This window comes from Petromyzon marinus, unplaced genomic scaffold, assembly GCF_048934315.1.
Source record: "Petromyzon marinus isolate PM22_M1 ecotype Great Lakes invasive population unplaced genomic scaffold, UKy_Petmar_22M1.pri1.0 PM_G_Scaffold_2, whole genome shotgun sequence".
Classification (NCBI taxonomy): domain Eukaryota; kingdom Metazoa; phylum Chordata; class Hyperoartia; order Petromyzontiformes; family Petromyzontidae; genus Petromyzon; species Petromyzon marinus.
The window spans coordinates 7,676,727-8,830,159 of record NW_027422761.1 but is presented as its reverse complement, the minus strand read 5'-3'; positions in this window follow the sequence as shown (position 1 = coordinate 8,830,159).

Genomic DNA, 1,153,433 nt, shown 5'->3' with positions numbered 1-1,153,433 from the left:
GAAATAAGCCTATTTAATAAGCCTAAGTTGTTGAAATAAGGCTATTTAATGAGTCCAAGTTGCTGAAATAAGCCGATTTAATAAGCCTAAGTTGCTGAAATAAGTATATTTAATAAGCATAAGTTGCTGAAATAAGCCTATTTAATAAGTATAAGTTGCTGAAATAAGGCTATTTAATAAGTCTAAGTTGCTGAAATAAGCCTATTTAATAAGCCTAAGTTGCTGAAATAAGCCTATTTAATAAGCCTGTTTAATAAGCCTAAGTTGCTGAAATAATCCTATTTAATAAGCCTATTTAATAAGCCTATTTAATAGGCCTATTTAATAAGTCTAAGTTGCTGAATAAGCCTATTTAATAAGCCTAAGTTGCTGAATAAACCTATTTAATAAGCCTAAGTTGCTGAAATAAGGCTATTTAATAAGCCTAAGTTGCTGAATAAGCCTATTTAATAAGTCTAAGTTGCTGAAATAAGGGTATTTAATAAGCCTAAGTTGCTAAAATAAGGCTATTTAATAAGTTTAAGTTGCTGAAATAAGCCTATTTAATAAGCCTAAGTTGCTGAAATAAGCCTATTTAATAAGGCTATTTAATGAGCCTAAGTTGCTGAAATAAGCCTATTTAATAAGCCTAAGTTTCTGAACTAAGCCTATTTAAAAAGGTATATTTAATAAGTCTAAGTTGCTGAAATAAACCTATTTAAAAATGCTATTTAATAAGCCTAAGTTGCTGAAATAAACCTGTTTAATAAGGCTATTTAATAAGCATAAGTTGCTGAAATAAGCCTATTTAATAAGCCTAAGTTGCTGAATAAGCGTATTTCATAAGCCTAAGTTGCTGAAATAAGCCTTTTTAATATGTCTCAGTTGCTGAAATAAGCCTATTTAATAAGCCTAAGTTGCTGAAATAAGCCTATTTAAATAGGCTATTTAATAAGCCTAAGTTGCTGAATAAGCCTATTTAATAAGTCTAAGTTGCTGAAATAAGGCTATTTAATAAGCCTAAGTTGCTGAAATAAGCCTATTTAATAAGCCTACGTTGGTGAACTAAGCCTATATAAAAAGGTATATTTAATAAGTCTAAGTTGCTGAAAAAAACCTATTTAAAAATGCTATTTAATAAGCCTAAATTGCTAGAAATAAACCTGTTTAATAAGGCTATTTAATAAGCATAATTTGCTGTAATAAGCCTATTTAATAAGCCTAAGTTGCTGAAATAAGCCTATTTAATAAGGCTATTTAATAAGTCTAAGTTGCAGAAATGAACCTATTTAATAATGCTATTTAATACGCCTAATTTGCCTAAATAAGCATATTTAATAAGCCTAAGTTGCTAAAATAAGCCTATTTAATAGGCCTATCTAATAAGTCTAAGTTGCAGAAATAAGCATATTTCATAAGCATATTTAATGAGCCTAAGTTGCTGAAATGTCTATTTAATAAGTCGGTTTAATAAGTCTAAGTTGCTAAAATAAGCCTATTTAATAAGGCTATTTAATACGCCTAAGTTGCTGAAATAAGCCTATTTAATAAGGTTATTTAATGAGCCTAAGTTGCTGAAAAAAGCCTATTTAATAAGGTTATTTAATGAGCCTAAGTTGCTGAAATAAGCCTATTTAATAAGCCTAAGTTTCTGAACTAAGCCTATTTAAAATACTATTTAATAAGCCTAAGTTGCTGAAATAAGCCTATTAAATAAGCATAAGTTACTGAAATAAGGCTATTTAATAAGCCTACGTTGCTGAATAAGCCTATTTAATAAGCCTAAGTTGCTGAAATAAGCCTATTTAATAAGTCTAAGTTGCTGAAATAAGGCTATTTAATAAGCCTAAGTTGCTGAAATAAGCCTATTTAATAAGTCCAAGTTGCTGAAATAAGCAGATTTAATAAGCCTAAGTTGCTGAAATAAGTATATTTAATAAGCATAAGTTGCTGAAATAAGCCTATTTAATAAGTCTAAGTTGCTGAAATAAGCCTTTTTAATCAGCGTAAGTTGCTGAAATAAGCCTATTTAATAAGCCCAAGTTGCTGAAATAAGCCTACTTAATTAGGCTATTTAATAAGCCTAAGTTGCTGAAATAAGCTTATTTAATAAGCGTAAGTTACTGAAATAAGGCTATTTAATAAGCCTATTTAATAAGCCTACGTTACTGAATAAGCCTAAGTTGCTGAAAAAAGCCTATTTAATAAGGTTATTTAATGAGCCTAAGTTGCTGAAATAAGCCTATTTAATAAGCCTAAGTTTCTGAACTAAGCCTATTTAAAAATACTATTTAATAAGCCTAAGTTGCTGAAATAAGCCTATTAAATAAGCATAAGTTACTGAAATAAGGCTATTTAATAAGCCTACGTTGCTGAATAAGCCTATTTAATAAGCCTAAGTTGCTGAAATAAGCCTATTTAATAAGTCTAAGTTGCTGAAATAAGGCTATTTAATAAGCCTAAGTTGCTGAAATAAGCCTATTTAATAAGTCCAAGTTGCTGAAATAAGCAGATTTAATAAGCCTAAGTTGCTGAAATAAGTATATTTAATAAGCATAAGTTGCTGAAATAAGCCTATTTAATAAGTCTAAGTTGCTGAAATAAGCCTTTTTAATCAGCGTAAGTTGCTGAAATAAGCCTATTTAATAAGCCCAAGTTGCTGAAATAAGCCTACTTAATTAGGCTATTTAATAAGCCTAAGTTGCTGAAATAAGCCTATTTAATAAGCGTAAGTTACTGAAATAAGGCTATTTAATAAGCCTATTTAATAAGCCTACGTTACTGAATAAGCCTATTTAATAAGCCTAAGTTGCTGAAATAAGCCTATTTAATAAGTCTAAGTTGCTGAATAAGCCTATTTAATAAGCCTAAGTTGCTGAATAAACCTATTTAATAAGCATAAGTTGCTGAAATAAGGCTATTTAATGAGTCTAAGTTGCTGAAATAAGCCTATTTAATAAGCCTAAGTTGCTGAAATAAGCCTATTTAATAAGCCTGTTTAATAAGCCTAAGTTGCTGAATAAACCTATTTAATAAGTCTAAGTTGCTGAAATAAGCCTATTTAATAAGGTTATTTAATGAGCCTAAGTTGCTGAAATAAGCCTATTTAATAAGCCTAAGTTTCTGAACTAAGCCTATTTAAAAATACTATTTAATAAGCCTAAGTTGCTGAAATAAGCCTATTAAATAAGCATAAGTTACTGAAATAAGGCTATTTAATAAGCCTACGTTGCTGAATAAGCCTATTTAATAAGCCTAAGTTGCTGAAATAAGCCTATTTAATAAGTCTAAGTTGCTGAAATAAGGCTATTTAATAAGCCTAAGTTGCTGAAATAAGCCTATTTAATAAGTCCAAGTTGCTGAAATAAGCAGATTTAATAAGCCTAAGTTGCTGAAATAAGTATATTTAATAAGCATAAGTTGCTGAAATAAGCCTATTTAATAAGTCTAAGTTGCTGAAATAAGCCTTTCTAATCAGCGTAAGTTGCTGAAATAAGCCTATTTAATAAGCCCAAGTTGCTGAAATAAGCCTACTTAATTAGGCTATTTAATAAGCCTAAGTTGCTGAAATAAGCCTATTTAATAAGCGTAAGTTACTGAAATAAGGCTATTTAATAAGCCTATTTAATAAGCCTACGTTACTGAATAAGCCTAAGTTGCTGAAAAAAGCCTATTTAATAAGGTTATTTAATGAGCCTAAGTTGCTGAAATAAGCCTATTTAATAAGCCTAAGTTTCTGAACTAAGCCTATTTAAAAATACTATTTAATAAGCCTAAGTTGCTGAAATAAGCCTATTAAATAAGCATAAGTTACTGAAATAAGGCTATTTAATAAGCCTACGTTGCTGAATAAGCCTATTTAATAAGCCTAAGTTGCTGAAATAAGCCTATTTAATAAGTCTAAGTTGCTGAAATAAGGCTATTTAATAAGCCTAAGTTACTGAAATAAGGCTATTTAATAAGCCTATTTAATAAGCCTACGTTACTGAATAAGCCTAAGTTGCTGAAAAAAGCCTATTTAATAAGGTTATTTAATGAGCCTAAGTTGCTGAAATAAGCCTATTTAATAAGCCTAAGTTTCTGAACTAAGCCTATTTAAAAATACTATTTAATAAGCCTAAGTTGCTGAAATAAGCCTATTAAATAAGCATAAGTTACTGAAATAAGGCTATTTAATAAGCCTACGTTGCTGAATAAGCCTATTTAATAAGCCTAAGTTGCTGAAATAAGCCTATTTAATAAGTCCAAGTTGCTGAAATAAGCAGATTTAATAAGCCTAAGTTGCTGAAATAAGTATATTTAATAAGCATAAGTTGCTGAAATAAGCCTATTTAATAAGTCTAAGTTGCTGAAATAAGCCTTTTTAATCAGCGTAAGTTGCTGAAATAAGCCTATTTAATAAGCCCAAGTTGCTGAAATAAGCCTACTTAATTAGGCTATTTAATAAGCCTAAGTTGCTGAAATAAGCCTATTTAATAAGCGTAAGTTACTGAAATAAGGCTATTTAATAAGCCTATGTAATAAGCCTACGTTACTGAATAAGCCTATTTAATAAGCCTAAGTTGCTGAAATAAGCCTATTTAATAAGTCTAAGTTGCTGAATAAGCCTATTTAATAAGCCTAAGTTGCTGAATAAACCTATTTAATAAGCATAAGTTGCTGAAATAAGGCTATTTAATAAGCCTAAGTTGCTGAATAAGCCTATTTAATAAGTCTAAGTTGCTGAAATAAGGGTATTTAATAAGCCTAAGTTGCTAAAATAAGGCTATTTAATAAGTTTAAGTTGCTGAAATAAGCCTATTTAATAAGCCTAAGTTGCTGAAATAAGCCTATTTAATAAGGCTATTTAATGAGCCTAAGTTGCTGAAATAAGCCTATTTAATAAGCCTAAGTTTCTGAACTAAGCCTATTTAAAAAGGTATATTTAATAAGTCTAAGTTGCTGAAATAAACCTATTTAAAAATGCTATTTAATAAGCCTAAGTTGCTGAAATAAACCTGTTTAATAAGGCTATTTAATAAGCATAAGTTGCTGAAATAAGCCTATTTAATAAGCCTAAGTTGCTGAATAAGCGTATTTCATAAGCCTAAGTTGCTGAAATAAGCCTTTTTAATATGTCTCAGTTGCTGAAATAAGCCTATTTAATAAGCCTAAGTTGCTGAAATAAGCCTATTTAAATAGGCTATTTAATAAGCTTAAGTTGCTGAATAAGCCTATTTAATAAGTCTAAGTTGCTGAAATAAGGCTATTTAATAAGCCTAAGTTGCTGAAATAAGCCTATTTAATAAGCCTACGTTGGTGAACTAAGCCTATATAAAAAGGTATATTTAATAAGTCTAAGTTGCTGAAAAAAACCTATTTAAAAATGCTATTTAATAAGCCTAAATTGCTAGAAATAAACCTGTTTAATAAAGCTATTTAATAAGCATAATTTGCTGTAATAAGCCTATTTAATAAGCCTAAGTTGCTGAAATAAGCCTATTTAATAAGGCTATTTAATAAGTCTAAGTTGCAGAAATGAACCTATTTAATAATGCTATTTAATACGCCTAATTTGCCTAAATAAGCATATTTAATAAGCCTAAGTTGCTAAAATAAGCCTATTTAATAGGCCTATCTAATAAGTCTAAGTTGCAGAAATAAGCATATTTCATAAGCATATTTAATGAGCCTAAGTTGCTGAAATGTCTATTTAATAAGTCGGTTTAATAAGTCTAAGTTGCTAAAATAAGCCTATTTAATAAGGCTATTTAATACGCCTAAGTTGCTGAAATAAGCCTATTTAATAAGGTTATTTAATGAGCCTAAGTTGCTGAAAAAAGCCTATTTAATAAGGTTATTTAATGAGCCTAAGTTGCTGAAATAAGCCTATTTAATAAGCCTAAGTTTCTGAACTAAGCCTATTTAAAAATACTATTTAATAAGCCTAAGTTGCTGAAATAAGCCTATTAAATAAGCATAAGTTACTGAAATAAGGCTATTTAATAAGCCTACGTTGCTGAATAAGCCTATTTAATAAGCCTAAGTTGCTGAAATAAGCCTATTTAATAAGTCTAAGTTGCTGAAATAAGGCTATTTAATAAGCCTAAGTTGCTGAAATAAGCCTATTTAATAAGCCCAAGTTGCTGAAATAAGGCTATTTAATAAGTCCAAGTTGCTGAAATAAGCAGATTTAATAAGCCTAAGTTGCTGAAATAAGTATATTTAATAAGCATAAGTTGCTGAAATAAGCCTATTTAATAAGTCTAAGTTGCTGAAATAAGCCTTTTTAATCAGCGTAAGTTGCTGAAATAAGCCTATTTAATAAGCCCAAGTTGCTGAAATAAGCCTACTTAATTAGGCTATTTAATAAGCCTAAGTTGCTGAAATAAGCCTATTTAATAAGCGTAAGTTACTGAAATAAGGCTATTTAATAAGCCTAAGTTGCTGAAATAAGCCTATTTAATAAGTCTAAGTTGCTGAAATAAGCCTTTTTAATCAGCGTAAGTTGCTGAAATAAGCCTATTTAATAAGCCCAAGTTGCTGAAATAAGCCTACTTAATTAGGCTATTTAATAAGCCTAAGTTGCTGAAATAAGCCTATTTAATAAGCCTAAGTTGCTGAAATAAGCCTATTTAATAAGCCTAAGTTGCTGAAATAAGCCTATTTAATAAGGCTATTTAATAAGTCTAAGTTGCAGAAATGAACCTATTTAATAATGCTATTTAATACGCCTAATTTGCCTAAATAAGCATATTTAATAAGCCTAAGTTGCTAAAATAAGCCTATTTAATAGGCCTATCTAATAAGTCTAAGTTGCAGAAATAAGCATATTTCATAAGCATATTTAATGAGCCTAAGTTGCTGAAATGTCTATTTAATAAGTCGGTTTAATAAGTCTAAGTTGCTAAAATAAGCCTATTTAATAAGGCTATTTAATACGCCTAAGTTGCTGAAATAAGCCTATTTAATAAGGTTATTTAATGAGCCTAAGTTGCTGAAAAAAGCCTATTTAATAAGGTTATTTAATGAGCCTAAGTTGCTGAAATAAGCCTATTTAATAAGCCTAAGTTTCTGAACTAAGCCTATTTAAAAATACTATTTAATAAGCCTAAGTTGCTGAAATAAGCCTATTAAATAAGCATAAGTTACTGAAATAAGGCTATTTAATAAGCCTACGTTGCTGAATAAGCCTATTTAATAAGCCTAAGTTGCTGAAATAAGCCTATTTAATAAGTCTAAGTTGCTGAAATAAGGCTATTTAATAAGCCTAAGTTGCTGAAATAAGCCTATTTAATAAGCCCAAGTTGCTGAAATAAGGCTATTTAATAAGTCCAAGTTGCTGAAATAAGCAGATTTAATAAGCCTAAGTTGCTGAAATAAGTATATTTAATAAGCATAAGTTGCTGAAATAAGCCTATTTAATAAGTCTAAGTTGCTGAAATAAGCCTTTTTAATCAGCGTAAGTTGCTGAAATAAGCCTATTTAATAAGCCCAAGTTGCTGAAATAAGCCTACTTAATTAGGCTATTTAATAAGCCTAAGTTGCTGAAATAAGCCTATTTAATAAGCGTAAGTTACTGAAATAAGGCTATTTAATAAGCCTATTTAATAAGCCTACGTTACTGAATAAGCCTAAGTTGCTGAAAAAAGCCTATTTAATAAGGTTATTTAATGAGCCTAAGTTGCTGAAATAAGCCTATTTAATAAGCCTAAGTTTCTGAACTAAGCCTATTTAAAAATACTATTTAATAAGCCTAAGTTGCTGAAATAAGCCTATTAAATAAGCATAAGTTACTGAAATAAGTCTATTTAATAAGCCTACGTTGCTGAATAAGCCTATTTAATAAGCCTAAGTTGCTGAAATAAGCCTATTTAATAAGTCTAAGTTGCTGAAATAAGGCTATTTAATAAGCCTAAGTTGCTGAAATAAGCCTATTTAATAAGTCCAAGTTGCTGAAATAAGCAGATTTAATAAGCCTAAGTTGCTGAAATAAGTATATTTAATAAGCATAAGTTGCTGAAATAAGCCTATTTAATAAGTCTAAGTTGCTGAAATAAGCCTTTTTAATCAGCGTAAGTTGCTGAAATAAGCCTATTTAATAAGCCCAAGTTGCTGAAATAAGCCTACTTAATTAGGCTATTTAATAAGCCTAAGTTGCTGAAATAAGCCTATTTAATAAGCGTAAGTTACTGAAATAAGGCTATTTAATAAGCCTATTTAATAAGCCTACGTTACTGAATAAGCCTATTTAATAAGCCTAAGTTGCTGAAATAAGCCTATTTAATAAGTCTAAGTTGCTGAATAAGCCTATTTAATAAGCCTAAGTTGCTGAATAAACCTATTTAATAAGCATAAGTTGCTGAAATAAGGCTATTTAATAAGCCTAAGTTGCTGAATAAGCCTATTTAATAAGTCTAAGTTGCTGAAATAAGGGTATTTAATAAGCCTAAGTTGCTAAAATAAGGCTATTTAATAAGCATAAGTTGCTGAAATAAGCCTATTTAATAAGCCTAAGTTGCTGAATAAGCGTATTTCATAAGCCTAAGTTGCTGAAATAAGCCTTTTTAATATGTCTCAGTTGCTGAAATAAGCCTATTTAATAAGCCTAAGTTGCTGAAATAAGCCTATTTAAATAGGCTATTTAATAAGCTTAAGTTGCTGAATAAGCCTATTTAATAAGTCTAAGTTGCTGAAATAAGGCTATTTAATAAGCCTAAGTTGCTGAAATAAGCCTATTTAATAAGCCTACGTTGGTGAACTAAGCCTATATAAAAAGGTATATTTAATAAGTCTAAGTTGCTGAAAAAAACCTATTTAAAAATGCTATTTAATAAGCCTAAATTGCTAGAAATAAACCTGTTTAATAAAGCTATTTAATAAGCATAATTTGCTGTAATAAGCCTATTTAATAAGCCTAAGTTGCTGAAATAAGCCTATTTAATAAGGCTATTTAATAAGTCTAAGTTGCAGAAATGAACCTATTTAATAATGCTATTTAATACGCCTAATTTGCCTAAATAAGCATATTTAATAAGCCTAAGTTGCTAAAATAAGCCTATTTAATAGGCCTATCTAATAAGTCTAAGTTGCAGAAATAAGCATATTTCATAAGCATATTTAATGAGCCTAAGTTGCTGAAATGTCTATTTAATAAGTCGGTTTAATAAGTCTAAGTTGCTAAAATAAGCCTATTTAATAAGGCTATTTAATACGCCTAAGTTGCTGAAATAAGCCTATTTAATAAGGTTATTTAATGAGCCTAAGTTGCTGAAAAAAGCCTATTTAATAAGGTTATTTAATGAGCCTAAGTTGCTGAAATAAGCCTATTTAATAAGCCTAAGTTTCTGAACTAAGCCTATTTAAAAATACTATTTAATAAGCCTAAGTTGCTGAAATAAGCCTATTAAATAAGCATAAGTTACTGAAATAAGGCTATTTAATAAGCCTACGTTGCTGAATAAGCCTATTTAATAAGCCTAAGTTGCTGAAATAAGCCTATTTAATAAGTCTAAGTTGCTGAAATAAGGCTATTTAATAAGCCTAAGTTGCTGAAATAAGCCTATTTAATAAGCCCAAGTTGCTGAAATAAGGCTATTTAATAAGTCCAAGTTGCTGAAATAAGCAGATTTAATAAGCCTAAGTTGCTGAAATAAGTATATTTAATAAGCATAAGTTGCTGAAATAAGCCTATTTAATAAGTCTAAGTTGCTGAAATAAGCCTTTTTAATCAGCGTAAGTTGCTGAAATAAGCCTATTTAATAAGCCCAAGTTGCTGAAATAAGCCTACTTAATTAGGCTATTTAATAAGCCTAAGTTGCTGAAATAAGCCTATTTAATAAGCGTAAGTTACTGAAATAAGGCTATTTAATAAGCCTAAGTTGCTGAAATAAGCCTATTTAATAAGTCTAAGTTGCTGAAATAAGCCTTTTTAATCAGCGTAAGTTGCTGAAATAAGCCTATTTAATAAGCCCAAGTTGCTGAAATAAGCCTACTTAATTAGGCTATTTAATAAGCCTAAGTTGCTGAAATAAGCCTATTTAATAAGCCTAAGTTGCTGAAATAAGCCTATTTAATAAGCCTAAGTTGCTGAAATAAGCCTATTTAATAAGGCTATTTAATAAGTCTAAGTTGCAGAAATGAACCTATTTAATAATGCTATTTAATACGCCTAATTTGCCTAAATAAGCATATTTAATAAGCCTAAGTTGCTAAAATAAGCCTATTTAATAGGCCTATCTAATAAGTCTAAGTTGCAGAAATAAGCATATTTCATAAGCATATTTAATGAGCCTAAGTTGCTGAAATGTCTATTTAATAAGTCGGTTTAATAAGTCTAAGTTGCTAAAATAAGCCTATTTAATAAGGCTATTTAATACGCCTAAGTTGCTGAAATAAGCCTATTTAATAAGGTTATTTAATGAGCCTAAGTTGCTGAAAAAAGCCTATTTAATAAGGTTATTTAATGAGCCTAAGTTGCTGAAATAAGCCTATTTAATAAGCCTAAGTTTCTGAACTAAGCCTATTTAAAAATACTATTTAATAAGCCTAAGTTGCTGAAATAAGCCTATTAAATAAGCATAAGTTACTGAAATAAGGCTATTTAATAAGCCTACGTTGCTGAATAAGCCTATTTAATAAGCCTAAGTTGCTGAAATAAGCCTATTTAATAAGTCTAAGTTGCTGAAATAAGGCTATTTAATAAGCCTAAGTTGCTGAAATAAGCCTATTTAATAAGCCCAAGTTGCTGAAATAAGGCTATTTAATAAGTCCAAGTTGCTGAAATAAGCAGATTTAATAAGCCTAAGTTGCTGAAATAAGTATATTTAATAAGCATAAGTTGCTGAAATAAGCCTATTTAATAAGTCTAAGTTGCTGAAATAAGCCTTTTTAATCAGCGTAAGTTGCTGAAATAAGCCTATTTAATAAGCCCAAGTTGCTGAAATAAGCCTACTTAATTAGGCTATTTAATAAGCCTAAGTTGCTGAAATAAGCCTATTTAATAAGCGTAAGTTACTGAAATAAGGCTATTTAATAAGCCTATTTAATAAGCCTACGTTACTGAATAAGCCTAAGTTGCTGAAAAAAGCCTATTTAATAAGGTTATTTAATGAGCCTAAGTTGCTGAAATAAGCCTATTTAATAAGCCTAAGTTTCTGAACTAAGCCTATTTAAAAATACTATTTAATAAGCCTAAGTTGCTGAAATAAGCCTATTAAATAAGCATAAGTTACTGAAATAAGTCTATTTAATAAGCCTACGTTGCTGAATAAGCCTATTTAATAAGCCTAAGTTGCTGAAATAAGCCTATTTAATAAGTCTAAGTTGCTGAAATAAGGCTATTTAATAAGCCTAAGTTGCTGAAATAAGCCTATTTAATAAGTCCAAGTTGCTGAAATAAGCAGATTTAATAAGCCTAAGTTGCTGAAATAAGTATATTTAATAAGCATAAGTTGCTGAAATAAGCCTATTTAATAAGTCTAAGTTGCTGAAATAAGCCTTTTTAATCAGCGTAAGTTGCTGAAATAAGCCTATTTAATAAGCCCAAGTTGCTGAAATAAGCCTACTTAATTAGGCTATTTAATAAGCCTAAGTTGCTGAAATAAGCCTATTTAATAAGCGTAAGTTACTGAAATAAGGCTATTTAATAAGCCTATTTAATAAGCCTACGTTACTGAATAAGCCTATTTAATAAGCCTAAGTTGCTGAAATAAGCCTATTTAATAAGTCTAAGTTGCTGAATAAGCCTATTTAATAAGCCTAAGTTGCTGAATAAACCTATTTAATAAGCATAAGTTGCTGAAATAAGGCTATTTAATAAGCCTAAGTTGCTGAATAAGCCTATTTAATAAGTCTAAGTTGCTGAAATAAGGGTATTTAATAAGCCTAAGTTGCTAAAATAAGGCTATTTAATAAGTTTAAGTTGCTGAAATAAGCCTATTTAATAAGCCTAAGTTGCTGAAATAAGCCTATTTAATAAGGCTATTTAATGAGCCTAAGTTGCTGAAATAAGCCTATTTAATAAGCCTAAGTTTCTGAACTAAGCCTATTTAAAAAGGTTATTTTTAATAAGTCTAAGTTGCTGAAATAAACCTATTTAAAAATGCTATTTAATAAGCCTAAGTTGCTGAAATAAACCTGTTTAATAAGGCTATTTAATAAGCATAAGTTGCTGAAATAAGCCTATTTAATAAGCCTAAGTTGCTGAATAAGCGTATTTCATAAGCCTAAGTTGCTGAAATAAGCCTTTTTAATATGTCTCAGTTGCTGAAATAAGCCTATTTAATAAGCCTAAGTTGCTGAAATAAGCCTATTTAAATAGGCTATTTAATAAGCTTAAGTTGCTGAATAAGCCTATTTAATAAGTCTAAGTTGCTGAAATAAGGCTATTTAATAAGCCTAAGTTGCTGAAATAAGCCTATTTAATAAGCCTACGTTGGTGAACTAAGCCTATATAAAAAGGTATATTTAATAAGTCTAAGTTGCTGAAAAAAACCTATTTAAAAATGCTATTTAATAAGCCTAAATTGCTAGAAATAAACCTGTTTAATAAAGCTATTTAATAAGCATAATTTGCTGTAATAAGCCTATTTAATAAGCCTAAGTTGCTGAAATAAGCCTATTTAATAAGGCTATTTAATAAGTCTAAGTTGCAGAAATGAACCTATTTAATAATGCTATTTAATACGCCTAATTTGCCTAAATAAGCATATTTAATAAGCCTAAGTTGCTAAAATAAGCCTATTTAATAGGCCTATCTAATAAGTCTAAGTTGCAGAAATAAGCATATTTCATAAGCATATTTAATGAGCCTAAGTTGCTGAAATGTCTATTTAATAAGTCGGTTTAATAAGTCTAAGTTGCTAAAATAAGCCTATTTAATAAGGCTATTTAATACGCCTAAGTTGCTGAAATAAGCCTATTTAATAAGGTTATTTAATGAGCCTAAGTTGCTGAAAAAAGCCTATTTAATAAGGTTATTTAATGAGCCTAAGTTGCTGAAATAAGCCTATTTAATAAGCCTAAGTTTCTGAACTAAGCCTATTTAAAAATACTATTTAATAAGCCTAAGTTGCTGAAATAAGCCTATTAAATAAGCATAAGTTACTGAAATAAGGCTATTTAATAAGCCTACGTTGCTGAATAAGCCTATTTAATAAGCCTAAGTTGCTGAAATAAGCCTATTTAATAAGTCTAAGTTGCTGAAATAAGGCTATTTAATAAGCCTAAGTTGCTGAAATAAGCCTATTTAATAAGCCCAAGTTGCTGAAATAAGGCTATTTAATAAGTCCAAGTTGCTGAAATAAGCAGATTTAATAAGCCTAAGTTGCTGAAATAAGTATATTTAATAAGCATAAGTTGCTGAAATAAGCCTATTTAATAAGTCTAAGTTGCTGAAATAAGCCTTTTTAATCAGCGTAAGTTGCTGAAATAAGCCTATTTAATAAGCCCAAGTTGCTGAAATAAGCCTACTTAATTAGGCTATTTAATAAGCCTAAGTTGCTGAAATAAGCCTATTTAATAAGCGTAAGTTACTGAAATAAGGCTATTTAATAAGCCTATTTAATAAGCCTACGTTGCTGAATAAGCCTATTTAATAAGCCTAAGTTGCTGAAATAAGCCTATTTAATAAGTCTAAGTTGCTGAAATAAGGCTATTTAATAAGCCTAAGTTGCTGAAATAAGCCTATTTAATAAGCCTAAGTTGCTGAAATAAACCTATTTAATAAGCCTAAGTTGCTGAAATAAGGCTATTTAATAAGTCCAAGTTGCTGAAATAAGCCTATTTAATAAGCCTAAGTTGCTGAAATAAGTATATTTAATAAGCATAAGTTGCTGAAATAAGCCTATTTAATAAGTCTAAGTTGCTGAAATAAGGCTATTTAATAAGTCTAAGTTGCTGAAATAAGCCTTTTTAATCAGCGTAAGTTGCTGAAATAAGCCTATTTAATAAGCCCAAGCTGCTGAAATAAGCGTACTTATTTAGGCTATTTAATAAGCCTAAGTTGCTGAAATAAGCCTATTTAATAAGCGTAAGTTGCTGAAATAAGGCTATTTAATGAGTCTAAGTTGCTGAAATAAGCCTATTTAATAAGCCTAAGTTGCTGAAATAAGCCTATTTAATAAGCCTGTTTAATAAGCCTAAGTTGCTGAATAAACCTATTTAATAAGTCTAAGTTGCTGAAATAAGCCTATTTAATAAGGCTATTTAATAAGCCTAAGTTGCTGAATAAGCCTATTTAATAAGTCTAAGTTGCTGAAATAAGGCTATTTAATAAGCCTAAGTTGCTGAAATAAGGCTATTTAATAAGTTTAAGTTGCTGAAATAAGCCTATTTAATAAGCCTAAGTTGCTGAAATAAGCCTATTTAATAAGGCTATTTAATGAGCCTAAGTTGCTGAAATAAGCCTATTTAATAAGCCTAAGTTTCTGAACTAAGCCTATTTAAAAAGGTATATTTAATAAGTCTAAGTTGCTGAAATAAACGTATTTAAAAATGCTATTTAATAAGCCTAAGTTGCTGAAATAAACCTGTTTAATAAGGCTATTTAATAAGCCTAAGTTGCTGAAATAAGCCTATTTAATAAGTCTAAGTTGCTGAAATAAGGCTATTTAATAAGCCTAAGTTGCTGAAATAAGCCTATTTAATAAGCCCAAGTTTCTGAAATAAGGCTATTTAATAAGTCCAAGTTGCTGAAATAAGCAGATTTAATAAGCCTAAGTTGCTGAAATAAGTATATTTAATAAGCATAAGTTGCTGAAATAAGCCTATTTAATAAGTCTAAGTTGCTGAAATAAGCCTTTTTAATCAGCGTAAGTTGCTGAAATAAGCCTATTTAATAAGCCCAAGTTGCTGAAATAAGCCTACTTAATTAGGCTATTTAATAAGCCTAAGTTGCTGAAATAAGCCTATTTAATAAGCGTAAGTTACTGAAATAAGGCTATTTAATAAGCCTATTTAATAAGCCTACGTTGCTGAATAAGCCTATTTAATAAGCCTAAGTTGCTGAAATAAGCCTATTTAATAAGTCTAAGTTGCTGAAATAAGGCTATTTAATAAGCCTAAGTTGCTGAAATAAGCCTATTTAATAAGCCTAAGTTGCTGAAATAAACCTATTTAATAAGCCTAAGTTGCTGAAATAAGGCTATTTAATAAGTCCAAGTTGCTGAAATAAGCCTATTTAATAAGCCTAAGTTGCTGAAATAAGTATATTTAATAAGCATAAGTTGCTGAAATAAGCCTATTTAATAAGTCTAAGTTGCTGAAATAAGGCTATTTAATAAGTCTAAGTTGCTGAAATAAGCCTTTTTAATCAGCGTAAGTTGCTGAAATAAGCCTATTTAATAAGCCCAAGCTGCTGAAATAAGCGTACTTATTTAGGCTATTTAATAAGCCTAAGTTGCTGAAATAAGCCTATTTAATAAGCGTAAGTTGCTGAAATAAGCTATTTAATGAGTCTAAGTTGCTGAAATAAGCCTATTTAATAAGCCTAAGTTGCTGAAATAAGCCTATTTAATAAGCCTGTTTAATAAGCCTAAGTTGCTGAATAAACCTATTTAATAAGTCTAAGTTGCTGAAATAAGCCTATTTAATAAGGCTATTTAATAAGCCTAAGTTGCTGAATAAGCCTATTTAATAAGTCTAAGTTGCTGAAATAAGGCTATTTAATAAGCCTAAGTTGCTGAAATAAGGCTATTTAATAAGTTTAAGTTGCTGAAATAAGCCTATTTAATAAGCCTAAGTTTCTGAATGAGCCTATTTAATAAGCCTAAGTTGCTGAAATAAGCCTATTTAATAAGCCTAAGTTTCTGAACTAAGCCTATTTAAAAAGGTATATTTAATAAGTCTAAGTTGCTGAAATAAACGTATTTAAAAATGCTATTTAATAAGCCTAAGTTGCTGAAATAAACCTGTTTAATAAGGCTATTTAATAAGCATAAGTTGCTGAAATAAGCCTATTTAATAAGCCTAAGTTGCTGAATAAGCCTATTTCATAAGCCTAAGTTGCTGAAATAAGCCTTTTTAATATGTCTCAGTTGCTGAAATAAGCTTATTTAATAAGCCTAAGTTTCTGAAATAAGCCTATTTAAATAGGCTATTTAATAAGCCTAAGTTGCTGAATAAGCCTATTTAATAAGTCTAAGTTGCTGAAATAAGGCTATTTAATAAGCCTAAGTTGCTGAAATAAGCCTATTTAATAAGCCTACGTTGGTGAACTAAGCCTATATAAAAAGGTCTATTTAATAAGTCTAAGTTGCTGAAAAAAACCTATTTAAAAATGCTATTTAATAAGCCTAAATTGCTAGAAATAAAACTGTTTAATAAGGCTATTTAATAAGCATAAGTTGCTGAAATAAGCCTATTTAATAAGCCTAAGTTGCTGAAATAAGCCTATTTAATAAGGCTATTTAATAAGTCTAAGTTGCAGAAATGAACCTATTTAATAATGCTATTTAATACGCCTAATTTGCTTAAATAAGCATATTTAATAAGCCTAAGTTGCTAAAATAAGCCTATTTAATAGGCCTATCTAATAAGTCTAAGTTGCAGAAATAAGCATATTTCATAAGCATATTTAATGAGCCTAAGTTGCTGAAATGTCTATTTAATAAGTCGGTTTAATAAGTCTAAGTTGCTAAAATAAGCCTATTTAATAAGGCTATTTAATAAGCCTAAGTTGCTGAAATAAGCCTATTTAATAAGGCTATTTAATGAGCCTAAGTTGCTGAAAAAAGCCTATTTAATAAGGCTATTTAATGAGCCTAAGTTGCTGAAATAAGCCTATTTAATAAGCCTAAGTTTCTGAACTAAGCCTATTTAAAAATACTATTTAATAAGCCTAAGTTGCTGAAATAAACCTGTTTAATAAGGCTATTTAATAAGCATAAGTTGCTGAAATAAGCCTATTTAATAAGCCTGAGTTGCTGAAATAAACCTATTTAATAAGGCTATTTTATAAGTCTAAGTTGTTGAAATAAACCTATTTAATAAGCCTAAGTTGCTAAAATAAGCCTATTTAATGAGGCTATTTAATAAGTCTATTTAATAAGCCTATTTAATAAGCCTATTTAATATGCCTATTAATAAGCCTATTTAATACGCCTATTTAATACACCTATTTAATAAGTATTTAATGAGCCTATGTATTAAGTCTATTTAATAAGCCTTTTTAATAAGCCTATTTAATAAGTCTATTTAAAAAGCCTATTTAATAAGCCTATTTAATATGCCTATTAATAAGCTTATTTAATACGCCTATTTAATACACCTATTTAATAAGTATTTAATGAGCCTATGTATTAAGTCTATTTAATAAGCCTATTTAATAAGCCTCTTTATTGAGCCTATTTAATAAGTCTATTTAATAAGCCTATTTATTGACCCTATTTAATAAGCCTATTTATTGAGCCTATTTAATAAGACTATTTAATAAGCCTATTTAATAAGCCTATTTATTGAGCCTATTTAATAAGTCTATTTAATACGCCTATTTAATGAGCCTATTTAATAAGCCTATTTAATAAGCCTATTTATTGAGCCTATTTAATAAGGCTACTTAATAAGCCTATTTAATAAGCCTCTTTATTGAGCCTATTTAATAAGTCTATTTAATAAGCCTTTTTAATAAGTATTTAATGAGCCTATTTAATCAGTCTATTTAATAGGCCTATTTAATAAGTGTAAGTTGCTGAAATAAGCCTATTTAATAAGCCTAAGTTTCTGAATGAGCCTATTTAATAAGCCTAAGTTGCTGAAATAAGCCTATTTAATAAGCCTAAGTTGCTGAATAAGCCTATTTAATAAGCCTAAGTTGCTGAATAAACCTATTTAATAAGTCTAAGTTGCTGAAATAAGCCTATTTAATAAGGCTATTTAATAAGCCTAAGTTGCTGAATAAGCCTATTTAATAAGTCTAAGTTTCTGAAATAAGGCTATTTAATAAGCCTAAGTTGCTGAAATAAGGCTATTTAATAAGTCTAAGTTGCTGAAATAAGCCTATTTAATAAGCCTAAGTTGCTGAAATAAGCCTATTTAATAAGGCTATTTAATGAACCTAAGTTGCTGAAATAAGACTATTTAATAAGCCTGAGTTTCTGAACTAAGCCTATTTAAAAAGGTATATTTAATAAGTCTAAGTTGCTGAAATAAACCTATTTAAAATGCTATTTAATAAGCCTAAGTTGCTGAAATAAACCTGTTTAATAAGGCTATTTAATAAGCATAAGTTGCTGAAATAAGCTTATTTAATAAGCCTAAGTTGCGGAAATAAGCCTATTTAATAAGGCTCTTTAATAAGTCTATTTAATAAGCCTATTTAATAAGTCTATTTAATAAGCCTATTTAATACGCCTATTTAATAAACATATTTAATAAGTATTTAATGAGCCTATTTAATAAGTCTATTTAATAAGCCTTTTTAATAAGCCTATTTAATAAGTCTATTTAATAAGCCTATTTAATAAGTATTTAATGAGCCTATTTAATAAGTCTATTTAATAAGCCTTTTTAATAAGCCTATTTAATAAGCCGATTTAATAAGTCTATTTAATAAGCCTATTTAATAAGCCTATTTAATAAGCCTATTTATTGAGCCTATTTAATAAGTCTATTTAATAAGCCTATTTAATAAGCCTATTTAATGAGCCTATTTAATAAGTCTATTTAATAAGCCTATTTAATAGGCCTTTTTAATAAGTCTAAGTTGCTGAAATAAGCCTATTTAATAAGCCTATTTAATTGGCCTATTGAATAAGTCTAAGTTGCTGAAATAAGCCTATTTAATAAGCTTAAGTTTCTGAATGAGCCTATTTAATAAGCCTAAGTTGCTGAAATAAGCCTATTAAATAAGCCTAAGTTGCTGAATAAGCCTATTTAATAAGCCTAAGTTGCTGAATAAACCTATTAAATAAGTCTAAGTTGCTGAACTAAGCCTATTTAAAAAGGTATATTTAATAAGTCTAAGCAGCTGAAATAAACCTATTTAAATATGCTATTTAATAAGCCTAAGTTGCTGAAATAAACCTGTTTAATAAGCCTATTTAATAAGCATAAGTTGCTGAAATAAGCTTATTTAATAAGCCTAAGTTGCTGAAATAAGCCTATTTAATAAGGCTATTTAATAAGTCTAAGTTGCTGAAATAAACCTATTTAATAAGTCTAAGTTGCTAAAATAAGCCTATTTAATGAGGCTATTTAATAAGTCTATTTAATAAGCCTATTTAATAAGCCTATTTAATAAGCCTATTTAATACGCCTATTTAATAAACATATTTAATAAGTATTTAATGAGCCTATTTAATAAGTCTATTTAATAAGCCTTTTTAATAAGCCTATTTAATAAGTCTATTTAATAGGCCTATTTAATAAGTCTATTTAATAAGTCTATTTAATAAGCCTATTTAATAAGTATTTAATAAGCCGATTTAATAAGTCTATTTAATAAGCCTATTTAATAAGCCTATTTAATAAGCCTATTTATTGAGCCTATTTAATAAGTCTATTTAATAAGCCTATTTAATAAGCCTATTTAATGAGCCTATTTAATAAGTCTATTTAATAAGCCTATTTAATAGGCCTTTTTAATAAGTCTAAGTTGCTGAAATAAGCATATTTAATAAGCCTATTTAATAGGCCTATTGAATAAGTCTAAGTTGCTGAAATAAGCCTATTTAATAATCCTAAGTTTCTGAATGAGCCTATTTAATAAGCCTAAGTTGCTGAAATAAGCCTATTAAATAAGCCTAAGTTGCTGAATATGCCTATTTAATAAGCCTAAGTTGCTGAATAAACCTATTTAATAAGTCTAAGTTGCTGAAATAAGCATATTTAATAAGGCTATTTAATAAGCCTAAGTTGCTGAATATGCCTATTTAATAAGGCTATTTAATGAGTCTAAGTTGCTGAAATAAGACTATTTAATAAGCCTAAGTTTGTGAACTAAGCCTATTTCATGAGCCTAAGTTGGTGAACTAAGCCTATATAAAAAGGTCTATTTAATAAGTCTAAGTTGCTGAAAAAAACCTATTGCTAGAAATAAACCTGTTTAATAAGGCTATTTAATAAGAATAAGTTGCGGAAATAAGCTTATTTAATAAGCCTAAGTTGCTGAATAAGCCTATTTCATGAGCCTAAGTTGCTGAAATAAGCCTTTTTAATATGTCTCAGTTGCTGAAATAAGCCTATTTAATAAGCCTAAGTTGCTGAAATAAGCCTATTTAAATAGGCTATTTAATAAGCCTAAGTTGCTGAATAAGCCTATTTAATAAGTCTAAGTTGCTGAAATAAGGCTATTTAATAAGCCTAAGTTGCTGAAATAAGCCTATTTAATAAGCCTACGTTGGTGAACTAAGCCTATATAAAAAGGTCTATTTAATAAGTCTAAGTTGCTGAAAAAAACCTATTGCTAGAAATAAACCTGTTTAATAAGGCTATTTAATAAGCATAAGTTGCTGAAATAAGCCTATTTAATAAGCCTAAGTTGCTGAAATAAGCCTATTTAATAAGGCTATTTAATAAGTCTAAGATGCAGAAATGAACCTATTTAATAATGCTATTTAATACGCCTAATTTGCTTAAATAAGCATATTTAATAAGCCTAAGTTGCTAAAATAAGCCTATTTAATAGGCCTATCTAATAAGTCTAAGTTGCAGAAATAAGCATATTTCAAAAGCATATTTAATGAGCCTAAGTTGCTGAAATGTCTATTTAATAAGTCGGTTTAATAAATCTAAGTTGCTAAAATAAGCCTATTTAATAAGGCTATTTAATAAGCCTAAGTTGCTGAAATAAGCCTATTTAATAAGGCTATTTAATAAGCCTAAGTTGCTGAATAAGCCTATTTAATAAGTCTAAGTTGCTTAAATAAGGCTATTTAATAAGCCTAAGTTGCTGAAATAAGCCTATTTAATAAGCCTACGTTGGTGAACTAAGCCTATATAAAAAGGTCTATTTAATAAGTCTAAGTTGCTGAAAAAAACCTATTTAAAAATGCTATTTAATAAGCCTAAATTGCTAGAAATAAACCTGTTTAATAAGGCTATTTAATAAGCATAAGTTGCTGAAATAAGCCTATTTAATAAGCCTAAGTTGCTGAAATAAGCCTATTTAATAAGGCTATTTAATAAGTCTAAGTTGCAGAAATGAACCTATTTAATAATGCTATTTAATACGCCTAATTTGCTTAAATAAGCATATTTAATAAGCCTAAGTTGCTAAAATAAGCCTATTTAATAGGCCTATCTAATAAGTCTAAGTTGCAGAAATAAGCATATTTCATAAGCATATTTAATGAGCCTAAGTTGCTGAAATGTCTATTTAATAAGTCGGTTTAATAAGTCTAAGTTGCTAAAATAAGCCTATTTAATAAGGCTATTTAATAAGCCTAAGTTGCTGAAATAAGCCTATTTAATAAGGCTATTTAATGAGCCTAAGTTGCTGAATAAAGCCTATTTAATAAGGCTATTTAATGAGCCTAAGTTGCTGAAATAAGCCTATTTAATAAGCCTAAGTTTCTGAACTAAGCCTATTTAAAAATACTATTTAATAAGCCTAAGTTGCTGAAATAAACCTGTTTAATAAGGCTATTTAATAAGCATAAGTTGCTGAAATAAGCCTATTTAATAAGCCTGAGTTGCTGGAATAAGCCTATTTAATGAGGCTATTTAATAAGTCTATTTAATAAGCCTATTTAATAAGCCTATTTAATACGCCTATTAATAAGCCTATTTAATACGCCTATTTAATACACCTATTTAATAAGTATTTAATGAGCCTATGTATTAAGTCTATTTAATAAGCCTTTTTAATAAGCCTATTTAATAAGTCTATTTAATAAGCCTATTTAATAAGCCTATTTAATATGCCTATTAATAAGCTTATTTAATACGCCTATTTAATACACCTATTTAATAAGTATTTAATGAGCCTATGTATTAAGTCTATTTAATAAGCCTTTTTAATAAGCCTATTTAATAAGTCTATTTAATAAGCCTATTTAATAAGCCTATTTAATATGCCTATTAATAAGCTTATTTAATACGCCTATTTAATACACCTATTTAATAAGTATTTAATGAGCCTATGTATTAAGTCTATTTAATAAGCCATTTTAATAAGCCTATTTAATAAGTATTTAATGAACCTATTTAATAAGCCTATTTATTGAGCCTATTTAATAAGCCTATTTATTGAGCCTATTTAATAAGACTATTTAATAAGCCTATTTAATAAGCCTATTTATTGAGCCTATTTAATAAGTCTATTTAATACGCCTATTTAATAAGCCTATTTAATAAGCCTATTTAATAAGCCTATTTATTGAGCCTATTTAATAAGTCTATTTAATAAGACTATTTAATAAGCCTCTTTATTGAGCCTATTTAATAAGTCTATTTAATAAGCCTATTTAATAAGTATTTAATGAGCCTATTTAATCAGTCTATTTAATAGGCCTATTTAATGAGTCTAAGTTGCTGAAATAAGCCTATTTAATAAGCCTAAGTTGCTGAATAAACCTATTTAATAAGTCTAATTTGCTGAAATAAGCCTATTTAATAAGGCTATTTAATAAGCCTAAGTTGCTGAATAAGCCTATTTAATAAGTCTAAGTTTCTGAAATAAGGCTATTTAATAAGCCTAAGTTGCTGAAATAAGACTATTTAATAAGTCTAAGTTGCTGAAATAAGCCTATTTAATAAGCCTAAGTTGCTGAAATAAGCCTATTTAATAAGGCTATTTAATGAGACTAAGTTGCTGAAATAAGACTATTTAATAAGCCTGAGTTTCTGAACTAAGCCTATTTAAAAAGGTATATTTAATAAGTCTAAGTTGCTGAAATAAACCTATTTAAAAATGCTATTTAATAAGCCTAAGTTGCTGAAATAAACCTGTTTAATAAGGCTATTTAATAAGCATAAGTTGCTGAAATAAGCTTATTTAATAAGCCCAAGTTGCTGAAATAAGCCTATTTAATAAGGCTCTTTAATAAGTCTATTTAATAAGCCTATTTAATAAGCCTATTTAATAAGCCTATTTAATACGCCTATTTAATAAACACATTTAATAAGTATTTAATGAGCCTATTTAATAAGTCTATTTAATAAGTCTATTCAATAGGCCTATTTAATAAGTCTAAGTTGCTGAAATAAGCCTATTTAATAAGGCTATTTAATAAGCCCAAGTTGCTGAATCAGCATATTTAATAAGCCTAAGTTGCTGAAATAAGCCTATTTAATAAGCCTAAGTTGCTGAATAAGCCTATTTAATAAGCCTAAGTTGCTGAATAAACCTATTTAATAAGTCTAAGTTGCTGAAATAAGCCTATTTAATAAGGCTATTTAATAAGCCTAAGTTGCTGAATAAGCCTATTTAATAAGTCTAAGTTGCTGAAATAAGGGTATTTAATAAGCCTAAGTTGCTGAAAAAAGGCTATTTAATAAGTTTAAGTTGCTGAAATAAGCCTATTTAATAAGCCTAAGTTGCTGAAATAAGCCTATTTAATAAGGCTATTTAATGAGCCTAAGTTGCTGAAATAAGCCTACTTAATAAGCCTAAGTTTCTGAACTAAGCCTATTTAAAAAGGTATATTTAATAAGTCTAAGTTGCTGAAATAAACCTATTTAAAAATGCTATTTAATAAGCCTAAGTTGCTGAAATAAACCTGTTTAATAAGGCTATTTAATAAGCATAAGTTGCTGAAATAAGGGTATTTAATAAGCCTAAGTTGCTGAAAAAAGGCTATTTAATAAGTTTAAGTTGCTGAAATAAGCCTATTTAATAAGCCTAAGTTGCTGAAATAAGCCTATTTAATAAGGCTATTCAATGAGCCTAAGTTGCTGAAATAAGCCTACTTAATAAGCCTAAGTTTCTGAACTAAGCCTATTTAAAAAGGTATATTTAATAAGTCTAAGTTGCTGAAATAAACCTATTTAAAAATGCTATTTAATAAGCCTAAGTTGCTGAAATAAACCTGTTTAATAAGGCTATTTAATAAGCATAAGTTGCTGAAATAAGCTTATTTAATAAGCCCAAGTTGCTGAAATAAGCCTATTTAATAAGGCTCTTTAATAAGTCTATTTAATAAGCCTATTTAATAAGCCTATTTAATAAGCCTATTTAATACGCCTATTTAATAAACACATTTAATAAGTATTTAATGAGCATTTTTAATCAGCCTATTTAAAAAGTCTATTTAATAAGTCTATTTAATATGTCTAGTTAATATGCCTACTTAATAAGTATTTAATGAGCCTATTTAATAAGTCTATTTAATATGTCTATTTAATAGGCCTATTTAATAAGTCTAAGTTGCTGAAATAAGCCTATTTAATAAGGCTATTCAATAAGCCCAAGTTGCTGAATCAGCATATTTAATAAGCCTAAGTTGCTGAAATAAGCCTATTTAATAAGCCTAAGTTGCTGAATAAGCCTATTTAATAAGCCTAAGTTGCTGAATAAACCTATTTAATAAGTCTAAGTTGCTGAAATAAGCCTATTTAATAAGGCTATTTAATAAGCCTAAGTTGCTGAATAAGCCTATTTAATAAGTCTAAGTTGCTGAAATAAGGGTATTTAATAAGCCTAAGTTGCTGAAATAAGGCTATTTAATAAGTTTAAGTTGCTGAAATAAGCCTATTTAATAAGCCTAAGTTGCTGAAATAAGCCTATTTAATAAGGCTATTTAATGAGCCTAAGTTGCTGAAATAAGCCTACTTAATAAGCCTAAGTTTCTGAACTAAGCCTATTTAAAAAGGTTTATTTAATAAGTCTAAGTTGCTGAAATAAACCTATTTAAAAATGCTATTTAATAAGCCTAAGTTGCTGAAATAAACCTGTTTAATAAGGCTATTTAATAAGCATAAGTTGCTGAAATAAGCCTATTTAATAAGCCTAAGTTGCTGAATAAGCCTATTTCATAAGCCTAAGTTGCTGAAATAAGCCTTTTTAATATGTCTCAGTTGCTGAAATAAGCCTATTTAATAAGCCTAAGTTGCTGAAATAAGCCTATTTAAATAGGCTATTTAATAAGCCTATGTTGCTGAATAAGCCTATTTAATAAGTCTAAATTGCTGAAATAAGGCTATTTAATAAGCATAAGTTGCTGAAATAAGCCTATTTAATAAGCCTAAGTTGCTGAAATAAGCCTATTTAATAAGGCTATTTAATAAGTCTAAGTTGCAGAAATAAACATATTTAATAATGCTATTTAATACGCCTAATTTGCTTAAATAAGCATATTTAATAAGCCTAAGTTGCTAAAATAAGCCTATTTAATAGGCCTATCTAATTAGTCTAAGTTGCAGAAATAAGCATATTTCATAAGCATATTTAATGAGCCTAAGTTGCTGAAATGTCTATTTAATAAGTCGATTTAATAAGTCTAAGTTGCTAAAATAAGCCTATTTAATAAGGCTATTTAATAAGCCTAAGTTGCTGAAATAAGCCTATTTAATAAGGCTATTTAATGAGCCTAAGTTGCTGAAAAAAGCCTATTTAATAAGCTATTTAATGAGTCTAAGTTGCTAAAATAAGCCTATTTAATGAGGCTATTTAATAAGTCTATTTAATAAGCCTATTTAATAAGCCTATTTAATACACCTATTTAATACACCTATTTAATAAGTATTTAATTAGCCTATGCATTAAGTCTATTTAATAAGCCTTTTTAATAAGCCTATTTAATAAGTCTATTTAATAAGCCTATTTAATAAGTCTATTTAATACGTCTATTTAATAAGCCTATTTAATAAGTATTTAATGAGCCTATTTAATAAGCCTATTTATTGAGCCTATTTAATAAGCCTATTTATTGAGCCTATTTAATAAGCCTATTTAATAAGCCTATTTATTGAGCCTATTTAATAAGTCTATTTAATAGGCCTATTTAATAAGCCTATTTAATAAGCCTATTTAATAAGCCTATTTATTGAGCCTATTTAATAAGCCTATTTAATAAGCCTATTTAATAAGCCTCTTTATTGAGCCTATTTAATAATTCTATTTAATAAGCCTATTTCATAAGTATTTAATTAGCCTATTTAATCAGTCTATTTAATAGGCCTATTTAATAAGTCTAAGTTGCTGAAATAAGCCTATTTAATAAGCCTAAGTTGCTGAATAAGCCTATTTAATAAGCCTAAGTTGCTGAATAAACCTATTTAATAAGTCTAAGTTGCTGAAATAAGCCTATTGAATAAGGCTATTTAATAAGCCTAAGTTGCTGAAATAAGGCTATTTAATAAGCCTAAGTTGCTGAAATAAGCCTATTTAATAAGGCTATTTAATGAGCCTAAGTTGCTTAAATAAGCCTATTTAATAAGCCTATTTAATACGCCTATTAATAAGCCTATTTAATACGCCTATTTAATACACCTATTTAATAAGTATTTAATGAGCCTATGTATTAAGTCTATTTAATAAGCCTTTTTAATAAGCCTATTTAATAAGTCTATTTAATAAGCCTATTTAATAAGCCTATTTAATATGCCTATTAATAAGCTTATTTAATACGCCTATTTAATACACCTATTTAATAAGTATTTAATGAGCCTATGTATTAAGTCTATTTAATAAGCCTTTTTAATAAGCCTATTTAATAAGTCTATTTAATAAGCCTATTTAATAAACCTATTTAATATGCCTATTAATAAGCTTATTTAATACGCCTATTTAATACACCTATTTAATAAGTATTTAATGAGCCTATGTATTAAGTCTATTTAATAAGCCATTTTAATAAGCCTATTTAATAAGTATTTAATGAACCTATTTAATAAGCCTATTTATTGAGCCTATTTAATAAGCCTATTTATTGAGCCTATTTAATAAGACTATTTAATAAGCCTATTTAATAAGCCTATTTATTGAGCCTATTTAATAAGTCTATTTAATACGCCTATTTAATAAGCCTATTTAATAAGCCTATTTAATAAGCCTATTTATTGAGCCTATTTAATAAGTCTATTTAATAAGACTATTTAATAAGCCTCTTTATTGAGCCTATTTAATAAGTCTATTTAATAAGCCTATTTAATAAGTATTTAATGAGCCTATTTAATCAGTCTATTTAATAGGCCTATTTAATAAGTCTAAGTTGCTGAAATAAGCCTATTTAATAAGCCTAAGTTGCTGAATAAACCTATTTAATAAGTCTAATTTGCTGAAATAAGCCTATTTAATAAGGCTATTTAATAAGCCTAAGTTGCTGAATAAGCCTATTTAATAAGTCTAAGTTTCTGAAATAAGGCTATTTAATAAGCCTAAGTTGCTGAAATAAGACTATTTAATAAGTCTAAGTTGCTGAAATAAGCCTATTTAATAAGCCTAAGTTGCTGAAATAAGCCTATTTAATAAGGCTATTTAATGAGACTAAGTTGCTGAAATAAGACTATTTAATAAGCCTGAGTTTCTGAACTAAGCCTATTTAAAAAGGTATATTTAATAAGTCTAAGTTGCTGAAATAAACCTATTTAAAAATGCTATTTAATAAGCCTAAGTTGCTGAAATAAACCTGTTTAATAAGGCTATTTAATAAGCATAAGTTGCTGAAATAAGCTTATTTAATAAGCCCAAGTTGCTGAAATAAGCCTATTTAATAAGGCTCTTTAATAAGTCGATTTAATAAGCCTATTTAATAAGCCTATTTAATAAGCCTATTTAATACGCCTATTTAATAAACACATTTAATAAGTATTTAATGAGCATTTTTAATCAGCCTATTTAAAAAGTCTATTTAATAAGTCTATTTAATATGTCTAGTTAATATGCCTACTTAATAAGTATTTAATGAGCCTATTTAATAAGTCTATTTAATAAGTCTATTCAATAGGCCTATTTAATAAGTCTAAGTTGCTGAAATAAGCCTATTTAATAAGGCTATTTAATAAGCCCAAGTTGCTGAATCAGCATATTTAATAAGCCTAAGTTGCTGAAATAAGCCTATTTAATAAGCCTAAGTTGCTGAATAAGCCTATTTAATAAGCCTAAGTTGCTGAATAAACCTATTTAATAAGTCTAAGTTGCTGAAATAAGCCTATTTAATAAGGCTATTTAATAAGCCTAAGTTGCTGAATAAGCCTATTTAATAAGTCTAAGTTGCTGAAATAAGGGTATTTAATAAGCCTAAGTTGCTGAAATAAGGCTATTTAATAAGTTTAAGTTGCTGAAATAAGCCTATTTAATAAGGCTATTTAATAAGCCTAAGTTGCTGAAATAAGCCTACTTAATAAGCCTAAGTTTCTGAACTAAGCCTATTTAAAAAGGTATTTTTAATAAGTCTAAGTTGCTGAAATAAACCTATTTAAAAATGCTATTTAATAAGCCTAAGTTGCTGAAATAAACCTGTTTAATAAGGCTATTTAATAAGCATAAGTTGCTGAAATAAGCTTATTTAATAAGCCCAAGTTGCTGAAATAAGCCTATTTAATAAGGCTCTTTAATAAGTCTATTTAATAAGCCTATTTAATAAGCCTATTTAATAAGCCTATTTAATACGCCTATTTAATAAACACATTTAATAAGTATTTAATGAGCATTTTTAATCAGCCTATTTAAAAAGTCTATTTAATAAGTCTATTTAATATGTCTAGTTAATATGCCTACTTAATAAGTATTTAATGAGCCTATTTAATAAGTCTATTTAATAAGTCTATTTAATAGGCCTATTTAATAAGTCTAAGTTGCTGAAATAAGCCTATTTAATAAGGCTATTTAATAAGCCCAAGTTGCTGAATCAGCATATTTAATAAGCCTAAGTTGCTGAAATAAGCCTATTTAAAAAGCCTAAGTTGCTGAATAAGCCTATTTAATAAGCCTAAGTTGCTGAATAAACCTATTTAATAAGTCTAAGTTGCTGAAATAAGCCTATTTAATAAGGCTATTTAATAAGCCTAAGTTGCTGAATAAGCCTATTTAATAAGTCTAAGTTGCTGAAATAAGGGTATTTAATAAGCCTAAGTTGCTGAAATAAGGCTATTTAATAAGTTTAAGTTGCTGAAATAAGCCTATTTAATAAGCCTAAGTTGCTGAAATAAGCCTATTTAATAAGGCTATTTAATGAGCCTAAGTTGCTGAAATAAGCCTACTTAATAAGCCTAAGTTTCTGAACTAAGCCTATTTAAAAAGGTTTATTTAATAAGTCTAAGTTGCTGAAATAAACCTATTTAAAAATGCTATTTAATAAGCCTAAGTTGCTGAAATAAACCTGTTTAATAAGGCTATTTAATAAGCATAAGTTGCTGAAATAAGCCTATTTAATAAGCCTAAGTTGCTGAATAAGCCTATTTCATAAGCCTAAGTTGCTGAAATAAGCCTTTTTAATATGTCTCAGTTGCTGAAATAAGCCTATTTAATAAGCCTAAGTTGCTGAAATAAGCCTATTTAAATAGGCTATTTAATAAGCCTATGTTGCTGAATAAGCCTATTTAATAAGTCTAAATTGCTGAAATAAGGCTATTTATAAGCATAAGTTGCTGAAATAATGCTATTTAATAAGCCTAAGTTGCTGAAATAAGCCTATTTAATAAGGCTATTTAATAAGTCTAAGTTGCAGAAATAAACCTATTTAATAATGCTATTTAATACGCCTAATTTGCTTAAATAAGCATATTTAATAAGCCTAAGTTGCTAAAATAAGCCTATTTAATAGGCCTATCTAATTAGTCTAAGTTGCAGAAATAAGCATATTTCATAAGCATATTTAATGAGCCTAAGTTGCTGAAATGTCTATTTAATAAGTCGATTTAATAAGTCTAAGTTGCTAAAATAAGCCTATTTAATAAGGCTATTTAATAAGCCTAAGTTGCTGAAATAAGCCTATTTAATAAGGCTATTTAATGAGCCTAAGTTGCTGAAAAAAGCCTATTTAATAAGCTATTTAATGAGTCTAAGTTGCTAAAATAAGCCTATTTAATGAGGCTATTTAATAAGTCTATTTAATAAGCCTATTTAATAAGCCTATTTAATACACCTATTTAATACACCTATTTAATAAGTATTTAATTAGCCTATGCATTAAGTCTATTTAATAAGCCTTTTTAATAAGCCTATTTAATAAGTCTATTTAATAAGCCTATTTAATAAGTCTATTTAATACGTCTATTTAATAAGCCTATTTAATAAGTATTTAATGAGCCTATTTAATAAGCCTATTTATTGAGCCTATTAAATAAGCCTATTTATTGAGCCTATTTAATAAGCCTATTTAATAAGCCTATTTATTGAGCCTATTTAATAAGTCTATTTAATAGGCCTATTTAATAAGCCTATTTAATAAGCCTATTTAATAAGCCTATTTATTGAGCCTATTTAATAAGCCTATTTAATAAGCCTATTTAATAAGCCTCTTTATTGAGCCTATTTAATAATTCTATTTAATAAGCCTATTTCATAAGTATTTAATTAGCCTATTTAATCAGTCTATTTAATAGGCCTATTTAATAAGTCTAAGTTGCTGAAATAAGCCTATTTAATAAGCCTAAGTTGCTGAATAAGCCTATTTAATAAGCCTAAGTTGCTGAATAAACCTATTTAATAAGTCTAAGTTGCTGAAATAAGCCTATTGAATAAGGCTATTTAATAAGCCTAAGTTGCTGAAATAAGGCTATTTAATAAGCCTAAGTTGCTGAAATAAGCCTATTTAATAAGGCTATTTAATGAGCCTAAGTTGCTTAAATAAGCCTATTTAATAAGCCTAAGTTTCTGAACTAAGCCTATTTAAAATACTATTTAATAAGCCTAAGTTGCTGAAATAAACCTGTTTAATGAGGCTATTTAATAAGCATAAGTTGCTGAAATAAGCCTATTTAATAAGCCTGAGTTGCTGAAATAAGCCTATTTAATAAGGCTATTTAATAAGTCTAAGTTGCTGAATTAAACCTATTTAATAAGCCTAAGTTGCTAAAATAAGCCTATTTAATGAGGCTATTTAATAAGCCTAAGTTGCTGAATAAGCCTATTTAATAAGTTTAAGTTGCTGAAATAAGGGTATTTAATAAGCCTAAGTTGCTGAAATAAGGCTATTTAATAAGTTTAAGTTGCTGAAATAAGCCTATTTAATAAGCCTAAGTTGCTGAAATAAGCCTATTTAATAAGGCTATTTAATGAGCCTAAGTTGCTGAAATAAGCCTACTTAATAAGCCTAAGTTTCTGAACTAAGCCTATTTAAAAAGGTTTATTTAATAAGTCTAAGTTTGTGAAATAAACCTATTTAAAAATGCTATTTAATAAGCCTAAGTTGCTGAAATAAACCTGTTTAATAAGGCTATTTAATAAGCATAAGTTGCTGAAATAAGCCTATTTAATAAGCCTAAGTTGCTGAATAAGCCTATTTCATAAGCCTAAGTTGCTGAAATAAGCCTTTTTAATATGTCTAAGTTGCTGAAATAAGCCTATTTAATAAGCCTAAGTTGCTGAAATAAGCCTATTTAAATAGGCTATTTAATAAGCCTATGTTGCTGAAATAAGCCTATTTAATAAGCCTAAGTTGCTGAAATAAGCCTATTTAATAAGGCTATTTAATAAGTCTAAGTTGCAGAAATAAACCTATTTAATAATGCTATTTAATACGCCTAATTTGCTTAAATAAGCATATTTAATAAGCCTAAGTTGCTAAAATAAGCCTATTTAATAGGCCTATCTAATTAGTCTAAGTTGCAGAAATAAGCATATTTCATAAGCATATTTAATGAGCCTAAGTTGCTGAAATGTCTATTTAATAAGTCGATTTAATAAGTCTAAGTTGCTAAAATAAGCCTATTTAATAAGGCTATTTAATAAGCCTAAGTTGCTGAAATAAGCCTATTTAATAAGGCTATTTAATGAGCCTAAGTTGCTGAAAAAAGCCTATTTAATAAGCTATTTAATGAGTCTAAGTTGCTAAAATAAGCCTATTTAATGAGGCTATTTAATAAGTCTATTTAATAAGCCTATTTAATAAGCCTATTTAATACACCTATTTAATACACCTATTTAATAAGTATTTAATTAGCCTATGCATTAAGTCTATTTAATAAGCCTTTTTAATAAGCCTATTTAATAAGTCTATTTAATAAGCCTATTTAATAAGTCTATTTAATACGTCTATTTAATAAGCCTATTTAATAAGTATTTAATGAGCCTATTTAATAAGCCTATTTATTGAGCCTATTTAATAAGCCTATTTATTGAGCCTATTTAATAAGCCTATTTAATAAGCCTATTTAATAAGCCTATTTATTGAGCCTATTTAATAAGTCTATTTAATAGGCCTATTTAATAAGCCTATTTAATAAGCCTATTTAATAAGCCTATTTATTGAGCCTATTTAATAAGCCTATTTAATAAGCCTATTTAATAAGCCTCTTTATTGAGCCTATTTAATAATTCTATTTAATAAGCCTATTTCATAAGTATTTAATTAGCCTATTTAATCAGTCTATTTAATAGGCCTATTTAATAAGTCTAAGTTGCTGAAATAAGCCTATTTAATAAGCCTAAGTTGCTGAATAAGCCTATTTAATAAGCCTAAGTTGCTGAATAAACCTATTTAATAAGTCTAAGTTGCTGAAATAAGCCTATTGAATAAGGCTATTTAATAAGCCTAAGTTGCTGAAATAAGGCTATTTAATAAGCCTAAGTTGCTGAAATAAGCCTATTTAATAAGGCTATTTAATGAGCCTAAGTTGCTTAAATAAGCCTATTTAATAAGCCTAAGTTTCTGAACTAAGCCTATTTAAAATACTATTTAATAAGCCTAAGTTGCTGAAATAAACCTGTTTAATGAGGCTATTTAATAAGCATAAGTTGCTGAAATAAGCCTATTTAATAAGCCTGAGTTGCTGAAATAAGCCTATTTAATAAGGCTATTTAATAAGTCTAAGTTGCTGAATTAAACCTATTTAATAAGCCTAAGTTGCTAAAATAAGCCTATTTAATGAGGCTATTTAATAAGTCTATTTAATAAGCCTATTTGATAAGCCTATTTAATAAGCCTATTTAATAAGCCTATTTAATAAGCCTATTTATTGAGCCTATTTAATAAGCCAATTTAATATTCCTGTTTAATAAGCCTCTTTATTGAGCCTATTTAATAAGTCTATTTAATAAGCCTATTTCATAAGTATTTAATGAGCCTATTTAATCAGTCTATTTAATAGGCCTATTTAATAAGTCTAAGTTGCTGAAATAAGCCTATTTAATAAGCCCAAGTTCCTGAATGAGCCTATTTAATAAGCCTAAGTTGCTGAAATAAGCCTATTTAATAAACCTAAGTTGCTGAATAAGCCTATTTAATAAGCCTAAGTTTCTGAACTAAGCCTATTTAAAAATACTATTTAATAAGCCTAAGTTGCTGAAATAAACCTGTTTAATGAGGCTATTTAATAAGCATAAGTTGCTGAAATAAGCCTATTTAATAAGCCTGAGTTGCTGAAATAAGCCTATTTAATAAGGCTATTTAATAAGTCTAAGTTGCTGAAATAAACCTATTTAATAAGCCTAAGTTGCTAAAATAAGCCTATTTAATGAGGCTATTTAATAAGTCTATTTAATAAGCCTATTTAATAAGCCTATTTAATATGCCTATTTAATAAGCCTATTTAATAAGCCTATTTAATACGCCTATTTAATCAGCCTATTTAATAAGTATTTAATGAGCCTATTTAATAAGCCTATTTATTGAGCCTATTTAATAAGCCTATTTATTGAGCCTATTTAATAAGCCTATTTAATAAGCCTATTTAATAAGCCTATTTAATAAGCCTATTTATTGAGCCTATTTAATAAGTCTATTTAATAGGCCTATTTAATAGGCCTATTTAATAAGCCTATTTAATAAGCGTATTTATTGAGCCTATTTAATAAATCTATTTAATAAGCCTCTTTATTGAGCCTATTTAATAAGTCTATTTAATAAGCCTATTTCATAAGTATTTAATGAGCCTATTTAATCAGTCTATTTAATAGGCCTATTTAATAAGTCTAAGTTGCTGAAATAAGCCTGTTTAATAAGTCTAAGTTTCTGAATGAGCCTATTTAATAAGCCTAAGTTGCTGAATAAACCTATTTAATAAGTCTAAGTTGTTTGAAATAAGCCTTTTTAATGAGCCTAAGTTGCTGAATAAGCCTATTTCATAAGCCTAAGTTGCTGAATAAACCTATTTAATAAGTCTAAGTTGCTGAAATAAGCCTATTTAATAAGGCTATTTAATAAGCCTAAGTTGCTGAAATAAGGCTATTTAATAAGTCTAAGTTGCTGAAATAAGCCTATTTAATAAGCCTAAGTTGCTGAAATAAGCCTATTTAATAAGGCTATTTAATGAGCCTAAGTTGCTGAAATAAGACTATTTAATAAGCCTGTGTTTCTGAACTAAGCCTATTTAAAAAGGTATATTTAATAAGTCTAAGTTGCTGAAATAAACCTATTTAAAAATGCTATTTAATAAGCCTAAGTTGCTGAAATAAACCTGTTTAATAAGGCTATTTAATAAGCATAAGTTGCTGAAATAAGCTTATTTAATAAGCCTAAGTTGCTGAAATAAGCCTATTTTATAAGGCTCTTTAATAAGTCTAAGTTGCTGAAATAAACCTATTTAATAAGCCCAAGTTGCTAAAATAAGCCTATTTAATGAGGATATTTAATAAGTCTATTTAATAAGCCTATTTAATAAGCCTATTTAATAAGCCTATTTAATACGCCTATTTAATAAACACATTTAATAAGTATTTAATGAGCATTTTTAATAAGCCTATTTAATAAGTCTATTTAATAAGCCTATTTAATAAGCCTATTTAATAAGCCTATTTATTGAGCCTATTTAATAAGTCTATTTAATAGGCCTATTTAATAGGCCTATTTAATAAGCCTATTTAATAAGCCTATTTATTGAGCCTATTTAATAAATCTATTTAATAAGCCTATTTAATAAGCCTCTTTATTGAGCCTATTTAATAAGTCTATTTAATAAGCCTATTTCATAAGTATTTAATGAGCCTATTTAATCAGTCTATTTAATAGGCCTATTTAATAAGTCTAAGTTGCTGAAATAAGCCTGTTTAATAAGCCTAAGTTTCTGAATGAGCCTATTTAATAAGCCTAAGTTGCTGAATAAACCTATTTAATAAGTCTAATTTGCTAAAATAAGCCTATTTAATGAGCCTAAGTTGCTGAATAAGCCTATTTAATAAGCCTAAGTTGCTGAATAAACCTATTTAATAAGTCTAAGTTGCTGAAATAAGCCTATTTAATAAGGCTATTTAATAAGCCTAAGTTGCTGAAATAAGGCTATTTAATAAGTCTAAGTTGCTGAAATAAGCCTATTTAATAAGCCTAAGTTGCTGAAATAAGCCTATTTAATAAGGCTATTTAATGAGCCTAAGTTGCTGAAATAAGACTATTTAATAAGCCTGTGTTTCTGAACTAAGCCTATTTAAAAAGGTATATTTAATAAGTCTAAGTTGCTGAAATAAACCTATTTAAAAATGCTATTTAATAAGCCTAAGTTGCTGAAATAAACCTGTTTAATAAGGCTATTTAATAAGCATAAGTTGCTGAAATAAGCTTATTTAATAAGCCTAAGTTGCTGAAATAAGCCTATTTTATAAGGCTCTTTAATAAGTCTAAGTTGCTGAAATAAACCTATTTAATAAGCCCAAGTTGCTAAAATAAGCCTATTTAATGAGGATATTTAATAAGCTATTTAATAAGCCTATTTAATAAGCCTATTTAATAAGCCTATTTAATACGCCTATTTAATAAACACATTTAATAAGTATTTAATGAGCATTTTTAATAAGCCTATTTAATAAGTCTATTTAATAAGCCTATTTAATAAGTATATTTAATAAGTCTAGTTAATAAGCCTACTTAATAAGTATTTAATGAGCCTATTTAATAAGTCTATTTAATAAGCCTATTTAATAGGCCTATTTAATAAGTCTAAGTTGCTGAAATAAGCCTATTTAATAAGCCTAAGTTGCTGAAATAAGCCTATTTAATAAGGCTATTTAATAAGCCTAAGTTGCTGAAATAAGCCTATTTAATAAGCCTAAGTTGCTAAAATAAGCCTATTTAATGAGGCTATTTAATAAGTCTATTTAATAAGCCTATTTAATAAGCCTATTTAATAAGCCTACTTAATACGCCTATTTAATAAACCTATTTAATAAGTATTTAATGAGCCTATTTAATAAGCCTATTTAATAAGCCTTTTTAAAAAGCCTATTTAATAAGCCTATTTAATAAGCCTATTTAATAAGTCTATTTAATGAGTCTATTTAATAAGCCTATTTAATAAGTATTTAATGAGCCTATTTAATAAACCTATTTATTGAGCCTATTTAATAAGCCTATTTATTGAGCCTATTTAATGAGCCTATTTATTGAGCCTATTTAATAAGCCTATTTAATAAGTCTATTTAATAAACCTATTTAATAAGCCTAATTAATAAGCCTATTTAATAAGCCTATTTATTGAGCCTATTTAATGAGTCTATTTAATAAGCCTGTTTAATAAGCCTATTTAATAAGTATTGAATGAGCCTATTTAATAAGCCTAAGTTGCTGAATAAGCCTATTTAATAAGCCTAAGTTGCTGAAATAAGCCTATTTAATAAGCCTATTTGATAAGCCTAAGTTGCTGAATAAGCCTATTTAATAAGCCTAAGTTGCTGAAATAAGCCTATTTAATAAGTCTAAGTTGCTGAAATAACTATATTTAATAAGCCTAAGTTGCTGAAATAAGCCTATTTAATAAGCCTAAGTTGCTGAAATAAGGCTATTTAATAAGTCCAAGTTGCTGAAATAAGCCTATTTAAAAAGCCTAAGTTGCTGAAATAAGTATATTTAATAAGAATAAGTTGCTGAAATAAGCCTATTTAATAAGTCTAAGTTGCTGAAATAAGGCTATTTAATAAGTCTAAGTTGCTGAAATAAGCCTGTTTAATAAGTCTAAGTTTCTGAATGAGCCTATTTAATAAGCCTAAGTTGCTGAATAAACCTATTTAATAAGTCTAAGTTGTTTGAAATAAGCCTATTTAATGAGCCTAAGTTGCTGAATAAGCCTATTTAATAAGCCTAAGTTGCTGAAATAAGCCTATTTAAAAATACTATTTAATAAGCCTAAGTTGCTGAAATAAACCTGTTTAATGAGGCTATTTAATAAGCATAAGTTGCTGAAATAAGCCTATTTAATAAGCCTGAGTTGCTGAAATAAGCCTATTTAATAAGGCTATTTAATAAGTCTAAGTTGCTGAAATAAACCTATTTAATAAGCCTAAGTTGCTAAAATAAGCCTATTTAATGAGGCTATTTAATAAGTCTATTTAATAAGCCTATTTAATAAGCCTATTTAATATGCCTATTTAATAAGCCTATTTAATAAGCCTATTTAATAAGCCTATTTAATCAGCCTATTTAATAAGTATTTAATGAGCCTATTTAATAAGCCTATTTATTGAGCCTATTTAATAAGCCTATTTATTGAGCCTATTTAATAAGCCTATTTAATAAGCCTATTTAATAAGCCTATTTATTGAGCCTATTTAATAAGTCTATTTAATAGGCCTATTTAATAGGCCTATTTAATAAGCCTATTTAATAAGCCTATTTATTGAGCCTATTTAATAAATCTATTTAATAAGCCTATTGAATAAGCCTCTTTATTGAGCCTATTTAATAAGTCTATTTAATAAGCCTATTTCATAAGTATTTAATGAGCCTATTTAATCAGTCTATTTAATAGGCCTATTTAATAAGTGTAAGTTGCTGAAATCAGCCTGTTTAATAAGTCTAAGTTTCTGAATGAGCCTATTTAATAAGCCTAAGTTGCTGAATAAACCTATTTAATAAGTCTAAGTTGTTTGAAATAAGCCTATTTAATGAGCCTAAGTTGCTGAATAAGCCTATTTAATAAGCCTAAGTTGCTGAATAAACCTATTTAATAAGTCTAAGTTGCTGAAATAAGCCTATTTAATAAGGCTATTTAATAAGCCTAAGTTGCTGAAATAAGGCTATTTAATAAGTCTAAGTTGCTGAAATAAGCCTATTTAATAAGCCTAAGTTGCTGAAATAAGCCTATTTAATAAGGCTATTTAATGAGCCTAAGTTGCTGAAATAAGATTATTTAATAAGCCTGTGTTTCTGAACTAAGCCTATTTAAAAAGGTATATTTAATAAGTCTAAGTTGCTGAAATAAACCTATTTAAAAATGCTATTTAATAAGCCTAAGTTGCTGAAATAAACCTGTTTAATAAGGCTATTTAATAAGCATAAGTTGCTGAAATAAGCTTATTTAATAAGCCTAAGTTGCTGAAATAAGCCTATTTTATAAGGCTCTTTAATAAGTCTAAGTTGCTGAAATAAACCTATTTAATAAGCCCAAGTTGCTAAAATAAGCCTATTTAATGAGGATATTTAATAAGTCTATTTAATAAGCCTATTTAATAAGCCTATTTAATAAGCCTATTTAATACGCCTATTTAATAAACACATTTAATAAGTATTTAATGAGCATTTTTAATAAGCCTATTTAATAAGTCTATTTAATAAGCCTATTTAATAAGCCTATTTAATAAGCCTATTTATTGAGCCTATTTAATAAGTCTATTTAATAGGCCTATTTAATAGGCCTATTTAATAAGCCTATTTAATAAGCCTATTTATTGAGCCTATTTAATAAATCTATTTAATAAGCCTATTTAATAAGCCTCTTTATTGAGCCTATTTAATAAGTCTATTTAATAAGCCTATTTCATAAGTATTTAATGAGCCTATTTAATCAGTCTATTTTATAGGCCTATTTAATAAGTCTAAGTTGCTGAAATAAGCCTGTTTAATAAGCCTAAGTTTCTGAATGAGCCTATTTAATAAGCCTAAGTTGCTGAATAAACCTATTTAATAAGTCTAATTTGCTAAAATAAGCCTATTTAATGAGCCTAAGTTGCTGAATAAGCCTATTTAATAAGCCAAAGTTGCTGAATAAACCTATTTAATAAGTCTAAGTTGCTGAAATAAGCCTATTTAATAAGGCTATTTAATAAGCCTAAGTTGCTGAAATAAGGCTATTTAATAAGTCTAAGTTGCTGAAATAAGCCTATTTAATAAGCCTAAGTTGCTGAAATAAGCCTATTTAATAAGGCTATTTAATGAGCCTAAGTTGCTGAAATAAGACTATTTAATAAGCCTGTGTTTCTGAACTAAGCCTATTTAAAAAGTTATATTTAATAAGTCTAAATTGCTGAAATAAACCTATTTAAAAATGCTATTTAATAAGTCTATTTAATAAGCCTATTTAATAAGTATTTAATGAGCCTATTTAATAAACCTATTTATTGAGCCTATTTAATAAGCCTATTTATTGAGCCTATTTAATGAGCCTATTTATTGAGCCTATTTAATAAGCCTATTTAATAAGTCTATTTAATAAACCTATTTAATATGCCTAATTAATAAGCCTATTTAATAAGCCTATATATTGAGCCTATTTAATGAGTCTATTTAATAAGCCTGTTTAATAAGCCTATTTAATAAGTATTGAATGAGCCTATTTAATAAGCCTAAGTTGCTGAATATGCCTATTTAATAAGCCTAATTTGCTGAAATAAGCCTATTTAATAAGCCTATTTGATAAGCCTAAGTTGCTGAATAAGCCTATTTAATAAGCCTAAGTTGCTGAAATAAGCCTATTTAATAAGTCTAAGTTGCTGAAATAACGCTATTTAATAAGCCTAAGTTGCTTAAATAAGCCTATTTAATAAGCCTAAGTTGTTGAAATAAGACTATTTAATAAGTCCAAGTTGCTGAAATAAGCCTATTTAATAAGCCTAAGTTGCTGAAATAAGTATATTTAATAAGAATAAGTTGCTGAAATAAGCCTATTTAATAAGTCTAAGTTGCTGAAATAAGGCTATTTAATAAGTCTAAGTTGCTGAAATAAGCCTTTTTAATCAGCGTAAGTTGCTGAAATAAGCCTATTTAATAAGCCCAAGTTGCTGAAATAAGCCTACTTAATTAGGCTATTTAATAAGCCTAAGTTGCTGAAATAAGCCTATTTAATAAGTGTAAGTTGCTGAAATAAGGCTATTTAATAAGTCTAAGTTGCTGAAATAAGCCTATTTAATAAGCCTAAGTTGCTGAAATAAGCCTATTTAATAAGCCTGTTTAATAAGCCTAAGTTGCTGAAATAAGCCTATTTAATAAGCCTATTTAATAAGCCTATTTAATAGGCCTATTTAATAAGTCTAAGTTGCTGAAATAAGCCTAATTAATAAGCCTATATAATAGGCCTATTTAATAAGTCTAAGTTGCTGAAATAAGCCTATTTAATAAGCCTAAGTTGCTGAATGAGCCTATTTAATAAGCCTAAGTTGCTGAAATAAGCCTATTTAATAAGCCTAAGTTGCTGAATAAACCTATTTAATAAGTCTAAGTTGCTGAATAAGCCTATTTAATAAGCCTAAGTTGCTGAATAAACCTATTTAATAAGTCTAAGTTGCTGAAATAAGCCTATTTAATAAGGCTATTTAATAAGCCTAAGTTGCTGAATAAGCCTATTTAATAAGTCTAAGTTGCTGAAATAAGCCTATTTAATAAGGCTATATAATGAGCCTAAGTTGCTGATTTAAAAATGCTATTTAATAAGCCTAAGTTGCTGAAATAAACCTGTTTAATAATGCTATTTAATAAGCATAAGTTGCTGAAAGAAGCTTATTTAATAAGCCTAAGTTGCTGAAATAAGCCTATTTAATAAGGCTATATAATGAGCCTAAGTTGCTGATTTAAAAATGCTATTTAATAAGCCTAAGTTGCTGAAATAAACCTGTTTAATAAGGCTATTTAATAAGCATAAGTTGCTGAAATAAGCTTATTTAATAAGCCTAAGTTGCTGAAATAAGCCTATTTAAAAAGGCTATTTAATAAGTCTAAGTTGCTGAAATAAACCTATTTAATAAGCCTAAGTTGCTAAAATAAGCCTTTTTAATAAGTCTATTTAATACGCCTTTTTAATAAGCCTATTTAATAAGTCTATTTAATAAGCCTATTTAATAAGGATATTTAATAAGTCTATTTGATAAGCCTATTTAATAAATATTTAATGAGCCTATTTAATAAGCCTATTTATTGAGCCTATTTAATAAGCCTATTTATTGAGCCTATTTAATAAGCCTATTTATTGAGCCTATTTAATAAGCCTATTTATTGAGCCTATTTAATAAGCCTATTTAATATGCCTATTTAATAAACACATTTAATAAGTATTTAATGAGCATTTTTAATAAGCCTATTTAATAAGTCTATTTAATAAGCCTATTTAATAAGTCTATTTAATAAGTCTAGTTAATAAGCCTACTTAATAAGTATTTAATGACCCTATTTAATAAGTCTATTTAATAAGCCTATTTAATAGGCCTATTTAATAAGTCTAAGTTGCTGAAATAAGCCTATTTAATAAGCCTAAGTTGCTGAATAAGCCTATTTAATAAGCCTAAGTTGCTGAAATAAGCCTTTTTAATAAGTCTAAGTTGCTGAAATAAGCCTATTTAATAAGCCTAAGTTGCTGAAATAAGCCTTTTTAATAAGTCTAAGTTGCTGAAATAAGCCTATTTAATAAGTCTAAGTTGCTGAAATAACGCTATTTAATACGCCTAAGTTGCTGAAATAAGCCTATTTAATAAGCCTAAGTTGCTAAAATAAGCCTATTTAATGAGGCAATTTAATAAGTCTATTTAATAAGCCTATTTAATAAGCCTATTTAATAAGCCTATTTAATACACCTATTTAATAAACCTATTTAATAAGTATTTAATGAGCCTATTTAATAAGCCTATTTAATAAGCCTTTTTAATAAGCCTATTTAATAAGCCTATTTAATAAGCCTATTTAATAAGTCTATTTAATAAGTCTATTTAATAAGCCTATTTAATAAGTATTTAATGAGCCTATTTAATAAGCCTATTTATTGAGCCTATTTAATAAGCCTATTTATTGAGCCTATTTAATGAGCCTATTTATTGAGCCTATTTAATGAGCTTATTTATTGAGCCTATTTAATAAGCCTATTTAATAAATCTATTTAATAAACCTATTTAATAAGCCTAATTAATAAGCCTATTTAATAAGCCTATATATTGAGCCTATTTAATGAGTCTATTTAATAAGCCTGTTTAATAAGCCTATTTAATAAGTATTGAATGAGCCTATTTAATAAGCCTAAGTTGCTGAATAAGCCTATTTAATAAGCCTAAGTTGCTGAAATAAGCCTATTTAATAAGCCTATTTGATAAGCCTAAGTTGCTGAATAAGCCTATTTAATAAGCCTAAGTTGCTGAAATAAGCCTATTTAATAAGTCTAAGTTGCTGAAATAAGGCTATTTAATAAGCCTTTTTAATAAGCCTATTTAATAAGTCTATTTAATAAGCCTTTTTAATAAGTCTATTTAATAAGTCTATTTAATAAGCCTATTTAATAAGTATTTAATGAGCCTATTTAATAAGCCTATTTATTGAGCCTATTTAATAAGCCTATTTATTGAGCCTATTTAATAAGCCTATTTATTGAGCCTATTTAATAAGCCTATTTATTGAGCCTATTTAATAAGCCTATTTAATAAGTCTATTTAATAAGCCTATTTAATAAGCCTATTTATTGACCCTTTTTAATAAGCCTATTTAATAAGCCTATTTATTGAGCCTATTTAATAAGTCTATTTAATACGCCTATTTAATAAGCCTATTTAATAAGTATTTAATGAGCCTATTTAATAAGTCTATTTAATAAGCCTATTTAATAGACCTATTTAATAAGTCTAAGTTGCTGAAATAAGCCTATTTAATAAACCTATTTAATAGGCCTATTTAATAAGTCTAATTTGCTGAAATAAGCCTATTTAATAAGCCTAAGTTTCTGAATGAGCCTATTTAATAAGCCTAAGTTGCTGAAATAAGCCTATTTAATAAGCCTAAGTTGCTGAACAAGCCTATTTAATAAGCCAAAGTTGCTGAAATAAGCCTTTTTAATCAGCGTAAGTTGCTGAAATAAGCCTATTTAATAAGCCCAAGTTGCTCAAATAAGCCTACGTAATTAGGCTATTTAATAAGCCTAAGTTGCTGAAATAAGCCTATTTAATAAGCGTAATTTGCTGAAATAAGGCTATTTAATAAGTCTAAGTTGCTGAAATAAGCCTATTTAATAAGCCTAAGTTGCTGAAATAAGCCTACTTAATTAGGCTATTTAATAAGCCTAAGTTGCTGAAATAAGCCTATTTAATAAGCGTAATTTGCTGAAATAAGCCTATTTAATAAGCCTAAGTTGCTGAAATAAGCCTATTTAATAAGCCTATTTAATAAGCCTATTTAATAGGCCTATTTAATAAGTCTAAGTTGCTGAAATAAGCCTATTTAATAAGGCTATTTAATAAGCCTAAGTTGCTGAATAAGCCTATTTAATAAGTCTAAGTTGCTGAAATAAGGATATTTAATAAGGCTCTTTAATAAGTCTAAGTTGCTGAAATAAACCTATTTAATAAGCCCAAGTTGCTAAAATAAGCCTATTTAATGAGGATATTTAATAAGTCTATTTAATAAGCCTATTTAATAAGCCTATTTAATAAGCCTATTTAATATGCCTATTTAATAAACACATTTAATAAGTATTTAATGAGCATTTTTAAAAAGCCTATTTAATAAGTCTATTTAATAAGCCTATTTAATAAGTCTATTTAATAAGTCTAGTTTATAAGCCTACTTAATAAGTATTTAATGAGCCTATTTAATAAGTCTATTTAATAAGCCTATTTAATAGGCCTATTTAATAAGTCTAAGTTGCTGAAATAAGCCTATTTAATAAGCCTAAGTTGCTGAAATAAGCCTATTTAATAAGGCTATTTAATAAGCCTAAGTTGCTGAATAAGCCTATTTAATAAGTCTAAATTGCTGAAATAACGCTATTTAATAAGCCTAAGTTGCTGAAATAAGCCTATTTAATAAGCCTAAGTTGCTAAAATAAGCCTATTTAATGAGGCTATTTAATAAGTCTATTTAATAAGCCTATTTAATAAGCCTATTTAATAAGCCTATTTAATACGCCTATTTAATAAACCTATTTAATAAGTATTTAATGAGCCTATTTAATAAGCCTATTTAATAAGCCTTTTTAATAAGCCTATTTAATAAGCCTATTTAATAAGGCTATTTAATAAGTCTATTTAATAAGTCTATTTAATAAGCCTATTTAATAAGTATTTAATGAGCCTATTTAATAAACCTATTTATTGAGCCTATTTAATAAGCCTATTTATTGAGCCTATTTAATGAGCCTATTTATTGAGCCTATTTAATAAGCCTATTTAATAAGTCTATTTAATAAACCTATTTAATAAGCCTAATTAATAAGCCTTTTTAATAAGCCTATATATTGAGCCTATTTAATGAGTCTATTTAATAAGCCTGTTTAATAAGCCTATTTAATAAGTATTGAATGAGCCTATTTAATAAGCCTAAGTTGCTGAATATGCCTACTTAATTAGGCTATTTAATAAGCCTAAGTTGCTGAAATAAGCCTATTTAATAAGTGTAAGTTGCTGAAATAAGGCTATTTAATAAGTCTAAGTTGCTGAAATAAGCCTATTTAATAAGCCTAAGTTGCTGAAATAAGCCTATTTAATAAGCCTGTTTAATAAGCCTAAGTTGCTGAAATAAGCCTATTTAATAAGCCTATTTAATAAGCCTATTTAATAGGCCTATTTAATAAGTCTAAGTTGCTGAAATAAGCCTAATTAATAAGCCTATATAATAGGCCTATTTAATAAGTCTAAGTTGCTGAAATAAGCCTATTTAATAAGCCTAAGTTGCTGAATGAGCCTATTTAATAAGCCTAAGTTGCTGAAATAAGCCTATTTAATAAGCCTAAGTTGCTGAATAAACCTATTTAATAAGTCTAAGTTGCTGAATAAGCCTATTTAATAAGCCTAAGTTGCTGAATAAACCTATTTAATAAGTCTAAGTTGCTGAAATAAGCCTATTTAATAAGGCTAAGTTGCTGAATAAACCTATTTAATAAGTCTAAGTTGCTGAATAAGCCTATTTAATAAGTCAAAGTTGCTGAAATAAGCCTATTTAATAAGGCTATATAATGAGCCTAAGTTGCTGATTTAAAAATGCTATTTAATAAGCCTAAGTTGCTGAAATAAACCTGTTTAATAATGCTATTTAATAAGCATAAGTTGCTGAAATAAGCTTATTTAATAAGCCTAAGTTGCTGAAATAAGCCTATTTAATAAGGCTATATAATGAGCCTAAGTTGCTGATTTAAAAATGCTATTTAATAAGCCTAAGTTGCTGAAATAAACCTGTTTAATAAGGCTATTTAATAAGCATAAGTTGCTGAAATAAGCTTATTTAATAAGCCTAAGTTGCTGAAATAAGCCTATTTAATAAGGCTATTTAATAAGTCTAAGTTGCTGAAATAAACCTATTTAATAAGCCTAAGTTGCTAAAATAAGCCTTTTTAATAAGTCTATTTAATAAGCCTTTTTAATAAGCCTATTTAATAAGTCTATTTAATAAGCCTATTTAATAAGGCTATTTAATAAGTCTATTTGATAAGCCTATTTAATAAGTATTTAATGAGCCTATTTAATAAGCCTATTTATTGAGCCTATTTAATAAGCCTATTTATTGAGCCTATTTAATAAGCCTATTTATTGAGCCTATTTAGTAAGCCTATTTATTGAGCCTATTTAATAAGCCTATTTAATACGCCTATTTAATAAGCCTATTTAATATGCCTATTTAATAAACACATTTAATAAGTATTTAATGAGCATTTTTAATAAGCCTATTTAATAAGTCTATTTAATAAGCCTATATAATAAGTCTATTTAATGAGTCTAGTGAATAAGCCTACTTAATAAGTATTTAATGAGCCTATTTAATAAGTCTATTTAATAAGCCTATTTAATAGGCCTATTTAATAAGTCTAAGTTGCTGAAATAAGCCTATTTAATAAGCCTAAGTTGCTGAATAAGCCTATTTAATAAGCCTAAGTTGCTGAAATAAGCCTTTTTAATAAGTCTAAGTTGCTGAAATAAGCCTATTTAATAAGCCTAAGTTGCTGAAATAAGCCTATTTAATAAGGCTATTTAATAAGCCTAAGTTGCTGAATAAACCTATTTAATAAGTCTAAGTTGCTGAAATAACGCTATTTAATACGCCTAAGTTGCTGAAATAAGCCTATTTAATAAGCCTAAGTTGCTAAAATAAGCCTATTTAATGATGCAATTTAATAAGTCTATTTAATAAGCCTATTTAATAAGCCTATTTAATAAGCCTATTTAATACACCTATTTAATAAACCTATTTAATAAGTATTTAATGAGCCTATTTAATAAGCCTATTTAATAAGCCTTTTTAATAAGCCTATTTAATAAGCCTATTTAATAAGCTTATTTAATAAGTCTATTTAATAAGTCTATTTAATAAGCCTATTTAATAAGTATTTAATGAGCCTATTTAATAAGCCTATTTATTGAGCCTATTTAATAAGCCTATTTATTGAGCCTATTTAATGAGCCTATTTATTGAGCCTATTTAATGAGCCTATTTATTGAGCCTATTTAATAAGCCTATTTAATAAGTCTATTTAATAAACCTATTTAATAAGCCTAATTAATAAGCCTATTTAATAAGCCTATATATTGAGCCTATTTAATGAGTCTATTTAATAAGCCTGTTTAATAAGCCTATTTAATAAGTATTGAATGAGCCTATTTAATAAGCCTAAGTTGCTGAAAAAGCCTATTTAATAAGCCTAAGTTGCTGAAATAAGCCTATTTAATAAGCCTATTTGATAAGCCTAAGTTGCTGAATAAGCCTATTTAATAAGCCTAAGTTGCTGAAATAAGCCTATTTAATAAGTCTAAGTTGCTGAAATAAGGCTATTTAATAAGTCTTTTTAATAAGCCTATTTAATAAGTCTATTTAATAAGCCTTTTTAATAAGTCTATTTAATAAGTCTATTTAATAAGCCTATTTAATAAGTATTTAATGAGCCTATTTAATAAGCCTATTTATTGAGGCTATTTAATAAGCCTATTTATTGTGCCTATTTAATAAGCCTATTTATTGAGCCTATTTAATAAGCCTATTTATTGAGCCTATTTAATAAGCCTATTTAATAAGTCTATTTAATAAGCCTATTTAATAAGCCTATTTATTGACCCTATTTAATAAGCCTATTTAATAAGCCTATTTATTGAGCCTATTTATTAAGTCTATTTAATACGCCTATTTAATAAGCCTATTTAATAAGTATTTAATGAGCCTATTTAATAAGTCTATTTAATAAGCCTATTTAATAGACCTATTTAATAAGTCTAAGTTGCTGAAATAAGCCTATTTAATAAACCTATTTAATAGGCCTATTTAATAAGTCTAATTTGCTGAAATAAGCCTATTTAATAAGCCTAAGTTTCTGAATGAGCCTATTTAATAAGCCTAAGTTGCTGAAATAAGCCTATTTAATAAGCCTAAGTTGCTGAACAAGCCTATTTAATAAGCCTAAGTTGCTGAAATAAGCCTTTTTAATCAGCGTAAGTTGCTTAAATAAGCCTATTTAATAAGCCCAAGTTGCTCAAATAAGCCTACTTAATTAAGCTATTTAATAAGCCTAAGTTGCTGAAATAAGCCTATTTAATAAGCGTAATTTGCTGAAATAAGGCTATTTAATAAGTCTAAGTTGCTGAAATAAGCCTATTTAATAAGCCTAAGTTGCTGAAATAAGCCTATTTAATTAGCCTGTTTAATAAGCCTAAGTTGCTGAAATAAGCCTATTTAATAAGCCTATTTAATAAGCCTATTTAATAGGCCTATTTAATAAGTCTAAGTTGCTGAAATAAGCCTATTTAATAAGCCTATATAATAGTCCTATTTAATAAGTCTAAGTTGCTGAAATAAGCCTATTTAATAAGCCTAAGTTGCTGAATGAGCCTATTTAATAAGCCTAAGTTGCTGAAATAAGCCTATTTAATAAGCCTAAGTTGCTTAATAAGCCTATTTAATAAGCCTAAGTTGCTGAATAAACCTATTTAATAAGTCTAAGTTGCTGAAATAAGCCTATTTAATAAGGCTATTTAATAAGCCTAAGTTGCTGAATAAGCCTATTTAATAAGTCTAAGTTGCTGAAATAAGGCTATTTAATAAGCCTAAGTTGCTGAAATAAGGCTATTTAATAAGTTTAAGTTGCTGAAATAAGCCTATTTAATAAGCCTAAGTTGCTGAAATAAGCCTATTTAATAAGGCTATTTAATGAGCCTAAGTTGCTGATTTAAAAATGCTATTTAATAAGCCTAAGTTGCTGAAATAAATCTGTTTAATAAGGCTATTTAATAAGCATAAGTTGCTGAAATAAGCTTATTTAATAAGCCTAAGTTGCTGAAATAAGCCTATTTAATAAGGCTATATAATGAGCCTAAGTTGCTGATTTAAAAATGCTATTTAATAAGCCTAAGTTGCTGAAATAAACCTGTTTAATAAGGCTATTTAATAAGCATAAGTTGCTGAAATAAGCTTATTTAATAAGCCTAAGTTGCTGAAATAAGCCTATTTAATAAGGCTATTTAATAAGTCTAAGTTGCTGAAATAAACCTATTTAATAAGCCTAAGTTGCTAAAATAAGCCTTTTTAATAAGTCTATTTAATAAGCCTTTTTAATAAGCCTATTTAATAAGTCTATTTAATAAGCCTATTTAATAAGGCTATTTAATAAGTCTATTTGATAAGCCTATTTAATAAGTATTTAATGAGCCTATTTAATAAGCCTATTTATTGAGCCTATTTAATAAGCCTATTTATTGAGCCTATTTAATAAGGCTATTTATTGAGCCTATTTAATAAGCCTATTTATTGAGCCTATTTAATAAGCCTATTTAATAAGCCTATTTAATAAGCCTATTTAATAAGCCTATTTAATATGCCTATTTAATAAACACATTTAATAAGTATTTAATGAGCATTTTTAATAAGCCTATTTAATAAGTCTATTTAATAAGCCTATATAATAAGTCTATTTAATAAGTCTAGTGAATAAGCCTACTTAATAAGTATTTAATGAGCCTATTTAATAAGTCTATTTAATAAGCCTATTTAATAGGCCTATTTAATAAGTCTAAGTTGCTGAAATAAGCCTATTTAATAAGCCTAAGTTGCTGAATAAGCCTATTTAATAAGCCTAAGTTGCTGAAATAAGCCTTTTTAATAAGTCTAAGTTGCTGAAATAAGCCTATTTAATAAGCCTAAGTTGCTGAAATAAGCCTATTTAATAAGGCTATTTAATAAGCCTAAGTTGCTGAATAAACCTATTTAATAAGTCTAAGTTGCTGAAATAACGCTATTTAATACGCCTAAGTTGCTGAAATAAGCCTATTTAATAAGCCTAAGTTGCTAAAATAAGCCTATTTAATGATGCAATTTAATAAGTCTATTTAATAAGCCTATTTAATAAGCCTATTTAATAAGCCTATTTAATACGCCTATTTAATAAACCTATTTAATAAGTATTTAATGAGCCTATTTAATAAGCCTATTTAATAAGCCTTTTTAATAAGCCTATTTAATAAGCCTATTTAATAAGCTTATTTAATAAGTCTATTTAATAAGTCTATTTAATAAGCCTATTTAATAAGTATTTAATGAGCCTATTTAATAAGCCTATTTATTGAGCCTATTTATTAAGCCTATTTATTGAGCCTATTTAATGAGCCTATTTATTGAGCCTATTTAATGAGCCTATTTATTGAGCCTATTTAATAAGCCTATTTAATAAGTCTATTTAATAAACCTATTTAATAAGCCTAATTAATAAGCCTATTTAATAAGCCTATATATTGAGCCTATTTAATGAGTCTATTTAATAAGCCTGTTTAATAAGCCTATTTAATAAGTATTGAATTAGCCTATTTAATAAGCCTAAGTTGCTGAATAAGCCTATTTAATAAGCCTAAGTTGCTGAAATAAGCCTATTTAATAAGCCTATTTGATAAGCCTAAGTTGCTGAATAAGCCTATTTAATAAGCCTAAGTTGCTGAAATAAGCCTATTTAATAAGTCTAAGTTGCTGAAATAAGGCTATTTAATAAGTCTTTTTAATAAGCCTATTTAATAAGTCTATTTAATAAGCCTTTTTAATAAGTCTATTTAATAAGTCTATTTAATAAGCCTATTTAATAAGTATTTAATGAGCCTATTTAATAAGCCTATTTATTGAGCCTATTTAATAAGCCTATTTATTGTGCCTATTTAATAAGCCTATTTGTTGAGCCTATTTAATAAGCCTATTTATTGAGCCTATTTAATAAGCCTATTTAATAAGTCTATTTAATAAGCCTATTTAATAAGCCTATTTATTGACCCTATTTAATAAGCCTATTTAATAAGCCTATTTATTGAGCCTATTTATTAAGTCTATTTAATACGCCTATTTAATAAGCCTATTTAATAAGTATTTAATGAGCCTATTTAATAAGTCTATTTAATAAGCCTATTTAATAGACCTATTTAATAAGTCTAAGTTGCTGAAATAAGCCTATTTAATAAACCTATTTAATAGGCCTATTTAATAAGTCTAATTTGCTGAAATAAGCCTATTTAATAAGCCTAAGTTTCTGAATGAGCCTATTTAATAAGCCTAAGTTGCTGAAATAAGCCTATTTAATAAGCCTAAGTTGCTGAACAAGCCTATTTAATAAGCCTAAGTTGCTGAAATAAGCCTTTTTAATCAGCGTAAGTTGCTGAAATAAGCCTATTTAATAAGCCCAAGTTGCTCAAATAAGCCTACTTAATTAAGCTATTTAATAAGCCTAAGTTGCTGAAATAAGCCTATTTAATAAGCGTAATTTGCTGAAATAAGGCTATTTAATAAGTCTAAGTTGCTGAAATAAGCCTATTTAATAAGCCTAAGTTGCTGAAATAAGCCTATTTAATTAGCCTGTTTAATAAGCCTAAGTTGCTGAAATAAGCCTATTTAATAAGCCTATTTAATAAGCCTATTTAATAGGCCTATTTAATAAGTCTAAGTTGCTGAAATAAGCCTATTTAATAAGCCTATATAATAGTCCTATTTAATAATCTAAGTTGCTGAAATAAGCCTATTTAATAAGCCTAAGTTGCTGAATGAGCCTATTTAATAAGCCTAAGTTGCTGAAATAAGCCTATTTAATAAGCCTAAGTTGCTTAATAAGCCTATTTAATAAGCCTAAGTTGCTGAATAAACCTATTTAATAAGTCTAAGTTGCTGAAATAAGCCTATTTAATAAGGCTATTTAATAAGCCTAAGTTGCTGAATAAGCCTATTTAATAAGTCTAAGTTGCTGAAATAAGGCTATTTAATAAGCCTAAGTTGCTGAAATAAGGCTATTTAATAAGTTTAAGTTGCTGAAATAAGCCTATTTAATAAGCCTAAGTTGCTGAAATAAGCCTATTTAATAAGGCTATTTAATGAGCCTAAGTTGCTGATTTAAAAATGCTATTTAATAAGCCTAAGTTGCTGAAATAAATCTGTTTAATAAGGCTATTTAATAAGCATAAGTTGCTGAAATAAGCTTATTTAATAAGCCTAAGTTGCTGAAATAAGCCTATTTAATAAGGCTATTTAATAAGTCTAAGTTGCTGAAATAAACCTATTTAATAAGTCTAAGTTGCTAAAATAAGCCTATTTAATGAGGCTATTTAATAAGTCTATTTAATAAGCCTATTTAATAAGCCTATTTAATAAGCCTATTTAATAAGCCTATTTAATACGCCTATTTAATAAACATATTTAATAAGTATTTAATGAGCCTTTTTAATAAGTCTATTTAATAAGCCTTTTTATTAAGCCTATTTAATAAGTCTATTTAATAAGCCTATTTAATAAGGCTATTTAATAAGTCTATTTGATAAGCCTATTTAATAAGTATTTAATGAGCCTATTTAATAAGCCTATTTATTGAGCCTATTTAATAAGCCTATTTATTGAGCCTATTTAATAAGCCTATTTATTGAGCGTATTTAATAAGCCTATTTATTGAGCCTATTTAATAAGCCTATTTAATAAGCCTATTTAATAAGCCTATTTAATAAGCCTATTTAATACACCTATTTAATAAACACATTTAATAAGTATTTAATGAGCATTTTTAATAAGCCTATTTAATAAGTCTATTTAATAAGCCTATTTAATAAGTCTATTTAATAAGTCTAGTTAATAAGCCTACTTAATAAGTATTTAATGAGCCTATTTAATAAGTCTATTTAATAAGCCTATTTAATAGGCCTATTTAATAAGTCTAAGTTGCTGAAAAAAGCCTATTTAATAAGCCTAAGTTGCTGAATAAGCCTATTTAATAAGCCTAAGTTGCTGAAATAAGCCTTTTTAATAAGTCTAAGTTGCTGAAATAAGCCTATTTAATAAGCCTAAGTTGCTGAAATAAGGCTATTTAATAAGCCTTTTTAATAAGCCTATTTAATAAGTCTATTTAATAAGCCTTTTTAATAAGTCTATTTAATAAGTCTATTTAATAAGCCTATTTAATAAGTATTTAATGAGCCTATTTAATAAGCCTATTTATTGAGCCTATTTAATAAGCCTATTTATTGAGCCTATTTAATAAGCCTATTTATTGAGCCTATTTAATAAGCCTATTTATTGAGCCTATTTAATAAGCCTATTTAACAAGTCTATTTAATAAGCCTATTTAATAAGCCTATTTATTGACCCTATTTAATAAGCCTATTTAATAAGCCTATTTATTGAGCCTATTTAATAAGTCTATTTAATACGCCTATTTAATAAGCCTATTTAATTAGTATTTAATGAGCCTATTTAATAAGTCTATTTAATAAGCCTATTTAATAGACCTATTTAATAAGTCTAAGTTGCTGAAATAAGCCTATTTAATAAACCTATTTAATAGGCCTATTTAATAAGTCTAATTTGCTGAAATAAGCCTATTTAATAAGCCTAAGTTTCTGAATGAGCCTATTTAATAAGACTAAGTTGCTGAAATAAGCCTATTTAATAAGCCTAAGTTGCTGAACAAGCCTATTTAATAAACCTAAGTTGCTGAAATAAGCCTTTTTAATCAGCATAAGTTGCTGAAATAAGCCTATTTAATAAGCCCAAGTTGCTGAAATAAGCCTACTTAATTAGGCTATTTAATAAGCCTAAGTTGCTGAAATAAGCCTATTTAATAAGCGTAATTTGCTGAAATAAGGCTATTTAATAAGTCTAAGTTGCTGAAATAAGCCTATTTAATAAGCCTAAGTTGCTGAAATAAGCCTATTTAATTAGCCTGTTTAATAAGCCTAAGTTGCTGAAATAAGCCTATTTAATAAGCCTATTTAATAAGCCTATTTATAGGCCTATTTAATAAGTCTAAGTTGCTGAAATAAGCCTATTTAATAAGCCTATATAATAGTCCTATTTAATAAGTCTAAGTTGCTGAAATAAGCCTATTTAATAAGCCTAAGTTGCTGAATGAGCCTATTTAATAAGCCTAAGTTGCTGAAATAAGCCTATTTAATAAGCCTAAGTTGCTTAATAAGCCTATTTAATACGCCTAAGTTGCTGAATAAACCTATTTAATAAGTCTAAGTTGCTGAAATAAGCCTATTTAATAAGGCTATTTAATAAGCCTAAGTTGCTGAATAAGCCTATTTAATAAGTCTAAGTTGCTGAAATAAGGCTATTTAATAAGCCTAAGTTGCTGAAATAAGGCTATTTAATAAGTTTAAGTTGCTGAAATAAGCCTATTTAATAAGCCTAAGTTGCTGAAATAAGCCTATTTAATAAGGCTATTTAATGAGCCTAAGTTGCTGAAATAAGCTTATTTAATAAGCCTAAGTTGCTGAAATAAGCCTATTTAATAAGGCTATTTAATAAGTCTAAGTTGCTGAAATAAACCTATTTAATAAGTCTAAGTTGCTAAAATAAGCCTATTTAATGAGGCTATTTAATAAGTCTATTTAATAAGCCTATTTAATAAGCCTATTTAATAAGCCTATTTAATAAGCCTATTTAATAAACATATTTAATAAGTATTTAATGAGCCTTTTTAATAAGTCTATTTAATAAGCCTTTTTATTAAGCCTATTTAATAAGTCTATTTAATAAGCCTATTTAATAAGGCTATTTAATAAGTCTATTTGATAAGCCTATTTAATAAGTATTTAATGAGCCTATTTAATAAGCCTATTTATTGAGCCTATTTAATAAGCCTATTTATTGAGCCTATTTAATAAGCCTATTTATTGAACCTATTTAATAAGCCTATTTATTGAGCCTATTTAATAAGCCTATTTAATAAGCCTATTTAATAAGCCTATTTAATAAGCCTATTTAATACGCCTATTTAATAAACACATTTAATAAGTATTTAATGAGCATTTTTAATAAGCCTATTTAATAAGTCTATTTAATAAGCCTATTTAATAAGTCTATTTAATAAGTCTAGTTAATAAGCCTACTTAATAAGTATTTAATGAGCCTATTTAATAAGTCTATTTAATAAGCCTATTTAATAGGCCTATTTAATAAGTCTAAGTTGCTGAAAAAAGCCTATTTAATAAGCCTAAGTTGCTGAATAAGCCTATTTAATAAGCCTAAGTTGCTGAAATAAGCCTTTTTAATAAGTCTAAGTTGCTGAAATAAGCCTATTTAATAAGCCTAAGTTGCTGAAATAAGGCTATTTAATAAGCCTTTTTAATAAGCCTATTTAATAAGTCTATTTAATAAGCCTTTTTAATAAGTCTATTTAATAAGTCTATTTAATAAGCCTATTTAATAAGTATTTAATGAGCCTATTTAATAAGCCTATTTATTGAGCCTATTTAATAAGCCTATTTATTGAGCCTATTTAATAAGCCTATTTATTGAGCCTATTTAATAAGCCTATTTATTGAGCCTATTTAATAAGCCTATTTAACAAGTCTATTTAATAAGCCTATTTAATAAGCCTATTTATTGACCCTATTTAATAAGCCTATTTAATAAGCCTATTTATTGAGCCTATTTAATAAGTCTATTTAATACGCCTATTTAATAAGCCTATTTAATTAGTATTTAATGAGCCTATTTAATAAGTCTATTTAATAAGCCTATTTAATAGACCTATTTAATAAGTCTAAGTTGCTGAAATAAGCCTATTTAATAAACCTATTTAATAGGCCTATTTAATAAGTCTAATTTGCTGAAATAAGCCTATTTAATAAGCCTAAGTTTCTGAATGAGCCTATTTAATAAGACTAAGTTGCTGAAATAAGCCTATTTAATAAGCCTAAGTTGCTGAACAAGCCTATTTAATAAACCTAAGTTGCTGAAATAAGCCTTTTTAATCAGCATAAGTTGCTGAAATAAGCCTATTTAATAAGCCCAAGTTGCTGAAATAAGCCTACTTAATTAGGCTATTTAATAAGCCTAAGTTGCTGAAATAAGCCTATTTAATAAGCGTAATTTGCTGAAATAAGGCTATTTAATAAGTCTAAGTTGCTGAAATAAGCCTATTTAATAAGCCTAAGTTGCTGAAATAAGCCTATTTAATTAGCCTGTTTAATAAGCCTAAGTTGCTGAAATAAGCCTATTTAATAAGCCTATTTAATAAGCCTATTTATAGGCCTATTTAATAAGTCTAAGTTGCTGAAATAAGCCTATTTAATAAGCCTATATAATAGTCCTATTTAATAAGTCTAAGTTGCTGAAATAAGCCTATTTAATAAGCCTAAGTTGCTGAATGAGCCTATTTAATAAGCCTAAGTTGCTGAAATAAGCCTATTTAATAAGCCTAAGTTGCTTAATAAGCCTATTTAATACGCCTAAGTTGCTGAATAAACCTATTTAATAAGTCTAAGTTGCTGAAATAAGCCTATTTAATAAGGCTATTTAATAAGCCTAAGTTGCTGAATAAGCCTATTTAATAAGTCTAAGTTGCTGAAATAAGGCTATTTAATAAGCCTAAGTTGCTGAAATAAGGCTATTTAATAAGTTTAAGTTGCTGAAATAAGCCTATTTAATAAGCCTAAGTTGCTGAAATAAGCCTATTTAATAAGGCTATTTAATGAGCCTAAGTTGCTGAAATAAGCTTATTTAATAAGCCTAAGTTGCTGAAATAAGCCTATTTAATAAGGCTATTTAATAAGTCTAAGTTGCTGAAATAAACCTATTTAATAAGTCTAAGTTGCTAAAATAAGCCTATTTAATGAGGCTATTTAATAAGTCTATTTAATAAGCCTATTTAATAAGCCTATTTAATAAGCCTATTTAATAAGCCTATTTAATAAACATATTTAATAAGTATTTAATGAGCCTTTTTAATAAGTCTATTTAATAAGCCTTTTTATTAAGCCTATTTAATAAGTCTATTTAATAAGCCTATTTAATAAGGCTATTTAATAAGTCTATTTGATAAGCCTATTTAATAAGTATTTAATGAGCCTATTTAATAAGCCTATTTATTGAGCCTATTTAATAAGCCTATTTATTGAGCCTATTTAATAAGCCTATTTATTGAACCTATTTAATAAGCCTATTTATTGAGCCTATTTAATAAGCCTATTTAATAAGCCTATTTAATAAGCCTATTTAATAAGCCTATTTAATACGCCTATTTAATAAACACATTTAATAAATATTTAATGAGCATTTTTAATAAGCCTATTTAATAAGTCTATTTAATAAGCCTATTTAATAAGTCTATTTAATAAGTCTAGTTAATAAGCCTACTTAATAAGTATTTAATGAGCCTATTTAATAAGTCTATTTAATAAGCCTATTTAATAGGCCTATTTAATAAGTCTAAGTTGCTGAAAAAAGCCTATTTAATAAGCCTAAGTTGCTGAATAAGCCTATTTAATAAGCCTAAGTTGCTGAAATAAGCCTTTTTAATAAGTCTAAGTTGCGGAAATAAGCCTATTTAATAAGCCTAAGTTGCTGAAATAAGCCTATTTAATAAGGCTATTTAATAAGCCTAAGTTGCTGAATAAGCCTATTTAATAAGTCTAAGTTGCTGAAATAACGCTATTTTAATGAGGCAATTTAATAAGTCTATTTAATAAGCCTATTTAATAAGCCTATTTAATAAGCCTATTTAATACGCCTATTTAATAAACCTATTTAATAAGTATTTAATGAGCCTATTTAATAAGCCTATTTAATAAGCCTTTTTAATAAGCCTATTTAATAAGCCTATTTAATAAGCCTATTTAATAAGTCTATTTAATAAGTCTATTTAATAAGCCTATTTAATAAGTATTTAATGAGCCTATTTAATAAGCCGATTTATTGAGCCTATTTAATAAGCCTATTTATTGAGCCTATTTAATGAGCCTATTTATTGAGCCTATTTAATAAGCCTATTTAATAAGTCTATTTAATAAACCTATTTAATAAGCCTAAATAATAAGCCTATTTAATAAGCCTATTTATTGAGCCTATTTAATGAATCTATTTAATAAGCCTGTTTAATAAGCCTATTTAATAAGTATTGAATGAGCCTATTTAATAAGCCTAAGTTGCTGAATAAGCCTATTTAATAAGCCTAAGTTGCTGAAATAAGCCTATTTAATAAGCCTATTTGATAAGCCTAAGTTGCTGAACAAGCCTATTTAATAAGCCTAAGTTGCTGAAATAAGCCTATTTAATAAGTCTAAGTTGCTGAAATAAGGCTATTTAATAAGCCTTTTTAATAAGCCTATTTAATAAGTCTATTTAATAAGCCTTTTTAATAAGTCTATTTAATAAGTCTATTTAATAAGCCTATTTAATAAGTATTTAATGAGCCTATTTAATAAGCCTATTTATTGAGCCTATTTAATAAGCCTATTTATTGAGCCTATTTAATAAGCCTATTTATTGAGCCTATTTAATAAGCCTATTTATTGAGCCTATTTAATAAGCCTATTTAATAAGTCTATTTAATAAGCCTATTTAATAAGCCTATTTATTGACCCTATTTAATAAGCCTATTTAATAAGCCTATTTATTGAGCCTATTTAATAAGTCTATTTAATACGCCTATTTAATAAGCCTATTTAATAAGTATTTAATGAGCCCATTTAATAAGTCTATTTAATAAGCCTATTTAATAGACCTATTTAATAAGTCTAAGTTGCTGAAATAAGCCTATTTAATAAACCTATTTAATAGGCCTATTTAATAAGTCTAATTTGCTGAAATAAGCCTATTTAATAAGCCTAAGTTTCTGAATGAGCCTATTTAATAAGCCTAAGTTGCTGAAATAAGCCTATTTAATAAGCCTAAGTTGCTGAACAAGCCTATTTAATAAGCCTAAGTTGCTGAAATAAGCCTTTTTAATCAGCGTAAGTTGCTGAAATAAGCCTATTTAATAAGCCCAACTTGCTGAAATAAGCCTACTTAATTAGGCTTTTTAATAAGCCTAAGTTGCTGAAATAAGCCTATTTAATAAGCGTAATTTGCTGAAATAAGGCTATTTAATAAGTCTAAGTTGCTGAAATAAGCCTATTTAATAAGCCTAAGTTGCTGAAATAAGCCTATTTAATTAGACTGTTTAATAAGCCTAAGTTGCTGAAATAAGCCTATTTAATAAGCCTATTTAATAAGCCTATTTAATAGGCCTATTTAATAAGTCTAAGTTGCTGAAATAAGCCTATTTAATAAGCCTATATAATAGTCCTATTTAATAAGTCTAAGTTGCTGAAATAAGCCTATTTAATAAGCCTAAGTTGCTTAATAAGCCTATTTAATAAGTCTAAGTTGCTGAAATAAGCCTATTTAATAAGGCTATTTAATAAGCCTAAGTTGCTGAATAAGCCTATTTAATAAGGCTATTTAATGAGCCTAAGTTGCTGATTTAAAAATGCTATTTAATAAGCCTAAGTTGCTGAAATAAATCTGTTTAATAAGGCTATTTAATAAGCATAAGTTGCTGAAATAAGCTTATTTAATAAGCCTAAGTTGCTGAAATAAGCATATTTAATAAGGCTATTTAATAAGTCTAAGTTGCTGAAATAAACCTATTTAATAAGTCTAAGTTGCTAAAATAAGCCTAACTAATGAGGCTATTTAATAAGTCTATTTAATAAGCCTATTTAATAAGCCTATTTAATAAGCCTATTTAATAAGCCTATTTAATACGCCTATTTAATAAACATATTTAATAAGTATTTAATGAGCCTTTTTAATAAGTCTATTTAATAAGCCTTTTTATTAAGCCTATTTAATAAGTCTATTTAATAAGCCTATTTAATAAGGCTATTTAATAAGTCTATTTGATAAGCCTATTTAATAAGTATTTAATGAGCCTATTTAATAAGCCTATTTATTGAGCCTATTTAATAAGCCTATTTATTGAGCCTATTTAATAAGCCTATTTATTGAGCCTATTTAATAAGCCTATTTATTGAGCCTATTTAATAAGCCTATTTAATAAGCCTATTTAATAAGCCTATTTAATACGCCTATTTAATAAACACATTTAATAAGTATTTAATGAGCATTTTTAATAAGCCTATTTAATAAGTCTATTTAATAAGCCTATTTAATAAGTCTATTTAATAAATCTAGTTAATAAGCCTACTTAATACGTATTTAATGAGCCTATTTAATAAGTCTATTTAATAAGCCTATTTAATAGGCCTATTTAATAAGTCTAAGTTGCTGAAAAAAGCCTATTTAATAAGCCTAAGTTGCTGAATAAGCCTATTTAATAAGCCTAAGTTGCTGAAATAAGCCTTTTTAATAAGTCTAAGTTGCTGAAATAAGCCTATTTAATAAGCCTAAGTTGCTGAAATAAGCCTATTTAATAAGGCTATTTAATAAGCCTAAGTTGCTGAAATAAGGCTATTTAATAAGCCTTTTTAATAAGCCTATTTAATAAGTCTATTTAATAAGCCTTTTTAATAAGTCTATTTAATAAGTCTATTTAATAAGCCTATTTAATAAGTATTTAATGAGCCTATTTAATAAGCCTATTTATTGAGCCTATTTAATAAGTCTATTTAATAAGCCTATTTAATAGACCTATTTACTAAGTCTAAGTTGCTGAAATAAGCCTATTTAATAAACCTATTTAATAGGCCTATTTAATAAGTCTAATTTGCTGAAATAAGCCTATTTAATAAGCCTAAGTTTCTGAATGAGCCTATTTAATAAGCCTAAGTTGCTGAAATAAGCCTATTTAATAAGCCTAAGTTGCTGAAATAAGCCTATTTAATTAGCCTGTTTAATAAGCCTAAGTTGCTGAAATAAGCCTATTTAATAAGCCTATTTAATAAGCCTATTTAATAGGCCTATTTAATAAGTCTAAGTTGCTGAAATAAGCCTATTTAATAAGCCTATATAATAGTCCTATTTAATAAGTCTAAGTTGCTGAAATAAGCCTATTTAATAAGCCTAAGTTGCTTAATAAGCCTATTTAATAAGTCTAAGTTGCTGAAATAAGCCTATTTAATAAGGCTATTTAATAAGCCTAAGTTGCTGAATAAGCCTATTTAATAAGGCTATTTAATGAGCCTAAGTTGCTGATTTAAAAATGCTATTTAATAAGCCTAAGTTGCTGAAATAAATCTGTTTAATAAGGCTATTTAATAAGCATAAGTTGCTGAAATAAGCTTATTTAATAAGCCTAAGTTGCTGAAATAAGCATATTTAATAAGGCTATTTAATAAGTTTAAGTTGCTGAAATAAACCTATTTAATAAGTCTAAGTTGCTAAAATAAGCCTATTTAATGAGGCTATTTAATAAGTCTATTTAATAAGCCTATTTAATAAGCCTATTTAATAAGCCTATTTAATAAGCCTATTTAATACGCCTATTTAATAAACATATTTAATAAGTATTTAATGAGCCTTTTTAATAAGTCTATTTAATAAGCCTTTTTATTAAGCCTATTTAATAAGTCTATTTAATAAGCCTATTTAATAAGGCTATTTAATAAGTCTATTTGATAAGCCTATTTAATAAGTATTTAATGAGCCTATTTAATAAGCCTATTTATTGAGCCTATTTAATAAGCCTATTTATTGAGCCTATTTAATAAGCCTATTTATTGAGCCTATTTAATAAGCCTATTTATTGAGCCTATTTAATAAGCCTATTTAATAAGCCTATTTAATAAGCCTATTTAATACGCCTATTTAATAAACACATTTAATAAGTATTTAATGAGCATTTTTAATAAGCCTATTTAATAAGTCTATTTAATAAGCCTATTTAATAAGTCTATTTAATAAATCTAGTTAATAAGCCTACTTAATACGTATTTAATGAGCCTATTTAATAAGTCTATTTAATAAGCCTATTTAATAGGCCTATTTAATAAGTCTAAGTTGCTGAAAAAAGCCTATTTAATAAGCCTAAGTTGCTGAATAAGCCTATTTAATAAGCCTAAGTTGCTGAAATAAGCCTTTTTAATAAGTCTAAGTTGCTGAAATAAGCCTATTTAATAAGCCTAAGTTGCTGAAATAAGCCTATTTAATAAGGCTATTTAATAAGCCTAAGTTGCTGAAATAAGGCTATTTAATAAGCCTTTTTAATAAGCCTATTTAATAAGTCTATTTAATAAGCCTTTTTAATAAGTCTATTTAATAAGTCTATTTAATAAGCCTATTTAATAAGTATTTAATGAGCCTATTTAATAAGCCTATTTATTGAGCCTATTTAATAAGTCTATTTAATAAGCCTATTTAATAGACCTATTTACTAAGTCTAAGTTGCTGAAATAAGCCTATTTAATAAACCTATTTAATAGGCCTATTTAATAAGTCTAATTTGCTGAAATAAGCCTATTTAATAAGCCTAAGTTTCTGAATGAGCCTATTTAATAAGCCTAAGTTGCTGAAATAAGCCTATTTAATAAGCCTAAGTTGCTGAAATAAGCCTATTTAATTAGCCTGTTTAATAAGCCTAAGTTGCTGAAATAAGCCTATTTAATAAGCCTATTTAATAAGCCTATTTAATAGGCCTATTTAATAAGTCTAAGTTGCTGAAATAAGCCTATTTAATAAGCCTATATAATAGTCCTATTTAATAAGTCTAAGTTGCTGAAATAAGCCTATTTAATAAGCCTAAGTTGCTTAATAAGCCTATTTAATAAGTCTAAGTTGCTGAAATAAGCCTATTTAATAAGGCTATTTAATAAGCCTAAGTTGCTGAATAAGCCTATTTAATAAGGCTATTTAATGAGCCTAAGTTGCTGATTTAAAAATGCTATTTAATAAGCCTAAGTTGCTGAAATAAATCTGTTTAATAAGGCTATTTAATAAGCATAAGTTGCTGAAATAAGCTTATTTAATAAGCCTAAGTTGCTGAAATAAGCATATTTAATAAGGCTATTTAATAAGTTTAAGTTGCTGAAATAAACCTATTTAATAAGTCTAAGTTGCTAAAATAAGCCTATTTAATGAGGCTATTTAATAAGTCTATTTAATAAGCCTATTTAATAAGCCTATTTAATAAGCCTATTTAATAAGCCTATTTAATACGCCTATTTAATAAACATATTTAATAAGTATTTAATGAGCCTTTTTAATAAGTCTATTTAATAAGCCTTTTTATTAAGCCTATTTAATAAGTCTATTTAATAAGCCTATTTAATAAGGCTATTTAATAAGTCTATTTGATAAGCCTATTTAATAAGTATTTAATGAGCCTATTTAATAAGCCTATTTATTGAGCCTATTTAATAAGCCTATTTATTGAGCCTATTTAATAAGCCTATTTATTGAGCCTATTTAATAAGCCTATTTATTGAGCCTATTTAATAAGCCTATTTAATAAGCCTATTTAATAAGCCTATTTAATACGCCTATTTAATAAACACATTTAATAAGTATTTAATGAGCATTTTTAATAAGCCTATTTAATAAGTCTATTTAATAAGCCTATTTAATAAGTCTATTTAATAAATCTAGTTAATAAGCCTACTTAATACGTATTTAATGAGCCTATTTAATAAGTCTATTTAATAAGCCTATTTAATAGGCCTATTTAATAAGTCTAAGTTGCTGAAAAAAGCCTATTTAATAAGCCTAAGTTGCTGAATAAGCCTATTTAATAAGCCTAAGTTGCTGAAATAAGCCTTTTTAATAAGTCTAAGTTGCTGAAATAAGCCTATTTAATAAGCCTAAGTTGCTGAAATAAGCCTATTTAATAAGGCTATTTAATAAGCCTAAGTTGCTGAAATAAGGCTATTTAATAAGCCTTTTTAATAAGCCTATTTAATAAGTCTATTTAATAAGCCTTTTTAATAAGTCTATTTAATAAGTCTATTTAATAAGCCTATTTAATAAGTATTTAATGAGCCTATTTAATAAGCCTATTTATTGAGCCTATTTAATAAGTCTATTTAATAAGCCTATTTAATAGACCTATTTACTAAGTCTAAGTTGCTGAAATAAGCCTATTTAATAAACCTATTTAATAGGCCTATTTAATAAGTCTAATTTGCTGAAATAAGCCTATTTAATAAGCCTAAGTTGCTGAATAAGCCTATTTAATAAGGCTATTTAATGAGCCTAAGTTGCTGATTTAAAAATGCTATTTAATAAGCCTAAGTTGCTGAAATAAATCTGTTTAATAAGGCTATTTAATAAGCATAAGTTGCTGAAATAAGCTTATTTAATAAGCCTAAGTTGCTGAAATAAGCATATTTAATAAGGCTATTTAATAAGTTTAAGTTGCTGAAATAAACCTATTTAATAAGTCTAAGTTGCTAAAATAAGCCTATTTAATGAGGCTATTTAATAAGTCTATTTAATAAGCCTATTTAATAAGCCTATTTAATAAGCCTATTTAATAAGCCTATTTAATACGCCTATTTAATAAACATATTTAATAAGTATTTAATGAGCCTTTTTAATAAGTCTATTTAATAAGCCTTTTTATTAAGCCTATTTAATAAGTCTATTTAATAAGCCTATTTAATAAGGCTATTTAATAAGTCTATTTGATAAGCCTATTTAATAAGTATTTAATGAGCCTATTTAATAAGCCTATTTATTGAGCCTATTTAATAAGCCTATTTATTGAGCCTATTTAATAAGCCTATTTATTGAGCCTATTTAATAAGCCTATTTATTGAGCCTATTTAATAAGCCTATTTAATAAGCCTATTTAATAAGCCTATTTAATACGCCTATTTAATAAACACATTTAATAAGTATTTAATGAGCATTTTTAATAAGCCTATTTAATAAGTCTATTTAATAAGCCTATTTAATAAGTCTATTTAATAAATCTAGTTAATAAGCCTACTTAATACGTATTTAATGAGCCTATTTAATAAGTCTATTTAATAAGCCTATTTAATAGGCCTATTTAATAAGTCTAAGTTGCTGAAAAAAGCCTATTTAATAAGCCTAAGTTGCTGAATAAGCCTATTTAATAAGCCTAAGTTGCTGAAATAAGCCTTTTTAATAAGTCTAAGTTGCTGAAATAAGCCTATTTAATAAGCCTAAGTTGCTGAAATAAGCCTATTTAATAAGGCTATTTAATAAGCCTAAGTTGCTGAAATAAGGCTATTTAATAAGCCTTTTTAATAAGCCTATTTAATAAGTCTATTTAATAAGCCTTTTTAATAAGTCTATTTAATAAGTCTATTTAATAAGCCTATTTAATAAGTATTTAATGAGCCTATTTAATAAGCCTATTTATTGAGCCTATTTAATAAGTCTATTTAATAAGCCTATTTAATAGACCTATTTACTAAGTCTAAGTTGCTGAAATAAGCCTATTTAATAAACCTATTTAATAGGCCTATTTAATAAGTCTAATTTGCTGAAATAAGCCTATTTAATAAGCCTAAGTTTCTGAATGAGCCTATTTAATAAGCCTAAGTTGCTGAAATAAGCCTATTTAATAAGCCTAAGTTGCTGAACAAGCCTATTTAATAAACCTAAGTTGCTGAAATAAGCCTTTTTAATCAGCGTAAGTTGCTGAAATAAGCCTATTTAATAAGCCCAAGTTGCTGAAATAAGCCTACTTAATTAGGCTATTTATTAAGCCTAAGTTGCTGAAATAAGCCTATTTAATAAGCGTAATTTTCTGAAATAAGGCTATTTAATAAGTCTAAGTTGCTGAAATAAGCCTATTTAATAAGCCTAAGTTGCTGAAATAAGCCTATTTAATTAGCCTGTTTAATAAGCCTAAGTTGCTGAAATAAGCCTATTTAATAAGCCTATTTAATAAGCCTATTTAATAGGCCTATTTAATAAGTCTAAGTTGCTGAAATAAGCCTAATTTAATAAGCCTATATAATAGTCCTATTTAATAAGTCTAAGTTGCTGAAATAAGCCTATTTAATAAGCCTAAGTTGCTGAATGAGCCTATTTAATAAGCCTAAGTTGCTGAAATAAGCCTATTTAATAAGCCTAAGTTGCTTAATAAGCCTATTTAATAAGCCTAAGTTGCTGAATAAACCTATTTAATAAGTCTAAGTTGCTGAAATAAGCCTATTTAATAAGGCTATTTAATAAGCCTAAGTTGCTGAATAAGCCTATTTAATAAGTCTAAGTTGCTGAAATAAGGCTATTTAATAAGCCTAAGTTGCTGAAATAAGGCTATTTAATAAGTTTAAGTTGCTGAAATAAGCCTATTTAATAAGCCTAAGTTGCTGAAATAAGCCTATTTAATAAGGCTATTTAATGAGCCTAAGTTGCTGATTTAAAAATGCTATTTAATAAGCCTAAGTTGCTGAAATAAATCTGTTTAATAAGGCTATTTAATAAGCCTAAGTTGCTGAAATAAGCCTATTTAATAAGGCTATTTAATAAGTCTAAGTTGCTGAAATAAACCTATTTAATAAGTCTAAGTTGCTAAAATAAGCCTATTTAATGAGGCTATTTAATAAGTCTATTTAATAAGCCTATTTAATAAGCCTATTTAATAAGCCTATTTAATAAGCCTATTTAATACGCCTATTTAATAAACATATTTAATACGTATTTAATGAGCCTTTTTAATAAGTCTATTTAATAAGCCTTTTTATTAAGCCTATTTAATAAGTCTATTTAATGAGCCTATTTAATAAGCCTATTTATTGAGCCTATTTAATAAGCCTATTTATTGAGCCTATTTAATAAGCCTATTTATTGAGCTAATTTAATAAGCCTATTTATTGAGCCTATTTAATAAGCCTATTTAATAAGCCTATTTAATAAGCCTATTTAATAAGCCTATTTAATACGCCTATTTAATAAACACATTTAATAAGTATTTAATGAGCATTTTTAATAAGCCTATTTAATAAGTCTATTTAATAAGCCTATTTAATAAGTCTATTTAATAAGTCTAGTTAATAAGCCTACTTAATATGTATTTAATGAGCCTATTTAATAAGTCTATTTAATAAGCCTATTTAATAGGCCTATTTAATAAGTCTAAGTTGCTGAAAAAAGCCTATTTAGTAAGCCTAAGTTGCTGAATAAGGCTATTTAATAAGCCTAAGTTGCTGAAATAAGGCTATTTAATAAGCCTTTTTAATAAGCCTATTTAATAAGTCTATTTAATAAGCCTTTTTAATAAGTCTATTTAATAAGTCTATTTAATAAGCCTATTTAATAAGTATTTAATGAGCCTATTTAATAAGCCTATTTATTGAGCCTATTTAATAAGCCTATTTATTGAGCCTATTTAATAAGCCTATTTATTGAGCCTATTTAATAAGCCTATTTATTGAGCCTATTTAATAAGCCTATTTAATAAGTCTATTTAATAAGCCTATTTAATAAGCCTATTTATTGACCCTATTTAATAAGCCTATTTAATAAGCCTATTTATTGAGCCTATTTAATAAGTCTATTTAATACGCCTATTTAATAAGCCTATTTAATAAGTATTTAATGAGCCTATTTAAGAAGTCTATTTAATAAGCCTATTTAATAGACCTATTTAATAAGTCTAAGTTGCTGAAATAAGCCTATTTAATAAACCTATTTAATAGGCCTATTTAATAAGTCTAATTTGCTGAAATAAGCCTATTTAATAAACCTAAGTTTCCGAATGAGCCTATTTAATAAGCCTAAGTTGCTGAAATAAGCCTATTTAATAAGCCTAAGTTGCTGAACAAGCCTATTTAATAAACCTAAGTTGCTGAAATAAGCCTTTTTAATCAGCGTAAGTTGCTGAAATAAGCCTATTTAATAAGCCCAAGTTGCTGAAATAAGCCTACTTAATTAGGCTATTTAATAAGCCTAAGTTGCTGAAATAAGCCTATTTAATAAGCGTAATTTGCTGAAATAAGGCTATTTAATAAGTCTAAGTTGCTGAAATAAGCCTATTTAATAAGCCTAAGTTGCTGAAATAAGCCTATTTAATTAGCCTGTTTAATAAGCCTAAGTTGCTGAACAAGCCTATTTAATAAGCCTATTTAATAAGCCTATTTAATAGGCCTATTTAATAAGTCTAAGTTGCTGAAATAAGCCTATTTAATAAGCCTATATAATAGTCCTATTTAATAAGTCTAAGTTGCTGAAATAAGCCTATTTAATAAGCCTAAGTTGCTGAATGAGCCTATTTAACAAGCCTAAGTTGCTGAAATAAGCCTATTTAATAAGCCTAAGTTGCTTAATAAGCCTATTTAATAAGCCTAAGTTGCTGAATAAACCTATTTAATAAGTCTAAGTTGCTGAAATAAGCCTATTTAATAAGGCTATTTAATAAGCCTAAGTTGCTGAATAAGCCTATTTAATAAGTCTAAGTTGCTGAAATAAGGCTATTTAATAAGCCTAAGTTGCTGAAATAAGGCTATTTAATAAGTTTAAGTTGCTGAAATAAGCCTATTTAATAAGCCTAAGTTGCTGAAATAAGCCTATTTAATAAGGCTATTTAATGAGCCTAAGTTGCTGATTTAAAAATGCTATTTAATAAGCCTAAGTTGCTGAAATAAATCTGTTTAATAAGGCTATTTAATAAGCATAAGTTGCTGAAATAAGCTTATTTAATAAGCCTAAGTTGCTGAAATAAGCCTATTTAATAAGGCTATTTAATAAGTCTAAGTTGCTGAAATAAACCTATTTAATAAGTCTAAGCTGCTAAAATAAGCCTATTTAATGAGGCTATTTAATAAGTCTATTTAATAAGCCTTTTTATTAAGCCTATTTAATAAGTCTATTTAATAAGCCTATTTAATAAGGCTATTTAATAAGTCTAGTTAATAAGCCTACTTAATAAGTATTTAATGAGCCTATTTAATAAGTCTATTTAATAAGCCTATTTAATAGGCCTATTTAATAAGTCTAAGTTGCTGAAAAAAGCCTATTTAATAAGCCTAAGTTGCTGAATAAGCCTATTTAATAAGCCTAAGTTGCTGAAATAAGCCTTTTTAATAAGTCTAAGTTGCTGAAATAAGCCTATTTAGTAAGCCTAAGTTGCTGAAATAAGCCTATTTAATAAGGCTATTTAATAAGCCTAAGTTGCTGAATAAGCCTATTTAATAAGTCTATGTTGCTGAAATAACGCTAATTTAATGAGGCAATTTAATAAGTCTATTTAATAAGCCTATTTAATAAGCCTATTTAATAAGCCTATTTAATACGCCTATTTAATAAACCTATTTAATAAGTATTTAATGAGCCTATTTAATAAGCCTATTTAATAAGCCTTTTTAATAAGCCTATTTAATAAGCCTATTTAATAAGCCTATTAAATAAGTCTATTTAATAAGTCTATTTAATAAGCCTATTTAATAAGTATTTAATGAGCCTATTTAATAAGCCTATTTATTGAGCCTGTTTAATAAGCCTATTTAATAAGTATTGAATGAGCCTATTTAATAAGCCTAAGTTGCTGAATAAGCCTATTTAATAAGCCTAAGTTGCTGAAATAAGCCTATTTAATAAGCCTATTTGATAAGCCTAAGTTGCTGAATAAGCCTATTTAATAAGCCTAAGTTGCTGAAATAAGCCTATTTAATAAGTCTAAGTTGCTGAAATAAGGCTATTTAATAAGCCTTTTTAATAAGTCTATTTAATAAGTCTATTTAATAAGCCTATTTAATAAGTATTTAATGAGCCTATTTAATAAGCCTATTTATTGAGCCTATTTAATAAGCCTATTTATTGAGCCTATTTAATAAGCCTATTTATTGAGCCTATTTAATAAGCCTCTTTATTGAGCCTATTTAATAAGCCTATTTAATAAGTCTATTTAATAAGCCTATTTAATACGCCTATTTAATGAGCCTATTTAATAAGTCTATTTAATAAGCCTATTTAATAGACCTATTTAATAAGTCTAAGTTGCTGAAATAAGCCTATTTAATAAGCCTATTTAATAGGCCTATTTAATAAGTCTAAGTTGCTGAAATAAGCCTATTTAATAAGCTTAATTTTCTGAATGAGCATATTTAATAAGCCTAAGTTGCTGAAATAAGCCTATTTAATAAGCCTAAGTTGCTGAACAAGCCTATTTAATAAGCCTAAGTTGCTGAAATAAGCCTTTTTAATCAGCGTAAGTTGCTGAAATAAGCCTATTTAATAAGCCCAAGTTGCTCAAATAAGCCTACTTAATTAGGCTATTTAATAAGCCTAAGTTGCTGAAATAAGCCTATTTAATAAGCGTAATTTGCTAAAATAAGCCTATTTAATGAGGCTATTTAATAAGTCTATTTAATAAGCCTATTTAATAAGCCTATTTAATAAGCCTATTTAATACGCCTATTTAATAAACCTATTTAATAAGTATTTAATGAGCCTATTTAATAAGCCTATTTAATAAGCCTTTTTAATAAGCTTATTTAATAAGCCTATTTAATAAGCCTATTTAATAAGTCTATTTAATAAGTCTATTTAATAAGCCTATTTAATAAGTATTTAATGTGCCTATTTAATAAGCCTATTTATTGAGCCTATTTAATAAGCCTATTTATTGAGCCTATTTAATGAGCCTATTTATTGAGCCTATTTAATAAGCCTATTTAATAAGTCTATTTAATAAACCTATTTAATAAGCCTAATTAATAAGCCTATTTAATAAGCCTATTTAATGAGCCTATTTAATGAGTCTATTTAATAAGCCTGTTTAATAAGCCTATTTAATAAGTATTGAATGAGCCTATTTAATAAGCCTAAGTTACTGAATAAGCCTATTTAATAAGCCTAAGTTGCTGAAATAAGCCTATTTAATAAGCCTATTTGATAAGCCTAAGTTGCTGAATAAGCCTATTTAATAAACATAAGTTGCTGAAATAAGCCTATTTAATAAGTCTAAGTTGCTGAAATAAGGCTATTTAATAAGCCTTTTTAATAAGTCTATTTAATAAGTCTATTTAATAAGCCTATTTAATAAGTATTTAATGAGCCTATTTAATAAGCCTATTTATTGAGCCTATTTAATAAGCCTATTTATTGAGCCTATTTAATAAGCCTATTTATTGAGCCTATTTAATAAGCCTCTTTATTGAGCCTATTTAATAAGCCTATTTAATAAGTCTATTTAATAAGCCTATTTAATACGCCTATTTAATGAGCCTATTTAATAAGTCTATTTAATAAGCCTATTTAATAGACCTATTTAATAAGTCTAAGTTGCTGAAATAAGCCTATTTAATAAGCCTATTTAATAGGCCTATTTAATAAGTCTAAGTTGCTGAAATAAGCCTATTTAATAAGCTTAATTTTCTGAATGAGCATATTTAATAAGCCTAAGTTGCTGAAATAAGCCTATTTAATAAGCCTAAGTTGCTGAACAAGCCTATTTAATAAGCCTAAGTTGCTGAAATAAGCCTTTTTAATCAGCGTAAGTTGCTGAAATAAGCCTATTTAATAAGCCCAAGTTGCTCAAATAAGCCTACTTAATTAGGCTATTTAATAAGCCTAAGTTGCTGAAATAAGCCTATTTAATAAGCATAATTTGCTAAAATAAGCCTATTTAATGAGGCTATTTAATAAGTCTATTTAATAAGCCTATTTAATAAGCCTATTTAATAAGCCTATTTAATACGCCTATTTAATAAACCTATTTAATAAGTATTTAATGAGCCTATTTAATAAGCCTATTTAATAAGCCTTTTTAATAAGCTTATTTAATAAGCCTATTTAATAAGCCTATTTAATAAGTCTATTTAATAAGTCTATTTAATAAGCCTATTTAATAAGTATTTAATGTGCCTATTTAATAAGCCTATTTATTGAGCCTATTTAATAAGCCTATTTATTGAGCCTATTTAATGAGCCTATTTATTGAGCCTATTTAATAAGCCTATTTAATAAGTCTATTTAATAAACCTATTTAATAAGCCTAATTAATAAGCCTATTTAATAAGCCTATTTATTGAGCCTATTTAATGAGTCTATTTAATAAGCCTGTTTAATAAGCCTATTTAATAAGTATTGAATGAGCCTATTTAATAAGCCTAAGTTACTGAATAAGCCTATTTAATAAGCCTAAGTTGCTGAAATAAGCCTATTTAATAAGCCTATTTGATAAGCCTAAGTTGCTGAATAAGCCTATTTAATAAACATAAGTTGCTGAAATAAGCCTATTTAATAAGTCTAAGTTGCTGAAATAAGGCTATTTAATAAGCCTTTTTAATAAGTCTATTTAATAAGTCTATTTAATAAGCCTATTTAATAAGTATTTAATGAGCCTATTTAATAAGCCTATTTATTGAGCCTATTTAATAAGCCTATTTATTGAGCCTATTTAATAAGCCTATTTATTGAGCCTATTTAATAAGCCTCTTTATTGAGCCTATTTAATAAGCCTATTTAATAAGTCTATTTAATAAGCCTATTTAATACGCCTATTTAATGAGCCTATTTAATAAGTCTATTTAATAAGCCTATTTAATAGACCTATTTAATAAGTCTAAGTTGCTGAAATAAGCCTATTTAATAAGTATTGAATGAGCCTATTTAATAAGCCTAAGTTACTGAATAAGCCTATTTAATAAGCCTAAGTTGCTGAAATAAGCCTATTTAATAAGCCTATTTGATAAGCCTAAGTTGCTGAATAAGCCTATTTAATAAACATAAGTTGCTGAAATAAGCCTATTTAATAAGTCTAAGTTGCTGAAATAAGGCTATTTAATAAGATTAAGTTGCTGAAATAAGCCTATTTAAAATAAGCCTAAGTTGCTGAACTAAGGCTATTTAATAAGTACAAGTTGCTGGAATAAGCCTATTTAATAAGCCTAAGTTGCTGAAATAAGTATATTTAATAAGAATAAGTTGCTGAAATAAGCCTATTTAATAAGTCTAAGTTGCTGAAATAAGGCTATTTAATAAGTCTAAGTTGCTGAAATAAGCCTTTTTAATCAGCGTAAGTTGCTGAAATAAGCCTATTTAATAAGCCCAAGTTGCTGAAATAAGCCTACTTAATTAGGCTATTTAATAAGCCTAAGTTGCTGAAATAAGCCTATTTAATAAGTGTAAGTTGCTGAAATAAGGCTATTTAATAAGTCTAAGTTGCTGAAATAAGCCTATTTAATAAGCCTAAGTTGCTGAAATAAGCCTATTTAATGAGCCTGTTTAATAAGCCTAAGTTGCTGAAATAATCCTATTTAATAAGCCTATTTAATAAGCCTATTTAATAGGCCTATTTAATAAGTCTAAGTTGCTGAAATAAGCCTATTTAATAAGCCTAAGTTTCTGAATGAGCCTATTTAATAAGCCTAAGTTGCTGAAATAAGCCTATTTAATAAGACTAAGTTGCTGAACAAGCCTATTTAATAAGCCTAAGTTGCTGAAATAAGCCTTTTTAATCAACGTAAGTTGCTGAAATAAGCCTATTTAATAAGCCCAAGTTGCTGAAATTAGCCTACTTAATTAGGCTATTTAATAAGCCTAAGTTGCTGAAATAAGCCTATTTAATAAGCGTAATTTGCTGAAATAAGGCTATTTAATAAGTCTAAGTTGCTGAAATAAGCCTATTTAATAAGCCTAAGTTGCTGAAATAAGCCTATTTAATAAGCCTGTTTAATAAGCCTAAGTTGCTGAAATAAGCCTATTTAATAAGCCTATTTAATAAGCCTATTTAATAGGCCTAGTTAATAAATCTAAATTGCTGAAATAAGCCTATTTAATAAGCCTATATAATAGGCCTATTTAATAAGTCTAAGTTGCTGAAATAAGCCTATTTAATAAGCCTAAGTTGCTGAATGAGCCTATTTAATAAGCCTAAGTTGCTGAAATAAGCCTATTTAATAAGCCTAAGTTGCTGAATAAGCCTATTTAATAAGCCTAAGTTGCTGAAATAAGCCTATTTAATAAGGCTATTTAATAAGCCTAAGTTGCTGAATAAGCCTATTTAATAAGTCTAAGTTGCTGAAACAAGGCTATTTAATAAGCCTAAGTTGCTGAAATAAGGCTATTTAATAAGTTTAAGTTGCTGAAATAAGCCTATTTAATAAGCCTAAGTTGTTGAAATAAGCCTATTTAATAAGGCTATTTAATGAGCCTAAGTTGCTGATTTAAAAATGCTATTTAATAACCCTAAGTTGCTGAAATAAACCTATTTAATAAGCCTAAGTTGCTAAAATAAGCCTATTTAATGAGGCTATTTAATAAGCCTATTTAATAAGCCTATTTAATAAGCCTATTTAATAAGCCTATTTAATACGCCTATTTAATAAACATATTTAATAAGTATTTAATGAGCCTTTTTAATAAGTCTATTTAATAAGCCTTTTTAATAAGCCTATTTAATAAGTCTATTTAATAAGCCTATTTAATAAGTCTATTTAATAAGTCTATTTAATAAGCCTATTTAATAAGTATTTAATGAGCCTATTTAATAAGCCTATTTATTGAGCCTATTTAATAAGCCTATTTATTGAGCCTATTTAATAAGCCTATTTATTGACCCTATTTAATAAGCCTATTTATTGAGCCTATTTAATAAGCCTATTTAATAAGTCTATTTAATAAGCCTATTTAATAGACCTATTTAATAAGTCTAAGTTGCTGAAATAAGCCTATTTAATAAGCCTATTTAATAGGCCTATTTAATAAGTCTAAGTTGCTGAAATAAGCCTATTTAATAAGCCTAAGTTTCTGAATGAGCCTATTTAATAAGCCTAAGTTGCTGAAATAAGCCTATTTAATAAGCCTAAGTTGCTGAACAAGCCTATTTAATAAGCCTAATTTGCTGAAATAACCCTTTTTAATCAGCGTAAGTTGCTGAAATACGCCTATTTAATAAGCCCAAGTTGCTGAAATAAGCCTACTTAATTAGGCTATTTAATAAGCCTAAGTTGCTGAAATAAGCCTATTTAATAAGCGTAATTTGCTAAAATAAGGCTATATAATAAGTATAAGTTGCTGAAATAAGCCTATTTAATAAGCCTAAGTTGCTGAAATAAGCCTATTTAATAAGCCTGTTTAATAAGCCTAAGTTGCTGAAATAAGCCTATTTAATAAGCCTATTTAATAAGCCTATTTAATAGGCCTATTTAATAAGTCTAAGTTGCTGAAATAAGCCTATTTAATAAGCCTATTTAATAGGCCTATTTAATAAGTCTAAGTTGCTGAAATAAGCCTATTTAATAAGCCTAAGTTGCTGAATGAGCCTATTTAATAAGCCTAAGTTGCTGAAATAAGCCTATTTAATAAGCCTAAGTTGCTGATTAAGCCTATTTAATAAGCCTAAGTTGCTGAATAAACCTATTTAATAAGTCTAAGTTGCTGAAATAAGCTTATTTAATAAGGCTATTTAATAAGCCTAAGTTGCTGAATAAACCTATTTAATAAGTCTAAGTTGCTGAAATAAGCTTATTTAATAAGGCTATTTAATAAGCCTAAGTTGCTGAATAAACCTATTTAATAAGTCTAAGTTGCTGAAATAAACCTATTTAAAAATGCTATTTAACAAGCCTAAGTTGCTGAAATAAACCTGTTTAATAAGGCTATTTAATAAGCATAAGTTGCTGAAATAAGCTTATTTAATAAGCCTAAGTTGCTGAAATAAGCCTATTTAATAATGCTATTTAATAAGTCTAAGTTGCTGAAATAAACCTATTTAATAAGCCTAAGTTGCTAAAATAAGCCTATTTAATGAGGCTATTTAATACGTCTATTTAATAAGCCTATTTAATAAGCCTATTTAATAAGCCTATTTAATAAGCCTATTTAATACGCCTATTTAATAAACATATTTAATAAGTATTTAATGAGCCTATTTAATAAGTCTATTTAATAAGCCTTTTTAATAAGCCTATTTAATATGTCTATTTAATAAGCCTATTTAATAAGTCTATTTAATAAGTCTATTTAATAAGCATATTTAATAAGTATTTAATGAGCCTATTTAATAAGCCTATTTATTGGGCCTATTTAATAAGCCTATTTATTGAGCCTATTTAATAAGCCTATTTATTGAGCCTATTTAATAAGCCTATTTATTGAGCCTATTTAATAAGCCTATTTAATAAGTCTATTTAATAAGCCTATTTAATAAGCCTATTTAATAAGCCTATTTATTGAGCCTATTTAATAAACCTATTTATTGAGCCTATTTAATAAGTCTATTTAATAAGCCTATTTAATAGACCTATTTAATAAGTCTAAGTTGCTGAAATAAGCCTATTTAATAAGCCTATTTAATAGGCCTATTTAATAAGTCTAAGTTGCTGAAATAAGCCTATTTAATAAGCTTAATTTTCTGAATGAGCATATTTAATAAGCCTAAGTTGCTGAAATAAGCCTATTTAATAAGCCTATTTAATAAGCCTATTTAATAAGCCTATTTAATACGCCTATTTAATAAACATATTTAATAAGTATTTAATGAGCCTATTTAATAAGTCTATTTAATAAGCCTTTTTAATAAGCCTATTTAATACGTCTATTTAATAAGCCTATTTAATAAGTCTATTTAATAAGTCTATTTAATAAGCATATTTAATAAGTATTTAATGAGCCTATTTAATAAGCCTATTTATTGGGCCTATTTAATAAGCCTATTTATTGAGCCTATTTAATAAGCCTATTTATTGAGCCTATTTAATAAGCCTATTTATTGAGCCTATTTAATAAGCCTATTTAATAAGTCTATTTAATAAGCCTATTTAATAAGCCTATTTAATAAGCCTATTTATTGAGCCTATTTAATAAACCTATTTATTGAGCCTATTTAATAAGTCTATTTAATAAGCCTATTTAATAGACCTATTTAATAAGTCTAAGTTGCTGAAATAAGCCTATTTAATAAGCCTATTTAATAGGCCTATTTAATAAGTCTAAGTTGCTGAAATAAGCCTATTTAATAAGCTTAATTTTCTGAATGAGCATATTTAATAAGCCTAAGTTGCTGAAATAAGCCTATTTAATAAGGCTATTTAATGAGCCTAAGTTGCTGATTTAAAAATGCTATTTAATAAGCCTAAGTTGCTGAAATAAACCTGTTTAATAAGGCTATTTAATAAGCATAAGTTGCTGAAATAAGCTTATTTAATAAGCCTAAGTTGCTGAAATAAGCCTATTTAATAAGGCTATTTAATAAGTCTAAGTTGCTGAAATAAACCTATTTAATAAGCCTAAGTTGCTAAAATAAGCCTATTTAATGAGGCTATTTAATAAGTCTATTTAATAAGCCTATTTAATAAGCCTATTTAATAAGCCTATTTAATAAGCCTATTTAATACGCCTATTTAATAAACATATTTAATAAGTATTTAATGAGCCTTTTTAATAAGTCTATTTAATAAGCCTTTTTAATAAGCCTATTTAATAAGTCTATTTAATAAGCCTATTTAATAAGTCTATTTAATAAGTCTATTTAATAAGCCTGTTTAATAAGTATTTAATGAGCCTATTTAATAAGCCTATTTATTGAGCCTATTTAATAAGCCTATTTATTGAGCCTATTTAATAAGCCTATTTATTGAGCCTATTTAATAAGCCTATTTATTGAGCCTATTTAATAAGCCTATTTAATAAGTCTATTTAATAAGCCTATTTAATAAGTATTTAATGAGCCTATTTAATAAGTCTATTTAATAAGCCTATTTAATAGACCTATTTAATAAGTCTAAGTTGCTGAAATAAGCCTATTTAATAAGCCTATTTAATAGGCATATTTAATAAGTCTAAGTTGCTGAAATAAGCCTATTTAATACGCTTAATTTTCTGAATGAGCATATTTAATAAGCCTAAGTTGCTGAAATAAGCCTATTTAATAAGCCTAAGTTGCTGAACAAGCCTATTTAATAAGCCTAAGTTGCTGAAATAAGCCTTTTTAATCAGCGTAAGTTGCTGAAATAAGCCTATTTAATAAGCCCAAGTTGCTCAAATAAGCCTACTTAATTAGGCTATTTAATAAGCCTAAGTTGCTGAAATAAGCCTATTTAATAAGCGTAATTTGCTAAAATAAGCCTATTTAATGAGGCTATTTAATAAGTCTATTTAATAAGCCTATTTAATAAGCCTATTTAATAAGCCTATTTAATACGCCTATTTAATAAACCTATTTAATAAGTATTTAATGAGCCTATTTAATAAGCCTATTTAATAAGCCTTTTTAATAAGCTTATTTAATAAGCCTATTTAATAAGCCTATTTAATAAGTCTATTTAATAAGTCTATTTAATAAGCCTATTTAATGAGCCTATTTATTGAGCCTATTTAATAAGCCTATTTAATAAGTCTATTTAATAAACCTATTTAATAAGCCTAATTAATAAGCCTATTTAATAAGCCTATTTATTGAGCCTATTTAATGAGTCTATTTAATAAGCCTGTTTAATAAGCCTATTCAATAAGTATTGAATGAGCCTATTTAATAAGCCTAAGTTGCTGAATAAGCCTATTTAATAAGCCTAAGTTGCTGAAATAAGCCTATTTAATAAGCCTATTTGATAAGCCTAAGTTGCTGAATAAGCCTATTTAATAAACCTAAGTTGCTGAAATAAGCCTATTTAATAAGTCTAAGTTGCTGAAATAAGGCTATTTAATAAGCCTAAGTTGCTGAAATAAGCCTATTTAAAATAAGCCTAAGTTGCTGAAATAAGGCTATTTAATAAGTCCAAGTTGCTGGAATAAGCCTATTTAATAAGCCTAAGTTGCTGAAATAAGTATATTTAATAAGAATAAGTTGCTGAAATAAGCCTATTTAATAAGTCTAAGTTGCTGAAATAAGGCTATTTAATAAGTCTAAGTTGCTGAAATAAGCCTTTTTAATCAGCGTAAGTTGCTGAAATAAGCCTATTTAATAAGCCAAAGTTGCTGAAATAAGCCTACTTAATTAGGCTATTTAATAAGCCTAAGTTGCTGAAATAAGCCTATTTAATAAGTGTAAGTTGCTGAAATAAGGCTATTTAATAAGTCTAAGTTGCTGAAATAAGCCTATTTAATAAGCCTAAGTTGCTGAAATAAGCCTATTTAATGAGCCTGTTTAATAAGCCTAAGTTGCTGAAATAAGCCTATTTAATAAGCCTATTTAATAAGCCTATTTAATAGGCCTATTTAATAAGTCTAAGTTGCTGAAATAAGCCTATTTAATAAGCCTAAGTTTCTGAATGAGCCTATTTAATAAGCCTAAGTTGCTGAAATAAGCCTATTTAATAAGACTAAGTTGCTGAACAAGCCTATTTAATAAGCCTAAGTTGCTGAAATAAGCCTTTTTAATCAACGTAAGTTGCTGAAATAAGCCTATTTAATAAGCCCAAGTTGCTGAAATTAGCCTACTTAATTAGGCTATTTAATAAGCCTAAGTTGCTGAAATAAGCCTATTTAATAAGCGTAATTTGCTGAAATAAGGCTATTTAATAAGTCTAAGTTGCTGAAATAAGCCTATTTAATAAGCCTAAGTTGCTGAAATAAGCCTATTTAATAAGCCTGTTTAATAAGCCTAAGTTGCTGAAATAAGCCTATTTAATAAGCCTATTTAATAAGCCTATTTAATAGGCCTATTTAATAAGTCTAAATTGCTGAAATAAGCCTATTTAATACGCCTATATAATAGGCCTATTTAATAAGTCTAAGTTGCTGAAATAAGCCTATTTAATAAGCCTAAGTTGCTGAATGAGCCTATTTAATAAGCCTAAGTTGCTGAAATAAGCCTATTTAATAAGCCTAAGTTGCTGAATAAGCCTATTTAATAAGCCTAAGTTGCTGAAATAAGCCTATTTAATAAGGCTATTTAATAAGCCTAAGTTGCTGAATAAGCCTATTTAATAAGTCTAAGTTGCTGAAACAAGGCTATTTAATAAGTTTAAGTTGCTGAAATAAGCCTATTTAATAAGCCTAAGTTGTTGAAATAAGCCTATTTAATAAGGCTATTTAATGAGCCTAAGTTGCTGATTTAAAAATGCTATTTAATAACCCTAAGTTGCTGAAATAAACCTATTTAATAAGCCTAAGTTGCTAAAATAAGCCTATTTAATGAGGCTATTTAATAAGCCTATTTAATAAGCCTATTTAATAAGCCTATTTAATACGCCTATTTAATAAACATATTTAATAAGTATTTAATGAGCCTTTTTAATAAGTCTATTTAATAAGCCTTTTTAATAAGCCTATTTAATAAGTCTATTTAATAAGCCTATTTAATAAGTCTATTTAATAAGTCTATTTAATAAGCCTATTTAATAAGTATTTAATGAGCCTATTTAATAAGCCTATTTATTGAGCCTATTTAATAAGCCTATTTATTGAGCCTATTTAATAAGCCTATTTATTGACCCTATTTAATAAGCCTATTTATTGAGCCTATTTAATAAGCCTATTTAATAAGTCTATTTAATAAGCCTATTTAATAAGTATTTAATGAGCCTATTTAATAAGTCTATTTAATAAGCCTATTTAATAGACCTATTTAATAAGTCTAAGTTGCTGAAATAAGCCTATTTAATAAGCCTATTTAATAGGCCTATTTAATAAGTCTAAGTTGCTGAAATAAGCCTATTTAATAAGCCTAAGTTTCTGAATGAGCCTATTTAATAAGCCTAAGTTGCTGAAATAAGCCTATTTAATAAGCCTAAGTTGCTGAACAAGCCTATTTAATAAGCCTAATTTGCTGAAATAAGCCTTTTTAATCAGCGTAAGTTGCTGAAATAAGCCTATTTAATAAGCCCAAGTTGCTGAAATAAGCCTACTTAATTAGGCTATTTAATAAGCCTAAGTTGCTGAAATAAGCCTATTTAATAAGCGTAATTTGCTAAAATAAGGCTATTTAATAAGTATAAGTTGCTGAAATAAGCCTATTTAATAAGCCTAAATTGCTGAAATAAGCCTATTTAATAAGCCTGTTTAATAAGCCTAAGTTGCTGAAATAAGCCTATTTAATAAGCCTATTTAATAAGCCTATTTAATAGGCCTATTTAATAAGTCTAAGTTGCTGAAATAAGCCTATTTAATAAGCCTAAGTTGCTGCAATAAGCCTATTTAATAAGCCTATTTAATAGGCCTATTTAATAAGTCTAATTTGCTGAAATAAGCCTATTTAATAAGCCTATTTAATAGGCCTATTTAATAAGTCTACGTTGCTGAAATAAGCCTATTTAATAAGCCTAAGTTGCTGAATGAGCCTATTTAATAAGCCTAAGTTGCTGAAATAAGCCTATTTAATAAGCCTAAGTTGCTGAATAAGCCTATTTAATAAGCCTAAGTTGCTGAATAAACCTATTTAATAAGTCTAATTTGCTGAAATAAGCCTATTTAATAAGGCTATTTAATAAGCCTAAGTTGCTGAATAAGCCTATTTAATAAGTCTAAGTTGCTGAAATAAGCCTATTTAATAAGCCTAAGTTGCTGAAATAAGCCTATTTAATAAGCCTGTTTAATAAGCCTAAGTTGCTGAAATAAGCCTATTTAATAAGCCTATTTAATAAGCCTATTTAATAGGCCTATTTAATAAGTCTAAATTGCTGAAATAAGCCTATTTAATAAGCCTATATAATAGGCCTATTTAATAAGTCTAAGTTGCTGAAATAAGCCTATTTAATAAGCCTAAGTTGCTGAATGAGCCTATTTAATAAGCCTAAGTTGCTGAAATAAGCCTATTTAATAAGCCTAAGTTGCTGAATAAGCCTATTTAATAAGCCTAAGTTGCTGAAATAAGCCTATTTAATAAGGCTATTTAATAAGCCTAAGTTGCTGAATAAGCCTATTTAATAAGTCTAAGTTGCTGAAACAAGGCTATTTAATAAGCCTAAGTTGCTGAAATAAGGCTATTTAATAAGTTTAAGTTGCTGAAATAAGCCTATTTAATAAGCCTAAGTTGTTGAAATAAGCCTATTTAATAAGGCTATTTAATGAGCCTAAGTTGCTGATTTAAAAATGCTATTTAATAACCCTAAGTTGCTGAAATAAACCTATTTAATAAGCCTAAGTTGCTAAAATAAACCTATTTAATGAGGCTATTTAATAAGCCTATTTAATAAGCCTATTTAATAAGCCTATTTAATAAGCCTATTTAATGAGGCTATTTAATAAGCCTATTTAATAAGTCTATTTAATAAGCCTATTTAATAAGCCTATTTAATAAGCCTATTTATTGAGCCTATTTAATAAACCTATTTATTGAGCCTATTTAATAAGTCTATTTAATAAGTCTATTTAATAAGCCTATTTAATAAGTATTTAATGAGCCTATTTAATAAGCCTATTTATTGAGCCTATTTAATAAGCCTATTTATTGAGCCTATTTAATAAGCCTATTTATTGACCCTATTTAATAAGCCTATTTATTGAGCCTATTTAATAAGCCTATTTAATAAGTCTATTTAATAAGCCTATTTAATAAGTATTTAATGAGCCTATTTAATAAGTCTATTTAATAAGCCTATTTAATAGACCTATTTAATAAGTCTAAGTTGCTGAAATAAGCCTATTTAATAAGCCTATTTAATAGGCCTATTTAATAAGTCTAAGTTGCTGAAATAAGCCTATTTAATAAGCCTAAGTTTCTGAATGAGCCTATTTAATAAGCCTAAGTTGCTGAAATAAGCCTATTTAATAAGCCTAAGTTGCTGAACAAGCCTATTTAATAAGCCTAATTTGCTGAAATAAGCCTTTTTAATCAGTGTAAGTTGCTGAAATAAGCCTATTTAATAAGCCCAAGTTGCTGAAATAAGCCTACTTAATTAGGCTATTTAATAAGCCTAAGTTGCTGAAATAAGCCTATTTAATAAGCGTAATTTGCTAAAATAAGGCTATTTAATAAGTATAAGTTTGCTGAAATAAGCCTATTTAATAAGCCTAAGTTGCTGAAATAAGCCTATTTAATAAGCCTGTTTAATAAGCCTAAGTTGCTGAAATAAGCCTATTTAATAAGCCTATTTAATAAGCCTATTTAATAGGCCTATTTAATAAGTCTAAGTTGCTGAAATAAGCCTATTTAATAAGCCTATTTAATAGGCCTATTTAATAAGTCTAAGTTGCTGAAATAAGCCTATTTAATAAGCCTAAGTTGCTGAATGAGCCTATTTAATAAGCCTAAGTTGCTGAAATAAGCCTATTTAATAAGCCTAAGTTGCTGATTAAGCCTATTTAATAAGCCTAAGTTGCTGAATAAACCTATTTAATAAGTCTAAGTTGCTGAAATAAACCTATTTAAAAATGCTATTTAATAAGCTTAAGTTGCTGAAATAAACCTGTTTAATAAGGCTATTTAATAAGCATAAGTTGCTGAAATAAGCTTATTTAATAAGCCTAAGTTGCTGAAATAAGCCTATTTAATAATGCTATTTAATAAGTCTAAGTTGCTGAAATAAACCTATTTAATAAGCCTAAGTTGCTAAAATAAGCCTATTTAATGAGGCTATTTAATAAGTCTATTTAATAAGCCTATTTAATAAGCCTATTTAATAAGCCTATTTAATAAGCCTATTTAATACTCCTATTTAATAAACATATTTAATAAGTATTTAATGAGCCTATTTAATAAGTCTATTTAATAAGCCTTTTTAATAAGCCTATTTAATATGTCTATTTAATAAGCCTATTTAATAAGTCTATTTAATAAGTCTATTTAATAAGCATATTTAATAAGTATTTAATGAGCCTATTTAATAAGCCTATTTATTGGGCCTATTTAATAAGCCTATTTATTGAGCCTATTTAATAAGCCTATTTATTGAGCCTATTTAATAAGCCTATTTATTGAGCCTATTTAATAAGCCTATTTAATAAGTCTATTTAATAAGCCTATTTAATAAGCCTATTTAATAAGCCTATTTATTGAGCCTATTTAATAAACCTATTTATTGAGCCTATTTAATAAGTCTATTTAATAAGCCTATTTAATAAGCCTATTTAATAAGTATTTAATGAGTCTATTTAATAAGTCTATTCAATAAGCCTATTTAATAGGCCTATTTAATAAGTCTAAGTTGCTGAAATAAGCCTATTTAATAAGCCTATTTAATAGGCCTATTTAATAAGTCTAAGTTGCTGAAATAAGTCTATTTAATAAGCCTAAGTTTCTGAATGAGCCTATTTAATAAGCCTACGTTGCTGAAATAAGCCTATTTAATAAGCCTAAGTTGCTGAATAAGCCTATTTAATAAGCCTAAGTTGCTGAATAAACCTATTTAATAAGTCTAAGTTGCTGAAATAAGCCTATTTAATAAGGCTATTTAATAAGCCTAAGTTGCTGAAATAAGCCTATTTAATAAGGCTATTTAATAAGCCTAAGTTGCTGAAATAAGACTATTTAATAAGCCTAAGTTTCTGAACTAAGCCTATTTAAAAAGGCATATTTAATAAGTCTTAGTTGCTGAAATAAACCTATTTAAAATGCTATTTAATAAGCCTAAGTTGCTGAAATAACCTTATTTAATAAGCCTAAGTTGCTGAAATAAGCCTATTTAATAAGGCTATTTAATAAGTCTAAGTTGCTGAAATAAACCTATTTAATAAGCCTAAGTTGCTAAAATAAGCCTATTTAATGAGGCTATTTAATAAGTCTATTTAATAAGCCTATTTAATAAGCCTATTTAATAAGCCTATTTAATAAGCCTATTTAATACGCCTATTTAATAAACATATTTAATAAGTATTTAATGAGCCTATTTAATAAGTCTAATTAATAAGCCTTTTTAATAAGCCTATTTAATATGTCTATTTAATAAGCCTATTTAATAAGTCTATTTAATAAGTCTATTTAATAAGCATATTTAATAAGTATTTAATGAGCCTATTTAATAAGCCTATTTATTGGGCCTATTTAATAAGCCTATTTATTGAGCCTATTTAATAAGCCTATTTATTGAGCCTATTTAATAAGCCTATTTATTGAGCCTATTTAATAAGCCTATTTAATAAGTCTATTTAATAAGCCTATTTAATAAGCCTATTTAATAAGCCTATTTATTGAGCCTATTTAATAAGCCTATTTATTGAGCCTATTTAATAAGTCTATTTAATAAGCCTATTTAATAAGCCTATTTAATAAGTATTTAATAAGCCTATTTAATAAGTCTATTCAATAAGCCTATTTAATAGGCCTATTTAATAAGTCTAAGTTGCTGAAATAAGCCTATTTAATAAGCCTATTTAATAGGCCTATTTAATAAGTCTAAGTTGCTGAAATAAGCCTATTTAATAAGCCTAAGTTTCTGAATGAGCCTATTTAATAAGCCTAAGTTGCTGAAATAAGCCTATTTAATAAGCCTAAGTTGCTGAACAAGCCTATTTAATAAGCCTAATTTGCTGAAATAAGCCTTTTTAATCAGTGTAAGTTGCTGAAATAAGCCTATTTAATAAGCCCAAGTTGCTGAAATAAGCCTACTTAATTAGGCTATTTAATAAGCCTAAGTTGCTGAAATAAGCCTATTTAATAAGCGTAATTTGCTAAAATAAGGCTATTTAATAAGTATAAGTTTGCTGAAATAAGCCTATTTAATAAGCCTAAGTTGCTGAAATAAGCCTATTTAATAAGCCTGTTTAATAAGCCTAAGTTGCTGAAATAAGCCTATTTAATAAGCCTATTTAATAAGCCTATTTAATAGGCCTATTTAATAAGTCTAAGTTGCTGAAATAAGCCTATTTAATAAGCCTATTTAATAGGCCTATTTAATAAGTCTAAGTTGCTGAAATAAGCCTATTTAATAAGCCTAAGTTGCTGAATGAGCCTATTTAATAAGCCTAAGTTGCTGAAATAAGCCTATTTAATAAGCCTAAGTTGCTGATTAAGCCTATTTAATAAGCCTAAGTTGCTGAATAAACCTATTTAATAAGTCTAAGTTGCTGAAATAAACCTATTTAAAAATGCTATTTAATAAGCTTAAGTTGCTGAAATAAACCTGTTTAATAAGGCTATTTAATAAGCATAAGTTGCTGAAATAAGCTTATTTAATAAGCCTAAGTTGCTGAAATAAGCCTATTTAATAATGCTATTTAATAAGTCTAAGTTGCTGAAATAAACCTATTTAATAAGCCTAAGTTGCTAAAATAAGCCTATTTAATGAGGCTATTTAATAAGTCTATTTAATAAGCCTATTTAATAAGCCTATTTAATAAGCCTATTTAATAAGCCTATTTAATACTCCTATTTAATAAACATATTTAATAAGTATTTAATGAGCCTATTTAATAAGTCTATTTAATAAGCCTTTTTAATAAGCCTATTTAATATGTCTATTTAATAAGCCTATTTAATAAGTCTATTTAATAAGTCTATTTAATAAGCATATTTAATAAGTATTTAATGAGCCTATTTAATAAGCCTATTTATTGGGCCTATTTAATAAGCCTATTTATTGAGCCTATTTAATAAGCCTATTTATTGAGCCTATTTAATAAGCCTATTTATTGAGCCTATTTAATAAGCCTATTTAATAAGTCTATTTAATAAGCCTATTTAATAAGCCTATTTAATAAGCCTATTTATTGAGCCTATTTAATAAACCTATTTATTGAGCCTATTTAATAAGTCTATTTAATAAGCCTATTTAATAAGCCTATTTAATAAGTATTTAATGAGTCTATTTAATAAGTCTATTCAATAAGCCTATTTAATAGGCCTATTTAATAAGTCTAAGTTGCTGAAATAAGCCTATTTAATAAGCCTATTTAATAGGCCTATTTAATAAGTCTAAGTTGCTGAAATAAGTCTATTTAATAAGCCTAAGTTTCTGAATGAGCCTATTTAATAAGCCTACGTTGCTGAAATAAGCCTATTTAATAAGCCTAAGTTGCTGAATAAGCCTATTTAATAAGCCTAAGTTGCTGAATAAACCTATTTAATAAGTCTAAGTTGCTGAAATAAGCCTATTTAATAAGGCTATTTAATAAGCCTAAGTTGCTGAAATAAGCCTATTTAATAAGGCTATTTAATAAGCCTAAGTTGCTGAAATAAGACTATTTAATAAGCCTAAGTTTCTGAACTAAGCCTATTTAAAAAGGCATATTTAATAAGTCTTAGTTGCTGAAATAAACCTATTTAAAATGCTATTTAATAAGCCTAAGTTGCTGAAATAACCTTATTTAATAAGCCTAAGTTGCTGAAATAAGCCTATTTAATAAGGCTATTTAATAAGTCTAAGTTGCTGAAATAAACCTATTTAATAAGCCTAAGTTGCTAAAATAAGCCTATTTAATGAGGCTATTTAATAAGTCTATTTAATAAGCCTATTTAATAAGCCTATTTAATAAGCCTATTTAATAAGCCTATTTAATACGCCTATTTAATAAACATATTTAATAAGTATTTAATGAGCCTATTTAATAAGTCTAATTAATAAGCCTTTTTAATAAGCCTATTTAATATGTCTATTTAATAAGCCTATTTAATAAGTCTATTTAATAAGTCTATTTAATAAGCATATTTAATAAGTATTTAATGAGCCTATTTAATAAGCCTATTTATTGGGCCTATTTAATAAGCCTATTTATTGAGCCTATTTAATAAGCCTATTTATTGAGCCTATTTAATAAGCCTATTTATTGAGCCTATTTAATAAGCCTATTTAATAAGTCTATTTAATAAGCCTATTTAATAAGCCTATTTAATAAGCCTATTTATTGAGCCTATTTAATAAGCCTATTTATTGAGCCTATTTAATAAGTCTATTTAATAAGCCTATTTAATAAGCCTATTTAATAAGTATTTAATAAGCCTATTTAATAAGTCTATTCAATAAGCCTATTTAATAGGCCTATTTAATAAGTCTAAGTTGCTGAAATAAGCCTATTTAATAAGCCTATTTAATAGGCCTATTTAATAAGTCTAAGTTGCTGAAATAAGTCTATTTAATAAGCCTAAGTTTCTGAATGAGCCTATTTAATAAGCCTATGTTGCTGAAATAAGCCTATTTAATAAGCCTAAGTTGCTGAATAAGCCTAATTAATAAGCCTAAGTTGCGGAATAAACCTATTTAATAAGTCTAAGTTGCTGAAATAAGCCTATTTAATAAGGCTATTTAATAAGCCTAAGTTGCTGAAATAAGCGTATTTAATAAGGCTATTTAATAAGCCTAAGTTGCTGAAATAAGACTATTTAATAAGCCTAAGTTTCTGAACTAAGCCTATTTAAAAAGGCATATTTAATAAGTCTAAGTTGCTGAAATAAACCTATTTAAAAATGCTATTTAATAAGCCTAAGTTGCTGAAATAACCTTATTTAATAAGCCTAAGTTGCTGAAATAAGCCTATTTAATAAGGCTATTTAATAAGTCTAAGTTGCTGAAATAAACCTATTTAATAAGCCTAAGTTGCTAAAATAAGCCTATTTAATGAGGCTATTTAATAAGCCTATTTAATAAGTCTATTTAATAAGCCTATTTAATAAGCCTATTTAATAAGCCTATTTATTGAGCCTATTTAATAAACCTATTTATTGAGCCTATTTAATAAGTCTATTTAATAAGCCTATTTAATAAGCCTATTTAATAAGTATTTAATGAGTCTATTTAATAAGTCTATTCAATAAGCCTATTTAATAGGCCTATTTAATAAGTCTAAGTTGCTGAAATAAGCCTATTTAATAAGCCTATTTAATAGGCCTATTTAATAAGTCTAAGTTGCTGAAATAAGTCTATTTAATAAGCCTAAGTTTCTGAATGAGCCTATTTAATAAGCCTACGTTGCTGAAATAAGCCTATTTAATAAGCCTAAGTTGCTGAATAAGCCTATTTAATAAGCCTAAGTTGCTGAATAAACCTATTTAATAAGTCTAAGTTGCTGAAATAAGCCTATTTAATAAGGCTATTTAATAAGCCTAAGTTGCTGAAATAAGCCTATTTAATAAGGCTATTTAATAAGCCTAAGTTGCTGAAATAAGACTATTTAATAAGCCTAAGTTTCTGAACTAAGCCTATTTAAAAAGGCATATTTAATAAGTCTTAGTTGCTGAAATAAACCTATTTAAAATGCTATTTAATAAGCCTAAGTTGCTGAAATAACCTTATTTAATAAGCCTAAGTTGCTGAAATAAGCCTATTTAATAAGGCTATTTAATAAGTCTAAGTTGCTGAAATAAACCTATTTAATAAGCCTAAGTTGCTAAAATAAGCCTATTTAATGAGGCTATTTAATAAGTCTATTTAATAAGCCTATTTAATAAGCCTATTTAATAAGCCTATTTAATAAGCCTATTTAATACGCCTATTTAATAAACATATTTAATAAGTATTTAATGAGCCTATTTAATAAGTCTATTTAATAAGCCTTTTTAATAAGCCTATTTAATATGTCTATTTAATAAGCCTATTTAATGAGTCTATTTAATAAGTCTATTTAATAAGCATATTTAATAAGTATTTAATGAGCCTATTTAATAAGCCTATTTATTGGGCCTATTTAATAAGCCTATTTATTGAGCCTATTTAATAAGCCTATTTATTGAGCCTATTTAATAAGCCTATTTATTGAGCCTATTTAATAAGCCTATTTAATAAGTCTATTTAATAAGCCTATTTAATAAGCCTATTTAATAAGCCTATTTATTGAGCCTATTTAATAAGCCTATTTATTGAGCCTATTTAATAAGTCTATTTAATAAGCCTATTTAATAAGCCTATTTAATAAGTATTTAATAAGCCTATTTAATAAGTCTATTCATTAAGCCTATTTAATAGGCCTATTTAATAAGTCTAAGTTGCTGAAATAAGCCTATTTAATAAGCCTATTTAATAGGCCTATTTAATAAGTCTAAGTTGCTGAAATAAGTCTATTTAATAAGCCTAAGTTTCTGAATGAGCCTATTTAATAAGCCTATGTTGCTGAAATAAGCCTATTTAATAAGCCTAAGTTGCTGAATAAGCCTATTTAATAAGCCTAAGTTGCTGAATAAACCTATTTAATAAGTCTAAGTTGCTGAAATAAGCCTATTTAATAAGGCTATTTAATAAGCCTAAGTTGCTGAAATAAGCGTATTTAATAAGGCTATTTAATAAGCCTAAGTTGCTGAAATAAGACTATTTAATAAGCCTAAGTTTCTGAACTAAGCCTATTTAAAAAGGCATATTTAATAAGTCTAAGTTGCTGAAATAAACCTATTTAAAAATGCTATTTAATAAGCCTAAGTTGCTGAAATAACCTTATTTAATAAGCCTAAGTTGCTGAAATAAGCCTATTTAATAAGGCTATTTAATAAGTCTAAGTTGCTGAAATAAACCTATTTAATAAGCCTAAGTTGCTAAAATAAGCCTATTTAATGAGGCTATTTAATAAGTCTATTTAATAAGCCTATTTAATAAGCCTATTTAATAAGCCTATTTAATAAGCCTATTTAATACGCCTATTTAATAAACATATTTAATAAGTATTTAATGAGCCTATTTAATAAGTCTATTTAATAAGCCTTTTTAATAAGCCTATTTAATATGTCTATTTAATAAGCCTATTTAATAAGTCTATTTAATAAATCTATTTAATAAGTATTTAATGAGCCTATTTAATAAGCCTATTTATTGGGCCTATTTAATAAGCCTATTTATTGAGTCTATTTAATAAGCCTATTTAATAAGCCTATTTAATAAGCCTATTTATTGAGCCTATTTAATAAGCCTATTTATTGAGCCTATTTAATAAGTCTATTTAATAAGCCTATTTAATAAGCCTATTTAATAAGTATTTAATGAGCCTATTTAATAAGTCTATTCAATAAGCCTATTTAATAGGCCTATTTAATAAGTCTAAGTTGCTGAAATAAGCCTATTTAATAAGCCTATTTAATAGGCCTATTTAATAAGCCTATTTATTGAGCCTATTTAATAAGCCTATTTATTGACCCTATTTAATAAGCCTATTTATTGAGCCTATTTAATAAGCCTATTTAATAAGTCTATTTAATAAGCCTATTTAATAAGTATTTAATGAGCCTATTTAATAAGTCTATTTAATAAGCCTATTTAATAGACCTATTTAATAAGTCTAAGTTGCTGAAATAAGCCTATTTAATAAGCCTATTTAATAGGCCTATTTAATAAGTCTAAGTTGCTGAAATAAGCCTATTTAATAAGCCTAAGTTTCTGAATGAGCCTATTTAATAAGCCTAAGTTGCTGAAATAAGCCTATTTAATAAGCCTAAGTTGCTGAACAAGCCTATTTAATAAGAATAAATTGCTGAAATAAGCCTTTTTAATCAGCGTAAGTTGCTGAAATAAGCCTATTTAATAAGCCCAAGTTGCTGAAATAAGCCTACTTAATTAGGCTATTTAATAAGCCTAAGTTGCTGAAATAAGCCTATTTAATAAGCGTAATTTGCTAAAATAAGGCTATTTAATAAGTATAAGTTGCTGAAATAAGCCTATTTAATAAGCCTAAGTTGCTGAAATAAGCCTATTTAATAAGCATGTTTAATAAGCCTAAGTTGCTGAAATAAGCCTATTTAATAAGCCTATTTAATAAGCCTATTTAATAGGCCTATTTAATAAGTCTAAGTTGCTGAAATAAGCCTATTTAATAAGCCTATTTAATAGGCCTATTTAATAAGTCTAAGTTGCTGAAATAAGCCTATTTAATAAGCCTAAGTTGCTGAATGAGCCTATTTAATAAGCCTAAGTTGCTGAAATAAGCCTATTTAATAAGCCTAAGTTGCTGATTAAGCCTATTTAATAAGCCTAAGTTGCTGAATAAACCTATTTAATAAGTCTAAGTTGCTGAAATAAGCTTATTTAATAAGGCTATTTAATAAGCCTAAGTTGCTGAATAAACCTATTTAATAAGTCTAAGTTGCTGAAATAAACCTGTTTAATAAGGCTATTTAATAAGCATAAGTTGCTGAAATAAGCTTATTTAATAAGCCTAAGTTGCTGAAATAAGCCTATTTAATAATGCTATTTAATAAGCATAAGTTGCTGAAATAAGCTTATTTAATAAGCCTAAGTTGCTGAAATAAGCCTATTTAATAATGCTATTTAATAAGCATAAGTTGCTGAAATAAGCTTATTTAATAAGCCTAAGTTGCTGAAATAAGCCTATTTAATAATGCTATTTAATAAGTCTAAGTTGCTGAAATAAACCTATTTAATAAGCCTAAGTTGCTAAAATAAGCCTATTTAATGAGGCTATTTAATAAGTCTATTTAATAAGCCTATTTAATAAGCCTATTTAATAAGCCTATTTAATAAGCCTATTTAATATGCCTATTTAATAAACATATTTAATAAGTATTTAATGAGCCTATTTAATAAGTCTATTTAATAAGCCTTTTTAATAAGCCTATTTAATATGTCTATTTAATAAGCCTATTTAATAAGTCTATTTAATAAGTCTATTTAATAAGCATATTTAATAAGTATTTAATGAGCCTATTTAATAAGCCTATTTATTGGGCCTATTTAATAAGCCTATTTATTGCGCCTATTTAATAAGCCTATTTATTGAGCCTATTTAATAAGCCTATTTATTGAGCCTATTTAATAAGCCTATTTAATAAGTCTATTTAATAAGCCTATTTAATAAGCCTATTTAATAAGCCTATTTATTGAGCCTATTTAATAAGTCTATTTAATAAGCCTATTTAATAAACCTATTTAATAAGTATTTAATGAGTCTATTTAATAAGTCTATTCAATAAGCCTATTTAATAGGCCTATTTAATAAGTCTATTTAATAAGCCTATTTAATACGCCTATTTAATAAACATATTTAATAAGTATTTAATGAGCCTTTTTAATAAGTCTATTTAATAAGCCTTTTTAATAAGCCTATTTAATAAGTCTATTTAATAAGCCTATTTAATAAGTCTATTTAATAAGTCTATTTAATAAGCCTATTTAATAAGTATTTAATGAGCCTATTTAATAAGCCTATTTATTGAGCCTATTTAATAAGCCTATTTATTGAGCCTATTTAATAAGCCTATTTATTGACCCTATTTAATAAGCCTATTTATTGAGCCTATTTAATAAGCCTATTTAATAAGTCTATTTAATAAGCCTATTTAATAAGTATTTAATGAGCCTATTTAATAAGTCTATTTAATAAGCCTATTTAATAGACCTATTTAATAAGTCTAAGTTGCTGAAATAAGCCTATTTAATAAGCCTATTTAATAGGCCTATTTAATAAGTCTAAGTTGCTGAAATAAGCCTATTTAATAAGCCTAAGTTTCTGAATGAGCCTATTTAATAAGCCTAAGTTGCTGAAATAAGCCTATTTAATAAGCCTAAGTTGCTGAACAAGCCTATTTAATAAGCCTAATTTGCTGAAATAAGCCTTTTTAATCAGTGTAAGTTGCTGAAATAAGCCTATTTAATAAGCCCAAGTTGCTGAAATAAGCCTACTTAATTAGGCTATTTAATAAGCCTAAGTTGCTGAAATAAGCCTATTTAATAAGCGTAATTTGCTAAAATAAGGCTATTTAATAAGTATAAGTTTGCTGAAATAAGCCTATTTAATAAGCCTAAGTTGCTGAAATAAGCCTATTTAATAAGCCTGTTTAATAAGCCTAAGTTGCTGAAATAAGCCTATTTAATAAGCCTATTTAATAAGCCTATTTAATAGGCCTATTTAATAAGTCTAAGTTGCTGAAATAAGCCTATTTAATAAGCCTATTTAATAGGCCTATTTAATAAGTCTAAGTTGCTGAAATAAGCCTATTTAATAAGCCTAAGTTGCTGAATGAGCCTATTTAATAAGCCTAAGTTGCTGAAATAAGCCTATTTAATAAGCCTAAGTTGCTGATTAAGCCTATTTAATAAGCCTAAGTTGCTGAATAAACCTATTTAATAAGTCTAAGTTGCTGAAATAAACCTATTTAAAAATGCTATTTAATAAGCTTAAGTTGCTGAAATAAACCTGTTTAATAAGGCTATTTAATAAGCATAAGTTGCTGAAATAAGCTTATTTAATAAGCCTAAGTTGCTGAAATAAGCCTATTTAATAATGCTATTTAATAAGTCTAAGTTGCTGAAATAAACCTATTTAATAAGCCTAAGTTGCTAAAATAAGCCTATTTAATGAGGCTATTTAATAAGTCTATTTAATAAGCCTATTTAATAAGCCTATTTAATAAGCCTATTTAATAAGCCTATTTAATACTCCTATTTAATAAACATATTTAATAAGTATTTAATGAGCCTATTTAATAAGTCTATTTAATAAGCCTTTTTAATAAGCCTATTTAATATGTCTATTTAATAAGCCTATTTAATAAGTCTATTTAATAAGTCTATTTAATAAGCATATTTAATAAGTATTTAATGAGCCTATTTAATAAGCCTATTTATTGGGCCTATTTAATAAGCCTATTTATTGAGCCTATTTAATAAGCCTATTTATTGAGCCTATTTAATAAGCCTATTTATTGAGCCTATTTAATAAGCCTATTTAATAAGTCTATTTAATAAGCCTATTTAATAAGCCTATTTAAAAAGCCTATTTATTGAGCCTATTTAATAAACCTATTTATTGAGCCTATTTAATAAGTCTATTTAATAAGCCTATTTAATAAGCCTATTTAATAAGTATTTAATGAGTCTATTTAATAAGTCTATTCAATAAGCCTATTTAATAGGCCTATTTAATAAGTCTAAGTTGCTGAAATAAGCCTATTTAATAAGCCTATTTAATAGGCCTATTTAATAAGTCTAAGTTGCTGAAATAAGTCTATTTAATAAGCCTAAGTTTCTGAATGAGCCTATTTAATAAGCCTACGTTGCTGAAATAAGCCTATTTAATAAGCCTAAGTTGCTGAATAAGCCTATTTAATAAGCCTAAGTTGCTGAATAAACCTATTTAATAAGTCTAAGTTGCTGAAATAAGCCTATTTAATAAGGCTATTTAATAAGCCTAAGTTGCTGAAATAAGCCTATTTAATAAGGCTATTTAATAAGCCTAAGTTGCTGAAATAAGACTATTTAATAAGCCTAAGTTTCTGAACTAAGCCTATTTAAAAAGGCATATTTAATAAGTCTTAGTTGCTGAAATAAACCTATTTAAAATGCTATTTAATAAGCCTAAGTTGCTGAAATAACCTTATTTAATAAGCCTAAGTTGCTGAAATAAGCCTATTTAATAAGGCTATTTAATAAGTCTAAGTTGCTGAAATAAACCTATTTAATAAGCCTAAGTTGCTAAAATAAGCCTATTTAATGAGGCTATTTAATAAGTCTATTTAATAAGCCTATTTAATAAGCCTATTTAATAAGCCTATTTAATAAGCCTATTTAATACGCCTATTTAATAAACATATTTAATAAGTATTTAATGAGCCTATTTAATAAGTCTAATTAATAAGCCTTTTTAATAAGCCTATTTAATATGTCTATTTAATAAGCCTATTTAATAAGTCTATTTAATAAGTCTATTTAATAAGCATATTTAATAAGTATTTAATGAGCCTATTTAATAAGCCTATTTATTGGGCCTATTTAATAAGCCTATTTAATAAGTATTTAATGAGCCTATTTAATAAGTCTATTCAATAAGCCTATTTAATAGGCCTATTTAATAAGTCTAAGTTGCTGAAATAAGCCTATTTAATAAGCCTATTTAATAGGCCTATTTAATAAGCCTATTTATTGAGCCTATTTAATAAGCCTATTTATTGACCCTATTTAATAAGCCTATTTATTGAGCCTATTTAATAGGCCTATTTAATAAGTCTAAGTTGCTGAAATAAGCCTATTTAATAAGCCTATTTAATAGGCCTATTTAATAAGTCTAAGTTGCTGAAATAAGTCTATTTAATAAGCCTAAGTTTCTGAATGAGCCTATTTAATAAGCCTACGTTGCTGAAATAAGCCTATTTAATAAGCCTAAGTTGCTGAATAAGCCTATTTAATAAGCCTAAGTTGCTGAATAAACCTATTTAATAAGTCTAAGTTGCTGAAATAAGCCTATTTAATAAGGCTATTTAATAAGCCTAAGTTGCTGAAATAAGCCTATTTAATAAGGCTATTTAATAAGCCTAAGTTGCTGAAATAAGACTATTTAATAAGCCTAAGTTTCTGAACTAAGCCTATTTAAAAAGGCATATTTAATAAGTCTTAGTTGCTGAAATAAACCTATTTAAAATGCTATTTAATAAGCCTAAGTTGCTGAAATAACCTTATTTAATAAGCCTAAGTTGCTGAAATAAGCCTATTTAATAAGGCTATTTAATAAGTCTAAGTTGCTGAAATAAACCTATTTAATAAGCCTAAGTTGCTAAAATAAGCCTATTTAATGAGGCTATTTAATAAGTCTATTTAATAAGCCTATTTAATAAGCCTATTTAATAAGCCTATTTAATAAGCCTATTTAATACGCCTTTTTAATAAGCCTATTTAATATGTCTATTTAATAAGCCTATTTAATAAGTCTATTTAATAAGTCTATTTAATAAGCATATTTAATAAGTATTTAATGAGCCTATTTAATAAGCCTATTTATTGGGCCTATTTAATAAGCCTATTTATTGAGCCTATTTAATAAGCCTATTTATTGAGCCTATTTAATAAGCCTATTTATTGAGCCTATTTAATAAGCCTATTTAATAAGTCTATTTAATAAGCCTATTTAATAAGCCTATTTAATAAGCCTATTTATTGAGCCTATTTAATAAGCCTATTTATTGAGCCTATTTAATAAGTCTATTTAATAAGCCTATTTAATAAGCCTATTTAATAAGTATTTAATGAGCCTATTTAATAAGTCTAATTAATAAGCCTTTTTAATAAGCCTATTTAATATGTCTATTTAATAAGCCTATTTAATAAGTCTATTTAATAAGTCTATTTAATAAGCATATTTAATAAGTATTTAATGAGCCTATTTAATAAGCCTATTTATTGGGCCTATTTAATAAGCCTATTTATTGAGCCTATTTAATAAGCCTATTTATTGAGCCTATTTAATAAGCCTATTTATTGAGCCTATTTAATAAGCCTATTTAATAAGTCTATTTAATAAGCCTATTTAATAAGCCTATTTAATAAGCCTATTTATTGAGCCTATTTAATAAGCCTATTTATTGAGCCTATTTAATAAGTCTATTTAATAAGCCTATTTAATAAGCCTATTTAATAAGTATTTAATGAGCCTATTTAATAAGTCTATTCAATAAGCCTATTTAATAGGCCTATTTAATAAGTCTAAGTTGCTGAAATAAGCCTATTTAATAAGCCTATTTAATAGGCCTATTTAATAAGTCTAAGTTGCTGAAATAAGTCTATTTAATAAGCCTAAGTTTCTGAATGAGCCTATTTAATAAGCCTATGTTGCTGAAATAAGCCTATTTAATAAGCCTAAGTTGCTGAATAAGCCTAATTAATAAGCCTAAGTTGCGGAATAAACCTATTTAATAAGTCTAAGTTGCTGAAATAAGCCTATTTAATAAGGCTATTTAATAAGCCTAAGTTGCTGAAATAAGCGTATTTAATAAGGCTATTTAATAAGCCTAAGTTGCTGAAATAAGACTATTTAATAAGCCTAAGTTTCTGAACTAAGCCTATTTAAAAAGGCATATTTAATAAGTCTAAGTTGCTGAAATAAACCTATTTAAAAATGCTATTTAATAAGCCTAAGTTGCTGAAATAACCTTATTTAATAAGCCTAAGTTGCTGAAATAAGCCTATTTAATAAGGCTATTTAATAAGTCTAAGTTGCTGAAATAAACCTATTTAATAAGCCTAAGTTGCTAAAATAAGCCTATTTAATGAGGCTATTTAATAAGCCTATTTAATAAGTCTATTTAATAAGCCTATTTAATAAGCCTATTTAATAAGCCTATTTATTGAGCCTATTTAATAAACCTATTTATTGAGCCTATTTAATAAGTCTATTTAATAAGCCTATTTAATAAGCCTATTTTATAAGTATTTAATGAGTCTATTTAATAAGTCTATTCAATAAGCCTATTTAATAGGCCTATTTAATAAGTCTAAGTTGCTGAAATAAGCCTATTTAATAAGCCTATTTAATAGGCCTATTTAATAAGTCTAAGTTGCTGAAATAAGTCTATTTAATAAGCCTAAGTTTCTGAATGAGCCTATTTAATAAGCCTACGTTGCTGAAATAAGCCTATTTAATAAGCCTAAGTTGCTGAATAAGCCTATTTAATAAGCCTAAGTTGCTGAATAAACCTATTTAATAAGTCTAAGTTGCTGAAATAAGCCTATTTAATAAGGCTATTTAATAAGCCTAAGTTGCTGAAATAAGCCTATTTAATAAGGCTATTTAATAAGCCTAAGTTGCTGAAATAAGACTATTTAATAAGCCTAAGTTTCTGAACTAAGCCTATTTAAAAAGGCATATTTAATAAGTCTTAGTTGCTGAAATAAACCTATTTAAAATGCTATTTAATAAGCCTAAGTTGCTGAAATAACCTTATTTAATAAGCCTAAGTTGCTGAAATAAGCCTATTTAATAAGGCTATTTAATAAGTCTAAGTTGCTGAAATAAACCTATTTAATAAGCCTAAGTTGCTAAAATAAGCCTATTTAATGAGGCTATTTAATAAGTCTATTTAATAAGCCTATTTAATAAGCCTATTTAATAAGCCTATTTAATAAGCCTATTTAATACGCCTATTTAATAAACATATTTAATAAGTATTTAATGAGACTATTTAATAAGTCTATTTAATAAGCCTTTTTAATAAGCCTATTTAATATGTCTATTTAATAAGCCTATTTAATAAGTCTATTTAATAAGTCTATTTAATAAGCATATTTAATAAGTATTTAATGAGCCTATTTAATAAGCCTATTTATTGGGCCTATTTAATAAGCCTATTTATTGAGCCTATTTAATAAGCCTATTTATTGAGCCTATTTAATAAGCCTATTTATTGAGCCTATTTAATAAGCCTATTTAATAAGTCTATTTAATAAGCCTATTTAATAAGCCTATTTAATAAGCCTATTTATTGAGCCTATTTAATAAACCTATTTATTGAGCCTATTTAATAAGTCTATTTAATAAGCCTATTTAATAAGCCTATTTAATAAGTATTTAATGAGTCTATTTAATAAGTCTATTCAATAAGCCTATTTAATAGGCCTATTTAATAAGTCTAAGTTGCTGAAATAAGCCTATTTAATGAGCCTATTTAATAGGCCTATTTAATAAGTCTAAGTTGCTGAAATAAGTCTATTTAATAAGCCTAAGTTTCTGAATGAGCCTATTTAATAAGCCTACGTTGCTGAAATAAGCCTATTTAATAAGCCTAAGTTGCTGAATAAGCCTATTTAATAAGCCTAAGTTGCTGAATAAACCTATTTAATAAGTCTAAGTTGCTGAAATAAGCCTATTTAATAAGGCTATTTAATAAGCCTAAGTTGCTGAAATAAGCCTATTTAATAAGGCTATTTAATAAGCCTAAGTTGCTGAAATAAGACTATTTAATAAGCCTAAGTTTCTGAACTAAGCCTATTTAAAAAGGCATATTTAATAAGTCTTAGTTGCTGAAATAAACCTATTTAAAAATGCTATTTAATAAGCCTACGTTGCTGAAATAACCTTATTTAATAAGCCTAAGTTGCTGAAATAAGCCTATTTAATAAGGCTATTTAATAAGTCTAAGTTGCTGAAATAAACCTATTTAATAAGCCTAAGTTGCTAAAATAAGCCTATTTAATGAGGCTATTTAATAAGTCTATTTAATAAGCCTATTTAATAAGCCTATTTAATAAGCCTATTTAATAAGCCTATTTAATACGCCTATTTAATAAACATATTTAATAAGTATTTAATGAGCCTATTTAATAAGTCTATTTAATAAGCCTTTTTAATAAGCCTATTTAATATGTCTATTTAATAAGCCTATTTAATAAGTCTATTTAATAAGTCTATTTAATAAGCATATTTAATAAGTATTTAATGAGCCTATTTAATAAGCCTATTTATTGGGCCTATTTAATAAGCCTATTTATTGAGCCTATTTAATAAGCCTATTTATTGAGCCTATTTAATAAGCCTATTTATTGAGCCTATTTAATAAGCCTATTTAATAAGTCTATTTAATAAGCCTATTTAATAAGCCTATTTAATAATCCTATTTATTGAGCCTATTTAATAAGCCTATTTATTGAGCCTATTTAATAAGTCTATTTAATAAGCCTATTTAATAAGCCTATTTAATAAGTATTTAATAAGCCTATTTAATAAGTCTATTCAATAAGCCTATTTAATAGGCCTATTTAATAAGTCTAAGTTGCTGAAATAAGCCTATTTAATAAGCCTATTTAATAGGCCTATTTAATAAGTCTAAGTTGCTGAAATAAGTCTATTTAATAAGCCTAAGTTTCTGAATGAGCCTATTTAATAAGCCTATGTTGCTGAAATAAGCCTATTTAATAAGGCTATTTAATAAGCCTAAGTTGCTGAAATAAGCGTATTTAATAAGGCTATTTAATAAGCCAAAGTTGCTGAAATAAGACTATTTAATAAGCCTAAGTTTCTGAACTAAGCCTATTTAAAAAGGCATATTTAATAAGTCTAAGTTGCTGAAATAAACCTATTTAAAAATGCTATTTAATAAGCCTAAGTTGCTGAAATAACCTTATTTAATAAGCCTAAGTTGCTGAAATAAGCCTATTTAATAAGGCTATTTAATAAGTCTAAGTTGCTGAAATAAACCTATTTAATAAGCCTAAGTTGCTAAAATAAGCCTATTTAATGAGGCTATTTAATAAGTCTATTTAATAAGCCTATTTAATAAGCCTATTTAATAAGCCTATTTAATAAGCCTATTTAATACGCCTATTTAATAAACATATTTAATAAGTATTTAATGAGCCTATTTAATAAGTCTATTTAATAAGCCTTTTTAATAAGCCTATTTAATATGTCTATTTAATAAGCCTATTTAATAAGTCTATTTAATAAGTCTATTTAATAAGCATATTTAATAAGTATTTAATGAGCCTATTTAATAAGCCTATTTATTGGGCCTATTTAATAAGCCTATTTATTGAGTCTATTTAATAAGCCTATTTAATAAGCCTATTTAATAAGCCTATTTATTGAGCCTATTTAATAAGCCTATTTATTGAGCCTATTTAATAAGTCTATTTAATAAGCCTATTTAATAAGCCTATTTAATAAGTATTTAATGAGCCTATTTAATAAGTCTATTCAATAAGCCTATTTAATAGGCCTATTTAATAAGTCTAAGTTGCTGAAATAAGCCTATTTAATAAGCCTATTTAATAGGCCTATTTAATAAGTCTAAGTTGCTGAAATAAATCTATTTAATAAGGCTAAGTTTCTGAATGAGCCTATTTAATAAGCCTAAGTTGCTGAAATAAGCCTATTTAATAAGCCTAAGTTGCTGAATAAGCCTATTTAATAAGCCTAAGTTGCTGAATAAACCTATTTAATAAGTCTAAGTTGCTGAAATAAGCCTATTTAATAAGGCTATTTAATAAGCCTAAGTTGCTGAAATAAGCCTATTTAATAAGGCTATTTAATGAGCCTAAGTTGCTGAAATAAGACTATTTAATAAGCCTAAGTTTCTGAACTAAGCCTATTTAAAAAGGCATATTTAATAAGTCTAAGTTGCTGAAATAAACCTATTTAAAAATGCTATTTAATAAGCCTAAGTTGCTGCAATAAACCTGTTTAATAAGGCTATTTAATAAGCATAAGTTGCTGAAATAAACCTATTTAATAAGCCTAAGTTGCTAAAATAAGCCTATTTAATGAGGCTATTTAGTAAGTCTATTTAATAAGCCTATTTAATAAGCCTAATTAATAAGCCTATTTAATAAGCCTATTTAATGCACCTATTTAATAAACATATTTAATAAGTCTATTTAATAAGTCTATTTAATAAGCCTATTTAATAAGTATTTAATGAGCCTATTTAATAAGCCTATTTATTGAGCCTATTTAATAAGCCTATTTATTGAGCCTATTTAATAAGCCTATTTATTGAGCCTATTTAATAAGCCTATTTATTGAGCCTATTTAATAAGCCGATTTAATAAGTCTATTTATTAAGCCTATTTAATAAGCCTATTTAATAAGCCTATTTATTGAGCCTATTTAATAAGCCTCTTTAATAAGCCTATTTATTGAGCCTATTTAATAAGTCTATTTAATAAGCCTATTTAATAAGCCTATTTAATAAGTATTTAATGAGCCTATTTAATAAGTCTATTTAATAAGCCTATTTAATAGGCCTATTTAATAAGTCTAAGTTGCTGAAATAAGCCTATTTAATGAGGCTATTTAATAAGTCTATTTAATAAGCCTATTTAATAAGCCTATTTAATAAGCCTATTTAATAAGCCTATTTAATACGCCTATTTAATAAACATATTTAATAAGTATTTAATGAGCCTATTTAATAAGTCTATTTAATAAGCCTTTTTAATAAGCCTATTTAATATGTCTATTTAATAAGCCTATTTAATAAGTCTATTTAATAAGTCTATTTAATAAGCATATTTAATAAGTATTTAATGAGCCTATTTAATAAGCCTATTTATTGGGCCTATTTAATAAGCCTATTTATTGAGTCTATTTAATAAGCCTATTTAATAAGCCTATTTAATAAGCCTATTTATTGAGCCTATTTAATAAGCCTATTTATTGAGCCTATTTAATAAGTCTATTTAATAAGCCTATTTAATAAGCCTATTTAATAAGTATTTAATGAGCCTATTTAATAAGTCTATTCAATAAGCCTATTTAATAGGCCTATTTAATAAGTCTAAGTTGCTGAAATAAGCCTATTTAATAAGCCTATTTAATAGGCCTATTTAATAAGTCTAAGTTGCTGAAATAAATCTATTTAATAAGGCTAAGTTTCTGAATGAGCCTATTTAACAAGCCTAAGTTGCTGAAATAAGCCTATTTAATAAGCCTAAGTTGCTGAATAAGCCTATTTAATAAGCCTAAGTTGCTGAATAAACCTATTTAATAAGTCTAAGTTGCTGAAATAAGCCTATTTAATAAGGCTATTTAATAAGCCTAAGTTGCTGAAATAAGCCTATTTAATAAGGCTATTTAATGAGCCTAAGTTGCTGAAATAAGACTATTTAATAAGCCTAAGTTTCTGAACTAAGCCTATTTAAAAAGGCATATTTAATAAGTCTAAGTTGCTGAAATAAACCTATTTAAAAATGCTATTTAATAAGCCTAAGTTGCTGCAATAAACCTGTTTAATAAGGCTATTTAATAAGCATAAGTTGCTGAAATAAACCTATTTAATAAGCCTAAGTTGCTAAAATAAGCCTATTTAATGAGGCTATTTAGTAAGTCTATTTAATAAGCCTATTTAATAAGCCTAATTAATAAGCCTATTTAATAAGCCTATTAATTGAGCCTATTTAATAAGCCTATTTATTGAGCCTATTTAATAAGCCTATTTATTGAGCCTATTTAATAAGCCGATTTAATAAGTCTATTTATTAAGCCTATTTAATAAGCCTATTTAATAAGCCTATTTATTGAGCCTATTTAATAAGCCTCTTTAATAAGCCTATTTATTGAGCCTATTTAATAAGTCTATTTAATAAGCCTATTTAATAAGCCTATTTAATAAGTATTTAATGAGCCTATTTAATAAGTCTATTTAATAAGCCTATTTAATAGGCCTATTTAATAAGTCTAAGTTGCTGAAATAAGCCTATTTAATAAGCCTAAGTTGCTGAATAAGCCTATTTAATAAGCCTAAGTTGCTGAAATAAGCCTATTTAATATGTCTAAGTTGCTGAAATAAGCCTATTTAATAAGGCTATTTAATAAGCCTAAGTTGCTGAATAAGCCTATTTATTAAGTCTAAGTTGCTGAAATAACGCTATTTAATAAGCCTAAGTTGCTGAAATAAGCCTATTTAATAAGCCTAAGTTGCTAAAATAAGCCTATTTAATGAGGCTATTTAATAAGTCTATTTAATAAGCCTATTTAATACGCCTATTTAATAAACCTATTTAATAAGTATTTAATGAGCCTATTTAATAAGTCTATTTAATAAGCCTTTTTAATAAGCCTATTTAATAAACCTATTTAATAAGCTTATTTAATAAGTCTATTTAATAAGTCTATTTGTTAAGCCTATTTAATAAGTATTTAATGAGCCTATTTAATAAGCCTATTTATTGAGCCTATTTAATAAGCCTTTTATTGAGCCTATTTAATAAGCCTATTTGTTGAGCCTATTTAATAAGCCTATTTAATAAGTCTATTTAATAAGCCTAATTAATAAGCCTATTTAATAAGCCTATTTAATGAGCCTATTTAATGAGTCTATTTAATAAGCCTGTTTAATAAGCCTATTTAATAAGTATTGAATGAGCCTATTTAATAAGCCTAAGTTGCTGAAATAAGCCTATTTAATAAGTCTAAGTTGCTGAAATAAGGCTATTTAATAAGCCTAAGTTGCTGAAATAAGCCTATTTAATAAGCCTAAGTTGCTGAAATAAGGCTATTTAATAAGTCTAAGTTGCTGAAATAAGCCTATTTAATAAGCCTAAGTTGCTGAAATAAGTATATTTAATAAGCATAAGTTGCTGAAATAAGCCTATTTAATAAGTCTAAGTTGCTGAAATAAGGCTATTTAATAAGTCTAAGTTGCTGAAATAAGCCTTTTTAATCAGCGTAAGTTGCTGAAATAAGCCTATTTAATAAGCCCAAGTTGCTGAAATAAACCTACTTAATAAGGCTATTTAATAAGCCTAAGTTGCTGAAATAAGCCTATTTAATAAGCGTAAGTTGCTGAAATAAGGCTATTTAATAAGTCTAAGTTGCTGAAATAAGCCTATTTAATAAGCCCAAGTTGCTGAAATAAGCCTATTTAATAAGCCTAAGTTGCTGAAATAAGCCTATTTAATAGGCCTATCTAATAAGTCTAAGTTGCAGAAATAAGCATATTTCATAAGCATATTTATTGAGCCTAAGTTGCTGAAATGTCTATTTAATAAGTCGTTTTAATAAGTCTAAGTTGCTAAAATAAGCCTATTTAATAAGGCTATTTAATAAGCCTAAGTTGCTGAAATAAGCCTATTTAATAAGGCTATTTAATGAGCCTAAGTTGCTGAAATAAGCCTATTTAATAAGCCTAAGTTTCTGAACTAAGCCTATTTAAAAAGGTATATTTAATAAGTCTAAGTTGCTGAAATAAACATATTTTAAAATGCTATTTAATAAGCCTAAGTTGCTGAAATAAACCTGTTTAATAAGGCTATTTAATAAGCATAAGTTGCTGAAATAAGCCTATTTAATAAGCCTAAGTTGCTGAAATAAGCCTATTTAATAAGGCTATTTAATAAGTCTAAGTTGCTGAAATAAAACCTATTTAATAAGCCTAAGTTGCTAAAATAAGCCTATTTAATGAGGCTATTTAATAAGTCTATTTAATAAGCCTATTTAATACGCCTATTTAATAAGTCTATTTAATAAGCATATTTAATAAGCCTATTTAATAAGCCTATTTATTGAGCCTATTTAATAAGCCTATTTAATAAGCCTATTTAATACGCCGATTTAATAAGCCTATTTATTGAGCCTATTTAATAAGCCTATTTAATAAGTCTTTTTAATAAGCCTATTCAATAAGCCTAATTAATAAGCCTATTTAATAAGCCTATTTATTGAGCCTATTTAATGAGTCTATTTAATAAGCCTGTTTAATAAGCCTATTTAATAAGTATTGAATGAGCCTATTTAATAAGCTTAAGTTGCTGAATAAGCCTATTTAATAAGCCTAAGTTGCTGAAATAAGCCTATTTAATAAGCCTATTTAATAAGCCTAAGTTGCTGAATAAGCCTATTTAATAAGCCTAAGTTGCTGAAATAAGCCTATTTAATAAGTCTAAGTTGCTGAAATAAGGCTATTTAATAATCATAAGTTGCTGAAATAAGCCTATTTAATAAGTCTAAGTTGCTGAAATAAGGCTATTTAATAAGTCTAAGTTGCTGAAATAAGCCTTTTTAATCAGCGTAAGTTGCTGAAATAAGCCTATTTAATAAGCCCAAGTTGCTGAAATAAGCCTACTTAATTAGGCTATTTAATAAGCCTAAGTTGCTGAAATAAGCCTATTTAATATGCGTAAGTTGCTGAAATAAGGCTATTTAATAAGTATAATTTGCTGAAATAAGCCTATTTAATAAGCCTAAGTTGCTGAAATAAGCCTATTTAATAAGCCTATTTAATAAGCCTAAGTTGCTGAAATAAGCCTATTTAATAAGCCTATTTAATATGCCTAAGTTGCTGAAATAAGCCTATTTAATAAGCCTATTTAATAAGCCTATTTAATAGGCCTATTTAATAAGTCTAAGTTGCTGAAATAAGCCTATTTAATAAGCCTAAGTTGCTGAATGAGCCTATTTAATAAGCCTAATTTGCTGAAATAAGCCTATTTAATGAGCATAAGTTGCTGAATAAGCCTATTTAATAAGCCTAAGTTGCTGAATAAACCTATTTAATAAGTCTAAGTTGTTGAAATAAGCCTATTTAATAAGGCTATTTAATAAGCCTAAGTTTCTGAATAAGCCTATTTAATAAGTCTAAGTAGCTGAAATAAGGCTATTTAATAAGCCTAAGTTGCTGAAATAAGGCTATTTAATAAGTTTAAGTTGCTGAAATAAACCTATTTAATAAGCCTAAGTTGCTGAAATAAGCCTATTTAATAAGGCTATTTAATGAGCCTAAGTTGCTGAAATAAGCCTATTTAATAAGCCTAAGTTTCTGAACTAAGCCTATTTTAAAAGGTATATTTAATAAGTCTAAGTTGCTGAAATAAACATATTTTAAAATGATATTTAATAAGCCTAAGTTGCTGAAATAAACCTGTTTAATAAGGCTATTTAATAAGCATAAGTTGCTGAAATAAGCCTATTTAATAAGCCTAAGTTGCTGAAATAAGCCTATTTAATAAGCCCAAGTTGCTGAAATAAGCCTACTTAATTAGGCTATTTAATAAGCCTAAGTTTCTGAAATAAGCCTATTTAATATGCGTAAGTTGCTGAAATAAGGCTATTTAATAAGTATAATTTGCTGAAATAAGCCTATTTAATAAGCCTAAGTTGCTGAAATAAGCTATTTAATAAGCCTATTTAATAAGCCTAAGTTGCTGAAATAAGCCTATTTAATAAGCCTATTTAATAAGCCTAAGTTGCTGAAATAAGCCTCCCAAGAAGGCGCCGATGAAGGCAGCCTCGGCCGGTTGGTGCGCCCTGTTTTGTCCAGTTTTGTCTTGTTTTGTCTTGAGAGGGGCTTGCTGTTCAACACACTCGTGCTGGTGAGAGAGGCCTGCTGTTCATCACACCCGTGCTGGTGAGAGAGGCCTGCTGTTTTGGGGCCTGCTGTTCATCACACCCGTGCTGGTGAGAGAGGCCTGCTGTTCAGTACACCCGTGTTGAGGGGCCTGCTGTTCAGCACACCCTTGCTGGTGAGAGAGGCCTGCTGTTCAACACACCCGTGCTGGTGAGAGGGGCCTGCTTTTCAGCACACCCGTGCTGGTGAGAGGGGCCTGCTGTTCAGCACACCCGTGCTGGTGAGAGAGGCCTGCTGTTCAGCTCACACGTGTTGAGGGGCCTGCTGTTCAGCACACCCGTGCTGGTGAGAGGGGCCTGCTGTTCATCACATCCGTGTTGGTGAGAGGGGCCTGCTGTTCAGCACACCGGTGCTGGTGAGAGAGGCCTGCTGTTCAGCACACCCGTGTTGAGGGGCCTGCTGTTCAGCACACCCGTGCTGGTGAGAGGGGCCTGCTGTTGAGGGGCCTACTGTTCAGCACACCCGTGTTGGTGAGAGAGGCCTGCTGTTCAGCACACCCGTGTTGAGGGGCCTACTGTTCAGCACACCCGTGCTGGTGAGAGGGGCCTGCTGTTCAACAGACCCGTGCTGGTGAGAGGGGCCTACTGTTCAGCACACCCGTGCTGGTGAGAGGGGCCTGCTGTTCAACACACCCGTGCTGGTGAGAGGGGCCTGCTGTTCAACACACCCGTGCTGGTGAGAGGGGCCTGCTGTTCAACACACCCGTGCTGGTGAGAGGGGCCTGCTGTTCATCACACCCGTGCTGGTGAGAGAGGCCTACTATTCATCACACCCGTGCTGGTGTGAGGGGCGTGCTGTTCATCACCACCGTGTTGGTGAGAGGGGCCTGCTGTTCACTCCCATGCTGGTGAGAGAGGCCTACTGTTCATCACACCCGTGTTGGTGAGAGGGGCCTGCTGTTCACCACTCCCATGCTGGTGAGAGGGGCCTACTGTTCAACACACCAGTGCTGGTGAGAGAGTCCTGCTGTTCAGCACACCCGTGCTGGTGCGAAGATGGCGCTGATGATGGTAGCCTCAGCCGGTCGGTGCGCCCTGTTTTGTCTTGTTTTGTCTGTCAATTCAGTGTTTTGCCAAGATTTTCGGAGTTCTCTAACAAGAGACGAACTTTTAAATATCAGGGAAACAACTCCTGTGGATTTAATTCCTACTTTTCTGCTTCCAGTGGCAGAATTAGTAGGCATTCTAGTCAATGCCGCACTAGGCTTTGCTCAAGCAACGAAACGCCGCCCAAGGGGTAAACGGTCGCGGGCTCTAGTACGGCTATGCAGACGCGGGATCCGAACAGTGCTTCCGAGCTTTTTCCTCTCCAACGTACGTTCACTGTACAACAAAATGGATGAACTTCAGCTACTGATGGTAAAAAACAAAGACTATCTTTCAGCTTCTGCATTGTGCTTCACGGAAACATGGCTGTGTGATTTGATTCCGGACACTTCGCTACAACTAGCAGGATTCCATCTTGTAAGATCGGATCGTGACATAGTACTCTCCGGCAAGACGAAAGGCGGTGGTATTTGTTTTTACATTAACAGTGGCTGGTGTGTAGATGTCACAGTGATTCTGCAACATTGTTCTCCACTCCTTGAATCAATTTTTATAACCTGTAAACCGTTTTACTCGCCTCGCGAGTTCGCGTCGCTCATTTTGGTCGGAGTTTATTTGCCGCCTTGTCCTCAGGTTAAAGAGGCCCAACGCATGCTCGCCGATCAGATTCTGAGTGTGGAGCGAGCAAATCCAGATTCGTTGGTTATCGTACTTGGCGACTTTAACAAAGGTAATCTCAGCCACGAACTCCCCAAATACATACAATTCATTAAATGCCCAACCAGAGAAGGGAACACTCTGGATCACTGCTACACTACAGTCAGTAGAGCCTACCACGCCGTCCCCCGAGCAGCACTAGGACACTCTGACCATGCCATGGTCCACCTGATTCCTGCATACAGGCAGAAACTAAAACTCTGTAAACCTGCTGTGAGGACATCTAAACAGTGGACCAGTGAGGCTGTGGAAGATTTGCGGGCGTGCTTAGACTGTACTGACTGGGATATGTTCACGACTGCTACCAATAGTCTGGATGAACTCACAGAGGCTGTGACGTCCTACATCAGCTTCTGTGAGGACTGCTGTATCCCAACACGTACCAGGGTGAACTTTAACAACAATAAGCCCTGGTTCTCAGCAAAGCTCAGAAGGTTGAGGTTGGAGAAGGAGGAAGCGTTTAGGAGTGGAGATAGAGACAGATTCAAGGAGTCGAAGAACAGGTTTAGCAAAGCGGTGAGAGAGGCTAAACGACTGTACTCAGAGAGACTAAAACACCAGTTCTCTACAAACGACGCTGCTTCTGTCTGGAGAGGGCTCAGGCAGATCACCAACTACAAACCCAGAGCCCCCCACACCACTAACGACTCCCGCCTAGCCAACGACCTGAACGAGTTCTACTGTAGATTTGAAAGACAATTGGACTGTCCTGAACCACCCCTTCCAACCCAAGAGGCCCCATCCCCCACCAATACTACAGAGACGACTATCTCCTTTCAGGAGGGAGAAGTTAATAGACTTTTCAAGAGGCAGAATCCACGCAAAGCAGCCGGGCCGGACTCTGTCTCTCCAGCCACCCTCAGGCACTGCGCTGACCAGCTGTCTCCGGTGTTCACCAACATCTTTAACACCTCCCTGGAGACATGCCATGTACCAGCCTGTCTCAAGTCCTTCACCATCATCCCTGTGCCCAAAAAGCTAAGGCCAACAGGACTAAATGATTACAGACCGGTCGCCCTTACATCTGTGGTAATGAAGTCTTTTGAGCGCCTGGTCCTGGCACACCTCAAAGCCATCACAGACCCTCTCCTGGACCCCCTTCAGTTTGCCTACAGAGCCAACAGGTCTGTGGACGATGCAGTTAACATGGCCCTCCACTTCACCCTACAGCATCTGGACGCCCCAGCATCCTACGCCAGGATCCTGTTTGTGGACTTCAGCTCTGCCTTCAACACCATCATCCCTGCCCTGCTTCAGGACAAGCTCTTCCAGCTGAACGTGCCATACACCACCTGTAAATGGATCACAGACTTCCTGTCTGACAGGAAGCAGTGCGTTAAGCTGGGAACACAAGTCTCTGGCTCCAGGTCCATCAGCACCGGAACTCCTCAGGGCTGCGTCCTTTCCCCTCTGCTCTTCTCCCTGTATACCAACAGCTGCAACTCCAATCATCTGTCTGTCAAACTATTGAAGTTTGCGGATGACACCACCCTCATTGGGCTGATCTCTGGTGGGGATGAGTCTGACTATAGGTGGGAAGCTGACAATCTGGTGACCTGGTGTAGCCAGAACAACTTAGAGCTAAATGCTCTAAAGACAGTTGAGATGGTTGTGGACTTCAGGAAGAATACAGCACCACTCACCCCCATCACCCTGTTAGACTCCCCAGTCAAAATTGTAGAGTCCTTCCGCTTCCTGGGCACTATTCTCTCCCGGGACCTCAAGTGGGAATTGAACATCAGCTCCCTCACCAAGAAAGCTCAACAGAGGATGTACTTTCTACGGCAGCTGAAGAAATTCAACCTGCCAAAGACAATGATGGTGCAATTCTATACAGCGATCATTGAATCCATCCTCACCTCCTCCATAACCGTCTGGTACGCTGCTGCCACTGCCAAGGACAAGAGCAGACTGCAGCGTATCATCCACACTGCTGAGAAGGTAATTGCCTGCAATCTACCGACCCTCGAGGACCTGCACACGACAAGGTCTATGAGGCGAGCGAGGAAGATTATGGCCGATTTCTCCCACCCTGGACACTCTCTGTTTCAGCTACTCCCCTCCGGCAGAAGGCTTCGGTCCATCAGGACCAAAACCTCACGCCATAAAAACAGTTTCTTCCCATCTGCTGCTGGCCTGTTAAACAAGGCCAAGGGCTAACACTGTTTTTAACATTTGATCTACATAACGACACGTTGCTGATATTAACTATGTTTCCCTAATTGTATTTTAAAATTATATCTTAAAGCTATTTTATATTCGATATTTATTTAATTTTATATACTTCAGCCCCTTAGTGTTAGACTTTTAACCCTTATTATAGTAAGACTTGTTTAAAACTTATTTAAGATTTTAGATTCCTATATGTTGAATGTATGCACCATCCTGCCAAAGTAAATTCCGTGTCGGTGTGAACTTACATGGCGAATAAAACCCTTTCTGATTCTGATTCTGATTCTGATTTAATAAGCCTATTTAATAAGCCTATTTAATAAGCCTATTTAATAGGCCTATTTAATAAGTCTAAGTTGCTGAAATAAGCCTATTTAATAAGCCTAAGTTGCTGAATGAGCCTATTTAATAAGCCTAAGTTGCTGAAATAAGCCTATTTAATGAGCATAAGTTGCTGAATAAGCCTATTTAATAAGCCTAAGTTGCTGAATAAACCTATTTAATAAGTCTAAGTAGCTGAAATAAGGCTATTTAATAAGCCTAAGTTGCTGAAATAAGGCTATTTAATAAGTTTAAGTTGCTGAAATAAACCTATTTAATAAGCCTAAGTTGCTGAAATAAGCCTATTTAATAAGGCTATTTAATGAGCCTAAGTTGCTGAAATAAGCCTATTTAATAAGCCTAAGTTTCTGAACTAAGCCTATTTAAAAAGGTATATTTAATAAGTCTAAGTTGCTGAAATAAACCTATTTAAAAAGCTATTTAATAAGCCTAAGTTGCTGAAATAAACCTGTTTAATAAGGCTATTTAATAAGCATAAGTTGCTGAAATAAGCTTATTTATTAAGCCTAAGTTGCTGAAATAAGCCTATTTAATAAGGCTATTTAATAAGTCTAAGTTGCTGAAATAAACCTATTTAATAAGCCTAAGTTGCTAAAATAAGCCTATTTAATGAGGCTATTTAATAAGTCTATTTAATAAGCCTATTTAATAAGCCTATTTAATGAGCCTATTTAATGAGTCGATTTAATAAGCCTGTTTAATAAGCCTATTTAATAAGTATTGAATGAGCCTATTTAATAAGCCTAAGTTGCTGAAATAAGCCTATTTAATAAGTCTAAGTTGCTGAAATAAGGCTATTTAATAAGCCCAAGTTGCTGAAATAAGCCTATTTAATAAGCCTAAGTTGCTGAAATAAGGCTATTTAATAAGTCTAAGTTGCTGAAATAAGCCTATTTAATAAGCCTAAGTTGCTGAAATAAGTATATTTAATAAGCATAAGTTGCTGAAATAAGCCTATTTAATAAGTCTAAGTTGCTGAAATAAGGCTATTTAATAAGTCTAAGTTGCTGAAATAAGCCTTTTTAATCAGCGTAAGTTGCTGAAATAAGCCTATTTAATAAGTCCAAGTTGCTGAAATAAGCCTACTTAATAAGGCTATTTAATAAGCCTAAGTTGCTGAAATAAGCCTATTTAATAAGCGTAAGTTGCTGAAATAAGGCTATTTAATAAGCCTAAGTTGCTGAAATAAGCCTATTTAATAGGCCTATCTAATAAGTCTAAGTTGCAGAAATAAGCATATTTCATAAGCATATTTAATGAGCCTAAGTTGCTGAAATGTCTATTTAATAAGTCGTTTTAATAAGTCTAAGTTGCTAAAATAAGCCTATTTAATAAGGCTATTTAATAAGCCTAAGTTGCTGAAATAAGCCTATTTAATAAGGCTATTTAATGAGCCTAAGTTGCTGAAATAAGCCTATTTAATAAGCCTAAGTTTCTCAACTAAGCCTATTTAAAAAGGTATATTTAATAAGTCTAAGTTGCTGAAATAAACATATTTTAAAATGCTATTTAATAAGCCTAAGTTGCTGAAATAAACCTGTTTAATAAGGCTATTTAATAAGCATAAGTTGCTGAAATAAGCCTATTTAATAAGCCTAAGTTGCTAAAATAAGCTAATTTAATGAGGCTATTTAATAAGTCTATTTAATAAGCCTATTTAATACGCCTATTTAATAAGTCTATTTAATAAGCATATTTAATAAGCCTATTTAATAAGCCTATTTATTGAGCCTATTTAATAAGCCTATTTAATAAGCCTATTTAATAAGCCTATTTAATAAGCCTATTTAATAAGCCTTTTTTATTGAGCCTATTTAATAAGCCTATTTAATAAGTCTATTTAATAAGTCTATTTAATAAGCCTAATTAATAAGCCTATTTAATAAGCCTATTAATTGAGCCTATTTAATGAGTCTATTTAATAAGCCTGTTTAATACGCCTATTTAATAAGTATTGAATGAGCCTATTTAATAAGCCTAAGTTGCTGAATAAGCCTATTTAATAAGCCTAAGTTGCTGAAATAAGCCTATTTAATAAGCCTATTTAATAAGCCTAAGTTGCTGAATAAGCCTATTTAATAAGCCTAAGTTGCTGAAATAAGCCTATTTAATAAGTGTAAGTTGCTGAAATAAGGCTATTTAATAAGTCTAAGTTGCTGAAATAAGCCTATTTAATAAGCCTAAGTTGCTGAAATAAGTATATTTAATAAGCATAAGTTGCTGAAATAAGCCTATTTAATAAGTCTAAGTTGCTGAAATAAGGCTATTTAATAAGTCTAAGTTGCTGAAATAAGCCTTTTTAATCAGCGTAAGTTGCTGAAATAAGCCTATTTAATAAGTCCAAGTTGCTGAAATAAGCCTACTTAATAAGGCTATTTAATAAGCCTAAGTTGCTGAAATAAGCCTATTTAATAAGCGTAAGTTGCTGAAATAAGGCTATTTAATAAGCCTAAGTTGCTGAAATAAGCCTATTTAATAGGCCTATCTAATAAGTCTAAGTTGCAGAAATAAGCATATTTCATAAGCATATTTAATGAGCCTAAGTTGCTGAAATGTCTATTTAATAAGTCGTTTTAATAAGTCTAAGTTGCTAAAATAAGCCTATTTAATAAGGCTATTTAATGAGCTAAGTTGCTGAAATAAGCCTATTTAATAAGCCTAAGTTTCTCAACTAAGCCTATTTAAAAAGGTATATTTAATAAGTCTAAGTTGCTGAAATAAACATATTTTAAAATGCTATTTAATAAGCCTAAGTTGCTGAAATAAACCTGTTTAATAAGGCTATTTAATAAGCATAAGTTGCTGAAATAAGCCTATTTAATAAGCCTAAGTTGCTAAAATAAGCTAATTTAATGAGGCTATTTAATAAGTCTATTTAATAAGCCTATTTAATGCGCCTATTTAATAAGTCTATTTAATAAGCATATTTAATAAGCCTATTTAATAAGCCTATTTATTGAGCCTATTTAATAAGCCTATTTAATAAGCATATTTAATAAGCCTATTTAATAAGCCTATTTAATAAGCCTTTTTATTGAGCCTATTTAATAAGCCTATTTAATAAGTCTATTTAATAAGTCTATTTAATAAGCCTAATTAATAAGCCTATTTAATAAGCCAATTTATTGAGCCTATTTAATGAGTCTATTTAATAAGCCTGTTTAATACGCCTATTTAATAAGTATTGAATGAGCCTATTTAATAAGCCTAAGTTGCTGAATAAGCCTATTTAATAAGCCTAAGTTGCTGAAATAAGCCTATTTAATAAGCCTATTTAATAAGCCTAAGTTGCTGAATAAGCCTATTTAATAAGCCTAAGTTGCTGAAATAAGCCTATTTAATAAGTGTAAGTTGCTGAAATAAGGCTATTTAATAAGTCTAAGTTGCTGAAATAAGCCTATTTAATAAGCCTAAGTTGCTGAAATAAACCTGTTTAATAAGGCTATTTAATAAGCATAAGTTGCTGAAATAAGCTTATTTATTAAGCCTAAATTGCTGAAATAAGCCTATTTAATAAGGCTATTTAATAAGTCTAAGTTGCTGAAATAAACCTATTTAATAAGCCTAAGTTGCTAAAATAAGCCTATTTAATGAGGCTATTTAATAAGTCTATTTAATAAGCCTATTTAATAAGCCTATTTAATGAGCCTATTTAATGAGTCTATTTAATAAGCCTGTTTAATAAGCCTATTTAATAAGTATTGAATGAGCCTATTTAATAAGCCTAAGTTGCTGAAATAAGCCTATTTAATAAGTCTAAGTTGCTGAAATAAGGCTATTTAATAAGCCCAAGTTGCTGAAATAAGCCTATTTAATAAGCCTAAGTTGCTGAAATAAGGCTATTTAATAAGTCTAAGTTGCTGAAATAAGCCTATTTAATAAGCCTAAGTTGCTGAAATAAGTATATTTAATAAGCATAAGTTGCTGAAATAAGCCTATTTAATAAGTATAAGTTGCTGAAATAAGGCTATTTAATAAGTCTAAGTTGCTGAAATAAGCCTTTTTAATCAGCGTAAGTTGCTGAAATAAGCCTATTTAATAATAAAATAATAAATTGATAAAATAAAATAACACAATAATATTCTCACGACGTTTCGGCCACAACACAAGCGGCCTTCATCAGGTGAAGGGAGCGAGACTGTCTGGTAGGACAGCGCTGGAGTGAGAGAGCCACGTTCAGATCACGGCTTTTAAGCTGTGTGAGAGGAACAAAGAGCCTTGACGAAGGAATTAGCATAAAATTTAGCATTGAAAAGGCTGAATGATTAGCTTGTGACTGGTCACAGAAATAGCTATGTTAAAAGTTAAAGCATACACATCGCAGAGGCACCCATTGTTAAAAGGAATTAGCATAGAATTTAGCATTGAAATAGCTAAATTAAGGCATTCGCTTGTAACTGCTACAGAAATAGTTACGTTGAAGTCAGAGCATACACATTCACCGAGGCACTTAGTACAAATCAAAACAGGAGAATTTAGCATTGAAATAACTGGGTGATTTGCTAGTGACTGGTCACAGAAATGACTACAAATCTGAGCTATTCACAGTACTATATAGTGAACCAATAAAAACTAAAATATAAATTACCTTCATGTTATCAATAAACTCTATATTCTCCAACCATAAGTCGTTATATATCACAATGCTATATGGCGAAAAAATGGGTGGATTCTTACCCTCAAATTTCCGTACCACGGATAGCTACGGGCCCCGTTCAGATGGACGAGTTCGTCCATGGTCGGAACAGAGGAGGGGGAGAGAGACAGCTGCGAAGCCCTAGTATACTCCATGTTGTAAACCATACCATTAACCGTGGTGTGAGAGGTATTAAGAGGAAATGCTGGCGAAAGAGCTGCGGTCTGAAGGTCATCGTAAAATTACAATTAATTAAGAACAGAAATGATTTAACACATCTTTCCAGTGGTTACTGAGCCTGAATCCATCTTCTCGGTTGAAATTGTCTCTGTGCTTGTATATGTGAATGGCCTCATGAACGAATCTCTCATGGTAGCCAGTTGGTTTGCAAAGAACCTCCGTCTTGGAGAAGTCAATGTCATGTGAGCCCACTGAATTGTAACAGTGATCTGCCACGGCAGAGGAGTTCGTCTTACCGTGTTTCAAGTCTGCTTTATGTTCGCGGATGCGATCCGAGATATGTCTTTTGGTTTCTCCAATGTAGCTACTACCACAGAGGCACTTTAGTTTGTAAACGCCCGGGTACTGTATGTCTGGAAGAGCATCTTTTACAGATGGAACTAAATCACGGATTTTGTGTACTGTGTTGAATCGGACCTGGATCTTGTGTTTATTCAGGATTTTGGAGATCTTTTTAGTGACCCCTGCAATGTAGGGTAAGGTGATGGTTTTGAGTGGCTCCACAAGAGGATCCTTCTTCATGACTGGAGTGATGGCTTTGCGGATTGTGTAGTCGGAGTAGCCATTAGCCCTGAGAGCCTGGTGTACGTGTTTGAGTTCACTGGTAATGTGTTCCTGGTCGGAAATGCATTGGGCTCTATGGTATAGAGTCTTGATGAGGCAGTTCTTCTGGGATGGATGGTGGTGGGAATCCGGTTTCAAGTAAGCATCTGTATGGGTAGCTTTCCTGTAGACAGAGTGGCTCATTGAACCATCATGTCTCCTTTTAATTAAGACATCCAGAAAGGGTAGTTTGCCATCTTTTTCGACCTCCATGGTAAATCTGATGGCTGGGTGTATGGAATTGATGTGGTCGCGGAATTGGTCTAGAGCAGGCTGGCCATGTGGCCAGATGACAAAGGTGTCATCAACGTACCTCTTCCATAAGGTCGGGCGTAGAGTGGCAGTCTGGATGGCATCAGTTTCAAATTTTTCCATGAATACGTTGGCTACAACCGGAGATAGGGGGGAGCCCATTGGGGTGCCCTCAGTTTGTTTGTAGAAAGTTCCATTCCAGGTGAAGTATGTGTTGGTTAAGCAATGTCTCACCAGGGGGGGTACATCAGTATGCAGTCCTTGATGAACCAGGTCTTCAATGATAGCGATGGTGTCAGGTACCGGGACTTTGGTGAACAAGGACACCACATCAAAAGATGTGTTAAATCATTTCTGTTCTTAATTAATTGTAATTTTACGATGACCTTCAGACCGCAGCTCTTTCGCCAGCATTTCCTCTTAATACCTCTCACACCACGGTTAATGGTATGGTTTACAACATGGAGTATACTAGGGCTTCGCAGCTGTCTCTCTCCCCCTCCTCTGTTCCGACCATGGACGAACTCGTCCGTCTGAACGGGGCCCGTAGCTATCCGTGGTACGGAAATTTGAGGGTAAGAATCCACCCATTTTTTCGCCATATAGCATTGTGATATATAACGACTTATGGTTGGAGAATATAGAGTTTATTGATAACATGAAGGTAATTTATATTTTAGTTTTTATTGGTTCACTATATAGTACTGTGAATAGCTCAGATTTGTAGTCATTTCTGTGACCAGTCACTAGCAAATCACCCAGTTATTTCAATGCTAAATTCTCCTGTTTTGATTTGTACTAAGTGCCTCGGTGAATGTGTATGCTCTGACTTCAACGTAACTATTTCTGTAGCAGTTACAAGCGAATGCCTTAATTTAGCTATTTCAATGCTAAATTCTATGCTAATTCCTTTTAACAATGGGTGCCTCTGCGATGTGTATGCTTTAACTTTTAACATAGCTATTTCTGTGACCAGTCACAAGCTAATCATTCAGCCTTTTCAATGCTAAATTTTATGCTAATTCTTTCGTCAAGGCTCTTTGTTCCTCTCACACAGCTTAAAAGCCGTGATCTGAACGTGGCTCTCTCACTCCAGCGCTGTCCTACCAGACAGTCTCGCTCCCTTCACCTGATGAAGGCCGCTTGTGTTGTGGCCGAAACGTCGTGAGAATATTATTGTGTTATTTTATTTTATCAATTTATTATTTTATTCTCATTCTACGTGACTTTACCGAAAGAACCAAAGAAGATGAATCATTGCAGTCACGAAAGCTTTAAATCGAAATTTAACCGCCTCTATGGGGAGGGATTCCACACATCCTTAAGATCATTCAACAGACTTCGGGATAAGAAGGCTCAACTAATCGAGTCTCTCACCTTTCTGAAGAGATGCCGCGACTCTAAGGTAATACCAACCGCATTTACACTAACCTCTGCTGTTGCAACTTCTCTCAATGCAAAACGAATTCTAGCTAGAACTAGCTTCGCTCTTATCTCGGAAAAAATCAGACTTACACGCACCGAACTCGATCAGTTAGACAGGACACTCTACAAATCACACTTAAAATTGACAGCAACAATGTCTACATCGGATTGGGAACATGTAGACAATATGACTACCTCTTCGGCTGCCACTATGTCAAACAAATGTAGGGACAATTTGATTTCCAAATTCAATCACCTCTCCAGCAAAAAATCGGATCCACACACCGAAAAGATAGACGTCAACAAAGTCGTAATTAATCGCAGTAACAGTTCCATTTCTGATGGTCTGAAATCCGTTTTAGCTAAAGGTCTAAACTTTGCTGTCACACCGAGACACTTACCGGTTAATGATATCATTGCCCATGTCGACGTTGCACTCAAGGGCTTGAGTCACATCTCTGCAGACGTAGCAAGATCTGAAATCGCTGCAACCCTCAAAAACGCTAAGTTGCCACCTAGCAACATCAGCAAAGACGAACGTTTTGAATTATCTCAATTAAAAAAGAGGGATGATATTGTCGTTCTCTCAGCCGACAAAGGCAATGCCACTGTCATCATGGACAAAACAGAATATAACAACAAAATTCAAGAACTACTCAACGATGGCAGCTATACAAAAATAAAAAGAGATCCCACCAACAGCCTGGTCACCAAAACAAACAAAATTATCTCTGATTCAACAGCATTAATTGATGAGAACAAACAGTTCTTGTTGAAACCCTCTGCTGCCAGACCACCAAGATTATATGGCCTTCCAAAGATACACAAAGAAGATACACCCCTTCGTCCCATCGTCTCTACTATCAGCTCCCCCACCTACAAACTGGCACGTTTTCTGGCTGATATACTGCGACCTTTCACTGGAAAAACCACCTCTGCGGTACTAAATTCTACTCACCTGGTATCGACAATCAAAGACATTTCCCTGTCCCCAAACGACCTGCTTGTCAGTTTTGATGTGGTGTCCTTGTTCACCAAAGTCCCGGTACCTGACACCATCGCTATCATTGAAGACCTGGTTCATCAAGGACTGCATACTGATGTACCCCCCCTGGTGAGACATTGCTTAACCAACACATACTTCACCTGGAATGGAACTTTCTACAAACAAACTGAGGGCACCCCAATGGGCTCCCCCCTATCTCCGGTTGTAGCCAACGTATTCATGGAAAAATTTGAAACTGACGCCATCCAGACTGCCACTCTACGCCCGACCTTATAGAAGAGGTACGTTGATGACACCTTTGTCATCTGGCCACATGGCCAGCCTGCTCTAGACCAATTCCGCGACCACATCAATTCCATACACCCAGCCATCAGATTTACCATGGAGGTCGAAAAAGATGGCAAACTACCCTTTCTAGATGTCTTAATTAAAAGGAGACATGATGGTTCAATGAGCCACTCTGTCTACAGGAAAGCTACCCATACAGATGCTTACTTGAAACCGGATTCCCACCACCATCCATCCCAGAAGAACTGCCTCATCAAGACTCTATACCATAGAGCCCAATGCATTTCCGACCAGGAACACATTACCAGTGAACTCAAACACGTACACCAGGCTCTCAGGGCTAATGGCTACTCCGACTACACAATCCGCAAAGCCATCACTCCAGTCATGAAGAAGGATCCTCTTGTGGAGCCACTCAAAACCATCACCTTACCCTACATTGCAGGGGTCACTAAAAAGATCTCCAAAATCCTGAATAAACACAAGATCCAGGTCCGATTCAACACAGTACACAAAATCCGTGATTTAGTTCCATCTGTAAAAGATGCTCTTCCAGACATACAGTACCCGGGCGTTTACAAACTAAAGTGCCTCTGTGGTAGTAGCTACATTGGAGAAACCAAAAGACATATCTCGGATCGCATCCGCGAACATAAAGCAGACTTGAAACACGGTAAGACGAACTCCTCTGCCGTGGCAGATCACTGTTACAATTCAGTGGGCTCACATGACATTGACTTCTCCAAGACGGAGGTTCTTTGCAAACCAACTGGCTACCATGAGAGATTCGTTCATGAGGCCATTCAAATATACAAGCACAGAGACAATTTCAACCGAGAAGATGGATTCAGGCTCAGTAACCACTGGAAAGATGTGTTAAATCATTTCTGTTCTTAATTAATTGTAATTTTACGATGACCTTCAGACCGCAGCTCTTTCGCCAGCATTGCCTCTTAATACCTCTCACACCACGGTTAATGGTATGGTTTACAACATGGAGTATACTAGGGCTTCGCAGCTGTCTCTCTCCCCCTCCTCTGTTCCGACCATGGACGAACTCGTCCGTCTGAACGGGGCCCGTAGCTATCCGTGGTACGGAAATTTGAGGGTAAGAATCCACCCATTTTTTCGCCATATAGCATTGTGATATATAACGACTTATGGTTGGAGAATATAGAGTTTATTGATAACATGAAGGTAATTTATATTTTAGTTTTTATTGGTTCACTATATAGTACTGTGAATAGCTCAGATTTGTAGTCATTTCTGTGACCAGTCACTAGCAAATCACCCAGTTATTTCAATGCTAAATTCTCCTGTTTTGATTTGTACTAAGTGCCTCGGTGAATGTGTATGCTCTGACTTCAACGTAACTATTTCTGTAGCAGTTACAAGCGAATGCCTTAATTTAGCTATTTCAATGCTAAATTCTATGCTAATTCCTTTTAACAATGGGTGCCTCTGCGATGTGTATGCTTTAACTTTTAACATAGCTATTTCTGTGACCAGTCACAAGCTAATCATTCAGCCTTTTCAATGCTAAATTTTATGCTAATTCCTTCGTCAAGGCTCTTTGTTCCTCTCACACAGCTTAAAAGCCGTGATCTGAACGTGGCTCTCTCACTCCAGCGCTGTCCTACCAGACAGTCTCGCTCCCTTCACCTGATGAAGGCCGCTTGTGTTGTGGCCGAAACGTCGTGAGAATATTATTGTGTTATTTTATTTTATCAATTTATTATTTTATTCTCATTCTACGTGACTTTACCGAAAGAACCAAAGAAGATGAATCATTGCAGTCACGAAAGCTTTAAATCGAAACCTATTTAATAAGTCCAAGTTGCTGAAATAAGCCTACTTAATAAGGCTATTTAATAAGCCTAAGTTGCTGAAATAAGCCTATGTAATAAGCGTAAGTTGCTGAAATAAGGCTATTTAATAAGTCTAAGTTGCTGAAATAAGCCTATTTCATAAGCCCAAGTTGCTGAAATAAGCCTATTTAATAAGCCTAAGTTGCTGAAATAAGCCTATTTAATAGGCCTATCTAATAAGTCTAAGTTGCAGAAATAAGCATATTTCATAAGCATATTTAATGAGCCTAAGTTGCTGAAATGTCTATTTAATAAGTCGTTTTAATAAGTCTAAGTTGCTAAAATAAGCCTATTTAATAAGGCTATTTAATAAGCCTAAGTTGCTGAAATAAGCCTATTTAATAAGGCTATTTAATGAGCCTAAGTTGCTGAAATAAGCCTATTTAATAAGCCTAAGTTTCTCAACTAAGCCTATTTAAAAAGGTATATTTAATAAGTCTAAGTTGCTGAAATAAACATATTTAAAAATGCCATTTAATAAGCCTAAGTTGCTGAAATAAACCTGTTTAATAAGGCTATTTAATAAGCATAAGTTGCTGAAATAAGCCTATTTAATAAGCCTAAGTTGCTAAAATAAGCCTATTTAATGAGGCTATTTAATAAGTCTATTTAATAAGCCTATTTAATACGCCTATTTAATAAGTCTATTTAATAAGCATATTTAATAAGCCTATTTAATAAGCCTATTTATAGAGCCTATTTAATAAGCCTATTTAATAAGCCTATTTAATAAGCCTATTTAATAAGCCTATTTAATAAGCCTTTTTATTGAGCCTATTTAATAAGCCTATTTAATAAGTCTATTTAATAAGCCTATTTAATAAGCCTAATTAATAAGCCTATTTAATAAGCCTATTTATTGAGCCTATTTAATGAGTCTATTTAATAAGCCTGTTTAATAAGCCTATTTAATAAGTATTGAATGAGCCTATTTAATAAGCCTAAGTTGCTGAATAAGCCTATTTAATAAGCCTAAGTTGCTGAAATAAGCCTATTTAATAAGCCTATTTAATAAGCCTAAGTTGCTGAATAAGCCTATTTAATAAGCCTAAGTTGCTGAAATAACCTATTTAATAAGTGTAAGTTGCTGAAATAAGGCTATTTAATAAGTCTAAGTTGCTGAAATAAGCCTATTTAATAAGCCTAAGTTGCTGAAGTAAGTATATTTAATAAGCATAAGTTACTAAAATAAGCCTATTTAATAAGTCTAAGTTGCTGAAATAAGGCTATTTAATAAGTCTAAGTTGCTGAAATAAGCCTTTTTAATCAGCATAAGTTGCTGAAATAAGCCTATTTAATAAGCCCAAGTTGCTGAAATAAGCCTACTTAATTAGGCTATTTAATAAGCCTAAGTTGCTGAAATAAGCCTATTTAATAAGCGTAAGTTGCTGAAATAAGGCTATTTAATAAGTCTAAGTTGCTGAAATAAGCCTATTTAATAAGCCTAAGTTGCTGAAATAAGCCTATTTAATAAGCCTATTTAATAAGCCTAAGTTGCTGAAATAAGCCTATTTAATAAGCCTATTTAATAAGCCTATTTAATAGGCCTATTTAATAAGTCTAAGTTGCTGAAATAAGCCTATTTAATAAGCCTAAGTTGATGAATGAGCCTATTTAATAAGCCTAAGTTGCTGAAATAAGCCTATTTAATGAGCCTAAGTTGCTGAATAAGCCTATTTAATAAGCCTAAGTTGCTGAATAAACCTATTTAATAAGTCTAAGTTGCTGAAATAAGCCTATTTAATAAGGCTATTTAATAAGCCTAAGTTGCTGAATAAGCCTATTTAATAAGTCTAAGTAGCTGAAATAAGGCTATTTAATAAGCCTAAGTTGCTGAAATAAGGCTATTTAATAAGTTTAAGTTGCTGAAATAAGCCTATTTAATGAGCCTAAGTTGCTGAATAAGCCTATTTAATATGCCTAAGTTGCTGAATAAACCTATTTAATAAGTCTAAGTTGCTGAAATAAGCCTATTTAATAAGGCTATTTAATAAGCCTAAGTTGCTGAATAAGCCTATTTAATAAGTCTAAGTAGCTGAAATAAGGCTATTTAATAAGCCTAAGTTGCTGAAATAAGGCTATTTAATAAGTTTAAGTTGCTGAAATAAGCCTATTTAATAAGCCTAAGGTGCTGAAATAAACCTGTTTAATAAGGCTATTTAATAAGCATAAGTTGCTTAATAAGCCTATTTAATAAGTCTAAGTAGCTGAAATAAGGCTATTTAATAAGCCTAAGTTGCTGAAATAATGCTATTTAATAAGTTTAAGTTGCTGAAATAAGCCTATTTAATAAGCCTAAGTTGCTGAAATAAACCTGTTTAATAAGGCTATTTAATAAGCATAAGTTGCTGAAATAAGCTTATTTAATGAGCCTAAGTTGCTGAAATAAGCTTATTTAATAAGGCTATTTAATAAGTCTAAGTTGCTGAAATAAACCTATTTAATGAGGCTATTTAATAAGTCTATTTAATAAGCCTATTTAATAAGCCTATTTAATAAGCCTATTTAATAAGCCTATTTAATACACCTATTTAATAAACATATTTAATAAATATTTAATGAGCCTATTTAATAAGTCTATTTAATAAGCCTTTTTAATAAGCCTATTTAATAAGTCTATTTAATAAGCCTATTTAATAAGTCTATTTATTAAGTCTATTTAATAAGCCTATTTAATAAGTATTTAATGAGCCTATTTAATAAGCCTATTTATTGAGCCTATTTAATAAACCTATTTATTGAGCCTATTTAATAATCCTATTTATTGAGCCTATTTAATAAGCCTATTTAATAAGCCTATTTAATAAGCCTATTTAATAAGCCTATTTAATACGCCTATTTAATAAACATATTTAATAAGTATTTAATGAGCCTGTTTAATAAGTCTATTTAATAAGCCTTTTTAATAAGACTATTTAATAAGTCTATTTAATAAGCCTATTTAATAAGTCTATTTAATAAGTCTATTTAATAAGCCTATTTAATCAGTATTTAATGAGCCTATTTAATAAGCCTATTTATTGAGCCTATTTAATAAGCCTATTTATTGAGCCTATTTAATAAGCATATTTATTGAGCCTATTTAATAAGCCTATTTATTGAGCCTATTTAATAAGCCGATTTAATAAGTCTATTTAATAAGCCTATTTAATAAGCCTATTTAATAAGCCTATTTATTGAGCCTATTTAATAAGCCTATTTAATAAGCCTATTTATTGAGCCTATTTAATAAGTCTATTTAATAAGCCTATTTAATAAGCCTATTTAATAAGTATTTAATGTGCCTATTTAATAAGTCTATTTAATAAGCCTATTTAATAGGCCTTTTTAATGAATCTAAGTTGCTGAAATAAGCCTATTTAATAAGCCTATTTAATAAGCCTATTTAATAGGCCTATTTAATAAGTCTAAGTTGCTGAAATAAGCCTATTTAATAAGCCTAAGTTTCTGAATGAGCCTATTTAATAAGCCTAAGTTGCTGAAATAAGCCTATTTAATGAGCCTAAGTTGCTGAATAAGCCTATTTAATAAGCCTAAGTTGCTGAATAAACCTATTTAATAAGTCTAAGTTGCTGAAATAAGCCTATTTAATAAGGCTATTTAATAAGCCTAAGTTGCTGAATAAGCCTATTTAATAAGTCTAAGTAGCTGAAATAAGGCTATTTAATAAGCCTAAGTTGCTGAAATAAGGCTATTTAATAAGTTTAAGTTGCTGAAATAAGCCTATTTAATGAGCCTAAGTTGATGAATAAGCCTATTTAATATGCCTAAGTTGCTGAATAAACCTATTTAATAAGTCTAAGTTGCTGAAATAAGCCTATTTAATAAGGCTATTTAATAAGCCTAAGTTGCTGAATAAGCCTATTTAATAAGTCTAAGTAGCTGAAATAAGGCTATTTAATAAGCCTAAGTTGCTGAAATAAGGCTATTTAATAAGTTTAAGTTGCTGAAATAAGCCTATTTAATAAGCCTAAGGTGCTGAAATAAACCTGTTTAATAAGGCTATTTAATAAGCATAAGTTGCTTAATAAGCCTATTTAATAAGTCTAAGTAGCTGAAATAAGGCTATTTAATAAGCCTAAGTTGCTGAAATAATGCTATTTAATAAGTTTAAGTTGCTGAAATAAGCCTATTTAATAAGCCTAAGTTGCTGAAATAAACCTGTTTAATAAGGCTATTTAATAAGCATAAGTTGCTGAAATAAGCTTATTTAATAAGCCTAAGTTGCTGAAATAAGCTTATTTAATAAGGCTATTTAATAAGTCTAAGTTGCTGAAATAAACCTATTTAATGAGGCTATTTAATAAGTCTATTTAATAAGCCTATTTAATAAGCCTATTTAATAAGCCTATTTAATAAGCCTATTTAATACACCTATTTAATAAACATATTTAATAAATATTTAATGAGCCTATTTAATAAGTCTATTTAATAAGCCTTTTTAATAAGCCTATTTAATAAGTCTATTTAATAAGCCTATTTAATAAGTCTATTTATTAAGTCTATTTAATAAGCCTATTTAATAAGTATTTAATGAGCCTATTTAATACGCCTATTTATTGAGCCTATTTAATAAACCTATTTATTGAGCCTATTTAATAAGCCTATTTATTGAGCCTATTTAATAAGCCTATTTAATAAGCCTATTTAATAAGCCTATTTAATAAGCCTATTTAATACGCCTATTTAATAAACATATTTAATAAGTATTTAATGAGCCTGTTTAATAAGTCTATTTAATAAGCCTTTTTAATAAGACTATTTAATAAGTCTATTTAATAAGCCTATTTAATAAGTCTATTTAATAAGTCTATTTAATAAGCCTATTTAATCAGTATTTAATGAGCCTATTTAATAAGCCTATTTATTGAGCCTATTTAATAAGCCTATTTATTGAGCCTATTTAATAAGCATATTTATTGAGCCTATTTAATAAGCCTATTTATTGAGCCTATTTAATAAGCCGATTTAATAAGTCTATTTAATAAGCCTATTTAATAAGCCTATTTAATAAGCCTATTTATTGAGCCTATTTAATAAGCCTATTTAATAAGCCTATTTATTGAGCCTATTTAATAAGTCTATTTAATAAGCCTATTTAATAAGCCTATTTAATAAGTATTTAATGTGCCTATTTAATAAGTCTATTTAATAAGCCTATTTAATAGGCCTTTTTAATGAATCTAAGTTGCTGAAATAAGCCTATTTAATAAGCCTATTTAATAGGCCTATTTAATAAGTCGTAGTTGCTGAAATAAGCCTATTTAATAAGCCTAAGTTTCTGAATGAGCCTATTTAATAAGCCTAAGTTGCTGAAATAAGCCTATTAAATAAGCCTAAGATGCTGAATTAACCTATTTAATAAGCCTAAGTTGCTGAATAAACCTATTTAATACGACTAAGTTGCTGAAATAAGCATATTTAATAAGGCTATTTAATAAGTCTAAGTTTTTATAATAAGCCTATTTAATAAGCCTAAGTTGCTGAAATAAACCTGTTTAATAGGGCTATTTAATAAGCATAAGTTGCTGAAATAAGCTTATTTAATAAGCCTAAGTTGCTGAAATAAGCCTATTTAATAAGGCTCTTTAATAAGTCTAAGTTGCTGAAATAAAACTATTTAATAAGCCTAAGTTGCTAAAATAAGCCTATTTCATGAGGCTATTTAATAAGTCTATTTAATAAGCCTATTTAATAAGCCTATTTAATAAGCCTATTTAATAAGCCTATTTAATAAGCCTATTTAATACGCCTATTTAATAAACATATTTAATAAGTATTTAATGAGCCTGTTTAATAAGTCTATTTAATAAGCCTTTTTAATAAGACTATTTAATAAGTCTATTTAATAAGCCTATTTAATAAGTCTATTTAATAAGTCTATTTAATAAGCCTATTTAATCAGTATTTAATGAGCCTATTTAATAAGCCTATTTATTGAGCCTATTTAATAAGCCTATTTATTGAGCCTATTTAATGAGCATATTTATTGAGCCTATTTAATAAGCCTATTTATTGAGCCTATTTAATAAGCCGATTTAATAAGTCTATTTAATAAGCCTATTTAATAAGCCTATTTAATAAGCCTATTTATTGAGCCTATTTAATAAGCCTATTTAATAAGCCTATTTATTGAGCCTATTTAATAAGTCTATTTAATAAGCCTATTTAATAAGCCTATTTATTGAGCCTATTTAATAAGTCTATTTAATAAGCCTATTTAATAAGCCTATTTAATAAGTATTTAATGCGCCTATTTAATAAGTCTATTTAATAAGCCTATTTAATAGGCCTTTTTAATAAATCTAAGTTGCTGAAATAAGCCTATTTAATAAGCCTATTTAATAGGCCTATTTAATAAGTCTAAGTTGCTGAAATAAGCCTATTTAATAAGCCTACGTTTCTGAATGAGCCTATTTAATAAGCCTAAGTTGCTGAAATAAGCCTATTAAATAAGCCTAAGTTGCTGAATAAGCCTATTTAATAAGCCTAAGTTGCTGAATAAACCTATTTAATAAGACTAAGTTGCTGAAATAAGCATATTTAATAAGGCTATTTAATAAGCCTAAGTTGCTGAATAAGCCTATTTAATAAGGCTATTTAATGAGCCTAAGTTGCTGAACTAAGCCTATTTAAAAAGGTATATTTAATAAGTCTAAGTTGCTGAAATAAACCTATTTAAAAATGCTATTTAATAAGCCTAAGTTGCTGAAATAAACCTGTTTAATAAGGCTATTTAATAAGAATAAGTTGCTGAAATAAGCTTATTTAATAAGCCTAAATTGCTGAAATAAGCCTATTTAATAAGGCTCTTTAATAAGTCTAAGTTGCTGAAATAAACCTATTTAATAAGCCTAAGTTGCTAAAATAAGCCTATTTAATGAGGCTATTTAATAAGTCTATTTAATAAGCCTATTTAATAAGCCTATTTAATAAGCCTATTTAATAAGCCTATTTAATAAGTCTATTTAATAAGTCTATTTAATAAATATTTAATGAGCCTATTTAATACGCCTATTTATTGAGCCTATTTAATAAGCCTATTTATCGAGCCTATTTAATAAGCCTATTTAATAAGTCTATTTAATAAGTCTATTTAATAAATATTTAATAAGCCTATTTAATAAGTCTATTTAATAAGCCTATTTAATAAGCCTATTTAATAAGCCTATTTTTTGCCAATTTAATAAGCCTATTTAATAAGCTTATTTATTGAGCCTATTTAATAAGTCTATTTAATAAGCATATTTAATATGCCTATTTAATAATTATTTAATGAGCCTGTTTAATAAGTCTATTTAATAAGCCTATTTAATAGGCCTATTTAATAAGTCTAAGTTGCTGAAATAAGCCTATTTAATAAGTCTATTTAATAGGCCTATTTAATAAGTCTAAGTTGCTGAAATAAGCCTATTTAATAAGCCTAAGTTTCTGAATGAGCCTATTTAATAAGCCTAAGTTGCTGAAATAAGCCTATTTAATAAGCCTAAGTTGCTGAATAAGCCTATTTAATAAGCCTAAGTTGCTGAAATAAGCCTATTTAATAAGTCTAAGTTGCTGAAATAAGGCTATTTAATAAGCCTAAGTTGCTGAGATAAGCCTATTTAATAAGCCTAAGTTGCTGAAATAAGCCTATTTAATAAGCCTAAGTTGCTGAAATAAGTATATTTAATAAGCATAAGTTGCTGAAATAAGCCTATTTAATGAGTCTAAGTTGCTGAAATAAGGCTATTTAATAAGTCTAAGTTGCTGAAATAAGCCTTTTTAATCAGCGTAAGTTGCTGAAATATGCCTATTTAATAAGCCCAAGTTGCTGAAATAAGCCTACTTAATTAGGCTATTTAATAAGCCTAAGTTGCTGAAATAAGCCTATTTAATAAGTGTAAGTTGCTGAAATAAGACTATTTAATAAGTCTAAGTTGCTGAAATAAGCCTATTTAATAAGCCTAACTTGCTGAAATAAGCCGATTTAATAAGCCTGTTTAATAAGCCTAAGTTGCTGAAATAAGCCTATTTAATAAGCCTATTAAATAAGCCTATTTAATAGGCCTATTTAATAAGTCTAAGTTGCTGAAATAAGCCTATTTAATAAGGCTATTTAATAGGCCTATTTAATAAGTCTAAGTTGCTGAAATAAGCCTATTTAATAAGCCTAAGTTGCTGAAATAAGCCTATTTAATAAGCCTAAGTTGCTGAATAAACCTACTTAATAAGCCTAAGTTGGTAAAATAAGCCTATTTAATGAGGCTATTTAATAAGTCTATTTAATAAGCCTATTTTATACGCCTATTTAATAAGTCTATTTAATAAGCATATTTAATAAGCCTATTTAATAAGCCTATTTATTGACCCTATTTAATAAGCATATTTAATAAGCCTATTTAATAAGCCTATTTATTGAGCCAATTTAATAACCCTATTTTATAAGTCTATTTAATAAGCCTATTTAATAAGCCTAATTAATAAGCCTATTTAATAAGGCTATTTATTGAGCCTATTTAATGAGTCTATTTAATAAGCCTGTTTAATAAGCCTATTTAATAAGGCTATTTAATAAGTCTAAGTTGCTGAAATAAACCTATTTAATAAGCCTAAGTTGCTAAAATAAGCCTATTTAATGAGGCTATTTACTAAGTCTATTTAATAAGCCTATTTAATACGCCTATTTAATAAGTCTATTTAATAAGCATATTTAATAAGCCTATTTAATAAGCCTATTTATTGAGCCTATTTAATAAGCCTATTTAATAAGCCTATTTAATAAGCCTATTTATTGAGCCTATTTAATAAGCCTATTTAATAAGTCTATTTAATAAGCCTATTTAATAAGCCTAATTAATAAGCCTATTTAATAAGCCTATTTATTGAGCCTATTTAATGAGTCTATTTATTGAGCCAATTTAATAAGCCTATTTAATAAGTATTGAATGAGCCTATTTAATAAGGCTAAGTTGGTGAATAAGCCTATTTAATAAGCCTAAGTTTCTGAAATAAGCCTATTTAATAAGCCCATTTAATAAGCCTAAGTTGCTGAATAAGCCTATTTAATAAGCCTAAGTTGCTGAAATAAGCCTATTTAATAAGTCTAAGTTGCTGAAATAAGGCTATTTAATAAGCCTAAGTTGCTGAAATAAGCCTATTTAATACGCCTAAGTTGCTGAAATAAGGCTATTTAATAAGTCTAAGTTGCTGAAATAAGCCTATTTAATAAGCCTAAGTTGCTGAAATAAGGCTATTTAATAAGTCTAAGTTGCTGAAATAAGCCTATTTAATAAGCCTAAGTTGATGAAATAAGTATATTTAATAAGCATAAGTTGCTGAAATAAGCCTATTTAATAAGTCTAAGTTGCTGAAATAAGGCTATTTAATAAGTCTAAGTTGAATTTTGATTTAAAGCTTTCGTGACTGCAGTAATTCATATTCTTAGTTTTTTCGGTAAAGTCACGTTGAAGAGAAACAACAAATAACCGTTTGAGTTATGGTCGAAACGTCGTGAGAATTTTTTATTGTTTTATATATATTTTGTTATTTTGTTGTTTCTCTTCAACGTGACTTTACCGAAAAAACTAAGAATAAGTCTAAGTTGCTGAAATAAGCCTTTTTAATCAGCGTAAGTTGCTGAAATAAGCCTATTTAATAAGCCCAAGTTGCTGAAATAAGCCTACTTAATTAGGCTATTTAATAAGCCTAAGTTGCTGAAATAAGCCTATTTAATAAGCGTAAGTTGCTGAAATAAGGCTATTTAATAAGTCTAAGTTGCTGAAATAAGCCTATTTAATAAGCCTAAGTTGCTGAAATAAGCCTATTTAATAAGCCTATTTAATAAGTCTAAGTTGCTGAAATAAGCCTATTTAATAAGCCTATTTAATAAGCCTAAGTTGCTGAAATAAGCCTATTTAATAAGCCTATTTAATAAGCCTATTTAATAGGCCTATTTAATAAGTTTAAGTTGCTGAAATAAGCCTATTTAATAAGCCTAAGTTGCTGAATGAGCCTATTTAATAAGCCTAAGTTGCTGAAATAAGCCTTTTTAATGAGCCTAAGTTGCTGAATAAGCCTATTTAATAAGCCTAAGTTGCTGAATAAACCTATTTAATAAGTCTAAGTTGCTGAAATTAGCCTATTTAATAAGGCTATTTAATAAGCCTAAGTTGCTGAATAAGCCTATTTAATAAGTCTAAGTTGCTGAAATAAGGCTATTTAATAAGCCTAAGTTGCTGAAATAAGGCTATTTAATAAGTTTAAGTTGCTGAAATAAGCCTATTTAATAAGCCTAAGTTGGTGAAATAAGCCTATTTAATAAGGCTATTTAATGAGCCTAAGTTGCTGAAATAAGCCTATTTAATAAGGCTATTTAATGAGCCTAAGTTGCTGAAATAAGCCTATTTAATAAGCCTATTTAATACGCCTATTTGATAAGTATTTAATGTGCCTATTTAATAAGTCTATTTAATAAGCCTATTTAATAGGCCTATTTAATAAGTCTATTTAATAAGTCTATTTAATAAGCCTATTTAATAAGTATTTAATGAGCCTATTTAATAAGCCTATTTATTGAGCCTATTTATTAAGCCTACTTATTGAGCCTATTTAATAAGCATATTTATTGAGCCTATTTAATAAGCCTATTTATTGAGCCTATTTAATAAGCCGATTTAATAAGTCTATTTAATAAGCCTATTTATTGAGCCTATTTAATAAGCCTATTTAATAAGCCTATTTATTGAGCCTATTTAATAAGTCTATTTAATAAGCCTATTTAATAAGCCTATTTATTGATCCTATTTAATAAGTCTATTTAATAAGCCTATTTAATAAGCCTATTTAATAATTATTTAATGAGCCTATTTAATAAGTCTATTTAATAAGCCTATTTAATAGGCCTTTTTAATAAGTCTAAGTTGCTGAAATAAGCCTATTTAATAAGCCTATTTAATAGGCCTATTTAATAAGTCTAAGTTGCTGAAATAAGCCTATTTAATGAGCCTATTTATTGAGCCTATTTATTAAGCTAACTTATTGAGCCTATTTAATAAGCATATTTATTGAGCCTATTTAATAAGCCTATTTATTGAGCCTATTTAATAAGCCGATTTAATAAGTCTATTTAATAAGCCTATTTATTGAGCCTATTTAATAAGCCTATTTAATAAGCCTATTTATTGAGCCTATTTAATAAGTCTATTTAATAAGCCTATTTAATAAGCCTATTTATTGATCCTATTTAATAAGTCTATTTAATAAGCCTATTTAATAAGCCTATTTAATAATTATTTAATGAGCCTATTTAATAAGTCTATTTAATAAGCCTATTTAATAGGCCTTTTTAATAAGTGTAAGTTGCTGAAATAAGCCTATTTAATAAGCCTATTTAATAGGCCTATTTAATAAGTTTAAGTTGCTGAAATAAGCCTATTTAATAAGCCTAAGTTTCTGAATGAGCCTATTTAATAAGCCTAAGTTGCTGAAATAAGCCTATTACATAAGCCTAAGTTGCTGAATAAGCCTATTTAATAAGGCTGAGTTGCTGAATAAACCTATTTAATAAGTCTAAGTTGCTGAAATAAGCATATTAATAAGGCTATTTAATAAGCCTAAGTTGCGAAATAAGCCTATTTAATAAGGCTATTTAATGAGGTTAAGTTGCTGAAATAAGACTATTTAATAAGCCTAAGTTTCTGAACTAAGCCTATTTAAAAAGGTATATTTAATAAGTCTAAGTTGCTGAAATAAGCCTATTTAATAAGCCTAAGTTGCTGAAATAAGTATATTTAATAAGCATAAGTTGCTGAAATAAGCCTATTTAATAAGTCTAAGTTGCTGAAATAAGGCTATTTAATAAGTCTAAGTTGCTGAAATAAGCCTTTTTAGTCAGCGTAAGTTGCTGAAATAAGCCTATTTAATAAGCCCAAGTTGCTGAAATAAGCCTACTTAATAAGGCTATTTAATAAGCCTAAGTTGCTGAAATAAGCCTATTTAATAAGCGTAAGTTGCTGTAATAAGGCTATTTAATAAGTCTAAGTTGCTGAAATAAGCTTATTTAATAAGCCCAAGTTGCTGAAATAAGCCTATTTAATAAGCCTAAGTTGCTGAAATAAGCCTATTTAATGGCCTATCTAATAAGTCTAAGTTGCAGAAATAAGCATATTTCATAAGCATATTTGATGAGCCTAAGTTGCTGAAATGTCTATTTAATAAGTCGTTTTAATAAGTCTAAGTTGCTAAAATAAGCCTATTTAATAAGGCTATTTAATAAGCCTAAGTTGCTGAAATAAGCCTATTTAATAAGGCTATTTAATGAGCCTAAGTTGCTGAAATAAGCCTATTTAATAAGCCTAAGTTTCTGAACTAAGCCTATTTAAAAAGGTATATTTAATAAGTCTAAGTTGCTGAAATAAACCTATTTAAAAATGCTACTTAATAAGCCTAAGTTGCTGAAATAAACCTGTTTAATAAGGCTATTTAATAAGAATAAGTTGCTGAAATAAGCTTATTTAATAAGCCTAAGTTGCTGAAATAAGCCTATTTAATAAGGCTTTTTAATAAGTCTAAGTTGCTGAAATAAACTTATTTAATAAGCCTAAGTTGCTAAAATAAGCCTATTTAATGAGGCTATTTAATAAGTCTATTTAATAAGCCTATTTAATAAGCCTATTTAATAAGCCTATTTAATAAGCCTATTTAATAAGTATATTTAATAAGTATTTAATTAGCCTATTTAATATGCCTATTTATTGAGCCTATTTAATAAGCCTATTTATTGAGCCTATTTAATAAGCCTATTTATTGAGCCTATTTAATAAGCCTATTTAATATGTCTATTTAATGAGCCTATTTAATAAGCCTATTTATTGAGCCTATTTAATATGCCTATTTAATAAGCCTATTTATTGAGCCTATTTAATAAGTCTATTTAATAAGCCTATTTAATAAGCCTATTTAATACGCCTATTTAATAAGTATTTAATGTGCCTATTTAATAAGTCTATTTAATAAGCCTATTTAATAGGCCTATTTAATAAGTCTAAGTTGCTGAAATAAACCTATTTAATAAGCCTATTTAACAGGCCTATTTAATAAGTCTAAGTTGCTGAAATAAGCCTATTTAATAAGCCTAAGTTTCTGAATGAGCCTATTTAATAAGCCTAAGTTGCTGAAATAAGCCTATTTAATAAGCCTAAGTTGCTGAATAAGCCTATTTAATAAGCCTAAGTTGCTGAAATAAGCCTATTTAATAAGTCTAAGTTGCTGAAATAAGGCTATTTAATAAGCCTAAGTTGCTGAAATAAGCCTATTTAATAAGCTTAAGTTGCTGAAATAAGGCTATTTAATAAGTCTAAGTTGCTGAAATAAGCCTATTTAATAAGCCTAAGTTGCTGAAATAAGTATTTTTAATAAGCATAAGTTGCTGAAATAAGCCTATTTAATGAGTCTAAGTTGCTGAAATAAGGCTATTTAATAAGTCTAAGTTGCTGAAATAAGCCTTTTTAATCAGCATAAGTTGCTGAAATAAGCCTATTTAATAAGCTCAAGTTGCTGAAATAAGCCTACTTAATTAGGCTATTTAATAAGCCTAAGTTGCTGAAATAAGCCTATTTAATAAGCGTAAGTTGCTGAAATAAGGCTATTTAATAAGTCTACGTTGCTGAAATAAGCCTATTTAATAAGCCTAAGTTGCTGAAATAAGCCCATTTAATAAGCCTATTTAAAAAGCCTAAGTTGCTGAAATAAGCCTATTTAATAAGCCTATTTAATAAGCCTATTTAATAGGCCTATTTAATAAGTCTAAGTTGCTGAAAATAGCCTATTTAATAAGCCTAAGTTGCTGAAAGAGCCTATTTAATAAGCCTAAGTTGCTGAAATAAGCCTATTTAATAAGCCTAAATTGCTGAATAAGCCTATTTAATAAGCCTAAGTTGCTGAATAAACCTATTTAATAAGTCTAAGTTGCTGAAATAAGCCTATTTAATAAGGCTATTTAATAAGCCTAAGTTGCTGAATAAGCCTATTTAATAAGTCTAAGTTGCTGAAAAAAGGCTATTTAATGAGCCTAAGTTGCTGAAATAAGGCTATTTAATAAGTTTAAGTTGCAAAAATAAGCCTATTTAATAAGCCTAGTTGCTGAAATAAGCCTATTTAATAAGGCTATTTAATGAGCCTAAGTTGCTGAAATAAGCCTATTTAATAAGCCTAAGTTTCTGAACTAAGCCTATTTAAAAAGGTATATTTAATAAGTCTAAGTTGCTGAAATAAACCTATTTAAAAATGCTATTTAATAAGCCTAAGTTGCTGAAATAAACCTGTTTAATAAGGCTATTTAAAAGCATAAGTTGCTGAAATAAGCTTATTTAATAAGCGTAAGTTGCTGAAATAAGCCTATTTAATAAGCCTATTAAATAAGCCTAAGTTGCTGAAATAAGCCTTTTTAATCAGCGTAAGTTGCTGAAATAAGCCTATTTAATAAGCCCAAGTTGCTGAAATAAGCCTACTTAATTAGGCTATTTAATAAGCCTAAGTTGCTGAAATAAGCCTATTTAATAAGCGTAAGTTGCTGAAATAAGGCTATTTAATAAGTCTAAGTTGCTGAAATAAGCCTATTTGATAAGCCTAAGTTGCTGAAATAAGCCTATTTAATAAGCCTATTTAATAAGTCTAAGTTGCTGAAATAAGCCTATTTAATAAGCCTATTTAATAAGCCTAAGTTGCTGAAATAAGCCTATTTAATAAGCCTATTTAATAAGCCTATTTAATAGGCCTATTTAATAAGTTTAAGTTGCTGAAATAAGCCTATTTAATAAGCCTAAGTTGCTGAATGAGCCTATTTAATAAGCCTAAGTTGCTGAAATAAGCCTTTTTAATGAGCCTAAGTTGCTGAATAAGCCTATTTAATAAGCCTAAGTTGCTGAATAAACCTATTTAATAAGTCTAAGTTGCTGAAATTAGCCTATTTAATAAGGCTATTTAATAAGCCTAAGTTGCTGAATAAGCCTATTTAATAAGTCTAAGTTGCTGAAATAAGGCTATTTAATAAGCCTAAGTTGCTGAAATAAGCCTATTTAATAAGTTTAAGTTGCTGAAATAAGCCTATTTAATAAGCCTAAGTTGGTGAAATAAGCCTATTTAATAAGGCTATTTAATGAGCCTAAGTTGCTGAAATAAGCCTATTTAATAAGGCTATTTAATGAGCCTAAGTTGCTGAAATAAGCCTATTTAATAAGCCTATTTAATACGCCTATTTAATAAGTATTTAATGTGCCTATTTAATAAGTCTATTTAATAAGCCTATTTAATAGGCCTATTTAATAAGTCTATTTAATAAGTCTATTTAATAAGCCTATTTAATAAGTATTTAATGAGCCTATTTAATAAGCCTATTTATTGAGCATATTTATTAAGCCTACTTATTGAGCCTATTTAATAAGCATATTTATTGAGCCTATTTAATAAGCCTATTTATTGAGCCTATTTAATAAGCCGATTTAATAAGTCTATTTAATAAGCCTATTTATTGAGCCTATTTAATAAGCCTATTTAATAAGCCTATTTATTGAGCCTATTTAATAAGTCTATTTAATAAGCCTATTTAATAAGCCTATTTATTGATCCTATTTAATAAGTCTATTTAATAAGCCTATTTAATAAGCCTATTTAATAATTATTTAATGAGCCTATTTAATAAGTCTATTTAATAAGCCTATTTAATAGGCCTTTTTAATAAGTCTAAGTTGCTGAAATAAGCCTATTTAATAAGCCTATTTAATAGGCCTATTTAATAAGTCTAAGTTGCTGAAATAAGCCTATTTAATGAGCCTATTTATTGAGCCTATTTATTAAGCCTACTTATTGAGCCTATTTAATAAGCATATTTATTGAGCCTATTTAATAAGCCTATTTATTGAGCCTATTTAATAAGCCGATTTAATAAGTCTATTTAATAAGCCTATTTATTGAGCCTATTTAATAAGCCTATTTAATAAGCCTATTTATTGAGCCTATTTAATAAGTCTATTTAATAAGCCTATTTAATAAGCCTATTTATTGATCCTATTTAATAAGTCTATTTAATAAGCCTATTTAATAAGCCTATTTAATAATTATTTAATGAGCCTATTTAATAAGTCTATTTAATAAGCCTATTTAATAGGCCTTTTTAATAAGTGTAAGTTGCTGAAATAAGCCTATTTAATAAGCCTATTTAATAGGCCTATTTAATAAGTTTAAGTTGCTGAAATAAGCCTATTTAATAAGCCTAAGTTTCTGAATGAGCCTATTTAATAAGCCTAAGTTGCTGAAATAAGCCTATTACATAAGCCTAAGTTGCTGAATAAGCCTATTTAATAAGGCTGAGTTGCTGAATAAACCTATTTAATAAGTCTAAGTTGCTGAAATAAGCATATTAATAAGGCTATTTAATAAGCCTAAGTTGCGAAATAAGCCTATTTAATAAGGCTATTTAATGAGCTTAAGTTGCTGAAATAAGACTATTTAATAAGCCTAAGTTTCTGAACTAAGCCTATTTAAAAAGGTATATTTAATAAGTCTAAGTTGCTGAAATAAACCTATTTAAAAATGCTACTTAATAAGCCTAAGTTGCTGAAATAAACCTGTTTAATAAGGCTATTTAATAAGAATAAGTTGCTGAAATAAGCTTATTTAATAAGCCTAAGTTGCTGAAATAAGCCTATTTAATAAGGCTTTTTAATAAGTCTAAGTTGCTGAAATAAACTTATTTAATAAGCCTAAGTTGCTAAAATAAGCCTATTTAATGAGGCTATTTAATAAGTCTATTTAATAAGCCTATTTAATAAGCCTATTTAATAAGCCTATTTAATAAGCCTATTTAATAAGTCTATTTAATAAGTATATTTAATAAGTATTTAATGAGCCTATTTAATATGCCTATTTATTGAGCCTATTTAATAAGCCTATTTATTGAGCCTATTTAATAAGCCTATTTATTGAGCCTATTTAATAAGCCTATTTAATACGTCTATTTAATGAGCCTATTTAATAAGCCTATTTATTGAGCCTATTTAATATGCCTATTTAATAAGCCTATTTATTGAGCCTATTTAATAAGTCTATTTAATAAGCCTATTTAATAAGCCTATTTAATACGCCTATTTAATAAGTATTTAATGTGCCTATTTAATAAGTCTATTTAATAAGCCTATTTAATAGGCCTATTTAATAAGTCTAAGTTGCTGAAATAAACCTATTTAATAAGCCTATTTAACAGGCCTATTTAATAAGTCTAAGTTGCTGAAATAAGCCTATTTAATAAGCCTAAGTTTCTGAATGAGCCTATTTAATAAGCCTAAGTTGCTGAAATAAGCCTATTTAATAAGCCTAAGTTGCTGAATAAGCCTATTTAATAAGCCTAAGTTGCTGAAATAAGCCTATTTAATAAGTCTAAGTTGCTGAAATAAGGCTATTTAATAAGCCTAAGTTGCTGAAATAAGCCTATTTAATAAGCTTAAGTTGCTGAAATAAGGCTATTTAATAAGTCTAAGTTGCTGAAATAAGCCTATTTAATAAGCCTAAGTTGCTGAAATAAGTATTTTTAATAAGCATAAGTTGCTGAAATAAGGCTATTTAATAAGTCTAAGTTGCTGAAATAAGCCTTTATAATCAGCATAAGTTGCTGAAATAAGCCTATTTAATAAGCTCAAGTTGCTGAAATAAGCCTACTTAATTAGGCTATTTAATAAGCCTAAGTTGCTGAAATAAGCCTATTTAATAAGCGTAAGTTGCTGAAATAAGGCTATTTAATAAGTCTAAGTTGCTGAAATAAGCCTATTTAATAAGCCTAAGTTGCTGAAATAAGCCCATTTAATAAGCCTATTTAAAAAGCCTAAGTTGCTGAAATAAGCCTATTTAATAAGCCTATTTAATAAGCCTATTTAATAGGCCTATTTAATAAGTCTAAGTTGCTGAAAATAGCCTATTTAATAAGCCTAAGTTGCTGAAAGAGCCTATTTAATAAGCCTAAGTTGCTGAAATAAGCCTATTTAATATGGCCTAAATTGCTGAATAAGCCTATTTAATAAGCCTAAGTTGCTGAATAAACCTATTTAATAAGTCTAAGTTGCTGAAATAAGCCTATTTAATAAGGCTATTTAATAAGCCTAAGTTGCTGAATAAGCCTATTTAATAAGTCTAAGTTGCTGAAAAAAGGCTTTTTAATGAGCCTAAGTTGCTGAAATAAGGCTATTTAATAAGTTTAAGTTGCTGAAATAAGCCTATTTAATAAGCCTAGTTGCTGAAATAAGCCTATTTAATAAGGCTATTTAATGAGCCTAAGTTGCTGAAATAAGCCTATTTAATAAGCCTAAGTTGCTGAAATAAGCCCATTTAATAAGCCTATTTAAAAAGCCTAAGTTGCTGAAATAAGCCTATTTAATAAGCCTATTTAATAAGCCTATTTAATAGGCCTATTTAATAAGTCTAAGTTGCTGAAAATAGCCTATTTAATAAGCCTAAGTTGCTGAAAGAGCCTATTTAATAAGCCTAAGTTGCTGAAATAAGCCTATTTAATAAGCCTAAATTGCTGAATAAGCCTATTTAATAAGCCTAAGTTGCTGAATAAACCTATTTAATAAGTCTAAGTTGCTGAAATAAGCCTATTTAATAAGGCTATTTAATAAGCCTAAGTTGCTGAATAAGCCTATTTAATAAGTCTAAGTTGCTGAAAAAAGGCTATTTAATGAGCCTAAGTTGCTGAAATAAGGCTATTTAATAAGTTTAAGTTGCAAAAATAAGCCTATTTAATAAGCCTAGTTGCTGAAATAAGCCTATTTAATAAGGCTATTTAATGAGCCTAAGTTGCTGAAATAAGCCTATTTAATAAGCCTAAGTTTCTGAACTAAGCCTATTTAAAAAGGTATATTTAATAAGTCTAAGTTGCTGAAATAAACCTATTTAAAAATGCTATTTAATAAGCCTAAGTTGCTGAAATAAACCTGTTTAATAAGGCTATTTAAAAGCATAAGTTGCTGAAATAAGCTTATTTAATAAGCGTAAGTTGCTGAAATAAGCCTATTTAATAAGCCTATTAAATAAGCCTAAGTTGCTGAAATAAGCCTTTTTAATCAGCGTAAGTTGCTGAAATAAGCCTATTTAATAAGCCCAAGTTGCTGAAATAAGCCTACTTAATTAGGCTATTTAATAAGCCTAAGTTGCTGAAATAAGCCTATTTAATAAGCGTAAGTTGCTGAAATAAGGCTATTTAATAAGTCTAAGTTGCTGAAATAAGCCTATTTGATAAGCCTAAGTTGCTGAAATAAGCCTATTTAATAAGCCTATTTAATAAGTCTAAGTTGCTGAAATAAGCCTATTTAATAAGCCTATTTAATAAGCCTAAGTTGCTGAAATAAGCCTATTTAATAAGCCTATTTAATAAGCCTATTTAATAGGCCTATTTAATAAGTTTAAGTTGCTGAAATAAGCCTATTTAATAAGCCTAAGTTGCTGAATGAGCCTATTTAATAAGCCTAAGTTGCTGAAATAAGCCTTTTTAATGAGCCTAAGTTGCTGAATAAGCCTATTTAATAAGCCTAAGTTGCTGAATAAACCTATTTAATAAGTCTAAGTTGCTGAAATTAGCCTATTTAATAAGGCTATTTAATAAGCCTAAGTTGCTGAATAAGCCTATTTAATAAGTCTAAGTTGCTGAAATAAGGCTATTTAATAAGCCTAAGTTGCTGAAATAAGCCTATTTAATAAGTTTAAGTTGCTGAAATAAGCCTATTTAATAAGCCTAAGTTGGTGAAATAAGCCTATTTAATAAGGCTATTTAATGAGCCTAAGTTGCTGAAATAAGCCTATTTAATAAGGCTATTTAATGAGCCTAAGTTGCTGAAATAAGCCTATTTAATAAGCCTATTTAATACGCCTATTTAATAAGTATTTAATGTGCCTATTTAATAAGTCTATTTAATAAGCCTATTTAATAGGCCTATTTAATAAGTCTATTTAATAAGTCTATTTAATAAGCCTATTTAATAAGTATTTAATGAGCCTATTTAATAAGCCTATTTATTGAGCATATTTATTAAGCCTACTTATTGAGCCTATTTAATAAGCATATTTATTGAGCCTATTTAATAAGCCTATTTATTGAGCCTATTTAATAAGCCGATTTAATAAGTCTATTTAATAAGCCTATTTATTGAGCCTATTTAATAAGCCTATTTAATAAGCCTATTTATTGAGCCTATTTAATAAGTCTATTTAATAAGCCTATTTAATAAGCCTATTTATTGATCCTATTTAATAAGTCTATTTAATAAGCCTATTTAATAAGCCTATTTAATAATTATTTAATGAGCCTATTTAATAAGTCTATTTAATAAGCCTATTTAATAGGCCTTTTTAATAAGTCTAAGTTGCTGAAATAAGCCTATTTAATAAGCCTATTTAATAGGCCTATTTAATAAGTCTAAGTTGCTGAAATAAGCCTATTTAATGAGCCTATTTATTGAGCCTATTTATTAAGCCTACTTATTGAGCCTATTTAATAAGCATATTTATTGAGCCTATTTAATAAGCCTATTTATTGAGCCTATTTAATAAGCCGATTTAATAAGTCTATTTAATAAGCCTATTTATTGAGCCTATTTAATAAGCCTATTTAATAAGCCTATTTATTGAGCCTATTTAATAAGTCTATTTAATAAGCCTATTTAATAAGCCTATTTATTGATCCTATTTAATAAGTCTATTTAATAAGCCTATTTAATAAGCCTATTTAATAATTATTTAATGAGCCTATTTAATAAGTCTATTTAATAAGCCTATTTAATAGGCCTTTTTAATAAGTGTAAGTTGCTGAAATAAGCCTATTTAATAAGCCTATTTAATAGGCCTATTTAATAAGTTTAAGTTGCTGAAATAAGCCTATTTAATAAGCCTAAGTTTCTGAATGAGCCTATTTAATAAGCCTAAGTTGCTGAAATAAGCCTATTACATAAGCCTAAGTTGCTGAATAAGCCTATTTAATAAGGCTGAGTTGCTGAATAAACCTATTTAATAAGTCTAAGTTGCTGAAATAAGCATATTAATAAGGCTATTTAATAAGCCTAAGTTGCGAAATAAGCCTATTTAATAAGGCTATTTAATGAGCTTAAGTTGCTGAAATAAGACTATTTAATAAGCCTAAGTTTCTGAACTAAGCCTATTTAAAAAGGTATATTTAATAAGTCTAAGTTGCTGAAATAAACCTATTTAAAAATGCTACTTAATAAGCCTAAGTTGCTGAAATAAACCTGTTTAATAAGGCTATTTAATAAGAATAAGTTGCTGAAATAAGCTTATTTAATAAGCCTAAGTTGCTGAAATAAGCCTATTTAATAAGGCTTTTTAATAAGTCTAAGTTGCTGAAATAAACTTATTTAATAAGCCTAAGTTGCTAAAATAAGCCTATTTAATGAGGCTATTTAATAAGTCTATTTAATAAGCCTATTTAATAAGCCTATTTAATAAGCCTATTTAATAAGCCTATTTAATAAGTCTATTTAATAAGTATATTTAATAAGTATTTAATGAGCCTATTTAATATGCCTATTTATTGAGCCTATTTAATAAGCCTATTTATTGAGCCTATTTAATAAGCCTATTTATTGAGCCTATTTAATAAGCCTATTTAATACGTCTATTTAATGAGCCTATTTAATAAGCCTATTTATTGAGCCTATTTAATATGCCTATTTAATAAGCCTATTTATTGAGCCTATTTAATAAGTCTATTTAATAAGCCTATTTAATAAGCCTATTTAATACGCCTATTTAATAAGTATTTAATGTGCCTATTTAATAAGTCTATTTAATAAGCCTATTTAATAGGCCTATTTAATAAGTCTAAGTTGCTGAAATAAACCTATTTAATAAGCCTATTTAACAGGCCTATTTAATAAGTCTAAGTTGCTGAAATAAGCCTATTTAATAAGCCTAAGTTTCTGAATGAGCCTATTTAATAAGCCTAAGTTGCTGAAATAAGCCTATTTAATAAGCCTAAGTTGCTGAATAAGCCTATTTAATAAGCCTAAGTTGCTGAAATAAGCCTATTTAATAAGTCTAAGTTGCTGAAATAAGGCTATTTAATAAGCCTAAGTTGCTGAAATAAGCCTATTTAATAAGCTTAAGTTGCTGAAATAAGGCTATTTAATAAGTCTAAGTTGCTGAAATAAGCCTATTTAATAAGCCTAAGTTGCTGAAATAAGTATTTTTAATAAGCATAAGTTGCTGAAATAAGGCTATTTAATAAGTCTAAGTTGCTGAAATAAGCCTTTATAATCAGCATAAGTTGCTGAAATAAGCCTATTTAATAAGCTCAAGTTGCTGAAATAAGCCTACTTAATTAGGCTATTTAATAAGCCTAAGTTGCTGAAATAAGCCTATTTAATAAGCGTAAGTTGCTGAAATAAGGCTATTTAATAAGTCTAAGTTGCTGAAATAAGCCTATTTAATAAGCCTAAGTTGCTGAAATAAGCCCATTTAATAAGCCTATTTAAAAAGCCTAAGTTGCTGAAATAAGCCTATTTAATAAGCCTATTTAATAAGCCTATTTAATAGGCCTATTTAATAAGTCTAAGTTGCTGAAAATAGCCTATTTAATAAGCCTAAGTTGCTGAAAGAGCCTATTTAATAAGCCTAAGTTGCTGAAATAAGCCTATTTAATATGGCCTAAATTGCTGAATAAGCCTATTTAATAAGCCTAAGTTGCTGAATAAACCTATTTAATAAGTCTAAGTTGCTGAAATAAGCCTATTTAATAAGGCTATTTAATAAGCCTAAGTTGCTGAATAAGCCTATTTAATAAGTCTAAGTTGCTGAAAAAAGGCTTTTTAATGAGCCTAAGTTGCTGAAATAAGGCTATTTAATAAGTTTAAGTTGCTGAAATAAGCCTATTTAATAAGCCTAGTTGCTGAAATAAGCCTATTTAATAAGGCTATTTAATGAGCCTAAGTTGCTGAAATAAGCCTATTTAATAAGCCTAAGTTTCTGAACTAAGCCTATTTAAAAAGGTATATTTAATAAGTCTAAGTTGCTGAAATAAACCTATTTAAAAATGCTATTTAATAAGCCTAAGTTGCTGAAATAAACCTGTTTAATAAGGCTATTTAAAAGCATAAGTTGCTGAAATAAGCTTATTTAATAAGCCTAAGTTGCTGAAATAAGCCTATTTAATAAGCCTATTAAATAAGCCTAAGTTGCTGAAATAAGCCTATTAAATAAGCCTAAGTTGCTGAATAAGCCTATTTAATAAGCCTAAGTTGCTGAATAAACCTATTTAATAAGTCTAAGTTGCTGAAATAAACCTATTTAAAAATGCTACTTAATAAGCCTAAGTTGCTGAAATAAACCTGTTTAATAAGGCTATTTAATAAGAATAAGTTGCTGAAATAAGCTTATTTAATAAGCCTAAGTTGCTGAAATAAGCCTATTTAATAAGGCTTTTTAATAAGTCTAAGTTGCTGAAAATAAACTTATTTAATAAGCCTAAGTTGCTAAAATAAGCCTATTTAATGAGGCTATTTAATAAGTCTATTTAATAAGCCTATTTAATAAGCCTATTTAATAAGCCTATTTAATAAGCCTATTTAATAAGTCTATTTAATAAGTCGATTTAATAAGTATTTAATGAGCCTATTTAATATGCCTATTTATTGAGCCTATTTAATAAGCCTATTTAATAAGTATTTAATGAGCCTATTTAATAAGTCTATTTAATAAGCCTATTTAATAGGCCTATTTAATAAGTCTAAGTTGCTGAAATAAGCCTATTTAATAAGCCTATTTAATAGGCCTATTTAATAAGTCTAAGTTGCTGAAATAAGCCTATTTAATAAGCCTAAGTTTCTGAATGAGCCTATTTAATAAGCCTAAGTTGCTGAAATAAGCCTATTTAATAAGCCTAAGTTGCGGAATAAGCCTATTTAATAAGCCTAAGTTGCTGAATAAACCTATTTAATAAGTCTAAGTTGCTGAAATAAGTCTATTTAATAAGCCTATTTAATAAGCCTTTTTAATAAGACTATTTAATAAGTCTATTTAATAAGCCTATTTAATAAGTCTATTTAATAAGTCTATTTAATAAGCCTATTTAATAAGTATTTAATGAGCCTATTTAATAAGCCTATTTATTGAACCTATTTGTTAAGCCTACTTATTGAGCCTATTTAATAAGCATATTTATTGAGCCTATTTAATAAGCCTATTTATTGAGCCTATTTAATAAGCCGATTTAATAAGTCTATTTAATAAGTCTATTTAATAAGCCTATTTAATAAGCCTATTTATTGAGCCTATTTAATAAGCCTATTTAATAAACCTATTTATTGAGCCTATTTAATAAGTCTATTTAATAAGCCTATTTAATAAGCCTATTTATTGATCCTATTTAATAAGTCTATTTAATAAGCCTATTTAATAAGCCTATTTAATAATTATTTAATGAGCCTATTTAATAAGTCTATTTAATAAGCCTATTTAATAGGCCTTTTTAATAAGTCTAAGTTGCTGAAATAAGCCTATTTAATAAGCCTAAGTTTCTGAATGAGCCTATTTAATAAGTCTAAGTTGCTGAAATAAACTTATTTAGTAAGCTTAAGTTCCTAAAATAAGCCTATTTAATGAGGCTATTTAATAAGTCTATTTAATAAGCCTATTTAATAAGCCTATTTAATAAGCCTATTTAATAAGCCTATTTAATAAGTCTATTTAATAAGTCTATTTAATAAGTATTTAATGAGCCTATTTAATATGCCTATTTATTGAGCCTATTTAATAAGCCTATTTATTGAGCCTATTTAATAAGCCTATTTATTGAGCCTATTTAATAAGCCTATTTAATAAGTCTATTTAATGAGCCTATTTAATAAGCCTATTTATTGAGCCTATTTAATATGCCTATTTAATAAGCCTATTTATTGAGCCTATTTAATAAGTCTATTTAATAAGCCTATTTAATAAGCCTATTTAATACGCCTATTTAATAAGTATTTAATGTGCCTATTTAATAAGTCTATTTAATAAGCCTATTTAATAGGCCTATTTAATAAGTCTATTTAATAAGTCTATTTAATAAGCCTATTTAATAAGTATTTAATGAGCCTATTTAATAAGCCTATTTATTGAGCCTATTTATTAAGCCTACTTATTGAGCCTATTTAATAAGCATATTTATTGAGCCTATTTAATAAGCCTATTTATTGAGCCTATTTAATAAGCCGATTTAATAAGTCTATTTAATAAGCCTATTTATTGAGCCTATTTAATAAGCCTATTTAATAAGCCTATTTATTGAGCCTATTTAATAAGTCTATTTAATAAGCCTATTTAATAAGCCTATTTATTGATCCTATTTAATAAGTCTATTTAATAAGCCTATTTAATAAGCCTATTTAATAATTATTTAATGAGCCTATTTAATAAGTCTATTTAATAAGCCTATTTAATAGGCCTTTTTAATAAGTCTAAGTTGCTGAAATAAGCCTATTTAATAAGCCTATTTAATAGGCCTATTTAATAAGTCTAAGTTGCTGAAATAAGCCTATTTAATGAGCCTATTTATTGAGCCTATTTATTAAGCCTACTTATTGAGCCTATTTAATAAGCATATTTATTGAGCCTATTTAATAAGCCTATTTATTGAGCCTATTTAATAAGCCGATTTAATAAGTCTATTTAATAAGCCTATTTATTGAGCCTATTTAATAAGCCTATTTAATAAGCCTATTTATTGAGCCTATTTAATAAGTCTATTTAATACGCCTATTTAATAAGCCTATTTATTGATCCTATTTAATAAGTGTATTTAATAAGCCTATTTAATAAGCCTATTTAATAATTATTTAATGAGCCTATTTAATAAGTCTATTTAATAAGCCTATTTAATAGGCCTTTTTAATAAGTGTAAGTTGCTGAAATAAGCCTATTTAATAAGCCTATTTAATAGGCCTATTTAATAAGTTTAAGTTGCTGAAATAAGCCTATTTAATAAGCCTAAGTTTCTGAATGAGCCTATTTAATAAGCCTAAGTTGCTGAAATAAGCCTATTACATAAGCCTAAGTTGCTGAATAAGCCTATTTAATAATGCTGAGTTGCTGAATAAACCTATTTAATAAGTCTAAGTTGCTGAAATAAGCATATTAATAAGGCTGTTTAATAAGCCTAAGTTGCGAAATAAGCCTATTTAATAAGGCTATTTAATGAGCTTAAGTTGCTGAAATAAGACTATTTAATAAGCCTAAGTTTCTGAACTAAGCCTATTTAAAAAGGTATATTTAATAAGTCTAAGTTGCTGAAATAAACCTATTTAAAAATGCTACTTAATAAGCCTAAGTTGCTGAAATAAACCTGTTTAATAAGGCTATTTAATAAGAATAAGTTGCTGAAATAAGCTTATTTAATAAGCCTAAGTTGCTGAAATAAGCCTATTTAATAAGGCTTTTTAATAAGTCTAAGTTGCTGAAATAAACTTATTTAATAAGCCTAAGTTGCTAAAATAAGCCTATTTAATGAGGCTATTTAATAAGTCTATTTAATAAGCCTATTTAATAAGCCTATTTAATAAGCCTATTTAATAAGCCTATTTAATAAGTATATTTAATAAGTATATTTAATAAGTATTTAATGAGCCTATTTAATATGCCTATTTATTGAGCCTATTTAATAAGCCTATTTATTGAGCCTATTTAATAAGCCTATTTATTGAGCCTATTTAATAAGCCTATTTAATACGTCTATTTAATGAGCCTATTTAATAAGCCTATTTATTGAGCCTATTTAATATGCCTATTTAATAAGCCTATTTATTGAGCATATTTAATAAGTCTATTTAATAAGCCTATTTAATAAGCCTATTTAATACGCCTATTTAATAAGTATTTAATGTGCCTATTTAATAAGTCTATTTAATAAGCCTATTTAATAGGCCTATTTAATAAGTCTAAGTTGCTGAAATAAACCTATTTAATAAGCCTATTTAACAGGCCTATTTAATAAGTCAAAGTTGCTGAAATAAGCCTATTTAATAAGCCTAAGTTTCTGAATGAGCCTATTTAATAAGCCTAAGTTGCTGAAATAAGCCTATTTAATAATGCCTAAGTTGCTGAATAAGCCTATTTAATAAGCCTAAGTTGCTGAAATAAGCCTATTTAATAAGTCTAAGTTGCTGAAATAAGGCTATTTAATAAGCCTAAGTTGCTGAAATAAGCCTATTTAATAAGCTTAAGTTGCAGAAATAAGGCTATTTAATAAGTCTAAGTTGCTGAAATAAGCCTATTTAATAAGCCTAAGTTGCTGAAATAAGTATTTTTAATAAGCATAAGTTGCTGAAATAAGCCTATTTAATGAGTCTAAGTTGCTGAAATAAGGCTATTTAATAAGTCTAAGTTGCTGAAATTAGGCTATTTAATAAGCCTAAGTTGCTGAAATAAGCCTATTTAATAAGCGTAAGTTGCTGAAATAAGGCTATTTAATAAGTCTAAGTTGCTGAAATAAGCCTATTTAATAAGCCTAAGTTGCTGAAATAAGCCCATTTAATAAGCCTATTTAATAAGCCTAAGTTGCTGAAATAAGCCTATTTAATAAGCCTATTTAATAAGCCTATTTAATAGGCCTATTTAATAAGTCTAAGTTGCTGAAAATAGCCTATTTAATAAGCCTAAGTTGCTGAAAGAGCCTATTTAATAAGCCTAAGTTGCTGAAATAAGCCTATTTAATAAGCCTAAATTGCTGAATAAGCCTATTTAATAAGCCTAAGTTGCTGAATAAACCTATTTAATAAGTCTAAGTTGCTGAAATAAGCCTATTTAATAAGGCTATTTAATAAGCCTAAGTTGCTGAATAAGCCTATTTAATAAGTCTAAGTTGCTGAAATAAGGCTATTTAATGAGCCTAAGTTGCTGAAATAAGGCTATTTAATAAGTTTAAGTTGCTGAAATAAGCCTATTTAATAAGCCTAGTTGCTGAAATAAGCCTATTTAATAAGGCTATTTAATGAGCCTAAGTTGCTGAAATAAGCCTATTTAATAAGCCTAAGTTTCTGAACTAAGCCTATTTAAAAAGGTATATTTAATAAGTCTAAGTTGCTGAAATAAACCTATTTAAAAATGCTATTTAATAAGCCTAAGTTGCTGAAATAAACCTGTTTAATAAGGCTATTTAAAAGCATAAGTTGCTGAAATAAGCTTATTTAATAAGCCTAAGTTGCTGAAATAAGCCTATTTAATAAGCCTATTAAATAAGCCTAAGTTGCTGAAATAAGCCTATTAAATAAGCCTAAGTTGCTGAATAAGCCTATTTAATAAGCCTAAGTTGCTGAATAAACCTATTTAATAAGTCTAAGTTGCTGAAATAAACCTATTTAAAAATGCTACTTAATAAGCCTAAGTTGCTGAAATAAACCTGTTTAATAAGGCTATTTAATAAGAATAAGTTGCTGAAATAAGCTTATTTAATAAGCCTAAGTTGCTGAAATAAGCCTATTTAATAAGGCTTTTTAATAAGTCTAAGTTGCTGAAAATAAACTTATTTAATACGCCTAAGTTGCTAAAATAAGCCTATTTAATGAGGCTATTTAATAAGTCTATTTAATAAGCCTATTTAATAAGCCTATTTAATAAGCCTATTTAATAAGTATTTAATGAGCCTATTTAATATGCCTATTTATTGAGCCTATTTAATAAGCCTATTTATTGAGCCTATTTAATAAGCCTATTTATTGAGCCTATTTAATAAGCCTATTTAATAAGTCTATTTAATAAGTCTATTTAATAAGTATTTAATGAGCCTATTTAATATGCCTATTTATTGAGCCTATTTAATAAGCCTATTTATTGAGCCTATTTAATAAGCCTATTTATTGAGCCTATTTAATAAGCCTATTTAATAAGTCTATTTAATAAGCCTATTTAATAAGCCTATTTAATAAGTATTTAATGAGCCTATTTAATAAGTCTATTTAATAAGCCTATTTAATAAGGCTATTTAATGAGCCTAAGTTGCTGAAATAAGCCTATTTAATAAGCCTATTTAATAGGCCTATTTAATTAGTCTAAGTTGCTGAAATAAGCCTATTTAGTAAGCCTAAGTTTCTGAATGAGCCTATTTAATAAGCCTAAGTTGCTGAAATAAGCTTATTTAATAAGCCTAAGTTGCTGAATAAGCCTATTTAATAAGCCTAAGTTGCTGAATAAACCTATTTAAAAATGCTATTTAATAAGCCTAAGTTGCTGAAATAAACCTGTTTAATAAGGCTATTTAATAAGCATAAGTTGCTGAAATAAGCTTATTTAATGAGCCTAAGTTGCTGAAATAAGCCTATTTAATAAGGCTATTTAATAAGTCTAAGTTGCTGAAATAAACCTATTTAATAAGCCTAAGTTGCTAAAATAAGCCTATTCAATGAGGCTATTTAATAAGTCTAAGTTGCTGAAATAAACCTATTTAATAAGCCTAAGTTGCTAAAATTAGCCTATTTAATGAGTCTATTTAATAAGCCTATTTAATAAGCCTATTTAATAAGCCTATTTAATAAGCCTATTTAATACGCCTATTTAATAAACATATTTAATACGTATTTAATGAGCCTATTTAATGAGTCTATTTAATAAGCCTTTTAATAAGCCTATTTAATAAGTCTATTTAATAAGCGTATTTAATAAGTCTATTTAATAAGTCTATTTAATAAGCCTATTTAATAAGTATTTAATGAGCCTATTTAATATGCCTATTTATTGAGCCTATTTAATAAGCCTATTTATTGAGCCTATTTTATAAGCCTATTTATTGAGCCTATTTAATAAGCCTATTTATTGAGCCTATTTAATAAGCCTATTTAATAAGTCTATTTAATAAGCCTATTTAATAAGCCTATTTAATAACCCTATTTATTGAGCCTATTTAATAAGCCTATTTAATAAGCCTATTTATTGAGCCTATTTAATAAGTCTATTTAATAAGCCTATTTAATAAGCCTATTTAATAAGTATTTAATGAGCCTATTTAATAAGTCTATTTAATAAGCCTATTTAATATGGCTATTTAATGAGCCAAAGTTGCTGAAATAAGCCTATTTAATAAGCCTATTTAATAGGCCTATTTAATAAGTCTAAGTTGCTGAAATAAGCCTATTTAATAAGCCTAAGTTTCTGAATGAGCCTATTTAATAAGCCTAAGTTGCTGAAATAAGCTTATTTAATAAGCCTAAGTTGCTGAATAAGCCTATTTAATAAGCCTAAGTTGCTGAATAAACCTATTTAATAAGTCTAAGTTGCTGAAATAAGCCTATTCAATAAGGCTATTTAATAGGCATAAGTTGCTGAATAAGCCTATTTAATAAGTCTAAGTTGCTGAAATAAGGCTATTTAATGAGCCTAAGTTGCTGAAATAAGGCTATTTAATAAGTTTAAGTTGCTGAAATAAGACTATTTAATAAGCCTTAGTTGCTGAAATAAGCCTATTTAATAAGGCTATTTAATGAGCTTAAGTTGCTGAAATAAGCCTATTTAATAAGCCTAAGTTTCTGAACTAAGCCTATTTAAAAAGGTATATTTAATAAGTCTAAGTTGCTGAAATAAACCTATTTAAAAATGCTATTTAATAAGCCTAAGTTGCTGAAATAAACCTGTTTAATAAGGCTATTTAATAAGCATAAGTTGCTGAAATAAGCTTATTTAATAAGCCTAAGTTGCTGAAATAAGCCTATTTAATAAGGCTATTTAATAAGTCTAAGTTGCTGAAATAAACCTATTTAATAAGCCTAAGTTGCTAAAATAAGCCTATTCAATGAGGCTATTTAATAAGTCTAAGTTGCTGAAATGAACCTATTTAATAAGCCTAAGTTGCTAAAATTAGCCTATTTAATGAGTCTATTTAATAAGCCTATTTAATAAGCCTATTTAATAAGCCTATTTAATAAGCCTATTTAATACGCCTATTTAATAAACATATTTAATATGTATTTAATGAGCCTATTTAATAAGTCTATTTAATAAGCCTTTTAATAAGCCTATTTAATAAGTCTATTTAATAAGCCTATTTAATATGCCTATTTAATAAACATATTTAATATGTATTTAATGAGCCTATTTAATAAGTCTATTTAATAAGCCTTTTAATAAGTCTATTTAATAAATCTATTTAATAAGCCTATTTAATAAGTATTTAATGAGCCTATTTAATAAGCCTATTTATTGAGCCTATTTAATAAGCCTATTTATTGAGCCTATTTTATAAGCCTATTTATTGAGCCTATTTAATAAGCCTATTTATTGAGCCTATTTAATAAGCCTATTTAATAAGTCTATTTAATAAGCCTATTTAATAAGCCTATTTAATAACCCTATTTATTGAGCCTATTTAATAAGCCTATTTAATAAGCCTATTTATTGAGCCTATTTAATAAGTCTATTTAATAAGCCTATTTAATAAGCCTATTTAATAAGTATTTAATGAGCCTATTTAATAAGTCTATTTAATAAGCCTATTTAATATGGCTATTTAATGAGCCAAAGTTGCTGAAATAAGCCTATTTAATAAGCCTATTTAATAGGCCTATTTAATAAGTCTAAGTTGCTGAAATAAGCCTATTTAATAAGCCTAAGTTTCTGAATGAGCCTATTTAATAAGCCTAAGTTGCTGAAATAAGCTTATTTAATAAGCCTAAGTTGCTGAATAAGCCTATTTAATAAGCCTAAGTTGCTGAATAAACCTATTTAATAAGTCTAAGTTGCTGAAATAAGCCTATTCAATAAGGCTATTTAATAGGCATAAGTTGCTGAATAAGCCTATTTAATAAGTCTAAGTTGCTGAAATAAGGCTATTTAATGAGCCTAAGTTGCTGAAATAAGGCTATTTAATAAGTTTAAGTTGCTGAAATAAGACTATTTAATAAGCCTTAGTTGCTGAAATAAGCCTATTTAATAAGGCTATTTAATGAGCTTAAGTTGCTGAAATAAGCCTATTTAATAAGCCTAAGTTTCTGAACTAAGCCTATTTAAAAAGGTATATTTAATAAGTCTAAGTTGCTGAAATAAACCTATTTAAAAATGCTATTTAATAAGCCTAAGTTGCTGAAATAAACCTGTTTAATAAGGCTATTTAATAAGCATAAGTTGCTGAAATAAGCTTATTTAATAAGCCTAAGTTGCTGAAATAAGCCTATTTAATAAGGCTATTTAATAAGTCTAAGTTGCTGAAATAAACCTATTTAATAAGCCTAAGTTGCTAAAATAAGCCTATTCAATGAGGCTATTTAATAAGTCTAAGTTGCTGAAATGAACCTATTTAATAAGCCTAAGTTGCTAAAATTAGCCTATTTAATGAGTCTATTTAATAAGCCTATTTAATAAGCCTATTTAATAAGCCTATTTAATAAGCCTATTTAATACGCCTATTTAATAAACATATTTAATATGTATTTAATGAGCCTATTTAATAAGTCTATTTAATAAGCCTTTTAATAAGCCTATTTAATAAGTCTATTTAATAAGCCTATTTAATATGCCTATTTAATAAACATATTTAATATGTATTTAATGAGCCTATTTAATAAGTCTATTTAATAAGCCTTTTAATAAGTCTATTTAATAAATCTATTTAATAAGCCTATTTAATAAGTATTTAATGAGCCTATTTAATAAGCCTATTTATTGAGCCTATTTAATAAGCCTATTTATTGAGCCTATTTTATAAGCCTATTTATTGAGCCCTTTTAATAAGCCTATTTATTGAACCTATTTAATAAGCCTATTTAATAAGTCTATTTAATAAGCCTATTTAATAACCCTATTTAATAAGCCTATTTATTGAGCCTATTTAATAAGCCTATTTAATAAGCCTATTTATTGAGCCTATTTAATAAGTCTATTTAATAAGCCTATTTAATAAGCCTATTTAATAAGTATTTAATGAGCCTATTTAATAAGTCTATTTAATAAGCCTATTTAATAAGGCTATTTAATGAGCCTAAGTTGCTGAAATAAGCCTATTTAATAAGCCTATTTAATAGGCCTATTTAATTAGTCTAAGTTGCTGAAATAAGCCTATTTAGTAAGCCTAAGTTTCTGATTGAGCCTATTTAATAAGCCTAAGTTGCTGAAATAAGCTTATTTAATAAGCCTAAGTTGCTGAATAAGCCTAATTAATAAGCCTAAGTTGCTGAATAAACCTATTTAAAAATGCTATTTAATAAGCCTAAGTTGCTGAAATAAACCTGTTTAATAAGGCTATTTAATAAGCATAAGTTGCTGAAATAAGCTTATTTAATGAGCCTAAGTTGCTGAAATAAGCCTATTTAATAAGGCTATTTAATAAGTCTAAGTTGCTGAAATAAACCTATTTAATAAGCCTAAGTTGCTAAAATAAGCCTATTCAATGAGGCTATTTAATAAGTCTAAGTTGCTGAAATAAAGCTATTTAATAAGCCTAAGTTGCTAAAATTAGCCTATTTAATGAGTCTATTTAATAAGCCTATTTAATAAGCCTTTTTAATAAGCCTATTTAATAAGCCTATTTAATACGCCTATTTAATAAACATATTTAATACGTATTTAATGAGCCTATTTAATGAGTCTATTTAATAAGCCTTTTAATAAGCCTATTTAATAAGTCTATTTAATAAGCGTATTTAATAAGTCTATTTAATAAGTCTATTTAATAAGCCTATTTAATAAGTATTTAATGAGCCTATTTAATATGCCTATTTATTGAGCCTATTTAATAAGCCTATTTATTGAGCCTATTTTATAAGCCTATTTATTGAGCCTATTTAATAAGCCTATTTATTGAGCCTATTTAATAAGCCTATTTAATAAGTCTATTTAATAAGCCTATTTAATAAGCCTATTTAATAAGCCTATTTATTGAGCCTATTTAATAAGCCTATTTAATAAGCCTATTTATTGAGCCTATTTAATAAGTCTATTTAATAAGCCTATTTAATAAGCCTATTTAATAAGTATTTAATGAGCCTATTTAATAAGTCTATTTAATAAGCCTATTTAATAAGGCTATTTAATGAGCCAAAGTTGCTGAAATAAGCCTATTTAATAAGCCTATTTAATAGGCCTATTTAATAAGTCTAAGTTGCTGAAATAAGCCTATTTAATAAGCCTAAGTTTCTGAATGAGCCTATTTAATAAGCCTAAGTTTCTGAAATAAGCTTATTTAATAAGCCTAAGTTGCTGAATAAGCCTATTTAATAAGCCTAAGTTGCTGAATAAACCTATTTAATAAGTCTAAGTTGCTGAAATAAGCCTATTCAATAAGGCTATTTAATAAGCCTATTTAATAAGCCTATTTAATAAGTATTTAATGAGGCTATTTAATAAGCCTATTTATTAAGCTAATTTAATAAGCCTATTTAATACGCCTATTTAATAAACATATTTAATAAGTATTTAATGAGCCTATTTTAATAAGTCTAATTAATAAGCCTTTTTAATAGGCCTATTTATTGAGCCTATTTAATAAGCCTATTTATTGAGCCTATTTAATAAGCCTATTTATTGAGCTTATTTAATAAGCCTATTTATTGAGCCTATTTAATAAGCCTATTTAATACGTCTATTTAATAAGCCTATTTAATAAGCCTATTTAATAAGCCTATTTATTGAGCCTATTTTATAAGCCTATTTAATAAGCCTATTTATTGAGCCAATTTAATAAGTCTATTTAATAGGCCTATTAAATAGGCCTATTTAATAAGTCTAAGTTGCTGAAATAAGCCTATTTAATAAGCCTATTTAATAGGCCTATTTAATAAGTCTAAGTTGCTGAAATAAGCCTATTTAATAAGTCTATTTAATAGGCCTATTTAATAAGCCTAAGTTTCTGAATGAGCCTATTTAATAAGCCTAAGTTGCTGAAATAAGCCTATTTAATAAGCCTAAGTTGCTGAATAAGCCTATTTAATAAGACTAAGTTGCTGAAATAAGGCTATTTAATCAGTCTAAGTTGCTGAAATAAGCCTATTTAATAAGCCTAAGTTGCTGAAATAAACCTATTTAATGAGTCTAAGTTGCTGAAATAAGGCTATTTAATAAGTCTAAGTTGCTGAAATAAGCCTTTTTAATCAGCGTAAGTTGCTGAAATAAGCCTATTTAATAAGCCCAAGTTGCTGAAATAAGCCTACTTAATTAGGCTATTTAATAAGCCTAAGTTGCTGAAATAAGCCTATTTAATATGCGTAAGTTGCTGAAATAAGGCTATTTAATAAGTCTAAGTTGCTGAAATAAGCCTATTTAATAAGCCTAAGTTGCTGAAATAAGCCCATTTAATAAGCCTATTTAATAAGCCTAAGTTGCTGAAATAAGCCTATTTAATAAGCCTTTTTAATAAGCCTATTTAATAGGCCTATTTAATAAGTCTAAGTTGCTGAAATAAGCCTATTTAATAAGCCTAAGTTGCTGAATGAGCCTATTTAATAAGCCTAAGTTGCTGAAATAAGCCTATTTAATAAGCCTAAGTTGCTGAATACGCCTATTTAATAAGCCTAAGTTGCTGAATAAACCTATTTAATAAGTCTAAGTTGCTGAAATAAGCCTATTTAATAAGGCTATTTAATAAGCCTAAGTTGCTGAAATAAGGCTATTTAATAAGCCTAAGTTGCTGAAATAAGGCTATTTAATAAGTTTAAGTTGCTGAAATAAGCCTATTTAATAAGCCTAAGTTGCGGAAGTAAGCCTATTTAATAAGGCTATTTAATGAGCCTAAGTTGCTGAAATAAGCCTATTTAATAAGCCTACGTTTCTGAACTAAGCCTATTTAAAAAGGTATATTTAATAAGTCTAAGTTTCTGAAATAAACCTATTTAAAAATGCTATTTAATAAGCCTAAGTTGCTGAAATAAACCATTTTAATAAGGCTATTTAATAAGCATAAGTTGCTGAAATAAGCTTATTTAATAAGCCTAAGTTGCTGAAATAAACCTATTTAATAAGTCTAAGTTGCTGAAATAAACCTATTTAATAAGCCTAAGTTGCTAAAATAAGCCTATTCAATGAGGCTATTTAATAAGTCTATTTAATAAGCCTATTTAATAAGCCTATTTAATAAGCCTATTTAATAAGCCTATTTAATACGCCTATTTAATAAACATATTTAATAAGTATTTAATGAGCCTATTTAATAAGTCTATTTAATAAGCCTTTTTAATAAGCCTATTTAATAAGTCTATTTAATAAGCCTATTTAATAAGTTCATTTAATAAGTCTATTTAATAAGCCTATTTAATAAGTATATAATGAGCCTATTTAATAAGCCTATTTATTGAGCCTATTTAATGAGCCTATTTATTGAGCCTATTTAATAAGCCTATTTATTGAGCCTATTTAATAAGCCTATTTAATAAGCCTATTTATTGAGCCTATTTAATAAGACTATTTAATAAGCCTATTTATTGAGCCTATTTAATAAGTCTATTTAATAAGCCTATTTAATAAGACTAATTAATAAGTATTTAATGAGCCTATTTAATAAGTCTATTTAATAAGCCTATTTAATAGGCCTATTTAATAAGTCTAAGTTGCTGAAATAAGCCTATTTAATAAGCCTATTTAATAGGCCTATTCAATAAGTCTAAGTTGCTGAAATAAGCCTATTTAATAAGCCTAAGTTTCTGAATGAGCCTATTTAATAAGCCTAAGTTGCTGAAATAAGCCTATTTAATAAGCCTAAGTTGCTGAAATAAGGCTATTTAATAAGTCTAAGTTGCTGAAATAAGCCTATTTAATAAGCCTAAGTTGCTGAAATAAGTATATTTAATAAGCGTAAGTTGCTGAAATAAGGCTATTTAATAAGTCTAAGTTGCTGAAATAAGCCTATTTAATAAGCCTAAGTTGCTGAAATAAGCCCATTTAATAAGCCTATTTAATAAGCCTAAGTTGCTGAAATAAGCCTATTTAATAAGCCTTTTTAATAAGCCTATTTAATAGGCCTATTTAATAAGTCTAAGTTGCTGAAATAAGCCTATTTAATAAGCCTAAGTTGCTGAATGAGCCTATTTAATAAGCCTAAGTTGCTGAAATAAGCCTATTTAATAAGCCTAAGTTGCTGAATACGCCTATTTAATAAGCCTAAGTTGCTGAATAAACCTATTTAATAAGTCTAAGTTGCTGAAATAAGCCTATTTAATAAGGCTATTTAATAAGCCTAAGTTGCTGAAATAAGGCTATTTAATAAGCCTAAGTTGCTGAAATAAGGCTATTTAATAAGTTTAAGTTGCTGAAATAAGCCTATTTAATAAGCCTAAGTTGCGGAAATAAGCCTATTTAATAAGGCTATTTAATGAGCCTAAGTTGCTGAAATAAGCCTATTTAATAAGCCTACGTTTCTGAACTAAGCCGATTTAAAAAGGTATATTTAATAAGTCTAAGTTTCTGAAATAAACCTATTTAAAAATGCTATTTAATAAGCCTAAGTTGCTGAAATAAACCATTTTAATAAGGCTATTTAATAAGCATAAGTTGCTGAAATAAGCTTATTTAATAAGCCTAAGTTGCTGAAATAAACCTATTTAATAAGTCTAAGTTGCTGAAATAAACCTATTTAATAAGCCTAAGTTGCTAAAATAAGCCTATTCAATGAGGCTATTTAATAAGTCTATTTAATAAGCCTATTTAATAAGCCTATTTAATAAGCCTATTTAATAAGCCTATTTAATACGCCTATTTAATAAACATATTTAATAAGTATTTAATGAGCCTATTTAATAAGTCTATTTAATAAGCCTTTTTAATAAGCCTATTTAATAAGTCTATTTAATAAGCCTATTTAATAAGTTCATTTAATAAGTCTATTTAATAAGCCTATTTAATAAGTATATAATGAGCCTATTTAATAAGCCTATTTATTGAGCCTATTTAATGAGCCTATTTATTGAGCCTATTTAATAAGCCTATTTATTGAGCCTATTTAATAAGCCTATTTAATAAGCCTATTTATTGAGCCTATTTAATAAGACTATTTAATAAGCCTATTTATTGAGCCTATTTAATAAGTCTATTTAATAAGCCTATTTAATAAGACTAATTAATAAGTATTTAATGAGCCTATTTAATAAGTCTATTTAATAAGCCTATTTAATAGGCCTATTTAATAAGTCTAAGTTGCTGAAATAAGCCTATTTAATAAGCCTATTTAATAGGCCTATTCAATAAGTCTAAGTTGCTGAAATAAGCCTATTTAATAAGCCTAAGTTTCTGAATGAGCCTATTTAATAAGCCTAAGTTGCTGAAATAAGCCTATTTAATAAGCCTAAGTTGCTGAAATAAGGCTATTTAATAAGTCTAAGTTGCTGAAATAAGCCTATTTAATAAGCCTAAGTTGCTGAAATAAGTATATTTAATAAGCATAAGTTGCTGAAATAAACCTATTTAATGAGTCTAAGTTGCTGAAATAAGGCTATTTAATAAGGCTATTTAATAAGCCTAAGTTGCTGAAATAAGGCTATTTAATAAGCCTAAGTTGCTGAAATAAGGCTATTTAATAAGTTTAAGTTGCTGAAATAAGCCTATTTAATAAGCCTAAGTTGCGGAAATAAGACTATTTAATAAGGCTATTTAATGAGCCTAAGTTGCTGATATAAGCCTATTTAATAAGCCTACGTTTCTGAACTAAGCCTATTTAAAAAGGTATATTTAATAAGTCTAAGTTTCTGAAATAAACCTATTTAAAAATGCTATTTAATAAGCCTAAGTTGCTGAAATAAACCATTTTAATAAGGCTATTTAATAAGCATAAGTTGCTGAAATAAGCTTATTTAATAAGCCTAAGTTGCTGAAATAAACCTATTTAATAAGTCTAAGTTGCTGAAATAAACCTATTTAATAAGCCTAAGTTGCTAAAATAAGCCTATTCAATGAGGCTATTTAATAAGTCTATTTAATAAGCCTATTTAATAAGCCTATTTAATAAGCCTATTTAATAAGCCTATTTAATACGCCTATTTAATAAACATATTTAATAAGTATTTAATGAGCCTATTTAATAAGTCTATTTAATAAGCCTTTTTAATAAGCCTATTTAATAAGTCTATTTAATAAGCCTATTTAATAAGTCTATTTAATAAGTCTATTTAATAAGCCTATTTAATAAGTATATAATGAGCCTATTTAATAAGCCTATTTATTGAGCCTATTTAATGAGCCTATTTATTGAGCCTATTTATTAAGCCTATTTATTGAGCCTATTTAATAAGCCTATTTAATAAGCCTATTTATTGAGCCTATTTAATAAGACTATTTAATAAGCCTATTTATTGAGCCTATTTAATAAGTCTATTTAATAAGCCTATTTAATAAGACTAATTAATAAGTATTTAATGAGCCTATTTAATAAGTCTATTTAATAAGCCTATTTAATAGGCCTATTTAATAAGTCTAAGTTGCTGAAATAAGCCTATTTAATAAGCCTATTTAATAGGCCTATTCAATAAGTCTAAGTTGCTGAAATAAGCCTATTTAATAAGCCTAAGTTTCTGAATGAGCCTATTTAATAAGCCTAAGTTGCTGAAATAAGCCTATTTAATAAGCCTAAGTTGCTGAAATAAGGCTATTTAATAAGTCTAAGTTGCTGAAATAAGCCTATTTAATAAGCCTAAGTTGCTGAAATAAGTATATTTAATAAGCATAAGTTGCTGAAATAAACCTATTTAATGAGTCTAAGTTGCTGAAATAAGGCTATTTAATAAGGCTATTTAATAAGCCTAAGTTGCTGAAATAAGGCTATTTAATAAGCCTAAGTTGCTGAAATAAGGCTATTTAATAAGTTTAAGTTGCTGAAATAAGCCTATTTAATAAGCCTAAGTTGCGGAAATAAGACTATTTAATAAGGCTATTTAATGAGCCTAAGTTGCTGATATAAGCCTATTTAATAAGCCTACGTTTCTGAACTAAGCCTATTTAAAAAGGTATATTTAATAAGTCTAAGTTTCTGAAATAAACCTATTTAAAAATGCTATTTAATAAGCCTAAGTTGCTGAAATAAACCATTTTAATAAGGCTATTTAATAAGCATAAGTTGCTGAAATAAGCTTATTTAATAAGCCTAAGTTGCTGAAATAAACCTATTTAATAAGTCTAAGTTGCTGAAATAAACCTATTTAATAAGCCTAAGTTGCTAAAATAAGCCTATTCAATGAGGCTATTTAATAAGTCTATTTAATAAGCCTATTTAATAAGCCTATTTAATAAGCCTATTTAATAAGCCTATTTAATACGCCTATTTAATAAACATATTTAATAAATATTTAATGAGCCTATTTAATAAGTCTATTTAATAAGCCTTTTTAATAAGCCTATTTAATAAGTCTATTTAATAAGCCTATTTAATAAGTCTATTTAATAAGTCTATTTAATAAGCCTATTTAATAAGTATATAATGAGCCTATTTAATAAGCCTATTTATTGAGCCTATTTAATGAGCCTATTTATTGAGCCTATTTAATAAGCCTATTTATTGAGCCTATTTAATAAGCCTATTTAATAAGCCTATTTATTGAGCCTATTTAATAAGACTATTTAATAAGCCTATTTATTGAGCCTATTTAATAAGTCTATTTAATAAGCCTATTTAATAAGACTAATTAATAAGTATTTAATAAGCCTATTTAATAGGCCTATTTAATAAGGCTAAGTTGCTGAAATAAGCCTATTTAATAAGCCTATTTAATAGGCCTATTCAATAAGTCTAAGTTGCTGAAATAAGCCTATTTAATAAGCCTAAGTTTCTGAATGAGCCTATTTAATAAGCCTAAGTTGCTGAAATAAGCCTATTTAATAAGCCTAAGTTGCTGAAATAAGGCTATTTAATAAGTCTAAGTTGCTGAAATAAGCCTATTTAATAAGCCTAAGTTGCTGAAATAAGTATATTTAATAAGCATAAGTTGCTGAAATAAACCTATTTAATGAGTCTAAGTTGCTGAAATAAGGCTATTTAATAAGTCTAAGTTGCTGAAATAAGCCTTTTTAATCAGCGTAAGTTGCTGAAATAAGCCTATTTAATAAGCCCAAGTTGCTGAAATAAGCCTACTTAATTAGGCTATTTAATAAGCCTAAGTTGCTGAAATAAGCCTATTTAATAAGCGTAAGTTGCTGAAATAAGGCTATTTAATAAGTCTAAGTTGCTGAAATAAGCCTATTTAATAAGCCTAAGTTGCTGAAATAAGCCCATTTAATAAGCCTATTTAATAAGCCTAAGTTGCTGAAATAAGCCTATTTAATAAGCATTTTTAATAATCCTATTTAATAGGCCTATTTAATAAGTCTAAGTTGCTGAAATAAGCTTATTTAATAAGCCTATTTAATAGGCCTATTTAATAAGTCTAAGTTGCTGAAATAAGCCTATTTAATAAGCCTAAGTTGCTGAATGAGCCTATTTAATAAGCCTAAGTTGCTGAAATAAGCCTATTTAATAAGCCTAAGTTGCTGAATAAGCCTATTTAATAAGCCTAAATTGCTGAATAAACCTATTTAATAAGCCTAAGTTGCTGAAATAAGCCTATTTAATAAGCCTAAGTTGCTGATTAAGCCTATTTAATAAGCCTAAGTTGCTGAAATAAGCCTATTTAATAAGTTTAAGTTGCTGAAATAAGGCTATTTAATAAGCCTAAGTTGCTGAAATAAGCCTATTTAATAAGCCTAAGTTGCTGAAATAAGGCTATTTAATAAGTCTAAGTTGCTGAAATAAGCCTATTTAATAAGCCTAAGTTGCTGAAATAAGTATATTTAATAAGCATAAGTTGCTGAAATAAACCTATTTAATGAGTCTAAGTTGCTGAAATAAGGCTATTTAATAAGTTTAAGTTGCTGAAATAAGCCTTTTTAATCAGCGTAAGTTGCTGAAATAAGCCTATTTAATAAGCCCAAGTTGCTGAAATAAGCCTACTTAATTAGGCTATTTAATAAGCCTAAGTTGCTGAAATAAGCCTATTTAATAAGCGTAAGTTGCTGAAATAAGGCTATTTAATAAGTCTAAGTTGCTGAAATAAGCCTGTTTAATAAGCCTAAGTTGCTGAAATAAGCCCATTTAATAAGCCTATTTAATAAGCCTAAGTTGCTGAAATAAGCCTATTTAATAAGCCTTTTTAATAATCCTATTTAATAGGCCTATTTAATAAGTCTAAGTTGCTGAAATAAGCCTATTTAATAAGCCTATTTAATAGGCCTATTTAATAAGTCTAAGTTGCTGAAATAAGCCTATTTAATAAGCCTAAGTTGCTGAATGAGCCTATTTAATAAGCCTAAGTTGCTGAAATAAGCCTATTTAATAAGCCTAAGTTGCTGAAATAAGCCTATTTAATAAGGCTATTTAATGAGCCTAAGTTGCTGAAATAAGCCTATTTAATAAGCCTAAGTTTCTGAACTAAGCCTATTTAAAAAGGTATATTTAATAAGTCTAAGTTGCTGAAATAAACCTATTTTAAAATGCTATTTAATAAGCCTAAGTTGCTGAAATAAACCTGTTTAATAAGGCTATTTAAAAGCATAAGTTGCTGAAATAAGCTTATTTAATAAGCCTAAGTTGCTGAAATAAGCCTATTTAATAAGCCTATTAAATAAGCCTAAGTTGCTGAAATAAGCCTATTAAATAAGCCTAAGTTGCTGAATAAGCCTATTTAATAAGCCTAAGTTGCTGAATGAGCCTATTTAATAAGCCTAAGTTGCTGAAATAAGCCTATTTAATAAGCCTAAGTTGCTGAATAAGCCTATTTAATAAGCCTAAATTGCTGAATAAACCTATTTAATAAGCCTAAGTTGCTGAAATAAGGCTATTTAATAAGTCTAAGTTGCTGAAATAAGCCTATTTAATAAGCCTAAGTTGCTGAAATAAGCCCATTTAATAAGCCTATTTAATAAGCCTAAGTTGCTGAAATAAGCCTATTTAATAAGCCTTTTTAATAATCCTATTTAATAGGCCTATTTAATAAGTCTAAGTTGCTGAAATAAGCCTATTTAATAAGCCTATTTAATAGGCCTATTTAATAAGTCTAAGTTGCTGAAATAAGCCTATTTAATAAGCCTAAGTTGCTGAATGAGCCTATTTAATAAGCCTAAGTTGCTGAAATAAGCCTATTTAATAAGCCTAAGTTGCTGAAATAAGCCTATTTAATAAGGCTATTTAATGAGCCTAAGTTGCTGAAATAAGCCTATTTAATAAGCCTAAGTTTCTGAACTAAGCCTATTTAAAAAGGTATATTTAATAAGTCTAAGTTGCTGAAATAAACCTATTTTAAAATGCTATTTAATAAGCCTAAGTTGCTGAAATAAACCTGTTTAATAAGGCTATTTAAAAGCATAAGTTGCTGAAATAAGCTTATTTAATAAGCCTAAGTTGCTGAAATAAGCCTATTTAATAAGCCTATTAAATAAGCCTAAGTTGCTGAAATAAGCCTATTAAATAAGCCTAAGTTGCTGAATAAGCCTATTTAATAAGCCTAAGTTGCTGAATGAGCCTATTTAATAAGCCTAAGTTGCTGAAATAAGCCTATTTAATAAGCCTAAGTTGCTGAATAAGCCTATTTAATAAGCCTAAATTGCTGAATAAACCTATTTAATAAGCCTAAGTTGCTGAAATAAGGCTATTTAATAAGTCTAAGTTGCTGAAATAAGCCTATTTAATAAGCCTAAGTTGCTGAAATAAGCCCATTTAATAAGCCTATTTAATAAGCCTAAGTTGCTGAAATAAGCCTATTTAATAAGCCTTTTTAATAATCCTATTTAATAGGCCTATTTAATAAGTCTAAGTTGCTGAAATAAGCCTATTTAATAAGCCTATTTAATAGGCCTATTTAATAAGTCTAAGTTGCTGAAATAAGCCTATTTAATAAGCCTAAGTTGCTGAATGAGCCTATTTAATAAGCCTAAGTTGCTGAAATAAGCCTATTTAATAAGCCTAAGTTGCTGAAATAAGCCTATTTAATAAGGCTATTTAATGAGCCTAAGTTGCTGAAATAAGCCTATTTAATAAGCCTAAGTTTCTGAACTAAGCCTATTTAAAAAGGTATATTTAATAAGTCTAAGTTGCTGAAATAAACCTATTTAAAAATGCTATTTAATAAGCCTAAGTTGCTGAAATAAACCTGTTTAATAAGGCTATTTAAAAGCATAAGTTGCTGAAATAAGCTTATTTAATAAGCCTAAGTTGCTGAAATAAGCCTATTTAATAAGCCTATTAAATAAGCCTAAGTTGCTGAAATAAGCATATTAAATAAGCCTAAGTTGCTGAATAAGCCTATTTAATAAGCCTAAGTTGCTGAATAAACCTATTAAATAAGTCTAAGTTGCTGAAATAAACCTATTTAAAAATGCTACTTAATAAGCCTAAGTTGCTGAAATAAACCTGTTTAATAAGGCTATTTAATAAGAATAAGTTGCTGAAATAAGCTTATTTAATAAGCCTAAGTTGCTGAAATAAGCCTATTTAATAAGGCTTTTTAATAAGTCCAAGTTGCTGAAATAAACTTATTTAATAAGCCTAAGTTGCTAAAATAAGCCTATTTAATGAGGCTATTTAATAAGTCTATTTAATAAGCCTATTTAATAAGCCTATTTAATAAGCCTATTTAATAAGCCTATTTAATAAGTCTATTTAATAAGTATTTAATGAGCCTATTTAATATGCCTATTTATTGAGCCTATTTAAAAAGCCTATTTAAAAAGCCTATTTATTGAGCCTATTTAATAAGCCTATTTATTAAGCCTATTTAATAAGCCTATTTAATAAGTCTATTTAATAAGCCTATTTAATAAGCCTATTTAATAAGCCTATTTATTGAGCCTATTTAATAAGTCTATTTAATAAGCCTATTTAATAAGCCTATTTAATAAGCCTATTTAATAAGTATTTAATGTGCCTATTTAATAAGTCTATTTAATAAGCCTATTTAATAGGCCTATTTAATAAGTCTAAGTTGCTGAAATAAACCTATTTAATAAGCCTATTTAACAGGCCTATTTAATAAGTCTAAGTTGCTGAAATAAGCCTATGTAATAAGCCTAAGTTGCTGAATAAGCCTATTTAATAAGCCTAAGTTGCTGAAATAAGCCTATTTAATAAGTCTAAGTTGCTGAAATAAGGCTATTTAATAAGCCTAAGTTGCTGAAATAAGCCTATTTAATAAGCCTAAGTTGCTGAAATAAGGCTATTTAATAAGTCTAAGTTGCTGAAATAAGCCTATTTAATAAGCCTAAGTTTCTGAAATAAGTATTTTTAATAAGCATAAGTTGCTGAAATAAGCCTATTTAATGAGTCTAAGTTGCTGAAGTAAGGCTATTTAATTAGACTAAGTTGCTGAAATAAGCCTTTTTAATCAGCATAAGTTGCTGAAATAAGCCTATTTAATAAGCTCATGTTGCTGAAATAAGCCTACTTAATTAGGATATTTAATAAGCCTAAGTTGCTGAAATAAGCCTATTTAATAAGCGTAAGTTGCTGAAATAAGGCTATTTAATAAGTCTAAGTTGCTGAAATAAGCCTATTTAATAAGCCTAAGTTGCTGAAATAAGCCCATTTAATAAGCCTATTTAATAAGCCTAAGTTGCTGAAATAAGCCTATTTAATAAGCCTATTTATTAAGCCTATTTAATAAGTATTTAATGAGCCTATTTAATAAGCCTATTTATTGAGCCTATTTAATAAGCCTATTTATTGAGCCTATTTAATAAGCCTATTTAATACGTCTATTTAATAAGCCTATTTAATAAGCCTATTTAATAAGCCTATTTATTGAGCCTATTTTATAAGCCTATTTAATAAGCCTATTTATTGAGCCTATTTAATAAGTCTATTTAATAAGCCTATTTAATAGGCCTATTTAATAAGTCTATTTAATAAGCCTATTTAATAAGCCTATTTAATAAGTTCATTTAATAAGTCTATTTAATAAGCCTATTTAATAAGTATATAATGAGCCTATTTAATAAGCCTATTTATTGAGCCTATTTAATGAGCCTATTTATTGAGCCTATTTAATAAGCCTATTTATTGAGCCTATTTAATAAGCCTATTTAATAAGCCTATTTATTGAGCCTATTTAATAAGACTATTTAATAAGCCTATTTATTGAGCCTATTAAATAAGTCTATTTAATAAGCCTATTTAATAAGACTAATTAATAAGTATTTAATGAGCCTATTTAATACGTCTATTTAATAAGCCTATTTAATAGGCCTATTTAATAAGTCTAAGTTGCTGAAATAAGCCTATTTAATAAGCCTATTTAATAGGCCTATTCAATAAGTCTAAGTTGCTGAAATAAGCCTATTTAATAAGCCTAAGTTTCTGAATGAGCCTATTTAATAAGCCTAAGTTGCTGAAATAAGCCTATTTAATAAGCGTAAGTTGCTGAAATAAGGCTATTTAATAAGTCTAAGTTGCTGAAATAAGCCTATTTAATAAGCCTAAGTTGCTGAAATAAGTATATTTAATAAGCATAAGTTGCTGAAATAAACCTATTTAATGAGTCTAAGTTGCTGAAATAAGGCTATTTAATAAGGCTATTTAATAAGCCTAAGTTGCTGAAATAAGGCTATTTAATAAGCCTAAGTTGCTGAAATAAGGCCATTTAATAAGTTTAAGTTGCTGAAATAAGCCTATTTAATAAGCCTAAGTTGCGGAAATAAGCCTATTTAATAAGGCTATTTAATGAGCCTAAGTTGCTGATATAAGCCTATTTAATAAGCCTACGTTTCTGAACTAAGCCTATTTAAAAAGGTATATTTAATAAGTCTAAGTTTCTGAAATAAACCTATTTAAAAATGCTATTTAATAAGCCTAAGTTGCTGAAATAAACCATTTTAATAAGGCTATTTAATAAGCATAAGTTGCTGAAATAAGCTTATTTAATAAGCCTAAGTTGCTGAAATAAACCTATTTAATAAGTCTAAGTTGCTGAAATAAACCTATTTAATAAGCCTAAGTTGCTAAAATAAGCCTATTCAATGAGGCTATTTAATAAGTCTATTTAATAAGCCTATTTAATAAGCCTATTTAATAAGCCTATTTAATAAGCCTATTTAATACGCCTATTTAATAAACATATTTAATAAGTATTTAATGAGCCTATTTAATAAGTCTATTTAATAAGCCTTTTTAATAAGCCTATTTAATAAGTCTATTTAATAAGCCTATTTAATAAGTCTATTTAATAAGTCTATTTAATAAGCCTATTTAATAAGTATATAATGAGCCTATTTAATAAGCCTATTTATTGAGCCTATTTAATGAGCCTAATTATTGAGCCTATTTAATAAGCCTATTTATTGAGCCTATTTAATAAGCCTATTTAATAAGCCTATTTATTGAGCCTATTTAATAAGACTATTTAATAAGCCTATTTATTGAGCCTATTTAATAAGTCTATTTAATAAGCCTATTTAATAGGCCTATTTAATAAGTCTAAGTTGCTGAAATAAGCCTATTTAATAAGCCTATTTAATAGGCCTATTCAATAAGTCTAAGTTGCTGAAATAAGCCTATTTAATAAGCCTAAGTTTCTGAATGAGCCTATTTAATAAGCCTAAGTTGCTGAAATAAGCCTATTTAATAAGCCTAAGTTGCTGAAATAAGGCTATTTAATAAGTCTAAGTTGCTGAAATAAGCCTATTTAATAAGCCTAAGTTGCTGAAATAAGTATATTTAATAAGCATAAGTTGCTGAAATAAACCTATTTAATGAGTCTAAGTTGCTGAAATAAGGCTATTTAATAAGTCTAAGTTGCTGAAATAAGCCTTTTTAATCAGCGTAAGTTGCTGAAATAAGCCTATTTAATAAGCCCAAGTTGCTGAAATAAGCCTACTTAATTAGGCTATTTAATAAGCCTAAGTTGCTGAAATAAGCCTATTTAATAAGCGTAAGTTGCTGAAATAAGGCTATTTAATAAGTCTAAGTTGCTGAAATAAGCCTATTTAATAAGCCTAAGTTGCTGAAATAAGCCCATTTAATAAGCCTATTTAATAAGCCTAAGTTGCTGAAATAAGCCTATTTAATAAGCATTTTTAATAATCCTATTTAATAGGCCTATTTAATAAGTCTAAGTTGCTGAAATAAGCTTATTTAATAAGCCTATTTAATAGGCCTATTTAATAAGTCTAAGTTGCTGAAATAAGCCTATTTAATAAGCCTAAGTTGCTGAATGAGCCTATTTAATAAGCCTAAGTTGCTGAAATAAGCCTATTTAATAAGCCTAAATTGCTGAATAAACCTATTTAATAAGCCTAAGTTGCTGAAATAAGCCTATTTAATAAGCCTAAGTTGCTGAATAAGCCTATTTAATAAGCCTAAGTTGCTGAAATAAGCCTATTTAATAAGTTTAAGTTGCTGAAATAAGGCTATTTAATAAGCCTAAGTTGCTGAAATAAGCCTATTTAATAAGCCTAAGTTGCTGAAATAAGCCTATTTAATAAGTTTAAGTTGCTGAAATAAGACTATTTAATAAGCCTAAGTTGCTGAAATAAGCCTATTTAATAAGCCTAAGTTGCTGAAATAAGGCTATTTAATAAGTCTAAGTTGCTGAAATAAGCCTATTTAATAAGCCTAAGTTGCTGAAATAAGTATATTTAATAAGCATAAGTTGCTGAAATAAACCTATTTAATGAGTCTAAGTTGCTGAAATAAGGCTATTTAATAAGTTTAAGTTGCTGAAATAAGCCTTTTTAATCAGCGTAAGTTGCTGAAATAAGCCTATTTAATAAGCCCAAGTTGCTGAAATAAGCCTACTTAATTAGGCTATTTAATAAGCCTAAGTTGCTGAAATAAGCCTATTTAATAAGCGTAAGTTGCTGAAATAAGGCTATTTAATAAGTCTAAGTTGCTGAAATAAGCCTATTTAATAAGCCTAAGTTGCTGAAATAAGCCCATTTAATAAGCCTATTTAATAAGCCTAAGTTGCTGAAATAAGCCTATTTAATAAGCCTTTTTAATAATCCTATTTAATAGGCCTATTTAATAAGTCTAAGTTGCTGAAATAAGCCTATTTAATAAGCCTATTTAATAGGCCTATTTAATAAGTCTAAGTTGCTGAAATAAGCCTATTTAATAAGCCTAAGTTGCTGAATGAGCCTATTTAATAAGCCTAAGTTGCTGAAATAAGCCTATTTAATAAGCCTAAGTTGCTGAAATAAGCCTATTTAATAAGGCTATTTAATGAGCCTAAGTTGCTGAAATAAGCCTATTTAATAAGCCTAAGTTTCTGAACTAAGCCTATTTAAAAAGGTATATTTAATAAGTCTAAGTTGCTGAAATAAACCTATTTTAAAATGTTATTTAATAAGCCTAAGTTGCTGAAATAAACCTGTTTAATAAGGCTATTTAAAAGCATAAGTTGCTGAAATAAGCTTATTTAATAAGCCTAAGTTGCTGAAATAAGCCTATTTAATAAGCCTATTAAATAAGCCTAAGTTGCTGAAATAAGCCTATTAAATAAGCCTAAGTTGCTGAATAAGCCTATTTAATAAGCCTACGTTGCTGAATGAGCCTATTTAATAAGCCTAAGTTGCTGAAATAAGCCTATTTAATAAGCCTAAGTTGCTGAATAAGCCTATTTAATAAGCCTAAATTGCTGAATAAACCTATTTAATAAGCCAAAGTTGCTGAAATAAGCCTATTTAATAAGCATAAGTTGCTGAAATAAACCTATTTAATGAGTCTAAGTTGCTGAAATAAGGCTATTTAATAAGTCTAAGTTGCTGAAATAAGCCTTTTTAATCAGCGTAAGTTGCTGAAATAAGCCTATTTAATAAGCCCAAGTTGCTGAAATAAGCCTACTTAATTAGGCTATTTAATAAGCCTAAGTTGCTGAAATAAGCCTATTTAATAAGCGTAAGTTGCTGAAATAAGGCTATTTAATAAGTCTAAGTTGCTGAAATAAGCCTATTTAATAAGCCTAAGTTGCTGAAATAAGCCCATTTAATAAGCCTATTTAATAAGCCTAAGTTGCTGAAATAAGCCTATTTAATAAGCATTTTTAATAATCCTATTTAATAGGCCTATTTAATAAGTCTAAGTTGCTGAAATAAGCTTATTTAATAAGCCTATTTAATAGGCCTATTTAATAAGTCTAAGTTGCTGAAATAAGCCTATTTAATAAGCCTAAGTTGCTGAATGAGCCTATTTAATAAGCCTAAGTTGCTGAAATAAGCCTATTTAATAAGCCTAAATTGCTGAATAAACCTATTTAATAAGCCTAAGTTGCTGAAATAAGCCTATTTAATAAGCCTAAGTTGCTGAAATAAGCCTATTTAATAAGTTTAAGTTGCTGAAATAAGGCTATTTAATAAGCCTAAGTTGCTGAAATAAGCCTATTTAATAAGCCTAAGTTGCTGAAATAAGCCTATTTAATAAGTTTAAGTTGCTGAAATAAGACTATTTAATAAGCCTAAGTTGCTGAAATAAGCCTATTTAATAAGCCTAAGTTGCTGAAATAAGGCTATTTAATAAGTCTAAGTTGCTGAAATAAGCCTATTTAATAAGCCTAAGTTGCTGAAATAAGTATATTTAATAAGCATAAGTTGCTGAAATAAACCTATTTAATGAGTCTAAGTTGCTGAAATAAGGCTATTTAATAAGTTTAAGTTGCTGAAATAAGCCTTTTTAATCAGCGTAAGTTGCTGAAATAAGCCTATTTAATAAGCCCAAGTTGCTGAAATAAGCCTACTTAATTAGGCTATTTAATAAGCCTAAGTTGCTGAAATAAGCCTATTTAATAAGCGTAAGTTGCTGAAATAAGGCTATTTAATAAGTCTAAGTTGCTGAAATAAGCCTATTTAATAAGCCTAAGTTGCTGAAATAAGCCCATTTAATAAGCCTATTTAATAAGCCTAAGTTGCTGAAATAAGCCTATTTAATAAGCCTTTTTAATAATACTATTTAATAGGCCTATTTAATAAGTCTAAGTTGCTGAAATAAGCCTATTTAATAAGCCTATTTAATAGGCCTATTTAATAAGTCTAAGTTGCTGAAATAAGCCTATTTAATAAGCCTAAGTTGCTGAATGAGCCTATTTAATAAGCCTAAGTTGCTGATATAAGCCTATTTAATAAGCCTAAGTTGCTGAAATAAGCCTATTTAATAAGGCTATTTAATGAGCCTAAGTTGCTGAAATAAGCCTATTTAATAAGCCTAAGTTTCTGAACTAAGCCTATTTAAAAAGGTATATTTAATAAGTCTAAGTTGCTGAAATAAACCTATTTTAAAATGTTATTTAATAAGCCTAAGTTGCTGAAATAAACCTGTTTAATAAGGCTATTTAAAAGCATAAGTTGCTGAAATAAGCTTATTTAATAAGCCTAAGTTGCTGAAATAAGCCTATTTAATAAGCCTATTAAATAAGCCTAAGTTGCTGAAATAAGCCTATTAAATAAGCCTAAGTTGCTGAATAAGCCTATTTAATAAGCCTAAGTTGCTGAATGAGCCTATTTAATAAGCCTAAGTTGCTGAAATAAGCCTATTTAATAAGCCTAAGTTGCTGAATAAGCCTATTTAATAAGCCTAAATTGCTGAATAAACCTATTTAATAAGCCTAAGTTGCTGAAATAAGCCTATTTAATAAGCCTAAGTTGCTGAATAAGCCTATTTAATAAGCCTAAGTTGCTGAAATTAGCCTATTTAATAAGTTTAAGTTGCTGAAATAAGGCTATTTAATAAGCCTAAGTTGCTGAAATAAGCCTATTTAATAAGCCTAAGTTGCTGAAATAAGCCTATTTAATAAGCATTTTTAATAATCCTATTTAATAGGCCTATTTAATAAGTCTAAGTTGCTGAAATAAGCTTATTTAATAAGCCTATTTAATAGGCCTATTTAATAAGTCTAAGTTGCTGAAATAAGCCTATTTAATAAGCCTAAGTTGCTGAATGAGCCTATTTAATAAGCCTAAGTTGCTGAAATAAGCCTATTTAATAAGCCTAAATTGCTGAATAAACCTATTTAATAAGCCTAAGTTGCTGAAATAAGCCTATTTAATAAGCCTAAGTTGCTGAAATAAGCCTATTTAATAAGTTTAAGTTGCTGAAATAAGGCTATTTAATAAGCCTAAGTTGCTGAAATAAGCCTATTTAATAAGCCTAAGTTGCTGAAATAAGCCTATTTAATAAGTTTAAGTTGCTGAAATAAGACTATTTAATAAGCCTAAGTTGCTGAAATAAGCCTATTTAATAAGCCTAAGTTGCTGAAATAAGGCTATTTAATAAGTCTAAGTTGCTGAAATAAGCCTATTTAATAAGCCTAAGTTGCTGAAATAAGTATATTTAATAAGCATAAGTTGCTGAAATAAACCTATTTAATGAGTCTAAGTTGCTGAAATAAGGCTATTTAATAAGTTTAAGTTGCTGAAATAAGCCTTTTTAATCAGCGTAAGTTGCTGAAATAAGCCTATTTAATAAGCCCAAGTTGCTGAAATAAGCCTACTTAATTAGGCTATTTAATAAGCCTAAGTTGCTGAAATAAGCCTATTTAATAAGCGTAAGTTGCTGAAATAAGGCTATTTAATAAGTCTAAGTTGCTGAAATAAGCCTATTTAATAAGCCTAAGTTGCTGAAATAAGCCCATTTAATAAGCCTATTTAATAAGCCTAAGTTGCTGAAATAAGCCTATTTAATAAGCCTTTTTAATAATACTATTTAATAGGCCTATTTAATAAGTCTAAGTTGCTGAAATAAGCCTATTTAATAAGCCTATTTAATAGGCCTATTTAATAAGTCTAAGTTGCTGAAATAAGCCTATTTAATAAGCCTAAGTTGCTGAATGAGCCTATTTAATAAGCCTAAGTTGCTGATATAAGCCTATTTAATAAGCCTAAGTTGCTGAAATAAGCCTATTTAATAAGGCTATTTAATGAGCCTAAGTTGCTGAAATAAGCCTATTTAATAAGCCTAAGTTTCTGAACTAAGCCTATTTAAAAAGGTATATTTAATAAGTCTAAGTTGCTGAAATAAACCTATTTTAAAATGTTATTTAATAAGCCTAAGTTGCTGAAATAAACCTGTTTAATAAGGCTATTTAAAAGCATAAGTTGCTGAAATAAGCTTATTTAATAAGCCTAAGTTGCTGAAATAAGCCTATTTAATAAGCCTATTAAATAAGCCTAAGTTGCTGAAATAAGCCTATTAAATAAGCCTAAGTTGCTGAATAAGCCTATTTAATAAGCCTAAGTTGCTGAATGAGCCTATTTAATAAGCCTAAGTTGCTGAAATAAGCCTATTTAATAAGCCTAAGTTGCTGAATAAGCCTATTTAATAAGCCTAAATTGCTGAATAAACCTATTTAATAAGCCTAAGTTGCTGAAATAAGCCTATTTAATAAGCCTAAGTTGCTGAATAAGCCTATTTAATAAGCCTAAGTTGCTGAAATTAGCCTATTTAATAAGTTTAAGTTGCTGAAATAAGGCTATTTAATAAGCCTAAGTTGCTGAAATAAGCCTATTTAATAAGCCTAAGTTGCTGAAATAAGGCTATTTAATAAGTCTAAGTTGCTGAAATAAGCCTATTTAATAAGCCTAAGTTGCTGAAATAAGTATATTTAATAAGCATAAGTTGCTGAAATAAACCTATTTAATGAGTCTAAGTTGCTGAAATAAGGCTATTTAATAAGTTTAAGTTGCTGAAATAAGCCTTTTTAATCAGCGTAAGTTGCTGAAATAAGCCTATTTAATAAGCCCAAGTTGCTGAAATAAGCCTACTTAATTAGGCTATTTAATAAGCCTAAGTTTCTGAAATAAGCCTATTTAATAAGCGTAAGTTGCTGAAATAAGGCTATTTAATAAGTCTAAGTTGCTGAAATAAGCCTATTTAATAAGCCTAAGTTGCTGAAATAAGCCCATTTAATAAGCCTATTTAATAAGCCTAAGTTGCTCAAATAAGCCTATTTAATAAGCCTTTTTAATACTCCTATTTAATAGGCCTATTTAATAAGTCTAAGTTGCTGAAATAAGCCTATTTAATAAGCCTATTTAATAGGCCTATTTAATAAGTCTAAGTTGCTGAAATAAGCCTATTTAATAAGCCTAAGTTGCTGAATGAGCCTATTTAATAAGCCTAAGTTGCTGAAATAAGCCTATTTAATAAGCCTAAGTTGCTGAAATAAGCCTATTTAATAAGGCTATTTAATGAGCCTAAGTTGCTGAAATAAGCCTATTTAATAAGCCTAAGTTTCTGAACTAAGCCTATTTAAAAAGGTATATTTAATAAGTCTAAGTTGCTGAAATAAACCTATTTAAAAATGCTATTTAATAAGCCTAAGTTGCTGAAATAAACCTGTTTAATAAGGCTATTTAAAAGCATAAGTTGCTGAAATAAGCTTATTTAATAAGCCTAAGTTGCTGAAATAAGCCTATTTAATAAGCCTATTAAATAAGCCTAAGTTGCTGAAATAAGCCTATTAAATAAGCCTAAGTTGCTGAATAAGCCTATTTAATAAGCCTAAGTTGCTGAATAAACCTATTAAATAAGTCTAAGTTGCTGAAATAAACCTATTTAAAAATGCTACTTAATAAGCCTAAGTTGCTGAAATAAACCTGTTTAATAAGGCTATTTAATAAGAATAAGTTGCTGAAATAAGCTTATTTAATAAGCCTAAGTTGCTGAAATAAGCCTATTTAATAAGGCTTTTTAATAAGTCTAAGTTGCTGAAATAAACTTATTTAATAAGCCTAAGTTGCTAAAATAAGCCTATTTAATGAGGCTATTTAATAAGTCTATTTAATAAGCCTATTTAATAAGCCTATTTAATAAGCCTATTTAATAAGCCTATTTAATAAGTCTATTTAATAAGTATTTAATGAGCCTATTTAATATGCCTATTTATTGAGCCTATTTAAAAAGCCTATTTAAAATGCCTATTTAATAAGCCTATTTAATAAGCCTATTTAATAAGTATTTAATGTGCCTATTTAATAAGTCTATTTAATAAGCCTATTTAATAGGCCTATTTAATAAGTCTAAGTTGCTGAAATAAACCTATTTAATAAGCCTATTTAACAGGCCTATTTAATAAGTCTAAGTTGCTGAAATAAGCCTATGTAATAAGCCTAAGTTGCTGAATAAGCCTATTTAATAAGCCTAAGTTGCTGAAATAAGCCTATTTAATAAGTCTAAGTTGCTGAAATAAGGCTATTTAATAAGCCTAAGTTGCTGAAATAAGCCTATTTAATAAGCCTAAGTTGCTGAAATAAGGCTATTTAATAAGTCTAAGTTGCTGAAATAAGCCTATTTAATAAGCCTAAGTTTCTGAAATAAGTATTTTTAATAAGCATAAGTTGCTGAAATAAGCCTATTTAATGAGTCTAAGTTGCTGAAGTAAGGCTATTTAATTAGACTAAGTTGCTGAAATAAGCCTTTTTAATCAGCATAAGTTGCTGAAATAAGCCTATTTAATAAGCTCAAGTTGCTGAAATAAGCCTACTTAATTAGGCTATTTAATAAGCCTAAGTTGCTGAAATAAGCCTATTTAATAAGCGTAAGTTGCTGAAATAAGGCTATTTAATAAGTCTAAGTTGCTGAAATAAGCCTATTTAATAAGCCTAAGTTGCTGAAATAAGCCCATTTAATAAGCCTATTTAATAAGCCTAAGTTGCTGAAATAAGCCTATTTAATAAGCCTATTTATTAAGCCTATTTAATAATATTTAATGAGCCTATTTAATAAGCCTATTTATTGAGCCTATTTAATAAGCCTATTTATTGAGCCTATTTAATAAGCCTATTTAATACGTCTATTTAATAAGCCTATTTAATAAGCCTATTTAATAAGCCTATTTATTGAGCCTATTTTATAAGCCTATTTAATAAGCCTATTTATTGAGCCTATTTAATAAGTCTATTTAATAAGCCTATTTAATAGGCCTATTTAATAAGTCTAAGTTGCTGAAATAAGCCTATTTAATAAGCCTATTTAATAGGCCTATTTAATAAGTCTAAGTTGCTGAAATAAGCCTATTTAATAAGTCTATTTAATAGGCTTATTTAATAAGTCTAAGTTGCTGAAATACGCCTATTTAATAAGCCTAAGTTTCTGAATGAGCCTATTTAATAAGCCTAAGTTGCTGAAATAAGCCTATTTAATAAGCCTAAGTTGCTGAATAAGCCTATTTAATAAGCCTAAGTAGCTGAAATAAGCCTATTTAATAAGTTTAAGTTGCTGAAATAAGGCGATTTAATAAGCCTAAGTTGCTGAAATAAGCCTATTTAATAAGACTAAGTTGCTGAAATAAGGCTATTTAATCAGTCTAAGTTGCTGAAATAAGCCTATTTAATAAGCCTAAGTTGCTGAAATAAGTATATTTAATAAGCAAAAGTTGCTGAAATAAACCTATTTAATGAGTCTAAGTTGCTGAAATAAGGCTATTTAATAAGTCTAAGTTGCTGAAATAAGCCTTTTTAATCAGCGTAAGTTGCTGAAATAAGCCTATTTAATAAGCCCAAGTTGCTGAAATAAGCCTACTTAATTAGGCTATTTAATAAGCCTAAGTTGCTGAAATAAGCCTATTTAATAAGCGTAAGTTGCTGAAATAAGGCTATTTAATAAGTCTAAGTTGCTGAAATAAGCCTATTTAATAAGCCTAAGTTGCTGAAATAAGCCCATTTAATAAGCCTATTTAATAAGCCTAAGTTGCTGAAATAAGCCTATTTAATAAGCCTTTTTAATAAGCCTATTTAATAGGCCTATTTAATAAGTCTAAGTTGCTGAAATAAGCCTATTTAATGAGCCTAAGTTGCTGAATGAGGCTATTTAATAAGCATAAGTTGCTGAAATAAGCCTATTTAATAAGCCTAAGTTGCTGAATCAGCCTATTTAATAAGCCTAAGTTGCTGAATAAACCTATTTAATAAGTCTAAGTTGCTGAAATAAGCCTATTTAATAAGGCTATTTAATAAGCCTAAGTTGCTGAAATAAGGCTATTTAATAAGCCTAAGTTGCTGAAATAAAGCTATTTAATAAGTTTAAGTTGCTGAAATAAGCCTATTTAATAAGCCTAAGTTGCTGAAATAAGCCTATTTAATAAGGCTATTTAATGAGTCTAAGTTGCTGAAATAAGCCTATTTAATAAGCCTAAGTTGCTGAAATAAGCCCATTTAATAAGCCTATTTAATAAGCCTAAGTTGCTGAAATAAGCCTATTTAATAAGCATTTTTAATAATCCTATTTAATAGGCCTATTTAATAAGTCTAAGTTGCTGAAATAAGCTTATTTAATAACCCTATTTAATAGGCCTATTTAATAAGTCTAAGTTGCTGAAATAAGCCTTTTTAATAAGCCTAAGTTGCTGAATGAGCCTATTTAATAAGCCTAAGTTGCTGAAATAAGCCTATTTAATAAGCCTAAGTTGCTGAATAAGCCTATTTAATAAGCCTAAATTGCTGAATAAACCTATTTAATAAGCCTAAGTTGCTGAAATAAGCCTATTTAATAAGCCTAAGTTGCTGAATAAGCCTATTTAATAAGCCTAAGTTGCTGAAATAAGCCTATTTAATAAGTTTAAGTTGCTGAAATAAGGCTATTTAATAAGCCTAAGTTGCTGAAATAAGCCTATTTAATAAGCCTAAGTTGCTAAAATAAGGCTATTTAATAAGTCTAAGTTGCTGAAATAAGCCTTTTTAATAAGCCTAAGTTGCTGAAATAAGTATATTTAATAAGCATAAGTTGCTGAAATAAACCTATTTAATGAGTCTAAGTTGCTGAAATAAGGCTATTTAATAAGTTTAAGTTGCTGAAATAAGCCTTTTGAATCAGCGTAAGTTGCTGAAATAAGCCTATTTAATAAGCCCAAGTTGCTGAAATAAGCCTATTTAATAAGTCTAAGTTGCTGAAATAAGGCTATTTAATAAGTCTAAGTTGCTGAAATAAACCTGTTTAATAAGGCTATTTAAAAGCATAAGTTGCTGAAATAAGCTTATTTAATAAGCCTAAGTTGCTGAAATAAGCCTATTTAATAAGCCTATTAAATAAGCCTAAGTTGCTGAAATAAGCCTATTAAATAAGCCTAAGTTGCTGAATAAGCCTATTTAATAAGCCTAAGTTGCTGAATAAACCTATTTAATAAGTCTAAGTTGCTGAAATAAACCTATTTAAAAATGCTACTTAATAAGCCTAAGTTGCTGAAATAAACCTGTTTAATAAGGCTATTTAATAAGAATAAGTTGCTGAAATAAGCTTATTTAATAAGCCTAAGTTGCTGAAATAAGCCTATTTAATAAGGCTTTTTAATAAGTCTAAGTTGCTGAAATAAACTTATTTAATAAGCCTAAGTTACTAAAATAAGCCTATTTAATGAGGCTATTTAATAAGTCTATTTAATAAGCCTATTTAATAAGCCTATTTAATAAGCCTATTTAATAAGTCTATTTAATAAGTCTATTTAATAAGTATTTAATGAGCCTATTTAATATGCCTATTTATTGAGCCTATTTAAAAAGCCTATTTATTGAGCCTATTTAATAAGCCTATTTATTGAGCCTATTTAATAAGCCTATTTAATAAGTCTATTTAATAAGCCTATTTAATAAGCCTATTTAATAAGCCTATTTATTGAGCCTATTTAATAAGTCTATTTAATGAGCCTATTTAATAAGCCTATTTAATATGCCTATTTAATAAGTATTTAATGTGCCTATTTAATAAGTCTATTTAATAAGCCTATTTAATAGGCCTATTTAATAAGTCTAAGTTGCTGAAATAAACCTATTTAATAAGCCTATTTAACAGGCCTATTTAATAAGTCTAAGTTGCTGAAATAAGCCTATGTAATAAGCCTAAGTTGCTGAATAAGCCTATTTAATAAGCCTAAGTTGCTGAAATAAGCCTATTTAATAAGTCTAAGTTGCTGAAATAAGGCTATTTAATAAGCCTAAGTTGCTGAAATAAGCCTATTTAATAAGCCTAAGTTGCTGAAATAAGGCTATTTAATAAGTCTAAGTTGCTGAAATAAGCCTATTTAATAAGGCTATTTAATAAGCCTAAGTTGCTGAAATAAGGCTATTTAATAAGCCTAAGTTGCTGAAATAAAGCTATTTAATAAGTTTAAGTTGCTGAAATAAGCCTATTTAATAAGCCTAAGTTGCTGAAATAAGCCTATTTAATAAGGCTATTTAATGAGTCTAAGTTGCTGAAATAAGCCTATTTAATAAGCCTAAGTTGCTGAAATAAGCCCATTTAATAAGCCTATTTAATAAGCCTAAGTTGCTGAAATAAGCCTATTTAATAAGCATTTTTAATAATCCTATTTAATAGGCCTATTTAATAAGTCTAAGTTGCTGAAATAAGCTTATTTAATAACCCTATTTAATAGGCCTATTTAATAAGTCTAAGTTGCTGAAATAAGCCTTTTTAATAAGCCTAAGTTGCTGAATGAGCCTATTTAATAAGCCTAAGTTGCTGAAATAAGCCTATTTAATAAGCCTAAGTTGCTGAATAAGCCTATTTAATAAGCCTAAATTGCTGAATAAACCTATTTAATAAGCCTAAGTTGCTGAAATAAGCCTATTTAATAAGCCTAAGTTGCTGAATAAGCCTATTTAATAAGCCTAAGTTGCTGAAATAAGCCTATTTAATAAGTTTAAGTTGCTGAAATAAGGCTATTTAATAAGCCTAAGTTGCTGAAATAAGCCTATTTAATAAGCCTAAGTTGCTGAAATAAGGCTATTTAATAAGTCTAAGTTGCTGAAATAAGCCTTTTTAATAAGCCTAAGTTGCTGAAATAAGTATATTTAATAAGCATAAGTTGCTGAAATAAACCTATTTAATGAGTCTAAGTTGCTGAAATAAGGCTATTTAATAAGTTTAAGTTGCTGAAATAAGCCTTTTGAATCAGCGTAAGTTGCTGAAATAAGCCTATTTAATAAGCCCAAGTTGCTGAAATAAGCCTACTTAATTAGGCTATTTAATAAGCCTAAGTTGCTGAAATAAGCCTATTTAATAAGCGTAAGTTGCTGAAATAAGGCTATTTAATAAGTCTAAGTTGCTGAAATAAGCCTATTTAATAAGCCTAAGTTGCTGAAATAAGCCCATTTAATAAGCCTATTTAATAAGCCTAAGTTGCTGAAATAAGCCTATTTAATAAGCCTTTTTAATAATCCTATTTAATAGGCCTATTTAATAAGTCTAAGTTGCTGAAATAAGCCTATTTAATAAGCCTATTTAATAGGCCTATTTAATAAGTCTAAGTTGCTGAAATAAGCCTATTTAATAAGCCTAAGTTGCTGAATGAGCCTATTTAATAATGAATGAGCCTATTTAATAAGCCTAAGTTGCTGAAATAAGCCTATTTAATAAGGCTATTTAATGAGCCTAAGTTGCTGAAATAAGCCTATTTAATAAGCCTAAGTTTCTGAACTAAGCCTATTTAAAAAGGTATATTTAATAAGTCTAAGTTGCTGAAATAAACCTATTTAAAAATGCTATTTAATAAGCCTAAGTTGCTGAAATAAACCTGTTTAATAAGGCTATTTAAAAGCATAAGTTGCTGAAATAAGCTTATTTAATAAGCCTAAGTTGCTGAAATAAGCCTATTTAATAAGCCTATTAAATAAGCCTAAGTTGCTGAAATAAGCCTATTAAATAAGCCTAAGTTGCTGAATAAGCCTATTTAATAAGCCTAAGTTGCTGAATAAACCTATTTAATAAGTCTAAGTTGCTGAAATAAACCTATTTAAAAATGCTACTTAATAAGCCTAAGTTGCTGAAATAAACCTGTTTAATAAGGCTATTTAATAAGAATAAGTTGCTGAAATAAGCTTATTTAATAAGCCTAAGTTGCTGAAATAAGCCTATTTAATAAGGCTTTTTAATAAGTCTAAGTTGCTGAAATAAACTTATTTAATAAGCCTAAGTTACTAAAATAAGCCTATTTAATGAGGCTATTTAATAAGTCTATTTAATAAGCCTATTTAATAAGCCTATTTAATAAGCCTATTTAATAAGTCTATTTAATAAGTCTATTTATAAGTATTTAATGAGCCTATTTAATATGCCTATTTATTGAGCCTATTTAAAAAGCCTATTTATTGAGCCTATTTAATAAGCCTATTTATTGAGCCTATTTAATAAGCCTATTTAATAAGTCTATTTAATAAGCCTATTTAATAAGCCTATTTAATAAGCCTATTTATTGAGCCTATTTAATAAGTCTATTTAATGAGCCTATTTAATAAGCCTATTTAATATGCCTATTTAATAAGTATTTAATGTGCCTATTTAATAAGTCTATTTAATAAGCCTATTTAATAGGCCTATTTAATAAGTCTAAGTTGCTGAAATAAACCTATTTAATAAGCCTATTTAACAGGCCTATTTAATAAGTCTAAGTTGCTGAAATAAGCCTATGTAATAAGCCTAAGTTGCTGAATAAGCCTATTTAATAAGCCTAAGTTGCTGAAATAAGCCTATTTAATAAGTCTAAGTTGCTGAAATAAGGCTATTTAATAAGCCTAAGTTGCTGAAATAAGCCTATTTAATAAGCCTAAGTTGCTGAAATAAGGCTATTTAATAAGTCTAAGTTGCTGAAATAAGCATATTTAATAAGCCTAAGTTGCTGAAATAAGTATTTTTAATAAGCATAAGTTGCTGAAATAAGCCTATTTAATGAGTCTAAGTTGCTGAAATAAGGCTATTTAATAAGTCTAAGTTGCTGAAATAAGCCTTTTTAATCAGCATAAGTTGCTGAAATAAGCCTATTTAATAAGCTCAAGTTGCTGAAATAAGCCTACTTAATTAGGCTATTTAATAAGCCTAAGTTGCTGAAATAAGCCTATTTAATAAGCGTAAGTTGCTGAAATAAGGCTATTTAATAAGTCTAAGTTGCTGAAATAAGCCTATTTAATAAGCCTAAGTTGCTGAAATAAGCCCATTTAATAAGCCTATTTAATAAGCCTAGGTTGCTGAAATAAGCCTATTTAATAAGCCTATTTATTAAGCCTATTTAATAAGTATTTAATGAGCCTATTTAATAAGCCTATTTATTGAGCCTATTTAATAAGCCTATTTATTTAGCCTATTTAATAAGCCTATTTAATACGTCTATTTAATAAGCCTATTTAATAAGCCTATTTATTGAGCCTATTTTATAAGCCTATTTAATAAGCCTATTTAATAAGCCTATTTATTGAGCCTATTTAATAAGTCTATTTAATAAGCCTATTTAATAGGCCTATTTAATAAGTCTAAGTTGCTGAAATAAGCCTATTTAATAAGCCTATTTAATAGGCCTATTTAATAAGTCTAAGTTGATGAAATAAGCCTATTTAATAAGTCTATTTAATAGGCTTATTTAATAAGTCTAAGTTGCTGAAATAAGCCTATTTAATAAGCCTAAGTTGCTGAATAAGCCTATTTAATAAGCCTAAGTAGCTGAAATAAGCCTATTTAATAAGTTTACGTTGCTGAAATAAGGCTATTTAATAAACCTAAGTTGCTGAAATAAGCCTATTTAATAAGACTAAGTTGCTGAAATAAGGCTATTTAATCAGTCTAAGTTGCTGAAATAAGCCTATTTAATAAGCCTAAGTTGCTGAAATAAGTATATTTAATAAGCATAAGTTGCTGAAATAAACCTATTTAATGAGTCTAAGTTGCTGAAATAAGGCTATTTAATAGGTCTAAGTTGCTGAAATAAGCCTTTTTAATCAGCGTAAGTTGCTGAAATAAGCCTATTTAATAAGGCCAAGTTGCTGAAATAAGCCTACTTAATTAGCCTATTTAATAAGCCTAAGTTGCTGAAATAAGGCTATTTAATAAGCGTAAGTTGCTGAAATAAGGCTATTTAATAAGTTTAAGTTGCTGAAATAAGCCTATTTAATAAGCCTAAGTTGCTGAAATAAGCCCATTTAATAAGCCTATTTAATAAGCCTAAGTTGCTGAAATAAGCCTATTTAATAAGCCTTTTTAATAAGCCTATTTAATAGGCCTATTTAATAAGTCTAAGTTGCTGAAATAAGCCTATTTAATAAGCCTAAGTTGCTGAATAAGCCTATTTAATAAGCCTAAGTAGCTGAAATAAGCCTATTTAATAAGTTTACGTTGCTGAAATAAGGCTATTTAATAAACCTAAGTTGCTGAAATAAGCCTATTTAATAAGACTAAGTTGCTGAAATAAGGCTATTTAATCAGTCTAAGTTGCTGAAATAAGCCTATTTAATAAGCCTAAGTTGCTGAAATAAGTATATTTAATAAGCATAAGTTGCTGAAATAAACCTATTTAATGAGTCTAAGTTGCTGAAATAAGGCTATTTAATAGGTCTAAGTTGCTGAAATAAGCCTTTTTAATCAGCGTAAGTTGCTGAAATAAGCCTATTTAATAAGGCCAAGTTGCTGAAATAAGCCTACTTAATTAGCCTATTTAATAAGCCTAAGTTGCTGAAATAAGGCTATTTAATAAGCGTAAGTTGCTGAAATAAGGCTATTTAATAAGTTTAAGTTGCTGAAATAAGCCTATTTAATAAGCCTAAGTTGCTGAAATAAGCCCATTTAATAAGCCTATTTAATAAGCCTAAGTTGCTGAAATAAGCCTATTTAATAAGCCTTTTTAATAAGCCTATTTAATAGGCCTATTTAATAAGTCTAAGTTGCTGAAATAAGCCTATTTAATAAGCCTAAGTTGCTGAATGAGCCTATTTAATAAGCCTAAGTTGCTGAAATAAGCCTATTTAATAAGCCTAAGTTGCTGAATAAGCCTATTTAATAAGCCTAAGTTGCTGAATAAACCTATTTAATAAGTCTAAGTTGCTGAAATAAGCCTATTTAATAAGGCTATTTAATAAGCCTAAGTTGCTGAAATAAGGCTATTTAATAAGCCTAAGTTGCTGAACTAAGGCTATTTAATAAGTTTAAGTTGCTGAAATAAGCCTATTTAATAAGCCTAAGTTGCTGAAATAAGCCTATTTAATAAGGCTATTTAATGAGCCTAAGTTGCTGAAATAAGCCTATTTAATAAGCCTACATTTCTGAACTAAGGCTATTTAAAAAGGTATATTTAATAAGTCTAAGTTTCTGAAATAAACCTATTTAAAAATGCTATTTAATAAGCCTAAGTTGCTGAAATAAACCATTTTAATAAGGCTATTTAATAAGCATAAGTTGCTGAAATAAGCTTATTTAATAAGCCTAAGTTGCTGAAATAAGCCTATTTAATAAGTCTAAGTTGCTGAAATAAACCTATTTAATAAGCCTAAGTTGCTAAAATAAGCCTATTCAATGAGGCTATTTAATAAGTCTATTTAATAAGCCTATTTAATGAGCCTATTTAATAAGCCTATTTAATACGCCTATTTAATAAACATATTTAATAAGTATTTAATGAGCCTATTTAATAAGTCTATTTAATAAGCCTTTTTAATAAGCCTATTTAATAAGTCTATTTAATAAGCCTATTTAATAAGTCTATTTAATAAGTCTATTTAATAAGCCTATTTAATAAGTATATAATGAGCCTATTTAATAAGCCTATTTATTGAGCCTATTTAATGAGCCTATTTATTGAGCCTATTTAATAAGCCTATTTATTGAGCCTATTTAATAAGCCTATTTAATAAGCCTATTTATTGAGCCTATTTAATAAGACTATTTAATAAGCCTATTTATTGAGCCTATTTAATAAGTCTATTTAATAAGCCTATTTAATAAGACTAATTAATAAGTATTTAATGAGCCTATTTAATAAGTCTATTTAATAAGCCTATTTTATAGGCCTATTTAATAAGTCTAAGTTGCTGAAATAAGCCTATTTAATAAGCCTATTTAAAAGGCCTATTCAATAAGTCTAAGTTGCTGAAATAAGCCTATTTAATAAGCCTAAGTTTCTGAATGAGCCTATTTAATAAGCCTAAGTTGCTGAAATAAGCCTATTTAATAAGCCTAAGTTGCTGAATAAGCCTATTTAATAAGCCTAAGTTGCTGAAATAAGCCTATTTAATAAGTTTAAGTTGCTGAAATAAGGCTATTTAATAAGCCTAAGTTGCTGAAATAAGCCTATTTAAGCCTAAGTTGCTGAAATAAGGCTATTTAATAAGTCTAAGTTGCTGAAATAAACCTATTTAATAAGCCTAAGTTGCTGAAATAAGTATATTTAATAAGCATAAGTTGCTGAAATAAACCTATTTAATGAGTCTAAGTTGCTGAAATAAGGCTATTTAATAAGTCTAAGTTGCTGAAATAAGCCTTTTTAATCAGCATAAGTTGCTGAAATAAGCCTATTTAATAAGCCCAAGTTGCTGAAATAAGCCTACTTAATTAGGATATTTAATAAGCCTAAGTTGCTGAAATAAGCCTATTTAATAAGCGTAAGTTGCTGAAATAAGGCTATTTAATAAGTCTAAGTTGCTGAAATAAGCCTATTTAATAAGCCTAAGTTGCTGAAATAAGCCCATTTAATAAGCCTATTTAATAAGCCTAAGGTGCTGAAATAAGCCTATTTAATAAGCATTTTTAATAATCCTAATTAATAGGCCTATTTAATAAGTCTAAGTTGCTGAAATAAGCTTATTTAATAAGCCTATTTAATAGGCCTATTTAATAAGTCTAAGTTGCTGAAATAAGCCTATTTAATAAGCCTAAGTTGCTGAATGAGCCTATTTAATAAGCCTAAGTTGCTGAAATAAGCCTATTTAATAAGCCTAAGTTGCTGAATAAGCCTATTTAATAAGCCTAAGTTGCTGAAATAAGCCTATTTAATAAGCTTAAGTTGCTGAAATAAGGCTATTTAATAAGCCTAAGTTGCTGAAATAAGCCTATTTAATAAGCCTAAGTTGCTGAAATAAGTATATTTAATAAGCATAAGTTGCTGAAATAAACCAATTTAATGAGTCTAAGTTGCTGAAATAAGGCTATTTAATAAGTCTAAGTTGCTGAAATAAGCCTTTTTAATCAGCGTAAGTTGCTGAAATAAGCCTATTTAATAAGCCCAAGTTGCTGAAATAAGCCTACTTAATTAGGCTATTTAATAAGCCTAAGTTGCTGAAATAAGCCTATTTAATAAGCGTAAGTTGCTGAAATAAGGCAATTTAATAAGTCTAAGTTGCTGAAATAAGCCTATTTAATAAGCCTAAGTTGCTGAAATAAGCCCATTTAATAAGCCTATTTAATAAGCCTAAGTTGCTGAAATAAGCCTATTTAATAAGCCTTTTTAATAAGCCTATTTAATAGGCCTATTTAATAAGTCTAAGTTGCTGAAATAAGCCTATTTAATAAGTCTATTTAATAGGCCTCTTTAATAAGTCTAAGTTGCTGAAATAAGCCTATTTAATAAGCCTAAGTTGCTGAATGAGCCTATTTAATAAGCATAAGTTGCTGAAATAAGCCTATTTAATAAGCCTAAGTTGCTGAAATAAGCCTATTTAATAAGGCTATTTAATGAGCCTAAGTTGCTGAAATAGGCCTATTTAATAAGCCTAAGTTTCTGAACTAAGCCTATTTAAAAAGGTATATTTAATAAGTCTAAGTTGCTGAAATAAACCTATTTAAAAATGCTATTTAATAAGCCTAAGTTGCTGAAATAAACCTGTTTAATAAGGCTATTTAAAAGCATAAGTTGCTGAAATAAGCTTATTTAATAAGCCTAAGTTGCTGAAATAAGCCTATTTAATAAGCCTATTAAATAAGCCTAAGTTGCTGAAATAAGCCTATTAAATAAGCCTAAGTTGCTGAATAAGCCTATTTAATAAGCCTAAGTTGCTGAATAAACCTATTTAATAAGTCTAAGTTGCTGAAATAAACCTATTTAAAAATGCTACTTAATAAGCCTAAGGTGCTGAAATAAACCTGTTTAATAAGGCTATTTAATAAGAATAAGTTGCTGAAATAAGCTTATTTAATAAGCCTAAGTTGCTGAAATAAGCCTATTTAATAAGGCTTTTTAATAAGTCTAAGTTGCTGAAATAAACTTATTTAATAAGCCTAAGTTGCTAAAATAAGCCTATTTAATGAGGCTATTTAATAAGTCTATTTAATAAGCCTATTTAATAAGCCTATTTAATAAGCCTATTTAATAAGCCTATTTAATAAGTCTATTTAATAAGTCTATTTGATAAGTATTTAATGAGCCTATTTAATATGCCTATTTATTGAGCCTATTTAAAAGCCTATTTATTGAGCCTATTTAATAAGCCTATTTATTGAGCCTATTTAATAAGCCTATTTAATAAGTCTATTTAATAAGCCTATTTAATAAGCCTATTTAATAAGCCTATTTAATAAGCCTATTTAATAAGTATTTAATGTGCCTATTTAATAAGTCTATTTAATAAGCCTATTTAATAGGCCTATTTAATAAGTCTAAGTTGCTGAAATAAACCTATTTAATAAGCCTATTTAACAGGCCTATTTAATAAGTCTAAGATGCTGAAATAAGCCTATGTAATAAGCCTAAGTTGCTGAATAAGCCTATTTAATAAGCCTAAGTTGCTGAAATAAGCCTATTTAATAAGTCTAAGTTGCTGAAATAAGGCTATTTAATAAGCCTAAGTTGCTGAAATAAGCCTATTTAATAAGCCTAAGTTGCTGAAATAAGGCTATTTAATAAGTCTAAGTTGCTGAAATAAGCCTATTTGATAAGCCTAAGTTGCTGAAATAAGTATTTTTAATAAGCATAAGTTGCTGAAATAAACCTATTTAATGAGTCTAAGTTGCTGAAATAAGGCTATTTAATAAGTCTAAGTTGCTGAAATAAGCCTTTTTAATCAGCATAAGTTGCTGAAATAAGTCTATTTAATAATCCCAAGTTGCTGAAATAAGCCTACTTAATTAGGCTATTTAATAAGCCTAAGTTGCTGAAATAAGCCTATTTAATAACCGTAAGTTGCTGAAATAAGGCTATTTAATAAGTCTAAGTTGCTGAAATAAGCCTATTTAATAAGCCTAAGTTGCTGAAATAAGCCCATTTAATAAGCCTATTTAATAAGCCTAAGTTGCTGAAATAAGCCTATTTAATAAGCCTATTTATTAAGCCTATTTAATAAGTATTTAATGTGCCTATTTAATAAGTCTATTTAATAAGCCTATTTAATAGGCCTATTTAATAAGTCTAAGTTGCTGAAATAAACCTATTTAATAAGCCTATTTAACAGGCCTATTTAATAAGTCTAAGTTGCAGAAATAAGCCTATTTAATAAGCCTAAGTTGCTGAATAAGCCTATTTAATAAGCCTAAGTTGCTGAAATAAGCATATTTAATAAGTCTAAGTTGCTGAAATAAGGCTATTTAATAAGCCTAAGTTGCTGAAATAAGCCTATTTAATAAGCCTAAGTTGTTGAAATAAGCCTATTTAATAAGCCTATTTAATAGGCCTATTTAATAAGTCTAAGTTGCTGAAATAAGCATATTTAATAAGCCTAAGTTGCTGAATGAGCCTATTTAATAAGCCTAAGTTGCTGAAATAAGCCTATTTAATAAGCCTAAGTTGCTGAATAAGCCTATTTAATAAGCCTAAGTTGCTGAATAAACCTATTTAATAAGTCTAAGTTGCTGAAATAAGCCTATTTAATAAGGCTATTTAATAAGCCTAAGTTGCTGAAATAAGGCTATTTAATAAGCGTAAGTTGCTGAAATAAGGCTATTTAATAAGTCTAAGTTGCTGAAATAAGCCTATTTAATAAGCCTAAGTTGCTGAAATAAGCCCCTTTAATAAGCCTATTTAATAAGCCTAAGTTGCTGAAATAAGCCTATTTAATAAGCCTATTTAATAAGCCTATTTAATAGGCCTATTTAATAAGTCTAAGTTGCTGAAATAAGCCTATTTAATAAGCCTATTTAATAGGCCTATTTAATAAGTCTAAGTTGCTGAAATAAACCTATTTATAAGCCTAAGTTGCTGAATGAGCTTATTTAATAAGCCTAAGTTGCTGAAATAAGCCTATTTAATAAGCCTAAGTTTCTGAATGAGCCTATTTAATAAGCCTAAGTTGCTGAATAAGCCTATTTAATAAGCCTAAGTTGCTGAATAAACCTATTTAATAAGTCTAAGTTGCTGAAATAAGCCTATTTAATAAAGCTATTTAATAAGCCTAAGTTGCTGAATAAGCCTATTTAATAAGTCTAAATTGCTGAAATAAGGCTATTTAATAAGCCTAAGTTGCTGAAATAAGGCTATTTAATAAGTTTAAGTTGCTGAAATAAGCCTATTTAATAAGCCTAAGTTGCTGAAATAAGCATATTTAATAAGCCTAAGCTTCTGAACTAAGCCTATTTAAAAAGGTATATTTAATAAGTCTAAGTTGCTGAAATAAACCTATTTAAAAATGCTATTTAATAAGCCTAAGTTGCTGAAATAAGGCTATTTAATAAGTTTAAGTTGCTGAAATAAGCCTATTTAATAAGGCTATTTAATGAGCCTAAGTTGCTGAAATAAGCCTATTTAATAAGCCTAAGTTTCTGAACTAAGCCTATTTAAAAAGGTATATTTAATAAGTCTAAGTTGCTGAAATAAACCTATTTAAAAATGCTATTTAATAAGCCTAAGTTGCTGAAATAAACCTGTTTAATAAGGCTATTTAATAAGCATAAGTTGCTGAAATAAGCTTATTTAATAAGCCTAAGTTGCTGAAATAAGCCTATTTAATAAGTCTAAGCTGCTGAAATAAACCTATTTAATAAGCCTAAGTTGCTAAAATAAGCCTATTCAATGAGGCTATTTAATAAGTCTATTTAATAAGCCTATTTAATAAGCCTATTTTATAAGCCTATTTAATAAGCCTATTTAATACGCCTATTTAATAAACATATTTAATAAGTATTTAATGAGCCTATTTAATAAGTCTATTTAATAAGCCTTTTTAATAAGCCTATTTAATAAGTCTATTTAATAAGCCTATTTAATAAGTCTATTTAATAAGCCTTTTTAATAAGCCTATTTAATAAGTCTATTTAATAAGCCTATTTAATAAGTATATAATGAGCCTATTTAATAAGCCTATTTATTGAGCCTATTTAATAAGCCTATTTATTGAGCCTATTTAATAAGCCTATTTATTGAGCCTATTTAATAAGCCTATTTATTGAGCCTATTTAATAAGACTATTTAATAAGTCTATTTAATAAGCCTATTTAATAAGCCTATTTAATAAGCCTATTTATTGAGCCTATTTAATAAGACTATTTAATAAGCCTATTTATTGAGCCTATTTAATAAGTCTATTTAATAAGCATATTTAATAAGACTAATTAATAAGTATTTAATGAGCCTATTTAATAAGTCTATTTAATAAGTCTATTTAATAGGCCTATTTAATAAGTCTAAGTTGCTGAAATAAGCCTATTTAATAAGCCTATTTAATAGGCCTATTTAATAAGTCTAAGTTGCTGAAATAAGCCTATTTAATAAGCCTAAGTTTCTGAATGAGCCTATTTAATAAGCCTAAGTTGCTGAAATAAGCCTATTTAATAAGCCTAAGTTGCTGAATAAGCCTATTTAATAAGCCTAAGTTGCTGAAATAAGCCTATTTAATAAGTTTAAGTTGCTGAAATAAGGCTATTTATTAAGCCTAAGTTGCTGAAATAAGCCTATTTAATAAGCCTAAGTTGCTGAAATAAAGCTATTTAATAAGTCTAAGTTGCTGAAATAAGCCTATTTAATAAGCCTAAGTTGCTGAAATAAGTATATTTAATAAGCATAAGTTGCTGAAATAAACCTATTTAATGAGTCTAAGTTGCTGAAATAAGGCTATTTAATACGTCTAAGTTGCTGAAATAAGCCTTTTTAATCAGCGTAAGTTGCTGAAATAAGTCTATTTAATAATCCCAAGTTGCTGAAATAAGCCTACTTAATTAGGCTATTTAATAAGCCTAAGTTGCTGAAATAAGCCTATTTAATAAGCGTAAGTTGCTGAAATAAGGCTATTTAATAAGTCTAAGTTGCTGAAATAAGCCTATTTAATAAGACTAAGTTGCTGAAATAAGCCCATTTAATAAGCCTATTTAATAAGCCTAAGTTGCTGAAATAAGCCTATTTAATAAGCCTATTTAATAAGCCTATTTAATAGGCCTATTTAATAAGTCTAAGTTGCTGAAATAAGCCTATTTAATAAGCCTATTTAATAGGCCTATTTAATAAGTCTAAGTTGCTGAAATAAGCCTATTTATAAGCCTAAGTTGCTGAATGAGCCTATTTAATAAGCATAAGTTGCTGAAATAAGCCTATTTAATAAGCCTAAGTTGCTGAATAAGCCTATTTAATAAGCCTAAGTTGCTGAATAAACCTATTTAATAAGTCTAAGTTGCTGAAATAAGCCTATTTAATAAAGCTATTTAATAAGCCTAAGTTGCTGAATAAGCCTATTTAATAAGTCTAAATTGCTGAAATAAGGCTATTTAATAAGCCTAAGTTGCTGAAATAAGGCTATTTAATAAGTTTAAGTTGCTGAAATAAGCCTATTTAATAAGCCTAAGTTGCTGAAATAAGCATATTTAATAAGGCTATTTAATGAGCCTAAGTTGCTGAAATAAGCCTATTTAATAAGCCTAAGTTTCTGAACTAAGCCTATTTAAAAAGGTATATTTAATAAGTCTAAGTTGCTGAAATAAACCTATTTAAAAATGCTATTTAATAAGCCTAAGTTGCTGAAATAAACCTGTTTAATAAGGCTATTTAATAAGCATAAGTTGCTGAAATAAGTATATTTAATAAGCATAAGTTGCTGAAATAAACCTATTTAATGAGTCTAAGTTGCTGAAATAAGGCTATTTAATAAGTCTAAGTTGCTGAAATAAGCCTTTTTAATCAGCGTAAGTTGCTGAAATAAGCCTATTTAATAAGCCCAAGTTGCTGAAATAAGCCTACTTAATTAGGCTATTTAATAAGCCTAAGTTGCTGAAATAAGCCTATTTAATAAGCGTAAGTTGCTGAAATAAGGCTATTTAATAAGTCTAAGTTGCTGAAATAAGCCTATTTAATAAGCCTAAGTTGCTGAAATAAGCCCATTTAATAAGCCTATTTAATAAGCCTAAGTTGCTGAAATAAGCCTATTTAATAAGCCTTTTTAATAATCCTATTTAATAGGCCTATTTAATAAGTCTAAGTTGCTGAAATAAGCCTATTTAATAAGCCTATTTAAAAGGCCTCTTTAATAAGTCTAAGTTGCTGAAATAAGCCTATTTAATAAGCCTAAGTTGCTGAATGAGCCTATTTAATAAGCCTAAGTTGCTGAAATAAGCCTATTTAATAAGCCTAAGTTGCTGAAATAAGCCTATTTAATAAGGCTATTTAATGAGCCTAAGTTGCTGAAATAAGCCTATTTAATAAGCCTAAGTTGCTGAAATAAGCCTATTTAATAAGGTATATTTAATAAGTCTAAGATGCTGAAATAAACCTATTTAAAAATGCTATTTAATAAGCCTAAGTTGCTGAAATAAACCTGTTTAATAAGGCTATTTAAAAGCCTAAGTTGCTGAATAAGCCTATTTAATAAGCCTAAGTTGCTGAATAAACCTATTTAATAAGTCTAGGTTGCTGAAATAAACCTATTAAAAAATGCTACTTAATAAGCCTAAGTTTCTGAAATAAACCTGTTTAATAAGGCTATTTAATAAGAATAAGTTGCTGAAATAAGCTTATTTAATAAGCCTAAGTTGCTGAAATAAGCCTATTTAATAAGGCTTTTTAATAAGTCTAAGTTGCTGAAATAAACTTATTTAATAAGCCTAAGTTGCTAAAATAAGCCTATTTAATGAGGCTATTTAATAAGTCTATTTAATAAGCCTATTTAATAAGCCTATTTAATAAGCCTATTTAATAAGCCTATTTAATAAGTCTATTTAATAATTCTATTTAATAAGTATTTAATGAGCCTATTTAATATGCCTATTTATTGAGCCTATTTAAAAAGCCTATTTATTGAGCCTATTTAATAAGCCTATTTATTGAGCCTATTTAATAAGCCTATTTAATAAGTCTATTTAATAAGCCTATTTAGTAAGCCTATTTAATAAGCCTATTTATTGAGCCTATTTAATAAGTCTATTTAATAAGCCTATTTAATAAGCTTATTTAATAAGCCTATTTAATAAGTATTTAATGTGCCTATTTAATAAGTCTATTTAATAAGCCTATTTAATAGGCCTATTTAATAAGTCTAAGTTGCTGAAATAAACCTATTTAATAAGCCTATTTAACAGGCCTATTTAATAAGTCTAAGTTGCTGAATAAGCCTATTTAATAAGCCTAAGTTGCTGAAATAAGCCTATTTAATAAGTCTAAGTTGCTGAAATAAGGCTATTTAATAAGCCTAAGTTGCTGAAATAAGCCTATTTAATAAGCCTAAGTTGCTGAAATAAGGCTATTTAATAAGTCTAAGTTGCTGAAATAAGCCTATTTAATAAGCCTAAGTTGCTGAAATAAGTATTTTTAATAAGCATAAGTTGCTGAAATAAGCCTATTTAATGAGTCTAAGTTGCTGAAATAAGGCTATTTAATAAGTCTAAGTTGCTGAAATAAGCCTTTTTAATCAGCATAAGTTGCTGAAATAAGCCTATTTAATAAGCTCAAGTTGCTGAAATAAGCCTACTTAATTAGGCTATTTAATAAGCCTAAGTTGCTGAAATAAGCCTATTTAATAAGCGTAAGTTGCTGAAATAAGGCTATTTAGTAAGTCTAAGTTGCTGAAATAAGCCTATTTAATAAGCCTAAGTTGCTGAAATAAGCCATTTAATAAGCCTATTTAATAAGCCTAAGTTGCTGAAATAAGCCTATTTAATAAGCCTATTTATTAAGCCTATTTAATAAGTATTTAATGTGCCTATTTAATAAGTCTATTTAATAAGCCTATTTAATAGGCCTATTTAATAAGTCTAAGTTGCTGAAATGAACCTATTTAATAAGCCTATTTAACAGGCCTATTTAATAAGTCTAAGTTGCTGAAATAAGCCTATTTAATAAGCCTAAGTTTCTGAATGAGCCTATTTAATAATCCTAAGTTGCTGAAATAAGCCTATTTAATAAGCCTAAGTTGCTGAATAAGCCTATTTAATAAGCCTAAGTTGCTGAAATAAGCATATTTAATAAGTCTAAGTTGCTGAAATAAGGCTATTTAATAAGCCTAAGTTGCTGAAATAAGCCTATTTAATAAGCCTAAGTTGTTGAAATAAGCCTATTTAATAAGCCTATTTAATAGGCCTATTTAATCAGTCTAAGTTGCTGAAATAAGCCTATTTAATAAGCCTAAGTTGCTGAATGAGCCTATTTAATAAGCCTAAGTTGCTGAAATAAACCTGTTTAATAAGGCTATTTAATAAGCATAAGTTGCTGAAATAAGTATATTTAATAAGCATAAGTTGCTGAAATAAACCTATTTAATGAGTCTAAGTTGCTGAAATAAGGCTATTTAATAAGCCCAAGTTGCTGAAATAAGCCTACTTAATTAGGCTATTTAATAAGCCTAAGTTGCTGAAATAAGCCTATTTAATAAGCGTAAGTTGCTGAAATAAGGCTATTTAATAAGTCTAAGTTGCTGAAATAAGCCTATTTAATAAGCCTAAGTTGCTGAAATAAGCCCATTTAATAAGCCTATTTAATAAGCCTAAGTTGCTGAAATAAGCCTATTTAATAAGCCTTTTTAATAATCCTATTTAATAGGCCTATTTAAAAATTCTAAGTTGCTGAAATAAGCCTATTTAATAAGCCTATTTAATAGGCCTCTTTAATAAGTCTAAGTTGCTGAAATAAGCCTATTTAATAAGCCTAAGTTGCTGAATGAGCCTATTTAATAAGCCTAAGTTGCTGAAATAAGCCTATTTAATAAGCCTAAGTTGCTGAAATAAGCCTATTTAATAAGGCTATTTAATGAGCCTAAGTTGCTGAAATAAGCCTATTTAATAAGCCTAAGTTTCTGAACTAAGCCTATTTAAAAAGGTATATTTAATAAGTCTAAGATGCTGAAATAAACCTATTTAAAAATGCTATTTAATAAGCCTAAGTTGCTGAAATAAACCTGTTTAATAAGGCTATTTAAAAGCATAAGTTGCTGAAATAAGCTTATTTAATAAGCCTAAGTTGCTGAAATAAGCCTATTAAAATAAGCCTAAGTTGCTGAATAAGCCTATTTAATAAGCCTAAGTTGCTGAATAAACCTATTTAATAAGTCTAGGTTGCTGAAATAAACCTATTTAAAAATGCTACTTAATAAGCCTAAGTTGCTGAAATAAACCTGTTTAATAAGGCTATTTAATAAGAATAAGTTGCTGAAATAAGCTTATTTAATAAGCCTAAGTTGCTGAAATAAGCCTATTTAATAAGGCTTTTTAATAAGTCTAAGTTGCTGAAATAAACTTATTTAATAAGCCTAAGTTGCTAAAATAAGCCTATTTAATGAGGCTATTTAATAAGTCTATTTAATAAGCCTATTTAATAAGCCTATTTAATAAGCCTATTTAATAAGCCTATTTAATAAGTCTATTTAATAAGTCTATTTAATAAGTATTTAATGAGCCTATTTAATATGCCTATTTATTGTGCCTATTTAAAAAGCCTATTTATTGAGCCTATTTAATAAGCCTATTTATTGAGCCTATTTAATAAGCCTATTTATTGAGCCTATTTAATAAGTCTATTTAATAAGTCTATTTAATAAGTCTATTTAATAAGCCTATTTAATAAGCCAATTTATTGAGCCTATTTAATGAGTCTATTTAATAAGCCTGTTTAATACGCCTATTTAATAAGTATTGAATGAGCCTTTTTAATCAGCATAAGTTGCTGAAATAAGCCTATTTAATAAGCTCAAGTTGCTGAAATAAGCCTACTTAATTAGGCTATTTAATAAGCCTAAGTTGCTGAAATAAGCCTATTTAATAAGCGTAAGTTGCTGAAATAAGGCTATTTAGTAAGTCTAAGTTGCTGAAATAAGCCTATTTAATAAGCCTAAGTTGCTGAAATAAGCCCATTTAATAAGCCTATTTAATAAGCCTAAGTTGCTGAAATAAGCCTATTTAATAAGCCTATTTATTAAGCCTATTTAATAAGTATTTAATGTGCCTATTTAATAAGTCTATTTAATAAGCCTATTTAATAGGCCTATTTAATAAGTCTAAGTTGCAGAAATGAACCTATTTAATAAGCCTATTTAACAGGCCTATTTAATAAGTCTAAGTTGCTGAAATAAGCCTATTTAATAAGCCTAAGTTTCTGAATGAGCCTATTTAATAATCCTAAGTTGCTGAAATAAGCCTATTTAATAAGCCTAAGTTGCTGAATAAGCCTATTTAATAAGCCTAAGTTGCTGAAATAAGCATATTTAATAAGTCTAAGTTGCTGAAATAAGGCTATTTAATAAGCCTAAGTTGCTGAAATAAGCCTATTTAATAAGCCTAAGTTGTTGAAATAAGCCTATTTAATAAGCCTATTTAATAGGCCTATTTAATCAGTCTAAGTTGCTGAAATAAGCCTATTTAATAAGCCTAAGTTGCTGAATGAGCCTATTTAATAAGCCTAAGTTGCTGAAATAAACCTGTTTAATAAGGCTATTTAATAAGCATAAGTTGCTGAAATAAGTATATTTAATAAGCATAAGTTGCTGAATTAAACCTATTTAATGAGTCTAAGTTGCTGAAATAAGGCTATTTAATAAGCCCAAGTTGCTGAAATAAGCCTACTTAATTAGGCTATTTAATAAGCCTAAGTTGCTGAAATAAGCCTATTTAATAAGCGTAAGTTGCTGAAATAAGGCTATTTAATAAGTCTAAGTTGCTGAAATAAGCCTATTTAATAAGCCTAAGTTACTGAAATAAGCCCATTTAATAAGCCTATTTAATAAGCCTAAGTTGCTGAAATAAGCCTATTTAATAAGCCTTTTTAATAATCCTATTTAATAGGCCTATTTAATAAGTCTAAGTTGCTGAAATAAGCCTATTTAATAAGCCTATTTAATAGGCCTCTTTAATAAGTCTAAGTTGCTGAAATAAGCCTATTTAATAAGCCTAAGTTGCTGAATGAGCCTATTTAATAAGCCTAAGTTGCTGAAATAAGCCTATTTAATAAGCCTAAGTTGCTGAAATAAGCCTATTTAATAAGGCTATTTAATGAGCCTAAGTTGCTGAAATAAGCCTATTTAATAAGCCTAAGTTTCTGAACTAAGCCTATTTAAAAAGGTATATTTAATAAGTCTAAGATGCTGAAATAAACCTATTTAAAAATGCTATTTAATAAGCCTAAGTTGCTGAAATAAACCTGTTTAATAAGGCTATTTAAAAGCATAAGTTGCTGAAATAAGCTTATTTAATAAGCCTAAGTTGCTGAAATAAGCCTATTAAAATAAGCCTAAGTTGCTGAATAAGCCTATTTAATAAGCCTAAGTTGCTGAATAAACCTATTTAATAAGTCTAGGTTGCTGAAATAAACCTATTTAAAAATGCTACTTAATAAGCCTAAGTTGCTGAAATAAACCTGTTTAATAAGGCTATTTAATAAGAATAAGTTGCTGAAATAAGCTTATTTAATAAGCCTAAGTTGCTGAAATAAGCCTATTTAATAAGGCTTTTTAATAAGTCTAAGTTGCTGAAATAAACTTATTTAATAAGCCTAAGTTGCTAAAATAAGCCTATTTAATGAGGCTATTTAATAAGTCTATTTAATAAGCCTATTTAATAAGCCTATTTAATAAGCCTATTTAATAAGCCTATTTAATAAGTCTATTTAATAAGTCTATTTAATAAGTATTTAATGAGCCTATTTAATATGCCTATTTATTGTGCCTATTTAAAAAGCCTATTTATTGAGCCTATTTAATAAGCCTATTTATTGAGCCTATTTAATAAGCCTATTTAATAAGTCTATTTAATAAGCCTATTTAGTAAGCCTATTTAATAAGCCTATTTATTGAGCCTATTTAATAAGTCTATTTAATAAGCCTATTTAATAAGCTTATTTAATAAGCCTATTTAATAAGTATTTAATGTGCCTATTTAATAAGTCTATTTAATAAGCCTATTTAATAGGCCTATTTAATAAGTCTAAGTTGCTGAAATAAACCTATTTAATAAGCCTATTTAACAGGCCTATTTAATAAGTCTAAGTTGCTGAAATAAGCCTATTTAATAAGTCTAAGTTGCTGAAATAAGGCTATTTAATAAGCCTAAGTTGCTGAAATAAGCCTATTTAATAAGCCTAAGTTGCTGAAATAAGGCTATTTAATAAGTCTAAGTTGCTGAAATAAGCCTATTTAATAAGCCTAAGTTGCTGAAATAAGTATTTTTAATAAGCATAAGTTGCTGAAATAAGCCTATTTAATGAGTCTAAGTTGCTGAAATAAGGCTATTTAATAAGTCTAAGTTGCTGAAATAAGCCTTTTTAATCAGCATAAGTTGCTGAAATAAGCCTATTTAATAAGCTCAAGTTGCTGAAATAAGCCTACTTAATTAGGCTATTTAATAAGCCTAAGTTGCTGAAATAAGCCTATTTAATAAGCGTAAGTTGCTGAAATAAGGCTATTTAGTAAGTCTAAGTTGCTGCAATAAGCCTATTTAATAAGCCTAAGTTGCTGAAATAAGCCCATTTAATAAGCCTATTTAATAAGCCTAAGTTGCTGAAATAAGCCTATTTAATAAGCCTATTTATTAAGCCTATTTAATAAGTATTTAATGTGCCTATTTAATAAGTCTATTTAATAAGCCTATTTAATAGGCCTATTTAATAAGTCTAAGTTGCTGAAATAAACCTATTTAATAAGCCTATTTAACAGGCCTATTTAATAAGTCTAAGTTGCTGAAATAAGCCTATTTAATAAGCCTAAGTTTCTGAATGAGCCTATTGAATAATCCTAAGTTGCTGAAATAAGCCTATTTAATAAGTCTAAGTTGCTGAAATAAGCCTATTTAATAAGCCTAAGTTGCTGAAATAAGCATAATTAATAAGTCTAAGTTGCTGAAATAAGGCTATTTAATAAGCCTAAGTTGCTGAAATAAGCCTATTTAATAAGCCTAAGTTGTTGAAATAAGCCTATTTAATAAGCCTATTTAATAGGCCTATTTAATAAGTCTAAGTTGCTGAAATAAGCCTATTTAATAAGCCTAAGTTGCTGAATGAGCCTATTTAATAAGCCTAAGTTGCTGAAATAAGCCTATTTAATAAGCCTAAGTTGCTGAATAAGCCTATTTAATAAGCCTAAGTTGCTGAATAAACCTATTTAATAAGTCTAAGTTGCTGAAATAAGCCTATTTAATAAGGCTATTTAATAAGCCTAAGTTGCTGAAATAAGGCTATTTAATAAGCGTAAGTTGCTGAAATAAGGCTATTTAATAAGTCTAAGTTGCTGAAATAAGCCTATTTAATAAGCCTAAGTTGCTGAAATAAGCCCATTTAATAAGCCTATTTAATAAGCCTAAGTTGCTGAAATAAGCCTATTTAATAAGCCTATTTAATAAGCCTATTTAATAGGCCTATTTAATAAGTCTAAGTTGCTGAAATAAGCCTATTTAATAAGCCTATTTAATAGGCCTATTTAATAAGTCTAAGTTGCTGAAATTAGCCTATTTATAAGCCTAAGTTGCTGAATGAGCCTATTTAATAAGCCTAAGTTGCTGAAATAAGCCTATTTAATAAGCCTAAGTTGCTGAATAAGCCTATTTAATAAGCCTAAGTTGCTGAATAAACCTATTTAATAAGTCTAAGTTGCTGAAATAAGCCTATTTAATAAAGCTATTTAATAAGCCTAAGTTGCTGAAATAAACCTGTTTAATAAGGCTATTTAAAAGCATAAGTTGCTGAAATAAGCCTATTAAATAAGCCTAACTTGCTGAAATAAGCCTATTAAATAAGCCTAAGTTGCTGAATAAGCCTATTTAATAAGCCTAAGTTGCTGAATAAACCTATTTAATAAGTCTAAGTTGCTGAAATAAACCTATTTAAAAATGCTACTTAATAAGCCTAAGTTGCTGAAATAAACCTGTTTAATAAGGCTATTTAATAAGAATAAGTTGCTGAAATAAGCTTATTTAATAAGCCTAAGTTGCTGAAATCAGCCTATTTGATGAGGCTTTTTAATAAGTCTAAGTTGCTGAAATAAACTTATTTAATAAGCCTAAGTTGCTAAAATAAGCCTATTTAATGAGGCTATTTAATAAGTCTATTTAATAAGCCTATTTAATAAGCCTATTTAATAAGCCTATTTAATAAGCTTATTTAATAAGCCTATTTAATAAGTATTTAATGTGCCTATTTAATAAGTCTATTTAATAAGCCTATTTAATAGGCCTATTTAATAAGTCTAAGTTGCTGAAATAAACCTATTTAATAAGCCTATTTAACAGGCCTATTTAATAAGTCTAAGTTGCTGAAATAAGCCTATGTAATAAGCCTAAGTTGCTGAATAAGCCTATTTAATAAGCCTAAGTTGCTGAAATAAGCCTATTTAATAAGTCTAAGTTGCTGAAATAAGGCTATTTAATAAGCCTAAGTTGCTGAAATAAGCCTATTTAATAAGCCTAAGTTGCTGAAATAAGGCTATTTAATAAGTCTAAGTTGCTGAAATAAGCCTATTTAATAAGCCTAAGTTGCTGAAATAAGTATTTTTAATAAGCATAAGTTGCTGAAATAAGCCTATTTAATGAGTCTAAGTTGCTGAAATAAGGCTATTTAATAAGTCTAAGTTGCTGAAATAAGCCTTTTTAATCAGCATAAGTTGCTGAAATAAGCCTATTTAATAAGCTCAAGTTGCTGAAATAAGCCTACTTAATTAGGCTATTTAATAAGCCTAAGTTGCTGAAATAAGCCTATTTAATAAGCGTAAGTTGCTGAAATAAGGCTATTTAATAAGACTAAGTTGCTGAAATAAGCCTATTTAATAAACCTAAGTTGCTGAAATAAGCCCATTTAATAAGCCTATTTAATAAGCCTAAGTTGCTGAAATAAGCCTATTTAATAAGCCTATTTATTAAGCCTATTTAATAAGTATTTAATGTGCCTATTTAATAAGTCTATTTAATAAGCCTATTTAATAGGCCTATTTAATAAGTCTAAGTTGCTGAAATAAACCTATTTAATAAGCCTATTTAACAGGCCTATTTAATAAGTCTAAGTTGCTGAAATAAGCCTATTTAATAAGCCTAAGTTTCTGAATGAGCCTATTTAATAATCCTAAGTTGCTGAAATAAGCCTATTTAATAAGCCTAAGTTGCTGAATAAGCCTATTTAATAAGCCTAAGTTGCTGAAATAAGCATATTTAATAAGTCTAAGTTGCTGAAATAAGGCTATTTAATAAGCCTAAGTTGCTGAAATAAGCCTATTTAATAAGCCTAAGTTGTTGAAATAAGCCTATTTAATAAGCCTATTTAATAGGCCTATTTAATAAGTCTAAGTTGCTGAAATAAGCCTATTTAATAAGCCTAAGTTGCTGAATGAGCCTATTTAATAAGCCTAAGTTGCTGAAATAAGCCTATTTAATAAGCCTAAGTTGCTGAATAAGCCTATTTAATAAGCCTAAGTTGCTGAATAAACCTATTTAATAAGTCTAAGTTGCTGAAATAAGCCTATTTAATAAGGCTATTTAATAAGCCTAAGTTGCTGAAATAAGGCTATTTAATAAGCGTAAGTTGCTGAAATAAGGCTATTTAATAAGTCTAAGTTGCTGAAATAAGCCTATTTAATAAGCCTAAGTTGCTGAAATAAGCCCATTTAATAAGCCTATTTAATAAGCCTAAGTTGCTGAAATAAGCCTATTTAATAAGCCTATTTAATAAGCCTATTTAATAGGCCTATTTAATAAGTCTAAGTTGCTGAAATAAGCCTATTTAATAAGCCTATTTAATAGGCCTATTTAATAAGTCTAAGTTGCTGAATGAGCCTATTTAATAAGCCTAAGTTGCTGAAATAAGCCTATTTAATAAGCCTAAGTTGCTGAATAAGCCTATTTAATAAGCCTAAGTTGCTGAATAAACCTATTTAATAAGTCTAAGTTGCTGAAATAAGCCTATTTAATAAAGCTATTTAATAAGCCTAAGTTGCTGAAATAAACCTGTTTAATAAGGCTATTTAAAAGCATAAGTTGCTGAAATAAGCCTATTTAATAAGCCTAAGTTGTTGAAATAAGCCTATTTAATAAGCCTATTTAATAGGCCTATTTAATAAGTCTAAGTTGCTGAAATAAGCCTATTTAAGAAGCCTAAGTTGCTGAATGAGCCTATTTAATAAGCCTAAGTTGCTGAAATAAGCCTATTTAATAAGCCTAAGTTGCTGAATAAGCCTATTTAATAAGCCTAAGTTGCTGAATAAACCTATTTAATAAGTCTAAGTTGCTGAAATAAGCCTATTTAATAAGGCTATTTAATAAGCCTAAGTTGCTGAAATAAGGCTATTTAATAAGCGTAAGTTGCTGAAATAAGGCTATTTAATAAGTCTAAGTTGCTGAAATAAGCCTATTTAATAAGCCTAAGTTGCTGAAATAAGCCCATTTAATAAGCCTATTTAATAAGCCTAAGTTGCTGAAATAAGCCTATTTAATAAGCCTATTTAATAAGCCTATTTAATAGGCCTATTTAATAAGTCTAAGTTGCTGAAATAAGCCTATTTAAGAAGCCTATTTAATAGGCCTATTTAATAAGTCTAAGTTGCTGAATGAGCCTATTTAATAAGCCTAAGTTGCTGAAATAAGCCTATTTAATAAGCCTAAGTTGCTGAATAAGCCTATTTAATAAGCCTAAGTTGCTGAATTAACCTATTTAATAAGTCTAAGTTGCTGAAATAAGCCTATTTAATAAAGCTATTTAATAAGCCTAAGTTGCTGAAATAAACCTGTTTAATAAGGCTATTTAAAAGCATAAGTTGCTGAAATAAGCCTATTAAATAAGCCTAAGTTGCTGAAATAAGCCTATTAAATAAGCCTAAGTTGCTGAATAAGCCTATTTAATAAGCCTAAGTTGCTGAATAAACCTATTTAATAAGTCTAAGTTGCTGAAATAAACCTATTTAAAAATGCTACTTAATAAGCCTAAGTTGCTGAAATAAACCTGTTTAATAAGGCTATTTAATAAGAATAAGTTGCTGAAATAAGCTTATTTAATAAGCCTAAGTTGCTGAAATAAGCCTATTTAATAAGGCTTTTTAATAAGTCTAAGTTGCTGAAATAAACTTATTTAATAAGCCTAAGTTGCTAAAATAAGCCTATTTAATGAGGCTATTTAATAAGTCTATTTAATAAGCCTATTTAATAAGCCTATTTAATAAGCCTATTTAATAAGCCTATTTAATAAGTCTATTTAATAAGTCTATTTAATAAGTATTTAATGAGCCTATTTAATATGCCTATTTATTCAGCCTATTTAAAAAGCCTATTTATTGAGCCTATTTAATAAGCCTATTTATTGAGCCTATTTAATAAGCCTATTTAATAAGTCTATTTAATAAGCCTATTTAGTAAGCCTATTTAATAAGCCTATTTATTGAGCCTATTTAATAAGTCTATTTAATAAGCCTATTTAATAAGCTTATTTAATAAGCCTATTTAATAAGTATTTAATGTGCCTATTTAATAAGTCTATTTAATAAGCCTATTTAATAGGCCTATTTAATAAGTCTAAGTTGCTGAAATAAACCTATTTAATAAGCCTATTTAACAGGCCTATTTAATAAGTCTAAGTTGCTGAAATAAGCCTATGTAATAAGCCTAAGTTGCTGAATAAGCCTATTTAATAAGCCTAAGTTGCTGAAATAAGCCTATTTAATAAGTCTAAGTTGCTGAAATAAGGCTATTTAATAAGCCTAAGTTGCTGAAATAAGCCTATTTAATAAGCCTAAGTTGCTGAAATAAGGCTATTTAATAAGTCTAAGTTGCTGAAATAAGCCTATTTAATAAGCCTAAGTTGCTGAAATAAGTATTTTTAATAAGCATAAGTTGCTGAAATAAGCCTATTTAATGAGTCTAAGTTGCTGAAATAAGGCTATTTAATAAGTCTACGTTGCTGAAATAAGCCTTTTTAATCAGCATAAGTTGCTAAAATAAGCCTATTTAATGAGGCTATTTAATAAGTCTATTTAATAAGCCTATTTAATAAGCCTATTTAATAAGCCTATTTGATAAGCCTATTTAATAAGTCTATTTAATAAGTCTATTTAATAAGTATTTAATGAGCCTATTTAATATGCCTATTTATTCAGCCTATTTAAAAAGCCTATTTATTGAGCCTATTTAATAAGCCTATTTATTGAGCCTATTTAATAAGCCTATTTAATAAGTCTATTTAATAAGCCTATTTAGTAAGCCTATTTAATAAGCCTATTTATTGAGCCTATTTAATAAGTCTATTTAATAAGCCTATTTAATAAGCTTATTTAATAAGCCTATTTAATAAGTATTTAATGTGCCTATTTAATAAGTCTATTTGATAAGCCTATTTAATAGGCCTATTTAATAAGTCTAAGTTGCTGAAATAAACCTATTTAATAAGCCTATTTAACAGGCCTATTTAATAAGTCTAAGTTGCTGAAATAAGCCTATGTAATAAGCCTAAGCTGCTGAATAAGCCTATTTAATAAGCCTAAGTTGCTGAAATAAGCCTATTTAATAAGTCTAAGTTGCTGAAATAAGGCTATTTAATAAGACTAAGTTGCTGAAATAAGCCTATTTAATAAGCCTAAGTTGCTGAAATAAGGCTATTTAATAAGTCTAAGTTGCTGAAATAAGCCTATTTAATAAGCCTAAGTTGCTGAAATAAGTATTTTTAATAAGCATAAGTTGCTGAAATAAGCCTATTTAATGAGTCTAAGTTGCTGAAATAAGGCTATTTAATAAGTCTAAGTTGCTGAAATAAGCCTTTTTAATCAGCATAAGTTGCTGAAATAAGCCTATTTAATAAGCTCAAGTTGCTGAAATAAGCCTACTTAATTAGGCTATTTAATAAGCCTAAGTTGCTGAAATAAGCCTATTTAATAAGCGTAAGTTGCTGAAATAAGGCTATTTAATAAGTCTAAGTTGCTGAAATAAGCCTATTTAATAAGCCTAAGTTGCTGAAATAAGCCCATTTAATAAGCCTATTTAATAAGCCTAAGTTGCTGAAATAAGCCTATTTAATAAGCCTATTTATTAAGCCTATTTAATAAGTATTTAATGTGCCTATTTAATAAGTCTATTTAATAAGCCTATTTAATAGGCCTATTTAATAAGTCTAAGTTGCTGAAATAAACCTATTTAATAAGCCTATTTAACAGGCCTATTTAATAAGTCTAAGTTGCTGAAATAAGCCTATTTAATAAGCCTAAGTTTCTGAATGAGCCTATTTAATAATCCTAAGTTGCTGAAATAAGCCTATTTAATAAGCCTAAGTTGCTGAATAAGCCTATTTAATAAGCCTAAGTTGCTGAAATAAGCATATTTAATAAGCCTAAGTTGTTGAAATAAGCCTATTTAATAAGCCTAAGTTGCTGAAATAAGCCTATTTAATAAGCCTAAGTTGTTGAAATAAGCCTATTTAATAAGCCTATTTAATAGGCCTATTTAATAAGTCTAAGTTGCTGAAATAAGCCTATTTAATAAGCCTAAGTTGCTGAATGAGCCTATTTAATAAGCCTAAGTTGCTGAAATAAGCCTATTTAATAAGCCTAAGTTGCTGAATAAGCCTATTTAATAAGCCTAAGTTGCTGAATAAACCTATTTAATAAGTCTAAGTTGCTGAAATAAGCCTATTTAATAAGGCTATTTAATAAGCCTAAGTTGCTGAAATAAGGCTATTTAATAAGCGTAAGTTGCTGAAATAAGGCTATTTAATAAGTCTAAGTTGCTGAAATAAGCCTATTTAATAAGCCTAAGTTGCTGAAATAAGCCCATTTAATAAGCCTATTTAATAAGCCTAAGTTGCTGAAATAAGCCTATTTAATAAGCCTATTTAATAAGCCTATTTAATAGGCCTAATTAATAAGTCTAAGTTGCTGAAATAAGCCTATTTAATAAGACTATTTAATAGGCCTATTTAATAAGACTAAGTTGCTGAAATAAGCCTATTTATAAGCCTAAGTTGCTGAATGAGCCTATTTAATAAGCCTAAGTTGCTGAAATAAGCCTATTTAATAAGCCTAAGTTGCTGAATAAGCCTATTTAATAAGCCTAAGTTGCTGAATACACCTATTTAATAAGTCTAAGTTGCTGAAATAAGCCTATTTAATAAAGCTATTTAATAAGCCTAAGTTGCTGAATAAGCCTATTTAATAAGTCTAAATTGCTGAAATAAGGCTATTTAATAAGCCTAAGTTGCTGAAATAAGGCTATTTAATAAGTTTAAGTTGCTGAAATAAGCCTATTTAATAAGCCTAAGTTGCTGAAATAAGCATATTTAATAAGGCTATTTAATGAGCCTAAGTTGCTGAAATAAGCCTATTTAATAAGCCTAAGTTTCTGAACTACGCCTATTTAAAAAGGTATATTTAATAAGTCTAAGTTGCTGAAATAAGCCTATTTAATAAGCCTAAGTTGCTGAAATAAGTCTATTTAATAAGTCTAAGTTGCTGAAATAAGCCTATTTAATAAGCCTAAGTTGCTGAAATAAGTATTTTTAATAAGCATAAGTTGCTGAAATAAGCCTATTTAATGAGTCTAAGTTGCTGAAATAAGGCTATTTAATAAGTCTAAGTTGCTGAAATAAGCCTTTTTAATCAGCATAAGTTGCTGAAATAAGCCTATTTAATAAGCTCAAGTTGCTGAAATAAGCCTACTTAATTAGGCTATTTAATAAGCCTAAGTTGCTGAAATAAGCCTATTTAATAAGCGTAAGTTGCTGAAATAAGGCTATTTAATAAGTCTAAGTTGCTGAAATAAGCCTATTTAATAAGCCTAAGTTGCTGAATAAGCCTATTTAATAAGCCTAAGTTGCTGAAATAAGCCTATTTAATAAGTTTAAGTTGCTGAAATAAGGCTATTTAATAAGCCTAAGTTGCTGAAATAAGCCTATTTAATAAGCCTAAGTTGCTGAAATAAAGCTATTTAATAAGTCTAAGTTGCTGAAATAAGCCTATCTAATAAGCCTAAGTTGCTGAAATAAGTATATTTAATAAGCATAAGTTGCTGAAATAAACCTATTTAATGAGTCTAAGTTGCTGAAATAAGGCTATTTAATAAGTCTAAGTTGCTGAAATAAGCCTTTTTAATCAGCGTAAGTTGCTGAAATAAGTCTATTTAATAATCCCAAGTTGCTGAAATAAGCCTACTTAATTAGGCTGTTTAATAAGCCTAAGTTGCTGAAATAAGCCTATTTAATAAGCGTAAGTTGCTGAAATAAGGCTATTTAATAAGTCTAAGTTGCTGAAATAAGCCTATTTAATAAGCGTAAGTTGCTGAAATAAGCCCATTTAATAAGCCTATTTAATAAGCCTAAGTTGCTGAAATAAGCCTATTTAATAAGCCTATTTAATAAGCCTATTTAATAGGCCTATTTAATAAGTCTAAGTTGCTGAAATAAGCCTATTTAATAAGCCTATTTAATAGGCCTATTTAATAAGTCTAAGTTGCTGAAATAAGCCTATTTATAAGCCTAAGTTGCTGAATGAGCCTATTTAATAAGCATAAGTTGCTGAAATAAGCCTATTTAATAAGCCTAAGTTGCTGAATAAGCCTATTTAATAAGCCTAAGTTGCTGAATAAACCTATTTAATAAGTCTAAGTTGCTGAAATAAGTCTATTTAATAATCCCAAGTTGCTGAAATAAGCCTACTTAATTAGGCTATTTAATAAGCCTAAGTTGCTGAAATAAGCCTATTTAATAAGCCTATTTAATAAGCCTATTTAATAGGCCTATTTAATAAGTCTAAGTTGCTGAAATAAGCCTATTTAATAAGCCTATTTAATAGGCCTATTTAATAAGTCTAAGTTGCTGAAATAAGCCTATTTATAAGCCTAAGTTGCTGAATGAGCCTATTTAATAAGCCTAAGTTGCTGAAATAAGCCTATTTAATAAGCCTAAGTTGCTGAATAAGCCTATTTAATAAGCCCAAGTTGCTGAATAAACCTATTTAATAAGTCTAAGTTGCTGAAATAAGCCTATTTAATAAAGCTATTTAATAAGCCTAAGTTGCGGAATAAGCCTATTTAATAAGTCTAAATTGCTGAAATAAGGCTATTTAATAAGCCTAAGTTGCTGAAATAAGGCTATTTAATAAGTTTAAGTTGCTGAAATAAGCCTATTTAATAAGCCTAAGTTGCTTAAATAAGCATATTTAATAAGGCTATTTAATGAGCCTAAGTTGCTGAAATAAGCCTATTTAATAAGCCTAAGTTTCTGAACTAAGCCTATTTAAAAAAGTATATTTAATAAGTCTAAGTTGCTGAAATAAGCCTATTTAATAAGCCTAAGTTGCTGAAATAAGGCTATTTAATAAGTCTAAGTTGCTGAAATAAGCCTATTTAATAAGCCTAAGTTGCTGAAATAAGTATTTTTAATAAGCATAAGTTGCTGAAATAAGCCTATTTAATGAGTCTAAGTTGCTGAAATAAGGCTATTTAATAAGTCTAAGTTGCTGAAATAAGCCTTTTTAATCAGCATAAGTTGCTGAAATAAGCCTATTTAATAAGCTCAAGTTGCTGAAATAAGCCTACTTAATTAGGCTATTTAATAAGCCTAAGTTGCTGAAATAAGCCTATTTAATAAGCGTAAGTTGCTGAAATAAGGCTATTTAACAAGTCTAAGTTGCTGAAATAAGCCTATTTATAAGCCTAAGTTGCTGAATGAGCCTATTTAATAAGCCTAAGTTGCTGAAATAAGCCTATTTAATAAGCCTAAGTTGCTGAATAAGCCTATTTAATAAGCCTAAGTTGCTGAATAAACCTATTTAATAAGTCTAAGTTGCTGAAATAAGCCTATTTAATAAAGCTATTTAATAAGCCTAAGTTGCTGAATAAGCCTATTTAATATGTCTAAATTGCTGAAATAAGGCTATTTAATAAGCCTAAGTTGCTGAAATAAGGCTATTTAATAAGTTTAAGTTGCTGAAATAAGCCTATTTAATAAGCCTAAGTTGCTGAAATAAGCATATTTAATAAGGCTATTTAATGAGCCTAAGTTGCTGAAATAAGCCTATTTAATAAGCCTAAGTTTCTGAACTAAGCCTATTTAAAAAGGTATATTTAATAAGTCTAAGTTGCTGAAATAAACCTATTTAAAAATGCTATTTAATAAGCCTAAGTTGCTGAAATAAACCTGTTCAATAAGGCTATTTAATAAGCATAAGTTGCTGAAATAAGCTTATTTAATAAGCCTAAGTTGCTGAAATAAGCCTATTTAATAAGGCTATTTAATAAGCATAAGTTGCTGAAATAAGTATATTTAATAAGCATAAGTTGCTGAAATAAACCTATTTAATGAGTCTAAGTTGCTGAAATAAGGCTATTTAATAAGTCTAAGTTGCTGAAATAAGCCTTTTTAATCAGCGTAAGTTGCTGAAATAAGCCTATTTAATAAGCCCAAGTTGCTGAAATAAGCCTACTTAATTAGGCTATTTAATAAGCCTAAGTTGCTGAAATAAGCCTATTTAATAAGCGTAAGTTGCTAAAATAAGGCTATTTAATAAGTCTAAGTTGCTGAAATAAGCCTATTTAATAAGCCTAAGTTGCTGAAATAAGCCTATTTAATAAGCGTAAGTTGCTGAAATAAGGCTATTTAATAAGTCTAAGTTTCTGAAATAAGCCTATTTAATAAGCCTATTTAATAAGCCTATTTAATATGCCTATTTAATAAGTCTAAGTTGCTGAAATAAGCCTATTTAATAAGCCTATTTAATAGGCCTATTTAATAAGTCTAAGTTGCTGAAATAAGCCTATTTATAAGCCTAAGTTGCTGAATGAGCCTATTTAATAAGCCTAAGTTGCTGAAATAAGCCTATTTAATAAGCCTAAGTTGCTGAATAAGCCTATTTAATAAGCCTAAGTTGCTGAATAAACCTATTTAATAAGTCTAAGTTGCTGAAATAAGCCTATTTAATAAAGCTATTTAATAAGCCTAAGTTGCTGAATAAGCCTATTTAATAAGTCTAAATTGCTGAAATAAGGCTATTTAATAAGCCTAAGTTGCTGAAATAAGGCTATTTAATAAGTATAAGTTGCTGAAATAAGCCTATTTAATAAGCCTAAGTTGCTGAAATAAGCATATTTAATAAGGCTATTTAATGAGCCTAAGTTGCTGAAATAAGCCTATTTAATAAGCCTAAGTTTCTGAACTAAGCCTATTTAAAAAGGTATATTTAATAAGTCTAAGTTGCTGAAATAAACCTATTTAAAAATGCTATTTAATAAGCCTAAGTTGCTGAAATAAACCTGTTTAATAAGGCTATTTAATAAGCATAAGTTGCTGAAATAAGCCTATTTAATAAGCCTAAGTTTCTGAACTAAGCCTATTTAAAAAGGTATATTTAATAAGTCTAAGTTGCTGAAATAAACCTATTTAAAAATGCTATTTAATAAGCCTAAGTTGCTGAAATAAACCTGTTTAATAAGGCTATTTAATAAGCATAAGTTGCTGAAATAAGTATATTTAATAAGCATAAGTTGCTGAAATAAACCTATTTAATGAGTCTAAGTTGCTGAAATAAGGCTATTTAATAAGTCTAAGTTGCTGAAATAAGCCTTTTTAATCAGCGTAAGTTGCTGAAATAAGGCTATTTAATAAGTCTAAGTTGCTGAAATAAGCCTATTTAATAAGCCTAAGTTGCTGAAATAAGCCCATTTAATAAGCCTATTTAATAAGCCTAAGTTGCTGAAATAAGCCTATTTAATAAGCCTTTTTAATAATCCTATTTAATAGGCCTATTTAATAAGTCTAAGTTGCTGAAATAAGCCTATTTAATAAGCCTATTTAATAGGCCTCTTTAATAAGTCTAAGTTGCTGAAATAAGCCTATTTAATAAGCCTAAGTTGCTGAATGAGCCTATTTAATAAGCCTAAGTTGCTGAAATAAGCCTATTTAATAAGCCTAAGTTGCTGAAATAAGTATTTTTAATAAGCATAAGTTGCTGAAATAAGCCTATTTAATGAGTCTAAGTTGCTGAAATAAGGCTATTTAATAAGTCTAAGTTGCTGAAATAAGCCTTTTTAATCAGCATAAGTTGCTGAAATAAGCCTATTTAATAAGCTCAAGTTGCTGAAATAAGCCTACTTAATTAGGCTATTTAATAAGCCTAAGTTGCTGAAATAAGCCTATTTAATAAGCGTAAGTTGCTGAAATAAGGCTATTTAACAAGTCTAAGTTGCTGAAATAAGCCTATTTATAAGCCTAAGTTGCTGAATGAGCCTATTTAATAAGCCTAAGTTGCTGAAATAAGCCTATTTAATAAGCCTAAGTTGCTGAATAAGCCTATTTAATAAGCCTAAGTTGCTGAATAAACCTATTTAATAAGTCTAAGTTGCTGAAATAAGCCTATTTAATAAAGCTATTTAATAAGCCTAAGTTGCTGAATAAGCCTATTTAATACGTCTAAATTGCTGAAATAAGGCTATTTAATAAGCCTAAGTTGCTGAAATAAGGCTATTTAATAAGTTTAAGTTGCTGAAATAAGCCTATTTAATAAGCCTAAGTTGCTGAAATAAGCATATTTAATAAGGCTATTTAATGAGCCTAAGTTGCTGAAATAAGCCTATTTAATAAGCCTAAGTTTCTGAACTAAGCCTATTTAAAAAGGTATATTTAATAAGTCTAAGTTGCTGAAATAAACCTATTTAAAAATGCTATTTAATAAGCCTAAGTTGCTGAAATAAACCTGTTCAATAAGGCTATTTAATAAGCATAAGTTGCTGAAATAAGCTTATTTAATAAGCCTAAGTTGCTGAAATAAGCCTATTTAATAAGGCTATTTAATAAGCATAAGTTGCTGAAATAAGTATATTTAATAAGCATAAGTTGCTGAAATAAACCTATTTAATGAGTCTAAGTTGCTGAAATAAGGCTATTTAATAAGTCTAAGTTGCTGAAATAAGCCTTTTTAATCAGCGTAAGTTGCTGAAATAAGCCTATTTAATAAGCCCAAGTTGCTGAAATAAGCCTACTTAATTAGGCTATTTAATAAGCCTAAGTTGCTGAAATAAGCCTATTTAATAAGCGTAAGTTGCTAAAATAAGGCTATTTAATAAGTCTAAGTTGCTGAAATAAGCCTATTTAATAAGCCTAAGTTGCTGAAATAAGCCTATTTAATAAGCGTAAGTTGCTGAAATAAGGCTATTTAATAAGTCTAAGTTGCTGAAATAAGCCTATTTAATAAGCCTATTTAATAAGCCTATTTAATATGCCTATTTAATAAGTCTAAGTTGCTGAAATAAGCCTATTTAATAAGCCTATTTAATAGGCCTATTTAATAAGTCTAAGTTGCTGAAATAAGCCTATTTATAAGCCTAAGTTGCTGAATGAGCCTATTTAATAAGCCTAAGTTGCTGAAATAAGCCTATTTAATAAGCCTAAGTTGCTGAATAAGCCTATTTAATAAGCCTAAGTTGCTGAATAAACCTATTTAATAAGTCTAAGTTGCTGAAATAAGCCTATTTAATAAAGCTATTTAATAAGCCTAAGTTGCTGAATAAGCCTATTTAATAAGTCTAAATTGCTGAAATAAGGCTATTTAATAAGCCTAAGTTGCTGAAATAAGGCTATTTAATAAGTATAAGTTGCTGAAATAAGCCTATTTAATAAGCCTAAGTTGCTGAAATAAGCATATTTAATAAGGCTATTTAATGAGCCTAAGTTGCTGAAATAAGCCTATTTAATAAGCCTAAGTTTCTGAACTAAGCCTATTTAAAAAGGTATATTTAATAAGTCTAAGTTGCTGAAATAAACCTATTTAAAAATGCTATTTAATAAGCCTAAGTTGCTGAAATAAACCTGTTTAATAAGGCTATTTAATAAGCATAAGTTGCTGAAATAAGCCTATTTAATAAGCCTAAGTTTCTGAACTAAGCCTATTTAATAAGTCTAAGTTGCTGAAATAAACCTATTTAAAAATGCTATTTAATAAGCCTAAGTTGCTGAAATAAACCTGTTTAATAAGGCTATTTAATAAGCATAAGTTGCTGAAATAAGTATATTTAATAAGCATAAGTTGCTGAAATAAACCTATTTAATGAGTCTAAGTTGCTGAAATAAGGCTATTTAATAAGTCTAAGTTGCTGAAATAAGCCTTTTTAATCAGCGTAAGTTGCTGAAATAAGGCTATTTAATAAGTCTAAGTTGCTGAAATAAGCCTATTTAATAAGCCTAAGTTGCTGAAATAAGCCCATTTAATAAGCCTATTTAATAAGCCTAAGTTGCTGAAATAAGCCTATTTAATAAGCCTTTTTAATAATCCTATTTAATAGGCCTATTTAATAAGTCTAAGTTGCTGAAATAAGCCTATTTAATAAGCCTATTTAATAGGCCTCTTTAATAAGTCTAAGTTGCTGAAATAAGCCTATTTAATAAGCCTAAGTTGCTGAATGAGCCTATTTAATAAGCCTAAGTTGCTGAAATAAGCCCATTTAATAAGCCTAAGTTGCTGAAATAAGCCTATTTAATAAGGCTATTTAATGAGCCTAAGTTGCTGAAATAAGCCTATTTAATAAGCCTAAGTTTCTGAACTAAGCCTATTTAAAAAGGTATATTTAATAAGTCTAAGATGCTGAAATAAACCTATTTAAAAATGCTATTTAATAAGCCTAAGTTGCTGAAATAAACCTGTTTAATAAGGCTATTTAAAAGCATAAGTTGCTGAAATAAGCTTATTTAATAAGCCTAAGTTGCTGAAATAAGCCTATTAAATAAGCCTAAGTTGCTGAATAAGCCTATTTAATAAGCCTAAGTTGCTGAATAAACCTATTTAATAAGTCTAGGTTGCTGAAATAAACCTATTTAAAAATGCTACTTAATAAGCCTAAGTTGCTGAAATAAACCTGTTTAATAAGGCTATTTAATAAGAATAAGTTGCTGAAATAAGCTTATTTAATAAGCCTAAGTTGCTGAAATAAGCCTATTAAATAAGGCTTTTTAATAAGTCTAAGTTGCTGAAATAAACTTATTTAATAAGCCTAAGTTGCTAAAATAAGCCTATTTAATGAGGCTATTTAATACGTCTATTTAATAAGCCTATTTAATAAGCCTATTTAATAAGCCTATTTAATAAGCCTATTTAATAAGTCTATTTAATAAGTCTATTTAATAAGTATTTAATGAGCCTATTTAATATGCCTATTTATTGAGCCTATTTAAAAAGCCTATTTATTGAGCCTATTTAATTAGCCTATTTATTGAGCCTATTTAATAAGCCTATTTAATAAGTCTATTTAATAAGCCTATTTAGTAAGCCTATTTAATAAGCCTATTTATTGAGCCTATTTAATAAGTCTATTTAATAAGCCTATTTAATAAGCTTATTTAATAAGCCTATTTAATAAGTATTTAATGTGCCTATTTAATAAGTCTATTTAATAAGCCTATTTAATAGGCCTATTTAATACGTCTAAGTTGCTGAAATAAACCTATTTAATAAGCCTATTTAACAGGCCTATTTAATAAGTCTAAGTTGCTGAAATAAGCCTATGTAATAAGCCTAAGTTGCTGAATAAGCCTATTTAATAAGCCTAAGTTGCTGAAATAAGCCTATTTAATAAGTCTAAGTTGCTGAAATAAGGCTATTTAATAAGCCTAAGTTGCTGAAATAAGCCTATTTAATAAGCCTAAGTTGCTGAAATAAGGCTATTTAATAAGTCTAAGTTGCTGAAATAAGCCTATTTAATAAGCCTAAGTTGCTGAAATAAGTATTTTTAATAAGCATAAGTTGCTGAAATAAGCCTATTTAATGAGTCTAAGTTGCTGAAATAAGGCTATTTAATAAGTCTAAGTTGCTGAAATAAGCCTTTTTAATCAGCATAAGTTGCTGAAATAAGCCTATTTAATAAGCTCAAGTTGCTGAAATAAGCCTAGTTAATTAGGCTATTTAATAAGCCTAAGTTGCTGAAATAAGCCTATTTAATAAGCGTAAGTTGCTGAAATAAGGCTATTTAATAAGTCTAAGTTGCTGAAATAAGCCTATTTAATAAGCCTAAGTTGCTGAAATAAGCCCATTTAATAAGCCTATTTAATAAGCCTAAGTTGCTGAAATAAGCCTATTTAATAAGCCTATGTATTAAGCCTATTTAATAAGTATTTAATGTGCCTATTTAATAAGTCTATTTAATAAGCCTATTTAATAGGCCTATTTAATAAGTCTAAGTTGCTGAAATAAACCTATTTAATAAGCCTATTTAACAGGCCTATTTAATAAGTCTAAGTTGCTGAAATAAGCCTATTTAATAAGCCTAAGTTTCTGAATGAGCCTATTTAATAATCCTAAGTTGCTGAAATAAGCCTATTTAATAAGCCTAAGTTGCTGAATAAGCCTATTTAATAAGCCTAAGTTGCTGAAATAAGCATATTTAATAAGTCTAAGTTGCTGAAATAAGGCTATTTAATAAGCCTAAGTTGCTGAAATAAGCCTATTTAATAAGCCTAAGTTGTTGAAATAAGCCTATTTAATAAGCATATTTAATAGGCCTATTTAATAAGTCTAAGTTGCTGAAATAAGCCTATTTAATAAGCCTAAGTTGCTGAATGAGCCTATTTAATAAGCCTAAGTTGCTGAAATAAGCCTATTTAATAAGCCTAGTTGCTGAATAAGCCTATTTAATAAGCCTAAGTTGCTGAATAAACCTATTTAATAAGTCTAAGTTGCTGAAATAAGGCTATTTAATAAGCGTAAGTTGCTGAAATAAGGCTATTTAATAAGTCTAAGTTGCTGAAATAAGCCTATTTAATAAGCCTAAGTTGCTGAAATAAGCCCATTTAATAAGCCTATTTAATAAGCCTAAGTTGCTGAAATAAGCCTATTTAATAAGCCTATTTAATAAGCCTATTTAATAGGCCTATTTAATAAGTCTAAGTTGCTGAAATAAGCCTATTTAATAAGCCTATTTAATAGGCCTATTTAATAAGTCTAAGTTGCTGAAATAAGCCTATTTATAAGCCTAAGTTGCTGAATGAGCCTAATTAATAAGCCTAAGTTGCTGAAATAGGCCTATTTAATAAGCCTAAGTTGCTGAATAAGCCTATTTAATAAGCCTAAGTTGCTGAATAAACCTATTTAATAAGTCTAAATTGCTGAAATAAGCCTATTTAATAAAGCTATTTAATAAGCCTAAGTTGCTGAAATAAACCTGTTTAATAAGGCTATTTAAAAGCATAAGTTGCTGAAATAAGCCTATTAAATAAGCCTAAGTTGCTGAAATAAGCCTATTAAATAAGCCTAAGTTGCTGAATAAGCCTATTTAATAAGCCTAAGTTGCTGAATAAACCTATTTAATAAGTCTAAGTTGCTGAAATAAACCTATTTAAAAATGCTACTTAATAAGCCTAAGTTGCTGAAATAAACCTGTTTAATAAGGCTATTTAATAAGAATAAGTTGCTGAAATAAGCTTATTTAATAAGCCTAAGTTGCTGAAATAAGCCTATTTAATAAGGCTTTTTAATAAGTCTAAGTTGCTGAAATAAACTTATTTAATAAGCCTAAGTTGCTAAAATAAGCCTATTTAATGAGGCTATTTAATAAGTCTATTTAATAAGCCTATTTAATAAGCCTATTTAATAAGCCTATTTAATAAGCCTATTTAATAAGTCTATTTAATAAGTCTATTTAATAAGTAATTAATGAGCCTATTTAATATGCCTATTTATTGAGCCTATTTAAAAAGCCTATTTATTGAGCCTATTTAATAAGCCTATTTATTGAGCCTATTTAATAAGCCTATTTAATAAGTCTATTTAATAAGCCTATTTAATGAGCTTATTTAATAAGCCTATTTAATAAGTATTTAATGTGCCTATTTAATAAGTCTATTTAATAAGCCTATTTAATAGGCCTATTTAATAAGTCTAAGTTGCTGAAATAAACCTATTTAATAAGCCTATTTAACAGGCCTATTTAATAAGTCTAAGTTGCTGAAATAAGCCTATGTAATAAGCCTAAGTTGCTGAATAAGCCTATTTAATAAGCCTAAGTTGCTGAAATAAGCCTATTTAATAAGTCTAAGTTGCTGAAATAAGGCTATTTAATAAGCCTAAGTTGCTGAAATAAGCCTATTTAATAAGCCTAAGTTGCTGAAATAAGGCTATTTAATAAGTCTAAGTTGCTGAAATAAGCCTATTTAATAAGCCTAAGTTGCTGAAATAAGTATTTTTAATAAGCATAAGTTGCTGAAATAAGCCTATTTAATGAGTCTAAGTTGCTGAAATAAGGCTATTTAATAAGTCTAAGTTGCTGAAATAAGCCTTTTTAATCAGCATAAGTTGCTGAAATAAGCCTATTTAATAAGCTCAAGTTGCTGAAATAAGCCTACTTAATTAGGCTATTTAATAAGCCTAAGTTGCTGAAATAAGCCTATTTAATAAGCGTAAGTTGCAGAAATAAGGCTATTTAATAAGTCTAAGTTGCTGAAATAAGCCTATTTAATAAGCCTAAGTTGCTGAAATAAGCCCATTTAATAAGCCTATTTAATAAGCCTAAGTTGCTGAAATAAGCCTATTTAATAAGCCTATTTATTAAGCCTATTTAATAAGTTTTTAATGTGCCTATTTAATAAGTCTATTTAATAAGCCTATTTAATAGGCCTATTTAATAAGTCTAAGTTGCTGAAATAAACCTATTTAATAAGCCTATTTAACAGGCCTATTTAATAAGTCTAAGTTGCTGAAATAAGCCTATTTAATAAGCCTAAGTTTCTGAATGAGCCTATTTAATAATCCTAAGTTGCTGAAATAAGCCTATTTAATAAGCCTAAGTTGCTGAATAAGCCTATTTAATAAGCCTAAGTTGCTGAAATAAGCATATTTAATAAGTCTAAGTTGCTGAAATAAGGCTATTTAATAAGCCTAAGTTTCTGAAATAAGCCTATTTAATAAGCCTAAGTTGTTGAAATAAGCCTATTTAATAAGCCTATTTAATAGGCCTATTTAATAAGTCTAAGTTGCTGAAATAAGCCTATTTAATAAGCCTAAGTTGCTGAATGAGCCTATTTAATAAGCCTAAGTTGCTGAAATAAGCCTATTTAATAAGCCTAAGTTGCTGAATAAGCCTATTTAATAAGCCTAAGTTGCTGAATAAACCTATTTAATAAGTCTAAGTTGCTGAAATAAGCCTATTTAATAAGGCTATTTAATAAGCCTAAGTTGCTGAAATAAGGCTATTTAATAAGCGTAAGTTGCTGAAATAAGGCTATTTAATAAGTCTACGTTGCTGAAATAAGCCTATTTAATAAGCCTAAGTTGCTGAAATAAGCCCATTTAATAAGCCTATTTAATAAGCCTAAGTTGCTGAAATAAGCCTATTTAATAAGCCTATTTAATAGGCCTATTTAATAAGTCTAAGTTGCTGAAATAAGCCTATTTAATAAGCCTATTTAATAGGCCTATTTAATAAGTCTAAGTTGCTGAAATAAGCCTATTTATAAGCCTAAGTTGCTGAATGAGCCTATTTAATAAGCCTAAGTTGCTGAAATAAGCCTATTTAATAAGCCTAAGTTGCTGAATAAGCCTATTTAATAAGCCTAAGTTGCTGAATAAACCTATTTAATAAGTCTAAGTTGCTGAAATAAGCCTATTTAATAAAGCTATTTAATAAGCCTAAGTTGCTGAATAAGCCTATTTAATAAGTCTAAATTGCTGAAATGAGGCTATTTAATAAGCCTAAGTTGCTGAAATAAGGCTATTTAATAAGTTTAAGTTGCTGAAATAAGCCTATTTAATAAGCCTAAGTTGCTGAAATAAGCATATTTAATAAGGCTATTTAATGAGCCTAAGTTGCTGAAATAAGCCTATTTAATAAGCCTAAGTTTCTGAACTAAGCCTATTTAAAAAGGTATATTTAATAAGTCTAAGTTGCTGAAATAAACCTATTTAAAAATGCTATTTAATAAGCCTAAGTTGCTGAAATAAACCTGTTTAATAAGGCTATTTAATAAGCATAAGTTGCTGAAATAAGCTTATTTAATAAGCCTAAGTTGCTGAAATAAGCCTATTTAATAAGTCTAAGTTGCTGAAATAAACCTATTTAATAAGCCTAAGTTGCTAAAATAAGCCTATTCAATGAGGCTATTTAATAAGTCTATTTAATAAGCCTATTTAATAAGCCTATTTTATAAGCCTATTTAATAAGCCTATTTAATACGCCTATTTAATAAACATATTTAATAAGTATTTAATGAGCCTATTTAATAAGTCTATTTAATAAGCCTTTTTAATAAGCCTATTTAATAAGTCTATTTAATAAGCCTATTTAATAAGTCTATTTAATAAGTCTATTTAATAAGCCTATTTAATAAGTATATAATGAGCCTATTTAATAAGCCTATTTATTGAGCCTATTTAATAAGCCTATTTATTGAGCCTATTTAATAAGCCTATTTATTGAGCCTATTTAATAAGCCTATTTATTGAGCCTATTTAATAAGACTATTTAATAAGTCTATTTAATAAGCCTATTTAATAAGCCTATTTAATAAGCCTATTTATTGAGCCTATTTAATAAGACTATTTAATAAGCCTATTTATTGAGCCTATTTAATAAGTCTATTTAATACGCATATTTAATAAGACTAATTAATAAGTATTTAATGAGCCTATTTAATAAGTCTATTTAATAAGCCTATTTAATAGGCCTATTTAATAAGTCTAAGTTGCTGAAATAAGCCTATTTAATAAGCCTATTTAATAGGCCTATTTAATAAGTCTAAGTTGCTGAAATAAGCCTATTTAATAAGCCTAAGTTGCTGAATAAGCCTATTTAATAAGCCTAAGTTGCTGAAATAAGCCTATTTAATAAGTTTAAGTTGCTGAAATAAGGCTATTTAATAAGCCTAAGTTGCTGAAATAAGCCTATTTAATAAGCCTAAGTTGCTGAAATAAGTATATTTAATAAGCATAAGTTGCTGAAATAAACCTATTTAATGAGTCTAAGTTGCTGAAATAAGGCTATTTAATAAGTCTAAGTTGCTGAAATAAGCCTTTTTAATCAGCGTAAGTTGCTGAAATAAGTCTATTTAATAATCCCAAGTTGCTGAAATAAGCCTACTTAATTAGGCTATTTAATAAGCCTAAGTTGCTGAAATAAGCCTATTTAATAAGCGTAAGTTGCTGAAATAATGCTATTTAATAAGTCTAAGTTGCTGAAATAAGCCTATTTAATAAGCCTATTTAATAGGCCTATTTAATAAGTCTAAGTTGCTGAAATAAGCCTATTTAATAAGCCTATTTAATAGGCCTATTTAATAAGTCTAAGTTGCTGAAATAAGCCTATTTATAAGCCTAAGTTGCTGAATGAGCCTATTTAATAAGCATAAGTTGCTGAAATAAGCCTATTTAATAAGCCTAAGTTGCTGAATAAGCCTATTTAATAAGCCTAAGTTGCTGAATAAACCTGTTTAATAAGTCTAAGTTGCTGAAATAAGTCTATTTAATAATCCTAAGTTGCTGAAATAAGCCTACTTAATTAGGCTATTTAATAAGCCTAAGTTGCTGAAATAAGCCTATTTAATAAGCGTAAGTTGCTGAAATAAGGCTATTTAATAAGTCTAAGTTGCTGAAATAAGCCTATTTAATAAGCCTATTTAATAAGCCTATTTAATAGGCCTATTTAATAAGTCTAAGTTGCTGAAATAAGCCTATTTAATAAGCCTATTTAATAGGCCTATTTAATAAGTCTAAGTTGCTGAAATAAGCCTATTTATAAGCCTAAGTTGCTGAATGAGCCTATTTAATAAGCCTAAGTTGCTGAAATAAGCCTATTTAATAAGACTAAGTGGCTGAATAAGCCTATTTAATAAGCCTAAGTTGCTGAATAAACCTATTTAATAAGTCTAAGTTGCTGAAATAAGCCTATTTAATAAAGCTATTTAATAAGCCTAAGTTGCTGAATAAGCCTATTTAATAAGTCTAAATTGCTGAAATAAGGCTATTTAATAAGCCTAAGTTGCTGAAATAACGCTATTTAATAAGTTTAAGTTGCTGAAATAAGCCAATTAATAAGCCTAAGTTGCTGAAATAAGCATATTTAATAAGGCTATTTAATGAGCCTAAGTTGCTGAAATAAGCCTATTTAATAAGCCTAAGTTTATGAACTAAGCCTATTTAAAAAGGTATATTTAATAAGTCTAAGTTGCTGAAATAAGCCTATTTAATAAGCCTAAGTTGCTGAAATAAGTATTTTTAATAAGCATAAGTTGCTGAAATAAGCCTATTTAATGAGTCTAAGTTGCTGAAATAAGGCTATTTAATAAGTCTAAGTTGCTGAAATAAGCCTTTTTAATCAGCATAAGTTGCTGAAATAAGCATATTTAATAAGCTCAAGTTGCTGAAATAAGCCTACTTAATTAGGCTATTTAATAAGCCTAAGTTGCTGAAATAAGCCTATTTAATATGCGTAAGTTGCTGAAATAAGGCTATTTAATAAGTCTAAGTTGCTGAAATAAGCCTATTTAATAAGCCTAAGTTGCTGAATAAGCCTATTTAATAAGCCTAAGTTGCTGAAATAAGCCTATTTAATAAGTTTAAGTTGCTGAAATAAGGCTATTTAATAAGCCTAAGTTGCTGAAATAAGCCTATTTAATAAGCCTAAGTTGCTGAAATAAAGCTATTTAATAAGTCTAAGTTGCTGAAATAAGCCTATTTAATAAGCCTAAGTTGCTGAAATAAGTATATTTAATAAGCATAAGTTGCTGAAATAAACCTATTTAATGAGTCTAAGTTGCTGAAATAAGGCTATTTAATAAGTCTAAGTTGCTGAAATAAGCCTTTTTAATCAGCGTAAGTTGCTGAAATAAGTCTATTTAATAATCCCAAGTTGCTGAAATAAGCCTACTTAATTAGGCTATTTTATAAGCCTAAGTTGCTGAAATAAGCCTATTTGATAAGCGTAAGTTGCTGAAATAAAGCTATTTAATAAGTCTAAGTTGCTGAAATAAGCCTATTTAATAAGCCTAAGTTGCTGAAATAAGCCCATTTAATAAGCCTATTTAATAAGCCTAAGTTGCTGAAATAAGCCTATTTAATAAGCCTATTTAATAAGCCTATTTAATAGGCCTATTTAATAAGTCTAAGTTGCTGAAATAAGCCTATTTAATAAGCCTATTTAATAGGCCTATTTAATAAGTCTAAGTTGCTGAAATAAGCCTATTTATAAGCCTAAGTTGCTGAATGAGCCTATTTAATAAGCATAAGTTGCTGAAATAAGCCTATTTAATAAGCCTAAGTTGCTGAATAAGCCTATTTAATAAGCCTAAGTTGCTGAATAAACCTATTTAATAAGTCTAAGTTGCTGAAATAAGTCTATTTAATAATCCCAAGTTGCTGAAATAAGCCTACTTAATTAGGCTATTTAATAAGCCTAAGTTGCTGAAATAAGCCTATTTAATAAGCGTAAGTTGCTGAAATAAGGCTATTTAATAAGTCTAAGTTGCTGAAATAAGCCTATTTAATAAGCCTATTTAATAAGCCTATTTAATAGGCCTATTTAATAAGTCTAAGTTGCTGAAATAAGCCTATTTAATAAGCCTATTTAATAGGCCTATTTAATAAGTCTAAGTTGCTGAAATAAGCCTATTTATAAGCCTAAGTTGCTGAATGAGCCTATTTAATAAGCGTAAGTTGCGGAAATAAGGCTATTTAATAAGTCTAAGTTGCTGAAATAAGCCTATTTAATAAGCCTAAGTTGCTGAATAAGCCTATTTAATAAGCCTAAGTTGCTGAAATAAGCGTATTTAATAAGTTTAAGTTGCTGAAATAAGGCTATTTAATAAGCCTAAGTTGCTGAAATATGCCTATTTAATAAGCCTAAGTTGCTGAAATAAAGCTATTTAATAAGTCTAAGTTGCTGAAATAAGCCTATTTAATAAGCCTAAGTTGCTGAAATAAGTATATTTAATAAGCATAAGTTGCTGAAATAAACCTATTTAATGAGTCTAAGTTGCTGAAATAAGGCTATTTAATAAGTCTAAGTTGCTGAAATAAGCCTTTTTAATCAGCGTAAGTTGCTGAAATAAGTCTATTTAATAATCCCAAGTTGCTGAAATAAGCCTACTTAATTAGGCTATTTAATAAGCCTAAGTTGCTGAAATAAGCCTATTTAATAAGCGTAAGTTGCTGAAATAAGGCTATTTAATAAGTCTAAGTTGCTGAAATAAGCCTATTTAATAAGCCTAAGTTGCTGAAATAAGCCCATTTAATAAGCCTATTTAATAAGCCTAAGTTGCTGAAATAAGCCTATTTAATAAGCCTATTTAATAAGCCTATTTAATAGGCCTATTTAATAAGTCTAAGTTGCTGAAATAAGCCTATTTAATAAGCCTATTTAATAGGCCTATTTAATAAGTCTAAGTTGCTGAAATAAGCCTATTTATAAGCCTAAGTTGCTGAATGAGCCTATTTAATAAGCATAAGTTGCTGAAATAAGCCTATTTAATAAGCCTAAGTTGCTGAATAAGCCTATTTAATAAGCCTAAGTTGCTGAATAAACCTATTTAATAAGTCTAAGTTGCTGAAATAAGTCTATTTAATAATCCCAAGTTGCTGAAATAAGCCTACTTAATTAGGCTATTTAATAAGCCTAAGTTGCTGAAATAAGCCTATTTAATAAGCGTAAGTTGCTGAAATAAGGCTATTTAATAAGTCTAAGTTGCTGAAATAAGCCTATTTAATAAGCCTATTTAATAAGCCTATTTAATAGGCCTATTTAATAAGTCTAAGTTGCTGAAATAAGCCTATTTAATAAGCCTATTTAATAGGCCTATTTAATAAGTCTAAGTTGCTGAAATAAGCCTATTTATAAGCCTAAGTTGCTGAATGAGCCTATTTAATAAGCCTAAGTTGCTGAAATAAGCCTATTTAATAAGCCTAAGTTGCTGAATAAGCCTATTTAATAAGCCTAAGTTGCTGAATAAACCTATTTAATAAGTCTAAGTTGCTGAAATAAGCCTATTTAATAAAGCTATTTAATAAGCCTAAGTTGCTGAATAAGCCTATTTAATAAGTCTAAATTGCTGAAATAAGGCTATTTAATAAGCCTAAGTTGCTGAAATAAGGCTATTTAATAAGTTTAAGTTGCTGAAATAAGCCTATTTAATAAGCCTAAGTTGCTGAAATAAGCATATTTAATAAGGCTATTTAATGAGCCTAAGTTGCTGAAATAAGCCTATTTAATAAGCCTAAGTTTCTGAACTAAGCCTATTTAAAAAAGTATATTTAATAAGTCTAAGTTGCTGAAATAAGCCTATTTAATAAGCCTTAGTTGCTGAAATAAGGCTATTTAATAAGTCTAAGTTGCTGAAATAAGCCTATTTAATAAGCCTAAGTTGCTGAAATAAGTATTTTTAATAAGCATAAGTTGCTGAAATAAGCCTATTTAATGAGTCTAAGTTGCTGAAATAAGGCTATTTAATAAGTCTAAGTTGCTGAAATAAGCCTTTTTAATCAGCATAAGTTGCTGAAATAAGCCTATTTAATAAGCTCAAGTTGCTGAAATAAGCCTACTTAATTAGGCTATTTAATAAGCCTAAGTTGCTGAAATAAGCCTATTTAATAAGCGTAAGTTGCTGAAATAAGGTTATTTAATAAGTCTAAGTTGCTGAAATAAGCCTATTTATAAGCCTAAGTTGCTGAATGAGCCTATTTAATAAGCCTAAGTTGCTGAAATAAGCCTATTTAATAAGCCTAAGTTGCTGAATAAGCCTATTTAATAAGCCTAAGTTGCTGAATAAACCTATTTAATAAGTCTAAGTTGCTGAAATAAGCCTATTTAATAAAGCTATTTAATAAGCCTAAGTTGCTGAATAAGCCTATTTAATATGTCTAAATTGCTGAAATAAGGCTATTTAATAAGCCTAAGTTGCTGAAATAAGGCTATTTAATAAGTTTAAGTTGCTGAAATAAGCCTATTTATAAGCCTAAGTTGCTGAATGAGCCTATTTAATAAGCCTAAGTTGCTGAAATAAGCCTATTTAATAAGCCTAAGTTGCTGAATAAGCCTATTTAATAAGCCTAAATTGCTGAATAAACCTATTTAATAAGTCTAAGTTGCTGAAATAAGCCTATTTAATAAAGCTATTTAATAAGCCTAAGTTGCTGAATAAGCCTATTTAATAAGTCTAAATTGCTGAAATAAGGCTATTTAATAAGCCTAAGTTGCTGAAATAAGGCTATTTAATAAGTTTAAGTTGCTGAAATAAGCCTATTTAATAAGCCTAAGTTGCTGAAATAAGCATATTTAATAAGGCTATTTAATGAGCCTAAGTTGCTGAAATAAGCCTATTTAATAAGCCTAAGTTTCTGAACTAAGCCTATTTAAAAAAGTATATTTAATAAGTCTAAGTTGCTGAAATAAGCCTATTTAATAAGCCTAAGTTGCTGAAATAAGGCTATTTAATAAGTCTAAGTTGCTGAAATAAGCCTATTTAATAAGCCTAAGTTGCTGAAATAAGTATTTTTAATAAGCATAAGTTGCTGAAATAAGCCTATTTAATGAGTCTAAGTTGTTGAAATAAGGCTATTTAATAAGTCTAAGTTGCTGAAATAAGCCTTTTTAATCAGCATAAGTTGCTGAAATAAGACTATTTAATAAGCTCAAGTTGCTGAAATAAGCCTACTTAATTAGGCTATTTAATAAGCCTAAGTTGCTGAAATAAGCCTATTTAATAAGCGTAAGTTGCTGAAATAAGGCTATTTAATAAGTCTAAGTTGCTGAAATAAGCCTATTTATAAGCCTAAGTTGCTGAATGAGCCTATTTAATAAGCCTAAGTTGCTGAAATAAGCCTATTTAATAAGCCTAAGTTGCTGAATAAGCCTATTTAATAAGCCTAAGTTGCTGAATAAACCTATTTAATAAGTCTAAGTTGCTGAAATAAGCCTATTTAATAAAGATATTTAATAAGCCTAAGTTGCTGAATAAGCCTATTTAATATGTCTAAATTGCTGAAATAAGGCTATTTAATAAGCCTAAGTTGCTGAAATAAGGCTATTTAATAAGTTTAAGTTGCTGAAATAAGCCTATTTAATAAGCCTAAGTTGCTGAAATAAGCATGTTTAATAAGGCTATTTAATGAGCCTAAGTTGCTGAAATAAGCCTATTTAATAAGCCTAAGTTTCTGAACTAAGCCTATTTAAAAAGGTATATTTAATAGGTCTAAGTTGCTGAAATAAACCTATTTAAAAATGCTATTTAATAAGCCTAAGTTGCTGAAATAAACCTGTTTAATAAGGCTATTTAATAAGCATAAGTTGCTGAAATAAGCCTATTTAATAAGCCTAAGTTGCTGAATAAGCCTATTTAATAAGCCTAAGTTGCTGAATAAACCTATTTAATAAGTCTAAGTTGCTGAAATAAGTCTATTTAATAATCCCAAGTTGCTGAAATAAGCCTACTTAATTAGGCTATTTAATAAGCCTAAGTTGCTGAAATAAGCCTATTTAATAAGCGTAAGTTGCTGAAATAAGGCTATTTAATAAGTCTAAGTTGCTGAAATAAGCCTATTTAATAAGACTATTTAATAAGCCTATTTAATAGGCCTATTTAATAAGTCTAAGTTGCTGAAATAAGCCTATTTAATAAGCCTATTTAATAGGCCTATTTAATAAGTCTAAGTTGCTGAAATAAGCCTATTTATAAGCCTAAGTTGCTGAATGAGCCTATTTAATAAGCCTAAGTTGCTGAAATAAGCCTATTTAATAAGCCTAAGTTGCTGAATAAGCCTATTTAATAAGCCTAAGTTGCTGAATAAACCTATTTAATAAGTCTAAGTTGCTGAAATAAGCCTATTTAATAAGTCTAAATTGCTGAAATAAGGCTATTTAATAAGCCTAAGTTGCTGAAATAAGGCTATTTAATAAGTTTAAGTTGCTGAAATAAGCCTATTTAATAAGCCTAAGTTGCTGAAATAAGCATATTTAATAAGGCTATTTAATGAGCCTAAGTTGCTGAAATAAGCCTATTTAATAAGCCTAAGTTTCTGAACTAAGCCTATTTAAAAAGGTATATTTAATAAGTCTAAGTTGCTGAAATAAACCTATTTAAAAATGCTATTTAATAAGCCTAAGTTGCTGAAATAAACCTGTTTAATAAGGCTATTTAATAAGCATAAGTTGCTGAAATAAGCTTATTTAATAAGCCTAAGTTGCTGAAATAAGCCTATTTAATAAGGCTATTTAATAAGCATAAGTTGCTGAAATAAGTATATTTAATAAGCATAAGTTGCTGAAATAAACCTATTTAATGAGTCTAAGTTGCTGAAATAAGGCTATTTAATAAGTCTAAGTTGCTGAAATAAGCCTTTTTAATCAGCGTAAGTTGCTGAAATAAGCCTATTTAATAAGCCCAAGTTGCTGAAATAAGCCTACTTAATTAGGCTATTTAATAAGCCTAAGTTGCTGAAATAAGCCTATTTAATAAGCGTAAGTTGCTGAAATAAGGATATTTAATAAGTCTAAGTTGCTGAAATAAGCCTATTTAATAAGCCTAAGTTGCTGAAATAAGCCTATTGAATAGGCGTAAGTTGCTGAAATAAGGCTATTTAATAAGTCTAAGTTGCTGAAATAAGCCTATTTAATAAGCCTATTTAATAAGCCTATTTAATAGGCCTATTTAATAAGTCTAAGTTGCTGAAATAAGCCTATTTAATAAGCCTATTTAATAGGCCTATTTAATAAGTCTAAGTTGCTGAAATAAGCCTATTTATAAGTCTAAGTTGCTGAATGTGCCTATTTAATAAGCCTAAGTTGCTGAAATAAGCCTATTTAATAAGCCTAAGTTGCTGAATAAGCCTAATTAATAAGCCTAAGTTGCTTAATAAACCTATTTAATAAGTCTAAGTTGCTGAAATAAGCCTATTTAATAAAGCTATTTAATAAGCCTAAGTTGCTGAATAAGCCTATTTAATAAATCTAAATTGCTGAAATAAGGCTATTTAATAAGCCTAAGTTGCTGAAATGAGGCTATTTAATAAGTTTAAGTTGCTGAAATAAGCCTATTTAATAAGCCTAAGTTGCTGAAATAAGCATATTTAATAAGGCTATTTAATGAGCCTAAGTTGCTGAAATAAACCTATTTAAAAATGCTATTTAATAAGCCTAAGTTGCTGAAATAAACCTGTTTAATAAGGCTATTTAATAAGCATAAGTTGCTGAAATAAGCCTATTTAATAAGCCTAAGTTTCTGAACTAAGCCTATTTAAAAAGGTATATTTAATAAGTCTAAGTTGCTGAAATAAACCTATTTAAAAATGCTATTTAATAAGCCTAAGTTGCTGAAATAAACCTGTATAATAAGGCTATTTAATAAGCATAAGTTGCTGAAATAAGTATATTTAATAAGCATAAGTTGCTGAAATAAACCTATTTAATGAGTCTAAGTTGCTGAAATAAGGCTATTTAATAAGTCTAAGTTGCTGAAATAAGCCTTTTTAATCAGCGTAAGTTGCTGAAATAAGCCTATTTAATAAGCCCAAGTTGCTGAAATAAGCCTACTTAATTAGGCTATTTAATAAGCCTAAGTTGCTGAAATAAGCCTATTTAATAAGCGTAAGTTGCTGAAATAAGGCTATTTAATAAGTCTAAGTTGCTGAAATAAGCCTATTTAATAAGCCTAAGTTGCTGAAATAAGCCCATTTAATAAGCCTATTTAATAAGCCTAAGTTGCTGAAATAAGCCTATTTAATAAGCCTTTTTAATAATCCTATTTAATAGGCCTATTTAATAAGTCTAAGTTGCTGAAATAAGCCTATTTAATAAGCCTATTTAATAGGCCTCTTTAATAAGTCTAAGTTGCTGAAATAAGCCTATTTAATAAGCCTAAGTTGCTGAATGAGCCTATTTAATAAGCCTAAGTTGCTGAAATAAGCCTTTTTAATAAGCCTAAGTTGCTGAAATAAGCCTATTTAATAAGGCTATTTAATGAGCCTAAGTTGCTGAAATAAGCCTATTTAATAAGCCTAAGTTTCTGAACTAAGCCTATTTAAAAAGGTATATTTAATAAGTCTAAGATGCTGAAATAAACCTATTTAATAAGGCTATTTAATGAGCCTAAGTTGCTGAAATAAGCCTATTTAATAAGCCTAAGTTTCTGAACTAAGCCTATTTAAAAAGGTATATTTAATAAGTCTAAGATGCTGAAATAAACCTATTTAAAAATGCTATTTAATAAGCCTAAGTTGCTGAAATAAACCTGTTTAATAAGGCTATTTAAAAGCATAAGTTGCTGAAATAAGCTTATTTAATAAGCCTAAGTTGCTGAAATAAGCCTATTAAATAAGCCTAAGTTGCTGAATAAGCCTATTTAATAAGCCTAAGTTGCTGAATAAACCTATTTAATAAGTCTAGGTTGCTGAAATAAACCTATGTAAAAATGCTACTTAATAAGCCTAAGTTGCTGAAATAAACCTGTTTAATAAGGCTATTTAATAAGAATAAGTTGCTGAAATAAGCTTATTTAATAAGCCTAAGTTGCTGAAATAAGCCTATTTAATAAGGCTTTTTAATAAGTCTAAGTTGCTGAAATAAACTTATTTAATAAGCCTAAGTTGCTAAAATAAGCCTATTTAATGAGGCTATTTAATAAGTCTATTTAATAAGCCTATTTAATAAGCCTATTTAATAAGCCTATTTAATAAGTATTTAATGAGCCTATTTAATATGCCTATTTATTGAGCCTATTTAAAAAGCCTATTTATTGAGCCTATTTAATAAGCCTATTTTTTGAGCCTATTTAATAAGCCTATTTAATAAGTCTATTTAATAAGCCTATTTAGTAAGCCTATTTAATAAGCCTATTTATTGAGCCTATTTAATAAGTCTATTTAATAAGCCTATTTAATAAGCTTATTTAATAAGCCTATTTAATAAGTATTTAATGTGCCTATTTAATAAGTCTATTTAATAAGCCTATTTAATAGGCCTATTTAATAAGTCTAAGTTGCTGAAATAAACCTATTTAATAAGCCTATTTAACAGGCCTATTTAATAAGTCTAAGTTGCTGAAATAAGCCTATGTAATAAGCCTAAGTTGCTGAATAAGCCTATTTAATAAGCCTAAGTTGCTGAAATAAGCCTATTTAATAAGTCTAAGTTGCTGAAATAAGGCTATTTAATAAGCCTAAGTTGCTGAAATAAGCCTATTTAATAAGCCTAAGTTGCTGAAATAAGGCTATTTAATAAGACTAAGTTGCTGAAATAAGCCTATTTAATAAGCCTAAGTTGCTGAAATAAGTATTTTTAATAAGCATAAGTTGCTGAAATAAGCCTATTTAATGAGTCTAAGTTGCTGAAATAAGGCTATTTAATAAGTCTAAGTTGCTGAAATAAGCCTTTTTAATCAGCATAAGTTGCTGAAATAAGCCTATTTAATAAGCTCAAGTTGCTGAAATAAGCCTACTTAATTAGGCTATTTAATAAGCCTAAGTTGCTGAAATAAGCCTATTTAATAAGCGTAAGTTGCTGAAATAAGGCTATTTAGTAAGTCTAAGTTGCTGAAATAAGCCTATTTAATAAGCCTAAGTTGCTGAAATAAGCCCATTTAATAAGCCTATTTAATAAGCCTAAGTTGCTGAAATAAGCCTATTTAATAAGCCTATTTATTAAGCATATTTAATAAGTATTTAATGTGCCTATTTAATAAGTCTATTTAATAAGCCTATGTAATAGGCCTATTTAATAAGTCTAAGTTGCTGAAATAAACCTATTTAATAAGCCTATTTAACAGGCCTATTTAATAAGCCTAAGTTGCTGAAATAAGCCTATTTAATAAGCCTAAGTTGCTGAATAAGCCTATTTAATAAGCCTAAGTTGCTGAATAAACCTATTTAATAAGTCTAAGTTGCTGAAATAAGCCTATTTAATAAGTCTAAATTGCTGAAATAAGGCTATTTAATAAGCCTAAGTTGCTGAAATAAGGCTATTTAATAAGTTTAAGTTGCTGAAATAAGCCTATTTAATAAGCCTAAGTTGCTGAAATAAGCATATTTAATAAGGCTATTTAATGAGCCTAAGTTGCTGAAATAAGCCTATTTAATAAGCCTAAGTTTCTGAACTAAGCCTATTTAAAAAGGTATATTTAATAAGTCTAAGTTGCTGAAATAAACCTATTTAAAAATGCTATTTAATAAGCCTAAGTTGCTGAAATAAACCTGTTTAATAAGGCTATTTAATAAGCATAAGTTGCTGAAATAAGCTTATTTAATAAGCCTAAGTTGCTGAAATAAGCCTATTTAATAAGGCTATTTAATAAGCATAAGTTGCTGAAATAAGTATATTTAATAAGCATAAGTTGCTGAAATAAACCTATTTAATGAGTCTAAGTTGCTGAAATAAGGCTATTTAATAAGTCTAAGTTGCTGAAATAAGCCTTTTTAATCAGCGTAAGTTGCTGAAATAAGCCTATTTAATAAGCCCAAGTTGCTGAAATAAGCCTACTTAATTAGGCTATTTAATAAGCCTAAGTTGCTGAAATAAGCCTATTTAATAAGCGTAAGTTGCTGAAATAAGGATATTTAATAAGTCTAAGTTGCTGAAATAAGCCTATTTAATAAGCCTAAGTTGCTGAAATAAGCCTATTGAATAGGCGTAAGTTGCTGAAATAAGGCTATTTAATAAGTCTAAGTTGCTGAAATAAGCCTATTTAATAAGCCTATTTAATAAGCCTATTTAATAGGCCTATTTAATAAGTCTAAGTTGCTGAAATAAGCCTATTTAATAAGCCTATTTAATAGGCCTATTTAATAAGTCTAAGTTGCTGAAATAAGCCTATTTATAAGTCTAAGTTGCTGAATGTGCCTATTTAATAAGCCTAAGTTGCTGAAATAAGCCTATTTAATAAGCCTAAGTTGCTGAATAAGCCTAATTAATAAGCCTAAGTTGCTTAATAAACCTATTTAATAAGTCTAAGTTGCTGAAATAAGCCTATTTAATAAAGCTATTTAATAAGCCTAAGTTGCTGAATAAGCCTATTTAATAAATCTAAATTGCTGAAATAAGGCTATTTAATAAGCCTAAGTTGCTGAAATGAGGCTATTTAATAAGTTTAAGTTGCTGAAATAAGCCTATTTAATAAGCCTAAGTTGCTGAAATAAGCATATTTAATAAGGCTATTTAATGAGCCTAAGTTGCTGAAATAAACCTATTTAAAAATGCTATTTAATAAGCCTAAGTTGCTGAAATAAACCTGTTTAATAAGGCTATTTAATAAGCATAAGTTGCTGAAATAAGCCTATTTAATAAGCCTAAGTTTCTGAACTAAGCCTATTTAAAAAGGTATATTTAATAAGTCTAAGTTGCTGAAATAAACCTATTTAAAAATGCTATTTAATAAGCCTAAGTTGCTGAAATAAACCTGTATAATAAGGCTATTTAATAAGCATAAGTTGCTGAAATAAGTATATTTAATAAGCATAAGTTGCTGAAATAAACCTATTTAATGAGTCTAAGTTGCTGAAATAAGGCTATTTAATAAGTCTAAGTTGCTGAAATAAGCCTTTTTAATCAGCGTAAGTTGCTGAAATAAGCCTATTTAATAAGCCCAAGTTGCTGAAATAAGCCTACTTAATTAGGCTATTTAATAAGCCTAAGTTGCTGAAATAAGCCTATTTAATAAGCGTAAGTTGCTGAAATAAGGCTATTTAATAAGTCTAAGTTGCTGAAATAAGCCTATTTAATAAGCCTAAGTTGCTGAAATAAGCCCATTTAATAAGCCTATTTAATAAGCCTAAGTTGCTGAAATAAGCCTATTTAATAAGCCTTTTTAATAATCCTATTTAATAGGCCTATTTAATAAGTCTAAGTTGCTGAAATAAGCCTATTTAATAAGCCTATTTAATAGGCCTCTTTAATAAGTCTAAGTTGCTGAAATAAGCCTATTTAATAAGCCTAAGTTGCTGAATGAGCCTATTTAATAAGCCTAAGTTGCTGAAATAAGCCTTTTTAATAAGCCTAAGTTGCTGAAATAAGCCTATTTAATAAGGCTATTTAATGAGCCTAAGTTGCTGAAATAAGCCTATTTAATAAGCCTAAGTTTCTGAACTAAGCCTATTTAAAAAGGTATATTTAATAAGTCTAAGATGCTGAAATAAACCTATTTAATAAGGCTATTTAATGAGCCTAAGTTGCTGAAATAAGCCTATTTAATAAGCCTAAGTTTCTGAACTAAGCCTATTTAAAAAGGTATATTTAATAAGTCTAAGATGCTGAAATAAACCTATTTAAAAATGCTATTTAATAAGCCTAAGTTGCTGAAATAAACCTGTTTAATAAGGCTATTTAAAAGCATAAGTTGCTGAAATAAGCTTATTTAATAAGCCTAAGTTGCTGAAATAAGCCTATTAAATAAGCCTAAGTTGCTGAATAAGCCTATTTAATAAGCCTAAGTTGCTGAATAAACCTATTTAATAAGTCTAGGTTGCTGAAATAAACCTATGTAAAAATGCTACTTAATAAGCCTAAGTTGCTGAAATAAACCTGTTTAATAAGGCTATTTAATAAGAATAAGTTGCTGAAATAAGCTTATTTAATAAGCCTAAGTTGCTGAAATAAGCCTATTTAATAAGGCTTTTTAATAAGTCTAAGTTGCTGAAATAAACTTATTTAATAAGCCTAAGTTGCTAAAATAAGCCTATTTAATGAGGCTATTTAATAAGTCTATTTAATAAGCCTATTTAATAAGCCTATTTAATAAGCCTATTTAATAAGTATTTAATGAGCCTATTTAATATGCCTATTTATTGAGCCTATTTAAAAAGCCTATTTATTGAGCCTATTTAATAAGCCTATTTTTTGAGCCTATTTAATAAGCCTATTTAATAAGTCTATTTAATAAGCCTATTTAGTAAGCCTATTTAATAAGCCTATTTATTGAGCCTATTTAATAAGTCTATTTAATAAGCCTATTTAATAAGCTTATTTAATAAGCCTATTTAATAAGTATTTAATGTGCCTATTTAATAAGTCTATTTAATAAGCCTATTTAATAGGCCTATTTAATAAGTCTAAGTTGCTGAAATAAACCTATTTAATAAGCCTATTTAACAGGCCTATTTAATAAGTCTAAGTTGCTGAAATAAGCCTATGTAATAAGCCTAAGTTGCTGAATAAGCCTATTTAATAAGCCTAAGTTGCTGAAATAAGCCTATTTAATAAGTCTAAGTTGCTGAAATAAGGCTATTTAATAAGCCTAAGTTGCTGAAATAAGCCTATTTAATAAGCCTAAGTTGCTGAAATAAGGCTATTTAATAAGACTAAGTTGCTGAAATAAGCCTATTTAATAAGCCTAAGTTGCTGAAATAAGTATTTTTAATAAGCATAAGTTGCTGAAATAAGCCTATTTAATGAGTCTAAGTTGCTGAAATAAGGCTATTTAATAAGTCTAAGTTGCTGAAATAAGCCTTTTTAATCAGCATAAGTTGCTGAAATAAGCCTATTTAATAAGCTCAAGTTGCTGAAATAAGCCTACTTAATTAGGCTATTTAATAAGCCTAAGTTGCTGAAATAAGCCTATTTAATAAGCGTAAGTTGCTGAAATAAGGCTATTTAGTAAGTCTAAGTTGCTGAAATAAGCCTATTTAATAAGCCTAAGTTGCTGAAATAAGCCCATTTAATAAGCCTATTTAATAAGCCTAAGTTGCTGAAATAAGCCTATTTAATAAGCCTATTTATTAAGCATATTTAATAAGTATTTAATGTGCCTATTTAATAAGTCTATTTAATAAGCCTATTTAATAGGCCTATTTAATAAGTCTAAGTTGCTGAAATAAACCTATTTAATAAGCCTATTTAACAGGCCTATTTAATAAGTCTAAGTTGCTGAAATAAGCCTATTTAATAAGCCTAAGTTTCTGAATGAGCCTATTTAATAATCCTAAGTTGCTGAAATAAGCCTATTTAATAAGCCTAAGTTGCTGAATAAGCCTATTTAATAAGCCTAAGTTGCTGAAATAAGCATATTTAATAAGTCTAAGTTGCTGAAATAAGGCTATTTAATAAGTCTAAGTTGCTGAAATAAGCCTATTTAATAAGCCTAAGTTGTTGAAATAAGCCTATTTAATAAGCCTATTTAATAGGCCTATTTAATAAGTCTAAGTTGCTGAAATAAGCCTATTTAATAAGCCTAAGTTGCTGAATGAGCCTATTTAATAAGCCTAAGTTGCTGAAATAAGCCTATTTAATAAGCCTAAGTTGCTGAATAAGCCTATTTAATAAGCCTAAGTTGCTGAATAAACCTATTTAATAAGTCTAAGTTGCTGAAATAAGCCTATTTAATAAGGCTATTTAATAAGCCTAAGTTGCTGAAATAAGGCTATTTAATAAGCGTAAGTTGCTGAAATAAGGCTATTTAATAAGTCTAAGTTGCTAAAATAAGCCTATTTAATAAGCCTAAGTTGCTGAAATAAGCCCATTTAATAAGCCTATTTAATAAGCCTAAGTTGCTGAAATAAGCCTATTTAATAAGCCTATTTAATAAGCCTATTTAATAGGCCTATTTAATAAGTCTAAGTTGCTGAAATAAGCCTATTTAATAAGCCTATTTAATAGGCCTATTTAATAAGTCTAAGTTGCTGAAATAAGCCTATTTATAAGCCTAAGTTGCTGAATGAGCCTATTTAATAAGCCTAAGTTGCTGAAATAAGCCTATTTAATAAGCCTAAGTTGCTGAATAAGCCTATTTAATAAGCCTAAGTTGCTGAATAAACCTATTTAATAAGTCTAAGTTGCTGAAATAAGCCTATTTAATAAAGCTATTTAATAAGCCTAAGTTGCTGAAATAAACCTGTTTAATAAGGCTATTTAAAAGCATAAGTTGCTGAAATAAGCCTATTAAATAAGCCTAAGTTGCTGAAATAAGCCTATTAAATAAGCCTAAGTTGCTGAATAAGCCTATTTAATAAGCCTAAGTTGCTGAATAAACCTATTTAATAAGTCTAAGTTGCTGAAATAAACCTATTTAAAAATGCTACTTAATAAGCCTAAGTTGCTGAAATAAACCTGTTTAATAAGGCTATTTAATAAGAATAAGTTGCTGAAATAAGCTTATTTAATAAGCCTAAGTTGCTGAAATAAGCCTATTTAATAAGGCTTTTTAATAAGTCTAAGTTGCTGAAATAAACTTATTTAATAAGCCTAAGTTGCTAAAATAAGCCTATTTAATGAGGCTATTTAATAAGTCTATTTAATAAGCCTATTTAATAAGCCTATTTAATAAGCCTATTTAATAAGCCTATTTAATAAGTCTATTTAATAAGTCTATTTAATAAGTATTTAATTAGCCTATTTAATATGCCTATTTATTGAGCCTATTTAAAAAGCCTATTTATTGAGCCTATTTAATAAGCCTATTTATTAAGCCTATTTAATAAGCCTATTTAATAAGTCTATTTAATAAGCCTATTTAGTAAGCCTATTTAATAAGCCTATTTATTGAGCCTATTTAATAAGTCTATTTAATACGCCTATTTAATAAGCTTATTTAATAAGCCTATTTAATAAGTATTTAATGTGCCTATTTAATAAGTCTATTTAATAAGCCTATTTAATAGGCCTATTTAATAAGTCTAAGTTGCTGAAATAAACCTATTTAATAAGCCTATTTAACAGGCCTAATTAATAAGTCTAAGTTACTGAAATAAGCCTATGTAATAAGCCTAAGTTGCTGAATAAGCCTATTTAATAAGCCTAAGTTGCTGAAATAAGCCTATTTAATAAGTCTAAGTTGCTGAAATAAGGCTATTTAATAAGCCTAAGTTGCTGAAATAAGCCTATTTAATAAGCCTAAGTTGCTGAAATAAGGCTATTTAATAAGTCTAAGTTGCTGAAATAAGCCTATTTAATAAGCCTAAGTTGCTGAAATAAGTATTTTTAATAAGCATAAGTTGCTGAAATAAGCCTATTTAATGAGTCTAAGTTGCTGAAATAAGGCTATTTAATAAGTCTAAGTTGATGAAATAAGCCTTTTTAATCAGCATAAGTTGCTGAAATAAGCCTATTTAATAAGCTCAAGTTGCTGAAATAAGCCTACTTAATTAGACTATTTAATAAGCCTAAGTTGCTGAAATAAGCCTATTTAATAAGCGTAAGTTGCTGAAATAAGGCTATTTAATAAGTCTAAGTTGCTGAAATAAGCCTATTTAATAAGCCTAAGTTGCTGAAATAAGCCCATTTAATAAGCCTATTTAATAAGCCTAAGTTGCTGAAATAAGCCTATTTAATAAGCCTATTTATTAAGCCTATTTAATAAGTTTTTAATGTGCCTATTTAATAAGTCTATTTAATAAGCCTATTTAACAGGCCTATTTAATAAGTCAAAGTTGCTGAAATAAGCCTATTTAATAAGCCTAAGTTTCTGAATGAGCCTATTTAATAATCCTTAGTTGCTGAAATAAGCCTATTTAATAAGCCTAAGTTGCTGAATAAGCCTATTTAATAAGCCTAAGTTGCTGAAATAAGCATATTTAATAAGTCTAAGTTGCTGAAATAAGGCTATTTAATAAGCCTAAGTTGCTGAAATAAGCCTATTTAATAAGCCTAAGTTGTTGAAATAAGCCTATTTAATAAGCCTATTTAATAGGCCTATTTAATAAGTCTAAGTTGCTGAAATAAGCCTATTTAATAAGCCTAAGTTGCTGAATGAGCCTATTTACTAAGCCTAAGTTGCTGAAATAAGCCTATTTAATAAGCCTAAGTTGCTGAATAAGCCTATTTAATAAGCCTAAGTTGCTGAATAAACCTATTTAATAAGTCTAAGTTGCTGAAATAAGCCTATTTAATAAGGCTATTTAATAAGCCTAAGTTGCTGAAATAAGGCTATTTAATAAGCGTAAGTTGCTGAAATAAGGCTATTTAATAAGTCTAAGTTGCTGAAATAAGCCTATTTAATAAGCCTAAGTTGCTGAAATAAGCCCATTTAATAAGCCTATTTAATAAGCCTATTTAATAGGCCTATTTAATAAGTCTAAGTTGCTGAAATAAGCCTATTTAATAGGCCTATTTAATAAGTCTAAGTTGCTGAAATACGCCTATTTATAAGCCTAAGTTGCTGAATGAGCCTATTTAATAAGCCTAAGTTGCTGAAATAAGCCTATTTAATAAGCCTAAGTTGCTGAATAAGCCTATTTAATAAGCCTAAGTTGCTGAATAAACCTATTTAATAAGTCTAAGTTGCTGAAATAAGCCTATTTAATAAGTCTAAGTTGCTGAAATAAGGCTATTTAATAAGCCTAAGTTGCTGAAATAAGCCTATTTAATAAGCCTAAGTTGTTGAAATAAGCCTATTTAATAAGCCTATTTAATAGGCCTATTTAATAAGTCTAAGTTGCTGAAATAAGCCTATTTAATAAGCCTAAGTTGCTGAATGAGCCTATTTACTAAGCCTAAGTTGCTGAAATAAGCCTATTTAATAAGCCTAAGTTGCTGAATAAGCCTATTTAATAAGCCGAAGTTGCTGAATAAACCTATTTAATAAGTCTAAGTTGCTGAAATAAGCCTATTTAATAAGGCTATTTAATAAGCCTAAGTTGCTGAAATAAGGCTATTTAATAAGCGTAAGTTGCTGAAATAAGGCTATTTAATAAGTCTAAGTTGCTGAAATAAGCCTATTTAATAAGCCTAAGTTGCTGAAATAAGCCTATTTAATAAGCCTATTTAATAAGCCTATTTAATAGGCCTATTTAATAAGTCTAAGTTGCTGAAATAAGCCTATTTAATAGGCCTATTTAATAAGTCTAAGTTGCTGAAATACGCCTATTTATAAGCCTAAGTTGCTGAATGAGCCTATTTAATAAGCCTAAGTTGCTGAAATAAGCCTATTTAATAAGCCTAAGTTGCTGAATAAGCCTATTTAATAAGCCTAAGTTGCTGAATAAACCTATTTAATAAGTCTAAGTTGCTGAAATAAGCCTATTTAATAAAGCTATTTAATAAGCCTAAGTTGCTGAATAAGCCTATTTAATAAGTCTAAATTGCTGAAATAAGGCTATTTAATAAGCCTAAGTTGCTGAAATAAGGCTATTTAATAAGTTTAAGTTGCTGAAATAAGCCTATTTAATAAGCCTAAGTTGCTGAAATAAGCATATTTAATAAGGCTATTTAATGAGCCTAAGTTGCTGAAATAAGCCTATTTAATAAGCCTAAGTTTCTGAACTAAGCCTATTTAAAAAGGTATATTTAATAAGTCTAAGTTGCTGAAATAAACCTATTTAAAAATGCTATTTAATAAGCCTAAGTTGCTGAAATAAGGCTATTTAATAAGTTTAAGTTGCTGAAATAAGCCTATTTAATAAGGCTATTTAATGAGCCTAAGTTGCTGAAATAAGCCTATTTAATAAGCCTAAGTTTCTGAACTAAGCCTATTTAAAAAGTTATATTTAATAAGTCTAAGTTGCTGAAATAAACCTATTTAAAAATGCTATTTAATAAGCCTAAGTTGCTGAAATAAACCTGTTTAATAAGGCTATTTAATAAGCATAAGTTGCTGAAATAAGCTTATTTAATAAGCCTAAGTTGCTGAAATAAGCCTATTTAATAAGTCTAAGTTGCTGAAATAAACCTATTTAATAAGCCTAAGTGGCTAAAATAAGCCTATTCAATGAGGCTATTTAATAAGTCTATTTGATAAGCCTATTTAATAAGCCTATTTTATAAGCCTATTTAATAAGCCTATTTAATACGCCTATTTAATAAACATATTTAATAAGTATTTAATGAGCCCATTTAATAAGCCTATTTATTGAGCCTATTTAATAAGCCTATTTATTGAGCCTATTTAATAAGCCTATTTATTGAGCCTATTTAATAAGCCTATTTATTGAGCCTATTTAATAAGACTATTTAATAAGTCTATTTAATAAGCCTATTTAATAAGCCTATTTAATAAGCCTATTTATTGAGCCTATTTAATAAGACTATTTAATAAGCCTATTTATTGAGCCTATTTAATACGTCTATTTAATAAGCATATTTAATAAGACTAATTAATAAGTATTTAATGAGCCTATTTAATAAGTCTATTTAATAAGCCTATTTAATAGGCCTATTTAATAAGTCTAAGTTGCTGAAATAAGCCTATTTAATAAGCCTATTTAATAGGCCTATTTAATAAGTCTAAGTTGCTGAAATAAGCCTATTTAATAAGCCTAAGTTTCTGAATGAGCCTATTTAATAAGCCTAAGTTGCTGAAATAAGCCTATTTAATAAGCCTAAGTTGCTGAATAAGCCTATTTAATAAGCCTAAGTTGCTGAAATAAACCTATTTAATAAGTTTAAGTTGCTGAAATAAAGCTATTTAATAAGCCTAAGTTGCTGAAATAAGCCTATTTAATAAGCCTAAGTTGCTGAAATAAAGCTATTTAATAAGTCTAAGTTGCTGAAATAAGCCTATTTAATAAGCCTAAGTTGCTGAAATAAGTATATTTAATAAGCATAAGTTGCTGAAATAAACCTATTTAATGAGTCTAAGTTGCTGAAATAAGGCTATTTAATAAGTCTAAGTTGCTGAAATAAGCCTTTTTAATCAGCGTAAGTTGCTGAAATAAGTCTATTTAATAATCCCAAGTTGCTGAAATAAGCCTACTTAATTAGGCTATTTAATAAGCCTAAATTGCTGAAATAAGCCTATTTAATAAGCGTAAGTTGCTGAAATAAGGCTATTTAATAAGTCTAAGTTGCTGAAATAAGCCTATTTAATAAGCCTAAGTTGCTGAAATAAGCCCATTTAATAAGCCTATTTAATAAGCCTAAGTTGCTGAAATAAGCCTATTTAATAAGCCTATTTAATAAGCCTATTTAATAGGCCTATTTAATAAGTCTAAGTTGCTGAAATAAGCCTATTTAATAAGCCTATTTAATAGGCCTATTTAATAAGTCTAAGTTGCTGAAATAAGCCTATTTATAAGCCTAAGTTGCTGAATGAGCCTATTTAATAAGCATAAGTTGCTGAAATAAGCCTATTTAATAAGCCTAAGTTGCTGAATAAGCCTATTTAATAAGCCTAAGTTGCTGAATAAACCTATTTAATAAGTCTAAGTTGCTGAAATAAGTCTATTTAATAATCCTAAGTTGCTGAAATAAGCCTACTTAATTAGGCTATTTAATAAGCCTAAGTTGCTGAAATAAGCCTATTTAATAAGCGTAAGTTGCTGAAATAAGGCTATTTAATAAGTCTAAGTTGCTGAAATAAGCCTATTTAATAAGCCTATTTAATAAGCCTATTTAATAGGCCTATTTAATAAGTCTAAGTTGCTGAAATAAGCCTATTTAATAAGCCTATTTAATAGGCCTATTTAATAAGTCTAAGTTGCTGAAATAAGCCTATTTATAAGCCTACGTTGCTGAATGAGCCTATTTAATAAGCCTAAGTTGCTGAAATAAGCCAATTTAATAAGCCTAAGTTGCTGAATAAGCCTATTTAATAAGCCTAAGTTGCTGAATAAACCTATTTAATAAGTCTAAGTTGCTGAAATAAGCCTATTTAATAAAGCTATTTAATAAGCCTAAGTTGCTGAATAAGCCTATTTAATAAGTCTAAATTGCTGAAATAAGGCTATTTAATAAGCCTAAGTTGCTGAAATAAGGCTATTTAATAAGTTTAAGTTGCTGAAATAAGCCTATTTAATAAGCCTAAGTTGCTGAAATAAGCATATTTAATAAGGCTATTTAATGAGCCTAAGTTGCTGAAATAAGCATATTTAATAAGCCTAAGTTTCTGAACTAAGCCTATTTAAAAAAGTATATTTAATAAGTCTAAGTTGCTGAAATAAGCCTATTTAATAAGCCTAAGTTGCTGAAATAAGGCTATTTAATAAGTCTAAGTTGCTGAAATAAGCCTATTTAATAAGCCTAAGTTGCTGAAATAAGTATTTTTAATAAGCATAAGTTGCTGAAATAAGCCTATTTAATGAGTCTAAGTTGCTGAAATAAGGCTATTTAATAAGTCTAAGTTGCTGAAATAAGCCTTTTTAATCAGCATAAGTTGCTGAAATAAGCCTATTTAATAAGCTCAAGTTGCTGAAATAAGCCTACTTAATTAGGCTATTTAATAAGCCTAAGTTGCTGAAATAAGCCTATTTAATTAGCGTAAGTTGCTGAAATAAGGCTATTTAATAAGTCTAAGTTGCTGAAATAAGCCTATTTATAAGCCTAAGTTGCTGAATGAGCCTATTTAATAAGCCTAAGTTGCTGAAATAAGCCTATTTAATAAGCCTAAGTTGCTGAATAAACCTATTTAATAAGTCTAAGTTGCTGAAATAAGTCTATTTAATAATCCTAAGTTGCTGAAATAAGCCTACTTAATTAGGCTATTTAATAAGCCTAAGTTGCTGAAATAAGCCTATTTAATAAGCGTAAGTTGCTGAAATAAGGCTATTTAATAAGTCTAAGTTGCTGAAATAAGCCTATTTAATAAGCCTATTTAATAAGCCTATTTAATAGGCCTATTTAATAAGTCTAAGTTGCTGAAATAAGCCTATTTAATAAGCCTATTTAATAGGCCTATTTAATAAGTCTAAGTTGCTGAAATAAGCCTATTTATAAGCCTACGTTGCTGAATGAGCCTATTTAATAAGCCTAAGTTGCTGAAATAAGCCAATTTAATAAGCCTAAGTTGCTGAATAAGCCTATTTAATAAGCCTAAGTTGCTGAATAAACCTATTTAATAAGTCTAAGTTGCTGAAATAAGCCTATTTAATAAAGCTATTTAATAAGCCTAAGTTGCTGAATAAGCCTATTTAATAAGTCTAAATTGCTGAAATAAGGCTATTTAATAAGCCTAAGTTGCTGAAATAAGGCTATTTAATAAGTTTAAGTTGCTGAAATAAGCCTATTTAATAAGCCTAAGTTGCTGAAATAAGCATATTTAATAAGGCTATTTAATGAGCCTAAGTTGCTGAAATAAGCATATTTAATAAGCCTAAGTTTCTGAACTAAGCCTATTTAAAAAAGTATATTTAATAAGTCTAAGTTGCTGAAATAAGCCTATTTAATAAGCCTAAGTTGCTGAAATAAGGCTATTTAATAAGTCTAAGTTGCTGAAATAAGCCTATTTAATAAGCCTAAGTTGCTGAAATAAGTATTTTTAATAAGCATAAGTTGCTGAAATAAGCCTATTTAATGAGTCTAAGTTGCTGAAATAAGGCTATTTAATAAGTCTAAGTTGCTGAAATAAGCCTTTTTAATCAGCATAAGTTGCTGAAATAAGCCTATTTAATAAGCTCAAGTTGCTGAAATAAGCCTACTTAATTAGGCTATTTAATAAGCCTAAGTTGCTGAAATAAGCCTATTTAATTAGCGTAAGTTGCTGAAATAAGGCTATTTAATAAGTCTAAGTTGCTGAAATAAGCCTATTTATAAGCCTAAGTTGCTGAATGAGCCTATTTAATAAGCCTAAGTTGCTGAAATAAGCCTATTTAATAAGCCTAAGTTGCTGAATAAGCCTATTTAATAAGCCTAAGTTGCTGAATAAACCTATTTAATATGTCTAAGTTGCTGAAATAAGCCTATTTAATAAAGCTATTTAATAAGCCTAAGTTGCTGAATAAGCCTATTTAATATGTCTAAATTGCTGAAATAAGGCTATTTAATAAGCCTAAGTTGCTGAAATAAGGCTATTTAATAAGTTTAAGTTGCTGAAATAAGCCTATTTAATAAGCCTAAGTTGCTGAAATAAGCATATTTAATAAGGCTATTTAATGAGCCTAAGTTGCTGAAATAAGCCTATTTAATAAGTTTAAGTTGCTGAAATAAGGCTATTTAATAAGTCTATTTAATAAGCCTATTTAATAAGTATTTAATGCGCCTATTTAATAAGCCTATTTATTGAGCCTATTTAATAAGCCTATTTATTGAGCCTATTTAATAAGCCTATTTATTGAGCCTATTTAATAAGCCTATTTAATAGGCCTATTTTAATAAGTCTAAGTTGCTGAAATAAGCCTATTTAATAAGCCTATTTAATAGGCCTATTTAATAAGTCTAAGTTGCTGAAATAAGCCTATTTAATAAGCCTAAGTTTCTGAATGAGCCTATTTAATAAGCCTAAGTTGCTGAAATAAGCCTATTAAATAAGCCTAAGTTGCTGAAAAAAGCCTATTAAATAAGCCTAAGTTGCTGAATAAGCCTATTTAATAAGCCTAAGTTGCTGAATAAACCTATTTAATAAGTCTAAGTTGCTGAAATAAGCATATTTAATAAGGCTATTTAATAAGTCTAAGTTGCTGAAATAAACCTATTTAAAAATGCTATTTAATAAGCCTATGTTTCTGAAATAAACCTGTTTAATAAGGCTATTTAATAAGCATAAGTTGCTGAAATAAGCTTATTTAATAAGCCTAAGTTGCTGAAATAAGCTTATTTAATAAGGCTATTTAATAAGTCTAAGTTGCTGAAATAAACCTATTTAATAAGCCTAAGTTGCTAAAATAAGCCTATTCAATGAGGCTATTTAATAAGTCTATTTAATAAGCCTATTTAATAAGCCTATTTAATAAGCCTATTTAATACGCCTATTTAATAAACATATTTAATAAGTATTTAATGAGCCTATTTAATAAGTCTATTTAATAAGCCTTTTTAATAAGCCTATTTAATAAGTCTATTTAATAAGCCTATTTAATAAGTCTATTTAATAAGTCTATTTAATAAGCCTATTTAATAAGTCTATTTAATAAGTCTATTTAATAAGCCTATTTAATAAGTATTTAATGAGCCTATTTAATAAGCCTATTTATTGAGCCATTTAATAAGCCTATTTATTGAGCCTATTTAATAAGCCTATTTATTGAGCGTATTTAATAAGCCTATTTAATAAGTCTATTTAATATGACTATTTAATAAGCCTATTTAATAAGCCTATTTATTGAGCCTATTTAATAAGCCTATTTATTGAGCCTATTTAATAAGTCTATTTAATAAGCCTATTTAATAAGCCTAATTAATAAGTATTTCATGAGCCTATTTAATAAGTCTATTTAATAAGCCTATTTAATAGGCCTATTTAATAAGTCTAAGTTGCTGAAATAAGCCTATTTAATAAGCCTATTTAATAGGCCTATTTAATAAGTCTAAGTTGCTGAAATAAGCCTATTTAATAAGCCTAAGTTTCTGAATGAGCCTATTTAATAAGCCTAAGTTGCTGAAATAAGCCTATTTAATAAGCCTCTTTATTGAGCCTATTTAATAAGTCTATTTAATAAGCCTATTTAATAAGTATTTAATGAGCCTATTTAATCAGTCTATTTAATAAGCCTATTTAATAGGCCTATTTAATAAGTCTAAGTTGCTGAAATAAGCCTATTTAATAAGCCTAAGTTGCTGAATAAGCCTACTTAATAAGCCTAAGTTGCTGAAATAAGCCTATTTAATAAGTTTAAGTTGCTGAAATAAGGCTATTTAATAAGCCTAAGTTGCTGAAATAAGCCTATTTAATAAGCCTAAGTTGCTGAAATAAAGCTATTTAATAAGTCTAAGTTGCTGAAATAAGCCTATTTAATAAGCCTAAGTTGCTGAAATAAGTATATTTAATAAGCATAAGTTGCTGAAATAAACCTATTTAATGAGTCTAAGTTGCTGAAATAAGGCTATTTAATAAGTCTAAGTTGCTGAAATAAGCCTTTTTAATCAGCATAAGTTGCTGAAATAAGTCTATTTAATAATCCCAAGTTGCTGAAATAAGCCTACTTAATTAGGCTATTTAATAAGCCTAAGTTGCTGAAATAAGCCTATTTAATAAGCGTAAGTTGCTGAAATATGGCTATTTAATAAGTCTAAGTTGCTGAAATAAGCCTATTTAATAAGCCTAAGTTGCTGAAATAAGCCCATTTAATAAGCCTATTTAATAAGCCTAAGTTGCTGAAATAAGTCTATTTAATAAGCCTATTTAATAAGCCTATTTAATAGGCCTATTTAATAAGTCTAAGTTGCTGAAATAAGCCTATTTAATAAGCTTATTTAATAGGCCTATTTAATAAGTCTAAGTTGCTGAAATAAGCCTATTTAATAAGCCTAAGTTGCTGAAATAAGCCTATTTAATAAGCCTAAGTTGCTGAATAAGCCTATTTAATAAGCCTAAGTTGCTGAATAAACCTATTTAATAAGTCTAAGTTGCTGAAATAAGCCTATTTAATAAGGCTATTTAATAAGCCTAAGTTGCTGAATAAGCCTATTTAATAAGTCTAAGTTGCTGAAATAAGGCTATTTAATAAGCCTAAGTTGCTGAAATAAGGCTATTTAATAAGTTTAAGTTGCTGAAATAAGCCTATTTAATAAGCCTAAGTTGCTGAAATAAGCCTATTTAATAAGCCTAAGTTTCTGAACTAAGCCTATTTAAAAAGGTATATTTAATAAGTCTAAGTTGCTGAAATAAACCTATTTAATAAGCCTAAGTTGCTAAAATAAGCATATTCAATGAGGCTATTTAATAAGTCTATTTAATAAGCCTATTTAATAAGCCTATTTAATAAGCCTATTTAATACGCCTATTTAATAAACATATTTAATAAGTATTTAATGAGCCTATTTAATAAGTCTATTTAATAAGCCTTTTTAATAAGCCTATTTAATAAGTCTATTTAATAAGCCTATTTAATAAGTCTATTTAATAAGTCTATTTAATAAGCCTATTTAATAAGTATTTAATGAGCCTATTTAATAAGCCTATTTATTGAGCCTATTTAATAAGCCTATTTATTGAGCCTATTTAATAAGCCTATTTATTGAGCGTATTTAATAAGCCTATTTAATAAGTCTATTTAATAAGACTATTTAATAAGCCTATTTAATAAGCCTATTTATTGAGCCTATTTAATAAGCCTATTTATTGAACCTATTTAATAAGTCTATTTAATAAGCCTATTTAATAAGCCTAATTAATAAGTATTTCATGAGCCTATTTAATAAGTCTATTTAATAAGCCTATTTAATAGGCCTATTTAATAAGTCTAAGTTGCTGAAATAAGCCTATTTAATATGCCTATTTAATAGGCCTATTTAATAAGCCTAAGTTGCTGAATAAGCCTACTTAATAAGCCTAAGTTGCTGAAATAAGCCTATTTAATAAGCCTAAGTTGCTGAAATAAAGCTATTTAATAAGTCTAAGTTGCTGAAATAAGCCTATTTAATAAGCCTAAGTTGCTGAAATAAGCCTTTTTAATCAGCGTAAGTTGCTGAAATAAGTCTATTTAATAATCCCAAGTTGCTGAAATAAGCCTACTTAATTAGGCTATTTAATAAGCCTAAGTTGCTGAAATAAGCCTATTTAATAAGCGTAAGTTGCTGAAATATGGCTATTTAATAAGTCTAAGTTGCTGAAATAAGCCTATTTAATAAGCCTAAGTTGCTGAAATAAGCCCATTTAATAAGCCTATTTAATAAGCCTAAGTTGCTGAAATAAGCCTATTTAATAAGCCTATTTAATAAGCCTATTTAATAGGCCTATTTAATAAGTCTAAGTTGCTGAAATAAGCCTATTTAATAAGCCTATTTAATAGGCCTATTTAATAAGTCTAAGTTGCTGAAATAAGCCTATTTAATAAGCCTAAGTTGCTGAATGAGCCTAATTAATAAGCCTAAGTTGCTGAAATATGCCTATTTAATAAGCCTAAGTTGCTGAATAAGCCTATTTAATAAGCCTAAGTTGCTGAATAAACCTATTTAATAAGTCTAAGTTGCTGAAATAAGCCTATTTAATAAGGCTATTTAATGAGCCTAAGTTGCTGAATAAGCCTATTTAATAAGTCTAAGTTGCTGAAATAAGGCTATTTAATAAGCCTAAGTTGCTGAAATAAGGCTATTTAATAAGTTTAAGTTGCTGAAATAAGCCTATTTAATAAGCCTAAGTTGCTGAAATAAGCCTATTTAATAAGGCTATTTAATGAGCCTAAGTTGCTGAAATAAGCCTATTTAATAAGCCTAAGTTTCTGAACTAAGCCTATTTAAAAAGGTATATTTAGTAAGTCTAAGTTGCTGAAATAAACCTATTTAAAAATGCTATTTAATAAGCCTAAGTTGCTGAAATAAACCTGTTTAATAAGGCTATTTAATAAGCATAAGTTGCTGAAATAAGCTTATTTAATAAGCCTAAGTTGCTGAAATAAGCCTATTTAATAAGGCTATTTAATAAGTCTATTTAATAAGCCTATTTAATAAGTATTTAATGCGCCTATTTAATAAGCCTATTTATTGAGCCTATTTAATAAGCCTATTTATTGAGCCTATTTAATAAGCCTATTTACTGAGCCTATTTAATAAGCCTATTTATTGAGCCTATTTAATAAGCCTATTTAATAAGTCTATTTAATAAGCCTATTTAATAGGCCTATTTAATAAGTCTAAGTTGCTGAAATAAGCCTATTTAATAAGCCTATTTAATAGGCCTATTTAATAAGTCTAAGTTGCTGAAATAAGCCTATTTAATAAGCCTAAGTTTCTGAATGAGCCTATTTAATAAGCCTAAGTTGTTGAAATAAGCCTATTAAATAAGCCTAAGTTGCTGAAAAAAGCATATTAAATAAGCCTAAGTTGCTGAATAAGCCTATTTAATAAGCCTAAGTTGCTGAATAAACCTATTTAATAAGTCTAAGTTGCTGAAATAAGCATATTTAATACGGCTATTTAATAAGTCTAAGTTGCTGAAATAAACCTATTTAAAAATGCTATTTAATAAGCCTAAGTTGCTGAAATAAGCCTATTTAATAAGCCTCTTTAATAAGTCTAAGTTGCTGAAATAAACCTATTTAATAAGCCTAAGTTGCTAAAATAAGCCTATTTAATGAGGCTATTTAATAAGTCTATTTAATAAGCCTATTTAATAAGCCTATTTAATAAGCCTATTTAATAAGCCTATTTAATAAGTCTATTTAATAAGTCTATTTAATAAGTATTTAATGAGCCTATTTAATAAGCCTATTTATCGAGCCTATTTAATAAGCCTATTTATTGAGCCTATTTAATAAGCCTATTTATTGAGCCTATTTAATAATTCTATTTAATAAGCCTATTTAATAGGCCTATTAATAAGTCTAAGTTGCTGAAATAAGCCTATTTAATAAGCCTATTTAATAGGCCTATTTAATAAGTCTAAGTTGCTGAAATAAGCCTATTTAATAAGCCTAAGTTTCTGAATGAGCCTATTTAATAAGCCTAAGTTGCTGAAATAAGCCTATTTAATAAGCCTAAGTTGCTGAATAAGCCTATTTAATAAGCCTAAGTTGCTGAAATAAGCCTATTTAATAAGTTTAAGTTGCTGAAATAAGGCTATTTAATAAGCCTAAGTTGCTGAAATAAGCCTATTTAATAAGCCTAAGTTGCTGAAATAAAGCTATTTAATAAGTCTAAGTTGCTGAAATAAGCCTATTTAATAAGCCTAAGTTGCTGAAATAAGTATATTTAATAAGCATAAGTTGCTGAAATAAACCTATTTAATGAGTCTAAGTTGCTGAAATAAGGCTATTTAATAAGTCTAAGTTGCTGAAATAAGCCTTTTTAATCAGCGTAAGTTGCTGAAATAAGTCTATTTAATAATCCCAAGTTGCTGAAATAAGCCTATTTAATAGGCCTATTTAATAAGTCTAAGTTGCTGAAATAAGCCTATTTAATAAGCCTAAGTTTCTGAATGAGCCTATTTAATAAGCCTAAGTTGTTGAAATAAGCCTATTAAATAAGCCTAAGTTGCTGAAAAAAGCATATTAAATAAGCCTAAGTTGCTGAATAAGCCTATTTAATAAGCCTAAGTTGCTGAATAAACCTATTTAATAAGTCTAAGTTGCTGAAATAAGCATATTTAATACGGCTATTTAATAAGTCTAAGTTGCTGAAATAAACCTATTTAAAAATGCTATTTAATAAGCCTAAGTTGCTGAAATAAGCCTATTTAATAAGCCTCTTTAATAAGTCTAAGTTGCTGAAATAAACCTATTTAATAAGCCTAAGTTGCTAAAATAAGCCTATTTAATGAGGCTATTTAATAAGTCTATTTAATAAGCCTATTTAATAAGCCTATTTAATAAGCCTATTTAATAAGCCTATTTAATAAGTCTATTTAATAAGTCTATTTAATAAGTATTTAATGAGCCTATTTAATAAGCCTATTTATCGAGCCTATTTAATAAGCCTATTTATTGAGCCTATTTAATAAGCCTATTTATTGAGCCTATTTAATAAGTCTATTTAATAAGCCTATTTAATAGGCCTATTAATAAGTCTAAGTTGCTGAAATAAGCCTATTTAATAAGCCTATTTAATAGGCCTATTTAATAAGTCTAAGTTGCTGAAATAAGCCTATTTAATAAGCCTAAGTTTCTGAATGAGCCTATTTAATAAGCCTAAGTTGCTGAAATAAGCCTATTTAATAAGCCTAAGTTGCTGAATAAGCCTATTTAATAAGCCTAAGTTGCTGAAATAAGCCTATTTAATAAGTTTAAGTTGCTGAAATAAGGCTATTTAATAAGCCTAAGTTGCTGAAATAAGCCTATTTAATAAGCCTAAGTTGCTGAAATAAAGCTATTTAATAAGTCTAAGTTGCTGAAATAAGCCTATTTAATAAGCCTAAGTTGCTGAAATAAGTATATTTAATAAGCATAAGTTGCTGAAATAAACCTATTTAATGAGTCTAAGTTGCTGAAATAAGGCTATTTAATAAGTCTAAGTTGCTGAAATAAGCCTTTTTAATCAGCGTAAGTTGCTGAAATAAGTCTATTTAATAATCCCAAGTTGCTGAAATAAGCCTACTTAATTAGGCTATTTAATAAGCCTAAGTTGCTGAAATAAGCCTATTTAATAAGCGTAAGTTGCTGAAATATGGCTATTTAATAAGTCTATGTTGCTGAAATAAGCCTATTTAATAAGCCTAAGTTGCTGAAATAAGCCCATTTAATAAGCCTATTTAATAAGCCTAAGTTGCTGAAATAAGTCTATTTAATAAGCCTATTTAATAAGCCTATTTAATAGGCCTATTTAATAAGTCTAAGTTGCTGAAATAAGCCTATTTAATAAGCTTATTTAATAGGCCTATTTAATAAGTCTAAGTTGCTGAAATAAGCCTATTTAATAAGCCTAAGTTGCTGAAATAAGCCTATTTAATAAGCCTAAGTTGCTGAATAAGCCTATTTAATAAGCCTAAGTTGCTGAATAAACCTATTTAATAAGTCTAAGTTGCTGAAATAAGCCTATTTAATAAGGCTATTTAATAAGCCTAAGTTGCTGAATAAGCCTATTTAATAAGTCTAAGTTGCTGAAATAAGGCTATTTAATAAGCCTAAGTTGCTGAAATAAGGCTATTTAATAAGTTTAAGTTGCTGAAATAAGCCTATTTAATAAGCCTAAGTTGCTGAAATAAGCCTATTTAATAAGCCTAAGTTTCTGAACTAAGCCTATTTAAAAAGGTATATTTAATAAGTCTAAGTTGCTGAAATAAACCTATTTAATAAGCCTAAGTTGCTAAAATAAGCCTATTCAATGAGGCTATTTAATAAGTCTATTTAATAAGCCTATTTAATAAGCCTATTTAATAAGCCTATTTAATACGCCTATTTAATAAACATATTTAATAAGTATTTAATGAGCCTATTTAATAAGTCTATTTAATAAGCCTTTTTAATAAGCCTATTTAATAAGTCTATTTAATAAGCCTATTTAATAAGTCTATTTAATAAGTCTATTTAATAAGCCTATTTAATAAGTATTTAATGAGCCTATTTAATAAGCCTATTTATTGAGCCTATTTAATAAGCCTATTTATTGAGCCTATTTAATAAGCCTATTTATTGAGCGTATTTAATAAGCCTATTTAATAAGTCTATTTAATAAGACTATTTAATAAGCCTATTTAATAAGCCTATTTATTGAGCCTATTTAATAAGCCTATTTATTGAGCCTATTTAATAAGTCTATTTAATAAGCCTATTTAATAAGCCTAATTAATAAGTATTTCATGAGCCTATTTAATAAGTCTATTTAATAAGCCTATTTAATAGGCCTATTTAATAAGTCTAAGTTGCTGAAATAAGCCTATTTAATAAGCCTATTTAATAGGCCTATTTAATAAGCCTAAGTTGCTGAATAAGTCTACTTAATAAGCCTAAGTTGCTGAAATAAGCCTATTTAATAAGTTTAAGTTGCTGAAATAAGGCTATTTAATAAGCCTAAGTTGCTGAAATAAGCCTATTTAATAAGCCTAAGTTGCTGAAATAAAGCTATTTAATAAGTCTAAGTTGCTGAAATAAGCCTATTTAATAAGCCTAAGTTGCTGAAATAAGCCTTTTTAATCAGCGTAAGTTGCTGAAATAAGTCTATTTAATAATCCCAAGTTGCTGAAATAAGCCTACTTAATTAGGCTATTTAATAAGCCTAAGTTGCTGAAATAAGCCTATTTAATAAGCGTAAGTTGCTGAAATATGGCTATTTAATAAGTCTAAGTTGCTGAAATAAGCCTATTTAATAAGCCTAAGTTGCTGAAATAAGCCCATTTAATAAGCCTATTTAATAAGCCTAAGTTGCTGAAATAAGCCTATTTAATAAGCCTATTTAATAAGCCTATTTAATAGGCCTATTTAATAAGTCTAAGTTGCTGAAATAAGCCTATTTAATAAGCCTATTGAATAGGCCTATTTAATAAGTCTAAGTTGCTGAAATAAGCCTATTTAATAAGCCTAAGTTGCTGAATGAGCCTAATTAATAAGCCTAAGTTGCTGAAATATGCCTATTTAATAAGCCTAAGTTGCTGAATAAGCCTATTTAATAAGCCTAAGTTGCTGAATAAACCTATTTAATAAGTCTAAGTTGCTGAAATAAGCCTATTTAATAAGGCTATTTAATGAGCCTAAGTTGCTGAATAAGCCTATTTAATAAGTCTAAGTTGCTGAAATAAGGCTATTTAATAAGCCTCAGTTGCTGAAATAAGGCTATTTAATAAGTTTAAGTTGCTGAAATAAGCCTATTTAATAAGTTTAAGTTGCTGAAATAAGCCTATTTAATAAGGCTATTTAATGAGCCTAAGTTGCTGAAATAAGCCTATTTAATAAGCCTAAGTTTCTGAACTAAGCCTATTTAAAAAGGTATATTTAGTAAGTCTAAGTTGCTGAAATAAACCTATTTAAAAATGCTATTTAATAAGCCTAAGTTGCTGAAATAAACCTGTTTAATAAGGCTATTTAATAAGCATAAGTTGCTGAAATAAGCTTATTTAATAAGCCTAAGTTGCTGAAATAAGCCTATTTAATAAGGCTATTTAATAAGTCTATTTAATAAGCCTATTTAATAAGTATTTAATGCGCCTATTTAATAAGCCTATTTATTGAGCCTATTTAATAAGCCTATTTATTGAGCCTATTTAATAAGCCTATTTACTGAGCCTATTTAATAAGCCTATTTATTGAGCCTATTTAATAAGCCTATTTAATAAGTCTATTTAATAAGCCTATTTAATAGGCCTATTTAATAAGTCTAAGTTGCTGAAATAAGCCTATTTAATAAGCCTATTTAATAGGCCTATTTAATAAGTCTAAGTTGCTGAAATAAGCCTATTTAATAAGCCTAAGTTTCTGAATGAGCCTATTTAATAAGCCTAAGTTGTTGAAATAAGCCTATTAAATAAGCCTAAGTTGCTGAAAAAAGCATATTAAATAAGCCTAAGTTGCTGAATAAGCCTATTTAATAAGCCTAAGTTGCTGAATAAACCTATTTAATAAGTCTAAGTTGCTGAAATAAGCATATTTAATACGGCTATTTAATAAGTCTAAGTTGCTGAAATAAACCTATTTAAAAATGCTATTTAATAAGCCTAAGTTGCTGAAATAAGCCTATTTAATAAGCCTCTTTAATAAGTCTAAGTTGCTGAAATAAACCTATTTAATAAGCCTAAGTTGCTAAAATAAGCCTATTTAATGAGGCTATTTAATAAGTCTATTTAATAAGCCTATTTAATAAGCCTATTTAATAAGCCTATTTAATAAGCCTATTTAATAAGTCTATTTAATAAGTCTATTTAATAAGTATTTAATGAGCCTATTTAATAAGCCTATTTATAGAGCCTATTTAATAAGCCTATTTATTGAGCCTATTTAATAAGCCTATTTATTGAGCCTATTTAATAAGTCTATTTAATAAGCCTATTTAATAGGCCTATTAATAAGTCTAAGTTGCTGAAATAAGCCTATTTAATAAGCCTATTTAATAGGCCTATTTAATAAGTCTAAGTTGCTGAAATAAGCCTATTTAATAAGCCTAAGTTTCTGAATGAGCCTATTTAATAAGCCTAAGTTGCTGAAATAAGCCTATTTAATAAGCCTAAGTTGCTGAATAAGCCTATTTAATAAGCCTAAGTTGCTGAAATAAGCCTATTTAATAAGTTTAAGTTGCTGAAATAAGGCTATTTAATAAGTCTAAGTTGCTGAAATAAGCCTATTTAATAAGCCTAAGTTGCTGAAATAAGTATATTTAATAAGCATAAGTTGCTGAAATAAACCTATTTAATGAGTCTAAGTTGCTGAAATAAGGCTATTTAATAAGTCTAAGTTGCTGAAATAAGCCTTTTTAATCAGCGTAAGTTGCTGAAATAAGTCTATTTAATAATCCCAAGTTGCTGAAATAAGCCTACTTAATTAGGCTATTTAATAAGCCTAAGTTGCTGAAATAAGCCTATTTAATAAGCCTAAGTTGCTGAATAAGCCTATTTAATAAGCCTAAGTTGCTGAAATAAGCCTATTTAATAAGTTTAAGTTGCTGAAATAAGGCTATTTAATAAGTCTAAGTTGCTGAAATAAGCCTATTTAATAAGCCTAAGTTGCTGAAATAAGTATATTTAATAAGCATAAGTTGCTGAAATAAACCTATTTAATGAGTCTAAGTTGCTGAAATAAGGCTATTTAATAAGTCTAAGTTGCTGAAATAAGCCTTTTTAATCAGCGTAAGTTGCTGAAATAAGTCTATTTAATAATCCCAAGTTGCTGAAATAAGCCTACTTAATTAGGCTATTTAATAAGCCTAAGTTGCTGAAATAAGCCTATTTAATAAGCGTAAGTTGCTGAAATATGGCTATTTAATAAGTCTAAGTTGCTGAAATAAGCCTATTTAATAAGCCTAAGTTGCTGAAATAAGCCCATTTAATAAGCCTATTTAATAAGCCTAAGTTGCTGAAATAAGTCTATTTAATAAGCCTATTTAATAAGCCTATTTAATAGGCCTATTTAATAAGTCTAAGTTGCTGAAATAAGCCTATTTAATAAGCTTATTTAATAGGCCTATTTAATAAGTCTAAGTTGCTGAAATAAGCCTATTTAATAAGCCTAAGTTGCTGAAATAAGCCTATTTAATAAGCCTAAGTTGCTGAATAAGCCTATTTAATAAGCCTAAGTTGCTGAATAAACCTATTTAATAAGTCTAAGTTGCTGAAATAAGCCTATTTAATAAGGCTATTTAATAAGCCTAAGTTGCTGAAATAAGGCTATTTAATAAGCCTAAGTTGCTGAAATAAGGCTATTTAATAAGTTTAAGTTGCTGAAATAAGCCTATTTAATAAGCCTAAGTTGCTGAAATAAGCCTATTTAATAAGCCTAAGTTTCTGAACTAAGCCTATTTAAAAAGGTATATTTAATAAGTCTAAGTTGCTGAAATAAACCTATTTAATAAGCCTAAGTTGCTAAAATAAGCCTATTCAATGAGGCTATTTAATAAGTCTATTTAATAAGCCTATTTAATAAGCCTATTTAATAAGCCTATTTAATAAGCCTATTTAATAAGCCTATTTAATACGCCTATTTAATAAACATATTTAATAAGTATTTAATGAGCCTATTTAATAAGTCTATTTAATAAGCCTTTTTAATAAGCCTATTTAATAAGTCTATTTAATAAGCCTATTTAATAAGTCTATTTAATAAGTCTATTTAATAAGCCTATTTAATAAGTATTTAATGAGCCTATTTAATAAGCCTATTTATTGAGCCTATTTAATAAGCCTATTTATTGAGCCTATTTAATAAGCCTATTTATTGAGCGTATTTAATAAGCCTATTTAATAAGTCTATTTAATAAGACTATTTAATAAGCCTATTTAATAAGCCTATTTATTGAGCCTATTTAATAAGCCTATTTATTGAGCCTATTTAATAAGTCTATTTAATAAGCCTATTTAATAAGCCTAATTAATAAGTATTTCATGAGCCTATTTAATAAGTCTATTTAATAAGCCTATTTAATAGGCCTATTTAATAAGTCTAAGTTGCTGAAATAAGCCTATTTAATAAGCCTATTTAATAGGCATATTTAATAAGTCTAAGTTGCTGAAATAAGCCTATTTAATAAGCCTAAGTTTCTGAATGAGCCTATTTAATAAGCCTAAGTTGCTGAAATAAGCCTATTTAATAAGCCTAAGTTGCTGAATAAGCCTATTTAATAAGCCTAAGTTGCTGAAATAAGCCTATTTAATAAGTTTAAGTTGCTGAAATAAGGCTATTTAATAAGTCTAAGTTGCTGAAATAAGCCTATTTAATAAGCCTAAGTTGCTGAAATAAGTATATTTAATAAGCATAAGTTGCTGAAATAAACCTATTTAATGAGTCTAAGTTGCTGAAATAAGGCTATTTAATAAGTCTAAGTTGCTGAAATAAGCCTTTTTAATCAGCGTAAGTTGCTGAAATAAGTCTATTTAATAATCCCAAGTTGCTGAAATAAGCCTACTTAATTAGGCTATTTAATAAGCCTAAGTTGCTGAAATAAGCCTATTTAATAAGCCTAAGTTGCTGAATAAGCCTATTTAATAAGCCTAAGTTGCTGAAATAAGCCTATTTAATAAGTTTAAGTTGCTGAAATAAGGCTATTTAATAAGTCTAAGTTGCTGAAATAAGCCTATTTAATAAGCCTAAGTTGCTGAAATAAGTATATTTAATAAGCATAAGTTGCTGAAATAAACCTATTTAATGAGTCTAAGTTGCTGAAATAAGGCTATTTAATAAGTCTAAGTTGCTGAAATAAGCCTTTTTAATCAGCGTAAGTTGCTGAAATAAGTCTATTTAATAATCCCAAGTTGCTGAAATAAGCCTACTTAATTAGGCTATTTAATAAGCCTAAGTTGCTGAAATAAGCCTATTTAATAAGCGTAAGTTGCTGAAATATGGCTATTTAATAAGTCTAAGTTGCTGAAATAAGCCTATTTAATAAGCCTAAGTTGCTGAAATAAGCCCATTTAATAAGCCTATTTAATAAGCCTAAGTTGCTGAAATAAGTCTATTTAATAAGCCTATTTAATAAGCCTATTTAATAGGCCTATTTAATAAGTCTAAGTTGCTGAAATAAGCCTATTTAATAAGCTTATTTAATAGGCCTATTTAATAAGTCTAAGTTGCTGAAATAAGCCTATTTAATAAGCCTAAGTTGCTGAAATAAGCCTATTTAATAAGCCTAAGTTGCTGAATAAGCCTATTTAATAAGCCTAAGTTGCTGAATAAACCTATTTAATAAGTCTAAGTTGCTGAAATAAGCCTATTTAATAAGGCTATTTAATAAGCCTAAGTTGCTGAAATAAGGCTATTTAATAAGCCTAAGTTGCTGAAATAAGGCTATTTAATAAGTTTAAGTTGCTGAAATAAGCCTATTTAATAAGCCTAAGTTGCTGAAATAAGCCTATTTAATAAGCCTAAGTTTCTGAACTAAGCCTATTTAAAAAGGTATATTTAATAAGTCTAAGTTGCTGAAATAAACCTATTTAATAAGCCTAAGTTGCTAAAATAAGCCTATTCAATGAGGCTATTTAATAAGTCTATTTAATAAGCCTATTTAATAAGCCTATTTAATAAGCCTATTTAATAAGCCTATTTAATAAGCCTATTTAATACGCCTATTTAATAAACATATTTAATAAGTATTTAATGAGCCTATTTAATAAGTCTATTTAATAAGCCTTTTTAATAAGCCTATTTAATAAGTCTATTTAATAAGCCTATTTAATAAGTCTATTTAATAAGTCTATTTAATAAGCCTATTTAATAAGTATTTAATGAGCCTATTTAATAAGCCTATTTATTGAGCCTATTTAATAAGCCTATTTATTGAGCCTATTTAATAAGCCTATTTATTGAGCGTATTTAATAAGCCTATTTAATAAGTCTATTTAATAAGACTATTTAATAAGCCTATTTAATAAGCCTATTTATTGAGCCTATTTAATAAGCCTATTTATTGAGCCTATTTAATAAGTCTATTTAATAAGCCTATTTAATAAGCCTAATTAATAAGTATTTCATGAGCCTATTTAATAAGTCTATTTAATAAGCCTATTTAATAGGCCTATTTAATAAGTCTAAGTTGCTGAAATAAGCCTATTTAATAAGCCTATTTAATAGGCATATTTAATAAGTCTAAGTTGCTGAAATAAGCCTATTTAATAAGCCTAAGTTTCTGAATGAGCCTATTTAATAAGCCTAAGTTGCTGAAATAAGCCTATTTAATAAGCCTAAGTTGCTGAATAAGCCTACTTAATAAGCCTAAGTTGCTGAAATAAGCCTATTTAATAAGTTTAAGTTGCAGAAATAAGGTTATTTAATAAGCCTAAGTTGCTGAAATAAGCCTATTTAATAAGCCTAAGTTGCTGAAATAAAGCTATTTAATAAGTCTGAGTTGCTGAAATAAGCCTATTTAATAAGCCTAAGTTGCTGAAATAAGCCTTTTTAATCAGCGTAAGTTGCTGAAATAAGTCTATTTAATAATCCCAAGTTGCTGAAATAAGCCTACTTAATTAGGCTATTTAATAAGCCTAAGTTGCTGAAATAAGCCTATTTAATAAGCGTAAGTTGCTGAAATATGGCTATTTAATAAGTCTAAGTTGCTGAAATAAGCCTATTTAATAAGCCTAAGTTGCTGAAATAAGCCCATTTAATAAGCCTATTTAATAAGCCTAAGTTGCTGAAATAAGCCTATTTAATAAGCCTATTTAATAAGCCTATTTAATAGGCCTATTTAATAAGTCTAAGTTGCTGAAATAAGCCTATTTAATAAGCCTATTTAATAGGCCTATTTAATAAGTCTAAGTTGCTGAAATAAGCCTATTTAATAAGCCTAAGTTGCTGAATGAGCCTAATTAATAAGCCTAAGTTGCTGAAATATGCCTATTTAATAAGCCTAAGTTGCTGAATAAGCCTATTTAATAAGCCTAAGTTGCTGAATAAACCTATTTAATAAGTCTAAGTTGCTGAAATAAGCCTATTTAATAAGGCTATTTAATGAGCCTAAGTTGCTTAATAAGCCTATTTAATAAGTCTAAGTTGCTGAAATAAGGCTATTTAATAAGCCTAAGTTGCTGAAATAAGGCTATTTAATAAGTTTAAGTTGCTGAAATAAGCCTATTTAATAAGCCTAAGTTGCTGAAATAAGCCTATTTAATAAGGCTATTTAATGAGCCTAAGTTGCTGAAATAAGCCTATTTAATAAGCCTAAGTTTCTGAACTAAGCCTATTTAAAAAGGTATATTTAGTAAGTCTAAGTTGCTGAAATAAACCTATTTAAAAATGCTATTTAATAAGCCTAAGTTGCTGAAATAAACCTGTTTAATAAGGCTATTTAATAAGCATAAGTTGCTGAAATAAGCTTATTTAATAAGCCTAAGTTGCTGAAATAAGCCTATTTAATAAGGCTATTTAATAAGTCTATTTAATAAGCCTATTTAATAAGTATTTAATGCGCCTATTTAATAAGCCTATTTATTGAGCCTATTTAATAAGCCTATTTATTGAGCCTATTTAATAAGCCTATTTACTGAGCCTATTTAATAAGCCTATTTATTGAGCCTATTTAATAAGCCTATTTAATAAGTCTATTTAATAAGCCTATTTAATAGGCCTATTTAATAAGTCTAAGTTGCTGAAATAAGCCTATTTAATAAGCCTATTTAATAGGCCTATTTAATAAGTCTAAGTTGCTGAAATAAGCCTATTTAATAAGCCTAAGTTTCTGAATGAGCCTATTTAATAAGCCTAAGTTGTTGAAATAAGCCTATTAAATAAGCCTAAGTTGCTGAAAAAAGCATATTAAATAAGCCTAAGTTGCTGAATAAGCCTATTTAATAAGCCTAAGTTGCTGAATAAACCTATTTAATAAGTCTAAGTTGCTGAAATAAGCATATTTAATACGGCTATTTAATAAGTCTAAGTTGCTGAAATAAACCTATTTAAAAATGCTATTTAATAAGCCTAAGTTGCTGAAATAAGCCTATTTAATACGCCTCTTTAATAAGTCTAAGTTGCTGAAATAAACCTATTTAATAAGCCTAAGTTGCTAAAATAAGCCTATTTAATGAGGCTATTTAATAAGTCTATTTAATAAGCCTATTTAATAAGCATATTTAATAAGCCTATTTAATAAGCCTATTTAATAAGTCTATTTAATAAGTCTATTTAATAAGTATTTAATGAGCCTATTTAATAAGCCTATTTATCGAGCCTATTTAATAAGCCTATTTATTGAGCCTATTTAATAAGCCTATTTATTGAGCCTATTTAATAAGTCTATTTAATAAGCCTATTTAATAGGACTATTAATAAGCCTAAGTTGCTGAAATAAGCCTATTTAATAAGTTTAAGTTGCTGAAATAAGGCTATTTAATAAGCCTAAGTTGCTGAAATAAGCCTATTTAATACGCCTATTTAATAGGCCTATTTAATAAGTCTAAGTTGCTGAAATAAGCCTATTTAATAAGCCTATTTAATAGGCCTATTTAATAAGTCTAAGTTGCTGAAATAAGCCTATTTAATAAGCCTAAGTTTCTGAATGAGCCTATTTAATAAGCCTAAGTTGCTGAAATAAGCCTATTTAATAAGCCTAAGTTGCTGAATAAGCCTATTTAATAAGCCTAAGTTGCTGAAATAAGCCTATTTAATAAGTTTAAGTTGCTGAAATAAGGCTATTTAATAAGCCTAAGTTGCTGAAATAAGCCTATTTAATAAGCCTAAGTTGCTGAAATAAAGCTATTTAATAAGTCTAAGTTGCTGAAATAAGCCTATTTAATAAGCCTAAGTTGCTGAAATAAGTATATTTAATAAGCATAAGTTGCTGAAATAAACCTATTTAATGAGTCTAAGTTGCTGAAATAAGGCTATTTAATAAGTCTAAGTTGCTGAAATAAGCCTTTTTAATCAGCGTAAGTTGCTGAAATAAGTATATTTAATAATCCCAAGTTGATGAAATAAGCCTACTTAATTAGGCTATTTAATAAGCCTAAGTTGCTGAAATAAGCCTATTTAATAAGCGTAAGTTGCTGAAATAACGCTATTTAATAAGTCTAAGTTGCTGAAATAAGCCTATTTAATAAGCCTAAGTTGCTGAAATAAGCCAATTTAATAAGCCTATTTAATAAGCCTAAGGTCCTGAAATAAGCCTATTTAATAAGCCTATTTAATAAGCCTATTTAATAGGCCTATTTAATAAGTCTAAGTTGCTGAAATAAGCCTATTTAATACGCCTATTTAATAGGCCTATTTAATAAGTCTAAGTTGCTGAAATAAGCCTATTTAATAAGCCTAAGTTGCTGAATGAGCCTATTTAATTTGCCTAAGTTGCTGAAATAAGCCTATTTAATAAGCCTAAGTTGCTGAATAAGCCTATTTAATAAGCCTATTTAATAAGTCTATTTAATAAGTCTATTTAATAAGCCTATTTAATAAGTCTATTTAATAAGTCTATTTAATAAGCCTATTTAATAAGTATTTAATGAGCCTATTTAATAAGCCTATTTATTGAGCCTATTTAATAAGCCTATTTATTGAGCCTATTTAATAAGCCTATTTATTGAGCGTATTTAATAAGCCTATTTAATAAGTCTATTTAATAAGACTATTTAATAAGCCTATTTAATAAGCCTATTTATTGAGCCTATTTAATAAGCCTATTTATTGAGCCTATTTAATAAGTCTATTTAATAAGCCTATTTAATAAGCCTAATTAATAAGTATTTCATGAGCCTATTTAATAAGTCTATTTAATAAGCCTATTTAATAGGCCTATTTAATAAGTCTAAGTTGCTGAAATAAGCCTATTTAATAAGCCTATTTAATAGGCCTATTTAATAAGTCTAAGTTGCTGAAATAAGCCTATTTAATAAGCCTAAGTTTCTGAATGAGCCTATTTAATAAGCCTAAGTTGCTGAAATAAGCCTATTTAATAAGTTTAAGTTGCTGAATAAGCCTACTTAATAAGCCTAAGTTGCTGAAATAAGCCTATTTAATAAGTTTAAGTTGCTGAAATAAGGCTATTTAATAAGCCTAAGTTGCTGAAATAAGCCTATTTAATAAGCCTAAGTTGCTGAAATAAGTATATTTAATAAGCATAAGTTGCTGAAATAAACCTATTTAATGAGTCTAAGTTGCTGAAATAAGGCTATTTAATAAGTCTAAGTTGCTGAAATAAGCCTTTTTAATCAGCGTAAGTTGCTGAAATAAGTCTATTTAATAATCCCAAGTTGCTGAAATAAGCCTACTTAATTAGGCTATTTAATAAGCCTAAGTTGCTGAAATAAGCCTATTTAATAAGCGTAAGTTGCTGAAATATGGCTATTTAATAAGTCTAAGTTGCTGAAATAAGCCTATTTAATAAGCCTAAGTTGCTGAAATAAGCCCATTTAATAAGCCTATTTAATAAGCCTAAGTTGCTGAAATAAGCCTATTTAATAAGCCTATTTAATAAGCCTATTTAATAGGCCTATTTAATAAGTCTAAGTTGCTGAAATAAGCCTATTTAATAAGCCTATTTAATAGGCCTATTTAATAAGTCTAAGTTGCTGAAATAAGCCTATTTAATAAGCCTAAGTTGCTGAATGAGCCTAATTAATAAGCCTAAGTTGCTGAAATATGCCTATTTAATAAGCCTAAGTTGCTGAATAAGCCTATTTAATAAGCCTAAGTTGCTGAATAAACCTATTTAATAAGTCTAAGTTGCTGAAATAAGCCTATTTAATAAGGCTATTTAATGAGCCTAAGTTGCTGAATAAGCCTATTTAATAAGTCTAAGTTGCTGAAATAAGGCTATTTAATAAGCCTAAGTTGCTGAAATAAGGCTATTTAATAAGTTTAAGTTGCTGAAATAAGCCTATTTAATAAGCCTAAGTTGCTGAAATAAGCCTATTTAATAAGGCTATTTAATGAGCCTAAGTTGCTGAAATAAGCCTATTTAATAAGCCTAAGTTTCTGAACTAAGCCTATTTAAAAAGGTATATTTAGTAAGTCTAAGTTGCTGAAATAAACCTATTTAAAAATGCTATTTAATAAGCCTAAGTTGCTGAAATAAACCTGTTTAATAAGGCTATTTAATAAGCATAAGTTGCTGAAATAAGCTTATTTAATAAGCCTAAGTTGCTGAAATAAGCCTATTTAATAAGGCTATTTAATAAGTCTATTTAATAAGCCTATTTAATAAGTATTTAATGCGCCTATTTAATAAGCCTATTTATTGAGCCTATTTAATAAGCCTATTTATTGAGCCTATTTAATAAGCCTATTTACTGAGCCTATTTAATAAGCCTATTTATTGAGCCTATTTAATAAGCCTATTTAATAAGTCTATTTAATAAGCCTATTTAATAGGCCTATTTAATAAGTCTAAGTTGCTGAAATAAGCCTATTTAATAAGCCTATTTAATAGGCCTATTTAATAAGTCTAAGTTGCTGAAATAAGCCTATTTAATAAGCCTAAGTTTCTGAATGAGCCTATTTAATAAGCCTAAGTTGTTGAAATAAGCCTATTAAATAAGCCTAAGTTGCTGAAAAAAGCATATTAAATAAGCCTAAGTTGCTGAATAAGCCTATTTAATAAGCCTAAGTTGCTGAATAAACCTATTTAATAAGTCTAAGTTGCTGAAATAAGCATATTTAATACGGCTATTTAATAAGTCTAAGTTGCTGAAATAAACCTATTTAAAAATGCTATTTAATAAGCCTAAGTTGCTGAAATAAGCCTATTTAATAAGCCTCTTTAATAAGTCTAAGTTGCTGAAATAAACCTATTTAATAAGCCTAAGTTGCTAAAATAAGCCTATTTAATGAGGCTATTTAATAAGTCTATTTAATAAGCCTATTTAATAAGCATATTTAATAAGCCTATTTAATAAGCCTATTTAATAAGTCTATTTAATAAGTCTATTTAATAAGTATTTAATGAGCCTATTTAATAAGCCTATTTATCGAGCCTATTTAATAAGCCTATTTATTGAGCCTATTTAATAAGCCTATTTATTGAGCCTATTTAATAAGTCTATTTAATAAGCCTATTTAATAGGACTATTAATAAGCCTAAGTTGCTGAATAAGCCTATTTAATAAGCCCAAGTTGCTGAAATAAGCCTACTTAATTAGGCTATTTAATAAGCCTAAGTTGCTGAAATAAGCCTATTTAATAAGCGTAAGTTGCTGAAATATGGCTATTTAATAAGTCTAAGTTGCTGAAATAAGCCTATTTAATAAGCCTAAGTTGCTGAAATAAGCCCATTTAATAAGCCTATTTAATAAGCCTAAGTTGCTGAAATAAGCCTATTTAATAAGCCTATTTAATAAGCCTATTTAATAGGCCTATTTAATAAGTCTAAGTTGCTGAAATAAGCCTATTTAATAAGCCTATTTAATAGGCCTATTTAATAAGTCTAAGTTGCTGAAATAAGCCTATTTAATAAGCCTAAGTTGCTGAATGAGCCTAATTAATAAGCCTAAGTTGCTGAAATATGCCTATTTAATAAGCCTAAGTTGCTGAATAAGCCTATTTAATAAGCCTAAGTTGCTGAATAAACCTATTTAATAAGTCTAAGTTGCTGAAATAAGCCTATTTAATAAGGCTATTTAATGAGCCTAAGTTGCTGAATAAGCCTATTTAATAAGTCTAAGTTGCTGAAATAAGGCTATTTAATAAGCCTAAGTTGCTGAAATAAGGCTATTTAATAAGCCTAAGTTGCTGAAATAAGCCTATTTAATACGCCTATTTAATAGGCCTATTTAATAAGTCTAAGTTGCTGAAATAAGCCTATTTAATAAGCCTATTTAATAGGCCTATTTAATAAGTCTAAGTTGCTGAAATAAGCCTATTTAATAAGCCTAAGTTTCTGAATGAGCCTATTTAATAAGCCTAAGTTGCTGAAATAAGCCTATTTAATAAGCCTAAGTTGCTGAATAAGCCTATTTAATAAGCCTAAGTTGCTGAAATAAGCCTATTTAATAAGTTTAAGTTGCTGAAATAAGGCTATTTAATAAGCCTAAGTTGCTGAAATAAGCCTATTTAATAAGCCTAAGTTGCTGAAATAAAGCTATTTAATAAGTCTAAGTTGCTGAAATAAGCCTATTTAATAAGCCTAAGTTGCTGAAATAAGTATATTTAATAAGCATAAGTTGCTGAAATAAACCTATTTAATGAGTCTAAGTTGCTGAAATAAGGCTATTTAATAAGTCTAAGTTGCTGAAATAAGCCTTTTTAATCAGCGTAAGTTGCTGAAATAAGTATATTTAATAATCCCAAGTTGATGAAATAAGCCTACTTAATTAGGCTATTTAATAAGCCTAAGTTGCTGAAATAAGCCTATTTAATAAGCGTAAGTTGCTGAAATAACGCTATTTAATAAGTCTAAGTTGCTGAAATAAGCCTATTTAATAAGCCTAAGTTGCTGAAATAAGCCAATTTAATAAGCCTATTTAATAAGCCTAAGGTCCTGAAATAAGCCTATTTAATAAGCCTATTTAATAAGCCTATTTAATAGGCCTATTTAATAAGTCTAAGTTGCTGAAATAAGCCTATTTAATACGCCTATTTAATAGGCCTATTTAATAAGTCTAAGTTGCTGAAATAAGCCTATTTAATAAGCCTAAGTTGCTGAATGAGCCTATTTAATTTGCCTAAGTTGCTGAAATAAGCCTATTTAATAAGCCTAAGTTGCTGAATAAGCCTATTTAATAAGCCTATTTAATAAGTCTATTTAATAAGTCTATTTAATAAGCCTATTTAATAAGTCTATTTAATAAGTCTATTTAATAAGCCTATTTAATAAGTATTTAATGAGCCTATTTAATAAGCCTATTTATTGAGCCTATTTAATAAGCCTATTTATTGAGCCTATTTAATAAGCCTATTTATTGAGCGTATTTAATAAGCCTATTTAATAAGTCTATTTAATAAGACTATTTAATAAGCCTATTTAATAAGCCTATTTATTGAGCCTATTTAATAAGCCTATTTATTGAGCCTATTTAATAAGTCTATTTAATAAGCCTATTTAATAAGCCTAATTAATAAGTATTTCATGAGCCTATTTAATAAGTCTATTTAATAAGCCTATTTAATAGGCCTATTTAATAAGTCTAAGTTGCTGAAATAAGCCTATTTAATAAGCCTATTTAATAGGCCTATTTAATAAGTCTAAGTTGCTGAAATAAGCCTATTTAATAAGCCTAAGTTTCTGAATGAGCCTATTTAATAAGCCTAAGTTGCTGAAATAAGCCTATTTAATAAGTTTAAGTTGCTGAATAAGCCTACTTAATAAGCCTAAGTTGCTGAAATAAGCCTATTTAATAAGTTTAAGTTGCTGAAATAAGGCTATTTAATAAGCCTAAGTTGCTGAAATAAGCCTATTTAATAAGCCTAAGTTGCTGAAATAAGTATATTTAATAAGCATAAGTTGCTGAAATAAACCTATTTAATGAGTCTAAGTTGCTGAAATAAGGCTATTTAATAAGTCTAAGTTGCTGAAATAAGCCTTTTTAATCAGCGTAAGTTGCTGAAATAAGTCTATTTAATAATCCCAAGTTGCTGAAATAAGCCTACTTAATTAGGCTATTTAATAAGCCTAAGTTGCTGAAATAAGCCTATTTAATAAGCGTAAGTTGCTGAAATATGGCTATTTAATAAGTCTAAGTTGCTGAAATAAGCCTATTTAATAAGCCTAAGTTGCTGAAATAAGCCCATTTAATAAGCCTATTTAATAAGCCTAAGTTGCTGAAATAAGTCTATTTAATAAGCCTATTTAATAAGCCTATTTAAAAGGCCTATTTAATAAGTCTAAGTTGCTGAAATAAGCCTATTTAATAAGCTTATTTAATAGGCCTATTTAATAAGTCTAAGTTGCTGAAATAAGCCTATTTAATAAGCCTAAGTTGCTGAATGAGCCTAATTAATAAGCCTAAGTTGCTGAAATAAGCCTATTTAATAAGCCTAAGTTGCTGAATAAGCCTATTTAATAATCCTAAGTTGCTGAATAAACCTATTTAATAAGTCTAAGTTGCTGAAATAAGCCTATTTAATAAGGCTATTTAATAAGCCTAAGTTGCTGAATAAGCCTATTTAATAAGTCTAAGTTGCTGAAATAAGGCTATTTAATAAGCCTAAGTTGCTGAAATAAGGCTATTTAATAAGTTTAAGTTGCTGAAATAAGCCTATTTAATAAGCCTAAGTTGCTGAAATAAGCCTATTTAATAAGCCTAAGTTTCTGAACTAAGCCTATTTAAAAAGGTATATTTAATAAGTCTAAGTTGCTGAAATAAACCTATTTAATAAGCCTAAGTTGCTAAAATAAGCCTATTCAATGAGGCTATTTAATAAGTCTATTTAATAAGCCTATTTAATAAGCCTATTTAATAAGCCTATTTAATACGCCTATTTAATAAACATATTTAATAAGTATTTAATGAGCCTATTTAATAAGTCTATTTAATAAGCCTTTTTAATAAGCCTATTTAATAAGTCTATTTAATAAGCCTATTTAATAAGTCTATTTAATAAGTCTATTTAATAAGCCTATTTAATAAGTATTTAATGAGCCTATTTAATAAGCCTATTTATTGAGCCTATTTAATAAGCCTATTTATTGAGCCTATTTAATAAGCCTATTTATTGAGCGTATTTAATAAGCCTATTTAATAAGTCTATTTAATAAGACTATTTAATAAGCCTATTTAATAAGCCTATTTATTGAGCCTATTTAATAAGCCTATTTATTGAGCCTATTTAATAAGTCTATTTAATAAGCCTATTTAATAAGCCTAATTAATAAGTATTTCATGAGCCTATTTAATAAGTCTATTTAATAAGCCTATTTAATAGGCCTATTTAATAAGTCTAAGTTGCTGAAATAAGCCTATTTAATAAGCCTAAGTTTCTGAATGAGCCTATTTAATAAGCCTAAGGTGCTGAAATAAGCCTATTTAATAAGCCTAAGTTGCTGAATAAGCCTACTTAATAAGCCTAAGTTGCTGAAATAAGCCTATTTAATAAGTTTAAGTTGCTGAAATAAGGCTATTTAATAAGCCTAAGTTGCTGAAATAAGCCTATTTAATAAGCCTAAGTTGCTGAAATAAAGCTATTTAATAAGTCTAAGTTGCTGAAATAAGCCTATTTAATAAGCCTAAGTTGCTGAAATAAGTATATTTAATAAGCATAAGTTGCTGAAATAAACCTATTTAATGAGTCTAAGTTGCTGAAATAAGGCTATTTAATAAGTCTAAGTTGCTGAAATAAGCCTTTTTAATCAGCGTAAGTTGCTGAAATAAGTCTATTTAATAATCCCAAGTTGCTGAAATAAGCCTACTTAATTAGGCTATTTAATAAGCCTAAGTTGCTGAAATAAGCCTATTTAATAAGCGTAAGTTGCTGAAATATGGCTATTTAATAAGTCTAAGTTGCTGAAATAAGCCTATTTAATAAGCCTAAGTTGCTGAAATAAGCCCATTTAATAAGCCTATTTAATAAGCCTAAGTTGCTGAAATAAGTCTATTTAATAAGCCTATTTAATAAGCCTATTTAATAGGCCTATTTAATAAGTCTAAGTTGCTGAAATAAGCCTATTTAATAAGCTTATTTAATAGGCCTATTTAATAAGTCTAAGTTGCTGAAATAAGCCTAAGTTGCTGAATGAGCCTAATTAATAAGCCTAAGTTGCTGAAATAAGCCTATTTAATAAGCCTAAGTTGCTGAATAAGCCTATTTAATAAGCCTAAGTTGCTGAATAAACCTATTTAATAAGTCTAAGTTGCTGAAATAAGCCTATTTAATAAGGCTATTTAATAAGCCTAAGTTGCTGAATAAGCCTATTTAATAAGTCTAAGTTGCTGAAATAAGGCTATTTAATAAGCCTAAGTTGCTGAAATAAGGCTATTTAATAAGTTTAAGTTGCTGAAATAAGCCTATTTAATAAGCCTAAGTTGCTGAAATAAGCCTATTTAATAAGCCTAAGTTTCTGAACTAAGCCTATTTAAAAAGGTATATTTAATAAGTCTAAGTTGCTGAAATAAACCTATTTAATAAGCCTAAGTTGCTAAAATAAGCCTATTCAATGAGGCTATTTAATAAGTCTATTTAATAAGCCTATTTAATAAGCCTATTTAATAAGCCTATTTAATACGCCTATTTAATAAACATATTTAATAAGTATTTAATGAGCCTATTTAATAAGTCTATTTAATAAGCCTTTTTAATAAGCCTATTTAATAAGTCTATTTAATAAGCCTATTTAATAAGTCTATTTAATAAGTCTATTTAATAAGCCTATTTAATAAGTATTTAATGAGCCTATTTAATAAGCCTATTTATTGAGCCTATTTAATAAGCCTATTTATTGAGCCTATTTAATAAGCCTATTTATTGAGCGTATTTAATAAGCCTATTTAATAAGTCTATTTAATAAGACTATTTAATAAGCCTATTTAATAAGCCTATTTATTGAGCCTATTTAATAAGCCTATTTATTGAGCCTATTTAATAAGTCTATTTAATTAGCCTATTTAATAAGCCTAATTAATAAGTATTTCATGAGCCTATTTAATAAGTCTATTTAATAAGCCTATTTAATAGGCCTTTTTAATAAGTCTAAGTTGCTGAAATAAGCCTATTTAATAAGCCTATTTAATAGGCCTATTTAATAAGTCTAAGTTGCTGAAATAAGCCTATTTAATAAGCCTAAGTTTCTGAATGAGCCAATTTAATAAGCCTAAGTTGCTGAAATAAGCCTATTTAATAAGCCTAAGTTGCTGAATAAGCCTACTTAATAAGCCTAAGTTGCTGAAATAAGCCTATTTAATAAGTTTAAGTTGCTGAAATAAGGCTATTTAATAAGCCTAAGTTGCTGAAATAAGCCTATTTAATAAGCCTAAGTTGCTGAAATAAAGCTATTTAATAAGTCTAAGTTGCTGAAATAAGCCTATTTAATAAGCCTAAGTTGCTGAAATAAGCCTTTTTAATCAGCGTAAGTTGCTGAAATAAGTATATTTAATAATCCCAAGTTGCTGAAATAAGCCTACTTAATTAGGCTATTTAATAAGCCTAAGTTGCTGAAATAAGCCTATTTAATAAGCGTAAGTTGCTGAAATATGGCTATTTAATAAGTCTAAGTTGCTGAAATAAGCCTATTTAATAAGCCTAAGTTGCTGAAATAAGCCCATTTAATAAGCCTATTTAATAAGCCTAAGTTGCTGAAATAAGCCTATTTAATAAGCCTATTTAATAAGCCTATTTAATAAGCCTATTTAATAAGTCTAAGTTGCTGAAATAAGCCTATTTAATAAGCCTATTTAATAGGCCTATTTAATAAGTCTAAGTTGCTGAAATAAGCCTATTTAATAAGCCTAAGTTGCTGAATGAGCCTAATTAATAAGCCTAAGTTGCTGAAATATGCCTATTTAATAAGCCTAAGTTGCTGAACAAGCCTATTTAATAAGCCTAAGTTGCTGAATAAACCTATTTAATAAGTCTAAGTTGCTGAAATAAGCCTATTTAATAAGGCTATTTAATGAGCCTAAGTTGCTGAATAAGCCTATTTAATAAGTCTAAGTTGCTGAAATAAGGCTATTTAATAAGCCTAAGTTGCTGAAATAAGGCTATTTAATAAGTTTAAGTTGCTGAAATAAGCCTATTTAATAAGCCTAAGTTGCTGAAATAAGCCTATTTAATAAGGCTATTTAATGAGCCTAAGTTGCTGAAATAAGCCTATTTAATAAGCCTAAGTTTCTGAACTAAGCCTATTTAAAAAGGTATATTTAGTAAGTCTAAGTTGCTGAAATAAACCTATTTAAAAATGCTATTTAATAAGCCTAAGTTGCTGAAATAAACCTGTTTAATAAGGCTATTTAATAAGCATAAGTTGCTGAAATAAGCTTATTTAATAAGCCTAAGTTGCTGAAATAAGCCTATTTAATAAGGCTATTTAATAAGTCTATTTAATAAGCCTATTTAATAAGTATTTAATGCGCCTATTTAATAAGCCTATTTATTGAGCCTATTTAATAAGCCTATTTATTGAGCCTATTTAATAAGCCTATTTACTGAGCCTATTTAATAAGCCTATTTATTGAGCCTATTTAATAAGCCTATTTAATAAGTCTATTTAATAAGCCTATTTAATAGGCCTATTTAATAAGTCTAAGTTGCTGAAATAAGCCTATTTAATAAGCCTATTTAATAGGCCTATTTAATAAGTCTAAGTTGCTGAAATAAGCCTATTTAATAAGCCTAAGTTTCTGAATGAGCCTATTTAATAAGCCTAAGTTGTTGAAATAAGCCTATTAAATAAGCCTAAGTTGCTGAAAAAAGCATATTAAATAAGCCTAAGTTGCTGAATAAGCCTATTTAATAAGCCTAAGTTGCTGAATAAACCTATTTAATAAGTCTAAGTTGCTGAAATAAGCATACTTAATACGGCTATTTAATAAGTCTAAGTTGCTGAAATAAACCTATTTAAAAATGCTATTTAATAAGCCTAAGTTGCTGAAATAAGCCTATTTAATAAGCCTCTTTAATAAGTCTAAGTTGATGAAATAAACCTATTTAATAAGCCTAAGTTGCTAAAATAAGCCTATTTAATGAGGCTATTTAATAAGTCTATTTAATAAGCCTATTTAATAAGCCTATTTAATAAGCCTATTTAATAAGCCTATTTAATAAGTCTATTTAATAAGTCTATTTAATAAGTATTTAATGAGCCTATTTAATAAGCCTATTTATTGAGCCTATTTAATAAGCCTATTTATTGAGCCTATTTAATAAGCCTATTTATTGAGCCTATTTAATAAGCCTATTTATTGAGCCTATTTAATAAGCCTATTTAATAAGTCTATTTAAAAAACCTATTTAATAAGCCTATTTATTGAGCGTATTTAATGAGCCTATTTAATAAGTCTATTTAATAAGCCTATTTAATAGGCCTATTAATAAGTCTAAGTTGCTGAAATAAGCCTATTTAATAAGCCTATTTAATAGGCCTATTTAATAAGTCTAAGTTGCTGAAATAAGCCTATTTAATAAGCCTAAGTTTCTGAATGAGCCTATTTAATAAGCCTAAGTTGCTGAAATAAGCCTATTTAATAAGCCTAAGTTGCTGAATAAGCCTATTTAATAAGCCTAAGTTGCTGAAATAAGCCTATTTAATAAGTTTAAGTTGCTGAAATAAGGCTATTTAATAAGCCTAAGTTGCTGAAATAAGCCTATTTAATAAGCCTAAGTTGCTGAAATAAAGCTATTTAATAAGTCTAAGTTGCTGAAATAAGTCTATTTAATAAGCCTAAGTTGCTGAAATAAGTATATTTAATAAGCATAAGTTGCTGAAATAAACCTATTTAATGAGTCTAAGTTGCTGAAATAAGGCTATTTAATAAGTCTAAGTTGCTGAAATAAGCCTTTTTAATCAGCGTAAGTTGCTGAAATAAGTCTATTTAATAATCCCAAGTTGCTGAAATAAGGCTACTTAATTAGGCTATTTAATAAGCCTAAGTTGCTGAAATAAGCCTATTTAATAAGCGTAAGTTGCTGAAATAACGCTATTTAATAAGTCTAAGTTGCTGAAATAAGCCTATTTAATAAGCCTAAGTTGCTGAAATAAGCCCATTTAATAAGCCTATTTAATAAGCCTAAGTTGCTGAAATAAGCCTATTTAATAAGCCTATTTAATAAGCCTATTTAATAGGCCTATTTAATAAGTCTAAGTTGCTGAAATAAGCCTATTTAATAAGCCTAAGTTGCTGAAATAAGTATATTTAATAAGCATAAGTTGCTGAAATAAACCTATTTAATGAGTCTAAGTTGCTGAAATAAGGCTATTTAATAAGTCTAAGTTGCTGAAATAAGCCTTTTTAATCAGCGTAAGTTGCTGAAATAAGTCTATTTAATAATCCCAAGTTGCTGAAATAAGCCTACTTAATTAGGCTATTTAATAAGCCTAAGTTGCTGAAATAAGCCTATTTAATAAGCGTAAGTTGCTGAAATAACGCTATTTAATAAGTCTAAGTTGCTGAAATAAGCCTATTTAATAAGCCTAAGTTGCTGAAATAAGCCCATTTAATAAGCCTATTTAATAAGCCTAAGTTGCTGAAATAAGCCTATTTAATAAGCCTATTTAATAAGCCTATTTAATAGGCCTATTTAATAAGTCTAAGTTGCTGAAATAAGCCTATTTAATAAGCCTAAGTTGCTGAATGAGCCTATTTAATTTGCCTAATTTGCTGAAATAAGCCTATTTAATAAGCCTAAGTTGCTAAATAAGCCTATTTAATAAGTCTAAGTTGCTGAAATAAGCCTATTTAATAAGGCTATTTAATAAGCCTAAGTTGCTGAATAAGCCTATTTAATAAGTCTAAGTTGCTGAAATAAGGCTATTTAATAAGCCTAAGTTGCTGAAATAAGGCTATTTAATAAGTTTAAGTTGCTGAAATAAGCCTATTTAATGAGCCTAAGTTGCTGAAATAAGCCTATTTAATAAGGCTATTTAATGAGCCTCAGTTGCTGAAATAAGCCTATTTAATAAGCCTAAGTTTCTGAACTAAGCCTATTTAAAAAGGTATATTTAATAAGTCTAAGTTGCTGAAATAAACCTATTTAAAAATGCTATTTAATAAGCCTAAGTTGCTGAAATAAACCTGTTTAATAAGGCTATTTAATAAGCATAAGTTGCTGAAATAAGCTTATTTAATAAGCCTAAGTTGCTGAAATAAGCCTATTTAATAAGTCTATTTAATAAGCCTATTTAATAAGCCTATTTAATAAGCCTATTTATTGAGCCTATTTAATAAGCCTATTTAATAAGCCTATTTATTGAGCCTATTTAATAAGCCTATTTAATAAGCCTATTTATTGAGCCTATTTAATAAGTCTATTTAATAAGCCTATTTAATAAGCCTATTTAATAAGCCTATTTATTGAGCCTATTTAATAAGCCTAATTAATACGTATTTAATGAGCCTATTTAATACGTCTATTTAATAAGCCTATTTAATAGGCCTATTTAATAAGTCTAAGTTGCAGAAATAAGCCTATTTAATAAGAATATTTAATAGGCGTATTTAATAAGTCTAATTTGCTCAAATAAGCCTATTTAATAAGCCTAAGTTTCTGAATGAGCCTATTTAATAAGCCTAAGTTGTTGAAATAAGCCTATTTAATAAGCCTAAGTTGCTGAATAAGCCTATTTAATAAGCCTAAGTTGCTGAAATAAGCCTATTTAATAAGTTTAAGTTGCTGAAATAAGGCTATTTAATAATCCTAAGTTGCTGAAATAAGCCTATTTAATATGCCTAAGTTGCTGAAATAAAGCTATTTAATAAGTCTAAGTTGCTGAAATAAGCCTATTTAATAAGCCTAAGTTGCTGAAATAAGTATATTTAATAAGCATAAGTTGCTGAAATAAACCTATTTAATGAGTCTAAGTTGCTGAAATAAGGCTATTTAATAAGTCTAAGTTGCTGAAATAAGCCTTTTTAATCAGCGTAAGTTGCTGAAATAAGTCTATTTAATAATCCCAAGTTGCTGAAATAAGCCTACTTAATTAGGCTATTTAATAAGCCTAAGTTGCTGAAATAAGCCTATTTAATAAGCGTAAGTTGCTGAAATAACGCTATTTAATAAGTCTAAGTTGCTGAAATAAGCCTATTTAATAAGCCTAAGTTGCTGAAATAAGCCCATTTAATAAGCCTATTTAATAAGCCTAAGTTGCTGAAATGAGCCTATTTAATAAGCCTATTTAATAAGCCTATTTAATAAGCCTATTTAATAGGCCTATTTAATAAGTCTAAGTTGCTGAAATAAGCCTATTTAATACGCCTATTTAATAGGCCTATTTAATAAGTCTAAGTTGCTGAAATAAGCCTATTTAATAAGCCTAAGTTGCTGAATGAGCCTATTTAATTTGCCTAAGTTGCTGAAATAAGCCTATTTAATAAGCCTAAGTTGCTGAATAAGCCTATTTAATAAGTCTAAGTTGCTGAAATAAGCCTATTTAATAAGGCTATTTAATAAGCCTAAGTTGCTGAATAAGCCTATTTAATAAGTCTAAGTTGCTGAAATAAGGCTATTTAATAAGCCTAAGTTGCTGAAATAAGGCTATTTAATAAGTTTAAGTTGCTGAAATAAGCCTATTTAATGAGCCTAAGTTGCTGAAATAAGCCTATTTAATAAGGCTATTTAATGAGCCTCAGTTGCTGAAATAAGCCTATTTAATAAGCCTAAGTTTCTGAACTAAGCCTATTTAAAAAGGTATATTTAATAAGTCTAAGTTGCTGAAATAAACCTATTTAAAAATGCTATTTAATAAGCCTAAGTTGCTGAAATAAACCTGTTTAATAAGGCTATTTAATAAGCATAAGTTGCTGAAATAAGCTTATTTAATAAGCCTAAGTTGCTGAAATAAGCCTATTTAATAAGTCTATTTAATAAGCCTATTTAATAAGCCTATTTATTGAGCCTATTTAATAAGCCTATTTAATAAGCCTATTTATTGAGCCTATTTAATAAGCCTATTTAATAAGCCTATTTATTGAGCCTATTTAATAAGTCTATTTAATAAGCCTATTTAATAAGCCTATTTAATAAGCCTATTTATTGAGCCTATTTAATAAGCCTAATTAATAAGTATTTAATGAGCCTATTTAATACGTCTATTTAATAAGCCTATTTAATAGGCCTATTTAATAAGTCTAAGTTGCAGAAATAAGCCTATTTAATAAGCATATTTAATAGGCGTATTTAATAAGTCTAATTTGCTCAAATAAGCCTATTTAATAAGCCTAAGTTTCTGAATGAGCCTATTTAATAAGCCTAAGTTGTTGAAATAAGCCTATTTAATAAGCCTAAGTTGCTGAATAAGCCTATTTAATAAGCCTAAGTTGCTGAAATAAGCCTATTTAATAAGTTTAAGTTGCTGAAATAAGGCTATTTAATAATCCTAAGTTGCTGAAATAAGCCTATTTAATAAGCCTAAGTTGCTGAAATAAAGCTATTTAATAAGTCTAAGTTGCTGAAATAAGCCTATTTAATAAGCCTAAGTTGCTGAAATAAGTATATTTAATAAGCATAAGTTGCTGAAATAAACCTATTTAATGAGTCTAAGTTGCTGAAATAAGGCTATTTAATAAGTCTAAGTTGCTGAAATAAGCCTTTTTAATCAGCGTAAGTTGCTGAAATAAGTCTATTTAATAATCCCAAGTTGCTGAAATAAGCCTACTTAATTAGGCTATTTAATAAGCCTAAGTTGCTGAAATAAGCCTATTTAATAAGCGTAAGTTGCTGAAATAACGCTATTTAATAAGTCTAAGTTGCTGAAATAAGCCTATTTAATAAGCCTAAGTTGCTGAAATAAGCCCATTTAATAAGCCTATTTAATAAGCCTAAGTTGCTGAAATAAGCCTATTTAATAAGCCTATTTAATAAGCCTATTTAATAGGCCTATTTAATAAGTCTAAGTTGCTGAAATAAGCCTATTTAATACGCCTATTTAATAGGCCTATTTAATAAGTCTAAGTTGCTGAAATAAGCCTATTTAATAAGCCTAAGTTGCTGAATGAGCCTATTTAATTTGCCTAAGTTGCTGAAATAAGCCTATTTAATAAGCCTAAGTTGCTGAATAAGCCTATTTAATAAGTCTAAGTTGCTGAAATAAGCCTATTTAATAAGGCTATTTAATAAGCCTAAGTTGCTGAATAAGCCTATTTAATAAGTCTAAGTTGCTGAAATAAGGCTATTTAATAAGCCTAAGTTGCTGAAATAAGGCTATTTAATAAGTTTAAGTTGCTGAAATAAGCCTATTTAATGAGCCTAAGTTGCTGAAATAAGCCTATTTAATAAGGCTATTTAATGAGCCTCAGTTGCTGAAATAAGCCTATTTAATAAGCCTAAGTTTCTGAACTAAGCCTATTTAAAAAGGTATATTTAATAAGTCTAAGTTGCTGAAATAAACCTATTTAAAAATGCTATTTAATAAGCCTAAGTTGCTGAAATAAACCTGTTTAATAAGGCTATTTAATAAGCATAAGTTGCTGAAATAAGCTTATTTAATAAGCCTAAGTTGCTGAAATAAGCCTATTTAATAAGTCTATTTAATAAGCCTATTTAATAAGCCTATTTATTGAGCCTATTTAATAAGCCTATTTAATAAGCCTATTTATTGAGCCTATTTAATAAGCCTATTTAATAAGCCTATTTATTGAGCCTATTTAATAAGTCTATTTAATAAGCCTATTTAATAAGCCTATTTAATAAGCCTATTTATTGAGCCTATTTAATAAGCCTAATTAATAAGTATTTAATGAGCCTATTTAATACGTCTATTTAATAAGCCTATTTAATAGGCCTATTTAATAAGTCTAAGTTGCAGAAATAAGCCTATTTAATAAGCATATTTAATAGGCGTATTTAATAAGTCTAATTTGCTCAAATAAGCCTATTTAATAAGCCTAAGTTTCTGAATGAGCCTATTTAATAAGCCTAAGTTGTTGAAATAAGCCTATTTAATAAGCCTAAGTTGCTGAATAAGCCTATTTAATAAGCCTAAGTTGCTGAAATAAGCCTATTTAATAAGTTTAAGTTGCTGAAATAAGGCTATTTAATAAGCCTAAGTTGCTGAAATAAGCCTATTTAATAAGCCTAAGTTGCTGAAATAAAGCTATTTAATAAGTCTAAGTTGCTGAAATAAGCCTATTTAATAAGCCTAAGTTGCTGAAATAAGTATATTTAATAAGCATAAGTTGCTGAAATAAACCTATTTAATGAGTCTAAGTTGCTGAAATAAGGCTATTTAATAAGTCTAAGTTGCTGAAATAAGCATTTTTAATCAGCGTAAGTTGCTGAAATAAGTCTATTTAATAATCCCAAGTTGCTGAAATAAGCCTACTTAATTAGGCTATTTAATAAGCCTAAGTTGCTGAAATAAGCCAATTTAATAAGCGTAAGTTGCTGAAATAAGGATATTTAATAAGTCTAAGTTGCTGAAATAAGCCTATTTAATAAGCCTAAGTTGCTGAAATAAGCCCATTTAATAAGCCTATTAAATAAGCCTAAGTTGCTGAAATAAGCCTATTTAATAAGCCTATTTAATAAGCCTATTTAATAGACCTATTTAATAAGTCTAAGTTGCTGAAATAAGCCTATTTAATAAGCCTATTTAATAGGCCTATTTAATAAGTCTAAGTTGCTGAAAGAAGCCTATTTAATAAGCCTAAGTTGCTGAATGAGCCTATTTAATAAGCCTATGTTGCTGAAATAAGCCTATTTAATAAGCCTAAGTTGCTGAATAAGCCTATTTAATATGCCTAAGTTGCTCAATAAACCTATTTAATAAGTCTAAGTTGCTGAAATAATCCTACTTAATAAGGCTATTTAATGAGCCTAAGTTGCTGAATAAGCCTATTTAATAAGTCTAAGTTGCTGAAATAAGGCTATTTAATAAGCCTACGTTGCTGAAATAAGGCTATTTAATAAGTTTAAGTTGCTGAAATAAGCCTATTTAATAAGCCTACATTGCTGAAATAAGCCTATTTAATAAGGCTATTTAATGAGCCTAAGTTGCTGAAATAAGCCTATTTAATAAGCCTAAGTTTCTGAACTAAGCCTATTTAAAAAGGTATATTTAATAAGTCTAAGTTGCTGAAATAAACCTATTTAAAAATGCTATTTAATAAGCCTAAGTTGCTGAAATAAGCTTATTTAATAAGCCTAAGTTGCTGAAATAAGCCTATTTAATAAGGCTATTTAATAAGTCTATTTAATAAGCCTATTTAATAAGTATTTAATGCGCCTATTTAATAAGCCTATTTATTGAGCCTATTTAATAAGCCTATTTATTGAGCCTATTTAATAAGCCTATTTAATAAGTCTATTTAATAAGCCTATTTAATAGGCCTATTTAATAAGTTTAAGTTGCTGAAATAAGCCTATTTAATAAGCCTATTTAATAGGCCTATTTAATAAGTTTACGTTGCTGAAATAAGCCTATTTAATAAGCCTAAGTTTCTGAATGAGCCTATTTAATAAGCCTAAGTTGCTGAAATAAGCCTATTAAATAAGCCTAAGTTGCTGAAAAAAACCTATTAAATAAGCCTAAGTTGCTGAATAAGCCTATTTAATAAGCCTAAGTTGCTGAAATAAGCCTATTTAATAAGTCTAAGTTGCTGAAATAAGGCTAATTAATAAGCCTAAGTTGCTGAAATAAGCCTATTTAATAAGCCTAAGTTGCTGAAATAAGGCTATTTAATAAGTCTAAGTTGCTGAAATAAGCCTTTTTAATCAGCGTAAGTTGCTGAAATAAGTCTATTTAATAATCCCAAGTTTCTGAAATAAGCCTACTTAATTAGGCTATGTAATAAGCCTAAGTTGCTGAAATAAGCCTATTTAATAAGCGTAAGTTGCTGAAATAACGCTATTTAATAAGTCTAAGTTGCTGAAATAAGCCTATTTAATAAGCCTAAGTTGCTGAAATAAGCCCATTTAATAAGCCTATTTAATAAGCCTAAGTTGCTGAAATAAGCCTATTTAATAAGCCTATTTAATAAGCCTATTTAATAGGCCTATTTAATAAGTCTAAGTTGCTGAAATAAGCCTATTTAATACGCCTATTTAATAGGCCTATTTAATAAGTCTAAGTTGCTGAAATAAGCCTATTTAATAAGCCTATTTAATAGGCCTATTTAATAAGTCTAAGTTGCTGAAATAAGCCTATTTAATAAGCCTAAGTTTCTGAATGAGCCTATTTAATAAGCCTAAGTTGCTGAAATAAGCCTATTTAATAAGCCTAAGTTGCTGAATAAGCCTATTTAATAAGCCTAAGTTGCTGAAATAAGCCTATTTAATAAGTTTAAGTTGCTGAAATAAGGCTATTTAATAAGCCTAAGTTGCTGAAATAAGCATATTTAATAAGCCTAAGTTGCTGAAATAAAGCTATTTAATAAGTCTAAGTTGCTGAAATAATCCTATTTAATAAGCCTAAGTTGCTGAAATAAGTATATTTAATAAGCATAAGTTGCTGAAATAAACCTATTTAATGAGTCTAAGTTGCTGAAATAAGGCTATTTAATAAGTCTAAGTTGCTGAAATAAGCCTTTTTAATCAGCGTAAGTTGCTGAAATAAGTCTATTTAATAATCCCAAGTTGCTGAAATAAGCCTACTTAATTAGGCTATTTAATAAGCCTAAGTTGCTGAAATAAGCCTATTTAATAAGCGTAAGTTGCTGAAATAATGCTATTTAATAAGTCTAAGTTGCTGAAATAAGCCTATTTAATAAGCCTAAATTGCTGAAAGAAGCCCATTTAATAAGCCTATTTAATAAGCCTAAGTTGCTGAAATAAGCCTATTTAATAAGCCTATTTAATAAGCCTATTTAATAGACCTATTTAATAAGTCTAAGTTGCTGAAATAAGCCTATTTAATAAGCCTATTTAATAGGCCTATTTAATAAGTCTAAGTTGCTGAAAGAAGCCTATTTAATAAGCCTAAGTTGCTGAATGAGCCTATTTAATAAGCCTATGTTGCTGAAATAAGCCTATTTAATAAGCCTAAGTTGATGAATAAGCCTATTTAATATGCCTAAGTTGCTGAATAAACCTATTTAATAAGTCTAAGTTGCTGAAATAATCCTATTTAATAAGGCTATTTAATGAGCCTAAGTTGCTGAATAAGCCTATTTAATAAGTCTAAGTTGCTGAAATAAGGCTATTTAATAAGCCTACGTTGCTGAAATAAGGCTATTTAATAAGTTTAAGTTGCTGAAATAAGCCTATTTAATAAGCCTACATTGCTGAAATAAGCCTATTTAATAAGGCTATTTAATGAGCCTAAGTTGCTGAAATAAGCCTATTTAATAAGGTATATTTAATAAGTCTAAGTTGCTGAAATAAACCTATTTAAAAATGCTATTTAATAAGCCTAAGTTGCTGAAATAAGCCTATTTAATAAGGCTATTTAATAAGCATAAGTTGCTGAAATAAGCTTATTTAATAAGCCTAAGTTGCTGAAATAAGCCTATTTAATAAGGCTATTTAATAAGTCTATTTAATAAGCCTATTTAATAAGTATTTAATGCGCCTATTTAATAAGCCTATTTATTGAGCCTATTTAATAAACCTATTTATTGAGCCTATTTAATAAGCCTATTTAATAAGTCTATTTAATAAGCCTATTTAATAGGCCTATTTAATAAGTTTAAGTTGCTGAAATAAGCCTATTTAATAAGCCTATTTAATAGGCCTATTTAATAAGTTTACGTTGCTGAAATAAGCCTATTTAATAAGCCTAAGTTTCTGAATGAGCCTATTTAATAAGCCTAAGTTGCTGAAATAAGCCTATTAAATAAGCCTAAGTTGCTGAAAAAAACCTATTAAATAAGCCTAAGTTGCTGAATAAGCCTATTTAATAAGCCTAAGTTGCTGAAATAAGGCTATTTAATAAGTCTAAGTTGCTGAAATAAGCCTTTTTAATCAGCGTAAGTTGCTGAAATAAGTCTATTTAATAATCCCAAGTTGCTGAAATAAGCCTACTTAATTAGGCTATTTAATAAGCCTAAGTTGCTGAAATAAGCCTATTTAATAAGCGTAAGTTGCTGAAATAACGCTATTTAATAAGTCTAAGTTGCTGAAATAAGCCTATTTAATAAGCCTAAGTTGCTGAAATAAGCCCATTTAATAAGCCTATTTAATAAGCCTAAGTTGCTGAAATAAGCCTATTTAATAAGCCTATTTAATAAGCCTATTTAATAGGCCTATTTAATAAGTCTAAGTTGCTGAAATAAGCCTATTTAATACGCCTATTTAATAGGCCTATTTAATAAGTCTAAGTTGCTGAAATAAGCCTATTTAATAAGCCTATTTAATAGGCCTATTTAATAAGTCTAAGTTGCTGAAATAAGCCTATTTAATAAGCCTAAGTTTCTGAATGAGCCTATTTAATAAGCCTAAGTTGCTGAAATAAGCCTATTTAATAAGCCTAAGTTGCTGAATAAGCCTATTTAATAAGCCTAAGTTGCTGAAATAAGCCTATTTAATAAGTTTAAGTTGCTGAAATAAGGCTATTTAATAAGCCTAAGTTGCTGAAATAAGCATATTTAATAAGCCTAAGTTGCTGAAATAAAGCTATTTAATAAGTCTAAGTTGCTGAAATAAGCCTATTTAATAAGCCTAAGTTGCTGAAATAAGTATATTTAATAAGCATAAGTTGCTGAAATAAACCTATTTAATGAGTCTAAGTTGCTGAAATAAGGCTATTTAATAAGTCTAAGTTGCTGAAATAAGCCTTTTTAATCAGCGTAAGTTGCTGAAATAAGTCTATTTAATAATCCCAAGTTGCTGAAATAAGCCTACTTAATTAGGCTATTTAATAAGCCTAAGTTGCTGAAATAAGCCTATTTAATAAGCGTAAGTTGCTGAAATAATGCTATTTAATAAGTCTAAGTTGCTGAAATAAGCCTATTTAATAAGCCTAAATTGCTGAAAGAAGCCCATTTAATAAGCCTATTTAATAAGCCTAAGTTGCTGAAATAAGCCTATTTAATAAGCCTATTTAATAAGCCTATTTAATAGACCTATTTAATAAGTCTAAGTTGCTGAAATAAGCCTATTTAATAAGCCTATTTAATAGGCCTATTTAATAAGTCTAAGTTGCTGAAAGAAGCCTATTTAATAAGCCTAAGTTGCTGAATGAGCCTATTTAATAAGCCTATGTTGCTGAAATAAGCCTATTTAAAAGGCCTAAGTTGATGAATAAGCCTATTTAATATGCCTAAGTTGCTGAATAAACCTATTTAATAAGTCTAAGTTGCTGAAATAATCCTATTTAATAAGGCTATTTAATGAGCCTAAGTTGCTGAATAAGCCTATTTAATAAGTCTAAGTTGCTGAAATAAGGCTATTTAATAAGCCTACGTTGCTGAAATAAGGCTATTTAATAAGTTTAAGTTGCTGAAATAAGCCTATTTAATAAGCCTACATTGCTGAAATAAGCCTATTTAATAAGGCTATTTAATGAGCCTAAGTTGCTGAAATAAGCCTATTTAATAAGCCTAAGTTTCTGAACTAAGCCTATTTAAAAAGGTATATTTAATAAGTCTAAGTTGCTGAAATAAACCTATTTAAAAATGCTATTTAATAAGCCTAAGTTGCTGAAATAAGCCTATTTAATAAGCCTAAGTTTCTGAATGAGCCTATTTAATAAGCCTAAGTTGCTGAAATAAGCCTATTTAATAAGCCTAAGTTGCTGAATAAGCCTATTTAATAAGCCTAAGTTGCTGAAATAAGCCTATTTAATAAGTTTAAGTTGCTGAAATAAGGCTATTTAATAAGCCTAAGTTGCTGAAATAAGCATATTTAATAAGCCTAAGTTGCTGAAATAAAGCTATTTAATAAGTCTAAGTTGCTGAAATAATCCTATTTAATAAGCCTAAGTTGCTGAAATAAGTATATTTAATAAGCATAAGTTGCTGAAATAAACCTATTTAATGAGTCTAAGTTGCTGAAATAAGGCTATTTAATAAGTCTAAGTTGCTGAAATAAGCCTTTTTAATCAGCGTAAGTTGCTGAAATAAGTCTATTTAATAATCCCAAGTTGCTGAAATAAGCCTACTTAATTAGGCTATTTAATAAGCCTAAGTTGCTGAAATAAGCCTATTTAATAAGCGTAAGTTGCTGAAATAATGCTATTTAATAAGTCTAAGTTGCTGAAATAAGCCTATTTAATAAGCCTAAATTGCTGAAAGAAGCCCATTTAATAAGCCTATTTAATAAGCCTAAGTTGCTGAAATAAGCCTATTTAATAAGCCTATTTAATAAGCCTATTTAATAGACCTATTTAATAAGTCTAAGTTGCTGAAATAAGCCTATTTAATAAGCCTATTTAATAGGCCTATTTAATAAGTCTAAGTTGCTGAAAGAAGCCTATTTAATAAGCCTAAGTTGCTGAATGAGCCTATTTAATAAGCCTATGTTGCTGAAATAAGCCTATTTAATAAGCCTAAGTTGATGAATAAGCCTATTTAATATGCCTAAGTTGCTGAATAAACCTATTTAATAAGTCTAAGTTGCTGAAATAATCCTATTTAATAAGGCTATTTAATGAGCCTAAGTTGCTGAATAAGCCTATTTAATAAGTCTAAGTTGCTGAAATAAGGCTATTTAATAAGCCTACGTTGCTGAAATAAGGCTATTTAATAAGTTTAAGTTGCTGAAATAAGCCTATTTAATAAGCCTACATTGCTGAAATAAGCCTATTTAATAAGGCTATTTAATGAGCCTAAGTTGCTGAAATAAGCCTATTTAATAAGGTATATTTAATAAGTCTAAGTTGCTGAAATAAACCTATTTAAAAATGCTATTTAATAAGCCTAAGTTGCTGAAATAAGCCTATTTAATAAGGCTATTTAATAAGCATAAGTTGCTGAAATAAGCTTATTTAATAAGCCTAAGTTGCTGAAATAAGCCTATTTAATAAGGCTATTTAATAAGTCTATTTAATAAGCCTATTTAATAAGTATTTAATGCGCCTATTTAATAAGCCTATTTATTGAGCCTATTTAATAAGCCTATTTATTGAGCCTATTTAATAAGCCTATTTAATAAGTCTATTTAATAAGCCTATTTAATAGGCCTATTTAATAAGTTTAAGTTGCTGAAATAAGCCTATTTAATAAGCCTATTTAATAGGCCTATTTAATAAGTTTACGTTGCTGAAATAAGCCTATTTAATAAGCCTAAGTTTCTGAATGAGCCTATTTAATAAGTCTAAGTTGCTGAAATAAGCCTATTAAATAAGCCTAAGTTGCTGAAAAAAACCTATTAAATAAGCCTAAGTTGCTGAATAAGCCTATTTAATAAGCCTAAGTTGCTGAAATAAGGCTATTTAATAAGTCTAAGTTGCTGAAATAAGCCTTTTTAATCAGCGTAAGTTGCTGAAATAAGTCTATTTAATAATCCCAAGTTGCTGAAATAAGCCTACTTAATTAGGCTATTTAATAAGCCTAAGTTGCTGAAATAAGCCTATTTAATAAGCGTAAGTTGCTGAAATAACGCTATTTAATAAGTCTAAGTTGCTGAAATAAGCCTATTTAATAAGCCTAAGTTGCTGAAATAAGCCCATTTAATAAGCCTATTTAATAAGCCTAAGTTGCTGAAATAAGCCTATTTAATAAGCCTATTTAATAAGCCTATTTAATAGGCCTATTTAATAAGTCTAAGTTGCTGAAATAAGCCTATTTAATACGCCTATTTAATAGGCCTATTTAATAAGTCTAAGTTGCTGAAATAAGCCTATTTAATAAGCCTATTTAATAGGCCTATTTAATAAGTCTAAGTTGCTGAAATAAGCCTATTTAATAAGCCTAAGTTTCTGAATGAGCCTATTTAATAAGCCTAAGTTGCTGAAATAAGCCTATTTAATGAGCCTAAGTTGCTGAATAAGCCTATTTAATAAGCCTAAGTTGCTGAAATAAGCCTATTTAATAAGTTTAAGTTGCTGAAATAAGGCTATTTAATAAGCCTAAGTTGCTGAAATAAGCATATTTAATAAGCCTAAGTTGCTGAAATAAAGCTATTTAATAAGTCTAAGTTGCTGAAATAAGCCTATTTAATAAGCCTAAGTTGCTGAAATAAGTATATTTAATAAGCATAAGTTGCTGAAATAAACCTATTTAATGAGTCTAAGTTGCTGAAATAAGGCTATTTAATAAGCCTAAGTTGCTGAAATAAGCCTTTTTAATCAGCGTAAGTTGCTGAAATAAGTCTATTTAATAATCCCAAGTTGCTGAAATAAGCCTACTTAATTAGGCTATTTAATAAGCCTAAGTTGCTGAAATAAGCCTATTTAATAAGCGTAAGTTGCTGAAATAATGCTATTTAATAAGTCTAAGTTGCTGAAATAAGCCTATTTAATAAGCCTAAATTGCTGAAAGAAGCCCATTTAATAAGCCTATTTAATAAGCCTAAGTTGCTGAAATAAGCCTATTTAATACGCCTATTTAATAAGCCTATTTAATAGACCTATTTAATAAGTCTAAGTTGCTGAAATAAGCCTATTTAATAAGCCTATTTAATAGGCCTATTTAATAAGTCTAAGTTGCTGAAAGAAGCCTATTTAATAAGCCTAAGTTGCTGAATGAGCCTATTTAATAAGCCTATGTTGCTGAAATAAGCCTATTTAATAAGCCTAAGTTGATGAATAAGCCTATTTAATATGCCTAAGTTGCTGAATAAACCTATTTAATAAGTCTAAGTTGCTGAAATAATCCTATTTAATAAGGCTATTTAATGAGCCTAAGTTGCTGAATAAGCCTATTTAATAAGTCTAAGTTGCTGAAATAAGGCTATTTAATAAGCCTACGTTGCTGAAATAAGGCTATTTAATAAGTTTAAGTTGCTGAAATAAGCCTATTTAATAAGCCTACATTGCTGAAATAAGCCTATTTAATAAGGCTATTTAATGAGCCTAAGTTGCTGAAATAAGCCTATTTAATAAGCCTAAGTTTCTGAACTAAGCCTATTTAAAAAGGTATATTTAATAAGTCTAAGTTGCTGAAATAAACCTATTTAAAAATGCTATTTAATAAGCCTAAGTTGCTGAAATAAGCCTATTTAATAAGGCTATTTAATAAGCATAAGTTGCTGAAATAAGCTTATTTAATAAGCCTAAGTTGCTGAAATAAGCCTATTTAATAAGGCTATTTAATAAGTCTATTTAATAAGCCTATTTATTGAGCCTATTTAATAAGCCTATTTAATAAGTCTATTTAATAAGCCTATTTAATAGGCCTATTTAATAAGTTTAAGTTGCTGAAATAAGCCTATTTAATAAGCCTATTTAATAGGCCTATTTAATAAGTTTACGTTGCTGAAATAAGCCTATTTAATAAGCCTAAGTTTCTGAATGAGCCTATTTAATAAGCCTAAGTTGCTGAAATAAGCCTATTAAATAAGCCTAAGTTGCTGAAAAAAACCTATTAAATAAGCCTAAGTTGCTGAATAAGCCTATTTAATAAGCCTAAGTTGCTGAAATAAGCCCATTTAATAAGCCTATTAAATAAGCCTAAGTTGCTGAAATAAGCCTATTTAATAAGCCTATTTAATAAGCCTATTTAATAGGCCTATTTAATAAGTCTAAGTTGCTGAAATAAGCTATTTAATAAGCCTAAGTTCCTGAATGAGCCTATTTAATAAGCCTATGTTGCTGAAATAAGCCTATTTAATAAGCCTAAGTTGCTGAATAAGCCTATTTAATAAGCCTAAGTTGCTGAATAAACCTATTTAATAAGTCTAAGTTGCTGAAATAAGCCTATTTAATAAGGCTATTTAATAAGCCTAAGTTGCTGAATAAGCCTATTTAATAGGTCTAAGTTGCTGAAATAAGGCTATTTAATAAGCCTACGTTGCTGAAATAAGGCTATTTAATAAGTTTAAGTTGCTGAAATAAGCCTATTTAATAAGCCTACATTGCTGAAATAAGCCTATTTAATAAGGCAATTTAATGAGCCTAAGTTGCTGAAATAAGCCTATTTAATAAGCCTAAGTTTCTGAACTAAGCCTATTTAAAAAAGGTATATTTAATAAGTCTAAGTTGCTGAAATAAACCTATTTAAAAATGCTATTTAATATGCCTAAGTTGCTGAAATAAGCCTATTTAATAAGGCTATTTAATAAGCATAAGTTGCTGAATAAGCCTATTTAATAAGCCTAAGTTGCTGAATAAACCTATTTAATAAGTCTAAGTTGCTGAAATGAGCCTATTTAATAAGGCTATTTAATAAGCCTAAGTTGCTGAAAAAGCCTATTTAATAAGTCTAAGTTGCTGAAATAAGGCTATTTAATAAGCCTAAGTTGCTGAAATAAGGCTATTTAATAAGTTTAAGTTGCTGAAATAAGCCTATTTAATAAGCCTAAGTTGCTGAAATAAGCCTATTTAATAAGGCTATTTAATGAGCCTCAGTTGCTGAAATAAGCCTATTTAATAAGCCTAAGTTTCTGAACTAAGCCTATTTAAAAAGGTATATTTAATAAGTCTAAGTTGCTGAAATAAACCTATTTAAAAATGCTATTTAATATGCCTAAGTTGCTGAAATAAACCTGTTTAATAAGGCTATTTAATAAGCATAAGTTGCTGAAATAAGCTTATTTAATAAGCCTAAGTTGCTGAAATAAGCCTATTTAATAAGTCTATTCAATAAGCCTATTTAATAAGCCTATTTAATAAGCCTATTTATTGAGCCTATTTAATAAGCCTATTTAATAAGCTTATTTATTGAGCCTATTTAATAAGCCTATTTAATAAGCCTATTTATTGAGCCTATTTAATAAGTCTATTTAATAAGCCTATTTAATAAGCCTATTTAATAAGCCTATTTATTGAGCCTATTTAATAAGCCTAATTAATAAGTATTTAATGAGCCTATTTAATAAGTCTATTTAATAAGCCTATTTAATAGGCCTATTTAATAAGTCTAAGTTGCAGAAATAAGCCTATTTAATAAGCCTATTTAATAGGCCTATTTAATAAGCCTAATTTGCTGAAATAAGCCTATTTAATAAGCCTAAGTTTCTGAATGAGCCTATTTAATAAGCCTAAGTTGCTGAAATAAGCCTATTTAATAAGCCTAAGTTGCTGAATAAGCCTATTTAATAAGCCTAAGTTGCTGAAATAAGCCCATTTAATAAGTTTAAGTTGCTGAAATAAGGCTATTTAACAAGCCTAAGTTGCTGAAATAAGCCTATTTAATAAGCCTAAGTTGCTGAAATAAAGCTATTTAATAAGTCTAAGTTGCTGAAATAAGCCTATTTAATAAGCCTAAGTTGCTGAAATAAGTATATTTAATAAGCATAAGTTGCTGAAATAAACCTATTTAATGAGTCTAAGTTGCTGAAATAAGGCTATTTAATAAGTCTAAGTTGAAGAAATAAGCATTTTTAATCAGCGTAAGTTGCTGAAATAAGTCTATTTAATAATCCCAAGTTGCTGAAATAAGCCTACTTAATTAGGCTATTTAATAAGCCTAAGTTGCTGAAATAAGCCAATTTAATAAGCGTAAGTTTCTGAAATAAGGATATTTAATAAGTCTAAGTTGCTGAAATAAGCCTATTTAATAAGCCTAAGTTGCTGAAATAAGCCCATTTAATAAGCCTATTAAATAAGCTTAAGTTGCTGAAATAAGCCTATTTAATAAGCCTATTTAATAAGCCTATTTAATAGACCTATTTAATAAGTCTAAGTTGCTGAAATAAGCCTATTTAATAAGCCTATTTAATATGCCTATTTAATAAGTCTAAGTTGCTGAAAGAAGCCTATTTAATAAGCCTAAGTTGCTGAATGAGCCTATTTAATAAGCCTATGTTGCTGAAATAAGCCTATTTAATAAGCCTAAGTTGCTGAATAAGCCTATTTAATAAGCCTAAGTTGCTGAATAAACCTATTTAATAAGTCTAAGTTGCTGAAATAAGCCTATTTAATAAGGCTATTTAATGAGCCTAAGTTGCTGAATAAGCCTATTTAATAAGTCTACGTTGCTGAAATAAGGCTATTTAATAAGCCTACGTTGCTGAAATAAGGCTATTTAATAAGTTTAAGTTGCTGAAATAAGCCTATTTAATAAGCCTACATTGCTGAAATAAGCCTATTTAATAAGGCTATTTAATGAGCCTAAGTTGCTGAAATAAGCCTATTTAATAAGCCTAAGTTTCTGAACTAAGCCTATTTAAAAAGGTATATTTAATAAGTCTAAGTTGCTGAAATAAACCTATTTAAAAATGCTATTTAATAAGCCTAAGTTGCTGAAATAAGCCTATTTAATAAGGCTATTTAATAAGCATAAGTTGCTGAAATAAGCTTATTTAATAAGCCTAAGTTGCTGAAATAAGCCTATTTAATAAGGCTATTTAATAAGTCTATTTAATAAGCCTATTTAATAAGTATTTAATGCGCCTATTTAATAAGCCTATTTATTGAGCCTATTTAATAAGCCTATTTAATGAGCCTATTTAATAAGCCTATTTATTGAGCCTATTTAATAAGCCTATTTATTGAGCCTATTTAATAAGCCTATTTAATAAGTCTATTTAATAAGCCTATTTAATAGGCCTATTTAATAAGTTTAAGTTGCTGAAATAAGCCTATTTAATAAGCCTATTTAATAGGCCTATTTAATAAGTCTACGTTGCTGAAATAAGCCTATTTAATAAGCCTAAGTTTCTGAATGAGCCTATTTAATAAGCCTAAGTTGCTGAAAAAAAACTATTAAATAAGCCTAAGTTGCTGAATAAGCCTATTTAATAAGCCTAAGTTGCTGAAATAAGCCCATTTAATAAGCCTATTAAATAAGCCTAAGTTGCTGAAATAAGCCTATTTAATAAGCCTATTTAATAAGCCTATTTAATAGGCCTATTTAATAAGTCTAAGTTGCTGAAATAAGCCTATTTAATAAGCCTATTTAATAGGCCTATTTAATAAGTCTAAGTTGCTGAAATAAGCCTATTTAATAAGCCTAAGTTGCTGAATGAGCCTATTTAATAAGCCTATGTTGCTGAAATAAGCCTATTTAATAAGCCTAAGTTGCTGAATAAGCCTATTTAATAAGCCTATTTAATAAGCCTATTTAATAGGCCTATTTAATAAGTCTAAGTTGCTGAAATAAGCCTATTTAATAAGCCTATTTAATAGGCCTATTTAATAAGTCTAAGTTGCTGAAATAAGCCTATTTAATAAGCCTAAGTTGCTGAAATAAAGCTATTTAATAAGTCTAAGTTGCTGAAATAAGCCTATTTAATAAGCCTAAGTTGCTGAAATAAGTATATTTAATAAGCATAAGTTGCTGAAATAAACCTATTTAATGAGTCTAAGTTGCTGAAATAAGGCTATTTAATAAGTCTAAGTTGCTGAAATAAGCATTTTTAATCAGCGTAAGTTGCTGAAATAAGTCTATTTAATAATCCCAAGTTGCTGAAATAACCCTACTTAATTAGGCTATTTAATAAGCCTAAGTTGCTGAAATAAGCCAATTTAATAAGCGTAAGTTGCTGAAATAAGGATATTTAATAAGTCTAAGTTGCTGAAATAAGCCTATTTAATAAGCCTAAGTTGCTGAAATAAGCCCATTTAATAAGCCTATTAAATAAGCCTAAGTTGCTGAAATAAGCCTATTTAATAAGCCTATTTAATAAGCCTATTTAATAGACCTATTTAATAAGTCTAAGTTGCTGAAATAAGCCTATTTAATAAGCCTATTTAATAGGCCTATTTAATAAGTCTAAGTTGCTGAAAGAAGCCTATTTAATAAGCCTAAGTTGCTGAATGAGCCTATTTAATAAGCCTATGTTGCTGAAATAAGCCTATTTAATAAGTCTAAGTTGCTGAATAAGCCTATTTAATAAGCCTAAGTTGCTGAATAAACCTATTTAATAAGTCTAAGTTGCTGAAATAAGCCTATTTAATAAGGCTATTTAATGAGCCTAAGTTGCTGAATAAGCCTATTTAATAAGTCTACGTTGCTGAAATAAGGCTATTTAATAAGCCTACGTTGCTGAAATAAGGCTATTTAATAAGTTTAAGTTGCTGAAATAAGCCTATTTAATAAGCCTACATTGCTGAAATAAGCCTATTTAATAAGGCTATTTAATGAGCCTAAGTTGCTGAAATAAGCCTATTTAATAAGCCTAAGTTTCTGAACTAAGCCTATTTAAAAAGGTATATTTAATAAGTCTAAGTTGCTGAAATAAACCTATTTAAAAATGCTATTTAATAAGCCTAAGTTGCTGAAATAAGCCTATTTAATAAGGCTATTTAATAAGCATAAGTTGCTGAAATAAGCTTATTTAATAAGCCTAAGTTGCTGAAATAAGCCTATTTAATAAGGCTATTTAATAAGTCTATTTAATAAGCCTATTTAATAAGTATTTAATGCGCCTATTTAATAAGCCTATTTATTGAGCCTATTTAATAAGCCTATTTATTGAGCCTATTTAATAAGCCTATTTATTGAGCCTATTTAATAAGCCTATTTATTGAGCCTATTTAATAAGCCTATTTAATAAGTCTATTTAATAAGCCTATTTAATAGGCCTATTTAATAAGTTTAAGTTGCTGAAATAAGCCTATTTAATAAGCCTATTTAATAGGCCTATTTAATAAGTCTACGTTGCTGAAATAAGCCTATTTAATAAGCCTAAGTTTCTGAATGAGCCTATTTAATAAGCCTAAGTTGCTGAAATAAGCCTATTAAATAAGCCTAAGTTGCTGAAAAAAAACTATTAAATAAGCCTAAGTTGCTGAATAAGCCTATTTAATAAGCCTAAGTTGCTGAAATAAGCCCATTTAATAAGCCTATTAAATAAGCCTAAGTTGCTGAAATAAGCCTATTTAATAAGCCTATTTAATAAGCCTATTTAATAGGCCTATTTAATAAGTCTAAGTTGCTGAAATAAGCCTATTTAATAAGCCTATTTAATAGGCCTATTTAATAAGTCTAAGTTGCTGAAATAAGCCTATTTAATAAGCCTAAGTTGCTGAATGAGCCTATTTAATAAGCCTATGTTGCTGAAATAAGCCTATTTAATAAGCCTAAGTTGCTGAATAAGCCTATTTAATAAGCCTAAGTTGCTGAATAAACCTATTTAATAAGTCTAAGTTGCTGAAATAAGCCTATTTAATTAGGCTATTTAATAAGCCTAAGTTGCTGAATAAGCCTATTTAATAAGTCTAAGTTGCTGAAATAAGGCTATTTAATAAGCCTACGTTGCTGAAATAAGGCTATTTAATAAGTTTACGTTGCTGAAATAAGCCTATTTAATAAGCCTACATTGCTGAAATAAGCCTATTTAATAAGCCTATTTAATAGGCCTATTTAATAAGTCTAAGTTGCTGAAAGAAGCCTATTTAATAAGCCTAAGTTGCTGAATGAGCCTATTTAATAAGCCTATGTTGCTGAAATAAGCCTATTTAATAAGCCTAAGTTGCTGAATAAGCCTATTTAATAAGCCTAAGTTGCTGAATAAACCTATTTAATAAGTCTAAGTTGCTGAAATAAGCCTATTTAATAAGGCTATTTAATGAGCCTAAGTTGCTGAATAAGCCTATTTAATAAGTCTAAGTTGCTGAAATAAGGCTATTTAATAAGCCTACGTTGCTGAAATAAGGCTATTTAATAAGTTTAAGTTGCTGAAATAAGCCTATTTAATAAGCCTAAGTTGCTGAAATAAGCCTATTTAATAAGGCTATTTAATAAGTCTATTTAATAAGGCTATTTAATAAGCCTAAGTTGCTGAATAAGCCTATTTAATAAGTCTAAGTTGCTGAAATAAGGCAATTTAATAAGCCTACGTTGCTGAAATAAGGCTATTTAATAAGTTTAAGTTGCTGAAATAAGCCTATTTAATAAGCCTACATTGCTGAAATAAGCCTATTTAATAAGGCTATTTAATGAGCCTAAGTTGCTGAAATAAACCTATTTAAAAATGCTATTTAATAAGCCTAAGTTGCTGAAATAAGCCTATTTAATAAGGCTATTTAATAAGCATAAGTTGCTGAAATAAGCTTATTTAATAAGCCTAAGTTGCTGAAATAAGCCTATTTAATAAGGCTATTTAATAAGTCTATTTAATAAGCCTATTTAATAAGTATTTAATGCGCCTATTTAATAAGCCTATTTATTGAGCCTATTTAATAAGCCTATTTATTGAGCCTATTTAATAAGCCTATTTATTGAGCCTATTTAATAAGCCTATTTATTGAGCCTATTTAATAAGCCTATTTAATAAGTCTATTTAATAAACCTATTTAATAAGCCTATTTAATAAACCTATTTATTGAGCCTATTTCATAAGCCTATTTAATAAGCCTATTTATTGAGCCTATTTAATAAGTCTATTTAATAAGCCTATTTAATAAGTATTTAATGTGCCTATTTAATAAGCCTATTTATTGAGCCTATTTAATAAGCCTATTTATTGAGCCTATTTAATAAGCCTATTTATTGAGCCTATTTAATAAGCCTATTTATTGAGCCTATTTAATAAGCCTATTTAATAAGTCTATTTAATAAGCCTATTTAATAGGCCTATTTAATAAGTCTAAGTTGCTGAAATAAGCCTATTTAATAAGCCTATTTAATAGACCTATTTAATAAGTCTAAGTTGCTGAAATAAGCCTCTTTAATAAGCCTAAGTTTCTGAATGAGCCTATTTAATAAGCCTATTTAATAAGTCTATTTAATAAGCCTATTTAATAGGCCTATTTAATAAGTCTAAGTTGCTGAAATAAGCCTATTTAATAAGCCTATTTAATAGGCCTATTTAATAAGTCTAAGTTGCTGAAATAAGCCTCTTTAATAAGCCTAAGTTTCTGAATGAGCCTATTTAATAAGCCTAAGTTGCTGAATAAGCCTATTTAATAAGCCTAAGTTGCTGAAATTAGCCTATTTAATAAGTCTAAGTTGCTGATATAAGGCCTAAGTTGCTGAAATAAGCCTATTTAATAAGCCTAAGTTGCTGAAATAAGTATATTTAATAAGCATAAGTTGCTGAAATAAGCCTATTTAATGAGTCTAAGTTGCTGAAATAAGGCTATTTAATAAGTCTAAGTTGCTGAAATAAGCCTATTTAATAAGCCTAAGTTGCTGAAATAAGCCCATTTAATAAGCCTATTTAATAAGCCTAAGTTGCTGAAATAAGCCTATTTAATAAGCCTATTTAATAAGCCTATTTAATAGGCATATTTAATAAGTCTAAGTTGCTGAAATAAGCCTATTTAATAAGCCTAAGTTTCTGAACTAAGCCTATTTAAAGTTGCTGAAATAAACCTATTTAAAAATGCTATTTAATAAGCCTAAGTTGCTAAAATAAACCTGTTTAATAAGGCTATTTAATAAGCATAAGTTGCTGAAATGAGCTTATTTAATAAGCCTAAGTTGCTGAAATAAGCCTATTTAATAAGGCTATTTAATAAGTCTAAGTTGCTGAAATAAGCCTATTTAATAAGCCTAAGTTTCTGAATGAGCCTATTTAATAAGCCTAAGTTGCTGAAATAAGCCTATTTAATAAGCCTAATTTGCTGAATAAGCCTATTTAATAAGCCTAAGTTGCTGAAATTAGCCTATTTAATAAGTCTAAGTTGCTGATATAAGGCTATTTAATAAGCCTAAGTTGCTGAAATAAGCCTATTTAATAAGCCTAAGTTGCAGAAATAAGTATATTTAATAAGCATAAGTTGCTGAAATAAGCCTATTTAATGAGTCTAAGTTGCTGAAATAAGGCTATTTAATAAGTCTAAGTTGCTGAAATAAGCCTATTTAATAAGCCTAAGTTGCTGAAATAAGCCCATTTAATAAGCCTATTTAATAAGCCTAAGTTGCTGAAATAAGCCTATTTAATAAGCCTATTTAATAAGCCTATTTAATAGGCCTATTTAATAAGTCTAAGTTGCTGAAATAAGCCTATTTAATAAGCCTAAGTTGCTGAATGAGCCTATTTAATAAGCCTAAGTTGCTGAAATAAGCCTATTTATTAAGCCTAAGTTGCTGAATAAGCCTATTTAATAAGCCTAAGTTGCTGAATAAACCTATTTAGTAAGTTTAAGTTGCTGAAATAAGCCTATTTAATAAGGCTATTTAATAAGCCTAAGTTGCTGAAATAAGGCTATTTAATAAGTTTAAGTTGCTGAAATAAGCCTATTTAATAAGCCTTAGTTGCTGAAAGAAGCCTATTTAATAAAGCTATTAATGAGCCTAAGTTGCTGAAATAAGCCTATTTAATAAGCCTAAGTTTCTGAACTAAGCCTATTTTAAAAGGTATATTTAATAAGTCTAAGTTGCTGAAATAAACCTATTTAAAAATGCTATTTAATAAGCCTAAGTTGCTGAAATAAACCTGTTTAATAAGGCTATTTAATAAGCATAAGTTGCTGAAATAAGCTTATTTAATAAGCCTAAGTTGCTGAAATAAGCCTATTTAATAAGGCTATTTAATAAGACTAAGTTGCTGAAATAAACCTAATTAATAAGCCTAAGTTGCTAAAATAAGCCTATTTAATGAGGCTATTTAATAAGTCTATTTAATAAGCCTATTTAATAAGCCTATTTAATAAGCCTATTTAATAAGCCTATTTAATACGCCTATTTAATAAACATATTTAATAAGTATTTAATGAGCCTATTTAATAAGTCTATTTAATAAGCCTTTTTAATAAGCCTATTTAATAAGTCTATTTAATAATCCTATTTAATAAGTCTATTTAATAAGTCTATTTAATAAGCCTATTTAATAAGTATTTAATGAGCCTATTTAATGAGCCTATTTATTGAGCCTATTTAATAAGTCTATTTAATAAGCCTATTTAATAAGTATTTAATGAGCCTATTTAATAAGCCTATTTATTGAGCCTATTTAATAAGTCTATTTAATAAGCCTATTTAATAAGCCTATTTAATAAGTATTTAATGAGACTATTTAATAAGTCTATTTAATAAGCCTATTTAATAAGGCTATTTAATGAGCATAAGTTGCTGAAATAAGCCTATTTAATAAGGCTATTTAATGAGCCTAAGTTGCTGAAATAAGCCTATTTAATAAGCCTATTTAATAGGCCTATTTAATAAGTCTAAGTTGCTGAAATAAGCCTATTTAATAAGTCTAAGTTGCTGAATAAGGCTATTTAATAAGCCTAAGTTGCTGAAATAAGCCTATTTAATAAGCCTAAGTTTCTGAATGAGCCTATTTAATAAGCCTAAGTTGCTGAAATAAGCCTATTAAATAAGCCTAAGTTGCTGAATAAGCCTATTTAATAAGCCTAAGTTGCTGAATTAACCTATTTAATAAGTCTAAGTTGCTGAAATAAGCATATTAAATAAGGCTATTTAATGAGCCTAAGTTGCTGAAATAAGACTATTTAATAAGCCTAAGTTTCTGAACTAAGCCTATTTTAATAGGTATATTTAATAAGTCTAAGTTGCTGAAATAAGCATATTTAATAAGGCTATTTAATGAGCCTAAGTTGCTGAAATAAGCCTATTTAATAAGCCTAAGTTTCTGAACTAAGCCTATTTTAAAAGGTATATTTAATAAGTCTAAGTTGCTGAAATAAACCTATTTAAAAATGCTATTTAATAAGCCTAAGTTGCTGAAATAAACCTGTTTAATAAGGCTATTTAATAAGCATAAGTTGCTGAAATAAGCTTATTTAATAAGCCTAAGTTGCTGAAATAAGCCTATTTAATAAGCCTAAGTTTCTGAACTAAGCCTATTTTAAAAGGTATATTTAATAAGTCTAAGTTGCTGAAATAAGCATATTTAATAAGGCTATTTAATGAGCCTAAGTTGCTGAAATAAGCCTATTTAATAAGCCTAAGTTTCTGAACTAAGCCTATTTTAAAAGGTATATTTAATAAGTCTAAGTTGCTGAAATAAACCTATTTAAAAATGCTATTTAATAAGCCTAAGTTGCTGACATAAACCTGTTTAATAAGGCTATTTAATAAGCATAAGTTGCTGAAATAAGCTTATTTAATAAGCCTAAGTTGCTGAAATAAGCCTATTTAATAAGGCTATTTAATAAGACTAAGTTGCTGAAATAAACCTAATTAATAAGCCTAAGTTGCTAAAATAAGCCTATTTAATGAGGCTATTTAATAAGTCTATTTAATAAGCCTATTTAATAAGCCTATTTAATAAGCCTATTTAATAAGCCTATTTAATACGCCTATTTAATAAACATATTTAATAAGTATTTAATGAGCCTATTTAATAAGTCTATTTAATAAGCCTTTTTAATAAGCCTATTTAATAAGTCTATTTAATAAGCCTATTTAATAAGTCTATTTAATAAGTCTATTTAATAAGCCTATTTAATAAGTATTTAATGAGCCTATTTAATAAGCCTATTTAATAAGCCTATTTATTGAGCCTATTTAATAAGCCTATTTAATAAGCCTATTTATTGAGCCTATTTAATAAGTCTATTTAATAAGCCTATTTAATAAGTCTATTTAATAAGCCTTTTTAATAAGCCTATTTAATAAGTCTATTTAATAAGCCTATTTAATAAGTCTATTTAATAAGTCTATTTAATAAGCCTATTTAATAAGTATTTAATGAGCCTATTTAATAAGCCTATTTATTGAGCCTATTTAATAAGCCTATTTATTGAGCCTATTTTATAAGCCTATTTATTGAGCCTATTTAATAAGCCTATTTATTGAGCCTATTTAATAAGCCTATTTAATAAGTCTATTTAATAAGCCTATTTAATAAGCCTATTTAATAAGCCTATTTATTGAGCCTATTTAATAAGCCTATTTAATAAGCCTATTTATTGAGCCTATTTAATACGTCTATTTAATAAGCCTATTTAATAAGCCTATTTAATAAGTATTTAATGAGCCTATTTAATAAGTCTATTTAATAAGCCTATTTAATAAGGCTATTTAATGAGCCTAAGTTGCTGAAATAAGCCTATTTAATAAGGCTATTTAATGAGCCTAAGTTGCTGAAATAAGCCTATTTAATAAGCCTATTTAATAGGCCTATTTAATAAGTCTAAGTTGCTGAAATAAGCCTATTTAATAAGCCTAAGTTTCTGAATGAGCCTATTTAATAAGCCTAAGTTGCTGAAATAAGCCTATTAAATAAGCCTAAGTTGCTGAAATAAGCCTATTAAATAAGCCTAAGTTGCTGAATAAGCCTATTTAATAAGCCTAAGTTGCTGAATAAACCTATTTAATAAGTCTAAGTTGCTGAAATAAGCATATTTAATAAGGCTATTTAATAAGCCTAAGTTGCTGAATAAGCCTATTTAATAAGGCTATTTAATGAGCCTAAGTTGCTGAAATAAGACTATTTAATAAGCCTAAGTTTCTGAACTAAGCCTATTTAAAAAGGTATATTTAATAAGTCTAAGTTGCTGAAATAAACCTATTTAAAAATGCTATTTAATAAGCCTAAGTTGCTGAAATAAACCTGTTTAATAAGGCTATTTAATAAAAAATAAGTTGCTGAAATAAGCTTATTTAATAAGCCTAAGTTGCTGAAATAAGCCTATTTAATAAGGCTATTTAATAAGTCTATTTAATAAGCCTATTTAATAAGCCTATTTAATAAGACTATTTAATAAGCCTATTTAATAAGTATATTTAATAAATATTTAATGAGCCTATTTAATAAGCCTATTTATTGAGCCTATTTAATAAGCCTATTTAATAAACCTATTTAATAAGCCTATTTAATAAGTCTATTTAATAAATATTTAATGAGCCTATTTAATAAGCCTATTTATTGAGCCTATTTAATAAACCTATTTATTGAGCCTATTTAATAAGCCTATTTAATAAGTCTATTTAATAAGCCTATTTAATAAGCCTATTTAATAAGCCTATTTATTGAGCCTATTTAATAAGCCTATTTAATAAGCCTAATTAATAAGTATTTAATGAGCCTATTTAATAAGTCTATGTAATAAGCCTATTTAATAGGCCTATTTAATAAGTCTAAGTTGCTGAAATAAGCCTATTTAATAAGCCTATTTAATAGGCCTATTTAATAAGTCTAAGTTGCTGAAATAAGCCTATTTAATAAGCCTAAGTTTCTGAATGAGCCTATTTGATAAGCCTAAGTTGCTGAAATAAGCCTATTTAATAAGCCTAAGTTGCTGAAATAAGGCTATTTAATAAGTCTAAGTTGCTGAAATAAGCCTATTTATTAAGCCTAAGTTGCTGAAATAAGTATATTTAATAAGCATAAGTTGCTGAAATAAGGCTATTTAATGAGTCTAAGTTGCTGAAATAAGGCTATTTAATAAGTCTAAGTTGCTGAAATAAGCCTTTTTAATCAGCGTAAGTTGCTGAAATAAGCCTATTTAATAAGCCCAAGTTGCTGAAATAAGCCTACTTAATTAGGCTATTTAATAAGCCTAAGTTGCTGAAATAAGCCTATTTAATAAGCGTAAGTTGCTGAAATAAGGCTATTTAATACGTCTAAGTTGCTGAAATAAGCCTATTTAATAAGCCTAAGTTGCTGAAATAAGCCCATTTAATGAGCCTATTAAATAAGCCTAAGTTGCTGAAATAAGCCTATTTAATAAGCCTATTTAATAAGCCTATTTGATAGGCCTATTTAAGAAGTCTAAGTTGATGAAATAAGCCTATTTAATAAGCCTAAGTTGCTGAATGAGCCTATTTATTTTGCCTAAGTTGCTGAAATAAGCCTATTTAATAAGCCTAAGTTGCTGAATAAGCCTATTTAATAAGCCTAAGTTGCTGAATAAACCTATTTAATAAGTCTAAGCTGCTGAAATAAGCCTATTTAATAAGGCTATTTAATAAGCCTAAGTTGCTGAATAAGCCTATTTAATAAGTCTAAGTTGCTGAAGTAAGGCTATTTAATAAACCTAAGTTGCTGAAATAAGGCTATTTAATAAGTTTAAGTTGCTGAAATAAGCCTATTTAATAAGCCTAAGTTGCTGAATTAAGCCTATTTAATAAAGCTATTTAATAAGCATAAGTTGCTGAAATAAGCTTATTTAATAAGCCTAAGTTGCTGAAATAAACCTATTTAATAAGGCTATTTAATAAGTCTAAGTTGCTGAAATAAACCTATTTAAAAATGCTATTTAATAAGCCTAAGTTGCTGAAATAAACCTGTTTAATAAGGCTATTTAATAAGCATAAGTTGCTGAAATAAACTTATTTAATAAGCCTAAGTTGCTGAAATAAACCTATTTAATAAGGCTATTTAATAAGTCTAAGTTGCTGAAATAAACCTATTTAATACGCCTAAGTTGCTAAAATAAGCCTATTTAATGAGGCTATTTAATGTCTATTTAATAAGCCTTTTTAATGAGCCTATTTAATAAGTCTATTTAATAAGGCTATTTAATGAGCCTAAGTTGCTGAAATAAGCCTATTTAATAAGCCTATTTAATAGGCCTATTTAATAAGTCTAAGTTGCTGAAATAAGCCTATTTAATAAGCCTAAGTTTCTGAATGAGCCTATTTAATAAGCCTAAGTTGCTGAAATAAGCCTATTAAATAAGCCTAAGTTGCTGAAATAAGCCTATTAAATAAGCCTAAGTTGCTGAATAAGCCTATTTAATAAGCCTAAGTTGCTGAATAAACCTATTTAATAAGTCTAAGTTGCTGAAATAAGCATATTTAATAAGGCTATTTAATAAGCCTAAGTTGCTGAATAAGCCTATTTAATAAGGCTATTTAATGAGCCTAAGTTGCTGAAATAAGACTATTTAATAAGCCTAAGTTTCTGAACTAAGCCTATTTAAAAAGGTATATTTAATAAGTCTAAGTTGCTGAAATAAACCTATTTAAAAATGCTATTTAATAAGCCTAAGTTGCTGAAATAAACCTGTTTAATAAGGCTAATTAATAAAAAATAAGTTGCTGAAATAAGCTTATTTAATAAGCCTAAGTTGCTGAAATAAGCCTATTTAATAAGGCTATTTAATAAGTCTATTTAATAAGCCTATTTAATAAGCCTATTTAATAAGACTATTTAATAAGCCTATTTAATAAGTATATTTAATAAATATTTAATGAGCCTATTTAATAAGCCTATTTATTGAGCCTATTTAATAAGCCTATTTAATAAACCTATTTAATAAGCCTATTTAATAATCTATTTAATAAATATTTAATGAGCCTATTTAATAAGCCTATTTATTGAGCCTATTTAATAAACCTATTTATTGAGCCTATTTAATAAGCCTATTTAATAAGTCTATTTAATAAGCCTATTTAATAAGCCTATTTAATAAGCCTATTTATTGAGCCTATTTAATAAGCCTATTTAATAAGCCTAATTAATAAGTATTTAATGAGCCTATTTAATAAGTCTATGTAATAAGCCTATTTAATAGGCCTATTTAATAAGTCTAAGTTGCTGAAATAAGCCTATTTAATAAGCCTATTTAATAGGCCTATTTAATAAGTCTAAGTTGCTGAAATAAGCCTATTTAATAAGCCTAAGTTTCTGAATGAGCCTATTTGATAAGCCTAAGTTGCTGAAATAAGCCTATTTAATAAGCCTAAGTTGCTGAAATAAGGCTATTTAATAAGTCTAAGTTGCTGAAATAAGCCTATTTATTAAGCCTAAGTTGCTGAAATAAGTATATTTAATAAGCATAAGTTGCTGAAATAAGGCTATTTAATGAGTCTAAGTTCCTGAAATAAGGCTATTTAATAAGTCTAAGTTGCTGAAATAAGCCTTTTTAATCAGCGTAAGTTGCTGAAATAAGCCTATTTAATAAGCCCAAGTTGCTGAAATAAGCCTACTTAATTAGGCTATTTAATAAGCCTAAGTTGCTGAAATAAGCCTATTTAATAAGCGTAAGTTGCTGAAATAAGGCTATTTAATACGTCTAAGTTGCTGAAATAAGCCTATTTAATAAGCCTAAGTTGCTGAAATAAGCCCATTTAATAAGCCTATTAAATAAGCCTAAGTTGCTGAAATAAGCCTATTTAATAAGCCTATTTAATAAGCCTATTTGATAGGCCTATTTAAGAAGTCTAAGTTGATGAAATAAGCCTATTTAATAAGCCTAAGTTGCTGAATGAGCCTATTTATTTTGCCTAAGTTGCTGAAATAAGCCTATTTAATAAGCCTAAGTTGCTGAATAAGCCTATTTAATAAGCCTAAGTTGCTGAATAAACCTATTTAATAAGTCTAAGCTGCTGAAATAAGCCTATTTAATAAGGCTATTTAATAAGCCTAAGTTGCTGAATAAGCCTATTTAATAAGTCTAAGTTGCTGAAGTAAGGCTATTTAATAAACCTAAGTTGCTGAAATAAGGCTATTTAATAAGTTTAAGTTGCTGAAATAAGCCTATTTAATAAGCCTAAGTTGCTGAATTAAGCCTATTTAATAAAGCTATTTAATAAGCATAAGTTGCTGAAATAAGCTTATTTAATAAGCCTAAGTTGCTGAAATAAACCTATTTAATAAGGCTATTTAATAAGTCTAAGTTGCTGAAATAAACCTATTTAAAAATGCTATTTAATAAGCCTAAGTTGCTGAAATAAACCTGTTTAATAAGGCTATTTAATAAGCATAAGTTGCTGAAATAAACTTATTTAATAAGCCTAAGTTGCTGAAATAAACCTATTTAATAAGGCTATTTAATAAGTCTAAGTTGCTGAAATAAACCTATTTAATACGCCTAAGTTGCTAAAATAAGCCTATTTAATGAGGCTATTTAATAAGTCTATTTAATAAGCCTTTTTAATGAGCCTATTTAATAAGTCTATTTAATAAGCCTATTTAATAAGTCTATTTAATAAGTCTATTTAATAAGCCTATTTAATAAGTATTTAATGAGCCTATTTAATAAGCCTATTTATTGAGCCTATTTAATAAGCCTATTTATTGAGCCTATTTTATAAGCCTATTTATTGAGCCTATTTAATAAGCCTATTTATTGAGCCTATTTAATTAGCCTATTTAATAAGTCTATTTAATAAGCCTATTAAATAAGCCTATTTATTGAGCCTATTTAATAACCCTATTTAATAAGCCTATTTATTGAGGCTATTTAATAAGTCTATTTAATAAGCCTATTTAATAAGCCTATTTAATAAGTATTTAATGAGCCTACTAATAAGTCTATTTAATAAGCCTATTTAATAAGGCTATTTAATGAGTCTAAGTTGCTGAAATAAGCCTATTTAATAAGCCTATTTAATAGGCCTATTTAATAAGTCTAAGTTGCTGAAATAAGCCTATTTAATAAGCCTAAGTTTCTGAATGAGCCTATTTAATAAGCCTAAGTTGCTGAAATAAGCTTATTTAATAAGCCTAAGTTGCTGAACAAGCCTATTTAATAAGCCTAAGTTGCTGAATAAACCTATTTAATAAGTCTAAGTTGCTAAAATAAGCCTATTCAATAAGGCTATTTAATAAGCCTAAGTTGCTGAAATAAGCCTATTTAATAAGCCTATTTAATAAGCCTATTTAATAAATATTTAATTAGGCTATTTAATAAGCCTATTTAATAAGCCTATTTAATAAGCCTATTTAATACGCCTATTTAATAAACATATTTAATAAGTATTTAATGAGCCTATTTAATAAGCCTATTTATTGAGCCTATTTATTAAGCCTATTTATTGAGCCTATTTAATAAGCCTATTTATTGAGCCTATTTAATAAGCCTATTTATTGAGCCTATTTAATAAGCCTATTTAATAAGTATATTTAATAAATATTTAATGAGCCTATTTAATAAGCCTATTTATTGAGCCTATTTAATAAGCCTATGTATTGAGCCTATTTAATAAGCCTATTTATTGAGCCTATTTAATAAGCCTATTTATTGAGCCTATTTAATAAGCCTATTTAATAAGCCTATTTATTGAGCCTATTTAATAAGTCTATTTAATAAGCCTATTTAATAAGCCTAATTAATAAGTATTTAATGAGCCTATTTAATACGTCTATGTAATAAGCCTATTTAATAGGCCTATTTAATAAGTCTAAGTTGCTGAAATAAGCCTATTTAATAAGCCTAAGTTTCTGAATGAGCCTATTTGATAAGCCTAAGTTGCTGAAATAAGCCTATTTAATAAGCCTAAGTTGCTGAATAAGCCTATTTAATAAGCATAAGTTGCTGAAATAAGCCTATTTAATGAGTTTAAGTTGCTGAAATAAGGCTATTTAATAAGCCTAAGTTGCTGAAATAAGCCTATTTAATAAGCCTAAGTTGCTGAAATAAGGCTATTTAATAAGTCTAAGTTGCTGAAATAAGCCTATTTATTAAGCCTAAGTTGCTGAAATAAGTATACTTAATAAGCATAAGTTGCTGAAATAAGCCTATTTAATGAGTCTAAGTTGCTGAAATAAGGCTATTTAATAAGTCTAAGTTGCTGAAATAAGCCTTTTTAATCAGCGTAAGTTGCTGAAATAAGCCTATTTAATAAGCCCAAGTTGCTGAAATAAGCCTACTTATTTAGGCTATTTAATAAGCCTAAGTTGCTGAAATAAGCCTATTTAATAAGCGTAAGTTGCTGAAATAAGGCTATTTAATACGTCTAAGTTGCTGAAATAAGCCTATTTAATAAGCCTAAGTTGCTGAAATAAGCCCATTTAATAAGCCTATTTAATAAGCCTAAGTTGCTGAAATAAGCCTATTTAATAAGCCTATTTAATAAGCCTATTTGATAGGCCTATTTAATAAGTCTAAGTTGCTGAAATAAGCCTATTTAATAAGCCTAAGTTGCTGAATGAGCCCATTTAATAAGCCTAAGTTGCTGAAATAAGCCTATTTAATAAGCCTAAGTTGCTGAATAAGCCTATTTAATAAGCCTAAGTTGCTGAATAAACCTATTTAATAAGTCTAAGTTGCTGAAATAAGCCTATTTAATAAGGCTATTTAATAAGCCTAAGTTGCTGAATAAGCCTATTTAATAAGTCTAAGTTGCTGAAGTAAGGCTATTTAATAAACCTAAGTTGCTGAAATAAGCCTATTTAATAAGCCTAAGTTGCTGAAATAAGCCTATTTAATAAGGCTATTTAATGAGCCTAAGTTGCTGAAATAAGCCTATTTAATAAGCCTAAGTTGCTGAAATAAGGCTATTTAATAAGTCTAAGTTGCTGAAATAAGCCTTTTTAATCAGCGTAAGTTGCTGAAATAAGCCTATTTAATAAGCCCAAGTTGCTGAAATAAGCCTACTTATTTAGGCTATTTAATAAGCCTAAGTTGCTGAAATAAGCCTATTTAATAAGCGTAAGTTGCTGAAATAAGGCTATTTAATACGTCTAAGTTGCTGAAATAAGCCTATTTAATAAGCCTAAGTTTCTGAAATAAGCCCATTTAATAAGCCTATTTAATAAGCCTAAGTTGCTGAAATAAGCCTATTTAATAAGCCTATTTAATAAGCCTATTTGATAGGCCTATTTAATAAGTCTAAGTTGCTGAAATAAGCCTATTTAATAAGCCTAAGTTGCTGAATGAGCCCATTTAATAAGCCTAAGTTGCTGAAATAAGCCTATTTAATAAGCCTAAGTTGCTGAATAAGCCTATTTAATAAGCCTAAGTTGCTGAATAAACCTATTTAATAAGTCTAAGTTGCTGAAATAAGCCTATTTAATAAGGCTATTTAATAAGCCTAAGTTGCTGAATAAGCCTATTTAATAAGTCTAAGTTGCTGAAGTAAGGCTATTTAATAAACCTAAGTTGCTGAAATAAGCCTATTTAATAAGCCTAAGTTGCTGAAATAAGCCTATTTAATAAGCCTATTTAATAAGCCTATTTAATAAGCCTATTTAATAAGTATTTAATTAGCCTATTTAATAAGTCTATTTAATAAGCCTATTTAATAAGGCTATTTAATGAGTCTAAGTTGCTGAAATAAGCCTATTTAATAAGCCTATTTAATAGGCCTATTTAATAAGTCTAAGTTGGTGAAATAAGCCTATTTAATAAGCCTAAGTTTCTGAACAAGCCTATTTAATAAGCCTAAGTTGCTGAATAAACCTATTTAATAAGTCTAAGTTGCTGAAATAAACCTATTCAATAAGGCTATTTAATAAGCCTAAGTTGCTGAAATAAGCCTATTTAATAAGCCTATTTAATAAGCCTATTTAATAAGTATTTAATGAGGCTATTCAATAAGCCTATTTAATAAGCCTATTTAATAAGCCTATTTAATACGCCTATTTAATAAACATATTTAATAAGTATTTAATGAGCCCATTTAATAAGCCTATTTATTGAGCCTATTTAATAACCCTATTTATTGAGCCTATTTAATAAGCCTATTTATTGAGCCTATTTAATAAGCCTATTTATTGAGCCTATTTAATAAGCCTATTTAATAAGTCTATTTAATAAGCCTATTTAATAAGCCTATTTAATAAGCCTATTTATTGAACCTATTTAATAAGCCTATTTAATAAGCCTATTTATTGAGCCTATTTAATAAGCCTATTTATTGAGCCTATTTAATAAGCCTATTTAATAAGCCTATTTATTGAGCCTATTTAATAAGTCAATATAATAAGCCTATTTAATAAGCCTATTTAATAAGTGTTTAATGAGCCTATTTAATAAGTCTATTTAATAAGCCTGTTTAATAGGCCTATTTAATAAGTCTAAGTTGCTGAAATAAGCCTATTTAATAAGCCTATTTAATAAGCCTATTTATTGAGCCTATTTAATAAGCCTATTTAATAAGTATTTAATGAGACTATTTAATAAGCCTATTTAATAAGCCTATTTAATAAGCCTATTTAATACGCCTATGTAATAAACATATTTAATAAGTATTTAATGAGCCTATTTAATAAGCCTATTTATTGAGCCTATTTAATAAGCCTATTTAATTAGCCTATTTATTGAGCCTATTTAATAAGCCTATTTAATAAGCCTATTTATTGAGCCTATTTAATAAGTCTATTTAATAAGCCTATTTAATAAGCCTATTTAATAAGTGTTTAATGAGCCTATTTAATAAGTCTATTTAATAAGCCTATTTAATAGGCCTATTTAATAAGTCTAAGTTGCTGAAATAAGCCTATTTAATAAGCCTATTTAATAGGCCTATTTAATAAGCCTAAGTTGCTGAAATAAGCCTATTTAATAAGTCTAAGTTGCTGAAATAAGGCTAATTAATAAGCCTAAGTTGCTGAAATAAGCCTATTTAATAAGCCTAAGTTGCTGAAATAAGGCTATTTAATAAGTCTAAGTTGCTGAAATAAGCCTATTTAATAAGCCAAAATTTGTGAAATAAGTATATTTAATAAGCATAAGTTGCTGAAATAAGCCTATTTAATAAGTCTAAGTTGCTGAAATAAGGCTATTTAATAAGTCTAAGTTGCTGAAATAAACGTATTTAATAAGCCTAAGTTGCTAAAATAAGCCTATTTAATGAGGCTATTTGATAAGTCTATTTAATAAGCCTATTTAATAAGCTTATTTAATAAGCCTATTTAATAAGCCTATTTATTGAGCCTATTTAATAAGCCTGTTTATTGAGCCTATTTAATAAGCCTATTTATTGAGTCTATTTAATAAGCCTATTTATTGAGCCTATTTAATAAGCCTATTTAATAAGTCTATTTAATAAGCCTATTTAATAAGCCTATTTAATAAGCCTATTTATTGAGCCTACTTAATAAGCCTATTTAATAAGCCTATTTATTGAGCCTATTTAATAAGTCTATTTAATAAGCCTATTTAATAAGCCTATTTAATAAGTATTTAATGAGCCTATTTAATAAGTCTATTTAAAAAGCCTATTTAATAGGCCTATTTAATAAGTCTAAGTTGCTGAAATAAGCCTATTTAATAAGCCTATTTAATAGGCCTATTTAATAAGCCTAAGTTGCTGAAATAAGCCTATTTAATAAGTCTAAGTTACTGAAATAAGGCTATTTAATAAGCCTAAGTTGCTGAAATAAGCCTATTTAATAAGCCTAAGTTGCTGAAATAAGGCTATTTAATAAGTATAAGTTGCTGAAATAAGGCTATTTAATAAGTCTAAGTTGCTGAAATAAGGCTATTTAATAAGTCTAAGTTGCTGAAATAAGCCTATTTAATGAGGCTATTTAATAAGTCTATTTAATAAGCCTATTTAATAAGCCTATTTAATAAGCCTATTTAATAAGCCTATTTAATACGCCTATTTAATAAACATATTTAATAAGTATTTAATGAGCCTATTTAATAAGGCTATTTAATAAGCCTTTTTAATAAGCCTATTTAATAAGTCTATTTAATAAGCCTATTTAATAAGTCTATTTAATAAGTCTATTTAATAAGCCTATTTAATAAGTATTTAATGAGCCTATTTAATAAGCCTATTTATTGAGCCTATTTAATAAGCCTATTTATTGAGCCTATTTAATAAGCCTATTTATTGAGCCTATTTAATAAGCCTATTTATTGAGCCTATTTAATAAGCCTATTTAATAAGTCTATTTAATAAGCCTATTTAATAAGCCTATTTAATAAGCCTATTTATTGAGGCTATTTAATAGGCCTATTTAATAAGCCTATTTATTGACCCTATTTAATAAGTCTATTTAATAAGCCTATTTAATAAGCCTATTTAATAAGTATTTGATGAGCCTATTTAATAAGTCTATTTAATAAGCCTATTTAATAGGCCTATTTAATAAGTCTAAGTTGCTGAAATAAGCCTATTTAATAAGTCTAAGTTGCTGAAATAAGGCTAATTAATAAGCCTAAGTTGCTGAAATAAGCCTATTTAAAAAGCCTAAGTTGCTGAAATAAGGCTATTTAATAAGTCTAAGTTGCTGAAATAAGCCTATTTAATAAGCCTAAGTTGCTGAAATAAGTATATTTAATAAGCATAAGTTGCTGAAATAAGCCTATTTAATAAGTCTAAGTTGCTGAAATAAGGCTATTTAATAAGTCTAAGTTGCTGAAATGAACCTATTTAATAAGCCTAAGTTGCTAACATAAGCCTATTTAATGAGGTTATTTAATGAGTCTATTTAATAAGCCTATTTAATAAGCCTATTTAATAAGCCTATTTAATAAGCCTATTTAATAAGTCTATTTAATAAGTCTATTTAATAAGTATTTAATGAGCCTATTTAATAAGCCTATTTATTGAGCCTATTTTATAAGCCTGTTTATTGAGCCTATTTAATAAGCCTATTGATTGAGCCTATTTAATAAGCCTATTTATTGAGCCTATTTAATAAGCCTATTTAATAAGTCTATTTAATAAGCCTATTTAATAAGCCTATTTAATAAACCTATTTATTGAGTCTACTTAATAAGCCTATTTAATAAGCCTATTTATTGAGCCTATTTAATAAGTCTATTTAATAAGCCTATTTAATAGGCCTATTTAATAAGTCTAAGTTGCTGAAATAAGCCTATTTAATAAGCCTATTCAATAGGCCTATTTAATAAGCCTAAGTTGCTGAAATAAGCCTATTTAATAAGTCTAAGTTGCTGAAATAAGGCTAATTAATAAGCCTAAGTTGCTGAAATAAGCCTATTTAATAAGCCTAAGTTGCTGAAATAAGGCTATTTAATAAGTCTAAGTTGCTGAAATAAGCCTATTTAATAAGCCAAAATTGCTGAAATAAGTATATTTAATAAGCATAAGTTGCTGAAATAAGCCTATTTAATAAGTCTAAGTTGCTGAAATAAGGCTATTTAATAAGTCTAAGTTGCTGAAATAAACGTATTTAATAAGCCTAAGTTGCTAAAATAAGCCTATTTAATGAGGCTATTTGATAAGTCTATTTAATAAGCCTATTTAATAAGCTTATTTAATAAGCCTATTTAATAAGCCTATTTATTGAGCCTATTTAATAAGCCTGTTTATTGAGCCTATTTAATAAGCCTATTTATTGAGTCTATTTAATAAGCCTATTTATTGAGCCTATTTAATAAGCCTATTTAATAAGTCTATTTAATAAGCCTAAGTTGCTGAAATAAGCCTATTTAATAAGCCTAAGTTGCTGAAATAAGGCTATTTAATAAGTATAAGTTGCTGAAATAAGGCTATTTAATAAGTCTAAGTTGCTGAAATAAGGCTATTTAATAAGTCTAAGTTGCTGAAATAAGCCTATTTAATGAGGCTATTTAATAAGTCTATTTAATAAGCCTATTTAATAAGCCTATTTAATAAGCCTATTTAATAAGCCTATTTAATACGCCTATTTAATAAACATATTTAATAAGTATTTAATGAGCCTATTTAATAAGGCTATTTAATAAGCCTTTTTAATAAGCCTATTTAATAAGTCTATTTAATAAGCCTATTTAATAAGTCTATTTAATAAGTCTATTTAATAAGCCTATTTAATAAGTATTTAATGAGCCTATTTAATAAGCCTATTTATTGAGCCTATTTAATAAGCCTATTTATTGAGCCTATTTAATAAGCCTATTTATTGAGCCTATTTAATAAGCCTATTTATTGAGCCTATTTAATAAGCCTATTTAATAAGTCTATTTAATAAGCCTATTTAATAAGCCTATTTAATAAGCCTATTTATTGAGGCTATTTAATAGGCCTATTTAATAAGCCTATTTATTGACCCTATTTAATAAGTCTATTTAATAAGCCTATTTAATAAGCCTATTTAATAAGTATTTGATGAGCCTATTTAATAAGTCTATTTAATAAGCCTATTTAATAGGCCTATTTAATAAGTCTAAGTTGCTGAAATAAGCCTATTTAATAAGTCTAAGTTGCTGAAATAAGGCTAATTAATAAGCCTAAGTTGCTGAAATAAGCCTATTTAAAAAGCCTAAGTTGCTGAAATAAGGCTATTTAATAAGTCTAAGTTGCTGAAATAAGCCTATTTAATAAGCCTAAGTTGCTGAAATAAGTATATTTAATAAGCATAAGTTGCTGAAATAAGCCTATTTAATAAGTCTAAGTTGCTGAAATAAGGCTATTTAATAAGTCTAAGTTGCTGAAATGAACCTATTTAATAAGCCTAAGTTGCTAACATAAGCCTATTTAATGAGGTGATTTAATACGTCTATTTAATAAGCCTATTTAATAAGCCTATTTAATAAGCCTATTTAATAAGCCTATTTAATAAGTCTATTTAATAAGTCTATTTAATAAGTATTTAATGAGCCTATTTAATAAGCCTATTTATTGAGCCTATTTTATAAGCCTGTTTATTGAGCCTATTTAATAAGCCTATTGATTGAGCCTATTTAATAAGCCTATTTATTGAGCCTATTTAATAAGCCTATTTAATAAGTCTATTTAATAAGCCTATTTAATAAGCCTATTTAATAAACCTATTTATTGAGTCTACTTAATAAGCCTATTTAATAAGCCTATTTATTGAGCCTATTTAATAAGTCTATTTAATAAGCCTATTTAATAGGCCTATTTAATAAGTCTAAGTTGCTGAAATAAGCCTATTTAATAAGCCTATTCAATAGGCCTATTTAATAAGCCTAAGTTGCTGAAATAAGCCTATTTAATAAGTCTAAGTTGCTGAAATAAGGCTATTTAATAAGCCTAAGTTGCTGAAATAAGCCTATTTAATAAGCGTAAGTTGCTGAAATAAAGCTATTTAATAAGTCTAAGTTGCTGAAATAAGCCTATTTAATAAGCCTAAGTTGCTGAAATAAGCCCATTCAATAAGCCTATTTAATAAGCCTAAGTTGCTGAAATAAGCCTATTTAATAAGCCTATTTAATAAGCCTATTTAATAGGCCTATTTAATAAGTCTAAGTTGCTGAAATAAGCCTATTTAATAAGCCTAAGTTGCTGAATGAGCCTATTTAATAAGCCTAAGTTGCTGAATAAGCCTATTAAATAAGCCTAATTTGCTGAATAAACCTATTTAATAAGTCTAAGTTGCTGAAATAAGCCTATTTAATAAGGCTATTTAATAAGCCTAAGTTGCTGAATAAGCCTATTTAATAAGCCTTAGTTGCTGAAATAAGCCTATTTAATAAGGCTATTTAATGAGCCTAAGTTGCTGAAATAAGCCTATTTAATAAGCCTAAGTTTCTGAACTAAGCCTATTTAAAAAGGTATATTTAATAAGTCTAAGTTGCTGACATAAACCTATTTAAAAATGCTATTTAATAAGCCTAAGTTGCTGAAATAAACCTGTTTAACAAGGCTATTTAATAAGCATAAGTTGCTGAAATAAGCCTATTTAATAAGGCTATTTAATAAGTCTAAGTTGCTGAAATAAACCTATTTAATAAGCCTAAGTTACTAAAATAAGCCTATTTAATGAGGCTATTTAATAAGTCTATTTAATAAGCATATTGAATAAGCCTATTTAATAAGCCTATTTAATAAGCCTATTTAATACGCCTATTTAATAAACATATTTAATAAATATTTAATGAGCCTATTTAATAAGCCTTTTTAATAAGCCTATTTAATAAGTCTATTTAATAAGCCTATTTAATAAGGCTATTTAATAAGTCTATTTAATAAGCCTATTTAATAAGTATTTAATGAGCCTATTTAATAAGCCTATTTATTGAGCCTATTTAATAAGCCTATTTATTGAGCCTATTTTATAAGCCTATTTATTGAGCCTATTTAATAAGCATATTTATTGAGCCTATTTAATAAGCCTATTTAATAAGTCTATTTAATAAGCCTATTTAATAAGCCTATTTAATAAGCCTATTTATTGAGCCTATTTAATAATCCTATTTAATATGCCTATTTATTGAGCCTATTTAATAAGTCTATTTAATAAGCCTATTTAATAAGCCTATTTAATAAGTATTTAATGAGCCTATTTAATACGTTTATTTAATAAGCCTATTTAATAAGGCTATTTAATGAGCCTAAGTTGCTGAAATAAGCCTATTTAATAAGCCTATTTAATAGGCCTATTTAATAAGTCTAAGTTGCTGAAATAAGCCTATTTAATAAGCCTAAGTTTCTGAATGAGCCTATTTAATACGCCTAAGTTGCTGAAATAAGCTTATTTAATAAGCCTAAATTGCTGAATAAGCCTATTTAATAAGCCTATTTAATAAGCCTATTTAATAAGTATTTAAAGAGGCTATTTAATAAGCCTATTTAATACGCCTATTTAATAAACATATTTAATAAGTATTTAATGAGCCTATTTAATAAGTCTATTTAATAAGCCTTTTTAATAAGCCTATTTAATAAGTCTATTTAATAAGCCTATTTAATAAGTCTATTTAATAAGTCTATTTAATAAGCCTATTTAATAAGTATTTAATGCGCCTATTTAATAAGCCTGTTTATTGAGCCTATTTAATAAACCTATTTATTGAGCCTATTTAATAAGCCTATTTATTGAGCCTATTTAATAAGCCTATTTATTGAGCCTATTTAATAAGCCTATTTAATAAGTCTATTTAATAAGCCTATTTAATAAGCCTATTTATTAAGCCTATTTATTGAGCCTATTTAATAAGCCTATTTAATGAAGCCTATTTATTGAGCCTATTTAATAAGTCTATTTAATAAGCCTATTTAATAAGCCTATTTAATAAGTATTTAATGAGCCTATTTAATACATCTATTTAATAAGCCTATTTAATAAGGCTATTTAATGAGCCTAAGTTGCTGAAATAAGCCTATTTAATAAGCCTATTTAATAGGCCTATTTAATATGTCTAAGTTGCTGAAATAAGCCTATTTAATAAGCCTAAGTGTCTGAATGAGCCTATTTAATAAGCCTAAGTTACTGAATAAACCTATTTAATAAGTCTAAGTTGCTGAAATAAGCCTATTCAATAAGGCTATTTAATAAGCCTAAGTTGCTGAAATAAGCCTATTTAATAAGCCTATTTAATAAGCCTATTTAATAAGTATTTAATGAGGCTATTTAATAAGCCTATTTAATAAGCCTATTTAATACGCCTATTTAATAAACATATTTAATAAGTATTTAATGAGCCTATTTATTAAGTCTATTTAATAAGCCTTTTTAATAAGCCTATTTAATAAGTCTATTTAATAAGTCTATTTAATAAGCCTATTTAATAAGTATTTAATGCACCTATTTAATAAGCCTATTTATTGAGCCTATTTAATAAGCCTATTTATTGAGCCTATTTAATAAGCCTATTTATTGAGCCTATTTAATAAGCCTATTTATTGAGCCTATTTAATAAGCCTATTTAATAAGCCTAAGTTGCTGAAATAAGCCTATTTAATAAGCATAAGTTGCTGAAATAAGGCTATTTAATAAGTCTAAGTTGCTGAAATAAGCCTATTTAATAAGCCTAAGTTGCTGAAATAAGCCCATTTAATAAGCCTATTTAATAAGTCTAAGTTGCTTAAATAAGCCTATTTAATAAGCCTATTTAATAGGCCTATTTAATAAGTCTAAGTTGCTGAAATAAGCCTATTTAATAAGCCTAAGTTGCTGAATGAGCCTATTTAATAAGCCTAAGTTGCTGAAATAAGCCTATTTAATAAGCCTAAGTTGCTGAATAAGCCTATTTAATAAGCCTAAGTTGCTGAATAAACCTATTTAATAAGTCTTAGTTGCTGAAATAAGCCTATTTAATAAGGCTATTTAATAAGCCTAAGTTGCTGAATAAGCCTATTTAATAAGTCTAAGTTGCTGAAATAAGGCTATTTAATAAGCCTAAGTTGCTGAAATAAGGCTATTTAATAAGCCTAAGTTGCTGAATAAACCTATTTAATAAGTCTTAGTTGCTGAAATAAGCCTATTTAATAAGGCTATTTAATAAGCCTAAGTTGCTGAATAAGCCTATTTAATAAGTCTAAGTTGCTGAAATAAGCCTATTTAATAAGCCTAAGTTGCTGAAATAAGCCTATTTAATAAGGCTATTTAATGAGCCTAAGTTGCTGAAATAAGCCTATTTAATAAGCCTAAGTTTCTGAACTAAGCCTATTTAAAAAGGTATATTTAATAAGTCTAAGTTGCTGAAATAAACCTATTTAAAAATGCTATTTAATACGCCTAAGTTGCTGAAATAAACCTGTTTAATAAGCCTAAGTTGCTGAAATAAGCCTATTTAATAAGGCTATTTAATAAGTCTAAGTTGCTGAAATAAACCTATTTAATAAGCCTAAGTTGATAATATAAGCCTATTTAATGAGGCTATTTAATAAGTCTACTTAATAAGCCTATTTAATAAGCCTATTTGATAAGCCTATTTAATAAGCCTATTTAATACGCCTATTTAATAAACATATTTAATAAGTATTTAATGAGCCTATTTAATAAGTCTATTTAATAAGCCTTTTAAATAAGCCTATTTAATAAGTCTATTTAAAAAGCCTATTTAATAAGTCTATTTAATAAGTCTATTTAATAAGCCTATTTAATAACTATTTAATGAGCCTATTTAATAAGCCTATTTATTGAGCCTATTTAATAAGCCTATTTATTGAGCCTATTTTATAAGCCTATTTATTGAGCCTGTTTAATAAGCCTATTTATTGAGCCTATTTAATAAGCCTATTTATTGAGCCTATTTAATAAGCCTATTTAATAAGCCTATTTATTGAGCCTATTTAATAAGCCTATTTAATAAGCCTATTTATTGAGCCTATTTAATAAGTCTATTTATTAAGCCTATTTAATAGGCCTAATTAATAAGTATTTAATGAGCCTATTTAATAATTCTATTTAATAAGCCTATTTAATAGGCCTATTTAATAAGTCTAAGTTGCTGAAATAAGCCTATTTAATAAGCCTATTTAATAGGCCTATTAAATAAGTCTAAGTTGCTGAAATAAGCTTATTTAATAAGCCTAAGTTTCTAAATGAGCCTATTTGATAAGCCTAAGTTGCTGAAATAAGCCTATTTAATACGCCTAAGTTGCTGAATAAGCCTATTTAATAAGCCTAAGTTGCTGAAATAAGCCTATTTAATAAGTTTAAGTTGCTGAAATAAGGCTATTTAATAAGCCTACGTTGCTGAAATAAGCCTATTTAATAAGCATAAGTTGCTGAAATAAGCCCATTTAATGAGTCTAAGTTGCTGAAATAAGGCTATTTAATAAGTCTAAGTTGCTGAAATAAGGCTATTTAATAAGCCTAAGTTGCTGAAATAAGCCTATTTAATAAGCGTAAGTTGCTGAAATAAAGCTATTTAATAAGTCTAAGTTGCTGAAATAAGCCTATTTAATAAGCCTAAGTTGCTGAAATAAGCCCATTCAATAAGCCTATTTAATAAGCCTAAGTTGCTGAAATAAGCCTATTTAATAAGCCTATTTAATAAGCCTATTTAATAGGCCTATTTAATAAGTCTAAGTTGCTGAAATAAGCCTATTTAATAAGCCTAAGTTGCTGAATGAGCCTATTTAATAAGCCTAAGTTGCTGAATAAGCCTATTAAATAAGCCTAATTTGCTGAATAAACCTATTTAATAAGTCTAAGTTGCTGAAATAAGCCTATTTAATAAGGCTATTTAATAAGCCTAAGTTGCTGAATAAGCCTATTTAATAAGCCTTAGTTGCTGAAATAAGCCTATTTAATAAGGCTATTTAATGAGCCTAAGTTGCTGAAATAAGCCTATTTAATAAGCCTAAGTTTCTGAACTAAGCCTATTTAAAAAGGTATATTTAATAAGTCTAAGTTGCTGACATAAACCTATTTAAAAATGCTATTTAATAAGCCTAAGTTGCTGAAATAAACCTGTTTAACAAGGCTATTTAATAAGCATAAGTTGCTGAAATAAGCCTATTTAATAAGGCTATTTAATAAGTCTAAGTTGCTGAAATAAACCTATTTAATAAGCCTAAGTTACTAAAATAAGCCTATTTAATGAGGCTATTTAATAAGTCTATTTAATAAGCATATTGAATAAGCCTATTTAATAAGCCTATTTAATAAGCCTATTTAATATGCCTATTTAATAAACATATTTAATAAGTATTTAATGAGCCTATTTAATAAGCCTTTTTAATAAGCCTATTTAATAAGTCTATTTAATAAGCCTATTTAATAAGTCTATTTAATAAGTCTATTTAATAAGCCTATTTAATAAGTATTTAATGAGCCTATTTAATAAGCCTATTTATTGAGCCTATTTAATAAGCCTATTTATTGAGCCTATTTTATAAGCCTATTTATTGAGCCTATTTAATAAGCATATTTATTGAGCCTATTTAATAAGCCTATTTAATAAGTCTATTTAATAAGCCTATTTAATAAGCCTATTTAATAAGCCTATTTATTGAGCCTATTTAATAAGCCTATTTAATATGCCTATTTATTGAGCCTATTTAATAAGTCTATTTAATAAGCCTATTTAATAAGCCTATTTAATAAGTATTTAATGAGCCTATTTAATACGTCTATTTAATAAGCCTATTTAATAAGGCTATTTAATGAGCCTAAGTTGCTGAAATAAGCCTATTTAATAAGCCTATTTAATAGGCCTATTTAATAAGTCTAAGTTGCTGAAATAAGCCTATTTAATAAGCCTATTTAATAGGCCTATTTAATAAGTCTAAGTTGCTGAAATAAGCCTATTTAATAAGCCTAAGTTTCTGAATGAGCCTATTTAATACGCCTAAGTTGCTGAAATAAGCTTATTTAATAAGCCTAAATTGCTGAATAAGCCTATTTAATAAGCCTAAGTTGCTGAATAAACCTATTTAATAAGTCTAAGTTGCTGAAATAAGCCTATTCAATAAGGTTATTTAATAAGCCTAAGTTGATGAAATAAGCCTATTTAATAAGCCTATTTAATATGCCTATTTAATAAACATATTTAATAAGTATTTAATGAGCCTATTTAATAAGCCTTTTTAATAAGCCTATTTAATAAGTCTATTTAATAAGCCTATTTAATAAGTCTATTTAATAAGTCTATTTAATAAGCCTATTTAATAAGTATTTAATGAGCCTATTTAATAAGCCTATTTATTGAGCCTATTTAATAAGCCTATTTATTGAGGCTATTTTATAAGCCTATTTATTGAGCCTATTTAATAAGCATATTTATTGAGCCTATTTAATAAGCCTATTTAATAAGTCTATTTAATAAGCCTATTTAATAAGCGTATTTAATAAGCCTATTTATTGAGCCTATTTAATAAGCCTATTTAATATGCCTATTTATTGAGCCTATTTAATGTCTATTTAATAAGCCTATTTAATAAGCCTATTTAATAAGTATTTAATGAGCCTATTTAATACGTCTATTTAATAAGCCTATTTAAAAAGGCTATTTAATGAGCCTAAGTTGCTGAAATAAGCCTATTTAATAAGCCTATTTAATAGGCCTATTTAATAAGTCTAAGTTGCTGAAATAAGCCTATTTAATAAGCCTATTTAATAGGCCTATTTAATAAGTCTAAGTTGCTGAAATAAGCCTATTTAATAAGCCTAAGTTTCTGAATGAGCCTATTTAATACGCCTAAGTTGCTGAAATAAGCTTATTTAATAAGCCTAAATTGCTGAATAAGCCTATTTAATAAGCCTAAGTTGCTGAATAAACCTATTTAATAAGTCTAAGTTGCTGAAATAAGCCTATTCAATAAGGTTATTTAATAAGCCTAAGTTGCTGAAATAAGCCTATTTAATAAGCCTATTTAATAAGTATTTAAAGAGGCTATTTAATAAGCCTATTTAATAAGCCTATTTAATACGCCTATTTAATAAACATATTTAATAAGTATTTAATGAGCCTATTTAATAAGTCTATTTAATAAGCCTTTTTAATAAGCCTATTTAATAAGTCTATTTAATAAGCCTATTTAATAAGTCTATTTAATAAGTCTATTTAATAAGCCTATTTAATAAGTATTTAATGCGCCTATTTAATAAGCCTATTTATTGAGCCTATTTAATAAGCCTATTTATTGAGCCTATTTAATAAGCCTATTTATTGAGCCTATTTAATAAGCCTATTTATTGAGCCTATTTAATAAGCCTATTTAATAAGTCTATTTAATAAGCCTATTTAATAAGCCTATTTATTAAGCCAATTTATTGAGCCTATTTAATAAGCCTATTTAATAAGCCTATTTATTGAGCCTATTTAATAAGTCTATTTAATAAGCCTATTTAATAAGCCTATTTAATAAGTATTTAATGAGCCTATTTAATACATCTATTTAATAAGCCTATTTAATAAGGCTATTTAATGAGCCTAAGTTGCTGAAATAAGCCTATTTAATAAGCCTATTTAATAGGCCTATTTAATATGTCTAAGTTGCTGAAATAAGCCTATTTAATAAGCCTAAGTTTCTGAATGAGCCTATTTAATAAGCCTAAGTTACTGAATAAACCTATTTAATAAGTCTAAGTTGCTGAAATAAGCCTATTCAATAAGGCTATTTAATAAGCCTAAGTTGCTGAAATAAGCCTATTTAATAAGCCTATTTAATAAGCCTATTTAATAAGTATTTAATGAGGCTATTTAATAAGCCTATTTAATAAGCCTATTTAATAAGGCTATTTAATGAGCCTAAGTTGCTGAAATAAGCCTATTTAATAAGCCTATTTAATAGGCCTATTTAATATGTCTAAGTTGCTGAAATAAGCCTATTTAATAAGCCTAAGTGTCTGAATGAGCCTATTTAATAAGCCTAAGTTACTGAATAAACCTATTTAATAAGTCTAAGTTGCTGAAATAAGCCTATTCAATAAGGCTATTTAATAAGCCTAAGTTGCTGAAATAAGCCTATTTAATAAGCCTATTTAATAAGCCTATTTAATAAGTATTTAATGAGGCTATTTAATAAGCCTATTTAATAAGCCTATTTAATACGCCTATTTAATAAACATATTTAATAAGTATTTAATGAGCCTATTTATTAAGTCTATTTAATAAGCCTTTTTAATAAGCCTATTTAATAAGTCTATTTAATAAGTCTATTTAATAAGCCTATTTAATAAGTATTTAATGCACCTATTTAATAAGCCTATTTATTGAGCCTATTTAATAAGCCTATTTATTGAGCCTATTTAATAAGCCTATTTATTGAGCCTATTTAATAAGCCTATTTATTGAGCCTATTTAATAAGCCTATTTAATAAGCCTAAGTTGCTGAAATAAGCCTATTTAATAAGCATAAGTTGCTGAAATAAGGCTATTTAATAAGTCTAAGTTGCTGAAATAAGCCTATTTAATAAGCCTAAGTTGCTGAAATAAGCCCATTTAATAGGCCTATTTAATAAGTCTAAGTTGCTTAAATAAGCCTATTTAATAAGCCTATTTAATAGGCCTATTTAATAAGTCTAAGTTGCTGAAATAAGCCTATTTAATAAGCCTAAGTTGCTGAATGAGCCTATTTAATAAGCCTAAGTTGCTGAAATAAGCCTATTTAATAAGCCTAAGTTGCTGAATAAGCCTATTTAATAAGCCTAAGTTGCTGAATAAACCTATTTAATAAGTCTTAGTTGCTGAAATAAGCCTATTTAATAAGGCTATTTAATAAGCCTAAGTTGCTGAATAAGCCTATTTAATAAGTCTAAGTTGCTGAAATAAGGCTATTTAATAAGCCTAAGTTGCTGAAATAAGGCTATTTAATAAGTTTAAGTTGCTGAAATAAGCCTATTTAATAAGCCTAAGTTGCTGAAATAAGCCTATTTAATAAGGCTATTTAATGAGCCTAAGTTGCTGAAATAAGCCTATTTAATAAGCCTAAGTTTCTGAACTAAGCCTATTTAAAAAGGTATATTTAATAAGTCTAAGTTGCTGAAATAAACCTATTTAAAAATGCTATTTAATACGCCTAAGTTGCTGAAATAAACCTGTTTAATAAGCCTAAGTTGCTGAAATAAGCCTATTTAATAAGGCTATTTAATAAGTCTAAGTTGCTGAAATAAACCTATTTAATAAGCCTAAGTTGATAATATAAGCCTATTTAATGAGGCTATTTAATAAGTCTACTTAATAAGCCTATTTAATAAGCCTATTTGATAAGCCTATTTAATAAGCCTATTTAATACGCCTATTTAATAAACATATTTAATAAGTATTTAATGAGCCTATTTAATAAGTCTATTTAATAAGCCTTTTTAATAAGCCTATTTAATAAGTCTATTTAAAAAGCCTATTTAATAAGTCTATTTAATAAGTCTATTTAATAAGCCTATTTAATAACTATTTAATGAGCCTATTTAATAAGCCTATTTATTGAGCCTATTTAATAAGCCTATTTATTGAGCCTATTTTATAAGCCTATTTATTGAGCCTGTTTAATAAGCCTATTTATTGAGCCTATTTAATAAGCCTATTTATTGAGCCTATTTAATAAGCCTATTTAATAAGCCTATTTATTGAGCCTATTTAATAAGCCTATTTAATAAGCCTATTTATTGAGCCTATTTAATAAGTCTATTTATTAAGCCTATTTAATAGGCCTAATTAATAAGTATTTAATGAGCCTATTTAATAATTCTATTTAATAAGCCTATTTAATAGGCCTATTTAATAAGTCTAAGTTGCTGAAATAAGCCTATTTAATAAGCCTATTTAATAGGCCTATTAAATAAGTCTAAGTTGCTGAAATAAGCTTATTTAATAAGCCTAAGTTTCTAAATGAGCCTATTTGATAAGCCTAAGTTGCTGAAATAAGCCTATTTAATACGCCTAAGTTGCTGAATAAGCCTATTTAATAAGCCTAAGTTGCTGAAATAAGCCTATTTAATAAGTTTAAGTTGCTGAAATAAGGCTATTTAATAAGCCTACGTTGCTGAAATAAGCCTATTTAATAAGCATAAGTTGCTGAAATAAGCCCATTTAATGAGTCTAAGTTGCTGAAATAAGGCTATTTAATAAGTCTAAGTTGCTGAAATAAGGCTATTTAATAAGCCTAAGTTGCTGAAATAAGCCTATTTAATAAGCGTAAGTTGCTGAAATAAAGCTATTTAATAAGTCTAAGTTGCTGAAATAAGCCTATTTAATAAGCCTAAGTTGCTGAAATAAGCCCATTCAATAAGCCTATTTAATAAGCCTAAGTTGCTGAAATAAGCCTATTTAATAAGCCTATTTAATAAGCCTATTTAATAGGCCTATTTAATAAGTCTAAGTTGCTGAAATAAGCCTATTTAATAAGCCTAAGTTGCTGAATGAGCCTATTTAATAAGCCTAAGTTGCTGAATAAGCCTATTAAATAAGCCTAATTTGCTGAATAAACCTATTTAATAAGTCTAAGTTGCTGAAATAAGCCTATTTAATAAGGCTATTTAATAAGCCTAAGTTGCTGAATAAGCCTATTTAATAAGCCTTAGTTGCTGAAATAAGCCTATTTAATAAGGCTATTTAATGAGCCTAAGTTGCTGAAATAAGCCTATTTAATAAGCCTAAGTTTCTGAACTAAGCCTATTTAAAAAGGTATATTTAATAAGTCTAAGTTGCTGACATAAACCTATTTAAAAATGCTATTTAATAAGCCTAAGTTGCTGAAATAAACCTGTTTAACAAGGCTATTTAATAAGCATAAGTTGCTGAAATAAGCCTATTTAATAAGGCTATTTAATAGGTCTAAGTTGCTGAAATAAACCTATTTAATAAGCCTAAGTTACTAAAATAAGCCTATTTAATGAGGCTATTTAATAAGTCTATTTAATAAGCATATTGAATAAGCCTATTTAATAAGCCTATTTAATAAGCCTATTTAATATGCCTATTTAATAAACATATTTAATAAGTATTTAATGAGCCTATTTAATAAGCCTTTTTAATAAGCCTATTTAATAAGTCTATTTAATAAGCCTATTTAATAAGTCTATTTAATAAGTCTATTTAATAAGCCTATTTAATAAGTATTTAATGAGCCTATTTAATAAGCTTATTTATTGAGCCTATTTAATAAGCCTATTTATTGAGCCTATTTTATAAGCCTATTTATTGAGCCTATTTAATAAGCATATTTATTGAGCCTATTTAATAAGCCTATTTAATAAGTCTATTTAATAAGCCTATTTAATAAGCCTATTTAATAAGCCTATTTATTGAGCCTATTTAATAAGCCTATTTAATATGCCTATTTATTGAGCCTATTTAATAAGTCTATTTAATAAGCCTATTTAATAAGCCTATTTAATAAGTATTTAATGAGCCTATTTAATACGTCTATTTAATAAGCCTATTTAATAAGGCTATTTAATGAGCCTAAGTTGCTGAAATAAGCCTATTTAATAAGCCTATTTAATAGGCCTATTTAATAAGTCTAAGTTGCTGAAATAAGCCTATTTAATAAGCCTATTTAATAGGCCTATTTAATAAGTCTAAGTTGCTGAAATAAGCCTATTTAATAAGCCTAAGTTTCTGAATGAGCCTATTTAATACGCCTAAGTTGCTGAAATAAGCTTATTTAATAAGCCTAAATTGCTGAATAAGCCTATTTAATAAGCCTAAGTTGCTGAATAAACCTATTTAATAAGTCTAAGTTGCTGAAATAAGCCTATTCAATAAGGTTATTTAATAAGCCTAAGTTGCTGAAATAAGCCTATTTAATAAGCCTATTTAATATGCCTATTTAATAAACATATTTAATAAGTATTTAATGAGCCTATTTAATAAGCCTTTTTAATAAGCCTATTTAATAAGTCTATTTAATAAGCCTATTTAATAAGTCTATTTAATAAGTCTATTTAATAAGCCTATTTAATAAGTATTTAATGAGCCTATTTAATAAGCCTATTTATTGAGCCTATTTAATAAGCCTATTTATTGAGCCTATTTTATAAGCCTATTTATTGAGCCTATTTAATAAGCATATTTATTGAGCCTATTTAATAAGCCTATTTAATAAGTCTATTTAATAAGCCTATTTAATAAGCCTATTTAATAAGCCTATTTATTGAGCCTATTTAATAAGCCTATTTAATATGCCTATATATTGAGCCTATTTAATAAGTCTATTTAATAAGCCTATTTAATAAGCCTATTTAATAAGTATTTAATGAGCCTATTTAATACGTCTATTTAATAAGCCTATTTAATAAGGCTATTTAATGAGCCTAAGTTGCTGAAATAAGCCTATTTAATAAGCCTATTTAATAGGCCTATTTAATAAGTCTAAGTTGCTGAAATAAGCCTATTTAATAAGCCTATTTAATAGGCCTATTTAATAAGTCTAAGTTGCTGAAATAAGCCTATTTAATAAGCCTAAGTTTCTGAATGAGCCTATTTAATACGCCTAAGTTGCTGAAATAAGCTTATTTAATAAGCCTAAATTGCTGAATAAGCCTATTTAATAAGCCTAAGTTGCTGAATAAACCTATTTAATAAGTCTAAGTTGCTGAAATAAGCCTATTCAATAAGGTTATTTAATAAGCCTAAGTTGCTGAAATAAGCCTATTTAATAAGCCTATTTAATAAGCCTATTTAATAAGTATTTAAAGAGGCTATTTAATAAGCCTATTTAATAAGCCTATTTAATACGCCTATTTAATAAACATATTTAATAAGTATTTAATGAGCCTATTTAATAAGTCTATTTAATAAGCCTTTTTAATAAGCCTATTTAATAAGTCTATTTAATAAGCCTATTTAATAAGTCTATTTAATAAGTCTATTTAATAAGCCTATTTAATAAGTATTTAATGCGCCTATTTAATAAGCCTATTTATTGAGCCTATTTAATAAGCCTATTTATTGAGCCTATTTAATAAGCCTATTTATTGAGCCTATTTAATAAGCCTATTTATTGAGCCTATTTAATAAGCCTATTTAATAAGTCTATTTAATAAGCCTATTTAATAAGCCTATTTATTAAGCCAATTTATTGAGCCTATTTAATAAGCCTATTTAATAAGCCTATTTATTGAGCCTATTTAATAAGTCTATTTAATAAGCCTATTTAATAAGCCTATTTAATAAGTATTTAATGAGCCTATTTAATACATCTATTTAATAAGCCTATTTAATAAGGCTATTTAATGAGCCTAAGTTGCTGAAATAAGCCTATTTAATAAGCCTATTTAATAGGCCTATTTAATATGTCTAAGTTGCTGAAATAAGCCTATTTAATAAGCCTAAGTTTCTGAATGAGCCTATTTAATAAGCCTAAGTTACTGAATAAACCTATTTAATAAGTCTAAGTTGCTGAAATAAGCCTATTCAATAAGGCTATTTAATAAGCCTAAGTTGCTGAAATAAGCCTATTTAATAAGCCTATTTAATAAGCCTATTTAATAAGTATTTAATGAGGCTATTTAATAAGCCTATTTAATAAGCCTATTTAATACGCCTATTTAATGAACATATTTAATAAGTATTTAATGAGCCTATTTATTAAGTCTATTTAATAAGCCTTTTTAATAAGCCTATTTAATAAGTCTATTTAATAAGCCTATTTAATAAGTCTATTTAATAAGTCTATTTAATAAGCCTATTTAATACGTATTTAATGCACCTATTTAATAAGCCTATTTATTGAGCCTATTTAATAAGCCTATTTATTGAGCCTATTTAATAAGCCTATTTATTGAGCCTATTTAATAAGCCTATTTATTGAGCCTATTTAATAAGCCTATTTAATAAGCCTAAGTTGCTGAAATAAGCCTATTTAATAAGCATAAGTTGCTGAAATAAGGCTATTTAATAAGTCTAAGTTGCTGAAATAAGCCTATTTAATAAGCCTAAGTTGCTGAAATAAGCCCATTTAATAAGCCTATTTAATAAGTCTAAGTTGCTTAAATAAGCCAATTTAATAAGCCTATTTAATAGGCCTATTTAATAAGTCTAAGTTGCTGAAATAAGCCTATTTAATAAGCCTAAGTTGCTGAATGAGCCTATTTAATAAGCCTAAGTTGCTGAAATAAGCCTATTTAATAAGCCTAAGTTGCTGAATAAGCCTATTTAATAAGCCTAAGTTGCTGAATAAACCTATTTAATAAGTCTTAGTTGCTGAAATAAGCCTATTTAATAAGGCTATTTAATAAGCCTAAGTTGCTGAATAAGCCTATTTAATAAGTCTAAGTTGCTGAAATAAGGCTATTTAATAAGCCTAAGTTGCTGAAATAAGGCTATTTAATAAGTTTAAGTTGCTGAAATAAGCCTATTTAATAAGCCTAAGTTGCTGAAATAAGCCTATTTAATAAGGCTATTTAATGAGCCTAAGTTGCTGAAATAAGCCTATTTAATAAGCCTAAGTTTCTGAACTAAGCCTATTTAAAAAGGTATATTTAATAAGTCTAAGTTGCTGAAATAAACCTATTTAAAAATGCTATTTAATACGCCTAAGTTGCTGAAATAAACCTGTTTAATAAGCCTAAGTTGCTGAAATAAGCCTATTTAATAAGGCTATTTAATAAGTCTAAGTTGCTGAAATAAACCTATTTAATAAGCCTAAGTTGATAATATAAGCCTATTTAATGAGGCTATTTAATAAGTCTACTTAATAAGCCTATTTAATAAGCCTATTTGATAAGCCTATTTAATAAGCCTATTTAATACGCCTATTTAATAAACATATTTAATAAGTATTTAATGAGCCGATTTAATAAGTCTATTTAATAAGCCTTTTTAATAAGCCTATTTAATAAGTCTATTTAAAAAGCCTATTTAATAAGTCTATTTAATAAGTCTATTTAATAAGCCTATTTAATAAGTATTTAATGAGCCTATTTAATAAGCCTATTTATTGAGCCTATTTAATAAGCCTATTTATTGAGCCTATTTTATAAGCCTATTTATTGAGCCTATTTAATAAGCCTATTTATTGAGCCTATTTAATAAGCCTATTTATTGAGCCTATTTAATAAGCCTATTTAATAAGCCTATTTATTGAGCCTATTTAATAAGCCTATTTAATAAGCCTATTTATTGAGCCTATTTAATAAGTCTAATTATTAAGCCTATTTAATAGGCCTAATTAATAAGTATTTAATGAGCCTATTTAATAATTCTATTTAATAAGCCTATTTAATAGGCCTATTTAATAAGTCTAAGTTGCTGAAATAAGCCTATTTAATAAGCCTATTTAATAGGCCTATTAAATAAGTCTAAGTTGCTGAAATAAGCTTATTTAATAAGCCTAAGTTTCTAAATGAGCCTATTTGATAAGCCTAAGTTGCTGAAATAAGCCTATTTAATACGCCTAAGTTGCTGAATAAGCCTATTTAATAAGCCTAAGTTGCTGAAATAAGCCTATTTAATAAGTTTAAGTTGCTGAAATAAGGCTATTTAATAAGCCTACGTTGCTGAAATAAGCCTATTTAATAAGCATAAGTTGCTGAAATAAGCCCATTTAATGAGTCTAAGTTGCTGAAATAAGGCTATTTAATAAGTCTAAGTTGCTGATATAAGCATTTTTAATCAGCGTAAGTTGCCGAAATAAGCCTATTTAATAAGCCCAAGTTGCTGAAATAAGCCTACTTAATTAGGCGATTTAATAAGCCTAAGTTGCTGAAATAAGCCTATTTAATAAGCGTAAGTTGCTGAAATAAGCCTATTTAATAAGCCTAAGTTGCTGAAATAAGCCCATTTAATAAGCCTATTTAATAAGCCTAAGTTGCTGAAATAAGCCTATTTAATAAGCCTATTTAATAAGCCTATTTAAAAGGCCTATTTAATAAGTCTAAGTTACTGAAATAAGCCTATTTAATAAGCCTATTTAATAGGCCTATTTAATAAGTCTAAGTTGCTGAAATAAGCCTATTTAATAAGCCTAAGTTGCTGAATGAGTCTATGTAATAAGCCTAAGTTGCTGAAATAAGCCTATTTAATAAGCCTAAGTTGCTGAATAAGCCTATTTAATAAGCCTAAGTTGCTGAATAAACCTATTTAATAAGTCTAAGTTGCTGAAATAAGCCTATTTAATAAGGCTATTTAATAAGCCTAAGTTGCTGAATAAGCCTATTTAATAAGTCTAAGTTGCTGAAATAAGGCTATTTAATAAGCCTAAGTTGCTGAAATAAGGCGATTTAATAAGTTTAAGTTGCTGAAATAAGCCTATTTAATAAGCCTAAGTTGCTGAAATAAGCCTATTAAATAAGGCTATTTAATGAGCCTAAGTTGCTGAAATAAGCCTATTTAATAAGCCTAAGTTTCTGAACTAAGCCTATTTAAAAGGTATATTTAATAAGTCTAAGTTGCTGAAATAAACCTATTTAAAATGCTATTTAATAAGCCTAAGTTGCTGAAATAAACCTGTTTAATAAGCCTAAGTTGCTGAAATAAGCCTATTTAATAAGGCTTTTTAATAAGTCTAAGTTGCTGAAATAAACCTATTTAATAAGCCTAAGTTGATAAAATAAGCCTATTTAATGAGGCTATTTAATAAGTCTACTTAATAAGCCTATTTAATAAGCCTATTTGATAAGCCTATTTAATAAGCCTATTTAATATGCCTATTTAATAAACATATTTAATAAGTATTTAATGAGCCTATTTAATAAGCCTTTTTAATAAGCCTATTTAATAAGTCTATTTAATAAGCCTATTTAATAAGTCTATTTAATAAGTCTATTTAATAAGCCTATTTAATAAGTATTTAATGAGCCTATTTAATAAGCCTATTTATTGAGCCTATTTAATAAGCCTATTTATTGAGCCTATTTTATAAGCCTATTTATTGAGCCTATTTAATAAGCATATTTATTGAGCCTATTTAATAAGCCTATTTAATAAGTCTATTTAATAAGCCTATTTAATAAGCCTATTTAATAAGCCTATTTATTGAGCCTATTTAATAAGCCTATTTAATAAGCCTATTTATTGAGCCTATTTAATAAGTCTATTTAATAAGCCTATTTAATAAGCCTATTTAATAAGTATTTAATGAGCCTATTTAATACGTCTATTTAATAAGCCTATTTAATAAGGCTATTTAATGAGCCTAAGTTGCTGAAATAAGCCTATTTAATAAGCCTATTTAATAGGCCTATTTAATAAGTCTAAGTTGCTGAAATAAGCCTATTTAATAAGCCTAAGTTTCTGAATGAGCCTATTTAATTTGCCTAAGTTGCTGAAATAAGCTTATTTAATAAGCCTAAGTTGCTGAATAAGCCTATTTAATAAGCCTAAGTTGCTGAATAAACCTATTTAATAAGTCTAAGTTGCTGAAATAAGCCTATTCAATAAGGCTATTTAATAAGCCTAAGTTGCTGAAATAAGCCTATTTAATAAGCCTATTTAATAAGCCTATTTAATAAGTATTTAATGAGGCTATTTAATAAGCCTATTTAATAAGCCTATTTAATATGCCTATTTAATAAACATATTTAATGAGCCTATTAAATAACTCTATTTAATAAGCCTTTTTAATAAGCCTATTTAATAAGTCTATTTAATAAGCCTATTTAATAAGTCTATTTAATAAGTCTATTTAATAAGCCTATTTAATAAGTATTTAATGTGCCTATTTAATAAGCCTATTTATTGAGCCTATTTAATAAGCCTATTTATTGAGCCTATTTAATAAGCCTATTTATTGAGCCTATTTAATAAGCCTATTTATTGAGCCTATTTAATAAGCCTATTTAATAAGTCTATTTAATAAGCCTATTTAATAAGCCTATTTAATAAGCCAATTTATTGAGCCTATTTAATAAGCCTATTTAATAAGCCTATTTATTGAGCCTATTTAATAAGTCTATTTAATAAGCCTATTTAATAAGCCTATTTAATAAGTATTTAATGAGCCTATTTAATACGTTTATTTAAAAAGCCTATTTAATAAGGCTATTTAATGAGCCTAAGTTGCTGAAATAAGCCTATTTAATAAGCCTATTTAATAGGCCTATTTAATAAGTCTAAGTTGCTGAAATAAGCCTATTTAATAAGCCTAAGTTTCTGAATGAGCCTATTTAATAAGCCTAAGTTACTGAATAAACCTATTTAATAAGTCTAAGTTGCTGAAATAAGCCTATTCAATAAGGCTATTTAATAAGCCTAAGTTGCTGAAATAAGCCTATTTAATAAGCCTATTTAATAAGCCTATTTAATAAGTATTTAATGAGGCTATTTAATAAGCCTATTTAATAAGCCTATTTAATACGCCTATTTAATAAACATATTTAATAAGTATTTAATGAGCCTATTTATTAAGTCTATTTAATAAGCCTTTTTAATAAGCCTATTTAATAAGTCTATTTAATAAGCCTATTTAATAAGTCTATTTAATAAGTCTATTTAATAAGCCTATTTAATAAGTATTTAATGCACCTATTTAATAAGCCTATTTATTGAGCCTATTTAATAAGCCTATTTATTGAGCCTATTTAATAAGCCTATTTATTGAGCCTATTTAATAAGCCTATTTATTGAGCCTATTTAATAAGCCTATTTAATAAGTCTATTTAATAAGCCTATTTAATAAGCCTATTTAATAAGACAATTTATTGAGCCTATTTAATAAGCCTATTTAATAAGCCTATTTATTGAGCCTATTTAATAAGTCTATTTAATAAGCCTATTTAATAAGCCTATTTAATAAGTATTTAATGAGCCTATTTAATACGTCTATTTAATAAGCCTATTTAATAAGGCTATTTAATGAGCCTAAGTTGCTGAAACAAGCCTATTTAATAAGCCTATTTAATAGGCCTATTTAATAAGTCTAAGTTGCTGAAATAAGCCTATTTAATAAGCCTAAGTTTCTGAATGAGCCTATTTAATAAGCCTAAGTTACTGAATAAACCTATTTAATAAGTCTAAGTTGCTGAAATAAGCCTATTCAATAAGGCTATTTAATAAGCCTAAGTTGCTGAAATAAGCCTATTTAATAAGCCTATTTAATAAGCCTATTTAATAAGTATTTAATGAGGCTATTTAATAAGCCTATTTAATAAGCCTATTTAATACGCCTATTTAATAAACATATTTAATAAGTATTTAATGAGCCTATTTATTAAGTCTATTTAATAAGCCTTTTTAATAAGCCTATTTAATAAGTCTATTTAATAAGTATTTAATGCACCTATTTAATAAGCCTATTTATTGAGCCTATTTAATAAGCCTATTTATTGAGCCTATTTAATAAGCCTATTTATTGAGCCTATTTAATAAGCCTATTTAATAAGTCTAAGTTGCTGAAATAAGCCTATTTAATAAGCCTAAGTTGCTGAAATAAGCCCATTTAATAAGCCTATTTAATAAGTCTAAGTTGCTTAAATAAGCCTATTTAATAAGCCTATTTAATAGGCCTATTTAATAAGTCTAAGTTGCTGAAATAAGCCTATTTAATAAGCCTAAGTTGCTGAATGAGCCTATTTAATAAGCCTAAGTTGCTGAAATAAGCCTATTTAATAAGCCTAAGTTGCTGAATAAGCCTATTTAATAAGCCTAAGTTGCTGAATAAACCTATTTAATAAGTCTTAGTTGCTGAAATAAGCCTATTTAATAAGGCTATTTAATAAGTCTAAGTTGCTGAAATAAGGCTATTTAATAAGCCTAAGTTGCTGAAATAAGGCTATTTAATAAGTTTAAGTTGCTGAAATAAGCCTATTTAATAAGCCTAAGTTGCTGAAATAAGCCTATTTAATAAGGCTATTTAATGAGCCTAAGTTGCTGAAATAAGCCTATTTAATAAGCCTAAGTTTCTGAACTAAGCCTATTTAAAAAGGTATATTTAATAAGTCTAAGTTGCTGAAATAAACATATTTAAAAATGCTATTTAATAAGCCTAAGTTGCTGAAATAAACCTGTTTAATAAGCCTAAGTTGCTGAAATAAGCCTATTTAATAAGGCTATTTAATAAGTCTAAGTTGCTGAAATAAACCTATTTAATAAGCCTAAGTTGATAATATAAGCCTATTTAATGAGGCTATTTAATAAGTCTACTTAATAAGCCTATTTAATAAGCCTATTTGATAAGCCTATTTAATAAGCCTATTTAATACGCCTATTTAATAAACATATTTAATAAGTATTTAATGAGCCTATTTAATAAGTCTATTTAATAAGCCTTTTTAATAAGCCTATTTAATAAGTCTATTTAAAAAGCCTATTTAATAAGTCTATTTAATAAGTCTATTTAATAAGCCTATTTAATAAGTATTTAATGAGCCTATTTAATAAGCCTATTTATTGAGCCTATTTAATAAGCCTATTTATTGAGCCTATTTTATAAGCCTATTTATTGAGCCTATTTAATAAGCCTATTTATTGAGCCTATTTAATAAGCCTATTTATTGTGCCTATTTAATAAGCCTATTTATTGAGCCTATTTAATAAGCCTATTTAATACGCCTATTTAATGAGCATATTTAATAAGTCTATTTAATAAGCCTATTTAATAGGCCTATTTAATAAGTCTAAGTTGCTGAAATAAGCCTATTTAATAAGCCTATTTAATAGGCCTATTAAATAAGTCTAAGTTGCTGAAATAAGCCTATTTAATAAGCCTAAGTTTCTAAATGAGCCTATTTGATAAGCCTAAGTTGCTGAAATAAGCCTATTTAATACGCCTAAGTTGCTGAATAAGCCTATTTAATAAGCCTAAGTTGCTGAAATAAGCCTGTTTAATAAGTTTAAGTTGCTGAAATAAGGCTATTTAATAAGCCTACGTTGCTGAAATAAGCCTATTTAATAAGCATAAGTTGCTGAAATAAGCCCATTTAATGAGTCGAAGTTGCTGAAATAAGGCTATTTAATAAGTCTAAGTTGCTGATATAAGCCTATTTAATCAGCGTAAGTTGCTGAAATAAGCCTATATAATAACCCCAAGTTGCTGAAATAAGCCTACTTAATTAGGCGATTTAATAAGCCTAAGTTGCTGAAATAAGCCCATTTAATGAGTTGAAGTTGCTGAAATAAGGCTATTTAATAAGTCTAAGTTGCTGATATAAGCCTATTTAATCAGCGTAAGTTGCTGAAATAAGCCTATATAATAACCCCAAGTTGCTGAAATAAGCCTACTTAATTAGGCGATTTAATAAGCCTAAGTTGCTGAAATAAGCCTATTTAATAAGCGTAAGTTGCTGAAATAAGCCTATTTAATAAGCCTAAGTTGCTGAAATAAGCCCATTTAATAAGCCTATTTAATAAGCCTAAGTTGCTGAAATAAGCCTATTTAATAAGCCTATTTAATAAGCCTATTTAAAAGGCCTATTTAATAAGTCTAAGTTACTGAAATAAGCCTATTTAATAAGCCTATTTAATAGGCCTATTTAATAAGTCTAAGTTGCTGAAATAAGCCTATTTAATAAGCCTAAGTTGCTGAATGAGCCTATTTAATAAGCCTAAGTTGCTGAAATAAGCCTATTTAATAAGCCTAAGTTGCTGAATAAGCCTATTTAATAAGCCTAAGTTGCTGAATAAACCTATTTAATAAGTCTAAGTTGCTGAAATAAGCCTATTTAATAAGGCTATTTAATAAGCCTAAGTTGCTGAATAAGCCTATTTAATAAGTCTAAGTTGCTGAAATAAGGCTATTTAATAAGCCTAAGTTGCTGAAATAAGGCGATTTAATAAGTTTAAGTTGCTGAAATAAGCCTATTTAATAAGCCTAAGTTGCTGAAATAAGCCTATTTAATAAGTCTAAGTTGCTGATATAAGCCTATTTAATCAGCGTAAGTTGCTGAAATAAGCCTATATAATAACCCCAAGTTGCTGAAATAAGCCTACTTAATTAGGCGATTTAATAAGCCTAAGTTGCTGAAATAAGCCCATTTAATGAGTTGAAGTTGCTGAAATAAGGCTATTTAATAAGTCTAAGTTGCTGATATAAGCCTATTTAATCAGCGTAAGTTGCTGAAATAAGCCTATATAATAACCCCAAGTTGCTGAAATAAGCCTACTTAATTAGGCGATTTAATAAGCCTAAGTTGCTGAAATAAGCCTATTTAATAAGCGTAAGTTGCTGAAATAAGCCTATTTAATAAGCCTAAGTTGCTGAAATAAGCCCATTTAATAAGCCTATTTAATAAGCCTAAGTTGCTGAAATAAGCCTATTTAATAAGCCTATTTAATAAGCCTATTTAAAAGGCCTATTTAATAAGTCTAAGTTACTGAAATAAGCCTATTTAATAAGCCTATTTAATAGGCCTATTTAATAAGTCTAAGTTGCTGAAATAAGCCTATTTAATAAGCCTAAGTTGCTGAATGAGCCTATTTAATAAGCCTAAGTTGCTGAAATAAGCCTATTTAATAAGCCTAAGTTGCTGAATAAGCCTATTTAATAAGCCTAAGTTGCTGAATAAACCTATTTAATAAGTCTAAGTTGCTGAAATAAGCCTATTTAATAAGGCTATTTAATAAGCCTAAGTTGCTGAATAAGCCTATTTAATAAGTCTAAGTTGCTGAAATAAGGCTATTTAATAAGCCTAAGTTGCTGAAATAAGGCGATTTAATAAGTTTAAGTTGCTGAAATAAGCCTATTTAATAAGCCTAAGTTGCTGAAATAAGCCTATTTAATAAGGCTATTTAATGAGCCTAAGTTTCTGAAATAAGCCTATTTAATAAGCCTAAGTTTCTGAACTAAGCCTATTTAAAAAGGTGTATTTAATAAGTCTAAGTTGCTGAAATAAACCTATTTAAAATGCTATTTAATAAGCCTAAGTTGCTGAAATAAACCTGTTTAATAAGCCTAAGTTGCTGAAATAAGCCTATTTAATAAGGCTTTTTAATAAGTCTAAGTTGCTGAAATAAACCTATTTAATAAGCCTAAGTTGATAAAATAAGCCTATTTAATGAGGCTATTTAATAAGTCTACTTAATAAGCCTATTTAATAAGCCTATTTGATAAGCCTATTTAATAAGCCTATTTAATATGCCTATTTAATAAACATATTTAATAAGTATTTAATGAGCCTATTTAATAAGCCTTTTTAATAAGCCTATTTAATAAGTCTATTTAATAAGCCTATTTAATAAGTCTATTTAATAAGTCTATTTAATAAGCCTATTTAATAAGCCTATTTAATAAGTATTTAATGAGCCTATTTAATACGTCTATTTAATAAGCCTATTTAATAAGGCTATTTAATGAGCCTAAGTTGCTGAAATAAGCCTATTTAATAAGCCTATTTAATAGGCCTATTTAATAAGTCTAAGTTGCTGAAAAAAGCCTATTTAATAAGCCTAAGTTTCTGAATGAGCCTATTTAATAAGCCTAAGTTGCTGAAATAAGCTTATTTAATAAGCCTAAGTTGCTGAATAAGCCTATTTAATAAGCCTAAGTTGCTGAATAAACCTATTTAATAAGTCTAAGTTGCTGAAATAAGCCTATTCAATAAGGCTATTTAATAAGCCTAAGTTGCTGAAATAAGCCTATTTAATAAGCCTATTTAATAAGCCTATTTAATAAGTATTTAATGAGGCTATTTAATAAGCCTATTTAATAAGCCTATTTAATACGCCTATTTAATAAACATATTTAATAAGTATTTAATGAGCCTATTTAATAAGTCTATTTAATAAGCCTTTTTAATAAGCCTATTTAATAAGTCTATTTAATAAGCCTATTTAATAAGTCTATTTAATAAGTCTATTTAATAAGCCTATTTAATAAGTATTTAATGTGCCTATTTAATAAGCCTATTTATTGAGCCTATTTAATAAGCCTATTTATTGAGCCTATTTAATAAGCCTATTTATTGAGCCTATTTAATAAGCCTATTTATTGAGCCTATTTAATAAGCCTATTTAATAAGTCTATTTAATAAGCCTATTTAATAAGCCTATTTAATAAGCCAATTTATTGAGCCTATTTAATAAGCCTATTTAATAAGCCTATTTATTGAGCCTATTTAATAAGTCTATTTAATAAGCCTATTTAATAAGCCTATTTAATAAGTATTTAATGAGCCTATTTAATACGTCTATTTAATAAGCCTATTTAATAAGGCTATTTAATGAGCCTAAGTTGCTGAAATAAGCCTATTTAATAAGCCTATTTAATAGGCCTATTTAATAAGTCTAAGTTGCTGAAATAAGCCTATTTAATAAGCCTAAGTTTCTGAATGAGCCTATTTAATAAGCCTAAGTTACTGAATAAACCTATTTAATAAGTCTAAGTTGCTGAAATAAGCCTATTCAATAAGGCTATTTAATAAGCCTAAGTTGCTGAAATAAGCCTATTTAATAAGCCTATTTAATAAGCCTATTTAATAAGTATTTAATGAGGCTATTTAATAAGCCTATTTAATAAGCCTATTTAATACGCCTATTTAATAAACATATTTAATAAGTATTTAATGAGCCTATTTATTAAGTCTATTTAATAAGCCTTTTTAATAAGCCTATTTAATAAGTCTATTTAATAAGCCTATTTAATAAGTCTATTTAATAAGCCTATTTAATAAGTATTTAATGCACCTATTTAATAAGCCTATTTATTGAGCCTATTTAATAAGCCTATTTATTGAGCCTATTTAATAAGCCTATTTATTGAGCCTATTTAATAAGCCTATTTAATAAGTCTAAGTTGCTGAAATAAGCCTATTTAATAAGCCTAAGTTGCTGAAATAAGCCCATTTAATAAGCCTATTTAATAAGTCTAAGTTGCTTAAATAAGCCTATTTAATAAGCCTATTTAATAGGCCTATTTAATAAGTCTAAGTTGCTGAAATAAGCCTATTTAATAAGCCTAAGTTGCTGAATGAGCCTATTTAATAAGCCTAAGTTGCTGAAATAAGCCTATTTAATAAGCCTAAGTTGCTGAATAAGCCTATTTAATAAGCCTAAGTTGCTGAATAAACCTATTTAATAAGTCTTAGTTGCTGAAATAAGCCTATTTAATAAGGCTATTTAATAAGTCTAAGTTGCTGAAATAAGGCTATTTAATAAGCCTAAGTTGCTGAAATAAGGCTATTTAATAAGTTTAAGTTGCTGAAATAAGCCTATTTAATAAGCCTAAGTTGCTGAAATAAGCCTATTTAATAAGGCTATTTAATGAGCCTAAGTTGCTGAAATAAGCCTATTTAATAAGCCTAAGTTTCTGAACTAAGCCTATTTAAAAAGGTATATTTAATAAGTCTAAGTTGCTGAAATAAACCTATTTAAAAATGATATTTAATAAGCCTAAGTTGCTGAAATAAACCTGTTTAATAAGCCTAAGTTGCTGAAATAAGCCTATTTAATAAGGCTATTTAATAAGTCTAAGTTGCTGAAATAAACCTATTTAATAAGCCTAAGTTGATAATATAAGCCTATTTAATGAGGCTATTTAATAAGTCTACTTAATAAGCCTATTTAATAAGCCTATTTGATAAGCCTATTTAATAAGCCTATTTAATACGCCTATTTAATAAACATATTTAATAAGTATTTAATGAGCCTATTTAATAAGTCTATTTAATAAGCCTTTTTAATAAGCCTATTTAATAAGTCTATTTAAAAAGCCTATTTAATAAGTCTATTTAATAAGTCTATTTAATAAGCCTATTTAATAAGTATTTAATGAGCCTATTTAATAAGCCTATTTATTGAGCCTATTTAATAAGCCTATTTATTGAGCCTATTTTATAAGCCTATTTATTGAGCCTATTTAATAAGCCTATTTATTGAGCCTATTTAATAAGCCTATTTATTGTGCCTATTTAATAAGCCTATTTAATAAGTCTATTTATTGAGCCTATTTAATAAGCCTATTTAATACGCCTATTTATTGAGCCTATTTAATAAGTCTATTTATTAAGCCTATTTAATAGGCCTAATTAATAAGTATTTAATGAGCCTATTTAATAAGTCTATTTAATAAGCCTATTTAATAGGCCTATTTAATAAGTCTAAGTTGCTGAAATAAGCCTATTTAATAAGCCTATTTAATAGGCCTATTAAATAAGTCTAAGTTGCTGAAATAAGCCTATTTAATAAGCCTAAGTTTCTAAATGAGCCTATTTGATAAGCCTAAGTTGCTGAAATAAGCCTATTTAATACGCCTAAGTTGCTGAATAAGCCTATTTAATAAGCCTAAGTTGCTGAAATAAGCCTGTTTAATAAGTTTAAGTTGCTGAAATAAGGCTATTTAATAAGCCTACGTTGCTGAAATAAGCCTATTTAATAAGCATAAGTTGCTGAAATAAGCCCATTTAATGAGTCGAAGTTGCTGAAATAAGGCTATTTAATAAGTCTAAGTTGCTGATATAAGCCTATTTAATCAGCGTAAGTTGCTGAAATAAGCCTATATAATAACCCCAAGTTGCTGAAATAAGCCTACTTAATTAGGCGATTTAATAAGCCTAAGTTGCTGAAATAAGCCCATTTAATGAGTTGAAGTTGCTGAAATAAGGCTATTTAATAAGTCTAAGTTGCTGATATAAGCCTATTTAATCAGCGTAAGTTGCTGAAATAAGCCTATATAATAACCCCAAGTTGCTGAAATAAGCCTACTTAATTAGGCGATTTAATAAGCCTAAGTTGCTGAAATAAGCCTATTTAATAAGCGTAAGTTGCTGAAATAAGCCTATTTAATAAGCCTAAGTTGCTGAAATAAGCCCATTTAATAAGCCTATTTAATAAGCCTAAGTTGCTGAAATAAGCCTATTTAATAAGCCTATTTAATAAGCCTATTTAAAAGGCCTATTTAATAAGTCTAAGTTACTGAAATAAGCCTATTTAATAAGCCTATTTAATAGGCCTATTTAATAAGTCTAAGTTGCTGAAATAAGCCTATTTAATAAGCCTAAGTTGCTGAATGAGCCTATTTAATAAGCCTAAGTTGCTGAAATAAGCCTATTTAATAAGCCTAAGTTGCTGAATAAGCCTATTTAATAAGCCTAAGTTGCTGAATAAACCTATTTAATAAGTCTAAGTTGCTGAAATAAGCCTATTTAATAAGGCTATTTAATAAGCCTAAGTTGCTGAATAAGCCTATTTAATAAGTCTAAGTTGCTGAAATAAGGCTATTTAATAAGCCTAAGTTGCTGAAATAAGGCGATTTAATAAGTTTAAGTTGCTGAAATAAGCCTATTTAATAAGCCTAAGTTGCTGAAATAAGCCTATTTAATAAGGCTATTTAATGAGCCTAAGTTTCTGAAATAAGCCTATTTAATAAGCCTAAGTTTCTGAACTAAGCCTATTTAAAAAGGTGTATTTAATAAGTCTAAGTTGCTGAAATAAACCTATTTAAAATGCTATTTAATAAGCCTAAGTTGCTGAAATAAACCTGTTTAATAAGCCTAAGTTGCTGAAATAAGCCTATTTAATAAGGCTTTTTAATAAGTCTAAGTTGCTGAAATAAACCTATTTAATAAGCCTAAGTTGATAAAATAAGCCTATTTAATGAGGCTATTTAATAAGTCTACTTAATAAGCCTATTTAATAAGCCTATTTGATAAGCCTATTTAATAAGCCTATTTAATATGCCTATTTAATAAACATATTTAATAAGTATTTAATGAGCCTATTTAATAAGTCTATTTAATAAGCCTTTTTAATAAGCCTATTTAATAAGTCTATTTAATAAGCCTATTTAATAAGTCTATTTAATAAGTCTATTTAATAAGCCTATTTAATAAGTATTTAATGAGCCTATTTAATAAGCCTATTTAATAAGCCTATTCATTGCGCCTATTTTACAAGCCTATTTATTGAGCCTATTTAATAAGCCTATTTATTGAGCCTATTTAATAAGCCTATTTATTGAGCCTATTTAATAAGTCTATTTAATAAGCCTATTTATTGAGCCTATTTAATAAGCCTATTTAATAAGCCTATTTATTGAGCCTATTTAATAAGTCTATTTAATAAGCCTATTTAATACGCCTATTTAATAAGTATTTAATGAGCCTATTTAATAAGTCTATTTAATAAGCCTATTTAATAAGGCTATTTAATTATCCTAAGTTGCTGAAATAAGCCTATTTAATAAGCCTATTTAATAGGCCTATTTAATAAGTCTAAGTTGCTGAAATAAGCCTATTTAATAAACCTAAGTTTCTGAATGAGCCTATTTAATAAGCCTAAGTTGCTGAAATAAGCTTATTTAATAAGCCTAAGTTGCTGAACAAGCCTATTTAATAAGCCTAAGTTGCTGAATAAACCTATTTAATAAGTCTAAGTTGCTGAAATAAGCCTAATCAATAAGGCTATTTAATAAGCCTAAGTTGCTGAAATAAGCCTATTTAATAAGCCTATTTAATAAGCCTATTTAATAAGTATTTAATGAGGCAATTTAATAAGCCTATTTAATAAGCCTATTTAATAAGCCTATTTAATACGCCTATTTAATAAACATATTTAATAAGTATTTAATGAGCCTATTTAATAAGCCTATTTATTGAGCCTATTTAATAAGTCTATTTAATGAGCCTATTTAATAAGCCTATTTATTGAGCCTATTTAATAAGCCTATTTATTGAGCCTATTTAATAAGCCTATTTATTGAGCCTATTTAATAAGCCTATTTATTGAGCCTATTTAATAAGTCTATTTAATAAGCCTATTTATTGAGCCTATTTAATAAGCCTATTTAATAAGCCTATTTATTGAGCCTATTTAATAAGTCTATTTAATAAGCCTATTTAATACGCCTATTTAATAAGTATTTAATGAGCCTATTTAATAAGTCTATTTAATAAGCCTATTTAATAAGGCTATTTAATTATCCTAAGTTGCTGAAATAAGCCTATTTAATAAGCCTATTTAATAGGCCTATTTAATAAGTCTAAGTTGCTGAAATAAGCCTATTTAATAAACCTAAGTTTCTGAATGAGCCTATTTAATAAGCCTAAGTTGCTGAAATAAGCTTATTTAATAAGCCTAAGTTGCTGAACAAGCCTATTTAATAAGCCTAAGTTGCTGAATAAACCTATTTAATAAGTCTAAGTTGCTGAAATAAGCCTATTCAATAAGGCTATTTAATAAGCCTAAGTTGCTGAAATAAGCCTATTTAATAAGCCTATTTAATAAGCCTATTTAATAAGTATTTAATGAGGTTATTTAATAAGCCTATTTAATAAGCCTATTTAATAAGCCTATTTAATATGCCTATTTAATAAACATATTTAATAAGTATTTAATGAGCCTATTTAATAAGCCTATTTATTGAGCCTATTTAATAAGCCTATTTATTGAGCCTATTTAATAAGCCTATTTATTGAGCCTATTTAATAAGCCTATTTATTGAGCCTATTTAATAAGCCTATTTAATAAGTCTATTTAATGAGCCTATTTAATAAGCCTATTTATTGAGCCTATTTAATAAGCCTATTTAATAAGCCTATTTATTGAGCCTATTTAATAAGTATATTTAATAAGCCTATTTAATAAGCCTATTTAATAAGTATTTAATGAGCCTATTTAATAAGTCTATTTAATAAGCCTATTTAATAGGCCTATTTAATAAATCTAAGTTGCTGAAATAAGCCTATTTGATAAGCCTATTTAATAGGCCTATTTAATAAGCCTAAGTTGCTGAAATAAGCCTATTTAATAAGTCTAAGTTGCTGAAATAAGGCTAATTAATAAGCCTAAGTTGCTGAAATAAGCCTATTTAATAAGCCTAAGTTGCTGAAATAAGGCTATTTAATAAGTCTAAGTTGCTGAAATAAGCCTATTTAATACGCCTAAATTGCTGAAATAAGTATATTTAATAAGCATAAGTTGCTGAAATAAGCCTATTTAATAAGTCTAAGTTGCTGAAATAAGGCTATTTAATAAGTCTAAGTTGCTGAAATAAACCTATTTAATAAGCCTAAGTTGCTAAAATAAGCCTATTTAATGAGGCTATTTAATAAGTCTATTTAATAAGCCTATTTAATAAGCCTATTTAATAAGCCTATTTAATAAGCCTATTTATTGAGCCTTTTTAATAAGCCTATTTATTGAGCTTATTTAATAAGTCTATTTAATAAGTCTATTTAATAAGCCTATTTAATAAGTATTTAATGAGCCTATTTAATAAGCCTATTTATTGACCCTATTTAATAAGCCTATTTATTGAGCCTATTTAATAAGCCTATTTATTGAGCCTATTTAATAAGCCGATTTAATAAGTCTTTCTAATAAGCCTATTTAATAAGCCTATTTAATAAGCCTATTTATTGAGCCTACTTAATAAGCCTATTTAATAAGCCTATTTATTGAGCCTATTTAATAAGTCTATTTAATAAGCCTATTTAATAAGCCTATTTAATAAGTATTTAATGAGCCTATTTAATAAGTCTATTTAATAAGCCTATTTAATAGGCCTATTTAATAAGTCTAAGTTGCTTAAATAAGCCTATTTAATAAGCCTATTTAATAGGCCTATTTAATAAGCCTAAGTTGCTGAAATAAGCCTATTTAATATGCCTAAGTTGCTGAATAAGCCTATTTAATAAGCCTAAGTTGCTGAAATAAGCCTATTTAATAAGTCTAAGTTGCTGAAATAAGGCTATTTAATAAGCCTAAGTTGCTGAAATAAGCCTATTTAATAAGCCTAAGTTGCTGAAATAAGGCTATTTAATAAGTCTAAGTTGCTGAAATAAGCCTATTTAATAAGCCTAAGTTGCTGAAATAAGTATATTTAATAAGCATAAGTTGCTGAAATAAGCCTATTTAATGAGTCTAAGTTGCTGAAATAAGGCTATTTAATAAGTCTAAGTTGCTGAAATAAGCCTATTTAATAAGGCTATTTAATAAGTCTAAGTTGCTGAAATAAACCTATTTAATAAGCCTAAGTTGCTAAAATAAGCCTATTTAATGAGGCTATTTAATAAGTCTATTTAATGAGCCTATTTAATAAGCCTATTTAATAAGCCTATTTAAAAAGCCTATTTAATACGCCTAATTAATAAACATATTTAATAAGTATTTAATGAGCCTATTTAATAAGTCTATTTAATAAGCCTTTTTAATAAGCCTATTTAATAAATCTATTTAATAAGCCTATTTAATAAGTCTATTTAATAAGTCTATTTAATAAGCCTATTTAATAAGTATTTAATGAGCCTATTTAATAAGCCTATTTATTGAGCCTATTTAATAAGCCTATTTATTGAGCCTATTTTATAAGCCTATTTATTGAGCCTATTTAATAAGCCTATTTATTGAGCCTATTTAATAAGCCTATTTAATAAGTCTATTTAATAAGCCTATTTAATAAGCCTATTTAATAAGCCTATTTAATAAGCCTATTTAATAAGCCTATTTATTGAGCCTATTTAATAAGTCTATTTAATAAGCCTACTTAATAAGCCTATTTAATAATTATTTAATGAGCCTATTTAATAAGCCTATTTAATAAGCCTATTCATTGAGCCTATTTTATAAGCCTATTTATTGAGCCTATTTAATAAGCCTATTTATTGAGCCTATTTAATAAGCCTATTTATTGAGCCTATTTAATAAGTCTATTTAATAAGCCTATTTATTGAGCCTATTTAATAAGCCTATTTAATAAGCCTATTTATTGAGCTTATTTAATAAGTCTATTTAATAAGCCTATTTAATAAGCCTATTTAATAAGTATTTAATGAGCCTATTTAATAAGTCTATTTAATAAGCCTATTTAATAAGACTATTTAATTAGCCTAAGTTGCTGAAATAAGCCTATTTAATAAGCCTATTTAATAGGCCTACTTAATAAGTCTAAGTTGCTGAAATAAGCCTATTTAATAAGCCTAAGTTTCTGAATGAGCCTATTTAATAAGCCTAAGTTGCTGAAATAAGCTTATTTAATAAGCCTAAGTTGCTGAACAAGCCTATTTAATAAGCCTAAGTTGCTGATTAAACCTATTTAATAAGTCTAAGTTGCTGAAATAAGCCTATTCAATAAGGCTATTTAATAAGCCTAAGTTGCTGAAATAAGCCTATTTAATAAGCCTATTTAATAAGCCTATTTATTAAGTATTTAATGAGGCTATTTAATAAGCCTATTTAATAAGCCTATTTAATAAGCCTATTTAATACGCCTATTTATTGAGCCTATTTAATAAGCCTGTTTATTGAGCCTATTTAATAAGCCTATTTATTTAGCCTATTTAATAAGCCTATTTAATAAGCCTATTTATTGAGCCTATTTAATAAGCCTGTTTATTGAGCCTATTTAATAAGCCTATTTATTGAGCCTATTTAATAAGCCTATTTATTGTGCCTATTTAATAAGCCGATTTAATAAATCTATCTAATAAGCCTATTTAATAAGCCTATTTAATAAGCCTATTTATTGAGCCTACTTAATAAGCCTATTTAATAAGCCTATTTATTGAGCCTATTTAATAAGCCTGTTTATTGAGCCTATTTAATAAGCCTATTTATTTAGCCTATTTAATAAGCCTATTTAATAAGCCTATTTATTGAGCCTATTTAATAAGCCTGTTTATTGAGCCTATTTAATAAGCCTATTTATTGAGCCTATTTAATAAGCCTATTTATTGTGCCTATTTAATAAGCCGATTTAATAAATCTATCTAATAAGCCTATTTAATAAGCCTATTTAATAAGCCTATTTATTGAGCCTACTTAATAAGCCTATTTAATAAGCCTATTTATTGAGCCTATTTAATAAGTCTATTTAATAAGCCTATTTAATAAGCCTATTTAATAAGTATTTAATGAGGCTATTTAATAAGTCTATTTAATAAGCCTATTTAATAGGCCTATTTAATAAGTCTAAGTTGCTTAAATAAGCCTATTTAATAAGCCTATTTAATAGGCCTATTTAATAAGCCTAAGTTGCTGAAATAAGCCTATTTAATATGCCTAAGTTGCTGAATAAGCCTATTTAATAAGCCTAAGTTGCTGAAATAAGCCTATTTAATAAGCCTAAGTTGCTGAAATAAGGCTATTTAATAAGTCTAAGTTGCTGAAATAAGCCTATTTAATAAGCCTAAGTTGCTGAAATAAGTATATTTAATAAGCATAAGTTGCTGAAATAAGCCTATTTAATGAGTCTAAGTTGCTGAAATAAGGCTATTTAATAAGTCTAAGTTGCTGAAATAAGCCTATTTAATAAGGCTATTTAATAAGTCTAAGTTGCTGAAATAAACCTATTTAATAAGCCTAAGTTGCTAAAATAAGCCTATTTAATGAGGCTATTTAATAAGTCTATTTAATGAGCCTATTTAATAAGCCTATTTAATAAGCCTATTTAATAAGCCTATTTAATACGCCTAATTAATAAACATATTTAATAAGTATTTAATGAGCCTATTTAATAAGTCTATTTAATAAGCCTTTTTAATAAGCCTATTTAATAAATCTATTTAATAAGCCTATTTAATAAGTCTATTTAATAAGTCTATTTAATAAGCCTATTTAATAAGTATTTAATGAGCCTATTTAATAAGCCTATTTATTGAGCCTATTTAATAAGCCTATTTATTGAGCCTATTTTATAAGCCTATTTATTGAGCCTATTTAATAAGCCTATTTATTGAGCCTATTTAATAAGCCTATTTAATAAGTCTATTTAATAAGCCTATTTAATAAGCATATTTAATAAGCCTATTTAATAAGCCTATTTAATAAGCCTATTTATTGAGCCTATTTAATAAGTCTATTTAATAATCCTACTTAATAAGCCTATTTAATAATTATTTAATGAGCCTATTTAATAAGCCTATTTAATAAGCCTATTCATTGAGCCTATTTTATAAGCCTATTTATTGAGCCTTTTTAATAAGCCTATTTATTGAGCTTATTTAATAAGTCTATTTAATAAGTCTATTTAATAAGCCTATTTAATAAGTATTTAATGAGCCTATTTAATAAGCCTATTTATTGACCCTATTTAATAAGCCTATTTATTGAGCCTATTTAATAAGCCTATTTATTGAGCCTATTTAATAAGCCGATTTAATAAGTCTTTCTAATAAGCCTATTTAATAAGCCTATTTAATAAGCCTATTTATTGAGCCTACTTAATAAGCCTATTTAATAAGCCTATTTATTGAGCCTATTTAATAAGTCTATTTAATAAGCCTATTTAATAAGCCTATTTAATAAGTATTTAATGAGCCTATTTAATAAGTCTATTTAATAAGCCTATTTAATAGGCCTATTTAATAAGTCTAAGTTGCTTAAATAAGCCTATTTAATAAGCCTATTTAATAGGCCTATTTAATAAGCCTAAGTTGCTGAAATAAGCCTATTTAATATGCCTAAGTTGCTGAATAAGCCTATTTAATAAGCCTAAGTTGCTGAAATAAGCCTATTTAATAAGTCTAAGTTGCTGAAATAAGGCTATTTAATAAGCCTAAGTTGCTGAAATAAGCCTATTTAATAAGCCTAAGTTGCTGAAATAAGGCTATTTAATAAGTCTAAGTTGCTGAAATAAGCCTATTTAATAAGCCTAAGTTGCTGAAATAAGTATATTTAATAAGCATAAGTTGCTGAAATAAGCCTATTTAATGAGTCTAAGTTGCTGAAATAAGGCTATTTAATAAGTCTAAGTTGCTGAAATAAGCCTATTTAATAAGGCTATTTAATAAGTCTAAGTTGCTGAAATAAACCTATTTAATAAGCCTAAGTTGCTAAAATAAGCCTATTTAATGAGGCTATTTAATAAGTCTATTTAATGAGCCTATTTAATAAGCCTATTTAATAAGCCTATTTAAAAAGCCTATTTAATACGCCTAATTAATAAACATATTTAATAAGTATTTAATGAGCCTATTTAATAAGTCTATTTAATAAGCCTTTTTAATAAGCCTATTTAATAAATCTATTTAATAAGCCTATTTAATAAGTCTATTTAATAAGTCTATTTAATAAGCCTATTTAATAAGTATTTAATGAGCCTATTTAATAAGCCTATTTATTGAGCCTATTTAATAAGCCTATTTATTGAGCCTATTTTATAAGCCTATTTATTGAGCCTATTTAATAAGCCTATTTATTGAGCCTATTTAATAAGCCTATTTAATAAGTCTATTTAATAAGCCTATTTAATAAGCCTATTTAATAAGCCTATTTAATAAGCCTATTTAATAAGCCTATTTATTGAGCCTATTTAATAAGTCTATTTAATAAGCCTACTTAATAAGCCTATTTAATAATTATTTAATGAGCCTATTTAATAAGCCTATTTAATAAGCCTATTCATTGAGCCTATTTTATAAGCCTATTTATTGAGCCTATTTAATAAGCCTATTTATTGAGCCTATTTAATAAGCCTATTTATTGAGCCTATTTAATAAGTCTATTTAATAAGCCTATTTATTGAGCCTATTTAATAAGCCTATTTAATAAGCCTATTTATTGAGCTTATTTAATAAGTCTATTTAATAAGCCTATTTAATAAGCCTATTTAATAAGTATTTAATGAGCCTATTTAATAAGTCTATTTAATAAGCCTATTTAATAAGACTATTTAATTAGCCTAAGTTGCTGAAATAAGCCTATTTAATAAGCCTATTTAATAGGCCTACTTAATAAGTCTAAGTTGCTGAAATAAGCCTATTTAATAAGCCTAAGTTTCTGAATGAGCCTATTTAATAAGCCTAAGTTGCTGAAATAAGCTTATTTAATAAGCCTAAGTTGCTGAACAAGCCTATTTAATAAGCCTAAGTTGCTGATTAAACCTATTTAATAAGTCTAAGTTGCTGAAATAAGCCTATTCAATAAGGCTATTTAATAAGCCTAAGTTGCTGAAATAAGCCTATTTAATAAGCCTATTTAATAAGCCTATTTATTAAGTATTTAATGAGGCTATTTAATAAGCCTATTTAATAAGCCTATTTAATAAGCCTATTTAATACGCCTATTTATTGAGCCTATTTAATAAGCCTGTTTATTGAGCCTATTTAATAAGCCTATTTATTTAGCCTATTTAATAAGCCTATTTAATAAGCCTATTTATTGAGCCTATTTAATAAGCCTGTTTATTGAGCCTATTTAATAAGCCTATTTATTGAGCCTATTTAATAAGCCTATTTATTGTGCCTATTTAATAAGCCGATTTAATAAATCTATCTAATAAGCCTATTTAATAAGCCTATTTAATAAGCCTATTTATTGAGCCTACTTAATAAGCCTATTTAATAAGCCTATTTATTGAGCCTATTTAATAAGCCTGTTTATTGAGCCTATTTAATAAGCCTATTTATTTAGCCTATTTAATAAGCCTATTTAATAAGCCTATTTATTGAGCCTATTTAATAAGCCTGTTTATTGAGCCTATTTAATAAGCCTATTTATTGAGCCTATTTAATAAGCCTATTTATTGTGCCTATTTAATAAGCCGATTTAATAAATCTATCTAATAAGCCTATTTAATAAGCCTATTTAATAAGCCTATTTATTGAGCCTACTTAATAAGCCTATTTAATAAGCCTATTTATTGAGCCTATTTAATAAGTCTATTTAATAAGCCTATTTAATAAGCCTATTTAATAAGTATTTAATGAGGCTATTTAATAAGTCTATTTAATAAGCCTATTTAATAGGCCTATTTAATAAGTCTAAGTTGCTTAAATAAGCCTATTTAATAAGCCTATTTAATAGGCCTATTTAATAAGCCTAAGTTGCTGAAATAAGCCTATTTAATATGCCTAAGTTGCTGAATAAGCCTATTTAATAAGCCTAAGTTGCTGAAATAAGCCTATTTAATAAGCCTAAGTTGCTGAAATAAGGCTATTTAATAAGTCTAAGTTGCTGAAATAAGCCTATTTAATAAGCCTAAGTTGCTGAAATAAGTATATTTAATAAGCATAAGTTGCTGAAATAAGCCTATTTAATGAGTCTAAGTTGCTGAAATAAGGCTATTTAATAAGTCTAAGTTGCTGAAATAAGCCTATTTAATAAGGCTATTTAATAAGTCTAAGTTGCTGAAATAAACCTATTTAATAAGCCTAAGTTGCTAAAATAAGCCTATTTAATGAGGCTATTTAATAAGTCTATTTAATGAGCCTATTTAATAAGCCTATTTAATAAGCCTATTTAATAAGCCTATTTAATACGCCTAATTAATAAACATATTTAATAAGTATTTAATGAGCCTATTTAATAAGTCTATTTAATAAGCCTTTTTAATAAGCCTATTTAATAAATCTATTTAATAAGCCTATTTAATAAGTCTATTTAATAAGTCTATTTAATAAGCCTATTTAATAAGTATTTAATGAGCCTATTTAATAAGCCTATTTATTGAGCCTATTTAATAAGCCTATTTATTGAGCCTATTTTATAAGCCTATTTATTGAGCCTATTTAATAAGCCTATTTATTGAGCCTATTTAATAAGCCTATTTAATAAGTCTATTTAATAAGCCTATTTAATAAGCATATTTAATAAGCCTATTTAATAAGCCTATTTAATAAGCCTATTTATTGAGCCTATTTAATAAGTCTATTTAATAATCCTACTTAATAAGCCTATTTAATAATTATTTAATGAGCCTATTTAATAAGCCTATTTAATAAGCCTATTCATTGAGCCTATTTTATAAGCCTATTTATTGAGCCTATTTAATAAGCCTATTTATTGAGCCTATTTAATAAGCCTATTTATTGAGCCTATTTAATAAGTCTATTTAATAAGCCTATTTATTGAGCCTATTTAATAAGCCTATTTAATAAGCCTATTTATTGAGCTTATTTAATAAGTCTATTTAATAAGCCTATTTAATAAGCCTATTTAATAAGTATTTAATGAGCCTATTTAATAAGTCTATTTAATAAGCCTATTTAATAAGGCTATTTAATTAGCCTAAGTTGCTGAAATAAGCCTATTTAATAAGTCTATTTAATATGCCTATTTAATAAGTCTAAGTTGCTGAAATAAGCCTATTTAATAAGCCTAAGTTTCTGAATGAGCCTATTTAATAAGCCTAAGTTGCTGAACAAGCCTATTTAATAAGCCTAAGTTGCTGAATAAACCTATTTAATAAGTCTAAGTTGCTGAAATAAGCCTATTCAATAAGGCTATTTAATAAGCCTAAGTTGCTGAAATAAGCCTATTTAATAAGCCTATTTAATAAGCCTATTTAATAAGTATTTAATGAGGCTATTTAATAAGCCTATTTAATAAGCCTATTTAATAAGCCTATTTAATACGCCTATTTATTGAGCCTATTTAATAAGCCTGTTTATTGAGCCTATTTAATAAGCCTATTTATTGAGCCTATTTAATAAGCCTATTTAATAAGCCTATTTATTGAGCCTATTTAATAAGCCTGTTTATTGAGCCTATTTAATAAGCCTATTTATTGAGCCTATTTAATAAGCCTATTTATTGAGCCTATTTAATAAGCCGATTTAATAAGTCTATCTAATAAGCCTATTTAATAAGCCTATTTAATAAGCCTATTTATTGAGCCTACTTAATAAGCCTATTTAATAAGCCTATTTATTGAGCCTATTTAATAAGTCTATTTAATAAGCCTATTTAATAAGCCTATTTAATAAGTATTTAATGAGCCTATTTAATAAGTCTATTTAATAAGCCTATTTAATAGGCCTATTTAATAAGTCTAAGTTGCTTAAATAAGCCTATTTAATAAGCCTATTTAATAGGCCTATTTAATAAGCCTAAGTTGCTGAAATAAGCCTATTTAATATGCCTAAGTTGCTGAATAAGCCTATTTAATAAGCCTAAGTTGCTGAAATAAGCCTATTTAATAAGTCTAAGTTGCTGAAATAAGGCTATTTAATAAGCCTAAGTTGCTGAAATAAGCCTATTTAATAAGCCTAAGTTGCTGAAATAAGGCTATTTAATAAGTCTAAGTTGCTGAAATAAGCCTATTTAATAAGCCTAAGTTGCTGAAATAAGTATATTTAATAAGCATAAGTTGCTGAAATAAGCCTATTTAATGAGTCTAAGTTGCTGAAATAAGGCTATTTAATAAGTCTAAGTTGCTGAAATAAGCCTATTTAATAAGCCTAAGTTGCTAAAATAAGCCTATTTAATGAGGCTATTTAATAAGTCTATTTAATGAGCCTATTTAATAAGCCTATTTAATAAGCCTATTTAATAAGCCTATTTAATACGCCTAATTAATAAACATATTTAATAAGTATTTAATGAGCCTATTTAATAAGTCTATTTAATAAGCCTTTTTAATAAGCCTATTTAATTAATCTATTTAATAAGCCTATTTAATAAGTCTATTTAATAAGTCTATTTAATAAGCCTATTTAATAAGTATTTAATGAGCCTATTTAATAAGCCTATTTATTGAGCCTATTTAATAAGCCTATTTATTGAGCCTATTTTATAAGCCTATTTATTGAGCCTATTTAATAAGCCTATTTATTGAGCCTATTTAATAAGCCTATTTAATAAGTCTATTTAATAAGCCTATTTAATAAGCCTATTTAATAAGCCTATTTAAAAAGCCTATTTAATAAGTATTTAATGAGCCTATTTAATAAGCCTATTTATTGAGCCTATTTAATAAGCCTATTTATTGAGCCTATTTTATAAGCCTATTTATTGAGCCTATTTAATAAGCCTATTTATTGAGCCTATTTAATAAGCCTATTTAATAAGTCTATTTAATAAGCCTATTTAATACGCCTATTTAATAAGCCTATTTAATAAGCCTATTTAATAAGCCTATTTATTGAGCCTATTTAATAAGTCTATTTAATAAGCCTACTTAATAAGCCTATTTAATAATTATTTAATGAGCCTATTTAATAAGCCTATTTAATAAGCCTATTCATTGAGCCTATTTTATAAGCCTATTTATTGAGCCTATTTAATAAGCCTATTTATTGAGCCTATTTAATAAGCCTATTTATTGAGCCTATTTAATAAGTCTATTTAATAAGCCTATTTATTGAGCCTATTTAATAAGCCTATTTAATAAGCCTATTTATTGAGCTTATTTAATAAGTCTATTTAATAAGCCTATTTAATAAGTATTTAATGAGTCTATTTAATAAGTCTATTTAATAAGCCTATTTAATAAGGCTATTTAATTAGCCTAAGTTGCTGAAATAAGCCTATTTAATAAGCCTATTTAATAGGCCTATTTAATAAGTCTAAGTTGCTGAAATAAGCCTATTTAATAAGCCTAAGTTTCTGAATGAGCCTATTTAATAAGCCTATTTATTGAGCCTATTTAATAAGTCTATTTAATAAGCCTATTTATTGAGCCTATTTAATACGCCTATTTAATAAGCCTATTTATTGAGCTTATTTAATAAGTCTATTTAATAAGCCTATTTAATAAGCCTATTTAATAAGTATTTAATGAGCCTATTTAATAAGTCTATTTAATAAGCCTATTTAATAAGGCTATTTAATTAGCCTAAGTTGCTGAAATAAGCCTATTTAATAAGCCTATTTAATAGGCCTATTTAATAAGTCTAAGTTGCTGAAATAAGCCTATTTAATAAGCCTAAGTTTCTGAATGAGCCTATTTAATAAGCCTAAGTTGCTGAAATAAGCTTATTTAATAAGCCTAAGTTGCTGAACAAGCCTATTTAATAAGCCTAAGTTGCTGAATAAACCTATTTAATAAGTCTAAGTTGCTGAAATTAGCCTATTCAATAAGGCTATTTAATAAGCCTAAGTTGCTGAAATAAGCCTATTTAATAAGCCTATTTAATAAGCCTATTTAATAAGTATTTAATGAGGCTATTTAATAAGCCTATTTAATAAGCCTATTTAATAAGCCTATTTAATACGCCTATTTATTGAGCCTATTTAATAAGCCTGTTTATTGAGCCTATTTAATAAGCCTATTTATTGAGCCTATTTAATAAGCCTATTTAATAAGCCTATTTATTGAGCCTATTTAATAAGCCTGTTTATTGAGCCTATTTAATAAGCCTATTTATTGAGCCTATTTAATAATCCTATTTATTGAGCCTATTTAATAAGCCGATTTAATAAGTCTATCTAATAAGCCTATTTAATAAGCCTATTTAATAAGCCTATTTATTGAGCCTACTTAATAAGCCTATTTAATAAGCCTATTTATTGAGCCTATTTAATAAGTCTATTTAATAAGCCTATTTAATAAGCCTATTTAATAAGTATTTAATGAGCCTATTTAATAAGTCTATTTAATAAGCCTATTTAATAGGCCTATTTAATAAGTCTAAGTTGTTTAAATAAGCCTATTTAATAAGCCTATTTAATAGGCCTATTTAATAAGCCTAAGTTGCTGAAATAAGCCTATTTAATATGCCTAAGTTGCTGAATAAGCCTATTTAATAAGCCTAAGTTGCTGAAATAAGCCTATTTAATAAGTCTAAGTTGCTGAAATAAGGCTATTTAATAAGCCTAAGTTGCTGAAATAAGCCTATTTAATAAGCCTAAGTTGCTGAAATAAGGCTATTTAATAAGTCTAAGTTGCTGAAATAAGCCTATTTAATAAGCCTAAGTTGCTGAAATAAGTATATTTAAAAAGCATAAGTTGCTGAAATAAGCCTATTTAATGAGTCTAAGTTGCTGAAATAAGGCTATTTAATAAGTCTAAGTTGCTGAAATAAGCCTATTTAATAAGCCTAAGTTGCTAAAATAAGCCTATTTAATGAGGCTATTTAATAAGTCTATTTAATGAGCCTATTTAATAAGCCTATTTAATAAGCCTATTTAATAAGCCTATTTAATACGCCTAATTAATAAACATATTTAATAAGTATTTAATGAGCCTATTTAATAAGTCTATTTAATAAGCCTTTTTAATAAGCCTATTTAATAAATCTATTTAATAAGCCTATTTAATAAGTCTATTTAATAAGTCTATTTAATAAGCCTATTTAATAAGTATTTAATGAGCCTATTTAATAAGCCTATTTATTGAGCCTATTTAATAAGCCTATTTATTGAGCCTATTTTATAAGCCTATTTATTGAGCTTATTTAATAAGCCTATTTATTGAGCCTATTTAATAAGCCTATTTAATAAGTCTATTTAATAAGCCTATTTAATAAGCCTATTTAATAAGCCTATTTAAAAAGCCTATTTAATAAGTATTTAATGAGCCTATTTAATAAGCCTATTTATTGAGCCTATTTAATAAGCCTATTTATTGAGCCTATTTTATAAGCCTATTTATTGAGCCTATTTAATAAGCCTATTTATTGAGCCTATTTAATAAGCCTATTTAATAAGTCTATTTAATAAGCCTATTTAATAAGCCTATTTAATAAGCCTATTTAATAAGCCTATTTAATAACCCTATTTATTGAACCTATTTAATAAGTCTATTTAATAAGCCTACTTAATAAGCCTATTTAATAATTATTTAATGAGCCTATTTAATAAGCCTATTTAATAAGCCTATTCATTGAGCCTATTTTATAAGCCTATTTATTGAGCCTATTTAATAAGCCTATTTATTGAGCCTATTTAATAAGCCTATTTATTGAGCCTATTTAATAAGTCTATTTAATAAGCCTATTTATTGAGCCTATTTAATAAGCCTATTTAATAAGCCTATTTATTGAGCTTATTTAATAAGTCTATTTAATAAGCCTATTTAATAAGTATTTAATGAGCCTATTTAATAAGTCTATTTAATAAGCCTATTTAATAAGGCTATTTAATTAGCCTAAGTTGCTGAAATAAGCCTATTTAATAAGCCTATTTAATAGGCCTATTTAATAAGTATTTAATGAGCCTATTTAATAAGTCTATTTAATAAGCCTATTTAATAAGGCTATTTAATTAGCCTAAGTTGCTGAAATAAGCCTATTTAATAAGCCTATTTAATAGGCCTATTTAATAAGTCTAAGTTGCTGAAATAAGCCTATTTAATAAGCCTAAGTTTCTGAATAAGTCTATTTAATAAGCCTATTTATTGAGCCTATTTAATAAGCCTATTTAATAAGCCTATTTATTGAGCTTATTTAATAAGTCTATTTAATAAGCCTATTTAATAAGCCTATTTAATAAGTATTTAATGAGCCTATTTAATAAGTCTATTTAATAAGCCTATTTAATAAGGCTATTTAATTAGCCTAAGTTGCTGAAATAAGCCTATTTAATAAGCCTATTTAATAGGCCTATTTAATAAGTCTAAGTTGCTGAAATAAGCCTATTTAATAAGCCTAAGTTTCTGAATGAGCCTATTTAATAAGCCTAAGTTGCTGAAATAAGCTTATTTAATAAGCCTAAGTTGCTGAACAAGCCTATTTAATAAGCCTAAGTTGCTGAATAAACCTATTTAATAAGTCTAAGTTGCTGAAATAAGCCTATTCAATAAGGCTATTTAATAAGCCTAAGTTGCTGAAATAAGCCTATGTAATAAGCCTATTTAATAAGCCTATTTAATAAGTATTTAATGAGGCTATTTAATAAGCCTATTTAATAAGCCTATTTAATAAGCCTATTTAATACGCCTATTTATTGAGCCTATTTAATAAGCCTGTTTATTGAGCCTATTTAATAAGCCTATTTATTGAGCCTATTTAATAAGCCTATTTAATAAGCCTATTTATTGAGCCTATTTAATAAGCCTGTTTATTGAGCCTATTTAATAAACCTATTTATTGAGCCTATTTAATAAGCCTATTTATTGAGCCTATTTAATAAGTCTATTTAATAAGCCTATTTAATAAGCCTATTTAATAAGCCTATTTATTGAGCCTACTTAATAAGCCTATTTAATAAGCCTATTTATTGAGCCTATTTAATAAGTCTATTTAATAAGCCTATTTAATAAGCCTATTTAATAAGTATTTAATGAGCCTATTTAATAAGTCTATTTAATAAGCCTATTTAATAGGCCTATTTAATAAGTCTAAGTTGCTTAAATAAGCCTATTTAATAAGCCTATTTAATAGGCCTATTTAATAAGCCTAAGTTGCTGAAATAAGCCTATTTAATATGCCTAAGTTGCTGAATAAGCCTATTTAATAAGCCTAAGTTGCTGAAATAAGCCTATTTAATAAGTCTAAGTTGCTGAAATAAGGCTATTTAATAAGCCTAAGTTGCTGAAATAAGCCTATTTAATAAGCCTAAGTTGCTGAAATAAGGCTATTTAATAAGTCTAAGTTGCTGAAATAAGCCTATTTAATAAGCCTAAGTTGCTGAAATAAGTATATTTAATAAGCATAAGTTGCTGAAATAAGCCTATTTAATGAGTCTAAGTTGCTGAAATAAGGCTATTTAATAAGTCTAAGTTGCTGAAATAAGCCTATTTAATAAGCCTAAGTTGCTAAAATAAGCCTATTTAATGAGGCTATTTAATAAGTCTATTTAATGAGCCTATTTAATAAGCCTATTTAATAAGCCTATTTAATAAGCCTATTTAATACCGCTAATTAATAAACATATTTAATAAGTATTTAATGAGCCTATTTAATAAGTCTATTTAATAAGCCTTTTTAATAAGCCTATTTAATAAATCTATTTAATAAGCCTATTTAATAAGTCTATTTAATAAGTCTATTTAATAAGCCTATTTAATAAGTATTTAATGAGCCTATTTAATAAGCCTATTTATTGAGCCTATTTAATAAGCCTATTTATTGAGCCTATTTTATAAGCCTATTTATTGAGCCTATTTAATAAGCCTATTTATTGAGCCTATTTAATAAGCCTATTTAATAAGTCTATTTAATAAGCCTATTTAATAAGCCTATTTAATAAGCCTATTTAATAAGCCTATTTAATAAGCCTATTTATTGAGCCTATTTAAAAAGTCTATTTAATAAGCCTACTTAATAAGCCTATTTAATAAGTATTTAATGAGTCTATTTAATAAGCCTATTTATTGAGCCTATTTAATAAGCCTATTTAATAAGCCTATTTATTGAGCTTATTTAATAAGTCTATTTAATAAGCATATTTAATAAGCCTATGTAATAAGTATTTAATGAGCCTATTTAATAAGTCTATTTAATAAGCCTATTTAATAAGGCTATTTAATTAGCCTAAGTTGCTGAAATAAGCCTATTTAATAAGCCTATTTAATAGGCCTATTTAATAAGTCTAAGTTGCTGAAATAAGCCTATTTAATAAGACTAAGTTTCTGAATGAGCCTATTTAATAAGCCTAAGTTGCTGAAATAATCTTATTTAATAAGCCCAAGTTGCTGAACAAGCCTATTTAATAAGCCTAAGTTGCTGAATAAACCTATTTAATAAGTCTAAGTTGCTGAAATAAGCCTATTCAATAAGGCTATTTAATAAGCCTAAGTTGTTGAAATAAGCCTATTTAATAAGCCTATTTAATAAGCCTATTTAATAAGTATTTAATGAGGCTATTTAATAAGCCTATTTAATAAGCCTATTTAATAAGCCTATTTAATACGCCTATTTAATAAACATATTTAATAAGTATTTAATGAGCCTATTTAATAAGCCTATCTATTGAGCCTATTTATTGAGCCTATTTAATAAGTCTATTTAATAAGCCTATTTATTGAGCCTATTTAATAAGCCTATTTAATAAGCCTATTTATTGAGCTTATTTAATAAGTCTATTTAATAAGCCTATTTAATAAGCCTATTTAATAAGTATTTAATGAGCCTATTTAATAAGTCTATTTAATAAGCCTATTTAATAAGGCTATTTAATTAGCCTAAGTTGCTGAAATAAGCCTATTTAATAAGCCTATTTAATAGGCCTATTTAATAAGTCTAAGTTGCTGAAATAAGCCTATTTAATAAGCCTAAGTTTCTGAATGAGCCTATTAAATAAGCCTAAGTTGCTGAAATAAGCTTATTTAATAAGCCTAAGTTGCTGAACAAGCCTATTTAATAAGCTGCTGAATAAACCTATTTAATAAGTCTAAGTTGCTGAAATAAGCCTATTCAATAAGGCTATTTAATAAGCCTAAGTTGTTGAAATAAGCCTATTTAATAAGCCTATTTAATAAGCCTATTTAATAAGTATTTAATGAGGCTATTTAATAAGCCTATTTAATAAGCCTATTTAATAAGCCTATTTAATACGCCTATTTAATAAACATATTTAATAAGTATTTAATGAGCCTATTTAATAAGCCTATCTATTGAGCCTATTTAATAAGCCTATTTATTGAGCCTATTTAATAAGCCTATTTATTGAGCCTATTTAATAAGCCTATTTATTGAGCCTATTTAATACGCCTATTTAATAAGTCTATTTAATAAGCCTATTTAATAAGTCTATTTATTAAGCCTATTTAATAGGCCTATTTAATAAATCTAAGTTGCTGAAATAAGCCTATTTAATAAGCCTATTTAATAGGCCTATTTAATAAGCCTAAGTTGCTGAAATAAGCCTATTTAATAAGTCTAAGTTGCTGAAATAAGGCTAATTAATAAGCCTAAGTTGCTGAAATAAGCCTATTTAATAAGCCTAAGTTGCTGAAATAAGGCTATTTAATAAGTCTAAGTTGCTGAAATAAGCCTATTTAATACGCCTAAATTGCTGAAATAAGTATATTTAATAAGCATAAGTCGCTGAAATAAGCCTATTTAATAAGTCTAAGTTGCTGAAATAAGGCTATTTAATAAGTCTAAGTTGCTGAAATAAACCTATTTAATAAGCCTAAGTTGCTAAAATAAGCCTATTTAATGAGGCTATTTAATAAGTCTATTTAATAAGCCTATTTAATAAGCCTATTTAATAAGCCTATTTAATGAGCCTATTTATTGAGCCTATTTAATAAGCCTGTTTATTGAGCCTATTTAATACGCCTATTTATTGAGCCTATTTAATAAGCCTATTTATTGAGCCTATTTAATAAGCCGATTTAATAAGTCTATCTAATAAGCCTATTTAATAAGCCTATTTAATAAGCCTATTTATTGAGCCTACTTAATAAGCCTATTTAATAAGCCTATTTATTGAGCCTATTTAATAAGTCTATTTAATAAGCCTATTTAATAAGCCTATTTAATAAGTATTTAATGAGCCTATTTAATAAGTCTATTTAATAAGCCTATTTAATAGGCCTATTTAATAAGTCTAAGTTGCTTAAATAAGCCTATTTAATAAGCCTATTTAATAGGCCTATTTAATAAGCCTAAGTTGCTGAAATAAGCCTATTTAATAAGCCTAAGTTGCTGAATAAGCCTATTTAATAAGCCTAGGTTGCTGAAATAAGCCTATTTAATAAGTCTAAGTTGCTGAAATAAGGCTATTTAATAAGCCTAAGTTGCTGAAATAAGCCTATTTAATAAGCCTAAGTTGCTGAAATAAGGCTATTTAATAAGTCTAAGTTGCTGAAATAAGCCTATTTAATAAGCCTAAGTTGCTGAAATAAGTATATTTAATAAGCATAAGTTGCTGAAATCAGCCTATTTAACGAGTCTAAGTTGCTGAAATAAGGCTATTTAATAAGTCTAAGTTGCTGAAATAAGCCTATTTAATAAGCCTATTTAATAAGCCTATTTAATAAGTATTTAATGAGGCTGTTTAATAAGCCTATTTAATAAGCCTATTTAATAAGCCTATTTAATACGCCTATTTAATAAACATATTTAATAAGTATTTAATGAGCCTATTTAATAAGCCTATTTATTGAGCCTATTTAATAAGCCTATTTATTGAGCCTATTTAATAAGCCTATTTATTGAGCCTATTTAATAAGCCTATTTATTGAGCCTATTTAATAAGCCTATTTAATAAGTCTATTTAATAAGCCTATTTAATAAGCCTATTTATTGAGCCTATTTAATAAGCCTATTTAATAAGCCTATTTAATGAGCCTATTTAATAAGTCTATTTAATAAGCCTATTTAATAGGCCGATTTAATAAATCTAAGTTGCTGAAATAAGCCTATTTAATAAGCCTATTTAATAGGCCTATTTAATAAGCCTAAGTTGCTGAAATAAGCCTATTTAATAAGTCTAAGTTGCTGAAATAAGGCTAATTAATAAGCCTAAGTTGCTGAAATAAGCCTATTTAATAAGCCTAAGTTGCTGAAATAAGGCTATTTAATAAGTCTAAGTTGCTGAAATAAGCCTATTTAATACGCCTCAATTGCTGAAATAAGTATATTTAATAAGCATAAGTTGCTGAAATAAGCCTATTTAATAAGTCTAAGTTGCTGAAGTAAGGCTATTTAATAAGTCTAAGTTGCTGAAATAAACCTATTTAATAAGCCTAAGTTGCTAAAATAAGCCTATTTAATGAGGCTATTTAATAAGTCTATTTAATAAGCCTATTTAATAAGCCTATTTAATAAGCCTATTTAATAAGCCTATTTATTGAGCCTATTTAATAAGCCTGTTTATTGAGCCTATATAATAAGCCTATTTATTGAGCCTATTTAATAAGCCTATTTATTGAGCCTATTTAATAAGCTGATTTAATAAGTCTATCTAATTAGCCTATTTAATAAGCCTATTTAATAAGCCTATTTATTGAGCCTACTTAATAAGCCTATTTAATAAGCCTATTTATTGAACCTATTTGATAAGTCTATTTAATAAGCCTATTTAATAAGCCTATTTAATGAGTATTTAATGAGCCTATTTAATAAGTCTATTTAATAAGCCTATTTAATAGGCCTATTTAATAAGTCTAAGTTGCTTAAATAAGCCTATTTAATAAGCCTATTTAATAGGCCTATTTAATAAGCCTAAGTTGCTGAAATAAGCCTATTTAATAAGCCTAAGTTGCTGAATAAGCCTATTTAATAAGCCTAAGTTGCTGAAATAAGCCTATTTAATAAGCCTATTTAATAAGCCTATTTAATAAGTATTTAATGAGGCTATTTAATAAGCCTATTTAATAAGCCTATTTAATAAGCCTATTTAATACGCCTATTTAATAAACATATTTAATAAGTATTTAATGAGCCTATTTAATAAGCCTATCTATTGAGCCTATTTAATGAGCCTATTTATTGAGCCTATTTAATAAGCCTATTTATTGAGCCTATTTAATAAGCCTATTTATTGAGCCTATTTAATACGCCTATTTAATAAGTCTATTTAATAAGCCTATTTAATAAGCCTATTTATTGAGCCTATTTAATAAGCCTATTTAATAAGCGTATTTATTGAGCCTATTTAATAAGTCTATTTATTAAGCCTATTTAATAGGCCTATTTAATAAATCTAAGTTGCTGAAATAAGCCTATTTAATAAGCCTATTTAATAGGCCTTTTTAATAAGCCTAAGTTTCTGAAATAAGCCTATTTAATAAGTCTAAGTTGCTGAAATAAGGCTAATTAATAAGCCTAAGTTGCTGAAATAAGCCTATTTAATAAGCCTAAGTTGCTGAAATAAGGCTATTTAATAAGTCTAAGTTGCTGAAATAAGCCTATTTAATAAGTCTAAGTTGCTGAAATAAGGCTATTTAATGAGTCTAAGTTGCTGAAATAAGGCTATTTAATAAGTCTAAGTTGCTGAAATAAGCCTATTTAATAAGCCTAAGTTGCTAAAATAAGCCTATTTAATGAGGCTATTTAATAAGTCTATTTAATGAGCCTATTTAATAAGCCTATTTAATAAGCCTATTTAATAAGCCTATTTAATACGCCTAATTAATAAACATATTTAATAAGTATTTAATGAGCCTATTTAATAAGTCTATTTAATAAGCCTTTTTAATAAGCCTATTTAATAAATCTATTTAATAAGCCTATTTAATAAGTCTATTTAATAAGTCTATTTAATAAGCCTATTTAATAAGTATTTAATGAGCCTATTTAATAAGCCTATTTATTGAGCCTATTTAATAAGCCTATTTATTGAGCCTATTTTATAAGCCTATTTATTGAGCCTATTTAATAAGCCTATTTATTGAGCCTATTTAATAAGCCTATTTAATAAGTCTATTTAATAAGCCTATTTAATAAGCCTATTTAATAAGCCTATTTAATAAGCCTATTTAATAAGCCTATTTATTGAGCCTATTTAAAAAGTCTATTTAATAAGCCTACTTAATAAGCCTATTTAATAATTATTTAATGAGCCTATTTAATAAGCCTATTTAATAAGCCTATTCATTGAGCCTATTTTATAAGCCTATTTATTGAGCCTATTTAATAAGCCTATTTATTGAGCCTATTTAATAAGCCTATTTATTGAGCCTATTTAATAAGTCTATTTAATAAGCCTATTTATTGAGCCTATTTAATAAGCCTATTTAATAAGCCTATTTATTGAGCTTATTTAATAAGTCTATTTAATAAGCCTATTTAATAAGCCTATTTAATAAGTATTTAATGAGCCTATTTAATAAGTCTATTTAATAAGCCTATTTAATAGGCCTATTTAATAAGTCTAAGTGGCTGAAATAAGCCTATTTAATAAGCCTAAGTTTCTGAATGAGCCTATTTAATAAGCCTAAGTTGCTGAAATAAGCTTATTTAATAAGCCTAAGTTGCTGAACAAGCCTATTTAATAAGCCTAAGTTGCTGAATAAACCTATTTAATAAGTCTAAGTTGCTGAAATAAGCCTATTCAATAAGGCTATTTAATAAGTCTAAGTTGCTGAAATAAGGCTATTTAATAAGCCTAAGTTGCTGAAATAAGCCTATTTAATAAGCCTAAGTTGCTGAAATAAGGCTATTTAATAAGTCTAAGTTGCTGAAATAAGCCTATTTAATAAGCCTAAGTTGCTGAAATAAGTATATTTAATAAGCATAAGTTGCTGAAATCAGCCTATTTAACGAGTCTAAGTTGCTGAAATAAGGCTATTTAATAAGTCTAAGTTGCTGAAATAAGCCTATTTAATAAGCCTATTTAATAAGCCTATTTAATAAGTATTTAATGAGGCTGTTTAATAAGCCTATTTAATAAGCCTATTTAATAAGCCTATTTAATACGCCTATTTAATAAACATATTTAATAAGTATTTAATGAGCCTATTTAATAAGCCTATTTATTGAGCCTATTTAATAAGCCTATTTATTGAGCCTATTTAATAAGCCTATTTATTGAGCCTATTTAATAAGCCTATTTATTGAGCCTATTTAATAAGCCTATTTAATAAGTCTATTTAATAAGCCTATTTAATAAGCCTATTTATTGAGCCTATTTAATAAGCCTATTTAATAAGCCTATTTAATGAGCCTATTTAATAAGTCTATTTAATAAGCCTATTTAATAGGCCGATTTAATAAATCTAAGTTGCTGAAATAAGCCTATTTAATAAGCCTATTTAATAGGCCTATTTAATAAGCCTAAGTTGCTGAAATAAGCCTATTTAATAAGTCTAAGTTGCTGAAATAAGGCTAATTAATAAGCCTAAGTTGCTGAAATAAGCCTATTTAATAAGCCTAAGTTGCTGAAATAAGGCTATTTAATAAGTCTAAGTTGCTGAAATAAGCCTATTTAATACGCCTAAATTGCTGAAATAAGTATATTTAATAAGCATAAGTTGCTGAAATAAGCCTATTTAATAAGTCTAAGTTGCTGAAGTAAGGCTATTTAATAAGTCTAAGTTGCTGAAATAAACCTATTTAATAAGCCTAAGTTGCTAAAATAAGCCTATTTAATGAGGCTATTTAATAAGTCTATTTAATAAGCCTATTTAATAAGCCTATTTAATAAGCCTATTTAATAAGCCTATTTATTGAGCCTATTTAATAAGCCTGTTTATTGAGCCTATATAATAAGCCTATTTATTGAGCCTATTTAATAAGCCTATTTATTGAGCCTATTTAATAAGCTGATTTAATAAGTCTATCTAATTAGCCTATTTAATAAGCCTATTTAATAAGCCTATTTATTGAGCCTACTTAATAAGCCTATTTAATAAGCCTATTTATTGAACCTATTTGATAAGTCTATTTAATAAGCCTATTTAATAAGCCTATTTAATGAGTATTTAATGAGCCTATTTAATAAGTCTATTTAATAAGCCTATTTAATAGGCCTATTTAATAAGTCTAAGTTGCTTAAATAAGCCTATTTAATAAGCCTATTTAATAGGCCTATTTAATAAGCCTAAGTTGCTGAAATAAGCCTATTTAATAAGCCTAAGTTGCTGAATAAGCCTATTTAATAAGCCTAAGTTGCTGAAATAAGCCTATTTAATAAGTCTAATTTGCGGAAATAAGGCTATTTAATAAGCCTAAGTTGCTGAAATAAGCCTATTTAATAGGCCTAAGTTGCTGAAATAAGGCTATTTAATAAGTCTAAGTTGCTGAAATAAGGCTATATAATAAGCCTAAGTTGCTGAAATAAGCCTATTTAATAAGCCTAAGTTGCTGAAATAAGTATATTTAATAAGCATAAGTTGCTGAAATCAGCCTATTTAATGAGTCTAAGTTGCTGAAATAAGGCTATTTAATAAGTTTAAGTTGCTGAAATAAGCCTATTTAATAAGCCTATTTAATAAGCCTATTTAATAAGTGTTTAATGAGGCTATTTAATAAGCCTATTTAATAAGCCTATTTAATAAGCCTATTTAATACGCCTATTTAATAAACATATTTAATAAGTATTTAATGAGCCTATTTAATAAGCCTATTTATTGAGCCTATTTAATAAGCCTATTTATTGAGCCTATCTAATAAGCCTATTTATTGAGCCTATTTAATAAGCCTATTTATTGAGCCTATTTAATAAGCCTATTTAATAAGTCTATTTAATAAGCCTATTTAATAAGCCTATTTATTGAGCCTATTTAATAAGCCTATTTAATAAGCCTATTTATTGAGCCTATTTAATAAGTCTATTTAATAAGCCTATTTAATAAGCCTATTTAATAAGTATTTAATGAGCCTATTTAATAAGTCTATTTAATAAGCCTATTTAATAGGCCTATTTAATAAGTCTAAGTTGCTTAAATAAGCCTATTTAATAAGCCTATTTAATAGGCCTATTTAATAAGCCTAAGTTGCTGAAATAAGCCTATTTAATAAGTCTAAGTTGCTGAAATAAGGCTAATTAATAAGCCTAAATTGCTGAAATAAGTATATTTAATAAGCATAAGTTGCTGAAATAAGCCTATTTAATAAGTCTAAGTTGCTGAAGTAAGGCTATTTAATAAGTCTAAGTTGCTGAAATAAACCTATTTAATAAGCCTAAGTTGCTAAAATAAGCCTATTTAATGAGGCTATTTAATAAGTCTATTTAATAAGCCTATTTAATAAGCCTATTTAATAAGCCTATTTAATAAGCCTATTTATTGAGCCTATTTAATAAGCCTGTTTATTGAGCCTATTTAAGAAGCCTATTTATTGAGCCTATTTAATAAGCCTATTTATTGAGCCTATTTAATAAGCCGATTTAATAAGGCTATCTTATAAGCCTATTTAATAAGCCTATTTAATAAGCCTATTTATTGAGCCTACTTAATAAGCCTATTTAATAAGCCTATTTATTGAGCCTATTTAATAAGTCTATTTAATAAGCATATTTAATAAGCCTATTTAATAAGTATTTAATGAGCCTATTTAATAAGTCTATTTAATAAGCCTATTTAATAGGCCTATTTAATAAGTCTAAGTTGCTTAAATAAGCCTATTTAATAAGCCTATTTAATAGGCCTATTTAATAAGCCTAAGTTGCTGAAATAAGCCTATTTAATAAGCCTAAGTTGCTGAATAAGCCTATTTATTAAGCCTAAGTTGCTGAAATAAGCCTATTTAATAAGTCTAAGTTGCTGAAATAAGGCCATTTAATAAGTCTAAGTTGCTGAAATAAGCCTATTTAATAAGGCTATTTAATACGTCTAAGTTGCTGAAATAAACCTATTTAATAAGCCTAAGTTGCTAAAATAAGCCTATTTAATGAGGCTATTTAATAAGTCTATTTAATAAGCCTATTTAATAAGCCTATTTAATAAGCCTATTTAATAAGCCTATTTAATACGCCTATTTAATAAACATATTTAATAAGTATTTAATGAGCCTATTTAATAAGTCTATTTAATAAGCATTTTAATAAGCCTATTTAATAAATCTATTTAATAAGCCTATTTAATAAGCCTATTTAATAGGCCTATTTAATAAGCCTAAGTTGCTGAAATAAGCCTATTTAATAAGCCTAAGTTGCTGAATAAGCCTATTTAATAAGCCTAAGTTGCTGAAATAAGCCTATTTAATAAGTCTAAGTTGCGGAAATAAGGCTATTTAATAAGCCTAAATTGCTGAAATAAGCCTATTTAATAAGCCTAAGTTGCTGAAATAAGGCTATTTAATAAGTCTAAGTTGCTGAAATTAGCCTATTTAATAAGCCTAAGTTGCTGAAATAAGTATATTTAATAAGCATAAGTTGCTGAAATCAGCCTATTTAATGAGTCTATGTTGCTGAAATAAGGCTTTTTAATAAGTCTAAGTTGCTGAAATAAGCCTATTTAATAAGCCTATTTAATAAGCCTATTTAATAAGTATTTAATGAGGCTATTTAATAAGCCTATTTAATAAGCCTATTTAATAAGCCTATTTAATACGCCTATTTAATAAACATATTTAATAAGTATTTAATGAGCCTATTTAATAAGCCTATTTATTGAGCCTATTTAATAAGCCTATTTATTGAGCCTATTTAATAAGCCTATTTATTGAGCCTATTTAATAAGCCTATTTATTGAGCCTATTTAATAAGCCTATTTAATAAGTCTATTTAATAAGCCTATTTAATAAGCCTATTTATTGAGCCTATTTAATAAGCCTATTTAATAAGCCTATTTATTTAGCCTATTTAATAAGTCTATTTAATAAGCCTATTTAATAAGCCTATTTAATAAGTATTTAATGAGCCTATTTAATAAGTCTATTTAATAAGCCTATTTAATAGGCCTATTTAATAAGTCTAAGTTGCTTAAATAAGCCTATTTAATAAGCCTATTTAATAGGCCTATTTAATAAGCCTAAGTTGCTGAAATAAGCCTATTTAATAAGTCTAAGTTGCTGAAATAAGGCTAATTAATAAGCCTAAGTTGCTGAAATAAGCCTATTTAATAAGCCTAAGTTGCTGAAATAAGGCTATTTAATAAGTCTAAGTTGCTGAAATAAGCCTATTTAATACGCCTAAATTGCTGAAATAAGTATATTTAATAAGCATAAGTTGCTGAAATAAGCCTATTTAATAAGTCTAAGTTGCTGAAGTAAGGCTATTTAATAAGTCTAAGTTGCTGAAAAAAACCTATTTAATAAGCCTAAGTTGCTAAAATAAGCCTATTTAATGAGGCTATTTAATAAGTTTATTTAATAAGCCTATTTAATAAGCCTATTTAATAAGCCTATTTAATAAGCCTATTTATTGAGCCTATTTAATAAGCCTGTTTATTGAGCCTATTTAATAAGCCTATTTATTGAGCCTATTTAATAAGCCTATTTATTGAGCCTATTTAATAAGCCGGTTTAATAAGTCTATCTAATAAGCCTATTTAATAAGCCTATTTAATAAGCCTATTTATTGAGGCTACTTAATAAGCCTATTTAATAAGCCTATTTATTGAGCCTATTTAATAAGTCTATTTAATAAGCATATTTAATAAGCCTATTTAATAAGTATTTAATGAGCCTATTTAATAAGTCTATTTAATAAGCCTATTTAATAGGCCTATTTAATAAGCCTAAGTTGCTGAAATAAACCTATTTAATAAGCCTAAGTTGCTGAATAAGCCTATTTAATAAGCCTAAGTTGCTGAAATAAGCCTATTTAATAAGTCTAAGTTGCTGAAATAAGGCTATTTAATAAGTCTAAGTTGCTGAAATAAGCCTATTTAATAAGGCTATTTAATAAGTCTAAGTTGCTGAAATAAACCTATTTAATAAGCCTAAGTTGCTAAAATAAGCCTATTTAATGAGGCTATTTAATAAGTCTATTTAATAAGCCTATTTAATAAGCCTATTTAATAAGCCTATTTAATAAGCCTATTTAATACGCCTATTTAATAAACATATTTAATAAGTATTTAATGAGCCTATTTAATAAGTCTATTTAATAAGCATTTTAATAAGCCTATTTAATAAATCTATTTAATAAGCCTATTTAATAAGTCTATTTAATAAGTCTATTTAATAAGCCTATTTAATAAGTATTTAATGAGCCTATTTAATAAGCCTATTTATTGAGCCTATTTAATAAGCCTATTTATTGAGCCTATTTAATAAGCCTATTTAATAAGTCTATTTAATAAGCCTATTTAATAAGCCTATTTAATAAGCCTATTTAATAAGCCTATTTAATAAGCCTATTTATTGAGCCTATTTAATAAGTCTATTTAATAAGCCTACTTAATAAGCCTATTTAATAAGTATTTAATGAGCCTATTTAATAAGTCTATTTAATAAGCCTATTTAATAAGGCTATTTAATGAGCCTAAGTTGCTGAAATAAGCCTATTTAATAAGCCTATTTAATAGGCCTATTTAATAAATCTAAGTTGCTGAAATAAGCCTATTTAATAAGCCTAAATTTCTGAATGAGCCTATTTAATAAGCCTAAGTTGCTGAAATAAGCTTATTTAATAAGCCTAAGTTGCTGAACAAGCCTATTTAATAAGCCTAAGTTGCTGAACAATCCTATTTAATAAGCCTAAGTTGCTGAATAAACCTATTTAATAAGTCTAAGTTGCTGAAATAAGCCTATTCAATAAGGCTATTCAATAAGCCTAAGTTGCTGAAATAAGTCTATTTAATAAGTCTATTTAATAAGCATATTTAATAAGCCTATTTAATAAGTATTTAATGAGCCTATTTAATAAGTCTATTTAATAAGCCTATTTAATAGGCCTATTTAATAAGTCTAAGTTGCTTAAATAAGCCTATTTAATAAGCCTATTTAATAGGCCTATTTAATAAGCCTAAGTTGCTGAAATAAGCCTATTTAATAAGCCTAAGTTGCTGAATAAGCCTATTTAATAAGCCTAAGTTGCTGAAATAAGCCTATTTAATAAGTCTAAGTTGCTGAAATAAGGCTATTTAATAAGTCTAAGTTGCTGAAATAAGCCTATTTAATAAGGCTATTTAATAAGTCTAAGTTGCTGAAATAAACCTATTTAATAAGCCTAAGTTGCTAAAATAAGCCTATTTAATGAGGCTATTTAATAAGTCTATTTAATAAGCCTATTTAATAAGCCTATTTAATAAGCCTATTTAATAAGCCTATTTAATACGCCTATTTAATAAACATATTTAATAAGTATTTAATGAGCCTATTTAATAAGTCTATTTAATAAGCATTTTAATAAGCCTATTTAATAAATCTATTTAATAAGCCTATTTAATAAGTCTATTTAATAAGTCTATTTAATAAGCCTATTTAATAAGTATTTAATGAGCCTATTTAATAAGCCTATTTATTGAGCCTATTTAATAAGCCTATTTATTGAGCCTATTTAATAAGCCTATTTAATAAGTCTATTTAATAAGCCTATTTAGTAAGCCTATTTAATAAGCCTATTTAATAAGCCTATTTAATAAGCCTATTTATTGAGCCTATTTAATAAGTCTATTTAATAAGCCTACTTAATAAGCCTATTTAATAAGTATTTAATGAGCCTATTTAATAAGTCTATTTAATAAGCCTATTTAATAAGGCTATTTAATGAGCCTAAGTTGCTGAAATAAGCCTATTTAATAAGCCTATTTAATAGGCCTATTTAATAAATCTAAGTTGCTGAAATAAGCCTATTTAATAAGCCTACATTTCTGAATGAGCCTATTTAATAAGCCTAAGTTGCTGAAATAAGCTTATTTAATAAGCCTAAGTTGCTGAACAAGCCTATTTAATAAGCCTAAGTTGCTGAACAATCCTATTTAATAAGCCTAAGTTGCTGAATAAACCTATTTAATAAGTCTAAGTTGCTGAAATAAGCCTATTCAATAAGGCTATTTAATAAGCCTAAGTTGCTGAAATAAGTCTATTTAATAAGTCTATTTAATAAGCCTATTTAATAAGTATTTAATGAGCCTATTTAATAAGCCTATTTATTGAGCCTATTTAATAAGTCTATTTAATAAGCCTATTTAATAAGCCTATTTAATAAGTATTTAATGAGCCTATTTAATAAGTCTATTTAATAAGCCTATTTAATAGGCCTATTTAATAAGTCTAAGTTGCTGAAATAAGGCTATTTAATAAGCCTAAGTTGCTGAAATAAGCCTATTTAATAAGCCTAAGTTGCTGAAATAAGGCTATTTAATAAGTCTAAGTTGCTGAAATAAGCATATTTAATAAGCCTAAGTTGCTGAAATAAGTATATTTAATAAGCATAAGTTGCTGAAATAAGCCTAGTTAATGAGTCTAAGTTGCTGAAATAAGGCTATTTAATAAGTCTAAGTTGCTGAAATAAGCCTTTTTAATCAGCGTAAGTTGCTGAAATAAGCCTATTTAATAAGCCCAAGTTGCTGAAATAAGCCTACTTAATTAGGCTATTTAATAAGCCTAAGTTGCTAAAATAAGCCTATTTAATAAGCGTAAGTTGCTGAAATAAGGCTATTTAATAAGACTAAGTTGCTGAAATAAGCCTATTTAATAAACCTAAGTTGCTGAAATAAGCCTATTTAATAAGCCTATTTAATAAGCCTATTTAATAAGCCTATTTAATAAGCCTATTTAATAAGTCTATTTAATAAGTCAATTTAAAAAGCCTATTTAATAAGCCTATTTAATAAGCCTATTTATTGAGCCTACTTAATAAGCCTATTTAATAAGCCTATTTATTGAGCCTATTTAATAAGTCTATTTAATAAGCCTATTTAATAAGCATATTTAATAAGTATTTAATGAGCCTATTTAATAAGTCTATTTAATAAGCCTATTTAATAGGCCTATTTAATAAGCCTAAGTTGCTGAAATAAGCCTATTTAATAAGCCTAAGTTGCTGAATAAGCCTATTTAATAAGCCAAAGTTGCTGAAATAAGCCTATTTAATAAGTCTAAGTTGCTGAAATAAGGCTATTTAATAAGCCTAAGTTGCTGAAATAAGCCTATTTAATAAGCCTAAGTTGCTGAAATAAGGCTATTTAATAAGTCTAAGTTGCTGAAATAAGCCTATTTAATAAGCCTAAGTTGCTGAAATAAGTATATTTAATAAGCATAAGTTGCTGAAATAAGCCTATTTAATGAGTCTAAGTTGCTGAAATAAGGCTATTTAATAAGTCTAAGTTGCTGAAATAAGCCTTTTTAATCAGCGTAAGTTGCTGAAATAAGCCTATTTAATAAGCCCAAGTTGCTGAAATAAGCCTACTTAATTAGGCTATTTAATAAGCCTAAGTTGCTAAAATAAGCCTATTTAATAAGCGTAAGTTGCTGAAATAAGGCTATTTAATAAGACTAAGTTGCTGAAATAAGCCTATTTAATAAACCTAAGTTGCTGAAATAAGCCATTTAATAAGCCTATTTAATAAGCCTAAGTTGCTGAAATAAGCCTATTTAATAAGCCTATTTAATAAGCCTATTTTTTGTGCCTATTTAATAAGCCTGTTTATTGAGCCTATTTAATAAGCCTATTTATTGAGCCTATTTAATAAGCCTATTTAATAAGCCTATTTAATAAGTCTATTTAATAAGTCAATTTAAAAAGCCTATTTAATAAGCCTATTTAATAAGCCTATTTATTGAGCCTACTTAATAAGCCTATTTAATAAGCCTATTTATTGAGCCTATTTAATAAGTCTATTTAATAAGCCTATTTAATAAGCCTATTTAATAAGTATTTAAAGAGCCTATTTAATAAGTCTATTTAATAAGCCTATTTAATAGGCCTATTTATTGAGCCTATTTAATAAGTCTATTTAATAAGCCTATTTAATAAGCCTATTTAATAAGTATTTAAAGAGCCTATTTAATAAGTCTATTTAATAAGCCTATTTAATAGGCCTATTTAATAAGTCTAAGTTGCTGAAATAAGCCTATTTAATAAGCCTATTTAATAGGCCTATTTAATAAGCCTAAGTTGCTGAAATAAGCCTATTTAATAAGCCTAAGTTGCTGAATAAGCCTATTTAATAAGCCAAAGTTGCTGAAATAAGCCTATTTAATAAGTCTAAGTTGCTGAAATAAGGCTATTTAATAAGCCTAAGTTGCTGAAATAAGCCTATTTAATAAGCCTAAGTTGCTGAAATAAGGCTATTTAATAAGTCTAAGTTGCTGAAATAAGCCTATTTAATAAGCCTAAGTTGCTGAAATAAGCCTATTTAATGAGTCTAAGTTGCTGAAATAAGGCTATTTAATAAGCCTAAGTTGCTGAAATAAGTCTATTTAATAAGTCTATTTAATAAGCCTATTTAATAAGTATTTAATGAGCCTATTTAATAAGCCTATTTATTGAGCCTATTTAATAAGTCTATTTAATAAGCCTATTTAATAAGCCTATTTAATAAGTATTTAATGAGCCTATTTAATAAGTCTATTTAATAAGCCTATTTAATAGGCCTATTTAATAAGTCTAAGTTGCTGAAATAAGGCTATTTAATAAGCCTAAGTTGCTGAAATAAGCCTATTTAATAAGCCTAAGTTGCTGAAATAAGGCTATTTAATAAGTCTAAGTTGCTGAAATAAGCATATTTAATAAGCCTAAGTTGCTGAAATAAGTATATTTAATAAGCATAAGTTGCTGAAATAAGCCTAGTTAATGAGTCTAAGTTGCTGAAATAAGGCTATTTAATAAGTCTAAGTTGCTGAAATAAGCCTTTTTAATCAGCGTAAGTTGCTGAAATAAGCCTATTTAATAAGCCCAAGTTGCTGAAATAAGCCTACTTAATTAGGCTATTTAATAAGCCTAAGTTGCTAAAATAAGCCTATTTAATAAGCGTAAGTTGCTGAAATAAGGCTATTTAATAAGACTAAGTTGCTGAAATAAGCCTATTTAATAAACCTAAGTTGCTGAAATAAGCCTATTTAATAAGCCTATTTAATAAGCCTATTTAATAAGCCTATTTAATAAGCCTATTTAATAAGTCTATTTAATAAGTCAATTTAAAAAGCCTATTTAATAAGCCTATTTAATAAGCCTATTTATTGAGCCTACTTAATAAGCCTATTTAATAAGCCTATTTATTGAGCCTATTTAATAAGTCTATTTAATAAGCCTATTTAATAAGCATATTTAATAAGTATTTAATGAGCCTATTTAATAAGTCTATTTAATAAGCCTATTTAATAGGCCTATTTAATAAGCCTAAGTTGCTGAAATAAGCCTATTTAATAAGCCTAAGTTGCTGAATAAGCCTATTTAATAAGCCAAAGTTGCTGAAATAAGCCTATTTAATAAGTCTAAGTTGCTGAAATAAGGCTATTTAATAAGCCTAAGTTGCTGAAATAAGCCTATTTAATAAGCCTAAGTTGCTGAAATAAGGCTATTTAATAAGTCTAAGTTGCTGAAATAAGCCTATTTAATAAGCCTAAGTTGCTGAAATAAGTATATTTAATAAGCATAAGTTGCTGAAATAAGCCTATTTAATGAGTCTAAGTTGCTGAAATAAGGCTATTTAATAAGTCTAAGTTGCTGAAATAAGCCTTTTTAATCAGCGTAAGTTGCTGAAATAAGCCTATTTAATAAGCCCAAGTTGCTGAAATAAGCCTACTTAATTAGGCTATTTAATAAGCCTAAGTTGCTAAAATAAGCCTATTTAATAAGCGTAAGTTGCTGAAATAAGGCTATTTAATAAGACTAAGTTGCTGAAATAAGCCTATTTAATAAACCTAAGTTGCTGAAATAAGCCATTTAATAAGCCTATTTAATAAGCCTAAGTTGCTGAAATAAGCCTATTTAATAAGCCTATTTAATAAGCCTATTTTTTGTGCCTATTTAATAAGCCTGTTTATTGAGCCTATTTAATAAGCCTATTTATTGAGCCTATTTAATAAGCCTATTTAATAAGCCTATTTAATAAGTCTATTTAATAAGTCAATTTAAAAAGCCTATTTAATAAGCCTATTTAATAAGCCTATTTATTGAGCCTACTTAATAAGCCTATTTAATAAGCCTATTTATTGAGCCTATTTAATAAGTCTATTTAATAAGCCTATTTAATAAGCCTATTTAATAAGTATTTAAAGAGCCTATTTAATAAGTCTATTTAATAAGCCTATTTAATAGGCCTATTTATTGAGCCTATTTAATAAGTCTATTTAATAAGCCTATTTAATAAGCCTATTTAATAAGTATTTAAAGAGCCTATTTAATAAGTCTATTTAATAAGCCTATTTAATAGGCCTATTTAATAAGTCTAAGTTGCTGAAATAAGCCTATTTAATAAGCCTATTTAATAGGCCTATTTAATAAGCCTAAGTTGCTGAAATAAGCCTATTTAATAAGCCTAAGTTGCTGAATAAGCCTATTTAATAAGCCAAAGTTGCTGAAATAAGCCTATTTAATAAGTCTAAGTTGCTGAAATAAGGCTATTTAATAAGCCTAAGTTGCTGAAATAAGCCTATTTAATAAGCCTAAGTTGCTGAAATAAGGCTATTTAATAAGTCTAAGTTGCTGAAATAAGCCTATTTAATAAGCCTAAGTTGCTGAAATAAGTATATTTAATAAGCATAAGTTGCTGAAATAAGCCTATTTAATGAGTCTAAGTTGCTGAAATAAGGCTATTTAATAAGTCTAAGTTGCTGAAATAAGCCTTTTTAATCAGCGTAAGTTGCTGAAATAAGCCTATTTAATAAGCCCAAGTTGCTGAAATAAGCCTACTTAATTAGGCTATTTAATAAGCCTAAGTTGCTGAAATAAGCCTATTTAATAAGCGTAAGTTGCTGAAATAAGGCTATTTAATAAGACTAAGTTGCTGAAATAAGCCTATTTAATAAACCTAAGTTGCTGAAATAAGCCTATTTAATAAGCCTATTTAATAAGCCTAAGTTGCTGAAATAAGCCTATTTAATAAGCGTATTTAATAAGCATATTTAATAGGCCTATTTAATAAGTCTAAGTTGCTGAAATAAGCCTATTTAATAAGCCTAAGTTGCTGAATAAGCCTATTTAATAAGCCTAAGTTGCTGAAATAAGCCTATTTAATAAGTCTAAGTTTCTGAAATAAGGCTATTTAATAAGCCTAAGTTGCTGAAATAAGGCTATTTAATAAGTTTAAGTTGCTGAAATAAGCCTATTTAATAAGCCTAAGTTGCTGAAATAAGCCTATTTAATAAGGCTATTTAATGAGCATAAGTTGCTGAAATAAGCCTATTTAATAAGCCTAAGTTTCTGAACTAAGCCTATTTAAAAAGGTATATTTAATAAGTCTAAGTTGCTGAAATAAACCTATTTAAAAATGCTATTTAATAAGCCTAAGTTGCTGAAATAAACCTGTTTAATAAGGCTATTTAATAAGCATAAGTTGCTGAAATAAGCTTATTTAATAAGCCTAAGTTGCTGAAATAAGCCTATTTAATAAGGCTATTTAATAAGTCTAAGTTGCTGAAATAAACCTATTTAATAAGCCTAAGTTGCTAAAATAAGCCTATTTAATGAGGCTATTTAATAAGTCTATTTAATAAGCCTATTTAATAAGCCTATTTAATAAGCCTATTTAATAAGCCTATTTAATACGCCTATTTAATAAACATATTTAATAAGTATTTAATGAGCCTATTTAATAAGCCTATTTAATAAGCTTATTTATTGAGCCTATATAATAAGTCTATTTAATAAGCCTATTTAATAAGCCTATTTAATAAGTGTTTAATGAGCCTATTTAATAAGTCTATTTAATAAGCCTGTTTAATAAGGCTATTTAATGAGCCTAAGTTGCTGAAATAAGCCTATTTAATAAGCCTATTTAATAGGCCTATTTAATAAGTCTAAGTTGCTGAAATAAGCCTATTTAATAAGCCTAAGTTTCTGAATGAGCCTATTTAATAAGCATAAGTTGCTGAAATAAGCCTATTTAATAAGCCTAAGTTGCTGAATAAGCCTATTTAATAAGCCTAAGTTGCTGAAATAAGCCTATTTAATAAGGCTATTTAATAAGTCTAAGTTGCTGAAATAAACCTATTTAATAAGCCTAAGTTGCTAAAATATGCCTATTTAATGAGGCTATTTAATAAGTCTATTTAATAAGCCTATTTAATAAGCCTATTTAATAAGCCTATTTAATACGCCTATTTAATAAACATATTTAATAAGTATTTAATCAGCCTATTTAATAAGTCTATTTAATAAGCCTTTTTAATAAGCCGATTTAATAAGTCTATTTAATAAGCCAATTTAATAAGTCTATTTAATAAGTCTATTTAATAAGCCTATTTAATAAGTATTTATTGAGCCTATTTAATAAGCCTATTTATTGAGCCTATTTTATAAGCCTATTTATTGAGCCTATTTAATAAGCCTATTTATTGAGCCTATTTAATAAGCCTATTTAATGAGTCTATTTAATAAGCCTATTTAATAAGCCTATTTAATACGCCTATTTATTGAGCTTATTTAATAAGCCTATTTATTGAGCCTATTTAATAAGTCTATTTAATAAGCCTACTTAATAAGCCTATTTAATAAGTATTTAATGAGCCTATTTAATAAGTTTATTTAATAAGCCTATTTAATAAGGCTATTTAATGAGCCTAAGTTGCTGAAATAAGCCTATTTAATAAGCCTATTTAATAGGCCTATTTAATAAGTCTAAGTTGCTGAAATAAGCCTATTTAATAAGCCTAAGTTTCTGAATGAGCCTATTTAATAAGCCTAAGTTGCTGAAATAAGCCTATTTAATAAGTCTAAGTTGCTGAAATAAGGCTATTTAATAAGCCTAAGTTGCTGAAATAAGCCTATTTAATAAGCCTAAGTTGCTGAAATAAGGCTATTTAATAAGTCTAAGTTGCTGAAATAAGCCTATTTAATAAGCCTAAGTTGCTGAAATAAGTATATTTAATAAGCATAAGTTGCTGAAATAAGCCTATTTAATGAGTCTAAGTTGCTGAAATAAGGCTATTTAATAAGTCTAAGTTGCTGAAATAAGCCTTTTTAATCAGCGTAAGTTGCTGAAATAAGCCGATTTAATAAGCCCAAGTTGCTGAAATAAGCCTACTTAATTAGGCTATTTAATAAGCCTAAGTTGCTGAAATAAGCCTATTTAATAAGCGTAAGTTGCTGAAATAAGGCTATTTAATAAGACTAAGTTGCTGAAATAAGCCTATTTAATAAACCTAAGTTGCTGAAATAAGCCTATTTAATAAGCCTATTTAATAAGCCTAAGTTGCTGAAATAAGCCTATTTAATAAGCCTATTTAATAAGCCTATTTAATAGGCCTATTTAATAAGTCTAAGTTGCTGAAATAAGCCTATTTAATAAGCCTAAGTTGCTGAATAAGCCTATTTAATAAGCCTAAGTTGCTGAAATAAGCCTATTTAATAAGTCTAAGTTTCTGAAATAAGGCTATTTAATAAGCCTAAGTTGCTGAAATAAGGCTATTTAATAAGTTTAAGTTGCTGAAATAAGCCTATTTAATAAGCCTAAGTTGCTGAAATAAGCCTATTTAATAAGGCTATTTAATGAGCCTAAGTTGCTGAAATAAGCCTATTTAATAAGCCTAAGTTTCTGAACTAAGCCTCTTTAAAAAGGTATATTTAATAAGTCTAAGTTGCTGAAATAAACCTATTTAAAAATGCTATTTAATAAGCCTAAGTTGCTGAAATAAACCTGTTTAATAAGGCTATTTAATAAGCATAAGTTGCTGAAATAAGCTTATTTAATAAGCCTAAGTTGCTGAAATAAGCCTATTTAATAAGCTATTTAATAAGTTTAAGTTGCTGAAATAAACCTATTTAATAAGCCTAAGTTGCTAAAATAAGCCTATTTAATGAGGCTATTTAATAAGCCTATTTAATAGGCCTATTTAATAAGTCTAAGTTGCTGAAATAAGCCTATTTAATAAGCCTAAGTTGCTGAATAAGCCTATTTAATAAGCCTAAGTTGCTGAAATAAGCCTATTTAATAAGTCTAAGTTGCTGAAATAAGGATATTTAATAAGTTTAAGTTGCTGAAATAAGCCTATTTAATAAGCCTAAGTTGCTGAAATAAGCCTATTTAATAAGGCTATTTAATGAGCCTAAGTTGCTGAAATAAGCCTATTTAATAAGCCTAAGTTTCTGAACTAAGCCTATTTAAAAAGGTATATTTAATAAGTCTAAGTTGCTGAAATAAACCTATTTAAAAATGCTATTTAATAAGTCTAAGTTGCTGAAATAAACCTATTTAATAAGCCTAAGTTGCTAAAATAAGCCTATTTAATAAGGCTATTTAATAAGTCTAAGTTGCTGAAATAAACCTATTTAATAAGCCTAAGTTGCTAAAATAAGCCTATTTAATGAGGCTATTTAATAAGCCTATTTAATAGGCCTATTTAATAAGTCTAAGTTGCTGAAATAAGCCTATTTAATAAGCCTAAGTTGCTGAATAAGCCTATTTAATAAGCCTAAGTTGCTGAAATAAGCCTATTTAATAAGTCTAAGTTGCTGAAATAAGGTTATTTAATAAGTTTAAGTTGCTGAAATAAGCCTATTTAATAAGCCTAAGTTGCTGAAATAAGCCTATTTAATAAGGCTATTTAATGAGCCTAAGTTGCTGAAATAAGCCTATTTAATAAGCCTAAGTTTCTGAACTAAGCCTATTTAAAAAGGTATATTTAATAAGTCTAAGTTGCTGAAATAAACCTATTTAAAAATGCTATTTAATATGCCTAAGTTGCTGAAATAAACCTGTTTAATAAGGCTATTTAATAAGCATAAGTTGCTGAAATAAGCTTATTTAATAAGCCTAAGTTGCTGAAATAAGCCTATTTAAGAAGGCTATTTAATAAGTCTAAGTTGTTGAAATAAACCTATTTAATAAGCCTAAGTTGCTAAAATAAGCCTATTTAATGAGGCTATTTAATAAGTCTATTTAATAAGCCTATTTAATAAGCCTATTTAATAAGCCTATTTAATAAGCCTATTTAATACGCCTATTTAATAAACATATTTAATAAGTATTTAATGAGCCTATTTAATAAGCCTATTTAATAAGCCTATTTATTGAGCCTATTTAATAAGTCTATTTAATAAGCCTATTTAATAAGCCTATTTAATAAGTGTTTAATGAGCCTATTTAATAAGTCTATTTAATAAGCCTGTTTAATAAGGCTATTTAATGAGCCTAAGTTGCTGAAATAAGCCTATTTAATAAGCCTATTTAATAGGCCTATTTAATAAGTCTAAGTTGCTGAAATAAGCCTATTTAATAAGCCTAAATTTCTGAATTAGCCTATTTAATAAGCATAAGTTGCTGAAATAAGCCTATTTAATAAGCCTAAGTTGCTGAATAAGCCTATTTAATAAGCCTAAGTTGCTGAAATAAGCCTATTTAATAAGGCTATTTAATAAGTCTAAGTTGCTGAAATAAACCTATTTAATACGCCTAAGTTGCTAAAATAAGCCTATTTAATGAGGCTATTTAATAAGTCTATTTAATAAGCCTATTTAATAAGCATATTTAATAAGCCTATTTAATAAGCCTATTTAATAAACATATTTAATAAGTATTTAATGAGCCTATTTAATAAGTCTATTTAATAAGCCTTTTTAATAAGCCTATTTAATAAGTCTATTTAATCAGCCTATTTAATAAGTCTATTTAATAAGTCTATTTAATAAGCCTATTTAATAAGTATTTAATGAGCCTATTTAATAAGCCTATTTATTGAGCCTATTTAATAAGCCTATTTATTGAGCCTATTTAATAAGCCTATTTATTGAGCCTATTTAATAAGCCTATTTAATGAGTCTATTTAATAAGCCTATTTAATAAGCCTATTTAATAAGCCTATTTATTGAGCTTATTTAATAAGCCTATTTATTGAGCCTATTTAATAAGTCTATTTAATAAGCCTACTTAATAAGCCTATTTAATAAGTATTTAATGAGCCTATTTAATAAGTTTATTTAATAAGCCTATTTAATAAGGCTATTTAATGAGCCTAAGTTGCTGAAATAAGCCTTTTTAATAAGCCTATTTAATAGGCCTATTTAATAAGTCTAAGTTGCTGAAATAAGCCTATTTAATAAGCCTAAGTTTCTGAATGAGCCTATTTAATAAGCCTAAGTTGCTGAAATAAGCCTATTTAATAAGTCTAAGTTGCTGAAATAAGGCTATTTAATAAGCCTAAGTTGCTGAAATAAGCCTATTTAATAAGCCTAAGTTGCTGAAATAAGGCTATTTAATAAGTCTAAGTTGCTGAAATAAGCCTATTTAATAAGCCTAAGTTGCTGAAATAAGTATATTTAATAAGCATAAGTTGCTGAAATAAGCCTATTTAATGAGTCTAAGTTGCTGAAATAAGGCTATTTAATAAGTCTAAGTTGCTGAAATAAGGCTATTTAATAAGCCTAAGTTGCTGAAATAAGCGTATTTAATAAGCCTAAGTTGCTGAAATAAGGCTATTTAATAAGTCTAAGTTGCTGAAATAAGCCTATTTAATAAGCCTAAGTTGCTGAAATAAGTATATTTAATAAGCATAAGTTGCTGAAATAAGCCTATTTAATGAGTCTAAGTTGCTGAAATAAGGCTATTTAATAAGTCTAAGTTGCTGAAATAAGCCTTTTTAATCAGCGTAAGTTGCTGAAATAAGCCGAATTAATAAGCCCAAGTTGCTGAAATAAGCCTACTTAATTAGGCTATTTAATAAGCCTAAGTTGCTGAAATAAGCCTATTTAATAAGCGTAAGTTGCTGAAATAAGGCTATTTAATAAGACTAAGTTGCTGAAATAAGCCTATTTAATAAACCTAAGTTGCTGAAATAAGCCTATTTAATAAGCCTATTTAATAAGCCTAAGTTGCTGAAATAAGCCTATTTAATAAGCCTATTTAATAAGCCTATTTAATAGGCCTATTTAATAAGTCTAAGTTGCTGAAATAAGCCTATTTAATAAGCCTAAGTTGCTGAATAAGCCTATTTAATAAGCCTAAGTTGCTGAAATAAGCCTATTTAATAAGTCTAAGTTTCTGAAATAAGGCTATTTAATAAGCCTAAGTTGCTGAAATAAGGCTATTTAATAAGTTTAAGTTGCTGAAATAAGCCTATTTAATAAGCCTAAGTTGCTGAAATAAGCCTATTTAATAAGGCTATTTAATGAGCCTAAGTTGCTGAAATAAGCCTATTTAATAAGCCTAAGTTTCTGAACTAAGCCTCTTTAAAAAGGTATATTTAATAAGTCTAAGTTGCTGAAATAAACCTATTTAAAAATGCTATTTAATAAGCCTAAGTTGCTGAAATAAACCTGTTTAATAAGGCTATTTAATAAGCATAAGTTGCTGAAATAAGCTTATTTAATAAGCCTAAGTTGCTGAAATAAGCCTATTTAATAAGGCTATTTAATAAGTCTAAGTTGCTGAAATAAACCTATTTAATAAGCCTAAGTTGCTAAAATAAGCCTATTTAATGAGGCTATTTAATAAGCCTATTTAATAGGCCTATTTAATAAGTCTAAGTTGCTGAAATAAACCTATTTAATAAGCCTAAGTTGCTGAATAAGCCTATTTAATAAGCCTAAGTTGCTGAAATAAGCCTATTTAATAAGTCTAAGTTGCTGAAATAAGGCTATTTAATAAGTTTAAGTTGCTGAAATAAGCCTATTTAATAAGCCTAAGTTGCTGAAATAAGCCTATTTAATAAGGCTATTTAATGAGCCTAAGTTGCTGAAATAAGCCTATTTAATAAGCCTAAGTTTCTGAACTAAGCCTATTTAAAAAGGTATATTTAATAAGTCTAAGTTGCTGAAATAAACCTATTTAAAAATGCTATTTAATAAGTCTAAGTTGCTGAAATAAACCTATTTAATAAGCCTAAGTTGCTAAAATAAGCCTATTTAATAAGGCTATTTAATAAGTCTAAGTTGCTGAAATAAACCTATTTAATAAGCCTAAGTTGCTAAAATAAGCCTATTTAATGAGGCTATTTAATAAGCCTATTTAATAGGCCTATTTAATAAGTCTAAGTTGCTGAAATAAGCCTATTTAATAAGCCTAAGTTGCTGAATAAGCCTATTTAATAAGCCTAAGTTGCTGAAATAAGCCTATTTAATAAGTCTAAGTTGCTGAAATAAGGCTATTTAATAAGTTTAAGTTGCTGAAATAAGCCTATTTAATAAGCCTAAGTTGCTGAAATAAGCCTATTTAATAAGGCTATTTAATGAGCCTAAGTTGCTGAAATAAGCCTATTTAATAAGCCTAAGTTTCTGAACTAAGCCTATTTAAAAAGGTATATTTAATAAGTCTAAGTTGCTGAAATAAACCTATTTAAAAATGCTATTTAATATGCCTAAGTTGCTGAAATAAACCTGTTTAATAAGGCTATTTAATAAGCATAAGTTGCTGAAATAAGTGTATTTAATAAGCCTAAGTTGCTGAAATAAGCCTATTTAATAAGGCTATTTAATAAGTCTAAGTTGTTGAAATAAACCTATTTAATAAGCCTAAGTTGCTAAAATAAGCCTATTTAATGAGGCTATTTAATAAGTCTATTTAATAAGCCTATTTAATAAGCCTATTTAATAAGCCTATTTAATAAGCCTATTTAATACGCCTATTTAATAAACATATTTAATAAGTATTTAATGAGCCTATTTAATAAGCCTATTTAATAAGCCTATTTATTGAGCCTATATAATAAGTCTATTTAATAAGCCTATTTAATAAGCCTATTTAATAAGTGTTTAATGAGCCTATTTAATAAGTCTATTTAATAAGCCTGTTTAATAAGGCTATTTAATGAGCCTAAGTTGCTGAAATAAGCCTATTTAATAAGCCTATTTAATAGGCCTATTTAATAAATCTAAGTTGCTGAAATAAGCCTATTTAAAAAGCCTAAATTTCTGAATTAGCCTATTTAATAAGCATAAGTTGCTGAAATAAGCCTATTTAATAAGCCTAAGTTGCTGAATAAGCCTATTTAATAAGCCTAAGTTGCTGAAATAAGCCTATTTAATAAGGCTATTTAATAAGTCTAAGTTGCTGAAATAAACCTATTTAATACGCCTAAGTTGCTAAAATAAGCCTATTTAATGAGGCTATTTAATAAGTCTATTTAATAAGCCTATTTAATAAGCATATTTAATAAGCCTATTTAATAAGCCTATTTAATAAACATATTTAATAAGTATTTAATGAGCTATTTAATAAGTCTATTTAATAAGCCTTTTTAATAAGCCTATTTAATAAGTCTATTTAATCAGCCTATTTAATAAGTCTATTTAATAAGTCTATTTAATAAGCCTATTTAATAAGTATTTAATGAGCCTATTTAATAAGCCTATTTATTGAGCCTATTTAATAAGCCTATTTATTGAGCCTATTTTATAAGCCTATTTATTGAGCCTATTTAATAAGCCTATTTATTGAGCCTATTTAATAAGCCTATTTAATGAGTCTATTTAATAAGCCTATTTAATAAGCCTATTCAATAAGCCTATTTATTGAGCCTATTTTATAAGCCTATTTATTGAGCCTATTTAATAAGTATATTTAATAAGCCTACTTAATAAGCCTATTTAATAAGTATTTAATGAGCCTATTTAATAAGTTTATTTAATAAGCCTATTTAATAAGGCTATTTAATGAGCCTAAGTTGCTGAAATAAGCCTATTTAATAAGCCTATTTAATAGGCCTATTTAATAAGTCTAAGTTGCTGAAATAAGCCTATTTAATAAGCCTAAGTTTCTGAATGAGCCTATTTAATAAGCCTAAGTTGCTGAAATAAGCCTATTTAATAAGTCTAAGTTGCTGAAATAAGGTTATTTAATAAGCCTAAGTTGCTGAAATAAGCCTATTTAATAAGCCTAAGTTGCTGAAATAAGGCTATTTAATAAGTCTAAGTTGCTGAAATAAGCCTATTTAATAAGCCTAAGTTGCTGCAATAAGTATATTTAATAAGCATAAGTTGCTGAAATAAGCCTATTTAATGAGTCTAAGTTGCTGAAATAAGGCTATTTAATAAGTCTAAGTTGCGGAAATAAGCCTTTTTAATCAGCGTAAGTTGCTGAAATAAGCCGATTTAATAAGCCCAAGTTGCTGAAATAAGCCTACTTAATTAGGCTATTTAATAAGCCTAAGTTGCTGAAATAAGCCTATTTAATAAGCGTAAGTTGCTGAAATAAGGCTATTTAATTAGACTAAGTTGCTGAAATAAGCCTATTTAATAAGCCTAAGTTGCTGAAATAAGCCTATTTAATAAGCCTATTTAATAAGCCTAAGTTGATGAAATAAGCCGATTTAATAAGCCTATTTAATAAGCCTATTTAACAGGCCTATTTAATAAGCCTAAGTTGCTGAAATAAGCCTATTTAATAAGTCTAAGTTTCTGAAATAAGGCTATTTAATAAGCCTAAGTTGCTGAAATAAGGCTATTTAATAAGTTTAAGTTGCTGAAATAAGCCTATTTAATAAGCCTAAGTTGCTGAAATAAGGCTATTTAATAAGTTTAAGTTGCTGAAATAAGCCTATTTAATAAGTCTAAGTTTCTGAAATAAGCCTATTTAATAAGGCTATTTAATAAGCCTAAGTTGCTGAATAAGCCTATTTAATAAGTCTAAGTTGCTGAAATAAGGCAATTTAATAAGTTTAAGTTGCTGAAATAAGCCTATTTAATAAGGCTATTTAATGAGCCTAAGTTGCTGAAATAAGCCTATTTAATAAGCCTAAGTTTCTGAACTAAGCCTATTTAAAAAGGTATATTTAATAAGTCTAAGTTTGCTGAAATAAACCTATTTAAAAATGCTATTTAATAAGCCTAAGTTGCTGAAATAAGCTTATTTAATAAGCCTAAGTTGCTGAAATAAGCCTATTTAATAAGGCTATTTAATAAGACTAAGTTGCTGAAATAAACCTATTTAATAAGCCTAAGTTGCTAAAATAAGCCTATTTAATGAGGCTATTTAATAAGTCTATTTAATAAGCCTATTTAATAAGCCTATTTAATAAGCCTATTTAATAAGCCTATTTAATACGCCTATTTAATAAACATATTTAATAAGTATTTAATGAGCCTATTTAATAAGCCTATTTAATAAGCCTATTTATTGAGCCTATATAATAAGTCTATTTAATAAGCCTATTTAATAAGCCTATTTAATAAGTGTTTAATGAGCCTATTTAATAAGTCTATTTAATAAGCCTGTTTAATAAGGCTATTTAATGAGCCTAAGTTGCTGAAATAAGCCTATTTAATAAGCCTATTTAATAGGCCTATTTAATAAGTCTAAGTTGCTGAAATAAGCCTATTTAATAAGCCTAAGTTTCTGAATGAGCCTATTTAATAAGCATAAGTTGCTGAAATAAGCCTATTTAATAAGCCTAAGTTGCTGAATAAGCCTATTTAATAAGCCTAAGTTGCTGAAATAAGCCTATTTAATAAGGCTATTTAATAAGTCTATTTAATAAGCCTATTTAATAAGCCTATTTAATAAGCCTATTTAATACGCCTATTTAATAAACATATTTAATAAGTATTTAATGAGGCTATTTAATAAGTCTATTTAATAAGCCTATTTAATAAGCCTATTTAATAAGCCTATTTAATACGCCTATTTAATAAACATATTTAATAAGTATTTAATGAGCCTATTTAATAAGTCTATTTAATAAGCCTTTTTAATAAGCCGATTTAATAAGTCTATTTAATAAGCCTATTTAATAAGTCTATTTAATAAGTCTATTTAATAAGCCTATTTAATAAGTATTTATTGAGCCTATTTAATAAGCCTATTTATTGAGCCTATTTTATAAGCCTATTTATTGAGCCTATTTAATAAGCCTATTTATTGAGCCTATTTAATAAGCCTATTTAATGAGTCTATTTAATAAGCCTATTTAATAAGCCTATTTAATACGCCTATTTATTGAGCTTATTTAATAAGCCTATTTATTGAGCCTATTTAATAAGTCTATTTAATAAGCCTACTTAATAAGCCTATTTAATAAGTATTTAATGAGCCTATTTAATAAGTTTATTTAATAAGCCTATTTAATAAGGCTATTTAATGAGCCTAAGTTGCTGAAATAAGCCTATTTAATAAGCCTATTTAATAGGCCTATTTAATAAGTCTAAGTTGCTGAAATAAGCCTATTTAATAAGCCTAAGTTTCTGAATGAGCCTATTTAATAAGCCTAAGTTGCTGAAATAAGCCTATTTAATAAGTCTAAGTTGCTGAAATAAGGCTATTTAATAAGCCTAAGTTGCTGAAATAAGCCTATTTAATAAGCCTAAGTTGCTGAAATAAGGCTATTTAATAAGTCTAAGTTGCTGAAATAAGCCTATTTAATAAGCCTAAGTTGCTGAAATAAGTATATTTAATAAGCATAAGTTGCTGAAATAAGCCTATTTAATGAGTCTAAGTTGCTGAAATAAGGCTATTTAATAAGTCTAAGTTGCTGAAATAAGCCTTTTTAATCAGCGTAAGTTGCTGAAATAAGCCGATTTAATAAGCCCAAGTTGCTGAAATAAGCCTACTTAATTAGGCTATTTAATAAGCCTAAGTTGCTGAAATAAGCCTATTTAATAAGCGTAAGTTGCTGAAATAAGGCTATTTAATAAGACTAAGTTGCTGAAATAAGCCTATTTAATAAACCTAAGTTGCTGAAATAAGCCTATTTAATAAGCCTATTTAATAAGCCTAAGTTGCTGAAATAAGCCTATTTAATAAGCCTATTTAATAAGCCTATTTAATAGGCCTATTTAATAAGTCTAAGTTGCTGAAATAAGCCTATTTAATAAGCCTAAGTTGCTGAATAAGCCTATTTAATAAGCCTAAGTTGCTGAAATACGCCTATTTAATAAGTCTAAGTTTCTGAAATAAGGCTATTTAATAAGCCTAAGTTGCTGAAATAAGGCTATTTAATAAGTTTAAGTTGCTGAAATAAGCCTATTTAATAAGCCTAAGTTGCTGAAATAAGCCTATTTAATAAGGCTATTTAATGAGCCTAAGTTGCTGAAATAAGCCTATTTAATAAGCCTAAGTTTCTGAACTAAGCCTCTTTAAAAAGGTATATTTAATAAGTCTAAGTTGCTGAAATAAACCTATTTAAAAATGCTATTTAATAAGCCTAAGTTGCTGAAATAAACCTGTTTAATAAGGCTATTTAATAAGCATAAGTTGCTGAAATAAGCTTATTTAATAAGCCTAAGTTGCTGAAATAAGCCTATTTAATAAGGCTATTTAATAAGTTTAAGTTGCTGAAATAAACCTATTTAATGAGCCTAAGTTGCTAAAATAAGCCTATTTAATGAGGCTATTTAATAAGCCTATTTAATAGGCCTATTTAATAAGTCTAAGTTGCTGAAATAAGCCTATTTAATAAGCCTAAGTTGCTGAATAAGCCTATTTAATAAGCCTAAGTTGCTTAAATAAGCCTATTTAATAAGTCTAAGTTGCTGAAATAAGGCTATTTAATAAGTTTAAGTTGCTGAAATAAGCCTATTTAATAAGCCTAAGTTGCTGAAATAAGCCTATTTAATAAGGCTATTTAATGAGCCTAAGTTGCTGAAATAAGCCTATTTAATAAGCCTAAGTTTCTGAACTAAGCCTATTTAAAAAGGTATATTTAATAAGTCTAAGTTGCTGAAATAAACATATTTAAAAATGCTATTTAATAAGTCTAAGTTGCTGAAATAAACCTATTTAATAAGCCTAAGTTGCTAAAATAAGCCTATTTAATAAGGCTATTTAATAAGTCTAAGTTGCTGAAATAAACCTATTTAATAAGCCTAAGTTGCTAAAATAAGCCTATTTAATGAGGCTATTTAATACGCCTATTTAATAGGCCTATTTAATAAGTCTAAGTTGCTGAAATAAGCCTATTTAATAAGCCTAAGTTGCTGAATAAGCCTATTTAATAAGCCTAAGTTGCTGAAATAAGCCTATTTAATAAGTCTAAGTTGCTGAAATAAGGCTATTTAATAAGTTTAGGTTGCTGAAATAAGCCTATTTAATAAGCCTAAGTTGCTGAAATAAGCCTATTTAATAAGGCTATTTAATGAGCCTAAGTTGCTGAAATAAGCCTATTTAATAAGCCTAAGTTTCTGAACTAAGCCTATTTAAAAAGGTATATTTAATAAGTCTAAGTTGCTGAAATAAACCTGTTTAATAAGGCTATTTAATAAGCATAAGTTGCTGAAATAAGCTTATTTAATAAGCCTAAGTTGCTGAAATAAGCCTATTTAATAAGGCTATTTAATAAGTCTAAGTTGTTGAAATAAACCTATTTAATAAGCCTAAGTTGCTAAAATAAGCCTATTTAATGAGGCTATTTAATAAGTCTATTTAATAAGCCTATTTAATAAGCCTATTTAATAAGCCTATTTAATAAGCCTATTTAATACGCCTATTTAATAAACATATTTAATAAGTATTTAATGAGCCTATTTAATAAGCCTATTTAATAAGCCTATTTATTGAGCCTATATAATAAGTCTATTTAATAAGCCTATTTAATAAGCCTATTTAATAAGTGTTTAATGAGCCTATTTAATAAGTCTATTTAATAAGCCTGTTTAATAAGGCTATTTAATGAGCCTAAGTTGCTGAAATAAGCCTATTTAATAAGCCTATTTAATAGGCCTATTTAATAAGTCTAAGTTGCTGAAATAAGCCTATATAATAAGCCTAAATTTCTGAATTAGCCTATTTAATAAGCATACGTTGCTGAAATAAGCCTATTTAATAAGCCTAAGTTGCTGAATAAGCCTATTTAATAAGCCTAAGTTGCTGAAATAAGCCTATTTAATAAGGCTATTTAATAAGTCTAAGTTGCTGAAATAAACCTATTTAATACGCCTAAGTTGCTAAAATAAGCCTATTTAATGAGGCTATTTAATAAGTCTATTTAATAAGCCTATTTAATAAGCATATTTAATAAGCCTATTTAATAAGCCTATTTAATACACATATTTAATAAGTATTTAATGAGCCTATTTAATAAGTCTATTTAATAAGCCTTTTTAATAAGCCTATTTAATAAGTCTATTTAATCAGCCTATTTAATAAGTCTATTTAATAAGTCTATTTAATAAGCCTATTTAATAAGTATTTAATGAGCCTATTTAATAAGCCTATTTATTGAGCCTATTTAATAAGCCTATTTATTGAGCCTATTTAATAAGCCTATTTATTGAGCCTATTTAATAAGCCTATTTAATGAGTCTATTTAATAAGCCTATTTAATAAGCCTATTTAATAAGCCTATTTATTGAGCTTATTTAATAAGCCTATTTATTGAGCCTATTTAATAAGTCTATTTAATAAGCCTACTTAATAAGCCTATTTAATAAGTATTTAATGAGCCTATTTAATAAGTTTATTTAATAAGCCTATTTAATAAGGCTATTTAATAAGTCTAAGTTGCTGAAATAAGCCTATTTAATAAGCCTAAGTTTCTGAATGAGCCTATTTAATAAGCCTAAGTTGCTGAAATAAGCCTATTTAATAAGTCTAAGTTGCTGAAATAAGGCTATTTAATAAGCCTAAGTTGCTGAAATAAGCCTATTTAATAAGCCTAAGTTGCTGAAATAAGGCTATTTAATAAGTCTAAGTTGCTGAAATAAGCCTATTTAATAAGCCTAAGTTGCTGAAATAAGTATATTTAATAAGCATAAGTTGCTGAAATAAGCCTATTTAATGAGTCTAAGTTGCTGAAATAAGGCTATTTAATAAGTCTAAGTTGCTGAAATAAGGCTATATAATAAGCCTAAGTTGCTGAAATAAGCCTATTTAATAAGCCTAAGTTGCTGAAATAAGGCTATTTAATAAGTCTAAGTTGCTGAAATAAGCCTATTTAATAAGCCTAAGTTGCTGAAATAAGTATATTTAATAAGCATAAGTTGCTGAAATAAGCCTATTTAATGAGTCTAAGTTGCTGAAATAAGGCTATTTAATAAGTCTAAGTTGCTGAAATAAGCCTTTTTAATCAGCGTAAGTTGCTGAAATAAGCCGATTTAATAAGCCCAAGTTGCTGAAATAAGCCTACTTAATTAGGCTATTTAATAAGCCTAAGTTGCTGAAATAAGCCTATTTAATAAGCGTAAGTTGCTGAAATAAGGCTATTTAATTAGACTAAGTTGCTGAAATAAGGCTATTTAATAAGTCTAAGTTGCTGAAATAAGGCTATATAATAAGCCTAAGTTGCTGAAATAAGCCTATTTAATAAGCCTAAGTTGCTGAAATAAGGCTATTTAATAAGTCTAAGTTGCTGAAATAAGCCTATTTAATAAGCCTAAGTTGCTGAAATAAGTATATTTAATAAGCATAAGTTGCTGAAATAAGCCTATTTAATGAGTCTAAGTTGCTGAAATAAGGCTATTTAATAAGTCTAAGTTGCTGAAATAAGCCTTTTTAATCAGCGTAAGTTGCTGAAATAAGCCGATTTAATAAGCCCAAGTTGCTGAAATAAGCCTACTTAATTAGGCTATTTAATAAGCCTAAGTTGCTGAAATAAGCCTATTTAATAAGCGTAAGTTGCTGAAATAAGGCTATTTAATTAGACTAAGTTGCTGAAATAAGCCTATTTAATAAGCCTAAGTTGCTGAAATAAGCCTATTTAATAAGCCTATTTAATAAGCCTAAGTTGATGAAATAAGCCGATTTAATAAGCCTATTTAATAAGCCTATTTAACAGGCCTATTTAATAAGCCTAAGTTGCTGAAATAAGCCTATTTAATAAGTCTAAGTTTCTGAAATAAGGCTATTTAATAAGCCTAAGTTGCTGAAATAAGGCTATTTAATAAGTTTAAGTTGCTGAAATAAGCCTATTTAATAAGCCTAAGTTGCTGAAATAAGGCTATTTAATAAGTTTAAGTTGCTGAAATAAGCCTATTTAATAAGTCTAAGTTTCTGAAATAAGCCTATTTAATAAGGCTATTTAATAAGCCTAAGTTGCTGAATAAGCCTATTTAATAAGTCTAAGTTGCTGAAATAAGGCAATTTAATAAGTTTAAGTTGCTGAAATAAGCCTATTTAATAAGGCTATTTAATGAGCCTAAGTTGCTGAAATAAGCCTATTTAATAAGCCTAAGTTTCTGAACTAAGCCTATTTAAAAAGGTATATTTAATAAGTCTAAGTTTGCTGAAATAAACCTATTTAAAAATGCTATTTAATAAGCCTAAGTTGCTGAAATAAGCTTATTTAATAAGCCTAAGTTGCTGAAATAAGCCTATTTAATAAGGCTATTTAATAAGACTAAGTTGCTGAAATAAACCTATTTAATAAGCCTAAGTTGCTAAAATAAGCCTATTTAATGAGGCTATTTAATAAGTCTATTTAATAAGCCTATTTAATAAGCCTATTTAATAAGCCTATTTAATAAGCCTATTTAATACGCCTATTTAATAAACATATTTAATAAGTATTTAATGAGCCTATTTAATAAGCCTATTTAATAAGCCTATTTATTGAGCCTATATAATAAGTCTATTTAATAAGCCTATTTAATAAGCCTATTTAATAAGTGTTTAATGAGCCTATTTAATAAGTCTATTTAATAAGCCTGTTTAATAAGGCTATTTAATGAGCCTAAGTTGCTGAAATAAGCCTATTTAATAAGCCTATTTAATAGGCCTATTTAATAAGTCTAAGTTGCTGAAATAAGCCTATTTAATAAGCCTAAGTTTCTGAATGAGCCTATTTAATAAGCATAAGTTGCTGAAATAAGCCTATTTAATAAGCCTAAGTTGCTGAATAAGCCTATTTAATAAGCCTAAGTTGCTGAAATAAGCCTATTTAATAAGGCTATTTAATAAGTCTATTTAATAAGCCTATTTAATAAGCCTATTTAATAAGCCTATTTAATACGCCTATTTAATAAACATATTTAATAAGTATTTAATGAGGCTATTTAATAAGTCTATTTAATAAGCCTATTTAATAAGCCTATTTAATAAGCCTATTTAATACGCCTATTTAATAAACATATTTAATAAGTATTTAATGAGCCTATTTAATAAGTCTATTTAATAAGCCTTTTTAATAAGCCGATTTAATAAGTCTATTTAATAAGCCTATTTAATAAGTCTATTTAATAAGTCTATTTAATAAGCCTATTTAATAAGTATTTATTGAGCCTATTTAATAAGCCTATTTATTGAGCCTATTTTATAAGCCTATTTATTGAGCCTATTTAATAAGCCTATTTATTGAGCCTATTTAATAAGCCTATTTAATGAGTCTATTTAATAAGCCTATTTAATAAGCCTATTTAATACGCCTATTTATTGAGCTTATTTAATAAGCCTATTTATTGAGCCTATTTAATAAGTCTATTTAATAAGCCTACTTAATAAGCCTATTTAATAAGTATTTAATGAGCCTATTTAATAAGTTTATTTAATAAGCCTATTTAATAAGGCTATTTAATGAGCCTAAGTTGCTGAAATAAGCCTATTTAATAAGCCTATTTAATAGGCCTATTTAATAAGTCTAAGTTGCTGAAATAAGCCTATTTAATAAGCCTAAGTTTCTGAATGAGCCTATTTAATAAGCCTAAGTTGCTGAAATAAGCCTATTTAATAAGTCTAAGTTGCTGAAATAAGGCTATTTAATAAGCCTAAGTTGCTGAAATAAGCCTATTTAATAAGCCTAAGTTGCTGAAATAAGGCTATTTAATAAGTCTAAGTTGCTGAAATAAGCCTATTTAATAAGCCTAAGTTGCTGAAATAAGTATATTTAATAAGCATAAGTTGCTGAAATAAGCCTATTTAATGAGTCTAAGTTGCTGAAATAAGGCTATTTAATAAGTCTAAGTTGCTGAAATAAGCCTTTTTAATCAGCGTAAGTTGCTGAAATAAGCCGATTTAATAAGCCCAAGTTGCTGAAATAAGCCTACTTAATTAGGCTATTTAATAAGCCTAAGTTGCTGAAATAAGCCTATTTAATAAGCGTAAGTTGCTGAAATAAGGCTATTTAATAAGACTAAGTTGCTGAAATAAGCCTATTTAATAAACCTAAGTTGCTGAAATAAGCCTATTTAATAAGCCTATTTAATAAGCCTAAGTTGCTGAAATAAGCCTATTTAATAAGCCTATTTAATAAGCCTATTTAATAGGCCTATTTAATAAGTCTAAGTTGCTGAAATAAGCCTATTTAATAAGCCTAAGTTGCTGAATAAGCCTATTTAATAAGCCTAAGTTGCTGAAATACGCCTATTTAATAAGTCTAAGTTTCTGAAATAAGGCTATTTAATAAGCCTAAGTTGCTGAAATAAGGCTATTTAATAAGTTTAAGTTGCTGAAATAAGCCTATTTAATAAGCCTAAGTTGCTGAAATAAGCCTATTTAATAAGGCTATTTAATGAGCCTAAGTTGCTGAAATAAGCCTATTTAATAAGCCTAAGTTTCTGAACTAAGCCTCTTTAAAAAGGTATATTTAATAAGTCTAAGTTGCTGAAATAAACCTATTTAAAAATGCTATTTAATAAGCCTAAGTTGCTGAAATAAACCTGTTTAATAAGGCTATTTAATAAGCATAAGTTGCTGAAATAAGCTTATTTAATAAGCCTAAGTTGCTGAAATAAGCCTATTTAATAAGGCTATTTAATAAGTTTAAGTTGCTGAAATAAACCTATTTAATGAGCCTAAGTTGCTAAAATAAGCCTATTTAATGAGGCTATTTAATAAGCCTATTTAATAGGCCTATTTAATAAGTCTAAGTTGCTGAAATAAGCCTATTTAATAAGCCTAAGTTGCTGAATAAGCCTATTTAATAAGCCTAAGTTGCTTAAATAAGCCTATTTAATAAGTCTAAGTTGCTGAAATAAGGCTATTTAATAAGTTTAAGTTGCTGAAATAAGCCTATTTAATAAGCCTAAGTTGCTGAAATAAGCCTATTTAATAAGGCTATTTAATGAGCCTAAGTTGCTGAAATAAGCCTATTTAATAAGCCTAAGTTTCTGAACTAAGCCTATTTAAAAAGGTATATTTAATAAGTCTAAGTTGCTGAAATAAACATATTTAAAAATGCTATTTAATAAGTCTAAGTTGCTGAAATAAACCTATTTAATAAGCCTAAGTTGCTAAAATAAGCCTATTTAATAAGGCTATTTAATAAGTCTAAGTTGCTGAAATAAACCTATTTAATAAGCCTAAGTTGCTAAAATAAGCCTATTTAATGAGGCTATTTAATACGCCTATTTAATAGGCCTATTTAATAAGTCTAAGTTGCTGAAATAAGCCTATTTAATAAGCCTAAGTTGCTGAATAAGCCTATTTAATAAGCCTAAGTTGCTGAAATAAGCCTATTTAATAAGTCTAAGTTGCTGAAATAAGGCTATTTAATAAGTTTAAGTTGCTGAAATAAGCCTATTTAATAAGCCTAAGTTGCTGAAATAAGCCTATTTAATAAGGCTATTTAATGAGCCTAAGTTGCTGAAATAAGCCTATTTAATAAGCCTAAGTTTCTGAACTAAGCCTATTTAAAAAGGTATATTTAATAAGTCTAAGTTGCTGAAATAAACCTGTTTAATAAGGCTATTTAATAAGCATAAGTTGCTGAAATAAGCTTATTTAATAAGCCTAAGTTGCTGAAATAAGCCTATTTAATAAGGCTATTTAATAAGTCTAAGTTGTTGAAATAAACCTATTTAATAAGCCTAAGTTGCTAAAATAAGCCTATTTAATGAGGCTATTTAATAAGTCTATTTAATAAGCCTATTTAATAAGCCTATTTAATAAGCCTATTTAATAAGCCTATTTAATACGCCTATTTAATAAACATATTTAATAAGTATTTAATGAGCCTATTTAATAAGCCTATTTAATAAGCCTATTTATTGAGCCTATATAATAAGTCTATTTAATAAGCCTATTTAATAAGCCTATTTAATAAGTGTTTAATGAGCCTATTTAATAAGTCTATTTAATAAGCCTGTTTAATAAGGCTATTTAATGAGCCTAAGTTGCTGAAATAAGCCTATTTAATAAGCCTATTTAATAGGCCTATTTAATAAGTCTAAGTTGCTGAAATAAGCCTATATAATAAGCCTAAATTTCTGAATTAGCCTATTTAATAAGCATACGTTGCTGAAATAAGCCTATTTAATAAGCCTAAGTTGCTGAATAAGCCTATTTAATAAGCCTAAGTTGCTGAAATAAGCCTATTTAATAAGGCTATTTAATAAGTCTAAGTTGCTGAAATAAACCTATTTAATACGCCTAAGTTGCTAAAATAAGCCTATTTAATGAGGCTATTTAATAAGTCTATTTAATAAGCCTATTTAATAAGCATATTTAATAAGCCTATTTAATAAGCCTATTTAATACACATATTTAATAAGTATTTAATGAGCCTATTTAATAAGTCTATTTAATAAGCCTTTTTAATAAGCCTATTTAATAAGTCTATTTAATCAGCCTATTTAATAAGTCTATTTAATAAGTCTATTTAATAAGCCTATTTAATAAGTATTTAATGAGCCTATTTAATAAGCCTATTTATTGAGCCTATTTAATAAGCCTATTTATTGAGCCTATTTAATAAGCCTATTTATTGAGCCTATTTAATAAGCCTATTTAATGAGTCTATTTAATAAGCCTATTTAATAAGCCTATTTAATAAGCCTATTTATTGAGCTTATTTAATAAGCCTATTTATTGAGCCTATTTAATAAGTCTATTTAATAAGCCTACTTAATAAGCCTATTTAATAAGTATTTAATGAGCCTATTTAATAAGTTTATTTAATAAGCCTATTTAATAAGGCTATTTAATAAGTCTAAGTTGCTGAAATAAGCCTATTTAATAAGCCTAAGTTTCTGAATGAGCCTATTTAATAAGCCTAAGTTGCTGAAATAAGCCTATTTAATAAGTCTAAGTTGCTGAAATAAGGCTATTTAATAAGCCTAAGTTGCTGAAATAAGCCTATTTAATAAGCCTAAGTTGCTGAAATAAGGCTATTTAATAAGTCTAAGTTGCTGAAATAAGCCTATTTAATAAGCCTAAGTTGCTGAAATAAGTATATTTAATAAGCATAAGTTGCTGAAATAAGCCTATTTAATGAGTCTAAGTTGCTGAAATAAGGCTATTTAATAAGTCTAAGTTGCTGAAATAAGGCTATATAATAAGCCTAAGTTGCTGAAATAAGCCTATTTAATAAGCCTAAGTTGCTGAAATAAGGCTATTTAATAAGTCTAAGTTGCTGAAATAAGCCTATTTAATAAGCCTAAGTTGCTGAAATAAGTATATTTAATAAGCATAAGTTGCTGAAATAAGCCTATTTAATGAGTCTAAGTTGCTGAAATAAGGCTATTTAATAAGTCTAAGTTGCTGAAATAAGCCTTTTTAATCAGCGTAAGTTGCTGAAATAAGCCGATTTAATAAGCCCAAGTTGCTGAAATAAGCCTACTTAATTAGGCTATTTAATAAGCCTAAGTTGCTGAAATAAGCCTATTTAATAAGCGTAAGTTGCTGAAATAAGGCTATTTAATAAGACTAAGTTGCTGAAATAAGCCTATTTAATAAACCTAAGTTGCTGAAATAATCCTATTTAATAAGCCTATTTAATAAGCCTAAGTTGCTGAAATAAGCCTATTTAATAAGCCTATTTAATAAGCCTATTTAATAGGCCTATTTAATAAGTCTAAGTTGCTGAAATAAGCCTATTTAATAAGCCTAAGTTGCTGAATAAGCCTATTTAATAAGGCTAAGTTGCTGAAATAAGCCTATTTAATAAGTCTAAGTTTCTGAAATAAGGCTATTTAATAAGCCTAAGTTGCTGAAATAAGGCTATTTAATAAGTTTAAGTTGCTGAAATAAGCCTATTTAATAAGCCTAAGTTGCTGAAATAAGCCTATTTAATAAGGCTATTTAATGAGCCTAAGTTGCTGAAATAAGCCTATTTAATAAGCCTAAGTTTCTGAACTAAGCCTATTTAAAAAGGTATATTTAATAAGTCTAAGTTGCTGAAATAAACCTATTTAAAAATGCTATTTAATAAGCCTAAGTTGCTGAAATAAACCTGTTTAATAAGGCTATTTAATAAGCATAAGTTGCTGAAATAAGCTTATTTAATAAGCCTAAGTTGCTGAAATAAGCCTATTTAATAAGGCTATTTAATAAGTCTAAGTTGCTGAAATAAACCTATTTAATAAGCCTAAGTTGCTAAAATAAGCCTATTTAATGAGGCTATTTAATAAGCCTATTTAATAGGCCTATTTAATAAGTCTAAGTTGCTGAAATAAGCCTATTTAATAAGCCTAAGTTGCTGAATAAGCCTATTTAATAAGCCTAAGTTGCTGAAATAAGCCTATTTAATAAGTCTAAGTTGCTGAAATAAGGCTATTTAATAAGTTTAAGTTGCTGAAATAAGCCTATTTAATAAGCCTAAGTTGCTGAAATAAGCCTATTTAATAAGGCTATTTAATGAGCCTAAGTTGCTGAAATAAGCCTATTTAATAAGCCTAAGTTTCTGAACTAAGCCTATTTAAAAAGGTATATTTAATAAGTCTAAGTTGCTGAAATAAACCTATTTAAAAATGCTATTTAATAAGTCTAAGTTGCTGAAATAAACCTATTTAATAAGCCTAAGTTGCTAAAATAAGCCTATTTAATAAGGCTATTTAATAAGTCTAAGTTGCTGAAATAAACCTATTTAATAAGCCTAAGTTGCTAAAATAAGCCTATTTAATGAGGCTATTTAATAAGCCTATTTAATAGGCCTATTTAATAAGCCTAAGTTGCTGAATAAGCCTATTTAATAAGCCTAAGTTGCTGAAATAAGCCTATTTAATAAGTCTAAGTTGCTGAAATAAGGCTATTTAATAAGTTTAAGTTGCTGAAATAAGCCTATTTAATAAGCCTAAGTTGCTGAAATAAGCCTATTTAATAAGGCTATTTAATGAGCCTAAGTTGCTGAAATAAGCCTATTTAATAAGCCTAAGTTTCTGAACTAAGCCTATTTAAAAAGGTATATTTAATAAGTCTAAGTTGCTGAAATAAACCTATTTAAAAATGCTATTTAATAAGTCTAAGTTGCTGAAATAAACCTATTTAATAAGCCTAAGTTGCTAAAATAAGCCTATTTAATAAGGCTATTTAATAAGTCTAAGTTGCTGAAATAAACCTATTTAATAAGCCTAAGTTGCTAAAATAAGCCTATTTAATGAGGCTATTTAATAAGCCTATTTAATAGGCCTATTTAATAAGTCTAAGTTGCTGAAATAAGCCTATTTAATAAGCCTAAGTTGCTGAATAAGCCTATTTAATAAGCCTAAGTTGCTGAAATAAGCCTATTTAATAAGTCTAAGTTGCTGAAATAAGGCTATTTAATAAGTTTAAGTTGCTGAAATAAGCCTATTTAATAAGCCTAAGTTGCTGAAATAAGCCTATTTAATAAGGCTATTTAATGAGCCTAAGTTGCTGAAATAAGCCTATTTAATAAGCCTAAGTTTCTGAACTAAGCCTATTTAAAAAGGTATATTTAATAAGTCTAAGTTGCTGAAATAAACCTATTTAAAAATGCTATTTAATATGCCTAAGTTGCTGAAATAAACCTGTTTAATAAGGCTATTTAATAAGCATAAGTTGCTGAAATAAGCTTATTTAATAAGCCTAAGTTGCTGAAATAAGCCTATTTAATAAGGCTATTTAATAAGTCTAAGTTGTTGAAATAAACCTATTTAATAAGCGTAAGTTGCTAAAATAAGCCTATTTAATGAGGCTATTTAATAAGTCTATTTAATAAGCCTATTTAATAAGCCTATTTAATAAGCCTATTTAATAAGCCTATTTAATACGCCTATTTAATAAACATATTTAATAAGTATTTAATGAGCCTATTTAATAAGCCTATTTAATAAGCGTATTTATTGAGCCTATATAATAAGTCTATTTAATAAGCCTATTTAATAAGCCTATTTAATAAGTGTTTAATGAGCCTATTTAATAAGTCTATTTAATAAGCCTGTTTAATAAGGCTATTTAATGAGCCTAAGTTGCTGAAATAAGCCTATTTAATAAGCCTATTTAATAGGCCTATTTAATAAGTCTAAGTTGCTGAAATAAGCCTATTTAATAAGCCTAAATTTCTGAATTAGCCTATTTAATAAGCATAAGTTGCTGAAATAAGCCTATTTAATAAGCCTAAGTTGCTGAATAAGCCTATTTAATAAGCCTAAGTTGCTGAAATAAGCCTATTTAATAAGGCTATTTAATAAGTCTAAGTTGCTGAAATAAACCTATTTAGTACGCCTAAGTTGCTAAAATAAGCCTATTTAATGAGGCTATTTAATAAGTCTATTTAATAAGCCTATTTAATAAGCATATTTAATAAGCCTATTTAATAAGCCTATTTAATAAACATATTTAATAAGTATTTAATGAGCCTATTTAATAAGTCTATTTAATAAGCCTTTTTAATAAGCCTATTTAATAAGTCTATTTAATCAGCCTATTTAATAAGTCTATTTAATAAGTCTATTTAATAAGCCTATTTAATAAGTATTTAATGAGCCTATTTAATAAGCCTATTTATTGAGCCTATTTAATAAGCCTATTTATTGAGCCTATTTAATAAGCCTATTTATTGAGCCTATTTAATAAGCCTATTTAATGAGTCTATTTAATAAGCCTATTTAATAAGCCTATTTAATAAGCCTATTTATTGAGCTTATTTAATAAGCCTATTTATTGAGCCTATTTAATAAGTCTATTTAATAAGCCTACTTAATAAGCCTATTTAATAAGTATTTAATGAGCCTATTTAATAAGTTTATTTAATAAGCCTATTTAATAAGGCTATTTAATGAGCCTAAGTTGCTGAAATAAGCCTTTTTAATAAGCCTATTTAATAGGCCTATTTAATAAGTCTAAGTTGCTGAAATAAGCCTATTTAATAAGCCTAAGTTTCTGAATGAGCCTATTTAATAAGCCTAAGTTGCTGAAATAAGCCTATTTAATAAGTCTAAGTTGCTGAAATAAGGCTATTTAATAAGCCTAAGTTGCTGAAATAAGCCTATTTAATAAGCCTAAGTTGCTGAAATAAGGCTATTTAATAAGTCTAAGTTGCTGAAATAAGCCTATTTAATAAGCCTAAGTTGCTGAAATAAGTATATTTAATAAGCATAAGTTGCTGAAATAAGCCTATTTAATGAGTCTAAGTTGCTGAAATAAGGCTATTTAATAAGTCTAAGTTGCTGAAATAAGGCTATTTAATAAGCCTAAGTTGCTGAAATAAGCCTATTTAATAAGCCTAAGTTGCTGAAATAAGGCTATTTAATAAGTCTAAGTTGCTGAAATAAGCCTATTTAATAAGCCTAAGTTGCTGAAATAAGTATATTTAATAAGCATAAGTTGCTGAAATAAACCTATTTAATGAGTCTAAGTTGCTGAAATAAGCCTTTTTAATCAGCGTAAGTTGCTGAAATAAGCCGATTTAATAAGCCCAAGTTGCTGAAATAAGCCTACTTAATTAGGCTATTTAATAAGCCTAAGTTGCTGAAATAAGCCTATTTAATAAGCGTAAGTTGCTGAAATAAGGCTATTTAATAAGACTAAGTTGCTGAAATAAGCCTATTTAATAAGCCTAAGTTGCTGAAATAAGTATATTTAATAAGCATAAGTTGCTGAAATAAGCCTATTTAATAAGTCTAAGTTGCTGAAATAAGCCTTTTTAATCAGCGTAAGTTGCTGAAATAAGCCGATTTAATAAGCCCAAGTTGCTGAAATAAGCCTACTTAATTAGGCTATTTAATAAGCCTAAGTTGCTGAAATAAGCCTATTTAATAAGCGTAAGTTGCTGAAATAAGGCTATTTAATAAGACTAAGTTGCTGAAATAAGCCTATTTAATAAACCTAAGTTGCTGAAATAAGCCTATTTAATAAGCCTATTTAATAAGCCTAAGTTGCTGAAATAAGCCTATTTAATAAGCCTATTTAATAAGCCTATTTAATAGGCCTATTTAATAAGTCTAAGTTGCTGAAATAAGCCTATTTAATAAGCCTAAGTTGCTGAATAAGCCTATTTAATAAGGCTAAGTTGCTGAAATAAGCCTATTTAATAAGTCTAAGTTTCTGAAATAAGGCTATTTAATAAGCCTAAGTTGCTGAAATAAGGCTATTTAATAAGTTTAAGTTGCTGAAATAAGCCTATTTAATAAGCCTAAGTTGCTGAAATAAGCCTATTTAATAAGGCTATTTAATGAGCCTAAGTTGCTGAAATAAGCCTATTTAATAAGCCTAAGTTTCTGAACTAAGCCTATTTAAAAAGGTATATTTAATAAGTCTAAGTTGCTGAAATAAACCTATTTAAAAATGCTATTTAATAAGCCTAAGTTGCTGAAATAAACCTGTTTAATAAGGCTATTTAATAAGCATAAGTTGCTGAAATAAGCTTATTTAATAAGCCTAAGTTGCTGAAATAAGCCTATTTAATAAGGCTATTTAATAAGTCTAAGTTGCTGAAATAAACCTATTTAATAAGCCTAAGTTGCTAAAATAAGCCTATTTAATGAGGCTATTTAATAAGCCTATTTAATAGGCCTATTTAATAAGTCTAAGTTGCTGAAATAAGCCTATTTAATAAGCCTAAGTTGCTGAATAAGCCTATTTAATAAGCCTAAGTTGCTGAAATAAGCCTATTTAATAAGTCTAAGTTGCTGAAATAAGGCTATTTAATAAGTTTAAGTTGCTGAAATAAGCCTATTTAATAAGCCTAAGTTGCTGAAATAAGCCTATTTAATAAGGCTATTTAATGAGCCTAAGTTGCTGAAATAAGCCTATTTAATAAGCCTAAGTTTCTGAACTAAGCCTATTTAAAAAGGTATATTTAATAAGTCTAAGTTGCTGAAATAAACCTATTTAAAAATGCTATTTAATAAGTCTAAGTTGCTGAAATAAACCTATTTAATAAGCCTAAGTTGCTAAAATAAGCCTATTTAATAAGGCTATTTAATAAGTCTAAGTTGCTGAAATAAACCTATTTAATAAGCCTAAGTTGCTAAAATAAGCCTATTTAATGAGGCTATTTAATAAGCCTATTTAATAGGCCTATTTAATAAGTCTAAGTTGCTGAAATAAGCCTATTTAATAAGCCTAAGTTGCTGAATAAGCCTATTTAATAAGCCTAAGTTGCTGAAATAAGCCTATTTAATAAGTCTAAGTTGCTGAAATAAGGCTATTTAATAAGTTTAAGTTGCTGAAATAAGCCTATTTAATAAGCCTAAGTTGCTGAAATAAGCCTATTTAATAAGGCTATTTAATGAGCCTAAGTTGCTGAAATAAGCCTATTTAATAAGCCTAAGTTTCTGAACTAAGCCTATTTAAAAAGGTATATTTAATAAGTCTAAGTTGCTGAAATAAACCTATTTAAAAATGCTATTTAATATGCCTAAGTTGCTGAAATAAACCTGTTTAATAAGGCTATTTAATAAGCATAAGTTGCTGAAATAAGTGTATTTAATAAGCCTAAGTTGCTGAAATAAGCCTATTTAATAAGGCTATTTAATAAGTCTAAGTTGTTGAAATAAACCTATTTAATAAGCCTAAGTTGCTAAAATAAGCCTATTTAATGAGGCTATTTAATAAGTCTATTTAATAAGCCTATTTAATAAGCCTATTTAATAAGCCTATTTAATAAGCCTATTTAATACGCCTATTTAATAAACATATTTAATAAGTATTTAATGAGCCTATTTAATAAGCCTATTTAATAAGCCTATTTATTGAGCCTATATAATAAGTCTATTTAATAAGCCTATTTAATAAGCCTATTTAATAAGTGTTTAATGAGCCTATTTAATAAGTCTATTTAATAAGCCTGTTTAATAAGGCTATTTAATGAGCCTAAGTTGCTGAAATAAGCCTATTTAATAAGCCTATTTAATAGGCCTATTTAATAAGTCTAAGTTGCTGAAATAAGCCTATTTAATAAGCCTAAATTTCTGAATTAGCCTATTTAATAAGCATAAGTTGCTGAAATAAGCCTATTTAATAAGCCTAAGTTGCTGAATACGCCTATTTAATAAGCCTAAGTTGCTGAAATAAGCCTATTTAATAAGGCTATTTAATAAGTCTAAGTTGCTGAAATAAACCTATTTAATACGCCTAAGTTGCTAAAATAAGCCTATTTAATGAGGCTATTTAATAAGTCTATTTAATAAGCCTATTTAATAAGCATATTTAATAAGCCTATTTAATAAGCCTATTTAATAAACATATTTAATAAGTATTTAATGAGCTATTTAATAAGTCTATTTAATAAGCCTTTTTAATAAGCCTATTTAATAAGTCTATTTAATCAGCCTATTTAATAAGTCTATTTAATAAGTCTATTTAATAAGCCTATTAAATAAGTATTTAATGAGCCTATTTAATAAGCCTATTTATTGAGCCTATTTAATAAGCCTATTTATTGAGCCTATTTTATAAGCCTATTTATTGAGCCTATTTAATAAGCCTATTTATTGAGCCTATTTAATAAGCCTATTTAATGAGTCTATTTAATAAGCCTATATAATAAGCCTATTCAATAAGCCTATTTATTGAGCCTATTTTATAAGCCTATTTATTGAGCCTATTTAATAAGTATATTTAATAAGCCTACTTAATAAGCCTATTTAATAAGTATTTAATGAGCCTATTTAATAAGTTTATTTAATAAGCCTATTTAATAAGGCTATTTAATGAGCCTAAGTTGCTGAAATAAGCCTATTTAATAAGCCTATTTAATAGGCCTATTTAATAAGTCTAAGTTGCTGAAATAAGCCTTTTTAATAAGCCTAAGTTTCTGAATGAGCCTATTTAATAAGCCTAAGTTGCTGAAATAAGCCTATTTAATAAGTCTAAGTTGCTGAAATAAGGTTATTTAATAAGCCTAAGTTGCTGAAATAAGCCTATTTAATAAGCCTAAGTTGCTGAAATAAGGCTATTTAATAAGTCTAAGTTGCTGAAATAAGCCTATTTAATAAGCCTAAGTTGCTGCAATAAGTATATTTAATAAGCATAAGTTGCTGAAATAAGCCTATTTAATGAGTCTAAGTTGCTGAAATAAGGCTATTTAATAAGTCTAAGTTGCGGAAATAAGCATTTTTAATCAGCGTAAGTTGCTGAAATAAGCCGATTTAATAAGCCCAAGTTGCTGAAATAAGCCTACTTAATTAGGCTATTTAATAAGCCTAAGTTGCTGAAATAAGCCTATTTAATAAGCGTAAGTTGCTGAAATAAGGCTATTTAATTAGACTAAGTTGCTGAAATAAGCCTATTTAATAAGCCTAAGTTGCTGAAATAAGCCTATTTAATAAGCCTATTTAATAAGCCTAAGTTGATGAAATAAGCCGATTTAATAAGCCTATTTAATAAGCGTATTTAACAGGCCTATTTAATAAGCCTAAGTTGCTGAAATAAGCCTATTTAATAAGTCTAAGTTTCTGAAATAAGGCTATTTAATAAGCCTAAGTTGCTGAAATAAGGCTATTTAATAAGTTTAAGTTGCTGAAATAAGCCTATTTAATAAGCCTAAGTTGCTGAATAAGCCTATTTAATAAGCCTAAGTTGCTGAATAAACCTATTTAATAAGTCTAAGTTTCTGAAATAAGCCTATTTAATAAGGCTATTTAATAAGCCTAAGTTGCTGAATAAGCCTATTTAATAAGTCTAAGTTGCTGAAATAAGGCAATTTAATAAGTTTAAGTTGCTGAAATAAGCCTATTTAATAAGGCTATTTAATGAGCCTAAGTTGCTGAAATAAGCCTATTTAATAAGCCTAAGTTTCTGAACTAAGCCTATTTAAAAAGGTATATTTAATAAGTCTAAGTTGCTGAAATAAACCTATTTAAAAATGCTATTTAATAAGCCTAAGTTGCTGAAATAAACCTGTTTAATAAGGCTATTTAATAAGCATAAGTTGCTGAAATAAGCTTATTTAATAAGCCTAAGTTGCTGAAATAAGCCTATTTAATAAGGCTATTTAATAAGTCTAAGTTGCTGAAATAAACCTATTTAATAAGCCTAAGTTGCTAAAATAAGCCTATTTAATGAGGCTATTTAATAAGTCTATTTAATAAGCCTATTTAATAAGCCTATTTAATAAGCCTATTTAATAAGCCTATTTAATACGCCTATTTAATAAACATATTTAATAAGCATTTAATGAGCCTATTTAATAAGCCTATTTAATAAGCCTATTTATTGAGCCTATATAATAAGTCTATTTAATAAGCCTATTTAATAAGCCTATTTAATAAGTGTTTAATGAGCCTATTTAATAAGTCTATTTAATAAGCCTGTTTAATAAGGCTATTTAATGAGCCTAAGTTGCTGAAATAAGCCTATTTAATAAGCCTATTTAATAGGCCTATTTAATAAGTCTAAGTTGCTGAAATAAGCCTATTTAATAAGCCTAAGTTTCTGAATGAGCCTATTTAATAAGCATAAGTTGCAGAAATAAGCCTATTTAATAAGCCTAAGTTGCTGAATAAGCCTATATAATAAGCCTAAGTTGCTGAAATAAGCCTATTTAATAAGGCTATTTAATAAGTCTAAGTTGCTGAAATAAACCTATTTAATAAGCCTAAGTTGCTAAAATATGCCTATTTAATTAGGCTATTTAATAAGTCTATTTAATAAGCCTATTTAATAAGCCTATTTAATAAGCCTATTTAATATGCCTATTTAATAAACATATTTAATAAGTATTTAATGAGCCTATTTAATAAGTCTATTTAATAAGCCTTTTTAATAAGCCTATTTAATAAGTCTATTTAATAAGCCTATTTAATAAGTCTATTTAATAAGTCTATTTAATAAGCCTATTTAATAAGTATTTATTGAGCCTATTTAATAAGCCTATTTATTGAGCCTATTTTATAAGCCTATTTATTGAGCCTATTTAATAAGCCTATTTATTGAGCCTATTTAATAAGCCTATTTAATGAGTCTATTTTATAAGCCTATTTAATAAGCCTATTTAATAAGCCTATTTATTGAGCCTATTTAATAAGCCTATTTATTGAGCCTATTTAATAAGTCTATTTAATAAGCCTACTTAATAAGCCTATTTAATAAGTATTTAATGAGCCTATTTAATAAGTTTATTTAATAAGCCTATTTAATAAGGCTATTTAATGAGCCTAAGTTGCTGAAATAAGCCTATTTAATAAGCCTATTTAATAGGCCTATTTAATAAGTCTAAGTTGCTGAAATAAGCCTATTTAATAAGCCTAAGTTTCTGAATGAGCCTATTTAATAAGCCTAAGTTGCTGAAATAAGCCTATTTAATAAGTCTAAGTTGCTGAAATAAGGCTATTTAATAAGCCTAAGTTGCTGAAATAAGCCTATTTAATGAGGCTATTTAATAAGTCTAAGTTGCTGAAATAAACCTATTTAATACGCCTAAGTTGCTAAAATAAGCCTATTTAATGAGGCTATTTAATAAGTCTATTTAATAAGCCTATTTAATAAGCATATTTAATAAGCCTATTTAATAAGCCTATTTAATAAGCCTATTTAATAAGCCTATTTAATAAACATATTTAATAAGTATTTAATGAGCCTATTTAATAAGTCTATTTAATAATCCTTTTTAATAAGCCTATTTAATAAGTCTATTTAATCAGCCTATTTAATAAGTCTATTTAATAAGTCTATTTAATAAGCCTATTTAATAAGTATTTAATGAGCCTATTTAATAAGCCTATTTATTGAGCCTATTTAATAAGCCTATTTATTGAGCCTATTTTATAAGCCTATTTATTGAGCCTATTTAATAAGCCTATTTATTGAGCCTATTTAATAAGCCTATTTAATGAGTCTATTTAATAAGCCTATTTAATAAGCCTATTCAATAAGCCTATTTATTGAGCCTATTTTATAAGCCTATTTATTGAGCCTATTTAATAAGTATATTTAATACGCCTACTTAATAAGCCTATTTAATAAGTATTTAATGAGCCTATTTAATAAGTTTATTTAATAAGCCTATTTAATAAGGCTATTTAATGAGCCTAAGTTGCTGAAATAAGCCTATTTAATAAGCCTATTTAATAGGCATATTTAATAAGTCTAAGTTGCTGAAATAAGCCTATTTAATAAGCCTAAGTTTCTGAATGAGCCTATTTAATAAGACTAAGTTGCTGAAATAAGCCTATTTAATAAGTCTAAGTTGCTGAAATAAGGCTATTTAATAAGCCTAAGTTGCTGAAATAAGGCTATTTAATAAGCCTAAGTTGCTGAAATAAGGCTATTTAATAAGTCTAAGTTGCTGAAATAAGCCTATTTAATAAGCCTAAGTTGCTGCAATAAGTATATTTAATAAGCCCAAGTTGCTGAAATAAGCCTACTTAATTAGGCTATTTAATAAGCCTAAGTTGCTGAAATAAGCCTATTTAATAAGCGTAAGTTGCTGAAATAAGGCTATTTATTTAGACTAAGTTGCTGAAATAAGCCTATTTAATAAGCCTAAGTTGCTGAAATAAGCCTATTTAATAAGCCTATTTAATAAGCCTAAGTTGATGAAATAAGCCGATTTAATAAGCCTATTTAATAAGCCTATTTAATAGGCCTATTTAATAAGCCTAAGTTGCTGAAATAAGCCTATTTAATAAGTCTAAGTTTCTGAAATAAGGCTATTTAATAAGCCTAAGTTGCTGAAATAAGCCTATTTAATAAGCCTAAGTTGCTGAAATAAGCCTATTTAAAAATGCTATTTAATATGCCTAAGTTGCTGAAATAAACCTGTTTAATAAGGCTATTTAATAAGCATAAGTTGCTGAAATAAGCTTATTTAATAAGCCTAAGTTGCTGAAATAAGCCTATTTAATAAGGCTATTTAATAAGTCTAAGTTGTTGAAATAAACCTATTTAAAAATGCTATTTAATATGCCTAAGTTGCTGAAATAAACCTGTTTAATAAGGCTATTTAATAAGCATAAGTTGCTGAAATAAGCTTATTTAATAAGCCTAAGTTGCTGAAATAAGCCTATTTAATAAGGCTATTTAATAAGTCTAAGTTGTTGAAATAAACCTATTTAATAAGCCTAAGTTGCTAAAATAAGCCTATTTAATGAGGCTATTTAATAAGTCTATTTAATAAGCCTATTTAATAAGCCTATTTAATAAGCCTATTTAATAAGCCTATTTAATACGCCTATTTAATAAACATATTTAATAAGTATTTAATGAGCCTATTTAATAAACCTATTTAATAAACCTATTTATTGAGCCTATATAATAAGTCTATTTAATAAGCCTATTTAATAAGCCTATTTAATAAGTGTTTAATGAGCCTATTTAATAAGTCTATTTAATAAGCCTGTTTAATAAGGCTAATTAATGAGCCTAAGTTGCTGAAATAAGCCTATTTAATAAGCCTATTTAATAGGCCTATTTAATAAGTCTAAGTTGCTGAAATAAGCCTATTTAATAAGCCTAAGTTTCTGAATGAGCCTATTTAATAAGCATAAGTTGCTGAAATAAGCCTATTTAATAAGCCTAAGTTGCTGAATAAGCCTATTTAATAAGCCTAAGTTGCTGAAATAAGCCTATTTAATAAGGCTATTTAATAAGTCTAAGTTGCTGAAATAAACCTATTTAATAAGCCTAAGTTGCTAAAATAAGCCTATTTAATGAGGCTATTTAATAAGTCTATTTAATAAGCCTATTTAATAAGCATATTTAATAAGCCTATTTAATAATCCTATTTAATAAGCCTATTTAATAAACATATTTAATAAGTATTTAATGAGCCTATTTAATAAGTCTATTTAATAAGCCTTTTTAATAAGCCTATTTAATAAGTTTATTTAATAAGCCTATTTAATAAGTCTATTTAATAAGTCTATTTAATAAGCCTATTTAATAAGTATTTAATGAGCCTATTTAATAAGGCTATTTATTGAGCCTATTTAATAAGCCTATTTATTGAGCCTATTTTATAAGCCTATTTATTGAGCCTATTTAATAAGCCTATTTATTGAGCCTATTTAATAAGCCTATTTAATGAGTCTATTTAATAAGCCTATTTAATAAGCCTATTCAATAAGCCTATTTATTGAGCCTATTTAATAAGCCTATTTATTGAGCCTATTTAATAAGTATATTTAATAAGCCTACTTAATAAGCCTATTTAATAAGTATTTAATGAGCCTATTTAATAAGTTTATTTAATAAGCCTATTTAATAAGGCTATTTAATGAGCCTAAGTTGCTGAAATAAGCCTATTTAATAAGCCTATTTAATAGGCCTATTTAATCAGTCTAAGTTGCTGAAATAAGCCTATTAAATAAGACTAAGTTTCTGAATGAGCCTATTTAATAAGCCTAAGTTGCTGAAATAAGCCTATTTAATAAGTCTAAGTTGCTGAAATAAGGCTATTTAATAAGCCTAAGTTGCTGAAATAAGCCTATTTAATAAGCCTAAGTTGCTGAAATAAGGCTATTTAATAAGTCTAAGTTTCTGAAATAAGGATATTTAATAAGCCTAAGTTGCTGAAATAAGGCTATTTAATAAGTTTAAGTTGCTGAAATAAGACTATTTAATAAGCCTAAGTTGCTGAAATAAGCCTATTTAATAAGGCTATTTAATTAGCCTGAGTTGCTGAAATAAGCCAATTTAATAAGCCTAAGTTTCTGAACTAAGCCTATTTAAAAAGGTATATTTAATAAGTCTAAGTTGCTGAAATAAACCTATTTAAAAATCTATTTAATAAGCCTAAGTTGCTGAAATAAACCTGTTAATAAGGCTATTTAATAAGCATAAGTTGCTGAAATAAGCTTATTTAATAAGCCTAAGTTGCTGAAATAAGCCTATTTAATAAGGCTATTTAATAAGTCTAAGTTGCTGAAATAAACCTATTTAATAAGCCTAAGTTGCTAAAATAAGCCTATTTAATGAGGCTATTTAATAAGTCTATTTAATAAGCCTTTTTAATAAGCCTATTTAATAAGCCTATTTAATAAGCCTATTTAATACGCCTATTTAATAAACATATTTAATAAGTATTTAATGAGCCTATTTAATAAGTCTATTTAATAAGCCTTTTTAATAAGCCTATTTAATAAGTCTATTTAATAAGCCTATTTAATACGTCTATTCAATAAGTCTATTTAATAAGCCTATTTAATAAGTATTTAATGAGCCTATTTAATAAGCCTATTTATTGAGCCTATTTAATAAGCCTATTTATTGAGCCTATTTAATAAGCCTATTTAATAAGCATATTTAATAAGCCTATTTAATAATCCTATTTAATAAGCCTATTTAATAAACATATTTAATAAGTATTTAATGAGCCTATTTAATAAGTCTATTTAATAAGCCTTTTTAATAAGCCTATTTAATAAGTTTATTTAATAAGCCTATTTAATAAGTCTATTTAATAAGTCTATTTAATAAGCCTATTTAATAAGTATTTAATGAGCCTATTTAATAAGGCTATTTATTGAGCCTATTTAATAAGCCTATTTATTGAGCCTATTTTATAAGCCTATTTATTGAGCCTATTTAATAAGCCTATTTATTGAGCCTATTTAATAAGCCTATTTAATGAGTCTATTTAATAAGCCTATTTAATAAGCCTATTCAATAAGCCTATTTATTGAGCCTATTTAATAAGCCTATTTATTGAGCCTATTTAATAAGTATATTTAATAAGCCTACTTAATAAGCCTATTTAATAAGTATTTAATGAGCCTATTTAATAAGTTTATTTAATAAGCCTATTTAATAAGGCTATTTAATGAGCCTAAGTTGCTGAAATAAGCCTATTTAATAAGCCTATTTAATAGGCCTATTTAATCAGTCTAAGTTGCTGAAATAAGCCTATTAAATAAGACTAAGTTTCTGAATGAGCCTATTTAATAAGCCTAAGTTGCTGAAATAAGCCTATTTAATAAGTCTAAGTTGCTGAAATAAGGCTATTTAATAAGCCTAAGTTGCTGAAATAAGCCTATTTAATAAGCCTAAGTTGCTGAAATAAGGCTATTTAATAAGTCTAAGTTTCTGAAATAAGGATATTTAATAAGCCTAAGTTGCTGAAATAAGGCTATTTAATAAGTTTAAGTTGCTGAAATAAGACTATTTAATAAGCCTAAGTTGCTGAAATAAGCCTATTTAATAAGGCTATTTAATTAGCCTGAGTTGCTGAAATAAGCCAATTTAATAAGCCTAAGTTTCTGAACTAAGCCTATTTAAAAAGGTATATTTAATAAGTCTAAGTTGCTGAAATAAACCTATTTAAAAATCTATTTAATAAGCCTAAGTTGCTGAAATAAACCTGTTAATAAGGCTATTTAATAAGCATAAGTTGCTGAAATAAGCTTATTTAATAAGCCTAAGTTGCTGAAATAAGCCTATTTAATAAGGCTATTTAATAAGTCTAAGTTGCTGAAATAAACCTATTTAATAAGCCTAAGTTGCTAAAATAAGCCTATTTAATGAGGCTATTTAATAAGTCTATTTAATAAGCCTTTTTAATAAGCCTATTTAATAAGCCTATTTAATAAGCCTATTTAATACGCCTATTTAATAAACATATTTAATAAGTATTTAATGAGCCTATTTAATAAGTCTATTTAATAAGCCTTTTTAATAAGCCTATTTAATAAGTCTATTTAATAAGCCTATTTAATACGTCTATTCAATAAGTCTATTTAATAAGCCTATTTAATAAGTATTTAATGAGCCTATTTAATAAGCCTATTTATTGAGCCTATTTAATAAGCCTATTTATTGAGCCTATTTAATAAGCCTATTTATTGAGCCTATTTAATAAGCCTATTTATTGAGCCTATTTAATAAGCCTATTTAATAAGTCTATTTAATAAGCCTATTTAATAAGCCTATTTAAAAAGCCTATTTATTGAGCCAATTTAATAAGCCTATTTAATAAGCCTATTTATTGAGCCTATTTAATAAGTCTATTTAATAAGCCTATTTAATAAGCCTATTTAATAAGTGTTTAATGAGCCTATTTAATAAGTCTATTTAATAAGCCTGTTTAATAAGGCTATTTAATGAGCCTAAGTTGCTGAAATAAGCCTATTTAATAAGCCTATTTAATCGGCCTATTTAATAAGTCTAAGTTGCTGAAATAAGCCTATTTAATAAGCCTAAGTTTCTGAATGAGCCTATTTAATAAGCCTAAGTTGCTGAAATAAGCCTATTTAATAAGTCTAAGTTGCTGAAATAAGGCTATTTAATAAGCCTAAGTTGCTGAAATAAGCCTATTTAATAAGCCTAAGTTGCTGAAATAAGGCTATTTAATAAGTCAAAGTTTCTGAAATAAGGATATTTAATAAGCCTAAGTTGCTGAAATAAGGCTATTTAATAAGTTTAAGTTGCTGAAATAAGCCTATTTAATAAGCCTAAGTTGCTGAAATAAGCCTATTTAATAAGGCTATTTAATGAGCCTGAGTTGCTGAAATAAGCCAATTTAATAAGCCTAAGTTTCTGAACTAAGCCTATTTAAAAAGGTATATTTAATAAGTCTAAGTTGCTGAAATAAACCTATTTAAAAATCTATTTAATAAGCCTAAGTTGCTGAAATAAACCTGTTTAATAAGGCTATTTAATAAGCATAAGTTGCTGAAATAAGCTTATTTAATAAGCCTAAGTTGCTGAAATAAGCCTATTTAATAAGGCTATTTAATAAGTCTAAGTTGCTGAAATAAACCTATTTAATAAGCCTAAGTTGCTAAAATAAGCCTATTTAATGAGGCTATTTAATAAGTCTATTTAATAAGCCTTTTTAATAAGCCTATTTAATAAGCCTATTTAATAAGCCTATTTAATACGCCTATTTAATAAACATATTTAATAAGTATTTAATGAGCCTATTTAATGAGTCTATTTAATAAGCCTTTTTAATAAGCCTATTTAATAAGTCTATTTAATAAGCCTATTTAATACGTCTATTGAATAAGTCTATTTAATAAGCCTATTTAATAAGTATTTAATGAGCCTATTTAATAAGCCTATTTATTGAGCCTATTTAATAAGCCTATTTATTGAGCCTATTTAATAAGCCTATTTATTGAGCCTATTTAATAAGCCTATTTATTGAGCCTATTTAATAAGCCTATTTAATAAGTCTATTTAATAAGCCTATTTAATAAGCCTATTTAAAAAGCCTATTTATTGAGCCAATTTAATAAGACTATTTAATAAGCCTATTTATTGAGCCTATTTAATAAGTCTATTTAATAAGCCTATTTAATAAGCCTATTTAATAAGTGTTTAATGAGCCTATTTAATAAGTCTATTTAATAAGCCTGTTTAATTAGGCTATTTAATGAGCCTAAGTTGCTGAAATAAGCCTATTTAATAAGCCTATTTAATAGGCCTATTTAATAAGTCTAAGTTGCTGAAATAAGCCTATTTAATAAGCCTAAGTTTCTGAATGAGCCTATTTAATAAGCATAAGTTGCTGAAATAAGCCTATTTAATAAGCCTAAGTTGCTGAATAAGCCTATTTAATAAGCCTAAGTTGCTGAATAAACCTATTTAATAAGTCTAAGTTGCTGAAATAAGCCTATTTAATAAGGCTATTTAATAAGCCTAAGTTGCTGAAATAAGCCTATTTAATAAGCCTATTTAATAAGCCTATTTAATAAGCCTATTTAATACGCCTATTTAATAAACATATTTAATAAGCATTTAATGAGCCTATTTAATAAGTCTATTTAATAAGCCTTTTTAATAAACCTATTTAATAAGTCTATTTAATAAGCCTATTTAATAAGTCTATTTAATAATTCTATTTAATAAGCCTATTTAATAAGTATTTAATGAGCCTATTTAATAAACCTATTTATTGAGCCTATTTAATAAGCCTATTTATTGAGCTTATTTAATAAGCCTATTTATTGAGCCTATTTAATAAGCCTATTTATTGAGCCTATTTAATGAGCCTATTTAATAAACCTATTTATTGACCCTATTTAATGAGCCTATTTATTGAGCTTATTTAATAAGCCTATTTATTGAGCCTATTTAATAAGCCTATTTATTGAGCCTATTTAATAAGCCTATTTATTGAGCCTATTTAATAAGCCTATTTATTGAGCCTATTTAATAACCTTCTTTGTTTCTTTCGGTAAAGTCACGTAGAATGAGAATAAAATAATACATTGATAAAATAAAATAACACAATAATATTCTCACGACGTTTCGACAGTGCTGTCCTACCAGACAGTCTCGCCCCCTTCACCTGATGAAGGCCGCTTGTGTTGTGGCCGAAACGTCGTGAGAATATTATTGTGTTATTTTATTTTATCAATTTATTATTTTATTCTCATTCTACGTGACTTTACCGAAAGAACCAAAGAAGATGAATCATTGCAGTCACGAAAGCTTTAAATCGAAACCTATTTAATATGCCTATTTAATAAGCCTATTTATTGAGCCTATTTAATAAGTCTATTTAATAAGCCTATTTATTGAGCCTATTTAATAAGCCTATTTAATAAGCCTATTTATTGAGCCTATTTAATAAGTCTATTTAATAAGCCTACTTAATAAGCCTATTTAATGAGTATTTAATGAGCCTATTTAATAAGTATATTTAATAAGCCTATTTAATAAGGCTATTTAATGAGCCTAAGTTGCTGAAATAAGCCTATTTAATAAGCCTATTTAATAGGCCTATTTAATAAGTCTAAGTTGCTGAAATAAGCCTATTTAATAAGCGTAAGTTTCTGAATGAGCCTATTTAATAAGCCTAAGTTGCTGAAATAAGCCTATTTAATAAGTCTAAGTTGCTGAAATAAGGCTATTTAATAAGTCTAAGTTGCTGAAATAAGCCTATTTAATAAGCCTAAGTTGCTGAAATAAGTATATTTAATAAGCATAAGTTGCTGAAATAAGCCTATTTAATGAGTCTAAGTTGCTGAAATAAAGCTATTTAATAAGTCTAAGTTGCTGAAATAAGCCTTTTTAATCAGCGTAAGTTGCTGAAATAAGCCTATTTAATAAGCCCAAGTTGCTGAAATAAGCCTACTTAATTAGGCTATTTAATAAGCCTAAGTTGCTGAAATAAGCCTATTTAATAAGCGTAAGTTGCTGAAATAAGGCTATTTAATAAGACTAAGTTGCTGAAATAAGCCTATTTAATAAGCCTAAGTTGCTGAAATAAGCCTATTTAATAAGCCTATTTAATAAGCCTAAGTTGCTGAAATAAGCCTATTTAATACGCTTATTTAATAAGCCTATTTGATAGGCCTATTTAATAAGTCTAAGTTGCTGAAATAAGCCTATTTAATAAGCCTAAGTTGCTGAATAAGCCTATTTAATAAGCCTAAGTTGCTGAAATAAGCCTATTTAATAAGTCTAAGTTTCTGAAATAAGGCAATTTAATAAGCCTAAGTTGCTGAAATAAGCCTATTTAATAAGTCTAAGTTTCTGAAATAAGCCTATTTAATAAGCCTAAGTTGCTGAAATAAGCCTATTTAATAAGGCTATTTAATGAGCCTAAGTTGCTGAAATAAGCCTATTTAATAAGCCCAAGTTTCTGAACTAAGCCTATTAAAAAAAGGTATATTTAATAAGTCTAAGTTGCTGAAATAAACCTGTTTAATAAGGCTATTTAATAAGCATAAGTTGCTGAAATAAACCTGTTTAATAAGGCTATTTAATAAGCATAAGTTGCTGAAATAAGCTTATTTAATAAGCCTAAGTTGCTGAAATAAGCATATTTAATAAGGCTATTTAATAAGTCTAAGTGCTGAAATAAACCTTTTTAATAAGCCTAAGTTGCTAAAATAAGCCTATTTAATGAGGCTATTTAATAAGTCTATTTAATAAGCCTATTTAATAAGCCTATTTAATAAGCCTATTTAATAAGCCTATTTAATATGCCTATTTAATAAACATATTTAATAAGTATTTAATGAGCCTATTTAATAAGTCTATTTAATAAGCCTTTTTAATAAGCCTATTTAATAAGTCTATTTAATACGCCTATTTAATAAGTCTATTCAATAAGTCTATTTAATAAGCCTATTTAATAAGTATTTAATGAGCCTATTTAATAAGCCTATTTATTGAGCCTATTTAATAAGCCTATTTATTGAGCCTATTTAATAAGCCTATTTATTGAGCCTATTTAATAAGCCTATTTATTGAGCCTATTTAATAAGCCTATTTAATAAGTCTATTTAATAAGCCCATTTAATAAGCCTATTTAATAAGCCTATTTATTGAGCCTATTTAATAAGCCTATTTAATAAGCCTATTTATTGAGCCTATTTAATAAGTCTATTTAATGTGCCTATTTAATAAGCCTATTTAATAAGTGTTTAATGAGCCTATTTAATAAGTCCATTTAATAAGCCTGTTTAATAAGGCTATTTAATGAGCCTAAGTTGCTGAAATAAGCCTATTTAATAAGCCTATTTAATAGGCCTATTTAATAAGTCTAAGTTGCTGAAATAAGCCTATTTAATAAGCCTACGTTTCTGAATGAGCCTATTTAATAAGCATAAGTTGCTGAAATACGCCTATTTAATAAGCCTATTTAATAAGCCTAAGTTGCTGAAATAAGCCTATTTAATAAGCCTATTTAATAAGCCTATTTGATAGGCCTATTTAATAAGTCTAAGTTGCTGAAATAAGCCTATTTAATAAGCCTAAGTTGCTGAATAAGCCTATTTAATAAGCCTAAGTTGCTGAATAAGCCTATTTAATAAGACTAATTTGCTGAAATAAGCCTATTTAATAAGGCTATTTAATAAGTCTAAGTTGCTGAAATAAACCTATTTAATAAGCCTAAGTTGCTAAAATAAGCCGATTTAATGAGGCTATTTAATAAGTCTATTTAATAAGCCTATTTAATAAGCCTATTTAATAAGCCTATTTAATAAGCCTATTTAATACGCCTATTTAATAAACATATTTAATAAGTATTTAATGAGCCTATGTAATAAGTCTATTTAATAAGCCTTTTTAATAAGCCTATTTAATAAGTCTATTTAATAAGCCTATTTAATAAGTCTATTTAATAATCTATTTAATAAGCCTATTTAATAAGTATTTAATGAGCCTATTTAATAAGCCTATTTATTGAGCCTATTTAATAGCCTATTTATTGAGCCTATTTTATAAGCCTATTTATTGAGCCTATTTAATAAGCCTATTTATTGAGGCTATTTAATAAGCCTATTTAATAAGTCTATTTAATAAGCCTATTTAATAAGCCTATTTAATAAGCCTATTTATTGAGCCTATTTAATAAGCCTATTTAATAAGCCTATTTATTGAGCCTATTTAATAAGTCTATTTAATAAGCCTACTTAATAAGCCTATTTAATAAGTATTTAATGAGCCTATTTAATAAGTCTATTTAATAAGCCTATTTATAAGGCTATTTAATGAGCCTAAGTTGCTGAAATAAGCCTATTTAATAAGCCTAAGTTTCTGAATGAGCCTATTTAATAAGCCTAAGTTGTTGAAATGAGCTTATTTAATAAGCCTAAGTTGCTGAACAAGCCTATTTAATAAGCCTAAGTTGCTGAATAAACCTATTTAATAAGTCTAAGTTGCTGAAATAAGCCTATTCAATAAGGCTATTTAATAAGCCTAAGTTGCTGAAATAAGCCTATTTAATAAGCCTATTTAATAAGCCTATTTAATAAGCCTATTTAATAGGCCTATTTAATAAACATATTTAATAAGTATTTCATGAGCCTATTTAATAAGTCTATTTAATAAGTCTATTTAATAAGCCTATTTAATAAGTCTATTTAATAAGCCTATTTAATAAGCCTATTTAATAAGCCTATTTATTGAGCCTACTTAATAAGCCTATTTAATAAGCCTATTTATTGAGCCTATTTAATAAGTCTATTTAATAAGCCTATTTAATAAGCCTATTTAATAAGTATTTAATGAGCCTATTTAATAAGTCTATTTAATAAGCCTATTTAATAGGCCTATTTAATAAGTCTAAGTTGCTGAAATAAGCCTATTTAATAAGCCTATTTAATAGGCCTATTTAATAAGCCTAAGTTGCTGAAATAAGCCTATTTAATAAGCCTAAGTTGCTGAATAAGCCTATTTAATAAGCCTAAGTTGCTGAAATAAGCCTATTTAATAAGCCTATTTAATAAGCCTATTTAATAAGTAATTAATGAGGCTATTTAATAAGCCTATTTAATAAGCCTATTTAATAAGCCTATTTAATAGGCCTATTTAATAAACATATTTAATAAGTATTTCATGAGCCTATTTAATAAGTCTATTTAATAAGTCTATTTAATAAGCCTATTTAATAAGTATTTAATGAGCCTATTTAATAAGCCTATTTATTGAGCCTATTTAATAAGCCTATTTATTGAGCCTATTTAATAAGCCTATTTAATAAGTCTATTTAATAAGCCTATTTAATAAGCCTATTTAATAAGCCTATTTATTGAGCCTACTTAATAAGCCTATTTAATAAGCCTATTTATTGAGCCTATTTAATAAGTCTATTTAATAAGCCTATTTAATAAGCCTATTTAATAAGTATTTAATGAGCCTATTTAATAAGTCTATTTAATAAGCCTATTTAATAGGCCTATTTAATAAGTCTAAGTTGCTGAAATAAGCCTATTTAATAAGCCTATTTAATAGGCCTATTTAATAAGCCTAAGTTGCTGAAATAAGCCTATTTAATAAGCCTAAGTTGCTGAATAAGCCTATTTAATAAGCCTAAGTTGCTGAAATAAGCCTATTTAATAAGCATAAGTTGCTGAAATAAGGCAATTTAATAAGCCTAAGTTGCTGAAATAAGCCTATTTAATAAGCCTAAGTTGCTGAAATAAGGCTTTTTAATAAGTCTAAGTTGCTGAAATAAGGCTATTTAATAAGTTTAAGTTGCTGAAATAATTATTTTTAATAAGCCTAAGTTGCTGAAATAAGCCTATTTAATAAGGCTATTTAATGAGCCTAAGTTGCTGAAATAAGCCTATTTAATAAGCCTAAGTTTCTGAACTAAGCCTATTTAAAAAGGTATATTTAATAAGTCTAAGTTGCTGAAATAAACCTGTTTAAAAATGCTATTTAATAAGCCTACGTTGCTGAAATAAACCTGTTTAATAAGGCTATTTAATAAGCATAAGTTGCTGAAATAAGCTTATTTAATAAGCCTAAGTTGCTGAAATAAGCCTATTTAATGAGGCTATTTAATAAGTCTATTTAATAAGTCTACTTAATAAGCCTATTTAATAAGTCTATTTAATAAGCCTATTTAATAAGTCTATTCAATAAGTCTATTTAATAAGCCTATTTTGTAAGTATTTAATGAGCCTATTTAATAAGCCTATTTATTGAGCCTATTTAATAAGCCTATTTATTGAGCCTATTTAATAAGCCTATTTATTGAGCCTATTTAATAAGCCTATTTATTGAGCCTATTTAATAAGCCTATTTAATAAGTCTATTTAATAAGCCTATTTAATAAGCCTATTTAATAAGTGTTTAATGAGCCTATTTAATAAGTCTATTTAATAAGCCTGTTTAATAAGGCTATTTAATGAGCCTAAGTTGCTGAAATAAGCCTATTTAATAAGCCTATTTAATAGGCCTATTTAATAAGTCTAAGTTTCTGAAATAAGCCTATTTAATAAGCCTATTTAATAAGCCTATTTAAAAAGCCTATTTATTGAGCCAATTTAATAAGCCTATTTAATAAGCCTATTTATTGAGACTATTTAATAAGTCTATTTAATAAGCCTATTTAATAAGCCTATTTAATAAGTGTTTAATGAGCCTATTTAATAAGTCTATTTAATAAGCCTGTTTAATAAGGCTATTTAATGAGCCTAAGTTGCTGAAATAAGCCTATTTAATAAGCCTATTTAATAGGCCTATTTAATAAGTCTAAGTTGCTGAAATAAGCCTATTTAATAAGCCTAAGTTGCTGAATAAGCCTATTTAATAAGCCTAAGTTGCTGAATAACCCTATTTAATAAGTCTAAGTTGCTGAAATAAGCCTATTTAATAAGGCAATTTAATAAGCCTAAGTTGCTGAAATAAGCCTATTTAATAAGCCTATTTAATAAGCCTATTTAATAAGCCTATTTAATAAGCCCATTTAATACGCCTATTTAATAAACATATTTAATAAGCATTTAATGAGCCTATTTAATAAGTCTATTTAATACGCCTTTTTAATAAGCCTATTTAATAAGTCTATTTAATAAGCCTATTTAATAAGTCTATTTAATAATTCTATTTAATAAGCCTATTTAATAAGTATTTAATTAGCCTATTTATTGAGCCTATTTAATAAGCCTATTTATTGAGCTTATTTAATAAGCCTATTTATTGAGCCTATTTAATAATCCTATTTAATAAGCCTATTTATTGAACCTATTTAATAAGTCTATTTAATAAGCCTACTTAATAAGCCTATTTAATAAGTATTTAATAAGCCTATTTAATAAGTCTATTTAATAAGCCTATTTAATAAGTCTATTTAATAAGCCTGTTTAATAAGGCTATTTAATGAGCCTAAGTTGCTGAAATAAGCCTATTTAATAAGCCTATTTAATAGGCCTATTTAATAAGTCTAAGTTGCTGAACAAGCCTATTTAATAAGCGTAAGTTGCTGAATAAACCTATTTAATAAGTCTAAGTTGCTGAAATAAGCCTATTCAATAAGGCTATTTAATAAGCCTAAGTTGCTGAAATAAGCCTATTTAATAAGCCTATTTAATAAGCCTATTTAATAAGTAATTAATGAGGCTATTTAATAAGCCTATTTAATAAGCCTATTTAATAAGCCTATTTAATAAGCCTATTTAATAAACATATTTAATAAGTATTTCATGAGCCTATTTAATAAGTCTATTTAATAAGTCTATTTAATAAGCCTATTTAATAAGTATTTAATGAGCCTATTTAATAAGCCTATTTATTGAGCCTATTTAATAAGCCTGTTTATTGAGCCTATTTAATAAGCCTATTTATTGAGCCTATTTAATAAGCCTATTTATTGAGCCTATTTAATAAGCCTATTTAATAAGTCTATTTAATAAGCCTATTTAATAAGCCTATTTAATAAGCCTATTTATTGAGCCTACTTAATAAGCCTATTTAATAAGCCTATTTATTGAGCCTATTTAATAAGTCTATTTAATAAGCCTATTTAATAAGCCTATTTAATAAGTATTTAATGAGCCTATTTAATAAGTCTATTTAATAAGCCTATTTAATAGGCCTATTTAATAAGTCTAAGTTGCTGAAATAAGCCTATTTAATAAGCCTATTTAATAGGCCTATTTAATAAGCATAAGTTGCTGAAATAAGCCTATTTAATAAGCCTAAGTTGCTGAATAAGCCTATTTAATAAGCCTAAGTTGCTGAAATAAGCCTATTTAATAAGCATAAGTTGCTGAAATAAGGCAATTTAATAAGCCTAAGTTGCTGAAATAAGCCTATTTAATAAGCCTAAGTTGCTGAAATAAGGCTATTTAATAAGTCTAAGTTTCTGAAATAAGGCTATTTATTAAGCCTAAGTTGCTGAAATAAGGCTATTTAATAAGTTTAAGTTGCTGAAATAAGCATATTTAATAAGCCTAAGTTGCTGAAATAAGCCTATTTAATAAGGCTATTTAATGAGCCTAAGTTGCTGAAATAAGCCTATTTAATAAGCCTAAGTTTCTGAACTAAGCCTATTTAAAAAGGTATATTTAATAAGTCTAAGTTGCTGAAATAAACCTGTTTAAAAATGCTATTTAATAAGCCTACGTTGCTGAAATAAACCTGTTTAATAAGGCTATTTAATAAGCATAAGTTGCTGAAATAAACTTATTTAATAAGCCTAAGTTGCTGAAATAAGCCTATTTAATGAGGCTATTTAATGAGTCTATTTAATAAGCCTATTTAATAAGCCTATTTTAGAAGCATATTTAATAAGCCTATTTAATATGCCTATTTAATAAACATATTTAATAAATATTTAATTAGCCTATTTAATGAGTCTATTTAATAAGCCTTTTTAATAAGCCTATTTAATAAGTCTATTTAATAAGCCTATTTAATAAGTCTATTCAATAAGTCTATTTAATAAGCCTATTTAATAAGTATTTAATGAGCCTATTTAATAAGCCTATTTATTGAGCCTATTTAATAAGCCTATTTATTGAGCCTATTTAATAAGCCTATTTATTGAGCCTATTTAATAAGCCTATTTATTGAGCCTATTTAATAAGCCTATTTAATAAGTCTATTTAATAAGCCTATTTAATAAGTCTATTTAATAAGCCTATTTAATAGGCCTATTTAATAAGTCTAAGTTGCTGAAATAAGCCTATTTAATAAGCCTATTTAATAGGCCTATTTAATAAGCATAAGTTGCTGAAATAAGCCTATTTAATAAGCCTAAGTTGCTGAATAAGCCTATTTAATAAGCCTAAGTTGCTGAAATAAGCCTATTTAATAAGCATAAGTTGCTGAAATAAGGCAATTTAATAAGCCTAAGTTGCTGAAATAAGCCTATTTAATAAGCCTAAGTTGCTGAAATAAGGCTATTTAATAAGTCTAAGTTTCTGAAATAAGGCTATTTATTAAGCCTAAGTTGCTGAAATAAGGCTATTTAATAAGTTTAAGTTGCTGAAATAAGCATATTTAATAAGCCTAAGTTGCTGAAATAAGCCTATTTAATAAGGCTATTTAATGAGCCTAAGTTGCTGAAATAAGCCTATTTAATAAGCCTATTTAATAGGCCTATTTAATAAGTCTAAGTTGCTGAAATAAGCCTATTTAATAAGCCTAAGTTTCTGAATGAGCCTATTTAATAAGCATAAGTTGCTGAAATAAGCCTATTTAATAAGCCTAAGTTGCTGAATAAGCCTATTTAATAAGCCTAAGTTGCTGAATAAACCTATTTAATAAGTCTAAGTTGCTGAAATAAGCCTATTTAATAAGGCTATTTAATAAGCCTAAGTTGCTGAAATAAGCCTATTTAATAAGCCTATTTAATAAGCCTATTTAATAACCCTATTTAATAAACATATTTAATAAGTATTTCATGAGCCTATTTAATAAGTCTATTTAATAAGTCTATTTAATAAGCCTATTTAATAAGTATTTAATGAGCCTATTTAATAAGCCTATTTATTGAGCCTATTTAATAAGCCTGTTTATTGAGCCTATTTAATAAGCCTATTTATTGAGCCTATTTAATAAGCCTATTTATTGAGCCTATTTAATAAGCCTATTTAATAAGTCTATTTAATAAGCCTATTTAATAAGCCTATTTAATAAGCCTATTTATTGAGCCTACTTAATAAGCCTATTTAATAAGCCTATTTATTGAGCCTATTTAATAAGTCTATTTAATAAGCCTATTTAATAAGCCTATTTAATAAGTATTTAATGAGCCTATTTAATAAGTCTATTTAATACGCCTATTTAATAGGCCTATTTAATAAGTCTAAGTTGCTGAAATAAGCCTATTTAATAAGCCTATTTAATAGGCCTATTTAATAAGCATAAGTTGCTGAAATAATCCTATTTAATAAGCCTAAGTTGCTGAATAAGCCTATTTAATAAGCCTAAGTTGCTGAAATAAGCCTATTTAATAAGCATAAGTTGCTGAAATAAGGCAATTTAATAAGCCTAAGTTGCTGAAATAAGCCTATTTAATAGGCCTATCTAATAAGTCTAAGTTGCAGAAATAAGGCTATTTAATAAGTCTAAGTTTCTGAAATAAGGCTATTTATTAAGCCTAAGTTGCTGAAATAAGGCTATTTAATAAGTTTAAGTTGCTGAAATAAGCCTATTTAATAAGCCTAAGTTGCTGAAATAAGCCTAATTAATAAGGCTATTTAATGAGCCTAAGTTGCTGAAATAAGCCTATTTAATAAGCCTAAGTTTCTGAACTAAGCCTATTTAAAAAGGTATATTTAATAAGTCTAAGTTGCTGAAATAAACCTGTTTAAAAATGCTATTTAATAAGCCTACGTTGCTGAAATAAACCTGTTTAATAAGGCTATTTAATAAGCATAAGTTGCTGAAATAAGCCTATTTAATGAGACTATTTAATGAGTCTATTTAATAAGCCTATTTAATAAGCCTATTTTAGAAGCATATTTAATAAGCCTATTTAATATGCCTATTTAATACACATATTTAATAAGTATTTAATTAGCCTATTTAATGAGTCTATTTAATAAGCCTTTTTAATAAGCCTATTTAATAAGTCTATTTAATAAGCCTATTTAATAAGTCTATTCAATAAGTCTATTTAATAAGCCTATTTAATAAGTATTTAATGAGCCTATTTAATAAGCCTATTTATTGAGCCTATTTAATAAGCCTATTTATTGAGCCTATTTAATAAGCCTATTTATTGAGCCTATTTAATAAGCCTATTTATTGAGCCTATTTAATAAACCTATTTAATAAGTCTATTTAATAAGCTTATTTAATAAGCCTATTTAAAAAGCCTATTTATTGAGCCAATTTAATAAGCCTATTTTATAAGACTATTTATTGAGCCTATTTAATAAGTCTATTTAATAAGCCTATTTAATAAGCCTATTTAATAAGCCTATTTAATAAGCCTATTTAATAAGTCTATTTAATAAGCCTGTTTAATAAGGCTATTTAATGAGCCTAAGTTGCTGAAATAAGCCTATTTAATAAGCCTATTTAATAGGCCTATTTAATAAGTCTAAGTTGCTGAAATAAGCCTATTTAATAAGCCTAAGTTTCTGAATGAGCATATTTAATAAGCATAAGTTGCTGAAATAAGCCTATTTAATAAGCCTAAGTTGCTGAATAAGCCTATTTAATAAGCCTAAGTTGCTGAATAAACCTATTTAATAAGTCTAAGTTGCTGAAATAAGCCTATTTAATAAGGCTATTTAATAAGCCTAAGTTGCTGAAATAAGCCTATTTAATAAGCCTATTTAATAAGCCTATTTAATAACCCTATTTAATAAACATATTTAATAAGTATTTCATGAGCCTATTTAATAAGTCTATTTAATAAGTCTATTTAATAAGCCTATTTAATAAGTATTTAATGAGCCTATTTAATAAGCCTATTTATTGAGCCTATTTAATAAGCCTGTTTATTGAGCCTATTTAATAAGCCTATTTATTGAGCCTATTTAATAAGCCTATTTATTGAGCCTATTTAATAAGCCTATTTAATAAGTCTATTTAATAAGCCTATTTAATAAGCCTATTTAATAAGCCTATTTATTGAGCCTACTTAATAAGCCTATTTAATAAGCCTATTTATTGAGCCTATTTAATAAGTCTATTTAATAAGCCTATTTAATAAGCCTATTTAATAAGTATTTAATGAGCCTATTTAATAAGTCTATTTAATACGCCTATTTAATAGGCCTATTTAATAAGTCTAAGTTGCTGAAATAAGCCTATTTAATAAGCCTATTTAATAGGCCTATTTAATAAGCATAAGTTGCTGAAATAATCCTATTTAATAAGCCTAAGTTGCTGAATAAGCCTATTTAATAAGCCTAAGTTGCTGAAATAAGCCGATTTAATAAGCATAAGTTGCTGAAATAAGGCAATTTAATAAGCCTAAGTTGCTGAAATAAGCCTATTTAATAGGCCTATCTAATAAGTCTAAGTTGCAGAAATAAGGCTATTTAATAAGTCTAAGTTTCTGAAATAAGGCTATTTATTAAGCCTAAGTTGCTGAAATAAGGCTATTTAATAAGTTTAAGTTGCTGAAATAAGCCTATTTAATAAGCCTAAGTTGCTGAAATAAGCCTAATTAATAAGGCTATTTAATGAGCCTAAGTTGCTGAAATAAGCCTATTTAATAAGCCTAAGTTTCTGAACTAAGCCTATTTAAAAAGGTATATTTAATAAGTCTAAGTTGCTGAAATAAACCTGTTTAAAAATGCTATTTAATAAGCCTACGTTGCTGAAATAAACCTGTTTAATAAGGCTATTTAATAAGCATAAGTTGCTGAAATAAGCCTATTTAATGAGACTATTTAATGAGTCTATTTAATAAGCCTATTTAATAAGCCTATTTTAGAAGCATATTTAATAAGCCTATTTAATATGCCTATTTAATACACATATTTAATAAGTATTTAATTAGCCTATTTAATGAGTCTATTTAATAAGCCTTTTTAATAAGCCTATTTAATAAGTCTATTTAATAAGCCTATTTAATAAGTCTATTCAATAAGTCTATTTAATAAGCCTATTTAATAAGTATTTAATGAGCCTATTTAATAAGCCTATTTATTGAGCCTATTTAATAAGCCTATTTATTGAGCCTATTTAATAAGCCTATTTATTGAGCCTATTTAATAAGCCTATTTATTGAGCCTATTTAATAAACCTATTTAATAAGTCTATTTAATAAGCTTATTTAATAAGCCTATTTAAAAAGCCTATTTATTGAGCCAATTTAATAAGCCTATTTTATAAGACTATTTATTGAGCCTATTTAATAAGTCTATTTAATAAGCCTATTTAATAAGCCTATTTAATAAGCCTATTTAATAAGCCTATTTAATAAGTCTATTTAATAAGCCTGTTTAATAAGGCTATTTAATGAGCCTAAGTTGCTGAAATAAGCCTATTTAATAAGCCTATTTAATAGGCCTATTTAATAAGTCTAAGTTGCTGAAATAAGCCTATTTAATAAGCCTAAGTTTCTGAACGAGCCTATTTAATAAGCATAAGTTGCTGAAATAAGCCTATTTAATAAGCCTAAGTTGCTGAATAAGCCTATTTAATAAGCCTAAGTTGCTGAATAAACCTATTTAATAAGTCTAAGTTGCTGAAATAAGCCTATTTAATAAGGCTATTTAATAAGCCTAAGTTGCTGAAATAAGCCTATTTAATAAGCCTATTTAATAAGCCTATTTAATAAGCCTATTTAATAAGCCTATTTAATACGCATATTTAATAAACATATTTAATAAGCATTTAATGAGCCTATTTAATAAGTCTATTTAATAAGCCTTTTTAATAAGCCTATTTAATAAGTCTATTTAATAAGCCTATTTAATAAGTCTATTTAATAATTCTATTTAATAAGCCTATTTAATAAGTATTTAATTAGCCTATTTAATACGCCTATTTATTGAGCCTATTTAATAAGCCTATTTATTGAGCCTATTTAATAAGCCTATTTAATAAGCCTATTTATTGAGCCTATTTAATAAGTCTATTTAATAAGCCTACTTAATAAGCCTATTTAATAAGTATTTAATGAGCCTATTTAATAAGTCTATTTAATAAGCCTATTTAATAAGGCTATTTAATGAGCCTAAGTTGCTGAAATAAGCCTATTTAATAAGCCTATTTAATAGGCCTATTTAATAAGTCTAAGTTGCTGAAATAAGCCTATTTAATAAGCCTAAGTTTCTGAATCAACCTATTTAATAAGCCTAAGTTGCTGAACAAGCCTATTTAATAAGCCTAAGTTGCTGAATAAACCTATTTAATAAGTCTAAGTTGCTGAAATAAGCCTATTCAATAAGGCTATTTAATAAGCCTAAGTTGCTGAAATAAGCCTATTTAATAAGCCTATTTAATAAGCCTATTTAATAAGTAATTAATGAGGCTATTTAATAAGCCTATTTAATAAGCCTATTTAATAAGCTTATTTAATAAGCCTATTTAATAAACATATTTAATAAGTATTTCATGAGCCTATTTAATAAGTCAATTTAATAAGTCTATTTAATAAGCCTATTTAATAAGTATTTAATGAGCCTATTTAATAAGCCTATTTATTGAGCCTATTTAATAAGCCTGTTTATTGAGCCTATTTAATAAGCCTATTAATTGAGCCTATTTAATAAGCCTATTTATTGAGCCTATTTAATAAGCCTATTTAATAAGTCTATTTAATAAGCCTATTTAATAAGCCTATTTAATAAGCCTATTTATTGAGCCTACTTAATAAGCCTATTTAATAAGCCTATTTATTGAGCCTATTTAATAAGTCTATTTAATAAGCCTATTTAATGAGCCTATTTAATAAGTATTTAATGAGCCTATTTAATAAGTCTATTTAATAAGCCTATTTAATAGGCCTATTTAATAAGTCTAAGTTGCTGAAATAAGCCTATTTAATAAGCCTATTTAATAGGCCTATTTAATAAGCCTAAGTTGCTGAAATAAGCCTATTTAATAAGCCTAAGTTGCTGAATAAGCCTATTTAATAAGCCTAAGTTGCTGAAATAAGCCTATTTAATAAGCATAAGTTGCTGAAATAAGGCAATTTAATAAGTCTAAGTTGCTGAAATAAGCCTATTTAATAAGCCTAAGTTGCTGAAATGAGGCTATTTAATAAGTCTAAGTTGCTGAAATAAGCCTATTTAATAAGCCTAAGTTGCTGAAATAAGTATTTTTAATAAGCATAAGTTGCTGAAATAAGCCTATTTAATGAGTCTAAGTTGCTGAAATAAGGCTATTTAATAAGTCTAAGTTGCTGAAATAAGCCTTTTTAATCAGCGTAAGTTGCTGAAATAAGCCTATTTAATAAGCCCAAGTTGCTGAAATAAGCCTACTTAATTAAGCTATTTAATAAGCCTAAGTTGCTGAAATAAGCCTATTTAATAAGCCTAAGTTGCTGAAATAAGCCTATTTAATAAGCCTATTTAATAAGCCTAAGTTGCTGAAATGAGCCTATTTAATAAGCCTATTTAATAGGCCTATTTAATAAGTCTAAGTTGCTGAAATAAGCCTATTTAATAAGCCTATTTAATAGGCCTATTTAATAAGTCTAAGTTGCTGAAATAAGCCTATTTAATAAGCCTAAGTTGCTGAATAAGCCTATTTAATAAGACTAAGTTGCTGAAATAAGCCTATTTAATAAGTCTAAGTTTCTGAAATAAGGCTATTTATTAAGCCTAAGTTGCTGAAATAAGGCTATTTAATAAGTTTAAGTTGCTGAAATAAGCCTATTTAATAAGCCTAAGTTGCTGAAATAAGCCTATTTAATAAGGCTATTTAATGAGCCTAAGTTGCTGAAATAAGCCTATTTAATAAGCCTAAGTTTCTGAACTAAGCCTATTTAAAAAGGTATATTTAATAAGTCTAAGTTGCTGAAATAAACCTGTTTAAAAATGCTATTTAATAAGCCTACGTTGCTGAAATAAACCTGTTTAATAAGGCTATTTAATAAGCAAAAGTTGCTGAAATAAGCTTATTTAATAAGCCTAAGTTGCTGGAATAAGCCTATTTAATGAGGCTATTTAATAAGTCTATTTAATACGCCTATTTAATAAGCCTATTTAATAAGCCTATTTAATAAGCATATTTAATAAGCCTATTTAATACGCCTATTTAATAAACATATTTAATAAGTATTTAATGAGCCTATTTAATAAGTCTATTTAATAAGCCTTTTTAATAAGCCTATTTAATAAGTCTATTTAATAAGCCTATTTAACAAGTCTATTCAATAAGTCTATTTAATAAGCCTATTTAATAAGTATTTAATGAGCCTATTTAATAAGCCTATTTATTGAGCCTATTTAATAAGCCTATTTATTGAGCCTATTTAATAAGCCTATTTATTGAGCCTATTTAAAAAGCCTATTTATTGAGCCTATTTAATAAGCCTATTTAATAAGTCTATTTAATAAGCCTGTTTAATAAGCCTATTTAAAAAGCCTATTTATTGAGCCAATTTAATAAGCCTATTTAATAAGCCTATTTATTGAGCCTATTTATTGAGCCTATTTAATAAGCCTATTTAATAAGCCTATTTATTGAGCCTATTTAATAAGTCTATTTAATAAGCCTATTTAATAAGCCTATTTAATAAGTGTTTAATGAGCCTATATAATAAGTCTATTTAATAAGCCTGTTTAATAAGGCTATTTAATGAGCCTAAGTTGCTGAAATAAGCCTATTTAATAAGCCTATTTATTAGGCCTATTTAATAAGTCTAAGTTGCTGAAATAAGCCTATTTAATAAGCCTAAGTTTCTGAATGAGCCTATTTAATAAGCATAAGTTGCTGAAATAAGCCTATTTAATAAGCCTAAGTTGCTGAATAAGCCTATTTAATAAGCCTAAGTTGCTGAATAAACCTATTTAATACGTCTAAGTTGCTGAAATAAGCCTATTTAATAAGGCTATTTAATAAGCCTAAGTTGCTGAAATAAGCCTATTTAATAAGCCTATTTAATAAGCCTATTTAATAAGCCTATTTAATAAGCCTATTTAATACGCCTATTTAATAAACATATTTAATAAGCATTTAATGAGCCTATTTAATAAGTCTATTTAATAAGCCTTTTTAATAAGCCTATTTAATAAGTCTATTTAATAAGCCTATTTAATAAGTCTATTTAATAATTCTATTCAATAAGCCTATTTAATACGTATTTAATTAGCCTATTTAATATGCCTATTTATTGAGCCTATTTAATAAGCCTATTTATTGAGCTTATTTAATAAGCCTATTTATTGAGCCTATTTAATAAGCCTATTTAATAAGCCTATTTATTGAGCCTATTTAATAAGTCTATTTAATAAGCCTACTTAATAAGCCTATTTAATAAGTATTTAATGAGCCTATTTAATAAGTATATTTAATAAGCCTATTTAATAAGGCTATTTAATGAGCCTAAGTTGCTGAAATAAGCCTATTTAATAAGCCTATTTAATAAGGCTATTTAATGAGCCTAAGTTGCTGAAATAAGCCTATTTAATAAGCCTATTTAATAGGCCTATTTAATAAGCCTAAGTTGCTGAAATGAGCTTATTTAATAAGCCTAAGTTGCTGAACAAGCCTATTTAATAAGCCTAAGTTGCTGAATAAACCTATTTAATAAGTCTAAGTTGCTGAAATAAGCCTATTCAATAAGGCTATTTAATAAGCCTAAGTTGCTGAAATAAGCCTATTTAATAAGCCTATTTAATAAGTCTATTTAATAAGTAATTAATGAGGCTATTTAATAAGCCTATTTAATAAGCCTATTTAATAAGCCTATTTAATAAGCCTATTTAATTAACATATATAATAAGTATTTCATGAGCCTATTTAATAAGTCTATTAAATAAGTCTATTTAATAAGCCTATTTAATAAGTATTTAATGAGCCTATTTAATAAGCCTATTTATTGAGCCTATTTAATAAGCCTGTTTATTGAGCCTATTTAATAAGCCTATTTATTGAGCCTATTTAATAAGCCTATTTATTGAGCCTACTTAATAAGCCTATTTAATAAGCCTATTTATTGAGCCTATTTAATAAGTCTATTTAATAAGCCTATTTAATAAGCCTATTTAATAAGTGTTTAATGAGCCTATATAATAAGTCTATTTAATAATACTGTTTAATAAGGCTATTTAATGAGCCTAAGTTGCTGAAATAAGCCTATTTAATAAGCCTATTTAATAGGCCTATTTAATAAGTCTAAGTTGCTGAAATAAGCCTATTTAATAAGGCTATTTAATAAGCCTAAGTTGCTGAAATAAGCCTATTTAATAAGCCTATTTAATAAGCCTATTTAATAAGCCTATTTAATAAGCCTATTTAATACGCCTATTTAATAAACATATTTAATAAGCATTTAATGAGCCTATTTAATAAGTCTATTTAATAAGCCTTTTTAATAAGCCTATTTAATAAGTCTATTTAATAAGCCTATTTAATAAGTCTATTTAATAATTCTATTCAATAAGCCTATTTAATACGTATTTAATTAGCCTATTTAATATGCCTATTTATTGAGCCTATTTAATAAGCCTATTTATTGAGCTTATTTAATAAGCCTATTTATTGAGCCTATTTAATAAGCCTATTTAATAAGCCTATTTATTGAGCCTATTTAATAAGTCTATTTAATAAGCCTACTTAATAAGCCTATTTAATAAGTATTTAATGAGCCTATTTAATAAGTATATTTAATAAGCCTATTTAATAAGGCTATTTAATGAGCCTAAGTTGCTGAAATAAGCCTATTTAATAAGCCTATTTAATAGGCCTATTTAATAAGTCTAAGTTGCTGAAATAAGCCTATTTAATAAGCCTAAGTTTCTGAATGAGCCTATTTAATAAGCCTAAGTTGCTGAAATGAGCTTATTTAATAAGCCTAAGTTGCTGAACAAGCCTATTTAATAAGCCTAAGTTGCTGAATAAACCTTTTTAATAAGTCTAAGTTGCTGAAATAAGCCTATTCAATAAGGCTATTTAATAAGCCTAAGTTGCTGAAATAAGCCTATTTAATAAGCCTATTTAATAAGTCTATTTAATAAGTAATTAATAAGTCTATTTAATAAGTCTATTTAATAAGCCTATTTAATAAGTATTTAATGAGCCTATTTAATAAGCCTATTTATTGAGCCTATTTAATAAGCCTGTTTATTGAGCCTATTTAATAAGCCTATTTATTGAGCCTATTTAATAAGCCTATTTATTGAGCCTACTTAATAAGCCTATTTAATAAGCCTATTTATTGAGCCTATTTAATAAGTCTATTTAATAAGCCTATTTAATAAGCCTATTTAATAAGTGTTTAATGAGCCTATATAATAAGTTTATTTAATAATACTGTTTAATAAGGCTATTTAATGAGCCTAAGTTGCTGAAATAAGCCTATTTAATAAGCCTATTTAATAGGCCTATTTAATAAGTCTAAGTTGCTGAAATAAGCCTATTTAATAAGCCTAAGTTTCTGAATGAGCCTATTTAATAAGCATAAGTTGCTGAAATAAGCCTATTTAATAAGCCTAAGTTGCTGAATAAGCCTATTTAATAAGCCTAAGTTGCTGAATAAACCTATTTAATAAGTCTAAGTTGCTGAAATAAGCCTATTTAATAAGGCTATTTAATAAGCCTAAGTTGCTGAAATAAGCCTATTTAATAAGCCTATTTAATAAGCCTATTTAATAAGCCTATTTAATAAGCCTATTTAATACGCCTATTTAATAAACATATTTACTAAGCATTTAATGAGCCTATTTAATAAGTCTATTTAATAAGCCTTTTTAATAAGCCTATTTAATAAGTCTATTTAATAAGCCTATTTAATAAGTCTATTTAATAATTCTATTCAATAAGCCTATTTAATACGTATTTAATTAGCCTATTTAATATGCCTATTTATTGAGCCTATTTAATAAGCCTATTTATTGAGCTTATTTAATAAGCCTATTTATTGAGCCTATTTAATAAGCCTATTTAATAAGCCTATTTATTGAGCCTATTTAATAAGTCTATTTAATAAGCCTACTTAATAAGCCTATTTAATAAGTATTTAATGAGCCTATTTAATAAGTATATTTAATAAGCCTATTTAATAAGGCTATTTAATGAGCCTAAGTTGCTGAAATAAGCCTATTTAATAAGCCTATTTAATAGGCCTATTTAATAAGTCTAAGTTGCTGAAATAAGCCTATTTAATAAGCCTAAGTTTCTGAATGAGCCTATTTAATAAGCCTAAGTTGCTGAAATGAGCTTATTTAATAAGCCTAAGTTGCTGAACAAGCCTATTTAATAAGCCTAAGTTGCTGAATAAACCTATTTAATAAGTCTAAGTTGCTGAAATAAGCCTATTCAATAAGGCTATTTAATAAGCCTAAGTTGCTGAAATAAGCCTATTTAATAAGCCTATTTAATAAGTCTATTTAATAAGTAATTAATGAGGCTATTTAATAAGCCTATTTAATAAGCCTATTTAATAAGCCTATTTAATAAGCCTATTTAATAAACATATTTAATAAGTATTTCATGAGCCTATTTAATAAGTCTATTTAATAAGTCTATTTAATAAGCCTATTTAATAAGTATTTAATGAGCCTATTTAATAAGCCTATTTATTGAGCCTATTTAATAAGCCTGTTTATTGAGCCTATTTAATAAGCCTATTTATTGAGCCTATTTAATAAGCCTATTTATTGAGCCTACTTAATAAGCCTATTTAATAAGCCTATTTAATAAGTCTATTTAATAAGCCTATTTAATAAGCCTATTTAATAAGTGTTTAATGAGCCTATATAATAAGTCTATTTAATAATACTGTTTAATAAGGCTATTTAATGAGCCTAAGTTGCTGAAATAAGCCTATTTAATAAGCCTATTTAATAGGCCTATTTAATAAGTCTAAGTTGCTGAAATAAGCCTATTTAATAAGCCTAAGTTTCTGAATGAGCCTATTTAATAAGCATAAGTTGCTGAAATAAGCCTATTTAATAAGCCTAAGTTGCTGAATAAGCCTATTTAATAAGCCTAAGTTGCTGAATAAACCTATTTAATAAGTCTAAGTTGCTGAAATAAGCCTATTTAATAAGGCTATTTAATAAGCCTAAGTTGCTGAAATAAGCCTATTTAATAAGCCTATTTAATAAGCCTATTTAATAAGCCTATTTAATAAGCCTATTTAATAAGCCTATTTAATACGCCTATTTAATAAACATATTTAATAAGCATTTAATGAGCCTATTTAATAAGTCTATTTAATAAGCCTTTTTAATAAGCCTATTTAATAAGTCTATTTAATAAGCCTATTTAATAAGTCTATTTAATAATTCTATTCAATAAGCCTATTTAATACGTATTTAATTAGCCTATTTAATATGCCTATTTATTGAGCCTATTTAATAAGCCTATTTATTGAGCTTATTTAATAAGCCTATTTATTGAGCCTATTTAATAAGCCTATTTAATAAGCCTATTTATTGAGCCTATTTAATAAGTCTATTTAATAAGCCTACTTAATAAGCCTATTTAATAAGTATTTAATGAGCCTATTTAATAAGTATATTTAATAAGCCTATTTAATAAGGCTATTTAATGAGCCTAAGTTGCTGAAATAAGCCTATTTAATAAGCCTATTTAATAGGCCTATTTAATAAGTCTAAGTTGCTGAAATAAGCCTATTTAATAAGCCTAAGTTTCTGAATGAGCCTATTTAATAAGCCTAAGTTGCTGAAATGAGCTTATTTAATAAGCCTAAGTTGCTGAACAAGCCTATTTAATAAGCCTAAGTTGCTGAATAAACCTATTTAATAAGTCTAAGTTGCTGAAATAAGCCTATTCAATAAGGCTATTTAATAAGCCTAAGTTGCTGAAATAAGCCTATTTAATAAGCCTATTTAATAAGCCTATTTAATAAGCCTATTTAATAAACATATTTAATAAGTATTTCATGAGCCTATTTAATAAGTCTATTTAATAAGTCTATTTAATAAGCCTATTTAATAAGTATTTAATGAGCCTATTTAATAAGCCTATTTATTGAGCCTATTTAATAAGCCTGTTTATTGAGCCTATTTAATAAGCCTATTTATTGAGCCTATTTAATAAGCCTATTTATTGAGCCTACTTAATAAGCCTATTTAATAAGCCTATTTATTGAGCCTATTTAATAAGTCTATTTAATAAGCCTATTTAATAAGCCTATTTAATAAGTATTTAATGAGCCTATTTAATAAGTCTATTTAATAAGCCTATTTAATAGGCCTATTTAATAAGTCTAAGTTGCTGAAATAAGCCTATTTAATAAGCCTATTTAATAGGCCTATTTAATAAGCCTAAGTTGCTGAAATAAGCCTATTTAATAAGCCTAAGTTGCTGAATAAGCCTATTTAATAAGCCTAAGTTGCTGAAATAAGCCTATTTAATAAGCATAAGTTGCTGAAATAAGGCAATTTAATAAGCCTAAGTTGCTGAAATAAGCCTATTTAATAAGCCTAAGTTGCTGAAATAAGGCTATTTAATAAGTCTAAGTTGCTGAAATAAGCCTATTTAATAAGCGTAAGTTGCTGAAATAAGCCTATTTAATAAGCCCAAGTTGCTGAAATAAGCCTACTTAATTAGGCTATTTAATAAGCCTAAGTTGCTGAAATAAGCCTATTTAATAAGCGTAAGTTGCTGAAATAAGGCTATTTAATAAGACTAAGTTGCTGAAATAAGCCTATTCAATAAGCCTAAGTTTCTGAAATAAGCCTATTTAATAAGCCTATTTAATAAGCCTAAGCTGCTGAAATAAGCCTATTTAATAAGCCTATTTAATAAGCCTATTTAATAGGCCTATTTAATAAGTCTAAGTTGCTGAAATAAGCCTATTTAATAAGCCTAAGTTGCTGAATAAGCCTATTTAATAAGCCTAAGTTGCTGAAATAAGCCTATTTAATAAGTCTAAGTTTCTGAAATAAGGCTATTTATTAAGCCTAAGTTGCTGAAATAAGGCTATTTAATAAGTTTAAGTTGCTGAAATAAGCCTATTTAATAAGCCTAAGCTGCTGAAATAAGCCTATTTAATAAGGCTATTTAATGAGCCTAAGTTGCTGAAATAAGCTTATTTAATAAGCCTAAGTTGCTGAAATAAGCCTATTTAATGAGCCTATTTAATAAGTCTATTTAATAAGCCTTTTTAATAAGCCGATTTAATAAGTCTATTTAATAAGTCTATTCAATAAGTCTATTTAATAAGCTTATTTAATAAGTATTTAATGAGCCTATTTAATAAGCCTATTTATTGAGCCTATTTAATAAGCCTATTTATTGAGCCTATTTAATAAGCCTATTTATTGAGCTTATTTAATAAGCCTATTTATTGAGCCTATTTAATAAGCCTATTTAATAAGTCTATTTAATAAGCCTATTTAATAAGCCTATTTAAAAAGCCTATTTATTGAGCCAATTTAATAAGCCTATTTAATAAGCCTATTTAGTGAGCCTATTTAATAAGTCTATTTAATAAGCCTATTTAATAAGCCTATTTAATAAGTGTTTAATGAGCCTATTTAATAAGTCTATTTAATAAGCCTGTTTAATAAGGCTATTTAATGAGCCTAAGTTGCTGAAATAAGCCTATTTAATAAGCCTATTTAATAGGCCTATTTAATAAGTCTAAGTTGCTGAAATAAGCCTATTTAATAAGCCTAAGTTTCTGAATCAGCCTATTTAATAAGCATAAGTTGCTGAAATAAGCCTATTTAATAAGCCTAAGTTGCTGAATAAGCCTATTTAATAAGCCTAAGTTGCTGAATTAACCTATTTAATAAGTCTAAGTTGCTGAAATAAGCCTCTTTAATAAGGCTATTTAATAAGCCTAAGTTGCTGAAATAAGCCTATTTAATAAGCCTATTTAATAAGCCTATTTAATAAGCCTATTTAATAAGCCTATTTAATACGCCTATTTAATAAACATATTTAATAAGCATTTAATGAGCCTATTTAATAAGTCTATTTAATAAGCCTTTTTAATAAGCCTATTTAATAAGTCTATTTAATAAGCCTATTTAATAAGTCTATTTAATAATTCTATTTAATAAGCCTATTTAATAAGTATTTAATTAGCCTATTTAATAAGCCTATTTATTGAGCCTATTTAATAAGCCTATTTATTGAGCTTATTTAATAAGCCTATTTATTGAGCCTATTTAATAAGCCTATTTATTGAGCCTATTTAATAAGCCTATTTAATAAGCCTATTTATTGAGCCTATTTAATAACCTTCTTTGTTTCTTTCGGTAAAGTCACGTAGAATGAGAATAAAATAATAAATTGATAAAATAAAATAACACAATAATATTCTCACGACGTTTCGACAGTGCTGTCCTACCAGACAGTCTCGCCCCCTTCACCTGATGAAGGCCGCTTGTGTTGTGGCCAAAACGTCGTGAGAATATTATTGTGTTATTTTATTTTATCAATTTATTATTTTATTCTCATTCTACGTGACTTTACCGAAAGAACCAAAGAAGATGAATCATTGCAGTCACGAAAGCTTTAAATCGAAACCTATTTAATAAGCCTATTTAATAAGCCTATTTATTGAGCCTATTTAATAAGTCTATTTAATAAGCCTATTTATTGAGCCTATTTAATAAGCCTATTTAATAAGCCTATTTATTGAGCCTATTTAATAAGTCTATTTAATAAGCCTACTTAATAAGCCTATTTAATAAGTATTTAATGAGCCTATTTAATAAGTCTATTTAATAAGCCTATTTAATAAGGCTATTTAATGAGCCTAAGTTGCTGAAATAAGCCTATTTAATAAGCCTATTTAATAGGCCTATTTAATAAGTCTAAGTTGCTGAAATAAGCCTATTTAATAAGCCTAAGTTTCTGAATGAGCCTATTTAATAAGCCTAAGTTGCTGAAATAAGCCTATTTAATAAGTCTAAGTTGCTGAAATAAGGCTATTTAATAAGCCTAAGTTGTTGAAATAAGCCTATTTAATAAGCCTAAGTTGCTGAAATAAGGCTATTTAATAAGTCTAAGTTGCTGAAATAAGCCTATTTAATAAGCCTAAGTTGCTGAAATAAGTATATTTAATAAGCATAAGTTGCTGAAATAAGCCTATTTAATGAGTCTAAGTTGCTGAAATAAGCCTTTTTAATCAGCGTAAGTTGGTGAAATAAGCCTATTTAATAAGCCCAAGTTGCTGAAATAAGCCTACTTAATTAGGCTATTTAATAAGCCTAAGTTGCTGAAATAAGCCTATTTAATAATCGTAAGTTGCTGAAATAAGGCTATTTAATAAGACTAAGTTGCGGAAATAAGCCTATTTAATAAGCCTAAGTTGCTGAAATAAGCCTATTTAATAAGCCTATTTAATAAGCCTAAGTTGCTGAAATAAGCCTATTTAATAAGTCTAAGTTTCTGAAATAAGGCTATTTAATAAGCCTAAGTTGCTGAAATAAGCCTATTTAATAAGGCTATTTAATGAGCCTAAGTTGCTGAAATAAGCCTATTTAATAAGCCTAAGTTTCTGAACTAAGCCTATTAAAAAAGGTATATTTAATAAGTCTAAGTTGCTGAAATAAACCTATTTAAAAATGCTATTTATTAAGCCTAAGTTGCTGAAATAAACCTGTTTAATAAGGCTATTTAATAAGCATAAGTTGCTAAAATAAGCCTATTTAATGAGGCTATTTAATAAGTCTATTTAATAAGCCTATTTAATAAGCCTATTTAATAAGCCTATTTAATAAGCCTATTTAATATGCCTATTTAATAAACATATTTAATAAGTATTTAATGAGCCTATTTAATAAGTCTATTTAATACGCCTTTTTAATACGCCTATTTAATAAGTCTATTTAATAAGCCTATTTAATAAGTCTATTCAATAAGTCTATTTAATAAGCCTATTTAATAAGTATTTAATGAGCCTATTTAATAAGCCTATTTATTGAGCCTATTTAATAAGCCTATTTATTGAGCCTATTTAATAAGCCTATTTATTGAGCCTATTTAATAAGCCTATTTATTGAGCCTATTTAATAAGCCTATTTAATAAGTCAATTTAATAAGCCCATTTAATAAGCCTATTTAATAAGCATATTTATTGAGCCTATTTAATAAGCCTATTTAATAAGCCTATTTATTGAGCCTATTTAATAAGTCTATTTAATGAGCCTATTTAATGAGCCTATTTAATAAGTCCATTTAATAATCCTGTTTAATAAGGCTATTTAATAAGCCTATTTATTGAGCCTATTTAATAAGCCTATTTAATAAGTCCATTTAATAAGCCTGTTTAATAAGGCTATTTAATGAGCCTAATTTGCTGAAATAAGCCTATTTAATAAGCCTATTTAATAGGCCTATTTAATAAGTCTAAGTTGCTGAAATAAGCCTATTTAATAAGCCTAAGCTGCTGAAATAAGCCTATTTAATAAGCCTATTTAATAAGCCTATTTAATAGGCCTATTTAATAAGTCTAAGTTGCTGAAATAAGGCTATTTATTAAGCCTAAGTTGCTGAAATAAGGCTATTTAATAAGCTTAAGTTGCTGAAATAAGCCTATTTAATAAGCCTAAGCTGCTGAAATAAGCCTATTTAATAAGGCTATTTAATGAGCCTAAGTTGCTGAAATAAGCTTATTTAATAAGCCTAAGTTGCTGAAATAAGCCTATTTAATGAGCCTATTTAATAAGTCTATTTAATAAGCCTTTTTAATAAGCCGATTTAATAAGTCTATTTAATAAGTCTATTCAATAAGTCTATTTAATAAGCTTATTTAATAAGTATTTAATGAGCCTATTTAATAAGCCTATTTATTGAGCCTATTTAATAAGCCTATTTATTGAGCCTATTTAATAAGCCTATTTATTGAGCTTATTTAATAAGCCTATTTATTGAGCCTATTTAATAAGCCTATTTAATAAGTCTATTTAATAAGCCTATTTAATAAGCCTATTTAAAAAGCCTATTTATTGAGCCAATTTAATAAGCCTATTTAATAAGCCTATTTAGTGAGCCTATTTAATAAGTCTATTTAATAAGCCTATTTAATAAGCCTATTTAATAAGTGTTTAATGAGCCTATTTAATAAGTCTATTTAATAAGCCTGTTTAATAAGGCTATTTAATGAGCCTAAGTTGCTGAAATAAGCCTATTTAATAAGCCTATTTAATAGGCCTATTTAATAAGTCTAAGTTGCTGAAATAAGCCTATTTAATAAGCCTAAGTTTCTGAATCAGCCTATTTAATAAGCATAAGTTGCTGAAATAAGCCTATTTAATAAGCCTAAGTTGCTGAATAAGCCTATTTAATAAGCCTAAGTTGCTGAATTAACCTATTTAATAAGTCTAAGTTGCTGAAATAAGCCTCTTTAATAAGGCTATTTAATAAGCCTAAGTTGCTGAAATAAGCCTATTTAATAAGCCTATTTAATAAGCCTATTTAATAAGCCTATTTAATACGCCTATTTAATAAACATATTTAATAAGCATTTAATGAGCCTATTTAATAAGTCTATTTAATAAGCCGTTTTAATAAGCCTATTTAATAAGTCTATTTAATAAGCCTATTTAATAAGTCTATTTAATAATTCTATTTAATAAGCCTATTTAATAAGTATTTAATTAGCCTATTTAATAAGCCTATTTATTGAGCCTATTTAATAAGCCTATTTATTGAGCTTATTTAATAAGCCTATTTATTGAGCCTATTTAATAAGCCTATTTATTGAGCCTATTTAATAAGCCTATTTAATAAGCCTATTTATTGAGCCTATTTAATAACCTTCTTTGTTTCTTTCGGTAAAGTCACGTAGAATGAGAATAAAATAATAAATTGATAAAATAAAATAACACAATAATATTCTCACGACGTTTCGACAGTGCTGTCCTACCAGACAGTCTCGCCCCCTTCACCTGATGAAGGCCGCTTGTGTTGTGGCCAAAACGTCGTGAGAATATTATTGTGTTATTTTATTTTATCAATTTATTATTTTATTCTCATTCTACGTGACTTTACCGAAAGAACCAAAGAAGATGAATCATTGCAGTCACGAAAGCTTTAAATCGAAACCTATTTAATAAGCCTATTTAATAAGCCTATTTATTGAGCCTATTTAATAAGTCTATTTAATAAGCCTATTTATTGAGCCTATTTAATAAGCCTATTTAATAAGCCTATTTATTGAGCCTATTTAATGAGCCTATTTAATAAGTCTATTTAATAAGCCTATTTAATAAGGCTATTTAATGAGCCTAAGTTGCTGAAATAAGCCTATTTAATAAGCCTATTTAATAGGCCTATTTAATAAGTCTAAGTTGCTGAAATAAGCCTATTTAATAAGCCTAAGTTTCTGAATGAGCCTATTTAATAAGCCTAAGTTGCTGAAATAAGCCTATTTAATAAGTCTAAGTTGCTGAAATAAGGCTATTTAATAAGCCTAAGTTGTTGAAATAAGCCTATTTAATAAGCCTAAGTTGCTGAAATAAGGCTATTTAATAAGTCTAAGTTGCTGAAATAAGCCTATTTAATAATCCTAAGTTGCTGAAATAAGTATATTTAATAAGCATAAGTTGCTGAAATAAGCCTATTTAATGAGTCTAAGTTGCTGAAATAAGCCTTTTTAATCAGCGTAAGTTGGTGAAATAAGCCTATTTAATAAGCCCAAGTTGCTGAAATAAGCCTACTTAATTAGGCTATTTAATAAGCCTAAGTTGCTGAAATAAGCCTATTTAATAATCGTAAGTTGCTGAAATAAGGCTATTTAATAAGACTAAGTTGCGGAAATAAGCCTATTTAATAAGCCTAAGTTGCTGAAATAAGCCTATTTAATAAGCCTATTTAATAAGCCTAAGTTGCTGAAATAAGCCTATTTAATAAGCCTATTTAATAAGCCTATTTGATAGGCCTATTTAATAAGTCTAAGTTGCTGAAATAAGCCTATTTAATAAGCCTAAGTTGCTGAATAAGCCTATTTAATAAGCCTAAGTTGCTGAAATAAGCCTATTTAATAAGTCTAAGTTTCTGAAATAAGGCTATTTAATAAGCCTAAGTTGCTGAAATAAGCCTATTTAATAAGGCTATTTAATGAGCCTAAGTTGCTGAAATAAGCCTATTTAATAAGCCTAAGTTTCTGAACTAAGCCTATTAAAAAAGGTATATTTAATAAGTCTAAGTTGCTGAAATAAACCTATTTAAAAATGCTATTTATTAAGCCTAAGTTGCTGAAATAAACCTGTTTAATAAGGCTATTTAATAAGCATAAGTTGCTAAAATAAGCCTATTTAATGAGGCTATTTAATAAGTCTATTTAATAAGCCTATTTAATAAGCCTATTTAATAAGCCTATTTAATAAGCCTATTTAATATGCCTATTTAATAAACATATTTAATAAGTATTTAATGAGCCTATTTAATAAGTCTATTTAATAAGCCTTTTTAATACGCCTATTTAATAAGTCTATTTAATAAGCCTATTTAATAAGTCTATTCAATAAGTCTATTTAATAAGCCTATTTAATAAGTATTTAATGAGCCTATTTAATAAGCCTATTTATTGAGCCTATTTAATAAGCCTATTTATTGAGCCTATTTAATAAGCCTATTTATTGAGCCTATTTAATAAGCCTATTTATTGAGCCTATTTAATAAGCCTATTTAATAAGTCAATTTAATAAGCCCATTTAATAAGCCTATTTAATAAGCCTATTTATTGAGCCTATTTAATAAGCCTATTTAATAAGCCTATTTATTGAGCCTATTTAATAAGTCTATTTAATGAGCCTATTTAATGAGCCTATTTAATAAGTCCATTTAATAATCCTGTTTAATAAGGCTATTTAATAAGCCTATTTATTGAGCCTATTTAATAAGCCTATTTAATAAGTCCATTTAATAAGCCTGTTTAATAAGGCTATTTAATGAGCCTAATTTGCTGAAATAAGCCTATTTAATAAGCCTATTTAATAGGCCTATTTAATAAGTCTAAGTTGCTGAAATAAGCCTATTTAATAAGCCTACGTTTCTGAATGAGCCTATTTAATAAGCATAAGTTGCAGAAATAAGCCTTTTTAATAAGCCTAAGTTGCTGAATAAGCCTATTTAATAGGCCTAATTTGCTGAAATAAACCTATTTAATAAGCCTAAGTTGCTAAAATAAGCCTATTTAATGAGGCTATTTAATAAGTCTATTTAATAAGCCTATTTAATAAGCCTATTTAATAAGCCTATTTAATAAGCCTATTTAATACGCCTATTTAATAAACATATTTAATAAGTATTTAATGAGCCTATTTAATAAGTCTATTTAATAAGCCTTTTTAATAAGCCTATTTAATAAGTCTATTTAATAAGCCTATTTAATAAGCCTATTTAATAAGCCTATTTAATAAGCCTATTTAATACGCCTATTTAATAAACATATTTAATAAGTATTTAATGAGCCTATTTAATAAGTCTATTTAATAAGCCTTTTTAATAAGCCTATTTAATAAGCCTATTTAATACACCTATTTAATAAACATATTTAATAAGTATTTAATGAGCCTATTTAATAAGTCTATTTAATAAGCCTTTTTAATAAGCCTATTTAATAAGTCTATTTAATAAGCCTATTTAATAAGTCTATTTAATAATCTATTTAATAAGCCTATTTAATAATTATTTAATGAGCATATTTAATAAGCCTATTTATTGAGCCTATTTAAAAGCCTATTTATTGAGCCTATTTTATAAGCCTATTTATTGAGCCTATTTAATAAGCCTATTTATTGAGGCTATTTAATAAGCCTATTTAATAAGTCTATTTAATAAGCCTATTTAATATGCCTATTTAATAAGCCTATTTATTGAGCCTATTTAATAAGTCTATTTAATAAGCCTTCTTAATAAGCCTATTTAATAAGTATTTAATGAGCCTATTTAATAAGTCTATTTAATAAGCCTATTTAATAAGGCTATTTAATGAGCCTAAGTTGCTGAAATAAGCCTATTTAATAAGCCTAAGTTTCTGAATGAGCCTATTTAATAAGCCTAAGTTGCTGAAATGAGCTTATTTAATAAGCCTAAGTTGCTGAACAAGCCTATTTAATAAGCCTAAGTTGCTGAATAAACCTATTTAATAAATCTAAGTTGCTGAAATAAGCCTATTCAATAAGGCTATTTAATAAGCCTAAGTTGCTGAAATAAGCCTATTTAATAAGCCTATTTAATAAGCCTATTTAATAAGTAATTAATGAGGCTATTTAATAAGCCTATTTAATAAGCCTATTTAATAAGTATTTAATGAGCCTATTTAATAAGCCTATTTATTGAGCCTATTTAATAAGCCTGTTTATTGAGCCTATTTAATAAGCCTATTTATTGAGCCTATTTAATAAGCCTATTTATTGAGCCTATTTAATAAGCCTATTTAATAAGTCTATTTAATAAGCCTATTTAATAAGCCTATTTAATAAGCCTATTTATTGAGCCTACTTAATAAGCCTATTTAATAAGCCTATTTATTGAGCGTATTTAATAAGTCTATTTAATAAGCATATTTAATAAGCCTATTTAATAAGTATTTAATGAGCCTATTTAATAAGTCTATTTAATAAGCCTATTTAATAGGCCTATTTAATAAGTCTAAGTTGCTGAAATAAGCCTATTTAATAAGCCTATTTAATAGGCCTATTTAATAAGCCTAAGTTGCTGAAAAAAGCCTATTTAATAAGCCTAAGTTGCTGAATAAGCCTATTTAATAAGCCTAAGTTGCTGAAATAAGCCTATTTAATAAGCATAAGTTGCTGAAATAAGGCAATTTAATAAGCCTAAGTTGCTGAAATAAGCCTATTTAATAAGCCTAAGTTGCTGAAATGAGGCTATTTAATAAGTCTAAGTTGCTGAAATAAGCCTATTTAATAAGCCTAAGTTGCTGAAATAAGTATTTTTAATAAGCATAAGTTGCTGAAATAAGCCTATTTAATGAGTCTAAGTTGCTGAAATAAGGCTATTTAATAAGTCTAAGTTGCTGAAATAAGCCTTTTTAATCAGCGTAAGTTGCTGAAATAAGCCTATTTAATAAGCCCAAGTTGCTGAAATAAGCCTACTTAATTAGGCTATTTAATAAGCCTAAGTTGCTGAAATAAGCCTATATAATAAGCCTAAGTTGCTGAAATAAGCCTATTTAATAAGCCTAAGTTGCTGAAATAAGCCTATTTAATAAGCATAAGTTGCTGAAATAAGGCAATTTAATAAGCCTAAGTTGCTGAAATAAGCCTATTTAATAAGCCTAAGTTGCTGAAATAAGGCTATTTAATAAGTCTAAGTTGCTGAAATAAGCCTATTTAATAAGCCTATTTAATAGGCCTATTTAATAAGCCTAAGTTGCTGAAAAAAGCCTATTTAATAAGCCTAAGTTGCTGAATAAGCCTATTTAATAAGCCTAAGTTGCTGAAATAAGCCTATTTAATAAGCATAAGTTGCTGAAATAAGGCAATTTAATAAGCCTAAGTTGCTGAAATAAGCCTATTTAATAAGCCTAAGTTGCTGAAATAAGGCTATTTAATAAGTCTAAGTTGCTGAAATAAGCCTATTTAATAAGCCTATTTAATAAGGCTATTTAATGAGCCTAATTTGCTGAAATAAGCCTATTTAATAAGCCTATTTAATAAGCCTATTTAATAAGTCTAAGTTGCTGAAATAAGCCTATTTAATAAGCCTACGTTTCTGAATGAGCCTATTTAATAAGCATAAGTTGCGGAAATAAGCCTATTTAATAAGCCTAAGTTTCTGAACTAAGCCTATTAAAAAAGGTATATTTAATAAGTCTAAGTTGCTGAAATAAACCTATTTAAAAATGCTATTTAATAAGCCTAAGTTGCTGAAATAAACCTGTTTAATAAGGCTATTTAATAAGCATAAGTTGCTGAAATAAGCTTATTTAATAAGCCTAAGTTGCTGAAATAAGCATATTTAATAAGGCTATTTAATAAGTCTAAGTTGCTGAAATAAACCTTTTAATAAGCCTAAGTTGCTAAAATAAGCCTATTTAATGAGGCTATTTAATAAGTCTATTTAATAAGCCTATTTAATAAGCCTATTTAATAAGCCTATTTAATAAGCCTATTTAATATGCCTATTTAATAAACATATTTAATAAGTATTTAATGAGCCTATTTAATAAGTCTATTTAATAAGCCTTTTTAATACGCCTATTTAATAAGTCTATTTAATAAGCCTATTTAATAAGTCTATTCAATAAGTCTATTTAATAAGCCTATTTAATAAGTATTTAATGAGCCTATTTAATAAGCCTATTTAATAAGCCTATTTATTGAGCCTATTTAATAAGCCTATTTATTGAGCCTATTTAATAAGCCTATTTATTGAGCCTATTTAATAAGACTATTTAATAAGTCAATTTAATAAGCCCATTTAATAAGCCTATTTAATAAGCCTATTTATTGAGCCTATTTAATAAGCCTATTTAATAAGCCTATTTATTGAGCCTATTTAATAAGTCTATTTAATGAGCCTATTTAATGAGCCTATTTAATAAGTGTTTAATGAGCCTATTTAATAAGTCCATTTAATAAGCCTGTTTAATAAGGCTATTTAATGAGCCTAATTTGCTGAAATAAGCCTATGTAATAAGCCTATTTAATAGGCCTATTTAATAAGTCTAAGTTGCTGAAATAAGCCTATTTAATAAGCCTACGTTTCTGAATGAGCCTATTTAATAAGCATAAGTTGCGGAAATAAGCCTATTTAATAAGCCTAAGTTACTGAATAAGCCTATTTAATAGGCCTAATTTGCTGAAATAAGCCTATTTAATAAGGCTATTTAATAAGTCTAAGTTTGCTGAAATAAACCTATTTAATAAGCCTACGTTGCTAAAATAAGCCTATTTAATGAGGCTATTTAATAAGTCTATTTAATAAGCCTATTTAATAAGCCTATTTAATAAGCCTATTTAATAAGCCTATTTAATACGCCTATTTAATAAACATATTTAATAAGTATTTAATGAGCCTATTTAATAAGTCTATTTAATAAGCCTTTTTAATAAGCCTATTTAATAAGTCTATTTAATAAGCCTATTTAATAAGTCTATTTAATAATCTATTTAATAAGCCTATTTAATAATTATTTAATGAGCCTATTTAATAAGCCTATTTATTGAGCCTATTTAATAGCCTATTTATTGAGCCTCTTTTATAAGCCTATTTATTGAGCCTATTTAATAAGCCTATTTATTGAGGCTATTTAATAAGCCTATTTAATAAGTCTATTTAATAAGCCTATTTAATAAGCCTATTTAATAAGCCTATTTATTGAGCCTATTTAATAAGTCTATTTAATAAGCCTTCTTAATAAGCCTATTTAATAAGTATTTAATGAGCCTATTTAATAAGTCTATTTAATAAGCCTATTTAATAAGGCTATTTAATGAGCCTAAGTTGCTGAAATAAGCCTATTTAATAAGCCTATTTAATAGGCCTATTTAATAAGTCTAAGTTGCTGAAATAAGCCTATTTAATAAGCCTAAGTTTCTGAATGAGCCTATTTAATAAGCCTAAGTTGCTGAAATGAGCTTATTTAATAAGCCTAAGTTGCTGAACAAGCCTATTTAATAAGCCTAAGTTGCTGAATAAACCTATTTAATAAATCTAAGTTGCTGAAATAAGCCTATTCAATAAGGCTATTTAATAAGCCTAAGTTGCTGAAATAAGCCTATTTAATAAGCCTATTTAATAAGCCTATTTAATAAGTAATTAATGAGGCTATTTAATAAGCCTATTTAATAAGCCTATTTAATAAGTATTTAATGAGCCTATTTAATAAGCCTATTTATTGAGCCTATTTAATAAGCCTGTTTATTGAGCCTATTTAATAAGCCTATTTATTGAGCCTATTTAATAAGCCTATTTATTGAGCCTATTTAATAAGCCTATTTAATAAGCCTATTTAATAAGCCTATTTAATAAGGATTTAATGAGCCTATTTAATAAGTCTATTTAATAAGCCTATTTAATAGGCCTATTTAATAAGTCTAAGTTGCTGAAATAAGCCTATTTAATAAGCCTATTTAATAGGCCTATTTAATAACCCTAAGTTGCTGAAAAAAGCCTATTTAATAAGCCTAAGTTGCTGAATAAGCCTATTTAATAAGCCTAAGTTGCTGAAATAAGCCTATTTAATAAGCATAAGTTGCTGAAAGAAGGCAATTTTATAAGCCTAAGTTGCTGAAATAAGCCTATTTAATAAGCCTAAGTTGCTGAAATAAGGCTATTTAATAAGTCTAAGTTGCTGAAATAAGCCTATTTAATAAGCCTAAGTTGCTGAAATAAGTATATTTAATAAGCATAAGTTGCTGAAATAAGCCTATTTAATGAGTCTAAGTTGCTGAAATAAGGCTATTTAATAAGTCTAAGTTGCTGAAATAAGCCTTTTTAATCAGCGTAAGTTGCTGAAATAAGCCTATTTAAAAAGCCCAAGTTGCTGAAATAAGCCTACTTAATTAGGCTATTTAATAAGCCTAAGTTGCTGAAATAAGCCTATTTAATAAGCGTAAGTTGCTGAAATAAGGCTATTTAATAAGACTAAGTTGCTGAAATAAGCCTATTTAATAAGCCTAAGTTGCTGAAATAAGCCTATTTAATAAGCCTATTTAATAAGCCTAAGTTGCTGAAATAAGCCTATTTAATAAGACTATTTAATAAGCCTATTTAATAGGCCTATTTAATAAGTCTAAGTTGCTGAAATAAGCCTATTTAATAAGCCTAATTTGCTGAATAAGCCTATTTAATAAGCCTAAGTTGCTGAAATAAGCCTATTTAATAAGTCTAAGTTTCTGAAATAAGGCTATTTAATAAGCCTAAGTTGCTGAAATAAGGCTATTTAATAAGTTTAAGTTGCTGAAATAAGCCTATTTAATAAGCCTAAGTTGCTGAAATAAGCCTATTTAATAAGGCTATTTAATGAGCCTAAGTTGCTGAAATAAGCCTATTTAATAAGCCTAAGTTTCTGAACTAAGCCTATTTAAAAAGGTATATTTAATAAGTCTAAGTTGCTGAAATAAACCTGTTTAAAAATGCTATTTAATAAGCCTACGTTGCTGAAATAAGCCTATTTAATAAGCGTAAGTTGCTGAAATAAGGCTATTTAATAAGACTAAGTTGCTGAAATAAGCCTATTTAATAAGCCTAAGTTGCTGAAATAAGCCTATTTAATAAGCCTATTTAATAAGCCTAAGTTGCTGAAATAGGCCTATTTAATAAGACTATTTAATAAGCCTATTTAATAGGCCTATTTAATAAGTCTAAGTTGCTGAAATAAGCCTATTTAATAAGCCTAAGTTGCTGAATAAGCCTATTTAATAAGCCTAAGTTGCTGAAATAAGCCTATTTAATAAGTCTAAGTTTCTGAAATAAGGCTATTTAATAAGCCTAAGTTGCTGAAATAAGGCTATTTAATAAGTTTAAGTTGCTGAAATAAGCCTATTTAATAAGCCTAAGTTGCTGAAATAAGCCTATTTAATAAGGCTATTTAATGAGCCTAAGTTGCTGAAATAAGCCTATTTAATAAGCCTAAGTTTCTGAACTAAGCCTATTTAAAAAGGTATATTTAATAAGTCTAAGTTGCTGAAATAAACCTGTTTAAAAATGCTATTTAATAAGCCTACGTTGCTGAAATAAACCTGTTTAATAAGGCTATTTAATAAGCATAAGTTGCTGAAATAAGCTTATTTAATAAGCCTAAGTTGCTGAAATAAGCCTATTTAATGAGGCTATGTAATAAGTCTATTTAATAAGCCTATTTAATAAGCCTATTTAATAAGCCTATTTAATAAGCCTATGTAATACGCCTATTTAATTAACATATTTAATAAGTATTTAATGAGCCTATTTAATAAGTCTATTTAATAAGCCTTTTTAATAAGCCTATTTAATAAGTCTATTTAATAAGCCTATTTAATAAGTCTATTTAATAATCTATTTAATAAGCCTATTTAATAATTATTTAATGAGCCTATTTAATAAGCCTATTTATTGAGCCTATTTAATAGCCTATTTATTGAGCCTATTTTATAAGCCTATTTATTGAGCCTATTTAATAAGCCTATTTATTGAGGCTATTTAATAAGCCTATTTAATAAGTCTATTTAATAAGCCTATTTAATAAGTATTTAATGAGCCTATTTAATAAGTCTATTTAATAAGCCTATTTAATAAGGCTATTTAATGAGCCTAAGTTGCTGAAATAAGCCTATTTAATAAGCCTATTTAATAGGCCTATTTAATAAGTCTAAGTTGCTGAAATAAGCCTATTTAATAAGCCTAAGTTTCTGAATGAGCCTATTTAATAAGCCTAAGTTGCTGAAATGAGCTTATTTAATAAGCCTAAGTTGCTGAACAAGCCTATTTAATAAGCCTAAGTTGCTGAATAAACCTATTTAATAAATCTAAGTTGCTGAAATAAGCCTATTCAATAAGGCTATTTAATAAGCCTAAGTTGCTGAAATAAGCCTATTTAATAAGCCTATTTAATAAGCCTATTTAATAAGTAATTAATGAGGCTAATTAATAAGCCTATTTAATAAGCCTATTTAATAAGTATTTAATGAGCCTATTTAATAAGCCTATTTATTGAGCCTATTTAATAAGCCTGTTTATTGAGCCTATTTAATAAGCCTATTTATTGAGCCTATTTAATAAGCCTATTTATTGAGCCTATTTAATAAGCCTATTTAATAAGCCTATTTAATAAGCCTATTTAATAAGGATTTAATGAGCCTATTTAATAAGTCTATTTAATAAGCCTATTTAATAGGCCTATTTAATAAGTCTAAGTTGCTGAAATAAGCCTATTTAATAAGCCTATTTAATAGGCCTATTTAATAAGCCTAAGTTGCTGAAAAAAGCCTATTTAATAAGCCTAAGTTGCTGAATAAGCCTATTTAATAAGCCTAAGTTGCTGAAATAAGCCTATTTAATAAGCATAAGTTGCTGAAATAAGGCAATTTAATAAGCCTAAGTTGCTGAAATAAGCCTATTTAATAAGCCTAAGTTGCTGAAATAAGGCTATTTAATAAGTCTAAGTTGCTGAAATAAGCCTATTTAATAAGCCTAAGTTGCTGAAATAAGTATATTTAATAAGCATAAGTTGCTGAAATAAGCCTATTTAATGAGTCTAAGTTGCTGAAATAAGGCTATTTAATAAGTCTAAGTTGCTGAAATAAGCCTTTTTAATCAGCGTAAGTTGCTGAAATAAGCCTATTTAATAAGCCCAAGTTGCTGAAATAAGGCTATTTAATAAGACTAAGTTGCTGAAATAAGCCTATTTAATAAGTCTAAGTTGCTGAAATAAGCCTATTTAATAAGCCTATTTAATAAGCCTAAGTTGCTGAAATAAGCCTATTTAATAAAACTATTTAATAAGCCTATTTAATAGGCCTATTTAATAAGTCTAAGTTGCTGAAATAAGCCTATTTAATAAGCCTAAGTTGCTGAATAAGCCTATTTAATAAGCCTAAGTTGCTGAAATAAGCCTATTTAATAAGTCTAAGTTTCTGAAATAAGGCTATTTAATAAGCCTAAGTTGCTGAAATAAGGCTATTTAATAAGTTTAAGTTGCTGAAATAAGCCTATTTAATAAGCCTAAGTTGCTGAAATAAGCCTATTTAATAAGGCTATTTAATGAGCCTAAGTTGCTGAAATAAGCCTATTTAATAAGCCTAAGTTTCTGAACTAAGCCTATTTAAAAAGGTATATTTAATAAGTCTAAGTTGCTGAAATAAACCTGTTTAAAAATGCTATTTAATAAGCCTACGTTGCTGAAATAAACCTGTTTAATAAGGCTATTTAATAAGCATAAGTTGCTGAAATAAGCTTATTTAATAAGCCTAAGTTGCTGAAATAAGCCTATTTAATGAGGCTATTTAATAAGTCTATTTAATAAGCCTATTTAATAAGCCTATTTAATAAGCCTATTTAATAAGCCTATGTAATACGCCTATTTAATTAACATATTTAATAAGTATTTAATGAGCCTATTTAATAAGTCTATTTAATAAGCCTTTTTAATAAGCCTATTTAATAAGTCTATATAATAAGCCTATTTATTGAGCCTATTTAATAAGCCTATTTATTGAGCCTATTTAATAAGCCTATTTATTGAGCCTATTTAATAAGCCTATTTATTGAGCCTATTTAATAAGCCTATTTAATAAGTCAATTTAATAAGCCCATTTAATAAGCCTATTTAATAAGCCTATTTATTGAGCCTATTTAATAAGCCTATTTAATAAGCCTATTTATTGAGCCTATTTAATAAGTCTATTTAATGAGCCTATTTAATGAGCCTATTTAATAAGTCCATTTAATAATCCTGTTTAATAAGGCTATTTAATAAGCCTATTTATTGAGCCTATTTAATAAGCCTATTTAATAAGTCCATTTAATAAGCCTGTTTAATAAGGCTATTTAATGAGCCTAATTTGCTGAAATAAGCCTATTTAATAAGCCTATTTAATAGGCCTATTTAATAAGTCTAAGTTGCTGAAATAAGCCTATTTAATAAGCCTACGTTTCTGAATGAGCCTATTTAATAAGCAGAAGTTGCAGAAATAAGCCTTTTTAATAAGCCTAAGTTGCTGAATAAGCCTATTTAATAGGCCTAATTTGCTGAAATAAGCCTATTTAATAAGGCTATTTAATAAGTCTAAGTTTGCTGAAATAAACCTATTTAATAAGCCTAAGTTGCTAAAATAAGCCTATTTAATGAGGCTATTTAATAAGTCTATTTAATAAGCCTATTTAATAAGCCTATTTAATAAGCCTATTTAATAAGCCTATTTAATACGCCTATTTAATAAACATATTTAATAAGTATTTAATGAGCCTATTTAATAAGTCTATTTAATAAGCCTTTTTAATAAGCCTATTTAATAAGTCTATTTAATAAGCCTATTTAATAAGCCTATTTAATAAGCCTATTTAATAAGCCTATTTAATACGCCTATTTAATAAACATATTTAATAAGTATTTAATGAGCCTATTTAATAAGTCTATTTAATAAGCCTTTTTAATAAGCCTATTTAATAAGCCTATTTAATACGCCTATTTAATAAACATATTTAATAAGTATTTAATGAGCCTATTTAATAAGTCTATTTAATAAGCCTTTTTAATAAGCCTATTTAATAAGTCTATTTAATAAGCCTATTTAATAAGTCTATTTAATAATCTATTTAATAAGCCTATTTAATAATTATTTAATGAGCATATTTAATAAGCCTATTTATTGAGCCTATTTAAAAGCCTATTTATTGAGCCTATTTTATAAGCCTATTTATTGAGCCTATTTAATAAGCCTATTTATTGAGGCTATTTAATAAGCCTATTTAATAAGTCTATTTAATAAGCCTATTTAATAAGCCTATTTAATAAGCCTATTTATTGAGCCTATTTAATAAGTCTATTTAATAAGCCTTCTTAATAAGCCTATTTAATAAGTATTTAATGAGCCTATTTAATAAGTCTATTTAATAAGCCTATTTAATAAGGCTATTTAATGAGCCTAAGTTGCTGAAATAAGCCTATTTAATAAGCCTAAGTTTCTGAATGAGCCTATTTAATAAGCCTAAGTTGCTGAAATGAGCTTATTTAATAAGCCTAAGTTGCTGAACAAGCCTATTTAATAAGCCTAAGTTGCTGAATAAACCTATTTAATAAGCCTATTTAATAAGCCTATTTAATAAGTAATTAATGAGGCTATTTAATAAGCCTATTTAATAAGCCTATTTAATAAGTATTTAATGAGCCTATTTTAATACGCCTATTTAATAAACATATTTAATAAGTATTTAATGAGCCTATTTAATAAGTCTATTTAATAAGCCTTTTTAATAAGCCTATTTAATAAGCCTATTTAATACGCCTATTTAATAAACATATTTAATAAGTATTTAATGAGCCTATTTAATAAGTCTATTTAATAAGCCTTTTTAATAAGCCTATTTAATAAGTCTATTTAATAAGCCTATTTAATAAGTCTATTTAATAATCTATTTAATAAGCCTATTTAATAATTATTTAATGAGCATATTTAATAAGCCTATTTATTGAGCCTATTTAAAAGCCTATTTATTGAGCCTATTTTATAAGCCTATTTATTGAGCCTATTTAATAAGCCTATTTATTGAGGCTATATAATAAGCCTATTTAATAAGTCTATTTAATAAGCCTATTTAATAAGCCTATTTAATAAGCCTATTTATTGAGCCTATTTAATAAGTCTATTTAATAAGCCTTCTTAATAAGCCTATTTAATAAGTATTTAATGAGCCTATTTAATAAGTCTATTTAATAAGCCTATTTAATAAGGCTATTTAATGAGCCTAAGTTGCTGAAATAAGCCTATTTAATAAGCCTAAGTTTCTGAATGAGCCTATTTAATAAGCCTAAGTTGCTGAAATGAGCTTATTTAATAAGCCTAAGTTGCTGAACAAGCCTATTTAATAAGCCTAAGTTGCTGAATAAACCTATTTAATAAATCTAAGTTGCTGAAATAAGCCTATTCAATAAGGCTATTTAATAAGCCTAAGTTGCTGAAATAAGCCTATTTAATAAGCCTATTTAATAAGCCTATTTAATAAGTAATTAATGAGGCTATTTAATAAGCCTATTTAATAAGCCTATTTAATAAGTATTTAATGAGCCTATTTAATAAGCCTATTTATTGAGCCTATTTAATAAGCCTGTTTATTGAGCCTATTTAATAAGCCTATTTATTGAGCCTATTTAATAAGCCTATTTATTGAGCCTATTTAATAAGCCTATTTAATAAGTCTATTTAATAAGCCTATTTAATAAGCCTATTTAATAAGCCTATTTATTGAGCCTACTTAATAAGCCTATTTAATAAGCCTATTTATTGAGCCTATTTAATAAGTCTATTTAATAAGCCTATTTAATAAGCCTATTTAATAAGTATTTAATGAGCCTATTTAATAAGTCTATTTAATAAGCCTATTTAATAGGCCTATTTAATAAGTCTAAGTTGCTGAAATAAGCCTATTTAATAAGCCTATTTAATAGGCCTATTTAATAAGCCTAAGTTGCTGAAAAAAGCCTATTTAATAAGCCTAAGTTGCTGAATAAGCCTATTTAATAAGCCTAAGTTGCTGAAATAAGCCTATTTAATAAGCATAAGTTGCTGAAATAAGGCAATTTAATAAGCCTAAGTTGCTGAAATAAGCCTATTTAATAAGCCTAAGTTGCTGAAATGAGGCTATTTAATAAGTCTAAGTTGCTGAAATAAGCCTATTTAATAAGCCTAAGTTGCTGAAATAAGTATTTTTAATAAGCATAAGTTGCTGAAATAAGCCTATTTAATGAGTCTAAGTTGCTGAAATAAGGCTATTTAATAAGTCTAAGTTGCTGAAATAAGCCTTTTTAATCAGTGTAAGTTGCTGAAATAAGCCTATTTAATAAGCCCAAGTTGCTGAAATAAGCCTACTTAATTAGGCTATTTAATAAGCCTAAGTTGCTGAAAAAAGCCTATTTAATAAGCCTAAGTTGCTGAATAAGCCTATTTAATAAGCCTAAGTTGCTGAAATAAGCCTATTTAATAAGCATAAGTTGCTGAAATAAGGCAATTTAATAAGCCTAAGTTGCTGAAATAAGCCTATTTAATAAGCCTAAGTTGCTGAAATGAGGCTATTTAATAAGTCTAAGTTGCTGAAATAAGCCTATTTAATAAGCCTAAGTTGCTGAAATAAGCCTATTTAATAAGCCTAAGTTGCTGAAATAAGCCTATTTAATGAGTCTAAGTTGCTGAAATAAGGCTATTTAATAAGTCTAAGTTGCTGAAATAAGCCTTTTTAATCAGCGTAAGTTGCTGAAATAAGCCTATTTAATAAGCCCAAGTTGCTGAAATAAGCCTACTTAATTAGGCTATTTAATAAGCCTAAGTTGCTGAAATAAGCCTATTTAATAAGCCTAAGTTGCTGAAATAAGCCTATTTAATAAGCCTAAGTTGCTGAAATAAGCCTATTTAATAAGCATAAGTTGCTGAAATAAGGCAATTTAATAAGCCTAAGTTGCTGAAATAAGCCTATTTAATAAGCCTAAGTTGCTGAAATAAGGCTATTTAATAAGTCTAAGTTGCTGAAATAAGCCTATTTAATAAGCCTATTTAATAGGCCTATTTAATAAGCCTAAGTTGCTGAAAAAAGCCTATTTAATAAGCCTAAGTTGCTGAATAAGCCTATTTAATAAGCCTAAGTTGCTGAAATAAGCCTATTTAATAAGCATAAGTTGCTGAAATAAGGCAATTTAATAAGCCTAAGTTGCTGAAATAAGCCTATTTAATAAGCCTAAGTTGCTGAAATAAGGCTATTTAATAAGTCTAAGTTGCTGAAATAAGCCTATTTAATAAGCCTATTTAATAAGGCTATTTAATGAGCCTAATTTGCTGAAATAAGCCTATTTAATAAGCCTATTTAATAAGCCTATTTAATAAGTCTAAGTTGCTGAAATAAGCCTATTTAATAAGCCTACGTTTCTGAATGAGCCTATTTAATAAGCATAACTTGCGGAAATAAGCCTATTTAATAAGCCTAAGTTTCTGAACTAAGCCTATTAAAAAAGGTATATTTAATAAGTCTAAGTTGCTGAAATAAACCTATTTAAAAATGCTATTTAATAAGCCTAAGTTGCTGAAATAAACCTGTTTAATAAGGCTATTTAATAAGCATAAGTTGCTGAAATAAGCTTATTTAATAAGCCTAAGTTGCTGAAATAAGCATATTTAATAAGGCTATTTAATAAGTCTAAGTTGCTGAAATAAACCTTTTAATAAGCCTAAGTTGCTAAAATAAGCCTATTTAATGAGGCTATTTAATAAGTCTATTTAATAAGCCTATTTAATAAGCCTATTTAATAAGCCTATTTAATAAGCCTATTTAATATGCCTATTTAATAAACATATTTAATAAGTATTTAATGAGCCTATTTAATAAGTCTATTTAATAAGCCTTTTTAATACGCCTATTTAATAAGTCTATTTAATAAGCCTATTTAATAAGTCTATTTAATAATCTATTTAATAAGCCTATTTAATAATTATTTAATGAGCCTATTTAATAAGCCTATTTATTGAGCCTATTTAATAGCCTATTTATTGAGCCTATTTTATAAGCCTATTTATTGAGCCTATTTAATAAGCCTATTTATTGAGGCTATTTAATAAGCCTATTTAATAAGTCTATTTAATAAGCCTATTTAATAAGTATTTAATGAGCCTATTTAATAAGTCTATTTAATAAGCCTATTTAATAAGGCTATTTAATGAGCCTAAGTTGCTGAAATAAGCCTATTTAATAAGCCTATTTAATAGGCCTATTTAATAAGTCTAAGTTGCTGAAATAAGCCTATTTAATAAGCCTAAGTTTCTGAATGAGCCTATTTAATAAGCCTAAGTTGCTGAAATGAGCTTATTTAATAAGCCTAAGTTGCTGAACAAGCCTATTTAATAAGCCTAAGTTGCTGAATAAACCTATTTAATAAATCTAAGTTGCTGAAATAAGCCTATTCAATAAGCCTATTTAATAAGCCTATTTAATAAGTAATTAATGAGGCTATTTAATAAGCCTATTTAATAAGCCTATTTAATAAGTATTTAATGAGCCTATTTAATAAGCCTATTTATTGAGCCTATTTAATAAGCCTGTTTATTGAGCCTATTTAATAAGCCTATTTATTGAGCCTATTTAATAAGCCTATTTATTGAGCCTATTTAATAAGCCTATTTAATAAGCCTATTTAATAAGCCTATTTAATAAGGATTTAATGAGCCTATTTAATAAGTCTATTTAATAAGCCTATTTAATAGGCCTATTTAATAAGTCTAAGTTGCTGAAATAAGCCTATTTAATAAGCCTATTTAATAGGCCTATTTAATAAGCCTAAGTTGCTGAAAAAAGCCTATTTAATAAGCCTAAGTTGCTGAATAAGCCTATTTAATAAGCCTAAGTTGCTGAAATAAGCCTATTTAATAAGCATAAGTTGCTGAAATAAGGCAATTTAATAAGCCTAAGTTGCTGAAATAAGCCTATTTAATAAGCCTAAGTTGCTGAAATAAGGCTATTTAATAAGTCTAAGTTGCTGAAATAAGCCTATTTAATAAGCCTAAGTTGCTGAAATAAGTATATTTAATAAGTATAAGTTGCTGAAATAAGCCTATTTAATGAGTCTAAGTTGCTGAAATAAGGCTATTTAATAAGTCTAAGTTGCTGAAATAAGCCTTTTTAATCAGCGTAAGTTGCTGAAATAAGCCTATTTAATAAGCCCAAGTTGCTGAAATAAGCCTACTTAATTAGGCTATTTAATAAGCCTAAGTTGCTGAAATAAGCCTATTTAATAAGCGTAAGTTGCTGAAATAAGGCTATTTAATAAGACTAAGTTGCTGAAATAAGCCTATTTAATAAGCCTAAGTTGCTGAAATAAGCCTATTTAATAAGCCTATTTAATAAGCCTAAGTTGCTGAAATAAGCCTATTTAATAAAACTATTTAATAAGCCTATTTAATAAGCCTATTTAATAAGCCTAAGTTGCTGAAATAAGCCTATTTAATAAGTCTAAGTTTCTGAAATAAGGCTATTTAATAAGCCTAAGTTGCTGAAATAAGGCTATTTAATAAGTTTAAGTTGCTGAAATAAGCCTATTTAATAAGCCTAAGTTGCTGAAATAAGCCTATTTAATAAGGCTATTTAATGAGCCTAAGTTGCTGAAATAAGCCTATTTAATAAGCCTAAGTTTCTGAACTAAGCCTATTTAAAAAGGTATATTTAATAAGTCTAAGTTGCTGAAATAAACCTGTTTAAAAATGCTATTTAATAAGCCTACGTTGCTGAAATAAACCTGTTTAATAAGGCTATTTAATAAGCATAAGTTGCTGAAATAAGCTTATTTAATAAGCCTAAGTTGCTGAAATAAGCCTATTTAATGAGGCTATTTAATAAGTCTATTTAATAAGCCTATTTAATAAGCCTATTTAATAAGCCTATTTAATAAGCCTATGTAATACGCCTATTTAATAAACATATTTAATAAGTATTTAATGAGCCTATTTAATAAGTCTATTTAATAAGCCTATTTAATAAGTCTATTCAATAAGTCTATTTAATAAGCCTATTTAATAAGTATTTAATGAGCCTATTTAATAAGCCTATTTATTGAGCCTATTTAATAAGCCTATTTATTGAGCCTATTTAATAAGCCTATTTATTGAGCCTATTTAATAAGCCTATTTATTGAGCCTATTTAATAAGCCTATTTAATAAGCCTATTTAATAAGCCTATTTAAAAAGCCTATTTATTGAGCCTATTTAATAAGCCTATTTAATAAGCCTATTTATTGAGCCTATTTAATAAGTCTATTTAATAAGCCTATTTAATAAGCCTATTTAATAAGTGTTTAATGAGCCTATTTAATAAGTCTATTTAATAAGCCTGTTTAATAAGGCTATTTAATGAGCCTAAGTTGCTGAAATGAGCCTATTTAATAAGCCTATTTAATAGGCGTATTTAATAAGTCTAAGTTGCTGAAATAAGCCTATTTAATAAGCCTAAGTTTCTGAATGAGCCTATTTAATAAGCATAAGTTGCTGAAATAAGCCTATTTAATAAGCCTAAGTTGCTGAATAAGCCTATTTAATAAGCCTAAGTTTCTGAATAAACCTATTTAATAAGTCTAAGTTGCTGAAATAAGCCTATTTAATAAGGCTATTTAATAAGCCTAAGTTGCTGAAATAAGCCTATTTAATAAGCCTTTTTAAAAGCCTATTTAATAAGTCTATTTAATAAGCCTATTTAATAAGTCTATTTAATAAGTCTATTTAATAAGCCTATTTAATAAGTATTTAATGAGCCTATTTAATAAGCCTATTTATTGAGCCTATTTAATAAGCCTATTTATTGAGCCTATTTAATAAGCCTATTTATTGAGCCTATTTAATAAGCCTATTTATTGAGCCTATTTAATAATCCTATTTAATAAGTCTATTTAATAAGCCTATTTAATAAGCCTATTTAATAAGCCTATTTATTGAGCCTATTTAATAACCTTCTTTGTTTCTTTCGGTAAAGTCACGTAGAATGAGAATAAAATAATAAATTGATAAAATAAAATAACACAATAATATTCTCACGACGCTTCGGCCACAACACAAGCGGCCTTCATCAGGTGAAGGGGGCGAGACTGTCTGGTAGGACAGTGCTGTCTGGTAGGACAGTGCTGTCTGGTAGGACAGTGCTGTCCTACCAGACAGTCTCACCCCATTCACCTGATGAAGGCCACTTGTGTTGTGGCCGTAACGTCGTGAGAATATTATTGTGTTATTTTATTTTATCAATTTATTATTTTATTCTCATTCTACGTGACTTTACCGAAAGAACCAAAGAAGATGAATCATTGCAGTCACGAAAGCTTTAAATCGAAAACTATTTAATAAGCCTATTTAATAAGTCTATTTAATAAGCCTATTTAATAAGCCTATTTATTGAGCCTACTTAATAAGCCTATTTAATAAGCCTATTTATTGAGCCTATTTAATAAGTCTATTTAATAAGCCTAGTTAATAAGCCTATTTAATAAGTATTTAATGAGCCTATTTAATAAGTCTATTTAATAAGCCTATTTAATAGGCCTATTTAATAAGTCTAAGTTGCTGAAATAAGCCTATTTAATAAGCCTATTTAATAGGCCTATTTAATAAGCCTAAGTTGCTGAAATAAGCCTATTTAATAAGCCTAAGTTGCTGAATAAGCCTATTTAATAAGCCTAAGTTGCTGAAATAAGTTTATTTAATAAGCATAAGTTGCTGAAATAAGCCTATTTAATGAGTCTAAGTTGCTGAAATAAGGCTATTTAATAAGTCTAAGTTGCTGAAATAAGCCTACTTAATTCGGCTATTTAATAAGCCTAAGTTGCTGAAATAAGCCTATTTAATAAGCGTAAGTTGCTGAAAAAAGGCTATTTAATAAGACTAAGTTGCTGAAATAAGCCTATTTAATACGCCTAAGTTGCTGAAATAAGCCTATTTAATAAGCCTAAGTTGCTGAAATAAGCCTATTTAATAAGCCTATTTAATAAGCCTATTTAATAGGCCTATTTAATAAGTCTAAGTTGCTGAAATAAGCCTATTTAATAAGCATAAGTTGCTGAAATAAGGCAATTTAATAAGCCTAAGTTGCTGAAATAAGCCTATTTAATAAGCCTAAGTTGCTGAAATAAGTATATTTAATAAGCATAAGTTGATGAAATAAGCCTATTTAATGAGTCTAAGTTGCTGAAATAAGGCTATTTAATAAGTCTAAGTTGCTGAAATAAGCCTTTTTAATCAGCGTAAGTTGCTGAAATAAGCCTACTTAATTAGGCTATTTAATAAGCCTAAGTTGCTGAAATAAGCCTATTTAATAAGCGTAAGTTGCTGAAATAAGGCTATTTAATAGGACTAAGTTGCTGAAATAAGCCTATTTAATAAGCCTATTTAATAAGCCTAAGATGCTGAAATAAGCCTATTTAATAAGCCTATTTAATAAGCCTATTTAATAGGCCTATTTAATACGTCTAAGTTGCTGAAATAAGCCTATTTAATAAGCCTAAGTTGCTGAATAAGCCTATTTAATAAGCCTAAGTTGCTGAAATAAGCCTATTTAATAAGTCTACGTTTCTGAAATGAGGCTATTTAAAAAGCCTAAGTTGCTGAAATAAGGCTATTTAATAAGTTTAAGTTGCTGAAATAAGCCTCTTTAATAAGCCTAAGTTGCTGAAATAAGCCTATTTAATAAGGCTATTTAATGAGCCTAAGTTGCTGAAATAAGCCTATTTAATAAGCCTAAGTTTCTGAACTAAGCCTATTTAAAAAGGTATATTTAATAAGTCTAAGTTGCTGAAATAAACCTATTTAAAAATGCTATTTAATAAGCCTAAGTTGCTGAAATAAACCTGTTTAATAAGGCTATTTAATAAGCATAAGTTGCTGAAATAAGCTTATTTAATAAGCCTAAGTTGCTGAAATAAGCCTATTTAATGAGGCTATTTAATAAGTCTATTTAATAAGCCTATTTAATAAGCCTATTTAATAAGCCTATTTAATAAGCCTATTTAATACGCCTATTTAATAAACATATTTAATAAGTATTTAATGAGCCTATTTAATAAGTCTATTTAATAAGCCTTTTAATAAGCCTATTTAATAAGTCTATTTAATAAGCCTATTTAATACGTCTATTCAATAAGTCTATTTAATAAGCCTATTTAATAAATATTTATTGAGCCTATTTAATAAGCCTATTTATTGAGCCTATTTAATAAGCCTATTTATTGAGCCTATTTAATACGCCTATTTATTGAGCCTATTTAATAAACCTATTTAATAAGTCTATTTAATAAGCCTATTTAATAAGCCTATATAAAAACCTATTTATTGAGCCTATTTAATAAGCCTATTTAATAAGCCTATTTATTGAGCCTATTTAATAAGTCTATTTAATAAGCCTATTTAATAAGCCTATTTAATAAGTGTTTAATGAGCCTATTTAATAAGTCTATTTAATAAGCCTGTTTAATAAGGCTATTTAATGAGCCTAAGTTGCTGAAATAAGCCTATTTAATAAGCCTATTTAATAGGCCTATTTAATAAGTCTAAGTTGCTGAAATAAGCCTATTTAATAAGCCTAAGTTTCTGAATGAGCCTATTTAAGAAGCATAAGTTGCTGAAATAAGCCTATTTAATAAGCCTAAGTTGCTGAATAAGCCTATTTAATAAGCCTAAGTTGCTGAATAAACCTATTTAATAAGTCTAAGTTGCTGAAATAAGCCTATTTAATAAGCCTTTTTAATAAGCCTATTTAATAAGTCTATTTAATAAGCCTATTTAATAGGTCTATTTAATAAGTCTATTTAATAAGCCTATTTAATAAGTATTTAATGAGCCTATTTAATAAGTCTATTTATTGAGCCTATTTAATAGGCCTATTTAATAAGTCTAAGTTGCTGAAATAAGCCTATTTAATAGGCCTATTTAATAGGCCTATTTAATAAGCCTAAGTTGCTGAAATAAGCCTATTTAATAAGTCTAAGTTGCTGAAATAAGGCTATTTAATAAGCCTAAGTTGCTGAAATAAGCCTATTTAATAAGCCTAAGTTGCTGAAATAAGGCTGTTTAATAAGTCTAAGTTGCTGAAATAAGCCTATTTAATAAGCCTAAGTTGCTGAAATAAGTATATTTAATAAGCCTAAGTTGCTGAAATAAGCCTATTTAATAAGCCTAAGTTGCTGAAATAAGTATATTTAATAAGCATAAGTTAATGAAATAAGCCTATTTAATGAGTCTAAGTTGCTGAAATAAGGCTATTTAATAAGTCTAAGTTGCTGAAATAAGCCTTTTTAATCAGCGTAAGTTGCTGAAATAAGCCTACTTAATTAGGCTATTTAATAAGCCTAAGTTGCTGAAATAAGCCTATTTAATAAGCGTAAGTTGCTGAAATAAGGCTATTTAATAGGACTAAGTTGCTGAAATAAGCCTATTTAATAAGCCTATTTAATAAGCCTAAGATGCTGAAATAAGCCTATTTAATAAGCCTATTTAATAAGCCTATTTAATAGGCCTATTTAATACGTCTAAGTTGCTGAAATAAGCCTATTTAATAAGCCTAAGTTGCTGAATAAGCCTATTTAATAAGCCTAAGTTGCTGAAATAAGCCTATTTAATAAGTCTACGTTTCTGAAATGAGGCTATTTAAAAAGCCTAAGTTGCTGAAATAAGGCTATTTAATAAGTTTAAGTTGCTGAAATAAGCCTCTTTAATAAGCCTAAGTTGCTGAAATAAGCCTATTTAATAAGGCTATTTAATGAGCCTAAGTTGCTGAAATAAGCCTATTTAATAAGCCTAAGTTTCTGAACTAAGCCTATTTAAAAAGGTATATTTAATAAGTCTAAGTTGCTGAAATAAACCTATTTAAAAATGCTATTTAATAAGCCTAAGTTGCTGAAATAAACCTGTTTAATAAGGCTATTTAATAAGCATAAGTTGCTGAAATAAGCTTATTTAATAAGCCTAAGTTGCTGAAATAAGCCTATTTAATGAGGCTATTTAATAAGTCTATTTAATAAGCCTATTTAATAAGCCTATTTAATAAGCCTATTTAATAAGCCTATTTAATACGCCTATTTAATAAACATATTTAATAAGTATTTAATGAGCCTATTTAATAAGTCTATTTAATAAGCCTTTTAATAAGCCTATTTAATAAGTCTATTTAATAAGCCTATTTAATAAGTCTATTCAATAAGTCTATTTAATAAGCCTATTTAATAAGTATTTATTGAGCCTATTTAATAAGCCTATTTATTGAGCCTATTTAATAAGCCTATTTATTGAGCCTATTTAATACGCCTATTTATTGAGCCTATTTAATAAACCTATTTAATAAGTCTATTTAATAAGCCTATTTAATAAGCCTATATAAAAACCTATTTATTGAGCCTATTTAATAAGCCTATTTAATAAGCCTATTTATTGAGCCTATTTAATAAGTCTATTTAATAAGCCTATTTAATAAGCCTATTTAATAAGTGTTTAATGAGCCTATTTAATAAGTCTATTTAATAAGCCTGTTTAATAAGGCTATTTAATGAGCCTAAGTTGCTGAAATAAGCCTATTTAATAAGCCTATTTAATAGGCCTATTTAATAAGTCTAAGTTGCTGAAATAAGCCTATTTAATAAGCCTAAGTTTCTGAATGAGCCTATTTAAGAAGCATAAGTTGCTGAAATAAGCCTATTTAATAAGCCTAAGTTGCTGAATAAGCCTATTTAATAAGCCTAAGTTGCTGAATAAACCTATTTAATAAGTCTAAGTTGCTGAAATAAGCCTATTTAATAAGCCTTTTTAATAAGCCTATTTAATAAGTCTATTTAATAAGCCTATTTAATAGGTCTATTTAATAAGTCTATTTAATAAGCCTATTTAATAAGTATTTAATGAGCCTATTTAATAAGTCTATTTATTGAGCCTATTTAATAGGCCTATTTAATAAGTCTAAGTTGCTGAAATAAGCCTATTTAATAGGCCTATTTAATAGGCCTATTTAATAAGCCTAAGTTGCTGAAATAAGCCTATTTAATAAGTCTAAGTTGCTGAAATAAGGCTATTTAATAAGCCTAAGTTGCTGAAATAAGCCTATTTAATAAGCCTAAGTTGCTGAAATAAGGCTGTTTAATAAGTCTAAGTTGCTGAAATAAGCCTATTTAATAAGCCTAAGTTGCTGAAATAAGTATATTTAATAAGCATACGTTGCTGAAATAAGCCTATTTAATAAGTCTAAGTTGCTGAAATAAGGCTATTTAATAAGTCTAAGTTGCTGAAATAAGGCTTTTAAATCAGCGTAAGTTGCTGAAATAAGCCTATTTAATAAGCCTAAGTTGCTGAAATAAGTATATTTAATAAGCATAAGTTGCTGAAATAAGCCTATTTAATAAGTCTAAGTTGCTAAAATAAAGCTATTTAATAAGTCTAAGTTGCTGAAATAAGCCTTTTTAATCAGCGTAAGTTTCTGAAATAAGCCTATTTAATAAGCCCAAGTTGCTGAAATAAGCCTACTTAATTAGGCTATTTAATAAGCCTAAGTTGCTGAAATAAGCCTATTTAATAAGCGTAAGTTGCTGAAATAAGGCTATTTAATAAGTCTAAGTTGCTGAAATAAGCCTATTTAATAAGCCTAAGTTGCTGAAATAAGCCTATTTAATAAGCTTATTTAATAAGCCTAAGTTGCTGAAGTAAGCCTATTTAATAAGCCTATTTAATAGGCATATTTAATAAGTCTAAGTTGCTGAAATAAGCTTATTTAATAAGCATATTTAATAGGCCTATTTAATAAGTCTAAGTTGCTGAAATAAGCCTATTTAATAAGCCTAAGTTGCTGAATGAGTCCATTTAATAAGCCTAAGTTGCTGAAAAAAGCCTATTTAATAAGCCTAAGTTGCTTAATAAGCCTATTTAATAAGCCTAAGTTGCTGAATAAACGTATTTAATAAGTCTAAGTTTCTGAAATAAGCCTATTTAATAAGGCTATTTAATAAGCCTAAGTTGCTGAATAAGCCTATTTAATAAGTCTAAGTTGCTAAAATAAGGCAATTTAATAAGTTTAAGTTGCTGAAATAAGCCTATTTAATAAGGCTATTTAATGAGCCTAAGTTGCTGAAATAAGCCTATTTAATAAGCCTAAGTTTCTGAACTAAGCCTATTTAAAAAGGTATATTTAATAAGTCTAAGTTGCTGAAATAAACCTATTTAAAAATGATATTTAATAAGCCTAAGTTGCTGAAATAAACCTGTTTAATAAGGCTATTTAATAAGCATAAGTTGCTGAAATAAGCTTATTTAATAAGCCTAAGTTGCTGAAATAAGCCTATTTAATAAGGCTATTTAATAAGCCTCAGTTGCTGAAATAAACCTATTTAATAAGCCTAAGTTGCTAAAATAAGCCTATTTAATGAGGCTATTTAATAAGTCTATTTAATAAGCCTATTTAATAAGCCTATTTAATAAGTCTATTTAATAAGCCTATTTAATAAGTCTATTTAATAAGTCTATTTAATAAGCCTATTTAATAAGTATTTAATGAGCCTATTTAATAAGTCTATTTAATAAGCCTTTTTAATACGCCTATTTAATAAGTCTATTTAATAAGCCTATTTAATAAGTCTATTTAATAAGTCTATTTAATAAGCCTATTTAATAAGTATTTAATGAGCCTATTTAATAAGCCTATTTATTGAGCCTATTTAATAAGCCTATTTATTGAGCCTATTCAATAAGCCTATTTATTGAGCCTATTTAATAAGCCTATTTATTGAGCCTATTTAATAAGCCTATTTCATAAGCCTATTTAATAAGCCTATTTAATAAGCCAATTAATAAGCCTATTTATTGAGCCTATTTAATAAGCCTATTTAATAAGCCTATTTATTGAGCCTATTTAATAAGTCTATTTAATAAGCCTATTTAATAAGCCTATTTAATAAGTATTTAATGAGCCTATTTAATAAGTCTATTTAATAAGCCTATTTAATAGGCCTATTTAAAAAGTCTAAGTTGCTGAAATAAGCCTATTTAATAAGCCTATTTAATAGGCCTATTTAATAAGCATAAGTTGCTGAAATAAGCTTATTTAATAAGCCTAAGTTGCTGAAATAAGCCTATTTAATGAGGCTATTTAATAAGTCTATTTAATAAGCCTATTTAATAAGCCTATTTAATAAGCTTATTTAATAAGCCTATTTAATACGCCTATTTAATAAACATATTTAATAAGTATTTAATGAGCCTATTTAATAAGTCTATTTAATAAGCCTTTTAATAAGCCTATTTAATAAGTCTATTTAATAAGCCTATTTAATAAGTCTATTCAATAAGTCTATTTAATAAGCCTATTTAATAAGTATTTATTGAGCCTATTTAATAAGCCTATTTATTGAGCCTATTTAATAAGCCTATTTATTGAGCCTATTTAATACGCCTATTTATTGAGCCTATTTAATAAACCTATTTAATAAGTCTATTTAATAAGCCTATTTAATAAGCCTATATAAAAACCTATTTATTGAGCCTATTTAATAAGCCTATTTAATAAGCCTATTTATTGAGCCTATTTAATAAGTCTATTTAATAAGCCTATTTAATAAGCCTATTTAATAAGTGTTTAATGAGCCTATTTAATAAGTCTATTTAATAAGCCTGTTTAATAAGGCTATTTAATGAGCCTAAGTTGCTGAAATAAGCCTATTTAATAAGCCTATTTAATAGGCCTATTTAATAAGTCTAAGTTGCTGAAATAAGCCTATTTAATAAGCCTAAGTTTCTGAATGAGCCTATTTAAGAAGCATAAGTTGCTGAAATAAGCCTATTTAATAAGCCTAAGTTGCTGAATAAGCCTATTTAATAAGCCTTTTTAATAAGCCTATTTAATAAGTCTATTTAATAAGCCTATTTAATAGGTCTATTTAATAAGTCTATTTAATAAGCCTATTTAATAAGTATTTAATGAGCCTATTTAATAAGTCTATTTATTGAGCCTATTTAATAGGCCTATTTAATAAGTCTAAGTTGCTGAAATAAGCCTATTTAATAGGCCTATTTAATAGGCCTATTTAATAAGCCTAAGTTGCTGAAATAAGCCTATTTAATAAGTCTAAGTTGCTGAAATAAGGCTATTTAATAAGCCTAAGTTGCTGAAATAAGCCTATTTAATAAGCCTAAGTTGCTGAAATAAGGCTGTTTAATAAGCATACGTTGCTGAAATAAGCCTATTTAATAAGTCTAAGTTGCTGAAATAAGGCTATTTAATAAGTCTAAGTTGCTGAAATAAGGCTTTTAAATCAGCGTAAGTTGCTGAAATAAGCCTATTTAATAAGCCTAAGTTGCTGAAATAAGTATATTTAATAAGCATAAGTTGCTGAAATAAGGCTATTTAATAAGTCTAAGTTGCTGAAATAAGCCTATTTAATAAGCCTAAGTTGCTGAAATAAGCCAATTTAATAAGCCTATTTAATAAGCCTAAGTTGCTGAAGTAAGCCTATTTAATAAGCCTATTTAATAGGCATATTTAATAAGTCTAAGTTGCTGAAATAAGCCTATTTAATAAGCATATTTAATAGGCCTATTTAATAAGTCTAAGTTGCTGAAATAAGCCTATTTAATAAGCCTAAGTTGCTGAATGAGTCCATTTAATAAGCCTAAGTTGCTGAAATAAGCCTATTTAATAAGCCTAAGTTGCTTAATAAGCCTATTTAATAAGCCTAAGTTGCTGAATAAACCTATTTAATAAGTCTAAGTTTCTGAAATAAGCCTATTTAATAAGGCTATTTAATAAGCCTAAGTTGCTGAATAAGCCTATTTAATAAGTCTAAGTTGCTGAAATAAGGCAATTTAATAAGTTTAAGTTGCTGAAATAAGCCTATTTAATAAGGCTATTTAAAGAGCCTAAGTTGCTGAAATAAGCCTATTTAATAAGCCTAAGTTTCTGAACTAAGCCTATTTAAAAAGGTATATTTAATAAGTCTAAGTTGCTGAAATAAACCTATTTAAAAATGATATTTAATAAGCCTAAGTTGCTGAAATAAACCTGTTTAATAAGGCTATTTAATAAGCATAAGTTGCTGAAATAAGCTTATTTAATAAGCCTAAGTTGCTGAAATAAGCATATTTAATAAGGCTATTTAATAAGCCTCAGTTGCTGAAATAAACCTATTTAATAAGCCTAAGTTGCTAAAATAAGCCTATTTAATGAGGCTATTTAATAAGTCTATTTAATAAGCCTATTTAATAAGCCTATTTAATAAGTCTATTTAATAAGCCTATTTAATAAGTCTATTTAATAAGTCTATTTAATAAGCCTATTTAATAAGTATTTAATGAGCCTATTTAATAAGTCTATTTAATAAGCCTTTTTAATAAGCCTATTTAATAAGTCTATTTAATAAGCCTATTTAATAAGTCTATTTAATAAGTCTATTTAATAAGCCTATTTAATAAGTATTTAATGAGCCTATTTAATAAGCCTATTTATTGAGCCTATTTAATAAGCCTATTTATTGAGCCTATTCAATAAGCCTATTTATTGAGCCTATTTAATAAGCCTATTTATTGAGCCTATTTAATAAGCCTATTTCATAAGCCTATTTAATAAGCCAATTAATAAGCCTATTTATTGAGCCTATTTAATAAGCCTATTTAGTAAGCCTATTTATTGAGCCTATTTAATAAGTCTATTTAATAAGCCTATTTAATAAGCCTATTTAATAAGTATTTAATGAGCCTATTTAATAAGTCTATTTAATAAGCCTATTTAATAGGCCTATTTAAAAAGTCTAAGTTGCTGAAATAAGCCTATTTAATAAGCCTATTTAATAGGCCTATTTAATAAGTCTAAGTTGCTGAAATAAGCCTATTTAATAAGCCTAAGTTTCTGAATGATCCTATTTAATGAGCCTAAGTTGCTGAAATAAGCCTATTTAATAAGCCTAAGTTGCTGAATAAGCCTATTTAATACGTCTAAGTTGCTGAAATAAGCCTATTTAATAAGGCTATTTAATAAGCCTAAGTTGCTGAAATAAGCCTATTTAATACGCCTATTTAATAAGCCTATTTAATAAGGCTATTTAATGAGCCTAAGTTGCTGAAATAAACCTATTTAAAAATGATATTTAATAAGCCTAAGTTGCTGAAATAAACCTGTTTAATAAGGCTATTTAATAAGCATAAGTTGCTGAAATAAGCTTATTTAATAAGCCTAAGTTGCTGAAATAAGCATATTAAATAAGGCTATTTAATAAGCCTCAGTTGCTGAAATAAACCTATTTAATAAGCCTAAGTTGCTAAAATAAGCCTATTTAATGAGGCTATTTAATAAGTCTATTTAATAAGCCTATTTAATAAGCCTATTTAATAAGTCTATTTAATAAGCCTATTTAATAAGTCTATTTAATAAGTCTATTTAATAAGCCTATTTAATAAGTATTTAATGAGCCTATTTAATAAGTCTATTTAATAAGCCTTTTTAATAAGCCTATTTAATAAGTCTATTTAATAAGCCTATTTAATAAGTCTATTTAATAAGTCTATTTAATAAGCCTATTTAATAAGTATTTAATGAGCCTATTTAATAAGCCTATTTATTGAGACTATTTAATAAGCCTATTTATTGAGCCTATTCAATAAGCCTATTTATTGAGCCTATTTAATAAGCCTATTTATTGAGCCTATTTAATAAGCCTATTTAATAAGCCTATTTATTGAGCCTATTTAATAAGTCTATTTAATAAGCCTATTTAATAAGCCTATTTAATAAGTATTTAATGAGCCTATTTAATAAGTCTATTTAATAAGCCTATTTAATAGGCCTATTTAAAAAGTCTAAGTTGCTGAAATAAGCCTATTTAATAATCCTATTTAATAGGCCTATTTAATAAGTCTAAGTTGCTGAAATAAGCCTATTTAATAAGCCTAAGTTTCTGAATGATCCTATTTAATGAGCCTAAGTTGCTGAAATAAGCCTATTTAATAAGCCTAAGTTGCTGAATAAGCCTATTTAATACGTCTAAGTTGCTGAAATAAGCCTATTTAATAAGGCTATTTAATAAGCCTAAGTTGCTGAAATAAGCCTATTTAATACGCCTATTTAATAAGCCTATTTAATAAGTATTTAATGAGGCTATTTAATGAGGCTATTTAATAAGCCTATTTAATAAGCCTATTTAATAAGCCTATTTAATACGCCTATTTAATAAACATATTTAATAAGTATTTAATGAGCCTATTTAAAAAGTCTATTTAATAAGCCTGTTTAATAAGCCTATTTAATAAGTCTATTTAATAAGCCTATTTAATAAGTCTATTTAAGAGGTCTATTTAATAAGCCTATTTAATAAGTATTTAATGAGCCTATTTAATAAGCCTATTTATTGAGCCTATTTAATGAGCCTATTTATTGAGCCTATTTAATAAGCCTATTTATTGAGCCTATTTAATAAGCCTATTTATTGAGCCTATTTAATAAGCCTATTTAATAAGTCTATTTAATAAGCCTATTTAATAAGCCTATTTATTGAGCCTTTTTAATAAGCCAATTTAATAAGTCTATTTATTGAGCCTTTTTAATAAGTCTAATTAATAAGCCTATTTAATAAGCCTATTTAATAAGTATTTAATGAGCCTATTTAATAAGTCTATTTAATAAGCCTATTTAATAGGCCTATTTAATAAGTCTAAGTTGCTGAAATAAGCCTATTTAATAAGCCTATTTAATAGGCCTATTTAATAAGTCTAAGTTGCTGAAATAAGCCTATTTAATAAGCCTAAGTTTCTGAATGAGCCTATTTAATAAGCCTAAGTTGCTGAAATAAGCCTATTTAATAAGCCTAAGTTGCTGAATAAGCCTATTTAATAAGCCTAAGTTGCTGAATAAACCTATCTAATAAGCCTAAGTTGCTGAAATAAGCCTATTTAATAAGGCTATTTAATAAGCCTAAGTTGCTGAATAAGCCTATTTAATAAGGCTATTTAATGAGCCTAAGTTGCTGAATAAGCCTATTTAATAAGCCTAAGTTGCTGAAATAAGCCTATTTAATGAGGCTATTTAATAAGTCTATTTAATAAGCCTATTTAATAAGCCTATTTAATAAGCCTATTTAATAAGCCTATTTAATACGCCTATTTAAAAAAACATATTTAATAAGTATTTAATTAGCCTATTTAATAAGTCTATTTAATAAGCCTTTTAATAAGCCTATTTAATAAGTCTATTTAATAAGCCTATTTAATAAGTCTATTCAATAAGTCTATTTAATAAGCCTATTTAATAAGTATTTATTGAGCCTATTTAATAAGCCTATTTATTGAGCCTATTTAATAAGCCTATTTATTGAGCCTATTTAATACGCCTATTTATTGAGCCTATTTAATAAGCCTATTTAATAAGTCTATTTAATAAGCCTATTTAATAAGCCTATATAAAAACCTATTTATTGAGCCTATTTAATAAGCCTATTTAATAAGCCTATTTATTGAGCCTATTTAATAAGTCTATTTAATAAGCCTATTTAATAAGTCTATTTAATAAGTGTTTAATGAGCCTATTTAATAAGTCTATTTAATAAGCCTGTTTAATAAGGCTATTTAATGAGCCTAAGTTGCTGAAATAAGCCTATTTAATATGCCTATTTAATAGGCCTATTTAATAAGTCTAAGTTGCTGAAATAAGCCTATTTAATAAGCCTAAGTTTCTGAATGAGCCTATTTAATAAGCATAAGTTGCTGAAATAAGCCTATTTAATAAGCCTAAGTTGCTGAATAAGCCTATTTAATAAGCCTAAGTTGCTGAATAAACCTATTTAATAAGTCTAAGTTGCTGAAATAAGCCTATTTAATAAGGCTATTTAATAAGCCTAAGTTGCTGAAATAAGCCTATTTAATAAGCCTTTTTAATAAGCCTATTTAATAAGTCTATTTAATAAGCCTATTTAATAAGTATATTTAATAAGTCTATTTAATAAGCCTATTTAATAAGTATTTAATGAGCCTATTTAATAAGCCTATTTAATAAGTCTATTTAATAAGTCTATTTAATAAGTATTTAATGAGCCTATTTAATAAGCCTATTTATTGAGCCTATTTAATAAGCCTGTTTATTGAGCCTATTTAATAAGCCTATTTATTGAGCCTATTTAATAAGCCTATTTATTGAGCCTATTTAATAAGCCTATTTACTAAGTCTATTTAATAAGCCTATTTAATAAGCCTATTTAATAAGCCTATTTATTGAGCCTACTTAATAAGCCTATTTAATAAGCCTATTTATTGAGCCTATTTAATAAGTCTATTTAATAAGCCTAGTTAATAAACCTATTTAATAAGTATTTAATGAGCCTATTTAATAAGTCTATTTAATAAGCCTATTTAATAGGCCTATTTAATAAGTCTAAGTTGCTGAAATAAGCCTATTTAATAAGCCTATTTAATAGGCCTATTTAATAAGCCTAAGTTGCTGAAATAAGCCTATTTAATAAGCCTAAGTTGCTGAATAAGCCTATTTAATATGCCTAAGTTGCTGAAATAAGTATATTTAATAAGCATAAGTTGCTGAAATAAGCCTATTTAATGAGTCTAAGTTGCTGAAATAAGGCTATTTAATAAGTCTAAGTTGCTGAAATAAGCCTACTTAATTAGGCTATTTAATAAGCCTAAGTTGCTGAAATAAGCCTATTTAATAAGCGTAAGTTGCTGAAAAAAGTCTATTTAATAAGACTAAGTTGCTGAAATAAGCCTATTTAATAAGCATAAGTTGCTGAAATAAGCCTATTTAATAAGCCTATTTAATAAGCCTATTTAATAGGCCTATTTAATAAGTCTAAGTTGCTGAAATAAGCCTGTTTAATAAGCATAAGTTGCTGAAATAAGGCAATTTAATAAGTCTAAGTTGCTGAAATAAGCCTATTTAATAAGCCTAAGTTGCTGAAATAAGTATATTTAATAAGCATAAGTTGCTGAAATAAGCCTATTTAATGAGTCTAAGTTGCTGAAATAAGGCTATTTAATAAGTCTAAGTTGCTGAAATAAGCCTTTTTAATCAGCGTAAGTTGCTGAAATAAGCCTATTTAATAAGCCCAAGTTGCTGAAATAAGCCTACTTAATTAGGCTATTTAATAAGCCTAAGTTGCTGAAATAAGCCTATTTAATAAGCGTAAGTTGCTGAAATAAGGCTATTTAATAAGACTAAGTTGCTGAAATAAGCCTATTTAATAAGCCTAAGTTGCTGAAAAAAGTCTATTTAATAAGACTAAGTTGCTGAAATAAGCCTATTTAATAAGCATAAGTTGCTGAAATAAGCCTATTTAATAAGCCTATTTAATAAGCCTATTTAATAGGCCTATTTAATAAGTCTAAGTTGCTGAAATAAGCCTGTTTAATAAGCATAAGTTGCTGAAATAAGGCAATTTAATAAGTCTAAGTTGCTGAAATAAGCCTATTTAATAAGCCTAAGTTGCTGAAATAAGTATATTTAATAAGCATAAGTTGCTGAAATAAGCCTATTTAATGAGTCTAAGTTGCTGAAATAAGGCTATTTAATAAGTCTAAGTTGCTGAAATAAGCCTTTTTAATCAGCGTAAGTTGCTGAAATAAGCCTATTTAATAAGCCCAAGTTGCTGAAATAAGCCTACTTAATTAGGCTATTTAATAAGCCTAAGTTGCTGAAATAAGCCTATTTAATAAGCGTAAGTTGCTGAAATAAGGCTATTTAATAAGACTAAGTTGCTGAAATAAGCCTATTTAATAAGCCTAAGTTGCTGAATAAGCCTATTTAATACGTCTAAGTTGCTGAAATAAGCCTATTTAATAAGGCTATTTAATAAGCCTAAGTTGCTGAAATAAGCCTATTTAATACGCCTATTTAATAAGCCTATTTAATAAGTATTTAATGAGGCTATTTAATGAGGCTATTTAATAAGCCTATTTAATAAGCCTATTTAATAAGCATATTTAATACGCCTATTTAATAAACATATTTAATAAGTATTTAATGAGCCTATTTAAAAAGTCTATTTAATAAGCCTGTTTAATAAGCCTATTTAATAAGTCTATTTAATAAGCCTATTTAATAAGTCTATTTAAGAGGTCTATTTAATAAGCCTATTTAATAAGTATTTAATTAGCCTATTTAATAAGCCTATTTATTGAGCCTATTTAATGAGCCTATTTATTGAGCCTATTTAATAAGCCTATTTATTGAGCCTATTTAATAAGCCTATTTATTGAGCCTATTTAATAAGCCTATTTAATAAGTCTATTTAATAAGCCTATTTAATAAGCCTATTTATTGAGCCTTTTTAATAAGCCAATTTAATAAGTCTATTTATTGAGCCTTTTTAATAAGTCTAATTAATAAGCCTATTTAATAAGCCTATTTAATAAGTATTTAATGAGCCTATTTAATAAGTCTATTTAATAAGCCTATTTAATAGGCCTATTTAATAAGTCTAAGTTGCTGAAATAAGCCTATTTAATAAGCCTATTTAATAGGCCTATTTAATAAGTCTAAGTTGCTGAAATAAGCCTATTTAATAAGCCTAAGTTTCTGAATGAGCCTATTTAATAAGCCTAAGTTGCTGAAATAAGCCTATTTAATAAGCCTAAGTTGCTGAATAAGCCTATTTAATAAGCCTAAGTTGCTGAATAAACCTATCTAATAAGTCTAAGTTGCTGAAATAAGCCTATTTAATAAGGCTATTTAATAAGCCTAAGTTGCTGAATAAGCCTATTTAATAAGGCTATTTAATGAGCCTAAGTTGCTGAAATAAGACTATTTAATAAGCCTAAGTTGCTGAAATAAGCCTATTTAATGAGGCTATTTAATAAGTCTATTTAATAAGCCTATTTAATAAGCCTATTTAATAAGCCTATTTAATAAGCCTATTTAATACGCCTATTTAAAAAACATATTTAATAAGTATTTAATTAGCCTATTTAATAAGTCTATTTAATAAGCCTTTTAATAAGCCTATTTAATAAGTCTATTTAATAAGCCTATTTAATAAGTCTATTCAATAAGTCTATTTAATAAGCCTATTTAATAAGTATTTATTGAGCCTATTTAATAAGCCTATTTATTGAGCCTATTTAATAAGCCTATTTATTGAGCCTATTTAATACGCCTATTTATTGAGCCTATTTAATAAGCCTATTTAATAAGTCTATTTAATAAGCCTATTTAATACGCCTATATAAAAACCTATTTATTGAGCCTATTTAATAAGCCTATTTAATAAGCCTATTTATTGAGCCTATTTAATAAGTCTATTTAATAAGCCTATTTAATAAGCCTATTTAATAAGTGTTTAATGAGCCTATTTAATAAGTCTATTTAATAAGCCTGTTTAATAAGGCTATTTAATGAGCCTAAGTTGCTGAAATAAGCCTATTTAATATGCCTATTTAATAGGCCTATTTAATAAGTCTAAGTTGCTGAAATAAGCCTATTTAATAAGCCTAAGTTTCTGAATGAGCCTATTTAATAAGCATAAGTTGCTGAAATAAGCCTATTTAATAAGCCTAAGTTGCTGAATAAGCCTATTTAATAAGCCTAAGTTGCTGAATAAACCTATTTAATAAGTCTAAGTTGCTGAAATAAGCCTACTTAATAAGGCTATTTAATAAGCCTAAGTTGCTGAAATAAGCCTATTTAATAAGCCTTTTTAATAAGCCTATTTAATAAGTCTATTTAATAAGCCTATTTAATAAGTATATTTAATAAGTATATTTAATAAGCCTATTTAATAAGTATTTAATGAGCCTATTTAATAAGCCTATTTAATAAGTCTATTTAATAAGTCTATTTAATAAGTATTTAATGAGCCTATTTAATAAGCCTATTTATTGAGCCTATTTAATAAGCCTGTTTATTGAGCCTATTTAATAAGCCTATTTATTGAGCCTATTTAATAAGCCTATTTATTGAGCCTATTTAATAAGCCTATTTAATAAGTCTATTTAATAAGCCTATTTAATAAGCCTATTTAATAAGCCTATTTATTGAGCCTACTTAATAAGCCTATTTAATAAGCCTATTTATTGAGCCTATTTAATAAGTCTATTTAATAAGCCTAGTTAATAAACCTATTTAATAAGTATTTAATGAGCCTATTTAATAAGTCTATTTAATAAGCCTATTTAATAGGCCTATTTAATAAGTCTAAGTTGCTGAAATAAGCCTATTTAATAAGCCTATTTAATAGGCCTATTTAATAAGCCTAAGTTGCTGAAATAAGCCTATTTAATAAGCCTAAGTTGCTGAATAAGCCTATTTAATATGCCTAAGTTGCTGAAATAAGTATATTTAATAAGCATAAGTTGCTGAAATAAGCCTATTTAATGAGTCTAAGTTGCTGAAATAAGGCTATTTAATAAGTCTAAGTTGCTGAAATAAGCCTACTTAATTAGGCTATATAATAAGCCTAAGTTGCTGAAATAAGCCTATTTAATAAGCGTAAGTTGCTGAAAAAAGGCTATTTAATAAGACTAAGTTGCTGAAATAAGCCTATTTAATAAGCCTAAGTTGCTGAAATAAGCCTATTTAATAAGCCTATTTAATAAGCCTATTTAATAAGCCTATTTAATAAGTCTAAGTTGCTGAAATAAGCCTGTTTAATAAGCATAAGTTGCTGAAATAAGGCAATTTAATAAGTCTAAGTTGCTGAAATAAGCCTATTTAATAAGCCTAAGTTGCTGAAATAAGTATATTTAATAAGCATAAGTTGCTGAAATAAGCCTATTTAATGAGTCTAAGTTGCTGAAATAAGGCTATTTAATAAGTCTAAGTTGCTGAAATAAGCCTTTTTAATCAGCGTAAGTTGCTGAAATAAGCCTATTTAATAAGCCCAAGTTGCTGAAATAAGCCTACTTAATTAGGCTATTTAATAAGCCTAAGTTGCTGAAATAAGCCTATTTAATAAGCGTAAGTTGCTGAAATAAGGCTATTTAATAAGACTAAGTTGCTGAAATAAGCCTATTTAATAAGCCTAAGTTGCTGAAATAAGCCTATTTAATAAGCCTATTTAATAAGCCTATTTAATAAGCCTATTTAATAGGCCTATTTAATAAGTCTAAGTTGCTGAAATAAGGCTATTTAATAAGCCTAAGTGGCTGAATAAGCCTATTTAATAAGCCTAAGTTGCTGAAATAAGCCTATTTAATAAGTCTAAGTTTCTGAAATAAGGCTATTTAAAAAGCCTAAGTTGCTGAAATAAGGCTATTTAATAAGTTTAAGTTGCTGAAATAAGCCTATTTAATAAACCTAAGTTGCTGAAATAAGCCTATTTAATAAGGCTATTTAATGAGCCTAAGTTGCTGAAATAAGCCTATTTAATAAGCCTAAGTTTCTGAACTAAGCCTATTTAAAAAGGTATATTTAATAAGTCTAAGTTGCTGAAATAAACCTATTTAAAAATGCTATTTAATAAGCCTAAGTTGCTGAAATAAACCTGTTTAATAAGGCTATTTAATAAGCATAAGTTGCTGAAATAAGCTTATTTAATAAGCCTAAGTTGCTGAAATAAGCCTATTTAATGAGGCTATTTAATAAGTCTATTTAATAAGCCTATTTAATAAGCCTATTTAATAAGCCTATTTAATAAGCCTATTTAATACGCCTATTTAATAAACATATTTAATAAGTATTTAATGAGCCTATTTAATAAGTCTATTTAATAAGCCTTTTAATAAGCCTATTTAATAAGTCTATTTAATAAGCCTATTTAATAAGTCTATTCAATAAGTCTATTTAATAAGCCTATTTAATAAGTATTTATTGAGCCTATTTAATAAGCCTATTTATTGAGCCTATTTAATAAGCCTATTTATTGAGCCTATTTAATACGCCTATTTATTGAGCCTATTTAATAAGCCTATTTAATAAGTCTATTTAATAATCCTATTTAATAAGCCTATATAAAAACCTATTTATTGAGCCTATTTAATAAGCCTATTTAATAAGCCTATTTATTGAGCCTATTTAATAAGTTTATTTAATAAGCCTATTTAATAAGCCTATTTAATAAGTGTTTAATGAGCCTATTTAATAAGTCTATTTAATAAGCCTGTTAAATAAGGCTATTTAATGAGCCTAAGTTGCTGAAATAAGCCTATTTAATAAGCCTATTTAATAGGCCTATTTAATAAGTCTAAGTTGCTGAAAAAAGCCTATTTAATAAGCCTTTTTAATAAGCCTATTTAATAAGTCTATTTAATAAGCCTATTTAATAGGTCTATTTAATAAGTATATTTAATAAGCCTATTTAATAAGTATTTAATGAGCCTATTTAATAAGTCTATTTATTGAGCCTATTTAATAGGCCTATTTAATAAGTTTAAGTTGCTGAAATAAGCCTATTTAATAGGCCTATTTAATAGGCCTATTTAATAAGCCTAAGTTGCTGAAATAAGCCTATTTAATAAGTCTAAGTTGCTGAAATAAGGCTATTTAAAAAGCCTAAGTTGCTGAAATAAGCCTATTTAATAAGCCTAAGTTGCTGAAATAAGGTTGTTTAATAAGTCTAAGTTGCTGAAATAAGCCTATTTAATAAGCCTAAGTTGCTGAAATAAGCCTATTTAATAAACCTAAGTTGCTGAAATAAGCCTATTTAATAAGGCTATTTAATGAGCCTAAGTTGCTGAAATAAGCCTATTTAATAAGCCTAAGTTTCTGAACTAAGCGTATTTAAAAAGGTATATTTAATAAGTCTAAGTTGCTAAAATAAACCTATTTAAAAATGCTATTTAATAAGCCTAAGTTGCTGAAATAAACCTGTTTAATAAGGCTATTTAATAAGCATAAGTTGCTGAAATAAGCTTATTTAATAAGCCTAAGTTGCTGAAATAAGCCTATTTAATGAGGCTATTTAATAAGTCTATTTAATAAGCCTATTTAATAAGCCTATTTAATAAGCCTATTTAATAAGCCTATTTAATTCGCCTATTTAATAAACATATTTAATAAGTATTTAATGAGCCTATTTAATAAGTCTATTTAATAAGCCTTTTAATAAGCCTATTTAATAAGTCTATTTAATAAGCCTATTTAATAAGTCTATTCAATAAGTCTATTTAATAAGCCTATTTAATAAGTATTTATTGAGCCTATTTAATAAGCCTATTTATTGAGCCTATTTAATAAGCCTATTTATTGAGCCTATTTAATACGCCTATTTATTGAGCCTATTTAATAAGCCTATTTAATAAGTCTATTTAATAAGCCTATTTAATAGGTCTATTTAATAAGTCTATTTAATAAGCCTATTTAATAAGTATTTAATGAGCCTATTTAATAAGTCTATTTATTGAGCCTATTTAATAGGCCTATTTAATAAGTCTAAGTTGCTGAAATAAGCCTATTTAATAGGCCTATTTAATAGGCCTATTTAATAAGCCTAAGTTGCTGAAATAAGCCTATTTAATAAGTCTAAGTTGCTGAAATAAGGCTATTTAAAAAGCCTAAGTTGCTGAAATAAGCCTATTTAATAAGCCTAAGTTGCTGATATAAGGTTGTTTAATAAGTCTAAGTTGCTGAAATAAGCCTATTTAATAAGCCTAAGTTGCTGAAATAAGCCTATTTAATAAGTCTAAGTTTCTGAAATAAGGCTATTTAATAAGTTTAAGTTGCTGAAATAAGCCTATTTAATAAACGTAAGTTGCTGAAAAAAGCCTATTTAATAAGGCTATTTAATGAGCCTAAGTTGCTGAAATAAGCCTATTTAATAAGCCTAAGTTTCTGAACTAAGCCTATTTAAAAAGGTATATTTAATAAGTCTAAGTTGCTGAAATAAACCTATTTAAAAATGCTATTTAATAAGCCTAAGTTGCTGAAATAAACCTGTTTAATAAGGCTATTTAATAAGCATAAGTTGCTGAAATAAGCTTATTTAATAAGCCTAAGTTGCTGAAATAAGCCTATTTAATGAGGCTATTTAATAAGTCTATTTAATAAGCCTATTTAATAAGCCTATTTAATAAGCCTATTTAATAAGCCTATTTAATACGCCTATTTAATAAACATATTTAATAAGTATTTAATGAGCCTATTTAATAAGTCTATTTAATAAGCCTTTTAATAAGCCTATTTAATAAGTCTATTTAATAAGCCTATTTAATAAGTCTATTCAATAAGTCTATTTAATAAGCCTATTTAATAAGTATTTATTGAGCCTATTTAATAAGCCTATTTATTGAGCCTATTTAATAAGCCTATTTATTGAGCCTATTTATTACGCCTATTTATTGAGCCTATTTAATAAGCCTATTTAATAAGTCTATTTAATAAGCCTATTTAATAAGCCTATATAAAAACCTATTTATTGAGCCTATTTAATAAGCCTATTTAATAAGCCTATTTATTGAGCCTATTTAATAAGTCTATTTAATAAGCCTATTTAATAAGCCTATTTAATAAGTGTTTAATGAGCCTATTTAATAAGTCTATTTAATAAGCCTTTTAAATAAGGCTATTTAATGAGCCTAAGTGGCTGAAATAAGCCTATTTAATAAGCCTATTTAATAGGCCTATTTAATAAGTCTAAGTTGCTGAAAAAAGCCTATTTAATAAGCCTAAGTTTCTGAATGAGCCTATTTAAGAAGCATACGTTGCTGAAATAAGCCTATTTAATAAGCCTAAGTTGCTGAATAAGCCTATTTAATAAGCCTAAGTTGCTGAATAAACCTATTTAATAAGTCTAAGTTGCTGAAATAAGCCTATTTAATAAGCCTTTTTAATAAGCCTATTTAATAAGTCTATTTAATAAGCCTATTAGGTCTATTTAATAAGTCTATTTAATAAGCCTATTTAATAAGTATTTAATGAGCCTATTTAATAAGTCTATTTATTGAGCCTATTTAATAGGCCTATTTAATAAGTCTAAGTTGCTGAAATAAGCCTATTTAATAGGCCTATTTAATAGGCCTATTTAATAAGCCTAAGTTGCTGACATAAGCCTATTTAATAAGTCTAAGTTGCTGAAATAAGGCTATTTAAAAAGCCTAAGTTGCTGAAATAAGCCTATTTAATAAGCCTAAGTTGCTGAAATAAGGTTGTTTAATAAGTCTAAGTTGCTGAAATAATCCTATTTAATAAGCCTAAGTTGCTGAAATAAGCATATTTAATAAGCATACGTTGCTGAAATAAGCCTATTTAATAAGTCTAAGTTGCTGAAATAAAGCTATTTAATAAGTCTAAGTTGCTGAAATAAGGCTTTTAAATCAGCGTAAGTTGCTGAAATAAGCCTATTTAATAAGCCTAAGTTGCTGAAATAAGTATATTTAATAAGCATAAGTTGCTGAAATAAGCCTATTTAATAAGTCTAAGTTGCTGAAATAAAGCTATTTAATAAGTCTAAGTTGCTGAAATAAGCCTTTTTAATCAGCGTAAGTTTCTGAAATAAGCCTATTTAATAAGCCCAAGTTGCTGAAATAAGCCTACTTAATTAGGCTATTTAATAAGCCTAAGTTGCTGAAATAAGCCTATTTAATAAGCGAAAGTTGCTGAAATAAGGCTATTTAATAAGTCTAAGTTGCTGAAATAAGCCTATTTAATAAGCCTAAGTTGCTGAAATAAGCCTATTTAATAAGCCTATTTAATAAGCCTAAGTTGCTGAAGTAAGCCTATTTAATAAGCTTATTTAATAGGCATATTTAATAAGTCTAAGTTGCTGAAATAAGCCTATTTAATAAGCATATTTAATAGGCCTATTTAATAAGTCTAAGTTGCTGAAATAAGCCTATTTAATAAGCCTAAGTTGCTGAATGAGTCCATTTAATAAGCCTAAGTTGCTGAAATAAGCCTATTTAATAAGCCTAAGTTGCTGAATAAGCCTATTTAATAAGCCTAAGTTGCTGAATAAACCTATTTAATAAGTCTAAGTTTCTGAAATAAGCCTATTTAATAAGGCTATTTAATAAGCCTAAGTTGCTGAATAAGCCTATTTAATAAGTCTAAGTTGCTGAAATAAGGCAATTTAATAAGTTTAAGTTGCTGAAATAAGCCTATTTAATAAGGCTATTTAATGAGCCTAAGTTGCTGAAATAAGCCTATTTAATAAGCCTAAGTTTCTGAACTAAGCCTATTTAAAAAGGTATATTTAATAAGTCTAAGTTGCTGAAATAAACCTATTTAAAAATGATATTTAATAAGCCTAAGTTGCTGAAATAAACCTGTTTAATAAGGCTATTTAATAAGCATAAGTTGCTGAAATAAGCTTATTTAATAAGCCTAAGTTGCTGAAATAAGCCTATTTAATAAGGCTATTTAATAAGCCTCAGTTGCTGAAATAAACCTATTTAATAAGCCTAAGTTGCTAAAATAAGCCTATTTAATGAGGCTATTTAATAAGTCTATTTAATAAGCCTATTTAGTAAGCCTATTTAATAAGTCTATTTAATAAGCCTATTTAATAAATCTATTTAATAAGTCAATTTAATAAGCCTATTTAATAAGTATTTAATGAGCCTATTTAATAAGTCTATTTAATAAGCCTTTTTAATAAGCCTATTTAATAAGTCTATTTAATAAGCCTATTTAATAAGTCTATTTAATAAGTCTATTTAATAAGCCTATTTAATAAGTATTTAATGAGCCTATTTAATAAGCCTATTTATTGAGCCTATTTAATAAGCCTATTTATTGAGCCTATTCAATAAGCCTATTTATTGAGCCTATTTAATAAGCCTATTTATTGAGCCTATTTAATAAGCCTATTTCATAAGCCTATTTAATAAGCCTATTTAATAAGCCAATTAATAAGCCTATTTATTGAGCCTATTTAATAAGCCTATTTAATAAGCCTATTTATTGAGCCTATTTAATAAGTCTATTTAATAAGCCTATTTAATAAGCCTATTTAATAAGTATTTAATGAGCCTATTTAGTAAGTCTATTTAATAAGCCTATTTAATAGGCCTATTTAAAAAGTCTAAGTTGCTGAAATAAGCCTATTTAATAAGCCTATTTAATAGGCCTATTTAATAAGTCTAAGTTGCTGAAATAAGCCTATTTAATAAGCCTATATAAAAACCTATTTATTGAGCCTATTTAATAAGCCTATTTAATAAGCCTATTTATTGAGCCTATTTAATAAGTCTATTTAATAAGCCTATTTAATAAGCCTATTTAATAAGTGTTTAATGAGCCTATTTAATAAGTCTATTTAATAAGCCTGTTAAATAAGGCTATTTAATGAGCCTAAGTGGCTGAAATAAGCCTATTTAATAAGCCTATTTAATAGGCCTATTTAATAAGTCTAAGTTGCTGAAAAAAGCCTATTTAATAAGCCTAAGTTTCTGAATGAGCCTATTTAAGAAGCATACGTTGCTGAAATAAGCCTATTTAATAAGCCTAAGTTGCTGAATAAGCCTATTTAATAAGCCTAAGTTGCTGAATAAACCTATTTAATAAGTCTAAGTTGCTGAAATAAGCCTATTTAATAAGCCTTTTTAATAAGCCTATTTAATAAGTCTATTTAATAAGCCTATTTAATAGGTCTATTTAATAAGTCTATTTAATAAGCCTATTTAATAAGTATTTAATGAGCCTATTTAATAAGTCTATTTATTGAGCCTATTTAATAGGCCTATTTAATAAGTCTAAGTTGCTGAAATAAGCCTATTTAATAGGCCTATTTAATAGGCCTATTTAATAAGCCTAAGTTGCTGACATAAGCCTATTTAATAAGTCTAAGTTGCTGAAATAAGGCTATTTAAAAAGCCTAAGTTGCTGAAATAAGCCTATTTAATAAGCCTAAGTTGCTGAAATAAGGTTGTTTAATAAGTCTAAGTTGCTGAAATAATCCTATTTAATAAGCCTAAGTTGCTGAAATAAGCATATTTAATAAGCATACGTTGCTGAAATAAGCCTATTTAATAAGTCTAAGTTGCTGAAATAAAGCTATTTAATAAGTCTAAGTTGCTGAAATAAGGCTTTTAAATCAGCGTAAGTTGCTGAAATAAGCCTATTTAATAAGCCTAAGTTGCTGAAATAAGTATATTTAATAAGCATAAGTTGCTGAAATAAGCCTATTTAATAAGTCTAAGTTGCTGAAATAAAGCTATTTAATAAGTCTAAGTTGCTGAAATAAGCCTTTTTAATCAGGGTAAGTTTCTGAAATAAGCCTATTTAATAAGCCCAAGTTGCTGAAATAAGCCTACTTAATTAGGCTATTTAATAAGCCTAAGTTGCTGAAATAAGCCTATTTAATAAGCGTAAGTTGCTGAAATAAGGCTATTTAATAAGTCTAAGTTGCTGAAATAAGCCTATTTAATAAGCCTAAGTTGCTGAAATAAGCCTATTTAATAAGCCTATTTAATAAGCCTAAGTTGCTGAAGTAAGCCTATTTAATAAGCTTATTTAATAGGCATATTTAATAAGTCTAAGTTGCTGAAATAAGCCTATTTAATAAGCATATTCAATAGGCCGAATTTAATAAGTCTAAGTTGCTGAAATAAGCCTATTTAATAAGCCTAAGTTGCTGAATGAGTCCATTTAATAAGCCTAAGTTGCTGAAATAAGCCTATTTAATAAGCCTAAGTTGCTGAATAAGCCTATTTAATAAGCCTAAGTTGCTGAATAAACCTATTTAATAAGTCTAAGTTTCTGAAATAAGCCTATTTAATAAGGCTATTTAATAAGCCTAAGTTGCTGAATAAGCCTATTTAATAAGTCTAAGTTGCTGAAATAAGGCAATTTAATAAGTTTAAGTTGCTGAAATAAGCCTATTTAATAAGGCTATTTAATGAGCCTAAGTTGCTGAAATAAGCCTATTTAATAAGCCTAAGTTTCTGAACTAAGCCTATTTAAAAAGGTATATTTAATAAGTCTAAGTTGCTGAAATAAACCTATTTAAAAATGATATTTAATAAGCCTAAGTTGCTGAAATAAACCTGTTTAATAAGGCTATTTAATAAGCATAAGTTGCTGAAATAAGCTTATTTAATAAGCCTAAGTTGCTGAAATAAGCCTATTTAATAAGGCTATTTAATAAGCCTCAGTTGCTGAAATAAACCTATTTAATAAGCCTAAGTTGCTAAAATAAGCCTATTTAATGAGGCTATTTAATAAGTCTATTTAATAAGCCTATTTAGTAAGCCTATTTAATAAGTCTATTTAATAAGCCTATTTAATAAGTCTATTTAATAAGTCTATTTAATAAGCCTATTTAATAAGTATTTAATGAGCCTATTTAATAAGTCTATTTAATAAGCATTTTTAATAAGCCTATTTAATAAGTCTATTTAATAAGCCTATTTAATAAGTCTATTTAATAAGTCTATTTAATAAGCCTATTTAATAAGTATTTAATGAGCCTATTTAATAAGCCTATTTATTGAGCCTATTTAATAAGCCTATTTATTGAGCCTATTCAATAAGCCTATTTATTGAGCCTATTTAATAAGCCTATTTATTGAGCCTATTTAATAAGCCTATTTCATAAGCCTATTTAATAAGCCTATTTAATAAGCCAATTAATAAGCCTATTTATTGAGCCTATTTAATAAGCCTATTTAATAAGCCTATTTATTGAGCCTATTTAATAAGTCTATTTAATAAGCCTATTTAATAAGCCTATTTAATAAGTATTTAATGAGCCTATTTAGTAAGTCTATTTAATAAGCCTATTTAATAGGCCTATTTAAAAAGTCTAAGTTGCTGAAATAAGCCTATTTAATAAGCCTATTTAATAGGCCTATTTAATAAGTCTAACTTGCTGAAATAAGCCTATTTAATAAGCCTAAGTTTCTGAATGATCCTATTTAATGAGCCTAAGTTGCTGAAATAAGCCTATTTAATAAGCCTAAGTTGCTGAATAAGCCTATTTAATACGTCTAAGTTGCTGAAATAAGCCTATTTAATAAGGCTATTTAATAAGCCTAAGTTGCTGAAATAAGCCTATTTAATACGCCTATTTAATAAGCCTATTTAATAAGTATTTAATGAGGCTATTTAATGAGGCTATTTAATAAGCCTATTTAATAAGCCTATTTAATAAGCCTATTTAATACGCCTATTTAATAAACATATTTAATAAATATTTAATGAGCCTATTTAAAAAGTCTATTTAATAAGCCTGTTTAATAAGCCTATTTAATAAGTCTATTTAATAAGCCTATTTATTGAGCCTATTTAATAAGCCTATTTATTGAGCCTATTTAATAAGCCTATTTATTGAGCCTATTTAATAAGCCTATTTAATAAGTCTATTTAATAAGCCTATTTAATAAGCCTATTTATTGAGCCTTTTTAATAAGCCAATTTAATAAGTCTATTTATTGAGCCTTTTTAATAAGTCTAATTAATAAGCCTATTTAATAAGCCTATTTAATAAGTATTTAATGAGCCTATTTAATAAGTCTATTTAATAAGCCTATTTAATAGGCCTATTTAATAAGTCTAAGTTGCTGAAATAAGCCTATTTAATAAGCCTATTTAATAGGCCTATTTAATAAGTCTAAGTTGCTGAAATAAGCCTATTTAATAAGCCTAAGTTTCTGAATGAGCCTATTTAATAAGCCTAAGTTGCTGAAATAAGCCTATTTAATAAGCCTAAGTTGCTGAATAAGCCTATTTAATAAGCCTAAGTTGCTGAATAAACCTATCAAATAAGTCTAAGTTGCTGAAATAAACCTATTTAATAAGGCTATTTAATAAGCCTAAGTTGCTGAATAAGCCTATTTAATAAGGCTATTTAATGAGCCTAAGTTGCTGAAATAAGACTATTTAATAAGCCTAAGTTGCTGAAATAAGCCTATTTAATGAGGCTATTTAATAAGTCTATTTAATAAGCCTATTTAATAAGCCTATTTAATAAGCCTATTTAATAAGCCTATTTAATACGCCTATTTAAAAAACATATTTAATAAGTATTTAATTAGCCTATTTAATAAGTCTATTTAATAAGCCTTTTAATAAGCCTATTTAATAAGTCTATTTAATAAGCCTATTTAATAAGTCTTTTCAATAAGTCTATTTAATAAGCCTATTTAATAAGTATTTATTGAGCCTATTTAATAAGCCTATTTATTGAGCCTATTTAATAAGCCTATTTATTGAGCCTATTTAATACGCCTATTTATTGAGCCTATTTAATAAGCCTATTTAATAAGTCTATTTAATAAGCCTATTTAATAAGCCTATATAAAAACCTATTTATTGAGCCTATTTAATAAGCCTATTTAATAAGCCTATTTATTGAGCCTATTTAATAAGTCTATTTAATAAGCCTATTTAATAAGCCTATTAATAAGTGTTTAATGAGCCTATTTAATAAGTCTATTTAATAAGCATGTTTAATAAGGCTATTTAATGAGCCTAAGTTGCTGAAATAAGCCGATTTAATATGCCTATTTAATAGGCCTATTTAATAAGTCTAAGTTGCTGAAATAAGCCTATTTAATAAGCCTAAGTTTCTGAATGAGCCTATTTAATAAGCATAAGTTGCTGAAATAAGCCTATTTAATAAGCCTTTTTAATAAGCCTATTTAATAAGTCTATTTAATAAGCCTATTTAATAAGTATATTTAATAAGTCTATTTAATAAGCCTATTTAATAAGTATTTAATGAGCCTATTTAATAAGTCTATTTATTGAGCCTATTTAATAAGTATTTAATGAGCCTATTTAATAAGTCTATTTATTAAGCCTATTTAATAGGCCTATTTAATAAGTCTAAGTTGCTGAAATAGGCATATTTAATAGGCCTATTTAATAGGCCTATTTAATAAGCCTAAGTTGTTGAAATAAGCATATTTAATAAGTCTAAGTTGCTGAAATAAGGCTATTTAAAAAGCCTAAGTTGCTGAAACAAGCCTATTTAATAAGCCTAAGTTGCTGAAATAAGGCTGTTTAATAAGTCTAAGTTGCTGAAATAAGCCTATTTAATAAGCCTAAGTTGCTGAAATAAGTATATTTAATAAGCATAAGTTGCTTAAATAAGCCTATTTAATAAGTCTAAGTTGCTGAAATAAGGCTATTTAATAAGTCTAAGTTGCTGAAATAAGCCTTTTAAATCAGCGTAAGTTGCTGAAATAAGCCTATTTAATAAGCCTAAGTTGCTGAAATAAGTATATTTAATAAGCATAAGTTGCTGAAATAAGCGTATTTAATAAGTCTAAGTTGCTGAAATAAAGCTATTTAATAAGTCTAAGTTGTTGAAATAAGCCTTTTTAATCAGCGTAAGTTGCTGAAATAAGCCTATTTAATAAGCCCAAGTTGCTGAAATAAGCCTACTTAATTAGGCTATTTAATAAGCCTAAGTTGCTGAAATAAGTATATTTAATAAGCATAAGTTGCTTAAATAAGCCTATTTAATAAGTCTAAGTTGCTGAAATAAGGCTATTTAATAAGTCTAAGTTGCTGAAATAAAGCTATTTAATAAGTCTAAGTTGCTGAAATAAGCCTTTTTAATCAGTGTAAGTTTCTGAAATAAGCCTATTTAATAATCCCAAGTTGCTGAAATAAGCCTACTTAATTAGGCTATTTAATAATCCTAAGTTGCTGAAATAAGCCTATTTAATAAGCGTAAGTTGCTGAAATAAGGCTATTTAATAAGTCTAAGTTGCTGAAATAAGCCTATTTAATAAGCCTAAGTTGCTGAAATAAGCCTATTTAATAAGCCTATTTAATAAGCCTAAGTTGCTGAAATAAGCCTATTTAATGAGGCTATTTAATAAGCCAATTTAATACGCCTATTTAATAAACATATTTAATAAGTATTTAATGAGCCTATTTAATAAGTCTATTTAATAAGCCTATTTAATAAGCCTATTTAATAAGCCTATTTAATAAGCCAATTTAATACGCCTATTTAATAAACATATTTAATAAGTATTTAATGAGCCTATTTAATAAGTCTATTTAATAAGCCTTTTAATAAGCCTATTTAATAAGTCTATTTAATAAGCCTATTTAATAAGTCTATTCAATAAATCTATTTAATGAGCCTATTTAATAAGTCTATTTAATAAGCCTTTTTAATAAGCCTATTTAATAAGTCTATTTAATAAGCCTATTTGATAAGTCTATTTAATAAGTCTATTTAATAAGCCTATTTAATAAGTATTTAATGAGCCTATTTAATAAGCCTATTTATTGAGCCTATTTAATAAGCCTATTTATTGAGCCTATTCAATAAGCCTATTTATTGAGCCTATTTAATAAGCCTATTTATTGAGCCTATTTAATAAGCCTATTTCATAAGCCTATTTAATAAGCCTATTTAATAAGCCTATTTAATAAGCCTATTTATTGAGCCTATTTAATAAGCCTATTTAATAAGCCTATTTATTGAGCCTATTTAATAAGTCTATTTAATAAGCCTATTTAATAAGCCTATTTAATAAGTATTTAATGAGCCTATTTAATAAGTCTATTTAATAAGCCTATTTAATAGGCCTATTTAAAAAGTCTAAGTTGCTGAAATAAGCCTATTTAATAAGCCTATTTAATAGGCCTATTTAATAAGTCTAAGTTGCTGAAATAAGCCTATTTAATAAGCCTAAGTTTCTGAATGATCGTATTTAATAAGCCTAAGTTGCTGAAATAAGCCTATTTAATAAGCCTAAATTGCTGATTAAACCTATTTAATAAGTCTAAGTTGCTGAAATAAGCCTATTTAATAAGGCTATTTAATAAGCCTAAGTTGCTGAAATAAGCCTATTTAATAAGCCTATTTAATAAGCCTAAGTTGCTGAAATAAGCCTATTTAATAAGCCTATTTAATAAGCCTATTTAATAAGTTTTTAATGAGGCTATTTAATAAGCCTATTTAATAAACCTATTTAATAAGCCTATTTAATAAGCCTATTTAATACGCCTATTTAATAAACATATTTAATAAGTATTTAATGAGCCTATTTAATAAGTCTATTTAATAAGCCTGTTTAATAAGCCTATTTAATAAGTCTATTTAATAAGCCTATTTAATAAGTTTATTTAAGAAGTCTATTTAATAAGCCTATTTAATAAGTATTTAATGAGCCTATTTAATAAGCCTATTTATTGAGCCTATTTAATGAGCCTATTTATTGAGCCTATTTAATAAGCCTATTTATTGAGCCTATTTAATAAGCCTATTTATTGCGCCTATTTAATAAGCCTATTTAATAAGTCTATTTAATAGGCCTATTTAATAAGCCTAAGTTGCTGAAATAAGCCTATTTAATAAGCCTAAGTTGCTGAATAAGCCTATTTAATAAGCCTAAGTTGCTGAAATAAGCCTATTTAATAAGCCTAGGTTGCTGAAATAAGGCTATTTAATAAGTCTAAGTTGCTGAAATAAGCCTATTTAATAAGCCTAAGTTGCTGAAATAAGTATATTTAATAAGCATAAGTTGCTGAAATAAGCCTATTTAATGAGTCTAAGTTGCTGAAATAAGGCTATTTAATAAGTCTAAGTTGCTGAAATAAGCCTTTTTAATCAGCGTAAGTTGCTGAAATAAGCCTATTTAATAAGCCCAAGTTGCTGAAATAAGCCTACTTAATTAGGCTATTTAATAAGCCTAAGTTGCTGAAAAAAGCCTATTTAATAAGCGTAAGTTGCTGAAATAAGGCTATTTAATAAGACTAAGTTGCTGAAATAAGCCTATTTAATAAGCCTAAGTTGCTGAAATAAGCCTATTTAATAAGCCTATTTAATAAGCCTAAGTTGCTGAAATAAGCCTATTTAATAAGCCTATTTAATAAGCCTATTTAATAGGCCTATTTAATAAGTCTAAGTTGCTGAAATAAGCCTATTTAATAAGCCTAAGTTGCTGAATAAGCCTATTTAATAAGCCTAAGTTGCTGAAATAAGCCTATTTAATAAGTCTAAGTTTCTGAAATAAGGCTATTTAAAAAGCCTAAGTTGCTGAAATAAGGCTATTTAATAAGTTTAAGTTGCTGAAATAAGCCTATTTATTAAGCCTAAGTTGCTTAAATAAGCCTATTTAATAAGGCTATTTAATGAGCCTAAGTTGCTGAAATAAGCCTATTTAATAAGCCTAAGTTTCTGAACTAAGCCTATTTAAAAAGGTATATTTAATAAGTCTAAGTTGCTGAAATAAACCTATTTAAAAATGCTATTTAATAAGCCTAAGTTGCTGAAATAAACCTGTTTAATAAGGCTATTTAATAAGCATAAGTTGCTGAAATAAGCTTATTTAATAAGCCTAAGTTGCTGAAATAAGCCTATTTAATGAGGCTATTTAATAAGTCTATTTAATAAGCCTATTTAATAAGCCTATTTAATAAGCCTATTTAATAAGCCTATTTAATAAGCCAATTTAATACGCCTATTTAATAAACATATTTAATAATTATTTAATGAGCCTATTTAAGAAGTCTATTTAATAAGCCTTTTAATAAGCCTATTTAATAAGTCTATTTAATAAGCCTATTTAATAAGTATTTATTGAGCCTAATTAATAAGTCTATATAATAAGCCTATTTAATAAGCCTATATAAAAACCTATTTATTGAGCCTATTTAATAAGCCTATTTAATAAGCCTATTTATTGAGCCTATTTAATAAGTCTATTTAATAAGCCTATTTAATAAGTCTATTTAATAAGTGTTTAATGAGCCTATTTAATAAGTCTATTTAATAAGCCTGTTTAATAAGGCTATTTAATGAGCCTAAGTTGCTGAAATAAGCCTATTTAATAGGCCTATTTAATAAGTCTAAGTTGCTGAAATAAGGCTATTTAAAAAGCCTAAGTTGCTGAAACAAGGCTATTTAATAAGTTTAAGTTGCTGAAAAAAGCCTATTTAATAAGCCTAAGTTGCTGAAATAAGCCTATTTAATAAGGCTATTTAATGAGCCTAAGTTGCTGAAATAGGCCTATTTAATAAGCCTAAGTTTCGGAACTAAGCCTATTTAAAAAGGTATATTTAATAAGTCTAAGTTGCTGAAATAAACCTATTTAAAAATGCTATTTAATAAGCCTAAGTTGCTTAAATAAACCTGTTTAATAAAGCTATTTAATAAGCATAAGTTGCTGAAATAAGCTTATTTAATAAGCCTAAGTTGCTGAAATAAGCCTATTTAATGAGGCTATTTAATAAGCCAATTTAATACGCCTATTTAATAAACATATTTAATAAGTATTTAATGAGCCTATTTAATAAGTCTATTTAATAAGCCTATTTAATAAGCCTATTTAATAAGCCTATTTAATAAGCCAATTTAATACGCCTATTTAATAAACATATTTAATAAGTATTTAATGAGCCTATTTAATAAGTCTATTTAATAAGCCTTTTAATAAGCCTATTTAATAAGTCTATTTAATAAGCCTATTTAATAAGTCTATTCAATAAATCTATTTAATGAGCCTATTTAATAAGTATTTATTGAGCCTATTTAATAAGCCTATTTATTGAGCCTATTTAATAAGCCTATTTATTGAGCCTATTTAATACGCCTATTTATTGAGCCTATTTAATAAGCCTATTTAATAAGTCTATTTAATAAGCCTATTTAATAAGCCTATATAAAAACCTATTTATTGAGCCTATTTAATAAGCCTATTTAATAAGCCTATTTATTGAGCCTATTTAATAAGTCTATTTAATAAGCCTATTTAATAAGCCTATTTAAAAGTGTTTAATGAGCCTATTTAATAAGTCTATTTAATAAGCCTGTTTAATAAGGCTATTTAATGAGCCTAAGTTGCTGAAATAAGCCTATTTAATAAGCCTATTTAATAGGCCTATTTAATAAGTCTAAGTTGCTGAAATAAGCCTATTTAATAAGCCTAAGTTTCTGAATGAGCCTATTTAAGAAGCATAAGTTGCTGAAATAAGCCTATTTAATAAGCCTAAGTTGCTGAATAAGCCTATTTAATAAGCCTAAGTTGCTGAATAAACCTATTTAATAAGTCTAAGTTGCTGAAATAAGCCTATTTAATAAGCCTTTTTAATAAGCCTATTTAATAAGTCTATTTAATAAGCCTATTTAATAAGTCTATTTAATAAGTCTATTTAATAAGCCTATTTAATAAGTATTTAATGAGCCTATTTAATAAGTCTATTTATTGAGCCTATTTAATAGGCCTATTTAATAGGCCTATTTAATAAGCCTAAGTTGCTGAAATAAGCCTATTTAATAAGTCTAAGTTGCTGAAATAAGGCTATTTAAAAAGCCTAAGTTGCTGAAATAAGCCTATTTAATAAGCCTAAGTTGCTGAAATAAGGCTGTTTAATAAGTCTAAGTTGCTGAAATAAGCCTATTTAATAAGCCTAAGTTGCTGAAATAAGTATATTTAATAAGCATAAGTTGCTGAAATAAGCCTATTTAATAAGTCTAAGTTGCTGAAATAAGGCTATTTAATAAGTCTAAGTTGCTGAAATAAAGCTATTTAATAAGTCTAAGTTGCTGAAATAAGCCTTTTTAATCAGTGTAAGTTTCTGAAATAAGCCTATTTAATAATCCCAAGTTGCTGAAATAAGCCTACTTAATTAGGCTATTTAATCATCCTAAGTTGCTGAAATAAGCCTATTTAATAAGCGTAAGTTGCTGAAATAAGGCTATTTAATAAGTCTAAGTTGCTGAAATAAGCCTTTTTAATCAGCGTAAGTTGCTGAAATAAGCCTATTTAATAAGCCCAAGTTGCTGAAATAAGCCTACTTAATTAGGCTATTTAATAAGCCTAAGTTGCTGAAAAAAGCCTATTTAATAAGCGTAAGTTGCTGAAATAAGGCTATTTAATAAGACTAAGTTGCTGAAATAAGCCTATTTAATAAGCCTAAGTTGCTGAAATAAGCCTATTTAATAAGCCTATTTAATAAGCCTAAGTTGCTGAAATAAGCCTATTTAATAAGCCTATTTAATAAGCCTATTTAATAGGCCTATTTAATAAGTCTAAGTTGCTGAAATAAGCCTATTTAATAAGCCTAAGTTGCTGAATAAGCCTATTTAATAAGCCTAAGTTGCTGAAATAAGCCTATTTAATAAGTCTAAGTTTCTGAAATAAGGCTATTTAAAAAGCCTAAGTTGCTGAAATAAGGCTATTTAATAAGTTTAAGTTGCTGAAATAAGCCTATTTATTAAGCCTAAGTTGCTTAAATAAGCCTATTTAATAAGGCTATTTAATGAGCCTAAGTTGCTGAAATAAGCCTATTTAATAAGCCTAAGTTTCTGAACTAAGCCTATTTAAAAAGGTATATTTAATAAGTCTAAGTTGCTGAAATAAACCTATTTAAAAATGCTATTTAATAAGCCTAAGTTGCTGAAATAAACCTGTTTAATAAGGCTATTTAATAAGCATAAGTTGCTGAAATAAGCTTATTTAATAAGCCTAAGTTGCTGAAATAAGCCTATTTAATGAGGCTATTTAATAAGTCTATTTAATAAGCCTATTTAATAAGCCTATTTAATAAGCCTATTTAATAAGCCTATTTAATAAGCCAATTTAATACGCCTATTTAATAAACATATTTAATAATTATTTAATGAGCCTATTTAAGAAGTCTATTTAATAAGCCTTTTAATAAGCCTATTTAATAAGTCTATTTAATAAGCCTATTTAATAAGTATTTATTGAGCCTAATTAATAAGTCTATATAATAAGCCTATTTAATAAGCCTATATAAAAACCTATTTATTGAGCCTATTTAATAAGCCTATTTAATAAGCCTATTTATTGAGCCTATTTAATAAGTCTATTTAATAAGCCTATTTAATAAGTCTATTTAATAAGTGTTTAATGAGCCTATTTAATAAGTCTATTTAATAAGCCTGTTTAATAAGGCTATTTAATGAGCCTAAGTTGCTGAAATAAGCCTATTTAATAGGCCTATTTAATAAGTCTAAGTTGCTGAAATAAGGCTATTTAAAAAGCCTATGTTGCTGAAACAAGGCTATTTAATAAGTTTAAGTTGCTGAAAAAAGCCTATTTAATAAGCCTAAGTTGCTGAAATAAGCCTATTTAATAAGGCTATTTAATGAGCCTAAGTTGCTGAAATAGGCCTATTTAATAAGCCTAAGTTTCGGAACTAAGCCTATTTAAAAAGGTATATTTAATAAGTCTAAGTTGCTGAAATAAACCTATTTAAAAATGCTATTTAATAAGCCTAAGTTGCTTAAATAAACCTGTTTAATAAGGCTATTTAATAAGCATAAGTTGCTGAAATAAGCTTATTTAATAAGCCTAAGTTGCTGAAATAAGCCTATTTAATGAGGCTATTTAATAAGCCAATTTAATACGCCTATTTAATAAACATATTTAATAAGTATTTAATGAGCCTATTTAATAAGTCTATTTAATAAGCCTATTTAATAAGCCTATTTAATAAGCCTATTTAATAAGCCAATTTAATACGCCTATTTAATAAACATATTTAATAAGTATTTAATGAGCCTATTTAATAAGTCTATTTAATAAGCCTTTTAATAAGCCTATTTAATAAGTCTATTTAATAAGCCTATTTAATAAGTCTATTCAATAAATCTATTTAATGAGCCTATTTAATAAGTATTTATTGAGCCTATTTAATAAGCCTATTTATTGAGCCTATTTAATAAGCCTATTTATTGAGCCTATTTAATACGCCTATTTATTGAGCCTATTTAATAAGCCTATTTAATAAGTCTATTTAATAAGCCTATTTAATAAGCCTATATAAAAACCTATTTATTGAGCCTATTTAATAAGCCTATTTAATAAGCCTATTTATTGAGCCTATTTAATAAGTCTATTTAATAAGCCTATTTAATAAGCCTATTTAAAAGTGTTTAATGAGCCTATTTAATAAGTCTATTTAATAAGCCTGTTTAATAAGGCTATTTAATGAGCCTAAGTTGCTGAAATAAGCCTATTTAATAAGCCTATTTAATAGGCCTATTTAATAAGTCTAAGTTGCTGAAATAAGCCTATTTAATAAGCCTAAGTTTCTGAATGAGCCTATTTAAGAAGCATAAGTTGCTGAAATAAGCCTATTTAATAAGCCTAAGTTGCTGAATAAGCCTATTTAATAAGCCTAAGTTGCTGAATAAACCTATTTAATAAGTCTAAGTTGCTGAAATAAGCCTATTTAATAAGCCTTTTTAATAAGCCTATTTAATAAGTCTATTTAATAAGCCTATTTAATAAGTCTATTTAATAAGTCTATTTAATAAGCCTATTTAATAAGTATTTAATGAGCCTATTTAATAAGTCTATTTATTGAGCCTATTTAATAGGCCTATTTAATAGGCCTATTTAATAAGCCTAAGTTGCTGAAATAAGCCTATTTAATAAGTCTAAGTTGCTGAAATAAGGCTATTTAAAAAGCCTAAGTTGCTGAAATAAGCCTATTTAATAAGCCTAAGTTGCTGAAATAAGGCTGTTTAATAAGTCTAAGTTGCTGAAATAAGCCTATTTAATAAGCCTAAGTTGCTGAAATAAGTATATTTAATAAGCATAAGTTGCTGAAATAAGCCTATTTAATAAGTCTAAGTTGCTGAAATAAGGCTATTTAATAAGTCTAAGTTGCTGAAATAAAGCTATTTAATAAGTCTAAGTTGCTGAAATAAGCCTTTTTAATCAGTGTAAGTTTCTGAAATAAGCCTATTTAATAATCCCAAGTTGCTGAAATAAGCCTACTTAATTAGGCTATTTAATCATCCTAAGTTGCTGAAATAAGCCTATTTAATAAGCGTAAGTTGCTGAAATAAGGCTATTTAATAAGTCTAAGTTGCTGAAATAAGCCTATTTAATAAGCCTAAGTTGCTGAAATAAGCCTATTTAATAAGCCTATTTAATAAGCCTAAGTTGCTGAAATAAGCCTATTTAATAAGCCTATTTAATAAGCATATTTAATAAGTCTAAGTTGCAGAAATAAGCCTATTTAATAAGCATATTTAATAGGCCTATTTAATAAGTCTAAGTTGCTGAAATAAGCCTATTTAATAAGCCTAAGTTGCTGAATGAGCCCATTTAATAAGCCTAAGTTGCTGAAATAAGCCTATTTAATAAGCCTAAGTTGCTGAATAAGCCTATTTAATAAGCCTAAGTTGCTGAATAAACCTATTTAATAAGTCTAAGTTTCTGAAATAAGCCTATTTAATAAGGCTATTTAATAAGCCTAAGTTGCTGAAATAAACCTATTTAAAAATGATATTTAATAAGCCTAAGTTGCTGAAATAAACCTATTTAATAAGCCTAAGTTGGTAAAATAAGCCTATTTAATGAGGCTATTTAATAAGTCTATTTAATAAGCCTATTTAATAAGCCTATTTAATAAGCCTATTTAATAAGCCTATTTAATACGCCTATTTAATAAACATATTTAATAAGTATTTAATGAGCCTATTTAATAAGTCTATTTAATAAGCCTTTTTAATAAGCCTATTTAATAAGTCTATTTAATAAGCCTATTTGATAAGTCTATTTAATAAGTCTATTTAATAAGCCTATTTAATAAGTATTTAATGAGCCTATTTAATAAGCCTATTTATTGAGCCTATTTAATAAGCGTATTTATTGAGCCTATTCAATAAGCCTATTTATTGAGCCTATTTAATAAGCCTATTTAATAAGCCTATTTATTGAGCCTATTTAATAAGCCTATTTAATAAGCCTATTTATTGAGCCTATTTAATAAGTCTATTTAATAAGCCTATTTAATAAGCCTATTTAATAAGTATTTAATGAGCCTATTTAATAAGTCTATTTAATAAGCCTATTTAATAAGTATTTAATGAGCCTATTTAATAAGCCTATTTATTGAGCCTATTTAATAAGCCTATTTATTGAGCCTATTCAATAAGCCTATTTATTGAGCCTATTTAATAAGCCTATTTAATAAGCCTATTTATTGAGCCTATTTAATAAGCCTATTTAATAAGCCTATTTATTGAGCCTATTTAATAAGTCTATTTAATAAGCCTATTTAATAAGCCTATTTAATAAGTATTTAATGAGCCTATTTAATAAGTCTATTTAATAAGCCTATTTAATAGGCCTATTTAAAAAGTCTAAGTTGCTGAAATAAGCCTATTTAATAAGCCTATTTAATAGGCCTATTTAATAAGTCTAAGTTGCTGAAATAAGCCTATTTAATAAGCCTAAGTTTCTGAATGATCGTATTTAATAAGCCTAAGTTGCTGAAATAAGCCTATTTAATAAGCCTAAATTGCTGATTAAACCTATTTAATAAGTCTAAGTTGCTGAAATAAGCCTATTTAATAAGGCTATTTAATAAGCCTAAGTTGCTGAAATAAGCCTATTTAATAAGCCTATTTAATAAGCCTATTTAATAAGTTTTTAATGAGGCTATTTAATAAGCCTATTTAATAAACCTATTTAATAAGCCTATTTAATAAGCCTATTTAATACGCCTATTTAATAAACATATTTAATAAGTATTTAATGAGCCTATTTAATAAGTCTATTTAATAAGCCTGTTTAATAAGCCTATTTAATAAGTCTATTTAATAAGCCTATTTAATAAGTTTATTTAAGAAGTCTATTTAATAAGCCTATTTAATAAGTATTTAATGAGCCTATTTAATAAGCCTATTTATTGAGCCTATTTAATGAGCCTATTTATTGAGCCTATTTAATAAGCCTATTTATTGAGCCTATTTAATAAGCCTATTTATTGCGCCTATTTAATAAGCCTATTTAATAAGTCTATTTAATAGGCCTATTTAATAAGCCTAAGTTGCTGAAATAAGCCTATTTAATAAGCCTAAGTTGCTGAATAAGCCTATTTAATAAGCCTAAGTTGCTGAAATAAGCCTATTTAATAAGCCTAGGTTGCTGAAATAAGGCTATTTAATAAGTCTAAGTTGCTGAAATAAGCCTATTTAATAAGCCTAAGTTGCTGAAATAAGTATATTTAATAAGCATAAGTTGCTGAAATAAGCCTATTTAATGAGTCTAAGTTGCTGAAATAAGGCTATTTAATAAGTCTAAGTTGCTGAAATAAGCCTTTTTAATAAGCCTATTTAATAAGCCTATTTAATAAGTTTTTAATGAGGCTATTTAATAAGCCTATTTAATAAACCTATTTAATAAGCCTATTTAATAAGCCTATTTAATACGCCTATTTAATAAACATATTTAATAAGTATTTAATGAGCCTATTTAATAAGTCTATTTAATAAGCCTGTTTAATAAGCCTATTTAATAAGTCTATTTAATAAGCCTATTTAATAAGTTTATTTAAGAAGTCTAAGTTGCTGAAATAAGCCTATTTAATAAGCCTATTTAATAAGCCTATTTAATAAGTTTTTAATGAGGCTATTTAATAAGCCTATTTAATAAACCTATTTAATAAGCCTATTTAATAAGCCTATTTAATACGCCTATTTAATAAACATATTTAATAAGTATTTAATGAGCCTATTTAATAAGTCTATTTAATAAGCCTGTTTAATAAGCCTATTTAATAAGTCTATTTAATAAGCCTATTTAATAAGTTTATTTAAGAAGTCTATTTAATAAGCCTATTTAATAAGTATTTAATGAGCCTATTTAATAAGCCTATTTATTGAGCCTATTTAATGAGCCTATTTATTGAGCCTATTTAATAAGCCTATTTATTGAGCCTATTTAATAAGCCTATTTATTGCACCTATTTAATAAGCCTATTTAATAAGTCTATTTAATAGGCCTATTTAATAAGCCTAAGTTGCTGAAATAAGCCTATTTAATAAGCCTAAGTTGCTGAATAAGCCTATTTAATAAGCCTAAGTTGCTGAAATAAGCCTATTTAATAAGCCTAGGTTGCTGAAATAAGGCTATTTAATAAGTCTAAGTTGCTGAAATAAGCCTATTTAATAAGCCTAAGTTGCTGAAATAAGTATATTTAATAAGCATAAGTTGCTGAAATAAGCCTATTTAATGAGTCTAAGTTGCTGAAATAAGGCTATTTAATAAGTCTAAGTTGCTGAAATAAGCCTTTTTAATCAGCGTAAGTTGCTGAAATAAGCCTATTTAATAAGCCCAAGTTGCTGAAATAAGCCTACTTAATTAGGCTATTTAATAAGCCTAAGTTGCTGAAAAAAGCCTATTTAATAAGCGTAAGTTGCTGAAATAAGGCTATTTAATAAGACTAAGTTGCTGAAATAAGCCTATTTAATAAGCCTAAGTTGCTGAAATAAGCCTATTTAATAAGCCTATTTAATAAGCCTAAGTTGCTGAAATAAGCCTATTTAATAAGCCTATTTAATAAGCCTTTTTAATAGGCCTATTTAATAAGTCTAAGTTGCTGAAATAAGCCTATTTAATAAGCCTAAGTTGCTGAATAAGCCTATTTAATAAGCCTAAGTTGCTGAAATAAGCCTATTTAATAAGTCTAAGTTTCTGAAATAAGGCTATTTAAAAAGCCTAAGTTGCTGAAATAAGGCTATTTAATAAGTTTAAGTTGCTGAAATAAGCCTATTTATTAAGCCTAAGTTGCTTAAATAAGCCTATTTAATAAGGCTATTTAATGAGCCTAAGTTGCTGAAATAAGCCTATTTAATAAGCCTAAGTTTCTGAACTAAGCCTATTTAAAAAGGTATATTTAATAAGTCTAAGTTGCTGAAATAAACCTATTTAAAAATGCTATTTAATAAGCCTAAGTTGCTGAAATAAACCTGTTTAATAAGGCTATTTAATAAGCATAAGTTGCTGAAATAAGCTTATTTAATAAGCCTAAGTTGCTGAAATAAGCCTATTTAATGAGGCTATTTAATAAGTCTATTTAATAAGCCTACTTAATAAGCCTATTTAATAAGCCTATTTAATAAGCCTATTTAATAAGCCAATTTAATACGCCTATTTAATAAACATATTTAATAAGTATTTAATGAGCCTATTTAATAAGTCTATTTAATAAGCCTTTTAATAAGCCTATTTAATAAGTCTATTTAATAAGCCTATTTAATAAGTCTATTTAATAAGCCTATTTAATAAGTCTATTTAATAAGTGTTTAATGAGCCTATTTAATAAGTCTATTTAATAAGCCTGTTTAATAAGGCTATTTAATGAGCCTAAGTTGCTGAAATAAGCCTATTTAATAAGCCTATTTAATAGGCCTATTTAATAAGTCTAAGTTGCTGAAATAAGGCTATTTAAAAAGCCTAAGTTGCTGAAACAAGGCTATTTAATAAGTTTAAGTTGCTGAAATAAGCCTATTTAATAAGCCTAAGTTGCTGAAATAAGCCTATTTAATAAGGCTATTTAATGAGCCTAAGTTGCTGAAATAGGCCTATTTAATAAGCCTAAGTTTCGGAACTAAGCCTATTTAAAAAGGTATATTTAATAAGTCTAAGTTGCTGAAATAAACCTATTTAAAAATGCTATTTAATAAGCCTAAGTTGCTGAAATAAACCTGTTTAATAAGGCTATTTAATAAGCATAAGTTGCTGAAATAAGCTTATTTAATAAGCCTAAGTTGCTGAAATAAGCCTATTTAATGAGGCTATTTAATAAGCCAATTTAATACGCCTATTTAATAAACATATTTAATAAGTATTTAATGAGCCTATTTAATAAGTCTATTTAATAAGCCTATTTAATAAGCCTATTTAATAAGCCTATTTAATAAGCCAATTTAATACGCCTATTTAATAAACATATTTAATAAGTATTTAATGAGCCTATTTAATAAGTCTATTTAATAAGCCTTTTAATAAGCCTATTTAATAAGTCTATTTAATAAGCCTATTTAATAAGTCTATTCAATAAATCTATTTAATGAGCCTATTTAATAAGTATTTATTGAGCCTATTTAATAAGCCTATTTATTGAGCCTATTTAATAAGCCTATTTATTGAGCCTATTTAATACGCCTATTTATTGAGCCTATTTAATAAGCCTATTTAATAAGTCTATTTAATAAGCCTATTTAATAAGCCTATATAAAAACCTATTTATTGAGCCTATTTAATAAGCCTATTTAATAAGCCTATTTATTGAGCCTATTTAATAAGTCTATTTAATAAGCCTATTTAATAAGCCTATTTAAAAGTGTTTAATGAGCCTATTTAATAAGTCTATTTAATAAGCCTGTTTAATAAGGCTATTTAATGAGCCTAAGTTGCTGAAATAAGCCTATTTAATAAGCCTATTTAATAGGCCTATTTAATAAGTCTAAGTTGCTGAAATAAGCCTATTTAATAAGCCTAAGTTTCTGAATGAGCCTATTTAAGAAGCATAAGTTGCTGAAATAAGCCTATTTAATAAGCCTAAGTTGCTGAATAAGCCTATTTAATAAGCCTAAGTTGCTGAATAAACCTATTTAATAAGTCTAAGTTGCTGAAATAAGCCTATTTAATAAGCCTTTTTAATAAGCCTATTTAATAAGTCTATTTAATAAGCCTATTTAATAAGTCTATTTAATAAGTCTATTTAATAAGCCTATTTAATAAGTATTTAATGAGCCTATTTAATAAGTCTATTTATTGAGCCTATTTAATAGGCCTATTTAATAGGCCTATTTAATAAGCCTAAGTTGCTGAAATAAGCCTATTTAATAAGTCTAAGTTGCTGAAATAAGGCTATTTAAAAAGCCTAAGTTGCTGAAATAAGCCTATTTAATAAGCCTAAGTTGCTGAAATAAGGCTGTTTAATAAGTCTAAGTTGCTGAAATAAGCCTATTTAATAAGCCTAAGTTGCTGAAATAAGTATATTTAATAAGCATAAGTTGCTGAAATAAGCCTATTTAATAAGTCTAAGTTGCTGAAATAAGGCTATTTAATAAGTCTAAGTTGCTGAAATAAAGCTATTTAATAAGTCTAAGTTGCTGAAATAAGCCTTTTTAATCAGTGTAAGTTTCTGAAATAAGCCTATTTAATAATCCCAAGTTGCTGAAATAAGCCTACTTAATTAGGCTATTTAATCATCCTAAGTTGCTGAAATAAGCCTATTTAATAAGCGTAAGTTGCTGAAATAAGGCTATTTAATAAGTCTAAGTTGCTGAAATAAGCCTTTTTAATCAGCGTAAGTTGCTGAAATAAGCCTATTTAATAAGCCCAAGTTGCTGAAATAAGCCTACTTAATTAGGCTATTTAATAAGCCTAAGTTGCTGAAAAAAGCCTATTTAATAAGCGTAAGTTGCTGAAATAAGGCTATTTAATAAGACTAAGTTGCTGAAATAAGCCTATTTAATAAGCCTAAGTTGCTGAAATAAGCCTATTTAATAAGCCTATTTAATAAGCCTAAGTTGCTGAAATAAGCCTATTTAATAAGCCTATTTAATAAGCCTATTTAATAGGCCTATTTAATAAGTCTAAGTTGCTGAAATAAGCCTATTTAATAAGCCTAAGTTGCTGAATAAGCCTATTTAATAAGCCTAAGTTGCTGAAATAAGCCTATTTAATAAGTCTAAGTTTCTGAAATAAGGCTATTTAAAAAGCCTAAGTTGCTGAAATAAGGCTATTTAATAAGTTTAAGTTGCTGAAATAAGCCTATTTATTAAGCCTAAGTTGCTTAAATAAGCCTATTTAATAAGGCTATTTAATGAGCCTAAGTTGCTGAAATAAGCCTATTTAATAAGCCTAAGTTTCTGAACTAAGCCTATTTAAAAAGGTATATTTAATAAGTCTAAGTTGCTGAAATAAACCTATTTAAAAATGCTATTTAATAAGCCTAAGTTGCTGAAATAAACCTGTTTAATAAGGCTATTTAATAAGCATAAGTTGCTGAAATAAGCTTATTTAATAAGCCTAAGTTGCTGAAATAAGCCTATTTAATGAGGCTATTTAATAAGTCTATTTAATAAGCCTATTTAATAAGCCTATTTAATAAGCCTATTTAATAAGCCTATTTAATAAGCCAATTTAATACGCCTATTTAATAAACATATTTAATAATTATTTAATGAGCCTATTTAAGAAGTCTATTTAATAAGCCTTTTAATAAGCCTATTTAATAAGTCTATTTAATAAGCCTATTTAATAAGTATTTATTGAGCCTAATTAATAAGTCTATATAATAAGCCTATTTAATAAGCCTATATAAAAACCTATTTATTGAGCCTATTTAATAAGCCTATTTAATAAGCCTATTTATTGAGCCTATTTAATAAGTCTATTTAATAAGCCTATTTAATAAGTCTATTTAATAAGTGTTTAATGAGCCTATTTAATAAGTCTATTTAATAAGCCTGTTTAATAAGGCTATTTAATGAGCCTAAGTTGCTGAAATAAGCCTATTTAATAGGCCTATTTAATAAGTCTAAGTTGCTGAAATAAGGCTATTTAAAAAGCCTAAGTTGCTGAAACAAGGCTATTTAATAAGTTTAAGTTGCTGAAAAAAGCCTATTTAATAAGCCTAAGTTGCTGAAATAAGCCTATTTAATAAGGCTATTTAATGAGCCTAAGTTGCTGAAATAGGCCTATTTAATAAGCCTAAGTTTCGGAACTAAGCCTATTTAAAAAGGTATATTTAATAAGTCTAAGTTGCTGAAATAAACCTATTTAAAAATGCTATTTAATAAGCCTAAGTTGCTTAAATAAACCTGTTTAATAAGGCTATTTAATAAGCATAAGTTGCTGAAATAAGCTTATTTAATAAGCCTAAGTTGCTGAAATAAGCCTATTTAATGAGGCTATTTAATAAGCCAATTTAATACGCCTATTTAATAAACATATTTAATAAGTATTTAATGAGCCTATTTAATAAGTCTATTTAATAAGCCTATTTAATAAGCCTATTTAATAAGCCTATTTAATAAGCCAATTTAATACGCCTATTTAATAAACATATTTAATAAGTATTTAATGAGCCTATTTAATAAGTCTATTTAATAAGCCTTTTAATAAGCCTATTTAATAAGTCTATTTAATAAGCCTATTTAATAAGTCTATTCAATAAATCTATTTAATGAGCCTATTTAATAAGTATTTATTGAGCCTATTTAATAAGCCTATTTATTGAGCCTATTTAATAAGCCTATTTATTGAGCCTATTTAATACGCCTATTTATTGAGCCTATTTAATAAGCCTATTTAATAAGTCTATTTAATAAGCCTATTTAATAAGCCTATATAAAAACCTATTTATTGAGCCTATTTAATAAGCCTATTTAATAAGCCTATTTATTGAGCCTATTTAATAAGTCTATTTAATAAGCCTATTTAATAAGCCTATTTAAAAGTGTTTAATGAGCCTATTTAATAAGTCTATTTAATAAGCCTGTTTAATAAGGCTATTTAATGAGCCTAAGTTGCTGAAATAAGCCTATTTAATAAGCCTATTTAATAGGCCTATTTAATAAGTCTAAGTTGCTGAAATAAGCCTATTTAATAAGCCTAAGTTTCTGAATGAGCCTATTTAAGAAGCATAAGTTGCTGAAATAAGCCTATTTAATAAGCCTAAGTTGCTGAATAAGCCTATTTAATAAGCCTAAGTTGCTGAATAAACCTATTTAATAAGTCTAAGTTGCTGAAATAAGCCTATTTAATAAGCCTTTTTAATAAGCCTATTTAATAAGTCTATTTAATAAGCCTATTTAATAAGTCTATTTAATAAGTCTATTTAATAAGCCTATTTAATAAGTATTTAATGAGCCTATTTAATAAGTCTATTTATTGAGCCTATTTAATAGGCCTATTTAATAGGCCTATTTAATAAGCCTAAGTTGCTGAAATAAGCCTATTTAATAAGTCTAAGTTGCTGAAATAAGGCTATTTAAAAAGCCTAAGTTGCTGAAATAAGCCTATTTAATAAGCCTAAGTTGCTGAAATAAGGCTGTTTAATAAGTCTAAGTTGCTGAAATAAGCCTATTTAATAAGCCTAAGTTGCTGAAATAAGTATATTTAATAAGCATAAGTTGCTGAAATAAGCCTATTTAATAAGTCTAAGTTGCTGAAATAAGGCTATTTAATAAGTCTAAGTTGCTGAAATAAAGCTATTTAATAAGTCTAAGTTGCTGAAATAAGCCTTTTTAATCAGTGTAAGTTTCTGAAATAAGCCTATTTAATAATCCCAAGTTGCTGAAATAAGCCTACTTAATTAGGCTATTTAATCATCCTAAGTTGCTGAAATAAGCCTATTTAATAAGCGTAAGTTGCTGAAATAAGGCTATTTAATAAGTCTAAGTTGCTGAAATAAGCCTATTTAATAAGCCTAAGTTGCTGAAATAAGCCTATTTAATAAGCCTATTTAATAAGCCTAAGTTGCTGAAATAAGCCTATTTAATAAGCCTATTTAATAAGCATATTTAATAAGTCTAAGTTGCAGAAATAAGCCTATTTAATAAGCATATTTAATAGGCCTATTTAATAAGTCTAAGTTGCTGAAATAAGCCTATTTAATAAGCCTAAGTTGCTGAATGAGCCCATTTAATAAGCCTAAGTTGCTGAAATAAGCCTATTTAATAAGCCTAAGTTGCTGAATAAGCCTATTTAATAAGCCTAAGTTGCTGAATAAACCTATTTAATAAGTCTAAGTTTCTGAAATAAGCCTATTTAATAAGGCTATTTAATAAGCCTAAGTTGCTGAAATAAACCTATTTAAAAATGATATTTAATAAGCCTAAGTTGCTGAAATAAACCTATTTAATAAGCCTAAGTTGGTAAAATAAGCCTATTTAATGAGGCTATTTAATAAGTCTATTTAATAAGCCTATTTAATAAGCCTATTTAATAAGCCTATTTAATAAGCCTATTTAATACGCCTATTTAATAAACATATTTAATAAGTATTTAATGAGCCTATTTAATAAGTCTATTTAATAAGCCTTTTTAATAAGCCTATTTAATAAGTCTATTTAATAAGCCTATTTGATAAGTCTATTTAATAAGTCTATTTAATAAGCCTATTTAATAAGTATTTAATGAGCCTATTTAATAAGCCTATTTATTGAGCCTATTTAATAAGCGTATTTATTGAGCCTATTCAATAAGCCTATTTATTGAGCCTATTTAATAAGCCTATTTAATAAGCCTATTTATTGAGCCTATTTAATAAGCCTATTTAATAAGCCTATTTATTGAGCCTATTTAATAAGTCTATTTAATAAGCCTATTTAATAAGCCTATTTAATAAGTATTTAATGAGCCTATTTAATAAGTCTATTTAATAAGCCTATTTAATAAGTATTTAATGAGCCTATTTAATAAGCCTATTTATTGAGCCTATTTAATAAGCCTATTTATTGAGCCTATTCAATAAGCCTATTTATTGAGCCTATTTAATAAGCCTATTTAATAAGCCTATTTATTGAGCCTATTTAATAAGCCTATTTAATAAGCCTATTTATTGAGCCTATTTAATAAGTCTATTTAATAAGCCTATTTAATAAGCCTATTTAATAAGTATTTAATGAGCCTATTTAATAAGTCTATTTAATAAGCCTATTTAATAGGCCTATTTAAAAAGTCTAAGTTGCTGAAATAAGCCTATTTAATAAGCCTATTTAATAGGCCTATTTAATAAGTCTAAGTTGCTGAAATAAGCCTATTTAATAAGCCTAAGTTTCTGAATGATCGTATTTAATAAGCCTAAGTTGCTGAAATAAGCCTATTTAATAAGCCTAAATTGCTGATTAAACCTATTTAATAAGTCTAAGTTGCTGAAATAAGCCTATTTAATAAGGCTATTTAATAATCCTAAGTTGCTGAAATAAGCCTATTTAATAAGCCTATTTAATAAGCCTATTTAATAAGTTTTTAATGAGGCTATTTAATAAGCCTATTTAATAAACCTATTTAATAAGCCTATTTAATAAGCCTATTTAATACGCCTATTTAATAAACATATTTAATAAGTATTTAATGAGCCTATTTAATAAGTCTATTTAATAAGCCTGTTTAATAAGCCTATTTAATAAGTCTATTTAATAAGCCTATTTAATAAGTTTATTTAAGAAGTCTATTTAATAAGCCTATTTAATAAGTATTTAATGAGCCTATTTAATAAGCCTATTTATTGAGCCTATTTAATGAGCCTATTTATTGAGCCTATTTAATAAGCCTATTTATTGAGCCTATTTAATAAGCCTATTTATTGCGCCTATTTAATAAGCCTATTTAATAAGTCTATTTAATAGGCCTATTTAATAAGCCTAAGTTGCTGAAATAAGCCTATTTAATAAGCCTAAGTTGCTGAATAAGCCTATTTAATAAGCCTAAGTTGCTGAAATAAGCCTATTTAATAAGCCTAGGTTGCTGAAATAAGGCTATTTAATAAGTCTAAGTTGCTGAAATAAGCCTATTTAATGAGTCTAAGTTGCTGAAATAAGGCTATTTAATAAGTCTAAGTTGCTGAAATAAGCCTTTTTAATAAGCCTATTTAATAAGCCTATTTAATAAGTTTTTAATGAGGCTATTTAATAAGCCTATTTAATAAACCTATTTAATAAGCCTATTTAATAAGCCTATTTAATACGCCTATTTAATAAACATATTTAATAAGTATTTAATGAGCCTATTTAATAAGTCTATTTAATAAGCCTGTTTAATAAGCCTATTTAATAAGTCTATTTAATAAGCCTATTTAATAAGTTTATTTAAGAAGTCTAAGTTGCTGAAATAAGCCTATTTAATAAGCCTATTTAATAAGCCTATTTAATAAGTTTTTAATGAGGCTATTTAATAAGCCTATTTAATAAACCTATTTAATAAGCCTATTTAATAAGCCTATTTAATACGCCTATTTAATAAACATATTTAATAAGTATTTAATGAGCCTATTTAATAAGTCTATTTAATAAGCCTGTTTAATAAGCCTATTTAATAAGTCTATTTAATAAGCCTATTTAATAAGTTTATTTAAGAAGTCTATTTAATAAGCCTATTTAATAAGTATTTAATGAGCCTATTTAATAAGCCTATTTATTGAGCCTATTTAATGAGCCTATTTATTGAGCCTATTTAATAAGCCTATTTATTGAGCCTATTTAATAAGCCTATTTATTGCACCTATTTAATAAGCCTATTTAATAAGTCTATTTAATAGGCCTATTTAATAAGCCTAAGTTGCTGAAATAAGCCTATTTAATAAGCCTAAGTTGCTGAATAAGCCTATTTAATAAGCCTAAGTTGCTGAAATAAGCCTATTTAATAAGCCTAGGTTGCTGAAATAAGGCTATTTAATAAGTCTAAGTTGCTGAAATAAGCCTATTTAATAAGCCTAAGTTGCTGAAATAAGTATATTTAATAAGCATAAGTTGCTGAAATAAGCCTATTTAATGAGTCTAAGTTGCTGAAATAAGGCTATTTAATAAGTCTAAGTTGCTGAAATAAGCCTTTTTAATCAGCGTAAGTTGCTGAAATAAGCCTATTTAATAAGCCCAAGTTGCTGAAATAAGCCTACTTAATTAGGCTATTTAATAAGCCTAAGTTGCTGAAAAAAGCCTATTTAATAAGCGTAAGTTGCTGAAATAAGGCTATTTAATAAGACTAAGTTGCTGAAATAAGCCTATTTAATAAGCCTAAGTTGCTGAAATAAGCCTATTTAATAAGCCTATTTAATAAGCCTAAGTTGCTGAAATAAGCCTATTTAATAAGCCTATTTAATAAGCCTTTTTAATAGGCCTATTTAATAAGTCTAAGTTGCTGAAATAAGCCTATTTAATAAGCCTAAGTTGCTGAATAAGCCTATTTAATAAGCCTAAGTTGCTGAAATAAGCCTATTTAATAAGTCTAAGTTTCTGAAATAAGGCTATTTAAAAAGCCTAAGTTGCTGAAATAAGGCTATTTAATAAGTTTAAGTTGCTGAAATAAGCCTATTTATTAAGCCTAAGTTGCTTAAATAAGCCTATTTAATAAGGCTATTTAATGAGCCTAAGTTGCTGAAATAAGCCTATTTAATAAGCCTAAGTTTCTGAACTAAGCCTATTTAAAAAGGTATATTTAATAAGTCTAAGTTGCTGAAATAAACCTATTTAAAAATGCTATTTAATAAGCCTAAGTTGCTGAAATAAACCTGTTTAATAAGGCTATTTAATAAGCATAAGTTGCTGAAATAAGCTTATTTAATAAGCCTAAGTTGCTGAAATAAGCCTATTTAATGAGGCTATTTAATAAGTCTATTTAATAAGCCTACTTAATAAGCCTATTTAATAAGCCTATTTAATAAGCCTATTTAATAAGCCAATTTAATACGCCTATTTAATAAACATATTTAATAAGTATTTAATGAGCCTATTTAATAAGTCTATTTAATAAGCCTTTTAATAAGCCTATTTAATAAGTCTATTTAATAAGCCTATTTAATAAGTATTTATTGAGCCTAATTAATAAGTCTATATAATAAGCCTATTTAATAAGCCTATATAAAAACCTATTTATTGAGCCTATTTAATAAGCCTATTTAATAAGCCTATTTATTGAGCCTATTTAATAAGTCTATTTAATAAGCCTATTTAATAAGTCTATTTAATAAGTGTTTAATGAGCCTATTTAATAAGTCTATTTAATAAGCCTGTTTAATAAGGCTATTTAATGAGCCTAAGTTGCTGAAATAAGCCTATTTAATAAGCCTATTTAATAGGCCTATTTAATAAGTCTAAGTTGCTGAAATAAGGCTATTTAAAAAGCCTAAGTTGCTGAAACAAGGCTATTTAATAAGTTTAAGTTGCTGAAATAAGCCTATTTAATAAGCCTAAGTTGCTGAAATAAGCCTATTTAATAAGGCTATTTAATGAGCCTAAGTTGCTGAAATAGGCCTATTTAATAAGCCTAAGTTTCGGAACTAAGCCTATTTAAAAAGGTATATTTAATAAGTCTAAGTTGCTGAAATAAACCTATTTAAAAATGCTATTTAATAAGCCTAAGTTGCTGAAATAAACCTGTTTAATAAGGCTATTTAATAAGCATAAGTTGCTGAAATAAGCTTATTTAATAAGCCTAAGTTGCTGAAATAAGCCTATTTAATGAGGCTATTTAATAAGCCAATTTAATACGCCTATTTAATAAACATATTTAATAAGTATTTAATGAGCCTATTTAATAAGTCTATTTAATAAGCCTATTTAATAAGCCTATTTAATAAGCCTATTTAATAAGCCAATTTAATACGCCTATTTAATAAACATATTTAATAAGTATTTAATGAGCCTATTTAATAAGTCTATTTAATAAGCCTTTTAATAAGCCTATTTAATAAGTCTATTTAATAAGCCTATTTAATAAGTCTATTCAATAAATCTATTTAATGAGCCTATTTAATAAGTATTTATTGAGCCTATTTAAAAAGCCTATTTATTGAGCCTATTTAATAAGCCTATTTATTGAGCCTATTTAATACGCCTATTTATTGAGCCTATTTAATAAGCCTATTTAATAAGTCTATTTAATAAGCCTATTTAATAAGCCTATATAAAAACCTATTTATTGAGCCTATTTAATAAGCCTATTTAATAAGCCTATTTATTGAGCCTATTTAATAAGTCTATTTAATAAACCTATTTAATAAGCCTATTTAATAAGTGTTTAATGAGCCTATTTAATAAGTCTATTTAATAAGCCTGTTTAATAAGGCTATTTAATGAGCCTAAGTTGCTGAAATAAGCCTATTTAATAAGCCTATTTAATAGGCCTATTTAATAAGTCTAAGTTGCTGAAATAAGCCTATTTAATAAGCCTAAGTTTCTGAATGAGCCTATTTAAGAAGCATAAGTTGCTGAAATAAGCCTATTTAATAAGCCTAAGTTGCTGAATAAGCCTATTTAATAAGCCTAAGTTGCTGAATAAACCTATTTAATAAGTCTAAGTTGCTGAAATAAGCCTATTTAATAAGCCTTTTTAATAAGCCTATTTAATAAGTCTATTTAATAAGCCTATTTAATAAGTCTATTTAATAAGTCTATTTAATAAGCCTATTTAATAAGTATTTAATGAGCCTATTTAATAAGTCTATTTATTGAGCCTATTTAATAGGCCTATTTAATAGGCCTATTTAATAAGCCTAAGTTGCTGAAATAAGCCTATTTAATAAGTCTAAGTTGCTGAAATAAGGCTATTTAAAAAGCCTAAGTTGCTGAAATAAGCCTATTTAATAAGCCTAAGTTGCTGAAATAAGGCTGTTTAATAAGTCTAAGTTGCTGAAATAAGCCTATTTAATAAGCCTAAGTTGCTGAAATAAGTATATTTAATAAGCATAAGTTGCTGAAATAAGCCTATTTAATAAGTCTAAGTTGCTGAAATAAGGCTATTTAATAAGTCTAAGTTGCTGAAATAAAGCTATTTAATAAGTCTAAGTTGCTGAAATAAGCCTTTTTAATCAGTGTAAGTTTCTGAAATAAGCCTATTTAATAATCCCAAGTTGCTGAAATAAGCCTATTTAATAAGCCTAAGTTGCTGAAATAAGCCTATTTAATAAGCCTATTTAATAAGCCTAAGTTGCTGAAATAAGCCTATTTAATAAGCCTATTTAATAAGCCTTTTTAATAGGCCTATTTAATAAGTCTAAGTTGCTGAAATAAGCCTATTTAATAAGCCTAAGTTGCTGAATAAGCCTATTTAATAAGCCTAAGTTGCTGAAATAAGCCTATTTAATAAGTCTAAGTTTCTGAAATAAGGCTATTTAAAAAGCCTAAGTTGCTGAAATAAGGCTATTTAATAAGTTTAAGTTGCTGAAATAAGCCTATTTATTAAGCCTAAGTTGCTTAAATAAGCCTATTTAATAAGGCTATTTAATGAGCCTAAGTTGCTGAAATAAGCCTATTTAATAAGCCTAAGTTTCTGAACTAAGCCTATTTAAAAAGGTATATTTAATAAGTCTAAGTTGCTGAAATAAACCTATTTAAAAATGCTATTTAATAAGCCTAAGTTGCTGAAATAAACCTGTTTAATAAGGCTATTTAATAAGCATAAGTTGCTGAAATAAGCTTATTTAATAAGCCTAAGTTGCTGAAATAAGCCTATTTAATGAGGCTATTTAATAAGTCTATTTAATAAGCCTACTTAATAAGCCTATTTAATAAGCCTATTTAATAAGCCTATTTAATAAGCCAATTTAATACGCCTATTTAATAAACATATTTAATAAGTATTTAATGAGCCTATTTAATAAGTCTATTTAATAAGCCTTTTAATAAGCCTATTTAATAAGTCTATTTAATAAGCCTATTTAATAAGTATTTATTGAGCCTAATTAATAAGTCTATATAATAAGCCTATTTAATAAGCCTATATAAAAACCTATTTATTGAGCCTATTTAATAAGCCTATTTAATAAGCCTATTTATTGAGCCTATTTAATAAGTCTATTTAATAAGCCTATTTAATAAGTCTATTTAATAAGTGTTTAATGAGCCTATTTAATAAGTCTATTTAATAAGCCTGTTTAATAAGGCTATTTAATGAGCCTAAGTTGCTGAAATAAGCCTATTTAATAAGCCTATTTAATAGGCCTATTTAATAAGTCTAAGTTGCTGAAATAAGGCTATTTAAAAAGCCTAAGTTGCTGAAACAAGGCTATTTAATAAGTTTAAGTTGCTGAAATAAGCCTATTTAATAAGCCTAAGTTGCTGAAATAAGCCTATTTAATAAGGCTATTTAATGAGCCTAAGTTGCTGAAATAGGCCTATTTAATAAGCCTAAGTTTCGGAACTAAGCCTATTTAAAAAGGTATATTTAATAAGTCTAAGTTGCTGAAATAAACCTATTTAAAAATGCTATTTAATAAGCCTAAGTTGCTGAAATAAACCTGTTTAATAAGGCTATTTAATAAGCATAAGTTGCTGAAATAAGCTTATTTAATAAGCCTAAGTTGCTGAAATAAGCCTATTTAATGAGGCTATTTAATAAGCCAATTTAATACGCCTATTTAATAAACATATTTAATAAGTATTTAATGAGCCTATTTAATAAGTCTATTTAATAAGCCTATTTAATAAGCCTATTTAATAAGCCTATTTAATAAGCCAATTTAATACGCCTATTTAATAAACATATTTAATAAGTATTTAATGAGCCTATTTAATAAGTCTATTTAATAAGCCTTTTAATAAGCCTATTTAATAAGTCTATTTAATAAGCCTATTTAATAAGTCTATTCAATAAATCTATTTAATGAGCCTATTTAATAAGTATTTATTGAGCCTATTTAAAAAGCCTATTTATTGAGCCTATTTAATAAGCCTATTTATTGAGCCTATTTAATACGCCTATTTATTGAGCCTATTTAATAAGCCTATTTAATAAGTCTATTTAATAAGCCTATTTAATAAGCCTATATAAAAACCTATTTATTGAGCCTATTTAATAAGCCTATTTAATAAGCCTATTTATTGAGCCTATTTAATAAGTCTATTTAATAAACCTATTTAATAAGCCTATTTAATAAGTGTTTAATGAGCCTATTTAATAAGTCTATTTAATAAGCCTGTTTAATAAGGCTATTTAATGAGCCTAAGTTGCTGAAATAAGCCTATTTAATAAGCCTATTTAATAGGCCTATTTAATAAGTCTAAGTTGCTGAAATAAGCCTATTTAATAAGCCTAAGTTTCTGAATGAGCCTATTTAAGAAGCATAAGTTGCTGAAATAAGCCTATTTAATAAGCCTAAGTTGCTGAATAAGCCTATTTAATAAGCCTAAGTTGCTGAATAAACCTATTTAATAAGTCTAAGTTGCTGAAATAAGCCTATTTAATAAGCCTTTTTAATAAGCCTATTTAATAAGTCTATTTAATAAGCCTATTTAATAAGTCTATTTAATAAGTCTATTTAATAAGCCTATTTAATAAGTATTTAATGAGCCTATTTAATAAGTCTATTTATTGAGCCTATTTAATAGGCCTATTTAATAGGCCTATTTAATAAGCCTAAGTTGCTGAAATAAGCCTTTTTAATCAGTGTAAGTTTCTGAAATAAGCCTATTTAATAATCCCAAGTTGCTGAAATAAGCCTACTTAATTAGGCTATTTAATAATCCTAAGTTGCTGAAATAAGCCTATTTAATAAGCGTAAGTTGCTGAAATAAGGCTATTTAATAAGTCTAAGTTGCTGAAATAAGCCTATTTAATAAGCCTAAGTTGCTGAAATAAGCCTATTTAATAAGCCTATTTAATAAGCCTAAGTTGCTGACGTAAGCCTATTTAATAAGCCTATTTAATAAGCATATTTAATAAGTCTAAGTTGCAGAAATAAGCCTATTTAATAAGCATATTTAATAGGCCTATTTAATAAGTCTAAGTTGCTGAAATAAGCCTATTTAATAAGCCTAAGTTGCTGAATGAGCCCATTTAATAAGCCTAAGTTGCTGAAATAAGCCTATTTAATAAGCCTAAGTTGCTGAATAAGCCTATTTAATAAGCCTAAGTTGCTGAAATAAGCCTATTTAATAAGGCTATTTAATAAGCCTAAGTTGCTGAATAAGCCTATTTAATAAGTCTAAGTTGCTGAAATAAGGCTATTTAATAAGTTTAAGTTGCTGAAATAAGCCTATTTAATAAGGCTATTTAATGAGCCTAAGTTGCTGAAATAAGCCTATTTAATAAGCCTAAGTTTCTGAACTAAGCCTATTTAAAATGTATATTTAATAAGTCTAAGTTGCTGAAATAAACCTATTTAAAAATGATATTTAATAAGCCTAAGTTGCTGAAATAAACCTGTTTAATAAGGCTATTTAATAAGCATAAGTTGCTGAAATAAGCTTATTTAATAAGCCTAAGTTGCTGAAATAAGCCTATTTAATAAGGCTATTTAATAAGCCTCAGTTGCTGAAATAAACCTATTTAATAAGCCTACGTTGCTAAAATAAGCCTATTTAATGAGGCTATTTAATAAGTCTATTTAATAAGCCTATTTAATAAGCCTATTTAATAAGCCTATTTAATAAGCCTATTTAATACACCTATTTAATAAACATATTTAATAAGTATTTAATGAGCCTATTTAATAAGTCTATTTAATAAGCCTTTTTAATAAGCCTATTTAATAAGTCTATTTAATAAGCCTATTTAATAAGTCTATTTAATAAGTCTATTTAATAAGCCTATTTAATAAGTATTTAATGAGCCTATTTAATAAGCTTATTTAATGAGCCTATTTAATAAGTCTATTTATTGAGCCTATTTAATAGGCCTATTTAATAGGCCTATTTAATAAGCCTAAGTTGCTGAAATAAGCCTATTTAATAAGTCTAAGTTGCTGAAATAAGGCTATTTAAAAAGCCTAAGTTGCTGAAATAAGCCTATTTAATAAGCCTAAGTTGCTGAAATAAGGCTGTTTAATAAGTCTAAGTTGCTGAAATAAGCCTATTTAATAAGCCTAAGTTGCTGAAATAAGTATATTTAATAAGCATAAGTTGCTGAAATAAGCCTATTTAATAAGTCTAAGTTGCTGAAATAAGGCTATTTAATAAGTCTAAGTTGCTGAAATAAAGCTATTTAATAAGTCTAAGTTGCTGAAATAAGCCTTTTTAATCAGTGTAAGTTTCTGAAATAAGCCTATTTAATAATCCCAAGTTGCTGAAATAAGCCTACTTAATTAGGCTATTTAATAATCCTAAGTTGCTGAAATAAGCCTATTTAATAAGCGTAAGTTGCTGAAATAAGGCTATTTAATAAGTCTAAGTTGCTGAAATAAGCCTATTTAATAAGCCTAAGTTGCTGAAATAAGCCTATTTAATAAGCCTATTTAATAAGCCTAAGTTGCTGACGTAAGCCTATTTAATAAGCCTATTTAATAAGCATATTTAATAAGTCTAAGTTGCTGAAATAAGCCTATTTAATAAGCATATTTAATAGGCCTATTTAATAAGTCTAAGTTGCTGAAATAAGCCTATTTAATAAGCCTAAGTTGCTGAATGAGCCCATTTAATAAGCCTAAGTTGCTGAAATAAGCCTATTTAATAAGCCTAAGTTGCTGAATAAGCCTATTTAATAAGCCTAAGTTGCTGAATAAACCTATTTAATAAGTCTAAGTTTCTGAAATAAGCCTATTTAATAAGGCTATTTAATAAGCCTAAGTTGCTGAATAAGCCTATTTAATAAGTCTAAGTTGCTGAAATAAGGCTATTTAATAAGTTTAAGTTGCTGAAATAAGCCTATTTAATAAGGCTATTTAATGAGCCTAAGTTGCTGAAATAAGCCTATTTAATAAGCCTAAGTTTCTGAACTAAGCCTATTTAAAATGTATATTTAATAAGTCTAAGTTGCTGAAATAAACCTATTTAAAAATGATATTTAATAAGCCTAAGTTGCTGAAATAAACCTGTTTAATAAGGCTATTTAATAAGCATAAGTTGCTGAAATAAGCTTATTTAATAAGCCTAAGTTGCTGAAATAAGCCTATTTAATAAGGCTATTTAATAAGCCTCAGTTGCTGAAATAAACCTATTTAATAAGCCTAATTTGCTGAAATAAGCCTATTTAATGAGGCTATTTAATAAGTCTATTTAATAAGCCTATTTAATAAGCCTATTTAATAAGCCTATTTAATAAGCCTATTTAATACACCTATTTAATAAACATATTTAATAAGTATTTAATGAGCCTATTTAATAAGTCTATTTAATAAGCCTTTTTAATAAGCCTATTTAATAAGTCTATTTAATAAGCCTATTTAATAAGTCTATTTAATAAGTCTATTTAATAAGCCTATTTAATAAGTATTTAATGAGCCTATTTAATAAGCCTATTTATTGAGTCTATTTAATAAGCCTATTTATTGAGCCTATTCAATAAGCCTATTTATTGAGCTTATTTAATAAGCCTATTTATTGAGCCTATTTAATAAGCCTATTTCATAAGCCTATTTAATAAGCCTATTTAATAAGCCAATTAATAAGCCTATTTATTGAGCCTATTTAATAAGCCTATTTAAAAAGCCTATTTATTGATCCTATTTAATAAGTCTATTTAATAAGCCTATTTAATAAGCCTATTTAATAAGTATTTAATGAGCCTATTTAATAAGTCTATTTAATAAGCCTATTTAATAGGCCTATTTAAAAAGTCTAAGTTGCTGAAATAAGCCTATTTAATAAGCCTATTTAATAGGCCTATTTAATAAGTCTAAGTTGCTGAAATAAGCCTATTTAATAAGCCTAAGTTTCTGAATGATCCTATTTAATAAGCCTAAGTTGCTGAAATAAGCCTATTTAATAAGCCTAAGTTGCTGAATAAGCCTATTTAATAAGCCTAAGTTGCTGAATAAACCTATTTAATACGTCTAAGTTGCTGAAATAAGCCTATTTAATAAGGCTATTTAATAAGCCTAAGTTGCTGAAATAAGCCTATTTAAGAAGCCTATTTAATAAGCCTATTTAATAAGTATTTAATGAGGCTATTTAATGAGGCTATTTAATAAGCCTATTTAATAAGCCTATTTAATAAGCCTATTTAATACGCCTATTTAATAAACATATTTAATAAGTATTTAATGAGCCTATTTAATAAGTCTATTTAATAAGCCTGTTTAATAAGCCTATTTAATAAGTCTATTTAATAAGCCTATTTAATAAGTCTATTTAAGAGGTCTATTTAATAAGCCTATTTAATAAGTATTTAATGAGCCTATTTAATAAGCCTATTTATTGAGCCTATTTAATGAGCCTATTTATTGAGCCTATTTAATAAGCCTATTTATTGAGCCTATTTAATAAGCCTATTTATTGAGCCTATTTAATAAGCCTATTTAATAAGTCTATTTAATAAGCCTATTTAATAAGCCTATTTAATAAGCCTATTTATTGAGCCTTTTTAATAAGTCTAATTAATAAGCCTATTTAATAAGCCTATTTAATAAGTATTTAATGAGCCTATTTAATAAGTCTATTTAATAAGCCTATTTAATAGGCCTATTTAATAAGTCTAAGTTGCTGAAATAAGCCTATTTAATAAGCCTATTTAATAGGCCTATTTAATAAGTCTAAGTTGCTGAAATAAGCCTATTTAATAAGCCTAAGTTTCTGAATGAGCCTATTTAATAAGCCTAAGTTGCTGAAATAAGCCTATTTAATAAGCCTAAGTTGCTGAATAAACCTATTTAATAAGCCTAAGTTGCTGAATAAACCTATCTAATAAGTCTAAGTTGCTGAAATAAGCCTATTTAATAAGGCTATTTAATAAACCTAAGTTGCTGAATAAGCCTATTTAATAAGGCTATTTAATGAGCCTAAGTTGCTGAAATAAGACTATTTAATAAGCCTAAGTTGCTGAAATAAGCCTATTTAATGAGGCTATTTAATAAGTCTATTTAATAAGCCTATTTAATAAGCCTATTTAATAAGCCTATTTAATAAGCCTATTTAATACGCTTATTTAATAAACATATTTAATAAGTATTTAATGAGCCTATTTAATAAATCTATTTAATAAGCCTTTTAATAAGCCTATTTAATAAGTCTATTTAATAAGCCTATTTAATAAGTCTATTCAATAAGTCTATTTAATAAGCCTATTTAATAAGTATTTATTGAGCCTATTTAATAAGCCTATTTATTGAGCCTATTTAATAAACCTATTTATTGAGCCTATTTAATACGCCTATTTATTGAGCCTATTTAATAAGCCTATTTAATAAGTCTATTTAATAAGCCTATTTAATAAGCCTATATAAAAACCTATTTATTGAGCCTATTTAATAAGCCTATTTAATAAGCCTATTTATTGAGCCTATTTAATAAGTCTATTTAATAAGCCTATTTAATAAGCCTATTTAATAAGTGTTTAATGAGCATATTTAATAAGTCTATTTAATAAGCCTGTTTAATAAGGCTATTTAATGAGCAAAAGTTGCTGAAATAAGCCTATTTAATAAGCCTATTTAATAGGCCTATTTAATAAGTGTTTAATGAGCCTATTTAATAAGTCTATTTAATAAGCCTGTTTAATAAGGCTATTTAATGAGTCTAAGTTGCTGAAATAAGCCTATTTAATAAGCCTAAGTTTCTGAATGAGCCTATTTAATAAGCATAAGTTGCTGAAATAAGCCTATTTAATAAGCCTAAGTTGCTGAATAAGCCTTTTTAATAAGCCTAAGTTGCTGAATAAACCTATTTAATAAGTCTAAGTTGCTGAAATAAGCCTATTTAATAAGGCTATTTAATAAGCCTAAGTTGCTGAAATAAGCCTATTTAATAAGCCTTTTTAATAAGCCTATTTAATAAGTCTATTTAATAAGTCTATTTAATAAGTCTATTTAATAAGTCTATTTAATAAGCCTATTTAATAAGTATTTAATGAGCCTATTTAATAAGTCTATTTATTGAGCCTATTTAATAGGCCTATTTAATAAGTCTAAGTTGCTGAAATAAGCCTATTTAATAGGCCTATTTAATAGGCCTATTTAATAAGCCTAAGTTGTTGAAATAAGCATATTTAATAAGTCTAAGTTGCTGAAATAAGGCTATTTAAAAAGCCTAAGTTGCTGAAATAAGCCTATTTAATAAGCCTAAGTTGCTGAAATAAGGCTGTTTAATAAGTCTAAGTTGCTGAAATAAGCCTATTTAATAAGCCTAAGTTGCTGAAATAAGTATATTTAATAAGCATAAGTTGCTGAAATAAGCCTATTTAATAAGCCTATTTAATAGGCCTATTTAATAAGTCTAAGTTGCTGAAATAAGCCTATTTAATAAGCCTAAGTTTCTGAATGAGCCTATTTAATAAGCATAAGTTGCTGAAATAAGCCTATTTAATAAGCCTAAGTTGCTGAATAAGCCTATTTAATAAGCCTAAGTTGCTGAATAAACCTATTTAATAAGTCTAAGTTGCTGAAATAAGCCTATTTAATAAGGCTATTTAATAAGCCTAAGTTGCTGAAATAAGCCTATTTAATAAGCCTTTTTAATAAGCCTATTTAATAAGTCTATTTAATAAGCCTATTTAATAAGTCTATTTAATAAGTCTATTTAATAAGCCTATTTAATAAGTATTTAATGAGCCTATTTAATAAGTCTATTTATTGAGCCTATTTAATAGGCCTATTTAATAAGTCTAAGTTGCTGAAATAAGCCTATTTAATAGGCCTATTTAATAGGCCTATTTAATAAGCCTAAGTTGTTGAAATAAGCATATTTAATAAGTCTAAGTTGCTGAAATAAGGCTATTTAAAAAGCCTAAGTTGCTGAAATAAGCCTATTTAATAAGCCTAAGTTGCTGAAATAAGGCTGTTTAATAAGTCTAAGTTGCTGAAATAAGCCTATTTAATAAGCCGAAGTTGCTGAAATAAGTATATTTAATAAGCATAAGTTGCTGAAATAAGCCTATTTAATAAGTCTAAGTTGCTGAAATAAGGCTATTTAATAAGTCTAAGTTACTGAAATAAGCCTTTTAAACCAGCGTAAGTTGCTGAAATAAGCCTATTTACTAAGCCTAAGTTGCTGAAATAAGTATATTTAATAAGCATAAGTTGCTGAAATAAGCGTATTTAATAAGCCCAAGTTGCTGAAATAAGCCTACTTAATTAGGCTATTTAATAAGCCTAAGTTGATGAAATAAGCCTATTAATTAAGCCTATTTAATAAGCCTAAGTTGCTGAAGTAAGCCTATTTAATAAGCCTATTTAATAGGCATATTTAATAAGTCTAAGTTGCTGAAATAAGCCTATTTAATAAGCATATTTAATAGGCCTATTTAATAAGTCTAAGTTGCTGAAATAAGCCTATTTAATAAGCCTAAGTTGCTGAATGAGCCCATTTAATAAGCCTAAGTTGCTGAAATAAGCCTATTTAATAAGGCTAAGTTGCTGAATAAGCCTATTTAATAAGCCTAAGTTGCTGAATAAACCTATTTAATAAGTCTAAGTTTCTGAAATAAGCCTATTTAATAAGGCTATTTAATAAGCCTAAGTTGCTGATTAAGCCTATTTAATAAGTCTAAGTTGCTGAAATAAGGCTATTTAATAAGGCCATTTAATGAGCCTAAGTTGCTGAAATAAGCCTATTTAATAAGCCTAAGTTTCTGAACTAAGCCTATTTAAAAAGTATATTTAATAAGTTTAAGTTGCTGAAATAAACCTATTTAAAAATGATATTTAATAAGCCTAAGTTGCTGAAATAAACCTGTTTAATAAGGCAATTTAATAAGCATAAGTTGCTGAAATAAGCTTATTTAATAAGCCTAAGTTGCTGAAATAAGCCTATTTAATAAGGCTATTTAATAAGCCTAAGTTGCTGAAATAAACCTATTTAATAAGCCTAAGTTGCTAAAATAAGCCTATTTAATGAGGCTATTTAATAAGTCTATTTAATAAGCCTATTTAATACGCCTATTTAATAAGCCTATTTAATAAGCCTATTTAATACGCCTATTTAATAAACATATTTAATAAGTATTTAATGAGCCTATTTAATAAGTCTATTTAATAAGCCTTTTTAATAAGCCTATTTAATAAGTATATTTAATAAGCCTATTTAATAAGTCTATTTAATAAGTCTATTTAATAAGCCTATTTAATAAGTATTTAATGAGCCTATTTAATAAGCCTATTTATTGAGCCTATTTAATAAGCCTATTTATTGAGCCTATTCAATAAGCCTATTTATTGAGCCTATTTAATAAGCCTATTTATTGAGCCTATTTAATAAGCCTATTTCATAAGCCTATTTAATAAGCCTATTTAATAAGCCTATTTAATAAGCCTATTTATTGAGCCTATTTAATAAGCCTATTTAATAAGCCTATTTATTGAGCCTATTTAATAAGTCTATTTAATAAGCCTATTTAATAAGCCTATTTAATAAGTATTTAATGAGCCTATTTAATAAGTCTATTTAATAAGCCTATTTAATAGGCCTATTTAAAAAGTCTAAGTTGCTGAAATAAGCCTATTTAATAAGCCTAAGTTTCTGAATGATCCTATTTAATAAGCCTAAGTTGCTGAAATAAGGCTATTTAATAAGCCTAAATTGCTGAACAAGCCTATTTAATAAGCCTAAGTTGCTGAATAAACCTATTTAATAAGTCTAAGTTGTTGAAATAAGCCTATTTAATAAGGCTATTTAATAAGCCTAAGTTGCTGAAATAAGCCTATTTAATAAGCCTATTTAATAAGCCTATTTAATAAGTATTTAATGAGGCTATTTAATAAGCCTATTGAATAAGCCTATTTAATAAGCCTATTTAATAAGCCTATTTAATACGCCTATTTAATAAACATATTTAATAAGTATTTAATGAGCCTATTTAATAAGCCTATTTAATAAGCCTATTTATTGAGCCTATTTAATAAGCCAATTTAATAAGTCTATTTATTGAGCCTTTTTAATAAGTCTATTTAAGTAGTCTATTTAATAAGCCTATTTAATAAGTATTTAATGAGCCTATTTAATAAGCCTATTTATTGAGCCTATTTAATGAGCCTATTTATTGAGCCTATTTAATAAGCCTATTTATTGAGCCTATTTAATAAGCCTATTTATTGCGCCTATTTAATAAGCCTATTTAATAAGTCTATTTAATAAGCCTATTTAATAAGCCTATTTAATATGCCGATTTATTGAGCCTATTTAATAAGCCAATTTAATAAGTCTATTTATTGAGCCTTTTTAATAAGTTTATTTAATAAGCCTATTTAATAAGCCTATTTAATAAGTATTTAATGAGCCTATTTAATAAGTCTATTTAATAAGCCTATTTAATAGGCCTATTTAATAAGTCTAAGTTGCTGAAATAATCCTATTTAATAAGCCTATTTAATAGGCCTATTTAATAAGTTTAAGTTGCTGAAATAAGCCTATTTAATAAGCCTAAGTTTCTGAATGAGCCTATTTAATAAGCCTAAGTTGCTGAAATAAGCCTATTTAATAAGCCTAAGTTGCTGAATAAGCCTATTTAATAAGCCTAAGTTGCTGAATAAACCTATCTAATAAGTCTAAGTTGCTGAAATAAGCCTATTTAATAAGGCTATTTAATAAGCCTAAGTTGCTGAATAAGCCTATTTAATAAGGCTATTTAATGAGCCTAAGTTGCTGAAATAAGACTATTTAATAAGCCTAAGTTTCTGAACTAAGCCTATTTAAAAAGGTATATTTAATAAGTCTAAGTTGCTGAAATAAACCTATTTAAAAAATGCTATTTAATAAGCCTAAGTTTGTGAAATTAACCTGTTTAATAAGGCTATTTAATAAGCATAAGTTGCTGAAATAAGCTTATTTAATAAGCCTAAGTTGCTGAAATAAGCCTATTTAATAAGGCTCTTTAATAAGTCTAAGTTGCTGAAATAAACCTATTTAATAAGCCTACGTTGCTAAAATAAGCCTATTTAATGAGGCTATTTAATAAGTCTATTTAATAAGCCTATTTAATAAGCCTATTTAATGAGTCTATTTAATAAGTCTATTTAATAAGCCTATTTAATAAGTATTTAATGAGCCTATTTAATAAGCCTATTTATTGAGCCTATTTAATAAGCCTATTTATTGAGCCTATTTAATAAGCCTATTTATTGAGCCTATTTAATAAGCCTATTTATTGAGCCTATTTAATAAGCCTATTTCATAAGCCTATTTAATAAGCCTATTTAATAAGCCTATTTAATAAGCCTATTTATTGAGCCTATTTAATAAGCCTATTTCATATGCCTATTTATTGAGCCTATTTAATAAGTCTATTTAATAAGCCTATTTAATAAGCCTATTTAATAAGTATTTAATGAGCCTATTTAATAAGCCTATTTAATAGGCCTATTTAAAAAGTCTAAGTTGCTGAAATAAGCCTATTTAATAAGCCCATTTAATAGGCCTATTTAATAAGTCTAAGTTGCTGAAATAAGCCTATTTAGTAAGCCTAAGTTTCTGAATGATCCTATTTAATAAGCCTAAGTTGCTGAAATAAGCCTATTTAATAAGCCTAAGTTGCTGAATAAGCCTATTTAATAAGCCTAAGTTGTAGAATAAACCTATTTAATAAGTCTAAGTTGCTGAAATAAGCCTATTTAATAAGGCTATTTAATAAGCCTAAGTTGCTGAAATAAGCCTATTTAATAAGCCTATTCAATAAGCCTATTTAATAAGTATTTAATGAGGCTATTTAATAAGCCTATTTAATAAGCCTATTTAATAAGCCTATTTAATACGCCTATTTAATAAACATATTTAATAATTATTTAATGAGCCTATTTAATAAGTCTATTTAATAAGCCTGTTTAATAAGCCTATTTAATAAGTCTATTTAATAAGCCTATTTAATAAGTCTATTTAAGAAGTCTATTTAATAAGCCTATTTAATAAGTATTTAATGAGCCTATTTAATAAGCCTATTTATTGAGCCTATTTAATGAGCCTATTTATTGAGCCTATTTAATAAGCCTATTTATTGAGCCTATTTAATAAGCCTATTTATTGAGCCTATTTAATAAGCCTATTTAATAAGTCTATTTAATAAGCCTATTTAATAAGCCTATTTAATGGGCCTATTTATTGAGCCTATTTAATAAGCCAATATAATAAGTCTATTTATTGAGCCTTTTTAATAAGTCTATTTAATAAGCCTATTTAATAAGCCTATTTAATAAGAATTTAATGAGCCTATTTAATAAGTCTATTTAATAAGCCTGTTTAATAGGCCTATTTAATAAGTCTAAGTTGCTGAAATAAGCCTATTTAATAAGCCTATTTAATAGGCCTATTTAATAAGTCTAAGTTGCTGAAATAAGCCTATTTAATAAGCCTAAGTTTCTGAATGAGCCTATTTAATAAGCCTAAGTTGCTGAAATAAGCCTATTTAATAAGCCTAAGTTGCTGAATAAGCCTATTTAATAAGCCTAATTTGCTGAATAAACCTATCTAATAAGTCTAAGTTGCTGAAATAAGCCTATTTAATAAGGCTATTTAATAAGCCTAAGTTGCTGAATAAGCCTATTTAATAAGGCTATTTAATGAGCCTAAGTTGCTGAAATAAGACTATTTAATAAGCCTAAGTTTCTGAACTAAGTCTATTTAAAAAGGTATATTTAATAAGTCTAAGTTGCTGAAATAAACCTATTTAAAAATGCTATTTAATAAGCCTAAGTTTGTGAAATTAACCTGTTTAATAAGGCTATTTAATAAGCATAAGTTGCTGAAATAAGCTTATTTAATAAGCCTAAGTTGCTGAAATAAGCCTATTTAATAAGGCTCTTTAATAAGTCAAGTTGCTGAAATAAACCTATTTAATAAGCCTACGTTGCTAAAATAAGCCTATTTAATGAGGCTATTTAATAAGTCTATTTAATAAGCCTATTTAATAAGCCTATTTAATGAGTCTATTTAATAAGTCTATTTAATAAGCCTATTTAATAAGTATTTAATGAGCCTATTTAATAAGCCTATTTATTGAGCCTATTTAATAAGCCTATTTATTGAGCCTATTTAATAAGCCTATTTATTGAGCCTATTTAATAAGCCTATTTATTGAGCCTATTTAATAAGCCTATTTCATAAGCCTATTTAATAAGCCTATTCAATAAGCCTATTTATTGAGCCTATTTAATAAGTCTATTTAATATGCCTATTTATTGAGCCTATTTAATAAGTCTATTTAATAAGCCTATTTAATAAGCCTATTTAATAAGTATTTAATGAGCCTATTTAATAAGTCTATTTAATAAGCCTATTTAATTGGCCTATTTAAAAAGTCTAAGTTGCTGAAATAAGCCTATTTAATAAGCCCATTTAATAGGCCTATTTAATAAGTCTAAGTTGCTGAAATAAGCCTATTTAATAAGCCTAAGTTTCTGAATGATCCTATTTAATAAGCCTAAGTTGCTGAAATAAGCCTATTTAATAAGCCTAAGTTGCTGAATAAGCCTATTTAATAAGCCTAAGTTGCTGAATAAACCTATTTAATAAGTCTAAGTTGCTGAAATAAGCCTATTTAATAAGGCTATTTAATAAGCCTAAGTTGCTGAAATAAGCCTATTTAATAAGCCTATTCAATAAGCCTATTTAAAAAGTATTTAATGAGCCTATTTAATAAGCCTATTTATTGAGCCTATTTAATGAGCCTATTTATTGAGCCTATTTAATGAGCCTATTTATTGAGCCTATTTAATAAGCCTATTTAATAAGTCTATTTAATAAGCCTATTTAATAAGCCTATTTAATAAGCCTATTTATTGAGCCTATTTAATAAGCCAATATAATAAGTCTATTTATTGAGCCTTTTTAATAAGTCTATTTAATAAGCCTATTTAATAAGCCTATTTAATAAGTATTTAATGAGCCTATTTAATAAGTCTATTTAATAAGCCTATTTAATAGGCCTATTTAATCAGTCTAAGTTGCTGAAATAAGCCTATTTAATAAGCCTATTTAATAGGCCTATTTAATAAGTCTAAGTTGCTGAAATAAGCCTATTTAATAAGCCTAAGTTTCTGAATGAGCCTATTTAATAAGCCTAAGTTGCTGAAATAAGCCTATTTAATAAGCCTAAGTTGCTGAATAAGCCTATTTAATAAGCCTAAGTTGCTGAATAAACCTATCTAATAAGTCTAAGTTGCTGAAATAAGCCTATTTAATAAGGCTATTTAATAAGCCTAAGTTGCTGAATAAGCCTATTTAATAAGGCTATTTAATGAGCCTAAGTTGCTGAAATAAGAATATTTAATAAGCCTAAGTTTCTGAACCAAGCCTATTTAAAAAGGTATATTTAATAAGTCTAAGTTGCTGAAATAAACCTATTTAAAAATGCTATTTAATAAGCCTAAGTTTGTGAAATTAACCTGTTTAATAAGGCTATTTAATAAGCATAAGTTGCTGAAATAAGCTTATTTAATAAGCCTAAGTTGCTGAAATAAGCCTATTTAATAAGGCTCTTTAATAAGTCTAAGTTGCTGAAATAAACCTATTTAATAAGCCTACGTTGCTAAAATAAGCCTATTTAATGAGGCTATTTAATAAGTCTATTTAATAAGCCTATTTAATAAGCCTATTTAATAAGCCTATTTAATGAGTCTATTTAATAAGTCTATTTAATAAGCCTATTTAATAAGTATTTAATGAGCCTATTTAATAAGCCTATTTATTGAGCCTATTTAATAAGCCTATTTATTGAGCCTATTTAATAAGCCTATTTATTGAGCCTATTTAATAAGCCTATTTATTGAGCCTATTTAATAAGCCTATTTAATAAGCCTATTTAATAAGCCTATTCAATAAGCCTATTTATTGAGCCTATTTAATAAGTCTATTTAATATGCCTATTTATTGAGCCTATTTAATAAGTCTATATAATAAGCCTATTTAATAAGCCTATTTAATAAGTATTTAATGAGCCTATTTAATAAGTCTATTTAATAAGCCTATTTAATAGGCCTATTTAAAAAGTCTAAGTTGCTGAAATAAGCCTATTTAATAAGCCCATTTAATAGGCCTATTTAATAAGTCTAAGTTGCTGAAATAAGCCTATTTAATAAGCCTAAGTTTCTGAATGATCCTATTTAATAAGCCTAAGTTGCTGAAATAAGCCTATTTAATAAGCCTAAGTTGCTGAATAATCCTATTTAATAAGCCTAAGTTGCTGAATAAACCTATTTAATAAGTCTAAGTTGCTGAAATAAGCCTATTTAATAAGGCTATTTAATAAGCCTAAGTTGCTGAAATAAGCCTATTTAATAAGCCTAAGTTTCTGAATGATCCTATTTAATAAGCCTAAGTTGCTGAAATAAGCCTATTTAATAAGCCTAAGTTGCTGAATAAGCCTATTTAATAAGCCTAAGTTGCTGAATAAACCTATTTAATAAGTCTAAGTTGCTGAAATAAGCCTATTTAATAGGCCTATTTAATCAGTCTAAGTTGCTGAAATAAGCCTATTTAATAAGCCTATTTAATAGGCCTATTTAATAAGTCTAAGTTGCTGAAATAAGCCTATTTAATAAGCCTAAGTTTCTGAATGAGCCTATTTAATAAGCCTAAGTTGCTGAAATAAGCCTATTTAATAAGCCTAAGTTGCTGAATAAGCCTATTTAATAAGCCTAAGTTGCTGAATAAACCTATCTAATAAGTCTAAGTTGCTGAAATAAGCCTATTTAATAAGGCTATTTAATAAGCCTAAGTTGCTGAATAAGCCTATTTAATAAGGCTATTTAATGAGCCTAAGTTGCTGAAATAAGAATATTTAATAAGCCTAAGTTTCTGAACCAAGCCTATTTAAAAAGGTATATTTAATAAGTCTAAGTTGCGGAAATAAACCTATTTAAAAATGCTATTTAATAAGCCTAAGTTTGTGAAATTAACCTGTTTAATAAGGCTATTTAATAAGCATAAGTTGCTGAAATAAGCTTATTTAATAAGCCTAAGTTGCTGAAATAAGCCTATTTAATAAGGCTCTTTAATAAGTCTAAGTTGCTGAAATAAACCTATTTAATAAGCCTACGTTGCTAAAATAAGCCTATTTAATGAGGCTATTTAATAAGTCTATTTAATAAGCCTATTTAATAAGCCTATTTAATTAGTCTATTTAATAAGTCTATTTAATAAGCCTATTTAATAAGTATTTAATGAGCCTATTTAATAAGCCTATTTATTGAGCCTATTTAATAAGCCTATTTATTGAGCCTATTTAATAAGCCTATTTATTGAGCCTATTTAATAAGCCTATTTATTGAGCCTATTTAATAAGCCTATTTCATAAGCCTATTTAATAAGCCTATTTAATAATCCTATTTAATAAGCCTATTTATTGAGCCTATTTAATAAGTCTATTTAATATGCCTATTTATTGAGCCTATTTAATAAGTCTATTTAATAAGCCTATTTAATAAGCCTATTTAATAAGTATTTAATGAGCCTATTTAATAAGTCTATTTAATAAGCCTATTTAATAGGCCTATTTAAAAAGTCTAAGTTGCTGAAATAAGCCTATTTAATAAGCCCATTTAATAGGCCTATTTAATAAGTCTAAGTTGCTGAAATAAGCCTATTTAATAAGCCTAAGTTTCTGAATGATCCTATTTAATAAGCCTAAGTTGCTGAAATAAGCCTATTTAATAAGCCTAAGTTGCTGAATAAGCCTATTTAATAAGCCTAAGTTGCTGAATAAACCTATTTAATAAGTCTAAGTTGCTGAAATAAGCCTATTTAATAAGGCTATTTAATAAGCCTAAGTTGCTGAAATAAGCCTATTTAATAAGCCTAAGTTTCTGAATGATCCTATTTAATAAGCCTAAGTTGCTGAAATAAGCCTATTTAATAAGCCTAAGTTGCTGAATAAGCCTATTTAATAAGCCTAAGTTGCTGAATAAACCTATTTAATAAGTCTAAGTTGCTGAAATAAGCCTATTTAATAAGGCTATTTAATAAGCCTAAGTTGCTGAAATAAGCCTATTTAATAAGCCTATTTAATAGGCCTATTTAATAAGTCTAAGTTGCTGAAATAAGCCTATTTAATAAGCCTAAGTTTCTGAATGAGCCTATTTAATAAGCCTAAGTTGCTGAAATAAGCCTATTTAATAAGCCTAAGTTGCTGAATAAGCCTATTTAATAAGCTTAAGTTGCTGAATAAACCTATCTAATAAGTCTAAGTTGCTGAAATAAGCCTATTTAATAAGGCTATTTAATAAGCCTAAGTTGCTGAATAAGCCTATTTAATAAGGCTATTTAATGAGCCTAAGTTGCTGAAATAAGACTATTTAATAAGCCTAAGTTTCTGAACCAAGCCTATTTAAAAAGGTATATTTAATAAGTCTAAGTTGCTGAAATAAACCTATTTAAAAATGATATTTAATAAGCCTAAGTTTGTGAAATTAACCTGTTTAATAAGGCTATTTAATAAGCATAAGTTGCTGAAATAAGCTTATTTAATAAGCCTAAGTTGCTGAAATAAGCCTATTTAATAAGGCTCTTTAATAAGTCTAAGTTGCTGAAATAAACCTATTTAATAAGCCTACGTTGCTAAAATAAGCCTATTTAATGAGGCTATTTAATAAGTCTATTTAATAAGCCTATTTAATAAGCCTATTTAATGAGTCAATTTAATAAGTCTATTTAATAAGCCTATTTAATAAGTATTTAATGAGCCTATTTAATAAGCCTATTTATTGAGCCTATTTAATAAGCCTATTTATTGAGCCTATTTAATAAGCCTATTTATTGAGCCTATTTAATAAGCCTATTTATTGAGCCTATTTAATAAGCCTATTTCATAAGCCTATTTAATAAGCCTATTTAATAAGCCTATTTAATAAGCCTATTTATTGAGCCTATTTAATAAGTCTATTTAATATGCCTATTTAATAAGCCTATTTAATAAGTATTTAATGAGCCTATTTAATAAGTCTATTTAATAAGCCTATTTAATAGGCCTATTTAAAAAGTCTAAGTTGCTGAAATAAGCCTATTTAATAAGCCCATTTAATAGGCCTATTTAATAAGTCTAAGTTGCTGAAATAAGCCTATTTAATAAGCCTAAGTTTCTGAATGATCCTATTTAATAAGCCTAAGTTGCTGAAATAAGCCTATTTAATAAGCCTAAGTTGCTGAATAAGCCTATTTAATAAGCCTAAGTTGCTGAATAAACCTATTTAATAAGTCTAAGTTGCTGAAATAAGCCTATTTAATAAGGCTATTTAATAAGCCTAAGTTGCTGAAATAAGCCTATTTAATAAGCCTAAGTTTCTGAATGATCCTATTTAATAAGCCTAAGTTGCTGAAATAAGCCTATTTAATAAGCCTAAGTTGCTGAATAAGCCTATTTAATAAGCCTAAGTTGCTGAATAAACCTATTTAATAAGTCTAAGTTGCTGAAATAAGCCTATTTAATAAGGCTATTTAATAAGCCTAAGTTGCTGAAATAAGCCTATTTAATAAGCCTATTCAATAAGCCTATTTAATAAGTATTTAATGAGCCTATTTAATAAGCTTATTTATTGAGCCTATTTAATGAGCCTATTTATTGAGCCTATTTAATAAGCCTATTTATTGAGCCTATTTAATAAGCCTATTTATTGAGCCTATTTAATAAGCCAATATAATAAGTCTATTTATTGAGCCTTTTTAATAAGTCTATTTAATAAGCCTATTTAATAAGCCTATTTAATAAGTATTTAATGAGCCTATTTAATAAGTCTATTTAATAAGCCTATTTAATAGGCCTATTTAATAAGTCTAAGTTGCTGAAATAAGCCTATTTAATAAGCCTATTTAATAGGCCTATTTAATAAGTCTAAGTTGCTGAAATAAGCCTATTTAATAAGCCTAAGTTTCTGAATGAGCCTATTTAATAAGCCTAAGTTGCTGAAATAAGCCTATTTAATAAGCCTAAGTTGCTGAATAAGCCTATTTAATAAGCCTAAGTTGCTGAATAAACCTATCTAATAAGTCTAAGTTGCTGAAATACGCCTATTTAATAAGGCTATTTAATAAGCCTAAGTTGCTGAATAAGCCTATTTAATAAGGCTATTTAATGAGCCTAAGTTGCTGAAATAAGACTATTTAATAAGCCTAAGTTTCTGAACCAAGCCTATTTAAAAAGGTATATTTAATAAGTCTAAGTTGCTGAAATAAATTTATTTAAAAATGCTATTTAATAAGCCTAAGTTTGTGAAATTAACCTGTTTAATAAGGCTATTTAATAAGCATAAGTTGCTGAAATAAGCTTATTTAATAAGCCTAAGTTGCTGAAATAAGCCTATTTAATAAGGCTCTTTAATAAGTCTAAGTTGCTGAAATAAACCTATTTAATAAGCCTACGTTGCTAAAATAAGCCTATTTAATGAGGCTATTTAATAAGTCTATTTAATAAGCCTATTTAATAAGCCTATTTAATGAGTCTATTTAATAAGTCTATTTAATAAGCCTATTTAATAAGTATTTAATGAGCCTATTTAATAAGCCTATTTATTGAGCCTATTTAATAAGCCTATTTATTGAGCCTATTTAATAAGCCTATTTATTGAGCCTATTTAATAAGCATATTTATTGAGCCTATTTAATAAGCCTATTTCATAAGCCTATTTAATAAGCCTATTTAATAAGCCTATTTATTGAGCCTATTTAATAAGTCTATTTAATATGCCTATTTATTGAGCCTATTTAATAAGTCTATTTAATAAGCCTATTTAATAAGCCTATTTAATAAGTATTTACTGAGCCTATTTAATAAGTCTATTTAATAAGCCTATTTAATAGGCCTATTTAAAAAGTCTAAGTTGCTGAAATAAGCCTATTTAATAAGCCCATTTAATAGGCCTATTTAATAAGTCTAAGTTGCTGAAATAAGCCTATTTAATAAGCCTAAGTTTCTGAATGATCCTATTTAATAAGCCTAAGTTGCTGAAATAAGCCTATTTAATAAGCCCAAGTTGCTGAATAAGCCTATTTAATTATCCTAAGTTGCTGAATAAACCTATTTAATAAGTCTAAGTTGCTGAAATAAGCCTATTTAATAAGGCTATTTAATAAGCCTAAGTTGCTGAAATAAGCCTATTTAATAAGCCTATTCAATAAGCCTATTTAATAAGTATTTAATGAGGCTATTTAATAAGCCTATTTAATAAGCCTATTTAATAAGCCTATTTAATACGCCTATTTAATAAACATATTTAATAAGTATTTAATGAGCCTATTTAATAAGTCTATTTAATAAGCCTGTTTAATAAGCCTATTTAATAAGTCTATTTAATAAGCCTATTTAATAAGCCTATTTAATAAGCCTATTTAATGAGTCTATTTAATAAGTCTATTTAATAAGCCTATTTAATAAGTATTTAATGAGCCTATTTAATAAGCCTATTTATTGAGCCTATTTAATAAGCCTATTTATTGAGCCTATTTAATAAGCCTATTTATTGAGCCTATTTAATAAGCCTATTTATTGAGCCTATTTAATAAGCCTATTTAATAAGTCTATTTAATAAGCCTATTTAATAAGCCTATTTATTGAGCCTATTTAATATGCCTATTTATTGAGCCTATTTAATAAGTCTATTTAATAAGCCTATTTAATAAGCCTATTTAATAAGTATTTAATTAGCCTATTTAATAAGTCTATTTAATACGCCTATTTAATAGGCCTATTTAATAAGTCTAAGTTGCTGAAATAAGCCTATTTAATAAGCCTATTTAATAGGCCTATTTAATAAGTCTAAGTTGCTGAAATAAGCCTATTTAATAAGCCTAAGTTTCTGAATGAGCCTATTTAATAAACCTAAGTTGCTGAAATAAGCCTATTTAATAAGCCTAAGTTGCTGAATAAGCCTATTTAATAAGCATAAGTTGCTGAAATAAGCCTATTTAATAAGTCTAAGTTGCTGAAATAAGGCTATTTAATAAGCCTAAGTTGCTGAAATAAGCCTATTTAATAAGCCTAAGTTGCTGAATAAGCATATTTAATAAGCCTAAGTTGCTGAATAAACCTATTTAATAAGTCTAAGTTGCTGAAATAAGCCTATTTAATAAGGCTATTTAATAAGCCTAAGTTGCTGAATAAGCCTATTTAATAAGTCTAAGTTGCTGAAATAAGGCTATTTAATAAGCCTAAGTTGCTGAAATAAGGCTATTTAATAAGTTTAAGTTGCTGAAATAAGCCTATTTAATAAGGCTATTTAATGAGCCTAAGTTGCTGAAATAAGCCTATTTAATAAGCCTAAGTTTCTGAACTAAGCCTATTTAATAAAGCTATTTAATAAGCCTAAGTTGCTGAAATAAACCTATTTAATAAGCCTAAGTTGCTAAAATAAGCCTATTTAATGAGGCTATTTAATAAGTCTATTTAATAAGCCTATTTAATAAGCCTATTTAATAAGCCTATTTAATAAGCCTATTTAATACGCCTATTTAATAAACATATTTAATAAGTATTTAATGAGCCTATTTAATAAGTCTATTTAATAAGCCTGTTTAATAAGCCTATTTAATAAGTCTATTTAATAAGCCTATTTAATAAGTCTATTTAATAAGTCTATTTAATAAGCCTATTTAATAAGTATTTAATGAGCCTATTTAATAAGCCTATTTATTGAGCCTATTTAATGAGCCTATTTATTGAGCCTATTTAATGAGCCTATTTATTGAGCCTATTTAATAAGCCTATTTATTGAGCCTATTTAATAAGCCTATTTAATACGTCTATTTAATAAGCCTATTTAATAAGCCTATTTAATAAGCCTATTTATTGAGCCTTTTTAATAAGTCTATTTAATAAGCCTATTTAATAAGCCTATTTAATAAGTATTTAATGAGCCTATTTAATAAGTCTATTTAATAAGCCTATTTAATAGGCCTATGTAATAAGTCTAAGTTGCTGAAATAAGCCTATTTAATAATCCTATTTAATTGGCCTATTTAATAAGTCTAAGTTGCTGAAATAAGCCTATTTAATAAGCCTAAGTTTCTGAATGAGCCTATTTAATAAGCCTAAGTTGCTGAAATAAGCCTATTTAATAAGCCTAAGTTGCTAAAATAAGCCTATTTAATGAGGCTATTTAATAAGTCTATTTTATAAGCCTATTTAATAAGCCTATTTAATAAGCCTATTTAATACGCCTATTTAAGAAAACTATTTAATAAGTATTTAATGAGCCTATTTAATAAGTCTATTTAATAAGCCTTTTTAATAAGCTTATTTAATAAGCCTATTTAATAAGCCTATTTAATAAGTCTATTTAATAAGCCTATTTAATAAGCCTAAGTTTCTGAATGAGCCTATTTAATAAGCCTAAGTTGCTGAAATAAGCCTATTTAATAAGCCTAAGTTGCTGAATAAGCCTATTTAATAAGCCTAAGTTGCTGAATAAACCTATCTAATAAGTCTAAGTTGCTGAAATAAGCCTATTTAATAAGGCTATTTAATAAGCCTAAGTTGCTGAATAAGCCTATTTAATAAGGCTATTTAATGAGCCTAAGTTGCTGAAATAAGACTATTTAATAAGCCTAAGTTTCTGAACCAAGCCTATTTAAAAAGGTATATTTAATAAGTCTAAGTTGCTGAAATAAACCTATTTAAAAATGCTATTTAATAAGCCTAAGTTTGTGAAATTAACCTGTTTAATAAGGCTATTTAATAAGCATAAGTTGCTGAAATAAGCTTATTTAATAATCCTAAGTTGCTGAAATAAGCCTATTTAATAAGGCTCTTTAATAAGTCTAAGTTGCTGAAATAAACCTATTTAATAAGCCTACGTTGCTAAAATAAGCCTATTTAATGAGGCTATTTAATAAGTCTATTTAATAAGCCTATTTAATAAGCCTATTTAATGAGTCTATTTAATAAGTCTATTTAATAAGCCTATTTAATAAGTATTTAATGAGCCTATTTAATAAGCCTATTTATTGAGCCTATTTAATAAGCCTATTTATTGAGCCTATTTAATAAGCCTATTTATTGAGCCTATTTAATAAGCATATTTATTGAGCCTATTTAATAAGCCTATTTCATAAGCCTATTTAATAAGCCTATTTAATAAGCCTATTTAATAAGCCTATTTATTGAGCCTATTTAATAAGTCTATTTAATATGCCTATTTATTGAGCCTATTTAATAAGTCTATTTAATAAGCCTATTTAATAAGCCTATTTAATAAGTATTTACTGAGCCTATTTAATAAGTCTATTTAATAAGCCTATTTAATAGGCCTATTTAAAAAGTCTAAGTTGCTGAAATAAGCCTATTTAATAAGCCCATTTAATAGGCCTATTTAATAAGTCTAAGTTGCTGAAATAAGCCTATTTAATAAGCCTAAGTTTCTGAATGATCCTATTTAATAAGCCTAAGTTGCTGAAATAAGCCTATTTAATAAACCCAAGTTGCTGAATAAGCCTATTTAATTATCCTAAGTTGCTGAATAAACCTATTTAATAAGTCTAAGTTGCTGAAATAAGCCTATTTAATAAGGCTATTTAATAAGCCTAAGTTGCTGAAATAAGCCTATTTAATAAGCCTATTCAATAAGCCTATTTAATAAGTATTTAATGAGGCTATTTAATAAGCCTATTTAATAAGCCTATTTAATAAGCCTATTTAATAAGCCTAAGTTGCTGAAATAAGCCTATTTAATAAGCCTATTCAATAAGCCTATTTAATAAGTATTTAATGAGGCTATTTAATAAGTCTATTTTATAAGCCTATTTAATAAGCCTATTTAATACGCCTATTTAATGAACATATTTAATAAGTATTTAATGAGCCTATTTAATAAGTCTATTTAATAAGCCTGTTTAATAAGCCTATTTAATAAGTCTATTTAATAAGCCTATTTAATAAGTCTATTTAAGAAGTCTATTTAATAAGCCTATTTAATAAGTATTTAATGAGCCTATTAAATAAGCCTATTTATTGAGCCTATTTAATGAGCCTATTTATTGAGCCTATTTAATAAGCCTATTTATTGAGCCTATTTAATAAGCCTATTTATTGAGCCTATTTAATAAGCCTATTTAATAAGTCTATTTAATAAGCCTATTTAATAAGCCTATTAAATAAGCCTATTTATTGAGCCTATTTAATAAGCCAATTTAATAAGTCTATTCATTGAGCCTTTTTAATAAGTCTATTTAATAAGCCTATTTAATAAGCCTATTTAATAAGTATTTAATGAGCCTATTTAATAAGTCTATTTAATAAGCTTATTTAATAGGCCTATTTAAATAGTCTAAGTTGCTGAAATAAGCCTATTTAATAAGCCTATTTAATAGGCCTATTTAATAAGTCTAAGTTGCTGAAATAAGCCTATTTAATAAGCCTAATTTTCTGAATGAGCCTATTTAATAAGCCTAAGTTGCTGAAATAAGCCTATTTAATAAGCCTAAGTTGCTGAATAAGCCTATTTAATAACCCTAAGTTGCTGAATAAACCTATCTAATAAGTCTAAGTTGCTGAAATAAGCCTATTTAATAAGGCTATTTAATAAGCCTACGTTGCTGAATAAGCCTATTTAATAAGGCTATTTAATGAGCCTAAGTTGCTGAAATAAGACTATTTAATAAGCCTAAGTTTCTGAACTAAGGCTATTTAAAAAGGTATATTTAATAAGTCTAAGTTGCTGAAATAAACCTATTTAAAAATGCTATTTAGTAAGCCTAAGTTGCTGAAATTAACCTGTTTAATAAGGCTATTTAATAAGCATAAGTTGCTGAAATAAGCTTATTTAATAAGCCTAAGTTGCTGAAATAATCCTATTTAATAAGGCTCTTTAATAAGTCTAAGTTGCTGAAATAAACCTATTTAATAAGCCTACGTTGCTAAAATAAGCCTATTTAATGAGGCTATTTAATAAGTCTATTTAATAAGCCTATTTAATAAGCCTATTTAATGAGTCTATTTAATAAGTCTATTTAATAAGCCTATTTAATAAGTATTTAATGAGCCTATTTAATAAGCCTATTTATTGAGCCTATTTAATAAGCCTATTTATTGAGCCTATTTAATAAGCCTATTTATTGAGCCTATTTAATAAGCCTATTTATTGAGCCTATTTAATAAGCCTATTTAATAAGTCTATTTAATAAGCCTATTTAATAAGCCTATTTATTGAGCCTATTTAATATGCCTATTTATTGAGCCTATTTAATAAGTCTATTTAATAAGCCTATTTAATAAGCCTATTTAATAAGTATTTAATGAGCCTATTTAATAAGTCTATTTAATACGCCTATTTAATAGGCCTATTTAATAAGTCTAAGTTGCTGAAATAAGCCTATTTAATAAGCCTATTTAATAGGCCTATTTAATAAGTCTAAGTTGCTGAAATAAGCCTATTTAATAAGCCTACGTTTCTGAATGAGCCTATTTAATAAGCCTAAGTTGCTGAAATAAGCCTATTTAATAAGCCTAAGTTGCTGAATAAGCCTATTTAATAAGCATAAGTTGCTGAAATAAGCCTATTTAATAAGTCTAAGTTGCTGAAATAAGGCTATTTAATAAGCCTAAGTTGCTGAAATAAGCCTATTTAATAAGCCTAAGTTGCTGAATAAGCATATTTAATAAGCCTAAGTTGCTGAATAAACCTATTTAATAAGTCTAAGTTGCTGAAATAAGAATATTTAATAAGGCTATTTAATAAGCCTAAGTTGCTGAATAAGCCTATTTAATAAGTCTAAGTTGCTGAAATAAGGCTATTTAATAAGCCTAAGTTGCTGAAATAAGGCTATTTAATAAGTTTAAGTTGCTGAAATAAGCCTATTTAATAAGGCTATTTAATGAGCCTAAGTTGCTGAAATAAGCCTATTTAATAAGCCTAAGTTTCTGAACTAAGCCTATTTAAAAATGATATTTAATAAGCCTAAGTTGCTGAAATAAACCTGTTTAATAAGGCTATTTAATAAGCATAAGTTGCTGAAATAAGCTTATTTAATAAGCCTAAGTTGCTGAAATAAGCCTATTTAATAAAGCTATTTAATAAGCCTAAGTTGCTGAAATAAACCTATTTAATAAGCCTAAGTTGCTAAAATAAGCCTATTTAATGAGGCTATTTAATAAGTCTATTTAATAAGCCTATTTAATAAGCCTATTTAATAAGCCTATTTAATAAGCCTATTTAATACGCCTATTTAATAAACATATTTAATAAGTATTTAATGAGCCTATTTAATAAGTCTATTTAATAAGCCTGTTTAATAAGCCTATTTAATAAGTCTATTTAATAAGCCTATTTAATAAGTCTATTTAATAAGTCTATTTAATAAGCCTATTTAATAAGTATTTAATGAGCCTATTTAATAAGCCTATTTATTGAGCCTATTTAATGAGCCTATTTATTGAGCCTATTTAATAAGCCTATTTATTGAGCCTATTTAATAAGCCTATTTATTGAGCCTATTTAATAAGCCTATTTAATACGTCTATTTAATAAGCCTATTTAATAAGCCTATTTAATAAGCCTATTTATTGAGCCTTTTTAATGAGTCTATTTAATAAGCCTATTTAATAAGCCTATTTAATAAGTATTTAATGAGCCTATTTAATAAGTCTATTTAATAAGCCTATTGAATAGGCCTATTTAATAAGTCTAAGTTGCTGAAATAAGCCTATTTAATAATCCTATTTAATAGGCCTATTTAATAAGTCTAAGTTGCTGAAATAAGCCTATTTAATAAGCCTAAGTTTCTGAATGAGCCTATTTAATAAGCCTAAGTTGCTGAAATAAGCCTATTTAATAAGCCTAAGTTGCTAAAATAAGCCTATTTAATGAGGCTATTTAATAAGTCTATTTTATAAGCCTATTTAATAAGCCTATTTAATAAGCCTATTTAATACGCTTATTTAAGAAAACTATTTAATAAGTATTTAATGAGCCTATTTAATAAGTCTATTTAATAAGCCTTTTTAATAAGCTTATTTAATAAGCCTATTTAATAAGCCTATTTAATAAGTCTATTTAATAAGCCTATTTAATAAGTATTTAATGAGCCTATTTAATAAGCCTATTTAATAAGCCTATCTATTGAGCCTATTTAATAAGCCTATTTAATAAGCCTATTTATTGAGCCTATTTAATAAGTCTATTTAATAAGCCTATTTAATAAGCCTATTTAATAAGTATTTAATGAGCCTATTTAATAAGTCTATTTAATAAGCCTATTTAATAGGCCTATTTAATAAGTCTAAGTTGCTGAATAAGCCTATTTAATAAGCCTAAGTTGCTGAAAAAGCCTATTTAATAAGGCTAAGTTGCTGAAATAAGTATATTTAATAAGCGTAAGTTGCTGAAATAAGACTATTTAATGAGTCTAAGTTGCTGAAATAAGGCTATTTAATAAGTCTAAGTTGCTGAAATAAGCCTTTTTAATCAGCGTAAGTTGCTGAAATAAGCCTATTTAATAAGCCCAAGTTGCTGAAATAAGCCTACTTAATTAGGCTATTTAATAAGCCTAAGTTGCTGAAATAAGCCTATTTAATAAGCGTAAGTTGCTGAAATAAGGCTATTTAATAAGTCTAAGTTGCTGAAATAAGCCTATTTAATAAGCCTAAGTTGCTGAAATAAGCCTATTTAATAAGCCTATTTAATAAGCCTATTTAATAGGCCTATTTAATAAGTCTAAGTTGCTGAAATAAGCCTATTTAATAAGCCTATTTAATAGGCCTATTTAATAAGTCTAAGTTGCTGAAATAAGCCTATTTAATAAGCCTAAGTTTCTGAATGAGCCTATTTAATAAGCCTAAGTTGCTGAAATAAGCCTATTTAATAAGCCTAAGTTGCTAAAATAAGCCTATTTAATGAGGCTATTTAATAAGCCTGTTTAATAAGCCTATTTAATAAGTCTATTTAATAAGCCTATTTAATAAGTCTATTTAAGAAGTCTATTTAATAAGCCTATTTAATAAGTATTTAATGAGCCTATTAAATAAGCCTATTTATTGAGCCTATTTAATGAGCCTATTTATTGAGCCTATTTAATAAGCCTATTTATTGAGCCTATTTAATAAGCCTATTTATTGAGCCTATTTAATAAGCCTATTTAATAAGTCTATTTAATAAGCCTATTTAATAAGCCTATTAAATAAGCCTATTTATTGAGCCTATTTAATAAGCCAATTTAATAAGTCTATTCATTGAGCCTTTTTAATAAGTCTATTTAATAAGCCTATTTAATAAGCCTATTTAATAAGTATTTAATGAGCCTATTTAATAAGTCTATTTAATAAGCTTATTTAATAGGCCTATTTAAATAGTCTAAGTTGCTGAAATAAGCCTATTTAATAAGCCTATTTAATAGGCCTATTTAATAAGTCTAAGTTGCTGAAATAAGCCTATTTAATAAGCCTAATTTTCTGAATGAGCCTATTTAATAAGCCTAAGTTGCTGAAATAAGCCTATTTAATAAGCCTAAGTTGCTGAATAAGCCTATTTAATAACCCTAAGTTGCTGAATAAACCTATCTAATAAGTCTAAGTTGCTGAAATAAGCCTATTTAATAAGGCTATTTAATAAGCCTACGTTGCTGAATAAGCCTATTTAATAAGGCTATTTAATGAGCCTAAGTTGCTGAAATAAGACTATTTAATAAGCCTAAGTTTCTGAACTAAGGCTATTTAAAAAGGTATATTTAATAAGTCTAAGTTGCTGAAATAAACCTATTTAAAAATGCTATTTAGTAAGCCTAAGTTGCTGAAATTAACCTGTTTAATAAGGCTATTTAATAAGCATAAGTTGCTGAAATAAACTTATTTAATAAGCCTAAGTTGCTGAAATAATCCTATTTAATAAGGCTCTTTAATAAGTCTAAGTTGCTGAAATAAACCTATTTAATAAGCCTACGTTGCTAAAATAAGCCTATTTAATGAGGCTATTTAATAAGTCTATTTAATAAGCCTATTTAATAAGCCTATTTAATGAGTCTATTTAATAAGTCTATTTAATAAGCCTATTTAATAAGTATTTAATGAGCCTATTTAATAAGCCTATTTATTGAGCCTATTTAATAAGCCTATTTATTGAGCCTATTTAATAAGCCTATTTATTGAGCCTATTTAATAAGCCTATTTATTGAGCCTATTTAATAAGCCTATTTAATAAGTCTATTTAATAAGCCTATTTAATAAGCCTATTTATTGAGCCTATTTAATATGCCTATTTATTGAGCCTATTTAATAAGTCTATTTAATAAGCCTATTTAATAAGCCTATTTAATAAGTATTTAATGAGCCTATTTAATAAGTCTATTTAATACGCCTATTTAATAGGCCTATTTAATAAGTCTAAGTTGCTGAAATAAGCCTATTTAATAAGCCTATTTAATAGGCCTATTTAATAAGTCTAAGTTGCTGAAATAAGCCTATTTAATAAGCCTAAGTTTCTGAATGAGCCTATTTAATAAGCCTAAGTTGCTGAAATAAGCCTATTTAATAAGCCTAAGTTGCTGAATAAGCCTATTTAATAAGCATAAGTTGCTGAAATAAGCCTATTTAATAAGTCTAAGTTGCTGAAATAAGGCTATTTAATAAGCCTAAGTTGCTGAAATAAGCCTATTTAATAAGCCTAAGTTGCTGAATAAGCATATTTAATAAGCCTAAGTTGCTGAATAAACCTATTTAATAAGTCTAAGTTGCTGAAATAAGAATATTTAATAAGGCTATTTAATAAGCCTAAGTTGCTGAATAAGCCTATTTAATAAGTCTAAGTTGCTGAAATAAGGCTATTTAATAAGCCTAAGTTGCTGAAATAAGGCTATTTAATAAGTTTAAGTTGCTGAAATAAGCCTATTTAATAAGGCTATTTAATGAGCCTAAGTTGCTGAAATAAGCCTATTTAATAAGCCTAAGTTTCTGAACTAAGCCTATTTAAAAATGATATTTAATAAGCCTAAGTTGCTGAAATAAACCTGTTTAATAAGGCTATTTAATAAGCATAAGTTGCTGAAATAAGCTTATTTAATAAGCCTAAGTTGCTGAAATAAGCCTATTTAATAAAGCTATTTAATAAGCCTAAGTTGCTGAAATAAACCTATTTAATAAGCCTAAGTTGCTAAAATAAGCCTATTTAATGAGGCTATTTAATAAGTCTATTTAATAAGCCTATTTAATAAGCCTATTTAATTAGCCTATTTAATAAGCCTATTTAATACGCCTATTTAATAAACATATTTAATAAGTATTTAATGAGCCTATTTAATAAGTCTATTTAATAAGCCTGTTTAATAAGCCTATTTAATAAGTCTATTTAATAAGCCTATTTAATAAGTCTATTTAATAAGTCTATTTAATAAGCCTATTTAATAAGTATTTAATGAGCCTATTTAATAAGCCTATTTATTGAGCCTATTTAATGAGCCTATTTATTGAGCCTATTTAATAAGCCTATTTATTGAGCCTATTTAATAAGCCTATTTATTGAGCCTATTTAATAAGCCTATTTAATACGTCTATTTAATAAGCCTATTTAATAAGCCTATTTAATAAGCCTATTTATTGAGCCTTTTTAATAAGTCTATTTAATAAGCCTATTTAATAAGCCTATTTAATAAGTATTTAATGAGCCTATTTAATAAGTCTATTTAATAAGCCTATTTAATAGGCCTATTTAATAAGTCTAAGTTGCTGAAATAAGCCTATTTAATAATCCTATTTAATAGGCCTATTTAATAAGTCTAAGTTGCTGAAATAAGCCTATTTAATAAGCCTAAGTTTCTGAATGAGCCTATTTAATAAGCCTAAGTTGCTGAAATAAGCCTATTTAATAAGCCTAAGTTGCTAAAATAAGCCTATTTAATGAGGCTATTTAATAAGTCTATTTTATAAGCCTATTTAATAAGCCTATTTAATAAGCCTATTTAATACGCTTATTTAAGAAAACTATTTAATAAGTATTTAATGAGCCTATTTAATAAGTCTATTTAATAAGCCTTTTTAATAAGCTTATTTAATAAGCCTATTTAATAAGCCTATTTAATAAGTCTATTTAATAAGCCTATTTAATAAGTATTTAATGAGCCTATTTAATAAGCCTATTTAATAAGCCTATCTATTGAGCCTATTTAATAAGCCTATTTAATAAGCCTATTTATTGAGCCTATTTAATAAGTCTATTTAATAAGCCTATTTAATAAGCCTATTTAATAAGTATTTAATGAGCCTATTTAATAAGTCTATTTAATAAGCCTATTTAATAGGCCTATTTAATAAGTCTAAGTTGCTGAATAAGCCTATTTAATAAGCCTAAGTTGCTGAAAAAGCCTATTTAATAAGGCTAAGTTGCTGAAATAAGTATATTTAATAAGCGTAAGTTGCTGAAATAAGACTATTTAATGAGTCTAAGTTGCTGAAATAAGGCTATTTAATAAGTCTAAGTTGCTGAAATAAGCCTTTTTAATCAGCGTAAGTTGCTGAAATAAGCCTATTTAATAAGCCCAAGTTGCTGAAATAAGCCTACTTAATTAGGCTATTTAATAAGCCTAAGTTGCTGAAATAAGCCTATTTAATAAGCGTAAGTTGCTGAAATAAGGCTATTTAATAAGTCTAAGTTGCTGAAATAAGCCTATTTAATAAGCCTAAGTTGCTGAAATAAGCCTATTTAATAAGCCTATTTAATAAGCCTATTTAATAGGCCTATTTAATAAGTCTAAGTTGCTGAAATAAGCCTATTTAATAAGCCTATTTAATAGGCCTATTTAATAAGTCTAAGTTGCTGAAATAAGCCTATTTAATAAGCCTAAGTTTCTGAATGAGCCTATTTAATAAGCCTAAGTTGCTGAAATAAGCCTATTTAATAAGCCTAAGTTGCTAAAATAAGCCTATTTAATGAGGCTATTTAATAAGTCTATTTTATAAGCCTATTTAATAAGCCTATTTAATAAGCCTATTTAATACGCCTATTTAAGAAAACTATTTAATACGCATTTAATGAGCCTATTTAATAAGTCTATTTAATAAGCCTTTTTAATAAGCTTATTTAATAAGCCTATTTAATAAGCCTATTTAATAAGTCTATTTAATAAGCCTATTTAATAAGTATTTAATGAGCCTATTTAATAAGCCTATTTAATAAGCCTATCTATTGAGCCTATTTAATAAGCCTATTTAATAAGCCTATTTATTGAGCCTATTTAATAAGTCTATTTAATAAGCCTATTTAATAAGCCTATTTAATAAGTATTTAATGAGCCTATTTAATAAGTCTATTTAATAAGCCTATTTAATAGGCCTATTTAATAAGTCTAAGTTGCTGAATAAGCCTATTTAATAAGCCTAAGTTGCTGAAAAAGCCTATTTAATAAGGCTAAGTTGCTGAAATAAGTATATTTAATAAGCGTAAGTTGCTGAAATAAGACTATTTAATGAGTCTAAGTTGCTGAAATAAGGCTATTTAATAAGTCTAAGTTGCTGAAATAAGCCTACTTAATTAGGCTATTTAATAAGCCTAAGTTGCTGAAATAAGCCTATTTAATAAGCGTAAGTTGCTGAAATAAGCCTATTTAATAAGCCCAAGTTGCTGAAATAAGCCTACTTAATTAGGCTATTTAATAAGCCTAAGTTGCTGAAATAAGCCTATTTAATAAGCGTAAGTTGCTGAAATAAGGCTATTTAATAAGTCTAAGTTGCTGAAATAAGCCTATTTAATAATCCTAAGTTGCTGAAATAAGCCTATTTAATAAGCCTATTTAATAAGCCTATTTAATAGGCCTATTTAATAAGTCTAAGTTGCTGAAATAAGCCTATTTAATAAGCCTATTTAATAGGCCTATTTAATAAGTCTAAGTTGCAGAAATAAGCCTATTTGATAAGCCTAAGTTGCTGAATGAGCCTATTTAATAAGCCTAAGTTGCTGAAATAAGCCTATTTAATAAGCCTAAGTTGCTGAATAAGCCTATTTAATAAGTCTAAGTTGCTGAAATAAGCCTATTTAATAAGGTTATTTAATAAGCCTAAGTTGCTGAATAAGCCTATTTAATAAGTCTAAGTTGCTGAAATAAGGCTATTTAATAAGCCTACGTTGCTGACATAAGGCTATTTAATACGTTTAAGTTGCTGAAATAAGCCTAATTAATAAGCCTAAGTTGCTGAAATAAGCCTATTTAATGAGGCTATTTAATGAGCCTAAGTTGCTGAAATAAGCCTATTTAATAAGCCTAAGTTTCTGAACTAAGCCTATTTAAAAAGGTATATTTAATAAGTCTAAGTTGCTGAAATAAACCTATTTAAAAATGCTATTTAATAAGCCTAAGTTGCTGAAATAAACCTGTTTAATAAGGCTATTTAATAAGCATAAGTTGCTGAAATAAACCTATTTAATAAGCCTAAGTTGCTAAAATAAGCCTATTTAATTAGTCTATTTAATAAGTCTATTTAATAAGTCTATTTAATAAGCCTATTTAATAAGCCTATTTAATAAGTCTATTTAATAAGTCTATTTAATAAGCCTATTTAATAAGTATTTAATGAGCCTATTTAATAAGCCTATTTATTGAGCCTATTTAATGAGCCTATTTATTGAGCCTATTTAATGAGCCTATTTATTGAGCCTATTTAATAAGCCTATTTATTGAGCCTATTTAATAAGCCTATTTAATACGTCTATTTAATAAGCCTATTTAATAAGCCTATTTAATAAGCCTATTTATTGAGCCTTTTTAATAAGTCTATTTAATAAGCCTATTTAATAAGCCTATTTAATAAGTATTTAATGAGCCTATTTAATAAGTCTATTTAATAAGCCTATTTAATAGGCCTATGTAATAAGTCTAAGTTGCTGAAATAAGCCTATTTAATAATCCTATTTAATTGGCCTATTTAATAAGTCTAAGTTGCTGAAATAAGCCTATTTAATAAGCCTAAGTTTCTGAATGAGCCTATTTAATAAGCCTAAGTTGCTGAAATAAGCCTATTTAATAAGCCTAAGTTGCTAAAATAAGCCTATTTAATGAGGCTATTTAATAAGTCTATTTTATAAGCCTATTTAATAAGCCTATTTAATAAGCCTATTTAATACGCCTATTTAAGAAAACTATTTAATAAGTATTTAATGAGCCTATTTAATAAGTCTATTTAATAAGCCTTTTTAATAAGCTTATTTAATAAGCCTATTTAATAAGCCTATTTAATAAGTCTATTTAATAAGCCTATTTAATAAGCCTAAGTTTCTGAATGAGCCTATTTAATAAGCCTAAGTTGCTGAAATAAGCCTATTTAATAAGCCTAAGTTGCTGAATAAGCCTATTTAATAAGCCTAAGTTGCTGAATAAACCTATCTAATAAGTCTAAGTTGCTGAAATAAGCCTATTTAATAAGGCTATTTAATAAGCCTAAGTTGCTGAATAAGCCTATTTAATAAGGCTATTTAATGAGCCTAAGTTGCTGAAATAAGACTATTTAATAAGCCTAAGTTTCTGAACCAAGCCTATTTAAAAAGGTATATTTAATAAGTCTAAGTTGCTGAAATAAACCTATTTAAAAATGCTATTTAATAAGCCTAAGTTTGTGAAATTAACCTGTTTAATAAGGCTATTTAATAAGCATAAGTTGCTGAAATAAGCTTATTTAATAAGCCTAAGTTGCTGAAATAAGCCTATTTAATAAGGCTCTTTAATAAGTCTAAGTTGCTGAAATAAACCTATTTAATAAGCCTACGTTGCTAAAATAAGCCTATTTAATGAGGCTATTTAATAAGTCTATTTAATAAGCCTATTTAATAAGCCTATTTAATGAGTCTATTTAATAAGTCTATTTAATAAGCCTATTTAATAAGTATTTAATGAGCCTATTTAATAAGCCTATTTATTGAGCCTATTTAATAAGCCTATTTATTGAGCCTATTTAATAAGCCTATTTATTGAGCCTATTTAATAAGCATATTTATTGAGCCTATTTAATAAGCCTATTTCATAAGCCTATTTAATAAGCCTATTTAATAAGCCTATTTAATAAGCCTATTTATTGAGCCTATTTAATAAGTCTATTTAATATGCCTATTTATTGAGCCTATTTAATAAGTCTATTTAATAAGCCTATTTAATAAGCCTATTTAATAAGTATTTACTGAGCCTATTTAATAAGTCTATTTAATAAGCCTATTTAATAGGCCTATTTAAAAAGTCTAAGTTGCTGAAATAAGCCTATTTAATAAGCCCATTTAATAGGCCTATTTAATAAGTCTAAGTTGCTGAAATAAGCCTATTTAATAAGCCTAAGTTTCTGAATGATCCTATTTAATAAGCCTAAGTTGCTGAAATAAGCCTATTTAATAAACCCAAGTTGCTGAATAAGCCTATTTAATTATCCTAAGTTGCTGAATAAACCTATTTAATAAGTCTAAGTTGCTGAAATAAGCCTATTTAATAAGGCTATTTAATAAGCCTAAGTTGCTGAAATAAGCCTATTTAATAAGCCTATTCAATAAGCCTATTTAATAAGTATTTAATGAGGCTATTTAATAAGCCTATTTAATAAGCCTATTTAATAAGCCTATTTAATACGCCTATTTAATGAACATATTTAATAAGTATTTAATGAGCCTATTTAATAAGTCTATTTAATAAGCCTGTTTAATAAGCCTATTTAATAAGTCTATTTAATAAGCCTATTTAATAAGTCTATTTAAGAAGTCTATTTAATAAGCCTATTTAATAAGTATTTAATGAGCCTATTAAATAAGCCTATTTATTGAGCCTATTTAATGAGCCTATTTATTGAGCCTATTTAATAAGCCTATTTATTGAGCCTATTTAATAAGCCTATTTATTGAGCCTATTTAATAAGCCTATTTAATAAGTCTATTTAATAAGCCTATTTAATAAGCCTATTAAATAAGCCTATTTATTGAGCCTATTTAATAAGCCAATTTAATAAGTCTATTCATTGAGCCTTTTTAATAAGTCTATTTAATAAGCCTATTTAATAAGCCTATTTAATAAGTATTTAATGAGCCTATTTAATAAGTCTATTTAATAAGCTTATTTAATAGGCCTATTTAAATAGTCTAAGTTGCTGAAATAAGCCTATTTAATAAGCCTATTTAATAGGCCTATTTAATAAGTCTAAGTTGCTGAAATAAGCCTATTTAATAAGCCTAATTTTCTGAATGAGCCTATTTAATAAGCCTAAGTTGCTGAAATAAGCCTATTTAATAAGCCTAAGTTGCTGAATAAGCCTATTTAATAACCCTAAGTTGCTGAATAAACCTATCTAATAAGTCTAAGTTGCTGAAATAAGCCTATTTAATAAGGCTATTTAATAAGCCTACGTTGCTGAATAAGCCTATTTAATAAGGCTATTTAATGAGCCTAAGTTGCTGAAATAAGACTATTTAATAAGCCTAAGTTTCTGAACTAAGGCTATTTAAAAAGGTATATTTAATAAGTCTAAGTTGCTGAAATAAACCTATTTAAAAATGCTATTTAGTAAGCCTAAGTTGCTGAAATTAACCTGTTTAATAAGGCTATTTAATAAGCATAAGTTGCTGAAATAAGCTTATTTAATAAGCCTAAGTTGCTGAAATAATCCTATTTAATAAGGCTCTTTAATAAGTCTAAGTTGCTGAAATAAACCTATTTAATAAGCCTACGTTGCTAAAATAAGCCTATTTAATGAGGCTATTTAATAAGTCTATTTAATAAGCCTATTTAATAAGCCTATTTAATGAGTCTATTTAATAAGTCTATTTAATAAGCCTATTTAATAAGTATTTAATGAGCCTATTTAATAAGCCTATTTATTGAGCCTATTTAATAAGCCTATTTATTGAGCCTATTTAATAAGCCTATTTATTGAGCCTATTTAATAAGCCTATTTATTGAGCCTATTTAATAAGCCTATTTAATAAGTCTATTTAATAAGCCTATTTAATAAGCCTATTTATTGAGCCTATTTAATATGCCTATTTATTGAGCCTATTTAATAAGTCTATTTAATAAGCCTATTTAATAAGCCTATTTAATAAGTATTTAATGAGCCTATTTAATAAGTCTATTTAATACGCCTATTTAATAGGCCTATTTAATAAGTCTAAGTTGCTGAAATAAGCCTATTTAATAAGCCTATTTAATAGGCCTATTTAATAAGTCTAAGTTGCTGAAATAAGCCTATTTAATAAGCCTAAGTTTCTGAATGAGCCTATTTAATAAGCCTAAGTTGCTGAAATAAGCCTATTTAATAAGCCTAAGTTGCTGAATAAGCCTATTTAATAAGCATAAGTTGCTGAAATAAGCCTATTTAATAAGTCTAAGTTGCTGAAATAAGGCTATTTAATAAGCCTAAGTTGCTGAAATAAGCCTATTTAATAAGCCTAAGTTGCTGAATAAGCATATTTAATAAGCCTAAGTTGCTGAATAAACCTATTTAATAAGTCTAAGTTGCTGAAATAAGAATATTTAATAAGGCTATTTAATAAGCCTAAGTTGCTGAATAAGCCTATTTAATAAGTCTAAGTTGCTGAAATAAGGCTATTTAATAAGCCTAAGTTGCTGAAATAAGGCTATTTAATAAGTTTAAGTTGCTGAAATAAGCCTATTTAATAAGGCTATTTAATGAGCCTAAGTTGCTGAAATAAGCCTATTTAATAAGCCTAAGTTTCTGAACTAAGCCTATTTAAAAATGATATTTAATAAGCCTAAGTTGCTGAAATAAACCTGTTTAATAAGGCTATTTAATAAGCATAAGTTGCTGAAATAAGCTTATTTAATAAGCCTAAGTTGCTGAAATAAGCCTATTTAATAAAGCTATTTAATAAGCCTAAGTTGCTGAAATAAACCTATTTAATAAGCCTAAGTTGCTAAAATAAGCCTATTTAATGAGGCTATTTAATAAGTCTATTTAATAAGCCTATTTAATAAGCCTATTTAATAAGCCTATTTAATAAGCCTATTTAATACGCCTATTTAATAAACATATTTAATAAGTATTTAATGAGCCTATTTAATAAGTCTATTTAATAAGCCTGTTTAATAAGCCTATTTAATAAGTCTATTTAATAAGCCTATTTAATAAGTCTATTTAATAAGTCTATTTAATAAGCCTATTTAATAAGTATTTAATGAGCCTATTTAATAAGCCTATTTATTGAGCCTATTTAATGAGCCTATTTATTGAGCCTATTTAATAAGCCTATTTATTGAGCCTATTTAATAAGCCTATTTATTGAGCCTATTTAATAAGCCTATTTAATACGTCTATTTAATAAGCCTATTTAATAAGCCTATTTAATAAGCCTATTTATTGAGCCTTTTTAATAAGTCTATTTAATAAGCCTATTTAATAAGCCTATTTAATAAGTATTTAATGAGCCTATTTAATAAGTCTATTTAATAAGCCTATTTAATAGGCCTATTTAATAAGTCTAAGTTGCTGAAATAAGCCTATTTAATAATCCTATTTAATAGGCCTATTTAATAAGTCTAAGTTGCTGAAATAAGCCTATTTAATAAGCCTAAGTTTCTGAATGAGCCTATTTAATAAGCCTAAGTTGCTGAAATAAGCCTATTTAATAAGCCTAAGTTGCTAAAATAAGCCTATTTAATGAGGCTATTTAATAAGTCTATTTTATAAGCCTATTTAATAAGCCTATTTAATAAGCCTATTTAATACGCTTATTTAAGAAAACTATTTAATAAGTATTTAATGAGCCTATTTAATAAGTCTATTTAATAAGCCTTTTTAATAAGCTTATTTAATAAGCCTATTTAATAAGCCTATTTAATAAGTCTATTTAATAAGCCTATTTAATAAGTATTTAATGAGCCTATTTAATAAGCCTATTTAATAAGCCTATCTATTGAGCCTATTTAATAAGCCTATTTAATAAGCCTATTTATTGAGCCTATTTAATAAGTCTATTTAATAAGCCTATTTAATAAGCCTATTTAATAAGTATTTAATGAGCCTATTTAATAAGTCTATTTAATAAGCCTATTTAATAGGCCTATTTAATAAGTCTAAGTTGCTGAATAAGCCTATTTAATAAGCCTAAGTTGCTGAAAAAGCCTATTTAATAAGGCTAAGTTGCTGAAATAAGTATATTTAATAAGCGTAAGTTGCTGAAATAAGACTATTTAATGAGTCTAAGTTGCTGAAATAAGGCTATTTAATAAGTCTAAGTTGCTGAAATAAGCCTTTTTAATCAGCGTAAGTTGCTGAAATAAGCCTATTTAATAAGCCCAAGTTGCTGAAATAAGCCTACTTAATTAGGCTATTTAATAAGCCTAAGTTGCTGAAATAAGCCTATTTAATAAGCGTAAGTTGCTGAAATAAGGCTATTTAATAAGTCTAAGTTGCTGAAATAAGCCTATTTAATAAGCCTAAGTTGCTGAAATAAGCCTATTTAATAAGCCTATTTAATAAGCCTATTTAATAGGCCTATTTAATAAGTCTAAGTTGCTGAAATAAGCCTATTTAATAAGCCTATTTAATAGGCCTATTTAATAAGTCTAAGTTGCTGAAATAAGCCTATTTAATAAGCCTAAGTTTCTGAATGAGCCTATTTAATAAGCCTAAGTTGCTGAAATAAGCCTATTTAATAAGCCTAAGTTGCTAAAATAAGCCTATTTAATGAGGCTATTTAATAAGTCTATTTTATAAGCCTATTTAATAAGCCTATTTAATAAGCCTATTTAATACGCCTATTTAAGAAAACTATTTAATAAGCATTTAATGAGCCTATTTAATAAGTCTATTTAATAAGCCTTTTTAATAAGCTTATTTAATAAGCCTATTTAATAAGCCTATTTAATAAGTCTATTTAATAAGCCTATTTAATAAGTATTTAATGAGCCTATTTAATAAGCCTATTTAATAAGCCTATCTATTGAGCCTATTTAATAAGCCTATTTAATAAGCCTATTTATTGAGCCTATTTAATAAGTCTATTTAATAAGCCTATTTAATAAGCCTATTTAATAAGTATTTAATGAGCCTATTTAATAAGTCTATTTAATAAGCCTATTTAATAGGCCTATTTAATAAGTCTAAGTTGCTGAATAATCTTATTTAATAAGCCTAAGTTGCTGAAAAAGCCTATTTAATAAGGCTAAGTTGCTGAAATAAGTATATTTAATAAGCGTAAGTTGCTGAAATAAGACTATTTAATGAGTCTAAGTTGCTGAAATAAGGCTATTTAATAAGTCTAAGTTGCTGAAATAAGCCTACTTAATTAGGCTATTTAATAAGCCTAAGTTGCTGAAATAAGCCTATTTAATAAGCGTAAGTTGCTGAAATAAGCCTATTTAATAAGCCCAAGTTGCTGAAATAAGCCTACTTAATTAGGCTATTTAATAAGCCTAAGTTGCTGAAATAAGCCTATTTAATAAGCGTAAGTTGCTGAAATAAGGCTATTTAATAAGTCTAAGTTGCTGAAATAAGCCTATTTAATAAGCCTAAGTTGCTGAAATAAGCCTATTTAATAAGCCTATTTAATAAGCCTATTTAATAGGCCTATTTAATAAGTCTAAGTTGCTGAAATAAGCCAATTTAATAAGCCTATTTAATAGGCCTATTTAATAAGTCTAAGTTGCAGAAATAAGCCTATTTGATAAGCCTAAGTTGCTGAATGAGCCTATTTAATAAGCCTAAGTTGCTGAAATAAGCCTATTTAATAAGCCTAAGTTGCTGAATAAGCCTATTTAATAAGTCTAAGTTGCTGAAATAAGCCTATTTAATAAGGTTATTTAATAAGCCTAAGTTGCTGAATAAGCCTATTTAATAAGTCTAAGTTGCTGAAATAAGGCTATTTAATAAGCCTACGTTGCTGACATAAGGCTATTTAATACGTTTAAGTTGCTGAAATAAGCCTATTTAATGAGGCTATTTAATGAGCCTAAGTTGCTGAAATAAGCCTATTTAATAAGCCTAAGTTTCTGAACTAAGCCTATTTAAAAAGGTATATTTAATAAGTCTAAGTTGCTGAAATAAACCTATTTAAAAATGCTATTTAATAAGCCTAAGTTGCTGAAATAAACCTGTTTAATAAGGCTATTTAATAAGCATAAGTTGCTGAAATAAACCTATTTAATAAGCCTAAGTTGCTAAAATAAGCCTATTTAATTAGTCTATTTAATAAGTCTATTTAATAAGCCTATTTAATAAGCCTATTTAATAAGCCTATTTAATAAGCCTATTTAAATCGCCTATTTAATAAACATATTTAATAAGTATTTAATGAGCCTATTTAATACGTCTATTTAATAAGCCTTTTTAAAAAGCCTATTTAATAAGTCTATTTAATAAGCCTATTTAATACGTCTATTTAATAAGTCTATTTAATAAGCCTATTTAATAAGTATTTAATGAGCCTATTTAATAAGCCTATTTATTGAGCCTATTTAATAAGCCTATTTATTGAGCCTATTTAATAAGCCTATTTATTGAGCCTATTTAATAAGACTATTTATTGAGCCTATTTATTGAGCCTATTTAATACGTCTATTTAATAAGCCTATTTAATAAGCCTATTTAATAAGTATTTAATGAGCCTATTTAATACGTCTATTTAATAAGCCTATTTAATAGGCCTATTTAATAAGTCTAAGTTGCTGAAATAAGCCCATTTAATCAGCCTATTTAATACGCCTATTTAATAAGTCGAAGTTGCTGAAATAAGCCTAATTAATAAGCCCAAGTTGCTGAAATAAGCCTACTTAATTAGGCTATTTAATAAGCCTAAGTTGCTGAAATAAGCCTATTTAATAAGCGTAAGTTGCTGAAAAAGGCTATTTAATAAGTTTAAGTTGCTGAAATAAGCCTATTTAATAAGCCTAAGTTGCTGAAATAAGCCTAATTAATAAGCCTATTTAATAGGCCTATTTAATAAGTCTAATTTGCTGAAATAAGCCTATTTAATAAGCCTATTTAATAGGCCTATGTAATAAGTCTAAGTTGCTGAAATAAGCCTATTTAATAAGCCTAAGTTGCTGAATGAGCCTATTTAATAAGCCTAAGTTGCTGAAATAAGCCTATTTAATAAGCCTAAGTTGCTGAATAAGCCTATTTAATAAGCCTAAGTTGCTGAATAAACCTATTTAATAAGTCTAAGTTGCTGAAATAAGCCTATTTAATAAGGCTATTTAATAAGCCTAAGTTGCTGAATAAGCCTATTTAATAAGTCTAAGTTGCTGAAATAAGGCCATTTAATAAGCCTAAGTTGCTGAAATAAGGCTATTTAATAAGTTTAAGTTGCTGAAATAAGCCTATTTAATAAGCCTAAGTTGCTGAAATAAGCCTATTTAATGAGGCTATTTAATGAGCCTAAGTTGCTGAAATAAGCCTATTTAATAAGCCTAAGTTTCTGAACTAAGCCTATTTAAAAAGGTATATTTAATAAGTCTAAGTTGCTGAAATAAACCTATTTAAAAATGATATTTAATAAGCCTAAGTTGCTGAAACAAACCTGTTTATTAAGGCTATTTAATAAGCATAAGTTGCTGAAATAAGCTTATTTAATAAGCCTAAGTTGCTGAAATAAGCCTATTTAATAAGGCTATTTAATAAGCCTAAGTTGCTGAAATAAACCTATTTAATAAGCCTAAGTTGCTAAAATAAGCCTATTTAATGAGGCTATTTAATAAGTCTATTTAATAAGCCTATTTGATAAGCCTATTTAATAAGCCTATTTAATACGCCTATTTAATAAACATATTTAATAAGTATTTAATGAGCCTATTTAATAAGTCTATTTAATAAGCCTTTTTAATAAGCCTATTTAATAAGTTTATTTAATAAGCCTATTTAATAAGTCTATTTAATAAGTCTATTTAATAAGCCTATTTAGTAAGTATTTAATGAGCCTATTTAATAAGCCTATTTATTGAGCCTATTTAATAAGCCTATTTATTGAGCCTATTCAATAAGCCTATTTATTGAGCCTATTTAATAAGCCTATTTATTGAGCCTATTTAATAAGCCTATTTCATAAGCCTATTTAATAAGCCTATTTAATAAGCCTATTTAATAAGCCTATTTATTGAGCCTATTTAATAAGCCTATTTAATAAGCCTATTTATTGAGCCTATTTAATAAGTCTATTTAATAAGCCTATTTAATAAGCCTATTTAATAAGTATTTAATGAGCCTATTTAATAAGTCTATTTAATAAGCCTATTTAATAAGTATTTAATGAGCCTATTTAATACGTCTATTTAATAAGCCTATTTATTGAGCCTATTCAATAAGCCTATTTATTGAGCCTATTTAATAAGCCTATTTATTGAGCCTATTTAATAAGCCTATTTCATAAGCCTATTTAATAAGCCTATTTAATAAGCCTATTTATTGAGCCTATTTAATAAGCCTATTTATTGAGCCTATTTAATAAGCCTATTTAATAAGCCTATTTAATAAGTATTTAATGAGCCTATTTAATACGTCTATTTAATAAGCCTATTTAATAGGCCTATTTAATAAGTCTAAGTTGATGAAATAAGCCTATTTAATCAGCCTATTTAATACGCCTATTTAATAAGTCTAAGTTGCTGAAATAAGCCTTTTTAATCAGCGTAAGTTGCTGAAATAAGCCTATTTAATAAGCCCACGTTGCTGAAATAAGCCTACTTAATTAGGCTATTTAATAAGCCTAAGTTGCTGAAATAAGCCTATTTAATAAGCCTAAGTTTCTGAACTAAGCCTATTTAAAAAGGTATATTTAATAAGTCTAAGTTGCTGAAATAAACCTATTTAAAAATGCTATTTAATAAGCCTAAGTTGCTGAAATAAACCTGTTTAATAAGGCTATTTAATAAGCATAAGTTGCTGAAGTAAGATTATTTAATAAGCCTAAGTTGCTGAAATAAGCCTATTTAATAAGGCTATTTAATAAGTCTAAGTTGCTGAAATAAACCTATTTAATAAGCCTAAGTTGCTAAAATAAGCCTATTTAATTAGTCTATTTAATAAGTCTATTTAATAAGCCTATTTAATAAGCCTATTTAATAAGCCTATTTAAATCGCCTATTTAATAAACATATTTAATAAGTATTTAATGAGCCTATTTAATACGTCTATTTAATAAGCCTTTTTAAAAAGCCTATTTAATAAGTCTATTTAATAAGCCTATTTAATACGTCTACTTAATAAGTCTATCTAATAAGCCTATTTAATAAGTATTTAATGAGCCTATTTAATAAGCCTATTTATTGAGCCTATTTAATAAGCCTATTTATTGAGCCTATTTAATAAGCCTATTTATTGAGCCTATTTAATAAGACTATTTATTGAGCCTATTTATTGAGCCTATTTAATACGTCTATTTAATAAGACTATTTAATAAGCATATTTAATAAGTATTTAATGAGCCTATTTAATACGTCTATTTAATAAGCCTATTTAATAGGCCTATTTAATAAGTCTAAGTTGCTGAAATAAGCCCATTTAATCAGCCTATTTAATACGCCTTTTTAATCAGCGTAAGTTGCTGAAATAAGCCTATTTAATAAGCCCAAGTTGCTGAAATAAGCCTACTTAATTAGGCTATTTAATAAGCCTAAGTTGCTGAAATAAGCCTATTTAATAAGCGTAAGTTGCTAAAAAGGCTATTTAATAAGTCTAAGTTGCTGAAATAAGCCTATTTAATAAGCCTAAGTTGCTGAAATAAGCCTATTTAATAAGCCTATTTAATAGGCCTATTTAATAAGTCTAATTTGCTGAAATAAGCCTATTTAATAAGCCTATTTAATAGGCCTATTTAATAAGTCTAAGTTGCTGAAATATGCCTATTTAATAAGCCTAAGTTGCTGAATGAGCCTATTTAATAAGCCTAAGTTGCTGAAATAAGCCTATTTAATAAGCCTAAGTTGCTGAATAAGCCTTTTTAATAAGCCTAAGTTGCTGAATAAACCTATTTAATAAGTCTAAGTTGCTGAAATAAGCCTATTTAATAAGGCTATTTAATAAGCCTAAGTTGCTGAAATAAACCTATTTGATAAGCCTAAGTTGCTAAAATAAGCCTATTTAATGAGGCTATTTAATAAGTCTATTTAATAAGCCTATTTAATAAGCCTATTTAATAAGCCTATTTAATACGCCTATTTAATAAACATATTTAATAAGTCTATTTAATAAGCCTATTTAATAAGTATTTAATGAGCCTATTTAATAAGCCTATTTATTGAGCCTATTTAATAAGCCTATTTATTGAGCCTATTCAATAAGCCTATTTATTGAGCCTATTTAATAAGCCTATTTATTGAGCCTATTTAATAAGCCTATTTCATAAGCCTATTTAATAAGCCTATTTAATAAGCCTATTTAATGAGCCTATTTATTGAGCCTATTTAATAAGCCTATTTAATAAGCCTATTTATTGAGCCTAATTAATAAGTCTATTTAATAAGCCTATTTAATAAGCCTATTTAATAAGTATTTAATGAGCCTATTTAATAAGTCTATTTAATAAGCCTATTTAATAAGTATTTATTGAGCCTTTTTATTGCACCTATTTAATAAGTCTATTTAATAAGCCTATTTAATAAGCCTATTTAATAAGTATTTAATGAGCCTATTTAATACGTCTATTTAATAAGCCTATTTAATAGGCCTATTTAATAAGTCTAAGTTGCTGAAATAAGCCTATTTAATCAGCCTATTTAATACGCCTATTTAATAAGTCTAAGTTGCTGAAATAAGCCTTTTTAATCAGCGTAAGTTGCTGAAATAAGCCTATTTAATAAGCCCAAGTTTCTGAAATAAGCCTACTTAATTAGGCTATTTAATAAGCCTTAGTTGCTGAAATAAGCCTATTTAATAAGCGTAAGTTGCTGAAAAAGGCTATTTAATAAGTCTAAGTTGCTGAAATAAGCCTATTTAATAAGCCTATTTAATAGGCCTATTTAATAAGTCTAATTTGCTGAAATAAGCCTATTTAATAAGCCTATTTAATAGGCCTATTTAATAAGTCTAAGTTGCTGAAATAAGCCTATTTAATAAGCCTAAGTTGCTGAATGAGCCTATTTAATAAGCCTAAGTTGCTGAAATAAGCCTATTTAATAAGCCTAAGTTGCTGAATAAGCCTATTTAATAAGCTTAAGTTGCTGAATAAACCTATTTAATAAGTCTAAGTTGCTGAAATAAGCCTATTTAATAAGGCTATTTAATAAGCCTAAGTTGCTGAATAAGCCTATTTAATAAGTCTAAGTTGCTGAAATAAGGCCATTTAATAAGCCTAAGTTGCTGAAATAAGGCTATTTAATAAGTTTAAGTTGCTGAAATAAGCCTATTTAATAAGCCTAAGTTGCTGAAATAAGCCTATTTAATTAGGCTATTTAATGAGCCTAAGTTGCTGAAATAAGCCTATTTAATAAGCCTAAGTTTCTGAACTAAGCCTATTTAAAAAGGTATATTTAATAAGTCTAAGTTGCTGAAATAAACCTATTTAAAAATGATATTTAATAAGCCTAAGTTGCTGAAATAAACCTGTTTAATAAGGCTATTTAATAAGCCTAAGTTGCTGAATAAGCCTATTTAATAAGTCTAAGTTGCTGAAATAAGGCTATGTAATAAGCCTACGTTGCTGAAATAAGGCTATTTAATAAGTTTAAGTTGCTGAAATAAGCCTAATTAATAAGCCTAAGTTGCTGAAATAAGCCTATTTAATGAGGCTATTTAATGAGCCTAAGTTGCTGAAATAAGCCTATTTAATAAGCCTAAGTTTCTGAACTAAGCCTATTTAAAAAGGTATATTTAATAAGTCTAAGTTGCTGAAATAAACCTATTTAAAAATGCTATTTAATAAGCCTAAGTTGCTGAAATAAACCTGTTTAATAAGGCTATTTAATAAGCATAAGTTGCTGAAATAAGCTTATTTAATAAGCCTAAGTTGCTGAAATAAGCCTATTTAATAAGGCTATTTAATAAGTCTAAGTTGCTGAAATAAACCTATTTAATAAGCCTAAGTTGCTAAAATAAGCCTATTTAATTAGTCTATTTAATACGTCTATTTAATAAGCCTTTTTAAAAAGCCTATTTAATAAGTCTATTTAATAAGCCTATTTAATACGTCTATTTAATAAGTCTATTTAATAAGCCTATTTAATAAGTATTTAATGAGCCTATTTAATAAACCTATTTATTGAGCCTATTTAATAAGCCTATTTATTGAGCCTATTTAATAAGCCTATTTATTGAGCCTATTTAATAAGACTATTTATTGAGCATATTTATTGAGCCTATTTAATAAGTCTATTTAATAAGCCTATTTAATAAGCCTATTTAATAAGTATTTAATGAGCCTATTTAATACGTCTATTTAATAAGCCTATTTAATAGGCCTATTTAATAAGTCTAAGTTGCTGAAATAAGCCTATTTAATCAGCCTATTTAATACGCCTATTTAATAAGTCTAAGTTGCTGAAATAAGCCTAATTAATAAGCCCAAGTTGCTGAAATAAGCCTACTTAATTAGGCTATTTAATAAGTCTAAGTTGCTGAAATAAGCCTATTTAATAAGCCTAAGTTGCTGAAATAAGCCTATTTAATAAGCCTAAGTTGCTGAATAAACTTATCTAATAAGTCTAAGTTGCTGAATAAACCTATTTAATAAGTCTAAGTTGCTGAAATAAGCCTATTTAATGAGGCTATTTAATAAGCCTAAGTTGCTGAATAAGCCTATTTAATAAGTCTAAGTTGCTGAAATAAGGCCATTTAATAAGCCTAAGTTGCTGAAATCAGGCTATTTAATAAGTTTAAGTTGCTGAAATAAGCCTATTTAATAAGCCTAAGTTGCTGAAATAAGCCTATTTAATGAGGCTATTTAATGAGCCTAAGTTGCTGAAATAAGCCTATTTAATAAGCCTAAGTTTCTGAACTAAGCCTATTTAAAAATGTATATTTAATAAATCTAAGTTGCTGAAATAAACCTATTTAAAAATGATATTTAATAAGCCTAAGTTGCTGAAACAAACCTGTTTAATAAGGCTATTTAATAAGCATAAGTTGCTGAAATAAGCTTATTTAATAAGCCTAAGTTGCTGAAATAAGACTATTTAATAAGGCTATTTAATAAGCCTAAGTTGCTGAAATAAACCTATTTAATAAGCCTAAGTTGCTAAAATAAGCCTATTTAATGATGCTATTTAATAAGTCTATTTAATAAGCCTATTTAATAAGCCTATTTAATAAACCTATTTAATACGCCTATTTAATAAACATATTTAATAAGTATTTAATGAGCCTATTTAATAAGTCTATTTAATATGCCTTTTTAATAAGCCTATTTAATAAGTTTATTTAATAAGCCTATTTAATAAGTCTATTTAATAAGTTTATTTAATAAGCCTATTTAATAAGTATTTAATAAGCCTATTTAATAAGTTTAAGTTGCTGAATAAACCTATCTAATAAGTCTAAGTTGCTGAATAAACCTATTTAATAAGTCTAAGTTGCTGAAATAAGCCTATTTAATCAGGCTATTTAATAAGCCTAAGTTGCTGAATAAGCCTATTTAATAAGTCTAAGTTGCTGAAATAAGGCCATTTAATAAGCCTAAGTTGCTGAAATCAGGCTATTTAATAAGTTTAAGTTGCTGAAATAAGCCTATTTAATAAGCCTAAGTTGCTGAAATAAGCCTATTTAATGAGGCTATTTAATGAGCCTAAGTTGCTGAAATAAGCCTATTTAATAAGCCTAAGTTTCTGAACTAAGCCTATTTAAAAATGTATATTTAATAAATCTAAGTTGCTGAAATAAACCTATTTAAAAATGATATTTAATAAGCCTAAGTTGCTGAAACAAACCTGTTTAATAAGGCTATTTAATAAGCATAAGTTACTGAAATAAGCTTATTTAATAAGCCTAAGTTCCTGAAATAAGCCTATTTAATAAGGCTATTTAATAAGCCTAAGTTGCTGAAATAAACCTATTTAATAAGCCTAAGTTGCTAAAATAAGCCTATTTAATGATGCTATTTAATAAGTCTATTTAATAAGCCTATTTAATAAGCCTATTTAATAAACCTATTTAATACGCCTATTTAATAAACATATTTAATAAGTATTTAATGAGCCTATTTAATAAGTCTATTTAATATGCCTTTTTAATAAGCCTATTTAATAAGTTTATTTAATAAGCCTATTTAATAAGTCTATTTAATAAGTTTATTTAATAAGCCTATTTAATAAGTATTTAATGAGCCTATTAATAAGCCTATTTATTGAGCCTATTTAATAAGCCTATTTATTGAGCCTATTCAATAAGCCTATTTATTGAGCCTATTTAATAAGCCTATTTATTGAGCCTATTTAATAAGCCTATTTCATAAGCCTATTTAATAAGCCTATTTAATAAGCCTATTTAATAAGCCTATTTATTGAGCCTATTTAATAAGCCTATTTAATAAGCCTATTTATTGAGCCTATTTAATAAGTCTATTTAATAAGCCTATTTAATAAGCCTATTTAATAAGTATTTAATGAGCCTATTTAATACGTCTATTTAATAAGCCTATTTAATAAGTATTTAATGAGCCTATTTATTACGTCTATTTAATAAGCCTATTTATTGAGCCTATTCAATAAGCCTATTTATTGAGCCTATTTAATAAGCCTATTTATTGAGCCTATTTAATAAGCCTATTTCATAAGCCTATTTAATAAGCCTATTTAATAAGCCTATTTAATAAGCCTATTTAATAAGCCTATTTATTGAGCCTATTTAATAAGCCTATTTATTGAGCCTATTTATTGAGCCTATTTAATAAGTCTATTTAATAAGCCTATTTAATAAGCCTATTTAATAAGTATTTAATGAGCCTATTTAATACGTCTATTTAATAAGCCTATTTAATAGGCCTATTTAATAAGTCTAAGTTGCTGAAATAAGCCTATTTAATCAGCCTATTTAATACGCCTATTTAATAAGTCTAAGTTGCTGAAATAAGCCTTTTTAATCAGTGTAAGTTGCTGAAATAAGCCTATTTAATAAGCCCAAGTTGCTGAAATAAGCCTACTTAATTAGGCTATTTAATAAGCCTAAGTTGCTGAAATAAGCCTATTTAATAAGCATAAGTTGATGAAAAAGTCTATTTAATAAGTCTAAGTTGCTGAAACAAGCCTATTTAATAAGCCTAAGTTGCTGAAATAAGCCTATTTAATAAGCCTATTTAATAGGCCTATTTAATAAGTCTAATTTGCTGAAATAAGCCTATTTAATAAGCGTATTTAATAGGCCTATTTAATAAGTCTAAGTTGCTGAAATAAGCCTATTTAATAAGCCTAAGTTGCTGAATGAGCCTATTTAATAAGGCTAAGTTGCTGAAATAAGCCTATTTAATAAGCCTAAGTTGCTGAATAAGCCTATTTAATAAGCCTAAGTTGCTGAATAAACCTATTTAATAAGTCTAAGTTGCTGAAATAAGCCTATTTAATAAGGCTATTTAATAAGCCTAAGTTGCTGAATAAGCCTATTTAATAAGTCTAAGTTGCTGAAATAAGGCCATTTAATAAGCCTAAGTTGCTGAAATAAGGCTATTTAATAAGTTTAAGTTGCTGAAATAAGCCTATTTAATAAGCCTAAGTTGCTGAAATAAGCCTATTTAATGAGGCTATTTAATGAGCCTAAGTTGCTGAAATAAGCCTATTTAATAAGCCTAAGTTTCTGAACTAAGCCTATTTAAAAAGGTATATTTAATAAGTCTAAGTTGCTGAAATAAACCTATTTAAAAATGATATTTAATAAGCCTAAGTTGCTGAAATAAACCTGTTTAATAAGGCTATTTAATAAGCCTAAGTTGCTGAATAAGCCTATTTAATAAGTCTAAGTTGCTGAAATAAGGCTATTTAATAAGCCTACGTTGCTGAAATAAGGCTATTTAATAAGTTTAAGTTGCTGAAATAAGCCTAATTAATAAGCCTAAGTTGCTGAAATAAGCCTATTTAATGAGGCTATTTAATGAGCCTAAGTTGCTGAAATAAGCCTATTTAATAAGCCTAAGTTTCTGAACTAAGCCTATTTAAAAAGGTATATTTAATAAGTCTAAGTTGCTGAAATAAACCTATTTAAAAATGCTATTTAATAAGCCTAAGTTGCTGAAATAAACCTGTTTAATAAGGCTATTTAATAAGCATAAGTTGCTGAAATAAGCTTATTTAATAAGCCTAAGTTGCTTAAATAAGCCTATTTAATAAGGCTATTTAATAAGTCTAAGTTGCTGAAATAAACCTATTTAATAAGCCTAAGTTGCTAAAATAAGCCTATTTAATTAGTCTATTTAATAAGTCTATTTAATAAGCCTATTTAATAAGCCTATTTAATAAGCCTATTTAATAAGCCTTTTTAAAAAGCCTATTTAATAAGTCTATTTAATAAGCCTATTTAATACGTCTATTTAATAAGTCTATTTAATATGCCTATTTAATAAGTATTTAATGAGCCTATTTAATAAGCCTATTTATTGAGCCTATTTAATAAGCCTATTTATTGAGCCTATTTAATAAGCCTATTTATTGAGCCTATTTAATAAGACTATTTATTGAGCCTATTTATTGAGCCTATTTAATAAGTCTATTTAATAAGCCTATTTAATAAGCCTATTTAATAAGTATTTAATTAGCCTATTTAATATGTCTATTTAATAAGCCTATTTAAGAGGCCTATTTAATAAGTCTAAGTTGCTGAAATAAGCCTATTTAATCAGCCTATTTAATACGCCTATTTAATAAGTCTAAGTTGCTGAAATAAGCCTAATTAATAAGCCCAAGTTGCTGAAATAAGCCTACTTAATTAGGCTATTTAATAAGCCTAAGTTGCTGAAATAAGCCTATTTAATAAGCGTAAGTTGCTGAAAAAGGCTATTTAATAAGTCTAAGTTGCTGAAATAAGCCTATTTAATAAGCCTAAGTTGCTGAAATAAGCCTATTTAATAAGCCTATTTAATAGGCCTATTTAATAAGTCTAATTTGCTGAAATAAGCCTATTTAATATGCCTATTTAATAGGCCTATTTAATAAGTCTATGTTGCTGAAATAAGCCTATTTAATAAGCCTAAGTTGCTGAATGAGCCTATTTAATAAGCCTAAGTTGCTGAAATAAGCCTATTTAATAAGCCTAAGTTGCTGAATAAGCCTATTTAATAAGCCTAAGTTGCTGAATAAACCTATTTAATAAGTCTAAGTTGCTGAAATAAGCCTATTTAATAAGGCTATTTAATAAGCCTAAGTTGCTGAATAAGCCTATTTAATAAGTCTAAGTTGCTGAAATAAGGCCATTTAATAAGCCTATGTTGCTGAAATAAGGCTATTTAATAAGTTTAAGTTGCTGAAATAAGCCTATTTAATAAGCCTAAGTTGCTGAAATAAGCCTATTTAAAGAGGCTATTTAATGAGCCTAAGTTGCTGAAATAAGCCTATTTAATAAGCCTAAGTTGCTGAATAAACCTATTTAATAAGTCTAAGTTGCTGAAATAAGCCTATTTAATAAGGCTATTTAATAAGCCTAAGTTGCTGAATAAGCTATTTAATAAGTCTAAGTTGCTGAAATAAGGCCATTTAATAAGCCTAAGTTGCTGAAATAAGGCTATTTAATAAGTTTAAGTTGCTGAAATAAGCCTATTTAATAAGTCTAAGTTGCTGAAATAAGCCTATTTAATCAGCCTATTTAATACGCCTATTTAATAAGTCTAAGTTGCTGAAATAAGCCTTTTTAATCAGCGTAAGTTGCTGAAATAAGCCTATTTAATAAGTCTAAGTTGCTGAAATAAGCCTATTTAATAAGCCTAAGTTGCTGAAATAAGCCTACTTAATTAGGCTATTTAATAAGTCTAAGTTGCTGAAATAAGCCTATTTAATAAGCCCAAGTTGCTGAAATAAGCCTACTTAATTAGGCTATTTAATAAGCCTAAGTTGCTGAAATAAGCCTATTTAATATGCGTAAGTTGCTGAAAAAGGCTATTTAATAAGTCTAAGTTGCTGAAATAAGCCTATTTAATAAGCCTAAGTTGCTGAAATAAGCCTATTTAATAAGCCTATTTAATAGGCCTATTTAATAAGTCTAATTTGCTGAAATAAGCCTATTTAATAAGCCTATTTAATAGGCCTATTTAATAAGTCTAAGTTGCTGAAATAAGCCTATTTAATAAGCCTAAGTTGCTGATTAAGCCTATTTAATAAGCCTAAGTTGCTGAATAAACCTATTTAATAAGTCTAAGTTGCTGAAATAAGCCTATTTAATAAGGCTATTTAATAAGCTTAAGTTGCTGAATAAGCCTATTTAATAAGTCTAAGTTGCTGAAATAAGGCCATTTAATAAGCCTAAGTTGCTGAAATAAGGCTATTTAATAAGTTTAAGTTGCTGAAATAAGCCTATTTAATAAGCCTAAGTTGCTGAAATAAGCCTATTTAATGAGGCTATTTAATGAGCCTAAGTTGCTGAAATAAGCCTATTTAATAAGCCTAAGTTTCTGAACTAAGCCTATTTAAAAAGGTAAATTTAATAAGTCTAAATTGCTGAAATAAACCTATTTAAAAATGATATTTAATAAGCCTAAGTTGCTGAAATAAACCTGTTTAATAAGGCTATTTAATAAGCCTAAGTTGCTGAATAAGCCTATTTAATAAGTCTAAGTTGCTGAAATAAGGCTATTTAATAAGCCTACGTTGCTGAAATAAGGCTATTTAATAAGTTTAAGTTGCTGAAATAAGCCTAATTAATAAGCCTAAGTTGCTGAAATAAGCCTATTTAATGAGGCTATTTAATGAGCCTAAGTTGCTGAAATAAGCCTATTTAATAAGCTTAAGTTTCTGAACTAAGCCTATTTAAAAAGGTATATTTAATAAGTCTAAGTTGCTGAAATAAACCTATTTAAAAATGCTATTTAATAAGCCTAAGTTGCTGAAATAAACCTGTTTAATAAGGCTATTTAATAAGCATAAGTTGCTGAAATAAGCTTATTTAATAAGCCTAAGTTGCTGAAATAAGCCTATTTAATAAGGCTATTTAATAAGTCTAAGTTGCTGAAATAAACCTATTTAATAAGCCTAAGTTGCTAAAATAAGCCTATTTAATTAGTCTATTTAATAAGTCTATTTAATAAGCCTATTTAATAAGCCTATTTAATAAGCCTATTTAATAAGCCTATTTAAATCACCTATTTAATAAACATATTTAATAAGTATTTAATGAGCCTATTTAATACGTCTATTTAATAAGCCTTTTTAAAAAGCATATTTAATAAGTCTATTTAATAAGCCTATTTAATACGTCTATTTAATAAGTCTATTTAATAAGCCTATTTAATAAGTATTTAATGAGCCTATTTAATAATCGTATTTATTGAGCCTATTTAATAAGCCTATTTATTGAGCCTATTTAATAAGCCTATTTATTGAGCCTATTGAATAAGACTATTTATTGAGCCTATTTATTGAGCCTATTTAATAAGTCTATTTAATAAGCCTATTTAATAAGCCTATTTAATAAGTATTTAATGAGCCTATTTAATATGTCTATTTAATAAGCCTATTTAATAGGCCTATTTAATAAGTCTAAGTTGCTGAAATAAGCCTATTTAATCAGCCTATTTAATATGCCTATTTAATAAGTCTAAGTTGCTGAAATAAGCCTAATTAATAAGCCCTAAGTTGCTGAAATAAGCCTACTTAATTAGGCTATTTAATAAGCCTAAGTTGCTGAAATAAGCCTATTTAATAAGTGTAAGTTGCTGAAAAAGGCTATTTAATAAGTCTAAGTTGCTGAAATAAGCCTATTTAATAAGCCTAAGTTGCTGAAATAAGCCTATTTAATAAGCCTATTTAATAGGCCTATTTAATAAGTCTAATTTGCTGAAATAAGCCTATTTAATAAGCCTATTTAATAGGCCTATTTAATAAGTCTAAGTTGCTGAAATAAGCCTATTTAATAAGCCTAAGTTGCTGAATGAGCCTATTTAATAAGCCTAAGTTGCTGAATAAGCCTGTTTAATAAGCCTAAGTTGCTGAATAAACCTATTTAATAAGTCTAAGTTGCTGAAATAAGGCTATTTAATAAGCCTAAGTTGCTGAAATGAGCCTATTTAATAAGCCTAAGTTGCTGAAATAAGGCTATTCAATAAGTCTAAGTTGCTGAAATAAGCCTATTTAATAAGGCTATTTAATAAGCCTAAGTTGCTGAATAAGCCTATTTAATAAGTCTAAGTTGCTGAAATAAGGCCATTTAATAAGCCTAAGTTGCTGAAATAAGGCTATTTAATAAGTTTAATTTGCTGAAATAAGCCTATTTAATAAGCCTAAGTTGCTTAAATAAGCCTATTTAATGAGGCTATTTAATGAGCCTAAGTTGCTGAAATAAGCCTATTTAATAAGCCTAAGTTTCTGAACTAAGCCTATTTAAAAAGGTATATTTAATAAGTCTAAGTTGCTGAAATAAACCTGTTTAAAAATGATATTTAATAAGCCTAAGTTGCTGAAACAAACCTGTTTAATAAGGCTATTTAATAAGCCTAAGTTACTGAAATAAACCTATTTAATAAGCCTAAGTTGCTAAAATAAGCCTATTTAATAAGGCTATTTAATAAGCCTAAGTTACTGAAATAAACCTATTTAATAAGCCTAAGTTGCTAAAATAAGCCTATTTAATGAGGCTATTTAATAAGTCTATTTAATAAGCCTATTTAATAAGCCTATTTAATAAGCCTATTTAATACGCCTATTTAATAAACATATTTAATAAGTATTTAATGAGCCTATTTAATAAGTCTATTTAATAAGCCTTTTTAATAAGCCTATTTAATAAGTTTATTTAATAAGCCTATTTAATAAATCTATTTAATAAGTATATTTAATAAGCCTATTTAATAAGTATTTAATGAGCCTATTTAATAAGCCTATTTATTGAGCCTATTTAATAAGCCTATTTATTGAGCCTATTCAATAAGCCTATTTATTGAGCCTATTTAATAAGCCTATTTATTGAGCCTATTTAATAAGCCTATTTCATAAGCCTATTTAATAAGCCTATTTAATAAGCCTATTTAATAAGCCTATTTATTGAGCCTATTTAATAAGCCTATTTAATAAGCCTATTTATTGAGCCTATTTAATAAGTCTATTTAATAAGCCTATTTAATAAGCCTATTTAATAAGTATTTAATGAGCCTATTTAATAAGTCTATTTAATAAGCCTATTTAGTAAGCCTATTTAATAAGTCTATTTAATAAGCCTATTTAATAAGTCTATTTAATAAGTCAATTTAATACGCCTATTTAATAAGTATTTAATGAGCCTATTTAATACGTCTATTTAATAAGCCTATTTAATAGGCCTATTTAATAAGTCTAAGTTGCTGAAATAAGCCTATTTAATCAGCCTATTTAATACGCCTATTTAATAAGTCTAAGTTGCTGAAATAAGCCTTTTTAATCAGCGTAAGTTGCTGAAATAAGCCTATTTAATAAGCCCAAGTTGCTGAAATAAGCCTACTTAATTAGGCTATTTAATAAGCCTAAGTTGCTGAAATAAGCCTATTTAATAAGCGTAAGTTGCTGAAAAAGTCTATTTAATAAGTCTAAGTTGCTGAAACAAGCCTATTTAATAAGCCTAAGTTGCTAAAATAAGCCTATTTAATTAGTCTATTTAATAAGTCTATTTAATAAGCCTATTTAATAAGCCTATTTAATAAGCCTATTTAATAAGCCTATTTAAATCACCTATTTAATAAACATATTTAATAAGTATTTAATGAGCCTATTTAATACGTCTATTTAATAAGCCTTTTTAAAAAGCCTATTTAATAAGTCTATTTAATAAGCCTATTTAATACGTCTATTTAATAAGTCTATTTAATAAGCCTATTTAATAAGTATTTAATGAGCCTATTTAATAATCCTATTTATTGAGCCTATTTAATAAGCCTATTTATTGAGCCTATTTAATAAGCCTATTTATTGAGCATATTGAATAAGACTATTTATTGAGCCTATTTATTGAGCCTATTTAATAAGTCTATTTAATAAGCCTATTTAATAAGCCTATTTAATAAGTATTTAATGAGCCTATTTAATATGTCTATTTAATAAGCCTATTTAATAGGCCTATTTAATAAGTCTAAGTTGCTGAAATAAGCCTATTTAATCAGCCTATTTAACACGCCTATTTAATAAGTCTAAGTTGCTGAAATAAGCCTAATTAATAAGCCCAAGTTGCTGAAATAAGCCTACTTAATTAGGCTATTTAATAAGCCTAAGTTGCTGAAATAAGCCTATTTAATAAGTGTAAGTTGCTGAAAAAGGCTATTTAATAAGTCTAAGTTGCTGAAATAAGCCTTTTTAATAAGCCTAAGTTGCTGAAATAAGCCTATTTAATAAGCCTATTTAATAGGCCTATTTAATAAGTCTAATTTGCTGAAATAAGCCTATTTAATAAGCCTATTTAATAGGCCTATTTAATAAGTCTAAGTTGCTGAAATAAGCCTATTTAATAAGCCTAAGTTGCTGAATGAGCCTATTTAATAAGCCTAAGTTGCTGAAATAAACCTGTTTAATAAGGCTATTTAATAAGTCTAAGTTGCTGAATAAGCCTATTTAATAAGTCTGAGTTGCTGAAATAAGGCTATTTAATAAGCCTACGTTGCTGAAATAAGGCTATTTAATAAGTTTAAGTTGCTGAAATAAGCCTAATTAATAAGCCTAAGTTGCTGAAATAAGCCTATTTAATGAGGCTATTTAATGAGCCTAAGTTGCTGAAATAAGCCTATTTAATAAGCTTAAGTTTCTGAACTAAGCCTATTTAAAAAGGTATATTTAATAAGTCTAAGTTGCTGAAATAAACCTATTTAAAAATGCTATTTAATAAGCCTAAGTTGCTGAAATAAACCTGTTTAATAAGGCTATTTAATAAGCATAAGTTGCTGAAATAAGCTTATTTAATAAGCCTAAGTTGCTGAAATAAGCCTATTTAATAAGGCTATTTAATAAGTCTAAGTTGCTGAAATAAACCTATTTAATAAGCCTAAGTTGCTAAAATAAGCCTATTTAATTAGTCTATTTAATAAGTCTATTTAATAAGCCTATTTAATAAGCCTATTTAATAAGCCTATTTAATAAGCCTATTTAAATCACCTATTTAATAAACATATTTAATAAGTATTTAATGAGCCTATTTAATACGTCTATTTAATAAGCCTTTTTAAAAAGCATATTTAATAAGTCTATTTAATAAGCCTATTTAATACGTCTATTTAATAAGTCTATTTAATAAGCCTATTTAATAAGTATTTAATGAGCCTATTTAATAATCGTATTTATTGAGCCTATTTAATAAGCCTATTTATTGAGCCTATTTAATAAGCCTATTTATTGAGCCTATTGAATAAGACTATTTATTGAGCCTATTTATTGAGCCTATTTAATAAGTCTATTTAATAAGCCTATTTAATAAGCCTATTTAATAAGTATTTAATGAGCCTATTTAATATGTCTATTTAATAAGCCTATTTAATAGGCCTATTTAATAAGTCTAAGTTGCTGAAATAAGCCTATTTAATCAGCCTATTTAATATGCCTATTTAATAAGTCTAAGTTGCTGAAATAAGCCTAATTAATAAGCCCAAGTTGCTGAAATAAGCCTACTTAATTAGGCTATTTAATAAGCCTAAGTTGCTGAAATAAGCCTATTTAATAAGTGTAAGTTGCTGAAAAAGGCTATTTAATAAGTCTAAGTTGCTGAAATAAGCCTATTTAATAAGCCTAAGTTGCTGAAATAAGCCTATTTAATAAGCCTATTTAATAGGCCTATTTAATAAGTCTAATTTGCTGAAATAAGCCTATTTAATAAGCCTATTTAATAGGCCTATTTAATAAGTCTAAGTTGCTGAAATAAGCCTATTTAATAAGCCTAAGTTGCTGAATGAGCCTATTTAATAAGCCTAAGTTGCTGAATAAGCCTGTTTAATAAGCCTAAGTTGCTGAATAAACCTATTTAATAAGTCTAAGTTGCTGAAATAAGGCTATTTAATAAGCCTAAGTTGCTGAAATGAGCCTATTTAATAAGCCTAAGTTGCTGAAATAAGGCTATTCAATAAGTCTAAGTTGCTGAAATAAGCCTATTTAATAAGGCTATTTAATAAGCCTAAGTTGCTGAATAAGCCTATTTAATAAGTCTAAGTTGCTGAAATAAGGCCATTTAATAAGCCTAAGTTGCTGAAATAAGGCTATTTAATAAGTTTAATTTGCTGAAATAAGCCTATTTAATAAGCCTAAGTTGCTTAAATAAGCCTATTTAATGAGGCTATTTAATGAGCCTAAGTTGCTGAAATAAGCCTATTTAATAAGCCTAAGTTTCTGAACTAAGCCTATTTAAAAAGGTATATTTAATAAGTCTAAGTTGCTGAAATAAACCTGTTTAAAAATGATATTTAATAAGCCTAAGTTGCTGAAATAAGCCTATTTAATAAGCCTATTTAATAAGCCTATTTAATACGCCTATTTAATAAACATATTTAATAAGTATTTAATGAGCCTATTTAATAAGTCTATTTAATAAGCCTTTTTAATAAGCCTATTTAATAAGTTTATTTAATAAGCCTATTTAATAAATCTATTTAATAAGTATATTTAATAAGCCTATTTAATAAGTATTTAATGAGCCTATTTAATAAGCCTATTTATTGAGCCTATTTAATAAGCCTATTTATTGAGCCTATTCAATAAGCCTATTTATTGAGCCTATTTAATAAGCCTATTTATTGAGCCTATTTAATAAGCCTATTTCATAAGCCTATTTAATAAGCCTATTTAATAAGCCTATTTAATAAGCCTATTTATTGAGCCTATTTAATAAGCCTATTTAATAAGCCTATTTATTGAGCCTATTTAATAAGTCTATTTAATAAGCCTATTTAATAAGCCTATTTAATAAGTATTTAATGAGCCTATTTAATAAGTCTATTTAATAAGCCTATTTAATAAGTATTTAATGAGCCTATTTAATACGTCTATTTAATAAGCCTATTTATTGAGCCTATTCAATAAGCCTATTTATTGAGCCTATTTAATAAGCCTATTTATTGAGCCTATTTAATAAGCCTATTTCATAAGCCTATTTAATAAGCCTATTTAATAAGCCTATTTAATAAGCCTATTTATTGAGCCTATTTAATAAGCCTATTTATTGAGCCTATTTAATAAGTCTATTTAATAAGCCTATTTAATAAGTATTTAATGAGCCTATTTAATACGTCTATTTAATAAGCCTATTTAATAGGCCTATTTAATAAGTCTAAGTTGCTGAAATAAGCCTATTTAATCAGCCTATTTAATACGCCTATTTAATAAGTCTAAGTTGCTGAAATAAGCCTTTTTAATCAGCGTAAGTTGCTGAAATAAGCCTATTTAATAAGCCCAAGTTGCTGAAATAAGCCTACTTAATTAGGCTATTTAATAAGCCTAAGTTGCTGAAATAAGCCTATTTAATAAGCGTAAGTTGCTGAAAAAGTCTATTTAATAAGTCTAAGTTGCTGAAACAAGCCTATTTAATAAGCCTAAGTTGCTAAAATAAGCCTATTTAATTAGTCTATTTAATAAGTCTATTTAATAAGCCTATTTAATAAGCCTATTTAATAAGCCTATTTAATAAGCCTATTTAAATCACCTATTTAATAAACATATTTAATAAGTATTTAATGAGCCTATTTAATACGTCTATTTAATAAGCCTTTTTAAAAAGCCTATTTAATAAGTCTATTTAATAAGCCTATTTAATACGTCTATTTAATAAGTCTATTTAATAAGCCTATTTAATAAGTATTTAATGAGCCTATTTAATAATCCTATTTATTGAGCCTATTTAATAAGCCTATTTATTGAGCCTATTTAATAAGCCTATTTATTGAGCCTATTGAATAAGACTATTTATTGAGCCTATTTATTGAGCCTATTTAATAAGTCTATTTAATAAGCCTATTTAGTAAGCCTATTTAATAAGTATTTAATGAGCCTATTTAATATGTCTATTTAATAAGCCTATTTAATAGGCCTATTTAATAAGTCTAAGTTGCTGAAATAAGCCTATTTAATCAGCCTATTTAACACGCCTATTTAATAAGTCTAAGTTGCTGAAATAAGCCTAATTAATAAGCCCAAGTTGCTGAAATAAGCCTACTTAATTAGGCTATTTAATAAGCCTAAGTTGCTGAAATAAGCCTATTTAATAAGTGTAAGTTGCTGAAAAAGGCTATTTAATAAGTCTAAGTTGCTGAAATAAGCCTTTTTAATAAGCCTAAGTTGCTGAAATAAGCCTATTTAATAAGCCTATTTAATAGGCCTATTTAATAAGTCTAATTTGCTGAAATAAGCCTATTTAATAAGCCTATTTAATAGGCCTATTTAATAAGTCTAAGTTGCTGAAATAAGCCTATTTAATAAGCCTAAGTTGCTGAATGAGCCTATTTAATAAGCCTAAGTTGCTGAAATAAACCTGTTTAATAAGGCTATTTAATAAGTCTAAGTTGCTGAATAAGCCTATTTAATAAGTCTAAGTTGCTGAAATAAGGCTATTTAATAAGCCTACGTTGCTGAAATAAGGCTATTTAATAAGTTTAAGTTGCTGAAATAAGCCTAATTAATAAGCCTAAGTTGCTGAAATAAGCCTATTTAATGAGGCTATTTAATGAGCCTAAGTTGCTGAAATAAGCCTATTTAATAAGCTTAAGTTTCTGAACTAAGCCTATTTAAAAAGGTATATTTAATAAGTCTAAGTTGCTGAAATAAACCTATTTAAAAATGCTATTTAATAAGCCTAAGTTGCTGAAATAAACCTGTTTAATAAGGCTATTTAATAAGCATAAGTTGCTGAAATAAGCTTATTTAATAAGCCTAAGTTGCTGAAATAAGCCTATTTAATAAGGCTATTTAATAAGTCTAAGTTGCTGAAATAAACCTATTTAATAAGCCTAAGTTGCTAAAATAAGCCTATTTAATTAGTCTATTTAATAAGTCTATTTAATAAGCCTATTTAATAAGCCTATTTAATAAGCCTATTTAATAAGCCTATTTAAATCACCTATTTAATAAACATATTTAATAAGTATTTAATGAGCCTATTTAATACGTCTATTTAATAAGCCTTTTTAAAAAGCATATTTAATAAGTCTATTTAATAAGCCTATTTAATACGTCTATTTAATAAGTCTATTTAATAAGCCTATTTAATAAGTATTTAATGAGCCTATTTAATAATCGTATTTATTGAGCCTATTTAATAAGCCTATTTAATAAGCCTATTTAATAAGTATTTAATGAGCCTATTTAATATGTCTATTTAATAAGCCTATTTAATAGGCCTATTTAATAAGTCTAAGTTGCTGAAATAAGCCTATTTAATCAGCCTATTTAATATGCCTATTTAATAAGTCTAAGTTGCTGAAATAAGCCTAATTAATAAGCCCAAGTTGCTGAAATAAGCCTACTTAATTAGGCTATTTAATAAGCCTAAGTTGCTGAAATAAGCCTATTTAATAAGTGTAAGTTGCTGAAAAAGGCTATTTAATAAGTTTAATTTGCTGAAATAAGCCTATTTAATAAGCCTAAGTTGCTTAAATAAGCCTATTTAATGAGGCTATTTAATGAGCCTAAGTTGCTGAAATAAGCCTATTTAATAAGCCTAAGTTTCTGAACTAAGCCTATTTAAAAAGGTATATTTAATAAGTCTAAGTTGCTGAAATAAACCTGTTTAAAAATGATATTTAATAAGCCTAAGTTGCTGAAACAAACCTGTTTAATAAGGCTATTTAATAAGCATAAGTTGCTGAAATAAGCTTATTTAATAAGCCTAAGTTGCTGAAATAAGCCTATTTAATAAGGCTATTTAATAAGCCTAAGTTACTGAAATAAACCTATTTAATAAGCCTAAGTTGCTAAAATAAGCCTATTTAATGAGGCTATTTAATAAGTCTATTTAATAAGCCTATTTAATAAGCCTATTTAATAAGCCTATTTAATACGCCTATTTAATAAACATATTTAATAAGTATTTAATGAGCCTATTTAATAAGTCTATTTAATAAGCCTTTTTAATAAGCCTATTTAATAAGTTTATTTAATAAGCCTATTTAATAAATCTATTTAATAAGTATATTTAATAAGCCTATTTAATAAGTATTTAATGAGCCTATTTAATAAGCCTATTTATTGAGCCTATTTAATAAGCCTATTTATTGAGCCTATTCAATAAGCCTATTTATTGAGCCTATTTAATAAGCCTATTTATTGAGCCTATTTAATAAGCCTATTTCATAAGCCTATTTAATAAGCCTATTTAATAAGCCTATTTAATAAGCCTATTTATTGAGCCTATTTAATAAGCCTATTTAATAAGCCTATTTATTGAGCCTATTTAATAAGTCTATTTAATAAGCCTATTTAATAAGCCTATTTAATAAGTATTTAATGAGCCTATTTAATAAGTCTATTTAATAAGCCTATTTAATAAGTATTTAATGAGCCTATTTAATACGTCTATTTAATAAGCCTATTTATTGAGCCTATTCAATAAGCCTATTTATTGAGCCTATTTAATAAGCCTATTTATTGAGCCTATTTAATAAGCCTATTTCATAAGCCTATTTAATAAGCCTATTTAATAAGCCTATTTAATAAGCCTATTTATTGAGCCTATTTAATAAGCCTATTTATTGAGCCTATTTAATAAGTCTATTTAATAAGCCTATTTAATAAGTATTTAATGAGCCTATTTAATACGTCTATTTAATAAGCCTATTTAATAGGCCTATTTAATAAGTCTAAGTTGCTGAAATAAGCCTATTTAATCAGCCTATTTAATACGCCTATTTAATAAGTCTAAGTTGCTGAAATAAGCCTTTTTAATCAGCGTAAGTTGCTGAAATAAGCCTATTTAATAAGCCCAAGTTGCTGAAATAAGCCTACTTAATTAGGCTATTTAATAAGCCTAAGTTGCTGAAATAAGCCTATTTAATAAGCGTAAGTTGCTGAAAAAGTCTATTTAATAAGTCTAAGTTGCTGAAACAAGCCTATTTAATAAGCCTAAGTTGCTAAAATAAGCCTATTTAATTAGTCTATTTAATAAGTCTATTTAATAAGCCTATTTAATAAGCCTATTTAATAAGCCTATTTAATAAGCCTATTTAAATCACCTATTTAATAAACATATTTAATAAGTATTTAATGAGCCTATTTAATACGTCTATTTAATAAGCCTTTTTAAAAAGCCTATTTAATAAGTCTATTTAATAAGCCTATTTAATACGTCTATTTAATAAGTCTATTTAATAAGCCTATTTAATAAGTATTTAATGAGCCTATTTAATAATCCTATTTATTGAGCCTATTTAATAAGCCTATTTATTGAGCCTATTTAATAAGCCTATTTATTGAGCCTATTGAATAAGACTATTTATTGAGCCTATTTATTGAGCCTATTTAATAAGTCTATTTAATAAGCCTATTTAGTAAGCCTATTTAATAAGTATTTAATGAGCCTATTTAATATGTCTATTTAATAAGCCTATTTAATAGGCCTATTTAATAAGTCTAAGTTGCTGAAATAAGCCTATTTAATCAGCCTATTTAACACGCCTATTTAATAAGTCTAAGTTGCTGAAATAAGCCTAATTAATAAGCCCAAGTTGCTGAAATAAGCCTACTTAATTAGGCTATTTAATAAGCCTAAGTTGCTGAAATAAGCCTATTTAATAAGTGTAAGTTGCTGAAAAAGGCTATTTAATAAGTCTAAGTTGCTGAAATAAGCCTTTTTAATAAGCCTAAGTTGCTGAAATAAGCCTATTTAATAAGCCTATTTAATAGGCCTATTTAATAAGTCTAATTTGCTGAAATAAGCCTATTTAATAAGCCTATTTAATAGGCCTATTTAATAAGTCTAAGTTGCTGAAATAAGCCTATTTAATAAGCCTAAGTTGCTGAATGAGCCTATTTAATAAGCCTAAGTTGCTGAAATAAACCTGTTTAATAAGGCTATTTAATAAGTCTAAGTTGCTGAATAAGCCTATTTAATAAGTCTAAGTTGCTGAAATAAGGCTATTTAATAAGCCTACGTTGCTGAAATAAGGCTATTTAATAAGTTTAAGTTGCTGAAATAAGCCTAATTAATAAGCCTAAGTTGCTGAAATAAGCCTATTTAATGAGGCTATTTAATGAGCCTAAGTTGCTGAAATAAGCCTATTTAATAAGCTTAAGTTTCTGAACTAAGCCTATTTAAAAAGGTATATTTAATAAGTCTAAGTTGCTGAAATAAACCTATTTAAAAATGCTATTTAATAAGCCTAAGTTGCTGAAATAAACCTGTTTAATAAGGCTATTTAATAAGCATAAGTTGCTGAAATAAGCTTATTTAATAAGCCTAAGTTGCTGAAATAAGCCTATTTAATAAGGCTATTTAATAAGTCTAAGTTGCTGAAATAAACCTATTTAATAAGCCTAAGTTGCTAAAATAAGCCTATTTAATTAGTCTATTTAATAAGTCTATTTAATAAGCCTATTTAATAAGCCTATTTAATAAGCCTATTTAATAAGCCTATTTAAATCACCTATTTAATAAACATATTTAATAAGTATTTAATGAGCCTATTTAATACGTCTATTTAATAAGCCTTTTTAAAAAGCATATTTAATAAGTCTATTTAATAAGCCTATTTAATACGTCTATTTAATAAGTCTATTTAATAAGCCTATTTAATAAGTATTTAATGAGCCTATTTAATAATCGTATTTATTGAGCCTATTTAATAAGCCTATTTAATAAGCCTATTTAATAAGTATTTAATGAGCCTATTTAATATGTCTATTTAATAAGCCTATTTAATAGGCCTATTTAATAAGTCTAAGTTGCTGAAATAAGCCTATTTAATCAGCCTATTTAATATGCCTATTTAATAAGTCTAAGTTGCTGAAATAAGCCTAATTAATAAGCCCAAGTTGCTGAAATAAGCCTACTTAATTAGGCTATTTAATAAGCCTAAGTTGCTGAAATAAGCCTATTTAATAAGTGTAAGTTGCTGAAAAAGGCTATTTAATAAGTCTAAGTTGCTGAAATAAGCCTATTTAATAAGCCTAAGTTGCTGAAATAAGCCTATTTAATAAGCCTATTTAATAGGCCTATTTAATAAGTCTAATTTGCTGAAATAAGCCTATTTAATAAGCCTATTTAATAGGCCTATTTAATAAGTCTAAGTTGCTGAAATAAGCCTATTTAATAAGCCTAAGTTGCTGAATGAGCCTATTTAATAAGCCTAAGTTGCTGAATAAGCCTGTTTAATAAGCCTAAGTTGCTGAATAAACCTATTTAATAAGTCTAAGTTGCTGAAATAAGGCTATTTAATAAGCCTAAGTTGCTGAAATGAGCCTATTTAATAAGCCTAAGTTGCTGAAATAAGGCTATTCAATAAGTCTAAGTTGCTGAAATAAGCCTATTTAATAAGGCTATTTAATAAGCCTAAGTTGCTGAATAAGCCTATTTAATAAGTCTAAGTTGCTGAAATAAGGCCATTTAATAAGCCTAAGTTGCTGAAATAAGGCTATTTAATAAGTTTAATTTGCTGAAATAAGCCTATTTAATAAGCCTAAGTTGCTTAAATAAGCCTATTTAATGAGGCTATTTAATGAGCCTAAGTTGCTGAAATAAGCCTATTTAATAAGCCTAAGTTTCTGAACTAAGCCTATTTAAAAAGGTATATTTAATAAGTCTAAGTTGCTGAAATAAACCTGTTTAAAAATGATATTTAATAAGCCTAAGTTGCTGAAACAAACCTGTTTAATAAGGCTATTTAATAAGCATAAGTTGCTGAAATAAGCTTATTTAATAAGCCTAAGTTGCTGAAATAAGCCTATTTAATAAGGCTATTTAATAAGCCTAAGTTACTGAAATAAACCTATTTAATAAGCCTAAGTTGCTAAAATAAGCCTATTTAATGAGGCTATTTAATAAGTCTATTTAATAAGCCTATTTAATAAGCCTATTTAATAAGCCTATTTAATACGCCTATTTAATAAACATATTTAATAAGTATTTAATGAGCCTATTTAATAAGTCTATTTAATAAGCCTTTTTAATAAGCCTATTTAATAAGTTTATTTAATAAGCCTATTTAATAAATCTATTTAATAAGTATATTTAATAAGCCTATTTAATAAGTATTTAATGAGCCTATTTAATAAGCCTATTTATTGAGCCTATTTAATAAGCCTATTTATTGAGCCTATTCAATAAGCCTATTTATTGAGCCTATTTAATAAGCCTATTTATTGAGCCTATTTAATAAGCCTATTTCATAAGCCTATTTAATAAGCCTATTTAATAAGCCTATTTAATAAGCCTATTTATTGAGCCTATTTAATAAGCCTATTTAATAAGCCTATTTATTGAGCCTATTTAATAAGTCTATTTAATAAGCCTATTTAATAAGCCTATTTAATAAGTATTTAATGAGCCTATTTAATAAGTCTATTTAATTAGCCTATTTAATAAGTATTTAATGAGCCTATTTAATACGTCTATTTAATAAGCCTATTTATTGAGCCTATTCAATAAGCCTATTTATTGAGCCTATTTAATAAGCCTATTTATTGAGCCTATTTAATAAGCCTAAGTTGCTGAATGAGCCTATTTAATAAGCCTAAGTTGCTGAATAAGCCTGTTTAATAAGCCTAAGTTGCTGAATAAACCTATTTAATAAGTCTAAGTTGCTGAAATAAGCCTATTTAATAAGGCTATTTAATAAGCCTAAGTTGCTGAATAAGCCTATTTAATAAGTCTAAGTTGCTGAAATAAGGCCATTTAATAAGCCTAAGTTGCTGAAATAAGGCTATTTAATAAGTTTAATTTGCTGAAATAAGCCTATTTAATAAGCCTAAGTTGCTTATATAAGCCTATTTAATGAGGCTATTTAATGAGCCTAAGTTGCTGAAATAAGCCTATTTAATAAGCCTAAGTTTCTGAACTAAGCCTATTTAAAAAGGTATATTTAATAAGTCTAAGTTGCTGAAATAAACCTGTTTAAAAATGATATTTAATAAGCCTAAGTTGCTGAAACAAACCTGTTTAATAAGGCTATTTAATAAGCATAAGTTGCTGAAATAAGCTTATTTAATAAGCCTAAGTTGCTGAAATAAGCCTATTTAGTAAGGCTATTTAATAAGCCTAAGTTGCTGAAATAAACCTATTTAATAAGCCTAAGTTGCTAAAATAAGCCTATTTAATGAGGCTATTTAATAAGTCTATTTAATAAGCCTATTTATTAAGCCTATTTAATAAGCCTATTTAATATGCCTATTTAATAAGCCTATTTAATAAGCCTATTTAATACGCCTATTTAATAAACATATTTAATAAGTATTTAATGAGCCTATTTAATAAGTCTATTTAATAAGCCTTTTTAATAAGCCTATTTAATAAGTTTATTTAATAAGCCTATTTAATAAATCTATTTAATAAGTCTATTTAATAAGCCTATTTAATAAGTATTTAATGAGCCTATTTAATAAGCCTATTTATTGAGCCTATTTAATAAGCCTATTTATTGAGCCTATTCAATAAGCCTATTTATTGAGCCTATTTAATAAGCCTATTTATTGAGCCTATTTAATAAGCCTATTTCATAAGCCTATTTAATAAGCCTATTTAATAAGCCTATTTAATAAGCCTATTTATTGAGCCTATTTAATAAGCCTATTTAATAAGCCTATTTATTGAGCCTATTTAATAAGTCTATTTAATAAGCCTATTTAATAAGCCTATTTAATAAGTATTTAATGAGCCTATTTAATAAGTCTATTTAATAAGCCTATTTAATAAGTATTTAATGAGCCTATTTAATACGTCTATTTAATAAGCCTATTTATTGAGCCTATTCAATAAGCCTATTTATTGAGCCTATTTAATAAGCCTATTTATTGAGCCTATTTAATAAGCCTATTTCATAAGCCTATTTAATAAGCCTATTTAATAAGCCTATTTAATAAGCCTATTTAATAAGCCTATTTATTGAGCCTATTTAATAAGCCTATTTATTGAGCCTATTTAATAAGTCTATTTAATAAGCCTATTTAATAAGTATTTAATGAGCCTATTTAATACGTCTATTTAATAAGCCTATTTAATAGGCCTATTTAATAAGTCTAAGTTGCTGAAATAAGCCTATTTAATCAGCCTATTTAATACGCCTATTTAATAAGTCTAAGTTGCTGAAATAAGCCTTTTTAATCAGCGTAAGTTGCTGAAATAAGCCTATTTAATAAGCCCAAGTTGCTGAAATAAGCATACTTAATTAGGCTATTTAATAAGCCTAAGTTGCTGAAATAAGCCTATTTAATAAGCCTATTTAATAGGCCTATTTAATAAGTCTAATTTGCTGAAATAAGCCTATTTAATAAGCCTATTTAATAGGCCTATTTAATAAGTCTAAGTTGCTGAAATAAGCCTATTTAATAATCCTATTTAATAGGCCTATTTAATAAGTCTAAGTTGCTGAAATAAGCCTATTTAATAAGCCTAAGTTTCTGAATGAGCCTATTTAATAAGCCTAAGTTGCTGAAATAAGCCTATTTAATAAGCCTAAGTTGCTGAATAAGCCTATTTAATAAGCCTAAGTTGCTGAATAAACCTATTTAATAAGTCTAAGTTGCTGAAATAAGCCTATTTAATAAGCCTAAGTTTCTGAATGAGCCTATTTAATAAGCCTAAGTTGCTGAAATAAGCCTATTTAATAAGCCTAAGTTGCTGAATAAGCCTATTTAATAAGCCTAAGTTGCTGAATAAACCTATTTAATAAGTCTAAGTTGCTGAAATAAGCCTATTTAATAAGGCTATTTAATAAGCCTAAGTTGCTGAATAAGCCTATTTAATAAGTCTAAGTTGCTGAAATAAGGCCATTTAATAAGCCTAAGTTGCTGAAATAAGGCTATATAATAAGTTTAAGTTAATGAAATAAGCCTATTTAATAAGCCTAAGTTGCTGAAATAAGCCTATTTAATGAGGCTATTTAATGAGCCTAAGTTGCTGAAATAAGCCTATTTAATAAGCCTAAGTTTCTGAACTAAGCCTATTTAAAAAGGTATATTTAATAAGTCTAAGTTGCTGAAATAAACCTATTTAAAAATGATATTTAATAAGCCTAAGTTGCTGAAATAAACCTGTTTAATAAGGCTATTTAATAAGCCTAAGTTGCTGAATAAGCCTATTTAATAAGTCTAAGTTGCTGAAATAAGGCTATTTAATAAGCCTACGTTGCTGAAATAAGGCTATTTAATAAGTTTAAGTTGCTGAAATAAGCCTAATTAATAAGCCTAAGTTGCTGAAATAAGCCTATTTAATGAGGCTATTTAATGAGCCTAAGTTGCTGAAATAAGCCTATTTAATAAGCCTAAGTTTCTGAACTAAGCCTATTTAAAAAGGTATATTTAATAAGTCTAAGTTGCTGAAATAAACCTATTTAAAAATGCTATTTAATAAGCCTAAGTTGCTGAAATAAACCTGTTTAATAAGGCTATTTAATAAGCATAAGTTGCTGAAATAAGCTTATTTAATAAGCCTAAGTTGCTGAAATAAGCCTATTTAATAAGGCTATTTAATAAGTCTAAGTTGCTGAAATAAACCTATTTAATAAGCCTAAGTTGCTAAAATAAGCCTATTTAATTAGTCTATTTAATAAGTCTATTTAATAAGCCTATTTAATAAGCCTATTTAATAAGCCTATTTAATAAGCCTTTTTAAAAAGCCTATTTAATAAGTCTATTTAATAAGCCTATTTAATACGTCTATTTAATAAGTCTATTTAATAAGTATTTAATGAGCCTATTTAATAAGCCTATTTATTGAGCCTATTTAATAAGCCTATTTATTGAGCCTATTCAATAAGCCTATTTATTGAGCCTATTTAATAAGCCTATTTATTGAGCCTATTTAATAAGCCTATTTCATAAGCCTATTTAATAAGCCTATTTAATAAGCCTATTTAATAAGCCTATTTATTGAGCCTATTTAATAAGCCTATTTAATAAGCCTATTTATTGAGCCTATTTAATAAGTCTATTTAATAAGCCTATTTAATAAGCCTATTTAATAAGTATTTAATGAGCCTATTTAATAAGTCTATTTAATAAGCCTATTTAATAAGTATTTAATGAGCCTATTTAATACGTCTATTTAATAAGCCTATTTATTGAGCCTATTCAATAAGCCTATTTATTGAGCCTATTTAATAAGCCTATTTATTGAGCCTATTTAATAAGCCTATTTCATAAGCCTATTTAATAAGCCTATTTAATAAGCCTATTTAATAAGCCTATTTATTGAGCCTATTTAATAAGCCTATTTATTGAGCCTATTTAATAAGTCTATTTAATAAGCCTATTTAATAAGTATTTAATGAGCCTATTTAATACGTCTATTTAATAAGCCTATTTAATAGGCCTATTTAATAAGTCTAAGTTGCTGAGATAAGCCTATTTAATCAGCCTATTTAATACGCCTATTTAATAAGTCTAAGTTGCTGAAATAAGCCTTTTTAATCAGCGTAAGTTGCTGAAATAAGCCTATTTAATAAGCCCAAGTTGCTGAAATAAGCCTACTTAATTAGGCTATTTAATAAGCCTAAGTTGCTGAAATAAGCCTATTTAATAAGCGTAAGTTGCTGAAAAAGTCTATTTAATAAGTCTAAGTTGCTGAAACAAGCCTATTTAATAAGCCTAAGTTGCTAAAATAAGCCTATTTAATTAGTCTATTTAATAAGTCTATTTAATAAGCCTATTTAATAAGCCTATTTAATAAGCCTATTTAATAAGCCTATTTAAATCACCTATTTAATAAACATATTTAATAAGTATTTAATGAGCCTATTTAATACGTCTATTTAATAAGCCTTTTTAAAAAGCCTATTTAATAAGTCTATTTAATAAGCCTATTTAATACGTCTATTTAATAAGTCTATTTAATAAGCCTATTTAATAAGTATTTAATGAGCCTATTTAATAATCCTATTTATTGAGCCTATTTAATAAGCCTATTTATTGAGCCTATTTAATAAGCCTATTTATTGAGCCTATTGAATAAGACTATTTATTGAGCCTATTTATTGAGCCTATTTAATAAGTCTATTTAATAAGCCTATTTAATAAGCCTATTTAATAAGTATTTAATGAGCCTATTTAATATGTCTATTTAATAAGCCTATTTAATAGGCCTATTTAATAAGTCTAAGTTGCTGAAATAAGCCTATTTAATCAGCCTATTTAATACGCCTATTTAATAAGTCTAAGTTGCTGAAATAAGCCTAATTAATAAGCCCAAGTTGCTGAAATAAGCCTACTTAATTAGGCTATTTAATAAGCCTAAGTTGCTGAAATAAGCCTATTTAATAAGTGTAAGTTGCTGAAAAAGGCTATTTAATAAGTCTAAGTTGCTGAAATAAGCCTTTTTAATAAGCCTAAGTTGCTGAAATAAGCCTATTTAATAAGCCTATTTAATAGGCCTATTTAATAAGTCTAATTTGCTGAAATAAGCCTATTTAATAAGCCTATTTAATAGGCCTATTTAATAAGTCTAAGTTGCTGAAATAAGCCTATTTAATAAGCCTAAGTTGCTGAATGAGCCTATTTAATAAGCCTAAGTTGCTGAATAAGCCTGTTTAATAAGCCTAAGTTGCTGAATAAACCTATTTAATAAGTCTAAGTTGCTGAAATAAGCCTATTTAATAAGGCTATTTAATAAGCCTAAGTTGCTGAATAAGCCTATTTAATAAGTCTAAGTTGCTGAAATAAGGCCATTTAATAAGCCTAAGTTGCTGAAATAAGGCTATTTAATAAGTTTAATTTGCTGAAATAAGCCTATTTAATAAGCCTAAGTTGCTTAAATAAGCCTATTTAATGAGGCTATTTAATGAGCCTAAGTTGCTGAAATAAGCCTATTTAATAAGCCTAAGTTTCTGAACTAAGCCTATTTAAAAAGGTATATTTAATAAGTCTAAGTTGCTGAAATAAACCTGTTTAAAAATGATATTTAATAAGCCTAAGTTGCTGAAACAAACCTGTTTAATAAGGCTATTTAATAAGCATAAGTTGCTGAAATAAGCTTATTTAATAAGCCTAAGTTGCTGAAATAAGCCTATTTAATAAGGCTATTTAATAAGCCTAAGTTGCTGAAATAAACCTATTTAATAAGCCTAAGTTGCTAAAATAAGCCTATTTAATGAGGCTATTTAATAAGTCTATTTAATAAGCCTATTTAATAAGCCTATTTAATAAGCCTTTTTAATACGCCTATTTAATAAACATATTTAATAAGTATTTAATGAGCCTATTTAATAAGTCTATTTAATAAGCCTTTTTAATAAGCCTATTTAATAAGTTTATTTAATAAGCCTATTTAATAAATCTATTTAATAAGTCTATTTAATAAGCCTATTTAATAAGTATTTAATGAGCCTATTTAATAAGCCTATTTATTGAGCCTATTTAATAAGCCTATTTATTGAGCCTATTCAATAAGCCTATTTATTGAGCCTATTTAATAAGCCTATTTATTGAGCCTATTTAATAAGCCTATTTCATAAGCCTATTTAATAAGCCTATTTAATAAGCCTATTTATTGAGCCTATTTAATAAGCCTATTTAATAAGCCTATTTATTGAGCCTATTTAATAAGTCTATTTAATAAGCCTATTTAATAAGCCTATTTAATAAGTATTTAATGAGCCTATTTAATAAGTCTATTTAATAAGCCTATTTAATAAGTATTTAATGAGCCTATTTAATATGTCTATTTAATAAGCCTATTTATTGAGCCTATTCAATAAGCCTATTTATTGAGCCTATTTAATAAGCCTATTTATTGAGCCTATTTAATAAGCCTAAGTTGCTGAATGAGCCTATTTAATAAGCCTAAGTTGCTGAATAAGCCTGTTTAATAAGCCTAAGTTGCTGAATAAACCTATTTAATAAGTCTAAGTTGCTGAAATAAGCCTATTTAATAAGGCTATTTAATAAGCCTAAGTTGCTGAATAAGCCTATTTAATAAGTCTAAGTTGCTGAAATAAGGCCATTTAATAAGCCTAAGTTGCTGAAATAAGGCTATTTAATAAGTTTAATTTGCTGAAATAAGCCTATTTAATAAGCCTAAGTTGCTTAAATAAGCCTATTTAATGAGGCTATTTAATGAGCCTAAGTTGCTGAAATAAGCCTATTTAATAAGCCTAAGTTTCTGAACTAAGCCTATTTAAAAAGGTATATTTAATAAGTCTAAGTTGCTGAAATAAACCTGTTTAAAAATGATATTTAATAAGCCTAAGTTGCTGAAACAAACCTGTTTAATAAGGCTATTTAATAAACATAAGTTGCTGAAATAAGCTTATTTAATAAGCCTAAGTTTCTGAAATAAGCCTATTTAATAAGGCTATTTAATAAGCCTAAGTTGCTGAAATAAACCTATTTAATAAGCCTAAGTTGCTAAAATAAGCCTATTTAATGAGGCTATTTAATAAGTCTATTTAATAAGCCTATTTAATAAGCCTATTTAATAAGCCTATTTAATACGCCTATTTAATAAACATATTTAATAAGTATTTAATGAGCCTATTTAATAAGTCTATTTAATAAGCCTTTTTAATAAGCCTATTTAATAAGTTTATTTAATAAGCCTATTTAATAAATCTATTTAATAAGTCTATTTAATAAGCCTATTTAATAAGTATTTAATGAGCCTATTTAATAAGCCTATTTATTGAGCCTATTTAATAAGCCTATTTATTGAGCCTATTCAATAAGCCTATTTATTGAGCCTATTTAATAAGCCTATTTATTGAGCCTATTTAATAAGCCTATTTCATAAGCCTATTTAATAAGCCTATTTAATAAGCCTATTTAATAAGCCTATTTATTGAGCCTATTTAATAAACCTATTTAATAAGCCTATTTATTGAACCTATTTAATAAGTCTATTTAATAAGCCTATTTAATAAGCCTATTTAATAAGTATTTAATACGCCTATTTAATAAGTCTAAGTTGCTGAAATAAGCCTAATTAATAAGCCCAAGTTGCTGAAATAAGCCTACTTAATTAGGCTATTTAATAAGCCTAAGTTGCTGAAATAAGCCTATTTAATAAGTGTAAGTTGCTGAAAAAGGCTATTTAATAAGTCTAAGTTGCTGAAATAAGCCTTTTTAATAAGCCTAAGTTGCTGAAATAAGCCTATTTAATAAGCCTATTTAATAGGCCTATTTAATAAGTCTAATTTGCTGAAATAAGCCTATTTAATAAGCCTATTTAATAGGCCTATTTAATAAGTCTAAGTTGCTGAAATAAGCCTATTTAATAAGCCTAAGTTGCTGAATGAGCCTATTTAATAAGCCTAAGTTGCTGAATAAGCCTGTTTAATAAGCCTAAGTTGCTGAATAAACCTATTTAATAAGTCTAAGTTGCTGAAATAAGCCTATTTAATAAGGCTATTTAATAAGCCTAAGTTGCTGAATAAGCCTATTTAATAAGTCTAAGTTGCTGAAATAAGGCCATTTAATAAGCCTAAGTTGCTGAAATAAGGCTATTTAATAAGTTTAATTTGCTGAAATAAGCCTATTTAATAAGCCTAAGTTGCTTAAATAAGCCTATTTAATGAGGCTATTTAATGAGCCTAAGTTGCTGAAATAAGCCTATTTAATAAGCCTAAGTTTCTGAACTAAGCCTATTTAAAAAGGTATATTTAATAAGTCTAAGTTGCTGAAATAAACCTGTTTAAAAATGATATTTAATAAGCCTAAGTTGCTGAAACAAACCTGTTTAATAAGGCTATTTAATAAGCATAAGTTGCTGAAATAAGCGTATTTAATAAGCCTAAGTTGCTGAAATAAGCCTATTTAATAAGGCTATTTAATAAGCCTAAGTTGCTGAAATAAACCTATTTAATAAGCCTAAGTTGCTAAAATAAGCCTATTTAATGAGGCTATTTAATAAGTCTATTTAATAAGCCTATTTAATAAGCCTATTTAATAAGCCTTTTTAATACGCCTATTTAATAAACATATTTAATAAGTATTTAATGAGCCTATTTAATAAGTCTATTTAATAAGCCTTTTTAATAAGCCTATTTAATAAGTTTATTTAATAAGCCTATTTAATAAATCTATTTAATAAGTCTATTTAATAAGCCTATTTAATAAGTATTTAATGAGCCTATTTAATAAGCCTATTTATTGAGCCTATTTAATAAGCCTATTTATTGAGCCTATTCAATAAGCCTATTTATTGAGCCTATTTAATAAGCCTATTTATTGAGCCTATTTAATAAGCCTATTTCATAAGCCTATTTAATAAGCCTATTTAATAAGCCTATTTAATAAGCCTATTTATTGAGCCTATTTAATAAGCCTATTTAATAAGCCTATTTATTGAACCTATTTAATAAGTCTATTTAATAAGCCTATTTAATAAGCCTATTTAATAAGTATTTAATGAGCCTATTTAATAAGTCTATTTAATAAGCCTATTTAATAAGTATTTAATGAGCCTATTTAATATGTCTATTTAATAAGCCTATTTATTGAGCCTATTCAATAAGCCTATTTATTGAGCCTATTTAATAAGCCTATTTATTGAGCCTATTTAATAAGCCTATTTCATAAGCCTATTTAATAAGCCTATTTAATAAGCCTATTTAATAAGCCTATTTAATAAGCCTATTTATTGAGCCTATTTAATAAGCCTATTTATTGAGCCTATTTAATAAGTCTATTTAATAAGCCTATTTAATAAGTATTTAATGAGCCTATTTAATACGTCTATTTAATAAGCCTATTTAATAGGCCTATTTAATAAGTCTAAGTTGCTGAAATAAGCCTATTTAATCAGCCTATTTAATACGCCTATTTAATAAGTCTAAGTTGCTGAAATAAGCCTTTTTAATCAGCGTAAGTTGCTGAAATAAGCCTATTTAATAAGCCCAAGTTGCTGAAATAAGCCTACTTAATTAGGCTATTTAATAAGCCTAAGTTGCTGAAATAAGCCTATTTAATAAGCGTAAGTTGCTGAAAAAGTCTATTTAATAAGTCTAAGTTGCTGAAACAAGCCTATTTAATAAGCCTAAGTTGCTGAAATAAGCCTATTTAATAAGCCTATTTAATAGGCCTATTTAATAAGTCTAATTTGCTGAAATAAGCCTATTTAATAAGCCTATTTAATAGGCCTATTTAATAAGTCTAAGTTGCTGAAATAAGCCTATTTAATAATCCTATTTAATAGGCCTATTTAATAAGTCTAAGTTGCTGAAATAAGCCTATTTAATAAGCCTAAGTTTCTGAATGAGCCTATTTAATAAGCCTAAGTTGCTGAAATAAGCCTATTTAATAAGCCTAAGTTGCTGAATAAGCCTATTTAATAAGCCTAAGTTGCTGAATAAACCTATTTAATAAGTCTAAGTTGCTGAAATAAGCCTATTTAATAAGGCTATTTAATAAGCCTAAGTTGCTGAATAAGCCTATTTAATAAGTCTAAGTTGCTGAAATAAGGCCATTTAATAAGCCTAAGTTGCTGAAATAAGGCTATATAATAAGTTTAAGTTAATGAAATAAGCCTATTTAATAAGCCTAAGTTGCTGAAATAAGCCTATTTAATGAGGCTATTTAATGAGCCTAAGTTGCTGAAATAAGCCTATTTAATAAGCCTAAGTTTCTGAACTAAGCCTATTTAATGAGGCTATTTAATAAGTCTATTTAATAAGCCTATTTAATAAGCCTATTTAATAAGCCTTTTTAATACGCCTATTTAATAAACATATTTAATAAGTATTTAATGAGCCTATTTAATAAGTCTATTTAATAAGCCTTTTTAATAAGCCTATTTAATAAGTTTATTTAATAAGCCTATTTAATAAATCTATTTAATAAGTCTATTTAATAAGCCTATTTAATAAGTATTTAATGAGCCTATTTAATAAGCCTATTTATTGAGCCTATTTAATAAGCCTATTTATTGAGCCTATTCAATAAGCCTATTTATTGAGCCTATTTAATAAGCCTATTTATTGAGCCTATTTAATAAGCCTATTTCATAAGCCTATTTAATAAGCTTATTTAATAAGCCTATTTAATAAGCCTATTTATTGAGCCTATTTAATAAGCCTATTTAATAAGCCTATTTATTGAGCCTATTTAATCAGTCTATTTAATAAGCCTATTTAATAAGCCTATTTAATAAGTATTTAATGAGCCTATTTAATAAGTCTATTTAATAAGCCTATTTAATAAGTATTTAATGAGCCTATTTAATATGTCTATTTAATAAGCCTATTTATTGAGCCTATTCAATAAGCCTATTTATTGAGCCTATTTAATAAGCCTATTTATTGAGCCTATTTAATAAGCCTAAGTTGCTGAATGAGCCTATTTAATAAGCCTAAGTTGCTGAATAAGCCTGTTTAATAAGCCTAAGTTGCTGAATAAACCTATTTAATAAGTCTAAGTTGCTGAAATAAGCCTATTTAATAAGGCTATTTAATAAGCCTAAGTTGCTGAATAAGCCTATTTAATAAGTCTAAGTTGCTGAAATAAGGCCATTTAATAAGCCTAAGTTGCTGAAATAAGGCTATTTAATAAGTTTAATTTGCTGAAATAAGCCTATTTAATAAGCCTAAGTTGCTTAAATAAGCCTATTTAATGAGGCTATTTAATGAGCCTAAGTTGCTGAAATAAGCCTATTTAATAAGCCTAAGTTTCTGAACTAAGCCTATTTAAAAAGGTATATTTAATAAGTCTAAGTTGCTGAAATAAACCTGTTTAAAAATGATATTTAATAAGCCTAAGTTGCTGAAACAAACCTGTTTAATAAGGCTATTTAATAAACATAAGTTGCTGAAATAAGCTTATTTAATAAGCCTAAGTTGCTGAAATAAGCCTATTTAATAAGGCTATTTAATAAGCCTAAGTTGCTGAAATAAACCTATTTAATAAGCCTAAGTTGCTAAAATAAGCCTATTTAATGAGGCTATTTAATAAGTCTATTTAATAAGCCTATTTAATAAGCCTATTTAATAAGCCTATTTAATACGCCTATTTAATAAACATATTTAATAAGTATTTAATGAGCCTATTTAATAAGTCTATTTAATAAGCCTTTTTAATAAGCCTATTTAATAAGTTTATTTAATAAGCCTATTTAATAAATCTATTTAATAAGTCTATTTAATAAGCCTATTTAATAAGTATTTAATGAGCCTATTTAATAAGCCTATTTATTGAGCCTATTTAATAAGCCTATTTATTGAGCCTATTCAATAAGCCTATTTATTGAGCCTATTTAATAAGCCTATTTATTGAGCCTATTTAATAAGCCTATTTCATAAGCCTATTTAATAAGCCTATTTAATAAGCCTATTTAATAAGCCTATTTATTGAGCCTATTTAATAAGCCTATTTAATAAGCCTATTTATTGAACCTATTTAATAAGTCTATTTAATAAGCCTATTTAATAAGCCTATTTAATAAGTATTTAATGAGCCTATTTAATAAGTCTATTTAATAAGCCTATTTAATAAGTATTTAATGAGCCTATTTAATATGTCTATTTAATAAGCCGATTTATTGAGCCTATTCAATAAGCCTATTTATTGAGCCTATTTAATAAGCCTATTTATTGAGCCTATTTAATAAGCCTATTTCATAAGCCTATTTAATAAGCCTATTTAATAAGCCTATTTAATAAGCCTATTTAATAAGCCTATTTATTGAGCCTATTTAATAAGCCTATTTATTGAGCCTATTTAATAAGTCTATTTAATAAGCCTATTTAATAAGTATTTAATGAGCCTATTTAATACGTCTATTTAATAAGCCTATTTAATAGGCCTATTTAATAAGTCTAAGTTGCTGAAATAAGCCTATTTAATCAGCCTATTTAATACGCCTATTTAATAAGTCTAAGTTGCTGAAATAAGCCTTTTTAATCAGCGTAAGTTGCTGAAATAAGCCTATTTAATAAGCCCAAGTTGCTGAAATAAGCCTACTTAATTAGGCTATTTAATAAGCCTAAGTTGCTGAAATAAGCCTATTTAATAAGCGTAAGTTGCTGAAAAAGTCTATTTAATAAGTCTAAGTTGCTGAAACAAGCCTATTTAATAAGCCTAAGTTGCTGAAATAAGCCTATTTAATAAGCCTATTTAATAGGCCTATTTAATAAGTCTAATTTGCTGAAATAAGCCTATTTAATAAGCCTATTTAATAGGCCTATTTAATAAGTCTAAGTTGCTGAAATAAGCCTATTTAATAATCCTATTTAATAGGCCTATTTAATAAGTCTAAGTTGCTGAAATAAGCCTATTTAATAAGCTAAGTTTCTGAATGAGCCTATTTAATAAGCCTAAGTTGCTGAAATAAGCCTATTTAATAAGCCTAAGTTGCTGAATAAGCCTATTTAATAAGCCTAAGTTGCTGAATAAACCTATTTAATAAGTCTAAGTTGCTGAAATAAGCCTATTTAATAAGGCTATTTAATAAGCCTAAGTTGCTGAATAAGCCTATTTAATAAGTCTAAGTTGCTGAAATAAGGCCATTTAATAAGCCTAAGTTGCTGAAATAAGGCTATATAATAAGTTTAAGTTAATGAAATAAGCCTATTTAATAAGCCTAAGTTGCTGAAATAAGCCTATTTAATGAGGCTATTTAATGAGCCTAAGTTGCTGAAATAAGCCTATTTAATAAGCCTAAGTTTCTGAACTAAGCCTATTTAAAAAGGTATATTTAATAAGTCTAAGTTGCTGAAATAAACCTATTTAAAAATGATATTTAATAAGCCTAAGTTGCTGAAATAAACCTGTTTAATAAGGCTATTTAATAAGCCTAAGTTGCTGAATAAGCCTATTTAATAAGTCTAAGTTGCTGAAATAAGGCTATTTAATAAGCCTACGTTGCTGAAATAAGGCTATTTAATAAGTTTAAGTTGCTGAAATAAGCCTAATTAATAAGCCTAAGTTGCTGAAATAAGCCTATTTAATGAGGCTATTTAATGAGCCTAAGTTGCTGAAATAAGCCTATTTAATAAGCCTAAGTTTCTGAACTAAGCCTATTTAAAAAGGTATATTTAATAAGTCTAAGTTGCTGAAATAAACCTATTTAAAAATGCTATTTAATAAGCCTAAGTTGCTGAAATAAACCTGTTTAATAAGGCTATTTAATAAGCATAAGTTGCTGAAATAAGCTTATTTAATAAGCCTAAGTTGCTGAAATAAGCCTATTTAATAAGGCTATTTAATAAGTCTAAGTTGCTGAAATAAACCTATTTAATAAGCCTAAGTTGCTAAAATAAGCCTATTTAATTAGTCTATTTAATAAGTCTATTTAATAAGCCTATTTAATAAGCCTATTTAATAAGCCTATTTAATAAGCCTTTTTAAAAAGCCTATTTAATAAGTCTATTTAATAAGCCTATTTAATACGTCTATTTAATAAGTCTATTTAATAAGCCTATTTAATAAGTATTTAATGAGCCTATTTAATAAGAGTATTTATTGAGCCTATTTAATAAGCCTATTTATTGAGCCTATTTAATAAGCCTATTTATTGAGCCTATTTAATAAGACTATTTATTGAGCCTATTTATTGAGCCTATTTAATAAGTCTATTTAATAAGCCTATTTAATAAGCCTATTTAATAAGTATTTAATGAGCCTATTTAATACGTCTATTTAATAAGCCTATTTAATAGGCCTATTTAATAAGTCTAATTTGCTGAAATAAGCCTATTTAATCAGCCTATTTAATACGCCTATTTAATAAGTCTAAGTTGCTGAAAAAAGGCCTAATTAATAAGCCCAAGTTGCTGAAATAAGCCTACTTAATTAGGCTATTTAATAAGCCTAAGTTGCTGAAATAAGCCTATTTAATAAGCGTAAGTTGCTGAAAAAGGCTATTTAATAAGTCTCAGTTGCTGAAATAAGCCTATTTAATAAGCCTAAGTTGCTGAAATAAGCCTATTTAATAAGCCTATTTAATAGGCCTATTTAATAAGTCTAATTTGCTGAAATAAGCCTATTTAATACGCCTATTTAATAGGCCTATTTAATAAGTCTATGTTGCTGAAATAAGCCTATTTAATAAGCCTAAGTTGCTGAATGAGCCTATTTAATAAGCCTAAGTTGCTGAAATAAGCCTATTTAATAAGCCTAAATTGCTGAATAAGCCTATTTAATAAGCCTAAGTTGCTGAATAAACCTATTTAATAAGTCTAAGTTGCTGAAATAAGCCTATTTAATAAGGCTATTTAATAAGCCTAAGTTGCTGAATAAGCCTATTTAATAAGTCTAAGTTGCTGAAATAAGGCCATTTAATAAGCCTATGTTGCTGAAATAAGGCTATTTAATAAGTTTAAGTTGCTGAAATAAGCCTATTTAATAAGCCTAAGTTGCTGAAATAAGCCTATTTAATGAGGCTATTTAATGAGCCTAAGTTGCTGAAATAAGCCTATTTAATAAGCCTAAGTTGCTGAATAAACCTATTTAATAAGTCTAAGTTGCTGAAATAAGCCTATTTAATAAGGCTATTTAATAAGCCTAAGTTGCTGAATAAGCCTATTTAATAAGTCTAAGTTGCTGAAATAAGGCCATTTAATAAGCCTAAGTTGCTGAAATACGGCTATTTAATAAGTTTAAGTTGCTGAAATAAGCCTATTTAATAAGTCTAAGTTGCTGAAATAAGCCTATTTAATCAGCCTATTTAATACGCCTATTTAATAAGTCTAAGTTGCTGAAATAAGCCTTTTTAATCAGCGTAAGTTGCTGAAATAAGCCTATTTAATAAGTCTAAGTTGCTGAAATAAGCCTATTTAATAAGCCTAAGTTGCTGAAATAAGCCTACTTAATTAGGCTATTTAATAAGTCTAAGTTGCTGAAATAAGCCTATTTAATAAGCCCAAGTTGCTGAAATAAGCCTACTTAATTAGGCTATTTAATAAGCCTAAGTTGCTGAAATAAGCCTATTTAATATGCGTAAGTTGCTGAAAAAGGCTATTTAATAAGTCTAAGTTGCTGAAATAAGCCTATTTAATAAGCCTAAGTTGCTGAAATAAGCCTATTTAATAAGCCTATTTAATAGGCCTATTTATTAAGTCTAATTTGCTGAAATAAGCCTATTTAATAAGCCTATTTAATAGGCCTATTTAATAAGTCTAAGTTGCTGAAATAAGCCTATTTAATAAGCCTAAGTTGCTCAATAAGCCTATTTAATAAGCCTAAGTTGCTGAATAAACCTATTTAATAAGTCTAAGTTGCTGAAATAAGCCTATTTAATAAGGCTATTTAATAAGCCTAAGTTGCTGAATAAGCCTATTTAATAAGTCTAAGTTGCTGAAATAAGGCCATTTAATAAGCCGAAATTGCTGAAATAAGGCTATTTAATAAGTTTAAGTTGCTGAAATAAGCCTATTTAATAAGCCTAAGTTGCTGAAATAAGCCTATTTAATGAGGCTATTTAATGAGCCTAAGTTGCTGAAATAAGCCTATTTAATAAGCCTAAGTTTCTGAACTAAGCCTATTTAAAAAGGTATATTTAATAAGTCTAAGTTGCTGAAATAAACCTGTTTAATAAGGCTATTTAATAAGCCTAAGTTGCTGAATAAGCCTATTTAATAAGTCTAAGTTGCTGAAATAAGGCTATTTAATAAGCCTACGTTGCTGAAATAAGGCTATTTAATAAGTTTAAGTTGCTGAAATAAGCCTATTTAATGAGGCTATTTAATGAGCCTAAGTTGCTGAAATAAGCCTAATTAATAAGCCTAAGTTGCTGAAATAAGCCTATTTAATGAGGCTATTTAATGAGCCTAATTTGCTGAAATAAGCCTATTTAATAAGCCTAAGTTTCTGAACTAAGCCTATTTAAAAAGGTATATTTAATAAGTCTAAGTTGCTGAAATAAACCTATTTAAAAATGCTATTTAATAAGCCTAAGTTGCTGAAATAAACCTGTTTAATAAGGCTATTTAATAAGCATAAGTTGCTGAAATAAGCTTATTTAATAAGCCCAAGTTGCTGAAATAAGCCTATTTAATAAGCCCAAGTTGCTGAAATAAGCCTACTTAATTAGGCTATTTAATAAGCCTAAGTTGCTGAAATAAGCCTATTTAATAAGCGTAAGTTGCTGAAAAAGTCTATTTAATAAGTCTAAGTTGCTGAAACAAGCCTATTTAATAAGCCTAAGTTGCTGAAATAAGCCTATTTAATAAGCCTATTTAATAGGCCTATTTAATAAGTCTAATTTGCTGAAATAAGCCTATTTAATAAGCCTATTTAATAGGCCTATTTAATAAGTCTAAGTTGCTGAAATAAGCCTATTTAATAATCCTATTTAATAGGCCTATTTAATAAGTCTAAGTTGCTGAAATAAGCCTATTTAATAAGCCTAAGTTTCTGAATGAGCCTATTTAATAAGCCTAAGTTGCTGAAATAAGCCTATTTAATAAGCCTAAGTTGCTGAATAAGCCTATTTAATAAGCCTAAGTTGCTGAATAAACCTATTTAATAAGTCTAAGTTGCTGAAATAAGCCTATTTAATAAGGCTATTTAATAAGCCTAAGTTGCTGAATAAGCCTATTTAATAAGTCTAAGTTGCTGAAATAAGGCCATTTAATAAGCCTAAGTTGCTGAAATAAGGCTATATAATAAGTTTAAGTTAATGAAATAAGCCTATTTAATAAGCCTAAGTTGCTGAAATAAGCCTATTTAATGAGGCTATTTAATGAGCCTAAGTTGCTGAAATAAGCCTATTTAATAAGCCTAAGTTTCTGAACTAAGCCTATTTAAAAAGGTATATTTAATAAGTCTAAGTTGCTGAAATAAACCTATTTAAAAATGATATTTAATAAGCCTAAGTTGCTGAAATAAACCTGTTTAATAAGGCTATTTAATAAGCCTAAGTTGCTGAATAAGCCTATTTAATAAGTCTAAGTTGCTGAAATAAGGCTATTTAATAAGCCTACGTTGCTGAAATAAGGCTATTTAATAAGTTTAAGTTGCTGAAATAAGCCTAATTAATAAGCCTAAGTTGCTGAAATAAGCCTATTTAATGAGGCTATTTAATGAGCCTAAGTTGCTGAAATAAGCCTATTTAATAAGCCTAAGTTTCTGAACTAAGCCTATTTAAAAAGGTATATTTAATAAGTCTAAGTTGCTGAAATAAACCTATTTAAAAATGCTATTTAATAAGCCTAAGTTGCTGAAATAAACCTGTTTAATAAGGCTATTTAATAAGCATAAGTTGCTGAAATAAGCTTATTTAATAAGCCTAAGTTGCTGAAATAAGCCTATTTAATAAGGCTATTTAATAAGTCTAAGTTGCTGAAATAAACCTATTTAATAAGCCTAAGTTGCTAAAATAAGCCTATTTAATTAGTCTATTTAATAAGTCTATTTAATAAGCCTATTTAATAAGCCTATTTAATAAGCCTATTTAATAAGCCTTTTTAAAAAGCCTATTTAATAAGTCTATTTAATAAGCCTATTTAATACGTCTATTTAATAAGTCTATTTAATAAGCCTATTTAATAAGTATTTAATGAGCCTATTTAATAAGCCTATTTATTGAGCCTATTTAATAAGCCTATTTATTGAGCCTATTTAATAAGCCTATTTATTGAGCCTATTTAATAAGACTATTTATTGAGCCTATTTATTGAGCCTATTTAATAAGTCTATTTAATAAGCCTATTTAATAAGCCTATTTAATAAGTATTTAATGAGCCTATTTAATACGTCTATTTAATAAGCCTATTTAATAGGCCTATTTAATAAGTCTAAGTTGCTGAAATAAGCCTATTTAATCAGCCTATTTAATACGCCTATTTAATAAGTCTAAGTTGCTGAAAAAAGGCCTAATTAATAAGCCCAAGTTGCTGAAATAAGCCTACTTAATTAGGCTATTTAATAAGCCTAAGTTGCTGAAATAAGCCTATTTAATAAGCGTAAGTTGCTGAAAAAGGCTATTTAATAAGTCTCAGTTGCTGAAATAAGCCTATTTAATAAGCCTAAGTTGCTGAAATAAGCCTATTTAATAAGCCTATTTAATAGGCCTATTTAATAAGTCTAATTTGCTGAAATAAGCCTATTTAATACGCCTATTTAATAGGCCTATTTAATAAGTCTATGTTGCTGAAATAAGCCTATTTAATAAGCCTAAGTTGCTGAATGAGCCTATTTAATAAGCCTAAGTTGCTGAAATAAGCCTATTTAATAAGCCTAAATTGCTGAATAAGCCTATTTAATAAGCCTAAGTTGCTGAATAAACCTATTTAATAAGTCTAAGTTGCTGAAATAAGCCTATTTAATAAGGCTATTTAATAAGCCTAAGTTGCTGAATAAGCCTATTTAATAAGTCTAAGTTGCTGAAATAAGGCCATTTAATAAGCCTATGTTGCTGAAATAAGGCTATTTAATAAGTTTAAGTTGCTGAAATAAGCCTATTTAATAAGCCTAAGTTGCTGAAATAAGCCTATTTAATGAGGCTATTTAATGAGCCTAAGTTGCTGAAATAAGCCTATTTAATAAGCCTAAATTGCTGAATAAACCTATTTAATAAGTCTAAGTTGCTGAAATAAGCCTATTTAATAAGGCTATTTAATAAGCCTAAGTTGCTGAATAAGCCTATTTAATAAGTCTAAGTTGCTGAAATAAGGCCATTTAATAAGCCTAAGTTGCTGAAATACGGCTATTTAATAAGTTTAAGTTGCTGAAATAAGCCTATTTAATAAGTCTAAGTTGCTGAAATAAGCCTATTTAATCAGCCTATTTAATATGCCTATTTAATAAGTCTAAGTTGCTGAAATAAGCCTTTTTAATCAGCGTAAGTTGCTGAAATAAGCCTATTTAATAAGTCTAAGTTGCTGAAATAAGCCTATTTAATAAGCCTAAGTTGCTGAAATAAGCCTACTTAATTAGGCTATTTAATAAGTCTAAGTTGCTGAAATAAGCCTATTTAATAAGCCCAAGTTGCTGAAATAAGCCTACTTAATTAGGCTATTTAATAAGCCTAAGTTGCTGAAATAAGCCTATTTAATATGCGTAAGTTGCTGAAAAAGGCTATTTAATAAGTCTAAGTTGCTGAAATAAGCCTATTTAATAAGCCTAAGTTGCTGAAATAAGCCTATTTAATAAGCCTATTTAATAGGCCTATTTAATAAGTCTAATTTGCTGAAATAAGCCTATTTAATAAGCCTATTTAATAGGCCTATTTAATAAGTCTAAGTTGCTGAAATAAGCCTATTTAATAAGCCTAAGTTGCTCAATAAGCCTATTTAATAAGCCTAAGTTGCTGAATAAACCTATTTAATAAGTCTAAGTTGCTGAAATAAGCCTATTTAATAAGGCTATTTAATAAGCCTAAGTTGCTGAATAAGCCTATTTAATAAGTCTAAGTTGCTGAAATAAGGCCATTTAATAAGCCTAAGTTGCTGAAATAAGGCTATTTAATAAGTTTAAGTTGCTGAAATAAGCCTATTTAATAAGCCTAAGTTGCTGAAATAAGCCTATTTAATGAGGCTATTTAATGAGCCTAAGTTGCTGAAATAAGCCTATTTAATAAGCCTAAGTTTCTGAACTAAGCCTATTTAAAAAGGTATATTTAATAAGTCTAAGTTGCTGAAATAAACCTGTTTAATAAGGCTATTTAATAAGCCTAAGTTGCTGAATAAGCCTATTTAATAAGTCTAAGTTGCTGAAATAAGGCTATTTAATAAGCCTACGTTGCTGAAATAAGGCTATTTAATAAGTTTAAGTTGCTGAAATAAGCCTATTTAATGAGGCTATTTAATGAGCCTAAGTTGCTGAAATAAGCCTAATTAATAAGCCTAAGTTGCTGAAATAAGCCTATTTAATGAGGCTATTTAATGAGCCTAATTTGCTGAAATAAGCCTATTTAATAAGCCTAAGTTTCTGAACTAAGCCTATTTAAAAAGGTATATTTAATAAGTCTAAGTTGCTGAAATAAACCTATTTAAAAATGCTATTTAATAAGCCTAAGTTGCTGAAATAAACCTGTTTAATAAGGCTATTTAATAAGCATAAGTTGCTGAAATAAGCTTATTTAATAAGCCTAAGTTGCTGAAATAAGCCTATTTAATAAGCCTAAGTTGCTAAAATAAGCCTATTTAATTAGTCTATTTAATAAGTCTATTTAATAAGCCTATTTAATAAGCCTATTTAATAAGCCTATTTAATAAGCCTATTTAAATCACCTATTTAATAAACATATTTAATAAGTATTTAATGAGCCTATTTAATACGTCTATTTAATAAGCCTTTTTAAAAAGCCTATTTAATAAGTCTATTTAATAAGCCTATTTAATACGTCTATTTAATAAGTCTATTTAATAAGCCTATTTAATAAGTATTTAATGAGCCTATTTAATAATCCTATTTATTGAGCCTATTTAATAAGCCTATTTATTGAGCCTATTTAATAAGCCTATTTATTGAGCCTATTGAATAAGACTATTTATTGAGCCTATTTATTGAGCCTATTTAATAAGTCTATTTAATAAGCCTATTTAATAAGCCTATTTAATAAGTATTTAATGAGCCTATTTAATATGTCTATTTAATAAGCCTATTTAATAGGCCTATTTAATAAGTCTAAGTTGCTGAAATAAGCCTATTTAATCAGCCTATTTAATACACCTATTTAATAAGTCTAAGTTGCTGAAATAAGCCTAATTAATAAGCCCAAGTTGCTGAAATAAGCCTACTTAATTAGGCTATTTAATAAGCCTAAGTTGCTGAAATAAGCCTATTTAATAAGCCTAAGTTGCTGAATGAGCCTATTTAATAAGCCTAAGTTGCTGAATAAGCCTGTTTAATAAGCCTAAGTTGCTGAAATAAGGCCATTTAATAAGCCTAAGTTGCTGAAATAAGGCTATTTAATAAGTTTAATTTGCTGAAATAAGCCTATTTAATAAGCCTAAGTTGCTGAAATAAGCCTATTTAATAAGGCTATTTAATAAGCCTAAGTTGCTGAATAAGTCTATTTAATAAGTCTAAGTTGCTGAAATAAGGCCATTTAATAAGCCTAAGTTGCTGAAATAAGGCTATTTAATAAGTTTAATTTGCTGAAATAAGCCTATTTAATAAGCCTAAGTTGCTGAAATAAGCCTATTTAATGAGGCTATTTAATGAGCCTAAGTTGCTGAAATAAGCCTATTTAATAAGCCTAAGTTTCTGAACTAAGCCTATTTAAAAAGGTATATTTAATAAGTCTAAGTTGCTGAAATAAACCTGTTTAAAAATGATATTTAATAAGCCTAAGTTGCTGAAACAAACCTGTTTAATAAGGCTATTTAATAAGCATAAGTTGCTGAAATAAGCTTATTTAATAAGCCTAAGTTGCTGAAATAAGCCTATTTAATAAGGCTATTTAATAAGCCTAAGTTGCTGAAATAAACCTATTTAATAAGCCTAAGTTGCTAAAATAAGCCTATTTAATGAGGCTATTTAATAAGTCTATTTAATAAGCCTATTTAATAAGCCTATTTAATAAGCCTATTTAATACGCCTATTTAATAAACATATTTAATAAGTATTTAATGAGCCTATTTAATAAGTCTATTTAATAAGCCTTTTTAATAAGCCTATTTAATAAGTTTATTTAATAAGCCTATTTAATAAATCTATTTAATAAGTCTATTTAATAAGCCTATTTAATAAGTATTTATTGAGCCTATTTAATAAGCCTATTTATTGAGCCTACTTAATAAGCCTATTTATTGAGCCTATTCAATAAGCCTATTTATTGAGCCTATTTAATAAGCCTATTTATTGAGCCTATTTAATAAGCCTATTTCATAAGCCTATTTAATAAGCCTATTTAATAAGCCTATTTAATAAGCCTATTTATTGAGCCTATTTAATAAGCCTATTTAATAGGCCTATTTAATAAGTCTAATTTGCTGAAATAATCCTATTTAATAAGCCTATTTAATAGGCCTATTTAATAAGTCTAATTTGCTGAAATAAGCCTATTTAATAAGCCTATTTAATAGGCCTATTTAATAAGTCTAAGTTGCTGAAATAAGCCTATTTAATAAGCCTAAAATGCTGAATGAGCCTATTTAATAAGCCTAAGTTGCTGAATAAGCCTGTTTAATAAGCCTAAGTTGCTGAATAAACCTATTTAATAAGTCTAAGTTGCTGAAATAAGCCTATTTAATAAGGCTATTTAATAAGCCTAAGTTGCTGAATAAGCCTATTTAATAAGTCTAAGTTGCTGAAATAAGGCCATTTAATAAGCCTAAGTTGCTGAAATAAGGCTATTTAATAAGTTTAATTTGCTGAAATAAGCCTATTTAATAAGCCTAAGTTGCTGAAATAAGCCTATTTAATGAGGCTATTTAATGAGCCTAAGTTGCTGAAATAAGCCTATTTAATAAGCCTAAGTTTCTGAACTAAGCCTATTTAAAAAGGTATATTTAATAAGTCTAAGTTGCTGAAATAAACCTGTTTAAAAATGATATTTAATAAGCCTAAGTTGCTGAAACAAACCTGTTTAATAAGGCTATTTAATAAGCATAAGTTGCTGAAATAAGCTTATTTAATAAGCCTAAGTTGCTGAAATAAGCCTATTTAATAAGGCTATTTAATAAGCCTAAGTTGCTGAAATAAACCTATTTAATAAGCCTAAGTTGCTAAAATAAGCCTATTTAATGAGGCTATTTAATAAGTCTATTTAATAAGCCTATTTAATAAGCCTATTTAATAAGCCTATTTAATACGCCTATTTAATAAACATATTTAATAAGTATTTAATGAGCCTATTTAATAAGTCTATTTAATAAGCCTTTTTAATAAGCCTATTTAATAAGTTTATTTAATAAGCCTATTTAATAAATCTATTTAATAAGTCTATTTAATAAGCCTATTTAATAAGTATTTAATGAGCCTATTTAATAAGCCTATTTATTGAGCCTACTTAATAAGCCTATTTATTGAGCCTATTCAATAAGCCTATTTATTGAGCCTATTTAATAAGCCTATTTATTGAGCCTATTTAATAAGCCTATTTCATAAGCCTATTTAATAAGCCTATTTAATAAGCCTATTTAATAAGCCGATTTATTGAGCCTATTTAATAAGCCTATTTAATAAGCCTATTTATTGAGCCTATTTAATAAGTCTATTTAATAAGCCTATTTAATAAGCCTATTTAATAAGTATTTAATGAGCCTATTTAATAAGTCTATTTAATAAGCCTATTTAATAAGTATTTAATGAGCCTATTTAATACGTCTATTTAATAAGCCTATTTATTGAGCCTATTCAATAAGCCTATTTATTGAGCCTATTTAATAAGCCTATTTATTGAGCCTATTTAATAAGCCTATTTCATAAGCCTATTTAATAAGCCTATTTAATAAGCCTATTTAATAAGCCTATCTAATAAGCCTATTTATTGAGCCTATTTAATAAGCCTATTTATTGAGCCTATTTAATAAGTCTATTTAATAAGCCTATTTAATAAGTATTTAATGAGCCTATTTAATACGTCTGATTAATAAGCCTATTTAATAGGCCTATTTAATAAGTCTAAGTTGCTGAAATAAGCCTATTTAATCAGCCTATTTAATACGCCTATTTAATAAGTCTAAGTTGCTGAAATAAGCCTTTTTAATCAGCGTAAGTTGCTGAAATAAGCCTATTTAATAAGCCCAAGTTGCTGAAATAAGCCTACTTAATTAGGCTATTTAATAAGCCTAAGTTGCTGAAATAAGCCTATTTAATAAGCGTAAGTTGCTGAAAAAGGCTATTTAATAAGTCTAAGTTGCTGAAATAAGCCTATTTAATAAGCCTAAGTTGCTGAAATAAGCCTATTTAATAAGCCTATTTAATAGGCCTATTTAATAAGTCTAATTTGCTGAAATAAGCCTATTTAATAAGCCTATTTAATAGGCCTATTTAATAAGTCTAAGTTGCTGAAATAAGCCTATTTAATAAGCCTAAGTTGCTGAATGAGCCTATTTAATAAGCCTAAGTTGCTGAAATAAGCCTATTTAATAAGCCTAAGTTGCTGAATAAGCCTATTTAATAAGCCTAAGTTGCTGAATAAACCTATTTAATAAGTCTAAGTTGCTGAAATAAGCCTATTTAATAAGGCTATTTAATAAGCCTAAGTTGCTGAATAAGCCTATTTAATAAGTCTAAGTTGCTGAAATAAGGCCATTTAATAAGCCTAAGTTGCTGAAATAAGGCTATTTAATAAGTTTAAGTTGCTGAAATAAGCCTATTTAATGAGCCTAAGTTGCTGAAATAAGCCTATTTAATGAGGCTATTTAATGAGCCTAAGTTGCTGAAATAAGCCTATTTAATAAGCCTAAGTTTCTGAACTAAGCCTATTTAAAAAGGTATATTTAATAAGTCTAAGTTGCTGAAATAAACCTATTTAAAAATGATATTTAATAAGCCTAAGTTGCTGAAATAAACCTATTTAATAAGCCTAAGTTGCTAAAATAAGCCTATTTAATGAGGCTATTTAATAAGTCTATTTAATAATCCTATTTAATATGCCTATTTAATAAGCCTATTTAATACGCCTATTTAATAAACATATTTAATAAGTATTTAATGAGCCTATTTAATAAGTCTATTTAATAAGCCTTTTTAATAAGCCTATTTAATAAGTCTATTTAATAAGCCTATTTAATAAGTCTATTTAATAAGTCTATTTAATAAGCCTATTTAATAAGTATTTAATGAGCCTATTTAATAAGCCTATTTATTGAGCCTATTTAATAAGCCTATTTATGAGCCTATTCAATAAGCCTATTTATTGAGCCTATTTAATAAGCCTATTTCATAAGCCTATTTAATAAGCCTATTTAATAAGCCTATTTAATAAGCCTATTTATTGAGCCTATTTAATAAGCCTATTTAATAAGCCTATTTATTGAGCCTATTTAATAAGTCTATTTAATAAGCCTATTTAATAAGCCTATTTAATAAGTATTTAATGAGCCTATTTAATAAGTCTATTTAATAAGCCTATGTAATAGGCCTATTTAAAAAGTCTAAGTTGCTGAAATAAGCCTATTTAATAAGCCTATTTAATAGGCCTATTTAATAAGTCTAAGTTGCTGAAATAAGCGTATTTAATAAGCCTAAGTTTCTGAATGATCCTATTTAATAAGCCTAAGTTGCTGAAATAAACCTATTTAATAAGCCTAAGTTGCTGAATACGCCTATTTAATAAGCCTAAGTTGCTGAACAAACCTATTTAATAAGTCTAAGTTGCTGAAATAAGCCTATTTAATAAGGCTATTTAATATTTCTAAGTTGCTGAAATAAGCCTATTTAATAAGCCTATTTAATAGGCCCTTTTTAATAAGTATTTAATGAGGCTATTTAATAAGCCTATTTAATAAGCCTGTTTAATAAGCCTATTTAATAAGTCTAAGTTGCTGGAATAAGCCTATTTAATCAGCCTATTTAATATGCCTATTTAATAAGTCTAAGTTGCTGAAATAAGCCTTTTTAATCAGCGTAAGTTGCTGAAATAAGCCTATTTAATAAGCCCAAGTTGCTGAAATAAGCCTACTTAATTAGGCTATTTAATAAGCCTAAGTTGCTGAAATAAGCCTATTTAATAAGCGTAAGTTGCTGAAAAAGGCTATTTAATAAGTCTAAGTTGCTGAAATAAGCCTATTTAATAAGCCTAAGTTGCTGAAATAAGCCTATTTAATAAGCCTATTTAATAGGCCTATTTAATAAGTCTAATTTGGTTAAATAAGCCTATTTAATAAGCCTATTTAATAGGCCTATTTAATAAGTCTAAGTTGCTGAAATAAGCCTATTTAATAAGCCTAAGTTGCTGAATGAGCCTATTTAATAAGCCTAAGTTGCTGAAATAAGCCTATTTAATAAGCCTAATTGCTGAATAAGCCTATTTAATAAGCCTAAGTTGCTGAATAAACCTATTTAATAAGCCTAAGTTGCTGAAATAAGCCTATTTAATAAGGCTATTTAATAAGCCTAAGTTGCTGAATAAGCTTATTTAATAAGTCTAAGTTGCTGAAATAAGGCCATTTAATAAGCCTAAGTTGCTGAAATAAGGCTATTTAATAAGTTTAAGTTGCTGAAATAAGCCTATTTAAGAAGCCTAAGTTGCTGAAATAAGCCTATTTAATGAGGCTATTTAATGAGCCTAAGTTGCTGAAATAAGCCTATTTAATAAGCCTAAGTTTCTGAACTAAGCCTATTTAAAAATGATATTTAATAAGCCTAAGTTGCTGAAATAAACCTGTTTAATAAGGCTATTTAATAAGCATAAGTTGCTGAAATAAGCTTATTTAATAAGCCTAAGTTGCTGAAATAAGCCTATTTAATAAGGCTATTTAATAAGCCTAAGTTGCTGAAATAAACCTATTTAATAAGCCTAAGTTGCTAAAATAAGCCTATTTAATGAGGCTATTTAATAAGTCTATTTAATAAGCCTATTTAATAAGCCTATTTAATAAGCCTATTTAATACGCCTATTTAATAAACATATTTAATAAGTATTTAATGAGCCTATTTAATAAGTCTATTTAATGAGCCTTTTTAATAAGCCTATTTAATAAGTCTATTTAATAAGCCTATTTAATAAGTCTATTTAATAAGTCTATTTAATAAGCCTATTTAATAAGTATTTAATGAGCCTATTTAATAAGCCTATTTATTGAGCCTATTTAATAAGCCTATTTATGAGCCTATTCAATAAGCCTATTTATTGAGCCTATTTAATAAGCCTATTTATTGAGCCTATTTAATAAGCCTATTTCATAGGCCTATTTAATAAGCCTATTTAATAAGCCTATTTAATAAGCCTATTTATTGAGCCTATTTAATAAGCCTATTTAATAAGCCTATTTATTGAGCCTATTTAATAAGTCTATTTAATAAGCCTATTTAATAAGCCTATTTAATAAGTATTTAATGAGCCTATTTAATAAGTCTATTTAATAAGCCTATGTAATAGGCCTATTTAAAAAGTCTAAGTTGCTGAAATAAGCCTATTTAATAAGCCTATTTAATAGGCCTATTTAATAAGTCTAAGTTGCTGAAATAAGCCTATTTAATAAGCCTAAGTTTCTGAATGATCCTATTTAATAAGCCTAAGTTGCTGAAATAAACCTATTTAATAAGCCTAAGTTGCTGAATACGCCTATTTAATAAGCCTAAGTTGCTGAACAAACCTATTTAATAAGTCTAAGTTGCTGAAATAAGCCTATTTAATAAGGCTATTTAATATTTCTAAGTTGCTGAAATAAGCCTATTTAATAAGCCTATTTAATAGGCCTATTTAATAAGTATTTAATGAGGCTATTTAATAAGCCTATTTAATAAGCCTGTTTAATAAGCCTATTTAATAAGTCTAAGTTGCTGGAATAAGCCTTTTTAATCAGCCTATTTAATATGCCTATTTAATAAGTCTAAGTTGCTGAAATAAGCCTTTTTAATCAGCGTAAGTTGCTGAAATAAGCCTATTTAATAAGCCCAAGTTGCTGAAATAAGCCTACTTAATTAGGCTATTTAATAAGCCTAAGTTGCTGAAATAAGCCTATTTAATAAGCGTAAGTTGCTGAAAAAGGCTATTTAATAAGTCTAAGTTGCTGAAATAAGCCTATTTAATAAGCCTAAGTTGCTGAAATAAGCCTATTTAATAAGCCTATTTAATAGGCCTATTTAATAAGTCTAATTTGGTGAAATAAGCCTATTTAATAAGCCTATTTAATAGGCCTATTTAATAAGTCTAAGTTGCTGAAATAAGCCTATTTAATAAGCCTAAGTTGCTGAATGAGCCTATTTAATAAGCCTAAGTTGCTGAAATAAGCCTATTTAATAAGCCTAAGTTGCTGAATGAGCCTATTTAATAAGTCTAAGTTGCTGAAATAAGCCTATTTAATAAGCCTAAGTTGCTGAATAAGCCTATTTAATAAGCCTAAGTTGCTGAATAAACTTATTTAATAAGTCTAACTTGCTGAAATAAGCCTATTTAATAAGGCTATTTAATAAGCCTAAGTTGCTGAATAAGCCTATTTAATAAGTCTAAGTTGCTGAAATAAGGCCATTTAATAAGCCTAAGTTGCTGAAATAAGGCTATTTAATAAGTTTAAGTTGCTGAAATAAGCCTATTTAATAAGCCTAAGTTGCTGAAATAAGCCTATTTAATGAGGCTATTTAATGAGCCTAAGTTGCTGAAATAAGCCTATTTAATAAGCCTAAGTTTCTGAACTAAGCCTATTTAAAAAGGTATATTTAATAAGTCTAAGTTCCTGAAATAAACCTATTTAAAAATGATATTTAATAAGCCTAAGTTGCTGAAATAAACCTGTTTAATAAGGCTATTTAATAAGCATAAGTTGCTTAAATAAGCTTATTTAATAAGCCTAAGTTGCTGAAATAAGCCTATTTAATAAGGCTATTTAATAAGCCTAAGTTGCTGAAATAAACCTATTTAATAAGCCTAAGTTGCTAAAATAAGCCTATTTAATGAGGCTATTTAATAAGTCTATTTAATAAGCCTATTTAATAAGCCTATTTAATAAGCCTATTTAATACGCCTATTTAATAAACATATTTAATAAGTATTTAATGAGCCTATTTAATAAGTCTATTTAATAAGCCTTTTTAATAAGCCTATTTAATAAGTCTATTTAATAAGCCTATTTAATACGTCTATTTAATAAGTCTATTTAATAAGTCTATTTAATAAGTATTTAATGAGCCTATTTAATAAGCCTATTTATTGAGCCTATTTAATAAGCCTATTTATTGAGCCTATTCAATAAGCCTATTTATTGAGCCTATTTAATAAGCCTATTTATTGAGCCTATTTAATAAGACTATTTAATAAGCCTATTTATTGAGCTTATTTAATAAGTCTATTTAATAAGCCTATTTAATAAGCCTATTTAATAAGTATTTAATTAGCCTATTTAATAAATATTTAATTAGCCTATTTAATAAGTGTAAGTTGCTGAAATAAGCCTATTTAATACGCCTAAGTTTCTGAATGATCCTATTTAATAAGCCTAAGTTGCTGAAATAAGCCTATTTAATAAGCCTAAGTTGCTGAATACGCCTATTTAATAAGCCTAAGTTGCTGAACAAACCTATTTAATAAGTCTAAGTTGCTGAAATAAGCCTATTTAATAAGGCTATTTAATAAGCCTAAGTTGCTGAAATAAGCCTATTTAATAAGCCTATTTAATAGGCCTATTTAATAAGTATTTAATGAGGCTATTTAATAAGCCTATTTAATAAGCCTATTTAATAAGCCTATTTAATAAGCCTATTTAATACACCTATTTATTAAACATATTTAATAAGTATTTAATGAGCCTATTTAATAAGTCTATTTAATAAGCCTATTTAATAAGTCTATTTAATAAGTCTATTTAATAAGCCTATTTAATAAGTATTTAATGAGCCTATTTAATAAGCCTATTTATTGAGCCTATTTAAAGAGCCTATTTATTGAGCCTATTTAATAAGCCTATTTATTGATCCTATTTAATAAGCCTATTTATTGAGCCTATTTAATAAGCCTATTTAATAAGTCTATTTAATAAGCCTATTTAATAAGTCTATTTAATAAGCCTATTTAATAAACCTATTTAATAAGCCTATTTATTGAGCCTATTTAATAAGCCAATTTAATAAGCCTATTTATTGAGCCTATTTAATAAGCCTATTTATTGAGCCTATTTAATAAGCCTATTTAATAAGTCTATTTAATAAGTCTATTTAATAAGCCTATTTAATAAGTATTTAATGAGCCTATTTAATAAGCCTATTTATTGAGCCTATTTAATAAGCCTATTTATTGAGCCTATTTAATAAGCCTATTTATTGAGCCTATTTAATGAGCCTATTTATTGAGCATATTTAATAAGCCTATTTAATAAGTCCATTTAATAAGCCTATTTAATAAGCCTATTTAATAAGCCTATTTATTGAGCCTATTTAATAAGCCTATTAATTATGCCTATTTATTGAGCCTATTTAATAAGTCTATTTAATAAGCCTATTTAATAAGCCTATTTAATAAGTATTTAATGAGCCTATTTAATAAGTCTATTTAATACGCCTCTTTAATAGGCCTATTTAATAAGTCTAAGTTGCTGAAATAAGCCTATTTAATAAGCCTATTTAATAGGCCTATTTAATAAGTCTAAGTTGCTGAAATAAGCCTATTTAATAAGCCTAAGTTTCTGAATGAGCCTATTTAATAAGCCTAAGTTGCTGAAATAAGCCTATTTAATAAGCCTAAGTTGCTGAATAAGCCTATTTAATAAGCATAAGTTGCTGAAATAAGCCTATTTAATAAGTCTAAGTTGCTAAAATAATGCTATTTAATAAGCCTACGTTGCTGAAATAAGCCTATTTAATAAGCCTAAGTTGCTGAAATAAGGCTAATTAATGAGGCTATTTAATAAGTCTATTTAATAAGCCTATTTAATAAGCCTATTTAATAAGCCTATTTAATACACCTATTTAATAAACCTATTTAATAAGTATTTAATGAGCCTATTTAATAAGTCTATTTAATAAGCCTTTTTAATAAGCCTATTTAATAAGTATTTAATGAGCCTATTTAATAAGCCTATTTATTGAACCTATTTAATAAGCCTATTTATTGAGCCTATTTAATAAGCCTATTTATTGAGCCTATTTAATTAGTCTATTTATTGAGCCTATTTAATAAGCCTATTTAATAAGTCTATTTAATAAGCCTATTTAATAAGCCTATTTAATAAGCCTATTTATTGAGCCTATTTAATAAGCCCATTTAATAAGCTTATTTATTGAGCCTATTTAATAAGTCTATTTAATAAGCCTATTTAATAAGCCTATTTAATAAGTATTTAATGAGCCTATTTAATAAGTCTATTTAATAAGCCTATTTAATAGGCCTATTTAATAAGTCTAAGTTGCTGAAATAAGCCTATTTAATAAGCCTATTTAATGGGCCTATTTAATAAGTCTAAGTTGCTGAATAAGCCTATTTAATAAGCCTAAGTTTCTGAATGAGCCTATTTAATAAGCCTAAGTTGCTGAAATAAGCCTATTTAATAAGCCTAAGTTGCTGAATAAGCCTATTTAATAAGCCTAAGTTGCTGAAATAAGCCTATTTAATAAGTCTAAGTTGCTGAAATAAGGCTATTTAATAAGCCTAAGTTGCTGAAATAAGCGTATTTAATAAGCCTATTTAATAGGCCTATTTAAAAAGTCTAAGTTGCTGAATAAGCCTATTTAATAAGCCTAAGTTGCTGAAATAAGCCTATTTAATAAGTCTAAGTTGCTGAAATAAGGCTATTTAATAAGCCTAAGTTGCTGAAATAAGCCTATTTAATAAGCCTAAGTTGCTGAAATAAGGCTATTTAATAAGTCTAAGTTGCTGAAATAAGCCTATTTAATAAGCCTAAGTTGCTAAAATAAGCCTATTTAATGAGGCTATTTAATAAGTCTATTTAATAAGCCTATTTAATAAGTCTATTTAATAAGTCTATTTAATAAGCCTATTTAATAAGTATTTAATGAGCCTATTTAATAAGCCTATTTATTGAGCCTATTTAATAAGCCTATTTATTGAGCCTATTTAATAAGCCTATTTATTGAGCCTATTTAATAAGCCTATTTATTGAGCCTATTTAATAAGCCTATTTAATAAGTCTATTTAATAAGCCTATTTAATAAGTATTTAATGAGCCTATTTAATGCATCTATTTAATAAGCCTATTTAATAAGGCTATTTTATGAGCCTAAGTTGCTGAAATAAGCCTATTTAATAAGCCTATTTGATAGGCCTATTTAATAAGTCTAAGTTGCTGAAATAAGCCTATTTAATAAGCCTAAGTTTCTGAATGAGCCTATTTAATAAGCCTAAGTTGCTGAAATAAGCCTATTTAATAAGCCTAAGTTGCTGAATAAGCCTAGTTAATAAGCCTAAGTTGTGAATAAACCTATTTAATAAGTCTAAGTTGCTGAATAAGCCTATTTAATAAGCCTAAGTTGCTGAAATAAGCCTATTTAATAAGTCTAAGTTGCTGAAATAAGGCTATTTAATAAGCCTAAGTTGCTGAAATAAGCCTATTTAATAAGCCTAAGTTGCTGAAATAAGGCTATTTAATAAGTCTAAGTTGCTGAAATAAGCCTATTTAATAAGCCTAAGTTGCTAAAATAAGCCTATTTATTGAGGCTTTTAATAAGTCTATTTTATAAGCCTATTTAATAAGCCTATTTAATAAGCCTATTTAATATGCCTATTTAAGAAAACTATTTAATACGTATTTAATGAGCCTATTTAATAAGTCTATTTAATAAGCATTTTTAATAAGCTTATTTAATAAGCCTATTTAATAAGCCTATTTAATAAGTCTATTTAATAAGCCTATTTAATAAGTATTTAATGAACCTATTTAATAAGCCTATTTATTGAGCCTATTTAATTAGCCTATTTATTGAGCCTATTTAATAAGCCCATTTAATAAGTCTATTTAATACGCCTATTTAATAAGCCTATTTAATAAGTATTTAATGAGCCAATTTAATAAGTCTATTTAATAAGCCTATTTAATAGGCCTATTTAATAAGTCTAAGTTGCTGAAATAAGCCTATTTAATAAGCCTATTTAATAGGCCAATTTAATACGTCTAAGTTGCTGAATAAGCCTATTTAATAAGCCTAAGTTTCTGAATGAGCCTATTTAATAAGCCTAAGTTGCTGAAATAAGCCTATTTAATATTGCTAAGTTGCTGAATAAGCCTATTTAATAAGCCTAAGTTGCTGAAATAAGCCTATTTAATAAGTCTAAGTTGCTGAAATAAGGCTATTTAATAAGCCTAAGTTGCTGAAATAAGCCTATTTAATAAGCCTATTTAATAGGCCTATTTAATAAGTCTAAGTTGCTGAATAAGCCTATTTAATAAGCCTAAGTTTCTGAATGAGCCTATTTAATAAGCCTAAGTTGCTGAAATAAGCCTATTTAATAAGCCTAAGTTGCTGAATAAGCCTATTTAATAAGCCTAAGTTGCTGAAATAAGCCTATTTAATAAGTCTAAGTTGCTGAAATAAGGCTATTTAATAAGCCTAAGTTGCTGAAATAAGCCTATTTAATAAGCCTAAGTTGCTGAAATAAGGCTATTTAATAAGTCTAAGTTGCTGAAATAAGCCTATTTAATAAGCCTAAGTTGCTAAAATAAGCCTATTTAATGAGGCTATTTAATAAGTATATTTAATAAGCCTATTTAATAAGCCTATTTAATAAGCCTATTTAATACGCCTATTTAATAAACCTATTTAATAAGTATTTAATGGGCATATTTAATAAGTCTATTTAATAAGCCTTTTTAATAAGCCTATTTAATAAGTCTATTTAATAAGCCTATTTAATAAGTCTATTTAATAAGTCTATTTAATAAGCCTATTTAATAAGTATTTAATGAGCCTATTTAATGCATCTATTTAATAAGCCTATTTAATAAGGCTATTTAATGAGCCTAAGTTGCTGAAATAAGCCAATTTAATAAGCCTATTTGATAGGCCTATTTAATAAGTCTAAGTTGCTGAAAAAAGCCTATTTAATAAGCCTAAGTTTCTGAATGAGCCTATTTAATAAGCCTAAGTTGCTGAAATAAGCCTATTTAATAAGCCTAAGTTGCTGAATAAGCCTAGTTAATAAGCCTAAGTTGCTGAATAAACCTATTTAATACGTCTAAGTTGCTGAATAAGCCTATTTAATAAGCCTAAGTTGCTGAAATAAGCCTATTTAATAAGTCTAAGTTGCTGAAATAAGGCTATTTAATAAGCCTAAGTTGCTGAAATAAGCCTATTTAATAAGCCTAAGTTGCTGAAATAAGGCTATTTAATAAGTCTAAGTTGCTGAAATAAGCCTATTTAATAAGCCTAAGTTGCTAAAATAAGCCTATTTAATGAGGCTATTTAATAAGTCTATTTTATAAGCCTATTTAATAAGCCTATTTAATAAGCCTATTTAATACGCCTATTTAAGAAAACTATTTAATACGTATTTAATGAGCCTATATAATAAGTCTATTTAATAAGCATTTTTAATAAGCTTATTTAATAAGCCTATTTAATAAGCCTATTTAATAAGTCTATTTAATAAGCCTATTTAATAAGTATTTAATGAGCCTATTTAATAAGCCTATTTATTGAGCCTATTTAATTAGCCTATTTATTGAGCCTATTTAATAAGCCCATTTAATAAGTCTATTTAATAAGCCTATTTAATAAGCCTATTTAATAAGCCTATTTATTGAGCCTATTTAATAAGCCCATTTAATAAGCTTATTTATTGAGCCTATTTAATAAGCCTATTTAATAAGCCTATTTAATAAGTATTTAATGAGCCAATTTAATAAGTCTATTTAATAAGCCTATTTAATAGGCCTATTTAATAAGTCTAAGTTGCTGAAATAAGCCTATTTAATAAGCCTATTTAATAGGCCAATTTAATAAGTCTAAGTTGCTGAATAAGCCTATTTAATAAGCCTAAGTTTCTGAATGAGCCTATTTAATAAGCCTAAGTTGCTGAAATAAGCCTATTTAATAAGCCTAAGTTGCTGAATAAGCCTATTTAATAAGCCTAAGTTGCTGAAATAAGCCTATTTAATAAGTCTAAGTTGCTGAAATAAGGCTATTTAATAAGCCTAAGTTGCTGAAATAAGCCTATTTAATAAGCCTATTTAATAAGCCTAAGTTTCTGAATGAGCCTATTTAACAAGCCTAAGTTTCTGAATGAGCCTATTTAATACGCCTAAGTTGCTGAAATAAGCCTAGTTAATAAGCCTAAGTTGCTGAATAAACCTATTTAATAAGCCTAAGTTGCTGAAATAAGCCTATTTAATAAGTCTAAGTTGCTGAAATAAGGCTATTTAATAAGCCTAAGTTGCTGAAATAAGCCTATTTAATAAGCCTAAGTTGCTGAAATAAGGCTATTTAATAAGCCTAAGTTGCTAAAATAAGCCTATTTAATGAGGCTATTTAATAAGTCTATTTTATAAGCCTATTTAATAAGCCTATTTAAAAAGGCCTATTTAATACGCCTATTTAAGAAAACTATTTAATAAGTATTTAATGAGCCTATTTTATAAGTCTATTTAATAAGCATTTTTAATAAGCTTATTTAATAAGCCTATTTAATAAGCCTATTTAACAAGTCTATTTAATAAGTCTATTTAATAAGTATTTAATGAGCCTATTTAATAAGTCTATTTAATAAGCCTATGTAATAGGCCTATTTAAAAAGTCTATTTAATAAGCCTATTTAATAAGTATTTAATGAGCCTATTTAATAAGCCTATTTATTGAGCCTATTTAATAAGCCTATTTATTGAGCCTATTTAATAAACCTATTTATTGAGCCTATTTAATAAGCCTATTTATTGAGCCTATTTAATGAGCCTATTTAATAAGTCTATTTAATAAGCCTATTTAATAAGCCTATTTAATAAGCCTATCTATTGAGCCTATTTAATAAGCCTATTTAATAAGCGTATTTATTGAGCCTATTTAATAAGTCTATTTAATAAGCCTATTTAATAAGCCTATTTAATAAGTATTTAATGAGCCTATTTAATAAGTCTATTTAATAAGCCTATTTAATAGGCCTATTAAATAAGCCTAAGTTGCTGAAATAAGCCTATTTAATAAGCCTAAGTTGCTGAATAAGCCTATTTAATAAGCCTAAGTTGCTGAAATAAGCCTATTTAATAAGCCTAAGTTGCTGAATAAGCCTATTTAATAAGCCTAAGTTGCTGAAATAAGCCTATTTAATAAGTCTAAGTTGCTGAAATGAGGCTATTTAATAAGCCTAAGTTCCTGAAATAAGCCTATTTAATAAGCCTAAGTTGCTGAAATAAGTATATTTAATAAGCATAAGTTGCTGAAATAAGCCTTTTTAATCAGCGTAAGTTGCTGAAATAAGCCTATTTAATGAGCCCAAGTTGCTGAAATAAGCCTACTTAATTAGGCTATTTAATAAGCCTAAGTTGCTGAAATAAGCCTATTTAATAAGCGTAAGTTGCTGAAATAAGGCTATTTAATAAGTCTAAGTTGCTGAAATAAGCCTATTTAATAAGCCTAAGTTGCTGAAATAAGCCTATTTAATAAGCCTATTTACTAAGCCTAAGTTGCTGAAATAAGCCTATTTAATAAGCCTATTTAATAAGCCTATTTAATAGGCCTATTTAATAAGTCTAAGTTGCTGAAATAAGCCTATTTAATAAGCCTATTTAATAGGCCTATTTAATAAGTCTAAGTTGCTGAAATAAGCCTATTTAATAAGCCTAAGTTGCTGAATGAGCCTATTTAATAAACCTAAGTTGCTGAAATAAGCCTATTTAATAAGCCTAAGTTGCTGAATAAGCCTATTTAATAAGTCTAAGTTGCTGAAATAAGCCTATTTAATAAGGATATTTAATAAGCCTAAGTTGCTGAATAAGCCTATTTAATAAGTCTAAGTTGCTGAAATAAGGCTATTTAATAAGCCTACGTTGCTGAAATAAGGCTATTTAATAAGTTTAAGTTGCTGAAATAAGCCTATTTAATAAGCCTAAGTTGCTGAAATAAGCCTATTTAATGAGGCTATTTAATGAGCCTAAGTTGCTGAAATAAGCCTATTTAATAAGCCTAAGTTTCTGAACTAAGACTATTTAAAAAGGTATATTTAATAAGTCTAAGTTGCTGAAATAAACCTATTTAAAAATGCTATTTAATAAGCCTAAGTTGCTGAAATAAACCTGTTTAATAAGGCTACTTAATAAGCATAAGTTGCTGAAATAAGCTTATTTAATAAGCCTAAGTTGCTGAAATAAGCCTATTTAATAAGGCTAAGTTGCTAAAATAAGCCTATTTAATTAGTCTATTTAATAAGCCTATTTATTGAGCCTATTTAATAAGCCTATTTATTGAGCCTATTGAATAAGACTATTTATTGAGCCTATTTATTGAGCCTATTTAATAAGTCTATTTAATAAGCCTATTTAATAAGCCTATTTAATAAGTATTTAATGAGCCTATTTAATACGTCTATTTAATAAGCCTTTTTAAAAAGCCTATTTAATAAGTCTATTTAATAAGCCTATTTAATACGTCTATTTAATAAGTCTATTTAATAAGCCTATTTAATAAGTATTTAATGAGCCTATTTAATAAGCCTCTTTATTGAGCCTATTTAATAAGCCTATTTATTGAGCCTATTTAATACGCCTATTTAATAAACCTATTTAATAAGTATTTAATGGGCCTATTTAATAAGTCTATTTAATAAGCCTATTTATTGAGCCTATTTAATAAGCCTATTTAATATGCCTATTTATTGAGCCTATTTAATAAGTCTATTTAATAAGCCTGTTTAATAAGCCTATTTAATAAATATTTAATGAGCCTATTTAATAAGTCTATTTAATAAGCCTATTTAATAGGCCTATTTAATAAGTCTAAGTTCCTGAAATTAGCCTATTTAATAAGCCTAAGTTGCTGAAATAAGTATATTTAATAAGCATAAGTTGCTGAAATAAGCCTTTTTAATCAGCGTAAGTTGCTGAAATAAGCCTATTTAATAAGCACAAGTTGCTGAAATGAGCCTACTTAATTAGGCTATTTAATAAGCCTAAGTTGCTGAAATAAGCCTATTTAATAAGCGTAAGTTGCTGAAATAAGGCTATTTAATAAGTCTATTTACTAAGCCTAAGTTGCTGAAATAAGCCTATTTAATAAGCCTATTTAATAAGCCTATTTAATAGGCCTATTTAATAAGTCTAAGTTGCTGAAATAAGCCTATTTAATAAGCCTATTTAATAGGCCTATTTAATAAGTCTAAGTTGCTGAAATAAGCCTATTTAATAAGCCTAAGTTGCTGAATGAGCCTATTTAATAAACCTAAGTTGCTGAAATAAGCCTATTTAATAAGCCTAAGTTGCTGAATAAGCCTATTTAATAAGTCTAAGTTGCTGAAATAAGCCTATTTAATAAGGCTATTTAATAAGCCTAAGTTGCTGAATAAGCCTATTTAATAAGTCTAAGTTGCTGAAATAAGGCTATTTAATAAGCCTACGTTGCTGAAATAAGGCTATTTAATACGTTTAAGTTGCTGAAATAAGCCTATTTAATAAGCCTAAGTTGCTGAAATAAGCCTATTTAATGAGGCTATTTAATGAGCCTAAGTTGCTGAAATAAGCCTATTTAATAAGCCTAAGTTTCTGAACTAAGACTATTTAAAAAGGTATATTTAATAAGTCTAAGTTGCTGAAATAAACCTATTTAAAAATGCTATTTAATAAGCCTAAGTTGCTGAAATAAACCTGTTTAATAAGGCTATTTAATAAGCATAAGTTGCTGAAATAAGCTTATTTAATAAGCCTAAGTTGCTGAAATAAGCCTATTTAATAAGGCTATTTAATAAGTCTAAGTTGCTGAAATAAACCTATTTAATAAGCCTAAGTTGCTAAAATAAGCCTATTTAATTAGTCTATTTAATAAGTCTATTTAATAAGCCTATTTAATAAGCCTATTTAATAGGCCTATTTAATAAGCCTATTTAAATCGCCTATTTAATAAACATATTTAATAAGTATTTAATGAGCCTATTTAATACGTCTATTTAATAAGCCTTTTTAAAAAGCCTATTTAATAAGTCTATTTAATAAGCCTATTTAATACGTCTATTTAATAAGTCTATTTAATAAGCCTATTTAATAAGTATTTAATGAGCCTATTTAATAAGCCTATTTATTGAGCCTATTTAATAAGCCTATTTATTGAGCCTATTTAATAAGCCTATTTATTGAGCCTATTTAATAAGCCTATTTATTGAGCCTATTTAATAAGCCTATTTAATACGTCTTTTTAATAAGCATATTTAATAAGCCTATTTAATAAGCCTATTTATTGATCCTATTTAATAAGCCTATTTAATATGCCTATTTATTGAGCCTATTTAATAAGTCTATTTAATAAGCCTGTTTAATAAGCCTATTTAATAAATATTTAATGAGCCTATTTAATAAGTCTATTTAATAAGCCTATTTAATAGGCCTATTTAATAAGTCTAAGTTGCTGAAATAAGCCTTTTTAATCAGCGTAAGTTGCTGAAATAAGCCTATTTAATAAGCCCAAGTTGCTGAAATGAGCCTACTTAATTAGGCTATTTAATAAGCCTAAGTTGCTGAAATAAGCCTATTTAATAAGCGTAAGTTGCTGAAATAAGGCTATTTAATAAGTCTAAGTTGCTGAAATAAGCCTATTTAATAAGCCTAAGTTGCTGAAATAAGCCTATTTAATAAGCCTATTTACTAAGCCTAAGTTGCTGAAATAAGCCTATTTAATAAGCCTATTTAATAAGCCTATTTAATAGGCCTATTTAATAAGTCTAAGTTGCTGAAATAAGCCTATTTAATAAGCCTATTTAATAGGCCTATTTAATAAGTCTAAGTTGCTGAAATAAGCCTATTTAATAAGCCTAAGTTGCTGAATGAGCCTATTTAATAAACCTAAGTTGCTGAAATAAGCCTATTTAATAAGCCTAAGTTGCTGAATAAGCCTATTTAATAAGTTTAAGTTGCTGAAATAAGCCTATTTAATAAGGCTATTTAATAAGCCTAAGTTGCTGAATAAGCCTATTTAATAAGTCTAAGTTGCTGAAATAAGGCTATTTAATAAGCCTACGTTGCTGAAATAAGGCTATTTAATAAGTTTAAGTTGCTGAAATAAGCCTATTTAATAAGCCTAAGTTTCTGAAATAAGCCTATTTAATGAGGCTATTTAATGAGCCTAAGTTGCTGAAATAAGCCTATTTAATAAGCCTAAGTTTCTGAACTAAGACTATTTAAAAAGGTATATTTAATAAGTCTAAGTTGCTGAAATAAACCTATTTAAAAATGCTATTTAATAAGCCTAAGTTGCTGAAATAAACCTGTTTAATAAGGCTATTTAATAAGCATAAGTTGCTGAAATAAGCTTATTTAATAAGCCTAAGTTGCTGAAATAAGCCTATTTAATAAGGCTATTTAATAAGTCTAAGTTGCTGAAATAAACCTATTTAATAAGCCTAAGTTGCTAAAATAAGACTATTTAATTAGTCTATTTAATAAGTCTATTTAATAAGCCTATTTAATAAGCCTATTTAATAAGCCTATTTAATAAGCCTATTTAAATCGCCTATTTAATAAACATATTTAATAAATATTTAATGAGCCTATTTAATACGTCTATTTAATAAGCCTTTTTAAAAAGCCTATTTAATAAGTCTATTTAATAAGCCTATTTAATACATCTATTTAATAAGTCTATTTAATAAGCCTATTTAATAAGTATTTAATGAGCCTATTTAATAAGCCTATTTATTGAGCCTATTTAATAAGCCTATTTATTGAGCCTATTTAATAAGCCTATTTATTGAGCCTATTTAATAAGCCTATTTATTGAGCCTATTTAATAAGCCTATTTAATAAGTCTATTTAATAAGCCTATTTAATACATCAATTTAATAAGTCTATTTAATAAGCCTATTTAATAAGTATTTAATGAGCCTATTTAATACGTCTATTTAATAAGCCTTTTTAGAAAGCCTATTTAATAAGTCTATTTAATAAGCCTATTTAATACGTCTATTTAATAAGTCTATTTAATAAGCCTATTTAATAAGTATTTAATGAGCCTATTTAATAAGCCTCTTTATTGAGCCTATTTAATAAGCCTATTTATTGAGCCTATTTAATACGCCTATTTAATAAACCTATTTAATAAGTATTTAATGGGCCTATTTAATAAGTCTATTTAATAAGCCTATTTATTGAGCCTATTTAATAAGCCTATTTAATATGCCTATTTATTGAGCCTATTTAATAAGTCTATTTAATAAGCCTGTTTAATAAGCCTATTTAATAAATATTTAATGAGCCTATTTAATATGTCTATTTAATAAGCCTATTTAATAGGCCTATTTAATAAGTCTAAGTTCCTGAAATTAGCCTATTTAATAAGCCTAAGTTGCTGAAATAAGTATATTTAATAAGCATAAGTTGCTGAAATAAGCCTTTTTAATCAGCGTAAGTTGCTGAAATAAGCCTATTTAATAAGCACAAGTTGCTGAAATGAGCCTACTTAATTAGGCTATTTAATAAGCCTAAGTTGCTGAAATAAGCCTATTTAATAAGCGTAAGTTGCTGAAATAAGGCTATTTAATAAGTCTATTTACTAAGCCTAAGTTGCTGAAATAAGCCTATTTAATAAGCCTATTTAATAAGCCTATTTAATAGGCCTATTTAATAAGTCTAAGTTGCTGAAATCAGCCTATTTAATAAGCCTATTTAATAGGCCTATTTAATAAGTCTAAGTTGCTGAAATAAGCCTATTTAATAAGCCTAAGTTGCTGAATGAGCCTATTTAATAAACCTAAGTTGCTGAAATAAGCCTATTTAATAAGCCTAAGTTGCTGAATAAGCCTATTTAATAAGTCTAAGTTGCTGAAATAAGCCTATTTAATAAGGCTATTTAATAAGCCTAAGTTGCTGAATAAGCCTATTTAATAAGTCTAAGTTGCTGAAATAAGGCTATTTAATAAGCCTACGTTGCTGAAATAAGGCTATTTAATAAGTTTAAGTTGCTGAAATAAGCCTATTTAATAAGCCTAAGTTGCTGAAATAAGCCTATTTAATGAGGCTATTTAATGAGCCTAAGTTGCTGAAATAAGCCTATTTAATAAGCCTAAGTTTCTGAACTAAGACTATTTAAAAAGGTATATTTAATAAGTCTAAGTTGCTGAAATAAACCTATTTAAAAATGCTATTTAATAAGCCTAAGTTGCTGAAATAAACCTGTTTAATAAGGCTATTTAATAAGCATAAGTTGCTGAAATAAGCTTATTTAATAAGCCTAAGTTGCTGAAATAAGCCTATTTAATAAGGCTATTTAATAAGTCTAAGTTGCTGAAATAAACCTATTTAATAAGCCTAAGTTGCTAAAATAAGACTATTTAATTAGTCTATTTAATAAGTCTATTTAATAAGCCTATTTAATAAGCCTATTTAATAAGCCTATTTAATAAGCCTATTTAAATCGCCTATTTAATAAACATATTTAATAAATATTTAATGAGCCTATTTAATACGTCTATTTAATAAGCCTTTTTAAAAAGCCTATTTAATAAGTCTATTTAATAAGCCTATTTAATACGTCTATTTAATAAGTCTATTTAATAAGCCTATTTAATAAGTATTTAATGAGCCTATTTAATAAGCCTATTTATTGAGCCTATTTAATAAGCCTATTTATTGAGCCTATTTAATAAGCCTATTTATTGAGCCTATTTAATAAGCCTATTTATTGAGCCTATTTAATAAGCCTATTTAATACGTCTTTTTAATAAGCCTATTTAATAAGCCTATTTAATAAGCCTATTTATTGATCCTATTTAATAAGCCTATTTAATATGCCTATTTATTGAGCCTATTTAATAAGTCTATTTAATAAGCCTGTTTAATAAGCCTATTTAATAAATATTTAATGAGCCTATTTAATAAGTCTATTTAATAAGCCTATTTAATAGGCCTATTTAATAAGTCTAAGTTGCTGAAATAAGCCTTTTTAATCAGCGTAAGTTGCTGAAATAAGCCTATTTAATAAGCCCAAGTTGCTGAAATGAGCCTACTTAATTAGGCTATTTAATAAGCCTAAGTTGCTGAAATAAGCCTATTTAATAAGCGTAAGTTGCTGAAATAAGGCTATTTAATAAGTCTAAGTTGCTGAAATAAGCCTATTTAATAAGCCTAAGTTGCTGAAATAAGCCTATTTAATAAGCCTATTTACTAAGCCTAAGTTGCTGAAATAAGCCTATTTAATAAGCCTATTTAATAAGCCTATTTAATAGGCCTATTTAATAAGTCTAAGTTGCTGAAATAAGCCTATTTAATAAGCCTATTTAATAGGCCTATTTAATAAGTCTAAGTTGCTGAAATAAGCCTATTTAATAAGCCTAAGTTGCTGAATGAGCCTATTTAATAAACCTAAGTTGCTGAAATAAGCCTATTTAATAAGCCTAAGTTGCTGAATAAGCCTATTTAATAAGTTTAAGTTGCTGAAATAAGCCTATTTAATAAGGCTATTTAATAAGCCTAAGTTGCTGAATAAGCCTATTTAATAAGTCTAAGTTGCTGAAATAAGGCTATTTAATAAGCCTACGTTGCTGAAATAAGGCTATTTAATAAGTTTAAGTTGCTGAAATAAGCCTATTTAATAAGCCTAAGTTTCTGAAATAAGCCTATTTAATGAGCCTAAGTTGCTGAAATAAGCCTATTTAATAAGCCTAAGTTTCTGAACTAAGACTATTTAAAAAGGTATATTTAATAAGTCTAAGTTGCTGAAATAAACCTATTTAAAAATGCTATTTAATAAGCCTAAGTTGCTGAAATAAACCTGTTTAATAAGGCTATTTAATAAGCATAAGTTGCTGAAATAAGCTTATTTAATAAGCCTAAGTTGCTGAAATAAGCCTATTTAATAAGGCTATTTAATAAGTCTAAGTTGCTGAAATAAACCTATTTAATAAGCCTAAGTTGCTAAAATAAGACTATTTAATTAGTCTATTTAATAAGTCTATTTAATAAGCCTATTTAATAAGCCTATTTAATAAGCCTATTTAATAAGCCTATTTAAATCGCCTATTTAATAAACATATTTAATAAATATTTAATGAGCCTATTTAATACGTCTATTTAATAAGCCTTTTTAAAAAGCCTATTTAATAAGTCTATTTAATAAGCCTATTTAATACATCTATTTAATAAGTCTATTTAATAAGCCTATTTAATAAGTATTTAATGAGCCTATTTAATAAGCCTATTTATTGAGCCTATTTAATAAGCCTATTTATTGAGCCTATTTAATAAGCCTATTTATTGAGCCTATTTAATAAGCCTATTTATTGAGCCTATTTAATAAGCCTATTTAATACGTCTTTTTAATAAGCCTGTTTAATAAGCCTATTTAATAAATATTTAATGAGCCTATTTAATAAGTCTATTTAATAAGCCTATTTAATAGGCCTATTTAATAAGTCTAAGTTGCTGAAATAAGCCTATTTAATCAGCCTATTTAATACGCCTATTTAATAAGTCTAAGTTGCTGAAATAAGCCTTTTTAATCAGCGTAAGTTGCTGAAATAAGCCTATTTAATAAGCCCAAGTTGCTGAAATAAGCCTACTTAATTAGGCTATTTAATAAGCCTAAGTTGCTGAAATAAGCCTATTTAATAAGCGTAAGTTGCTGAAATAAGGCTATTTAATAAGTCTAAGTTGCTGAAATAAGCCTATTTAATAAGCCTAAGTTGCTGAAATAAGCCTATTTAATAAGCCTATTTAATAAGCCTAAGTTGCTGAAATAAGCCTATTTAATAAGCCTATTTAATAGGCCTATTTAATAAGTCTAATTTGCTGAAATAAGCCTATTTAATAAGCCTATTTAATAGGCCTATTTAATAAGTCTAAGTTGCTGAAATAAGCCTATTTAATAAGCCTAAGGTGCTGAATGAGCCTAATTAATAAGCCTAAGTTGCTGAAATAAGCCTATTTAATAAGCCTAAGTTGCTGAATAAGCCTATTTAATAAGCCTAAGTTGCTGAATAAACCTATTTAATAAGTCTCAGTTGCTGAAATAAGCCTATTTAATAAGGCTATTTAATAAGCCTCAGTTGCTGAATAAGCCTATTTAATAAGTCTAAGTTGCTGAAATAAGGCTATTTAATAAGCCTAAGTTGCTGAAATAAGGCTATTTAATAAGTTTAAGTTGCTAAAATAAGCCTATTTAATAAGCCTAAGTTGCTGAAATAAGCCTATTTAATAAGGCTATTTAATGAGCCTAAGTTGATGAAATAAGCCTATTTAATAAGCCTAAGTTTCTGAACTAAGCCTATTTAAAAAGGTATATTTAATAAGTCTAAGTTGCTGAAATAAACCTGTTTAATAAGTATATTTAATAAGCATAAGTTGCTGAAATAAGCTTATTTAATAAGCCTAAGTTGCTGAAATAAGCCTATTTAATAAGGCTATTTAATAAGTCTAAGTTGCTGAAATAAACCTATTTAATAAGCCTAAGTTGCTAAAATAAGCCTATTTAATGAGGCTATTTAATAAGTCTATTTAATAAGCCTATTTAATAAGCCTATTTAATAAGCCTATTTAATAAGCCTATTTAAATCGCCTATTTAATAAACATATTTAATAAGTATTTAATGAGCCTATTTAATACGTCTATTTAATAAGCCTTTTTAAAAAGCCTATTTAATAAGTCTATTTAATAAGCCTATTTAATACGTCTATTTAATAAGTCTATTTAATAAGCCTATTTAATAAGTATTTAATGAGCCTATTTAATAAGCCTATTTATTGAGCCTATTTAATAAGCCTATTTATTGAGCCTATTTAATAAGCCTATTTATTGAGCCTATTTAATAAGCCTATTTATTGAGCCTATTTAATAAGCCTATTTAATATGTCTTTTTAATAAGCCTATTTAATAAGCCTATTTAATAAGCCTATTTATTGAGCCTATTTAATAAGCCTATTTAATATGCCTATTTAGTGAGCCTATTTAATAAGTCTATTTAATAAGCCTGTTTAATAAGCCTATTTAATAAATATTTAATGAGCCTATTTAATAAGTCTATTTAATAAGCCTATTTAATAGGCCTATTTAATAAGTCTAAGATGCTGAAATAAGCCTATTTAATCAGCCTATTTAATACGCCTATTTAATAAGTCTAAGTTGCTGAAATAAGCCTTTTTAATCAGCGTAAGTTGCTGAAATAAGCCTATTTAATAAGCCCAAGTTGCTGAAATAAGCCTACTTAATTAGGCTAGTTAATAAGCCTAAGTTGCTGAAATAAGCCTATTTAATAAGCGTAAGTTGCTGAAATAAGGCTATTTAATAAGTCTAAGTTGCTGAAATAAGCCTATTTAATAAGCCTAAGTTGCTGAAATAAGCCTATTTAATAAGCCTATTTAATAAGCCTAAGTTGCTGAATAAGCCTATTTAATAAGCCTATTTAATAGGCCTATTTAATAAGTCTAATTTGCTGAAATAAGCCTATTTAATAAGCCTATTTAATAGGCCTATTTAATAAGTCTAAGTTGCTGAAATAAGCCTATTTAATAAGCCTAAGGTGCTGAATGAGCCTAATTAATAAGCCTAAGTTGCTGAAATAAGCCTATTTAATAAGCCTAAGTTGCTGAATAAGCCTATTTAATAAGCCTAAGTTGCTGAATAAACCTATTTAATAAGTCTAAGTTGCTGAAATAAGCCTATTTAATAAGGCTATTTAATAAGCCTAAGTTGCTGAATAAGCCTATTTAATAAGTCTAAGTTGCTGAAATAAGGCTATTTAATAAGCCTAAGTTGCTGAAATAAGGCTATTTAATAAGTTTAAGTTGCTGAAATAAGCCTATTTAATAAGCCTAAGTTGCTGAGATAAGCCTATTTAATAAGGCTATTTAATGAGCCTAAGTTGCTGAAATAAGCCTATTTAATAAGCCTAAGTTTCTGAACTAAGCCTATTTAAAAAGGTATATTTAATAAGTCTAAGTTGCTGAAATAAACCTGTTTAATAAGTATATTTAATAAGCATAAGTTGCTGAAATAAGCTTATTTAATAAGCCTAAGTTGCTGAAATAAGCCTATTTAATAAGGCTATTTAATAAGTCTAAGTTGCTGAAATAAACCTATTTAATAAGCCTAAGTTGCTAAAATAAGCCTATTTAATGAGGCTATTTAATAAGTCTACTTAATAAGCCTATTTAATAAGCCTATTTAATAAGCCTATTTAATAAGCCTATTTAATAAGTCTATTTAATAAGTCTATTTAATAAGCCTATTTAATAAGTATTTAATGAGCCTATTTAATAAGCCTATTTATTGAGCCTATTTAATAAGCCTATTTATTGAGCCTATTTAATAAGCCTATTTATTGAGCCTATTTAATAAGCCTATTTATTGAGCCTATTTAATAAGCCTATTCAATAAGTCTATTTAATAAGCCTATTTAATAAGCCTATTTAATACGTCTTTTTAATAAGCCTATTTAATAAGCCTATTTAATAAGCCTATTTATTGAGCCTATTTAATAAGCCTATTTAATATGCCTATTTATTGAGCCTATTTAATAAGTCTATTTAATAAGCCTGTTTAATAAGCCTATTTAATAAATATTTAATGAGCCTATTTAATAAGTCTATTTAATAAGCCTATTTAATAGGCCTATTTAATATGTCTAAGTTGCTGAAATAAGCCTATTTAATAAGCCTAAGTTGCTGAAATAAGTATATTTAATAAGCATAAGTTGCTGAAATAAGCCTTTTTAATCAGCGTAAGTTGCTGAAATAAGCCTATTTAATAAGCCCAAGTTGCTGAAATGAGCCTACTTAATTAGGCTATTTAATAAGCCTAAGTTGCTGAAATAAGCCTATTTAATAAGCGTAAGTTGCTGAAATAAGGCTATTTAATAAGTCTAAGTTGCTGAAATAAGCCTATTTAATAAGCCTAAGTTGCTGAAATAAGCCTATTTAATAAGCCTATTTACTAAGCCTAAGTTGCTGAAATAAGCCTATTTAATAAGCCTATTTAATAAGCCTATTTAATAGGCCTATTTAATAAGTCTAAGTTGCTGAAATAAGCCTATTTAATAAGCCTATTTAATAGGCCTATTTAATAAGTCTAAGTTGCTGAAATAAGCCTATTTAATAAACCTAAGTTGCTGAATGAGCCTATTTAATAAACCTAAGTTGCTGAAATAAGCCTATTTAATAAGCCTAAGTTGCTGAATAAGCCTATTTAATAAGTTTAAGTTGCTGAAATAAGCCTATTTAATAAGGCTATTTAATAAGCCTAAGTTGCTGAATAAGCCTATTTAATAAGTCTAAGTTGCTGAAATAAGGCTATGTAATAAGCCTACGTTGCTGAAATAAGGCTATTTAATAAGTTTAAGTTGCTGAAATAAGCCTATTTAATAAGCCTAAGTTTCTGAAATAAGCCTATTTAATGAGGCTATTTAATGAGCCTAAGTTGCTGAAATAAGCCTATTTAATAAGCCTAAGTTTCTGAACTAAGACTATTTAAAAAGGTATATTTAATAAGTCTAAGTTGCTGAAATAAACCTGTTTAAAAATGCTATTTAATAAGCCTAAGTTGCTGAAATAAACCTGTTTAATAAGGCTATTTAATAAGCCTAAGTTGCTAAAATAAGACTATTTAATTAGTCTATTTAATAAGTCTATTTAATAAGCCTATTTAATAAGCCTATTTAATAAGCCTATTTAATAAGCCTATTTAAATCGCCTATTTAATAAACATATTTAATAAATATTTAATGAGCCTATTTAATACGTCTATTTAATAAGCCTTTTTAAAAAGCCTATTTAATAAGTCTATTTAATAAGCCTATTTAATACATCTATTTAATAAGTCTATTTAATAAGCCTATTTAATAAGTATTTAATGAGCCTATTTAATAAGCCTATTTATTGAGCCTATTTAATAAGCCTATTTATTGAGCCTATTTAATAAGCCTATTTATTGAGCCTATTTAATAAGCCTATTTATTGAGCCTATTTAATAAGCCTATTTAATACGTCTTTTTAATAAGCCTGTTTAATAAGCCTATTTAATAAATATTTAATGAGCCTATTTAAAAAGTCTATTTAATAAGCCTATTTAATAGGCCTATTTAATAAGTCTAAGTTGCTGAAATAAGCCTATTTAATCAGCCTATTTAATACGCCTATTTAATAAGTCTAAGTTGCTGAAATAAGCCTTTTTAATCAGCGTAAGTTGCTGAAATAAGCCTATTTAATAAGCCCAAGTTGCTGAAATAAGCCTACTTAATTAGGCTATTTAATAAGCCTAAGTTGCTGAAATAAGCCTATTTAATAAGCGTAAGTTGCTGAAATAAGGCTATTTAATAAGTCTAAGTTGCTGAAATAAGCCTATTTAATAAGCCTAAGTTGCTGAAATAAGCCTATTTAATAAGCCTATTTAATAAGCCTAAGTTGCTGAAATAAGCCTATTTAATAAGCCTATTTAATAGGCCTATTTAATAAGTCTAATTTGCTGAAATAAGCCTATTTAATAAGCCTATTTAATAGGCCTATTTAATAAGTCTAAGTTGCTGAAATAAGCCTATTTAATAAGCCTAAGGTGCTGAATGAGCCTAATTAATAAGCCTAAGTTGCTGAAATAAGCCTATTTAATAAGCCTAAGTTGCTGAATAAGCCTATTTAATAAGCCTAAGTTGCTGAATAAACCTATTTAATAAGTCTAAGTTGCTGAAATAAGCCTATTTAATAAGGCTATTTAATAAGCCTCAGTTGCTGAATAAGCCTATTTAATAAGTCTAAGTTGCTGAAATAAGGCTATTTAATAAGCCTAAGTTGCTGAAATAAGGCTATTTAATAAGTTTAAGTTGCTAAAATAAGCCTATTTAATAAGCCTAAGTTGCTGAAATAAGCCTATTTAATAAGGCTATTTAATGAGCCTAAGTTGATGAAATAAGCCTATTTAATAAGCCTAAGTTTCTGAACTAAGCCTATTTAAAAAGGTATATTTAATAAGTCTAAGTTGCTGAAATAAACATGTTTAATAAGTATATTTAATAAGCATAAGTTGCTGAAATAAGCTTATTTAATAAGCATAAGTTGCTGAAATAAGCCTATTTAATAAGGCTATTTAATAAGTCTAAGTTGCTGAAATAAACCTATTTAATAAGCCTAAGTTGCTAAAATAAGCCTATTTAATGAGGCTATTTAATAAGTCTATTTAATAAGCCTATTTAATAAGCCTATTTAATAAGCCTATTTAATAAGCCTATTTAATAAGCCTATTTAAATCGCCTATTTAATAAACATATTTAATAAGTATTTAATGAGCCTATTTAATACGTCTATTTAATAAGCCTTTTTAAAAAGCCTATTTAATAAGTCTATTTAATAAGCCTATTTAATACGTCTATTTAATAAGTCTATTTAATAAGCCTATTTAATAAGTATTTAATGAGCCTATTTAATAAGCCTATTTATTGAGCCTATTTAATAAGCCTATTTATTGAGCCTATTTAATAAGCCTATTTATTGAGCCTATTTAATAAGCCTATTTATTGAGCCTATTTAATAAGCCTATTTAATACGTCTTTTTAATGAGCCTATTTAATAAGCCTATTTAATAAGCCTATTTATTGAGCCTATTTAATAAGCCTATTTAATATGCCTATTTAGTGAGCCTATTTAATAAGTCTATTTAATAAGCCTGTTTAATAAGCCTATTTAATAAATATTTAATGAGCCTATTTAATAAGTCTATTTAATAAGCCTATTTAATAGGCCTATTTAATAAGTCTAAGTTGCTGAAATAAGCCTATTTAATCAGCCTATTTAATACGCCTATTTAATAAGTCTAAGTTGCTGAAATAAGCCTTTTTAATCAGCGTAAGTTGCTGAAATAAGCCTATTTAATAAGCCCAAGTTGCTGAAATAAGCCTACTTAATTAGGCTATTTAATAAGCCTAAGTTGCTGAAATAAGCCTATTTAATAAGCGTAAGTTGCTGAAATAAGGCTATTTAATAAGTCTAAGTTGCTGAAATAAGCCTATTTAATAAGCCTAAGTTGCTGAAATAAGCCTATTTAATAAGCCAATTTAATAAGCGTAAGTTGCTGAAATAAGCCTATTTAATAAGCCTATTTAATAGGCCTATTTAATAAGTCTAATTTGCTGAAATAAGCCTATTTAATAAGCCTATTTAATAGGCCTATTTAATAAGTCTAAGTTGCTGAAATAAGCCTATTTAATAAGCCTAAGGTGCTGAATGAGCCTAATTAATAAGCCTAAGTTGCTGAAATAAGCCTATTTAATAAGCCTAAGTTGCTGAATAAGCCTATTTAATAAGCCTAAGTTGCTGAATAAACCTATTTAATAAGTCTAAGTTGCTGAAATAAGCCTATTTAATAAGGCTATTTAATAAGCCTAAGTTGCTGAATAAGCCTATTTAATAAGTCTAAGTTGCTGAAATAAGGCTATTTAATAAGCCTAAGTTGCTGAAATAAGGCTATTTAATAAGTTTAAGTTGCTGAAATAAGCCTATTTAATAAGCCTAAGTTGCTGAAATAAGCCTATTTAATAAGGCTATTTAATGAGCCTAAGTTGCTGAAATAAGCCTATTTAATAAGCCTAAGTTTCTGAACTAAGCCTATTTAAAAAGGTATATTTAATAAGTCTAAGTTGCTGAAATAAACCTGTTTAATAAGTATATTTAATAAGCATAAGTTGCTGAAATAAGCTTATTTAATAAGCCTAAGTTGCTGAAATAAGCCTATTTAATAAGGCTATTTAATAAGTCTAAGTTGCTGAAATAAACCTATTTAATAAGCCTAAGTTGCTAAAATAAGCCTATTTAATGAGGCTATTTAATAAGTCTACTTAATAAGCCTATTTAATAAGCCTATTTAATAAGCCTATTTAATAAGCCTATTTAATAAGTCTATTTAATAAGTCTATTTAATAAGCCTATTTAATAAGTATTTAATGAGCCTATTTAATAAGCCTATTTATTGAGCCTATTTAACAAGCCTATTTATTGAGCCTATTTAATAAGCCTATTTATTGAGCCTATTTAATAAGCCTATTTATTGAGCCTATTTAATAAGCCTATTTAATAAGTCTATTTATTAAGCCTATTTAATAAGCCTATTTAATAAGCCTATTTAATAAGCCTATTTATTGAGCCTATTTAATAAGCCTATTTATTGAGCCTATTTAATAAGCCTATTTAATATGCATATTTATTGAGCCTATTTAATAAGTCTATTTAATAAGCCTGTTTAATAAGCCTATTTAATAAATATTTAATGAGCCTATTTAATAAGTCTATTTAATAAGCCTATTTAATAGGCCTATTTAATAAGTCTAAGTTGCTGAAATAAGCCTATTTAATCAGCCTATTTAATAAGCCTATTTAATAGGCCTATTTAATAAGTCTAAGTTGCTGAAATAAGCCTATTTAATAAGCCTATTTAATAGGCCTATTTAATAAGTCTAAGTTGCTGAAATAAGCCTATTTAATAAGCCTAAGTTGCTGAATGAGCCTATTTAATAAACCTAAGTTGCTGAAATAAGCCTATTTAATAAGCCTAAGTTGCTGAATAAGCCTATTTAATAAGTCTAAGTTGCTGAAATAAGCCTATTTAATAAGGCTATTTAATAAGCCTAAGTTGCTGAATAAGCCTATTTAATAAGTCTAAGTTGCTGAAATAAGGCTATTTAATAAGCCTACGTTGCTGAAATAAGGCTATTTAATAAGTTTAAGTTGCTGAAATAAGCCTATTTAATAAGCCTAAGTTGCTGAAATAAGCCTATTTAATGAGGCTATTTAATGAGCCTAAGTTGCTGAAATAAGCCTATTTAATAAGCCTAAGTTTCTGAACTAAGCCTATTTAAAAAGGTATATTTAATAAGTCTAAGTTGCTGAAATAAACCTGTTTAATAAGTATATTTAATAAGCATAAGTTGCTGAAATAAGCTTATTTAATAAGCCTAAGTTGCTGAAATAAGCCTATTTAATAAGGCTATTTAATAAGTCTAAGTTGCTGAAATAAACCTATTTAATAAGCCTAAGTTGCTAAAATAAGCCTATTTAATGAGGCTATTTAATAAGTCTACTTAATAAGCCTATTTAATAAGCCTATTTAATAAGCCTATTTAATAAGCCTATTTAATAAGTCTATTTAATAAGTCTATTTAATAAGCCTATTTAATAAGTATTTAATGAGCCTATTTAATAAGCCTATTTGTTGAGCCTATTTAATAAGCCTATTTATTGAGCCTATTTAATAAGCCTATTTATTGAGCCTATTTAATAAGCCTATTTATTGAGCCTATTTAATAAGCCTATTTAATAAGTCTATTTAATAAGCCTATTTAATAAGCCTATTTAATAAGCCTATTTAATAAGCCTATTTATTGAGCCTATTTAATAAGCCTATTTAATAAGCCTATTTATTGAGCCTATTTAATAAGCCTATTTAATATGCCTATTTATTGAGCCTATTTAATAAGTCTATTTAATAAGCCTGTTTAATAAGCCTATTTAATAAATATTTAATGAGCCTATTTAATAAGTCTATTTAATAAGCCTATTTAATAGGCCTATTTAATAAGTCTAAGTTGCTGAAATAAGCCTATTTAATCAGCCTATTTAATAAGCCTATTTAATAGGCCTATTTAATAAGTCTAAGTTGCTGAAATAAGCCTATTTAATAAGCCTATTTAATAGGCCTATTTAATAAGTCTAAGTTGCTGAAATAAGCCTATTTAATAAGCCTAAGTTGCTGAATGAGCCTATTTAATAAACCTAAGTTGCTGAAATAAGCCTATTTAATAAGCCTAAGTTGCTGAATAAGCCTATTTAATAAGTCTAAGTTGCTGAAATAAGCCTATTTAATAAGGCTATTTAATAAGCCTAAGTTGCTGAATAAGCCTATTTAATAAGTCTAAGTTGCTGAAATAAGGCTATTTAATAAGCCTACGTTGCTGAAATAAGGCTATTTAATAAGTTTAAGTTGCTGAAATAAGCCTATTTAATAAGCCTAAGTTGCTGAAATAAGCCTATTTAATGAGGCTATTTAATGAGCCTAAGTTGCTGAAATAAGCCTATTTAATAAGCCTAAGTTTCTGAACTAAGACTATTTAAAAAGGTATATTTAATAAGTCTAAGTTGCTGAAATAAACCTATTTAAAAATGCTATTTAATAAGCCTAAGTTGCTGAAATAAACCTGTTTAATAAGGCTATTTAATAAGCATAAGTTGCTGAAATAAGCTTATTTAATAAGCCTAAGTTGCTGAAATAAGCCTATTTAATAAGGCTATTTAATAAGTCTAAGTTGCTGAAATAAACCTATTTAATAAGCCTAAGTTGCTAAAATAAGCCTATTTAATTAGTCTATTTAATAAGTCTATTTAATAAGCCTATTTAATAAGCCTATTTAATAAGCCTATTTAATAAGCCTATTTAAATCGCCTATTTAATAAACATATTTAATAAGTATTTAATGAGCCTATTTAATACGTCTATTTAATAAGCCTTTTTAAAAAGCCTATTTAATAAGTCTATTTAATAAGCCTATTTAATACATCTATTTAATAAGTCTATTTAATAAGCCTATTTAATAAGTATTTAATGAGCCTATTTAATAAGCCTATTTATTGAGCCTATTTAATAAGTCTATTTAATAAGCCTGTTTAATAAGCCTATTTAATAAATATTTAATGAGCCTATTTAATAAGTCTATTTAATAAGCCTATTTAATAGGCCTATTTAATAAGTCTAAGTTGCTGAAATAAGCCTATTTAATCAGCCTATTTAATAAGCCTATTTAATAGGCCTATTTAATAAGTCTAAGTTGCTGAAATAAGCCTATTTAATAAGCCTATTTAATAGGCCTATTTAATAAGTCTAAGTTGCTGAAATAAGCCTATTTAATAAGCCTAAGTTGCTGAATGAGCCTATTTAATAAACCTAAGTTGCTGAAATAAGCCTATTTAATAAGCCTAAGTTGCTGAATAAGCCTATTTAATAAGTCTAAGTTGCTGAAATAAGCCTATTTAATAAGGCTATTTAATAAGCCTAAGTTGCTGAATAAGCCTATTTAATAAGTCTAAGTTGCTGAAATAAGGCTATTTAATAAGCCTACGTTGCTGAAATAAGGCTATTTAATAAGTTTAAGTTGCTGAAATAAGCCTATTTAATAAGCCTAAGTTGCTGAAATAAGCCTATTTAATGAGGCTATTTAATGAGCCTAAGTTGCTGAAATAAGCCTATTTAATAAGCCTAAGTTTCTGAACTAAGACTATTTAAAAAGGTATATTTAATAAGTCTAAGTTGCTGAAATAAACCTATTTAAAAATGCTATTTAATAAGCCTAAGTTGCTGAAATAAACCTGTTTAATAAGGCTATTTAATAAGCATAAGTTGCTGAAATAAGCTTATTTAATACGCCTAAGTTGCTGAAATAAGCCTATTTAATAAGGCTATTTAATAAGTCTAAGTTGCTGAAATAAACCTATTTAATAAGCCTAAGTTGCTAAAATAAGCCTATTTAATTAGTCTATTTAATAAGTCTATTTAATAAGCCTATTTAATAAGCCTATTTAATAAGCCTATTTAATAAGCCTATTTAAATCGCCTATTTAATAAACATATTTAATAAGTATTTAATGAGCCTATTTAATACGTCTATTTAATAAGCCTTTTTAAAAAGCCTATTTAATAAGTCTATTTAATAAGCCTATTTAATACGTCTATTTAATAAGTCTATTTAATAAGCCTATTTAATAAGTATTTAATGAGCCTATTTAATAAGCCTATTTATTGAGCCTATTTAATAAGCCTATTTATTGATCCTATTTAATAAGCCTATTTATTGAGCCTATTTAATAAGCCTATTTATTGAGCCTATTTAATAAGCCTATTTAATACGTCTTTTTAATAAGCCTATTTAATAAGCCTATTTAATAAGCCTATTTATTGAGCCTATTTAATAAGCCTATTTAATATGCCTATTTATTGAGCCTATTTAATAAGTCTATTTAATAAGCCTGTTTAATAAGCCTATTTAATAAATATTTAATGAGCCTATTTAATAAGTCTATTTAATAAGCCTATTTAATAGGCCTATTTAATAAGTCTAAGTTGCTGAAATAAGCCTATTTAATAAGCCTAAGTTGCTGAAATAAGTATATTTAATAAGCATAAGTTGCTGAAATAAGCCTTTTTAATCAGCGTAAGTTGCTGAAATAAGCCTATTTAATAAGCCCAAGTTGCTGAAATGAGCCTACTTAATTAGGCTATTTAATAAGCCTAAGTTGCTGAAATAAGCCTATTTAATAAGCGTAAGTTGCTGAAATAAGGCTATTTAATAAGTCTAAGTTGCTGAAATAAGCCTATTTAATAAGCCTAAGTTGCTGAAATAAGCCTATTTAATAAGCCTATTTACTAAGCCTAAGTTGCTGAAATAAGCCTATTTAATAAGCCTATTTAATAAGCCTATTTAATAGGCCTATTTAATAAGTCTAAGTTGCTGAAATAAGCCTATTTAATAAGCCTATTTAATAGGCCTATTTAATAAGTCTAAGTTGCTGAAATAAGCCTATTTAATAAGCCTAAGTTGCTGAATGAGCCTATTTAATAAACCTAAGTTGCTGAAATAAGCCTATTTAATAAGCCTAAGTTGCTGAATAAGCCTATTTAATAAGTTTAAGTTGCTGAAATAAGCCTATTTAATAAGGCTATTTAATAAGCCTAAGTTGCTGAATAAGCCTATTTAATAAGTCTAAGTTGCTGAAATAAGGCTATATAATAAGCCTACGTTGCTGAAATAAGGCTATTTAATAAGTTTAAGTTGCTGAAATAAGCCTATTTAATAAGCCTAAGTTTCTGAAATAAGCCTATTTAATGAGGCTATTTAATGAGCCTAAGTTGCTGAAATAAGCCTATTTAATAAGCCTAAGTTTCTGAACTAAGACTATTTAAAAAGGTATATTTAATAAGTCTAAGTTGCTGAAATAAACCTATTTAAAAATGCTATTTAATAAGCCTAAGTTGGTGAAATAAACCTGTTTAATAAGGCTATTTAATAAGCATAAGTTGCTGAATGAGCCTATTTAATAAACCTAAATTGCTGAAATAAGCCTATTTAATAAGCCTAAGTTGCTGAATAAGCCTATTTAATAAGTCTAAGTTGCTGAAATAAGCCTATTTAATAAGGCTATTTAATAAGCCTAAGTTGCTGAAATAAGGCTATTTAATAAGCCTAAGTTGCTGAAATAAGGCTATTTAATAAGTTTAAGTTGCTAAAATAAGCCTATTTAATAAGCCTATTTAATAGGCCTATTTAATAAGTCTAAGTTGCTGAAATAAGCCTATTTAATAAGCCTAAGTTGCTGAATGAGCCTATTTAATAAACCTAAGTTGCTGAAATAAGCCTATTTAATAAGCCTAAGTTGCTGAATAAGCCTATTTAATAAGTTTAAGTTGCTGAAATAAGCCTATTTAATAAGGCTATTTAATAAGCCTAAGTTGCTGAATAAGCCTATTTAATAAGTCTAAGTTGCTGAAATAAGGCTATATAATAAGCCTACGTTGCTGAAATAAGGCTATTTAATAAGTTTAAGTTGCTGAAATAAGCCTATTTAATAAGCCTAAGTTTCTGAAATAAGCCTATTTAATGAGGCTATTTAATGAGCCTAAGTTGCTGAAATAAGCCTATTTAATAAGCCTAAGTTTCTGAACTAAGACTATTTAAAAAGGTATATTTAATAAGCCTAAGTTGCTGAAATAAACCTATTTAAAAATGCTATTTAATAAGCCTAAGTTGGTGAAATAAACCTGTTTAATAAGGCTATTTAATAAGCATAAGTTGCTGAATGAGCCTATTTAATAAACCTAAATTGCTGAAATAAGCCTATTTAATAAGCCTAAGTTGCTGAATAAGCCTATTTAATAAGTCTAAGTTGCTGAAATAAGCCTATTTAATAAGGCTATTTAATAAGCCTAAGTTGCTGAAATAAGGCTATTTAATAAGCCTAAGTTGCTGAAATAAGGCTATTTAATAAGTTTAAGTTGCTAAAATAAGCCTATTTAATAAGCCTAAGTTGCTGAAATAAGCCTATTTAATAAGGCTATTTAATGAGCCTAAGTTGATGAAATAAGCCTATTTAATAAGCCTAAGTTTCTGAACTAAGCCTATTTAAAAAGGTATATTTAATAAGTCTAAGTTGCTGAAATAAACCTGTTTAATAAGTATATTTAATAAGCATAAGTTGCTGAAATAAGCTTATTTAATAAGCCTAAGTTGCTGAAATAAGTTTATTTAATAAGGCTATTTAATAAGTCTAAGTTGCTGAAATAAACCTATTTAATAAGCCTAAGTTGCTAAAAAAGCCTATTTAATGAGGCTATTTAATAAGTCTATTTAATAAACCTATTTAATAAGCCTATTTAATAAGCCTATTTAATAAGCCTATTTAAATCGCCTATTTAATAAACATATTTAATAAGTATTTAATGAGCCTATTTAATACGTCTATTTAATAAGCCTTTTTAAAAAGCCTATTTAATAAGTCTATTTAATAAGCCTATTTAATACGTCTATTTAATAAGTCTATTTAATAAGCCTATTTAATAAGTATTTAATGAGCCTATTTAATAAGCCTATTTATTGAGCCTATTTAATAAGCCTATTTATTGAGCCTATTTAATAATCCTATTTATTGAGCCTATTTAATAAGCCTATTTATTGAGCCTATTTAATAAGCCTATTTAATACGTCTTTTTAATAAGCCTATTTAATAAGCCTATTTAATAAGCCTATTTATTGAGCCTATTTAATAAGCCTATTTAATATGCCTATTTAGTGAGCCTATTTAATAAGTCTATTTAATAAGCCTGTTTAATAAGCCTATTTAATAAATATTTAATGAGCCTATTTAATAAGTCTATTTAATAAGCCTATTTAATAGGCCTATTTAATAAGTCTAAGTTGCTGAAATAAGCCTATTTAATCAGCCTATTTAATACGCCTATTTAATAAGTCTAAGTTGCTGAAATAAGCCTTTTTAATCAGCGTAAGTTGCTGAAATAAGCCTATTTAATAAGCCCAAGTTGCTGAAATAAGCCTACTTAATTAGGCTATTTAATAAGCCTAAGTTGCTGAAATAAGCCTATTTAATAAGCGTAAGTTGCTGAAATAAGGCTATTTAATAAGTCTAAGTTGCTGAAATAAGCCTATTTAATAAGCCTAAGTTGCTGAAATAAGCCTATTTAATAAGCCTATTTAATAAGCCTAAGTTGCTGAAATAAGCCTATTTAATAAGCCTATTTAATAGGCCTATTTAATAAGTCTAATTTGCTGAAATAAGCCTATTTAATAAGCCTATTTAATAGGCCTATTTAATAAGTCTAAGTTGCTGAAATAAGCCTATTTAATAAGCCTAAGGTGCTGAATGAGCCTAATTAATAAGCCTAAGTTGCTGAAATAAGCCTATTTAATAAGCCTAAGTTGCTGAATAAACCTATTTAATAAGCCTAAGTTGCTGAATAAACCTATTTAATAAGTCTAAGTTGCTGAAATAAGCCTATTTAATCAGCCTATTTAATACGCCTATTTAATAAGTCTAAGTTGCTGAAATAAGCCTTTTTAATCAGCGTAAGTTGCTGAAATAAGCCTATTTAATAAGCCCAAGTTGCTGAAATAAGCCTACTTAATTAGGCTATTTAATAAGCCTAAGTTGCTGAAATAAGCCTATTTAATAAGCGTAAGTTGCTGAAATAAGGCTATTTAATAAGTCTAAGTTGCTGAAATAAGCCTATTTAATAAGCCTAAGTTGCTGAAATAAGCCTTTTTAATAAGCCTAAGTTGCTGAAATAAGCCTATTTAATAAGCCTATTTAATAGGCCTATTTAATAAGTCTAATTTGCTGAAATAACCTATTTAATAAGCCTATTTAATAGGCCTATTTAATAAGTCTAAGTTGCTGAAATAAGCCTATTTAATAAGCCTAAGGTGCTGAATGAGCCTAATTAATAAGCCTAAGTTGCTGAAATAAGCCTATTTAATAAACCTAAGTTGCTGAATAAGCCTATTTAATAAGCCTAAGTTGCTGAATAAACCTATTTAATAAGTCTAAGTTGCTGAAATAAGCCTATTTAATAAGGCTATTTAATAAGCCTAAGTTGCTGAATAAGCCTATTTAATAAGTCTAAGTTGCTGAAATAAGGCTATTTAATAAGCCTAAGTTGCTCAAATAAGGCTATTTAATAAGTTTAAGTTGCTGAAATAAGCCTATTTAATAAGCCTAAGTTGCTGAAATAAGCCTATTTAATAAGGCTATTTAATGAGCCTAAGTTGCTGAAATAAGCCTATTTAATAAGCCTAAGTTTCTGAACTAAGCCTATTTAAAAAGGTATATTTAATAAGTCTAAGTTGCTGAAATAAACCTGTTTAATAAGTATATTTAATAAGCATAAGTTGCTGAAATAAGCTTATTTAATAAGCCTAAGTTGCTGAAATAAGCCTATTTAATAAGGCTATTTAATAAGTCTAAGTTGCTGAAATAAACCTATTTAATAAGCCTAAGTTGCTAAAATAAGCCTATTTAATGAGGCTATTTAATAAGTCTACTTAATAAGCCTATTTAATAAGCCTATTTAATAAGCCTATTTAATAAGCCTATTTAATAAGTCTATTTAATAAGTCTATTTAATAAGCCTATTTAATAAGTATTTAATGAGCCTATTTAATAAGCCTATTTGTTGAGCCTATTTAATAAGCCTATTTATTGAGCCTATTTAATAAGCCTATTTATTGAGCCTATTTAATAAGCCTATTTATTGAGCCTATTTAATAAGCCTATTTAATAAGTCTATTTAATAAGCCTATTTAATAAGCCTATTTAATAAGCCTATTTAATAAGCCTATTTATTGAGCCTATTTAATAAGCCTATTTATTGAGCCTATTTAATAAGCCTATTTAATACGTCTTTTTAATAAGCCTATTTAATAAGCCTATTTAATAAGCCTATTTATTGAGCCTATTTAATAAGCCTATTTAATATGCCTATTTATTGAGCCTATTTAATAAGTCTATTTAATAAGCCTGTGTAATAAGCCTATTTAATAAATATTTAATGAGCCTATTTAATAAGTCTATTTAATAAGCCTATTTAATAGGCCTATTTAATAAGTCTAAGTTGCTGAAATAAGCCTATTTAATCAGCCTATTTAATAAGCCTATTTAATAGGCCTATTTAATAAGTCTAAGTTGCTGAAATAAGCCTATTTAATAAGCCTATTTAATAGGCCTATTTAATAAGTCTAAGTTGCTGAAATAAGCCTATTTAATAAGCCTAAGTTGCTGAATGAGCCTATTTAATAAACCTAAGTTGCTGAAATAAGCCTATTTAATAAGCCTAAGTTGCTGAATAAGCCTATTTAATAAGTCTAAGTTGCTGAAATAAGCCTATTTAATAAGGCTATTTAATAAGCCTAAGTTGCTGAATAAGCCTATTTAATAAGTCTAAGTTGCTGAAATAAGGCTATTTAATAAGCCTACGTTGCTGAAATAAGGCTATTTAATAAGTTTAAGTTGCTGAAATAAGCCTATTTAATAAGCCTAAGTTGCTGAAATAAGCCTATTTAATGAGGCTATTTAATGAGCCTAAGTTGCTGAAATAAGCCTATTTAATAAGCCTAAGTTTCTGAACTAAGACTATTTAAAAAGGTATATTTAATAAGTATAAGTTGCTGAAATAAACCTATTTAAAAATGTTATTTAATAAGCCTAAGTTGCTGAAATAAACCTGTTTAATAAGGCTATTTAATAAGCATAAGTTGCTGAAATAAGCTTATTTAATAAGCCTAAGTTGCTGAAATAAGCCTATTTAATAAGGCTATTTAATAAGTCTAAGTTGCTGAAATAAACCTATTTAATAAGCCTAAGTTGCTAAAATAAGCCTATTTAATTAGTCTATTTAATAAGTCTATTTAATAAGCCTATTTAATAAGCCTATTTAATAAGCCTATTTAATAAGCCTATTTAAATCGCCTATTTAATAAACATATTTAATAAGTATTTAATGAGCCTATTTAATACGTCTATTTAATAAGCCTTTTTAAAAAGCCTATTTAATAAGTCTATTTAATAAGCCTATTTAATACATCTATTTAATAAGTCTATTTAATAAGCCTATTTAATAAGTATTTAATGAGCCTATTTAATAAGCCTATTTATTGAGCCTATTTAATAAGTCTATTTAATAAGCCTGTTTAATAAGCCTATTTAATAAATATTTAATGAGCCTATTTAATAAGTCTATTTAATAAGCCTATTTAATAGGCCTATTTAATAAGTCTAAGTTGCTGAAATAAGCCTATTTAATCAGCCTATTTAATAAGCCTATTTAATAGGCCTATTTAATAAGTCTAAGTTGCTGAAATAAGCCTATTTAATAAGCCTATTTAATAGACCTATTTAATAAGTCTAAGTTGCTGAAATAAGCCTATTTAATAAGCCTAAGTTGCTGAATGAGCCTATTTAATAAACCTAAGTTGCTGAAATAAGCCTATTTAATAAGCCTAAGTTGCTGAATAAGCCTATTTAATAAGTCTAAGTTGCTGAAATAAGCCTATTTAATAAGGCTATTTAATAAGCCTAAGTTGCTGAATAAGCCTATTTAATAAGTCTAAGTTGCTGAAATAAGGCTATTTAATAAGCCTACGTTGCTGAAATAAGGCTATTTAATAAGTTTAAGTTGCTGAAATAAGCCTATTTAATAAGCCTAAGTTGCTGAAATAAGCCTATTTAATGAGGCTATTTAATGAGCCTAAGTTGCTGAAATAAGCCTATTTAATAAGCCTAAGTTTCTGAACTAAGACTATTTAAAAAGGTATATTTAATAAGTCTAAGTTGCTGAAATAAACCTATTTAAAAATGCTATTTAATAAGCCTAAGTTGCTGAAATAAACCTGTTTAATAAGGCTATTTAATAAGCATAAGTTGCTGAAATAAGCTTATTTAATAAGCCTAAGTTGCTGAAATAAGCCTATTTAATAAGGCTATTTAATAAGTCTAAGTTGCTGAAATAAACCTATTTAATAAGCCTAAGTTGCTAAAATAAGCCTATTTAATTAGTCTATTTAATAAGTCTATTTAATAAGCCTATTTAATAAGCCTATTTAATAAGCCTATTTAATAAGCCTATTTAAATCGCCTATTTAATAAACATATTTAATAAGTATTTAATGAGCCTATTTAATACGTCTATTTAATAAGCCTTTTTAAAAAGCCTATTTAATAAGTCTATTTAATAAGCCTATTTAATACGTCTATTTAATAAGTCTATTTAATAAGCCTATTTAATAAGTATTTAATGAGCCTATTTAATAAGCCTATTTATTGAGCCTATTTAATAAGCCTATTTATTGATCCTATTTAATAAGCCTATTTATTGAGCCTATTTAATAAGCCTATTTATTGAGCCTATTTAATAAGCCTATTTAATACGTCTTTTTAATAAGCCTATTTAATAAGCCTATTTAATAAGCCTATTTATTGAGCCTATTTAATAAGCCTATTTAATATGCCTATTTATTGAGCCTATTTAATAAGTCTATTTAATAAGCCTGTTTAATAAGCCTATTTAATAAATATTTAATGAGCCTATTTAATAAGTCTATTTAATAAGCCTATTTAATAGGCCTATTTAATAAGTCTAAGTTGCTGAAATAAGCCTATTTAATAAGCCTAAGTTGCTGAAATAAGTATATTTAATAAGCATAAGTTGCTGAAATAAGCCTTTTTAATCAGCGTAAGTTGCTGAAATAAGCCTATTTAATAAGCCCAAGTTGCTGAAATGAGCCTACTTAATTAGGCTATTTAATAAGCCTAAGTTGCTGAAATAAGCCTATTTAATAAGCGTAAGTTGCTGAAATAAGGCTATTTAATAAGTCTAAGTTGCTGAAATAAGCCTATTTAATAAGCCTAAGTTGCTGAAATAAGCCTATTTAATAAGCCTATTTACTAAGCCTAAGTTGCTGAAATAAGCCTATTTAATAAGCCTATTTAATAAGCCTATTTAATAGGCCTATTTAATAAGTCTAAGTTGCTGAAATAAGCCTATTTAATAAGCCTATTTAATAGGCCTATTTAATAAGTCTAAGTTGCTGAAATAAGCTTATTTAATAAGCCTAAGTTGCTGAATGAGCCTATTTAATAAACCTAAGTTGCTGAAATAAGCCTATTTAATAAGCCTAAGTTGCTGAATAAGCCTATTTAATAAGTTTAAGTTGCTGAAATAAGCCTATTTAATAAGGCTATTTAATAAGCCTAAGTTGCTGAATACGCCTATTTAATAAGTCTAAGTTGCTGAAATAAGGCTATATAATAAGCCTACGTTGCAGAAAAAAGGCTATTTAATAAGTTTCAGTTGCTGAAATAAGCCTATTTAATAAGCCTAAGTTTCTGAAATAAGCCTTTTTAATGAGGCTATTTAATGAGCCTAAGTTGCTGAAATAAGCCTATTTAATAAGCCTAAGTTTCTGAACTAAGACTATTTAAAAAGGTATATTTAATAAGTCTAAGTTGCTGAAATAAACCTATTTAAAAATGCTATTTAATAAGCCTAAGTTGGTGAAATAAACCTGTTTAATAAGGCTATTTAATAAGCATAAGTTGCTGAATGAGCCTATTTAATAAACCTAAGTTGCTGAAATAAGCCTATTTAATAAGCCTAAGTTGCTGAATAAGCCTATTTAATAAGTCTAAGTTGCTGAAATAAGCCTATTTAATAAGGCTATTTAATAAGCCTAAGTTGCTGAAATAAGGCTATTTAATAAGCCTAAGTTGCTGAAATAAGGCTATTTAATAAGTTTAAGTTGCTAAAATAAGCCTATTTAATAAGCCTAAGTTGCTGAAATAAGCCTATTTAATAAGGCTATTTAATGAGCCTAAGTTGATGAAATAAGCCTATTTAATAAGCCTAAGTTTCTGAACTAAGCCTATTTAAAAAGGTATATTTAATAAGTCTAAGTTGCTGAAATAAACCTGTTTAATAAGTATATTTAATAAGCATAAGTTGCTGAAATAAGCTTATTTAATAAGCCTAAGTTGCTGAAATAAGTTTATTTAATAAGGCTATTTAATAAGTCTAAGTTGCTGAAATAAACCTATTTAATAAGCCTAAGTTGCTAAAATAAGCCTATTTAATGAGGCTATTTAATAAGTCTATTTAATAAGCCTATTTAATAAGCCTATTTAATAAGCCTATTTAATAAGCCTATTTAAATCGCCTATTTAATAAACATATTTAATAAGTATTTAATGAGCCTATTTAATACGTCTATTTAATAAGCCTTTTTAAAAAGCCTATTTAATAAGTCTATTTAATAAGCCTATTTAATACGTCTATTTAATAAGTCTATTTAATAAGCCTATTTAATAAGTATTTAATGAGCCTATTTAATAAGCCTATTTATTGAGCCTATTTAATAAGCCTATTTATTGAGCCTATTTAATAAGCCTATTTATTGAGCCTATTTAATAAGCCTATTTATTGAGCCTATTTAATAAGCCTATTTAATACGTCTTTTTAATAAGCCTATTTAATAAGCCTATTTAATAAGCCTATTTATTGAGCCTATTTAATAAGCCTATTTAATATGCCTATTTAGTGAGCCTATTTAATAAGTCTATTTAATAAGCCTGTTTAATAAGCCTATTTAATAAATATTTAATGAGCCTATTTAATAAGTCTATTTAATAAGCCTATTTAATAGGCCTATTTAATAAGTCTAAGTTGCTGAAATAAGCCTATTTAATCAGCCTATTTAATACGCCTATTTAATAAGTCTAAGTTGCTGAAATAAGCCTTTTTAATCAGCGTAAGTTGCTGAAATAAGCCTATTTAATAAGCCCAAGTTGCTGAAATAAGCCTACTTAATTAGGCTATTTAATAAGCCTAAGTTGCTGAAATAAGCCTATTTAATAAGCGTAAGTTGCTGAAATAAGGCTATTTAATAAGTCTAAGTTGCTGAAATAAGCCTATTTAATAAGCCTAAGTTGCTGAAATAAGCCTATTTAATAAGCCTATTTAATAAGCCTAAGTTGCTGAAATAAGCCTATTTAATAAGCCTATTTAATAGGCCTATTTAATAAGTCTAATTTGCTGAAATAAGCCTATTTAATAAGCCTATTTAATAGGCCTATTTAATAAGTCTAAGTTGCTGAAATAAGCCTATTTAATAAGCCTAAGGTGCTGAATGAGCCTAATTAATAAGCCTAAGTTGCTGAAATAAGCCTATTTAATAAGCCTAAGTTGCTGAATAAACCTATTTAATAAGCCTAAGTTGCTGAATAAACCTATTTAATAAGTCTAAGTTGCTGAAATAAGCCTATTTAATCAGCCTATTTAATACGCCTATTTAATAAGTCTAAGTTGCTGAAATAAGCCTTTTTAATCAGCGTAAGTTGCTGAAATAAGCCTATTTAATAAGCCCAAGTTGCTGAAATAAGCCTACTTAATTAGGCTATTTAATAAGCCTAAGTTGCTGAAATAAGCCTATTTAATAAGCGTAAGTTGCTGAAATAAGGCTATTTAATAAGTCTAAGTTGCTGAAATAAGCCTATTTAATAAGCCTAAGTTGCTGAAATAAGCCTATTTAATAAGCCTAAGTTGCTGAAATAAGCCTATTTAATAAGCCTATTTAATAGGCCTATTTAATAAGTCTAATTTGCTGAAATAAGCCTATTTAATAAGCCTATTTAATAGGCCTATTTAATAAGTCTAAGTTGCTGAAATAAGCCTATTTAATAAGCCTAAGGTGCTGAATGAGCCTAATTAATAAGCCTAAGTTGCTGAAATAAGCCTATTTAATAAGCCTAAGTTGCTGAATAAGCCTATTTAATAAGCCTAAGTTGCTGAATAAACCTATTTAATAAGTCTAAGTTGCTGAAATAAGCCTATTTAATAAGGCTATTTAATAAGCCTAAGTTGCTGAATAAGCCTATTTAATAAGTCTAAGTTGCTGAAATAAGGCTATTTAATAAGCCTAAGTTGCTGAAATAAGGCTATTTAATAAGTTTAAGTTGCTGAAATAAGCCTATTTAATAAGCCTAAGTTGCTGAAATAAGCCTATTTAATAAGGCTATTTAATGAGCCTAAGTTGCTGAAATAAGCCTATTTAATAAGCCTAAGTTTCTGAACTAAGCCTATTTAAAAAGGTATATTTAATAAGTCTAAGTTGCTGAAATAAACCTGTTTAATAAGTATATTTAATAAGCATAAGTTGCTGAAATAAGCCTATTTAATAGGCCTATTTAATAAGTCTAAGTTGCTGAAATAAGCCTATTTAATAAGCCTAAGTTGCTGAATGAGCCTATTTAATAAACCTAAGTTGCTGAAATAAGCCTATTTAATAAGCCTAAGTTGCTGAATAAGCCTATTTAATAAGTCTAAGTTGCTGAAATAAGCCTATTTAATAAGGCTATTTAATAAGCCTAAGTTGCTGAATAAGCCTATTTAATAAGTCTAAGTTGCTGAAATAAGGCTATTTAATAAGCCTACGTTGCTGAAATAAGGCTATTTAATAAGTTTAAGTTGCTGAAATAAGCCTATTTAATAAGCCTAAGTTGCTGAAATAAGCCTATTTAATGAGGCTATTTAATGAGCCTAAGTTGCTGAAATAAGCCTATTTAATAAGCCTAAGTTTCTGAACTAAGACTATTTAAAAAGGTATATTTAATAAGTCTAAGTTGCTGAAATAAACCTATTTAAAAATGCTATTTAATAAGCCTAAGTTGCTGAAATAAACCTGTTTAATAAGGCTATTTAATAAGCATAAGTTGCTGAAATAAGCTTATTTAATAAGCCTAAGTTGCTGAAATAAGCCTATTTAATAAGGCTATTTAATAAGTCTAAGTTGCTGAAATAAACCTATTTAATAAGCCTAAGTTGCTAAAATAAGCCTATTTAATTAGTCTATTTAATAAGTCTATTTAATAAGCCTATTTAATAAGCCTATTTAATAAGCCTATTTAATAAGCCTATTTAATATGCCTATTTATTGAGCCTATTTAATAAGTCTATTTAATAAGCCTGTTTAATAAGCCTATTTAATAAATATTTAATGAGCCTATTTAATAAGTCTATTTAATAAGCCTATTTAATAGGCCTATTTAATAAGTCTAAGTTGCTGAAATAAACCTATTTAATAAGCCTAAGTTGCTGAAATAAGTATATTTAATAAGCATAAGTTGCTGAAATAAGCCTTTTTAATCAGCGTAAGTTGCTGAAATAAGCCTATTTAATAAGCCCAAGTTGCTGAAATGAGCCTACTTAATTAGGCTATTTAATAAGCCTAAGTTGCTGAAATAAGCCTATTTAATAAGCGTAAGTTGCTGAAATAAGGCTATTTAATACGTCTAAGTTGCTGAAATAAGCCTATTTAATAAGCCTAAGTTGCTGAAATAAGCCTATTTAATAAGCCTATTTACTAAGCCTAAGTTGCTGAAATAAGCCTATTTAATAAGCCTATTTAATAAGCCTATTTAATAGGCCTATTTAATAAGTCTAAGTTGCTGAAATAAGCCTATTTAATAAGCCTATTTAATAGGCCTATTTAATAAGTCTAAGTTGCTGAAATAAGCCTATTTAATAAGCCTAAGTTGCTGAATGAGCCTATTTAATAAACCTAAGTTGCTGAAATAAGCCTATTTAATAAGCCTAAGTTGCTGAATAAGCCTATTTAATAAGTTTAAGTTGCTGAAATAAGCCTATTTAATAAGGCTATTTAATAAGCCTAAGTTGCTGAATAAGCCTATTTAATAAGTCTAAGTTGCTGAAATAAGGCTATTTAATAAGCCTACGTTGCTGAAATAAGGCTATTTAATAAGTTTAAGTTGCTGAAATAAGCCTATTTAATAAGCCTAAGTTTCTGAAATAAGCCTATTTAATGAGGCTATTTAATGAGCCTAAGTTGCTGAAATAAGCCTATTTAATAAGCCTAAGTTTCTGAACTAAGACTATTTAAAAAGGTATATTTAATAAGTCTAAGTTGCTGAAATAAACCTATTTAAAAATGCTATTTAATAAGCCTAAGTTGCTGAAATAAACCTGTTTAATAAGGCTATTTAATAAGCATAAGTTGCTGAAATAAGCTTATTTAATAAGCCTAAGTTTCTGAAATAAGCCTATTTAATAAGGCTATTTAATAAGTCTAAGTTGCTGAAATAAACCTATTTAATAAGCCTAAGTTGCTAAAATAAGACTATTTAATTAGTCTATTTAATAAGTCTATTTAATAAGCCTATTTAATAAGCCTATTTAATAAGCCTATTTAATAAGCCTATTTAAATCGCCTATTTAATAAACATATTTAATAAATATTTAATGAGCCTATTTAATACGTCTATTTAATAAGCCTTTTTAAAAAGCCTATTTAATAAGTCTATTTAATAAGCCTATTTAATACATCTATTTAATAAGTCTATTTAATAAGCCTATTTAATAAGTATTTAATGAGCCTATTTAATAAGCCTATTTATTGAGCCTATTTAATAAGCCTATTTATTGAGCCTATTTAATAAGCCTATTTATTGAGCCTATTTAATAAGCCTATTTATTGAGCCTATTTAATAAGCCTATTTAATACGTCTTTTTAATAAGCCTGTTTAATAAGCCTATTTAATAAATATTTAATGAGCCTATTTAATAAGTCTATTTAATAAGCCTATTTAATAGGCCTATTTAATAAGTCTAAGTTGCTGAAATAAGCCTATTTAATCAGCCTATTTAATACGCCTATTTAATAAGTCTAAGTTGCTGAAATAAGCCTTTTTAATCAGCGTAAGTTGCTGAAATAAGCCTATTTAATAAGCCCAAGTTGCTGAAATAAGCCTACTTAATTAGGCTATTTAATAAGCCTAAGTTGCTGAAATAAGCCTATTTAATAAGCGTAAGTTGCTGAAATAAGGCTATTTAATAAGTCTAAGTTGCTGAAATAAGCCTATTTAATAAGCCTAAGTTGCTGAAATAAGCCTATTTAATAAGCCTATTTAATAAGCCTAAGTTGCTGAAATAAGCCTATTTAATAAGCCTATTTAATAGGCCTATTTAATAAGTCTAATTTGCTGAAATAAGCCTATTTAATAAGCCTATTTAATAGGCCTATTTAATAAGTCTAAGTTGCTGAAATAAGCCTATTTAATAAGCCTAAGGTGCTGAATGAGCCTAATTAATAAGCCTAAGTTGCTGAAATAAGCCTATTTAATAAGCCTAAGTTGCTGAATAAGCCTATTTAATAAGCCTAAGTTGCTGAATAAACCTATTTAATAAGTCTAAGTTGCTGAAATAAGCCTATTTAATAAGGCTATTTAATAAGCCTCAGTTGCTGAATAAGCCTGTTTAATAAGTCTAAGTTGCTGAAATAAGGCTATTTAATAAGCCTAAGTTGCTGAAATAAGGCTATTTAATAAGTTTAAGTTGCTAAAATAAGCCTATTTAATAAGCCTAAGTTGCTGAAATAAGCCTATTTAATAAGGCTATTTAATGAGCCTAAGTTGATGAAATAAGCCTATTTAATAAGCCTAAGTTTCTGAACTAAGCCTATTTAAAAAGGTATATTTAATAAGTCTAAGTTGCTGAAATAAACCTGTTTAATAAGTATATTTAATAAGCATAAGTTGCTGAAATAAGCTTATTTAATAAGCCTAAGTTGCTGAAATAAGCCTATTTAATAAGGCTATTTAATAAGTCTAAGTTGCTGAAATAAACCTATTTAATAAGCCTAAGTTGCTAAAATAAGCCTATTTAATGAGGCTATTTAATAAGTCTATTTAATAAGCCTATTTAATAAGCCTATTTAATAAGCCTATTTAATAAGCCTATTTAAATCGCCTATTTAATAAACATATTTAATAAGTATTTAATGAGCCTATTTAATACGTCTATTTAATAAGCCTTTTTAAAAAGCCTATTTAATAAGTCTATTTAATAAGCCTATTTAATACGTCTATTTAATAAGTCTATTTAATAAGCCTATTTAATAAGTATTTAATGAGCCTATTTAATAAGCCTATTTATTGAGCCTATTTAATAAGCCTATTTATTGAGCCTATTTAATAAGCCTATTTATTGAGCCTATTTAATAAGCCTATTTATTGAGCCTATTTAATAAGCCTATTTAATACGTCTTTTTAATAAGCCTATTTAATAAGCCTATTTAATAAGCCTATTTATTGAGCCTATTTAATAAGCCTATTTAATATGCCTATTTAGTGAGCCTATTTAATAAGTCTATTTAATAAGCCTGTTTAATAAGCCTATTTAATAAATATTTAATGAGCCTATTTAATAAGTCTATTTAATAAGCCTATTTAATAGGCCTATTTAATAAGTCTAAGTTGCTGAAATAAGCCTATTTAATCAGCCTATTTAATACGCCTATTTAATAAGTCTAAGTTGCTGAAATAAGCCTTTTTAATCAGCGTAAGTTGCTGAAATAAGCATATTTAATAAGCCCAAGTTGCTGAAATAAGCCTACTTAATTAGGCTATTTAATAAGCCTAAGTTGCTGAAATAAGCCTATTTAATAAGCGTAAGTTGCTGAAATAAGGCTATTTAATAAGTCTAAGTTGCTGAAATAAGCCTATTTAATAAGCCTAAGTTGCTGAAATAAGCCTATTTAATAAGCCTATTTAATAAGCCTAAGTTGCTGAAATAAGCCTATTTAATAAGCCTAATTAATAGGCCTATTTAATAAGTCTAATTTGCTGAAATAAGCCTATTTAATAAGCCTATTTAATAGGCCTATTTAATAAGTCTAAGTTGCTGAAATAAGCCTATTTAATAAGCCTAAGGTGCTGAATGAGCCTAATTAATAAGCCTAAGTTGCTGAAATAAGCCTATTTAATAAGCCTAAGTTGCTGAATAAGCCTATTTAATAAGCCTAAGTTGCTGAATAAACCTATTTAATAAGTCTAAGTTGCTGAAATAAGCCTATTTAATAAGGCTATTTAATAAGCCTAAGTTGCTGAATAAGCCTATTTAATAAGTCTAAGTTGCTGAAATAAGGCTATTTAATAAGCCTAAGTTGCTGAAATAAGGCTATTTAATAAGTTTAAGTTGCTGAAATAAGCCTATTTAATAAGCCTAAGTTGCTGAAATAAGCCTATTTAATAAGGCTATTTAATGAGCCTAAGTTGCTGAAATAAGCCTATTTAATAAGCCTAAGTTTCTGAACTAAGCCTATTTAAAAAGGTATATTTAATAAGTCTAAGTTGCTGAAATAAACCTGTTTAATAAGTATATTTAATAAGCATAAGTTGCTGAAATAAGCTTATTTAATAAGCCTAAGTTGCTGAAATAAGCCTATTTAATAAGGCTATTTAATAAGTCTAAGTTGCTGAAATAAACCTATTTAATAAGCCTAAGTTGCTAAAATAAGCCTATTTAATGAGGCTATTTAATAAGTCTACTTAATAAGCCTATTTAATAAGCCTATTTAATAAGCCTATTTAATAAGCCTATTTAATAAGTCTATTTAATAAGTCTATTTAATAAGCCTATTTAATAAGTATTTAATGAGCCTATTTAATAAGCCTATTTATTGAGCCTATTTAATAAGCCTATTTATTGAGCCTATTTAATAAGCCTATTTATTGAGCCTATTTAATAAGCCTATTTATTGAGCCTATTTAATAAGCCTATTTAATAAGTCTATTTAATAAGCCTATTTAATAAGCCTATTTAATAAGCCTATTTAATAAGCCTATTTATTGAGCCTATTTAATAAGCCTATTTATTGAGCCTATTTAATAAGCCTATTTAATACGTCTTTTTAATAAGCCTATTTAATAAGCCTATTTAATAAGCCTATTAATTGAGCCTATTTAATAAGCCTATTTAATATGCCTATTTATTGAGCCTATTTAATAAGTCTATTTAATAAGCCTGTTTAATAAGCCTATTTAATAAATATTTAATGAGCCTATTTAATAAGTCTATTTAATAAGCCTATTTAATAGGCCTATTTAATAAGTCTAAGTTGCTGAAATAAGCCTATTTAATCAGCCTATTTAATACGCCTATTTAATAAGTCTAAGTTGCTGAAATAAGCCTTTTTAATCAGCGTAAGTTGCTGAAATAAGCCTATTTAATAAGCCTAAGTTGCTGAAATAAGCCTATTTAATAAGCCTATTTAATAAGCCTAAGTTGCTGAAATAAGCCTATTTAATAAGCCTATTTAATAGGCCTATTTAATAAGTCTAATTTGCTGAAATAAGCCTATTTAATAAGCCTATTTAATAGGCCTATTTAATAAGTCTAAGTTGCTGAAATAAGCCTATTTAATAAGCCTAAGGTGCTGAATGAGCCTAATTAATAAGCCTAAGTTGCTGAAATAAGCCTATTTAATAAGCCTAAGTTGCTGAATAAGCCTATTTAATAAGCCTAAGTTCCTGAATAAACCGATTTAATAAGTCTAAGTTGCTGAAATAAGCCTATTTAATAAGGCTATTTAATAAGCCTAAGTTGCTGAATAAGCCTATTTAATAAGTCTAAGTTGCTGAAATAAGGCTATTTAATAAGCCTAAGTTGCTGAAATAAGGCTATTTAATAAGTTTAAGTTGCTGAAATAAGCCTATTTAATAAGCCTAAGTTGCTGAAATAAGCCTATTTAATAAGGCTATTTAATGAGCCTAAGTTGCTGAAATAAGCCTATTTAATAAGCCTAAGTTTCTGAACTAAGCCTATTTAAAAAGGTATATTTAATAAGTCTAAGTTGCTGAAATAAACCTGTTTAATAAGTATATTTAATAAGCATAAGTTGCTGAAATAAGCTTATTTAATAAGCCTAAGTTGCTGAAATAAGCCTATTTAATAAGGCTATTTAATAAGTCTAAGTTGCTGAAATAAACCTATTTAATAAGTCTAAGTTGCTAAAATAAGCCGATTTAATGAGGCTATTTAATAAGTCTACTTAATAAGCCTATTTAATAAGCCTATTTAATAAGCCTATTTAATAAGCCTATTTAATAAGTCTATTTAATAAGTCTATTTAATAAGCCTATTTAATAAGTATTTAATGAGCCTATTTAATAAGCCTATTTATTGAGCCTATTTAATAAGCCTATTTATTGAGCCTATTTAATAAGCCTATTTATTGAGCCTATTTAATAAGCCTATTTATTGAGCCTATTTAATAAGCCTATTTAATAAGTCTATTTAATAAGCCTATTTAATAAGCCTATTTAATAAGCCTATTTAATAAGCCTATTTATTGAGCCTATTTAATAAGCCTATTTAATAAGCCTATTTATTGAGCCTATTTAATAAGTCTATTTAATAAGCCTATTTAATAAGCCTATTTAATAAGTATTTAATGAGCCTATTTAATAAGTCTATTTAATAAGCCTATTTAATAAGCTATTTAATGAGCCTAAGTTGCTGAAATAAGCCTATTTAATCAGCCTATTTAATACGCCTATTTAATAAGTCTAAGTTGCTGAAATAAGCCTTTTTAATCAGCGTAAGTTGCTGAAATAAGCCTATTTAATAAGCCTAAGTTGCTGAAATAAGCCTATTTAATAAGCCTATTTAATAAGCCTAAGTTGCTGAAATAAGCCTATTTAATAAGCCTATTTAATAGGCCTATTTAATAAGTCTAATTTGCTGAAATAAGCCTATTTAATAAGCCTATTTAATAGGCCTATTTAATAAGTCTAAGTTGCTGAAATAAGCCTATTTAATAAGCCTAAGGTGCTGAATGAGCCTAATTAATAAGCCTAAGTTGCTGAAATAAGCCTATTTAATAAGCCTAAGTTGCTGAATAAGCCTATTTAATAAGCCTAAGTTCCTGAATAAACCGATTTAATAAGTCTAAGTTGCTGAAATAAGCCTATTTAATAAGGCTATTTAATAAGCCTAAGTTGCTGAATAAGCCTATTTAATAAGTCTAAGTTGCTGAAATAAGGCTATTTAATAAGCCTAAGTTGCTGAAATAAGGCGATTTAATAAGTTTAAGTTGCTGAAATAAGCCTATTTAATAAGCCTAAGTTGCTGAAATAAGCCTATTTAATAAGGCTATTTAATGAGCCTAAGTTGCTGAAATAAGCCTATTTAATAAGCCTAAGTTTCTGAACTAAGCCTATTTAAAAAGGTATATTTAATAAGTCTAAGTTGCTGAAATAAACCTGTTTAATAAGTATATTTAATAAGCATAAGTTGCTGAAATAAGCTTATTTAATAAGCCTAAGTTGCTGAAATAAGCCTATTTAATAAGGCTATTTAATAAGTCTAAGTTGCTGAAATAAACCTATTTAATAAGTCTAAGTTGCTAAAATAAGCCGATTTAATGAGGCTATTTAATAAGTCTACTTAATAAGCCTATTTAATAAGCCTATTTAATAAGCCTATTTAATAAGCCTATTTAATAAGTCTATTTAATAAGTATATTTAATAAGCCTATTTAATAAGTATTTAATGAGCCTATTTAATAAGCCTATTTATTGAGCCTATTTAATAAGCCTATTTATTGAGCCTATTTAATAAGCCTATTTATTGAGCCTATTTAATAAGCCTATTTATTGAGCCTATTTAATAAGCCTATTTAATAAGTCTATTTAATAAGCCTATTTAATAAGCCTATTTAATAAGCCTATTTAATAAGCCTATTTATTGAGCCTATTTAATAAGCCTATTTAATAAGCCTATTTATTGAGCCTATTTAATAAGTCTATTTAATAAGCCTATTTAATAAGCCTATTTAATAAGTATTTAATGAGCCTATTTAATAAGTCTATTTAATAAGCCTATTTAATAAGCTATTTAATGAGCCTAAGTTGCTGAAATAAGCCTATTTAATAAGCCTATTTAATAGGCCTATTTAATAAGTCTAAGTTGCTGAAATAAGCCTATGTAATAAGCCTAAGTTTCTGAATGAGCCTATTTAATAAGCCTAAGTTGCTGAAATAAGCCTATTTAATAAGCCTAATTTGCTGAATAAGCCTATTTAATAAGCCTAAGTTGCTGAATAAACCTATTTAATAAGTCTAAGTTGCTGAAATAAGCCTATTTAATAAGGCTATTTAATAAGCCTAAGTTGCTGAATAAGCCTATTTAATAAGGCTATTTAATGAGCCTAAGTTGCTGAAATAAGACTATTTAATAAGCCTAAGTTTCTGAACTAAGCCTATTTAAAAAGGTATAATTAATAAGTCTAAGTTGCTGAAATAAACCTATTTAAAATGCTATTTAATAAGCCTAAGTTGCTGAAATAAACCTGTTTAATATGGCTATTTAATAAGCATAAGTTGCTGAAATTAGCTTATTTTTGATAAGCCTAAGTTGCTGAAATAAGCCTATTAAATAAGACTCTTTAATAAGTCTAAGTTGCTGAAATAAACCTATTTAATAAGCCTAAGTTGCTAAAATAAGCCTATTTAATGAGGCTATTTAATAAGTCTATTTAATAAGCCTATTTATTAAGCCTATTTAATAAGCTTATTTAATAAGCCTATTTAATATGTCTATTTAATAAGTCTATTTAATAAGCCTATTTAATAAGTATTTAATGAGCCTATTTAATAAGCCTATTTATTGAGCCTATTTAATAAGCCTATTTATTGAGCCTATTTAATAAGCCTATTTATTGAGCCTATTTAATAAGCCTATTTATTGAGCCTATTTAATAAGCCTATTTAATAAGTCTATTTAATAAGCCTATTTAATAAGCCTATTTAATGAGCCTATTTATTGAGCCTATTTATTGAGCCTATTTAATATGCCTATTTATTGAGCCTATTTAATAAGTCTATTTAATAAGCCTATTTAATAAGCCTATTTAATAAGTATTTAATGAGCCTATTTAATAAGTCTATTTAATAAGCCTATTTAATAGGCCTATTTAATAAGTCTAAGTTGCTGAAATAAGCCTATTTATTAAGCCTATTTAATAGGCCTATTTAATAAGTCTAAGTTGCTGAAATAAGCCTTTTTAATCAGCGTAAGTTGCTGAAATAGGCCTATTTAATAAGCCCAAGTTGCTGAAATAAGCCTACTTAATTCGGCTATTTAATAAGCCTAAGTTGCTGAAAGAATCCTGTTTAATAAGCGTAAGTTGCTGAAATAAGGCTATTTAATAAGTCTAAGTTGCTGAAATAAGCCTATTTAATAAGCCTAAATTGCTGAAATAAGCCTATTTAATAAGCCTATTTAATAAGCCTAACTTGCTGAAATAAGCCTATTTAATAAGCCTATTTAATAGGCCTATTTAATAAGTCTAAGTTGCTGAAATAAGCCTATTTAATAAGCCTATTTAATAGGCCTATTTCATAAGTCTAAGTTGCTGAAATAAGCCTATTTAATAAGCCTAAGTTGCTGAATGAGCCTATTTAATAAGCCTAAGTTGCTGAAATGTGCCTATTTAATAAGCCTAAGTTGCTGAATAAGCCTATTTAATAAGCCTAAGTTGCTGAATAAACCTATTTAATAAGTCTAAGTTGCTGAAACAAGGCTATTTAATAAGTTTAAGTTGCTGAAATAAGCCTATTTAATAAGCCTAAGTTGCTGAAATAAGCCTATTTAATAAGGCTACTTAATGAGCCTAAGTTGCTGAAATAAGCCTATTTAATAAGCATAAGTTTCTGAACTAAGCCTATTTAAAAAGGTATATTTAATAAGTCTAAGTCGCTGAAATAAACCTATTTAAAAATGCTATTTAATAAGCCTAAGTTGCTGAAATAAACCTGTTTAATTAGGCTATTTAATAAGCATAAGTTGCTGAAATAAGCTTATTTAATAAGCCTAAGTTGCTGAAATAAGCCTATTTAATAAGGCTATTTAATACGCCTATTTAAGAAAACTATTTAATAAGTATTTAATGAGCCTATTTAATAAGTCTATTTAATAAGCCTTTTTAATAAGCTTATTTAATAAGCCTATTTAATAAGCCTATTTAATAAGTCTATTTAATAAGCCTATTTAATAAGTATTTAATGAGCCTATTTAATAAGCCTATTTATTGAGCCTATTTAATAATCCTATTTATTGAGCCTATTTAATAAGCCTATTTATTGAGCCTATTTAATAAGCCTATTTATTGAGCCTATTTAATAAGTCTATTTAATAAGCCTATTTAATAAGCCTATTTAATAAGCCTATCTATTGAGCCTATTTAATAAGCCTACTTAATAAGCCTATTTATTGAGCCTATTTAATAAGTCTATTTAATAAGCCTATTTAATAAGCCTATTTAATAAGTATTTAATGAGCCTATTTAATAAGTCTATTTAATAAGCCTATTTAATAGGCCTATTTAATAAGTCTAAGTTGCTGAAATAAGCCTATTTAATAAGCCTAAGTTTCTGAATGAGCCTATTTAATAAGCCTAAGTTGCTGAAATAAGCCTATTTAATAAGCCTAAGTTGATGAATAAGCCTATTTAATAAGCCTAAGTTGCTGAAATAAGCCTATTTAATAAGTCTAAGTTGCTGAAATGAGGCTATTTAATAAGCCTAAGTTGCTGAAATAAGCCTATTTAATAAGCCTAAGTTGCTGAAATAAGGCTATTTAATAAGTCTAAGTTCCTGAAATAAGCCTATTTAATAAGCCTAAGTTGCTGAAATAAGTATATTTAATAAGCATAAGTTGCTGAAATAAGCCTATTTAATGAGTCTAAGTTGCTGAAATAAGGCTATTTAATAAGTCTAAGTTGCTGAAATAAGCCTTTTTAATCAGCGTAAGTTGCTGAAATAAGCCTATTTAATAAGCCCAAGTTGCTGAAATAAGCCTACTTAATTAGGCTATTTAATAAGCCTAAGTTGCTGAAATAAGCCTATTTAATAAGCGTAATTTGCTGAAATAAGGCTATTTAATAAGTCTAAGTTGCTGAAATAAGCCTATTTAATAAGCCTAAGTTGCTGAAATAAGCCTATTTAATAAGCCTATTTACTAAGCCTAAGTTGCTGAAATAAGCCTATTTAATAAGCCTATTTAATAAGCCTATTTAATAGGCCTATTTAATAAGTCTAAGTTGCTGAAATAAGCCTATTTAATAAGCCTATTTAATAGGCCTATTTAATAAGTCTAAGTTGCTGAAATAAGCCTATTTAATAAGCCTAAGTTGCTAAATGAGCCTATTTAATAAGCCTGAGTTGCTGAATAAACCTATTTAATAAGTCTAAGTTGCTGAAATAAGCCTATTTAATAAGGCTATTTAATAAGCCTAAGTTGCTGAAGAAGCCTATTTAATAAGTCTAAGTTGCTGAAATAAGGCTATTTAATAAGCCTAAGTTGCTGAAATAAGGCTATTTAATAAGTTTAAGTTGCTGAAATAACCCTATTTAATAAGCCTAAGTTGCTGAAATAAGCCTATTTAATAAGGCTACTTATTGAGCCTAAGTTGCTGAAATAAGCCTATTTAATAAGCATAAGTTTCTGAACTAAGCCTATTTAAAAAGGTATATTTAATAAGTCTAAGTCGCTGAAATAAACCTATTTAAAAATGCTATTTAATAAGCCTAAGTTGCTGAAATAAACCTGTTTAATAAGGCAAATTAATAAGCATAAGTTGCTGAAATAAGCTTATTTAATAAGCCTAAGTTGCTGAAATAAGCCTATTTAATAAGGCTATTTAATAAGTCTAAGTTGCTGAAATAAACCTATTTAATAAGCCTAAGTTGTTATAATAAGCCTATTTAATGAGGCTATTTAATAAGTCTATTTAATAAGCCTATTTATTAAGCCTATTTAATAAGCCTATTTAATAAGCCTATTTAATACGCCTATTTAATAAACATATTTAATAAGTATTTAATGAGCCTATTTAATAAGTCTATTTAATAAGCCTTTTTAATAAGCCTATTTAATAAGCCTATTTAATAAGCCTATTTAATAAGTCTATTTAATAAGTCTATTTAATAAGCCTATTTAATAAGTATTTAATGAGCCTATTTAATAAGCCTATTTATTGAGCCTATTTAATAAGCCTATTTATTGAGCCTATTTAATAAGCCTATTTATTGAGCCTATTTAATAAGCCTATTTATTGAGCCTATTTAATAAGCCTATTTAATAAGTCTATTTAATAAGCCTATTTAATAAGCCTATTTAATACGCGTATTTATTGAGCCTATTTAATAAGCCTATTTAATAAGCCTATTTATTGAGCCTATTTAATAAGTCTATTTAATAAGCCTATTTAATAAGTATTTAATTAGCCTATTTAATAAGTCTATTTAATAAGCCTATTTAATAAGGCTATTTAATGAGCCTAAGTTGCTGAAATAAGCCTATTTAATAAGCCTATTTGATAGGCCTATTTAATAAGTCTAAGTTGCTGAAATAAGCATATTTAATAAGCCTTTTTAATAGGCCTATTTAATAAGCCTAAGTTGCTGAAATAAGCCTATTTAATAAGCGTAAGTTGCTGAAATAAGGCTATTTAATAAGTCTAAGTTGCTGAAATAAGCCTATTTAATAAGCCTAAGTTGCTGAAATAATCCTATTTAATAAGCCTATTTAATAAGCCTAACTTGCTTAAATAAGCCTATTTAATAAGCCTATTTAATAGGCCTATTTAATAAGTCTAAGTTGCTGAAATAAGCCTATTTAATAAGCCTATTTAATAGGCCTATTTCATAAGTCTAAGTTGCTGAAATAAGCCTATTTAATAAGCCTAAGTTGATGAATGAGCCTATTTAATAAGCCTAAGTTGCTGAAATAAGCCTATTTAATAAGCCTAAGTTGCTGAATAAGCCTATTTAATAAGCCTAAGTTGCTGAATAAACCTATTTAATAAGTCTAAGTTGCTGAAATAAGCCTATTTAATAAGGCTATTTAATAAGCCTAAGTTGCTGAAATAAGCCTATTTAATAAGGCTAAGTTGCTGAAATAAGCCTATTTAATAAGGCTACTTAATGAGCCTAAGTTGCTGAAATAAGCCTATTTAATAAGCATAAGTTTGCTGAAATAAACCTGTTTAATTAGGCTATTTAATAAGCATAAGTTGCTGAAATAAGCTTATTTAATAAGCCTAAGTTGCTGAAATAAGCCTATTTAATAAGGCTATTTAATAAGTCTAAGTTGCTGAAATAAACCTATTTAATAAGCCTAAGTTGTTATAATAAGCCTATTTAATGAGGCTATTTAATAAGTCTATTTAATAAGCCTATTTATTAAGCCTATTTAATAAGCCTATTTAATAAGCCTATTTAATACGCCTATTAAATAAACATATTTAATAAGTATTTAATGAGCCTATTTAATAAGTCTATTTAATAAGCCTTTTTAATAAGCCTATTTAATAAGCCTATTTAATAAGCCTATTTAATAAGTCTATTTAATAAGTCTATTTAATAAGCCTATTTAATAAGTATTTAATGAGCCTATTTAATAAGCCTATTTATTGAGCCTATTTAATAAGCCTATTTATTGAGCCTATTTAATAAGCCTATTTATTGAGCCTATTTAATAAGCCTATTTATTGAGCCTATTTAATAAGCCTATTTAATAAGTCTATTTAATAAGCCTATTTAATAAGCCTATTTAATACGCCTATTTATTGAGCCTATTTAATAAGCCTATTTAATAAGCCTATTTATTGAGCCTATTTAATAAGTCTATTTAATAAGCCTATTTAATAAGTATTTAATTAGCCTATTTAATAAGTCTATTTAATAAGCCTATTTAATAAGGCTATTTAATGAGCCTAAGTTGCTGAAATAAGCCTATTTAATAAGCCTATTTGATAGGCCTATTTAATAAGTCTAAGTTGCTGAAATAAGCATATTTAATAAGCCTTTTTAATAGGCCTATTTAATAAGCCTAAGTTGCTGAAATAAGCCTATTTAATAAGCGTAAGTTGCTGAAATAAGGCTATTTAATAAGTCTAAGTTGCTGAAATAAGCCTATTTAATAAGCCTAAGTTGCTGAAATAATCCTATTTAATAAGCCTATTTAATAAGCCTAACTTGCTTAAATAAGCCTATTTAATAAGCCTATTTAATAGGCCTATTTAATAAGTCTAAGTTGCTGAAATAAGCCTATTTAATAAGCCTATTTAATAGGCCTATTTCATAAGTCTAAGTTGCTGAAATAAGCCTATTTAATAAGCCTAAGTTGATGAATGAGCCTATTTAATAAGCCTAAGTTGCTGAAATAAGCCTATTTAATAAGCCTAAGTTGCTGAATAAGCCTATTTAATAAGCCTAAGTTGCTGAATAAACCTATTTAATAAGTCTAAGTTGCTGAAATAAGCCTATTTAATAAGGCTATTTAATAAGCCTAAGTTGCTGAAATAAGCCTATTTAATAAGGCTAAGTTGCTGAAATAAGCCTATTTAATAAGGCTACTTAATGAGCCTAAGTTGCTGAAATAAGCCTATTTAATAAGCATAAGTTTGCTGAAATAAACCTGTTTAATTAGGCTATTTAATAAGCATAAGTTGCTGAAATAAGCTTATTTAATAAGCCTAAGTTGCTGAAATAAGCCTATTTAATAAGGCTATTTAATAAGTCTAAGTTGCTGAAATAAACCTATTTAATAAGCCTAAGTTGCTCAAATAAGCCTATTTAATGAGGCTATTTAATAAGTCTATTTAATAAGCCTATTTATTAAGCCTATTTAATAAGCCTATTTAATAATCCTATTTAATACGCCTATTTAATAAACATATTTAATAAGTATTTAATGAGCCTATTTAATAAGTCTATTTAATAAGCCTTTTTAATAAGCCTATTTAATAAGCCTATTTAATAAGTCTATTTAATAAGTCTATTTAATAAGCCTATTTAATAAGTATTTAATGAGCCTATTTAATAAGCCTATTTATTGAGCCTATTTAATAAGCCTATTTATTGAGCCTATTTAATAAGCCTATTTATTGAGCCTATTTAATAAGCCTATTTATTGAGCCTATTTAATAAGCCTATTTAATAAGCCTATTTAATACGCCTATTTATTGAGCCTATTTAATAAGCCTATTTAATAAGCCTATTTATTGAGCCAATTTAATAAGTCTATTTAATAAGCCTATTTAATAAGTATTTAATGAGCCTATTTAATAAGTCTATTTAATAAGCCTATTTAATAAAGCTATTTAATGAGCCTAAGTTGCTGAAATAAGCCTATTTAATACGCCTATTTGATAGGCCTATTTAATAAGTCTAAGTTGCTGAAATAAGCCTATTTAATAAGCCTAAGTTTCTGAATGAGCCTATTTAATAAGCCTAAGTTGCTGAAATAAGCCTATTTAATAAGCCTAAGTTGCTGAATAAGCCTATTTAATAAGCCTAAGTTGCTGAATGAACCTATTTAATAAGACTAAGTTACTGAATAAGCCTATTTAATAAGCCTAAGTTGCTGAAATAAGGCTATTTAATAAGTCTAAGTTGCTGAAATAAGCCTATTTAATAAGCCTAAGTTGCTAAAATAAGCCTATTTAATGAGGCTATTTAATAAGTCTATTTTATAAGCCTATTTAATAAGCCTATTTAATACGCCTATTTAAGAAAACTATTTAATAAGTATTTAATGAGCCTATTTAATAAGTCTATTTAATAAGCCTTTTTAATAAGCTTATTTAATAAGCCTATTTAATAAGCCTATTTAATAAGTCTATTTAATAAGCCTATTTAATAAGTATTTAATGAGCCTATTTAATGAGCCTTTTTATTGAGCCTATTTAATAAGCCTATTTATTGAGCCTATTTAATAAGCCTATTTATTGAGCCTATTTAATAAGCCTATTTATTGAGCCTATTTAATAAGTCGATTTAATAAGCCTATTTAATAAGCCTATTTAATAAGCCTATCTATTGAGCCTATTTAATAAGCCTATGTAATAAGCCTATTTATTGAGCCTATTTAATAAGTCTATTTAATAAGCCTATTTAATAAGCCTATTTAATAAGTATTTAATGAGCCTATTTAATAAGTCTATTTAATAAGCCTATTTAATAGGCCTATTTAATAAGTCTAAGTTGCTGAAATAAGCCTATTTAATAAGCCCAAGTTGCTGAAATAGGCCTATTTAATAAGCCCAAGTTGCTGAAATAAGCCTACTTAATTAGGCTATTTAATAAGCCTAAGTTGCTGAAATAAGCCTATTTAATAAGCGTAAGTTGCTGAAATAAGGCTATTTAATAAGTCTAAGTTGCTGAAATAAGCCTATTTAATAAGGCTATTTAATAAGCCTAAGTTGCTGAAGAAGCCTATTTAATAAGTCTAAGTTGCTGAAATAAGGCTATTTAATAAGCCTAAGTTGCTGAAATAAGGGTATTTAATAAGTTTAAGTTGCTGAAATAAGCCTATTTAATAAGGCTAAGTTGCTGAAATAAGCCTATTTAATAAGGCTACTTAATGAGCCTAAGTTGCTGAAATAAGCCTATTTAATAAGCATAAGTTTCTGAACTAAGCCTATTTAAAAAGGTATATTTAATAAGTCTAAGTCGCTGAAATAAACCTATTTAAAAATGCTATTTAATAAGCCTAAGTTTGCTGAAATAAACCTGTTTAATTAGGCTATTTAATAAGCATAAGTTGCTGAAATAAGCTTATTTAATAAGCCTAAGTTGCTGAAATAAGCCTATTTAATAAGGCTATTTAATAAGTCTAAGTTGCTGAAATAAACCTATTTAATAAGCCTAAGTTGCTCAAATAAGCCTATTTAATGAGGCTATTTAATAAGTCTATTTAATAAGCCTATTTATTAAGCCTATTTAATAAGCCTATTTAATAATCCTATTTAATACGCCTATTTAATAAACATATTTAATAAGTATTTAATGAGCCTATTTAATAAGTCTATTTAATAAGCCTTTTTAATAAGCCTATTTAATAAGCCTATTTAATAAGCCTATTTAATAAGTCTATTTAATAAGTCTATTTAATAAGCCTATTTAATAAGTATTTAATGAGCCTATTTAATAAGCCTATTTATTGAGCCTATTTAATAAGCCTATTTATTGAGCCTATTTAATAAGCCTATTTATTGAGCCTATTTAATAAGCCTATTTATTGAGCCTATTTAATAAGCCTATTTAATAAGCCTATTTAATACGCCTATTTATTGAGCCTATTTAATAAGCCTATTTAATAAGCCTATTTATTGAGCCAATTTAATAAGTCTATTTAATAAGCCTATTTAATAAGTATTTAATGAGCCTATTTAATAAGTCTATTTAATAAGCCTATTTAATAGGCCTATTTAATAAGTCTAAGTTGCTGAAATAAGCCTATTTAATAAGCCCAAGTTGCTGAAATAGGCCTATTTAATAAGCCCAAGTTGCTGAAATAAGCCTACTTAATTAGGCTATTTAATAAGCCTAAGTTGCTGAAATAAGCCTATTTAATAAGCGTAAGTTGCTGAAATAAGGCTATTTAATAAGTCTAAGTTGCTGAAATAAGCCTATTTAATAAGCCTAAGTTGCTGAAATAAGCCTATTTAATAAGCCTATTTAATAAGCATAAGTTGCTGAAATAATCTTATTTAATAAGCCTAAGTTGCTGAAATAAGCCTATTTAATAAGGCTATTTAATAAGTCTAAGTTGCTGAAATAAACCTATTTAATAAGCCTAAGTTGCTAAAATAAGCCTATTTAATGAGGCTATTTAATAAGTCTATTTAATAAGCCTATTTATTAAGCCTATTTAATAATCCTATTTAATAAGCCTATTTAATACGCCTATTTAATAAACATATTTAATAAATATTTAATGAGCCTATTTAATAAGTCTATTTAATAAGCCTTTTTAATAAGCCTATTTAATAAGCCTATTTAATAAGCCTATTTAATAAGTCTATTTAATAAGTCTATTTAATAAGCCTATTTAATAAGTATTTAATGAGCCTATTTAATAAGCCTATTTATTGAGCCTATTTAATAAGCCTATTTATTGAGCCTATTTAATAAGCCTATTTATTGAGCCTATTTAATAAGCCTATTTATTGAGCCTATTTAATAAGCCTATTTAATAAGTCTATTTAATAAGCCTCATAAATAAGTATTTAATGAGCCTATTTAATAAGTCTATTTAATAAGCCTATTTAATAAAGCTATTTAATGAGCCTAAGTTGCTGAAATAAGCCTATTTAATAAGTCTATTTGATAGGCCTATTTAATAAGTCTAAGTTGCTGAAATAAGCCTATTTAATAAGCCTAAGTTTCTTAATGAGCCTATTTAATAAGCCTAAGTTGCTGAAATAAGCCTATTTAATAAGCCTAAGTTGCTGAATAAGCCTGTTTAATAAGCCTAAGTTGCTGAATAAACCTATTTAATAAGACTAAGTTGCTGAATAAGCCTATTTAATAAGCCTAAGTTGCTGAAATAAGGCTATTTACTAAGTCTAAGTTGCTGAAATAAGCCTATTTAATAAGCCTAAGTTGCTAAAATAAGCCTATTTAATGAGGCTATTTAATAAGTCTATTTTATAAGCCTATTTAATAAGCCTATTTAATAAGCCTATTTAATACGCCTATTTAAGAAAACTATTTAATAAGTATTTAATGAGCCTATTTAATAAGTCTATTTAATAAGCCTTTTTAATAAGCTTATTTAATAAGCCTATTTAATAAGCCTATTTAATAAGTCTATTTAATAAGCCTATTTAATAAGTATTTAATGAGCCTATTTAATAAGCCTTTTTATTGAGCCTATTTAATAAGCCAATTTATTGAGCCTATTTAATAAGCCTATTTATTGAGCCTATTTAATAAGCCTATTTATTGAGCCTATTTAATAAGTCTATTTAATAAGCCTATTTAATAAGCCTATTTAATAAGCCTATCTATTGAGCCTATTTAATAAGCCTATGTAATAAGCCTATTTATTGAGCCTATTTAATAAGTCTATTTAATAAGCCTATTTAATAAGCCTATTTAATAAGTATTTAATGAGCCTATTTAATAAGTCTATTTAATAAGCCTATTTAATAGGCCTATTTAATAAGTCTAAGTTGCTGAAATAAGCCTATTTAATAAGCCCAAGTTGCTGAAATAGGCCTATTTAATAAGCCCAAGTTGCTGAAATAAGCCTACTTAATTAGGCTATTTAATAAGCCTAAGTTGCTGAAATAAGCCTATTTAATAAGCGTAAGTTGCTGAAATAAGGCTATTTAATAAGTCTAAGTTGCTGAAATAAGCCTATTTAATAAGCCTAAGTTGCTGAAATACGCCTATTTAATAAGCCTATTTAATCAGCCTAACTTGCTGAAATAAGCCTATTTAATTAGCCTATTTAATAGGCCTATTTAATAAGTCTAAGTTGCTGAAATAAGCCTATTTAATAAGCCTATTTAATAGGCCTATTTCATAAGTCTAAGTTGCTGAAATAAGCCTATTTAATAGGCCTAAGTTGCTGAATGAGCCTATTTAATAAGCCTAAGTTGCTGAAATAAGCCTATTTAATAAGCCTAAGTTGCTGAATAAGCCTATTTAATAAGCCTAAGTTGCTGAATAAACCTATTTAATAAGTCTAAGTTGCTGAAACAAGCCTATTTAATAAGCCTATTTAATAAGCCTAAGTTGCTGAAGAAGCCTATTTAATAAGTCTAAGTTGCTGAAACAAGGCTATTTAATAAGCCTAAGTTGCTGAAATAAGGCTATTTAATAAGTTTAAGTTGCTGAAATAAGCATATTTAATAAGCCTAAGTTGCTGAAATAAGCCTATTTAATAAGGCTACTTAATGAGCCTAAGTTGCTGAAATAAGCCTATTTAATAAGCATAAGTTTCTGAACTAAGCCTATTTAAAAAGGTATATTTAATAAGTCTAAGTCGCTGAAATAAACCTATTTAAAAATGCTATTTAATAATAGGAGTGAATTATCTTACATTTCGGAATCGCTAAAGCAGTTACACTTAGATATAAGCAATAGTGTATCTATGCATTATTGGAATATAATCGATAACATAACACAACAATCGGCTGATAATGTGTTTAAACTAACAAAAACTAACCAAATTAATAAATTTTCTAGACTACATAATAAACAAATCCCTACTGAAAACCAAAAATGTAAAAACAAAACTGTACTGAACTTGACCAACACTGTATTAACCGGTGACATGGTCTCTATCCTTTCTAAAGGCCTTAACTTTGCCGTTACCCCACGCACAATTCCAGTGGATGAGATAATTGCTGAGGTAGAATCAGCAGTTAGACTCCTTCCACATAATGAGGCAGAGATGACTAGACATGAGGTTGCTAAAATAATTGAGAATAGCAAAGTTCCAAAAGTAAATATTAGCTCTAACGAGGCAAAAGCCTTAAGAGAGCTGCGTGTAAATAAGGATATCCAAATCCTAGCAGCTGATAAAGGCCGCACTACTGTAGTGATGTCACGAGCCGATTATGATAATAAAATTAGAAATTTACTAGAGGAAAGTACCTACATTAAAATTAAACGAGATCCAACTAATACTTTAGAACGTAAGACCACTGCAATAATTGCAAATTCATTAATCCCTAAAAATGAGCAATACCTAATTAAGCCAAGGGCCTCAAAACCACCTAGACTCTATGGGCTACCAAATATTCATAAAATCGGCATCCCATTACGACCCATAGTCAGTACAATTGGCTCTGCCACATATCAATTAGCAAAATATATAACCAAACAAATACAGCCCTACATCGGTAAGACATCTTCATTCATAAAAAATTCAGAACATCTTGTGAATGTGATTAAAGATATTAAACTTACTCCTGATGATATTCTGGTAAGTTTTGATGTGATTTCTCTATTCACTAAGGTTCCAGTGGACGAATCGCTTAAATTACTTGATACACTAGTAAAGAATACCGGTTTACAAAAATATATTCCGAAACTTGCTGGCCATTGTTTAAATAACACTTACTTCTTATGGAGAGGGGATTTCTTTAAACAAAAGGAAGGAGCAGCAATGGGTTCTCCTTTATCCCCTGCTATAGCAAATTTGTACATGGAAAACTTTGAAATAAGAGCACTTGCCTCGAGCACATTAAAACCATCCTTTTGGTTTAGGTATGTGGATGACACTTTGGTTGTCTGGCCACATGGTAAAGATACACTTAATGATTTTCTAAATCATCTCAATGCACAAAACCCGGCCATCCAGTTCACCATGGAAATGGAGGTGAATAACACACTCCCATTCCTAGATATTTTGCTTGGACATGGCCTAAACGGTAAAATAACACACAGCGTTTACAGAAAGCAAATGCACACTGATGGCTATCTGAATGCAGAATCACATCATCATCCAGCTCAAAAATCCTCTCTTATCAAGACGCTCGTACATCGGGCGAAAACAGTGTCAGATGGTGAGAGTCTAGTGAGAGAGATTAAACACATTAAAGACGCACTACGACAGAATGGCTACAATAATGCTCAAATTAACAGAGCACTGAATGCCAAATCACGATCGCAAAGCAATACTACTGAAAGCGACCAGATTGTTAAAACAATAAAAATTCCATATATCTCAGGAGTAACTGACAAATTAGCCCGCGTTTTGCAAAAGCAAAACATTACAGTAAGATTTGGTACAGTACACAAAATTCAAAAACTAGTATCTTGCACTAAAGACGCATTACCTAAACTATCAACAGAAGGTGTATATCGGATTAATTGTTCATGTGGCAGCTGCTACATTGGGCAGACGGGACGTAACATCAGCGTAAGACTAAAAGAACATCAGAGAAATATTAAATTATCTCAAACACAACTGTCGGCAGTGGCAGAACATGCTTGTCAACAAGGACACTCAATTGATTTTGACAATGTTGCAGTGGTGTGTAAAACTAATTATTACTGGCAAAGACTCATTAGAGAATCCATTGCAATTAAGAGGAACAAGAATAACTTTAATCGCTCTGACAGCTACCGGCTTAGTGCGGCCTGGAAGCGTATTATTAAATAATACACATTACATTTTGATTTAAAGAATTACTAATCTACAACTCATTACTAATCATAACCAATGACTGATTACTAATCGATTATATAATTACATTACCCCCCCCCCCCCTCCGCCTCTAATCACTGCACCTGATGAGTTAAGTGATGACGTCACCCTGCTGCTCTATATAAAACCGGGAGCAAGCGAGGGCTTTACCATTCTGGCGAATTGCCCGATGATGCTGGAAGTATTTACCAGCGAAACGTCGTACTCAAACTGTAAATGTGGATTGGCTCTTCAACACACCGGTGGGCTGAGGTGGTGAATTGTTTGTCTTTTGTCGGCGTGACACTTTTTTTGCTGATTGGCCGTGTCGGGTGGTGGAGGGTTGCGACACATTTGTAGATGGGCGCGATCTAACCCAGGGACCTTTATTATGAATGGTATTGGTCGCGAAAGCCTACGTGTTAAACTGGCTATTTAATAAGCCTAAGTTGCTGAAATAAACCTGTTTAATTAGGCTATTTAATAAGCATAAGTTGCTGAAATAAGCTTATTTAATAAGCCTAAGTTGCTGAAATAAGCCTATTTAATAAGGCTATTTAATAAGTCTAAGTTGCTGAAATAAACCTATTTAATAAGCCTAAGTTGCTAAAATAAGCCTATTTAATGAGGCTATTTAATAAGTCTATTTAATAAGCCTATTTATTAAGCCTATTTAATAAGCCTATTTAATAAGCCTATTTAATACGCCTATTTAATAAACATATTTAATAAGTATTTAATGAGCCTATTTAATAAGTCTATTTAATAAGCCTTTTTAATAAGCCTATTTAATAAGCCTATTTAATAAGCCTATTTAATAAGTATATTTAATAAGTCTATTTAATAAGCCTATTTAATAAGTATTTAATGAGCCTATTTAATAAGCCTATTTATTGAGCCTATTTAATAAGTATATTTAATAAGTCTATTTAATAAGCCTATTTAATAAGTATTTAATGAGCCTATTTAATAAGCCTATTTATTGAGCCTATTTAATAAGCCTATTTATTGAGCCTATTTAATAAGCCTATTTATTGAGCCTATTTAATAAGCCTATTTATTGAGCCTATTTAATAAGCCTATTTAATAAGCCTATTTATTGAGCCTATTTAATAAGTCTATTTAATAAGCCTATTTAATAAGTATTTAATGAGCCTATTTAATAAGTCTATTTAATAAGCCTATTTAATAAAGCTATTTAATGAGCCTAAGTTGCTGAAATAAGCCTATTTAATAAGCCTATTTGATAGGCCTATTTAATAAGTCTAAGTTGCTGAAATAAGCCTATTTAATAAGCCTAAGTTTCTGAATGAGCCTATTTAATAAGCCTAAGTTGCTGAAATAAGCCTATTTAATAAGCCTAAGTTGCTGAATAAGCCTATTTAATAAGCCTAAGTTGCTGAATAAACCTATTTCATAAGACTAAGTTGCTGAATAAGCCTATTTAATAAGCCTAAGTTGCTGAAATAAGGCTATTTAATAAGTCTAAGTTGCTGAAATAAGCCTATTTAATAAGCCTAAGTTGCTAAAATAAGCCTATTTAATGAGGTTATTTAATAAGTCTATTTTATAAGCCTATTTAATAAGCCTATTTAATAAACCTATTTAATAAGCCTATTTAATAAGTCTATTTAATAAGCCTATTTAATAAGTATTTAATGAGCCTATTTAATAAGCCTATTTATTGAGCCTATTTAATAAGCCTATTTATTGAGCCTATTTAATAAGCCTATTTATTGAGCCTATTTAATAAGCCTATTTATTGAGCCTATTTAATAAGTCTATTTAATAAGCCTATTTAATAAGCCTATTTAATAAGCCTATCTATTGAGCCTATTTAATAAGCCTATGTAATAAGCCTATTTATTGAGCCTATTTAATAAGTCTATTTAATAAGCCTATTTAATAAGCCTATTTAATAAGTATTTAATGAGCCTATTTAATAAGTCTATTTAATAAGCCTATTTAATAGGCCTATTTAATAAGTCTAAGTTGCTGAAATAAGCCTATTTAATAAGCCCAAGTTGCTGAAATAGGCCTATTTAATAAGCCCAAGTTGCTGAAATAAGCCTACTTAATTAGGCTATTTAATAAGCCTAAGTTGCTGAAATAAGCCTATTTAATAAGCGTAAGTTGCTGAAATAAGGCTATTTAATAAGTCTAAGTTGCTGAAATAAGCCTATTTAATAAGCCTAAGTTGCTGAAATAAGCCTATTTAATAAGCCTATTTAATAAGCCTAACTTGCTGAAATAAGCCTATTTAATAAGCCTATTTAATAGGCCTATTTAATAAGTCTAAGTTGCTGAAATAAGCCTATTTAATAAGCCTATTTAATAGGCCTATTTCATAAGTCTAAGTTGCTGAAATAAGCCTATTTAAAAAGCCTAAGTTGCTGAATGAGCCTATTTAATAAGCCTAAGTTGCTGAAATAAGCCTATTTAATAAGCCTAAGTTGCTGAATAAGCCTATTTAATAAGCCTAAGTTGCTGAATAAACCTATTTAATAAGTCTAAGTTGCTGAAATAAGCCTTTTTAATAAGGCTATTTAATAAGCCTAAGTTGCTGAAGAAGCCTATTTAATAAGTCTAAGTTGCTGAAACAAGGCTATTTAATAAGCCTAAGTTGCTGAAATAAGGCTATTTAATAAGTTTAAGTTGCTGAAATAAGCCTATTTAATAAGCCTAAGTTGCTGAAATAAGACTATTTAATAAGGCTGCTTAATGAGCCTAAGTTGCTGAAATAAGCCTATTTAATAAGCATAAGTTTCTGAACTAAGCCTATTTAAAAAGGTATATTTAATAAGTCTAAGTCGCTGAAATAAACCTATTTAAAAATGCTATTTAATAAGCCTAAGTTGCTGAAATAAACCTGTTTAATTAGGCTATTTAATAAGCATAAGTTGCTGAAATAAGCTTATTTAATAAGCCTAAGTTGCTGAATGAGCCTATTTAATAAGCCTAAGTTGCTGAAATAAGCCTATTTAATAAGCCTAAGTTGCTGAATAAGCCTATTTAATAAGTCTAAGTTGCTGAAACAAGGCTATTTAATAAGCCTAAGTTGCTGAAATAAGGCTATTTAATAAGTTTAAGTTGCTGAAATAAGCCTATTTAATAAGCCTAAGTTGCTGAAATAAGCCTATTTAATAAGGCTACTTAATGAGCCTAAGTTGCTGAAATAAGCCTATTTAATAAGCATAAGTTTCTGAACTAAGCCTATTTAAAAAGGTATATTTAATAAGTCTAAGTTGCTGAAATAAACCTATTTAATAAGCCTAAGTTGCTAAAATAAGCCTATTTAATGAGGCTATTTAATAAGTCTATTTAATAAGCCTATTTATTAAGCCTATTTAATAAGCCTATTTAATAAGCCTATTTAATACGCCTATTTAATAAACATATTTAATAAGTATTTAATGATCCTATTTAATAAGTCTATTTAATAAGCCTTTTTAATAAGCCTATTTAAAAGCCTATTTAATTAAGCCTATTTAATAAGTCTATTTAATAAGTCTATTTAATAAGCCTATTTAATAAGTATTTAATGAGCCTATTTAATAAGCCTATTTATTGAGCCTATTTAATAAGCCTATTTATTGAGCCTATTTAATAAGCCTATTTATTGAGCCTATTTAATAAGCCTATTTATTGAGCCTATTTAATAAGCCTATTTAATAAGTCTATTTAATAAGCCTATTTAATAAGCCTATTTAATAAGCCTATTTAATAAGCCTATTTATTGAGCCTATTTAATAAGTCTATTTAATAAGCCTATTTAATAAGCCTATTTAATAGGTATTTAATGAGCCTACTTAATACGTCTATTTAATAAGCCTATTTAATAGGCCTATTTAATAAGTCTAAGTTGCTGAAATAAGCCTATTTAATAAGCCTAAGTTTCTGAATGAGCCTATATAATAAGCCTAAGTTGCTGAAATAAGCCTATTTAATAAGCCTAAGTTGCTGAATAAGCCTATTTAATAAGCCTAAGTTTCTGAAATAAGCCTATTTAATAAGTCTAAGTTGCTGAAATGAGGCTATTTAATAAGCCTAAGTTGCTGAAATAAGCCTATTTAATAAGCCTAAGTTGCTGAAATAAGGCTATTTAATAAGTCTAAGTTCCTGAAATAAGCCTATTTACTAAGCCGAAGTTGCTGAAATAAGTATATTTAATAAGCATAAGTTGCTGAAATAAGCCTATTTAATGAGTCTAAGTTGCTGAAATAAGGCTATTTAATAAGTCTAAGTTGCTGAAATAAGCCTTTTTAATCAGGGTAATTTGCTGAAATAAGCCTATTTAATAAGCCCAAGTTGCTGAAATAATCCTACTTAATTAGGCTATTTAATAAGCCTAAGTTGCTGAAATAAGCCTATTTAATAAGCCCAAGTTGCTGAAATAATCCTACTTAATTAGGCTATTTAATAAGCCTAAGTTGCTGAAATAAGCCTTTTTAATCAGGGTAATTTGCTGAAATAAGCCTATTTAATAAGCCTAAGCTGCTGAAATAAGCCTATTTAATAAGGCTACTTAATGAGCCTAAGTTGCTGAAATAAGCCTATTTAATAAGCATAAGTTTCTGAACTAAGCCTATTTAAAAGGTATGTTTAATAAGTCTAAGTCGCTGAAATAAACCTATTTAAAAATGCTATTTAATAAGCCTAAGTTGCTGAAATAAACCTGTTTAATAAGGCTATTTAATAAGCATAAGTTGCTGAAATAAGCTTATTTAATAAGCCTAAGTTGCTGAAATAAGCCTATTTAATAAGGCTATTTAATAAGTCTAAGTTGCTGAAATAAACCTATTTAATAAGCCTAAGTTGCTAAAATAAGCCTATTTAATGAGGCTATTTAATAAGTCTATTTAATAAGCCTATTTATTAAGCCTATTTAATAAGCCTATTTAATAAGCCTATTTAATAAGTATTTAATGAGCCTATTTAATACGTCTATTTAATAAGCCTTTTTAATAAGCCTATTTAATAAGCCTATTTAATAAGCCTATTTAATATGTCTATTTAATAAGTCTATTTAATAAGCCTATTTAATAAGTATTTAATGAGCCTATTTAATAAGCCTATTTATTGAGCCTATTTAATAAGCCTATTTATTGAGCCTATTTAATAAGCCTATTTATTGAGCCTATTTAATAAGCCTATTTATTGAGCCTATTTAATAAGCCTATTTAATAAGCCTATTTAATAAGCCTATTTAATAAGCCTATTTAATACGCCTATTTAATAAACATATTTAATAAGTATTTAATGAGCCTATTTAATACGTCTATTTAATAAGCCTTTTTTTAATAAGCCTATTTAATAAGCCTATTTAATAAGCCTATTTAATACGCCTATTTAAGAAAACTATTTAATAAGTATTTAATGAGCCTATTTAATAAGTCTATTTAATAAGCCTTTTTAATAAGCTTATTTAATAAGCCTATTTAGTAAGCCTATTTAATAAGTCTATTTAATAAGCCTATTTAATAAGTATTTAATGAGCCTATTTAATAAGCCTATTTTTTGAGCCTATTTAATAAGCCTATTTATTGAGCCTATTTAATAAGCCTATTTATTGAGCCTATTTAATAAGCCTATTTATTGAGCCTATTTAATAAGTCTATTTAATAAGCCTATTTAATAAGCCTATTTAATAAGCCTATCTATTGAGCCTATTTAATAAGCCTATTTAATAAGCCTATTTATTGAGCCTATTTAATAAGTCTATTTAATAAGCCTATTTAATAAGCCTATTTAATAGGTATTTAATGAGCCTATTTAATAAGTCTATTTAATAAGCCTATTTAATAGGCCTATTTAATAAGTCTAAGTTGCTGAAATAAGCCTATTTAATAAGCCTAAGTTTCTGAATGAGCCTATTTAATATGCCTAAGTTGCTGAAATAAGCCTATTTAATAAGTCTAAGTTGCTGAAATGAGGCTATTTAATAAGCCTAAGTTGCTGAAATAAGCCTATTTAATAAGCCTAAGTTGCTGAAATAAGGCTATTTAATAAGTCTAAGTTCCTGAAATAAGCCTATTTAATAAGCCTAAGTTGCTGAAATAAGTATATTTAATAAGCATAAGTTGCTGAAATAAGCCTATTTGATGAGTCTAAGTTGCTGAAATAAGGCTATTTAATAAGTCTAAATTGCTGAAATAAGCCTTTTTAATCAGGGTAATTTGCTGAAATAAGCCTATTTAATAAGCCCAAGTTGCTGAAATAATCCAACTTAATTAGGCTATTTAATAAGCCTAAGTTGCTGAAATAAGCCTATTTAATAAGCATAAGTTGCTGAAATAAGGCTATTTAATAAGTCTAAGTTGCTGAAATAAGCCTATTTAATAAGCCTAAGTTGCTGAAATAAGCCTATTTAATAAGCCTATTTACTAAGCCTAAGTTGCTGAAATAAGCCTATTTAATAAGCCTATTTAATAAGCCTATTTAATAGGCCTATTTAATAAGTCTAAGTTGCTGAAATAAGCCTATTTAATAAGCCTATTTAATAGGCCTATTTAATAAGTCTAAGTTGCTGAAATAAGCCTATTTAAGAAGCCTAAGTTGCTGAATGAGACTATTTAATAAGCCTAAGTTGCTGAAATAAGCCTATTTAATAAGCCTAAGTTGCTGAATAAGCCTATTTAATAAGTCTAAGTTGCTGAAATAAGCCTATTTAATAAGGCTATTTAATAAGCCTAAGTTGCTGAATAAGCCTATTTAATAAGTCTAAGTTGCTGAAATAAGGCTATTTAATAAGCCTACGTTGCTGAAATAAGGCTATTTAATAAGTTTAAGTTGCTGAAATAAGCCTATTTAATAAGCCTAAGTTGCTGAAATAAGCCTATTTAATGAGGCTATTTAATGAGCATAAGTTGCTGAAATAAGCCTATTTAATAAGCCTAAGTTTCTGAACTAAGCCTATTTAAAAAGGTATATTTAATAAGTCTAAGTTGCTGAAATAAACCTATTTAAAATGCTATTTAATAAGCCTAAGTTGCTGAAAAAAACCTGTTTAATAAGGCTATTTAATAACCATAAGTTGCTGAAATAAGCTTATTTAATAAGCCTAAGTTGCTGAAATAAGCCTATTTAATAAGGCTATTTAATAAGTCTAAGTTGCTGAAATAAACCTATTTAATAAGCCTAAATTGCTAAAATAAGCCTATTTAATTAGTCTATTTAATAAGTCTATTTAATAAGCCTATTTAATAAGCCTATTTAATAAGCCTATTTAATAAGCCTATTTAATACGCCTATTTAATAAACATATTTAATAAGTATTTAATGAGCCTATTTAATACGTCTATTTAATAAGCCTTTTTAAAAAGCCTATTTAATAAGTCTATTTAATAAGGCGATTTAATACGTCTATTTAATAAGTCTATTTAATAAGCCTATTTAATAAGTATTTAATGAGCCTATTTAATAAGCCTATTTATTGAGCCTATTTAATAAGCCTATTTATTGAGCCTATTTAATAAGCCTATTTATTGAGCCTATTTAATAAGCCTATTTATTGAGCCTATTTAATAAGGCTATTTAATACGTCTTTTTAATAAGCCTATTTAATAAGCCTATTTAATAAGCCTATTTATTGAGCCTATTTAATAAGCCTATTTAATATGCCTATTTATTGAGCCTATTTAATAAGTCTATTTAATAAGCCTATTTAATAAGCCTATTTAATAAGTATTTAATGAGCCTATTTAATAAGTCTATTTAATAAGCCTATTTAATAGGCCTATTTAATAAGTCTAAGTTGCTGAAATAAGCCTATTTAATCAGCCTATTTAATACGCCTATTTAATAAGTCTAAGTTGCTGAAATAAGCCTTTTTAATCAGCGTAAGTTGCTGAAATAAGCCTATTTAATAAGCCCAAGTTGCTGAAATAAGCCTACTTAATTAGGCTATTTAATAAGCCTAAGTTGCTGAAATATGCCTATTTAATAAGCGTAAGTTGCTGAAATAAGGCTATTTAATAAGTCTAAGTTGCTGAAATAAGCCTATTTAATAAGCCTAAGTTGCTGAAATAAGCCTATTTAATAAGCCTATTTAATAGGCCTATTTAATAAGTCTAATTTGCTGAAATAAGCCTATTTAATAAGCCTATTTAATAGGCCTATTTAATAAGTCTAAGTTGCTGAAATAAGCCTATTTAATACGCCTAAGTTGCTGAATGAGCCTATTTAATAAGCCTAAGTTGCTGAAATAAGCCTATTTAATAAGCCTAAGTTGCTGAATAAGCCTATTTAATACGCCTAAGTTGCTGAATAAACCTATTTAATAAGTCTAAGTTGCTGAAATAAGCCTATTTAATAAGGCTATTTAATAAGCCTAAGTTGCTGAATAAGCCTATTTAATAAGTCTAAGTTGCTGAAATAAGGCTATTTAATAAGCCTAAGTTGCTGAAATAAGGCTATTTAATAAGTTTAAGTTGCTGATATAAGCCTATTTAATAAGCCTAAGTTGCTGAAATAAGCCTATTTAATAAGGCTATTTAATGAGCCTAAGTTGCTGAAATAAGCCTATTTAATAAGCCTAAGTTTCTGAACTAAGCCTATTTAAAAAGGTATATTTAATAAGTCTAAGTTGCTGAAATAAACCTATTTAATAAGCCTAAGTTGCTAAAATAAGCATATTTAATGAGGCTATTTAATAAGTCTATTTAATAAGCCTATTTATTAAGCCTATTTAATAAGCCTATTTAATAAGCCTATTTAATACGCCTATTTAATAAACATATTTAATAATTATTTAATGAGCCTATTTAATAAGTCTATTTAATAAGCCTTTTTAATAAGCCTATTTAATAAGTCTATTTAATAAGCCTATTTAATAAGTATTTAATGAGCCTATTTAATGAGCCTATTTATTGAGCCTATTTAATAAGCCTATGTATTGAGCCTATTTAATAAGCCTATTTAATAAGTCTATTTAATAAGCCTATTTAATAAGCCTAAGTTGCTGAATAAGCCTATTTAATAAGCCTGAGTTGCTGAAATAAGCCTATTTAATAAGCCTATTTAATAAGCCTAAGTTGCTGAATAAGCCTATTTAATAAGCCTGAGTTGCTGAAATAAGCCTATTTAATAAGCCTATTTAATAAGCCTAAGTTGCTGAAATGAGCCTATTTAATCAGCGTAAGTTGTGAAATATTGAGCCTATTTAATAAGCCTTTTTATTGAGCCTATTTAATAAGCCTATTTATTGAGCCTATTTAATAAGCCTATTTATTGAGCCTATTTAATAAGCCTATTTAATAAGCCTATTTAATAAGCCTATTTAATAAGCCTATTTAATACGCCTATTTAATAAACATATTTAATAAGTATTTAATGAGCCTATTTAATACGTCTATTTAATAAGCCTTTTTTTAATAAGCCTATTTAATAAGCCTATTTAATAAGCCTATTTAATACGCCTATTTAAGAAAACTATTTAATAAGTATTTAATGAGCCTATTTAATAAGTCTATTTAATAAGCCTTTTTAATAAGCTTATTTAATAAGCCTATTTAGTAAGCCTATTTAATAAGTCTATTTAATAAGCCTATTTAATAAGTATTTAATGAGCCTATTTAATAAGCCTATTTTTTGAGCCTATTTAATAAGCCTATTTATTGAGCCTATTTAATAAGCCTATTTATTGAGCCTATTTAATAAGCCTATTTATTGAGCCTATTTAATAAGTCTATTTAATAAGCCTATTTAATAAGCCTATTTAATAAGCCTATCTATTGAGCCTATTTAATAAGCCTATTTAATAAGCCTATTTATTGAGCCTATTTAATAAGTCTATTTAATAAGCCTATTTAATAAGCCTATTTAATAGGTATTTAATGAGCCTATTTAATAAGTCTATTTAATAAGCCTATTTAATAGGCCTATTTAATAAGTCTAAGTTGCTGAAATAAGCCTATTTAATAAGCCTAAGTTTCTGAATGAGCCTATTTAATAAGCCTAAGTTGCTGAAATAAGCCTATTTAATAAGTCTAAGTTGCTGAAATGAGGCTATTTAATAAGCCTAAGTTGCTGAAATAAGCCTATTTAATAAGCCTAAGTTGCTGAAATAAGGCTATTTAATAAGTCTAAGTTCCTGAAATAAGCCTATTTAATAAGCCTAAGTTGCTGAAATAAGTATATTTAATAAGCATAAGTTGCTGAAATAGGCCTATTTGATGAGTCTAAGTTGCTGAAATAAGGCTATTTAATAAGTCTAAGTTGCTGAAATAAGCCTTTTTAATCAGGGTAATTTGCTGAAATAAGCCTATTTAATAAGCCCAAGTTGCTGAAATAATCCAACTTAATTAGGCTATTTAATAAGCCTAAGTTGCTGAAATAAGCCTATTTAATAAGCATAAGTTGCTGAAATAAGGCTATTTAATAAGTCTAAGTTGCTGAAATAAGCCTATTTAATAAGCCTAAGTTGCTGAAATAAGCCTATTTAATAAGCCTATTTACTAAGCCTAAGTTGCTGAAATAAGCCTATTTAATAAGCCTATTTAATAAGCCTATTTAATAGGCCTATTTGATAAGTCTAAGTTGCTGAAATAAGCCTATTTAATAAGCCTATTTAATAGGCCTATTTAATAAGTCTAAGTTGCTGAAATAAGCCTATTTAAGAAGCCTAAGTTGCTGAATGAGCCTATTTAATAAGCCTAAGTTGCTGAAATAAGCCTATTTAATAAGCCTAAGTTGCTGAATAAGCCTATTTAATAAGTCTAAGTTGCTGAAATAAGCCTATTTAATAAGGCTATTTAATAAGCCTAAGTTGCTGAATAAGCCTATTTAATAAGTCTAAGTTGCTGAAATAAGGCTATTTAATAAGCCTACGTTGCTGAAATAAGGCTATTTAATAAGTTTAAGTTGCTGAAATAAGCCTATTTAATAAGCCTAAGTTGCTGAAATAAGCCTATTTAATGAGGCTATTTAATGAGCATAAGTTGCTGAAATAAGCCTATTTAATAAGCCTAAGTTTCTGAACTAAGCCTATTTAAAAAGGTATATTTAATAAGTCTAAGTTTCTGAAATAAACCTATTTAAAAATGCTATTTAATAAGCCTAAGTTGCTGAAAAAAACCTGTTTAATAAGGCTATTTAATAAGCATAAGTTGCTGAAATAAGCTTATTTAATAAGCCTAAGTTGCTGAAATAAGCCTATTTAATAAGGCTATTTAATAAGTCTAAGTTGCTGAAATAAACCTATTTAATAAGCCTAAATTGCTAAAATAAGCCTATTTAATTAGTCTATTTAATAAGTCTATTTAATAAGCCTATTTAATAAGCCTATTTAATAAGCCTATTTAATAAGCCTATTTAATAAGCCTATTTAATACGCCTATTTAATAAACATATTTAATAAGTATTTAATGAGCCTATTTAATACGTCTATTTAATAAGCCTTTTTAAAAAGCCTATTTAATAAGTCTATTTAATAAGGCGATTTAATACGTCTATTTAATAAGTCTATTTAATAAGCCTATTTAATAAGTATTTAATGAGCCTATTTAATAAGCCTATTTATTGAGCCTATTTAATAAGCCTATTTATTGAGCCTATTTAATAAGCCTATTTATTGAGCCTATTTAATAAGCCTATTTATTGAGCCTATTTAATAAGGCTATTTAATACGTCTTTTTAATAAGCCTATTTAATAAGCCTATTTAATAAGCCTATTTATTGAGCCTATTTAATAAGTCTATTTAATAAGCCTATTTAATAAGCCTATTTAATAAGTATTTAATGAGCCTATTTAATAAGTCTATTTAATAAGCCTATTTAATAGGCCTATTTAATAAGTCTAAGTTGCTGAAATAAGCCTATTTAATCAGCCTATTTAATACGCCTATTTAATAAGTCTAAGTTGCTGAAATAAGCCTTTTTAATCAGCGTAAGTTGCTGAAATAAGCCTATTTAATAAGCCCAAGTTGCTGAAATAAGCCTACTTAATTAGGCTATTTAATAAGCCTAAGTTGCTGAAATATGCCTATTTAATAAGCGTAAGTTGCTGAAATAAGGCTATTTAGTAAGTCTAAGTTGCTGAAATAAGCCTATTTAATAAGCCTAAGTTGCTGAAATAAGCCTATTTAATAAGCCTATTTAATAGGCCTATTTAATAAGTCTAATTTGCTGAAATAATCCTATTTAATAGGCCTATTTAATAAGTCTAAGTTGCTGAAATAAGCCTATTTAATACGCCTAAGTTGCTGAATGAGCCTATTTAATAAGCCTAAGTTGCTGAAATAAGCCTATTTAATAAGCCTAAGTTGCTGAATAAGCCTATTTAATACGCCTAAGTTGCTGAATAAACCTATTTAATAAGTTTAAGTTGCTGAAATAAGACTATTTAATAAGGCTATTTAATAAGCCTAAGTTGCTGAATAAGCCTATTTAATAAGTCTAAGTTGCTGAAATAAGGCTATTTAATAAGCCTAAGTTGCTGAAATAAGGCTATTTAATAAGTTTAAGTTGCTGAAATAAGCCTATTTAATAAGCCTAAGTTGCTGAAATAAGCCTATTTAATAAGGCTATTTAATGAGCCTAAGTTGCTGAAATAAGCCTATTTAATAAGCCTAAGTTTCTGAACTAAGCCTATTTAAAAAGGTATATTTAATAAGTCTAAGTTGCTGAAATAAACCTATTTAATAAGCCTAAGTTGCTAAAATAAGCATATTTAATGAGGCTATTTAATAAGTCTATTTAATAAGCCTATTTATTAAGCCTATTTAATAAGCCTATTTAATAAGCCTATTTAATACGCCTATTTAATAAACATATTTAATAAGTATTTAATGAGCCTATTTAATAAGTCTATTTAATAAGCCTTTTTAATAAGCCTATTTAATAAGTCTATTTAATAAGCCTATTTAATAAGTATTTAATGAGCCTATTTAATGAGCCTATTTATTGAGCCTATTTAATAAGCCTATGTATTGAGCCTATTTAATAAGCCTATTTAATAAGTCTATTTAATAAGCCTATTTAATAAGCCTATTTAACACGCCTATTTATTGAGCCTATTTAATAAGCCTATTTAATAAGCCTATTTATTGAGCCTATTTAATAAGTCTATTTAATAAGCCTATTTAATAAGCCTAAGTTGCTGAATAAGCCTATTTAATAAGCCTGAGTTGCTGAAATAAGCCTATTTAATAAGCCTATTTAATAAGCCTAAGTTGCTGAATAAGCCTATTTAATAAGCCTGAGTTGCTGAAATAAGCCTATTTAATAAGCCTATTTAATAAGCCTAAGTTGCTGAAATGAGCCTATTTAATCAGCGCAAGTTGTGAAATAAGCCTATTTAATAAGCCCAAGTTGCTGAAATAAGCCTATTTAATAAGGCTATTTAATAAGCCTAAGTTGCTGAAATAAGCCTATTTAATAAGTCTAAGTTGCTGAAATGAGCCTATTTAATAAGCCTAAGTTGCTGAAATAAGGCTATTTAATAAGTATAAGTTGCTGAAATAAGCCTATTTAAAAAGCCTAAGTTGCTAAAATGAGCCTATTTAATGAGGCTATTTAATAAGTCTATTTAATAAGCCTATTTAATAAGCCTATTTAATAAGCCTATTTAATATGCCTATTTAATAAGTCTATTTAATAAGTCTATTTAATACGCCTATTTAATAAGTATTTAATGAGCCTATTTAATAAGCCTATTTATTGAGCCTATTTAATAAGTCTATTTAATAAGCCTATTTAATAAGCCTATTTAATGAGTATTTAATGAGCCTATTTAATAAGTCTATTTAATAAGCCTATTTAATAGGCCTATTTAATAAGTCTAAGTTGCTGAAATAAGCCTATTTAATAAGCCTATTTAATAGGCCTATTTAATAAGTCTAAGTTGCTGAAATATGCCTATTTAATAAGCCTAAGTTGCTGAATAAGCCTATTTAATAAGCCTAAGTTGCTGAAATAAGCCTATTTAATAAGTCTAAGTTGCTGAAATAAGGCTATTTAATAAGCCTAAGTTGCTGAAATAAGCCTATTTAATAAGCCTAACTTGCTGAAATAAGGCTATTTAATAAGTCTAAGTTGCTGAAATAATCCTATTTAATAAGCCTAAGTTGCTAAAATAAGCCTATTTAATGAGGCTATTTAATAAGTCTATTTAATAAGCCTATTTTTAATAAGCCTATTTAATAAGCCTATTTAATACGCTTATTTAATAAACCTATTTAATAAGTATTTAATGAGCCTATTTAATAAGTCTATTTAATAAGCCTTTTTAATAAGCTTATTTAATATGCCTATTTAATAAGCCTATTTAATAAGTGTATTTAATAAGGCTATTTAATGAGCCTAAGTTGCTGAAATAAGCCTATTTAATAAGCCTAAGTTGCTGAATAAGCCTATTTAATAAGCCTAAGTTTCTGAAATAAGCCTATTTAATAAGTCTAAGTTGCTGAAATGAGGCTATTTAATAAGCCTAAGTTGCTGAAATAAGCCTATTTAATAAGCCTAAGTTGCTGAAATAAAGCTATTTAATAAGTCTAAGTTCCTGAAATAAGCCTATTTACTAAGCCGAAGTTGCTGAAATAAGTATATTTAATAAGCATAAGTTGCTGAAATAAGCCTATTTAATGAGTCTAAGTTGCTGAAATAAGGCTATTTAATAAGTCTAAGTTGCTGAAATAAGCCTTTTTAATCAGGGTAATTTGCTGAAATAAGCCTATTTAATAAGCCCAAGTTGCTGAAATAATCCTACTTAATTAGGCTATTTAATAAGCCTAAGTTGCTGAAATAAGCCTATTTAATAAGCCCAAGTTGCTGAAATAATCCTACTTAATTAGGCTATTTAATAAGCCTAAGTTGCTGAAATAAGCCTTTTTAATCAGGGTAATTTGCTGAAATAAGCCTATTTAATAAGCCTAAGCTGCTGAAATAAGCCTATTTAATAAGGCTACTTAATGAGCCTAAGTTGCTGAAATAAGCCTATTTAATAAGCATAAGTTTCTGAACTAAGCCTATTTAAAAAGGTATGTTTAATAAGTCTAAGTCGCTGAAATAAACCTATTTAAAAATGCTATTTAATACGCCTAAGTTGCTGAAATAAACCTGTTTAATAAGGCTATTTAATAAGCATAAGTTGCTGAAATAAGCTTATTTAATAAGCCTAAGTTGCTGAAATAAGCCTATTTAATAAGGCTATTTAATAAGTCTAAGTTGCTGAAATAAACCTATTTAATAAGCCTAAGTTGCTAAAATAAGCCTATTTAATGAAGCTATTTAATAAGTCTATTTAATAAGCCTATTTATTAAGCCTATTTAATAAGCCTATTTAATAAGCCTATTTAATAAGTATTTAATGAGCCTATTTAATACGTCTATTTAATAAGTATTTAATGAGCCTATTTAATAAGCCTATTTATTGAGCCTATTTAATAAGCCTATTTATTGAGCCTATTTAATAAGCCTATTTATTGAGCCTATTTAATAAGCCTATTTAATAAGCCTATTTAATAAGCCTATTTAATAAGCCTATTTAATACGCCTATTTAATAAACATATTTAATAAGTATTTAATGAGCCTATTTAATACGTCTATTTAATAAGCCTTTTTTTAATAAGCCTATTTAATAAGCCTATTTAATAAGCCTATTTAATGCGCCTATTTAAGAAAACTATTTAATAAGTATTTAATGAGCCTATTTAATAAGTCTATTTAATAAGCCTTTTTAATAAGCTTATTTAATAAGCCTATTTAGTAAGCCTATTTAATAAGTCTATTTAATAAGCCTATTTAATAAGTATTTAATGAGCCTATTTAATAAGCCTATTTTTTGAGCCTATTTAATAAGCCTATTTATTGAGCCTATTTAATAAGCCTATTTATTGAGCCTATTTAATAAGCCTATTTATTGAGCCTATTTAATAAGTCTATTTAATAAGCCTATTTAATAAGCCTATTTAATAAGCCTATCTATTGAGCCTATTTAATAAGCCTATTTAATAAGCCTATTTATTGAGCCTATTTAATAAGTCTATTTAATAAGCCTATTTAATAAGCCTATTTAATAGGTATTTAATGAGCCTATTTAATAAGTCTATTTAATAAGCCTATTTAATAGGCCTATTTAATAAGTCTAAGTTGCTGAAATAAGCCTATTTAATAAGCCTAAGTTTCTGAATGAGCCTATTTAATAAGCCTAAGTTGCTGAAATAAGCCTATTTAATAAGTCTAAGTTGCTGAAATGAGGCTATTTAATAAGCCTAAGTTGCTGAAATAAGCCTATTTAATAAGCCTAAGTTGCTGAAATAAGGCTATTTAATAAGTCTAAGTTCCTGAAATAAGCCTATTTAATAAGCCTAAGTTGCTGAAATAAGTATATTTAATAAGCATAAGTTGCTGAAATAAGCCTATTTGATGAGTCTAAGTTGCTGAAATAAGGCTATTTAATAAGTCTAAGTTGCTGAAATAAGCCTTTTTAATCAGGGTAATTTGCTGAAATAAGCCTATTTAATAAGCCCAAGTTGCTGAAATAATCCAACTTAATTAGGCTATTTAATAAGCCTAAGTTGCTGAAATAAGCCTCTTTAATAAGCATAAGTTGCTGAAATAAGGCTATTTAATAAGTCTAAGTTGCTGAAATAAGCCTATTTAATAAGCCTAAGTTGCTGAAATAAGCCTATTTAATAAGCCTATTTACTAAGCCTAAGTTGCTGAAATAAGCCTATTTAATAAGCCTATTTAATAAGCCTATTTAATAGGCCTATTTAATAAGTCTAAGTTGCTGAAATAAGCCTATTTAATAAGCCTATTTAATAGGCCTATTTAATAAGTCTAAGTTGCTGAAATAAGCCTATTTAAGAAGCCTAAGTTGCTGAATGAGCCTATTTAATAAGCCTAAGTTGCTGAAATAAGCCTATTTAATAAGCCTAAGTTGCTGAATAAGCCTATTTAATAAGTCTAAGTTGCTGAAATAAGCCTATTTAATAAGGCTATTTAATAAGCCTAAGTTGCTGAATAAGCCTATTTAATAAGTCTAAGTTGCTGAAATAAGGCTATTTAATAAGCCTACGTTGCTGAAATAAGGCTATTTAATAAGTTTAAGTTGCTGAAATAAGCCTATTTAATAAGCCTAAGTTGCTGAAATAAGCCTATTTAATGAGGCTATTTAATGAGCATAAGTTGCTGAAATAAGCCTATTTAATAAGCCTAAGTTTCTGAACTAAGCCTATTTAAAAAGGTATATTTAATAAGTCTAAGTTGCTGAAATAAACCTATTTAAAAATGCTATTTAATAAGCCTAAGTTGCTGAAAAAAACCTGTTTAATAAGGCTATTTAATAAGCATAAGTTGCTGAAATAAGCTTATTTAATAAGCCTAAGTTGCTGAAATAAGCCTATTTAATAAGGCTATTTAATAAGTCTAAGTTGCTGAAATAAACCTATTTAATAAGCCTAAATTGCTAAAATAAGCCTATTTAATTAGTCTATTTAATAAGTCTATTTAATAAGCCTATTTAATAAGCCTATTTAATAAGCCTATTTAATAAGCCTATTTAATACGCCTATTTAATAAACATATTTAATAAGTATTTAATGAGCCTATTTAATACGTCTATTTAATAAGCCTTTTTAAAAAGCCTATTTAATAAGTCTATTTAATAAGGCGATTTAATACGTCTATTTAATAAGTCTATTTAATAAGCCTATTTAATAAGTATTTAATGAGCCTATTTAATAAACCTATTTATTGAGCCTATTTAATAAGCCTATTTATTGAGCCTATTTAATAAGCCTATTTATTGAGCCTATTTAATAAGCCTATTTAATAAGCCTATTTATTGAGCCTATTTAATAAGTCTATTTAATAAGCCTATTTAATAAGCCTATTTAATAAGCCTATCTATTGAGCCTATTTAATAAGCCTATTTAATAAGCCTATTTATTGAGCCTATTTAATAAGTCTATTTAATAAGCCTATTTAATAAGCCTATTTAATAGGTATTTAATGAGCCTATTTAATAAGTCTATTTAATAAGCCTATTTAATAGGCCTATTTAATAAGTCTAAGTTGCTGAAATAAGCCTATTTAATAAGCCTAAGTTTCTGAATGAGCCTATTTAATAAGCTTAAGTTGCTGAAATAAGCCTATTTAATAAGTCTAAGTTGCTGAAATGAGGCTATTTAATAAGCCTAAGTTGCTGAAATAAGCCTATTTAATAAGCCTAAGTTGCTGAAATAAGGCTATTTAATAAGTCTAAGTTCCTGAAATAAGCCTATTTAATAAGCCTAAGTTGCTGAAATAAGTATATTTAATAAGCATAAGTTGCTGAAATAAGCCTATTTGATGAGTCTAAGTTGCTGAAATAAGGCTATTTAATAAGTCTAAGTTGCTGAAATAAGCCTTTTTAATCAGGGTAATTTGCTGAAATAAGCCTATTTAATAAGCCCAAGTTGCTGAAATAATCCAACTTAATTAGGCTATTTAATAAGCCTAAGTTGCTGAAATAAGCCTATTTAATAAGCATAAGTTGCTGAAATAAGGCTATTTAATAAGTCTAAGTTGCTGAAATAAGCCTATTTAATAAGCCTAAGTTGCTGAAATAAGCCTATTTAATAAGCCTATTTACTAAGCCTAAGTTGCTGAAATAAGCCTATTTAATAAGCCTATTTAATAAGCCTATTTAATAGGCCTATTTAATAAGTCTAAGTTGCTGAAATAAGCCTATTTAATAAGCCTATTTAATAGGCCTATTTAATAAGTCTAAGTTGCTGAAATAAGCCTATTTAAGAAGCCTAAGTTGCTGAATGAGCCTATTTAATAAGCCTAAGTTGCTGAAATAAGCCTATTTAATAAGCCTAAGTTGCTGAATAAGCCTATTTAATAAGTCTAAGTTGCTGAAATAAGCCTATTTAATAAGGCTATTTAATAAGCCTAAGTTGCTGAATAAGCCTATTTAATAAGTCTAAGTTGCTGAAATAAGGCTATTTAATAAGCCTACGTTGCTGAAATAAGGCTATTTAATAAGTTTAAGTTGCTGAAATAAGCCTATTTAATAAGCCTAAGTTGCTGAAATAAGCCTATTTAATGAGGCTATTTAATGAGCATAAGTTGCTGAAATAAGCCTATTTAATAAGCCTAAGTTTCTGAACTAAGCCTATTTAAAAAGGTATATTTAATAAGTCTAAGTTGCTGAAATAAACCTATTTAAAAATGCTATTTAATAAGCCTAAGTTGCTGAAAAAAACCTGTTTAATAAGGCTATTTAATAAGCATAAGTTGCTGAAATAAGCTTATTTAATAAGCCTAAGTTGCTGAAATAAGCCTATTTAATAAGGCTATTTAATAAGTCTAAGTTGCTGAAATAAACCTATTTAATAAGCCTAAATTGCTAAAATAAGCCTATTTAATTAGTCTATTTAATAAGTCTAATTAATAAGCCTATTTAATAAGCCTATTTAATAAGCCTATTTAATAAGCCTATTTAATACGCCTATTTAATAAACATATTTAATAAGTATTTAATGAGCCTATTTAATACGTCTATTTAATAAGCCTTTTTAAAAAGCCTATTTAATAAGTCTATTTAATAAGGCGATTTAATACGTCTATTTAATAAGTCTATTTAATAAGCCTATTTAATAAGTATTTAATGAGCCTATTTAATAAGCCTATTTATTGAGCCTATTTAATAAGCCTATTTATTGAGCCTATTTAATAAGCCTATTTATTGAGCCTATTTAATAAGCCTATTTATTGAGCCTATTTAATAAGGCTATTTAATACGTCTTTTTAATAAGCCTATTTAATAAGCCTATTTAATAAGCCTATTTATTGAGCCTATTTAATAAGCCTATTTAATATGCCTATTTATTGAGCCTATTTAATAAGTCTATTTAATAAGTCTATTTAATAAGCCTATTTAATAAGTATTTAATGAGCCTATTTAATAAGTCTATTTAATAAGCCTATTTAATAGGCCTATTTAATAAGTCTAAGTTGCTGAAATAAGCCTATTTAATCAGCCTATTTAATACGCCTATTTAATAAGTCTACGTTGCTGAAATAAGCCTTTTTAGTCAGCGTAAGTTGCTGAAATAAGCCTATTTAATAAGCCCAAGTTGCTGAAATAAGCCTACTTAATTAGGCTATTTAATAAGCCTAAGTTGCTGAAATATGCCTATTTAATAAGCGTAAGTTGCTGAAATAAGGCTATTTAATAAGTCTAAGTTGCTGAAATAAGCCTATTTAATAAGCCTATTTAATAGGCCTATTTAATAAGTCTAATTTGCTGAAATAAGCCTATTTAATAAGCCTATTTAATAGGCCTATTTAATAAGTCTAAGTTGCTGAAATAAGCCTATTTAATACGCCTAAGTTGCTGAATGAGCCTATTTAATAAGCCTAAGTTGCTGAAATAAGCCTATTTAATAAGCCTAAGTTGCTGAATAAGCCTATTTAATACGCCTAAGTTGCTGAATAAACCTATTTAATAAGTCTAAGTTGCTGAAATAAGCCTATTTAATAAGGCTATTTAATAAGCCTAAGTTGCTGAATAAGCCTATTTAATAAGTCTAAGTTGCTGAAATAAGCCTATTTAATAAGGCTATTTAATGAGCCTAAGTTGCTGAAATAAGCCTATTTAATAAGCCTAAGTTTCTGAACTAAGCCTATTTAAAAAGGTATATTTAATAAGTCTAAGTTGCTGAAATAAACCTATTTAATAAGCCTAAGTTGCTAAAATAAGCATATTTAATGAGGCTATTTAATAAGTCTATTTAATAAGCCTATTTATTAAGCCTATTTAATAAGCCTATTTAATAAGCCTATTTAATACGCCTATTTAATAAACATATTTAATAAGTATTTAATGAGCCTATTTAATAAGTCTATTTAATAAGCCTTTTAATAAGCCTATTTAATAAGTCTATTTAATAAGCCTATTTAATAAGTATTTAATGAGCCTATTTAATGAGCCTATTTATTGAGCCTATTTAATAAGCCTATGTATTGTGCCTATTTAATAAGCCTATTTAATAAGTCTATTTAATAAGCCTATTTAATAAGCCTATTTAACACGCCTATTTATTGAGCCTATTTAATAAGCCTATTTAATAAGCCTATTTATTGAGCCTATTTAATAAGTCTATTTAATAAGCCTATTTAATAAGCCTAAGTTGCTGAATAAGCCTATTTAATAAGCCTGAGTTGCTGAAATAAGCCTATTTAATAAGCCTATTTAATAAGCCTAAGTTGCTGAATAAGCCTATTTAATAAGCCTGAGTTGCTGAAATAAGCCTATTTAATAAGCCTATTTAATAAGCCTAAGTTGCTGAAATGAGCCTATTTAATCAGCGTAAGTTGTGAAATAAGCCTATTTAATAAGCCCAAGTTGCTGAAATAAGCCTATTTAATAAGGCTATTTAATAAGCCTAAGTTGCTGAAGTAAGCCTATTTAATAAGTCTAAGTTGATGAAATGAGCCTATTTAATAAGCCTAAGTTGCTGAAATAAGGCTATTTAATAAGTATAAGTTGCTGAAATAAGCCTATTTAAAAAGCCTAAGTTGCTAAAATGAGCCTATTTAATGAGGCTATTTAATAAGTCTATTTAATAAGCCTATTTAATAAGCCTATTTAATAAGCCTATTTAATATGCCTATTTAATAAGTCTATTTAATAAGTCTATTTAATACGCCTATTTAATAAGTATTTAATGAGCCTATTTAATAAGCCTATTTATTGAGCCTATTTAATAAGTCTATTTAATAAGCCTATTTAATAAGCCTATTTAATGAGTATTTAATGAGCCTATTTAATAAGTCTATTTAATAAGCCTATTTAATAGGCCTATTTAATAAGTCTAAGTTGCTGAAATAAGCCTATTTAATAAGCCTATTTAATAGGCCTATTTAATAAGTCTAAGTTGCTGAAATAAGCCTATTTAATAAGCCTAAGTTGCTGAATAAGCCTATTTAATAAGCCTAAGTTGCTAAATAAGCCTATTTAATAAGTCTAAGTTGCTGAAATAAGGCTATTTAATAAGCCTAAGTTGCTGAAATAAGCCTATTTAATAAGCCTAACTTGCTGAAATAAGGCTATTTAATAAGTCTAAGTTGCTGAAATAATCCTATTTAATAAGCCTAAGTTGCTAAAATAAGCCTATTTAATGAGGCTATTTAATAAGTCTATTTAATAAGCCTATTTTTAATAAGCCTATTTAATAAGCCTATTTAATACGCTTATTTAATAAACCTATTTAATAAGTATTTAATGAGCCTATTTAATAAGTCTATTTAATAAGCCTTTTTAATAAGCTTATTTAATATGCCTATTTAATAAGCCTATTTAATAAGTGTATTTAATAAGGCTATTTAATGAGCCTAAGTTGCTGAAATAAGCCTATTTAATAAGCCTATTTAATAGGCCTATTTAATCAGCGTAAGTTGCTGAAATAAGCCTATTTAATAAGCCTGAGTTTCTGAACTAAGCCTATTTAAAAAGGTATATTTAATAAGTCTAAGTTGCTGAAATAAACCTATTTAAAAATGCTATTTAATAAGCCTAAGTTGCTGAAATAAACCTGTTTAATAAGGCTATTTAATAAGCATAAGTTGCTGAAATAAGCTTATTTAATAAGCCTAAGTTGCTGAAATAAGCCTATTTAATAAGGCTATTTAATAAGTCTAAGTTGCTGAAATAAACCTATTTAATAAGCCTAAGTTGCTAAAATAAGCATATTTAATGAGGCTATTTAATAAGTCTATTTAATAAGCCTATTTATTAAGCCTATTTAATAAGCCTATTTAATAAGCCTATTTAATACGCCTATTTAATAAACATATTTAATAAGTATTTAATGAGCCTATTTAATAAGTCTATTTTATAAGCCTTTTTAATAAGCATATTTAATAAGTCTATTTAATAAGCCTATTTAATAAGTATTTAATGAGCCTATTTAATGAGCCTATTTATTGAGCCTATTTAATAAGCCTATGTATTGTGCCTATTTAATAAGCCTATTTAATAAGTCTATTTAATAAGCCTATTTAATAAGCCTATTTAACACGCCTATTTATTGAGCCTATTTAATAAGCCTATTTAATAAGCCTATTTATTGAGCCTATTTAATAAGTCTATTTAATAAGCCTATTTAATAAGCCTATTTAATAAGTATTTAATGAGCCTATTTAATAAGTCTATTTAATAAGCCTATTTAATAAGGCTATTTAATGAGCCTAAGTTGGTGAAATAAGCCTATTTAATAAGCCTACATTTCTGAATGAGCCTATTTAATAAGCCTAAGTTGCTGAAAAAAGCCTATTTAATAAGACTAAGTTGCTGAATAAGCCTATTTAATAAGCCTAAGTTGCTGAATAAATATATTTAATAAGTCTAAGTTGCTGAAATAAGCTTATTTAATAAGGCTATTTAATAAGCCTAAGTTGCTGAATAAGCCTATTTAATAATGTTATTTAAGGAGCCTAAGTTGCTGAAATAAGACTATTCAATAAGCCTAAGTTTCTGAACTAAGCCTATTTAAAAAGGTATATTTAATAAGTCTAAGTTGCTGAAATAAACCTATTTAAAAATGCTATTTAATAAGCCTAAGTTGCTGAAATAAACCTGTTTAATAAGGCTATTTAATAAGCATAAGTTGCTGAAATAAGCTTATTTAATAAGCCTAAGTTGCTGAAATAAGCCTATTTAATAAGGCTATTGAATAAGTATAAGTTGCTGAAATAAACCTATTTAATAAGCCTAAGTTGCTAAAATAAGCCTATTTAATGAGGCTATTTAATAAGTCTATTTAATAAACCTATTTAATATGCCTATTTAATAAGCCTATTTAATAAGCCTATTTAATAAGTCTATTTATTAAGTCTATTTAATAAGCCTATTTAATAAGTATTTAATGAGCCTATTTAATAAGCCTATTTATTGAGCCTATTTAATAAGCCTATTTATTGAGCCTATTTAATAAGCCTATTTATTGAGCCTATTTAATAAGCCTATTTATTGAGCCTATTTAATAAGCCTATTTAATAAGTCTATTTAATAAGCCTATTTAATAAGCCTATTAAAACAGCCTATTCATTGAGCCTATTTAATAAGCCTATTTAATATGGCTATTTATTGAGCCTATTTAATAAGTCTATTTAATAAGCCTATTTAATAAGCCTATTTAATGAGTATTTAATGAGCCTATTTAATAAGTCTATTTAATAAGCCTATTTAATAGGCCTATTTTATAAGTTTAAGTTGCTGAAATAAGCCTATTTAATAAGCCTATTTAATAGGCCTATTTAATAAGTCTAAGTTGCTGAAATAAGCCTATTTAATAAGCCTAAGTTTCGGAATGAGCCTATTTAATAAGCCTATGTTGCTGAAATAAGCCTATTTAATAAGCCTAAGTTGCTGAATAAGCCTATTTAATAAGCCTAAGTTGCTGAAATAAGCCTATTTAATAAGTCTAAGTTGCTGAAATAAGGCTATTTAATAAGCCTAAGTTGCAGAAATAAGCCTATTTAATAAGCATAACTTGCTGAAATAAGGCTATTTAATAAGTCTAAGTTGCTGAAATAAGCCTATTTAATAAGCCTAAGTTGCTAAAATAAGCCTATTTAATGAGGCTATTTAATAAGTCTATTTAATAAGCCTATTTTTAATAAGCCTATTTAATAAGCCTATTTAATACGCTTATTTTATAAACCTATTTAATAAGTATTTAATGAGCCTATTTAATAAGTCTATTTAATAAGCCTTTTTCATAAGCTTATTTAATATGCCTATTTAATAAGCCTATTTAATAAGTGTATTTAATAAGGCTATTTAATGAGCCTAAGTTGCTGAAATAAGCCTATTTAATAAGCCTATTTAATAGGCCTATTTAATCAGCGTAAGTTGCTGAAATAAGCCTATTTAATAAGCCCAAGTTGCTGAAATAAGCCTACTTAATTATGCTATTTAATAAGCCTAAGTTGCTGAAATAAGCCTATTTAATAAGCGTAAGTTGCTGAAATAAGGCTATTTAATAAGTCTAAGTTGCTGAAATAAGCCTATTTAATAAGCCTAAGTTGCTGAAATGAGCCTATTTAATAAGCCTATTTAATAAGCCTAAGTTGCTGAAATAAGCCTATTTAATAAGCCTATTTAATAGGCCTATTTATTAAGTCTAATTTGCTGAAATAAGCCTATTTAATAAGCCTATTTAATGGGCCTATTTAATAAGTCTATGTTGCTGAAATAAGCCTATTTAATAAGCCTAAGTTGCTGAATGAGCCTATTTAATAAGCCTAAGTTGCTGAAATAAGCCTATTTAATAAGCCTAAGTTGCTGAATAAGCCTATTTAATAAGCCTAAGTTGCTGAATAAACCTATTTAATAAGTCTAAGTTGCTGAAATAAGCCTATTTAATAAGGCTATTTAATAAGCCTAAGTTGCTGAATAAGCCTATTTAATAAGTCTAAGTTGCTGAAATAAGGCTATTTAATAAGCCTAAGTTGCTGAAATAAGGCTATTTAATAAGTTTAAGTTGCTGAAATAAGCCTATTTAATAAGCCTAAGTTGCTGAAATAAACCTATTTAATAAGGCTATTTAATGAGCCTAAGTTACTGAAATAAGCCTATTTAATAAGCATAAGTTTCTGAACTAAGCCTATTTAAAAAGGTATATTTAATAAGTCTAAGTTGCTGAAATAAACCTATTTAAAAATGCTATTTAATAAGCCTAAGTTGCTGAAATAAACCTGTTTAATAAGGCTATTTAATAAGCATACGTTGCTGAAATAAGCTTATTTAATAAGCCTAAGTTGCTGAAATAAACCTATTTAATAAGGCTATTTAATAAGTCTAAGTTGCTGAAATAAACCTATTTAATAAGCCTAACTTGCTAAAATAAGCCTATTTAATGAGGCTATTTAATAAGTCTATTTAATAAGCCTATTTATTAAGCCTATTTAATAAGCCTATTTAATATGCCTATTTAATACGCCTATTTAATAAACATATTTAATAAGTATTTAATGAGCCTATTTAATGAGCCTATTTATTGAGCCTATTTAATAAGCCTATTTATTGAGCCTATTTAATAAGCCTATTTAATAAGTCTATTTAATAAGCCTATTTAATAAGCCTATTTAACACGCCTATTTATTGAGCCTATTTAATAAGCCTATTTAATAAGCCTATTTATTGAGCCTATTTAATAAGTCTATTTATTAAGCCTATTTAATAAGCCTATTTAATAAGTATTTAATGAGCCTATTTAATAAGTCTATTTAATAAGCCTATTTAATAAGGCTATTTAATGAGCCTAAGTTGCTGAAATAAGCCTATTTAATAAGCCTATTTAATAGGCCTATTTAATAAGTCTAAGTTGCTGAAATAAGCCTATTTAATAAGCCTAAGTTTCTGAATGAGCCTATTTAATAAGCCTAAGTTGCTGAAAAAAGCCTATTTAATAAGCCTAAGTTGCTGAATAAGCCTAATTAATAAGCCTAAGTTGCTGAATAAACCTATTTAATAAGTCTAAGTTGCTGAAATAAGCTTATTTAATAAGGCTATTTAATAAGCCTAAGTTGCTGAATAAGCCTATTTAATAAGGCTATTTAATGAGCCTAAGTTGCTGAAATAAGACTATTTAATAAGCCTAAGATTCTGAACTAAGCCTATTTAAAAAGGTATATTTAATAAATCTAAGTTGCTGAAATAAACCTATTTAAAAATGCTATTTAATAAGCCTAAGTTGCTGAAATAAACCTGTTTATTAAAGCTATTTAATAAGCATACGTTGCTGAAATAAGCTTATTTAATAAGCCTAAGTTGCTGAAATAAGCCTATTTAATAAGGCTCTTTAATAAGTCTAAGTTGCTGAAATAAACCTTTTTAATAAGCCTAAGTTGCTAAAATAAGCCTATTTACTGAGGCTATTTAATAAGTCTATTTAATAAGCCTATTTAATAAGCCTATTTAATAAGCCTATTTAATAAGTGTATTTAATAAGGCTATTTAATGAGCCTAAGTTGCTGAAATAAGCCTATTTAATAAGCCTATTTAATAGGCCTATTTAATCAGCGTAAGTTGCTGAAATAAGCCTATTTAATAAGCCCAAGTTGCTGAAATAAGCCTACTTAATTATGCTATTTAATAAGCCTAAGTTGCTGAAATAAGCCTATTTAATAAGCATAAGTTGCTGAAATAAGGCTATTTAATAAGTCTAAGTTGCTGAAATAAGCCTATTTAATAAGCCTAAGTTGCTGAAATGAGCCTATTTAATAAGCCTATTTAATAAGCCTAAGTTGCTGAAATAAGCCTATTTAATAAGCCTATTTAATAGGCCTATTTAATAAGTCTAATTTGCTGAAATAAGCCTATTTAATATGCCTATTTAATGGGCCTATTTAATAAGTCTATGTTGCTGAAATAAGCCTATTTAATAAGCCTAAGTTGCTGAATGAGCCTATTTAATAAGCCTAAGTTGCTGAAATAAGCCTATTTAATAAGCCTAAGTTGCTGAATAAGCCTTTTTAATAAGCCTAAGTTGCTGAATAAACCTATTTAATAAGTCTAAGTTGCTGAAATAAGCCTATTTAATAAGGCTATTTAATAAGCCTAAGTTGCTGAATAAGCCTATTTAATAAGTCTAAGTTGCTGAAATAAGGCTATTTAATAAGCCTAAGTTGCTGAAATAAGGCTATTTAATAAGTTTAAGTTGCTGAAATAAGCCTATTTAATAAGCCTAAGTTGCTGAAATAAACCTATTTAATAAGGCTATTTAATGAGCCTAAGTTACTGAAATAAGCCTATTTAATAAGCCTAAGTTTCTGAACTAAGCCTATTTAAAAAGGTACATTTAATAAGTCTAAGTTGCTGAAATAAACCTATTTAAAATGCTATTTAATAAGCCTAAGTTGCTAAAATAAACCTGTTTAATAAGGCTATTTAATAAGCATACGTTGCTGAAATAAGCTTATTTAATAAGCCTAAGTTGCTGAAATAAACCTATTTAATAAGGCTATTTAATAAGTCTAAGTTGCTGAAATAAACCTATTTAATAAGCCTAACTTGCTAAAATAAGCCTATTTAATGAGGCTATTTAATAAGTCTATTTAATAAGCCTATTTATTAAGCCTATTTAATAAGCCTATTTAATATGCCTATTTAATACGCCTATTTAATAAACATATTTAATAAGTATTTAATGAGCCTATTTAATGAGCCTATTTATTGAGCCTATTTAATAAGCCTATTTATTGAGCCTATTTAATAAGCCTATTTAATAAGTCTATTTAATAAGCCTATTTAATAAGCCTATTTAACACGCCTATTTATTGAGCCTATTTAATAAGCCTATTTAATAAGCCTATTTATTGAGCCTATTTAATAAGTCTATTTATTAATCCTATTTAATAAGCCTATTTAATAAGTATTTAATGAGCCTATTTAATAAGTCTATTTAATAAGCCTATTTAATAAGGCTATTTAATGAGCCTAAGTTGCTGAAATAAGCCTATTTAATAAGCCTATTTAATAGGCCTATTTAATAAGTCTAAGTTGCTGAAATAAGCCTATTTAATAAGCCTAAGTTTCTGAATGAGCCTATTTAATAAGCCTAAGTTGCTGAAAAAAGCCTATTTAATAAGCCTAAGTTGCTGAATAAGCCTAATTAATAAGCCTAAGTTGCTGAATAAACCTATTTAATAAGTCTAAGTTGCTGAAATAAGCTTATTTAATAAGGCTATTTAATAAGCCTAAGTTGCTGAATAAGCCTATTTAATAAGGCTATTTAATGAGCCTAAGTTGCTGAAATAAGACTATTTAATAAGCCTAAGTTTCTGAACTAAGCCTATTTAAAAAGGTATATTTAATAAATCTAAGTTGCTGAAATAAACCTATTTAAAAATGCTATTTAATAAGCCTAAGTTGCTGAAATAAACCTGTTTATTAAAGCTATTTAATAAGCATAAGTTGCTGAAATAAGCTGATTTAATACGCCTAAGTTGCTGAAATAAGCCTATTTAATAAGGCTCTTTAATAAGTCTAAGTTGCTGAAATAAACCTTTTTAATAAGCCTAAGTTGCTAAAATAAGCCTATTTACTGAGGCTATTTAATAAGTCTATTTAATAAGCCTATTTAATAAGCCTATTTAATAAGCCTATTTAATAAGTGTATTTAATAAGGCTATTTAATGAGCCTAAGTTGCTGAAATAAGCCTATTTAATAAGCCTATTTAATAGGCCTATTTAATCAGCGTAAGTTGCTGAAATAAGCCTATTTAATAAGCCCAAGTTGCTGAAATAAGCCTACTTAATTATGCTATTTAATAAGCCTAAGTTGCTGAAATAAGCCTATTTAATAAGCATACGTTGCTGAAATAAGGCTATTTAATAAGTCTAAGTTGCTGAAATAAGCCTATTTAATAAGCCTAAGTTGCTGAAATGAGCCTATTTAATAAGCCTATTTAATAAGCCTAAGTTGCTGAAATAAGCCTATTTAATAAGCCTATTTAATAGGCCTATTTAATAAGTCTAATTTGCTGAAATAAGCCTATTTAATAAGCCTATTTAATGGGCCTATTTAATAAGTCTATGTTGCTGAAATAAGCCTATTTAATAAGCCTAAGTTGCTGAATGAGCCTATTTAATAAGCCTAAGTTGCTGAAATAAGCCTATTTAATAAGCCTAAGTTGCTGAATAAGCCTATTTAATAAGCCTAAGTTGCTGAATAAACCTATTTAATAAGTCTAAGTTGCTGAAATAAGCCTATTTAATAAGGCTATTTAATAAGCCTAAGTTGCTGAATAAGCCTATTTAATAAGTCTAAGTTGCTGAAATAAGGCTATTTAATAAGCCTAAGTTGCTGAATAAACCTATTTAATAAGTCTAAGTTGCTGAAATAAGCCTATTTAATAAGGCTATTTAATAAGCCTAAGTTGCTGAATAAGCCTATTTAATAAGTCTAAGTTGCTGAAATAAGGCTATTTAATAAGCCTAAGTTGCTGAAATAAGGCTATTTAATAAGTTTAAGTTGCTGAAATAAACCTATTTAATAAGGCTATTTAATAAGCATAAGTTGCTGAAATAAACCTGTTTAATAAGGCTATTTAATAAGCATACGTTGCTGAAATAAGCTTATTTAATAAGCCTAAGTTGCTGAAATAAACCTATTTAATAAGGCTATTTAATAAGTCTAAGTTGCTGAAATAAACCTATTCAATAAGCCTAACTTGCTAAAATAAGCCTATTTAATGAGGCTATTTAATAAGTCTATTTAATAAGCCTATTTATTAAGCCTATTTAATAAGCCTATTTAATATGCCTATTTAATACGCCTATTTAATAAACATATTTAATAAGTATTTAATGAGCCTATTTAATGAGCCTATTTATTGAGCCTATTTAATAAGCCTATTTATTGAGCCTATTTAATAAGCCTATTTAATAAGTCTATTTAATAAGCCTATTTAATAAGCTTATTTAACACGCCTATTTATTGAGCCTATTTAATAAGCCTATTTAATAAGCCTATTTATTGAGCCTATTTAATAAGTCTATTTATTAAGCCTATTTAATAAGCCTATTTAATAAGTATTTAATGAGCCTATTTAATAAGTCTATTTAATAAGCCTATTTAATAAGGCTATTTAATGAGCCTAAGTTGCTGAAATAAGCCTATTTAATAAGCCTATTTAATAGGCCTATTTAATAAGTCTAAGTTGCTGAAATAAGCCTATTTAATAAGCCTAAGTTTCTGAATGAGCCTATTTAATAAGCCTAAGTTGCTGAAAAAAGCCTATTTAATAAGCCTAAGTTGCTGAATAAGCCTAATTAATAAGCCTAAGTTGCTGAATAAACCTATTTAATAAGTCTAAGTTGCTGAAATAAGCTTATTTAATAAGGCTATTTAATAAGCCTAAGTTGCTGAATAAGCCTATTTAATAAGGCTATTTAATGAGCCTAAGTTGCTGAAATAAGACTATTTAATAAGCCTAAGTTTCTGAACTAAGCCTATTTAAAAAGGTATATTTAATAAATCTAAGTTGCTGAAATAAACCTATTTAAAAATGCTATTTAATAAGCCTAAGTTGCTGAAATAAACCTGTTTATTAAAGCTATTTAATAAGCATAAGTTGCTGAAATAAGCTTATTTAATAAGCCTAAGTTGCTGAAATAAGCCTATTTAATAAGGCTCTTTAATAAGTCTAAGTTGCTGAAATAAACCTTTTTAAAAAGCCTAAGTTGCTAAAATAAGCCTATTTACTGAGGCTATTTAATAAGTCTATTTAATAAGCCTATTTAATAAGCCTATTTAATAAGCCTATTTAATAAGTGTATTTAATAAGGCTATTTAATGAGCCTAAGTTGCTGAAATAAGCCTATTTAATAAGCCTATTTAATAGGCCTATTTAATCAGCGTAAGTTGCTGAAATAAGCCTATTTAATAAGCCCAAGTTGCTGAAATAAGCCTACTTAATTATGCTATTTAATAAGCCTAAGTTGCTGAAATAAGCCTATTTAATAAGCGTAAGTTGCTGAAATAAGGCTATTTAATAAGTCTAAGTTGCTGAAATAAGCCTATTTAATAAGCCTAAGTTGCTGAAATGAGCCTATTTAATAAGCCTATTTAATAAGCCTAAGTTGCTGAAATAAGCCTATTTAATAAGCCTATTTAATAGGCCTATTTAATAAGTTTAATTTGCTGAAATAAACCTATTTAATAAGCCTATTTAATGGGCCTATTTAATAAGTCTATGTTGCTGAAATAAGCCTATTTAATAAGCCTAAGTTGCTGAATGAGCCTATTTAATAAGCCTAAGTTGCTGAAATAAGCCTATTTAATAAGCCTAAGTTGCTGAATAAGCCTATTTAATAAGCCTAAGTTGCTGAATAAACCTATTTAATAAGTCTAAGTTGCTGAAATAAGCCTATTTAATAAGGCTATTTAATAAGTCTAAGTTGCTGAATAAGCCTATTTAATAAGTCTAAGTTGCTGAAATAAGGCTATTTAATAAGCCTAAGTTGCTGAAATAAGGCTATTTAATAAGTTTAAGTTGCTGAAATAAGCCTATTTAATAAGCCTAAGTTGCTGAAATAAACCTATTTAATAAGGCTATTTAATGAGCCTAAGTTGCTGAAATAAGCCTATTTAATAAGCCTAAGTTTCTGAACTAAGCCTATTTAAAAAGGTATATTTAATAAGTCTAAGTTGCTGAAATAAACCTATTTAAAAATGCTATTTAATAAGCCTAAGTTGCTGAAATAAACCTGTTTAATAAGGCTATTTAATAAGCATACGTTGCTGAAATAAGCTTATTTAATAAGCCTAAGTTGCTGAAATAAACCTATTTAATAAGGCTATTTAATAAGTCTAAGTTGCTGAAATAAACCTATTTAATAAGCCTAACTTGCTAAAATAAGCCTATTTAATGAGGCTATTTAATAAGTCTATTTAATAAGCCTATTTATTAAGCCTATTTAATAAGCCTATTTAATATGCCTATTTAATACGCCTATTTAATAACATATTTAATAAGTATTTAATGAGCCTATTTAATGAGCCTATTTATTGAGCCTATTTAATAAGCCTATTTATTGAGCCTATTTAATAAGCCTATTTAATAAGTCTATTTAATAAGCCTATTTAATAAGCCTATTTAACACGCCTATTTATTGAGCCTATTTAATAAGCCTATTTAAAAGGCCTATTTATTGAGCCTATTTAATAAGTCTATTTATTAAGCCTATTTAATAAGCCTATTTAATAGGGCTATTTAATGAGCCTAAGTTGCTGAAATAAGCCTATTTAATAACCCTATTTAATAGGCCTATTTAATAAGTCTAAGTTGCTGAAATAAGCCTATTTAATAAGCCTAAGTTTCTGAATGAGCCTATTTAATAAGCCTAAGTTGCTGAAAAAAGCCTATTTAATAAGCCTAAGTTGCTGAATAAGCCTAATTAATAAGCCTAAGTTGCTGAATAAACCTATTTAATAAGTCTAAGTTGCTGAAATAAGCTTATTTAATAAGGCTATTTAATAAGCCTAAGTTGCTGAATAAGCCTATTTAATAAGGCTATTTAATGAGCCTAAGTTGCTGAAATAAGACTATTTAATAAGCCTAAGTTTCTGAACTAAGCCTATTTAAAAAGGTATATTTAATAAATCTAAGTTGCTGAAATAAACCTATTTAAAAATGCTATTTAATAAGCCTAAGTTGCTGAAATAAACCTGTTTAATAAAGCTATTTAATAAGCATAAGTTGCTGAAATAAGCTTATTTAATAAGCCTAAGTTGCTGAAATAAGCCTATTTAATAAGGCTCTTTAATAAGTCTAAGTTGCTGAAATAAACCTTTTTAATAAGCCTAAGTTGCTAAAATAAGCCTATTTACTGAGGCTATTTAATACGTCTATTTAATAAGCCTATTTAATAAGTCTATTTAATATGCCTATTTAATTAAGTCTATTTAATAAGTCTATTTAATAAGCCTATTTAATAAGTATATAATGAGCCTATTTAACAAGCCTATTTATTGAGCCTATTTAATAAGCCTATTTATTGAGCCTATTTAATAAGCCTATTTATTGAGCCTATTTAATAAGCCTATTTATTGAGCCTATTTAATAAGCCTATTTATTGAGCCTATTTAATAAGCCTATTTAATAAGTATATTTAATACGCCTATTTAATAAGCCTATTTAATATGCCTATTCATTGAGCCTATTTAATAAGCCTATTTAATATGCCTATTTATTGAGCCTATTTAATAAGTCTATTTAATAAGCCTATTTAATAAGCCTATTTAATAAGTATTTAATGAGCCTATTTAATAAGTCTATTTAATAAGCCTATTTAATAGGCCTATTTAGTAAGTCTAAGTTGCTGAAATAAGCCTATTTAATAAGCCTATTTAATAGGCCTATTTATTAAGTCTAAGTTGCTGAAACAAGCCTATTTAATCAGCCTATTTAATACGCCTATTTAATAAGTCTAAGTTGCTGAAATAAGCCTTTTTAATCAGCGTAAGTTGCTGAAATAGGCCTATTTAATAAGCCCAAGTTGCTGAAATAAGCCTACTTAATTAGGCTATTTAATAAGCCTAAGTTGCTGAAATAAGCCTATTTAATAAGCGTAAGTTGCTGAAATAAGGCTATTTAATAAGCCTAAGTTGCTGAAATAAGCCAATTTAATAAGCCTAAGTTGCTGAAATAAGCCTATTTAATAAGCCTATTTAATAAGCCTAAGTTGCTGAAATAAGCCTATTTAATAAGCCTATTTAATAGGCCTATTTCATAAGTCTAAGTTGCTGAAATAAGCCTATTTAATAAGCCTAAGTTGCTGAATGAGCCTATTTAATAAGGCTAAGTTGCTGAAATAAGCCTATTTAATAAGCCTAAGTTGCTGAATAAGCCTATTTAATAAGCCTAAGTTGCTGAATAAACCTATTTAATAAGTCTAAGTTGCTGAAATAAGCCTATTTAATAAGGCTATTTAATAAGCCTAAGTTGCTGAAGAAGCCTATTTAATAAGTCTAAGTTGCTGAAATAAGGCTATTTAATAAGCCTAAGTTGCTGACATAAGGCTATTTAATAAGTTTAAGTTGCTAAAATAAGCCTATTTAATAAGCCTAAGTTGCTGAAATAAGCCTATTTAATAAGGCTACTTAATGAGCCTAAGTTGCTGAAATAAGCCTATTTAATAAGCCTAAGTTTCTGAACTAAGCCTATTTAAAAAGGTATATTTAATAAGTCTAGGTTGCTGAAATAAACCTATTTAAAAATGCTATTTAATAAGCCTAAGTTGCTGAAATAAACCTGTTTAATAAGGCTATTTAATAAGCATAAGTTGCTGAAATAAGCTTATTTAATAAGCCTAAGTTGCTGAAATAAGCCTATTTAATAAGGCTATTTAATAAGTCTAAGTTGCTGAAATAAACCTATTTAATAAGCCTAAGTTGCTAAAATAAGCCTATTTAATGAGGCTATTTAATAAGTCTATTTAATAAGCCTATATATTAAGCCTATTTAATAAGCCTATTTAATAAGCCTATTTAATACTCCTATTTAATAAACATATTTAATAAGTATTTAATGAGATTATTTAATAAGTCAATTTAATAAGCCTTTTTAATAAGCCTATTTAATAAGTCTATTTAATAAGTCTATTTAATAATCCTACTTAATAAGTATTTAATGAGCCTATTTAATAAGCCTATTTATTGAGCCTATTTAATAAGCCTATTTATTGAACCTATTTAATAAGCCTATTTATTGAGCCTATTTAATACGCCTATTTATTGAGCCTATTTAATAAGCCTATTTAATAAGTCTATTTAATAAGCCTATTTAATAAGCCTATTTAATACGCCTATTGATTGAGCCTATTTAATAAGCCTATTTAATAAGCCTATTTATTGAGCCTATTTAATAAGTCTATTTAATAAGCCTATTTAATAAGCCTATTTAATAAGTATTTAATGAGTCTATTTAATAAGTCTATTTAATAAGCCTATTTAATAAGGCAATTTAATGAGCCTAAGTTGCTGAAATAAGCCTATTTAATAAGCCTATTTGATAGGCCTATTTAATAAGTCTAAGTTGCTGAAATAAGCCTATTTAATAAGCCTAAGTTTCTGAATGAGCCTATTTAATAAGCCTAAGTTGCTGAAATAAGCCTATTTAATAAGCCTAAGTTGCTGAATGGGCCTATTTAATAAGCCTAAGTTGCTGAATAAACCTATTTAATAAGTCTAAGTTGCTGAATAAGCCTATTTAATAAGCCTAAGTTGCTGAAATAAGCCTATTTAATAAGTCTAAGTTGTATTCTTAGTTTTTTCGGTAAAGTCACGTTGAAGAGAAACAACAAAATAACAAAATATATATAAAACAATAAAAAATTCTCACGACGTTTCGACCATAACTCAAACGGTCATCATCAGGTGTGTCGGTTTGCATAAATTTATTTTGAAAACGGCATATTTATTTATTTATATAAAAAATAACGTTTGCGTCACGCGCAACGATTGGCTGTTTGCCAGGACTAGTCCATCTATTTTTTGAAAAGAGGAGGGGGGAGACGAAATTTGTTTTTTTATGTATGCTGTCTGAAAGGCACTGTAAGCGTGAACAATCAATCAAGAACTGAAATGATTTATCAAATCTTTCCAATGATTGCTAAGATAGAATCCATCTTCTCGGTTGAAATTGTCTCTGTGTTTGTATATGTGGATAGCCTCATGAACGAATCTCTCATGGAAGCCAGATGGCTTACAAAGAACCTCCGTCTTGGAAAAGTCAATGGCATGTGAGCCTACTGAATTAGAACAATGATCTGCTACGGCCGAGGTGTTGGTCCTACCGTGTTTAAGGTCTGCTTTATGTTCACGAATGCGGTCTGAGATATGGCGTTTGGTTTCTCCAATGTAACTACTACCACAGAGGCAACTTAGTTTGTAGACACCAGGGTATTGTATGTCCGGAATCACATCTTTTACAGACGGAACCAGATCACGGATTTTATGTAATGTGTTGAAACGGACCTGGATCTTGTGTTTATTCAAGATTTTGGAGATCTTTTTTTGTGATCCCAGCAATGTAGGGTAAAGTGATGGTTTTGAAAGGCTCCTCAAGAGGGTTCTTCTTCATGGTTTGAGTGATAGCTTTGCGGATTGTATAGTCGGAGTAACCATTAGCCCTAAGAGCCTGGTGTACGTGCTTGAGTTCACTGCTTATGTGTTCCTGGTCGGATATGCATTGGGCTCTATGATACAGAGTCTTGATGAGAGAATTCTTCTGTGATGGATGGTGGTGGGAATCCGGTTTCAGATAAGCATCCGTATGGGTAGCTTTCCTGTAGACAGAGTGGCTCATTGAACCATCAGGTCTCTTTTTAATTAGGACATCCAAAAAAGGTATCTTGCCATCTATTTCGACTTCCATGGTAAATCTGATGGCTGGGTGTATGGAATTGATGTGGTCGAAGAATTGGTCTAGAGCAGGCCGGCCATGTGGCCAGATGACAAAAGTGTCATCCACGTACCTCTTCCACAAGGTTGGGCGCAGAGTGGCAGTCTGGATGGCGTCAGTCTCAAATTTCTCCATGAAAATGTTAGCTATAACTGGAGAAAGGGGGGAGCCCATTGGGGTGCCCTCAGTTTGTTTGTAGAAAGTTCCATTCCAAGTGAAGTATGTATTGGTTAAACAGTGTCTCACCAGGGGGGGTACCTCAGCGTTTAGTCCTTGATGAACCAAGTCTTCAATGATTGCAATGGTGTCAGGTACAGGAACCTTGGTGAACAAGGAAACTACATCAAAACTGACAAGCATGTCGTCTGGGGACAGGGAAATACCCTTGATTGTTGATACCAGGTGAGTAGAATTTTGTACCGCAGAGGTGGTCTTTCCAGTGAAAGGACGCAGGATTTCAGACAAAAAACGAGCTAGTTTGTAGGTGGGGGAGCTGATAGTAGAGACTATGGGACGAAGAGGTGTATCAACTTTATGTATTTTTGGTAAGCCGTATAATCTTGGTGGCCTGGCAGCAGAAGGTTTCAACGAAAACCGTTTAGATTGATCAATTAATGCGGTTGAATCAGAAATTATTTTGTTGGTTTGTGTGACGAGGCTGTTGGTGGGATCTCTTTTTATTTTTGTATAACTACCATCGTCGAGTAATTCTTTAATTTTGTTGTTGTATTCTATTTTATCCATGATAACAGTAGCATTGCCTTTGTCAGCTGAGAGAACTACAATATCATTCCTCTTTTTTAATTTATATAATTCAAAACGCTCATCTTTGCTGAGGTTGCTAGCTGGCATCTTAGCGTTTTTGAGGGTTGCAGCGATTTCAGATCTTGCTACGTCTGCAGCGATGTGACCCAGGCCCCTGAGAGCAACGTCTACTTGGGCAATTATATCATTAACTGGTATGTGTTTAGGTGTGACTGCAAAGTTTAGACCTTTAGCTAAAACGGATTTCAGACCATCGGAAACAAAAGACCGGACCCACACACCAAAAAGTTAGACGTTAATAAAGTCGTAATTAATCGCAGTAACAGTTCTATTTCCGATGGTCTGAAATCCGTTTTAGCTAAAGGTCTAAACTTTGCAGTCACACCTAAACACATACCAGTTAATGATATAATTGCCCAAGTAGACGTTGCTCTCAGGGGCCTGGGTCACATCACTGCAGACGTAGCAAGATCTGAAATCGCTGCAACCCTCAAAAACGCTAAGATGCCAGCTAGCAACCTCAGCAAAGATGAGCGTTTTGAATTATATAAATTAAAAAAGAGGAATGATATTGTAGTTCTCTCAGCTGACAAAGGCAATGCTACTGTTATCATGGATAAAATAGAATACAACAACAAAATTAAAGAATTACTCGACGATGGTAGTTATACAAAAATAAAAAGAGATCCCACCAACAGCCTCGTCACACAAACCAACAAAATAATTTCTGATTCAACCGCATTAATTGATCAATCTAAACGGTTTTCGTTGAAACCTTCTGCTGCCAGGCCACCAAGATTATACGGCTTACCAAAAATACATAAAGTTGATACACCTCTTCGTCCCATAGTCTCTACTATCAGCTCCCCCACCTACAAACTAGCTCGTTTTTTGTCTGAAATCCTGCGTCCTTTCACTGGAAAGACCACCTCTGCGGTACAAAATTCTACTCACCTGGTATCAACAATCAAGGGTATTTCCCTGTCCCCAGACGACCTGCTTGTCAGTTTTGATGTAGTTTCCTTGTTCACCAAGGTTCCTGTACCTGACACCATTGCAATCATTGAAGACTTGGTTCATCAAGGACTAAACGCTGAGGTACCCCCCCTGGTGAGACACTGTTTAACCAATACATACTTCACTTGGAATGGAACTTTCTACAAACAAACTGAGGGCACCCCAATGGGCTCCCCCCTTTCTCCAGTTATAGCTAACATTTTCATGGAGAAATTTGAGACTGACGCCATCCAGACTGCCACTCTGCGCCCAACCTTGTGGAAGAGGTACGTGGATGACACTTTTGTCATCTGGCCACATGGCCGGCCTGCTCTAGACCAATTCTTCGACCACATCAATTCCATACACCCAGCCATCAGATTTACCATGGAAGTCGAAATAGATGGCAAGATACCTTTTTTGGATGTCCTAATTAAAAAGAGACCTGATGGTTCAATGAGCCACTCTGTCTACAGGAAAGCTACCCATACGGATGCTTATCTGAAACCGGATTCCCACCACCATCCATCACAGAAGAATTCTCTCATCAAGACTCTGTATCATAGAGCCCAATGCATATCCGACCAGGAACACATAAGCAGTGAACTCAAGCACGTACACCAGGCTCTTAGGGCTAATGGTTACTCCGACTATACAATCCGCAAAGCTATCACTCAAACCATGAAGAAGAACCCTCTTGAGGAGCCTTTCAAAACCATCACTTTACCCTACATTGCTGGGATCACAAAAAAGATCTCCAAAATCTTGAATAAACACAAGATCCAGGTCCGTTTCAACACATTACATAAAATCCGTGATCTGGTTCCGTCTGTAAAAGATGTGATTCCGGACATACAATACCCTGGTGTCTACAAACTAAGTTGCCTCTGTGGTAGTAGTTACATTGGAGAAACCAAACGCCATATCTCGGACCGCATTCGTGAACATAAAGCAGACCTTAAACACGGTAGGACCAACACCTCGGCCGTAGCAGATCATTGTTCTAATTCAGTAGGCTCACATGCCATTGACTTTTCCAAGACGGAGGTTCTTTGTAAGCCATCTGGCTTCCATGAGAGATTCGTTCATGAGGCTATCCACATATACAAACACAGAGACAATTTCAACCGAGAAGATGGATTCTATCTTAGCAATCATTGGAAAGATTTGATAAATCATTTCAGTTCTTGATTGATTGTTCACGCTTACAGTGCCTTTCAGACAGCATACATAAAAAACAAATTTCGTCTCCCCCCTCCTCTTTTCAAAAAATAGATGGACTAGTCCTGGCAAACAGCCAATCGTTGCGCGTGACGCAAACGTTATTTTTTATATAAATAAATAAATATGCCGTTTTCTAAATAAATTTATGCAAACCGACACACCTGATGATGACCGTTTGAGTTATGGTCGAAACGTCGTGAGAATTTTTTATTGTTTTATATATATTTTGTTATTTTGTTGTTTCTCTTCAACGTGACTTTACCGAAAAAACTAAGAATATGAATTACTGCAGTCACGAAAGCTTTAAATCAAAATTTAAGTCTAAGTTGCTGAAATAAGGCTATTTAATAAGCCTAAGTTGCTGAAATAAGCCTATTTAATAAGCCTATTTAATAAGCCTAAGTTGCTGAAATAAGCCTATTTAATAAGCCTATTTAATAGGCCTATTTAAAAAGTCTAATTTGCTGAAATAAGCATATTTAATAAGCCTATTTAATGGGCCTATTTATTAAGTCTATGTTGCTGAAATAAGCCTATTTAATAAGCCTAAGTTGCTGAATGAGCCTATTTAATAAGCCTAAGTTGCTGAAATAAGCCTATTTAATAAGCCTAAGTTGCTGAATAAGCCTATTTAATAAGCCTAAGTTGCTGAATAAACCTATTTAATAAGTCTAAGTTGCTGAAATAAGCCTATTTAATAAGGCTATTTAATAAGCCTAAGTTGCTGAATAAGCCTATTTAATAAGTCTAAGTTGCTGAAATAAGGCTATTTAATAAGCCTAAGTTGCTGAAATAAGGCTATTTAATAAGTTTAAGTTGCTGAAATAAGCCTATTCAATAAGCCTAATTTGCTGAAATAAACCTATTTAATAAGGCTATTTAATGAGCCTAAGTTACTGAAATAAGCCTATTTAATAAGCCTAAGTTTCTGAACTAAGCCTATTTAAAAATGTATATTTAATAAGTCTAAGTTGCTGAAATAAACCTATTTAAAAATGCTATTTAATAAGCCTAAGTTGCTGAAATAAACCTGTTTAATAAGGCTATTTAATAAGCATACGTTGCTGAAATAAGCTTATTTAATAAGCCTAAGTTGCTGAAATAAACCTATTTAATAAGGCTATTTAATAAGTCTAAGTTGCTGAAATAAACCTATTTAATAAGCCTAACTTGCTAAAATAAGCCTATTTAATGAGGCTATTTAATAAGTCTATTTAATAAGCCTATTTATTAAGCCTATTTAATAAGCCTATTTAATATGTCTATTTAATACGCCTATTTAATAAACATATTTAATAAGTATTTAATGAGCCTATTTAATGAGCCTATTTATTGAGCCTATTTAATAAGCCTATTTATTGAGCCTATTTAATACGCCTATTTAATAAGTCTATTTAATAAGCCTATTTAACACGCCTATTTATTGAGCCTATTTAATAAGCCTATTTAATAAGCCTATTTATTGAGCCTATTTAATAAGTCTATTTATTAAGCCTATTTAATAAGCCTATTTAATAAGTATTTAATGAGCCTATTTAATAAGTCTATTTAATAAGCCTATTTAATAGGGCTATTTAATGAGCCTAAGTTGCTGAAATAAGCCTATTTAATAAGCCTATTTAATAGGCCTATTTAATAAGTCTAAGTTGCTGAAATAAGCCTATTTAATAAGCCTAAGTTTCTGAATGAGCCTATTTAATAAGCCTAAGTTGCTGAAAAAAGCCTATTTAATAAGCCTAAGTTGCTGAATAAGAATAATTAATAAGCCTAAGTTGCTGAATAAACCTATTTAATAAGTCTAAGTTGCTGAAATAAGCTTATTTAATAAGGCTATTTAATAAGCCTAAGTTGCTGAATAAGCCTATTTAATAAGGCTATTTAATGAGCCTAAGTTGCTGAAATAAGACTATTTAATAAGCCTAAGTTTCTGAACTAAGCCTATTTAAAAAGGTATATTTAATAAATCTAAGTTGCTGAAATAAACCTATTTAAAAATGCTATTTAATAAGCCTAAGTTGCTGAAATAAACCTGTTTAATAAAGCTATTTAATAAGCATAAGTTGCTGAAATAAGCTTATTTAATAAGCCTAAGTTGCTGAAATAAGCCTATTTAATAAGGCTCTTTAATAAGTCTAAGTTGCTGAAATAAACCTTTTTAATAAGCCTAAGTTGCTAAAATAAGCCTATTTACTGAGGCTATTTAATAAGTCTATTTAATAAGCCTATTTAATAAGTCTATTTAATAAGCCTATTTAATAAGTCTATTTAATAAATCTATTTAAAAAGCCTATTTAATAAGTATTTAATGAGCCTATTTAACAAGCCTATTTATTGAGCCTATTTAATAAGCCTATTTATTGAGCCTATTTAATAAGCCTATTTATTGAGCCTATTTAATAAGCCTATTTATTGAGCCTATTTAATAAGCCTATTTATTGAGCCTATTTAATAAGCCTATTTAATAAGTATATTTAATAAGCCTATTTAATAAGCCTATTTAATATGCCTATTCATTGAGCCTATTTAATAAGCCTATTTAATATGCCTATTTATTGAGCCTATTTAATAAGTCTATTTAATAAGCCTATTTAATAAGCCTATTTAATAAGTATTTAATGAGCCTATTTAATAAGTCTATTTAATAAGCCTATTGAATAGGCCTATTTAGTAAGTCTAAGTTGCTGAAATAAGCCTATTTAATAAGCCTATTTAATAGGCCTATTTATTAAGTCTAAGTTGCTGAAACAAGCCTATTCAATCAGCCTATTTAATACGCCTATTTAATAAGTCTAAGTTGCTGAAATAAGCCTTTTTAATCAGCGTAAGTTGCTGAAATAGGCCTATTTAATAAGCCCAAGTTGCTGAAATAAGCCTACTTAATTAGGCTATTTAATAAGCCTAAGTTGCTGAAATAAGCCTATTTAATAAGCGTAAGTTGCTGAAATAAGGCTATTTAATAAGCCTAAGTTGCTGAAATAAGCCTATTTAATAAGCCTAAGTTGCTGAAATAAGCCTATTTAATAAGCCTATTTAATAAGCCTAAGTTGCTGAAATAAGCCTATTTAATAAGCCTATTTAATAGGCCTATTTAATAAGTCTAAGTTGCTGAAATAAGCCTATTTAATAAGCCTATTTAATAGGCCTATTTCATAAGTCTAAGTTGCTGAAATAAGCCTATTTAATAAGCCTAAGTTGCTGAATGAGCCTATTTAATAAGGCTAAGTTGCTGAAATAAGCCTATTTAATAAGCCTAAGTTGCTGAATAAGCCTATTTAATAAGCCTAAGTTGCTGAATAAACCTATTTAATAAGTCTAAGTTGCTGAAATAAGCCTATTTAATAAGCCTAAGTTGCTGAATGAGCCTATTTAATAAGGCTAAGTTGCTGAAATAAGCCTATTTAATAAGCCTAAGTTGCTGAATAAGCCTATTTAATAAGCCTAAGTTGCTGAATAAACCTATTTAATAAGTCTAAGTTGCTGAAATAAGCCTATTTAATAAGGCTATTTAATAAGCCTAAGCTGCTGAAGAAGCCTATTTAATAAGTCTAAGTTGCTGAAATAAGGCTATTTAATAAGCCTAAGTTGCTGAAATAAGGCTATTTAATAAGTTTAAGTTGCTAAAATAAGCCTATTTAATAAGCCTAAGTTGCTGAAATAAGCCTATTTAATAAGGCTACTTAATGAGCCTAAGTTGCTGAAATAAGCCTATTTAATAAGCCTAAGTTTCTGAACTAAGCCTATTTAAAAAGGTATATTTAATAAGTCTAAGTTGCTGAAATAAACCTATTTAAAAATGCTATTTAATAAGCCTAAGTTGCTGAAATAAACCTGTTTAATAAGGCTATTTAATAAGCATAAGTTGCTGAAATAAGCTTATTTAATAAGCCTAAGTTGCTGAAATAAGCCTATTTAATAAGGCTATTTAATAAGTCTAAGTTGCTGAAATAAACCTATTTAATAAGCCTAAGTTGCTAAAATAAGCCTATTTAATGAGGCTATTTAATAAGTCTATTTAATAAGCCTATATATTAAGCCTATTTAATAAGCCTATTTAATAAGCCTATTTAATACTCCTATTTAATAAACATATTTAATAAGTATTTAATGAGATTATTTAATAAGTCAATTTAATAAGCCTTTTTAATAAGCCTATTTAATAAGTCTATTTAATAAGTTTATTTAATAATCCTACTTAATAAGTATTTAATGAGCCTATTTAATAAGCCTATTTATTGAGCCTATTTAATAAGCCTATTTATTGAACCTATTTAATAAGCCTATTTATTGAGCCTATTTAATACGCCTATTTATTGAGCCTATTTAATAAGCCTATTTAATAAGTCTATTTAATAAGCCTATTTAATAAGCCTATTTAATACGCCTATTGATTGAGCCTATTTAATAAGCCTATTTAATAAGCCTATTTATTGAGCCTATTTAATAAGTCTATTTAATAAGCCTATTTAATAAGCCTATTTAATAAGTATTTAATGAGTCTATTTAATAAGTCTATTTAATAAGCCTATTTAATAAGGCAATTTAATGAGCCTAAGTTGCTGAAATAAGCCTATTTAATAAGCCTATTTGATAGGCCTATTTAATAAGTCTAAGTTGCTGAAATAAGCCTATTTAATAAGCCTAAGTTTCTGAATGAGCCTATTTAATAAGCCTAAGTTGCTGAAATAAGCCTATTTAATAAGCCTAAGTTGCTGAATGGGCCTCTTTAATAAGCCTAAGTTGCTGAATAAACCTATTTAATAAGTCTAAGTTGCTGAATAAGCCTATTTAATAAGCCTAAGTTGCTGAAATAAGCCTATTTAATAAGTCTAAGTTGCTGAAATAAGGCTATTTAATAAGCCTAAGTTGCTGAAATAAGCCTATTTAATAAGCCTATTTAATAAGCCTAAGTTGCTGAAATAAGCCTATTTAATAAGCCTATTTAATAGGCCTATTTAATAAGTCTAATTTGCTGAAATAAGCCTATTTAATAAGCCGATTTAATGGGCCTATTTAATAAGTCTATGTTGCTGAAATAAGCCTATTTAATAAGCCTAAGTTGCTGAATGAGCCTATTTAATAAGCCTAAGTTGCTGAAATAAGCCTATTTAATAAGCCTAAGTTGCTGAATAAGCCTTTTTAATAAGCCTAAGTTGCTGAATAAACCTATTTAATAAGTCTAAGTTGCTGAAACAAGCCTATTTAATCAGCCTATTTAATACGCCTATTTAATAAGTCTAAGTTGCTGAAATAAGCCTTTTTAATCAGCGTAAGTTGCTGAAATAGGCCTATTTAATAAGCCCAAGTTGCTGAAATAAGCCTACTTAATTAGGCTATTTAATAAGCCTAAGTTGCTGAAATAAGCCTATTTAATAAGCGTAAGTTGCTGAAATAAGGCTATTTAATAAGCCTAAGTTGCTGAAATAAGCCTATTTAATAAGCCTAAGTTGCTGAAATAAGCCTATTTAATAAGCCTATTTAATAAGCCTAAGTTGCTGAAATAAGCCTATTTAATAAGCCTATTTAATAGGCCTATTTAATAAGTCTAAGTTGCTGAAATAAGCCTATTTAATAAGCCTATTTAATAGGCCTATTTCATAAGTCTAAGTTGCTGAAATAAGCCTATTTAATAAGCCTAAGTTGCTGAATGAGCCTATTTAATAAGGCTAAGTTGCTGAAATAAGCCTATTTAATAAGCCTAAGTTGCTGAATAAGCCTATTTAATAAGCCTAAGTTGCTGAATAAACCTATTTAATAAGTCTAAGTTGCTGAAATAAGCCTATTTAATAAGCCTAAGTTGCTGAATGAGCCTATTTAATAAGGCTAAGTTGCTGAAATAAGCCTATTTAATAAGCCTAAGTTGCTGAATAAGCCTATTTAATAAGCCTAAGTTGCTGAATAAACCTATTTAATAAGTCTAAGTTGCTGAAATAAGCCTATTTAATAAGGCTATTTAATAAGCCTAAGCTGCTGAAGAAGCCTATTTAATAAGTCTAAGTTGCTGAAATAAGGCTATTTAATAAGCCTAAGTTGCTGAAATAAGGCTATTTAATAAGTTTAAGTTGCTAAAATAAGCCTATTTAATAAGCCTAAGTTGCTGAAATAAGCCTATTTAATAAGGCTACTTAATGAGCCTAAGTTGCTGAAATAAGCCTATTTAATAAGCCTAAGTTTCTGAACTAAGCCTATTTAAAAAGGTATATTTAATAAGTCTAAGTTGCTGAAATAAACCTATTTAAAAATGCTATTTAATAAGCCTAAGTTGCTGAAATAAACCTGTTTAATAAGGCTATTTAATAAGCATAAGTTGCTGAAATAAGCTTATTTAATAAGCCTAAGTTGCTGAAATAAGCCTATTTAATAAGGCTATTTAATAAGTCTAAGTTGCTGAAATAAACCTATTTAATAAGCCTAAGTTGCTAAAATAAGCCTATTTAATGAGGCTATTTAATAAGTCTATTTAATAAGCCTATATATTAAGCCTATTTAATAAGCCTATTTAATAAGCCTATTTAATACTCCTATTTAATAAACATATTTAATAAGTATTTAATGAGATTATTTAATAAGTCAATTTAATAAGCCTTTTTAATAAGCCTATTTAATAAGTCTATTTAATAAGTCTATTTAATAATCCTACTTAATAAGTATTTAATGAGCCTATTTAATAAGCCTATTTATTGAGCCTATTTAATAAGCCTATTTATTGAACCTATTTAATAAGCCTATTTATTGAGCCTATTTAATACGCCTATTTATTGAGCCTATTTAATAAGCCTATTTAATAAGTCTATTTAATAAGCCTATTTAATAAGCCTATTTAATACGCCTATTGATTGAGCCTATTTAATAAGCCTATTTAATAAGCCTATTTATTGAGCCTATTTAATAAGTCTATTTAATAAGCCTATTTAATAAGCCTATTTAATAAGTATTTAATGAGTCTATTTAATAAGTCTATTTAATAAGCCTATTTAATAAGGCAATTTAATGAGCCTAAGTTGCTGAAATAAGCCTATTTAATAAGCCTATTTGATAGGCCTATTTAATAAGTCTAAGTTGCTGAAATAAGCCTATTTAATAAGCCTAAGTTTCTGAATGAGCCTATTTAATAAGCCTAAGTTGCTGAAATAAGCCTATTTAATAAGCCTAAGTTGCTGAATGGGCCTCTTTAATAAGCCTAAGTTGCTGAATAAACCTATTTAATAAGTCTAAGTTGCTGAATAAGCCTATTTAATAAGCCTAAGTTGCTGAAATAAGCCTATTTAATAAGTCTAAGTTGCTGAAATAAGGCTATTTAATAAGCCTAAGTTGCTGAAATAAGCCTATTTAATAAGCCTATTTAATAAGCCTAAGTTGCTGAAATAAGCCTATTTAATAAGCCTATTTAATAGGCCTATTTAATAAGTCTAATTTGCTGAAATAAGCCTATTTAATAAGCCTATTTAATGGGCCTATTTAATAAGTCTATGTTGCTGAAATAAGCCTATTTAATAAGCCTAAGTTGCTGAATGAGCCTATTTAATAAGCCTAAGTTGCTGAAATAAGCCTATTTAATAAGCCTAAGTTGCTGAATAAGCCTTTTTAATAAGCCTAAGTTGCTGAATAAACCTATTTAATAAGTCTAAGTTGCTGAAACAAGCCTATTTAATCAGCCTATTTAATACGCCTATTTAATAAGTCTAAGTTGCTGAAATAAGCCTTTTTAATCAGCGTAAGTTGCTGAAATAGGCCTATTTAATAAGCCCAAGTTGCTGAAATAAGCCTACTTAATTAGGCTATTTAATAAGCCTAAGTTGCTGAAATAAGCCTATTTAATAAGCGTAAGTTGCTGAAATAAGGCTATTTAATAAGCCTAAGTTGCTGAAATAAGCCTATTTAATAAGCCTAAGTTGCTGAAATAAGCCTATTTAATAAGCCTATTTAATAAGCCTAAGTTGCTGAAATAAGCCTATTTAATAAGCCTATTTAATAGGCCTATTTAATAAGTCTAAGTTGCTGAAATAAGCCTATTTAATAAGCCTATTTAATAGGCCTATTTCATAAGTCTAAGTTGCTGAAATAAGCCTATTTAATGAGCCTAAGTTGCTGAAGAAGCCTATTTAATAAGTCTAAGTTGCTGAAATAAGGCTATTTAATAAGCCTAAGTTGCTGAAATAAGGCTATTTAATAAGTTTAAGTTGCTAAAATAAGCCTATTTAATAAGCCTAAGTTGCTGAAATAAGCCTATTTAATAAGGCTACTTAATGAGCCTAAGTTGCTGAAATAAGCCTATTTAAAAAGGTATATTTAATAAGTCTAAGTTGCTGAAATAAACCTATTTAAAAATGCTATTTAATAAGCCTAAGTTGCTGAAATAAACCTGTTTAATAAGGCTATTTAATACGCATAAGTTGCTGAAATAAGCTTATTTAATAAGCCTAAGTTGCTGAAATAAGCCTATTTAATAAGGCTATTTAATAAGTCTAAGTTGCTGAAATAAACCTATTTAATAAGCCTAAGTTGCTAAAATAAGCCTATTTAATGAGGCTATTTAATAAGTCTATTTAATAAGCCTATATATTAAGCCTATTTAATAAGCCTATTTAATAAGCCTATTTAATACTCCTATTTAATAAACATATTTAATAAGTATTTAATGAGATTATTTAATAAGTCAATTTAATAAGCCTTTTTAATAAGCCTATTTAATAAGTCTATTTAATAAGTCTATTTAATAATCCTACTTAATAAGTATTTAATGAGCCTATTTAATAAGCCTATTTATTGAGCCTATTTAATAAGCCTATTTATTGAACCTATTTAATAAGCCTATTTATTGAGCCTATTTAATACGCCTATTTATTGAGCCTATTTAATAAGCCTATTTAATAAGTCTATTTAATAAGCCTATTTAATAAGCCTATTTAATACGCCTATTGATTGAGCCTATTTAATAAGCCTATTTAATAAGCCTATTTATTGAGCCTATTTAATAAGTCTATTTAATAAGCCTATTTAATAAGCCTATTTAATAAGTATTTAATGAGTCTATTTAATAAGTCTATTTAATAAGCCTATTTAATAAGGCAATTTAATGAGCCTAAGTTGCTGAAATAAGCCTATTTAATAAGCCTATTTGATAGGCCTATTTAATAAGTCTAAGTTGCTGAAATAAGCCTATTTAATAAGCCTAAGTTTCTGAATGAGCCTATTTAATAAGCCTAAGTTGCTGAAATAAGCCTATTTAATAAGCCTAAGTTGCTGAATGGGCCTATTTAATAAGCCTAAGTTGCTGAATAAACCTATTTAATAAGTCTAAGTTGCTGAATAAGCCTATTTAATAAGCCTAAGTTGCTGAAATAAGCCTATTTAATAAGTCTAAGTTGCTGAAATAAGGCTATTTAATAAGCCTAAGTTGCTGAAATAAGCCTATTTAATAAGCCTATTTAATAAGCCTAAGTTGCTGAAATAAGCCTATTTAATACGCCTATTTAATAGGCCTATTTAATAAGTCTAATTTGCTGAAATAAGCCTATTTAATAAGCCTATTTAATGGGCCTATTTAATAAGTCTATGTTGCTGAAATAAGCCTATTTAATAAGCCTAAGTTGCTGAATGAGCCTATTTAATAAGCCTAAGTTGCTGAAATAAGCCTATTTAATAAGCCTAAGTTGCTGAATAAGCCTATTTAATAAACCTAAGTTGCTGAATAAACCTATTTAATAAGTCTAAGTTGCTGAAATAAGCCTATTTAATAAGGCTATTTAATAAGCCTAAGTTGCTGAATAAGCCTATTTAATAAGTCTAAGTTGCTGAAATAAGGCTATTTAATAAGCCTAAGTTGCTGAAATAAGGCTATTTAATAAGTTTAAGTTGCTGAAATAAGCCTATTTAATAAGCCTAAGTTGCTGAAATAAACCTATTTAATAAGGCTATTTAATGAGCCTAAGTTACTGAAATAAGCCTATTTAATAAGCCTAAGTTTCTGAACTAAGCCTATTTAAAAAGGTATATTTAATAAGTCTAAGTTGCTGAAATAAACCTATTTAAAAATGCTATTTAATAAGCCTAAGTTGCTGAAATAAACCTGTTTAATAAGGCTATTTAATAAGCATAAGTTGCTGAAATAAGCTTATTTAATAAGCCTAAGTTGCTGAAATAAACCTATTTAATAAGGCTATTTAATAAGTCTAAGTTGCTGAAATAAACCTATTTAATAAGCCTAACTTGCTAAAATAAGCCTATTTAATGAGGCTATTTAATAAGTCTATTTAATAAGCCTATTTATTAAGCCTATTTAATAAGCCTATTTAATATGCCTATTTAATACGCCTATTTAATAAACATATTTAATAAGTATTTAATGAGCCTATTTAATGAGCCTATTTATTGAGCCTATTTAATACGCCTATTGATTGAGCCTATTTAATAAGCCTATTTAATAAGCCTATTTATTGAGCCTATTTAATAAGTCTATTTAATAAGCCTATTTAATAAGCCTATTTAATAAGTATTTAATGAGTCTATTTAATAAGTCTATTTAATAAGCCTATTTAATAAGGCAATTTAATGAGCCTAAGTTGCTGAAATAAGCCTATTTAATAAGCCTATTTGATAGGCCTATTTAATAAGTCTAAGTTGCTGAAATAAGCCTATTTAATAAGCCTAAGTTTCTGAATGAGCCTATTTAATAAGCCTAAGTTGCTGAAATAAGCCTATTTAATAAGCCTAAGTTGCTGAATGGGCCTATTTAATAAGCCTAAGTTGCTGAATAAACCTATTTAATAAGTCTAAGTTGCTGAATAAGCCTATTTAATAAGCCTAAGTTGCTGAAATAAGCCTATTTAATAAGTCTAAGTTGCTGAAATAAGGCTATTTAATAAGCCTAAGTTGCTGAAATAAGCCTATTTAATAAGCCTATTTAATAAGCCTAAGTTGCTGAAATAAGCCTATTTAATACGCCTATTTAATAGGCCTATTTAATAAGTCTAATTTGCTGAAATAAGCCTATTTAATAAGCCTATTTAATGGGCCTATTTAATAAGTCTATGTTGCTGAAATAAGCCTATTTAATAAGCCTAAGTTGCTGAATGAGCCTATTTAATAAGCCTAAGTTGCTGAAATAAGCCTATTTAATAAGCCTAAGTTGCTGAATAAGCCTATTTAATAAGCCTAAGTTGCTGAATAAACCTATTTAATAAGTCTAAGTTGCTGAAATAAGCTTATTTAATAAGGCTATTTAATAAGCCTAAGTTGCTGAATAAGCCTATTTAATAAGTCTAAGTTGCTGAAATAAGGCTATTTAATAAGCCTAAGTTGCTGAAATAAGGCTATTTAATAAGTTTAAGTTGCTGAAATAAGCCTATTTAATAAGCCTAAGTTGCTGAAATAAACCTATTTAATAAGGCTATTTAATGAGCCTAAGTTACTGAAATAAGCCTATTTAATAAGCCTAAGTTTCTGAACTAAGCCTATTTAAAAAGGTATATTTAATAAGTCTAAGTTGCTGAAATAAACCTATTTAAAAATGCTATTTAATAAGCCTAAGTTGCTGAAATAAACCTGTTTAATAAGGCTATTTAATAAGCATAAGTTGCTGAAATAAGCTTATTTAATAAGCCTAAGTTGCTGAAATAAACCTATTTAATAAGGCTATTTAATAAGTCTAAGTTGCTGAAATAAACCTATTTAATAAGCCTAACTTGCTAAAATAAGCCTATTTAATGAGGCTATTTAATAAGTCTATTTAATAAGCCTATTTATTAAGCCTATTTAATAAGCCTATTTAATATGCCTATTTAATACGCCTATTTAATAAACATATTTAATAAGTATTTAATGAGCCTATTTAATGAGCCTATTTATTGAGCCTATTTAATAAGCCTATTTATTGAGCCTATTTAATAAGCCTATTTAATAAGTCTATTTAATAAGCCTATTTAATAAGCCTATTTAACACGCCTATTTATTGAGCCTATTTAATAAGCCTATTTAATAAGCCTATTTATTGAGCCTATTTAATAAGTCTATTTATTAAGCCTATTTAATAAGCCTATTTAATAAGTATTTAATGAGCCTATTTAATAAGTCTATTTAATAAGCCTATTTAATAAGGCTATTTAATGAGCCTAAGTTGCTGAAATAAGCCTATTTAATAAGCCTATTTAATAGGCCTATTTAATAAGTCTAAGTTGCTGAAATAAGCCTATTTAATAAGCCTAAGTTTCTGAATGAGCCTATTTAATAAGCCTAAGTTGCTGAAAAAAGCCTATTTAATAAGCCTAAGTTGCTGAATAAGCCTAATTAATAAGCCTAAGTTGCTGAATAAACCTATTTAATAAGTCTAAGTTGCTGAAATAAGCTTATTTAATAAGGCTATTTAATAAGCCTAAGTTGCTGAATAAGCCTATTTAATAAGGCTATTTAATGAGCCTAAGTTGCTGAAATAAGACTATTTAATAAGCCTAAGTTTCTGAACTAAGCCTATTTAAAAAGGTATATTTAATAAATCTAAGTTGCTGAAATAAACCTATTTAAAAATGCTTTTTAATAAGCCTAAGTTGCTGAAATAAACCTGTTTATTAAAGCTATTTAATAAGCATAAGTTGCTGAAATAAGCTTATTTAATAAGCCTAAGTTGCTGAAATAAGCCTATTTAATAAGGCTCTTTAATAAGTCTAAGTTGCTGAAATAAACCTTTTTAATAAGCCTAAGTTGCTAAAATAAGCCTATTTACTGAGGATATTTAATAAGTCTATTTAATAAGCCTATTTAATAAGCCTATTTAATAAGCCTATTTAATAAGTGTATTTAATAAGGCTATTTAATGAGCCTAAGTTGCTGAAATAAGCCTATTTAATAAGCCTATTTAATAGGCCTATTTAATCAGCGTAAGTTGCTGAAATAAGCCTATTTAATAAGCCCAAGTTGCTGAAATAAGCCTACTTAATTATGCTATTTAATAAGCCTAAGTTGCTGAAATAAGCGTATTTAATAAGCATAAGTTGCTGAAATAAGGCTATTTAATAAGTCTAAGTTGCTGAAATAAGCCTATTTAATAAGCCTAAGTTGCTGAAATGAGCCTATTTAATAAGCCTATTTAATAAGCCTAAGTTGCTGAAATAAGCCTATTTAATAAGCCTATTTAATAGGCCTATTTAATAAGTCTAATTTGCTGAAATAAGCCTATTTAATAAGCCTATTTAATGGGCCTATTTAATAAGTCTATGTTGCTGAAATAAGCCTATTTAATAAGCCTAAGTTGCTGAATGAGCCTATTTAATAAGCCTAAGTTGCTGAAATAAGCCTATTTAATAAGCCTAAGTTGCTGAATAAGCCTATTTAATAAGCCTAAGTTGCTGAATAAACCTATTTAATAAGTCTAAGTTGCTGAAATAAGCCTATTTAATAAGGCTATTTAATAAGCCTAAGTTGCTGAATAAGCCTATTTAATAAGTCTAAGTTGCTGAAATAAGGCTATTTAATAAGCCTAAGTTGCTGAAATAAGGCTATTTAATAAGTTTAAGTTGCTGAAATAAGCCTATTTAATAAGCCTAAGTTGCTGAAATAAACCTATTTAATAAGGCTATTTAATAAGCATAAGTTGCTGAAATAAACCTCTTTAATAAGGCTATTTAATAAGCATACGTTGCTGAAATAAGCGTATTTAATAAGCCTAAGTTGCTGAAATAAACCTATTTAATAAGGCTATTTAATAAGTCTAAGTTGCTGAAATAAACCTATTTAATAAGCCTAACTTGCTAAAATAAGCCTATTTAATGAGGCTATTTAATAAGTCTATTTAATAAGCCTATTTATTAAGCCTATTTAATAAGCCTATTTAATAAGCCTATTTATTGAGCCTATTTAATAAGCCTATTTAATAAGTCTATTTAATAAGCCTATTTAATAAGCCTATTTAACACGCCTATTTATTGAGCCTATTTAATAAGCCTATTTAATAAGCCTATTTATTGAGCCTATTTAATAAGTCTATTTATTAAGCCTATTAATAAGCCTATTTAATAAGTATTTAATGAGCCTATTTAATAAGTCTATTTAATAAGCCTATTTAATAAGGCTATTTAATGAGCCTAAGTTGCTGAAATAAGCCTATTTAATAAGCCTATTTAATAGGCCTATTTAATAAGTCTAAGTTGCTGAAATAAGCCTATTTAATAAGCCTAAGTTTCTGAATGAGCCTATTTAATAAGCCTAAGTTGCTGAAAAAAGCCTATTTAATAAGCCTAAGTTGCTGAATAAGCCTAATTAATAAGCCTAAGTTGCTGAATAAACCTATTTAATAAGTCTAAGTTGCTGAAATAAGCTTATTTAATAAGGCTATTTAATAAGCCTAAGTTGCTGAATAAGCCTATTTAATAAGGCTATTTAATGAGCCTAAGTTGCTGAAATAAGACTATTTAATAAGCCTAAGTTTCTGAACTAAGCCTATTTAAAAAGGTATATTTAATAAATCTAAGTTGCTGAAATAAACCTATTTAAAAATGCTATTTAATAAGCCTAAGTTGCTGAAATAAACCTGTTTAATAAAGCTATTTAATAAGCATAAGTTGCTGAAATAAGCTTATTTAATAAGCCTAAGTTGCTGAAATAAGCCTATTTAATAAGGCTCTTTAATAAGTCTAAGTTGCTGAAATAAACCTTTTTAATAAGCCTAAGTTGCTAAAATAAGCCTATTTACTGAGGCTATTTAATAAGTCTATTTAATAAGCCTATTTAATAAGTCTATTTAATAAGCCTATTTAATAAGTCTATTTAATAAGTCTATTTAATAAGCCTATTTAATAAGTATTTAATGAGCCTATTTAACAAGCCTATTTATTGAGCCTATTTAATAAGCCTATTTATTGAGCCTATTTAATAAGCCTATTTATTGAGCCTATTTAATAAGCCTATTTATTGAGCCTATTTAATAAGCCTATTTATCGAGCCTATTTAATAAGCCTATTTAATAAGTATATTTAATAAGCCTATTTAATAAGCCTATTTAATATGCCTATTCATTGAGCCTATTTAATAAGCCTATTTAATATGCCTATTTATTGAGCCTATTTAATAAGTCTATTTAATAAGCCTATTTAATAAGCCTATTTAATAAGTATTTAATGAGCCTATTTAATAAGTCTATTTAATAAGCCTATTTAATAGGCCTATTTAGTAAGTCTAAGTTGCTGAAATAAGCCTATTTAATAAGCCTATTTAATAGGCCTATTTATTAAGTCTAAGTTGCTGAAACAAGCCTATTTAATCAGCCTATTTAATACGCCTATTTAATAAGTCTAAGTTGCTGAAATAAGCCTTTTTAATCAGCGTAAGTTGCTGAAATAGGCCTATTTAATAAGCCCAAGTTTCTGAAATAAGCCTACTTAATTAGGCTATTTAATAAGCCTAAGTTGCTGAAATAAGCCTATTTAATAAGCGTAAGTTGCTGAAATAAGGCTATTTAATAAGCCTAAGTTGCTGAAATAAGCCTAATAAGCCTAAGTTGCTGAAATAAGCCTATTTAATAAGCCTATTTAATAAGCCTAAGTTGCTGAAATAAGCCTATTTAATAAGCCTATTTAATAGGCCTATTTAATAAGTCTAAGTTGCTGAAATAAGCCTATTTAATAAGCCTATTTAATAGGCCTATTTCATAAGTCTAAGTTGCTGAAATAAGCCTATCTAATAAGCCTAAGTTGCTGAATGAGCCTATTTAATAAGGCTAAGTTGCTGAAATAAGCCTATTTAATAAGCCTAAGTTGCTGAATAAGCCTATTTAATAAGCCTAAGTTGCTGAATAAACCTATTTAATAAGTCTAAGTTGCTGAAATAAGCCTATTTAATAAGGCTATTTAATAAGCCTAAGTTGCTGAAGAAGCCTATTTAATAAGTCTAAGTTGCTGAAATAAGGCTATTTAATAAGCCTAAGTTGCTGAAATAAGGCTATTTAATAAGTTTAAGTTGCTAAAATAAGCCTATTTAATAAGCCTAAGTTGCTGAAATAAGCCTATTTAATAAGGCTACTTAATGAGCCTAAGTTGCTGAAATAAGCCTATTTAATAAGCCTAAGTTTCTGAACTAAGCCTATTTAAAAAGGTATATTTAATAAGTCTAAGTTGCTGAAATAAACCTATTTAAAAATGCTATTTAATAAGCCTAAGTTGCTGAAATAAACCTGTTTAATAAGGCTATTTAATAAGCATAAGTTGCTGAAATAAGCTTATTTAATAAGCCTAAGTTGCTGAAATTAGCCTATTTAATAAGGCTATTTAATAAGTCTAAGTTGCTGAAATAAACCTATTTAATAAGGCTAAGTTGCTAAAATAAGCCTATTTAATGAGGCTATTTAATAAGTCTATTTAATAAGCCTATATATTAAGCCTATTTAATAAGCCTATTTAATAAGCCTATTTAATACTCCTATTTAATAAACATATTTAATAAGTATTTAATGAGATTATTTAATAAGTCAATTTAATAAGCCTTTTTAATAAGCCTATTTAATAAGTCTATTTAATAAGTCTATTTAATAATCCTACTTAATAAGTATTTAATGAGCCTATTTAATAAGCCTATTTATTGAGCCTATTTAATAAGCCTATTTATTGAACCTATTTAATAAGCCTATTTATTGAGCCTATTTAATACGCCTATTTATTGAGCCTATTTAATAAGCCTATTTAATAAGTCTATTTAATAAGCCTATTTAATAAGTCTATTTAATACGCCTATTGATTGAGCCTATTTAATAAGCCTATTTAATAAGCCTATTTATTGAGCCTATTTAATAAGTCTATTTAATAAGCCTATTTAATAAGCCTATTTAATAAGTATTTAATGAGTCTATTTAATAAGTCTATTTAATAAGCCTATTTAATAAGGCAATTTAATGAGCCTAAGTTGCTGAAATAAGCCTATTTAATAAGCCTATTTGATAGGCCTATTTAATAAGTCTAAGTTGCTGAAATAAGCCTATTTAATAAGCCTAAGTTTCTGAATGAGCCTATTTAATAAGCCTAAGTTGCTGAAATAAGCCTATTTAATAAGCCTAAGTTGCTGAATGGGCCTATTTAATAAGCCTAAGTTGCTGAATAAACCTATTTAATAAGTCTAAGTTGCTGAATAAGCCTATTTAATAAGCCTAAGTTGCTGAAATAAGCCTATTTAATAAGTCTAAGTTGCTGAAATAAGGCTATTTAATAAGCCTAAGTTGCTGAAATAAGGCTATTTAATAAGTCTAAGTTGCTGAAATAAGCCTTTTTAATAAGCCTAAGTTGCTAAAATAAGCCTATTTAATGAGGCTATTTAATAAGTCTATTTAATAAGCCTTTTTAATAAGCCTATTTATTGAGCCTATTTAATAAGCCTATTTATTGAGCCTACTTAATAAGCCTAGTTATTGAGCCTATTTAATAAGCCTATTTATTGAGCCTATTTAATAAGCCTATTTAATAAGTCTATTTAATAAGCCTATTTAATAAGCCTATTTAATATGCCTATCTATTGAGCCTATTTAATAAGCCTATTTAATAAGCCTATTTATTGAGCCTATTTAATAAGCCTATTTAATAAGCCTATTTATTGAGCCTATTTAATAAGTCTATTTAATAAGCCGATTTAATAAGCCTATTTAATAAGTATTTAATAAGTCTATTTAATAAGCCTATTTAATAAGCCTATTTAATAAGTATTTAATGAGCATATTTAATAAGTCTATTTAATAAGCCTATTTAATAGGCCTATTTAATAAGTCTAAGTTGCTGAAATAAGCCTATTTAATAAGCCTAAGTTGCTGAATAAGCCTATTTAATAAGCCTAAGTTGCTGAAATAAGCCTATTTAATAAGTCTAAGTTGCTGAAATGAGGCTATTTAATAAGCCTAAGTTGCTGAAATAAGCCTTTTTAATAAGCCTAAGTTGTGAAAAATAAGGCTATTTAATAAGTCTAAGTTCCTGAAATAAGCCTATTTAATAAGCCTAAGTTGCTGAAATAAGTATATTTAATAAGCATAAGTTGCTGAAATAAGCCTATTTAATGAGTCTAAGTTGCTGAAATAAGGCTATTTAATAAGTTTAAGTTGCTGAAATAAGCCTTTTTAATCAGCGTAAGTTGCTGAAATAAGCCTATTTAATAAGCCCAAGTTGCTGAAATAAGCCTACTTAATTAGGCTATTTAATAAGCCTAAGTTGCTGAAATAAGCCTATTTAATAAGCGTAAGTTGCTGAAATAAGGCTATTTAATAAGTCTAAGTTGCTGAAATAAGCCTATTTAATAAGCCTAAGTTGCTGAAATAAGCCTATTTAATAAGCCTATTTACTAAGCCTAAGTTGCTGAAATAAGCCTATTTAATATGCCTATTTAATAAGCCTATTTAATAGGCCTATTTAATAAGTCTAAGTTGCTGAAATCAGCCTATTTAATAAGCCTAATTAGTAGGCCTATTTAATAAGTCTAAGTTGCTGAAATAAGCCTATTTAATAAGCCTAAGTTGATGAATGAGCCTATTTAATAAGCTTAAGTTGCTGAATAAACCTATTTAATAAGTCTAAGTTGCTCAAATAAGCCTATTTAATAAGGCTATTTAATGAGCCTAAGTTGCTGAATAAGCCTATTTAATAAGTCTAAATTGCTGAAATAAGGCTATTTAATAAGCCTACGTTGCTGAAATAAGGCTATTTAATAAGTTTAAGTTGCTGAAAAAAGCCAATTTAATAAGCCTAAGTTGCTGAAATAAACCTATTTAATGAGGCTATTTAATGAGCCTAAGTTGCTGAAATAAGCCTATTTAATAAGCCTAAGTTTCTGAACTAAGCCTATTTAAAAAGGTATATTTAATAAGTCTAAGTTGCTGAAATAAACCTATTTAAAAATGCTATTTAATAAGCCTAAGTTGCTGAAATAAACCTGTTTAATAAGGCTATTTAATAAGCATAAGTTGCTGAAATAAGCTTATTTAATAAGCCTAAGTTGCTGAAATAAGCCTATTTAATAAGGCTATTTAATAAGTCTAAGTTGCTGAAATAAACCTATTTAATAAGCCTAAGTTGCTAAAATAAGCCTATTTAATTAGTCTATTTAATAAGTCTATTTAATAAGCCTATTTAATAAGCCTATTTAATAAGCCTATTTAATAAGCCTATTTAATACGCCTATTTAATAAACATATTTAATAAGTATTTAATGAGCCTATTTAATACGTCTATTTAATAAGCCTTTTTAAAAAGCCTATTTAATAAGTCTATTTAATAAGCCTATTTAATACGTCTATTTAATAAGTCTATTTAATAAGCCTATTTAATAAGTATTTAATGAGCCTATTTAATAAGCCTATTCATTGAGCCTATTTAATAAGCCTATTTATTGATCCTATTTAATAAGCCGATTTATTGAGCCTATTTAATAAGCCTATTTATTGAGCCTATTTAATAAGCCTATTTAATACGTCTTTTTAAAAAGCCTATTTAATAAGCCTATTTAATAAGCCTATTTATTGAGCCTATTTAATAAGCCTATTTAATATGCCTATTTATTGAGCCTATTTAATAAGTCTATTTAATAAGCCTATTTAATAAGCCTTTTTAATAAGTATTTAATGAGCCTATTTAATAAGTCTATTTAATAAGCCTATTTAATAGGCCTATTTAATAAGTCTAAGTTGCTGAAATAAGCATATTTAATCAGCCTATTTAATACGCCTATTTAATAAGTCTAAGTTGCTGAAATAAGCCTTTTTAATCAGCGTAAGTTGCTGAAATAAGCCTATTTAATAAGCCCAAGTTGCTGAAATAAGCCTACTTAATTAGGCTATTTAATAAGCCTAAGTTGCTCAAATAAGCCTATTTAATAAGCGTAAGTTGCTGAAATAAGGCTATTTAATAAGTCTAAGTTGCTGAAATAAGCCTATTTAATAAGCCTAAGTTGCTGAAATAAGCCTATTTAATAAGCCTATTTAATAAGCCTAAGTTGCTGAAATAAGCCTATTTAATAAGCCTATTTAATAGGCTTATTTAATAAGTCTAATTTGCTGAAATAAGCCTATTTAATAAGCCTAAATTGCTAAAATAAGCCTATTTAATGAGGCTATTTAATAAGTTTATTTAATAAGCCTATTTATTAAGCCTATTTAATAAGCTTATTTAATAAGCCTATTTAATACGCCTATTTAATAAACATATTTAATAAGTATTTAATGAGCCTATTTAATAAGTCTATTTAATAAGCCTTTTTAATAAGCCTATTTAATAAGTCTATTTAATAAGCCTATTTAATAAGTATTTAATGAGCCTATTTAATGAGCCTATTTATTGAGCCTATTTAATAAGCCTATTTATTGAGCCTATTTAATAAGCCTATTTATTGAGCCTATTTAATAAGCATATTTATTGAGCCTATTTAATAAGCCTTTTTAATAAGCGTATTTAATAAGCCTATTTAATAAGCCTATTTAATAAGTCTATTTAATAAGCCTATTTAATAAGTATTTAATGAGCCTATTTAATAAGCCTATTTATTGAGCCTATTTAATAAGCCTATTTATTGAGCCTATTTAATAAACCTATTTATTGAGCCTATTTAATAAGCCTATTTATTGAGCCTATTTAATAAGCCTATTTAATAAGCCTATTTAATAAGCCTATTTAATAAGCCTATTTAATAAGCCTATTTATTGAGCCTATTTAATAAGTCTATTTAATAAGCCTATTTAATAAGCCTATTTAATAAGTATTTAATGAGCCTATTTAATAAGTCTATTTAATAAGCCTATTTAATAGGCCTATTTAATAAGTCTAAGTTGCTGAAATAAGCCTATTTAATAAGCCTATTTTTTCTGAATGAGCCTATTTAATAAGCCTACGTTGCTGAAATAAGCCTAATTAATAAGCCTAAGTTGCTGAATAAGCCTATTTAATAAGTCTAAGTTGCTGAAATAAGCCTATTTAATAAATCTAAGTTGCTGAAATGAGGCTATTTAATAAGCCTAAGTTGCTGAAATAAGCCTATTTAATAAGCCTAAGTTGTGAAAAATAAGGCTATTTAATAAGTCTAAGTTCCTGAAATAAGCCTATTTAATAAGCCTAAATTGCTGAAATAAGTATATTTAATAAGCATAAGTTGCTGAAATAAGCCTATTTAATGAGTCTAAGTTGCTGAAATAAGGCTATTTAATAAGTCTAAGTTGCTGAAGTAAGCCTTTTTAATCAGCGTAAGTTGCTGAAATAAGCCTATTTAATAAGCCCAAGTTGCTGAAATAAGCCTACTTAATTAGGCTATTTAATAAGCCTAAGTTGCTGAAATAAGCCTATTTAATAAGCGTAAGTTGCTGAAATAAGGCTATTTAATAAGTTTAAGTTGCTGAAATAAGCCTATTTAATAAGCCTAAGTTGCTGAAATAAGCCTATTTAATAAGCCTATTTACTAAGCCTAAGTTGCTGAAATAAGCCTATTTACTAAGCCTATTTAATAAGCCTATTTAATAGGCCTATTTAATAAGTCTAAGTTGCTGAAATAAGCCTATTTAATAAGCCTATTTAATAGGCCTATTTAATAAGTCTAAGTTGCTGAAATAAGCCTATTTAATAAGCCTAAGTTGCTGAATGAGCCTATTTAATAAGCCTAAGTTGCTGAAATAAGCCTATTTAATAAGCCTAAGTTGCTGAATAAGCCTATTTAATAAGCTTATGTTGCTGAATAAACCTATTTAATAAGTCTAAGTTGCTGAAATAAGCCTATTTAATAAGGCTATTTAATAAGCCTAAGTTGCTGAATAAGCCTATTTAATAAGTCTAAGTTGCTGAAATAAGGCTATTTAATAAGCCAACGTTGCTGAAATAAGGCTATTTAATAAGTTTAAGTTGCTGAAATAAGCCTATTTAATAAGCCTAAGTTGCTGAAATAAGCCTATTTAATGAGGCTATTTAATGAGCCTAAGTTGCTGAAATAAGCCTATTTAATAAGCCTAAGTTTCTGAACTAAGCCTATTTAAAAAGGTATATTTAATAAGTCTAAGTTGCTGAAATAAACCTATTTAAAAATGCTATTTAATAAGCCTAAGTTGCTGAAATAAACCTGTTTAAAAAGGCTATTTAATAAGCATAAGTTGCTGAAATAAGCTTATTTAATAAGCCTAAGTTGCTGAAATAAGCCTATTTAATAAGGCTGATTAATAAGTCTAAGTTGCTGAAATAAACCTATTTAATAAGCCTAAGTTGCTAAAATAAGCCTATTTAATTAGTCTATTTAATAAGTCTATTTAATAAGCCTATTTAATAAGCCTATTTAATACGCCTATTTAATAAACATATTTAATAAGTATTTAATGAGCCTATTTAATACGTTTATTTAATAAGCCTTTTTAAAAAGCCTATTTAATAAGTCTATTTAATAAGCCTATTTAATGCGTCTATTTAATAAGTCTATTTAATAAGCCTATTTAATAAGTATTTAATGAGCCTATTTAATAAGCCTATTTATTGAGCCTATTTAATAAGCCTATTAATTGAGCCTATTTAATAAGCCTATTTATTGAGCCTATTTGATAAGCCTATTTATTGAGCCTATTTAATAAGCCTATTTAATATGTCTTTTTAATAAGCCTATTTAATAAGCCTATTTAATAAGCCTATTTATTGAGCCTATTTAATAAGCCTATTTAATATGCCTATTTATTGAGCCTATTTAATAAGTCTATTTAATAAGCCTATTTAATAAGCCTATTTAATAAGTATTTAATGAGCCTATTTAATAAGTCTATTTAATAAGCCTATTTAATAGGCCTATTTAATAAGTCTAAGTTGCTGAAATAAGCCTATTTAATCAGCCTATTTAATACGCCTATTTAATAAGTCTAAGTTGCTGAAATAAGCCTTTTTAATCAGCGTAAGTTGCTGAAATAAGGCTATTTAATAAGTCTAAGTTGCTGAAATAAGCCTATTTAATAAGCTTAAGTTGCTGAAATAAGCCTATTTAATAAGCCTATTTAATAAGCCTAAGTTGCTGAAATAAGCCTATTTAACAGGCCTATTTAATAATTCTAATTTGCTGAAATAAGCCTATTTAATAAGCCTATTTATTAGGCCTATTTAATAAGTCTAAGTTGCTGAAATAAGCGTATTTAATAAGCCTAAGTTGCTGAATGAGCCTATTTAATAAGCCTAAGTTGCTGAAATACGCCTATTTAATAAGCCTAAGTTGCTGAATAAGCCTATTTAATAAGCCTAAGTTGCTGAATAAGCCTATTTAATAAGTCTAAGTTGCTGAAATAAGGCTATTTAATAAGCCTGAGTTGCTGAAATAAGGCTATTTAATAAGTTTAAGTTGCTGAAATAAGCCTATTTAATAAGCCTAAGTTGCTGAAATAAGCCTATTTAATAAGGCTATTTAATGAGCCTAAGTTGCTGAAATAAGCCTATTTAATAAGCCTAAGTTTCTGAACTAAGCCTATTTAAAAAGGTATATTTAATAAGTCTAAGTTGCTGAAATAAACCTATTTAAAAATGCTATTTAATAAGCCTAAGTTGCTGAAATAAACATGTTTAATAAGGCTATTTAATAAGCATAAGTTGCTGAAATAAGCTCATTTAATAAGCCTAAGTTGCTGAAATAAGCCTATTTAATAAGCCTATTTAATAAGCCTAAGTTGCTGAAATAAGCCTATTTAATAAGGCTATTTAATAAGTCTAAGTTGCTGAAATAAACCTATTTAATAAGCCTAAGTTGCTAAAATAAGCCTATTTAATGAGGCTATTTAATAAGTCTATTTAATAAGCCTATTTATTAAGCCTATTTAATAAGCTTATTTAATAAGCCTATTTAATACGCCTATTTAATAAGTCTATTTAATAAGCCTATTTAATAAGTATTTAATGAGCCTATTTAATGAGCCTATTTATTGAGCCTATTTCATAAGCCTATTTATTGAGCCGATTTAATAAGCCTATTTAATAGGTCTATTTAATAAGCCTATTTAACACGCATATTTATTGAGCCTATTTAATAAGCCTATTTAATAACCCTATTTATTGAGCCTATTTAATAAGTCTATTTAATAAGCCTATTTAATAAGCCTATTTAATAAGTATTTAATGAGCCTATTTAATAAGTCTATTTAATAAGCCTATTTAAAAAGGCTATTTAATGAGCCTAAGTTGCTGAAATAAGCCTATTTAATAAGCCTATTTAATAGGCCTATTTAATAAGTCTAAGTTGCTGAAATAAGCCTATTTAATAAGCCTAAGTTTCTGAATGAGCCTATTTAATAAGCCTAAGTTGCTGAAAAAAGCCTATTTAATAAGCCTAAGTTGCTGAATAAGCCTATTTAATAAGCCTAAGTTGCTGAATAAACCTATTTAATAAGTCTAAGTTGCTGAAATAAGCCTATTTAATAAGGCTATTTAATAAGCCTAAGTTGCTGAATAAGCCTATTTAATAAGGCTATTTAATGAGCCTAAGTTGCAGAAATAAGACTATTTAATAAGCCTAAGTTTCTGAACTAAGCCTATTTAAAAAGGTATATTTAATAAGTCTAAGTTGCTGAAATAAACCTATTTAAAAATGTTATTTAATAAGCCTAAGTTGCTGAAATAAACCTGTTTAATAAGGCAATTTAATAAGCATAAGTTGCTGAAATAAGCTTATTTAATAAGCCTAAGTTGCTGAAATAAGCCTATTTAATAAGGCTCTTTAATAAACCTATTTAATAAGCCTAAGTTGCTAAAATAAGCCTATTTAATGAGCCTATTTAATAAGCCTATTTTTTTAGCCTATTTAATAAGCCTATTTATTGAGCCTATTTAATAAGCCTATTTATTGAGCCTATTTAATAAGCTTATTTATTGAGCCTATTTAATAAGCCTATTTAATAAGTCTATTTAATAAGCCTATTTAATAAGCCTATTTAATAAGCCTATTCATTGAGCCTATTTAATAAGCCTATTTAATATGCCTATTTATTGAGCCTATTTAATAAGTCTATTTAATAAGCCTATTTAATAAGCCTATTTAATAAGTATTTAATGAGCCTATTTAATAAGTCTATTTAATAAGCCTATTTAATAGGCCTATTTAATAAGTCTAAGTTGCTGAAATAAGCCTATTTAAATAAGCCTATTTAATAGGCCTATTTAATAAGTCTAAGTTGCTGAAATAAGCCTATTTAATAAGCCTAAGTTTCTGAATGAGCCTATTTAATAAGCCTAAGTTGCTGAAATAAGCCTATTTAATAAGCCTAAGTTGCTGAATAAGCCTATTTAATAAGCCTAAGTTGCTGAAATAAGCCTATTTAATAAGTCTAAGTTGCTGAAATAAGCCTATTTAATAAGCCTAAGTTGCTGAAATAAGCCTATTTAATAAGCCTAACTTGCTGAAATAAGGCTATTTAATACGTCTAAGTTGCTGAAATAAGCCTATTTAATAAGCCTAAGTTGCTAAAATAAGCCTATTTAATGAGGCTATTTAATAGCCTATTTAATATGCCTATTTAATAAACCTATTTAATAAGTATTTAATGAGCCTATTTAATAAGTCTATTTAATAAGCCTTTTTAATAAGCTTATTTAATATGCCTATTTAATAAGCCTATTTAATAAGTCTATTTAATAAGTCTATTTAATAAGCCTATTTAATAAGCCTATTTAATAAGCCTATTTATTGAGCCTATTTAATAAGCCTATTTATTGAGCCTATTTAATAAGCCTATTTAATAAACCTATTTAATAAGCCTATTTAATAAACCTATTTAATAAGTATTTAATGAGCCTATTTAATAAGTCTATTTAATAAGCCTTTTTAATAAGCTTATTTAATGAGCCTATTTAATAAGCCTATTTATTGAGCCTATTTAATAAGCCTATTTATTGAGCCTATTTAATAAGCCAATTTATTGAGCCTATTTAATAAGCCTATTTATTGAGCCTATTTAATAAGCCTATTTAATGAACCTATTTAATAAGCCTATTTAATAAGCCTATTTAATAAGCCTATATAATAAGCCTATTTATTGAGCCTATTTAATAAGCCTATTTATTGAGCCTATTTAATATGTCTATTTAATAAGCCTATTTAATAAGCCTATTTAATAAGTATTTAATGAGCCTATTTAATAAGACTATTTAATAAGCCTATTTAATAAGCCTATTTAATAAGCCTATTTATTGAGCCTATTTAAAAAACCTATTTAATAAGCCTATTTATTAAGCCTATTTAATAAGTCTATTTAATAAGCCTATTTAATAAGCCTATTTAATAAGTATTTAATGAGCCTATTTAATAAGTCTATTTAATAAGCCTATTTAATAGGCCTATTTAATAAGTCTAAGATGTTGAAATAAGCCTATTTAATAAGCCTATTTAATAGGCCTATTTAATAAGCATAAGTTGCTGAAATAAGCTTATTTAATAAGCCTAAGTTGCTGAAATAAGCCTATTTAATAAGGCTCTTTAATAAACCTATTTAATAAGCCTAAGTTGCTAAAATAAGCCTATTTAATGAGCCTATTTAATAAGCCTATTTTTTAGCCTATTTAATAAGCCTAAGTTGCTGAATAAGCCTATTTAATAAGCCTAAGTTGCTGAATAAACCTATTTAATAAGTCTAAGTTGCTGAAATAAGCCTATTTAATAAGGCTATTTAATAAGCCTAAATTGTTGAATAAGCCTATTTAATAAGTCTAAGTTGCTGAAATAAGGCTCTTTAATAAGCCTGAGTTGCTGAAATAAGGCTATTTAATAAGTTTAAGTTGCTGAAATAAGCCTATTTAATAAGCCTAAGTTGCTGAAATAAGCCTATTTAATAAGGCTATTTAATGAGCCTAAGTTGCTGAAATAAGCCTATTTAATAAGCCTAAGTTTCTGAACTAAGCCTATTTAAAAAGGTATATTTAATAAGTATAAGTTGCTGAAATAAACCTATTTAAAAATGCTATTTAATAAGCCAAAGTTGCTGAAATAAACATGTTTAATAAGGCTATTTAATAAGCATAAGTTGCTGAAATAAGCTTATTTAATAAGCCTAAGTTGCTGAAATAAGCCTATTTAATAAGCCTATTTAATAAGCCTAAGTTGCTGAAATAAGCCTATTTAATAAGGCTATTTAATAAGTCTAAGATGCTGAAATAAACCTATTTAATAAGCCTACGTTGCTAAAATAAGCCTATTTAATGAGGCTATTTAATAAGTCTATTTAATAAGCCTATTTATTAAGCCTATTTAATAAGCTTATTTAATAAGCCTATTTAATACGCCTATTTAATAAACATATTTAATAAGTATTTAATGAGCCTATTTAATAAGTCTATTTAATAAGCCTTTTTAATAAGCCTATTTAATAAGTCTATTTAATAAGCCTATTTAATAAGTATTTAATGAGCCTATTTAATGAGCCTATTTATTGAGCCTATTTCATAAGCCTATTTATTGAGCCTATTTAATAAGCCTATTTAATAGGTCTATTTAATAAGCCTATTTAACACGCGTATTTATTGAGCCTATTTAATAAGCCTATTTAATAAGCCTATTTATTGAGCCTATTTAATAAGTCTATTTAATACGCCTATTTAATAAGCCTATTTAATAAGTATTTAATGAGCCTATTTAATAAGTCTATTTAATAAGCCTATTTAAAAAGGCTATTTAATGAGCCTAAGTTGCTGAAATAAGCCTATTTAATAAGCCTATTTAATATGCCTATTTAATAAGTCTAAGTTGCTGAAATAAGCCTATTTAATAAGCCTAAGTTTCTGAATGAGCCTATTTAATAAGCCTAAGTTGCTGAAAAAAGCCAATTTAATAAGAATAAGTTGCTGAATAAGCCTATTTAATAAGCCTAAGTTGCTGAATAAACCTATTTAATAAGTCTAAGTTGCTGAAATAAGCCTATTTAATAAGGCTATTTAATAAGCCTAAGTTGCTGAATAAGCCTATTTAATAAGGCTATTTAATGAGCCTAAGTTGCAGAAATAAGACTATTTAATAAGCCTAAGTTTCTGAACTAAGCCTATTTAAAAAGGTATATTTAATAAGTCTAAGTTGCTGAAATAAACCTATTTAAAAATGTTATTTAATAAGCCTAAGTTGCTGAAATATACCTGTTTAATAAGGCTATTTAATAAGCATAAGTTGCTGAAATAAGCTTATTTAATAAGCCTAAGTTGCTGAAATAAGCCTATTTAATAAGGCTCTTTAATAAACCTATTTAATAAGCCTAAGTTGCTAAAATAAGCCTATTTAATGAGCCTATTTAATAAGCCTATTTTTTTAGCCTATTTAATAAGCCTATTTATTGAGCCTATTTAATAAGCCTATTTATTGAGCCTATTTAATAAGCCTATTTATTGAGCCTATTTAATAAGCCTATTTAATAAGTCTATTTAATAAGCCTATTTAATAAGCCTATTTAATAAGCCTATTCATTGAGCCTATTTAATAAGCTTATTTAATATGCCTATTTATTGAGCCTATTTAATAAGTCTATTTAATAAGCCTATTTAATAAGCCTATTTAATAAGTATTTAATGAGCCTATTTAATAAGTCTATTTAATAAGCCTATTTAATAGGCCTATTTAATAAGTCTAAGTTGCTGAAATAAGCCTATTTAAATAAGCCTATTTAATAGGCCTATTTAATAAGTCTAAGTTGCTGAAATAAGCCTATTTAATAAGCCTAAGTTTCTGAATGAGCCTATTTAATAAGCCTAAGTTGCTGAAATAAGCCTATTTAATAAGACTAAGTTGATGAATAAGCCTATTTAATAAGCCTAAGTTGCTGAAATAAGCCTATTTAATAAGTCTAAGTTGCTGAAATAAGCCTATTTAATAAGCCTAAGTTGCTGAAATAAGCCTATTTAATAAGCCTAACTTGCTGAAATAAGGCTATTTAATAAGTCTAAGTTGCTGAAATAAGCCTATTTAATAAGCCTAAGTTGCTAAAATAAGCCTATTTAATGAGGCTATTTAATAAGCCTATTTAATATGCCTATTTAATAAACCTATTTAATAAGTATTTAATGAGCCTATTTAATAAGTCTATTTAATAAGCCTTTTTAATAAGCTTATTTAATATGCCTATTTAATAAGCCTATTTAATAAGTCTATTTAATAAGTCTATTTAATAAGCCTATTTAATAAGCCTATTTAATAAGCCTATTTATTGAGCCTATTTAATAAGCCTATTTATTGAGCCTATTTAATAAGCCTATTTAATAAACCTATTTAATAAGCCTATTTAATAAACCTATTTAATAAGTATTTAATGAGCCTATTTAATAAGTCTATTTAATAAGCCTTTTTAATAAGCTTATTTAATGAGCCTATTTAATAAGCCTATTTATTGAGCCTATTTAATAAGCCTATTTATTGAGCCTATTTAATAAGCCAATTTATTGAGCCTATTTAATAAGCCTATTTATTGAGCCTATTTAATAAGCCTATTTAATAAACCTATTTAATAAGCCTATTTAATAAGCCTATTTAATAAGCCTATATAATAAGCCTATTTATTGAGCCTATTTAATAAGCCTATTTATTGAGCCTATTTAATAAGTCTATTTAATAAGCCTATTTAATAAGCCTATTTAATAAGTATTTAATGAGCCTATTTAATAAGACTATTTAATAAGCCTATTTAATAAGCCTATTTAATAAGCCTATTTATTGAGCCTATTTAAAAAGCCTATTTAATAAGCCTATTTATTAAGCCTATTTAATAAGTCTATTTAATAAGCCTATTTAATAAGCCTATTTAATAAGTATTTAATGAGCCTATTTAATAAGTCTATTTAATAAGCCTATTTAATAGGCCTATTTAATAAGTCTAATATGTTGAAAAAAGCCTATTTAATAAGCCTATTTAATAGGCCTATTTAATAAGCATAAGTTGCTGAAATAAGCTTATTTAATAAGCCTAAGTTGCTGAAATAAGCCTATTTAATAAGGCTCTTTAATAAACCTATTTAATAAGCCTAAGTTGCTAAAATAAGCCTATTTAATGAGCCTATTTAATAAGCCTATTTTTTTAGCCTATTTAATAAGCCTATTTATTGAGCCTATTTAATAAGCCTATTTATTGAGCCTATTTAATAAGCCTATTTATTGAGCCTATTTAATAAGCCTATTTAATAAGTCTATTTAATAAGCCTATTTAATAAGCCTATTTAATAAGCCTATTCATTGAGCCTATTTAATAAGCCTATTTAATATGCCTATTTATTGAGCATATTTAATAAGTCTATTTAATAAGCCTACTTAATAAGCCTATTTAATAAGTATTTAATGAGCCTATTTAATAAGTCTATTTAATAAGCCTATTTAATAGGCCTATTTAATAAGTCTAAGTTGCTGAAATAAGCCTATTTAAATAAGCCTATTTAATAGGCCTATTTAATAAGTCTAAGTTGCTGAAATAAGCCTATTTAATAAGCCTAAGTTTCTGAATGAGCCTATTTAATAAGCCTAAGTTGCTGAAATAAGCCTATTTAATAAGCCTAAGTTGCTGAATAAGCCTATTTAATAAGCCTAAGTTGCTGAAATAAGCCTATTTAATAAGTCTAAGTTGCTGAAATAAGCCTATTTACTAAGCCTAAGTTGCTGAAATAAGCCTATTTAATAAGCCTAACTTGCTGAAATAAGGCTATTTAATAAGTCTAAGTTGCTAAAATAAGCCTATTTAATAAGCCTAAGTTGCTAAAATAAGCCTATTTAATGAGGCTATTTAATAAGTCTATTTAATAAGCCTATTTTAATAAGCCTATTTAATAAGCCTATTTAATATGCCTATTTAATAAACCTATTTAATAAGTATTTAATGAGCCTATTTAATAAGTCTATTTAATAAGCCTTTTTAATAAGCTTATTTAATATGCCTATTTAATAAGCCTATTTAATAAGTCTATTTAATAAGTCTATTTAATAAGCCTATTTAATAAGCCTATTTAATAAGCCTATTTATTGAGCCTATTTAATAAGCCTATTTATTGAGCCTATTTAATAAGCCTATTTAATAAGCCTATTTAATAAGCCTATTTAATAAACCTATTTAATAAGTATTTAATGAGCCTATTTAATAAGTCTATTTAATAAGCCTTTTTAATAAGCTTATTTAATGAGCCTATTTAATAAGCCTATTTATTGAGCCTATTTAATAAGCCTATTTATTGAGCCTATTTAATAAGCCAATTTATTGAGCCTATTTAATAAGCCTATTTATTGAGCCTATTTAATAAGCCTATTTAATAAACCTATTTAATAAGCCTATTTAATAAGCCTATTTAATAAGCCTATATAATAAGCCTATTTATTGAGCCTATTTAATAAGCCTATTTATTGAGCCTATTTAATAAGTCTATTTAATAAGCCTATTTAATAAGCCTATTTAATAAGTATTTAATGAGCCTATTTAATAAGACTATTTAATAAGCCTATTTAATAAGCCTATTTAATAAGCCTATTTATTGAGCCTATTTAAAAAGCCTATTTAATAAGTATTTAATGAGCCTATTTAATAAGTCTATTTAATAAGCCTATTTAATAGGCCTATTTAATAAGTCTAAGATGTTGAAATAAGCCTATTTAATAAGCCTATTTAATAGGCCTATTTAATAAGTCTAAGTTGCTGAAATAAGCCTATTTAATAAGCCTAAGTTTCTGAATGAGCCTATTTAATAAGCCTAAGTTGCTGAAATAAGCCTATTTAATAAGCCTAAGTTGCTGAATAAGCCTATTTAATAAGCCTAAGTTGCTGAAATAAGCCTATTTAATAAGTCTAAGTTGCTGAAATAAGCCTATTTACTAAGCCTAAGTTGCTGAAATAAGCCTATTTAATAAGCCTAACTTGCTGAAATAAGGCTATTTAATAAGTCTAAGTTGCTAAAATAAGCCTATTTAATAAGCCTAAGTTGCTAAAATAAGCCTATTTAATGAGGCTATTTAATAAGTCTATTTAATAAGCCTATTTTAATAAGCCTATTTAATAAGCCTATTTAATATGCCTATTTAATAAACCTATTTAATAAGTATTTAATGAGCCTATTTAATAAGTCTATTTAATAAGCCTTTTTAATAAGCTTATTTAATATGCCTATTTAATAAGCCTATTTAATAAGTCTATTTAATAAGTCTATTTAATAAGCCTATTTAATAAGCCTATTTAATAAGCCTATTTATTGAGCCTATTTAATAAGCCTATTTATTGAGCCTATTTAATAAGCCTATTTAATAAGCCTATTTAATAAGCCTATTTAATAAACCTATTTAATAAGTATTTAATGAGCCTATTTAATAAGTCTATTTAATAAGCCTTTTTAATAAGCTTATTTAATGAGCCTATTTAATAAGCCTATTTATTGAGCCTATTTAATAAGCCTATTTATTGAGCCTATTTAATAAGCCAATTTATTGAGCCTATTTAATAAGCCTATTTATTGAGCCTATTTAATAAGCCTATTTAATAAACCTATTTAATAAGCCTATTTAATAAGCCTATTTAATAAGCCTATATAATAAGCCTATTTATTGAGCCTATTTAATAAGCCTATTTATTGAGCCTATTTAATAAGTCTATTTAATAAGCCTATTTAATAAGCCTATTTAATAAGTATTTAATGAGCCTATTTAATAAGACTATTTAATAAGCCTATTTAATAAGCCTATTTAATAAGCCTATTTATTGAGCCTATTTAAAAAGCCTATTTAATAAGTATTTAATGAGCCTATTTAATAAGTCTATTTAATAAGCCTATTTAATAGGCCTATTTAATAAGTCTAAGATGTTGAAATAAGCCTATTTAATAAGCCTATTTAATAGGCCTATTTAATAAGTCTAAGTTGCTGAAATAAGCCTATTTAATAAGCCTAAGTTTCTGAATAAACCTATTTAATAAGTCTAAGTTGCTGAAATAAGCCTATTTAATAAGGCTATTCAATAAGACTAAGTTGCTGAAATAAGCCTATTTAATAAGCCTATTTAATAAGCCTATTTAATAAGTATTTAATGAGGCTATTTAATAAGCCTATTTAATAAGCCTATTTAATAAGCCTATTTAATACGCCTATTTAATAAACATATTTAATAAGTATTTAATGAGCCTATTTAATACGTCTATTTAATAAGCCTTCTTTAATAAGCCTATTTAATAAGTCTATTTAAAAAGCCTATTTAATAAGTATATTTAATAAGTCTATTTAATAAGCCTATTTAATAAGTATTTAATGAGCCTATTTAATAAGCCTATTTATTGAGCCTATTTAATAAGCCTATTTATTGAGCCTATTTAATAAGCCTATTTATTGAGCCTATTTAATAAGCCTATTTATTGAGCCTATTTAATAAGCCTATTTAATAAGTCTATTTAATAAGCCTATTTAATAAGCCTATTTATTGAGCCTATTTAATAAGCCTATTTATTGAGCCTATTTAATAAGCCTATTTAATAAGCCTATTTAATAAGCCTATTTAATAAGCCTATTTAATAAGCCTTTTTATTGAGCCTATTTAATAAGCCTATTTATTGAGCCTATTTAATAGGCCTATTTATTGAGCCTATTTAATAAGCCTATTTATTGAGCCTATTTAATAAGCCTATTTAATAAGCCTATTTATTGAGCCTATTTAATAAGTCTATTTAATAAGCCTATTTAATAAGCCTATTTAATAAGTATTTAATGAGCCTATTTAATAAGTCTATTTAATAAGCCTATTTAATAGGCCTATTTAATAAGTCTAAGTTGTTGAAATAAGCCTATTTAATAGGCCTATTATCTAAGTTGCTGAAATAAGCCTATTTAATAAGCCTAAGTTTCTGAATAAACCTATTTAATAAGTCTAAGTTGCTGAAATAAGCCTATTTAATAAGGCTATTTAATAAGCCTAAGTTGCTGAAATAAGCCTATTTAATAAGCCTATTCAATAATGAGGCTATTTAATAAGCCTATTTAATAAGCCTATTTAATAAGCCTATTTAATACGCCTATTTAATACGCCTATTTAATAAACATATTTAATAAGTATTTAATGAGCCTATTTAATAAGTCTATTTAATAAACCTTTTTAATAAGCCTATTTAATAAGTCTATTTAATAAGCCTATTTAATAAGTCTATTTAATAAGTTTATTTAATAAGCCTATTTAATAAGTATTTAATGAGCCTATTTAATAAGCCTATTTATTGAGCCTATTTAATAAGCCTATTTATTGAGCCTATTTATTAAGCCTATTTATTGAGCCTATTTAATAAGCCTATTTATTGAGCCTATTTACTAAGCCTATTTAATAAGTCTATTTAATAAGCCTATTTAATAAGCCTATTTATTGAGCCTATTTAATAAGCCTATTTAATAAGTCTATTTAATAAGCCTATTTAATAAGCCTATTTAATAAGCCTATTTATTGAGCCTATTTAATAAGCCTATTTAATAAGCCTATTTATTGAGCCTATTTAATAAGTCTATTTAATAAGCCTATTTAATAAGCCTATTTAATAAGTATTTAATGAGCCTAGTTAATAAGTCTATTTAATAAGCCTATTTAATAGGCCTATTTAATAAGTCTAAGTTGCTGAAATAAGCCTATTTAATGAGGCTATTTAATAAGTCTATTTAATAAGCCTATTTAATAAGCCTATTTAATAAGCCTATTTAATAAGCATATTTAATAAGTCTATTTAATAAGTCTATTTAATAAGCCTATTTAATAAGTATTTAATGAGCCTATTTAATAAGCCTATTTATTGAGCCTATTTAATAAGCCTGTTTATTGAGCCTATTTAATAAGCCTATTTATTGAGCCTATTTAATAAGCCTATTTATTGAGCCTATTTACTAAGCCTATTTAATAAGTCTATTTAATAAGCCTATTTAATAAGCCTATTTATTGAGCCTATTTAATAAGCCTATTTAATAAGTCTATTTAATAAGCCTATTTAATAAGCCTATTTAATAAGCCTATTTATTGAGCCTATTTAATAAGCCTATTTAATAAGCCTATTTATTGAGCCTATTTAATAAGTCTATTTAATAAGCCTATTTAATAAGCCTATTTAATAAGTATTTAATTAGCCTAGTTAATAAGTCTATTTAATAAGCCTATTTAATAGGCCTATTTAATAAGTCTAAGTTGCTGAAATAAGCCTATTTAATAAGCCTAAGTTTCTGAATGAGCCTATTTAATAAGCCTAAGTTGCTGAAATAAGCCTATTTAATAAGCCTAAGTTGCTGAATAAGCCTATTTAATAAGCCTAGGTTGCTGAATAAACCTATTTAATAAGTCTAAGTTGCTGAAATAAGCCTATTTAATAAGGCTATTTAATAAGCCTAAGTTGCTGAATAAGGCTATTTAATAAGGCTATTTAATGAGCCTAAGTTGCTGAAATAAGACTATTTACTAAGCCTAAGTTTCTGAACTAAGCCTATTTAAAAAGGTATATTTAATAAGTCTAAGTTGCTGAAATAAACCTATTTAAAAATCCTATTTAATAAGCCTAAGTTGTTGAAATAAACCTGTTTAATAAGGCTATTTAATAAGCATAAGTTGCTGAAATAAGCTTATTTAATAAGCCTAAGTTGCTGAAATAAGCCTATTTAATAAGGCTATTTAATAAGCCTAAGTTGCTGAATAAGCCTATTTAATAAGCCTAAGTTGCTGAATAAGCCTATTTAATAAGCCTACGTTGCAGAATAAACCTAATTAATAAGTCTAACTTGCTGAAATAAGCCTTTTTAATAAGGCTCTTTAAAAAGCCTAAGTTGCTGAATAAGCCTAATTAATGAGGCTATTTAATGAGCCTAAGTTGCTGAAATAAGACTATTTAATAAGCCTAAGTTTCTGAACTAAGCCTATTTAAAAAGGTATATTTAATAAGTATAAGTTGCTGAAATAAACCTATTTAAAAATGCTATTTAATAAGCCTAAGTTGCTGAAATAAACCTGTTTAATAAGGCTATTTAATAAGCATAAGTTGCTGAAATAAGCTTATTTAATAAGCCTAAGTTGCTGAAATAAGCCTATTTAATAAGGCTATTTAATAAGTCTAAGTTGCTGAAATAAACCTATTTAATAAGCCTAAGTTGCTAAAATAAGCCTATTTAATGAGGCTATTTAATAAGTCTATTTAATAAGCCTATTTAATAAGCCTATTTAATAAGCCTATTTAATAAGCCTATTTAATACGCCTATTTAATAAACATATTTAATAAGTATTTAATGAGCCTATTTAATAAGTCTATTTAAAAAGCCTTTTTAATAAGCCTATTTAATAAGCCTATTTAATAAGTCTATTTAATAAGTCTATTTAATAAGCCTATTTAATAAGTATTTAATGAGCCTATTTAATAAGCCTATTTATTGAGCTTATTTAAAAAGCCTATTTTTTGAGCCTATTTAATAAGCCTATTTATTGAGCCTATTTAATAAGCTTAATTATTAAGCCTATTTCATAAGCCTATTTAATAAGTCTATTTAATAAGCCTATTTAATAAGCCTATTTAATAAGCCTATTCAATAACTCTATTTAATAAGTCTATTTAATAAGCCTATTTAATAAGTATTTAAATAGGCGTATTAAATAGGCTTATTAAATAGGCTTATTAAATAGACTTATTAAATAGCCTCATTAAATAGGCTTATTTTAGCAACTTAGGCTTATTAAATAGGTTTATTTCAGCAACTTAGACTTATTAAATAGCCATATTAAATAGGCTTATTTCAGCAACTTATTCTTATTAAATTGGCGTATTTCAGCAACTTATGCTTATTAAATAGCCTTATCTCAGCAACTTAGACTTATTAAATAGGCTAATTTCAGCAACTTATGCCTATTAAATATACTTATTTCAGCAACTTAGGCTTATTAAATAGGCTTATTTCAGCAACTTAGACTCATTAAATAGCCTTATTTCAGCAACTTAGGCTTTTTAAATAGGCTTATTTCAGCAACTTAGGCTTATTAAATAGCCTTATTTCAGCAACTTAGACTTATTAAATAGGCTGATTTCAGCAACTTAGGCTTATTAAATAGGCTTATTCAGCAACTTAGGCTTATTAAATAGGCTTATTAAATAGGCTTATTTCAGCAACTTTGGCTTATTAAATAGGCTTATTCAGCAACTTAGGCTTATTAAATAGGCTCATTAAATACTTATTAAATAGGCTTATTAAACAGGCTTGTTAAATTGACTTATTAAATAGGCTCAATAAATAGGCCTATTAAGTAGGCTCATTAAATTGGCTTCATAAATAGGCTTATTAAATCGGCTTATTAAATAGGCTTATTAAATAGGCGTATTAAATAGACTTATTAAATAGGCTTATTAAATAGGCTCAATAAATAGGCTTATTAAATAGGCTCAATAAATAGGCTAATTAAATAGGCTCAATAAATAGGCTTATTAAATAGACTCAATAAATAGGCTTATTAAATAGGATCATTAAATACTTATTAAATAGGCTTATTAAATAGACTTATTAAATATACTTATTAAATAGGCTTATTAGATAGACTTATTAAATAGGCTTATTAAAAAGGCTTATTAAATAGACTTATTAAATAGGCCCATTAAATACTTATTAAATAGGTTTATTAAATAGGCGTATTAAATAGGCTTATTAAATAGGCTCAATAAATAGGCTTATTAAATAGGCTTATTAAATAGGCTTATAAAATAGGCTCATTAAATAGGCTTAATAAATAGGCTTATTAAATAGGCTCAAAAATAGGCTTATTAAATAGGCTCAATAAATAGGCTTATTAAATAGGCTCAATAAATAGGCTTATTAAATAGCTCATTAAATACTTATTAAATAGGCTTATTAAATAGGCTTATTAAATAGACTTATTAAATGGCCTCATTAAATATGCTTATTTTAGCAACTTAGGCTTATTAAATAGGCTTATTTCAGCAACTTAGACTTATTAAATAGCCTTTCTTCAGCAACTTAGGCTTATTAAATAGGCTTATTTCAGCAACTTAGGCTTATTCAATTGCCTTATTTCAGCAACTTAGACTTATTAAATAGACTTATTTAGCAACTTAGGCTTATTAAATAGCTTTATTAAATAGTCTTATTTCAGCAACTTAGACTTATTAAAAAGGCTTATTTCAGCAACTTAGGCTTATGAAATAGGCTTATTCACCAACTAGGCTTATTAAATAGTCTTATTTCAGCAACTTAGACTTATTAAATAGGCCTATTAAATAGGCTTATTAAATAGACTTATTAAATAGGCTCATTAAATACTTATTAAATAGGCTTATTAAATAGGCTTATTAAATAGACTTACTAAATAGTCTCAATAAATAGGGTCATTAAATAGGCTTCTTAAATAGGCTTATTAAATAGGCTTATTAAATAGGCTCAATAAATAGGTTTATTAAATAGGCTTATTAAATAGACTTATTAAATAGGCTCAATAAATAGGCTTATTAAATAGGCTTATTAAATAGGCTCAATAAATAGGCTTATTAAATAGGCTCAATAAATAGGCTTATTAAATAGGCTCATTAAATACTTATTAAATAGGCTTATTAAATACACATATTAAATAGAGTTATTGAATAGGCTTATTAAATAGGCTTAGTAAATAGGCTTATTAAATAGACTTATTAAATAGCCTTATTAATTATGCTCAATAATTAGGCTGATTAAATAGGCTCAATAAATAGGCTTATTAAATAGGCTAAAAAAATAGGCTTATTAAATAGGCTCAATAAATATGCATATTAAATAGGCTCATGAAATACTTATTAAAAAGGCTTATTAAATAGACTTATTAAATAGACTTATTAAATAGGCTTATTAAATAGACTTATTAAATAGGCTTATTAAAAAGGCTTATTAAATAGACTTATTAAATAGGCTCATTAAATATTTATTAAATAGGTTTATTAAATAGGCGTATTAAATAGGCTTATTAAATAGGCTTATTAAATAGGCTTATTAAATAGACTCATTAAATAGCCTCATTAAATAGGCTTATTTTAGCAACTTAGGCTTATTAAATAGGTTTATTTCAGCAACTTAGACTTATTAAATAGCCATATTAAATAGGCTTATTTCAGCAACTTAGGCTTATTAAATTGGCATATTTCAGCAACTTATTCTTATTAAATAGCCTTATTAAATAGGCTTATTTCAGCAACTTAGGCTTATTAAATAGGCTTATTTCAGCAACTTAGACTTATTAAATAGCCGTATTTCAGCAACTTACGCTTATTAAATAGGCTTATTTCAGCAACTTAGGCGTATTAAATAGCCTTATTAAATAGGCTTATTTCAGCAACTTGGGCTTATTAAATAGGCTTATTTCAGCAACTTACACTGATTAAATATACTTATTTCAGCAACTTAGGCTTATTAAATAGGCTTATTTTAGCAACTTAGGCTTATTAAATAGGCTTATTTCAGCAACTTAGACTTATTAAATTGCCTTATTTCAGCAACTTAGGCTTATTAAATAGGCTTATTTCAGCAACTTAGGCTTATTAAATAGCCTTATTTCAGCAACTTAGACTTATTAAATAGGCTTATTTCAGCAACTTAGGCTTATTAAATAGGCTTATTCAGCAACTTAGGCTTATTAAATTGGCTTATTAAATAGGCTTATTTCAGCAACTTTGGCTTATTAAATAGGCTTATTCCGCAACTTAGGCTTATTAAATAGGCTCATTAAATACTTATTAAATAGGCTTATTAAACAGGCTTATTAAATGGACTTATTAAATAGGCTCAATAAATAGGCTTATTAAATAGGCTCATTAAATAGGCTTATTAAATAGGCGTATTAAATAGACTTATTAAATAGGCTTATTAAATAGGCTCAATAAATAGGCTTATTAAATAGGCTCAATAAATAGGCTAATTAAATAGGCTCAATAAATAGGCTTATTAAATAGGCTCAATAAATAGGCTTATTAAATAGGATCATTAAATACTTATTAAATAGGCTTATTAAATAGACTTATTAAATAGACTTATTAAATAGGCTTATTAGATAGACTTATTAAATAGGCTTATTAAAAAGGCTTATTAAATAGACTTATTAAATAGGCAATTAAATACTTATTAAATAGGTTTATTAAATAGGCGTATTAAATAGGCTTTTTAAATAGGCTCAATAAATAGGCTTATTAAATAGGCTTATTAAATAGGCTTATAAAATAGGCTCATTAAATAGGCTTAATAAATAGGCTTATTAAATAGGCTCAAAAATAGGCTTATTAAATAGGCTCAATAAATAGGCTTATTAAATAGGCTCAATAAATAGGCTTATTAAATAGCTCATTAAATACTTATTAAATAGGCTCATTAAATACTTATTAAATAGGCTTATTAAATAGGCTTATTAAATAGACTTACTAAATAGTCTCAATAAATAGGCTCATTAAATAGGCTTCTTAAATAGGCTTATTAAATAGGCTTATTAAATAGGCTTATTAAATAGGCTCAATAAATAGGTTTATTAAATAGGCTTATTAAATAGACTTATTAAATAGGCTCAATAAATAGGCTTATTAAATAGGCTTATTAAATAGGCTCAATAAATAGGCTTATTAAATAGGCTCAATAAATAGGCTTATTAAATAGGCTCATTAAATACTTATTAAATAGGCTTATTAAATACACATATTAAATAGAGTTATTGAATAGGCTTATTAAATAGGCTTAGTAAATAGGCTTTATTAAATAGACTTATTAAATAGCCTTATTAATTATGCTCAATAATTAGGCTGATTAAATAGGCTCAATAAATAGGCTTATTAAATAGGCTCAAAAAATAGGCTTATTAAATAGGCTCAATAAATATGCATATTAAATAGGCTCATGAAATACTTATTAAAAAGGCATATTAAATAGACTTATTAAATAGACTTATTAAATAGGCTTATTAAATAGACTTATTAAATAGGCTTATTAAAAAGGCTTATTAAATAGACTTATTAAATAGGCTCATTAAATATTTATTAAATAGGTTTATTAAATAGGCGTATTAAATAGGCTTATTAAATAGGCTTATTAAATAGGCTTATTAAATAGGCTTATTAAATAGACTCATTAAATAGCCTCATTAAATAGGCTTATTTTAGCAACTTAGGCTTATTAAATAGGTTTATTTCAGCAACTTAGACTTATTAAATAGCCATATTAAATAGGCTTATTTCAGCAACTTAGGCTTATTAAATTGGCTTATTTCAGCAACTTAGGCGTATTAAATAGCCTTATTAAATAGGCTTATTTCAGCAACTTGGGCTTATTAAATAGGCTTATTTCAGCAACTTACACTGATTAAATATACTTATTTCAGCAACTTAGGCTTATTAAATAGGCTTATTTCAGCAACTTAGGCTTATTAAATAGGCTTATTTCAGCAACTTAGACTTATTAAATTGCCTTATTTCAGCAACTTAGGCTTATTAAATAGGCTTATTTCAGCAACTTAGGCTTATTAAATAGCCTTATTTCAGCAACTTAGACTTATTAAATAGGTTTATTTCAGCAACTTAGGCTTATTAAATAGGCTTATTCAGCAACTTAGGCTTATTAAATTGGCTTATTAAATAGGCTTATTTCAGCAACTTTGGCTTATTAAATAGGCTTATTCAGCAACTTAGGCTTATTAAATAGGCTCATTAAATACTTATTAAATAGGCTTATTAAACAGGCTTATTAAATGGACTTATTAAATAGGCTCAATAAATAGGCTTATTAAATAGGCTCATTAAATAGGCTTCATAAATAGGCTTATTAAATCGGCTTATTAAAGAGGCTTATTAAATAGGCGTATTAAATAGACTTATTAAATAGGCTTATTAAATAGGCTCAATAAATAGGCTTATTAAATAGGCTCAATAAATAGGCTAATTAAATAGGCTCAATAAATAGGCTTATTAAATAGGCTCAATAAATAGGCTTATTAAGTAGGCTCATTAAATACTTATTAAATAGGCTTATTAAATAGACTTATTAAATAGACTTATTAAATAGGCTTATTAAATAGATTTATTAAATAGGCTTATTAAAAAGGCTTATTAAATAGACTTATTAAATAGGCTCATTAAATACTTATTAAATAGGCGTATTAAATAGGCATATTAAATAGGCTCAATAAATAGGCTTATTAAATAGGCTTATTAAATAGGCTCATTAAATAGGCTTAATAAATAGGCTTATTAAATAGGATCAATAAATAGGCTTATTAAATAGGCTCAATAAATAGGCTTATTAAATAGGCTCAATAAATAGGCTTATTAAATAGGCTCATTAAATACTTATTAAATAGGCTTATTAAATAGATTTATGAAATAGACTTATTAAATAGCCTCATTAAATAGGCTTATTTTAGCAACTTAGGTTTATTAAATAGGTATAGGAATAGGTTTTACCCTTTTAACTGGCACAAAAACTGACACCTTTATTCAAGGCATCATGTTTGCAAAAACCACAACACAAGCAGTCAGAATGCAAACAAAAAAGACAACTCTGATAATATACACTGTCCTTGAATTTGATTGGTCCACACCCGAGACAGCTTTTCTTAGAGCCTAGTCTCCATTGGTGTTGGACCAGAAGACGCCAAAAGGCGTACAACTCAAAAACAGCGCACCATCAGAGTATTGAGGGCTCGGGGTGAGCATTTACATTATGAGACCTCCTTTGCCAGAAACGAGATATAGGAATAGGTTTTACCCTTTTAACTGGCACAAAAACTGACACCTTTATTCAAGGCATCATGTTTGCAAAAACCACAACACAAGCAGTCAGAATGCAAACAAAAAAGACAACTCTGATAATATACACTGTCCTTGAATTTGATTGGTCCACACCCGAGACAGCTTTTCTTAGAGCCTAGTCTCCATTGGTGTTGGACCAGAAGACGCCAAAAGGCGTACAACTCAAAAACAGTGCACCATCAGAGTATTGAGGGCTCGGGGTGAGCATTTACATTATGAGACCTCCTTTGCCAGAAACAAGATATAGGAATAGGTTTTACCCTTTTAACTGGCACAAAAACTGACACCTTTATTCAAGGCATCATGTTTGCAAAAACCACAACACAAGCAGTCAGAATGCAAACAAAAAAGACAACTCTGATAATATACACTGTCCTTGAATTTGATTGGTCCACACCCGAGACAGCTTTTCTTAGAGCCTAGTCTCCATTGGTGTTGGACCAGAAGACGCCAAAAGGCGTACAACTCAAAAACAGCGCACCATCAGAGTATTGAGGCCTCGGGGTGAGCATTTACATTATGAGACCTCCTTTGCCAGAAACAAGATATAGGAATAGGTTTTACCTTTTTAACTGGCACAAAAACTGACACCTTTATTCAAGGCATCATGTTTGCAAAAAACCACAACACAAGCAGTCAGAATGCAAACAAAAAAGACAACTCTGATAACATACACTGTCCTTGAATTTGATTGGTCCACACCCGAGACAGCTTTTCTTAGGGCCTAGTCTCCATTGGTGTTGGACCAGAAGACGCCAAAAGGCGTACAACTCAAAAACAGTGCACCATCAGAGTATTGAGGGCTCGGGGTGAGCATTTACATTATGAGACCTCCTTTGCCAGAAACAAGATATAGGAATAGGTTTTACCCTTTTAACTGGCACAAAAACTGACACCTTTATTCAAGGCATCATGTTTGCAAAAACCACAACACAAGCAGTCAGAATGCAAACAAAAAAGACAACTCTGATAATATACACTGTCCTTGAATTTGATTGGTCCACACCCGAGACAGCTTTTCTTAGAGCCTAGTCTCCATTGGTGTTGGACCAGAAGACGCCAAAAGGCGTACAACTCAAAAACAGCGCACCATCAGAGTATTGAGGGTTCGGGGTGAGCATTTACATTATGAGACCTCCTTTGCCAGAAACAAGATATAGGAATAGGTTTTACCCTTTTAACTGGCACAAAAACTGACACCTTTATTCAAGGCATCATGTTTGCAAAAAACCACAACACAAGCAGTCAGAATGCAAACAAAAAAGACAACTCTGATAATATACACTGTCCTTGAATTTGATTGGTCCACACCCGAGACAGCTTTTCTTAGAGCCTAGTCTCAATTGGTGTTGGACCAGTAGACGCCAAAAGGCGTACAACTCAAAAACAGCGCACCATCAGAGTATTGAGGGCTCGGGGTGAGCATTTACATTATGAGACCTCCTTTGCCAGAAACAAGATATAGGAATAGGTTTTACCCTTTTAACTGGCACAAAAACTGACACCTTTATTCAAGGCATCATGTTTGCAAAAACCACAACACAAGCAGTCAGAATGCAAACAAAAAAGACAACTCTGATAATATACACTGTCCTTGAATTTGATTGGTCCACACCCGAGACAGCTTTTCTTAGAGCCTAGTCTCCATTGGTGTTGGACCAGAAGACGCCAAAAGGCGTACAACTCAAAAACAGCGCACCATCAGAGTATTGAGGGCTCGGGGTGAGCATTTACATTATGAGACCTCCTTTGCCAGAAACAAGATATAGGAATAGGTTTTACCCTTTTAACTGGCACAAAAACTGACACCTTTATTCAAGGCATCATGTTTGCAAAAACCACAACACAAGCAGTCAGAATGCAAACAAAAAAGACAACTCTGATAATATACACTGTCCTTGAATTTGATTGGTCCACACCCGAGACAGCTTTTCTTAGACCCTAGTCTCCATTGGTGTTGGACCAGAAGACGCCAAAAGGCGTACAACTCAAAAACAGCGCACCATCAGAGTATTGAGGGCTCGGGGTGAGCATTTACATTATGAGACCTCCTTTGCCAGAAACAAGATATAGGAATAGGTTTTACCCTTTTAACTGGCACAAAAACTGACACCTTTATTCAAGGCATCATGTTTGCCTTTTGGCGTCTTCTGGTCCAACACCAATGGAGACTAGGCTCTAATAAAAGCTGTCTCGGGTGTGGACCAATCAAATTCAAGGACAGTGTATATTATCAGAGTTGTCTTTTTTGTTTGCATTCTGACTGCTTGTGTTGTGGTTTTTGCAAACATGATGCCTTGAATAAAGGTGTCAGTTTTTGTGCCAGTTAAAAGGGTAAAACCTATTCCTATATCTTGTTTCTGGCAAAGGAGGTCTCATAATGTAAATGCTCACCCCGAGCCCTCAATACTCTGATGGTGCGCTGTTTTTGAGTTGTACGCCTTTTGGCGTCTTCTGGTCCAACACCAATGGAGACTAGGCTCTAAGAAAAGCTGTCTCGGGTGTGGACCAATCAAATTCAAGGACAGTGTATATTATCAGAGTTGTCTTTTTTGTTTGCATTCTGACTGCTTGTGTTGTGGTTTTTGCAAACATGATGCCTTGAATAAAGGTGTCAGTTTTTGTGCCAGTTAAAAGGGTAAAACCTATTCCTATATCTTGTTTCTGGCAAAGGAGGTCTCATAATGTAAATGCTCACCCCGAGCCCTCAATACTCTGATGGTGCGCTGTTTTTGAGTTGTACGCCTTTTGGCGTCTTCTGGTCCAACACCAATGGAGACTAGGCTCTAAGAAAAGCTGTCTCGGGTGTGGACCAATCAAATTCAAGGACAGTGTATATTATCAGAGTTGTCTTTTTTGTTTGCATTCTGACTGCTTGTGTTGTGGTTTTTGCAAACATGATGCCTTGAATAAAGGTGTCAGGTTTTTTGCCAGTTAAAAGGGTAAAACCTATTCCTATATCTTGTTTCTGGCAAAGGAGGTCTCATAATGTAAATTATTAAATAGGCTTATTTCAGCAACTTAGACTTATTAAATAGCCTTATTTCAGCAACTTAGGCTTATTAAATAGGCTTATTTCAGCAACTTAGGCTTTTTAAATAGCCTTAATTCAGCAACTTAGACTTCTTAAATATTCTTATTCAGCAACTTAGGCTTATTAAATAGCTTTATTAAATAGGCTTATTTCAGCAACTTAGGCTTATTAAATAGGCTTATTTCAGCAACTTAGACTTATTAGAAAGGCTTATTTCAGCAACTTAGGCTTATGAAATAGGCTTATTCAGCAACTTAGGCTTATTAAATAGTCTGATTTCAGCAACTTAGACTTATTAAATAGGCCTATTAAATAGGCTTATTAAATAGCCTTATTAAATAGACTTATTAAATAGGCTTATTAAATAGGCTCAATAAATAGGCTCATTAAATAGGCTTATTAAATAGACTTATTAAATAGGCTCAATAAATAGGCTTATTAAATAGGCTTATTAAATAGGCTCAATAAATAGGCTTATTAAATAGGCTCAATAAATAGGCTTATTAAATAGGCTCATTAAATACTTATTAAATAGGATTATTAAATACACATATTAAATAGAGTTATTGAATAGGCATATTAAATAGGCTTATTAAATAGGCTTATTAAATAGACTTATTAAATAGGCTTATTAAAAGGCTTATTAATAAGACTTATTAAATAGGCTCATTAAATACTTATTAAATAGGTTTATTAAATAGGCGTATTAAATAGGCTTATTAAATAGGCTCAATAAATAGGATTATTAAATAGGCTTATTAAATAGGCTCATTAAATAGGCTTTCTAAATAGGCTTATTAAATAGGCTCAATAAATAGGCTTATTAAATAGGCTCAATAAATAGGCTTATTAAATAGGCTCAATAAATAGGCTTATTAAATAGGCTCATTAAATACTTATTAAATATGCTTATTAAATAGGCTTATTAAATAGGCTTATTAAATAGACTTATTAAATAGACTTATTAAATATGCTCATTAAACACTTATTAAATAGGTTTATTAAATAGGCGTATTAAATAGGCTTATTAAATAGGCTTATTAAATAGGCTTATTAAATAGGCTTATTTCAGCAACTTAGACTTATTAAATAGCCTTATTTCAGCAACTTAGGCTTATTAAACAGGCTTATTTCAGCAACTTAGGCTTATTAAATAGCCTTATTTCAGCAACTTAGACTTATTAAATAGACTTATTCAGCAACTTAGGCTTATTAAATAGCTTTATTAAATAGGCTAATTTCAGCAACTTAGGCTTAGTAAATAGGCTTATTTCAGCAACTTAGACTTATTAAAAATGCTTATTTCAGCAACTTAGGCTTATGAAATAGGCTTATTCAGCAACTTAGGCTTATTAAATAGTCTTATTTCAGCAACTTAGACTCATTAAATAGGCCTATTAAATAGGCTTATTAAATAGACTTATTAAATAGGCTCATTAAATACTCATTAAATAGGCTCATTAAATAGGCTTATTAAAATAGACTTATTAAATAGGCTCAATAAATAGGTTTATTAAATAGGCTTATTAAATAGGCTTAATAAATAGGCTTATTAAATAGACTTAATAAATAGACTTATTAAATAGGCTCAATAAATAGGCTTATTAAATATGCTTACTAAATAGATTTATTAAATAGGCTCAATAAATAGGCTTATTAAATAGGCTTATTAAATAGGCTCAATAAATGGGCTTATTAAATAGGCTCAATAAATAGGCTTATTAAATAGGCTAATTAAATACTTATTAAATAGGCTTATTAAATAGACTTATTAAATAGAGTTATTGAATAGGCTTATTAGATAGGCTTATGAAATAGGCTTATTAAATAGACTTATTAAATAGGCTTATGAAATAGGCTCAATTATTAAGCTTATTAAATAGGCTCAATAAATAGGCTTATTAAATAGGCTCAAAAAATAGGCTTTTTAAATAGGCTCAATAAATAGGCTTATTAAATAGGCTCATTGAATACTTATTAAATAGGCTTATTAAATAGACTTATTAAATAGACTTATTAAATAGGCTTATTAAATAGACTTATTAAATAGGCTTATTAAAAAGGCTTATTAAATAGACTTATTAAATATGCTCATTAAACACTTATTAAATAGGTTTATTAAATAGGCATATTAAATAGGCTTATTAAATAGGCTTATTAAATAGGCTTATTAAATAGGCTTATTAAATAGACTTATTAAATAGCCTCATTTAATAGGCTCATTTTAGCAACTTAGGCTTATTAAATTGGCGTATTTCAGCAACTTATGCTTATTAAATAGCCTTATTAAATAGGCTTATTTCAGCAACTTAGGCTTATTAAATAGGCTTATTTCAGCAACTTATGCTTATTAAATAGGCTTATTTCAGCAACTTAGGCTTATTAAATAGCCGTATTTCAGTAACTTACTCTTATTAAATAGGCTTATTTCAGCAACTTAGGCGTATTAAATAGCCTTATTAAATAGGCTTATTTCAGCAACTTGGGCTTATTAAATAGGCTTATTTCAGCAACTTACGCTGATTAAATAGTCTTATTTCAGCAACTTAGACTTTTTAAATAGGCCTATTAAATAGGCTTATTAAATAGACTTATTAAATAGGCTCATTAAATACTTATTAAATAGGCTTATTAAATAGGCTTATTAAATAGACTTACTAAATAGGCTCAATAAATAGGCTCATTAAATAGGCTTATTAAATGGGCTTATTAAATAGGCTTATTAAATAGGCTTATTAAATAGGCTCAATAAATAGGCTTATTAAATAGGCTTATTAAATAGACTTATTAAATAGGCTCAATAAATAGGCTTATTAAATTTGCTTATTAAATAGGCTCAATAAATAGGCTTATTAAATAGGCTCAATAAATAGGCTTATTAAATAGGCTCATTAAATACTTATTAAATAGGATTATTAAATACACATATTAAATAGAGTTATTGAATAGGCATATTAAATAGGCTTATTAAATAGGCTTATTAAATAGACTTATTAAATAGGCTTATTAATTATGCTCAATAATTAGGCTGATTAAATAGGCTCAATAAATAGGCTTATTAAATAGTCTCAAAAAATAGGCTTATTAAATAGGCTCAATAAATAGGCGTATTAAATAGGCTCATGAAATACTTATTAAATAGGCTTATTAAATAGACTTATTAAATAGACTTATTAAATAGGCTTATTAAATAGACTTATTAAATAGGCTTTTTAAAAAGGCTTATTAAATAGACTTATTAAATAGGCTCATTAAATACTTATTAAATAGGCTTATTAAATAGACTTATTAAATAGGCTTATTAAATAGGCTCAATAAATAGGCTTATTAAATAGGCTCAATAAATAGGCTAATTAAATAGGCTCAATAAATAGGCTTATTAAATAGGCTCAATAAATAGGCTTATTAAATAGGATCATTAAATACTTATTAAATAGGCTTATTAAATAGACTTATTAAATAGACGTATTAAATAGGCTTATTAAATAGACTTATTAAATAGGCTTATTAAAAAGGCTTATTAAATAGACTTATTAAATAGGCTCATTAAATACTTATTAAATAGGTTTATTAAATAGGCGTATTAAATAGGCTTATTAAATAGGCTCAATAAATAGGCTTATTTAATAGGCTTATTAAATAGGCTCATTAAATAGGCTTAATAAATAGGCTTATTAAATAGGCTCAAAAATAGGCTTATTAAATAGGCGCAATAAATAGGCTTATTAAATAGGCTCAATAAATAGGCTTATTAAATAGCTCATTAAATACTTATTAAATAGGCTTATTAAATAGATTTATTAAATAGGCTTATTAAATAGGCTTATTAAATAGGCTTATTAAATAGGCTTATTAAATATACTTATTAAATAGCCTCATTAAATATGCTTATTTTAGCAACTTAGGCTTATTAAATAGGCTTATTTCAGCAACTTAGACTTATTAAATAGCCTTTTTTCAGCAACTTAGGCTTATTAAATAGGCTTATTTCAGCAACTTAGGCTTATTAAATTGCCTTATTTCAGCAACTTAGACTTATTAAATAGACTTATTCAGCAACTTAGGCTTATTAAATAGCTTTATTAAATAGGCTTATTTCAGCAACTTAGATTTATTAAAAAGGCTTATTTCAGCAAATTAGGCTTATGAAATAGGCTTATTCAGCAACTTAGGCTTATTAAATAGTCTTATTTCAGCAACTTAGACTTATTAAATAGGCCTATTAAATAGGCTTATTAAATAGACGTATTAAATAGGCTCATTAAATACTTATTAAATAGGCTTATTAAATAGGCTTATTAAATAGACTTACTAAATAGGCTCAATAAATAGGCTCATTAAATAGGCTTATTAAATAGGCTTATTAAATAGGCTTATTAAATAGGCTTATTAAATAGGCTCAATAAATAGGCTTATTAAATAGGCTTATTAAATAGACTTATTTCGCAACTTAGGCTTATTAAATAGGCTTATTTCAGCAACTTATGCTTATTAAATAGGCTTATTTCAGCAACTTAGACTTATTAAATAGCCGTATTTCAGCAACTTACGCTTACTAAATAGGCTTATTTCAGCAACTTAGGCGTATTAAATAGCCTTATTAAATAGGCTTATTTCAGCAACTTACGCTGATTAAATAGGCTTATTTCAGCAACTTAGACTTATTAAATAGCCATAATAAATAGGCTTATTTCAGCAACTTAGGCTTATTAAATTGGCGTATTTCAGCAACTTATGCTTATTAAATAGCCTTATCTCAGCAACTTAGACTTATTAAATAGGCTAATTTCAGCAACTTATGCTTATTAAATATACTTATTTCAGCAACTTAGGCTTATTAAATAGGCTTATTTCAGCAACTTAGACTCATTAAATAGCCTTATTTCAGCAACTTAGGCTTTTTAAATAGGCTTATTTCAGCAACTTAGGCTTATTAAATAGGCTTATTCAGCAACTTAGGCTTATTAAATAGGCTTATTAAATAGGCTTATTTCAGCAACTTTGGCTTATTAAATAGGCTTATTCAGCAACTTAGGCTTATTAAATAGGCTCATTAAATATTTATTAAATAGGCTTATTAAACAGGCTAATTAAATAGACTTATTAAATAGGCTCAATTTAATAGGCCTATTAAGTAGGCTCATTAAATAGGCTTCATAAATAAGCTTATTAAATCGGCTTATTAAATAGGCTTATTAAATAGGCTTATTAAATAGGCTTATTAAATAGGCTCAATAAATAGGCTTATTAAATAGGCTCAATAAATAGGCTAATTAAATAGGCTCAATAAATAGGCTTATTAAATAGGCTCAATAAATAGGCTTATTAAATAGGATCATTAAATACTTATTAAATAGGCTTATTAAATAGACTTATTAAATAGACGTATTAAATAGGCTTATTAAATAGACTTATTAAATAGGCTTATTAAAAAGTCTTATTAAATAGACTTATTAAATAGGCTCATTAAATACTTATTAAATAGGTTTATTAAATAGGCGTATTAAATAGGCTTATTAAATAGGCTCAATAAATAGGCTTATTTAATAGGCTTATTAAATATGCTCATTAAATAGGCTTAATAAATAGGCTTATTAAATAGGCTCAAAAATAGGCTTATTAAATAGGCGCAATAAATAGGCTTATTAAATAGGCTCAATAAATAGGCTTATTAAATAGCTCATTAAATACTTATTAAATAGGCTTATTAAATAGATTTATTAAATAGGCTTATTAAATAGGCTTATTAAATAGGCTTATTAAATAGGCTTATTAAATATACTTATTAAATAGCCTCATTAAATATGCTTATTTTAGCAACTTAGACTTATTAAATAGCCTTTTTTCAGCAACTTAGGCTTATTAAATAGGCTTATTTCAGCAACTTAGGCTTATTAAATTGCCTTATTTCAGCAACTTAGACTTATTAAATAGACTTATTCAGCAACTTAGGCTTATTAAATAGCTTTATTAAATAGGCTTATTTCAGCAACTTAGATTTATTAAAAAGGCTTATTTCAGCAAATTAGGCTTATGAAATAGGCTTATTCAGCAACTTAGGCTTATTAAATAGTCTTATTTCAGCAACTTAGACTTATTAAATAGGCCTATTAAATAGGCTTATTAAATAGACTTATTAAATAGGCTCATTAAATACTTATTAAATAGGCTTATTAAATAGGCTTATTAAATAGACTTACTAAATAGGCTCAATAAATAGGCTCATTAAATAGGCTTATTAAATAGGCTTATTAAATAGGCTTATTAAATAGGCTTATTAAATAGGCTCAATAAATAGGCTTATTAAATAGGCTTATTAAATAGACTTATTAAATAGGCTCAATAAATAGGCTTATTAAATAGGCTTATTAAATAGGTTCAATAAATAGGCTTATTAAATAGACTTATTAAATAGCCTCATTAAATAGGCTTATTTTAGCAACTTAGACTTATTAAATAGGTTTATTTCAGCAACTTAGACTTATTAAATAGCCATATTAAATAGGCTTATTTCAGCAACTTAGGCTTATTAAATTGGCGTATTTCAGCAACTTATGCTTATTAAATAGCCTTATTAAATAGGCTTATTTCGCAACTTAGGCTTATTAAATAGGCTTATTTCAGCAACTTATGCTTATTAAATAGGCTTATTTCAGCAACTTAGACTTATTAAATAGCCGTATTTCAGCAACTTACGCTTATTAAATAGGCTTATTTCAGCAACTTAGGCGTATTAAATAGCCTTATTAAATAGGCTTATTTCAGCAACTTACGCTGATTAAATAGGCTTATTTCAGCAACTTAGACTTATTAAATAGCCATAATAAATAGGCTTATTTCAGCAACTTAGGCTTATTAAATTGGCGTATTTCAGCAACTTATGCTTATTAAATAGCCTTATCTCAGCAACTTAGACTTATTAAATAGGCTAATTTCAGCAACTTATGCTTATTAAATATACTTATTTCAGCAACTTAGGCTTTTTAAATAGGCTTATTTCAGCAACTTAGGGTTATTAAATAGGCTTATTCAGCAACTTAGGCTTATTAAATAGGCTTATTAAATAGGCTTATTTCAGCAACTTTGGCTTATTAAATAGGCTTATTCAGCAACTTAGGCTTATTAAATAGGCTCATTAAATATTTATTAAATAGGCTTATTAAACAGGCTAATTAAATAGACTTATTAAATAGGCTCAATTTAATAGGCCTATTAAGTAGGCTCATTAAATAGGCTTCATAAATAAGCTTATTAAATCGGCTTATTAAATAGGCTTATTAAATAGGCGTATTAAATAGACTTATTAAATAGGCTTATTAAATAGGCTCAATAAATAGGCTTATTAAATAGGCTCAATAAATAGGCTAATTAAATAGGCTCAATAAATAGGCTTATTAAATAGGCTCAATAAATAGGCTTATTAAATAGGATCATTAAATATTTATTAAATAGGCTTATTAAATAGACTTATTAAATAGACGTATTAAATAGGCTTATTAAATAGACTTATTAAATAGGCTTATTAAAAAGGCTTATTAAATAGACTTATTAAATAGGCTCATTAAATACTTATTAAATAGGTTTATTAAATAGGCGTATTAAATAGGCTTATTAAATAGGCTCAATAAATAGGCTTATTTAATAGGCTTATTAAATAGGCTCATTAAATATTTATTAAATAGGCTTATTAAACAGGCTAATTAAATAGACTTATTAAATAGGCTCAATTTAATAGGCCTATTAAGTAGGCTCATTAAATAGGCTTCATAAATAAGCTTATTAAATCGGCTTATTAAATAGGCTTATTAAATAGGCGTATTAAATAGACTTATTAAATAGGCTTATTAAATAGGCTCAATAAATAGGCTTATTAAATAGGCTCAATAAATAGGCTAATTAAATAGGCTCAATAAATAGGCTTATTAAATAGGCTCAATAAATAGGCTTATTAAATAGGATCATTAAATATTTATTAAATAGGCTTATTAAATAGACTTATTAAATAGACGTATTAAATAGGCTTATTAAATAGACTTATTAAATAGGCTTATTAAAAAGGCTTATTAAATAGACTTATTAAATAGGCTCATTAAATACTTATTAAATAGGTTTATTAAATAGGCGTATTAAATAGGCTTATTAAATAGGCTCAATAAATAGGCTTATTTAATAGGCTTATTAAATAGGCTCATTAAATAGGCTTAATAAATTGGCTTATTAAATAGGCTCAAAAATAGGCTTATTAAATAGGCTCAATAAATAGGCTTATTAAATAGGCTCAATAAATAGGCTTATTAAATAGCTCATTAAATACTTATTAAATAGGCTTATTAAATAGATTTATTAATTAGACTTATTAAATAGGCTTATTAAATAGGCTTATTAAATAGGCTTATTAAATATACTTATTAAATAGCCTCATTAAATATGCTTATTTTAGCAACTTAGGCTTATTAAATAGGCTTATTTCAGCAACTTAGACTTATTAAATAGCCTTTTTTCAGCAACTTAGGCTTATTAAATAGGCTTATTTCAGCAACTTAGGCTTATTAAATTGCCTTATTTCAGCAACTTAGACTTATTAAATAGACTTATTCAGCAACTTAGGCTTATTAAATAGCTTTATTAAATAGGCTTATTTCAGCAACTTAGATTTATTAAAAAGGCTTATTTCAGCAACATAGGCTTATGAAATAGGCTTATTCAGCAACTTAGGCTTATTAAATAGTCTTATTTCAGCAACTTAGACTTATTAAATAGGCCTATTAAATAGGCTTATTAAATAGACTTATTAAATAGGCTCATTAAATACTTATTAAATAGGCTTATTAAATAGGCTTATTAAATAGACTTACTAAATAGGCTCAATAAATAGGCTCATTAAATAGGCTTATTAAATAGGCTTATTAAATAGGCTTATTAAATAGGCTTATTAAATAGGCTCAATAAATAGGCTTATTAAATAGGCTTATTAAATAGACTTATTTCGCAACTTAGGCTTATTAAATAGGCTTATTTCAGCAACTTATGCTTATTAAATAGGCTTATTTCAGCAACTTAGACTTATTAAATAGCCGTATTTCAGCAACTTACGCTTACTAAATAGGCTTATTTCAGCAACTTAGGCGTATTAAATAGCCTTATTAAATAGGCTTATTTCAGCAACTTACGCTGATTAAATAGGCTTATTTCAGCAACTTAGACTTATTAAATAGCCATAATAAATAGGCTTATTTCAGCAACTTAGGCTTATTAAATTGGCGTATTTCAGCAACTTATGCTTATTAAATAGCCTTATCTCAGCAACTTAGACTTATTAAATAGGCTAATTTCAGCAACTTATGCTTATTAAATATACTTATTTCAGCAACTTAGGCTTATTAAATAGGCTTATTTCAGCAACTTAGACTCATTAAATAGCCTTATTTCAGCAACTTAGGCTTTTTAAATAGGCTTATTTCAGCAACTTAGGCTTATTAAATAGGCTTATTCAGCAACTTAGGCTTATTAAATAGGCTTATTAAATAGGCTTATTTCAGCAACTTTGGCTTATTAAATAGGCTTATTCAGCAACTTAGGCTTATTAAATAGGCTCATTAAATATTTATTAAATAGGCTTATTAAACAGGCTAATTAAATAGACTTATTAAATAGGCTCAATTTAATAGGCCTATTAAGTAGGCTCATTAAATAGGCTTCATAAATAAGCTTATTAAATCGGCTTATTAAATAGGCTTATTAAATAGGCGTATTAAATAGACTTATTAAATAGGCTTATTGAATAGGCTCAATAAATAGGCTTATTAAATAGGCTCAATAAATAGGCTAATTAAATAGGCTCAATAAATAGGCTTATTAAATAGGCTCAATAAATAGGCTTATTAAATAGGATCATTAAATACTTATTAAATAGGCTTATTAAATAGACTTATTAAATAGACGTATTAAATAGGCTTATTAAATAGACTTATTAAATAGGCTTATTAAAAAGGCTTATTAAATAGACTTATTAAATAGGCTCATTAAATACTTATTAAATAGGTTTATTAAATAGGCGTATTAAATAGGCTTATTAAATAGGCTCAATAAATAGGCTTATTTAATAGGCTTATTAAATAGGCTCATTAAATAGGCTTAATAAATAGGCTTATTAAATAGGCTCAAAAATAGGCTTATTAAATAGGCGCAATAAATAGGCTTATTAAATAGGCTCAATAAATAGGCTTATTAAATAGCTCATTAAATACTTATTAAATAGGCTTATTAAATAGATTTATTAAATAGGCTTATTAAATAGGCTTATTAAATAGGCTTATTAAATAGGCTTATTAAATATACTTATTAAATAGCCTCATTAAATATGCTTATTTTAGCAACTTAGGCTTATTAAATAGGCTTATTTCAGCAACTTAGACTTATTAAATAGCCTTTTTTCAGCAACTTAGGCTTATTAAATAGGCTTATTTCAGCAACTTAGGCTTATTAAATTGCCTTATTTCAGCAACTTAGACTTATTAAATAGACTTATTCAGCAACTTAGGCTTATTAAATAGCTTTATTAAATAGGCTTATTTCAGCAACTTAGATTTATTAAAAAGGCTTATTTCAGCAAATTAGGCTTATGAAATAGGCTTATTCAGCAACTTAGGCTTATTAAATAGTCTTATTTCAGCAACCTAGACTTATTAAATAGGCCTATTAAATAGGCTTATTAAATAGACTTATTAAATAGGCTCATTAAATACTTATTAAATAGGCTTATTAAATAGGCTTATTAAATAGACTTACTAAATAGGCTCAATAAATAGGCTCATTAAATAGGCTTATTAAATAGGCTTATTAAATAGGCTTATTAAATAGGCTTATTAAATAGGCTCAATAAATAGGCTTATTAAATAGGCTTATTAAATAGACTTATTAAATAGGCTCAATAAATAGGCTTATTAAATAGGCTTATTAAATAGGTTCAATAAATAGGCTTATTAAATAGACTTATTAAATAGCCTCATTAAATAGGCTTATTTTAGCAACTTAGACTTATTAAATAGGTTTATTTCAGCAAATTAGACTTATTAAATAGCCATATTAAATAGGCTTATTTCAGCAACTTAGGCTTATTAAATTGGCGTATTTCAGCAACTTATGCTTATTAAATAGCCTTATTAAATAGGCTTATTTCGCAACTTAGGCTTATTAAATAGGCTTATTTCAGCAACTTATGCTTATTAAATAGGCTTATTTCAGCAACTTAGACTTATTAAATAGCCGTATTTCAGCAACTTACGCTTATTAAATAGGCTTATTTCAGCAACTTAGGCGTATTAAATAGCCTTATTAAATAGGCTTATTTCAGCAACTTACGCTGATTAAATAGGCTTATTTCAGCAACTTAGACTTATTAAATAGCCATAATAAATAGGCTTATTTCAGCAACTTAGGCTTATTAAATTGGCGTATTTCAGCAACTTATGCTTATTAAATAGCCTTATCTCAGCAACTTAGACTTATTAAATAGGCTAATTTCAGCAACTTATGCTTATTAAATATACTTATTTCAGCAACTTAGGCTTTTTAAATAGGCTTATTTCAGCAACTTAGGCTTATTAAATAGGCTTATTCAGCAACTTAGGCTTATTAAATAGGCTTATTAAATAGGCTTATTTCAGCAACTTTGGCTTATTAAATAGGCTTATTCAGCAACTTAGGCTTATTAAATAGGCTCATTAAATATTTATTAAATAGGCTTATTAAACAGGCTAATTAAATAGACTTATTAAATAGGCTCAATTTAATAGGCCTATTAAGTAGGCTCATTAAATAGGCTTCATAAATAAGCTTATTAAATCGGCTTATTAAATAGGCTTATTAAATAGGCGTATTAAATAGACTTATTAAATAGGCTTATTAAATAGGCTCAATAAATAGGCTTATTAAATAGGCTCAATAAATAGGCTAATTAAATAGGCTCAATAAATAGGCGTATTAAATAGGCTCAATAAATAGGCTTATTAAATAGGATCATTAAATACTTATTAAATAGGCTTATTAAATAGACTTATTAAATAGACGTATTAAATAGGCTTATTAAATAGACTTATTAAATAGGCTTATTAAAAAGGCTTATTAAATAGACTTATTAAATAGGCTCATTAAATACTTATTAAATAGGTTTATTAAATAGGCGTATTAAATAGGCTTATTAAATAGGCTCAATAAATAGGCTTATTTAATAGGCTTATTAAATAGGCTCATTAAATAGGCTTAATAAATAGGCTTATTAAATAGGCTCAAAAATAGGCTTATTAAATAGGCGCAATAAATAGGCTTATTAAATAGGCTCAATAAATAGGCTTATTAAATAGCTCATTAAATACTTATTAAATAGGCTTATTAAATAGATTTATTAAATAGGCTTATTAAATAGCCTTATTAAATAGGCTTATTTCAGCAACTTACGCTGATTAAATAGGCTTATTTCAGCAACTTAGACTTATTAAATAGCCATAATAAATAGGCTTATTTCAGCAACTTAGGCTTATTAAATTGGCGTATTTCAGCAACTTATGCTTATTAAATAGCCTTATCTCAGCAACTTAGACTTATTAAATAGGCTAATTTCAGCAACTTATGCTTATTAAATATACTTATTTCAGCAACTTAGGCTTATTAAATAGGCTTATTTCAGCAACTTAGACTCATTAAATAGCCTTATTTCAGCAACTTAGGCTTTTTAAATAGGCTTATTTCAGCAACTTAGGCTTATTAAATAGGCTTATTCAGCAACTTAGGCTTATTAAATAGGCTTATTAAATAGGCTTATTTCAGCAACTTTGGCTTATTAAATAGGCTTATTCAGCAACTTAGGCTTATTAAATAGGCTCATTAAATATTTATTAAATAGGCTTATTAAACAGGCTAATTAAATAGACTTATTAAATAGGCTCAATTTAATAGGCCTATTAAGTAGGCTCATTAAATAGGCTTCATAAATAAGCTTATTAAATCGGCTTATTAAATAGGCTTATTAAATAGGCGTATTAAATAGACTTATTAAATAGGCTTATTAAATAGGCTCAATAAATAGGCTTATTAAATAGGCTCAATAAATAGGCTAATTAAATAGGCTCAATAAATAGGCTTATTAAATAGGCTCAATAAATAGGCTTATTAAATAGGATCATTAAATACTTATTAAATAGGCTTATTAAATAGACTTATTAAATAGACGTATTAAATAGGCTTATTAAATAGACTTATTAAATAGGCTTATTAAAAAGGCTTATTAAATAGACTTATTAAATAGGCTCATTAAATACTTATTAAATAGGTTTATTAAATAGGCGTATTAAATAGGCTTATTAAATAGGCTCAATAAATAGGCTTATTTAATAGGCTTATTAAATAGGCTCATTAAATAGGCTTAATAAATAGGCTTATTAAATAGGCTCAATAAATAGGCTTATTAAATAGCTCATTAAATACTTATTAAATAGGCTTATTAAATAGATTTATTAAATAGGCTTATTAAATAGGCTTATTAAATAGGCTTATTAAATAGGCTTATTAAATATACTTATTAAATAGCCTCATTAAATATGCTTATTTTAGCAACTTAGGCTTATTAAATAGGCTTATTTCAGCAACTTAGACTTATTAAATAGCCTTTTTTCAGCAACTTAGGCTTATTAAATAGGATTATTTCAGCAACTTAGGCTTATTAAATTGCCTTATTTCAGCAACTTAGACTTATTAAATAGACTTATTCAGCAACTTAGGCTTATTAAATAGCTTTATTAAATAGGCTTATTTCAGCAACTTAGATTTATTAAAAAGGCTTATTTCAGCAAATTAGGCTTATGAAATAGGCTTATTCAGCAACTTAGGCTTATTAAATAGTCTTATTTCAGCAACCTAGACTTATTAAATAGGCCTATTAAATAGGCTTATTAAATAGACTTATTAAATAGGCTCATTAAATACTTATTAAATAGGCTTATTAAATAGGCTTATTAAATAGACTTACTAAATAGGCTCAATAAATAGGCTCATTAAATAGGCTTATTAAATAGGCTTATTAAATAGGCTTATTAAATAGGCTTATTAAATAGGCTCAATAAATAGGCTTATTAAATAGGCTTATTAAATAGACTTATTAAATAGGCTCAATAAATAGGCTTATTAAATAGGCTTATTAAATAGGTTCAATAAATAGGCTTATTAAATAGACTTATTAAATAGCCTCATTAAATAGGCTTATTTTAGCAACTTAGACTTATTAAATAGGTTTATTTCAGCAAATTAGACTTATTAAATAGCCATATTAAATAGGCTTATTTCAGCAACTTAGGCTTATTAAATTGGCGTATTTCAGCAACTTATGCTTATTAAATAGCCTTATTAAATAGGCTTATTTCGCAACTTAGGCTTATTAAATAGGCTTATTTCAGCAACTTATGCTTATTAAATAGGCTTATTTCAGCAACTTAGACTTATTAAATAGCCGTATTTCAGCAACTTACGCTTATTAAATAGGCTTATTTCAGCAACTTAGGCGTATTAAATAGCCTTATTAAATAGGCTTATTTCAGCAACTTACGCTGATTAAATAGGCTTATTTCAGCAACTTAGACTTATTAAATAGCCATAATAAATAGGCTTATTTCAGCAACTTAGGCTTATTAAATTGGCGTATTTCAGCAACTTATGCTTATTAAATAGCCTTATCTCAGCAACTTAGACTTATTAAATAGGCTAATTTCAGCAACTTATGCTTATTAAATATACTTATTTCAGCAACTTAGGCTTTTTAAATAGGCTTATTTCAGCAACTTAGGCTTATTAAATAGGCTTATTCAGCAACTTAGGCTTATTAAATAGGCTTATTAAATAGGCTTATTTCAGCAACTTTGGCTTATTAAATAGGCTTATTCAGCAACTTAGGCTTATTAAATAGGCTCATTAAATATTTATTAAATAGGCTTATTAAACAGGCTAATTAAATAGACTTATTAAATAGGCTCAATTTAATAGGCCTATTAAGTAGGCTCATTAAATAGGCTTCATAAATAAGCTTATTAAATCGGCTTATTAAATAGGCTTATTAAATAGGCGTATTAAATAGACTTATTAAATAGGCTTATTAAATAGGCTCAATAAATAGGCTTATTAAATAGGCTCAATAAATAGGCTAATTAAATAGGCTCAATAAATAGGCGTATTAAATAGGCTCAATAAATAGGCTTATTAAATAGGATCATTAAATACTTATTAAATAGGCTTATTAAATAGACTTATTAAATAGACGTATTAAATAGGCTTATTAAATAGACTTATTAAATAGGCTTATTAAAAAGGCTTATTAAATAGACTTATTAAATAGGCTCATTAAATACTTATTAAATAGGTTTATTAAATAGGCGTATTAAATAGGCTTATTAAATAGGCTCAATAAATAGGCTTATTTAATAGGCTTATTAAATAGGCTCATTAAATAGGCTTAATAAATAGGCTTATTAAATAGGCTCAAAAATAGGCTTATTAAATAGGCGCAATAAATAGGCTTATTAAATAGGCTCAATAAATAGGCTTATTAAATAGCTCATTAAATACTTATTAAATAGGCTTATTAAATAGATTTATTAAATAGGCTTATTAAATAGGCTTATTAAATAGGCTTATTAAATAGGCTTATTAAATATACTTATTAAATAGCCTCATTAAATATGCTTATTTTAGCAACTTAGGCTTATTAAATAGGCTTATTTCAGCAACTTAGACTTATTAAATAGCCTTTTTTCAGCAACCTAGACTTATTAAATAGGCCTATTAAATAGGCTTATTAAATAGACTTATTACATAGGCTCATTAAATACTTATTAAATAGGCTTATTAAATAGGCTTATTAAATAGACTTACTAAATAGGCTCATTAAATACTTATTAAATAGGCTTATTAAATAGGCTTATTAAATAGACTTACTAAATAGGCTCAATAAATAGGCTCATTAAATAGGCTTATTAAATAGGCTTATTAAATAGGCTTATTAAATAGGCTTATTAAATAGGCTCAATAAATAGGCTTATTAAATAGGCTTATTAAATAGACTTATTAAATAGGCTCAATAAATAGGCTTATTAAATAGGCTTATTAAATAGGTTCAATAAATAGGCTTATTAAATAGACTTATTAAATAGCCTCATTAAATAGGCTTATTTTAGCAACTTAGACTTATTAAATAGGTTTATTTCAGCAAATTAGACTTATTAAATAGCCATATTAAATAGGCTTATTTCAGCAACTTAGGCTTATTAAATTGGCGTATTTAAGCAACTTATGCTTATTAAATAGCCTTATTAAATAGGCTTATTTCGCAACTTAGGCTTATTAAATAGGCTTATTTCAGCAACTTATGCTTATTAAATAGGCTTATTTCAGCAACTTAGACTTATTAAATAGCCGTATTTCAGCAACTTACGCTTATTAAATAGGCTTATTTCAGCAACTTAGGCGTATTAAATAGCCTTATTAAATAGGCTTATTTCAGCAACTTACGCTGATTAAATAGGCTTATTTCAGCAACTTAGACTTATTAAATAGCCATAATAAATAGGCTTATTTCAGCAACTTAGGCTTATTAAATTGGCGTATTTCAGCAACTTATGCTAATTAAATAGCCTTATCTCAGCAACTTAGACTTATTAAATAGGCTAATTTCAGCAACTTATGCTTATTAAATATACTTATTTCAGCAACTTAGGCTTTTTAAATAGGCTTATTTCAGCAACTTAGGCTTATTAAATAGGCTTATTCAGCAACTTAGGCTTATTAAATAGGCTTATTAAATAGGCTTATTTCAGCAACTTTGGCTTATTAAATAGGCTTATTCAGCAACTTAGGCTTATTAAATAGGCTCATTAAATATTTATTAAATAGGCTTATTAAACAGGCTAATTAAATAGACTTATTAAATAGGCTCAATTTAATAGGCCTATTAAGTAGGCTCATTAAATAGGCTTCATAAATAAGCTTATTAAATCGGCTTATTAAATAGGCTTATTAAATAGGCGTATTAAATAGACTTATTAAATAGGCTTATTAAATAGGCTCAATAAATAGGCTTATTAAATAGGCTCAATAAATAGGCTAATTAAATAGGCTCAATAAATAGGCTTATTAAATAGGCTCAATAAATAGGCTTATTAAATAGGATCATTAAATACTTATTAAATAGGCTTATTAAATAGACTTATTAAATAGACGTATTAAATAGGCTTATTAAATAGACTTATTAAATAGGCTTATTAAAAAGGCTTATTAAATAGACTTATTAAATAGGCTCATTAAATACTTATTAAATAGGTTTATTAAATAGGCGTATTAAATAGGCTTATTAAATAGGCTCAATAAATAGGCTTATTTAATAGGCTTATTAAATAGGCTCATTAAATAGGCTTAATAAATAGGCTTATTAAATAGGCTCAAAAATAGGCTTATTAAATAGGCTCAATAAATAGGGTTATTAAATAGGCTCAATAAATAGGCTTATTAAATAGGATCATTAAATACTTATTAAATAGGCTTATTAAATAGACTTATTAAATAGACGTATTAAATAGGCTTATTAAATAGACTTATTAAATAGGCTTATTAAAAAGGCTTATTAAATAGACTTATTAAATAGGCTCATTAAATACTTATTAAATAGGTTTATTAAATAGGCGTATTAAATAGGCTTATTAAATAGGCTCAATAAATAGGCTTATTTAATAGGCTTATTAAATAGGCTCATTAAATAGGCTTAATAAATAGGCTTATTAAATAGGCTCAAAAATAGGCTTATTAAATAGGCGCAATAAATAGGCTTATTAAATAGGCTCAATAAATAGGCTTATTAAATAGCTCATTAAATACTTATTAAATAGGCTTATTAAATATACTTATTAAATAGCCTCATTAAATATGCTTATTTTAGCAACTTAGGCTTATTAAATAGGCTTATTTCAGCAACTTAGACTTATTAAATAGCCTTTTTTCAGCAACTTAGGCTTATTAAATAGGCTTATTTCAGCAACTTAGGCTTATTAAATTGCCTTATTTCAGCAACTTAGACTTATTAAATAGACTTATTCAGCAACTTAGGCTTATTAAATAGCTTTATTAAATAGGCTTATTTCAGCAACTTAGATTTATTAAAAAGGCTTATTTCAGCAAAGTAGGCTTATGAAATAGGCTTATTCAGCAACTTAGGCTTATTAAATAGTCTTATTTCAGCAACTTAGACTTATTAAATAGGCCTATTAAATAGGCTTATTAAATAGACTTATTAAATAGGCTCATTAAATACTTATTAAATAGGCTTATTAAATAGGCTTATTAAATAGACTTACTAAATAGGCTCAATAAATAGGCTCATTAAATAGGCTTATTAAATAGGCTTATTAAATAGGCTTATTAAATAGGCTTATTAAATAGGCTCAATAAATAGGCTTATTAAATAGGCTTATTAAATAGACTTATTTCGCAACTTAGGCTTATTAAATAGGCTTATTTCAGCAACTTATGCTTATTAAATAGGCTTATTTCAGCAACTTAGACTTATTAAATAGCCGTATTTCAGCAACTTACGCTTACTAAATAGGCTTATTTCAGCAACTTAGGCGTATTAAATAGCCTTATTAAATAGGCTTATTTCAGCAACTTACGCTGATTAAATAGGCTTATTTCAGCAACTTAGACTTATTAAATAGCCATAATAAATAGGCTTATTTCAGCAACTTAGGCTTATTAAATTGGCGTATTTCAGCAACTTATGCTTATTAAATAGCCTTATCTCAGCAACTTAGACTTATTAAATAGGCTAATTTCAGCAACTTATGCTTATTAAATATACTTATTTCAGCAACTTAGGCTTATTAAATAGGCTTATTTCAGCAACTTAGACTCATTAAATAGCCTTATTTCAGCAACTTAGGCTTTTTAAATAGGCTTATTTCAGCAACTTAGGCTTATTAAATAGGCTTATTCAGCAACTTAGGCTTATTAAATAGGCTTATTAAATAGGCTTATTTCAGCAACTTTGGCTTATTAAATAGGCTTATTCAGCAACTTAGGCTTATTAAATAGGCTCATTAAATATTTATTAAATAGGCTTATTAAACAGGCTAATTAAATAGACTTATTAAATAGGCTCAATTTAATAGGCCTATTAAGTAGGCTCATTAAATAGGCTTCATAAATAAGCTTATTAAATCGGCTTATTAAATAGGCTTATTAAATAGGCGTATTAAATAGACTTATTAAATAGGCTTATTAAATAGGCTCAATAAATAGGCTTATTAAATAGGCTCAATAAATAGGCTAATTAAATAGGCTCAATAAATAGGCTTATTAAATAGGCTCAATAAATAGGCTTATTAAATAGGATCATTAAATACTTATTAAATAGGCTTATTAAATAGACTTATTAAATAGACGTATTAAATAGGCTTATTAAATAGACTTATTAAATAGGCTTATTAAAAAGGCTTATTAAATAGACTTATTAAATAGGCTCATTAAATACTTATTAAATAGGTTTATTAAATAGGCGTATTAAATAGGCTTATTAAATAGGCTCAATAAATAGGCTTATTTAATAGGCTTATTAAATAGGCTCATTAAATAGGCTTAATAAATAGGCTTATTAAATAGGCTCAAAAATAGGCTTATTAAATAGGCTCAATAAATAGGGTTATTAAATAGGCTCAATAAATAGGCTTATTAAATAGGATCATTAAATACTTATTAAATAGGCTTATTAAATAGACTTATTAAATAGACGTATTAAATAGGCTTATTAAATAGACTTATTAAATAGGCTTATTAAAAAGGCTTATTAAATAGACTTATTAAATAGGCTCATTAAATACTTATTAAATAGGTTTATTAAATAGGCGTATTAAATAGGCTTATTAAATAGGCTCAATAAATAGGCTTATTTAATAGGCTTATTAAATAGGCTCATTAAATAGGCTTAATAAATAGGCTTATTAAATAGGCTCAAAAATAGGCTTATTAAATAGGCGCAATAAATAGGCTTATTAAATAGGCTCAATAAATAGGCTTATTAAATAGCTCATTAAATACTTATTAAATAGGCTTATTAAATATACTTATTAAATAGCCTCATTAAATATGCTTATTTTAGCAACTTAGGCTTATTAAATAGGCTTATTTCAGCAACTTAGACTTATTAAATAGCCTTTTTTCAGCAACTTAGGCTTATTAAATAGGCTTATTTCAGCAACTTAGGCTAATTAAATTGCCTTATTTCAGCAACTTAGACTTATTAAATAGACTTATTCAGCAACTTAGGCTTATTAAATAGCTTTATTAAATAGGCTTATTTCAGCAACTTAGATTTATTAAAAAGGCTTATTTCAGCAAAGTAGGCTTATGAAATAGGCTTATTCAGCAACTTAGGCTTATTAAATAGTCTTATTTCAGCAACTTAGACTTATTAAATAGGCCTATTAAATAGGCTTATTAAATAGACTTATTAAATAGGCTCATTAAATACTTATTAAATAGGCTTATTAAATAGGCTTATTAAATAGACTTACTAAATAGGCTCAATAAATAGGCTCATTAAATAGGCTTATTAAATAGGCTTATTAAATAGGCTTATTAAATAGGCTTATTAAATAGGCTCAATAAATAGGCTTATTAAATAGGCTTATTAAATAGACTTATTTCGCAACTTAGGCTTATTAAATAGGCTTATTTCAGCAACTTATGCTTATTAAATAGGCTTATTTCAGCAACTTAGACTTATTAAATAGCCGTATTTCAGCAACTTACGCTTACTAAATAGGCTTATTTCAGCAACTTAGGCGTATTAAATAGCCTTATTAAATAGGCTTATTTCAGCAACTTACGCTGATTAAATAGGCTTATTTCAGCAACTTAGACTTATTAAATAGCCATAATAAATAGGCTTATTTCAGCAACTTAGGCTTATTAAATTGGCGTATTTCAGCAACTTATGCTTATTAAATAGCCTTATCTCAGCAACTTAGACTTATTAAATAGGCTAATTTCAGCAACTTATGCTTATTAAATATACTTATTTCAGCAACTTAGGCTTATTAAATAGGCTTATTTCAGCAACTTAGACTCATTAAATAGCCTTATTTCAGCAACTTAGGCTTTTTAAATAGGCTTATTTCAGCAACTTAGGCTTATTAAATAGGCTTATTCAGCAACTTAGGCTTATTAAATAGGCTTATTAAATAGGCTTATTTCAGCAACTTTGGCTTATTAAATAGGCTTATTCAGCAACTTAGGCTTATTAAATAGGCTCATTAAATATTTATTAAATAGGCTTATTAAACAGGCTAATTAAATAGACTTATTAAATAGGCTCAATTTAATAGGCCTATTAAGTAGGCTCATTAAATAGGCTTCATAAATAAGCTTATTAAATCGGCTTATTAAATAGGCTTATTAAATAGGCGTATTAAATAGACTTATTAAATAGGCTTATTAAATAGGCTCAATAAATAGGCTTATTAAATAAGCTCAATAAATAGGCTAATTAAATAGGCTCAATAAATAGGCTTATTAAATAGGCTCAATAAATAGGCTTATTAAATAGGATCATTAAATACTTATTAAATAGGCTTATTAAATAGACTTATTAAATAGACGTATTAAATAGGCTTATTAAATAGAATTATTAAATAGGCTTATTAAAAAGGCTTATTAAATAGACTTATTAAATAGGCTCATTAAATACTTATTAAATAGGTTTATTAAATAGGCGTATTAAATAGGCTTATTAAATAGGCTCAATAAATAGGCTTATTTAATAGGCTTATTAAATAGGCTCATTAAATAGGCTTAATAAATAGGCTTATTAAATAGGCTCAAAAATAGGCTTATTAAATAGGCGCAATAAATAGGCTTATTAAATAGGCTCAATAAATAGGCTTATTAAATAGCTCATTAAATACTTATTAAATAGGCTTATTAAATAGATTTATTAAATAGGCTTATTAAATAGGCTTATTAAATAGGCTTATTAAATAGGCTTATTAAATATACTTATTAAATAGCCTCATTAAATATGCTTATTTTAGCAACTTAGGCTTATTAAATAGGCTTATTTCAGCAACTTAGACTTATTAAATAGCCTTTTTTCAGCAACTTAGGCTTATTAAATAGGCTTATTTCAGCAACTTAGGCTTATTAAATTGCCTTATTTCAGCAACTTAGACTTATTAAATAGACTTATTCAGCAACTTAGGCTTATTAAATAGCTTTATTAAATAGGCTTATTTCAGCAACTTAGATTTATTAAAAAGGCTTATTTCAGCAAATTAGGCTTATGAAATAGGCTTATTCAGCAACTTAGGCTTATTAAATAGTCTTATTTCAGCAACTTAGACTTATTAAATAGGCCTATTAAATAGGCTTATTAAATAGACTTATTAAATAGGCTCATTAAATACTTATTAAATAGGCTTATTAAATAGGCTTATTAAATAGACTTACTAAATAGGCTCAATAAATAGGCTCATTAAATAGGCTTATTAAATAGGCTTATTAAATAGGCTTATTAAATAGGCTTATTAAATAGGCTCAATAAATAGGCTTATTAAATAGGCTTATTAAATAGACTTATTTCGCAACTTAGGCTTATTAAATAGGCTTATTTCAGCAACTTATGCTTATTAAATAGGCTTATTTCAGCAACTTAGACTTATTAAATAGCCGTATTTCAGCAACTTACGCTTACTAAATAGGCTTATTTCAGCAACTTAGGCGTATTAAATAGCCTTATTAAATAGGCTTATTTCAGCAACTTACGCTGATTAAATAGGCTTATTTCAGCAACTTAGACTTCTTAAATAGCCATAATAAATAGGCTTATTTCAGCAACTTAGGCTTATTAAATTGGCGTATTTCAGCAACTTATGCTTATTAAATAGCCTTATCTCAGCAACTTAGACTTATTAAATAGGCTAATTTCAGCAACTTATGCTTATTAAATATACTTATTTCAGCAACTTAGGCTTATTAAATAGGCTTATTTCAGCAACTTAGACTCATTAAATAGCCTTATTTCAGCAACTTAGGCTTTTTAAATAGGCTTATTTCAGCAACTTAGGCTTATTAAATAGGCTTATTCAGCAACTTAGGCTTATTAAATAGGCTTATTAAATAGGCTTATTTCAGCAACTTTGGCTTATTAAATAGGCTTATTCAGCAACTTAGGCTTATTAAATAGGCTCATTAAATATTTATTAAGTAGGCTTATTAAACAGGCTAATTAAATAGACTTATTAAATAGGCTCAATTTAATAGGCCTATTAAGTAGGCTCATTAAATAGGCTTCATAAATAAGCTTATTAAATCGGCTTATTAAATAGGCTTATTAAATAGGCGTATTAAATAGACTTATTAAATAGGCTTATTAAATAGGCTCAATAAATAGGCTTATTAAATAGGCTCAATAAATAGGCTAATTAAATAGGCTCAATAAATAGGCTTATTAAATAGGTTCAATAAATAGGCTTATTAAATAGGATCATTAAATACTTATTAAATAGGCTTATTAAATAGACTTATTAAATAGACGTATTAAATAGGCTTATTAAATAGACTTATTAAATAGGCTTATTAAAAAGGCTTATTAAATAGACTTATTAAATAGGCTCATGAAATACTTATTAAATAGGTTTATTAAATAGGCGTATTAAATAGGCTTATTAAATAGGCTCAATAAATAGGCTTATTTAATAGGCTTATTAAATAGGCTCATTAAATAGGCTTAATAAATAGGCTTATTAAATAGGCTCAAAAATAGGCTTATTAAATAGGCGCAATAAATAGGCTTATTAAATAGGCTCAATAAATAGGCTTATTAAATAGCTCATTAAATACTTATTAAATAGGCTTATTAAATAGATTTATTAAATAGGCTTATTAAATAGGCTTATTAAATAGGCTTATTAAATAGGCTTATTAAATATACTTATTAAATAGCCTAATTAAATATGCTTATTTTAGCAACTTAGGCTTATTAAATAGGCTTATTTCAGCAACTTAGACTTATTAAATAGCCTTTTTTCAGCAACTTAGGCTTATTAAATAGGTTTATTTCAGCAACTTAGGCTTATTAAATTGCCTTATTTCAGCAACTTAGACTTATTAAATAGACTTATTCAGCAACTTAGGCTTATTAAATAGCTTTATTAAATAGGCTTATTTCAGCAACTTAGATTTATTAAAAAGGCTTATTTCAGCAAATTAGGCTTATGAAATAGGCTTATTCAGCAACTTAGGCTTATTAAATAGTCTTATTTCAGCAACTTAGACTTATTAAATAGGCCTATTAAATAGGCTTATTAAATAGACTTATTAAATAGGCTCATTAAATACTTATTAAATAGGCTTATTAAATAGGCTTATTAAATAGACTTACTAAATAGGCTCAATAAATAGGCTCATTAAATAGGCTTATTAAATAGGCTTATTAAATAGGCTTATTAAATAGGCTTATTAAATAGGCTCAATAAATAGGCTTATTAAATAGGCTTATTAAATAGACTTATTAAATAGGCTCAATAAATAGGCTTATTAAATAGGCTTATTAAATAGCCTCATTAAATAGGCTTATTTTAGCAACTTAGACTTATTAAATAGGTTTATTTCAGCAACTTAGACTTATTAAATAGCCATATTAAATAGGCTTATTTCAGCAACTTAGGCTTATTAAATTGGCGTATTTCAGCAACTTATGCTTATTAAATAGCCTTATTAAATAGGCTTATTTCGCAACTTAGGCTTATTAAATAGGCTTACTTCAGCAACTTATGCTTATTAAATAGGCTTATTTCAGCAACTTAGACTTATTAAATAGCCGTATTTCAGCAACTTACGCTTATTAAATAGGCTTATTTCAGCAACTTAGGCGTATTAAATAGCCTTATTAAATAGGCTTATTTCAGCAACTTACGCTGATTAAATAGGCTTATTTCAGCAACTTAGACTTATTAAATAGCCATAATAAATAGGCTTATTTCAGCAACTTAGGCTTATTAAATTGGCGTATTTCAGCAACTTATGCTTATTAAATAGCCTTATCTCAGCAACTTAGACTTATTAAATGGGCTAATTTCAGCAACTTATGCTTATTAAATATACTTATTTCAGCAACTTAGGCTTTTTAAATAGGCTTATTTCAGCAACTTAGGCTTATTAAATAGGCTTATTCAGCAACTTAGGCTTATTAAATAGGCTTATTAAATAGGCTTATTTCAGCAACTTTGGCTTATTAAATAGGCTTATTCAGCAACTTAGGCTTATTAAATAGGCTCATTAAATATTTATTAAATAGGCTTATTAAACAGGCTAATTAAATAGACTTATTAAATAGGCTCAATTTAATAGGCCTATTAAGTAGGCTCATTAAATAGGCTTCATAAATAAGCTTATTAAATCGGCTTATTAAATAGGCTTATTAAATAGGCGTATTAAATAGACTTATTAAATAGGCTCAATAAATAGGCTTATTAAATAGGCTCAATAAATAGGCTTATTAAATAGGATCATTAAATACTTATTAAATAGGCTTATTAAATAGACTTATTAAATAGACGTATTAAATAGGCTTATTAAATAGACTCATTAAATAGGCTTATTAAAAAGGCTTATTAAATAGACTTATTAAATAGGCTCATTAAATACTTATTAAATAGGTTTATTAAATAGGCGTATTAAATAGGCTTATTTAATAGGCTCAATAAATAGGCTTATTTAATAGGCTTATTAAATAGGCTCATTAAATAGGCTTAATAAATAGGCTTATTAAATAGGCTCAAAAATAGGCTTATTAAATAGGCTCAATAAATAGGCTTATTAAATAGGCTCAATAAATAGGCTTATTAAATAGCTCATTAAATACTTATTAAATAGGCTTATTAAATAGATTTATTAATTAGACTTATTAAATAGGCTTATTAAATAGGCTTATTAAATAGGCTTATTAAATAGGCTTATTAAATATACTTATTAAATAGCCTCATTAAATATGCTTATTTTAGCAACTTAGGCTTATTAAATAGGCTTATTTCAGCAACTTAGACTTATTAAATAGCCTTTTTTCAGCAACTTAGGCTTATTAAATAGGCTTATTTCAGCAACTTAGGCTTATTAAATTGCCTTATTTCAGCAACTTAGACTTATTAAATAGACTTATTCAGCAACTTAGGCTTATTAAATAGCTTTATTAAATAGGCTTATTTCAGCAACTTAGATTTATTAAAAAGGCTTATTTCAGCAACTTAGGCTTATGAAATAGGCTTATTCAGCAACTTAGGCTTATTAAATAGTCTTATTTCAGCAACTTAGACTTATTAAATAGGCCTATTAAATAGGCTTATTAAATAGACTTATTAAATAGGCTCATTAAATACTTATTAAATAGGCTTATTAAATAGGCTTATTAAATAGACTTACTAAATAGGCTCAATAAATAGGCTCATTAAATAGGCTTATTAAATAGGCTTATTAAATAGGCTTATTAAATAGCCTTATTAAATAGGCTCAATAAATAGGCTTATTAAATAGGCTTATTAAATAGACTTATTAAAGAGGCTCAATAAATAGGCTTATTAAATAGGCTCAATAAATAGGCTTATTAAATAGGCTCATTAAATACTTATTAAATAGGATTATTAAATACACATATTAAATAGAGTTATTGAATAGGCTTATTAAATAGGCTTATTAAATAGGCTTATTAAATAGACTTATTAAATAGGCTTATTAATTATGCTCAATAATTAGGCTGATTAAATAGGCTCAATAAATAGGCTTATTAAATAGGCTCAAAAAATAGGCTTATTAAATAGGCTCAATAAATAGGCGTATTAAATAGGCTCATGAAATACTTATTAAATAGGCTTATTAAATAGACTTATTAAATAGGCTTTTTAAAAAGGCTTATTAAATAGACTTATTAAATAGGCTCATTAAATACTTATTAAATAGGTTTATTAAATAGGCGTATTAAATAGGCTTATTAAATAGGCTTATTAAATAGGCTTATTAAATAGGCTTATTAAATAGACTTATTAAATAGCTTCATTAAATAGGCTTATTTTAGCAACTTAGACTTATTAAATAGGTTTATTTCAGCAACTTAGACTTATTAAATAGCCATATTAAATAGGCTTATTTCAGCAACTTAGGCTTATTAAATTGGCGTATTTCAGCAACTTATGCTTATTAAATAGCCTTATTAAATAGGCTTATTTCGCAACTTAGGCTTATTAAATAGGCTTATTTCAGCAACTTATGGTTATTAAATAGGCTTATTTCAGCAACTTAGACTTATTAAATAGCCGTATTTCAGCAACTTACGCTTATTAAATAGGCTTATTTCAGCAACTTAGGCGTATTAAATAGCCTTATTAAATAGGCTTATTTCAGCAACTTACGCTGATTAAATAGGCTTATTTCAGCAACTTAGACTTATTAAATAGCCTTATCTCAGCAACTTAGACTTATTAAATAGACTTATTTCAGCAACTTACGCTTATTAAATAGGCTTATTTCAGCAACTTAGGCATAATAAATAGCCTTATTAAATAGGCTTATTTCAGCAACTTACGCTGATTAAATAGGCTTATTTCAGCAACTTAGGCTTATTAAATAGGCTTATTCAGCAACTTAGGCTTATTATATTGGCTAATTAAATAGGCTTATTTCAGCAACTTTGGCTTATTAAATAGGCTTATTCAGCAACTTAGGCTTATTAAATAGGCTCATTAAATACTTATTAAATAGGCTTATTAAACAGGCTTATTAAATGGACTTATTAAATAGGCTTGTTAAATAGGCATATTAAATAGACTTATTAAATAGGCTTTTTATATAGGCTCAATAAATAGGCTTATTAAATAGGCTCAATAAATAGGCTAATTAAATAGGCTCAATAAATAGGCTTATTAAATATGCTCAATAAATAGGCTTATTAAGTAGGCTCATTAAATACTTATTAAATAGGCTTATTAAATAGACTTATTAAATAGACTTATTAAATAGGCTTATTAAATAGACTTATTAAATAGGCTTATTAAAAAGGCTTATTAAATAGACTCATTAAATAGGCTCATTAAATACTTATTAAATAGGTTTATTAAATAGGCGTATTAAATAGGCTTATTAAATAGGCTCATTAAATAGGCTCATTAAATAGGCTTAATAAATAGGCTTATTAAATAGGATCAATAAATAGGCTTATTAAATAGGCTCAATAAATAAGCTTATTAAATAGGCTTATTAAATAGATTTATGAATTAGACTTATTAAATAGGATTATTAAATAGGCTTATTAAATAGGCTTATTAAATAGACTTATTAAATAGCCTCATTAAATAGGCTTATTTTAGCAACTTAGGCTTATTAAATAGGCTTATTTCAGCAACTTAGACTTATTAAATAGCCTTATTTCAGCAACTTAGGCTTATTAAATAGGCTTATTTCAGCAACTTAGACTTATTAAATAGCCTTATCTCAGCAACTTAGACTTATTAAATAGGCTTATTTCAGCAACTTATGCTTATTAAATATACTTATTTCAGCAACTTAGGCTTATTAAATAGGCTTATTTCAGCAACTTAGACTTATTAAATAGCCTTATTTCAGCAACTTAGGCTTATTAAATAGGCTTATTTCAGCAACTTAGGCTTATTAAATAGCCTTATTTCTGCAACTTAGCCTTATTAAATAGGCTTATTTCAGCAACTTAGGCATATTAAATAGCCTTGTTCAGCAACTTAGGCTTATTAAATTGGCTTATTAAATAGGCTTATTTCAGGAACTTTGGCTTATTAAATAGGCTTATTCAGCAACTTAGGCTTATTAAATAGGCTCATTAAATACTTATTAAATAGGCTCAATAAATAGGCTTATTAAATAGGCTCATTAAATAGGCTTCATAAATAGGCTTATTAAATCGGCTTATTAAATAGGCTTATTAAATAGGCGTATTAAATAGACTTATTAAATAGGCTTATTAAATAGGCTCAATAAATAGGCTTATTAAATAGGCTCAATAAATAGCCTAATTAAATAGGCTCAATAAATAGGCTTATTTCAGCAACTTAGGCTTATTAAATTGGCTTATTTCAGCAACTTAGGCTTATTAAATTGGCGTATTTCAGCAACTTATGCTTATTAAATAGCCTTATTAAATAGGCTTATTTCGCAACTTAGGCTTATTAAATAGGCTTATTTCAGCAACTTATGCTTATTAAATAGGCTTATTTCAGCAACTTAGACTTATTAAATAGCCGTATTTCAGCAACTTACGCTTATTAAATAGGATTATTTCAGCAACTTAGGCGTATTAAATAGCCTTATTAAATAGGCATATTTCAGCAACTTACGCTGATTAAATAGGCTTATTTCAGCAACTTAGACTTATTAAATAGCCTTATCTCAGCAACTTAGACTTATTAAATAGGCTTATTTCAGCAACTTACGCTTATTAAATAGGCTTATTTCAGCAACTTAGGCATATTAAATAGCCTTATTAAATAGGCTTATTTCAGCAACTTACGCTGATTAAATAGGCTTATTTCAGCAACTTAGACTTATTAAATAGCCTTATTTCAGCAACTTAGGCTTATTAAATAGCCTTATTTCAGAAACTTAGACTTATTAAATAGGCTTATTTCAGCAACTTAGGCTTATTAAATAGGCTTATTCAGCAACTTAGGCTTATTAAATAGGCTCATTAAATACTTATTAAATAGGCTTATTAAACAGGCTTATTAAATGGACTTATTAAATAGGCTTCATAAATAGGCTTATTAAATCGGCTTATTAAATAGGCTTATTAAATAGGCGTATTAAATAGACTTATTAAATAGGCGTATTAAATAGACTTATTAAATAGGCTTATTAAATAGGCTCAATAAATAGGCTAATTAAATAGGCTCAATAAATAGGCTAATTAAATAGGCTCAATAAATAGGCTTAAAAAGTAGGCTCATTAAATACTTATTAAATAGGCTTATTAAATAGACTTATTAAATAGACTTATTAAATAGGCTTATTAAATAGACTTATTAAATAGGCTTAGTAAAAAGGCTTATTAAATAGACTTATTAAATAGGCTCATTAAATACTTATTAAATAGGTTTATTAAATAGGCGTATTAAATAGGCTTATTAAATAGGCTCAATAAATAGGCTTATTAAATAGGATCAATAAATAGGCTTATTAAATAGGCTCAATAAATAGGCTTATTAAATAGGCTTATTAAATAGATTTATGAATTAGACTTATTAAATAGGCTTATTAAATAGGCTTATTAAATAGGCTTATTAAATAGACTTATTAAATAGGCTTATTAAATATACTTATTAAATAGCCTCATTAAATATGCTTATTTTAGCAACTTAGGCTTATTAAATAGGCTTATTTCAGCAACTTAGACTTATTAAATAGCCTTTTTTCAGCAACTTAGGCTTATTAAATAGGCTTATTTCAGCAACTTAGGCTTATTAAATTGCCTTATTTCAGCAACTTAGACTTATTAAATAGACTTATTCAGCAACTTAGGCTTATTAAATAGCTTTATTAAATAGGCTTATTTCAGCAACTTAGATTTATTAAAAAGGCTTATTTCAGCAACTTAGGCTTATGAAATAGGCTAATTCAGCAACTTAGGCTTATTAAATAGTCTTATTTCAGCAACTTAGACTTATTAAATAGGCCTATTAAATAGGCTTATTAAATAGACTTATTAAATAGGCTCATTAAATACTTATTAAATAGGCTTATTAAATAGGCTTATTAAATAGACTTACTAAATAGGCTCAATAAATAGGCTCATTAAATAGGCTTATTAAATAGGCTTATTAAATAGGCTTATTAAATAGCCTTATTAAATAGGCTCAATAAATAGGCTTATTAAATAGGCTTATTAAATAGACTTATTAAAGAGGCTCAATAAATAGGCTTATTAAATAGGCTCAATAAATAGGCTTATTAAATAGGCTCATTAAATACTTATTAAATAGGATTATTAAATACACATATTAAATAGAGTTATTGAATAGGCTTATTAAATAGGCTTATTAAATAGGCTTATTAAATAGACTTATTAAATAGGCTTATTAATTATGCTCAATAATTAGGCTGATTAAATAGGCTCAATAAATAGGCTTATTAAATAGGCTCAAAAAATAGGCTTATTAAATAGGCTCAATAAATAGGCGTATTAAATAGGCTCATGAAATACTTATTAAATAGGCTTATTAAATAGACTTATTAAATAGGCTTTTTAAAAAGGCTTATTAAATAGACTTATTAAATAGGCTCATTAAATACTTATTAAATAGGTTTATTAAATAGGCGTATTAAATAGGCTTATTAAATAGGCTTATTAAATAGGCATATTAAATAGGCTTATTAAATAGACTTATTAAATAGCTTCATTAAATAGGCTTATTTTAGCAACTTAGACTTATTAAATAGGTTTATTTCAGCAACTTAGACTTATTAAATAGCCATATTAAATAGGCTTATTTCAGCAACTTAGGCTTATTAAATTGGCGTATTTCAGCAACTTATGCTTATTAAATAGCCTTATTAAATAGGCTTATTTCGCAACTTAGGCTTATTAAATAGGTTTATTTCAGCAACTTATGGTTATTAAATAGGCTTATTTCAGCAACTTAGACTTATTAAATAGCCGTATTTCAGCAACTTACGCTTATTAAATAGGCTTATTTCAGCAACTTAGGCGTATTAAATAGCCTTATTAAATAGGCTTATTTCAGCAACTTACGCTGATTAAATAGGCTTATTTCAGCAACTTAGACTTATTAAATAGCCTTATCTCAGCAACTTAGACTTATTAAATAGACTTATTTCAGCAACTTACGCTTATTAAATAGGCTTATTTCAGCAACTTAGGCATAATAAATAGCCTTATTAAATAGGCTTATTTCAGCAACTTACGCTGATTAAATAGGCTTATTTCAGCAACTTAGGCTTATTAAATAGGCTTATTCAGCAACTTAGGCTTATTATATTGGCTAATTAAATAGGCTTATTTCAGCAACTTTGGCTTATTAAATAGGCTTATTCAGCAACTTAGGCTTATTAAATAGGCTCATTAAATACTTATTAAATAGGCTTATTAAACAGGCTTATTAAATGGACTTATTAAATAGGCTTGTTAAATAGGCATATTAAATAGACTTATTAAATAGGCTTTTTATATAGGCTCAATAAATAGGCTTATTAAATAGGCTCAATAAATAGGCTAATTAAATAGGCTCAATAAATAGGCTTATTAAATATGCTCAATAAATAGGCTTATTAAGTAGGCTCATTAAATACTTATTAAATAGGCTTATTAAATAGACTTATTAAATAGACTTATTAAATAGGCTTATTAAATAGACTTATTAAATAGGCTTATTAAAAAGGCTTATTAAATAGACTCATTAAATAGGCTCATTAAATACTTATTAAATAGGTTTATTAAATAGGCGTATTAAATAGGCTTATTAAATAGGCTCATTAAATAGGCTCATTAAATAGGCTTAATAAATAGGCTTATTAAATAGGATCAATAAATAGGCTTATTAAATAGGCTCAATAAATAAGCTTATTAAATAGGCTTATTAAATAGATTTATGAATTAGACTTATTAAATAGGATTATTAAATAGGCTTATTAAATAGGCTTATTAAATAGACTTATTAAATAGCCTCATTAAATAGGCTTATTTTAGCAACTTAGGCTTATTAAATAGGCTTATTTCAGCAACTTAGACTTATTAAATAGCCTTATTTCAGCAACTTAGGCTTATTAAATAGGCTTATTTCAGCAACTTAGACTTATTAAATAGCCTTATCTCAGCAACTTAGACTTATTAAATAGGCTTATTTCAGCAACTTATGCTTATTAAATATACTTATTTCAGCAACTTAGGCTTATTAAATAGGCTTATTTCAGCAACTTAGACTTATTAAATAGCCTTATTTCAGCAACTTAGGCTTATTAAATAGGCTTATTTCAGCAACTTAGGCTTATTAAATAGCCTTATTTCTGCAACTTAGCCTTATTAAATAGGCTTATTTCAGCAACTTAGGCATATTAAATAGCCTTGTTCAGCAACTTAGGCTTATTAAATTGGCTTATTAAATAGGCTTATTTCAGGAACTTTGGCTTATTAAATAGGCTTATTCAGCAACTTAGGCTTATTAAATAGGCTCATTAAATACTTATTAAATAGGCTCAATAAATAGGCTTATTAAATAGGCTCATTAAATAGGCTTCATAAATAGGCTTATTAAATCGGCTTATTAAATAGGCTTATTAAATAGGCGTATTAAATAGACTTATTAAATAGGCTTATTAAATAGGCTCAATAAATAGGCTTATTAAATAGGCTCAATAAATAGCCTAATTAAATAGGCTCAATAAATAGGCTTATTTCAGCAACTTAGGCTTATTAAATTGGCTTATTTCAGCAACTTAGGCTTATTAAATTGGCGTATTTCAGCAACTTATGCTTATTAAATAGCCTTATTAAATAGGCTTATTTCGCAACTTAGGCTTATTAAATAGGCTTATTTCAGCAACTTATGCTTATTAAATAGGCTTATTTCAGCAACTTAGACTTATTAAATAGCCGTATTTCAGCAACTTACGCTTATTAAATAGGATTATTTCAGCAACTTAGGCGTATTAAATAGCCTTATTAAATAGGCATATTTCAGCAACTTACGCTGATTAAATAGGCTTATTTCAGCAACTTAGACTTATTAAATAGCCTTATCTCAGCAACTTAGACTTATTAAATAGGCTTATTTCAGCAACTTAGGCTTATTAAATAGGCTTATTCAGCAACTTAGGCTTATTAAATAGGCTCATTAAATACTTATTAAATAGGCTTATTAAACAGGCTTATTAAATGGACTTATTAAATAGGCTTCATAAATAGGCTTATTAAATCGGCTTATTAAATAGGCTTATTAAATAGGCGTATTAAATAGACTTATTAAATAGGCGTATTAAATAGACTTATTAAATAGGCTTATTAAATAGGCTCAATAAATAGGCTTATTAAATAGGCTCAATAAATAGGCTAATTAAATAGGCTCAATAAATAGGCTTAAAAAGTAGGCTCATTAAATACTTATTAAATAGGCTTATTAAATAGACTTATTAAATAGACTTATTAAATAGGCTTATTAAATAGACTTATTAAATAGGCTTATTAAAAAGGCTTATTAAATAGACTTATTAAATAGGCTCATTAAATACTTATTAAATAGGTTTATTAAATAGGCGTATTAAATAGGCTTATTAAATAGGCTCAATAAATAGGCTTATTAAATAGGATCAATAAATAGGCTTATTAAATAGGCTCAATAAATAGGCTTATTAAATAGGCTTATTAAATAGATTTATGAATTAGACTTATTAAATAGGCTTATTAAATAGGCTTATTAAATAGGCTTATTAAATAGACTTATTAAATAGCCTCATTAAATAGGCTTATTTTAGCAACTTAGGCTTATTAAATAGGCTTATTTCACCAACTTAGACTTATTAAATAGCCTTATTTCAGCAACTTAGGCTTATTAAATAGGCTTATTTCAGCAACTTAGACTTATTAAATAGCCTTATCTCAGCAACTTAGACTTATTAAATAGGCTTATTTCAGCAACTTATGCTTATTAAATATACTTATTTCAGCAACTTAAGATTATTAAATAGGCTTATTTCAGCAACTTAGACTTATTAAATAGGCCTATTAAATAGGCTTATTAAATAGACTTATTAAATAGGCTCATTAAATACTTATTAAATAGGCTTATTAAATAGGCTTATTAAATAGACTTATTAAATAGGCTCAATAATGAGGCTTATTAGATAGGCTTATTAAATAGGCTTATTAAATAGGCTTATTAAATAGGCTTATCATAAAGACTTATTAAATAGGCTCAATAAATAGGCTAATTAAATAGGCTCAATAAATAGGCTTAAAAAGTAGGCTCATTAAATACTTATTAAATAGGCTTATTAAATAGACTTATTAAATAGACTTATTAAATAGGCTTATTAAATAGACTTATTAAATAGGCTTATTAAAAAGGCTTATTAAATAGACTTATTAAATAGGCTCATTAAATACTTATTAAATAGGTTTATTAAAAAGGCATATTAAATAGGCTCATTAAATAGGCTTAATAAATAGGCTTATTAAATAGGATCAATAAATAGGCTTATTAAATAGGCTCAATAAATAGGCTTATTAAATAGGCTTATTAAATAGATTTATGAATTAGACTTATTAAATAGGCTTATTAAATAGGCTTATTAAATAGGCTTATTAAATAGACTTATTAAATAGCCTCATTAAATAGGCTGATTTTAGCAACTTAGGCTTATTAAATAGGCTTATTTCACCAACTTAGACTTATTAAATAGCCTTATTTCAGCAACTTAGGCTTATTAAATAGGCTTATTTCAGCAACTTAGACTTATTAAATAGCCTTATCTCAGCAACTTAGACTTATTAAATAGGCTTATTTCAGCAACTTATGCTTATTAAATATACTTATTTCAGCAACTTAAGATTATTAAATAGGCTTATTTCAGCAACTTAGACTTATTAAATTGCCTTATTTCAGCAACTTAGGCTTACTAAATAGACTTATTTCAGCAACTTTGGCTTATTAAATAGCCTTATTTCAGCAACTTAGACTTATTAAATAGGCTTATTTCAGCAACTTAGGCATATTAAATAGGCTTGTTCAGCAACTTAGGCTTATTAAATTGGCTTATTAAATAGGCTCATTAAATACTTATTAAATACGCTTATTAAACAGGCTTATTAAATGGACTTATTAAATAGGCTCAATAAATAGGCTTATTAAATAGGCTCATTAAATAGGCTTCATAAATAGGCTTATTAAATCGGCTTATTAAATAGGCTTATTAAATAGGCATATTAAATAGACTTATTAAATAGACTTATTAAATAGGCTCAATAAATAGGCTTATTAAATAGGCTCAATAAATAGGCTAATTAAATAGGCTCAATAAATAGGCTTATTAAATAGGCTCAATAAATAGGTTTATTAAGTAGGCTCATTAAATATTTATTAATTAGGCTTATTAAATAGACTTATTAAATAGGCTTATTAAAAAGGCTTATTAAATAGACTTATTAAATAGGCTCATTAAATACTTATTAAATAGTTTTATTAAATAGGCGTATTAAATAGGCTTATTAAATAGGCTCAATAAATAGGCTTATTAAATAGGCTCATTAAATAGGCTTAATAAATAGGCTTATTAAATAGGATCAATAAATAGGCTTATTAAATAGGCTCAATAAATAGGTTTATTAAATAGGCTCAATAAATAGGCTTATTAAATAGGCTCATTAAATACTTATTAAATAGGGTTATTAAATAGATTTATGAATTAGACTTATAAAATAGGCTTATTAAATAGGCTTATTAAATAGGCTTATTAAATAGACTTATTAAATAGCCTCATTAAATAGGCTTATTTTAGCAACTTAGGCTTATTAAATAGGCTTATTTCACCAACTTAGACTTATTAAATAGCCTTATTTCAGCAACTTAGGCTTATTAAATAGGCTTATTTCAGCAACTTAGTCTTATGAAATAGGCTTATTTAGCAACTTAGGCTTATTAAATAGTCTTATTTCAGCAACTTAGACTTATTAAATAGGCCTATTAAATAGGCTTATTAAATAGACTTATTAAATAGGCTCATTAAATACTTATTAAATAGGCTTATTAAATAGCCTTATTAAATCGACTTCTTAAATAGGCTCAATAAATAGGCTCAATAAATAGGCTTATTAAATAGGCTCAATAAATAGGCTTTTTAAATAGGCTCATTAAATACTTATTAAATAGGCTTATTAAATAGATTTATGAATTAGACTTATTAAATAGGCTTATTAAATAGGCTTATTAAATAGGCTTATTAAATAGACTTATTAAATAGCCTCATTAAATAGGCTTATTTTAGCAACTTAGGCTTATTAAATAGGCTTATTTCAGCAACTTAGACTTATTAAATAGCCTTATTTCAGCAACTTAGGCTTATTAAATAGGCTTATTTCAGCAACTTAGGCTTTTTAAATAGCCTTATTTCAGCAACTTAGACTTATTAAATAGACTTATTCAGCAACTTAGGCTTATTAAATAGCTTTATTAAATAGGCTTATTTCAGCATCTTAGGCTTATTTCAGCAACTTAGACTTATTAAAAAGGCTTATTTCAGCAACTTAGGCTTATGAAATAGGCTTATTCAGCAACTTAGGCTTATTAAATAGTCTTATTTCAGCAACTTAGACTTATTAAATATTTATTAAATAGGCTATTAAATACATTTATGAATTAGACTTATTAAATAGGCTTATTAAATAGGCTTATTAAATAGGCTTATTAAATAGGCTCAATAAATAAGCTTATTAAATAGGCTTATTAAATAGATTAATGAATTAGACTTATTAAATAGGCTCAATAAATAGGCTTATTAAATAGGCTTATTAAATAGACTTATTAAATAGGCTCAATAAAGAGGCTTATTAAATAGGCATATTAAATAGGCTCAATAAATAGGCTTATTAAATAGGCTCAATAAATAGGCTTTTTTAAATAGGCTCATTAAATACTTATTAAATAGGCTTATTAAATTGACTTATTAAATAGAGTTATTGATTAGGCTTATTAAATAGGCTTATTAATTAGGCTTATTAAATAGACTTATTAAATAGGCTTATGAAATAGGCTCAATAATTAGGCTTATTAAATAGGCTCAATAAATAGGCTTATTAAATAGGCTAAAAAAATAGGCTTATTAAATAGGCTCAATAAATAGGCTTATTAAATAGGCTAATTAAATACTTATTAAATAGACTTATTAAATAGACTTATTAAATAGACTTAATAATAGGCTTATTAAATAGACTTATTAAATAGGCTTATTATAAAGGCTTATTAAATAGACGTATTAAATAGGCTCATTAAATACATATTAAATAGGTTTATTAAATAGGCGTATTAAATAGGCTTATTAAATAAGCATATTAAATAGGCTTATTAAATAGACTTATTAAATAGCCTCATTAAATAGGCTTATTTTAGCAACTTAGGCTTATTAAATAGGTTTATTTCAGCAACTTAGACTTATTAAATAGCCATATTAAACAGGCTTATTTCAGCAACTTAGGCTTATTAAATAGCCTTATTTCAGCAACTTAGACTTATTAAATAGGCTTATTTCAGCAACTTAGGCTTATTAAATAGGTTTTTTCAGCAACTTAGGCCTATTTATTGAGCCTATTTAATAAGTCTATTTAATAAGCCTATTTAATAAGCCTATTTAATAAGTATTTAATGAGCCTATTTAATAAGTCTATTTAATAAGCCTATTTAATAGGCCTATTTAATAAGTCTAAGTTGCTGTAATAAGCCTATTTAATAATCCTAATGTTGCTGAAATAAGCCTATTTAATAAGGCTATTTAATAAGCATAAGCTACTAAAATAAGCCTATTTAATAAGTCTAAGTTGCTGAAATAAGGCTATTTAATAAGCCTAAGTTGCTGAAATAAGCCTATTTAATAAGCCTAAGTTGCTGAAATAAGGCTATTTAATAAGTCTAAGTTGCTGAAATATGCCTATTTAATAAGCCTAAGTTGCTAAAATAAGCCTATTTAATGAGGCTATTTAATAAGTCTATTTAATGAGCCTATTTAATAAGCCTATTTAATAAGCCTATTTAATAAGTCTAATTAATAAATCTATTTAATAAGCCTATTTAATATGTATTTAATGAGCCTATTTAATCAGTCTATTTAATAAGCCTATTTAATAGGCCTATTTAATAAGTCTAAGTTGCTGAAATAAGCCTATTTAATAAGCCTAAGTTGCTGAATAAGCCTATTTCATAAGCCTAAGTTGCTGAAATAAGTATTTTTAATAAGTCTAAGTTGCTGAAAAAAGCCTATTTAATAAGCCTAAGTTGCTGAAATAAGGCTATTTAATAAGGCTATTTAATAAGCCTAAGTTGCTGAATACGCCTATTTAATAAACCTAAGTTTCTGAAATAAGCCTATTTAATGAGCCTAAGTTTGCTGAAATAAGCCTATTTAATAAGCTTAAGTTGCTGTAATAAGGCTATTTAATAAGTCTAAGTTGCTGAAAAAGCCTAATTAATAAGCCTAAGTTGCTAAAATAAGCCTATTTAATGAGGCTATTTAATAAGTCTATTTAATAAGCCTATTTAATAAGCCTATTTAATAAGCCTATTTAATAAGCATATTTAATATGTCTATTTAATAAGTCTATTTAATAAGCCTTTTCATAAGTATATAATGAGCCTATTTAATAAGCCTATTTATTGAGCCTATTTAATAAGCCTAATTATTGAGCCTATTTAATAAGCCTATTTATTGAGCCTATTTAATGAGCCTATTTATTGAGCCTATTTAATAAGACTATTTAATGTGTCTATTTAATAAGCCTATTTAATAAGCCTATTTAATACGCCTATTTAATAAGCCTATTTATTAAGCCTATTAAAAGAGCCTATTTAATAAGCCCATTTGATAAGCCTATTTATTGCGCCTATTTAATAGGCCTATTTAATACGCCTATTTAATAAAACTATTTAATAAGTATTTAATGAGCCTGTTTAATAAGTCTATTTAATAAGCCTTTTTAATAAGCCTATTTAATAAGTCTATTTAATAAGCCTATTTAATAAGTCTATTTAATAAGTCTATTTAATAAGCCTATTTAATAAGTATTTAATGAGCCTATTTAATAAGCCTATTTATTGAGCCTATTTAATAAGCCTATTTATTGAGCCTATTTAATAAGCCTATTTATTGAGCCTATTTAATAAGCCTATTTAATACGCCTATTTATTGAGCCTATTTAATCAGTCTATTTAATAAGCCTATTTAATAAGCCTATTTAATAAGTATTTAATGAGCCTATTTAATAAGTCTATTTAATAAGCCTATTTAATAGGCCTATTTAATAAGTCTAAGTTGCTGAAATAAGCCTATGTAATAAGCCTAAGTTGCTGAAATAAGCCTATTTAATAAGGCTATTTAATGAGCATGAGTTGCTGAAATAAGCCTATTTAATAAGCATAAGTTGCTGAAATAAGCCTATTTAATAAGGCTATTTAATAAGTCTAAGTTGCTGAAATATGCCTATTTAATAAGCCTAAGTTGCTAAAATAAGCCTATTTAATGAGGCTATTTAATAAGTCTATTTAATGAGCCTATTTAATAAGCCTATTTAATAAGCCTATTTAATAAGTCTAATTAATAAATCTATTTAATAAGCCTATTTAATATGTATTTAATGAGCCTATTTAATCAGTCTATTTAATAAGCCTATTTAATAGGCCTATTTAATAAGTCTAAGTTGCTGAAATAAGCCTATTTAATAAGCCTAAGTTGCTGAATAAGCCTATTTCATAAGCCTAAGTTGCTGAAATAAGTATTTTTAATAAGTCTAAGTTGCTGAAAAAAGCCTATTTAATAAGCCTAAGTTGCTGAAATAAGCCTATTTAATAAGGCTATTTAATAAGCCTAAGTTGCTGAATACGCCTATTTAATAAACCTAAGTTTCTGAAATAAGCCTATTTAATGAGCCTAAGTTTGCTGAAATAAGCCTATTTAATAAGCTTAAGTTGCTGTAATAAGGCTATTTAATAAGTCTAAGTTGCTGAAAAAGCCTAATTAATAAGCCTAAGTTGCTAAAATAAGCCTATTTAATGAGGCTATTTAATAAGTCTATTTAATAAGCCTATTTAATAAGCCTATTTAATAAGACTATTTAATAAGCATATTTAATATGTCTATTTAATAAGTCTATTTAATAAGCCTTTTCATAAGTATACAATGAGCCTATTTAATAAGCCTATTTATTGAGCCTATTTAATAAGCCTAATTATTGAGCCTATTTAATAAGCCTATTTATTGAGCCTATTTAATGAGCCTATTTATTGAGCCTATTTAATAAGACTATTTAATGAGTCTATTTAATAAGCCTATTTAATAAGCCTATTTAATACGCCTATTTAATAAGCCTATTTATTAAGCCTATTAAAAGAGCCTATTTAATAAGCCCATTTGATAAGCCTATTTATTGCGCCTATTTAATAGGCCTATTTAATACGCCTATTTAATAAAACTATTTAATAAGTATTTAATGAGCCTGTTTAATAAGTCTATTTAATAAGCCTTTTTAATAAGCCTATTTAATAAGTCTATTTAATAAGCCTATTTAATAAGTCTATTTAATAAGTCTATTTAATAAGCCTATTTAATAAGTATTTAATGAGCCTATTTAATAAGCCTATTTATTGAGCCTATTTAATAAGCCTATTTATTGAGCCTATTTAATAAGCCTATTTATTGAGCCTATTTAATAAGCCTATTTAATACGCCTATTTATTGAGCCTATTTAATCAGTCTATTTAATAAGCCTATTTAATAAGCCTATTTAATAAGTATTTAATGAGCCTATTTAATAAGTCTATTTAATAAGCCTATTTAATAGGCCTATTTAATAAGTCTAAGTTGCTGAAATAAGCCTATGTAATAAGCCTAAGTTGCTGAAATAAGCCTATTTAATAAGGCTATTTAATGAGCATGAGTTGCTGAAATAAGCCTATTTAATAAGCATAAGTTGCTGAAATAAGCCTATTTAATAAGGCTATTTAATAAGTCTAAGTTGCTGAAATATGCCTATTTAATAAGCCTAAGTTGCTAAAATAAGCCTATTTAATGAGGCTATTTAATAAGTCTATTTAATGAGCCTATTTAATAAGCCTATTTAATAAGCCTATTTAATAAGTCTAATTAATAAATCTATTTAATAAGCCTATTTAATATGTATTTAATGAGCCTATTTAATCAGTCTATTTAATAAGCCTATTTAATAGGCCTATTTAATAAGTCTAAGTTGCTGAAATAAGCCTATTTAATAAGCCTAAGTTGCTGAATAAGCCTATTTCATAAGCCTAAGTTGCTGAAATAAGTATTTTTAATAAGTCTAAGTTGCTGAAAAAAGCCTATTTAATAAGCCTAAGTTGCTGAAATAAGCCTATTTAATAAGGCTATTTAATAAGCCTAAGTTGCTGAATACGCCTATTTAATAAACCTAAGTTTCTGAAATAAGCCTATTTAATGAGCCTAAGTTTGCTGAAATAAGCCTATTTAATAAGCTTAAGTTGCTGTAATAAGGCTATTTAATAAGTCTAAGTTGCTGAAAAAGCCTAATTAATAAGCCTAAGTTGCTAAAATAAGCCTATTTAATGAGGCTATTTAATAAGTCTATTTAATAAGCCTATTTAATAAGCCTATTTAATAAGCCTATTTAATAAGCATATTTAATATGTCTATTTAATAAGTCTATTTAATAAGCCTTTTCATAAGTATATAATGAGCCTATTTAATAAGCCTATTTATTGAGCCTATTTAATAAGCCTAATTATTGAGCCTATTTAATAAGCCTATTTATTGAGCCTATTTAATGAGCCTATTTATTGAGCCTATTTAATAAGACTATTTAATGAGTCTATTTAATAAGCCTATTTAATAAGCCTATTTAATGCGCCTATTTAATAAGCCTATTTATTAAGCCTATTAAAAGAGCCTATTTAATAAGCCCATTTGATAAGCCTATTTATTGCGCCTATTTAATAGGCCTATTTAATACGCCTATTTAATAAAACTATTTAATAAGTATTTAATGAGCCTGTTTAATAAGTCTATTTAATAAGCCTTTTTAATAAGCCTATTTAATAAGTCTATTTAATAAGCCTATTTAATAAGTCTATTTAATAAGTCTATTTAATAAGCCTATTTAATAAGTATTTTATGAGCCTATTTAATAAGCCTATTTATTGAGCCTATTTAATAAGCCTATTTATTGAGCCTATTTAATAAGCCTATTTAATACGCCTATTTATTGAGCCTATTTAATCAGTCTATTTAATAAGCCTATTTAATAAGCCTATTTAATAAGTATTTAATGAGCCTATTTAATAAGTCTATTTAATAAGCCTATTTAATAGGCCTATTGAATAAGTCTAAGTTGCTGAAATAAGCCTATTTAATAATCCTAAGTTGCTGAAATAAGCCTATTTAATAAGGCTATTTAATAAGCATAAGCTGCTGAAATAAGCCTATTTAATAAGCCTAAGTTGCTGAAATAAGCATATTTAATATGGCTATTTAATAAGTCTAAGTTGCTGAAATAAACCTATTCAATAAGCCTAAGTTGCTAAAATAAGCCTATTTAATGAGGCTATTTAATAAGTTTATTTAATAAGCCTATTTAATAAGCCTATTTAATAAGCCTATTTAATAAGCCTATTTATGCCTAAGTTGCTGAATAATCCTATTTAATAAGTCTAAGTTGCTGAAATAAGGCTATTTAATAAGCCTAAGTTGCTGAAATAAGCCTATTTAATAAGCCTAAGTTGCTGAAATAAGCCTATTTAATAAGCCTAAGTTGCTGAAATAAGCCTATTTAATAAGCCTAAGTTGCTGTAATAAGGCTATTTAATAAGTCTAAGTTGCTGAAAAAAGCCTAATTAATAAGCCTAAGTTGCAAAATAAGCCTATTTAATGAGGCTATTTAATAAGTCTATTTAATAAGCCTATTTAATAAGCCTATTTAATAAGCCTATTTAATAAGCATATTTAATACTTCTATTTAATAAGTCTATTTAATAAGCCTATTTAATAGGTATATAATGAGCCTATTTAATAAGCCTATTTATTGAGCCTATTTAATAAGCCTAATTATTGAGCCTATTTAATAAGCCTATTTATTGAGCCTATTTAATGAGCCTATTTATTGAGCCTATTTAATAAGCCTATTTAATGAGTCTATTTAATAAGCCTATTTAATTAGCCTATTTAATACGCCTATTTAATAAGCCTATTTATTAAGCCTATTTAATTAGCCTATTTAATAAGCCCATTTAATAAGCCTATTTATTGAGCCTATTTAATAAGCCTATTTAATACTCCTATTTAATAAACCTATTTAATAAGTATTTAATGAGCCTGTTTAATAAGTCTATTTAATAAGCCTTTTTAATAAGCCTATTTAATAAGTCTATTTAATAAGCCTATTTAATAAGTCTATTTAATGAGTCTATTTAATAAGCCTATTTAATAAGTATTTAATGAGCCTATTTAATAAGCCTATTTATTGAGCCTATTTAATAAGCCTATTTATTGAGCCTATTTAATAAGCCTATTTATTGAGCCTATTTAATAAGCCTATTTATTGAGCCTATTTAATAAGCCTATTTATTGAGCCTATTTAATAAGCCTATTTAATAAGTCTATTTAATACACATATTTAATAAGCCTATTTAATAAGCCTATTTAATAAGCCTATTTAATACACCTATTTATTGAGCCTATTTAATAAGTCTATTTAATAAGCCTATTTAATAAGCCTATTTAATAAGTATTTAATGAGCCTATTTAATAAGTCTATTTAATAAGCCTATTTAATAGGACTATTTAATAAGTCTAAGTTGCTGAAATAAGCCTATTTAATAATGCTATTTAATAAGTTTATTTAATAAGCCTATTTAATAAGCCTATTTAATAAGCCTATTTAATAAGCCTATTTAATAAGCCTATTTAAACCTAAGTTGCTGAATAAGCCTTTTTAATAAGTCTAAGTTGCTGAAATAAGGCTATTTAATAAGCCTAAGTTGCTGAAATAAGCCTATTTAATAAGCCTAAGTTGCTGAAATAAGGCTATTTAATGAGGCTATTTAATGAGTCTATTTAATGAGCCTATTTAATAAGCCTGTTTAATAAGCCTATTTAATAAGTCTAATTAATAAATCTATTTAATAAGCCTATTTAATATGTATTTAATGAGCCTATTTAATCAGTATATTTAATAAGCCTATTTAATAGGCCTATTTAATAAGTCTAAGTTGCTGAAATATGCCTATTTAATAAGCCTAAGTTGCTGAAATAAGGCTATTTAATGAGTCTATTTAATGAGCCTATTTAATAAGCCTGTTTAATAAGCCTATTTAATAAGACTAATTAATAAATCTATTTAATAAGCCTATTTAATATGTATTTAATGAGCCTATTTAATCAGTCTATTTAATAAGCCTATTTAATAGGCCTATTTAATAAGTCTAAGTTGCTGAAATAAGCCTATTTAATAAGCCTAAGTTGCTGAATAAGCCTATTTCATAAGCCTAAGTTGCTGAAATAAGTATTTTTAATAAGTCTAAGTTGCTAAAATAAGCCTATTTAATAAGCCTAACATGCTGAAATAAGCCTATTAAATAAGGCTATTTAATAAGCCTAAGTTGCTGAAATAAGCCTATTTAATAAGCCTAAGTTGCTGAAATAAGCCTATTTAATAAGCCTAAGTTGCTGAAATAAGCCTATTTAATAAGCCTAAGTTGCTGTAATAAGGCTATTTAATAAGTCTAAGTTGCTGAAAAAAGCCTAATTAATAAGCCTAAGTTGCAAAATAAGCCTATTTAATGAGGCTATTTAATAAGTCTATTTAATAAGCCTATTTAATAAGCCTATTTAATAAGCCTATTTAATAAGCATATTTAATACGTCTATTTAATAAGTCTATTTAATAAGCCTATTTAATAAGTATATAATGAGCCTATTTAATAAGCCTATTTATTGAGCCTATTTAATAAGCCTAATTATTGAGCCTATTTAATAAGCCTATTTATTGAGCCTATTTAATGAGCCTATTTATTGAGCCTATTTAATAAGCCTATTTAATGAGTCTATTTAATAAGCCTATTTAATAAGCCTATTTAATACGCCTATTTAATAAGCATTTTTATTAAGCCTATTTAATGAGCCTATTTAATAAGCCCATTTAATAAGCCTATTTATTGAGCCTATTTAATAAGCCTATTTAATACTCCTATTTAATAAACCTATTTAATAAGTATTTAATGAGCCTGTTTAATAAGTCTATTTAATAAGCCTTTTTAATAAGCCTATTTAATAAGTCTATTTAATAAGCCTATTTAATAAGTCTATTTAATGAGTCTATTTAATAAGCCTATTTAATAAGTATTTAATGAGCCTATTTAATAAGCCTATTTATTGAGCCTATTTAATAAGCCTATTTATTGAGCCTATTTAATAAGCCTATTTATTGAGCCTATTTAATAAGCCTATTTATTGAGCCTATTTAATAAGCCTATTTATTGAGCCTATTTAATAAGCCTATTTAATAAGTCTATTTAATACGCATATTTAATAAGCCTATTTAATAAGCCTATTTAATAAGCCTATTTAATAAGCCTATTTAATAAACCTATTTATTGAGCCTATTTAATAAGTCTATTTAATAAGTCTATTTAATAAGCCTATTTAATAGGCCTATTGAATAAGTCTAAGTTGCTGAAATAAGCCTATTTAATAATCCTAAGTTGCTGAAATAAGCCTATTTAATAAGGCTATTTAATAAGCATAAGCTGCTGAAATAAGCCTATTTAATAAGCCTAAGTTGCTGAAATAAGCATATTTAATATGGCTATTTAATAAGTCTAAGTTGCTGAAATAAACCTATTCAATAAGCCTAAGTTGCTAAAATAAGCCTATTTAATGAGGCTATTTAATAAGTTTATTTAATAAGCCTATTTAATAAGCCTATTTAATAAGCCTATTTAATAAGCCTATTTATGCCTAAGTTGCTGAATAATCCTATTTAATAAGTCTAAGTTGCTGAAATAAGGCTATTTAATAAGCCTAAGTTGCTGAAATAAGCCTATTTAATAAGCCTAAGTTGCTGAAATAAGCCTATTTAATAAGCCTAAGTTGCTGAAATAAGCCTATTTAATAAGCCTAAGTTGCTGTAATAAGGCTATTTAATAAGTCTAAGTTGCTGAAAAAAGCCTAATTAATAAGCCTAAGTTGCAAAATAAGCCTATTTAATGAGGCTATTTAATAAGTCTATTTAATAAGCCTATTTAATAAGCCTATTTAATAAGCCTATTTAATAAGCATATTTAATACTTCTATTTAATAAGTCTATTTAATAAGCCTATTTAATAGGTATATAATGAGCCTATTTAATAAGCCTATTTATTGAGCCTATTTAATAAGCCTAATTATTGAGCCTATTTAATAAGCCTATTTATTGAGCCTATTTAATGAGCCTATTTATTGAGCCTATTTAATAAGCCTATTTAATGAGTCTATTTAATAAGCCTATTTAATTAGCCTATTTAATACGCCTATTTAATAAGCCTATTTATTAAGCCTATTTAATTAGCCTATTTAATAAGCCCATTTAATAAGCCTATTTATTGAGCCTATTTAATAAGCCTATTTAATACTCCTATTTAATAAACCTATTTAATAAGTATTTAATGAGCCTGTTTAATAAGTCTATTTAATAAGCCTTTTTAATAAGCCTATTTAATAAGTCTATTTAATAAGCCTATTTAATAAGTCTATTTAATGAGTCTATTTAATAAGCCTATTTAATAAGTATTTAATGAGCCTATTTAATAAGCCTATTTATTGAGCCTATTTAATAAGCCTATTTATTGAGCCTATTTAATAAGCCTATTTATTGAGCCTATTTAATAAGCCTATTTATTGAGCCTATTTAATAAGCCTATTTATTGAGCCTATTTAATAAGCCTATTTAATAAGTCTATTTAATACACATATTTAATAAGCCTATTTAATAAGCCTATTTAATAAGCCTATTTAATACACCTATTTATTGAGCCTATTTAATAAGTCTATTTAATAAGCCTATTTAATAAGCCTATTTAATAAGTATTTAATGAGCCTATTTAATAAGTCTATTTAATAAGCCTATTTAATAGGACTATTTAATAAGTCTAAGTTGCTGAAATAAGCCTATTTAATAATGCTATTTAATAAGTTTATTTAATAAGCCTATTTAATAAGCCTATTTAATAAGCCTATTTAATAAGCCTATTTAATAAGCCTATTTAAACCTAAGTTGCTGAATAAGCCTTTTTAATAAGTCTAAGTTGCTGAAATAAGGCTATTTAATAAGCCTAAGTTGCTGAAATAAGCCTATTTAATAAGCCTAAGTTGCTGAAATAAGGCTATTTAATGAGGCTATTTAATGAGTCTATTTAATGAGCCTATTTAATAAGCCTGTTTAATAAGCCTATTTAATAAGTCTAATTAATAAATCTATTTAATAAGCCTATTTAATATGTATTTAATGAGCCTATTTAATCAGTATATTTAATAAGCCTATTTAATAGGCCTATTTAATAAGTCTAAGTTGCTGAAATATGCCTATTTAATAAGCCTAAGTTGCTGAAATAAGGCTATTTAATGAGTCTATTTAATGAGCCTATTTAATAAGCCTGTTTAATAAGCCTATTTAATAAGACTAATTAATAAATCTATTTAATAAGCCTATTTAATATGTATTTAATGAGCCTATTTAATCAGTCTATTTAATAAGCCTATTTAATAGGCCTATTTAATAAGTCTAAGTTGCTGAAATAAGCCTATTTAATAAGCCTAAGTTGCTGAATAAGCCTATTTCATAAGCCTAAGTTGCTGAAATAAGTATTTTTAATAAGTCTAAGTTGCTAAAATAAGCCTATTTAATAAGCCTAACATGCTGAAATAAGCCTATTAAATAAGGCTATTTAATAAGCCTAAGTTGCTGAAATAAGCCTATTTAATAAGCCTAAGTTGCTGAAATAAGCCTATTTAATAAGCCTAAGTTGCTGAAATAAGCCTATTTAATAAGCCTAAGTTGCTGTAATAAGGCTATTTAATAAGTCTAAGTTGCTGAAAAAAGCCTAATTAATAAGCCTAAGTTGCAAAATAAGCCTATTTAATGAGGCTATTTAATAAGTCTATTTAATAAGCCTATTTAATAAGCCTATTTAATAAGCCTATTTAATAAGCATATTTAATACGTCTATTTAATAAGTCTATTTAATAAGCCTATTTAATAAGTATATAATGAGCCTATTTAATAAGCCTATTTATTGAGCCTATTTAATAAGCCTAATTATTGAGCCTATTTAATAAGCCTATTTATTGAGCCTATTTAATGAGCCTATTTATTGAGCCTATTTAATAAGCCTATTTAATGAGTCTATTTAATAAGCCTATTTAATAAGCCTATTTAATACGCCTATTTAATAAGCATTTTTATTAAGCCTATTTAATGAGCCTATTTAATAAGCCCATTTAATAAGCCTATTTATTGAGCCTATTTAATAAGCCTATTTAATACTCCTATTTAATAAACCTATTTAATAAGTATTTAATGAGCCTGTTTAATAAGTCTATTTAATAAGCCTTTTTAATAAGCCTATTTAATAAGTCTATTTAATAAGCCTATTTAATAAGTCTATTTAATGAGTCTATTTAATAAGCCTATTTAATAAGTATTTAATGAGCCTATTTAATAAGCCTATTTATTGAGCCTATTTAATAAGCCTATTTATTGAGCCTATTTAATAAGCCTATTTATTGAGCCTATTTAATAAGCCTATTTATTGAGCCTATTTAATAAGCCTATTTATTGAGCCTATTTAATAAGCCTATTTAATAAGTCTATTTAATACGCATATTTAATAAGCCTATTTAATAAGCCTATTTAATAAGCCTATTTAATAAGCCTATTTAATAAACCTATTTATTGAGCCTATTTAATAAGTCTATTTAATAAGCCTATTTAATAAGCCTATTTAATAAGTATTTAATTAGCCTATTTAATAAGTCTATTTAATAAGCCTATTTAATAGGCCTATTTAATAAGTCTAAGTTGCTGAAATAAGCCTATTTAATAATCCTAATGTTGCTGAAATAAGCCTATTTAATAAGGCTATTTAATAAGCATATTTAATAAGCCTATTTAATAAGCCTATTTAAGCCTAAGTTGCTGAATAAGCCTTTTTAATAAGTCTAAGTTGCTGAAATAAGGCTATTTAATAAGCCTAAGTTGCTGAAATAAGCCTATTTAATAAGCCTAAGTTGCTGAAATAAGGCTATTTAATGAGGCTATTTAATGAGTCTATTTAATGAGCCTATTTAATAAGCCTGTTTAATAAGCCTATTTAATAAGTCTAATTAATAAATCTATTTAATAAGCCTATTTAATATGTATTTAATGAGCCTATTTAATCAGTCTATTTAATAAGCCTATTTAATAGGCCTATTTAATAAGCCTATTTAATAAGCCTATTTAATAAGCCTATTTAAGCCTAAGTTGCTGAATAAGCCTTTTTAATAAGTCTTAAGTTGATGAAATAAGGCTATTTAATAAGCCTAAGTTGCTGAAATAAGCCTATTTAATAAGCCTAAGTTGCTGAAATAAGGCTATTTAATGAGGCTATTTAATGAGTCTATTTAATGAGCCTATTTAATAAGCCTGTTTAATAAGCCTATTTAATAAGTCTAATTAATAAATCTATTTAATAAGCCTATTTAATACGTATTTAATGAGCCTATTTAATCAGTCTATTTAATAAGCCTATTTAATAGGCCTATTTAATAAGTCTAAGTTGCTGAAATAAGCCTATTTAATAAGCCTAAGTTGCTGAATAAGCCTATTTCATAAGCCTAAGTTGCTGAAATAAGTATTTTTAATAAGTCTAAGTTGCTGAAAAAAGCCTATTTAATAAGCCTAAGTTGCTGAAATAAGCCTATTTAATAAGGCTATTTAATAAGCCTAAGTTGCTGAATACGCCTATTTAATAAACCTAAGTTTCTGAAATAAGCCTATTTAATGAGCCTAAGTTTGCTGAAATAAGCCTATTTAATAAGCTTAAGTTGCTGTAATAAGGCTATTTAATAAGTCTAAGTTGCTGAAAAAGCCTAATTAATAAGCCTAAGTTGCTAAAATAAGCCTATTTAATGAGGCTATTTAATAAGTCTATTTAATAAGCCTATTTAATAAGCCTATTTAATAAGCCTATTTAATAAGCATATTTAATATGTCTATTTAATAAGTCTATTTAATAAGCCTTTTCATAAGTATATAATGAGCCTATTTAATAAGCCTATTTATTGAGCCTATTTAATAGGCCTAATTATTGAGCCTATTTAATAAGCCTATTTATTGAGCCTATTTAATGAGCCTATTTATTGAGCCTATTTAATAAGCCTATTTAATGAGTCTATTTAATAAGCCTATTTAATTAGCCTATTTAATACGCCTATTTAATAAGCCTATTTATTAAGCCTATTTAATGAGCCTATTTAATAAGCCCATTTAATAAGCCTATTTATTGAGCCTATTTAATAAGCCTATTTAATACTCCTATTTAATAAACCTATTTAATAAGTATTTAATGAGCCTGTTTAATAAGTCTATTTAATAAGCCTTTTTAATAAGCCTATTTAATAAGTCTATTTAATAAGCCTATTTAATAAGTCTATTTAATGAGTCTATTTAATAAGCCTATTTAATAAGTATTTAATGAGCCTATTTAATAAGCCTATTTATTGAGCCTATTTAATAAGCCTATTTATTGAGCCTATTTAATAAGCCTATTTATTGAGCCTATTTAATAAGCCTATTTATTGAGCCTATTTAATAAGCCTATTTATTGAGCCTATTTAATAAGCCTATTTAATAAGTCTATTTAATACGCATATTTAATAAGCCTATTTAATAAGCCTATTTAATAAGCCTATTTAATACACCTATTTATTGAGCCTATTTAATAAGTCTATTTAATAAGCCTATTTAATAAGCCTATTTAATAAGTATTTAATGAGCCTATTTAATAAGTCTATTTAATAAGCCTATTTAATAGGCCTATTTAATAAGTCTAAGTTGCTGAAATAAGCCTATTTAATAATGCTATTTAATAAGTTTATTTAATAAGCCTATTTAATAAGCCTATTTAATAAGCCTATTTAATAAGCCTATTTAATAAGCCTATTTAAACCTAAGTTGCTGAATAAGCCTTTTTAATAAGTCTAAGTTGCTGAAATAAGGCTATTTAATAAGCCTAAGTTGCTGAAATAAGCCTATTTAATAAGCCTAAGTTGCTGAAATAAGGCTATTTAATGAGGCTATTTAATGAGTCTATTTAATGAGCCTATTTAATAAGCCTGTTTAATAAGCCTATTTAATAAGTCTAATTAATAAATCTATTTAATAAGCCTATTTAATATGTATTTAATGAGCCTATTTAATCAGTCTATTTAATAAGCCTATTTAATAGGCCTATTTAATAAGTCTAAGTTGCTGAAATATGCCTATTTAATAAGCCTAAGTTGCTGAAATAAGGCTATTTAATGAGTCTATTTAATGAGCCTATTTAATAAGCCTGTTTAATAAGCCTATTTAATAAGACTAATTAATAAATCTATTTAATAAGCCTATTTAATATGTATTTAATGAGCCTATTTAATCAGTCTATTTAATAAGCCTATTTAATAGGCCTATTTAATAAGTCTAAGTTGCTGAAATAAGCCTATTTAATAAGAATAAGTTGCTGAATAAGCCTATTTCATAAGCCTAAGTTGCTGAAATAAGTATTTTTAATAGGTCTAAGTTGCTAAAATAAGCCTATTTAATAAGCCTAACATGCTGAAATAAGCCTATTAAATAAGGCTATTTAATAAGCCTAAGTTGCTGAAATAAGCCTATTTAATAAGCCTAAGTTGCTGAAATAAGCCTATTTAATAAGCCTAAGTTGCTGAAATAAGCCTATTTAATAAGCCTAAGTTGCTGTAATAAGGCTATTTAATAAGTCTAAGTTGCTGAAAAAAGCCTAATTAATAAGCCTAAGTTGCAAAATAAGCCTATTTAATGAGGCTATTTAATAAGTCTATTTAATAAGCCTATTTAATAAGCCTATTTAATAAGCCTATTTAATAAGCATATTTAATACGTCTATTTAATAAGTCTATTTAATAAGCCTATTTAATAAGTATATAATGAGCCTATTTAATAAGCCTATTTATTGAGCCTATTTAATAAGCCTAATTATTGAGCCTATTTAATAAGCCTATTTATTGAGCCTATTTAATGAGCCTATTTATTGAGCCTATTTAATAAGCCTATTTAATGAGTCTATTTAATAAGCCTATTTAATAAGCCTATTTAATACGCCTATTTAATAAGCATATTTATTAAGCCTATTTAATGAGCCTATTTAATAAGCCCATTTAATAAGCCTATTTATTGAGCCTATTTAATAAGCCTATTTAATACTCCTATTTAATAAACCTATTTAATAAGTATTTAATGAGCCTGTTTAATAAGTCTATTTAATAAGCCTTTTTAATAAGCCTATTTAATAAGTCTATTTAATAAGCCTATTTAATAAGTCTATTTAATGAGTCTATTTAATAAGCCTATTTAATAAGTATTTAATGAGCCTATTTAATAAGCCTATTTATTGAGCCTATTTAATAAGCCTATTTATTGAGCCTATTTAATAAGCCTATTTATTGAGCCTATTTAATAAGCCTATTTATTGAGCCTATTTAATAAGCCTATTTATTGAGCCTATTTAATAAGCCTATTTAATAAGTCTATTTAATACGCATATTTAATAAGCCTATTTAATAAGCCTATTTAATAAGCCTATTTAATAAGCCTATTTAATACACCTATTTATTGAGCCTATTTAATAAGTCTATTTAATAAGCCTATTTAATAAGCCTATTTAATAAGTATTTAATGAGCCTATTTAATAAGTCTATTTAATAAGCCTATTTAATAGGCCTATTTAATAAGTCTAAGTTGCTGAAATAAGCCTATTTAATAATCCTAATGTTGCTGAAATAAGCCTATTTAATAAGGCTATTTAATAAGCCTATTTAATAAGCCTATTTAATAAGCCTATTTAAGCCTAAGTTGCTGAATAAGCCTTTTTAATAAGTCTAAGTTGCTGAAATAAGGCTATTTAATAAGCCTAAGTTGCTGAAATAAGCCTATTTAATAAGCCTAAGTTGTTGAAATAAGGCTATTTAATGAGGCTATTTAATGAGTCTATTTAATGAGCCTATTTAATAAGCCTGTTTAATAAGCCTATTTAATAAGTCTAATTAATAAATCTATTTAATAAGCCTATTTAATATGTATTTAATGAGCCTATTTAATCAGTCTATTTAATAAGCCTATTTAATAGGCCTATTTAATAAGCCTATTTAATAAGCCTATTTAATAAGCCTATTTAAGCCTAAGTTGCTGAATAAGCCTTTTTAATAAGTCTTAAGTTGATGAAATAAGGCTATTTAATAAGCCTAAGTTGCTGAAATAAGCCTATTTAATAAGCCTAAGTTGCTGAAATAAGGCTATTTAATGAGGCTATTTAATGAGTCTATTTAATGAGCCTATTTAATAAGCCTGTTTAATAAGCCTATTTAATAAGTCTAATTAATAAATCTATTTAATAAGCCTATTTAATATGTATTTAATGAGCCTATTTAATCAGTCTATTTAATAAGCCTATTTAATAGGCCTATTTAATAAGTCTAAGTTGCTGAAATAAGCCTATTTAATAAGCCTAAGTTGCTGAATAAGCCTATTTCATAAGCCTAAGTTGCTGAAATATGTATTTTTAATAAGTCTAAGTTGCTGAAAAAAGCCTATTTAATAAGCCTAAGTTGCTGAAATAAGCCTATTTAATAAGGCTATTTAATAAGCCTAAGTTGCTGAATACGCCTATTTAATAAACCTAAGTTTCTGAAATAAGCCTATTTAATGAGCCTAAGTTTGCTGAAATAAGCCTATTTAATAAGCTTAAGTTGCTGTAATAAGGCTATTTAATAAGTCTAAGTTGCTGAAAAAGCCTAATTAATAAGCCTAAGTTGCTAAAATAAGCCTATTTAATGAGGCTATTTAATAAGTCTATTTAATAAGCCTATTTAATAAGCCTATTTAATAAGCCTATTTAATAAGCATATTTAATATGTCTATTTAATAAGTCTATTTAATAAGCCTTTTCATAAGTATATAATGAGCCTATTTAATAAGCCTATTTATTGAGCCTATTTAATAAGCCTAATTATTGAGCCTATTTATTGAGCCTATTTAATGAGCCTATTTATTGAGCCAATTTAATAAGACTATTTAATGAGTCTATTTAATAAGCCTATTTAATAAACCTATTTAATACGCCTATTTAATAAGCCTATTTATTAAGCCTATTAAAAGAGCCTATTTAATAAGCCCATTTGATAAGCCTATTTATTGCGCCTATTTAATAGGCCTATTTAATACGCCTATTTAATAAAACTATTTAATAAGTATTTAATGAGCCTGTTTAATAAGTCTATTTAATAAGCCTTTTTAATAAGCCTATTTAATAAGTCTATTTAATAAGCCTATTTAATAAGTCTATTTAATAAGTCTATTTAATAAGCCTATTTAATAAGTATTTAATGAGCCTATTTAATAAGCCTATTTATTGAGCCTATTTAATAAGCCTATTTATTGAGCCTATTTAATAAGCCTATTTATTGAGCCTATTTAATAAGCCTATTTAAAACGCCTATTTATTGAGCCTATTTAATCAGTCTATTTAATAAGCCTATTTAATAAGCCTATTTAATAAGTATTTAATGAGCCTATTTAATAAGTCTATTTAATAAGCCTATTTAATAGGCCTATTGAATAAGTCTAAGTTGCTGAAATAAGCCTATTTAATAATCCTAAGTTGCTGAAATAAGCCTATTTAATAAGGCTATTTAATAAGCATAAGCTGCTGAAATAAGCCTATTTAATAAGCCTAAGTTGCTGAAATAAGCATATTTAATATGGCTATTTAATAAGTCTAAGTTGCTGAAATAAACCTATTTAATAAGCCTAAGTTGCTAAAATAAGCCTATTTAATGAGGCTATTTAATAAGTTTATTTAATAAGCCTATTTAATAAGCCTATTTAATAAGCCTATTTAATAAGCCTATTTATGCCTAAGTTGCTGAATAATCCTATTTAATAAGTCTAAGTTGCTGAAATAAGGCTATTTAATAAGCCTAAGTTGCTGAAATAAGCCTATTTAATAAGCCTAAGTTGCTGAAATAAGCCTATTTAATAAGCCTAAGTTGCTGAAATAAGCCTATTTAATAAGCCTAAGTTGCTGTAATAAGGCTATTTAATAAGTCTAAGTTGCTGAAAAAAGCCTAATTAATAAGCCTAAGTTGCAAAATAAGCCTATTTAATGAGGCTATTTAATAAGTCTATTTAATAAGCCTATTTAATAAGCCTATTTAATAAGCCTATTTAATAAGCATATTTAATACTTCTATTTAATAAGTCTATTTAATAAGCCTATTTAATAAGTATATAATGAGCCTATTTAATAAGCCTATTTATTGAGCCTATTTAATAAGCCTAATTATTGAGCCTATTTAATAAGCCTATTTATTGAGCCTATTTAATTAGCCTATTTATTGAGCCTATTTAATAAGCCTATTTAATGAGTCTATTTAATAAGCCTATTTAAAGAGCCTATTTAATACGCCTATTTAATAAGCCTATTTATTAAGCCTATTTAATGAGCCTATTTAATAAGCCCATTTAATAAGCCTATTTATTGAGCCTATTTAATAAGCCTATTTAATACTCCTATTTAATAAACCTATTTAATAAGTATTTAATGAGCCTGTTTAATAAGTCTATTTAATAAGCCTTTTTAATAAGCCTATTTAATAAGTCTATTTAATAAGCCTATTTAATAAGTCTATTTAATGAGTCTATTTAATAAGCCTATTTAATAAGTATTTAATGAGCCTATTTAATAAGCCTATTTATTGAGCCTATTTAATAAGCCTATTTATTGAGCCTATTTAATAAGCCTATTTATTGAGCCTATTTAATAAGCCTATTTATTGAGCCTATTTAATAAGCCTATTTATTGAGCCTATTTAATAAGCCTATTTAATAAGTCTATTTAATACGCATATTTAATAAGCCTATTTAATAAGCCTATTTAATAAGCCTATTTAATACACCTATTTATTGAGCCTATTTAATAAGTCTATTTAATAAGACTATTTAATAAGCCAATTTAATAAGTATTTAATGAGCCTATTTAATAAGTCTATTTAATAAGCCTATTTAATAGGCCTATTTAATAAGTCTAAGTTGCTGAAATAAGCCTATTTAATAATGCTATTTAATAAGTTTATTTAATAAGCCTATTTAATAAGCCTATTTAATAAGCCTATTTAATAAGCCTATTTAATAAGCCTATTTAAACCTAAGTTGCTGAATAAGCCTTTTTAATAAGTCTAAGTTGCTGAAATAAGGCTATTTAATAAGCCTAAGTTGCTGAAATAAGCCTATTTAATAAGCCTAAGTTGCTGAAATAAGGCTATTTAATGAGGCTATTTAATGAGTCTATTTAATGAGCCTATTTAATAAGCCTGTTTAATAAGCCTATTTAATAAGTCTAATTAATAAATCTATTTAATAAGCCTATTTAATATGTATTTAATGAGCCTATTTAATCAGTCTATTTAATAAGCCTATTTAATAGGCCTATTTAATAAGTCTAAGTTGCTGAAATAAGCCTATTTAATAAGCCTAAGTTGCTGAAATAAGGCTATTTAATGAGTCTATTTAATGAGCCTATTTAATAAGCCTGTTTACTAAGCCTATTTAATAAGACTAATTAATAAATCTATTTAATAAGCCTATTTAATATGTATTTAATGAGCCTATTTAATCAGTCTATTTAATAAGCCTATTTAATAGGCCTATTTAATAAGTCTAAGTTGCTGAAATAAGCCTATTTAATAAGCCTAAGTTGCTGAATAAGCCTATTTCATAAGCCTAAGTTGCTGAAATAAGTATTTTTAATAAGTCTAAGTTGCTAAAATAAGCCTATTTAATAAGCCTAAGTTGCTGAAATAAGCCTATTTAATAAGCCTAAGTTGCTGAAATAAGCCTATTTAATAAGCCTAAGTTGCTGTAATAAGGCTATTTAATAAGTCTAAGTTGCTGAAAAAAGCCTAATTAATAAGCCTAAGTTGCAAAATAAGCCTATTTAATGAGGCTATTTAATAAGTCTATTTAATAAGCCTATTTAATAAGCCTATTTAATAAGCCTATTTAATAAGCATATTTAATACTTCTATTTAATAAGTCTATTTAATAAGCCTATTTAATAAGTATATAATGAGCCTATTTAATAAGCCTATTTATTGAGCCTATTTAATAAGCCTAATTATTGAGCCTATTTAATAAGCCTATTTATTGAGCCTATTTAATTAGCCTATTTATTGAGCCTATTTAATAAGCCTATTTAATGAGTCTATTTAATAAGCCTATTTAATGAGCCTATTTAATACGCCTATTTAATAAGCCTATTTATTAAGCCTATTTAATGAGCCTATTTAATAAGCCCATTTAATAAGCCTATTTATTGAGCCTATTTAATAAGCCTATTTAATACTCCTATTTAATAAACCTATTTAATAAGTATTTAATGAGCCTGTTTAATAAGTCTATTTAATAAGCCTTTTTAATAACCCTATTTAATAAGTCTATTTAATAAGCCTATTTAATAAGTCTATTTAATGAGTCTATTTAATAAGCCTATTTAATAAGTATTTAATGAGCCTATTTAATAAGCCTATTTATTGAGCCTATTTAATAAGCCTATTTATTGAGCCTATTTAATAAGCTTATTTATTGAGCCTATTTAATAAGCCTATTTAATAAGTCTATTTAATACGCATATTTAATAAGCCTATTTAATAAGCCTATTTAATAAGCCTATTTAATACATCTATTTATTGAGCCTATTTAATAAGTCTATTTAATAAGCCTATTTAATAAGCCTATTTAATAAGTATTTAATGAGCCTATTTAATAAGTCTATTTAATAAGCCTATTTAATAGGCCTATTTAATAAGTCTAAGTTGCTGAAATAAGCCTATTTAATAATGCTATTTAATAAGTTTATTTAATAAGCCTATTTAATAAGCCTATTTAATAAGCCTATTTAATAAGCCTATTTAATAAGCCTATTTAAACCTAAGTTGCTGAATAAGCCTTTTTAATAAGTCTAAGTTGCTGAAATAAGGCTATTTAATAAGCCTAAGTTGCTGAAATAAGCCTATTTAATAAGCCTAAGTTGCTGAAATAAGGCTATTTAATGAGGCTATTTAATGAGTCTATTTAATGAGCCTATTTAATAAGCCTGTTTAATAAGCCTATTTAATAAGTCTAATTAATAAATCTATTTAATAAGCCTATTTAATATGTATTTAATGAGCCTATTTAATCAGTCTATTTAATAAGCCTATTTAATAGGCCTATTTAATAAGTCTAAGTTGCTGAAATAAGCCTATTTAATAAGCCTAAGTTGCTGAAATAAGGCTATTTAATGAGTCTATTTAATGAGCCTATTTAATAAGCCTGTTTAATAAGCCTATTTAATAAGACTAATTAATAAATCTATTTAATAAGCCTATTTAATATGTATTTAATGAGCCTATTTAATCAGTCTATTTAATAAGCCTATTTAATAGGCCTATTTAATAAGTCTAAGTTGCTGAAATAAGCCTATTTAATAAGCCTAAGTTGCTGAATAAGCCTATTTCATAAGCCTAAGTTGCTGAAATAAGTATTTTTAATAAGTCTAAGTTGCTAAAATAAGCCTATTTAATAAGCCTAACATGCTGAAATAAGCCTATTAAATAAGGCTATTTAATAAGCCTAAGTTGCTGAAATAAGCCTATTTAATAAGCCTAAGTTGCTGAAATAAGCCTATTTAATAAGCCTAAGTTGCTGAAATAAGCCTATTTAATAAGCCTAAGTTGCTGTAATAAGGCTATTTAATAAGTCTAAGTTGCTGAAAAAAGCCTAATTAATAAGCCTAAGTTGCAAAATAAGCCTATTTAATGAGGCTATTTAATAAGTCTATTTAATAAGCCTATTTAATAAGCCTATTTAATAAGCCTATTTAATAAGCATATTTAATACGTCTATTTAATAAGTCTATTTAATAAGCCTATTTAATAAGTATATAATGAGCCTATTTAATAAGCCTATTTATTGAGCCTATTTAATAAGCCTAATTATTGAGCCTATTTAATAAGCCTATTTATTGAGCCTATTTAATGAGCCTATTTATTGAGCCTATTTAATAAGCCTATTTAATGAGTCTATTTAATACGCCTATTTAATAAGCCTATTTAATACGCCTATTTAATAAGCATATTTATTAAGCCTATTTAATGAGCCTATTTAATAAGCCCATTTAATAAGCCTATTTATTGAGCCTATTTAATAAGCCTATTTAATACTCCTATTTAATAAACCTATTTAATAAGTATTTAATGAGCCTGTTTAATAAGTCTATTTAATAAGCCTTTTTAATAAGCCTATTTAATAAGTCTATTTAATAAGCCTATTTAATAAGTCTATTTAATGAGTCTATTTAATAAGCCTATTTAATAAGTATTTAATGAGCCTATTTAATAAGCCTATTTATTGAGCCTATTTAATAAGCCTATTTATTGAGCCTATTTAATAAGCCTATTTATTGAGCCTATTTAATAAGCCTATTTATTGAGCCTATTTAATAAGCCTATTTATTGAGCCTATTTAATAAGCCTATTTAATAAGTCTATTTAATACGCATATTTAATAAGCCTATTTAATAAGCCTATTTAATAAGCCTATTTAATAAGCCTATTTAATACACCTATTTATTGAGCCTATTTAATAAGTCTATTTAATAAGCCTATTTAATAAGCCTATTTAATAAGTATGTAATGAGCCTATTTAATAAGTCTATTTAATAAGCCTATTTAATAGGCCTATTTAATAAGTCTAAGTTGCTGAAATAAGCCTATTTAATAATCCTAATGTTGCTGAAATAAGCCTATTTAATAAGGCTATTTAATAAGCCTATTTAATAAGCCTATTTAATAAGCCTATTTAAGCCTAAGTTGCTGAATAAGCCTTTTTAATAAGTCTAAGTTGCTGAAATAAGGCTATTTAATAAGCCTAAGTTGCTGAAATAAGCCTATTTAATAAGCCTAAGTTGCTGAAATAAGGCTATTTAATGAGGCTATTTAATGAGTCTATTTAATGAGCCTATTTAATAAGCCTGTTTAATAAGCCTATTTAATAAGTCTAATTAATAAATCTATTTAATAAGCCTATTTAATATGTATTTAATGAGCCTATTTAATCAGTCTATTTAATAAGCCTATTTAATAGGCCTATTTAATAAGCCTATTTAATAAGCCTATTTAATAAGCCTATTTAAGCCTAAGTTGCTGAATAAGCCTTTTTAATAAGTCTTAAGTTGATGAAATAAGGCTATTTAATAAGCCTAAGTTGCTGAAATAAGCCTATTTAATAAGCCTAAGTTGCTGAAATAAGGCTATTTAATGAGGCTATTTAATGAGTCTATTTAATGAGCCTATTTAATAAGCCTGTTTAATAAGCCTATTTAATAAGTCTAATTAATAAATCTATTTAATAAGCCTATTTAATATGTATTTAATGAGCCTATTTAATCAGTCTATTTAATAAGCCTATTTAATAGGCCTATTTAATAAGTCTAAGTTGCTGAAATAAGCCTATTTAATAAGCCTAAGTTGCTGAATAAGCCTATTTCATAAGCCTAAGTTGCTGAAATAAGTATTTTTAATAAGTCTAAGTTGCTGAAATAAGCCTATTTAATAAGCCTAACATGCTGAAATAAGCATATTAAATAAGGCTATTTAATAAGCCTAAGTTGCTGAATAAGCCTATTTAATAAGCCTAAGTTTCTGAAATAAGCCTATTTAATAAGCCTAAGTTGCTGAAATAAGCCTATTTAATAAGCTTAAGTTGCTGTAATAAGGCTATTTAATAAGTCTAAGTTGCTGAAAAAAGCCTAATTAATAAGCCTACGTTGCTAAAATAAGCCTATTTAATAAGCCTAAGTTTCTGAACTAAGCCTATTTAAAAAGGTATATTTAATAAGTCTACATTGCTGAAATAAACCTATTTAAAAATGCTATTTAATAAGCCTAAGTTGCTGAAATAAACCTGTTTTATAAGTTTATTTAATAAGCATAAGTTGCTGAAATAAGCCTATTTAATAAGCCTAAGTTGCTGAATAAGCCTATTTCATAAGCCTAAGTTGCTGAAATAAGCCTTTTTAATATGTCTAAGTTGCTGAAATAAGCCTATTTAATAATCCTAAGTTGATGAAATAAGCCTATTTAATAAGGCTATTTAATAAGCATAAGCTGCTGAAATAAGCCTATTTAATAAGCCTAAGTTGCTGAAATAAGCATATTTAATATGGCTATTTAATAAGTCTAAGTTGCTGAAATAAACCTATTTAATAAGCCTAAGTTGCTAAAATAAGCCTATTTAATGAGGCTATTTAATAAGTTTATTTAATAAGCCTATTTAATAAGCCTATTTAATAAGCCTAAGTTGCTGAAATAAGCCTATTTAATAAGCCTAAGTTGCAGAAATAAGCCTATTTAATAAGCCTAAGTTGCTGTAATAAGGCTATTTAATAAGTCTAAGTTGCTGAAAAAAGCCTAATTAATAAGCCTAAGTTGCTAAAATAAGCCAATTTAATGAGGCTATTTAATAAGTCTATTTAATAAGCCTATTTAATGAGCCTATTTAATAAGCCTATTTAATACGCCTATTTAATAAGCCTATTTATTAAGCCTATTTAATGAGCTTATTTAATAAGCCCATTTAATAAGCCTATTTATTGAGCCTATTTAATAAGCCTATTTAATACGCCTATTTAATGAACCTATTTAATAAGTATTTAATGAGCCTGTTTAATAAGTCTATTTAATAAGCCTTTTTAATAAGCCTATTTAATAAGTCTATTTAATAAGCCTATTTAATAAGTATATAATGAGCCTATTTAATAAGCCTATTTATTGAGCCTATTTAATAAGCCTAATTATTGAGCCTATTTAATAAGCCTATTTATTGAGCCTATTTAATGAGCCTATTTATTGAGCCTATTTAATAAGCCTATTTAATGAGTCTATTTAATAAGCCTATTTAATGAGCCTATTTAATACGCCTATTTAATAAGCCTATTTATTAAGCCTATTTAATGAGCCTATTTAATAAGCCCATTTAATAAGCCTATTTATTGAGCCTATTTAATAAGCCTATTTAATACTCCTATTTAATAAACCTATTTAATAAGTATTTAATGAGCCTGTTTAATAAGTCTATTTAATAAGCCTTTTTAATAAGCCTATTTAATAAGTCTATTTAATAAGCCTATTTAATAAGTCTATTTAATGAGTCTATTTAATAAGCCTATTTAATAAGTATTTAATGAGCCTATTTAATAAGCCTATTTATTGAGCCTATTTAATAAGCCTATTTATTGAGCCTATTTAATAAGCCTATTTATTGAGCCTATTTAATAAGCCTATTTATTGAGCCTATTTAATAAGCCTATTTATTGAGCCTATTTAATAAGCCTATTTAATAAGTCTATTTAATACGCATATTTAATAAGCCTATTTAATAAGCCTATTTAATAAGCCTATTTAATACACCTATTTATTGAGCCTATTTAATAAGTCTATTTAATAAGCCTATTTAATAAGCCTATTTAATAAGTATTTAATGAGCCTATTTAATAAGTCTATTTAATAAGCCTATTTAATAGGCCTATTTAATAAGTCTAAGTTGCTGAAATAAGCCTATTTAATAATGCTATTTAATAAGTTTATTTAATAAGCCTATTTAATAAGCCTATTTAATAAGCCTATTTAATAAGCCTATTTAATAAGCCTATTTAAACCTAAGTTGCTGAATAAGCCTTTTTAATAAGTCTAAGTTGCTGAAATAAGGCTATTTAATAAGCCTAAGTTGCTGAAATAAGCCTATTTAATAAGCCTAAGTTGCTGAAATAAGGCTATTTAATGAGGCTATTTAATGAGTCTATTTAATGAGCCTATTTAATAAGCCTGTTTAATAAGCCTATTTAATAAGTCTAATTAATAAATCTATTTAATAAGCCTATTTAATATGTATTTAATGAGCCTATTTAATCAGTCTATTTAATAAGCCTATTTAATAGGCCTATTTAATAAGCCTATTTAATAAGCCTATTTAATAAGCCTATTTAAGCCTAAGTTGCTGAATAAGCCTTTTTAATAAGTCTTAAGTTGATGAAATAAGGCTATTTAATAAGCCTAAGTTGCTGAAATAAGCCTATTTAATAAGCCTAAGTTGCTGAAATAAGGCTATTTAATGAGGCTATTTAATGAGTCTATTTAATGAGCCTATTTAATAAGCCTGTTTAATAAGCCTATTTAATAAGTCTAATTAATAAATCTATTTAATAAGCCTATTTAATATGTATTTAATGAGCCTATTTAATCAGTCTATTTAATAAGCCTATTTAATAGGCCTATTTAATAAGTCTAAGTTGCTGAAATAAGCCTATTTAATAAGCCTAAGTTGCTGAATAAGCCTATTTCATAAGCCTAAGTTGCTGAAATAAGTATTTTTAATAAGTCTAAGTTGCTGAAATAAGCCTATTTAATAAGCCTAACATGCTGAAATAAGCATATTAAATAAGGCTATTTAATAAGCCTAAGTTGCTGAATAAGCCTATTTAATAAGCCTAAGTTTCTGAAATAAGCCTATTTAATAAGCCTAAGTTGCTGAAATAAGCCTATTTAATAAGCTTAAGTTGCTGTAATAAGGCTATTTAATAAGTCTAAGTTGCTGAAAAAAGCCTAATTAATAAGCCTACGTTGCTAAAATAAGCCTATTTAATAAGCCTAAGTTTCTGAACTAAGCCTATTTAAAAAGGTATATTTAATAAGTCTACATTGCTGAAATAAACCTATTTAAAAATGCTATTTAATAAGCCTAAGTTGCTGAAATAAACCTGTTTTATAAGTTTATTTAATAAGCATAAGTTGCTGAAATAAGCCTATTTAATAAGCCTAAGTTGCTGAATAAGCCTATTTCATAAGCCTAAGTTGCTGAAATAAGCCTTTTTAATATGTCTAAGTTGCTGAAATAAGCCTATTTAATAATCCTAAGTTGATGAAATAAGCCTATTTAATAAGGCTATTTAATAAGCATAAGCTGCTGAAATAAGCCTATTTAATAAGCCTAAGTTGCTGAAATAAGCATATTTAATATGGCTATTTAATAAGTCTAAGTTGCTGAAATAAACCTATTTAATAAGCCTAAGTTGCTAAAATAAGCCTATTTAATGAGGCTATTTAATAAGTTTATTTAATAAGCCTATTTAATAAGCCTATTTAATAAGCCTAAGTTGCTGAAATAAGCCTATTTAATAAGCCTAAGTTGCAGAAATAAGCCTATTTAATAAGCCTAAGTTGCTGTAATAAGGCTATTTAATAAGTCTAAGTTGCTGAAAAAAGCCTAATTAATAAGCCTAAGTTGCTAAAATAAGCCTATTTAATGAGGCTATTTAATAAGTCTATTTAATAAGCCTATTTAATGAGCCTATTTAATAAGCCTATTTAATACGCCTATTTAATAAGCCTATTTATTAAGCCTATTTAATGAGCTTATTTAATAAGCCCATTTAATAAGCCTATTTATTGAGCCTATTTAATAAGCCTATTTAATACGCCTATTTAATGAACCTATTTAATAAGTATTTAATGAGCCTGTTTAATAAGTCTATTTAATAAGCCTTTTTAATAAGCCTATTTAATAAGTCTATTTAATAAGCCTATTTAATAAGTATATAATGAGCCTATTTAATAAGCCTATTTATTGAGCCTATTTAATAAGCCTAATTATTGAGCCTATTTAATAAGCCTATTTATTGAGCCTATTTAATGAGCCTATTTATTGAGCCTATTTAATAAGCCTATTTAATGAGTCTATTTAATAAGCCTATTTAATGAGCCTATTTAATACGCCTATTTAATAAGCCTATTTATTAAGCCTATTTAATGAGCCTATTTAATAAGCCCATTTAATAAGCCTATTTATTGAGCCTATTTAATAAGCCTATTTAATACTCCTATTTAATAAACCTATTTAATAAGTATTTAATGAGCCTGTTTAATAAGTCTATTTAATAAGCCTTTTTAATAAGCCTATTTAATAAGTCTATTTAATAAGCCTATTTAATAAGTCTATTTAATGAGTCTATTTAATAAGCCTATTTAATAAGTATTTAATGAGCCTATTTAATAAGCCTATTTATTGAGCCTATTTAATAAGCCTATTTATTGAGCCTATTTAATAAGCCTATTTATTGAGCCTATTTAATAAGCCTATTTATTGAGCCTATTTAATAGGCCTATTTATTGAGCCTATTTAATAAGCCTATTTAATAAGTCTATTTAATACGCATATTTAATAAGCCTATTTAATAAGCCTATTTAATAAGCCTATTTAATACACCTATTTATTGAGCCTATTTAATAAGTCTATTTAATAAGCCTATTTAATAAGCCTATTTAATAAGTATTTAATGAGCCTATTTAATAAGTCTATTTAATAAGCCTATTTAATAGGCCTATTTAATAAGTCTAAGTTGCTGAAATAAGCCTATTTAATAATGCTATTTAATAAGTTTATTTAATAAGCCTATTTAATAAGCCTATTTAATAAGCCTATTTAATAAGCCTATTTAATAAGCCTATTTAAACCTAAGTTGCTGAATAAGCCTTTTTAATAAGTCTAAGTTGCTGAAATAAGGCTATTTAATAAGCCTAAGTTGCTGAAATAAGCCTATTTAATAAGCCTAAGTTGCTGAAATAAGGCTATTTAATGAGGCTATTTAATGAGTCTATTTAATGAGCCTATTTAATAAGCCTGTTTAATAAGCCTATTTAATAAGTCTAATTAATTAATCTATTTAATAAGCCTATTTAATATGTATTTAATGAGCCTATTTAATCAGTCTATTTAATAAGCCTATTTAATAGGCCTATTTAATAAGTCTAAGTTGCTGAAATAAGCCTATTTAATAAGCCTAAGTTGCTGAAATAAGGCTATTTAATGAGTCTATTTAATGAGCCTATTTAATAAGCCTGTTTAATAAGCCTATTTAATAAGACTAATTAATAAATCTATTTAATAAGCCTATTTAATATGTATTTAATGAGCCTATTTAATCAGTCTATTTAATAAGCCTATTTAATAGGCCTATTTAATAAGTCTAAGTTGCTGAAATAAGCCTATTTAATAAGCCTAAGTTGCTGAATAAGCCTATTTAATAAGCCTAAGTTGCTGAATAAGCCTATTTCATAAGCCTAAGTTGCTGAAATAAGTATTTTTAATAAGTCTAAGTTGCTAAAATAAGCCTATTTAATAAGCCTAACATGCTGAAATAAGCCTATTAAATAAGGCTATTTAATAAGCCTAAGTTGCTGAAATAAGCCTATTTAATAAGCCTAAGTTGCTGAAATAAGCCTATTTAATAAACCTAAGTTGCTGAAATAAGCCTATTTAATAAGCCTAAGTTGCTGTAATAAGGCTATTTAATAAGTCTAAGTTGCTGAAAAAAGCCTAATTAATAAGCCTAAGTTGCAAAATAAGCCTATTTAATGAGGCTATTTAATAAGTCTATTTAATAAGCCTATTTAATAAGCCTATTTAATAAGTCTATTTAATAAGCCTATTTAATAAGTCTATTTAATGAGTCTATTTAATAAGCCTATTTAATAAGTATTTAATGAGCCTATTTAATAAGCCTATTTATTGAGCCTATTTAATAAGCCTATTTATTGAGCCTATTTAATAAGCCTATTTATTGAGCCTATTTAATAAGCCTATTTATTGAGCCTATTTAATAAGCCTATTTATTGAGCTTATTTAATAAGCCTATTTAATAAGTCTATTTAATACGCATTTTTAATAAGCCTATTTAATAAGCCTATTTAATAAGCCTATTTAATAAGCCTATTTAATACACCTATTTATCGAGCCTATTTAATAAGTCTATTTAATAAGCCTATTTAATAAGCCTATTTAATAAGTATTTAATGAGCCTATTTAATAAGTCTATTTAATAAGCCTATTTAATAGGCCTATTTAATAAGTCTAAGTTGCTGAAATAAGCCTATTTAATAATCCTAATGTTGCTGAAATAAGCCTATTTAATAAGGCTATTTAATAAGCCTATTTAATAAGCCTATTTAATAAGCCTATTTAAGCCTAAGTTGCTGAATAAGCCTTTTTAATAAGTCTAAGTTGCTGAAATAAGGCTATTTAATAAGCCTAAGTTGCTGAAATAAGCCTATTTAATAAGCCTAAGTTGCTGAAATAAGGCTATTTAATGAGGCTATTTAATGAGTCTATTTAATGAGCCTATTTAATAAGCCTGTTTAATAAGCCTATTTAATAAGTCTAATTAATAAATCTATTTAATAAGCCTATTTAATATGTATTTAATGAGCCTATTTAATCAGTCTATTTAATAAGCCTATTTAATAGGCCTATTTAATAAGCCTATTTAATAAGCCTATTTAATAAGCCTATTTAAGCCTAAGTTGCTGAATAAGCCTTTTTAATAAGTCTTAAGTTGATGAAATAAGGCTATTTAATAAGCCTAAGTTGCTGAAATAAGCCTATTTAATAAGCCTAAGTTGCTGAAATAAGGCTATTTAATGAGGCTATTTAATGAGTCTATTTAATGAGCCTATTTAATAAGCCTGTTTAATAAGCCTATTTAATAAGTCTAATTAATAAATCTATTTAATAAGCCTATTTAATATGTATTTAATGAGCCTATTTAATCAGTCTATTTAATAAGCCTATTTAATAGGCCTATTTAATAAGTCTAAGTTGCTGAAATAAGCCTATTTAATAAGCCTAAGTTGCTGAATAAGCCTATTTCATAAGCCTAAGTTGCTGAAATAAGTATTTTTAATAAGTCCAAGTTGCTGAAATAAGCCTATTTAATAAGCCTAACATGCTGAAATAAGCCTATTAAATAAGGCTATTTAATAAGCCTAAGTTGCTGAATAAGCCTATTTAATAAGCCTAAGTTTCTGAAATAAGCCTATTTAATAAGCCAAAGTTGCTGAAATAAACCTATTTAATAAGCTTAAGTTGCTGTAATAAGGCTATTTAATAAGTATAAGTTGCTGAAAAAAGCCTAATTAATAAGCCTACGTTGCTAAAATAAGCCTATTTAATAAGCCTAAGTTTCTGAACTAAGCCTATTTAAAAAGGTATATTTAATAAGTCTACGTTGCTGAAATAAACCTATTTAAAAATGCTATTTAATAAGCCTAAGTTGCTGAAATAAACCTGTTTTATAAGTTTATTTAATAAGCATAAGTTGCTGAAATAAGCCTATTTAATAAGCCTAAGTTGCTGAATAAGCCTATTTCATAAGCCTAAGTTGCTGAAATAAGCCCTTTTAATATGTCTAAGTTGCTGAAATAAGCCTATTTAATAATCCTAAGTTGATGAAATAAGCCTATTTAATAAGGCTATTTAATAAGCATAAGCTGCTGAAATAAGCCTATTTAATAAGCCTAAGTTGCTGAAATAAGCATATTTAATATGGCTATTTAATAAGTCTAAGTTGCTGAAATAAACCTATTTAATAAGCCTAAGTTGCAGAAATAAGCCTATTTAATAAGCCTAAGTTGCTGTAATAAGGCTATTTAATAAGTCTAAGTTGCTGAAAAAAGCCTAATTAATAAGCCTAAGTTGCTAAAATAAGCCTATTTAATGAGGCTATTTAATAAGTCTATTTAATAAGCCTATTTAATAAGCCTATTTAATAAGCCTATTTAATATGCCTATTTAATAAGCCTATTTATTAAGCCTATTTAATGAGCTTATTTAATAAGCCCATTTAATAAGCCTATTTATTGAGCCTATTTAATAAGCCTATTTAATACGCCTATTTAATAAACCTATTTAATAAGTATTTAATGAGCCTGTTTAATAAGTCTATTTAATAAGCCTTTTTAATAAGCCTATTTAATAAGTCTATTTAATAAGCCTATTTAATAAGTCTATTTAATAAGTCTATTTAATAAGCCTATTTAATAAGTATTTAATGAGCCTATTTAATAAGCCTATTTATTGAGCCTATTTAATAAGCCTATTTATTGAGCCTATATAATAATCCTATTTATTGAGCCTATTTAATAAGCCTATTTATTGAGCCTATTTAATAAGCCTATTTAATAAGTCTATTTAATACGCATATTTAATAAGCCTATTTAATAAGCCTATTTAATAAGCCTATTTAATAAGCCTATTTAATACGCCTATTTATTGAGCCTATTTAATAAGTCTATTTAATAAGCCTATTTAATAAGCTTATTTAATAAGTATTTAATGAGCCTATTTAATAAGTCTATTTAATAAGCCTATTTAATATGCCTATTTAATAAGTCTAAGTTGCTGAAATAAGCCTATTTAATAATCCTAATGTTGCTGAAATAAGCCTATTTAATAAGGCTATTTAATAAGCAGCTGAAATAAGCCTATTTAATAAGCCTAAGTTGCTGAAATAAGCATATTTAATATGGCTATTTAATAAGCCTAAGTTGCTAAAATAAGCCTATTTAATGAGGCTATTTAATAAGTTTATTTAATAAGCCTATTTAATAAGCCTATTTAATAAGCCTATTTAATAAGCCTATTTAAGCCTAAGATGCTGAATAAGCCTATTTAATAAGTCTAAGTTGCTGAAATAAGGCTATTTAATAAGTCTAAGTTGCTGAAATAAGCCTATTTAATAAGCCTAAGTTGCTAAAATAAGCCTATTTATTGAGGCTATTTAATAAGTCTATTTAATGAGCCTATTTAATAAGCCTATTTAATAAGCCTATTTAATAAGTCTAATTAATAAATCTATTTAATAAGCCTATTTAATATGTATTTAATGAGCCTATTTAATAAGTCTATTTAATAAGCCTATTTATTAGGCCTATTTAATAAGTCTAAGTTGCTGAAATAAGCCTATTTAATAAGCCTAAGTTGCTGAATAAGCCTATTTCATAAGCCTAAGTTGCTGAAATAAGTCTTTTTAATAAGTCTAAGTTGCTGAAATAAGCCTATTTAATAAGCCTAAGTTGCTGAAATAAGCCTATTTAATAAGGCTATTTAATAAGCCTAAGTTGCTGAATAAGCCTATTTAATAAGCCTAAGTTTCTGAAATAAGCCTATTTAATAAGCCTAAGTTGCTGAAATAAGCCTATTTAATAAGCTTAAGTTGCTGTAATAAGGCTATTTAATAAGTCTAAGTTGCTGAAAAAAGCCTAATTAATAAGCCTAAGTTGCTAAAATAAGCCTATTTAATGAGGCTATTTAATAAGTCTATTTAATAAGCCTATTTAATAAGCCTATTTAATAAGCCTATTTAATAAGCATATTTAATACATCTATTTAATAAGTCTATTTAATAAGCCTTTTCATAAGTATATAATGAGCCTATTTAATAAGCCTATTTATTGAGCCTATTTAATAAGCCTAATTATTGAGCCTATTTAATAAGCCTATTTATTGAGCCTATTTAATGAGCCTATTTATTGAGCCTATTTAATAAAACTATTTAATGAGTCTATTTAATAAGCCTATTTAATAAGCCTATTTAATACGCCTATTTAATAAGCCTATTTATTAAGCCTATTAAAAGAGCCTATTTAATAAGCCCATTTGATAAGCCTATTTATTGCGCCTATTTAATAAGCCTATTTAATACGCCTATTTAATAAGTATTTAATGTGCCTGTTTAATAAGTCTATTTAATAAGCCTTTTTAATAAGCCTATTTAATAAGTCTATTTAATAAGCCTATTTAATAAGTCTATTTAATATGCATATTTAATAAGCCTATTTAATAAGCCTATTTAATAAGCCTATTTAATATGCCTATTTATTGAGCCTATTTAATCAGTCTATTTAATAAGCCTATTTAATAAGCTAATTAATAAGTATTTAATGAGCCTATTTAATAAGTCTATTTAATAAGCCTATTTAATAGGCCTATTGAATAAGTCTAAGTTGCTGAAATAAGCCTATTTAATAATCCTAAGTTGCTGAAATAAGCCTATTTAATAAGGCTATTTAATAAGCATAAGCTGCTGAAATAAGCCTATTTAATAAGCCTAAGTTGCTGAAATAAGCATATTTAATATGGCTATTTAATAAGTCTAAGTTGCTGAAATAAACCTATTTAATAAGCCTAAGTTGCTAAAATAAGCCTATTTAATGAGGCTATTTAATAAGTTTATTTAATAAGCCTATTTAATAAGCCTATTTAATAAGCCTATTTAATAAGCCTATTTAAGCCTAAGTTGCTGAATAATCCTATTTAATAAGTCTAAGTTGCTGAAATAAGGCTATTTAATAAGCCTAAGTTGCTGAAACAAGCCTATTTAATAAGCCTAAGTTGCTGAAATAAGCCTATTTAATAAGCCTAAGTTGCTGAATAAGTCTATTTAATAAGCCTGAGTTGCTGAAATAAGCCTATTTAATAAGGCTATTTAATAAGTCTAAGTTGCTGAAATAAACCTATTTAATAAGCACAAGTTGCTAAACTAAGCCTATTTAATGAGGCTATTTAATAAGTCTATTTAATAAGCCTATTTAATAAGCCTATTTAATAAGCCTATTTAATAAGCATATTTAATACGCCTATTTAATAAACCTATTTAATAAGTATTTAATGAGCCTATGTATTAAGTCTATTTAATACGCCTTTTTAATAAGCCTATTTAATAAGTCTATTTAATAAGTCTATTTAATAAGCCTACTTAATAAGTATTTAATGAGTCTATTTAATAAGCCTATTTAATAAGCCTATTTAATAAGCCTATTTAATAAGCCTATCTAATAAGCCTTATTATTGAGCCTATTTAATAAGTCTATTTAATAAACCTATTTAATACGCCTATTTAATAAGTATTTAATGAGCCTATTTAATAAGTCTATTTAATAAGCCTATTTAATAGGCCTATTTAATAAGTCTAAGTTGCTGAAATAAGCCTATGTAATAAGCCTAAGTTGCTGAAATAAGCCTATTTAATAAGGCTATTTAATGAGCATGAGTTGCTGAAATAAGCCTATTTAATAAGCATAAGTTGCTGAAATAAGCCTATTTAATAAGGCTATTTAATAAGTCTAAGTTGCTGAAATAAACCTATTTAATAAGCCTAAGTTGCTAAAATAAGCCTATTTAATGAGGCTATTTAATAAGTCTATTTAATAAGCCTATTTAATAAACCTATTTAATAAGCCTATTTAATAAGCCTATTTAATACGCCTATTTAATAAACCTATTTAATACACCTATTTAATAAACGTATTTAATAAGTATTTGATGAGCCTATTTAATAAGTCTATTTAATAAGCCTTTTTAATAAGCCTATTTAATAAGTCTATTTAATTAGCCTATTTAATTAGTCTATTTAATAAGCCTATTTAATAAGCCTATTTAATAAGCCTATTTATTGAGCCTATTTAATAAGCCTATTTATTGAGCCTATTTAATAAGCCTATTTATTGAGCCTATTTCATACGCCTATTTAATAAGCCTATTTAATAAGCCTATTTAATAAGCCTATTTAATACGCCTATTTAATAAACCTATTTAGTAATTATTTAATGAGCCTATGTATTAAGTCTATTTAATAAGCCTTTTTAATAAGCCTATTTAATAAGTCTATTTAATAAGCCTATTTAAAAGGTCTATTTAATAAGTCTATTTAATAAGCCTACTTAATATGCCTATTTATTGAGCCTATTTAATAAGCCTATTTAATAAGTCTATTTAATACGCATATTTAATAAGCCTATTTAATAAGCCTATTTAATAAGCCTATTTAATAAGCCTATTTAATATGCCTATTTATTGAGCCTATTTAATAAGTCTATTTAATAAGCCTATTTAATAAGCTTATTTAATAAGTATTTAATGAGCCTATTTAATAAGTCTATTTAATAAGCCTATTTAATAGGCCTATTTAATAAGTCTAAGTTGCTGAAATAAGCCTATTTAATAATCCTAATGTTGCTGAAATAAGCCTATTTAATAAGGCTATTTAATAAGCAGCTGAAATAAGCCTATTTAATAAGCCTAAGTTGCTGAAATAAGCATATTTAATATGGCTATTTAATAAGCCTAAGTTGCTAAAATAAGCCTATTTAATGAGGCTATTTAATAAGTTTATTTAATAAGCCTATTTAATAAGCCTATTTAATAAGCCTATTTAATAAGCCTATTTAAGCCTAAGATGCTGAATAAGCCTATTTAATAAGTCTAAGTTGCTGAAATAAGGCTATTTAATAAGTCTAAGTTGCTGAAATAAGCCTATTTAATAAGCCTAAGTTGCTAAAATAAGCCTATTTATTGAGGCTATTTAATAAGTCTATTTAATGAGCCTATTTAATAAGCCTATTTAATAAGCCTATTTAATAAGTCTAATTAATAAATCTATTTAATAAGCCTATTTAATATGTATTTAATGAGCCTATTTAATAAGTCTATTTAATAAGCCTATTTATTAGGCCTATTTAATAAGTCTAAGTTGCTGAAATAAGCCTATTTAATAAGCCTAAGTTGCTGAATAAGCCTATTTCATAAGCCTAAGTTGCTGAAATAAGTCTTTTTAATAAGTCTAAGTTGCTGAAATAAGCCTATTTAATAAGCCTAAGTTGCTGAAATAAGCCTATTTAATAAGGCTATTTAATAAGCCTAAGTTGCTGAATAAGCCTATTTAATAAGCCTAAGTTTCTGAAATAAGCCTATTTAATAAGCCTAAGTTGCTGAAATAAGCCTATTTAATAAGCTTAAGTTGCTGTAATAAGGCTATTTAATAAGTCTAAGTTGCTGAAAAAAGCCTAATTAATAAGCCTAAGTTGCTAAAATAAGCCTATTTAATGAGGCTATTTAATAAGTCTATTTAATAAGCCTATTTAATAAGCCTATTTAATAAGCCTATTTAATAAGCATATTTAATACATCTATTTAATAAGTCTATTTAATAAGCCTTTTCATAAGTATATAATGAGCCTATTTAATAAGCCTATTTATTGAGCCTATTTAATAAGCCTAATTATTGAGCCTATTTAATAAGCCTATTTATTGAGCCTATTTAATGAGCCTATTTATTGAGCCTATTTAATAAAACTATTTAATGAGTCTATTTAATAAGCCTATTTAATAAGCCTATTTAATACGCCTATTTAATAAGCCTATTTATTAAGCCTATTAAAAGAGCCTATTTAATAAGCCCATTTGATAAGCCTATTTATTGCGCCTATTTAATAAGCCTATTTAATACGCCTATTTAATAAGTATTTAATGTGCCTGTTTAATAAGTCTATTTAATAAGCCTTTTTAATAAGCCTATTTAATAAGTCTATTTAATAAGCCTATTTAATAAGTCTATTTAATATGCATATTTAATAAGCCTATTTAATAAGCCTATTTAATAAGCCTATTTAATATGCCTATTTATTGAGCCTATTTAATCAGTCTATTTAATAAGCCTATTTAATAAGCTAATTAATAAGTATTTAATGAGCCTATTTAATAAGTCTATTTAATAAGCCTATTTAATAGGCCTATTGAATAAGTCTAAGTTGCTGAAATAAGCCTATTTAATAATCCTAAGTTGCTGAAATAAGCCTATTTAATAAGGCTATTTAATAAGCATAAGCTGCTGAAATAAGCCTATTTAATAAGCCTAAGTTGCTGAAATAAGCATATTTAATATGGCTATTTAATAAGTCTAAGTTGCTGAAATAAACCTATTTAATAAGCCTAAGTTGCTAAAATAAGCCTATTTAATGAGGCTATTTAATAAGTTTATTTAATAAGCCTATTTAATAAGCCTATTTAATAAGCCTATTTAATAAGCCTATTTAAGCCTAAGTTGCTGAATAATCCTATTTAATAAGTCTAAGTTGCTGAAATAAGGCTATTTAATAAGCCTAAGTTGCTGAAACAAGCCTATTTAATAAGCCTAAGTTGCTGAAATAAGCCTATTTAATAAGCCTAAGTTGCTGAATAAGTCTATTTAATAAGCCTGAGTTGCTGAAATAAGCCTATTTAATAAGGCTATTTAATAAGTCTAAGTTGCTGAAATAAACCTATTTAATAAGCACAAGTTGCTAAACTAAGCCTATTTAATGAGGCTATTTAATAAGTCTATTTAATAAACCTATTTAATACGCCTATTTAATAAGTATTTAATGAGCCTATTTAATAAGTCTATTTAATAAGCCTATTTAATAGGCCTATTTAATAAGTCTAAGTTGCTGAAATAAGCCTATGTAATAAGCCTAAGTTGCTGAAATAAGCCTATTTAATAAGGCTATTTAATGAGCATGAGTTGCTGAAATAAGCCTATTTAATAAGCATAAGTTGCTGAAATAAGCCTATTTAATAAGGCTATTTAATAAGTCTAAGTTGCTGAAATAAACCTATTTAATAAGCCTAAGTTGCTAAAATAAGCCTATTTAATGAGGCTATTTAATAAGTCTATTTAATAAGCCTATTTAATAAACCTATTTAATAAGCCTATTTAATAAGCCTATTTAATACGCCTATTTAATAAACCTATTTAATACACCTATTTAATAAACGTATTTAATAAGTATTTGATGAGCCTATTTAATAAGTCTATTTAATAAGCCTTTTTAATAAGCCTATTTAATAAGTCTATTTAATTAGCCTATTTAATTAGTCTATTTAATAAGCCTATTTAATAAGCCTATTTAATAAGCCTATTTATTGAGCCTATTTAATAAGCCTATTTATTGAGCCTATTTAATAAGCCTATTTATTGAGCCTATTTCATACGCCTATTTAATAAGCCTATTTAATAAGCCTATTTAATAAGCCTATTTAATACGCCTATTTAATAAACCTATTTAGTAATTATTTAATGAGCCTATGTATTAAGTCTATTTAATAAGCCTTTTTAATAAGCCTATTTAATAAGTCTATTTAATAAGCCTATTTAAAAGGTCTATTTAATAAGTCTATTTAATAAGCCTACTTAATATGCCTATTTATTGAGCCTATTTAATAAGCCTATTTAATAAGTCTATTTAATACGCATATTTAATAAGCCTATTTAATAAGCCTATTTAATAAGCCTATTTAATAAGCCTATTTAATATGCCTATTTAATAAGCCTATTTAATATGCCTATTTATTGAGCCTATTTAATAAGTCTATTTAATAAGCCTATTTAATAAGCTTATTTAATAAGTATTTAATGAGCCTATTTAATAAGTCTATTTAATAAGCCTATTTAATAGGCCTATTTAATAAGTCTAAGTTGCTGAAATAAGCCTATTTAATAATCCTAATGTTGCTGAAATAAGCCTATTTAATAAGGCTATTTAATAAGCATAAGCTGCTGAAATAAGCCTATTTAATAAGCCTAAGTTGCTGAAATAAGCATATTTAATATGGCTATTTAATAAGCCTAAGTTGCTAAAATAAGCCTATTTAATGAGGCTATTTAATAAGTTTATTTAATAAGCCTATTTAATAAGCCTATTTAATAAGCCTATTTAATAAGCCTATTTAAGCCTAAGTTGCTGAATAAGCCTATTTAATAAGTCTAAGTTGCTGAAATAAGGCTATTTAATAAGTCTAAGTTGCTGAAATAAGCCTATTTAATAAGCCTAAGTTGCTAAAATAAGCCTATTTAATGAGGCTATTTAATAAGTCTATTTAATGAGCCTATTTAATAAGCCTATTTAATAAGCCTATTTAATAAGTCTAATTAATAAATCTATTTAATAAGCCTATTTAATACGTATTTAATGAGCCTATTTAATAAGTCTATTTAATAAGCCTATTTATTAGGCCTATTTAATAAGTCTAAGTTGCTGAAATAAGCCTATTTAATAAGCCTAAGTTGCTGAATAAGCCTATTCATAAGCCTAAGTTGCTGAAATAAGTCTTTTTAATAAGTCTAAGTTGCTGAAATAAGCCTATTTAATAAGCCTAAGTTGCTGAAATAAGCCTATTTAATAAGGCTATTTAATAAGCCTAAGTTGCTGAATAAGCCTATTTAATAAGCCTAAGTTTCTGAAATAAGCCTATTTAATAAGCCTAAGTTGCTGAAATAAGCCTATTTAATAAGCTTAAGTTGCTGTAATAAGGCTATTTAATAAGTCTAAGTTGCTGAAAAAAGCATAATTAATAAGCCTAAGTTGCTAAAATAAGCCTATTTAATGAGGCTATTTAATAAGTCTATTTAATAAGCCTATTTAATAAGCCTATTTAATAAGCCTATTTAATAAGCATATTTAATACATCTATTTAATAAGTCTATTTAATAAGCCTTTTCATAAGTATATAATGAGCCTATTTAATAAGCCTATAATTGAGCCTATTTAATAAGCCTAATTATTGAGCCTATTTAATAAGCCTATTTATTGAGCCTATTTAATGAGCCTATTTATTGAGCCTATTTAATAAAACTATTTAATGAGTCTATTTAATAAGCCTATTTAATAAGCCTATTTAATACGCCTATTTAATAAGCCTATTTATTAAGCCTATTAAAAGAGCCTATTTAATAAGCCCATTTGATAAGCCTATTTATTGCGCCTATTTAATAAGCCTATTTAATACGCCTATTTAATAAGTATTTAATGAGCCTGTTTAATAAGTCTATTTAATAAGCCTTTTTAATAAGCCTATTTAATAAGTCTATTTAATAAGCCTATTTAATAAGTCTATTTAATACGCATATTTAATAAGCCTATTTAATAAGCCTATTTAATAAGCCTATTTAATATGCCTATTTATTGAGCCTATTTAATCAGTCTATTTAATAAGCCTATTTAATAAGCCTAATTAATAAGTATTTAATGAGCCTATTTAATAAGTCTATTTAATAAGCCTATTTAATAGGCCTATTGAATAAGTCTAAGTTGCTGAAATAAGCCTATTTAATAATCCTAAGTTGCTGAAATAAGCCTATTTAATAAGGCTATTTAATAAGCATAAGCAGCTGAAATAAGCCTATTTAATAAGCCTAAGTTGCTGAAATAAGCATATTTAATATGGCTATTTAATAAGTCTAAGTTGCTGAAATAAACCTATTTAATAAGCCTAAGTTGCTAAAATAAGCCTATTTAATGAGGCTATTTAATAAGTTTATTTAATAAGCCTATTTAATAAGCCTATTTAATAAGCCTATTTAATAAGCCTATTTAAGCCTAAGTTGCTGAATAATCCTATTTAATAAGTCTAAGTTGCTGAAATAAGGCTATTTAATAAGCCTAAGTTGCTGAAACAAGCCTATTTAATAAGCCTAAGTTGCTGAAATAAGCCTATTTAATAAGCCTAAGTTGCTGAATAAGTCTATTTAATAAGCCTGAGTTGCTGAAATAAGCCTATTTAATAAGGCTATTTAATAAGTCTAAGTTGCTGAAATAAACCTATTTAATAAGCACAAGTTGCTAAACTAAGCCTATTTAATGAGGCTATTTAATAAGTCTATTTAATAAGCCTATTTAATAAGCCTATTTAATAAGCCTATTTAATAAGCATATTTAATACGCCTATTTAATAAACCTATTTAATAAGTATTTAATGAGCCTATGTATTAAGTCTATTTAATACGCCTTTTTAATAAGCCTATTTAATAAGTCTATTTAATAAGTCTATTTAATAAGCCTACTTAATAAGTATTTAATGAGTCTATTTAATACGCCTATTTAATAAGCCTATTTAATAAGCCTATTTAATAAGCCTATCTAATAAGCCTTATTATTGAGCCTATTTAATAAGTCTATTTAATAAACCTATTTAATACGCCTATTTAATAAGTATTTAATGAGCCTATTTAATAAGTCTATTTAATAAGCCTATTTAATAGGCCTATTTAATAAGTCTAAGTTGCTGAAATAAGCCTATGTAATAAGCCTAAGTTGCTGAAATAAGCCTATTTAATAAGGCTATTTAATGAGCATGAGTTGCTGAAATAAGCCTATTTAATAAGCATAAGTTGCTGAAATAAACCTATTTAATAAGGCTATTTAATAAGTCTAAGTTGCTGAAATAAACCTATTTAATAAGCCTAAGTTGCTAAAATAAGCCTATTTAATGAGGCTATTTAATAAGTCTATTTAATAAGCCTATTTAATAAACCTATTTAATAAGCCTATTTAATAAGCCTATTTAATACGCCTATTTAATAAACCTATTTAATACACCTATTTAATAAACCTATTTAATAAGTATTTGATGAGCCTATTTAATAAGTCTATTTAATAAGCCTTTTTAATAAGCCTATTTAATAAGTCTATTTAATTAGCCTATTTAATTAGTCTATTTAATAAGCCTATTTAATAAGCCTATTTAATAAGCCTATTTATTGAGCCTATTTAATAAGCCTATTTATTGAGCCTATTTAATAAGCCTATTTATTGAGCCTATTTCATACACCTATTTAATAAGCCTATTTAATAAGCCTATTTAATAAGCCTATTTAATACGCCTATTTAATAAACCTATTTAGTAATTATTTAATGAGCCTATGTATTAAGTCTATTTAATAAGCCTTTTTAATAAGCCTATTTAATAAGTCTATTTAATAAGCCTATTTAAAAGGTCTATTTAATAAGTCTATTTAATAAGCCTACTTAATATGCCTATTTATTGAGCCTATTTAATAAGCCTATTTAATAAGTCTATTTAATACGCATATTTAATAAGCCTATTTAATAAGCCTATTTAATAAGCCTATTTAATAAGCCTATTTAATATGCCTATTTATTGAGCCTATTTAATAAGTCTATTTAATAAGCCTATTTAATAAGCTTATTTAATAAGTATTTAATGAGCCTATTTAATAAGTCTATTTAATAAGCCTATTTAATAGGCCTATTTAATAAGTCTAAGTTGCTGAAATAAGCCTATTTAATAATCCTAATGTTGCTGAAATAAGCCTATTTAATAAGGCTATTTAATAAGCATAAGCTGCTGAAATAAGCCTATTTAATAAGCCTAAGTTGCTGAAATAAGCATATTTAATATGGCTATTTAATAAGCCTAAGTTGCTAAAATAAGCCTATTTAATGAGGCTATTTAATAAGTTTATTTAATAAGCCTATTTAATAAGCCTATTTAATAAGCCTATTTAATAAGCCTATTTAAGCCTAAGTTGCTGAATAAGCCTATTTAATAAGTCTAAGTTGCTGAAATAAGGCTATTTAATAAGTCTAAGTTGCTGAAATAAGCCTATTTAATAAGCCTAAGTTGCTAAAATAAGCCTATTTAATGAGGCTATTTAATAAGTCTATTTAATGAGCCTATTTAATAAGCCTATTTAATAAGCCTATTTAATAAGTCTAATTAATAAATCTATTTAATAAGCCTATTTAATACGTATTTAATGAGCCTATTTAATAAGTCTATTTAATAAGCCTATTTATTAGGCCTATTTAATAAGTCTAAGTTGCTGAAATAAGCCTATTTAATAAGCCTAAGTTGCTGAATAAGCCTATTCATAAGCCTAAGTTGCTGAAATAAGTCTTTTTAATAAGTCTAAGTTGCTGAAATAAGCCTATTTAATAAGCCTAAGTTGCTGAAATAAGCCTATTTAATAAGGCTATTTAATAAGCCTAAGTTGCTGAATAAGCCTATTTAATAAGCCTAAGTTTCTGAAATAAGCCTATTTAATAAGCCTAAGTTGCTGAAATAAGCCTATTTAATAAGCTTAAGTTGCTGTAATAAGGCTATTTAATAAGTCTAAGTTGCTGAAAAAAGCATAATTAATAAGCCTAAGTTGCTAAAATAAGCCTATTTAATGAGGCTATTTAATAAGTCTATTTAATAAGCCTATTTAATAAGCCTATTTAATAAGCCTATTTAATAAGCATATTTAATACATCTATTTAATAAGTCTATTTAATAAGCCTTTTCATAAGTATATAATGAGCCTATTTAATAAGCCTATTATTGAGCCTATTTAATAAGCCTAATTATTGAGCCTATTTAATAAGCCTATTTATTGAGCCTATTTAATGAGCCTATTTATTGAGCCTATTTAATAAAACTATTTAATGAGTCTATTTAATAAGCCTATTTAATAAGCCTATTTAATACGCCTATTTAATAAGCCTATTTATTAAGCCTATTAAAAGAGCCTATTTAATAAGCCCATTTGATAAGCCTATTTATTGCGCCTATTTAATAAGCCTATTTAATACGCCTATTTAATAAGTATTTAATGAGCCTGTTTAATAAGTCTATTTAATAAGCCTTTTTAATAAGCCTATTTAATAAGTCTATTTAATAAGCCTATTTAATAAGTCTATTTAATACGCATATTTAATAAGCCTATTTAATAAGCCTATTTAATAAGCCTATTTAATATGCCTATTTATTGAGCCTATTTAATCAGTCTATTTAATAAGCCTATTTAATAAGCCTAATTAATAAGTATTTAATGAGCCTATTTAATAAGTCTATTTAATAAGCCTATTTAATAGGCCTATTGAATAAGTCTAAGTTGCTGAAATAAGCCTATTTAATAATCCTAAGTTGCTGAAATAAGCCTATTTAATAAGGCTATTTAATAAGCATAAGCTGCTGAAATAAGCCTATTTAATAAGCCTAAGTTGCTGAAATAAGCATATTTAATATGGCTATTTAATAAGTCTAAGTTGCTGAAATAAACGTATTTAATAAGCCTAAGTTGCTAAAATAAGCCTATTTAATGAGGCTATTTAATAAGTTTATTTAATAAGCCTATTTAATAAGCCTATTTAATAAGCCTATTTAAGCCTAAGTTGCTGAATAATCCTATTTAATAAGTCTAAGTTGCTGAAATAAGGCTATTTAATAAGCCTAAGTTGCTGAAACAAGCCTATTTAATAAGCCTAAGTTGCTGAAATAAGCCTATTTAATAAGCCTAAGTTGCTGAATAAGTCTATTTAATAAGCCTGAGTTGCTGAAATAAGCCTATTTAATAAGGCTATTTAATAAGTCTAAGTTGCTGAAATAAACCTATTTAATAAGCACAAGTTGCTAAAATAAGCCTATTTAATGAGGCTATTTAATAAGTCTATTTAATAAGCCTATTTAATAAGCCTATTTAATAAGCCTATTTAATAAGCATATTTAATACGCCTATTTAATAAACCTATTTAATAAGTATTTAATGAGCCTATGTATTAAGTCTATTTAATACGCCTTTTTAATAAGCCTATTTAATAAGTCTATTTAATAAGTCTATTTAATAAGCCTACTTAATAAGTATTTAATGAGCCTATTTAATAAGCCTATTTAATAAGCCTATTTAATAAGCCTATTTAATAAGCCTATCTAATAAGCCTTATTATTGAGCCTATTTAATAAGTCTATTTAATAAACCTATTTAATACGCCTATTTAATAAGTATTTAATGAGCCTATTTAATAAGTCTATTTAATAAGCCTATTTAATAGGCCTATTTAATAAGTCTAAGTTGCTGAAATAAGCCTATGTAATAAGCCTAAGTTGCTGAAATAAGCCTATTTAATAAGGCTATTTAATGAGCATGAGTTGCTGAAATAAGCCTATTTAATAAGCATAAGTTGCTGAAATAAGCCTATTTAATAAGGCTATTTAATAAGTCTAAGTTGCTGAAATAAACCTATTTAATAAGCCTAAGTTGCTAAAATAAGCCTATTTAATGAGGCTATTTAATAAGTCTATTTAATAAGCCTACTTAATAAGTATTTAATGAGCCTATTTAATAAGCCTATTTAATAAGCCTATTTAATAAGCCTATTTAATAAGCCTATCTAATAAGCCTTATTATTGAGCCTATTTAATAAGTCTATTTAATAAACCTATTTAATACGCCTATTTAATAAGTATTTAATGAGCCTATTTAATAAGTCTATTTAATAAGCCTATTTAATAGGCCTATTTAATAAGTCTAAGTTGCTGAAATAAGCCTATGTAATAAGCCTAAGTTGCTGAAATAAGCCTATTTAATAAGGCTATTTAATGAGCATGAGTTGCTGAAATAAGCCTATTTAATAAGCATAAGTTGCTGAAATAAGCCTATTTAATAAGGCTATTTAATAAGTCTAAGTTGCTGAAATAAACCTATTTAATAAGCCTAAGTTGCTGAAATAAGCCTATTTAATAACGCTATTTAATAAGTCTAAGTTGCTGAAATAAACCTATTTAATAAGCCTAAGTTGCTAAAATAAGCCTATTTAATGAGGCTATTTAATAAGTCTTTTTAATAAGCCTATTTAATAAACCTATTTAATAAGCCTATTTAATAAGCCTATTTAATACGCCTATTTAATAAACCTATTTAATACACCTATTTAATAAACCTATTTAATAAGTATTTGATGAGCCTATTTAATAAATCTATTTAATAAGCCTTTTTAATAAGCCTATTTAATAAGTCTATTTAATTAGCCTATTTATTGAGCCTATTTAATAAGCCTATTTAATAAGCCTATTTAATAAGCCTATTTATTGAGCCTATTTAATAAGCCTATTTATTGAGCCTATTTAATAAGCCTATTTAATACGTCTTTTTAATAAGCCTGTTTAATAAGCCTATTTAATAAATATTTAATGAGCCTATTTAATAAGTCTATTTAATAAGCCTATTTAATAGGCCTATTTAATAAGTCTAAGTTGCTGAAATAAGCCTATTTAATCAGCCTATTTAATACGCCTATTTAATAAGTCTAAGTTGCTGAAATAAGCCTTTTTAATCAGCGTAAGTTGCTGAAATAAGCCTATTTAATGAGGCTATTTAATAAGTTTATTTAATAAGCCTATTTAATAAGCCTATTTAATAAGCCTATTTAAGCCTAAGTTGCTGAATAATCCTATTTAATAAGTCTAAGTTGCTGAAATAAGGCTATTTAATAAGCCTAAGTTGCTGAAACAAGCCTATTTAATAAGCCTAAGTTGCTGAAATAAGCCTATTTAATCAGCCTAAGTTGCTGAATAAGTCTATTTAATAAGCCTGAGTTGCTGAAATAAGCCTATTTAATAAGGCTATTTAATAAGTCTAAGTTGCTGAAATAAACCTATTTAATAAGCACAAGTTGCTAAAATAAGCCTATTTAATGAGGCTATTTAATAAGTCTATTTAATAAGCCTATTTAATAAGCCTATTTAATAAGCCTATTTAATAAGCATATTTAATACGCCTATTTAATAAACCTATTTAATAAGTATTTAATGAGCCTATGTATTAAGTCTATTTAATACGCCTTTTTAATAAGCCTATTTAATAAGTCTATTTAATAAGTCTATTTAATAAGCCTACTTAATAAGTATTTAATGAGCCTATTTAATAAGCCTATTTAATAAGCCTATTTAATAAGCCTATTTAATAAGCCTATCTAATAAGCCTTATTATTGAGCCTATTTAATAAGTCTATTTAATAAACCTATTTAATACGCCTATTTAATAAGTATTTAATGAGCCTATTTAATAAGTCTATTTAATAAGCCTATTTAATAGGCCTATTTAATAAGTCTAAGTTGCTGAAATAAGCCTATGTAATAAGCCTAAGTTGCTGAAATAAGCCTATTTAATAAGGCTATTTAATGAGCATGAGTTGCTGAAATAAGCCTATTTAATAAGCATAAGTTGCTGAAATAAGCCTATTTAATAAGGCTATTTAATAAGTCTAAGTTGCTGAAATAAACCTATTTAATAAGCCTAAGTTGCTAAAATAAGCCTATTTAATGAGGCTATTTAATAAGTCTATTTAATAAGCCTACTTAATAAGTATTTAATGAGCCTATTTAATAAGCCTATTTAATAAGCCTATTTAATAAGCCTATTTAATAAGCCTATCTAATAAGCCTTATTATTGAGCCTATTTAATAAGTCTATTTAATAAACCTATTTAATACGCCTATTTAATAAGTATTTAATGAGCCTATTTAATAAGTCTATTTAATAAGCCTATTTAATAGGCCTATTTAATAAGTCTAAGTTGCTGAAATAAGCCTATGTAATAAGCCTAAGTTGCTGAAATAAGCCTATTTAATAAGGCTATTTAATGAGCATGAGTTGCTGAAATAAGCCTATTTAATAAGCATAAGTTGCTGAAATAAGCCTATTTAATAAGGCTATTTAATAAGTCTAAGTTGCTGAAATAAACCTATTTAATAAGCCTAAGTTGCTGAAATAAGCCTATTTAATAACGCTATTTAATAAGTCTAAGTTGCTGAAATAAACCTATTTAATAAGCCTAAGTTGCTAAAATAAGCCTATTTAATGAGGCTATTTAATAAGTCTTTTTAATAAGCCTATTTAATAAACCTATTTAATAAGCCTATTTAATAAGCCTATTTAATACGCCTATTTAATAAACCTATTTAATACACCTATTTAATAAACCTATTTAATAAGTATTTGATGAGCCTATTTAATAAATCTATTTAATAAGCCTTTTTAATAAGCCTATTTAATAAGTCTATTTAATTAGCCTATTTAATTAGTCTATTTAATAAGCCTATTTAATAAGCCTATTTAATAAGCCTATTTATTGAGCCTATTTAATAAGCCTATTTATTGAGCCTATTTAATAAGCCTATTTATTGAGCCTATTTCATACACCTATTTAATAAGCCTATTTAATAAGCCTATTTAATAAGCCTATTTAATACGCCTATTTAATAAACCTATTTAGTAATTATTTAATGAGCCTATGTATTAAGTCTATTTAATAAGCCTTTTTAATAAGCCTATTTAATAAGTCTATTTAATAAGCCTATTTAATAAGTCTATTTAATAAGTCTATTTAATAAGCCTACTTAATAAGTATTTAATGAGCCTATTTAATAAGCCTATTTATTGAGCCTATTTAATAAGCCTATTTATTGAGCCTATTTAATAAGCCTATTTATTGAGCCTATTTAATAAGCCTATTTATTGAGCCTATTTAATAAGCCTATTTATTGAGCCTATTTAATAAGCCTATTTAATAAGCTTATTTAATAAGCCTATTTAATAAGCCTATTTAATAACCCTATTTAATAACCCTATTTAATAAGCCTATCTAATAAGCCTATTTATTGAGCCTATTTAATAAGTCTATTTAATAAGCCTATTTAATACGCCTATTTAATAAGTATTTAATGAGCCGATTTAATAAGTCTATTTAATAAGCCTATTTAATAGGCCTATTTAATAAGTCTAAGTTGCTGAAATAAGCATATTTAATACGCCTAAGTTGCTGAAATAAGCCTATTTAATAAGCCTAAGTTGCTGAAATAAGCCTATTTAATAAGGCTATTTAATAAGTCTAAGTTGCTGAAATAAACCTATTTAATAAGCCTAAGTTGCTATAATAAGCCTATTTAATGAGGCGATTTAATAAGTCTATTTAATAAGCCTATTTAATAAACCTATTTAATAAGTCTATTTAATAAGCCTATTTAATGAGTCTATTTAATACGTCTATTTAATAAGCCTATTTGATAAGTATTTAATGAGCCTATTTAATAAGCCTATTTATTGAGCCTATTTAATAAGCCTATTTATTGAGCCTATTTAATAAGCCTATTTATTGAGCCTATTTAATAAGCCTATTTATTGAGCCTATTTAATAAGCCTATTTAATAAGCTTATTTAATAAGCCTATTTAATAAGCCTATTTAATAAGCCTATTTAATAAGCCTATTTAATAAGCCTATCTAATAAGCCTATTTATTGAGCCTATTTAATAAGTCTATTTAATAAGCCTATTTAATACGCCTATTTAATAAGTATTTAATGAGCCTATTTAATAAGTCTATTTAATAAGCCTATTTAATAGGCCTATTTAATAAGTCTAAGTTGCTGAAATAAGCCTATTTAATAAGCCTGAGTTGCTGAAATAAGCCTATTTAATAAGCCTAAGTTGCTAAAATAAGCCTATTTAATGAGGCTATTTAATACGTCTATTTAATCAGCTTATTTAATAAACCTATTTAATAAGCCTATTAAAATGGGTCTATATAATAAGTCTATTTAATAAGCCTTTTTAATAAGTATTTAATGAACCTATTTAATAAGCCTATTTATTGAGCCTATTTAATAAGCCTATTTATTGAGCCTATTTAATAAGGCTATTTATTGAGCCTATTTAATAAGCCTATTTATTGAGCCTATTTAATAAGCCTATTTAATAAGCCTATTTAATAAGCCTATTTAATAAGCCTATTTAATAAGCCTATTTAATAAGCCTATTTTATAAGTATTTAATGAGCCTATTTAATAAGCCTATTTAATAGGGCTATTTAATAAGTCTAAGTTGCTGAAATAAACCTATTTAATAAGCCTAAGTTGCTAAAATAAGCCTTTTTAATAATTTAATAAGCATAAGTTGCTGAAATAAGCCTATTTAATAAGCCTAAGTTGCTGAAATAAGCCTATTTAGTAAGGCTATTTAATAAGTCTAAGTTGCTGAAATAAACCTATTTAATAAGCCTAAGTTGCTAAAATAAGCCTATTTAATGAGGCTATTTAATAAGTCTATTTAATAAGCCTATTTAATACGCCTATTTAATAAACCTATTTAATAAGTATTTAATGAGCCTTTTTAATAAGCCTATTTATTGAGCCTATTTAATAAGCCTATTTATTGAGCCTATTTAATAAACCTATTTATTGAGCCGATTTAATAAGCCTATTTATTGAGCCTATTTCATACGCCAATTTAATTAGTCTATTTAATAAGCCTATTTAATAAGCCTATTTAATACGCCTATTTAATACGCCTATTTATTGAGCCTATTTAATGAGCCTATTTAATAAGTCTATTTAATAAGCCTATTTAATAAGCCTATTTATTGATCGTATTTCATATGCCTATTTAATAAGCCTAATTAATAAGCCTATTTAATACGCCTATTTAATACGCCTATTTAATAAGCCTATTTAATATGCCTATTTCATACGCCTATTTAATAAACCTATTTAATAAGTATTTAATGAGCCCATGTATTAAGTCTATTTAATAAGCCTTTTTAATAAGCCTATTTAATAAGTCTATTTAATAAGCCTATTTATTGAGCCTATTTAATAAGCCTATTTATTGAGCCTATTTAATAAGCCTATTTATTGAGCCTATTTAATAAGCCTATTTATTGAGCCTATTTAATAAGCCTATTTATTGAGCCTATTTAATAAGCCTATTTATTGAGCCTATTTAATAAGCCTATTTATTGAGCCTATTTAATAAGCCTATTTATTGAGCCTATTTAATAAGCCTATTTAATAAGCTTATTTAATAAGCCTATTTAATAAGCCTATTTAATAAGCCTATTTAATAAGCCTATTTAATAAGCCTATCTAATATGCCTATTTATTGAGCCTATTTAATAAGTCTATTTAATAAGCCTATTTAATACGCCTATTTAATAAGTATTTAATGAGCCTATTTAATCAGTCTATTTAATAAGCCTATTTATTGTGCCTATTTAATAAGCCTATTTATTGAGCCTATTTAATGAGCCAATTTATTGAGCCTATTTAATAAGCCTATTTATTGAGCCTATTTCATACGCCTATTTAATTAGTCTATTTAATAAGCCTATTTAATAAGCCAATTTAATAAGCCTATTTAATAAGCCTATTTAATAAGCCTATTTAATACGCCTATTTAATAAACCTATTTAATAAGTATTTAATGAGCCTATGTATTAAATCTATTTAATAAGCTTTTTACTAAGCCTATTTAATAAGTCTATTTAATAAGCCTATTTAATAAGCCTATTTAATAAGCCTATTTAATAAGCCTATTTAATAAGCCTATTTAATAAGCCTATTTAATAAGCCTATTTAATAAGCGTATTTTATAAGTATTTAATGAGCCTATTTAATAAGCCTATTTATTAGGGCTATTTAATAAGTCTAAGTTGCTGAAATAAACCTATTTAATAAGCCTATTTAATAAGTATTTAATGAGCCTATTTAATAAGTCTATTTAATAAGCCTATTTAATAGGCCTATTTAATAAGTCTAAGTTGCTGAAATAAGCCTATTTAATAATCCTAATGTTGCTGAAATAAGCCTATTTAATAATTTAATAAGCATAAGTTGCTGAAATAAGCCAATTTAATAAGCCTAAGTTGCTGAAATAAGCCTATTTAGTAAGGCTATTTAATAAGTCTAAGTTGCTGAAATAAACCTATTTAATAAGCCTAAGTTGCTAAAATAAGCCTATTTAATGAGGCTATTTAATAAGTCTATTTAATAAGCCTATTTAATACGCCTATTTAATAAACCTATTTAATAAGTATTTAATGAGCCTTTTTAATAAGCCTATTTATTGAGCCTATTTAATAAGCCTATTTATTGAGCCTATTTAATAAGCCTATTTATTGAGCCTATTTAATAAGCCTATTTATTGAGCCTATTTCATACGCCAATTTAATTAGTCTATTTAATAAGCCTATTTAATAAGCCTATTTAATACGCCTATTTAATACGCCTATTTATTGAGCCTATTTAATGAGCCTATTTAATAAGTCTATTAAATAAGCCTATTTAATAAGCCTATTTATTGATCCTATTTCATACGCCTATTTAATAAGCCTATTTAATAAGCCTATTTCATAAGCCTATTTAATAAGCCTATTTAATAAGCCTATTTAATATGCCTATTTAATACGCCTATTTAATAAACCTATTTAATAAGTATTTAATGAGCCCATGTATTAAGTCTATTTAATAAGCCTTTTTAATAAGCCTATTTAATAAGTCTATTTAATAAGCCTATTTAATAAGTCTATTTAATAAGTCTATTTAATAAGCCTATTTAATAAGCCTATTTATTGAGCCTATTTAATAAGCCAATATATTGAGCCTATTTAATATGCCTATTTCTTGAGCCTATTTAATAAGTCTATTTAATACGCCTATTTAATAAGCCTATTTAATAAGCCTATTTAATAAGCCTATTTAATAAGCCTATTTAATAAGCCTATTTAATAAGCCTATTTATTGAGCCTATTTAATAAATCTATTTAATAAGCCTATTTAATACGCCTATTTTATAGGCCTATTTAATGAGCCTATTTAATAAGTCTATTTAATAAGCCTATTTAATAAGCCTAAGTTTCTGAATGAGCCTATTTAATAAGCCTAAGTTGCTGAAATAAGCCTATTTAGTAAGGCTATTTAATAAGTCTAAGTTGCTGAAATAAACCTATTTAATAAGCCTAAGTTGCTCAAATAAGCCTATTTAATTAGGCTATTTAATGAGTCTATTTAATAAGCCTATTTAATAAACCTATTTAATAAGCCTATTTAATAAGCCTATTTAATACGCCTATTTAATAAACCTATTTAATAAGTATTTAATGAGCCTATTTAATAAGCCTATTTATTGAGCCTATTTAATACGCTTATTTATTGAGCCTATTTCATACGCCTATTTAATTAGTCTATTTAATAAGCCTATTTAATAAGCCTATTTAATACGCCTATTTAATAAGCCTATTTAATACGCCTATTTATTGAGCCTATTTAATAAGTCTATTTAATAACCCTATTTAATAAGCCTATTTATTGAGCCTATTTAATGAGCCTATTTAATAAGTCTATTTAATAAGCCTATTTAATAAGCCTATTTAATAAGCCTATTTAATAAGCCTATTTATTGAGCCTATTTAATAAGTCTATTTAATAAGCCTATTTAATAGCCTATTTAATAAGTATTTAATGAGCCTATTTAATAAGTCTATTTAATAAGTCTATTTAATAGGCCTATTTAATAAGTCTAAGTTGCTGAAATAAGCCTATTTAATAAGCCTAAGTTGCTGAAATAAGCCTTTTTAATAAGTCTAAGTTGCTGAAATAAGCCTATTTAATAATCCTAAGTTGCTAAAATAAGCCTATTTAATGAGGCTATTTAATAAGCCTATTTAATAAGCCTATTTAATAAGCCTATTTAATAAGCCTATTTAATAAGCCTATTTAATAAGCCTATTTAATAAGCGTATTTTATAAGTATTTAATGAGCCTATTTAATAAGCCTATTTATTAGGGCTATTTAATAAGTCTAAGTTGCTGAAATAAACCTATTTAATAAGCCTATTTAATAAGTATTTAATGAGCCTATTTAATAAGTCTATTTAATAAGCCTATTTAATAGGCCTATTTAATAAGTCTAAGTTGCTGAAATAAGCCTATTTAATAATCCTAATGTTGCTGAAATAAGCCTATTTAATAATTTAATAAGCATAAGTTGCTGAAATAAGCCAATTTAATAAGCCTAAGTTGCTGAAATAAGCCTATTTAGTAAGGCTATTTAATAAGTCTAAGTTGCTGAAATAAACCTATTTAATAAGCCTAAGTTGCTAAAATAAGCCTATTTAATGAGGCTATTTAATAAGTCTATTTAATAAGCCTATTTAATACGCCTATTTAATAAACCTATTTAATAAGTATTTAATGAGCCTTTTTAATAAGCCTATTTATTGAGCCTATTTAATAAGCCTATTTATTGAGCCTATTTAATAAGCCTATTTATTGAGCCTATTTAATAAGCCTATTTATTGAGCCTATTTCATACGCCAATTTAATTAGTCTATTTAATAAGCCTATTTAATAAGCCTATTTAATACGCCTATTTAATACGCCTATTTATTGAGCCTATTTAATGAGCCTATTTAATAAGTCTATTAAATAAGCCTATTTAATAAGCCTATTTATTGATCCTATTTCATACGCCTATTTAATAAGCCTATTTAATAAGCCTATTTCATAAGCCTATTTAATAAGCCTATTTAATAAGCCTATTTAATATGCCTATTTAATACGCCTATTTAATAAACCTATTTAATAAGTATTTAATGAGCCCATGTATTAAGTCTATTTAATAAGCCTTTTTAATAAGCCTATTTAATAAGTCTATTTAATAAGCCTATTTAATAAGTCTATTTAATAAGTCTATTTAATAAGCCTATTTAATAAGCCTATTTATTGAGCCTATTTAATAAGCCAATATATTGAGCCTATTTAATATGCCTATTTCTTGAGCCTATTTAATAAGTCTATTTAATACGCCTATTTAATAAGCCTATTTAATAAGCCTATTTAATAAGCCTATTTAATAAGCCTATTTAATAAGCCTATTTAATAAGCCTATTTATTGAGCCTATTTAATAAATCTATTTAATAAGCCTATTTAATACGCCTATTTTATAGGCCTATTTAATGAGCCTATTTAATAAGTCTATTTAATAAGCCTATTTAATAAGCCTAAGTTTCTGAATGAGCCTATTTAATAAGCCTAAGTTGCTGAAATAAGCCTATTTAGTAAGGCTATTTAATAAGTCTAAGTTGCTGAAATAAACCTATTTAATAAGCCTAAGTTGCTCAAATAAGCCTATTTAATGAGGCTATTTAATAAGTCTATTTAATAAGCCTATTTAATAAACCTATTTAATAAGCCTATTTAATAAGCCTATTTAATACGCCTATTTAATAAACCTATTTAATAAGTATTTAATGAGCCTATTTAATAAGCCTATTTATTGAGCCTATTTAATACGCTTATTTATTGAGCCTATTTCATACGCCTATTTAATTAGTCTATTTAATAAGCCTATTTAATAAGCCTATTTAATACGCCTATTTAATAAGCCTATTTAATACGCCTATTTATTGAGCCTATTTAATAAGTCTATTTAATAACCCTATTTAATAAGCCTATTTATTGAGCCTATTTAATGAGCCTATTTAATAAGTCTATTTAATAAGCCTATTTAATAAGCCTATTTAATAAGCCTATTTAATAAGCCTATTTATTGAGCCTATTTAATAAGTCTATTTAATAAGCCTATTTAATAGCCTATTTAATAAGTATTTAATGAGCCTATTTAATAAGTCTATTTAATAAGCCTATTTAATAGGCCTATTTAATAAGTCTAAGTTGCTGAAATAAGCCTATTTAATAAGCCTAAGTTGCTGAAATAAGCCTTTTTAATAAGTCTAAGTTGCTGAAATAAGCCTATTTAATAATCCTAAGTTGCTAAAATAAGCCTATTTAATGAGGCTATTTAATAAGCCTATTTAATAAGCCTATTTAATAAGCCTATTTAATAAGCCTATTTAATAAGCCTATTTAATAAGCCTATTTAATAAGCGTATTTTATAAGTATTTAATGAGCCTATTTAATAAGCCTATTTATTAGGGCTATTTAATAAGTCTAAGTTGCTGAAATAAACCTATTTAATAAGGCTATTTAATAAGTATTTAATGAGCCTATTTAATAAGTCTATTTAATAAGCCTATTTAATAGGCCTATTTAATAAGTCTAAGTTGCTGAAATAAGCCTATTTAATAATCCTAATGTTGCTGAAATAAGCCTATTTAATAATTTAATAAGCATAAGTTGCTGAAATAAGCCAATTTAATAAGCCTAAGTTGCTGAAATAAGCCTATTTAGTAAGGCTATTTAATAAGTCTAAGTTGCTGAAATAAACCTATTTAATAAGCCTAAGTTGCTAAAATAAGCCTATTTAATGAGGCTATTTAATAAGTCTATTTAATAAGCCTATTTAATACGCCTATTTAATAAACCTATTTAATAAGTATTTAATGAGCCTTTTTAATAAGCCTATTTATTGAGCCTATTTAATAAGCCTATTTATTGAGCCTATTTAATAAGCCTATTTATTGAGCCTATTTAATAAGCCTATTTATTGAGCCTATTTCATACGCCAATTTAATTAGTCTATTTAATAAGCCTATTTAATAAGCCTATTTAATACGCCTATTTAATACGCCTATTTATTGAGCCTATTTAATGAGCCTATTTAATAAGTCTATTAAATAAGCCTATTTAATAAGCCTATTTATTGATCCTATTTCATACGCCTATTTAATAAGCCTATTTAATAAGCCTATTTCATAAGCCTATTTAATAAGCCTATTTAATAAGCCTATTTAATATGCCTATTTAATACGCCTATTTAATAAACCTATTTAATAAGTATTTAATGAGCCCATGTATTAAGTCTATTTAATAAGCCTTTTTAATAAGCCTATTTAATAAGTCTATTTAATAAGCCTATTTAATAAGTCTATTTAATGTCTATTTAATAAGCCTATTTAATAAGCCTATTTATTGAGCCTATTTAATAAGCCAATATATTGAGCCTATTTAATATGCCTATTTCTTGAGCCTATTTAATAAGTCTATTTAATACGCCTATTTAATAAGCCTATTTAATAAGCCTATTTAATAAGCCTATTTAATAAGCCTATTTAATAAGCCTATTTAATAAGCCTATTTATTGAGCCTATTTAATAAATCTATTTAATAATCCTATTTAATACGCCTATTTTATAGGCCTATTTAATGAGCCTATTTAATAAGTCTATTTAATAAGCCTATTTAATAAGCTTAAGTTTCTGAATGAGCCTATTTAATAAGCCTAAGTTGCTGAAATAAGCCTATTTAGTAAGGCTATTTAATAAGTCTAAGTTGCTGAAATAAACCTATTTAATAAGCCTAAGTTGCTCAAATAAGCCTATTTAATGAGGCTATTTAATAAGTCTATTTAATAAGCCTATTTAATAAACCTAATTAATAAGCCTATTTAATAAGCCTATTTAATACGCCTATTTAATAAACCTATTTAATAAGTATTTAATGAGCCTATTTAATAAGCCTATTTATTGAGCCTATTTAATACGCTTATTTATTGAGCCTATTTCATACGCCTATTTAATTAGTCTATTTAATAAGCCTATTTAATAAGCCTATTTAATACGCCTATTTATTGAGCCTATTTAATAAGTCTATTTAATAACCCTATTTAATAAGCCTATTTATTGAGCCTATTTAATGAGCCTATTTAATAAGTCTATTTAATAAGCCTATTTAATAAGCCTATTTAATAAGCCTATTTAATAAGCCTATTTATTGAGCCTATTTAATAAGTCTATTTAATAAGCCTATTTAATAGCCTATTTAATAAGTATTTAATGTGCCTATTTAATAAGTCTATTTAATAAGCCTATTTAATAGGCCTATTTAATAAGTCTAAGTTGCTGAAATAAGCCTATTTAATAAGCCTAAGTTGCTGAAATAAGCCTTTTTAATAAGTCTAAGTTGCTGAAATAAGCCTATTTAATAATCCTAAGTTGCTAAAATAAGCCTATTTAATGAGGCTATTTAATAAGTCTATTTAATAAGCCTATTTAATAAGCCTATTTAATAAGTCTATTTAATAAGCCTATTTAATAAGCCTATTTAATAAGCCTATTTAATACGCCTATTTAATAAGCCTATTTAATAAGCCTATTTATTAAGCCTATTTAATGAGCCTATTTAATAAGCCTATTTAATAAGCCTATTTATTAAGCCTATTTAATAAGGCTATTTAATAAGCCTATTTAATAAGCCTATTTAATGAGGCTATTTAATAAGTCTATTTAATAAGCCTATTTAATAAGCCTGTATATTAAGCCTATTTAATGAGCCTATTTAATAAGCCTATTTAATAAGCCTATTTATTGAGCCTATTTAATAAGCCTATTTAATAAGCCTAAGTTGCTGAATAAGCCTATTTAATAAGCCTAAGTTGCTGAAATAAGCCTATTTAATAAGGCTATTTAATAAGTCTAAGTTGCTGAAATAAACCTATTTAATAAGCCTAAGTTACTAAAATAAGCCTATTTATTGAGGCTATTTAATAAGTCTATTTAATAAGCCTATTTAATAAACCTATTTAATAAGCCTAAGTTGCTGAATAAGCCTATTTAATAAGCCTAAGTTGCTGAAATAAGCCTATTTAATAAGGCTATTTAATGAGCATAAGTTGCTGAAATAAGCCTATTTAATAAGCCTAAGTTGCTGAAATAAGCCTATTTAATAAGGCTATTTAATAAGTCTAAGTTGCTGAAATAAACCTATTTAATAAGCCTAAGTTACTAAAATAAGCCTATTTAATGAGGCTATTTAATAAGTCTATTTAATAAGCCTATTTAATAAACCTATTTAATAAGCCTATTTAATAAGCCTATTTAATACGCCTATTTAATAAACCTCTTTAATAAGTATTTAATGAGCCTATTTAATAAGTCTATTTAATAAGCCTTTTTAATAAGCCTATTTAATAAGTCTATTTAATAAGCCTATTTAATGAGTTTATTTAATAAGTCTATTTAATAAGCCTATTTAATAAGTATTCAATGAGCCTATTTAATAAGCCTATTTATTGAGCCTATTTAATAAGTCTATTTAATAAGCCTATTTAATAAGCCTATTTAATGAGTCTATTTAATAAGTCTATTTAATAAGCCTATTTAATAATTATTCAATGAGCTATTTAATAAGCCTATTTATTGAGCCTATTTAATAAGCCTATTTATTGAGCCTATTTAATAAGCCTATTTAATAAGCCTATTTAATAAGCCTATTTAATAAGCCTATTTAATAAGCCTATTTAATAAGTCTATTTAATAAGACTATTTAATAAGTCTATTTGATAAGTCTATTTAATAAGCCTACTTAATAAGTATTTAATGAACCTATTTAATAAGCCTATTTATTGAGCCTATTTAATAAGCCTATTTATTGAGCCTATTTAATAAGCCTATTCATTGAGCCTATTTAATAAGCCGATTTATTGAGTCTATTTAACAAGCCTATTTATTGAGCCTATTTAATAAGCCTATTTATTGAGCCTATTTAATAAGCCTCTTTATTGAGCCTATTTAATACGCCTATTTAATAAGCTTATTTAATAAGCCTATTTAATAAGCCTATTTAATACACCTATTTAATAAACCTATTTAATAAGTATTTAATGAGCCTTTTTAATAAGCCTATTTATTGAGCCTATTTAATAAGCCTATTTATTGAGCCTATTTAATAAGCCTATTTATTGAGCCTATTTAATAAGCCTATTTATTGAGCCTATTTCATAAGCCAATTTAATTAGTCTATTTAATAAGCCTATTTAATAAGCCTATTTAATACGCCTATTTAATACGCCTATTTATTGAGCCTATTTAATGAGCCTATTTAATAAGTCTATTAAATAAGCCTATTTAATAAGCCTATTTATTGATCCTATTTCATACGCCTATTTAATAAGCCTATTTAATAAGCCTATTTCATAAGCCTATTTAATAAGCCTATTTAATAAGCCTATTTAATATGCCTATTTAATACGCCTATTTAATAAACCTATTTAATAAGTATTTAATGAGCCCATGTATTAAGTCTATTTAATAAGCCTTTTTAATAAGCCTATTTAATAAGTCTATTTAATAAGCCTATTTAATAAGTCTATTTAATAAGTCTATTTAATAAGCCTATTTAATAAGCCTATTTATTGAGCCTATTTAATAATCCAATATATTGAGCCTATTTAATATGCCTATTTCTTGAGCCTATTTAATAAGTCTATTTAATACGCCTATTTAATAAACCTATTTAATAAGTATTTAATGAGCCTATGTATTAAGTCTATTTAATAAGCTTTTTATTAAGCCTATTTAATAAGTCTATTTAATAAGCCTATTTAATAAGCCTATTTAATAAGGCTATTTAATAAGCCTATTTAATAAGCCTATTTAATAAGCCTATTTAATAAGCCTATTTAATAAGCCTATTTTATAAGTATTTAATGAGCCTATTTAATAAGCCTATTTAATAGGGCTATTTAATAAGTCTAAGTTGCTGAAATAAACCTATTTAATAAGCCTAAGTTGCTAAAATAAGCCTTTTTAATAATTTAATAAGCATAAGTTGCTGAAATAAGCCTATTTAATAAGCCTAAGTTGCTGAAATAAGCCTATTTAGTAAGGCTATTTAATAAGTCTAAGTTGCTGAAATAAACCTATTTAATAAGCCTAAGTTGCTAAAATAAGCCTATTTAATGAGGCTATTTAATAAGTCTATTTAATAAGCCTATTTAATACGCCTATTTAATAAACCTATTTAATAAGTATTTAATGAGCCTTTTTAATAAGCCTATTTATTGAGCCTATTTAATAAGCCTATTTATTGAGCCTATTTAATAAACCTATTTATTGAGCCGATTTAATAAGCCTATTTATTGAGCCTATTTCATACGCCAATTTAATTAGTCTATTTAATAAGCCTATTTAATAAGCCTATTTAATACGCCTATTTAATACGCCTATTTATTGAGCCTATTTAATGAGCCTATTTAATAAGTCTATTTAATAAGCCTATTTAATAAGCCTCTTTATTGATCTTATTTCATATGCCTATTTAATAAGCCTATTTAATAAGCCTATTTAATACGCCTATTTAATACGCCTATTTAATAAGCCTATTTAATATGCCTATTTCATACGCCTATTTAATAAACCTATTTAATAAGTATTTAATGAGCCCATGTATTAAGTCTATTTAATAAGCCTTTTTAATAAGCCTATTTAATAAGTCTATTTAATAAGCCTATTTATTGAGCCTATTTAATAAGCCTATTTATTGAGCCTATTTAATAAGCCTATTTATTGAGCCTATTTAATAAGCCTATTTATTGAGCCTATTTAATAAGCCTATTTATTGAGCCTATTTAATAAGCCTATTTATTGAGCCTATTTAATAAGCCTATTTATTGAGCCTATTTAATAAGCCTATTTATTGAGCCTATTTAATAAGTATTTAATGAGCCTATTTAATAAGTCTATTTAATAAGCCTATTTAATAAGGCTATTTAATAAGTCTAAGTTGCTGAAATAAACCTATTTAATAAGCCTAAGTTGCTAAAATAAGCCTATTTAATGAGGCTATTTAATACGTCTATTTAATAAGCTTATTTAATAAACCTATTTAATAAGCCTATTTAATGAGTCTATTTAATAAGTCTATTTAATAAGCCTATTTAATAAGTATTTAATGAACCTATTTAATAAGCCTATTTATTGAGCCTATTTAATAAGCCTATTTATTGAGCCTATTTAATAAGCCTATTTATTGAGCCTATTTAATAAGCCTATTTATTGAGCCTATTTCATACGCCTATTTAATTAGTCTATTTAATAAGCCTATTTAATAAGCCAATTTAATAAGCCTATTTAATAAGCCTATTTAATAAGCCTATTTAATACGCCTATTTAATAAACCTATTTAATAAGTATTTAATGAGCCTATGTATTAAATCTATTTAATAAGCCTTTTTAATAAGCCTATTTAATAAGTCTATTTAATAAGCCTATTTAATAAGCCTATTTAATAAGCCTATTTAATAAGCCTATTTAATAAGCCTATTTAATAAGCCTATTTAATAAGCCTATTTAATAAGCCTATTTAATAAATATTTAATGAGCCTATTTAATAAGTCTATTTAATAAGCCTATTTAATAGGCCTATTTAATAAGTCTAAGTTGCTGAAATAAGCCTATTTAATAATCCTAATGTTGCTGAAATAAGCCTATTTAATAATTTAATAAGCATAAGTTGCTGAAATAAGCCAATTTAATAAGCCTAAGTTGCTGAAATAAGCCTATTTAGTAAGGCTATTTAATAAGTCTAAGTTGCTGAAATAAACCTATTTAATAAGCCTAAGTTGCTAAAATAAGCCTATTTAATGAGGCTATTTAATAAGTCTATTTAATAATCCTATTTAATACGCCTATTTAATAAACCTATTTAATAAGTATTTAATGAGCCTTTTTAATAAGCCTATTTATTGAGCCTATTTAATAAGCCTATTTATTGAGCCTATTTAATAAGCCTATTTATTGAGCCTATTTAATAAGCCTATTTATTGAGCCTATTTCATACGCCAATTTAATTAGTCTATTTAATAAGCCTATTTAATAAGCCTATTTAATACGCCTATTTAATACGCCTATTTATTGAGCCTATTTAATGAGCCTATTTAATAAGTCTATTAAATAAGCCTATTTAATAAGCCTATTTATTGATCCTATTTCATACGCCTATTTAATAAGCCTATTTAATAAGCCTATTTCATAAGCCTATTTAATAAGCCTATTTAATAAGCCTATTTAATATGCCTATTTAATACGCCTATTTAATAAACCTATTTAATAAGTATTTAATGAGCCCATGTATTAAGTCTATTTAATAAGCCTTTTTAATAAGCCTATTTAATAAGTCTATTTAATAAGCCTATTTAATAAGTCTATTTAATAAGTCTATTTAATAAGCCTATTTAATAAGCATATTTATTGAGCCTATTTAATAAGCCAATATATTGAGCCTATTTAATATGCCTATTTCTTGAGCCTATTTAATAAGTCTATTTAATACGCCTATTTAATAAGTCTATTTAATAAGCCTATTTAATAAGCCTATTTAATAAGCCTATTTAATAAGCCTATTTAATAAGCCTATTTATTGAGCCTATTTAATAAATCTATTTAATAAGCCTATTTAATACGCCTATTTTATAGGCCTATTTAATGAGCCTATTTAATAAGTCTATTTAATAAGCCTATTTAATAAGCCTAAGTTTCTGAATGAGCCTATTTAATAAGCCTAAGTTGCTGAAATAAGCCTATTTAGTAAGGCTATTTAATAAGTCTAAGTTGCTGAAATAAACCTATTTAATAAGCGTAAGTTGCTCAAATAAGCCTATTTAATGAGGCTATTTAATAAGTCTATTTAATAAGCCTATTTAATAAACCTATTTAATAAGCCTATTTAATAAGCCTATTTAATACGCCTATTTAATAAACCTATTTAATAAGTATTTAATGAGCCTATTTAATAAGCCTATTTATTGAGCCTATTTAATACGCTTATTTATTGAGCCTATTTCATACGCCTATTTAATTAGTCTATTTAATAAGCCTATTTAATAAGCCTATTTAATACGCCTATTTAATAAGCCTATTTAATACGCCTATTTATTGAGCCTATTTAATAAGTCTATTTAATAACCCTATTTAATAAGCCTATTTATTGAGCCTATTTAATGAGCCTATTTAATAAGTCTATTTAATAAGCCTATTTAATAAGCCTATTTAATAAGCCTATTTAATAAGCCTATTTATTGAGCCTATTTAATAAGTCTATTTAATAAGCCTATTTAATAGCCTATTTAATAAGTATTTAATGAGCGTATTTAATAAGTCTATTTAATAAGCCTTTTTAATAAGCCTATTTAATAAGTCTATTTAATAAGCCTATTTATTGAGCCTATTTAATAAGCCTATTTATTGAGCCTATTTAATAAGCCTATTTATTGAGCCTATTTAATAAGCCTATTTATTGAGCCTATTTAATAAGCCTATTTATTGAGCCTATTTAATAAGCCTATTTATTGAGCCTATTTAATAAGCCTATTTATTGAGCCTATTTAATAAGCCTATTTATTGAGCCTATTTAATAAGTATTTAATGAGCCTATTTAATAAGTCTATTTAATAAGCCTATTTAATAAGGCTATTTAATAAGTCTAAGTTGCTGAAATAAACCTATTTAATAAGCCTAAGTTGCTAAAATAAGCCTATTTAATGAGGCTATTTAATACGTCTATTTAATAAGCTTATTTAATAAACCTATTTAATAAGCCTATTTAATGAGTCTATTTAATAAGTCTATTTAATAAGCCTATTTAATAAGTATTTAATGAACCTATTTAATAAGCCTATTTATTGAGCCTATTTAATAAGCCTATTTATTGAGCCTATTTAATAAGCCTATTTATTGAGCCTATTTAATAAGCCTATTTATTGAGCCTATTTCATACGCCTATTTAATTAGTCTATTTAATAAGCCTATTTAATAAGCCAATTTAATAAGCCTATTTAATAAGCCTATTTAATAAGCCTATTTAATACGCCTATTTAATAAACCTATTTAATAAGTATTTAATGAGCCTATGTATTAAATCTATTTAATAAGCTTTTTACTAAGCCTATTTAATAAGTCTATTTAATAAGCCTATTTAATAAGCCTATTTAATAAGCCTATTTAATACACCTATTTAATAAACCTATTTAATAAGTATTTAATGAGCCTTTTTAATAAGCCTATTTATTGAGCCTATTTAATAAGCCTATTTATTGAGCCTATTTAATAAGCCTATTTATTGAGCCTATTTAATAAGCCTATTTATTGAGCCTATTTCATAAGCCAATTTAATTAGTCTATTTAATAAGCCTATTTAATAAGCCTATTTAATACGCCTATTTAATACGCCTATTTATTGAGCCTATTTAATGAGCCTATTTAATAAGTCTATTAAATAAGCCTATTTAATAAGCCTATTTATTGATCCTATTTCATACGCCTATTTAATAAGCCTATTTAATAAGCCTATTTCATAAGCCTATTTAATAAGCCTATTTAATAAGCCTATTTAATATGCCTATTTAATACGCCTATTTAATAAACCTATTTAATAAGTATTTAATGAGCCCATGTATTAAGTCTATTTAATAAGCCTTTTTAATAAGCCTATTTAATAAGTCTATTTAATAAGCCTATTTAATAAGTCTATTTAATAAGTCTATTTAATAAGCCTATTTAATAAGCCTATTTATTGAGCCTATTTAATAATCCAATATATTGAGCCTATTTAATATGCCTATTTCTTGAGCCTATTTAATAAGTCTATTTAATACGCCTATTTAATAAACCTATTTAATAAGTATTTAATGAGCCTATGTATTAAGTCTATTTAATAAGCTTTTTATTAAGCCTATTTAATAAGTCTATTTAATAAGCCTATTTAATAAGCCTATTTAATAAGGCTATTTAATAAGCCTATTTAATAAGCCTATTTATTAAGCCTATTTAATAAGCCTATTTAATAAGCCTATTTAATAAGCCTATTTAAAAAGCCTATTTAATAAGCCTATTTAATAAGCCTATTTTATAAGTATTTAATGAGCCTATTTAATAAGCCTATTTAATAGGGCTATTTAATAAGTCTAAGTTGCTGAAATAAACCTATTTAATAAGCCTAAGTTGCTAAAATAAGCCTTTTTAATAATTTAATAAGCATAAGTTGCTGAAATAAGCCTATTTAATAAGCCTAAGTTGCTGAAATAAGCCTATTTAGTAAGGCTATTTAATAAGTCTAAGTTGCTGAAATAAACCTATTTAATAAGCCTAAGTTGCTAAAATAAGCCTATTTAATGAGGCTATTTAATAAGTCTATTTAATAAGCCTATTTAATACGCCTATTTAATAAGCCTATTTAAAAAGCCTATTTAATAAGCCTATTTAATAAGCCTATTTTATAAGTATTTAATGAGCCTATTTAATAAGCCTATTTAATAGGGCTATTTAATAAGTCTAAGTTGCTGAAATAAACCTATTTAATAAGCCTAAGTTGCTAAAATAAGCCTTTTTAATAATTTAATAAGCATAAGTTGCTGAAATAAGCCTATTTAATAAGCCTAAGTTGCTGAAATAAGCCTATTTAGTAAGGCTATTTAATAAGTCTAAGTTGCTGAAATAAACCTATTTAATAAGCCTAAGTTGCTAAAATAAGCCTATTTAATGAGGCTATTTAATAAGTCTATTTAATAAGCCTATTTAATACGCCTATTTAATAAACCTATTTAATAAGTATTTAATGAGCCTTTTTAATAAGCCTATTTATTGAGCCTATTTAATAAGCCTATTTATTGAGCCTATTTAATAAACCTATTTATTGAGCCGATTTAATAAGCCTATTTATTGAGCCTATTTCATACGCCAATTTAATTAGTCTATTTAATAAGCCTATTTAATAAGCCTATTTAATACGCCTATTTAATACGCCTATTTATTGAGCCTATTTAATGAGCCTATTTAATAAGTCTATTTAATAAGCCTATTTAATAAGCCTCTTTATTGATCTTATTTCATATGCCTATTTAATAAGCCTATTTAATAAGCCTATTTAATACGCCTATTTAATACGCCTATTTAATAAGCCTATTTAATATGCCTATTTCATACGCCTATTTAATAAACCTATTTAATAAGTATTTAATGAGCCCATGTATTAAGTCTATTTAATAAGCCTTTTTAATAAGCCTATTTAATAAGTCTATTTAATAAGCCTATTTATTGAGCCTATTTAATAAGCCTATTTATTGAGCCTATTTAATAAGCCTATTTATTGAGCCTATTTAATAAGCCTATTTATTGAGCCTATTTAATAAGCCTATTTATTGAGCCTATTTAATAAGCCTATTTATTGAGCCTATTTAATAAGCCTATTTATTGAGCCTATTTAATAAGCCTATTTATTGAGCCTATTTAATAAGTATTTAATGAGCCTATTTAATAAGTCTATTTAATAAGCCTATTTAATAAGGCTATTTAATAAGTCTAAGTTGCTGAAATAAACCTATTTAATAAGCCTAAGTTGCTAAAATAAGCCTATTTAATGAGGCTATTTAATACGTCTATTTAATAAGCTTATTTAATAAACCTATTTAATAAGCCTATTTAATGAGTCTATTTAATAAGTCTATTTAATAAGCCTATTTAATAAGTATTTAATGAACCTATTTAATAAGCCTATTTATTGAGCCTATTTAATAAGCCTATTTATTGAGCCTATTTAATAAGCCTATTTATTGAGCCTATTTAATAAGCCTATTTATTGAGCCTATTTCATACGCCTATTTAATTAGTCTATTTAATAAGCCTATTTAATAAGCCAATTTAATAAGCCTATTTAATAAGCCTATTTAATAAGCCTATTTAATACGCCTATTTAATAAACCTATTTAATAAGTATTTAATGAGCCTATGTATTAAATCTATTTAATAAGCCTTTTTAATAAGCCTATTTAATAAGTCTATTTAATAAGCCTATTTAATAAGCCTATTTAATAAGCCTATTTAATAAGCCTATTTAATAAGCCTATTTAATAAGCCTATTTAATAAGCCTATTTAATAAGCCTATTTAATAAGCGTATTTTATAAGTATTTAATGAGCCTATTTAATAAGCCTATTTATTAGGGCTATTTAATAAGTCTAAGTTGCTGAAATAAACCTATTTAATAAGCCTATTTAATAAATATTTAATGAGCCTATTTAATAAGTCTATTTAATAAGCCTATTTAATAGGCCTATTTAATAAGTCTAAGTTGCTGAAATAAGCCTATTTAATAATCCTAATGTTGCTGAAATAAGCCTATTTAATAATTTAATAAGCATAAGTTGCTGAAATAAGCCAATTTAATAAGCCTAAGTTGCTGAAATAAGCCTATTTAGTAAGGCTATTTAATAAGTCTAAGTTGCTGAAATAAACCTATTTAATAAGTCTAAGTTGCTAAAATAAGCCTATTTAATGAGGCTATTTAATAAGTCTATTTAATAAGCCTATTTAATACGCCTATTTAATAAACCTATTTAATAAGTATTTAATGAGCCTTTTTAATAAGCCTATTTATTGAGCCTATTTAATAAGCCTATTTATTGAGCCTATTTAATAAGCCTATTTATTGAGCCTATTTAATAAGCCTATTTATTGAGCCTATTTCATACGCCAATTTAATTAGTCTATTTAATAAGCCTATTTAATAAGCCTATTTAATACGCCTATTTAATACGCCTATTTATTGAGCCTATTTAATGAGCCTATTTAATAAGTCTATTAAATAAGCCTATTTAATAAGCCTATTTATTGATCCTATTTCATACGCCTATTTAATAAGCCTATTTAATAAGCCTATTTCATAAGCCTATTTAATAAGCCTATTTAATAAGCCTATTTAATATGCCTATTTAATACGCCTATTTAATAAACCTATTTAATAAGTATTTAATGAGCCCATGTATTAAGTCTATTTAATAAGCCTTTTTAATAAGCCTATTTAATAAGTCTATTTAATAAGCCTATTTAATAAGTCTATTTAATAAGTCTATTTAATAAGCCTATTTAATAAGCATATTTATTGAGCCTATTTAATAAGCCAATATATTGAGCCTATTTAATATGCCTATTTCTTGAGCCTATTTAATAAGTCTATTTAATACGCCTATTTAATAAGTCTATTTAATAAGCCTATTTAATAAGCCTATTTAATAAGCCTATTTAATAAGCCTATTTAATAAGCCTATTTATTGAGCCTATTTAATAAATCTATTTAATAAGCCTATTTAATACGCCTATTTTATAGGCCTATTTAATGAGCCTATTTAATAAGTCTATTTAATAAGCCTATTTAATAAGCCTAAGTTTCTGAATGAGCCTATTTAATAAGCCTAAGTTGCTGAAATAAGCCTATTTAGTAAGGCTATTTAATAAGTCTAAGTTGCTGAAATAAACCTATTTAATAAGCGTAAGTTGCTCAAATAAGCCTATTTAATGAGGCTATTTAATAAGTCTATTTAATAAGCCTATTTAATAAACCTATTTAATAAGCCTATTTAATAAGCCTATTTAATACGCCTATTTAATAAACCTATTTAATAAGTATTTAATGAGCCTATTTAATAAGCCTATTTATTGAGCCTATTTAATACGCTTATTTATTGAGCCTATTTCATACGCCTATTTAATTAGTCTATTTAATAAGCCTATTTAATAAGCCTATTTAATACGCCTATTTAATAAGCCTATTTAATACGCCTATTTATTGAGCCTATTTAATAAGTCTATTTAATAACCCTATTTAATAAGCCTATTTATTGAGCCTATTTAATGAGCCTATTTAATAAGTCTATTTAATAAGCCTATTTAATAAGCCTATTTAATAAGCCTATTTAATAAGCCTATTTATTGAGCCTATTTAATAAGTCTATTTAATAAGCCTATTTAATAGCCTATTTAATAAGTATTTAATGAGCGTATTTAATAAGTCTATTTAATAAGCCTTTTTAATAAGCCTATTTAATAAGTCTATTTAATAAGCCTATTTATTGAGCCTATTTAATAAGCCTATTTATTGAGCCTATTTAATAAGCCTATTTATTGAGCCTATTTAATAAGCCTATTTATTGAGCCTATTTAATAAGCCTATTTATTGAGCCTATTTAATAAGCCTATTTATTGAGCCTATTTAATAAGCCTATTTATTGAGCCTATTTAATAAGCCTATTTATTGAGCCTATTTAATAAGTATTTAATGAGCCTATTTAATAAGTCTATTTAATAAGCCTATTTAATAAGGCTATTTAATAAGTCTAAGTTGCTGAAATAAACCTATTTAATAAGCCTAAGTTGCTAAAATAAGCCTATTTAATGAGGCTATTTAATACGTCTATTTAATAAGCTTATTTAATAAACCTATTTAATAAGCCTATTTAATGAGTCTATTTAATAAGTCTATTTAATAAGCCTATTTAATAAGTATTTAATGAACCTATTTAATAAGCCTATTTATTGAGCCTATTTAATAAGCCTATTTATTGAGCCTATTTAATAAGCCTATTTATTGAGCCTATTTAATAAGCCTATTTATTGAGCCTATTTCATACGCCTATTTAATTAGTCTATTTAATAAGCCTATTTAATAAGCCAATTTAATAAGCCTATTTAATAAGCCTATTTAATAAGCCTATTTAATACGCCTATTTAATAAACCTATTTAATAAGTATTTAATGAGCCTATGTATTAAATCTATTTAATAAGCTTTTTACTAAGCCTATTTAATAAGTCTATTTAATAAGCCTATTTAATAAGCCTATTTAATAAGCCTATTTAATAAGCCTATTTAATAAGCCTATTTAATAAGCCTATTTAATATGCCTATTTAATAAGCCTATTTAATAAGCCTATTTAATAAGCGTATTTTATAAGTATTTAATGAGCCTATTTAATAAGCCTATTTATTAGGGCTATTTAATTGAGCCTATTTAATAAGCCTATTTATTGAGCCTATTTAATAAGCCTATTTATTGAGCCTATTTAATAAGCCTATTTATTGAGCCTATTTAATAAGCCTATTTATTGAGCCTATTTAATAAGCCTATTTATTGAGCCTATTTAATAAGCCTATTTATTGAGCCTATTTAATGAGCCTATTTATTGAGCCTATTTAATAAGTATTTAATGAGCCTATTTAATAAGTCTATTTAATAAGCCTATTTAATAAGGCTATTTAATAAGTCTAAGTTGCTGAAATAAACCTATTTAATAAGCCTAAGTTGCTAAAATAAGCCTATTTAATGAGGCTATTTAATACGTCTATTTAATAAGCTTATTTAATAAACCTATTTAATAAGCCTATTTAATGAGTCTATTTAATAAGTCTATTTAATAAGCCTATTTAATAAGTATTTAATGAACCTATTTAATAAGCCTATTTATTGAGCCTATTTAATAAGCCTATTTATTGAGCCTATTTAATAAGCCTATTTATTGAGCCTATTTAATAAGCCTATTTATTGAGCCTATTTCATACGCCTATTTAATTAGTCTATTTAATAAGCCTATTTAATAAGCCAATTTAATAAGCCTATTTAATAAGCCTATTTAATAAGCCTGTTTAATACGCCTATTTAATAAACCTATTTAATAAGTATTTAATGAGCCTATGTATTAAATCTATTTAATAAGCTTTTTACTAAGCCTATTTAATAAGTCTATTTAATAAGCCTATTTAATAAGCCTATTTAATAAGCCTATTTAATAAGCCTATTTAATAAGCCTATTTAATAAGCCTATTTAATAAGCCTATTTAATAAGCCTATTTAATAAGCCTATTTAATAAGCGTATTTTATAAGTATTTAATGAGCCTATTTAATAAGCCTATTTATTAGGGCTATTTAATAAGTCTAAGTTGCTGAAATAAACCTATTTAATAAGCCTATTTAATAAATATTTAATGAGCCTATTTAATAAGTCTATTTAATAAGCCTATTTAATAGGCCTATTTAATAAGTCTAAGTTGCTGAAATAAGCCTATTTAATAATCCTAATGTTGCTGAAATAAGCCTATTTAATAATTTAATAAGCATAAGTTGCTGAAATAAGCCAATTTAATAAGCCTAAGTTGCTGAAATAAGCCTATTTAGTAAGGCTATTTAATAAGTCTAAGTTGCTGAAATAAACCTATTTAATAAGCCTAAGTTGCTAAAATAAGCCTATTTAATGAGGCTATTTAATAAGTCTATTTAATAAGCCTATTTAATACGCCTATTTAATAAACCTATTTAATAAGTATTTAATGAGCCTTTTTAATAAGCCTATTTATTGAGCCTATTTAATAAGCCTATTTATTGAGCCTATTTAATAAGCCTATTTATTGAGCCTATTTAATAAGCCTATTTATTGAGCCTATTTCATACGCCAATTTAATTAGTCTATTTAATAAGCCTATTTAATAAGCCTATTTAATACGCCTATTTAATACGCCTATTTATTGAGCCTATTTAATGAGCCTATTTAATAAGTCTATTAAATAAGCCTATTTAATAAGCCTATTTATTGATCCTATTTCATACACCTATTTAATAAGCCTATTTAATAAGCCTATTTCATAAGCCTATTTAATAAGCCTATTTAATAAGCCTATTTAATATGCCTATTTAATACGCCTATTTAATAAACCTATTTAATAAGTATTTAATGAGCCCATGTATTAAGTCTATTTAATAAGCCTTTTTAATAAGCCTATTTAATAAGTCTATTTAATAAGCCTATTTAATAAGTCTATTTAATAAGTCTATTTAATAAGCCTATTTAATAAGCATATTTAATACGCCTATTTAATAAGCCTATTTAATAAGCCTATTTAATAAGCCTATTTAATAAGCCTATTTAATAAGCCTATTTAATAAGCCTATTTATTGAGCCTATTTAATAAATCTATTTAATAAGCCTATTTAATACGCCTATTTTATAGGCCTATTTAATGAGCCTATTTAATAAGTCTATTTAATAAGCCTATTTAATAAGCCTAAGTTTCTGAATGAGCCTATTTAATAAGCCTAAGTTGCTGAAATAAGCCTATTTAGTAAGGCTATTTAATAAGTCTAAGTTGCTGAAATAAACCTATTTAATAAGCGTAAGTTGCTCAAATAAGCCTATTTAATGAGGCTATTTAATAAGTCTATTTAATAAGCCTATTTAATAAACCTATTTAATAAGCCTATTTAATAAGCCTATTTAATACGCCTATTTAATAAACCTATTTAATAAGTATTTAATGAGCCTATTTAATAAGCCTATTTATTGAGCCTATTTAATACGCTTATTTATTGAGCCTATTTCATACGCCTATTTAATTAGTCTATTTAATAAGCCTATTTAATAAGCCTATTTAATACGCCTATTTAATAAGCCTATTTAATACGCCTATTTATTGAGCCTATTTAATAAGTCTATTTAATAACCCTATTTAATAAGCCTATTTATTGAGCCTATTTAATGAGCCTATTTAATAAGTCTATTTAATAAGCCTATTTAATAAGCCTATTTAATAAGCCTATTTAATACGCCTATTTAATAAACCTATTTAATAAGTATTTAATGAGCCTATGTATTAAATCTATTTAATAAGCCTTTTTAATAAGCCTATTTAATAAGTCTATTTAATAAGCCTATTTAATAGGCCTATTTAATAAGTCTAAGTTGCTGAAATAAGCCTATTTAATAAGCCTAAGTTGCTGAAATAAGCCTTTTTAATAAGTCTAAGTTGCTGAAATAAGCCTATTTAATAATCCTAAGTTGCTAAAATAAGCCTATTTAATGAGGCTATTTAATAAGTCTATTTAATAAGCCTATGTAATAAGCCTATTTAATAATTCTATTTAATAAGCCTATTTAATAAGCCTATTTAATAAGCCTATTTAATAAGCCTATTTAATAAGCCTATTTAATAAGCCTATTTATTAAGCCTATTTAATGAGCCTATTTAATAAGCCTATTTAATAAGCCTATTTATTGAGCCTATTTAATAAGGCTATTTAATAAGCCTATTTAATAAGCCTATTTAATGAGGCTATTTAATAAGTCTATTTAATAAGCCTATTTAATAAGCCTGTATATTAAGCCTATTTAATGAGCCTATTTAATAAGCCTATTTAATAAGCCTATTTATTGAGCCTATTTAATAAGCCTATTTAATAAGCCTAAGTTGCTGAATAAGCCTATTTAATAAGCCTAAGTTGCTGAAATAAGCCTATTTAATAAGGCTATTTAATGAGCATAAGTTGCTGAAATAAGCCTATTTAATAAACCTAAGTTGCTGAAATAAGCCTATTTAATAAGGCTATTTAATAAGTCTAAGTTGCTGAAATAAACCTATTTAATAAGCCTAAGTTACTAAAATAAGCCTATTTAATGAGGCTATTTAATAAGTCTATTTAATAAGCCTATTTAATAAACCTATTTAATAAGCCTATTTAATAAGCCTATTTAATACGCCTATTTAATAAACCTCTTTAATAAGTATTTAATGAGCCTATTTAATGTCTATTTAATAAGCCTTTTTAATAAGCCTATTTAATAAGTCTATTTAATAAGCCTATTTAATGAGTTTATTTAATAAGTCTATTTAATAAGCCTATTTAATAAGTATTCAATGAGCCTATTTAATAAGCCTATTTATTGAGCCTATTTAATAAGTCTATTTAATAAGCCTATTTAATAAGCCTATTTAATGAGTCTATTTAATAAGTCTATTTAATAAGCCTATTTAATAATTATTCAATGAGCTATTTAATAAGCCTATTTATTGAGCCTATTTAATAAGCCTATTTAATAAGCCTATTTAATAAGCCTATTTAATAAGCCTATTTAATAAGCCTATTTAATAAGTCTATTTAATAAGACTATTTAATTAGTCTATTTGATAAGTCTATTTAATAAGCCTACTTAATAAGTATTTAATGAACCTATTTAATAAGCCTATTTATTGAGCCTATTTAATAAGCCTATTTATTGAGCCTATTTAATAAGCCTATTCATTGAGCCTATTTAATAAGCCGATTTATTGAGTCTATTTAACAAGCCTATTTATTGAGCCTATTTAATAAGCCTATTTATTGAGCCTATTTAATAAGCCTCTTTATTGAGCCTATTTAATACGCCTATTTAATAAGCTTATTTAATAAGCCTATTTAATAAGCCTATTTAATACACCTATTTAATAAACCTATTTAATAAGTATTTAATGAGCCTTTTTAATAAGCCTATTTATTGAGCCTATTTAATAAGCCTATTTATTGAGCCTATTTAATAAGCCTATTTATTGAGCCTATTTATTAAGCCTATTTATTGAGCCTATTTCATACGCCAATTTAATTAGTCTATTTAATAAGCCTATTTAATAAGCCTATTTAATACGCCTATTTAATACGCCTATTTATTGAGCCTATTTAATGAGCCTATTTAATAAGTCTATTAAATAAGCCTATTTAATAAGCCTATTTATTGATCCTATTTCATACGCCTATTTAATAAGCCTATTTAATACGCCTATTTATTGAGCCTATTTAATGAGCCTATTTAATAAGTCTATTAAATAAGCCTATTTAATAAGCCTATTTATTGATCCTATTTCATACGCCTATTTAATAAGCCTATTTAATAAGCCTATTTCATAAGCCTATTTAATAAGCCTATTTAATAAGCCTATTTAATATGCCTATTTAATACGCCTATTTAATAAACCTATTTAATAAGTATTTAATGAGCCCATGTATTAAGTCTATTTAATAAGCCTTTTTAATAAGCCTATTTAATAAGTCTATTTAATAAGCCTATTTAATAAGTCTATTTAATAAGTCTATTTAATAAGCCTATTTAATAAGCCTATTTATTGAGCCTATTTAATAAGCCAATATATTGAGCCTATTTAATATGCCTTTTTCTTGAGCCTATTTAATAAGTCTATTTAATACGCCTATTTAATAAGCCTATTTAATAAGCCTATTTAATAAGCCTATTTAATAAGCCTATTTAATAAGCCTATTTAATAAGCCTATTTATTGAGCCTATTTAATAAATCTATTTAATAAGCCTATTTAATACGCCTATTTTATAGGCCTATTTAATGAGCCTATTTAATAAGTCTATTTAATAAGCCTATTTAATAAGCCTAAGTTTCTGAATGAGCCTATTTAATAAGCCTAAGTTGCTGAAATAAGCCTATTTAGTAAGGCTATTTAATAAGTCTAATTTGCTGAAATAAACCTATTTAATAAGCCTAAGTTGCTCAAATAAGCCTATTTAATGAGGCTACTTAATAAGTCTATTTAATAAGCCTATTTAATAAACCTATTTAATAAGCCTATTTAATAAGCCTATTTAATACGCCTATTTAATAAACCTATTTAATAAGTATTTAATGAGCCTATTTAATAAGCCTATTTATTGAGCCTATTTAATACGCTTATTTATTGAGCCTATTTCATACGCCTATTTAATTAGTCTATTTAATAAGCCTATTTAATAAGCCTATTTAATACGCCTATTTAATAAGCCTATTTAATACGCCTATTTATTGAGCCTATTTAATAAGTCTATTTAATAACCCTATTTAATAAGCCTATTTATTGAGCCTATTTAATGAGCCTATTTAATAAGTCTATTTAATAAGCCTATTTAATAAGCCTATTTAATAAGCCTATTTAATAAGCCTATTTATTGAGCCTATTTAATAAGTCTATTTAATAAGCCTATTTAATAGCCTATTTAATAAGTATTTAATGAGCGTATTTAATAAGTCTATTTAATAAGCCTATTTAATAGGCCTATTTAATAAGTCTAAGTTGCTGAAATAAGCCTATTTAATAAGCCTAAGTTGCTGAAATAAGCCTTTTTAATAAGTCTAAGTTGCTGAAATAAGCCTATTTAATAATCCTAAGTTGCTAAAATAAGCCTATTTAATGAGGCTATTTAATAAGTCTATTTAATAAGCCTATTTAATAAGCCTATTTAATAAGTCTATTTAATAAGCCTATTTAATAAGCCTATTTAATAAGCCTATTTAATAAGCCTATTTAATAAGCCTATTTAATAAGCCTATTTATTAAGCCTATTTAATGAGCCTATTTAATAAGCCTATTTAATAAGCCTATTTATTGAGCCTATTTAATAAGGCTATTTAATAAGCCTATTTAATAAGCCTATTTAATGAGGCTATTTAATAAGTCTATTTAATAAGCCTATTTAATAAGCCTGTATATTAAGCCTATTTAATGAGCCTATTTAATAAGCCTATTTAATAAGCCTATTTATTGAGCCTATTTAATAAGCCTATTTAATAAGCCTAAGTTGCTGAATAAGCCTATTTAATAAGCCTAAGTTGCTGAAATAAGCCTATTTAATAAGGCTATTTAATGAGCATAAGTTGCTGAAATAAGCCTATTTAATAAACCTAAGTTGCTGAAATAAGCCTATTTAATAAGGCTATTTAATAAGTCTAAGTTGCTGAAATAAACCTATTTAATAAGCCTAAGTTACTAAAATAAGCCTATTTAATGAGGCTATTTAATAAGTCTATTTAATAAGCCTATTTAATAAAGCTATTTAATAAGCCTATTTAATAAGCCTATTTAATACGCCTATTTAATAAACCTCTTTAATAAGTATTTAATGAGCCTATTTAATAAGTCTATTTAATAAGCCTTTTTAATAAGCCTATTTAATAAGTCTATTTAATAAGCCTATTTAATGAGTTTATTTAATAAGTCTATTTAATAAGCCTATTTAATAAGTATTCAATGAGCCTATTTAATAAGCCTATTTATTGAGCCTATTTAATAAGTCTATTTAATAAGCCTATTTAATAAGCCTATTTAATGAGTCTATTTAATAAGTCTATTTAATAAGCCTATTTAATAATTATTCAATGAGCTATTTAATAAGCCTATTTATTGAGCCTATTTAATAAGCCTATTTAATAAGCCTATTTAATAAGCCTATTTAATAAGCCTATTTAATAAGCCTATTTAATAAGTCTATTTAATAAGACTATTTAATTAGTCTATTTGATAAGTCTATTTAATAAGCCTACTTAATAAGTATTTAATGAACCTATTTAATAAGCCTATTTATTGAGCCTATTTAATAAGCCTATTTATTGAGCCTATTTAATAAGCCTATTCATTGAGCCTATTTAATAAGCCGATTTATTGAGTCTATTTAACAAGCCTATTTATTGAGCCTATTTAATAAGCCTATTTATTGAGCCTATTTAATAAGCCTCTTTATTGAGCCTATTTAATAGGCCTATTTAATAAGCTTATTTAATAAGCCTATTTAATAAGCCTATTTAATACACCTATTTAATAAACCTATTTAATAAGTATTTAATGAGCCTTTTTAATAAGCCTATTTATTGAGCCTATTTAATAAGCATATTTATTGAGCCTATTTAATAAGCCTATTTATTGAGCCTATTTATTAAGCCTATTTATTGAGCCTATTTCATACGCCAATTTAATTAGTCTATTTAATAAGCCTATTTAATAAGCCTATTTAATACGCCTATTTAATACGCCTATTTATTGAGCCTATTTAATGAGCCTATTTAATAAGTCTATTAAATAAGCCTATTTAATAAGCCTATTTATTGATCCTATTTCATACGCCTATTTAATAAGCCTATTTAATAAGCCTATTTCATAAGCCTATTTAATAAGCCTATTTAATAAGCCTATTTAATATGCCTATTTAATACGCCTATTTAATAAACCTATTTAATAAGTATTTAATGAGCCCATGTATTAAGTCTATTTAATAAGCCTTTTTAATAAGCCTATTTAACAAGTCTATTTAATAAGCCTATTTAATAAGTCTATTTAATAAGTCTATTTAATAAGCCTATTTAATAAGCCTATTTATTGAGCCTATTTAATAAGCCAATATATTGAGCCTATTTAATATGCCTATTTCTTGAGCCTATTTAATAAGTCTATTTAATACGCCTATTTAATAAGCCTATTTAATAAGCCTATTTAATAAGCCTATTTAATAAGCCTATTTAATAAGCCTATTTAATAAGCCTATTTATTGAGCCTATTTAATAAATCTATTTAATAAGCCTATTTAATACGCCTATTTTATAGGCCTATTTAATGAGCCTATTTAATAAGTCTATTTAATAAGCCTATTTAATAAGCCTAAGTTTCTGAATGAGCCTATTTAATAAGCCTAAGTTGCTGAAATAAGCCTATTTAGTAAGGCTATTTAATAAGTCTAAGTTGCTGAAATAAACCTATTTAATAAGCCTAAGTTGCTCAAATAAGCCTATTTAATGAGGCTACTTAATAAGTCTATTTAATAAGCCTATTTAATAAACCTATTTAATAAGCCTATTTAATAAGCCTATTTAATACGCCTATTTAATAAACCTATTTAATAAGTATTTAATGAGCCTATTTAATAAGCCTATTTATTGAGCCTATTTAATACGCTTATTTATTGAGCCTATTTCATACGCCTATTTAATTAGTCTATTTAATAAGCCTATTTAATAAGCCTATTTAATACGCCTATTTAATAAGCCTATTTAATACGCCTATTTATTGAGCCTATTTAATAAGTCTATTTAATAACCCTATTTAATAAGCCTATTTATTGAGCCTGTTTAATGAGCCTATTTAATAAGTCTATTTAATAAGCCTATTTAATAGCCTATTTAATAAGTATTTAATGAGCCTATTTAATAAGTCTATTTAATAAGCCTATTTAATAGGCCTATTTAATAAGTCTAAGTTGCTGAAATAAGCCTATTTAATAAGCCTAAGTTGCTGAAATAAGCCTTTTTAATAAGTCTAAGTTGCTGAAATAAGCCTATTTAATAATCCTAAGTTGCTAAAATAAGCCTATTTAATGAGGCTATTTAATAAGTCTATTTAATAAGCCTATTTAATAAGCCTATTTAATAAGCCTATTTAATAAACCTATTTAATAAGCCTATTTAATAAGCCTATTTAATACGCCTATTTAATAAACCTCTTTAATAAGTATTTAATGAACCTATTTAATGTCTATTTAATAAGCCTTTTTAATAAGCCTATTTAATAAGTCTATTTAATAAGCCTATTTAATGAGTTTATTTAATAAGTCTATTTAATAAGCCTATTTAATAAGTATTCAATGAGCCTATTTAATAAGCCTATTTATTGAGCCTATTTAATAAGTCTATTTAATAAGCCTATTTAATAAGCCTATTTAATGAGTCTATTTAATAAGTCTATTTAATAAGCCTATTTAATAATTATTCAATGAGCTATTTAATAAGCCTATTTATTGAGCCTATTTAATAAGCCTATTTAATAAGCCTATTTAATAAGCCTATTTAATAAGCCTATTTAATAAGTCTATTTAATAAGACTATTTAATTAGTCTATTTGATAAGTCTATTTAATAAGCCTACTTAATAAGTATTTAATGAACCTATTTAATAAGCCTATTTATTGAGCCTATTTAATAAGCCTATTTATTGAGCCTATTTAATAAGCCTATTCATTGAGCCTATTTAATAAGCCGATTTATTGAGTCTATTTAACAAGCCTATTTATTGAGCCTATTTAATAAGCCTATTTATTGAGCCTATTTAATAAGCCTCTTTATTGAGCCTATTTAATACGCCTATTTAATAAGCTTATTTAATAAGCCTATTTAATAAGCCTATTTAATACACCTATTTAATAAACCTATTTAATAAGTATTTAATGAGCCTTTTTAATAAGCCTATTTATTGAGCCTATTTAATAAGCCTATTTATTGAGCCTATTTAATAAGCCTATTTATTGAGCCTATTTATTAAGCCTATTTATTGAGCCTATTTCATACGCCAATTTAATTAGTCTATTTAATAAGCCTATTTAATAAGCCTATTTAATACGCCTATTTAATACGCCTATTTATTGAGCCTATTTAATGAGCCTATTTAATAAGTCTATTAAATAAGCCTATTTAATAAGCCTATTTATTGATCCTATTTCATACGCCTATTTAATAAGCCTATTTAATACGCCTATTTATTGAGCCTATTTAATGAGCCTATTTAATAAGTCTATTAAATAAGCCTATTTAATAAGCCTATTTATTGATCCTATTTCATACGCCTATTTAATAAGCCTATTTAATAAGCCTATTTCATAAGCCTATTTAATAAGCCTATTTAATAAGCCTATTTAATATGCCTATTTAATACGCCTATTTAATAAACCTATTTAATAAGTATTTAATGAGCCCATGTATTAAGTCTATTTAATAAGCCTTTTTAATAAGCCTATTTAATAAGTCTATTTAATAAGCCTATTTAATAAGTCTATTTAATAAGTCTATTTAATAAGCCTATTTAATAAGCCTATTTATTGAGCCTATTTAATAAGCCAATATATTGAGCCTATTTAATATGCCTTTTTCTTGAGCCTATTTAATAAGTCTATTTAATACGCCTATTTAATAAGCCTATTTAATAAGCCTATTTAATAAGCCTATTTAATAAGCCTATTTAATAAGCCTATTTAATAAGCCTATTTATTGAGCCTATTTAATAAATCTATTTAATAAGCCTATTTAATACGCCTATTTTATAGGCCTATTTAATGAGCCTATTTAATAAGTCTATTTAATAAGCCTATTTAATAAGCCTAAGTTTCTGAATGAGCCTATTTAATAAGCCTAAGTTGCTGAAATAAGCCTATTTAGTAAGGCTATTTAATAAGTCTAAGTTGCTGAAATAAACCTATTTAATAAGCCTAAGTTGCTCAAATAAGCCTATTTAATGAGGCTACTTAATAAGTCTATTTAATAAGCCTATTTAATAAACCTATTTAATAAGCCTATTTAATAAGCCTATTTAATACGCCTATTTAATAAACCTATTTAATAAGTATTTAATGAGCCTATTTAATAAGCCTATTTATTGAGCCTATTTAATACGCTTATTTATTGAGCCTATTTCATACGCCTATTTAATTAGTCTATTTAATAAGCCTATTTAATAAGCCTATTTAATACGCCTATTTAATAAGCCTATTTAATACGCCTATTTATTGAGCCTATTTAATAAGTCTATTTAATAACCCTATTTAATAAGCCTATTTATTGAGCCTATTTAATGAGCCTATTTAATAAGTCTATTTAATAAGCCTATTTAATAAGCCTATTTAATAAGCCTATTTAATAAGCCTATTTATTGAGCCTATTTAATAAGTCTATTTAATAAGCCTATTTAATAGCCTATTTAATAAGTATTTAATGAGCGTATTTAATAAGTCTATTTAATAAGCCTATTTAATAGGCCTATTTAATAAGTCTAAGTTGCTGAAATAAGCCTATTTAATAAGCCTAAGTTGCTGAAATAAGCCTTTTTAATAAGTCTAAGTTGCTGAAATAAGCCTATTTAATAATCCTAAGTTGCTAAAATAAGCCTATTTAATGAGGCTATTTAATAAGTCTATTTAATAAGCCTATTTAATAAGCCTATTTAATAAGTCTATTTAATAAGCCTATTTAATAAGCCTATTTAATAAGCCTATTTAATAAGCCTATTTAATAAGCCTATTTAATAAGCCTATTTATTAAGCCTATTTAATGAGCCTATTTAATAAGCCTATTTAATAAGCCTATTTATTGAGCCTATTTAATAAGGCTATTTAATAAGCCTATTTAATAAGCCTATTTAATGAGGCTATTTAATAAGTCTATTTAATAAGCCTATTTAATAAGCCTGTATATTAAGCCTATTTAATGAGCCTATTTAATAAGCCTATTTAATAAGCCTATTTATTGAGCCTATTTAATAAGCCTATTTAATAAGCCTAAGTTGCTGAATAAGCCTATTTAATAAGCCTAAGTTGCTGAAATAAGCCTATTTAATAAGGCTATTTAATGAGCATAAGTTGCTGAAATAAGCCTATTTAATAAACCTAAGTTGCTGAAATAAGCCTATTTAATAAGGCTATTTAATAAGTCTAAGTTGCTGAAATAAACCTATTTAATAAGCCTAAGTTACTAAAATAAGCCTATTTAATGAGGCTATTTAATAAGTCTATTTAATAAGCCTATTTAATAAACCTATTTAATAAGCCTATTTAATAAGCCTATTTAATACGCCTATTTAATAAACCTCTTTAATAAGTATTTAATGAGCCTATTTAATAAGTCTATTTAATAAGCCTTTTTAATAAGCCTATTTAATAAGTCTATTTAATAAGCCTATTTAATGAGTTTATTTAATAAGTCTATTTAATAAGCCTATTTAATAAGTATTCAATGAGCCTATTTAATAAGCCTATTTATTGAGCCTATTTAATAAGTCTATTTAATAAGCCTATTTAATAAGCCTATTTAATGAGTCTATTTAATAAGTCTATTTAATAAGCCTATTTAATAATTATTCAATGAGCTATTTAATAAGCCTATTTATTGAGCCTATTTAATAAGCCTATTTAATAAGCCTATTTAATAAGCCTATTTAATAAGCCTATTTAATAAGCCTATTTAATAAGTCTATTTAATAAGACTATTTAATTAGTCTATTTGATAAGTCTATTTAATAAGCCTACTTAATAAGTATTTAATGAACCTATTTAATAAGCCTATTTATTGAGCCTATTTAATAAGCCTATTTATTGAGCCTATTTAATAAGCCTATTCATTGAGCCTATTTAATAAGCCGATTTATTGAGTCTATTTAACAAGCCTATTTATTGAGCCTATTTAATAAGCCTATTTATTGAGCCTATTTAATAAGCCTCTTTATTGAGCCTATTTAATAGGCCTATTTAATAAGCTTATTTAATAAGCCTATTTAATAAGCCTATTTAATACACCTATTTAATAAACCTATTTAATAAGTATTTAATGAGCCTTTTTAATAAGCCTATTTATTGAGCCTATTTAATAAGCCTATTTATTGAGCCTATTTAATAAGCCTATTTATTGAGCCTATTTATTAAGCCTATTTATTGAGCCTATTTCATACGCCAATTTAATTAGTCTATTTAATAAGCCTATTTAATAAGCCTATTTAATACGCCTATTTAATACGCCTATTTATTGAGCCTATTTAATGAGCCTATTTAATAAGTCTATTAAATAAGCCTATTTAATAAGCCTATTTATTGATCCTATTTCATACGCCTATTTAATAAGCCTATTTAATAAGCCTATTTCATAAGCCTATTTAATAAGCCTATTTAATAAGCCTATTTAATATGCCTATTTAATACGCCTATTTAATAAACCTATTTAATAAGTATTTAATGAGCCCATGTATTAAGTCTATTTAATAAGCCTTTTTAATAAGCCTATTTAACAAGTCTATTTAATAAGCCTATTTAATAAGTCTATTTAATAAGTCTATTTAATAAGCCTATTTAATAAGCCTATTTATTGAGCCTATTTAATAAGCCAATATATTGAGCCTATTTAATATGCCTATTTCTTGAGCCTATTTAATAAGTCTATTTAATACGCCTATTTAATAAGCCTATTTAATAAGCCTATTTAATAAGCCTATTTAATAAGCCTATTTAATAAGCCTATTTAATAAGCCTATTTATTGAGCCTATTTAATAAATCTATTTAATAAGCCTATTTAATACGCCTATTTTATAGGCCTATTTAATGAGCCTATTTAATAAGTCTATTTAATAAGCCTATTTAATAAGCCTAAGTTTCTGAATGAGCCTATTTAATAAGCCTAAGTTGCTGAAATAAGCCTATTTAGTAAGGCTATTTAATAAGTCTAAGTTGCTGAAATAAACCTATTTAATAAGCCTAAGTTGCTCAAATAAGCCTATTTAATGAGGCTACTTAATAAGTCTATTTAATAAGCCTATTTAATAAACCTATTTAATAAGCCTATTTAATAAGCCTATTTAATACGCCTATTTAATAAACCTATTTAATAAGTATTTAATGAGCCTATTTAATAAGCCTATTTATTGAGCCTATTTAATACGCTTATTTATTGAGCCTATTTCATACGCCTATTTAATTAGTCTATTTAATAAGCCTATTTAATAAGCCTATTTAATACGCCTATTTAATAAGCCTATTTAATACGCCTATTTATTGAGCCTATTTAATAAGTCTATTTAATAACCCTATTTAATAAGCCTATTTATTGAGCCTGTTTAATGAGCCTATTTAATAAGTCTATTTAATAAGCCTATTTAATAGCCTATTTAATAAGTATTTAATGAGCCTATTTAATAAGTCTATTTAATAAGCCTATTTAATAGGCCTATTTAATAAGTCTAAGTTGCTGAAATAAGCCTATTTAATAAGCCTAAGTTGCTGAAATAAGCCTTTTTAATAAGTCTAAGTTGCTGAAATAAGCCTATTTAATAATCCTAAGTTGCTAAAATAAGCCTATTTAATGAGGCTATTTAATAAGTCTATTTAATAAGCCTATTTAATAAGCCTATTTAATAAGTCTATTTAATAAGCCTATTTAATAAGCCTATTTAATAAGCCTATTTAATAAACCTATTTAATAAGCCTATTTAATAAGCCTATTTAATACGCCTATTTAATAAACCTCTTTAATAAGTATTTAATGAGCCTATTTAATGTCTATTTAATAAGCCTTTTTAATAAGCCTATTTAATAAGTCTATTTAATAAGCCTATTTAATGAGTTTATTTAATAAGTCTATTTAATAAGCCTATTTAATAAGTATTCAATGAGCCTATTTAATAAGCCTATTTATTGAGCCTATTTAATAAGTCTATTTAATAAGCCTATTTAATAAGCCTATTTAATGAGTCTATTTAATAAGTCTATTTAATAAGCCTATTTAATAATTATTCAATGAGCTATTTAATAAGCCTATTTATTGAGCCTATTTAATAAGCCTATTTAATAAGCCTATTTAATAAGCCTATTTAATAAGCCTATTTAATAAGCCTATTTAATAAGTCTATTTAATAAGACTATTTAATTAGTCTATTTGATAAGTCTATTTAATAAGCCTACTTAATAAGTATTTAATGAACCTATTTAATAAGCCTATTTATTGAGCCTATTTAATAAGCCTATTTATTGAGCCTATTTAATAAGCCTATTCATTGAGCCTATTTAATAAGCCGATTTATTGAGTCTATTTAACAAGCCTATTTATTGAGCCTATTTAATAAGCCTATTTATTGAGCCTATTTAATAAGCCTCTTTATTGAGCCTATTTAATACGCCTATTTAATAAGCTTATTTAATAAGCCTATTTAATAAGCCTATTTAATACACCTATTTAATAAACCTATTTAATAAGTATTTAATGAGCCTTTTTAATAAGCCTATTTATTGAGCCTATTTAATAAGCCTATTTATTGAGCCTATTTAATAAGCCTATTTATTGAGCCTATTTATTAAGCCTATTTATTGAGCCTATTTCATACGCCAATTTAATTAGTCTATTTAATAAGCCTATTTAATAAGCCTATTTAATACGCCTATTTAATACGCCTATTTATTGAGCCTATTTAATGAGCCTATTTAATAAGTCTATTAAATAAGCCTATTTAATAAGCCTATTTATTGATCCTATTTCATACGCCTATTTAATAAGCCTATTTAATACGCCTATTTATTGAGCCTATTTAATGAGCCTATTTAATAAGTCTATTAAATAAGCCTATTTAATAAGCCTATTTATTGATCCTATTTCATACGCCTATTTAATAAGCCTATTTAATAAGCCTATTTCATAAGCCTATTTAATAAGCCTATTTAATAAGCCTATTTAATATGCCTATTTAATACGCCTATTTAATAAACCTATTTAATAAGTATTTAATGAGCCCATGTATTAAGTCTATTTAATAAGCCTTTTTAATAAGCCTATTTAATAAGTCTATTTAATAAGCCTATTTAATAAGTCTATTTAATAAGTCTATTTAATAAGCCTATTTAATAAGCCTATTTATTGAGCCTATTTAATAAGCCAATATATTGAGCCTATTTAATATGCCTTTTTCTTGAGCCTATTTAATAAGTCTATTTAATACGCCTATTTAATAAGCCTATTTAATAAGCCTATTTAATAAGCCTATTTAATAAGCCTATTTAATAAGCCTATTTAATAAGCCTATTTATTGAGCCTATTTAATAAATCTATTTAATAAGCCTATTTAATACGCCTATTTTATAGGCCTATTTAATGAGCCTATTTAATAAGTCTATTTAATAAGCCTATTTAATAAGCCTAAGTTTCTGAATGAGCCTATTTAATAAGCCTAAGTTGCTGAAATAAGCCTATTTAGTAAGGCTATTTAATAAGTCTAAGTTGCTGAAATAAACCTATTTAATAAGCCTAAGTTGCTCAAATAAGCCTATTTAATGAGGCTACTTAATAAGTCTATTTAATAAGCCTATTTAATAAACCTATTTAATAAGCCTATTTAATAAGCCTATTTAATACGCCTATTTAATAAACCTATTTAATAAGTATTTAATGAGCCTATTTAATAAGCCTATTTATTGAGCCTATTTAATACGCTTATTTATTGAGCCTATTTCATACGCCTATTTAATTAGTCTATTTAATAAGCCTATTTAATAAGCCTATTTAATACGCCTATTTAATAAGCCTATTTAATACGCCTATTTATTGAGCCTATTTAATAAGTCTATTTAATAACCCTATTTAATAAGCCTATTTATTGAGCCTATTTAATGAGCCTATTTAATAAGTCTATTTAATAAGCCTATTTAATAAGCCTATTTAATAAGCCTATTTAATAAGCCTATTTATTGAGCCTATTTAATAAGTCTATTTAATAAGCCTATTTAATAGCCTATTTAATAAGTATTTAATGAGCCTATTTAATAAGTCTATTTAATAAGCCTATTTAATAGGCCTATTTAATAAGTCTAAGTTGCTGAAATAAGCCTATTTAATAAGCCTAAGTTGCTGAAATAAGCCTTTTTAATAAGTCTAAGTTGCTGAAATAAGCCTATTTAATAATCCTAAGTTGCTAAAATAAGCCTATTTAATGAGGCTATTTAATAAGTCTATTTAATAAGCCTATTTAATAAGCCTATTTAATAAGTCTATTTAATAAGCCTATTTAATAAGCCTATTTAATAAGCCTATTTAATAAGCCTATTTAATAAGCCTATTTAATAAGCCTATTTATTAAGCCTATTTAATGAGCCTATTTAATAAGCCTATTTAATAAGCCTATTTATTGAGCCTATTTAATAAGGCTATTTAATAAGCCTATTTAATAAGCCTAAGTTGCTAAAATAAGCCTATTTAATGAGGCTATTTAATAAGTCTATTTAATAAGCCTATTTAATAAGCCTATTTAATAAGTCTATTTAATAAGCCTATTTAATAAGCCTATTTATTGAGCCTATTTAATAAGCCTATTTATTGAGCCTATTTAATAAGCCTATTTAATAAGCCTATTTAATAAGCCTATTTCATACGCCTATTTAATTAGTCTATTTAATAAGTCTATTTAATAAGCCTATTTAATAGGCCTATTGAATAAGTCTAAGTTGCTGAAATAAACCTATTTAATAAGCCTAAGTTGCTGAATAAGCCTATTTCATAAGCCTAAGTTGCTGAAATAAGCCTTTTGAATAAGTCTAAGTTGCTGAAATAAGCCTATTTAATAAGCCTAAGTTGCTAAAATAAGCCTATTTAATGAGGCTATTTAATAAGTCTATTTAATAAGCCTATTTAATAATCCTATTTAATAGGCCTATTTAATAAGTCTAAGTTGCTGAAATAAGCCTATTTAATAAGCCTAGGTTGCTGAAATAAGCCTATTTAATAAGGCTATTTAATAAGCATAAGTTGCTGAAATAAGTCTATTTAATAAGCCTAAGTTGCTGAAATAAGCCTATTTAGTAAGGCTATTTAATAAGTCTAAGTTGCTGAAATAAACCTATTTAATAAGCCTAAGTTGCTAAAATAAGCCTATTTAATGAGGCTATTTAATAAGTCTATTTAATATGCCTATTTAATAAACCTATTTAATAAGCCTATTTAATAAGCCTATTTAATACGCCTATTTAATAAACCTATTTAATAAGTATTTAATGAGCCTATTTAATAAGCCTATTTATTGAGCAGATTTAATAAGCCTATTTATTGAGCCTATTTAATAAGCCTATTTATTGAGCCTATTTAATACGCCTATTTATTGAGCCTATTTCATACGCCTATTTAATTAGTCTATTTAACAAGCCTATTTAATAAGCCTATTTAATATGCCTATTTAATAAGCCTATTTAATACGCCTATTTATTGAGCCTATTTAATAAGTCTATTTAATAAGCCTATTTAATAAGCCTATTTAATAAGCCTATTTAATAAGCCTATTTATTGAGCCTATTTAATAAGTCTATTTAATAAGCCTATTTAATAGCCTATTTAATAAGTATTTAATGAGCCTATTTAATAAGTCTATTTAATAAGCCTATTTAATAGGCCTATTGAATAAGTCTAAGTTGCTGAAATAAGCATATTTAATAAGCCTAAGTTGCTGAATAAGCCTATTTCATAAGCCTAAGTTGCTGAAATAAGCCTTTTGAATAAGTCTAAGTTGCTGAAATAAGCCTATTTAATAAGCCTAAGTTGCTAAAATAAGCCTATTTAATGAGGCTATTTAATAAGTCTATTTAATAAGCCAATTTAATAGGGCTATTTAATAAGTCGAAGTTGCTGAAATAAACCTATTTAATAAGCCTAAGTTGCTAAAATAAGCCTATTTAATAATTTAATAAGCATAAGTTGCTGAAATAAGCCTATTTAATAAGCCTAAGTTGCTGAAATAAGCCTATTTAGTAAGGCTATTTAATAAGTCTAAGTTGCTGAAATAAACCAATTTAATAAGCCTAAGTTGCTAAAATAAGCCTATTTAATGAGGCTATTTAATAAGTCTATTTAATAAGCCTATTTAATACGCCTTTTTAATAAACCTATTTAATAAGTATTTAATGAGCCTTTTTAATAAGCCTTTTTATTGAGCCTATTTAATATGCCTATTTATTGAGCCTATTTAATAAGCCTATTTATTGAGCCTATTTAATAAGCCTATTTATTCAGCCTATTTCATACGCCAATTTAATTAGTCTATTTAATAAGCCTATTTAATAAGCCTATTTAATACGCCTAGGTTGATGAAATAAGCCTATTTAATAAGGCTATTTAATAAGCATAAGTTGCTGAAATAAGTCTATTTAATAAGCCTAAGTTGCTGAAATAAGCCTATTTAGTAAGGCTATTTAATAAGTCTAAGTTGCTGAAATAAACCTATTTAATAAGCCTAAGTTGCTAAAATAAGCCTATTTAATGAGGCTATTTAATAAGTCTATTTAATATGCCTATTTAATAAACCTATTTAATAAGCCTATTTAATAAGCCTATTTAATACGCCTATTTAATAAACCTATTTAATAAGTATTTAATGAGCCTATTTAATAAGCCTATTTATTGAGCAGATTTAATAAGCCTATTTATTGAGCCTATTTAATAAGCCTATTTATTGAGCCTATTTAATACGCCTATTTATTGAGCCTATTTCATACGCCTATTTAATTAGTCTATTTAACAAGCCTATTTAATAAGCCTATTTAATATGCCTATTTAATAAGCCTATTTAATACGCCTATTTATTGAGCCTATTTAATAAGTCTATTTAATAAGCCTATTTAATAAGCCTATTTAATAAGCCTATTTAATAAGCCTATTTATTGAGCCTATTTAATAAGTCTATTTAATAAGCCTATTTAATAGCCTATTTAATAAGTATTTAATGAGACTATTTAATAAGTCTATTTAATAAGCCTATTTAATAGGCCTATTGAATAAGTCTAAGTTGCTGAAATAAGCATATTTAATAAGCCTAAGTTGCTGAATAAGCCTATTTCATAAGCCTAAGTTGCTGAAATAAGCCTTTTGAATAAGTCTAAGTTGCTGAAATAAGCCTATTTAATAAGCCTAAGTTGCTAAAATAAGCCTATTTAATGAGGCTATTTAATAAGTCTATTTAATAAGCCTATTTAATAGGGCTATTTAATAAGTCGAAGTTGCTGAAATAAACCTATTTAATAAGCCTAAGTTGCTAAAATAAGCCTATTTAATAATTTAATAAGCATAAGTTGCTGAAATAAGCCTATTTAATAAGCCTAAGTTGCTGAAATAAGCCTATTTAGTAAGGCTATTTAATAAGTCTAAGTTGCTGAAATAAACCAATTTAATAAGCCTAAGTTGCTAAAATAAGCCTATTTAATGAGGCTATTTAATAAGTCTATTTAATAAGCCTATTTAATACGCCTTTTTAATAAACCTATTTAATAAGTATTTAATGAGCCTTTTTAATAAGCCTTTTTATTGAGCCTATTTAATATGCCTATTTATTGAGCCTATTTAATAAGCCTATTTATTGAGCCTATTTAATAAGCCTATTTATTCAGCCTATTTCATACGCCAATTTAATTAGTCTATTTAATAAGCCTATTTAATAAGCCTATTTAATACGCCTATTTAATACACCTAGTTATTGAGCCTATTTAATGAGCCTATTTAATAAGTCTATTTAATAAGCCTATTTAATAAGCCTATTTATTGATCCTATTTCATACGCCTATTTAATAAGCCTATTTAATAAGCCTATTTCATAAGCCTATTTAATAAGCCTATTTAATACGCCTATTTAATAAACGTATTTAATAAGTATTTAATGAGCCCATATATTAAGTCTATTTAATAAGCCTTTTTAATAAGCCTATTTAATAAGTCTATTTAATATGCCTATTTAATAAGTCTATTTAATAAGTCTATTTAATAAGCCTACTTAATAAGTATTTAATGAGCCTATTTAATAAGCCTATTTATTGAGCCTATTTAATAAGCCTATTTATTGAGCCTATTTAATAAGCCTATTTATTGAGCCTATTTAATACGCCTATTTCTTGAGCCTATTTAATAAGTCTATTTAATACGCCTATTTAATAAGCCTATTTAATAAGCCTGTTTAATAAGCCTATTTAATAAGCCTATTTAATAAGCCTATTTAATAAGCCTATTTAATAAGCCTATTTATTGAGCCTATTTAATAAGTCTATTTAATAAGCCTATTTAATAAGCCTATTTAATAAGTATTTCATGAGCCTATTTAATAAGTCTATTTAATAAGCCTATTTAATAGGCCTATTTAATAAGTCTAAGTTGCTGAAATAAGCCTATTTAATAAGCCTAAGTTGCTGAAATAAGACTATTTAATAAGGCTATTTAATAAGCATAAGTTGCTGAAATAAGTCTATTTAATAAGCCTAAGTTTGCTGAAATAAGCCTATTTAGTAAGGCTATTTAATAAGTCTAAGTTGCTGAAATAAACCTATTTAATAAACCTAAGTTGCTAAAATAAGCCTATTTAATGAGGCTATTTAATAAGTCTATTTAATAAGCCTATTTAATAAACCTATTTAATAAGCCTATTTAATAAGCCTATTTAATACGCCTATTTAATAAACCTATTTAATAAGTATTTAATGAGCCTATTTAATAAGCCTATTTATTGAGCCGATTTAATAAGCCTATTTATTGAGCCTATTTAATAAGCCTATTTATTTTGCCTATTTAATACGCCTATTTATTGAGCCTATTTCATACGACTATTTAATTATTCTATTTAATAAGCCTATTTAATAAGCCTATTTAATACGCCTATTTAATAAGCCTATTTAATATGCCTATTTATTGAGCCTATTTAATAAGTCTATTTAATAAGCCTATTTAATAAGTCTATTTAATAAGCCTATTTAATGAGCCTATTTAATAAGCCTATTTAATAAGCCTATTTATTGAGCCTATTTAATAAGTCTATTTAATAAGCCTATTTAATAGCCTATTTAATAAGTATTTAATGAGCCTATTTAATAAGCCTATTTATTGAGCCTATTTAATAAGCCTATTTATTGAGCCTATTTAATAAGCCTATTTAATAAGCCTATTTAATAAGCCTATTTCATACGCCTATTTAATTAGTCTATTTAATAAGTCTATTTAATAAGCCTATTTAATAGGCCTATTGAATAAGTCTAAGTTGCTGAAATAAACCTATTTAATAAGCCTAAGTTGCTGAATAAGCCTATTTCATAAGCCTAAGTTGCTGAAATAAGCCTTTTGAATAAGTCTAAGTTGCTGAAATAAGCCTATTTAATAAGCCTAAGTTGCTAAAATAAGCCTATTTAATGAGGCTATTTAATAAGTCTATTTAATAAGCCTATTTAATAAGCCTATTTAATAAGTCTATTTAATAAGCCTATTTAATAAGCCTATTTAATAAGCCTATTTAATAAGCCTATTTAATAAGCCTATTTAATAAGCCTATTTATTAAGCCTATTTAATGAGCCTATTTAATAAGCCTATTTAATAAGCCTATTTATTGAGCCTATTTAATAAGCCTATTTATTGAGCCTATTTAATACGCCTATTTATTGAGCCTATTTCATACGCCTATTTAATTAGTCTATTTAACAAGCCTATTTAATACGCCTATTTATTGAGCCTATTTAATAAGTCTATTTAATAAGCCTATTTAATAAGTCTATTTAATAAGCCTATTTAATAAGCCTATTTAATAAGCCTATTTAATAAGCCTATTTATTAAGCCTATTTAATAAGTCTATTTAATAAGCCTATTTAATAGCCTATTTAATAAGTATTTAATGAGCCTATTTAATAAGTCTATTTAATAAGCCTATTTAATAGGCCTATTGAATAAGTCTAAGTTGCTGAAATAAGCCTATTTAATAAGCCTAAGTTGCTGAATAAGCCTATTTCATAAGCCTAAGTTGCTGAAATAAGCCTTTTGAATAAGTCTAAGTTGCTGAAATAAGCCTATTTAATAAGCGTAAGTTGCTAAAATAAGCCTATTTAATGAGGCTATTTAATAAGTCTATTTAATAAGCCTATTTAATAGGGCTATTTAATACGCATAAGTTGCTGAAATAAGCCTATTTAATAAGCTTAAGTTGCTGAAATAAGCCTATTTAGTAAGGCTATTTAATAAGTCTAAGTTGCTGAAATAAACCAATTTAATAAGCCTAAGTTGCTAAAATAAGCCTATTTAATGAGGCTATTTAATAAGTCTATTTAATAAGCCTATTTAATACGCCTTTTTAATAAACCTATTTAATAAGTATTTAATGAGCCTTTTTAATAAGCCTATTTATTGAGCCTATTTAATATGCCTATTTATTGAGCCTATTTAATAAGCCTATTTATTGAGCCTATTTAATAAGCCTATTTATTCAGCCTATTTCATACGCCAATTTAATTAGTCTATTTAATAAGCTTATTTAATAAGCCTATTTAATACCTATTTAATACGCCTAGTTATTGAGCCTATTTAATGAGCCTATTTAATAAGTCTATTTAATAAGCCTATTTAATAAGCCTATTTATTGATCCTATTTCATACGCCTATTTAATAAGCCTATTTAATAAGCCTATTTCATAAGCCTATTTAATAAGCCTATTTAATAAGCCTATTTAATAAGCCTATTTAATACGCCTATTTAATAAACGTATTTAATAAGTATTTAATGAGCCCATGTATTAAGTCTATTTAATAAGCCTTTTTAATAAGCCTATTTAATAAGTCTATTTAATATGCCTATTTAATAAGTCTATTTAATAAGTCTATTTAATAAGCCTACTTAATAAGTATTTAATGAGCCTATTTAATAAGCCTATTTATTGAGCCTATTTAATAAGCCTATTTATTGAGCCTATTTAATAAGCCTATTTATTGAGCCTATTTAATACGCCTATTTCTTGAGCCTATTTAATAAGTCTATTTAATACGCCTATTTAATAAGCCTATTTAATAAGCCTGTTTAATAAGCCTATTTAATAAGCCTATTTAATAAGCCTATTTAATAAGCCTATTTAATAAGCCTATTTATTGAGCCTATTTAATAAGTCTATTTAATAAGCCTATTTAATAAGCCTATTTAATAAGTATTTCATGAGCCTGTTTAATAAGTCTATTTAATAAGCCTATTTAATAGGCCTATTTAATAAGTCTAAGTTGCTGAAATAAGCCTATTTAATAAGCCTAAGTTGCTGAAATAAGACTATTTAATAAGGCTATTTAATAAGCATAAGTTGCTGAAATAAGTCTATTTAATAAGCCTAAGTTGCTGAAATGAGCCTATTTAGTAAGGCTATTTAATAAGTCTAAGTTGCTGAAATAAACCTATTTAATAAGCCTAAGTTGCTAAAATAAGCCTATTTAATGAGGCTATTTAATAAGTCTATTTAATAAGCCTATTTAATAAACCTATTTAATAAGCCTATTTAATAAGCCTATTTAATACGCCTATTTAATAAACCTATTTAATAAGTATTTAATGAGCCTATTTAATAAGCCTATTTATTGAGCCGATTTAATAAGCCTATTTATTGAGCCTATTTAATAAGCCTATTTATTTTGCCTATTTAATACGCCTATTTATTGAGCCTATTTCATACGACTATTTAATTAGTCTATTTAATAAGCCTATTTAATAAGCCTATTTAATACGCCTATTTAATAAGCCTATTTAATATGCCTATTTATTGAGCCTATTTAATAAGTCTATTTAATAAGCCTATTTAATAAGTCTATTTAATAAGCCTATTTAATGAGCCTATTTAATAAGCCTATTTAATAAGCCTATTTATTGAGCCTATTTAATAAGTCTATTTAATAAGCCTATTTAATAGCCTATTTAATAAGTATTTAATGAGCCTATTAAATAAGCCTATTTATTGAGCCTATTTAATAAGCCTATTTCATACGCCTATTTAATTAGTCTATTTAATAAGTCTATTTAATAAGCCTATTTAATAGGCCTATTGAATAATTCTAAGTTGCTGAAATAAACCTATTTAATAAGCCTAAGTTGCTGAATAAGCCTATTTCATAAGCCTAAGTTGCTGAAATAAGCCTTTTGAATAAGTCTAAGTTGCTGAAATAAGCCTATTTAATAAGCCTAAGTTGCTAAAATAAGCCTATTTAATGAGGCTATTTAATAAGTCTATTTAATAAGCCTATTTAATAAGCCTATTTAATAAGTCTATTTAATAAGCCTATTTAATAAGCCTATTTAATAAGCCTATTTAATAAGCCTATTTAATAAGCCTATTTAATAAGCCTATTTATTAAGCCTATTTAATGAGCCTATTTAATAAGCCTATTTAATAAGCCTATTTATTGAGCCTATTTAATAAGCCTATTTAATAAGCCTATTTAATAAGCCTATTTCATACGCCTATTTAATTAGTCTATTTAATAAGTCTATTTAATAAGCCTATTTAATAGGCCTATTGAATAAGTCTAAGTTGCTGAAATAAACCTATTTAATAAGCCTAAGTTGCTGAATAAGCCTATTTCATAAGCCTAAGTTGCTGAAATAAGCCTTTTGAATAAGTCTAAGTTGCTGAAATAAGCCTATTTAATAAGCCTAAGTTGCTAAAATAAGCCTATTTAATGAGGCTATTTAATAAGTCTATTTAATAAGCCTATTTAATAAGCCTATTTAATAAGTCTATTTAATAAGCCTATTTAATAAGCCTATTTAATAAGCCTATTTAATAAGCCTATTTAATAAGTCTATTTAATAAGCCTATTTAATACGCCTTTTTAATAAACCTATTTAATAAGTATTTAATGAGCCTTTTTAATAAGCCTAATTATTGAGCCTATTTAATATGCCTATTTATTGAGCCTATTTAATAAGCCTATTTATTGAGCCTATTTAATAAGCCTATTTATTCAGCCTATTTCATACGCCAATTTAATTAGTCTATTTAATAAGCCTATTTAATAAGCCTATTTAATACGCCTATTTAATACGCCTAGTTATTGAGCCTATTAAATGAGCCTATTTAATAAGTCTATTTAATAAGCCTATTTAATAAGCCTATTTATTGATCCTATTTCATATGCCTATTTAATAAGCCTATTTAATAAGCCTATTTCATAAGCCTATTTAATAAGCCTATTTAATAAGCCTATTTAATAAGCCTATTTAATACGCCTATTTAATAAACGTATTTAATAAGTATTTAATGAGCCCATGTATTAAGTCTATTTAATAAGCCTTTTTAATAAGCCTATTTAATAAGTCTATTTAATATGCCTATTTAATAAGTCTATTTAATAAGTCTAATTAATAAGCCTACTTAATAAGTATTTAATGAGCCTATTTAATAAGCCTATTTATTGAGCCTATTTAATAAGCCTATTTATTGAGCCTATTTAATAAGCCTATTTATTGAGCCTATTTAATACGCCTATTTCTTGAGCCTATTTAATAAGTCTATTTAATACGCCTATTTAATAAGCCTATTTAATAAGCCTGTTTAATAAGCCTATTTAATAAGCCTATTTAATAAGCCTATTTAATAAGCCTATTTAATAAGCCTATTTATTGAGCCTATTTAATAAGTCTATTTAATAAGCCTATTTAATAAGCCTATTTAATTGGCCTATTTAATAAGTCTAAGTTGCTGAAATAAGCCTATTAATTAAGCCTAAGTTGCTGAAATAAGACTATTTAATAAGGCTATTTAATAAGCATAAGTTGCTGAAATAAGTCTATTTAATAAGCCTAAGTTGCTGAAATAAGCCTATTTAGTAAGGCTATTTAATAAGTCTAAGTTGCTGAAATAAACCTATTTAATAAGCCAAAGTTGCTAAAATAAGCCTATTTAATGAGGCTATTTAATAAGTCTATTTAATAAGCCTATTTAATAAACCTATTTAATAAGCCTATTTAATAAGCCTATTTAATACGCCTATTTAATAAACCTATTTAATAAGTATTTAATGAGCCTATTTAATAAGCCTATTTATTGAGCCGATTTAATAAGCCTATTTATTGAGCCTATTTAATAAGCCTATTTATTTTGCCTATTTAATACGCCTATTTATTGAGCCTATTTCATACAACTATTTAATTAGTCTATTTAATAAGCCTATTTAATAAGCCTATTTAATACGCCTATTTAATAAGCCTATTTAATACGCCTATTTATTGAGCCTATTTAATAAGTCTATTTAATAAGCCTATTTAATAAGTCTATTTAATAAGCCTATTTAATGAGCCTATTTAATAAGCCTATTTAATAAGCCTATTTATTGAGCCTATTTAATAAGTCTATTTAATAAGCCTATTTAATAGCCTATTTAATAAGTATTTAATGAGCCTATTTAATAAGCCTATTTATTGAGCCTATTTAATAAGCCTATTTAATAGGCCTATTGAATAAGTCTAAGTTGCTGAAATAAACCTATTTAATAAGCCTAAGTTGCTGAATAAGCCTATTTCATAAGCCTAAGTTGCTAAAATAAGCCTTTTGAATAAGTCAAAGTTGCTGAAATAAGCCTATTTAATAAGCCTAAGTTGCTAAAATAAGCCTATTTAATGAGGCTATTTAATAAGTCTATTTAATAAGCCTATTTAATAAGCCTATTTAATAAGTCTATTTAATAAGCCTATTTAATAAGCCTATTTAATAAGCCTATTTAATGAGCCTATTTAATAAGCCTATTTAATAAGCCTATTTATTAAGCCTATTTAATGAGCCTATTTAATAAGCCTATTTAATAAGCCTATTTATTGAGCCTATTTAATAAACCTCTTTAATAAGTATTTAATGAGCCTATTTAATACGTTTATTTAATAAGCCCTTTTAATAAGCCTATTTAATAAGTCTATTTAATAAGCCTATTCAATGAGTCTATTTAATAAGCCTATTTAATAAGCCTATTTAATGAGTCTATTTAATAAGTCTATTTAATAAGTCTATTTAATAAGCCTATTTAATAAGTCTATTTAATAAGTCTATTTAATAAGCCTAATTAATAAGTATTTAATGAGCCTATTTAATAAGCCTATTTATTGAGCCTATTTAATAAGCTTATTTATTGAGCCTATTTAATAAGCCTATTCATTGAACCTATTTAATAAGCCTATTTATTGAGCCTATTTAACAAGCCTATTTATTGAGCCTATTTAATAAGCCTATTTATTGAGCCTATTTAATAAGCCTCTTTATTGAGCCTATTTAATACGCCTATTTAATAAGCTTATTTAATAAGCCTATTTAATAAGCCTAAGTTGCTGAAATAAGCCTATTTAATAAGCCTAAGTTGCTGAAATAAGCCTATTTAATAAGGCTATTTAATAAGTCTAAGTTGCTGAAATAAACCTATTTAATAAGCCTAAGTTGCTAAAATAAACCTATTTAATGAGTCTATTTAATAAGTCTATTTAACAAGCCTATTTAATAAGCCTATTTAATAAGCCTATTTAATAAGCCTATTTAATACGCCTATTTAATAAACCTATTTAATAAGTATTTAATGAGCCTATGTATTAAGTCTATTTAATACGCCTTTTTAATAAGCCTATTTAATAAGTCTATTTAATAAGCCTATTTAATAAGTCTATTTAATGAGCCTATGTATTAAGTCTATTTAATACGCCTTTTTAATAAGCCTATTTAATAAGTCTATTTAATAAGCCTATTTATTAAGCCTATTTAATGAGCCTATTTAATAAGCCTATTTAATAAGCCTATTTATTGAGCCTATTTAATAAGTCTATTTAATAAGCCTATTTAATAAGCCTATTTAATAAGCCTATTTAATAAGCCTAAGTTGCTGAATAAGCCTATTTAATAGGCCTAAGTTGCTGAAATAAGCCTATTTAATAAGGCTATTTAATGAGCATAAGTTGCTGAAATAAGCCTATTTAATAAGCCTAAGTTGCTGAAATAAGCCTATTTAATAAGGCTATTTAATAAGTCTAAGTTGCTGAAATAAACCTATTTAATAAGCCTAAGTTGCTAAAATAAGCCTAATTAATGAGGCTATTTAATAAGTCTATTTAATAAGCCTATTTAAAAAACCTATTTATTAAGCCTATTTAATAAGCCTATTTAATACGCCTATTTAATAAACCTCTTTAATAAGTATTTAATGAGCCTATTTAATACGTTTATTTAATAAGCCTTTTTAATAAGCCTATTTAATAAGTCTATTTAATAAGCCTATTCAATGAGTCTATTTAATAAGCCTATTTAATAAGCCTATTTAATGAGTCTATTTAATAAGTCTATTTAATAAGTCTATTTAATAAGCCTATTTAATAAGTCTATTTAATAAGTCTATTTAATAAGCCTACTTAATAAGTATTTAATGAGCCTATTTAATAAGCCTATTTATTGAGCCTATTTAATAAGCTTATTTATTGAGCCTATTTAATAAGCCTATTCATTGAACCTATTTAATAAGCCTATTTATTGAGCCTATTTAACAAGCCTATTTATTGAGCCTATTTAATAAGCCTATTTATTGAGCCTATTTAATAAGCCTCTTTATTGAGCCTATTTAATACGCCTATTTAATAAGCTTATTTAATAAGCCTATTTAATAAGCCTAAGTTGCTGAAATAAGCCTATTTAATAAGCCTAAGTTGCTGAAATAAGCCTATTTAATAAGGCTATTTAATAAGTCTAAGTTGCTGAAATAAACCTATTTAATAAGCCTAAGTTGCTAAAATAAGCCTATTTAATGAGTCTATTTAATAAGTCTATTTAACAAGCCTATTTAATAAGCCTATTTAATAAGCCTATTTAATAAGCCTATTTAATACGCCTATTTAATAAACCTATTTAATAAGTATTTAATGAGCCTATGTATTAAGTCTATTTAATACGCCTTTTTAATAAGCCTATTTAATAAGTCTATTTAATAAGCCTATTTAATAAGTCTATTTAATAAGTCTATTTAATAAGCCTACTTAATAAGTATTTAATGAGCCTATTTAATAAGCCTATTTTTTTAGCCTATTTAATACGCCTATTTATTGAGCCTATTTAATAAGCCTATTTATTGAGCCTATTTAATAAGCCTATTTATTGAGCCTATTTAATAAGTCTTTTTAATAAGCCTATTTAATAAGCCTATTTAATAAGCCTATTTAATAAGCCTATTTAATAAACCTATCTAATAAGCCTCATTATTGAGCCTATTTAATAAGTCTATTTAATAAGCCTATTTAATAAGCCTATTTAATAAGTATTTAATGAGCCTATTTAATAAGTCTATTTAATAAGCCTATTTAATAAGCCTACTTAATAAGTATTTAATGAGCCTATTTAATAAGCCTATTTTTGAGCCTATTTAATATGCCTATTTATTGAGCCTATTTAATAAGCCTATTTATTGAGCCTATTTAATAAGCCTATTTATTGAGCCTATTTAATAAGTCTTTTTAATAAGCCTATTTAATAAGCCTATTTAATAAGCCTATTTAATAAGCCTATTTAATAAACCTATTTAATAAGCCTATTTAATACGCCTATTTAATACGCCTATTTAATAAACCTATTTAATACTCCTATTTAATAAACCTATTTAATAAGTATTTGATGAGCCTATTTAATAAGTCTATTTAATAAGCCTTTTTAATAAGCCTATTTAATAAGTCTATTTAATAAACCTATTTAATAAGCCTATTTAATACGCCTATTTAATACGCCTATTTAATAAACCTATTTAATACTCCTATTTAATAAACCTATTTAATAAGTATTTGATGAGCCTATTTAATAAGTCTATTTAATAAGCCTTTTTAATAAGCCTATTTAATAAGTCTATTTAATAAGTCTATTTAATAAGCCTACTTAATAAGTATTTAATGAGCCTATTTAATAAGCCTATTTTTGAGCCTATTTAATACGCCTATTTATTGAGCCTATTTAATAAGCCTATTTATTGAGCCTATTTAATAAGCCTATTTATTTAGCCTATTTAATAAGTATTTTTAATAAGCCTATTTAATAAACCTATTTAATAAGCCTATCTAATAAGCCTCATTATTGAGCCTATTTAATAAGTCTATTTAATAAGACTATTTAATAAGCCTATTTAATAAGTATTTAATGAGCCTATTTAATAAGTCTATTTAATAAGCCTATTTAATAGGCCTATTTAATAAGTCTAATTTGCTGAAATAAGCCTATTTAATAAGCCTAAGTTGCTGAAATAAGCCTATTTAATAAGGCTATTTAATGAGCATGAGTTGCTGAAATAAGCCTATTTAATAAGCCTAAGTTGCTGAAATAAGCCTATTTAATAAGGCTATTTAATAAGTATATTTAATAAGCCTATTTAATAAACCTATTTAATAAGCCTATTTAATACGCCTATTTAATACGCCTATTTAATAAACCTATTTAATACTCCTATTTAATAAACCTATTTAATAAGTATTTGATGAGCCTATTTAATAAGTCTATTTAATAAGCCTTTTTAATAAGCCTATTTAATAAGTCTATTTAATAAGTCTATTTAATAAGCCTACTTAATAAGTATTTAATGAGCCTATTTAATAAGCCTATTTATTGAGCCTATTTAATACGCCTATTTATTGAGCCTATTTAATAAGCCTATTTATTGAGCCTATTTAATAAGCCTATTTATTGAGCCTATTTAATAAGTATTTTTAATAAGCCTATTTAATAAGCCTATTTAATAAGCCTATTTAATAAGCCTATTTAATAAGCCTATCTAATAAGCCTCATTATTGAGCCTATTTAATAAGTCTATTTAATAAGCCTATTTAATAAGCCTATTTATTAAGCCTATTTAATGAGCCTATTTAATAAGCCTATTTAATAAGCCTATTTATTGAGCCTATTTAATAAGTCTATTTAATAAGCCTATTTAATAAGCCTATTTAATAAGCCTATTTAATAAGCCTATTTAATAAGCCTAAGTTGCTGAAATAAGCCTATTTAATAAGCCTAAGTTGCTGAAATAAACCTATTTAATAAGCCTAAGTTGCTAAAATAAGCCTAATTAATGAGGCTATTTAATAAGTCTATTTAATAAGCCTATTTAATAAACCTATTTAATAAGCCTATTTAATAACCCTATTTAATACGCCTATTTAATAAACCTCTTTAATAAGTATTTATTGAGCCTATTTAATAAGTTTATTTAATAAGCCTTTTTAATAAGCCTATTTAATGAGTCTATTTAATAAGTCTATTTAATAAGCCTATTTAATAAGTATTCAATGAGCCTATTTAATAAGCCTATTTATTGAGCCTATTTAATAAGTCTATTTAATAAGCCTATTTAATAAGCCTATTTAATGAGTCTATTTAATAAGTCTATTTAATAAGTCTATTTAATAAGCCTATTTAATAAGTCTATTTAATAAGTCTATTTAATAAGCCTACTTAATAAGTATTTAATGAGCCTATTTAATAAGCCTATTTATTGAGCTTATTTAATAAGCCTATTTATTGAGCCTATTTAATAAGCCTATTCATTGAACCTATTTAATAAGCCTATTTATTGAGCCTATTTAACAAACCTATTTATTGAGCCTATTTAATAAGCCTATTTATTGAGCCTATTTAATAAACCTCTTTATTGAGCCTATTTAATACGCCTATTTAATAAGCTTATTTAATAAGCCTATTTAATAAGCCTAAGTTGCTGAAATAAGCCTATTTAATAAGCCTAAGTTGCTGAAATAAGCCTATTTAATAAGGCTATTTAATAAGTCTAAGTTGCTGAAATAAACCTATTTAATAAGCCTAAGTTGCTAAAATAAGCCTATTTAATGAGTCTATTTAATAAGTCTATTTAACAAGCCTATTTAATAAGCCTATTTAATAAGCCTATTTAATAAGCCTATTAAATACGCCTATTTAATAAACCTATTTAATAAGTATTTAATGAGCCTATGTATTAAGTCTATTTAATACGCCTTTTTAATAAGCCTACTTAATAAGTATTTAATGAGCCTATGTATTAAGTCTATTTAATAAGCTTTTTACTAAGCCTATTTAATAAGTCTATTTAATAAGCCTATTTAATAAGTCTATTTAATAAGTCTATTTAATAAGCCTACTTAATAAGTATTTAATGAGCCTATTTAATAAGCCTATTTATTGAGACTATTTAATAAGCCTATTTATTGAGCCTATTTAACAAGCCTATTTATTGAGCCTATTTAATAAGCCTATTTATTGAGCCTATTTAATAAGCCTCTTTATTGAGCCTATTTAATACGCCTATTTAATAAGCTTATTTAATAAGCCTATTTAATAAGCCTAAGTTGCTGAAATAAGCCTATTTAATAAGCCTAAGTTGCTGAAATAAGCCTATTTAATAGGGCTATTTAATAAGTCTAAGTTGCTGAAATAAACCTATTTAATAAGCCTAAGTTGCTAAAATAAGCCTATTTAATAATTTAATAAGCATAAGTTGCTGAAATAAGCCTATTTAATAAGCCTAAGTTGCTGAAATAAGCCTATTTAGTAAGGCTATTTAATAAGTCTAAGTTGCTGAAATAAACCTATTTAATAAGCCTAAGTTGCTAAAATAAGCCTATTTAATGAGGCTATTTAATAAGTCTATTTAATAAGCCTATTTAATACGCCTTTTTAATAAACCTATTTAATAAGTATTTAATGAGCCTTTTAATAAGCCTATTTATTGAGCCTATTTAATATGCCTATTTATTGAGCCTATTTAATAAGCCTATTTATTGCGCCTATTTAATAAGCCTATTTATTGAGCCTATTTCATACGCCAATTTAATTAGTCTATTTAATAAGCCTATTTAATAAGCCTATGTAATACGCCTATTTAATACGCCTATTTATTGAGCCTATTTAATGAGCCTATTTAATAAGTCTATTCAATAAGCTTATTTAATAAGCCTATTTATTGATCCTATTTCATACGCCTATTTAATAAGCCTTTTTAATAAGCCTATTTAATAAGTCTATTTAATAAGCCTATTTAATAAGTCTATTTAATAAGTCTATTTAATAAGCCTACTTAATAAGTATTTAATGAGCCTATTTAATAAGCCTATTTATTGAGCCTATTTAATAAGCCTATTTATTAAGCCTATTTAAAGAGCCTATTTATTGAGCCTATTTAATACACCTATTTCTTGAGCCTATTTAATAAGTCTATTTAATACGCCTATTTAATAAGCCTATTTAATAAGCCTATTTATTAAGCTTTTTTAATAAGCCTATTTAATAAGCCTATTTAATAAGCCTATTTAATAAGCCTATTTATTGAGCCTATTTAATAAGTCTATTTAATAAGCCTATTTAATAAGCCTATTTAATAAGTATTTAATGAGCCTATTTAATAAGTCTATTTAATAAGCCTATTTAATAGGCCTATTTAATAAGTCTAAGTTGCTGAAATAAGCCTATTTAATAAGCCTAAGTTGCTGAAATAAGCCTATTTAATAAGGCTATTTAATAAGCATAAGTTGCTGAAATAAGTCTATTTAATAAGCCTAAGTTGCTGAAATAAGCCTATTTAGTAAGGCTATTTAATAAGTCTAAGTTGCTGAAATAAACCTATTTAATAAGCCTAAGTTGCTAAAATAAGCCTATTTAATGAGGCTATTTAATAAGTCTATTTAATAAGCCTATTTAATAAACCTATTTAATAAGCCTATTTAATAAGCCTATTTAATACGCCTATTTAATAAACCTATTTAATAAGTATTTAATGAGCCTATTTAATAAGCCTATTTATTGAGCTGATTTAATAAGCCTATTTATTGAGCCTATTTAATAAGCCTATTTATTGAGCCTATTTAATACGCCTATTTATTGAGCCTATTTCATACGCCTATTTAATTAGTCTATTTAACAAGCCTATTTAATAAGCCTATTTAATATGCCTATTTAATAAGCCTATTTAATACGCCTATTTATTGAGCCTATTTAATAAGTCTATTTAATAAGCCTATTTAATAAGTCTATTTAATAAGCCTATTTAATAAGTCTATTTAATAAGCCTATTTAATAGCCTATTTAATAAGTATTTAATGAGCCTATTTAATAAGTCTATTTAATAAGCCTATTTAATAAGCCTATTTAATAAGCCTATTTAATAAGCCTATCTAATAAGCCTCATTATTGAGCCTATTTAATAAGTCTATTTAATAAGCCTATTTAATAAGCCTATTTATTAAGCCTATTTAATGAGCCTATTTAATAAGCCTATTTAATAAGCCTATTTATTGAGCCTATTTAATAAGTCTATTTAATAAGCCTATTTAATAAGCCTATTTAATAAGCCTATTTAATAAGCCTATTTAATAAGCCTAAGTTGCTGAAATAAGCCTATTTAATAAGCCTAAGTTGCTGAAATAAACCTATTTAATAAGCCTAAGTTGCTAAAATAAGCCTAATTAATGAGGCTATTTAATAAGTCTATTTAATAAGCCTATTTAATAAACCTATTTAATAAGCCTATTTAATAACCCTATTTAATACGCCTATTTAATAAACCTCTTTAATAAGTATTTATTGAGCCTATTTAATAAGTTTATTTAATAAGCCTTTTTAATAAGCCTATTTAATGAGTCTATTTAATAAGTCTATTTAATAAGCCTATTTAATAAGTATTCAATGAGCCTATTTAATAAGCCTATTTATTGAGCCTATTTAATAAGTCTATTTAATAAGCCTATTTAATAAGCCTATTTAATGAGTCTATTTAATAAGTCTATTTAATAAGTCTATTTAATAAGCCTATTTAATAAGTCTATTTAATAAGTCTATTTAATAAGCCTACTTAATAAGTATTTAATGAGCCTATTTAATAAGCCTATTTATTGAGCTTATTTAATAAGCCTATTTATTGAGCCTATTTAATAAGCCTATTCATTGAACCTATTTAATAAGCCTATTTATTGAGCCTATTTAACAAACCTATTTATTGAGCCTATTTAATAAGCCTATTTATTGAGCCTATTTAATAAACCTCTTTATTGAGCCTATTTAATACGCCTATTTAATAAGCTTATTTAATAAGCCTATTTAATAAGCCTAAGTTGCTGAAATAAGCCTATTTAATAAGCCTAAGTTGCTGAAATAAGCCTATTTAATAAGGCTATTTAATAAGTCTAAGTTGCTGAAATAAACCTATTTAATAAGCCTAAGTTGCTAAAATAAGCCTATTTAATGAGTCTATTTAATAAGTCTATTTAACAAGCCTATTTAATAAGCCTATTTAATAAGCCTATTTAATAAGCCTATTAAATACGCCTATTTAATAAACCTATTTAATAAGTATTTAATGAGCCTATGTATTAAGTCTATTTAATACGCCTTTTTAATAAGCCTACTTAATAAGTATTTAATGAGCCTATGTATTAAGTCTATTTAATAAGCTTTTTACTAAGCCTATTTAATAAGTCTATTTAATAAGCCTATTTAATAAGTCTATTTAATAAGTCTATTTAATAAGCCTACTTAATAAGTATTTAATGAGCCTATTTAATAAGCCTATTTATTGAGACTATTTAATAAGCCTATTTATTGAGCCTATTTAACAAGCCTATTTATTGAGCCTATTTAATAAGCCTATTTATTGAGCCTATTTAATAAGCCTCTTTATTGAGCCTATTTAATACGCCTATTTAATAAGCTTATTTAATAAGCCTATTTAATAAGCCTAAGTTGCTGAAATAAGCCTATTTAATAAGCCTAAGTTGCTGAAATAAGCCTATTTAATAGGGCTATTTAATAAGTCTAAGTTGCTGAAATAAACCTATTTAATAAGCCTAAGTTGCTAAAATAAGCCTATTTAATAATTTAATAAGCATAAGTTGCTGAAATAAGCCTATTTAATAAGCCTAAGTTGCTGAAATAAGCCTATTTAGTAAGGCTATTTAATAAGTCTAAGTTGCTGAAATAAACCTATTTAATAAGCCTAAGTTGCTAAAATAAGCCTATTTAATGAGGCTATTTAATAAGTCTATTTAATAAGCCTATTTAATACGCCTTTTTAATAAACCTATTTAATAAGTATTTAATGAGCCTTTTAATAAGCCTATTTATTGAGCCTATTTAATATGCCTATTTATTGAGCCTATTTAATAAGCCTATTTATTGCGCCTATTTAATAAGCCTATTTATTGAGCCTATTTCATACGCCAATTTAATTAGTCTATTTAATAAGCCTATTTAATAAGCCTATGTAATACGCCTATTTAATACGCCTATTTATTGAGCCTATTTAATGAGCCTATTTAATAAGTCTATTCAATAAGCTTATTTAATAAGCCTATTTATTGATCCTATTTCATACACCTATTTAATAAGCCTTTTTAATAAGCCTATTTAATAAGTCTATTTAATAAGCCTATTTAATAAGTCTATTTAATAAGTCTATTTAATAAGCCTACTTAATAAGTATTTAATGAGCCTATTTAATAAGCCTATTTATTGAGCCTATTTAATAAGCCTATTTATTAAGCCTATTTAAAGAGCCTATTTATTGAGCCTATTTAATACACCTATTTCTTGAGCCTATTTAATAAGTCTATTTAATACGCCTATTTAATAAGCCTATTTAATAAGCCTATTTATTAAGCTTTTTTAATAAGCCTATTTAATAAGCCTATTTAATAAGCCTATTTAATAAGCCTATTTATTGAGCCTATTTAATAAGTCTATTTAATAAGCCTATTTAATAAGCCTATTTAATAAGTATTTAATGAGCCTATTTAATAAGTCTATTTAATAAGCCTATTTAATAGGCCTATTTAATAAGTCTAAGTTGCTGAAATAAGCCTATTTAATAAGCCTAAGTTGCTGAAATAAGCCTATTTAATAAGGCTATTTAATAAGCATAAGTTGCTGAAATAAGTCTATTTAATAAGCCTAAGTTGCTGAAATAAGCCTATTTAGTAAGGCTATTTAATAAGTCTAAGTTGCTGAAATAAACCTATTTAATAAGCCTAAGTTGCTAAAATAAGCCTATTTAATGAGGCTATTTAATAAGTCTATTTAATAAGCCTATTTAATAAACCTATTTAATAAGCCTATTTAATAAGCCTATTTAATACGCCTATTTAATAAACCTATTTAATAAGTATTTAATGAGCCTATTTAATAAGCCTATTTATTGAGCTGATTTAATAAGCCTATTTATTGAGCCTATTTAATAAGCCTATTTATTGAGCCTATTTAATACGCCTATTTATTGAGCCTATTTCATACGCCTATTTAATTAGTCTATTTAACAAGCCTATTTAATAAGCCTATTTAATATGCCTATTTAATAAGCCTATTTAATACGCCTATTTATTGAGCCTATTTAATAAGTCTATTTAATAAGCCTATTTAATAAGTCTATTTAATAAGCCTATTTAATAAGTCTATTTAATAAGCCTATTTAATAGCCTATTTAATAAGTATTTAATGAGCCTATTTAATAAGTCTATTTAATAAGCCTATTTAATAAGCCTATTTAATAAGCCTATTTAATAAGCCTATTTAATATGCCTATTTAATAAACCTATTTAATAAGTATTTAATAAGCCTATGTATTAAGTCTATTTAATATGCCTTTTTAATAAGCCTATTTAATAAGTCTATTTAATAAGCCTATTTAATAAGTCTATTTAATAAGTCTATTTAATAAGCCTACTTAATAAGTATTCAATGAGCCTATTTAATAAGCCTATTTATTGAGCATATTTAATAAGTCTATTTAATAAGCCTATTTAATAAGCCTATTTAATGAGTCTATTTAATAAGTCTATTTAATAAGCCTATTTAATAAGTATTCAATGAGCCTATTTAATAAGCCTATTTATTGAGCCTATTTAATAAGCCTATTTAATAAGCCTATTTAATAAGCCTATTTAATAAGCCTATTTAATAAGCCTATTTAATAAGTCTATTTAATAAGCCTATTTAATAAGTCTATTTAATAAGTCTATTTAATAAGCCTACTTAATAAGTATTTAATGAGCCTATTTAATAAGCCTATTTATTGAGCCTATTTAATAAGCCTATTTATTGAGCCTATTTAATAAGCCTATTCATTGAGCCTATTTAATAAGCCTATTTATTGAGCCTATTTAACAAGCCTATTTATTGAGCCTATTTAATAAGCCTATTTATTGAGCCTATTTAATAAGCCTCTTTATTGAGCCTATTTAATACGCCTATTTAATAAGCTTATTTAATAAGCCTATTTACTAAGCCTATTTAATAAGCCTATTTAATAAGCCTATTTATTAAGCCTATCTAATAAGCCTATTTAATACGCCAATTTAATAAGTATATTTAATAAGCCTATTTAATAGGCCTATTTAATAAGTCTAAGTTGCTGAAATAAGCCTATTTAATAAGCCTAAGTGGCTGAAAGAAGCCTATTTAATAAGCCTAAGTTGCTGAAATAAGCCTATTTAATAAGGCTATTTAATAAGTCTAAGTTGCTGAAATAAACCTATTTAATAAGCCTAAGTTGCTAAAATAAGCCTATTTAATGAGGCTATTTAATAAGTCTATTTAATAAGCCTATTTAATAAGCCTATTTAATAAGCCTATTTAATAAGCCTATTTAATACGCCTATTTAATACACCTATTTAATAAGTATTTAATGAGCCTATGTATTAAGTCTATTTAATACGCCTTTTTAATAAGCCTATTTAATAAGTATATTTAATAAGTCTATTTAATAAGCCTACTTAATAAGTCTTTTTAATAAGCCTATTTAATAAGCCTATTTAATGAGCCTATTTAATAAGCCTATTTAATAAACCTATCTAATAAGCCTTATTATTGAGCCTATTTAATAAGTCTATTTAATAAGCCTTTTTAATTCGCTGTTGTATATGAACCTTTTCCAAAATTGATATTAACAATAATATTTGCCGTTATATATATCATATTTTTTTTTACAAACGAAACAAAATAATTAATAAAACCCGTAAGCCCGGCACACAAAAAAACAGGTGTCGGTCATAAACAGGCCATTAATAAATAAAGAAATAATAAAACTCTCGAGGCGAGGATGTTAGCAGCTATCTGCGAAGATCTCCAGATGAACAAGAGTTTGATGTGCCCTAAGGGAGGTCAAGCAGAGGGAAGCCCTCCCGCAAGCCAGAAATGAGGACGCCCACGGGTTAGACTATTTTTTTTAAAACAACGGTTCAAATTTAAAATGCAATAACAAGAATGAGCTAAAGTTAGCGGTCCTCGCGCTCACTCCAATCAAGACCAGGCCACCAGATACATCAGTGAATTATTATCCAATAATTAATTCGCTATCAAATGATTTTCACCTTTAATACTTTTACTGTTAAAACAAAGCTTGGAGACAAAATACCGAGTCACATCAAAGGTTATCGAGAAGGAATGAGGCGAACGGGCAAACTTACGAAAGAGTTTAAACAATATCCCAAGCAACCCCGACCACCGTTGTCTCTCTCACAGCGCGGAGAAGCAGGAATTAAACCTCATCACAAGGGGCCATCTGGAAAAGCCAGCCGGATTTGATGAGGAGACACACCCCACCCCACACACGGCAACCAGACAAACAAGTTTTAAAGAAATTGCAAAATAACATTAATAATAATGTGTTAACCTTAAACGATATTCCATTATAGAACCTTACAGAACCAAGGGATATGGATTCCAACAATCTGGAAACGGACCTCTTAAACTCAGGATGAAAATTATTTTTCTTTTTAATAATTCCATCATAACATTTCGAACCTCGGTAAACCGAGAGGTGTCGGGAGGACGTAGTTACAAACACGAGTCGTGGCGAACATGGGACCAAATGGTATTTGAGAAATATAAGTCGAAAGTATAAAGAGATAGGTGCTCCCGACCACCTTTGTCTCTCTCGAAGAGCGCGAGAGAGGAATTTCACGCCAGGGCAAACAGATCGTTATCGCAGGAGCCATCTGTACACACACGAACTCACACACACAGACCCCGCCCCCCCCTTTTCCACTGCGCAGAGAGAATTGTCTTTGAATATAACGGTCAGCCGCATTTTTCAAAAGTCAGTGAAGTTAAGTCAAGAGTCAAGACAGATCAGCGAGTCAAGACGTCCACAGGACGAGCAGTCGCATGGAGCGGCTGGCTCCGAGCCTCGCTGAGTAGCGAGGATCGCTGAGTCGCGATGTATCAACAAAAGTGAGTCATACAGCAGTGGAGGAAACCTGCTGTCAGCGAACCAGCACGGGCGCGTTCGCGCACTTCAACAGAGAGAGCATGTGCGACTCAACTCACTCAACTGAAGAAAAAGCTTGGCCAGCCGCCAACAAAGTATCAGCGAATCAGCGCTGAGAGCGCTCGAGCATCTCCACAAAGCAAGCACGTGCAACGTGGCTCAACCAGCAGCGGAAAAGCTTGGGCAGCCGCCAACAACTTCAGCAAACCAGTGACCAAGCGCGTGCGACTTGAGTCATACAGCAGTGGAGGAAACCTGCTGTCAGAGAGCCGCCAGCAACCTCAACAAAGAGAGCGCGTGCGACTCGGCTCACTCAGCAGAAGAAAAACTTGACCTGTCGCTCGCGAGCGCAGCGTCAGATACTACAGCAGCGGAAAGAGCGCGCGCCGGCGTAGCTCATCCAGCAGTGGAGGAAACTGCTGTCAGCGAATCAGCACGGGCGCTTTCGCGCATCTTCAAGGAGAAAGAGCGCGGCCAGCAACGCCAAGCAAGAGCGTGCAGCAGCTCAGCCAGCAGTGGAGAGAAACTGCTATCAGCGAACCAGCACGGGCGCGTTCGCGCATCTTCAAGGAGAGGGAGCGCGTGCCACCAGCGTGCCATCAGCACCAGCGCGTGCCAGCAGCGTGCCACCAGCGTGCCACAGTGCGCAACTTCGCGCCACCAGCGCTGAGAGGGCAGCGGCCCCGCACTCAACACCCATCGGCGCGACGACGGCGAGCGTCGTGCTGACTCATCCAACCAGCGGTGGACAGAAACTGGCAGCCGGTCGTATGCAACCCCTCCTCCACACTCTCCCCCTCACTCCCCCACCGCGCCGCAACACACAGGAAACACATTTTGGACACAAGAGATGCTAACCTCGGCGTCTGCTTTACGCAAAGAATTGAACCAGTGATAAAGAAGACACACGATACGCATATCGGGATAATCAAGAAGGGTGCCACTCCAAGGTGGTGCATTAAAAATCAATTCATAAAGGAAAATACTGCTGTCATTGAGTTGCATAATAACCAATCGTCCTGTTAACAACGTGATACGAATTGACTTGAAGGTCTATGAATGGATGTGGTACTGTGTGGGCAATGTTTAAACACGAATTTACGTATTATAAGGTTAAGGTTTTGATAGAATAGTTGCATGTTTTAATCTCTCTCTCGACAACCGATTGATTGTGTTACGCGTCGGGAATTAACCACAGGTGCCGCTATCGAGGTGAAACAACGCAATCGTGATGGTATCATGTTAACGCTGTGTTGAAATTCCAAGGTCGAGAGTTTTCATATTAGCCAAAAATTAAAGTTAGCTAGAAAATAAAATTGATCAAAGCAGAAGGTTTGTGTGTGATTCTTCCTGAAATTCTGCATAATATTGTTCTGCGTATGAGATCTGAATCCTGGGGACCTATCATAAGCACACTATCACCACACATAATCCATAACACACATAATTCGTAATGTTCAATCGAGAGTAATCGTATCCTTATCGATAATACGGAATTAAAGAGCAGAGTCGAATCGACTCTCTCTCATTCACGCTCACAACGCCTGCGTCACTGCATACGATTAATTGCGTCATTCCAATTCATAACACAATCCTCGTCACCGAGGCTCGACCTTATAATCCATAACGACCTGCATCATCATAACCACGCCCACTCGCATAAATTAATACGATTATCTCTCGAATCAGCATAATTTATGCGCATAATTACACTGATTAACATAATTTCGGGTAAATTATGCAAATCTCAAATTTCATTTAATTTTCATTATTTTCATCAATTTTCATAACACCTATATATACAACAGATTGGGCGCGTCGTCCGGGATCTCTCGCAGACAGTTTATGCTTGAATTAAGGAACAAATCACTGTTGTATTAACCAAGGTATTATGATCTACATTGCCCTGTGACTGTGTAGGGGTGCTATGGGGAATAAACACATGACACGGGAAGGTGTGGTTCACCCACACCTTGGTGGCTACAACAACGTCCGCTAAGGCTCCAGTGGGTATAAAGTGCGGGGAGCCAGGGAGCTCGGGGCAGAGTGTGGGGCCCGAGGCTGAAGCAACCAGTGAAGAAAGAAGGCCAGCTAGGTGAGACCCTGGAACTCCTGTGACCGCTGCCCTTTTCAGGGCCGGCACAGCAAGCCAGTGGTGCGGCCCCAGAGCCCCAGAGTCAGAGTCCTTCTAAGGGCCGGTCTGGTCGGCGGGGTGCCGAGATCTGTGCCTAACCAGGGCCGGATCTGATAGCCTCCCTTAGAGCCCTACCAGGAGGAACTGGGAGCCTAGAGCTTAGGCTAGAGAGCCTGGGGTGTGTTCCTGAGTTATACGGGTGGAGGGGCCGCTACCCCTTCTAGTGTAACCCTTGTTAAGGTTTAAATAAATAGTGCTGCTTCTATTCTGCCGTCTCCGTGTCCTGGAACCCACTACAACTGTAACGGGTGTAAAACAAACAAAAAACGCACTCTGAAGGAAATTCCAGAGTAGCAGGGTATAACAATGACAGTTGAAGTAAGATTATTTGCTCAAGTCAAACTGACCACATCCTGTGATACAAGTGTTTGTATAGTGCTCTGAAGGGAATACCAGAGTCACACGAGTCGAACTGATGCATTCTGGATACTACTGTTTTGATATGCACTCTGAAGTAAAATTCCAGAGATGCTCGTATTAAGAGGATTTTTTGAGTGGATTGCGGGATATTGGGAACTTGTACCAAAATGGTCAGGCCGATCTGCTACAAAGCAAACAAATCAGGGAGACACATGGAAAGGGAGCTGTATTGATGACATTGGGACACTGCTTAAGAACTGGATAAAATGGGACAAAAGCGAACACGATGTAAAAACCTCAGGAATAGCTACGCTGAACTCAGACCCTCTCGCACAGACAGACAAACAGAGATTTTGGAATGAGGAAAAATTCGGAAAAGAAACGGGTGGGGCTGATTACCCCGAAGTCAGAGTGAGACAGAATATTAAAACCAAGTCACTAGGGGATTCTGTACTGATAACGCGAGAAAGGGCGGAGCCGAAGCTCCGAGGCAACTCTCCAGGAAAACGCACACCACGCACAGACGGCCGACACAAACATCGCGACAGGCACGACGCACCAGACAAATATAAATCAAACACCCCACAAAAACCACTTAAGTATGAGCCATGGGACAAACATGAGTCACCGAGCAAAGTTGACCCACGTTACAGGCGCAAAATACACTACAAAAATCATCTTAAGCAACGCCACCGTGATGTTAATGACTCATCCGAATCTGACTCGGATGACGATGATCAACTTTCCGAATACTCGTTCAGTAGTAACACTCTGAAATTGATGGACAAAGCTCTCGTCAGAATTCCCTATTTTGATCCACACAATAAGAACAGGGACATTCACACTCACATCGCAACGGTAGAAGCAGAAGCAATGATCAGGGGTCTGAGGAAAACGGATGAAAAAGCGAGTTTGCTGAAACGCAGCTTGCATGGACAGTCCATATCATGGGTAAAGTCGCTACCATACGAGGTTCGGAACGATTTTAAAAAGCTGAGCCTGGCAGTGATTCGGAAGTTTGGAGAATATCTAACACTGTCTGAGGGATTTAATGCTGCAAAATCTATGACCCAGTGTGCAGACGAGGATCCTCGGGACTACCTCATGCGATTTAAAAGAGCGTACTATGCGGGCGATGTGGATCAGTATCACGAAGGTGACAAAAGGTTCAAAATAATGTTTTTTGGATCTTTGAGGCCAGAGATTACAGAAATTGTGGGAATGGTCTTGAGTCCAGAGACCGCCTCCTTAGACCACATAATGGATCGGGCACACATGGCTTGGCTGTACCGGGCTAAAAACAATGATTTCACAGCACACAGTGAACGGGACAAGGCAACCAGCCTATCAGAGGAAAATAAAAAAACATGTGAGGCATTTGATGCACGCAGGCCCACAGTGCAGAAAACAAAAAGCACCCACGGATTACCAACATAATTACATACACGGGTGGTCAGATAACAATTACACGAGACAATGGCACGCAGACCGGGAGCGATCGCAGCGTGCAGGGACGCGTATTTGCGAGAATCGCAACGTGTGGAGACCACGAGCAAAGTCAGACCAGTGCCCAATTCCACGGCACACAGACCGAGAGCGTTCGCAGCGTGCAGAGACGCGTATTTGCGACAATCGCCACGGGTGGAAGCAAAGAGCAGGACCATATATTCACCCAATGCAGCGGCACACAGCCGGCCAAAATTACCCACACAGATGGCGAGATAACAATTACGGTCGACAGTGGCACATAGAGAATGGGCGGCCACGACACACGAATACACATAATCGCGAGAATCACGGCGTGTATAGGCCAAGAGCAGAATCATGCCGATTCCCCATTCCACGATACACAAGGGGCACACATGGCTTGGCTGTAACAAAGAGGGTGACATGGGCACGTGATAAATCGCTCACACTGGTTGAGAGGAAAATGACAGGGAAAGAGGTATCCGCTGATCTGAAAAAAAAATCACAGCCCTTTGAAAAAATCAAGCAGGTTGGAGGTTACAAACAGAACCAGGAGGGGAACCATGATTGTGGAAAACTAAATGCGCCATGCACACGCTTTGATGTGGTGGGGAACGCGAGAGTCGCTCCCGTGGTGAACCCACCTATTGAACAAAGAAAATTAACCATGAAGCGTGATCTAACAGGAAATGATAACCAACAGGATCGGGAGGAGAAACATGCTTGTTTGCTAAATGGAAACGCGATCAATTGTGTCGCAAAATTGCGTGAGAGTACAGTAAAAGTGCCAGGGAAACGCGTTACGGAGACAAAAATCCATGATGGATTGGGGAATGTGTGGAAATCCAGCACACGCAAAAACATGGAATCGAATCGAGGCACGGAATCGGATCGTGGTACGGAGTCAGCAAATCTGCACATGGCTGCGGAGAAGGCAAATGACCCCAACAGTCGAGCACGGAAACTCGTGTTGTGTACTAATCCTGGTGGCGTACGACATGGCTTCACGCCACATAAACCCACAGGGAAGGCGAGGGATAAAAAAAATTACCGATACGAACCAAGGAACCGTGCTCATTTGGCTAAAGCCATACCGACGATGGACCAAAACGACGATGTGATGATGTTGCATGGAAAGGTCACAGGTTACTCTAAAATACCTGGTCATGAGAAAAATTATTCTGTACTTTTGACCAAACGTGGCAGTAAGGTTGCCAATAACTTGGTAAACATTAAACAAAGAGATGCCAGGAGGGAAACGGTGTACCACCGGGCTCGAAACCGCTATCCAGTGTTTCCCAGGAACTGAAACAAAAATCAAAGCAATAATTGATAACAACCGATGTAACATGTTGCCTTTATTTTTTTTTCCTGTTCTTTTATTTTTTTATTTCAAATGTAATCATGCTGTGACACGTACGCGCGCGTTGTAAGGAAAAATCAGTCAACTCGAGGAATGTCGATGGTTCTAGATGGAAAAGGCATTTTTCTTTTATTTTTAAAAATAATCCGTGGCAGACCACCGATCATTTTTAAAAGGGCGGTGTGTTGTATATGAACCTTTTCCAAAATTGATATTAACAATAATATTTGCCGTTATATATATCATATTTTTTTTTAACAAACGAAACAAAATAATTAATAAAACCCGTAAGCCCGGCACACAAAAAAACAGGTGTCGGTCATAAACAGGCCATTAATAAATAAAGAAATAATAAAACTCTCGAGGCGAGGATGTTAGCAGCTATCTGCGAAGATCTCCAGATGAACAAGAGTTTGATGTGCCCTAAGGGAGGTCAAGCAGAGGGAAGCCCTCCCGCAAGCCAGAAATGAGGACGCCCACGGGTTAAACTATTTTTTTTTAAAACAACGGTTCAAATTTAAAATGCAATAACAAGAATGAGCTAAAGTTAGCGGTCCTCGCGCTCACTCCAATCAAGACCAGGCCACCAGATACATCAGTGAATTATTATCCAATAATTAATTCGCTATCAAATGATTTTCACCTTTAATACTTTTACTGTTAAAACAAAGCTTGGAGACAAAATACTGAGTCACATCAAAGGTTATCGAGAAGGAATGAGGCGAACGGGCAAACTTACGAAAGAGTTTAAACAATATCCCAAGCAACCCCGACCACCGTTGTCTCTCTCACAGCGCGGAGAAGCAGGAATTAAACCTTATCACAAGGGGCCATCTGGAAAAGCCAGCCGGATTTGATGAGGAGACACACCCCACCCCACACACGGCAACCAGACAAACAAGTTTTAAAGAAATTGCAAAATAACATTAATAATAATGTGTTAACCTTAAACGATATTCCATTATAGAACCTTACAGAACCAAGGGATATGGATTCCAACAATCTGGAAACGGACCTCTTAAACTCAGGATGAAAATTATTTTTCTTTTTAATAATTCCATCATAACATTTCGAACCTCGGTAAACCGAGAGGTGTCGGGAGGACGTAGTTACAAACACGAGTCGTGGCGAACATGGGACCAAATGGTATTTGAGAAATATAAGTCGAAAGTATAAAGAGATAGGTGCTCCCGACCACCTTTGTCTCTCTCGAAGAGCGCGAGAGAGGAATTTCACGCCAGGGCAAACAGATCGTTATCGCAGGAGCCATCTGTACACACACGAACTCACACACACAGACCCCGCCCCCCCCTTTTCCACTGCGCAGAGAGAATTGTCTTTGAATATAACGGTCAGCCGCATTTTTCAAAAGTCAGTGAAGTTAAGTCAAGAGTCAAGACAGATCAGCGAGTCAAGACGTCCACAGGACGAGCAGTCGCATGGAGCGGCTGGCTCCGAGCCTCGCTGAGTAGCGAGGATCGCTGAGTCGCGATGTATCAACAAAAGTGAGTCATACAGCAGTGGAGGAAACCTGCTGTCAGCGAACCAGCACGGGCGCGTTCGCGCACTTCAACAGAGAGAGCACGTGCGACTCAACTCACTCAACTGAAGAAAAAGCTTGGCCAGCCGCCAACAAAGTATCAGCGAATCAGCGCTGAGAGCGCTCGAGCATCTCCACAAAGCAAGCACGTGCAACGTGGCTCAACCAGCAGCGGAAAAGCTTGGGCAGCCGCCAACAACTTCAGCAAACCAGTGACCAAGCGCGTGCGACTTGAGTCATACAGCAGTGGAGGAAACCTGCTGTCAGAGAGCCGCCAGCAACCTCAACAAAGAGAGCGCGTGCGACTCGGCTCACTCAGCAGAAGAAAAACTTGACCTGTCGCTCGCGAGCGCAGCGTCAGATACTACAGCAGCGGAAAGAGCGCGCGCCGGCGTAGCTCATCCAGCAGTGGAGGAAACTGCTGTCAGCGAATCAGCACGGGCGCTTTCGCGCATCTTCAAGGAGAAAGAGCGCGGCCAGCAACGCCAAGCAAGAGCGTGCAGCAGCTCAGCCAGCAGTGGAGAGAAACTGCTATCAGCGAACCAGCACGGGCGCGTTCGCGCATCTTCAAGGAGAGGGAGCGCGTGCCACCAGCGTGCCATCAGCACCAGCGCGTGCCAGCAGCGTGCCACCAGCATGCCACAGTGCGCAACTTCGCGCCACCAGCGCTGAGAGGGCAGCGGCCCCGCACTCAACACCCATCGGCGCGACGACGGCGAGCGTCGTGCTGACTCATCCAACCAGCGGTGGACAGAAACTGGCAGCCGGTCGTATGCAACCCCTCCTCCACACTCTCCCCCTCACTCCCCCACCGCGCCGCAACACACAGGAAACACATTTTGGACACAAGAGATGCTAACCTCGGCGTCTGCTTTACGCAAAGAATTGAACCAGTGATAAAGAAGACACACGATACGCATATCGGGATAATCAAGAAGGGTGCCACTCCAAGGTGGTGCATTAAAAATCAATTCATAAAGGAAAATACTGCTGTCATTGAGTTGCATAATAACCAATCGTCCTGTTAACAACGTGATACGAATTGACTTGAAGGTCTATGAATGGATGTGGTACTGTGTGGGCAATGTTTAAACACGAATTTACATATTATAAGGTTAAGGTTTTGATAGAATAGTTGCATGTTTTAATCTCTCTCTCGACAACCGATTGATTATGTTACGCGTCGGGAATTAACCACAGGTGCCGCTATCGAGGTGAAACAACGCAATCGTGATGGTATCATGTTAACGCTGTGTTGAAATTCCAAGGTCGAGAGTTTTCATATTAGCCAAAAATTAAAGTTAGCTAGAAAATAAAATTGATCAAAGCAGAAGGTTTGTGTGTGATTCTTCCTGAAATTCTGCATAATATTGTTCTGCGTATGAGATCTGAATCCTGGGGACCTATCATAAGCACACTATCACCACACATAATCCATAACACACATAATTCGTAATGTTCAATCGAGAGTAATCGTATCCTTATCGATAATACGGAATTAAAGAGCAGAGTCGAATCGACTCTCTCTCATTCACGCTCACAACGCCTGCGTCACTGCATACGATTAATTGCGTCATTCCAATTCATAACACAATCCTCGTCACCGAGGCTCGACCTTATAATCCATAACGACCTGCATCATCATAACCACGCCCACTCGCATAAATTAATAAGATTATCTCTCGAATCAGCATAATTTATGCGCATAATTACACTGATTAACATAATTTCGGATAAATTATGCAAATCTCAAATTTCATTTTTTAATTTTCATTATTTTCATCAATTTTCATAACACCTATATATACAACAGATTGGGCGCGTCGTCCGGGATCTCTCGCAGACAGTTTATGCTTGAATTAAGGAACAAATCACTGTTGTATTAACCAAGGTATTATGATCTACATTGCCCTGTGACTGTAACGGGTGTAAAACAAACAAAAAACGCACTCTGAAGGAAATTCCAGAGTAGCAGGGTATAACAATGACAGTTGAAGTAAGATTATTTGCTCAAGTCAAACTGACCACATCCTGTGATACAAGTGTTTGTATAGTGCTCTGAAGGGAATACCAGAGTCACACGAGTCGAACTGATGCATTCTGGATACTACTGTTTTGATATGCACTCTGAAGTAAAATTCCAGAGATGCTCGTATTAAGAGGATTTTTTGAGTGGATTGCGGGATATTGGGAACTTGTACCAAAATGGTCAGGCCGATCTGCTACAAAGCAAACAAATCAGGGAGACACATGGAAAGGGAGCTGTATTGATGACATTGGGACACTGCTTAAGAACTGGATAAAATGGGACAAAAGCGAACACGATGTAAAAACCTCAGGAATAGCTACGCTGAACTCAGACCCTCTCGCACAGACAGACAAACAGAGATTTTGGAATGAGGAAAAATTCGGAAAAGAAACGGGTGGGGCTGATTACCCCGAAGTCAGAGTGAGACAGAATATTAAAACCAAGTCACTAGGGGATTCTGTACTGATAACGCGAGAAAGGGCGGAGCCGAAGCTCCGAGGCAACTCTCCAGGAAAACGCACACCACGCACAGACGGCCGACACAAACATCGCGACAGGCACGACGCACCAGACAAATATAAATCAAACACCCCACAAAAACCACTTAAGTATGAGCCATGGGACAAACATGAGTCACCGAGCAAAGTTGACCCACGTTACAGGCGCAAAATACACTACAAAAATCATGTTAAGCAACGCCACCGTGATGTTAATGACTCATCCGAATCTGACTCGGATGACGATGATCAACTTTCCGAATACTCGTTCAGTAGTAACACTCTGAAATTGATGGACAAAGCTCTCGTCAGAATTCCCTATTTTGATCCACACAATAAGAACAGGGACATTCACACTCACATCGCAATGGTAGAAGCAGAAGCAATGATCAGGGGTCTGAGGAAAACGGATGAAAAAGCGAGTTTGCTGAAACGCAGCTTGCATGGACAGTCCATATCATGGGTAAAGTCGCTACCATACGAGGTTCGGAACGATTTTAAAAAGCTGAGCCTGGCAGTGATTCGGAAGTTTGGAGAATATCTAACACTGTCTGAGGGATTTAATGCTGCAAAATCTATGACCCAGTGTGCAGACGAGGATCCTCGTATTAAGTCTATTTAATATGCCTTTTTAATAAGCCTATTTAATAAGTCTATTTAATAAGCCTATTTAATAAGTCTATTTAATAAGTCTATTTAATAAGCCTACTTAATAAGTATTCAATGAGCCTATTTAATAAGCCTATTTATTGAGCATATTTAATAAGTCTATTTAATAAGCCTATTTAATAAGCCTATTTAATGAGTCTATTTAATAAGTCTATTTAATAAGCCTATTTAATAAGTATTCAATGAGCCTATTTAATAAGCCTATTTATTGAGCCTATTTAATAAGCCTATTTAATAAGCCTATTTAATAAGCCTATTTAATAAGCCTATTTAATAAGCCTATTTAATAAGTCTATTTAATAAGCCTATTTAATAAGTCTATTTAATAAGTCTATTTAATAAGCCTACTTAATAAGTATTTAATGAGCCTATTTAATAAGCCTATTTATTGAGCCTATTTAATAAGCCTATTTATTGAGCCTATTTAATAAGCCTATTCATTGAGCCTATTTAATAAGCCTATTTATTGAGCCTATTTAACAAGCCTATTTATTGAGCCTATTTAATAAGCCTATTTATTGAGCCTATTTAATAAGCCTCTTTATTGAGCCTATTTAATACGCCTATTTAATAAGCTTATTTAATAAGCCTATTTACTAAGCCTATTTAATAAGCCTATTTAATAAGCCTATTTATTAAGCCTATCTAATAAGCCTATTTAATACGCCAATTTAATAAGTATATTTAATAAGCCTATTTAATAGGCCTATTTAATAAGTCTAAGTTGCTGAAATAAGCCTATTTAATAAGCCTAAGTGGCTGAAATAAGCCTATTTAATAAGCCTAAGTTGCTGAAATAAGCCTATTTAATAAGGCTATTTAATAAGTCTAAGTTGCTGAAATAAACCTATTTAATAAGCCTAAGTTGCTAAAATAAGCCTATTTAATGAGGCTATTTAATAAGTCTATTTAATAAGCCTATTTAATAAGCCTATTTAATAAGCCTATTTAATAAGCCTATTTAATACGCCTATTTAATACACCTATTTAATAAGTATTTAATGAGCCTATGTATTAAGTCTATTTAATACGCCTTTTTAATAAGCCTATTTAATAAGTATATTTAATAAGTCTATTTAATAAGCCTACTTAATAAGTATTTAATGTGCCTATTTAATGAGCCTTATTTTTGAGCCTATTTAATCTGCCTATTTATTGAGCCTATTTAATAAGCCTATTTATTGAGCCTATTTAATAAGCCTATTTATTGAGCCTATTTAATAAGTCTTTTTAATAAGCCTATTTAATAAACCTATTTAATGAGCCTATTTAATAAGCCTATTTAATAAACCTATCTAATAAGCCTTATTATTGAGCCTATTTAATAAGTCTATTTAATAAGCCTTTTTAATCCGCCTATTTAATAAGTATTTAATGAGCCTATTTAATAAGTCTATTTAATAAGCCTATTTAATAGGCCTATTTAATAAGTCTAAGTTGCTGAAATAAGCCTATTTAATAAGCCTATGTTGCTGAAATAAGCCTATTTAATAAGGCTATTTAATGAGCATGAGTTGCTGAAATAAGCCTATTTAATAAGCCTAAGTTGCTGAAATAAGCCTATTTAATAAGGCTATTTAATAAGTCTAAGTTGCTCAAATAAACCTATTTAATAAGCCTAAGTTGCTAAAATAAGCCTATTTAATGAGGCTATTTAATAAGCCTATTTAATACGCCAATTTAATACGCCTATTTAATAAACCTATTTAATACGCCTATTTAATAAACCTATTTAATAAGTATTTGATGAGCCTATTTAATAAGTCTATTTAATAAGCCTTTTTAATAAGCCTATTTAATAAGTCTATTTAATTAGCCTAGTTAATTAGTCTATTTAATAAGTTTATTTAATAAGCCTATTTAATAAGTATTTAATGAGCCTATTTAATAAGCCTATTTATTGAGCCTATTTAATAAGCCTATTTATTGAGCCTATTTAATAAGCCTATATTTTGAGCCTATTTAATAAGCCTATTTATTGAGCCTATTTCATACGCCTATTTAATAAGCCTATTTAATAAGCTTATTTAATAAGCCTATTTAATAAGCCTATTTAATAAGCCTATTTAATAAGCCTATTTAATACGCCTATTTAATAAACCTATTTAATAATTATTTAATGAGCCTATGTATTAAGTCTATTTAATAAGCCTACTTAATAAGTATTTAATGAGCCTATTTAATAAGCCTATTTGTTGAGCCTATTTAATAAGCCTATTTATTGAGCCTATTTAATAAGCCTATTTAATAAGCTTATTTAATAAGCCTATTTAATAAGCCTATTTAATAAGCCTATTTAATAAGCCTATTTAATAAGCCTATCTAATAAGCCTATTTATTGAGCCTATTTAATAAGTCTATTTAATAAGCCTATTTAATAGGCCTATTTAATAAGTCTAAGTTGCTGAAATAAGCATATTTAATAAGCCTAAGTTGCTGAAATAAGCCTATTTAATAAGCCTAAGTTGCTGAAATGAGCCTATTTAATAATGCTATTTAATACGCCTAAGTTGCTGAAATAAACCTATTTAATAAGCCTAAGTTGCTAAAATAAGCCTATTTAATGAGGCTATTTAATAAGTCTATTTAATAAGCCTATTTAATAAACCTATTTAATAAGTCTATTTAATAAGCCTATTTAATGAGTCTATTTAATACGTCTATTTAATAAGCCTATTTAATAAGTATTTAATGAGCCTATTTAATAAGCCTATTTATTGAGCCTATTTAATAAGCCTATTTATTGAGCCTATTTAATAAGCCTATATTTTGAGCCTATTTAATAAGCCTATTTATTGAGCCTATTTCATACGCCTATTTAATAAGCCTATTTAATAAGCTTATTTAATAAGCCAATTTAATAAGCCTATTTAATAAGCCTATTTAATAAGCCTATTTAATATGCCTATTTAATAAACCTATTTAATAATTATTTAATGAGCCCATGTATTAAGTCTATTTAATAAGCCTACTTAATAAGTATTTAATGAGCCTATTTAATAAGCCTATTTGTTGAGCCTATTTAATAAGCCTATTTATTGAGCCTATTTAATAAGCCTATTTAATAAGCCTATTTAATAGGCCTATTTAATAAGTCTAAGTTGCTGAAATAAGCATATTTAATAAGCCTAAGTTGCTGAAATAAGCCTATTTAATAAGGCTAAGTTGCTGAAATAAGCCTATTTAATAAGGCTATTTAATAAGCCTAAGTTGCTAAAATAAGCCTATTTAATGAGGCTATTTAATAAGTCTATTTAATAAGCCTATTTAATAAACCTATTTAATAAGTCTATTTAATAAGCCTATTTAATGAGTCTATTTAATAAGCCTATTTAATACGCCTATTTAATACGCCTATTTAATAAACCTATTTAATACGCCTATTTAATAAACCTATTTAATAAGTATTTGATGAGCCTATTTAATAAGTCTATTTAATAAGCCTTTTTAATAAGCCTATTTAATAAGTCTATTTAATTAGCCTAGTTAATTAGTCTATTTAATAAGTCTATTTAATAAGCCTATTTAATAAGTATTTAATGAGCCTATTTAATAAGCCTATTTATTGAGCCTATTTAATAAGCCTATTTATTGAGCCTATTTAATAAGCCTATATTTTGAGCCTATTTAATAAGCCTATTTATTGAGCCTATTTCATACGCCTATTTAATAAGCCTATTTAATAAGCTTATTTAATAAGCCTATTTAATAAGCCTATTTAATAAACCTATTTAATAAGCCTATTTAATACGCCTATTTAATAAACCTATTTAATAATTATTTAATGAGCCTATGTATTAAGTCTATTTAATAAGCCTACTTAATAAGTATTTAATGAGCCTATTTAATAAGCCTATTTGTTGAGCCTATTTAATAAGCCTATTTATTGAGCCTATTTAATAAGCCTATTTAATAAGCTTATTTAATAAGCCTATTTAATAAGCCTATTTAATAAGCCTATTTAATAAGCCTATTTAATAAGCCTATCTAATAAGCCTATTTATTGAGCCTATTTAATAAGTCTATTTAATAAGCCTATTTAATAGGCCTATTTAATAAGTCTAAGTTGCTGAAATAAGCATATTTAATAAGCCTAAGTTGCTGAAATAAGCCTATTTAATAAGCCTAAGTTGCTGAAATGAGCCTATTTAATAATGCTATTTAATAAGCCTAAGTTGCTGAAATAAACCTATTTAATAAGCCTAAGTTGCTAAAATAAGCCTATTTAATGAGGCTATTTAATAAGTCTATTTAATAAGCCTATTTAATGAGGCTATTTAATAAGTCTATTTAATAAGCCTATTTAATGAGTCTATTTAATACGTCTATTTAATAAGCCTATTTAATAAGTATTTAATGAGCCTATTTAATAAGCCTATTTATTGAGCCTATTTAATAAGCCTATTTATTGAGCCTATTTAATAAGCCTATATTTTGAGCCTATTTAATAAGCCTATTTATTGAGCCTATTTCATACGCCTATTTAATAAGCCTATTTAATAAGCTTATTTAATAAGCCTATTTAATAAGCCTATTTAATAAGCCTATTTAATAAGCCTATTTAATACGCCTATTTAATAAACCTATTTAATAATTATTTAATGAGCCTATGTATTAAGTCTATTTAATAAGCCTACTTAATAAGTATTTAATGAGCCTATTTAATAAGCCTATTTGTTGAGCCTATTTAATAAGCCTATTTATTGAGCCTATTTAATAAGCCTATTTAATAAGCCTATTTAATAGGCCTATTTAATAAGTCTAAGTTGCTGAAATAAGCATATTTAATAAGCCTAAGTTGCTGAAATAAGCCTATTTAATAAGGCTAAGTTGCTGAAATAAGCCTATTTAATAAGGCTATTTAATAAGCCTAAGTTGCTAAAATAAGCCTATTTAATGAGGCTATTTAATAAGTCTATTTAATAAGCCTATTTAATAAACCTATTTAATAAGTCTATTTAATAAGCCTATTTAATGAGTCTATTTAATAAGCCTATTTAATACGCCTATTTAATACGCCTATTTAATAAACCTATTTAATACGCCTATTTAATAAACCTATTTAATAAGTATTTGATGAGCCTATTTAATAAATCTATTTAATAAGCCTTTTTAATAAGCCTATTTAATAAGTCTATTTAATTAGCCTAGTTAATTAGTCTATTTAATAAGTCTATTTAATAAGCCTATTTAATAAGTATTTAATGAGCCTATTTAATAAGCCTATTTATTGAGCCTATTTAATAAGCCTATTTATTGAGCCTATTTAATAAGCCTATATTTTGAGCCTATTTAATAAGCCTATTTATTGAGCCTATTTCATACGCCTATTTAATAAGCCTATTTAATAAGCTTATTTAATAAGCCTATTTAATAAGCCTATTTAATAAGCCTATTTAATAAGCCTATTTAATACGCCTATTTAATAAACCTATTTAATAATTATTTAATGAGCCTATGTATTAAGTCTATTTAATAAGCCTACTTAATAAGTATTTAATGAGCCTATTTAATAAGCCTATTTGTTGAGCCTATTTAATAAGCCTATTTATTGAGCCTATTTAATAAGCCTATTTAATAAGCTTATTTAATAAGCCTATTTAATAAGCCTATTTAATAAGCCTATTTAATAAGCCTATTTAATAAGCCTATCTAATAAGCCTATTTATTGAGCCTATTTAATAAGTCTATTTAATAAGCCTATTTAATAGGCCTATTTAATAAGTCTAAGTTGCTGAAATAAGCATATTTAATAAGCCTAAGTTGCTGAAATAAGCCTATTTAATAAGCCTAAGTTGCTGAAATGAGCCTATTTAATAATGCTATTTAATAAGCCTAAGTTGCTGAAATAAACCTATTTAATAAGCCTAAGTTGCTAAAATAAGCCTATTTAATGAGGCTATTTAATAAGTCTATTTAATAAGCCTATTTAATGAGGCTATTTAATAAGTCTATTTAATAAGCCTATTTAATGAGTCTATTTAATACGTCTATTTAATAAGCCTATTTAATAAGTATTTAATGAGCCTATTTAATAAGCCTATTTATTGAGCCTATTTAATAAGCCTATTTATTGAGCCTATTTAATAAGCCTATATTTTGAGCCTATTTAATAAGCCTATTTATTGAGCCTATTTCATATGCCTATTTAATAAGCCTATTTAATAAGCTTATTTAATAAGCCTATTTAATCAGCCTATTTAATAAGCCTATTTAATAAGCCTATTTAATACGCCTATTTAATAAACCTATTTAATAATTATTTAATGAGCCTATGTATTAAGTCTATTTAATAAGCCTACTTAATAAGTATTTAATGAGCCTATTTAATAAGCCTATTTGTTGAGCCTATTTAATAAGCCTATTTATTGAGCCTATTTAATAAGCCTATTTAATAAGCCTATTTAATAGGCCTATTTAATAAGTCTAAGTTGCTGAAATAAGCATATTTAATAAGCCTAAGTTGCAGAAATAAGCCTATTTAATAAGGCTAAGTTGCTGAAATAAGCCTATTTAATAAGGCTATTTAATAAGCCTAAGTTGCTAAAATAAGCCTATTTAATGAGGCTATTTAATAAGTCTATTTAATAAGCCTATTTAATAAACCTATTTAATAAGTCTATTTAATAAGCCTATTTAATGAGTCTATTTAATACGTCTATTTAATAAGCTTATTTAATAAGTATTTAATGAGCCTATTTAATAAGCCTATTTATTGAGCCTATTTAATAAGCCTATTTATTGAGCCTATTTTATAAGCCTATTTATTGAGCCTATTTAATAAGCCTATTTATTTAGCCTATTTAATAAGCCTATTTAATAAGCTTATTTAATAAGCCTATTTAATAAGCCTATTTAATAAGCCTATTTAATAAGCCTATTTAATAAGCCTATCTAATAAACCTATTTATTGAGCCTATTTAATAAGTCTATTTAATAAGCCTATTTAATACGCCTATTTAATAAGTATTTAATGAGCCTATTTAATAAGTCTATTTAATAAGCCTATTTAATGAGTCTATTTAATACGTCTATTTAATAAGCCTATTTGATAAGTATTTAATGAGCCTATTTAATAAGCCTATTTATTGAGCCTATTTAATAAGCCTATTTATTGAGCGTATTTAATAAGCCTATTTATTGAGCCTATTTAATAAGCCTATTTATTGAGCCTATTTAATAAGCCTATTTATTGAGCCTATTTAATAAGCCTATTTAATAAGCTTACTTAATAAGCCTATTTAATAAGCCTATTTAATATGTCTATTTAATAAACCTATTTAATAAGCCTATCTAATAAGCCTATTTATTGAGCCTATTTAATAAGTCTATTTAATAAGCCTATTTAATACGCCTATTTAATAAGTATTTAATGAGCCTATTTAATAAGTCTATTTAATACGTCTATTTAATAAGCCTATTTAATAAGTATTTAATGAGCCTATTTAATAAGCCTATTTATTGAGCCTATTTAATAAGCCTATTTATTGAGCCTATTTAATAAGCCTATATTTTGAGCCTATTTAATAAGCCTATTTATTGAGCCTATTTCATACGCCTATTTAATAAGCCTATTTAATAAGCTTATTTAATAAGCCTATTTAATAAGCCTATTTAATAAGCCTATTTAATAAGCCTATTTAATACGCCTATTTAATAAACCTATTTAATAATTATTTAATGAGCCTATGTATTAAGTCTATTTAATAAGCCTACTTAATAAGTATTTAATGAGCCTATTTAATAAGCCTATTTGTTGAGCCTATTTAATAAGCTTATTTATTGAGCCTATTTAATAAGCCTATTTAATAAGCCTATTTAATAGGCCTATTTAATAAGTCTAAGTTGCTGAAATAAGCATATTTAATAAACCTAAGTTGCTGAAATAAGCCTATTTAATAAGGCTAAGTTGCTGAAATAAGCCTATTTAATAAGGCTATTTAATAAGCCTAAGTTGCTAAAATAAGCCAATTTAATGAGGCTATTTAATAAGTCTATTTAATAAGCCTATTTAATAAACCTATTTAATAAGTCTATTTAATAAGCCTATTTAATGAGTCTATTTAATACGTCTATTTAATAAGCCTATTTAATAAGTATTTAATTAGCCTATTTAATAAGCCTATTTATTGAGCCTATTTAATAAGCCTATTTATTGAGCCTATTTTATAAGCCTATTTATTGAGCCTATTTAATAAGCCTATTTATTGAGCCTATTTAATAAGCCTATGTATTGAGCCTATTTAATAAGCCTATTTATTTAGCCTATTTAATAAGCCTATTTAATAAGCTTATTTAATAAGCCTATTTAATAAGCCTATTTAATAAGCCTATTTAATAAGCCTATTTAATACGCCTATTTAATAAACCTATTTAATAATTATTTAATGAGCCTATGTATTAAGTCTATTTAATAAGCCTACTTAATAAGTATTTAATGAGCCTATTTAATAAGCCTATTTGTTGAGCCTATTTAATAAGCCTATTTATTGAGCCTATTTAATAAGCCTATTTAATAAGCTTATTTAATAAGCCTATTTAATAAGCCTATTTAATAAGCCTATTTAATAAGCCTATCTAATAAGCCTATTTATTGAGCCTATTTAATAAGTCTATTTAATAAGCCTATTTAATAGGCCTATTTAATAAGTCTAAGTTGCTGAAATAAGCATATTTAATAAGCCTAAGTTGCTGAAATAAGCCTATTTAATAAGCCTAAGTTGCTGAAATGAGCCTATTTAATAATGCTATTTAATAAGCCTAAGTTGCTGAAATAAACCTATTTAATAAGCCTAAGTTGCTAAAATAAGCCTATTTAATGAGGCTATTTAATAAGTCTATTTAATAAGCCTATTTAATAAACCTATTTAATAAGTCTATTTAATAAGCCTATTTAATGAGTCTATTTAATACGTCTATTTAATAAGCCTATTTAATAAGTATTTAATGAGCCTATTTAATAAGCCTATTTATTGAGCCTATTTAATAAGCCTATTTATTGAGCCTATTTAATAAGCCTATATTTTGAGCCTATTTAATAAGCCTATTTATTGAGCCTATTTCATATGCCTATTTAATAAGCCTATTTAATAAGCTTATTTAATAAGCCTATTTAATAAGCCTATTTAATAAGCCTATTTAATAAGCCTATTTAATACGCCTATTTAATAAACCTATTTAATAATTATTTAATGAGCCTATGTATTAAGTCTATTTAATAAGCCTACTTAATAAGTATTTAATGAGCCTATTTAATAAGCCTATTTGTTGAGCCTATTTAATAAGCCTATTTATTGAGCCTATTTATTGAGCCTATTTAATAAGCCTATTTAATAGGCCTATTTAATAAGTCTAAGTTGCTGAAATAAGCATATTTAATAAGCCTAAGTTGCAGAAATAAGCCTATTTAATAAGGCTAAGTTGCTGAAATAAGCCTATTTAATAAGGCTATTTAATAAGCCTAAGTTGCTAAAATAAGCCTATTTAATGAGGCTATTTAATAAGTCTATTTAATAAGCCTATTTAATAAACCTATTTAATAAGTCTATTTAATAAGCCTATTTAATGAGTCTATTTAATACGTCTATTTAATAAGCTTATTTAATAAGTATTTAATGAGCCTATTTAATAAGCCTATTTATTGAGCCTATTTAATAAGCCTATTTATTGAGCCTATTTTATAAGCCTATTTATTGAGCCTATTTAATAAGCCTATTTATTTAGCCTATTTAATAAGCCTATTTAATAAGCTTATTTAATAAGCCTATTTAATAAGCCTATTTAATAAGCCTATTTAATAAGCCTATTTAATAAGCCTATCTAATAAACCTATTTATTGAGCCTATTTAATAAGTCTATTTAATAAGCCCATTTAATACGCCTATTTAATAAGTATTTAATGAGCCTATTTAATAAGTCTATTTAATAAGCCTATTTAATGAGTCTATTTAATACGTCTATTTAATAAGCCTATTTGATAAGTATTTAATGAGCCTATTTAATAAGCCTATTTATTGAGCCTATTTAATAAGCCTATTTATTGAGCGTATTTAATAAGCCTATTTATTGAGCCTATTTAATAAGCCTATTTATTGAGCCTATTTAATAAGCCTATTTATTGAGCCTATTTAATAAGCCTATTTAATAAGCTTACTTAATAAGCCTATTTAATAAGCCTATTTAATATGTCTATTTAATAAACCTATTTAATAAGCCTATCTAATAAGCCTATTTATTGAGCCTATTTAATAAGTCTATTTAATAAGCCTATTTAATACGCCTATTTAATAAGTATTTAATGAGCCTATTTAATAAGTCTATTTAATACGTCTATTTAATAAGCCTATTTAATAAGTATTTAATGAGCCTATTTAATAAGCCTATTTATTGAGCCTATTTAATAAGCCTATTTATTGAGCCTATTTAATAAGCCTATATTTTGAGCCTATTTAATAAGCCTATTTATTGAGCCTATTTCATACGCCTATTTAATAAGCCTATTTAATAAGCTTATTTAATAAGCCTATTTAATAAGCCTATTTAATAAGCCTATTTAATAAGCCTATTTAATACGCCTATTTAATAAACCTATTTAATAATTATTTAATGAGCCTATGTATTAAGTCTATTTAATAAGCCTACTTAATAAGTATTTAATGAGCCTATTTAATAAGCCTATTTGTTGAGCCTATTTAATAAGCTTATTTATTGAGCCTATTTAATAAGCCTATTTAATAAGCCTATTTAATAGGCCTATTTAATAAGTCTAAGTTGCTGAAATAAGCATATTTAATAAACCTAAGTTGCTGAAATAAGCCTATTTAATAAGGCTAAGTTGCTGAAATAAGCCTATTTAATAAGGCTATTTAATAAGCCTAAGTTGCTAAAATAAGCCAATTTAATGAGGCTATTTAATAAGTCTATTTAATAAGCCTATTTAATAAACCTATTTAATAAGTCTATTTAATAAGCCTATTTAATGAGTCTATTTAATACGTCTATTTAATAAGCCTATTTAATAAGTATTTAATGAGCCTATTTAATAAGCCTATTTATTGAGCCTATTTAATAAGCCTATTTATTGAGCCTATTTTATAAGCCTATTTATTGAGCCTATTTAATAAGCCTATTTATTGAGCCTATTTAATAAGCCTATGTATTGAGCCTATTTAATAAGCCTATTTATTTAGCCTATTTAATAAGCCTATTTAATAAGCTTATTTAATAAGCCTATTTAATAAGGCTATTTAATAAGCCTATTTAATAAGCCTATTTAATAAGCCTATCTAATAAACCTATTTATTGAGCCTATTTAATAAGTCTATTTAATAAGCCTATTTAATACGCCTATTTAATAAGTATTTAATGAGCCTATTTAATAAGTCTATTTAATAAGCCTATTTAATGAGTCTATTTAATACGTCTATTTAATAAGCCTATTTGATAAGTATTTAATGAGCCTATTTAATAAGCCTATTTATTGAGCCTATTTAATAAGCCTATTTATTGAGCCTATTTAATAAGCCTATTTATTGAGCCTATTTAATAAGCCTATTTATTGAGCCTATTTAATAAGCCTATTTATTGAGCCTATTTAATAAGCCTATTTAATAAGCTTATTTAATAAGCCTATTTAATAAGCCTATTTAATAAGTCTATTTAATAAACCTATTTAATAAGCCTATCTAATAAGCCTATTTATTGAGCCTATTTAATAAGTCTATTTAATAAGCCTATTTAATACGCCTATTTAATAAGTATTTAATGAGCCTATTTAATAAGTCTATTTAATAAGCCTATTTAATAGGCCTATTTAACAAGTCTAAGTTGCTGAAATAAGCCTATTTAATAAGCCTGAGTTGCTGAAATAAGCCTATTTAATAAGCCTAAGTTGCTGAAATAAGCCTATTTAATAAGGCTATTTAATAAGTCTAAGTTGCTGAAATAAACCTATTTAATAAGCCTAAGTTGCTAAAATAAGCCTATTTAATGAGGCTATTTAATACGTCTATTTAATAAGCTTATTTAATAAACCTATTTAATAAGTCTATTTAATAAGCCTATTTAATGAGTCTATTTAATAAGTCTATTTAATAAGCCTATTTAATAAGTATTTAATGAGCCTATTTAATAAGCCTATTTATTGAGCCTATTTAATAAGCCTATTTATTGAGCTTATTTAATAAGCCTATTTATTGAGCCTATTTAATAAGCCTATTTATTTAGCCTATTTAATAAGCCTATTTAATAATCTTATTTAATAAGCCTATTTAATAAGGCTATTTAATAAGCCTATTTAATAAGCCTATTTAATAAGCCTATCTAATAAACCTATTTATTGAGCCTATTTAATAAGTCTATTTAATAAGCCTATTTAATACGCCTATTTAATAAGTATTTAATGAGCCTATTTAATAAGTCTATTTAATAAGCCTATTTAATGAGTCTATTTAATACGTCTATTTAATAAGCCTATTTGATAAGTATTTAATGAGCCTATTTAATAAGCCTATTTATTGAGCCTATTTAATAAGCCTATTTATTGAGCCTATTTAATAAGCCTATTTATTGAGCCTATTTAATAAGCCTATTTATTGAGCCTATTTAATAAGCCTATTTATTGAGCCTATTTAATAAGCCTATTTAATAAGCTTATTTAATAAGCCTATTTAATAAGCCTATTTAATAAGTCTATTTAATAAACCTATTTAATAAGCCTATCTAATAAGCCTATTTATTGAGCCTATTTAATAAGTCTATTTAATAAGCCTATTTAATACGCCTATTTAATAAGTATTTAATGAGCCTATTTAATAAGTCTATTTAATAAGCCTATTTAATAGGCCTATTTAACAAGTCTAAGTTGCTGAAATAAGCCTATTTAATAAGCCTGAGTTGCTGAAATAAGCCTATTTAATAAGCCTAAGTTGCTGAAATAAGCCTATTTAATAAGGCTATTTAATAAGTCTAAGTTGCTGAAATAAACCTATTTAATAAGCCTAAGTTGCTAAAATAAGCCTATTTAATGAGGCTATTTAATACGTCTATTTAATAAGCTTATTTAATAAACCTATTTAATAAGTCTATTTAATAAGCCTATTTAATGAGTCTATTTAATAAGTCTATTTAATAAGCCTATTTAATAAGTATTTAATGAGCCTATTTAATAAGCCTATTTATTGAGCCTATTTAATAAGCCTATTTATTGAGCTTATTTAATAAGCCTATTTATTGAGCCTATTTAATAAGCCTATTTATTGAGCCTATTTAATAAGCCTATTTATTTAGCCTATTTAATAAGCTTATTTAATAAGCCTATTTAATAAGCCTATTTAATAAGCCTATTTAATAAGCCTATTTAATAAGCCTATCTAATAAACCTATTTATTGAGCCTATTTAATAAGTCTATTTAATAAGCCTATTTAATACGCCTATTTAATAAGTATTTAATGAGCCTATTTAATAAGTCTATTTAATAAGCCTATTTAATGAGTCTATTTAATACGTCTATTTAATAAGCCTATTTGATAAGTATTTAATGAGCCTATTTAATAAGCCTATTTATTGAGCCTATTTAATAAGCCTATTTATTGAGCCTATTTAATAAGCCTATTTATTGAGCCTATTTAATAAGCCTATTTATTGAGCCTATTTAATAAGCCTATTTATTGAGCCTATTTAATAAGCCTATTTAATAAGCTTATTTAATAAGCCTATTTAATAAGCCTATTTAATAAGTCTATTTAATAAACCTATTTAATAAGCCTATCTAATAAGCCTATTTATTGAGCCTATTTAATAAGTCTATTTAATAAGCCTATTTAATACGCCTATTTAACAAGTCTAAGTTGCTGAAATAAGCCTATTTAATAAGCCTGAGTTGCTGAAATAAGCCTATTTAATAAGCCTAAGTTGCTGAAATAAGCCTATTTAATAAGGCTATTTAATAAGTCTAAGTTGCTGAAATAAACCTATTTAATAAGCCTAAGTTGCTAAAATAAGCCTATTTAATGAGGCTATTTAATACGTCTATTTAATAAGCTTATTTAATAAACCTATTTAATAAGTCTATTTAATAAGCCTATTTAATGAGTCTATTTAATAAGTCTATTTAATAAGCCTATTTAATAAATATTTAATGAGCCTATTTAATAAGCCTATTTATTGAGCCTATTTAATGAGCCTATTTATTGAGCCTATTTAATAAGCCTATTTATTGAGCCTATTTAATAAGCCTATTTATTGAGCCTATTTCATACGCCTATTTAATTAGTCTATTTAATAAGCCAATTTAATAAGCCTATTTAATAAGCCTATTTAATAAGCCTATTTAATACGCCTATTTAATAAACCTATTTAATAAGTATTTAATGAGCCTATGTATTAAGTCTAATTAATAAGCCTTTTTAATAAGCCTATTTAATAAGTCTATTTAATAAGCCTATTTAATAAGCCTATTTAATAAGCCTATTTAATAAGCCTATTTACTAAGCCTATTTAATAAGCCTATTTAATAAGCCTATTTATTGAGCCTATTTAATAAGCCTATTTATTGAGCCTATTTAATAAGCCTATTTATTGAGCCTATTTAATAAGCCTATTTATTGAGCCTATTTCATACGCCTATTTAATTAGTCTATTTAATAAGCCAATTTAATAAGCCTATTTAATAAGCCTATTTAATAAGCCTATTTAATTCACCTATTTAATAAACCTATTTAATAAGTATTTAATGAGCCTATGTATTAAGTCTACTTAATAAGCTTTTTACTAAGCCTATTTAATAAGTCTATTTAATAAGCCTATTTAATAAGCCTATTTAATAAGCCTATTTAATAAGCCTATTTAATAAGCCAATTTAATAAGCCTATTTAATAAGCCTATTTAATAAGCCTATTTAATACGCCTATTTAATAAACCTATTTAATAAGTATTTAATGAGCCTATGTATTAAGTCTAATTAATAAGCCTTTTTAATAAGCCTATTTAATAAGTCTATTTAATAAGCCTATTTAATAAGCCTATTTAATAAGCCTATTTAATAAGCCTATTTAATAAGCCTATTTTATAAGTATTTAATGAGCCTATTTAATAAGTCTATTTAATAAGCCTATTTAATAGGGCTATTTAGTAAGTCTAAGTTGCTGAAATAAACCTATTTAATAAGCCTAAGTTGCTAAAATAAGCCTATTTAATAATTTAATAAGCATAAGTTGCTGAAATAAGCCTATTTAATAAGCCTAAGTTGCTGAAATAAGCGTATTTAGTAAGGCTATTTAATAAGTCTAAGTTGCTGAAATAAACCTATTTAATAAGCCTAAGTTGCTAAAATAAGCCTATTTAATGAGGCTATTTAATAAGTCTATTTAATAAGCCTATTTAATACGCCTTTTTAATAAACCTATTTAATAAGTATTTAATGAGCCTTTTTAATAAGCCTATTTATTGAGCCTATTTAATATGCCTATTTATTGAGCCTATTTAATAAACCTATTTATTGAGCCTATTTAATAAGCCTATTTATTGAGCTAATTTCATACGCCAATTTAATTAGTCTATTTAATAAGCCTATTTAATAAGCCTATTTAATACGCCTATTTAATACGCCTATTTATTGAGCCTATTTAATGAGGCTATGTAATAAGCCTATTTAATAAGCCTATTTAATACCCCTATTTAATAAACGTATTTAATAAGTATTTAATGAGCCCATGTATTAAGTCTATTTAATAAGCCTTTTTAATAAGCCTATTTAATAAGTCTATTTAATAAGTCTATTTAATAAGCCTACTTAATAAGTATTTAATGAGCTTATTTAATAAGCCTATTTATTGAGCCTATTTAATAAGCCTATTTATTGAGCCTATTTAATAAGCCTATTTATTGAGCCTATTTAATACGCCTATTTCTTGAGCCTATTTAATAAGTCTATTTAATACGCCTATTTAATAAGCCTATTTAATAAGCCTATTTAATAAGCCTATTTAATAAGCCTATTTAATAAGCCTATTTAATAAGCCTATTTATTGAGCCTATTTAATAAGTCTATTTAATAAGCCTATTTAATAAGCCTATTTAATAAGTATTTAATGAGCCTATTTAATAAGTCTATTTAATAAGCCTATTTAATAGGCCTATTTAATAAGTCTAAGTTGCTGAAATAAGCCTATTTAATAAGCCTAAGTTGCTGAAATAAGCCTATTTAGTAAGGCTATTTAATAAGTCTAAGTTGCTGAAATAAACCTATTTAATAAGCCTAAGTTGCTAAAATAAGCCTATTTAATGAGGCTATTTAATAAGTCTATTTAATAAGCCTATTTAATAAACCTATTTAATAAGCCTATTTAATAAGCCTATTTAATACGCCTATTTAATAAACCTATTTAATAAGTATTTAATGAGCCTATTTAATAAGCCTATTTATTGAGCCGATTTAATAAGCCTATTTATTGAGCCTATTTAATAAGCCTATTTATTGAGCCTATTTAATACGCCTATTTATTGAGCCTATTTCATACGCCTATTTAATTAGTCTATTTAACAAGCCTATTTAATAAGCCTATTTAATATGCCTAATTAATAAGCCTATTTAATACGCCTATTTATTGAGCCTATTTAATAAGTCTATTTAATAAGCCTATTTAATAAGTCTATTTAATAAGCCTATTTAATAAGTCTATTTAATAAGCCTATTTAATAGCCTATTTAATAAGTATTTAATGAGCCTATTTAATAAGTCTATTTAATAAGCCTATTTAATAAGCCTATTTAATAAGCCTATTTAATAAGCCTATTTAATACGCCTATTTAATAAACCTATTTAATAAGTATTTAATAAGCCTATGTATTAAGTCTATTTAATATGCCTTTTTAATAAGCCTATTTAATAAGTCTATTTAATAAGCCTATTTAATAAGTCTATTTAATAAGTGTATTTAATAAGCCTACTTAATAAGTATTCAATGAGCCTATTTAATAAGCCTATTTATTGAGCATATTTAATAAGTCTATTTAATAAGCCTATTTAATAAGCCTATTTAATGAGTCTATTTAATAAGTCTATTTAATAAGCCTATTTAATAAGTATTCAATGAGCCTATTTAATAAGCCTATTTATTGAGCCTATTTAATAAGCCTATTTAATAAGCCTATTTAATAAGCCTATTTAATGAGCCTATTTAATAAGCCTATTTAATAAGTCTATTTAATAAGCCTATTTAATAAGTCTATTTAATAAGTCTATTTAATAAGCCTACTTAATAAGTATTTAATGAACCTATTTAATAAGCCTATTTATTGAGCCTATTTAATAAGCCTATTTATTGAGCCTATTTAATAAGCCTATTCATTGAGCCTATTTAATAAGCCTATTTATTGAGCCTATTTAACAAGCCTATTTATTGAGCCTATTTAATAAGCCTATTTATTGAGCCTATTTAATAAGCCTCTTTATTGAGCCTATTTAATACGCCTATTTAATAAGCTTATTTAATAAGCCTATTTACTAAGCCTATTTAATAAGCCTATTTAATAAGCCTATTTATTAAGCCTATCTAATAAGCCTATTTAATACGCCAATTTAATAAGTATATTTAATAAGCCTATTTAATAGGCCTATTTAATAAGTCTAAGTTGCTGAAATAAGCCTATTTAATAAGCCTAAGTGGCTGAAATAAGCCTATTTAATAAGCCTAAGTTGCTGAAATAAGCCTATTTAATAAGGCTATTTAATAAGTCTAAGTTGCTGAAATAAACCTATTTAATAAGCCTAAGTTGCTAAAATAAGCCTATTTAATGAGGCTATTTAATAAGCCTATTTAATAAGCCTATTTAATACGCCTATTTAATACACCTATTTAATAAGTATTTAATGAGCCTATTTAATGAGCCTTATTTTTGAGCCTATTTAATCTGCCTATTTATTGAGCCTATTTAATAAGCCTATTTATTGAGCCTATTTAATAAGCCTATTTATTGAGCCTATTTAATAAGTCTTTTTTATAAGCCTATTTAATAAGCCTATTTAATGAGCCTATTTAATAAGCCTATTTAATAAACCTATCTAATAAGCCTTATTATTGAGCCTATTTAATAAGTCTATTTAATAAGCCTTTTTAATCCGCCTATTTAATAAGTATTTAATGAGCCTATTTAATAAGTCTATTTAATAAGCCTATTTAATAGGCCTATTTAATAAGTCTAAGTTGCTGAAATAAGCCTATTTAATAAGCCTATGTTGCTGAAATAAGCCTATTTAATAAGGCTATTTAATGAGCATGAGTTGCTGAAATAAGCCTATTTAATAAGCCTAAGTTGCTGAAATAAGCCTATTTAATAAGGCTATTTAATAAGTCTAAGTTGCTCAAATAAACCTATTTAATAAGCCTAAGTTGCTAAAATAAGCCTATTTAATGAGGCTATTTAATAAGCCTATTTAATACGCCTATTTAATACGCCTGTTTAATAAACCTATTTAATACGCCTATTTAATAAACCTATTTAATAAGTATTTGATGAGCCTATTTAATAAGTCTATTTAATAAGCCTTTTTAATAAGCCTATTTAATAAGTCTATTTAATTAGCCTAGTTAATTAGTCTATTTAATACGTCTATTTAATAAGCCTATTTAATAAGTATTTAATGAGCCTATTTAATAAGCCTATTTATTGAGCCTATTTAATAAGCCTATTTATTGAGCCTATTTAATAAGCCTATATTTTGAGCCTATTTAATAAGCCTATTTATTGAGCCTATTTCATACGCCTATTTAATAAGCCTATTTAATAAGCTTATTTAATAAGCCTATTTAATAAGCCTATTTAATAAGCCTATTTAATAAGCCTATTTAATACGCCTATTTAATAAACCTATTTAATAATTATTTAATGAGCCTATGTATTAAGTCTATTTAATAAGCCTACTTAATAAGTATTTAATGAGCCTATTTAATAAGCCTATTTGTTGAGCCTATTTAATAAGCCTATTTATTGAGCCTATTTAATAAGCCTATTTAATAAGCTTATTTAATAAGCCTATTTAATAAGCCTATTTAATAAGCCTATTTAATAAGCCTATTTAATAAGCCTATCTAATAAGCCTACTTATTGAGCCTATTTAATAAGTCTATTTAATAAGCCTATTTAATAGGCCTATTTAATAAGTCTAAGTTGCTGAAATAAGCATATTTAATAAGCCTAAGTTGCTGAAATAAGCCTATTTAATAAGCCTAAGTTGCTGAAATGAGCCTATTTAATAATGCTATTTAATAAGCCTAAGTTGCTGAAATAAACCTATTTAATAAGCGTAAGTTGCTAAAATAAGCCTATTTAATGAGGCTATTTAATAAGTCTATTTAATAAGCCTATTTAATAAACCTATTTAATAAGTCTATTTAATAAGCCTATTTAATGAGTCTATTTAATACGTCTATTTAATAAGCCTATTTAATAAGTATTTAATGAGCCTATTTAATAAGCCTATTTATTGAGCCTATTTAATAAGCCTATTTATTGAGCCTATTTAATAAGCCTATATTTTGAGCCTATTTAATAAGCCTATTTATTGAGCCTATTTAATACGCCTATTTAATAAACCTATTTAATAATTATTTAATGAGCCTATGTATTAAGTCTATTTAATAAGCCTACTTAATAAGTATTTAATGAGCCTATTTAATAAGCCTATTTGTTGAGCCTATTTAATAAGCCTATTTATTGAGCCTATTTAATAAGCCTATTTAATAAGCCTATTTAATAGGCCTATTTAATAAGTCTAAGTTGCTGAAATAAGCATATTTAATAAGCCTAAGTTGCTGAAATAAACCTATTTAATAAGGTTAAGTTGCTGAAATAAGCCTATTTAATAAGGCTATTTAATAAGCCTAAGTTGCTAAAATAAACCTATTTAATGAGGCTATTTAATAAGTCTATTTAAAAAGCCTATTTAATAAATCTATTTAATATGTCTATTTAATAAGCCTATTTAATGAGTCTATTTAATACGTCTATTTAATAAGCCTATTTAATAAGTATTTAATGAGCCTATTTAATAAGCCTATTTATTGAGCCTATTTAATAAGCCTATTTATTGAGCCTATTTTATAAGCCTATTTATTGAGCCTATTTAATAAGCCTATTTATTGAGCCTATTTAATAAGCCTATTTATTGAGCCTATTTAATAAGCCTATTTATTTAGCCTATTTAATAAGACTATTTAATAAGCTTATTTAATAAGTCTATTTAATAAGCCTATTTAATAAGCCTATTTAATAAGCCTATTTAATAAGCCTATCTAATAAACCTATTTATTGAGCCTATTTAATAAGTCTATTTAATAAGCCTATTTAATACGCCTATTTAATAAGTATTTAATGAGCCTATTTAATAAGTCTATTTAATAAGCCTATTTAATGAGTCTATTTAATACGTCTATTTAATAAGCCTATTTGATAAGTATTTAATGAGCCTATTTAATAAGCCTATTTATTGAGCCTATTTAATAAGCCTATTTATTGAGCCTATTTAATAAGCCTATTTATTGAGCCTATTTAATAAGCCTATTTATTCAGCCTATTTAATAAGCCTATTTATTGAGCCTATTTAATAAGCCTATTTAATAAGCTTATTTAATAAGCCTATTTAATAAGCCTATTTAATAAGTCTATTTAATAAACCTATTTAATAAGACTATCTAATAAGCCTATTTATTGAGCCTATTTAATAAGTCTATTTAATAAGCCTATTTAATACGCCTATTTAATAAGTATTTAATGAGCCTATTTAATAAGTCTATTTAATAAGCCTATTTAATAGGCCTATTTAACAAGTCTAAGTTGCTGAAATAAGCCTATTTAATAAGCCTGAGTTGCTGAAATAAGCCTATTTAATAAGCCTAAGTTGCTGAAATAAGCCTATTTAATAAGGCTATTTAATAAGTCTAAGTTGCTGAAATAAACCTATTTAATAAGCCTAAGTTGCTAAAATATGCCTATTTAATGAGGCTATTTAATACGTCTATTTAATAAGCTTATTTAATAAACTTGTTTAATAAGTCTATTTAATAAGCCTATTTAATGAGTCTATTTAATAAGTCTATTTAATAAGCCTATTTAATAAGTATTTAATGAGCCTATTTAATAAGCCTATTTATTGAGCCTATTTAATAAGCCTATTTATTGAGCCTATTTAATAAGCCTATTTATTGAGCCTATTTAATAAGCCTATTTATTGAGCCTATTTCATACGCCTATTTAATTAGTCTATTTAATAAGCCAATTTAATAAGCCTATTTAATAAGCCTATTTAATAAGCCTATTTAATACACCTATTTAATAAACCTATTTAATAAGTATTTAATGAGCCTATGTATTAAGTCTACTTAATAAGCTTTTTACTAAGCCTATGTAATAATTCTATTTAATAAGCCTATTTAATAAGCCTATTTAATAAGCCTATTTAATATGCCTATTTAATAAGCCAATTTAATAAGCCTATTTAATAAGCCAATTTAATAAGCCTATTAATACGCCTATTTAATAAACTTATTTAATAAGTATTTAATGAGCCTATGTATTAAGTCTAATTAATAAGCCTTTTTAATAAGCCTATTTAATAAGTCTATTTAATAAGCCTATTTAATAAGCCTATTTAATAAGCCTATTTAATAAGCCTATTTAATAAGCCTATTTATTGAGCCTATTTAATAAGCCTATTTATTGAGCCTATTTAATAAGCCTATTTATTGAGCCTATTTAATAAGCCTATTTATTGAGCCTATTTCATACGCCTATTTAATTAGTCTATTTAATAAGCCAATTTAATAAGCCTATTTAATAAGCCTATTTAATAAGCCTATTTAATTCACCTATTTAATAAACCTATTTAATAAGTATTTAATGAGCCTATGTATTAAGTCTACTTAATAAGCTTTTTACTAAGCCTATTTAATAAGTCTATTTAATAAGCCTATTTAATAAGCCTATTTAATAAGCCTATTTAATAAGCCTATTTAATAAGCCAATTTAATAAGCCTATTTAATAAGCCTATTTAATAAGCCTATTTAATACGCCTATTTAATAAACCTATTTAATAAGTATTTAATGAGCCTATGTATTAAGTCTAATTAATAAGCCTTTTTAATAAGCCTATTTAATAAGTCTATTTAATAAGCCTATTTAATAAGCCTATTTAATAAGCCTATTTAATAAGCCTATTTAATAAGCCTATTTAATAAGCCTATTTTAGAAGTATTTAATGAGCCTATTTAATAAGTCTATTTAATAAGCCTATTTAATAGGGCTATTTAGTAAGTCTAAATTGCTGAAATAAACCTATTTAATAAGCCTAAGTTGTTAAAATAAGCCTATTTAATAATTTAATAAGCATAAGTTGCTGAAATAAGCCTATTTAATAAGCCTAAGTTGCTGAAATAAGCGTATTTAGTAAGGCTATTTAATAAGTCTAAGTTGCTGAAATAAACCTATTTAATAAGCCTAAGTTGCTAAAATAAGCCTATTTAATGAGGCTATTTAATAAGTCTATTTAATAAGCCTATTTAATCTGCCTATTTATTGAGCCTATTTAATAAGCCTATTTATTGAGCCTATTTAATAAGCCTATTTATTGAGCCTATTTAATAAGTCTTTTTAATAAGCCTATTTAATAAGCCTATTTAATGAGCCTATTTAATAAGCCTATTTAATAAACCTATCTAATAAGCCTTATTATTGAGCCTATTTAATAAGTCTATTTAATAAGCCTTTTTAATCCGCCTATTTAATAAGTATTTAATGAGCCTATTTAATAAGTCTATTTAATAAGCCTATTTAATAGGCCTATTTAATAAGTCTAAGTTGCTGAAATAAGCCTATTTAATAAGCCTATGTTGCTGAAATAAGCCTATTTAATAAGGCTATTTAATGAGCATGAGTTGCTGAAATAAGCCTATTTAATAAGCCTAAGTTGCTGAAATAAGCCTATTTAATAAGGCTATTTAATAAGTCTAAGTTGCTCAAATAAACCTATTTAATAAGCCTAAGTTGCTAAAATAAGCCTATTTAATGAGGCTATTTAATAAGCCTATTTAATACGCCTATTTAATACGCCTATTTAATAAACCTATTTAATACGCCTATTTAATAAACCTATTTAATAAGTATTTGATGAGCCTATTTAATAAGTCTATTTAATAAGCCTTTTTAATAAGCCTATTTAATAAGTCTATTTAATTAGCCTAGTTAATTAGTCTATTTAATACGTCTATTTAATAAGCCTATTTAATAAGTATTTAATGAGCCTATTTAATAAGCCTATTTATTGAGCCTATTTAATAAGCCTATTTATTGAGCCTATTTAATAAGCCTATATTTTGAGCCTATTTAATAAGCCTATTTATTGAGCCTATTTCATACGCCTATTTAATAAGCCTATTTAATAAGCTTATTTAATAAGCCTATTTAATAAGCCTATTTAATAAGCCTATTTAATAAGCCTATTTAATACGCCTATTTAATAAACCTATTTAATAATTATTTAATGAGCCTATGTATTAAGTCTATTTAATAAGCCTACTTAATAAGTATTTAATGAGCCTATTTAATAAGCCTATTTGTTGAGCCTATTTAATAAGCCTATTTATTGAGCCTATTTAATAAGCCTATTTAATAAGCTTATTTAATAAGCCTATTTAATAAGCCTATTTAATAAGCCTATTTAATAAGCCTATTTAATAAGCCTATCTAATAAGCCTATTTATTGAGCCTATTTAATAAGTCTATTTAATAAGCCTATTTAATAGGCCTATTTAATAAGTCTAAGTTGCTGAAATAAGCATATTTAATAAGCCTAAGTTGCTGAAATAAGCCTATTTAATAAGCCTAAGTTGCTGAAATGAGCCTATTTAATAATGCTATTTAATAAGCCTAAGTTGCTGAAATAAACCTATTTAATAAGCGTAAGTTGCTAAAATAAGCCTATTTAATGAGGCTATTTAATAAGTCTATTTAATAAGCCTATTTAATAAACCTATTTAATAAGTCTATTTAATAAGCCTATTTAATGAGTCTATTTAATACGTCTATTTAATAAGCCTATTTAATAAGTATTTAATGAGCCTATTTAATAAGCCTATTTATTGAGCCTATTTAATAAGCCTATTTATTGAGCCTATTTAATAAGCCTATATTTTGAGCCTATTTAATAAGCCTATTTATTGAGCCTATTTAATACGCCTATTTAATAAACCTATTTAATAATTATTTAATGAGCCTATGTATTAAGTCTATTTAATAAGCCTACTTAATAAGTATTTAATGAGCCTATTTAATAAGCCTATTTGTTGAGCCTATTTAATAAGCCTATTTATTGAGCCTATTTAATAAGCCTATTTAATAAGCCTATTTAATAGGCCTATTTAATAAGTCTAAGTTGCTGAAATAAGCATATTTAATAAGCCTAAGTTGCTGAAATAAACCTATTTAATAAGGTTAAGTTGCTGAAATAAGCCTATTTAATAAGGCTATTTAATAAGCCTAAGTTGCTAAAATAAACCTATTTAATGAGGCTATTTAATAAGTCTATTTAATAAGCCTATTTAATAAATCTATTTAATAAGTCTATTTAATAAGCCTATTTAATGAGTCTATTTAATACGTCTATTTAATAAGCCTATTTAATAAGTATTTAATGAGCCTATTTAATAAGCCTATTTATTGAGCCTATTTAATAAGCCTATTTATTGAGCCTATTTTATAAGCCTATTTATTGAGCCTATTTAATAAGCCTATTTATTGAGCCTATTTAATAAGCCTATTTATTGAGCCTATTTAATAAGCCTATTTATTTAGCCTATTTAATAAGACTATTTAATAAGCTTATTTAATAAGTCTATTTAATAAGCCTATTTAATAAGCCTATTTAATAAGCCTATCTAATAAACCTATTTATTGAGCCTATTTAATAAGTCTATTTAATAAGCCTATTTAATACGCCTATTTAATAAGTATTTAATGAGCCTATTTAATAAGTCTATTTAATAAGCCTATTTAATGAGTCTATTTAATACGTCTATTTAATAAGCCTATTTGATAAGTATTTAATGAGCCTATTTAATAAGCCTATTTATTGAGCCTATTTAATAAGCCTATTTATTGAGCCTATTTAATAAGCCTATTTATTGAGCCTATTTAATAAGCCTATTTATTCAGCCTATTTAATAAGCCTATTTATTGAGCCTATTTAATAAGCCTATTTAATAAGCTTATTTAATAAGCCTATTTAATAAGCCTATTTAATAAGTCTATTTAATAAACCTATTTAATAAGCCTATCTAATAAGCCTATTTATTGAGCCTATTTAATAAGTCTATTTAATAAGCCTATTTAATACGCCTATTTAATAAGTATTTAATGAGCCTATTTAATAAGTCTATTTAATAAGCCTACTTAATAGGCCTATTTAACAAGTCTAAGTTGCTGAAATAAGCCTATTTAATAAGCCTGAGTTGCTGAAATAAGCCTATTTAATAAGCCTAAGTTGCTGAAATAAGCCTATTTAATAAGGCTATTTAATAAGTCTAAGTTGCTGAAATAAACCTATTTAATAAGCCTAAGTTGCTAAAATATGCCTATTTAATGAGGCTATTTAATACGTCTATTTAATAAGCTTATTTAATAAACTTGTTTAATAAGTCTATTTAATAAGCCTATTTAATGAGTCTATTTAATAAGTCTATTTAATAAGCCTATTTAATAAGTATTTAATGAGCCTATTTAATAAGCCTATTTATTGAGCCTATTTAATAAGCCTATTTATTGAGCCTATTTAATAAGCCTATTTATTGAGCCTATTTAATAAGCCTATTTATTGAGCCTATTTCATACGCCTATTTAATTAGTCTATTTAATAAGCCAATTTAATAAGCCTATTTAATAAGCCTATTTAATAAGCCTATTTAATACACCTATTTAATAAACCTATTTAATAAGTATTTAATGAGCCTATGTATTAAGTCTACTTAATAAGCTTTTTACTAAGCCTATGTAATAATTCTATTTAATAAGCCTATTTAATAAGCCTATTTAATAAGCCTATTTAATAAGCCTATTTAATAAGCCAATTTAATAAGCCTATTTAATAAGCCAATTTAATAAGCCTATTAATACGCCTATTTAATAAACCTATTTAATAAGTATTTAATGAGCCTATGTATTAAGTCTAATTAATAAGCCTTTTTAATAAGCCTATTTAATAAGTCTATTTAATAAGCCTATTTAATAAGCCTATTTAATAAGCCTATTTAATAAGCCTATTTAATAAGCCTATTTATTGAGCCTATTTAATAAGCCTATTTATTGAGCCTATTTAATAAGCCTATTTATTGAGCCTATTTAATAAGCCTATTTATTGAGCCTATTTCATACGCCTATTTAATTAGTCTATTTAATAAGCCAATTTAATAAGCCTATTTAATAAGCCTATTTAATAAGCCTATTTAATTCACCTATTTAATAAACCTATTTAATAAGTATTTAATGAGCCTATGTATTAAGTCTACTTAATAAGCTTTTTACTAAGCCTATTTAATAAGTCTATTTAATAAGCCTATTTAATAAGCCTATTTAATAAGCCTATTTAATAAGCCTATTTAATAAGCCAATTTAATAAGCCTATTTAATAAGCCTATTTAATAAGCCTATTTAATACGCCTATTTAATAAACCTATTTAATAAGTATTTAATGAGCCTATGTATTAAGTCTAATTAATAAGCCTTTTTAATAAGCCTATTTAATAAGTCTATTTAATAAGCCTATTTAATAAGCCTATTTAATAAGCCTATTTAATAAGCCTATTTAATAAGCCTATTTAATAAGCCTATTTTATAAGTATTTAATGAGCCTATTTAATAAGTCTATTTAATAAGCCTATTTAATAGGGCTATTTAGTAAGTCTAAATTGCTGAAATAAACCTATTTAATAAGCCTAAGTTGTTAAAATAAGCCTATTTAATAATTTAATAAGCATAAGTTGCTGAAATAAGCCTATTTAATAAGCCTAAGTTGCTGAAATAAGCGTATTTAGTAAGGCTATTTAATAAGTCTAAGTTGCTGAAATAAACCTATTTAATAAGCCTAAGTTGCTAAAATAAGCCTATTTAATGAGGCTATTTAATAAGTCTATTTAATAAGCCTATTTAATACGCCTTTTTAATAAACCTATTTAATAAGTATTTAATGAGCCTTTTTAATAAGCCTATTTATTGAGCCTATTTAATATGCCTATTTATTGAGCCTATTTAATAAACCTATTTATTGAGCCTATTTAATAAGCCTATTTATTGAGCCTATTTCATACGCCAATTTAATTAGTCTATTTAATAAGCCTATTTAATAAGCCTATTTAATATGCCTATTTAATACGCCTATTTATTGAGCCTATTTAATGAGGCTATTTAATAAGTCTATTTAATAAGCCTATTTAATAAGCCTATTTATTGATCCTATTTCATACGCCTATTTAATAAGCCTTTTTAATAAGCCTATTTAATAAGCCTATGTAATAAGCCTATTTAATAAGCCTATTTAATACCCCTATTTAATAAACGTATTTAATAAGTATTTAATGAGCCCATGTATTAAGTCTATTTAATAAGCCTTTTTAATAAGCCTATTTAATAAGTCTATTTAATAAGTCTATTTAATAAGCCTACTTAATAAGTATTTAATGAGCGTATTTAATAAGCCTATTTATTGAGCCTATTTAATAAGCCTATTTATTGAGCCTATTTAATAAGCCTATTTATTGAGCCTATTTAATAAGTATTTAATGAGCCTATTTAATAAGTCTATTTAATAAGCCTATTTAATAGGCCTATTTAATAAGTCTAAGTTGCTGAAATAAGCCTATTTAATAAGCCTAAGTTGCTGAAATAAGCCTATTTAATAAGGCTATTTAATAAGCATAAGTTGCTGAAATAAGTCTATTTAATAAGCCTAAGTTGCTGAAATAAGCCTATTTAGTAAGGCTATTTAATAAGTCTAAGTTGCTGAAATAAACCTATTTAATAAGCCTAAGTTGCTAAAATAAGCCTATTTAATGAGGCTATTTAATAAGTCTATTTAATAAGCCTATTTAATAAACCTATTTAATAAGCCTATTTAATAAGCCTATTTAATACGCCTATTTAATAAACCTATTTAATAAGTATTTAATGAGCCTATTTAATAAGCCTATTTATTGAGCCGATTTAATAAGCCTATTTATTGAGCCTATTTAATAAGCCTATTTATTGAGCCTATTTAATACGCCTATTTATTGAGCCTATTTCATACGCCTATTTAATTAGTCTATTTAATAAGCCTATTTAATAAGCCTATTTAATACGCCTATTTAATAAGCCTATTTAATATGCCTATTTATTGAGCCTATTTAATAAGTCTATTTAATAAGCCTATTTAATAAGTCTATTTAATAAGCCTATTTAATGAGCCTATTTAATAAGCCTATTTAATAAGCCTATTTATTGAGCCTATTTAATAAGTCTATTTAATAAGCCTATTTAATAGCCTATTTAATAAGTATTTAATGAGCCTATTTAATAAGCCTATTTATTGAGCCTATTTAATATGCCTATTTATTGAGCCTATTTAATAAGCCTATTTAATAAGCCTATTTAATAAGCCTATTTCATACGCCTATTTAATTAGTCTATTTAATAAGTCTATTTAATAAGCCTATTTAATAGGCCTATTGAATAAGTCTAAGTTGCTGAAATAAGCCTATTTAATAAGCCTAAGTTGCTAAATAAGCCTATTTCATAAGCCTAAGTTGCTGAAATAAGCCTTTTGAATAAGTCTAAGTTGCTAAAATAAGCCTATTTAATAAGCCTAAGTTGCTAAAATAAGCCTATTTAATGAGGCTATTTAATAAGTCTATTTAATAATCCTATTTAATAAGCCTATTTAATACGTCTATTTAATAAGCCTATTTAATAAGCCTATTTAATAAGCCTATTTAATAAGCCTATTTAATAAGCCTATTTATTAAGCCAATTTAATGAGCCTATTTAATAAGCCTATTTAATAAGCCTATTTATTGAGCCTATTTAATAAGTCTATTTAATAAGCCTATTTAATAAGCCTATTTAATAAGCCTATTTAATAAGCCTAAGTTGCTGAATAAGCCTATTTAATAAGCCTAAGTTGCTGAAATAAGCCTATTTAATAAGGCTATTTAATAAGTCTAAGTTGCTGAAATAAACCTATTTAATAAGCCTAAGTTGCTAAAATAAGCCTAATTAATGAGGCTATTTAATAAGTCTATTTAATAAGCCTATTTAATAAACCTATTTAATAAGCCCATTTAATAAGCTTATTTAATACACCTATTTAATAAACCTCTTTAATAAGTATTTAATGAGCCTATTTAATAAGTTTATTTAATAAGCCTTTTTAATAAGCCTACTTAATAAGTATTTAATGAGCCTATTTAATAAGCCTATTTATTGAGCCTATTTAATAAGCTTATTTATTGAGCCTATTTAATAAGCCTATTCATTGAACCTATTTAATAAGCCTATTTATTGAGCCTATTTAACAAGCCTATTTATTGAGCCTATTTAATAAGCCTATTTATTGAGCCTATTTAATAAGCCTCTTTATTGAGCCTATTTAATACGCCTATTTAATAAGCTTATTTAATAAGCCTATTTAATAAGCCTAAGTTGCTGAAATAAGCCTATTTAATAAGCCTAAGTTGCTGAAATAAGCCTATTTAATAAGGCTATTTAATAAGTCTAAGTTGCTGAAATAAACCTATTTAATAAGCCTAAGTTGCTAAAATAAGCCTATTTAATGAGTCTATTTAATAAGTCTATTTAACAAGCCTATTTAATAAGCCTATTTAATAAGCCTATTTAATAAGCCTATTTAATACGCCTATTTAATAAACCTATTTAATAAGTATTTATTGAGCCTATGTATTAAGTCTATTTAATACGCCTTTTTAATAAGCCTATTTAATAAGTCTATTTAATAAGCCTATTTAATAAGTCTATTTAATAAGTCTATTTAATAAGCCTACTTAATAAGTATTTAATGAGCCTATTTAATTAGCCTATTTTTTGAGCCTATTTAATACGCCTATTTATTGAGCCTATTTAATAAGCCTATTTATTGAGCCTATTTAATAAGCCTATTTATTGAGCCTATTTAATAAGTCTTTTTAATAAGCCTATTTAATAAGCCTATTTAATAAGCCTATTTAATAAGCCTATCTAATAAGCCTCATTATTGAGCCTATTTAATAAGTCTATTTAATACGCCTATTTAATAAGCCTATTTAATAAGTATTTAATGAGCCTATTTAATAAGTCTATTTAATAAGCCTATTTAATAAGCCTACTTAATAAGTATTTAATGAGCCTATTTAATAAGCCTATTTTTTGAGCCTATTTAATACGCCTATTTATTGAGCCTATTTAATAAGCCTATTTATTGCGCCTATTTAATAAGCCTATTTATTGAGCCTATTTAATAAGTCTTTTTAATAAACCTATTTAATAAGCCTATTTAATAAGCCTATTTAATAAGCATATCTAATAAGCCTCATTATTGAGCCTATTTAATAAGTCTATTTAATAAGCCTATTTAATAAGCCTATTTAATAAGTATTTAATGAGCCTATTTAATAAGTCTATTTAATAAGCCTATTTAATAGGCCTATTTAATAAGTCTAAGTTGCTGAAATAAGCCTATTTAATAAGCCTAAGTTGCTGAAATAAGCCTATTTAATAAGACTATTTAATGAGCATGAGTTGCTGAAATAAGCCTATTTAATAAGCCTAAGTTGCTGAAATAAGCCTATTTAATAAGGCTATTTAATAAGTCTATTTAATAAGCCTATTAATAAACCTATTTAATAAGCCTATTTAATACGCCTATTTAATAAGCCTATTTAATAAACCTATTTAATACTCCTATTTAATAAACCTATTTAATAAGTATTTGATGAGCCTATTTAATAAGTCTATTTAATAAGCCTTTTTAACAAGCCTATTTATTGAGCCTATTTAATAAGACTATTTATTGAGCCTATTTAATAAGCCTCTTTATTGAGCCTATTTAATACGCCTATTTAATAAGCTTATTTAATAAGCCTATTTAATAAGCCTAAGTTGCTGAAATAAGCCTATTTAATAAGCCTAAGTTGCTGAAATAAGCCTATTTAATAAGGCTATTTAATAAGTCTATTTAACAAGCCTATTTAATAAGCCTATTTAATAAGCCTATTTAATAAGCCTATTTAATACGCCTATTTAATAAACCTATTTAATAAGTAATTAATGAGCCTATGTATTAAGTCTATTTAATACGCCTTTTTAATAAGCCTATTTAATAAGTCTATTTAATAAGCCTATTTAATATGTCTATTTAATAAGTCTATTTAATAAGCCTACTTAATAAGTATTTAATGAGCCTATTTAATTAGCCTATTTTTTGAGCCTATTTAATACGCCTATTTATTGAGCCTATTTAATAAGCCTATTTATTGAGCCTATTTAATGAGCCTATTTAATAAGCCTATTTAATAAGCCTATCTAATAAGCCTCACTATTGAGCCTATTTAATAAGTCTATTTAATAAGCCTATTTAATAAGCCTATTTAATAAGTATTTAATGAGCCTATTTAATAAGTCTATTTAATAAGCCTATTTAATAAGCCTACTTAATAAGTATTTAATGAGCCTATTTAATAAGCCTATTTTTTGAGCCTATTTAATACGCCTATTTATTGAGCCTATTTAATAAGCCTATTTATTGAGCCTATTTAATATACCTATTTATTGAGCCTATTTAATAATTCTTTTTAATAAGCCTATTTAATAAGCCTATTTAATAAGCCTATTTAATAAGCCTATTTAATAAGCATATCTAATAAGCCTCATTATTGAGCCTATTTAATAAGTCTATTTAATAAGCCTATTTAATAAGCCTATTTAATAAGTATTTAATGAGCCTATTTAATAAGTCTATTTAATAAGCCTATTTAATAGGCCTATTTAATAAGTCTAAGTTGCTGAAATAAGCCTATTTAATAAGCCTAAGTTGCTGAAATAAGCCTATTTAATAAGGCTATTTAATGAGCATGAGATGCTGAAATAAGCCTATTTAATAAGCCTAAGTTGCTGAAATAAGCCTATTTAATAAGGCTATTTAATAAGTCTATTTAATAAGCCTATTTAATAAACCTATTTAATAAGCCTATTTAATACGCCTATTTAATACGCCTATTTAATAAACCTTTTTAATACTCCTATTTAATAAACCTATTTAATAAGTATTTGATGAGCCTATTTAATAAGTCTATTTAATAAGCCTTTTTAATAAGCCTACTTAATAAGTATTTAATGAGCCTATTTAATAAACCTATTTTTTTAGCCTATTTAATACGCCTATTTATTGAGCCTATTTAATAAGCCTATTTATTGAGCCTATTTAATAAGCCTATTTATTGAGCCTATTTAATAAGTCTTTTTAATAAGCCTATTTAATAAGCCTATTTAATAAGCCTATTTAATAAGCCTATTTAATAAGCCTATCTAATAAGCCTCATTATTGAGCCTATTTAATAAGTCTATTTAATAAGCCTATTTAATAAGCCTATTTATTAAGCCTATTTAATGAGCCTATTTAATAAGCCTATTTAATAAGCCTATTTATTGAGCCTATTTAATAAGTCTATTTAATAAGCCTATTTAATAAGCCTATTTAATAAGTCTATTTAATAAGCCTATTTAATAAGCCTATTTAATAAGCCTATTTAATAAGCCTAAGTTGCTGAATAAGCCTATTTAATAAGCCTAAGTTGCTGAAATAAGCCTATTTAATAAGGCTATTTAATGAGCATAAGTTGCTGAAATGAGCCTATTTAATAAGCCTAAGTTGCTGAAATAAGCCTATTTAATAAGGCTATTTAATAAGTCTAAGTTGCTGAAATAAACCTATTTAATAAGCCTAAGTTGCTAAAATAAGCCTAATTAATGAGGCTATTTAATAAGTCTATTTAATAAGCCTATTTAATAAGCCTATTTAATAAGTATTTAATGAGCCTATTTAATAAGTCTATTTAATAAGCCTATTTAATAGGCCTATTTAATAAGTCTAAGTTGCTGAAATAAGCCTATTTAATAAGCCTAAGTTGCTGAAATAAGCCTATTTAATAAGGCTATTTAATGAGCATGAGATGCTGAAATAAGCCTATTTAATAAGCCTAAGTTGCTGAAATAAGCCTATTTAATAAGGCTATTTAATAAGTCTATTTAATAAGCCTATTTAATAAACCTATTTAATAAGCCTATTTAATACGCCTATTTAATACGTCTATTTAATAAACCTATTTAATACTCCTATTTAATAAACCTATTTAATAAGTATTTGATGAGCCTATTTAATAAGTCTATTTAATAAGCCTTTTTAATAAGCCTATTTAATAAGTCTATTTAATAAGTCTCTTTAATAAGCCTACTTAATAAGTATTTCATGAGCCTATTTAATAAACCTATTTTTTTAGCCTATTTAATACGCCTATTTATTGAGCCTATTTAATAAGCCTATTTACTGAGCCTATTTAATAAGCCTATTTACTGAGCCTATTTAATACGCCTATTTAATAAGCCTATCTAATAAGCCTCATTATTGAGCCTATTTAATAAGTCTATTTAATAAGCCTATTTAATAAGCCTATTTATTAAGCCTATTTAATGAGCCTATTTAATAAGCCTATTTAATAAGCCTATTTATTGAGCCTATTTAATAAGTCTATTTAATAAGCCTATTTAATAAGCCTATTTAATAAGTCTATTTAATAAGCCTATTTAATAAGCCTATTTAATAAGCCTATTTAATAAGCCTAAGTTGCTGAATAAGCCTATTTAATAAGCCTAAGTTGCTGAAATAAGCCTATTTAATAAGGCTATTTAATGAGCATAAGTTGCTGAAATGAGCCTATTTAATAAGCCTAAGTTGCTGAAATAAGCCTATTTAATAAGGCTATTTAATAAGTCTAAGTTGCTGAAATAAACCTATTTAATAAGCCTAAGTTGCTAAAATAAGCCTAATTAATGAGGCTATTTAATAAGTCTATTTAATAAGCCTATTTAATAAACCTATTTAATAAGCCTATTTAATAAGCCTATTTAATACGCCTATTTAATAAACCTCTTTAATAAGTATTTAATGAGCCTATTTAATAAGTTTATTTAATAAGCCTTTTTAATAAGCCTATTTAATAAGTCTATTTAATAAGCCTATTTAATGAGTCTATTTAATAAGTCTATTTAATACGCCTATTTAATAAGTATTCAATGAGCCTATTTAATAAGCCTATTTATTGAGCCTATTTAATAAGTCTATTTAATAAGCCTATTTAATGAGTCTATTTAATAAGCCTATTTAATAAGTATTCAATGAGCCTATTTAATAAGCCTATTTATTGAGCCTATTTAATAAGTCTATTTAATAAGCCTATTTAATAAGCCTATTTAATGAGCCTATTTAATAAGTTTATTTAATAAGCCTTTTTAATAAGCCTATTTAATAAGTCTATTTAATAAGCCTATTTAATGAGTCTATTTAATAAGCCTATTTAATAAGTCTATTTAATAAGCCTATTTAATAAGCCTACTTAACAAGTATTTAATGAGCCTATTTAATAAGCCTATTTATTGAGCCTATTTAATAAGCTTATTTATTGAGCCTATTTAATAAGCCTATTCATTGAACCTATTTAATAAGCCTATTTATTGAGCCTATTTAACAAGCCTATTTATTGAGCCTATTTAATAAGCCTATTTATTGAGCCTATTTAATAAGCCTCTTTATTGAGCCTATTTAATACGCCTATTTAATAAGCTTATTTAATAATCCTATTTAATAAGCCTAAGTTGCTGAATAAGCCTATTTAATAAGCCTAAGTTGCTGAAATAAGCCTATTTAATAAGGCTATTTAATGAGCATAAGTTGCTGAAATGAGCCTATTTAATAAGCCTAAGTTGCTGAAATAAGCCTATTTAATAAGGCTATTTAATAAGTCTAAGTTGCTGAAATAAACCTATTTAATAAGCCTAAGTTGCTAAAATAAGCTTAATTAATGAGGCTATTTAATAAGTCTATTTAATAAGCCTATTTAATAAACCTATTTAATAAGCCTATTTAATAAGCCTATTTAATACGCCTATTTAATAAACCTCTTTAATAAGTATTTAATGAGCCTATTTAATAAGTTTATTTAACAAGCCTTTTTAATAAGCCTATTTAATAAGTCTATTTAATAAGCCTATTTAATGAGTCTATTTAATAAGTCTATTTAATAAGCCTATTTAATAAGTATTCAATGAGCCTATTTAATAAGCCTATTTATTGAGCCTATTTAATAAGTCTATTTAATAAGCCTATTTAATGAGTCTATTTAATAAGCCTATTTAATAAGTATTCAATGAGCCTATTTAATAAGCCTATTTATTGAGCCTATTTAATAAGTCTATTTAATAAGCCTATTTAATAAGCCTATTTAATGAGCCTATTTAATAAGTTTATTTAATAAGCCTTTTTAATAAGCCTATTTAATAAGTCTATTTAATAAGCCTATTTAATGAGTCTATTTAATAAGCCTATTTAATAAGTCTATTTAATAAGCCTATTTAATAAGCCTACTTAATAAGTATTTAATGAGCCTATTTAATAAGCCTATTTATTGAGCCTATTTAATAAGCTTATTTATTGAGCCTATTTAATAAGCCTATTCATTGAACCTATTTAATAAGCCTATTTATTGAGCCTATTTAACAAGCCTATTTATTGAGCCTATTTAATAAGCCTATTTATTGAGCCTATTTAATAAGCCTCTTTATTGAGCCTATTTAATACGCCTATTTAATAAGCTTATTTAATAAGCCTATTTAATAAGCCTAAGTTGCTGAATAAGCCTATTTAATAAGCCTAAGTTGCTGAAATAAGCCTATTTAATAAGGCTATTTAATGAGCATAAGTTGCTGAAATGAGCCTATTTAATAAGCCTAAGTTGCTGAAATAAGCCTATTTAATAAGGCTATTTAATAAGTCTAAGTTGCTGAAATAAACCTATTTAATAAGCCTAAGTTGCTAAAATAAGCTTAATTAATGAGGCTATTTAATAAGTCTATTTAATAAGCCTATTTAATAAACCTATTTAATAAGCCTATTTAATAAGCCTATTTAATACGCCTATTTAATAAACATCTTTAATAAGTATTTAATGAGCCTATTTAATAAGTTTATTTAACAAGCCTTTTTAATAAGCCTATTTAATAAGTCTATTTAATAAGCCTATTTAATGAGTCTATTTAATAAGTCTATTTAATAAGCCTATTTAATAAGTATTCAATGAGCCTATTTAATAAGCCTATTTATTGAGCCTATTTAATAAGTCTATTTAATAAGCCTATTTAATGAGTCTATTTAATAAGCCTATTTAATAAGTATTCAATGAGCCTATTTAATAAGCCTATTTATTGAGCCTATTTAATAAGTCTATTTAATAAGCCTATTTAATAAGCCTATTTAATGAGCCTATTTAATAAGTTTATTTAATAAGCCTTTTTAATAAGCCTATTTAATAAGTCTATTTAATAAGCCTATTTAATGAGTCTATTTAATAAGCCTATTTAATAAGCCTACTTAATAAGTATTTAATGAGCCTATTTAATAAGCCTATTTATTGAGCCTATTTAATAAGCTTATTTATTGAGCCTATTTAATAAGCCTATTCATTGAACCTATTTAATAAGCCTATTTATTGAGCCTATTTAACAAGCCTATTTATTGAGCCTATTTAATAAGCCTATTTATTGAGCCTATTTAATAAGCCTCTTTATTGAGCCTATTTAATACGCCTATTTAATAAGCTTATTTAATAAGCCTATTTAATAAGCCTAAGTTGCTGAATAAGCCTATTTAATAAGCCTAAGTTGCTGAAATAAGCCTATTTAATAAGGCTATTTAATGAGCATAAGTTGCTGAAATGAGCCTATTTAATAAGCCTAAGTTGCTGAAATAAGCCTATTTAATAAGGCTATTTAATAAGTCTAAGTTGCTGAAATAAACCTATTTAATAAGCCTAAGTTGCTAAAATAAGCCTAATTAATGAGGCTATTTAATAAGTCTATTTAATAAGCCTATTTAATAAACCTATTTAATAAGCCTATTTAATAAGCCTATTTAATACGCCTATTTAATAAACCTCTTTAATAAGTATTTAATGAGCCTATTTAATAAGTTTATTTAATAAGCCTTTTTAATAAGCCTATTTAATAAGTCTATTTAATAAGCCTATTTAATGAGTCTATTTAATAAGTCTATTTAATAAGCCTATTTAATAAGTATTCAATGAGCCTATTTAATAAGCCTATTTATTGAGCCTATTTAATAAGTCTATTTAATAAGCCTATTTAATGAGTCTATTTAATAAGCCTGATTAATAAGTATTCAATGATCCTATTTAATAAGCCTATTTATTGAGCCTATTTAATAAGTCTATTTAATAAGCCTATTTAATAAGCCTATTTAATGAGCCTATTTAATAAGTTTATTTAATAAGCCTTTTTAATAAGCCTATTTAATAAGTCTATTTAATAAGCCTATTTAATGAGTCTATTTAATAAGCCTATTTAATAAGCCTATTTAATGAGTCTATTTAATAAGTCTATTTAATAAGTCTATTTAATAAGCCTATTTAATAAGCCTACTTAATAAGTATTTAATGAGCCTATTTAATAAGCCTATTTATTGAGCCTATTTAATGAGCTTATTTATTGAGCCTATTTAATAAGCCTATTCATTGAACCTATTTAATAAGCCTATTTATTGAGCCTATTTAACAAGCCTATTTATTGAGCCTATTTAATAAGCCTATTTATTGAGCCTATTTAATAAGCCTCTTTATTGAGCCTATTTAATACGCCTATTTAATAAGCTTATTTAATAAGCCTATTTAATAAGCCTAAGTTGCTGAAATAAGCCTATTTAATAAGCCTAAGTTGCTGAAATAAGCCTATTTAATAAGGCTATTTAATAAGTCTAAGTTGCTGAAATAAACCTATTTAATAAGCCTAAGTTGCTAAAATAAGCCTATTTAATGAGTCTATTTAATAAGTCTATTTAACAAGCCTATTTAATAAGCCTATTTAATAAGCCTATTTAATAAGCCTATTTAATACGCCTATTTAATAAACCTATTTAATAAGTATTTAATGAGCCTATGTATTAAGTCTATTTAATACGCCTTTTTAATAAGCCTATTTAATAAGTCTATTTAATAAGCCTATTTAAATCAGTCTATTTAATAAGTCTATTTAATAAGCCTACTTAATAAGTATTTAATGAGCCTATTTAATTAGCCTATTTTTTGAGCCTATTTAATATGCCTATTTATTGAGCCTATTTAATAAGCCTATTTATTGAGCCTATTTAATAAGCCTATTTATTGAGCCTATTTAATACGTCTTTTTAATAAGCCTATTTAATAAGCCTATTTAATAAGCCTATTTAATAAGCCTATCTAATAAGCCTCATTATTGAGCCTATTTAATAAGTCTATTTAATAAGCCTATTTAATAAGCCTATTTAATAAGTATTTAATGAGCCTATTTAATAAGTCTATTTAATAAGCCTATTTAATAAGCCTACTTAATAAGTATTTAATGAGCCTATTTAATAAGCCTATTTTTTGAGCCTATTTAATACGCCTATTTATTGAGCCTATTTAATAAGCCTATTTATTGAGCCTATTTAATAAGCCTATTTATTGAGCCTATTTAATAAGCCTAAGTTGCTGAAATAAGCCTATTTAATAAGCCTAAGTTGCTGAAATAAGCCTATTTAATAAGGCTATTTAATAAGTCTAAGTTGCTGAAATAAACCTATTTAATAAGCCTAAGTTGCTAAAATAAGCCTATTTAATGAGTCTATTTAATAAGTCTATTTAACAAGCCTATTTAATAAGCCTATTTAATAAGCATATTTAATAAGCCTATTTAATACGCCTATTTAATAAACCTATTTAATACTCCTATTTAATAAACCTATTTAATAAGTATTTGATGAGCCTATTTAATAAGTCTATTTAATAAGCCTTTTTAATAAGCCTATTTAATAAGTCTATTTAATAAGTCTATTTAATAAGCCTACTTAATAAGTATTTAATGAGCCTATTTAATTAGCCTATTTTTTGAGCCTATTTAATAAGCCTATTTTTTGAGCCTATTTAATACGCCTATTTATTGAGCCTATTTAATAAGCCTATTTATTGAGCCTATTTAATAAGCCTATTTATTGAGCCTATTTAATAAGCCTAAGTTGCTGAAATAAGCCTATTTAATAAGCCTAAGTTGCTGAAATAAGCCTATTTAATAAGGCTATTTAATAAGTCTAAGTTGCTGAAATAAACCTATTTAATAAGCCTAAGTTGCTAAAATAAGCCTATTTAATGAGTCTATTTAATAAGTCTATTTAACAAGCCTATTTAATAAGCCTATTTAATAAGCCTATTTAATAAGCCTATTTAATACGCCTATTTAATAAACCTATTTAATAAGTATTTAATGAGCCTATGTATTAAGTCTATTTAATACGCCTTTTTAATAAGCCTATTTAATAAGTCTATTTAATAAGCCTAGTTAATAAGTCTATTTAATAAGTCTATTTAATAAGCCTACTTAATAAGTATTTAATGAGCCTATTTAATTAGCCTATTTTTTGTGCCTATTTAATACGCCTATTTATTGAGCCTATTTAATAAGCCTATTTATTGAGCCTATTTAATAAGCCTATTTATTGAGCCTATTTAATACGTCTTTTTAATAAGCCTATTTAATAAGCCTATTTAATAAGCCTATTTAATAAGCCTATCTAATAAGCCTCATTATTGAGCCTATTTAATAAGTCTATTTAATAAGCCTATTTAATAAGCCTATTTAATAAGTATTTAATGAGCCTATTTAATAAGTCTATTTAATAAGCCTATTTAATAAGCCTACTTAATAAGTATTTAATGAGCCTATTTAATAAGCCTATTTTTTTAGCCTATTTAATACGCCTATTTATTGAGCCTATTTAATAAGCCTATTTATTGAGCCTATTTAATAAGCCTATTTATTGAGCCTATTTAATAAGTCTTTTTAATAAGCCTATTTAATAAGCCTATTTAATAAGCCTATTTAATAAGCATATCTAATAAGCCTCATTATTGAGCCTATTTAATAAGTCTATTTAATAAGCCTATTTAATAAGCCTATTTAATAAGTATTTAATGAGCCTATTTAATAAGTCTATTTAATAAGCCTATTTAATAGGCCTATTTAATAAGTCTAAGTTGCTGAAATAAGCCTATTTAATAAGCCTAAGTTGCTGAAATAAGCCTATTTAATAAGGCTATTTAATGAGCATGAGTTGCTGAAATAAGCCTATTTAATAAGCCTAAGTTGCTGAAATAAGCCTATTTAATAAGGCTATTTAATAAGTCTATTTAATAAGCCTATTTAATAAACCTATTTAATAAGCCTATTTAATACGCCTATTTAATACGCCTATTTAATAAACCTATTTAATACTCCTATTTAATAAACCTATTTAATAAGTATTTGATGAGCCTATTTAATAAGTCTATTTAATAAGCCTTTTTAATAAGCCTATTTAATAAGTCTATTTAATAAGTCTATTTAATAAGCCTACTTAATAAGTATTTAATGAGCCTATTTAATAAACCTATTTTTTTAGCCTATTTAATACGCCTATTTATTGAGCCTATTTAATAAGCCTATTTATTGAGCCTATTTAATAAGTCTTTTTAATAAGCCTATTTAATAAGCCTATTTAATAAGCCTATTTAATAAGCCTATCTAATAAGCCTCATTATTGAGCCTATTTAATAAGTCTATTTAATAAGCCTATTTAATAAGCCTATTTATTAAGCCTATTTAATGAGCCTATTTAATAAGCCTATTTAATAAGCCTATTTATTGAGCCTATTTAATAAGTCTATTTAATAAGCCTATTTAATAAGCCTATTTAATAAGTCTATTTAATAAGCCTATTTAATTAGCCTATTTAATAAGCCTATTTAATAAGCCTAAGTTGCTGAATAAGCCTATTTAATAAGCCTAAGTTGCTGAAATAAGCCTATTTAATAAGGCTATTTAATGAGCATAAGTTGGTGAAATGAGCCTATTTAATAAGCCTAAGTTGCTGAAATAAGCCTATTTAATAAGGCTATTTAATAAGTCTAAGTTGCTGAAATAAACCTATTTAATAAGCCTAAGTTGCTAAAATAAGCCTAATTAATGAGGCTATTTAATAAGTCTGTTTAATAAGCCTATTTAATAAACCTATTTAATAAGCCTATTTAATAAGCCTATTTAATACGCCTATTTAATAAACCTCTTTAATAAGTATTTAATGAGCCTATTTAATAAGTTTATTTAATAAGCCTTTTTAATAAGCCTATTTAATAAGTCTATTTAATAAGCCTATTTAATGAGTCTATTTAATAAGTCTATTTAATAAGCCTATTTAATAAGTATTCAATGAGCCTATTTAATAAGCCTATTTATTGAGCCTATTTAATAAGTCTATTTAATAAGCCTATTTAATAAGCCTATTTAATGAGTCTATTTAATAAGTCTATTTAATAAGTCTATTTAATAAGCCTATTTAATAAGTCTATTTAATAAGTCTATTTAATAAGCCTACTTAATAAGTATTTAATGAGCCTATTTAATAAGCCTATTTATTGAGCCTATTTAATAAGCCTATTTATTGATCCTATTTAATAAGCCTATTCATTGAACCTATTTAATAAGCCTATTTATTGAGCCTATTTAACAAGCCTATTTATTGAGCCTATTTAATAAGCCAATTTATTGAGCCTATTTAATAAGCCTCTTTATTGAGCCTATTTAATACGCCTATTTAATAAGTTTATTTAATAAGCCTATTTAATAAGCCTAAGTTGCTGAAATAAGCCTATTTAATAAGCCTAAGTTGCTGAAATAAGGCTATTTAATAAGGCTATTTAATAAGTCTAAGTTGCTGAAATAAACCTATTTAATAAGCCTAAGTTGCTAAAATAAGCCTATTTAATGAGTCTATTTAATAAGTCTATTTAACAAGCCTATTTAATAAGCCTATTTAATAAGCCTATTTAATAAGCCTATTTAATACGCCTATTTAATAAACCTATTTAATAAGTATTTAATGAGCCTATGTATTAAGTCTATTTAATACGCCTTTTTAATAAGCCTATTTAATAAGTCTATTTAATAAGCCTATTTAATAAGTCTATTTAATAAGTCTATTTAATAAGCCTACTTAATAAGTATTTAATGAGCCTATTTAATAAGCCTATTTTTTGAGCCTATTTAATACGCCTATTTATTGAGCCTATTTAATAAGCCTATTTATTGAGCCTATTTAATAAGCCTATTTATTGAGCCTATTTAATAAGTCTTTTTAATAAGCCTATATAATTAGCCTATTTAATAAGCCTATTTAATAAGTCTATTTAATAAGTCTATTTAATAAGCCTACTTAATAAGTATTTAATGAGCCTATTTAATAAGTCTTTTTAATAAGCCTATATAATAAGCCTATTTAATAAGTCTATTTAATAAGCCTATTTAATAAGCCTATTTAATAAGTATTTAATGAGCCTATTTAATAAGCCTATTTATTGAGCCTATTTAATAAGCCTATTTATTGAGCCTATTTAATAAGCCTATTCATTGAACCTATTTAATAAGCCTATTTATTGAGCCTATTTAACAAGCCTATTTATTGAGCCTATTTAATAAGCCAATTTATTGAACCTATTTAATAAGCCTCTTTATTGAGCCTATTTAATACGCCTATTTAATAAGCTTATTTAATAAGCCTATTTAATAAGCCTAAGTTGCTGAAATAAGCCTATTTAATAAGCCTAAGTTGCTGAAATAAGCCTATTTAATAAGGCTATTTAATAAGTCTAAGTTGCTGAAATAAACCTATTTAATAAGCCTAAGTTGCTAAAATAAGCCTATTTAATGAGTCTATTTAATAAGTCTATTTAACAAGCCTATTTAATAAGCCTATTTAATAAGCCTATTTAATAAGCCTATTTAATACGCCTATTTAATAAACCTATTTAATAAGTATTTAATGAGCCTATTTAATAAGCCTATTTTTTAAGCCTATTTAATACGCCTATTTATTGAGCCTATTTAATAAGCCTATTTATTGAGCCTATTTAATAAGCCTATTTATTGAGCCTATTTAATAAGTCTTTTTAATAAGCCTATATAATTAGCCTATTTAATAAGCCTATTTAATAAGTCTATTTAATAAGTCTATTTAATATGCCTACTTAATAAGTATTTAATGAGCCTATTTAATAAGTCTTTTTAATAAGCCTATATAATAAGCCTATTTAATAAGTCTATTTAATAAGCCTATTTAATAAGCCTATTTAATAAGTATTTAATGAGCCTATTTAATAAGTCTATTTAATAAGCCTATTTAATAGGCCTATTTAATAAGTCTAAGTTGCTGAAATAAGCCTATTTAATAAACATAAGTTGCTGAAATAAGCCTATTTAATAAGGCTATTTAATGAGCATGAGTTGCTGAAATAAGCCTATTTAATAAGCCTAAGTTGCTGAAATAAGCCTATTTAATAAGGCTATTTAATAAGTCTATTTAATAAGCCTATTTAATAAACCTATTTAAAAAGCCTATTTAATACGCCTATTTAATAAGTCTATTTAATAAGCCTATTTAATAAGCCTATTTAATAAGTATTTAATGAGCCTATTTAATAAGTCTATTTAATAAGCCTATTTAATAAGCCTACTTAATAAGTATTTAATGAGCCTATTTAATAAGCCTATTTTTTTAGCCTATTTAATACGCCTATTTATTGAGCCTATTTAATAAGCCTATTTATTGAGCCTATTTAATAAGCCTATTTATTGAGCCTATTTAATAAGTCTTTTTAATAAGCCTATTTAATAAGCATATCTAATAAGCCTCATTATTGAGCCTATTTAATAAGTCTATTTAATAAGCCTATTTAATAAGCCTATTTAATAAGTATTTAATGAGCCTATTTAATACGTCTATTTAATAAGCCTATTTAATAGGCCTATTTAATAAGTCTAAGTTGCTGAAATAAGCCTATTTAATAAGCCTAAGTTGCTGAAATAAGCCTATTTAATAAGGCTATTTAATGAGCATGAGTTGCTGAAATAAGCCTATTTAATAAGCCTAAGTTGCTGAAATAAGCCTATTTAATAAGGCTATTTAATAAGTCTATTTAATAAGCCTATTTAATAAACCTATTTAATAAGCCTATTTAATACGCCTATTTAATACGCCTATTTAATAAACCTATTTAATACTCCTATTTAATAAACCTATTTAATAAGTATTTGATGAGCCTATTTAATAAGTCTATTTAATAAGCCTTTTTAATAAGCCTATTTAATAAGTCTATTTAATAAGTCTATTTAATAAGCCTACTTAATAAGTATTTAATGAGCCTATTTAATAAACCTATTTTTTTAGCCTATTTAATACGCCTATTTATTGAGCCTATTTAATAAGCCTATTTATTGAGCCTATTTAATAAGTCTTTTTAATAAGCCTATTTAATAAGCCTATTTAATAAGCCTATTTAATAAGCCTATCTAATAAGCCTCATTATTGAGCCTATTTAATAAGTCTATTTAATAAGCCTATTTAATAAGCCTATTTATTAAGCCTATTTAATGAGCCTATTTAATAAGCCTATTTAATAAGCCTATTTATTGAGCCTATTTAATAAGTCTATTTAATAAGCCTATTTAATAAGCCTATTTAATAAGTCTATTTAATAAGCCTATTTAATAAGCCTATTTAATAAGCCTATTTAATAAGCCTAAGTTGCTGAATAAGCCTATTTAATAAGCCTAAGTTGCTGAAATAAGCCTATTTAATAAGGCTATTTAATGAGCATAAGTTGGTGAAATGAGCCTATTTAATAAACCTAAGTTGCTGTAATAAGGCTATTTAATAAGTCTAAGTTGCTGAAATAAACCTATTTAATAAGCCTAAGTTGCTAAAATAAGCCTAATTAATGAGGCTATTTAATAAGTCTGTTTAATAAGCCTATTTAATAAACCTATTTAATAAGCCTATTTAATAAGCCTATTTAATACGCCTATTTAATAAACCTCTTTAATAAGTATTTAATGAGCCTATTTAATAAGTTTATTTAATAAGCCTTTTTAATAAGCCTATTTAATAAGTCTATTTAATAAGCCTATTTAATGAGTCTATTTAATAAGTCTATTTAATAAGCCTATTTAATAAGTATTCAATGAGCCTATTTAATAAGCCTATTTATTGAGCCTATTTAATAAGTCTATTTAATAAGCCTATTTAATAAGCCTATTTAATGAGTCTATTTAATAAGTCTATTTAATAAGTCTATTTAATAAGCCTATTTAATAAGTCTATTTAATAAGTCTATTTAATAAGCCTACTTAATAAGTATTTAATGAGCCTATTTAATAAGCCTATTTATTGAGCCTATTTAATAAGCCTATTTATTGATCCTATTTAATAAGCCTATTCATTGAACCTATTTAATAAGCCTATTTATTGAGCCTATTTAACAAGCCTATTTATTGAGCCTATTTAATAAGCCAATTTATTGAGCCTATTTAATAAGCCTCTTTATTGAGCCTATTTAATACGCCTATTTAATAAGCTTATTTAATAAGCCTATTTAATAAGCCTAAGTTGCTGAAATAAGCCTATTTAATAAGCCTAAGTTGCTGAAATAAGGCTATTTAATAAGGCTATTTAATAAGTCTAAGTTGCTGAAATAAACCTATTTAATAAGCCTAAGTTGCTAAAATAAGCCTATTTAATGAGTCTATTTAATAAGTCTATTTAACAAGCCTATTTAATAAGCCTATTTAATAAGCCTATTTAATAAGCCTATTTAATACGCCTATTTAATAAACCTATTTAATAAGTATTTAATGAGCCTATGTATTAAGTCTATTTAATACGCCTTTTTAATAAGCCTATTTAATAAGTCTATTTAATAAGCCTATTTAATAAGTCTATTTAATAAGTCTATTTAATAAGCCTACTTAATAAGTATTTAATGAGCCTATTTAATAAGCCTATTTTTTGAGCCTATTTAATACGCCTATTTATTGAGCCTATTTAATAAGCCTATTTATTGAGCCTATTTAATAAGCCTATTTATTGAGCCTATTTAATAAGTCTTTTTAATAAGCCTATATAATTAGCCTATTTAATAAGCCTATTTAATAAGTCTATTTAATAAGTCTATTTAATAAGCCTACTTAATAAGTATTTAATGAGCCTATTTAATAAGTCTTTTTAATAAGCCTATATAATAAGCCTATTTAATAAGTCTATTTAATAAGCCTATTTAATAAGCCTATTTAATAAGTATTTAATGAGCCTATTTAATAAGCCTATTTATTGAGCCTATTTAATAAGCCTATTTATTGAGCCTATTTAATAAGCCTATTCATTGAACCTATTTAATAAGCCTATTTATTGAGCCTATTTAACAAGCCTATTTATTGAGCCTATTTAATAAGCCAATTTATTGAACCTATTTAATAAGCCTCTTTATTGAGCCTATTTAATACGCCTATTTAATAAGCTTATTTAATAAGCCTATTTAATAAGCCTAAGTTGCTGAAATAAGCCTATTTAATAAGCCTAAGTTGCTGAAATAAGCCTATTTAATAAGGCTATTTAATAAGTCTAAGTTGCTGAAATAAACCTATTTAATAAGCCTAAGTTGCTAAAATAAGCCTATTTAATGAGTCTATTTAATAAGTCTATTTAACAAGCCTACTTAATAAGTATTTAATGAGCCTATTTAATAAGCCTATTTATTGAGCCTATTTAATAAGCCTATTTATTGAGCCTATTTAATAAGCCTATTTATTGAGCCTATTTAATAAGCCTATTTATTGAGCCTATTTAATAAGTATTTAATGAGCCTATTTAATAAGTCTATTTAATAAGCCTATTTAATAAGGCTATTTAATAAGTCTAAGTTGCTGAAATAAACCTATTTAATAAGCCTAAGTTGCTAAAATAAGCCTATTTAATGAGGCTATTTAATAAGTCTATTTAATAAGCCTACTTAATAAGTATTTAATGAGCCTATTTAATAAGCCTATTTATTGAGCCTATTTAATAAGCCTATTTATTGAGCCTATTTAATAAGCCTATTTAATAAGCCTATTTAATAAGTATTTAATGAGCCTATTTAATAAGTCTATTTAATAAGCCTATTTAATAAGTCTATTTAATAAGTCTATTTAAAAAGCCTACTTAATAAGTATTTAATGAGCCTATTTAATAAGCCTATTTTTTGAGCCTATTTAATACGCCTATTTATTGAGCCTATTTAATAAGCCTATTTATTGAGCCTATTTAATAAGACTATTTATTGAGCCTATTTAATAAGTCTTTTTAATAAGCCTATATAATTAGCCTATTTAATAAGCCTATTTAATAAGTCTATTTAATAAGTCTATTTAATATGCCTACTTAATAAGTATTTAATGAGCCTATTTAATAAGTCTTTTTAATAATCCTATATAATAAGCCTATTTAATAAGTCTATTTAATAAGCCTATTTAATAAGCCTATTTAATAAGTATTTAATGAGCCTATTTAATAAGTCTATTTAATAAGCCTATTTAATAGGCCTATTTAATAAGTCTAAGTTGCTGAAATAAGCCTATTTAATAAACATAAGTTGCTGAAATAAGCCTATTTAATAAGGCTATTTAATGAGCATGAGTTGCTGAAATAAGCCTATTTAATAAGCCTAAGTTGCTGAAATAAGCCTATTTAATAAGGCTATTTAATAAGTCTATTTAATAAGCCTATTTAATAAACCTATTTAAAAAGCCTATTTAATACGCCTATTTAATAAACCTATTTAATAAGTATTTGATGAGCCTATTTAATAAGTCTATTTAATAAGTCTATTTAATAAGCCTACTTAATAAGTATTTAATGAGCCTATTTAATTAGGCTATTTTTTGAGCCTATTTAATACGCCTATTTATTGAGCCTATTTAATAAGCCTATTTATTGAGCCTATTTAATAAGCCTATTTATTGAGCCTATTTAATAAGTCTTTTTAATAAGCCTATTTAATAAGCCTATTTAATAAGCCTATTTAATAAGCCTATCTAATAAGCCTCATTATTGAGCCTATTTAATAAGTCTATTTAATAAGCCTATTTAATAAGCCTATTTAATAAGTATTTAATGAGCCTATTTAATAAGTCTATTTAATAAGCCTATTTAATAAGCCTACTTAATAAGTATTTAATGAGCCTATTTAATAAGCCTATTTTTTGAGCCTAATTAATACGCCTATTTATTGAGCCTATTTAATAAGCCTATTTATTGAGCCTATTTAATAAGCCTATTTATTGAGCCTATTTAATAAGCCTAAGTTGCTGAAATAAGCCTATTTAATAAGCCTAAGTTGCTGAAATAAGCCTATTTAATAAGGCTATTTAATAAGTCTAAGTTGCTGAAATAAACCTATTTAATAAGCCTAAGTTGCTAAAATAAGCCTATTTAATGAGTCTATTTAATAAGTCTATTTAACAAGCCTATTTAATAAGCCTATTTAATAAGCCTATTTAATAAGCCTATTTAATACGCCTATTTAATAAACCTATTTAATACTCCTATTTAATAAACCTATTAAATAAGTATTTGATGAGCCTATTTAATAAGTCTATTTAATAAGCCTTTTTAATAAGCCTATTTAAAAAATCTATTTAATAAGTCTATTTAATAAGCCTACTTAATAAGTATTTAATGAGCCTATTTAATAAGCCTATTTTTGAGCCTATTTAATACGCCTATTTATTGAGCCTATTTAATGAGCCTATTTATTGAGCCTATTTAATAAGCCTATTTATTGAGCCTATTTAATAAGTCTTTTTAATAAGCCTATTTAATAAGCCTATTTAATAATCCTATTTAATAAGCCTATTTAATAAGCCTATCTAATAAGCCTCATTATTGAGCCTATTTAATAAGTCTATTTAACAAGCCTATTTAATAAGCCTATTTAATAAGTATTTAATGAGCCTATTTAATAAGTATATTTAATAAGCCTATTTAATAGGCCTATTTAATAAGTCTAAGTTGCTGAAATAAGCCTATTTATTAAGCCTAAGTTGCTGAAATAAGCCTATTTAATAAGGCTATTTAATGAGCATGAGTTGCTGAAATAAGTCTATTTAATAAGCCTAAGTTGCTGAAATAAGCCTATTTAATAAGGCTATTTAATAAGTCTATTTAATAAGCCTATTTAATAAACCTATTTAATAAGCCTATTTAATACGCCTATTTAATACGCCTATTTAATAAACCTATTTAATACTCCTATTTAATAAACCTATTTAATAAGTATTTGATGAGCCTATTTAATAAGTCTATTTAATAAGTCTATTTAATAAGCCTACTTAATAAGTATTTAATGAGCCTATTTAATTAGGCTATTTTTTGAGCCTATTTAATACGCCTATTTATTGAGCCTATTTAATAAGCCTATTTATTGAGCCTATTTAATAAGCCTATTTATTGAGCCTATTTAATAAGTCTTTTTAATAAGCCTATTTAATAAGCCTATTTAATAAGCCTATTTAATAAGCCTATCTAATAAGCCTCATTATTGAGCCTATTTAATAAGTCTATTTAATAAGCCTATTTAATAAGCCTATTTAATAAGTATTTAATGAGCCTATTTAATAAGTCTATTTAATAAGCCTATTTAATAAGCCTACTTAATAAGTATTTAATGAGCCTATTTAATAAGCCTATTTTTTTAGCCTAATTAATACGCCTATTTATTGAGCCTATTTAATAAGCCTATTTATTGAGCCTATTTAATAAGCCTATTTATTGAGCCTATTTAATAAGCCTAAGTTGCTGAAATAAGCCTATTTAATAAGCCTAAGTTGCTGAAATAAGCCTATTTAATAAGGCTATTTAATAAGTCTAAGTTGCTGAAATAAACCTATTTAATAAGCCTAAGTTGCTAAAATAAGCCTATTTAATGAGTCTATTTAATAAGTCTTTTTAACAAGCCTATTTAATAAGCCTATTTAATAAGCCTATTTAATAAGCCTATTTAATACGCCTATTTAATAAACCTATTTAATACTCCTATTTAATAAACCTATTTAATAAGTATTTGATGAGCCTATTTAATGAGTCTATTTAATAAGCCTTTTTAATAAGCCTATTTAATAAGTCTATTTAATAAGTCTATTTAATAAGCCTACTTAATAAGTATTTAATGAGCCTATTTAATAAGCCTATTTTTGAGCCTATTTAATACGCCTATTTATTGAGCCTATTTAATGAGCCTATTTATTGAGCCTATTTAATAAGCCTATTTATTGAGCCTATTTAATAAGTCTTTTTAATAAGCCTATTTAATAAGCCTATTTAATAATCCTATTTAATAAGCCTATTTAATAAGCCTATCTAATAAGCCTCATTATTGAGCCTATTTAATAAGTCTATTTAACAAGCCTATTTAATAAGCCTATTTAATAAGTATTTAATGAGCCTATTTAATAAGTATATTTAATAAGCCTATTTAATAGGCCTATTTAATAAGTCTAAGTTGCTGAAATAAGCCTATTTATTAAGCCTAAGTTGCTGAAATAAGCCTATTTAATAAGGCTATTTAATGAGCATGAGTTGCTGAAATAAGTCTATTTAATAAGCCTAAGTTGCTGAAATAAGCCTATTTAATAAGGCTATTTAATAAGTCTATTTAATAAGCATATTTAATAAACCTATTTAATAAGCCTATTTAATACGCCTATTTAATACGCCTATTTAATAAACCTATTTAATACTCCTATTTAATAAACCTATTTAATAAGTATTTGATGAGCCTATTTAATAAGTCTATTTAATAAGCCTTTTTAATAAGCCTATTTAATAAGTCTATTTAATTAGCCTATTTAATTAGTCTATTTAATAAGTCTATTTAATAAGCCTATTTAATAAGTATTTAATGAGCCTATTTAATAAGCCTATTTATTGAGCCTATTTAATAAGCCTATTTATTGAGCCTATTTAATAAGCCTATTTATTGAGCCTATTTCATACGCCTATTTAATAAGCCTATTTAATAAGCCTATTTAATAAGCCTATTTAATAAGCCTATTTAATACGCCTATTTAATAAACCTATTTAATAATTATTTAATTAGCCTATGTATTAAGTCTATTTAATAAGCCTACTTAATAAGTATTTAATGAGCCTATTTAATAAGCCTATTTATTGAGCCTATTTAATAAGCCTATTTATTGAGCCTATTTAATAAGCCTATTTATTGAGCCTATTTAATAAGCCTATTTATTGAGCCTATTTAATAAGCCTATTTATTGAGCCTATTTAATACGTCTATTTAATAAGCCTATTTAATACGCCTATTTAATAACTATTTAATGAGCCTATTTAATAAGTCTATTTAATAAGCTTATTTAATAAGCCTATTTAATAAGCCTGTTTAATAAGCCTATTTAATAAGCCTATTTAATAAGCTTATTTAATAAGCCTATCTAATAAGCCTATTTATTGAGCCTATTTAATAAGTCTATTTAATAAGCCTATTTAATACGCCTATTTAATAACTATTTAATGAGCCTATTTAATAAGTCTATTTAATAAGCCTATTTGATAGGCCTATTTAATAAGTCTAAGTTGCTGAAATAAGCATATTTAATAAGCCTAAGTTGCTGAAATAAGCCTATTTAATAAGCCTAAGTTGCTGAAATAAGCCTATTTAATAAGGCTATTAAATAAGTCTAAGTTGCTGAAATAAACCTATTTAATAAGCCTAAGTTGCTAAAATAAGCCTATTTAATGAGGCTATTTAATAAGTCTATTTAATAAGCCTATTTAATAAACCTATTTAATAAGTCTATTTAATAAGCCTATTTAATGAGTCTATTTAATACGTCTATTTAATAAGCCTATTTAATAAGTATTTAATGAGCCTATTTAATAAGCCTATTTTTTGAGCCTATTTAATACGCCTATTTATTGAGCCTATTTAATAAGTCTATTTAATAAGCCTATTTAATAAGCCTATTTAATAAGTCTATTTAATAAGCCTATTTAATAAGCCTATTTAATAAGCCTATTTAATAAGCCTAAGTTGCTGAATAAGCCTATTTAATAAGCCTAAGTTGCTGAAATAAGCCTATTTAATAAGGCTATTTAATGAGCATAAGTTGCTGAAATAAGCCTATTTAATAAGCATAAGTTGCTGAAATAAGCCTATTTAATAAGGCTATTTAATAAGTCTAAGTTGCTGAAATAAACCTATTTAATAAGCCTAAGTTGCTAAAATAAGCCTAATTAATGAGGCTATTTAATAAGTCTATTTAATAATCCTATTTAATAAACCTATTTAATAAGCCTATTTAATAAGCCTATTTAATACGCCTATTTAATAAACCTCTTTAATAAGTATTTAATGAGCCTATTTAATAAGTTTATTTAATAAGCCTTTTTAATAAGCCTATTTAATAAGTCTATTTAATAAGCCTATTTAATGAGTCTATTTAATAAGTCTATTTAATAAGCCTATTTAATAAGTATTCAATGAGCCTATTTAATAAGCCTATTTATTGAGCCTATTTAATAAGTCTATTTAATAAGCCTATTTAATAAGCCTATTTAATGAGTCTATTTAATAAGTCTATTTAATAAGTCTATTTAATAAGCCTATTTAATAAGTCTATTTAATAAGTATATTTAATAAGCCTACTTAATAAGTATTTAATGAGCCTATTTAATAAGCCTATTTATTGAGCCTATTTAATAAGCCTATTTATTGAGCCTATTTAATAAGCCTATTCATTGAACCTATTTAATAAGCCTATTTATTGAGCCTATTTAACAAGCATATTTATTGAGCCTATTGAATAAGCCTATTTATTGAGCCTATTTAATAAGCCTCTTTATTGAGCCTATTTAATACGCCTATTTAATAAGCTTATTTAATAAGCCTATTTAATAAGCCTAAGTTGCTGAAATAAGCCTATTTAATAAGCCTAAGTTGCTGAAATAAGCCTATTTAATAAGGCTATTTAATAAGTCTAAGTTGCTGAAATAAACCTATTTAATAAGCCTAAGTTGCTAAAATAAGCCTATTTAATGAGTCTATTTAATAAGTCTATTTAACAAGCCTATTTAATAAGCCTATTTAATAAGCCTTTTTAATACGCCTATTTAATACGCCTATTTAATAAACCTATTTAATAAGTATTTAATGAGCCTATGTATTACGTCTATTTAATAAGCCTTTTTAATAAGCCTATTTAATAAGTCTATTTAATAAGCCTATTTAATAAGTCTATTTAATAAGTCTATTTAATAAGCCTACTTAATAAGTATTTAATGAGCCTATTTAATAAGCCTATTTTTTTAGCCTATTTAATACGCCTATTTATTGAGCCTATTTAATAAGCCTATTTATTGAGCCTATTTAATAAGCCTATTTATTGAGCCTATTTAATACGTCTTTTTAATAAGCCTATTTAATAAGCCTATTTAATAAGCCTATTTAATAAGCCTATTTAAAAAGCCTATCTAATAGGCCTCATTATTGAGCCTATTTAATAAGTCTATTTAATATGCCTATTTAATAAGCCTATTTAATAAGTATTTAATGAGCCTATTTAATAAGTCTATTTAATAAGCCTATTTAATAGGCCTATTTAATAAGTCTAAGTTGCTGAAATAAGCCTATTTAATAAGCCTAAGTTGCTGAAATAAGCCTATTTAATAAGGCTATTTAATGAGCATGAGTTGCTGAAATAAGCCTATTTAATAAGCCTAAGTTGCTGAAATAAGCCTATTTAATAAGGCTATTTAATAAGTCTATTTAATAAGCCTATTTAATAAACCTATTTAATAAGCCTATTTAATACGCCTATTTAATACGCCTATTTAATAAACCTATTTAATACTCCTATTTAATAAACCTATTTAATAAGTATTTGATGAGCCTATTTAATAAGTCTATTTAATAAGCCTTTTTAATAAGCCTATTTAATAAGTCTATTTAATAAGTCTATTTAATAAGCCTACTTAATAAGTATTTAATGAGCCTATTTAATAAGCCTATTTTTTTAGCCTATTTAATACGCCTATTTATTGAGCCTATTTAATAAGCCTATTTATTGAGCCTATTTAATAAGCCTATTTATTGAGCCTATTTAATAAGTCTTTTTGATAAGCCTATTTAATAAGCCTATTTAATAAGCCTATTTAATAAGCCTATTTAATAAGCCTATCTAATAAGCCTCATTATTGAGCCTATTTAATAAGTCTATTTAATAAGCCTATTTAATAAGCCTATTTAATAAGTATTTAATGAGCCTATTTAATAAGTCTATTTAATAAGCCTATTTAATAGGCCTATTTAATAAGTCTAAGTTGCTGAAATAAGCCTATTTAATAAGCCTAAGTTGCTGAAATAAGCCTATTTAATAAGGCTATTTAATGAGCATGAGTTGCTGAAATAAGCCTATTTAATAAGCCTAAGTTGCTGAAATAAGCCTATTTAATAAGGCTATTTAATAAGTCTATTTAATAAGCCTATTTAATAAACCTATTTAATAAGCCTATTTAATACGCCTATTTAATAAGCCTAAGTTGCTGAATAAGCCTATTTAATAAGCCTAAGTTGCTGAAATAAGCCTATTTAATAAGGCTATTTAATGAGCATAAGTTGCTCAAATAAGCCTATTTAATAAGCCTAAGTTGCTGAAATAAGCCTATTTAATAAGGCTATTTAATAAGTCTAAGTTGCTGAAATAAACCTATTTAATAAGCCTAAGTTGCTAAAATAAGCCTAATTAATGAGGCTATTTAATAAGTCTATTTAATAATCCTATTTAATAAACCTATTTAATAAGCCTATTTAATAAGCCTATTTAATACGCCTATTTAATAAACCTCTTTAATAAGTATTTAATGAGCCTATTTAATAAGTTTATTTAATAAGTCTTTTTAATAAGCCTATTTAATAAGTCTATTTAATAAGCCTATTTAATGAGTCTATTTAATAAGTCTATTTAATAAGCCTATTTAATAAGTATTCAATGAGCCTATTTAATAAGCCTATTTATTGAGCCTATTTAATAAGTCTATTTAATAAGCCTATTTAATAAGCCTATTTAATGAGTCTATTTAATAAGTCTATTTAATAAGTCTATTTAATAAGCCTATTTAATAAGTCTATTTAATAAGTATATTTAATAAGCCTACTTAATAAGTATTTAATTAGCCTTTTTAATAAGCCTATTTATTGAGCCTATTTAATAAGCCTATTTATTGAGCCTATTTAATAAGCCTATTCATTGAACCTATTTAATAAGCCTATTTATTGAGCCTATTTAACAAGCATATTTATTGAGCCTATTGAATAAGCCTATTTATTGAGCCTATTTAATAAGCCTCTTTATTGAGCCTATTTAATACGCCTATTTAATAAGCTTATTTAATAAGCCTATTTAATAAGCCTAAGTTGCTGAAATAAGCCTATTTAATAAGCCTAAGTTGCTGAAATAAGCCTATTTAATAAGGCTATTTAATAAGTCTAAGTTGCTGAAATAAACCTATTTAATAAGCCTAAGTTGCTAAAATAAGCCTATTTAATGAGTCTATTTAATAAGTCTATTTAACAAGCCTATTTAATAAGCCTATTTAATAAGCCTATTTAATACGCCTATTTAATACGCCTATTTAATAAACCTATTTAATAAGTATTTAATGAGCCTATGTATTAAGTCTATTTAATAAGCCTTTTTAATAAGCCTATTTAATAAGTCTATTTAATAAGCCTATTTAATAAGTCTATTTAATAAGTCTATTTAATAAGCCTACTTAAGAGTATTTAATGAGCCTATTTAATAAGCCTATTTTTTTAGCCTATTTAATACGCCTATTTATTGAGCCTATTTAATAAACCTATTTATTGAGCCTATTTAATAAGCCTATTAATTGAGCCTATTTAATACGTCTTTTTAATAAGCCTATTTAATAAGCCTATTTAATAAGCCTATTTAATAAGCCTATTTAATAAGCCTATCTAATAGGCCTCATTATTGAGCCTATTTAATACGTCTATTTAATAAGCCTATTTAATAAGCCTATTTAATAAGTATTTAATGAGCCTATTTAATAAGTCTATTTAATAAGCCTATTTAATAGGCCTATTTAATAAGTCTAAGTTGCTGAAATAAGCCTATTTAATAAGCCTAAGTTGCTGAAATAAGCCTATTTAATAAGGCTATTTAATGAGCATGAGTTGCTGAAATAAGCCTATTTAATAAGCCTAAGTTGCTGAAATAAGCCTATTTAATAAGGCTATTTAATAAGTCTATTTAATAAGCCTATTTAATAAACCTATTTAATAAGCATATTTAATACGCCTATTTAATACGCCTATTTAATAAACCTATTTAATACTCCTATTTAATAAACCTATTTAATAAGTATTTGATGAGCCTATTTAATAAGTCTATTTAATAAGCCTTTTTAATAAACCTATTTAATAAGTCTATTTAATAAGTCTATTTAATAAGCCTACTTAATAAGTATTTAATGAGCCTATTTAATAAGCCTATTTTTTGAGCCTATTTAATACGCCTATTTATTGAGCCTATTTAATAAGCCTATTTATTGAGCCTATTTAATAAGCCTATTTATTGAGCCTATTTAATAAGTCTTTTTGATAAGCCTATTTAATAAGCCTATTTAATAAGCCTATTTAATAAGCCTATTTAATAAGCCTATTTAATAAGCCTATCTAATAAGCCTCATTATTGAGCCTATTTAATAAGTCTATTTAATAAGCCTATTTAATAAGCCTATTTAATAAGTATTTAATGAGCCTATTTAATAAGTCTATTTAATAAGCCTATTTAATAGGCCTATTTAATAAGTCTAAGTTGCTGAAATAAGCCTATTTAATAAGCCTAAGTTGCTGAAATAAGCCTATTTAATAAGGCTATTTAATGAGCATGAGTTGCTGAAATAAGCCTATTTAATAAGCCTAAGTTGCTGAAATAAGCCTATTTAATAAGGCTATTTAATAAGTCTATTTAATAAGCCTATTTAATAAACCTATTTAATAAGCCTATTTAATACGCCTATTTAATACGCCTATTTAATAAACCTATTTAATACTCCTATTTAATAAACCTATTTAATAAGTATTTGATGAGCCTATTTAATAAGTCTATTTAATAAGCCTTTTTAATAAGCCTATTTAATAAGTCTATTTAATAAGTCTATTTAATAAGCCTACTTAATAAGTATTTAATGAGCCTATTTAATAAGCCTATTTTTTTAGCCTATTTAATACGCCTATTTATTTTGCCTATTTAATAAGCATATTTATTGAGCCTATTTAATAAGCCTATTTATTGAGCCTATTTAATAAGTCTTTTTAATAAGCCTATTTAATAAGCCTATTTAATAAGCCTATTTAATAAGCCTATCTAATAAGCCTCATTATTGAGCCTATTTAATAAGTCTATTTAATAAGCCTATTTAATAAGTCTATTTAATAAGTATTTAATGAGCCTATTTAATAAGTCTATTTAATAAGCCTATTTAATAGGCCTATTTAATAAGTCTAAGTTGCTGAAATAAGCCTATTTAATAAGCCTAAGTTGCTGAAATAAGCCTATTTAATAAGGCTATTTAATGAGCATGAGTTGCTGAAATAAGCCTATTTAATAAGGCTATTTAATGAGCATGAGTTGCTGAAATAAGCCTATTTAATAAGCCTAAGTTGCTGAAATAAGCCTATTTAATAAGGCTATTTAATAAGTCTATTTAATAAGCCTATTTAATAAACCTATTTAATAAGCCTATTTAATACGCCTATTTAATACGCCTATTTAATAAACCTATTTAATACTCCTATTTAATAAACCTATTTAATAAGTATTTGATGAGCCTATTTAATAAGTCTATTTAATAAGCCTTTTTAATAAGCCTATTTAATAAGTCTATTTAATTAGCCTATTTAATTAGTCTATTTAATAAGTCTATTTAATAAGCCTATTTAATAAGTATTTAATGAGCCTATTTAATAAGCCTATTTATTGAGCCTATTTAATAAGCCTATTTATTGAGCCTATTTAATAAGCCTATTTATTGAGCCTATTTAATAAGCCTATTTATTGAGCCTATTTCATACGCCTATTTCATACGCCTATTTAATAAGCCTATTTAATAAGCCTATTTAATAAGCCTATTTAATAAGCCTATTTAATACGCCTATTTAATAAACCTATTTAATAATTATTTAATTAGCCTATGTATTAAGTCTATTTAATAAGCCTACTTAATAAGTATTTAATGAGCCTATTTAATAAGCCTATTTATTGACCCTATTTAATAAGCCTATTTATTGAGCCTATTTATTGAGCCTATTTAATAAGCCTATTTATTGAGCCTATTTAATAAGCCTATGTATTGAGCCTATTTAATGAGCCTATTTAATAAGCCTATTTAATAAGCCTATTTAATAAGCCTATTTAATAAGCCTATTTAATAAGCCTATTTAATAAGCCTATCTAATAAGCCTATTTATTGAGCCTATTTAATAAGTCTATTTAATAAGCCTATTTAATACGCCTATTTAATAAGTATTTAATGAGACTATTTAATACGTCTATTTAATAAGCCTATTTAATAGGCCTATTTAATAAGTCTAAGTTGCTGAAATAAGCATATTTAATAAGCCTAAGTTGCTGAAATAAGCCTATTTAATAAGCCTAAGTTGCTGAAATAAGCCTATTTAATAAGGCTATTTAATAAGTCTAAGTTGCTGAAATAAACCTATTTAATAAGCCTAAGTTGCTAAAATAAGCCTATTTAATGAAGCTATTTAATAAGTCTATTTAATAAGCCTATTTAATAAACCTATTTAATAAGTCTATTTAATAAGCCTATTTAATGAGTCTATTTAATACGTCTATTTAATAAGCCTATTTAATAAGTATTTAATGATCCTATTTAATAAGCCTATTTATTGAGCCTATTTAATAAGCCTATTTATTGAGCCTATTTAATAAGCCTATTTATTGAGCCTATTTAATAGGCCTATTTATTGAGCCTATTTAATAAGCCTATTTATTGAGCCTATTTAATAAGCCTATTTATTGAGCCTATTTAATAAGCCTATTTAATAAGCTTATTTAATAAGCCTATTTAATAAGCCTATTTAATAAGCCTATTTAATAAGCCTATTTAATACGCCTATCTAATAAGCCTATTTATTGAGCCTATTTAATAAGTCTGTTTAATAAGCCTATTTAATACGCCTATTTAATAAGTATTAATGAGCCTATTTAATAAGTCTATTTAATAAGCCTATTTAATAGGCCTATTTAATAAGTCTAAGTTGCTGAAATAAGCCTATTTAATAAGCCTGAGTTGCAGAAATAAGCCTATTTAATAAGCCTAAGTTGCTGAAATAAGCCTATTTAATAAGGCTATTTAATAAGTCTAAGTTGCTGAAATAAACCTATTTAATAAGCCTAAGTTGCTAAAATAAGCCTATTTAATGAGGCTATTTAATAAGTCTATTTAATAAGCTTATTTAATAAACCTATTTAATAAGTCTATTTAATAAGCCTATTTAATTAGTCTATTTAATAAGTCTATTTAATAAGCCTATTTAATGAGTATTTAATGAGCCTATTTAATAAGCTTATTTATTGAGCCTATTTAATAAGCCTATTTATTGAGCCTATTTAATAAGCCTATTTATTGAGCCTATTTAATAAGCCTATTTATTGAGCCTATTTCATACGCCTATTTAATTAGTCTATTTAATAAGCCTATTTAATAAGCCAATTTAATAAGCCTATTTAATAAGCCTATTTAATAAGCCTATTTAATACACCTATTTAATAAACCTATCTAATAAGTATTTAATGAGCCTATGTATTAAGTCTATTTAATAAGCCTTTTTAAGAAGCCTATTTAATAAGTCTATTTAATAAGCCTGTTTAATAAGCCTATTTAATAAGCCTATTTAATAAGCCTATTTAATAAGCATATTTTATAAGTATTTAATGAGCCTATTTAATAAGTCTATTTAATAAGCCTATTTAATAGGGCTATTTAATAAGTCTAAGTTGCTGAAATAAACCTATTTAATAAGCCTAAGTTGCTAAAATAAGCCTAATTAATAATTTAATAAGCATAAGTTGCTGAAATAAGCCTATTTAATAAGCCTAAGTTGCTGAAATAAGCCTATTTAGTAAGGCTATTTGATAAGTCTAAGTTGCTGAAATAAACCTATTTAATAAGCCTAAGTTGCTAAAATAAGCCTATTTAATGAGGCTATTTAATAAGTCTATTTAATAAGCCTATTTAATACGCCTATTTAATAAACCTATTTAATAAGTATTTAATGAGCCTTTTTAATAAGCCTATTTATTGAGCCTGTTTAATAAGCCTATTTATTGAGCCTATTTAATAAACCTATTTATTGAGCCTATTTAATAAGCCTATTTATTGAGCCTATTTCATACGCCTATTTAATTAGTCTATTTAATACGCCTATTTAATAATCCTATTTATTGATCCTATTTCATACGCCTATTTAATAAGCCTATTTAATAAGCCTATTTCATAAGCCTATTTAATAAGCCTATTTAATAAGCCTATTTAATACGCCTATTTAATAAACTTATTTAATAAGTATTTAATGAGCCCATGTATTAAGTCTATTTCATAAGCCTTTTTAATAAGACTATTTAATAAGTCTATTTAATAAGCCTATTTAATAAGTCTATTTAATAAGTCTATTTAATAAGCCTACTTAATAAGTATTTAATGAGCCTATTTAATAAGCCTATTTAATAAGTATTTAATGAGCCCATGTATTAAGTCTATTTCATAAGCCTTTTTAATAAGCCTATTTAATAAGTCTATTTAATAAGCCTATTTATTGAGCCTATTTAATAAGCCTATTTAATAAGCCTATTTAATAAGTATTTAATGAGCCTATTTAATAAGTCTATTTAATACGCCTATTTAATAAGTCTATTTAATAAGCCTATTTAATAAACCTATTTAATAAGCCTATTTAATAAGCCTATTTAATAAGCCTATTTATTGAGCCTATTTAAAAAGTCTATTTAATAAACCTATTTAATAAGCCTATTTAATAAGTATTTAATGAACCTATTTAATAAGCCTATTTAATAAGCCTATTTAATAGGCCTATTTAATAAGTCTAAGTTGCTGAAATAAGCCTATTTAATTAGCCTAAGTTGCTGAAATATGCCTATTTAATAAGGCTATTTAATAAGCATAAGTTGCTGAAATAAGCCTATTTAATAAGGCTATTTAATAAGTCTAAGTTGCTGAAATAAACCTATTTAATGAGGCTATTTAATAAGTCTATTTAATAAGCCTATTTAATAAACCTATTTAATAAGTCTATTTAATAAGCCTATTTAATGAGTCTATTTAATACGTCTATTTAATAAGCCTATTTAATAAGTATTTAATGAGCCTATTTAATAAGCCTATTTATTGAGCCTATTTAATAAGCCTATTTATTGAGCCTATTTAATAAGCCTATTTATTGAGCCTATTTAATAAGCCTATTTATTGAGCCTATTTAATAAGCCTATTTATTGAGCCTATTTAATAAGCCTATTTATTGAGCCTATTTAATAAGCCTATTTATTGAGCCTATTTAATAAGCCTATTTAATAAGCTTATTTAATAAGCCTATTTAATAAGCCTATTTAATAAGCCTATTTAATAAGCCTATTTAATAAGCCTATCTAATAAGTATTTGATGAGCCTATTTAATAAGTCTATTTAATAAGCCTTTTTAATAAGCCTATTTAATAAGTCTATTTAATAAGTCTATTTAATAAGCCTACTTAATAAGTATTTAATGAGCCTATTTAATAAGCCTATTTTTTGAGCCTATTTAATACGCCTATTTATTTTGCCTATTTAATAAGCATATTTATTGAGCCTATTTAATAAGCCTATTTATTGAGCCTATTTAATAAGTCTTTTTAATAAGCCTATTTAATAGGCCTATTTAATAAGTCTAAGTTGCTGAAATAAGCCTATTAAATAAGCCTAAGTTGCTGAAATAAGCCTATTTAATAAGGCTATTTAATGAGCATGAGTTGCTGAAATAAGCCTATTTAATAAGCCTAAGTTGCTGAAATAAGCCTATTTAATAAGGCTATTTAATAAGTCTATTTAATAAGCCTATTTAATAAACCTATTTAATAAGCCTATTTAATACGCCTATTTAATACGCCTATTTAATAAACCTATTTAATACTCCTATTTAATAAACCTATTTAATAAGTATTTGATGAGCCTATTTAATAAGTCTATTTAATAAGCCTTTTTAATAAGCCTATTTAATAAGTCTATTTAATAAGTCTATTTAATAAGCCTACTTAATAAGTATTTAATGAACCTATTTAATAAGCCTATTTTTTGAGCCTATTTAATACGCCTATTTATTTTGCCTATTTAATAAGCATATTTATTGAGCCTATTTAATAAGCCTATTTATTGAGCCTATTTAATAAGTCTTTTTAATAAGCCGATTTAATACGCCTATTTAATAAGCCTATTTAATAAGCCTATCTAATAAGCCTCATTATTGAGCCTATTTAATAAGTCTATTTAATAAGCCTATTTAATAAGCCTATTTAATAAGTATTTAATGAGCCTATTTAATAAGTCTATTTAATAAGCCTATTTAATAGGCCTATTTAATAAGTCTAAGTTGCTGAAATAAGCCTATTTAATAAGCCTAAGTTGCTGAAATAAGCCTATTTAATAAGGCTATTTAATGAGCATGAGTTGCTGAAATAAGCCTATTTAATAAGCCTAAGTTGCTGAAATAAGCCTATTTAATAAGGCTATTTAATAAGTCTATTTAATAAGCCTATTTAATAAACCTATTTAATAAGCCTATTTAATACGCCTATTTAATATGCCTATTTAATAAACCTATTTAATACTCCTATTTAATAAACCTATTTAATAAGTATTTGATGAGCCTATTTAATAAGTCTATTTAATAAGCCTTTTTAATAAGCCTATTTAATAAGTCTATTTAATTAGCCTATTTAATTAGTCTATTTAATAAGTCTATTTAATAAGCCTATTTAATAAGTATTTAATGAGCCTATTTAATAAGCCTATTTATTGAGCCTATTTAATAAGCCTATTTATTGAGCCTATTTAATAAGCCTATTTATTGAGCCTATTTAATAAGCCTATTTATTGAGCCTATTTCATACGCCTATTTCATACGCCTATTTAATAAGCCTATTTAATAAGCCTATTTAATAAGCCTATTTAATAAGCCTATTTAATACGCCTATTTAATAAACCTATTTAATAATTATTTAATTAGCCTATGTATTAGGTCTATTTAATAAGCCTACTTAATAATGATTTAATGAGCCTGTTTAATAAGCATATTTAATGACCCTATTTAATAAGCCTATTTATTGAACCTATTTATTGAGCCTATTTAATAAGCCTATTTATTGAGCCTATTTAATAAGCCTATTTATTGAGCCTATTTAATGAGCCTATTTAATAAGCCTATTTAATAAGCCTATTTAATAAGCCTATTTAATAAGCCTATTTAATAAGCCTATTTAATAAGCCTATCTAATAAGCCTATTTATTGAGCCTATTTAATAAGTCTATTTAATAAGCCTATTTAATATGCCTATTTAATAAGTATTTAATGAGACTATTTAATACGTCTATTTAATAAGCCTATTTAATAGGCCTATTTAATAAGTCTAAGTTGCTGAAATAAGCATATTTAATAAGCCTAAGTTGCTGAAATAAGCCTATTTAATAAGCCTAAGATGCTGAAATAAGCCTATTTAATAAGCCTAAGTTGCTAAAATAAGCCTATTTAATGAGGCTATTTAATAAGTCTATTTAATAAGCCTATTTAATAAACCTATTTAATAAGTCTATTTAATAAGCCTATTTAATGAGTCTATTTAATACGTCTATTTAATAAGCCTATTTAATAAGTATTTAATAAGCCTATTTAATAAGCCTATTTATTGAGCCTATTTAATAAGCCTATTTATTGAGCCTATTTAATAGGCCTATTTATTGAGCCTATTTAATAAGCCTATTTATTGAGCCTATTTAATAAGCCTATTTATTGAGCCTATTTAATAAGCCTATTTAATAAGCTTATTTAATAAGCCTATTTAATAAGCCTATTTAATAAGCCTATTTAATAAGCCTATTTAATACGCCTATCTAATAAGCCTATTTATTGAGCCTATTTAATAAGTCTATTTAATAAGCCTATTTAATACGCCTATTTAATAAGTATTAATGAGCCTATTTAATAAGTCTATTTAATAAGCCTATTTAATAGGCCTATTTAATAAGTATAAGTTGCTGAAATAAGCCTATTTAATAAGCCTGAGTTGCAGAAATAAGCCTATTTAATAAGCCTAAGTTGCTGAAATAAGCCTATTTAATAAGGCTATTTAATAAGTCTAAGTTGCTGAAATAAACCTATTTAATAAGCCTAAGTTGCTAAAATAAGCCTATTTAATGAGGCTATTTAATAAGTCTATTTAATAAGCTTATTTAATAAACCTATTTAATAAGTCTATTTAATAAGCCTATTTAATTAGTCTATTTAATAAGTCTATTTAATAAGCCTATTTAATGAGTATTTAATGAGCCTATTTAATAAGCTTATTTATTGAGCCTATTTAATAAGCCTATTTATTGAGCCTATTTAATAAGCCTATTTATTGAGCCTATTTAATAAGCCTATTTATTGAGCCTATTTAATAAGCCTATTTAATGAGTCTATTTAATAAGTCTATTTAATAAGCCTATTTAATAAGTCTATTTAATAAGCCTGTTTAATAAGCCTATTTAATAAGCCTATTTAATAAGCCTATTTAATAAGCATATTTTATAAGTATTTAATGAGCCTATTTAATAAGTCTATTTAATAAGCCTATTTAATAGGGCTATTTAATAAGTCTAAGTTGCTGAAATAAACCTATTTAATAAGCCTAAGTTGCTAAAATAAGCCTATTTAATGAGGCTATTTAATAAGTCTATTTAATAAGCCTATTTAATACGCCTATTTAATAAACCTATTTAATAAGTATTTAATGAGCCTTTTTAATAAGCCTATTTATTGAGCCTGTTTAATAAGCCTATTTATTGAGCCTATTTAATAAACCTATTTATTGAGCCTATTTAATAAGCCTATTTATTGAGCCTATTTCATACGCCTATTTAATTAGTCTATTTAATAAGCCTATTTAATAAGCCTATTTAATATGCCTATTTAATACGCCTATTTATTGAGCCTATTTAATGAGCCTATTTAATAAGTCTATTTAATACACCTATTTAATAAGCCTATTTATTGATCCTATTTCATACGCCTATTTAATAAGCCTATTTAATAAGCCTATTTCATAAGCCTATTTAATAAGCCTATTTAATAAGCCTATTTAATACGCCTATTTAATAAACTTATTTAATAAGTATTTAATGAGCCCATGTATTAAGTCTATTTCATAAGCCTTTTTAATAAGACTATTTAATAAGTCTATTTAATAAGCCTATTTAATAAGTCTATTTAATAAGTCTATTTAATAAGCCTACTTAATAAGTATTTAATGAGCCTATTTAATAAGCCTATTTAATAAGTATTTAATGAGCCCATGTATTAAGTCTATTTCATAAGCCTTTTTAATAAGCCTATTTAATAAGTCTATTTAATAAGCCTATTTATTGAGCCTATTTAATAAGCCTATTTAATAAGCCTATTTAATAAGTATTTAATGAGCCTATTTAATAAGTCTATTTAATACGCCTATTTAATAAGTCTATTTAATAAGCCTATTTAATAAACCTATTTAATAAGCCTATTTAATAAGCCTATTTAATAAGCCTATTTATTGAGCCTATTTAAAAAGTCTATTTAATAAACCTATTTAATAAGCCTATTTAATAAGTATTTAATGAACCTATTTAATAAGCCTATTTAATAAGCCTATTTAATAGGCCTATTTAATAAGTCTAAGTTGCTGAAATAAGCCTATTTAATTAGCCTAAGTTGCTGAAATATGCCTATTTAATAAGGCTATTTAATAAGCATAAGTGGCTGAAATAAGCCTATTTAATAAGGCTATTTAATAAGTCTAAGTTGCTGAAATAAACCTATTTAATAAGCCTAAGTTGCTAAAATAAGCCTATTTAATGAGGCTATTTAATAAGTCTATTTAATAAGCCTATTTAATAAACCTATTTAATAAGCCTATTTAATAAGCCTATTTAATAAGCCTATTTAATACGCCTATCTAATAAGCCTATTTATTGAGCCTATTTAATAAGTCTATTTAATAAGCCTATTTAATACGCCTATTTAATAAGTATTAATGAGCCTATTTAATAAGTCTATTTAATAAGCCTATTTAATAGGCCTATTTAATAAGTCTAAGTTGCTGAAATAAGCCTATTTAATAAGCCTGAGTTGCAGAAATAAGCCTATTTAATAAGCCTAAGTTGCTGAAATAAGCCTATTTAATAAGGCTATTTAATAAGTCTAAGTTGCTGAAATAAACCTATTTAATAAGCCTAAGTTGCTAAAATAAGCCTATTTAATGAGGCTATTTAATAAGTCTATTTAATAAGCTTATTTAATAAACCTATTTAATAAGTCTATTTAATAAGCCTATTTAATTAGTCTATTTAATAAGTCTATTTAATAAGCCTATTTAATGAGTATTTAATGAGCCTATTTAATAAGCTTATTTATTGAGCCTATTTAATAAGCCTATTTATTGAGCCTATTTAATAAGCCTATTTATTGAGCCTATTTAATAAGCCTATTTATTGAGCCTATTTAATAAGCCTATTTAATGAGTCTATTTAATAAGTCTATTTAATAAGCCTATTTAATAAGTCTATTTAATAAGCCTGTTTAATAAGCCTATTTAATAAGCCTATTTAATAAGCCTATTTAATAAGCATATTTTATAAGTATTTAATGAGCCTATTTAATAAGTCTATTTAATAAGCCTATTTAATAGGGCTATTTAATAAGTCTAAGTTGCTGAAATAAACCTATTTAATAAGCCTAAGTTGCTAAAATAAGCCTATTTAATGAGGCTATTTAATAAGTCTATTTAATAAGCCTATTTAATACGCCTATTTAATAAACCTATTTAATAAGTATTTAATGAGCCTTTTTAATAAGCCTATTTATTGAGCCTGTTTAATAAGCCTATTTATTGAGCCTATTTAATAAACCTATTTATTGAGCCTATTTAATAAGCCTATTTATTGAGCCTATTTCATACGCCTATTTAATTAGTCTATTTAATAAGCCTATTTAATAAGCCTATTTAATATGCCTATTTAATACGCCTATTTATTGAGCCTATTTAATGAGCCTATTTAATAAGTCTATTTAATACACCTATTTAATAAGCCTATTTATTGATCCTATTTCATACGCCTATTTAATAAGCCTATTTAATAAGCCTATTTCATAAGCCTATTTAATAAGCCTATTTAATAAGCCTATTTAATACGCCTATTTAATAAACTTATTTAATAAGTATTTAATGAGCCCATGTATTAAGTCTATTTCATAAGCCTTTTTAATAAGACTATTTAATAAGTCTATTTAATAAGCCTATTTAATAAGTCTATTTAATAAGTCTATTTAATAAGCCTACTTAATAAGTATTTAATGAGCCTATTTAATAAGCCTATTTAATAAGTATTTAATGAGCCCATGTATTAAGTCTATTTCATAAGCCTTTTTAATAAGCCTATTTAATAAGTCTATTTAATAAGCCTATTTATTGAGCCTATTTAATAAGCCTATTTAATAAGCCTATTTAATAAGTATTTAATGAGCCTATTTAATAAGTCTATTTAATACGCCTATTTAATAAGTCTATTTAATAAGCCTATTTAATAAACCTATTTAATAAGCCTATTTAATAAGCCTATTTAATAAGCCTATTTATTGAGCCTATTTAAAAAGTCTATTTAATAAACCTATTTAATAAGCCTATTTAATAAGTATTTAATGAACCTATTTAATAAGCCTATTTAATAAGCCTATTTAATAGGCCTATTTAATAAGTCTAAGTTGCTGAAATAAGCCTATTTAATTAGCCTAAGTTGCTGAAATATGCCTATTTAATAAGGCTATTTAATAAGCATAAGTTGCTGAAATAAGCCTATTTAATAAGGCTATTTAATAAGTCTAAGTTGCTGAAATAAACCTATTTAATAAGCCTAAGTTGCTAAAATAAGCCTATTTAATGAGGCTATTTAATAAGTCTATTTAATAAGCCTATTTAATAAACCTATTTAATAAGTCTATTTAATAAGCCTATTTAATGAGTCTATTTAATACGTCTATTTAATAAGCCTATTTAATAAGTATTTAATGAGCCTATTTAATAAGCCTATTTATTGAGCCTATTTAATAAGCCTATTTATTGAGCCTATTTAATAAGCCTATTTATTAAGCCTATTTAATAAGCCTATTTATTGAGCCTATTTAATAAGCCTATTTATTGAGCCTATTTAATAAGCCTATTTATTGAGCCTATTTAATAAGCCTATTTAATAAGCTTATTTAATAAGCCTATTTAATAAGCCTATTTAATAAGCCTATTTAATAAGCCTATTTAATAAGCCTATCTAATAAGTATTTGATGAGCCTATTTAATAAGTCTATTTAATAAGCCTTTTTAATAAGCCTATTTAATAAGTCTATTTAATAAGTCTATTTAATAAGTCTACTTAATAAGTATTTAATGAGCCTATTTAATAAGCCTATTTTTTGAGCCTATTTAATACGCCTATTTATTTTGCATATTTAATAAGCATATTTATTGAGCCTATTTAATAAGCCTATTTATTGAGCCTATTTAATAAGTTTTTTTAATAAGCCTATTTAATAGGCCTATTTAATAAGTCTAAGTTGCTGAAATAAGCCTATTTAATAAGCCTAAGTTGCTGAAATAAGCCTATTTAATAAGGCTATTTAATGAGCATGAGTTGCTGAAATAAGCCTATTTAATAAGCCTAAGTTGCTGAAATAAGCCTATTTAATAAGGCTATTTAATAAGTCTATTTAATAAGCCTATTTAATAAACCTATTTAATAAGCCTATTTAATACGCCTATTTAATACGCCTATTTAATAAACCTATTTAATACTCCTATTTAATAAGTATTTGATGAGCCTATTTAATAAGTCTATTTAATAAGCCTTTTTAATAAGCCTATTTAATAAGTCTATTTAATAAGTCTATTTAATAAGCCTACTTAATAAGTATTTAATGAGCCTATTTAATAAGCCTATTTTTTGAGCCTATTTAATAAGCATATTTATTTTGCCTATTTAATAAGCATATTTATTGAGCCTATTTAATAAGCCTATTTATTGAGCCTATTTAATAAGTCTTTTTAATAAGCCTATTTAATAAGCCTATTTAATAAGCCTATTTAATAAGCCTATCTAATAAGCCTCATTATTGAGCCTATTTAATAAGTCTATTTAATAAGCCTATTTAATAAGCCTATTTAATAAGTATTTAATGAGCCTATTTAATAAGTCTATTTAATAAGCCTATTTAATAGGCCTATTTAATAAGTCTAAGTTGCTGAAATAAGCCTATTTAATAAGCCTAAGTTGCTGAAATAAGCCTATTTAATAAGGCTATTTAATGAGCATGAGTTGCTGAAATAAGCCTATTTAATAAGCCTAAGTTGCTGAAATAAGCCTATTTAATAAGGCTATTTAATAAGTCTATTTAATAAGCCTATTTAATAAACCTATTTAATAAGCCTATTTAATACGCCTATTTAATATGCCTATTTAATAAACCTATTTAATACTCCTATTTAATAAACCTATTTAATAAGTATTTGATGAGCCTATTTAATAAGTCTATTTAATAAGCCTTTTTAATAAGCCTATTTAATAAGTCTATTTAATTAGCCTATTTAATTAGTCTATTTAATAAGTCTATTTAATAAGCCTATTTAATAAGTATTTAATGAGCCTATTTAATAAGCCTATTTATTGAGCCTATTTAATAAGCCTATTTATTGAGCCTATTTAATAAGCCTATTTATTGAGCCTATTTAATAAGCCTATTTATTGAGCCTATTTCATACGCCTATTTCATACGCCTATTTAATAAGCCTATTTAATAAGCCTATTTAATAAGCCTATTTAATAAGCCTATTTAATACGCCTATTTAATAAACCTATTTAATAATTATTTAATTAGCCTATGTATTAGGTCTATTTAATAAGCCTACTTAATAAGTATTTAATGAGCCTATTTAATAAGCCTATTTATTGACCCTATTTAATAAGCCTATTTATTGAACCTATTTATTGAGCCTATTTAATAAGCCTATTTATTGAGCCTATTTAATAAGCCTATTTATTGAGCCTATTTAATGAGCCTATTTAATAAGCCTATTTAATAAGCCTATTTAATAAGCCTATTTAATAAGCCTATTTAATAAGCCTATTTAATAAGCCTATCTAATAAGCCTATTTATTGAGCCTATTTAATAAGTCTATTTAATAAGCCTATTTAATACTCCTATTTAATAAGTATTTAATGAGACTATTTAATACGTCTATTTAATAAGCCTATTTAATAGGCCTATTTAATAAGTCTAAGTTGCTGAAATAAGCATATTTAATAAGCCTAAGTTGCTGAAATAAGCCTATTTAATAAGCCTAAGTTGCTGAAATAAGCCTATTTAATAAGGCTATTTAATAAGTCTAAGTTGCTGAAATAAACCTATTTAATAAGCCTAAGTTGCTAAAATAAGCCTATTTAATGAGGCTATTTAATAAGTCTATTTAATAAGCCTATTTAATAAACCTATTTAATAAGTCTATTTAATAAGCCTATTTAATGAGTCTATTTAATACGTCTATTTAATAAGCCTATTTAATAAGTATTTAATGAGCCTATTTAATAAGCCTATTTATTGAGCCTATTTAATAAGCCTATTTATTGAGCCTATTTAATAGGCCTATTTATTGAGCCTATTTAATAAGCCTATTTATTGAGCCTATTTAATAAGCCTATTTATTGAGCCTATTTAATAAGCCTATTTAATAAGCTTATTTAATAAGCCTATTTAATAAGCCTATTTAATAAGCCTATTTAATAAGCCTATTTAATACGCCTATCTAATAAGCCTATTTATTGAGCCTATTTAATAAGTCTATTTAATAAGCCTATTTAATACGCCTATTTAATAAGTATTAATGAGCCTATTTAATAAGTCTATTTAATAAGCCTATTTAATAGGCCTATTTAATAAGTCTAAGTTGCTGAAATAAGCCTATTTAATAAGCCTGAGTTGCAGAAATAAGCCTATTTAATAAGCCTAAGTTGCTGAAATAAGCGTATTTAATAAGGCTATTTAATAAGTCTAAGTTGCTGAAATAAACCTATTTAATAAGCCTAAGTTGCTAAAATAAGCCTATTTAATGAGGCTATTTAATAAGTCTATTTAATAAGCTTATTTAATAAACCTATTTAATAAGTCTATTTAATAAGCCTATTTAATTAGTCTATTTAATAAGTCTATTTAATAAGCCTATTTAATGAGTATTTAATTAGCCTATTTAATAAGCTTATTTATTGAGCCTATTTAATAAGCCTATTTATTGAGCCTATTTAATAAGCCTATTTATTGAGCCTATTTAATAAGCCTATTTATTGAGCCTATTTAATAAGCCTATTTAATGAGTCTATTTAATAAGTCTATTTAATAAGCCTATTTAATAAGTCTATTTAATAAGCCTGTTTAATAAGCCTATTTAATAAGCCTATTTAATAAGCCTATTTAATAAGCATATTTTATAAGTATTTAATGAGCCTATTTAATAAGTCTATTTAATAAGCCTATTTAATAGGGCTATTTAATAAGTCTAAGTTGCTGAAATAAACCTATTTAATAAGCCTAAGTTGCTAAAATAAGCCTAATTAATAATTTAATAAGCATAAGTTGCTGAAATAAGCCTATTTAATAAGCCTAAGTTGCTGAAATAAGCCTATTTAGTAAGGCTATTTGATAAGTCTAAGTTGCTGAAATAAACCTATTTAATAAGCCTAAGTTGCTAAAATAAGCCTATTTAATGAGGCTATTTAATAAGTCTATTTAATAAGCCTATTTAATACGCCTATTTAATAAACCTATTTAATAAGTATTTAATGAGCCTTTTTAATAAGCCTATTTATTGAGCCTGTTTAATAAGCCTATTTATTGAGCCTATTTAATAAACCTATTTATTGAGCCTATTTAATAAGCCTATTTATTGAGCCTATTTCATACGCCTATTTAATTAGTCTATTTAATAAGCCTATTTAATAAGCCTATTTAATATGCCTATTTAATACGCCTATTTATTGAGCCTATTTAATGAGCCTATTTAATAAGTCTATTTAATACGCCTATTTAATAAGCCTATTTATTGATCCTATTTCATACGCCTATTTAATAAGCCTATTTAATAAGCCTATTTAATAAGCCTATTTAATAAGCCTATTTAATACGCCTATTTAATAAACTTATTTAATAAGTATTTAATGAGCCCATGTATTAAGTCTATTTCATAAGCCTTTTTAATAAGACTATTTAATAAGTCTATTTAATAAGCCTATTTAATAAGTCTATTTAATAAGTCTATTTAATAAGCCTACTTAATAAGTATTTAATGAGCCTATTTAATAAGCTTATTTAATAAGTATTTAATGAGCCCATGTATTAAGTCTATTTCATAAGCCTTTTTAATAAGCCTATTTAATAAGTCTATTTAATAAGCCTATTTATTGAGCCTATTTAATAAGCCTATTTAATAAGCCTATTTAATAAGTATTTAATGAGCCTATTTAATAAGTCTATTTAATACGCCTATTTAATAAGTCTATTTAATAAGCCTATTTAATAAACCTATTTAATAAGCCTATTTAATAAGCCTATTTAATAAGCCTATTTATTGAGCCTATTTAAAAAGTCTATTTAATAAACCTATTTAATAAGCCTATTTAATAAGTATTTAATGAACCTATTTAATAAGCCTATTTAATAAGCCTATTTAATAGGCCTATTTAATAAGTCTAAGTTGCTGAAATAAGCCTATTTAATTAGCCTAAGTTGCTGAAATATGCCTATTTAATAAGGCTATTTAATAAGCATAAGTTGCTGAAATAAGCCTATTTAATAAGGCTATTTAATAAGTCTAAGTTGCTGAAATAAACCTATTTAATAAGCCTAAGTTGCTAAAATAAGCCTATTTAATGAGGCTATTTAATAAGTCTATTTAATAAGCCTATTTAATAAACCTATTTAATAAGTCTATTTAATAAGCCTATTTAATGAGTCTATTTAATACGTCTATTTAATAAGCCTATTTAATAAGTATTTAATGAGCCTATTTAATAAGCCTATTTATTGAGCCTATTTAATAAGCCTATTTATTGAGCCTATTTAATAAGCCTATTTATTGAGCCTATTTAATAAGCCTATTTATTGAGCCTATTTAATAAGCCTATTTATTGAGCCTATTTAATAAGCCTATTTATTGAGCCTATTTAATAAGCCTATTTAATAAGCTTATTTAATAAGCCTATTTAATAAGCCTATTTAATAAGCCTATTTAATAAGCCTATTTAATAAGCCTATCTAATAAGCCTATTTATTGAGCCTATTTAATAAGTCTATTTAATAAGCCTATTTAATATGCCTATTTAATAAGTATTTAATGAGCCTATTTAATAAGTCTATTTAATAAGCCTATTTAATAGGCCTCTTTAATAAGTCTAAGTTGCTGAAATAAGCCTATTTAATAAGCCTAAGTTGTTGAAATAAGCCTATTTAATAAGGCTATTTAATAAGTCTAAGTTGCTGAAATAAACCTTTTTAATAAGCCTAAGTTGCTAAAATAAGCCTATTTAATTAGGCTATTTAATAAGTCTATTTAATAAGCTTATTTAATAAACCTATTTAATAAGTCTATTTAATAAGCCTATTTAATGAGTCTATTTAATAAGTCTATTTAATAAGCCTATTTAATGAGCATTTGATGAGCCTATTTAATAAGCTTATTTATTGAGCCTATTTAATAAGCCTATTTATTGAGCCTATTTAATAAGCCTATTTATTGAGCCTATTTAATAAGCCTATTTATTGAGCCTATTTCATACGCCTATTTAATTAGTCTATTTAATAAGCCTATTTAATAAGCCAATTTAATAAGCCTATTTAATAAGCCTATTTAATAAGCCTATTTAATACGCCTATTTAATAAACCTATTTAATAAGTATTTAATGAGCCTATGTATTAAGTCTATTTAATAAGCTTTTTAATAAGCCTATTTAATAAGTCTATTTAATAAGCCTATTTAATAAGCCTATTTAATAAGCCTATTTAATAAGCCTATTTAATAAGCCAATTTAATAAGCCTATTTAATAATCCTATTTAATAAGCCTATTTAATACGCCTATTTAATAAACCTATTTAATAAGTATTTAATGAGCCTATGTATTAAGTCTATTTAATAAGCCTTTTTAAGAAGCCTATTTAATAAGTCTATTTAATAAGCCTATTTAATAAGCCTATTTAATAAGCCGATTTAATAAGCCTATTTAATAAGCCTATTTAATAAGCATATTTTATAAGTATTTAATGAGCCTATTTAATAAGTCTATTTAATAAGCCTATTTAATAGGGCTATTTAATAAGTCTACGTTGCTGAAATAAACCTATTTAATAAGCCTAAGTTGCTAAAATAAGCCTATTTAATAATTTAATAAGCATAAGTTGCTGAAATAAGCCTATTTAATAAGCCTAAGTTGCTGAAATAAGCCTATTTAGTAAGGCTATTTAATAAGTCTAAGTTGCTGAAATAAACTTATTTAATAAGCCTAAGTTGCTAAAATAAGCCTATTTAATGAGGCTATTTAATAAGTCTATTTAATAAGCCTATTTAATACGCCTATTTAATAAACCTATTTAATAAGTATTTAATGAGCCTTTTTAATAAGCCTATTTATTGAGCCTGTTTAATAAGCCTATTTATTGAGCCTATTTAATAAACCTATTTATTGAGCCTATTTAATAAGCCTATTTATTGAGCCTATTTCATACGCCTATTTAATTAGCCTATTTAATAAGCCTATTTAATAAGCCTATTTAATATGCCTATTTAATACGCCTATTTATTGAGCCTATTTAATGAGCCTATTTAATAAGTCTATTTAATAAGCCTATTTAATAAGCCTATTTATTGATCCTATTTCATATGCCTATTTAATAAGCCTATTTAATAAGCCTATTTCATAAGCCTATTTAATAAGCCTATTTAATAAGCCTATTTAATAAGCCTATTTAATACGCCTATTTAATAAACCTATTTAATAAGTATTTAATGAGCCCATGTATTAAGTCTATTTCATAAGCCTTTTTAATAAGTCTTTTTAATAAGCCTATTTAATAAGTCTATTTAATAAGTCTATTTAATAAGCCTACTTAATAAGTATTTAATGAGCCTATTTAATAAGCCTATTTATTGAGCCTATTTAAAAAGCCTATTTATTGAGCCTATTTAATAAGCCTATTTAATAAGTATTTAATGAGCCTATTTAATAAGTCTATTTAATACGCCTATTTAATAAGTCTATTTAATAAACCTATTTAATAAACCTATTTAATAAGCCTATTTAATAAGCCTATTTAATAAGCCTATTTATTGAGCCTATTTAATAAGTATATTTAATAAACCTATTTAATAAGCCTATTTAATAAGTATTTAATGAGCCTATTTAATAAGCCTATTTAATAAGCCTATTTAATAGGCCTATTTAATAAGTCTAAGTTGCTGAAATAAGCCTATTTAATTAGCCTAAGTTGCTGAAATATGCCTATTTAATAAGGCTATTTAAAAAGCATAAGTTGCTGAAATAAGCCTATTTAATAAGCCTAAGTTGCTGAAATAAGCCTATTTAGTAAGGCTATTTAATAAGTCTAAGTTGCTGAAATAAACCTATTTAATAAGCCTAAGTTGCTAAAATAAGCCTATTTAATGAGGCTATTTAATAAGTCTATTTAATAAGCCTATTTAATACGCCTATTTAATAAACCTATTTAATAAGTATTTAATGAGCCTTTTTAATAAGCCTATTTATTGAGCCTGTTTAATAAGCCTATTTATTGAGCCTATTTAATAAACCTATTTATTGAGCCTATTTAATAAGCCTATTTATTGAGCCTATTTCATACGCCTATTTAATTAGCCTATTTAATAAGCCTATTTAATAAGCCTATTTAATATGCCTATTTAATACGCCTATTTATTGAGCCTATTTAATGAGCCTATTTAATAAGTCTATTTAATAAGCCTATTTAATAAGCCTATTTATTGATCCTATTTCATATGCCTATTTAATAAGCCTATTTAATAAGCCTATTTCATAAGCCTATTTAATAAGCCTATTTAATAAGCCTATTTAATAAGCCTATTTAATACGCCTATTTAATAAACCTATTTAATAAGTATTTAATGAGCCCATGTATTAAGTCTATTTCATAAGCCTTTTTAATAAGTCTTTTTAATAAGCCTATTTAATAAGTCTATTTAATAAGTCTATTTAATAAGCCTACTTAATAAGTATTTAATGAGCCTATTTAATAAGCCTATTTATTGAGCCTATTTAAAAAGCCTATTTATTGAGCCTATTTAATAAGCCTATTTAATAAGCCTATTTAATAAGTATTTAATGAGCCTATTTAATAAGTCTATTTAATACGCCTATTTAATAAGTCTATTTAATAAACCTATTTAATAAACCTATTTAATAAGCCTATTTAATAAGCCTATTTAATAAGCCTATTTATTGAGCCTATTTAATAAGTATATTTAATAAACCTATTTAATAAGCCTATTTAATAAGTATTTAATGAGCCTATTTAATAAGCCTATTTAATAAGCCTATTTAATAGGCCTATTTAATAAGTCTAAGTTGCTGAAATAAGCCTATTTAATTAGCCTAAGTTGCTGAAATATGCCTATTTAATAAGGCTATTTAAAAAGCATAAGTTGCTGAAATAAGCCTATTTAATAAGCCTAAGTTGCTGAAATAAGCCTATTTAGTAAGGCTATTTAATAAGTCTAAGTTGCTGAAATAAACCTATTTAATAAGCCTAAGTTGCTAAAATAAGCCTATTTAATGAGGTTATTTAATACGTCTATTTAATAAGCCTATTTAATAAGTATTTAATGAGCCTATTTAATAAGCCTATTTATTGAGCCTATTTAATAAGCCTATTTATTGAGCCTATTTAATAAGCCTATTTATTGAGCCTATTTAATAAGCCTATTTATTGAGCCTATTTAATAAGCCTATTTATTGAGCCTATTTAATAAGCCTATTTATTGAGCATATTTAATAAGCCTATTTAATAAGCTTATTTAATAAGCCTATTTAATAAGCCTATTTAATACGCCTATTTAATAAGCCTATTTAATAAGCCTATCTAATAAGCCTATTTATTGAGCCTATTTAATAAGTCTATTTAATAAGCCTATTGAATATGCCTATTTAATAAGTATTTAATGAGCCTATTTAATAAGTCTATTTAATAAGCCTATTTAATAGGCCTATTTAATAAGTCTAAGTTGCTGAAATAAGCCTATTTAATGAGCCTGAGTTGCAGAAATAAGCCTATTTAATAAGCCTAAGTTGCTGAAATAAGCCTATTTAATAAGGCTATTTAATAAGTCTAAGTTGCTGAAATAAACCTATTTAATAAGCCTAAGTTGCTAAAATAAGCCTATTTAATGAGGCTATTTAATAAGTCTATTTAATAAGCTTATTTAATAAACCTATTTAATAAGTCTATTTAATAAGCCTATTTAATGAGTATTTAATGAGCCTATTTAATAAGCTTATTTATTGAGCCTATTTTATAAGCCTATTTATTGAGCCTATTTAATAAGCCTATTTATTGAGCCTATTTAATAAGCCTATTTATTGAGCCTATTTCATACGCCTATTTAATTAGTCTATTTAATAAGCCTATTTAATAAGCCAATTTAATAAGCCTATTTAATAAGCCTATTTAATAAACCTATTTAATACGCCTATTTAATAGACCTATTTAATAAGTATTTAATGAGCCTATGTATTAAGTCTATTTAATAAGCTTTTTAATAAGCCTATTTAATAAGTCTATTTAATAAGCCTATTTAATACGCCTATTTAATAAGCCTATTTAATAATCCTATTTAATAAGCCTATTTAATACGCCTATTTAATAAACCTATTTAATAAGTATTTAATGAGCCTATGTATTAAGTCTATTTAATAAGCCTTTTTAAGAAGCCTATTTAATAAGTCTATTTAATAAGCCTATTTAATAAGCCTATTTAATAAGCCTATTTAATAAGCCTATTTAATAAGCCTATTTAATAAGCATATTTTATAAGTATTTAATGAGCCTATTTAATAAGTCTATTTAATAAGCCTATTTAATAGGGCTATTTAATAAGTCTAACTTGCTGAAATAAACCTATTTAATAAGCCTAAGTTGCTAAAATAAGCCTATTTAATAATTTAATAAGCATAAGTTGCTGAAATAAGCCTATTTAATAAGCCTAAGTTGCTGAAATAAGCCTATTTAGTAAGGCTATTTAATAAGTCTAAGTTGCTGAAATAAACATATTTAATAAGCCTAAGTTGCTAAAATAAGCCTATTTAATGAGGCTATTTAATAAGCCTATTTATTGAGCCTATTTAATAAACCTATTTATTGAGCCTATTTAATAAGCCTATTTATTGAGCCTATTTCATACGCCTATTTAATTAGTCTATTTAATAAGCCTATTTAATAAGCCTATTTAATATGCCTATTTAATACGCCTATTTATTGAGCCTATTTAATGAGCCTATTTAATAAGTCTATTTAATAAGCCTATTTAATAAGCCTATTTATTGATCCTATTTCATACACCTATTAAATAAGCCTATTTCATAAGCCTATTTCATAAGCCTATTTAATAAGCCTATTTAATAAGCCTATTTAATAAGCCTATTTAATACGCCTATTTAATAAACCTATTTAATAAGTATTTAATGAGCCCATGTATTAAGTCTATTTCATAAGCCTTTTTAATAAGCCTATTTAATAAGTCTATTTAATAAGCCTATTTAATAAGTCTATTTAATAAGTCTATTTAATAAGCCTACTTAATAAGTATTTAATGTGCCTATTTAATAAGCCTATTTATTGAGCCTATTTAATAAGCCTATTTATTGAGCCTATTTAATAAGCCTATTTAATAAGCCTATTTAATAAGTATTTAATGAGCCTATTTAATAAGTCTATTTAATATGCCTATTTAATCAAGTCTATTTAATAAGCCTATTTAATAAACCTATTTAAAAAGCCTATTTAATAAGCCTATTTAATAAGCCTATTTATTGAGCCTATTTAAGAAGTCTATTTAATAAACCTATTTAATAAGCCTATTTAATAAGTATTTAATGAGCCTATTTAATAAGCCTATTTAATAAGCCTATTTAATAGGCCTATTTAATAAGTCTAAGTTGCTGAAATAAACCTATATAATAAGCCTAAGTTGCTAAAATAAGCCTATTTAATGAGGCTATTTAATTAGTCTATTTAATAAGCCTATTTAATAAATCTATTTAATAAGCCTATTTAATACGCCTATTTAATAAACCTATTTAATAAGTATTTAATGAGCCTATTTAATAAGCCTATTTATTGAGCCGATTTAATAAGCCTATTTATTGAGCCTATTTAATAAGCCTATTTATTGAGCCTATTTAATACGCCTATTTATTGAGCCTATTTCATATGCCTATTTAATTAGTCTATTTAATAAGCCTATTTAATAAGCCTATTTAATACGCCTATTTAATAAGCCTATTTAATAAGCCTATTTATTGAGCCTATTTAATAAGTCTATTTAATACGCCTATTTAATAAACCTATTTATTAAGTATTTAATGAGCCCATGTATTAAGTCTATTTCATAAGCCTTTTTAATAAGCCTATTTAATAAGTCTATTTAATAAGCCTATTTAATAAGTCTATTTAATAAGTCTATTTAATAAGCCTACTTAATAAGTATTTAATGAGCCTATTTAATAAGCCTATTTATTGAGCCTATTTAATAAGCCTATTTATTGAGCCTATTTAATAAGCCTATTTAATAAGCCTATTTAATAAGTATTTAATGAGCTTATTTAATAAGTCTATTTAATACGCCTATTTAATAAGTCTATTTAATAAGCCTATTTAATAAACCTATTTAATAAGCCTATTTAATAAGCCTATTTAATAAGCCTATTTATTGAGCCTATTTAATAAGTCTATTTAATAAACCTATTTAATAAGCCTATTTAATAATTATTTAATGAGCCTATTTAATAAGCCTATTTAATTAGCCTATTTAATAGGCCTATTTAATAAGTCTAAGTTGCTGAAATAAGCCTATTAAATTAGCCTAAGTTGCTGAAATATGCCTATTTAATAAGGCTATTTAATAAGCATAAGTTGCTGAAATAAGCCTATTTAATAAGCCTAAGTTGCTGAAATAAGCCTATTTACTAAGGCTATTTAATAAGTCTAAGTTGCTGAAATAAACCTATTTAATAAGCCTAAGTTGCTAAAATAAGCCTATTTAATGAGGCTATTTAATAAGTCTATTTATTGAGCCTATTTAATAAGCCTATTTATTGAGCCTATTTAATACGCCTATTTATTGAGCCTATTTCATACGCCTATTTAATTAGTCTATTTAATAAGCCTATTTAATAAGCCTATTTAATATGCCTATTTAATAACCCTATTTATTGAGCCTATTTAATGAGCCTATTTAATAAGTCTATTTAATAAGCCTATTTAATCAGCCTATTTAATAAGCCTATTTAATAAGCCTATTTATTGAGCCTATTTAATACACCTATTTATTGAGCCTATTTCATACGCCTATTTAATTAGTCTATTTAATAAGCCTATTTAATAAGCCTATTTAATACGCCTATTTAATAAGCCTATTTATTGAGCCTATTTAATAAGCCTATTTAATAAGCCTATTTAATAAGCCTATCTAATAAGCCTCATTATTGAGCCTATTTAATAAGTCTATTTAATAAGCCTATTTAATAAGCCTATTTAATAAGTATTTAATGAGCCTATTTAATAAGTCTATTTAATAAGCCTATTTAATAGGCCTATTTAATAAGTCTAAGTTGCTGAATTAAGCCTATTTAATAAGCCTAAGTTGATGAAATAAGCCTATTTAATAAGGCTATTTAATGAGCATGAGTTGCTGAAATAAGCCTATTTAATAAGCCTAAGTTGCTGAAATAAGCCTATTTAATAAGGCTATTTAATAAGTCTATTTAATAAGCCTATTTAATAAACCTATTTAATAAGCCTATTTAATACGCCTATTTAATATGCCTATTTAATAAACCTATTTAATACTCCTATTTAATAAACCTATTTAATACTCCTATTTAATAAACCTATTTAATATGTCTATTTAATAAGCCTTTTTAATAAGCCTATTTAATAAGTCTATTTAATTAGCCTATTTAATTAGTCTATTTAATAAGTCTATTTAATAAGCCTATTTAATAAGTATTTAATGAGCCTATTTAATAAGCCTATTTATTGAGCCTATTTAATAAGCCTATTTATTGAGCCTATTTAATAAGCCTATTTATTGAGCCTATTTAATAAGCCTATTTATTGAGCCTATTTCATACGCCTATTTCATACGCCTATTTAATAAGCCTATTTAATAAGCCTATTTAATAAGCCTATTTAATAAGCCTATTTAATACGCCTATTTAATAAACCTATTTAATAATTATTTAATTAGCCTATGTATTAGGTCTATTTAATAAGCCTACTTAATAAGTATTTAATGAGCCTATTTAATAAGCCTATTTATTGACCCTATTTAATAAGCCTATTTATTGAACCTATTTATTGAGCCTATTTAATAAGCCTATTTATTGAGCCTATTTAATAAGCCTATTTATTGAGCCTATTTAATGAGCCTATTTAATAAGCCTATTTAATAAGCCTATTTAATAAGCCTATTTAATAAGCCTATTTAATAAGCCTATTTAATAAGCCTATCTAATAAGCCTATTTATTGAGCCTATTTAATAAGTCTATTTAATAAGCCTATTTAATACGCCTATTTAATAAGTATTTAATGAGACTATTTAATACGTCTATTTAATAAGCCTATTTAATAGGCCTATTTAATAAGTCTAAGTTGCTGAAATAAGCATATTTAATAAGCCTAAGTTGCTGAAATAAGCCTATTTAATAAGCCTAAGTTGCTGAAATAAGCCTATTTAATAAGGCTATTTAATAAGTCTAAGTTGCTGAAATAAACCTATTTAATAAGCCTAAGTTGCTAAAATAAGCCTATTTATTGAGGCTATTTAATAAGTCTATTTAATAAGCCTATTTAATAAACCTATTTAATAAGTCTATTTAATAAGCCTATTTAATGAGTCTATTTAATACGTCTATTTAATAAGCCTATTTAATAAGTATTTAATGAGCCTATTTAATAAGCCTATTTATTGAGCCTATTTAATAAGCCTATTTATTGAGCCTATTTAATAGGCCTATTTATTGAGCCTATTTAAAAAGCCTATTTATTGAGCCTATTTAATAAGCCTATTTATTGAGCCTATTTAATAAGCCTATTTAATAAGCTTATTTAATAAGCCTATTTAATAAGCCTATTTAATAAGCCTATTTAATAAGCCTATTTAATACGCCTATCTAATAATCCTATTTATTGAGCCTATTTAATAAGTCTATTTAATAAGCCTATTTAATACGCCTATTTAATAAGTATTAATGAGCCTATTTAATAAGTCTATTTAATAAGCCTATTTAATAGGCCTATTTAATAAGTCTAAGTTGCTGAAATAAGCCTATTTAATAAGCCTGAGTTGCAGAAATAAGCCTATTTAATAAGCCTAAGTTGCTGAAATAAGCCTATTTAATAAGGCTATTTAATAAGTCTAAGTTGCTGAAATAAACCTATTTAATAAGCCTAAGTTGCTAAAATAAGCCTATTTAATGAGGCTATTTAATAAGTCTATTTAATAAGCTTATTTAATAAACCTATTTAATAAGTCTATTTAATAAGCCTATTTAATTAGTCTATTTAATAAGTCTATTTAATAAGCCTATTTAATGAGTATTTAATGAGCCTATTTAATAAGCTTATTTATTGAGCCTATTTAATAAGCCTATTTATTGAGCCTATTTAATAAGCCTATTTATTGAGCCTATTTAATAAGCCTATTTATTGAGCCTATTTAATAAGCCTATTTAATGAGTCTATTTAATAAGTCTATTTAATAAGCCTATTTAATAAGTCTATTTAATAAGCCTGTTTAATAAGCCTATTTAATAAGCCTATTTAATAAGCCTATTTAATAAGCATATTTTATAAGTATTTAATGAGCCTATTTAATAAGTCTATTTAATAAGCCTATTTAATAGGGCTATTTAATAAGTCTAAGTTGCTGAAATAAACCTATTTAATAAGCCTAAGTTGCTAAAATAAGCCTAATTAATAATTTAATAAGCATAAGTTGCTGAAATAAGCCTATTTAATAAGCCTAAGTTGCTGAAATAAGCCTATTTAGTAAGGCTATTTGATAAGTCTAAGTTGCTGAAATAAACCTATTTAATAAGCCTAAGTTGCTAAAATAAGCCTATTTAATGAGGCTATTTAATAAGTCTATTTAATAAGCCTATTTAATACGCCTATTTAATAAACCTATTTAATAAGTATTTAATGAGCCTTTTTAATAAGCCTATTTATTGAGCCTGTTTAATAAGCCTATTTATTGAGCCTATTTAATAAACCTATTTATTGAGCCTATTTAATAAGCCTATTTATTGAGCCTATTTCATACGCCTATTTAATTAGTCTATTTAATAAGCCTATTTAATAAGCCTATTTAATATGCCTATTTAATACGCCTATTTATTGAGCCTATTTAATGAGCCTATTTAATAAGTCTATTTAATACGCCTATTTAATAAGCCTATTTATTGATCCTATTTCATACGCCTATTTAATAAGCCTATTTAATAAGCCTATTTCATAAGCCTATTTAATAAGCCTATTTAATAAGCCTATTTAATACGCCTATTTAATAAACTTATTTAATAAGTATTTAATGAGCCCATGTATTAAGTCTATTTCATAAGCCTTTTTAATAAGACTATTTAATAAGTCTATTTAATAAGCCTATTTAATAAGTCTATTTAATAAGTCTATTTAATAAGCCTACTTAATAAGTATTTAATGAGCCTATTTAATAAGCCTATTTAATAAGTATTTAATGAGCCCATGTATTAAGACTATTTCATAAGCCTTTTTAATAAGCCTATTTAATAAGTCTATTTAATAAGCCTATTTATTGAGCCTATTTAATAAGCCTATTTAATAAGCCTATTTAATAAGTATTTAATGAGCCTATTTAATAAGTCTATTTAATATGCCTATTTAATAAGTCTATTTAATAAGCCTATTTAATAAACCTATTTAATAAGCCTATTTAATAAGCCTATTTAATAAGCCTATTTATTGAGCCTATTTAAAAAGTATATTTAATAAACCTATTTAATAAGCCTATTTAATAAGTATTTAATGAACCTATTTAATAAGCCTATTTAATAAGCCTATTTAATAGGCCTATTTAATAAGTCTAAGTTGCTGAAATAAGCCTATTTAATTAGCCTAAGTTGCTGAAATATGCCTATTTAATAAGGCTATTTAATAAGCATAAGTTGCTGAAATAAGCCTATTTAATAAGGCTATTTAATAAGTCTAAGTTGCTGAAATAAACCTATTTAATAAGCCTAAGTTGCTAAAATAAGCCTATTTAATGAGGCTATTTAATAAGTCTATTTAATAAGCCTATTTAATAAACCTATTTAATAAGTCTATTTAATAAGCCTATTTAATGAGTCTATTTAATACGTCTATTTAATAAGCCTATTTAATATGCCTATTTAATACGCCTATTTATTGAGCCTATTTAATGAGCCTATTTAATAAGTCTATTTAATACGCCTATTTAATAAGCCTATTTATTGATCCTATTTCATACGCCTATTTAATAAGCCTATTTAATAAGCCTATTTCATAAGCCTATTTAATAAGCCTATTTAATAAGCCTATTTAATACGCCTATTTAATAAACTTATTTAATAAGTATTTAATGAGCCCATGTATTAAGTCTATTTCATAAGCCTTTTTAATAAGACTATTTAATAAGTCTATTTAATAAGCCTATTTAATAAGTCTATTTAATAAGTCTATTTAATAAGCCTACTTAATAAGTATTTAATGAGCCTATTTAATAAGCCTATTTAATAAGTATTTAATGAGCCCATGTATTAAGTCTATTTCATAAGCCTTTTTAATAAGCCTATTTAATAAGTCTATTTAATAAGCCTATTTATTGAGCCTATTTAATAAGCCTATTTAATAAGCCTATTTAATAAGTATTTAATGAGCCTATTTAATAAGTCTATTTAATACGCCTATTTAATAAGTCTATTTAATAAGCCTATTTAATAAACCTATTTAATAAGCCTATTTAATAAGCCTATTTAATAAGCCTATTTATTGAGCCTATTTAAAAAGTCTATTTAATAAACCTATTTAATAAGCCTATTTAATAAGTATTTAATGAACCTATTTAATAAGCCTATTTAATAAGCCTATTTAATAGGCCTATTTAATAAGTCTAAGTTGCTGAAATAAGCCTATTTAATTAGCCTAAGTTGCTGAAATATGCCTATTTAATAAGGCTATTTAATAAGCATAAGTTGCTGAAATAAGCCTATTTAATAAGGCTATTTAATAAGTCTAAGTTGCTGAAATAAACCTATTTAATAAGCCTAAGTTGCTAAAATAAGCCTATTTAATGAGGCTATTTAATAAGTCTATTTAATAAGCCTATTTAATAAACCTATTTAATAAGTCTATTTAATAAGCCTATTTAATGAGTCTATTTAATACGTCTATTTAATAAGCCTATTTAATAAGTATTTAATGAGCCTATTTAATAAGCCTATTTATTGAGCCTATTTAATAAGCCTATTTATTGAGCCTATTTAATAAGCCTATTTATTGAGCCTATTTAATAAGCCTATTTATTGAGCCTATTTAATAAGCCTATTTATTGAGCCTATTTAATAAGCCTATTTATTGAGCCTATTTAATAAGCCTATTTAATAAGCTTATTTAATAAGCCTATTTAATAAGCCTATTTAATAAGCCTATTTAATAAGCCTATTTAATAAGCCTATCTAATAAGCCTATTTATTGAGCCTATTTAATAAGTCTATTTAATAAGCCTATTTAATATGCCTATTTAATAAGTATTTAATGAGCCTATTTAATAAGTCTATTTAATAAGCCTATTTAATAGGCCTCTTTAATAAGTCTAAGTTGCTGAAATAAGCCTATTTAATAAGCCTAAGTTGTTGAAATAAGCCTATTTAATAAGGCTATTTAATAAGTCTAAGTTGCTGAAATAAACCTTTTTAATAAGCCTAAGTTGCTAAAATAAGCCTATTTAATGAGGCTATTTAATAAGTCTATTTAATAAGCTTATTTAATAAACCTATTTAATAAGTCTATTTAATAAGCCTATTTAATGAGTCTATTTAATAAGTCTATTTAATAAGCCTATTTAATGAGCATTTGATGAGCCTATTTAATAAGCTTATTTATTGAGCCTATTTAATAAGCCTATTTATTGAGCCTATTTAATAAGCCTATTTATTGAGCCTATTTAATAAGCCTATTTATTGAGCCTATTTCATACGCCTATTTAATTAGTCTATTTAATAAGCCTATTTAATAAGCCAATTTAATAAGCCTATTTAATAAGCCTATTTAATAAGCCTATTTAATACGCCTATTTAATAAACCTATTTAATAAGTATTTAATGAGCCTATGTATTAAGTCTATTTAATAAGCTTTTTAATAAGCCTATTTAATAAGTCTATTTAATAAGCCTATTTAATAAGCCTATTTAATAAGCCTATTTAATAAGCCTATTTAATAAGCCTATTTAATAAGCCTATTTAATAAGCCAATTTAATAAGCCTATTTAATAATCCTATTTAATAAGCCTATTTAATACGCCTATTTAATAAACCTATTTAATAAGTATTTAATGAGCCTATGTATTAAGTCTATTTAATAAGCCTTTTTAAGAAGCCTATTTAATGTCTATTTAATAAGCCTATTTAATAAGCCTATTTAATAAGCCGATTTAATAAGCCTATTTAATAAGCCTATTTAATAAGCATATTTTATAAGTATTTAATGAGCCTATTTAATAAGCCTATTTAATAAGTATTTAATGAGCCCATGTATTAAGTCTATTTCATAAGCCTTTTTAATAAGCCTATTTAATAAGTCTATTTAATAAGCCTATTTATTGAGCCTATTTAATAAGCCTATTTAATAAGCCTATTTAATAAGTATTTAATGAGCCTATTTAATAAGTCTATTTAATACGCCTATTTAATAAGTCTATTTAATAGGCCTATTTAATAAACCTATTTAATAAGCCTATTTAATAAGCCTATTTAATAAGCCTATTTATTGAGCCTATTTAAAAAGTCTATTTAATAAACCTATTTAATAAGCCTATTTAATAAGTATTTAATGAACCTATTTAATAAGCCTATTTAATAAGCCTATTTAATAGGCCTATTTAATAAGTCTAAGTTGCTGAAATAAGCCTATTTAATTAGCCTAAGTTGCTGAAATATGCCTATTTAATAAGGCTATTTAATAAGCATAAGTTGCTGAAATAAGCCTATTTAATAAGGCTATTTAATAAGTCTAAGTTGCTGAAATAAACCTATTTAATAAGCCTAAGTTGCTAAAATAAGCCTATTTAATGAGGCTATTTAATAAGTCTATTTAATAAGCCTATTTAATAAACCTATTTAATAAGTCTATTTAATAAGCCTATTTAATGAGTCTATTTAATACGTCTATTTAATAAGCCTATTTAATAAGTATTTAATGAGCCTATTTAATAAGCCTATTTATTGAGCCTATTTAATAAGCCTATTTATTGAGCCTATTTAATAAGCCTATTTATTGAGCCTATTTAATAAGCCTATTTATTGAGCCTATTTAATAAGCCTATTTATTGAGCCTATTTAATAAGCCTATTTATTGAGCCTATTTAATAAGCCTATTTAATAAGCTTATTTAATAAGCCTATTTAATAAGCCTATTTAATAAGCCTATTTAATAAGCCTATTTAATAAGCCTATCTAATAAGCCTATTTATTGAGCCTATTTAATAAGTCTATTTAATAAGCCTATTTAATATGCCTATTTAATAAGTATTTAATGAGCCTATTTAATAAGTCTATTTAATAAGCCTATTTAATAGGCCTCTTTAATAAGTCTAAGTTGCTGAAATAAGCCTATTTAATAAGCCTAAGTTGTTGAAATAAGCCTATTTAATAAGGCTATTTAATAAGTCTAAGTTGCTGAAATAAACCTTTTTAATAAGCCTAAGTTGCTAAAATAAGCCTATTTAATGAGGATATTTAATAAGTCTATTTAATAAGCTTATTTAATAAACCTATTTAATAAGTCTATTTAATAAGCCTATTTAATGAGTCTATTTAATAAGTCTATTTAATAAGCCTATTTAATGAGCATTTGATGAGCCTATTTAATAAGCTTATTTATTGAGCCTATTTAATAAGCCTATTTATTGAGCCTATTTAATAAGCCTATTTATTGAGCCTATTTAATAAGCCTATTTATTGAGCCTATTTCATACGCCTATTTAATTAGTCTATTTAATAAGCCTATTTAATAAGCCAATTTAATAAGCCTATTTAATAAGCCTATTTAATAAGCCTATTTAATACGCCTATTTAATAAACCTATTTAATAAGTATTTAATGAGCCTATGTATTAAGTCTATTTAATAAGCTTTTTAATAAGCCTATTTAATAAGTCTATTTAATAAGCCTATTTAATAAGCCTATTTAATAAGCCTATTTAATAAGCCTATTTAATAAGCCAATTTAATAAGCCTATTTAATAATCCTATTTAATAAGCCTATTTAATACGCCTATTTAATAAACCTATTTAATAAGTATTTAATGAGCCTATGTATTAAGTCTATTTAATAAGCCTTTTTAAGAAGCCTATTTAATAAGTCTATTTAATAAGCCTATTTAATAAGCCTATTTAATAAGCCGATTTAATAAGCCTATTTAATAAGCCTATTTAATAAGCATATTTTATAAGTATTTAATGAGCCTATTTAATAAGTCTATTTAATAAGCCTATTTAATAGGGCTATTTAATAAGTCTACGTTGCTGAAATAAACCTATTTAATAAGCCTAAGTTGCTAAAATAAGCCTATTTAATAATTTAATAAGCATAAGTTGCTGAAATAAGCCTATTTAATAAGCCTAAGTTGCTGAAATAAGCCTATTTAGTAAGGCTATTTAATAAGTCTAAGTTGCTGAAATAAACTTATTTAATAAGCCTAAGTTGCTAAAATAAGCCTATTTAATGAGGCTATTTAATAAGTCTATTTAATAAGCCTATTTAATACGCCTATTTAATAAACCTATTTAATAATATTTAATGAGCCTTTTTAATAAGCCTATTTATTGAGCCTGTTTAATAAGCCTATTTATTGAGCCTATTTAATAAACCTATTTATTGAGCCTATTTAATAAGCCTATTTATTGAGCCTATTTCATACGCCTATTTAATTAGCCTATTTAATAAGCCTATTTAATAAGCCTATTTAATATGCCTATTTAATACGCCTATTTATTGAGCCTATTTAATGAGCATATTTAATAAGTCTATTTAATAAGCCTATTTAATAAGCCTATTTATTGATCCTATTTCATATGCCTATTTAATAAGCCTATTTAATAAGCCTATTTCATAAGCCTATTTAATAAGCCTATTTAATAAGCCTATTTAATAAGCCTATTTAATACGCCTATTTAATAAACCTATTTAATAAGTATTTAATGAGCCCATGTATTAAGTCTATTTCATAAGCCTTTTTAATAAGTCTTTTTAATAAGCCTATTTAATAAGTCTATTTAATAAGTCTATTTAATAAGCCTACTTAATAAGTATTTAATGAGCCTATTTAATAAGCCTATTTATTGAGCCTATTTAAAAAGCCTATTTATTGAGCCTATTTAATAAGCCTATTTAATAAGCCTATTTAATAAGTATTTAATGAGCCTATTTAATAAGTCTATTTAATACGCCTATTTAATAAGTCTATTTAATAAACCTATTTAATAAACCTATTTAATAAGCCTATTTAATAAGCCTATTTAATAAGCCTATTTAATAAGCCTATTTATTGAGCCTATTTAATAAGTATATTTAATAAACCTATTTAATAAGCCTATTTAATAAGTATTTAATGAGCCTATTTAATAAGCCTATTTAATAAGCCTATTTAATAGGCCTATTTAATAAGTCTAAGTTGCTGAAATAAGCCTATTTAATTAGCCTAAGTTGCTGAAATATGCCTATTTAATAAGGCTATTTAAAAAGCATAAGTTGCTGAAATAAGCCTATTTAATAAGCCTAAGTTGCTGAAATAAGCCTATTTAGTAAGGCTATTTAATAAGTCTAAGTTGCTGAAATAAACCTATTTAATAAGCCTAAGTTGCTAAAATAAGACTATTTAATGAGGTTATTTAATACGTCTATTTAATAAGCCTATTTAATAAGTATTTAATGAGCCTATTTAATAAGCCTATTTATTGAGCCTATTTAATAAGCCTATTTATTGAGCCTATTTAATAAGCCTATTTATTGAGCCTATTTAATAAGCCTATTTATTGAGCCTATTTAATAAGCCTATTTATTGAGCCTATTTAATAAGCCTATTTATTGAGCATATTTAATAAGCCTATTTAATAAGCTTATTTAATAAGCCTATTTAATAAGCCTATTTAATAAGCCTATTTAATAAGCCTATTTAATAAGCCTATCTAATAAGCCTATTTATTGAGCCTATTTAATAAGTCTATTTAATAAGCCTATTGAATATGCCTATTTAATAAGTATTTAATGAGCCTATTTAATAAGTCTATTTAATAAGCCTATTTAATAGGCCTATTTAATAAGTCTAAGTTGCTGAAATAAGCCTATTTAATGAGCCTGAGTTGCAGAAATAAGCCTATTTAATAAGCCTAAGTTGCTGAAATAAGCCTATTTAATAAGGCTATTTAATAAGTCTAAGTTGCTGAAATAAACCTATTTAATAAGCCTAAGTTGCTAAAATAAGCCTATTTAATGAGGCTATTTAATAAGTCTATTTAATAAGCTTATTTAATAAACCTATTTAATAAGTCTATTTAATAAGCCTATTTAATGAGTATTTAATGAGCCTATTTAATAAGCTTATTTATTGAGCCTATTTTATAAGCCTATTTATTGAGCCTATTTAATAAGCCTATTTATTGAGCCTATTTAATAAGCCTATTTATTGAGCCTATTTCATACCCCTATTTAATTAGTCTATTTAATAAGCCTATTTAATAAGCCAATTTAATAAGCCTATTTAATAAGCCTATTTAATAAACCTATTTAATACGCCTATTTAATAGACCTATTTAATAAGTATTTAATGAGCCTATGTATTAAGTCTATTTAATAAGCTTTTTAATAAGCCTATTTAATAAGTCTATTTAATAAGCCTATTTAATACGCCTATTTAATAAGCCTATTTAATAATCCTATTTAATAAGCCTATTTAATACGCCTATTTAATAAACCTATTTAATAAGTATTTAATGAGCCTAAGTATTAAGTCTATTTAATAAGCCTTTTTAAGAAGCCTATTTAATAAGTCTATTTAATAAGCCTATTTAATAAGCCTATTTAATAAGCCTATTTAATAAGCCTATTTAATAAGCCTATTTAATAAGCATATTTTATAAGTATTTAATGAGCCTATTTAATAAGTCTATTTAATAAGCCTATTTAATAGGGCTATTTAATAAGTCTAACTTGCTGAAATAAACCTATTTAATAAGCCTAAGTTGCTAAAATAAGCCTATTTAATAATTTAATAAGCATAAGTTGCTGAAATAAGCCTATTTAATAAGCCTAAGTTGCTGAAATAAGCCTATTTAGTAAGGCTATTTAATAAGTCTAAGTTGCTGAAATAAACATATTTAATAAGCCTAAGTTGCTAAAATAAGCCTATTTAATGAGGCTATTTAATAAGCCTATTTATTGAGCCTATTTAATAAACCTATTTATTGAGCCTATTTAATAAGCCTATTTATTGAGCCTATTTCATACGCCTATTTAATTAGTCTATTTAATAAGCCTATTTAATAAGCCTATTTAATATGCCTATTTAATACGCCTATTTATTGAGCCTATTTAATGAGCCTATTTAATAAGTCTATTTAATAAGCCTATTTAATAAGCCTATTTATTGATCCTATTTCATACACCTATTTAATAAGCCTATTTCATAAGCCTATTTCATAAGCCTATTTAATAAGCCTATTTAATAAGCCTATTTAATAAGCCTATTTAATACGCCTATTTAATAAACCTATTTAATAAGTATTTAATGAGCCCATGTATTAAGTCTATTTCATAAGCCTTTTTAATAAGCCTATTTAATAAGTCTATTTAATAAGCCTATTTAATAAGTCTATTTAATAAGTCTATTTAATAAGCCTACTTAATAAGTATTTAATGTGCCTATTTAATAAGCCTATTTATTGAGCCTATTTAATAAGCCTATTTATTGAGCCTATTTAATAAGCCTATTTAATAAGCCTATTTAATAAGTATTTAATGAGCCTATTTAATAAGTCTATTTAATATGCCTATTTAATCAAGTCTATTTAATAAGCCTATTTAATAAACCTATTTAAAAAGCCTATTTAATAAGCCTATTTAATAAGCCTATTTATTGAGCCTATTTAAGAAGTCTATTTAATAAACCTATTTAATAAGCCTATTTAATAAGTATTTAATGAGCCTATTTAATAAGCCTATTTAATAAGCCTATTTAATAGGCCTATTTAATAAGTCTAAGTTGCTGAAATAAACCTATATAATAAGCCTAAGTTGCTAAAATAAGCCTATTTAATGAGGCTATTTAATTAGTCTATTTAATAAGCCTATTTAATAAATCTATTTAATAAGCCTATTAAATACGCCTATTTAATAAACCTATTTAATAAGTATTTAATGAGCCTATTTAATAAGCCTATTTATTGAGCCGATTTAATAAGCCTATTTATTGAGCCTATTTAATAAGCCTATTTATTGAGCCTATTTAATACGCCTATTTATTGAGCCTATTTCATATGCCTATTTAATTAGTCTATTTAATAAGCCTATTTAATAAGCCTATTTAATACGCCTATTTAATAAGCCTATTTAATAAGCCTATTTATTGAGCCTATTTAATAAGTCTATTTAATATGCCTATTTAATAAACCTATTTATTAAGTATTTAATGAGCCCATGTATTAAGTCTATTTCATAAGCCTTTTTAATAAGCCTATTTAATAAGTCTATTTAATAAGTCTATTTAATACGCCTATTTAATAAGTCTATTTAATAAGCCTATTTAATAAACCTATTTAATAAGCCTATTTAATAAGCCTATTTAATAAGCCTATTTATTGAGCCTATTTAATAAGTCTATTTAATAAACCTATTTAATAAGCCTATTTAATAAGTATTTAATGAGCCTATTTAATAAGCCTATTTAATTAGCCTATTTAATAGGCCTATTTAATAAGTCTAAGTTGCTGAAATAAGCCTATTAAATTAGCCTAAGTTGCTGAAATATGCCTATTTAATAAGGCTATTTAATAAGCATAAGTTGCTGAAATAAGCCTATTTAATAAGCCTAAGTTGCTGAAATAAGCCTATTTACTAAGGCTATTTAATAAGTCTAAGTTGCTGAAATAAACCTATTTAATAAGCCTAAGTTGCTAAAATAAGCCTATTTAATGAGGCTATTTAATAAGTCTATTTATTGAGCCTATTTAATAAGCCTATTTATTGAGCCTATTTAATACGCCTATTTATTGAGCCTATTTCATACGCCTATTTAATTAGTCTATTTAATAAGCCTATTTAATAAGCCTATTTAATATGCCTATTTAATAACCCTATTTATTGAGCCTATTTAATGAGCCTATTTAATAAGTCTATTTAATAAGCCTATTTAATCAGCCTATTTAATAAGCCTATTTAATAAGCCTATTTATTGAGCCTATTTAATACACCTATTTATTGAGCCTATTTCATACGCCTATTTAATTAGTCTATTTAATAAGCCTATTTAATAAGCCTATTTAATACGCCTATTTAATAAGCCTATTTATTGAGCCTATTTAATGAGCCTATTTAATAAGTCTATTTAATAAGCCTATTTAATAGCCTATTTTATAAATATTTAATGAGCCTATTTAATAAGTCTATTTAATAAGCCTATTAAATAGGCCTATTTAATAAGTCTAAGTTGCTGAAATAAGCCTATTTAATAAGCCTAAGTTGCTGAATAAGCCTATTTCATAAGCCTAAGTTGCTGAAATAAGCCTTTTTAATAAGTCTAAGTTGCTGAAATAAGCCTATTTAATAAGCCTAAGTTGCTAAAATGAGCCTATTTAATGAGGCTATTTAATAAGTCTATTTAATAAGCCTATTTAATAAGTCTATTCAATAAGCCTATTTAATAAGCCTATTTAATAAGCCTATTTAATAAGCCTATTTATTGAGCCTATTTAATAAGTCTATTTAATAAGCCTATTTAATAAGCCTATTTAATTAGTATTTAATGAGCCTATTTAACATGCCTAAGTTGCTGAATAAGCCTATTTAATAAGCCTAAGTTACTGAAATAAGCCTATTTAATAAGTCTAAGTTGCTGAAATAAGGCTATTTAATAAGCCTAAGTTGCTGAAATAAGCCTATTTAATAAGCCTAAGTTGCTGAAATAAGCCTATTTAAAAAGTCTAAGTTGCTGAAATAAGGATATTTAATAAGTTGAAGTTGCTGAAATAATCCTATTTAATCAGCGTAAGTTGCTGAAATAAGCCTATTTAATTAGCCCAAGTTGCTGAAATAAGCCTATTTAATAAGCCTAAGTTTCTGAACTAAGCCTATTTAAAAAGGTATATTTAATAAGTATAAGTTGCTGAAATAAACCTATTTAAAAATGCTATTTAATAAGCCTAAGTTGCTGAAATAAACCTGTTTAATAAGGCTATTTAATAAGCATAAGTTGCTGAAATAAGCCTATTAAATAAGCCTAAGTTGCTGAATAAGCCTATTTCATAAGCCTAAGTTGCTGAAATGAGCCTTTTTAATATGTCTAAGTTGCTGAAATAAGCCTATTTAATAAGCCTAAGTTGCTGAAATAAGCCTATTTAATAAGGCTATTTAATAAGCCTAAGTTGCTGAATAAGCCTATTTAATAAGTCTAAGTTGCTGAAAAAAGGCTATTTAATAAGCCTAAGTTGCTGAAATAAGCCTATTTAATAAACCTACATTGGTGAACTAAGCCTATATGAAAAGGTCTATTTAATAAGTCTAAGTTGCTGAAAAAAACCTATTTAAAAATGCTATTTAATAAGCCTAAATTGCTATAAATAAACCTGTTTAATAAGGCTATTTAATAAGCATAAGTTGCTGAAATAAGCCTATCTAATAAGCCTAAGTTGCTGAAATTAACCTATTTAATAAGGCTATTTAATAAGTCTAAGTTGCAGAAATAAACCTATTTAATAATGCTATTTAATACGCCTAATTTGCTTAAATAAACATATTTCATAAGCATATTTAATGAGCCTAAGTTGCTGAAAAAAAACTATTTAATAAGGCTATTTAATGAGCCTAAGTTGCTGAAATAAGCCTATTTAATAAGCCTAAGTTTCTGAACTAAGCCTATTTAAAAATGCTATTTAATGAGCCTAAGTTGCTGAAATAAACCTGTTTAATATGGCTATTTAATAAGCATAAGTTGCTGAAATAAGCCTATTTAATAAGCCTTAGTTGCTGAAATAAGCCTATTTAAAAATGCTATTTAATAAGTCTAAGTTTCTGAAATAAACCTATTTAATAAGCCTAAGTTGCTAAAATAAGCCTATTTAATGCGGCTATTTAATAAGTCTATTTAATAAGCCTATTTAATAAACCTATTTAATAAGTCTATTTAATAAGCCTATTTAATGAGTCTATTTAATACGTCTATTTAATAAGCCTATTTAATAAGTATTTAATGAGCCTATTTAATAAGCCTATTTATTGTGCCTATTTAATAAGCCTATTTATTGAGCCGATTTAATAAGCCTATTTATTGAGCCTATTTAATAAGCCTATTTATTGAGCCTATTTAATACGCCTATTTATTGAGCCTATTTCATACGCCTATTTAATTAGTCTATTTAATAAGCCTATTTAATAAGCCTATTTAATACACCTATTTAATAAGCCTATTTAATAAGCCTATTTATTGAGCCTATTTAATAAGTCTATTTAATACGCCTATTTAATAAACCTATTTAATAAGTATTTAATGAGCCCATGTATTAAGTCTATTTCATAAGCCTTTTTAATAAGCCTATTTAATAAGTCTATTTAATAAGCCTATTTAATAAGTCTATTTAATAAGTCTATTTAATAAGCCTACTTAATAAGTATTTAATGAGCCTATTTAATAAGCCTATTTATTGAGCCTATTTAATAAGCCTATTTATTGAGCCTATTTAATAAGCCTATTTAATAAGCCTATTTAATAAGTATTTAATGAGCCTATTTAATAAGTCTATTTAATACGCCTATTTAATAAGTCTATTTAATAAGCCTATTTAATAAACCTATTTAATAAGCCTATTTAATAAGCCTATTTAATAAGCCTATTTATTGAGCCTATTTAATAAGTCTATTTAATAAACCTATTTAATAAGCCTATTTAATAAGTATTTAATAGACCTATTTAATAAGTCTAAGTTGCTGAAATAAGCCTATTAAATTAGCCTAAGTTGCTGAAATATGCCTATTTAATAAGGCTATTTAATAAGCATAAGTTGCTGAAATAAGCCTATTTAATAAGCCTAAGTTGCTGAAATAAGCCTATTTAGTAAGGCTATTTAATAAGTCTAAGTTGCTGAAATAAACCTATTTAATAAGCCTAAGTTGCTAAAATAAGCCTATTTAATGACGCTATTTAATAAGACTATTTAATAAGCCTATTTAATAAACCTATTTAATAAGCCTATTTAATACGCCTATTTAATAAACCTATTTAATAAGTATTTAATGAGCCTATTTAATAAGCCGATTTATTGAGCCGATTTAATAAGCCTATTTATTGAGCCTATTTAATAAGCCTATTTATTGAGCCTATTTAATACGCCTATTTATTGAGCCTATTTCATACGCCTATTTAATTAGTCTATTTAATAAGCCTATTTAATAAGCCTATTTAATACGCCTATTTAATAAGCCTATTTATTGAGCCTATTTAATGAGCCTATTTAAAAAGTCTATTTAATAAGCCTATTTAATCAGCCTATTTAATAAGCCTATTTAATAAGCCTATTTATTGAGCCTATTTAATAAGTCTATTTAATAAGCCTATTTAATAGCCTATTTTATAAATATTTAATGAGCCTATTTAATAAGTCTATTTAATAAGCCTATTTAATAGGCCTATTTAATAAGTCTAAGTTGCTGAAATAAGCCTATTTAATAAGCCTAAGTTGCTGAATAAGCCTATTTCATAAGCCTAAGTTGCTGAAATAAGCCTTTTTAATAAGTCTAAGTTGCTGAAATAAGCCTATTTAATAAACCTATTTAATAAGCCTATTTAATAAGCCTATTTAATAAGCCTATTTATTGAGCCTATTTAATAAGTCTATTTAATAAACCTATTTAATAAGCCTATTTAATAAGTATTTAATGAGCCTATTGAATAAGCCTATTTAATTAGCCTATTTAATAGGCCTATTTAATAAGTCTAAGTTGCTGAAATAAGCCTATTAAATTAGCCTAAGTTGCTGAAATATGCCTATTTAATAAGGCTATTTAATAAGCATAAGTTGCTGAAATAAGCCTATTTAATAAGCCTAAGTTGCTGAAATAAGCCTATTTACTAAGGCTATTTAATAAGTCTAAGTTGCTGAAATAAACCTATTTAATAAGCCTAAGTTGCTAAAATAAGCCTATTTAATGAGGCTATTTAATAAGTCTATTTATTGAGCCTATTTAATAAGCCTATTTATTGAGCCTATTTAATACGCCTATTTATTGAGCCTATTTCATACGCCTATTTAATTAGTCTATTTAATAAGCCTATTTAATAAGCCTATTTAATATGCCTATTTAATAACCCTATTTATTGAGCCTATTTAATGAGCCTATTTAATAAGTCTATTTAATAAGCCTATTTAATCAGCCTATTTAATAAGCCTATTTAATAAGCCTATTTATTGAGCCTATTTAATACACCTATTTATTGAGCCTATTTCATACGCCTATTTAATTAGTCTATTTAATAAGCCTATTTAATAAGCCTATTTAATACGCCTATTTAATAAGCCTATTTATTGAGCCTATTTAATGAGCCTATTTAATAAGTCTATTTAATAAGCCTATTTAATAGCCTATTTTATAAATATTTAATGAGCCTATTTAATAAGTCTATTTAATAAGCCTATTTAATAAGGCTATTTAATAAGTCTAAGTTGCTGAAATAAACCTATTTAATAAGCCTAAGTTGCTAAAATAAGCCTATTTAATGAGGCTATTTAATAAGTCTATTTAATAAGCCTATTTAATAAACCTATTTAATAAGTCTATTTAATAAGCCTATTTAATGAGTCTATTTAATACGTCTATTTAATAAGCCTATTTAATAAGTATTTAATGAGCCTATTTAATAAGCCTATTTATTGAGCCTATTTAATAAGCCTATTTATTGAGCCTATTTAATAAGCCTATTTATTGAGCCTATTTAATAAGCCTATTTATTGAGCCTATTTAATAAGCCTATTTATTGAGCCTATTTAATAAGCCTATTTATTGAGCCTATTTAATAAGCCTATTTAATAAGCTTATTTAATAAGCCTATTTAATAAGCCTATTTAATAAGCCTATTTAATAAGCCTATTTAATAAGCCTATCTAATAAGCCTATTTATTGAGCCTATTTAATAAGTCTATTTAATAAGCCTATTTAATATGCCTATTTAATAAGTATTTAATGAGCCTATTTAATAAGTCTATTTAATAAGCCTATTTAATAGGCCTCTTTAATAAGTCTAAGTTGCTGAAATAAGCCTATTTAATAAGCCTAAGTTGTTGAAATAAGCCTATTTAATAAGGCTATTTAATAAGTCTAAGTTGCTGAAATAAACCTTTTTAATAAGCCTAAGTTGCTAAAATAAGCCTATTTAATGAGGCTATTTAATAAGTCTATTTAATAAGCTTATTTAATAAACCTATTTAATAAGTCTATTTAATAAGCCTATTTAATGAGTCTATTTAATAAGTCTATTTAATAAGCCTATTTAATGAGCATTTGATGAGCCTATTTAATAAGCTTATTTATTGAGCCTATTTAATAAGCCTATTTATTGAGCCTATTTAATAAGCCTATTTATTGAGCCTATTTAATAAGCCTATTTATTGAGCCTATTTCATACGCCTATTTAATTAGTCTATTTAATAAGCCTATTTAATAAGCCAATTTAATAAGCCTATTTAATAAGCCTATTTAATAAGCCTATTTAATACGCCTATTTAATAAACCTATTTAATAAGTATTTAATGAGCCTATGTATTAAGTCTATTTAATAAGCTTTTTAATAAGCCTATTTAATAAGTCTATTTAATAAGCCTATTTAATAAGCCTATTTAATAAGCCTATTTAATAAGCCTATTTAATAAGCCAATTTAATAAGCCTATTTAATAATCCTATTTAATAAGCCTATTTAATACGCCTATTTAATAAACCTATTTAATAAGTATTTAATGAGCCTATGTATTAAGTCTATTTAATAAGCCTTTTTAAGAAGCCTATTTAATAAGTCTATTTAATAAGCCTATTTAATAAGCCTATTTAATAAGCCGATTTAATAAGCCTATTTAATAAGCCTATTTAATAAGCGTATTTTATAAGTATTTAATGAGCCTATTTAATAAGTCTATTTAATAAGCCTATTTAATAGGGCTATTTAATAAGTCTACGTTGCTGAAATAAACCTATTTAATAAGCCTAAGTTGCTAAAATAAGCCTATTTAATAATTTAATAAGCATAAGTTGCTGAAATAAGCCTATTTAATAAGCCTAAGTTGCTGAAATAAGCCTATTTAGTAAGGCTATTTAATAAGTCTAAGTTGCTGAAATAAACTTATTTAATAAGCCTAAGTTGCTAAAATAAGCCTATTTAATGAGGCTATTTAATAAGTCTATTTAATAAGCCTATTTAATACGCCTATTTAATAAACCTATTTAATAATATTTAATGAGCCTTTTTAATAAGCCTATTTATTGAGCCTGTTTAATAAGCCTATTTATTGAGCCTATTTAATAAACCTATTTATTGAGCCTATTTAATAAGCCTATTTATTGAGCCTATTTCATACGCCTATTTAATTAGCCTATTTAATAAGCCTATTTAATAAGCCTATTTAATATGCCTATTTAATACGCCTATTTATTGAGCCTATTTAATGAGCCTATTTAATAAGTCTATTTAATAAGCCTATTTAATAAGCCTATTTATTGATCCTATTTCATATGCCTATTTAATAAGCCTATTTAATAAGCCTATTTCATAAGCCTATTTAATAAGCCTATTTAATAAGCCTATTTAATAAGCCTATTTAATACGCCTATTTAATAAACCTATTTAATAAGTATTTAATGAGCCCATGTATTAAGTCTATTTCATAAGCCTTTTTAATAAGTCTTTTTAATAAGCCTATTTAATAAGTCTATTTAATAAGTCTATTTAATAAGCCTACTTAATAAGTATTTAATGAGCCTATTTAATAAGCCTATTTATTGAGCCTATTTAAAAAGCCTATTTATTGAGCCTATTTAATAAGCCTATTTAATAAGCCTATTTAATAAGTATTTAATGAGCCTATTTAATAAGTCTATTTAATACGCCTATTTAATAAGTCTATTTAATAAACCTATTTAATAAACCTATTTAATAAGCGTATTTAATAAGCCTATTTAATAAGCCTATTTATTGAGCCTATTTAATAAGTATATTTAATAAACCTATTTAATAAGCCTATTTAATAAGTATTTAATGAGCCTATTTAATAAGCCTATTTAATAAGCCTATTTAATAGGCCTATTTAATAAGTCTAAGTTGCTGAAATAAGCCTATTTAATTAGCCTAAGTTGCTGAAATATGCCTATTTAATAAGGCTATTTAAAAAGCATAAGTTGCTGAAATAAGCCTATTTAATAAGCCTAAGTTGCTGAAATAAGCCTATTTAGTAAGGCTATTTAATAAGTCTAAGTTGCTGAAATAAACCTATTTAATAAGCCTAAGTTGCTAAAATAAGCCTATTTAATGAGGTTATTTAATACGTCTATTTAATAAGCCTATTTAATAAGTATTTAATGAGCCTATTTAATAAGCCTATTTATTGAGCCTATTTAATAAGCCTATTTATTGAGCCTATTTAATAAGCCTATTTATTGAGCCTATTTAATAAGCCTATTTATTGAGCCTATTTAATAAGCCTATTTATTGAGCCTATTTAATAAGCCTATTTATTGAGCATATTTAATAAGCCTATTTAATAAGCTTATTTAATAAGCCTATTTAATAAGCCTATTTAATAAGCCTATTTAATAAGCCTATTTAATAAGCCTATCTAATAAGCCTATTTATTGAGCCTATTTAATAAGTCTATTTAATAAGCCTATTGAATATGCCTATTTAATAAGTATTTAATGAGCCTATTTAATAAGTCTATTTAATAAGCCTATTTAATAGGCCTATTTAATAAGTCTAAGTTGCTGAAATAAGCCTATTTAATGAGCCTGAGTTGCAGAAATAAGCCTATTTAATAAGCCTAAGTTGCTGAAATAAGCCTATTTAATAAGGCTATTTAATAAGTCTAAGTTGCTGAAATAAACCTATTTAATAAGCCTAAGTTGCTAAAATAAGCCTATTTAATGAGGCTATTTAATAAGTCTATTTAATAAGCTTATTTAATAAACCTATTTAATAAGTCTATTTAATAAGCCTATTTAATGAGTATTTAATGAGCCTATTTAATAAGCTTATTTATTGAGCCTATTTTATAAGCCTATTTATTGAGCCTATTTAATAAGCCTATTTATTGAGCCTATTTAATAAGCCTATTTATTGAGCCTATTTCATACGCCTATTTAATTAGTCTATTTAATAAGCCTATTTAATAAGCCAATTTAATAAGCCTATTTAATAAGCCTATTTAATAAACCTATTTAATACGCCTATTTAATAGACCTATTTAATAAGTATTTAATGAGCCTATGTATTAAGTCTATTTAATAAGCTTTTTAATAAGCCTATTTAATAAGTCTATTTAATAAGCCTATTTAATACGCCTATTTAATAAGCCTATTTAATAATCCTATTTAATAAGCCTATTTAATACGCCTATTTAATAAACCTATTTAATAAGTATTTAATGAGCCTATGTATTAAGTCTATTTAATAAGCCTTTTTAAGAAGCCTATTTAATAAGTCTATTTAATAAGCCTATTTAATAAGCCTATTTAATAAGCCTATTTAATAAGCCTATTTAATAAGCCTATTTAATAAGCATATTTTATAAGTATTTAATGAGCCTATTTAATAAGTCTATTTAATAAGCCTATTTAATAGGGCTATTTAATAAGTCTAACTTGCTGAAATAAACCTATTTAATAAGCCTAAGTTGCTAAAATAAGCCTATTTAATAATTTAATAAGCATAAGTTGCTGAAATAAGCCTATTTAATAAGCCTAAGTTGCTGAAATAAGCCTATTTAGTAAGGCTATTTAATAAGTCTAAGTTGCTGAAATAAACATATTTAATAAGCCTAAGTTGCTAAAATAAGCCTATTTAATGAGGCTATTTAATAAGCCTATTTATTGAGCCTATTTAATAAACCTATTTATTGAGCCTATTTAATAAGCCTATTTATTGAGCCTATTTCATACGCCTATTTAATTAGTCTATTTAATAAGCCTATTTAATAAGCCTATTTAATATGCCTATTTAATACGCCTATTTATTGAGCCTATTTAATGAGCCTATTTAATAAGTCTATTTAATAAGCCTATTTAATAAGCCTATTTATTGATCCTATTTCATACACCTATTTAATAAGCCTATTTCATAAGCCTATTTCATAAGCCTATTTAATAAGCCTATTTAATAAGCCTATTTAATAAGCCTATTTAATACGCCTATTTAATAAACCTATTTAATAAGTATTTAATGAGCCCATGTATTAAGTCTATTTCATAAGCCTTTTTAATAAGCCTATTTAATAAGTCTATTTAATAAGCCTATTTAATAAGTCTATTTAATAAGTCTATTTAATAAGCCTACTTAATAAGTATTTAATGTGCCTATTTAATAAGCCTATTTATTGAGCCTATTTAATAAGCCTATTTATTGAGCCTATTTAATAAGCCTATTTAATAAGCCTATTTAATAAGTATTTAATGAGCCTATTTAATAAGTCTATTTAATATGCCTATTTAATCAAGTCTATTTAATAAGCCTATTTAATAAACCTATTTAAAAAGCCTATTTAATAAGCCTATTTAATAAGCCTATTTATTGAGCCTATTTAAGAAGTCTATTTAATAAACCTATTTAATAAGCCTATTTAATAAGTATTTAATGAGCCTATTTAATAAGCCTATTTAATAAGCCTATTTAATAGGCCTATTTAATAAGTCTAAGTTGCTGAAATAAACCTATATAATAAGCCTAAGTTGCTAAAATAAGCCTATTTAATGAGGCTATTTAATTAGTCTATTTAATAAGCCTATTTAATAAATCTATTTAATAAGCCTATTTAATACGCCTATTTAATAAACCTATTTAATAAGTATTTAATGAGCCTATTTAATAAGCCTATTTATTGAGCCGATTTAATAAGCCTATTTATTGAGCCTATTTAATAAACCTATTTATTGAGCCTATTTAATACGCCTATTTATTGAGCCTATTTCATATGCCTATTTAATTAGTCTATTTAATAAGCCTATTTAATAAGCCTATTTAATACGCCTATTTAATAAGCCTATTTAATAAGCCTATTTATTGAGCCTATTTAATAAGTCTATTTAATACGCCTATTTAATAAACCTATTTATTAAGTATTTAATGAGCCCATGTATTAAGTCTATTTCATAAGCCTTTTTAATAAGCCTATTTAATAAGTCTATTTAATAAGCCTATTTAATAAGTCTATTTAATAAGTCTATTTAATAAGCCTACTTAATAAGTATTTAATGAGCCTATTTAATAAGCCTATTTATTGAGCCTATTTAATAAGCCTATTTATTGAGCCTATTTAATAAGCCTATTTAATAAGCCTATTTAATAAGTATTTAATGAGCTTATTTAATAAGTCTATTTAATACGCCTATTTAATAAGTCTATTTAATAAGCCTATTTAATAAACCTATTTAATAAGCCTATTTAATAAGCCTATTTAATAAGCCTATTTATTGAGCCTATTTAATAAGTCTATTTAATAAACCTATTTAATAAGCCTATTTAATAAGTATTTAATGAGCCTATTTAATAAGCCTATTTAATTAGCCTATTTAATAGGCCTATTTAATAAGTCTAAGTTGCTGAAATAAGCCTATTAAATTAGCCTAAGTTGCTGAAATATGCCTATTTAATAAGGCTATTTAATAAGCATAAGTTGCTGAAATAAGCCTATTTAATAAGCCTAAGTTGCTGAAATAAGCCTATTTACTAAGGCTATTTAATAAGTCTAAGTTGCTGAAATAAACCTATTTAATAAGCCTAAGTTGCTAAAATAAGCCTATTTAATGAGGCTATTTAATAAGTCTATTTATTGAGCCTATTTAATAAGCCTATTTATTGAGCCTATTTAATACGCCTATTTATTGAGCCTATTTCATACGCCTATTTAATTAGTCTATTTAATAAGCCTATTTAATAAGCCTATTTAATATGCCTATTTAATAACCCTATTTATTGAGCCTATTTAATGAGCCTATTTAATAAGTCTATTTAATAAGCCTATTTAATCAGCCTATTTAATAAGCCTATTTAATAAGCCTATTTATTGAGCCTATTTAATACACCTATTTATTGAGCCTATTTCATACGCCTATTTAATTAGTCTATTTAATAAGCCTATTTAATAAGCCTATTTAATACGCCTATTTAATAAGCCTATTTATTGAGCCTATTTAATGAGCCTATTTAATAAGTCTATTTAATAAGCCTATTTAATAGCCTATTTTATAAATATTTAATGAGCCTATTTAATAAGTCTATTTAATAAGCCTATTAAATAGGCCTATTTAATAAGTCTAAGTTGCTGAAATAAGCCTATTTAATAAGCCTAAGTTGCTGAATAAGCCTATTTCATAAGCCTAAGTTGCTGAAATAAGCCTTTTTAATAAGTCTAAGTTGCTGAAATAAGCCTATTTAATAAGCCTAAGTTGCTAAAATGAGCCTATTTAATGAGGCTATTTAATAAGTCTATTTAATAAGCCTATTTAATAAGTCTATTTAATAAGCCTATTTAATAAGCCTATTTAATAAGCCTATTTAATAAGCCTATTTATTGAGCCTATTTAATAAGTCTATTTAATAAGCCTATTTAATAAGCCTATTTAATTAGTATTTAATGAGCCTATTTAACATGCCTAAGTTGCTGAATAAGCCTATTTAATAAGCCTAAGTTACTGAAATAAGCCTATTTAATAAGTCTAAGTTGCTGAAATAAGGCTATTTAATAAGCGTAAGTTGCTGAAATAAGCCTATTTAATAAGCCTAAGTTGCTGAAATAAGCCTATTTAAAAAGTCTAAGTTGCTGAAATAAGGATATTTAATAAGTTGAAGTTGCTGAAATAATCCTATTTAATCAGCGTAAGTTGCTGAAATAAGCCTATTTAATTAGCCCAAGTTGCTGAAATAAGCCTATTTAATAAGCCTAAGTTTCTGAACTAAGCCTATTTAAAAAGGTATATTTAATAAGTCTAAGTTGCTGAAATAAACCTATTTAAAAATGCTATTTAATAAGCCTAAGTTGCTGAAATAAACCTGTTTAATAAGGCTATTTAATAAGCATAAGTTGCTGAAATAAGCCTATTAAATAAGCCTAAGTTGCTGAATAAGCCTATTTCATAAGCCTAAGTTGCTGAAATGAGCCTTTTTAATATGTCTAAGTTGCTGAAATAAGCCTATTTAATAAGCCTAAGTTGCTGAAATAAGCCTATTTAATAAGGCTATTTAATAAGCCTAAGTTGCTGAATAAGCCTATTTAATAAGTCTAAGTTGCTGAAAAAAGGCTATTTAATAAGCCTAAGTTGCTGAAATAAGCCTATTTAATAAACCTACATTGGTGAACTAAGCCTATATGAAAAGGTCTATTTAATAAGTCTAAGTTGCTGAAAAAAACCTATTTAAAAATGCTATTTAATAAGCCTAAATTGCTAGAAATAAACCTGTTTAATAAGGCTATTTAATAAGCATAAGTTGCTGAAATAAGCCTATCTAATAAGCCTAAGTTGCTGAAATTAACCTATTTAATAAGGCTATTTAATAAGTCTAAGTTGCAGAAATAAACCTATTTAATAATGCTATTTAATACGCCTAATTTGCTTAAATAAACATATTTCATAAGCATATTTAATGAGCCTAAGTTGCTGAAAAAAAACTATTTAATAAGGCTATTTAATGAGCCTAAGTTGCTGAAATAAGCCTATTTAATAAGCCTAAGTTTCTGAACTAAGCCTATTTAAAAATGCTATTTAATGAGCCTAAGTTGCTGAAATAAACCTGTTTAATATGGCTATTTAATAAGCATAAGTTGCTGAAATAAGCCTATTTAATAAGCCTTAGTTGCTGAAATAAGCCTATTTAAAAATGCTATTTAATAAGTCTAAGTTTCTGAAATAAACCTATTTAATAAGCCTAAGTTGCTAAAATAAGCCTATTTAATGCGGCTATTTAATAAGTCTATTTAATAAGCCTATTTAATAAACCTATTTAATAAGTCTATTTAATAAGCCTATTTAATGAGTCTATTTAATACGTCTATTTAATAAGCCTATTTAATAAGTATTTAATGAGCCTATTTAATAAGCCTATTTATTGTGCCTATTTAATAAGCCTATTTATTGAGCCGATTTAATAAGCCTATTTATTGAGCCTATTTAATAAGCCTATTTATTGAGCCTATTTAATACGCCTATTTATTGAGCCTATTTCATACGCCTATTTAATTAGTCTATTTAATAAGCCTATTTAATAAGCCTATTTAATACACCTATTTAATAAGCCTATTTAATAAGCCTATTTATTGAGCCTATTTAATAAGTCTATTTAATACGCCTATTTAATAAACCTATTTAATAAGTATTTAATGAGCCCATGTATTAAGTCTATTTCATAAGCCTTTTTAATAAGCCTATTTAATAAGTCTATTTAATAAGCCTATTTAATAAGTCTATTTAATAAGTCTATTTAATAAGCCTACTTAATAAGTATTTAATGAGCCTATTTAATAAGCCTATTTATTGAGCCTATTTAATAAGCCTATTTATTGAGCCTATTTAATAAGCCTATTTAATAAGCCTATTTAATAAGTATTTAATGAGCCTATTTAATAAGTCTATTTAATACGCCTATTTAATAAGTCTATTTAATAAGCCTATTTAATAAACCTATTTAATAAGCCTATTTAATAAGCCTATTTAATAAGCCTATTTATTGAGCCTATTTAATAAGTCTATTTAATAAACCTATTTAATAAGCCTATTTAATAAGTATTTAATAGGCCTATTTAATAAGTCTAAGTTGCTGAAATAAGCCTATTAAATTAGCCTAAGTTGCTGAAATATGCCTATTTAATAAGGCTATTTAATAAGCATAAGTTGCTGAAATAAGCCTATTTAATAAGCCTAAGTTGCTGAAATAAGCCTATTTAGTAAGGCTATTTAATAAGTCTAAGTTGCTGAAATAAACCTATTTAATAAGCCTAAGTTGCTAAAATAAGCCTATTTAATGACGCTATTTAATAAGACTATTTAATAAGCCTATTTAATAAACCTATTTAATAAGCCTATTTAATACGCCTATTTAATAAACCTATTTAATAAGTATTTAATGAGCCTATTTAATAAGCCGATTTATTGAGCCGATTTAATAAGCCTATTTATTGAGCCTATTTAATAAGCCTATTTATTGAGCCTATTTAATACGCCTATTTATTGAGCCTATTTCATACGCCTATTTAATTAGTCTATTTAATAAGCCTATTTAATAAGCCTATTTAATACGCCTATTTAATAAGCCTATTTATTGAGCCTATTTAATGAGCCTATTTAAAAAGTCTATTTAATAAGCCTATTTAATCAGCCTATTTAATAAGCCTATTTAATAAGCCTATTTATTGAGCCTATTTAATAAGTCTATTTAATAAGCCTATTTAATAGCCTATTTTATAAATATTTAATGAGCCTATTTAATAAGTCTATTTAATAAGCCTATTTAATAGGCCTATTTAATAAGTCTAAGTTGCTGAAATAAGCCTATTTAATAAGCCTAAGTTGCTGAATAAGCCTATTTCATAAGCCTAAGTTGCTGAAATAAGCCTTTTTAATAAGTCTAAGTTGCTGAAATAAGCCTATTTAATAAACCTATTTAATAAGCCTATTTAATAAGCCTATTTAATAAGCCTATTTATTGAGCCTATTTAATAAGTCTATTTAATAAACCTATTTAATAAGCCTATTTAATAAGTATTTAATGAGCCTATTTAATAAGCCTATTTAATTAGCCTATTTAATAGGCCTATTTAATAAGTCTAAGTTGCTGAAATAAGCCTATTAAATTAGCCTAAGTTGCTGAAATATGCCTATTTAATAAGGCTATTTAATAAGCATAAGTTGCTGAAATAAGCCTATTTAATAAGCCTAAGTTGCTGAAATAAGCCTATTTACTAAGGCTATTTAATAAGTCTAAGTTGCTGAAATAAACCTATTTAATAAGCCTAAGTTGCTAAAATAAGCCTATTTAATGAGGCTATTTAATAAGTCTATTTATTGAGCCTATTTAATAAGCCTATTTATTGAGCCTATTTAATACGCCTATTTATTGAGCCTATTTCATACGCCTATTTAATTAGTCTATTTAATAAGCCTATTTAATAAGCCTATTTAATATGCCTATTTAATAACCCTATTTATTGAGCCTATTTAATGAGCCTATTTAATAAGTCTATTTAATAAGCCTATTTAATCAGCCTATTTAATAAGCCTATTTAATAAGCCTATTTATTGAGCCTATTTAATACACCTATTTATTGAGCCTATTTCATACGCCTATTTAATTAGTCTATTTAATAAGCCTATTTAATAAGCCTATTTAATACGCCTATTTAATAAGCCTATTTATTGAGCCTATTTAATGAGCCTATTTAATAAGTCTATTTAATAAGCCTATTTAATAGCCTATTTTATAAATATTTAATGAGCCTATTTAATAAGTCTATTTAATAAGCCTATTAAATAGGCCTATTTAATAAGTCTAAGTTGCTGAAATAAGCCTATTTAATAAGCCTAAGTTGCTGAATAAGCCTATTTCATAAGCCTAAGTTGCTGAAATAAGCCTTTTTAATAAGTCTAAGTTGCTGAAATAAGCCTATTTAATAAGCCTAAGTTGCTAAAATGAGCCTATTTAATGAGCCTATTTAATAAGTCTATTTAATAAACCTATTTAATAAGCCTATTTAATAAGTATTTAATAGGCCTATTTAATAAGTCTAAGTTGCTGAAATAAGCCTATTAAATTAGCCTAAGTTGCTGAAATATGCCTATTTAATAAGGCTATTTAATAAGCATAAGTTGCTGAAATAAGCCTATTTAATAAGCCTAAGTTGCTGAAATAAGCCTATTTAGTAAGGCTATTTAATAAGTCTAAGTTGCTGAAATAAACCTATTTAATAAGCCTAAGTTGCTAAAATAAGCCTATTTAATGACGCTATTTAATAAGACTATTTAATAAGCCTATTTAATAAACCTATTTAATAAGCCTATTTAATACGCCTATTTAATAAACCTATTTAATAAGTATTTAATGAGCCTATTTAATAAGCCGATTTATTGAGCCGATTTAATAAGCCTATTTATTGAGCCTATTTAATAAGCCTATTTATTGAGCCTATTTAATACGCCTATTTATTGAGCCTATTTCATACGCCTATTTAATTAGTCTATTTAATAAGCCTATTTAATAAGCCTATTTAATACGCCTATTTAATAAGCCTATTTATTGAGCCTATTTAATGAGCCTATTTAAAAAGTCTATTTAATAAGCCTATTTAATCAGCCTATTTAATAAGCCTATTTAATAAGCCTATTTATTGAGCCTATTTAATAAGTCTATTTAATAAGCCTATTTAATAGCCTATTTTATAAATATTTAATGAGCCTATTTAATAAGTCTATTTAATAAGCCTATTTAATAGGCCTATTTAATAAGTCTAAGTTGCTGAAATAAGCCTTTTTAATAAGTCTAAGTTGCTGAAATAAGCCTATTTAATAAACCTATTTAATAAGCCTATTTAATAAGCCTATTTAATAAGCCTATTTATTGAGCCTATTTAATAAGTCTATTTAATAAACCTATTTAATAAGCCTATTTAATAAGTATTTAATGAGCCTATTTAATAAGCCTATTTAATTAGCCTATTTAATAGGCCTATTTAATAAGTCTAAGTTGCTGAAATAAGCCTATTAAATTAGCCTAAGTTGCTGAAATATGCCTATTTAATAAGGCTATTTAATAAGCATAAGTTGCTGAAATAAGCCTATTTAATAAGCCTAAGTTGCTGAAATAAGCCTATTTACTAAGGCTATTTAATAAGTCTAAGTTGCTGAAATAAACCTATTTAATAAGCCTAAGTTGCTAAAATAAGCCTATTTAATGAGGCTATTTAATAAGTCTATTTATTGAGCCTATTTAATAAGCCTATTTATTGAGCCTATTTAATACGCCTATTTATTGAGCCTATTTCATACGCCTATTTAATTAGTCTATTTAATAAGCCTATTTAATAAGCCTATTTAATATGCCTATTTAATAACCCTATTTATTGAGCCTATTTAATGAGCCTATTTAATAAGTCTATTTAATAAGCCTATTTAATCAGCCTATTTAATAAGCCTATTTAATAAGCCTATTTATTGAGCCTATTTAATACACCTATTTATTGAGCCTATTTCATACGCCTATTTAATTAGTCTATTTAATAAGCCTATTTAATAAGCCTATTTAATACGCCTATTTAATAAGCCTATTTATTGAGCCTATTTAATGAGCCTATTTAATAAGTCTATTTAATAAGCCTATTTAATAGCCTATTTTATAAATATTTAATGAGCCTATTTAATAAGTCTATTTAATAAGCCTATTAAATAGGCCTATTTAATAAGTCTAAGTTGCTGAAATAAGCCTATTTAATAAGCCTAAGTTGCTGAATAAGCCTATTTCATAAGCCTAAGTTGCTGAAATAAGCCTTTTTAATAAGTCTAAGTTGCTGAAATAAGCCTATTTAATAAGCCTAAGTTGCTAAAATGAGCCTATTTAATGAGGCTATTTAATAAGTCTATTTAATAAGCCTATTTAATAAGTCTATTTAATAAGCCTATTTAATAAGCCTATTTAATAAGCCTATTTAATAAGCCTATTTATTGAGCCTATTTAATAAGTCTATTTAATAAGCCTATTTAATAAGCCTATTTAATTAGTATTTAATGAGCCTATTTAACATGCCTAAGTTGCTGAATAAGCCTATTTAATAAGCCTAAGTTACTGAAATAAGCCTATTTAATAAGTCTAAGTTGCTGAAATAAGGCTATTTAATAAGCCTAAGTTGCTGAAATAAGCCTATTTAATAAGCCTAAGTTGCTGAAATAAGCCTATTTAAAAAGTCTAAGTTGCTGAAATAAGGATATTTAATAAGTTGAAGTTGCTGAAATAATCCTATTTAATCAGCGTAAGTTGCTGAAATAAGCCTATTTAATTAGCCCAAGTTGCTGAAATAAGCCTATTTAATAAGCCTAAGTTTCTGAACTAAGCCTATTTAAAAAGGTATATTTAATAAGTATAAGTTGCTGAAATAAACCTATTTAAAAATGCTATTTAATAAGCCTAAGTTGCTGAAATAAACCTGTTTAATAAGGCTATTTAATAAGCATAAGTTGCTGAAATAAGCCTATTAAATAAGCCTAAGTTGCTGAATAAGCCTATTTCATAAGCCTAAGTTGCTGAAATGAGCCTTTTTAATATGTCTAAGTTGCTGAAATAAGCCTATTTAATAAGCCTAAGTTGCTGAAATAAGCCTATTTAATAAGGCTATTTAATAAGCCTAAGTTGCTGAATAAGCCTATTTAATAAGTCTAAGTTGCTGAAAAAAGGCTATTTAATAAGCCTAAGTTGCTGAAATAAGCCTATTTAATAAACCTACATTGGTGAACTAAGCCTATATGAAAAGGTCTATTTAATAAGTCTAAGTTGCTGAAAAAAACCTATTTAAAAATGCTATTTAATAAGCCTAAATTGCTAGAAATAAACCTGTTTAATAAGGCTATTTAATAAGCATAAGTTGCTGAAATAAGCCTATCTAATAAGCCTAAGTTGCTGAAATTAACCTATTTAATAAGGCTATTTAATAAGTCTAAGTTGCAGAAATAAACCTATTTAATAATGCTATTTAATACGCCTAATTTGCTTAAATAAACATATTTCATAAGCATATTTAATGAGCCTAAGTTGCTGAAAAAAAACTATTTAATAAGGCTATTTAATGAGCCTAAGTTGCTGAAATAAGCCTATTTAATAAGCCTAAGTTTCTGAACTAAGCCTATTTAAAAATGCTATTTAATGAGCCTAAGTTGCTGAAATAAACCTGTTTAATATGGCTATTTAATAAGCATAAGTTGCTGAAATAAGCCTATTTAATAAGCCTTAGTTGCTGAAATAAGCCTATTTAAAAATGCTATTTAATAAGTCTAAGTTTCTGAAATAAACCTATTTAATAAGCCTAAGTTGCTAAAATAAGCCTATTTAATGCGGCTATTTAATAAGTCTATTTAATAAGCCTATTTAATAAACCTATTTAATAAGTCTATTTAATAAGCCTATTTAATGAGTCTATTTAATACGTCTATTTAATAAGCCTATTTAATAAGTATTTAATGAGCCTATTTAATAAGCCTATTTATTGTGCCTATTTAATAAGCCTATTTATTGAGCCGATTTAATAAGCCTATTTATTGAGCCTATTTAATAAGCCTATTTATTGAGCCTATTTAATACGCCTATTTATTGAGCCTATTTCATACGCCTATTTAATTAGTCTATTTAATAAGCCTATTTAATAAGCCTATTTAATACACCTATTTAATAAGCCTATTTAATAAGCCTATTTATTGAGCCTATTTAATAAGTCTATTTAATACGCCTATTTAATAAACCTATTTAATAAGTATTTAATGAGCCCATGTATTAAGTCTATTTCATAAGCCTTTTTAATAAGCCTATTTAATAAGTCTATTTAATAAGCCTATTTAATAAGTCTATTTAATAAGTCTATTTAATAAGCCTACTTAATAAGTATTTAATGAGCCTATTTAATAAGCCTATTTATTGAGCCTATTTAATAAGCCTATTTATTGAGCCTATTTAATAAGCCTATTTAATAAGCCTATTTAATAAGTATTTAATGAGCCTATTTAATAAGTCTATTTAATACGCCTATTTAATAAGTCTATTTAATAAGCCTATTTAATAAACCTATTTAATAAGCCTATTTAATAAGCCTATTTAATAAGCCTATTTATTGAGCCTATTTAATAAGTCTATTTAATAAACCTATTTAATAAGCCTATTTAATAAGTATTTAATAGGCCTATTTAATAAGTCTAAGTTGCTGAAATAAGCCTATTAAATTAGCCTAAGTTGCTGAAATATGCCTATTTAATAAGGCTATTTAATAAGCATAAGTTGCTGAAATAAGCCTATTTAATAAGCCTAAGTTGCTGAAATAAGCCTATTTAGTAAGGCTATTTAATAAGTCTAAGTTGCTGAAATAAACCTATTTAATAAGCCTAAGTTGCTAAAATAAGCCTATTTAATGACGCTATTTAATAAGACTATTTAATAAGCCTATTTAATAAACCTATTTAATAAGCCTATTTAATACGCCTATTTAATAAACCTATTTAATAAGTATTTAATGAGCCTATTTAATAAGCCGATTTATTGAGCCGATTTAATAAGCCTATTTATTGAGCCTATTTAATAAGCCTATTTATTGAGCCTATTTAATACGCCTATTTATTGAGCCTATTTCATACGCCTATTTAATTAGTCTATTTAATAAGCCTATTTAATAAGCCTATTTAATACGCCTATTTAATAAGCCTATTTATTGAGCCTATTTAATGAGCCTATTTAAAAAGTCTATTTAATAAGCCTATTTAATCAGCCTATTTAATAAGCCTATTTAATAAGCCTATTTATTGAGCCTATTTAATAAGTCTATTTAATAAGCCTATTTAATAGCCTATTTTATAAATATTTAATGAGCCTATTTAATAAGTTTATTTAATAAGCCTATTTAATAGGCCTATTTAATAAGTCTAAGTTGCTGAAATAAGCCTATTTAATAAGCCTAAGTTGCTGAATAAGCCTATTTCATAAGCCTAAGTTGCTGAAATAAGCCTTTTTAATAAGTCTAAGTTGCTGAAATAAGCCTATTTAATAAGCCTAAGTTGCTAAAATGAGCCTATTTAATGAGGCTATTTAATAAGTCTATTTAATAAGCCTATTTAATAAGTCTATTTAATAAGCCTATTTAATAAGCCTATTTAATAAGCCTATTTAATAAGCCTATTTATTAAGCCTATTTAATGAGCCTATTTAATAAGCCTATTTAATAAGCCTATTTATTGAGCCTATTTAATAAGTCTATTTAATAAGCCTATTTAATAAGCCTATTTAATTAGTATTTAATGAGCCTATTTAACATGCCTAAGTTGCTGAATAAGCCTATTTAATAAGCCTAAGTTACTGAAATAATCCTATTTAATAAGTCTAAGTTGCTGAAATAAGGCTATTTAATAAGCCTAAGTTGCTGAAATAAGCCTATTTAATAAGCCTAAGTTGCTGAAATAAGCCTATTTAATAAGTCTAAGTTGCTGAAATAAGGATATTTAATAAGTTGAAGTTGCTGAAATAATCCTATTTAATCAGCGTAAGTTGCTGAAATAAGCCTATTTAATTAGCCCAAGTTGCTGAAATAAGCCTATTTAATAAGCCTAAGTTTCTGAACTAAGCCTATTTAAAAAGGTATATTTAATAAGTCTAAGTTGCTGAAATAAACCTATTTAAAAATGCTATTTAATAAGCCTAAGTTGCTGAAATAAGCCTAATAAATAAGCCTAAGTTGCTGAATAAGCCTATTTCATAAGCCTAAGTTGCTGAAATGAGCCTTTTTAATGTCTAAGTTGCTGAAATAAGCCTATTTAATAAGCCTAAGTTGCTGAAATAAGCCTATTTAATAAGGCTATTTAATAAGCCTAAGTTGCTGAATAAGCCTATTTAATAAGTCTAAGTTGCTGAAAAAAGGCTATTTAATAAGCCTAAGTTGCTGAAATAAGCCTATTTAATAAACCTACATTGGTGAACTAAGCCTATATGAAAAGGTCTATTTAATAAGTCTAAGTTGCTGAAAAAAACCTATTTAAAAATGCTATTTAATAAGCCTAAATTGCTAGAAATAAACCTGTTTAATAAGGCTATTTAATAAGCATAAGTTGCTGAAATAAGCCTATTTAATAAGCCTAAGTTGCTGAAATAAACCTATTTAATAAGGCTATTTAATAAGTCTAAGTTGCAGAAATAAACCTATTTAATAATGCTATTTAATACGCCTAATTTGCTTAAATAAACATATTTCATAAGCATATTTAATGAGCCTAAGTTGCTGAAAAAAAACTATTTAATAAGGCTATTTAATTAGCCTAAGTTGCTGAAATAAGCCTATTTAATAAGCCTAAGTTTCTGAACTAAGCCTATTTAAAAATGCTATTTAATGAGCCTAAGTTGCTGAAATAAGCCTATTTAGTAAGGCTATTTAATAAGTCTAAGTTGCTGAAATAAACCTATTTAATAAGCCTAAGTTGCTAAAATAAGCCTATTTAATGAGGCTATTTAATAAGTCTATTTATTGAGCCTATTTAATAAGCCTATTTATTGAGCCTATTTAATACGCCTATTTATTGAGCCTATTTCATACGCCTATTTAATTAGTCTATTTAATAAGCCTATTTAATAAGCCTATTTAATATGCCTATTTAATAAGCCTATTTATTGAGCCTATTTAATGAGCCTATTTAATAAGTCTATTTAATAAGCCTATTTAATCAGCCTATTTAATAAGCCTATTTAATAAGCCTATTTATTGAGCCTATTTAATACGCCTATTTATTGAGCCTATTTCATACGCCTATTTAATTAGTCTATTTAATAAGCCTATTTAATAAGCCTATTTAATACGCCTATTTAATAAGCCTATTTATTGAGCCTATTTAATGAGCCTATTTAATAAGTCTATTTAATAAGCCTATTTAATAGCCTATTTTATAAATATTTAATGAGCCTATTTAATAAGTCTATTTAATAAGCCTATTAAATAGGCCTATTTAATAAGTCTAAGTTTCTGAAATAAGCCTATTTAATAAGCCTAAGTTGCTGAATAAGCCTATTTCATAAGCCTAAGTTGCTGAAATAAGCCTTTTTAATAAGTCTAAGTTGCTGAAATAAGCCTATTTAATAAGCCTAAGTTGCTAAAATGAGCCTATTTAATGAGGCTATTTAATAAGTCTATTTAATAAGCCTATTTAATAAGTCTATTTAATAAGCCTATTTAATAAGCCTATTTAATAAGCCTATTTAATAAGCCTATTTATTGAGCCTATTTAATAAGTCTATTTAATAAGCCTATTTAATAAGCCTATTTAATTAGTATTTAATGAGCCTATTTAACATGCCTAAGTTGCTGAATAAGCCTATTTAATAAGCCTAAGTTACTGAAATAAGCCTATTTAATAAGTCTAAGTTGCTGAAATAAGGCTATTTAATAAGCCTAAGTTGCTGAAATAAGCCTATTTAATAAGCCTAAGTTGCTGAAATAAGCCTATTTAATAAGTCTAAGTTGCTGAAATAAGGATATTTAATAAGTTGAAGTTGCTGAAATAATCCTATTTAATCAGCGTAAGTTGCTGAAATAAGCCTATTTAATTAGCCCAAGTTGCTGAAATAAGCCTATTTAATAAGCCTAAGTTTCTGAACTAAGCCTATTTAAAAAGGTATATTTAATAAGTCTAAGTTGCTGAAATAAACCTATTTAAAAATGCTATTTAATAAGCCTAAGTTGCTGAAATAAACCTGTTTAATAAGGCTATTTAATAAGCATAAGTTGCTGAAATAAGCCTATTAAATAAGCCTAAGTTGCTGAATAAGCCTATTTCATAAGCCTAAGTTGCTGAAATGAGCCTTTTTAATATGTCTAAGTTGCTGAAATAAGCCTATTTAATAAGCCTAAGTTGCTGAAATAAGCCTATTTAATAAGGCTATTTAATAAGCCTAAGTTGCTGAATAAGCCTATTTAATAAGTCTAAGTTGCTGAAAAAAGGCTATTTAATAAGCCTAAGTTGCTGAAAAAAGCCTATTTAATAAACCTACATTGGTGAACTAAGCCTATATGAAAAGGTCTATTTAATAAGTCTAAGTTGCTGAAAAAAACCTATTTAAAAATGCTATTTAATAAGCCTAAATTGCTAGAAATAAACCTGTTTAATAAGGCTATTTAATAAGCATAAGTTGCTGAAATAAGCCTATTTAATAAGCCTAAGTTGCTGAAATAAACCTATTTAATAAGGCTATTTAATAAGTCTAAGTTGCAGAAATAAACCTATTTAATAATGCTATTTAATACGCCTAATTTGCTTAAATAAACATATTTCATAAGCATATTTAATGAGCCTAAGTTGCTGAAAAAAAACTATTTAATAAGGCTATTTAATGAGCCTAAGTTGCTGAAATAAGCCTATTTAATAAGCCTAAGTTTCTGAACTAAGCCTATTTAAAAATGCTATTTAATGAGCCTAAGTTGCTGAAATAAACCTGTTTAATATGGCTATTTAATAAGCATAAGTTGCTGAAATAAGCCTATTTAATAAGCCTTAGTTGCTGAAATAAGCCTATTTAAAAAGGCTATTTAATAAGTCTAAGTTTCTGAAATAAACCTATTTAATAAGCCTAAGTTGCTAAAATAAGCCTATTTAATGCGGCTATTTAATAAGTCTATTTAATATGCCTATTTAATAAACCTATTTAATAAGTCTATTTAATAAGCCTATTTAATGAGTCTATTTAATACGTCTATTTAATAAGCCTATTTAATAAGTATTTAATGAGCCTATTTAATAAGCCTATTTATTGTGCCTATTTAATAATCCTATTTATTGAGCCGATTTAATAAGCCTATTTATTGAGCCTATTTAATAAGCCTATTTATTGAGCCTATTTAATACGCCTATTTATTGAGCCTATTTCATACGCCTATTTAATTAGTCTATTTAATAAGCCTATTTAATAAGCCTATTTAATACGCCTATTTAATAAGCCTATTTAATAAGCCTATTTATTGAGCCTATTTAATAAGTCTATTTAATACGCCTATTTAATAAACCTATTTAATAAGTATTTAATGAGCCCATGTATTAAGTCTATTTCATAAGCCTTTTTAATAAGCCTATTTAATAAGTCTATTTAATAAGCCTATTTAATAAGTCTATTTAATAAGTCTATTTAATAAGCCTACTTAATAAGTATTTAATGAGCCTATTTAATAAGCCTATTTATTGAGCCTATTTAATAAGCCTATTTATTGAGCCTATTTAATAAGCCTATTTAATAAGCCTATTTAATAAGTATTTAATGAGCCTATTTAATAAGTCTATTTAATACGCCTATTTAATAAGTCTATTTAATAAGCCTATTTAATAAACCTATTTAATAAGCCTATTTAATAAGCCTATTTAATAAGCCTATTTATTGAGCCTATTTAATAAGTCTATTTAATAAACCTATTTAATAAGCCTATTTAATAAGTATTTAATAGGCCTATTTAATAAGTCTAAGTTGCTGAAATAAGCCTATTAAATTAGCCTAAGTTGCTGAAATATGCCTATTTAATAAGGCTATTTAATAAGCATAAGTTGCTGAAATAAGCCTATTTAATAAGCCTAAGTTGCTGAAATACGCCTATTTAGTAAGGCTATTTAATAAGTCTAAGTTGCTGAAATAAACCTATTTAATAAGCCTAAGTTGCTAAAATAAGCCTATTTAATGACGCTATTTAATAAGTCTATTTAATAAGCCTATTTAATAAACCTATTTAATAAGCCTATTTAATACGCCTATTTAATAAACCTATTTAATAAGTATTTAATGAGCCTATTTAATAAGCCGATTTATTGAGCCGATTTAATAAGCCTATTTATTGAGCCTATTTAATAAGCCTATTTATTGAGCCTATTTAATACGCCTATTTATTGAGCCTATTTCATACGCCTATTTAATTAGTCTATTTAATAAGCCTATTTAATAAGCCTATTTAATACGCCTATTTAATAAGCCTATTTATTGAGCCTATTTAATGAGCCTATTTAAAAAGTCTATTTAATAAGCCTATTTAATCAGCCTATTTAATAAGCCTATTTAATAAGCCTATTTATTGAGCCTATTTAATAAGTCTATTTAATAAGCCTATTTAATAGCCTATTTTATAAATATTTAATGAGCCTATTTAATAAGTCTATTTAATAAGCCTATTTAATAGGCCTATTTAATAAGTCTAAGTTGCTGAAATAAGCCTATTTAATAAGCCTAAGTTGCTGAATAAGCCTATTTCATAAGCCTAAGTTGCTGAAATAAGCCTTTTTAATAAGTCTAAGTTGCTGAAATAAGCCTATTTAATAAGCCTAAGTTGCTAAAATGAGCCTATTTAATGAGGCTATTTAATAAGTCTATTTAATAAGCCTATTTAATAAGTCTATTTAATAAGCCTATTTAATAAGCCTATTTAATAAGCCTATTTAATAAGCCTATTTATTAAGCCTATTTAATGAGCCTATTTAATAAGCCTATTTAATAAGCCTATTTATTGAGCCTATTTAATAAGTCTATTTAATAAGCCTATTTAATAAGCCTATTTAATTAGTATTTAATGAGCCTATTTAACATGCCTAAGTTGCTGAATAAGCCTATTTAATAAGCCTAAGTTACTGAAATAAGCCTATTTAATAAGTCTAAGTTGCTGAAATAAGGCTATTTAATAAGCCTAAGTTGCTGAAATAAGCCTATTTAATAAGCCTAAGTTGCTGAAATAAGCCTATTTAATAAGTCTAAGTTGCTGAAATAAGGATATTTAATAAGTTGAAGTTGCTGAAATAATCCTATTTAATCAGCGTAAGTTGCTGAAATAAGCCTATTTAATTAGCCCAAGTTGCTGAAATAAGCCTATTTAATAAGCCTAAGTTTCTGAACTAAGCCTATTTAAAAAGGTATATTTAATAAGTCTAAGTTGCTGAAATAAACCTATTTAAAAATGCTATTTAATAAGCCTAAGTTGCTGAAATAAACCTGTTTAATAAGGCTATTTAATAAGCATAAGTTGCTGAAATAAGCCTAATAAATAAGCCTAAGTTGCTGAATAAGCCTATTTAATAAGCCTAAGTTGCTGAAATAAACCTGTTTAATAAGGCTATTTAATAAGCATAAGTTGCTGAAATAAGCCTAATAAATAAGCCTAAGTTGCTGAATAAGCCTATTTCATAAGCCTAAGTTGCTGAAATGAGCCTTTTTAATATGTCTAAGTTGCTGAAATAAGCCTATTTAATAAGCCTAAGTTGCTGAAATAAGCCTATTTAATAAGGCTATTTAATAAGCCTAAGTTGCTGAATAAGCCTATTTAATAAGTCTAAGTTGCTGAAAAAAGGCTATTTAATAAGCCTAAGTTGCTGAAATAAGCCTATTTAATAAACCTACATTGGTGAACTAAGCCTATATGAAAAGGTCTATTTAATAAGTCTAAGTTGCTGAAAAAAACCTATTTAAAAATGCTATTTAATAAGCCTAAATTGCTAGAAATAAACCTGTTTAATAAGGCTATTTAATAAGCATAAGTTGCTGAAATAAGCCTATTTAATAAGCCTAAGTTGCTGAAATAAACCTATTTAATAAGGCTATTTAATAAGTCTAAGTTGCAGAAATAAACCTATTTAATAATGCTATTTAATACGCCTAATTTGCTTAAATAAACATATTTCATAAGCATATTTAATGAGCCTAAGTTGCTGAAAAAAAACTATTTAATAAGGCTATTTAATGAGCCTAAGTTGCTGAAATAAGCCTATTTAATAAGCCTAAGTTTCTGAACTAAGCCTATTTAAAAATGCTATTTAATGAGCCTAAGTTGCTGAAATAAACCTGTTTAATATGGCTATTTAATAAGCATAAGTTGCTGAAATAAGCCTATTTAATAAGCCTTAGTTGCTGAAATAAGCCTATTTAAAAAGGCTATTTAATAAGTCTAAGTTTCTGAAATAAACCTATTTAATAAGCCTAAGTTGCTAAAATAAGCCTATTTAATGCGGCTATTTAATAAGTCTATTTAATAAGCCTATTTAATAAACCTATTTAATAAGTCTATTTAATAAGCCTATTTAATGAGTCTATTTAATACGTCTATTTAATAAGCCTATTTAATAAGTATTTAATGAGCCTATTTAATAAGCCTATTTATTGTGCCTATTTAATAAGCCTATTTATTGAGCCGATTTAATAAGCCTATTTATTGAGCGTATTTAATAAGCCTATTTATTGAGCCTATTTAATACGCCTATTTATTGAGCCTATTTCATACGCCTATTTAATTAGTCTATTTAATAAGCCTATTTAATAAGCCTATTTAATACGCCTATTTAATAAGCCTATTTAATAAGCCTATTTATTGAGCCTATTTAATAAGTCTATTTAATACGCCTATTTAATAAACCTATTTAATAAGTATTTAATGAGCCCATGTATTAAGTCTATTTCATAAGCCTTTTTAATAAGCCTATTTAATAAGTCTATTTAATAAGCCTATTTAATAAGTCTATTTAATAAGTCTATTTAATAAGCCTACTTAATAAGTATTTAATGAGCCTATTTAATAAGCCTATTTATTGAGCCTATTTAATAAGCCTATTTATTGAGCCTATTTAATAAGCCTATTTAATAAGCCTATTTAATAAGTATTTAATGAGCCTATTTAATAAGTCTATTTAATACGCCTATTTAATAAGTCTATTTAATAAGCCTATTTAATAAACCTATTTAATACGCCTATTTAATAAGCCTATTTAATAAGCCTATTTATTGAGCCTATTTAATAAGTCTATTTAATAAACCAATTTAATAAGCCTATTTAATAAGTATTTAATGAGCCTATTTAATAAGTCTATTTAATAAGCCTATTTAATAGGCCTATTAAATAAGTCTAAGTTGCTGAAATAAGCCTATTAAATTAGCCTAAGTTGCTGAAATATGCCTATTTAATAAGGCTATTTAATAAGCATAAGTTGCTGAAATATGCCTATTTAATAAGCCTAAGTTGCTGAAATAAGCCTATTTAGTAAGGCTATTTAATAAGTCTAAGTTGCTGAAATAAACCTATTTAATAAGCCTAAGTTGCTAAAATAAGCCTATTTAATGACGCTATTTAATAAGTCTATTTAATAAGCCTATTTAATAAACCTATTTAATAAGCCTATTTAATACGCCTATTTAATAAACCTATTTAATAAGTATTTAATGAGCCTATTTAATAAGCCGATTTATTGAGCCGATTTAATAAGCCTATTTATTGAGCCTATTTAATAAGCCTATTTATTGAGCCTATTTAATACGCCTATTTATTGAGCCTATTTCATACGCCTATTTAATTAGTCTATTTAATAAGCCTATTTAATAAGCCTATTTAATACGCCTATTTAATAAGCCTATTTATTGAGCCTATTTAATGAGCCTATTTAAAAAGTCTATTTAATAAGCCTATTTAATCAGCCTATTTAATAAGCCTATTTAATACGCCTATTTATTGAGCCTATTTAATAAGTCTATTTAATAAGCCTATTTAATAGCCTATTTTATAAATATTTAATGAGCCTATTTAATTAGTCTATTTAATAAGCCTATTTAATAGGCCTATTTAATAAGTCTAAGTTGCTGAAATAAGCCTATTTAATAAGCCTAAGTTGCTGAATAAGCCTATTTCATAAGCCTAAGTTGCTGAAATAAGCCTTTTTAATAAGTCTAAGTTGCTGAAATAAGCCTATTTAATAAGCCTAAGTTGCTAAAATGAGCCTATTTAATGAGGCTATTTAATAAGTCTATTTAATAAGCCTATTTAATAAGTCTATTTAATAAGCCTATTTAATAAGCCTATTTAATAAGCCTATTTAATAAGCCTATTTATTAAGCCTATTTAATGAGCCTAATTAATAAGCCTATTTAATAAGCCTATTTATTGAGCCTATTTAATAAGTCTATTTAATAAGCCTATTTAATAAGCCTATTTAATTAGTATTTAATGAGCCTATTTAACATGCCTAAGTTGCTGAATAAGCCTATTTAATAAGCCTAAGTTACTGAAATAAGCCTATTTAATAAGTCTAAGTTGCTGAAATAAGGCTATTTAATAAGTCTAAGTTGCTGAAATAAGCCTATTTAATAAGCCTAAGTTGCTGAAATAAGCCTATTTAATAAGTCTAAGTTGCTGAAATAAGGATATTTAATAAGTTGAAGTTGCTGAAATAATCCTATTTAATCAGCGTAAGTTGCTGAAATAAGCCTATTTAATTAGCCCAAGTTGCTGAAATAAGCCTATTTAATAAGCCTAAGTTTCTGAACTAAGCCTATTTAAAAAGGTATATTTAATAAGTCTAAGTTGCTGAAATAAACCTATTTAAAAATGCTATTTAATAAGCCTAAGTTGCTGAAATAAACCTGTTTAATAAGGCTATTTAATAAGCATAAGTTGCTGAAATAAGCCTAATAAATAAGCCTAAGTTGCTGAATAAGCCTATTTCATAAGCCTAAGTTGCTGAAATGAGCCTTTTTAATATGTCTAAGTTGCTGAAATAAGCCTATTTAATAAGCCTAAGTTGCTGAAATAAGCCTATTTAATAAGGCTATTTAATAAGCCTAAGTTGCTGAATAAGCCTATTTAATAAGTCTAAGTTGCTGAAAAAAGGCTATTTAATAAGCCTAAGTTGCTGAAATAAGCCTATTTAATAAACCTACATTGGTGAACTAAGCCTATATGAAAAGGTCTATTTAATAAGTCTAAGTTGCTGAAAAAAACCTATTTAAAAATGCTATTTAATAAGCCTAAATTGCTAGAAATAAACCTGTTTAATAAGGCTATTTAATAAGCATAAGTTGCTGAAATAAGCCTATTTAATAAGCCTAAGTTGCTGAAATAAACCTATTTAATAAGGCTATTTAATAAGTCTAAGTTGCAGAAATAAACCTATTTAATAATGCTATTTAATACGCCTAATTTGCTTAAATAAACATATTTCATAAGCATATTTAATGAGCCTAAGTTGCTGAAAAAAAACTATTTAATAAGGCTATTTAATGAGCCTAAGTTGCTGAAATAAGCCTATTTAATAAGCCTAAGTTTCTGAACTAAGCCTATTTAAAAATGCTATTTAATGAGCCTAAGTTGCTGAAATAAACCTGTTTAATATGGCTATTTAATAATCATAAGTTGCTGAAATAAGCCTATTTAATAAGCCTTAGTTGCTGAAATAAGCCTATTTAAAAAGGCTATTTAATAAGTCTAAGTTTCTGAAATAAACCTATTTAATAAGCCTAAGTTGCTAAAATAAGCCTATTTAATGCGGCTATTTAATAAGTCTATTTAATAAGCCTATTTAATAAACCTATTTAATAAGTCTATTTAATAAGCCTATTTAATGAGTCTATTTAATACGTCTATTTAATAAGCCTATTTAATAAGTATTTAATGAGCCTATTTAATAAGCCTATTTATTGTGCCTATTTAATAAGCCTATTTATTGAGCCGATTTAATAAGCCTATTTATTGAGCGTATTTAATAAGCCTATTTATTGAGCCTATTTAATACGCCTATTTATTGAGCCTATTTCATACGCCTATTTAATTAGTCTATTTAATAAGCCTATTTAATAAGCCTATTTAATACGCCTATTTAATAAGCCTATTTAATAAGCCTATTTATTGAGCCTATTTAATAAGTCTATTTAATAAGCCTATTTAATAAACCTATTTAATAAGTATTTAATGAGCCCATGTATTAAGTCTATTTCATAAGCCTTTTTAATAAGCCTATTTAATAAGTCTATTTAATAAGCCTATTTAATAAGTCTATTTAATAAGTCTATTTAATAAGCCTACTTAATAAGTATTTAATGAGCCTATTTAATAAGCCTATTTATTGAGCCTATTTAATAAGCCTATTTATTGAGCCTATTTAATAAGCCTATTTAATAAGCCTATTTAATAAGTATTTAATGAGCCTATTTAATAAGTCTATTTAATACGCCTATTTAATAAGTCTATTTAATAAGCCTATTTAATAAACCTATTTAATAAGCCTATTTAATAAGCCTATTTAATAAGCCTATTTATTGAGCCTATTTAATAAGTCTATTTAATAAACCTATTTAATAAGCCTATTTAATAAGTATTTAATAGGCCTATTTAATAAGTCTAAGTTGCTGAAATAAGCCTATTAAATTAGCCTAAGTTGCTGAAATATGCCTATTTAATAAGGCTATTTAATAAGCATAAGTTGCTGAAATAAGCCTATTTAATAAGCCTAAGTTGCTGAAATAAGCCTATTTAGTAAGGCTATTTAATAAGTCTAAGTTGCTGAAATAAACCTATTTAATAAGTCTAAGTTGCTGAAAAAAGGCTATTTAATAAGCCTAAGTTGCTGAAATAAGCCTATTTAATAAACCTACATTGGTGAACTAAGCCTATATGAAAAGGTCTATTTAATAAGTCTAAGTTGCTGAAAAAAACCTATTTAAAAATGCTATTTAATAAGCCTAAATTGCTAGAAATAAACCTGTTTAATAAGGCTATTTAATAAGCATAAGTTGCTGAAATAAGCCTATTTAATAAGCCTAAGTTGCTGAAATAAACCTATTTAATAAGGCTATTTAATAAGTCTAAGTTGCAGAAATAAACCTATTTAATAATGCTATTTAATACGCCTAATTTGCTTAAATAAACATATTTCATAAGCATATTTAATGAGCCTAAGTTGCTGAAAAAAAACTATTTAATAAGGCTATTTAATTAGCCTAAGTTGCTGAAATAAGCCTATTTAATAAGCCTAAGTTTCTGAACTAAGCCTATTTAAAAATGCTATTTAATGAGCCTAAGTTGCTGAAATAAACCTGTTTAATATGGCTATTTAATAAGCATAAGTTGCTGAAATAAGCCTATTTAATAAGCCTTAGTTGCTGAAATAAGCCTATTTAAAAAGGCTATTTAATAAGTCTAAGTTTCTGAAATAAACCTATTTAATAAGCCTAAGTTGCTAAAATAAGCCTATTTAATGCGGCTATTTAATAAGTCTATTTAATAAGCCTATTTAATAAACCTATTTAATAAGTCTATTTAATAAGCCTATTTAATGAGTCTATTTAATACGTCTATTTAATAAGCCTATTTAATAAGTATTTAATGAGCCTATTTAATAAGCCTATTTATTGTGCCTATTTAATAAGCCTATTTATTGAGCCGATTTAATAAGCCTATTTATTGAGCGTATTTAATAAGCCTATTTATTGAGCCTATTTAATACGCCTATTTATTGAGCCTATTTCATACGCCTATTTAATTAGTTTATTTAATAAGCCTATTTAATAAGCCTATTTAATACGCCTATTTAATAAGCCTATTTAATAAGCCTATTTATTGAGCCTATTTAATAAGTCTATTTAATACGCCTATTTAATAAACCTATTTAATAAGTATTTAATGAGCCCATGTATTAAGTCTATTTCATAAGCCTTTTTAATAAGCCTATTTAATAAGTCTATTTAATAAGCCTATTTAATAAGTCTATTTAATAAGTCTATTTAATAAGCCTACTTAATAAGTATTTAATGAGCCTATTTAATAAGCCTATTTATTGAGCCTATTTAATAAGCCTATTTATTGAGCCTATTTAATAAGCCTATTTAATAAGCCTATTTAATAAGTATTTAATGAGCCTATTTAATAAGTCTATTTAATACGCCTATTTAATAAGTCTATTTAATAAGCCTATTTAATAAACCTATTTAATAAGCCTATTTAATAAGCCTATTTAATAAGCCTATTTATTGAGCCTATTTAATAAGTCTATTTAATAAACCTATTTAATAAGCCTATTTAATAAGTATTTAATAGGCCTATTTAATAAGTCTAAGTTGCTGAAATAAGCCTATTAAATTAGCCTAAGTTGCTGAAATATGCCTATTTAATAAGGCTATTTAATAAGCATAAGTTGCTGAAATAAGCCTATTTAATAAGCCTAAGTTGCTGAAATAAGCCTATTTAGTAAGGCTATTTAATAAGTCTAAGTTGCTGAAATAAACCTATTTAATAAGCCTAAGTTGCTAAAATAAGCCTATTTAATGACGCTATTTAATAAGTCTATTTAATAAGCCTATTTAATAAACCTATTTAATAAGCCTATTTAATACACCTATTTAATGAACCTATTTAATAAGTATTTAATGAGCCTATTTAATAAGCCTATTTATTGAGCCGATTTAATAAGCCTATTTATTGAGCCTATTTAATAAGCCTATTTATTGAGCCTATTTAATACGCCTATTTATTGAGCCTATTTCATACGCCTATTTAATTAGTCTATTTAATAAGCCTATTTAATAAGCCTATTTAATACGCCTATTTAATAAGCCTATTTATTGAGCCTATTTAATGAGCCTATTTAAAAAGTCTATTTAATAAGCCTATTTAATCAGCCTATTTAATAAGCCTATTTAATAAGCCTATTTATTGAGCCTATTTAATAAGTCTATTTAATAAGCCTATTTAATAGCCTATTTTATAAATATTTAATGAGCCTATTTAATAAGTCTATTTAATAAGCCTATTTAATAGGCCTATTTAATAAGTCTAAGTTGCTGAAATAAGCCTATTTAATACGCCTAAGTTGCTGAATAAGCCTATTTCATAAGCCTAAGTTGCTGAAATAAGCCTTTTTAATAAGTCTAAGTTGCTGAAATAAGCCTATTTAATAAGCCTAAGTTGCTAAAATGAGCCTATTTAATGAGGCTATTTAATAAGTCTATTTAATAAGCCTATTTAATAAGTCTATTTAATAAGCCTATTTAATAAGCCTATTTAATAAGCCTATTTAATAAGCCTATTTATTAAGCCTATTTAATGAGCCTATTTAATAAGCCTATTTAATAAGCCTATTTATTGAGCCTATTTAATAAGTCTATTTAATAAGCCTATTTAATAAGCCTATTTAATTAGTATTTAATGAGCCTATTTAACATGCCTAAGTTGCTGAATAAGCCTATTTAATAAGCCTAAGTTACTGAAATAAGCCTATTTAATAAGTCTAAGTTGCTGAAATAAGGCTATTTAATAAGCCTAAGTTGCTGAAATAAGCCTATTTAATAAGCCTAAGTTGCTGAAATAAGCCTATTTAATAAGTCTAAGTTGCTGAAATAAGGATATTTAATAAGGCTATTTAATAAGCCTAAGTTGCTGAATAAGCCTATTTAATAAGTCTAAGTTGCTGAAAAAAAGCTATTTAATAAGCCTAAGTTGCTGAAATAAGCCTATTTAATAAACCTACATTGGTGAACTAAGCCTATATGAAAAGGTCTATTTAATAAGTCTAAGTTGCTGAAAAAACCCTATTTAAAAATGCTATTTAATAAGCCTAAATTGCTAGAAATAAACCTGTTTAATAAGGCTATTTAATAAGCATAAGTTGCTGAAATAAGCCTATTTAATAAGCCTAAGTTGCTGAAATAAACCTATTTAATAAGGCTATTTAATAAGTCTAAGTTGCAGAAATAAACCTATTTAATAATGCTATTTAATACGCCTAATTTGCTTAAATAAACATATTTCATAAGCATATTTAATGAGCCTAAGTTGCTGAAAAAAAACTATTTAATAAGGCTATTTAATGAGCCTAAGTTGCTGAAATAAGCCTATTTAATAAGCCTAAGTTTCTGAACTAAGCCTATTTAAAAATGCTATTTAATGAGCCTAAGTTGCTGAAATAAACCTGTTTAATATGGCTATTTAATAAGCATAAGTTGCTGAAATAAGCCTATTTAATAAGCCTTAGTTGCTGAAATAAGCCTATTTAAAAAGGCTATTTAATAAGTCTAAGTTTCTGAAATAAACCTATTTAATAAGCCTAAGTTGCTAAAATAAGCCTATTTAATGCGGCTATTTAATAAGTCTATTTAATAAGCCTATTTAATAAACCTATTTAATAAGTCTATTTAATAAGCCTATTTAATGAGTCTATTTAATACGTCTATTTTATAAGCCTATTTAATAAGTATTTAATGAGCCTATTTAATAAGCCTATTTATTGTGCCTATTTAATAAGCCTATTTATTGAGCCGATTTAATAAGCCTATTTATTGAGCGTATTTAATAAGCCTATTTATTGAGCCTATTTAATACGCCTATTTATTGAGCCTATTTCATACGCCTATTTAATTAGTCTATTTAATAAGCCTATTTAATAAGCCTATTTAATACGCCTATTTAATTAGTCTATTTAATAAGCCTATTTAATAAGCCTATTTAATAAGTCTATTTAATACGCCTATTTAATAAACCTATTTAATAAGTATTTAATGAGCCCATGTATTAAGTCTATTTCATAAGCCTTTTTAATAAGCCTATTTAATAAGTCTATTTAATAAGTCTATTTAATAAGTCTATTTAATAAGTCTATTTAATAAGCCTACTTAATAAGTATTTAATGAGCCTATTTAATAAGCCTATTTATTGAGCCTATTTAATAAGCCTATTTATTGAGCCTATTTAATAAGCCTATTTAATAAGCCTATTTAATAAGTATTTAATGAGCCTATTTAATAAGTCTATTTAATACGCCTATTTAATAAGTCTATTTAATAAGCCTATTTAATAAACCTATTTAATAAGCCTATTTAATAAGCCTATTTAATAAGCCTATTTATTGAGCCTATTTAATAAGTCTATTTAATAAACCTATTTAATAAGCCTATTTAATAAGTATTTAATAGGCCTATTTAATAAGTCTAAGTTGCTGAAATAAGCCTATTAAATTAGCCTAAGTTGCTGAAATATGCCTATTTAATAAGGCTATTTAATAAGCATAAGTTGCTGAAATAAGCCTATTTAATAAGCCTAAGTTGCTGAAATAAGCCTATTTAGTAAGGCTATTTAATAAGTCTAAGTTGCTGAAATAAACCTATTTAATAAGCCTAAGTTGCTAAAATAAGCCTATTTAATGACGCTATTTAATAAGTCTATTTAATAAGCCTATTTAATAAACCTATTTAATAAGCCTATTTAATACGCCTATTTAATGAACCTATTTAATAAGTATTTAATGAGCCTATTTAATAAGCCTATTTATTGAGCCGATTTAATAAGCCTATATATTGAGCCTATTTAATAAGCCTATTTATTGAGCCTATTTAATAAGCCTATTTATTGAGCCTATTTCATACGCCTATTTAATTAGTCTATTTAATAAGCCTATTTAATAAGCCTATTTAATACGCCTATTTAATAAGCCTATTTATTGAGCCTATTTAATGAGCCTATTTAAAAAGTCTATTTAATAAGCCTATTTAATCAGCCTATTTAATAAGCCTATTTAATAAGCCTATTTATTGAGCCTATTTAATAAGTCTATTTAATAAGCCTATTTAATAGCCTATTTTATAAATATTTAATGAGCCTATTTAATAAGTCTATTTAATAAGCCTATTTAATAGGCCTATTTAATAAGTCTAAGTTGCTGAAATAAGCCTATTTAATAAGCCTAAGTTGCTGAATAAGCCTATTTCATAAGCCTAAGTTGCTGAAATAAGCCTTTTTAATAAGTCTAAGTTGCTGAAATAAGCCTATTTAATAAGCCTAAGTTGCTAAAATGAGCCTATTTAATGAGGCTATTTAATAAGTCTATTTAATAAGCCTATTTAATAAGTCTATTTAATAAGCCTATTTAATAAGCCTATTTAATAAGCCTATTTAATAAGCCTATTTATTAAGCCTATTTAATGAGCCTATTTAATAAGCCTATTTAATAAGCCTATTTATTGAGCCTATTTAATAAGTCTATTTAATAAGCCTATTTAATAAGCCTATTTAATTAGTATTTAATGAGCCTATTTAACATGCCTAAGTTGCTGAATAAGCCTATTTAATAAGCCTAAGTTACTGAAATAAGCCTATTTAATAAGTCTAAGTTGCTGAAATAAGGCTATTTAATAAGCCTAAGTTGCTGAAATAAGCCTATTTAATAAGCCTAAGTTGCTGAAATAAGCCTATTTAATAAGTCTAAGTTGCTGAAATAAGGATATTTAATAAGTTGAAGTTGCTGAAATAATCCTATTTAATCAGCGTAAGTTGCTGAAATAAGCCTATTTAATTAGCCCAAGTTGCTGAAATAAGCCTATTTAATAAGCCTAAGTTTCTGAACTAAGCCTATTTAAAAAGGTATATTTAATAAGTCTAAGTTGCTGAAATAAACCTATTTAAAAATGCTATTTAATAAGCCTAAGTTGCTGAAATAAACCTGTTTAATAAGGCTATTTAATAAGCATAAGTTGCTGAAATAAGCCTATTAAATAAGCCTAAGTTGCTGAATAAGCCTATTTCATAAGCCTAAGTTGCTGAAATGAGCCTTTTTAATATGTCTAAGTTGCTGAAATAAGCCTATTTAATAAGCCTAAGTTGCTGAAATAAGACTATTTAATAAGGCTATTTAATAAGCCTAAGTTGCTGAATAAGCCTATTTAATAAGTCTAAGTTGCTGAAAAAAGGCTATTTAATAAGCCTAAGTTGCTGAAATAAGCCTATTTAATAAACCTACATTGGTGAACTAAGCCTATATGAAAAGGTCTATTTAATAAGTCTAAGTTGCTGAAAAAAACCTATTTAAAAATGCTATTTAATAAGCCTAAATTGCTAGAAATAAACCTGTTTAATAAGGCTATTTAATAAGCATAAGTTGCTGAAATAAGCCTATTTAATAAGCCTAAGTTGCTGAAATAAACCTATTTAATAAGGCTATTTAATAAGTCTAAGTTGCAGAAATAAACCTATTTAATAATGCTATTTAATACGCCTAATTTGCTTAAATAAACATATTTCATAAGCATATTTAATGAGCCTAAGTTGCTGAAAAAAAACTATTTAATAAGGCTATTTAATGAGCCTAAGTTGCTGAAATAAGCCTATTTAATAAGCCTAAGTTTCTGAACTAAGCCTATTTAAAAATGCTATTTAATGAGCCTAAGTTGCTGAAATAAACCTATTTAATAAGGCTATTTAATAAGCATAAGTTGCTGAAATAAGCCTATTTAATAAGCCTTAGTTGCTGAAATAAGCCTATTTAAAAAGGCTATTTAATAAGTCTAAGTTTCTGAAATAAACCTATTTAATAAGCCTAAGTTGCTAAAATAAGCCTATTTAATGCGGCTATTTAATAAGTCTATTTAATAAGCCTATTTAATAAACCTATTTAATAAGTCTATTTAATAAGCCTATTTAATGAGTCTATTTAATACGTCTATTTAATAAGCCTATTTAATAAGTATTTAATGAGCCTATTTAATAAGCCTATTTATTGTGCCTATTTAATAAGCCTATTTATTGAGCCTATTTAATAATTATATTTATTGAGCCTATTTAATAAGCCTATTTATTGAGCCTATTTAATAAGCCTATTTATTGAGCCTATTTAATAAGCCTATTTATTGAGCCTATTTAATAAGCCTATTTAATAATCTTATTTAATAAGCCTATTTAATAAGCCTATTTAATACGCCTATTTAATAAGCCTATTTAATAAGCCTATCTAATAAGCCTATTTATTGAGCCTATTTAATAAGTCTATTTAATAAGCCTATTTAATACGCCTATTTAATAAGTATTTAATAAGCCTATTTAATACGTCTATTTAATAAGCCTATTTAATAGGCCTATTCAATAAGTCTAAGTTGCTGAAATAAGCCTATTTAATAAGCCTGAGTTGCACAAATAAGCCTATTTAATAAGCCTAAGTTGCTGAAATAAGCCTATTTAATAAGGCTATTTAATAAGTCTAAGTTGCTGAAATAAACCTATTTAATAAGCCTAAGTTGCTAAAATAAGCCTATTTAATGAGGCTATTTAATAAGTCTATTTAATAAGCTTATTTAATAAACCTATTTAATAAGTCTATTTAATAAGCCTATTTAATGAGTCTATTTAATAAATCTATTTAATAAGCCTATTTAATGAGTATTTAATGAGCCTATTTAATAAGCTTATTTATTGAGCCTATTTAATAAGCCTATTTATTGAGCCTATTTAATAAGCCTATTTATTGAGCCTATTTAATAAGCCTATTTATTGAGCCTATTTCATACGCCTATTTAATTAGTCTATTTAATAAGCCTATTTAATAAGCCAATTTAATAAGCCTATTTAATAAGCCTATTTAATAAGCCTATTTAATACGCCTATTTAATAAACCTATTTAATAAGTATTTAATGAGCCTATGTATTAAGTCTATTTAATAAGCTTTTTAATAAGCCTATTTAATAAGTCTATTTAATAAGCCTATTTAATAAGCCTATTTAATAAGCCTATTTAATAAGCCAATTTAATAAGCCTATTTAATAAGCCTATTTAATAAGCCTATTTAATACGCCTATTTAATAAACCTATTTAATAAGTATTTAATGAGCCTATGTATTAAGTCTATTTAATAAGCCTTTTTAAGAAGCCTATTTAATAAGTCTATTTAATAAGCCTATTTAATAAGCCTATTTAATAAGCCTATTTAATAAGCCTATTTAATAAGCATATTTTATAAGTATTTAATGAGCCTATTTAATAAGTCTATTTAATAAGCCTATTTAATAGGGCTATTTAATAAGTCTAAGTTGCTGAAATAAACCTATTTAATAAGCCTAAGTTGCAAAAATAAGCCTATTTAATAATTTAATAAGCATAAGTTGCTGAAATAAGCCTATTTAATAAGCCTAAGTTGCTGAAATAAGCCTATTTAGTAAGGCTATTTAATAAGTCTAAGTTGCTGAAATAAACCTATTTAATAAGCCTAAGTTGCTAAAATAAGCCTATTTAATGAGGCTATTTAATAAGTCTATTTAATAAGCCTATTTAATACGCCTATTTAATAAACCTATTTAATAAATATTTAATGAGCCTTTTTAATAAGCCTATTTATTGAGCCTGTTTAATAAGCCTATTTATTGAGCCTATTTAATAAACCTATTTATTGAGCCTATTTAATAAGCCTATTTATTGAGCCTATTTCATACGCCTATTTAATTAGTCTATTTAATAAGCCTATTTAATAAGCCTATTTAATATGCCTATTTAATACGCCTATTTATTGAGCCTATTTAATGAGCCTATTTAATAAGTCTATTTAATAAGCCTATTTAATAAGCCTATTTAATAAGCCTATTTATTGAGCCTATTTAATAAGTCTATTTAATAAACCTATTTAATAAGCCTATTTAATAAGTATACATTGAGCCTATTTAATAAGCCTATTTAATAAGCCTATTTAATAGGCCTATTTAATAAGTCTAAGTTGCTGAAATAAGCCTATTTAATTAGCCTAAGTTGCTGAAATATGCCTATTTAATAAGGCTATTTAATAAGCATAAGTTGCTGAAATAAGCCTATTTAATAAGCCTAAGTTGCTGAAATAAGCCTATTTAGTAAGGCTATTTATTAAGTCTAAGTTGCTGAAATAAACCTATTTAATAAGCCTAAGTTGCTAAAATAAGCCTATTTAATGAGGCTATTTAATAAGTCTATTTAATAAGCCTATTTAATAAACCTATTTAATAAGCCTATTTAATACGCCTATTTAATAAACCTATTTAATAAGTATTTAATGAGCCTATTTAATAAGCCTATTTATTGAGCCGATTTAATAAGCCTATTTATTGAGCCTATTTAATAAGCCTATTTATTGAGCCTATTTAATATGCCTATTTATTGAGCCTATTTCATACGCCTATTTAATTAGTCTATTTAATAAGCCTATTTAATAAGCCTATTTAATACGCCTATTTAATAAGCCTATTTAATAAGCCTATTTATTGAGCCTATTTAATAAGTCTATTTAATAAACCTATTTAATAAGCCTATTTAATAAGTATACATTGAGCCTATTTAATAAGCCTATTTAATAAGCCTATTTAATAGGCCTATTTAATAAGTCTAAGTTGCTGAAATAAGCCTATTTAATTAGCCTAAGTTGCTGAAATATGCCTATTTAATAAGGCTATTTAATAAGCATAAGTTGCTGAAATAAGCCTATTTAATAAGCCTAAGTTGCTGAAATAAGCCTATTTAGTAAGGCTATTTAATAAGTCTAAGTTGCTGAAATAAACCTATTTAATAAGCCTAAGTTGCTAAAATAAGCCTATTTAATGAGGCTATTTAATAAGTCTATTTAATAAGCCTATTTAATAAACCTATTTAATAAGCCTATTTAATACGCCTATTTAATAAACCTATTTAATAAGTATTTAATGAGCCTATTTAATAAGCCTATTTATTGAGCCGATTTAATAAGCCTATTTATTGAGCCTATTTAATAAGCCTATTTATTGAGCCTATTTAATACGCCTATTTATTGAGCCTATTTCATACGCCTATTTAATTAGTCTATTTAATAAGCCTATTTAATAAGCCTATTTAATACGCCTATTTAATAATCCTATTTAATAAGCCTATTTATTGAGCCTATTTAATAAGTCTATTTAATACGCCTATTTAATAAACCTATTTAATAAGTATTTAATGAGCCCATGTATTAAGTCTATTTCATAAGCCTTTTTAATAAGCCTATTTAATAAGTCTATTTAATAAGCCTATTTAATAAGTCTATTTAATAAGTCTATTTAATAAGCCTACTTAATAAGTATTTAATGAGCCTATTTAATAAGCCTATTTATTGAGCCTATTTAATAAGCCTATTTATTGAGCCTATTTAATAAGCCTATTTAATAAGCCTATTTAATAAGTATTTAATGAGCCTATTTAATAAGTCTATTTAATATGCCTATTTAATAAGTCTATTTAATAAGCCTATTTAATAAACCTATTTAATAAGCCTATTTAATAAGCCTATTTAATAAGCCTATTTATTGAGCCTATTTAATAAGTCTATTTAATAAACCTATTTAATAAGCCTATTTAATAAGTATACATTGAGCCTATTTAATAAGCCTATTTAATAAGCCTATTTAATAGGCCTATTTAATAAGTCTAAGTTGCTGAAATAAGCCTATTTAATTAGCCTAAGTTGCTGAAATATGCCTATTTAATAAGGCTATTTAATAAGCATAAGTTGCTGAAATAAGCCTATTTAATAAGCCTAAGTTGCTGAAATAAGCCTATTTAGTAAGGCTATTTAATAAGTCTAAGTTGCTGAAATAAACCTATTTAATAAGCCTAAGTTGCTAAAATAAGCCTATTTAATGAGGCTATTTAATAAGTCTATTTAATAAGCCTATTTAATAAACCTATTTAATAAGCCTATTTAATACGCCTATTTAATAAACCTATTTAATAAGTATTTAATGAGCCTATTTAATAAGCCTATTTATTGAGCCGATTTAATAAGCCTATTTATTGAGCCTATTTAATAAGCCTATTTATTGAGCCTATTTAATACACCTATTTATTGAGCCTATTTCATATGCCTATTTAATTAGTCTATTTAATAAGCCTATTTAATAAGCCTATTTAATACGCCTATTTAATAAGCCTATTTAATAAGCCTATTTATTGAGCCTATTTAATAAGTCTATTTAATACACCTATTTAATAAACCTATTTAATAAGTATTTAATGAGCCCATGTATTAAGTCTATTTCATAAGCCTTTTTAATAAGCCTATTTAATAAGTCTATTTAATAAGCCTATTTAATAAGTCTATTTAATAAGTCTATTTAATAAGCCTACTTAATAAGTATTTAATGAGCCTATTTAATAAGCCTATTTATTGAGCCTATTTAATAAGCCTATTTATTGAGCCTATTTAATAAGCCTATTTAATAAGCCTCTTTAATAAGTATTTAATGAGCCTATTTAATAAGTCTATTTAATACGCCTATTTAATAAGTCTATTTAATAAGCCTATTTAATAAACCTATTTAATAAGCCTATTTAATAAGCCTATTTAATAAGCCTATTTATTGAGCCTATTTAATAAGTCTATTTAATAAACCTATTTAATAAGCCTATTTAATAAGTATTTAATGAGCCTATTTAATAAGCCTATTTAATAATCCTATTTAATAGGCCTATTTAATAAGTCTAAGTTGCTGAAATAAGCCTATTAAATTAGCCTAAGTTGCTGAAATATGCCTATTTAATAAGGCTATTTAATAAGCATAAGTTGCTGAAATAAGCCTATTTAATAAGCCTAAGTTGCTGAAATAAGCCTATTTAGTAAGGCTATTTATTAAGTCTAAGTTGCTGAAATAAACATATTTAATAAGCCTAAGTTGCTAAAATAAGCCTATTTAATGAGGCTATTTAATAAGTCTATTTAATAAGCCTATTTAATAAACCTATTTAATAAGCCTATTTAATACGCCTATTTAATAAACCTATTTAATAAGTATTTAATGAGCCTATTTAATAAGCCTATTTATTGAGCCGATTTAATAAGCCTATTTATTGAGCCTATTTAATAAGCCTATTTATTGAGCCTATTTAATACGCCTATTTATTGAGCCTATTTCATACGCCTATTTAATTAGTCTATTTAATAAGCCTATTTAATAAGCCTATTTAATACGCCTATTTAATAAGCCTATTTAATAAGCCTATTTATTGAGCCTATTTAATAAGTCTATTTAATAAACCTATTTAATAAGCCTATTTAATAAGTATACATTGAGCCTATTTAATAAGCCTATTTAATAAGCCTATTTAATAGGCCTATTTAATAAGTCTAAGTTGCTGAAATAAGCCTATTTAATTAGCCTAAGTTGCTGAAATATGCCTATTTAATAAGGCTATTTAATAAGCATAAGTTGCTGAAATAAGCCTATTTAATAAGCCTAAGTTGCTGAAATAAGCCTATTTAGTAAGGCTATTTAATAAGTCTAAGTTGCTGAAATAAACCTATTTAATAAGCCTAAGTTGCTAAAATAAGCCTATTTAATGAGGCTATTTAATAAGTCTATTTAATAAGCCTATTTAATAAACCTATTTAATAAGCCTATTTAATACGCCTATTTAATAAACCTATTTAATAAGTATTTAATGAGCCTATTTAATAAGCCTATTTATTGAGCCGATTTAATAAGCCTATTTATTGAGCCTATTTAATAAGCCTATTTATTGAGCCTATTTAATACGCCTATTTATTGAGCCTATTTCATACGCCTATTTAATTAGTCTATTTAATAAGCCTATTTAATAAGCCTATTTAATACGCCTATTTAATAAGCCTATTTAATAAGCCTATTTATTGAGCCTATTTAATAAGTCTATTTAATACGCCTATTTAATAAACCTATTTAATAAGTATTTAATGAGCCCATGTATTAAGTCTATTTCATAAGCCTTTTTAATAAGCCTATTTAATAAGTCTATTTAATAAGCCTATTTAATAAGTCTATTTAATAAGTCTATTTAATAAGCCTACTTAATAAATATTTAATGAGCCTATTTAATAAGCCTATTTATTGAGCCTATTTAATAAGCCTATTTATTGAGCCTATTTAATAAGCCTATTTAATAAGCCTATTTAATAAGTATTTAAAGAGCCTATTTAATAAGTCTATTTAATATGCCTATTTAATAAGTCTATTTAATAAGCCTATTTAATAAACCTATTTAATAAGCCTATTTAATAAGCCTATTTAATAAGCCTATTTATTGAGCCTATTTAATAAGTCTATTTAATAAACCTATTTAATAAGCCTATTTAATAAGTATACATTGAGCCTATTTAATAAGCCTATTTAATAAGCCTATTTAATAGGCCTATTTAATAAGTCTAAGTTGCTGAAATAAGCCTATTTAATTAGCCTAAGTTGCTGAAATATGCCTATTTAATAAGGCTATTTAATAAGCATAAGTTGCTGAAATAAGCCTATTTAATAAGCCTAAGTTGCTGAAAAAAGCCTATTTAGTAAGGCTATTTAATAAGTCTAAGTTGCTGAAATAAACCTATTTAATAAGCCTAAGTTGCTAAAATAAGCCTATTTAATGAGGCTATTTAATAAGTCTATTTAATAAGCCTATTTAATAAACCTATTTAATAAGCCTATTTAATACGCCTATTTAATAAACCTATTTAATAAGTATTTAATGAGCCTATTTAATAAGCCTATTTATTGAGCCGATTTAATAAGCCTATTTATTGAGCCTATTTAATAAGCCTATTTATTGAGCCTATTTAATACACCTATTTATTGAGCCTATTTCATACGTCTATTTAATTAGTCTATTTAATAAGCCTATTTAATAAGCCTATTTAATACGCCTATTTAATAAGCCTATTTAATAAGCCTATTTATTGAGCCTATTTAATAAGTCTATTTAATACGCCTATTTAATAAACCTATTTAATAAGTATTTAATGAGCCCATGTATTAAGTCTATTTCATAAGCCTTTTTAATAAGCCTATTTAATAAGTCTATTTAATAAGCCTATTTAATAATTCTATTTAATAAGTCTATTTAATAAGCCTACTTAATAAGTATTTAATGAGCCTATTTAATAAGCCTATTTATTGAGCCTATTTAATAAGCCTATTTATTGAGCCTATTTAATAAGCCTATTTAATAAGCCTATTTAATAAGTATTTAATGAGCCTATTTAATAAGTCTATTTAATACGCCTATTTAATAAGTCTATTTAATAAGCCTATTTAATAAACCTATTTAATAAGCCTATTTAATAAGCCTATTTAATAAGCCTATTTATTGAGCCTATTTAATAAGTCTATTTAATAAACCTATTTAATAAGCCTATTTAATAAGTATTTAATGAGCCTATTTAATAAGCCTATTAAATAATCCTATTTAATAGGCCTATTTAATAAGTCTAAGTTGCTGAAATAAGCCTATTAAATTAGCCTAAGTTGCTGAAATATGCCTATTTAATAAGGCTATTTAATAAGCATAAGTTGCTGAAATAAGCCTATTTAATAAGCCTAAGTTGCTGAAATAAGCCTATTTAGTAAGGCTATTTAATAAGTCTAAGTTGCTGAAATAAACATATTTAATAAGCCTAAGTTGCTAAAATAAGCCTATTTAATGAGGCTATTTAATAAGTCTATTTAATAAGCATATTTAATAAACCTATTTAATAAGCCTATTTAATACGCCTATTTAATAAACCTATTTAATAAGTATTTAATGAGCCTATTTAATAAGCCTATTTATTGAGCCGATTTAATAAGCCTATTTATTGAGCCTATTTAATAAGCCTATTTATTGAGCCTATTTAATACGCCTATTTATTGAGCCTATTTCATACGCCTATTTAATTAGTCTATTTAATAAGCCTATTTAATAAGCCTATTTAATACGCCTATTTAATAAGCCTATTTAATAAGCCTATTTATTGAGCCTATTTAATAAGTCTATTTAATAAGCCTATTTAATAAGCCTATTTATTGAGCCTATTTAATGAGCCTATTTAATAAGTCTATTTAATAAGCCTATTTAATCAGCCTATTTAATAAGCCTATTTAATAAGCCTATTTATTGAGCCTATTTAATAAGTCTATTTAATAAGCCTATTTAATAGCCTATTTAATAAATATTTAATGAGCCTATTTAATAAGCCTATTTAATAGGCCTATTTAATAAGTCTAAGTTGCTGAAATAAGCCTATTTAATAAGCCTAAGTTGCTGAATAAGCCTATTTCATAAGCCTAAGTTGCTGAAATAAGCCTTTTTAATAAGTCTAAGTTGCTGAAATAAGCCTATTTAATAAGCCTAAGTTGCTAAAATAAGTCTATTTAATGAGGCTATTTAATAAGTCTATTTAATAAGCCTATTTAATAAGTCTATTTAATAAGCCTATTTAATAAGCCTATTTAATAAGCCTATTTAATAAGCCTATTTATTAAGCCTATTTAATGAGCCTATTTAATAAGCCTATTTAATAAGCCTATTTGTTGAGCCTATTTAATAAGTCTATTTAATAAGCCTATTTAATAAGCCTATTTAATAAGCCTATTTAATAAGCCTATTTAATAAGCCAATTTAATAAGCCTATTTAATAAGCCTATTTAATAAGCCTATTTAATAAGCATATTTTATAAGTATTTAATGAGCCTATTTAATAAGTCTATTTAATAAGCCTATTTAATAGGGCTATTTAATAAGTCTAAGTTGCTGAAATAAACCTATTTAATAAGCCTAAGTTGCAAAAATAAGCCTATTTAATAATTTAATAAGCATAAGTTGCTGAAATAAGCCTATTTAATAAGCCTAAGTTGCTGAAATAAGCCTATTTAGTAAGGCTATTTAATAAGTCTAAGTTGCTGAAATAAACCTATTTAATAAGCCTAAGTTGCTAAAATAAGCCTATTTAATGAGGCTATTTAATAAGTCTATTTAATAAGCCTATTTAATACGCCTATTTAATAAACTTATTTAATAAGTATTTAATGAGCCTTTTTAATAAGCCTATTTATTGAGCCTGTTTAATAAGCCTATTTATTGAGCCTATTTAATAAACCTATTTATTGAGCCTATTTAATAAGCCTATTTATTGAGCCTATTTCATACGCCTATTTAATTAGTCTATTTAATAAGCCTATTTAATAAGCCTATTTAATATGCCTATTTAATACGCCTATTTATTGAGCCTATTTAATGAGCCTATTTAATAAGTCTATTTAATAAGCCTATTTAATAAGCCTATTTATTGATCCTATTTCATACGCCTATTTAATAAGCCTATTTAATAAGCCTATTTCATAAGCCTATTTAATAAGCCTATTTAATAAGCCTATTTAATAAGCCTATTTAATACACCTATTTAATAAACCTATTTAATAAGTATTTAATGAGCCCATGTATTAAGTCTATTTCATAAGCCTTTTTAATAAGCCTATTTAATAAGTCTATTTAATAAGCCTATTTAATAAGTCTATTTAATAAGCCTACTTAATAAGTATTTAATGAGCCTATTTAATAAGCCTATTTATTGAGCCTATTTAATAAGCCTATTTATTGAGCCTATTTAATAAGCCTATTTAATAAGCCTATTTAATAAGTATTTAATGAGCCTATTTAATAAGTCTATTTAATATGCCTATTTAATAAGTCTATTTAATAAGCCTATTTAATAAACCTATTTAATAAGCCTATTTAATAAGCCTATTTAATAAGCCTATTTATTGAGCCTATTTAATAAGTCTATTTAATAAACCTATTTAATAAGCCTATTTAATAAGCCTATTTAATAAGCTTATTTAATAGGCCTATTTAATAAGTCTAAGTTGCTGAAATAAGCCTATTTAATTAGCCTAAGTTGCTGAAATATGCCTATTTAATAAGGCTATTTAATAAGCATAAGTTGCTGAAATAAGCCTATTTAATAAGCCTAAGTTGCTGAAATAAGCCTATTTAGTAAGGCTATTTAATAAGTCTAAGTTGCTGAAATAAACCTATTTAATAAGCCTAAGTTGCTAAAATAAGCCTATTTAATGAGGCTATTTAATAAGTCTATTTAATAAGCCTATTTAATAAAACTATTTAATAAGCCTATTTAATACGCCTATTTAATAAACCTATTTAATAAGTATTTAATGAGCCTATTTAATAAGCCTATTTATTGAGCCGATTTAATAAGCCTATTTATTGAGCCTATTTAATAAGCCTATTTATTGAGCCTATTTAATACGCCTATTTATTGAGCCTATTTCATACGCCTATTTAATTAGTCTATTTAATAAGCCTATTTAATAAGCCTATTTAATACGCCTATTTAATAAGCCTATTTAATAAGCCTATTTATTGAGCCTATTTAATAAGTCTATTTAATACGCCTATTTAATAAACCTATTTAATAAGTATTTAATGAGCCCATGTATTAAGTCTATTTCATAAGCCTTTTTAATAAGCCTATTTAATAAGTCTATTTAATAAGCCTATTTAATAAGTCTATTTAATAAGTCTATTTAATAAGCCTACTTAATAAGTATTTAATGAGCCTATTTAATAAGCCTATTTATTGAGCCTATTTAATAAGCCTATTTATTGAGCCTATTTAATAAGCCTTTATAATAAGCCTATTTAATAAGTATTTAATGAGCCTATTTAATAAGTCTATTTAATATGCCTATTTAATAAGTCTATTTAATAAGCCTATTTAATAAACCTATTTAATAAGCCTATTTAATAAGCCTATTTAATAAACCTATTTATTGAGCCTATTTAATAAGTCTATTTAATAAACCTATTTAATAAGCCTATTTAATAAGTATACATTGAGCCTATTTAATAAGCCTATTTAATAAGCCTATTTAATAGGCCTATTTAATAAGTCTAAGTTGCTGAAATAAGCCTATTTAATTAGCCTAAGTTGCTGAAATATGCCTATTTAATAAGGCTATTTAATAAGCATAAGTTGCTGAAATAAGCCTATTTAATAAGCCTAAGTTGCTGAAATAAGCCTATTTAGTAAGGCTATTTAATAAGTCTAAGTTGCTGAAATAAACCTATTTAATAAGCCTAAGTTGCTAAAATAAGCCTATTTAATGAGGCTATTTAATAAGTCTATTTAATAAGCCTATTTAATAAACCTATTTAATAAGCCTATTTAATACGCCTATTTAATAAACCTATTTAATAAGTATTTAATGAGCCTATTTAATAAGCCTATTTATTGAGCCGATTTAATAAGCCTATTTATTGAGCCTATTTAATAAGCCTATTTATTGAGCCTATTTAATACGCCTATTTATTGAGCCTATTTCATACGCCTATTTAATTAGTCTATTTAATAAGCCTATTTAATAAGCCTATTTAATACGCCTATTTAATAAGCCTATTTAATAAGCCTATTTATTGAGCCTATTTAATAAGTCTATTTAATACGCCTATTTAATAAACCTATTTAATAAGTATTTAATGAGCCCATGTATTAAGTCTATTTCATAAGACTTTTTAATAAGCCTATTTAATAAGTCTATTTAATAAGCCTATTTAATAAGTCTATTTAATAAGTCTATTTAATAAGCCTACTTAATAAGTATTTAATGAGCCTATTTAATAAGCCTATTTATTGAGCCTATTTAATAAGCCTATTTATTGAGCCTATTTAATAAGCCTATTTAATAAGCCTATTTAATAAGTATTTAATGAGCCTATTTAATAAGTCTATTTAATACGCCTATTTAATAAGTCTATTTAATAAGCCTATTTAATAAACCTATTTAATAAGCCTATTTAATAAGCCTATTTAATAAGCCTATTTATTGAGCCTATTTAATAAGTCTATTTAATAAACCTATTTAATAAGCCTATTTAATAAGTATTTAATGAGCCTATTTAATAAGCCTATTTAATAATCCTATTTAATAGGCCTATTTAATAAGTCTAAGTTGCTGAAATAAGCCTATTAAATTAGCCTAAGTTGCTGAAATATGCCTATTTAATAATACTATTTAATAAGCATAAGTTGCTGAAATAAGCCTAATTAATAAGCCTAAGTTGCTGAAATAAGCCTATTTAGTAAGGCTATTTAATAAGTCTAAGTTGCTGAAATAAACATATTTAATAAGCCTAAGTTGCTAAAATAGCCTATTTAATGAGGCTATTTAATAAGTCTATTTAATAAGCCTATTTAATGAACCTATTTAATAAGCCTATTTAATACGCCTATTTAATAAACCTATTTAATAAGTATTTAATGAGCCTATTTAATAAGCCTATTTATTGAGCCGATTTAATAAGCCTATTTATTGAGCCTATTTAATAAGCCTATTTATTGAGCCTATTTAATACACCTATTTATTGAGCCAATTTCATACGCCTATTTAATTAGTCTATTTAATAAGCCTATTTAATAAGCCTATTTAATACGCCTCTTTAATAAGCCTATTTAATAAGCCTATTTATTGAGCCTATTTAATAAGTCTATTTAATAAGCCTATTTAATAAGCCTATTTATTGAGCCTATTTAATGAGCCTATTTAATAAGTCTATTTAATAAGCCTATTTAATCAGCCTATTTAATAAGCCTATTTAATAAGCCTATTTATTGAGCCTATTTAATAAGTCTATTTAATAAGCCTATTTAATAGCCTATTTAATAAATATTTAATGAGCCTATTTAATAAGCCTATTTAATAGGCCTATTTAATAAGTCTAAGTTGCTGAAATAAGCCTTTTAATAAGCCTAAGTTGCTGAATAAGCCTATTTCATAAGCCTAAGTTGCTGAAATAAGCCTTTTTAATAAGTCTAAGTTGCTGAAATAAGCCTATTTAATAAGCCTAAGTTGCTAAAATAAGCCTATTTAATGAGGCTATTTAATAAGTCTATTTAATAAGCCTATTTAATAAGCCTATTTATTAAGCCTATTTAATGAGCCTATTTAATAAGCCTATTTAATAAGCTTATTTGTTGAGCCTATTTAATAAGTCTATTTAATAAGCCTATTTAATAAGCCTATTTAATAAGCCTATTTAATAAGCCTATTTAATAAGCCAATTTAATAAGCCTATTTAATAAGCCTATTTAATAAGCCTATTTAATACGCCTATTTAATAAACCTATTTAATAAGTATTTAATGAGCCTATGTATTAAGTCTATTTAATAAGCCTTTTTAAGAAGCCTATTTAATAAGTCTATTTAATAAGCCTATTTAATAAGCCTATTTAATAAGCCTATTTAATAAGCCTATTTAATAAGCCTATTTAATAAGCATATTTTATAAGTATTTAATGAGCCTATTTAATAAGTCTATTTAATAAGCCTATTTAATAGGGCTATTTAATAAGTCTAAGTTGCTGAAATAAACCTATTTAATAAGCCTAAGTTGCAAAAATAAGCATATTTAATAATTTAATAAGCATAAGTTGCTGAAATAAGCCTATTTAATAAGCCTAAGTTGCTGAAATAAGCCTATTTAGTAAGGCTATTTAATAAGTCTAAGTTGCTGAAATAAACCTATTTAATAAGCCTAAGTTGCTAAAATAAGCCTATTTAATGAGGCTATTTAATAAGTCTATTTAATAAGCCTATTTAATACGCCTATTTAATAAACCTATTTAATAAGTATTTAATGAGCCTTTTTAATAAGCCTATTTATTGAGCCTGTTTAATAAGCCTATTTATTGAGCCTATTTAATAAACCTATTTATTGAGCCTATTTAATAAGCCTATTTATTGAGCCTATTTCATACGCCTATTTAATTAGTCTATTTAATAAGCCTATTTAATAAGCCTATTTAATATGCCTATTTAATACGCCTATTTATTGAGCCTATTTAATGAGCCTATTTAATAAGTCTATTTAATAAGCCTATTTAATAAGCCTATTTATTGATCCTATTTCATACGCCTATTTAATAAGCCTATTTAATAAGCCTATTTCATAAGCCTATTTAATAAGCCTATTTAATAAGCCTATTTAATAAGCCTATTTAATACACCTATTTAATAAACCTATTTAATAAGTATTTAATGAGCCCATGTATTAAGTCTATTTCATAAGCCTTTTTAAAAAGCCTATTTAATAAGTCTATTTAATAAGCCTATTTAATAAGTCTATTTAATAAGCCTACTTAATAAGTATTTAATGAGCCTATTTAATAAGCCTATTTATTGAGCCTATTTAATAAGCCTATTTATTGAGCCTATTTAATAAGCCTATTTAATAAGCCTATTTAATAAGTATTTAATGAGCCTATTTAATAAGTCTATTTAATATGCCTATTTAATAAGTCTATTTAATAAGCCTATTTAATAAACCTATTTAATAAGCCTATTTAATAAGCCTATTTAATAAGCCTATTTATTGAGCCTATTTAATAAGTCTATTTAATAAACCTATTTAATAAGCCTATTTAATAAGTATACATTGAGCCTATTTAATAAGCCTATTTAATAAGCCTATTTAATAGGCCTATTTAATAAGTCTAAGTTGCTGAAATAAGCCTATTTAATTAGACTAAGTTGCTGAAATATGCCTATTTAATAAGGCTATTTAATAAGCATAAGTTGCTGAAATAAGCCTATTTAATAAGCCTAAGTTGCTGAAATAAGCCTATTTAGTAAGGCTATTTAATAAGTCTAAGTTGCTGAAATAAACCTATTTAATAAGCCTAAGTTGCTAAAATAAGCCTATTTAATGAGGCTATTTAATAAGTCTATTTAATAAGCCTATTTAATAAACCTATTTAATAAGCCTATTTAATACGCCTATTTAATAAACCTATTTAATAAGTATTTAATGAGCCTATTTAATAAGCCTATTTATTGAGCCGATTTAATAAGCCTATTTATTGAGCCTATTTAATAAGCCTATTTATTGAGCCTATTTAATACGCCTATTTATTGAGCCTATTTCATACGCCTATTTAATTAGTCTATTTAATAAGCCTATTTAATAAGCCTATTTAATACGCCAATTTAATAAGCCTATTTAATAAGCCTATTTATTGAGCCTATTTAATAAGTCTATTTAATACGCCTATTTAATAAACCTATTTAATAAGTATTTAATGAGCCCATGTATTAAGTCTATTTCATAAGCCTTTTTAATAAGCCTATTTAATAAGTCTATTTAATAAGCCTATTTAATAAGTCTATTTAATAAGTCTATTTAATAAGCCTACTTAATAAGTATTTAATGAGCCTATTTAATAAGCCTATTTATTGAGCCTATTTAATAAGCCTATTTATTGAGCCTATTTAATAAGCCTATTTAATAAGCCTATTTAATAAGTATTTAATGAGCCTATTTAATGAGTCTATTTAATATGCCTATTTAATAAGTCTATTTAATAAGCCTATTTAATAAACCTATTTAATAAGCCTATTTAATAAGCCTATTTAATAAGCCTATTTATTGAGCTTATTTAATAAGTCTATTTAATAAACCTATTTAATAAGCCTATTTAATAAGTATACATTGAGCCTATTTAATAAGCCTATTTAATAAGCCTATTTAATAGGCCTATTTAATAAGTCTAAGTTGCTGAAATAAGCCTATTTAATTAGCCTAAGTTGCTGAAATATGCCTATTTAATAAGGCTATTTAATAAGCATAAGTTGCTGAAATAAGCCTATTTAATAAGCCTAAGTTGCTGAAATAAGCCTATTTAGTAAGGCTATTTAATAAGTCTAAGTTGCTGAAATAAACCTATTTAATAAGCCTAAGTTGCTAAAATAAGCCTATTTAATGAGGCTATTTAATAAGTCTATTTAATAAGTCTATTTAATAAACCTATTTAATAAGCCTATTTAATACGCCTATTTAATAAACCTATTTAATAAGTATTTAATGAGCCTATTTAATAAGCCTATTTATTGAGCCGATTTAATAAGCCTATTTATTGAGCCTATTTAATAAGCCTATTTATTGAGCCTATTTAATACGCCTATTTATTGAGCCTATTTCATATGCCTATTTAATTAGTCTATTTAATAAGCCTATTTAATAAGCCTATTTAATACGCCTATTTAATAAGCCTATTTAATAAGCCTATTTATTGAGCCTATTTAATAAGTCTATTTAATACGCCTATTTAATAAACCTATTTAATAAGTATTTAATGAGCCCATGTATTAAGTCTATTTCATAAGCCTTTTTAATAAGCCTATTTAATAAGTCTATTTAATAAGCCTATTTAATAAGTCTATTTAATAAGCCTATTTAATCAGCCTATTTAATAAGCCTATTTAATAAGCCTATTTATTGAGCCTATTTAATAAGTCTATTTAATAAGCCTATTTAATAGCCTATTTAATAAATATTTAATGAGCCTATTTAATAAGCCTATTTAATAGGCCTATTTAATAAGTCTAAGTTGCTGAAATAAGCCTTTTAATAAGCCTAAGTTGCTGAATAAGCCTATTTCATAAGCCTAAGTTGCTGAAATAAGCCTTTTTAATAAGTCTAAGTTGCTGAAATAAGCCTATTTAATAAGCCTAAGTTGCTAAAATAAGCCTATTTAATGAGGCTATTTAATAAGTCTATTTAATAAGCCTATTTAATAAGCCTATTTATTAAGCCTATTTAATGAGCCTATTTAATAAGCCTATTTAATAAGCTTATTTGTTGAGCCTATTTAATAAGTCTATTTAATAAGCCTATTTAATAAGCCTATTTAATAAGCCTATTTAATAAGCCTATTTAATAAGCCAATTTAATAAGCCTATTTAATAAGCCTATTTAATAAGCCTATTTAATACGCCTATTTAATAAACCTATTTAATAAGTATTTAATGAGCCTATGTATTAAGTCTATTTAATAAGCCTTTTTAAGAAGCCTATTTAATAAGTCTATTTAATAAGCCTATTTAATAAGCCTATTTAATAAGCCTATTTAATAAGCCTATTTAATAAGCCTATTTAATAAGCATATTTTATAAGTATTTAATGAGCCTATTTAATAAGTCTATTTAATAAGCCTATTTAATAGGGCTATTTAATAAGTCTAAGTTGCTGAAATAAACCTATTTAATAAGCCTAAGTTGCAAAAATAAGCATATTTAATAATTTAATAAGCATAAGTTGCTGAAATAAGCCTATTTAATAAGCCTAAGTTGCTGAAATAAGCCTATTTAGTAAGGCTATTTAATAAGTCTAAGTTGCTGAAATAAACCTATTTAATAAGCCTAAGTTGCTAAAATAAGCCTATTTAATGAGGCTATTTAATAAGTCTATTTAATAAGCCTATTTAATACGCCTATTTAATAAACCTATTTAATAAGTATTTAATGAGCCTTTTTAATAAGCCTATTTATTGAGCCTGTTTAATAAGCCTATTTATTGAGCCTATTTAATAAACCTATTTATTGAGCCTATTTAATAAGCCTATTTATTGAGCCTATTTCATACGCCTATTTAATTAGTCTATTTAATAAGCCTATTTAATAAGCCTATTTAATATGCCTATTTAATACGCCTATTTATTGAGCCTATTTAATGAGCCTATTTAATAAGTCTATTTAATAAGCCTATTTAATAAGCCTATTTATTGATCCTATTTCATACGCCTATTTAATAAGCCTATTTAATAAGCCTATTTCATAAGCCTATTTAATAAGCCTATTTAATAAGCCTATTTAATAAGCCTATTTAATACACCTATTTAATAAACCTATTTAATAAGTATTTAATGAGCCCATGTATTAAGTCTATTTCATAAGCCTTTTTAAAAAGCCTATTTAATAAGTCTATTTAATAAGCCTATTTAATAAGTCTATTTAATAAGCCTACTTAATAAGTATTTAATGAGCCTATTTAATAAGCCTATTTATTGAGCCTATTTAATAAGCCTATTTATTGAGCCTATTTAATAAGCCTATTTAATAAGCCTATTTAATAAGTATTTAATGAGCCTATTTAATAAGTCTATTTAATATGCCTATTTAATAAGTCTATTTAATAAGCCTATTTAATAAACCTATTTAATAAGCCTATTTAATAAGCCTATTTAATAAGCCTATTTATTGAGCCTATTTAATAAGTCTATTTAATAAACCTATTTAATAAGCCTATTTAATAAGTATACATTGAGCCTATTTAATAAGCCTATTTAATAAGCCTATTTAATAGGCCTATTTAATAAGTCTAAGTTGCTGAAATAAGCCTATTTAATTAGCCTAAGTTGCTGAAATATGCCTATTTAATAAGGCTATTTAATAAGCATAAGTTGCTGAAATAAGCCTATTTAATAAGCCTAAGTTGCTGAAATAAGCCTATTTAGTAAGGCTATTTAATAAGTCTAAGTTGCTGAAATAAACCTATTTAATAAGCCTAAGTTGCTAAAATAAGCCTATTTAATGAGGCTATTTAATAAGTCTATTTAATAAGCCTATTTAATAAACCTATTTAATAAGCCTATTTAATACGCCTATTTAATAAACCTATTTAATAAGTATTTAATGAGCCTATTTAATAAGCCTATTTATTGAGCCGATTTAATAAGCCTATTTATTGAGCCTATTTAATAAGCCTATTTATTGAGCCTATTTAATACGCCTATTTATTGAGCCTATTTCATACGCCTATTTAATTAGTCTATTTAATAAGCCTATTTAATAAGCCTATTTAATACGCCTATTTAATAAGCCTATTTAATAAGCCTATTTATTGAGCCTATTTAATAAGTCTATTTAATACGCCTATTTAATAAACCTATTTAATAAGTATTTAATGAGCCCATGTATTAAGTCTATTTCATAAGCCTTTTTAATAAGCCTATTTAATAAGTCTATTTAATAAGCCTATTTAATAAGTCTATTTAATAAGTCTATTTAATAAGCCTACTTAATAAGTATTTAATGAGCCTATTTAATAAGCCTATTTATTGAGCCTATTTAATAAGCCTATTTATTGAGCCTATTTAATAAGCCTATTTAATAAGCCTATTTAATAAGTATTTAATGAGCCTATTTAATGAGTCTATTTAATATGCCTATTTAATAAGTCTATTTAATAAGCCTATTTAATAAACCTATTTAATAAGCCTATTTAATAAGCCTATTTAATAAGCCTATTTATTGAGCTTATTTAATAAGTCTATTTAATAAACCTATTTAATAAGCCTATTTAATAAGTATACATTGAGCCTATTTAATAAGCCTATTTAATAAGCCTATTTAATAGGCCTATTTAATAAGTCTAAGTTGCTGAAATAAGCCTATTTAATTAGCCTAAGTTGCTGAAATATGCCTATTTAATAAGGCTATTTAATAAGCATAAGTTGCTGAAATAAGCCTATTTAATAAGCCTAAGTTGCTGAAATAAGCCTATTTAGTAAGGCTATTTAATAAGTCTAAGTTGCTGAAATAAACCTATTTAATAAGCCTAAGTTGCTAAAATAAGCCTATTTAATGAGGCTATTTAATAAGTCTATTTAATAAGTCTATTTAATAAACCTATTTAATAAGCCTATTTAATACGCCTATTTAATAAACCTATTTAATAAGTATTTAATGAGCCTATTTAATAAGCCTATTTATTGAGCCGATTTAATAAGCCTATTTATTGAGCCTATTTAATAAGCCTATTTATTGAGCCTATTTAATACGCCTATTTATTGAGCCTATTTCATACGCCTATTTAATTAGTCTATTTAATAAGCCTATTTAATAAGCCTATTTAATACGCCTATTTAATAAGCCTATTTAATAAGCCTATTTATTGAGCCTATTTAATAAGTCTATTTAATACGCCTATTTAATAAACCTATTTAATAAGTATTTAATGAGCCCATGTATTAAGTCTATTTCATAAGCCTTTTTAATAAGCCTATTTAATAAGTCTATTTAATAAGCCTATTTAATAAGTCTATTTAATAAGTCTATTTAATAAGCCTACTTAATAAGTATTTAATGAGCCTATTTAATAAGCCTATTTATTGAGCCTATTTAATAAGCCTATTTATTGAGCCTATTTAATAAGCCTATTTAATAAGCCTATTTAATAAGTATTTAATGAGCCTATTTAATAAGTCTATTTAATACGCCTATTTAATAAGTCTATTTAATAAGCCTATTTAATAAACCTATTTAATAAGCCTATTTAATAAGCCTATTTAATAAGCCTATTTATTGAGCCTATTTAATAAGTCTATTTAATAAACCTATTTAATAAGCCTATTTAATAAGTATTTAATGAGCCTATTTAATAAGCCTATTTAATAATCCTATTTAATAGGCCTATTTAATAAGTCTAAGTTGCTGAAATAAGCCTATTAAATTAGCCTAAGTTGCTGAAATATGCCTATTTAATAAGGCTATTTAATAAGCATAAGTTGCTGAAATAAGCCTATTTAATAAGCCTAAGTTGCTAAAATAAGCCTATTTAATGAGGCTATTTAATAAGTCTATTTAATAAGCCTATTTAATAAACCTATTTAATAAGCCTATTTAATACGCCTATTTAATAAACCTATTTAATAAGTATTTAATGAGCCTATTTAATAAGCCTATTTATTGAGCCGATTTAATAAGCCTATTTATTGAGCCTATTTAATAAGCCTATTTATTGAGCCTATTTAATACGCCTATTTATTGAGCCTATTTCATACGCCTATTTAATTAGTCTATTTAATAAGCCTATTTAATAAGCCTATTTAATACGCCTATTTAATAAGCCTATTTAAGAAGCCTATTTATTGAGCCTATTTAATAAGTCTATTTAATACGCCTATTTAATAAACCTATTTAATAAGTATTTAATGAGCCCATGTATTAAGTCTATTTCATAAGCCTTTTTAATAAGCCTATTTAATAAGTCTATTTAATAAGCCTATTTAATAAGTCTATTTAATAAGTCTATTTAATAAGCCTACTTAATAAGTATTTAATGAGCCTATTTAATAAGCCTATTTATTGAGCCTATTTAATAAGCCTATTTATTGAGCCTATTTAATAAGCTTATTTAATAAGCCTATTTAATAAGTATTTAATGAGCCTATTTAATAAGTCTATTTAATATGCCTATTTAATAAGTCTATTTAATAAGCCTATTTAATAAACCTATTTAATAAGCCTATTTAATAAGCCTATTTAATAAGCCTATTTATTGAGCCTATTTAATAAGTCTATTTAATAAACCTATTTAATAAGCCTATTTAATAAGTATACATTGAGCCTATTTAATAAGCCTATTTAATAAGCCTATTTAATAGGCCTATTTAATAAGTCTAAGTTGCTAAAATAAGCCTATTTAATTAGCCTAAGTTGCTGAAATATGCCTATTTAATAAGGCTATTTAATAAGCATAAGTTGCTGAAATAAGCCTATTTAATAAGCCTAAGTTGCTGAAATAAGCCTATTTAGTAAGGCTATTTAATAAGTCTAAGTTGCTGAAATAAACCTATTTAATAAGCCTAAGTTGCTAAAATAAGCCTATTTAATGAGGCTATTTAATAAGTCTATTTAATAAGCCTATTTAATAAACCTATTTAATAAGCCTATTTAATACGCCTATTTAATAAACCTATTTAATAAGTATTTAATGAGCCTATTTAATAAGCCTATTTATTGAGCCGATTTAATAAGCCTATTTATTGAGCATATTTAATAAGCCTATTTATTGAGCCTATTTAATACGCCTATTTATTGAGCCTATTTCATACGCCTATTTAATTAGTCTATTTAATAAGCCTATTTAATAAGCCTATTTAATACGCCTATTTAATAAGCCTATTTAATAAGCCTATTTATTGAGCCTATTTAATAAGTCTATTTAATATGCCTATTTAATAAACCTATTTAATAAGTATTTAATGAGCCCATGTATTAAGTCTATTTCATAAGCCTTTTTAATAAGCCTATTTAATAAGTCTATTTAATAAGCCTATTTAATAAGTCTATTTAATAAGTCTATTTAATAAGCCTACTTAATAAGTATTTAATGAGCCTATTTAATAAGCCTATTTATTGAGCCTATTTAATAAGCCTATTTATTGAGCCTATTTAATAAGCCTATTTAATAAGCCTATTTAATAAGTATTTAATGAGCCTATTTAATAAGTCTATTTAATACGCCTATTTAATAAGTCTATTTAATAAGCCTATTTAATAAACCTATTTAATAAGCCTATTTAATAAGCCTATTTAATAAGCCTATTTATTGAGCCTATTTAATAAGTCTATTTAATAATCCTATTTAATAAGCCTATTTAATAAGTATTTAATGAGCCTATTTAATAAGCCTATTTAATAATCCTATTTAATAGGCCTATTTAATAAGTCTAAGTTGCTGAAATAAGCCTATTAAATTAGCCTAAGTTGCTGAAATATGCCTATTTAATAAGGCTATTTAATAAGCATAAGTTGCTGAAATAAGCCTATTTAATAAGCCTAAGTTGCTGAAATAAGCCTATTTAGTAAGGCTATTTAATAAGTCTAAGTTGCTGAAATAAACATATTTAATAAGCCTAAGTTGCTAAAATAAGCCTATTTAATGAGGCTATTTAATAAGTCTATTTAATAAGCCTATTTAATAAACCTATTTAATAAGCCTATTTAATAAGCCTATTTAATAAACCTATTTAATAAGTATTTAATGAGCCTATTTAATAAGCCTATTTATTGAGCCGATTTAATAAGCCTATTTATTGAGCCTATTTAATAAGCCTATTTATTGAGCCTATTTAATACGCCTATTTATTGAGCCTATTTCATATGCCTATTTAATTAGTCTATTTAATAAGCCTATTTAATAAGCCTATTTAATAAGCCTATTTAATAAGCCTATTTATTGAGCCTATTTAATAAGTCTATTTAATAAGCCTATTTAATAAGCCTATTTATTGAGCCTATTTAATGAGCCTATTTAATAAGTCTATTTAATAAGCCTATTTAATCAGCCTATTTAATAAGCCTATTTAATAAGCCTATTTATTGAGCCTATTTAATAAGTCTATTTAATAAGCCTATTTAATAGCCTATTTAATAAATATTTAATGAGCCTATTTAATAAGCCTATTTAATAGGCCTATTTAATAAGTCTAAGTTGCTGAAATAAGCCTATTTAATAAGCCTAAGTTGCTGAATAAGCCTATTTCATAAGCCTAAGTTGCTGAAATAAGCCTTTTTAATAAGTCTAAGTTGCTGAAATAAGCCTATTTAATAAGCCTAAGTTGCTAAAATAAGCCTATTTAATGAGGCTATTTAATAAGTCTATTTAATAAGCCTATTTAATAAGTCTATTTAATAAGCCTATTTAATAAGCCTATTTAATAAGCCTATTTAATAAGCCTATTTATTAAGCCTATTTAATGAGCCTATTTAATAAGCCTATTTAATAAGCCTATTTATTGAGCCTATTTAATAAGTCTATTTAATAAGCCTATTTAATAAGCCTATTTAATTAGTATTTAATGAGCCTATTTAACATGCCTAAGTTGCTGAATAAGCCTATTTAATAAGCCTAAGTTACTGAAATAAGCCTATTTAATAAGTCTAAGTTGCTGAAATAAGGCTATTTAATAAGCCTAAGTTGCTGAAATAAGCCTATTTAATAAGCCTAAGTTGCTGAAATAAGCCTATTTAATAAGTCTAAGTTGCTGAAATAAGGATATTTAATAAGTTGAAGTTGCTGAAATAATCCTATTTAATCAGCGTAAGTTGCTGAAATAAGCCTATTTAATTAGCCCAAGTTGCTGAAATAAGCCTATTTAATAAGCCTAAGTTTCTGAACTAAGCCTATTTAAAAAGGTATATTTAATAAGTCTAAGTTGCTGAAATAAACCTATTTAAAAATGCTATATAATAAGCCTAAGTTGCTGAAATAAACCTGTTTAATAAGGCTATTTAATAAGCATAAGTTGCTGAAATAAGACTATTAAATAAGCCTAAGTTGCTGAATAAGCCTATTTCATAAGCCTAAGTTGCTGAAATGAGCCTTTTTAATATGTCTAAGTTGCTGAAATAAGCCTATTTAATAAGCCTAAGTTGCTGAAATAAGCCTATTTAATAAGGCTATTTAATAAGCCTAAGTTGCTGAATAAGCCTATTTAATAAGTCTAAGTTGCTGAAAAAAGGCTATTTAATAAGCCTAAGTTGCTGAAATAAGCCTATTTAATAAACCTACATTGGTGAACTAAGCCTATATGAAAAGGTCTATTTAATAAGTCTAAGTTGCTGAAAAAAACCTATTTAAAAATGCTATTTAATAAGCCTAAATTGCTAGAAATAAACCTGTTTAATAAGGCTATTTAATAAGCATAAGTTGCTGAAATAAGCCTATTTAATAAGCCTAAGTTGCTGAAATAAACCTATTTAATAAGGCTATTTAATAAGTCTAAGTTGCAGAAATAAACCTATTTAATAATGCTATTTAATACGCCTAATTTGCTTAAATAAACATATTTCATAAGCATATTTAATGAGCCTAAGTTGCTGAAATGTCTATTTAATAAGTCGATTTAATAAGTCTAAGTTGCTAAAATAAGCCTATTTAATAAGGCTATTTAATACGCCTAAGTTGCTGAAATAAGCCTATTTAATAAGGCTATTTAATGAGCCTAAGTTGCTGAAAAAAACCTATTTAATAAGGCTATTTAATGAGCCTAAGTTGCTGAAATAAGCCTATTTAAAAATGCTATTTAATGAGCCTAAGTTGCTGAAATAAACCTGTTTAATAAGGCTATTTAATAAGCATAAGTTGCTGAAATAAGCCTATTTAATAAGCCTTAGTTGCTGAAATAAGCCTATTTAAAAAGGCTATTTAATAAGTCTAAGTTTCTGAAATAAACCTATTTAATAAGCCTAAGTTGCTAAAATAAGCCTATTTAATGAGGCTATTTAATAAGTCTATTTAATAAGCCTATTTAATAAACCTATTTAATAAGTCTATTTAATAAGCCTATTTAATGAGTCTATTTAATACGTCTATTTAATAAGCCTATTTAATAAGTATTTAATGAGCCTATTTAATAAGCCTAAGTTGCTGAAATAAGCCTATTTAGTAAGGCTATTTAATAAGTCTAAGTTGCTGAAATAAACCTATTTAATAAGCCTAAGTTGCTAAAATAAGCCTATTTAATGAGGCTATTTAATAAGTCTATTTAATAAGCCTATTTAATAAACCTATTTAATAAGCCTATTTAATACGCCTATTTAATAAACCTATTTAATAAGTATTTAATGAGCCTATTTAATAAGCCTATTTATTGAGCCGATTTAATAAGCCTATTTATTGAGCATATTTAATAAGCCTATTTATTGAGCCTATTTAATACGCCTATTTATTGAGCCTATTTCATACGCCTATTTAATTAGTCTATTTAATAAGCCTATTTAATAAGCCTATTTAATATGCCTATTTAATAAGCCTATTTAATAAGCCTATTTATTGAGCCTATTTAATAAGTCTATTTAATACGCCTATTTAATAAACCTATTTAATAAGTATTTAATGAGCCCATGTATTAAGTCTATTTCATAAGCCTTTTTAATAAGCCTATTTAATAAGTCTATTTAATAAGCCTATTTAATAAGTCTATTTAATAAGTCTATTTAATAAGCCTACTTAATAAGTATTTAATGAGCCTATTTAATAAGCCTATTTATTGAGCCTATTTAATAAGCCTATTTATTGAGCCTATTTAATAAGCCTATTTAATAAGCCTATTTAATAAGTATTTAATGAGCCTATTTAATAAGTCTATTTAATACGCCTATTTAATAAGTCTATTTAATAAGCCTATTTAATAAACCTATTTAATAAGCCTATTTAATAAGCCTATTTAATAAGCCTATTTATTGAGCCTATTTAATAAGTCTATTTAATAAACCTATTTAATAAGCCTATTTAATAAGTATTTAATGAGCCTATTTAATAAGCCTATTTAATAATCCTATTTAATAGGCCTATTTAATAAGTCTAAGTTGCTGAAATAAGCCTATTAAATTAGCCTAAGTTGCTGAAATATGCCTATTTAATAAGGCTATTTAATAAGCATAAGTTGCTGAAATAAGCCTATTTAATAAGCCTAAGTTGCTGAAATAAGCCTATTTAGTAAGGCTATTTAATAAGTCTAAGTTGCTGAAATAAACATATTTAATAAGCCTAAGTTGCTAAAATAAGCCTATTTAATGAGGCTATTTAATAAGTCTATTTAATAAGCCTATTTAATAAACCTATTTAATAAGCCTATTTAATACGCCTATTTAATAAACCTATTTAATAAGTATTTAATGAGCCTATTTAATAAGCCTATTTATTGAGCCGATTTAATAAGCCTATTTATTGAGCCTATTTAATAAGCCTATTTATTGAGCCTATTTAATACGCCTATTTATTGAGCCTATTTCATACGCCTATTTAATTAGTCTATTTAATAAGCCTATTTAATAAGCCTATTTAATACGCCTATTTAATAAGCCTATTTAATAAGCCTATTTATTGAGCCTATTTAATAAGTCTATTTAATAAGCCTATTTAATAAGCCTATTTATTGAGCCTATTTAATGAGCCTATTTAATAAGTCTATTTAATAAGCCTATTTAATCAGCCTATTTAATAAGCCTATTTAATAAGCCTATTTATTGAGCCTATTTAATAAGTCTATTTAATGAGCCTATTTAATAGCCTATTTAATAAATATTTAATGAGCCTATTTAATAAGCCTATTTAATAGGCCTATTTAATAAGTCTAAGTTGCTGAAATAAGCCTATTTAATAAGCCTAAGTTGCTGAATAAGCCTATTTCATAAGCCTAAGTTGCTGAAATAAGCCTTTTTAATAAGTCTACGTTGCTGAAATAAGCCTATTTAATAAGCCTAAGTTGCTAAAATAAGCCTATTTAATGAGGCTATTTAATAAGTCTATTTAATAAGCCTATTTAATAAGTCTATTTAATAAGCCTATTTAATAAGCCTATTTAATAAGCCTATTTAATAAGCCTATTTATTAAGCCTATTTAATGAGCCTATTTAATAAGCCTATTTAATAAGCCTATTTATTGAGCCTATTTAATAAGTCTATTTAATAAGCCTATTTAATAAGCCTATTTAATTAGTATTTAATGAGCCTATTTAACATGCCTAAGTTGCTGAATAAGCCTATTTAATAAGCCTAAGTTACTGAAATAAGCCTATTTAATAAGTCTAAGTTGCTGAAATAAGGCTATTTAATAAGCCTAAGTTGCTGAAATAAGCCTATTTAATAAGCCTAAGTTGCTGAAATAAGCCTATTTAATAAGTCTAAGTTGCTGAAATAAGGATATTTAATAAGTTGAAGTTGCTGAAATAATCCTATTTAATCAGCGTAAGTTGCTGAAATAAGCCTATTTAATTAGCCCAAGTTGCTGAAATAAGCCTATTTAATAAGCCTAAGTTTCTGAACTAAGCCTATTTAAAAAGGTATATTTAATAAGTCTAAGTTGCTGAAATAAACCTATTTAAAAATGCTATTTAATAAGCCTAAGTTGCTGAAATAAACCTGTTTAATAAGGCTATTTAATAAGCATAAGTTGCTGAAATAAGCCTATTAAATAAGCCTAAGTTGCTGAATAAGCCTATTTCATAAGCCTAAGTTGCTGAAATGAGCCTTTTTAATATGTCTAAGTTACTGAAATAAGCCTATTTAATAAGCCTAAGTTGCTGAAATAAGCCTATTTAATAAGGCTATTTAATAAGCCTAAGTTGCTGAATAAGCCTATTTAATAAGTCTAAGTTGCTGAAAAAAGGCTATTTAATAACCCTAAGTTGCTGAAATAAGCCTATTTAATAAACCTACATTGGTGAACTAAGCTTATATGAAAAGGTCTATTTAATAAGTCTAAGTTGCTGAAAAAAACCTATTTAAAAATGCTATTTAATAAGCCTAAATTGCTAGAAATAAACCTGTATAATAAGGCTATTTAATAAGCATAAGTTGCTGAAATAAGCCTATTTAATAAGCCTAAGTTGCTGAAATAAACCTATTTAATAAGGCTATTTAATAAGTCTAAGTTGCAGAAATAAACCTATTTAATAATGCTATTTAATACGCCTAATTTGCTTAAATAAACATATTTCATAAGCATATTTAATGAGCCTAAGTTGCTGAAATGTCTATTTAATAAGTCGATTTAATAAGTCTAAGTTGCTAAAATAAGCCTATTTAATAAGGCTATTTAATACGCCTAAGTTGCTGAAATAAGCCTATTTAATAAGGCTATTTAATGAGCCTAAGTTGCTGAAAAAAACCTATTTAATAAGGCTATTTAATGAGCCTAAGTTGCTGAAATAAGCCTATTTAATAAGCCTAAGTTTCTGAACTAAGCCTATTTAAAAATGCTATTTAATGAGCCTAAGTTGCTGAAATAAACCTGTTTAATAAGGCTATTTAATAAGCATAAGTTGCTGAAATAAGCCTATTTAATAAGCCTTAGTTGCTGAAATAAGCCTATTTAAAAAGGCTATTTAATAAGTCTAAGTTTCTGAAATAAACCTATTTAATAAGCCTAAGTTGCTAAAATAAGCCTATTTAATGAGGCTATTTAATAAGTCTATTTAATAAGCCTATTTAATAAACCTATTTAATAAGTCTATTTAATAAGCCTATTTAATGAGTCTATTTAATACGTCTATTTAATAAGCCTATTTAATAAGTATTTAATGAGCCTATTTAATAAGCCTATTTATTGTGCCTATTTAATAAGCCTATTTATTGAGCCTATTTAATAAGCCTATTTATTGAGCCTATTTAATAAGCCTATTTATTGAGCCTATTTAATAAGCCTATTTATTGAGCCTATTTAATAAGCCTATTTATTGAGCCTATTTAATAAGCCTATTTAATAAGCTTATTTAATAAGCCTATTTAATAAGCCTATTTAATAAGCCTATTTAATACGCCTATTTAATAAGCCTATCTAATAAGCCTATTTATTGAGCCTATTTAATAAAGCTATTTAATAAGCCTATTTAATACGCCTATTTATTGAGCATATTTAATAAGCCTATTTATTGAGCCTATTTAATACGCCTATTTATTGAGCCTATTTCATACGCCTATTTAATTAGTCTATTTAATAAGCCTATTTAATAAGCCTATTTAATACGCCTATTTAATAAGCCTATTTAATAAGCCTATTTATTGAGCCTATTTAATAAGTCTATTTAATACGCCTATTTAATAAACCTATTTAATAAGTATTTAATGAGCCCATGTATTAAGTCTATTTCATAAGCCTTTTTAATAAGCCTATTTAATAAGTCTATTTAATAAGCCTATTTAATAAGTCTATTTAATAAGTCTATTTAATAAGCCTACTTAATAAGTATTTAATGAGCCTATTTAATAAGCCTATTTATTGAGCCTATTTAATAAGCCTATTTATTGAGCCTATTTAATAAGCCTATTTAATAAGCCTATTTAATAAGTATTTAATGAGCCTATTTAATAAGTCTATTTAATACGCCTATTTAATAAGTCTATTTAATAAGCCTATTTAATAAACCTATTTAATAAGCCTATTTAATAAGCCTATTTAATAAGCCTATTTATTGAGCCTATTTAATAAGTCTATTTAATAAACCTATTTAATAAGCCTATTTAATAAGTATTTAATGAGCCTATTTAATAAGCCTATTTAATAATCCTATTTAATAGGCCTATTTAATAAGTCTAAGTTGCTGAAATAAGCCTATTAAATTAGCCTAAGTTGCTGAAATATGCCTATTTAATAAGGCTATTTAATAAGCAGAAGTTGCTGAAATAAGCCTATTTAATAAGCCTAAGTTGCTGAAATAAGCCTATTTAGTAAGGCTATTTAATAAGTCTAAGTTGCTGAAATAAACATATTTAATAAGCCTAAGTTGCTAAAATAAGCCTATTTAATGAGGCTATTTAATAAGTCTATTTAATAAGCCTATTTAATAAACCTATTTAATAAGCCTATTTAATACGCCTATTTAATAAACCTATTTAATAAGTATTTAATGAGCCTATTTAATAAGCCTATTTATTGAGCCGATTTAATAAGCCTATTTATTGAGCCTATTTAATAAGCCTATTTATTGAGCCTATTTAATACGCCTATTTATTGAGCCTATTTCATACGCCTATTTAATTAGTCTATTTAATAAGCCTATTTAATAAGCCTATTTAATACGCCTATTTAATAAGCCTATTTAATAAGCCTATTTATTGAGCCTATTTAATAAGTCTATTTAATAAGCCTATTTAATAAGCCTATTTATTGAGCCTATTTAATGAGCCTATTTAATAAGTCTATTTAATAAGCCTATTTAATCAGCCTATTTAATAAGCCTATTTAATAAGCCTATTTATTGAGCCTATTTAATAAGTCTATTTAATAAGCCTATTTAATAGCCTATTTAATAAATATTTAATGAGCCTATTTAATAAGCCTATTTAATAGGCCTATTTAATAAGTCTAAGTTGCTGAAATAAGCCTATTTAATAAGCCTAAGTTGCTGAATAAGCCTATTTCATAAGCCTAAGTTGCTGAAATAAGCCTTTTTAATAAGTCTACGTTGCTGAAATAAGCCTATTTAATAAGCCTAAGTTGCTAAAATAAGCCTATTTAATGAGGCTATTTAATAAGTCTATTTAATAAGCCTATTTAATAAGTCTATTTAATAAGCCTATTTAATAAGCCTATTTAATAAGCCTATTTAATAAGCCTATTTATTAAGCCTATTTAATGAGCCTATTTAATAAGCCTATTTAATAAGCCTATTTATTGAGCCTATTTAATAAGTCTATTTAATAAGCCTATTTAATAAGCCTATTTAATTAGTATTTAATGAGCCTATTTAACATGCCTAAGTTGCTGAATAAGCCTATTTAATAAGCCTAAGTTACTGAAATAAGCCTATTTAATAAGTCTAAGTTGCTGAAATAAGGCTATTTAATAAGCCTAAGTTGCTGAAATAAGCCTATTTAATAAGCCTAAGTTGCTGAAATAAGCCTATTTAATAAGTCTAAGTTGCTGAAATAAGGATATTTAATAAGTTGAAGTTGCTGAAATAATCCTATTTAATCAGCGTAAGTTGCTGAAATAAGCCTATTTAATTAGCCCAAGTTGCTGAAATAAGCCTATTTAATAAGCCTAAGTTTCTGAACTAAGCCTATTTAAAAAGGTATATTTAATAAGTCTAAGTTGCTGAAATAAACCTATTTAAAAATGCTATTTAATAAGCCTAAGTTGCTGAAATAAACCTGTTTAATAAGGCTATTTAATAAGCATAAGTTGCTGAAATAAGCCTATTAAATAAGCCTAAGTTGCTGAATAAGCCTATTTCATAAGCCTAAGTTGCTGAAATGAGCCTTTTTAATATGTCTAAGTTGCTGAAATAAGCCTATTTAATAAGCCTAAGTTGCTGAAATAAGCCTATTTAATAAGGCTATTTAATAAGCCTAAGTTGCTGAATAAGCCTATTTAATAAGTCTAAGTTGCTGAAAAAAGGCTATTTAATAACCCTAAGTTGCTGAAATAAGCCTATTTAATAAACCTACATTGGTGAACTAAGCTTATATGAAAAGGTCTATTTAATAAGTCTAAGTTGCTGAAAAAACCTATTTCAAAATGCTATTTAATAAGCCTAAATTGCTAGAAATAAACCTGTTTAATAAGGCTATTTAATAAGCATAAGTTGCTGAAATAAGCCTATTTAATAAGCCTAAGTTGCTGAAATAAACCTATTTAATAAGGCTATTTAATAAGTCTAAGTTGCAGAAATAAACCTATTTAATAATGCTATTTAATACGCCTAATTTGCTTAAATAAACATATTTCATAAGCATATTTAATGAGCCTAAGTTGCTGAAATGTCTATTTAATAAGTCGATTTAATAAGTCTAAGTTGCTAAAATAAGCCTATTTAATAAGGCTATTTAATACGCCTAAGTTGCTGAAATAAGCCTATTTAATAAGGCTATTTAATGAGCCTAAGTTGCTGAAAAAAACCTATTTAATAAGGCTATTTAATGAGCCTAAGTTGCTGAAATAAGCCTATTTAATAAGCCTAAGTTTCTGAACTAAGCCTATTTAAAAATGCTATTTAATGAGCCTAAGTTGCTGAAATAAACCTGTTTAATAAGGCTATTTAATAAGCATAAGTTGCTGAAATAAGCCTATTTAATAAGCCTTAGTTACTGAAATAAGCCTATTTAAAAAGGCTATTTAATAAGTCTAAGTTTCTGAAATAAACCTATTTAATAAGCCTAAGTTGCTAAAATAAGCCTATTTAATGAGGCTATTTAATAAGTCTATTTAATAAGCCTATTTAATAAACCTATTTAATAAGTCTATTTAATAAGCCTATTTAATGAGTCTATTTAATACGTCTATTTAATAAGCCTATTTAATAAGTATTTAATGAGCCTATTTAATAAGCCTATTTATTGTGCCTATTTAATAAGCCTATTTATTGAGCCTATTTAATAAGCCTATTTATTGAGCCTATTTAATAAGCCTATTTATTGAGCCTATTTAATAAGCCTATTTATTGAGCCTATTTAATAAGCCTATTTATTGAGCCTATTTAATAAGCCTATTTAATAAGCTTATTTAATAAGCCTATTTAATAAGCCTATTTAATAAGCCTATTTAATAAGCCTATTTAATAAGCCTATCTAATAAGCCTATTTATTGAGCCTATTTAATAAAGCTATTTAATAAGCCTATTTAATACGCCTATTTAATAAGTATTTAATGAGCCTATTTAATAAGTCTATTTAATAAGCCTATTTAATAGGCCTATTTAATAAGTCTAAGTTGCTGAAATAAGCCTATTTAATAAGCCTGAGTTGCACAAATAAGCCTATTTAATAAGCCTAAGTTGCTGAAATAAGCCTATTTAATAAGGCTATTTAATAAGCCTAAGTTGCTGAATAAGCCTATTTAATAAGTCTAAGTTGCTGAAATAAGGCTATTTAATAAGCCTAAGTTGCTGAAATACGCCTATTTAATAAGCCTACGTTGGTGAACTAAGCCTATATAAAAAGGTCTATTTAATAAGTCTAAGTTGCTGAAAAAAACCTATTTAAAAATGCTATTTAATAAGCCTAAATTGCTAGAAATAAACCTGTTTAATAAGGCTATTTAATAAGCATAAGTTGCTGAAATAAGCCTATTTAATAAGCCTAAGTTGCTGAAATAAACCTATTTAATAAGGCTATTTAATACGCCTAATTTGCTTAAATAAGCATATTTCATAAGCATATTTAATGAGCCTAAGTTGCTGAAATGTCTATTTAATAAGTCGATTTAATAAGTCTAAGTTGCTAAAATAAGCCTATTTAATAAGGCTATTTAATAAGCCTAAGTTGCTGAAATAAGCCTATTTAATAAGGCTATTTAATGAGCCTAAGTTGCTGAAAAAAGACTATTTAATAAGGCTATTTAATGAGCCTAAGTTTCTGAAATAAGCCTATTTAATAAGCCTATTTATTGAGCCTATTTAATAAGTCTATTTAATAAGCCTATTTAATAAGCCTATTTAATAAGCCAATTTAATAAGCCTATTTATTGAGCCTATTTAATAAGCCTATTTAATAAGCCTATTTAATAAGCCTCTTTATTGAGCCTATTTAATAAGTCTATTTAATAAGCCTATTTAATAAGTATTTAATGAGCCTATTTAATCAGTCTATTTAATAAGCCTATTTAATAGGCCTATTTAATAAGTCTAAGTTGCTGAAATAAGCCTATTTAATAAGCCTAAGTTGCTGACTAAGCCTATTTCATAAGCCTAAGTTGCAGAAATAAGTCTTTTTAATAAGTCTAAGTTGCTGAACTAAGCCTATTTAATTAGCCTAAGTTGCTGAAATAAGCCTATTTAATAAGGCTATTTAATAAGCCTAAGTTGCTGAAATAAGCCTATTTAATAAGCCTAAGTTGCTGAAATAAGCCTATTTAATAAACCTAAGTTGCTGTAATAAGGCTATTTAATAAGTCTAAGTTGCTGAAAAAAGCCTAATTAATAAGCCTAAGTTGCTAAAATAAGCCTATTTAATGAGGCTATTTAATGAGGCTATTTAATAAGCCTATTTAATAAGCCTATTTAATAAGCATATTTAATAGTCTATTTAATAAGTCTATTTAATAAGCCTATTTAATAAGTATATAATGAGCCTATTTAATAAGCCTATTTATTGAGCCTATTTAATAAGCCTAATTATTGAGCCTATTTAACAAGCCTATTTATTGAGCCTATTTAATGAGCCTATTTATTGAGCCTATTTAATAAGCCTATTTAATGAGTCTATTTAATAAGCCTATTTAATACGCCTATTTAATAAGCCTATTTATTAAGCCTATTTAATGAGCCTATTTAATAAGCCCATTTAATAAGCCTATTTATTGAGCCTATTTAATAAGCCTATTTAATACGCCTATTTAATAAACCTATTTAATAAGTATTTAATGAGCGTGTTTAATAAGTCTATTTAATAAGCCTTTTTAATAAGCCTATTTAATAAGTCTTTTTAATAAGCCTATTTAATAAGGCTATTTAATGAGCCTAAGTTGCTGAAATAAGCCTATTTAATAAGCCTAAGTTTCTGAACTAAGCATATTTAAAAAGGTATATTTAATAAGTCTAAGTTGCTGCAATAAACCTATTTAAAAATGCTATTTAATAAGCCTAAGTTGCTGAAATTAACCTGTTTAATAAGGCTATTTAATAAGCATAAGTTGCTGAAAGAAGCCTATTTAATAAGCCTAAGTTGCTGAATAAGCCTATTTCATAAGCCTAAGTTGCTGAAATAAGCCTTTTTAATATGTCTAAGTTGCTGAAATAAGCCTATTTAATAAGCCTAAGTTGCTGAAATAAGCCTATTTAATAAGGCTATTTAATAAGCCTAAGTTGCTGAATAAGCCTATTTAATAAGTCTAAGTTGCTGAAATAAGGCTATTTAATAAGCCTAAGTTGCTGAAATGAGCCTATTTAATAAGCCTATTTATTGAGCCTATTTAATAAGCCTAATTATTGAGCCTATTTAACAAGCCTATTTATTGAGCCTATTTAATGAGCCTATTTATTGAGCCTATTTAATAAGCCTATTTAATGAGTCTATTTAATAAGCCTATTTAATACGCCTATTTAATAAGCCTATTTATTAAGCCTATTTAATGAGCCTATTTAATAAGCCCATTTAATAAGCCTATTTATTGAGCCTATTTAATAAGCCTATTTAATACGCCTATTTAATAAACCTATTTAATAAGTATTTAATGAGCGTGTTTAATAAGTCTATTTAATAAGCCTTTTTAATAAGCCTATTTAATAAGTCTTTTTAATAAGCCTATTTAATAAGGCTATTTAATGAGCCTAAGTTGCTGAAATAAGCCTATTTAATAAGCCTAAGTTTCTGAACTAAGCATATTTAAAAAGGTATATTTAATAAGTCTAAGTTGCTGCAATAAACCTATTTAAAAATGCTATTTAATAAGCCTAAGTTGCTGAAATTAACCTGTTTAATAAGGCTATTTAATAAGCATAAGTTGCTGAAAGAAGCCTATTTAATAAGCCTAAGTTGCTGAATAAGCCTATTTCATAAGCCTAAGTTGCTGAAATAAGCCTTTTTAATATGTCTAAGTTGCTGAAATAAGCCTATTTAATAAGCCTAAGTTGCTGAAATAAGCCTATTTAATAAGGCTATTTAATAAGCCTAAGTTGCTGAATAAGCCTATTTAATAAGTCTAAGTTGCTGAAATAAGGCTATTTAATAAGCCTAAGTTGCTGAAATAAGCCTATTTAATAAGCCTACGTTGGTGAACTAAGCCTATATAAAAAGGTATATTTAATAAGTCTAAGTTGCTGAAAAAAACATATTTAAAATGCTATTTAATAAGCCTAAATTGCTAGAAATAAACCTGTTTAATAAGGCTATTTAATAAGCATAAGTTGCTGAAATAAGCCTATTTAATAAGCCTAAGTTGCTGAAATAAGCCTATTTAATAAGCCTAAGTTGCTGAAATAAGCCTATTTAATAAACCTAAGTTGCTGTAATAAGGCTATTTAATAAGTCTAAGTTGCTGAAAAAAGCCTAATTAATAAGCCTAAGTTGCTAAAATAAGCCTATTTAATGAGGCTATTTAATAAGCCTATTTAATAAGCCTATTTAATGAGCCTATTTAATCAGTCTATTTAATAATCCTATTTAATAGGCCTATTTAATAAGTCTAAGTTGCTGAAATAAGCCTATTTAATAAGCCTAAGTTGCTGACTAAGCCTATTTCATAAGCCTAAGTTGCAGAAATAAGTCTTTTTAATAAGTCTAAGTTGCTGAACTAAGCCTATTTAATTAGCCTAAGTTGCTGAAATAAGCCTATTTAATAAGGCTATTTAATAAGCCTAAGTTGCTGAAATAAGCCAATTTAATAAGCCTAAGTTGCTGAAATAAGCCTATTTAATAAACCTAAGTTGCTGTAATAAGGCTATTTAATAAGTCTAAGTTGCTGAAAAAAGCCTAATTAATAAGCCTAAGTTGCTAAAATAAGCCTATTTAATGAGGCTATTTAATGAGGCTATTTAATAAGCCTATTTAATAAGCCTATTTAATAAGCATATTTAATAGTCTATTTAATAAGTCTATTTAATAAGCCTATTTAATAAGTATATAATGAGCCTATTTAATAAGCCTATTTATTGAGCCTATTTAATAAGCCTAATTATTGAGCCTATTTAACAAGCCTATTTATTGAGCCTATTTAATGAGCCTATTTATTGAGCCTATTTAATAAGCCTATTTAATGAGTCTATTTAATAAGCCTATTTAATACGCCTATTTAATAAGCCTATTTATTAAGCCTATTTAATGAGCCTATTTAATAAGCCCATTTAATAAGCCTATTTATTGAGCCTATTTAATAAGCCTATTTAATACGCCTATTTAATAAACCTATTTAATAAGTATTTAATGAGCGTGTTTAATAAGTCTATTTAATAAGCCTTTTTAATAAGCCTATTTAATAAGTCTTTTTAATAAGCCTATTTAATAAGGCTATTTAATGAGCCTAAGTTGCTGAAATAAGCCTATTTAATAAGCCTAAGTTTCTGAACTAAGCCTATTTAAAAAGGTATATTTAATAAGTCTAAGTTGCTGCAATAAACCTATTTAAAAATGCTATTTAATAAGCCTAAGTTGCTGAAATTAACCTGTTTAATAAGGCTATTTAATAAGCATAAGTTGCTGAAATAAGCCTATTTAATAAGCCTAAGTTGCTGAATAAGCCTATTTCATAAGCCTAAGTTGCTGAAATAAGCCTTTTTAATATGTCTAAGTTGCTGAAATAAGCCTATTTAATAAGCCTAAGTTGCTGAAATAAGCCTATTTAATAAGGCTATTTAATAAGCCTAAGTTGCTGAATAAGCCTATTTAATAAGTCTAAGTTGCTGAAATAAGGCTATTTAATAAGCCTAAGTTGCTGAAATAAGCCTATTTAATAAGCCTACGTTGGTGAACTAAGCCTATATAAAAAGGTATGTTTAATAAGTCTAAGTTGCTGAAAAAAACATATTTAAAAATGCTATTTAATAAGCCTAAATTGCTAGAAATAAACCTGTTTAATAAGGCTATTTAATAAGCATAAGTTGCTGAAATAAGCCTATTTAATAAGCCTAAGTTGCTGAAATAAGCCTATTTAATAAGCCTAAGTTGCTGAAATAAGCCTATTTAATAAACCTAAGTTGCTGTAATAAGGCTATTTAATAAGTCTAAGTTGCTCAAAAAAGCCTAATTAATAAGCCTAAGTTGCTAAAATAAGCCTATTTAATGAGGCTATTTAATGAGGCTATTTAATAAGCCTATTTAATAAGCCTATTTAATAAGCATATTTAATAGTCTATTTAATAAGTCTATTTAATAAGCCTATTTAATAAGTATATAATAAGCCTATTTAATAAGCCTATTTATTGAGCCTATTTAATAAGCCTAATTATTGAGCCTATTTAACAAGCCTATTTATTGAGCCTATTTAATGAGCCTATTTATTGAGCCTATTTAATAAGCCTATTTAATGAATCTATTTAATAAGCCTATTTAATACGCCTATTTAATAAGCCTATTTATTAAGCCTATTTAATGAGCCTATTTAATAAGCCCATTTAATAAGCCTATTTATTGAGCCTATTTAATAAGCCTATTTAATACGCCTATTTAATAAACCTATTTAATAAGTATTTAATGAGCGTGTTTAATAAGTCTATTTAATAAGCCTTTTTAATAAGCCTATTTAATAAGTCTTTTTAATAAGCCTATTTAATAAGGCTATTTAATGAGCCTAAGTTGCTGAAATAAGCCTATTTAATAAGCCTAAGTTTCTGAACTAAGCCTATTTAAAAAGGTATATTTAATAAGTCTAAGTTGCTGCAATAAACCTATTTAAAAATGCTATTTAATAAGCCTAAGTTGCTGAAATTAACCTGTTTAATAAGGCTATTTAATAAGCATAAGTTGCTGAAATAAGCCTATTTAATAAGCCTAAGTTGCTGAATAATCCTATTTCATAAGCCTAAGTTGCTGAAATAAGCCTTTTTAATATGTCTAAGTTGCTGAAATAAGCCTATTTAATAAGCCTAAGTTGCTGAAATAAGCCTATTTAATAAGGCTATTTAATAAGCCTAAGTTGCTGAATAAGCCTATTTAATAAGTCTAGGTTGCTGAAATAAGGCTATTTAATAAGCCTAAGTTGCTGAAATAAGCCTATTTAATAAGCCTAAGTTTCTGAACTAAGCCTATTTAAAAAGGTATATTTAATAAGTCTAAGTTGCTGCAATAAACCTATTTAAAAATGCTATTTAATAAGCCTAAGTTGCTGAAATTAACCTGTTTAATAAGGCTATTTAATAAGCATAAGTTGCTGAAATAAGCCTATTTAATAAGCCTAAGTTGCTGAATAAGCCTATTTCATAAGCCTAAGTTGCTGAAATAAGCCTTTTTAATATGTCTAAGTTGCTGAAATAAGCCTATTTAATAAGCCTAAGTTGCTGAAATAAGCCTATTTAATAAGGCTATTTAATAAGCCTAAGTTGCTGAATAAGCCTATTTAATAAGTCTAGGTTGCTGAAATAAGGCTATTTAATAAGCCTAAGTTGCTGAAATAAGCCTATTTAATAAGCCTACGTTGGTGAACTAAGCCTATATAAAAAGGTATATTTAATAAGTCTAAGTTGCTGAAAAAAACATATTTAAAAATGCTATTTAATAAGCCTAAATTGCTAGAAATAAACCTGTTTAATAAGGCTATTTAATAAGCATAAGTTGCTGAAATAAGCCTATTTAATAAGCCTAAGTTGCTGAAATAAGCCTATTTAATAAGCCTAAGTTGCTGAAATAAGCCTATTTAATAAACCTAAGTTGCTGTAATAAGGCTATTTAATAAGTCTAAGTTGCTGAAAAAAGCCTAATTAATAAGCCTAAGTTGCTAAAATAAGCCTATTTAATGAGGCTATTTAATAAGCCTATTTAATAAGCCTATTTAATGAGCCTATTTAATCAGTCTATTTAATAAGCCTATTTAATAGGCCTATTTAATAAGTCTAAGTTGCTGAAATAAGCCTATTTAATAAGCCTAAGTTGCTGACTAAGCCTATTTAATTAGCCTAAGTTGCTGAAATAAGCCTATTTAATAAGGCTATTTAATAAGCCTAAGTTGCTGAAATAAGCCTATTTAATAAGCCTAAGTTGCTGAAATAAGCCTATTTAATAAACCTAAGTTGCTGTAATAAGGCTATTTAATAAGTCTAAGTTGCTGAAAAAAGCCTAATTAATAAGCCTAAGTTGCTAAAATAAGCCTATTTAATGAGGCTATTTAATGAGGCTATTTAATAAGCCTATTTAATAAGCCTATTTAATGAGCCTATTTAATCAGTCTATTTAATAAGCCTATTTAATAGGCCTATTTAATAAGTCTAAGTTGCTGAAATAAGCCTATTTAATAAGCCTAAGTTGCTGACTAAGCCTATTTAATTAGCCTAAGTTGCTGAAATAAGCCTATTTAATAAGGCTATTTAATAAGCCTAAGTTGCTGAAATAAGCCTATTTAATAAGCCTAAGTTGCTGAAATAAGCCTATTTAATAAACCTAAGTTGCTGTAATAAGGCTATTTAATAAGTCTAAGTTGCTGAAAAAAGCCTAATTAATAAGCCTAAGTTGCTAAAATAAGCCTATTTAATGAGGCTATTTAATGAGGCTATTTAATAAGCCTATTTAATAAGCCTATTTAATAAGCATAGTTAATAGTCTATTTAATAAGTCTATTTAATAAGCCTATTTAATAAGTATATAATGAGCCTATTTAATAAGCCTATTTATTGAGCCTATTTAATAAGCCTAATTATTGAGCCTATTTAACAAGCCTATTTATTGAGCCTATTTAATGAGCCTATTTATTGAGCCTATTTAATAAGCCTATTTAATGAGTCTATTTAATAAGCCTATTTAATACGCCTATTTAATAAGCCTATTTATTAAGCCTATTTAATGAGCCTATTTAATAAGCCCATTTAATAAGCCTATTTATTGAGCCTATTTAATAAGCCTATTTAATACGCCTATTTAATAAACCTATTTAATAAGTATTTAATGAGCGTGTTTAATAAGTCTATTTAATAAGCCTTTTTAATAAGCCTATTTAATAAGTCTTTTTAATAAGCCTATTTAATAAGGCTATTTAATGAGCCTAAGTTGCTGAAATAAGCCTATTTAATAAGCCTAAGTTTCTGAACTAAGCCTATTTAAAAAGGTATATTTAATAAGTCTAAGTTGCTGCAATAAACCTATTTAAAAATGCTATTTAATAAGCCTAAGTTGCTGAAATTAACCTGTTTAATAAGGCTATTTAATAAGCATAAGTTGCTGAAATAAGCCTATTTAATAAGCCTAAGTTGCTGAATAAGCCTATTTCATAAGCCTAAGTTGCTGAAATAAGCCTTTTTAATATGTCTAAGTTGCTGAAATAAGCCTATTTAATAAGCCTAAGTTGCTGAAATAAGCCTATTTAATAAGGCTATTTAATAAGCCTAAGTTGCTGAATAAGCCTATTTAATAAGTCTAAGTTGCTGAAATAAGGCTATTTAATAAGCCTAAGTTGCTGAAATAAGCCTATTTAATAAGCCTACGTTGGTGAACTAAGCCTATATAAAAAGGTATGTTTAATAAGTCTAAGTTGCTGAAAAAAACATATTTAAAAATGCTATTTAATAAGCCTAAATTGCTAGAAATAAACCTGTTTAATAAGGCTATTTAATAAGCATAAGTTGCTGAAATAAGCCTATTTAATAAGCCTAAGTTGCTGAAATAAGCCTATTTAATAAGCCTAAGTTGCTGAAATAAGCCTATTTAATAAACCTAAGTTGCTGTAATAAGGCTATTTAATAAGTCTAAGTTGCTCAAAAAAGCCTAATTAATAAGCCTAAGTTGCTAAAATAAGCCTATTTAATGAGGCTATTTAATGAGGCTATTTAATAAGCCTATTTAATAAGCCTATTTAATAAGCATATTTAATAGTCTATTTAATAAGTCTATTTAATAAGCCTATTTAATAAGTATATAATAAGCCTATTTAATAAGCCTATTTATTGAGCCTATTTAATAAGCCTAATTATTGAGCCTATTTAACAAGCCTATTTATTGAGCCTATTTAATGAGCCTATTTATTGAGCCTATTTAATAAGCCTATTTAATGAATCTATTTAATAAGCCTATTTAATACGCCTATTTAATAAGCCTATTTATTAAGCCTATTTAATGAGCCTATTTAATAAGCCCATTTAATAAGCCTATTTATTGAGCCTATTTAATAAGCCTATTTAATACGCCTATTTAATAAACCTATTTAATAAGTATTTAATGAGCGTGTTTAATAAGTCTATTTAATAAGCCTTTTTAATAAGCCTATTTAATAAGTCTTTTTAATAAGCCTATTTAATAAGGCTATTTAATGAGCCTAAGTTGCTGAAATAAGCCTATTTAATAAGCCTAAGTTTCTGAACTAAGCCTATTTAAAAAGGTATATTTAATAAGTCTAAGTTGCTGCAATAAACCTATTTAAAAATGCTATTTAATAAGCCTAAGTTGCTGAAATTAACCTGTTTAATAAGGCTATTTAATAAGCATAAGTTGCTGAAATAAGCCTATTTAATAAGCCTAAGTTGCTGAATAAGCCTATTTCATAAGCCTAAGTTGCTGAAATAAGCCTTTTTAATATGTCTAAGTTGCTGAAATAAGCCTATTTAATAAGCCTAAGTTGCTGAAATAAGCCTATTTAATAAGGCTATTTAATAAGCCTAAGTTGCTGAATAAGCCTATTTAATAAGTCTAGGTTGCTGAAATAAGGCTATTTAATAAGCCTAAGTTGCTGAAATAAGCCTATTTAATAAGCCTACGTTGGTGAACTAAGCCTATATAAAAAGGTATATTTAATAAGTCTAAGTTGCTGAAAAAAACATATTTAAAAATGCTATTTAATAAGCCTAAATTGCTAGAAATAAACCTGTTTAATAAGGCTATTTAATAAGCATAAGTTGCTGAAATAAGCCTATTTAATAAGCCTAAGTTGCTGAAATAAGCCTATTTAATAAGCCTAAGTTGCTGAAATAAGCCTATTTAATAAACCTAAGTTGCTGTAATAAGGCTATTTAATAAGTCTAAGTTGCTGAAAAAAGCCTAATTAATAAGCCTAAGTTGCTAAAATAAGCCTATTTAATGAGGCTATTTAATAAGCCTATTTAATAAGCCTATTTAATGAGCCTATTTAATCAGTCTATTTAATAAGCCTATTTAATAGGCCTATTTAATAAGTCTAAGTTGCTGAAATAAGCCTATTTAATAAGCCTAAGTTGCTGACTAAGCCTATTTAATTAGCCTAAGTTGCTGAAATAAGCCTATTTAATAAGGCTATTTAATAAGCCTAAGTTGCTGAAATAAGCCTATTTAATAAGCCTAAGTTGCTGAAATAAGCCTATTTAATAAACCTAAGTTGCTGTAATAAGGCTATTTAATAAGTCTAAGTTGCTGAAAAAAGCCTAATTAATAAGCCTAAGTTGCTAAAATAAGCCTATTTAATGAGGCTATTTAATGAGGCTATTTAATAAGCCTATTTAATAAGCCTATTTAATGAGCCTATTTAATCAGTCTATTTAATAAGCCTATTTAATAGGCCTATTTAATAAGTCTAAGTTGCTGAAATAAGCCTATTTAATAAGCCTAAGTTGCTGACTAAGCCTATTTAATTAGCCTAAGTTGCTGAAATAAGCCTATTTAATAAGGCTATTTAATAAGCCTAAGTTGCTGAAATAAGCCTATTTAATAAGCCTAAGTTGCTGAAATAAGCCTATTTAATAAACCTAAGTTGCTGTAATAAGGCTATTTAATAAGTCTAAGTTGCTGAAAAAAGCCTAATTAATAAGCCTAAGTTGCTAAAATAAGCCTATTTAATGAGGCTATTTAATGAGGCTATTTAATAAGCCTATTTAATAAGCCTATTTAATAAGCATAGTCAATAGTCTATTTAATAAGTCTATTTAATAAGCCTATTTAATAAGTATATAATGAGCCTATTTAATAAGCCTATTTATTGAGCCTATTTAATAAGCCTAATTATTGAGCCTATTTAACAAGCCTATTTATTGAGCCTATTTAATGAGCCTATTTATTGAGCCTATTTAATAAGCCTATTTAATGAGTCTATTTAATAAGCCTATTTAATACGCCTATTTAATAAGCCTATTTATTAAGCCTATTTAATGAGCCTATTTAATAAGCCCATTTAATAAGCCTATTTATTGAGCCTATTTAATAAGCCTATTTAATACGCCTATTTAATAAACCTATTTAATAAGTATTTAATGAGCGTGTTTAATAAGTCTATTTAATAAGCCTTTTTAATAAGCCTATTTAATAAGTCTTTTTAATAAGCCTATTTAATAAGGCTATTTAATGAGCCTAAGTTGCTGAAATAAGCCTATTTAATAAGCCTAAGTTTCTGAACTAAGCCTATTTAAAAAGGTATATTTAATAAGTCTAAGTTGCTGCAATAAACCTATTTAAAAATGCTATTTAATAAGCCTAAGTTGCTGAAATTAACCTGTTTAATAAGGCTATTTAATAAGCATAAGTTGCTGAAATAAGCCTATTTAATAAGCCTAAGTTGCTGAATAAGCCTATTTCATAAGCCTAAGTTGCTGAAATAAGCCTTTTTAATATGTCTAAGTTGCTGAAATAAGCCTATTTAATAAGCCTAAGTTGCTGAAATAAGCCTATTTAATAAGGCTATTTAATAAGCCTAAGTTGCTGAATAAGCCTATTTAATAAGTCTAAGTTGCTGAAATAAGGCTATTTAATAAGCCTAAGTTGCTGAAATAAGCCTATTTAATAAGCCTACGTTGGTGAACTAAGCCTATATAAAAAGGTATATTTAATAAGTCTAAGTTGCTGAAAAAAACATATTTAAAAATGCTATTTAATAAGCCTAAATTGCTAGAAATAAACCTGTTTAATAAGGCTATTTAATAAGCATAAGTTGCTGAAATAAGCCTATTTAATAAGCCTAAGTTGCTGAAATAAGCCTATTTAATAAGCCTAAGTTGCTGAAATAAGCCTATTTAATAAACCTAAGTTGCTGTAATAAGGCTATTTAATAAGTCTAAGTTGCTGAAAAAAGCCTAATTAATAAGCCTAAGTTGCTAAAATAAGCCTATTTAATGAGGCTATTTAATAAGCCTATTTAATAAGCCTATTTAATAAGCCTATTTAATAAGCATATTTAATAGTCTATTTAATAAGTCTATTTAATACGCCTATTTAATATGTATATAATGAGCCTATTTAATAAGCCTATTTATTGAGCCTATTTAATAAGCCTAATTATTGAGCCTATTTAACAAGCCTATTTATTGAGCCTATTTAATGAGCCTATTTATTGAGCCTATTTAATAAGCCTATTTAATGAGTCTATTTAATAAGCCTATTTAATACGCCTATTTAATAAGCCTATTTATTAAGCCTATTTAATGAGCCTATTTAATAAGCCCATTTAATAAGCCTATTTATTGAGCCTATTTAATAAGCCTATTTAATACGCCTATTTAATAAACCTATTTAATAAGTATTTAATGAGCGTGTTTAATAAGTCTATTTAATAAGCCTTTTTAATAAGCCTATTTAATAAGTATATTTAATAAGCCTATTTAATAAGGCTATTTAATGAGCCTAAGTTGCTGAAATAAGCCTATTTAATAAGCCTAAGTTTCTGAACTAAGCCTATTTAAAAAGGTATATTTAATAAGTCTAAGTTGCTGCAATAAACCTATTTAAAAATGCTATTTAATAAGCCTAAGTTGCTGAAATTAACCTGTTTAATAAGGCTATTTAATAAGCATAAGTTGCTGAAATAAGCCTATTTAATAAGCCTAAGTTGCTGAATAAGCCTATTTCATAAGCCTAAGTTTCTGAAATAAGCCTTTTTAATATGTCTAAGTTGCTGAAATAAGCCTATTTAATAAGCCTAAGTTGCTGAAATAAGCCTATTTAATAAGGCTATTTAATAAGCCTAAGTTGCTGAATAAGCCTATTTAATAAGTCTAAGTTGCTGAAATAAGGCTATTTAATAAGCCTAAGTTGCTGAAATAAGCCTATTTAATAAGCCTACGTTGGTGAACTAAGCCTATATAAAAAGGACTATTTAATAAGTCTAAGTTGCTGAAAAAAACATATTTAAAAATGCTATTTAATAAGCCTAAATTGCTAGAAATAAACCTGTTTAATAAGGCTATTTAATAAGCATAAGTTGCTGAAATAAGCCTATTTAATAAGCCTAAGTTGCTGAAATAAACCTATTTAATAAGGCTATTTAATAAGTCTAAGTTGCAGAAATAAACCTATTTAATAATGCTATTTAATACGCCTAATTTGCTTAAATAAGCATATTTCATAAGCATATTTAATGAGCCTAAGTTGCTGAAATGTCTTTTTAATAAGTCGATTTAATAAGTCTAAGTTGCTAAAATAAGCCTATTTAATAAGGCTATTTAATAAGCCTACGTTGCTGAAATAAGCCTATTTAATAAAGCTATTTAATGAGCCTAAGTTGCTGAAAAAAGCCTATTTAATAAGGCTACTTAATGAACCTAAGTTGCTGAAATAAGCCTATTTAATAAGCCTAAGTTTATGAACTAAGCCTATTTAAAAATGCTATTTAATAAGCCTAAGTTGCTGAAATAAACCTGTCTAATAAGGCTATTTAATAAGCATAAGTTGCTGAAATAAGCCTATTTAATAAGCCTAAGTTGCTAAAATAATCCTATTTAATGAGGCTATTTATTAAGTCTATTTAATAAGCCTATTTAATAAGCCTATTTAATAAGCCTATTTAATACGCATATTTAATAAACCTATTTAATATGTATTTAATGAGCCTATGTATTAAGTCTATTTAATACGCATTTTTAATAAGCCTATTTAACAAGTCTATTTAATAAGCCTATTTAATAAATCTATTTAATAAGTCTATTTAATAAGTATTTAATGAGCCTATTTAATAAGCCTATTTATTGAGCCTATTTAATAAGCCTATTTATTGAGCCTATTTAATAAGCCTATTTAATAAGCCTATTTAATACGCATATTTAATAAACCTATTTAATATGTATTTAATGAGCCTATGTATTAAGTCTATTTAATACACATTTTTAATAAGCCTATTTAACAAGTCTATTTAATAAGCCTATTTAATAAATCTATTTAATAAGTCTATTTAATAAGTATTTAATGAGCCTATTTAATAAGCCTATTTATTGAGCCTATTTAATAAGCCTATTTATTGAGCCTATTTAATAAGCCTATTTATTGAGCCTATTTAATAAGCCTATTTATTGAGCCTATTTAATAAGCCTATTTATTGAGCCTATTTAATAAGCCTATTTATTGAGCCTATTTAATAAGCCTATTTAATAAGATTATTTAATAAGCCTATTTAATAAGCCTATTTAATAAGCCTACTTAATAAGCCTATTTAATAAGCCTATCTAATACGCCTATTTATTGAGCCTATTTAATAAGTCTATTTAATAAGCCTATTTAATACGCCTATTTAATAAGTATTTAATGAGCCTATTTAATAAGTCTATTTAATAAGCCTATTTAATAGGCCTATTTAATACGTCTAAGTTGCTGAAATAAGCCTATTTAATAAGCCTGACTTGCTGAAATAAGCCTATTTAATAAGCCTAAGTTGCTGAAATAAGCCTATTTAATAAGGCTATTTAATAAGTCTAAGTTGCTGAAATAAACCTATTTAATAAGCTTAAGTTGCTAAAATAAGCCTATTTAATGAGGCTATTTAATAAGTCTATTTAATAAGCCTATTTAATAACCCTATTTAATAAGTCTATTTGATAAGCCTATTTAATGAGTCTATTTAATAAGTCTATTTAATACGCCTATTTAATAAGTATTTAATTAGCCTATTTAATAAGCCTATTTATTGAGCCTATTTAATAAGCCTATTTATTGAGCCTATTTAATAAGCCTATTTATTGAGCCTATTTAATAAGCCTATTTATTAAGCCTATTTCATACGCCTATTTAATTAGTCTATTTAATAAGCCTATTTAATAAGCCAATTTAATAAGCCTATTTAATACGCCTATTTAATAAGCCTATTTAATACGCCTATTTAATCAACCTATTTTATAAGTATTTAATGAGCCTATGTATTAAGTCTATTTAATAAGCTTTTTAATAAGCCTATTTAATAAGTCTATTTAATAAGCCTATTTAATAAGCCTATTTAATAAGCCTATTTAATAAGCCAATTTAATAAGCCTATTTAATAAGCCTATTTAATAAGTCTATTTAATAAGCCTATTTAATAAGCCTATTTAATAAGCCTATTTAATAAGCCTTTTTAATAAGCCTATTTAATAAGTCTATTTAATAAGCCTATTTAATAAGCCTATTTAATAAGCCTATTTAATAAGCCTATTTAATAAGCCTATTTAATAAGCTTATTTTATAAGTATTTAATGAGCCTATTCAAAAAGTATATTTAATAAGCCTATTTAACAGGGCTATTTAATAAGTCTAAGTTGCTGAAATAAACCTATTTAATAAGCCTAAGTTGCTAAAATAAGCCTATTTAATAATTTAATAAGCATAAGTTGCTGAAATAAGCCTATTTAATAAGCCTAAGTTGCTGAAATAAGCCTATTTAGTAAGGCTATTTAATAAGTCTAAGTTGCTGAAATAAACCTATTTAATAAGCCTAAGTTGCTAAAATAAGCCTATTTAATGAGGCTATTTAATAAGTCTATTTAATAAACCTATTTAATACGCCTATTTAATAAACCTATTTAATAAGTATTTAATGAGCCTTTTTAATAAGCCTATTTATTGAGCCTATTTAATAAGCCTATTTATTGAGCCTATTTAATAAGCCTATTTATTGAGCCTATTTAATAAGCCTATTTATTGAGCCTATTTCATACGCCTATTTAATTAGTCTATTTAATAAGCCTATTTAATAAGCCTATTTAATACGCCTATTTAATACACCTATTTACTGAGCCTATTTAATGTGCCTATTTAATAAGTCTATTTAATAAGCCTATTTAATAAGCCTATTTATTGATCCTATTTCATACGCCTATTTAATAAGCCTATTTAATAAGCCTATTTCAAAAGCCTATTTAATAAGCCTATTTAATAAGCCTATTTAATACGCCTATTTAATAAACCTATTTAATAAGTCTATTTAATAAGCCTACTTAATAAGTATTTAATGAGCCTATTTAATAAGCCTATTTATTGAGCCTATTTAATAAGCCTATTTATTGGGCCTATTTAATAAGCCTATTTATTGAGCCTATTTAATACGCCTATTTCTTGAGCCTATTTAATAAGTCTATTTAATACGCCTATTTAATAAACCTATTTAATAAGCCTATTTAATAAGCCTATTTAATAAGCCTATTTAATAAGCCTATTTATTGAGCCTATTTAATAAGTCTATTTAATAAGCCTATTTAATAAGCCTATTTAATAAGTATTTAATGAGCCTATTTAATAAGTCTATTTAATAAGCCTATTTAATAGGCCTATTTAATAAGTCTAAGTTGCTGAAATAAGCCTATTTAATAAGCCTAAGTTGCTGAAATAAACCTGTTTAATAAGGCTATTTAATAAGCATAAGTTGCTGAAATAAGCCTTTTTAATATGTCTAAGTTGCTGAAATAAGCCTATTTAATAAGCCTAAGTTGCTGAAATAAGCCTATTTAATAAGGCTATTTAATAAGCCTAAGTTGCTGAATAAGCCTATTTAATAAGTCTAAGTTGCTGAAATAAGGCTATTTAATAAGCCTAAGTTGCTGAAATAAGACTATTTAATAAGCCTACGTTGGTGAACTAAGCCTATATAAAAAGGTCTATTTAATAAGTCTAAGTTGCTGAAAAAAACCTATTTAAAATGCTATTTTATAAGCCTAAATTGCTAGAAATAAACCTGTTTAATAAGGCTATTTAATAAGCAAAAGTTGCTGAAATAAGCCTATTTAATAAGCCTAAGTTGCTGAAATAAACCTATTTAATAATGCTATTTAATACGCCTAATTTGCTTAAATAAGCATATTTCATAAGCATATTTAATGAGCCTAAGTTGCTGAAATGTCTATTTAATAAGTCGATTTTATAAGTCTAAGTTACTAAAATAAGCCTATTTAATAAGGCTATTTAATAAGCATAAGTTGCTGAAATAAGCCTATTTAATAAGGCTATTTAATGAGCCTAAGTTGCTGAAAAAAGCCTATTTAATAAGGCTATTTAATGAGCCTAAGTTGCTGAAATAAGCCTATTTAATAAGCCTAAGTTTACGAACTAAGCCTATTTAAAAATGCTATTTAATAAGCCTAAGTTGCTGAAATAAACCTGTTTAATAAGGCTATTTAATAAGCATAAGTTGCTGAAATAAGCCTATTTAATAAGCCTAAGTTGCTGAAATAAGCCTATTTAATAAGGCTATTTAATAAGTCTAAGTTGCTGAAATAAACCTATTTAATAAGCCTAAGTTGCTAAAATAAGCCTATTTAATGAGGCTATTTAATAAGTCTATTTAATAAGCCTATTTAATAAGCCTATTTAATAAGCCTATTTAATAAGCCTATTTAATACGCCTATTTAATAAACCTATTTAATAAGTATTTAATGAGCCTATGTATTAAGTCTATTTAATATGCCTTTTTAATAAGCCTATTTAACAAGTCTATTTAATAAGCCTATTTAATAAGTCTATTTTATAAGTCTATTTAATAAGTATTTAATGAGCCTATTTAATAAGCCTATTTATTGAGCCTATTTAATAAGCCTATTTATTGAGCCTATTTAATAAGCCTATTTATTGAGCCTATTTAATAAGCCTATTTATTGAGCCTATTTAATACGCCTATTTATTGAGCCTATTTAATAAGCCTATTTAATAAGCCAATTTAATAAGCCTATTTAATATGCCTATTTAATAAGCCTATTTAATACGCCTATTTAATCAACCTATTTAATAAGTATTTATTGAGCCTATTTAATAAGTCTATTTAATAAGCCTTTTTAATAGGCTTATTTAATAAGCCTATTTAATAAGCCTATTTAATACGTCTATTTAATAAGCCTATTTAAAAAGTATTTAATGAGCCTATTTAATAAGCCTATTTATTGAGCCTATTTAATAAGCCTATTTATTGAGCCTATTTAATAAGCCTATTTATTGAGCCTATTTAATAAGTCTATTTAATAAGCCTATTTAATAAGCCTATTTAATAAGCCTATCTATTGAGCCTATTTAATAAGCCTATTTAATAAGCCTATTTATTGAGCCTATTTAATAAGTCTATTTAATAAGCCTATTTAATACGCCTATTTAATAAGTATTTAATGAGCCTATTTAATAAGTCTATTTAATAAGCCTATTTAATAGGCCTATTTAATAAGTCTAAGTTGCTGAAATAAGCCTATTTAATAAGCCTAAGTTTCTGAATGAGCCTATTTAATAAGCCTAAGTTGCTGAAATAAGCCTATTTAATAAGCCTAAGTTGCTGAATAAGCCTATTTAATAAGCCTAAGTTGCTGAAATAAGCCTATTTAATAAGTCTAAGTTGCTGAAATGAGGCTATTTAATAAGCCTACGTTGCTGAAATAAGCCTATTTAATAAGCCTAAGTTGCTGAAATAAGGCTATTTAATAAGTCTAAGTTCCTGAAATAAGCCTATTCAATAAGCCTAAGTTGCTGAAATAAGTATATTTAATAAGCATAAGTTGCTGAAATAAGCCTATTTAATGAGTCTAAGTTGCTGAAATAGGGATATTTAATAAGTCTAAGTTGCTGAAATAAGCCTTTTTAATCAGCGTAAGTTGCTGAAATAAGCCTATTTAATAAGCCCAAGTTGCTGAAATAAGCCTACTTAATTAGGCTATTTAATAAGCCTAAGTTGCTGAAATAAGCCTATTTAATAAGCGTAAGTTGCTGAAATAAGTCTATTTAATAAGTCTAAGTTGCTGAAATAAGCCTATTTAATAAGCCTAAGTTGCTGAAATAAGCCTATTTAATAAGCCTATTTACTAAGCCTAAGTTTCTGAAATAAGCCTATTTAATAAGCCTATTTAATAAGCCTATTTAATAGGCCTATTTAATAAGTCTAAGTTGCTGAAATAAGCCTATTTAATAAGCCTATTTAATAGGCCTATTTAATAAGTCTAAGTTGCTGAAATAAGCCTATTTAATAAGCCTAAGGTGCTGAATGAGCCTATTTAATAAGCCTAAGTTGCTGAAATAAGCCTATTTAATAAGCCTAAGTTGCTGAATAAGCCTATTTAATAAGTCTAAGTTGCTGAAATAAGCCTATTTAATAAGGCTATTTAATAAGCCTAAGTTGCAGAATAAGCCTATTTAATAAGTCTAAGTTGCTGAAATAAGGCTATTTAATAAGCCTACGTTGCTGAAATAAGGCTATTTAATAAGTTTAAGTTGCTGAAATAAGCCTATTTAATTAGCCTAAGTTGCTGAAATAAGCCTATTTAATGAGGCTATTTAATGAGCCTAAGTTGCTGAAATAAGCCTATTTAATAAGCCTAAGTTTCTGAACTAAGCCTATTTAAAAAGGTATATTTAATAAGTCTAAGTTGCTGAAATAAGCCTATTTAATAAGGCTATTTAATAAGTCTAAGTTGCTGAAATAAACCTATTTAATAAGCTTAAGTTGCTAAAATAAGCCTATTTAATTAGTCTATTTAATAAGCCTATTTAATAAGCGTATTTAATAAGCCTATTTAATAAGCCTATTTAATACGCCTATTTAATAAACATATTAAATAAATATTTAATGAGCCTATTTAATACGTCTATTTAATAAGCCTTTTTAAAAAGCCTATTTAATAAGTCTATTTAATAAGCCTATTTAATACGTCTATTTAATAAGTCTATTTAATACGCCTATTTAATAAGTATTTAATGAGCCTATTTAATAAGCCTATTTATTGAGCCTATTTAATAAGCCTATTTATTGAGCCTATTTAATGAGCCTATTTATTGAGCCTATTTAATAAGCCTATTTAATATGTCTTTTTAATAAGCCTATTTAATAAGCCTATTTAATATGCCTATTTATTGAGCCTATTTAATAAGTCTATTTAATAAGCCTATTTAATAAGCCTATTTAAAAAGTATTTAATGAGCCTATTTAATAAGTCTATTTAATAAGCCTATTTAATAGGCCTATTTAATAAGTCTAAGTTGCTGAAATAAGCCTATTTAATCAGCCTATTTAATACGCCTATTTAATAAGCCCAAGTTGCTGAAATAAGCCTACTTAATTAGGCTATTTAATGAGCCTAAGTTGCTGAAATAAGCCTATTTAATAAGCGTAAGTTGCTGAAATAAGGCTATTTAATAAGTCTAAGTTGCTGAAATAAGCCTATTTAATAAGCCTAAGTTGCTGAAATAAGCCTATTTAATAAGCCTATTTAATAAGCCTAAGTTGCTGAAATAAGCCTATTTAATAAGCCTATTTAATAGGCCTATTTAATAAGTCTAATTTGCTGAAATAAGCCTATTTAATATGCCTATTTAATAGGCCTATTTAATAAGTCTAAGTTGCTGAAATAAGCCTATTTAATATGCCTAATTTGCTGAATGAGCATATTTAATAAGCCTAAGTTGCTGAAATAAGCCTATTTAATAAGCCTAAGTTGCTGAATAAGCCTATTTAATAAGCCTAAGTTGCTGAATAAACCTATTTAATAAGTCTAAGTTGCTGAAATAAGCCTATTTAATAAGGCTATTTAATAAGCCTAAGTTGCTGAATAAGCCTATTTAATAAGTCTAAGTTGCTGAAATAAGGCTATTTAATAAGCCTAAGTTGCTGAAATAAGGCTATTTAATAAGTTTAAGTTGCTGAAATAAGCCTATTTAATAAGCCTAAGTTGCTGAAATAAGCCTATTTAATAAGGCTATTTAATGAGCCTAAGTTGCTGAAATAAGCCTATTTAATAAGCGTAAGTTGCTGAAATAAGGCTATTTAATAAGTCTAAGTTGCTGAAATAAGCCTATTTAATAAGCCTAAGTTGCTGAAATAAGCCTATTTAATAAGCCTATTTAATAAGCCTAAGTTGCTGAAATAAGCCTATTTAATAAGCCTATTTAATACGCCTATTTAATAAGTATTTAATGAGCCTATTTAATAAGTCTATTTAATAAGCCTATTTAATAGGCCTATTTAATAAGTCTAAGTTGCTGAAATAAGCCTATTTAATAAGCCTAAGTTTCTGAATGAGCCTATTTAATAAGCCTAAGTTGCTGAAATAAGCCTATTTAATAAGCCTAAGTTGCTGAATAAGCCTATTTAATAAGCCTAAGTTGCTGAAATAAGCCTATTTAATAAGTCTAAGTTGCTGAAATGAGGCTATTTAATAAGCCTACGTTGCTGAAATAAGCCTATTTAATAAGCCTAAGTTGCTGAAATAAGGCTATTTAATAAGTCTAAGTTCCTGAAATAAGCCTATTCAATAAGCCTAAGTTGCTGAAATAAGTATATTTAATAAGCATAAGTTGCTGAAATAAGCCTATTTAATGAGTCTAAGTTGCTGAAATAGGGATATTTAATAAGTCTAAGTTGCTGAAATAAGCCTTTTTAATCAGCATAAGTTGCTGAAATAAGCCTATTTAATAAGCCCAAGTTGCTGAAATAAGCCTACTTAATTAGGCTATTTAATAAGCCTAAGTTGCTGAAATAAGCCTATTTAATAAGCGTAAGTTGCTGAAATAAGTCTATTTAATAAGTCTAAGTTGCTGAAATAAGCCTATTTAATAAGCCTAAGTTGCTGAAATAAGCCTATTTAATAAGCCTATTTACTAAGCCTAAGTTTCTGAAATAAGCCTATTTAATAAGCCTATTTAATAAGCCTATTTAATAGGCCTATTTAATAAGTCTAAGTTGCTGAAATAAGCCTATTTAATAAGCCTATTTAATAGGCCTATTTAATAAGTCTAAGTTGCTGAAATAAGCCTATTTAATAAGCCTAAGGTGCTGAATGAGCCTATTTAATAAGCCTAAGTTGCTGAAATAAGCCTATTTAATAAGCCTAAGTTGCTGAATAAGCCTATTTAATAAGGCTATTTAATAAGCCTAAGTTGCAGAATAAGCCCATTTAATAAGTCTCAGTTGCTGAAATAAGGCTATTTAATAAGCCTACGTTGCTGAAATAAGGCTATTTAATAAGTTTAAGTTGCTGAAATAAGCCTATTTAATTAGCCTAAGTTGCTGAAATAAGCCTATTTAATGAGGCTATTTAATGAGCCTAAGTTGCTGAAATAAGCCTATTTAATAAGCCTAAGTTTCTGAACTAAGCCTATTTAAAAAGGTATATTTAATAAGTCTAAGTTGGTGAAATAAACCTATTTAAAAATGCTATTTAATAAGCCTAAGTTGCTGAAATAAACCTGTTTAATAAGGCTATTTAATAAGCATAAGTTGCTGAAAAAGCTTATTTAATAAGCCTAAGTTGCTGAAATAAGCCTATTTAATAAGGCTATTTAATAAGTCTAAGTTGCTGAAATAAACCTATTTAATAAGCTTAAGTTGCTAAAATAAGCCTATTTAATTAGTCTATTTAATAAGCCTATTTAATAAGCGTATTTAATAAGCCTATTTAATAAGCCTATTTAATACGCCTATTTAATAAACATATTTAATAAGTATTTAATGAGCCTATTTAATATGTCTATTTAATAAGCCTTTTTAAAAAGCCTATTTAATAAGTATTTAATGAGCCTTTTTAATAAGCCTATTTATTGAGCCTATTTAATAAGCCTATTTATTGAGCCTATTTAATAAGCCTATTTATTGAGCCTATTTAATGAGCCTATTTATTGAGCCTATTTAATAAGCCTATTTAATATGTCTTTTTAATAAGCCTATTTAATAAGCCTATTTAATAAGCCTATTTATTGAGCCTATTTAATAAGCCTATTTAATATGCCTATTTATTGAGCCTATTTAATAAGTCTATTTAATAAGCCTATTTAATAGGCCTATTTAATAAGTCTAAGTTGCTGAAATAAGCCTATTTAATCAGCCTATTTAATACGCCTATTTAATAAGCCCAAGTTGCTGAAATAAGCCTACTTAATTAGGCTATTTAATGAGCCTAAGTTGCTGAAATAAGCCTATTTAATAAGCGTAAGTTGCTGAAATAAGGCTATTTAATAAGTCTAAGTTGCTGAAATAAGCCTATTTAATAAGCCTAAGTTGCTGAAATAAGCCTATTTAATAAGCCTATTTAATAAGCCTAAGTTGCTGAAATAAGCCTATTTAATAAGCCTATTTAATAGGCCTATTTAATAAGTCTAATTTGCTGAAATAAGCCTATTTAATATGCCTATTTAATAGGCCTATTTAATAAGTCTAAGTTGCTGAAATAAGCCTATTTAATATGCCTAAGTTGCTGAATGAGCCTATTTAATAAGCCTAAGTTGCTGAAATAAGCCTATTTAATAAGCCTAAGTTGCTGAATAAGCCTATTTAATAAGCCTAAGTTGCTGAATAAACCTATTTAATAAGTCTAAGTTGCTGAAATAAGCCTATTTAATAAGGCTATTTAATAAGCCTAAGTTGCTGAATAAGCCTATTTAATAAGTCTAAGTTGCTGAAATAAGGCTATTTAATAAGCCTAAGTTGCTGAAATAAGGCTATTTAATAAGTTTAAGTTGCTGAAATAAGCCTATTTAATAAGCCTAAGTTGCTGAAATAAGCCTATTTAATAAGGCTATTTAATGAGCCTAAGTTGCTGAAACAAGCCTATTTAATAAGCGTAAGTTGCTGAAATAAGGCTATTTAATAAGTCTAAGTTGCTGAAATAAGCCTATTTAATAAGCCTAAGTTGCTGAAATAAGCCTATTTAATAAGCCTATTTAATAAGCCTAAGTTGCTGAAATAAGCCTATTTAATAAGCCTATTTAATACGCCTATTTAATAAGTATTTAATGAGCCTATTTAATAAGTCTATTTAATAAGCCTATTTAATAGGCCTATTTAATAAGTCTAAGTTGCTGAAATAAGCCTATTTAATAAGCCTAAGTTTCTGAATGAGCCTATTTAATAAGCCTAAGTTGCTGAAATAAGCCTATTTAATAAGCCTAAGTTGCTGAATAAGCCTATTTAATAAGCCTAAGTTGCTGAAATAAGCCTATTTAATAAGTCTAAGTTGCTGAAATGAGGCTATTTAATAAGCCTACGTTGCTGAAATAAGCCTATTTAATAAGCCTAAGTTGCTGAAATAAGGCTATTTAATAAGTCTAAGTTCCTGAAATAAGCCTATTCAATAAGCCTAAGTTGCTGAAATAAGTATATTTAATAAGCATAAGTTGCTGAAATAAGCCTATTTAATGAGTCTAAGTTGCTGAAAGAGGGATATTTAATAAGTCTAAGTTGCTGAAATAAGCCTTTTTAATCAGCATAAGTTGCTGAAATAAGCCTATTTAATAAGCCCAAGTTGCTGAAATAAGCCTACTTAATTAGGCTATTTAATAAGCCTAAGTTGCTGAAATAAGCCTATTTAATAAGCGTAAGTTGCTGAAATAAGTCTATTTAATAAGTCTAAGTTGCTGAAATAAGCCTATTTAATAAGCCTAAGTTGCTGAAATAAGCCTATTTAATAAGCCTATTTACTAAGCCTAAGTTTCTGAAATAAGCCTATTTAATAAGCCTATTTAATAAGCCTATTTAATAGGCCTATTTAATAAGTCTAAGTTGCTGAAATAAGCCTATTTAATAAGCCTATTTAATAGGCCTATTTAATAAGTCTAAGTTGCTGAAATAAGCCTATTTAATAAGCCTAAGGTGCTGAATGAGCCTATTTAATAAGCCTAAGTTGCTGAAATAAGCCTATTTAATAAGTTTAAGTTGCTGAAATAAGCCTATTTAATAAGCCTAAGTTGCTGAAATAAGCCTATTTAATAAGGCTATTTAATGAGCCTAAGTTGCTGAAACAAGCCTATTTAATAAGCGTAAGTTGCTGAAATAAGGCTATTTAATAAGTCTAAGTTGCTGAAATAAGCCTATTTAATAAGCCTAAGTTGCTGAAATAAGCCTATTTAATAAGCCTATTTAATAAGCCTAAGTTGCTGAAATAAGCCTATTTAATAAGCCTATTTAATACGCCTATTTAATAAGTATTTAATGAGCCTATTTAATAAGTCTATTTAATAAGCCTATTTAATAGGCCTATTTAATAAGTCTAAGTTGCTGAAATAAGCCTATTTAATAAGCCTAAGTTTCTGAATGAGCCTATTTAATAAGCCTAAGTTGCTGAAATAAGCCTATTTAATAAGCCTAAGTTGCTGAATAAGCCTATTTAATAAGCCTAAGTTGCTGAAATAAGCCTATTTAATAAGTCTAAGTTGCTGAAATGAGGCTATTTAATAAGCCTACGTTGCTGAAATAAGCCTATTTAATAAGCCTAAGTTGCTGAAATAAGGCTATTTAATAAGTCTAAGTTCCTGAAATAAGCCTATTCAATAAGCCTAAGTTGCTGAAATAAGTATATTTAATAAGCATAAGTTGCTGAAATAAGCCTATTTAATGAGTCTAAGTTGCTGAAAGAGGGATATTTAATAAGTCTAAGTTGCTGAAATAAGCCTTTTTAATCAGCATAAGTTGCTGAAATAAGCCTATTTAATAAGCCCAAGTTGCTGAAATAAGCCTACTTAATTAGGCTATTTAATAAGCCTAAGTTGCTGAAATAAGCCTATTTAATAAGCGTAAGTTGCTGAAATAAGTCTATTTAATAAGTCTAAGTTGCTGAAATAAGCCTATTTAATAAGCCTAAGTTGCTGAAATAAGCCTATTTAATAAGCCTATTTACTAAGCCTAAGTTTCTGAAATAAGCCTATTTAATAAGCCTATTTAATAAGCCTATTTAATAGGCCTATTTAATAAGTCTAAGTTGCTGAAATAAGCCTATTTAATAAGCCTATTTAATAGGCCTATTTAATAAGTCTAAGTTGCTGAAATAAGCCTATTTAATAAGCCTAAGGTGCTGAATGAGCCTATTTAATAAGCCTAAGTTGCTGAAATAAGCCTATTTAATAAGTTTAAGTTGCTGAAATAAGCCTATTTAATAAGCCTAAGTTGCTGAAATAAGCCTATTTAATAAGGCTATTTAATGAGCCTAAGTTGCTGAAACAAGCCTATTTAATAAGCGTAAGTTGCTGAAATAAGGCTATTTAATAAGTCTAAGTTGCTGAAATAAGCCTATTTAATAAGCCTAAGTTGCTGAAATAAGCCTATTTAATAAGCCTATTTAATAAGCCTAAGTTGCTGAAATAAGCCTATTTAATAAGCCTATTTAATACGCCTATTTAATAAGTATTTAATGAGCCTATTTAATAAGTCTATTTAATAAGCCTATTTAATAGGCCTATTTAATAAGTCTAAGTTGCTGAAATAAGCCTATTTAATAAGCCTAAGTTTCTGAATGAGCCTATTTAATAAGCCTAAGTTGCTGAAATAAGCCTATTTAATAAGCCTAAGTTGCTGAACAAGCCTATTTAATAAGCCTAAGTTGCTGAAATAAGCCTATTTAATAAGTCTAAGTTGCTGAAATGAGGCTATTTAATAAGCCTACGTTGCTGAAATAAGCCTATTTAATAAGCCTAAGTTGCTGAAATAAGGCTATTTAATAAGTCTAAGTTCCTGAAATAAGCCTATTCAATAAGCCTAAGTTGCTGAAATAAGTATATTTAATAAGCATAAGTTGCTGAAATAAGCCTATTTAATGAGTCTAAGTTGCTGAAATAGGGATATTTAATAAGTCTAAGTTGCTGAAATAAGCCTTTTTAATCAGCATAAGTTGCTGAAATAAGCCTATTTAATAAGCCCAAGTTGCTGAAATAAGCCTACTTAATTAGGCTATTTAATAAGCCTAAGTTGCTGAAATAAGCCTATTTAATAAGCGTAAGTTGCTGAAATAAGTCTATTTAATAAGTCTAAGTTGCTGAAATAAGCCTATTTAATAAGCCTAAGTTGCTGAAACAAGCCTATTTAATAAGCCTATTTACTAAGCCTAAGTTTCTGAAATAAGCCTATTTAATAAGCCTATTTAATAAGCCTATTTAATAGGCCTATTTAATAAGTCTAAGTTGCTGAAATAAGCCTATTTAATAAGCCTATTTAATAGGCCTATTTAATAAGTCTAAGTTGCTGAAATAAGCCTATTTAATAAGCCTAAGGTGCTGAATGAGCCTATTTAATAAGCCTAAGTTGCTGAAATAAGCCTATTTAATAAGCCTAAGTTGCTGAATAAGCCTATTTAATAAGTCTAAGTTGCTGAAATAAGCCTATTTAATAAGGCTATTTAATAAGCCTAAGTTGCAGAATAAGCCCATTTAATAAGTCTAAGTTGCTGAAATAAGGCTATTTAATAAGCCTACGTTGCTGAAATAAGGCTATTTAATAAGTTTAAGTTGCTGAAATAAGCCTATTTAATTAGCCTAAGTTGCTGAAATAAGCCTATTTAATGAGGCTATTTAATGAGCCTAAGTTGCTGAAATAAGCCTATTTAATAAGCCTAAGTTTCTGAACTAAGCCTATTTAAAAAGGTATATTTAATAAGTCTAAGTTGCTGAAATAAACCTATTTAAAAATGCTATTTAATAAGCCTAAGTTGCTGAAATAAACCTGTTTAATAAGGCTATTTAATAAGCATAAGTTGCTGAAAAAGCTTATTTAATAAGCCTAAGTTGCTGAAATAAGCCTATTTAATAAGGCTATTTAATAAGTCTAAGTTGCTGAAATAAACCTATTTAATAAGCTTAAGTTGCTAAAATAAGCCTATTTAATTAGTCTATTTAATAAGCCTATTTAATAAGCGTATTTAATAAGCCTATTTAATAAGCCTATTTAATACGCCTATTTAATAAACATATTTAATAAGTATTTAATGAGCCTATTTAATATGTCTATTTAATAAGCCTTTTTAAAAAGCCTATTTAATAAGTCTTTAATGAGCCTTTTTAATAAGCCTATTTATTGAGCCTATTTAATAGGCCTATTTATTGAGCCTATTTAATAAGCCTATTTATTGAGCCTATTTAATGAGCCTATTTATTGAGCCTATTTAATAAGCCTATTTAATATGTCTTTTTAATAAGCCTATTTAATAAGCCTATTTAATAAGCCTATTTATTGAGCCTATTTAATAAGCCTATTTAATATGCCTATTTATTGAGCCTATTTAATAAGTCTATTTAATAAGCCTATTTAATAGGCCTATTTAATAAGTCTAAGTTGCTGAAATAAGCCTATTTAATCAGCCTATTTAATACGCCTATTTAATAAGCCCAAGTTGCTGAAATAAGCCTACTTAATTAGGCTATTTAATGAGCCTAAGTTGCTGAAATAAGCCTATTTAATAAGCGTAAGTTGCTGAAATAAGGCTATTTAATAAGTCTAAGTTGCTGAAATAAGCCTATTTAATAAGCCTAAGTTGCTGAAATAAGCCTATTTAATAAGCCTATTTAATAAGCCTAAGTTGCTGAAATAAGCCTATTTAATAAGCCTATTTAATAGGCCTATTTAATAAGTCTAATTTGCTGAAATAAGCCTATTTAATATGCCTATTTAATAGGCCTATTTAATAAGTCTAAGTTGCTGAAATAAGCCTATTTAATATGCCTAAGTTGCTGAATGAGCCTATTTAATAAGCCTAAGTTGCTGAAATAAGCCTATTTAATAAGCCTAAGTTGCTGAATAAGCCTATTTAATAAGCCTAAGTTGCTGAATAAACCTATTTAATAAGTCTAAGTTGCTGAAATAAGCCTATTTAATAAGGCTATTTAATAAGCCTAAGTTGCTGAATAAGCCTATTTAATAAGTCTAAGTTGCTGAAATAAGGCTATTTAATAAGCCTAAGTTGCTGAAATAAGGCTATTTAATAAGTTTAAGTTGCTGAAATAAGGCTATTTAATAAGCCTAAGTTGCTGAAATAAGGCTATTTAATAAGTTTAAGTTGCTGAAATAAGCCTATTTAATAAGCCTAAGTTGCTGAAATAAGCCTATTTAATAAGGCTATTTAATGAGCCTAAGTTGCTGAAATAAGCCTATTTAATAAGCGTAAGTTGCTGAAATAAGGCTATTTAATAAGTCTAAGTTGCTGAAATAAGCCTATTTAATAAGCCTAAGTTGCTGAAATAAGCCTATTTAATAAGCCTATTTACTAAGCCTAAGTTTCTGAAATAAGCCTATTTAATAAGCCTATTTAATAAGCCTATTTAATAGGCCTATTTAATAAGTCTAAGTTGCTGAAATAAGCCTATTTAATAAGCCTATTTAATAGGCCTATTTAATAAGTCTAAGTTGCTGAAATAAGCCTATTTAATAAGCCTAAGTTGCTGAAATAAGCCTATTTAATAAGCCTAAGTTGCTGAATAAGCCTATTTAATAAGTCTAAGTTGCTGAAATAAGCCTATTTAATAAGGCTATTTAATAAGCCTAAGTTGCAGAATAAGCCCATTTAATAAGTCTAAGTTGCTGAAATAAGGCTATTTAATAAGCCTACGTTGCTGAAATAAGGCTATTTAATAAGTTTAAGTTGCTGAAATAAGCCTATTTAATTAGCCTAAGTTGCTGAAATAAGCCTATTTAATGAGGCTATTTAATGAGCCTAAGTTGCTGAAATAAGCCTATTTAATAAGCCTAAGTTTCTGAACTAAGCCTATTTAAAAAGGTATATTTAATAAGTCTAAGTTGCTGAAATAAACCTATTTAAAAATGCTATTTAATAAGCCTAAGTTGCTGAAATAAACCTGTTTAATAAGGCTATTTAATAAGCATAAGTTGCTGAAAAAGCTTATTTAATAAGCCTAAGTTGCTGAAATAAGCCTATTTAATAAGGCTATTTAATAAGTCTAAGTTGCTGAAATAAACCTATTTAATAAGCTTAAGTTGCTAAAATAAGCCTATTTAATTAGTCTATTTAATAAGCCTATTTAATAAGCGTATTTAATAAGCCTATTTAATAAGCCTATTTAATACGCCTATTTAATAAACATATTTAATAAGTATTTAATGAGCCTATTTAATATGTCTATTTAATAAGCCTTTTTAAAAAGCCTATTTAATAAGTCTATTTAATAAGCCTATTTAATACGTCTATTTAATAAGTCTATTTAATAAGCCTATTTAATAAGTATTTAATGAGCCTATTTAATAAGCCTATTTATTGAGCCTATTTAATAAGCCTATTTATTGAACCTATTTAATGAGCCTATTTATTGAGCCTATTTAATAAGCCTATTTAATATGTCTTTTTAATAAGCCTATTTAATAAGCCTATTTAATAAGCCTATTTATTGAGCCTATTTAATAAGCCTATTTAATATGCCTATTTATTGAGCCTATTTAATAAGTCTATTTAATAAGCCTATTTAATAGGCCTATTTAATAAGTCTAAGTTGCTGAAATAAGCCTATTTAATCAGCCTATTTAATACGCCTATTTAATAAGCCCAAGTTGCTGACATAAGCCTACTTAATTAGGCTATTTAATGAGCCTAAGTTGCTGAAATAAGCCTATTTAATAAGCGTAAGTTGCTGAAATAAGGCTATTTAATAAGTCTAAGTTGCTGAAATAAGCCTATTTAATAAGCCTAAGTTGCTGAAATAAGCCTATTTAATAAGCCTATTTAATAAGCCTAAGTTGCTGAAATAAGCCTATTTAATAAGCCTATTTAATAGGCCTATTTAATAAGTCTAATTTGCTGAAATAAGCCTATTTAATATGCCTATTTAATAGGCCTATTTAATAAGTCTAAGTTGCTGAAATAAGCCTATTTAATATGCCTAAGTTGCTGAATGAGCCTATTTAATAAGCCTAAGTTGCTGAAATAAGCCTATTTAATAAGCCTAAGTTGCTGAATAAGCCTATTTAATAAGCCTAAGTTGCTGAATAAACCTATTTAATAAGTCTAAGTTGCTGAAATAAGCCTATTTAATAAGGCTATTTAATAAGCCTAAGTTGCTGAATAAGCCTATTTAATAAGTCTAAGTTGCTGAAATAAGGCTATTTAATAAGCCTAAGTTGCTGAAATAAGGCTATTTAATAAGTTTAAGTTGCTGAAATAAGCCTATTTAATAAGCCTAAGTTGCTGAAATAAGCCTATTTAATAAGGCTATTTAATGAGCCTAAGTTGCTGAAATAAGCCTATTTAATAAGCGTAAGTTGCTGAAATAAGGCTATTTAATAAGTCTAAGTTGCTGAAATAAGCCTATTTAATAAGCTTAAGTTGCTGAAATAAGCCTATTTAATAAGCCTATTTAATAAGCCTATTTAATAAGTCTAATTTGCTGAAATAAGCCTATTTAATATGCCTATTTAATAGGCCTATTTAATAAGTCTAAGTTGCTGAAATAAGCCTATTTAATACGCCTAAGTTGCTGAATGAGCCTATTTAATACGCCTAAGTTGCTGAAATAAGCCTATTTAATAAGCCTAAGTTGCTGAATAAGCCTATTTAATAAGCCTAAGTTGCTGAATAAACCTATTTAATAAGTCTAAGTTGCTGAAATAAGCCTATTTAATAAGGCTATTTAATAAGCCTAAGTTGCTGAATAAGCCTATTTAATAAGTCTAAGTTGCTGAAATAAGGCTATTTAATAAGCCTAAGTTGCTGAAATAAGGCTATTTAATAAGTTTAAGTTGCTGAAATAAGCCTATTTAATAAGCCTAAGTTGCTGAAATAAGCCTATTTAATAAGGCTATTTAATGAGCCTAAGTTGCTGAAATAAGCCTATTTAATAAGCCTAAGTTTCTGAACTAAGCCTATTTAAAAAGGTATATTTAATAAGTCTAAGTTGCTGAAATAAACCTATTTAAAAATGCTATTTAATAAGCCTAAGTTGCTGAAATAAACCTGTTAATAAGCTTAAGTTGCTAAAATAAGCCTATTTAATTAGTCTATTTAATAAGCCTATTTAATAAGCGTATTTAATAAGCCTATTTAATAAGCCTATTTAATACGCCTATTTAATAAACATATTTAATAAGTATTTAATGAGCCTATTTAATACGTCTATTTAATAAGCCTTTTTAAAAAGCCTATTTAATAAGTCTATTTAATAAGCCTATTTAATACGTCTATTTAATAAGTCTATTTAATAAGCCTATTTAATAAGTATTTAATGAGCCTATTTAATAAGCCTATTTATTGAGCCTATTTAATAAGCCTATTTATTGAGCCTATTTAATGAGCCTATTTATTGAGCCTATTTAATAAGCCTATTTAATATGTCTTTTTAATAAGCCTATTTAATAAGCCTATTTAATAAGCCTATTTATTGAGCCTATTTAATAAGCCTATATAATATGCCTATTTATTGAGCCTATTTAATAAGTCTATTTAATAAGCCTATTTAATAAGCCTATTTAATAAGTATTTAATGAGCCTATTTAATAAGTCTATTTAATAAGCCTATTTAATAGGCCTATTTAATAAGTCTAAGTTGCTGAAATAAGCCTATTTAATCAGCCTATTTAATACGCCTATTTAATAAGCCCAAGTTGCTGAAATAAGCCTACTTAATTAGGCTATTTAATGAGCCTAAGTTGCTGAAATGAGCCTATTTAATAAGCGTAAGTTGCTGAAATAAGGCTATTTAATAAGTCTAAGTTGCTGAAATAAGCCTATTTAATAAGCCTAAGTTGCTGAAATAAGCCTATTTAATAAGCCTATTTAATAAGCCTAAGTTGCTGAAATAAGCCTATTTAATAAGCCTATTTAATAGGCCTATTTAATAAGTCTAATTTGCTGAAATAAGCCTATTTAATATGCCTATTTAATAGGCCTATTTAATAAGTCTAAGTTGCTGAAATAAGCCTATTTAATACGCCTAAGTTGCTGAATGAGCCTATTTAATAAGCCTAAGTTGCTGAAATAAGCCTATTTAATAAGCCTAAGTTGCTGAATAAGCCTATTTAATAAGCCTAAGTTGCTGAATAAACCTATTTAATAAGTCTAAGTTGCTGAAATAAGCCTATTTAATAAGGCTATTTAATAAGCCTAAGTTGCTGAATAAGCCTATTTAATAAGTCTAAGTTGCTGAAATAAGGCTATTTAATAAGCCTAAGTTGCTGAAATAAGGCTATTTAATAAGTTTAAGTTGCTGAAATAAGCCTATTTAATAAGCCTAAGTTGCTGAAATAAGCCTATTTAATAAGGCTATTTAATGAGCCTAAGTTGCTGAAATAAGCCTATTTAATAAGCCTAAGTTTCTGAACTAAGCCTATTTAAAAAGGTATATTTAATAAGTCTAAGTTGCTGAAATAAACCTATTTAAAAATGCTATTTAATAAGCCTAAGTTGCTGAAATAAACCTGTTAATAAGGCTATTTAATAAGCATAAGTTGCTGAAATAAGCTTATTTAATAAGCCTAAGTTGCTGAAATAAGCCTATTTAATAAGGCTATTTAATAAGTCTAAGTTGCTGAAATAAACCTATTTAATAAGCCTAAGTTGCTAAAATAAGCATATTTAATGAGGCTATTTAATAAGTCTATTTAATAAGCCTATTTATTAAGCCTATTTAGTAAGCCTATTTAATAAGCCTATTTAATACGCCTATTTAATAAACATATTTAATAAGTATTTAATGAGCCTATTTAATAAGTCTATTTAATAAGCCTTTTTAATAAGCCTATTTAATAAGTCTATTTAATAAGCCTATTTAATAAGTATTTAATGAGCCTATTTAATGAGCCTATTTATTGAGCCTATTTAATAAGCCTATGTATTGAGCCTATTTAATAAACCTATTTAATAAGTCTATTTAATAAGCCTATTTAATAAGCCTATTTAACACGCCTATTTATTGAGCCTATTTAATAAGCCTATTTAATAAGCCTATTTATTGAGCCTATTTAATAAGTCTATTTAATAAGCCTATTTAATAAGCCTATTTAATAAGTATTTAATGAGCCTATTTAATAAGTCTATTTAATAAGCCTATTTAATAAGGCTATTTAATGAGCCTAAGTTGGTGAAATAAGCCTATTTGATAAGCCTACGTTTCTGAATGAGCCTATTTAATAAGCCTAAGTTGCTGAAAAAAGCCTATTTAATAAGCCTAAGTTGCTGAATAAGCCTATTTAATAAGCCTAAGTTGCTGAATAAACCTATTTAATAAGTATAAGTTGCTGAAATAAGCGTATTTAATAAGGCTATTTAATAAGCCTAAGTTGCTGAATAAGCCTATTTAATAAGGCTATTTAATGAGCCTAAGTTGCTGAAATAAGCCTATTTAAAAAGGTATATTTAATAAGTCTAAGTTGCTGAAATAAACCTATTTAAAAATGCTATTTAATAAGCCTAAGTTGCTGAAATAAACCTGTTTAATAAGGCTATTTAATAAGCATAAGTTGCTGAAATAAGCTTATTTAATAATCCTAAGTTGCTGAATAAGCCTATTTAATGAGGCTATTTAATAAGTCTATTTAATAAGCCTATTTAATAAGCCTATTTAATAAGCCTATTTAATAAGCCTATTTAATAAGTCTATTTAATAAGTCTATTTAATAAGCCTATTTAATAAGTATTTAATGAGCCTATTTAATAAGCCTATTTATTGAGCCTATTTAATAAGCCTATTTATTGAGCCTATTTAATAAGCCTATTTATTGAGCCTATTTAATAAGCCTATTTAATAAGTCTATTTAATAAGCCTATTTAATAAGCCTATTTAATAAGCCTATTCATTGAGCCTATTTAATAAGTCTAAGTTGCTGAAATGAGCCTATTTAATAAGCCTATTTAATAGGCCTATTTAATAAGTCTAAGTTGCTGAAATAAGCCTATTTAATAAGCCTAAGTTGCTGAAATAAGCCTATTTAATAGGCCTATTTAATAAGCCTAAGTTGCTGAAATAAGCCTATTTAATAAGCCTATTTAATAGGCCTATTTAATAAGTCTAATTTGCTGAAATAAGCCTATTTAATAAGCCTAAGTTGCTGAATAAGCCTATTTAATAAGCCTAAGTTGCTGAATAAACCTATTTAATAAGTCTAACTTGCTGAGATAAGCCTATTTAATAAGGCTATTTAATAAGCCTAAGTTGCTGAATAAGCCTATTTAATAAGTCTAAGTTGCATAAATAAGGCTATTTAATAAGCCTAAGTTGCTGAAATAAGGCTATTTAATAAGTTTAAGTTGCTGAAATAAGCCTATTTAATAAGCCTAAGTTGCTGAAATAAGCCAATTTAATAAGGCTATTTAATGAGCCTAAGTTGCTGAAATAAGCCTATTTAATAAGCCTAAGTTTCTGAACTAAGCCTATTTAAAAAGGTATATTTAATAAGTCTAAGTTGCTGAAATAAACCTATTTAAAAATGCTATTTAATAAGCCTAAGTTGCTGAAATAAGCCTATTTAATAAGGCTATTTAATAAGTCTAAGTTGCTGAAATAAACCTATTTAATAAGCCTAAGTTGCTAAAATAAGCCTATTTAATGAGGCTATTTAATAAGTCTATTTAATAAGCCTATTTATTAAGCCTATTTAATAAGCCTATTTAATATGCCTATTTAATACGCCTATTTAATAAACATATTTAATAAGTATTTAATGAGCCTATTTAATAAGTCTATTTAATAAGTCTATTTAATAAGCCTATTTTATAAGTATTTAATGAGCCTATTTAACAAGCCTATTTATTGAGCCTATTTAATAAGCCTATTTATTCAACCTATTTAATAAGCCTATTTATTGAGCCTTTTTAATAAGCCTATTTATTGAGCCTATTTAATAAGCCTATTTATTGAGCCTATTTAATAAGCCTATTTAATAAGTATATTTAATAAGCCTATTTAATAAGCCTATTTAATATGCCTATTCATTGAGCCTATTTAATAAGCCTATTTAATATGCCTATTTATTGAGCCTATTTAATAAGTCTATTTAATAAGCCTATTTAATAAGCCTATTTAATAAGTATTTAATGAGCCTATTTAATAAGTCTATTTAATAAGCCTATTTAATAGGCCTATTTAATAAGTCTAAGTTGCTGAAATAAGCCTATTTAATAAGCCTATTTAATAGGCCTATTTAATAAGTCTAAGTTGCTGAAACAAGCCTATTTAATCAGCCTATTTAATACGCCTATTTAATAAGTCTAAGTTGCTGAAATAAGCCTTTTTAATCAGCGTAAGTTGCTGAAATAAGCCTATTTAATAAGCCCAAGTTGCTGAAATAAGCCTACTTAATTAGGCTATTTAATAAGCCTAAGTTGCTGAAATAAGCCTATTTAATAAGCGTAAGTTGCTGAAATAAGGCTATTTAATAAGTCTAAGTTGCTGAAATAAACCTATTTAAAAATGCTATTTAATAAGCCTAAGTTGCTGAAATAAACCTGTTTAATAAGGCTATTTAATAAGCATAAGTTGCTGAAATAAGCTTATTTAATAATCCTAAGTTGCTGAATAAGCCTATTTAATGAGGCTATTTAATAAGTCTATTTAATAAGCCTATTTAATAAGCCTATTTAATAAGCCTATTTAATAAGCCTATTTAATAAGTCTATTTAATAAGTCTATTTAATAAGCCTATTTAATAAGTATTTAATGAGCCTATTTAATAAGCCTATTTATTGAGCCTATTTAATAAGCCTATTTATTGAGCCTATTTAATAAGCCTATTTATTGAGCCTATTTAATAAGCCTATTTATTGAGCCTATTTAATAAGCCTATTTAATAAGTCTATTTAATAAGCCTATTTAATAAGCCTATTTAATAAGCCTATTCATTGAGCCTATTTAATAAGTCTAAGTTGCTGAAATGAGCCTATTTAATAAGCCTATTTAATAGGCCTATTTAATAAGTCTAAGTTGCTGAAATAAGCCTATTTAATAAGCCTAAGTTTCTGAATGAGCCTATTTAATAAGCCTAAGTTGCTGAAATAAGCCTATTTAATAAGCCTAAGTTGCTGAATAAGCCTATTTAATAAGCCTAAGTTGCTGAAATAAGCCTATTTAATAAGTCTAAGTTGCTTAAATAAGGCTATTTAATAAGCCTAAGTTGCTGAAATAAGCCTATTTAATAAGCCTAACTTGCTGAAATAAGGCTATTTAATAAGTCTAAGTTGCTGAAATAAGCCTCTTTAATAAGCCTAAGTTGCTAAAATAAGCCTATTTAATGAGGCAATTTAATAAGTCTATTTAATAAGCCTATTTTATAAGTATTTAATGAGCCTATTTAACAAGCCTATTTATTGAGCCTATTTAATAAGCCTATTTATTCAACCTATTTAATAAGCCTATTTATTGAGCCTTTTTAATAAGCCTATTTATTGAGCCTATTTAATAAGCCTATTTATTGAGCCTATTTAATAAGCCTATTTAATAAGTATATTTAATAAGCCTATTTAATAAGCCTATTTAATATGCCTATTCATTGAGCCTATTTAATAAGCCTATTTAATATGCCTATTTATTGAGCCTATTTAATAAGTCTATTTAATAAGCCTATTTAATAAGCCTATTTAATAAGTATTTAATGAGCCTATTTAATAAGTCTATTTAATAAGCCTATTTAATAGGCCTATTTAATAAGTCTAAGTTGCTGAAATAAGCCTATTTAATAAGCCTATTTAATAGGCCTATTTAATAAGTCTAAGTTGCTGAAACAAGCCTATTTAATCAGCCTATTTAATACGCCTATTTAATAAGTCTAAGTTGCTGAAATAAGCCTTTTTAATCAGCGTAAGTTGCTGAAATAAGCCTATTTAATAAGCCCAAGTTGCTGAAATAAGCCTACTTAATTAGGCTATTTAATAAGCCTAAGTTGCTGAAATAAGCCTATTTAATAAGCGTAAGTTGCTGAAATAAGGCTATTTAATAAGTCTAAGTTGCTGAAATAAACCTATTTAAAAATGCTATTTAATAAGCCTAAGTTGCTGAAATAAACCTGTTTAATAAGGCTATTTAATAAGCATAAGTTGCTGAAATAAGCTTATTTAATAATCCTAAGTTGCTGAATAAGCCTATTTAATGAGGCTATTTAATAAGTCTATTTAATAAGCCTATTTAATAAGCCTATTTAATAAGCCTATTTAATAAGCCTATTTAATAAGTCTATTTAATAAGTCTATTTAATAAGCCTATTTAATAAGTATTTAATGAGCCTATTTAATAAGCCTATTTATTGAGCCTATTTAATAAGCCTATTTATTGAGCCTATTTAATAAGCCTATTTATTGAGCCTATTTAATAAGCCTATTTATTGAGCCTATTTAATAAGCCTATTTAATAAGTCTATTTAATAAGCCTATTTAATAAGCCTATTTAATAAGCCTATTCATTGAGCCTATTTAATAAGTCTAAGTTGCTGAAATGAGCCTATTTAATAAGCCTATTTAATAGGCCTATTTAATAAGTCTAAGTTGCTGAAATAAGCCTATTTAATAAGCCTAAGTTTCTGAATGAGCCTATTTAATAAGCCTAAGTTGCTGAAATAAGCCTATTTAATAAGCCTAAGTTGCTGAATAAGCCTATTTAATAAGCCTAAGTTGCTGAAATAAGCCTATTTAATAAGTCTAAGTTGCTTAAATAAGGCTATTTAATAAGCCTAAGTTGCTGAAATAAGCCTATTTAATAAGCCTAACTTGCTGAAATAAGGCTATTTAATAAGTCTAAGTTGCTGAAATAAGCCTCTTTAATAAGCCTAAGTTGCTAAAATAAGCCTATTTAATGAGGCAATTTAATAAGTCTATTTAATGAGCCTATTTTTAATAAGCCTATTTAATAAGCCTATTTAATACGCTTATTTAATAAACCTATTTAATAAGTATTTAATGAGCCTATTTAATAAGTCTATTTAATAAGCCTTTTTAATAAGCTTATTTAATATGCCTATTTAATAAGCCTATTTAATAAGTGCATTTAATAAGGCTATTTAATGAGCCTAAGTTGCTGAAATAAGCCTATTTAATAAGCCCAAGTTGCTGAAATAAGCCTACTTAATTATGCTATTTAATAAGCCTAAGTTGCTGAAATAAGCCTATTTAATAAGCGTAAGTTGCTGAAATAAGGCTATTTTATAAGTCTAAGTTGCTGAAATAAGCCTATTTAATAAGCCTAAGTTGCTGAAATAAGCCTATTTAATAAGCCTATTTAATAAGCCTAAGTTGCTGAAATAAGTCTATTTAATAAGCCTATTTAATAGGCCTATTTAATAAGTCTAATTTGCTGAAATAAGCCTATTTAATAAGCCTAAGTTGCTGAATAAGCCTATTTAATAAGCCTAAGTTGCTGAATAAACCTATTTAATAAGTCTAACTTGCTGAGATAAGCCTATTTAATAAGGCTATTTAATAAGCCTAAGTTGCTGAATAAGCCTATTTAATAAGTCTAAGTTGCATAAATAAGGCTATTTAATAAGCCTAAGTTGCTGAAATAAGGCTATTTAATAAGTTTAAGTTGCTGAAATAAGCCTATTTAATAAGCCTAAGTTGCTGAAATAAGCCAATTTAATAAGGCTATTTAATGCGCCTAAGTTGCTGAAATAAGCCTATTTAATAAGCCTAAGTTTCTGAACTAAGCCTATTTAAAAAGGTATATTTAATAAGTCTAAGTTGCTGAAATAAACCTATTTAAAAATGCTATTTAATAAGCCTAAGTTTCTGAAATAAGCCTATTTAATAAGGCTATTTAATAAGTCTAAGTTGCTGAAATAAACCTATTTAATAAGCCTAAGTTGCTAAAATAAGCCTATTTAATGAGGCTATTTAATAAGTCTATTTAATAAGCCTATTTATTAAGCCTATTTAATAAGTCTATTTAATATGCCTATTTAATACGCCTATTTAATAAACATATTTAATAAGTATTTAATGAGCCTATTTAATAAGTCTATTTAATAAGCCTTTTTAATAAGCCTATTTAATAAGTCAATTTAATAAGCCTATTTAATAAGTATTTAATGAGCCTATTTAATAAGCCTATTTATTGAGCCTATTTAATAAGCCTATTTATTGAGCCTATTTAATAAGCCTATTTAATAAGTCTATTTAATAAGCCTATTTAATAAGCCTATTTAACACGCCTATTTATTGAGCCTATTTAATAAGCCTATTTAATAAGCCTATTTATTGAGCCTATTTAATAAGTCTATTTATTAAGCCTATTTAATAAGTATTTAATGAGCCTATTTAATAAGTCTATTTAATAAGCCTATTTAATAAGGCTATTTAATGAGCCTAAGTTGCTGAAATAAGCCTATTTAATAATCCTAAGTTTCTGAATGAGCCTATTTAATAAGCATAAGTTGCTGAAAAAAGCCTATTTAATAAGCCTAAGTTGCTGAATAAGCCTATTTAATAAGCCTAAGTTGCTGAATAAACCTATTTAATAATTCTAAGTTGCTGAAATAAGATTATTTAATAAGGCTATTTAATAAGCAAAAGTTGCTGAATAAGCCTATTTAATAAGGCTATTTAATGAGCCTAAGTTGCTGAAATAAGACTATTTAATAAGCCTAAGTTTCTGAACTAAGCCTATTTAAAAAGGTATATTTAATAAATCTAAGTTGCTGAAATAAACCTATTTAAAAATGATATTTAATAAGCCTAAGTTGCTGAAATAAGCCTGTTTAATAAGGCTATTTAATAAGCATAAGTTGCTGAAATAAGCTTATTTAATAAGCCTAAGTTGCTGAAATAAGCCTATTTAATAAGGCTCTTTAATAAGTCTAAGTTGCTGAAATAAACCTTTTTAATAAGCCTAAGTTGCTAAAATAAGCCTATTTAATGAGGCTATTTAATAAGTCTATTTAATAAGCCTATTTATTAAGCCTATTTAATAAGCCTATTTAATATGCCTATTTAATACGCCTATTTAATAAACATATTTAATAAGTATTTAATGAGCCTATTTAATAAGTCTATTTAATAAGTCTATTTAATAAGCCTATTTTATAAGTATTTAATGAGCCTATTTAACAAGCCTATTTATTGAGCCTATTTAATAAGCCTATTTATTCAACCTATTTAATAAGCCTATTTATTGAGCCTTTTTAATAAGCCTATTTATTGAGCCTATTTAATAAGCCTATTTATTGAGCCTATTTAATAAGCCTATTTAATAAGTATATTTAATAAGCCTATTTAATAAGCCTATTTAATATGCCTATTCATTGAGCCTATTTAATAAGCCTATTTAATATGCCTATTTATTGAGCCTATTTAATAAGTCTATTTAATAAGCCTATTTAATAAGCCTATTTAATAAGTATTTAATGAGCCTATTTAATAAGTCTATTTAATAAGCCTATTTAATAGGCCTATTTAATAAGTCTAAGTTGCTGAAATAAGCCTATTTAATAAGCCTATTTAATAGGCCTATTTAATAAGTCTAAGTTGCTGAAACAAGCCTATTTAATCAGCCTATTTAATACGCCTATTTAATAAGTCTAAGTTGCTGAAATAAGCCTTTTTAATCAGCGTAAGTTGCTGAAATAAGCCTATTTAATAAGCCCAAGTTGCTGAAATAAGCCTACTTAATTAGGCTATTTAATAAGCCTAAGTTGCTGAAATAAGCCTATTTAATAAGCGTAAGTTGCTGAAATAAGGCTATTTAATAAGTCTAAGTTGCTGAAATAAACCTATTTAAAAATGCTATTTAATAAGCCTAAGTTGCTGAAATAAACCTGTTTAATAAGGCTATTTAATAAGCATAAGTTGCTGAAATAAGCTTATTTAATAATCCTAAGTTGCTGAATAAGCCTATTTAATGAGGCTATTTAATAAGTCTATTTAATAAGCCTATTTAATAAGCCTATTTAATAAGCCTATTTAATAAGCCTATTTAATAAGTCTATTTAATAAGTCTATTTAATAAGCCTATTTAATAAGTATTTAATGAGCCTATTTAATAAGCCTATTTATTGAGCCTATTTAATAAGCCTATTTATTGAGCCTATTTAATAAGCCTATTTATTGAGCCTATTTAATAAGCCTATTTATTGAGCCTATTTAATAAGCCTATTTAATAAGTCTATTTAATAAGCCTATTTAATAAGCCTATTTAATAAGCCTATTCATTGAGCCTATTTAATAAGTCTAAGTTGCTGAAATGAGCCTATTTAATAAGCCTATTTAATAGGCCTATTTAATAAGTCTAAGTTGCTGAAATAAGCCTATTTAATAAGCCTAAGTTTCTGAATGAGCCTATTTAATAAGCCTAAGTTGCTGAAATAAGCCTATTTAATAAGCCTAAGTTGCTGAATAAGCCTATTTAATAAGCCTAAGTTGCTGAAATAAGCCTATTTAATAAGTCTAAGTTGCTTAAATAAGGCTATTTAATAAGCCTAAGTTGCTGAAATAAGCCTATTTAATAAGCCTAACTTGCTGAAATAAGGCTATTTAATAAGTCTAAGTTGCTGAAATAAGCATCTTTAATAAGCCTAAGTTGCTAAAATAAGCCTATTTAATGAGGCTATTTAATAAGTCTATTTAATGAGCCTATTTTTAATAAGCCTATTTAATAAGCCTATTTAATACGCTTATTTAATAAACCTATTTAATAAGTATTTAATGAGCCTATTTAATAAGTCTATTTAATAAGCCTTTTTAATAAGCTTATTTAATATGCCTATTTAATGAGCCTATTTAATAAGTGCATTTAATAAGGCTATTTAATGAGCCTAAGTTGCTGAAATAAGCCTATTTAATAAGCCCAAGTTGCTGAAATAAGCCTACTTAATTATGCTATTTAATAAGCCTAAGTTGCTGAAATAAGCCTATTTAATAAGCGTAAGTTGCTGAAATAAGGCTATTTTATAAGTCTAAGTTGCTGAAATAAGCCTATTTAATAAGCCTAAGTTGCTGAAATAAGCCTATTTAATAAGCCTATTTAATAAGCCTAAGTTGCTGAAATAAGTCTATTTAATAAGCCTATTTAATAGGCCTATTTAATAAGTCTAATTTGCTGAAATAAGCCTATTTAATAAGCCTAAGTTGCTGAATAAGCCTATTTAATAAGCCTAAGTTGCTGAATAAACCTATTTAATAAGTCTAACTTGCTGAGATAAGCCTATTTAATAAGGCTATTTAATAAGCCTAAGTTGCTGAATAAGCCTATTTAATAAGTCTAAGTTGCATAAATAAGGCTATTTAATAAGCCTAAGTTTCTGAAATAAGGCTATTTAATAAGTTTAAGTTGCTGAAATAAGCCTATTTAATAAGCCTAAGTTGCTGAAATAAGCCAATTTAATAAGGCTATTTAATGAGCCTAAGTTGCTGAAATAAGCCTATTTAATAAGCCTAAGTTTCTGAACTAAGCCTATTTAAAAAGGTATATTTAATAAGTCTAAGTTGCTGAAATAAACCTATTTAAAAATGCTATTTAATAAGCCTAAGTTTCTGAAATAAGCCTATTTAATAAGGCTATTTAATAAGTCTAAGTTGCTGAAATAAACCTATTTAATAAGCCTAAGTTGCTAAAATAAGCCTATTTAATGAGGCTATTTAATAAGTCTATTTAATAAGCCTATTTATTAAGCCTATTTAATAAGTCTATTTAATATGCCTATTTAATACGCCTATTTAATAAACATATTTAATAAGTATTTAATGAGCCTATTTAATAAGTCTATTTAATAAGCCTTTTTAATAAGCCTATTTAATAAGTCAATTTAATAAGCCTATTTAATAAGTATTTAATGAGCCTATTTAATGAGCCTATTTATTGAGCCTATTTAATAAGCCTATTTATTGAGCCTATTTAATAAGCCTATTTAATAAGTCTATTTAATAAGCCTATTTAATAAGCCTATTTAACACGCCTATTTATTGAGCCTATTTAATAAGCCTATTTAATAAGCCTATTTATTGAGCCTATTTAATAAGTCTATTTATTAAGCCTATTTAATAAGTATTTAATGAGCCTATTTAATAAGTCTATTTAATAAGCCTATTTAATAAGGCTATTTAATGAGCCTAAGTTGCTGAAATAAGCCTATTTAATAATCCTAAGTTTCTGAATGAGCCTATTTAATAAGCATAAGTTGCTGAAAAAAGCCTATTTAATAAGCCTAAGTTGCTGAATAAGCCTATTTAATAAGCCTAAGTTGCTGAATAAACCTATTTAATAATTCTAAGTTGCTGAAATAAGATTATTTAATAAGGCTATTTAATAAGCCTAAGTTGCTGAATAAGCCTATTTAATAAGGCTATTTAATGAGCCTAAGTTGCTGAAATAAGACTATTTAATAAGCCTAAGTTTCTGAACTAAGCCTATTTAAAAAGGTATATTTAATAAATCTAAGTTGCTGAAATAAACCTATTTAAAAATGATATTTAATAAGCCTAAGTTGCTGAAATAAGCCTGTTTAATAAGGCTATTTAATAAGCATAAGTTGCTGAAATAAGCTTATTTAATAAGCCTAAGTTGCTGAAATAAGCCTATTTAATAAGGCTCTTTAATAAGTCTAAGTTGCTGAAATAAACCTTTTTAATAAGCCTAAGTTGCTAAAATAAGCCTATTTAATGAGGCTATTTAATAAGTCTATTTAATAAGCCTATTTATTAAGCCTATTTAATAAGCCTATTTAATATGCCTATTTAATACGCCTATTTAATAAACATATTTAATAAGTATTTAATGAGCCTATTTAATAAGTCTATTTAATAAGTCTATTTAATAAGCCTATTTTATAAGTATTTAATGAGCCTATTTAACAAGCCTATTTATTGAGCCTATTTAATAAGCCTATTTATTCAACCTATTTAATAAGCCTATTTATTGAGCCTTTTTAATAAGCCTATTTATTGAGCCTATTTAAAAAGCCTATTTATTGAGCCTATTTAATAAGCCTATTTAATAAGTATATTTAATAAGCCTATTTAATAAGCCTATTTAATATGCCTATTCATTGAGCCTATTTTATAAGCCTATTTAATATGCCTATTTATTGAGCCTATTTAATAAGTCTATTTAATAAGCCTATTTAATAAGCCTATTTAATAAGTATTTAATGAGCCTATTTAATAAGTCTATTTAATAAGCCTATTTAATAGGCCTATTTAATAAGTCTAAGTTGCTGAAATAAGCCTATTTAATAAGCCTATTTAATAGGCCTATTTAATAAGTCTAAGTTGCTGAAACAAGCCTATTTAATCAGCCTATTTAATACGCCTATTTAATAAGTCTAAGTTGCTGAAATAAGCCTTTTTAATCAGCGTAAGTTGCTGAAATAAGCCTATTTAATAAGCCCAAGTTGCTGAAATAAGCCTACTTAATTAGGCTATTTAATAAGCCTAAGTTGCTGAAATAAGCCTATTTAATAAGCGTAAGTTGCTGAAATAAGGCTATTTAATAAGTCTAAGTTGCTGAAATAAGCCTATTTAATAAGCCTAAGTTGCTGAATGAGCCTATTTAATAAGCCTATTTAATAAGCCTAAGTTGCTGAATAAGCCTATTTAATAAGTCTAAGTTGCTGAAATAAGGCTATTTAATAAGCCTAAGTTGCTAAAATAAGGCTATTTAATAAGTTTAAGTTGCTGAAATAAGCCTATTTAATAAGCCTAAGTTGCTGAAATAAGCCTATTTAATAAGGCTATTTAATGAGCCTAAGTTGCTGAAATAAGCCTATTTAATAAGCCTAAGTTTCTGAACTAAGCCTATTTAAAAAGGTATATTTAATAAGTCTAAGTTGCTGAAATAAACCTATTTAAAAATGCTATTTAATAAGCCTAAGTTGCTGAAATAAACCTGTTTAATAAGGCTATTTAAATAAGCATAAGTTACTGAAATAACCTTATTTAATAAGCCTAAGTTGCTGAAATAAGCCTATTTAATAAGGCTATTTAATAAGTCTATTTAATAAGCCTATTTATTAAGCCTATTTAATAAGCCTATTTAATAAGCCTATTTAATACGCCTATTTAATAAACATATTTAATAAGTATTTAATGAGCCTATTTAATAAGTCTATTTAATAAGCCTTTTTAATAAGCCTATTTAATAAGTCTATTTAATAAGCCTATTTAATAAGTATTTAATGAGCCTATTTAATGAGCCTATTTATTGAGCCTATTTAATAAGCCTATTTATTGAGCCTATTTAATGAGCCTATTTAATACGTCTATTTAATAAGCCTATTTAATAAGCCTATTTAACACGCCTATTTATTGAGCCTATTTAATAAGCCTATTTAATAAGCCTATTTATTGAGCCTATTTAATAAGTCTATTTAATAAGCCTATTTAATAAGCCTATTAAATAAGTATTTAATGAGCCTATTTAATAAGTCTATTTAATAAGCCTATTTAATAAGGCTATTTAATGAGCTTAAGTTGCTGAAATAAGCCTATTTAATAAGCCTATTTAATAGGCCTATTTAATAAGTCTAAGTTGCGGAAATAAGCCTATTTAATAAGCCTAAGTTTCTGAATGAGCCTATTTAATAAGCCTAAGTTGCTGAAAAAAGCCTATTTAATAAGCCTAAGTTGCTGAATAAGCCTATTTAATAAGCCTAAGTTGCTGAAATAAGCTTATTTAATAAGGCTATTTAATAAGCCTAAGTTGCTGAATAAGCCTATTTAATAAGGCTATTTAATGAGCCTAAGTTGCTGAAATAAGACTATTTAATAAGCCTAAGTTTCTGAACTAAGGCTATTTAAAAAGGTATATATAATAAGTCTAAGTTGCTGAAATAAACCTATTTAAAAATGCTATTTAATAAGCCTAAGTTTCTGAAATAAACCTGTTTAATAAGGCTATTTAATAAGCATAAGTTGCTGAAATAAGCTTATTTTATAAGCCTAAGTTGCTGAAATAAGCCTATTTAATAAGGCGCTTTAATAAGTCTAAGTTGCTGAAATAAACCTATTTAATAAGCCTAAGTTGCTAAAATAAGCCTATTTAATGAGGCTATTTAATAAGTCTATTTAATAAGCCTATTTAATAAGCCTATTTAATAAGCCTATTTAATAAGTCTATTTAATAAGTCTATTTAATAAGCCTATTTAATAAGTATTTAATGAGCCTATTTAACAAGCCTATTTATTGAGCCTATTTAATAAGCCTATTTATTGAGCTATTTAATAAGACTATTTATTGAGCCTATTTAATAAGCCTATTTATTGAGCCTATTTAATAAGCCTATTTATTGAGCCTATTTAATAAGCCTATTTAATAAGTATATTTAATAAGCCTATTTAATAAGCCTATTCATTGAGCCTATTTAATAAGCCTATTTAATATGCCTATTTATTGAGCCTATTTAATAAGTCTATTTAATAAGCCTATTTAATAAGCCTATTTAATAAGTATTTAATTAGCCTATTTAATACGTCTATTTAATAAGCCTATTTAATAGGCCTATTTAATAAGTCTAAGTTGCTGAAATAAGCCTATTTAATAAGCCTATTTAATAGGCCTATTTAATAAGTCTAAGTTGCTGAAATAAGCCTATTTAATCAGCCTATTTAATACGCATATTTAATAAGTCTAAGTTGCTGAAATAAGCCTATTTAATAAGGCTATTTAATGAGCCTAAGTTGCTGAAATAAGACTATTTAATAAGCCTAAGTTTCTGAACTAAGCCTATTTAAAAAGGTATATTTAATAAATCTAAGTTGCTGAAATAAACCTATTTAAAAATGCTATTTAATAAGCCTAAGTTGCTGAAATAAGCCTGTTTAATAAGGCTATTTAATAAGCATAAGTTGCTGAAATAAGCTTATTTAATAAGCCTAAGTTGCTGAAATAAGCCTATTTAATAAGGCTCTTTAATAAGTCTAAGTTGCTGAAATAAACCTTTTTAATAAGCCTAAGTTGCTAAAATAAGCCTATTTAATGAGGCTATTTAATAAGTCTATTTAATAAGCCTATTTATTAAGCCTATTTAATAAGCCTATTTAATATGCCTATTTAATACGCCTATTTAATAAACATATTTAATAAGTATTTAATGAGCCTATTTAATAAGTCTATTTAATAAGTCTATTTAATAAGCCTATTTTATAAGTATTTAATGAGCCTATTTAACAAGCCTATTTATTGAGCCTATTTAATAAGCCTATTTATTCAACCTATTTAATAAGCCTATTTATTGAGCCTTTTTAATAAGCCTATTTATTGAGCCTATTTAATAAGCCTATTTATTGAGCCTATTTAATGAGCCTATTTAATAAGTCTATTTAATAAGCCTATTTAATAGGCCTATTTAATAAGTCTAAGTTGCTGAAATAAGCCTATTTAATAAGCCTATTTAATAGGCCTATTTAATAAGTCTAAGTTGCTGAAACAAGCCTATTTAATCAGCCTATTTAATACGCCTATTTAATAAGTCTAAGTTTCTGAAATAAGCCTTTTTAATCAGCGTAAGTTGCTGAAATAAGCCTATTTAATAAGCCCAAGTTGCAGAAATAAGCCTACTTAATTAGGCTATTTAATAAGCCTAAGTTGCTGAAATAAGCCTATTTAATAAGCGTAAGTTGCTGAAATAAGGCTATTTAATAAGTCTAAGTTGCTGAAATAAGCCTATTTAATAAGCCTAAGTTGCTGAATGAGCCTATTTAATAAGCCTATTTAATAAGCCTAAGTTGCTGAATAAGCCTATTTAATAAGTCTAAGTTGCTGAAATAAGGCTATTTAATAAGCCTAAGTTGCTAAAATAAGGCTATTTAATAAGTTTAAGTTGCTGAAATAAGCCTATTTAATAAGCCTAAGTTGCTGAAATAAGCCTATTTAATAAGGCTATTTAATGAGCCTAAGTTGCTGAAATAAGCCTATTTAATAAGCCTAAGTTTCTGAACTAAGCCTATTTAAAAAGGTATATTTAATAAGTCTAAGTTGCTGAAATAAACCTATTTAAAAATGCTATTTAATAAGCCTAAGTTGCTGAAATAAACCTGTTTAATAAGGCTATTTAAATAAGCATAAGTTACTGAAATAACCTTATTTAATAAGCCTAAGTTGCTGAAATAAGCCTATTTAATAAGGCTATTTAATAAGTCTAAGTTGCTGAAATAAACCTATTTAATAATCCTAAGTTGCTAAAATAAGCCTATTTAATGAGGCTATTTAATAAGTCTATTTAATAAGCCTATTTATTAAGCCTATTTAATAAGCCTATTTAATAAGCCTATTTAATACGCCTATTTAATAAACATATTTAATAAGTATTTAATGAGCCTATTTAATAAGTCTATTTAATAAGCCTTTTTAATAAGCCTATTTAATAAGTCTATTTAATAAGCCTATTTAATAAGTATTTAATGAGCCTATTTAATGAGCCTATTTATTGAGCCTATTTAATAAGCCTATTTATTGAGCCTATTTAATGAGCCTATTTAATACGTCTATTTAATAAGCCTATTTAATAAGCCTATTTAACACGCCTATTTATTGAGCCTATTTAATAAGCCTATTTAATAAGCCTATTTATTGAGCCTATTTAATAAGCCTATTTAATAAGTCTATTTAATAAGCCTATTTAATAAGCCTATTTAACACGCCTATTTATTGAGCCTATTTAATAAGCCTATTTAATACGCCTATTTATTGAGCCTATTTAATAAGTCTATTTATTAAGCCTATTTAATAAGCCTATTTAATAAGTATTTAATGAGCCTATTTAATAAGTCTATTTAATAAGCCTATTTAATAAGGCTATTTAATGAGCCTAAGTTGCTGAAATAAGCCTATTTAATAATCCTAAGTTTCTGAATGAGCCTATTTAATAAGCATAAGTTGCTGAAAAAAGCCTATTTAATAAGCCTAAGTTGCTGAATAAGCCTATTTAATAAGCCTAAGTTGCTGAATAAACCTATTTAATAAGTCTAAGTTGCTGAAATAAGATTATTTAATAAGGCTATTTAATAAGCCTAAGTTGCTGAATAAGCCTATTTAATAAGGCTATTTAATGAGCCTAAGTTGCTGAAATAAGCCTATGTAAAAAGCCTAAGTTTCTGAACTAAGCCTATTTAAAAAGGTATATTTAATAAATCTAAGTTGCTGAAATAAACCTATTTAAAAATGCTATTTAATAAGCCTAAGTTGCTGAAATAAGCCTGTTTAATAAGGCTATTTAATAAGCATAAGTTGCTGAAATAAGCTTATTTTATAAGCCTAAGTTGCTGAAATAAGCCTATTTAATAAGGCGCTTTAATAAGTCTAAGTTGCTGAAATAAACCTTTTTAATAAGCCTAAGTTGCTAAAATAAGCCTATTTAATGAGGCTATTTAATAAGTCTATTTAATAAGCCTATTTAATAAGCCTATTTAATAAGCCTATTTAATAAGTCTATTTAATAAGTCTATTTAATAAGCCTATTTAATAAGTATTTAATGAGCCTATTTAACAAGCCTATTTATTGAGCCTATTTAATAAGCCTATTTATTGAGCTATTTAATAAGACTATTTATTGAGCCTATTTAATAAGCCTATTTATTGAGCCTATTTAATAAGCCTATTTATTGAGCCTATTTAATAAGCCTATTTAATAAGTATATTTAATAAGCCTATTTAATAAGCCTATTCATTGAGCCTATTTAATAAGCCTATTTAATATGCCTATTTATTGAGCCTATTTAATAAGTCTATTTAATAAGCCTATTTAATAAGCCTATTTAATAAGTATTTAATTAGCCTATTTAATACGTCTATTTAATAAGCCTATTTAATAGGCCTATTTAATAAGTCTAAGTTGCTGAAATAAGCCTATTTAATAAGCCTATTTAATAGGCCTATTTAATAAGTCTAAGTTGCTGAAATAAGCCTATTTAATCAGCCTATTTAATACGCATATTTAATAAGTCTAAGTTGCTGAAATAAGCCTATTTAATAAGGCTATTTAATGAGCCTAAGTTGCTGAAATAAGACTATTTAATAAGCCTAAGTTTCTGAACTAAGCCTATTTAAAAAGGTATATTTAATAAATCTAAGTTGCTGAAATAAACCTATTTAAAAATGCTATTTAATAAGCCTAAGTTGCTGAAATAAGCCTGTTTAATAAGGCTATTTAATAAGCATAAGTTGCTGAAATAAGCTTATTTAATAAGCCTAAGTTGCTGAAATAAGCCTATTTAATAAGGCTCTTTAATAAGTCTAAGTTGCTGAAATAAACCTTTTTAATAAGCCTAAGTTGCTAAAATAAGCCTATTTAATGAGGCTATTTAATAAGTCTATTTAATAAGCCTATTTATTAAGCCTATTTAATAAGCCTATTTAATATGCCTATTTAATACGCCTATTTAATAAACATATTTAATAAGTATTTAATGAGCCTATTTAATAAGTCTATTTAATAAGTCTATTTAATAAGCCTATTTTATAAGTATTTAATGAGCCTATTTAACAAGCCTATTTATTGAGCCTATTTAATAAGCCTATTTATTCAACCTATTTAATAAGCCTATTTATTGAGCCTTTTTAATAAGCCTATTTATTGAGCCTATTTAATAAGCCTATTTATTGAGCCTATTTAATGAGCCTATTTAATAAGTCTATTTAATAAGCCTATTTAATAGGCCTATTTAATAAGTCTAAGTTGCTGAAATAAGCCTATTTAATAAGCCTATTTAATAGGCCTATTTAATAAGTCTAAGTTGCTGAAACAAGCCTATTTAATCAGCCTATTTAATACGCCTATTTAATAAGTCTAAGTTTCTGAAATAAGCCTTTTTAATCAGCGTAAGTTGCTGAAATAAGCCTATTTAATAAGCCCAAGTTGCAGAAATAAGCCTACTTAATTAGGCTATTTAATAAGCCTAAGTTGCTGAAATAAGCCTATTTAATAAGCGTAAGTTGCTGAAATAAGGCTATTTAATAAGTCTAAGTTGCTGAAATAAGCCTATTTAATAAGCCTAAGTTGCTGAATGAGCCTATTTAATAAGCCTATTTAATAAGCCTAAGTTGCTGAATAAGCCTATTTAATAAGTCTAAGTTGCTGAAATAAGGCTATTTAATAAGCCTAAGTTGCTAAAATAAGGCTATTTAATAAGTTTAAGTTGCTGAAATAAGCCTATTTAATAAGCCTAAGTTGCTGAAATAAGCCTATTTAATAAGGCTATTTAATGAGCCTAAGTTGCTGAAATAAGCCTATTTAATAAGCCTAAGTTTCTGAACTAAGCCTATTTAAAAAGGTATATTTAATAAGTCTAAGTTGCTGAAATAAACCTATTTAAAAATGCTATTTAATAAGCCTAAGTTGCTGAAATAAACCTGTTTAATAAGGCTATTTAAATAAGCATAAGTTACTGAAATAACCTTATTTAATAAGCCTAAGTTGCTGAAATAAGCCTATTTAATAAGGCTATTTAATAAGTCTAAGTTGCTGAAATAAACCTATTTAATAATCCTAAGTTGCTAAAATAAGCCTATTTAATGAGGCTATTTAATAAGTCTATTTAATAAGCCTATTTATTAAGCCTATTTAATAAGCCTATTTAATAAGCCTATTTAATACGCCTATTTAATAAACATATTTAATAAGTATTTAATGAGCCTATTTAATAAGTCTATTTAATAAGCCTTTTTAATAAGCCTATTTAATAAGTCTATTTAATAAGCCTATTTAATAAGTATTTAATGAGCCTATTTAATGAGCCTATTTATTGAGCCTATTTAATAAGCCTATTTATTGAGCCTATTTAATGAGCCTATTTAATACGTCTATTTAATAAGCCTATTTAATAAGCCTATTTAACACGCCTATTTATTGAGCCTATTTAATAAGCCTATTTAATAAGCCTATTTATTGAGCCTATTTAATAAGCCTATTTAATAAGTCTATTTAATAAGCCTATTTAATAAGCATATTTAACACGCCTATTTATTGAGCCTATTTAATAAGCCTATTTAATACGCCTATTTATTGAGCCTATTTAATAAGTCTATTTATTAAGCCTATTTAATAAGCCTATTTAATAAGTATTTAATGAGCCTATTTAATAAGTCTATTTAATAAGCCTATTTAATAAGGCTATTTAATGAGCCTAAGTTGCTGAAATAAGCCTATTTAATAATCCTAAGTTTCTGAATGAGCCTATTTAATAAGCATAAGTTGCTGAAAAAAGCCTATTTAATAAGCCTAAGTTGCTGAATAAGCCTATTTAATAAGCCTAAGTTGCTGAATAAACCTATTTAATAAGTCTAAGTTGCTGAAATAAGATTATTTAATAAGGCTATTTAATAAGCCTAAGTTGCTGAATAAGCCTATTTAATAAGGCTATTTAATGAGCCTAAGTTGCTGAAATAAGCCTATGTAAAAAGCCTAAGTTTCTGAACTAAGCCTATTTAAAAAGGTATATTTAATAAATCTAAGTTGCTGAAATAAACCTATTTAAAAATGCTATTTAATAAGCCTAAGTTGCTGAAATAAGCCTGTTTAATAAGGCTATTTAATAAGCATAAGTTGCTGAAATAAGCTTATTTTATAAGCCTAAGTTGCTGAAATAAGCCTATTTAATAAGGCGCTTTAATAAGTCTAAGTTGCTGAAATAAACCTTTTTAATAAGCCTAAGTTGCTAAAATAAGCCTATTTAATGAGGCTATTTAATAAGTCTATTTAATAAGCCTATTTAATAAGCCTATTTAATAAGCCTATTTAATAAGTCTATTTAATAAGTCTATTTAATAAGCCTATTTAATAAGTATTTAATGAGCCTATTTAACAAGCCTATTTATTGAGCCTATTTAATAAGCCTATTTATTGAGCTATTTAATAAGACTATTTATTGAGCCTATTTAATAAGCCTATTTATTGAGCCTATTTAATAAGCCTATTTATTGAGCCTATTTAATAAGCCTATTTAATAAGTATATTTAATAAGCCTATTTAATAAGCCTATTCATTGAGCCTATTTAATAAGCCTATTTAATATGCCTATTTATTGAGCCTATTTAATAAGTCTATTTAATAAGCCTATTTAATAAGCCTATTTAATAAGTATTTAATTAGCCTATTTAATACGTCTATTTAATAAGCCTATTTAATAGGCCTATTTAATAAGTCTAAGTTGCTGAAATAAGCCTATTTAATAAGCCTATTTAATAGGCCTATTTAATAAGTCTAAGTTGCTGAAATAAGCCTATTTAATCAGCCTATTTAATACGCATATTTAATAAGTCTAAGTTGCTGAAATAAGCCTATTTAATAAGGCTATTTAATGAGCCTAAGTTGCTGAAATAAGACTATTTAATAAGCCTAAGTTTCTGAACTAAGCCTATTTAAAAAGGTATATTTAATAAATCTAAGTTGCTGAAATAAACCTATTTAAAAATGCTATTTAATAAGCCTAAGTTGCTGAAATAAGCCTGTTTAATAAGGCTATTTAATAAGCATAAGTTGCTGAAATAAGCTTATTTAATAAGCCTAAGTTGCTGAAATAAGCCTATTTAATAAGGCTCTTTAATAAGTCTAAGTTGCTGAAATAAACCTATTTAAAAATGCTATTTAATAAGCCTAAGTTGCTGAAATAAACCTGTTTAATAAGGCTATTTAAATAAGCATAAGTTACTGAAATAACCTTATTTAATAAGCCTAAGTTGCTGAAATAAGCCTATTTAATAAGGCTATTTAATAAGTCTAAGTTGCTGAAATAAACCTATTTAATAATCCTAAGTTGCTAAAATAAGCCTATTTAATGAGGCTATTTAATAAGTCTATTTAATAAGCCTATTTATTAAGCCTATTTAATAAGCCTATTTAATAAGCCTATTTAATACGCCTATTTAATAAACATATTTAATAAGTATTTAATGAGCCTATTTAATAAGTCTATTTAATAAGCCTTTTTAATAAGCCTATTTAATAAGTCTATTTAATAAGCCTATTTAATAAGTATTTAATGAGCCTATTTAATGAGCCTATTTATTGAGCCTATTTAATAAGCCTATTTATTGAGCCTATTTAATGAGCCTATTTAATACGTCTATTTAATAAGCCTATTTAATAAGCCTATTTAACACGCCTATTTATTGAGCCTATTTAATAAGCCTATTTAATAAGCCTATTTATTGAGCCTATTTAATAAGCCTATTTAATAAGTCTATTTAATAAGCCTATTTAATAAGCCTATTTAACACGCCTATTTATTGAGCCTATTTAATAAGCCTATTTAATACGCCTATTTATTGAGCCTATTTAATAAGTCTATTTATTAAGCCTATTTAATAAGCCTATTTAATAAGTATTTAATGAGCCTATTTAATAAGTCTATTTAATAAGCCTATTTAATAAGGCTATTTAATGAGCCTAAGTTGCTGAAATAAGCCTATTTAATAATCCTAAGTTTCTGAATGAGCCTATTTAATAAGCATAAGTTGCTGAAAAAAGCCTATTTAATAAGCCTAAGTTGCTGAATAAGCCTATTTAATAAGCCTAAGTTGCTGAATAAACCTATTTAATAAGTCTAAGTTGCTGAAATAAGATTATTTAATAAGGCTATTTAATAAGCCTAAGTTGCTGAATAAGCCTATTTAATAAGGCTATTTAATGAGCCTAAGTTGCTGAAATAAGCCTATGTAAAAAGCCTAAGTTTCTGAACTAAGCCTATTTAAAAAGGTATATTTAATAAATCTAAGTTGCTGAAATAAACCTATTTAAAAATGCTATTTAATAAGCCTAAGTTGCTGAAATAAGCCTGTTTAATAAGGCTATTTAATAAGCATAAGTTGCTGAAATAAGCTTATTTAATAAGCCTAAGTTGCTGAAATAAGGCTATTTAATAAGGCTCTTTAATAAGTCTAAGTTGCTGAAATAAACCTTTTTAATAAGCCTAAGTTGCTAAAATAAGCCTATTTAATGAGGCTATTTAATAAGTCTATTTAATAAGCCTATTTATTAAGCCTATTTAATAAGCCTATTTAATATGCCTATTTAATACGCCTATTTAATAAACATATTTAATAAGTATTTAATGAGCCTATTTAATAAGTCTATTTAATAAGTCTATTTAATAAGCCTATTTTATAAGTATTTAATGAGCCTATTTAACAAGCCTATTTATTGAGCCTATTTAATAAGCCTATTTATTCAACCTATTTAATAAGCCTATTTATTTAGCCTTTTTAATAAGCCTATTTATTGAGCCTATTTAATAAGCCTATTTATTGAGCCTATTTAATAAGCCTATTTAATAAGTATATTTAATAAGCCTATTTAATAAGCCTATTTAATATGCCTATTCATTGAGCCTATTTAATAAGCCTATTTAATATGCCTATTTATTGAGCCTATTTAATAAGTCTATTTAATAAGTCTATTTAATAAGCCTATTTAATAGGCCTATTTAATAAGTCTAAGTTGCTGAAATAAGCCTATTTAATAAGCCTATTTAATAGGCCTATTTAATAAGTCTAAGTTGCTGAAACAAGCCTATTTAATCAGCCTATTTAATACACCTATTTAATAAGTCTAAGTTGCTGAAATAAGCCTTTTTAATCAGCGTAAGTTGCTGAAATAAGCCTATTTAATAAGCCCAAGTTGCTGAAATAAGCCTACTTAATTAGGCTATTTAATAAGCCTAAGTTGCTGAAATAAGCCTATTTAATAAGCGTAAGTTGCTGAAATAAGGCTATTTAATAAGTCTAAGTTGCTGAAATAAGCCTATTTAATAAGCCTAAGTTGCTGAATGAGCCTATTTAATAAGGCTATTTAATGAGCCTAAGTTGCTGAAATAAGCCTATTTAATAAGCCTAAGTTTCTGAACTAAGCCTATTTAAAAAGGTATATTTAATAAGTCTAAGTTGCTGAAATAAACCTATTTAAAAATGCTATTTAATAAGCCTAAGTTGCTGAAATAAACCTGTTTAATAAGGCTATTTAAATAAGCATAAGTTACTGAAATAACCTTATTTAATAAGCCTAAGTTGCTGAAATAAGCCTATTTAATAAGGCTATTTAATAAGTCTAAGTTGCTGAAATAAACCTATTTAATAATCCTAAGTTGCTAAAATAAGCCTATTTAATGAGGCTATTTAATAAGTCTATTTAATAAGCCTATTTATTAAGCGTATTTAATAAGCCTATTTAATAAGCCTATTTAATACGCCTATTTAATAAACATATTTAATAAGTATTTAATGAGCCTATTTAATAAGTCTATTTAATAAGCCTTTTTAATAAGCCTATTTAATAAGTCTATTTAATAAGCCTATTTAATAAGTATTTAATGAGCCTATTTAATGAGCCTATTTATTGAGCCTATTTAATAAGCCTATTTATTGAGCCTATTTAATGAGCCTATTTAATACGTCTATTTAATAAGCCTATTTAATCAGCCTATTTAACATGCCTATTTATTGAGCCTATTTAATAAGCCTATTTAATAAGCCTATTTATTGAGCCTATTTAATAAGTCTATTTAATAAGCCTATTTAATAAGCCTATTTAATAAGTATTTAATGAGCCTATTTAATAAGTCTATTTAATAAGCCTATTTAATAAGGCTATTTAATGAGCCTAAGTTGCTGAAATAAGCCTATTTAATAAGCCTATTTAATAGGCCTATTTAATAAGTCTAAGTTGCGGAAATAAGCCTATTTAATAAGCCTAAGTTTCTGAATGAGCCTATTTAATAAGCCTAAGTTGCTGAAAAAAGCCTATTTAATAAGCCTAAGTTGCTGAATAAGCCTATTTAATAAGCCTAAGTTGCTGAAATAAGCTTATTTAATAAGGCTATTTAATAAGCCTAAGTTGCTGAATAAGCCTATTTAATAAGGCTATTTAATGAGCCTAAGTTGCTGAAATAAGACTATTTAATAAGCCTAAGTTTCTGAACTAAGCCTATTTAAAAAGGTATATATAATAAGTCTAAGTTGCTGAAATAAACCTATTTAAAAATGCTATTTAATAAGCCTAAGTTTCTGAAATAAACCTGTTTAATAAGGCTATTTAATAAGCATAAGTTGCTGAAATAAGCTTATTTTATAAGCCTAAGTTGCTGAAATAAGCCTATTTAATAAGGCGCTTTAATAAGTCTAAGTTGCTGAAATAAACCTATTTAATAAGCCTAAGTTGCTAAAATAAGCCTATTTAATGAGGCTATTTAATAAGTCTATTTAATAAGCCTATTTAATAAGCCTATTTAATAAGCCTATTTAATAAGTCTATTTAATAAGTCTATTTAATAAGCCTATTTAATAAGTATTTAATGAGCCTATTTAACAAGCCTATTTATTGAGCCTATTTAATAAGCCTATTTATTGAGCTATTTAATAAGACTATTTATTGAGCCTATTTAATAAGCCTATTTATTGAGCCTATTTAATAAGCCTATTTATTGAGCCTATTTAATAAGCCTATTTAATAAGTATATTTAATAAGCCTATTTAATAAGCCTATTCATTGAGCCTATTTAATAAGCCTATTTAATATGCCTATTTATTGAGCCTATTTAATAAGTCTATTTAATAAGCCTATTTAATAAGCCTATTTAATAAGTATTTAATGAGCCTATTTAATACGTCTATTTAATAAGCCTATTTAATAGGCCTATTTAATAAGTCTAAGTTGCTGAAATAAGCCTATTTAATAAGCCTATTTAATAGGCCTATTTAATAAGTCTAAGTTGCTGAAATAAGCCTATTTAATCAGCCTATTTAATACGCATATTTAATAAGTCTAAGTTGCTGAAATAAGCCTATTTAATAAGGCTATTTAATGAGCCTAAGTTGCTGAAATAAGACTATTTAATAAGCCTAAGTTTCTGAACTAAGCCTATTTAAAAAGGTATATTTAATAAATCTAAGTTGCTGAAATAAACCTATTTAAAAATGCTATTTAATAAGCCTAAGTTGCTGAAATAAGCCTGTTTAATAAGGCTATTTAATAAGCATAAGTTGCTGAAATAAGCTTATTTAATAAGCCTAAGTTGCTGAAATAAGCCTATTTAATAAGGCTCTTTAATAAGTCTAAGTTGCTGAAATAAACCTTTTTAATAAGCCTAAGTTGCTAAAATAAGCCTATTTAATGAGGCTATTTAATAAGTCTATTTAATAAGCCTATTTATTAAGCCTATTTAATAAGCCTATTTAATATGCCTATTTAATACGCCTATTTAATAAACATATTTAATAAGTATTTAATGAGCCTATTTAATAAGTCTATTTAATAAGTCTATTTAATAAGCCTATTTTATAAGTATTTAATGAGCCTATTTAACAAGCCTATTTATTGAGCCTATTTAATAAGCCTATTTATTCAACCTATTTAATAAGCCTATTTATTGAGCCTTTTTAATAAGCCTATTTATTGAGCCTATTTAATAAGCCTATTTATTGAGCCTATTTAATAAGCCTATTTAATAAGTATATTTAATAAGCCTATTTAATAAGCCTATTTAATATGCCTATTCATTGAGCCTATTTAATAAGCCTATTTAATATGCCTATTTATTGAGCCTATTTAATAAGTCTATTTAATAAGCCTATTTAATAAGCCTATTTAATAAGTATTTAATGAGCCTATTTAATAAGTCTATTTAATAAGCCTATTTAATAGGCCTATTTAATAAGTCTAAGTTGCTGAAATAAGCCTATTTAATAAGCCTATTTAATAGGCCTATTTAATAAGTCTAAGTTGCTGAAACAAGCCTATTTAATCAGCCTATTTAATACGCCTATTTAATAAGTCTAAGTTGCTGAAATAAGCCTTTTTAATCAGCGTAAGTTGTTGAAATAAGCCTATTTAATAAGCCCAAGTTGCTGAAATAAGCCTACTTAATTAGGCTATTTAATAAGCCTAAGTTGCTGAAATAAGCCTATTTAATAAGCGTAAGTTGCTGAAATAAGGCTATTTAATAAGTCTAAGTTGCTGAAATAAGCCTATTTAATAAGCCTAAGTTGCTGAATGAGCCTATTTAATAAGCCTATTTAATAAGCCTAAGTTGCTGAATAAGCCTATTTAATAAGTCTAAGTTGCTGAAATAAGGCTATTTAATAAGCCTAAGTTGCTAAAATAAGGCTATTTAATAAGTTTAAGTTGCTGAAATAAGCCTATTTAATAAGCGTAATTTGCTGAAATAAGGCTATTTAATAAGTCTAAGTTGCTGAAATAAGCCTATTTAATAAGCCTAAGTTGCTGAATGAGCCTATTTAATAAGCCTATTTAATAAGCCTAAGTTGCTGAATAAGCCTATTTAATAAGCCTAAGTTGCTGAATAAGCCTATTTAATAAGTCTAAGTTGCTGAAATAAGGCTATTTAATAAGCCTAAGTTGCTAAAATAAGGCTATTTAATAAGTTTAAGTTGCTGAAATAAGCCTATTTAATAGGCCTAAGTTGCTGAAATAAGCCTATTTAATAAGGCTATTTAATGAGCCTAAGTTGCTGAAATAAGCCTATTTAATAAGCCTAAGTTTCTGAACTAAGCCTATTTAAAAAGGTATATTTAATAAGTCTAAGTTGCTGAAATAAACCTATTTAAAAATGCTATTTAATAAGCCTAAGTTGCTGAAATAAACCTGTTTAATAAGGCTATTTAAATAAGCATAAGTTACTGAAATAACCTTATTTAATAAGCCTAAGTTGCTGAAATAAGCCTATTTAATAAGGCTATTTAATACGTCTAAGTTGCTGAAATAAACCTATTTAATAATCCTAAGTTGCTAAAATAAGCCTATTTAATTAGGCTATTTAATAAGTCTATTTAATAAGCCTATTTATTAAGCCTATTTAATAAGCCTATTTAATGAGCCTATTTAATGAGCCTATTTATTGAGCCTATTTAATAAGCCTATTTATTGAGCCTATTTAATGAGCCTATTTAATACGTCTATTTAATAAGCCTATTTAATAAGCCTATTTAACACGCCTATTTATTGAGCCTATTTAATAAGCCTATTTAATAAGCCTATTTATTGAGCCTATTTAATAAGCCTATTTAATAAGTCTATTTAATAAGCCTATTTAATAAGCCTATTTAACACGCCTATTTATTGAGCCTATTTAATAAGCCTATTTAATAAGCCTATTTATTGAGCCTATTTAATAAGTCTATTTATTAAGCCTATTTAATAAGCCTATTTAATAAGTATTTAATGAGCCTATTTAATAAGTCTATTTAATAAGCCTATTTAATAAGGCTATTTAATGAGCCTAAGTTGCTGAAATAAGCCTATTTAATAATCCTAAGTTTCTGAATGAGCCTATTTAATAAGCATAAGTTGCTGAAAAAAGCCTATTTAATAAGCCTAAGTTGCTGAATAAGCCTATTTAATAAGCCTAAGTTGCTGAATAAACCTATTTAATTAGTCTAAGTTGCTGAAATAAGATTATTTAATAAGGCTATTTAATAAGCCTAAGTTGCTGAATAAGCCTATTTAATAAGGCTATTTAATGAGCCTAAGTTGCTGAAATAAGACTATTTAATAAGCCTAAGTTTCTGAACTAAGCCTATTTAAAAAGGTATATTTAATAAATCTAAGTTGCTGAAATAAACCTATTTAAAAATGCTATTTAATAAGCCTAAGTTGCTGAAATAAGCCTGTTTAATAAGGCTATTTAATAAGCATAAGTTGCTGAAATAAGCTTATTTAATAAGCCTAAGTTGCTGAAATAAGCCTATTTAATAAGGCTCTTTAATAAGTCTAAGTTGCTGAAATAAACCTTTTTAATAAGCCTAAGTTGCTAAAATAAGCCTATTTAATGAGGCTATTTAATAAGTCTATTTAATAAGCCTATTTATTAAGCCTATTTAATAAGCCTATTTAATATGCCTATTTAATACGCCTATTTAATAAACATATTTAATAAGTATTTAATGAGCCTATTTAATAAGTCTATTTAATAAGTCTATTTAATAAGCCTATTTTATAAGTATTTAATGAGCCTATTTAACAAGCCTATTTATTGAGCCTATTTAATAAGCCTATTTATTCAACCTATTTAATAAGCCTATTTATTGAGCCTTTTTAATAAGCCTATTTATTGAGCCTATTTAATAAGCCTATTTATTGAGCCTATTTAATAAGCCTATTTAATAAGTATTTAATGAGCCTATTTAATAAGTCTATTTAATAAGCCTATTTAATAAGGCTATTTAATGAGCCTAAGTTGCTGAAATAAGCCTATTTAATAAGCCTATTTAATAGGCCTATTTAATAAGTCTAAGTTGCGGAAATAAGCCTATTTAATAAGCCTAAGTTTCTGAATGAGCCTATTTAATAAGCCTAAGTTGCTGAAAAAAGCCTATTTAATAAGCCTAAGTTGCTGAATAAGCCTATTTAATAAGCCTAAGTTGCTGAAATAAGCTTATTTAATAAGGCTATTTAATAAGCCTAAGTTGCTGAATAAGCCTATTTAATAAGGCTATTTAATGAGCCTAAGTTGCTGAAATAAACCTATTTAATAAGCCTAAGTTGTTAAAATAAGCCTATTTAATGAGGCTATTTAATAAGTCTATTTAATAAGCCTATTTAATAAGCCTATTTAATAAGCCTATTTAATAAGTCTATTTAATAAGTCTATTTAATAAGCCTATTTAATAAGTATTTAATGAGCCTATTTAACAAGCCTATTTATTGAGCCTATTTAATAAGCCTATTTATTGAGCTATTTGATAAGACTATTTATTGAGCCTATTTAATAAGCCTATTTATTGAGCCTATTTAATAAGCCTATTTATTGAGCCTATTTAATAAGCCTATTTAATAAGTATATTTAATAAGCCTATTTAATAAGCCTATTCATTGAGCCTATTTAATAAGCCTATTTAATATGCCTATTTATTGAGCCTATTTAATAAGTCTATTTAATAAGCCTATTTAATAAGCCTATTTAATAAGTATTTAATGAGCCTATTTAATACGTCTATTTAATAAGCCTATTTAATAGGCCTATTTAATAAGTCTAAGTTGCTGAAATAAGCCTATTTAATAAGCCTATTTAATAGGCCTATTTAATAAGTCTAAGTTGCTGAAATAAGCCTATTTAATCAGCCTATTTAATACGCATATTTAATAAGTCTAAGTTGCTGAAATAAGCCTATTTAATAAGGCTATTTAATGAGCCTAAGTTGCTGAAATAAGACTATTTAATAAGCCTAAGTTTCTGAACTAAGCCTATTTAAAAAGGTATATTTAATAAATCTAAGTTGCTGAAATAAACCTATTTAAAAATGCTATTTAATAAGCCTAAGTTGCTGAAATAAGCCTGTTTAATAAGGCTATTTAATAAGCATAAGTTGCTGAAATAAGCCTAATAAATAAGCCTAAGTTGCTAAAATAAGCCTATTTAATGAGGCTATTTAATAAGTCTATTTAATAAGCCTATTTATTAAGCCTATTTAATAAGCCTATTTAATATGCCTATTTAATACGCCTATTTAATAAACATATTTAATAAGTATTTAATGAGCCTATTTAATAAGTCTATTTAATAAGTCTATTTAATAAGCCTATTTTATAAGTATTTAATGAGCCTATTTAACAAGCCTATTTATTGAGCCTATTTAATAAGCCTATTTATTCAACCTATTTAATAAGCCTATTTATTGAGCCTTTTTAATAAGCCTATTTATTGAGCCTATTTAATAAGCCTATTTATTGAGCCTATTTAATAAGCCTATTTAATAAGTATATTTAATAAGCCTATTTAATAAGCCTATTTAATATGCCTATTCATTGAGCCTATTTAATAAGCCTATTTAATATGCCTATTTATTGAGCCTATTTAATAAGTCTATTTAATAAGCCTATTTAATAAGCCTATTTAATAAGTATTTAATGAGCCTATTTAATAAGTCTATTTAATAAGCCTATTTAATAGGCCTATTTAATAAGTCTAAGTTGCTGAAATAAGCCTATTTAATAAGCCTATTTAATAGGCCTATTTAATAAGTCTAAGTTGCTGAAACAAGCCTATTTAATCAGCCTATTTAATACGCCTATTTAATAAGTCTAAGTTGCTGAAATAAGCCTTTTTAATCAGCGTAAGTTGCTGAAATAAGCCTATTTAATAAGCCCAAGTTGCTGAAATAAGCCTACTTAATTAGGCTATTTAATAAGCCTAAGTTGCTGAAATAAGCCTATTTAATAAGCGTAAGTTGCTGAAATAAGGCTATTTAATAAGTCTAAGTTGCTGAAATAAGCCTATTTAATAAGCCTAAGTTGCTGAATGAGCCTATTTAATAAGCCTATTTAATAAGCCTAAGTTGCTGAATAAGCCTATTTAATAAGTCTAAGTTGCTGAAATAAGGCTATTTAATAAGCCTAAGTTGCTAAAATAAGGCTATTTAATAAGTTTAAGTTGCTGAAATAAGCCTATTTAATAAGCCTAAGTTGCTGAAATAAGCCTATTTAATAAGGCTATTTAATGAGCCTAAGTTGCTGAAATAAGCCTATTTAATAAGCCTAAGTTTCTGAACTAAGCCTATTTAAAAAGGTATATTTAATAAGTCTAAGTTGCTGAAATAAACCTATTTAAAAATGCTATTTAATAAGCCTAAGTTGCTGAAATAAACCTGTTTAATAAGGCTATTTAAATAAGCATAAGTTACTGAAATAACCTTATTTAATAAGCCTAAGTTGCTGAAATAAGCCTATTTAATAAGGCTATTTAATAAGTCTAAGTTGCTGAAATAAACCTATTTAATAATCCTAAGTTGCTAAAATAAGCCTATTTAATGAGGCTATTTAATAAGTCTATTTAATAAGCCTATTTATTAAGCCTATTTAATAAGCCTATTTAATAAGCCTATTTAATACGCCTATTTAATAAACATATTTAATAAGTATTTAATGAGCCTATTTAATAAGTATATTTAATAAGCCTTTTTAATAAGCCTATTTAATAAGTCTATTTAATAAGCCTATTTAATAAGTATTTAATGAGCCTATTTAATGAGCCTATTTATTGAGCCTATTTAATAAGCCTATTTATTGAGCCTATTTAATGAGCCTATTTAATACGTCTATTTAATAAGCCTATTTAATAAGCCTATTTAACACGCCTATTTATTGAGCCTATTTAATAAGCCTATTTAATAAGCCTATTTATTGAGCCTATTTAATAAGTCTATTTAATAAGCCTATTTAATAAGCCTATTTAATAATTATTTAATGAGCCTATTTAATAAGTCTATTTAATAAGCCTATTTAATAGGCCTATTTAATAAGTCTAAGTTGCGGAAATAAGCCTATTTAATAAGCCTAAGTTTCTGAATGAGCCTATTTAATAAGCCTAAGTTGCTGAAAAAAGCCTATTTAATAAGCCTAAGTTGCTGAATAAGCCTATTTAATAAGCCTAAGTTGCTGAAATAAGCTTATTTAATAAGGCTATTTAATAAGCCTAAGTTGCTGAATAAGCCTATTTAATAAGGCTATTTAATGAGCCTAAGTTGCTGAAATAAGACTATTTAAATAGCCTAAGTTTCTGAACTAAGCCTATTTAAAAAGGTATATATAATAAGTCTAAGTTGCTGAAATAAACCTATTTAAAAATGCTATTTAATAAGCCTAAGTTTCTGAAATAAACCTGTTTAATAAGGCTATTTAATAAGCATAAGTTGCTGAAATAAGCTTATTTTATAAGCCTAAGTTGCTGAAATAAGCCTATTTAATAAGGCGCTTTAATAAGTCTAAGTTTCTGAAATAAACCTATTTAATAAGCCTAAGTTGCTAAAATAAGCCTATTTAATGAGGCTATTTAATAAGTCTATTTAATAAGCCTATTTAATAAGCCTATTTAGTAAGCCTATTTAATAAGTCTATTTAATAAGTCTATTTAATAAGCCTATTTAATAAGTATTTAATGAGCCTATTTAACAAGCCTATTTATTGAGCCTATTTAATAAGCCTATTTATTGAGCTATTTAATAAGACTATTTATTGAGCCTATTTAATAAGCCTATTTATTGAGCCTATTTAATAAGCCTATTTATTGAGCCTATTTAATAAGCCTATTTAATAAGTATATTTAATAAGCCTATTTAATAAGCCTATTCATTGAGCCTATTTAATAAGCCTATTTAATATGCCTATTTATTGAGCCTATTTAATAAGTCTATTTAATAAGCCTATTTAATAAGCCTATTTAATAAGTATTTAATGAGCCTATTTAATACGTCTATTTAATAAGCCTATTTAATAGGCCTATTTAATAAGTCTAAGTTGCTGAAATAAGCCTATTTAATGAGCCTATTTAATAGGCCTATTTAATAAGTCTAAGTTGCTTAAATAAGCCTATTTAATCAGCCTATTTAATACGCATATTTAATAAGTCTAAGTTGCTGAAATAAGCCTATTTAATAAGCCCAAGTTGCTGAAATAAGCCTACTTAATTAGGCTATTTAATAAGCCTAAGTTGCTGAAATAAGCCTATTTAATAAGTGTAAGTTGCTGAAATAAGGCTATTTAATAAGTCTAAGTTGCTGAAATAAGCCTATTCAATAAGCCTAAGTTGCTGAAATAAGCCTATTTAATAAGCCTATTTAATAAGCATAAGTTGCTGAAATAAGCCTATTTAATAAGCCTATTTAATACGCCTATTTAATAAACATATTTAATAAGTATTTAATGAGCCTATTTAATAAGTCTATTTAATAAGTCTATTTAATAAGCCTATTTTATAAGTATTTAATGAGCCTATTTAACAAGCCTATTTATTGAGCCTATTTAATAAGCCTATTTATTCAACCTATTTAATAAGCCTATTTATTGAGCCTTTTTAATAAGCCTATTTATTGAGCCTATTTAATAAGCCTATTTATTGAGCCTATTTAATAAGCCTATTTAATAAGTATTTAATGAGCCTATTTAATAAGTCTATTTAATAAGCCTATTTAATAAGGCTATTTAATGAGCCTAAGTTGCTGAAATAAGCCTATTTAATAAGCCTATTTAATAGGCCTATTTAATAAGTCTAAGTTGCGGAAATAAGCCTATTTAATAAGCCTAAGTTTCTGAATGAGCCTATTTAATAAGCCTAAGTTGCTGAAAAAAGCCTATTTAATAAGCCTAAGTTGCTGAATAAGCCTATTTAATAAGCCTAAGTTGCTGAAATAAGCTTATTTAATAAGGCTATTTAATAAGCCTAAGTTGCTGAATAAGCCTATTTAATAAGGCTATTTAATGAGCCTAAGTTGCTGAAATAAACCTATTTAATAAGCCTAAGTTGTTAAAATAAGCCTATTTAATGAGGCTATTTAATAAGTCTATTTAATAAGCCTATTTAATAAGCCTATTTAATAAGCCTATTTAATAAGTCTATTTAATAAGTCTATTTAATAAGCCTATTTAATAAGTATTTAATGAGCCTATTTAACAAGCCTATTTATTGAGCCTATTTAATAAGCCTATTTATTGAGCTATTTGATAAGACTATTTATTGAGCCTATTTAATAAGCCTATTTATTGAGCCTATTTAATAAGCCTATTTATTGAGCCTATTTAATAAGCCTATTTAATAAGTATATTTAATAAGCCTATTTAATAAGCCTATTCATTGAGCCTATTTAATAAGCCTATTTAATATGCCTATTTATTGAGCCTATTTAATAAGTCTATTTAATAAGCCTATTTAATAAGCCTATTTAATAAGTATTTAATGAGCCTATTTAATACGTCTATTTAATAAGCCTATTTAATAGGCCTATTTAATAAGTCTAAGTTGCTGAAATAAGCCTATTTAATAAGCCTATTTAATAGGCCTATTTAATAAGTCTAAGTTGCTGAAATAAGCCTATTTAATCAGCCTATTTAATACGCATATTTAATAAGTCTAAGTTGCTGAAATAAGCCTATTTAATAAGGCTATTTAATGAGCCTAAGTTGCTGAAATAAGACTATTTAATAAGCCTAAGTTTCTGAACTAAGCCTATTTAAAAAGGTATATTTAATAAATCTAAGTTGCTGAAATAAACCTATTTAAAAATGCTATTTAATAAGCCTAAGTTGCTGAAATAAGCCTGTTTAATAAGGCTATTTAATAAGCATAAGTTGCTGAAATAAGCCTAATAAATAAGCCTAAGTTGCTAAAATAAGCCTATTTAATGAGGCTATTTAATAAGTCTATTTAATAAGCCTATTTATTAAGCCTATTTAATAAGCCTATTTAATATGCCTATTTAATACGCCTATTTAATAAACATATTTAATAAGTATTTAATGAGCCTATTTAATAAGTCTATTTAATAAGTCTATTTAATAAGCCTATTTTATAAGTATTTAATGAGCCTATTTAACAAGCCTATTTATTGAGCCTATTTAATAAGCCTATTTATTCAACCTATTTAATAAGCCTATTTATTGAGCCTTTTTAATAAGCCTATTTATTGAGCCTATTTAATAAGCCTATTTATTGAGCCTATTTAATAAGCCTATTTAATAAGTATATTTAATAAGCCTATTTAATAAGCCTATTTAATATGCCTATTCATTGAGCCTATTTAATAAGCCTATTTAATATGCCTATTTATTGAGCCTATTTAATAAGTCTATTTAATAAGCCTATTTAATAAGCCTATTTAATAAGTATTTAATGAGCCTATTTAATAAGTCTATTTAATAAGCCTATTTAATAGGCCTATTTAATAAGTCTAAGTTGCTGAAATAAGCCTATTTAATAAGCCTATTTAATAGGCCTATTTAATAAGTCTAAGTTGCTGAAACAAGCCTATTTAATCAGCCTATTTA